At 42.1% G+C, this 841236-nt stretch overlaps 3 protein-coding genes, 1 non-coding gene and 1 pseudogene across 19 annotated transcripts; 1 reads left to right on the top strand and 4 right to left on the bottom strand.

Moving 5' to 3' along the window:
- Nucleotides 1-7898: 7898 nt before the first annotated feature.
- Nucleotides 7899-41462, top strand: CEP15 (centrosomal protein 15). Of its 4 annotated transcripts, none has more exons than XM_061622076.1 (5): nucleotides 7899-8001; nucleotides 12208-12296; nucleotides 22402-22525; nucleotides 38840-38914; nucleotides 40621-41462. In XM_061622076.1, exons 2-5 carry the CDS (start codon nucleotides 12244-12246, stop codon nucleotides 40750-40752), a joined length of 384 nt encoding a protein of 127 aa, XP_061478060.1. In that variant the 5' UTR covers nucleotides 7899-8001; nucleotides 12208-12243; the 3' UTR covers nucleotides 40753-41462. The 4 variants fall into 4 exon arrangements, with proteins under 4 accessions (XP_061478060.1, XP_061478062.1, XP_061478058.1 ...); XM_061622078.1 differs by lacking the exons at nucleotides 7899-8001; nucleotides 38840-38914; nucleotides 40621-41462 and adding exons at nucleotides 8021-8137; nucleotides 35405-35483; nucleotides 37656-37799; XM_061622074.1 differs by lacking the exon at nucleotides 7899-8001 and adding an exon at nucleotides 8029-8137.
- Nucleotides 41463-87515: 46053 nt separating this feature from the next.
- Nucleotides 87516-91150, bottom strand: FEZF2 (FEZ family zinc finger 2). The gene is made up of 4 exons (XM_061622073.1): nucleotides 90236-91150; nucleotides 89289-89423; nucleotides 88985-89117; nucleotides 87516-87793 (listed from the first exon to the last, which is right to left on the bottom strand). Exons 1-4 carry the CDS (start codon nucleotides 91148-91150, stop codon nucleotides 87516-87518), a joined length of 1461 nt encoding a protein of 486 aa, XP_061478057.1.
- A 39960-nt stretch (nucleotides 91151-131110) lies between these two features.
- On the bottom strand, nucleotides 131111-693390 carry CADPS (calcium dependent secretion activator). 13 transcript variants are annotated; one of them, XM_061622068.1, is made up of 32 exons: nucleotides 693037-693390; nucleotides 572060-572173; nucleotides 550390-550722; nucleotides 462997-463077; nucleotides 449874-450110; nucleotides 441504-441625; nucleotides 400672-400783; nucleotides 390908-391047; nucleotides 378198-378264; nucleotides 365730-365838; nucleotides 363549-363761; nucleotides 344617-344753; nucleotides 326371-326558; nucleotides 295660-295761; nucleotides 293731-293794; nucleotides 292248-292376; nucleotides 288462-288471; nucleotides 280391-280411; nucleotides 274843-274931; nucleotides 273224-273232; nucleotides 261214-261370; nucleotides 255495-255636; nucleotides 234581-234715; nucleotides 229852-230007; nucleotides 227818-227965; nucleotides 212656-212670; nucleotides 211221-211295; nucleotides 209295-209378; nucleotides 188942-188974; nucleotides 182876-182983; nucleotides 136482-136586; nucleotides 131111-132297 (listed from the first exon to the last, which is right to left on the bottom strand). In XM_061622068.1, the coding sequence occupies exons 1-32, from the start codon at nucleotides 693388-693390 to the stop codon at nucleotides 132118-132120; spliced, it is 3969 nt and encodes a 1322-aa protein (XP_061478052.1). In that variant the 3' UTR covers nucleotides 131111-132117. The 13 variants fall into 13 exon arrangements, with proteins under 13 accessions (XP_061478052.1, XP_061478050.1, XP_061478045.1 ...); XM_061622066.1 differs by lacking the exon at nucleotides 212656-212670; XM_061622061.1 differs by lacking the exon at nucleotides 234581-234715.
- LOC133382467 (5S ribosomal RNA) lies at nucleotides 686047-686165 on the bottom strand (annotated as a pseudogene).
- A 95656-nt stretch (nucleotides 693391-789046) lies between the features above and the next one.
- Nucleotides 789047-789165, bottom strand: LOC133382471 (5S ribosomal RNA). The gene has a single exon (XR_009761974.1). It is a non-coding gene; the product is annotated as a 5S ribosomal RNA (ribosomal RNA).
- Between the last annotated feature and the right edge of the window lie 52071 nt (nucleotides 789166-841236).

The raw sequence follows: 841236 nt of genomic DNA, 5'->3' as shown, positions 1-841236 counted from the left end.
TGAACAACTGAAGTAAGGTTTTCCCTGTCCAGATAGTGGCATAGCTGGGCCACCAGCCGAAGCTGGTAGAAAGCACTCCGTGCCACCGAGGCTACCTGAGCCTCCAGTGACAGGGATGGTTCTAATAAAACTCCCAAACTACGAACCTGCTCCTTCAGGGGGAGTGGAACCCCATCCAGGACAGGTTGAACATCCACCATCTGGTCAGGGGAACCACCCACTAACAGCATCTCAGTCTTGTCTGGATTGAGCTTCAATTTATTCGCTCTCATCCAGTCCATTATCGCAGCCAGGCATTGGTTCAGCACCTTGACAGCCTCACCTGATGAAGATGAAAAGGAGAAGTAAAGTTGTGTGTCATCAGCATACTGGTGACAACGCACTCCAAAACTCCTAATGACAGCACCCAGCGGCTTCATGTAGATGTTAAAGAGCATGGGGGACAGAACTGACCCCTGCGGGACTCCATATTGGAGAGCCCAGGGTGTCGAGCAATGCTCCCCAAGCACTACCTTCTGAAGACGACCCGCCAAGTAGGAGTAGAACCACTGCCAGGCAGTACCTCCAACTCCCAAATCCGCAAGTCTCCCCAGAAGGATACCATGGTCGATGGTATCAAAAGCCGCTGAGAGATCAAGGAGAATCAACAGAGTTACACTCCCCCTGTCTTTCTCCCGACAGAGGTCATCATACAGGGTGACCAAGGCCGTCTCCGTGCCAAAACCGGGCCTGAAACCGGTTTTCTTACTTGATCTCTCAGTGGCTTTTGATACCATTGACCATGGTATCCTTCTGAGCTGACTTGGTGAGATGGGTATCCAAGGCACTATTTTACAATGGCTCCAATCCTATCTCAAGGGTCATTTTCAGAGAATAGCATTGGGTGATTATCTTTTAGCTCCCTGGCAGTTGTACTGTGGGGTGCCACAGAATACCATCTTGTCCCCCATACTGTTTAACATCTATATAAAGCCTTTGTAAGGGGTCATCAGGAGATCTGGGGTGAGGTGTCAACAGTTCACTGATACCACCCAGCTCTATTTCTCTGTAACATATGAATCAGGAAAGGCTGTGCATGCCCTAGAACACTGCCTCGACTCAGTGGTGGGCTGGATGAAGGCCAATAAACTGAATCCTAGCAAGATGGAGGTGCTGTGGGTTGGTGGTTCCCGAGTTCAGGTAATTGGTCAGTTGCCTGCTTTGGATGGAGTCGTACTCCCTCTAAAAGAGCAGGTTCATAATCTGGGGGTGGTCCTGGATCCATCTTTGTCCCTAGAGGACAAAGTGACCTCAGTGGCTTTTACCAGCTTCAGCTAGTAACACAGCTGCGGCCGTTTCTAGACTGGGATAGCCTGACCACTGTTGTCCATGCACTGGTAACCTCCAGGCTGGATTACTGTAATGTGCTCTGTGTGGGGTTGCCCTTGAGGCTGGTCCAAAGCTGCAGCTGGTGCAAAATGCGGCAGCAAGACTGCTCACTGATGGTATTGCCATCATGTTACCCCACTCCTGAAAGAATTGCACTGGCTGCCCATTAGCTTACTGGGTCAAGTTCAAGATTCTGTTTTTGGTGTACAAAGACCTATGCAGCTTGTGACCAGGATACCTGAATGACCATCTTACCCCTTATATACCCAGTCAATCACTGTGCTCTGCGGGTGGGGGTCTCATGGAGTTGCCATCTTATCAGGAAGTCCATTCCACACAACACAGGAAGTGGACCTTTAGTGTTGTCACACCAACACTTTGGAATTCCCTCCCCATAAATATTAGACAGGCACCATCTCCCTTATCTTTTTGGCGCCTACTGAGGACCTCCCTCTTGCAACAAGCCTTTGAAGTATAGACCTTATCCCAATCTGCATCTGTGTTAGAATTTCTTTTTTAGATGTTTTTAAAGCTTCTTTTAAAAGGTGATTTTAAAGATGCTTTGTTTAATATGTTTTAGAGTGTTTTCAGTATTTTTGTTTGCTGCCCTGGGCTCCTTCTAGGAAGAAGGGCAGGATATAAATTTAATAAATAAATAAATAGAGAGCTCAAAGCAACTTCCAGTATTTTCCTATAGTAAGGTTCAACAATCCTGCAAAATCACAAGCTCTGATACCATTCACTAGGTTATAAATGCAAGCAGCTGAAACATATATTTTTAGTTGTACATGTAAAAGGTTTAATAGATACACCCTGAAAATGTAATGCCTTGTGTCTCTATTTCTGGGAGACAAGCTCAGAATTCACTATGCAAGACAAACATATCAGAAGCCCTGTTTTTATAAAAAAAGTGGCATATGGCACAAATTGGCATTGATAAATGAAAGCACATAACAATAAAACGCACTGTGCTAAATGGTAGTAAAAATGACAAACAAAAATACTATCAACATAAAAGGAGCAGTAGTAGGTACCACATTACAAGACAAAATAATATATCATGAATTATATACTTAAGCATTTTTTTCATTTCCCCATAATTATTTATGTCAGATAATATCAATCCATGACATCTTTTGGAGAATATAATTAACAGCAAGCTGGACGAGAACATTTTACTGTTTTTGTGCTGTGATGTTTTTAGCAATTTCTGACGTTAGTTGTGTTTAACTGCCACCTAGTGTTAAAATTAACCAATTTCTCTTTAGAAGTCATTGAGATAAGGCTGTGGATAAACACATATACAAGAGAAGCAATTCTCATTTAAAATCTTTTGGAGGCCAGTGTTATCCAATTGTTTAGGCTATTTTGAAAGTCTAATTATTGTGGGGGGAGGGATATAAATGTGGCTACCACATGTCTGTTAGGACAGGAGTGGAGAATCTCCAGGTCATGGGCCTAATTCAGCCCACCAGGCATTAGTTTGGCCTGCGAGCTCATTCTGGGCAAACCACAGCCGCCTTTCTGGGTGTACTTCTGGATTGCAATTTGTCACTGGAGTCTCAAGTGGATCCCATGGCTAGGAATGCTTACGCCCAGCTCATGCTGATTCACCAGCGAAGGCTGTTCCTGAATTAGGATAGCCTGGGCTCAGTAGTCTATGCTCTGGTGACCTCCCACATGGACTACTGTAATGCATTCTATGTGGGGCTGCCCTTGAAGACTGTCCAGAATCTTCAGCTAGTGCAGAATGCAAGTGTTAGGTTGGAAAATGTGGCAGCCCAATGGGACAGTGTCACTGTTCCTGAAAGTGATTGCATTGGCTGTCAATGAGCTACTGGATCCAATTCAAGAAGTTAGTACTAGCATACAAACTAAACTGCTTGAGATCCAGGTACCTAAAAAGAGCATCTTTCCCAATATCAACCAACTCAGGCCCTACAATTGATAGGGGAGGCTCTATTAGTGCTGCTGCTGCTGCTGCCTGGTTGGCATTGTCCCATGACAGAGCCTTCTCAGTGGCAGTTCCATTTGTGGAATGTTTACCCAGGCATTTGACAGCTGACAGATACTGTTCCTGGCAACCTTGAATAGGCAATTTATTAGCTGTGAGACTATGTGATTGTTTTACATGATTTTAATTTTAAATGTTTTTTTATTTTACTTTTAATTGTATTTTAGCGCTTTTGTGTTTGCTACCCAGGCCTCCTTTGGGAGGAAGGACACAGCATAAATTTAATAAATATTGAATAAATATTCAGCATTATTTTAGAAAAAATAAAATTCTAGTCAAAACCCTGAGAGAAGAGAAATATTCATGAAGAATGTTGAGATGCTAATACTGGGATAAGGAGTTTCAGACATTGCAAGATACCTTGACTTAAAATGCATTGTTCAACTAATTAATAGCACAGTTCTATACATGTCTACTCAGAAATAACTCCTGCTGATTATACAAGTAATTCTTTTCTAATGAATCATGTCTTCTCATTATGTGAAGACATGATTCATTAGAAAAGATAATCATGCTTGGAAAAACAGAAGGAAGTAGAAAAAGAGGAAGGCCAACCAAGAGATGGGTTGATTCCATAAAGGAAGCCCCAGACCTGAACTTGCAAGATCTGAACAGGGTGGTTCATGACAGATGCTCTTGGAGGTCACTGATTCATAGGGTTGCCATAAGTCGTAGTCAACTTGGAGGCACATAACAACAACAACAAAACATAGGACTACAATCTTTTTATTAATTTTATCTGATTTTCTTTTAATACATAACCAAAAAGAAAAATCATACAAAACAGTACATATTCATAGATTCCAAGGTATACAACATATGTAAAAAACATCAGGAGAACAAATGTCAGGAAGAGATGTACAAAAATCAATTAAATTGTCATCTAATAGAGTCCCTCCAGAGCAAACCATGTGTGTGCATAGGTCTCCTCTCTCAAGCAAGACTGTTCATATATTTAATAAAGGGAAACCAATCAATAAAAAACAATCCATGTCTGGCCTTCCTTGAATCTTTTTAACCAAATCAGTTAATTTTTCAGATAGTGTAAGAGTTCAACAAAATACCTTCCAGCTTTTGCTGTTTATGGGCTATCTCCAAAAGTGAAGTAGTAAGCAAAAATATAATCAAATTGTTATATAACAAGTAGGACTGCAGTCTTTTAATGCACAGTCCAGTCCTAATCTCCACACCCAATAATTTGGGGGGGAGAAGTTTGAAAGAAGTGCCGTTGGTTGGGGAGGGACCCCACTAATCCCCAGACAGGGATTGCTCTGCCTAACAGTAACCTGAATCAGCTCTCAAAAACAAAACACATGGATGAGAATTGGCCTTTAAAGAGTTGTTTGTAGTTAAAATGTACATTATATTATCCCGGGCCCTCCAAAATAAGTTACAATTTTGAACTAATTTTGCCTTCAAGTAGAAAATGTGGGGGTGGGGTGGGGGGTTATGTGTCTTCAAGTTGATTATGACATGGCAACCCTATGAATCAGTGACCTCCAATAACATCTGTCATGAACCACCCTGTTCAGATCTTGTAAGTTCAGGTCTGTGGCTTCCTTTATGGAATCAATCCATCTTGTTTCATCTTCCTCTTTTTCTACTCCCTTCTGTTTTTCCCAGTATTATTGTCTCTTCTAGTGAATCCTGTCTTCTCATTATGTATCCAAAGTATGATAGTCTCAGTTTCATCATTTTAGCTTCTAGTGATAGTTCTGGTTTAGTTTGATCTAACATCCAATGGCCAAACAAGAGATGGATTGATTCCATCAAGGAAGCCACAGACCTGAACTTACCAGATCTGAACAGGGCGTTTCACGACAGATGCTCTTGGACATCACTGATTCATAGGGTTGCCATAAGTCATAATTGACTTGAAGGCACATAAAAACAACATCCAATTATTTGTCTTCTTCATGGTCCATGGTACCCACAAAGATGTCCTGCAACACCACATTTCAAATAAGTTTATTTTTCTCTTATCCGCTTTTTTCACGGTCCAACTTTCACATCCATACATAGAGATCAGAAATACCATGGTCTGAATGATCCTGACTTTAGTGTTCAGTGATATATCTTTGCATTTGAGGACCTTTTCTAGTTCTCTCATAGCTGCCCTCTCCAGTCCTAGCCTTCTTCTGATTTCTTGACTATTGTCTCCATTTCGGTTAATGGCTGTGCCAGGGTATTGATAATCCTTGACAAACTCAATATCCTCATTGTCAACTTTAATGTTGCATAAATCTTCTGTTGTCATTACATTAGTCTTCATGATGTTCAGCTGTAGTCCTGCTTTTGCGCTTTCCTCTTTAACTTTCTACAGCATTCATTTCAAATCAATACTAGTATCTGCGAGTAGTATGATGTTGTCTGCGTATCTTAAATTATTGATAATTCTCCCTCCAATTTTCGCACCTCCTTCATCTTGGTTCAATCCCGCTTTCCATATATGTTCTGCATATAGATTAAATAAACAGGGTGATAAAATACACGTTTCACCCCTTTTTGATGGGGAACCAATCAGTTACTCCATATTCTGTCCTTACAGTAGCCTCTTGTCCAGAGTATAGGTTGCACATTAGGATAATCAGATGCTGTGGCACTCCCATTTCTTTTAAAGCATTCCATAGTTTTTCATGATCTACACAGTCAAAGGCTTTGCTGTAATCTATAAAGAACAGGGGGATTTTCTTCTGAAATTCCTTCGTCCGTTCCATTATCCAACATAAGTTTGCAATATGATCTCTCGTACTTCTTCCCTTTCTAAATCCAGCTTGGAAATCTGGCATTTCTCGCTCCATATATGGTAAGAGCCTTTGTTGTAGAATCTCGAGCATTACTTTACTTGCATGGGATATTAAGGCAATCGTTCGATAATAATTACTGCATTCCCTGGGATCCCCTTTCTTTGGAATTGGGATATATATTGAACGCTTCCAGTCTATGGGCCTTTGTTTTGTTTTCCATATTTGTTGACAAATTTTTATCAAAATTTGGACAGATTCAGTCTCAGTAACCTGTAGCAACTCTATTTGTATGCCATCTATTCCTGGTTATTTGTTTCTTCCAAGTATTTTAAGAGCAGCTTCCACCTCGTATTCTAAGATTTCTGGTTCTTCATCAAATGACGGTATGTATAACCAACATATATAATGATGGTATGTATAACCAACATATATAGATAAATAAAGGTTTGTTTTTATTGGATTTTATGGCATGGTGAACAAATGTTCTATGTTTTTTCATTGCTTTATGTGGCGTTGGGTGTCCAGCAGGCAAATAATTCAACTAGTAAAGCACAAAAGCAGGACTACATCTGAACGTCAAAAAGACTAATGTAATCACAACAGAAGATTTATGTAGCTTTAAAGTTGACAATGAGGACATTGAACTTGTCAAGGATTATCAATACCTTGGCACAGTCATTAACCAAAATGGAGACCATAGTCAAGAAATCAGAAGAAGGCTAGGACTGGGGAGGGCAGCTATGAGAGAACTAGAAAAGGCCCTCAAATGCAAAGATGTATCACTGAACACTAAAGTCAGGATCATTCAGACCATGGTATTCCCGATCTCTATGTATGGATGTGAGAGTTGGACAGTGAAAAAAGAAGATAAGAGAAAAATCCACTCATTTGAAATGTGGTGTTGGAGGAGAGCTTTGCAGATACCATGGACCATGAAGAAGACAAATAATTGGGTGTTAGAACAAATTAAACCAGAACTGTCACTAAAGCTAAAATGATGAAACTGAGGTTATCGTACTTTGGACACATAATGAGAAGACATGAGTCACTAGAAAAGACAATAATGCTGGGAAAAACAGCAGGGAGTAGAAAAAGTGGAAGGCCAAACAAGAGATGGATTGATTCCATAAAGGAAGCCACAGACCTGAACTTACAAGATCTGAACAGGGTGGTTCGTGACAGATGCTCTTGGAGGTCGCTGATTCATACAGTCACCATAAGTTGTAATCGACTTGAAGGCACATAACAACAACAAATCACTAGAAGCTAAAATGATGAAACTGAGGTTATCATACTTTGGACACATCATGAGAAGACATGATTCACTAGAAAAGACAATAATGCTGGGAAAAGCAGAAGGGAGTAGAAAAAGAGGAAGGCCAAACAAGAGATGGATTGATTCCATAAAGGAAGCCACAGACCTGAACTTACAAGTTCTTAACAGGGTGGTACATGACAGATGCTACTGGAGGTCGCTCATTCATATCGTCGCCATAAGTCGTAATCGACTTGAAGGCACATAACAATAACAACAGAATAACAGAGGAAGAGGAGGCAACAAAACCCAGCCTTTCGCCACTCCTCTTTTTTTTCTTCCAAGAAAGAAACCTGAAGTAGTGGGTTCTCTCACAGAAGGAGAAACAGAGAGAAGGGGAAAAATTAGAGCGAAAAAAATCAACCATCTCTCGCACCCCGGGATTAGAGAAGCTCCTTTCCCCCGCTCCCTGATATCGTTTTTTCAACTATTCCCTTCCCAACCGCTACAAACTCTTCGCTCCGCCCTTTTGGTCGTCCAGTGATGATAGCAAACAAGCGCGGAAGACAGAAAGGCGGCGCCCCCTTACAGGAAGACGGACCAATCAGACGGCTTCGGTAATCGCCCTCTTTTTACTGTCTCCCCCTCCCTTTTAAAAAAATAATAACGCGATAACAGCTAGTCGGGTGGAGTTGTTGGATTTTCTTAACGCCAGTAATTGACGAACGAGAAAAAGTTGCGAGAGAAAAGATGGTAGGTAGCTGTAGGAGGGTCGTGATGGAGGTAGTTTCTCTCACCTCAGAAACGCACAGTTCTCTTTAGCCGGAGGAGTTTATATTTGGCTGTTATGCTATCCTCCCATTTTCCCTTCACGGAGTGGTACAGTCCCATTGCTCACTTTGTTAGATTGAGACCCATGTTTTCTTCTCTTTGTGGTATTGTCCACAAGTGCCGCTCACTTGGTTGGGTTCTCCCATGTGTGTTCTCGTTCCAATGTGCCTTTCACCCCAGTTGCCTCCGTGGTGGTTTATTCTTCTTGGAACTTTTCTCCCCCTTCCCTCGCATGAATGGTACATTCTACAGGTAGGGTTTGAAAAGAGGGAAGGCGAGAGAAGGGATTTCAGATTTCTGAGGCGTGCGGGCGTGTGTGTGTAAAAAGGAAATGGCAAAGAACTAGGGAAGCTTAGTGGAGAAAGTATACGGAGCCTCCACACTGCAAAGATGAAGCTAGGGATGCGCCTCTCATCAAGGATCACTGGCCTAAATCCCACCTTGCATAGCTGAAGACTGCTCAGCTTGCTGGATGTTGCATTGCACTGAGAGTCAACGTGGTGCCTTCCAGGTTTTTGGACTCCAGCTGCCATCATCCCTGACCATTAGCTACACTGGCAGAGGCTGATGGGAATTGGAAGTCCAAAACTTCTGGAGGGCACCATGTTGGCTACCTATGCTGTATTAAAAGCCAAGATAGCATGAAGTGTACCTTCACTTGGCACATGCATGCATATGGCTTTGATATAAATTACATTTGTATGCTGTCTGCATTTCATGATGGAATTTGAGATGGTGTACATAGGATTCTCAGGCAGTCTCCCATTTGGATGTTGACCCGATGCAGACCTGCTTAATGTCAGCAAGATTGCAGTATCATGTGGTTTGATAAGGATAAAAAAATGTAAATAGGCCAAAAGGCCATGCAGCGCAGGAGATACAGTCCTGACATTTCTGGACAAAGCTCAAGAATATACAAAATAAACACATCTTGGTAGTTTTCTTTGTCTCCATATGAATAAATTTTGCATCCTTGACTCATCTAGGTCAAGCCTTGGTGAATATCCTGGCCTTCCAAGTTGGAAGAAAGATTCAGGACAGACCAAAGAAAGTTCTTCCTGCAGCACATAGTTAAGCTATGGAATTCGCTCCCACAAAAGGCAGGGACGTTCACCAAATTGAATGGCTTTAAAAGAGGATTATACAGATTCATGGAGGAGAAGGCTATCACTGGCTAGTAGACATGATGGCTATGGTCTATCTCCATAGTCAGAGGCAGCATGCTTTTGAATACCAGTTGCGGGAAACCACAGGAGCGGGGAGGGCTCTTGCACTCAGGTTCTGCTTACGGGCTTCCCATGGGCATCTGGTACCACTGTGAAAACAGGGTACAGTAGGGCCCCACTCATATGGCAGGTTATGTTCCGGACCCCCGCCGAAAAGCGAAAACCGCTGAAAAGCGGAACAAGCACCATATGAGTGGGGCTTTAGTCTAATTGTGTCTAATTGATACCACCGCATTAGCGAAGCACCGTAAAGCGAGGCCCTACTGTACTGGACTAGATGGTCCTTTGGCCTGATCCAGCAGGCTCTTCTTATGTTACATTCTTAATATTGTAGTTTTGCAAACCTCAGACTTCTTCCAGTCCTGCTGATATCTCCATCTTGTTTGTGGATGGGGCCGTTTTGATTACATAAGAGAATTGAGATTGCTGTTAGTGTATTGTTTGTTTATTTATTGCATTTCTTTACCATCTCTGCCAAGGCACCCAGTTCCAGTTTAAAATATTGATTCAAACAAATGATACAAATATTCTCAGGCTGACTTCAGGAGCTAATGCCACTAGGTCCCTGGCCTGGGCTACCTCACATCTGCCTTCCCTCACGACACACAGGTCTTAAGCACCCCAGGAAATGTGGATATGAGGCTGTCCCAACTGTTGATTGTTCCTTCAAGAGCTGGTGGTTATGTGCTTCCTGTCCTGGGTTTCTGTGTTATGATCTTATCTCGTATGCTGAGGCAGGAGAACAAGGGGGAAGAAAAAGTTTTCTGCTACGCTCAAGCATGCTCCAGAATCCCCTGGACTGCTTCAGGATTGAATGACTTGCATCAAAATAATTTATGTGCATTCAGCTATGCATGTGACGTTAACATTGCCACACTCATGTACATATCCAACACGTTCAGGCATGTTGGCATGCTTTCTTTTGTGCACCAAAATAAATTCCAAAGTACATACATTTACTTTCAACAAAAATCACCTGATAAATGTCTCTGTGTTGAGTTTGCCCTGTAGAATAGGGGAATCTTAGTTATATTATGGAAAAACCTTTAAATTAAGGCACTTAATGTAAAAAAATCTAGTTTGCCTTTCAAAGATAATGTACAAGAGAAATCTTTGAGGAACTATGCAATATTAACTGATAGTGGCCTGGTTCATATTTCACATTAAATTATAGTTCAAAACAAACTATGGTTTAGTGTGGAAGGGTTCCTGGGGTGCCCCTCCTCCTACAAAACAAGCCAGATTCTTGTTTGTCAAACCATCAAAACCTGGACTCATTCACATTAAACCATAGTTGAGTTCTTATCTTGTCCCTGTGGTGCTCAGAGGTATTTTCAGTTTGTAAGACAAGAATGCATACTTCAGCATCTGATTCTGAATGTCTTGGTGGATTAGCCGAAGATCCATTCTAGATCCCCATTTTTTCCAAGAATCCCAGCAACTGGTTTGGACAGAAGTTATTACCTTAGAATAACAACTTGAATCATGATGGTGTATTCAAACTTTGTGTTTGAATCACTGGGGCCAGAGCCGCCCCTAGGCACTGGGTAGCGGGGCAGTTGCCCCAGGCCCTGCACTTTGGGGGGCCCCCACGCTTGGCGATCTGCATATAAAAGCAGCCGCCGTGTCCTCATGGCCACAGTAGGGAGCTGAGGGGAGCATAGAAATGAGCCGGGAGGAAGAGGTGCAGCGGCGGTCTCCTGATGGCCATGGTAGCGAGCCGGGAAGGAGAAAACCTCGCAGCGAGAAATGCTAAGCGAGTCTACAACAAAGGCTGCAAAAAAGGGAGCCGCAGCTGAAAAATACAAAGCTGCCGCTGCCGCCAACAAAGGCTGCAAAAACGGGAGCCACAACTGCAAGGTCCTAGCAGCCGAAGTACAAAGCCTCCGCTGCTGCCTGGAGGAAAAGATATATAGAGAGAGAAAGAATGTGGGGGGCCCCAACTATGCTTTTGCCCCGGGTCCCGCACATGCTAAGGGAGAGCCTGACTGGGGCTATATAATCTAAGCGAATCAAAAACATAAGAACAGTCTTTCTGGACAAGACCACAGAACTATTCAGTACAATTCACAGGGTTGGATATACTGTTGCTTCCAACAGTGGCCAACCAGATGCTTTTGGAAAGCCCACAGGTAGCCCCCCCCACTTCCAGTTCCAAGTATTAGTGTACTGAAGTAGAGCAATTAGTGTATGTTCTTTATGTAAATATGTTATATTTTGTATATTGTAAAATAGCTGTACACTAAAAAAAGCTAAACAGTTAGAATTAATAGTGTCTAAGCTCCATCATCTGCAACATTTGTTCAATAGGTCCTGTTTTGTGAAGGGGTTAGCAATGTGTGGCTTTCACATAAATATTGTTCAGCAATATTATGATCCTGATTATGATAATTCCCCTGTATTAGTAGTATTAGTATTATGATTATGATTACGTCTGTCCCACCCTTCTTCCCAGAAGAAGCCCAGGGTGGTAAACAAAGGACAAAACACTAAAAACATCTTAAAATATCTCAAAAATAAAACATTTTAAATCATCTGAAAAAGCAATTCCAGAACAGACACAGACTGGGATAATGTTTCTGCTTAAAAGCTTGTTGAAAAAGGAAGGTTGAGAAATATTGAGAAATCAGATTTCACCTTTTAAAAGGCAATTGTGTAGTCACTAATTCTGTGTTGTATTTACATTTAGCACCAGTTTAATACACTTCACAGGAAGCATCTGTATATGTACTTCAAGAAACAATGTTTGCTTCTTTTCCTTGATAGAATGCTAAAACTGGGGCATTAGTGATGTGATCAAAGATGGCATCCTTCTTAGCACAAGAAGATCAACTTGCTAAAAGGCATGAAGAAATGTAAGTACTTGTTTCAGACAAAGCCCTGACTGTTAGGTTTGGGGGGAAACACCCCAAAGTTTCACACTAATGGGTAAGAATTTGAAATATTTTTCTAGGCATGTTTACATTTATAGCAGTTTGTGATCTGATTTACCAGGCTAAGAATAACTGGGCTCTTATTCTGCATAAAAGGCTTTTGCTACTATGTAGATACTCCAGAAACAGTAACACACCTCTTACAGCAGTAACATCCCCCCCCCAAACTCTGGAAATTGTGACCATATAAAAATATTGCCTGTAGGGGGAGCTATGCTGCCAGTGCTGCGCCTCTAATGAAATGCTACATGAAGTCCTGATCATTAGCATCGAATATTCCAATTCAGTTCCAGCTAGAGGTGAACAATAGGAGTCAGCCTCCCTAAATTCAGTGTGAAGCCAATTTCAATCCATTGTTTTTTGTTCATGTTGAAAATAAAATTTTGGAATATATGTAGATATTATAAAAAGTTTACATTTGAATTAATAACAATGTTTTAACTACGTTTTGAATAATTTGGTTTAATGTAAAATTGTGATCTGTAATGCTTTTTTAAATTGTGAAAAGTAATCCTCCATCTTCCAGCTGCTCTGATGTGAATCAACGGGTGCTTTAGGCCAAGGTGGTGGTTATGGAATATTCAGAAGTGTGGCATTTGCTGAAGCTAGGTATTGTTCTCCAGGTTAAGTCCATGTGGTGTTAATTAAGGTGTCAAGCCTATATATCCAGACATTTTCTCATTTCAATTTTTTTTAATCAGATGGCATCTCTGTTGCAATAACTGATACATTATGGATGCAGGGATTATCTGAATTGAAGTACTTTGCTACTGATTATTCCAGTTTTTCATCAAGATTGTGGATTTATTGTTCCTAAAACATGCACATAGGTCAGTTGTTGTTTTACCCATGTACTGAACATGGCAACCTGGGCATTTGCACCCCATGGTGTAAATTATATTACAGGACCTGCAGGTGACGTTTTGCTTTATATGGTAAGTTCTTCCAGTCACTGTGCTGAGAAGGCAGAAGAGCTGAAGAAGGCAGAAGTTGAAACAGAAGAGAACTGCTGGCTCAGACCTCTTGCAGTGACCAACCAGATACCTCTGGGAAACCCACAGGAGGCTTGAAGGGAACAGCCTTTTCCTGCTGCTGTTCTCCGGGAGATGGCATTTAGTGCTATACTGCCTCTAAATCTGGTGATTCTGTAGAATCATCATGACCAGTGGCCACTTACAGACCTATCCTCCATAAATTTGTCTAATCTCCTTTTAAAACAATCTGAGCTAATGGTTATCGCTACATTTTGTGGCAGTGAATTCCATAAATTAATTATGTGTTATGTAAAGATGTACTTGCTTTAATTTGTCCTCAGTCTGCTTGAATGGGGTTACCAAAACTGTACACACTACACAACATTCCACTATAGATTTTTTATAAGCACATTATGGTACTGGCAGTTTTATTTTCAGTGCTTCATGAACTCTAGCATGGATTTTGCCTTTTTCACAGCCACCTCATTCTATTAGCTTAATCAAGCCATCCACTATGACCCCAAGATCTCTTTACTCATTAGTCACTCCCAGTTCAGACACACACACCCATGAGTTGATATATGAGGTGGTATTCAACTAAATTTTTGCACTAGTGGAACAACTTCAATTAGTGCACAAGGATTCCCCCACTCCTCATGCCATCCCCAAATCTGCTCTGTAGGGTTGGGAGAATCCCCAGGACAGATTTAGGGGGCACATGGGGAGGAGGAGAACAGTCCTTTGCACAAGGAAAAATAGTTCAACTTAGTGCTATGTTGACTACAAGTCAGGGTTAGGACTTAATGCTTCAATGTGCATCACTTTACACTTCTTATATTGAACCTCATTTATTTTAATGCCCATTCTCTCAGTTTGGAGATAGTGTTTTGGAGGTTTTCACAATCCTTTTTTTTTGTTTTTATTACCCTGAATAATTTGGTGTCTCTGTAACGTTGGCCAGTTCATTGCTCACTCCAGATAATTTGAACAAGCTAAAAAGCACAGGTCCCAATACTGATCCTTGGCGGATCTCTCTTCTTACATCTCTCCATTGAGAGAAATGCTCATTTATTCCTGCTCTCTGCTTCCTCTTCTTTAACCAGCTGTTGTTCCATCAAAGGACCCGTCTTCTTATCCTGTTTATTAAGGAGCCTTTGGTTTAAGGACTCAGTCAAAAGTTTTTTTGGAAGCCTAAATATATTGTTGCGCACCTCCCCAGTCTCCAAGCGGTGAGATTTCCAGGGTTCCTGCACTCCTCCAGGGTTTGGTTTCCTTGGGGAAGAAGGTCAGCGGAGACTGCAGTGTGTTTATGAAATACAGTTTATTTATTTACACACATTCCAACCTGAGCTTAAGATGGAGGGGGTTCAAGGCATCAGCAGTCCAATATCCAGCTTTTCCATCTGTATTACAGGAGTCATCCCAAATGCCATGGTGCAGTCTCTCTGCCTGTTCCAGTCTCCAAGCATTCTCCAGACACAACTAAAAACTACAAGCCTCTCCTGGGCTCCAGGAAGGGGGAGGGATGCTCTCCAGAAGAGTTTCAATGACAAAAGGGTCTTCCTGGCCCATTCACCAGTTGCTGGGCAACCAATAATCCCATTATCCTACCTGGCCACTCTATTTGTTTAACAAAGGAAATTCATCTGGCTAGCAGAGCCAGCCCCAAGGCACAGGATTCCAAATCAGAGGCTGGAAAGGGGACTCACAGGGATCATCCGTTCCAACCCGCCCCAAACTCATAACAATATAATATCTTCTAGGTCACCCCTATCTATGCACTTGTGACACTAAAAAAAATTCCAAATGATTGTGAGGTAGGGATTTCCTTTGTAGAAGCCGTGCTGATTCTCCTCAGCAAGACTGGTTTTCTATATGTTTAATCATTCTATCTTTAATAATGCAGCCCCATTTGATATAACAACTGCTGTTTCTGCAGTATGAAGAACACTGAAAAGTTTGATGCTGCCTCAGTGTGCTTCAGTGGTTGAAAAGGCATGGAGAATGTTAACACTATTTAGGAAAGGGTAAAAATAGTACAGAAATTGTCGTAAGTTTAGTACAGAAATCTGTGAAAGCTCTTATGTGCATTTCTGATTGTTGCTTTTCGCAGAGGAAATAGCACATCTTGCAACACAAATAGTTGTGGGTGTAATAAGAAGTGGAGACTTAATAGAATTCAGCTGAATTAATTGAGAAAAGAGATAATAACTGAGGCAATATTATTTGACGTATGGAATCCAGGAATGGTTGCAGAGAATCTGAATACAACGATACTTACTCAACTTAAGCAGAAGAAATATTTTTCTTTTCTTTAGGGCATGGGTGGAGAACCTCCAGATGTTGGACTCCAACTTCCATCAGCCCCAGCTAGCATGGTCAATGATCAGGGATGATGGGAGATGTTATCCAGCAACATCTGGAGGGCTACACCTTCCTGCTTTAGGCCAGGGACCATAACTCAGTTGTAGAGCACATGCTTTGCATGCAGAAGATTCAATCCTGGTATCTCCAGTTGAAAAAATGGATAATATAGCAGGTGATGGGGGAGAGAGACTGTCTAAGAAAATGGTTAGCTGCTAGTTAGTATATAATACTGATACTGAAGAATTCATCCATCCCATGTTGTGCTTTATCACAGAGCTTGGAAAAGTTACTTTTTTGAACTACAACTCCCATCAGCCCCAGCCAGCATGGCCACTGGATTGGGCTGATGGGAGTTGTAGTTCAAAAAAGTAACTTTTCCAAGCTCTGCTTTATCATAATAACAATAAGTCTGAGAAGAATTACTGGGTTTGTCCAGCCTCTGCAGAAAAGAGTTAATACTTGTGCTGCAAAACAAAAACAAAACCCTTCCGTTATTATTGGCTCATCATGACCAAGTGTCCATTGCAATGTTGTCTATTTAGCAAGGCAGAAGAGTTGAGGAAAACCCTTTATTTATGTTTTTGATGAGTTTTGAATGCAATTACTTTGTTTCAGATATTTTTGAATATTTGGTTGTATTCTAATATCTCTCCCCCCCCCCCCGGTGCTCCACATTTGAATCTGTAGTGACTGTTTGTATACAGCAGGTTTTCTTTGTCTTCTCAAGGTGTTAGTCAATTAAGAGTGATGGGGAGGTATCTGTTTAGAACTGGATTTGAGATTCTAGGGCTCATTATTTCACCTCAGAGATACCCATCTCCTACCCTTTTGATGCTTGTTCAGTACTCTTTGTTTTTCTAAGGTTCTCCTTCCTGTCCTGTTGTCTCCTTTCTAAGGCTTTGAGCTGGTGTGGAGAGTCTGTCTTGTTTGGTGATGGGAGAAAGGGGCTAATAAGCCTCTTGTCTTCTAGCCCTTCCAAAGTACTCTCTGTACAGCCAGCTTCCCCTCTCCCAGCTTCACTTTCTTATAATGGGGAAAGCCCTCCTCTCATGTTTATATGCTTTTGTATTTTCCAGGTTTCCCTTGTCTTGTCAAGGTGTTCATCAATCCAAAGTGATTGGGGTCTTCTTCCTCCTGTTGTTCCCTTTTGGGAGATACCCAGTAGTGTACCAAGGGCAGCGCGGGGGGAGTGGGCTGTCCTGGATGCAGGCAATAAGGGGGTGCTGCTACAGCTGCCGCTCACTATGCCAACTGGAGCGGAGGCCTCAGCAACAGCCTCCCGAAGTAGGGCCAGATCACGGAAGAGGAAGAGGAGGGCCATACTGTGGGGAAAGAGACAGGCTGCAGGCTGGGATGTGCGAAAAACTGGGGAAGGGTGGAATTAAGTGGGTATTTGCTCACCCAAGCAGGTAGGCTGTGTCTTGCCCCACTGTGTGGTGCCTCCACTTCCTGTTTCTCTTTTTCCTCCACAGTATGGCCCTGTTGGGGAAGCTATTGCCGAGGCTTCCGCTGTATTGTTTGGTTGGGGGGCTGCTCTCCTGCCTCCTTCTTCTCTGTGGTGGCGGTGGCAGATTGGCGGCAAATCCATAGCGGCTGCCGATCTCATCCCTACAATCCCCTGGCATGCTGATTGGCTCCCACCATCTTTTGTGGGAAGGAGAGAGTCAGGAGCAGTTGAGAGTAAGAGGTTTAAAGAGAGGCAAGGAGGGCGGACAGTTAAGCCCAGGTATTTACTTTAATTATTTAGGCAGAGGTTCTCAAATGGTGGTCTTCGCCTCCTCTGCCCTGTGGCTTGGAATTACTTTTAAAAAACTGTGCTGGGGGCTGGGGCTAGCTGGGAGGGTGGGGATATCACTACAAGCTCATGCTACCAGCCAGCAGCAAACTTTTGGTGAGATGGGGGCTTGCTTTTAAAAAAAATTATGGAGGGAAGGATGGAGCAATGGGTGGGTCCCTGCATGCTCAGAATGCTGTTCATTGCTAGCAAGGTGAAGCTGGTGGCAGGTGCTTCCTTGCCCCAGGGAGTATCTTTGCTGAAGGGTGTGTGTGCTCAAGTAGAGGGGGGGAGAGGTATGTATGCAGGTGTGCTTAGTTACTGATGTGGGGGTTGCTCAAGTAGTATGTCTGTGTGTGTGAGAGAGAGAGAGAGAGCGAGCCAGACAGAGACAGAGAGAGAGAGAAGCTGTAAGGGGGCATGGCCTGACTCATGAAGGGACCCTACACTTCTAAATTTACCACTACACTACTCTTTGGAAATAACAACAACAATAATAATAATAATAGTGTAGTGATTAGAGTGTTGGACTTGGACCTAGGAGACCAGGGTTGAATCCCCACTAGGCCATAAAGCTCACTTGATCTTGGACCATCCACTGTTTCTCATCCTAACCTACCTCACAGGGGTGTTGCAAGGATTAAATTGGGCGGGAGAACCATGTTTGTATGCCTCCTTGAGCTTGTTGGAGAAAAGGTGGGGTAGAATATAATAAGTAAATAAAGTGGTCCCCAGGGAGAATGAGTCCCTTGGGCTGAAAAAGATTCCCCATCCCTGCTTTAGAGAAAGGGAAGAGAACCTCCAGCAGTGGACTCTGCAACAAAGAATTCTCTATAGCAAGGATAGGGGCCATGTCATCCTCTAGACTCTGTTGGACGCCATCTCCCATTATTCCCAGTCAACATAGCTAATGGTCAGGAATGATGGGAGCTGTAGTCCAGCAGCACCTGGAGGGCCACAGGTTAGCCATTCCTGCTTTATAGTGCTGCTGCCTTCTTTTTAAACACAGGCGATGCTTTCCCCCATCACTGATATTGGAAAAAGAGCTTCATTCTTGCCTGCCATAGAGCTTTTAGAGCAGGGTTGGGCATCATGTGGGACTTGTTATTTATTGCAGGTAGGGAAAGCTTGGAGAGGGAGAGAGAGTACGGGCTGGAGGGGGTAAAGCTGAGTGGGTGGAGTGATGGAAGGAGGAAGGAGGGGAAAAGCTCTGTGCAAATGATCAGTTCAGACCTCTGGCAGAGTGATTTACCCCTCTCCTGGCAATCTGCTACGTGTAACCTGCTAACCACAGAGTTTTAAATTTATCCATCACCTTTTAATGCCATCCTTTTTCTACAGAATTCAAAGTAGCATTTTAGCCCACTGGCGGAGGTAAATTAGGCTGAGAGATAGTGAGGCCCAAGGCCACTCAGCCAGATTTACAACTGACTGGGGATCGGAACATAGATCTGCCGTGTGGCTGTAAACACACTAGTTGCCAGATCAAAACGTTTCCATTCACTACACTTGAAGGGGGAACAGATTGATCTGCCGATCAGCTGCAAAGTGTCTTTGAAGCTAATTAAAAGAAAACGTGCTCAGTTTGCTCCCAGGAGGTTTAACAGTAAAGAGGGGCAGTGTTTGGCTCTCATTGTGTGCCCCCATTTTAAGAAAACAGAGGTGGAGACACACTGGAACCGGCAGAACAGGGAGTGTGTTTCTCAGTGTTCCCAAAATGGCTGTTTTAGAACTGCAGTTCCCTTGCAAAAGCAAAAAATCTTCTATAGCTGGATCCCAACCAAGGCCTGTGGAAGGGAATCCTACTTATTTCTGAGTCAACATGTTTAGGATTACATCCTAGCAATCCAATCCCAAGCAGGTTTACTGAAAAAGTAAGTTCTGTCAGTAGTGCCTGGAGTCTTAACAGTTTTCTTATTGTTTGTATTGGTTCCGCCTCTCCATTAAGCCACTTTCTCCTCCACTTTTTACTTCAGTCTATCGCCCCAATAAGCCACTCTCTCCACTTTTTACCTGAGCCTCTCCCCCATTAAGCCACTCTCTCCTCCACTTTTTTACCTCAGCCTCCACCCATTTATACACCCTTGCTCGCCTCCTCCACTTTTTATCTCAGCCTCACCTCATCTGCCCCCATTTTGCCCCTCACTTTTCTCCCTCAGCCTCTTTTCTCTCCACACCTATTTGCCCAATTCCATTTTATATCTATGTCCCTTCCCCCACCTTAATTAAAAAAAACCCTCAGGCCCCACTGATTTGGCGGGCTGTGCTGTTGGCGTAAGGTGGCTCTGCTTGGTTCCCTCTCAGCCTGAGAGTGTGCAGTGTGGAGCCCATGGGGGGAGTGGCCAAGCTCCCTCAGCAGCCCCTTTTCCCCTCCTTCCCCTTGCTGTTTCCCTCACTCGTGATGGTCGAGACTGTTGCGACTGTGAGGGGATTATACAACGCTCAGGGTTGTTGTTTTTTGCTTTTTTGGCTTCCCCCGCCCGCCTTCCAGAGAGGCAGAGACAAGTCCCCATTTCCCCCCATTGACACAGCAACTGCCACGCAAGAAGACATGGAGGCAAAAGATGTCTATAGGAAGCAGCTGGTCCCACCTCACTAGGGCCCCATGCAAGGTCATATAGAAGAGGGGGTTGTTAAAAAATGTTCTGCTCCGGGTATCAAATATGCTAGGTACACCACTGGAGATACCTGCCTAAGTATGTAATGCATACTAGCTCACACCTAGTTACATGTTTCTTAACACTCTCAAATAATTCTACAGGGTTGGTGAGGCAGGACTTTCTTTTGTAAAAGCCGTGCTGATGCTTCTTCAACAAGGCTTGTTCTTCTACATTTTTAATTCTGCCTTTTTAATAATACTTTAACTATATTAAAGTAGGATTGAAATTAGGCTAATGGGTCTGTAATTCCGCAACTCATTCCCCTAGTTTCTTTTTTTTTTAAGTAAGTGGTGTTAGATTGCCTGTCTTCCAATCTTTGAAAGCCAGTTTTATTCACACTGCATGTATTCATTAGAACCTGAGCTGTTTAAAATCTCTTGTGTGCCTGCTGTCTGGGCCTTGTGATTTGCTGATGTGTAACTTGTCAGTCGTAGAACCTCCCTCTTTTGTTACCTGTATTTGACTTATGCTGCAATCCTAACCTTCATACGCTGAAGGGGGGTGTCATCTGCCCACAGGGAGGAGTGGCACTGATTGGGGGTGGGGATCTGTGCTGTGGAGGAGGACCAAACTCTGCCCAAGCAGAGGGTGCCCAAATATTTCAGGGTGGTGGTGGAAAACCAGAGGACACGCAGGGATCCAAAGTCCTGTGGATACCCTAAGGGGCCAAATCCTTGGGCTTCAGCCTTGAGCCTTGAGCTGTCATGAGAAGAAAAACCCACTACCTTCTGCCCTGACTGGCAGACATTAGTATGTCTTGGGTTGCAACTGTGCATCTGCTGCTCCCTGCTGGCCTTGTTAGGATTTCTTTGACCATTATTCAGATATCCTCCCTGAAAAAGCTTTAGGCCTGGTTCAGGCATGACAATCTGTCCAATTTTTTCTGCAGTGAAGACTGATACAAGAATTCATTTAGCTTCTCTGCTGTCTTTCTGTCCACATACAGCATTCTTTTCACATTTGCATCACTTAGTGGTCCAACAGCCTGATTTGCTGCTTCAGGTTTATTGAAACAATGGCTTTATTTTAATGATTTTAACATTATGGCCCTCAAATTCTGTTTTACCTTGCTGTATTGTACATTTTATTTTGCTAGAGTGTTTGCTGCTTTCTACTTTCTTCATTTGGGCAAGTTCTCCATTTTCTGAAGAAAGCCTCTCTGTAGTGTCCTTGGCTCTGCTTGTTAATCATGCTGTATTTTCTTGGACTTGTTTGTACCTTTCCTAATCTGTGAGATGTGTTTTATTAGCTTCTATTATAGTGATTTTTTAAAATAAGTTCCAAGAGATGTGACTTTTCTGAATGTCCCTTTCAACTTAATCCCTGCATTTTGTGAGAAGTTTCCTCTTTTGAAAATAGATATGATGGTGTGGAGTTTCTGGGTAACTTTCCACTTGAATTTGATTGTGCTGTGGTCACACCAGGCAGGGAAGTCACCAATGCTACCATCTTGCTTGTCACAAATCCATTTCTCTATGTTCCCAATTGTCAAATCTCCCACTAGTGGTTGCTCTGTAGGAGATTTTCTCCCAAGGATATAGAGTTATCCTCATCACCAGGTAGAGAAAAACAGCCAGGGAGCCTTTGCTATAAAGGCTGATTATAAGTTTGGGACCTGGAAAGAACCTTATTGTACCATTGGAAATGAAGTGGAAGTTTGGAAAAACCTTGTAGAACAAAGGGAATATTTCAAAAGACCATTTATGTCAGGAACAAACTTATCTGATGGGTTTTCTAATTGAATGCTACATGTTTGTTCTGTTAAAAATGAATAAAACCAGTTAAAATATGTCTGATTATGTTCAGGAGTTCTTGATTATGAGGAAGATAAATGAATATGCTTTAAAATGTGCAAGCCAATTGAACAGATGTGCGAAGCCAGGGTTGGGAATGTGACAGCATTTCTTCTGAATGTGAACATGGACTATGTACAATAGCAGAACTCAATTAATCTATATTACTACTAATGCTGCAGTTTCCTAACTTTGCATTACAAACACATCTCTTCTGAGGTGTTCAGTGCTAGTGTCTCATCTGTGCACAGAGTCTGCTTGTTGTACAACATAATGGTTACTTTCTCCATGGGAGCACAGCAAGGATGGGACTTCCTGTGCTTTTCCCCTCCTGCGGTGCACCCACGCTCTATTCAACATAATTAGAGACAATTGGGTGAGGGTAAAAGGTTGTTGTTTTTCTGGCTGTTGTGCAGAAAGAATGTTCTGCCCACTTATCAGAATGTTTCCCTTTTGTAGACTGTCTCAGAGATTGGTGTTGCTTCAGCAGATGGCGAATCATCAAGGAGACAAAGAAGCTGAGAAGACATGGCAAATGCAAGAAGCTGATGCAGCTCATAAAAGAAATGTAGCACTTTTAAATGTAAGTTTCCGTCACTTTTAACCAATAACTGTATAGTGAGGTTTCCATATGGCATTTTAAATACATTGTTTTCTGCAGAGTTTATATAATTTGCTTGTTTGTTTGTTTGTTTTACTGCATTTATATCCCTGCAAAGAGCTCAAGGTGGCAAGGATATTTATTGTATCCTCACAACAGCCCTGTGAAGTAGGTAAAGCTGAGAAACAATGGATGCTCCTGGTCACCCATCATGCTTCTCTGTGGTGGCACTCCCATCTCTGGAATGCCCTCCGTATATCAGTGCAACTGCTGGTGATGTTACAGTCTTTTGGACACCATGTCAACAGTTATTTGTCCAGACATTTTAAAGCTGATTAGTCTTTATTGTTAGTCTATTCTGCTTGTTTTAGCTGCCTCTTATATGTTTATGATTATGTTGTTTTATTTACTTTAGGCATGATTAGCTTGTTCTGCTAGCTCTATCTCACTGATCCATCTGAAGCAGGAAAGGCTGTGCAGGTGCTGGGCCAGGGCCTAGAAACAATGATGGCCTGGGTGAATCCTGAAACTGAATCTTGGTTAGATGGAGGTTCTGTGGGTAGGTGGTTCTCGAGTCCAGGAGATGGCCTGTTTTGGATGGGGTTGCACTCCACCTGAAGGAACAGGTACATAAGTGCAAGTGGCCTCAATAGCAAGGAATGCTTATGCCCAACTACGTCTGGTTCATCAACTATTGTCGTTCTTAGAATGGGATGGCCTGGCCCATAATCCATGCTCTAATATCCTCACAGTTCAATTGCTGCAATGCACTTTAGGTGGGGTTACCCTTGAAGACTGGTTGGAAACTGCTGTTAGTGCAGAATGCAGCTGCTAGGGGGCAGCTATATGGGATCATGTGGCATCATGGCCAGATTTATAATGGTGCAATTGCAGCAGGGCTCATGCCTGCAAAGGAGCCCACATTTTTAGCTGTCATTTTTTTAAAAAAGTAAGTCCATCGGTCTTGTATAAAAATTATAGGAAGCCAAATGTGCTTTGCTCCTGGCTAGGGTCCCACTTCTCAGTATTTTTAACCAGTGCGTGAAGTCAGAGCTGTACTTGACAAGTGAGTTGTTTCAACACCAGGAGATAGGAATCCCTGGGTCCTAAAAAACTATTTTCCCCTTCTCTTTAGTGCACTTTATCTCATTTTTTCATCCATAGAATCTCTGTATGTTTTCCCAGGCCTGGTGGCAGCAGTTGGCCAGGTTGGAGAAAACAGTTGTAATTGATAAAGTACAGCCTTATTTGCTCTAAATGATTTGCGTATCTCTCCCCCCAAAACAATATAATAAATGGTCAGAAAGTTTGGAGGTTTGGGGATAGGAACTGACTTACAGTGTTCTCTGTGAACAAAATTAAGACTTTGGCTAAGTATAATCTGAACAGGGTTAGACTTTAAATGTTAAGATTTGTGTTGACATTTGTGCAAAGTTACAATGGTAAGAAGTGTGTAGAAAGTAGATGGTTGATTTTAAAAAAATTAAGGTTTTATTACTGATTATGATTTGTCTTATTATTGATCTTTGTAAGCCACTCTGGAAGTGTTTTTTGGCTGAAGACCAGGGTAAAAATGCTTAATCTTTTGTCAGTTATATAGTATGCAAAATAAAAATCTTGCTGCTTCAAGACAATGGAGTTTGCTTGGTTTCTTGAAGCAACCAGATGTAAAAATGGATTCAGCAAACCAGAAATAAGCCATCTTTTCTTTAAAGTGGGGGAAGGGAAGTCCCTTTGAATATAAGAGCTAAGGATCCATCTAGTCCAGCATCCTGCCTCCCACTATGGCAGCCAGATGCACCAGGAAGCCCATAAGCAGGGTTTGGAGCCAATAACCCTTTTGTGTTGTTTGTCTGTCCTCCCTCAGCATATTCGGAGCTAGAATGCCTCCAAACCTGGGAAAGGAAAGGTGTCCGTCAATTGATATTTAGCCAAGATTGCTCCAGGTTCAGAGGCAGTCTTCTTCTGAATATGCTGAGGGAGGAGAGACAGGAAAGGGCTTTTGGTCTCAAACTGTGCTTTGTCTAATCGCCTTTAAAAGGGTTTGTGAGCCAGTGGCCAATACCACATGATGTGCCATGTGGAGGATTTCTTTTTCTTCTGAATCTATTGCTCCCCTTGAGTTTCACTGGTGGATCCTGAGTTCAGTGTTATAGAAATTATTAAAACCTACAAATACCATGCAAACTCAGAAGAAAATCACCCTGTGCTTTATAGATTACAGCAAAGCCTTTGACTGTGTAGATCATGAAAAACTATGGAATGCTTTAAGAGAAATGGGGGTGCATCTGATTGTCCTGATGCGCAACCTATACTCTGCACAAGAGGCTACTGTACGGACAGAATATGGAGAAACTGACTGGTTCCCTATCAGAAAAGGTGTGAGACAGGGGTGTATCTTACCACCCTATTTATTTAATTTATACACAGAACATATCATATGGAAAGCAGGATAGGACCAAGATGAAGGAGGTGTGAAAATTGGAGGGAGAAATATCAATAATTTAAGATATGCAGACGATACCATACTTCTAGCAGAAACCAGTAATGATTTGAAATGAATGCTGATGAAAGTAAAGGGGAAAGCACAAAAGCAGGACTACAGCTGAATGTCAAGAAGACAAAAGTAATGACAACAGAAGATTTATGTAACTTTAAAGTTTGTTTATTTATTTATTTATTTTATTCGATTTATTAGTCGCCCATCTGGCTGGAAACCCAGCCACTCTGAGTGACGTACAAAATGAAGGCATATAAACATCAAATATAAAAGTATATAAACATCAAAAAACAAGCAATAAAACTAAACAACAAAGTAGAAGCTATCCCCAAACCCACACAGCCCAACCCACACAGCCCAACCCAAAGATCAGAAAGTCCTCCTAAAGAAGCTGCGTTTGAAGGCTGGAGGGTGGGGCAAGGCAGGTGGAAACAGGCTCCCTTGATGGCAACAGAGTCTCTCTCCCCTCATCAATTGACAATGAGGACATTGAACTTGGAAGGATTATCAATACCTTGGCACAATCATTAACCAAAATGGAGACAATAGTCAAGAAATCAGAAGAAGGCTAGGACTGGGGAGGGCAGCTCTGAGAGAACTAGAAAAGGTCCTCAAATGCAAAGATGTATCACTGAACACCAAAGTCAGGATCATTCAGACCATGGTATTCCCGATCTCTATGTATGGATGTGAAAGTTGGACAGTGAAAAAAGTGGATAAGAGAAAAATCCACTCATTTGAAATGTGGTGTTGGAGGAGAGCTTTGCGGATACCATGGACTGCGAAAAAGACAAATAATTGGGTGTTAGAACAAATTAAATCAGAACTGTCACTAGAAGCTAAAATGATGAAACTGAGGTTATCATACTTTGGACACATCATGAGAAGACATGATTCACTAGAAAAGACAATAATGCTGGGGAAAACAGAAGGGAGTAGAAAAAGAGGAAGGCCAAACAAGAGATGGATTGATTCCATAAAGGAAGCTACAGACCTGAACGTACAAGATCTGAACAGGATGGTTCATGACAGATGCTCTTGGAGGTCGCTGATTCATAGGGTCGCCATAAGTCGTAGTCTACTTGAAGGCACATAACAACAAACCATGCAAACATTAGCGCAAAGCAGTATAAAAATACAAGTTGAAATCCTTTGTATGTTTACTCAGAATTAAGTTCCACTAAGGTCAGTGTGGGGGCTTACTCCGTGATAATAGTGTTTGGAATGTTCATTAATTGAATTTGGATTGTTAGAAGGATATAAACACTATCAACAGAAATGCAGCATAATCAATGGAACATTACAAATTAGCACTTGGTTTACACAGGCAGCAAGGGGCAGTAGCAAAAAGACACCAGTAATATTTGGTTTTCCAAGGCCCCACAAAAACCTGAAGCTGGCCCTGAACTTGCACTTCCCTTCATCCTAGCATCCAGGATGCATCCTTCCTGCAGTGGGTTCACCTGAGATCAGTGGGTTCACCTGAGTTGTTTCTACAAATAATACTTCACAGTAAGTGCAAATGCAAAATGTAATACCTTTGCAAAGATGCTTAGGCATGTCTCCTGCTGTGTAGGAGCTGAAGTCCGGGCACTCATTAAGAATTCCCTGTATAGTTAACTTACAGTACAACGGTGTGCATTTCTACTAAGAAGTCTCTTTGTGTTTAGTGGGTTTTACTCCAAGGTAAGTGAGTACAGTATTACAGCCTTTGCTTTCTTGTAAGGAAGGGGCAGAAGGGCTCAGAACTTTAATATAGGCAATCTGCTATGCTTAAAGTTATATTATGCAAGAGTATAAAGTCAAATAATTCTAACACAAATTATTATTAAGAAAATAAAAACTATTCTATAACATTTTAAAACCAGGTAAATTATCTCATTGATTTTGCTGTTGGAGAAGAATGTTGGAAAGTGGGAGTAGGTTTTCTTCTTCTTTACTGAGCACTTAGGAAAAACTGTGTACTTTTCCTTGCTATTTTACCTGAAAAACGTTTAACAGTAAATATATAAATGAATCATTTTAAAAATGAAAGCCAATCACACTGCTTTCCACAGTTCCCCACCCTCAGAGGCTACAGGGCTAAAATAACTCCTTAGGAACCAATCCCCTGTGCACACTAACCTAGGAGTAAGTTTTGTTGAACACAAGTGGGAAGCATCTAAAACATGCAATAACTGGGCCAGATCATGATTAGTTGAAACCTTGGAAATATAACAATTGGGACAGGACAGAAAAACATGGCCCTTTATAGTATAAAGATGCATCATTCTCGCTAAAGGAACCAAAATTTCATGTCTATGTTACAAGCACTAAGTCCTCTTTTGCAGCCATTGCCTAATGTCCTTCTGTATCTTCACAACAGCCATATGAGGTAGGTTAGACTAAGAGTTGGTGAGTGGCCCAAGACAGAAAGCATGTGAAAACAATGACAAGTTAAGTGAGTTTAAAATGTGAAAAAGCACATACTCAGTGTTTTCTTTTTGTTTGCCAAGTTTGGCCAAAAAAATTGTGTTTTGCTGACAGATTTGGAACTCCACAGGTTCAGGGTATTTTTTGTAGTCCACAAAGGTTTTTGCCATAATAAATTTCTTAGTTTTTAAAATACCACAAGACTTTCTGTGTGGTATCTAGGGTTGCCAGATTCATGGCCTGAGGCTGATCCTGTATCTTTAGGAGAAGAGAAAGTCAGCCAAGTGCAGGTGTTCTTGCAACACTGTAATGGGAAAAACCACAAGGTGGAATTCTCCCTTCCCCCTGCACAACTTTTAAAGATACAGAAGACCTCTTGGAGGCACCAAGAGTGGCAGATTAATCTCTGCCAGATGGGTGTCTAACAAATCTAAATAATAACAACAATAATAACAACAACAATAATAATAATAGTTAAGGCTAATTCAGAATATGGAAAAATAATTTCTGATTTCTTGACTCTTTCCCAAAAATAAAGGACAGTTGCAAGAGACCTATTTGTGTTATGCTGATGCAATCTGACATCAGGTTCATTAGGTTTTCAGCATATGCAACAGAATCCTTAGCTCCCAAATGCTTGCTAGCATGTTAATTAAGCTGTAGCGAAGCAACTGGGGTGTGCATGGAGGGAGCAGTTCTGTTTTGGGAGGGGGGGAATTCTATGCACAGAAACAGATTATACCCCATTCTGCTCCAAGCAGGATCCCTGTTGATGAAGGCCAATCTTTCCAATTGATGGTGGGCAGAACTGGCCATCACCATAATTGTGTATCAAAGAGCAGTACTTCATGTTTTTCACCATAAGATTTAGTGGTGGCAAATTGTTTATATAGAAGAAAGCAAAGAGGTATACCTGTGGATGTTACCAGAATGGGGGGCTGAACCTGTTCACTGCCCCTGCCAACCCCAGCCATTGGAAACTAAGCCTGTCCTTCTATTGACATAGCCAATTATGGGGAACCTCCAGCCCACAAACCATTTTGGTCAAGCCATGCCCAGCTTTTCTGGGCCTTACATCCTTTATGACTCAGAGTGTGATCCTGGTTCTTCCTTTGCAGCCACAGCTTGAATTCAAGCTAGCCTGCAAAGAAAGAAAGGAAAATTTGGGAGCACTAGAGTGTGCTCCGAATTCTTTCCTTTAAAATTGAATCACCTGACGTTAGGTGATTGACAGGTGGGCAGCTCCACCTACCTGTCAAAGCGGCCCTCAGGGTAGGGGAGTTCAGGTTCTGGACCACTGGCTGGATCCAGCTCCCCACCCATTCATAGCGCCATCCTGGTTGCTGTTTATTACTCTATAGTGTGGTGTAATATTTGGCCAATGGAATTTATTATTTAGAAACTGCCGTTTTATTGCTATAGTATAGATGGACGCATCAAAGGCTGCATTCTGACCCCAGGAGCCTTTTAAGAACAAAGATGGAGTTTAGAGTGAAACAGTCTCAAGATTTGGATACTACTATTTTTTTTCTTGCAGAAATCTTCTTCTTGTTAGCATCGATTTCAGCTTGGAGTGTCTGAAGCTTTTAGCAGTGAGGAGAAGAAATATTGTGAGTGTGCTCCAGGCTATGAAGACTTATCTACCCACTCTGATACAGAACACTCTGTAAAGATAAATCAGTCCTTTGGGTGCTTCTGTAGTCCTTCCAAGGAAGGTGCTGTCAGCTCATGATACTTCTTTCGCACTTGTTCGCCCATTCCAGCAAAGGCTATCTCCACAAATTTTATGACAAAACATTTCTCTAGGAGTGAGCCAAGACATGAGAAATCTTACCATCTCTTTCTTTGGTCTGGCTCAAATTCAGCAGGTTTGACTGTCTCTAAGGAAACCATTTCCAACTGGCTGATTACTGACTTTTCCTTTAGGCAAGCATAAACACACAATTGCTTTTGGATATAAAGGGCTTTTCCATTATTGTGAAACAGCTTTCTTTTCTTTCAGATAAGAAGCTTGCTAGTCAACTACCTATAGTCCGCCATATATTTGTTAACCACTGTGCTTACATTGGGCCAAGCTTCTTTCCTAACTCAACTTGGTGGTGCCCCTGATTTTGTAGGGCATTTCTTCGCTTCCCCCCACTTAAAAGAAAGATGTGCATGTTTTATCTCTCTCACAAATAGACATACATATCTACTTGCAACTGTGCCTTAAAATTCACCTTGTTGCTCTTCTATTGCATGTGGTAGTGTTATATTTTGTGACAGTGTGTCTTTGTTTTACTTTTGTAGAGACATCCTGGGGCAGTGCAATCTCAAAGAGTGGGGATGTGTCACCTCTTTCTTTGAAAAATGGGAAATTACTTCCCTTTAATTGCTTCGTTCTCAACATGTTATGACAGATCACCCACTCATCCACTCTGCTCTTTTTGGAGCTGAGGGTTCTGTAACCTTCTTGTGCATATTTTCAGTTCAGTGCATATGAAATTATTTCTGTCGGGACCTGAAAGGAAAATTTGCACATGATGGGACTCCTAGTTCTTCACAGGAACTGGCATTTGGCTACATTTTGATAGAATGAGCAGTTTAGAGCTTGGAGAAGTCCCAATATGATGTTTTAAAAGACATAGTTGGGAGGAAATAAAAAATTGTTGGATGGGGAAGGATTGCCATGGGCAACCATCTGTGGCAGACCATGTCATGTAACAGGCAAAGGTAAATATATTGGATGCAAGACTAGTGATTCCACAAAGACATTCTAACATAGTGACCACTCACTTCATGAATACCCAAATATAGGTGTCTGCCCTGCATCCACACCTATTATGTATAGAAGGCCACTCTATGGGTAGATCAAGATATGTATGTTACTTAAATGATGTGAAGCAGGGACCAATGATAGAATAGCTGCTCTTTGGTGAATAAGTAGATTCTGTGTGTGTTATGTGCCTTGAAGTCAATTACGACTTATGGTGACGCTATGAATCAGCAATCTCCAATAGCATCTGTTGTAAACCACTCTGTTCAGATCTTGTAAGTTCTGGTCTGTGGCTTCCTTTATGGAATCAATCCATCACTTTTTTAGTCTTCCTCTTTTTCTACTCCCTTCTGTTTTTCCCAGCATTATTGTCTTTTTTTAGTGAATCATGTCTTCTTGTTATATGTCCAAAGTATGATAACCTCAGTTTCATCATTTTAGCTTCTAGTGATAGTTCTGGTTTAATTTGTTCTAACAACCAATGATATGTCTTTTTATTGATTTTATTAATTATTAATTAAACTTATATACCGCCCGACTAGCAATAGCTCTCTTTTTCACGGTCCATGGTATCCGCAAAACTCTCCTCCAACACCACATTTCAAATGAGTTGATTTTTCTCTTATCCGCTTTTTGCACTGTCCAGCTTTCACATCCATACATAGAGATTGGCAATATCATGGTCTGAATGATCCTGACTTTAATGTTCAGTGATGCATCTTTGCATTGAGGATTTTTTCTAGTTCTCTCATAGCGGCCCTCCCCAGTCCTAGCCTTCTTCTGATTTCTTGACTTTGTCTCCAATTTGGTTAACGACTGTGCCAAGGTATTGGTAATCCTTGACAAGTTCCATTGTCAACTTTGAAGTTACATAAATATTCTGTTGTCATTACTTTAGTCTTTTTGACATTCAGCTGTAGTCCTGCGTTTGTGCTTTCCTCTTTAACTTTCATCAGCATTCATTTCAAATCGTTACTGGTTTCTGCTAGTAGTATGGTATCGTCTGCATATCTTAAATTATTGATATTTCTCTCTCCAATTTTTACACCTCCTTCATCTTGGTCCAATTCTGCTTTCCGTATGATATGTTCTGCATATAGATTAAACAAATAGGGTAATAAAATACACCCCTGTCTCACACCCTTTCCGATGAGGAACCAGTCGATTCTATAACCTATATATTTTGAATTCTACATTGGTGGAGAAAGAACAGATTTAATTCAACTTGTTGAAGCCATAACAATTATTTCAAAAAGTGTTTTAAATATAACTCATTACATGTAATTGACTTTTTATTGGGAGGTGGAATCCAGTGTTAGTCATACTCTGAGTAGACCCATTGAAATCAATGGATTTAAGTAACTTAGGTTTATTCATTTTAACGGGTCTACTCTTAGTATGACTTAGCTGGATATAGCCCTTTATGTATTTTTAGACACCAAGTGTAAAGAATATGACAAGTGTGCATAGTAGAATAATAACTTACAGTGAGAGGCTAATAACAGACTGTGGATACCTGTAGGATAAAATATTATAAACTCTTCCATGTTTGTACAGAATATTCACTGTCTGCCATCACATTGCACTGAATAATTTCTCCTATGTGTCAGAAATGTTAGAACATTCATGGAAGAAATAAAAGCATATGTATGACCATCAAAACAAATTGTCTGGCAGGAAAATGCAGCTTTAGTGAGTTTAGATGTATTAATTTTATTTTGGCTTTAACAGGCATGCAGCACTGCAGATGCTTTCTGATAACAAAATAAAACAGGAATGAGATCCATGCAGAATACTATATTAGAACCTTGAAAAGAAGGTTCAGATTTATGTGCCAACTTTAGAAAATTGTTCCCGATAGCAGGCATTGTACATTTCACAGTTACCATGTGGAGAGTTGTTGATTTGGCTTTCTCAGAAATACACCGATGCCATGATGAGGTGTCACTTTATTTGCCTGCATTTAAATGAAATTCAGTACAGTTATTTCAGTTATGATTTTAGCTATGAAAATAGTTATTACTACTGCATCTGAAATTTTGTACTTCCAAAATTGAGAAATGGCTAAAAAACAGATATTAAAATTTCACATGTTCTATTGGTTTTATTAAACAGAAGAGAATTTTAGAACTGGAGCAAGTTGATTCCTTTGACATTCAAAGGCGTTTGGGCTGCAAGTGTATACACACACACTTGGGAGTGAGCCCCATTAAACTTGGTGGGGCCTGTTTCCAAGTAAGGGTCAGATGGTTAATCCAGCATTTCTTAATGTTGGGATAGTCATTTCCTCCCTCCCCAAGTGTTCTTTAAAAGGGTACTACTAGATTAAAATGTCAGTTATTGTAAAATAATTATAAACACCAAACCTGATAACTACTGTTCTACCCACAGCCATATTATATATATGTGACTGACAAAAGAGAAATAAGTAAGCATCTTGATAGTATATTGTCATAGAAATTAGGCATGCATTCAGATATGCTCTCAAGCAACTCTTTTTAAAATGTGGAATTATTATTATTATTATTATTGGTGGTGGTGGTGGTTGTAGTTTTTATGTGGAATTTGTTTTGCATTTCTCATACTGATTCATTTTTATTAGGATATGTGAACTGCTTAGAGCTTTCTGTTGAAATATGAAGCGGTATATAAACTAACTAAACAAATATAAATAAATAAAAAGACAGGAGGGTGGTATCACTAACAAAGCTGATGAGACCCCTTGAACACCACAAGCATCAATTGCACCTTTGAATTTTAAACTTCCGATTAGGTTACAGTATATCTTTGTAAAATAGATTAGGTTCAAATATCAGAAACATCAATACTTTTGTCTTCCCATCTGCACTTCCAGTTAAATTGCATAGAAAAAAAAGGATGAAACTCTTTCTCTTCTCAGACTTTAGCTAGATTCTCTTTATTTCTTAGAATGCCTAATAACATACTACCCAGCTTGCAAACTTCAACAAAAACTACTAGGGGATGCCCTCATTTAATTTATCAAGACCGATATACACATGCTAGATCACTGTCCTATCCTATCAGAAACTTAAATAATTTTCCCTATGCAGATAAGGTAAGAATTTGTCCTCATCTTGTGCATTCCGCCTATCAATAAACATCTGTCAAAACCTAACCACTATCTACTATGCAACAGCGTGTGCTCTCTTGATAGCACTTCAACATGAAATAATATACAAAAAACATTACATATGAATTCTGCCTGTTCCCATATTTCATGCTGCTTCGTTATCTTGCTAAAGATTGAACTTCATTAGACCCAGTTTACATCTGAATCACTTATTATAGGGCTGAACTGAATGACACTGTACATAGTTTAAATCATTTAGAATCAAGTTACTTCAAGGCCCATCTACAATATCCTCCTGCCTAGGCACTGAGATCAGTTACAGAGGCAGTTCTCATATCCATGCCAGTAGGGGTGGTTAGGATGTCTGACACAAAATAGGGGACTTTCAGTTGAATTCCTTCTTTCATGTGTATGATTGACTCTCTTGCTATTTTCTTTTTGGTGGGTCCGGAAGACATTTCATCATCATCATCATCAATTAACAATAATAATTATTATTATTTATTTTATCTGCCTCTCACCTGGAATGTGGGTCCCAAGGCAGATTACATAGATTTAAAAATACAAAATGTACATAGATTTAAAAATGCAAAAACATATTAAAAAACCATACATAAGCAAATCCATAAAATCCTTAAAAACATCGGTATAATGGCGTAAAGAAATTTAACCAAATGTTTACATTAAAAGATGGGTCTTCAGCAGCTCTGTAAAAATGGGAAAAGAGGACGCTGATCTTACCTCACAAGGGAGGGCACTCCATGGTCTAGGGGCACACCAGAGAAGGCTCTGTTGCCAATCGAGCTTCAGTTATAGTAGCTCCTTGCAATAGGTCCTCTTCCCTGGCTCTTGTGCGATGGGGATGACTAATGAAGGGAAGGTGGGCAGACAAGATACCCAGGTCCTAAAGTGTTTAGGGCTTTTTAATTTAGAGGGTAGGTCAGTGTTTTTGCTACTGTATATTGTTTTTCAATGGATGTGAGTAAGATATAGATATTGGCTGGCTTGAAATGAAATGGTTTGTCCTGCTCTAATTGTTTCAATATTTTAATTGTGAATTGTACGTTTGTTTGTCTTTAGTCTCATTAGAATAAAAAGCAATGTAATAACACTAAACAGAGTTAGTGTGAAAGACAGAATGCTGGATTTGGACTGAAGATATCTAGATCCAAATCCTTACTGAACTTCACTAGGTGACCTTGTGACAATCACTGTCTCTCAGCCTAGCCTTCTTCACAGGGTTGCCATAAGTATAAAATGGGATAACTGCACGCTGCCTCCTTGGAAGATGTGTGAGAAATGGATGTGGTAAGTAAAGTAAGCTTTTAAAAGTATAGGCAATGCTCAAATTTTTCTGAAGGCATTTGGAAGCACTGTTAATAGAGCAACATTATAGATTTGTAGTATTTTCAATTTTCACCTTAAGGTGGTGGTATTTAACAGACATCTAAGGGGTCGCATGTGGCCTGATGCCTTTACTTGTCACTGTCTCTGTCCCCTTACCCCAAGCTGTCTATGAAACTTTTATAAATCCACAGCATTTGAAATCACAGTATCAAAAAAACCCTGCACTTAATATGCCAAAGGCATATTATATTACTGCTGACTTTTAAAATATTGAAAAGATTTGCCAAAAGCAAATGCTGTTGCCAATCCTTAAAGGAAAACATGCACACAAAAAAGACATGGCTGCCTTTAGCTATCAGCAGCATGCAAAGGTGCCATCTAATATTTCAGAGACATCATTCCTACCCCCTTTAAGGCATCTCTCCCAGCAACAATTTCTATCAGTGCCCGTCATTAAATCAGTATTCTGGATGACAATATACTTCAAAATATGCTATAACTGGATAGGAACAACAAAAAGACACATCTGGTATGTAGGCTGGGCCAAAGTTCCCTTCTCAGCTAACATCAATGCAAGCCAGAGCTATTTTCTGTTGCTCCTTTCCTATCATTATAATTATCCTTTTGATACGATTAAAGTAGCCGCTAAACTGATTTTAGACCGATTGTGTAATCCTGTGGAAATCTTCCTGAGAGTGGTACTGTAGAGCAGAAAATGCTGCAGTAAAAATAATAATTTGCCATATCATGCCCTAGAAAACCAAGATTAAAAGAAGTCTGAGGTGTCTTGCTGTCATGACAGTTGATCTCTTCAGGCCAAGGAGAAAACATTTTGGTAGGTGTTGTAATAGTCTACATTTCATGGTGCATCTGTTCCGTCATGTAGCCTCTGGAGCTGTTAGTCTGACATTGTGAACCACTTTTTGCACAATCAGGAGGGCTTTACATTTCTATAAGTGCAATAGTGTGGGAAAGAGGAAAGGTTATCTTGCATTTCCCCTGTCTCATCATGTTCAGTCACTCAGTTCATCATTCCTTTCCATTGCTGCCTATAATAAATTTGGTCTAGATCTCACTTTCCCTGTTTTTACTGGATTTAACTTACAACTCTGTAAATTGTACTCTGCTCATTGAGAGCATCTTGTCATTTTAATCCTGTTGCACCAGGATCCCTATTCATCTGAGCTGCCATGGTTTGGGAATGATGGGAAGTCCCTTTGGGGAATTTCCTCCTTTTTTTAACTTAATTTTTCAAAATGCCTTACTCTTCACACTCACTCTCTGCTCCCGACGGTGCCATCTGCTATGCTCTCTTCTTCCATCTCTGTTCAGCATTGGCTCCTTCACACTCCACTCCCACGCCCCTTTCCATCTCTCTTAATTTGCCCAAAAGGCCTGCGCTTGATCTCTTTAATGTTTGTGTATGAAAGCCCACAAAAAAGGGGGGTGTCACAACTTCAAGGAGGTGCTTTCCCCCCCAGATTGAGTCTAGTTCTCTGTGAACCCAACACATGGAAAGTGGAAGCCCATGTGCAAATTTCCTAAGAAAAGCTAATAGAGGTGAGTTTTCATTGGAGTTTGAATGTCTGGTGAACAGCTTGCTGCCTTTCTACATCTTTGTGCACATGTTATGCATGCATATTAGCAAGTCATCTTTGTCTTGAGCAGGGAAGAGCTTCAACAAAATTGCTGTCTGTCTTTGTAGCTTCGTTACTTTCTAGTTTTCTTTCACAAAAAATATTGGCTTCATCACATGTGCACAGCAAATGCTTTCACTCCAAACGGTGAATCATCTTAACTGTAAATTACCCCCAGCACATAAAGTTCAAATCTTTCAGTCAGCAGTCTTGATGAAAAGTACCTCAGTAATGAAAACAACTCTCAAAGTCTGAAGGGTGTTTGTCAGGGTACAGCTGATTCATTTAAAATCTTTGTCGTATTGAATATCTTATTCCTCAAAGTTCTTTCCTTTGAGATTTTATCTTATTCACTTTATAAGAGAATCACATTTGACAGATTCAGAGACAGTGGGAGATAGTGATGCATTGTTGTCAAGTATAATAATAACTTAAGTCTTGGGCTCCCATTGTCATGAGTGAGGGCTGTTTCACATATTCCAGGTGTACATTTTATTAGTATGTCTGCAAACAGATGTTTGTTGCATTCAAATACTGTATTTTTAGGTGAAAAGTAACTTGGGTATACATTAAAAAATATAACGCATGAGGAGATCTGAACCAGAAAAAAGAGCTTCATTGGGAATTGCAAGATTAGAGGTGCAGAATTTTGAATCAGAAAGAACAGGATTGGAAGCAAGTCATTCTGGGGCATGTAGTGAGCAGGGAAATGAAATGGCCCATGAACGCCAGGAAAACCTGCACCTTCACCTACAAACATTTACACTGGCTAAGATGGCTTAATTCTGAGGAAAGATTGCCCTAAGAACACCCAGAGCAGGGGCAATTTCCAGCCAATGTATACATCTGCATTTGTGTTTTGGGACTTTGGAAAGAACTTCTGGAGCTTGAGCCCTTTGTGACTCTCACAAACCTACGACCAAGTACCATGGTTAGAGGCAATGGAAACTGTTACAGAACAAGAGCAGATAGCATCCTTGATCCAAATATCTGTGTTGGAAGAAGTTAGAGTCAATGGTGATATGTGTCACACAATCTAATCCTAAATATTAACATGTGTTTGTTTGGACCAACATGTGGTGGCTGGCAATACCAAAGAGTTGACTCTGGGATTTCTTTTTAAGCTGTCGCTTTCCTTAAATCGCTTTACAAAATAGGAAAGGTAAATATAAAATGGTGCAGGGACAAACATTGACATGTCTTTCTGCTTTGATGGTGTATTCACAATGCTAGTATAATGACAGTTGTGATGCTGTCCTGGATGTACACCCATTCTTAACCATTTAACTTATTCATTGGATCAGGAGAGCCATCAAATCCAATAAACGTGTAGCTTATTTGATAAAATGTGTTTTTTTCTTCTTTCTCAGTAACTCATGAACCACTTCCCTTGTGTGGTGCATTCCGCTTGTTGATATAATAGTTTTGGTGAAGAATGTGAGACAGCTGGTCCCTGTATGCAAAGCTCTTACTGCGTGGACAAATCAGTTACTGGAATACTTGATACACCAATAAAAATATTCATCCTTGTTTCTTTTTGTGCTCTTTTCTTTGGGGTTTGGACACTTTCTCCTCAAAACCTACCATTTCTGTGAAGGCCATTGCCTACCAGGTGTAATAAAATCAAACACTGATCAGACTACAGATCTGCCCAAATAAAAAAAAGTGTTTAACTGGTGACAGAGGGGGGTGCAGATATATATCTTGGGTCAAGGATGCAGTAACAGAATGCCCTCTCATGAGTTTCTGACTCTTTGGAAGTGACAGTCCCTGGTCCTATGCTGTTTAGGGCTTTAAAGGTGATATCTAGAATCTTGAATTAAGCTTAGAAGCATGCATGAAGCCAATAAAGCTGATCTAAAAAGAGTATTACTCTGTAGAACATCACTTTGTTGTTTCTGTCACCTCTTTAGATTATAATGTAAAGCACCATGTGCGTTGATATCACTTAAACACTCCTGACAACCCGTATAGTTACAGAAATATTTTTATTTCCATGGTTGCTAAAAAAGAAATTAATAGTGCAGTCCACTGCGTGCTTAATCAAAAGTAAGCCCCACTGAATTCGATGGAACGTATTCCCAGGTAAGTGTGTATCGCCAGGGTGGGAAAACTTTTTCGGCCCAAGGGGCACATTCTGTCACGGGCAACTGTCCAGAGGCCACATGCCAATGCTGGGCAAGGCCAGAGGCAAAAGTGAGTGGGGCCAAAGGCAATAAGATGTGACTCTTACCTTTGTACATTTAATCCACACAAAGGTCAGAGGTTTCTACACAGAACACATCTCTCCATCCCCTATCCAAACATTCAGCAAGATGAATTATTACATTCCAGCCAGACAAAAGCATTTGAGGAAGGTGGTGAGTAGGGCCTGTGAAGGGTCTGCCTGGGGAGAAGCTGGTTGCCACAGGAGTGGCATAGGGAGAGCCCCAGGACAGAGATGCCCTGGAGGGCCACTTTTTACCTCCGTGCCTAACGTTCCTCACCCTAGTATATACACAAGTACTGTTGCTTAATTACATGTATGTGAATTCTGGTGCTTCGTGTGTTGCAGGATATAGAAGCAGCAGGAAAAAAACTACAATCAAGAGACCACTTACTTCTACACCCTGACACTGTTAATCTTGAGGTAAGCCTAATGTAGACAACCAACTTTTCATAGTCTTTAACGCGAATAGTTAAGCCAAGGATAGTCAACGTAGTATCCTCCAGATGCTGGATTCATCCTTGACCATTGGCCATGCTGGCTGGAGCTGATGGGAGTTTGAGTCCAATACACAGGAAGTTGCCTTCTATTGAGTCCATCTAGCTCGGTATTGTCTACATTGATTGGCAGTGGCTCTACACGATTTCAGATAAGGTTCTCTCCCAGTCCTACCTGGAGATGCCATGGATTGAACCTGGGACCGTCTACATGCAAAGCAGGTGCTCTACGACTAAGCTACAGCCCTTCGCCAGTAACATCTGTAGAGCACCACATTGGCTACCTCTGGCTTAAGCTTGTCTTTATGATGTTCTTAGATGCAATCACTGCTGAGCTGCTAGTGCTCTGCAGCAGTTTTATCTATATTTAATGTCCTTTGTTAGAGTAGGCATTATAATAAATGCTGCATCTACTACTCATTTAGCATCTGATATGCCTTTAGTTAAATTCTGTAATGTGCCACAATTTTAGTTTTCAACCCATTGGACATGGAATCTAGAACCCATTGAAATTCATGAGGTTTAAAGGTGTATTTCTAGACTCATTTGGTTCATATTTTGGCACTTTTTTCAGCAGTGCTAAGAGACAATTTCAGCATGGTCCCCTCAGTCACATGGTGTTGCACTTTAAAGGGGCTCAGAACACATCCAAATCACATCCCGCCGTCCAAGCTTGGAGAAAGGCTGAGGTTCATCCATGTCGTGATACTTTTAAGAACATAAGAAGAGCCTGCTGGATCAGGCCATTGGCTCATCTAGTACAGCATCCTGTTCTCACAGTGACCACCCAGGTGTCTGGGAAGGCTGCAATCAGAACTTGAGTACAATAGCTTCAGAGGTGGTAAAAGAACTTTAGAAGCAGAGCACTATACCAAAAAGCATCAAGCTTTCTCCTGAACTTAGAATGTAGTGAGATAAGAGGGGGTCATTCCTGGAGGTGCATGGAGCCAGCAAACGTGACATCCAGAGACAACATCCCATCCACCCCTCCCCCTCTGAGGGAAAGGTGAGCTCCTAATGACTACACAGGGATGGCTTTCAAAGCCAGAACAACTTTGAGAGCCCTAAATAGATTTCTGATTTTGTTCTGGGTCATGATGCCATTACTTTGTTTGGTGTTACAGCTTTATTTCAAATAAAATTGATCCTTAAACTATTTGAACCAAATTAGCTCAAAATCCTTTAAATTGATAGTGTTCGTCATTGTATTTATGTATATGTCAAACCATTTTAGCCCCCATATAATTAAAATTGTTTTAGATAAGGGTTTTAATGTTAAGAGTCTGGGAATAATGTTATGGTTCAGAGAAACATAACTCCTGCGTAATTCAAGGAAACAATTATAATGTTCAAGGATTACCATTCTAATACATTATCCGCCACAAGAGGGCACATCCAATCATTGCAAATTTACTCTAGACATTGAAATCCTTCCAACCTCCATTATATTGTATAATTGGGGGATTTGAGAATAAGCACGGAATTTGTTTGGCCTTTTCTAAATTACTTCACATGTAAAACAACCTTTAATGACACATTTTACATTTGGATTGTTTTGTAATGGGCTGGTAAACAAAGTAGATTACGTTGTGAGGCCAAGTTAAATTACATATTGTGTCATTTCTTTTCCAGACTCTTTACTGGGCAAAAGTGGAAGAATCCTTCCCTAAGTGGGAGCCTTTTTTTTTAGGAAGAACACAAGCTCCTCTTGGGGTTGGAAAAATTAAGCCAATAAAGCAAACAACAAGTTCCCCAAGAAAATAATCAAGAAACAAAAATCATTTCCATGAGAAGAATCTGCTCATTCCTTCAGATTGTGGGTCATTAAATGGTTCTTTAAATATTTGTTGGATAAGCTACATGAATTCGTAATCAGCAGTAAAGAGTTATCTCGCATCACTCTGTTTACATGAAAGTGACCATATCAAACACGGAAGACTCATATCAAGATGGAAACATGGCTGTTCAATTGCTTAGTCAAGATGAGAAAAAATGTGATCTCATCCTTCACTTTTATAAAGGAGAGGTGTCTTTTCCCAATAAAAGTGGAAGCACATGCTAATCTGTCTGTCCCATGAGATTTATTTCATGGGTATGGCATGTATTTCCCAGCATTTTGGTGAGCTGAATTTAGCAGATGGCTGGGGACTTAATAGAACCCTGAGTGATCGAGGCTGAAGTAGAAAACCAAAGGAATGTATACGTTCCCTGTTAACCTGACTATTCCCCCCTCCTTCCCAGTCATGTTTAGTCTATAGACACATCTTATGTGGCTAGAGATTGCTTCGCTCTTGCAGTATTTCAGTATCCATTGATGTAACAGATTTAACTACAGGATTTTAGAATTTTCCAGTACTGAACTCAGCTTTGTGTTTGGAATAAATTCTTCATCAAAGTATTCAGCAACAGAAGCCCATGTTAGACGATATTTTATGTTGACATTTTTTGTCAAAATAAAATGGTTAACAAACACATCTATAGTTTGTCATACCTTGAACTTAAAGCTTTTCCTTAAAGTTAGCCCTTATTTTGTAAGTATCATTCTGTGCTCTGAGCAGTGGAATATAACAGGTTAAGAGCTATATATACTTTTTGCACTTTACTATTAAGGACCTTGGTTTCTGTGTTGACAAATGAACATGTTAGAAATCACTAGTAGGTGAGAAGTGCAGAGGTCCTCAGAGCTGAAATGCAATGGAAAAAATTGGTTTCATTATAATTAGAGGCTTAATAGACAGTTATGCCATCAAACGAAGAGGTCACATGCATGTCCAAAGATATACTACAAGTGACTAGGAATAGTACCAATAGTATTTCTTCTTCCTAGATGTGGGTGTGTTTTGGTGTGTATACTTCTAGAGGAATAAATCAGGACAAGGACTTACAATTTTCCCTGACATGTAGTTACTGCCACCAGTATACTAGCAACAATCAGATGCATTGGTAGTGTGACACAATTAGTAATTAAGCACTGTTGGGTATCAGGTGCTGTTCTTTTCACCACCAGTGATATGTAAGCATTGTTAGTTGTGATGACATGCTCTCTTGCACCACTGTAATCATTACAATTTGTCTACCAGCTGCCTCAAATCTGTAGAGAGGTGGACCAAAACTATTTTAAGTAAACAAATACTACTGATATGAAGACAATAGTGCTTGGTTATGGAGATATTCCACAAAGTAGCTATTGTTGGCTTTTTATGATTTTTCATGTTTTGAATTTGTCTGTAATGGGGCATCTGTGCATTTAATTTATCATTACCTGTTGGTCGTATGCATATGGCTGCAGATAGATTCATGAGATAAGCTCATGATAACCTATGATTGGGAAATTTTATTTTTATGCCATCTCTTTTATCCTCACAGCAACCCTGTACAGTAATTAAGCTGAGGGAAGGTGACTATCCAGAGTTCACCCAGAAAACTGTGACTGAGACTTGGAACCTGAGTTTCTCTGGTCTTTGTGCAGCACACCACACACTCTCAGTGTAAACTTGAAAGTACTTGGCTTCTGACTGAGTTGGCCTCACCACCTTGGATCCTACCAACATTAAGTGATAAAGACTGTTCTTTAGAATTATGCACGATTCTATTAGTGTAATTAATGTGATTTAATTTCTGCTATTCTGTCAGTCCCTGGTCTCAAGATACCCATTGTTGTTGTTATGTGCCTCCAAGTCGACTATGACTTATGGCGACCCTATGAATCAGCGACCTCCAAGAGCATCTGTCATGAACCACCCTGTTCAGTTCTTGTAAATTCAGGTCTGTGGCTTCCTTTATGGAATCAATCCATCTCTTGTTTGGCCTTCCTCTTTTTCTACTCCCTGCTGTTTTTCCCAGCATTATTATCTTTTCTAATGAATCATGTCTTCTCATTATGCATCCAAAGTATGATAACCTCAGTTTCATCATTTTAGCTTTTACTGATAGTTCTGGTTTAATTTGTTCTAACACTCAATTATCTGTCTTTTTCGCAGTCCATGGTATCCGCAAAGCTCTCCTCCAACACCACACTTCAAATGAGTTGATTTTTCTCTTATCCGCTTTTTTCACTGTCCAACTTTCACATCCATACATAGAGATGAGGAATACCATGGTCTGAATGATCCTGACTTTAGTGTTCAGTGATACATCTTTGCATGTGAGGACCTTTTCTAGTTCTCTCACAGCTGCCCTCCCCAGTCCTAGCCTTCTTCTGATTTCTTGACTATTGTCTCCATTTTGGTTAATAATTAATTTGGTTAATTTGGACCCATAGGTATCCAATAACATAACCCATGGATATTTGGGATATGGACTGACTTTGCTCAAGAGTAAATAAGGGGCATGATGCCTCAGTTGAGAGTTTCCTCTTGTCAGGTGGACAGTTTCCTTTAGTTCATTGGCTGTGAAAATCAAGGGGCACCACACCAGCAGATAATTGTGGGATAATGTCAAATAGGCTTACAAAATTCCTTGGAGTAATGATGAGGGGAGGGAGGAGTGAATATTCCAAGGAGAGAATTAGCATGATGTATGACCAGCAGAGGGAGTAGACACACCACCACCACATTTTTTCCTCAAGATTTGAAGGGGTAAGATGTATAAACATAACTTCAGGGAGTCTGTACTGCTTGCTGTTGTTAACCCGGATAGCTGAAATTAAATTACATAAAAATGTGGTAACCAATAATTGCTTCAAATTGCCATTTCACAAATATTTCCATTTTAAAAGAAGACTGCTAGAAGTTTGCTGTCAACTTTTTTTTCTTTGCTGCTGAAGTGTCCATTAAACTAATCAGGTTTTCTAATTTTTTTAAAACAGAAACTGCCATCTTAGAACTATCCTGTTGAGTGGGTGTTGGTGTTTGTAACAATAACGTTGTTTTCATAATATGTGATGGCAGATTAGCACGCTTCTCTGCAGTGTTGTTAACAGTTGTAATTAAGGAATAAACAGTAAAGGGTGTCAGTCCGATGACAATTTCATCTATAGTGTCACAATACAAAATGTCACAAAATATTACTGTTATATAACTACAAAAATATCAAATTAGGCTTTCATCTTAGAAGCGGAGAGGATTTTTAAAACACACACACACACACACAAAACCTGGCATAGAGACAATCGCAATTTTATACCTACTCAGTGTTCTGTCATGTAGACAAGTTGGTAATGTTTTCTTCTGTAAAATTTGGTTCTTTGCCATGCAGTTGAATTAAGAGAAAGTATGAAGAGCTGATCTACAGCTTGGGTTTTACAAACACCACTGCATGTAGGAGGATAAAGACGACGCAACAATTTTGGCTTGTTATGGAAGAGTTTTCAAAAGTACATAAACTAGACATTCATCTTCCATGTGTATCTTCAGGCAATTTCCTTAAGCTTTCTCTAAAATATGTTAAAATCATAAATTACTTTAAAAGGGGGAAAATGAAAAGCACTGAAAAAATACTTGCTAGCACTTGATACCTTTAATTCCATAGTTCTCAAAAATGTGAGATGGATCTCTCTTGGAAGGTACAGTCAGTCACTAGGGAAAGTGTATGAAGGCTGGAAAAGGGAGTGCAGAGGGGGGTATTAGAAAAAAAGGGCAAAGGGAAGATAGAAAATCCTATTTTTAAGACACACATTTTTTAACAAAAAATATATGCAAGTTATAGCCTGCCTTTTAACCCATACAAATGCTGCTAGAAACCCCTAGAGACCCTCAGCAATTTTCAAGTGGTCCATGAGGGGGAAAAAAGTTTGGAAAGCACTGCTCAAAGGGCAATTCCCTTGACACAATTCACATTGAACAGGGTTGAGATGATGCCCACCCAGGTAGATATACAGAAATCCCAAAAACACAATCCAGCACTTGAATTCATGTACTTGAATCCATTTAAATGAATGGTTAAGCACAGCTAATTTTGTGCTGGATAGTAAGGACATATATTTTTGCCCAGGCTTTCCCTGACCCATAAGATCAGATTCTATTTTTATTTGTTTGAATTCCTGCTTTTATTTGGTTTTATGTGCTCTTATATTTTTTAATGTTTATTTTGTGTATTTTTAATTATGATGTTTATTGTTTGTATGTTGTACACCACATATGAGGTTTTTAAAAAAAGTTAAGTGGTTTTTGCTAATAAATAGTGTCTGCTGTTTATATATTGGTTTATATCCTGTACTTCCTCCCAGTAGGAGCCCAGGGCGGCTATGTGCTATGCACATACCTCTTTCTGAAGGACAAATAGTGAATGGGGAATAATGACAAAATCTCTGCAGTGCAAAGGGGAAGTGTATTGCAGTACACCCTCCGTGGTGCAGAGTGGTAAGCAGTGGTAACGCAGCCGAAGCTCTGCTCACGGCCGGAGTTCGATTCCAACGGAAGGAGAAAGTCGAATCTCCTGTAAAAGGGGTCGAGGTCCACTCAGCCTTCCATCCATCCGTGGTTGGTAAAATGAGTACCTGGCATATGCTGGGGGGTAAAGAAAGGCCGGGGAAGGAACTGGCAATCCCACCCCATATAAACGGTCTGCCTAGTAAACGTCGCAAGACATCACCCTAAGAGTCTGAAATGACTCACACTACAAGTGCGGGGACACCTTTACCTTTTTAAAGAAAGAAAGAAAGAGTGTATTGCAACATCCTTGCCCGAGAAAGCAAAAATCATCACTACTTAACAGCATTCTCCCTTGTCAGCTGTTTACACAAGTAAATGTTTTTGTATAGAGAGTTCTGCAGAGGACACTTTGTGACTCCAAACTGGTCCTGCAGTCGAGCAGGGCTCAAAAGCTCATTGAAAATCAGGAAACCCTCCCCCCGAATTTGGGGGAAACCTAACAACACTTTGGAAAACTGAGCATGGTTGAAAACAATCAGTGCTCCCACCACCAAGAGTGCCATCTCTGTCATCCTTTCCTTGGCCTTGTTGCATCCAGTTTTTTGACTTGGAGTATTCACGGCATTGACTAAAGAAGCCAAGATGAACCTGGGTTCATGGTCCTCTTCCAGATGCTCAGTCCTCAAAAGCTAGAGCCTAAGTTTTCCCACCCATCCGGATTTGCTTCCTGTTGGCTTCAATCAGAGCCTTCTATGGTTAGTGTTGACTAAACAGAGCCCTTTCTCTTGACTGAGCAAACTTGTATGTCGGGCCATGACAGCGGCAGCACACATTTTGCATTAAAATGTCCCAACTTCAGTTGCCAGCATCCCCAGGCAGCTTCCTGTGTAATCTGTATATAGGAAAAAGCACCACACCATTTAACAGGTTAAAGTGTGTTCTTATGTCCTCGGGTTTTTGCAAATCACCTGACGTTTTTTGCCTGAATAAAAAGATATGCATAGATGCGACTCGGCAGTATCGCTGAGCATCACATTTATTTGTATCCCACTCTTCCTCCCAAGGAGTTAACAGAGTTATTCATTTATTGAATCTTTGTTCCCACCCTTCATTTGCAGAATCCTTAGGTCCAAATGCCAGCAGGTTTCAGACATGTTTGAATGGTACCCCAAAAAATGTTTGTCTAGAGAATATGAATGTGTAACTAGGCCTGTTTTGGAAACAGAATACAACCAGGTATGATACTATACAATCCTCTGTTCTGAATGTAAGCATAGAAAATGGCAGACGAAACTGATTGATTTTTTGGGGTCCAGGATTTTTGTGTATCATCAATCTGTTTAGTTGGTTCTTAGATTCCCTCACACTTATATTCTCCCATATAAATGAATGACTGCCATGGAGAAAGTTAATTATTGCCCATGAGAGTAATGCCGTGATAGAGTCCAAATCTGCCCTTCCCCAACACTTCACCAAAGGGACACAATGAAGGTGTGGCCCTCCAAATGTTTGATTCCATCTTTTATCATCCCTTAGGAGTTGAAGCCCAACAGCATCTGGAAGACCACAGATTTTCCAAACCTGCTCTGCAAAGATCCTTCCCATCATAACGATGAGCATATCTCTAGACTAGAAATAAAGTTCATGTGCAAATGACTGTATACCACAACTGCATTAGCACACCTCTCACTGTTTTTTAAATTAGCGCACTTCTCATTTTTAAAAATATTTTAGACTCCCTCTTCCTTGACAAATCTGCAAACAATTCCTGTACTGGGCAGGAGGCTGGACTAGATTATCTTCAAAATCCCTTCCACGTCTGTGAGTAAATATGCATAGAATTGCAGTGTACGTTGCTTTTTAATGGGGGGGGAGGGTAAAAAGAAGATAAATTCTTTGGAAAAATGCCAGCAAAAGGGGTGTATGGATAGTAGGCTGTCTCTAAAGGCCCAACAACTGCGTGGCTTCTAAACTGCATTGCTCTGAGGGATCATTTTTTATTTCATGTGAATTCATTATTCTGCATATCCAATTGATAAATAAATGTACGGTTAGTCTGTATCTGTCAAGGAAAATCAGTCGTAAATTTTACTTCCCAACCTCCATACCTATATGTCACCAATAACATCAGCCCTCTGAAAGCAGGCAGGTTCTTTTTAAACTGTGTCTACCTCCCTACACAGTTAAATCCTTTCACTTGTGGTTTTGCCAGACACAAAACCTGAAACTGTATGCCAGTTAATAAGAGAGAGAGACCCAAAAGGTATTCTTAATCACTTAATAACAATGATAACTCAAAGGAAACAAGAGATCAGCTAGCCTTTGTGATTCCTGGGAAGAAGAAGAAGAAAATATCCAATAGCAAGAACTGTGAGAGACCTAATCTCTCAAAACTGGTTTGGTGCCTGAATTAAGTGAAGTCTGTCACTGTTCCTCTGTGTCGTCTATGAACTGCATTTAGAATGTGCTTGAAGAGCCAACGCTGACCCACACTGTTCTCATTTACAGACGTTTCCTCTTCCCCCGTTCTCACCCCCAAGCATTTGATTGCCAAGACACTCATTGGGTACAATTGTGCTTTTTTGCCTGCAGTCATCCTCCTCTTTCTCCTCATGCTGGATGCCTTCAGTGATGGCACAATCCAGGCTAGTGACATCCCCAATTTGTTAACAGAATGAATCAGAAGGAAGAGGCCGGGTGGTTATACATGAAAAGCATCTATTTCTGCAGAACGGCTTGGCAACTGCCAAAAAGCAAACATGGAAGGAAGTGAAAAGAGTCATTTTGGCAGTTCACAGGATTTATTTTTTTTTAAGAATGTGACACCCAAGGGTCTCGGGTGCTCTTCTTCCTGTATCACTTGGCTCTGAAAGGCCACACGATGCCATTCCTCATTTACAATTATGCTAGCAAAAAGCATTTCAATATCATGGGTGGACGGGGGGGGAGGACTTGCATATTGCTAGGACCCCTGTGTGGTGCAGTATGTCTCCCCTCTTCTCAATAAATGCCAGGACCCACAAGTTCCATAGCTGGGAATCACAAATGGGGAGATTGCTCTTGCACTCAGGTCTTCCCATAGGCATCTGGTTTGCCACTGTGAGAACAGGATGCTGGACTTGATGGGCCATTGGCATGATCCAGCAGGGCTTAAGGGATAGGAGACAGATTTTGTCTGCACCAGACCAGTGTCTGCAAGTCTAGTGCATTAGAAAAGATAGCAGCCTGTCATGTGTATGGACAAAACTAGAGGGGTACTGTCTGGGACACAATTAGGGTGGCTAGCTTCCTGCCCAAGATGTGCTAACTCTCTCTCTCTCTCTGAAATGTCTCTCTTGTGTATGAATGATATGATTTTGGATCCGTAAGAATCCACACTCAGAGAACTGGGTTGGGCCTGAGCCAAATGGCCCTATTCACACATTACTTACATGTAGACCATTACTGTGATTACTTCAGAGGATGGCCCTGCTTTTAGCTCCAGCCCTGACATCCAATCTCCTTCCTCAAACAAACAGACAAGCGCCTGTGGTTGTCTGGACTGAAAGCCCTGCTCCTGTGCAGGGGCTACATGTGATCAAGGCATCCAGTTGTACAGGTGTCCTGATTGCACAGAGCCTCTACACCACAGGTAGCCAACGTGGTACCTTCCAGATGTTGTTGGACTGCAACTCCCATTAGCCCCAGCCACCATGGCCGATGGTGAGAGGGACGATGGGAGTTGCAGTTCAGCAACAACTGGAGGACACCATATTGGCTACCCCTGGTCTACATGCAAGCAGGTGCACACGTGATGGCCTTTCAGTTAACACAACTGCAAGCAATGCAGGATTGGTTGAGGAAAGAGATGCACTGTCTGGGGGCAGGGCTAAAAGCACAGCCCCACTCCATAGTCATCATGGCAATGCCCCACACGTGAGTTAACAGGGCTAAAAAGGTTGCAGTGTAGAGTAGTCCTGATCAGTGTCCCAGCTAGCCATTCCTCCTGAAACACTTTGTTCCATCATCCTCTCCCATTTATTGTCTCTTCCCCCGCCCTCAACAAACACTCAGCATTCAGTGCCCACTGAGCATGCTCAGCCCTCACTGGATGTCCTCTTGGATCCTCTCCACTTCCCATCCTCCTCTCTAAATATTTTGTATCCTTCTGCAAAACGCAGGGTTCCCCTGAACATACTGAGACCTCCCAATTTGGCTACACAAGGATCCATGCCTGGAGAACTGAGTTTGCTATGAGTATCTATGATGATAGATAGCGCTAAAGTGTAAAGTGGAGTGCTATTTTGAACCTTACTTGTCCTCACCAGAAGTCTTCAAGGGAGGTCACTGTCATTACTGTGTTACAGACAGGGAGCTACCACTAAGAAAGAGTGTATTCTTCTGAGGGCCAATGTGTGAGCACTAAGATGGGTCATGGATATGGGAGCCTGGGAGCAGTCACCTCTGGGAGCAGTAAAGGGGCCATAGATGGTGCCTTCCTGTTGGGACTAGCTGAGGTCCACTGTGGCATGGCACTGGAGCTTTTCAAGCTGCCATGGTTGCACAGATACCAGGACTGTATGTACACACGTCATGTCACACAAGCAATGCCTCTGTGTGACCCCTCTTCAGCCATCAATATGGGGAGCTGTCATGCTCCTTGAGCTGGTTGTGCCGGGGCTAAATGTTGTACAAACTGGCGTCTTATCTCAATTGGAAGAAGAAACTAGAAACCCAAGTCACCCTGTCTTTGACTCCTATCCATCATTAGTGGCTAAGGGAGCATCAACTGATGGAGCTGGAGATATGGGGGGGCATAGCTCTGTGGGAGAGCTCATTCTTTGCATGCTTGAATGCAAAGTCCTCAGTGAAATCCCTGGCATCTCCCGAGGATCTTGGGTAGCATGGTCGGTAGAGATTTCTGCCTGAGGTTTTGGAAAACCACTGTGAGACCAAGGATGATGAATGTGTGACTCCCAAGATGTTGTTGGACTTCAGTTCCCATCAGCTTCAGTCAACATAGTCAATTGTCAAGGATAATGGGAGTCTAACTACTCCAGGGATTGGACCCTGTGGCCCTCCAGGTGCTGACAGTACTGGGCTAGATAGACCAATTGGTCCGACTCCGTATGAGGCAGCTTCCCATGTGGATATATGTAGTTGAGTGTTCACATCCAGGGTGTCTGGCAGTGGCGACATTTCTTTTGTTTTGTTTCAACTGTGGTATGAGTGCCTGCTATGGCATGCTGTCCAGTTTTTAAATTTTTATTCCATGCCAACCTGTTCACATAGACTGGGATAAGAAAAGTGTGGTTTCATTTTTACGTTATTTTTTACTCTTGGAAAATGGATGAACATGTGTCTATTCATTGAGCAGCCACATGTGTGCTCACATGGGTATATACCTCTTCTCTTACCTTTTGTAGGTGTACATGTCCCAGTGTTAGTTTTTTTTTAATTATTGTTGTAGTGGATTTTATTATCATAAAAATGAATTGACAAGTGGTAGAACTGGACTGGCAACAGCATTGCTGCCACGTCCACCCCCAACCCCATCTAGTAATCCACCGCACTATACTTGCACTACAGGAATCCATGCTGCAATGGACAGTAGTACTTTCAGGGATACACATCAACAGTGCAGCGCTGTCAGGTTAAGGAAAATGCAAGTGGCCAGTAAGAACAAGGAACAAAGAGAATGAAGGTTTGAATGATGAAATAAACTCACAGACAAGTATTTAGTTTGAGTATAAATAAGTACCAATGTCAGAACATTCTCTGGGAGAAACCGGACAGTTGTATAAGGCACTCTTGGCCTCTTAATGGTATTCATTCTGCTGTGGTCATGACAGGAGGTGGAACGATGGATGCTGTGATGTGATGCAGTTGTTACAGAGAAAATCTTCTGCCATATGGCTGAAGTAAGAAATCTTGCCTTTTAAAAAATTAAATTGATAATTATCTGAGAGGTAGGAAGGAATTCCCCATCACCACCACCACCAGGTTGTTTAGGCTGATTGGTGACTGGAGATTTTTCACTTTCCTTTTCAGCTGGTTGCATGGATCCTTGCTTTAGTGGTTCCTTGTCTCTTGGTTACTAAAAATGATCCTCCACCACCACCCAATGTTCCTCCTCTTTAGATTCTTCTTTAAACTCCTTCTGAACACTTCTTGGACTGACTCACTCTTATACCAGGTCCTGTGTCCATGCTTTGGGATTGTACAGAGGCCACCACCAGACTTGTGGCCAGGAAGCATTCACATAGACCTGCTGCTGGAAATATGGACTCACTTGCTCAGTCATCAAGCATAGCAGATCCTAGGTCAGCAAGTGAGTGAATCGTCAGTTTGCCTACATTTCAGATTGTATCTATAGCTACTCATAGTTGTGTTTATGTAATTAGAAGAAATCCCCATTGGCCCATGAGATTATTTTACCTTGTCAGTTTCATGTGGCAGTTTTGTGTGTGCAAATAAACTCTCCTCCCCCCACAGACATACCTGGTGCCAGATGGTGTTTACCACTGCAGTGGAAAACCTTGAGAACAAACAGGCTCCCTGATGTGGTAAATACCAGCTTTCGTTATGTGGGGGTGCACTGATGAAGAAGTCACCATGGTCCACGGGTAATCTATGAGGTGAAATCAGATGGCTAGCACTGGCCTTGCCTGCTCCACAGGACAGTAAAGAGCTTGAAGACCTCATTTGGGAGCCCACATCATCATCCAGGTGCTTGGGGGAGGAGACCCTGGCCACTCTTCAGGGACTACAGCCAACTCTTTAACTACAGAAACTATATAACAGGGGTACAGAACCTGTGGCCCTCCAGATGTTGCTGGCCCCCCCATCAGGCCCAGCCGGCATGGTCAAAGATCATTGGAGTTGTTGGATAATGGAACGGACCAAGGAATTTCAGAAGGAAATCACCCTGTGCTTTATAGATTACAGCAAAGCCTTTGATTGTATAGATCATGAAAAACTATGGAATGCTTTAAAAGAAATAGGGGTGCCACAGCATCTGATTGTCCTGATGCACAACCTATACTCTGGACAAGAGGCTACTGTAAGGACAGAATATGGAGAAACCGATTGGTTCCTCATTGGAAAGGGTGTGAGACAGGGGTGTATTTTATCACCCTATTTGTTTAATCTATGCACAGAACATATCAGACGGAAAGCAGGATTGGACCAAGATGAAGGAGAAGTGAAAACTGGAGGGAGAAATATCAATAATTTAAGATATGCAGATGAAATCATACTACTAGCAGAAACCAGTAACGATTTGAAACGAATGCTGATGAAAGTTTAAGAGGAAAGCACAAAAGCAGGACTACAGCTGAACGTCAAAAAGACTAAAGTAATGACAACAGAAGGTTTGTGTAACGTTAAAGTTGACAAGGAGGACATTGAACTTGTCAAGGATTATCAATCCCTTGGCACAATCATTAACCAAAATGGAGACAATAGTCAAGAAATCAGAAGAAGGCTAGGACTGGGGAGGGCAGCTATGTGAGAACTGGAAAAGGTCCTCAAATGCAAAGATGTATCACTGAACACTAAAGTCAGGATCGTTCAGACCATGGTATTCCCGATCTCTATGAATGGATTTGAAAGTTGGACAGTTAAAAAAGTGGATAAGAGAAAAATCCACTCATTTGAAATGTGGTGTTGGAGGAGAGCTTTGCAGATACCATGGACTGCGAAAAAGACAAATAATTGGGTGTTAGGACAAATTAAACCAGAACTGTCACTAGAAGCTAAAATGATGAAACTGAGGTTATCATACTTTGGACCCATCATGAGAAGACAGGATTCACTAGAAAGGACAATAATACTGGGAAAAACAGCAGGGAGTAGAAAAAGAGGAAGGCCAAACAAGAGATGGATTGATTCCATAAAGGAAGCCACAGACCTGAACTTACAAGATCTAAACAGGGAGGTTCATGACAGATGCTATTGGAGGTCGCTGATTCATAGGGTCACCATAAGTTGTGATCGACTTGAAGGCACATAACAACAACAACAAAACATCTGGAGGGCCACAACCCTCCTGTATAGCTATGGGTAACTAAAACTGTAGGTGTGCTCAAAGGCTGGAGGATTTTTTATTTATTTATTTATTTTTTGCATATTGCTGACTGATGTCAGTAGTTCATTTTGTTAGAGAAGGGCCATAGCTCAATGGCAGAGCATTTGCTGTGCATGCAGAAAATCCTAGGATCAATCCCCAGCATCTCCAGATAGTGCTGGAAATATTTCCTGCCTGAAACCGTGGAGTATTGCTGTCAGGGTTGACAATCCTGGGCTAGATTGGCCTGCGTCCTGACTGGGGATAAGGCAGCTCCCTCCATTCCAATGCAGCAGAAATGCCACGACATAGATTCGATATAGTCCACAAACAGAGCAAATGATGCTTCAGGCTCCAGGCCTACCAGGTGAAGGATGGCACCACTACTGACCATCTCCCTGTCTTGAACATAATCTGACCCTACAAGGCCCAAGATAAACACCGCCTTGCAGTCGGTCCGCGCTGCTTGAGAAGAATCTAGCCTGGCAAACAGTGAGGAAACCTTGCCCCCCCCCGAAGACCTCACCCTAATCTCCAACACTTAGGGAGGGTATGAATTTTGTCTCTCCCCCAAATGTAGTGGCTCCGCCAATCCCCATTCATACCCCGGTGGGGAAGCTTTGGAGCGCATTGCTGAAGGCAGAGGAGCGGCGCTGAAGGCAGCGGCAGCGAGGCGGCCGGGCCGGGAGGGGGGGACATGCCAACGCATTTCCCATCCTGTTCGGGGGCAGCTGAGGGCTCCACTCCATCCCCGCAGCGGGGGCTTTTCTTTCCTCCTCTCCCCGCGCCCCGCCAGCTTTGAGCAGGCCTGTTTCAGATTGGCCTTTTTATGTTTGATCTAAAGAATAGTTGTTGGCCCATTCCATCTTTTCATCGCTGTTCTGCCAGGCCTAGATCCAAGCGGCTTGTCAGATGCTCATTAACTCCCCCTTTGGCTCGGCGCAGGGCGTCTCCTCAGCTCATTGTGCCAAGAACTCGCGCTTCTTTCTCTCTCTTTCTCCGCTCCATCGGGGAGACAAATTACTTTCCAAAAAGGGGGATCGCCAGGGATGGTTTAATGAGAATTTCTCCGGGGCTGGCCCTGTGGAAAAAGCGATGGTCGTTAACATTCGGTGGACTTAATTGGACTTTTCTCTTCTGCCTCCTTCAAAAAAACGCTGCAGCGATCCTGTTAATCTCTCATTTGTAATCAATTGTGTTGACTCAACAAAAGTCTAGGTCGTCCTTTCTTCCTGTCCCAGACAATCCTTTGTTGCCTCTAAATGCCTCATTCTTGAGTGCTCCTGGTCTTGTAGATGGGCTCGATTGTTGACAGTTCATTATTGCGCTTTTGTCCATTTAATCTCCCTCGCTGTGTTTTGCATGTGCATGCCTTAATGAGCTCCGCTGGCAATTAACATGTTTCTCGCCGCAAACGGGTTGCTCAGACGTTCGGAGGAGCGGAGTGCAGGAAAAGGGCAACGCAGCTGCCTCGACGGCTCCCCGCGTTCCCAGCCCCGGCGCAGCTCGCCGGGCAGAAAACTCGGGCCCCCCGTTGGATCCACCTAGGGCACCTGCCCGCCCCTGGCTCCCCATCCCAAAGGAAGGGAGGGGGCAACATTTGGCGAGCTGCGAGGGGAAGCTTGGAACGCTCCGCCAGGCAAATGGAGTTTACACCCAAAGGGATGGCTGGGGGTTGTTGTTGGGGTTTTTTTAATTATTATTTTTTTTTAAATCCTAACGCCTGCAAATCCTGGCAAGTTTTTAAGTGTCATTCTTTACATAGAGGAACCTCTAACCCTCCCCCCCCTTAGGCACTAGGCCTGTTCAAGCTGTTGTGTTCATGACTGTGGCTTTGGAAGAGGGTTTTCATTTTCTTTCTTTCGTGTTTTTTCCCCCTTTTTTGAAAAAAAATACATTATTTGAAGCTTGCTGGCAAGATTGCTGAAGTGTGAGCAGTCATGGACAGAAGAAACATCTTGTGGGGGAAAAGATAATTGGAGGCTTGTGTGTGTGTGCCTGTGTGACAGAATTACCCTCCCCCTCAAGTTTAGCATTTTAATATTGTGTGTAGCATAGGACGGAATAATGTATCGCCCACCTTCCTTTTAGAGAGAGGCTGGGGGGGGGGAGATTGCAATCACAAAATGCAAGTCATACCTAGCCCAAAAAAGAAAGTGTCCCCCACCCCAGACTGTGGTGTATACTGTAATATATTTGTGTACCCCATTAGGAAGGGAGACAGCGTCTGCTATATTATTGCCATCATTTCTTCTTCTTCTTCACTAGAAGCCAATGTATTCATGTCACATTAATTTCTATTTCTATTGATTCATTTCTAGCCCGCTTTTGGACCTAAAAGAGGCCCCTAAATGGCATACAATAATGTACACAATTAGTTAAAATAATAAAATACACGTGGACTACCTCCAACAAAATGTCAGAATTCCTGTTCAGAATTCCTCCTAGCCATGTTATTTTTCCAGGATTCTCCATTCCATTTGTCCTCTTCCTTCTCCTACTCCTTCTCCAGTGTTTCTGAGCACACATTCACAGAAGCCAATGCATACATGTCACACTAATTGTTTGTTTGTTTGTTTCTAAGTCACATCTAGACTTCTTTTTGGACCCCAAAATGCCCCCAAAATGGTTTATAACAGAATACATGATTAGTTAAACGTCATAAAATATTAGTGGGGTACCTGCAACAAAATGTTACAGTGTGAAGTGCTCCTGTTCAGGATTCCCACCAGCCACACACTTTCCACCAAGATACTCCAATCCATTTCCCGTGTTGGAAGTGGGGCAAAAGCAACTCCTGTTTTGTTCTTTTCTTTGTGCTCCAGAAGGGGGATAGAGCTATGGTCCTCCAGATGGATAGGCTTGTTTACCTTTACCTGTGATGCTCTGACTGACTTCCTTCTGTCGCTAGACTGTGACACCTTTAGGGAAGCTTACCTGCCCCTCCTCCTTCCGCCCTTTCCATTCCTTTCTTCTCTGGCTGTCCATGAGAGAGGAGACATCCCTTTGTCTCTGTTCTCTCTCCTAGCATGGGGCTAACTCCTACGCCTGGGTGTTATGCCTCCAGCTTAGTTAGTTAGTTAGAACTAGGTTTGCCTTTCTATCTACCATGTATTTCTGTAAATAAAGTAGCTTTTCTTATTTTACTAAGTCTCCAGTCTCTGTGATCCTGATGCAGGGTAAAAGCCTGCTTTCTTAGGTAAATGCACGCACACGCTGGCACACTCGCATTTCAACATCTGCTGTTACTCTGCTGCTGTGGTGTTGCTTTAAACTAAATTAAGCACACAAATTACACACAGCGCAACAAGGGTTATGGGACCCAGCAAACTAAGTTGAATGCAAGTTGTAGCTAAAGCTAAAAGTGCTTACGTGTAATTTACAAGGGAGATTTTAAGTTAGAAAGAAAAGCAGAACAAAGATAGAAAGGATGGCTGAAGTTTCAACGCTAGAGAAACGAGTTCCAAGGCTTGAAAAAGATAACTACGATCTAAGAGTCTAAGCGCTCCTGGAAGGGGAAGAATTGAACGAAATTCTGACTGTTCCTGAACCATCAGCTGAAGATGCAAATGCAATGGCTTCATGGAGACGAAAGCATGCAAGAGTAAAGTCTCTGCTTATTTCTGCTCTATCAGATGAAGCATTACATTTCTGTGTAGGATGTAACAGTATGAAAGAGATCTGGAACAAGCTGCAAAGGATTTATGACAAAAAGACAAAAAGCCACATTATGTTTCTGTACAAGGAGTTGTTTTCTCTAAAAGAAACTACTGAGAGTGGCAGTCAGAATAAATACATAGAAAAGTTTTCAGAACTTTTGGCAAAATTGGAAAGGTGTAGCAGAGTCCTGGATAAAGAATTAAAGAAAGGATTGCTTTTAAGCTCTCTTAATCAGGATCATAAATTAATTTCCTGCATGCCAGAAAGTTCTGACCAAAGTCTGAGTCAGCTTATATCGTATTTAAAGGACCAGGACTTTTGGGAAAGGCGGGAACTGGAGGCTATGTCAGAGCAAGAAGCAAACCTTGCTACAGGCAGACATGAAAGGGACAAAAGAATGAGTCACCACCCAAATCCACAAAAGGGCAAGGACAAACACAGCAACAGGGGTTTCATATGCAAAACTCCAAAGCCTGACTTTAAACAGAGGCCGGCTGAAGTCAGAGATGCCCCTAGGCAGAGAAGCCAAAAACAGAGAGTTCTAGCTACTATGTGTATTAGGGCAAGAGTGATTGCAAAAGCAGATTTTTAATTGACTCAGGATCCACCTCACATATTATAATTGATAGAAACTTGTTTAAAAGTTTTAAAAATCACAAGCAAATATACTTACAGTGTCTGGACAAGAAATTTTCTGTGAAGGAATTGGTACAGTTGAATTGTTATGCAGAGTGCCACATGGGCAAAGACAGATGGAACTTAAAAACTGTCTATATGTTCCAAATTTTAAAGACAATTTAATCAGTGCTACAAATATAATGGAATTTGGAGGTGAGCTTCATATGAGTGCAGAATTTTGCCATGTTCTAGATGAAGGAGGAATAAGTTGCACTGCAAAATTGAAAAAATGGACTTTTAATTTTAGAATACATTGAAACAATGCATGCAAATATGGCCAAGGAAACAAATGATTTTGAATGCTTGCATATCTGGCATAGAAGGATGGGACATGAAAAAGAGAATTTGTCAAGGGGCATTAAAATGAAACAGTGCAATTGTACACAAACTTGCGAGTGCTGTATTAAAACCAAAAGTGTGAAGCCAAAATTACCTAAGAAAGGTGAGAGGAAAACCAAAAAGCCTCTAGAATTAATTCACACTGATCTTTGTGGGCCAATGAGAGTGCTCTCCCAAGGTGGACATTTATACATGCTGACCTTTATAGATGACTACTCCAGGTATACTACCATGTATCTGATAAAGGAGAAAAGTCAAGTACATCAAAAACTGGACTATGTTAGGATTGTGTTCAACAAATTTGGCAGAAAGCCACAGATCATAAGATCTGACAATGGAGGGGAGTATGTGTCTAGAGCTATGCAAAACTTTCTCCATGAGGAAGGCATAGAGCACCAGACTACAGTTGCATACAACCCAAAGCAGAATGGGGTCTCGGAGAAAATGAACAGGACCCTTGAACAAATGGTTCATTCTTTGCTGGAAGATGCACATTTACCAAAGCAGTACTGGGGAGAAGCTGTGGTTACTGCCACTTACCTGCAGAACTGACGTCCTGCATCTGCAACCAACAAAACACTATTTGAATGGTGGCATGGCAGGACACCAAGTATGTCTCACCTTTGTGTATTTGGGTGCAAGGCCAATCTTGACAACACTGCCAGGGAAGTAATACCCATTGGATATTCTCCTACGCAAAAGGGATACAAAGTAATAGATCCCAAAGCTGGCAAAGTTGAAGTATGCAGAGCTGTCCATTTTGATGAAAGGAAGTGTGCTCTGTTCGGTGTTATAAAAATGCACACAGAAATAGGAACTAATTTGGTTGGTCCTCTTTCTTAGCAGAGTTGTAAAAATACAAGCAGCAGAATGAGAATATAAACCTTTCTCTTTCTCTATATAAATCTTTCTCTATATAAATAACAACAGACACAATCCTTTAGGTAAAAGAAAAGAATATTTACTTACGACCTTTCATATGTTAGGAACATAGGCTCTATAGCTTAGATGAAAGAAAAATAGTCTCAGTCCATCTTGGTCTTTAGTAATGGATGCTCTCAAAGAGAGCATCTGTGCCATGCGGCCTCTCTCAAAGGTAGGAAGATCAGCAATGGAGATTATTCAAAAATCCCCCAGGACAAAGGGGGAGGAAGTCAGGTAACTAAACCCCACCCATTAGGATGTTACATCATGCTAAAAAGGTACATGGGATATTTCCCAAATATCCCTTAAAGTGAACATGCAATATTTTCCTATTCCAACACGCACACCGACCAGAAGGGGCGCCACACCAAACAGATGCCAGCAAAATGGAAGAAGAAACTGAGTTATTCTTCCACCACAGAAGGTATAACAATATACCTGCAAAGGAAGGTGAGGAGTCTGAGCCAGAAGAGGCAACAGAGCCAGAAGAGGCAACAGAGCCAGAAGGGCCAGCACCCAGACGCTCTGAACGCACCAACAGAGGTGTACCACCAGGCAGATTTGCTTACCTCATAAGAGATAAACTTCCAGAACCAGAGACCCTGAAAGAGATTGAAGCCTTACCCAAAGCCGAAGCTGAGAGGTGGAGGCAGCCAGCCAAGGAAGAGCTGGAATCTCTACACCAAAGTTAAACTTGGACACCAACCAAGCTTCCTCAAGTAAGGAAAGCTGCAGGCTACAAGAGGAAATTCAAGAAAAAGCCAAATGCTAAAGAAAAGTCTGTATATCGGTACTGTTACCAAGCCAGATGTGGTGTTAGCAGTGGGATACCTGTACAGAAAAACCAGCTTGCCAACGAAAAGGGACTGGGAAGCAAGCAAGTATGCAACAGACTCTTGGAGTCAGAAGGGGTGAGTTCATGCACCAAGTGCATAGACGTGAAGCACCCACCTACCACAGAGGACTACTCAAGATGGAGTATTGTCCAACAGAAAACATGACTGCAGACGCTCTCACGAAGGCGTTGGGCAAAGTCAGACATTGCAAGCTGCAAGACAAGACTAATCTCGTGGACTGAACCAAATACTCGTTGAGAAGGGGTGTTGGAAGTGGGGGCAAGAGCAACTCCTATTTTGTTCTTTTGTTTATGCTTCAGAAGGGACAGAGAGTTAGGTTCCTCCAGATGAATAGGTTTGTTTACCTTTACCTGTGATGCTCTGACTGACTTCCTTCTGTCGCTAGACTGTTAGATCCATTCAAAGTGGGATCAGGCGTCAAACAGGGATGTATCATTGCTCCGACCTTATTTGCTATTTTTATCACCATGATTCTACACCTTGTTGAGGGGAAACTTCCCACTGGCATGGAAATCACATATTGAACAGTTGAAAAGCTTTTTAATCTCAGTAGGCTGAAAGCAAAAAGTAAGGTAATTACAACCTCTGTCATAGAACTTCAATATACCGATGATAATGTAGTCTCCTCACATTCAGAGGAAGATCTTCAAACTATCCTAAATGTCTTTGCAGAAGCATATGAAAAGCTTGGCCTCTTGCTTAACATCAAAAAAACCAAAGTGCTGCATCAGCAAGTGCGAACCAATCCCTCTGTAGCACCATCAATCCAGCTTAATGGTGCGACACTGGAGAATGTTGATCACTTTTCTTATCTTGGCAGCCATCTCTCTGTAAAAGCTGACATTGACGCTGAAATTCAGCATTGTCTGAGCTCTGCGAATGAAGCGTAGAGTGTTCGAGGATTGGGATATTCGCAGGGAGACCAAAATGCTTATTTACAAAGCTATTGTACTACCGACCTTACTGTACGCCTGTGAAACATGGACCATCTATAAATGCCACTCCCAACTTCTTGAAAGATTCCACCAACGCTGCCTCCAGAAAATTCTGCAAATTACTTGGGAAGATAGGCAGACTAATGTTAGTGTATTGGAAGAAGCAAAGACCACCAGTGTTATAACAATGATCCTCCAAAATCAACTTCGCTGGACTGGCCATGTTGTTCGAATGCCTGATCACCGTCTTCCAAAGCAGCTACTTTACTCCCAACTTAAGGATGGAAAATGGAATATCAGTGGACAGCAAAAGAGGTTTAAAGATGTTCTCAAAGCTAATCTAAAAAAATATAACATAAGCATAGAGAACTGGGAAGTCTTAGCCCGTGAGCATCTCAATTGGAGGTCGGCCATTATCAAAGGTGCTATGGACTTTGAAGAAGCACGAGTACAGGGCAAAAGGGACAAACGAGCTAAGCAGAAGGCACGTCAAGCAAATCCTCACCGTGACCATCTTTCATCTGGAAACCTATGTCCTCACTGTGGGAGGCTGTGTGGATCCAGAATTGGCCTCCACAGTCATTTACGGACCCACCGTTAAAGACCTTATCTTGGAAGACAATCTTACTGGGCCACAAGTGATTGCCAATAATGATGTCTTTAGGGAAGGTTACCTGTCCCTCCTCCTTCCGCCCTTTCCACTCTTTTCCTTCTCCGACTGACTGGGAGACAGGAGACATCCCTTTATTTCTGCTCTCTCTCCTAGCATGGGGCTAACTCCCGCACCTGGGCATTATGCCTCCAACTTAGCTAGTTAGTTAGAACTAGGTATGCCTTTCTATCTACTATGTATTCCTATAAATAAAGTTGTTGTTGTTATGTGCCTTCAAGTCGATTACGACTTATGGTGACCCTATGAATCAGCGACCTCCAAGAGCGTCTGTCATGAACCACCCTGCTCAGATCTTGTAAGTACAGGTCTGTGGCTTCCCTTATGGAATCAATCCATCTCTTGTTTGGCCTTCTTCTTTTTCTACTCCCTTCTGTTTTTCCCAGCATTATTGTCTTTTCTAGTGGATCATGTCTTCTCATGATGTGTCCAAAGTATGATAACCTCAGTTTCATCATTTTAGCTTCTAGTGACAGTTCTGGTTTAATTTGTTCTAACACCCAATTATTTGTCTTTTTTGCAGTCCATGGTATGCACAAAGCTCTCCTCCAGCACCACATTTCAAATGAGTGGATTTTTCTCTTATCCGCCTTTTTCACTGTTCAACTTTCAAATCCATTCATAGAGATCGGGAATACCATGGTCTGAATGATCCTGACTTTGGTGTTCAGTGATATATCTTTGCATTTGAGGACCTTTTCTAGTTCTCTCACAGCTGCCCTCCCCAGTCCTAGCCTTCTTCTGATTTCTTGACTATTGTCTCCATTTTGGTTAATGATTGTGCCAAGGGATTGATAATCCTTGACAAGTTCAATGTCCTCATTGTCAATTGTAAAGTTACACAAATCTTCTGTTGTCATTACTTTAGTCTTCTTGACGTTCAGCTGTAGTCCTGCTTTTGTGCTTTCCTCTTAAGCTTTCATCAGCATTCGTTTCAAATCATTACTGGTTTCTGCTAAGAGTATGGTATTGTCTGCAAATCTGATGTTTCTCCCTCCAGTTTTCACACCTCCTTCATCTTGGTCCTATCCCACTTTCCGTATATGTTCTGCATATAGATTAAACAAATAGGGTGATAAAATACACTCCTGTCTCACACCCTTTCTGATGGGGGAACCAATTGGTTTCTCCATATTCTGTCCTTACAGTAGCCTCTTGTCCAGAGTATAGGTTGTGCATCAGGACAATCAGATGCTATGGCACCCTCATTTGTTTTAAAGCATTCCATAGTTTTTCATGATCTACATAGTCAAAGGCTTTGCTGTAGTCGATAAAGCACAGGGTGATTTTCTTCTGAAGTTCCTTGGTCCGTTCCATTATCCAACGTATGTTTGCGATATGATCTCTGGTGCCTCTTCCCTTTCTAAATCCAGCTTGGACATCTGGCATTTCTCACTCCATATATGGTAAGAGCCTTTGTTGTAGAATCTTCAGCTTTGGAAGTGGGATATATATTGAATGCTTCCAGTCTGTAGGCCATTGTTTAGTTTTCCATATTTCTTGACAGATTTTTGTCAAAATTTGGACAGATTCAGTCTCAGTAGCTTGTAGCAACTCTGTTGGTATGCCATCTATTCCTGGTGATTTGTTTCTTTCAAGAATTTTAAGAGCAGCTCTCACCTCACATTTTAAAATGTCTGGTTCTTCATCATATGGTTCCTCCGTGAATGAATCTGTCATCCTTGCATCTCTTTTGTAGAGTTCTTCAGTGTATTGCTTCCATCTTCCTTTTATTTCATCTTGGTCAGTCAGTGTGTTTCCCTGTTGATTATCCAACATCCGTGTTTTAAATTTCCCTTTCATTTCTCTAATCTTTTGGAATAGGGCTCTTGTTCTTCCCATTTTGTTGTCCTTTTCTATTTCTATACAATAACTATTGTAATAGTTTTCTTTGTCCCTACGTACTAGTCATTGTATAGTTGCATTTAGGGTTCTGACTGTGTTTCTATCTCCTTTTGCTTTTCCCTTTCCTTCTCTCTTTAACCATTTGAAGAGTCCCATCCATCATCCATTGAGGTCTTTCTCTCTTTTTAACAAGAGGTATTGTCTTTTTGCATTCTTCCCTGATCATGTCCCTGACTTCAGTCCATAGTTCTTCTGGTTCTCTGTCAACTAAGTTTCAAGCCTCAAACCTGTTCCTTGTTTGATCTTTATATTCTTCTGGGATGTTATTTAAATTGTATTTTGGCATTATGAGTGCTTTGTTGTTCTTCTTTAGTTTTACTCTGATTTTCAATATGATCAGTTCATGATCTGTACCGCAGTCTACTCCTGGTCTTGTTTTTGCAGAAAGTATGGAACTTCTCCATGTTCTGTTTCCAATTATATAATCAATTGGATTCCTATATTGACCATCTGGTGATGTCCACGTATACAGTCGTCTTTTTGGTTGCTCAAAAAATGTGTTGGCAAGAAACAAATTATTGGCTTCACAGAATTCAATAAGTCTTTCTCCTGCTTCATTTCTGTCACCTAAGCCCCATTTCCCCACAATTCCTAGTTCTTCTCTGTTCCCTACTTTTGCATTCCAGTCCCCTATGATTATCATCATATCTTGTTTTGGTGTGTGATCAATTTTCTCCTGTACTTCTGTGTGAAATCTCTCCAATTCTTCTTCTTCTGCGTTTCATGTTGGAGTGTAGACTTGGATGATGGTTATGTTAATAGGTTTCCTGTTTAATCTCATTGATATCACTCGTTCAGACCTTGCGTTGTAGCTCCTAATTGCTCTTGCTACATCACTTCTCACTATTAAAGCAACCCCATTTCTTCTTGATTTCTCATTTCCTGCATAAAATATTTTGTAGTTGCCTGATTGAAAATGTCCCATTCCAGTCCATTTTAATTTACTCACGCCAAGTATTGTAACTTTGATACACTCCATTTCTTGCTTGACAATTTCTAACTTTCCCTGGTTCATTCTTCTCACATTCCATGTTCCTATTGTGTGCATCGTACAACTCCGGACTCTCCTTTCGCATCTGTGCGCATCAGCCTCTGAGCTTCCTTTCGGCTTTGACCCAGCTGCATCATTAGTCACAGCGCTACCCGTACTCGTCCTTTGTTCTTCCCCAGTAGCTCGGTGAGTGCCTTCTGACCTGGGGGTCTCATCTTCCAGCACTGTCTTGTGTTGCATTTTGGATACTCTGTTCATAGGGTTTTCATAGTAAGAGGTATTCAGAGGTGGTTTACCATTGCCTTCCTCTGAGTTTGGATGCATCTTAGTCTGATGTCTCAGCTTTGACCATTCCGCCTTGGGTGCCCCTGCTAGGAGTCTAGCCTCTTGGTCTAGACTCCTGACGGCATTGCTCTCAGCTTCTTCAACACTCTCAAACCCCCTCACCACATTAAGGTGTGCATCCTAAAGGGGGATAAATAAAGTAGCTTTTCTTATTTTACTAAGTCTCCAGTCTCAGTGATGCTGATGCAGGGTAAAAGCCTGTTAGGTAAACGCACGCACACGCTGGCACACTCGCATTTCTACATCTTTTGCTACTCTGCTGCTGTGGTGTTGCTTTAAACTAAATTAAGCACACAAATTACACACAGCCAACAAGAAAATGCTCAGACCCCATTGACTTTTTTTGGCGGGGAGGTATGGTTTTCCCCCTCAAGTACGTGTGTAAATGGTCCTGTTTTAGCTACACAAGGCTCTGCATTTGGAAAATGAGTTCATTGTTACTATATAGCAGGTGTGGGGAACCTGTGGCCAGATGTTGGTGAACTACAATTCCCATCAGCCTCAACAAGCATGGAGAATAGCCAAGGATGATAGGAGCTGTAGTTCAGCAATACCTAGAGGATCAAAGGGTACTGCACTGGTATATAGGATAAGAATTCCCTTATCCCAAAGAGGTCCAGGGTTCCAATTAGTTAATTACTCAGGATCCCCAGGACTTCAGGCAGGTCTTGCCAATGTAGGTAGGCTAACACCGGGGATTAAATCCATGCTCAGACTTGAAGCTCACTAAGTGAGCTTAGGCTAGTCACTATCTCTCAGCCTAATTTACCATCCCAGGAGGATAAAATGAGATAACCTTATTTATAGCATTCTGGAATCCTGCAAGATAAAACAAATGTGATCAATCTATTCATAATAGCAAATGCATCTCTTAGCCCTGCTACCTGAGATGCTTTTAAATTGTATAGGTCAGGGACCACACCAGAAATCTTGTTCTAAGCAATAGTAGTGGTGCTATTAATGCCTCTAAGGCACATATTTATCTGTTTATTTATATCCCACCTTTCCTCCAAGGCCAAGGTGGCGAACATGGTTCTCCTCCTCCCCATTTCATCCTTACAACATCCCTGTGAGGTAGGTTAGGTTGAGAGACAGTGACTGGTCCAAGGTCGCCCAGTGAGCTTCATCACTGAATGGGGATTTGAACCCTGGTTTCTCAGGCTACTTCTTCTACTGTAATATTGCTTCTTGTGGTTGATATATATATATCACCTTGGAAGGATTTCTATCCTGATTGGTGGAAGATATACAGTAGGTAGGTATTCATAGGATTGCATTCTTTGTCTCAGCAAGTTAGTCCATGTTGGATATTTGCAGAGATTATCTGAAGTACAGCAATGGATTGTAGCAGTTTATGTGAGTGTATGTGAGTTTACTTGTAAAAGAGCAAGCTTGTACTCTGCTGCAAATCACTGAGACTTCAGACTTGCTCAAAAACAAGAGACACCACTTGATTTGTAGAAATACCTAGTTGAGAGGAAAGGCAGTCTAGTTCTGAATAGCTAACTATGTTGGAGGTGCAATGGCCAGGCTTGGTCATTGCCCTCATGCTACAGAAGAGAGAGATAAAGGCAAGATACCTCCTCTCCCTTGGGTGGTCAGAGAAGAAGCAGGAAGATGAGTGTTGGAAGGAGTGGTCAGCTTTCCTAGTTGGAAGTGGGGCAAGAGCAACTCCTGTTTTGTTCTTTTGTTTGTGTTCCAGAAGGGAGATAGAGCTAGGGCCCTCCGGATGGATAGGCTTGTCTACCTTTACCTGTGATGCTCTGACTGACTTCCTTCTGTCGCTAGACTGTTACATCTTTAAAGAAGCTTACCTGCCCCTCCTCCTTCTGCCCTTTCCACTTCCTTCTTCTCTGACCGTCCTGGAGAGAGGAGACATCCCTTTGTCTGTGCTCTCTCTCCTAGCCATGAGGCTAACTCCTACACCTGGGTGTTATGCCTCCAACTTAGTTAGTTAGTTAGAACTAGGTTTGCCTTTCTATCTACTATGTATTTCTATAAATAAACTAGCTTTTCTTATTTTACGAAGTCTCAAGTCTCAGTGATCCTGATGCAGGGTAAAAGCCTGCTTTCTTAGGTAAACGCACGCATACGCTAGCACACTCACATTTCAACATCTGCTGTTACTCTGCTGCTGTGGTGCTGCTTTAAACAAATTAAGCACACAATCACACACAGCAACATTCCTAAGGGTATCAGTTTAAGGAAGGAAGACAGGTAGATGAGCACAGGTCAGATGGGCAGCCTAGCCACCTTGGATACATTACCCACTGGTCAAAACAGACCTTAGCAGCTACAGTGGGCAAAGTGGCAGACTATGGATTGCATGGTGCCTTAGTGTTGGTATACAGGCATATGTTCTCAAGACAAGGTTACAGGGTAGCCAATGACTCCTTCTTTCCAGAAGAAGCCCTCTATTTGAAAGGCTATCAGAGAATGGTTGTCTAGTTGAAGGGCTATCTCCCCTCTGGCATGCAGACTTCATCCCCTGAATCTCTTCCACCCTTCCTACAGTCAGTTTGCTCTGAGTTGTGAGGGGATCAAGGAAAGCACTGGGCCCTGCCTGTGCCAGTGGTGGTTGGTGGCTCTGTGTCAGCAGGGCAGAGGAATCTGCCCTGGGTTTAGGAGCTATCCAAAGTGCTTTCAGCCACTGGCCTGAGCTACTTCCTCTCCTCCCACTTCAGAATATATGCTAGAATGCCCTTCCTTCCCTTCAACAAAAGAGGGTAGATGCAGAGCTTGGAAAAGTTACTACAACTCCCATCAGCCCAATCCAGTGGCCATGCTGGCTGAGGCTGATGGGAGTTGTAGTTTTAAAAAGTAACTTTTCCAAGCTCTGGGTAGATGTTGGGCCTCTGCCTAGCCTTGCTTTCACATACACTGACTCTTGCTTCATCTGTTTCTGAAATCATAGAATCACACAGTTGGAAGGGGCCTATAAGGCCATCAAGTCCAACCTGCACTTAATACAGGAATCTAAATTAAAGCATACCCAAGAGGTAGTTGTCCAGCTGCCTCTAGAATGCTTCCTTTGTCGGAGAGCCCACCACCTCCCTAGGTCATTGGTTCCAAATGGATGGAAGCAATGGCCTATCCCCAGCATGGGACACCTATGTTGCTGGGTGTAGCTTTCACTCTGGGAAAATTGGGAGTAGGTGCCCCCACTTGATGTTTTGCAGGGGTGAGGAAACTTTTTCAGTCTGAAGGGTTGCAATCCCTTTCCTGAGCCACGTGCCTGTTGGAAGTGCGGCAAGAGCAATTCTTGTTTTGTTCTTTTGTTTATGTTCCAGAAGGGAGATAGATCCAGATGGCTAGGCTTGACTACCTTTACCTGTGATGCTCTGACTGACTTCCTTCCCTCACAGACTGATATGCTTAGGGAAGCTTATCTGCCCCTCCTCCTTCCACCCTTTCTCCCTTCTCTTTTTCAACTATCTGAGAGAGATGAGACATCTTTGTCTTTGCTCTCTGAATCCTGACCAATCCTGAGCTGTTGACAGAGGATAAAACAGCCTTAACATCCTGGAGATGTAAGCATGCAAAAGTAAAATCTCTGCTTATTTCTGCATTATCAGATGATACACTAAATGTTTGCATAGGATGTAAGAATGTGAAGGAAATGTGGAAGAAGTTGGAAGAAATATATGACAGAAAATCTAAAAATCATGTAATGTTCCTTTACAAGGAATTGTTTACTCTGAGAGAGACTGAGACAGACAGTCTCAATACACATTTAGAGAGATTTACAAGTCTGCTTCAAGAACTGGAGAGAAGTGGAAGGGTATTTGAAGATGAAATCAAAAAGTCATTGCTCTTGACCTCTCTCCACGAATGTCATTGATTAACTGCTTGTGTAGTAGAACAGACAGACCAGAATTTGAGTCAGATTATATAATATTTGAAGAACCAAGACTATAAAAACAGACAGGAACAGGCTATGCCCGAGAAAGCAAATTTCACTGTGGGCAGAGACAACAAACAAGGGATAGAGAGATGACTCATAGCCTGAAACCACAGGAGGGCACAGACAAATAGGGAAAGTTGTGGTTTAAATGCAAATCTCCTAATCACCTTCAAAGAGATTACCCTAGAAGGCAGACAGGAGAAAAGCCTGACTTTAAACAAAGGCAAACTGAAAGGAGAAAAACCGCTGTGCACACAAAAATGAAGGATTCTAGTTACCATGTATCTGATGAAAGGAAAGATGATTATAAAAACAGATTTTTAATCGATTCAGGATGCACAGCTCACCTAATAAAAGATAAAAGCTTGTTTAAAAGTTTTAAAAGCCATACACAGAATGTGTTAACTGCCTCTAGAGACATGTTTTGTTCTCAAGGAATAGGCACGGTGCAACTGCTTTGCAAAACTCCAGAAAGCAAGAGACGGTTTGAACTTAAAAACTGCCTATATGTTCCAGATTTTAAAGACAACTTAATAAGTGCTACTAGAATAATGGAACTGGGAGTGGAACTTTATATGAGTGGAGAATTTTGCCATGTTCTAGATGAAGGAGAAATATGTTGCACTGCAAAATTGAAAAATGGACTTTTACCTTTAGAATATCTTGATACTATGCATGCGAATATAGCCAAAGAAAGCTGTGATTCTGGATGTTTGCATATTTGACATAGAAGAATGGGACATGTGTGATGTTCCTATATTAATGTATATATGGTAAGTGTTGTTGTTTTAGAAGATACATGGTAAGTGGAGTGAAAGAGGAGGGGGAGTGAATGGGCAGTAGAATGCGAGATGATTGGCTGAGTGTTTAAAATGGCTGAATGTATAAAAGGAAGAGTGGAATCTGGGGGGAGAAGAGAAAGAGTGGATTGTTTGGTGGGGTTTAGAGAGTTGTTTACCAGGAGGGAGGTGGAGTTCGGATTAGTATTGAGTAAAACCATATGCTTATGTGCCTTAAGAAGAAATCTTGTTAATCTTATTAGCTTTGTTATCTTTAATCAATACTTAATTTGGTTTACCAAAGGCCTGATCCTTGGCTGGGGTTTCACAGACCAGAAGGGAGGGTAAGGTAATGACCAAGGCTGAAGGGGAACTGTAACAAATGGTGGCAGCGGTGAAGAGAATAACAATACCAGTATTCAGAGTCTCTGGGAATACTAGTATTGGGACGTTACTGGTGGTTGCCTAGCAGAGGGATCTGTTGAGATCTGTGCTAGAGCGGATAGGTAAACCATAAGAGAGTGCGGTCCGGACTGGTGGAGTCCCTGGTGGTGCCTAGAGACAGGCAGTAACCACGCGCAGGTAGGAACCTGACAGGGAGAGCCAGGGAAGGACGCATCACATGTGGTGGCAGTAGCGGTGGGATACGAACAACAGAGAATCCAGATACAGTGGTGTGGCAAACAGAAATAACAAAACAAGATTACTTGTGAGAGTGACTGGCAAAGAGTGTGTGGCAAAGAGTGAGTGAACTCAAACACCATGGCTGAATACATAAAAATGAAAAGAGAGGAGCTGGTGGAGAAGTGCATAACATTCAATTTACCTCACGAGGGTAAAGGGGTAGATGAATTGAGGGTAGCACTTATAGGATTTGCAACTGCCCAGCAAAAACAACCTGTCAGAGAAGAGACCCCAGAAGGATATTTAAGCAATCCCGCTTATATAGAGTACTTGAGAGAGAAGTTGAAGATGGAAGCTGAGAGATTGAGGATGGAAGCTGATGGGAAAGACAAGCAGAGGGAGTTGGAAGCTGAGAGATTGAGGATGGAAGGTGCAGAGAAGGAAAAACAGCGGGAGTTGGAAGCTGAGAGATTGAGGATGGAAGGTGCAGAGAAGGAAAAACAGAGGGAGTTGGAAATTGAGAGAATGAGATTGGGGTTTGAGGAGAGGGAGAAGCAATGAGCATTGGATGCTGAATTACAAGTAGAAAAGTTAAAATTTGATAGAGAGAAATTTCACTCTGAGGAGACAAGGAAAGACAGAGATGGAGCAAAAATAAAAATTACTCCAAAGGACTTTGCTGTCTATGAGCCTGGTCAAGATCCTCAAATTTACCTCAGCACCTTTGAAAAAGCAGCTCAGTTGTGGGGGCTACCTGAAGATAAATACATGCAGTATTTATCAAACCTGATTAAAGGGGAATTGGCTGAGGTATACCAATATTTCCCCTCAGACAGGCCCATCACCTATGCTGAATTCAAAGAAGCAGTGTTTAAAAGATTCAGACTGGGGCCTGATTATTTTAGAAAGCTTTTCAGAAACTGCCAGATACAGACAGGGAGGTCTTTTGTGGAACTGGGAGCAAAGTTGATGGATATATTTGGAAAGTGGATGAGTAGTGCCAAAGCTCAGTCAGTGGAAGAGGTGAAAAGCCTCATGATACTGGATCAATTATACCATCAGTTACCACCAGAAATAAGGCTCCTGGTCAAAGACCGTTCCCCTACATTGGTGCAGGAGGCCGCAGAGATGGCGGATCACTTCACCTCCAATAGAACTGGCTGGGTGGGGAAAACATCAAGAGAGTTTAAACCCAGACCATATAGTGCTGGCAGAAGGGATGTGGTACCACAGCGAGTGAGTCCTCCATTAAAATCTGAAGGGCACAGGACACCCCAGAGTGGATCTGTGTACCCTAAAAGTGAGGAGAAATTATGTTACAAATGTGGTAGACTGGGGCACCTACGTTTTCAATGTGAGGTTGCCAACCCCATTAGTAATCCTGCTCAGACAAGGGCAGTGAAAACAGAGCCCAAGGCTTTAGAAGCAGCGAAAAAGGTTCAGTTTTGCCAGATAAACTGGACAGAAGTAACAGACCTGGATTCAAGTCTGAGAGAGGAAGTGAGTGTACAAGGGGCAAATTATTGGGCATTGCTTGATACTGGTGCCGCTCAGACATTACTGAGGCCAGATTTAATAAAATCTGAGGTAATATTACCTCAGGAAACTGTGACTATCCAAGGAGTGAGAGGTCAACCAGAAAGTTTGCCTGTGGCCCTGGTGGATATGACTTGGAGAGGCCGAGAGGGCTGATATAAAGTAGGCATTAATGCCCAGCAACAAGAACCAGTAATACTGGGAAGGGATGTAATGGGTGCCCAAGGAAAGATCTATGTAGTGACCAGACAGCAAATTGGCAGAGAAAAAGAAGGCATATTAAGGGGGGCTGAAACAAACAGGGTGGAATCTGTTAACCAGCCTCAGGTCACCATAGCAACCACTAGCAGGCCTGCTGAAGAAGACAAACTGTATCAAGTGGTCTCTGGGGAAGAAGCAGATCAATTCAGGGAAGAGCTGCATAAAGATATAAGTTTGAAGCAGATAAAGGAACAAGCTCTGACCCAACAGATTCCTTTCACTGATAAACTGAGGAATCAAGTTGTGTGTGAGAATGGGATTTTATATAGACTGTGGATGCCTGCTGAGAGAAAGAATGAATGTGAACCAGTGAAGCAATTGATAGTACCTAGCAAATACAGAACCAGATTGCTAGAGGTAGCCCACGATGTCCCATGTGCAGGACATCTGGGAATAAAAAAGACCAAGAGGAGATTGGCTGCACATTATTATTGGCCAAATATCTCCGAGGATGTAAAACAACATTGTCTATCTTGTGGAATATGCCAAAAGGTGGGAAAGAGTGGAGTAAAGACCAAGGCACCCTTAAAGCCCCTTCCTATAATTGGACAACCCTTTTATAGAGTGGGAATAGATTTGGTGGGCCCTTTTTCCAAACCCACAAGGCATGGCAAGAAATATCTAGTGGTGGTGGTGGATTTTGCCACCAGGTACCCAGACGCAGAAGCACTGAGATCTGTAGAAGCCCCTGTAGTGGCAGAGGCTTTATTAAAAATCTTTATGAGGCTGGGTTTCCCTCATGAAGTGCTGACAGATCAAGGCAGTGTATTCATGGGAGAAGTGATGCAATGTATGTGGAAATGTTGTGGTCTAAAACATCTAAAGACCACTACTTACCATCCCGCCACTAATGGGCTAACTGAGAGATTCAATGGAGTTTTGAAGGGCATGATCAGAAGCTATGTTCAAGATCACCCACAAGACTGGGATGAACGGTTGGGATGCTTCTTGTTTGCATACAGAGAAGTCCCTCAGGAGTCAACAGGCTTCTCACCCTTTGAACTCATGTTCACTAGAAAAGTGAGGGGACCTTTGGAACTATTAAAAAATTCATGGGAAGGAACCCTGGGAGAGTACAAAACATCTGTAGTAGATTTTGTATTGGAATTCCGCAATAAATTAACATCAATGATGGAGATGGTGAAAAAGAATTTGAGTCAAGCACAGGAGAAGCAACGTTACTGGTATGACAGAACAGCCAGGGAACGTGTGTATGATGTGGGAGATATGGTTATGGCGTTCATACCCAGGAAACATGACAAATTACAGGCTAACTGGGAAGGACCATATACCATCAGAGAAAGGCTTGACACAGTGACGTATGTAATCACCACAGACCAATTAAACAAAAGCAAAGTGGTTCATGTAAATATGTTAAAGCCTTACCATACCTGGGATGCAAAGGTGTTGCAAGTTACCTTATTCCCTGAGGGAAGTGGGCCTGAACTTCCAGATTTGGTACAGGAAAGCAAAGACAAAGGAGGGGTAGATCAAGTGGAATGGTCAGAGGAGGTGAAGTAGGAAGTAAAAGAAGAGATTCTGAGAGTTTTGAAAACCTATAGGAATCTCTTTAGCAATAAACCTGGCCGAACCAGTATAGTTATACATTCCATTGATACTGGAGATCATGCCCCAATCAGATCTGTTCCATACCGTGTGAATGGGAAAGTTTTGAATGAGATCAAAAAGGAGGTGGAAGATATGCTGGAATTAGGAGTGATCAGGGAATCCATCAGTCCCTGGGCCTCAAGTATTGTCCTGGTTCCGAAAAAAGATGGAACGACCAGGTTTTGCATTGATTATCGGCTAATCAATAAAATTACTGTCCCAGATGTGTATCCTATGCCTAGGGTAGACGCAATGTTAGAGTTATTGGGGGCAGCAACCATTATCTCTACACTAGATCTCTGTAAAGGATTTTGGCAAATGGAACTAGACGAGCAATCCAGAGCCAAAACTGCCTTCAGTACACCAGATGGGTTATATGAGTTTGTGACCTTACCCATGGGACTAAGGAACTCACCAAGTTCATTTCAGAGGCTAATCAATACTGTGTTGCGAGGCATGTCAGATTTTGCAGTGGCCTATATCGATGACGTGGCCATTTTTAGCAAGTCGATGCCTGAGCATGTCCAACACCTGACAACAGTATTGGAGGCCTTAAGAAAAGCAGGCCTCACAATAAAAGCTAAGAAATGCCAGTTTGGACTAAAGGAAGTAATCTATTTAGGACATAAGGTGGGGAGTGGGAAAATCACCCCCTTATGGAGCAAGGTGGAGGCAATACAAGCGTGGCCGATCCCCTTAACCAAAAAACAAGTAAGGGCATTTCTGGGTGTGGCTGGATTTTATAGGAAGTTTGTGAGAAATTTTGGGGAAATAGCAACCCCCTTGCATGAATTAACAAAGAAGAAGTGTTCTGAGTGTGTGGTATGGACGGATGAATGTCAGAAGGCTTTTGATCTACTGAAGCAAGCCTTGTGCCAAGGACCCATATTAATAGCACCAGACTATGAGAAACCATCGTGGCTACAGATGCGTCGGACCTGGCGCTGGGAGTCGTCTTGCTGCAGGAGAGAGAAGGCACCAGACATCCAGTGGCGTACCTGAGTCGCAAGCTGACGCCGAGGGAGAAAAACTATTCGTCGGTCCAGAAGGAGTGCCTAGCGGTCGTGTGGGGACTGAACAAGTTGCGCCCATACGTGTGGGGACGAAGATTCACAGTGACTACGGATCATCGGGCCTTGTTATGGTTGCAGACTATGAAAAACCATAACACTATGCTGCAGAGGTGGTCCTGGGCCCTACAGGACTATCAAGTGGACTTCCAGTTCATAAAAGGCAAGGACAATGTACTGGCCGATGGACTTTCCAGGCAAGTGGCTGGGACTGCAGTGACGTGACCAGACGGAGGAACAAAGAAAGACATTTTCCCCATAGAGACTTTTAATTGTTAACGTGACGTATAAATCCTGGAACAGGAATAATACTCTGCTGTTGTTTAAGGGGGGGGAAATGTGATGTTCCTATATTAATGTATATATGGTAAGTGTTGTTGTTTTAGAAGATACATGGTAAGTGGAGTGAAAGAGGAGGGGGAGTGAATGGGCAGTAGAATGCGAGATGATTGGCTGAGTGTTTAAAATGGTTGAATGTATGAAAGGAAGAGTGAGAGTGGAATCTGGGGGGAGAAGAGAAAGAGTGGATTGTTTGGTGGGGTTTAGAGAGTTGTTTACCAGGAGGGAGGTGGAGTTCGGATTAGTATTGAGTAAAACCATATGCTTATGTGCCTTAAGAAGAAATCTTGTTAATCTTATTAGCTTTGTTATCTTTAATCAATACTTAATTTGGTTTACCAAAGGCCTGATCCTTGGCTGGGGTTTCACAGACCAGAAGGGAGGGTAAGGTAATGACCAAGGCTGAAGGGGAACTGTAACAAATGGTGGCAGCGGTGAAGAGAATAACAATACCAGTATTCAGAGTCTCTGGGAATACTAGTATTGGGACGTTACTGGTGGTTGCCTAGCAGGGGGATCTGTTGAGATCTGTGCTAGAGCGGATAGGTAAACCATAAGAGAGTGCGGTCCAGACTGGTGGAGTCCCTGGTGGTGCCTAGAGACAGGCAGTAACCACGAGCAGGTAGGAACCTGACAGGGAGAGCCAGGGAAGGACGCATCACAACATGCCAGCTTAGCCAGAGTTAGTTCTCTAGAGAAAGAGAATTTGGCAAGAGGCATTAAAATGGGACAATGCAAATGAACAGAAAGGTGTGAGTGCTGTATAAAGACGAAAAGTGTGAAACCAAAATTTCCTAAGAAAAGTGAAAGGAAAACCAAAATGCCTCTAGGATTAATTCACACTGACATTTGTGGGCCCATGAATGTGCCATCCCAGGGTGGAAATTTATACATGCAGACTTTTCTAGATTACTCTGTTGTGTAAATTCGTATAAATATTAGCAGAAATTGTCAATGGTCTGAGATGTGTGTGTGCCACTGTGTGTTTTTACCTAAATAGCAGGCTTTGCCGTGCATTGAGATGACTGAGACTTAAGACTTAGTAAAAAAAGAAAAGCTACTTTATTTATAGAAATACATAGTAGACAGGAAAGGGATACCTAGTTCTAACTAACTAAGTTGGAGGTGCAATGCCCAGGTTTGGGAGTTGCCCTCATGGCTTAGGAGGGAGAGAGCAGAGACAAAGGTGTCTCCTCTCTCTCGGACAGTCAAAGGAAAGAAGAGGGAAAGGGCGATAGGAGGAGGGGCAGATAAGCTCTCTTATGATTATCAGTCTAATGACGGAAGGACGTCAGTCAGAACATCACAGGTAAAGGTAGTCAAGCCTAGCCATCTGGAGGACCCTAACTCTATCTCCCTTCTGAAACATAAACAAAAGAACAAAACAGGAATTGCTCTTGCCCCACTTCCAACATACTCAAGCTATACTACAATGTATCTGCTAAAAGAGAAAAATCACTTCAAAAATTGAAGGACTATATCAGAATTGTGTCCAATAAATTTGGCAGAAAGCCACAGATCATAAGATCTGACAATGGAGGAGAATATGTGTCCAGGGCTATGCAAGACCGTCTTCGTGAGGAAGGCATAGAGCACCAGACTATAGTTGTTTGCAGTCTGGAACAGAACAGGGTTGTGGAACGCATGAACAGGACCCTTGGACAGATGATTAATTCCTTCTTGGAAGATGCACAGTTATCACAGAAGTACTGGGGAGAAGCAGCAGTTACTGCCACCTATCTGCAGAACCAACTTTCTTCATCTACAACCAACATAATACCATTTGAACTATGGCATGATCAGACACCAAGCATGTCTCACCTTCGTGTATTCGGGTGCAAGGCCTTTGTGCACATCCCGAAACAAAAGAGGTCAAAATTTGACAACACTGCCAAGGAAGTAATATTCATTGGATATTTTAAATGCAGAAGGGATACCGAGTCATAGATCCCAAAACTTGCAAAGTTGGAGTATACAGAGCTGTCCACTTTGATGAAGGAAAGTGCGCACACCAACCAGAAGGAGCTCCACACCAAACAGATGACAGTGAAATTGAAGAAGAAGCTGAGTTATTCTTCCACAAAAGAAGGTGTAACAATAATACACCTGCAGAGGAAGGCTAGGAGTCTGAGCCACAAGAGGCAACAGAGCCAGAAGGAGCAGCCGAAGCATCAGCACCCAGACGCTCTGAATGCACCAACAGAGGTGTACCACCAAACAGACTTGCTTACCTCGTGAGTAGGGTTGCCAGGCTCAGGGCCTGAGAATGATTCTGTATCTTTAAGAGAAGAGAAAATACAGCCAAGTGCAGGTTTTCTTGCAACACTGTAATGGGAAAAACCACAAGGTGAAATTCTCCCTTCCCCTTGCACAACTTTTAAAGATACAGAAGACCTCTTGGTTGCCAGGCCCAGCCTCCAAGAGGTCTTTGGTATCTGTAAAAGTTGTGCAGCATTACAATGTTGCAAGAAAACCTGCACTTGGCTGAATTTTCTCTTCTCTTAAAGATACAGAATCATTCTTAGGCCCTACTCGTGAGAGATGAACTTCCAGAACCAGAGACCTGGAAATAAATTGAAGCCTTACCCAAAGCTGAAGCTGAGAGGTGGAGGCAGGCAGCCACGGAAGAGCTGGGAGCTCTAGACAAGAATAAAACTTGGACACTGACCAAGCTTCCTCAAGGAAGGAAAACTGTAGGCTGCAAGTGGATATTCAAGAAAAAGTCAGATGCTGAAGGAAATGTTGAGAGATACAAGGCAAGACTAGTAGCCAAAGGATACTCTCAAAAATATGGACAAGACTACCATGAAACATTTGCTCCCGTAGTCAAATATGCAACTATCAGAACTCTTCTGAGTGTTGCTGCTAACAAGAAAATGCAGGTGGAGCACATGAATATAAAAACAGTATTTTTGCATGGAGAAATAGAAGAGGGAATCTACATGCAACAACAACCAGGGTTTGAAGTTCCAGGAAAAGAAACCCTAGTGTGTAAACTTCAAAAATCCATCTAAGGACTTAAACAGGCTGCCAGAGCCTGAAATGAGAAACTGAGCAAAATGCTCTTGAAAGAAGGCTTTGTACAAGGCAGAGCAGAGCCATGCTTGTACAGCAGATTCAAGAACAATAGATGGACTTACTTACTGATTTATGTTGATGATCTACTGTTGGCTTATCAAGACCCACTGGACAAGCAACAACTAGAGAATCATCTCAACAAGGAGGTTGAAGTGAAGTGCCTAGGTGATGTCACTCACTATCTTGGAATACAAATTGAAAGAGAAGATGATGGATCCTTCTTGCTGAATTAAAAACAAAAGATCCAACACCTTCTCAAGAGTCTAGGACTGAAGGGTGCACATCCAGCACCTTCTCCAACGGAAGTAGGATACCTGAAACCAGACCAGAACAAACAAGCATGGGAAGACCATGAGAGCTACACATAACCATCAGAAAACTGTATATCAGCCCTGTTAGCAGACTAGATATGAAGGTAGCAGTGGGATACCTGTGCAGAAAAACCAGCTTGCCAACCAAGAAAGACTGGGAAACAATCAAGACAATAGTGAGATACCTGAAGAGCACTGCAACCATGAAACTGAAGTTAGCAGCTACCCGAGATCCCAAACTAGTGGGATGTGCAGATGCTGATTGGGCTAAAGACACTACAGATCGAAAATCCACCAGTGGAAACATCTTCTGTTATGGAAATTCAGTGATCAGCTGGGCAAATAAGAAACAAGAGACTGTAGCCCTCTCTTCCACAGAAGCAGATTATGTGTCAGCTTCTGAAGCAAGCAGACAGTTGATGTGGCTGTTTGAAATGTTTAAAGATTTAGGCATCTCTATACCTGGGCCTGTTGTGATGCATGAGGACAACCAAGGGTGCATCAGACTCATGGAGTCAGAAGGGGTGAGTTCACAAACCAAGCACATAGACATGAAGCACCATTTCATTAGAGATACCTACCACAGAGATGGAGTATTGTCCAACAGAAGACATGACTGCAGACACTCTCATGAAGGTGCTGGGCAAAGTCAGACATTGCAAGCTGCAAGACAAGATGAACCTTGTGGGCTGAACCAAACACTCATTGAGAAGGGGTGTTGGAAGTGGGGCAAGAGCAACTCCTGTTTTGTTCTTTTGTTTATGTTCCAGATAGAGTTATGGTCCTCCAGATGGCTAGGTTTGACTACCTTTACCTGTGATGCTCTGACTGACTTCCTTTCCTCGCAGACTGATATGCTTAGGGAAGCTTATCTGCCCCTCCTCCTTCAACCCTTTCTCCCTTCTCTTCTTTGACTGTCCGAGAGAGGAGACATCTTTGTCTTTGCTCTTTCTCCTGAGCCATGAGGGCAATACCCACGTCTGGGCACTATGTCTCCAACTTAGTTAGTTAGTTAGAACTAGGTATGCCTTTTCTATCTACTAAGTATTTCTATAAATAAAGTAGTTTTTCTTATTTTATTAAATCTTAAGTCTCAGTGATCTCAATGCAGGGTAAAAGCCTGCTACTTAGGTGAGTGCACACACTGGCACATGTGCATCTCAGACCATTGACAATCTCTGCTCATTTATACAAATTTACATAACAATTACAATGGTGGGCAGGGCCAGAGGCAAAAGTGGGTGGGGCAATTAACATAAATTTGACCTTTGTTCAGTGGGCTAGTTTCTACACACCTTTACTCACACCCTCTCTGTCCTCCACTGAGACAAGCAAAAGGCATGATTAGAGTTCAAGGACACATTCTAGCCAGGCAAACACAGTCAGGGGGTTCTGGAAAGGAGGGCTAGTGAGAGGTGTGGCCTGAGGGGGGGAGTTCCAAGGGCCAGATAGAGAGGCCTGGAGGTCTGAGGCTCCTCACCCCTGGCTTATGGTTTATTGACAGCTGACCTCAGACCTCATTGGGCTGGACTAAATTTGACCTGATGATGTGATAAAGAAAAACAGAGGAGATGCAGTTCCCCTCTTGAACCCTACTCACTTGACTTCACTGTCCCCCATGCTCTGCTGTTGATATAAATATTTGTCTGACTTTCTTAAGGCCGAAGCCTCATATTTACAGATTCACAGATGGAGATGAATTTGCATGACCAGACACAGCATTACAGCATTCTCCAGGTTTGTTTGCTTTAAATGCAGCCCAAAACATTTTGCTGCCTGATTTGGAACAGAAAATGATGCCCTCCTGCCCAGGTCACAGTGCAAAGTACTTAAGGCTGGCAAAAAGAAAAAAGAAAGCAAAGGGGGCAACATTGGCCCATAAGAAATATTCCAAGATCCATATTAGGACAGCACCTTTTTTAGGCCAACCTAAATATAATAAATCAGCATGCAAGCATTTGGGGTCTCCAGAACTCTTCATCAGAGCAATTAAAGGGTGGGGGTTGTTTGTTGGTTTGGCTGACCTTGATGCCATGGAATCAACATCTGGTCAGTGGTAAGATGGAATGGGGAAGGAGGTAGCAGATATTCACATGCGGCTCTTTTTTGGTGCTATGTAGGTGTGGCAAGGGCTGCAGCTCAGTGGTAGAGCACTTGCTTTGCATGCAGAAGGTTCCAGGTTCCACCCCCAGCAGCTCCAGGTCAGGCTGGGAGAGAACTCTCTCTGGAATCCTGGAGATCTGGTGCCAGTCAGTGTGGACAATACTAAGCGAGCTGGACCAATGGTCTGACTTGGTGTAAGGCAGCTTCCTATGTTCCTATCAAGTTCCTGTGTTCCTATCAAGGGACATGGGAACAAATAGGATTAACACTGACTGATACCCAATTGCTGCTAACACAGACACCGACTGTTACCCAGGTCTGTCTCCATTCTTAGGCGAAACACATCAATTTCTTGATAGGTCAAATCAGGAGAAAACAGGCCATCTTTATATTACCAGACTTAGAAATTGATTTTAGATGGCGTGCTATGTTCTTTTAGCACCTGAGACAGAAAATCCCAGAAGAATCTCTGAACAGTAGCAATAGTAATAATTACTGCTAATAGTAGTAATAATGTTTTAAAAACCTAACAATTTGCTGCCATTTCATGACATCCTAAATCAGCTACTTCCCTCTGCTTAGGGTCAGCCCTGCCTAGGACAGACTTCTGCCTGAGACTTTGGAGAGCTGTTGCCTGTCTGAGTCATGGGGACCCCAACCTTTTTGGGCCCAGGGGCACATTTGAAAATCTCTGAAACTGTCACAAGCACCACAAAATACTGAGGTCACCAGAGAAAAACTAGCAATGGTCTTTCCCCTTGCCCCCAACTGGGAAAACACCAATGCACAACACACACACCCCTAAAAAATAAAACACTGGCAAAAAGTAGGCAACATCCCATCCACCCCTCAGACAACCAACATGCACCCACATTTTTAATGGGAGGCACAGGGGCCTTGGCTGGTACCATCGAGAGTGTCTGAGGGTGCCGCATCACCACGCTGGGGACCCCACAGGCATACATTGTATTTGAGACGTCTCCTGTCATGAGAGAGTAATGTGCCAGCCCTGGGATGCACATGGTTAAAATGCCAGACTCCCTCCATCTGCTCCTCAGCGTGATGAGGTAGGCGCTGTGGCCTCTCCTATTGTGACTGAAGTGCCTGCAGTTAGTTTGAGTTTCTGCAATTACAGCCCCATGTGAAATATCACCTTCCCAGGTGTAACAGAGATGAGGACTCAGTGTTAAAAACTACAAAATGAGTGATCCTTTTTCAGACCTGCTTGAGGCAGAAAATGCTGGAGTAGCACCATTTGAATCCCTTAAAAGGCTCCTCTGTAGGCTTCCAAACTGTGGCCAAGTTTCTAGGTGCAAAATCCTGGCCGCATGGCCATTAACGGGAATGTTGCCATAGACTTCAACAAGAGCAAAGATTGTTGTCATAATTTTTTAAAAAAACACCCATGTTGTTATGCAGGAGAATGGCAAGGAAACCCACTTTTTCCTCCTTAAATAGTCTAGGAGAAAAATGATGATTTGTTTTACAAAGTCAAAGATGCAAATGTAGAGGTGCTTTGCAAAACCCTGCATCATTCTAATTCTTCATCTGCCCCAATGCCTGAAACTTACCTTCCTAAATTTCTATTAGAGCAGTTCTTCTCACTGTAGGGGTCACTCTAATCCTCCCACATTTAGTCTTTTCTAAATCCTGAAAAGTATTTACAGCCCTCTTCATTTCAAATTTTGCTTTTTTATATACAGGAAGGAATATATGATGAAATTATTGTAAAATAATGTCCTGTCTTTTCATTGCATCCAGACTGAGCCTCCTCCTCCATCTCTTGCTACAGCATATTATCTGGGAACATAAAATATAGAGTGGTTACTATACTGTATGCATAATCTTCTGCAGAGGTTTTAAAAACAAAGTCAAAACCCCTTCATGATTGATGTGTACATTTTCATTCAGCACTGCTGGAGTTAAATCAAGGTTACTTCATGGCAACAGCAAATATTTCCTAGAAAGCTAAATCCAGTGAAGATCCTACTAAAGTCAAAAATAAACTTCCCATCATGTAAAGGACTGGGCGTTTAATGGGGCCAAAGGGATATTAACAGAAGTTACATGCATTATAGGTTAACAGACTGAATGCTATCTGACAGTATGATTTGCCTCCCTGGGCTCCTGCTGGGAGGAAGGGCAGGATATAAATAAAATAATAAATAAAATAAATAAATAGATAAATAAATGTTACTAGTAAACACCCTACACCAGCGCTTCCCGAACTGTCATCCATGACCCACTGGTGGCCCACGAGTTTCATTCAGGTGGTCTGTGGTATGTCTGTGCATTTGTGACTGAAAACAGGAGACGGCACATTTAACACATTACATCAGCACATCTAACATATTAAACATTTATATTGATTTTTAATTGTATTTTTATTGTGTCTTTTATTTCTTAGATTGTGTTTCATCATATCACCACCTGAATTCTATGAAATTCAAATGGTCATACAATATATATAAGAAATAAAAGAAGCCATAAAAATGCAATTAAACAGTGCATTACAATTCCTGCAACAGGCAGAAAAAGAATTAAAGATAATTAAATTGTCCACCAAGGCCCTCAGCAATTATCAAGTGGTCTGTGGGGGACAACATTTGGGAACCACTCCCGTGCACTGTTGCATAGGATCTTGCGCCTTCTTGGGGAGCCCAGACCCATACTTCTGCCTGTTTGTGTGTGTGTTTATGAAAGTACCTTTGACAAGAGATACAGTGAAATGCATTCAGATTATCACTGATAAGAAGGTACTCAGAGTCACTGGCAAGGAATGGGGAAGGATTCTAAGCTTGTTGCTGCTCAATCAGTCTGTAGTCTGAAGAGGACGGACTAAGTCTCACTGACGTCCAGTGCAACGTACTTTTGAGTAAGCATGCCGAAGATCGCACCGCATGTCTTTCATAGAAGTGATGTAATAAAAATTGATGCAGGTGGTCCACATATCCTTAAGCAGGATTCTAAAGACACACAATGCAGAGATCAAGATCAAAATGTAAGATCTAAGATTCTACTTTGGCTGGGGATGGGGGGATCCTTCTTCTGTTCCTCCATTGTTAGCATCCATTTAAAGGAGGCAAGGGGATCCTATGAGCCTTCAGAGGTTGTTGGACTGCAGCTCCCATTAGCACTGGTCATTGGCCATGCTGGCTGGGGCTGATGGGAGTAGGAGTGCAACAACATCTGGAAGGCCACCTGTGGTCCTCCATTCTTGATTTAAAGCTATGGGAGGGGGGCTCCTTTTAATGAAAAATGTCCTGTTTATGGAAGCTGATGCCACTGTCAAATTTCTGTTATATTGTATCTGATCTCTTTTCATTCCTGCAGTGTCAACTGCAGCAGGCACCATACCTCTTGTGCACTGGGTGGAATAGCAAATTGCTTTTCAAAAGCCAGCACACTTTCCCGCTGTCAACCATTATAGAGATATCTAGGCGTAGATACAGATATAGATACAGATTCTGCATAATCCAGCTCTCATTTGTTTTCTAGGAAAGTGGTCACAGAAAATAGGGCAAAGTCTAGAGCAATTGCTACTCACTTTCCTAACAAACTCAGTTGCCCACTCTTAATTGCCACATGGCAGCTGTTTCCAGCATGGCCACAGGATATACGCAGGAATGGGATCAACATCAGAGCAGTCCTATAAGCCATAGCAGAGTGGCAGAGCACATGCTTGGTGCCCAGAAAGTCCTGGCTTACATCTCCCATTGCAAACGCTGTTAAGAAGAGCTAGGAAAGACCTCTGCCAGTCAGCACAGGGAAACTTGGCCTGGAGAGACTGTGAGTATAAGGCAACTTGTATGCTGCCTCTTAACATGGAAATTCCATTTGGCTGATAAGTGCCTGCTTATGTGTTGTTGTTTTAAATATCCCTAAAGCTGGCGTTCTGTTGGTTGTCCATTTGAATATTTTAATCAGAAAATGATATAAACGTACCAGATCAAAGCATGCAGAGCACACTCCCACTGTTTCATAAACAGCCACAAAGTTTCACACAACAGCATTAGGGCATCTAAATCGCAGCATGCTATATAATGGCAGAAAACTGGACAGGAAAGAGAAAATGATTGGAACAACTTGGCAGGAACAGTTTCTCCACCCCCGGGCCATCCTCCCCTTGCCCAGGGTGTTATTCTAGGCTTCATGAAGGACTTCAGCCTGCAAATGGCAAATAAAGGTTAATGCTGGGTTCATTGTGAAGGAGTTGCTACTGGGAATGCAGGGGTGCCATAAATAATTAAATAAGGAGAAGGGCTATTGAGGGAGAAAACATGAATTAGTATTTTGTTGTGCATGAAATCTTATGGTGGTGGCACCTGTGTTCAAAATTCAGATACCAGCCAAAGGCCTAGAAAACCTGTTCCCTATATTTGTTCATCTTCTATTAATTCCCCGATAGAGGCTGCAGTCTTATATTCACTTACTTGGGAGTAAGTCCCATTGAACTCAGTGAGACTTACATCTGAGTAGGCATGTATAGGATTAAATTGTAAAAAAGTATCTTTAGTTTGAATTGCTTGGGCATTATTTGCTTACATTGCAATACTATTGGCTCCCGCTCAGGAGTAAGCCCCCTTCAGGTCAATGTCCAGTGTGCATAGGAATGCAGCCTTAAAGAAATTTTATAGCCACTCATTGAATTTTATTTGCGTCATTTTTGATCAGGATGCTGACCCTTCAGGCTCATTTTAGAGTCAGGGAGAATTGAAGGGATGTTTACAAAGATCCTCTGAGACAGTTTCTCACCTTCCTGCTCTGGGTAGAGAAACAAACGATCAGAGAGGAGCTTCACTGAGAATAGTTCAAGTAGACTTGCCCGCTGCTGACTCGGAACAGTCCTCTTCTATTCATCTTGCTCGCTTTACAGCATTTAACCACTCAATTAACCAGAGGAAAGGTGAACTCCCGATGAAGCTGTCCCCAGACAATTGCGATGTCCTGCTTAATTTTCTTTTTCATTGGCCAGCTTGGATTGAGCAGCACGCACAGAGACGGGAGGCAGAACTCCGTTTGCTCCCCTGTAATCGTACTGTGGGCAGAATCGCCGTTGCCATATTAGGAGGCTTTGTGAAAAGGGCGGGGAGGGGGGGACGGAGCAAAGTTTAGGTAATGCAAGCTCTTAATTATCCATATTCTGGTTTAAAAGGGAAAAAGAGGAGTTCTGGAGCCTGGTGTGGATCATTACATGATTAATACAATGCGGTTTGAAGGGCCTGTGTTTTCTCTCTTAATTTGGGTCATTACTCAGAAAGCAAGCGTGAGATCGTTTCATTAGCGTTCAGGGGTTACAAAATAGTAATAACAATAATAATAACAATAATAATGAGAGAGAGAGAAAGAGAGACAAATAGTCATTGACGAAATGACTTAAATGCATCTTAATTGACGGACCCTCCTCCAAAAAAGGTGACACGTTACAGCTGAAAGAGGCCCGGCCTAAGCTTCCAATTTCGAGCTGCACACAATCTTGAAAAATAATCATCTTCACCATCTAATTTTGAATTTCTCTCTCCCTCTAGGGATGGAAAGAAGCCATCGAGATCGGAAGCTGTTCCCCCCCCAAACACAGAGATGAGGGGGGGAAATCAAAAACACAACACACACAAAACTCGAAGGAGCTGGTGGTGTGGGTGTTGGCAGACGCCTGGTTGGGGGCGGGGAGAGAGGGAGGGAGGGCCCCGAATTTGTCTCTATCGCTTGCCTGAATAGTTGTTTTTCCCCAAAACCATAATTTATTTTCTACTTAAAAAAAATAAAAATAAAATCGGGCGATTCACATTTGCCCCCTAACTGGTAGACTGTGTTTTGCAACGGGATTGTAACGAATGGGCAGACGGTGCAAAATCTCCGTACACCTTTTCAAAAAACACTCCCAAACAAATGAAACGGGTGCTTCGTCCGGAATGGTTCGCTAACGCCGTTCTTTCGGGGCAGAGTCTCCTGTCCTCGAGGGAATATGAATCGCCTGCCTCCCTCCTTTGCGAATCTCTTCCTGCCTCGGGAAATGGATGGAAAGGCCAAAACAAAAAGAAACAAGGCTTGTTTAAGCAAAGAAAGTATTTTCTCCTTTGTCGCCTCCTATGCCGGGCATGGATGTGTGGATCCCCCGCTACCTTTCCTTATGTAAACGGCGATCCTAAGTCGCCCCCCTCCGGGTAGGATATAGATCCTGTTCAAAGAAGTCGGCCTCGAGACCTGTGTGTTCCAGGATAGACTCGACGTCTCTTTTTTAAAAAAAGCAGCTCTCCTGGGGACGAGGGTCATTCTGAATTATCCCACACGTGACAATGAAAAACCGAAAACCTCTGGCCCGGTCTTTCACAATTCCGTTTGCTGTTCTGTTCCCCTTCGCTCCGGACTGGTGCAGAAATCTGGTTTACACGTGGAAATCGAATGCACACCACGTTCCCGGAGTAGAAGCAATTCCGGATCCCACTTCAGCGTGATGACACCCGGGCTGTATCTCATTGGGACACTTCGCGCAAAACCCCCGCACTGAAACTGAACGGGGAAAGCGCCCCATTTCAGAACGGGGTGCCAGAGTGGTGGACTGAACCTATCCCATTTTTAAAGCAGCGATTTGATTCTTCCTCGCCACCATATACAAACAAACAATAATAATAACAATAACAACAACAACAACAACAACAACAATAATATGGAACCTAAATTGGTTTTATTTTTTATTTTTTTTAAAAAAGTAGTGTTTTGGGGAGCTGGAAGTAAGACTTCTGTTAAGCGACCTTTTATTGCCTCATAGATTATATATTCATTAGTTATTCGGGTGTACATTAAAATTTAAATTTTCAGTCATATATACATATATAGAATGATTGGTCGGGCCTGCCTATTTTTACAGTCCTGTAGGCCCTTGGGAGAAATGTTGCCTTCAGTTCAGTCAAGATCCGTAACTATTCCCGTAGTTGAATCCGCAGCAGCAACGGAATTTAAATACGTTTCTTTTTTTAATATATATATATATATTTATATATCTGTGTAAATATATATGTATGTATGTGTGTGTATATACTGACACACACCAAAAGTGGTTGTCCCTTCAGCTTGTGTGTGTGTGTGAAGGAGCGAGACAGCGAGAGATCGGCTGATGACAGGATTTTTTTCCAGCCCTCTTGGAAACCGCCAAGATTTCTGGACAGTCTTGGGACGTCTCGCTTCGATTGCAAGGGAAAGACGTCTCTTGCTTCGCTCAGCAGGCCTGCTTGCCTTTCTCTTTTCGTTCTTTCTAGCTTTGCAGGGTCCTAGAGAGCTCTTTCGCTCCAGGCGGCGTGGCGGCGGCTGAGGCGGCGGCGGCGACAGTGTCGTGAAGCTTCCGCACGTGTTTCTTTAAATCAAAGTTCCTGCAAAAGCCTTTGCCGCAGGTGACACAAGTGAAAGGCTTCTTGTCGTTGTGCGTGTGCATGTGGAAGGTTAGGTTGTAGATCTGGTGGAAAGCTTTATTGCAGATGGTGCACTTGTACTGCTTCTCGCCGCTGTGGGTCAATTTGTGGTTTTTATAATTCCCTGCGCGCGAGAGAGAAATTAGGTGGTTAGTTTGAAGAGGGCTTGTTCAGGATGTTCACACACACACACACACACACACACACACACACACACACACACACACACACACTCCGATTTTTCTCTCAGGCTATATTTTGAAAATAAACGTCCCCATCGGAGCAAAGAGTTTCTGTTGCAAGGCTTCATTAGGAAGTGTCCTCCAAGGGGTGGTGGAGAAGTTGTCAAGCTCAGTCTGTGTCAAGGCAGAGCAGCAAAAAAGCGACGAATCAAAAAATTAGAGGCCGGGTCAGCGTCCTGACCCCGAGCTAATGGGAGGACCCGGATTTTTAAAAAGAGGGGGGTAGGAAGACAACGCTCCAGATTTAAAGCTGGAGGTGTGCGGGATATCTAGCCGTGTCCATGCAGGGGAAATCGTTGCAGGCTCTTCCGAAACGTTATTTCCTCAACCTCTTCCCGTTTAGAAAAATACGTGGCCTTGTGTAAACACGAGGCAGAACAGGGAGGTTTTTTGCCGGCAAGGCCCAGTGAAAATGACACGATCTTCCCTTTCAGTTAAAGAGAAAGTCCAGCCCAAGTTAAACACTTTAAAGTCCCGTTGACCTGAAAAGGAGACAGTGAAGTGAGTGTTGACTAACTCTCCCGTAGAAATCAAGGGGAATTTCAAAAAGTGCTTTCATTTTGGCTGGATCGTGCCCTAAGTGGACTGAATTCATTTTAATCGCTGCTAATAACAAGTGACGGGTTTGAACTAGTCTTTCGTTATAGCCTCAGGGCTTAAGCCTTAAGAACTTTTGAGGGACAGGAAGGAGGGGGGAGGTCACCCCCTAGCAGCCTCTAAATACGATAAATACCGTGGCTGCTTTTTTGGAATGCGACAGGACCGCAAGATTCAATTTGGAAGCGTCGCAATATTCTGTCTGGAAGCTTCTGCTCTGCTGGGAGCAGAAATTGAATAGACGCCTTAATCGGTGGGTAATTCTTATATTTCGTCTATCCACTTCCTCATTTTTTCAAATGATTGTCCCAATGAATAATTTTCTCCTCCTTACTTCGAATAATAAGGAAACCAGGTTTCTCCTCCTGAAAAAGTAGCCTTCTACCCCTTTTAGCAATCATTAATAATTTAACAACCCCTCCATTCTCCCTCCCGTGATAGAAAATCGGAATAAAAACACTATTGTATCGAGATACCTTTTTGATGAAATCCTTTGCCGCAAAACTCGCACACAAAAGGTTTGTAGCCCGCATGGATCCTAATGTGAGTGTTTAACGTGGAACTTCTATTGAAGGCTTTTCCGCATTGGTTACACTTATGGGGTTTTTCCTGTTGGGGGAGAGGACGTTTTAAAGAGGTAAAATAACGGGCAGTAAAATGATTCACCACAACTTTTGCTTTCGATGCCCTAGCCGAGAAAGCCTGGGCGTATACGGCTAGAGTTTTCGGGGAAGACAAATCAACACCGATCGGACGCTGACAACTTTTAACCAACCGTACCTGCGTGTGGATGATTTTGTGTCTACAGAGAGTGCTGGCCTGGCGGAACCCTTTCCCGCAAACTTTGCATACGAAGGGCCTGGCTCCTGTGTGAACCGGCATGTGGCGGGTTAGGTTATAATGGGCGTTGAACACCTACGAGGAAACACAAGGCACGCAACTTTTTAGCCCCGCAAGAGCTCGCTAACGAGTTTCCCCCCTCTATGAGCCGTCCGGGATCGCCAAACATGAATGGAAAGGGGGAGGGGGAGGAAGATTTCATTCTGATTTAAAGGAAAAAAGACTCGTGCCATCTAGGATTGGTTATAATTCTGTATTTGGTTATACTTCTGCAACTGCTTGGATTAAAATTCCCCCTGGATTCCCGTGACACTGACTGCCGCTTCACCTTAATGCTGCCACAAACACGCGCACACAAAATCTGTAAAATGGGAACAGGACTCTTTAAGCAGGTGTGCCAGTGTGGAGGGCACTGAAGTGGCACTATTCACTTCTCCCGCAGATGGCTTCTGCTCAACCTTCGAGAGATATTTTACATCGGTGTGGAGTGGCTGTTAAAAACATGAGCTATGAATCAGGAATCCCTGTTTCCGTTCTCAGCTCTGCCACGGATTTCCCGGATGAGAGCAGCTTTGGCAAACATAATAATAATATTAATAATAATTATTAATAATAATAAAATAAAAATAACCTAGTACCAATAATAATTGTGATGATGGAGATTTCTGGGAGGTGTGTGGAGCCTGTGGGGATGATCTAACCTCTGGCTTAAAGCACACTGAACTTTTTGGTTATTTTTTGGGGGGGAGGGGGCGGAATCAGTGAGAAGCATTCTAGGAATTATGATTCCATCCTCACGCAGAGCAGAAAGGTCCTTGTGGCGGGTCCAGCCCTGCCCCTTGGGCCGAGCGTGCGCCCTCTAGTGTATGTACCCCGTTCCTTCATACCTTGCCGCACACCTCGCAGGTAAAGTTCTTGGGTTTCCCGTCCGCCGGGGCAACGCCGCCGCCACCGCCGCCGCCGGCGCTGAGTTTGCCATGATGGGCTTTCACGCCATTCCTTTCCCCGGCCAGGGCCGTGTTCTCCTTCATGACTTGGTCCAGCTGCCCAGGGAGGCGCTCCTTGTGGGGATACTGGGAATGGGAAAACTTCTCCGGCGGGGCCAAAGTGGCCAGTTTTGCATTATCCAACAAGAAAAGTTTCTGATGAGCCGAGAGGGCGGCAGCGGCAGCGGCGGCCGGGCTTTGAGCGTGGTGAAGCAGGCTGGAGGTGAAGACCTGTCCGTGGAGGATCTCCGACGGATGGTAAGGGGAGGAATCCAGGTAGTTGAAGTAGTAGAGGCTAGATCCGTTGGCCGGCATGGCCAGGGCCTGGTTGATGACCTGGGGTTTGATCACCCGGTTGGTGTGGGGCAAGACGGCCTGGCCCAGGTGGTGGTGGTGGTGGTGATGATGGAGGTCCCCCTTGCAACACAAGCCGCAGGTGGCTTTGCAAAAGCCGCCGGCCGTCGAGCCGCCTCCGCCGCCTCCTGCGAGAGACGAGACGCAGTTCCTCAAGCCGCTCTTCCAAAACTCCGAGTAGTTGAGGATAGTCTTGGAGGAGGGCACCTCGTAGCCTGGCAGAGGCTGGATGGGGGCGATCACGCACGGGATGGGCGAGCAGAGGCTCAGCAGCTTCTTGCCGGGCGACTCGCTTCGCCTGGCCTCGAAGGCGGCGGCGGCGGCTGGTTTGTGGTGATGGGGATCGGAGCTCTTGGCCATGATCCTCTCGATGGAGAAGGCCAGAGTCTTGGCCGGGTTGGCCGCTCCATTCCGGACACAAGCAGAAGGCATGACGGTCTCCAGCGAAGCCGAGGAGGCCATCTCTGGGCAGAAGGCGGGGAGGGAGAAGGGGAGGAGGCGGCAGAGGAAAGGATACCAAAACTTGAGAGGAAGAGCTGGATCTCGCCCATAAAATAATGATGATGATGAAAACAACAATGGGATTTCTTTTGAAAAGAAAAAGAAGCCTAGAGGCTAGTCAATTTCTACTTAGTTTAGTCAGTTTCTGCTTAGTCCTCCTCCAGCTCAGCATTCCAGAAAAGCCGGCAGACAAATCAATTTAATAAGCACCTCTCCCTCTCCCCCCCTCCCCATCCTAGCATCTCCTCCCCCATTTACATTCAAATGAACAGAGAACAACTGCGCGCGGGGAGACCAGATTGCTGCTCATTAAGCAAGAACGCAAGAAAGAAAAGAGAGGAGGAAAGTAACAGACCAAACTCCCGAGACCTTGTGGAGTGGGCCTGGATTTGAAAAGAGGGAGGGAGAGAGCCCAGAGCACAGCCTGCCCTGCCGATCTTTCTCTCACTTGGGTCCCACAGTGGTGGTTGGGGGCGGGGGAGGGAAGGGAGGAGGTGGGAAGCCGGGCCTGGGACGAGTTACCTTCGCCCAGTGCCGAGAAGACGCATCCAAGAACCGCGGTGTGGCCACGCTGTCAGATTTGGATCACAAACATCTTCCCCAGCGTCAGATCGCTGCCTCTTACATTTAAAGCTGACATCACATGAAGTCACTTCCAGCAGAATGACACGGGATTTTGGCCACCACGGGGGAAAGGGGGGAGAGAGATGAGGGGAGGAGAGCGCGCGGTTCTTTCTTTTTTTCACCAGCCAAACGTTCAGCTCAAGTCTGGACTGGTGGGAGGGGGTGAGGAGGAGGAAAAGAAAGGGACCCCCCTCCTCTCCGATTTAAGGCACACCCTTGATTTCTTGTGCGAGAGCAGAGCCCTTCCAAGGGAAAGGAGGGATGGCGATTTTGGGGCGGGGGTGGAACGTGCCAAAGCAGAGCGGAGTCGTTTTGCATGTGGCAAATTAAGATGGGAAGTGAGATTCGCAAGTTGGGTGCAAAGCAAGCGTGCAGCTAGAAAAGCCACCGAGAAGCCGAGAGAGGAGTTCTATTTATTTTAACAAAAGAGGTGGAGGGAGAGAAAGAGAATCGTATTGCTCCCCCCTTTTTAGTGATGATTCAGGTCCCTCTTTCTCTCCCCCTCCTCCCCGTTTCCAATTTAGGCAACCCGTCCTCAATCAGATCCCTTGCAAAAGCGAGCCGGGAAGATCAAGTGACAATTTATGAAAGATCAGCCCACCTCCCCCCAGAGCCCGTATAAAATGAATAACTGGTCTGTTAATGAGGTCCTGGCGGCGTTAATGCGAATTAAACTTAGTTGAATGCTGTTGGCGCCCAAACTCTCTAGACCGGCTCTCGGTCTTTTGCCAAAAGCCGAATAAATCCTTTCAGATAAACAAATAAACAAACAAACCGAGTAACAAACAAACCAACAAACAGAAATATTTCTCTGGTGAGATTTAAAAAGAAAAACTGACAAAATCTCCTTTCTGCATGGCGGTCGGTTTTGAAGCAGGGAAGCGGAGTGAATCAAGTTCTTTTCTCTCGCTCCTTCTCCACCTGCCTTTACCAACTACAACACAACGGCAATTTCGTTTCTGTCCTGGGGTGGATGTTTGCAATGATCGAATGGAGGAGGAGAATTGGGGTGAGGGATTATGAAACCAGGAGTAATGCCAACTGCCCGATGCCCGGAGGTTGTCTAGTACGGAGTGTGTGCCTGCGTGTGTGTGTGTGCGCGTGTGTGGCTGAGACAGATTGTCCATTTGCCACCTGGGCTTTGGAGGGCAGCTCAGGCTGGCCAATCTCCCAACTGCTCCTTGCTCCTTGCCCCCCCTTCTAGGTTATTCCTCCCCCCCAGTGGGAGCTGCCTCAAGCCTCGTTCAATGGGGGAGGCACTATAGCGCTGCGTGGCACCTGATTTTGTCTGTTTCTAAAATAAAAAAGAAGGATTATTTGGAGGGGGCACGGAGAGAGGGGTCGGGGAAAGAGGGACTTACATAGTATGTAAAGCAAGGCAAGAAAAGGGTCGCACTCTCTTTTATTTTTGCAGTTCTTTAAAACACACCCCGAAACAAAAACAACCCCCCAACCTTTGGAGGAAGTCTGCTTCTCCTGCGGGGCTAATCCAGGGCCAGAGTGCGCGCGCGCGAGTGCAGCCGCGGACCCTCTTTGGGAGGCTGTTTGCAGACACGCTGTTTCCCCTGCGAAGCGCAACAAGCCCTCCTCAAGGAGGCACGACCACGACGGGCCGAGCTGATGCGGGGGGAGGGGAGGATCAGACGAGGAGGAGTTTGGTGTGGGGGAGAAAGGAGAGAGAGAGAGAGAAGTTTGTTCATACAGCGTTTTTGTCCCACAAATCTGGCCTCCTTCACACTCTGCACTGGAAAAATTGTCGTGAGAAAAAAAAGGCAGACCAATCTATCCAACTCGAATTTGCTTTCCATCTCCGTTTACATGTAGCTAGCTAGGTCAGGCGAAGAGATTGACAATATAAGCCGTTGAACTTCGGTCAGCCACAAGATCAGCCTCCTTTCCCCTCCCTTCCTGAAATTCTGCTCCTGGTACATTGGAATTCACGTTTCTAGCCCTCAAGGTTAACAATGAAGCTTTGCGATAGAAAGAACGGCCTTCTAAAGCAGAGCGGGCTGCCAACGTCTCAGATCGCGCTTGAATACCGTCAATCATGCATATATGCACCCTGCACTACTAGACAGACAAAAGTAGGCCTCTACAGGCATTCTTATGTGGAAGGAAGTCGGATAAATCCATGAGACTTACTTCCAGGTAAGCCTATTAGGGTGGGAGTGCAAAATGGAGAGCCGCCTCCCCTAGATCCCATATCTTAAGCATAGAACTAGAAGTAATTTTTACAGAAGTGGATTGGGAGCTCCAGTTTCAGTTCTAGGTGTCTTGGATGAGGACCGAGTTGTGAGGCTGCCTTTTTATAAACCACAAGGCGGCAAGGCTTCTAGTCGCTGGTGCCAAAGGTTTGCTGTCTAGACTGGTTGGAATTGTTGGAATATATGGTTCAACTCGAACTGGTGGGCTGGGGCTGCATGGGGTTAGAAAGGGTAGCTAGAGAGGAGACCTCCTGATTGCTAGGCTAATACCTATCCTTTGATCTCCTGCTGACTCTCCCTTCCTGCTAGACTGATATGCATAGGATGTTGGCCACATCTCCTTCCTTCCTTCTTCTTTCTCTTGAGAGGGAGAGCAGACATGTTCTCTTTGTCTCTCCCTCTCCTCCAAGCATGAGGGCAAACATTAGGCTTAGTGTTTGCCTCTCCAATTTAGCTAGTTGGATAGATATCGAACTCTTTCCTATCAAGTATGTACTTCCAGAAGAAAGTAGTTATTTCTTATTTTGAAGCTTAAAGTCTCAGTCTGACTAATTCCAGGGAAGGTGTAATCTTTAGCAAGGATTCAAACACACAAAGTTCACTCAGATGCTGAAGTGCCTAATTTTGCTGCTCCGCAACAGGAATTGGGGTGGAGAGGTGAGCGAGGCTCTTCCGAAGACGGCCAGTGCAAGGGGGTCCCCCTTAGGAAGAGTTAGCATAATCCCTGGGGTGGTGTTTTGGATTTCCTAGAAAAGACTAAGGCTGAAACTACATGTACACTTCCTTGGGATTGTCTGCAATCCTGTTATACTTATTTGGAAGTAAGTCCCGTAGAAGGCAATGTTTAGACACTTACAGGATTGTATTGGAAGTCTCATGGGATCTAACAGAAAATCTCGATAGGATTGTGGCGCACGATTCCTTTCCCAGGTCAGCTTGTGTGTGTGTGTGTGTGCGTGTGTGCGTGTGTGCGTGTGTGTGATAATAATATTCTCTTAAGGCCTCGAATATCTCTTACAGCCTCAGTTTTTTTCTTACTGTAGTATGGGAACATCCAAGGACCATACTGGCGGAGTTGCTGGCAAAAATGGATACGACAGGGATGGAAATCAAAGCGAGATGTGGCAGGTAAGCACATCGAGTTCTACTAACCCCAAGAGAAGCTGCAAGTTTCATAAGAACATAAGCCCGAGGGCACATCTAGTCCAGCATTCTTTTCGCCCGGTGGCTAACCGGTGGCCCATGGGCAGCGGTGTAGTCCTCCGGGTCTCGGGAGGGTTTTAGTCCCCTTAGGCTTTTGGGAGCAGGGTCCCAGCGTCGCCAGCACCCCAAACTACTGTCGCTGTGCGCAGGGGCAGGCTCCACACTTGTGATTCCCAGCCAGTGGCCTTCAGAGGCTTATTGCCTCCGATAGGGGAGGGAGAGCGTAGCCATCGTGGCTAGTGTCTTCCGCACCCTCCGCTCACTCACCCGCCGCGTCCTCAGGGTATATCTGGATATGACAAAGAGATCTACACCAACTAGCCCAGTCGCCAATAATTTCTTCGGCTAGCCTGGTAGGGTTGCCCCCTACGGTTATCTAGCCTATTCCAAGAAAGGTCTCTCGACCCAGGCCGGTCCCATCTGCAGCCATCCCGCCCCTCCTCCCTCGCCCGCCGGTCTGCCTCCGTGCCAGAGTGACTGGCTCCCAGTATTTGGATACCTGCATTGAGCAGGTGGTTGGACTGGATGGCCTTATAGGCCCCTTCCAACTCTACAATTCTATGATTCTGTTTGAGCCGGGAAGGCCCAGGCGGCAACTTGGGGCTTCCGAAGGAGCGCCCCGGCTTCAGCAACGGGTTGAATGAGCCTCCACAAACTTCTCTCTCTCCGCCGCCCGCCTTTAACTTCGCCCGCAGATGATAGGGGTTGGGGTGGGGTTGGGAGCTCTTTTACACCTTGCCACTCACATGTTAATTAATCCCGATCTAACCCTAATTGCAGCTTATTCAAGCGCCGCTCAACAGCTCACCCACACAATAAACACGGAGCTTACTTTTATCCCTATCCCTCCACGCTAACACGTTCGGGTAATTAACTCCCGTACCAACTAATAGTGCAAACAAATATTTTCTGTAAACGAGATGATTTGAGGCAGGAGGGAAGCGGGCGGCGGCGACCGGGCGGCGGAGCGGCGACTGCTGTGCCGGGTCACCTGCGCGACTGAATCCCCCCCTCGGGGGACTCTTCGCGCTCTCGTCTCCCCCCGCCCACCGCCCCAGACGCCCGCCTCCCGCGCTCCCCCTTGTCTTGCCCCCCCCGCCACTCTTCTCTCCTTCTCCACCCCCCGCCGCTGTTTTTTCCTTCACTTTTTTCTTGTTTCTTTTCTCCTCCCTTATTCTGGAGTCCAACAGCACTCGGACGAGCACCGTTTCCCTCTTCCTGCAGTAAAGCAGTTGGGCCCTGATGTCTCGTTACCCTCCTCTTACCCACCGCTTTGCAGGTCGATCTACATCCCGGAAAGATATCAAATAAATGGCACGGGCCCCAGTTCCACGGTTGCTTTTCCTCCTTGGCTTCCCTGGCTGGCCTGGATGAATCATAATACCCCTCAGCATTTATACAGAGGTCATTGCTCCTATGTTCAAACCCTTACACAACAATCCCGCGAGGTAGGCCGGTGTTTCCATCTTAGCGGAATACTATTCTCTGACCTGGAGAGGGAAAGCGCCCAGAGACACGGCACGTCGGCAGCTGCTTGACACAGAGACAGTATTCTCGACGCTGACTGGCAGCGGCTCTCCAGGGCTTCAGACTGGTGTCTCTCCCAGACCTCCCTGGGGTTGAACTCCGGACCTTCTGTAGGCAAAGCAAGCGCTGTCCCGCTGAGCTGCGGGCCTTCCCGATCGGGGGACAGACGCCTCGCAGGTACAGAATGGAAGAAGGCAGGAGCACAGCCCAGGAGCGAAATTAGAGAGACGGTGTGTGTGTGTGAATCCGGGCTCATCCTCTTCGCCTCCCCCGTTCCTCCAGGGGCTCCTTTGAGTGGCCGGGTCTTCCCTGCCACCAGGACTCACCCACCAAAGTGTGAGGACCGGCTAAGGCTTTGGGGGGCATCGGATCCCACCAGAAGCTCCGGGGATCGGCGAGGCGCGAGGAGATGGCGGGCTCCTGCCACAGGACCCTTTTAAGGCTCAGGCAGGAGTCAGGATCTAACCTGGGGCCACAGTTTGTCAGGTCAGGCTCTCAGCTGCCTTAAACGGGCTGTCAAGTCTTCCTTTAAACCAATGGTTCTTAACCGGGGGTGCGAGACACTTTTTCTAGGGGTGCCAGGCCCAACCAAAGATTTTGGAAAACTGTCATTAATCTTAGTTAAGTTAGGCTAAAACACACATTAAAATTAAATTAAATTTAAATATGAATGGTATTTTTTCAGGGGATGCGAGAACATATTTTGGAAATCCAAGGGGTGCTGGCAGTGGGAAAGGTTAAGAACCAGTGCTTTAAACAGAAACAAAGCGTTTCTTTTTTGGGACAGTTGTAGTACCAGCAGAACCATGGATGTTGCACAAAACCTCCCTCCTGTCTTCTCCCTTCCGTTCAGGCACACCCAGGGAGGGGCAGAGCCCACTCTGCCCAGTGGGGAGTTGCTCCCGGTGGGCGAAGCAAATTAACCGGGGAGTAGGTCCCGTCCAACTGGGTGGAACCGGGTAGGAGGCAGACACTCTGCAGAACTTTCCTCCTCTGGTCTAGACAAACAGAAGCTAAAAGGCTTTCAGCGCGATCAGCACTACGTACAGAACAGAGTCCCATCGAGCGCAACAGGACTTAGTCGCAGACCAATACCTATAGGGTTTGGCAGCCTGAAGTATTTGGGCCTGTTCAGTCAACTGTCCGTTTGTGAGCGTGGGTACTTCTCCTTCTAGTCCCTGGACAAACCCATTAAGCCTCTTGGCTCTCCCATCTCTCTCTCTCTCTCTCTCTCTCTCTCTCACACACACACACACACACACATACACACACCAGCTTCTGCTGAAGGTCAGTTACTGTTGTAGGTGCACACAACTTCAAGGACGACTCTTTTACGTGGAATAATGTGATCCTCTTTTATCATGCCCCCCTTCCTAGGGTTGTAGCACATACTACTACTGCTGCTGCTCCTACCACTAAAGTCTACTTTATTTACTTCCTCCTTTCTCTTTCCTGGCTTTCCGATCCCGTTCTCTGCTCGGGATCTCAGCCTCCTCTCTCCGAAAGGAAGCATCTAAACTTCTTCTCGGCGGTTCAAGGTGCTAGCCCTTCCTGCTCTTCTCCAATAGCTCCTCACGATTGGCTCCCGCCTGAAAGAGACCTTGGTTCCAGCGCGATACACACGCCTTTTCCGAGCTCCAGCCTAGACTGTGAGCTGAAAAATCGATCCACCAATCGCCATTTGTAGTTTCCCCGGACATTACCGGGACTGATTGGCCAGGGAGCGTGTTCAGCGCCGCTGCCTTCGAGATCGCTGACCCGCTTTGCTCCCCCGCCCCACACCGAGCCGGTGGGCGAAGCCGGGCCACCGCCTCCTCCAGAGATGCGCTCGGTTCCCGGCGCATTTCTGCAGGAAGAAGGTGTAGAAGCTTCTGTTTTGTGCAGCAACTGGGTTGCTTCGGAGTACATGGCGTTCAACGAGGGCAACCCCGATCTGCGCAGCGCGATTCTATCCACGTTTACTCATAAATAATTCCCACGCAGTTTCTCCTAAGTACAGAGGATCCTCACCAATGCTCCGCAGAGCCATGAAACATTTTTTTTAAATCAGAAAGCCCAATGGTATTTGGAGAGGGAGGGAGGCTAAAGGATTTGAAACTTAGCTTGAAGGCTCCAGTGTAGGATTTTAGAGCTGCGATCCTACATATGCTAACCTGGGAACAAGCCCCGCTGAATAAAGTGAAATCTCCTTTGGAGCAAAGATGCGTCGGATTGGGACGCAATTCTCTTGACACCCTCGAATACCAGAACTGGCTTCATGTAGCTGAGCAAACATTTCTCCAAAAAGGAGAAAATGAAGCTCACATTAATTTTGGCAAAATGTTGAGTTACAAATCCAACAATTTTAAATACCAGTGAAGAGAAGCATCTATCTATCTATCTATCTATCTATCTATCTATCTATCTATCTATCTATCTATCTATCTATCTATCTATCTATCTATCTATCTATCTATCTATCTATCTATCTATCTATCTATCTATCTATCTATCTATCTATCTGTCTGTCTGTCTGTCTGTCTGTCTGTCTGTCTGTCTGTCTGTCTGTCTGTCTGTCTGTCTATCTGTCTGTCTGTCTGTCTAATCTATCTACTTTTGATGCGCAAATTGTTCTCTGGTTAACATGCTTTTTATTTCTTTAGCCCACATTTGCTCAGATGAAGGAAAGGGTGAATTTCTCTTGTCCAAAGCGCAGCTTTCTAGTAAAGTGCTCGACTTCCTCTGATCAGCAGATTTTAAACTTCTTGTGCCGCAGAGACGACTGAATAAACGATTCTGCTGGAAATGATTGTTGTAAACAAATGTTCTCTCCAGGCCCCGGAAGAGAGCGGGGCTGTGGGAGACTGTCGGGTCTCCATGGACGGCGGGCAGAAAGGGCAGAGGAGCCCATGGAGGACAAGGTGACGGCGGCCGCCTCCTCTTCACTGAGGCGGGAGGCAGCCCCAGTGAATCCAGCGGGACTGACTGATACCTACACACGGAAAGGATCAAACGAAGGACAAATCGCAGTAAAACCCACGAAAAAGGAAAAAAGAACATGAAATAGGAGAGTCGGAAACAGAAAATGAAGGGCATCGAGAGACGCGAGGGGGAAGCAGAGAAGCGATACAGATGACAATGAGCGCGCGAGGGGGGGATCCTTCATTGAAAAACAAATGAAGTTGGGACCGAGGGAGGGGTGAGAAGAAAAGGCTTTTAACTGCCTCTCGGCTCAGTGCGTCTCGTCCGGCGTCTACACTGGGGGCAAACGAAAGAAATCATTCAGAGGCGTTTGTGACTTCCCGGAATTGTTTCTCCAAAGGGATTTTCTTGGAAACCTGCATCTAGCCGGATCCCTCTCATTGTCTTATCGCCTCCCCCCCCCCAGCCAGGTCCTCCGAATGAGGATGTTCGGAGGTTGCAAACTTTGTTCCCCTTTGGGATGATCTGGGCGCACCTTCCAAATGAAATCCTAGGGCCCTGCAGTAACTCACAGCAGGCGCCCAAATCCGACCCCCCGTCCTCCCGCCGGGAGATCCGATAACTTATCTTTAGCAGTGAAGCAGAAATTTTCCTGGTTATTTAACTTGGCAACTGTTTAAACTCCGGAGTAGAAGATGTCCGAAGTTATTAGCGTTAAGAGGGCAAAAAAAAAAAAAAAAAAGCTCGTGGAAGGGCTCGTGTTTCTCTCCCTCACGGCATAAGGCAAGGGTTACTCAAGGGGCAGGGATGGCAGGGCAGGAAAAGCCCCGCATTACCGTCTCCCCGATGTAAAGCCACATCCTTTGCAAACTAAATAAACATGCAAGGCAAACTATTAAGGCATGCGTTGCAAAGGGCAGCCTTTTCTTGCTGGAAAGGCGGGAAGCTCCTTTGATCACGCACAGTCCACAGCAAGTTAAGCCCACGAACAGCCTGCCCTCTTGACCACGTTTTATTTGGAAGGCCCCCTTAAATCAGTTTAAAGGGCTTCAACTGTCCCGAAATAGTATACAGACGGGATAAGCATGAAATAAGGTTGCAGCCTTAATTCAGCGGGACTGACTCTCACGTCAATCCTAGTGGGATCGCAGCCCTAAACCCTTCTTAAAATCCCCAGCACTTGATTTCACAAGTGTTATAGCGCAAGTCTATGGATGTCTCCTCAGAAGTAAGCCCCGCCGAGTTTAATAGAGCAATGTCCCAGGTAACATTGTATACCGGTCGCAACCTGAAACCTTCAAGCCCCATTGACTCAGGCGCACCTAAATTTCTCCCCTGGATCGGGCCCTTTCTGACTCACTAGTTTCATGGTCTTGAGAAAAGGTTTATTTAAGGTAAAACAGTTACCAAGATTAATCCGGATCTCGATTTAGGGGATGGGAATTGTATTCACGATTAATCCTCGACCTTTCTTAGTCGCCTCTTCTATATGTTTAGCCATTTCATGAAAGGTTCATTAAACGGGAGACTGGAAGCCTCAATAATTAACAGAGTGAAAAGGGGATGGGGAAAAGTGAAGGAAAAGGTCATTAAAAACGCCCACAAAACTCCACATCCTACTAAAAATGTAGGTAGCACTCTGTCTGTCAGTCTGTCCGTCCGTCGGTCTAACCTCTTCTTCATCCAGCACAATCTCGGTTCACGGATGCGATCCTTATGAGTTTATTTATTCAGATTTAACAGTCATTCCCAACAACTTCGCTTTACAATCCCGTTTTTAAAACATATATGTCCCCCCTCCACTTTCCAGGAGATAGTTTTATGCGTGGGGTTTTTGTTAGATTAATTACCATGAAAACATATGCACTACAGCCTAGTATCAGCAACGTCCCACGTAGCAAGTGTCAGCTTTGTAGCTCCGCCACAGGGAATGCATTCTCAAAAGGCCTTTTTATTTGTTTTTTTGCGCGCGCAGCAGTCAGGTGGCGGTTTACCTTTGGCAAAGCTAGCAGAGGAAAGCCTCTTTCTGAGCACGTGCCAAATTCGAGGAGTCATGTGGGATGATCGATGTCCGGCCTCTTAATATTGCCACGTTCCATTTGCTCAACGCATTGACGACTTCCCGCTGTCTACTGCCAGGCCCGGAAGCGAGGTATCTGGACTCTGGAGTCGGTTATGATTTTCTCCGGGAGGTGTGACTGATATGTCCTTACGTCATAGTGCGAGACCTGGACATGTGATGACTTTATATGCCGTTCTTCCTTGACGTTGGTAGGGCTTAAGATCACCGTAAATCTATACAGAGGGCCCGTGGTATAGTCCATTCTTTTTTCACTGAGCAGCCAATCAGAAACAACCCATATCTGTTTCTGGATATGGGATAGAGGTTCCAGGGCAATGGTCCTCAACAATTTTAGGCTCTGTGTATCTTTTCATTTATAAATTAGAGACCAGGAGTATAGCTCACTTAGAGGATCTGTGGAAGTATCCTTATGCTTGCCATGTTCTGAAAGCCACAACATATGTTCAGTAGCACCGCCAGCCATGCTTCCTCCTTTGTTCACACTTGATCCTTTCCACAACCTTGTGCAGTGTAAGCTGGCAATGTTCTGTTCCTCACTGAAAACGTTTTTGCATCTGAGTACTGCAGCTCCTTTGCCCTATAATAAGACCAGTCACCATAGCCGGAACTGACAGGTAGCCAAATATAAAGATCAGAGTGTCCCACTCCCACCCCAAAGACATCCTCTGTACCTTTCTGTTAGAGCATGGCTTCCAGTTTGACTGAGTATTGCTCTAGAGCAGAGCTTCCCTAATTGTGGTCTGTAGACCACCAGTGGCCTGAGAGTTTCATTCAGGTGGTCCACAGCATCTTTGCAGATTTGTGGTTGAAGACAGGAGATGGCACATCCATCACATTAAATATTCATATCAACTCTTAATTGTATTTTTATTGTTTCTTTTTGTATTTTATTGTATTACAATTTGAATTCTATGGAATTGCAATACAATATGAAGTTGTAATACATGCCAATAAAAATATATGGAATAAAACAAGCATTAAAATACAATTAAAATCATACAGTGTCTAGCTCAGCGCATTACAATGCATTACAACAGGCAGAAAAATCATTAAGTGGTCTGCCAAGACCCTCAGCAATTTTCAAGTGGTCTGTGGGGGGAAAATGTTTGGGAACTGCTGCTATACTTGGTATAATGATCAATCCAGCTTTGTCCAGGAGGTGGTGAGTTAGGAAAGCTCCTAACAAGTTAGGGGATGAACAAGCCCCACACCTGTTCCAGGGACTCTTGTTTTGGTGTTAGCCAAGATCTCCATCTGCTTGGTTTTATATTTGTGGCATAGTTGTGGTTGCTATCCTGGATTAAGCACCAAGGCAAAACTTGGCTAGCTTTTTTCTCCGTCTAAATCAAGGGTGGGGAACATTTTTTTCTAGCTTGAGGGCTGTATTCCCTCATGGGCAACCTTTCAGGGGCCACACGCCAGTGGTAACCAGAGGCAAAAAAGTGGGGAGGGGACAGATGCGTCTCTTACCCAGTGGTAGCTGGAGGCTCCATGTCAGTGGGGCAGTGGAATCTTCTCTCCGTTTTAGTCTGAACTTTCGAGGAGCTGTCCAAGGTGCTGAACGTTGGAGTAAAACCTGGGGTGGATTCCACTGCCTCACTGACATGGAGCCACTAGCTGCCACTGCTCTTACCTTTGTACATTTGGCAACATTCCAGCCGCACAAAAGTCAGAGGCTTCTATGCATACACACTTAACCTCCATCCAGGCAAGCAAGAGACCATTATCACAATTTAAGGATACATTTTAGCCAGGCAAAAGCACGGGAGGATGGCATGGAACAGGGCTAGTGGGAAGCATGGCCTGGGAAATGTCCTGAGGGCCAAATAGAGGGGCTCGGAGAGCCACATTTGGCTCCCGGGCCTGAAGTTTCTCACATCTGCTTTAACTGTTAAAAATCAGCATCTAAGTCCATAACACCTCCAAACGTTTAGTTGCACTTGTGCATGGTGCTATGGAAGTGAATGTTTCCTGCTATTTATGCCAAGTCCAGGACAATGTTGCACTGATAACATGCTTTAAGGCCTGCAGACACTGCTGCTACTAACAGTTTCTACAGATGTCAACAGGATGCTGCTGTTCTGATGATTATACCCACAATTCATGCTGCGGTTGGTATTTTAAACAATGGGAACAAGAGAGTCAATATGGGATGCACAGGACCTGCCAGAAGGAGAGCAGTTTCCTGTGGATAGTTGTCTTTTCCTGCCATCACCACCTTTAAAAAGTGTTTGAAGAGTGGTTTTTTGTTTTTTAAAACCCACTGCAGGTGTGTTTAGGAGACCCATGACTTCTCTATACACTTACTCTTTTGTTTTCACCCTTAACATTTTTTGATTCTGTGTTTTTGTTGACTCTTAATATATGTTTTTTAGATAGAGTGCTGTAATCACCATCTGTTTTATTTTTACTTATTTAAATACCTTTAAAAATGAGATCCAATTGTGGCAGCCTGCTTGTGGAGTGCTAGAGTAGGGATGGGAAACCTGTAGCCCTCCAGATGTTGTTGTTGGACTCAAGCTCCCATTATCCCTTACTATTGGCCATACTGGCTGGGGGTGATGGGAGTTGGAGTCTAACAGCATCTGGAAGGTCAAAGGTTCCCCATCCATGTGCAAGTAGAAGATCCATTTTTAGCATAGTGCAACAGACAAACCCAATGGACTGGCAGAAGTGTTGTGCAGTGTTAACCTATTGTTCACTGTTTTGTATGTTACATGCTTGTACTACCACTAGTGGAATCAAGATAGCCTGCGCAAGTACACCAACTCTTCCAATTCTTGTGCTAATGCTAATGCTACATTGAATCTTGCCCAATTTACTCAAATAAACAAATAACAATAAAAACACCCTAGATCAGAGATGGGAACCTGTGACCCTCCAGATGTTGTTGGATTCTTAAGTTTCATCAGCCCCAGCCCCCAGCCAGCAATGATCAGGGATTATGGGACTTGCAGTCCAGAGACATGTGGAGGGCCACTGTTTCCCCACCTGTATTCTAAACTAAAAAGGAGCCATCAGCCAAACCTTTGAGAACATAATACTTTAGGGTAGGAGTAGTCAACATGTTGGTGCTTCAGTTCCCACCCAGCATGGTTAATGCTCAGGGGTGATAAGAGTTGTAGTCCTGCAACATCTGGAAGGCCACAGTTTTCTCATTCTTGCTGTAGATGATGAGTAGAGCACTTTGCATTATATATATAAAATCATTAAATAATGGGTTGTATCCAGTGTTAAGAGAAGAACTACGGAAATTAATAGACATTACTAGTTTAGGTTCTTTAACTTCAATGGGTCTACTCTGAGTAAAACTTAGATACAATCCAATGTCTACATCAAAATGTACTTATGATAAATCAGGAGATGGTACAATACAGAGTCACAATCACAAACCAAAAAACAGTCAAAAGCAGCAGTTAAAACATCAAGGGGCCAGACGAGGAGAATACTTGAATACAATGGTTTTCACCTCTCTCTGAAAGGCAGGTAATGAGAGTGTCAAGCACCACAACTGAGAAGGCACTCTCTTTTGTGTTCACTCATGGTATATCACATGGCAAGGGAACATAGAGGGGAGTCTCCATAGTGGAAGGGTGTTCCTGGGCGGGTTTGTAGTGCAGTCAGTAACGGATTGGAGTAATATGCTCTGATCTTCTGGTAGGAGCACTCTGGTGGCTGCATATTGGACCAAATGAAGTTTAATTATTAGGCAGGAACAAGGAGATCTGGGGTTTGAGTCCCTGCTCAGCCAAAAAGCAGGGATTTTTACTCACTCGGGCAGCATCCCTACTCAGTGTGACCTTGAGTCAATTGGTCTGTTTCTGCTCAATCTATGTCATGGGCTTCTTGTGAGGACCAAATCTACAGCACAGCATCTTCAGTTTTTTGAAGGCAGAACCAACACAAGCATAATAGATAATAAAAATATGACAACCTGCCAATTATATTATTGTGGGTGTTTAACACACAGGCTTTAAATTTGCAGTAACAGCTTTCTTCAGTGCTGCTCTGTGAGGCTATCATGGAGAAGCAACAAAATAAAAGTATTTCTAGAATCTGCTCTGCAATTCATATCTCTAGTACTCTAAAGGGGGGGTTATATCCAATTTGACTTCAGCATTTATTTCACTGTCTTTATGGACCTCTTATTGCAGCTTAATATTGGTTCCTGCCTTACTATAGCTTTGCAGACATGTCTGACATAAGCCCTCCTACATGTGGTCACAAATCAGGAATGCCAAACTAACCACTGCTACTAGGATTAGGGTGCTGGGGCCTGAATACTCAGTGGCAGCTGGTGCTCACTAGGCCTGGTAGGGCTGCTATGGCGGTGTAGTCAGTGAGGTCATGGGGGAGTGGCCAAGTTCTGGATTTCTCCCCACCCTCCTCCCTTGCAAATGTACTGTGGATACTTAAGCATTGCAGTTTGCATATAGCACCTAACTAAGCTGTAAAGCATCTTACTTTGGTTCAGAAGGAATTCTTGCTGTCACAATTGCTTCTCCAATGGGGGAAAAGTTGTGTGGCCTCCGCCTGTTCTGGTTCTTTCCCTATCCTCCTCATTTGCAAAGAAATAGTGAGCACTTAAACACTGCAGTTTTAGTAATACTTAGCACCTAACAGAGCTGTAGTTCTATGCTTGCTGTCCTGAATGTACGCACAGTTAAGTTACACCTCCTCGAACAGAAACATAGAACTTTGCTGATTCGGTAATGCTCTCTCTCTCTCTCTCTCTCTCTCTCTCTCTCTCTCACACACACACACACACACACACACACACACACACACACACACACACACACACGTGCACACGCACACACACGTGTGAATGAGTTGCTGGAAGCTCATCTTTAGTAGGCACTACAAAAGGTTTTACTCCTATGCTTGCTCTCATTAATGAGCCCCACAGAACACAGTGGGATTGACTTGCTTCTGAATAAGATGAAGAGGATTGTTTTAGTAACCAGCAGTGCTTGGAAAGTTCATTTTAAAAAGGAACAATATAGTTCAGTTCAGGTTCATCCAAATGCACTTTTAGTTGATCATAATTTCTGCCTGCCACACAGTTAAAGGCACAAGAGTGCTACTTTCCCCAGTGCCAACCCTAAACCATACAAAGAGCTCTAATGGAAAGTAAAAAGAAGAGAAACACACATCTAGGCAACTTGATAATGTATTTTTAAATTAAAACATATTTAAAATGAGCATCTGGAATTGTATAAATGTAATGGTTAGAGTATTGGATTAGGACCTGGAAGGCCAGGGTTCAATTCTACACCAACTTAAATAAGCACAGTGGGGCTTACTTCTAAATAAAATTAACAGGATTGTTAGTTACTATAGCTAAATCATACTTTCTCCTTGGTATAGTTACCCATTACATATGTAAGACTGTGTCATTTCTATGGAGAAAACAGCAAACATTAGGTTCAGGATTATTGTTTTATTCATTTAATAAATTTATTCAATAATTATTGCCCAAAAATCTCCAGAGTTTCTTTTTTTCAAAATAAAATCAATCCTGTAAACTGTAAGCTCTTGTTGCTCATAGAAAAAGATATGGCAAGTAGGGAAAAACAAGAAGCCAAAATGTTAGAAAAAGGAGGCTTTCACACTGTATGATCAGTTCCAAATATTGTAGCTGGACATTCCACAAGGTCTCCAGTATTCCACTGATACAGGGACTCAGACATTCACACAAAGTATTTAAGTATCTTGGTTTTATAAAAGTATGGATTTGCTTAGCTCAAAATTCCTTCTTTTGATCAATCACAGTTACACAGGTTCCACCTCCCCTCTCAAAATGAAACTGGGGCTGGAAGTATGGAACAACCCCACATGCGTCCTGCTAATTGGATTGCCAATGCCGGGATGTCTATGCTATTAACTACTTTCCTGCTGTCTTCTACCTCTGCCCCATCATGAAAGACACAGTCCTGGGTTCAGAAAGAAAATAAACATCAAAGTACTCCTTAGCTTTTGTTTTAATTAAAACAATTATTTCTTGCCCTTATCTCTATGGGAGTTAACAATCTTGCATAAACCCATATCAAATTTTCAGATACTTTATAAATAAATAAATACATACATACATACATACATACATACCCAGCGCAGTCCATTCTCAGGACAATTTGCCACCAAGAATCTCTTTTTCCAGAATGACAGTAAAAAGGTTCAGTTCCAGTCCAGCCCATGAAGAAACCAGATTCCTCCATCCCACACCTTCTGATGCTAGCCAAACATTTTTGGGGCAGTTTGCCACCAAGTATCTCCTTTCCCTTCCCAATCCCCTACAATAAATAGGGTCCAGTCCAGCCTATGAAGAAGCCAGATTCTACCCACCAACCCCTCTACTAGCCAAACATGCTTTTAGTGTAGTTTACCACTACTCCTCTCACTGGTATGTCTATATATTATCTGAGCATGCTCAGAACCAGTGTATGGTTCTGATATAGGCTAAGGTGATGAAGTGGGGCTGTTCCTTCTTGACTCCCTAATCTGCTATAGTGGCTGGCTGTGTTAGAGAGGCCTCATAACAGATGGAGTAGGAGCCTTCCTAGGAGGGCTGACAAGCAGGCAGACCAAGGCACGGAACCTCTTTGCCATAGCTACACTTTTTAAAATTAGGACTGGCTGAGTGGTGCAGAGAGCTAATTTGTTAGAGAACAAGAAGCTGATTGGCCATAAAACAGTAGATTGACAGAAATGTTTGTAGAGCTAGAAAGTGTGTGGCTTTCAGGTGGTTTTTTTGGGGGGGGGTTTAAAAATTGTTTGACATTCTCATTGGGAGGCTGTGTCCCAGTAGGCCCAGTGGACCAGCCTGCACTATGTATACTATAGTGCTGGGCTCATCATGGTAGCACCTATGGGTGCAACAGTGGCCTTGAGGACTTCTGTTAGTTCTACAAAGCCTGGGAGTCCCTCCTCATTCACTGCTCCCTTCTTCATGGGGGGGGGGGCGTGGTGGCTTCCTCCCCGCCCCCAAATGTGCATAGAGCTGAAGGAGGAGGTTGGGAGAGTGACACTCCCACTTCCTCTTCCAACTTTGCAAGGCTCCGATTGGCGCCTGAGCCGCTGTTCTGTGCTTTGAAAAGCACATAGAACTGAAAGAGAAAGTGGGGAAAGCAACCTTGGCACTAAATCTGTGCAAACTACCACCAAAAGTCTTAATTTGATGGTGGTATTTTGGGGATCCTGTGTAAATTCATGAGGATCCGTTTTAACTCTACTGGATCCAACAGTTTTTTTTAAAAAAAAAACTTTAAAAAAGCAAAGGCGTGTATGCTTTCTTTCTGTCAGGTGCATGCGTCTGTGTGACCCAGCGGGATGTGTGTGTGTGTGATGCCTACAGCACACTCTCAACATCTCAACATTGGTGACCATTGCTACAACATCTTATTTCTGATTGACAGAGACTAGGCTCCTGCTGTGGTGGGCTACATTTGGCCTGTTGTGCTAGTTCTCACTATCTCTTAACTATTAAAATGTCATTCCTCTTTTATCCTGCCACCATTCCAGTTTCTTTTGTTCCTTTTATGATACTATGCATGAGGGGGCCTGTGCTATGTGGCCATGACATTTCATAAGGATAAAATCAGCACAGGCTACAGTGGCGGTTGGTAGCCACCATGGATAGCACATAATGGCCTGTATAGGGCCATGGTCACACTGTATACTCCAGCCTACTATGAACACAGCAAGAGCAGCAATAAACTTTGCCTGTTTTTTTTTTTAAAGCAGCAACAACCTTCCTGTCAATCTGATCCAATTCGACCACCTGGCTTGTCTTCTAGTCAGACAAATAAGTCATAACATGTTTGTTTATTTCAATGACTGTCTTTGTTGCATAGCAAATGAGCCAATATGTCTGTGATGGGCCCAGCAAAATAACAGTGTGTTTTGCAATGGTCTTGCCCATCTCTCAGCTTCTAGTGTCTTCTCATATAACCACAATCTTATTTTTATACTTCTGGCACCTGTTATTGATTTAATCTTCTTAAGTATTCATATTATTCCAGCCCCCCCATTGTTGCATGTATTAATTTTAATCGATTTGATCTCCATATTAGTTGCTGCCCAGGACTAATTTGTTGCTCGGTGTTTTTCTTTGTTTTGACCCGCAAGCCACTTTCATCAGGGCACAGGGCTTTGCCAGCAGATTGCTTGTAATCTCTGCATTTCATTCCCTGCCTCCCCAACCCATAATTTGCATCGTTACAATAAATGCAGATTTAGAGTCTCATAAAAATCCATGTCATTAAAAAAAAGGTGGAGGATGGGAATGATTGTTGCCTATCTGGATAATAAATGACCTAAAACCCACAAGGCATAAAAGCTTGAAACACTATTTTTATTAATTAATTAATTGATTGATTGATATACCACCCTTCCTCCCAGCAGGAGCCTTTTTCTAAGATGGTATACATTTACCCAGCTCAAAATAAATAAATAAATAAAATCCTTACATGTTTTTTGTGAGACAACAGATATGAGATAAAGAACTAAAACATCTCGAGTTCATAAACACATAAGAGGTATTATGGTTATAGATCTGTCTTAATCCATCTTCCAGTTCTGCAACCAGGAAGATCATATTCTGCAAAGGAAATCATAGCTTGGTGTAAGTAGATTGCCTTATCTTAGGCCATGGGGACCTGCCAAATATTGCTGGACTTCCAGGCAGTGTGGTGTAGTGATTCAAATGTTGGATTGGGACCTGGGAGACCAGGGTTCAAATCCACACTTGTCTGCGGAGCTCACTGGGTGACTATGGGCCAGTCACTGTCTCTCAGCTTAACCTACCTCACAGGATAATTGTAAGGGTAAAATGGGGGGATGGACCATGTTTGGATGCTTTTTGGAGGAAAGGTGGTATATAAATGTATTAATCATTAACAAACTTCCATCATCCTAACCATTGCCTCCCATCTGCCTCAGCCAGCATGGCCAGAGTCCAACGATACCTGGGGGGCCACAGGTTTCCTATCCCTGTCAAAGGCAAAGCAGAAATTTGCATTGCATAGGAAAATGTTTTGCCTACACACATTTGCACTGGTGATAGAGTAATCAAGCTACTCTCACTGTTCTTAAGTATTCACATAATTCCTGGGTTCTGCCCCCCCCCAATATTCATGGGATCGTGTGTTGTTTACTATGGGCTACTATTTGGCTTGGGGTGGTGCTTAAAGGTCAGTGGTTTCCTAGTGGAATACCCATCACTGCCTCCACTCAACCCCTACACTGGAATCCACACTTACTGATGAAGACACATTGTGGAGGGCACATATGCAGAGCAGTCATTTGATCCTTCCAATACCTTTGGGAGGTGGGTTAAGCTGAGAGACTGTGACAGTCCCAAGGACACCCAGTGAGATTCATGGCTGAGCATGATTTTCCTATTGTTATTCTGAATTCCTATCCCTCTGTTGCATATGTGAGCAATCTTAGCACCTACTTGATTTATACCTTCAACAGTACAGCACAAGAATTGTGCACATGAAATTATTGCACAAGTTTAGGATTCTGTAAGTCGTGCAGAGTTTGTCACCTAAACCCTCTTTTTAGGGGGAGGGAAAGACTTGAAAACTGTTGGAAGTGGAGCAAGAGCAACTCCTGTTTGGTTTGTTTAGTGTGTATTCCAGAAAGAAGATAGAGTTAGGGTCCTTCAGCTGGCTAGGCTTGTTTATCTTTACCTGTGCTCTTCTCTACCTAACTTCCTTCGGTTGTAAACTGATATGCTCAGGGAAGCTGGTCTGCCCCTCCTTCCTGTTTTTTTCTTTGACAAGGAGAGAGGAGACATCTTTGTCTTTGTTCTCTCTCCTGAGTCATGAGGGCAATAGCCAAGTCTGAGCATTGCGCCTCCAACTTAGGTAGAACTAGATGTGCCTTTCCTATCTACTATGTATTTCTATAAATAAAGTAGCTTTTCTTATTTTATTAAGTCTTAAGTCTCAGTGATCTAACTGCAGGGTAAAAGTCTGCTTCTAAGGTAAATACACACACTGGCACACATGCAGCTCAGATCACTGAGTATCTCTGCATATTATATACATGTTTCCATAACAAAAACCAGGTGAGCTGATGGTTCATTTTTGCATGCTGGAACACATTGTAGCCACCAGGAGGATGCTATTACCTTCCTCTCTGGGCAGAGAGCCCTGCTTGGCCTGTGAAAATTTATGAGCCCTTATAGGCTGGTGCATGGTCACCATATTACATATCCTCACTGTTGCTCCACTATCCTAGCAGCATTGGGGGCAGGAGTTGATGATCAAGCTCCATACAGAAATTCTTAACGTCAAGGGCCAAGTAGAGATCACTTGCCACAGGGAAGCTGTGGGACTCTGGTAGCTTTAATATGTGCTCATGCCCTTAGGATGGGGGTGGGGAAGCATGGCCCAGAGAGCTGAATGAAGCCCTCAGGCATCTCTGTCTGGCCCTTGGAACTCTTCCTACACCTCTTTCCCAGGCCACACTCATCTGCCCTGCTTTGCATCAAGTGTTTTCTCTGGCTGGCAGGGATTCAGACTTAGACACAGCTATGGCTTTTTCTCTTTTTATTAAATTAATAGATGCATCCAATGCAGTTTGCCTCATTAACCTAACTGCTTTTTCTAGGAACTCAGCTCTGCTTTAACTCTGACTAAGCATGACTGCGAGTCTAAGACGCTGACTCAGCAACCGGTTCCCCCCCCTCCCCAGTCAGCTTAAGTAGGTTTGGATTGTGCTTGCAAAAGAAGGCTCCACCTCACTGTTGAACTTCCCACCTCGAGTGCCTTCGGGCACAGGGTGAAGGTAGTTTGATCTCAACTTCCCCTTCCAACAGAGGGGGGCTGCTAACAGTTAGTTCAGGCGTGGGAAGCTGGGCAGTGCTTGGTGGGGAAACGTCTGATGTGCAAGGCTGCGCCTCTGGCAAAGGCGGCAAGGGCATGTCCAATTGAAGAGCATCTGATGGGCCAGGTGGTGCTTCCACAGGGGGGTCTGGAGCTGAGGGGGCTGAGCTGTCAAAGATGGGGTCTGGGGACCTCTGTGAGTCCAGCCCGCTACCTGCCCCCTCCCTGAGTTCCCAGTCCAAGTCTTCATTCTGTTTCACCCTTGTCTATCCACCCAGGATGGCTCCTTGGGTACCAGCCTGTCCCAGACCTGTGGTGCCATAGCCCAACACTCCCCCAATACAGGCTGTGCAGGGCTAATAAGCCTGCGCATGCACCCCACCTACCTTTCATGTTGTGTGAATTATGTGCACGCATAGAGTGCATGCCTGCCATCACCCAACACGGTGGCAGGGGCATCAGCCCCTTAGGAAAGTCCCCTGCCACCATCTTGGGGGATGGCAGGCATGTACACACAGCATGCATGGCATTCACACTGATGCAAGAAGTAGTAGGTGGGGCACGCATGTGGGCTTAATGTGTTGTCTGTATTGGGGGAAGTGCTTGGAAGCTGCCTCTCCACGATCCCAGGTGGCCCCTGGAAAATTGCCCCAAAGGGAATGCAGCCCTGGAGCTGAAAATGGGCTCCCACTGCTGCCTTAGGAGTTCAGTTGATGGATTCACTACGGCCAGCTAGTTGGAGGGAGAGTGTTTAGTGCTCTGTACATCTCCTTGTGCCTCTTCCAAACCATGCTGACTGTTCTCTGGCCTTGGTGACCCACAACCTCCTTCTCTCTAGTTTCTGTGCTCTCCCTTCCTCCATCCCCCTTGCCATTCCCCACGGTCACCATTTCAAATATTCAGAGAAGGAATAAAATATTGTTGCAAGCTCTGCTCAGCAAGTAATCAGTTTCAGCCAAATTTCAAAAGCCCACTTGCAGGCAAGAATGATCGGCCCCTCCACTGTCAGCCTCTGTGTGTGTGTGTGTGTGTGTGAGTGAGAGAGAGAGAGAGAGAGAGAGAGAGAGAGAGAGAGAGAGGTGGTGGCGGTGGTGGCTGTGATGTTCCTATATTAATGTATATATGGTAAGTGTTGGTTGTTTAGAAGATACATGGTAAGTGGAGTGAAAGAGGAGGGGGAGTGAATGGGCAGTGGAATGCTAGATGATTGGCTGAGTGTTTAAAATGGCTGAACGTATAAAAGGAAGAGTGAGAGTGGAATCAGGGGGAAGAAGAGAACTGAGTGGGTTGCTTGGTGGGGTTTAGAGAGTTGTTTGACAGGAGAGAGTGGAGAAGGAGGGAGGTGGAGTTCGGATTAGTATTGAGTAAAACCATATGCTTATGTGCTTTAAGAAGAAATCTTGTTAATCTTGTTAGCTTTGTTATCTTTAATAAATACTTAATTTAGTTTACCAAAGGCCTGATCCTTGACTGGGGTTTCAGAGACCAGAAGGGAGGGTAAGGTAATGACCAAGGCTGAAGGGGAACTGTAACAAATGGTGGCAGCGGTGAAGAGAATAACAATACCAGTATTCAGAGTCTCTGGGAATACTAGTATTAGGACGTGACTGGTGGTTGCCTAGCAGGGGGATCTGTTGAGATCTGTGCTAGAGCGGGGAGAGAAAAAATAAAATAAAGGACAGTCCAGACTGGTGGAGTCCCTGGTGGTGCCTAGAGACAGGCAGTAACCACGAGCAGGTAGGAACCTGACAGGGAGAGCCAGGGAAGGACGCCTCACAGGTGGTGGCAGTAGTGGTGGGATACGAACAACAGAGAATCCAGATCCGAACAAAGGAGACTATGTCACAGGTGTTGGCTGTAGCAGTGAGATACGAATACTAGAGAATCCCTACCAGTGGTGTGGCAAACAGAAATAACAAAACAAGATTACTTGTGAGAGTGACTGGCAAAGAGTGTGTGGCAAAGAGTGAGTGAACTCAAACACCATGGCTGAATACATAAAAATGAAAAGAGAGGAGCTGGTGGAGAAGTGCATAACATTCAATTTACCTCACGAGGGTAAAGGGGTAGATGAATTGAGGGTAGCACTTATAGATTTGCAACTGCCCAGCAAAAACAACCTGTCAGAGAAGAGACCCCAGAAGGATATTTAAGCAATCCCGCTTATATAGAGTACTTGAGAGAGAAGTTGAGGATGGAAACTGAGAGAATGAGGATGGAGGCTGAGGAAAAAGACAAACAGCGGGTCTTTGAGGCTGAGGAAAAAGACAAACAGAGGCAGACAGGAGAAAAGCCTGACTTTAAACAAAGGCAAACTGAAAGGAGAAAAACCGCTGTGCACACAAAAATGAAGGATTCTAGTTACCATGTATCTGATGAAAGGAAAGATGATTATAAAAACAGATTTTTAATCGATTCAGGATGCACAGCTCACCTAATAAAAGATAAAAGCTTGTTTAAAAGTTTTAAAAGCCATACACAGAATGTGTTAACTGCCTCTAGAGACATGTTTTGTTCTCAAGGAATAGGCACGGTGCAACTGCTTTGCAAAACTCCAGAAAGCAAGAGACGGTTTGAACTTAAAAACTGCCTATATGTTCCAGATTTTAAAGACAACTTAATAAGTGCTACTAGAATAATGGAACTGGGAGTGGAACTTTATATGAGTGGAGAATTTTGCCATGTTCTAGATGAAGGAGAAATATGTTGCACTGCAAAATTGAAAAATGGACTTTTACCTTTAGAATATCTTGATACTATGCATGCGAATATAGCCAAAGAAAGCTGTGATTCTGGATGTTTGCATATTTGACATAGAAGAATGGGACATGTGTGATGTTCCTATATTAATGTATATATGGTAAGTGTTGTTGTTTTAGAAGATACATGGTAAGTGGAGTGAAAGAGGAGGGGGAGTGAATGGGCAGTAGAATGCGAGATGATTGGCTGAGTGTTTAAAATGGCTGAATGTATAAAAGGAAGAGTGGAATCTGGGGGGAGAAGAGAAAGAGTGGATTGTTTGGTGGGGTTTAGAGAGTTGTTTACCAGGAGGGAGGTGGAGTTCGGATTAGTATTGAGTAAAACCATATGCTTATGTGCCTTAAGAAGAAATCTTGCTAATCTTATTAGCTTTGTTATCTTTAATCAATACTTAATTTGGTTTACCAAAGGCCTGATCCTTGGCTGGGGTTTCACAGACCAGAAGGGAGGGTAAGGTAATGACCAAGGCTGAAGGGGAACTGTAACAAATGGTGGCAGCGGTGAAGAGAATAACAATACCAGTATTCAGAGTCTCTGGGAATACTAGTATTGGGACGTTACTGGTGGTTGCCTAGCAGAGGGATCTGTTGAGATCTGTGCTAGAGCGGATAGGTAAACCATAAGAGAGTGCGGTCCGGACTGGTGGAGTCCCTGGTGGTGCCTAGAGACAGGCAGTAACCACGCGCAGGTAGGAACCTGACAGGGAGAGCCAGGGAAGGACGCATCACATGTGGTGGCAGTAGCGGTGGGATACGAACAACAGAGAATCCAGATACAGTGGTGTGGCAAACAGAAATAACAAAACAAGATTACTTGTGAGAGTGACTGGCAAAGAGTGTGTGGCAAAGAGTGAGTGAACTCAAACACCATGGCTGAATACATAAAAATGAAAAGAGAGGAGCTGGTGGAGAAGTGCATAACATTCAATTTACCTCACGAGGGTAAAGGGGTAGATGAATTGAGGGTAGCACTTATAGGATTTGCAACTGCCCAGCAAAAACAACCTGTCAGAGAAGAGACCCCAGAAGGATATTTAAGCAATCCCGCTTATATAGAGTACTTGAGAGAGAAGTTGAAGATGGAAGCTGAGAGATTGAGGATGGAAGCTGATGGGAAAGACAAGCAGAGGGAGTTGGAAGCTGAGAGATTGAGGATGGAAGGTGCAGAGAAGGAAAAACAGCGGGAGTTGGAAGCTGAGAGATTGAGGATGGAAGGTGCAGAGAAGGAAAAACAGAGGGAGTTGGAAATTGAGAGAATGAGATTGGGGTTTGAGGAGAGGGAGAAGCAATGAGCATTGGATGCTGAATTACAAGTAGAAAAGTTAAAATTTGATAGAGAGAAATTTCACTCTGAGGAGACAAGGAAAGACAGAGATGGAGCAAAAATAAAAATTACTCCAAAGGACTTTGCTGTCTATGAGCCTGGTCAAGATCCTCAAATTTACCTCAGCACCTTTGAAAAAGCAGCTCAGTTGTGGGGGCTACCTGAAGATAAATACATGCAGTATTTATCAAACCTGATTAAAGGGGAATTGGCTGAGGTATACCAATATTTCCCCTCAGACAGGCCCATCACCTATGCTGAATTCAAAGAAGCAGTGTTTAAAAGATTCAGACTGGGGCCTGATTATTTTAGAAAGCTTTTCAGAAACTGCCAGATACAGACAGGGAGGTCTTTTGTGGAACTGGGAGCAAAGTTGATGGATATATTTGGAAAGTGGATGAGTAGTGCCAAAGCTCAGTCAGTGGAAGAGGTGAAAAGCCTCATGATACTGGATCAATTATACCATCAGTTACCACCAGAAATAAGGCTCCTGGTCAAAGACCGTTCCCCTACATTGGTGCAGGAGGCCGCAGAGATGGCGGATCACTTCACCTCCAATAGAACTGGCTGGGTGGGGAAAACATCAAGAGAGTTTAAACCCAGACCATATAGTGCTGGCAGAAGGGATGTGGTACCACAGCGAGTGAGTCCTCCATTAAAATCTGAAGGGCACAGGACACCCCAGAGTGGATCTGTGTACCCTAAAAGTGAGGAGAAATTATGTTACAAATGTGGTAGACCGGGGCACCTACGTTTTCAATGTGAGGTTGCCAACCCCATTAGTAATCCTGCTCAGACAAGGGCAGTGAAAACAGAGCCCAAGGCTTTAGAAGCAGCGAAAAAGGTTCAGTTTTGCCAGATAAACTGGACAGAAGTAACAGACCTGGATTCAAGTCTGAGAGAGGAAGTGAGTGTACAAGGGGCAAATTATTGGGCATTGCTTGATACTGGTGCCGCTCAGACATTACTGAGGACAGATTTAATAAAATCTGAGGTAATATTACCTCAGGAAACTGTGACTATCCAAGGAGTGAGAGGTCAACCAGAAAGTTTGCCTGTGGCCCTGGTGGATATGACTTGGAGAGGCCGAGAGGGCCGATATAAAGTAGGCATTAATGCCCAGCAACAAGAACCAGTAATACTGGGAAGGGATGTAATGGGTGCCCAAGGAAAGATCTATGTAGTGACCAGACAGCAAATTGGCAGAGAAAAAGAAGGCATATTAAGGGGGGCTGAAACAAACAGGGTGGAATCTGTTAACCAGCCTCAGGTCACCATAGCAACCACTAGCAGGCCTGCTGAAGAAGACAAACTGTATCAAGTGGTCTCTGGGGAAGAAGCAGATCAATTCAGGGAAGAGCTGCATAAAGATATAAGTTTGAAGCAGATAAAGGAACAAGCTCTGACCCAACAGATTCCTTTCACTGACAAACTGAGGAATCAAGTTGTGTGTGAGAATGGGATTTTATATAGACTGTGGATGCCTGCTGAGAGAAAGAATGAATGTGAACCAGTGAAGCAATTGATAGTACCTAGCAAATACAGAACCAGATTGCTAGAGGTAGCCCACGATGTCCCATGTGCAGGACATCTGGGAATAAAAAAGACCAAGAGGAGATTGGCTGCACATTATTATTGGCCAAATATCTCCAAGGATGTAAAACAACATTGTCTATCTTGTGGAATATGCCAAAAGGTGGGAAAGAGTGGAGTAAAGACCAAGGCACCCTTAAAGCCCCTTCCTATAATTGGACAACCCTTTTATAGAGTGGGAATAGATTTGGTGGGCCCTTTTTCCAAACCCACAAGGCATGGCAAGAAATATCTAGTGGTGGTGGTGGATTTTGCCACCAGGTACCCAGACGCAGAAGCACTGAGATCTGTAGAAGCCCCTGTAGTGGCAGAGGCTTTATTAAAAATCTTTATGAGGCTGGGTTTCCCTCATGAAGTGCTGACAGATCAAGGCAGTGTATTCATGGGAGAAGTGATGCAATGTATGTGGAAATGTTGTGGTCTAAAACATCTAAAGACCACTACTTACCATCCCGCCACTAATGGGCTAACTGAGAGATTCAATGGAGTTTTGAAGGGCATGATCAGAAGCTATGTTCAAGATCACCCACAAGACTGGGATGAACGGTTGGGATGCTTCTTGTTTGCATACAGAGAAGTCCCTCAGGAGTCAACAGGCTTCTCACCCTTTGAACTCATGTTCACTAGAAAAGTGAGGGGACCTTTGGAACTATTAAAAAATTCATGGGAAGGAACCCTGGGAGAGTACAAAACATCTGTAGTAGATTTTGTATTGGAATTCCGCAATAAATTAACATCAATGATGGAGATGGTGAAAAAGAATTTGAGTCAAGCACAGGAGAAGCAACGTTACTGGTATGACAGAACAGCCAGGGAACGTGTGTATGATGTGGGAGATATGGTTATGGCGTTCATACCCAGGAAACATGACAAATTACAGGCTAACTGGGAAGGACCATATACCATCAGAGAAAGGCTTGACACAGTGACGTATGTAATCACCACAGACCAATTAAACAAAAGCAAAGTGGTTCATGTAAATATGTTAAAGCCTTACCATACCTGGGATGCAAAGGTGTTGCAAGTTACCTTATTCCCTGAGGGAAGTGGGCCTGAACTTCCAGATTTGGTACAGGAAAGCAAAGACAAAGGAGGGGTAGATCAAGTGGAATGGTCAGAGGAGGTGAAGTAGGAAGTAAAAGAAGAGATTCTGAGAGTTTTGAAAACCTATAGGAATCTCTTTAGCAATAAACCTGGCCGAACCAGTATAGTTATACATTCCATTGATACTGGAGATCATGCCCCAATCAGATCTGTTCCATACCGTGTGAATGGGAAAGTTTTGAATGAGATCAAAAAGGAGGTGGAAGATATGCTGGAATTAGGAGTGATCAGGGAATCCATCAGTCCCTGGGCCTCAAGTATTGTCCTGGTTCCGAAAAAAGATGGAACGACCAGGTTTTGCATTGATTATCGGCTAATCAATAAAATTACTGTCCCAGATGTGTATCCTATGCCTAGGGTAGACGCAATGTTAGAGTTATTGGGGGCAGCAACCATTATCTCTACACTAGATCTCTGTAAAGGATTTTGGCAAATGGAACTAGACGAGCAATCCAGAGCCAAAACTGCCTTCAGTACACCAGATGGGTTATATGAGTTTGTGACCTTACCCATGGGACTAAGGAACTCACCAAGTTCATTTCAGAGGCTAATCAATACTGTGTTGCGAGGCATGTCAGATTTTGCAGTGGCCTATATCGATGACGTGGCCATTTTTAGCAAGTCGATGCCTGAGCATGTCCAACACCTGACAACAGTATTGGAGGCCTTAAGAAAAGCAGGCCTCACAATAAAAGCTAAGAAATGCCAGTTTGGACTAAAGGAAGTAATCTATTTAGGACATAAGGTGGGGAGTGGGAAAATCACCCCCTTATGGAGCAAGGTGGAGGCAATACAAGCGTGGCCGATCCCCTTAACCAAAAAACAAGTAAGGGCATTTCTGGGTGTGGCTGGATTTTATAGGAAGTTTGTGAGAAATTTTGGGGAAATAGCAACCCCCTTGCATGAATTAACAAAGAAGAAGTGTTCTGAGTGTGTGGTATGGACGGATGAATGTCAGAAGGCTTTTGATCTACTGAAGCAAGCCTTGTGCCAAGGACCCATATTAATAGCACCAGACTATGAGAAACCATCGTGGCTACAGATGCGTCGGACCTGGCGCTGGGAGTCGTCTTGCTGCAGGAGAGAGAAGGCACCAGACATCCAGTGGCGTACCTGAGTCGCAAGCTGACGCCGAGGGAGAAAAACTATTCGTCGGTCCAGAAGGAGTGCCTAGCGGTCGTGTGGGGACTGAACAAGTTGCGCCCATACGTGTGGGGACGAAGATTCACAGTGACTACGGATCATCGGGCCTTGTTATGGTTGCAGACTATGAAAAACCATAACACTATGCTGCAGAGGTGGTCCTGGGCCCTACAGGACTATCAAGTGGACTTCCAGTTCATAAAAGGCAAGGACAATGTACTGGCCGATGGACTTTCCAGGCAAGTGGCTGGGACTGCAGTGATGTGACCAGACGGAGGAACAAAGAAAGACATTTTCCCCATAGAGACTTTTAATTGTTAACGCGACGTATAAATCCTGGAACAGGAATAATACTCTGCTGTTGTTTTAAGGGGGGGGGAAATGTGATGTTCCTATATTAATGTATATATGGTAAGTGTTGGTTGTTTAGAAGATATATGGTAAGTGGAGTGAAAGAGGAGGGGGAGTGAATGGGCAGTAGAATGCTAGATGATTGGCTGAGTGTTTAAAATGGCTGAACGTATAAAAGGAAGAGTGAGAGTGGAATCAGGGGGAAGAAGAGAACTGAGTGGGTTGCTTGGTGGGGTTTAGAGAGTTGTTTGACAGGAGAGAGTGGAGAAGGAGGGAGGTGGAGTTCGGATTAGTATTGAGTAAAACCATATGCTTATGTGCTTTAAGAAGAAATCTTGTTAATCTTGTTAGCTTTGTTATCATAAGAACATAAGAACATAAGAAGAGCCTGCTGGATCAGGCCAGTGGCCCATCTAGTCCAGCATCCTGTTCTCACAGTGGCCAACCTGGTGCCTGGGGGAAGCCCGCAAGCAGGACCTGAGTGCAAGAACACTCTCCCCTCCTGAGGCTTCCAGCAACTGGTTTTCAGAAGCATGCTGCCTCTGACTAGGGTGGCAGAGCACAGCCATCATGGCTAGTAGCCATTGATAGCCCTGTCCTCCATGAATTTGTCTAATCTTCTTTTAAAGCCATCCAAGCTGGTGGCCATTACTGCATCTTGTGGGAGCAAATTCCATAGTTTAACTATGCGCTGAGTAAAGAAGTACTTCCTTTTGTCTGTCCTGAATCTTCCAACATTCAGCTTCTTTGAATGTCCACGAGTTCTAGTATTATGAGAGAGGGAGAAGAACTTTTCTCTATCCACTTTCTCAATGCCATGCATAATTTTATACACTTCTATCATGTCTCCTCTGACCCGCCTTTTCTCTAAACTAAAAAGCCCCAAATGCTGCAACCTTTCCTCGTAAGGGAGTCGCTCCATCCCCTTGATCATTCTGGTTGCCCTCTTCTGAACCTTTTCCAACTCTAGAATATCCTTTTTGAGATGAGGCGACCAGAACTGTACACAGTATTCCAAATGCGGCCGCACCATAGATTTATACAACGGCATGATGATATCGGCTGTTTTATTTTCAATACCTTTCCTAATTATCGCTAGCATGGAATTTGCCTTTTTCACAGCTGCCGCACACTGGGTCGACATTTTCATCGTGCTGTCCACTACAACCCTGAGGTCTCTCTCCTGGTCGGTCACCGCCAGTTCAGACCCCATGAGCGTATATGTGAAATTAAGATTTTTTGCTCCAATATGCATAATTTTACACTTGTTTATATTGAATTGCATTTGCCATTTTTCTGCCCATTCACTCAATTTGGAGAGGTCTTTTTGGAGCTCTTCGCAATCCCTTTTTGTTTTAACAACCCTGAACAATTTAGTGTCATCAGCAAACTTGGCCACTTCACTGCTCACTCCTAATTCTAGGTCATTAATGAACAAGTTGAAAAGTACAGGTCCCAATACCGATCCTTGAGGGACTCCACTTTCTACAGCCCTCCATTGGGAGAACTGTCCATTGATTCCTACTCTCTGCTTTCTGCTTCTTAACCAATTCCTTATCCACAAGAGGACCTCTCCTTTTATTCCATGACTGCTAAGCTTCCTCAGAAGTCTTTGGTGAGGTACCTTGTCAAATGCTTTTTGAAAGTCTAAGTACGCTATGTCCACTGGATCACCTCTATCTATATGCTTGTTGACACTCTCAAAGAATTCTAATAGGTTACTGAGACAGGACTTTCCCTTGCAGAAGCCATGCTGGCTCTGCTTCAGCAAGGCTTGTTCTTCTATGTGCTTAGTTAATCTAGCTTTAATCATACTTTCTACCAGTTTTCCAGGGACAGAAGTTAAGCTAACTGGCCTGTAATTTCCGGGATCCCCTCTGGATCCCTTTTTGAAGATTGGCGTTACATTTGCCACTTTCCAGTCCTCAGGCACGGAGGAGGACCCAAGGGACAAGTTACATATTTTAGTTAGCAGATCAGCAATTTCACATTTGAGTTCTTTGAGAACTCTCGGGTGGATGCCATCCGGGCCCGGTGATTTGTCAGTTTTTATATTGTCCATTAAGCTTAGAACTTCCTCTCTCGTTACCACTATTTGTCTCAGTTCCTCAGAATCCCTTCCTGCAAATGTTAGTTCAGGTTCAGGGATCTGCCCTATATCTTCCACTGTGAAGACAGATGCAAAGAATTCATTTAGCTTCTCTGCAATCTCCTTATCGTTCTTTAGTACACCTTTGACTCCCTTATCATCCAAGGGTCCAATCGTCTCCCTAGATGGTCTCCTGCTTTGAATGTATTTATAGAATTTTTTGTTGTTGGTTTTTATGTTCTTAGCAATGTGCTCCTCAAATTCTTTTTTAGCATCCCTTATTGTCTTCTTGCATTTCTTTTGCCAGAGTTTGTGTTCTTTTTTATTTTCTTCATTCGGACAAGACTTCCATTTTTTGAAGGAAGACTTTTTGCCTCTAAGAGCTTCCTTGACTTTGCTCATTAACCATGCTGGCATCTTCTTGGCCCTGGCAGTACCTTTTCTTTAATAAATACTTAATTTAGTTTACCAAAGGCCTGATCCTTGACTGGGGTTTCAGAGACCAGAAGGGAGGGTAAGGTAATGACCAAGGCTGAAGGGGAATTGTAACAAATGGTGGCAGCGGTGAAGAGAATAACAATACCAGTATTCAGAGTCTCTGAGAATACTAGTATTAGGACGTGACTGGTGGTTGCCTAGCAGGGGGATCTGTTGAGATCTGTGCTAGAGCGGGGAGAGAAAAAATAAAATAAAGGACAGTCCGGACTGGTGGAGTCCCTGGTGGTGCCTAGAGACAGGCAGTAACCACGAGCAGGTAGGAACCTGACAGGGAGAGCCAGGGAAGGACGCCTCACAGTGGCAAAAAGAGAAAAAAGGGGATGGACCACCTCTGACTTTGACCTTGGCCAGAGTCGGCCCTTGACAGGTTACCTTCAAATGAATACGGCCCTCAACAGAAAATAAAGGTTGGCCATCCCTATACATCACCATTTCACCCCGTGGGACAAATTCAAATCTGCCTATACACCCCCCTTGATAATGTGCAGGTGAGCACATGAACTGCCTCCATCAATTTTTAAGGTGATGTGATGTGAAGCATGTGTGGTGTGGTGCTTGTCAATCAGTAATGGCTACTTCACACAAGCAAGCAATTACTCCATGTCATCCTCATGGTCCTCTCATGACATAACATACATCTACTGTATGAACTTGCCCTGATGTATTTCTCAACCTGCAGGAACCAGGTTGCTCTCCTTTAAAAGGGAGTGGGAAACCAGATGCAGGGCAAGGGCAGTTGCGGCCCAGCACATTTCTTTGACTTCTTCAGAAAACATTAGCTCTTTAAACAGAGGAAATTGGGGGTGGGGAGGGACCAAGATATCAGAAGAGCAATTTTCTTCAGCACTTTTAGGCCAGGAAACACACTTTGCAGCAGGGTGAAAGCCAACTGCTGGAATTTGAAACAAATTGGATTAATAGGTGGTGACATTTGTCAATTTGCTGCATTTCCAGTCTCCATGCCCCATGAATTAACACTGCCAAAGAAGGAGAGCTTAGCTGGACTTCCAGAAGATGAGAGAGAATTTGATGGGGCCAGTGCTATTGTGGTTGGTATGAGGCTGGATTCTCTTCCAAGTGAAGTCAATGCCCAGCAAAGCTTTAAAGTGGAAGCCCTCCAGTCTCCGTTACTGAGAAGAGAGCCAGGCTTTGCCATTCTTTCCCCCCCTCACCCTCCTGTTGCCAGCAAAACTCAAAACAAGCCAGATTGTTGCACCAATGTGACCAGTTCCTGGGCTCCAAACCTATTTTGCAAAAGGAGCATTATTTTGCTTATTTTCTTTGAGGATGACTCTGGAGGCTTCCATGGTTTTGGGACCTCTTCATTGGGTGGAAGAGGGCCGTGGAGAATGAGAGATGCTACTTGTCAGAGCTTGGAAAAGTTACTTTTTCAAACTACAACTCCCATCAGCCCCAGCCAGCATGACTACTGGATTGCCTGATGGGAGTTGTGGTTCAAAAAAGTAACTTTTCCAAGCTCTGCTACTTGGTAGCATTCCAAGGAAGCACAGAATGGATCCGATGCTTCCATACTATAGCCTAGTGCTCTTATCTACTGAATGCATATGATCAGGCTTAATGGTCAAGGGCTTGTAGCTCAATGGGAGGCCATGCAGAGGATTGCATGCAGAAAGTCCCAGTCCCCGGCCTCTCCAGTTAAAAGAGTCAGGTAGCAGTTGATAGGGAAGATACTTTCCTGAAATCCTGGAGATCTCATCCTAATCACAGCAGTAGACAATGCTGGGTGAGATGGATGAAAAGTCTTACCTGGTATAAAGCAAGATCTTATATTTCAAACGCTCCAGCTGTTAGGGGAGGGACTGGATACCTTTTCTTTTCCTGTCGAGGGCTACATTCCCTTGGGGGTAATCTGTCAGGGCTGCATGTCTGCAATGGGTGATGCTGAAGCCAGTGAGTGGAGCTACCCCTTCTCTTTGTGCCACCCCCTTTTCTCTTTCTGCCACCCCTTCTTTCTCTCTTTTTGTCATGCCCCCTCTCTCTCCTTCCCCACCCAGTGGGCTGCCATATGTCCATACTGATTGCTTGCAGAGGGTTCCTCCCTCCATCACTCCATACATTTCAGCTTTTGCCTATCTTCCCTTTCCTGCCCTCCTTCTCTTCCTCTTGGGTCCTCCCACCCAAATGAAATTTGGCTGAGGGCTATATGTGGCCCTTAGGCTTCAGGTCCCCCGTTTGGGCATTAGGACTACACTACCAGTGGTTAGGGCCTGACCTTAGACCTGGGTCCTGCACGAACACAGGTGCTGCTACTCTCTCTCCCTCTCCCCCCCCTGACCCCCAGGTCTTGCATGCTGCAACTATTCCAGTGAAGAATGATCCCTTCCTGCAGCATGGCGCAGTATCCTATGTGCTATATTTGACTTATGTAAACCATTTCTAAATAAGTAAAAAATAAGGGCTAAGGAGTTTTTAGGAGCAGCTCTCTCTTTTCAGAAGGAAGATTGTGTTTAGCTGAAGTGGCACATTACCTGCTTGCATTACTACAGCTTAAGATGGGGCTGCGTAAGATATGCATAGCAGGCCAGGAGTCTTCCAGGGCTCAGAAGTCATATTCCCTGGTTGCTGGAAGCCTCGCCCACAGTCCCTTTAATTTTCTTAGTCAACAGATATTACTGATGCATCCAAAATGTTTTGTTGCCGCCATGAGGCCTGGCAACATATTTTCATGCTCTCTAAAATAAAGTTTCTTATGTCTGCTACCAATTTCAGATTTTGCACAGTCCATGGAATCTGATCAGTTCTGGCTCTGACCTATTGCCAGGGAAGAAAACAGCCCAGCTCAACGTTATTGGTATATATTGTCTTCTACTGCTGAGTTGATTCCTAGTCGGTTAGCATCAAATCAATCCATTACTCCATTCCAATCAATGCAAATCAACTTCTGCCTAATGAAATGGAACGAGGGTATCAGGCATGTATGTAGCCACCTTTGCCTGTGCAGCCCCCAGGATTCTGCTGTAAATACAGATACAAATGAGACGGCTGCTGTCAGAAATGGTCACAGACATGTTACCCAGTTGCTATAACCAACGGCAGCAGACACTGGTCTCCGTTCAGCTGTTGTTTTTTCTTTTTTTAACTTTATTTTTTTTCATTCTGAAGGTTGTAACATTCAAGCACACCTTCCTTTGCTTCTGAGCTGCACTGTTAACACTATATAAAATACATATTTTATACAGATGCAATCATATCATCACTATTTAGACACTATTAATATAATTCAGTTTGTGTAGTAATCTCTAATCAGTCTCATTTGAAGTATGGCTGCAGTTGGTTTAATTGGTTATGTTCATCAGTTTAAAAACTTCTAGCTGCTTCCTTTCCTGGGAGTAAATCCCATTGAACTCTGTGGGGCTTACTTCTGAGTAGATATGTGTAAGAATGCACCATAAATCGACTAAATTATGTCCCTGATTAATCAAGAACAAGATTGTGTGTATGTATGTATGTGTATGAATATGACAAGTGCTTACAAAAACTGCATATGGGAATTGCCTTCTTTAAAAAAGAGGCTTTCCCTTCTCTCTCACCCAGGAGGGATACCTCTTCTGAGATGCTGCCTACTACAATATATGTATGTGCATCATCAAAAACAAAACAAACTCCAAAGATAGTATGCTTCTTGTTTCAGAAATAGCATATACAGATTTATGCAAATTAAATCAACAGAATAACCAATTAAACAACTAAAACAGATATGATTAATGAATTAAAATGTATTTAATTGGGTTGCAGCCCTAATTTAAATGAGATAAAAATCATTATCTGGCTTCCTTTTTGTCACTGTTTTCCCCCTACATTTGTTCCATTTTTCCGAGTTTTATTTTTAAACATGTATTTCAGGTGTGTGGAACCATTGGACCTCCAGATGCTGCTGACCTACAGCTCCCATCATCCTTAGTTATTGGCCATGCTTGCTGGGGCTGATGGGAATTGTAGTTCAGCAACATCTGGAAGGCCATAGGTTCCCCACTCCTGATGTATTTTAAAGAAGGACCCATCCAGGTGAAGCCTCTGTAATTCAGTTTGATAGGAGATATACTGGACAGTTTATTGACTTGGGGTTTGGTGAGTATGATTCACATGTCTATGAGGTTCGGCAGTGTTTCTCAACCGGTGTGCCTCCAGATGTTGTTGGACCACAATTCCCATCTTTCCTGACCATTGGCAATGCTGGCTGAGGCTGATGGGAGTTGTGGTCCAACAACATCTGGAGGCACATTGGTTGAGAAACACTGGGTTAGAGAGATCAGCATGGTAGGAGTCATGCGGTACAATTCAGATTCTAGTCTATCTAGGTAAAATGGCAATATACCTCTGAAAAACAGATACTGGGGATAAAGAGCAGGATATAAGAGAGGTGTTGCCTTCTTGCCCTGCTTGTGGGCTTCCTGGAGCATCTGGCTGGCTGCCTTTACAAACAGGATGCATGTCTAGATAACTTGGAGCAGGGTTTCTGCGTAGCTGCCCCGGTTCTGTGGAATAGCATTCCTGTTGATATATGGTCCCCTCTATCTGCACTTTCCTGAAACATCTGACATTTTTGTTCCAACAAGATTTCCCAGCTGGATGAACAGGTGTCTGCCATGGATATGTACTTTGTAATGTTTTTATCTGCTGCTCTTTTCTGTGTTTTAGCTGTTTTATTGCATTTTGTACATCACCTTGAGATGTGTGGAAGGCTAATAATAATAATAATAATAATAATAGATGGAGCCTTGTTCTGATCCAGCCAGGCTCTTCTTGTGTTCTTAGTTTTAAAAGGAGAAATAAGAAACTACCTTATACCATGTCAGACACGTCCACCTAGTCTTGTACTCTCTGTTCTTTAGGATGTGGTTTCCTAGAGAAGTGGCTTCCTAGCGTCTCAGGCAGACAGAGGTATTTCTGCTGTCTGATCCCTTAAAATGGGAATTGAAGCAGGGATTTTTTTTGCATGCAGAGCATGTGCTCTACCACTGAGCTCTACCCACAGAGTTCTACCCACTTTTTCTTACACACACACACACACACACACACACACAGAGAGAGAGAGAGAGAGAGAGAGAGAGAGAGAGAGGCACACACACACACACAGAGGCACCCCTTTCTTTTTCTGCTCTCCATCCTTAAGAGTTGAAAACAGCCAGGCTGAATTTCCCAAAAGCTGTGATACGAGAGGTGGTCTCTTTTATATTATCTCTACTTATCACCTCTGATTATCAAATAAAAATACAAATTAAAAATAAATCATATTCTAGACTCTATATGTAGCAGTGTTATATGGAAAAAGGTAGTTTCAATTTTTTGACAATGTAGTACAAGGTGTGTTGTAGGGTTGGCACACCAAACACATTTTTCCAGAACCCCCAGACCTCACTGATTTTGAAGCAGGCAGTAAAAAAAAAAGGGGGGGGAATTAAAGAAGACACTGTGCTGCAGTGGGCAGAGAAGTTTCAGCCTCTGCTCTGAAGAGCAGGGAGAGGCAGTTTGCATTCCCATCTGGGTGACTGGTGGGGCAAATAGAGTGGGGTAGCCATACACGCTAGTTGCATGCAGCCCCCCTGCCTTGGAGGGTTAGCAAAGGATGAATGTGGCCCATGGGCTAAAAAAGTTTAGCCACCCGAAACCCTAGCCAAGCTAACTGATAAAACAAAATGCTTAAACAAGTCTAGTGGTTATAGTGCCAGCTTAATCCATATTAATTCCTTTCACATCTAGCCTAATCCTATCAGTGCTTGGAATGAACTAGTTCAGTTGAATGAAGTTCACTGAATTAGTTCAAAAACCTCTGAACTACAGCTGAAAGTAGTTCCCATATTTGTCGGGTGAATGAAAGGAGAATTAAGGTCATTTTGGGGTACAGCTTTGAACAATTTCTAGTTCATCTTCATGTTCATTCTCTCCCCCATCCCCATCCCCCAAACAGGAGGCCCGGACTCTTACTTTTTATTTTCTTTTATAATGAAAACAAAGTCAAACAGGCACCTATAAAGAAAGTTAGAAAGTAAAATGTTGAGGCAACCATCTCTTATTATGCAGATATTTTATATATTAATTTTATTATTTGATTATAAATCCCGCCCTTCCTCCCAGCAGAAGCCCAGGGCAGCAATATATGGAGGCACTGGTGTTGCCAAAGACAGTCATTTAATTACTGTTGCTAAGCAATCAGAAGGAAGGAATGTGAGGTATATCCTGTACCTTCCCTGCTGAAGAGATTTGCTCTCTTCCAGCTGGAGCAGCTTGTAGCTAGTACAGGTAAAGAAACAAAGCAAATAATGCCTTCTGCCTTTAACAGCAGTGTGACTGGCAAACATTAAATAGGGTAACCCTTTTCTAGTTTTGAAATACAATTATGGGGAGTCATTTGTTGACATTCTATCAGAAATTTTATTACTTGTGTGCGGCCCCTGGATTACTTTTGGAGTCTATACATAAGCACAACAGCTTGTAACATTCTGTATGCTTTTTTTTTTTTTTGCCAAGGAATTTTATATGAATTTAATTTGGATGAACTTGAGCTAGTTCATTTTGTAAAAGGACAAACTTGAACTAGAACGTGTTCCTTTTTGGACAGGATGAACTTGAACTAGAATGATTTTCTTTTTAAAATGGACTTTCCAAGCACTGAATCCTATGCATGTTTACTCAGAAGCAAATCCCACGGAATTCAATGGGGTTTTCTCCCATATATGCATGCATAAGGCTGCCACTATGTGGCACAATCTGAAACATGTATATTTAGAAGAAAACCCCATTGAGTTTCATAGATTTTACTCCCTAATATCAGTGGTGTTTAAGACTGAAGGCTTGTTGCCCAAATTGGCAGTCAGTTTCATTACACTTAGTAGGACTTACTCCCAAGTATATGTGGATGGGGCCATCGCCTTAGTTATCTAATTCTCATTGCTTACTTATTTCCTAATATTTATAAAAATAAATATGTATCCATATAGATATGGAAATAAATATGGTACGATGTATCCAGATTTATTTCATTTAATGTGCATTCTTATGATCCTTGGGAGGGCAACCCAGGGGGACATAGGTTTTTACAGATCTCCCTCTCTGTGAGTGGAGCAGGAGGTCTGACTGTGGAAGCCCCCTCATTGCAGCTGGAGAAACCTTCACTGTTGCCTCTCCTCTGGTGTTGGTGCTCTAACAGGAAGATAACACAACAAGGAGATTTTCCTGGGGGTATTTCAGGCTGATCTGGCTCACTCCCCAACCTTGGAACATCTTTCCAGGGCCCATAGGATTGCAGCCTAAATGTCTGAGTTGTGTGCATGGCTTCTTGTTTATATTTAGAAAGGCTCACTGACAAACATTGAAAGCTGCCTGATCCTAACCAGTTTTACTCAAAAGTAAGTCCCACTGGGTTCAATTAGGCTTACTTTCGAGAAACAGTGCTTCTGTATGCCTTTGCCTCTGCAGCACTGGCTTTTGTGAGCAAATCAGGAAACAAGCCCTTAATGAATAAACAATAAAAAAATCCACATGAAAAGAAAATTCCTTTATTCTATGGCTCTTACATTTGATTTTTAAAAAAAGTTAGCTCATCCGTTGTGTTTGCCTTTTTCTTCCTAAGGTGGACATAAAAAGACTCCAGCATTTATTCTTAGGACATCTGAATAGTTTTTTATTGAGAAGCCACAGTTCTCACACTTTTACAACTGTCGGCTTGTATAAGGCAAAAAAGCAAGATGGATCCACTATTTTACACAGAAAATAAAAGCTTCTGGAAGGGAATGGGGGAACCCAAGGACATGCAAGTTACTGATCCAAATGCAATGTACATGACAAGATATAAAAACCATTGTGAAAACAAAAGGAGATTTAAATTATGGTTACAATCTACTAAAAGAAATGTTCATATATTGTCATTATTATTATTATTGTTATTATTATCCTCATTATTATAAACACATCTGTATAGTCTAAGATTGTAATTAAAGTTGTCCTTTTTACAAACACAGTTATCAGAACTCTGAACAAAAGTGTAACATTTAGAGGGGTAAGACACTGACATAAAACAATTGCTCTGAATCATAATGTGGACAAGGTGATAAAGGTCAACCTGTTGTGGCAATATGGATGACTTATTCCATTGGTATGTCACTTCTACAAAGTTAGCTGTATATATTGGAGGGAAAGTGCTTGGGTATATTAAACAGGAATAATCCCAGCTTCCAGTTTACTAATTTCCTCCCCCCACCCCCAAATGTACAAAAGAGGTGTCATTTGTAGTAGCTTCACTCTGTTTTGAAGCAGTTGGCATCCACAGGAGAGAAACAAAGATATGAAAGTACTTGTTTCACTTGTTTTCACAACAATTTACCATCAATGTATATACAGTACATTAATGAAGCATCATTTATACTTTAATTATAACAGGGACACATCTAGCATGTTTGCTATGCAGATTTCTTTTTTCTGTTAACTGTTTTAAACAATGGTGCTCCATATTGCTTATGAACATATAGATATGAAATTAGGAAACTCAATGGATCGAAACAGAGGTGCTAAATCTTAAGTACCACACAGCTAAAATGGCAATTGTATTGGTTGACTTTCCATGGGCATTTAGAGCAGACAGAAAATTTCCTAATGTGGCTAACTGAAAGACTAGATTACATGCACTGGTTTCCAGGCTATATCCAAGTTGGGGGGGCTCTAAATCTGGAGAGTTAATCATCCTCTTCATCTTCTTCATCACTGTCTTTCATGGTGATCCCTTGAAGCCCTCCTCCTTCACTTACTGAGGCTGTGGCTTCTTCTACAGTCAGACGGTTTCGCACTGTGTCATAGGTTTTGCTGTTCAAGGTGGAATCCAGGACTCCTTGCAATCGAAAATCTCTATATGTTTTCTAGGGAGGGGAGGATCATGTTGTGAGATAGGAAAGATCAGAGACAGTGCAAAGTTTGTACCAGCAAGTCTATTTCAAGTTGGATCTTTTAAAAAATTGATGTTAATCCTGACTCTATAGTATTCTTTTGCCATGGTTTTCAACCTGCTAACCCCTAAAGCAAGGCTGCTGAAGTAAATGGTAAACACTGAGATTTATGCTAATATTGGCCTTCTGAATATAAATCAACACTGAGACAAGAGGCAAAGCTTGGTTCCTTAACCCTTAAATAGATATTTGGCCCAAATTAGTATTCTCAGTATCAAACATGAACTGAATACTATTACAATAGATTCAGTTTATGCTCCATGGTGTACTGGTATGCCTTGCTTGTGATCCCCGGATCATCTAAGGCAGAATGAATATGTACTGACTGATCATTGATCTGAACCAGCATGGCAAGTTTCAGGATGGACCATATATAGCTATTTTGGAGTTAAATAGGTATAAAACAGAAGGAGCACAGACAGCAGATTATTCTCATTTTCATAACTGGATTACACAGATGAATCCCATAAGAAAATCAAGTGCTGGTTCAAACATAGCTGCCTTATACTGAGTCAGAACTTGGATCCATCTAACTCAGTGTTGTCTACACTGACTGGTAGCAACTCTAGGGTGTTAGACTTGAATTTTTTCCCTAGCTCTACCTCCACTGTCAGGGCAGTATGCCTTTGAATGACAGTTTTAGGGAATTGCAAATGGGGAGAGTGCTGTTATGATCTGGTCATTCTTGTGGGCTTTCCATGGGCATCTGGTTGGCCACTGTGAGAACAGGATGCTAGACTAGATGGGCCACTGATCTCATCAAGCAGGCTCTTCTTATGTTCTTATGATAGGGTTGGAAGGCTTGTGTTTGTCTAGTGGTTTTTGTTTGTTTGGTTTAGTCTCTGAAGTATTTTAAATGTTATATTAGATGCTTTTAAAATTGAAAGTTGCTCTGAAACAAATTTTTTGTAGTAAGTGATAGATAGACAAATAAATAAATAAATAATAGTGAGATGTAGTTCTGCCCATAGTTGCATACAGGTGGAGGGCAGTTTGCTTACAGAATGGACAAATGATAAAACTCCTCTGTCCACTAATAGTTATTATTTGTACTTGAGAGTGTTTTCTTTTTTACTGAATGTAATTGCGACTTTAAAATGCAAATATTAGTAAAATTCATGTGCTATTTAACACCATGAAACAGTTTAAAGGTGTTTGTTGGATAGCTAGTATGCCTATAGAAATTGTTTAATTTTTTTAAAGAACTACATAGCTGTAATGGCACAAAAGACACTTCAGTGCTTTTCAGTGCCCCTCAAACTAACACATAATAATAATGTGCTGACACCTATTGCTTTTATTTATGAAAATTAAAAGCTTTTTAGTAATTTATTCATGCCTTGATTTTCAGAGTATACAATTCTAATATTTTAATACTCTTCAACAAAACAGAAACACATAGAACCAAAAATGATCAAATATGTATTTACCTCCCTCTGTGATCTTATTATTTCATGTAAGCCACCGAGATTTCACACTGAAATAATTATCATGTGTCCAATACATACACACACACTCACACACACACTCACACACACACACACAAACAAACGAGGAAAAGAGGATATCTTATCACTCCTTTGCAATCCCCTTTAAAAGACTGTAAACACCTACTGTAAGATAAATAATTTCAATTAACTATATGCATAATTCTGATTTGCATTTCCAAGAGTAACTGCACAGACTCTAAAACTGAAGTCAGTGATAACAATTCATCCAACAAATTTTGCAAACATGAACATCCACAGGAAAAAAAAATAACTGGCATAATCAACCATATGCCTGTTTTTTAAAAACTGCAAATAAGGCTGATAAATAATGGTTTATCTGTCTGAGAATGAGCCATGAGACTGTGCATTTCCTCCTCACCCCTCCCCTGCCCTCATGCACCTGGCTTTGACACTTTATTCTGGCTTATTAAACCACAGTTTCCTATGACATCCAAACTAACTCTGGTTCCATATACTTCTTCGCAAGCAATGATAAAACCAGTTCCCCAGTTTTGATGTCCCAGGAAACAGTGGTTTAAACAAGCTAGGACAAAAGTGCCAAAGCTGGATATGTGAGGAGAGGGGATGGGTAAGCAGGCACCTGTTCCCAGGCCAATAAACCATTGTTTATCAGCCCAATATTGTTATGTTTCAACTGGGTCACCATATGACTGTATGTTACAAATTACTTTCCTGTGAACTGATTCACACAAATACTAAGTGGAAGAAGGTAATAATGGATCTATGATTACTTTCTTTTTTTAGTGCCTTAGTCATTTCCTAAAATAACATTTGGATTCGGTTGCATTCTTGAAAACCTCAAATGTAATATCACCAGATATGGATTTGTTAACCTGAGGTTCCATAGAGAGGTATTCTGTTGAACTTCATCATGTTCATAGGTCCATGGAGCTTTGGTGGAGAAATGAAATGAAGTATATGAGATGAGCTATTAGAATAGATATTTGTGATGGATGGAGAATTGGTACTACTTGATACAGTAAACAGGAAGAGGCAAGAGCCATATCTCCAAAATATAGGCAAGTCTTTCCACAACCTGGTGCTCTCCAAATGTTGCTGGACTACAACTCCCAACATCCATGCTGACTGGAGCCAATTGTAGTTGGAATCCAACATCTGAAGGGCATCAGTTGGGGAAGGCTGACATAGGCACAAGCTATAGGATAAATATGTGATATCTTGGAAAAAGTAAAGTTGGAGATGTGCCCTCAGCTTTTGTTTTAATCAATTTTTAGCTTATTGATTTTAATTAGTTTTTTAATAATATTTGTAAATACCTGTTTTTATCTATCTTTAACTGATCGTTTTAATATCTTTTTTGGTAAATTGCTTTGAGGTTTTCTTACAATCAAGTGGCACTTAAATTTTGTTAAATAAATAAATCTACTAATGAATGTATTTTTGCTAGTAGAATTCAGTTGCTAAAAGGGCTTGGGCCTATATTCAAGTCCCACTTCACCCATGGTCTTGCTGGGTGGCCTTGAGGAGGTCAATAGCTTCCAGCCTCAGTTCTCTATCTGAGAAATGGAATAAGACTAGAGTTACCTATTGCAACAATAATATAGCAACCACTTGAAAATGGAACTGTTTAGGTTGTAGGATTGCAATAGCATACTGAAAATCAGAAAAAAATATATACTGTAGGAACTGATTCACCTGGTTGTTATTCTACATGGAATTGCACCCATATGGTTCAATTTTTCAAATGGCTATCACATCCACATTGCAACACATGCTTGGGGTCCCTTCTGATGTTATCTTTAGTGTTGTGGGAATAGGTGCAGTGTGACTCCTTCCAACATAATTTTAGTATTGTCAGATGTGTATGATCACATGACAGCAGCCCATTTCACACAACTATCTTGTGCCAGTGTTGCACGCTCCCCAGCAACTGGAGCAATGATGATATGAAAAGCTACTACAGCAGGAATGGGGAGCCTGTGGCCCTCCATATGTGGCCAGATTCCAGCTCCCATCAGCCCCAACCAGCATGACCAATGGCCAGGAAAGACAGGCATCTGGAGGATCACAGGCTCCTTGTTGCTGTGCTATATGGCATAGGCTTTCCCCAAGTGTTGTCACACTTCTGATGCCGCCTAGTGGCACAGGAAGGCCCCATGCTCCAGCTCATCTCCTGCAAACAAAGATAAGGGGAAAGCGTTCCTGTGAAGCCAACTTCAGATCGGTGGTGGGGGTGAAAAATAAATAAGATAGTCAAGCAATGGGTTGCATCCAACTAAGTTCTACTCAGAGCAGACCCGATGAAATGGATCTAAGTTAGTCATGTTCATTGATTTCAATGGGTCTACTCTCAGTATGACTAATGGTGGATATGATTCATTATCTCCTCCACCCTCACTCTCTTGTACGAGGAGCTTTCTTACTTCACAAACATGCCAAGTGACTTTGCCGTAAGGCACTTGCAGCCCATGAGGCAGCTGAGCAAATGGATCCCACTGATTATTATGTTTTGCCCTGCTCTCAGCTGTTGATTTTGTCCTGCCCACCTCCCTTTTTATTTCTGTTGGGTGTGGAACCTCTTTCCTCCATGAAATGAAGCAGCACAGATATAATAAACATGCTTACCTTTACTATCCTAATGAGGGTTTTCAGTTGATAGATGTGAAGCTGAAGGTCCATGCGGTCTGTCAGCCAGGTGCACATGATATTCATGGAGCTGGTGTACCATTGCTGAAAAAGAAGTGAGAGTTCTCCAAGGAACAGGCCACAGCATAAATTATGTGCCATGTATAATCACAGATCACAGATAATTGGATCCCATCAGTTTACTGGCATTGTCATGGAAAAAGCGACAGGCCTTCCTCCGGAGGGAATGAACTTTAGCCCACAGAGACTCAGGAGCTCTTGTTTGGAACATTTTGTTTCCTACCTGATCTAGAACTCATGTTAGAATTTTTCTTTGCATACATCTTTTTGTTTTTTGTTTGCATTATGTATCTTCTGCTATTCAAATGGGGGTGGGAAATGGAAGTCTGACACAGACTGATTGCGTATGCCTTCATCTTGGACTTTGCTTCCAAATTTGTAAAAGATGGAAGAAGGGTATAGAAAATGACCCCATTGTTTCCCAAGTACAAATCTCTCTTGCAGTGGGTGCAAAGTTTGCAGTCTCACTGTTTATTATTTATTTATTTATGAGATTTGTTAGACGCCCATCTGGCAGAGGTTAATCTGCCACTCTGGGTGATTTACAACCAAACACAAGTACATTCCATATAATCAAAATAATTTATAAAGCCATAAATAACATTTGGGGATATGGAAACAAACATGTCAAAATCTCAGTTAAAGGAAGATTAGTACTCTTCTTACACCCACTCCGAAGGAACAATCATGTGTTTGCAAACATGTGCCCCATACACTTTCTGTTTACTATTTTTGTCTACTGTTCACACAGCTAAAACTGACTTTTGGAGGCAAACCTGGATCTAGGAACCAGGTCTCTGTTGAACATTTCAAAAATGGCAAGGGAAGGACTGTGACATCGTTTGAAGGAGAGCAGGCAAGGGGTTACATTTGCAACTGTCCCTCAGTGCTTTGGCTCAGCCAAGGTTCCCAGATATGTCTGCTACACCTGGGAGAAAAAAAGCTGTGGAAAGGGAGAGCAGGAAAGAAGCTATGTAGGGTTAAGTACCTCTTCCCAAAGGCAGCATCCCCCTCCAAATTGTGCATTCCTCCCACAGTTCCCAGACCTAGGTCTTTGCTAGATGTCCATTTTGGCTCACCAGCAGCACTACATTGGCCCCAGGAATTCAGAACAAGTCCAAATCAAACATCTCTGTTCTAACTGTTGTGGCATAAATTAGTTAAGCAGAGAGTAACAGCGGTCTGAAATGCATGTGTGCCAATGTATGTGCGTTTAGCTAAGAAAGCAGGCTTTTACCCTGCATTGAGATCACTGAGACTTAAGACTTAGTAAAATAAGAAAAACTACTTTATTTATAGAAATACATAGTAGATACAAAGGCATACCTAGTTCTAACTAACTAACTAAGTTGGAGGTGCAACGCCCAGGCTTGGGAGTTGACCTCATGACTAGTAGAGAGACAGCAGAGACAAAGGTAAAGGTAATCAAGCCTATCCATCTGGAGGATCCTAACTCTATCTCCCGTCTTGAACATAAACAAAAGAACAAAACAGGAGTTGCTCTTGCCCCACTTCCAACACCAACAGCCTCTAATTTAGAGTTGCCAATTTGTCTTCTGGCAGGAGTCCTGTGTCTTTAGCAGCTGCATGAGAAGCACTTGCACCTGGCGGGGAGAGGGGAGTTTTGCCTGCTAAATTTCTGCTTGCCACTCAGCTCTTGAAGTCACAGGAGTCTTGCCAGCAGCCTTACTCCAGTTACTGCAAAACTGGGGCGGGGAACCTTTTTCAGTCTGAGGGCTGCATTTCTTTTTGGACAACTTTCCAGGAGCCACATGGGTGGAGTGATTAATGTAATTTTTGCCTTTGCACAGTAGTCTAGTTCCTATACACGCACACACATGTATAGGGAAGGGTTGTGATCTGGAGAGAGTCCTGAGGTTCAGAGACAGAGGCTTGGAGGGATGGATTTGGCCCCTGAGGCTGAGGCTCCCCACCCCTGCTGTAAATTTATGCTGAAAAAATGAGCATATATCAGTGTCCTTACCACAGCAGATGAGTTGGTTGAAACTAGTTTCCTTGCATAGATCATTACAGTCACTGGATTGGGGTGAGGGTGGTTTGTGAAACCTAGTGATGGAATTTCCCTTTTGAAGGAGTGCTGAGGAGTATCCTTGGCTGCCAAGTTCACAACGGGGTCTCTGAGGCATCTGAGTAGGGATGGTGACAGCTTATGTTGTCAGGCAGTTCCCCACGTTTCTTATTAGACTTGCACATCAATTCAAGAGGATAAGTTTTTTGCTCTGTAACTTACTCTAAATTACTCAGCTCTGCCTTTTTTCAGACCGTCACAAACAGAATGCTCTCATTCATTCAGAGGCTTTTGGGCACAGGCTACCTCATAAATATTTATCGTTTCAGCTTTGCATCCCAAGGTAATGAGGATCACTTGTTTAATACACTCTGCTTGTTCTTTTCCATCTATGTAACTCTGCAGCCTTTTCAATCCCAAGGACAGCCAAAGTGGTGCAATTTGCCTGTGGCCAAAAAGATTTCCAGGAATTAAGTGATTACTATGTTTGCTTTCCTACTCTTCTGCATTTATTTTTGGATGGATTCAGCTCAGATGTACTACTGGTACTATTTAAGATGGTTAAACTTTTCTATGTAAACAATATTTTAAGTATTACTTGTAAAAGTATTTATATACTGCCATATCACAAAATAATAGGGCAGTGTACAACAATGTGTACAAATAAAACATAAACAAACATTAAAACAATGCAAAATAACCATAAAATGACTGGTTTTGTGTGTTATGTGCCTTCCAGTCGATATCGACTTATGGCAACCCTATGAATCAGCAATCTCCAATAGCATCTGTTGTAAACCACCCTGTTCAGATCTTGTAAGTTCTGGTGTGTGGCTTCCTTTATGGAATCAATCTATCTCTTGTTTGGCCTTCTTCTTTTTCTACTCCCTTCTGTTTTTCCCAGCATTGTTGTCTTTTCTAGTGAATCATGTCTTCTCATGATGTGTTCAAAGTATGATAACCTCAGTTTCATCATTTTAGCTTCTAGTGACAGTTACGGTTTAATTTGTTCTAACACCCAATTATTTGTCTTTTTCACAGTCCATGGTATTGGCACAACTCTCCTCCAACATCACATTTCAAATGAGTTGATTTTTCTCTTACCCACTTTTTTCACTGTCCAACTTTCACATCCATACATAGAGATCGGGAATACCATGGTCTGAATGATCCTGACTTTAGTGTTCAGTGACATATCTTTGCATCTGAGAATCTTTTCTAGTACTCTCATAGCTGCCCTCCCCAGTCCTAGCCTTTTTCTGATTTCTTGACTATTGTCTCCATTTTGGTTAATGACTGTGTCAAGTAATTGATAATCCTTGACAAGTTCAATGTCCTCCTTATCAACTTTGAAGCTACATAAATCTTCTGTTGTCATTATTTTAGTCTTCTTGATGTTCAGGTGTAGTCCTGCTTTTGTCCTTTCCTCTTTAACTTTCATCAGCATTCGTTTCAAATCATTATTGGTTTCTGCCAGCAGTATGGTATCATCTGCGTATCTTAAATTACTGATATTTCTCCCTCCAATTTTCACACCTCCTTCATCTTGGTCCAATCCCACTTTCCGTATATGTTCTGCATATAGATTAAACAAATAGGGTGATAAAATACACCCCTGGCTCATACCCTTTCCGATTGGGAATCAATCAGTTTCTCCAGTACAGTAGCCTCTTGTCCAAAGTATAGGTTGTGCATCAGAACAATCAGATGCTGTGGCACCCCCATTTCTTTTAAAGCATTCCATAGTTTCTCATGATTTATACAATCAAAGGCTTTGCTATAATCTATAAAGCACAGGGTGATTTTCTTCTGAAATTCCTTGCTCCGTTCCATTATTTAACATATGTTTGCGATATGATCTCTTGTACCTCTTCTCTTTCTAAATCCAGCTTGGACAGCTGGCATTTCTCACTCCATATATGGTAAGAGCCTTTGTTGTAGAATCTTAAGCATTACTTTACTTGCATGGGATATTAAGGCAATAGTTCGACAATTACTGCATTCCCTGGGATCCCCTTTCTTTGGAATTGGGATGTATATTGAGCACTTCCAGTCTGTGTGCCATTGTTTTATTTTCCATATTTGTTGACAAATATTAAAATTTGGAAAGATTCCATCTCAGTAACTTATAGCAAGAGAGCCAGTGTGGTGTAGTGGTTAAGGTGTTGGACTATGACCTGGGAGACCAGGGTTCAAATCCCCACATAGCCATGAAGCTTACTGGGTGACCTTGGGCCAGTCACTGCCTCTCAGCCTCAGAGGAAGGCAATGGTAAACTACCTCTGAATCCCGCTTACCATGAAAACCCTACTCATAGGGTCGCCATAAGTCGGGATCGAATTGAAGGCATTTCCATTTTCCAACTTATAGCAACTGAATTGGTATGCCATCTATTCCTGGTGAATTGTTTCTTCCAAGTATTTCAAGTGCAGCTTTCACCTCACATTCTAAAATTTCTGGTTCTTCTTCATACGGTTCCTCCGTGAATGAATCTGTCATCCTTGCATCTCTTTTATATAATTCTTCAGTGTATTGCTTCCTTCTTCCTTTTATTTTATCTCGGTCAGTCAGTGTGTTCCCCTGTTGATTATTCAACATCCCTACTCTTGATGTAAATTTCCCTTTGATTTCTCTAATCTTTTGGAATAGGGCTCTCGTTCTACCTTTTTTATTATCCTCTTCTATTTCTGTACAATAATTATTGTAGTCGTTCTCTTTGTCCCTATGTATTAGTCGCAGTATTATTGCATTTAGGGTTGTAACCATGTTTCCTTTTGCTTTTGCTTTCCTTCTATCTTTAACCATTTTAAGAGTCTCATCCATCATGCATTGAGGCCTTTCTCTCCTTTTAATTAGAGGTATTTTTGCATTCTTCCCTGATGTCTCTGACTTCAATTCATAATTCTTCTGGTTCTCTATCAACTAAGTTTAAAGCCTCAAATCTGTTCCTTATTTGATCTTTATATTCTTCTGGGATGTTATTTAAATTGTATTTTAGCATTATGATTGCGGTGTTGTTCTTCTTTAGCTTTACTCTGATTTTCAATATTACCAGTTCATGATCTGCACCGCAGTCTGCTCCTGGTCTTGTTTTTGCAGAAAGTATGGAACTTCTCCATCTTCTGCTTTCAATTATATAATCAATTTGATTCCTATATTGATCATTTGGTGATATCCACATGTACAGTCATCTTTGTCAGCAGGAAAGGTCTCTAAGAGATGCCTGAAAGTCAAAAGCAAGGATGCCTGCTGGACCTGTGCCAGAAGAGTTTTGCACAGCACAGGACTGGCAACACTAAATGCCCGACTTCTTGTTGAGACTAGTCAGGCCTCTGTAACATGGGGACAACAAGCAGTGCTCCTCCAGATGATCTCCGTGACAGAGCTGGAATATAAGGACTCTGGTGGCCCTTAAGGTATCCTGGACCCAAGTAATAGTAATACACCATTTATATCCATCACCCTCTGCAAGGTTGAACTCAACAGCTCACTGCCAAAAAGAAACTTATTCATGAATGACAGTATTTAAGGCTGCAATCCAAAACACACTTACCTGGGAGTAAGCTGCATTGAACACAATGGGATTTGTTTTGAATGAACACACCCAGGATTGCTCTGTAACTTGGTTATATTAAAATGTGCAGCTAACAGTGCAAGCCTATGCATATCCGTTCAGAAGCAAGTCCTACTGAGTTCAATGGGATGTATTCCCAGGTATATAGGGTTGCAACCATATAATGCTAAGATGAGTATGGGGTGTTTCACCTCTACATGACATACTGAAGAAATGTGAGTAGTCAGTTGTCATCACTAGCAGTGACAAAGGCTACAACCCTAAGCACGCTTCCTAAGGAGTAGGGATGGGCAGATCATTCTGTTGCTGGTACATGTCAGTTTTGCATGTGTTCATTGATAAGTCCATCCCATATTAATTAGAATAAAAATTCATATTCCAATATGTATTTAAATACTTATTTAATCACAAAACACAAAATGCAAGCATTTCTAAATATATTGTATCACAAAATGTGCATTTTAATGCATTTTGGTATGTTTTTTGAATAGAGAACTGTATTGCAAAACTGAGGAAGTTTGACATTTCAAAGACTTCACACTTCTGATTAGATTAGTTTGCACTGTAATTCAAAGAAATTGCATTCAAGTATCCCTACTAAGGAATAATAAGTCCCATTAAATTCTGTAATATTGAGTCACCTTGTCCTGTAGTCTTCCCCACAATGGTGATGTTTATTGTATTTAAATCCATTTAAATTACTGTAATTATTTCTAAATTTGTATCTATACAAAGAAATTACCATATGCACATTTTATGCAAATATGTATCATCTTCCTCTTTTGGCTTCTTTTTTGGTGATGTATCTGGACCGGGATAGCCTGACCACTGTTGTCAACACACTGATAACCTCCAGACTGGATTACTGTAATGCTCTCTATGTGGGGCTGCCCTTAAGGTTGGTCCGGAAGGTGCAGCTAGTGAAAAATGGAGCGGCGAGACTGCTCACTGGGGCAGGATATTGCCAATATGTCACCCCGCTGCTGAAAGAACTGCACTGGCTGCCCATTTGCTACCAGGCCAAGTTCAAGGTTCCAGTTTGGTGCACAAAGCCCTATACAGCTCGGGACCAGGATACCTGAAAGACCGTCTTACGCCTTTTATACCCAGTTGATCACTGCGCTCTGCAGGTGAGGGCCTCCTGCAGATACCATCTTATCAGGAGGTTCGTTCTGTACAATATAGGAAACGGACCTTTAGTGTGGTGGCACCTACCCTGTGGAATTTCTTCCCTTTGAATATTAGGCAGGTGCCATCTCTGCTATCTTTTTGGCCCTTTTGAAGACTTCCCTCTTTCAACAAGCCTTTTAAGTTGAGACCTATCCCAGTCTGCATCTGTGTTAGAATTGCTTTTAATATGTCTTTTAATATCTTTAACCCTTTTTTAAAAAGATGTTTTAAAAGTTTTTTTAAAATGTTTTTAACGTTGTTTCATTTTAATGTATTTTAAGGTCTGTTTTTATGATGTTTTAAAGTGTTTTTAGTGTTTCTGTTTGCCGCCCTGGGCTCCTGCTGGGAGGAAGGGCAGGATATTAATCAAATAATAAGATAAATAAACAAATGTCCTCTTTCTCTTGGCAATGTGGAACTGGCCACCCTAGCGGCAACTCTTGGGCTGTATCCTAGGCTAGCCCTACCCAGAGTAGACCCATTCAAATGAATGAACCCAAGTTAATCATGTTCATTAATGTCAATGGGTTTACTCTGAGTAGGACTAGGGGTAGGATACTACCCTTTGTTTCTCTCTGTTTAGTACCTGGCTTCTGCAAGCCAAACTACAAATTTGCAGAGTTCTGGCTTCATCTGTGCTTTGTCCACATGTCCAAATCAGGATCAAAAGGATTCTTTACTTAATATGAGGGCTAGCCTGTATGAACCCAATGGACTCCAAGCCAGTCTCCAATATAACTTTCCTACCACTGTCATCTACATAGCAAATACATGCATTGCACTTCATTGGATAATTCAGTACATTTTGGAGTTGTTGTTTGTACCCTAGCAGGTGATGACTTTTGCAGTCAGTCCATGGTAGAGTTCGGTGCTGGAGTTTGGTAATTTTAGACTCTAGACTTTATGGTCTTACAAGATGGTAAGATATCATATCACCCTCCTCAGAAGGTGGCTTTCTGCCATCCTGCTCATTCTGCTGAGTGGGGCCCTAGACTTCTGCCCCAAAGCTCTGTTCTGATGGCACCACTGGAAAGGATGCCAACTTTGGAACTGGCCTCTGTAGCCTGGCCTGAAACAACAGCTGGATTTGCAGGAATTAGCCAGAGATGTTTTTTTACAGCTAGCAGACAAATATTATCACCTGCTATGGCTGCTGAAGTCCTGTTAAAAGCAGAGCTAACAAGGGCTATGAAAAAAAAATGTCCGTCTTATTCCATGGTAAGATTCATATAGAACTCCATATTGTGAAAGAGTCCAGGAAACTAGGGGTGTTGTTCAGAGGTAGCCTGAGCTTTGGATCTTTTGTGCTGGGCCCTGAATCTAATGCCCCATTCCTCCTTTATTGAAGTATCCTCTCTTTTGCTTTGCTTTGCTTACAGGACAAAGCATAGTGCCAGTGACACCCCAACCACTCAGCATCTCACTTTGCTCAGAGGCCTACCTTTCTATCTATACACATAACCTAGCACAGGGAAGCTAAGGTGATGCCCTCCAGGTGTCACTGGACTTCAGCTCCCATTGTCCCTGACCATCGTCCCTGCTACAACCCAACAACATGTGAAGGGTACCACTTTTGCTACCCCTGACATGTGATGGGCTTGTGCCTAGAGCCTTGTGTGTACTTAGCAACAGCTCTGCAGTGCACAGCTTTGTGAATGGCTGCTTCCTCAAATCCCTGCTGGCGTAGTTGAGGCTGGAGCTCCTCAGCTCCTAAAAGTAACCACTGGTGGATAGGAATATGGGAAGCTGCCTTACACTGAGTCAGACCATTGGTCCACCTAGCTCAGTATTGTCTGCACCAATGGCAGCAGCTCTCCAGGTTTTCAGATGGGGTGGAGGTGGGGAATTCCCTGCCCTACCTGGAGATGCTGGGAATTGAACATGAGATCTTCTGCATGCAAAGCAGATACCCTGTCGCTAAGCTATATCCCTTCCCTGAATATATATATTTAAAATGCCCCCACAGTCTGTAGCCATCATTGCCTCCATGTCAGCTCAGACAGTTCAGGGTTTTGGAACCTGCCAACATCCATGGTCTGCAGAGCTGCTGAACTCCCAAGCTCATCTCTGAATATATATGTAAGCTGCATGGAGGCGGGGGAGGGGGGAGAGAATAATGATATGAATAAACCTGCAAAAGAATACACACTGACGGCAGCACATTTGATGAAAAGCTGTGCTAGATTCCTGCACTCTGAGGGAGGTGGTGTCTTTACACATCTACCAGAACATCTGCAAACCCGTTTCCTTTTGGTGGATTTGAATGGGAGCCTGACCTCCTGTTCCTTGCCATGAACCTTGAGTTCACACTCACATTTTACATGTTACAGGAAGCCACAGCTCACTGCAGGGGTGCTGCAAACATAAGCCAGATGCAACCATGCTTCTTAATGCACCTGAAGGAGCTGTATTCTTGATTCAAAAAGAAGAAGAAGCCCACATACTAGTAGCTTAAGGTCATTCTGGCTTTTGTAAAGAAGCAGACAAAACCAGGAATGCTTATGGGGCTGAATTGTCAGCAGGATAGCGGAGGGATTACAAGAAACCTGTGACTCTGCCTCTTTCTGCCTTTGCTAGTAGCTTTTGTGTGTGTGTGTGTGAACAAGTGCCATACAACAGATTGAGGCTGGTATAAAGGCCTGGGACTGTGCAAGGAGCCCCCCGCTGGGCTTCAGCTGTGCTTGCAATTAGCAATAAGCATGAAATGATTATTGTTGTGGTGGCTGATGGCAATCTGAAGTGACAAGTTTTATGGGGGGAAGTTAAAGTAAGTGTGTGTGTGTGTGTGTGTGTGTGTGTGTGTGTGTGTGTGTGTAAGATGTTCAGGAAAAGTTTTTTACCCTCCCTCTCAACCCCCCCCCCCCTTGCTTGCAAACCTATTAAGCAAAGGCTCCAGTGCAGTTTAGTCAGGACTATTTTATGTCATTCACAAAGGTCTTACAAAGTCTGACTGAAAGAATATTTTTCTCTTCTCACTGCCTCGGAATGGAGTTTTTCTAGGTCATGGATTCTTTACTGCCCTATTTAATGTCAAAAATACCCATTTGCCTCAAATTAGCAGAAAGCTTGTAGTGAAGGGCAAGAGATTAAGCATACAAAATTACTCAGCAGGCGGCCGCTGGGTAGATTTTGGGGGGTTGAGAAGTCTTTAAAACTGACTACAAGACATTATATACTTCTGACAAAAGAACATAGTAATCCTACCTGCTTGCTTTAACCACTGTTGTTTGTCCATTATTTTGTGCTTTAATGCCCATGAGAGCAAAGCTACTGGCAATGCTGCTCAATAACCATAGTAACTCACACCCATGACCCCTTAGTTCAGTTCTGGCTCTCCAACCAGAACAAATCCAGGCTGCTCAACCCTATTAAGAATAAACCAAGGCAGGCACTGCACTGAGAAACTCTAAAAGACAAGGCTGTCCTTTCTCTCTTGTCCGGAGTGCGGACTTTGTTTTGAAATACTCAAAAGACGCTTTGCAACAGACCTTTGAATTCAAGGTGTTCTGAAGGTAACGGATTCAATGGCATGAGGCAATTTCAAGGACACCCGGGATAAAAGCAACACTAGTCAAGGAAAGGAACAAAAGGGGCATGTGCTTGTGGATGATCACAGTCCTTTGGGATTTTGAATGTGAATTTGCTGCTAAATAGCAGCGCCACTTCAACAGACCAGTAAGGTACAAAACCTCAGACCTAGGCATGACATTCATTTTTCACCAACTCTGTTTCTCAGGTTCTCTTACTGGACTTAGCTGTTGGGGGTATCAATGTGAGTTGAATGGAAGCCGACGGAGAGTTAACATTACATGAGACATTGAGATTTGCTGGACTTTTCCATGAAGATGTAAATTGACAGTGAGGATTCTTTGGTTCACTTCCTCAACTGGGTGCCCAGAAAATGCACCTTAAACTATATACTCCCTCTGTTGCTCAATCCACATACATAAAACCAGCTATAAACAACAAACAGCTTTGTGGCACCTTTCAGATGGCTTTATCATGGAAGACAAAGTTGTTTCCAGTGGCAGGGAAAATACGTCTCCCTTCTTTCAAAGGCATCTTGGGGGAATGGGAAGGCCTTGGACCCTTTGGATCCAAGCTTTCCCCTGATCTGCCTCCAGCATGCCCCAACACCACCCCCTTTTGTCCCTACCGACATTGGTAAGGCAATGCCTTCTGAGATTTCTGTTTGTGTGGGCTTATGGGGAAGGGCTGTAGCTCATTGGTAGAGCACTTGCTTTGCATGCAGAAGGTACCAGTTCAATCCCAGGCATGCCTGGAGAAGGGAGGGAATGTTAGCTACCTGAAACCCTGGACAGTTGCTGCCAATCAGTGTAGACAAGACTGAGCTAGATGGACCAATGGTCTGACTCGATATAAGGCAGCATCCTGTGTTCCTGTGAAGGGCTGCCTGATGCTGGATCTCCCTTTCTGAGGTTGGACTTCTCTTTCTCTCTGCCCTCATACATATTCCATTGCTTAGGACACCCTTCCAGGGACCACAGGCAGCAGATTAAGTTGATTAATCAACTAGATCAATTAATTAAAACAATACTTTCCTGAATTAAAAAGGTGTCCTTGATTAATCAGGCAGTAGGTTGTTCAATTTTGAAAAATATTATTTTTAATCCCTATACTTTGAGAAGCGCCATTTTAGGAGAGGCACTCCCTTCTATGTCAGCAGAAAAGGGGAAAGGGCTTTTCTAAGATGAGGCCTGCTGTGACACAAGTATGCATCCTCCGAAATCACAAAAAATAGATTCTCCCCCTTTAGAACCATTTTTCACATATATACATTTATGCAAAGTTAATTGTGTGATTACTAGATTAAAATTATTAAGATTAATTGAGCAAAATTTATTTAACTGGACAATAGCCCTAGTTATTATGAATTATAAAAAGGCAACCACAGCAAATATTCTAAACACACAATACTTCAGGGCAAAAGATTCAAGAGTGAGCAGATTCATTTAATTGCTACTGAGAATTGTGTCCCTTGCTAAAGTTTGCTGGCCCTGATACTGACTTCTGAAATGGCACACCTGCCTGTTTGTTGCTCAAAGCAATATGACAGGAATCATTTTAATGGGAGCTCATCAGGGATTGGAAGTGAGCAGACCTCAAGGCAAAATAAGCCTGCACAATAGAAGTAAGTAAACGGCATGTAGCATGGGCTTCATAATCATAAGAATCCACTGTATCTACATTCCTTTTTCTGTTTTCCTGGATAATGGAAAAAACATTGGCACTTCTGGACATGTTTGGGGGGGAACCTTAAAACCATACTGCACACACACGACACAGCAGCACAGACAAATGGCCAATTCCATACAAGCCACCAAGCTTCCTGTGAACAGCTCTATCCCAGAGTATGCTTTCACTTCCTGCAACTCTCAGTTCTAGTGACCTAGTTATTTTGAGGTCAACAGATTAATCCTGGGTCAAGGATGACAAAACTGCATTGTTCATAGGCATTAACTTATACCTATGGGGATTAGGAAGGATTCTGCGTGCTGCTCCCATGGATGTCATTTCACAACTGGTCAATGGTGGTACAGTATTCTTACTGAACCTCAGAAACACTGGGCAGTCAAAGGCAGAGTACTGTACTAGATGCTTCATGAATGTAGCCTCAGATTTTACTCACTTTTGCACTTTCACAGAATTTATCGTGACTGAAGTTCACTCATTATTGGGAACCTAGGACATCCTATCAGATTGAAAGATCCTTCTATACTGGCTAGGGGTGGCTGCCCTATGCCTCTCCAAATGTGACTGGCTTAGAATGCCCATCGTCCCTGACCATTGTTCATGCTGGCTAGGGTTGATGGGAGTTGGAATCCAACATCTGATGGGCTACAGGCTCCCACCCCTGCAGTGTGTTTTCCCAGTTAAATTCCAGCTTTGGTAATCTGACTACTGTATTTTACATTACTTGATTTCCACCCTACATGGGCTTGGTGAGGCCTTAATGGTGCTGGTGATACAGGCATGCATTACTCTTGGTTGCTTTGTTTCTAAAGGTGGCATATGTTTCTCAGGTACTGCTTTGTTTCTGGAAGAATTTAAACTTTTGAGTCTCCTCAACAAAGCCTGAGTATTTGTAGTCCACATAATACAGCTTCTACAACTTCCTGTATCTTTGTTCTAAAGGGCAACAGATGTAGCTAGGTAAATATCAGCCTACTGATGAAACATTGGTTCAGGGACATGCAAACCTGTTTAACTTGATTTTTTTTCTTTCAGTGTACTACAGACTAGTGAATAGGGTGGCCACATATGTATTGCCAAAAAAGAGGAAACACATCACAAATATGTAGAGGTGCAAATATAGAAATAATTGCTATAATTTAAATAGAAATATAATACATTTCACCATAGCGGCTCAAGTGCTGTTGATGGGCAACTTCAAGCCCTTCTTAGGGTTCTTTATCTTTAAAATGGACTGGGACTGGACAGCACTTCAAACAGATGATGCCTTTAAACAGAGTGCAGCCCTCTGGCAGTTCTTCAAATAGCAGCCTGCCTTCTGTAAAATACACAGACATATGACCACCCTACTAGTATGTTCAATACAAGGGGCATATAAAATGTTAGTCATACTGACAGCAGATCCATTGAAAAAATGGCTTAGTGGTTAGAGTGTCAGACTGGGAGACCAGCAGGGTTCAAATCCCCGCTCAGGCATAAAGCTCACTGGGTGACCCTGGGCCAATCACTGTCTCTCAGCCTAATCTACCTCACAGGATTGTTGTCAGGACAAAATTGGGAGTGGGAGAACCATATTTGTACGCCACCTTGAGCTCCTTGGAAGAAAGGTGGGATATTAATACAATAATAAATAAGCCAAGTCCATTGATTTCAATGGGTGTACTGAGTATGGCTTAGTTGGTTCTCACCCAAGATACTACTTCACTTATTCAGTATTTCTCATTCTGTGAGACTTACATGACCTGCCAAAGTGGACAAATAGCTTTTAAGAGAGTTGAATGATAACATAATGATTTCCCATTGTTTATTTTCTTTTCTCCTAATATTGTAAAAAAAACCCAAACCCTATGTATGTTTTTGATAACAGTGTACGGTCACAGTGGGGTGATTATCCTACACCATTTTCAACTCCCAGCAAAAGCTATAATCCTCCTCTGTCCTAAGACTTTCCTCAGCAAATGTGACAAAGGGAATGGATCCTCTTATTTCCGGAGTGTTCTTGGCCTAACAGCTTCAGTCTGATTATTATTGCTGTTATTATACCACCCTTCACCCAAAAGTCCCAGGGCAAGTTACAGCACTTTAAAAATACATAATAAAAACCAGTAAAAATATTAAAAAATCACATCACAAAAAATAGGGTGAATCCTAAAAATGTACATCTCAGGTGTCAAAGGCCAGGGTAAAGAGGTACAGTGAAGGTGCAAGATGCACACACCTTGGTGAAGAGGGTGTTCCACAACTGGGGGGCTACTAAAGAGAATGACCTCTCCCTGCTGGTGCTGTGTGTTTGTGCTTGCTAAATTTGTTTAAAGCAGCACAACAGCAGCAAAGATTAACAGCGGATGTTGAAATGCGAGTGTGCCAGCGTGTGCCAGCGTTTACCTAAGAAAGCAGGCTTTTACCCTGCATCAGGATCACTTAGACTTGAGAGTTGGTAAAATAAGAAAAGCTACTTTATTTATAGAAATACATAGTAGATAGAAAGGCATACCTAGTTCTAACTAACTAAGTTGGAGGCGTAACGCCCAGGTGTAGGAGTTAGCCTCATGGCTAGGAGAGAGAGCAGAGACAAAGGGATGTCTCCTCTCTCCTGGAGAGCCGGAGAAGGAAGGAAGTGGAAAGGGCAGAAGGAGGAGGGGCAGGTAAGCTTCCCTGAAGACATATAGCCACAGAAGGAAGTCAGTCAGAACATCACAGGTAAAGGTAAACAAGCCTAGCCATCTGAAGGACCCTAGCTCTATCTCCCTTCTGGAACATAAACAAAAGAACAAAACAGGAGTTGCTCTTGCCCCACTTCCAACACCTGGCCACCACACCCTGAGCTTCTGAGGGTGGTGGAAGTACCAAAAGGGCCCCCTCTGCTGATCTCAACACCCAAGAGGATCGGTAGGGAAGGAGGCGGTCTTTCAAATATTTGGGACCCAAGTCATTAAACCCAAGGCTTTAAACACTAATGTGAGCACCTTGAATTGAGCCCAGATATGAACTGGCAACCAAGATCTCAAATTTAATGCAACTTTCTGCGACCCAATTCATATTGCAATTCATCAGTGAATGATTTCATGCAGCCTTCTGCACCTTGATTCTTAAGAACACACACCTTATGTGATGTTCTCTTGAGTGACCTCACTACCTAAACACATTCAAGCCATGAATGTGGCTTTGACCCTGTCAAAGGTCAACCCATACCCATTGCAGCCAAATAACTTGGCAGTGCTTTGATGCTTCTGGAATCAATTAGGGAAGATGCGTGGGGATGCAGTTCTTCCCAAGAAGTCTGGTGTGCCCTTATGATTACTTTAGTATGGGGTGTTTTTTTTGGGGGGGGGAGGAGCGCTCTTAATGTGCTGCATTTTCTAAAATAAATAGGCCTCAGAGTGAAAAATGCATGCAAACAGCACAACTTATGAATAGCATGCACATGCACAGATTACAATGGTGGTTGGCAAAATACACATGAGTATTAGACCAGGGAATATTAGATAAAGCCTTTGTCAGCATTTGCAATGTGAGATCTGATAAAAGATCTGAGATGTTTTGAAATCTGCAGAATGAACTTCCTTAAAAACAAAAACCAGTCCCTCTTCTGATAACGTCCTGATATATGGAGTGCAAGGGAGATACTGATGGGAAAACCTAGGCACAGTAAAATTGGCAACCTGTTTTATACCTTGTGAGGTGATTTGTCCATCTAGCCCAGTACTGTCTACTCTGACTATAGCAGTTCTCAAAGGTCTCTAGCTGAGGCCTCTTGAAATGGAAATGGACTGCCTTCAAGTCGATCCCAACTTACGGCGACCCGATGAATCGGATGTTCATGGTAAGCAGTATTCAGATGTGGTTTACCATTGCCTTCCTCTGAGGCTGAGAGGCAGTGACTGGCCCAGGGTCACCCAGTGAGCTTCATAGCTATGTGGGGATTTGAACCCTGGTCTCTCAGTTCGTAGTCCAACACTTTAAGCACTGTGCCACGCTGGCTCTCATTATGCCACCTGATATCTGGTCCTTTTCATTGAAGATGCCCAATGATTGAAACTGGGACCTTCTGTGAAAAAAGCCTGTGCTGTACCACTGAGCCATGTTCCCTCCCAATAGACAGAAAACACCTGTAATATCATGTATATACTGTAAATGATGGTTTCTGAGATCTGTCTGTCATTATCAAGCATGACCAAGAATGCAGGTCAGGGTTATGCAAGTAAGGGCTAGCATGATTCTCAGTGGTTCCCCCTGAGGTATATGGGGCACAGTAAACTGGGTGCACACTGAGGCTGAACTGAGGGGCCAAGCCTGCATCTTGCATCAGGCAGAGATAAGTTTTGAACTCCACAGCTTTCAGCCTGCTTAATTTCCTCCATATTTTTATTCAGAGTGGAAGTTATATGGGACAAAGTAAACAAACTGTCACTGTCACTGAGATGTCGAAAAACCTTCTTCCCCACTCTAGACATTTGGGTTATTGGGCACATGTCTAGTCTCCGACCCAACCCTGCCTTGGAGCGCACCACCCATGGCTGCTATTCTTATGGAGAAAAGTCACTGGCACCCTATTGTGGTAGAGACCTTTTGCCAATCTCAGCAATCTCAGAATACATGAAGCTTCTTTTTCCTAGTGGTTAGAAGCCTATGAATAAGATGCCCTGAAGCTTTCTAGGTTCATTTAAAGCCATGGTGGCTTTTAATATAGACTTCATGGAAAGATAGGGAAAAGGAGACTTTCTGCCATAAAGAATGTACTGCCTTCAAGTCGATTCCAACTTATGGCGACCCTATGAATAGGGTTTTCATGAGGCTGAGAGGCAGTGACTGGCCCAAGGCCACCCAGTGAGCTTCATGGCTATGTGGGGATTCGAACCCTGGTCTCCCAGGTCATAGTCCAACACCTTAACCACTACACCACACTGGCTCTCTTGCCATAAAGAAAGAGGAACATTTTTTTTATGCTCATGGAAAATATTTTTTTTTAGTGAACTAGCAGTACAGTCCTGTGCATGTTTACTTAGAAAAAAGTCCCACTTTGTTTCAGCGAGATCCCTGTGTTTAAGCAACTTGTGTGTGGGATGAGTGAACAGCCCACCCTCAACATCAGTGTATGCCCTGGCCCCACCTGCTCCAGCCCTGACCTGCCTGCAGGAAGATGAGGGGTGAAACAGGCAGGAGTGGGAACTCTGTGGGCAGTGCATGCACCTATGTGCCCCCCCCATTATTTAAACACATAGAAAATCATGCCTGAATAGGGCTTCTGTATAGATCAGTTTACAGCCTTAGATAGTCTTTTTGAGCCATGGTAATTAAGAAGAGGGCAACCAGAATGATCAAGGGGATGGAGCGACTCCCTTACGAGGAAAGGTTGCAGCATTTGGGGCTTTTTAGTTTAGAGAAAAGGCGGGTCAGAGGAGACATGATAGAAGTGTATAAAATTATGCATGGCATTGAGAAAGTGGATAGAGAAAAGTTCTTCTCCCTCTCTCATAATACTAGAACTCGTGGGCATTCAAAGAAGCTGAATGTTGGAAGATTCAGGACAGACAAAAGGAAGTACTTCTTTACTCAGCACATAGTTAAACTATGGAATTTGCTCCTACAAGATGCAGTAATGGCCACCAGCTTGGATGGCTTTAAAAGAAGATTAGACAAACTCATGGAGGACAGGGCTATCAATGGCTACTAGCCATGATGGCTGTGCTCTGCCAGCCTAGTCAGAGGCAGCATGCTTCTGAAAACCAGTTGCTGGAAGCCTCAGGAGGGGAGAGTGTTCTTGCACTCGGGTCCTGCTTGCGGGCTTCCCCCAGGCACCTGGTTGGCCACTGTGAGAACAGGATGCTGGACTAGATGGGCCACTGGCCTGATCCAGCAGGCTCTTCTTATGTTCTTAACTACTGGAGGCATGAATGCATACATCTTTTCAGATGACAATAATAAAAAGATAACCTAGATCTGTCTGGTATTTGGATAGATAGTTACCTGCCTCTGTGGCTGACTCCCCACTTTTGACATTTCTGATTTGCATCCTTAACATATCTAGGGTTTTATTAAACTCTATCTAGCTGAGACATTCTGACAGATAAATCTGCATCTTCAGATTTTTCCTAAAACAAGTCAGTGAGACAGTTAACTCTGTTACATATCATTGCGATCTAACAACAACAATATATAAGAAAAGTACCAAGGGCATTGATCAACAAATCTTAACAGTTAACAATTGCTTCCAGCAACAACAACAACAACAACAACAATAATAATAATAATTTCTTTTTTTAAAAAAAAAGCAAGTTCCCTTCATCTTTTTATTTGCCAGCATAAGAAATTAAACACTTGTGGGCTCATTCAAAAGAGTGAATGAAATTGAATAAGCTACCTAGTACTTGAGTTTCACAGTGAGTGCTTGAATAGAGCAAACCTCCTAAGTTGAATAGGTTGCCTTTTGGGACCAATTTGCCTCTTTTCACTCTTTAGTATTCCTTTTTTGCTGACAGATGTACAAAGGCGGAACTGCGCTGTGCGGCTTATCTACATACACCCTCAGCAGCTGTCACTTTTGTCGAGCAAGTTAATCAAGCAAATGCCACCATATCCCACTTTCTATAAGGAACAACATGTTATAGACAGTAGTCTTGGGAGAGAGAGGGAGAGGGAGAAAGACTTTATTTTAACTTTGATTAGCTTGATTTCCCCCCCCCTATTTCTTTCCAAACAAAAGCCTCTTTTTTTTCTCATGATGCAGCTCATTATTTTAGGTTTTTTTTTTTTTAAGAATTCCATATCTAAAAAACTGTGCTTTGATTCACAAGGATGAAAGATGGGAAAAAGTTACTAGCCCTCATTGATGCAGAGAAAAACAACTGCAATGAGCCATAAAAGCAAACAGGGAAGAAATGAACAAACCACCAAACTAACTAATTTTAATAATGTAAAATATAGGTAGGTCTTTGACGGAATGGGACAGGAGAAGCAGCTTTTGAACAATATAGGTCTCACTGTCTAAGTACAAATGTATATCATCATCATCATCAATCTAGCTGACTGCCAAGATCTTTTTGATGTTTTTAAAAATTAAATGATTTAAAGATGTGGAGAAAGAAAATGAATGCTTTTGTTTGCACTAATGCTTGTTGATAACAATATATTGATTGTTAATCACTGAGCCACAAAGATTAGTGCAGCAAAAGCTATTTTCTGAATAGCATGAGTGAAAGGGTTGCTCTGTCTTCTCCTTGTATTTCATTGTAGGAGAGTTTGAATCGCTGGTTGTTATTTATACACATTCTTTGATAAACTCAACTTGTGTGGCTGTTTTTTTTTTTTTTAAATCCTCCCTCATTAGGTACATAATAGTGTTTAATGTAGAGGTTCTTTTTCTTCTTCTTCAACCCTTTCAAGTTTAAGCATACCTTTCTTTATTAAAACTGTGTTTCAAAACTTCTGACCTATGAAAACAAACGGCCATGAAACCGTATTATGCATAATAAATTGTATTGCTGTCAAATAGTAATAAATACATCTATAGCTATCTGTTGCAAGCTGTCATTCTTGAATTATGCCACTACTGATCAATGTAATCTAAGATCTGAAAGCAAAATAGCCTGCAACACATTCAAATTAAGACAGAACACCTGGATTAACCAGATTCAATCCTGTTATTTCAGAAGGGTTAACATAGTTCTATCAACGTATCTACTTGTATGCAGTGAGTGAACTACTTCTAAAGGTAGTGAACAGCGATGTTATTTTGATACAATTATCAGTGCAATCCAATCTAAGCACCTCCCCTTTGTTTGTTCAGCAAATTTTATGATTGGCCTTTTAGTCTATTTAAATATTTAACAAGAAATTGTGGACCAGGCTACCCTGCTAAAAAGGTACACCATTCAATAACAAATCAAAAAAGTGTATAGAATTTCTCCCTGTGCCCCGATTAAGACTACACATTTTCCTCATTAGTTCATACTATTTCCTAAACTGTCTCCTTTAAAGATGAGCATTGTTAATTAATCTTTCAGTATTTGTGTGGTGTTTTGACTTTCTGTATCAGAGATCTTTGACTCAGTTATGACCCCAGACAAATGAGAAATATTACAGTGTGGTGGATCGTGTGGAAAAATAAGAAGCAGATCTTGCAAATAATGAAGCACTCCTGTGAAAATGAGGTCTTTCCATCCTTGAAAAAGTTGGAAACGTTTTTCCCCCTTATTTGTTTGTATGCTCTAGTTTAATTCAGTTTGTATGCTCTAGTTTAATTCTTTAATTTAATGGTTTTCTAATAACCACCTTATATAACAAAGGGATATATTTTATCGATATGAGTTATGCCATTAAAACACACTCTAGCTACAATGTATCTTCAGGGAGAATAATTGGTTGAAATACATTATAACTCTGACTATCTTGAATATAGGCATATATTCCTGCAATCTTTCTGCGATAAGTTTTAAAAATAATTCTGCAATTATTCAGTTACTTTAACAATGCATGCAGCCCCTCTGGCACCCACTCAACTTTGCACTTGCTTTTAGCTTGTTCCTTTTCCCCTGTACCAGTGAAGCCTTAATCACATTGAAAATGCAATGATGCAGATGAGTTGGAAAGTCAGTGAGCTTTTAATATTAAAATCATTTGCATTGCTGTTCAGTGTTTAATAATGCTGCCCTGATAGTATTACATAATAGGGTTAAGCTGCTATCCTGAACGATCAATAATCTCTTGAGGCATTGAATTACATCATCCCTCCCCTCCCCTTTTCTGGCTGAAATAAACCACAAAAATATTGCTTAAATTGTGGAAAAGGTCTGGTCTAGACAAAACAAGGAAGCGGGTTAAGAAGGAAGCTTAAATTTGCAGGCACACATTTGTGCTTGCATACAGCCTTTTCTTTTTCTTTTTGCACTACATATGGTCCATAAGATCACCCACTGTTTAGGGACTTCTGTGACAGGGTGAGTTAAGGATGGAGTTTCACCCTTAATTGGGATTAAGTTTGACTTGAAGCGGTCTATTGCATGGAATTCCCATCACTGTTAATGAAAGTTATGTGCTGAATGAAGTCCCGTGGGTGTTAACAGGCCGCACACCTTGGGTATACATTTTCAGTGTTGAATTTATGGACTTACAGCTTTCAGCTCCTGTGATTGCTAATGGGAAATGCATGTTTAATCTCTCACAAGAAAATATATTCCATTTTAAAACACTTTTGTTGTTTTAATGACATCTATATACCAGAGCTCAAGCTATTTTAATAAGTAATAGCCAGGGCTATAATTTATTTTGTAAGCACTCTCAGTTTCAGCCTCAGTTTCATCATTTTAGCTTCTACTGATAGTTCCTGTTTTGTTTGTTCTAACACGGATTTTGATTAAACATTAGGAAGAACTTCCTGACAAGACAAACTGTATGACATTGGAACAGACAAGATGCCTCAGAAAGTGGTAGACTCTCCTTTGTTAGAAGCCTTTAAGCAGAAGCTAAATGGGAACTTATAAGTGCTGGAGCACTGGCTATCTTGTATCAATGGCAGGTTAGGCTAGTTGAACTTGGGGATCCTTTCTAATTCACTGTTACTATGATTTTATGACTATCTCAGTCCAGCAACAGCCAGCCAGGCACAGATAAGGTTTCCTATAGATCATCCTTCCAGATTACCCCAGCATGTGTACATTAGGATGCAAGTGGAAAATGGCATATCATCATCATCATCATCATCATTTCCATCATATCGTTCCTCCAAGGAGCTCAGTGTGGTGCTCATGGTTCTCCTGCTCTCCATTTTATCCTCACAACAACCCTGCAAGGTAGATTAGAAAGAAAGAAAGTGACTGGCCAAAGGTCACCAAGTGAGCTTCAGGGCTGAGTGAGGATGTGAACCCAGGTCCCCCAGGCCCTTCTCCAACACTCTAACCATTACAGCACACTGGCAGTCTGCACCTGGATGATCAGTACTGACAGGTCATGAAGAATGTGAAGCAATGCACCTAAGTGGTATATTTAAATACACACAAATAGTTGTAGTCATCAGAAATGTTCATCTTGACTATATAAAAATGTCACCCGAACACTAGATGATTTTACGGTAACACAGGTGCTTAGCTTTCTTTCATAAATTTATATACAGTATATAGTGAACATTTTCTACAAAATATCTTTTGTTTCTCTTTATCTGCAAATGCCCATTAGATGGTACTGAGCTGTGGTTCCCCATGGGCTTCAAATGACATTTCTGACACAAAACATTTGACTTTATTTAAAATTTTCATTTAAAATGGCAAGTGAGGTCCATCATTTCATATATTTTGGGTTTGATTCAGATCTCTCTTCTGAAAAGCATCTTGGCATCTATGTGTGTATGCTTAAACCCAGTTTAGGGAAATAAAATCTCACATGTAAGAAACTATAACAGATGCTATTGAAGGTTGCCGATTCATAGGGTCGTCATAAGTCGTAATTGACTTGAAGGCATACAAAAACAAATGTAAGAAACTACTGATTTCTGCAGAATTATCCTCCATTATTTGTAAAAGTATTTATAGACCGCTCCTTCATATAAAATGCCAAGTTTTTGTACAATAAAATATGCAACATAAAATACCATAAAAACAAGGCAAAATAATCATAAAAATGAGAGCTCCATCTTGAAAAACGTAAAATGGAATCGGCCTGTTGGCATACAAAGGTCTTCAAGAGACACCTGAAAGTTAGCAGCAAGGATGCTTGCCAAATCTCTGCTGGAAGAGTATTCCCTAGCATGGGGCCAGCAACACTAAATGCCCAACTTCTAGTTGCAGCCAGACTGGCTTCTGAACATGGGGGAAATTCCTCTGCATGATATCAGTGATCAAGCTAGGAAATAAGGGTTCAGGCAGCCTTTAAGGTATCCTGGACCCAAATTGTTCAGAGCTTTAATACAGGAACCTTGAACCAGGCCTGGTAGCATAAGGGCAGCCAGGCCAGATGTTTTAGCAAAGGTGTCACATACTGTTGGCCATCTGCCCCCATCAGCAGTCTAGCTACTGCATTCTACATTAGCTAGCATTTCTAGACCAGGCCCAATTGTAGCCCCATATATATGTTTAATATGTTTTTTTAATAATGTTTTTAACCCTTTTTTAAAGTTGTTTTTTAAAAAAATGTTTTTAATGCTGTTTTGTTTTAATGTACTTTAAGATCTGTTTTTATGATGTTTTAAAGTGTTTTAGTGCTTTGTTTGCCGCCCTTGGCTCCTGCTGGGAGGAAGGGCGGGATTCAAATTGAATAAATAAATAATAAATATAGCGCACTACAGTAATCCAGTGTTGAGAATACCAATGCATGGATTATAGTGGACAGGCAATCCTGATCCAGATATGGCTATAGTGGTATACCAAACAAAGGTTAAAAGGTACTCCTAGCCTCAAAGGCACTTGCGCCTCTGACAAAGATGTGTCCAGGAGTACCCCCAAGGTATGTACCTGATCCTGCAGAGGCAGTACAATCCCATCCAGAACAGGCAATTGGCCTATCTTCCAGACATGGGAGCGACCTATACACAAAGCCTCCATCTTTCCCAGGATTCAAACTCAGTTTATTGGCCTCATCCAGCCCATCACTGCATTCAGGCACTGTTCTAAGGCTTGCACAGCCACTCCTGATTCAGATATTATAGCAAAATAGAGTTACTTGTCATCAACATACTGATATTGTGCTCCAAAACTCCTACTGACTGATCCAAACAACTTCATGTAGATGTTAAATAGCAATGGGGACAAAATATTTTCCTGTGAAAGTTCATATCTCAAGAGCCAGGGGGTCAAAGAACTAAAGGTTACATTTCACCTGGCTGAAGATCTTTTGTTAAAGCTCAGTGTGTTGTACAAGTTGAACCTGCTCACTGTGAAGTAAGCACCATTGAGGATAATGAAGCTTACTAACAAGAAACTATGCACAGGATTGTAGTCATGCTGATACTAATAAATTGGGTATTATGTAATGCGCTGATTGGGTGCATGCATAGGTATATATATGCATTACTACTAGTACTACTACTACTAAATTCAACATAGTGCCTTCATTTTTGGACTGTCCTTGGGGGAGTCCAAATGCCCTTGTATTAAAAATATAATTTGAAAACCAGCAGTAGACTACATCAAGGAGAAGTGTAAAAAGAAAGAAAAAGAGGATATAAACATGCACCATTTGATCACAGTGAATTTCTTTAGTATCAAGTATGAGAGGAAGTATGGTCCAGGGGATCATATTGACTTAGGGTACCTCCAGACTGTTGCTATTTTTGAGTGGGATTCAATCACATACCAGCAAATTCAGGAAGTTGATTTGGTGTTAGTGTCATAAACCTGTTTCCCCCCCCCCCGACTTTTTGTGATGAAGAAATTACAGGAAAATGCACTGGAAGATCTGATATAACACTTGCTTAATGCAGCATTGTGGAACCTCTTTGCAAACAAATCAAAATGAATGGAAGCAGCCTTAGATTTTAGGAGATGTGAGTTGAAATTCCACCTCTTCTTATAAGTGGCTGATCCTGGGAAGTTGCTATCTCTAGCCTGAGTTGAAAAGGATTTTCCTTCAGTATATACATATATGATTTGATCTCCATTCCTTTCTGCCATACACTCATAAAGGTCCTTAGTGCTTTTTTGTTGGAGTCTTCATCAATACAGTCCTTCTAACATAATTTGAATGAGTACCGTGGGTACCCTCTTTCTTTGCAGCAAAAGGTTTTACAGGTTTGTTTTTCAAGCAAAATGAAAGTGATTTGTCTTGTGCTGCTGTAAGACACTTACTAATATGTGCAACACTCCCTCTAGTGGCTGGCCCACCAGCAGTTGTTAATTATTTGCACCAATGAACAAACACAATTGCTCCCTGTGTAAATGATGCTTCACAGCAAATAGCTTTTATGGATACAATTTTCATGTAGGAAAAAGTATATACACATTGATTTTATACCACATTTTCTGCATCTACACACAAAGTGAAGCTGTGGCCAATCACAGCTTCCCAGTGCACATACAGATATCTAAACAGACACATGTTTGTTGTACATTTAAGAATATACAGAAGAAAAGAAAAATACATAAGAACATAAGAAAAGCCTGCTGGATTAGGCCAGTGGCCCATCTAGTCTAACAACCTGTTCTCACAGTGACCAACCAGATTGCACTTGGGGCCTTCTGCCTGTCATTGACCAGCTCCCAGTTAGGGAGCCCAAAAGCAGGACCTGAGTACAACAGTGGACTCCGTATCGGTGATTTCCAGCAACTGGTGTTCAGAGACAAAGCTGTGTAGAGCTTGATATGGAAATGGAAGAGCCATTTGAAAGGTAAGAACTCTATCAATTGTTGTAAACCGCCCAGAGAGCTTTGGCTATGGGGAGGTATACCAATGCAATCGATCAATCAATCAATCAATCAATCAATGTGAGCAAAGGAAGCTATTTGCATTATAAGGTAGTGAGGACCCAGTACTAGGTCTCTCAAGCTGCTGCAGCCCTCATTTTTGGCTTCTGTGCTTTCAGTGCTGCAGCTGCTCTGGGTTGAATATGAGTACTTAACGTGGCTGACCCCCACCCCATTGTTAATTTGGTGGAAACGAGAATGGTCTCAAGCCAATACTAACCACAGCTGTAAGTAAGACTAGAAGAATGAATATTGCAAGTCAAAGGTTAAAATTAAGAACAGAGACTGTGATCTGATAGATACCCCAATAATGAAGGACATATGTGTGGTATGCTAGGGTGTAGAAACATGATGTTTTTTCTTATATAATTACTAAATGTAAATGTACTGCCTCCAAGTCAATTCCAACTTATGGCGACCCTGTGAATAGGGTTTTCATGGTAAGCGGTATTCAGAGGTGGTTTACCATTGCCTTCCTCTGAAGCTGAGAGACAGTGACTGGCCCAAGGTCACCCAGTGAGCTTCATGGCTGTGTAGAGATTCAAACCCTGGTCTCCCAGGTTGTAGTCCAGCACCTTAACCACTACACCACACTGGCTCTCACATAATTACTAGATGTTCTTTATTTTAATGCAACATTCCCTTTCCAGAGCATAAGAACAAATACACCTTATTTGCTGGTTTGGCTCAGAGCACTCAATAGAACAAGGTTGGTGCAGTGACAGTCTGTAGGTCACATCTAACTTTGATGTCAGTGTGGTGTAGTGGTTAGAGTGCTGGACTAGGGGTAGAGAGATCCAGGCTCAAATCCTAACTCAGGCATGAAGATCACTACCTCTCAACCTAACTTATCTCACAAGGTTGTTGTGAAGATATAAAGCTGGAGGGGGTGTAAACCATGATCACTGCCTTTAGCTTCTTGGAAGAAAGGTGAGATATAAATGTAACTGTTCGTAATCATATCTAAATTTAAATCAACTTATGGTAATATGTTTGCCTGAAACAGGGATGGGGAGTCTATGGTCCTCCAGTTGTTGTTGGACTACAAGTCCCACAATCCCAGACCATTGGGCATGTTGGTGGGAGCTGATGGTAGGTAACATCTGGAGGGCCACAAGTTCTACATCCTTGGCCTATAAGTTCACTCATAAGGAAAATACAAAAAATGTTTTCAGGTTGTAAGAAATACAGATATTCCTCACAGCTCTCCTTGGATTTTATATGTATATACGTGGTATACATGGTAAATATATATATTTGTATGTTATGCTATGCCCAAGCTTATGTACTCCCTAACTTGGAGCTGGTCAATGGCATGCAGAAGGCCCCAGGTTCAGTCCCTGACAGCTCCAGGTAGGACTGGGAATGTCCCCTGACTGAAATCCTGGAAAGCTGCTGCCAGTCAGGGTAGACAATACTGAGGTAGATGGACCAATGGCAGTTTCCTATGTTCCTTTGTAACGGTGCCTAGTTTTATTGTAAGAGTTGGACCACTTGTGAGGAGATCAGTATGTGCACGTAGTCACACTCCTAGTCCCCAGACCATGGTCTTGGACAAGTTAGCCATCTTGCCATTGAACAAACAGTGCAACTCTACAGGATCCTTCCTCTTGAAATACAACTGATCTGGGAAACCTATGCTCCTTCTTAGCACATGGAAAATTTCTGCTTGGATAGACAGCTATCATCATTACAGGTTCTCCGGGAGGAAGTATGAGAGACTGGTAGATCTTTGTGAATGCTGGATGGAATAACAGCTATGTAGCACTAGCTACCAAGTCTGTGGGATATAATTTGGGTTTTTTAACCCTGCATACACGCTATATTATTTAAGTCTTTTTAAACAGACACCTGAAACAGTGAATTGTAGAGGGTCTCAAAGGAAATGTATAGCCTATTCCTTTTTTTTTTTAAAGGTCTGTTTTTGAATACTGTATTCTCTTGTTTGTTCTCTTTAAAAAAGAATGTTGATATTTTACACTCAGTTCTCCTATAAAGGTCCTTAACTAAACAGACTACCTACATAGCAATTTTGTAAAGGGCCATGCCCTTTCCTAGTCAATGGATTGCAATCCAGCACCAGCATAATTGGGATGTAATGTTATTTTGAACATTGCAATAGAATAACGACAGTCATACAATACTTTAATTGTATGGGTATTTATGCTTTAACACTAGAAGCAGAATCAAAAGACGTCACAAACTGGACTCAGTAACCTTAATTGAGTCCTCTTGTGTAGCTTTCACATTGTAAAATGAGTGTTTAAGGGCAGGCTAGGTATTCACTGTGAACTGGATGTTCAATGAATAGTTGAATAATGTCCTCCCCATTCCTTCCAATGCCATACATGAAGTTGCAAATGGATCTCCTGGCTCTTTGTAAGCATTTTTGTAGGCTGATATCATAAATGCAGGGGGGAGATTTAAAAGGATATTGGGTGGGAGAAAAGAAAAGAGCTACAGATCAAGAGGAAATAAGTGACCTATAACTGTTAATCTAATATGCACCAGTGGTTTGCTTGCTGGTGGTATGTGACTGGGCAGTAGAAAGAGAAGGGGGGGAAAGAGTGAGGACTCTGTAGGGAACTGGATAAACTGTTGTTGTAGATGGAGAGGACTAAAATCTGCAAAACACCACCTCTGTCTGATGTTCAGTGCTGAGAAGAGTCTTCATAGCCCACTGAGCATGGCAAGATGGTACAGTAGGGCCCCGCTTTACAGCGCTTTGCTTTACAGCATTCCGCTAATACAGCGGTTGTGAATTGTAGAAAGGCCCCGCTTTACAGCACTTGTTCCGCTTTTACGGTGGTTTTTTGCCGCTGGGCACCATTTTGGTCAATGTAAGTCAATGGGATCCACTTTACAGCGGTTTTCGCTTTACAGCAGGGGTCCGGAACGTAACCCACTGTATGAGCGGGGCCCTACTGTAGTAGCCTTGTTTTGTATGCAACTAAATTCTCAGAACATAAGAAGAGCAATAGCCCTCTCCCACAATGTGTTCTCGGAATCCTACTGCCTCTACTACCGAAGGAAATTCTGGTTCCTTTGCCTCAATACCCTTATTGCAGAACTATCTCCCCTTTGAGCTTAAGTGAGCGGCAACATTACGTTCCGGTGCCTATTAAAGATGTATTTGTGTTCCCTGTCCTTGGCTGGTATTTACATTCTAGTGGGTTATTTTATTTTATCTGAATTTGTTAAACACCTAGATTTATCAGCTGTGCTTTCTTTTGCATTGTGGGTTTTCATATGGATGTTGTTTAAATGGTTTATTTATTTATGAAAAAAATTATGCTGCTATTTTGTTAAACACATCAAAGCAGTTTACAATATGTTAAAAAAATAACAACCATAGAATAAAAAACATTAAAAATACAATGAATATAAAGGTCAACTACTGCAAGAAAAAGCATCTTCTTAATTGCCTGCATAAGCCTGGCAGAACAGAAAGGATTTCAGCAGGCACTTACAAGTGAAAACAGAAGGCGCCTGCTGAATCTCTGCTGGCAGAGCATTCCAGAGAACCGGGCCAATGACACTTAAGGCTCAATTTTGTGTCAATGTTAAATGAGCCTCGTCAACTCGGGGGGTGACCAAAGCCGCTCCTGCAGATGATCTCCGTGACCAAGCTGGGATATAAGGGTTCAGGTGGTTCCTAAGACACCTGGATGTAAGTTGTTCAGGGCTTTGTAAATTAATACAAGGACCCTGTATCTGGCTTGACAGTGGATGGGCAGCCAGTGCAGATGTTTTGAAAGTGGTGTCACATGTTGTCGGCCATGTGCCCCATCAGCAATCTGGCCACCACATTTTGCACCAGCTGGAGCTTCCAAAGCAGGGACAAGGGCAGCCTCACACAGAGTGCATTGCAGTTATCCAGCCTCAAGGTTACCAATGCATTGAACACAGAGGTCAGGCTATCCTTGTCCAGGAAAGGCTGTAGCTGACAAACTGGACAAAGCTGGTAAATGCCACTCCTATCCACAGAGGATACGTGGGCTTCTAGCAACAAAGATAAATCCAGGAGTAACCCTAAGCTACAGACCTGGTCCTTCAGAGGGAGCATGGCCCCATCCAGAACAAGCAACCTGTTTACCTAAAGAACCACCCACCCAAAGAGCCTCTGTCTTCCCAGGATTCAAGCACAGTTTATTAGCCTTCATCCAATCCACTACAGCATTCAGCCACCGATCCAGAACATTCACAGAATCTCCCAATGCAGATGTTATGGAGCAATAGAGCTGTGTGTCATCAGCATATTGCTGACACCTTGCTTCAAAACCCCTAATGACTGCTCCCAACAGCTTCATATAGATGATGCATAGCACTGGGGAGAGAATAGTACCCTGCATAGCACAAGTGCTAGGGAGCCAAGGTAATCCAGTGTTACTCTCTGGATGCGACCCTGAAGGTAAGAGCAGAACCACTGTAATACAGTGCCTCCAGTACTCATTCCATTGAGTTGGTCCAGGAGGATACCATGGTCAATGGTATCAAATGCTGCTGAGAGATTGAGCAGAAGTAACAGAGTTGCACTCCACCTGTCACAATAAAGGTCATCCATCAGGACGACTAAGACTGATTCTGTTTCAAAGCCATGTCTGAATCCAGATAGTGATGAATCAAGATAATCAGTCTCATCCAGAAATACCTGCAATTGCTCTGCAACCACTTTCTCCACCACCTTTGCCAAGAAAGGGGTGTTGGTGACTGGTCTATAGTTGTTACATTCCATTGGGTCCAGTGTAAGTTTTTTAAGAAGTGAACATACCACCTCCTCTTTAAGGGCAGTAGGAATCACACCATCATGCAAAGATGTGTTTACTACACCTGTGACACATTCAGTCACTCCACTCCGGCTAGCTTTAATAAGCCAGGATGGACAAGGATCTAATGAGCAGGTGGTGGGACACATCATTGCAAGCATCTTGTCCACATCATTGGGCTGCATTAACCGGAATTGATCCCACAACACTGGATTCAATGTTGCATTGAACACCTTGGCTGGCACTACCACAATAGTAGCATCTAAATCACTGCGGAACTGAGCGACTTTGTCCTCAAAGTGTTTAGCCAGCTGGTTATAGCAGGACACTGTGTTCTTTAGAGGTCCACCCCCCTGGTCACAAGTGACTAACCTCTAGACTACATGGAACAACTCAGCCAGACAACTCCTTGAGGATGCAATGGAGACAGCAAAGTAGGATCTTTTCACTGCCCTCACTACCATGTGGTAGGCCCGATTGTGACCACTTATAAGTGTATGCCACTTATGCTCTAGCTCCGCGGTTTCATCAACCGCAGCTCCTCAATATACCAAAGAGCGAAGTGGGCTCCACAGCACTGGAGAGGGTCCTCAGGAGTGATCATGTCAATGGCCCTGCGAGTCTCATCATAGGGTCTCAACAGGATCACCTGCTCTATCCACTGGAAAATCTCCCAGACAGGAATCTATCAGGTTCCATTAGTCTCTGGGGGCAGACCATCCTAACTCCCCCCCCCCACAGGGGATAATTGCTGCTGCAAGGGTGAGGTAGCAAGTATTAAAAATATTTTAAAAAACATTTTAATAAATAAATAATGAATAATAAATATAATAGCTTCTATCTTTAAGGATAAGCGGGGTTATATTACCGCATATCTGCTTGGCCTCTGGTTCACTTCAGGTTTGTCTCTGAGGGCCAGACTAGATTTATTATTAATTGCATGAATGTGCTTAATGAACAGTTTTTGTTATGCAATGTGGAAGCCTGAGCTGACCCAGAACTGTGTGGATGGGGAACTTGAACTCTCTGTCTACCTCTCTCTGCCTTGTTCCACACAGCAAGAATCGCCTCTCCAAAGTTGCTATTTGCACTTCAAGGGGAGCTTCCATGGGCTCTAATGGAGATTTCTAATGGAGTGCAAATAGCAGCTTTGGAGAGGGGACTTCTGCGGAAGCAGCTTGCTAGTAGCTAGGTTCCCTGGCAGATGGGTCGCTGTTGCATACTGGGAGGGGGACAGTCAAGGCAGTGGAGAGGTTGGCAAGTTGCAAATGCACTGGTGGAGATAATCCAGCGCTCCTGCCAGTGCATTTGCACCACACCAGCCACCTTGCCCCTCTCCCTCCAGGTAAGCAACAGCAACCCACCTGCCAGGAGGCTAGAGTAGCAGCTCCACCCCACTTGGTAAACCATTTCTGGACTTTTGTCAGGACAGAAAGAATTAAACTTCCCATCCCAGGCCCCCCATAGTCCTGAGATGGCTGAGGCTTTCTCTTGGCTTCTATTTACATAACAAAAAAGTGCATGTTAATTATTGCAAATAACGTGGCATCTGCTTTGGCCCTGAGCACATTTCAGAAGGAATGGATGTTCAGTCCTGACAATTCTCAACTCCTTCTCCTTTGCCATTCTCTCTGATGTTTCTGAATGGCCATACATCTGCATATTAACTACAGCATGGGGCAGCAACTGTAGTATGTTGACCCACCAGCAGGAAACCACTTTTGTCCTGTTACAGTTTTTGCCAGCCTGGTGCCCTTGAGCTGTTTTGTACTACAGCCCCAGGTGCTGGGTGGGGCTGATGGGAGCTGAAGCCCAAAATACTGTATATGGAAGGCACCAGGTTGGTAAAGGCTGACCGATTATATTAGATCATAATTAATGATACTCATATAATCATCCATGAGAAGTCTCATCTCACCAAATGCTATGCTGAACAATTCCCAGAGGTATAAAAGAACAATAATGCAGTCCTTTAAAATAATGATATGGGTCCAGAAATCATGATATCTGAAAGCAAACACTTGATCATTGCATGTAAGTCTTTGTGAGGCAAAGATTAAGTAAACTCATTTTAAAGAGACTTCAAGTTCTCTGTAGCAAAAAAATGCTAGTGCTTTCTCAATCTGTTTATTTTTTAAAAAGAAATACTTGGAAATTAAGAGGGCAGGATTTTTAATTATTTAAAAAATCTGTGTATAACATTGAGTATGATTACTCTTTTAAATATGTTACGTGCCTAGTTTCCTACAAACCTTTTACTGATGATGATGATTTATATACCAAATAAGGCAGTATAACCCAAGATGCACTGTGAATTTGAGTATTTTTGTGATTCATCAAATCTTCTGTATATCTCCAGTACTCTGCTTTGCAGCTGCATCTATGAAGCCAGCAGAGGGCCCAAAATTAGCCACTAGGAGTCTTGAACTGCACTGGCTACCAGTTGTTTACCAAACCCAATTCAAGGTTTTGGTGTTAACCTTTAAAGCCCTATACGGTGTCGGTCCAGTTTATCTAAAGGAGCGCCTCCAACATCACCAAATATGCCGCCTGACGAGATCAGCCTCACAAGACCTTCTCTCAGTCCCGCCAGCTAAAACAGCTAGGCTGGTGCGGACCAGAGAGAGGGCATTTTCGGTTGTGGCCCCCACCCTCTGGAACTCTCTGCCATATGAACTTTGCCATGCCCCCAGCCTGGTAAGCTTCCGCCAAGGACTAAAAACTTGGTTGTTTCAGCGGGCATACAAGATTTCTCAATAGTCTTAGTTTACATTGTACAGTTGGGGGTTGGGTGACTAATTGAAAATTGTTATTAATATTGTATTTATATGTGTTTTAATTTTAATTATGTACGCCGCCTAGAGTGGCCGTTCATACGGCCAGATAGGCGGCCTAAAAATAAAATTTTATTATTATTATATTATTACCTCCCTGCTCAGTAACTTTTGCTTGCTTCCAGATCTTCAACCTTGACAATATATTTCCTGTGCATATTTTGTTTAGGAATGGGCTGAAAATGTCAGAAAGGAAATATATGTACATTAGCATTGTCCTCCAAAAATGTAGGCTGTGTGTGCGTGTGTGAGACAGACAGAGAGAGAGAGAGAGAGAGAGAGAGAGAAAGAGGGAGGGACGGAGGGAAGGAGGAAAACAGAAAAGGTGACAAAATATTTGTTCCCATGAGATCCCTCATTAGGCATGTCCAGAATAAGGAAGGATTTGGATGAGATAGGTCTGCATAAGAGGATTTCTTGTACTGATTGTCACTTCCAAATTTCAGGCCCAATACTGTTTTGCTTGCATACCCTCAGTTACTCAGCTGAGGTTTTGTCAGCTTCTAGAGATAGCATATCTTCTCATTTGAACTTTCTACCAAACTAAGCCTCAGTTCAATTAAAAAATATTTTTAAAGGTGTTTGAATGGTGCAGCATTTTCTTTTTCTTTCTGTATGTTTTTGGTGGACACCCCTCTCCCCACCCCCACCCTATTTCGCAAAAAGAAGGATCAGGGCCCCCTTTTTAAAAATGGAATTTTCCTCCTTTTTTTGTTTATAGCTGGCGCTAGAGAAACTTCTGTAAGGCGTCTGAGATTTTTGCAAGCTGCTGTTCCAAGCTCCCTCCCCCTCTTGGTAACACTTGGTGTTGGGAAGCCAGTTGAGCAACACCACCCTGCTTGCGCTGCCCCACTGAACACTTGTGGCTAGCAACTTACTTTCTTGGAATTATCAGTGCTGAAACTTGGTTCAGGATATGGGATGAGCAGTTATGTGTAATGTCCTATCTGCTAAAGAAGTTCTGTAAGCATAGCTGCCATCAGCATATCCTTTCAGCTAGGGAAGGAGCAACTATGTACTATTGCTTCCTTTATAAATGCCCCAAGCAGCTGGCTGGCTGGTAGCTGGTGATAAACCCTTCTTAGAGACATGGGGTTACACACAGCTATGCTTGAGATTTGACAGAACATAGTGCCCAAAAGAACTACAAATCAGGACGTTCCTAATTCAATCGTTACTTCTGCCTGAATTCATTAGGTGGCTTTAGGCAAGCCACTCTCTTTCACCCTTACCTTCCCATCTGTAATGTGGGGATAATAACACTGACCTACCTTCCAGGGATGTTGTAATAATAAAGATAGGATATGTGGAACATTCAAAAGCACCTTATACAAAGAAACATGCTGATGATGATTCTTCCCCAGCTATGCCAATTTACCCATCAACCCTCCTCTCTAGAAGGTCAAACTGAGGGTCCATCTAGTCAAGCATTCTGTTTCCAATAGTAGTGAACTAGATGCTTCCAGGAAGGTCATATGCAGAGCATGAAGAGAACAGCCCTCCCTTGCTTATCACCCAGTAACTGGTCATAATAGAACATTAAGAAAAGCCCTGCTGTGTTAGACCAATCTAGTCCAGCATCCTGTTTTCTTCTGCCGATAGTCATATGCTTCTTGGAAGCCCACAAGCAAGACATAAGGGCAAGATACCTCCTGTGTTGTCTGCTCACCAGCAAGATCTAGTAAGATCTGTTCCGGGAAAATAAAAACAACACAATGGAGATTTGGTGAACCTAAGAACATTGTACAAAACATGTCAACTTGTTTGCTCTAGGCTGAGTGTGTAATGTTTGCACCAACCTGCAGCCTGAACAAGACTCAAAGCAGCGGTTCCCAAACCTTTTTCCCCACGGACCACTTGAAAATTGCTGAGGGTCTTGGCAAACCACTTAATTATTATTCTGCCTGTTATAGCAATTGTAATTTCAGAGAATTCAAATTGTAATATAATGAAATACAATACAAAAAAATTCAAAGGAACAATAAAATACAATTAAAAATCACATGAATATTCAATACAGTGGATGTGCCATCTCCCATCTTTGACCAAAAACCCACAGACACGCTGCAGATTGCCTGAATGAAGATTGGAGGTCCATGGACCATAGTTTGGGAACCCCTGGCATAAAGGATTCCTGTGTTATACAAAAAAATATGCATCAGGTTCCTTGTTTGAGGAATTAAGTAATATTGAATGTCATTAGGCAAGCAGAACAACTTCTGCTTGTGCAAGGCAGGGCATCCAGGTTTTTATTATCACTCCCATTACCTAACGCAGGCCTCTGGGCCATATCCCGTACTGTTCTGGAGGGTCCTCCAAGCCTCAGGGCAGCTTTTCAGGGGGAGGGGTCTGTATTAAGGAGGAAGAATTGGTAAAAATTTGATGTCCAGCTGTGCACGAGCAGGAATGGTTCTGCTTGCCTCATGGATACAACCCATTATGGCTAATCATTCTATATTATATTCCATAAACATTAACCTGGCAACTCCTGAGGAGGTAGCTGGGGAAAAGAAACCTCAGTCTTCTGCTGAGCTACATGAGAATATAATATTTAATTCTGACAGCCACCTCCACCCTCCAAAAAAGCACAAACCAACCCAGGCATGTCTGATGCCTTCAATCTGCCATTAAAAATATAACCACATTTTCCAACACAGAAAATATGACACAAAACATGTCAGCTAGAGTTTCAAGTAAGAGAATAATTGGTCTGATTCCTCAAGAAGCAATTCAGAGACTGTTTACGCCAATGCAGCCCTATTAACATACGTGGACCTGCACCAGTGTAAAATGATTAATGTAACAAACTTCTCTGGAAAAGAAAACCAATTAACTGTCTTCACCAAATGTCTGCTGGAACATGAAAAGCTGCTTCGATAAAGATCTTTAGGAGCATAAACTCTTACAAGCATACAAAGCCAAGTCACAAATCTAAGACTTATTTTATTAAGAGTCTATCTAAAATAAATTAGACTAAGCCCTGCTTAAATTAAATACCTCATGAGATAATAAACCTCATGGCATACTGTAGACAGCAATTTCTTACACAAGTGCAACTCTTCCACATTTGTAAGGAAAGCATTTCCACGATTAAACAAACCTGTTAAACCTCTCTCTTGTCCTTTTCTCGGTACTGGTTGCGCAGTTAAGGGCAAGCTAAGAAATGCCTTAAGGCAAGCATGTTGGCATGACAGACACATGCTCATTAACAAGTTGCCCCCAAACAACTTTTCTTCCTTTCACTTCTCATAAAATTATACACAAGAGAAAAACCAGCCTTCCCCAACCCGGTGCCCTCCATATGTTTTGGACTCCAGCTCCCATCAGCCTCAGGCAGCAGGGATGATGGACAGGGATGATTGCAGGGATGACTGCATAGTCCAAAACATCTGGAGGAAACCAGGATGGGGAAGAATGCTTAAATTATTAAAATAGAAGAGCTCTTAATGAAATCTGTAATCCCCACTCCTGACCCCACCTAGGATGGCTGCTTATACATCACGCAAAAGAAGGAAAGAAACACATCAACAAAAAAGGAAGGCACAGATTTTGCATAGCATTTGCTTATGCTACTTTATATCCTGACTTGCTTGCAGGGAGATTAGACAACATTGGCTATTTAATGAGCACTCACTCTGATTTGTTTGCAGGGAGGCTAGACAATGTTGCATCAAAGGAAGTATTGTCCCACTTTCCAGTGCATTCCCCCATCACTTTCCTTATTGCAAAAAGTCTGATCTTTTGGGGAAGTGGGTTTGTTGCACAAGATCTCCCAATCAACTATAATTGCACAATTTGCTGAAGTGTGATTGAATCCAACCCAAAAGTAGTGACAGCCTGGAAGCACCCTCAGTCATTACAGTCAATGAGTCTTTTCACACAAAAGTGAAGTTTAATGGTTACAGTCAATGGACTTTTGGAGACATCATTTATTCACGAGGCAGAGCAAATATGCCCCTATGTTTGTCAGACTCTCCATACCATATTTAGATGTCCAAAACAAACATAGACCCCTTGGCCACATCACTGTCAGAGTCATGATTATAAGAGAGATACTAATGAAAAGTATCTCTGTCGACAGTAGATGCAAAATGGCAGTCATTTGTGATAATGAAAGGCAAATGAATATCTCTGTACAATTTCATGCACTGTTGGCTTCCTCTCCCTTTCCCATTCCTGTATCAGACCAGTTCTAAACATTACACTCACCTTGTGATATTTGGAGTTGTGATGTGATGTTTTTGCTCAAAGGCAATATGCATGAAATGCAGGTGATGTGTTGAGATCCTCACACACTCCACCTCAGGAATCCACCTCAGGAAATTGGGGATAGTTTGCTATGCTCTCGTAATCGCATGGTACTGTGAACCTTTACATTAGGTTTACATGGGATGTGGCTTGGGAGGAAGTTATTTGTCTGTTGAAACAGTTTGTGTGGCAATCAGGGAGACCAATCTTGCGGAGACAATCTAGTCTCCTTTTTGTCTATGCTAGTCTGTCAAAGTACTGGCATGAAGGGAGGGAGTCATTAGTCTGCCTGACCAGAATGGGCCATATTAGTTAAGGGCAGAAACTACAGAAATAAAAGGCAAAATGTCAGTATCAATACTAACTATGCCTAATGAGCTATGCTCCCACAATGTAGTAAATTGGGGCTGAATCCTGAAAAGACAGAGGTGTGATGTGTCCAGAGTTCCCATGTCTGGGAGGTGGGGAGAAGGCCTGTTCTGGACAGGGTTGCACTCCTCTGGAAGGAGCAGGTCTGCAGCTTGGGGGTACTCCTGGATCCAACATTGTCACTGGAGGCTCAGGTGGCCTCAGTGGCTAGGAGTGCCTTTTTCCAGATCCAGCTGATTTGCCAGCTTCAGTCCCTTTTGGACAGAGATTATTTGGCCATAGTACTCCATGCTCTGGTAACTTCCAGACTGGATTATTGCAATGCACTCTATGTGGGGCTGCCCTTGAAGACAACTCAGAAACTTCAACTGGACCAAAATGCATAGGCCAGATTACTCACTGGGGTTCCCTTTAGATCTCATATAACCCCTGTTTTAAAACAGCTGCATTGGTTGCCAGTTCATTTTCAGGCCCAACTCAAGGTGCTCACACTAGCATTTAAGTCCCTAAACAATGTAGGGCCCAAATATCTGAAAGACTGCCTTCTTCCCTACAGATCCTCTCAGAGGGGGCCCTTTTGGTAGTTCTGACACACAGAAGCTTGGGGGGTGGCAGCCCAGGAGAGGGCATTCTCTGTGGTGGCCCCTCAGTTGTGGAACTTTCTCCCCACCTAGATCCGTGTGTTTGTCAACTTAACTGTACAGTTTTAGGCAAATACTGAAGACATGCTTCTTTACCCTGGCCTTTGACAACTGAGACATATATTTTTAGGACCCACACTATTTTGTGATTTTAGGTTGTTTTTAAATTGTTTTTAATGCTGTATTTTAAAATTGTTGTAACCTGTCCTGGGACCTCTAAGTCAAGGTTGGGTAATAAATGTTACTACTACTACTGCTGCTGCTGCTGCTGCTGCTGCTACTGCTACTACTACTAATGTTCCATTGCTAGGGGAAGGACCTTACACATCACACAAGACTCCTCTAGAGCATAAACACATGTGGCCATGTTACTCTTTACTTACTGCAACTGCACCTAAACATACTAAGTGTAATGTTTACACCTGATAGTAGGTCTAACTTATACCCTGCCCTTTGTCCTGAAATCCCAAGGTGGGATACAACAATAAATATATAAAAACAATAAACATGACAGCAAAATACAATATCAACAACATTGTCAGTTACCTGAGATCTAGGTATCCTTCTACATTAAAAGGTCTGACACAAAAGACAGCTTCTTCAGCTGGTGCCTAATGCTGAACAATCGTGGTGCTAGAGCTGTTGTTCAGTGGTAGAGCACACACTTTGCATGCAGAAGGGCCGCAGTTTCAATCCCTGGCATCTCCCATTAGGACTGTGAATGTGCACTGTCTGAAAACCTGGAGAGTGTCTGCCAGTTAGTGTAGACAATACTGAACTAGACAGATAAATAGTCTTCACAGGGTATAAGGCAATTTCCTATGAAGCTGAACCCCAAGGGTGAATGCTTTCCTGTGCCTCCCTTAAGGCTGCAACTACCAACATAACCTCCCCAGATGCTCATAATGTCGAGGCCCTATTTGTGCAATTTCCCCCTCCCTCCAAAACAGGGGAACGATCATATTAACTTACTGTATATGCATGGTGGAGCTCTTCAAGCTCAGCAAGAATCTTAGCACCTCGGTAAACATATAAACTGGTCTATTCTCCACTCTACTTTTTAAGACACTTGGCTATTCTTTTCATTTCATTTTGAGATCTACTTCTACACTGCACTGAAAGGTGTTTTCTAAGCGGTTCTGTCAACAGACGGGAAAAATATATCCAGGAAATATCCATATTGTACAGCTGACTGTAAAGTAACAGTGAAATGGTAAGTCAAGTCTTCTGCAAAGACATAGAGCAGTTAGCATCCCAGTATCATTGAAACCTATCACTGCATGATTAAGTTCTTACCAGACTTTTCAGTAAGGGCAGCCTTCCTGATCTGGTAACTGCCAAGGGCAAGCCAAATACACAGAGTCAATCTATGAACATTTAATCTTTGCAGAGAAGGCAGATTAAGTGTATAATTGACCCATATAATTCACGTATCATCTCCAGACAAATGCTTCCTATGTCCAGTTTAGACAGACAGGGGTTCTGTAAAAGAAAGCTATCAGAGGCTACATATTACCAGGGCTGTGGATTTCATCTAAGTTTGAGATGGCTTTTTAATCACTGATCTCAGAGTCTGCTAGACTTAAGCAGATGAGCTAGCTGCTAAGCACATCAATTTTAATCCTTATCTTCTGGTCAAGGCAGGCTTGTGTCTTCAAGAAGTACAAGGAAGGGAAAAAATAAATTAATTTTTGTTTAGATCTTTGCAATCTTGGGAGCTTCACTGGATAATTTGATTTCTCATATCAAAAGTATGTTGTTTTAAGTATTTTTTGGGCAAGGGGCAAGATATTGGATTAATCATTTGAGAGGAGGAAAATGCCATCTGTGCCATTTGTGGACTGTGCATTAATTTCCTAAGATACACAGACACCTGGATTTACATCTCATTTTTCAGCTCATTTGCTGCTACTTTCTTGTGTCTATAAGAATGCACTCTTCACAATATTTAATACAATGGTTTACATTTTGGGATCTATGCTGATTGTCTTTGAGGCTTTTTGAAGCCAGGGCTGGCACAGGGCCTAACTAGACATAATGTTAATCACATTATTGGCCCTTGCATCTTGTTTTTTCTATACTAAATAGCAGCTGGGGTGGGGAGAGGAAATTTAGAGTGAGACCATTGCATGGGGAAGAGGGGCTTTATCCCTGCCTCTGCTATGGTCTAGATCCAGACTGGGGTCCCTGTGCCTGTTTGCATTGGGAGGGAAGCTCCCATTGCAGCCATGCTGACAGTGTGCATTGCATTTGGGTTCTCTCTTTTGCAAGGAACCTACCAGAGCTTCCCCATCCTTGCTGCCCCAATAATGTAAATCAGGGCTGTTTCACACAATGTAGGAATTATTGAGTACATGCCTGTATATTGTATGTACTTCCAGTAACAGGTGAGAGGCATACTTTTTTTTTAACTGTATGGACATGGACATGCTCATACAATGATACATTTATTTATTTATTTATGAATGTATGGTACACACTGTATGGAGCCAGGGTTCCCCTGGCTCCATGAGGTTAAAAAAAGAGTATTATTTATTAAATTTATATCCCACCCTTCCTCCTGAAGGAGTCCGTGTTCACGTTACTGGGATCACAAGTACTCTTAGTATACAGATGTGTACCTTCTATTCCCATGATTCATGAAGCTATGGAATAAGAAGCGTGCAGCAGAAATCTGCTACAAGGATCTGGGGCAAGGTTCCCCCAAGGGTAGAGGGCAGTTAAAATAAATGCATGGTGGTAAGAGGTGGTAAGGTGCAGGTATGGGACTGAGAAAGTATGGTTCTGACAAAAAACTATTTAGAGAACCACTGTTCAACCTTCTACACACATTTTTATGATGAAGATGATAACAACAATTTACATAGCACAGGATTCACTTATATACCAAGTGTTGTATGAAAAGGAAAAACCTGTCCCTGCTTCAGGTGGCTTACAATTTATGAACTGGTTCAATGCTGCTTCAGTCCACTCTGGTTTGCTGGAATATGAAAGAGTGATGCGCTTGGGCACTCTCTCTTCTCTTTCCCCCATGCACGCCTGGCTTGAAAGGAGACTTGCTGATTTGTTAAATAATAGTTTCCTGTGATGCCTGAAAAAGGATACTGTGGTTTAAGCCCTGCCTACAACCCAAGATTGCAAACCATGAGCTGACCCTGTTTTTGTATGCAGTGCTTAAATCAGGAGTGGCAAATATGAGCCCCCCTAGATGTTGTTGGAGTATAACTCCCATCATCCCTGACCACTGGCCATGCTGGCTGGGACTGATGAGAGTTGGAGTCCAACAACATTTGGAAGGCCACAGTTTTGCCATCCCTGGCTTAAACCAGTTTCCCAGTTCAGAAGCTGTGATTTGGCAAACCTGGAAGTCTCCTCTCAAGCTAGACATGCAACAGGAGAAGGGAAGAGAGGAGGAGAGGATACTCAAGCTTGCCACTTGTTCCCATAAAAAAAGTTCTGTTGGAGTGTCAGTGTTATATCAGAATTGGACCTATGAATAAATAAGATGGAAAGTGAACAAGAATAGGGGGGACCTAATGGTGGGATATGAATCTGAAAATAAAATAAAATAATTAATATATACAAATAAAAGTATAAACACACAAGATTATAAACATCCTGAGTCACAAAATATATTGTAAAATATAGTAAGCTGATGAAAAGTAATGAGAGAATCAAAAGATTCAAAAGGGGATCTGATGTAACCAGATATGAGCTGGTATATTCTAATGCACGTAATTTAACACTAGAGCCAAATCCTTATGTCCCATGGAAATCAAATGACCATTTGCAAAAGGATGGTACCATGATGACATTTGTTCCCTCATTTGCCATCAATGGACTGGAAACATTCCACCCCAAACCCCAAAGCAAACTCTAGCTGTACACAATCCTGACTGTCTTGTCATTTAAACAACGCTACAGGAGTCCACTCTGAATAAGCCTCTTTACAAAATACAGGGTGCCATTAAATGCCACATGGGCCACACAATTTTAGTGTTTTTTGATAACACGAAAAGCTAAAACCACCTCTCAAAAATTAAAACAGATCATTTGTAACATAAACTGGCTATATAACCTCAAATCAGAGTTTCAGAACTGACACAGTTCTATACAGAGAGACGCAAACATCTAGCCAAGGAATACAAATGCACAAAAACAAATTATCCTTGTGTTTCTTTTTCATCACTAATGGTCCTTTGCTGTGGTCACTCTTTGAGTAGTATGGGGCAAAGAAGTCATGTGAAATTTCAGCAGATAACCCTTGGAGGAGAAAATAGCCTTGTTAGCTGCTGATAGTCAGACCAACTTACTAGCCAATCTGCTTCTTTCCCCAGTGACCTGAAGAGACAATTTTTAAAATAATGATGACTTTATTCCACAGTAAACCTGACTAATTTACAGAATAAAGGAGATTAAAATGTAGACCACACAGTAATAGACAGATAATCTCCTGCGTACCCCAGTATCCACCAGGGAGAATAATTCTGCTATTATGGCTTACATGGGGAGGAGAAACTGGGGAGGAAATGAACACTAAACAGTGTAAAATGAATAGCCTTGGGGGAAAAAAGAAAAGCCAAAATTAGGATTTTGAAAATGTGTTGAAAATAATATTAATAACTAAAAATATCATTTTTTCCTTTTAAAAAAGTGGAGAGTATATGACAAGGACAAGGAGGAATTATATGGAAGCAACATCTTCAGAAATAAAAAAATCCATTTTATAGATTAGCACTGCGATCCTATGCATGTTTACTCAGAAATGACAAGCTAGACCTGCTGAATATCCCTCTTCTATGCAACTATAAAAGATGCAGAATTTCTGTCATCTTTTGCGTCTGGTCATCCGAAAACAAAGTTGGGAATGCAAGGCCTTGGAAAGTCCAGGTCAACCAGTCCATTGGACTGGGTCACTTCATTTAGAATAGAGATGCTGTTGGACTCCATCAGCCTCAGGCAGCATGATCAATTGTCAGGGATAATGGGGATTGTAGCCCAACTGGAGGGCCACAGGATCTCCATCCATGCTTTAGGTTTTCCAGATGTTGATGGACTCCACTTCCCTTGAGTCCCAGCCTACAAAGCCAATGGTCAGAGCTGAATGGGAGTTGTCCAGCAACATCTGGAGGGCCATAGGCTCCCCACCCCTGCTTTGGGGTGACAAGATAAAAAGGAGTGAGCTCCTGTACCTTTGACAGTTGTGTAAGAGGAATTTAAATGTTCCACTTTCCAAAATTTGTTCTTCTATACAGTTGGTTAAGGTATAGGAACCTTGTCTTTCCTTCATCACCCTATGCTTGCTCCAGAGAAAAGGTCTGAGGAAAATTGTTCTCTTCTACTTTAGGAGATGAAAATAACATGTGTTTCTGAGTATCGTGATAAGGATTTGGGACTAAGTGTGCTTTAACATTTATTTATTTATTTATTATTTGATTTATATCCCACCCTTCCTCCCAGCAGGAGCCACTTAACATGCCACTTAGAACTTCATACAGATGCATATATGTACGAACACTGCTAATTCAGAAATACTCATGAAAGTTCAAAGTGTAGCAACAGGAAGCCACACGAAGCCAGCTCATCAAAACTGCAAGAAGTTAGGAGGCTGGCCTGGTGAAAAAGAGGATAGACCTTCTGCACCTTAATAGGGAATTTCAGAATTTTCATGCAAGCTACACTTACTGAAATTCCCTATTCATTATTAAAGGTGTAGGAATCCTGTCCTCTTTTGCATCTGGTCACCCTAAGAAAGTATAAGGGATATTGATCCAGTCCCAAAGAAGAAGACAACTGCAGAAGAAGCAGAGAATGAGGCTTGTGTCAGTTTTTTGTAGAGCAGATGTAATCAGTGGGGTGTCCTGGGAACACTATGAGATTTGAAGTTTTGGATATGAATAGCACATATCTATTTTTACAGAAAAATGTCCTAGACATACTGCTGGCCTGGGAATATGATGAATGTTTCAAATTAAAAAGAGTGATTTGAGTGTGCAAACTGTTGTGTGACAGTGACAAATAACAGAGGATGGATGCTAGACCATAACACCACGCATGGTCCTTAGTGATGTATCCATGTCCTTATAATGCAGCTTCGTTTATATGATTTAGAGCTGCAAATTCAACCCCATTTTGAACAAAGCACTTTTCCATGTCATGTAATGGGGTTTATATTGCTTAGAGGTATGCTTCCTATGGGGAACATGAGGCAACTTTTAAACCAAATGGCTTCTTGCTGTATATTGGCTCTTCTGCAAAAACAGCATCTAAATATTTTAAAACTTAACACAGATATATTATTTTTTATTTAAGACATTTATATACTGCTTAATCATTTGCATGTCTAAGTGGTTTATAACATGGTTTATGTTAATAAACTATGGTTGTTATCGAATTGAAATATTGCTATCCCTCTGCTGGGATCTACACAAAACTGGAAACTGCTCAAAGAAAAGCTTGGCACTGAAAAGAACAGTCCCGGGGAAATGTATTGCTAATAGAAGAATTTCAGCATAGACAGGCAGAGTGCTAGCAGATCTGTAACAGAATGGAAATGACTGCCTCTTTGTCATTGCCAAGTGGATAGGTGATTTGTCTTTGACATTTTTTAATGCCTGAAATTCTCTTAAGAGGAAAGGAGTCTCTAGAGTGCTTTATGCATGAATGAGGCATTCTCAGTGGATATGGGTCATGCTAGTAGATGTACACAGGAAGATTATTTGACTCCAATTCATGCCACTTGATATAATGTGATAAAACATTTGACATGAGAGATAAGTTCCATTTTAATCTTGGAGAATATCAGGGAAGGGGTGGTGGTGAAAGGAGAGAATTATACAGTAGGGAGAAGGAAAAATGGGGGGGGAGATGGGTATCAAGGAAAAGAGGAATTTGATGAAGTATGGGGTAGTGGTGATGATAAGAGAGAAAAGGCTTTTCTGTCCAATGTAAGCAAGGGAGCAAGTGAACAAAGCACCAGTAAGTCTGAAGGCATTCAGATCTGAATGCCAGAATACAGGGGGGGGAAACAAACCGAGAGAGCACTGAGAGGTGGAAGGGAAGAAAAAGGAAGTTGCTTTACAGTCACACGGACACATAAACAAAGATCCATCCTAACAAGTGATTGAAACAGTAATGTCAAGCAGCTGCTGCAAGCATAAATACTAGACTGCACAATGGCTACAAGGAAAGAAAATGTGTTGTACAGCAAAAGCAACAGAAAGGCAGAGAAGTCCGTTAACATGCACTCCATCCTATTCAAAATAAAACCTCAGTTGACACTTAGAAGCTATCGGGCACTATAATCACTGTCTTCTTTCAAGGTTTACCTACAAACTGGAATTGCATTAGATATCAAAATTAACCCTAAGTTTTCAGATTTTAAAACTGATAAAATGACCACCCAATATTTCCAAGAGGATTCTAGTTCTAGTTTAAAGCATTACAATTATTCCATAATGCAAAAATCTATTTTATCTTAAAAAAAAAAATCATGCTCATATTTCAGAAAAAAACAGGACAGGTCATTTTTTGAAATTGGCCCTTCAGCAACGAGACTAACTCCAAGTCAAATTGCACATGCATCCTATCTCACTTTTTCACTTTCTCCCAACTTTTAAAACCTGGACTTATAATAAGAATAGTGACTTGCTGTGCAAATCCTATGCATGTCTCCTCAGAAGTAAACCCCACTGATTTCAATGGGACTCATTCTCCAGTAAGCGAGCATAGGATTGTAGCCTAACACATGCCTGATACAGAATGATTTAACATGCTGATTTAAGATGCTTTTATTCCGAGAGAGAGAGAGAGAGAGAGAGAGAGAGAGAGAGAGAGAGAGAGAGAGAGAGAGAGAGAGAGAGAGAAACTGGGACAAAGTGGATCTGAGACTGAGCAGAACATTAGAGCAGACAGATAGCTGATAGAATTTCAATTGGAAGGAAAGGAAACAAAACTTTTTTTAAAAAATCTAAAAGTAATCATTTATCTCAAAATGTGACTTATCTTCCTGTCTCATTTTGCCACATTTTGCATTTTCTCCTCCTTGGATCCCCCAAGGTGGAGAAGGCATTTTACTTACATCAAATAACCTTTCTATATACATCTCCTCATTGACCTTATCACGCAGGATGTCCTGAGAATGGCGAACGAAGGTCACGTAGGCGTCAGCAACATCCATCCCTGGTTTCTGTATGGAGAAAAGAAGTGGGGTAGGGAGGCAGGGAAAGAGAAAAGGAGAAAAAGAGCATGAAAATGGCATTTTCAAAGACAGCTTATTTATTCAGTTGTGAGAATGTTTCCCCCTCCCACCCCAGTGCTTTATTCTCCCTGACACTGTGGCTGAGGATCTTTCTACCAGATATCTGTAACATGTTTGGGTGGCAGTTATTGCTTTCTGCTCTGTAGGTAGCTGAAGCAACTAACTACAGCTTGCACAGTGTAAGTTCACTATATGCACACTAATTCTATTTCTCTTTTGCCTTGAGGGAAGCCGCTTGGATGGATGCAGCCTTTCTTTGACACACTGGTGCCAGGAAGTCCTCTCTTGCAATGTTTGGTTACTATTGACTTAATTAGTAAAGCATCAACTCATGCTGGTCCCCCCCCTTTTTGTGTCATCTTCTATATGCAAATCTCCTATTATACAAAGTTGGAAGGCTAACACTCAGCACTAGTCTGTTGCTTTCTTTCCTCTAAGGCATTTGAAATACTCTGTATGTCAACAAAATCCCCTCATAAAACAGTTATCTGATACTTTATTTGTATTTTTATATTTTCAAAGTGGGAAGATGAATATTTCTGTATGTCTGAGAAGGGAACAAATACTTTGGTGTGTTGATCTGTGTGGAAAGTTAAGCAGACTCTTAACTATCAAGGCTTTGGTATGCTTAAACCTTTGCTGAATTGTGCCCTACATGTATAGGGTTTAAGGCTGCAATCCTACTTACCTGGGGGAGTAAGTCCTATTGGATGCAGTGAGACTTACTTCTGAGTAAATATGCATAAGACTGCCCTGTTAATCTCTCACCTTTTCAGTGTGCCTTCCTACATACCAATTTCCCCTAAACCTGAACTTATAGAGCTTGCCGTATTTGTGAAGGTTGTGGTGCAGTATGTGTTCCCTCACAAGATGCAAGTAGTGAAGATGGTTTGGGAGAAAATCATCATTAAGTAAGTTCACACTCCTTCATATGCTGGAATCAAACTTCTCTCAAAGGGAACCCATTAAACTGCTGAAACAAGAGTCATTATGAAAGCTGCCACACAAATCTTAAATATCTGTGGCACATTGGAAGTTTCTTCATAATGGGTGTCATTACTTTTATTACTGTGCTTTACCGCAGATCACAAAGTATCATTTCTGTATGAGATGTGATTGTCAGCCACTGTAAATTGAAGTTAGTTAACACTTCTGTGTAATTTCCAGGGTGAAAATTAGGACAGTTTGAGAAGCAGTAGGAAGATAGTTTATAGATATATATTAAAATAGAAATACAATTATCAAGCAAAGGGCCAATGGTTGGCCCCAGAGATGCCAGTAACGTTTTTTAACACCTACTGAAACAATGACAAGGTATTAATTTAAAAACAATGAGGACAATATACATGTGGCTGTTACATTTTTCAAGCAATTTCCCGCAAGCAGATTGTGCCAGCTTTAGGATGCAATAAAAAGTGTTGCAATTCTCCAATACTAAACAATTGCCTTTCGAGAATTAGATGAGGGAATGGTTATCTGATTGATGTTAAGAGAGCTAAGCTAGAGATAAAACCTCAAAACCTTACTGACTGCACAGGATTTGGGGGGTGCCCCCCCCTACTGAAAGCATTTGCTAGTTATTGAGATATGGGATGGAATATGGGAACAGAGGGAATGGAGAGACCAACCTAATTGTGAAAATCAGATTGCAATGGTCCCCCTGCAGAACAGAATGAAGCTCCAGTCTTTGGGTTCCTCCTAAGTGTTCAAACCAGGAAAAAGGAGCCCGCTCTGTCCCTTCCTTTGTTATTTCCCCCTTCTTGGTTTCTTCTGCAAGGATGAGAGCTGGGGAGGGCATCCCATTTAATTGCTCTGAAATCTCTATTCCATTCTAGCTCACCATCCTCAGCTGCTTTCTCCATCTTTCCCATATGCTTATCTGGTCTGCCTGGCAGTCCTTTCCCCTCCCCTTTGTCAGCCCCCCAGTTTTATCAATGGGGCTGCACAAGACCTACTGTGTTCACCCCACTTTGTTCTCATGGTGATTTAGAGCTTCTTCCTGATGTGGAAGCTGGTTCCTAGTATCACACAATTCTTATCAGCTGTAAAATGGAAGGGAGAGTGCTCATACTTGTATAAAACAAAATAGAAACAGAGGATCCAATTCTACTTTCATTGTACGAAATGGTGTGATATAAAGACTTAGTAAAGATTTGTCTCATTGTATCTTCCTGTAACAGTTATGTTGTCACACTTTTTGATTCTGTAGTGGTCCAAACACTGGCAATTCCCTATAGCTGAAAACAAATCTCAGATTTATAGGTGATGGCATTTGATTTTAAGGTTCCTGAGCAATGGGAACCCAGTATTTTTCTAGCCATCTTTCCTTCCCATGAATGTATTTGTTGGCATGCAATGTTGTTGTTATGTGCCTTCCAGTCAATTATGACTTATGGTGACCCTATGAATCAGCGACCTCCAAGAGCATCTGTCATGCACCACCCTGTTCAGATCTTGTAAGTTCAGGTCTGTGGCTTCCTTTATGGAATCAATCCATCTCTTGTTTGGCCTTCCGCTTTTTCTACTCCCTGCTGTTTTTCCCAGCATCATTGTCTTTTCTAGTGAATCATATCTTCTTATTATGTGTCCAAAATATGATAACCTCAGCTTCATCATTTTAGCTTCTAGTGACAGTTCTGGTTTAATTTGTTCTGACACCCATTTATTTTTATTTTTCGCAGTCCATGGTATGCGCAAAGCTCTCCTCCAACACATTTCAAATGAGCTGATTTTTCTCTTATCCGCTTTTTTCACTGTCCAACTTTCACGTCCATACATAGAGATCGGGAATACCATGGTCTGAATGATCCTAACTTTAGTGTTCAGTGATACATCTTTGCATTTGAGGACCTTTTCTAGTTCTCTAATAACTGCCCTCCCCAGTCCTAGCCTTCTTCTGATTTCTTGACTATTGTTTCCATTTTGGTTAATGGCTCTGCCAAGGTATTGATAATCCTTGACAAGTTCAATGTCCTCATTGTCAACTTTAAAGTTATATAAATCTTCTGTTGTCATTACTTTAGTCTTTTTGATGTTCAGCTGTAGTCCTGTTTTTGTGCTTTCCTCTTTAACTTTAATCAGCATTTGTTTCAAATCATTACTGGTTTCTGCTGGTAGTATGGTATCGTCTGCATATCTTAAATTATTGATATTTCTCCCTCCAATTTTCACACCTCCATCTTGATCCAGTAATTATACAGTAATCCCAGTGCCCCATGCTGTGCCTGCAGCCAGAGCTTTGCAGAGCGGTAGAGCTATTACTGCATCTGTAGCCCAGCACTCACTGTGGCAGCAGTGGAAGGTTGAAGGGGCAGGACAATTGGGCCCAATCCCTGTGCCAGGCTGGTCCAGTGGTTGGGTCTGGATCAGGCCTGATGGTGATGGCTGTGAGAATGGTTTGGAATCCTGGGCTAGTTCAGCCCCACCCCTCTCCATATTTGAAATGTCCCAATTTGGGGCTTTTCACTGGGCTGTGATACAGGGCCTCCCACCTAGTATCTGGCAGCTGGCAGGAGACCAGCTCAACCGGGAAATCCTAGCAGATTGAACATTTAATCCAACCTCCACCACCACCACCCCGGCCCAGCATAATTTTTTTTTTATTGCTCTGTTAGACTGTAAGTGCAATGATATTGCTTGCACTTGTGAAACATGCCTTGGCATTGAAGGTGACATCTTGGGACCCAGATATCTGACGGACTGCTTCTTGCCGTATCTGTCTGTCTGTGTCTTCAGATCTTCTGCAGAGGCTCTACTCTCTTCTGTAGAGGCTCTACTCCAAGTACCTCCTTTAACTGAGGAACATTATGTAGTTACATAATGCCTTTTCTGTGGTGTTGCCCTGACTTTGGAATTCTCTCCCTAAGGAGACACTACTGGCACTGATGTCACAATCTTATCGGTGCCCTTTTGCCCAGGCAGTTTAAATAAGAATTTAGTCAGCACTGTTTTTTTCCTGTTCCTTAGTTTTGTGTCTGAGCCTTCTTTCTATCTTGTTTTTTGTTGTTTAATATTGAATTTGTAAGTTGTGTGGGTTTTTTTTGCAGTACACTGGAATCTGTACACTAGGATCTGATGAAGGGCAGTTAAGAAACATTTTAAATAAAAATTCTGCAAGGTATTTTTCCCCTCCTAAATATTTGTGTAATGATGTATAGTTTTGTGAAACTGTATATAGCCATTGAGAGAAAGTTGGACATAAACCAGAGAGATCTTGGTTCCAATCTTTGCTTCACCATAAAGTTCAGGGGCTGTCATTAGGCCAGTGCTGCTACCTCGCCTCTTAACTTACCTCATAGGGCTGTTGAGAGGTGCAAAAAAGAAAAAAGGAGCAGGATACAAATTTGATAGGTGGACAGACAGAACATTTTGTAAGATGAGAAGGAACATTCATGATGTTTCAGCATGTGAAAACAGAAAGGAATAAATAATCCTAAAATTTGCCTGTAATTTCCATAAAATATACTGAAGTAAGCACAATAGTTTAAACCCTGCTCAAAACTGTAATATCTCTTTGCTTATATGTATACATCTTTATAATCCAAGTTCTACATGTCAATCCACATTTGTAAAATTAAGAGCAGTCATTCCTGTCTGTAAATTCTAAGAAAAAAAGTCTGTCTGCAATTGTCTCCTGTTTATCAGTCATAATCCCCAACTCCAACCAACATTCATATACTGCACTTAAGCTTAATTTAAATGTTAATTTCTGGCAAGCAGAGTGCTTTGCCTGAGATCTTTAAGGGTTCTCTTCATTATAATCCAAGCTCTAAATAGATAGCAGCACCATTTGCCCTTTTAAGAATGGTTATTCTGCAGAGATGTCTTCAAGGTTGTTTTTGGTATACTCAGCACCAATTCAACATTTCCCCCCTAAAAATGTCACCCTCCCCTTTCAGTAAAAATTATACCTAAATAAATAAATAAATAAATAAATACACCAGTTAACAGATTCAGGGGTCATCTGTAATATGAGGTAAATTACAAACTAAAGGCTACATTCAGTAATAGAATAAAGTGTGCATAAACCCATTCTTTGTGTTGGCTTGGAGCCTAATTTAAAAATATGATCAAATATCAGACAGCATTTGGGTGGAGGATCCCTAATGGAGGCACACAACTGAGTGTTTATAGTAACATTGTGCAACGTGTTTAAAAAACAATGTCTTGTTTTGTTCATTATGACTCTGTAGCCATGTTTTGTGATCTACTGCAGGTAATCTGCAGAAGTGACCATGGCTACATAACTATGGAAAGGGTGACACATCAGGTTTGCACTATATTTGTTCCATCATTCCCATTTCATTACATTTTATATCAGAAGTGGACAAAACTTTTTACATCTGGGCAATCTTCTGGGGACTACATGCCAAAGGTGGGCTGGGACAGAGGCCAAAGTGAGCAAAGCAGTAAATGTGAATTTTACTGTCCTCAATCCAAACAGGCAGGCATCAGCATCCGAGGTCCAGGACTCATTCCTGCCAGAAAAAAACCCTCAAGGATGGTGGAAAGCAGCACTGGTGAGGGTGTGGCTTTGAGAGAGTCCCGAGGGCCAGATAGAGACCTGGAGGGCTGCATCTAGGCCCCAGGTCTAACGTTCCCCATCCTTGTTTTGCATATTATTGGGTTATAAAAAGCACATGATGCATTTTACAGAGAACCATGAAAGCAAGCATATCAATAGGATAAAATTACTGGAAAACTTTCAGAATGAATCAGCTCTGAGAAACGTTTCGTACAAGTGTCAGGCTTGTCATGGCTAAGACAGAGTTTAAGCAAATAAAAGAAGGCTTATTTTTCTAAAAATAGGTAACAGGTATTATTACAAAAAGTCTCATAATTTTGTTGATTATTAAAAAATTAGACCCATGTTTAAATAATGCTTACGGGCACATCCACGTATTTGGAAGCTGCCTTCACCTGAAAGAGACAAATACCAGACTTTAGATTAAAGCTTATACCTTAAAGATAAACAACAAAACACAATCAGGGCAGCAAAAGCGGGTAACTTACAGTATTATTGGAAAATAAGAAATACTATTCTGTGCATTGATTATTAGATCATTTCAATATCAGTGACACTGCAAAACATATTCTAATTAAGCAAACTGAACCACTTGGATGATAAAATATGATTTTTAGAAAAACACTGTTTGCTACATGCATGAATCAAATTCCAGAAACATGGGACAGAGCATTAGACTAAAACAATGAACAATTTGTTTCAGGAATAAAAGCTCAATCCTGTGGCTTCAGCAGTATGTTCACAAAGACAGTTTTCTTCCCTACAGACCCTGGATGTTAAGATAAGCAGAAGGGGCCCTCTCAGTAGTTCCACTGCCCTCAGAAGCTCAGGGTGGTGGTGGCCAAGGAGAGGGCATTCTTTGTGGAGACACTAAGTTGTGAAACTCCCTCTGCACTGAGGTGCATCTGGCACCTTCACCAGAGCTTGGAAGATTACTTTTAAAAAGTAATAAATTACAGTTACAGTTACATGGCCCAAAACAGTAGTAATTACTGTTACAATTGCTCTGAAAGTAACTGATTACTTTACTTTTCCTCCAAAGTAATCACTACAATTACATTTCAGTTACTTAAAAAAAACCCGCCTACAAGGTGCTGGCCTTGGCTGCTGCACATCTAAGTAGCCTAAAACAACATTAAAAATAAACAAACACATACAGAGATAGTAGAATAATTATTTTTATCCATAAGATAGCAATGGTGGTCTCTCCACTGGTAAGGGTGGTGGGGAGGGAGGCTGAAGCCACTACTCAGATCTTTGCACGTCAAACCAAGTGCAATCCCCCCCCACTCAGCCAGCCAGCATAATCTCTCTCACTTAACCACCTCCCAGACCCTGCCCTGCCACCAACTAAAGGACACTCACTCAAGCAAACATTTTTCCCTGAGATGCAAAAAAAGTTAAAATACTGCAAATGCAGCACAGTAGCCAGAGAGGGTGGTGGAGGCCACTTTGTGTGCCAAGTGCAAACACAGTATTCTCTCTCTCTCTCTCTCTCTCTCTCTCTCTCTCTCTCTCTCTCTCTCTCTCTCTCTCTCACACACACACACACACACACACACACACACACACACACACACACACACACGTTGTCATCTTTCACCTCCACAGTTCTTTATCTCCATTCTGCTGCTGTCTCCTTGTCCTCCTTTATCCATGTTCTTGACCTCCAGATCCTTTCCCCCTCCACTCCATTCTTCACCACCACTCTCCACCCCATCTCACTCTCCGCCTCCTCCCTCATCACCTCCTACCCATCCACAGAGCATGTGGAAAGTGAGACACTGCACAGAAGCCCAGTTTGAGGCACATGATTTTCATCCACAAATCAGAGGAGCAGAAGACTTCCCCTGCTCCCCCCCAAGTAATGCCCAAAAGTAATTCTGGAAACGTTACAATTACTCCACAAAAGTAGTAAAATTACTCCTAGTTCTATTACAATCAAAATGTAAAGGAATTACCCACTCGTTACTCAAAAAAGTAATGAATTACAAGTAATTCGTTACTTGTAACTAGTTACTTCCAAGCTCTGACCTTCACTGTACAGCTTCTTCTGCTGTTTCCCCCTTTTTTCCTTTTTGGAATTGCTTGGCATTGCCATTGGGCTTTTAGAATTTCCTTTTTTAGAAACTCCCACCCATCTTGGACTCCTTTTCTCATTAGGGTGGCTTGCCATGGAACGGTACTTACAATTGTTCTGAGTTTATTAAAAATCAGCTTTCCTGAAGTCCAGGGGGCACGTATAGCTTCTCTCAGGTTTTGCTTCTGTTAAAATCAAGAATTCAAGTATGGTGTGGTCACTTTCCCCCAGAGTTTCCGTAACTGCTGCTTCGTCCACCAAATCATCTCTATTGGTTAGAATCAAGTCCAGGATAGCTGATCCTCTGGTTGCTTCCTCCACTTTCTGTAGGAGAAAGTTATTTCCAACACAAGTCAGAAATTTCTTGGAGGGGCCGTGTTTGGCAGAATTTATCTCCCAACAGATATCGGGATAATTGAAATCCCCCATTACTACTACATCATGCCTCCTATAGACATTGGCAATTTGCTTTTCAAAAGTTACATTCTCATCTTCTCCTTGATTGGGTGGTCGGTAGTAGATTCCAAGCACCACATTCCTTTTATTACTTGCCCATTAATTTTAATCCAGATACTCTTGGTGCAGCTACCAAGCTCATCTTCCTGTATTTCTGTGCAGGGATATATATTTTTAACATATAGCGCAACTTCACCTCCCTTTTTATTCCTTCTGTTCTTCTTGAACAAGTTGCATCCTTCAATTGCTGTATTCCAGTCATGGGGGCCATCCCACCAAGTTTCAGTTATACCTATCAAGTTGTAATTGCCCTCCTGTATTGAGTTCAAGTTCATCCTGCTTGTTTCCCATGCTCTGCGCATTAGTATACAGACATCAAAGACCATGTGATTTATGGCTTGGCTTCCTTACTACATTTTTCTGAGGACTGTTACTGGGCCCTATTAGAGCCGAACCCTCTGGTCCCACTACTGTGCATAACAGAGCTTGGAAAAGTTACTTTTTTGAACTACAACTCCCATCAGCCCCAGCCAGCATGGCGCTGGCTGGGGCTGATGGGAGTTGTAGTTCAAAAAAGTAACTTTTCCAACCTCTGGACTGCATAAGCCCTCATCAGTCGTTACCACCAAGTTAACGTCTCCCTCCCCTTTAGGATTCAGTTTAAAGCCCTCCTGATGAACTTCTCCATGTTGTGGCCAAACACATTCTTCCCAGTCCTTCTGAGATGCAACCCATCACTTGGGGCAGTCCATCTTCCAGGAACCGTAGCCCGTGGTCCCAGAATCCAAATCTCTCACATCGGCACCACCTTCATAGCCATTCATTCACACAAAGTATTTTTCTTTCCCTTTCTACTTCTCTTCTAAGTACTGGAAGGATGGATGAAAAAACTATCTGGGCCCCAAAGTCCTTGAGTTTCCTTCCCAGAGCTTCAAAGTCTGATGTGATTTCTTCATAGCTCCATTTGGCAGTATCATTTGTCCCCACATGGATGAGGAGAAAGGGATACCTGTCGGTGGGCTTGATGAGTGATGGCAACCTTTCCGTCACATCTCTAATCTGTCCTCCTGGTAGACAGCATACCTGGCGAGTCCACGGATCTTCTCGGCATACTTGGGTTTCAATCCCTCGCAGTAGGGAGTCTCCCACTACTAGTACTCTTCTCTTCTTGTTGTGGGGAGTGGTTTCATTATCCCTGCTTGATTGAGCTTCAGCCTCTTGCTTGTTGCAGCACGGGGTCTCCTGTAATTCTTTCACCACAGGCTGTCCTCCAGTCTCCTCCTCGAGTGGTTGAAAGCGGTTCCATAGCTCCACTGGTGAAGGGTGTCTTCTACCCTTCTGCTCCTAACTGTCACCCTTTCCCACGGAGTTTCCTCCACTTTGTTGTTCCTCTCCAAAGCAGTCTCCTCTTCTGCTACCACATGCTGTTGATCTTCCACCTCCATTTCTCTTTGCTGCTGTTGTACCAGCGTTCTAAGAACTCTTCAACTTATCTTATAGTCCTCAGTGTGGCCACCCACTGTTCCAGGCCTCTCACATTTCTTCCAACAGTGCCACGAGCTTGCATTTGTCGCACATGTATGCCATGTTGTTCGCAGGCAAGAAAACAAACATGGCACACACCTTGCAGGTCACAACCACTGGAGCATCCTTCCCGTTCATACTCTCTTCTACATTTTGTTTCTTGCTGACTACTTGTTTTGGAGTGGCCTGTGTTTTGTCCTGTCCTACTTCAGGGTAAACCTGAGAGTCCCACTGGTATGTGGTGCACTGTACAAGGAGAATTAGTAATTTGTTTGGGTTTGTTTTTCTTAGGGACCTCTCCCTTGACCTCCCCTGTGGAACTCCTTTGTCAAACTCCTGTTTGCCCTCCCTGTTTGCTCACTTTGTTCGCTCTCTCTCTGAAAGCTGGCTTGCTTATATATCCTCACCTGTAGACCAACTGAGACAGCTCCCTCTACTCTGCTCTGCTCTGCTCTGCTCTGCTATGAGTCAGAAAGCAGAATGATTCACTAGAAAAGACAATAATACTGGGAAAAACAGAAGGGAGTAGAAAAAGAGGAAGACCAAACAAGAGATGGATTGATTCCATAAAGGAAGCCACAGACCTGAGCTTACAAGATCTGAACAGGGTGGTGCATGACAGATGCTATTGGAGGTCACTGATTCATAGGGTAGCTATAAGTTGTAATCGACTTGAACGTATATAACAACAACAAACTGAGACCTGGGTGGGTGAGCTAGGAGGAGTCAATATGACCCAGCTTTTCCCAGCTGGATACTCAGTGCAACACCAGCACAGCCTGCAGGGATTGGGGGAGGGGAGCAGTTGGTGTGGTCCACAGAACTTTGTCTTTGTCCCTAGGAAATGACACTATCTTAGAACTGGCTATGAGGGCCTGCACCTGGTGTTAGGCCAAGGAGACAGTAAACTAGGGTTGCTGCTGGTGTATCATCCACCCTGCTGCCTGGCAGCTTCTCTGACCAAGCTGGTGGAGGCCGTCTCGGCTACGGTATTGGAGGAGCCCAGAACGATAGTCCTGGGTGATTTCAGTGTCCATGCTGAGGCTGACTCTAGTGTTCCAGCTTGGGACTTCATGGTCTCCATGACGACCATGGGGCTGTCTCAATTTGTCACCATGCCGATGCATAGGGCAGGGCACACCCTTGACTTGGTTTTTGCTCCAGATGGAGGAAGGGGTGGTCTGGAGATGCAAGGTGGATGCTATCCCATTGTCATGGTCAGGCCATTTCTTGGTGAAGTTTACACTTATGGTTCCGATCCTTCCCTGCAGGGGTGGTGGATAGATTAAGATGGTCTGCCCCCAGAAACTAATGGAGTCCACTAGATTCCTGAATGCCTTGGGGGAGTTCTCAGTAGACAGAGCAGGTAAACCTGTTGAAGCCCTTCTCACACTGGAACAGCAAGGCACATTGGGCTCTTGACATGGTTGCCCCTGAGCACCCTCTCCAGCATTTTGGAGCCCAGTTTGCTCCTTACTACACTAGTGAGCTAGGGGCAATGAAACTGGCAGTATGATGGCTAGAGGGCAAGTGGCAAAAGATATGCTGTGAGGCTGATCGGGCATGAGTAAAACATCATAACTGTGCCTATTGTGCAGCGGTATGGATGGCAAAGAAGTCCCACTTCTCTGCCACCATCGCATCCTCAAGTAGCCATCCAGTGGAGCTTTTCCATATTGTCAGGGGTCTGTTCACATCAGCTCCAGGAAATGGAGTTTTAGACCCTTCAGAGGTCCACAGTGAATTGTTTGCAGTGCACTTTGAGGGTAAAGTTACTCGCATCTGTAGCAATCTTGATGCCCCATCCACATCTACCAAGTCCCCAGTCAGGTGTCCAGTTCAACGTCTGCTGCAAATTCTTGGGAACTGTTTCAGTCGATGTGGCCTGAGGACGTGGACAAAGTGCTTGCAACGATGCGACCAGCAATGTGTCCTCTCAACAGATTTAAAGACACAATAGCTTCTACATGTGTGGATAGGTTTGCTTAAACAAAAATAATTTTAGCAAGTGCTGAAAAGAGGCATCTGCCTAATGTCAATAGGCAAGGAGTTCCAAAGCGTAGGTGCTGCCACTTCGTTGTTGTTGTTATGTGCCTTCAAGTCAATTTTGACTTATGGCGACCCTATGAATCAGTGACCTCCAACAGCATCTGTCACGAACCACCCTGTTCAGATCTTGTAAGTTCAGGTCTGTGGCTTCCTTTATGGAATCAATCCATCTCTTGTTTGGCCTTCCTCTTTTTCTACTCCCTTCTGTTTTTCCGTATTTTTTCTAGTGAATCATGTCTTCTCACTATGTGTCCAAAGTATGATATGTGTCCAAACTCAGAGGAAGGCAATGGTAAACCACCTCTGAATACCTCTTACCACGAAAACCCTATGAACAGAGTATCCAAAATGCTCCCACTTTACTGGACTGATTTCTTACAAGAGCAGAACAAGTATTATGTGGCACCCATACATGGAAAGCACAGCTTGAACTTGGCCTGGTAGCAAATCAGCAACCAATGCAGATTTCAGAGCAGAGGTATTATGTGCTGATAGGATCTCACTCATGTCACCAAATCATGCCGCAGCATTCTGCATTAACTGACTGGATGCCAGGATTTTTGTAGTTTTGGTTTTCGGTTATGAATCCTGACTGGTTGTGGGATGCTAAATTGTCTGCCTTACTCATAGGAATCTTGTTGTGTTTGGCATGGTATCGCATTTAGGAAAGCATCACTGACTTTTGTTTTTCATTTTTTGTTTGCATTTCATTTACCGTTAACCTCACTCCCTTACATCCATCGAAGCAACAGCAGTGGTTGCATTTGCTCAGCTCAACCCCCTAAAACCCATTGATGATGCACCTTGTTGGTTCCATGGCAGTTTGTTTCTTGCCCAATAGTGGTAAAAGAGAATCCACATATTTGAAAGTGTGGCTGCAGTTGTGGTTCCCAAGCTGTTGCCTGTGAAGGTAGACCAAACTATGTGTGTTTTCTCTCTGTCAGTTATTACTCACTGGAATTGGGTTAGCTTTCAAAGTGAGTTTATAGCAGCCGACAGGGTAGACAGAAAGGGTAGAGAATCTTCTTACTCTTACTAATTTCTCAGACCTGTTTCTGAAGTGACGGGTCAAATCTGTAAAGAAGTTTGGAGCAGCCACATTAAAAGATAAGGGCAGGGCATTCCAGGCAGGGGGTTGCCAACCCTGCTTGGATATGGATGTCTTTGTAGAGGAACCCTAGTCAAGGTTTACCAACAGCACAATCCAAACTATATCTACTCAGAAGTAAGTCTTGTTGAGTTCTATAGGGCTTAGTCCCTTAGTAAGTGTGTTTAGAATTGCAGCCTTCAGGGACATCCATCTTTAATCCCGAATGCTCCCATCTAACATCTCCACAACACTAGGCTCCTTTCTTCCTACAGTGGCCTTCTGGTGACTGTCCTGTCCTGTCGGCACTTAAACCCTTCTTGCCAAAGTAGGCAAGATTAAATGTTCCCTACCCAGGCTCCATCTTTTAGCTAAGATTTCTAGCTTAATTTCCAATCAGATTTTTTTTTAATTGTATGCTCAAAGCAACTGTGATTGATGCTTAATGTATCATGATTAATGACATCACTCAGGCCTGCCCCTGTGACATCACTGGGGCCCGCCCGTAAAATCTCAGGTTTTGGGATGCTTCTGACCTGGCAACCCTAATCCCGGTCCAGAAACGGCCGCAGCTGTCTTATCAGCCAAAGCTGGTAAAAGGCACTCCTAGCCACTGAGGTCACCTGGGCCTCTAGCGACAAAAATGGATCCAGGAGCACCTCCACACTACAGACCTGCTCTTTCAGAGGGAGTATTACTCCATCCAAAGCAGGCAACTGACCAATTATCCGAACTCTGGAACCACCAACCCACAGCGCCTCCGTCTTGCTAGGATTCAGACTCAGTTTATTGGCCCTCATCTAGCCCACCACCAAGTCCAGGCAGCAGTCCAGGGCTTGCACAGCCTCTCCCGATTCAGATGTTACAGAGAAATAGAGCTGGGTATCGTCACATACTGCTGACACCTCACCCCAAAGCTCCTGATGACTGCTCCCAAGGGCTTCATATAGATTAAACAGCATGAGGGACAAGATGGTGCCCTGCAGCACCCCACAGCACAACTGCCAGGGGGCCGAAAGGCAGTCACCCAATGCTATTCTCTGAGAATGACCCTGGAGATAGGATCGGAACCACTGTAAAGCAGTGCCTCCAATACCCAGCTCACCAAGTCGGCCCAGAAGGATACTATGGTCAATGGTATCAAAAGCTGCTGAGAGATCAAGTAAGAATAACAGGGTCGCACTCCCCCTGTCCTTCTCCCAATAAAAGTCATCCATCAGGGCAACCAAGGCCGATTCAGTCCCATGTGAAAGTGCATGTGCATTGAGATCCATGATACTTGGCAAGCTGGCATGCATTCAAATGCTATATCTCAGATGTTTTCCCCTGCTGTGCCTAGTTTGTATATCCAGCTGCCAATTAGTTTTCCCCTGACAAAAAGTAAATTGGATAAAGTCAGATATAAGGAAGGTTTGGGATAACTGTCTGCACCACTGGGATAATGGTGTTGCTGCCCAATGCAGGGGCGAGTTTGCTGCCACCCCCACCTTTTTGGAAGACTCGGGAACATTCCTGAAGGATTCAGAGCTGGGTCAGGTGGGTCTCACTGACCAATAGAACGAAGGGACGAGCAGACTTATAAGCCCGCTCCTCCTTCAATTCACGCCTTTCTTTGCCTTGCAGCATCATATGCAGAGGTTGAGAGAGGCTCTTACTTGTCTTGTCTTCGGCTTGGACCATTCGTCTTCAGCTTGGATCATCCAGCTACAGTGACCTTCTCTACTTCGTTTGCGGTCTTTGATTGAGCCGGAGCTGCACGATCGGGCCTGCGGCTCGTGCCTCATCAGCGGCTGTTGGCTTTGGCCCACCGGGCCTACATGGCCGCCGGCCAGCAGGTTGTGGGTCACGTAAGGATGAGGCGCCCTCCTTTTCCCCCCCTTAGGCCTCATTAGCGAGCTTCACAAAGGGTGTTTTTGGTGAGGTCGTAGCAGCGAGCCTTCCGGCTGTAGCTGGGCAGCTTGTATATCCCCCCTTTTTGCTCTCCAGGGCCATTTGGAGGCAGTTTTTCTGCTCTCACACGAAGGCATTAACCACCCCCCCAGCCTATGCTAGCCTAGTTGTCTGTTCTTGAACCCCCTCCCCCCCTTTTTCTTCTGCTAATCCTGCCAAAGTTTAGGGGTCTACAGTAGCGAGATTGAGTGTGGGCTGTTCTAATTTCTTGGTTTATTATTAAATAAATATTTAGAGCATTAGTTCATCATAAAAATTTAATATTATTGGTTTTTCATTTAGTTATTTAATTTAGGTAATAATCATAGTACTTTAGTTCATTTAGTTGTAAAAAAATTATATTGTGTTTGATATTGCTTAAGATATATTGTTTGCTCTTAATTATTTGTGTGTGTGTATATATATATAAATATATATGCTCTTGGAGGTTACTGATTCATAGGGTCGCCATAAGTCGTAGTCGACTTGGAGGCACATAACAACAACAAATATATATATATAGTTTTGTAAGGAGCTATTTGTTATTCTCTTTTTATATTTCGTCTGCATTTCATACGCTCAGCGTCTCTGTGCAGGGTTTTGGTGAAGATGCCTCCAAGGAAGGTCAAGCAGAAGTGTGGTGTCAGCGTTGTGAAGAAGCCTGAGAAGCGTCCTACTTTGCAACATTTGTCTTCAGATGAAGAAGAGGACATGGGAGCAGTTAGGGTGTTGGTGGCAAGGGTAGAGGCTTTGGAAAGGGAGCGCTTGGCTCCAGTTGACCCAGAGGCGGGCCCCAGTTCATCGTTGAGAGGTAAGAAATCTCGGAGGTTGGCATCAAAAGTCACTAAGGCTTCTCTTCTTTCTGACCTAGTTGCCTGGATTAACATCTTAGAGAAGGCCTCTACCTCTGCTGAGCCTGCCTTGCACCGTGAGAGCACATCAACGGTCTCTGCGCTCCCACTAGTGCAGCCTTTCCCAACTAGTGGGCCACCAGATGTTGTTGGATCACAACTCCCATCAGCCTCAGCCAGCATTGCCAATGGTCAGGAAAGATGGGAACTGTGGTCCAACAATATCTGGTGGCCCACTAGTTGGAAATGCTGCACTAGTGGCTTTGCCTTCCGGGTCACCTTCGTTGCCTGCCGTCAGTTCTTTGACTTCTCCTTATTTCTCTGCTGCGTATCCTGGGTCCTTAAATGCGGCGGCTGCTATCGAGGTCCCCTGGGGTGTGTCTCCCACTGTGGTGGCGCCTCCAGCGCTGATGGCAGGTGAACATTTTGCACCACAGGTACTCCTTCTACCTACGCACAGTCATATGTGGGGTCCCACCAGCAGATGGCATACATGGGAGGGGTTTTGGTTCCATTGCACCCTCAGCTTCCTTGGCCAGCCGCGGCTGTGACGCCTTGGCAGCCTAATGTGGCCTCTGAGGGCCTCTACTCCTTTGCCCTTGCCACAAGGGGTTTATCCCCAGGGCGACACTGCCTTGCCTTTGGGTGATCACCTTCTGTTGGCCACAAAGGAGAAGATTTGGAGAGGAGAGTACATAGATGTATTTCCTGTTCCGTGTGTCTGAGACACAAAAAAAGGAGGCCGCTGAATCTGACAAAGAAGCAGCCAAAAAGAAGAAGGTAGATCGCATTTGGCCTAATTGGCTCAATGCTTATACAGTATACATGGGCGTAATGACTCAGGCTTACCCCTCTTGTGCGTTGTCCATGATTAAGTATCAGGACATTATTCATCGTGCATTTAGAGAATTCTCTGGTTGCGGTATGATGAGAATTTTAGGCAGCGAGCGGCATTGGATCCATCACTACGCTGGGACATTGAACACCTGGGCCTCTGGCTCAGGTCTATGACCCCGGCAAGGCCAACATTGGGTGATAGAGCTGATAGTGGGCACTTATTAGTGTGTGTACAGGCTCAGGCCTCCGGTTCTGACCAGGGGCCGCAGTGGGCCCAATCCCACCAGGTCTGCTGGAGCTTTAACAGCTTGGGGCGTTGTGCCAGGCACCCATGTAGGTTCAGACATGCTTGCTGAGCTTGTGGTGGAAACCACTCCAGCTTCTCCTGTTTGAGGGCTCAACAGCCAAAACAGGGAGCTGGAGATCAACCACAGCAAAAATGTGGTTCAGGTGGTGGCAGTGGCTCGTCGCAAGGCCAGTAGTCCTATCAAACTAGGTCCCCTTGCTAGATGGTTGCAGCTCTATCCTGATAAACAGATGGCTGAATATTTACCTAAAGGATTCCTTATGTGGGTCCGAGGATTCCCACTTGCTCCCCCAATCAGACTTCCATCAGAGATATGGCCACAGTGGTCTTGGCCAAACTCCGTAAGGAACTTGATGCAGATAGGATTTTAGGTCCTTTTCCCTTCCCTCCTTTTCCGAACTTGAGAGTTTCTCCACTTGTGATAGTTCCCAAAAAACAGCCGGGTGAGTATCGCCTGATTCACAATTTGTCTTTTCCCAAGGGAGATTCAGTCAATGATGGCATACCTCAAGATATGGCCTCAGTTAAGTACACTTCATTTGATGAAGCTGTGAAAGTAGTGCGCTCGGCTGGCAGGGGCGCTTTAATGGCAAAGTTCAACATAAAGTCTGCCTTTCACCTGCTCCCTGTACACCCGGCAGACGTGGATTGATTAGGCTTTATGTTTCAGGGCCAGTATTATGTAGATAGAGCAATGCCTATGGGTTGTTCTATTTCATGCGCAGCCTTTGAGGCATTTAGTTCTTTCTTGGAGTGGGCGCTGAGAGTGTGTACTCACTCCTCCCTCACAGCACATTACTTGGATGATTTCTTGTTTGCAGGCCTTGCAGGTGATTCCCACTGTATGTGTTTAGTGGAAGCCTTCATGGCGCTGTCAGATGAGCTGGGGGTCCCTCTGACTCCTGAAAAGTCGGAGGGCCCCTCTTTTTGCCTCACCTTTTTGGGCATCCAGTTAGACACTGTAGAGCAGTGCTCTCGATTGCCTGCTAATAAATTGACTGCCCTGAAGGCTTGACTTTGGGAGGGAGTGACTTATAAGAAACTCACTCTCTTGCAACTCCAGGAGATTGTTGGTCACCTGGTTTTTGCTTCCAAGGTGATCTCTCCTGGCAGAGCCTTCCTTAGGCACCTTTGCGAGGCAATGAAAGGAGTGCGCTCGTGTTTTCATTATATTAGAGTGTCATCTGGGATGAGGGAGGATTTATCCATGTGGCTCACATTTCTGGAAAGCTTCAATGGATGCTCCTTCTGGAGAGATGACTTGCTCATAGAGGCGGAATTGCAGGTGCACTCTGATGCTGCAGGGGGATCAGGTTTTGGCGTTATATTCAGATCCCAGTGGTGTGCAGAGACTTGGCCAGAATCTTGGAGGATAGACGGCATTACCTCTGATCTAACCTTTTTGGAATTTTTTCCTATAGTTGTGGCCGTTCATATATGGGCTGAAGTGTTTCGGAATCGCACTTTATAGCTTTGTAGCTTTTACTCTCAGTTCGTAAAGCCAGGTTTAACTTTAAAGGAAGTTTCCAAGGTCTTTTACGACTCGCCTTAGTCTTACTGTCCGTTTGATAAGATTTTGTTTCTTATTTTGAGTCTCATGGATGATTTTAAAGAAAATAAATAGCACAAGAAGAGAGATACGTCTTACCGGAAAGAAGCTAAACCGGAAGTCTCTTCAGAATCGCACAATCAGGCCACAGTTTGGGTAGTCAATTCTCAATCCTCTAAGTTTCCTAGGGTTATGCGCCTTGTGCGTGCCTTTGTTCTGCAATGCTTAAGATTTAATCTTCTTTTTGTTGCTCAGCATGTCCCGGGCCTGCAGAACACAGTGGCTGATGCCCTTTCCCGATTTCAGCAGCAATTTCGGGAGTTGGCCCCTGGAGCTGCACCCGATCCAGTCCCGATGCCGCCTTTCCTGTGGAACCTTGGGAGATAGAAGTTGAGGCCGCCATTGCTTCGGCTCTGGCCCTTAGTACTCAGAGAGCATATCAGCGTGGTTTTGATAAATTCCAAGCTTTTCGCATTTCACACGCTCTGCCAGCGGACTGGCCTATTCCAGTATTGCAGCTACTGCAATTTATAGTCTTTCTCAAAGGACAGGGTACTTCTGTTAGTACCATAGCAGGTACCCTGTTGGCTCTCGCCTTTATCTCCAAGGCTAAGGGCATTCTAGATTATACCTCCGATTTCAGAGTGTGAAAGGTCCTTGAAGGCTGGTCGCACTCTGCTCCTAGAGCTCTGGATCACAGGAGGCCCATCACCCCTGATGTGCTCATGCAAATTTTGCCCCTATTTGTTACACTGTGTTCTTCCTCTTATGAGACACAGCTGTTTACTGCAGTGGCCTTAGTGACTTTCTATGGGGCTTTTCGCTCTGGTGAAGTATTGGCATCTTCCAAGAAGGATAAGTCTTACAGGGCTTTATGCCTGAGTGATTGCGTCCTGGGCAACAATTCTGTAATGCTCTCCCTGCGTGTCTCCAAGACTGATCAGAAGGGTCACGGTAGAGTCGTGACATTTCATAGCTGCACAGTACCTGTCCTATGCCCTGTAGCCACTTTAAGGGCTTTTCTTTCCATAAGGCCAGTGTGCCAGCGTTATTTCTTCATACATCTCGACGGATCCGCCCTTACGCAGTTTCAATTTTGGGCCGTTTGGCGGGCCTTGTTGGGCAGTGGGCGAGATTCAGGAGAGTATGGAATGCACTCCTTCCAGATTGGTGCGGCTACGGCTGTGGCCCTCGTGTATGGAAAGCATCCAGGCCATCGGATGATGGCGTTCAGCTGCTTTTAAATGTTACATTTGGCCGTGACTCTAAGCTAACCTGTCTTTCGTTCTTTCCAGGTGTTTGGAACCTCCCAGTTCCGGCAAGGATCGTCATGTGTGGGCATTCTATTTTGTTCTGGGCACATAAGAGAGCTGCTTCTTTGTTGGCTGGGACCCAGCTGCAGCTGTCTGACTGTGCAACAATTTCCTGGACGACCAGGCGTGGCATGATGTGGGGGGAGTTGTTGCCCACAATATTTAGGATTATGTCTTCTCGACATCAACCCCAGATCATATTCTTGCATCTGGGTGAGAACGACCTAGTGCAGCATCCTGGTGTGGACTTGCTATGCAGGGTCAGGCAAGACGTTAGTTTGATTGGGCATACATATCCGAACCTGATTATAGTGTGGTCAGATATGCTGGAGTGTAGAGTCTGGAGGGGGGCTATTCACCCCAACGGGATTGATAGATCGCGGCGATGGGTCAATAAGAAAGTTAGGAACTTGATTCTGTCACTTGGGGGTGCCTTTATACCCCATGACAGAATCAAGTTTCGTTGCCCAACCCTTTATAGAGATGATGGGGTGCATCTTTCCGAGCGAGGATGTGACCTTTTTGGGGGGGATCTTCAGTTGGGTCTTAGGGCGTTGTTTTCTTTGGGTTGAGGGGACCAAGCTTCAGCTGATCCCCTCTTGTGGCATGGAATTCAGGCAGGTGAGGCAGGTGGGGGTACAAAGCAGGTAACTGAGGCATATTATTAAAGGGCACTCACGAGGGAACCACCAGTCATGTGTAGCTGGTGGGGATCTGGGGGTGTCCTTGTGGAACCAACTTGTGCATCAGGGTGAACGCTTGTACGGCGGGGCCAGGGTGCAGAGGTTGGAACCACGTGATTGGCTCTACTAGCAAGGAGGGTTAATTTCACCCATTTCCATTGCTGGGGAGTCAAGGTCTGTAGTGTCTTACATGCCCAGGCAATTTGGAGGGTAGGCTCCCTCCCACTTAGGTATCTTCACCTGCCCGAAGTAATTTCAGTTTGGCAATTGGCATGAAATTGGAAGAAGCTTAATATTTGTTATATTTTAAAATAAATATAACATTATTCCACAACTGTGTCACAAGTCTTCTTTGGTGTGGTGGCAATACTTTTTTGCACTGGAAATCTGATTGTTGCAGCATCCCTTAGCACTGTCAGTGGGTTGGATCCAGAGGTGTGTGGAGTGAAACTTTGCAAACCAGACCCTCCCCCTTCAGCCCCCTATCTCCCAAAAATCTGCTCTGGAGGGCTGGGGGACTCTCTAGAACAGCACAGGAGACGGTGTTAGGCCCTGAAGGGGGAACTGGCAAAAATCGCTTCCACCCTTGGGAGCATCCACTTTGTAGAGGAATCTCCACTGGATCTGACTCATTTTTATGAAGTGAAGGAGTTCTTTCATTTATGGAACAGTAGGCCTGGATCCAACCCATAATTTTTGCATTTACATTTATGCATCAAACTAAGCTAGTTCTTTCCGTTGCTGGATTTAGTGATCAAATAGATGCATGGTATCTTATTCTTTTGGAAGAATGATCTGGCTTTAATATCTATTATGCTTTTCAAATTGGTTCAGCTGTCCTTACTTATACCATCCATCATCAAGCAACCATCTTACTACCCTATACGGAATAGCGATTCAAAAAGCAATGGGCTTTTTCTGTTCTGCTGTGGTCTTTGATTTCACTGGCTGTGAGAGTTTCTGTAGGACTTCATGAAGTAAATTCCCAGCACTTGATCCCAAAACCTGTTCCTAAAATTGACTAGATGAGCTCTACTATATTAGATTCATGTTCATGTATGTGTGACTGTTGCAGACACCTAACTTAAATTTCAAGTCAAAGTACATGGAATGCGAATGTAACATGAATGCAAATGTATCATTCAGAATGGGACAAAGAATATCTGTAGTGTGCTGTAGTAGTGAGAGTATCAGACAAGAACCGGGGAGATCTGGGTTTAAATCTATGGCGCTCACTGGATGACTTCAACCCAGTCACTATCTCTCACCCTAATCTACTCTTCACAGGGTTGCTATAAGGATAAAATGGAAGGGGGTTACAAGGACAGGCATGTGTGCCTCTTGGAGATCCTTGTAGGATAATCGTGTATCAATAAACAAATATCTCTCCTTTTTAGCAATGCCCCACTGCTCAAGAATCAAGTAGAGAGGCATTAGTATCCCTCTGGTAATCTCAAAGCGGACTGTGGGTTTGAAAAGAACCTGCTGCCACCACCACCACCATCTCCCCCTTTCCCTGACCCAAGGTAAAAACTTAAGAGGAACCCTGCCGGATCAGGCCAGTGGCCCATCTAGTCCAACGTCCTGTTCTCACAGTGACCAACCAGATGCTTATTGGAAGCCTGCAAGCAGCACCTGAACTCAACAGCACTCCCCCTACTTGTGCTCTCTAGCTACAAGTATGCAGAGAAGGAGTGGTCAGTGATGAGGGCCACTACTGTGCACCAGAAGTAGTCACTGCTGCTTATCAGGAGGGAGAGGAGGGAGTGAGTTGGGAGGTTAGCACAGTGCGGATGCATCAGTGGGAGCACCAGATTGGCTCCACATCTGCCATGTCCCACACTTTTGCAGTCTCTCTAATCTTTCTCCTTCTGTTAAAGATCTCCTAAATTGTAACAAAGAATTAAATAGTAGTGCCACTTAAGTGACCCATGGTAGGTTGGGGTACAACCTACTTGTGGGTCTGAACCCATCAGTTCAACACAGATAATGTACACAGTGCCCAACTTCTAGAAGAGTTGACATTAAATAAGGTTAAGTAGCAACAGTAGTAATAGAAGTAGTAACTGAGTTGCTGACATAAATATATTTTATTTGTTAGATACTGCAATGGTAGGAAGAGAAGAATACAATAGGTGTTTTGCTACAGTAAGAAAACTAGGAATAGAGAATAATTATGGAACCTTGGCCTATGAAAATGGCAAAATGAGCCAGAAATAAGAAGTCATGGAACTGCATCAAAATAAAATGAATGTTTGCCACGACAGATATAATATAGCAATGATTCAATCTTGTCTTCCACATTTCCTTCTCACAAAACCCCCTAATCTTTTTTTTTTTAAAAAACCCCAACAACCAGCCAACCACAACCGCTTGTTTTTCTTTAGTGTAAAACTTGGCTACACACATTGCAATTTCCACACTGCCGGATGTTGTGTGATTTTTTGCTAGGCTACAGCTCATCAGGAATTATGTGACTTTTCTCATGAAATTTCTCAGTTTATGACAAAAATTTGTGCAGAACAAAATAAGATTGCCAGTAACCTGTCCCAGGGGTAAAATACACTCTCTAGTTTTAATTAATGTAGCAGTAATTCATTTTTTTCCTTCCTGTTGCCAAGCAAAGAGGCTCTTCAAATTAAATGGATCCTTGGCAGCTGTCATCAGCTTGGTTGCTATTTATTTCTTAGGAGGCAGAGATACCTACCTAATGACTGGACTTTCAGGACCAAAAAACACTATTGATTGTAGAAAACATCTTACTTCAGCTATCTGACTAAATGTAGAATGATGTTCCATTTTGGGGGAGGCAGGAATCCAACAAATATTTTATAATGATGTGGTTAGTGAGAATGCTATTAGGACAACTGATGCATTAATTTTAAGCTGAATTTCACAGCAAGAATTGAAAATGAGGGTATCCTACTAGGTGATAAAACGGCTTGTCATAAGACCCCTGGTGACATGTCATTTTCCATGAAAGTGGACAATGTTTGATAAAAGAAGTTGGTAGAAGGCTGGTTGTTTTGATACTTTTTTTAAAAAAAATGTGATCTGTCAACAATGTTTCTTTGAAATAACTTGTGGGTATAGCAGAAGGAGGATCAAATGGACTACAATAACACTAGGGCTTCTTGTTATTCTGTACCAAAGATGATGATAGAGAATTATGCTAGTTGGCTGATGCTTCTTTTAGATATAGTGTTGTAAGCATATGGGATGCCCCCACAAAGCTTTTTATTCTTTGGTTTGATTTGGATGCTTAGTTTCTGGCTTGTTTAGCAAGCAGGTGCAAGCAACAAGAAGACCACATACTCCTTCTTCACTCTCTCATTTATTTATTTATTTTTATTACATTTATATACCGCCCAATAGCCGAAGCTCTCTGGGCGGTTTACAGCAACCATCCCCTCATCTCCCTCTTTTTTGGTGCTTACAACCTGGTTTAATTAGACCACAGTTGACTATTATGTTTGAAATGGGCAGCTATGGTTTAATGTTAGGCATACATACTAGGATCTTAAACTATTTAAACGGTAGTTTAAGATCCTAGTTAGCAAAAGGACATTTCTATCAAAAGTTTCTATCATTTTAATCCTCTAAAGGGAATCAAAGTGGCAATCACTGGCAAGCTTTCTTTGGAAGGAGCTATATTAGAAATGATATTGGTCCAGTTCACACATCATGATAATGATTTACTGTGAGTATGCCTCACTGGGCTGTTTTTCATCTCCTTGCGAGTGTTTGAAGGTGGCAAACCATAATCCCTGGCTTAGTGTTATGTCCAAAAAAGGAATTGTGAAACAACCAGTAAGAGTAGAACAAGCTTTGGCTACAGATAATGGTGTGTCCCTTAAATGCAACTCCCCTATGACAAAAGGTTACCACATTTGGGCTTTTTAGTTTAGAGAAAAGGCAAGTAAGAGGCAACATGATAGTTTATAAAATAAGGCATGGCATGGAGAAAATGGATACAGTTTTCTCTCTTCCTCATACCACTAGAACTTGTGGATATCCAATGAAACTGTATGCTGGAGATTCAGGACAGACAAAAGAAGGTACTTCTTCACACAGCACATAGTGTGATGGCCACCAGTTTGGATGGCTTTAAAAGAGGATTAGACAAATTCATGGAGGATATGGCTATCAATGGCTACTAACCCTGATGGATATGTTCTACCTCCATGGTCAGAAGCAGTATGCTTCTGAATGCCAGTTGCTGGAAATGGAAACTGTAGGAGGGGACAGTGCTGGTGCACTTAAATCCTGCTTGTGGGCTTCCCATAGGCATCTGGTTGGCCACTGTGAGAACAGGATCCTGGACTAGATGGGCCACGGGCCTGCTCCAGCAGACTCTTCTTATGTTCTTAATTTAGAGCCAGCTGGATGTAGCCATATTCTCCTGTGTAGTAAAGGTTAGGAGCTTATGAAGTGGTATGGTTTCCCTACATGTAGTTGGATAACTGGCTCAGTCAGTGGTAAGTAGAAAATGTGTTTCTTGGTTTGGATGTCACAGGAAACTGTTTCTAACAAAACCATTATATCTTCCTCAAAGCTGAGTGAATGACGGGAGGAATGAAGGGAAGGGGAGAGAAAGGAGTGTGTGAACACAACACTCATTTTTGGTCTGAAACTTGAAAGTCTAAACCAGGCCTGTCTCAGTCATATTACTGTTTTGAGCCCCACTGCAGTTAATTGTCCTGTTCCAGCAATTATTACAGGTATAGGGATTCTGATCTTTACCCATACCTCCTCCATACAACAAAACAGGAACATAGAAGCTGCCATAGGAAGTCAGACCATTGGTCCATCTAGCTTAGTACTGTCTACACTGACCGGCAGTGGCACTCCAGGGTTTTAGACAGGGGTCATTTCTAGCCCTACCTGGATATGCCAAGCATTGAACCTGGAACCTTCTGCATGTAAAGCAAATGCTCTACTATTGAGCTACAGTTGTTCCATGTGTGGGCTTCCCCATTATGTACATGCTCCTTTAGGTACATAGATCAGGTCTATGCACTCCAGTAAATGGAGTAATCTGAACACACAAGACATCACAACCCTGCTGAAGCATCCACTTGAGGTACAAAGTGCAGCCCCTTTAAATGATAAAATAGTTCATCTAGATAAAATAGCTTATTCAGAGAGGCGGGGCCTAAGATACACAACCCCCTGCAGAACTATTTCAGCCCTCAGTAGGTTCAAGACCACATGTGCAGCAACACTTCAGGTTATTGGCCCTCTGTGTGAGGTTCTTCTGGTTACAGTAATCTTGTCTGTGGCTCCCACATGGCTAATCTTGGGCTTCCACTATGCTCTGCTACTCACCTGCCTGCCTACTTGCCTGGCTGTCAACTCCTGCAGTTCATCTGCAGATGAGCATGTCCTTCCCAGTCTGACTCTCCTTTTTCTCGATAGCAGCTAAGTTGCAGATGACACATATGAGCAGTAGAGTTTTCTGCATTGCCTCTGATTTTGGATGGCATATTTCATAGCCAAATGTATGCATATCAGGCTTTTCAAAAACAAAACCTGTTTGCAGACTTCCAAAAAGCATCTGGCTGGCCACTGTGAGAAAATGACATGCTGGACTAGATTGGACTTTGGCTAGCAGGGCTTTTCTTGTGTTCTTAATTATACAGAAAATATCACAGTAGGAAAATAGACCAGGAACACTTTTCTTTCAGACTTTTATCGTGCCTCTAGTGTAGTATACATGGTTCCTCCTTTCATCCACATAACAACCCTGTGAGGTAGGTTAATATGAGAGATGATGATGGGCCCAAGGTCACCCAGTAAAGTTTGCAGCTGAGATAACTAAACGGAGACCAAAGTTTGAATCTATCACACCACACTGGCTTTTACTTGGAGAGTTGTGGAAAGATATACAGACTCCCTTATTATTTAGTACTTTTTAATGTGTTCATTACATTTAAGGAGTACCATCCTTCAGTCCATGAGATACCTCCTTTTTAATATGAAAATTAGATTAAAAAGCAGGATGCAAAAAGCAAGGGCAATTGGATGGTTGGATTAAGAAGCCAACTTACAGTAAATGACAGGAAAGAAGAAAACAATGTCCCTTCATCGTATCTGGATAGTTTGGCCAAGACTCCTTCCAGGATTGTGACAAACTAGAGAAAAAAGGAGATATTTCAGTTGCAAAACCCCTCACACTACCCTGATTGCAATCGAGCAAATCAGTATTAAATCCATTGCAGAGTAAACAGGAGTTTCCAAGTGTATCAACAATCTTCTACCAGCGTAAATTGCCTTCAGTGATATAAAACTTCATCAATATGATATAAAACTCTAATTAGCAGGGAGGAAGGTCATTGCAGAAGATTAAGAGAAATCAAGGTATGTGGGTATGATAACCTATCTGACTATTCTGGAGTAAAGAGATTATATTGTCTGTAACTGATCATTTCCTCTAAATTAGAACTATGTCTTGAAATACATAAAGAGAATAATGTACAGAACCTCCCCTTTTCTTTCTGGCATCACAAAGCTTTAATTAATTCAGCTATGGATAAATTAATCATTGACTACAAATGGTTTATAGCAGCCGGCATTGTTGGTCACTTTCTGAGACTATTATAATTTTATTTTATTTTATTTGTAACTAGAAAGCAGTGGCTTTCAAAGGACAAGCATATCAATGAAAATGTTTCATCCTTTCTTGTTTCCGCCTAAAATAATTTCATCTTGAAGTGTTTAGGAGGTTTCTAATTTGGTTTTCTGTTTTGGCAACAAAATTATGTTCAAGATGAAAACCCGTCTTTTGAGATCTCCCAACATTTTCAATATTTGTTGATCAAAAGCAAAATAAATAATAAAGCTAAACTCCTTTGTTACAAAAATATTAGTTGTGTGTTCATTAAAGCTCTTTCAGCTGCTCTCTGCCTACTATATTGGTCATTCTGTGTAGAGAAAGGCTGTTATGTTGGTGCTGTATGTTACAGAAGCTAATGAGAGCGCAACTCCCAAGCATAAGGTGCAAGAAATATGTTACTCCTCGAGAGTAATACCAAATGGAGAACAGTTGGTAGGTTCTTGATGGAGACCCAGAATGGCACGTGTTGGCCCATATGTTCTACAGGTCCTTATAATTATTTTGTGATCCTTATAGTGCTCCCCTGGTTTATCTAATTGAAATTAAAAGAAATGCAAGCAGGGTGCATTTATTTAATTTATTTAAAACATTTATACAAAGTGTTACAAGGATCACAGGCTGAAGTCTGTGTTGCAAGATGGTTTTTAGTCTGAAAACAGAAAACTAGAGATGAAATAGTACTATTGATAAATGGCTGCCATCTCCATACAATATGTCATATATATAAGAATGCTTCTGAGTGTATTTTATTTAATACCCTACCTTTCCTGACAGTTCAAGGTGGCTAACAACCACAATATTAACCACCCCCCAGTTAAACCAGAATTTAAACCATATAAGAAATCAGCACCCAGAGATAAGAAGTAAGTAGCCAAAGCAAATGGGCTTGGGCCAAGTGCTGGGATTTGATCTGGTCTGTCTGCTTTCTGCTCCAGTGAAACTGTGCATAATAGAAAGTTCAGTAGAGGACCTGGAAAGAGGGGGTGTGGATCCATAGGGGGATGTGGCCTCTGCCCAGGTAGCTCACAGTCCTGTGACTCTCCCTGGAACCTGGAACTGAAGGACTGCAACCAATAGGACTAGATAATGTGGTCAGGTTCAGGAAATAAGAGCTTTGTAGTCTTCATCTTGAGCTACAGGATGTAGGCTGAGTACCCTTGAATAATTTCATACAGATTGCAACCATGAAAAATTCAGTCTGTCAAGACTGAATGATGTACAATCTCTCCTGTGAGAAACAACAAACCACCCAAACTGCTTAATGTGTCACATTTTAATGGAAATGCTCTTTTAAAAAAGAAGAAAAGAAAAAAAGCAGTGATGTTAATAGTGAATCATTTCACCTGAAGCTGAAGGTTACCTTTGCTACTAGGAGCGTTATCATTTCTTTGACGGTTTCTTCAATTAGTTCATCTATTTTTGAATGATACTGGTGCTAAGGAGAAGGAAAAAGACGGAGGCAAAGTATTAGCATAAATCAATGGTAAAGTGCACTTCTGCCTTTTCTGTTGTTGTATTGACTATGATATTTTAATGTTGATTGACACATGCTCTGGTGTAGTGGGTAGTAATGAACTGACATTTACACAAGGCTTTAAAAAACCCCAACAACCTGAGAAGGCTCTGATAGGTTTTCATGAATTATGGTTGAATCCTTGCTTCAGTTCCATGCATGTAGCTGAGCTGACATTAATGAGAGTCAAATGCATGCAGCAGAGGACAAAATCTGGCATCTTTTTGCTATATGTAAATCATGTCAAAAGTGGGCAGCGGCAAGAGAGCACTTTACATCTGTTCTTTAGTTCTGATTGATCCAAAGTGCTGCAATTAAGACATTCACATTCTTTAGGAATGTTTCTGAAGTTTGGAAAAGACTCCTGAAACACAGCCCACACTGCAGAACAACACAGCAGCTGTCTCCTAAAACACAGCAAAGCTGCTGTCAGTCAGAGGGAACCTACAAACGAGCTGATTTTAGGCCAAAAGGCTACATTGGATATAAAAATTGGAGCCTTTATGGTCAAGTGTAAAAATGACTGAGACATGGGTGTTCTGACTCATGCAAATGATGGTGAGTGCTACACTAAGGCCCCTCAATTAATACCATGCTGGGGCATTGGGTCAGCGCTGACTCATAGAAAAGATTGACACCAACTGATCTTTCAGCATCACTTTCTACACAGGACCAGAGTTTCCCGCCACCCAAGGGCCCCCTCCGCCCACTTATTTGACCAAATCAAACCTTGCTGTCCTACAGAGCTCTGAGATGGTCACCAAAAGGGTGTGATTTCAGGCAAGGCACAAAAGTTTGCTAATTTTTAGCAAAACGTGCTCCTACTTTTTTAAAAAAACATTTTCATTATTAAACAAATACTATGGGGTATTCTCTTGTTTTGCCAAAGAACAGAAGAACAAATATTTAATATGTGATGAGGTTCTTTTCCACATTCCTTCTTTCCTACATTAAATAAAACATTGCAAGTGCTGATCTTAGTCACTGTATTTTTTTCCACTTGTTTGCGCTAATGTTATTTTAAAATGTTAACATCCAACGAACCAACAAAAAAACCCACACACATTAAAAGAGACAAATCCGCTATAAATACTAAATCATGCTTTGGGGAACAAGGAGTGTGAGGGGCAATTAGAAGTGTGAGATGCTGGTCCCTCAGCATTCACTAGAGCTCCTTGCTAGTTTGAACTGCTCAGTGTTTTTCTTTCTTTCATTCAATGGTACAATCACACAGTACAACAGGAACTTGGAAGAAAAGAAAAAAAATGTAGGACACACTTACCCACTCTTTAGCAAACTTTCAGATGATTGGGAACAGAAATAAAGAGGAAGGTGCAGAAGACAGGAAAAAGAACATATGAAGGTAAACAATAAATAAAAACAAAATCTTCAAAAAAAATGGGACCATCTAAATGGGGGCCATGAAAAAGCAGCATCATGCACAGAAACAATAAGCAACAGGAAATGAAATTATGAATATAATCCCTTTTCACTGAAATACCTGAGATTACTACCACAGAGAATCACACAGAAATTCAAAAAAAGTTTTGAAAAGTGATTGTTGCACAGAACAGAACACATACACAGAACATCTCTAGTGAGACAGAGAAATATCATCTTTGTTGCAATTGGGGGAGAAAAAGGAATAATAATATATGTACAGGTCAGATGACCAAAACTTAGTACCCCCTTGCTCACTGAATCATTAGGCATCTAATACTTGTGAAGACACTATACTCTCAGAATTAACATGTGAGTTTTGTTCACCACCTTTGTATGCCAGAAGAGAATTTGTCAGAAGTGACTATAGTTTTCATTAAAATTTGTATTCAGCATTTTAGAGTAACCATCATAATGTAAAGTTAACAACTAAAACCATGCCTAGTCATGTTTCCCCCCCCACTCAGTAGTGGAATCTAGTTGGTTAACGACCCATTCTCAGATCTGCAAAGTCAGTCAATTTATTTGGGATGTAGGTGAATGGAAAATAACCTTAAACTTCCAACAGAATGTAGAGCATCTGTTCTATTTTTCTTCCATTAGCTACACCTTCAGGTTGAGCTGGACTAGCTATTAGGGATAAAAAGTGTGTGTGCAGACACATGTGCGTGCCTGTAATGTGGCAGCTTCTCTACAGAGGACCCCTTAGGCTGGATCTACACATGTAGCAGAATCAGGTGGCAGAATTCTGACTCCTGGGAGTATGCTCCAGCTTTGGAAAGGAACCAGAGCACATGCTTTGCATGCAGAAGATCCCTGGTTCAATCTTTCATATCTCCAGTTAAAATAGAATCAGGTAACAGATGATGGGGAAGGCCTCTGCCTGAATTCCTGGTCAGTCAGTCAGATAGTGTGGGGCTAGACTGACGAATAGTCTGACTAGTATAAGGCTACATTATGTTGTTTAGCTGACACGTGCTAATAGTCAAATAAGGGAAATTTTAGAGTATATCTTTTACCCACAGTGTAAAGTGGCACAGTTCATTCTATCACTGCATTCTGCTACATGTATACATTCAGACTAAGCTTCAGGAGGAAGTTTTATATGTGCATGTGTGTGTATGTGCGTGGACCACTTGGAAAGAACAATTCAGCATTTGAGTGTGAGCGTGTGCCTGTGTCTGAATGCACTGGACATAGAAATGCTGCAGAGGAGAGGATGGAATCAGACTGGGTGCTTGCAACTTGCAGTGAGGATAGGTCCGCAGGAAAAATCAGCAAGAGATGCTAAGAAAAGCAGCAACATTTCAAAATCTCATCTAGCGCTTGCCTCTCCCTCCTTTCTTCAGGTAAAGGCTAAAGATGTAGACCTCAGTGATTTCCCCCACCTGCTGTAAAATATACCTGCTATTGGCTCATATAGACGACAGCATAGGCAGCTCTGTATTTGCACAGGAGAGTGGGTATTTGGGGAAAGGCAATGCAGGTAACTGAGGTAAGGAAGCAGAAGCCAATGGCAATCTCCTCTAGTTTGCCGTTGGGGGCAATGTTACCAGGCTACCTAATAAGGCACCCTTTCCCTAAGGGATTAGGTGCCTGTACACATCCTGCTTTGCTTCCTCCTCCTCATCTGCTAAAGAACGTGCAGAATCCCCCTTTTCTCCAGCAGCCACAGCCACTTTCGCAGATATTTACTCTGGATGGTGGGATGCAGCCAGCACTGCTGAGGAGTAGCATGCTACATCATGAAGAATGTGCTTAACAGAACAACTCCCTGGACACGAGAAATAACAACAGACATGTCCTAGAGAATGTAACCCTTTAACATATGTACCCGTGCTACCCACTAAGCACAAGACAGACAAAGCTTGCAAAGGCACACCATGCACACCAGTGGAACTATGTTGGCTGGGCCTCATTTTGAAAAGCACTCCAGGATGCACAGTGCAGTACATGCCCAAACCTGGCATGCTCTGGCTCTGATGCATGCATGGAAATGGGACCTTTAAAACCACATTAGGCTGAGCGGAAGTACACCAAAGATAGTGAACGTGCAAGCAGGACACGTCCAAAAGTGCATCCATGCGTTTGAAAATGTGGCCCATGGGATATGGTGGCAATGCATGGAATTTAAAATAAAAGAATCTCTTGACTGATTTTTTAAAAATCTGGGCTTTGCACATAAGTCCAAAAGACATGCTTAATTTGCCACATTATCATATTGTTTTAATCAAGGACTTTTCCTTGTTGGAGGTGAGGGCGGGTGACATTTCTCTTGCTAAGTGTTCATTTTCATTGGATAAATTATGGAATTTAACTAAAAGGATGGCTAGGTGTGTGCAAAATAATACAGTGTGAAATGTATTGACAAATATATTTTCAATTAAAATCTTCTTTACAACACAAATGAGAAGAGCAGCAGCAGCACTAGAATGCAGCCAGAAAGATTGCAGACTTGCTGTCTGTTTCTCAGACTGCTTCACCATTGCAAGCTTTATTGACATGAAAAATAAACAGCTGGTGGAACCGTTGGGAGGACTGCATCTTTAGAGGCAGAGAGGACCCTTCACCTACAGGAAGCAGTCACTAACGTTACTGATTCAAAGAAGCACTATATTGTTCCCCAAACCTGGTCCTTATCCTGAAATCACAGGGCTAAATAGAGGACATGGGCCAAATAATCCATATTCACTGAATCATAAAGGTGGAAGGTATAATTCCAAAGATAATTTAGTCCAACCCCAGATGATGCAGGAAAACCAGGAACACAGTATTCCTGATAGATGACCATATAGTCTCTGCTTAACAAAAGAGAGTCCATGAGCTTTCATGACAGTCTGTTCCAGTTTTGAACAGTTCGTACACTGTTAGGAAGCTCTTCCTATTTATTTACTTTCTTACATTTATATCCTGCTGTTCTTCCCTCACAGAACTCAAGGCAGTGCACATCTGGTTCCCAGGTAGTTACCCATCCAGGCAACCGACCAGACTCACACCTCCTTAGCTTCAGCAAGGTGGTAGCCTCATGTGCCTTTATACCATATCCTCTCACTAACGTTTAGCTGAAATTCCCCTTCTTGTAATTTTCACCTGTTGGATTAGACCCTAAACTAAGTCTTACTTCATATCTGCCCTTGTTGTGGGCCAATGGTCAGGGGCCCCCTCTCCCAAAAAGGATTGTATCCAGTGTTAGTCCTATTGAGAGCAGACTCACTGAAATTAATGAACATGACTAACTTAAACCCATTAATTTCATTAGATCTGCTCTGAGAAGAAAGAGCATTGGATACAATCCATAAAAAAGGTCAGAGGAGCAGAGCAAAATTTACATCAACATTATGCCTTTGGGAGTGTTTTTAGCTATTCATTTTCTGCTGATAGCTGTGATGAAGGGCATCTTGTTTTCTAATTATGAAACTTCTCTTTGTGGATGTAGGCTGATGTATGGGGAGGATGTTGGTCAACATGTGAAAGATTCTCCTTCTGATAGACATTAGAATGATGGACACCCTGCAGATGTCTGTCAGGATCTGTTTGCACAGATTTTCTATGGCCCTTTTTAATTTGTTGAAGGCAGGTCCCTGCTTGTAACCAAGAGCATCCTCTGACTTATTTGTCATTAGCAAAAGCTGCCATATTATTTTGCATGCTACAGTTCAGCCATCCTCTTGCAGAACTGCAATTCCCACTTATAATGAATGCAGGGCCAGCACCAGGCATGACTGGGCCCTTGGGTACCAGAACGCCCTGAGCCCCCATTGTTATGCTCCCCAACACCCCCTCCTGATGTAGGCAGTGTGGGCTTCAATAGGCCATCCCTCCTCACCTGCCACCCGTGTTGCCACGTCATAATGTAATTGTGCTAGTGCGCTGTGTGCGCACACCTGCCACCACCCAAGATGGCGGCAGGGGCGTCAATGCCTTAGGGACATCCCCACTGCCATTTTGGGTGATGGTAGGCATGCATGTGCGGCATGCTAGCATGCTGACACAGTGATGTAGGAGGTAGGTGGGGCAGGTGGGCTTATTTAAACCTGTGCTGCCTGCTCGGGATGTTTTCTGGGAAGATGGAGCTCCCGCTCCACAATCCATGGCAGTGTCAGGTCCCTGGCCCACGCAACCCAATGCTGCTGTAGATTGTGGAGCAGGAGTTCCACCCTCCCAGCCTAAGGAGGGATCCCTCAGGGGCCCTTCTGAGCCTCAGGGGTCCTCGGACAGTGCCCGACCTGGCCACCCGCTAGTGATGAGCCTGAATGAATGTGCCAGTGAATCTGTTTGTTGGGTAAGGGTAGGGCACTGCCATAAGCAAAGAAGGAAGTTGACAAACAGGGCAGACGTGTACCAGCCATCCTAGGGTGGATATGCCAGGTTATTCTTCTTGTAAGTGTTGCCAATAGATCCATGGTGCTTAATTCAGAGTGGAGAAGATGGTACTAACATGAGAACACGCCTTATGCCAAAGTATAAAGTAGGCTGAAGTAGACATGATTTTAAGCATGTGATTTGCCTTTGCATGCTTGATTTTTGTTTATTGAATAGCAGCTAGAGGGTAGGTGATCTAGATCAGGATTGTGGTAGTGGCAAAGGTTTAAATCCACCCATCACACCATAATCTTGATTCCCTTGTCCACGCTATTTAGCAAACAAAAACCAAACATACAGTAGCCAGACAAATTTGGGGGCTCTTGGCGGGGTACACATATCTTTTGGCATTACACTGGGATATATGGGGAGAAGCTAAGATGGCCAACGAGGCAAGTAACCTTTCTTTTCTCTCCCTACGCAGCATTTTTTAATCTCTTATTTTAAGCTGTTTCAAATGTTTTATTTTACAACCCGACAAAGCCATTAAGCTCTATATCTCAACTGCGAGACTTCTGAAGATAAGACGTTATTAAGTTTCAAGCGGGAGTGAAGTTTCTTACAGCGTCTAATGATTAAACAGCAAGCAAACAAGCAAGTAAGCTTGTAAGAAACCTTTTAATTGCTGGCAGAAGAAAGAACAGTTTTTAACTTACTTAACCTAATTACTGCTCACTGTAACTGGGATATTGAAAATGGTCTATACGAGAAAAAGATATAAAGACCTTGGCTTGCTGCCAGAAACAGAGCTGGCCCCTTTAAACCGTCGACAAGCCCAAATTACTCAATTTTTTCCTCCGAAATATGACCCAACAGAAGCACCCTCACCTGCGGTCTCACATTCCCCAATACAAATATCCCAGGCCCTCGACTGGTCTTTAAATTATAAAAACCTTAATTACAGTCTCAATGATGCCCTAGACACCTCTGCTCCCTTAAATTTAGCAAGGGAAATTGAGGCTTCTGAAACTGGCTTCCTTCGTCAAAAGGACTTTAAGAGTGAGGCTCTACCTGATAATTCCCCTGGAAGATCATATTCATCAAAATCGAACATCGTATTAGATTCGACTCCCACTTCAGTCAACCCCTCACTAATAGGGTGGTCTCTCCTGATTTTGAAAGAATTGGATTTAATTAAAACCTTCATTTCGGAGTGTAATAATCTCCTCACCACCCTAGTTGAGGGTGTGGGATATCTCAGTGACGAACCATCTACTCCTATTAAAGATAAAAAGCCAAAAGGCAAAAAAGTGGTTAAATCAGTCTCCAAAAGAGGGAACAAAAAACAGGCCAGCAAACAAGCGAAAAAATAAAAAAATATAAAAAACCCAAGACCCTGCAAATTAAAAAAAATGGATTTTAAACCATTATTTAGATTGCTTGAATCTTCGAAGGAGGTAAAAACGGTAACCCTGCCTCCGAGCCTTCACCCAAAGCCAGATAAAGAAATTAAAATTCCCTCAGCATCATCTGGAATAGTCCCTGTCAAAACCACGGAAGACAATAAAAAGTCTCCCCCCCCCACGATTCGAACATCTATACAGAATCCTATCCAACTTTCTACAAGTCAAATAGATGGTCCTTTAATTGGCGAGGAGGAGACGAAATGTCCGGTCGGAGCTTATTGGAACTTAGTACTGAGTACAAACATGGTGGTAATAATAAACCACCCGAAATTTAATGACCACCATAATTATCCAGCAAAGAAAAGATTCTTAAAGCAATTTCTAGATTCTTGGCTTCCGACTCACTCACGTGTAGATCTCATCAAAAGAATTGAAATTCTTCCACTTCAGCAAGGATTCTCAAGGACTGTGGTCTCTTTCTCAAATTCGTCCTCAGTAAGGAATATTCTTGAAAATAGACTGACCTTCGAGGAGATTGGAGTATCATTTACAAGACTCTTTACCAATAAGGCCCCTCCATATCCGCTGGCCCCCTCGAAGTTATGTCCCTTAAGCAAGCCCAAACCTCTTCTGGATTTCAAACCTACAAACATACAGAGGTCGGTGCCCAGGAATATAGATAAGTCGACTCGGGAGACTCTACCATCTTTGGAGCCAGCATCCTCTGAAACCCAGCAGGATAAATATTTCTTACCAGAGGAGCTACAGTTAATTAAATCTTTTGAGGACCTTCCACCTTCTGAACAAACAGAGATTCTAACAAGAATGGACAAGCTTGCATCCTTTTTAAAAAATCAACAAAGAGACAAGGATATACACCCTCAGTTGGAAGAAGTAACATCACTTAAGTCATCAAATCGCACTGAAAGGTCAAATCCAAATAGTCTTCAGCAGCATCTAGAGAGGCCTCTGCATCCATTAGATCTTACATGGCTCCAAAGACACTATCTAGACCCGGATGAACTAGGAACACCACCAAAGTCTATTCCTATCTCACATAATGTAAGATCCCCACAAGGCCCCTTTTTATCAAACGTCTGTACATTAATACCGGAGTTAATAGAAGTCCTTGAATCAAGTGATTTAGTGAACTGACAGATTCAATCAAATATACTCCCCCAGGATGTCATCCCTGCTTTTTCTGCTCAAAGCCCTGATCCCCAAGATGAGACTTCCCTTATAGCTGCCTTCAAGAAGCCCCTCAAACCTGCATCTTCTAATCTATCCTTCCTTTTGTGGAATATTGCAGGCTGGTACAACAAAGTGGGTGACCCTGATTTTCTACATTTTATACAATCATTTGATATTTTAACTTTTCAAGAAACTTGGATTCGAGACTCTAACATCCCAGTGCTGCAAGGCTTCAAAAGTTGGACTAAGCCTGCAACAAGGAATGCTCCAAGGGGCCGAGGAAGTGGGGGTTTAGTAACATTTATAGCGACTTCTTTGGATGTGATGGTTACTTCCCCTTCTGAACCCTCCCCAGAATTTTGTCTAGCCCTAATAGTTACATTTTCCTCATGTTTTTCCATTATATGTTTAAATGTTTATTTTCCCCCTGCTCCTCCCCAAACTGCCGCAGAACGTTGGAATAACTTTGAAATATACTTGGAAAATCTTTTAATTAATTATCCGTCACACTTGCTATTAATCAGTGGGGATTTTAATGCAAGATTGGGCCAGAGTTACCCGCTTTTAGGTGCCTTAGCTGGCATCTCTCTTGATGACCATTCAGTTCTCCCACGATTATCTAGGGACAAATCCATAAACCAAAATGGAAAAGCACTATTTAAATTACTGCTTAAACAGCACTTAATTTGCTTCAATGGGACATATCTTGATTCGTCCCATGGAAGCTTCACCTTCACCTCAGCCAGAGGCGCCAGCGTTGTCGATTATTTCTTAGGATCTCCTTCTTTGGTGCCTTTTATTAATGACTTGACAGTCTTAAGTCGAGTAGATAGCGGCCACCTCCCAATTCGTCTATGCCTATTGCTTCCTGTTTTCTCACATAGGCCAGAAACTTTTAATCCTATTTTAGACACCCTTCATGGGCCTCGACCACTTAAATGGACAGTAGATACCGAAATGTCAGTAAATCAATTCCTCCAATCAGAATCACTCTTAATTCTCCGTCAACAGGCTATCCTCTTTCCGGAGGATATCCTGACAATTTATGAACATTCAGTTATGACCATTAAACACCTGGTGTCTACTTCTATTCCCCCTAAATCCTCAAGGGGTCTGAACTTGTGGTTCGATGGGGAATGCCGTGTCAAGAAAAGAGAGCTGACAGCCCAAATTAAAATCATGCGTCGTTATACATCAGACGATGTTATTCATCGTGTATTATTACTAAAGAGGGCCTATAAAGGCCTCCTCAAAAAGAAAAAACAACTTTTTTTTGTAAACAACGGGAGGGACTTAGGCCTAGCTTTGCAACACAAGAAAGATCAGCAATTTTGGAAATTGGTACAGGGAGGATTCACCCAGAGCGACTTGGTACCCATTCCTCCAATCCTTCCCGATACCTGGGTGACACACTTTAGCACCCTTTTTGCTCCAGCATCACTGACTCAGTCCCGCCCACTGGCTATGAGCCCGGATTTGCCTTTATGGCCTCCAGTCACCGGTGCTGAGATAAGGGATCTGATTCTAACACTCCACTCAAATAAAGCCCCTGGGGAAGATATGCTGCCGCCTGAGATGTTTCTTGCAGAATACTTGGTGGACCCCACTCCTAGCAAAATTTATTCACCCATATTAATAACACAGGAGACTTTCCCCGGGGCTGGTGTACTAGTATTATAGTACCAATTTATAAAAAGGGGGATCCAGCAGACCCCAGAAATTATAGACCCATTAGTCTCCTTGATGTCACAGCAAAATTATATGGGCGTTTCCTCCTGAACAAACTGACAGAATGGGACTCTAAGTTCTCGATCATCTACCAGGAACAGGCGGGATTCCGAAAAAACAGGAGCACGATAGACCAAGTCTATATATTACAGCACTTAATATCTAAAGCCCAAAAAGGAAAATATTCATCCCTTTACATAGCGTTTATAGACTTCGCTGCGGCATTTGACTCGGTAGACAGGGAGATTCTGTGGCACAAATTTGAGCAAACTAATATAGACAAAAGATTGGCTTGGCTAATTAGGTCCCTTCATTATTCTAATTGTCTAAAAGTACATCTAGGCAGAAATGGAGCGCTATCACGTGAAATTCCATCCCTGAGAGGGGTGAAACAGGGATGCATCTTGGCACCTTTTCTTTTTAATTTTTTTATCAATGACATAATCCCTACCCTATCTTCACTTAAGTTTTTCCCTCCATCAATTGGCAATAAAAAAATATCCGTGTTATTATACGCCGATGATTTGGCCCTTTTTTCTTTAAATAAGATTGGTTTAAATAGAATGTTAGCTCGCCTGGAGGACTACTGTCAGATCAATAATCTTCTGATAAACCATTCAAAATCTAAAATCATGATCTGTGGAAAGAGCAGGAAGATCAAAAGTACATGGACTTTAAATGGTATCCCCCTAGAGAAGGTCCAGTCATTTAAATATCTCGGCATAATTTTGAACAATAACCTTTCCTGGAAACCCCAGGCAGAGGATATCAAATTAGCAAATGCCAGATTATCAGGACAATTAAAAAGGTTTTTTTATACTCGTGGCGGCCAGTTAATTCCCCCGATGATAAAAATCTTTATTGCTAAAGCTTTACCCAAATTATTATATGGGGCAGAAATCTGGGGCTATGCCCTTAAGCCAACCTTAGAACTCCTTCAAAATTTATTTTTAAAACAAATTTTGGGCCTCCCCCGAGGAACGCCTTCTGCCCATGTAAGGGCTGAAATAGGGCTTTACCCATTGTCAGCAAAAATGGATTGGGCGGCATTGAGGTTTTGGAGAAAAATTATACATCTTGATGAATCTTCAATCGTTAGATCATGCTGGCAAGAACAAATACAATCTGGAGGATGGGCCCAAACTACATTAACACTAATCAATTCTTATAACCTTTCTCCCAGTAATTTTCTATCACTTTCCCCAAAGGATTTGAGCAATTGGATTTTTAATTTTCACGAGGTACAAGATAGGCTTTACATAGCAACATCTCCTTTTTCGAGATGGTTCCCTTCCTTTAAACCAAATCATGTAATCGCTTCCTATTTTACCACCCTCACTAACCCGAAGATACGGAAAGTGTTCACTGAAATCAGATTTCAAACTATGAAAACAGCTCTACTAGAGGGCAGATATAATGGAGTACCGAGAACTGAACGCTATTGCATTTGTGGAAACAAGGAGATTGAGGATCTTGGCCATTATATTTTAAAATGTTCTTTATATAATGTCCCCAGACAAAAATTCTTATCTCCCTTTATTAACCCTCGAGTTGATCTTCCTCCTGATACTATAATAGCAGACTTGTTGGCAGATAATTATAGTACAGTTACCATGGCGGTAGCCAACTTTGCTCTCGTGGCTAAACATATTAGAGCTCTTCATGGTAAGACCCATCAGCAATGAACCTTACACTGTTTTACAGTCTAGGCTTGTTAATATAATTGTTTACCATATTATATTGTCTATTTTTATTATTTTATTCTATTTTCTGGAAATTTGATGTGCTATGGCCCATGGCTGAATGCAAATAAATTGTTGTTGTTGGTGGTGGTGTACACTGGGATATCTATGGGAGCAGTCAATAATCTTGTTTAAAAGAAAATAGTTTTAAAAGTTTTAAAATTTGAAAAAAATTGAAAAAAATTGAGGGGACCTTGTGGTGTAGTGGTTAAGGTGTTGGACTACGACCTGGGAGACCAGGATTCAAATCCCCACACAGCCATGAAGCTCACTGGGTGACCTTGGGCCAGTCACTGCCTCTCAGCCTCAGAGGAAGGCAATGGTAAGCCATCTCTGAATACCGCTTACCATGAAAACCCTATTCATAGGGTCGCCATAAGTCGGAATCAACTTAAAGGCAGTCCATTTCCATTTTTGAGGACCACAAAAATGTTTTGGCATCATGGAGTCACAGCAGGGATCCCATAGGAACAGTCAAAAGTTTTAATATTGTTAAAAAATATATATTTTTAAAAAGTGACACTTCGTGTATGGGGTGGGAGTTTAGGGGGACACAAAAAGCTCTTGGAGGGCTGCATGAAGCCCACAGGCCATGGGTTCACCATCCCTATAATAAACCATGGCTTCACTTGCTGGTGCCCCTCCCTCTTGTGGTCCCACCTGCATAGCAACACAAACTTCTTGGGCAGAGAAAGGCATGGATTTGGTGTTACAGTCACGCCAACTCATTGAATCATTGTGGAAAACTAGCCCAGAAAGCCTTATTGCACCAGTGTTCTCCAAAATGGTTTGAAGGACTGGACTGCTAACTCATTTAAAGTACTGGGAAACTTTGGCCTACTTTACAAATAGATTAATTCAGCCCATCTATGTTGGCTTTATTAAGCTCCTTCCATCTGACATTGGGTGTATATGCGAGAGGCATGTTTCATCATGGAGTCACTAACAGACTGTGTATATGCTACATATCTATTAGTGACTAGCTGACCTTGGAGAAGAAAAACATATCAGACCAACCAAGAAATATTTGATACACAAGTTATGCCTGTCAATACATTAAAAATTCAGAGAAAAGATAAATATTTAAGGTGGTAAATTATGTCTGCCAAATGTCTGAACAGCTGCCTTTGAATATAAGGACACAAGGAGAATATGCATGTTATGTGCTCAGCAGAATGCACTCCCTAAAATGTCTCAGATTATTTTTTATCTATTCATATAAAAAAACCAGAGAAATAATGCCAACATTTGGGGGCTCAGTATGATTCAAAGGACAGACCTTACACAGGTGTCTTTTTTCTCCACATGAAGGAATTGTGGATATTGAGCATGCGTCAGGATGGGTTGCTTATTAGCACAAATTCTGGTGGTTATCCTGGACTTTCTAGGGCAATTATCCCATCAGCTTTCTAACCATAAAAAGTCTAGTAAGAAAAGTGACTGAAAATTACCCTAGAAAGGGTTGGGATAACAACCACTAGCTTGCAATGTCCTATAACCTCCACATGAACATATCAGGATGAATTCTCAATAAGCATATTTATGGCAGTCTTGTACTCTGTATGCTCAATAAGACCTGGTCTGGAAACTCACTAAGTCACAGTTCAAATGGAGTTGTTCCTTGGAGAAGTATTTTGCCAGTTCATTAGTCATTTGACTTCATCTTCCAGTTCCATTGCAGGGGAGTGGGAGGTGCTGCAAACTCACTGTTCCCATATATGGAATTGGATGAGATCAGTCTCATGATGAATTAAAAGGACAGATGTTTATCAATTGTGAAGGATGTGGGGAAGGATGTTTATCAATTGTGAAGGATGTGGGGAGAAACAGTGAGGGAGAAATTGTGAAGGATGTGGGGGAACAGTGAACACACTGAGGAATTCTCTTGAAAAGGAAGGGCAAGATCATGTCCCCTCTTCCACACTGTTGGCTTCCTGGTAGGGGTTTCACTGCCACTTACTGGTAGAGAGAGGGGACTCGGCAAGGTAGCAAGGAGATCAATATGGTGCAGGCACACTGACAGTCAATCTAGTGCTCCTACTGGTGTACCCACACCATGCCAATGTCCCCATGACCTCACCCTTCTTCCCCTCGGTAAGCAGCAGTGATATACTTGCCCGGAAGCATTGTGGTTCTATTGTGGCCTTCGGAACAGCTTTCGTTCAACAACCAGGAGCTCAGATGGCCTGGGGAATGGTAAAGCATCCCAGCAGTACACCCTTCAACAGATGTGGCTGGTATGAGGCTGAAGTGCAACTATTGTGAATACTGTCACCACTTTGGAACCAGGTTGGGGGTTGGCCACATAGAGGATTGAGTCAAATACACACCTACTCTATTTGAGAAAAGAGAAGGATAAACTGGTTAATTTAGTGCAATTGGCATGAATATCCCTTGCCATACTGCAATCCTTACTAGTCTATCACTTTAAATTTTAGTAGTTATACATCTTTTGAGAGAAACAGAAGAAAAGCAATGAGAAATGAGGTGGCATGAACAACTGGGATGAGGTAAGAATTCATTAAAATGAATAAAAGAGAAAACAAAAGAGTTGGAAAAAGGAAGGGTGTATGCAATCCTGCAGTCCTAAACAGTAACTTATGCACAGATAATTCACATCTGATTTGCATTAGTTCAGCTATTTGTTAAAAACATTATACCAGAGCAACTGCTACTTCACACAACAGCAATGTGATCTCTGTACCACAGTACCAATCTCGTAGAGACACAAGAGATTGCCTAAGACATAATAAAGGCTGATTCTTTGTGCAACTGAATTGCTGCTTGTTATCAACCATGATGGATCATGGATTTGCGAGAAGAATGTGAGTGAGAACTCAAGGAAAATGGGGGTTGGACAGAGGGAACTGAGGCTGGCAAGCACCTTTTGCCTAAGTTATACCTGATGGGAAATGAAACTGATACATCTGAGAAATGGCAGAATCAAATTTCTCACCACATGTAAAGGTAGTTAGCAGGGCAATCCTATGAATATCTACTCAGAAGTAAGTCTTGTTTAGTTTAGACTTACTCTCAGGTAAGTATGTATAGGATTGCAGACTGCGCTTACTCCAAGCCATGGGATGTGGATACGGCCTGGCATTTTTTGCAACAAATACTGTTAATTGTTATTGGCAATTATTATGAGATGTGCTGGTGAGTTGTATTTGTGAAGGGATTCTGAGCTTAAACAAGCAACACTTAATGCTAGGTTCTGGCTCTTTAGAAATTGGGCCACTAGAAAAGTTTAGAAGGGTCACTTGCAACAGCTAGGTAGACTAGAAAAACTGTATGTCTGACGATGGAGATTGTCCCTGGAAAAGTTTAGAAGAGGCCAATTACCAGGGAGAACCTTTCTGAAAGAGGAGGTTTCTATATTCTGTCTCATTTTTTACATTGGATCGTAATGACAAGGAATTTTGGTGCAGAAATAATTGGATGGTAGCAGCTTTACTATGACAATATTTCATTTTGCTTTTTAAAAAAGCACATTGAAAAAACCCAAACTAATACAGATGATGCAAGGCAAATTCTGTAGTTCTAGGCTAATTTCATGTCAGGAGTCATAGGAATTAATTTAAGTACATGTTTTGACTTTGGTGGGAGTAGTTTTTAGTGTTCACAACAGTAAAGTTGCATCTTGGGATTAAATAGCAAAGGAGACGCTAAAAGAACAAATGATACTATAAAAGAAAATGAGAACAAAAAGACCAGATCCAGTGCTCACTGCAATCAAAGTCCAATCTCCCATGAATCCAGTGAGCTTTGGATTGGACCTTGTTTTGTAAGTATTAGGATGAGATAAGTATTTCAACAAAACAAAAATTGGTAACCCATCTGACATAGTTTCTGAACATGAGAAGTTGCAGTAGTATGTACTACTGGAAATGAGACATGAGAATCCAAGCCCTGTGTCTAGACTGGTCATAACGGAGATGAAAGTGATGTTTCAAGCTTTCTGAGCAAAAAAGGATTATCATGATCCGTTTCGTAAGAGCCCAATTCAGCATGTCTTTCTACTTCACAACATTACATGTAGAAATTTTCAAGCTGCAATAATGTTTTGAGAAGTAAAACACATTAGACTAGCAGATGATAGAACTGGACCAGTTTGGAACCATTGAGTCATTAAGGACCTGGAAGTATTATAAACGTAGGTTTTGCAGAAGTCCAATCAGACTGGATTGCATTTCATGTAGGAGCAGACCATTTATTTCCCTTTAAGTCCTTTTGCTCAAGTTGCCTTGTTTCTCATGGGGTTTTCTTTGCCTATTGGTCAAAATAATCATTCATTTGCAGCCTAGTGGTTGCATATAAATAGCAAGTCATTAGGCAAACATATGTCTAGTTCCAAGGTGGAGTTAATGACTCAATATAAAACACTGTCATGCATAAATAGGCTTTAGAGGTACCTTGCGCATATCATAGTCCTTGACAATAGTTACTTCTAAGTGACTGGGATTCTGAGTGTCCATATTCATTATGGGAATTGGTTTGACGGAGGGACCCTGCATTTTCATCTGCATAGTCTATATATGGAAAACTAAATCCACAACTGTTAGAAGGTTTCTAAAACCAGCAGAATATATGCAGTTTTTCCCCCTTTAAACAATTTTTTAAAAAATTAAGTTTTACCTCTTGGCCCATTTCCATACTGCAAAGTTTTGTCGACTGAGCTTTGGCATCAACCATAACATTAAACATGGTGCATATTGACTGAGGGACTCTGAAATCTGTTGATCGGCTTGTTTTTTGCAGCTTTACTTCAAAAGCAATCCTGGTTCTGTTAAACATGAAAAAAGAACAGAATATTTTGATTGAGCTTTACGATACCACAGCTACTTTCTAGTGACCAATGTCATATTCTGATGTTTTCAGAGCAATGGCACTTGGCAGACTGGTATGAAGGCCATAAGACAATCATGTTGGTAGGGTAGAGAAGCAAGTTTTTAAGCTGCAGAGAATGGTTCTTTAAGCAGAAAAGAAGAGTTAAGGGCCAAACTAGACGTTACATGTGTCATATAGTCTGGCTTTGCTGTTACTGCTTTCGCAAATGGATGGCACAGGGGGTGGAGGTCTGAGCTGGTTCAGAACCAAGGCATGGTCCTTGGTGCAAGTGTGAGCTTTCATTCCCTTGCAAGCAGTTGATGTACAGGTGAAGATTGTGGTAGAGGCAAAGGGTTAAAGGAAACCTCACAAGACAACAGGTTTAAAACTATGTTTTATTATGCCCAATGCATTTTAGAATTTTAAAAATTTATTCATCAGGGCAATAGTCACACTTCTTACCAGCAACCTGCAAATATAATTTTTGTAGCTTTCTTTTTTGCTGAAGCTACAGAAGTTTATCTTTGCAGACTGCAAACTAATGTATAACTGAAGTGTACCAGGAACAAAACAGAAAACTCACAGCATTATAGGAAACCATATGGGTGCTCAGTGCTAAGCACAGATTATGCAAACCTGTTAATTGCTTAACTCCATAATAATACTGAATTGTTGCAATTTTATTTTTTCATGATGTGACTCATTTGCCTGAACTCTTCTCAGTTGTCACATAAACTATTATAAGTTGTTTCTTTGACAAAAAAATATATAACACCTCCTCAGGTTGTATTGCAAAACAGGTAGTTAAATGAGTGTAAAATCATGCATGTAAATTCTGCCAGTGCCAGCAGCCTTAATAAACTTTGTTCCATTAAAATTTGTTTTCTGCTGCAGGTAGGACTAGGCATGATGAAGACGTGAAGGAAAACATGGCCTTGCCAGTGGAAAACAGGAGCCCCAATTTTATTGTTTCCCTTCTCATACTGTAAATTTCCCAGCCTCCTCCAGCAACAGCCAATGATCTGGAATGGGGTGGGGGAATCATCATCATCATCATATTTCTATTCCACATTTCTTCCAAGGAGCTCTAGGTGGCATACATGATTCTCTCTTCCTCTCCATTTTAACTTCAAAATAACCCTGTGAGATAGATTAGTCTAAGAGACTGTGACTGGCCCCGGGTCAGTAGTGAGTTTCATGGCTGAGTGGGGATTTGAGCCCTGTTCTCCCAGGTCCTAGTCTAGCACTCTCAGACTTTCCCAACCTTTGGGTCCCCAGATGTTGTTGGACTGCAAGTCCCGTCAGCCCCAGTCAGCATGGCCAATGGCTAGGAATTATGGGAACTATAGTCCAGCAACATCTGGGGACCCAAAGGTTGGGAAAGGCTGCTCTAACTACTACAGCACACAGGCTCAACATAACACAGCATGATGTCATGCCATACAGTCAATTGCACTAGATATTAGAAGGGGAGAGAGGGGGAGAATGAGGAATGGCACTACCATTTTTGGCTGCAGACCCGTGTCTTCCATCATGTGTAGTTCTGCACAGAAAGACTGCCCCTCCTTGAGTTATAATTTTGGGCAAGATGTCCTTCAGAGAAGCCTATCCATCCCCATTGATATTCTCATTGTGGAATCCCTGCTAAGATTCCAAGTTTCCCAAAACCCAGTATGAAAACAGTATTGATATCTGGACTCTAATCTAGAGTCAGCTCCCTCTAGGCTTAGAGAAAAGATAATTGAAGAATAGCTGAAAGGTGATACATGGCTCTGGCAATTAGAATTAAGCTCACCAGTATTATCTATTGAGAACCCTTCCCATTAAGTTATTTCCACTTACCTCTTCACACAGGACTCAATCATATCACTAGCCATAAGTTTTAGGCGCTGTTCTAGGTGTTTCCCAAATTCTTCCTCAGGCCAGTGTAAATCCCTGATGAAGGTCTGTAAGGCATCAAGTTTCCAGAACAGATCTTCCGACGTTCCTGATCCATTGCTGCCACGAGAAAATGAAAAAATGAAAACAACAAGAGAGGTTACAGCCTACTCTCTGGTTTTGGAAACCTGATGTGGAGATTATTCTTGTACAAGTAATGGGGGCATAACAGTGACTGAAGACACAGAACAATACCAGGGAGAATCTCCATCATCAGGGTTTTTAGGTTTTACACCATACAGTTTTTCTAGTCTACCTAGCTGTTACAAGTCTTTCCAGATCAGACAAGGAAGACAAGTAAAAAGAAGATACGGACGTTTATCTGGAAACAGTGCATACGGCAAAACAAAACAAAACAAACCCAGAAAACAAAAACCAGCCTGTTTCAATAATCACATTACAATATGTAGTTATTGAATTGAAGGCTCTACAAGGTGAATGGAAATCTCTGGTTGATAATAACCGCAGTACGCAAATGTATGTGGTTATTCTTAGATTTCATGCATTTTATTTCCCCAAGTTACAAGATTTTTTCTCTTCCCTCTCCTCACCCCATCCCCAAAGGTTTCAAGAAAAAACAACAGTGCTAACAAGTGGTGAGCGAGGACACACTTTTTGAACATCTGGAAAACAATCAGGGTAAGGCAACTGAATTACTCACGAGACATCATTTTACATATCTCAGAAAGATTTGGCTTCATTTATTTCTCTACCTCTTTTTAGTTAGGGATTTTTTAATTTAATTTTTTATTTCTTAGAAAGAGAGATCAATATATTTGACCAGGCTTTTGGAAGTTTCCTTTTCCTTTTTGCAATATCTTTACAAATCGGGTATCTTTCCTCTCCACAAGTGTAGGTTCTCTTACCCAGATATTACATACAGATGTGGCTATCCAGTCTTGCTGCTGATTTAGACTTCTCTTGAGCTACAATTATGCCTAATGGCTCTATTTGCAGGATAAAATACAAGCTTTGGATTGTGGTTTACTGAGAAATTTATGCACCTTTCTCCTCTCTCTCCTCTCTCCTCCCCTTAACAATTATGACCAAGAGAACCTGAAGCTTATCCCACTCCTCGCATACCACTAATGCTAACACAGTAATTTTATTTACACACCATGCATTACTAGGTCATGCTGATATCGTCTATAGAAACAAATGGGGAAGGGTGTTTCTATTGTGACAGATGCCAGCTGCATTGAGTTAATGCTACAGAAGGTAAGATATAGTTAAATGCACACATGGCTACTGTGGGGTAAAAACCATACTCTCAACATGCCAGGATGGGGCCTTTGAATTCTGCACTAAGAAAGGTTTTTTTTCTTTCAAAGAATGCATTGACTCAGTTGTAGTAAGTAGACATATCTATGTAATGGTGTGAAAAACATTGAAACATGTTCTTAATGGGTAGAAGTGAGCTGGGACCAATGAAAAGATAGAGAATCAGGCATTTTCTTGAATGGGTGGCTAATCAAACAGGTAGCATGCATCATATCAGTAGCATAATTGGATTTGCATCATTTCAGTTTCTTCTGATTGAAACAGACATTGAGAATAAATACCTTTTCTTTATTTTTAAAAAAATCCAGTCCAACCCTGCCTTTGGAACATAGTGTATTTATGTTTTAAGCAATCAGTTATCCGGTAATGCAATAACTGTTATTTAGTTTTACAACATGGTGATACCCATCTGCTTCCAGAATTGTCAAATAAAAAAAAGTATCTCTGGGTTGTTTTAAATTTCACATTTGAAGATCACAATGGATTTTTAAAAGTGAAGAACAACACCATGCATTTGACTTAAAGCTGAAAGTTCACTAGCTTATTATTTTTCATCCTATTGTTTTTAGGATGGAGTTGGGCTCAAGGTTTATTCTTTTAAAATGACATGCACAACTTAACATGACTGCTCCATTGTGATGTCTTTGGCTGTGTGTACTCATGAGAATGTGCCATTCAAGTTATTCAATGAGACTTACTCATGAGTAAGCATGTCCAGGATTGAGGCCATGATTCTTATCTTTTCAAAAACAAAACAAACCATTATCACAGAGCATGCACAGAGAGTAAAACCATCAGTCAGCTATTTACATATACCACCTAGTCTAGTCTAGTCTAGCCTTTAATAAACCAGCTTAGCATGAATATGAGTTGCATTTCATAGAATTATCAATTTCAATATTTTTAAAACAAACAAAAATAACAATTTAATAGAGGAATACTTTATTTTCTTGTGCAACAATTTATTTGGCTTGCTTTTAAAATTAAAAAGGTTTGGTGGCAAATCACCTTTAGATGGAAATTTGAATACAGATTCCTGACCCCCAAATGATTGTTCAAAAAAGTAGTACAATAGGTTATGTAATGTTTGGACTTCAAAGGTGACATGTTTATACTTTTAATTGCACTCGGTTACAAATTAGATGTCACATGGGAGATTCATGATCAGAATATCCTGCATTTAAAAAGGGTAATAACAGTCACAGTGATGGTGGTAGTGGATTAGGATAATGCTATGGAATAGGGTGGATTCTCTCCCCCTCCCCCCCTCGCACTAGCTGTCACCATTCCAAGCTACTGTTTGCTTGCAGGGAAAAACATACAAGTGGGTTAACTGTTTTCCTGTGGTGCAAAAAAAATCTTGGGGGAGTGAAGAAGCGTATTTTAATTGGGAAAACAGCACCCTGGTCAGGGCCGGTACCAAAGGGTGACCAGGTTGGGCCCTGGCCAAGGGCACCTATGGCCCAAAGGTGCCCATGAAGGGCCCCTCCTTAGGGTGGGTGGTGTTCCTGTACTCTGATCCATGGCAGCAGCAGGTCTTGCAACCTGACCATGCTGCAGATTGCAGAGAGGGAGCTCCCAGGCATACACACTCTAATACAGACAGAGCAGGCTTCAGTAAGCCCACATGCACAACCCGTCTACCTTTCCTATCAGCTTGAATGCCATGTGTGCATGTCTGCCATCACCCAAGATGGCAGCAGGGGCTTCCCTAAGGGGCTGACACCCCTGCTGCCATCTTGATTGATGGTAGGCATGCATGCTGTGTGCTCACATCATTCACACTTCACAAGAGGTAGGTGGGGCATACGGGTGGGCTTATTAGCCCTGTGCTGCCTGTATGGGGGTGTTTGGCTACGGCACCATGGGCCCAGGGCAAGCTGGTGCCCAAGGGCACTGTCCTGCCTGGCATCTGTCCTGACACTGGTTAATGAGGGTTAATGCCCTCATCCAGTGCCATGTCCTCCTATTATTAACTTTTTAAAAAAACTACGGAGATCTCCTCCATTATATCCAGTTTTGATGAGACAATTTAGAGTAAGTCTGCCAGAGTTAAAACAATCATATACTTTATATTTCTGGATGCAGTGGGAGATAAGTGGGTGGTGTCTTCTGCCCACCCCTTTCACACTTTCTTTGATGAACAGGATGTCAGGTATAATGCACAGAAGGCAGGTGAAGGTGAGAGACAACAGGAGTGGTGAAGACACAGTTATGAGAAGTGTATGAATGTTGTCTGGGTTCTCCAGACTCTCCAGGTATTTTGCAAAGAGGAACTGCAATTTCCCTGTTCAGAGAAAAGTGGGAACATAATCTTGCAGGAGTTTGCTCTTCTGACATTCCACTACTCATGCAAGACCACTTATACGTGAGCAGCTATTTGCAAGGATTAATTGTCTGCAGTAGGTGAAGGCATCAGGTCATCATTGTCATTGATTACCATGGAGTTTTTTTTCTTCCCCATATAATATGGTTATAGGACTGGCGTACCAGTCTACAGTTCTAGATAACTTGAGGAAAGTTCCTAAGCAAGAGCAGCTTTAGGATATGTATTTTCTAGTCATATCTAGGGCTGACCCAAGCCATTCTGCCACCAGAAACAAAGCAGTCACCACTTACTGCAGGCACCACAGAGAAACCACATTAAGTGTCCCAAGGTTTTGCCAAAGTGCCGAGCCAGGCAGCTGCTAGCAACAGGAGCCTGAGCAGCACAACAGTGGCTGGCATTGGGGCATACTTGTTCTGGTGGCTTGGAAGGGTTGGGTAGATGCCAGGGGAAAGGTGCTTATTCTGTTGCCTGAGGCAAGTGATTCAGTATGGTTCATGATAGGGCCAACCTTGAACACATCTCTTCCAACAGTGTAAGGGTGTGGTTTTTGGACAATCATTCAGGAAAGCAAGAACTAAGCAGTCAAAGTACATTGGCTTTTAGATTTTGATAAAGTTCATGAACATAGGCCCTAAAATTATTTCAGTGTATGATGGGATTTTTATTTTATTTTTTAAAAACAGCATACTCCACTGACACTTATCTCATGGCTCACATTTGGAAGCATACACAACAATGGGCTTTTTTTGTGAGCTGGACAGACCAAATTCTTATCAACAGGCATACAGACTCAAGTGCTAACTGGGTGAAAGAAAAATGAATTCAGTATATACATTCACACTAAATTATAATAAAATGCATGCCAAATTCAGCCAATTTTTTTCCCTACAAAGAGATGTCCATTTCAGTTGTTCTTTTAAAAGTGGTTCTGGCAAAGTTCTAGCAAAGATGAAGAGAAATAGACAATCCATATCCATGCCAAGATTACTTTTGATTTAAATATCTATTGAACTGAATACACACTCAGCATCATATATAGCAGCCATCCATGACGGTGCGGAAAAGGCAGGCATTTGGGGGATGCCTAGTGGGATGTTAACTGGCAGATTTGGAACTTTGGGGAGATTCACATTTGGTAGATTCACATTGGGCAGATTACTTGTTAAACTCCTGTGGAAGAAACAGACAGAAAGAAAAAAATACCATCACAGTGACAATGCAGATGCAGCAGAAGCACAGTGGCACTCATAAACAAATCTGCAAAGTTCACAGCAAGACAACAGTCAAAAGACCCAAACCAAAAACATTTCAGAGAGAAGCATGAGTATGGAAGGCTTAAGTGTGGGGCTTGGGATTGGATTTTTTTAGCAGTCTGCAATTAAAAACAATGACAACAGCAAGTCGCTTAAAATAAAAGACAGCGAGGACAAAAAACGAAAGAAGAGACATTTATAAAGTAGCAAATTAAAATGTCAATACAGAAGGACATAATCTACGTATACTCTGAGAACTTTTCAAAGCACAGAGACAAGCCCCTAGTTTACCAGGAGGCAACACACTTCAATGATCCAAATGTACATTGGAAGGACATAATGGCATAGGCACGCTAAGGCTGCAGTCCAATATGCACTTACTAGGGAGTAAATCCCATTGAACACAGTGGGACCTGAGTAAACATGCATAGGGACTGAACTACATAAGACCCTATAGGAATATTCAAAAAATTGTTGGTTTTAAAAATAGAATTGGGCAATGAATATAGAATTAGAACTTTATTTCTCCAAATAAATAAACATTTTGGTATAGACTCAAAGAATAGTATTCCAGCTCTCAGTAAGTGAAACAAGCACTTGCTCATATAATTTGGGCACACAAATCCCTGATCCCATGATTCTATGTAGTCACAAGAGCTTGATGAGAACATGGAGCTTCAGTGCTTATACAGGACTTTCCATTTACTTCAGTTGAGTGGCAATGCACACACACATCTAGGTCAGTGGTTCTTAACCTGGGGTGCATGCCCCCCTAGGGGTACGAGACACTTTTTCTAGGGGTGTGAGGTGTTCAAGAGATTTAAAAAAATTATTTAATCTTACCTAAGTTAGGCTAGAACACACATTAAAATAATAAAAAAAGAATAGTATTTTTTCAGGGGGTGTGAGAGCATATTTTGGAACTCTAAGGGGTGCTGGCAGTGGAAAAGGTTAAGAACCACTGATCTAGGTGAACAGAGGCTTCTTACATGCATGGGTTGTCTCAAGTGGTCATAGAAAATTACTTATTGCAGATAGAGATTCTGCTCACAAAATTTGATGGTGAAATGTGTAGTTCTGCCCACAGCAGAACTGAATCACTGGGGATTTGTAAGCATTTTTAGATGTTATGTGGCCTGCTTTGCAGGTGTAGAGGTCTCCTGGCTTATGGCATAGAATGTTGGAGAAGCTTGTGAAGCCACTAGAATGCAGGGGGTCTTCTAACTGTTCTGGTTAAACTGGCTTCCGGAATCCAAGAGAGATTCAGTAGTACCATGAGAAACTCCACAGATTGGAGAAAAAACAGCCAGCTCAATCCTGTGCACATTTACTCAGAAGTAAGTCCCTCTGAATTAAATGGAACTTACTTTCAAGTAAGGGACACTAGGGTTATAGCCAAGCAGTCTAATTGTATGCATATGTACCAGATTTATGGATTACTGACTTCAGTGGGACTTGTTCCAAATAAGCGTGTAAAGGATTGCATCCTCATGCTACAATCCTATGTATGCCTACCCAGATGTAAGTTCTATTATATTCTACAAAACTTACTCCCAAGTAAGTATGTATAGGATTTTGGTCCTTATTGTTTAACTAAAACTAGTGACAAAAGTAGCCTGAAGGAACGAGGTTGTCAAATTTAGGATTTAGCATTCTGGAGTCTTGAAATGTGGGGTTCACTCAAAACCCTGTTCAGCCCCAAGCACTGCAGGTCATGTTTGGAAATGGGAAATCTTGCAGATTTGATAATCAGGATTAGGAATAAAAAAGCTTGTAACATACATTACAATGAAAGTGCTCCAATAATAATAATAATAATAATATTAATAATATTAATAATAATAATCCCAGCACTTTTTAGTGCTCTTGGACACCCTGAGATTTGGGTATATGTGCATATAATTCTTATATATTCTCTATGACTTAAATATGGAATCTGATAACCTTTCCTATTGCAATATTGTTTTTCTGAGGCAGTAAGTGTTCACTGCAGTTCAGAGCATTCTAGACTTAGGCTGCAATCCAATACACACTTAGCTGGGAGTAAGTCCCATTGAACCCAATGAAGCTTACTTCTGAGTAGACATATATTGGAATTAGGGTTGCCAGGTTCAGGGCCTGAGACTGATCCTGTACCTTTAGGAGAAGAGAAAGCCAAGTGCAGGTGTTCTTACAACACTGTAATGGGAAAAACCAGAAGGTGGGATTCTCCCTTCCCCCTGCACAACTTTTAAAGATACAGAAGACACCTTGGAGCAGCCTTTCCCAACCAGTGTGCCTCCAGATGTTGTTGGACCACAACTCCCATCAGCCTCAGCCAGCATTGCCAATGGTCAGGAAAGATGGGAGCTGAGGTCCAACAACATCTGGAGGCACACTGGTTGGGAAAGGCTGCCTTGGAGGCTGGGCCTGGCAACCAAGAGGTCTTCTGTATCTTTAAAGGTTGTACAGGGGGAAGGGAGAATTCCACCTTGTGGTTTTTCCCATTACGGTGTTGTAAGAACACCTCCTGTTGGCTGACTTTCTCTTCTCCTAAAGATACAGGATACGTCTCAAGCCCTGAACCTGGCAACCCTAATTGGAATGCAGCCTTAATGATTATTAACAAGTCCCTATTATGAATTATAGAGGTTGTTTTTATACACTCATTCTTCCTTTTTCACCTGAGCCTTCTCCATACATACATCCCTATCTAAGTTAATAATGTTAACTGACAACAAGGTGGAAGGTTTTCTGGGGCAGCTGGGGCAAAAACAAACACACAAAAAACCCTGGTGAGCATATGCAACTGTTCAGCTTAGTAACTAGCTCTCAAAATGGTGGTAAAACCATGTCTGAGTGGTAACATTTAACTGCAGGAAAGTGCTCACATAACTGAATATTCTTCCATGGCAAAAAATTCCCTGCACATAGCACACCAGGACGGAAGCTAGGATAGATCCCCTCATTCTGACAACTAGTTCTGGGGGACAGTTTTTGTACAGAAAAGTATTCAATTATGTATTCATCTGTAGAATGACGTGGTGCAGTGATCCTAGATGAAAACTTATTGCTTCAATGAGAACCAAACGTATGATCCCAGCAGGTCTGGGATCTGAAAGGTGATTTCACTGAGTCTCTCTATTAAATATATTATAATTTAATAAAATATATATTCCATATAAAATACACATTGGAGGGTTAGTGCAGATATTTCATCTGATGAAACAGATGGGACCAGAATAATGACTTTGTGGATGAAAACACCTAGAAATGCTCTCTCTGAGGATCTTACGATGCTCTCAACAGAAAACAAACATTTTAGACATAAACAATGCTCGCTGAGGACAACTGGTTATAGCAGACATATTCAAGAGTTGACAGTAAAAAAATAATAATCTCATATCATTCATTTCTTATATAAAAAGCAAAATGATTTAACTACCATCTGTCCACTTTAAGAGAAGTGAAACTCCTCTCTGTCCCACTACATTTAAATACTACCCATCACAGTATGAGATTAATCCAGAAATTCCTTATAGTTTCATTATGAAAGCAAATCCCAGTTACCAGATTCAAGTCACAGAAATAATTGTACACCAAACTATTAAATGTGGTGCTTAAGTAATTTACTGTTATGCCAGAGTGGTCAACATTTTGCATTTCGATTTCTTTTCTTATTATTGGCATCGTCTTATTGTCTCATGTCAAAATGTTACTGACACTTAGGGTATTACACCAGTGTTAGCCAACACAGTGCCCTCCATCACTGCCACTTACTGGAGTGCGGGGGGGGGAGCAGGGAAGCTGCATGCTGAGGCTGTGTGGGCGCACCAGCAAAGCTCCCATTTTCACAGAGTCCTGTCCTTGCCATCACCTTGCCCCAGTCTTGCTCCAGTAAGTGGCAGCAACACTGCTGTCAGAAGGGTGCAGAAGTGCAGCATCACCCCTCTATGCTGGCTGCTCCTATCAACAACATCTGGAGAGCACCATATTGGCTACCCCTTTATTATACAGTCTGCATTTTAGTATTGCCTGAAATGGGACCTGAGAGGGAAGGGGCAGCTAAGGTCTGGGGTCCAAAGAAGTGGTATGTATGTCCAAAGGAGAGGCTTTTGTGCAAAGGTTACACTGAAGCTAAAAACAAAACTCTGGCTGTGTGTATATGATTCTGCCCTCTGCATGTCTGTTTTTTGCTCGATCCCAGGCATTAAATTTGAACACAAAACTGGTTCTGTATCAGATTTTTATGTAGTGAACCTCTGAGTTTCTCTGTGCCAGGCCACTTTTGCCCATGCATGTTTTCATGTAATATTTCCTCCACATAAATCTTAAATAATGTTTTCAAGTCATTCCAGATGAAAGATGTTTGGTGACCACTAAGCGGAAATCTCCTCTTGCTCCAACTATAATAGAGTGGCCTAATAAGGTTTGGCATATTAAAGCAACTAGAAGAAAAAAATGGCTGAAAGTCAATGGTAGCCATACTCTGAGTAGACCCACCAACTGAAGTATGACATTTGGACATCACCCTGGGCTTGCCAACATGGCACCCATGAGTGGAACAGGAACCTTGAGGACTTTCTCTGTCACCCACAAAGGTGGAATAGAAGGAATGGGTTCTTCATTATTTACATTGGGATAGATCCAGACTTAAGAGTAGTCATAATTAGAGTAGGCCCTTGAAATCAATGGGAGGTATGATACTCATGACTCACTTATGTCCCATTCATTTTAATGCGGCTTACTCTAAGTCTGGACCCAACCCATTGTGTTTTAATTAATGGAGTTGCTGATGGTTTTCTTTTTGAGTTAATGCTACAATCCAGAACGCAATGGAGTCTTCAGTGGGACCTATTTATTTCATAATTACATGCTGGTTTGCAATTTTGTTTGCAATCTAAAATATTTCTTAACCCTTTAATGTAGATGAGTGAATATATAAAATACGTTTTTTAAAAAAAATGCTTACTATAATATTAAAAAGGCACCAAATATTTAGTGTTTGTTTAAGACAGCAGTGTCCAACAGTTTTTTCACATTTGCCAATATTGTGGTGAATGTGTTAATATTTTGGCCACATGACAAAAAAAATTAAGTGTTTTAGAGGGTAGAAAAAGGGGTAGAATTATTTGAGGGTAGAATTATTTATTGATAGGATTAATGAAAAATCTGGCATATCTTTTCATTAAGTAGTGCAGGGAAATCAGGCATAAAATCAGTTAGACTAAATCTCAACTCCAGCTCCAAATTTTCATCCAATATCTGTGTCCTATGTTTTGATGTCACTATTTTTACCACATAAAAAGTTGATTTGCAGAGCCGCGTTGAACCAAAAATTGAAAACAGTTTTGGAATAAATGAATTTTAGAACCACAAATTCATTTCAATTTAAAATATGAATCCACATCATAATAACTGAATCATCTTTCAAATGTTGAGTGTTTTGAAGTAAAATCACATCTGTCTCCTAAAGGTCCCTCTCCAAAGAAAGAGGCCTCACAAACTCTTGAGATAGTTGACAGCTGTCAACTTCAAAGTGTATTTTGCAGTACATTAGGATCAAAGGACAAATCTGTGATTGTTAAGGTGGAGGATGGTCACTTGTTTTGAACTAGTACAAATTTATTTATTTATTTATTATTTGATTTATATTCTGCCCTTCCTCCCGGCAGGAGCCCAGGGCGGCAAATATAAAAGAATTAAAAAACATTAAAAAAAAAAAAGTTGGCAGAAGTTAAGCACCAGTTCACCACAGGTCAATAGCCTGTGTTGAGAGGTGACCATGTTGGACACCAGGGGTCATCAGGGGTCTAAGAAAACGTGCAGTATCATAGTTTCAGTGATCAGTGATGTTAGTCATACTCATTGATTTCAATGGGTGCATTCTGAGTATAAACTAATGTTGGATATTGCCCAATAAGCTTAATATTAATAAAAACCCTTTCTTGTCTCATAGTAAAATAATAATGCATGATTATTATATGTTACTTTGTCCATACACACATTTTTATTCCATGTCTGTAAAGATATATTACAACTCTGGTTTTTTTCACAGTAAACTAAAAAACTGCAATACATGTAAGAAAAGTCTGCTTCTGAGCTTCTCTATGTACACTTGGTTTTGCAAGGGCAGCTGATCTTATTTACACATCTAATTATCTGATCTGCAATTTAAACCAAGCTGTTTGAGTTGTAACTGACATTAATACCACCTGCATGTAACTAGAGTCACAGAATGGCATGTATGAAAAATAACGATGCTTCTAAATACCATCACACACATTTTTCTCTTATAAACGAGTAATACAGTGTCCTTTGTGCTGCAGTCAAATTTGTATAAGCTAGTGCACCATATCAGTATCAAATATCAGTGGGGTTCTGATATGGATACTGTGCCTACTTGTGCCTACTTGATAGCAAGGTTTGATAATGTTGGGGCAGGGCAAGACAGCCAGAATCACCACTAATGTTAATGAGCAAGGAGGATAACTCCATAAAGTCCCCTCCTGTGCGGATTACAACTGCCATTAAGTCAGGTGTCTAAGCGAAGAACTGTGTGGGAGGAGCTGCTCTGTCCTCCTGGCCAGAACGTTGTCATGGATCTGATGAGGGAGGGAATGCTCTTTATCAACAAGACAGCCAATAACTCCACTGGCATCACCTGTAACTTTAAAATGTAACTTTAAGAAATCGTGCTTGAGCTTGCTTTTCTCTCCTCCCTCTCATTCCTTTTCCCCTCACGTGTTACATCTTTTTGTGAGCCTGAGTGGAGGGACCAGAGCCTTGATGGGAACAAATGCTGTTAATAAATTAATTAATTATAATGTTTTATGCAAAATAAACATTCTAACAGCCTGTAAAGAGAAACATCACCTACAGTGCAATATTGCAGGAATCACACACTGAGCAGTGACTGTACATGCCACAAAGGAGCCATTTCAAGCCTCTCACACACTCTGATTTGCCTTCATGCCCAGATTGCTGCTGTGCTACCAGATGTGCAACATTGCGGCCAGGACATCCATTTCTAGGGTTGCCAGGTTCTTGGCCTGAGACTGATCCTGTATCTTTAGGAGAAGAGAAGGTCAGCCAAGTGCAGGTGTTCTTGCAACTCTGTAATGAGAAAAACCACAAGGTGGAATTCTCCCTTCCCCCTGCCCAACTTTTAAAGATACAGAAGACCTCTTGGTTGCCAGGCCCGACCTCCAAGAGGTCTTCTGTATCTTTAATTGTGAATTTTGAGAATTGTGGTTTTTCCCATTACAGGGTTGCAAAAACACCTGCACTTGGCTGACCTTCTCTTCTCCTAAAGATACAGGATCAGTCTCAGGCCATGGACCTGGCAACCCTAATTTCAACACAGATATTTCCACACTTCCAGTGCTAGCATCCTTAACTTTGTTCTCCTCCAGGCCACAGTGTACCAGCTATTCTCAGAAAAAGCAGGAGCACAGCTGCATGGAGAGGCTTGGTGGAGAATGCACTTGGGACTGCCCTAGCTGTCAGTCACCTGACAAATTCTGTCAGGTATGGCAATGGATTCCTAAATGCTCTGTGGGATTTTCTGGCAAATAGGACAGGTAATTCTGTTGAAGCCCTAGCCTTGCTGTGGAACGGCCAGATGCAACAGGCCATTGACACAATCACTCGAGTGCCTTTCCCTCTCAGTTGTTGCTCCTCAGTATTCCAAGGAATTACGTGCGATAAAATAGGCTAGTTACTCAGGGCAGTTTCTCTTATTTGGCCATCAGAGTCCCCTTTGACTTCAGCCCCAGGTGCTGGGAGGTAGTAATACTTGAAGGGCAACCCTTTTGCTCTTGGAAGGTTGCACAGTAATTGTCTGTTTGAGGTAGGAACTAGATCTCGAGAGACAACAGGTGGCATTCCCATTAGCTGGTCTGGCTTCTTGCTGTAGCTTTGTCCCACTTTGGTCTCTAGAGCTCCTCAGAACATTTTAATGCCTGAGACAAAAAATTCAAATGTTCCCTGAAATGTTAAAAATATAGGCTGGGATCCAGTATATCAAGTGCTTTCTCCTGTACACAGGGATTATGGGGTTCCCCTCACCCAATGACAGAAATCCCTTTCACCTCATGAGATGCTATTCTAGAGGGTCTCATACATACATGCGTATGTGTGTGTATGTGTGTGTGTGGCTTTTCAAGAGGCATGAGGAGCTATTGCCGGCAGAGGAAACTGAAAAGCCTCTATGTGCATGTGGCATTTTAGAATATTTGCAGCCTGGATCCTGTGCAGATTTTTGCATGCCTAAGGCCACTGGAACTTCATAGAATTCCACTTTCCACAGAATCAGACTATTGATAATATGCTGACCTATAAGCGGTCCAAAATTCTGCTTCTTGAAGTGGTGACCTTTTTTGCCTCATTGTAGTGACAGCCTTGCTATTCTCCTTGTGATCTTTGGAGGTCTCAAGGATATTTGGGCCATGAAGCTTTTCTGATTTTAGTCCAGTGTGGTGTCCTTAAGACATGGTTCCTCATACCTGGTTGTCCTTGGTATTGGCTGCTTTGGCTCTGATGTCTATATAGAATATTGAGCCTTGCCTCTAGAGCTGGCCTGAAACTGATCCCCTCCAGAAACTGGAGTTGATGTTTTGTATCCTTTCTGGTCCCAATCTATATATTATCCTGTGAGGTTCCTATTCCCACCTGTCTATATCTATGGGGAAGGGCTGTAGCTGAATGGTAGATCATCTGCTTTGCATGTAGATGGTTCCAGGTTTAATTCTAGGTTTTTCCAGGTAGGACTGGAAATGCCCCCTCTCTAAAAACCTGGGGAGCCACTGCCTTTCATTGTAGACAACACTGAGCTAGATAGACTGATGATCTGACATGGTATAAGGCAACTTCCAAAGTTCCTATGAGAGTTCCCGGTTCTGTTTACTGTCTGTTTCTCTGAAATTTAAGAAGTTATATTTCAGACCTGGACTGAATGTTCAGTGAGTCACTGGTTTTAGCTTTAAAAAAAAAAAAAAACTTTCATTATCAGGGCCCTTCATTCTAATATTTGATTGGGTTGGATAGCAGATTGCTTGCCCACAATCTCTCTCAATAAGTGACCATTTGACTATTGAAATGGAAAGAGTGAATAGTACTGATGCTCCCTGTCTCTGGGCTTAAAATCTATTTTTTCCATTGGGTTTAAGCTAATAAATAATAATAATAATAATAATAATTAATAATAATAATAATAATAATATCAATTTATTCCTGTGGAATTCATTACTCTTAAATGATCAGTTAAAAATAACAGAATCCCTGTAAAGGAAACACAAGGCCTATTCAGTATTATGTATGTAGGCAAGTTACCATGGTGTGGGGGAGGGGGTATTTTCAGCAAGAACAAGCAGGCTAATTCGTTCCAAACTAAACTGGAAGAGGCTCCCTGCTGCAAACAATCACCTTCCAACTCATGGAAGGCAACGATTATCAGCACAGATAGGAATGGAGCTAGTATGTTCATCCTGCTGCTTCATCTCATGTGGTAGCGCATCTGTGTACATAATATCTGAATAGGGCTACTGTGATCTTGCTGTTGATGACCCAAGTTCTGCTGGCTAAATTCTTCAGTGCATTGATAGTTGGGTGGTTGTTGAGTACTATGGAGCTCATTGAACAACTAGTGCAAAGGGGATGTTGGCATGATCCCTTACCTTGTATGACTGTCTATATTAAATCAGTCTGGGAATAGATTTAGCTTGAATATTCAATGTTTTGGAAAACTATGTTAGGGTTCCTGTCTTGCTTTGATTCATTTTCCTTGCACAGTTTTGCCCACACTTACCAGCTGTGCAACCTTTCAAAAAGCAAGACAACTCATCTTGGTAAGTTTTTCAGCTATTGCAGAGTGAACACAAAAATAATAAAATAAAATAAAGAGAGGCATATTTATACAGCATTTGTGGGAATCTTTGGCACTTGCAACATTTATCTGCATGTATGGCTCAAGTTACTTTTAAGGTGCTCTGCAGCATCTAGCAATGAAAAAAAAATATTAATCTATATTCTCTTATAGAGCCATCTGGTTAGGTTAAATGAAGTGACATATATTTCAACCTTGATTTGCAGGCAGGCATGTCACAAGGTCTATTTTAAAGACTCTCTGTTGTGATAGAACTTCCTGGCCTGCGAGAGGTAATGAGATTCCATCCGCACAATATGACCTAATGATTCAAAGCAAGATAGCAGAAGGCTCAATGAGACATATGTATATCTTGCTTTCCCTATGCAGGCAAAGTTGAAAGCTTTTCTTCAATAATTTCCAATGGAAAGAGCTAATATATTTGCCAATATTAATTTACACTGTGCAGAGGTCATCTTATTAGCTTTATTAACTTAGGCTGAAATCCTCTAACTGTATACATTAAAGCAGTGGTTTAATGTCTGTAGATGATTGCTTCCCATTAATCCAGGGAAGGGGAGCCTGTGGCCCTTCAAGTGATCTTGGGCTATAACTCCCATCAGCCCTGACCACTGGCTTTGCTGGATGAGGCCACAGGTTCCCCATTCCTTCACTAAGTCTATGGCTAGGCTCCTACTGGAGGGCAGGAAGCCCCTCCAGCAGTATACAGAGTCACACTATAATTATCAATGGGATTCTGAGGCTTTGGCTCAGTGGTAGCTAGGAAGAACTCAGAGTGAAATAAAACTCCTCCTGCATAACATTAACAGGCTGAATGTAACTTACAGGATGGTTGTGGGCATACACTAGTTGTTTAAAAGCAGCAAGAATGTTTTTTTGGCTGTGTTTTGAAGTGACTCTGCCTTCGGCTGGACACATCTCCCTTCCCCACTGGAGGTTTCAGACCTTTCAGAACTGCCCACAGCAAAGTATTGGGCCATTCACGGTCTCTGCCTGAGCCTACAGCAAAGCGTTTCCATTGGCCACACCTGAAATGACAACAGGTTGATCTACCAATCAGTTGCGAAATCTGTCTGAAGTCCAATAAAAAAAAATGCACTCAAGCTGATCTGACCAGGTTTTAGAATTAAAAGTATTACTAGAGTTGTGTGTCCCTGATTCAGAAAACAGAGGTGGAAATGCACTGGAGCCGGCAGAATATGTCTCTACTCTATGATATGCTAGGTTGAGTAAGGAGAAAAGGTAGCTCAACCTTCTCTGCTTCTCACTGTGCAGAATGGTAAATGGCTATTGAGAGCTGCTGAATAGATCTTCCTGAGTGACAGGATGATTTTTTGATGATATATTGAACAAGACAACTGTTTGCAAGAGTAAAGCAGTGAGGAATTTCATGTAGCAGAACAGCCCTGCTGGGTTGTGGGACTCATTGAGATTAAATAGCTTGGGTATTGCTAGGGCCAGCCCAAGATGACTCAAGTGGCTGCATGCAAGATCTGAGAGAAGTGCTCCAGGATCACTTGCAATGTTCCAGAATATACTAGGGCACAGCTATTGGCCAGTGCACAGATGTGTGCAGTCTGATGCTCCTGTATAGCCTCTGTGGCTGTTCCAAAGATCTATGCTTCTTGGTGTTGCTCAGAGCCTCCTGTTTTAATTGTTGTGTTGTTTTAAAGGGATTGTTTTATTGTGTATCTTAATTATGGATGTTTATATTCTATCACATCCATCTCTGAACCACACAGTTTATGGATGTCTGAATAGAATGACTGTAACTCAGTGGTAGGACATCTGTTTTGCATGCAGGAGGTTCAACCCCCAGCATCTCCAGATAGGGCTGGAGGAGACGCCTGTTTGAAGCCCTGGAGAGCTGCTGCCAGTCAGTGTAGACAATACTGAGTTAGATGGTATGACTTGGTATAAGGCAGCTTCCTATGTTCCCATGAACTTACATTTTCATTTGCAAATCAAAAACAGCATATACCCTTAAATACAAATTCAGTGTAAGAATTTTAGATAAGGTGACAAAATATTAGTTTCTACAGATGAGCATAAAAAGCCAATGGCATGATCCAGCCAAAGATAAACACTTTTAATTCCCTTGGATTTTAATGGGAGTGTTAGCCACATCCTTTAACTCTCCAGCTGAAATCAAAGGCATGACACATGCTGACTTTTACTGGAATGTGGCCATGTTTGGCTTGAAAGGCATTTTAAAATGTTTTTTTTTAAAAAAAACCCTTTATACAACTTTAAAGATAACATAAAAAAGAATGCCCTGCATAATGTTTATACAACATTCTCACTGAAATCAATAATTGTTCGTGCATAAGATCAACAAATGTGAGACACTGAAGCTTCCTAAATTAATTTAAAGCTGAGATTACTGTTCAAAAGCCATAAATCATATTGCAGAAGACTCCTATAAGCAAGATAACATGTGCAGGAAGAAAGTGAATGCAATCCGCAACTCATTTATGTAGATAATGGGATGACTCTGGAATAAATAAATTGCAGGCTCTGGCTTGGACTGTGATGTTCCTGCTTATATTGTAAATATGGTAAGTGCTGTTTATATAGAAGACATATGGTAAGTGGAGTGAAAGGGGGGGAATACATGAGCAGTAGAATGCTGGATGATTGGCTGAGCGTTTGAATGGCTGGGAGTATAAATGGAAGAATGACAGTTGAATCTAGGAGGTGGTGTTTGGAAGGTGTCGGGGAGGTGGTGAATTGAGAGGTGGTTTTGAGAGGGTGTTTAGGAGGTGGTGTTTGAGAGGTTGAGAGAGAGGTTGGAGGTTTGGTGGTGTGGAGAGTGAGTCGGAGTTCTGAGGCAATTAGTAAAAAGTCAAATACCTAACAGAATATAGATGAAACCATACGCTTGTGAAACATTCCTTCAGTAATCTTGTTATTTCTGATATTTAATAAATTCTTATTTGGTTTACCAAAGGCCTGATCCTTGGCTGGGGGAATATACAGACCAGAAGGGAGGGCAAGGTAATTACCAAGGCTGAACAGAAACTGTATCTAATGGTGGCAGCGGTGAAGGAAGAGATTGTAACAAGTCACGTATCCAGAGCAACCCAGAGTTGTATGCTTTAAATATAAAGATACAAGGGGGTTGGGAACAGCATAGGCACACAGTCACAAAGTAACAAGCTATAGAGAGACTGAGGCAAAGTCTCTGGGAGTTTGGGTTACAGAAAGTGACTGGTGGTGCTGCCTAGCAGTGGGATCTAGGGAGATCTGGGCTACAGCTGTAAAGGGTAAGAATAAACCTGACGTTCCTGTCTGCTGGTAGCCCCAAGTGAGAGCTTCACAGGTGGTGCTGGGGAAGGACGTCACATGTGGTGGCTGTAGCGGTGGGATACGAACAATAGAGAGTCCCTAAAAGTGGTGTGGCTAAAAGAAATAAGAAACAAAGATTACTTGTGAGAGTGACTGGCAAAGAGTGTGTGGCAAAGTGTGAGTGAACTCCTAAAACATGGCTGAATATATAAAGATGAAAAGAGAGGAGCTGGTGCAGAAGTGTATAACATACAATTTACCTCACGAGGGTAAAGGGGTAGATGAATTGCGAGTAGCATTGATAGCATTCGCATCTGTCCAACAAAAACAACCTGTCAGAGAAGAGAACCCAGAAGGGTACTCAAGCAATCCCGCTTATATAGAGTATTTAAGAGAGAAGTTAAAATGGGAACGTGAGTTGGGAACTGAAAAGTTGAGAATGGATGCTGAAAGAGGGAGGATGGAGGCTGAGGAGAAAGAAAAACAGCGGGAGTTGGAAATAGAGAGGATGAGAATGGAGTTTGAGGAGAGGGAAAAGCAATGAGCATTGGATGCTGAGATACAGGTGGAAAAGTTAAAATCTGAAAGAGAGAAGTTTCATTCTGATGAAACAAGAAAGGACAGAAATGAAACAAAAATAAAGGTTACACCAAAAGACTTTGCGGTGTTTGAACCTGGACAAGATCCACAAATTTACCTCAACACCTTCGAAAAGGCAGCTCAGATGTGGGGGCTACCGGAGGACAAATATATGCAATATTTATCAAATCTAATCAAAGGGGAATTGGCAGAGGTATACCAATATTTCCCCTCAGACAGGCCCGTCACATATGCCGAGTTTAAAGAGGCAGTGTACAAAAGATTCAGACTGGGACCTGACTATTTCAGGAAGTTATTTTGAAACTGCCAGATCCAGGCAGGAAGGTCTTTTGTTGAACTGGGAGCAAAACTGGTGGACATATTTGGAAAGTGGATGGGAAGTGCCAAAGCTCAATCAGTAGAAGAGGTGAAAAGCCTCATGATACTGGACCAACTATACCATCAGTTGCCACCAGAAATAAGGCTCCTTGTCAAAGACCGTTCCCCTAAATCTGTTCAAGAGGCAACAGAGTTGGCAGATCACTTTGCCTCAAATAGAACTGGCTGGGTGAGCAAAACCTCAGGAGAGTTTAAACCCAGACCATATAATGGTGGCAGAAAGGATGTGGTACCACAGCGAGTGAGTCCTCCAATAAAGTCTGAAGGGCACAGGACACCCCAGAGTGGATCTGTGTACCCCAAAATGGAGGAGAAATTATGTTAGAAATGTGGTAGACCAGGGCACCTATGTTTTCAATGTGAGGTTGCCAACCCCATTGGTAATCCTGCTCAGGGAAGGGCAGTGAAAATAGAACCAAGGGAGTTAGAAACGAAGAAGGTTCAGTTCTGCCAGATAAACTGGACAAATGTAAAAGACTTTGATACGAGTCTGAGGGAAGAAGTGAGTGTGCAAGGGGCAAAATATTGGGCATCGCTTGATACTGGTGCCGCTCAGACGTTACTGAGGCCAGATTTGATAAAATCTGAGGAAATATTACCTCAGGAAACGGTGACAATCCAAGGAGTGAGGGGTGAACCAGAGAGCATACCCATGGCCCTGATAAAATTGAGGTGGAGAGGAAGGGAGGAGATATGTAAAGTAGGTGTTAATGCCCAACAACAAGAGCCAATGATACTGGGAAGAGATGTTATGGGGGCACAAGGAAAAATATATGTGGTGACCAGACAACAACTTGGCAAAGCAACAGAAGCCATTTTAACAGAGGCTGAAGAAAACAGAGTGGAACCTGTTTTCGAGCCTGAGGTCGCCATAGCAACCCCTAGCAGGCCTGCGGAGAGAGATACACTGTTTCGAATGGTTTCTGACACAGAGACACAAAGGTTCAGGGAGGAGCTGAAAAATGATAGCAGTTTGGATATAATGAAGGGAAAGGCCCTCCAAAACAGAATCCCCTTTACAGAAACTTTGAGAAATCAAACTGTGTGGGAGAATGGTGTGCGGTACAGACTGTGGATGCCTGCTGAGAGAGAGAATGAATGTGAACCAGTGAAACAATTGGTGGTACCTAGCAAATTTAGAGCCAGATTGCTAGAGGTAGCCCATGATGTCCCATGTTCAGGGCATCTTGGAATAAAGAAGACCAAGAAAAGATTGGTTGAACACTATTATTGGCCAAACATTTCTGAAGATGTCAAACAATATTGTTCATCAAGTATGGTATGACATAAAATGGGGAAAAATGGGGTAAAAACAAAAGCTCCACTGAGATTTCCTATTCCATTGGTGTGCTATGTTGTGAAAGAAACCTCACCCATTTGGTACCTTTATAGGGGGAAGGACTTTGGAAATGCACCACCTACATCTTTGGTTAAAAGCTACATTAGTCTTCAGAGTTTTCCTTCTCATACATCCACGAGGAATGGGTGTAATACATCCTGTGGGGAAAGAGGAAGGAACTCAGATTTCTTGATGGAAATACAATTAAGCAGGGTGAGATTCAAGCCTGAAGTATATCCATCTGGAGAATCAGAATGTGAGGTCAACTTGTTAAAGCAACCAGTTTCTTGTCAAGTGGTTGCGGTTCAAGATCTTGAGAACAGAGATCGTTTTGATACATCTCAGATGAATAAATTTCTATACCTTTACTGTAGTAAAGAAATGTTTAGAAAGGCACATTCTAATATGTTGACAGTCAAAGCATTGCAGGTGTGTCCTGAGTCAGGCAGATCACAAGAATGTTGTTTACGAGTGTCATTAGTGCCACTTCGTCTCAATATTGATCAGGATACCCTGGGGTTCTTGAAGGATTTCTTCACTAGTCTGTCTACAGAAGTAAAAATCCTAATGACTCTAGATCATGGGGTTAAAAAGCCTCATGGTGCAGACATAACATGTACCTTACCCAAGCATCCCAGTAGTTTAAAGGAGTCAAGCCCGACTATTTCTTTCTTATTACACAAATGAGTGAGTCAGAATGAAAGAGTGCTTGAGGAAATCAGGAAACATGAGAAAGCATTTTTAGGTGTGGCTGGTTTCTACCGTAAATTTATAAAAGATTTTGGGAAAATAGCAACCCCTTTGCATGAGCTAACAAGGAAAAAGTGTGCTGAGTGTGTGGTGTGGACGGATGAATGTCAAAAGGCTTTTGACCTTCTAAAGCAAGCCTTGTGCCAAGGGCCTGTATTGATAGCACCAGATTTCGAGCAACCATTTATCGTGGCTACGGATGCGTCGGACCTAGAGCTGGGAGTCGTCTTGCTGCAAAAGAGGGAAGGCACCAGACATCCAGTGGCGTATCTTAGTCACAAGCTGACAGCGCGGAAGAAGAATTATTCGTCAGTCCAAAAGGAGTGCCTAGCGGTCGTGTGGGGACTGAGCAAGTTGTGCCCATACGTGTGGGGATGAAGATTTACAGTGACAACGGATCATCGAGCATTGCTATGGTTAGAGACCATGAGAAATAATAACACCATGCTGCAGAGGTGGTCCTGGGCTTTACAAGAATACCAGGTGGACTTTGAGTTCATAAAAGGCAAGGACAATGTATTAGCCGATGGGCTTTCAGGACAGATGGCCGGGACTGCAGTGACGTGACCCAGATGTGGGTGCGAAAAGACATTTTCCCCTAGAGACTTGATTTTTATTATTAACGCGTCATATGAATCCTAGAGTAGGAATAATACTTTGCTGTTATTTTAAGGGGGGGGAATGTGATGTTCCTGCTTATATTGTAAATATGGTAAGTGCTGTTTATATAGAAGACATATGGTAAGTGGAGTGAAAGAGGAGGGGGGAGTACATGAGCAGTAGAATGCTGGATGATTGGCTGAGCGTTTGAATGGCTGGGAGTATAAATGGAAGAATGACAGTTGAATCTAGGAGGTGGTGTTTGGAAGGTGTCGGGGAGGTGGTGAATTGAGAGGTGGTTTTGAGAGGGTGTTTAGGAGGTGGTGTTTGAGAGGTTGAGAGAGAGGTTGGAGGTTTGGTGGTGTGGAGAGTGAGTCGGAGTTCTGAGGCAATTAGTAAAAAGTCAAATACCTAACAGAATATAGATGAAACCATACGCTTGTGAAACATTCCTTCAGTAATCTTGTTATTTCTGATATTTAATAAATTCTTATTTGGTTTACCAAAGGCCTGATCCTTGGCTGGGGGAATATACAGACCAGAAGGGAGGGCAAGGTAATTACCAAGGCTGAACAGAAACTGTATCTAATGGTGGCAGCGGTGAAGGAAGAGATTGTAACAAGTCACGTATCCAGAGCAACCCAGAGTTGTATGCTTTAAATATAAAGATACAAGGGGGTTGGGAACAGCATAGGCACACAGTCACAAAGTAACAAGCTATAGAGAGACTGAGGCAAAGTCTCTGGGAGTTTGGGTTACAGAAAGTGACTGGTGGTGCTGCCTAGCAGTGGGATCTAGGGAGATCTGGGCTAGAGCTGTAAAGGGTAAGAATAAACCTGATGTTCCTGTCTGCTGGTAGCCCCAAGTGAGAGCTTCACAGGTGGTGCTGGGGAAGGACGTCACATGGACCTATTAGACAGAACTACATTTTTTATAAAAAAAACTAAATTAATTTAAAACTAATAAGTGCATGCGTGCACTATTTCTTATGCATATATTTTAGTATTATGGTCATTACCTAAAATAAAATATAAGAAATAATTTTTCAGGTGCAGTTATACAAAAAATATGTAATTAATGTATTTTCTAAACATGTTTGAGACAAGAAACAGTTCTTGCAGACTTTTATAGGTAGATTTTTATAGCATTTTGAGCATTTTGTATTATTTCATACATTCTAAATGCATAATGAAGTTTAAAAAAAACTTAAAAAATGTTTCTCTAAGTGGGCTGGATGCAAAGTTAGTCATACTTCTGAGTGGACCCATTGAAATCAATGGGACTTAAGTTAGTGTCTAACAGTGCAGTCCTAGCCATCTCTACTCAGAAGTAAGTTCTACTGAATTCAATGAGATTACTCCCAGGTAAATGGAGTTAATAACCCCACTTACTTGGGAGTGAGCCCCATTGAATCAATAGGACCTACTTCTTAACAGACATGGTCAGGATTGTGCTGTAACTCAAGTTCCTTTGATTTCAACTGACCACAACTGGATATGGCTCAGTATACCTCTGATATTTTTTATGGGAACAAGCAGGGCAGCTAATAATATCTGAAACCCATGAATTCATAAAGTAGCGCTGGTTTAGATTTTAAAAAACCCTTCAACGTTTGTAACTTGAAATTCCTAAATGACAAAGTTAGATTTTCTTTAATAAACCTATCTTTAAATATCACACGATTTTAGAAAGAAACTACATGAATCGTGCCAATGAACATAATGAACCTCTGATGGCTGCTTCTAATGGGCTTCTTAGGGAGCAATTTGTCCAAGGGAAGTGGCTGGGGGAAACTGGATGTTTATTGTTTCCTCCCACACTGCTTCTTCCCTGCAGATCTCCTCAAGCTGCTCGGGCCCATGTAGGGTTCCAGACACGTGCCTAGAACCCTGCTGGAATAGGCATTGAGGCGCCAGTTAGGGAGAGCTGCAGAAGAAAAGTGCCAGGCAGGGGAAGGGCCAAGGCCCACCTCTGGTCATATGAACCTACCTGGACACTGTTCATCATCAGAGGCTCTTCTGTGTGTGCCTTCTCTGATGGAGGGTGGCAACATGAGAACCAGCCTTCTTGGTGGTGGCTCTCCATTTGTAGGAAGTATGCCTGGCACCATCATTGTTTGCTTTTAGGCAGCGGGCTAAAACATTTCTGTTTACCTAGACCTTTGATTAGTAATTGGGAGGGTAGCTGAGTTATGATTTCTGGCCCTTCCGTGCTTACCTTTCAGTGGGGTGGAGAGGGGTTTCCTTTTATAAATATTCTTGGTTGAACATATTTAGGTATTGTGTTTCATGGTTGTTTAATATGAAAGTTAATAGCATTATACTTTACGTTGCTTTGGACACTCTTTGTGAGTGAAATTGACAAATAAGAATGAATGAATGAATGAATAAATAAATAAATAAACCTTTTTCTCTCCCTGTTTTTCTGGTGCAACAGCCTCCACACAAAGTACATTTGCTCCTCAGAAGTGATTGTTATGAGTTTTATTACATGCCTTGGCCACAAGTAACATGAAATTTCCCCTTTGGGCAAATTTTCCTAAAAGCTTTCTTCTTTTTCTGGGCACTTTTGGCTTGGTGGTAAGTCAAAAGAAGAAATTGCTTCTTGATAAGAAACTCGGAGTCAATTTACATGAGTACTGGGAGCTTGGTATTTATTGGAAAACCACTCACTGACAGCAGGTGCAAGATCAGGCTTTTTACATGCCATCACATCTTTGATTAAATAAATAATAATTAAATAATTAAATAATAACAATAAACGCACTTGTAACCCACCCTAGGCACATGACCAAGTTGAATATGGAAAATTATGGAATGATTCTCTTGATGAGGTACGCCTGGCGCCAACACTGTTATCTTTTCGGTGCCAGGTCAAGACTTTCCTCTTCTCCCAGGCATTTTAGCATGTGTTTTAAATTGTTTTAAATTTTTAAATTGTGTTTTAGATTGTTTTTAAAGATGTGTTTTTAAATTTGTATATTTGTTTTAATGTTTTTAGTTACTGTAAACCGCCCATAGAGCTTCGGCTATGGGGCGGTATATAAGTACAATAAATAAATAAATAAATAAACAACACTTTCTCACTTCTAAGGAAGATAAACTTTGTACATAGGAACATAAAGCTGGGGTGCACAAACTAGTCTAGTTATTCCTGAGTACCTGCATTTATACCTAAGTCTAAAATGTAAGGCTTAGTTATGCATTACCGGTAGGGGCATGGGAGCTGCTTCTCAGTGCGCTTGTCCCACATGGTCCCAGGAATGCCACTCCCTGTAGGCTGAGGCTAATAACCAGCTGGTAAGGAACCAGGTCACTGGTCTTGCCTATGAACTCAAACAGATGGCCAAATACTCTGGAAAGAGCTCTCTTGTCCTTGAATGGCTTGCTCTTTTCTATCATCCTTCTAAATGGCAAGGATAATTTTACCACTCACCACTGTGCATGTGTGGGTAAGTGGTCCGAAGCATTATCAGAATGATACAGAAGGAAGTTACATCACTAGGTAACTGATGACACAGCTTTTCCTGAGCCAGGTCAGTGGAATGGCTTAGCGAAAAATATGACCCTACACTTAAGTTGCTAGTACACTGGGCTATAAAGAGCAACAAGGGACAGGCAAATGAGAGGACCTTCATTCACGCTCTACATTTGCATTCTGAAAAGCAAATAATTAAAAGTTAACAACGCATAATAAATTACAGTTTTCCATAAAACCCATGGACTTTTTTAAAAAGAAAAGATTTATATTTTTAACACCAAACCAGCAAATATTCACAGAGTATCTAATATTTTGCTAATTCATCTGTGTGTAAAGTCCTCTTGTACCCGAAAACTCCAATTGTATCAAAGGAGATTTCCTTACTTTACTGGCTCCCATGACTCCCGCTCAAAGCCCCTGTGAATTGATTGTGCAATTGAGGACTCCATGAGATCGACATATCTAACAACAAGTGGGGCAAACAGGTCTTGAAGATGTTTGTGGAATTTTCCATTGCACAAATTATCTAGAATAAATAAATAAATAAAAAGTATATAAGAAGTCTTTCACAGCAATCCAAACACAGTCATATTTATTACACAGTGTATGTTTTTGGGTGTAACTTAGCAGGACAATACAACTCAGCTGGCAAACAAAAGGCTTTCTCTTCAAACAATTTACTCTAAATTTCAGTAATCGTTATGAGACAGGATTAATATTTTCATTCAAACAGGTAATCAATAAAACCATACCCATTAGCAGCACTACTTAAGTATTATTTATTTATTCTTTGATTTATATCCCGCCCTTCCTCCCGGCAGGAGCCCAGGGCGGCAAGTATTAGCAAAACAACTATGTTCAACATTGAAAATATTTTGTACATACGAAATTTTCCTTAGGTAGTGAAATGAGTGCTTCAGTGTTATTATTTTAAATCTTTGGATGTCAGAACACATACACTTTATAGATCTAAACTGGTTTCAGACCGTTTGAATACTGAGGCGCCATGGGAACTGTAGTTTTACACTGGTGTGGAAAATGCAGTGAGAAATCAATATATACACCCTCTGGGAGGAAGGTCAGGATATAAATTTAATAAATAAAAACAAATACACAGCTCTTCAGCGCTATAGTTTCCAGGAGTTCTTGCTGTAACATGTACAGCACAATCTGATGCATGTTTACTTGGTAGTAAATCCCACTTGCAGTCAGTCTACTTGCAATATTAAACTGATTTAAGTTGGTCAATAGAAATGCCCTTAGGCTGAATATTATTTTTCTTTCATAGTGACTGAGTAGTTATCATGAAATTCATAAGATACAAACCCAGACTCTTTGTGGACATTTGTCTTTGTTTAAAACTCACCTCTTAACCCTCTCCCATCATTCTCATTAACATTTTTTGCCACAGAATGCTCAACACCCTCTGCCTGCAGCTTCCCACAATTTACACCAGAGTTGGGGAACCTGTGGCCCTCCAGACATTGCAGGACTCCAACTCCCATTAGCCCCAGCCAGCATGGCCAATGGTCAGAATGATGGGAATTGTAGTTCAACATCTAGATGGCTGCAGGTTCTTTATCCCTGAGCTAGATAGTGCTGATGAGTGGGAATCACTAAATCACATCCATGGGCTCCTTATAACTTTGTCTATTACCATGAGAAAGATGGGAGGAGTATATTATAGTCATAATAAATGGGTTCCTTTTGGGAGAAAGTGTGGAATTATTTATTAAATATATATTCCATAATAACTAAAGTTTAAAAACAAACCCAGCAATATGCACATGATATAGAAACTTCTGTGCATTCATTCTTTGAAGATTACTACTACTGTCATTGCTACTACAGACAAAATCTGTTTTTCATTTTGTAACATGACTTCTTTCCCTGGTTTCATGAGCAACTGAAGTGGTTCTTCTCTGTGTTCTGTGTTCACAATGCAGTTAGTATCTTTAGATTATGTCGCAGAAAAGTGCAACAATTCACATGTGTGATAAGAACCTTACCCTTCAACATGGGGAGTTTCAAAAGCAGGTGAATTTTTGGTGTAAGGGACTCCTGTTCAGAGTGGGGATGAGGGAAACAAAAGTGCTGGTGGGCATACAAGTCCTTAAGAGCACCTAAGGAGGTCCATGCAAACTTATGTTATTCAGCATGACAGTAGTATATTTGCAGAAACTTTGAGGAGAAAGTATTTTACTCAAAGGCACTTTTGAAAAGGACAAAAGATTGAAACAAAAGTCTTAGGCTAGAATGACAGGATACTTCCACAAGGCAGTTTATTGTGGACTTGGTGCCGCTCATGCATGCAAGCTTTGCTTGGCATTCACATATGTTTTATTGTTCTGTTTTTATAGTATGACATGTTTGTTTTTGTTTTTAACATTGTTGTAAGGTGCTTGGAGACTTTCAAGGGACAAGTGACTAAGAAATCTAATCATGATGATGATGATGATGATGTCCTCATCAAAATGCTGTTCTGTATTATTTCCTCATTTAATTTGGATTTATTGTTTCCACAGAAATCTGATAACTAAAGAAACCCAGGAAATGATAAATCCAGATTGAATTTGAGGTGGGTGAGGTGGATTTTGATGAAGAAGATGTATAGTTGGCAGGACGCTGCAAAAAACCTGTATCTATGAGCAGCACCAAATCTACAATAAACTGTTGTGTCGAAGCACTCACAGTCTTGCTGCTTGTCATTTTGTTTCTGAGACAACTGTATCACTTGTTTATTTTAATTTAATATAAATTAAACCTATCTGAGCAAGGACCCCCCTCCCTTTTCAATGGAATAAGAACACCTTGGCTCATAAATAGTTTCCTCTTGCACCTCTTTAAATCTTATCTTAGCAGGGTAATATTTGTCTACCCTGCTGGAATGATTTCAAAAAAGTCACTTTTAGCATCTCTCATCTTCAAAATGAAGACTGTATTCCACTTTGTATGACACTAAAACACTTCTGTTAATGACTGAACTGTTGTGATGGACTCCTGCAGAAGTAATTTGTCAAGTGGGCAGAGCTAGATTTCCAACAGCAGTGTCGCTTACTGGGAGAGGTGGAGGGATGAAGCGTTGGGGAGATTAGTACAGCGTGGGCACACTGGCAGAACCGATCCAGTGCCCCTGCCAGTGTGATTATGCTGTTCCAGCTGCCTCACCCCTCCCAGTAAGTAGCAACATCCTCACTGCCAGGAAGCTACCATTGCAGCTCTACCCTCACTGGCATGCAACTGAGAACAGCTTGGATGCTGCAAACTAGCACTGCTAGTTGCCTGCACAATCTCTTCTGAAGTTCACTGGCACTGCTTATTTTGCAGTGTCAAAAAGGATCTTGTACAAAAATGCTGCACATGTTGGTACTCACTTCTATAGCTTCCAAAACACTACTAACAAGTGCCACCAGCTGACTATATAGCTGGTTGCTATCAATTAACATCTTAATATTCAATCGATTTAATGCATTTTACATTTTTTAAAGTCAATCAAATACTTTATTGCTTCTAGCCGTTGGCCATCGCAAAACACATTTAAAAACACACAGTAAAATTTGTACAATAAAATGCAATATAATCTGTCTTGGGAAATCATGGCTGCTCGGCTTTGTTTGTATTGTCTTTCACTATTTGGGCTCTTAGTCTCTTCGCTGCCATGGCAAAGTTTGTAACCGCAATGGTCACCTCCTTAAAATTGTCGGCTAATAGGTCAGTAAGTATAAATTCCTGTGCTAGTCCCTCTCTAGGTTTTAGGAAGGGATCTAAAAATTTATGTCTCGGGGAATTGTAGAGAGGACAGTAGAGCATGTAATGGGGGAGGTCCTCAATCATATTATTCCCGCATATACAGAAACGTTGGTTTCTTGGCACTCCCTTATACCTTCCCTCTAAAACTGCTGAGGGCATTGTCTGAAACCTTATTTCTGTAAATGCTCTGCGTTTCTGTGGACAGGAAAGGGTTGAAAAATAAGCGGTGGGAGTGTAGTTTATTTTGAAGAGCGGGAACCAGGTTGAAAACTGGGAACTCAACAATTGGAGTCTATCTTGAGACTCATCAAAATTGAGTACCCAGTTGTTCAGCTCTTTTGGTGTGAATAATCTAAGATCATAAGGTGCTAGATTGTAATGTTCAATTAAGAGTTCTGTAGATTGCGCCCACCCCCCTTTTTGGATTTGTTCCTGCCAGCAACCTTTGACTAGTGCGGAATCGTCCAATAATAGGATTTTCCTCCAGAATCTTAATGCTGCCAAGTCGATTTTTGCAGTTAATGAGTGGATTCCCACTTCCGTCCTTACATGTGCTGAAGGGGAACTGCGTGGGAGGCCCAGGATCTGTTTTAAAAAGGAGTTTTGTAAAGGCTCTACCGTGCGTTTGAGGGCATGTCCCCACAATTCTGCTCCATATAGTAATTTGGGAATTACTGCAGTTCTATATATTTTTAGGAGGGGAAGAATTAATTGGCCTCCTCTCGTATAATAGAACCTTTTTAGTTGGCCAAGTGTTTTAGCACTGGTTAGTTTGATGGCTTCCTCTTGCGCTTTCCAAGTGAGTGTATTTGTAAAAACTATGCCGAGATACTTGAAGGACTTCACTTGTTCAAGTCTGTGTCCATTTAAAATCCAAGTGTTTTTTGTCCTCCTGTATCTACCGCAAACCATGATTTTTGATTTAGCCTGATTTACTTGGAGGTGGTGGGTTTCACAATATTCTTCCAAACCGAGGAGTAGTCTTTTTATACCTATTTTGTTCATGGACATTAAAACCAGGTCATCCGCATATAATAGTACTGAAATTTTTTGGGAGCCTACAGCGGGTGGAAAGAACTTGGGTGCGGACAGTGCAGGAATTATGTCATTTATAAAAAAATGAAAAAGGAATGGCGCTAATATGCACCCTTGTTTCACCCCTTTCATTATAGGGATGTCACAGGATAAGGCGCCATTCCTTCCTAAGCGAATTCTTGCCACATTGGATTGGTGTAGAGATTTTATGAGCCACACCAATCTCTTGTCTGCATTTGAACGGTCCAGCTTTTGCCACAGAATCGCCCTATCCACCGAATCAAACGCTGCCGCAAAATCTATGAAGGCAATATAGAGCGATACATTCCGCCCTTTTACGGCCTTGTTTATTAGGTGTTGTAGAATAAATGCTTGTTCCTTTGTGGATCTTCCCTTTCTAAATCCAGCTTGTTCCTGGTGAATAATTGAGAACTTTGCATCCCATTCAGCTAGTTTGTTAAGCAGGAAGCGACCATAGACTTTTGCCACTATGTCGAGCAGGCTAATTGCCCTATAATTTCGGGGGTCAGCTGGATCCCCTTTTTTAAAAATAGGTACAATTATGCTGGTACACCAGCCTTTTGGGAACTCGCCTACGGTGTTAATGTGTGTGAATAAGGCCGCAAGTAAAGGACCCCACCATGACATTTCGGCCAAAAAGGTCTCCAGTGGCATCATGTCTTCTCCTGGAGCTTTATTTTTGCGTAGCATCAGAATCAGGTCACCAATCTCGGAGCTTGAGACTGGGGGCCAGTCAGGCAAGTCTGTCGGTCTTTCGAGGTAGTGTGGAAGAGATAATGGGATCGAGCCAAAAATAATTCATTTTACATTTTACATTTAATATTTTAGTACTGAGTTTTGTAGTTGTTTATATGTTTAATTATGTTTAGGTATTTTTGGTATAATTTTTAAGTTTAATATATGTTTTTAAATTGTATATTGGATGTTATATGTTGTGAACCGCCCAGAGAGCTTCGGCTATGGGGCGGTATAGAAATATAATTAATAAATAATAATAATAATAAATAAATAAATAAATTGTTTATGTGCTCAAAGCTGCTTTCAAAGAGGCTTTGTACTGGTTTTGGTACTTTTTGCTTGAGTGTGCACATATATTAGTTAAGGTGTAGTACATAGTTCTTTGAGTATAAATAAAGAATCATGCCTTTCTTTCAAATGCACTGAGAAAATTAAACTAAAAACTGAAGGCCATTCATCTGTCACAGAGAACTGGAAAACAGTGAAAGCTATTAGCATTAAGCCAACTGTTTTGCCCTATCAGAGAATGAATATTAAATGGCCAAAATACAATACATACAGTCACTACGAAGGGAATCATTTAGAAGTTGGAAGAGTGGAAAGCTGTCCCAGGTATCTGGGGGCTGGACCTCTAGTGCAGCGTCCATATCCACCGCAAACAAGGACAGGAAAGTTTCCGCATGTTCGACCATTAAGTCTGACCACCAAGCAAAGGCCTTTAAATGGAGCACGGAAAAAACATGAAATAAGTATTAGTGTTATCTTAAAGCACAGTAAATGTTATCTACATTCAACAGGCATTTTAAAAACAACTACTACTAATGGACATCTATTGAAAACTAGCTTTATTGTAAAGAGAACAGCAATAAAAAATGCTAGCATAGTGCAGATAGTGTATCCATTATAAGCAATGCTACTTTTCTTCAGGAACTTCTCTGGGAGCACTGAATCAGAATTGTATAGCTCCTCTAGGAGGTGTGTCTGTTCAGTTTACAATAACCCATTTAATACCTTTTGGATCATGCTATTTAATAGAGGTGTAAACTAGTTCTTTGTCTAAACTATAAAACATCTGGGAGTTTCTTCACTGTGTTTGTGGGTTTTCTGCTTTTCTTTCCCACAATGCTCTCAGAAATTCATCTAGAATCTGATTGGTAATTGCAGTGTGAGAATAGCCATCCCACATTAACAATTTGAAGTCAAGCAGTTGATTAAAAAAAATCTACCTTAATTTTACATATATAAGTTTTAAAGTAATTAAACCTGGCTTGCCCCACTAGATTAGAAAAAAATATATAACCCAGGTTTAGAAAATTGGCATTAGAGAAAAACCACCCACAGTCAAGGCAGGACATGACTATAACAGGAAATACACCTAAAGTTGAAAACCAAGAAATATCAGTGAAGTAACTCTTTGTCATGCGCATGGATCCTTAAGAATTTACTGTACAATTTCTCTAAAGTGACATTCACATCATACATGACTCAGATGTGAATGTGTTTGGAACACATGCACGCGTGTTGAAAATAACTTCTGGCTTAGGAACATGCAGTATGAATGGTGTTGTCAACAGGACCTTGTGAAGTAATTGTTGGCAATATGGAAACTACCTAACAGCTCATCGTTTATACAGGGTAAGAAATGTCATTAGTATTTTCCAAAGAGAGAAAAGAAGTTAGACTTAAAAGCAAGGCAAAGGCTAACTATATTTGAGTAACTATCTGCCACCATTTAAACATTTTTAAAAAACATCTGCCAATGTGGCTCTGTTCTGTGTTCCATCCTCCAAAGAGGTAACATTGTCATCCATCAGGAGCAGTGGCTTTTCTGTGGTGGCCACAGATGTATAGAATGTGCTCCCCTGAGGAATCTATGGTTTGTATCCAACAGGCAGAGCAACCCTACATCGAGGAAGCAAGTGTAATTTAAGGTAGGCTGAATTTATGCCTGCTTAAAGTATGCCAGATCCTATCTCCATTCAGGAGTCCTTGGGATAGGAGAATGGCAGCTCAGCTGGCAGAGCCCAGTAGAAAGAAAATAAAAGCAGGGACAGGAGGTCACATGACTGAACTGAATGGATGTAGGACAGGGTGTAAGTCCCTTTCTCCTCAGTCCTGCCCCGCCATACGCCTGCAATGCCCCTTTTTTGGACTTAAGCCACTTTAACATGCCAGTCTCAGCTGAGCCCCACCTGAGCCAGGAGAGATGGAGTTTTGCTGGCTGAGCCACAGCTGAACTGAGCTGCAGGGGCTTACACTGATGTAGCCTGGCTGAGCCAGGACCCAGCCAGCTTAGACAGAGATCTGCAATATCCTAACTCCTGTCAGCCCTGTGTAAATATCCATAGGATTGTGCCCTAAGTCATGCTCAGAGTAGTCCCTCTGAAATCAATGACCAAGATGATCATAATTAACTTAAGTCCATTGATTTCAATGGGTTTACTTTGAGTATCTCTTAGTTGGGTACAATCCCATAATTATGCTTCATCAATCTCTTATCAAAAGGAGATGAAGACTTCTTTCCTCTGCCAGGCATTTTTGGAGTTAACCAAATATTTTTTATGGTTGCTTTTAGATCGTTTTAAACTATTGTTTTATTCTGTTTCAATTAGTCATATTTTATATTTTATATATATACATATATTTATAAATCATCTTGTGATAATTTTTGCAGAAAAACAGTTAAGAAATACTGGAAGTAAAATGAATAAATAAATATAATTGAAAAAGAACTTGAAAGAGATTTATGTCAATCGTGATGATATTTTTTTGTCAGTGAAGGGGGAAATTCAGCTAGAAATTAATGGATGGATTAAACATCTACAGTACTTTGTTTTGGTGTGCATTCTTTTCTGGACATTTACAGAAATTAATACAGAGTAAAAATTTACATTTGAATGATTCACTGAGCCTAAATTGCCAACTTTCTTACTTTTTTGGGGGGGGAAAGGGTTCAAAACTTTTTATTAAATGCTATAAGAAATCAGAAGTACTATTACACATACATTAAGAACTGAGATGAATATCATGAACAAGCCGTGTGACATTTCACAGCTTTTACATAATAATTTAAAAAGAAAATATTAACTTAAATAATGATGTGTTTAACTATTACATCACTAAAAATAATTTAATTCTTCCTTAAGAATCCCAAAAGAAACTTATCTATAAATATTTCACTTTTGAGCTCCTGGAACTGCTTTATAAAAGATCATTAAATTTTCCTTAAAGATGAATAGGAGCTATATTTGATTTGTATCCTGGGTACCTATAAATTATAGAACCCTTACTGTGTGCTGGTATAGACTGTGGAATTCCTATGTATTTATACTGATTATTAATCTTTTCTACTCTTCATCTCCCTTAAGTCTGCTGTCATCCTGAGATTAATGCGCCTTATGATGTGCAAGTTGTGTCTCTCTTCCAGACATAATTGTGACCAACTGTCTTATTCTAAACTATTCCTTAACCTACACAGGCATCCTTTTTACAAGCAGCGCACCATAACATGGATAATATTAATTTTGAAGAGGATGCCATTAGGAAGGCAGGAGGAATTATGCCTCTGACGTGCCAATTCAGACACAGTCAACACTGTCTTTGTTCAGGTACTTATTTTTTTCCTTCTGGTTTGCACAGGAAACTCATTTTTGCATATGTGACAAGGGGTCAACAGCATGAATATCCTGGCATAGTGTAAGGGTAGATATTATGTGAGCTTGAGTCTTTATAGTTTTATAGTTATATGGCATTTTAACAGCTTTATATTACTTGATTATCAGTAATATAATCAATTTATTTATCTTCAGGGTTTTTTAGCTTAAGGATTAAAATACTGCATTATAAATTATACTGGATGGGCATGGTTGGAGGAAACATTTTATTATTTATTTATTTATTTATTTATTTATTTGTTTCATTTTTAGACCGCCCATAGCTAGTAGCTCTCTGGGCGGTGTACAAAACAGATTAAAAATACAATATTATAATAAAATCAATCACATATATATTAGTAATCTTGTCTGTATGTAGTGAAGAAAGCCAGACTTGGGAACAGCAGAATAATGTTTTCTCCAAAGACCAACATAATTCTTCCTGAATTCAGCAGTTAAAAGCCTATTTCCATAAGTCAGAAAAAGAGGAAATGCTGTAGAAATTCAGAAGAAAGGATCATGGTAAATTACAGAGAGCAATGATTTTCATTCTGTAAGTAGCACACAACTTGCAGTCAGAAAGTCTGCTCATTCATGCCAAGCTGTTGTCCTGTGATCACAGTATATCATTCTTCAAAATGAGAGAAGTAACACGGCATTACTCAATGCAGTTGAACAGAGAAAAGTTTGGTTTGCCATCTACTTACCTTCTGTGTTATAAACAAGGAAAGGAAGTGCCTCCCTACATCACCACACCTATAATTTTCCCCCATACCCATGGGAATTCATGTATATATGCATATCTCCCAGAAGGTAAAATACATATATACATATTCATACATATACATATATATGGAGAGAGAACGGCAATACTAAAACAGCCTGTGATAGCTAGTGGCTTATGAAATTCCCTATTACTTAGTTTTACACACACAAAAAAAAGTCTGAGAAAGGTGAGACAAATGGCATAGCCTTCAAAAGCATCCCTACTATAAAAAGTATTTTGGGAGCTAAATATTTACTTCAGCTTTTGAAACTGTTCAACAAGAAAATTCAGAGCTCCTTTGTTTACAAGGAACTAATTGTACAGCTGTTTAGATCCTGGTCACATATATAATGATCATATTCTTTATTGTTCTCTTGGGATTTTTTGGAGGGGGTAAGGGGGAATTGTGCTTAATAACTGTTAATGAACTAACTATGAACTAACTTAGGAGGAAATCTTTTTTCTTGATAATTTTTTTGGTATTTTTTCAAGATAGTTGCTTCCCTTCCTATGTGATTACAATTGGAACTTAAAAAGGCGTGCCCACTAACAGGTGTGTTAATCCCATGTGCATTCTACACTATCATTTCAGTGTGCTCATACTGTTTGTCTTAACCAGTTTTTAATAAGTGATGTAAGATGAATAGATGGATGGATAGATAGACCTCTGTGAAGTCTTCAGTGAACTTCAAGTGACCTGACAAGTACCTATGAAAACTCACTGAAAGTAAGAAAAGGGTGGTTTTTTTCAAGGTACAAAGTCAGTAAACATGGAGAAAGGGGGGGCAGCCAACTGTCTGTCCATAACATCCGTAACACCACTACTTTGCCCTACACATACTTATTTCATGTAACAATCCTAACTCCCAGCCAGGAGCAACAGGGCTGAACAGAGCAGTAGAGTCTTTGCTACACTGGAAGCCCTGCTCCTTACACTGACCTGGGTGGAAGGAGAGGAACCAGGAAAAATGTGGTTTTCTGCTGGCATAGGTTTCTAGGCTAGCACATTAGACAGGCCTGGATCAGACCAACTGTGGGTAGCTGGATCCACTTCGGATCCAGCAGATTCTTGGTCAGCCCAGTTCTACCCCTTCCTCTCCCTGAAACATCCCATTTCGGGGGTTTATGGTGGCTACCACTGGTGGGAATACCACCAGAGCTAACTTCTGCCTGTCCATGCTTTTCATGGTGCAGAGGGAACTTCTATGGTGGCAAAGCCCCCCACTCTAGTGGAGCTCAGGAGTTCCAGCAGAGAAAATGACCACATTCCAACCTTTTCCTTTTTTTTTTTTTCAATAATTTTTATTCAGATTTTCATAAAACATACAAGACAAAATCATAAAACATTCAAAGACAAAAAACAAAATCAAAAATAGTTAAACAAAAAGAAAAAAAGAAAAAAAAAAAAACAAAAATAAAAAATAAAGAGTAAAATATTGACTTCCCATTTGTCAAAGATCAAATCAGTTATAAGTCTATAATATATAACAATCCTGTCTCTTAAGTCATATTATAAAATCACTTTCCTCCAGTAGTTATCTTACTTAATCATCAAATCTCATAAACATTACTTTATTCTTTCCACAAAAAGTCAAAGAGAGGTTTCAATTCTTTAAGAAATATATCTATCAATTTTTTTTTCCAGATAAGCATATCGATTAATCCATCTCATTACTAATTATGATAATCTTATTGTCATAACCATAGTCAAAATAAACATTTCAATTAATCCATCACATCAGAATCTGTTAGGTTCAATAATTTCAGTAGCCATTGTTCTATTATCTCTATTAGTTCCATTTTCCATCTTCCATCTTCAGTAGTCTTGTTAAATCCAGTAATTTCAATATCCAATCTTCCATTATCAGTATTCCATAATAATCTTGCTGTCAAAGCCATAGTCATATAGTAAGAGTCTGATGGGGATTACCTCTATCCCAAATATTTTCTTGCCATCCATTCTGAATAGGTTGCTGAAATACTGCTGTAAAATCATATCTCTGTTCTTTTTTTCAAAATACACTGGGTCATCTCTTAAAAGTTTTTCCATTGTCACATGGCTGCAGTTAATTCCATAGATTTTCTCTATATTGGGCTCCATCACATCATTCCAGTCCAGAAGATTATCCATGCCATTGATAACTTTATCTCTAGAATCTTCATTCATTTCTTCAGAGATAACATTGAGTTCCAAACAATAGATTTTATTTCTAAAGTCCATAGACTCCAAATCTTGTTCCTGTTCCACGTTGGTTCCAATCTCCGGGATCTCCTCTCTCACAGGGACCCCTATTCCAGTCTCCAGGGTCACCTCTCTCACAGGGACCCCTGTTCCAATCTCCGGGATCTCCTCTCTCACAGGGACCCCTTCCAGGGTCACCTCTCTCACAGGGACCCTTATATCTTTAATCTCCTGCTTCATTTTACTCAATTCAATTTTCATTATCTCAATCTCATCCATTATTTTCTGAAACATAGTTATTTCCAGATTTTCAGCCACTTTCTTAATTGCCATTTTAAAAGAAAAATATAGGAAAACCACTTCTTATTTCAGCAACAATTGGGTTAATACTCCAAACTTGGTGACATCACAGTATAAACAGAGCAGACAGCCTTATCTCTCCAATAGTTAAGTAAACAAAATGCAGTTCCCAGGATCGAAACAATTAATGGCAATCGTCAAGAAACAGATTCGTCAAAATAAAATAGACCAAAAAGAGAGTAGTCTCAAAACAGTATAATATTTTTCAAAATAAAAATCTGGAATAGAAATCCCTCTTCTGTGTATATCTTTAGAATGCAAATCCAGGACAGCTTTTTGCAACAAAAACAGAGATAAGCTATTAATTAGTGCGTAGCAGAGAGAAGTTATGGCTCCCCAGTGAGATGTCAAAAACTGATCAATCTGGCAAATCTCTTTTAAACAGCAACAATTTAAGTCAAGTAAAAGAAAAATATAGAAAGAAGGGTGCTTGCCTGTTAGTGCGTTCTCTCTTAGAAGATAAGGTGAACGTTCGCTTTATCAGATAGAGCTTGCTGTTAAAAATCCGTCCCACCTTCGTCGGCTGGACCTCGTCCCATAAATTAATGAGATCTGGTCGTCCCAACAAAAATAGGCTTTGAGGTTAATCTCTTCGTTTCTCCCTACCCGGGAGAAGTTTAATCAGTCAAAAAAAAAAGAAAAAACTGACTGATATATCTGAATAAGCTTCTTTTGAGGCAGGAGCCCGTCTCAAAAGCAGGCACAGGCTAAGTCACCCTTCCCGGAAGTCCACATTCCAACCTTTTCCAGCATGGCCAGTCAGGGGTTAGGATTACTGTAACATGACCTGTAAAAGCTGAAACAAATTGGCTTTGATACTCTAAGGCAGCAATGTAGAACCTATGGTCCTCCAGGTATTGTTGGATGACAGCTCCCATCATCCCTGTCTACTGGCCATGCTGGCTGGGAGTTGGAGTCCAACAACATTTGATGAACTCAGGTTTCCCACCCCTGCCCTAAGGGATGACATATCTAGTTTTATTTGTTAAAGGTTGGTTCATACACTATGGGAACTGTGTGGTTGCTATTCCCCAATGCTCCCTTTGCATATTACATGGGTAATGTTGAAAGAGCAAGACCATATGTCTGCGATGATGCGGCCAGTAACGTGTCGTCTCGACCCTTGCTCTTCTTGGTTTATTAAAGCTTGCTGAGGGGGTCTGACCGAGTGGATCCAGAGTGTGGTCAACGCATCATTGTGAGAGGGAGTGGTTCCAGCCACCTTGAAAGAGGCGGTGATTCAACCACTCCTGAAAAAGCCCACTCTAGACCCATTGGTTTGTGACAACTACAGACTGGTTGCAAATACCCCCTTCTTAGGGAAGGTGATTGAGAGGGTTGTGGCACAGCAACCACAAGTACTCTTGAATGAAACAGATTATCTTGACCCATCCCAGTCTGGTTCAGGCCTGGTTGTGGGACTGAATCGGCCTTGGTTGCATTGATGGATGACCTGTATCAGGAAAAGGACAGGGGGAGTGTGACCCTGTTGTTCTTACTTGATCTCTCAGCGGCTTTTGATACCATTGACCAAGGTATCCTTCTGGGCCGACTTGGTCAGATGGGTATTGGAGGCACTGCTTTACAGTGGTTCCGATCCTATCTCCAGGGTCATTCTCAGAGAAGAGCATTGGGTGACTGTCTTTCGGCCCCCTGGCAGCTGTGCTGTGGGGTGCCGCAGGGTACCATCTTGTCCCCCATGCTGTTTAACATCTATATGAAGCCCTTGGGAGCAGTCATCAGGAGCTTTGCGGTGAGGTGTCAGCAGTATGCTGATGATACCCAGCTCTATTTCTCCGTAACATCTGAATCGGGAGAGGCCGTGCAAGCCCTGGACTGCTGCCTGGACTCGGTGGTGGGCTGGATGAGGGCCAATAAACTGAGTCTGAATCCTAGCAAGACGGAGGTGCTGTGGGTTGGTGGTTCCCAAGTTCGGATAATTGGTCAGTTGCCTGCTTTGGACAGGGTTATACTCCCTCTGAAAGAGCAGGTCCGTAGCCTGAGAGTACTCCTGGATCCATCTTTGTTGCTGGAGGCCCAGGTGACCTCTGTGGCTAGGAGTGCCTTTTACCAGCTTTGGCTGGTGAGACAGCTGCGGCTGTTTCTGGACCGGGATAGCCTGACCACTGTTGTGCACACACTGGTAACCTATAGGCTGGATTACTGTAATTACTGGTCCGGAAGCTGCAGCTGGTGCAAAATGCGGTGGCGAGACTGCTCACTGGAGCAGGGTATCACCAACATGTCACCCCACTGCTGAAAGAATTGCACTGGCTGCCCATTTGCTACCAGGCCAAGTTCAAGGTTCTAGTTTTGGCGTACAAAGCCCTATACAGCTTGGGACCAGGATACCTGAAAGACCGTCTTACCCCTTATCTACCCAGTCGATCACTGCGCTCTGCAGGTGAGGGCCTCCTGCAGATACCATCTTATCAGGAGGTTCATTCTGGAGGACTTCCGGGAAGGGTGACTTCGCTTGTGCCTGCTTTTGAGACGGGCTCCCGCCTCAAAAGAAGCTTATTCAGATATAAATCAGTCAGAACATTATTTTTTGACTGATGAAATTTCTCCCGGGCAGGGAGAAACGTAGAGATCAACCTCAAAAGCCTGTTTTTGTTGGGAGGACTGGATCTCATTAATTTATGAGAAAAGGTCCAGCCAGCAATGCCGGACGGACTTCCGAACAAGCTCTATCTGATTAATGCGATACGTTTATCTTTTCTTCAAAGAGAAAACGGACTAACAGGCAAGCACCCTTCTTTCTATTATTTTTTTTACTTGGTTTAAATCGTTGCAGCAAAAAGAGATTTGTCAAATGAATCAGCTTTAAAGAACTTCTGGGTGAGCTATAACTCTTCTCTGTTATTCACGAAATTAACAGCTTATCTCTGTTTCTGTTGCAAAAAGCTGTCCTGGAAGTGCATTCTAAAGATATAAACAGAAGAGGGATTTCTATTCCGAGGAACATTATATTGTCTGGGACTATTCTCTTTTTGGTATATTTTATTTTGACGAATCTGCTTCTTCACGACGCCACTAACTGTTTTGATGCTGAGAACTAAATTTGTTTTGTATTCTTGAACATAGAGAGATAAGGCAGGCTGCTCTGTTTATACTGTGATGTCATCAAGCCTGGAATATTAACCCAATTGTTGCTGAAATAAGAAGTGGTTCTTTATTTTTGTTTTGTTTTGTTTTCGTGGTTTTAAAAATGGCAATCAAGAAAGTGGCTGAGAATCTGGAAGTAATTATGTTTCAGAAAATAATGGATGAGATTGAGATAACGAAACAAACCCTGCGACAGGGCAGTAAGGAGCTGAAAATTGAACTGAGCAAAATGACGCAGGAGCTTAAAGAAATAGGGGATCCTGTGAGAGAGGAGAATGAGATCAGAGATGAGAAAAGAAAAAATAAAGGGAAGATACAAGCCCTGGAGATTGGAACAAATGTGGAATTCGAAAAAGATCTGGAGTTTATGGATATTAGAAATAAAATCTACTGTTTGGAATTTAACGTTATCTCTGAAGAAATTAATGAAGATATTAGAGATAAAGTTATCAATGGCTTGGATAATCTTTTGGACTGGAATGACGTGATGGAGCTTGATATAGAGAAAATCTATGGAATTAACTGCAGCCATGTGACAATGGAAAAATTCTCAAGAGATGAGCCAGTGCATTTTGTAAAAAAGAAGAACAGAGATATGACTTTACAACAATATTTCAGCAACTTATTCAGAACTGATGGCAAGAAAATATTTGGGATAGAGGAAATTCCCATCAGACTCTTATTATATGACTATGGCTATGACAGCAAGATTATTATGGAATACTGATAATGGAAGATTGGACACTGAAATTACTGGACTTAACAGGACTATTGAAGATGGAAGATGGAATTAATATGGATAATGGAATAATGGCTATTGAAATTATTGGACCTAACAGATTTTGATGAGATGGATTAATCGATATGTTTATTTGGACTATGGTTATGACAATAAGATTATTATTATTATTAACGAGATGGATTAATCGACATGTTTATTTGGAGAAAAATTGATAGATATATTTCTTAAAGAATTGAAACCTCTCTTTGACTTTTTGTGGAAAGAATAAAGTAATGTTTATGAGATTTGATGATTAATTAAGATAACTACTGGAGGAAAGTGATTTTATAATATAATTTAAGAGACAGGATTGTTATATATTGTAGACCTATAACTGATTTGATCTGCGACAAATGGGAAGTCAACATTTTATTTTTTTGTTTAATCATTTTTGTTTTGTTTTGTTTTTTGTCTTTGAATGTTTTATGATTTTGTTTTGTATGTTTTATGAAAATTTGAATAAAAATTATTGTAAAAAAAAAAAAGGAGGTTCATTCTGTACAATATAGGAAACGGACCTTTAGTGTGGCAGCACCTGCCCTGTAGAATTCCCTCCCTTTGAATATTAGGCAGGCACCATCTCTGCTATCTTTTCGGCGCCTTTTGAAGACTTTTCTCTTTCAACAAGCCTTTTAAGTTGAGACCTATCCCAGTCTGCATTTGTGTCAGAATTGTTTAATATGTTTTTAAATAATGTTTTTAACCCTTTTTTAAAGTTTTTTTTTAAAAATGTTTTTAATGCTGTTTTGTTTTAATGTGTTTTAGGATCTGTTTTTTATGATGTTTTAAAGTGTTTTAGTGCTTTGTTTGCCGCCCTGGGCTCCTGCTGGGAGGAAGGGCGGGATACAAATTAAATAAATAAATAAATAAGTAAATAAGTAAGTAAATAAGTAAGTAAGTATGTGATGGTGGGGGTTGTAGACATGTGTCTTGCCACACTGTTCCATGTGGCAGCTCTCAACATGTGGCAAACTGCTTAGTTAACAGAACCTATGCTTCAAAGTCATGGCCATTAGCCATTTGCCTCTCAGTTGTTGTTGTTTTACTATCGAATCATTATTGATTACTCAGTGCTTTACAAGTGAGGACTCACCATGATAGCAAGTGGTGAGATAGTGAGGTGGAAAACAACATTATTTTCTTAAGACATGTCATCACAGCACACAGAATTAAGCTCTTTCTGAACTACATGGCTAGCTTTCCAATGACATGAAAACAGATGTTGCTTCACTCCTGAATCCTAGATAATCTCTCTCTCTCCATACGTACATATTGTATATACTTATATATATACCAGAACAATACACACAATGAACAAAATTAGTGGAAGGCTATAGCTACCCTAACCAATCATTTCTGACTTATGTCTATTACTAGCAGGGAACTATCTATCTCAGATGTATGCTGAGCAACAAAGGTAAACAGGCTGAGAAAAGAGCCCAGGCAGGTAGGACAAGTGTTGGGATGTAACTGCAGTGCTTGTAAAAATATATTCATCGCTACATGCATGGGCTGGAGAATTTCCCCCTGCATTGGCCCTGCCATGTAGGGCTACAGTTCCACAAGCAGTTCGAACAGAAGTTGCTGTTACATTCCTTGGATCCAAAGTTACAAAGCAAGGATATCCCAGGGAAAATCCCATTAGGAAACATGGCACCGAGAGGGCATGCACGAAAATATGACAGGAGGTGACTTGTTTCATTCACTTTAGTCACATACCTCTTTCCCCTGCCAGGATCATCCAAGATTGAATGAACAATAGAAAAACAGGGAGGAAATTTAAATATGGAATCAGGCATTAGTTGGGACTCGTGGATTGCTGCGCACTAGAAATAAATTAATTTTACTCTGATTTTATTAGACATCTGATTTATGGTTGCTGTTTTTAATGGTGAAATTATTTATGTTAAAATGTATTTAATGCAATATAGAAACGTCAATGAGAAGGAGAAAATAGGGAATTAATGCTGCAGTGTTAAAATTTATAAACAAAGGATAGTTTTAGCTGAATTTTCAAAGGATCATTTATAAAAGATCACAAATCACTACATTTTTCAAAGAATATTGGATATGAGTGTACATGCAACTAACTCCATATATGCATCTGTACATGGGGGATTTCATGTGTTGGCAGAACATCTATTTCAGAACATCTATGAAATAATCTATGTGCTTAAATCCTAACAGGATTCTAAACTGTTTTAAGAGTGGCATTAAACCAGCTCTCCCATTGCTGGAGAACTTACACACTAAAAGGTACAAGATGTGCCCAGGATTTCCGTAGTAACTGAAGCTGTATTCTTGTGTCCTGTTATGAATGTTTTAGATCCATGCATGTTAGAGCATATAAACAACTAAATGTCTATAAAGACTTGATATATCCTGGGCAGTTGTCAAATTATTGGTTAATTTCTATTATTGGCTGTTCAGTACATATAATATGGCGTTTACACACACAATCCCAAACCTTGACCAATTTCACCCACAAACTGGAAACCTTTTAAATCATAGTTATTCAGCTGTTTTTTAAAAAAAACATTTGGCCATATTTTGCTATCTCCAGCAGTCATTAATAAACTGACATAAATGGTAAGCAGGTTTCAAAGCTGAGGAATACCAATGGAATAATGCAGACAAAAACACATTATAGAATCATAGAATAGTAGAGTAGGAAGGGGCCTATAAGGCCATCAAGTCCAACCCCCTGCTCAATGCAGGAATCCAAATCAAAGCATTATTTGATATTATATTGGAAGGTAAAATATATCTGTTTTTTGCCAGAAAGTGTTGTGAAGCAGGAGAACCCAGGAATCTAATCTCTTGATTGTGGATCTCTTCTGCAAAGTCCATGTAGATTTTGCATTCTGACATAACATTTTTGTATGGATTCACAGGTAATCTTCCCTGAAAAGTTAGATTGGAATAATCCCTGAGTACAGACTCTGGCTGTTGGTAGGTATAATCCATAAATGAACTGCCATATTAAATCCCAGTGCAACTGAGCTTACATGCAAGTGATGGCTAAGCTATTGTGCCCTTAGTTCTTTTAATAAATATTTACAGTTCAGTCCTATATGTAACTACTCAAAAGTAAGCCCCATTGAGTTCAATAGAACTTACACCCACATCAGTGCATGTAGGATTGTAGCCTTAGAGATCTTCCCCTGCAAGATGATTCTTAGTGACATTTAGTGTTATTTGGGAGATGGGGGAGAAAGTGGCTTTGTCTTGCTCAATTGTTCACCGCATGGTATAAAGAACTAGAGGTGCAATATACACAAGAATACACTTGCTCAAATACTCCCCTGCTCAGAAATGCTTAGGCCATTGCTACTCACCTCTGCATGGTGTTCTTCGTTCTGTTGTAGAACTTCAATTACCAGTTCCGCCAAGCGAATTGTATCTTCTAACTTTTTGGCAGGTGTGACTAACCGACCTACATTTTCTGCAGTACAAGAACTTGAATTAAAATGGAGTGAGACAAGACAGGCTCAATGTAAGGCCAATAGATTAGGTGGTTAATTTTTTTAAAAAAAGAAAAATCCCAAGATAATTAATAATAGTATTTTTTTTTAAAAAAATCTACTTCATGCAAAGATTAAAATGCTATGTAGTTAGTACTGAGCAAATCATAAAGCCACATTTGTTGTTATACAATGAAAACAGTGCTCCAGCTTTGATTTTAAATATGTGGTACAAATTGTTTTACTTTGCAGTTGAGATGATAGCAAGTAACTGCCTGAAATTGAGAAATTCATATTTTCTAGAGACAGCATCTTGGTATTATCTGCACAGAGAACATTTCATTTCACAGTTTATGCATACATATACTTGTGCTAAGAATCTTAAAAATTGTTTTAATTTTATGTATTATATCAACTGATCCAGAAATTAGTGATGCTAAAATACTGGATTTAAGTTAATTCATCCAAGCTGACATCAGTTGCTCTACAATGTCTTAAAATATAGGTCTAAAATGGCAGTAGGAAGTTGTAGTCCAAAACATCTGGACAGCACCAGGATGATGAAGGCTGCATGAACAAAACTCTAAATATACCCTCAACAACACCAACAGACTTTGCCCTGACCCCACAGATAAATGGTGACAAAACAGAAGGACTGCAAAATGTGCTGTGGTGGCCAGTGGTCCTAGTGATAACAGAGAAGAATACCTTTAAATTGCCAATGTGGGGATTTCTCTCCCTGAAAGTATAAGGGTTATAATAAAAAGAGATTTTTGTGAGATAAATAACAGCATCGTCATTCAGATAAAATATCCCATTATATTAAGCGATGATGAGACAATTAGGACAAATCTTACTTAAAGTGCAATCCATGTACATTGAAATTTGTGTTATTTAGATTATACACCTTTTTTGGGCAGGGATTTGTTTTATTCTTTTTTTATGTACAGTGCCATGTGCGTCTGATGGCGCTATATAAATAAATGATTATGATGATAATAATAATAATAATAAGGCCATTCCCAAGGACGTAGGTATGGCACTGCAGCGTTAAGTTCAGTGTTGAATCAGTATGTTTATAAATAATTTGCAGTGTTGCTCAGGAACTCAGGAAACATTAGCTGAACATATCCTTACTATAAACATGAGCTAAGTATATCCTTGCTCTTGCTGTGCATATGCTACCAGGCCAGGTGCAAGGCTTGTATTAATTTGCAAGGTCCTGAACAACTTGAATCCAGGATACCTTAAGGACCCCCTGATCCCTTATATCCCTGCCTGATCACAGAGGACTTCTGGGGAGCCACTGTTAGTGGTTCCCCATGGCTTGGACACAATGCTTATATCCACCAGGAGCTGTGCATTCTGTATTGTAGCTACCCTTCTGTGGAACTCCTTCATGGCTGAGATCAGACAGGTCCCCTCCGTATAGGACTTCTAGTGCCCAGTGGAGATATTTTTATTTCACTGGGCATTTAAAGTGTTTTCTGATTCTACAGTTAGCTTTGACTGGTTTTATCTTTATTATAATTTTTTAACCTTACTGTACACTGCTTAGAGACTAAGGTGTTAAGCAGTATATAAATTGTGGACATAAATAAATCATAAATGATAAGTTACGTATGCATATATTTATCCCAAACTGGAAATTAATGTTATAGATCTAAGTTCACGGGGAGTGGGATCATTATAATGAAGTCACCTTTGTGCGTAGATGAAAATAAATGTAAATTATAGAAATTGTATTATTCAATGAGAAACTCAAGAGAATGATTCATAAAGGTCCTGATTCAACATAGACCTTAAGTAAGATTAAAACACAACAAAACAACATCACCACCCCCAATCATATTTGAAATTTTATTTGGCTGATCATACTGTTAATTAGTACCCTCAAAACTATGGTTATTATTTTTTGAAACTAAGGTGACCTGATGCAATAGATGATATGGCTCATGTGCTTGTAAAAACTGTGTAGAAGAGGCAGCTGATTATAAAAGGGCACAAAAATCTGCACCTGCTGAAATTGCTTCTCTTCCAGGAGCAGGGTCCTATTTGGTTCCCCTATTTGCAACTGATCAATGCATACACTCACACTCAGTGACCTAATAACCTTGGCTAATCATGGTTTAGCAAACTGAAAATAAGTGTTGTGCCTGCACACAGGCTCTTCTCTTCTCGCACCATACTGTATTAAAATGCTCCCGAGATTTGCTAAACCACAGTTTCCCATTACATCTGAACTGGGAAACTATAATTTAATCTCTGCCTACTAACCAAGATATGAAGCCAGGATCTGATCCTGTAAACAGATAGTTTGCCAGTTTGGATGTAATGAGAAACCACCCTTGAAAACCATGATAGAAACCCCAAAGCCAGGCAGATGAGGGGAGGAGGGGGCAGGTGAAAACAGTGGTTTATTATACTGAGATTATAACATCTGAAAAGGAAGTCTGATTCTCACATCTGTGCTTGCATAGTTTGGAAAGAAGATTCTCCAGCCTTTAATGGCATTGGGGAGGCATGGGTATTCATAACTCTTTGTGTTAATTGTGGGAATGCGCCAGAACAGAGCATTCTGTTTTCAGTACAGACTTGTGCTGCAGAGAAAGGAAGGAAGATCGTCTTAAAAGTTATGACAGACAGCAATCTGCCAATGATAATCTAAGAACCTAAGAAAGCCCTGCTGGGTCAAGCTAAAGGCCCACATAGGCCAGCCTTCTGTTCTCACAGAGGCCAACTATACGCTTATGGGAAGCTTATAAGCAGGACCTGAGTGCAACGGTGCTCTCCCACTTTCAGTTCTCAGCAACGGGTATTCAGAAGCATACTGCCTCTGACAGTGCAGGTAGAACACAGGCATTGTGGCTAGTACAATGTGTTATTTACTACATCCTTTTGGTGTTGTACCCTTCACTTACATTTGTGGAGAGGCTGAACCAGCAGATATTTTACCACAAGCTTATCTGCAAGAATCTGTCTCTAGATAACATGTAGAATTGTCCCATGTTTAATTTTCTATTTAAAAACATTTGTTAAAATTATAAATGTCTTAATATTAGCAACCCATGTTGTGTGCAATTAACTGGAGCACTGGTCAATGAAACAACATACTTCTCAATAATTCCATACATCATTTAAATCATACAGATTCACATATCTCATGCAAAATGTTATGCAACAACAATGTTATTTTGTGCTGACGTTGATATTTGAAAATGTTGCATATGTCAGACATTGCTGGACAAAAAATGTGGACATTTCGAAGCCAATGCTGTTTACTAGAAGCGTTGTGCTAGAAATTTCTTTTACTGAAAGCCTATTGTTGAGACTAGCTTCCTAAAATCTAAACTACAGTAAATTAATGAAAAAAAGCTAAACTAGAAAATCATTTAACAAAAGAAAAATATTACAGTACTTGGTGTTTGCTTAGGTATGCCTTTCAGCATCTGATTTATCACATTAGTCTGTGTTTGAATGGCTGGAGTGGGCCCAGCTGGGGGCTTGGGCACTGACAATCGAGCTGTTCGCAAATGATGCAAAGAGACAGCAAAAGTAAAGACACATGTGACTTCATAAACAGTGACAAAAAAAGATGAAAACTTTTGAACGAAAAGTAAGCAGAAATGATAAAAGTACAAATGGAATAGCTGCTGTTTTGCTTATCGTCAACTCAAGTACTACACAATTATGACAACAAACATTTTTTTCTGAAGTCGACAGATTCCACTGTGCTACGAGAATTCACAATCTAGGATGCTTAAAATTCAGTGCGAATGTTAATTGTTATTTCATGTAGCCAAGTGCAAAAAGCAGGATTTTAGTACAGTCAATTAGTTGTTTTTTCAAAAACTTCATCTGCATGTGTCAAATGTGAAAGGCACTGCCTGCCTTTTATACCCCTATAGTGGCAGGAAATATTGCCTACTATGGATTTCTTCTAGATATTGTCAGACTTATTAATTGAGAAAAGCAGAAAGTTGAGAAACAAACTGTTTTGCAAATACTGTATTTAAAAAAAAACAATTTGGGGCTAAAAAATGGCTATACAGCATGCTTTGTACAATTTAAATATGTGCTCAGAGCTCTTTTTTTTTTTTTTTTTTTTACAAAAATGTGTGGTTTCTGATTGTTTCCAACTCATTATTTTCCACTTGGAATTCTAGTGGCTTTTATATTCTGGGTTGAATCATATATAAAAACTTGCCAGCTCTATCAAATATGTTACTTCGCTATTCCAAATGTTAGAATACTGCAAATCAGGACTTGACCCATCTGTCATATAGTTTGTGATATCAGCCTAGGAGAGAACATATATACATATTCTGTATGCACAAAACAAATTCTATATGATGAATGTACTTCTATAGTTTCTGTTATATTCATGATCAACATTATAATAGCCAAAGTGCTTCTCTAAACAATTCTGTCTGCAAGGAGTCTGGCATATTTATCTAGATGGTTTGTTGCCAGAAGCCCTTTTCTTTTTGCTTGCATTTCCCAGAGATGGAAAAGAAAAGGGGGGGGGAGAGAGAGAGAGAGAGAGAGAGAGAGAGAGAGCGCCCAATAGTTTGGCTCTTTATTTACAGGATTTTGGGTTCATTGTAATTTTGAAAGAGTTATAAAAATACTATAAAGGATGTAAGTTCAGGATGGCACAAACACTTGCCCTAAGAACACTACCATTAGGCAGCAGTCCCACACAAACTTTGGCTTCTTCAGTCCGACTGAAGTCAATGGGATTTAAGCATCTTGTGTGAAGGATTGTAACCCTAATCTGAATTCACCTTCCTTCCTTTTCTGACAGGCATACACATAAGAAAACCAAATAATAAGCTGCCCAACCTGCCTATAATTGATTGCATGGTCAGCCATAGCCAGATTGGGGGACAGAAGAGTCATTCAAGCTTGGTTCTCATGTTACTTTTTGATATTTTTTATTCACAAGGCAACATAGCGAGATACGTTTTGCATGAGAAATATGGAGAGGCCTGGCAGACCTAGTAATGTTCCCCAGACCTAGTTATGTTCCCCACTGCTGCTCTAAGCACATAGATCCTCCCTTGCTTATATTCCACTCATAGAATCATAGAATATAGAATAGTGGAGTGGAAGGGGCCTGAGTCCAAAGCCCTGCTCAATGTAGGAACCCAGCTTAAAGCACACCTGACAGGTGGCTGTCCAGCTGCCTTCCACCTTTTTTCTTTGTTGGAATTGTTTGCAATTGTGCTTTTAGAATTTATTTTCTTAGAAACTCTCACCCATCTTGGACTCCTTTCCTCATTGCGGTCACTTGCCATGGGTCCTTATTTCATTGTTCTGAGTTTATTAAAATTGGCTTTTCTGAAGTCTAGGGTATGCAAATAGCTACACTCAGCTTTTGCTTCCTTCAAAATCAAGAACTCAAGTACAGCATGGCCACTTTCTCCCAGAGTTTCTGTAACTGCCACTTCATCCACTAAGGGCTTATCCACATGGGAACATTTATTTGTAGCAAATACACTGCTTTTACTGTCATAATAGATTTGCAAAGTCCACACTTTGTGCTCAAAGGTGGCTTCAAATCCGTTGTTTTCCATTCACACAAGTAGGCATTCATCTGGGAAAGATTAATGTTGCTATTTCCTTGTAGCCCCGCCCTCTAATTCTACATTTTTACTCCCTCTGGTTGCTCGGTTGCTGGGCATGTGCAAATATTTTTGACCTGCACAGTATTTCCACTCCCTTCTGCCCCCACCGCTTCCTGAAATTTCGTGGTTGAAAAGAAGTGGGGTCATCTGCCCCCCCCTTCTCCACTGTCCCGTGCTTTTTCTGAGTTAATTTTTCCTGCTGGAAAAACAAATATATTGATATTTTAAAGAAAATTCCAATATCAATATTTTCTCAAAATATCAGTATTGATATGGATATCAATATTGATATTTTCTTTAAAATATTGATATTAATATTAATATTTTTGAGGTAATTCTTTTTTAAAAATCCACTTAGATTTTTTAGGGGGAAAAATCAGAAATCAGATGCGGAGGGAAGTTTACTCGGGGAGAAAGGGAGGAAAGATGGGAGGGCTGCAGCAAACTGTGATGAGGGGAGGACAGAGCAGTCGGAAGTTGTTAGATAAACCACCAGCAACAAAATGGAATTCATGGGAGAGTTAGTAGGTAGAGAAAGGAGAACAGCTGAAAGTGATGATTCACTTGTCCAGTAAAAACCATTGAAGCAAACCATCTTCAAAGACATCTGAAGCGGAGTGGAGCCGTATTATTCTAAGCTTTTTGTATTATTAGCAGATTGGGTTAGTACGGATTCACATGGGAAAAACTGTGTGATAGCTTCTGTTTGCCAGTAACATCATGTGAACCATGGAAATTAAAGAGATGTCAGTAGCACCAAACACACATTAAATCACTGCGTAGATGAGCCCTAAGTCATTTCTGTTGGTTAGAATCAAGTAAAGGATAGCTCCTTCCTCCACTTTCTGCAAGAGAAAGCTATCAGCAACACAAGTCAGGAATTTCTTGGAGGGATTGTGTTTGGCAGAATTTGTCTCTCCACAGGTATCAGAGTTATTTAAGTCTCCCCATTACTACTACATCATTCCTTGAAACACTGGCAATTTGCTTTTCAAAAGTGTCATCTTTGTCTTCTCATTGATTGGGGTCAGTAACAGACTCCAACCACCATGTTCCTTTTATTCCTTGCCCCATTAATTTTAATCCATATGTTCTTGATGGGCTACTAAGCTCATGCTCCTGTATTTCTGCGCAGAGATGTATATTTTTAACAGATAGTGCGACTCTGCATCCTTTTCTATTCCTTCTGATCTCTTTGAACAAGTGATTTCCTTCAATTGCTGTAACTGGTGCATCTCACCAACTTTTAGTTATACTGATCAAGTCATATTCACCCTCCTGTATTTAAGAGTTCGTTTCCCATACCCTGGGCATTTGTATATAGACATTGAAGACCAAGTAATGTATGGTCTGGCTTCCTTTACGTTTTTATGAAGACTTCTCCATGGGAAAGAGTCATGCCATGAGCCACAGTTGACTGGCCGTGGAGTGCCTCCGATACTGCAGTGGGTTTCCCGGTAACTGAAGGGACTTAAGTTTCCTTTACCTGCTTTTCCTTTCCATTTTCCCTTTGCTGGTAATATCTTGGCTCTCTCTCTAAATAAAACCTGGGAAAGGAACGAACCTGCTGTGATTATTGCCTTGTCCGAATCCTAAAGAACCTCTGCTCCTGGCAGAACCATAACTCACAGTCTTTGTATTAGAGATCCTGGCAAAGTTCTCCTAGGCTAGCTTGGCAAAACACTTTGAGGGCTCAGTAAAGCTTGGCTTGAAAGGAGAAGCAAGCTTTACAAGCCTGAATTTGCCTTTTAGAGCTGGAGAAGAATTGCTGGCTTCCATGACCTCATTAATTTGTACTTTGAAATATTATGGAGTGATGTTGCACCATTACATTCAACAGGGGAAGAATTCAGAAGCTGGATGGGCAAAAAATGAAGGGGGAGATAGCCCATTCTCCATGCCGAACATGAGAAGTATGGGCTTCCCCCAACTTCTGTATTTTGCCCTTCTTCAGTGTAATGGAGTAACACTGCACAGCTCTTTAACAAGGAAAGATTTAAGATGCTCAGAGGGGGGTCATTTTTCTGTACATCAGAAGAGCACAGAAAAATTATTTTAAAACTGATTTTTCCCCAAGAGATCTTACATCATTTCCATGTTAATCCAATGTGAGCCTGGAAGGTCTCTCCCATCTCTATTTTTTGTATTAATTAGAAGATAGTCAGTGAAGTTGGTGACTATAGCATCACTGGCCCAATTTGACAATGTATGATTAGCCACTACTAGGGATTCTTAAACACTAAGCCAGTAAGCACTCTAAGTTATCTGTTAAGTAAATTTCTGAGCTTCCTAAAGTAAGAATAAGGTAATGCTTCCCACTCCAGGTGTTCAAGGTTGGGCACTGAAGCATTCACTGGAGACAATGGGCACAGAAACCAATTCTACAGATTGCTAGTCCCTGATTGCCATGTGTAGTACCATCAAGGAACTATTTATTAGATTTATATCCCACCTTTCCTCCCAGTAGGAGGCCTAGCATAAAATGAAGATTTTGTAAATCTGAAGTACACTGAAACAGTGTATCTGATATCTGCAAGTCAGCCTCTTGTAAAGATTGTGGAGCACAGCCTCCACTTTGCTTTCAGTGTGCTGTTAGAGAGAACAGATTTTGGATCAATCCGGACACTGTGGATCAGAGAAGAGCAGATCAGAGAGATTATCATACTCCTTTAGAGGTATTTATTTTGAGAAAGCTTGGTGTATATGTATGTGTGTTTGCAGAAGCGGCTTGCTGAATGGAGCCGAGCCTTGAAGCTAGCTTCCTTCGCTCTGCCAGGGTGTTTGTATTGTGCTGTCCACACCACTACCTCATCCCCCCCCTCCCTCTCTCTCCCTCTCTCCCTCTCTCCCTCTCTCCCTCTCTCTCTGTGTGTGTATACATGCACAAACACACAAATATTAAACTAGAACAATGAACACTGATAGCAAAAGCAATCCTTGGGAAAGGCTGCCATTTGCTTGCATCCAACAAGCATTAGTTATGTCACAGGAATATCTCTGCAGACAATTCTTATCTGACCCGTTCCATTCATTTACAATGTGATTGCCATGTAACAGAGAGGCATATCCTCAAAGGATACCAAAGCCAGAGGACAATTACACCCTTGGGACACAGCTAAGCTGTGCATCAAGCCCTGCAGTAATCCGACTCTGTACCGGCCTTAAATATGTTTCAGCTACTGAACTTGCCAGCAGCTGCACATTTTTGCCACTTCCTTCAGACCTAGACACTTACAGTGACCTAGATGAAAAATATATTTTAGAGCTGATTGGCATTTAACTCCTGCAGCTGTCAAACATGCCTGGATTGTGCAACTTCAGTTGGGGTGTGCATGTGTGTGAATGCCTGCACACATAAGCGGGTGCCCAAAGCTGGGGGGGGGGAGGAGGAGGAAGAGAACGAAGGGAAAAAAGGAGGGGGAGGAATAAAGAAAGAAAATAGCGTAAGACAAAGTGGCCATAGCAGCTGGTCTTATCAAGTTGTTTTAAAATACAGCTTAAAACGCATGACCTATGGATTGGACTGCGCAGTTCTCAGCAAATTGATGCACTGTGGTTTCCATCAACTCTTTTTTTAAAGTAAAAACAGCAAAAAGGAAAAAAAGCTTTTTTTCAAAGCGATCAGGGAAGATCTGCACATTTCCCCTTACAGCTCTGCAACATGCACCACAATAATAATTAAAATACCCCTGCTGATTCCCTGCTGATTCCAGCAAGTGAATATAGATGGCTCCTGCCAAATTCTGGCATGAGATGTAATTGTTTCACACTATGTTATATAGGCAGTGGGTGGACACCATCTCACTATAAAAGTCAAAATTCCAGGCCCACCCTTACTACTTTCAGGATAACATTAGCAGCATTGTTTTTAGATTTATCTTTTTATTTATGCATGTATGTGTACTAAAGAGTCCTGGCTTACACTAGCTGGGGGCTCCAAATAAATACCTAGGGAGAGAGCAGGGCTGGCTGGCTTCTGGAAGGGATGTAGCTCATTGGAAGGAAGAGCACGTACTTTGCATACAGAAGGTCCTAAGTTCAATCCCAGGCATCTCCAGGTATTGCTAGGAGAGACTCCCTGACTGAAACGCTGGAAAACTGCTGCTTCTTGTATACAATACTGAGCTAGATGGACTGCTGGTCTAACTCATGTTTCCTATGTTTCTGTGTTTCAGTACTCATACGGAGGTCTGTTTGTGAGAACTAGCATCTCCATATTCTAGTTGTCTATGTAACTGTTGTGATTATTGTAGCAGCTCAAAAAAAAGGACCACTATAATCTTAGAAATAATGATAGCTGGCTAGGCATCCATGTGGAGAGGTATTGGTTAATATAAATAATGTGAGCCTTGGTCTGCAACCCTGTGTGGTGCTGAGATGCTCAATCTCATCTCACATCCATTGCAGAGAAGTACAACTCTTACAATGGTGTGAAAAATCAGTGTATTTGCTCGGTATAGGTATTAAAAAAGCTGGTACCATACTGGATAAATTAGTACCATTGGAAGGCATGCAAACACAGAAAACATCAATACCATATTTCACTTTCTGAAAACTGCTCATTTTTACCACCTTGTGGATATTTTTCTATGATGATTGCATACAATCTATGGTGTTACATCACCTTCTGTCTCTTTACAATCTAGGATTGGTTTATTCTTCTGTGAAACAATAAATAGACTCAAGCACACATTTGGTCCACACCACCATGGTGTGGTTATGCATAACATCCCATCCCCCTTTCAAGTGACACTTTTAACTTGGATTCTTGTTGAGATCACAAGCAAACTCTCAACTCTCCTGAAAAGGAATCCTAAGAGTCACAGACTAATTACAAATTCATCCCCCACTTTTTTTTTACTAATCTTGGGCGAGAGAAATATTAGCTTCCTTAGACTATCAGTTCTTTCAATTTCTGGTGCCTTTCTAGAGTCAAGATTGTTCTCAAATGTTCAGATTCTGTAAATATACAAAGGTGATACAACATTTCTTTAGCTATAGGTCTGCAGGATCTTTTACAATCCTGGATGCTTTCTAGTAATAGTACCTATACACTCCCTATATTCAACTTCAAAATGTTTCACACCCTTACTTTTACTCTTTCATTGTTAGCAATTCCTTGGATGGGAAAAGAACAACTGGAAGAGTATGGTCAGCAAAGACTGGTGAAACAGTTCTCTATTAGCAACATTTGGCCACCAACTCCCATTCTTACCATAAACTTACGGGATGAGAAAGGAGGCAGTGGGCACCTCTTTTAGTACTGTGCGAGTGTATGGTTGCTAACTGGAACAAGCTCCTCCCTTCAGCTTAATTGCCATCCCTAGCTGGATGAGGGCCCACACCTGCATGCTGCTCTATGTTGCTAAGGTTCTGCTTTCAGGCTTCACATATGCACCTGGCTGGCCACTATAAGAACAGGATGCTGGACTAGACTGGCCATTGACCTGATCCAGCAAGCTTTTCTTATGGTCTACTGACAGCATGAAAACAGTATGCATATGCAGCCTTTAGTTCTTGTGGAATTGTTTGAGAGTGGGCAGGATTGAATGGAGATTTTACTGCATACCTTGAGGTTTCAAATCCTGCCATTTCCAGTCAAAAGAATCAGGTAGCAAGTGATTGGAAAGACCCTGGAGAAGGGTTAGATAGACAAATAGTCTGACCTGGGACAAGTCAGCTTCCTATGTTCCTATGGCCTTTCTTTGGACTTGTTGCATTTAGTGTGGTCAGAGACTCACTGTCCAGTTTTACAGTGGGGATATAATAATGATTTAAAAATATTTAAAGATATTACAGAACATGGAGTTAGAAGAGGCAATAAACATTTTTGTTGGCAAAATGCATAGGTTGCCATGAGTTGATTGCTCTTTAGTAGTTACATTATGAAATAACTACATTTTGGCTTCAATATCTGTTCCATCGTGTTTACTTTCATTGCCTACTCCGTTTAATATGCAGGTTGCCATTTGCAGCTAATCAACACCTTCTGACTTCTCCAAACAAAATATATTTTTCTACCAAACCAAATTAGGACTACACATGTACAAGGAATGCTCTGATCTACAAACTGTAACATGGTAGAAATCGCTGTAAGCCACTTACAGCAAATCATGAAGTCTCACTGAGAATACTCTCAAAGTCTACCTTACTTTTGGAGGCCATACTATGTTTCAGAGGAAAATAACCATTGTAAAGTGAGTGGGACATTTCAGCAGCGAAGCAGAAGCATTACACATGAATTGTACCTAAAGACTGCTGAAATTATTATTTTCTAAACAGGCAATGTATTTTAAAATTCCATGTACAAATATAAGGGAAACTTCTACATTACATGATAAATTCATGTGTTAAACATCAGTGGAGCTAGAATTATTCTATTGGGTGACATCCAACATTGTGTGAGAGGATTTCTGCTCTCACAAAGGTACTTCCTCTTCTTCTTATCCTACTTACAAATCCCCACATATCCCCAGAATCTACTCAAGAGGGATGGGAATTTTCTAGAGCAGATTTTTGGGGTTTTCCGTTTTCTGGGGCACTACAGAGGATAGGATAAAAAGGTGAAGTTCTGTTGGATAAGAATAAATCCATTGTGCAGTTGGATGGGCACCTAGATGTCACCCACCGACTTTAGAAGAAATTGTATGTGGTTGTGGTTTTAATTCCCACAATAGAATTTGAGGTTTACTATGCCAGGATACGTTCTGAAATAGAAAGTAAGCTATATATGGTACAGTTTGAAACAGGGACACAATGGATGGAATCCTGACCCATTTTTAATAAAATGGGGCAAATATATAGAATGCTATAAAACTTTAACTACATGATGGTTAGTGTGGAGCAATCAAAGACTGTTAATCCACAGATATAACTTGTACATATGGTCCAGTGAATTTCCAAAATATGGAGACTGTTTCACAAGGAAATGTGACATTGACAAACGCTTACATATTTAGGGAATATTTTAAAATATAGAGATGGACCAGTGAACATCAACAGCCATGTTCACCCGACATGCTAAGATTCATTTTTGTAACTCCATAATTTTGGACAGTCACAAGATTATGTGACATGGATAGCATTCCCTTGTAGTTGTCTCGTTATTTTGCTGATGTGCATTCATGCCTGATGCACATGCAGACTTAACTGAACTTTGGGAATGCATCAAGCTGATGCAGTTAGGGATGCCTATTCTTGTCAGAGCCGCCATTACTTAACTGCAATGTGAACTAGAACTGCATTAGGCAGAACATCTGGCACCAGTGCTGTGCTGAAATACATATCTGTTTAAATCTTTTGTATAAACCATGAGTTCTAAGGAGCTTGATATTGTGAAAATATGGTTATGTAATAATATTGTTTTTGTAAATATAAGGGTAGGCAGCTTTAGTTATTTGGTATGAGCTTTTCTTAGGGGATGACTCACTGTTTAATTAAAACGATAGATTTCTTAGTAGTACAGTATAGCTCATTCTGGTGTAAATGAATTCTTGTGTGAAAAATGAGATACTGAGCCACTTTGTGGTAGCGGCTCTCAAAAATAACTTGATACAACCTGACACAGAATTTGCGACAAAATTATGTATTCCAAAAATATTTTCTCTCTCTAAAAACAGTTCAAAATCCAGACAATCTGCATTCACAGAACATAAACAAAGGACTCAGGAAAAATAAAATTTAAAAATAAAACACACAGTTCAGATTTTAAGAAATTTCAAAAGAAGATTTCTTATATGCAGAAGTCATGAAAAAGGTGCCATGTCTTATTTTTATTTTTCAAAGCTTTTTATCTGAACTGTATCCTTGTTTCATTACATCATCGCATTACAAACAAACAAACAAAAAAAAGACAAACATGACTTCTCTCTGACTATATTGTTAGTTACACATTAACAAAAAACCATTCTACCCAAATAGGGTATAAAACAAAAGATATGAAGAACAAAAAAGAGAATTAGTTTAGATATCAAACAGTGTTTTGAACAAAAAGCTAGATTTCTAATAGTATTGGGCACCAAAAGGTACCGTTAGGGTTGTTTTTGTAAACGTATGACTTTTACTTGATTAAACTGTGTCTCAACTCCTAGTAAGGTTGTACTGAATTTCTGTTCTGCTAGATCTACTAGGGGAGAAGGACACTGCTTTCTTTGAATTAAGACAGCACAAATTAACTCCTTAAGTATTACTGCAACTCCAACTTCTCTTTATACGGAGTACATATCTTAAGGAGCTATGAAAAGGAAAACAAAGATCAATAAAAACTCAACAATCCTAGCAATGTATAATATACAGTTGTTCACCTGCATCCTTTTGATTCTCTATATGAAAGAGAGAGAAAGCAACAAGGAGAAAAGAGAGAGAAACAAGAACAGATATGCAGGATTAATGAGCAAGTGGATCAAAATGCCCCCCAGTTATGTGTGATATATGACATTCAAAAAGAAAAAAAGTTGCCCAATCTCTCCCACCACCCAGAAGCATGGGGCATCATCAAAAACGACTTGTTTTGCCAAGATAAAAAGTTATGTCATACAAAGAAAATCTGGTGTTTAGGTGGTTTAAACTCTCAGCACACACACTCGCTATTAAACTGGTAAAACGAAGATACATAATTTGTCCTATTCAGAACTCACTATTAAGGAATAATAAGAAAAAAAACAGAATCTAGGGTTTGAAATCTCTGTTTGAAAGACAACAGACAAGAGACATGGAAGACCTAATGTACAGGCAGGACATTTTTCTGTGGTCTTATGCACAGATTGTAAAGAACTTTAGAAACATATACACATCAGGGAAAGATAAGGACAACTCTTTCCCTTGTCTTTTTTCTGACCTCTAGCTCATTGCTCCCCCATGTAGTTGCTATCTTTTGATTGTGTACCAGTGACAAGTGTTTACAAATTGGGGTTACACAGAAGCAAAGTAAAAATGCATTCAGGTCACAGACAGAAAGAACTGAAAAAACTTACAGACAAATTGGAGTTCGTCACAAACAAAAACAGCTTAATTTTTCTAACCTGTTTTTTAGGCTGATAAAAAGTGACTGGACTTCTCACACTGGGACTTTCACAGACAGAAGCAACAGACAAGCCAATGCTAAAAGACTTGAAGCAAGGAAAGTGAGTTGGTTTGGCTCTGGATTGTACTGGAGTAATGAAAACAGAAAAGAGTGAAGACAGCATGGAGAGGAGGGTGGAAGGTACTCACGAATGGTTAAATCCATCACTTGAGAGGCCAAGCAGAAGACAGGATGCTCATACATTTCTCTCTTTTTCCCTATAAAAGAGGATTTGGGCATGCAAGAGGCTTAGGTCAGAGGTAAAGAGGTTATAGGTCATAGGTCAGAGGAAAACTTTACATTAGCTTAAAAGGAAAGTAGCCATAGAGTATTTTGGGATACAAACAGAAAAAATAATAAAAAAGATTTAAAATTGGAGGTTTACTGGATTAACCATTCAGCATGCTCATGAGTCACAAAAGAGATTGTGACCATGATTCTAAAAGTTTGTTCTGAATTGTTTGCAGGAATATAATGGTCAGAACATCATGAACAGGAGGAAATAGAATTCTATTGATTTAAGGCTCCAAGATACTAAGGAGTTTAGCCTTCAGTATCTAAGGCTTTCACAGGTATTTCTTCATAAACATAGCCTCAAGCAGCATTGCTGCTAAATCATTTCTAAACTTAGTTTTAATGCACCTAGGCTGTTTAGACTGAATGAGACATTTTGTTTCCAAATTGTAGACTCCTCTGAAGAAATGGTAACACAATGATTTTTTTTAAAGTAAAAAGAAAAAAGAAAAGAAAAGAGGAACTCGTAGTGAGCGGACTATGCTCATGAGAGAAAACCTGAGGCATGCAGTTTGCGGATGTTGGGTTGTTTGAATTAACAATCCCAGCATGCTTTGCAACTGATGCAACCACTTTTTATAGAGGCAGCATAGAAAAGTGGCTGAACCAACCACGAACAAGGAAGGAGAGAAGCAGAAGAGAGCAGGTAGTGTGGGATGAAGTACTTCTCTGAAAACAATAGCTGGAATTTAAAAAAAAGAAATAGAAAAGAAAAAAATAAAGGTTTGTTGCTTCAAAGTTTCCCAGACCTAAAAGTCACAGTGCCAAAAAAGAGGGCAGGTAATTAACACAACCAAGAAGAATTGAGGCACAAAAGGAAAGTACACACTAGCTGTTCTACATTTTGGGAAATGAATGCATTTTTACTTACAGATCATAAAGTTTGTTTTTGCATAGATACATCTGAAAGAAGAGAGCAAAGCTTACCGACAGAGTTAGTGAGCGTTTACAGAGACCTAGGGAGCCCAGTGTCCATTCAAAAGGAAAAAGTAATAACAACAACCCCAAAGCTGCCTTTGAACTGGAGTTCTCCCAAGTCCTCATGAAGCATATTTAAACATTGAATTTTTTAACAGAGTTCACCAATTAAAACCATTCCGTGAAGTTGAGTGCTTTGATAAATGGCTTGATAGCACAGCGCTCAAGAGACCTGCGTTCTTTCTCTATTTTCATCACTCATTACCAAGTCAAGAGTTGATAAACATCCTTTTAGTGCCCAATTCTTAAGCGTTTCTCACTGGATGCATAACAATGAATTCATTACCACTGGTACACAATTTGCATTGTCAACGGGGGGGGGGAGGGACATTGAAAAAGAGAGATGTGTAATCTACAGACCCTGGAAATATAGGACATATCACAATAATCCTTTTGACAAGCAAGGACTAAGGAGAGAAAAAAAATGAAAGGTGATATTGTTTCCCCTAGTATTATTATACTAAGCGAATGAGAACATTGCTTCATTGAGCAAAGCTTCATGGCTCACACATGACAAGAAACCAAAATCTACAACACATGATTCAATTTTTGCATCTACAGCAACACATTTGTCACGTTGTGTAGGACTTTCAAATTACTGTACAGCAGCCAACAAGGTAACAATGAAAACTGATTAATGTGTAAGGATCTATCTGCATGTACAGAACTCCTGCCAAATGCATATCTTCAAGCAAGTTTTAAAATGTCTTTTTGATGGCTACATGTATCTCTGGTCACTAGTTGTTCCTTCATAATGTAAAAGGTCAATAATATCAGCTGTGGCAAATTTAGTGTGACAAGAATGAAATCTGATGCAAGCACAGGGCCAACTGATTTGACAAGATCTGCTATGCATAAAGGGAAGGGGGCAAACATTTCCAGGAAAAAATAAATAAACAGACATTTTAAGTTGGCTTACAAATGAATGAGCACAGTTAAAATATCCAATTTCTGATATTTCAGTTGTTCCATCAATTCCACTCTCACAGGCAATTAGCTGCATTTCCCATTCCAGTTACAATAAATGACATACAATGTTGAACTCAATGTTTTGTTTTCTAGGAAAAACAACCCAACATATATGAATGTTGTATAATTGGCAAACACACCTACTCTCCTCTGAAGTAATTATTCTGAGTATCATCTCACCTTCTTAAAAAAAGAGGAATGTTTACCTAGCCTGTCTTATTCTTTCACATTTATCCTGTACTAAAATAATAACTACGGTATATATGGATTTTCTTTTCTTTTCAAGCAGTTGTCTTAGTCATCTCATTGAAAGAGGGTACCAGTGTTAATTTTAGTAATAAAATCACCTTACCTTCAATTTTGGCATACTCTGATAGCCGAGTATAGTTAGTCAATGCAGCTTGTTCTAAGCATTTACGGATGACGGCTTTTACCTCCTCTTGAGGGACTGGAGTAACTATGTCTTTCATCAGAACCTTGATACAAGAAACACTGATTTGTTGTGTCATTTTGATTAACTGTTTTTGTTTTTAATTTCACCTACGCAAAATTTCAAAGGGCTCACAATGCCCTTTGTCTCTCTCTACTGTTCAAAACATAGACATCAATAGTCTCCTGGAAAATATTGGACCTGATCACCAAGGCCCGTTGTTCTTGGTGTTTTGTGTTTTGAAACTGAGTATGAGGAAGTTGCCAGAAAGTGGCTAAATATGTGCATATAGCAACAATATTAGAATGGTCAGAAAGATGTTTGAGACATATTTCAGAGTTCAGCTATGATCTACTATTTACAATTCTCATTATCATGCTTAATTATATTACCTTTACTAAGATCTTTATTAAGATTTTACCATTTTTGGAATTAATTTCAGAAGAATACATGTGTTAGTCTATGGTAGCATAATTCAGTGTTGTTATCTGCTGAAGCCTATTAAAATTTATGCCACAATAAATGTTATAGTCTTTAAGGACTCTGATGTTTTTAGGCCATGTGTGATTGGTTCTCACATTTTAAAAATATGAATAAAATTATGTAACAATGGAATCAGCACTCTATTATGTATCAGCATATGTGGCCCTAAAGAACTTGCCATTCCATTAGAGCAGGGTAGCCAATGTGGTGCCCTCCAGATGTTGTTGGACTATATCTCCCATCATTCTGGACCACTGGCCATGTTGGGGCTGATGGGAGTCCAACAACATCTGGAGGACACTGAATTGGCTATCTGTGCATTAGAGGTTAAGATAAAGTTATTTGTTCTTGAAGTTCATATGATTACAGGCATGGATTAATACAGTATGGCTCATGTAAAGTTTAATCTCACTAGCCCTAAGGAGCTCAGCCTCGGCATTCAGTTTTTCTGTTAGTAGGATAAAATATGGCTTTATGGCACAGACAACTATAATTAGAATTCCAAGTCTCCTATGCTGTTAGTATAATAAAATATAGTTTCATTTGTATACATGAAGCTCAAGCTATTGAATATATTGTTCAGGTCAGACTGTAGAACCAGAGATCAGAGTAGCCAAAAGGTAATTCAGCCCAACCAGACCCACCCATGAAATCTAGATCACAGTGTGTCCCAAGAAGAGAACAGGTACACTGAAGAATGCCACTCAGATGACACAAACAAATGTGCCAAACCAACCACATCAGAAGATGACATGTCTCTTCGCCCACTCAGGTCACTTATTGCCAATGTGATCAGAAGGAAAATGGCTTCCTGACTCTAAATATATCATCAAAGCCAATATAAATTCTACTAAATGAAAAGAGCCAAATATGGTAATTGGATTTCTTCACCAACCTTTCAGCACCCTTATGCTTACCCTTTCCAGGAGCGAAAGTGTGGCTTTTAAAGCACCTTCTGGTCGGCCAAATGGGAAGCAATACCTAGGGTAAATGCATAGCTTTTAAAACATTTTCCACATATGCAAATAAACTAACATTGATTTACACTGATTTTAAAAATAGGATATTTTCCTAGCTACTTTGAGTAATGGGCCCCTTTCTTCTTTCATTTAAATTCCAATCCTGGATAGTAGCAATCAGCTTAGGTGGAACCATTGTATGTGTACTGCCTTCAAGTCAATTCTGACTTATGGCAACCCTATGAATAGGGTTTTCATGAGGCTGAGAGGCAGTGACTGGCCCAAAGTCACCCAGTGAGCTTCATGGCTGTGTGTGGATTCGAACCCTGGTCTCCCAGGTTGTAGTCTAACACCTAAACCACTACACCACATTGGCTCTCAGGTGGAACCATTAGTAGGCTGTGAGCCTTTAAGTTAGCACCTTTTACATCATTGGGAATTTCCATAATAAGCTATTAAACTTGAAGATGTGTAATTGAAATAGCGCAATTGAAATCTTGCTTGAGTGAAAGAGGGTTTTAGAGCCAGAACCAGGATCACATCACATCATCACACCACATATTTGATGTTCTTCTTTATTACATTACAATTTACTTTTACTTCATGGGATTGTATGCAATAGATTTGTATATCACAATTAATAACATGGGTGGAATTAATTTCAGAATAATCTGGAGATGGGAATGTGCAATTTCATTTTCATAGTTATAATAATTTCCATGATGTTACACACGATGTTAGACAACAAGGCAATGGAGACACTGAGTTCCTGCGTTGAGCAGGCATTTAGATTCAATGGTCTTATAGGTCCCTTCTAACTCTATGATTCTATCACATCGGGGGATTCCAAAGTGGAGATGAAGATTGCTGGTAGAACTCAAAAGGGTACTAATGTAGACAGAGGTATCATGAATGAAATTAGTATCATCTTTTCTATTGAGCGTCTTTTCCCCGCTTTTTCAGTTGGTTGGAGACTAGCATTTGCATCACTGTTTGTGTGTTAAATCAACGGGTGACTGGTGTTCTGGTAAAAGTGGGGCCAACTCCACACTAGTTTGGAGTGGGTGGTACTTATAATTCCTATAAGTGCACAACAGTATAAAACGATTGCTTTTTCCTATACTAGAAAGAGGAAGAGGCAGAAAAAGGGGGGAGGAGCAGCAGCCCACTACTAACAATTAGGAGATAGGCAGAGAAGCAAAAAAAAGGTCAGAGAAGAGACCATTATTTGAGGCATTTAGCTTTACTGAATTTATACTGTTCTGTTGTGAGTGGAATGGTTTTGGCTTTATAATTTTAACTGTTTTACCTGTTTTTATAATTGCATATATATTGTAATTGGCGGGACCTTATGGTGAAGGGCAGGTAATAAATCTTAAAAATAAATAAATAAATAAATGTATATATGCACACATAAATACATTGCCAACAGGCCATACTGCAAGTCCTAATCATTGCCACCTGTGTGTTTCAAAGTGAATAGACCTAAATGGCGGGGGGGGGGAGGATAAATTGCTATTTTGCTTTTGAAACAGAAAGCATATTACTTTATAAAAATCAAAATTGGATCCTCATTTGCCTCATCTTCTGACTATTTTTAGTTAATAAGTACTCATGAGGCAGGAACAGAAAAAAGGCTTTTTTTTAACGTTGAGAATTTTCACTGTGGCTTGCTTATTCTGAAGCTATGGCAATGCAACCCTTAATGGCAAAAAATGCAGCTGTAACTGTTTAAGCTTTCTGTGATTGCCACTGTCATCTATATGGTAACATAGTATACTAAAATCACTTTAAAAGTCCCTATTGTTTATGCAAGTAATCATCATTTTAACATCTGAAACACAGCAAGTTGGCTCTGTGTTTGGAAGGTGAAACATCAGTTATTACCTAAAATGTGTGATTTGATTTTCCAATAACAACCGCAGCCTCTCTTTGATTTCTTCGAACCGTTCTTTCTCTTCCACTGTAACAGTTCCTATTCCGTCAGGCCTGGAGGAGAAATGCTATGAATAACTTGTATTTTACCTCATGACTCTTATGAATCATCTGCACTGTTAACCATAACACTTATAGTTAAAACAATTATACAAATAAATAATAGTATTTGAATCCTGGGTATCCAAAACTCCGATTACCTGGCATCAGTGGCTTCAGACCAAAGTTCTCGAAGGCTCTAAAGTTCTCTGTGAGCAGAGGCTCCTCCAGGGATGTATCCACAGGATCTGCACTTTGCTTAAGTACAAGCCTGCATCTGTGTCAGGGAAGGGGAACTTTTGGTCCTCCAGATATAGTTGGACTCCAGCTTCCACCAGCCCTAGCCAGCACGGCTAGTGGTTAAGGATGACAGGGGTTATAGTCAAACCATATCTGGAGGACCACAAGTTCCCCATTCTTAGACTACCCCATTCACTTCAAGGTCACTGCTAGTTCCCTGTACACATCCCCTTTGTGAGTGTGGCACTCTTCCACACTTACCTGCTGGATTGAAATTCTTGGATGATATTCATTGCAGCTTCAAAATGAACAATAAAGCCGGACCAAGGCAGGCAACCGTGTTACCACTGTGTAACTCAGCATTACCCAACCTTTTTCAACCCAATGCCCCTTTGCAAAATCTTTATGTGCCCAATGCCCCCCTCAGATTAAGTATATGCCAATGTTTCCTATTCTTCCCTTAAAATATGAGTAATACATAAAAGGTATTTTCAATTATTATTACTGATCGTTTTTATCATGCCTTTTTATTGCACTTAAATTACACATTGAATTCTTAGTATGATTTATTAATATACATACATAGTTATAGAAAAGTAAATAAAATGAGATTTATTATAAAATACTACTGTGATCCTTGAGCTTGATGAGTTTTGGATGACTTCACAATATCTGGAGTATACTTGGATAGTAATAGTCTTAAGTCACCACGACTAACAATATCCAAACGGTTTCGATTCTTCACTAGTATGCAATTCACTGCACTAAATCCTAACTAATTAAGTCCACACGGTATGAACCAATAGAATACACTGTGTTACTTAACAACAAACTCATTCAGTTTACCGGCATTGTTTCATTAAACAAGTTCATTTAAACATCACAGAAACAATGGGTAGCGAGTGTGTCCCATTCCTGAAGAAAACCAGCGAATAACTGACTATCTGCGTCACCCATTTGCACACGGCACTCATCTGTTGGAAGAATGCACCCTCCACCAATACAGCCAGCTTATCAAACACTCTCTTGTGATTGGTTCCAACTTCCCTTAAGACAGCATCAGAACATTACCTAGTGCCGGGGCGTGGCTAATATCCCCATTCCTTGATATGACACTGGCCGCTATTCAGAATTTCTTTACTAAAGAGCACACACTATTTATAGTGTTATTTCCATGAATTGAGACTATTAAATACATTCTAACTGGGGACAAAACAGTTTAACAATTAATGATTTGTGTATTAAATAAAATTAAACTTAAATGCTTCAACTGTTGCATCAGACCGCCAAATGTCAACGCCCCGCTAATGAACCCAAACGCCCCCCTAAAGTTTGTAGTCACGCCAACGCCACCCTGAAAGGCTGTAATGCCCCCCAGGGGGGTGTTAGCGCCCACATTGGGAATAGCTGGTGTAACTCAAGTGTTAAAGCAAATCAAATTATTATCTGAAAATCATATCTATATCTACAGGGCCGCCTTTCTCCACATGAACCTGAGATCATCTTCTGAGGTTCTTCTCTGCAAACCACCATCGGGGGAGGTCCAGAGGAGGTGAGTGCTCTCCCCAGGGAAACCTGCTTGGCGGCAACCTTGTCATCATGTTTTTGTATTCTTGGGCATTTGGGCAGCACCAATAATATTAAGTTATAGTGTATTGTTAATCGGTTTCCAAATTTTATTATTGTGTTTTTTACTTGCTTGTAAATTGCTTCAGGACTTTTTAGTGGGAAGTGATATACAAATTTAATAAACCTAAATATTTCAGATTTCCCAAATAATTTTGAATGTCCCTGTGGAAAAATGTTGTATATGTTTATGTTTGGAACAAAAAATATATATTCTGTGACCTCTGACTGTTATGAGGCCTTGTATTGTAAGAAGCCTGCTTCGCAGTGGTTCCTTGGTGACAGCTTCTGAGAGGAGACAGGATTGCTTTAAGATTTTATTAGATGGAGCCTTAATCAGGTAAATTCACTCTGAATGGTTTGGGTGATAGCAGACTCTGTTTGGCTGGAGGTTTCAATCAGTTGGGAGTTGGTTGGAGATAAGGGAGTTGGGTTCATGAGGGCAGTGTGAGGAATAAGACCAGAGAATAGCTGAGGAGAAAATTGAGGCCTGTCTATTAATACCCAGGATGTTGGTAATATTTGTCTGGGGAAGATCAGGATAAGAGAGCCAGTGACTGAGTTGATCTGAGAGGCTGCCCTGTGAAAAAGTCTTACCAGAGCAAAGTGACACATGTTGGTTTTTAAAGTTGGCTAAAGTGTCCAAACCGCTAGGAGGACAACCAGAGGAGCTTTGGGGTACAGAGGCAGATTGGACTGGGTTGTGGGAGTGTTTGGCTGGGTTTAGGGAAATTGGCCTGAGGTAAAGCCACTTGGAGGCTGGGGTCAGCTATGGTATCTCTTGAGTCTTCAGAAACTGTCAACAAGAATCTTAAAGATATAAGTATCAACATTATCTTATGTATACAGTATCCTTTTAATAAACCTACAGTCTTAGTAGAAGGTTTATCCTGGCTCTAGTGTTGGTCTCTATCTCACACCTAAAGCCTTCTATACACACTACTAGAAGGTTTTTAAAGAATTCTAGGTGAACTGGTGGCAGTTGAAAATTTAAGAAAGCCTGTGTTTACACAAAGTGAGGCTGGGAGGGATCTGGGGATCCCTGACAGTCTCTAAGGAGTGTTTTTTTTAATTACAAATATTATTCTGCATAAGTGAGTTTGAATCTTTTCCAAGGACAAACAAAAAGTGCTTCTGCTCACTCATGACAGGAGAGGCAAAAAACAGTTCACCATAGTTCAATATCATGTGCAGCTTGCGAGGGCCATGGTGGATGGGTGGGATGGAAGGGTGCTGCCTGAAAGGGGGAGCTTGTGTGGGAGTGGAGCTCGCACCAAATTAGATCCCAGCCTACTTGTTTTCAGTTATTAGGCTCAAAGATATGAGATGATGCAGTGTGAGAAAGTACATTCATGAGGAACAGTGAGGTTTTTTTTCCTGTGGAAGTATGTGTTACTTTTTACAGTAGCAAAGTAATCATGGTTCTTGATTCCAACATGCAGAAGGTAGTTCTTTTGACAATGTCTAGCAACACTAAACTTATTAAGCATTTTATCTGAATGAGTAATGCATTACTGTGAAATTTCCACCCATCTGCAAACAATTTAAGCATAAATTGGCCTAAATCAAAGTACATTGACTTTAGATATTACATCAGCATTGGGGAACCTCAGGTCACGGGGCCAAAGGTTGCCCACCAGGTTTCTCTGTTTGTCTTCTCCCCAGGCCACATCCCCAGCCCACTGGTTCTGCTTTGTACTGTCATGAACTGTTTTTACCGAACTGGTGTGTCCTTGAACTCTCATAATGACTCTTGTTTGCCTGGATGCAGGATAGAGAGGGACGTGTGAGTGTGTAGACTCTAGCCTACATTACAAAATGTAAAATTTACATTCATTACGCCATCCATGCAGCTTTGCCCCTGGTCCCACCCATGTGGACCCGGAATGTTGCCCACAAGAAATGTGGCCCTCAGGCCAAAAAAGGTTCCCCATGCCTATATTATATGGATGAAGTTGACAAGACAAAAGGGAAATGCTAAGGCATCTGAGGGATGGACAAATAATTTTTAAAAAGATAATTCCCTGAATTAAAATTAATGGGGCAAGTATTAAAAGGAATGTGGTGCTTGGAGTCTACTACCGACCACCCAATCAAGGAGAAGACGAGAATGTAACTTTTGAAAAGCAAATTGCCAATGTTTCAAGGAGGCATGATGTAGTAGTAATGGGGGACTTCAATTATCCCAATATCTGTTGGGAGACAAATTCTGCCAAACACGGCCCCTGCAATAAATTTCTGACTTGTGTTGGAAATAACTTTCTCCTACAGAAAGTGGAAGAAGCAACCAGAGGATCAGCTATCTTGGTCTTGATTCTAACCAATAGAGATGATTTGGTGGATGAAGTGGCAGTTACGGGAACTCTGGGGGAAAGTGACCACACCATACTTGAATTCTTGCTTTTAACAGAAGCAAAAGCTGAGAGTAGCCATACTTGCACCCTGGACTTTAGGAAAGCCAATCTTAATAAACCCAGAACAATTGTAAGTACAGTCCCATGGCAAGCGACCCTAGTGAGAAAAGGAGTCCAAGATGGGTGGGAGTTTCTAAAAAAGGAAATTCTAAAAGTGCAATGGCAAGCAATTCCAACAAGGAAAAAAGGGGGAAAAGAGCAGAAGCAGCCAATGTGGCTTCATAAAAAGCTTAGAGATGACCTGAAAACAAAAAAGGACACATACAGGAAGTGGCAAGAAGGCCAGACCACAAAGAGTACAGGCAGGTATCACAGAATCGAAGGGATAGCGTCAGGAAGGCTAAAGCTGAGAATGTGCTGAGGTTAGCGAGAGATACTAAAAGCAACAAAAAAGATTTCTTCAGGTACATCCATAGTAAAAGACAGAGAAAAGAAATGGTGGCACAGCTATTCAATGAAGATGGCAAAATGATAACAGATGACAAAGAAAAGGCAGAAGTGCTCAATTTCTACTTTGGCTGAGTCTTCTCTCAAAAAAGGGTCTATGACCCTCCTGGGAAACATGAAGTAGAAGGGGCAGGATTAGAGTTTGAGATTGATAGACAAACGGTCAAGGAATACCTAATCACTTTGAATGAGTTCAAATCGGCAGGGCCCGATAAACTGCATCCTAGAATATTGAAGGAACTGGCTGAAAAACTCTCAGAACCGCTGTCTATTATCTTTGCGAAATCATGGAGGACTGGTGAAGTGCTGGATGACTGGAGGAGAGCTAATGTTGTCCCTATCTTCAAAAAGGGCAAAAAGGAGGAACCAGGGAATTACAGACCAGTCAGCCTAACATCAATCCCTGGAAAAACTTTGGAGCAGATTATAAAACAGTCAATCTGTAAGCACCTTGAAAGCAATGCAGTGATTACCAGGAGCCAACATGGATTTATGAACAACAAATCGTGCCAAACTAACCTTATCTCGTTTTTTAACCAGGTAACCATTCCCTGTAGACTGTGGGAATGCTGTGGACATAATACATCTCGACTTCAGCAAAGCTTTTGACAAAGTGGCACATGATATTCTGATTAGCAAGCTAGCTAAATGTGGGCTGAGTGGAACAACTATCAGGTGGATCCACAGTTGGCTCCAGAATCGTACTCAAAAGGTGCTTATCAATGGTTCCTTCTCAAACTGGGCGGAAGTAACGAGTGGGGTACTACAGGGCTTGGTCCTGGGCCCAGTACTCTTCAACATTTTTATTAACGACTTGGATGAGGAGGTACAGAGCATGCTTATCAAATTTGCAGATGATACAAAATTGGGGGGCATAGCTAATACCGTGGAAGACAGAAACAAAATTCAGAGGGACCTTGATAGGCTGGAACATTGGGCTGAAAACAACAGAATGAAATTCAACAGGGATAAATGAAAAGTTCTACACTTAGGAAAAAGAAACCAATGCACAGTTATAAGATGGGAGATATTTGGCTCAGCAATACAACATGTGAGAAGGATCTTGGAATTGTCGTTGATCACAAACTATATGAGCTAACAGTGTGATGTGGCTGCAAAAAAGGCAAACACTATATTAGGCTGCATTAACAGAAGTATAGTTTCCAAATCATGTGAAGTATTAGTTCCCTTTATTCAGCACTGGTTAGGCCTCATCTTGAGTACTGCATCCAGTTCCAGTCTCTGCACTTCAAGAAGGATGCAGACAAACTGGAACAGGTTCAGAAGAGGGCAACAAGGATGATCAGGGGACTTGAAACAAAGCCCTATGTGGAGAGATTGAAAGAACTAGGCATGTTTAGCCTGGAGAAGAGAAGACTGAGGGGAGATATGATAGCACTCTTCAAGTACATGAAAGGTCTGGGATCTCTTCTCGATTGGCCCAGAGTGTAGGACACGGAATAATGGGCTCAAGTTGCAGGAAGCCAGATTTCGACTGGACATCAGGAAAAACTTCCTAACTGTTAAAGCCATACGACAATGGAACCCATTACCTAGAGAGGTAGTGGAGGCACTGGAGGCATTCAAGAGGCAGCTGGACAGCCATCTGTTGGGAATGCTTTGATTTGAATTCCTGCATTGAGCAGGGAGTTGGACTTGATGGCCTTATAGGCCCCTTTCAACTCTACTATTCTATGATTCTATGATGCCATTTAATGAATGAATGGTATGCAGGATTGAAAAAGATCAGCTGGATTTTTCAGCTTTCCTAAAAACTTTTTTCAGCAATGCTTTAGTGTACAGAAGTGTATTCTATATCGTAACAAAGCTCTTTTTCACTGGAATAGACCAGAACAGGTAAGCTTTGTTTTTCTATTCTTTTCCTGTGATGTAGTCTATGAGGAAGCCCCATTGATCAACCTATATGTTACTTTAATTGCATGGCTGGCAGCCACTTCTGTTTTTTTTTAAAAAAAAATCCTAGGTGTGGGTGGGGGGAGGTGGGGTGATTTTTTCATTGAGACCACAGTGCATTAAGAAGGAAGATTTAACTACTCCCGTCCTAGCTCAATCCCAGGACTGCAGTTAGCCATAGGGAAAAACTCCCATTGGCACCTGCATTGTAGGGGGCAATTTTGTTTGGATCCTGGTTGAGAAGGAAAGGATTAATGCTCTCCTCCATCAGTACTGATGTCCTCCCTTCCCACCAGGACATTGTTTTTTTAAAAATACAGCTATGCAATTAAAGTCACATTTACTTTGGCCCTAACTGTGTCAAAAAGTGTGCTTGTACATCACAGCGTTCATGTATTGATTTTTATACTAACTACTGATTTACGCTGCCATGATGGTGATGACAAAGAGAGAGACCATTTCCTGATTCCTCCAGTTTCCCTCTCATAAATTTTGTTCCATTGAAAAATCCATGAAAAAGGTAATGAACTACTCTAATCCATTCCACAAAATGAATCAACTAGCCGAACAATTAGCAGCACTTTTCCCTACTATTGGCAACCAGTAAATATATGGATTTGTGTAATAATATTCAGTTCATACCTGAAAGTCTCTCTCTGTTTGTAAGAGCAGTTAAAATTGAACAAATGTTCTTACTTAAAGGCCTCCTCCAGCGTTTGGATTAAGCTTTGTAAGCCCTTAGTATTAGACTAGTTTGGCTATACAAAAGACTTGGCAAGGGATTACAAAGCTTGTAATGAACCTCCTGTCAGGGGTTAATTGGTAAGCTTTATTTTTCCTTTTAATGAATCAAAACGCCCCTAAGTTTTTTTTAAAAAAAATTACAATCTGTACAGTCAATATTTCATTGACCTAAAGATGCAGAAACCTCAAAATATAATCAACATTAGCACTTGATGTTAAATACGCTTAAAACTCACCAATTTTAAACAAAGACATTATACTCTTTGTATACTTATGTCTTTTTTATTTAAAGTGATAAAGTGAATTTATAAGCATTCACAAAGCAAATGGCTAAGATTATAATACCTGTCAGTAATCCTATACATATATGTCCCATTGGAAAAGAGAGAGTAACATGTTGCATACGGTCCTTGCCCACGTATTTTGATATTCTATAGGATTACTGTTTAAATTCAATATGTATTTTATATACCAAGCTTGGGTGTATAAAAATATTGATTTAGGTCCTCAAATGGGACACATCACTAGGAGAATGCATGAAGGAATCCCAAAGGTATTATTTTAGCCTCTTTTTTAATTAAATAGATAGTTCTATGAAAAATGAGCAGGCTGTTAATTTGAAACCTTTACCTACTGAAGCAATTTCAAATGTCGTATTCCAGAAACTATTACCACTAGGGTTGCCAGGCTTAGGGCCTGATCCTGATCCTGTATCTTTAGGAGAAGAGAAAGTCAGCCAAGTGCAGGTGTTCTTGCAACACTGTAATGGGAAAAACCACAAGGTGGAATTCTCCCTTCCCCCTGCACAACCTTTAAAGATACAGAAGACCTCTTGGTTGCCAGGCCCAGCCTCCAAGAGGTCTTCTGTATCTTTAAAAGTTGTGCAGGCGGAAGGGAGAATTCCACCTTGTGGTTTTCCCCATTACAGTGTTGCAAGAACACCTGCACTTGGCTGACTATCTCTTCTCCTAAAGATACAGGATCAGCCTCAGGCTAGGAACCTGGCAACCCTAATTACCACTGAAGATGAAATCCTATACTCACTTACCTTAATGGGACTTACTTCTGAGTAGGCATGTTTAGGATTGCACTGCATGTGTCTTTATTGTTAAATAAATGAGCGTTCCTACAATAAGAACCAGGATACAGTTTCAGCTCACACAATACTTAGAATTGCTCCTCCAAAGGCTAAATAGAAGGGCCTCACTGTAATTTCAAAGAGATACAGAAACACAGAGCCTTAACTGATCAAAATGAAGGAAACTGCTAGTTTTCAAACACACCACTTATTTTAGAGAAGGCCTATTTAACTAAAAGTAATTCTCAAGATGAATTAAGGGCAGCAGGGCCCATCCATATTTAACTGCATAATCTACGTTTTCCGTATTTGGTTGATGGCCTCGAGATCCATACATGTCCTGTTTGTGCTCTGATTATTGTGAAAAACTGATTATCAAGCATCCATACGTATGGGCTTTTTATTATTATTTTTGTCTAAATCACTTTAGCACTGGCCATTCCCCTAAGTCCACCCCTTTTCAGTGATTGGTCCATAATGGTTGTTTGCTTTTCATACACTTTTTCGGAAGAGCGCAGAAATGTATATCTTTTAAAAAATTCCTGTGCATGAGCAGGTTTGTGGATGTGCAAAAGGGCAAAGTTAATGGACCCCCTCCCCCAAGTGCAAGCAAAATAAACATCTGGGCTATTACATATAACATGCTGCATACTAAGGATAGGAGCCGCTGGTTACTCCCGATTCCATTGAATTTGTGGAACTGGGAGGGAAATCCCTTTATGTGTTCCATTGTTTCCCACTATCTCCTGCTGTTACCATTTTGAAAGGGCTTTCCTTCTGCCCAGTGTACCCACCAAATCTCCTCTTCATGCCTCCTGCTACCAAATTGTATTAGATCCTCCACCACCCGCCATGGGAGATAGCAAGAGGTTTACTGTCATTCAGTGTCAAGTTAGCAAAGGGAGGTCCCAGATTAGTCAATTTCAGGCTCGGAGGAAAAGAACACAATTTACAGTGCGTATGCGCACACACACACACACACAACACAGAGAGAGAGGGGGGGAGAGGGAGGGAGGGGGAGAGAGAGGGGGGGAGAAGGAGGGAGGGGGAGAGAGGGAGGGAGGGAGGGAGAGAGAGATGGCTGCTTGGCTTTTTGGTCTGTTTGGCTCCCCCTCCCATCCCTTGGGCAGGAAAAGAGAGGCTTTGCTTGCTGTTGGACCGGCTGCAAGATCAATGCCACTTTAAATTACTAGAGCTTGCTCCTCTCCCCCTATCAGCCCAAGGAAGCTCAGTTAAAGACCTCCTCCTTTAAACTCCATGTTTGCAATGAATTTTTTGGTGTAATATCGCAAAATAGCTTGTAAGTGGAAATATTATTCATTAAACATTTGATTTTACGTTTGATCACAAAATAGTAGTTTTTTTAAAAAAAAAAACACCCAATGCGATACAGTTACAGAAGCCAGAAGCAGAAATGAACTGTAAGGAGGCGCGGACAGAAGGTAGATCTAACTTCAGTGCTGGAAATTCAACTGGCTATTGGGGGGAAGGAGACAGAGGACTTGGCATATAATGGAGGAATGCCTATGAACCGCCTAATGCAGAAACGCCTTGCATTCAAGTGCATGGATCTTAATGTAATTGATTATTGATACAGGAAAGCACATTGGTTTTTTAGTAGCATTGCTAATGTGGATTTGTGAACGAGAAAATCCATACTACTTTGCAACGTCATGTGGATGATGGTGAATTAATGAGGACACAAAGCAATAACATTGCAGGTTATACAGTCGTATGAACGGGCCCATAGGAAATATTTGTTTACTGAAACAAAAGGTTTGGAAGACAAATGCCGGCAAGTACACAAGTTATGTTGTTGATGTGATAATTGCAGCTATCACTTGATAACCTGAATGTGTGAAACTGTTATCACTAGTTATTGCATGATCAAGTTATTACAGATCATTGCCTCTTGTCAGGCAATTGCCCAATAAAAGAAAAATCCAAGATAGGAGGTGATAAGCCTATCATGTGTAGTTGCCCATCTCATGTTGTCAAACTATTATTAAACGAAATGTGTGATTTTTCCCTGATTGCAGCAATGACCTATGAAGTGTGTTACTGAAAATGTCTTGACATGAGTTTAAATGCAGAAGAAAACAAAATGTGGCTCAGAAACTTGTTCTTTTACTCTACTCCTTTCTTATTTAAAGACATAAATTTAATACTTATGGTGAACTCTACATGCTTACTATAGTGAGAGATGTCTATTCCAAAGAAGACAAAATGGTAACCACAGACTACAGATGGCCATGGCTGACACTCTGATTTTGAACACATTGCAGGAGAATGTACTTCCAATTGTGTTTGGGGTCAGAGCACCAGACTGATGCTTATTTTGCTGCACTCCACAAAACACTCCTGAACCACTTCTTTTGTAGACTAAAAGAAGTTTGCAAGTGCAATAAAACTAGGGCTGTTCTGAAACCTGTGCTCCAATTTCTTTAACGTTTTCTTCCCACATGAAAGAGGCCTCCATTTTTCTGCCTCATTTGCAGGGTATTTCATCATTTCAGTGGATGCAGAGCTAAGCTTACTTTATTGATAACTGAGAGTGGTGTATATGTTTTCCTTTCCATTACACATTTCTCCAGTGCCCTGCAGACTCCTGGCTGCATGCCCTTCCTAATCTGAAAAAACCCCATGGTAGGAGTTCTCATAATGTCTTCCCATGGGCTTTAATTGAAGCAAGAAATCTAGGAGGCTGGCTACCAAGTGCTGAGATTGGTGTGCCAAATTTATTTTTAAGAAAAATTCTTTCCACACTGATTTCTTTAAAAGTAAATAGGCTTCTATTTTAAAAATAGGCTTTCTGCCCTTACAGACAAGGACATTATAGCATTTTCAAGAAGCACAAACACCTGGGGAGGCTACAGAATGCAGACCACCTGAGCAACTGGTTGCAGAATGAAAGAAAGTACACTCACAAAATTTCTCAGCAATCTTGATAGCAAACACAAGAACCCCGCACTCCATTCATGAGAATTTCACCAATACTTTCTCTCTCCATTGTTAATGTTCAAATGCAATTTCTTTTTCATTAATTGATAGAGAATGATTGAAAAAAAGAAATCACAGATAAATTTAGCCACAATACTAAATGAAAATAAAAATAGTGATAGACAGACTTCCTCCAGTTTGTTTTGTCATTAATTAGCTTGGGTTTTTTAAGCTGTCTGAGAGAACTCTCAGAAAAACTTTTTTTAAAACCAAACGTTCACTGAGAAAGAATATTGGAGCTCTCCATTGAGCACCCTTTCCCTTGAGAAGAAGGGAACTGGCAGTGGGGAGGGCTGAGGCCTTGCTGGCCTCATCTTTAGGTCTTAGATACTCCTGAACATTTCCAGGTGCCTCCATTGCAACTTGAATGCATGGGAATTGTTTCCTGTTACCTCCTATCCCAATTGTTTGAACTGGGAGGCACTGGATGGAAACAACAATTCCCATACATACGTGTAGGAACTTCTCAGAATATCTGAGCATGCTCAGGAGTGTTCAGACCTAAAGGATGAAGCCTACAAGGGCTTCACCATCTGTAGCCAGTCCTTTCCCCATGTGTCCCCTTCTTCTTAGTATGGGTAAGTTTGCTTGGGGAATGGGGACAGTAAGCAGGGTTGCCTGATAGAGACCATAATGAGCTGGGACTGAAGTTGGGTAGAATTGTGGGCTTGGGTCTCTGGGAGAAAAAACTCTCTGAGTTCATGATTATGAGCTCCCCCAATCTCAAAATTCACTGTTTTGCAGCCAGAAAATAAAACGAATAAAATAAAAGGACAACCTTCCATAATATCAGCTCCTGGAAAAAAAACCCCTCAGCCATAAACTGCAGATCAGAGGTTATATTATACAATTGACAAGGTTTGCATATGGGCACATACAACTCACCTATTCCCTTCTTAAATTCAGATTCTTACATCTCTGCTAATTTAAGGCTGCAATCCTAAACCCATTTACCATTAAATTCAATAGGGTTTACTTCTGAGTACACATGGTTAGGATTGTGCTGTTAATTCTAATGCACATAACACAGGCACAGGCTTACAGAACTGTCTTCTTAAATCAAATTCAATGATGGCAATTTTTGTGCATTGTAATATTTGAATAATAACAGCAACAATTTAGGCTGTAATCCCCAGGCTTTTTGAAGCAGGGGAATCACTTCTATATCTTCAGCATGACCATGGCTGCACTGGAAGGTGGGGGATGCGACAATCGCTGCAGGCTAGCACAGTGACTGGGTCTAGATTGTATCTGTTGCTGGTCAGAGATAGCTCAGGATCCAGTTTAGCTCAGCCCTGCCCACTCATCACTCTTGGGATACCCCATTTTGGGGCTTTCTAATGGGCTCCACTTGTGAGGATACCACCAGTGGGCCTCCTACCTGCCTGTGCATTTGGCTGGTGGAAGGGGGAGGTTGGCACCAACAAAGAGATGCTTGCATCTCTCTGACAGCGGCTGGTGGGAGGCCAGCTCAGCCAAGAAAGCTAACTGGAGGGACACCTGCACTCAGTTCCAACCCTCTGGAGCTTGGTCATCACTATAACCTTCTGTGAAAAGTATTTCTAAACCATTGTCTGTCTCCATAGCTGTCCTTAAAAAGTGTAATTTCTTCTGTGTATATTGCATTGTATATGTGACCAGGTAACTAAGAGAACTACAGGTCAACTGTAGCCATTTTTGGAGCAGCTTGGATGTCTGGAAGGGCCTGCCAACTAAGAGCCATCACAACTGCAAGGACTTCCTTTCTCAAACAGCTGTGGACTATATTACATCTGACGTTATGAGCATCTCTTGAATCTACCTTTCAAATATTTGGCAAACCACTTTCTCACTGTCCTTCACAAAGCTGACATTTTCAGCAGCATGATAGGAAAGATGTCATGTCAGCTGCTTTTCAAGTTCTTGTCACAGTGGTTAGCACCAGTTCTGTCATCTTTACTCTCCTCACAATCCTCCATCTTTAGCCATGTCACAAATAATAATACTTCTAATGTTTTTGTCAAATTACAAATATTATCACCCAGCTGCACATATTTGGAATTTACTGTATTATGTTAATTTTTTTTGCTCATATCCTCAGAAGCTGAAGCACAGTGATTTCATCAATTAAGAACAAATCTGTAGACGGCACTATGGTTATATAAATTAAAAGCCTTGCACTTATTTTTATATATCTGAAGGGAAATGGAACCATTCTAATTAAGGATCATGTTAACTAAATGCATATCTATGCATTTTTTCAAAGGAACATTTGGGATTTTCTTGCTCTTATGATTTCTTTGTTCTTGCATTTTGAACATTCTCTTGTTGCAAAGGAAACAAAAGCAATGGAAGATAACGAAGGCTTTCTAAAAAAAAGGAAAATTCACATTTCTGCTGTTGATGTTTTTTAGTTTTAATGCAACTTTCCAATAAATTTGATTTTTGTTTGCATGTGCAAAAAATATATATGCTGTTTTGCATTTTACCATTGTATACCCAGTAGTAACAATATACACACTATGTACGCACCTTTAATGTAGTTATGCTATATTTGGGTCTGGATTAGGAATGCAGAACATTAGGGAGGGCAGAAACGGTGAAAAAAATGTAAGACTTGTGATGTCTGTAAATCTCCATGCAGCCACACAAAGAATTGCAAGAATGCACAATGTATGCATCACTATATGAATTTAGGTCAACCTACAAAACTGGAAATATCTCAGACCTGAGCAATTGCAGATTTTTTCCCATTTTATAGTGTTTGGATCCTGCTAGAGAAATGAGTAGGGCATAGCACAGATTTGGGGTATGGACAGAGAGGAAATTGGAATAGTGCCAGGAAAAGGTACATTTATATGTATTACATTCTTAAGTTAGCCATTTATATTGTGGATTTTTCAATATTGTAAACATATTGTACATGGGAAGGTTAGATTTTCCTGCCTTTTCTTAATTTTCTGCATTAACTAATTTGAATCAGCCTAAAAAATATTTTTAAGTGAGTTGTCAAGCTTAAAAATAAATTATCTTGTGGCAAAGACAATATTTTCTTTAGACTGCTTCTTTGTGCAAATTGCAGGATTAATTATAAATTATAATTAGGAGCAGGGGTCCTAAGGCCATGATTTCTTTCTGGAAATCCCACCTCCCCCCACCATGCCCTTTTCTAATTGTACTCAGTGCCTTGGGGGCTAGTTATGCTGCTCAAGCAAATATATCAAAATCATTTCTTTTTAACCAGGCAATAGCATGCATTTGTGTGTAGTTTATAAATACACATTTATAGCTCTTTGGGGTTAATCCCTTTGACATTTTGCCTGTTCCAGCATGGCTTTGAAATGAGCACATAGTGCATTTTACACCTTTCATGTTAACTTCTCCCATTCTTGGAAAAATATCTGTTAGTAGGCATGTACATTCAACCTGCTAAATACCTGATCCGAACTGGTTAAATGTGAAAGATAAAAGCAGCCTTTTATTTCCTTTTTCTACACCACTGCCCCTTGAAAGTGTTTTGCGGCTCAGAGGATTTACAATACCTGTGACTATTATGATGCTAAGAGCATGTCCAGATGGCTGCCTGGCTGTAAGCCCAGCCATATTGTGGTATTACATAACCATGTCACATCACACATGCAGCTGTTACTAGCAAAGATGAATTGAGCTCTGCTCCCAACATGCATGACCACACCTGTTTCACCCACTAGTTCCTTGTCCATTCTGCTGCGATCATGCTATCATGTCATATGGGCAAACCTCGCTAGAGACTGTATAAAGGGCTACTATACATACCTGGCTGTCATGATATTTGTTGCTAATCTAGGCAAAGCTATAGATCAAAACATCCATTTTCTTTGCATTATTCAAGACTGATGCACACTACCTGGTGAGCAGCAAAGTCATTAGTACCTCTCCTATAAACTGTCTCATACATAAAGGTCAAGTTAACATGAAGAGCCCAGCTGGATCACACCAAAGGTCCATCTGTTTCAGAATCCTTTCTTCTACAGGGAATATCAAATAAGAACATAAGAAGAGCCCTGCTGCATTAGACCAAAGGCCTTTCTAGTCCAGCATCCTGTTTCCCACAGTGGCCAACAGATGCCTATTGGAAGCCCACAAGCAGGACATGAGGGCAATGGCCCTCTGCTGCTGCTGTTCTTCAGCAACCTGTATTCAGAGGCATGCTGACTATGTATGATCCTTGAGGCAATATATAGTTATCCTCACAAAGAACATAAGAAGAGCCTGCTGGATCAGGCCAGTGGCCCATCTAGTCCAGCATCCTGTTCTCACAGTGGCCAACCACTGGGGGAAGCCCGCAAGCAGGACCCGAGTGCAAGAACACTCTCCCCTCCTGAGGCTTCCGGCAACTGGTTTTCAGAAGCATGCTGCCTCTGACTAGGGTGGCAGAGCACAGCCATCATGGCTAGTAGCCATTGATAGCCCTGTCCTCCATGAATTTGTCTAATCTTCTTTTAAAGCCATCCAAGCTGGTGGCCATTACTGCATCTTGTGGGAGCAAATTCCATAGTTTAACTATGCGCTGAGTAAAGAAGTAATTCCTGTTGTCTGTCCTGAATCTTCCAACATTCAGCTTCTTTGAATGTCCACGAGTTCTAGTATTATGAGAGAGAGAGAGAACTTTTCTCTATCCACTTTCTCAATGCCATGCATAATTTTATACACTTCTATCATGTCTCCTCTGACCCGCCTTTTCTCTAAACTAAAAAGCCCCAAATGCTGCAACCTTTCCTCGTAAGGGAGTCGCTCCATCCCCTTGATCATTCTGGTTGCCCTCTTCTGAACTTTTTCCAACTCTAGAATATCCTTTTTGAGATGAGGCGACCAGAACTGTACACAGTATTCCAAATGTGGCCGCACCATAGATTCATACAACGGCAATATGATATCGGCTGTTTTATTTTCAATACCTTTCCTAATTATCGCTAGCATGGAATTTGCCTTTTTCACAGCTGCCGCACACTGGGTTGACATTTTCATTGTGCTGTCCACTACAACCCCGAGGTCTCTCTCCTGGTCAGTCACCGCCAGTTCAGACCCCATGAGCGTATATGTGAAATTAAGATTTTTTTGCTCCAATACGGATAATTTTACATTTTATATTGAATTGCATTTGCCATTTTTCCACCCATTCACTCAGTTTGGAGAGGTCTTTTTGGAGCTCTTCGCAATCCCTTTTTGTTTTAACAACCCTGAACAATTCAGTGTCGTCAGCAAACTTGGCCACTTCACTGTTCACTCCTAATTCTAGGTCATTAATGAACAAGTTGAAAAGTACAGGTCCCAATACCGATCCTTGAGGGACTCCACTTTCTACAGCCCTCCATTGGGAGAACTGTCCGTTTATTCCTACTCTCTGCTTTCTGCTTCTTAACCAATTCCTTATCCACAAGAGGACCTCTCCTCTTATTCCATGACTGCTAAGCTTCCTCAGAAGTCTTCGGTGAGGTACCTTGTCAAACGCTTTTTGAAAGTCTAAGTACACTATGTCCACTGGATCACCTCTATCTATATGCTTGTTGACACTCTCAAAGAATTCTAATAGGTTACTGAGACAGGACTTTCCCTTGCAGAAGCCATGCTGGCTGTGCTTCAGCAAAGCTTGTTCTTCTATGTGCTTAGTTAATCTAGCTTTAATAATATTTTCTACCAGTTTTCCAGGGACAGAAGTCAAGCTAACTGGCCTGTAATTTCTGGGATCCCCTCTGGATCCCTTTTTGAAGATTAGTGTTACATTTGCCACTTTCCAGTCCTCAGGCACGAAGGAGGACCCGAGGGATAAGTTACATATTTTAGTTAGCAGATCAGCAATTTCACATTTGAGTTCTTTGAGAACTCTCGGGTGGATGTCATCTAGGCCTGGTGATTTGTCAGTTTTTATATTGTCCATTAAGCCTAGAACTTCCTTTCTCGTTACCACTATTTGTCTCAGTTCCTCAGAATCCCTTCCTGCAAATGTTAGTTCAGGTTCAGGGATCTGCCCTATACCTTCCACTGTGAAGACAGATGCAAAGAATTCATTTAGCTTCTCTGCAATCTCCTTATCGTTCTTTAGTACACCTTTGACTCCCTTATCATCCAAGGGTCCAATCGCCTCCCTAGATGGTCTCCTGCTTTGAATGTATTTATAGAATTTGTTGTTGTTGGTTTTTATGTTCTTAGCAATGTGCTCCTCAAATTCTTTTTTAGCATCCCTTATTGTCTTCTTGCATTTCTTTTGCCAGAGTTTGTGTTCTTTTTTATTTTCTTCATTTGGACTAGTAGCCATTGACAGTCTTGACAATCAGCTGGTTGTCAGATCTTGCAGAGCACTATGCACAGGACTTCACACAACCAGATGATCAGCTGGTACAATCTGCCTGTGTGATTACATCTGCTAGAGCAAGAAGCAGGGCTTTCTTAAAGATGGAGTCACAAATAGATTTCTATTTCAAGTGAGGTTTACCTGGGTAAAGCTATGTATGTTTTTAGGAAAAGCTATTTTTGATAGACCAGGTTTTATGAATTTAAGTTTGGCAGATGTAACTCTGGGGCAATCCTAAATTAGAGTTTTGCTATTGTGTAGGCCTTCTTCATGATAAACACCGTGGTTGCATCTCCTGGGGGAAATGCAGCAGACTTCCTCCACTTCCTATTTTTCAAAGGACTGTGATTACTTTTTATTATTATTATTTAGACAGGCTTTTGAGGTATGATTTTTGTTTTGTTTTTTGGTATGTTTTTAAACTGTTCTAGTTTTTATTTTAGTTTATGTTATTGTTGGATTGTTATGATAATTATTTTGTTTGCTGTTTTTAAGATTATTTATACCTTTTGTGCTGCTTTGATAATATTTTATTCAGAAAACTAGGATAAAAATGAGACAAAACAAAACAATGCTTTAAATGGCAGGTTCTTATCCATATAGTAATCTGAATCCCTCTAAAGGGGCCCTACAAATACTTTTGAGCATACTTGCATTGGCAAGTGTTCATACTACATTAGTCATAGTGATTAAAATATCAGGCAACGTGTTCCATAAACTAGTTAAAACAGAATCATCTACTGAGACTCAAAGTGAATGACACCACACTAATTCTAGCTTAACTGCTCTGTGGACTGCAAGCCTAGTAGCTGTATCTTATATGTGTGTGTTGGCTCATGAAGCAGCATCCTTACTCTGAAAAAGTTTTATATTATCATTTTATTTACATGACATCTCATTTTAATAGGAGAAAAAAATGTGAGAACCAGCATGGTGTAATAGTTAGAGCAGTGCTTTTAACCAGTGGTACTTCACAGTATATCAGGTGGTATGAGTAGCACTGCTTGAAAAGCACCGGATTAGAATACTGGACTAGGAAAGGCCATAGTTAAGTGGAAGAACACATGCTCTGCATGCAGGGTCAATCCCCACCATCTCCAGGTATGGCTGGGAGAGTCTCTGATCTGAAACCCTGGAGAGCCATTGCTAGTCAGTGCAGAAAGTACTGAGCTACAGACCAATGATCTGTCTCAGTATAGTGCAGCTTCCTATGAGAGACCCAGGTTCAGTTCCCCACTCAGCCAGGAATCTCACTGGATTATCTTGGGCCAATCAGTCTCTTTCAGCCTATCCTGTGTATCACAGGGTGGTTGTGTGGATAACAGGGATGGGAGTCAGTACCATGCATATTGCCTTGAGCTTCTTGGAAGAAAGACAGGATAGAAATGTAATGATAAAATAAAACAATGAATAAAAATAATGGTGTACATACAAACTCAGAAGAAGCAGGAATGATTTCCTGTTTTAATTAACATGCATAAAATGACGAGACCCAAGCAATGCTGTGTCAAATCAAGAAAGTTGTTTATAGCTGGGATATTTGAAGTGTTTACTCAAAATCCCCCTCTTATTATATCCCTGCCTTAGACATGGTAGAGGCAAGTAAGTGTAAGATATTGCTGCATGGGCTTTTTTTTTAGATGCTTGCATAAAGGGGAGAAGAGAAGGAGGGTGTGACTAATACAAAAACAACAAAAGAGGAAGCTTCTAAGGTGCACTGGAAATATATGGGTTATTAGAACCAACATGTTTTGAATGATGATTCTTTGTGAGGGGCAAGATGCCTTGCCTGAACTGAGTGAAACTAGGACAGCAGAGCAGACAACCATTTAGAACCTACAACCGTTCATTGCAGCAGGTGTGAGGAAACCTTGGCCCTCCAGAAGTTGCTGAACTACTGATGGCAGCTGTAGTTCAGTGATATCTGGAGGGCCATTCCCAACACCTGCACTACAGAGGCAGGAGAAAGACTGGCTTTAGGGAGAAAATGAAAGGATGCCCAGGCATGGGAAAGGGATTAGGCTGGCAGATTGCAGTTCTTGGGGGGTTTAAACTCAATTTTAGGCTGGCAGATTGCAAATCTTGGGGGGTTTAAATGTTTAAGCTTTTAATTTTTAATTTCTAATTTTTAGGATTTTGATTGTTTATATGAAATGTACTTGTGTTTGGTTGTAAGTCGCCCAGATTGGCAGATTAACCTCTGCCAGATGGGCGTCTAACAAATCTCATAAATAAATAAATGTTCTCAGTCTACCCTGCCAGTTGAATGGGCCTCCTAGTGGCCAGACAGGAGAGAGCCCAAATGTTTTGGATCATTGGAGAGACAGATAAGTAGGGAGAAATACTGGAGTAGGGTTATGCTGCTCACCTGACCATCCTTGGCTGAGTTGCTGCTGCATACTGGGATGGATTGAGGTGAGGCAGTGGCAAGGTCAGTGTGGTGCACACACTGTCAGGAGTGTTGGCTTGGCTCTACCAGCATGTTTGCATCATACCAACCTCATCCCTCTTCCTCTCTGTCCTTGTATGCAGCAGCAACTCAGCCAGAGTGAGGTCAAGTGAGTGGCACAGCCCCACCATGCCATCCACTACTGGTAAGGAGAGTGTATAGTTAATTAGTCCCAGTGTATTTTGAGTGAAGAGTCTTTGTCAGAGGCAGTGCATTCTCTCATTTTGTTGTTGTTGAAAAGTAAAGGCTTGCTTTGGAGCTGCAAAGCAGAAACTGTGGAAGAGAAGCCAGAAGTATCCAGTGAACATGGGTGCATTTGCCCCACTTACCTCTTGACAGGGAGGCAATTTGGTGGAGTGGTAGTGTATCAGACTGGGACCTTGGAGACCAGGGTTCACATCCCTGCTCAGCCATGATGCTTAATGGGTGATCTTGGGCCAGTCATTGTCTGTCCTCCTAACCTACCTCATAGGGTTGTTGTGAGGATAAAATCAGGAGAGGAAGAACTATGTTTGTATGCCACCTTGAGCTCCTTGGAGGAAAGGTGGGATATAAATGTAGTAACAAAATAAATAAATTGTGTGTGTGTGTGTTCGTGTTCTATTGTTACACTATGTTTTGGTTCCTTTCGATCAAGTGTTCCTATAACAAGACATACCCTAATTCTTATTATATGTCAAAAAATGAAAAAGAGAACTGATATTCCCCCTGAAAGGCTCATAGGGAGAGAGGGAGGAAGGGGCTAACCTTCCATGCATATGATGAAATAAACTGGTGCAAAATGCGGTGGCTCAGCTGCTTATTGAGGCAGGGTATCACCAACATGTCACTCCACTGCTGAAAGATTGGCACTGGCTGCCCATTAGCTACCAGGCCAAGTTCAAGGTTCTGTTTTGGTGTACAAAGCCCTATGCAGCCTGAGACCAGGATACCTGAAAGATCATCTTACCCCTTATATACTGAGTCGATCACTGTGCTCTGCAAGTGAGGGCCTCCTGCAGATACTATCTTATCAGGAGATCTGTTCCGCACAACATAGGAAACGGATTGTTAGTGTTGTGGCACCTACCCTTTGGAATTTCCTCCCCTTAAATATTAGACAGCCACCATTTCTGTTATCTTTCACCATGCACTGAAGACCTTTCTCTTTCAATAAGCCTTTTAAGTTATCCCAGTCTATGCTGTCTATGTTGGAATTGCTTTTTAAGATGTTTTTAAAGCTTTTTAAAAGATGTTTTGTTTTAATGTATTTTAAAGTCTATTTTTAAGATGTTTTAAAGTATTTTTAGTTTTTTTTGTTTGCTGCCCTGGGCTGCTTCTGGGAGGAAAGGCAGGATATACATTTAATAAATAAATAGATAGACAGATAAAACTCTAGCTATAATGTATTTATCTAATAAATTAAAAGTATGACATCCAAACAGTCCAAATAAACTACAAACATATATTGGGTTATATCCAAAGCTAGTCCTATTCAAAGTGGAGCCAGTGTGATAAAGTGGCTAGAGTGTTGGACTGGGACCTGGGAGACCATGGTTCAAATCCCTACTTAGCCATGAAGCTCACTGGGTGACATTGGACCAGTCACTGTTTCTCAGCCTAAGCTACCTCACAGGGTTGTGAGGATAAAATGGAGATGACTATGTACATCACCTTGAACTTCTTGGAGGAAAGGAGTTTCCTTGGAGGAAATATTCATGCAGAGTGGACCCACTAAAGTTAATAGACTTGACTAACATAGATTCATTAATTTCAGTGTGTGTACTCTAAGTAGAACTTAGCTGGATACAACCTATTACAACTGTACAATTATTGCCATGTTGCTCTACTGCTTATTTGTACCATTGATTTCAGTGGGGAAACTAAGCATCATCTTAAATCTCTCCCTCTGAAATCTATGGGGCTTGATAGGGCTTAACTTTGAATGGATTGTTCCCAATATAAATAGTACCCAATCAAGTTGGCCCCTTCTGCACACTGTTGGATGCACACAAGTGTAGCACTCCACTCAGAACTGCATGGAGTAAGGTGACTGGTTGCACTAAACTCCCAAGTAGTGTGCATATTTTATTGTATGCCCCTTGGTTATCCCCACCCACGTCTTTTAGGACTTAATCTAGAAATGTAATCTAGAGTTTAAAAACATGGAGGTATAGAATCTATCATAATCTTGATGATTCCCAGCACATGACTGTGTTCATGTGTAACACTGAAACATGGTTTAGTATTATGAGGTTAAGATTGTGAAAGCCTTGAGTCTGTGTGCTCCCCCCTTCCCTCTCTTCCTCTGGCATGGCTGTGAGAAAACTGGTAGCTTCTGCTTCACTTTTTTAATTAATCACAGGTTAGCATTATGTCCAAACCCTAAAGTGTGGTTAATCTTATGGCTCACTAAAACAAGCCAGGTTCATAAACCATGGTTTGAACTAAACCATAGTTAAGACTAACCATATTTTGTCTAGATACAGACATCATGCCAAGCTATGGCTATGGAAACAATTACCTAGAGAGGTAGTGGGCTCTCCGACACTGGAGGCATTCAAGAGGCAGCTGGACAGCCATCTGTTGGGAATGCTTTGATTTGGATTCCTGCATTGAGCAGGGGGTTGGACTTGATGGCCTTATAGGCCCCTTCCAACTCTACTATTCTATGATTCTATGACTAATAAAAAACTGAAGCAAAATTCTTCCTTTTGGCTGTACAGGAGGAGAGTGGGAAAGGGCAGAGGGAAGTATGAAAGTCAGATGATTGGACAGACTCATTCCTGTGATGCTCTGCCATAGTTTAGCAAAGCAGGTGAATGCAGCCAGTATCTAGTACTATGCCAGTGAATTGCTTAACTGTCAGTGCCTGATCTAATCAGTCTGAGTCATAGTAAGTTCCTCTGAATCAATGGGACTAGCTAAGTGTGTACAGTAATGTCTGAAGAAAGAAACTGCATTACATGCCTCAGGAAAAACAAAATTACAAAAAATTATAAGGTCAAAGGTAGCCTTCTGCATATTTATTAGGTTTTTAATTATAGTTAACAAACAAAAATAAAGCAAATTCTGCTATTCACTGGAAAGAATATTCTAGTTTCTCATAATAAAATGTCGAAGTAATCAGTTGACAAAATCTCTGCAAAGTCTGAAAATATACAGTGTAAATGTATGTATGTATGTATATATGCTTAATTTATTAGATTTATATTCCACGCTTCCTCACAGTAGTAGCCCAGGGCAGCAAATCTCTCTTTTTGCTTTGTAGACATTGCACATGATGTGGCACAGGAGTCACAGCTGAACTAGAGATGTATTTCTAACAGCAGCCATTTTATTCCTGTCCTGTCACTGATCAGCTGCCCCAGAATTGTATTCATGAAACAGGACCATGGACAGCATCTAGTTACTGTAGTTTCTTTCCTCTGATGGCCTGTCATTCTGTCAGTCCTGACCTTCAGGCTGTCCTGCATCATCTGAATTCTCTCTGCACTTTCTCACAGATTGCAAGCTATTGCTGTCTCACTGTTTGACCTTACGCAAACACAATCCAAACAGACAACCCACCTCAGCGCCATCACTGTATCGTGTACACGGGAGACTGATAGCCACACAGAATTTTCTCTCTTCGACCTTCATTACTAGAGTGACATATTCTGACTGACAGCGAACCTCATTTCACAGAAAGCTAAACTGCCAGTTGTTGGTGATGTGAGCTCTTTTGTTGTTTCAAAAACTGCATTCAGTAAGCAAATGGATTTGCTCACAATTCTAAGAAAACACATAATAAACACATCTTGTCCTTTTTATGCATTTAAAATTTTTAAAAAACTGAGGGAACAGGATGGAGAGATAACTCTAGACAACAAAAATAGTAATTAAAGCTGCAGTCTTACACTTATCGAGGAGTAAGCCATATTGAACTTAGTGGGACTTAATTCTGAGTAGACATGTACAGGATTGCATGGTAAGACATGTAAAGTTTGTGACTTCTCCCTCCCTCTCTCAAAAACTACTAGTGGTAATAAACTGACAATCTGCAAACCAGATACTTGAGAACAGTCATGCTGACTATCATTACTCTTTTGTATCTTCTGCTAGAGAGAAAGAAGGAAGAAGTCATTTTGTATATTGTCAGACTGACACACTTTTGCCAGATATGAATGGCTATGGTCTTTGCGTCACAAAAGATGCATTTTCTTACCCTATAACTTGTTGTGAGTCTTCCTTTAACTTGCTAGTAGACTGAACTAGCACTTCAATGATCAGTGCAATGCTAAGGTCCATGGATGGTAGAACAGTTAACACAATGGCTAATTGTAAACGTATGTGCACACACACATTATGACTATATGCTTCATTAATAGATGAACAAATTTGTGTTTATCAGCTGATGATACAAATTTCCAGTCACACTCAACCAACCATAATCCACACAGCTCAGACTGAACCTGAAGTACATAAGGAATACATAGAATTCTTCCCAAGGCCATTTCACAAAAGACTCTAAAGACTCTAAAAGCATGGCTAGGTTGTCAGCCTGCTGCCCACCATCTCAAGTTGCAGATCACAGATCACAATTATCAATTTGCTTAGGCATTTTGGGAAACTTCAACTTGCCTTTTTGAACCGTGTTGCCTATGAGTTTTTTTCCCCCTTGTCTTCTTGGCCCTTACAAATCATGAAAAGGTGAAGAACATAGTGGCTGAGACCCTCTCACTCATGGAATGGCTCTTCCCGACTTAGCAGAAAAGTGTAAAGAAAGTGACTTCAAATCCAGAGAAGTTCTTCTGCTTGTAAAAGCTCCTACACCAGTCTGAACAATCTGTTTCTCAAGGCCTGGCCCACTAGAGTAGATATGTTACAGCCTTTACCTTCCTTATTCACCAAGTTTCTCATACTGTAAAGCTGCCAATTAGCCACCAGGCTAAGTTCAAGATGCTGGAACTGGTGTACAAAGACCTATTTTATTTATTTTATTTATTTAATTAAGCTTATATACCGCCCGACTAGCAACAGCTCTCTGGGCGGTGAACATTAAAAATACAATAAAAATAACACAAAACTGTACACAAAACTGTACAGTCTAAAATCAAAATATAATAATTTACAATTAACAGGAATTAAAATGCCTCAGAGAAGAGAAAGGTTTTAACCTGGCGCCGAAAAGATGATAGTGTCGGCGCCAGGCGCACCTCCTCGGGGAGACCATTCCATAGTTCGGGGGCCACCACTGAGAAGGCCCTAGATCTTGTCACCACTCTCCGGGCTTCCCTATGAGTCGGAACCCGGAGGAGGGCCTTCGTAGTAGACCGTAGTGTACGGGCCGGTTCATATCGGGAGAGGCGTTCCGACAGATATCGTGGTCCCGCGCCGTATAAGGCTTTATAGGTAAGTACCAACACTTTGAATCTGGCCCGGAAGCATATTGGAAGCCAGTGCAAACGGGCTAGCACAGGTGTTATATGCTCAGACCGCTTAGTTCTTGTTAGCAGTCTGGCTGCCGCATTTTGCACTAGCTGTAGCTTCCGAATCGTCTTCAAAGGTAGCCCTACGTAAAGCGCATTGCAGTAGTCCAGACGCGAGGTTACCATAGCATGTACCACTGATGAGAGGTCCTCCTTACTCAGATAGGGACGTAGCTGGGCTACCAACCGAAGTTGGTAGAACGCATTCCGGGCCACCGAGGCTACATGAGCCTCAAGTGTGAGGGAAGAGTCTAAGATGACTCCCAGACTACGCCCCTGTTCCTTTAGGGGGAGTGTAACCCCATCCAGGACAGGGTATATATCCACCATCCGATCAGAGAAACCATCCACCAACAGCATCTCAGTCTTGTCAGGATTGAGTCTCAGTTTGTTAGTTCTCATCCAGTCCATTGTCGCAGCCAGGCAACGGTTCAGCACGTCGACTGCCTCACCTGAAGAAGATGTAAAGGAGAAGTAGAGCTGCGTGTCATCAGCATACTGATGACAACGCACTCCAAAACTCCTGATGACCGCCCCCAGTGGCTTCATATAAATGTTAAAAAGCATGGGAGACAGAACCGAACCCTGCGGGACCCCACATTGGAGAACCCACGGTGTCGAGCAATGTTCCCCAAGCACTATCTTCTGGAGACGACCCGCTAAGTAGGAGCGGAACCACTGCCAAGCAGTGCCTCCAACTCCCAATTCCGCAAGCCTCTCCAGAAGGATACCATGGTCAATGGTATCAAAAGCCGCTGAGAGGTCAAGGAGAATCAACAGAGTTACACACCCTCTGTCTCTCTCCCGACATAGGTCATCAAACAGGGCGACCAAGGCAGTCTCAGTGCCAAAACCAGGCCTGAACCCCGATTGAAATGGATCTAGATAATCGGTTTCATCCAATAGCGCCTGGAGCTGGTCAGCAACCACACGTTCCAGGATCTTGCCCAGGAACGGAACATTCCCTATGTCGGGAGAGAGACAGAGGGTGTCTCTGCGTGTCATCAGCATACTGATGACAACGCACTCCAAAACTCCTGATGACCGCCCCCAGTGGCTTCATATAAATGTTAAAAAGCATGGGAGACAGAACCGAACCCTGCGGGACCCCACATTGGAGAACCCACGGTGTCGAGCAATGTTCCCCAAGCACTATCTTCTGGAGACGACCCGCTAAGTAGGAGCGGATCCACTGCCAAGCAGTGCCTCCAACTCCCAATTCCGCAAGCCTCTCCAGAAGGATACCATGGTCAATGGTATCAAAAGCCGCTGAGAGGTCAAGGAGAATCAACAGAGTTACACACCCTCTGTCTCTCTCCCGACATAGGTCATCAAACAGGGCGACCAAGGCAGTCTCAGTGCCAAAACCAGGCCTGAACCCCGATTGAAATGGATCTAGATAATCGGTTTCATCCAATAGCGCCTGGAGCTGGTCAGCAACCACACGTTCCAGGATCTTGCCCAGGAACGGAACATTGGCTACTGGTCTGTAGCTGCTGACATCCTCTGGGTCCAAGGAAGGTTTTTTCAGGAGTGGTCTCACTGCCGCCTCTTTCAGACAGCCAGGGACCACTCCCTCTCGTAAAGAGGCATTAATCACTTCCTTGGCCCAGCCAACTGTTCCTTCCTTGCTAGTTTTAATTAGCCAAGAGGGGCAAGGATCCAGTACCGAAGTGGTCGCACGAACCTGTCCAAGCACCTTGTCCACGTCCTCGAGCTGAACCAACTGAAACTCATCCAACAAAACATGACAAGACTGTGCTCTGGACACCTCAGTAGGATTAACTGCTATTAAATAGGAGTCTAAGTCCCGGCGAATGCATGAGATCTTATGCTGGAAGTGTTCAGCAAATTTATTACATCGAGCTACCGATGTATCTGCCGTATCTTGTAGGCCTGGATGAAGTAGGCCACGAACCACTTTAAAAAGCTCCCGTGGGCGTGAGAGAGATGACTGAATAGTGGCGGCGAAATGTTGTTTTTTTGCCGCCCTCACCGCTCCTACATAGAGCTTAGTAGAAGCACAAACCAGCTCATAATTGCATTCGTCGGGAGTTCGTCTCCATCTCCGCTCAAGCCGCCTCCTGTCTTGTTTCATCGCTCTCAGCTCCGGAGTATACCAAGGAGCTGTATGAGCTCTACATAGGAGAGGGCGCGCAGGAGCGATTGTGTCAACAGCCCGGGTCATCTCTGTATTCCACAGATCGACCAGGGCTTCGACAGGAGCGCCAGTCTTATCAGCCGGAAAAAACCCCAGAGCCTTTTGAAAACCTTCAGAATTCATTAGTCTCTGGGGGCGGACCAATTTAATAGGTCCCCCACCCTTGCAGAGGGAAAAGGCTACTGAAAGTCTAAACTTCAGCAAGCAATGATCTGTCCATGACAACGGGAGAGATGTAAAACTCCCCACATCCAGATCACTATCCCCATGTCCAGTAGCAAAGACCAGGTCAAGAGTATGCCCCGATGTATGTGTTGGGCCACTAACATATTGAGACAGCCCCATGGTTGTCATGGCGTCTCTGCTCTCTCCTTCTTGGGCTCCTGCTCTGCACTTGGGCACCTTGCAGGACCAGGCTCCAGGTACTCAGCTAGCTGTGCCTGATACTTGGGACCAGGATACCTAAAAGATTATCCTACCCCATATATACACAAGCGATCATTGTGCTCTGCAAAAGAAGGTCTTCTTTTTTCAAGTCTTTTAAATGGAGATTATTATCCTAGTCTATATCTGTATTAGATTTGAAATTGTTTTTCTATGTGTTTTTAAAATTGTGGATGCTTTTACTGATATTTTTATTGTTAATTGCTTTGGGATGTTTCATGGGAAGCAATTCTTAAATTAAATAAATAAACAAATACAGCAACGTTTGAATGAGAAATCATCTCACTTGTTTGCACAGGTGCTCATGAAACAGCATTAATACATTTGTTCTTTGCTTTGCTTTGTGGTTCTTTAGGTCCATGCCAGCAGGCTCAGTGACTGATACTAAATTCTGCACTGAAGTACAATCATGTAAACTGCCATTTCTTACCTTTTGGGCCCTGTAGGTGGCTGGGATTTGGAATCTTTCCTCTTTTTGGACTCCTTTTTGGAATCCTGTTTTGCCTCTACTTCAGTAGCTGGGGGATTATTTGCAACTGGCAATATGCCACCAAGTATCTCTTCTTTTTTTTTACTTTGGGACATGATAGGAATGGTTTTAAGTGAAAAGATAAGGACAGCATGAAACAGAAAAAAGGTGAAAAGAACGGAAGCATAATAGAAGAAATGAAAGAAAACAAGCTAGGAGCAAATAATACTGGTGATAATAGTAATGATAATAATAATAATAGTAAGTGCCAACAGTCAACAAAAGAAACAAAGGAAATACAGAACCAAAAAGAAAATAAGAAGCAAACTCTTGTTACCCTGACACCATGGATCAAATGAACTGTAACTTGAATGGCAGCCTTATAATGTGAAATACAGGCAATGTGTATAATAATTCATGATGATGTTTACTAGAGAGCTTACAAAAACACTTCATTATTTTATAACACTCTGTTATTCAGTAGCATATGTAGAACAGAGTGTGATATCTCACTGTATAGAATGAAACTTCCAGCAAGAAAACCATCAGTGCAACAATACTGTAGCTGTCTATAGAGAAGGGAAACTTATCTCAGCAACACTTTCAGGCGTAAAATCTTTTTAATCCTAAAAGGCTAGAGTGAGCTTGAAATGGCTGTGTTGTAGCTATTATGGCTGTCAAGTGGCAAAAGTGTGTGTGTGGGTTTTTTTAGTTTTTTTAATAGGTTAACTTTCAGTAGATGTCTGTTCCACTATAGCAGGCTAAACTGGCCTCTGGCAAGTGAAGGTAATTGTGGATCAGTAAAGCCCTGGTAGATTCCCATTTGAAATTGCTGCATTGTTATATTGAGGGACATTCCTATGTGTCCCATGCTGGTGAACCCTATAATGCTGGCACAGAGGCTTTAGGAAGCAGGAAGAAGTTACTACCAGTCAGTGAAAAGCTTTATCCATATTTTACAAAGGACTTGGGGGGGGGAGGCAGAAAGCTACGACAGCTCCCTTCCTCCTTCTCTTTTTCCTCTCATGATGTGTGGAGGGAGAATTCTCAGTTAATTCATGTCTGTTCTACTCCACCCAATACACAGACTACTTGAGGATCCAAATATACCCAGTTTCTTAACTGACTAAAATCCATTTTGCAGTATTTTGATACATGGTTTTAAACAGAGCTGGGGAACCTGTGGCCTGCAGATATTTGTTGGACTCCAATTCCCATCATTTCTAATCATGATGGCCAATGATCAGGGATGATGGGAGCTGTAGTCCAGGAATGCCTAAAGGGCCACAGGTGTTTCCCATTCCTGGTTTAAAAAATGTTAATTTAAAACATACTTCCAGAATCTAATAAAATGCAGAGATTATTCACAACAAAGCCATCATAAGTAATCATAATTTGTACAGTGGTCAGTGCTTAATTAAAAAACAAAACCTGAATCTACATTTCAAAACCACTATTAATGCATCAATTGCCCATCTAAGTTAAATAATTTAAGTCCTAATAAGCACAACAGAATAGAGTGTTTTTGTTTGTTAGTATCTATCTGTTTATCTTTCTCAATCAAATGAAAATGAAACATGGTAAATCCGTTACTGTATCAGATCAGAGATAGATTCAGCTACATTATACTATCCTATGTTCTTTCCAAACTGCATCAAGCTATTTTCTTAAGTGAATAAAGCTACCTGTCTGGATCTGTTTGGACTTGATTTTTTGCTGCTTTCCTTAGTCTCTAACAACAAACAAGGCAATTCTGCTGTTAAATATGTTGTATATCAGATAAGAACAGTCACTGGGAAGGAACTGCTGTGTATTAGCCAAAGAAATCTGTTCTGTAGATTTCCCCATCACTGGTGGAGGCAAGAATGTTTCCCTTACCTGTTGCCATGAACATGTGATGCGCAAAAGGCAAAACTGTAGTGAAGCAAGGTAGGGTCAATCATCGCTCCATTTTCTGCTCGCTCGAGCAAATCACTGAGGTAGCAGAGATGCCTGTGACAGCCTCTGACTCCGTTACGTGCACAGTACTCATCTAGCACAAATACCTGGCCAGGACTGAACCAGCCCTGTTTAGAAACAGAGAAAATCAATTTCAAATAATTTTTTCTTTTTCTTTTTCAAAGACACAGTGGTTATTAGATCTGGAAATGTGTTGCTAGACAACAGTGACAACAACAAATGCATATATCTGTAAAGAAAATATTAGCAAGTGAAACTAAATGCATATGTAAACACACTTCCCTGCATTATTGTAAATAAATCAATACATATCCAATAACTTTAACAAGTTATCTGCAGAAACTTAAAATCATAATTACAGAGTGTATATCAGTGTGACAGATCCATCAAATTTCAGAAAGAACAAGAATTTGCACAGCTTTTACTACTAATTACTTTGCTTATTACTTATTGGGCTGCAAAACAGGACGCACACACCAAATGATAATAATCTGCTATTACTAGCATACAAACAAGTTTGTGGGTGATTGAATCATTGAGACAGGCACCTGCAAATTGAATCAATCACCCACAAACCACCCATTCAGAGGACAATCTCCATTCTGATCAGTGCTAATATAAACCAGCTAACAGGAGAGGAAAAAAGAGGAAGAATCAATGTCACCACACAAAAACAATACCAGAAGTTCTAACATGATGTAAGGCCACGAGAAGGGCCCTGACAGATCAGACCAAAAGGCCTTTCTAGTCTAGCATTCTGTTCTCACAGTGACCATCCAGATGCCTACGAGAAACCCACAAATAGAATATGTCCACAATAGCACTCTCCCACTTATGATCCCCAGCAACTGGTCTTCAGAGGCACCCTGCTGGAGATAACATAGCCATCATGACTATTATTTATTTATGAGTAGCTTCTCACAAACAAAGAAGTCTCGAAGTGACTTGTGACCAGGTGATTAGTAGCCAATGAGTAGTCTGCTCATCCATGAATTTGTTTAAGTTCTTTAAAGCTATCCAAGTTGGTGAACATATCTTGGTAGCAAATTCCATAGTTTAACTATGTGTTGTGTGAAGAAGTCCTTCCTTTTGTCTGTCCCGAATCTCCAACCTTCCACTTCATTGGATGACGCCTGACTTGAGTATTATGTTGAGGAGGGGGGCTATTCACTTTCTCCACATTGTGTAATTCTATATCCCTCTAATATGTCTCCATTACCCACCATCTTTTGAAACTACAGAGCCCCAAACATGGGAAACTTTCAACTTAGAGTTGTTCCATTCCCTTGATCATTTCTAAACCACTGAAACAGTACATGAGATTCCTGTTACATTTCCTGCTTGGGCACTATCATTGCTGATTGAGATAATATCTCAAAATGTCCCTTAGTATACATATACTGAGTGTGTTATCTTTATTTGCCCAGGCTTTTAATATGTCTTTGCTTCAGTCTGCTAGATTTATCTGGCTTTTAAGTATGCTTTTTCTGTTGTTTATGGGATGCTTATATATATATATATAGAGAGAGAGAGACAGACAGACAGTGTTGTGTAGTGGTTAGAGTGCTGGACTAGGACTTGGGAGACCATGGTTTGAATCTCCACTCAGCCATGAAACTCACTGGGTGCCTTTGGACCAGTCACTGCCTCTCAGCCTAACCTACCTCACAGCCAGCATCAGAGGGCAGCCAGGTCGGGCCCTGGCTAAGGGCCCCTCTTTAGGGTGGGTGGGTAGTGCTCCCTTCCATGATCTGTGGCAGTGTTGGCTCCCGACCCGAAAGAGCTCCTACTACCGTGCAGGCCCCACCTACCTTTCCCTTGAAGTAAACATTGGGTGTACTGCAGGCACATGCCTGCCATGAACCACGATGACAGCCAAGGCTTCCTTAAGGGGCTGATGTCCCTACCACCATCTTAGCTGATGGCAGGCATGCGTGCACAGTGTGGCCAACATTCACTTCAAGGAAAAGGTAGCTGGGGTGTGTGGGGCATGTGGTGGGCCACACAGTAGGCTAGTGCCCAAGGGCCCTGGCATGCCTGGCACCGGCCCTGCTCACAGCATTGTTGTGAGGATTAAATGAGGAGGGGGAGAACCATATATGCCACCAAGAGATACTTGGAGAAAAGGTGGCATATAAATAAAATAAATAATAAATATATACACAGTGTATAATTAAATATCAGTTCATAGCAATGTATCAACTGGAGTGCAATGTATGCAGCTTAGTTAACAAATGGATTGGGCCATGTAGCCATTTAGAGGAATTAGTATCTGATGTGGTACTTCTATGTTTACAGAGCCTACTTCCAAATTGTCATGACCTATGGATATACAGCAAACTATATTACTACTACCAACACCACATGTCTATTGTGAGGACATAGTGGCAGATTTTTGCTGCTACTTACTTTTATGAATTGCGAATTTACTTTTGTGCTTATGTAAATTGTGATTTGGAAGTGGCACCCAATGGTGACATGGGCTAGATGTTACTTCTTCCATACTGCTGTTGCATAGCACCACTTGTTGCTAAATAATATGTAAAAAAAGGGGGGGGAGAAGTCACCGCTAATGAATATTAGCAATTATAGCTGTGTATTTATGTAGATCAATGAAATAACAAAACTTTATTCATAGGAGAGTTGGATGCAATCCTGGTCCCTCTGAAATAAACAGCACAAGGACTGTTTATATTAAAATGAGAAGATACCTCAAGCATTGCTTTACTGAATCTGCATGAGTACAGATTAATTATGCCTTGCCTAATGCGGTTCCTCATATTTAGTCATCTCTGTCTTATGATCCAGGGTCCAGTTGTCTTTATGGACACCAGAGAAGTAAAACCTAGGAAATTTGCTATGCTATGTGTATTTTATCAATTACGTGGGGTGGTGCTCTGGCTTTGCTGCTTATGCAAGGAAATAAGGCTGCAGTGGTTTCTATGTAGAAAAGCATCATATGTAACACTGGTGTAAGGTTTTTCAATGTGAAGACGAGATTTTGTAGCCTCTCTTCTGTCAGAAGGTTTTGTCAGAACACAAACTAAATTCTCTGAGATTTCATTTCACAATAAAAATCAAAGTAGAAGTGGCTTTGATTTTTAATATGTATTTAAATAGTTGATTAATATCTAACTCTATCCCATAGTCAGGATAATTATAGTATCATGAAATGATTATGCACACTAGCATATAAAAAAAACTCAACTGTAAAACAGAATATACCCATGTTCACTAAATAGTCTAACTGCATCTAGAAGTCTTATATTATCTGTGAAAGAAACTAAGTCTTGTGACTCCTCTGTATGAAGGGAGTTCTGCAGTCACCAAAAGCACTCCTTGGCACATGCTTCATTCCATACACATGCGTGTGTGTGTGTGTGCGTGTGTGTGTGTGTGCGTGCGTGCGTGCGTGCATGCATGTCAGGACTGCACCTCTGGCCCCACTACTGATTTCCATCTGTTTAAGGACCTGTTTGCACAAAGGCCTGTAAGCATACACACCAATGTACATAGGCTCTGATCACATGATTTATGAATTTGTGGAACCTATAGGATCATGTATACAGAACCTGTGCATGTCACAGGATACATGTCTAGGCCCTATGTGGATAGTATCTTGAATGCATGGTGGCTGGAGACAGAGCCAGCAGTTGTGATCCCAGTCTTCACCTCCATGCAGTCATCTGTACACACAAAAGAAATGTTTGCATGGGACTAAGGGCTAATGGCCAGAGAGAGAAAGAGAGAGAGAGATGGTGATCAACAAGCTGCTCTGGGGAGATCATGGAGATGTAAACTTACAAAAAGGAGACCCTCTCTAATGCAGGAAGTAATCTTAGATAAGGCTTAAGCTGGTTAAGGGTTTTATAGATCTAAGATCTTCAAATATGGTTGGCAGGTGATTGGAAGTCAGTCTCTATTCAGGTGTATTGCAAGCAAATAATTATTACATTCTCAGCAGACCATCATGTTTGCCTTAAGTTGCATTTTTGGAACAATCTACAAGGCCAACTACACATGAAAAGAAGTGTTATAATAGTGAAGTTTCAAGGTTATATAGGCATGAATTAATAATGAAGCATCTTTGTAAATCTATCCCAGCATGCCAGAGCATGATAACATCATTTTACAGAAGAGGAACTTGCAATATGAAGACGGTGATGATAGCTTCTCAGGAAGACTGTCTTGTACCTAATTTGAAATTTGAAAGGCCCACATATAGCATTTTACAAAAATCTTCAATATTGATGGGGATGCTGAACAATCAATAAGATGTATCTCTGTTGTGCTTCAAAACTGCAGATTCTTTCATATTTTTAATTGAAAAGTTCCTGCGGCGAGTAGATCAGTGCCCTGCCCCTTTAGGCAACTTCTTTGCCACCCCATCTGCCACCCCAACTGCTACGTCTTTGAAATGACGCTACTGTGAAAAGATTAAAATATATTTTCTACCACTCGGATGACACCAAATCTTTTCTGGATGCCAAAATAGCTACTGTTGAGGAGAGTTGAAGAAATATCAATTAAGAAACTCCGTCGAAGGGATTTGCTTATCCTTGTTGGGCCAACTCCAGAACAGATTGAAAAGGGATTAAAATAATGAGGGGCAGAATCAAAGGCATGGGGAACAGACATCATTCCTTTCATTACTCCAGTCGCCAGAAAGCGCATGTGTGAAAATGAAGATGCTGATTGAGAATAACGCAGAAGGTGGGCTGTCACGAGAGTCCTCTGATGGCGGCTTCTTTTCTCTCTTTTACTTCGAAAGAGCTACTGGAATTTTGCTTTTTAGTGGGGGCTGAAACAAAAATATTTTTCATTCTTAATAAATAACCAGGTGGTTTCATATTTCAGTAACGTTTTTGGCAATATATGCATGTATGTGACTGGGGGTGAGGGGAGGGAGAAAGTAAAATAAAAGGCATACTCCTAGTTTCCAGGAAGTGGGATTTAGAATTTGAGAAAAATACACCCAAATCCACAGTTGGGCAATAGATTTCTTAAGACCAAGTAAAGTGTCACAAAATAGCATCAAGCTTTTGAGTCCCCCAAAACTTTTCATTAGTCAAGATGTTATGCAAAGCAGGGAATAGGGCAGGGATGGGGAACCTCCAGCCCACAGGCCTAAATAGGTCTGGCACAGATTCCAGTTTGGCCTGTGAAGCCGTTTCCCCCCAACCATGCCTACTTGCTCCACCCCTGATGTCATATGTGATGTCAGGTGAGGAGCATGTAGAGATACAGCTGCCAATGCACCATCAGGATCCTTAGTGCATTCTCAATAGTGCATTGGCAAGGGAAGCTTGCTGTCACCATCAATCAACCAGCTGGGACTGGCCATGCTACTGAACTCCCCACAGGAACTCCTTAGCACAGCTGATCCCAGCAGAAAGCAAAGCTTGAAGCTTTTCAGCTGATAGGCACTGACTTCAAGCTCACTGGGATTGGCTGTGGATGGTGTTGATTTCCTCATGGGGAACTCTGTAGCCAGCTGATCCCAACAGAAAAGCAGATCTTGAAGTCAGCACCTATCTGGGATTAGCGGTAACTTCAAGGCCACTTGGCCAAGCTTGAATTTTTGTTTCTAGCATAGCTTGCTGCATTACAAAGGAAAAATGGGTCACTTGATGTCATAAGTGATGCCAAGTGCCTGATAGGTGGGTGGACCTTGCCTACCTGTCAAAATGTCCTGCCAGATTCTGTTCCCCAGCCCTGGAGTAGGGGAAATGAGGAAACATTTAAAAAATAGGTTGGATGCTTTAACCTTAGGGTCAGCCCCTAGATTCAATCCGAGATGGAGACTGCAGTCTGAACAAGTCTTTGCTAGGTGTTACAGATACCAGGTTACACACCTAGGATTCTGAGACAAAGAATCAATGGCTGCTCCTCATGTTTGAAAGCATAAAAAAAAAGAGTGGATGAAAACCACAGATGAGAGAATGAACTTGATGCAAGTTCAGAAAACCTTTATATATGTTGGACAGACACAACCACATTTGAGAAAAATAGTCCAATGGGCTGCAGTTTTCAGCAAAAAACATTTCCACTGGCCCTCTTATACATAAGATTAATTCAAGGGTGCAGTTTAATTTATTGATACCCGCAGTTTGTCTTTGTTTTCTCTTTTTATAAAACCAAGAAAAATAGGCAACAGAATTCATATCTAATATAGTCATGGCTATACCATGAAATGCAGAACTAGTTGTCTGATCCTTCACTGGGAATTTTGTTCAGACACAAAAGTAGTTATAGATTAATGCTAATTGACTATAAGGCAGCATGAGCTTGTAGGGGATGGGTAACATGTCTTATATGATATTTAGCTATAGCCTCTATGTGCAGGCTCTAAAAGAAAGAAAAAAGGATCAGGAAGAGGTTGTGGGCAAGTTGGTCAAGTAAAGTTCCCTGGCAGGGGCTACATCTCATTTTGTGCCCTGCATTTATGAATCTATATTTTTAATTAGTTTTGTTTTCTCTTTGCTTCCCCCCCTTATAAGTCTCTTTTTCTGAGCTTGTTATCTGCCAAGAATGCCTTCCCAGGTTGACCCTTGCCTGTTTGCCCTGGTTTTTCTAGTCTTGATTGCAGTTCATGATTTAGTTGCTGAAACTCATTTTTTAGGATAATTTTATAATGTCACTGACACTTATTTTCCCTTGATTCTCTCATGTGATCTGCCATTTGAAACCGAACAATGCCTGACAGGGAAACTTTCCTAGAGTCAGTATCATTCCAGCAGATGGGTTGCTGTTTTCACTTAAGGTGTTCTTTGTTACTTTTCTCCATCTCCAGACCCACATGAAGACAATTCCACACCCTCAGTCAGTTTCTAGACAGCGAACAGGATACCCTGGAAGATAACCAGGCTACGTTCTGAAGGCACATGAGCCAGCACCCTGCTGAAGCTAAGCAGGGTCAGGTCTGGTCAGTGCCTGGGTACAAGACTGCCTGGGAACCGTATGTAAGCTGTCTTGGGTTTCTATGATGAAAAGAAAGGCAGGGTATAAATGTGATAAATAAATAATAATAAATAATAACTGAGCCTTAGCCTTCATAATCCTAGATCCCATGGAGTTCTTTCCAGTTTGTCACTGTGATGCTGAAATATAGTGTGCAACTGAATATTTTGGATAAATGAAAGTTGAGATGATCATCTATTGAGCATATCCTCCAACAAACTCACCTGATACTTATTTATTTTATTTAACAAAAATATATACCGCTTGAATGTAAAGATCTCTAATCAGTTTACAAAAAACCATTAAAATTATCAAGAAAAGAGTTAAAAACAAATAATTAAAAACATATTTAAAATGAAACAACTGCTAACTAAAAAAAAGATTAAAACAGATCAATATCTATGGAAGTCTGGAAAGGCTTGCCAAACAGAAAAGTTTTAAGCAGGTGCCAAAAGGAATACAGTGAAGGCACCTGCCTGATGTCAATAGGCAGTGAGTTCCAAACAGTAGGTTCTGTCATACTAGAAGAACAATGTCTTACAAATACAGAACAAGTATTATGTGGCACCTGTAACAGTGTCTGTTCTGCAGAACAGGTGCTCGAGTGGGTACTTTGAGGTAAGGTGCTCTATATATAAATAAATGAATAAATAAAAATGAAATTGTTTTAGAAAGGCCAAACTGTAATTTTCACCTTACTGATACTGCTATTTATTCTAGATTTTATTTAGAAAATATTTAAAATTAAGATGCACAAATAAATAAATATATTTCAGAATTAAATTATTGACAAGAAATTTCCAGGCACTACTGAAAGAGTAATCAAATAATACTCTAAGATTAGACCTTCCAGCATTTCCCACTGCATTTAGATTGCGATGTTATTATATAAAACATGCAGAATGTAAAGACAAATAATTGGGTGTTAGAACAAATTAAACCAGAACTATCACTAGAAGCTAAAATGATGAAACTGAGGTTATCATACTTTGGACATATAATGAGAAGACATGATTCACTAGAAAAGATAATAATGCTTGGAAAAACAGAAGGGAGTAGAAAAAGAGGAAGGCCAAACAAGAGGATGGATTGATTCCATAAAAGAAGCCAAGGACCTGAACTTACAAGATCTGAACAGGGTGGTTCACAACAGATGCTGTTGGAGGTCGCTGATTCATAGGGTCGCCATAAATAGTAATTGACTTGAAGGCACGTAACAACAACAACAACATATTGTCCCAATGCCACCATTTTTTCTTCAAACTCTTGGAACATTTCAAATAAATTTTCATTAAAATCCTGTTTTATTTTCATTTCAGTTTAAAAGAGGACAGCATTCTTATCTTTTAGCTTCTGGGTGTATTTCAAGGGGAGTAAAACAAAACATGTTATCACATGTCAAATCTGCAGGACAGAAAGACACCAATTGCAGTGATATAAGATGGGAGTGAGTGCAGAATGATGGACAGCATAAGCCTTTTCTAAAAGACCATTTGTACAATTGAACTCAGAGGAGCCTATGGCTATGAAGACTGTGGCAGGCAGCTTCAGTAAATGGTGCCAATAACACCTCTGCTTCTTTCTCCAAATGCTTCACCCTGCCAAGAAATGTCGCCTCTGTCTTATCTGTGATGAATCAATTTCTTTGTTTTCATACAGAACTCTGTCTCTGTGGGGAATCAAGTGAAGCTGTATAGCACAGGCTCAAAAAAGACCAAGGATGCTGCTTTTTGGGGCATCTCTCATAGAGAAATATCGTAGAGTGAACAAGAATTGTCAAAAGAACAGTACAGGCACATTTTGCAACTTACAGGGAGGAATATTGTATCCATTCTAAACTCAAAGACCCATGGCCTTCTGGTAGATTTGTTCTTGTTTCCCTAGGATGCCTCTGCATTGATTCATTATAGCAACATTGCCCTTTAGGCTGGTTCACACAGTTTCCCTTACATGTGAGCAGATGTACTTTCTTCTGGGCAGAGAAATAGCAATCTGTCTCTCTGCACAGCCTCACATATTACCTTCAGGATCAGGCTTCCAGTCATGGCCAAGATCACCTGTCCACCAGTTGGTATTTACAATTTATTTGCAACATGCAAAGATCTTAGTGAGTCAAGCTGTGTGAACCCCAGGAAATTAAGAACGTGGCCTAATACACTTAGTATGAAATTATCACACACAATCTCTCTCTCTCTCTCTCTCTCATACATATACACATGGTCTGAATGATCCTGACGTTAGTGTTCAGTGATACATCTTTGCATTTCAGGACCTTTCTTAGTTCTCTCATAGCTACCCTCCCCATAAGAACATAAGAAGAGCCTGCTGGATCAGGCCAGTGGCCCATCTAGTCTGGCACCCTGTTCTCACAGTGGCCAACCAGGTGCCTGGGGGAAGCCCACAAGCAGGACCCGAGTGCAAGAACACTCTCCCCTCCTGAGGCTTCCGGCAACTGGTTTTCAGAAGCATGCTGCCTCTGACTAGGGTGGCAGAGCACAGCCATCACGGCTAGTAGCCATTGATAGCCCTGTCCTCCATGAATTTGTCTAATCTTCTTTTAAAGCCATCCAAGCTGGTGGCCATTACTGCATCTTGTGGGAGCAAATTCCATAGTTTAACTGTGCGCTGAGTAAAGAAGTACTTCCTGTTGTCTGTCCTGAATCTTCCAGCATTCAGCTTCTTTGAATGTCCACGAGTTCTAGTATTATGAGAGAGGGAGAAGAACTTTTCTCTATCCACTTTCTCAATGCCATGCATAATTTTATACACTTCTATCATGTCTCCTCTGACCCGTCTTTTCTCTAAACTAAAAAGCCCCAAATGCTGCAACCTTTCCTCGTAAGGGAGTCGCTCCATCCCCTTGATCATTCTGGTTGCCCTCTTCTGAACCTTTTCCAACTCTAGAATATCCTTTTTGAGATGAGGCGACCAGAACTGTACACAGTATTCCAAATGCGGCCGCACCATAGATTTATACAACGGCATTATGATATCGGCTGTTTTATTTTCAATACCTTTCCTAATTATCGCTAGCATGGAATTTGCCTTTTTCACAGCTGCCGCACACTGGGTCGACATTTTCATCGTGTTGTCCACCACAACCCCGAGGTCTCTCTCCTGGTCGGTCACCCCCAGTTCAGACCCCATGAGCGTATATGTGAAATTCAGATTTTTTGCTCCAATATGCATAATTTTACACTTATTTATATTTAATTGCATTTGCCATTTTTCCACCCATTCACTCAGTTTGGAGAGGTCTCTTTGGAGCTCTTCGCAATCCTTCTTTGTTTTAACAACCCTGAACAATTTAGTGTCGTCAGCAAACTTGGACACTTCACTGCTCACTCCTAATTCTAGGTCATTAATGAACAAGTTGAAAAGTACAGGTCCCAATACCGATCCTTGAGGGACTCCACTTTCTACAGCCCTCCATTGGGAGAACTGTCCGTTTATTCCTACTCTCTGCTTTCTGCTTCTTAACCAATTCCTTATCCACAAGAGGACCTCTCCTCTTATTCCATGACTGCTAAGCTTCCTCAGAAGCCTTTGGTGAGGTACCTTGTCAAACGCTTTTTGAAAGTCTAAGTACACTATGTCCACTGGATCACCTCTATCTATATGCTTGTTGACACTCTCAAAGAATTCTAATAGGTTACTGAGACAGGACTTTCCCTTGCAGAAGCCATGCTGGCTCTGCTTCAGCAAGGCTTGTTCTTCTATGTGCTTAGTTAATCTAGCTTTAATCATACTTTCTACCAGTTTTCCAGGGACAGAAGTCAAGCTAACTGGCCTGTAATTTCCGGGATCCCCTCTGGATCCCTTTTTGAAGATTGGCGTTACATTTGCCACTTTCCAGTCCTCAGGCACGGAGGAGGACCCAAGGGACAAGTTACATATTTTAGTTAGCAGATCAGCAATTTCACATTTGAGTTCTTTGAGAACTCTCGGGTGGATGCCATCCGGGCCCGGTGATTTGTCAGTTTTTATATTGTCCATTAAGCCTAGAACTTCCTCTCTCGTTACCACTATTTGTCTTAGTTCCTCAGAATCCCTTCCTGCAAATGTTAGTTCAGGTTCAGGGATCTGCCCTATATCTTCCACTGTGAAGACAGATGCAAAGAATTTATTTAGCTTCTCTGCAATCTCCTTATCGTTCTTTAGTACACCTTTGACTCTCTTATTATCCAAGGGTCCAATTGTCTCCCTAGATGGTCTCCTGCTTTGAATGTATTTATAGAATTTTTTGTTGTTGGTTTTTATGTTCTTAGCAATGTGCTCCTCAAATTCTTTTTTAGCATCCCTTATTGTCTTCTTGCATTTCTTTTGCCAGAGTTTGTGTTCTTTTTTATTTTCTTCATTCGGACAAGACTTCCATTTTCTGAAGGAAGACTTTTTGCCTCTAAGAGCTTCCTTGACTTTGCTCGTTAACCATGCTGGCATCTTCTTGGCCCTGGCGGTACCTTTTCTGATCTGCGGTATGCACTCCAGTTGAGCTTCTAATAGAGTGTTTTTAAACAACTTCCAAGCATTTTCGAGTGATGTGACCCTCTGGACTTTGTTTTTCAGCTTTCTTTTTACCAATCCCCTCATTTTTGTGAAGTTTCCTCTTTTGAAGTCAAATGTGACCGTGTTGGATTTTCTTGGCAATTGGCCAGTTACATGTATGTTTAATTTAGTAGCACTGTGGTCACTGCTCCCAATCGGTTCAACAACACTTACATCTCGCACCAGGTCCCAGTCCCCACTGAGGATTAAGTCCAGGGTTGCCATCCCTCTGGTTGGTTCCATGACCAACTGGTCTAGGGAATAGTCATTTAGAATATCTAGAAACTTTGCTTCTTTGTCATGACTGGAACACATATGCAGCCAGTCTATGTCCGGGTAGTTGAAGTCACCCATTACTACCACATTTCCTAGTTTGGATGCTTCCTCAATTTCATATCTCATCTCAAGGTCTCCCTGAGCATTTTGATCAGGGGGATGATAGATCGTTCCCAGTATTAAGTCCCTCCTGGGGCAAGGTATCACCACCCACAACGATTCTGTGGAGGAGTCTGCCTCTTTTGGGGTTTTGAGCTTGCTGGATTCAATGCCTTCTTTCACGTATAGAGCGACTCCGCCACCAATACGTCCTTCCCTGTCCTTCCGATATAGTTTATATCCAGGGATAACCGTATCCCACTGGTTTTCTCCATTCCACCAGGTCTCCGTTATGCTCACTATATCAATGCTCTTCTCTAAGACCAAGCACTCCAGTTCTCCCATCTTGGTTCGGAGGCTCCTAGCATTAGCGTACAGGCACTTGTAAGCAGTGTCTCTCTTCAAGTGTCTTTGGCACTTGTGGTTAGGCCTGTGGTAATTTTGCTCTTCTGAATTTATATCCTGTGCCCCTGCTCTCACAATGCCTACTTCTAGGCCTACCCCTTTTAAAATTTCATCATTTCTTTGGTTTTTATCCCAGGGGGGAGGTTTATTCCGAACCGGACCTTTCTCAGCTCCTGTCGGGTTTCCCCCCTCAGTCAGTTTAAAAGCTGCTCTGCTACCTTTTTAATTTTAAGTGCCAGCAGTCTGGTTCCATTCTGGTTCAAGTGGAGCCCGTCCCTTTTGTACAGGCCCGGCTTGTCCCAGAATGTTCCCCAGTGCCTAACAAATCCGAACCCTTCCACCCGACACCATCGTCTCATCCACGCATTGAGACTGCGAAGCTGGGCCTGTCTGGCTGGTCCTGCGCGTGGAACCGGTAGCATTTCAGAGAAAGCCACCTTGGAGGTCCTGGCTTTCAGCATCCTACCTAGCAACCTAAATTTTGCTTCCAGGACCTCACGGCTGCATTTCCCCATGTCGTTGGTGCCAACGTGCACCACGACCACTGACTCCTTCCCAGCACTGTCTACCAAACTATCTAAACGACGGGCGATATCCGCAACCTTCGCACCAGGCAGGCAAAACACCTTGCGGTCTACACGCCCATCACACACCCCACTGTCTATGTTCCTAATGATCGAATCACCCACTACAAGGATCCCTCCACCCTCTGGAGATATATCCTCGGCACGAGAGGATAGCTGCTCATCCCCCAAGGAATGGGTCCCTTCTAAGGGATCGTTTCCCTCTTCCTCAGCTGGATGCTGTCCTTCCCCGAGACCATCGTTCTCCATGATAGCAGGAGAGCTATCATCGTTGGAGTGGGACACAGCTATAACGTCCCTGAAGGCCTCCTCCACACACATCTCTGCCTCTCTCAGCTTTTCCAGGTCCGCCACCTTGGCCTCAAGGAAATGAAGTCGTTCCCGGAGAGCCAGGAGCTCATTGCACCGAGAGCATACCCACGACTTCTGTCCAACAGGCAGATAGTCGTACATGCTGCAGGCGGTGCAAAACACTGGAAAGCCCCCACACCCCTGCTGGCTTCTTACCTGCATAGTTTTGTTTAAGGTTTATTACGTCAATGGGTTGGAGACTGCGGTTTAGTTGAGGTCAGGGAACAGATGGGCAGAGTGGGGGGCCCTGGCCTCCTCGCCCTGCTGCCGAACTCGCTCTGCTGCTTAACTCGCCTTGATGCTTTGTCAGCTGGGGCTCCCTCTAGCTCGTGGAGCTAGGTCATTAATGAACAAGTTGAAAAGTACAGGTCCCAATACCGATCCTTGAGGGACTCTACTTTCTACAGCCCTCCATTGGGAGAACTGTCCGTTTATTCCTACTCTCTGCTTTCTGCTTCTTAACCAATTCCTTATCCACAAGAGGACCTCTCCTCTTATTCCATGACTGCTAAGCTTCCTCAGAAGCCTTTGGTGAGGTACCTTGTCAAACGCTTTTTGAAAGTCTAAGTACACTATGTCCACTGGATCACCTCTATCTATATGCTTGTTGACACTCTCAAAGAATTCTAATAGGTTACTGAGACAGGACTTTCCCTTGCAGAAGCCATGCTGGCTCTGCTTCAGCAAGGCTTGTTCTTCTATGTGCTTAGTTAATCTAGCTTTAATAATACTTTCTACCAGTTTTCCAGGGACAGAAGTTAAGCTAACTGGCCTGTAATTTCTGGGATCCCCTCTGGATCCCTTTTTGAATATTGGCGTTACATTTGCCACTTTCCAGTCCTCAGGCACGGAGGAGGACCCAAGGGACAAGTTACATGTTTTAGTTAGCAGATCAGCAATTTCACATTTGAGTTCTTTGAGAACTCTCGGGTGGATGCCATCCGGGCCCGGTGATTTGTCAGTTTTTATATTGTTCATTAAGCCTGGAACTTCCTCTCTCGTTACCACTATTTGTCTCAGTTGCAGTCCTAGCCTTCTTCTGAACAGTAGTCAGAAAGAACCAACAGCTTTCAATGAGATGCTCACCTAGTCACCCATGCTGAGTAGGAATCACCTTGAGGTGATCAGAGAAGGAAGCTTTTCTTCTTGGCCACTGATATGCCACAGTTGATTAATGGAGATTTGTGCAGAATGACAATTATTTTGCTAGGAACTTTTGTGGACATATTTCAAGTTCTTCCCCAGCTTGAGGTCAGTTCCATTCATTCATCACCCTCCACCTGTGCAGTGCATACTCCAGCATGCCATAAACATGATCAGATCATCATGGACACAGCACAAAAACATTTGCAGAATATATTGTTATGGGATTTGGGGTGTGAGATGGATGATTTCTATGAATCCCCTTTCCAGCCTGTGGTTTGGGATCTGCAAAGGAAAAAACCTGTTCTACTAGTCAGACTAGTTCCATTCATAACTTAATGGATTCATCCATCGAGTGCCCTCATTAACATGTGTAAGGATCGGCTTTTGTTGTTAGAGTTAGTCTGAGGAAAGGCTAGGAGATGAAAACAGATAGAGAGGCTTGCTTGCTCTTTGTGTCTGAACCCCCAAAGCTATGGAAAGTTCTGATGGATGCTGTGAACCCTCCTTCTTAAGCTCCTGTTGTATATATGTGTAAATATACCATATCTCATAAAAACACCACAGTCTCTCTCATTCCAGAGACACTCAGTCCAAGGAAACCAAATCCTGGGTAAGAGCAGGAACCCCTAGAATTCTCACTGCTTAGAGATTGGGGTGCATGCAACAATATAATACACTTGCAGATGATTCAAGAAATGGAGGCAAGCTTCAGACAACAATGAAAGGCAAAATGAAACTCAGTCTGATCTGGATGGAAATTCCTTCATGACTCCAGTCATATCTGACCCCAATTATGAGGAAAAACCATCCAAACTCATGCAATTTTTATTGGATTGTTATTCCAAATCTCTCAACATCCTATGGCTAGCAGTTGAAACTGAAGCTTAGAATGCATTTTTAACCAACTAGTCCACAGTTTCCAGACACCATCGTAAGTCATAAAATATAAATGCTTCTCCTGCTCACTCTCTGATACCTCCCCCCACCTCTTGATCTGCACTCAGGTGTTTCGCAAGCAGGAATGGAGAGACTACAATGATTTGCTCATATAGCAGGTCTGATGAAGTCTGAAAGGGGTCTGTTGCTTTCCGCTGGTGGCCAGTGAGTTCCACAATATGGTTGGCCTGCACAGACTGGTAGAAGGAACCTGTAAACCTACCCCCCCACTTACTGAAGATGTTGTTGGGGAACTCTTAAGTAAGCCTTACATTGCACAGGGAATGGGATGTGTGTGGTTGTATATGTGTATCTAGGAATGAAACAAAGCAGATTTTAAAAGTACTGTAGCTACTACTCATTTTATAGACTTCTATTTTAATTTTTTGGTATTCTAAAAATCATGTCATGTGACCTCCACAGCATCCAGTGCAGATTTCAGGTAAATTAGTTGTGGGTGGAACATATTACATCTGGCATGTCTGCTGTGTAAGTCATTCCATTAAGACATTAAAAAGCCATTGTGCACAGGCAAGAATAAGGAGGCAAGTTACAAATAATTTGGGTGAATGAGGGCCACAGCTGTACTGATTATTTTTTTAAAAAATCTTCAGTGGGTAGAGTTAGTAAGTATTTCACCAACTGTAACATTCCCCATTCCCAGTGTCAGTGGAGTTATCAATTAATTTGGAGTTATTAATGGTTATAGATGGCTACTAGTCATGATGGCTATACAGCTACCTCTAGGAGTAGACGCATTATGCCTTTGAAAAGCAGTTGCTGGGGATCACAAGCAGGAGAGGACCATTTCCCTCAGGCCGTTCTTGTAGACCTCCCAGAGACATCTGGTCAGCCACTATGGAAGACAGAATGCTGGACTAGATAGGCCCTTAGTCTGGCTCAGATTAACTCTTCTTATGCTTTTATGAGGTAGTAGAGCCCATCTCCCTCTACTTCAGTCTCCTCTTGAGTAACCCCACCCAGGTTCAAAGCCCCAAGAACAGATAGACCTTTCTGCTCATGGCTCCTCACAGTCTGCACATCATAAAATGTGCTGCAGTGGCATGGGTATATTACTACCTCCCCCCAAACCCAGCCCACAGGGATGGGTTGGAAGGCCCCAAACAGGTTCTGAACTCTGTTCCCCTCAAACGTAATAACCTTGAGAGACAGGTCTGCAGTTGCTTCTTTTCACAATCTAAATAATGCCTCAGGTTGCTTACCAACCTTTGTTCTCATTCACCTTTTCATCAGCTGTGACTCATTGAAGAAAATGACAATTCTAATTAAATGGCCTTATATCCCACTTAACACTGTGCCTCCTGGAGCAGTCCAATGTAGGTAAAAAAATGCATCATGTACTGTAGCCCTGGGTGTTTTTTTTCCTAGTTTTTGCTGTTTACTTTTTTTTAAAAAAATCTGGGGTTTGTGCCTGTTGTTTCAGACTTTACTACAGTGTTATTGATTTGTTTTGTTTTGAACTGATGGCTGAAACCTTTGTTTTATATCATTTTTGTTTTAAAAGCTTCTTCAATGAAATGCGGGAGATGATGCCAATAATCAGTGCTTACTTTTCTATGGGCTGAACAACATGTGAAGCCAATTTGGTGCAGGGGATCATAATGGGAACACAGTTGTGAAGGGGAGACAACTCCCCTTCCCCCCCATGCCATTTTCCCAATTAAAAATTGTCTCCCTTCAAAGGCGAGAAGCTCCATATTTTGTCCAGTGTGGTACACCTAGGTTTGGGGGTGGGAATCTTAAATTGTGAAAACTGCACTAAGAACAGATTCCTGTGCATGGTTTTGACCTAAATATCCCTTCCCCCATAGCTGTTGTTAATACTTTAAGAAAATCCTATTCACAAATCTCCTGCATTTTTGGTCCTAAGAAGATAGGAGCTGGAGCTCAAATGCTTTTGAAAGTTACAAGGCTCTGTCCTGGTGAGCACCAGCCCAAATTAAGTTGTGAAAGAAGGAAGTGTATTTATTTTTGTTCAGTCTTTGCTACAACTACATCTGCATGCAGATAATAAAAATGTACATTTTGTTTTTATTTCTCTTTTACAAAAATTAACTTCCACTTTTATTTTAAAACTTTAAACTTTAAGGCTACAGTCCTATGTACACTTCTTTTTTGAGCAGTAATCCTCATGCTGTGGGACATATATCCATGTAACCATGTTGAAGGTTGCACCCTAACAGCACAACGCTATGGGTGGTATCCAGCTAAGCCACACTCAGGGTAAAGCCACTGAAAACAATGGACTTAAGTCCATTGATTTCAGTGTGTCTACTTTGAGCATGACTAACATTGGTTATTACACTGTGGATATCCAAAGTATATCCCACTGCTTTTAGTGAGGGTTACTGAAGGCACATAACAACAACCACAACTTTCAAAAAAGTGTGTTTAGGATTACAGCCTCAATGTCATAAATTATGACATTTATCAATTTGCCAAAGCATTTAGAAATTGCAAAGAACTTTTTAAAAAGAAGACTAAATATTATCAAATGAAGGGCCAAGGAAGTGTGCCAGAACTACCATCCTGGCATCATCAGAACAAGCAATATAACTTTAAATGATATGCACTCCACACAAAATATGTAATGTTCTGAAGGTCTAATTAAATAATCAAGTATAGTCTAAAGTCACAACAGCAGGATCATCTTCAGCTTTTGGTAGGACAGACAGTAAGTTCAACAGAGGATGTTTTTGAAACACAAGATGTCTCAGGGCCAAATTCAGACCTGGAGTAAGCAGGCACTACTTCCACTAATGGCAGTGGCATGGTACACACTTAACCAGATCAGACTTCGGTGCCCAGTATTTATATTGCATAGACCAAAGAATATACTTGCCAGACAAGAATAGGAATCATTAAGTCTGTGGTCCAAAGTGAGGCGCTGAAGCATCTCAAAGAGCGCAGCGTGGTCAAAGTTACAGGGATTGGAAGAGATAAATTCATCCATGCCATGTTTTTGAGCTCTATCTGCATCTGTTCATTTATACATATAGAGAAAGACACAATTTAGAGAAATGTTGCATTGCATAAGATGCATCAAACACACATCATGAAGCATGAAAAGTACAGTGCTCCCTAGCATTTAGCTGAACTCCAGGCTCACAAGTCTCTGTCAAAGAGTCTTCAGCTTCCATTGTCAACTTGCAACACTTGTTGATTGCCTTATTGCTTTTAGACCAAAAGTACTAAAATAATCATTTACCCACTAGAGCACATTTCTTCAGTACTTAACAAAAGAACAAAAAGATCTAGTAACTTTTCCTTCATAAACGCAAAACAAAACAAAGCCAAATCTCCAAAACAACTCATCCCCCAAACAAACTAGCAGGACAGTAACAACCAGCCAGCTCCTATTTATGTACTTCTAAATAATTGTAATAGATTCTGCCATTCTAAGGAAATGTGGTTCATTATGTTTTCTTAAATTTACTATATTTGGCGAAGCATAAACCCATTTAGATATTTTTGGGACCAATTCCCATCCATCTTTTTTGTTTTTGTTCTGCTCAACCTGCATTCATAGGCAGAGGTGGGGTTTTTTTTTGCTTTATGTTTGCTAACACCAGATTTTAAATCTTTTGTGAAAGAAACAACAAAAAGGATATTCCTTTAAACACTGTGGGCAAGTTAAACGGAGGTGAAACTTTCATTTCAGTGACAGAGTAGCTTGATTTTTTTGGATCCTACTAATAACTGCTTCAGAGAAGTGACATGTAATACTATACATTTCTACTCAGAAGTACATCTTGCTGATTTCAACGGGATTTACTCTCGGGGTTCAACTTCTGGTCTACCTTTTTTGAGAGAGAAGGGACACAAGATGCAGCCTGATGCTATTCATGTTTACTCAGATAAAAACCCACTCCATTCAATGGGGGCTTCCTCTCAAGGAAGTGGGCAGAGTATTGCAACCTTAATGTTTTTCAGTTTATTCACTTGTTTCATTTTAAGGTCATATCTTTTGGAACATGTTTCTGCAGACTAAACATATTACCCATATGAATTAATATACCTAACAAATTAATATACCTAAGTTGCAGGAAGCAAGCATAGTTTGGGACATGGCTACAAAAAACATTGTTTCCAGTGTCCTGATGCAGATGTGTTCAGTCAGGGGCATCTGAATTAAAATGCACTTTCCTCTTAAATTCTTTTTGTCCATTGACTCAGTTTTCTGCTACATGAGACCTTGCCCAAATCCTTAACAAATAAAGGAAAGGAGGATTTAAATCCCCACCTTGTTTACAGCTTCATACTAGGGTCTTAAGAGAATTAGCAAAACTGAAGGGCACAACAACACACTTAAAATGAAGACCTAGAGATTCTCTGGGATGATTCTCACTTCAAAAGCACAATAAGAAATGAAAAAGTCTGGATTTTAAAAACAGCAAGTGGAGCTATGTTTATGTAGAAACAAAAGAGATTGCTTTGTAAATGCCTGACTCATACGTTAAGGAATTAGAGCAGCCTTTTTTTTATTAAAAAAGAAGGGGGGGAGCCCTTTATATTATATTATTAACTATCAATGTAAAAGATTGTGGCTTTCTAAAAGACTACTCATGCAAACCTGTAAAACATGAAACATCTCCAGTAATTGCAAGAAAGTGTTGATTCAGCAAATAATACATACATTTCTTTAATTCTGCATCTTTTGAACGAAGACTTGCAGCCTAACCTTCTCTATACATGTTTACTTGGCATAAAGCCCCACTGAATTCAGTGGGTCTTAATTGCTAAGTAATTGTACATATAACTGCAGTCACCTGATGGGATATAATCAATTATTCCAGGGTGTGATTTTACATATTTGGTTCATTATGAACATATTTTAGTCAGTAACTAGTTTATTTTTTTCTTTTTCTTTTATCAACTTCTTGTTTAATTCCTAACGGCACATCCATACAGCGGCCTCAACAATTAGAATAAAACAGAGTTTTATCTAGTTGGCTGTTGCCACAAGATTAATCCCATACATGTATCAATTCAGTGGCATGGAGAATCCACATGTGAATTAAGAGATAGGGCTGGCCCTACCATCAGGCAGAATGAGGCTGCTGCAGGCCCACCGCTATTCCCCATGAGTCCTCCAACTAAGCTAGTCTGCTCTGAGCCCCCTAAGTTGGCTTGCTGCTCACAGGTACAGTGGTACTGATGATTTTTCAGAAGTTTCAACTTTCAGATTGGTTAGATTCTGTAAATCTGTGTGTGTGTGTGTGTGTGTGTGCGCACACGCACGCCAATTTATGCTTGAAGCAGGAAAATGAATGTCTGGGGCCAATCCTGATAAGCCCATATAGCTCCTTCCTTATCCCCACAGGGCTTAAATTGTCTTCTATCTAAATGGCAGGCTAAATGGAATTGTGGATCAGGCTGTATGTTTACTTTCCCTTCAGGCATAAGACCTTCAGGCAGTCTGCCTACCTTGGGTTTCAAATTGCAGTACGCTGTGAGCAACCAATCCAATGCTTTCTATCTTTTTTGACAAATGATGCCTCCATCTCTTCTGGGCCAAGATTGATTTGATTCATACAAATTTACCCATAAAGTCCCCTCCCATGCGTTCTTCCATTTTCAAGTGTTACAGCAGTCAGAATAATTAATGCATACATAACAAATGAAAAGCTTCATAGTTTTAACAGGCTGCATGAAGCTTTTTAAAAATTATTTAAATAATCAAGACGGTAGCATTCAAATTTCCCCAAGTATACTGCAAGCCGACAAACTGGCTGGAGGCCTTCATTTGCCAGTTCTGCTCAAATATTTCATGACTTTTCCAATTATGAGCCAGTCCTGATGCTTTAATATAGAAGCCAGAGAAAAATGGCTACAAATTGGAAGGGGCCGTCATCCTCTAAGCCGGCAGAATCCTGACCTCACAGGACTCAAGTGTCATGCCTCTGAACTGTTAAGTGTTCAGCCTCCATTAATAGTTATTAAAAATTAAATGCTGTGTTCTATATGATTTTTTAAAAAAACAAACATCAATAGATCGGTACACAATAAGATAACTCTCATCCATGATTTGATTGTGGATGAAGGTGCCGATTTGGTGTGCATTACTGAGACCTGGGTGAGTAGGCTGGGAGGAGTTCATCTGACCCAGCTTTGCCCACCTGGATACTCAGTGCAACACCAGCACAGGCTGCAGGGATTAGGGGGGGGAGGAGTTGCTGTGGTCTACAGAACTTCCATCTCTGTCACCAGGAAACCACTCTGTCTTGGAGCTGGCTATGAGGGCCTGCACCTGGTGTCGGGCAGAGGAGACAGGAAACTAGGGTTGCTGCTGGTGTATTGTCCACCTTGCTGCCCAGCAGCTTCTCTGACTGAGCTAGCAGAGGCCGTCTTGGCTGTGGTGTTGGCAGGAGCCCAGAATGATAGTGCTGGGTGATTTCAATGTCCATGCTGAGGCTGCCTCTAGTGTTCCGGCTCGGGACTTCATGGCCTCCATGACGACCATGGGGTTGTCTCAAGTTCTCACTGGCCCGACGCATAGGGCAGGGCACACCCTTGACTTGGTTTTTGCTCCAGATGGAGAAAGGGGTGGTCTGGAGATGGGAGGTGGTGGATGTCACCCCATTGTCATGGTCAGACCACTTCCTGGTGAAGTTTAGACTTATGGCTCCGATCCTTCCCTGCAGGACAGATTAAAATGGTCCGCTCCCGGAGCCTAATGGAATCCACCGGATTCCTGAATGCCCTGGGGGAGTTCCCAGTAGATAGAGCAGGTGACCCTGTTGAAGCTCTTGTCACGCTGTGGAACAGCAAGGCGTGTCGGGCTCTTGACACGGTTGCCTCCGAGCGCCCTCTCCGACATTGTGGAGCCCAGTTTGCACCTTGGTACACCAGTGAGCTAAGGGTAATGAAACAGGCTGGATGACGGCTAGAGCACAAGTGGTGAAAGATGTGCTGTGAGGCTGATTGGGCATGAGTAAAACATTATAACTGTGCCTACTGTGTGGTGGTGAGGGTGGTGAAGAAGGCCTACTTCTCTGCCTCCATTGCATCCTCAAGTAGCCATCCAGTGGAGCTTTTCTGGATAGTCAGGGGTCTGTTGACATCAACTCCAGGAAACGAAGTTTTAGAGCCTTCAGAGGCCTACTGTCAACCGTTTGCAAGGCACTTTGAGGGTAAAGTTGCTCGCCTCCGTAGCAGTCTTGATGCCCCCTCCACACCTACTGTAGTCTCCAATGAGGTGTCCAGTGCAACATCTGCTGCAACTTCTTGGGAACAGTTTCAGTTGATGCAGCCTGATGACGTAGACAAGGTGCTTGCAATGATGTGGTCAGCAACGTGTCCTCTCGACCCTTGCCCTTCTTTGCTTATTGAAGCTTGCTGAGGGGGTTTGACCGAGAGGATCCAGAGTGTGGTCAATGCATCATTGCAGGAGGGAGTGGTTCCAGCCACCTTGAATGAGACAGTGATCCAACCACTCCTGAAAAAGCCCACCCTGGACCCATTGGTTTGTGACAACTACAGACCGGTTGCAAATACCCCCTTTTTAGGGAAGGTGATAGAGAGGGTCGTGGTGCAGCAATTGCAAGTACTCTTGGATGAAACAGATTATCTTGACCCATCCCAGTCCGGGTTCAGGCCTGGTTATGGGACTGAATCAGCCTTGGTCGCTCTGATGGATGACCTTTATCGGGAGAAGGACAGGGGGAGTGCGACCCTGTTGTTCTTACTGGATTTCTTAGTGGCTTTTGATACCATTGACCATGGTATCCTTCTGGGTTGACTTGGTCAGATGGGTATTGGAGGAACTGTTTTACAAGGTTCCGATCCTATCTCCAAGGTCGGTCTCAGAGAATAGCATTGTGTGACTGTCTTTCGCCCCTTGGCAGCTGTGCTGTGGGGTGCCTCAGGATACCATCTTGTCCCCCATGCTGTTTAACATATATATGAAGCCCTTGGAAGCGATCATCAGGAGATTTGGAGCAAGGTGTCAGCAGTATGCTGACGATATTCATCTCTATTTCTCCGTAACATCTGAATTGGGAGAGGCGTGAAAGTCCTGGACCGGGCCTGGACTCAGTGGTGGGCTGGATGAGGGCCAAAAAACTGAGTCTGAATCCTAGCAAGACAGAGGCACTGTGGGTTGGTGGTTCCTGAGTTCGGATGATTGGTCAATTGGCTGCTTTGATGGGGTTGTATTCCCTCTGAAAGAGCAAGTTTGTAGTCTGGGGGTGCTCCTGGATCCATCTTTGTCAGTAGAAGCCCAGGTGACCTCTGTGGCTAGGAGTGCCATTTACCAGCTTCGGCTGATAAGACAGCTGTGGCCGTTTCTGGACCGGGATAGCCTGACCACTGTTGTCCATGCACTGGTAACCTCTAGGCTGGATTACTGTAATGCGCTCTATGTGGGGCTGCCTTTGAGGTTGGTCTGGAAGCTGCAGCCGGTGCGAACTGTGGAATAGTCTTCCCGATGAGGTGCGCTTGGCGCCGACGTTGTTATCTTTTTGGCGCCAAGTTAAAACCTTCCTCTTTTCTCAGGCATTTTAGTTTTTTAGTTTTTAGTTTTAAATATGTTGTAATTGATCTTAGATTTGTGGATTTGTATATACATGTCCCTTGCACTGATTTATTGGATTTTATTGTGTATATTTATATTCTCTGTTGTACACCGCCCAGAGAGCTATGCTAGTCGGGCGGTATAGAAATTCAACAAATAAATAAATAAAATAAAAATAAATAAAAATGCAGCGGCGAGACTGCTCACTGGAGCAGGGTATCGCCAACATGTCACCCCGCTGCTTAAAGAATTGCACTGGCTGCCCATTTATTACCGGGCCAAGTTCAAGGTACTAGTTTTGGCATACAGAGTCCTATACAGCTCGGGACCAGGATACCTGAAAGACCGTCTTACTCCTTATATGCCCAGTCGATCACTGCGCTATGCAGGGGAGGGCCTCCTGCAGATACCATCTTATCAGGAGGTCCATTCTGCACAACATAGGAAACGGACCTTTAGTATGGTGGCACCTACCCTGTGGAATTCCCTCCCCTTAAATATTAGGCAGGCGCCATCTCTGTTATCTTTTCGGCACCTACTGAAGACTTTCCTCTTTCAACAAGCCTTTTAAGTTAAGACCTATCCCAGTCTGCGTCTGTGCTGGAATTCTTTTAATATACTTTTTTAAAAACATTTTTTTCCTGAACAATGTTTTTTTTTAACTTTTTATTTAAGATGTTTTTAAAGCTTTTTTAAAGAATGTTTTAAAGTTGTTTTGTTTTAATGTGTTTTAAGGTCTGTTTTTATGATGTTTTAAAGTGTTTTTACTGCTTTTGTTTGCCACCCTGGGCTCCTGCTGGGAGGAAGGGCGGGATATAAATTAAATAATAAATAAATAAATACATAAATAAATAGACAATTACACCAGGCTCATAGCGCTAGACATGGGGTGATGTGGCAGGTTTGGCAGTGAGAATAGGTGGAGTTACTTTTTTCTCTTTTACAGTAGAAACTAGTCTTCATAACGGGGTCAGTGCATGCTGCCCACATGGATTCTTTTGAAAAGATAAAGAATTGTGTTTGCTCATGGCTGTGCCTGTGAATTTATGCTCGCCCCACCAATCCTACCTGCTGTGCTGGGGCAACCTTGGTTGCTCAGGTGTCATTGACGCAACTTCCACTGAGAACAGACAATAGGCTGCAGGCAGCCAGGCTAACATACCAGCTCTGAGGGTGCTTGGCAAAGGAATCTGCCTCCTGAAGACTCCCTCTTAGTCCTGATGGCCTCTTTTTGGCCCTGTTCTTTCTGTATTTCCCTGAGCTTCCTATCATCTGCCCCTAGTTTTATTCCTGAGGTGCCAGGATCGTGGTCTGAGGCCTAATCTAGACAAACTGCACAGCATGTAGCAAAACTGTTTCTGGAATGTGCCACATCAGCCTGTAGGTGGGAGGAATAGAATGTCTGACTGCCTTCCAATATTTCAAAATGAATCCCTGTACATAGAAAACCAAGAAGAATGGTGCTAATCTTCTTAAGCAGGAGCACTCTTGCTCCCATTGAGAGCATTGATACATGTTGCCCCCATCTTCAGTGCTGAATGATACATTTCAGGGGCAATTTTTCTCCTGTGATGTGCTGTTTGTCTAGACCAGGCCTATGCTACCATACCCACCCAGGCTTGGCTGTGAAAAGTAGGATCTTGGGATCACTTCCCAGTTCATGCACAGGCTTATTCTTCATGCTTTTTTTCAGCATGGGGCAGTTCAATATTTGTCAAACCCATCCACAAGACAAATTTCTATGCTGATAACCATCTTGATGTGATTACCTCAAGGCAACAAGTAATCTCACAATGGGATGCGGTAGCAGTTTTGTTAATACAGCCTGTGCACACTGCATGGGATATATGCAATCTATTGGAATTTAACAATTTGCCAAGCAATCTTCTACTAAGGCTCCAAGCTTTAGGATCCTCAGGTTCCCACACTAACACCTTGGAACGCAAAGAGACCCCGTTGTGGTGGTGGCTACGTTAGGCTCTTGTGAAGGTGAACCCATGCCTCCACGTGGGGACTTTACACAACCACTGTGAGTTGGGTGATCATGGACAACAAAAAATTTGAACTGTTGTGATCATGCAAATCACAGCAGCAATGTATACAGCATTCATGCAGAGGATACAGTTCACACAAAAAACACCTCCATGTGAAGTTAGTCTCACTCCAAAATATTCCTGTTCAAACCACTGGCAAAGTAAAATGGCTATTTCTATGTCACTGTTTAACAATGACTGTTTAACAAAAAGACACACTGGGCACATTTGCAGTCATGATGCTAAGGCCAGATGAACAAATGTTATATATGGGTGTACAGAACTCTTTTGCAGCCACTACAAACCTGGATAAACCAGGACCCAGCACTTAACCACAGCTTTCTGTTATGTGCAAATCTGGAAACTATGGTTAACAACTTCTAAACAAGGCAGGATATTAAGTCGGTATTAACCAGGCATTCCTATTCTGGCCTGTTTGGAAGCCATTAACCATAGCCTCTGGGTTTGCATATAATGAGAAGCGATGGTAATGAATTGAACTCTGGCTGCTCAGCAACTTGTATGAAGGGAGGAATGAAGCAGTTGCAAAGAGAATGAGTGCTGGTGTACACTGCTCATGCATATCATCGCTGAGGATTTTTGACTGAGTGTCATGCGCGAACACAGCCGCCACGCTTAGAGTTTTGAGTGATCACAATGACAATCATTTAGTATGGGTTCCTTGTACAGAAGGCAATCTGCTGGATTGCCTTCTGGATACAGAAGGGCATGTTATCACAAATCTTATAGAGTAATTTGACTTTATACATTCAAATAATGTCCACTGATAATTAGCTATACGGTAAGAATGAAGAATTGAGGGGATTCAACAATGTCCTCTTAGATCTGGAGATAGAGTAATGGTGCCAAGAAGCCTAACAAAAGGAGGCCTCACATAAAAATCAAATACGGTTCAAACTGGAGATGAATTTGGAAAGTGAGTATGCTGCAGATTAGACACCCAGACACAACTTAAAATGTTATGCTTCCGAACTGCATTGTAGCTCTTTGGAATAACTAGCATTTATACAGGAGGATAAAATATTAATTAACATCTTACTTTGGCAATGCTGTTTTTTCTTCTTCAGAACGATAAAATAAATGCACCAGCAAGCTGTTTTAGGGTTTTTGATTGGCTTCCATTTTTAGCAAGTGTTGATTTGGCTGGGGCAGAAATATAGACTTGCACTAAAACATTTCTCTTTCTAGGAAAAGCAAAGCATGATATCTAAACCTACTGTCCTTTGTTACCTTCCCTCCTGCTCCACTTTAAATTACATATGGATCTAATGGTTTCAGTGCAATCCCTGCCAGCTATATTAAAATATAAATATTCTTTATAGTTTGCAAAAAGATTTCAACCAATTATCAGATTTAGGTGCGTTTTATGCCATTCTCTGAATATACAGATGATTGTCAAGACATATTAAATGAATCAATGGTTAACAAAAAAATATTTTGATTTTTCTAAACCCCTGATTTTCTTATCCACAACAGCAAAGACATTGTATACTTCTATAGTAATATACATTCCAAGGTCTTTATGTTAAAGGATTTGGCACATTTAAAATTAATTGGCTTAGAACACCACTCATGGGATGCTCCTGCTGGAGGAAGGGAAGGCAATTTTAATGGATTCCTCCTTTCCTGTGCAGCCCCCTGAAAAGCTGCTCTGAAGGGTTGGGGAATCCTTCAGAAAAGTGTGGGAAGGAGGTTGTAGGGAAGGAAGAAATGGATGAGAATTGCTTCTCCACCTTCCTCCAGTGGGAGCCTCTGCTGGATCTTGGTCCTAAGAAGTCTTTCCATTTGTAGAATGGACACTGTGGATCGAACCCATTCAACATTATGGTGAAGGCCAAGGAAATGTTTCATTTGAGGGGGACAAGTCAGAAACAGGTATCACAAGCAGTACCAACGTCCTTGCAAGTTTTGGATGGCAGCCTTTCATAGTATAATGCTTCTCTGTAGATGTTTCTTTTTTGCATGTATTTATATATATTTTTAATTGGCTGGCATTCAATGGGGGCTCTTCAGCTGCTCCTTTCCTGCTACAGCCTTACTGTGACCCTTTCAAAGTTGCCCCAAAGGACTAGAGACTCTCTGGATTGGCTTTCTGTTATAGGCACATGGAGCCGATGCTGAAAGGGAAAGATCAGAATTCTGCATGAAGTAAACGTGCTCTGTGGATAGGGGAAAAGCTGCAGCTCCGTGGTAAAGAACATGGTTTGCATGCAGAAGGTTCCAGACTCAGTTTATAGCATCTGCAGATAGGACTAGGAAAGATGCCAGTCTAAAACTCTGGAGACCCACTGCAACTCAGTGTAAACAATACTGAGCTACATGAATTAATGGTCTGGCTTGGTATAAGTTATGTTGTGGTATAAGCATGACGATTGGGGGGTTAAATAAGCTGACATTATAAACCTCTACTGCCATTGATAATGTTTTATAGATATGCTCACTTCTGAAAAGGCAAGTGGCTATCAGAAAGATATTGCTTTGAAAAATACTGATTTCCCTCTCCTGGTGCTATAAGGTTGGTTCTAGAAGGGCCACTTTTTGTGTGGAATCTACTGACCAAAGCAGACAAAAACATCAAACATATTTCTCTTCCTATTTATTTTTCTTCTTGTTTAGTTTAGACACACCTTGATGGATCCTTACAGATGGGTGTAAAACTCCAAAAATGATTCCCGTTATAAAAGGCTGCAGAGTATTCATTTGTTTGCATGGATTGAAAACCTGCTTTATTTATTTTACAAGGAAATAAATAGCTTTGTTTTAACTCAGAAGGCAAGTGAGCATCTGAGTACATTTTTCAGAACAGATTTATTTACAAATAAAAAAATAAAAAAGCAACCACCAGCAACCATCCAATTGTAAATTAAAAGGTGACTTTGTATTTTATTCATCTGGAAAATGTGTGCTTGTCATATCTGCTTGTCCTTGCAAGAATGAAGTTATGGTTTGGACAGTAACAAATAATGACACTAGTCAACCTCATCAGTAGACATGAAATAAAGGAATGACAATGATTGATGGCAGCTATTCATTTACAGATATTTCTAGAAGATTTTTTATTGCCATAGTCAGGCTGGCATAGCAAGTTTCCCCCCACTATTCTTAACTCTTCTTTAGCTCTGCACAACAGTGGATGAGAGGGCAAAAGGGACTGCAGGCAACTCCAAGCCTCTTGTACAAACACCTGACAGTGTGCTTTTAAGAACTGCTATGCTCCTTCATAATCTCATTGGTTTATGCTGAATAGATACACAGAAAGTACTACTTGGTAACAAAACACCACAGCAAAGGGTCTATGGAGAACAGGCATACTCCAGATTTTCATCAGAGAGAGAAGAGAGAGAGAGAGAGAGAGAAACCCCCCTGCAGCATATAATACGATTCTAAACATTCTCTCATTGGTTATCTTGGCATTTGGTGAAGCAAATATAATTATATGAGTGCTGCTATCTCCCTTACTGTTTTAGAGTGTGCCATAATTTTGCCCCTAGTTTGAAGCCAACATGATCATTCCTATAGGACCACTCACTTGCATAAAGTTTCACACAATACTGTTCCCTTCTTTGGCATTCTTTCAGTTATTTTTTTATAAAATTGACCATGCTTTATAGTGTTTTTAATTCTTGTGGCATAAACAAGCATATTCCTTTAAATTTGTTTTAATGGCTTCTCTTCAGTAATGCATTGGACTGTAAATCACTAAATATGTTATTGCAATGAGAAAAGTGTTTAATATTCAGTGGGTAATGTTTCAGCAGTAGCTGAATAAACTAGGTGGTCTATTAAATAAATAGATTTCAGGGGGGAAAAGAGTGTGCCAGTCACTGCATTTTGAATTGTTTTGAATTAAGTAATTAAAGGGGATTTTTTTTTGCATTGCTGTTAAAAGGCACAGTGATTTACAGTATATCTAAAGTTCATGCAAAAAGATGTGAAAATGAAATTTGTATTATAATATTGCATTCCTGTAATGTAGCATCTGCAAGTTGACAATACAAGAAAACATAGCAGTGTTCTCATGAGAGATATAGACTAAAGCAACTAAAAGCACACACATTGTTGAAAATAAAACAATAAGAGGATAGCAATGCATTCTAATGCAAGATACATACTGTCAGACCAGAATTCATTCAGTCTTTCTTTTTTAAAGAAGCAAAATCCAGATTTTCTACCAAAACTCTGTTCTATTGAAATCTGATCCTCTTTAGATCTCCCCCACCAACTTATAACAACTAAAAAGAAAAAGAAAAATTGAGTAAAAGAATAAGAAGAATAAAATAAAGTATTTGCTAGAAGTGGTGAAGAAATTCTGCCTGGTATCCAGGGTATGCTTATGGAAAAAAGAAAGAAAGAAAAAAAAAGGAGTATTTTCTCATGGACAGGAGGTATTGGAATCCACCTGCTCCATCTCATTATTGCATTCAGAATACTCCAGATACATATTTGCCAGCTCTCGTGACCAGTAAAAGCTCCAATTCCCTCTTAAGTAAAGGTGCACTCACCATTTGTTTGAGGAACAGCTTTTTGAACATGAATAAAGAATTAGTACAGCATATTGTTTAAGAGTTAACCGGGGGGACGGGACCTGTTTTATTAGGGTGGATTCAACTTGTCTTTCTTTAAAAACACAAGACTAGGGAAAAGGAAACAAAATATGATTTTGAAAGTATTTGAATTTTTTAAAAAATGATTGCTTTGCTATAACAATTGTATTTTAGGTCACATAGTAAACATTCATTTTAAAAGGATATTTTGGTGGTGGTAGAAGAGGGGAGAAGGTGAGGATGGGATAACGGAAGAAACCCTATTGTGTCTAAGCTATTTTCTCTCTTATGTGGTTATACATAGTGATATATTAAAAACAAACAAAGGTCTACAAAAATGATCACCACATAAGAAACACGTTTTTGGTTTCTAGACAGCTGGAAACAGCTAATAAAGGATTCATACTTGCAGCCGCAGGGAATGGTTTATTATTGTTCTTGTTACCCCCCCCTTTAATATACGGCACCTTCTCTCATCAACCTTACTACCCTACCTTTCTATTCTTGGAAGTATCCAGGGTTAACACCATTCTGCTGGTGCACTACACCATGCTAATCATTGGAAAGGGGAAAAACAAAAACAAATGAATGGTACATTGGCAAAGTGCAGAATGATCTGTTGTCAGGCATTAAAGCAGTCAAACTAGATGTCAATTCCATGAAACAAAAGAAAGGTAATAGTTACGGTCTCATTGTGATGTTAATTCATATTTACAACCTTGGAATGAAAAAAAAAAGGAAATGTTAATGGTTGGCTTTTACTAAGAGGATCAGTTGATGCCAATATGAAAGCCAGGGAGAGAAGGCAATTATGCAAACACCACATGCATCCTAATTTCAGTATGGAAACTTACTTTTCAAACCTAAATTCAGGAAAATAATATGGAGAATTTTACTACAAAATCTAAACATGAGAAAGATTTAAGAGGAGAAAAAAAGCACATTGCATATGTCAGATAATCGACTCTGATTATCTGAGCTGTGCTAGCTACAGGGAAGCACTTACCCTTGAGTCCAGCTAGAAGTTAGCAGGGTAAGAAGGAACAAACCAGAATAACATAAAGACTAGCAACAAGGCTCAGGAAAGCAGACAGGAGTTCTAACCTAGCAGCTATAGAGTACTTGGGTTCAAGCAAAGAATGAAACAAACAAAATAAATAAGAAAATTAAACACAAATAAAAAAACTTTAAAAGAATACAAACAACAACACTTAGCTGAAAATTTCTTATGAAACTCAATAAACCTAGCCATATAAATATATACAAAATACATAAAGGGTGAAACAAAGGATCACACAACTTTTGAAAAACAACAGCCAAATCCTTTACACGCGATGCGACTAACATCATTAAACAGAACAGATATTACAAATAAAACGAAATGAAATTATGAAAAGAAAAGCACAGGTGATATGTGAAACAATTATTAAACAATCTTTCAAGTTTAAAAGAAGGGTTAAAAATGAACGTGTTTGTGTCTGTGTGTGCATTTTGGCTAGCGTGCCAGTAATAAAACAGAACAGGCAAAAATTGATATCCCCAGACAAGTGGCCATTCCATGAAACTTTATATATTGCCAAAGGGTGTTGTGCCTCATTTTAGGAGTAGGGAGCAAAGGCTTTGGGTGGATTTTTGTTTTACTGAAAGCATATATAGTATGAAACTTCTAGATTATCAAGGCTACAATCCTATGCACATTTTCCTGGGAGTAAGCTCCAATGAACACAGTAGGACTTACTTCCGAATAAACACGGCACAGGATTGTATTGTGTTGATTTCTTTTGTAAAAGCAAAAAGCAACAACAAAAGCACCAGTCTCCCACAAAAAAAGGGATTGTTGAACTTTACAAAACTGATGAATAGCAGGATCTATTGTTTTCTGCATTTAAAATGCACGTAAAAATACACTCCACTTATTTATTTAAAGAAAAGCTATCTGTTTAATTCAAAGTTGGAAGCCAGCTATTAAACGGGAAGTTGAGTGTTGCATAAAGTTTACATTTGCTAAGACAAATTAGGTGGGAATCAAATGAATTCAGTATTATTCCCAAGTTTCCCAACTGTAAAATGTGTTGTTCTCAAGTTTCTGTTTTACAGACAGCTTCATCATAAGACCAGAGTGTGTTTTTTCCTGGTCGGTAACACAATGCTGCTCTGCCATCTTTAGGCAATTTATGTCATCCATAAAAGCATTAACAAAAATTTTAGACTAATGAAAAGTGCCTCTAATGTGTACTTTCTTTCAAACCTTTAATGTAACCAAGAACTATATGCTACTGTGAACAAGGAAAAGTAAACAAAAAGGATATGCAAGCTAAATGCACAAGAATAAAAGCATTTATCACAATAGTCCTTACCTTTCTGTGGCTGAAGAAAAATAAATAAAAGCAACCCTTTTAAAATGCAATACTTGATTTATATGGGAACTGAACGATTTGTTTTATAGTCCTGCGATACCTAGCAGTCATAATCATGTATGCATAAAAAGGACTCACTTCTGATGCTTATATCTCTACCTGCATATATTTTATTGCCCATTGAGGTATTTTACAAGGAACTTGGTGTTCTGATGCAAAAAATATAGATGCAAATATGCAGGCATTCATAAGGCATGACCCTTCACAGCGTGAGCTCACTGGTGTTCTGGTGAGCCAAAAAAAAAAAAAAAAAGCAGCAGAGATGCATGGGTTCAGGCTTAAGGCCTGTGCACATATTATGCATTTGCAAGACCAACCCGTAGACTTTTGTTTTGTTTAGTTCATTCTAACCCTTGTCTTACGTAAACCGCTTAGATTTTTGTTGTTTTTGTTGATTAAGTGGTATATAAATCCTTGAGTAACTGCATTTTATCTCACGATTATGTGAAAAGTTTTCCAAATTTATTTCTTGGTGATTTTTTTTTCCCAGTTAGGAGATTATGGATTACCTTTGGCAACCTCTAGTGGTAGGTTTCCAGCTACTTAGAACCACCTAAAGCCATATTTATTAATAATTTTCTCTTGATCAGGACTTTTCTACCCTCATATCACTGTGCTGTGATTGCCACTGGAGGCATACTTGTCCATTTTGTTCACTTTACGAAGCAACAGAAGATCAGAAGAAACAGGAATGCAGAAGGGGGTTGCCTCCACCCACCGCTCCCATTTGTGGCTTTTTCTTTAGAGACAGTTTTTTGGAATGGAGATCCATTTTGGATGTCCTTTTGCTACTCCCAAAGATGAGAAACACAGGGAAATGGGGAAGGCCACTTCTGCTTCCACACTTCTTCCAGATTCCTTTCTTTTAGTCTAAAACGGAAGAGAAGAAGAAGCACAGCCTGAAAATGAGAGGAAAAATTTCAAAGGAAGTCATATTCCACAATGAAGGACATCAGTCCTCTCACCAGCTGCCTTCAGCTGGTCACTTTCATAAATGGGTATGCTTGGAATATTTACTTATTTGTTAGATTTATATCCTGCTCTTCCTTCCAGTAGCTTCAGTGCTAACTGTGGTAGAATCTGGGGATCCACATCCACTGGGCATGTTATTCCTTTTACATACAGAGCTCAGCAGTTAACACATGATTCACCCACTGAGAGGTAATGCATAATGCGTGCACAAGCCCCCTGGCATGTTCTGTCTTTTCCTTTTTTGCTCAATATGGAGTTAGAAACACAAGGCTGAAAGTAGGGGATAGACTGGGGAAGAGGCCGCATTCTGTGATATGCTTGATCTATCCCAAAGCAATAGAGCAATCTGGTGCAGCCGCAGCTAGCCTGGATTTCCCCATCTCATTTTGTAAAATGCTGAGAATTACCCCCACCCCCACAGCTCACATCTTGACTTCACCAGCTTGGGATGGCATGGAACAGGGACCAGTCTTTATGAAATGTAGAGGAAAACTGCATGTTTAAACTCCTGAAAGGTGCATTTTGGGTGTCTGGCCAGGTAAAGACAGAGCACATGGAATGCTAGAAATGGGAACAACACAGCTTTTGGGAAGAATATTAGATTATGCAAAGGAAATGTATTCCTATGATCACTGTTGGGCCAGCCAGCCATTCACAGAGCTAGAAGAGGCCACCAAACTGCTTTATGGTGTCCTTGTGCAAGCAATTAAGAAAAGTATTCTGCTACTTACCTTACCTATGTCATAAGCGTGTCACAGAATTAGAATCCTAAAAATGGGCTGCTCCTAATTTTTTCTCAGTGTGTATGGTGTGTGCGTGCATGCGTGCCCACACCTAAAGGAGGTGGGAGTTAGGATGCACATGCCATTATAAGGCCCAATGCTGTAGCATTTCGATCAACCAATCAGTCAAACTGCCACCTAAATCAATGAAAGTTTTCCTTGTGTGATGTATAATGGACAACAGAAGGGAAACCATGAAATGAATAACCTTCAACCAATCTGCATCATGCCATATTTTCATTCATACCGAAATGAAAACCAAGCTTTTGCTGGGCAATAATAAAGGCAGAGTATGAGTCCAAGCTATGCAAGCATGTGAAAGAAAATAGGCATATCTAATATTTCTCAAAACCTTTGAATCCCCACAGATATACTCTGTGGAAAAAGAGGAAATTAAACATTTTCAGAAGTGAGATGTCTAAGAGCGTATATATCCTAGCTCAGGCCACCTGAAAGAAGTACTGGAAGCCCATGAGGACTTCTGAGATATTTCAAACACACCATTGCCTTTGTCACATAGACAAGGAGGGAAGGCTGAAAGGCACAACCACACTGCCTTGGGAGAATCTTTGATTTCCAGGTATCTCAGTGGTTCCCCTGAGGTCCAGTCAACTCATGATGTGACAAGACTGAAGAGTGAGTCTGCTCATCATTGGGTTCATTATTCATGAAAATGGTTCATTCCACCATGCTGAAGTGATTACAGCCCTCTGAAAATGCTGTAATCAAAGTGTGGAGAAGGAGAGAATCATGAGCCCCATCTCCTTAACATACCTGACATTCTCAGCTTGATTATAACATGTGCAAAGGGGGCTAATGTAAATTTATAAAATGTACCGATTACAAGATTCAACCCTATGCCTATTAGGGCCTGTGTATTTAAGTCTCCTATATATACAGTATAACCAATACATGATGTGATCATGATCCTTCCTCCACATATTGATTATAATGTCTGCCTAGGGCTCAAAGTTTATGTTGGGCTCTGAAAATTTATTTATTTATTTAGCTTCTCTTTGAGAACCTCTTAAAATGGGACACCATGACTATCTAAGCAACTTCATTAATGCTGTTCTTGTAAACCTCTTCCCCAAATCATATTTTTGAGTTAGCTGAAGTGCTTCTCTCAGAATGATTTTACTTTGATAAGTTTGCAATTTTATACACACTAACCTGGGAGCAAACCCCATTTAAGTCAATGGGTCTTAATGAGTAGACATATATACGACTGCAATGCTAATGAATCTATTTCTTAAGCTATTTAAAAAGTGACAGACTGTTGAGATGATGATGATGATTAATTAAATTTATATTCCGCCTTTTCTCCCAGAAGGAGCCCAAGGTGGCAAATAAGAACACTAAAAGCATTTTAAAACATCTTAAGAACAAAGGACTTTTAAACATATTAAAATAAAACATATTAAAAAACATATCAAAACAAACACCCCAAAAACATTTTTAAAAGCAACAACTTAAAAAATATCTTAAAAAGCAAAGCAAAGTTTAAGTGTTTCTGAATGGAGATAGACTAACGTAATTGTTTCTGAGGTTTAAAACTGTTAAAATAAATGGTTAAAATCAATAAATGGATTATTACAATAAAAATTATGCAATCCACTGGCCGGAAACCATGAGTGCATCTCAGTCTTAACTGTTCATTATGAAATTGCTTATATTCAAAGATTTTTGTTTTCTGTAACTAACAAATAAGATCCCAACTGTATGTGCAGTTTGCTAGGCTGGGGCCCTCATTTTCATTTGGAACAACAGAGGCAACAATAAACTGAAGAGCCACAATAAACCTATTTGTGCTTGGATATTTAGGGTCTGTCTGATTGCACAAGGATATGGCAGGAGGCATTTCTCCATGGAGTTGTTGATCACTTGCATTTGATTTTTGGATTAGTTTCCTTAAATATACTCCAGGTATTTTGTCTTCACTTTTTTGTGATTCAGCAGATTCATTGCCCTGCATAAAATAGCCTTCCCCAACCTGGTGCCATCTAGATGTTTTTGGATGACAGCTCCCATTATTCCTGATTATTGATCATGCTGTCTGGGTTGGATGAAAGTCACAGTCCAAACATCAAGAGGGTACCAGATTGGGGAAGGCATAAACAGCCAGTTTTATATGGGACAGAATATGGCTGTCTTAATAGCTTGTCCCACACAAAAATGGATAGTCCAGTGTGGATGTGCATGCAGTTGTGTAAGGAGCTAGCATGGAAAATCCTGTAGCCTTCTGAGAACTCCTCTGAGATCATTTTTATCAAGTATTGCATTTTAGACTTTACTCTGAATGTTTCCCAATAGGATTCTTTTCTCAGTTCATTGCACATAGCATTCAGAATCCTCCAATCTGACAAACCAATGAAAAATGTACTTTGAAAAAGTTTGATTCACTCCATGCCCCCTGTACATAAATATCTATGCACAAGCAACCAGTTGAGCAAAAGAACGTTTGCTTTAATGATAGCATATTTTACTTACAAAATTGAGAGATTGGGGCATCTAGCTGGGGCACGTTTCCGCCTTTAGCATTAAGCTTTTGAACTTGAGTGGGTGGCACAGGTTTGTGGGACTGGCCAGTGGCTCGGTACATGGCTTGGACCCACAGGATACGGTCCTGTTCATCGTCACTTGCAAAAATCACTGTGTCACCTTCTTTCACTGCATTAAAAAATGTTCTGCCACCCTCCAAACCTGAAGAAAAACAGAGACCAGTAATTAGAAAGACAGCACCTGAAGATGTGATTTCTTACACAGCATCAGTGTCTTGGACCCTAAGGACAAAGATTCCCCTATAGTGCTTTCTCACTCTTCCTCCTTCTGTAGTTCCCCATGCCTTCTGGAAAGCCCCTCCTGAAGGTTGGCAGATACTCCTGAAAGAAATGTGATGTGGGGCAGGAAGCTTCATTGTGTAGGGGGGGTATGAGATTCCTGCTTTGTGCGAGTGTTATGCAAAGGGCTCTTTGGATCCAATCCAGTAAGTACAAGGAGTGAATGACTAGTGTCAAATACGCCTTAAAAATATAGAAAGCTCCTTTATTCCGAATCAGACCATTGGTCCATCTAGCTCAGTATTGTCGACACTGACTAGCAGCAGCTCCTCAGGGTTTCAGACTGGGTTCTCTCCCTGGGGATTTTAGGAACTGAACCTGGGATTTTTCGCATGAAAAACAGATGCCTTACTCTGACATGTGGTCCTTATTACAAAATTAATACAGAATGAAATTGTCACCCATGCTGGGCATTCAATGTCACCCATACTGTAGAACACTTTCCAGCAGAGATTCAGCAGGCATCCTCACTGTTAACTTGCGGACATATTCATTTTTTTTTATGCCAACAGGCATAATTTAATTTTCTTTTTTAGATGAGCCAATCATTCATATATTGTTTTACGGTATTTTATGCATACCACCTCAATAGTTTATGTGAGTGAGTGCTATATAAATACTTTTATGAATAAATAAATAAAATGGAGCTGAGATAGCAAAAACATTGTTGAGTCAATGACTTGCAGACAATTTAACAATTAGAAAATGGGAATAATTTCAGATTCATATTTTTTTAGCAACCCTTGGAAAATGACTGTACCAGATTACATCTGATGTCATTTCTGCTCTTGACATCCATGATTTTGCAATCTTCAAGCAAGTCTTAAATAGGTACATGCTGCACATTTCACACAGCAAGCTACTTCTCCATGAATCTCCTGATATAGGCCTTCCTGAAGAGCAGTAAGTTACCGCAAGAGAAACACAAAGCCCTTTTCCTCCTTAATGTTAAGAGATTGCCCATCAGTTCATTGGTTATCAAGACTTCTGCTATAACCTCCCTTCCCTCATAATCAATTATCCCAATCAATGACTTAAGAGAGCTGTGGAGATAAGCCTTTCCTCCCATCCAGTAGTCCATCAATAGCGTATGGCTATGATTCATGTTTATCATGAATGGGGAAACTTAGACAGTTTTTAATGACTGCTATCAATAGGATTCATCATGGAATGTGGGTATCAGAAGACACATGGGGAACCTCTTGCCCAAATTCGTCCCAACATTGGTTATAATTTGGCATGTGTCCCACATCTGATGTTGTATGTGATGTCCCTTGCGCAGGTAGAATGCAACTAGATTGGCTACATGACCGAGTTTCCCCATGGGGAATTCGATTGTGCAGCCAATCCCTGTAGAAAGCAGGGTTAAAATCGCTGCCCATCAGCTGACAGGCAGTGATTTCAACCCTGTTGGATCAGCTGCATGGCAGAGTTCCCCAAGCTGATCCCTGTAGAAAGTAGCTTTGCAAGCCCTGTGCTCAGCTAGCTGTCAGGCACTTTGGAAGCACTGCACAAGGGACTTTGACAAGTGGATGGGAAAACCACTTGTCAATCATCTGACATCATAATGACATCAGGTGATTGGCAGGTGGGTTGTCGCATCCACCTGCCAAAATTGGCCCACGGGGGTGGGGATACATAAGGATCTGAGCAAAAATGTTCCCCACCCCTGCACAATGTTTAAAAGCACTGTTTAACCCCCCCTTTTGTAATTTACAAAAACAAATGAAAAAATAAGCAACCTGCAGATATATCAAGATGTTCTAATTAGGCCCAAACTATTCAGCAAACAGACAATCAGAAAATATAGAACACCAGTTAACTTATCTACCTGGCTGTGGGTCTGTGTAATCCACTGTGTATCCATCAAGCTGCAACAGCTCTTGAGGCTCAGCTTTTTTCTCTCGGTAACTGCACATAGCAAATGTATATTGGCTAACCTGCAGAAAATCACAATGATTAAATACCATCAAGTGATGATGGTAGAAACTTCAAAGTGGCAGCATTTGAAAATATTTAGGCATTCACATTTTATCTCATTTGAAATGCTAATACACGAAATGTCTCCCCAATTATAATTTCGGTTCATATTCAGTCCTGAAGTGCCATAGGATAGCACAGGTTTCTACTGAATGGAGGAGAGAATGCTGAGATAACAACATTCTTCATCTTAGGGGCACAAAACAGGACACTACTATGGCCTCCTAATGATCAAATACCCCCTGGAATTTTATTCTATGCAGAACGATCCCCTAGGTGGGAGACTTCCAGAAACGGAATGTTAATAGGAAACAAATGGGACTGGATTGGTAGTCAATGGATTGCTTGAAGGTGCATACGTGCCCGCAGAAACCTTTCCTTGTGACCACAGAGTCCCACCCTTGTGCCCTCCTCTGCTGAAATTATGCTGGAAAGAAACCTGTTGTGGCTAATAAAAGGCTTTCCCCAAGCCTAACTGCAGTGTGTGTGTGGCTTCAGGGGACTGTTATTCTCTAGAAAGATCACCGTACCCAGACTGGGGGGGGGGGACTTTTCCAAGCCTAACTGCTGGCAAAGGGAGGAAGAGTGAGTGGATGTGTGTGGTTTTGGGGTGTGTGTATTCCACTCTGTGCATGTGTGTGTGGCTGTAATGCATGCATGGTTGTGGCATGTGCATGGTACCCGAGACAGTTTGTAAATGTGCCCATAAGCCTACAAATGTTGGCAACCCCTGGCTGTGGTCCAAAGATGTAAGCAATCTGTGAGCAAGTTGCAAGAGGAGTCAAAACAGCACTCCTCTTCAAACATTATATTTCTTAGATACACATTTAAGATTTTTAAAGTTTACATCTAAGATTAGCTATATTTGGTAATAAATGTTATCATATGGGTATTTTTTTTCCAGAGAGCTGTTTGGCTGTGGCTCCCTGTTGAGTGTAATTGTACCAGGAATTTTCTTGATTCAATATTAATGGCCTTACCATGTGTGTAAGGCTCCTTGCAAACTCCATGTTGTTGGTTTTACTGACAGCTACTTGTGTAATTTCAAGAAATGTTGTTAACATGGCGGGCACTATGACATCCCAGTATATGTTAGCAGACCTAGCGGCTGTCTCCCGGCCAGCAGGCTAAGAAAAAGCTTGAAGAGTCCAAGGCCTGGTTCAGACATAACAAACCCAGCCCAATAAACCTATGGTTTATTTGATAATGGATAAGCATTGTGCCCACTCTCTCCTTCCTCTTTATGCATGTCTTAATGGTAAACCAAAGTTTCCTCTTACAACAGAAGTAGGAAGCTATGGGTTAAGTGATGCTTTAAAATCAAGGTTGTTACATCTGAACTGGGCCTTCAGATGTTCCCTTGTGCATCCACATTCTGTGATGTTAGGAAACCAGAGGCAATCTTCTCTACTCAGTCGCTAGATATGGGCTGCAGATCTCCTTTATCAGTCCATGTGCACAGCCTTCTTATTGGCTGCAGGGGGCTTTGACATCGCCTTTAGGTGCCTTTCAGGCTGCATCAACAGCCAGCTTGTACTTAACATTTGAAAAACCAGGACAGCTCCTGAGCTCTAGGCTAGGAACTTACAGGGAAATTTACTGTCAAATTATTTCAAAATGACTTTGTTAAGGTTGTGTCACATTCTGGATTCCTTACACAATGATATTGGCTTGGACATTTCCTTGACCTCCATAGGAAACTTTGACTCTGATGGTTCCTTAAATCTCTTGCATCAATGGATTGCATTTGTCATTTTGGAGGAATTGGGGTGGGGGTTGGAAGAAATCCCCTCACACACACACGCAGTGACAGGATGTGAGAATGCCTGTTGGCTGTACTGGAAAAAGAGAGGTGGCTTCCCTTCAAACTACACTGAGACTGCTACTATGAGCAAAAATGTATATGTACACCCACCCCCCCTTGCTACTACATGCAATGAAATGTGATTTCTTTAAAGACATGAGAGATTTTTTTCAAGCAAGCCAGGATAATTCAGTGCCATGCTGCCCTCTACTGGCCTCAAATCAGTATTAATAATTTGTTTATAATCCTGCCCTAACCTGCTTCTCCAGTCTGTTCCCAGTTTTGCTTGCTTGCTACTTTCTCCATACTGTGATTCTCCATGGTTCAAAACCCCACAAGATATATTTGTGGTTCCAAAAACCCACATGAAGAAAGGGAGCCAATTTTCAAGGTGTTACTGCAGAGGAATTATCACCAGTCACAACCCATCTGGGCGTCTCTATTCACACTTCACATTGCCCAGGGCCTCATAGCCATTTTTTTTGGTCTCCTGCATTCTTGTTTGCTTGTTACAATGTTTTAAAGATGTTTTCCCAAAAGAGTAGCAGCTATAGGATTGAGTGTGAATGAAACCTGCCCACTAAAACCATACAGTGCCACCGTGCTTTAATTCCGGTCCTTGTCACAATTGTGTCTTTGAGGACATCCATTAGTGCCTGCAAAACCTCTGAGCTGCCCTACCCATGATATCTCTTTGCTGTGAAGTGGTGAGAGTGGTGCTCCCTGAAAAGTACATAGAGCTGAAAGAGGATGTCAGAAGAGCAATATTCTTCCCTACTTCCTCTTTCAGCTCTCTGTGCTTTTCAAGGCTCAGGTCAGCACCTCAGCAGCTAAACAGAAAGTGCAGCAAATGAAAGTGCAGCAAGTAAGAGAGACAGGGTGGGAGGATAGGAAGGCAAGTGAAATGATCTGGGAAAATGGGGGAAAGTGAATGGAGCAAGTGGACGGGTGGGGGAAAAGTGGGGTACTACAGGAGTCAGGAGAAAGAACACATAAACATGCATGCATGCGTTGTTCTGAAATAAATTAGCAACAAAGCTGCCCCCTTTTGCGTGTCTTTTCTTTATTTCTTGTAACACTTACTCCATCAAAGACAGAATGCCAGAGAGACAGAGAGAAGCTACTTGTGAGCGCATACACATCAAATTGGATTGCTCAGTTTTTCATGTGTTCCTTCCCCCTCAACCCACTATCAAGTCACAGAACATCTCTCTCTATTGACTGATCCTTTAAAAAAACACAGATCCATGGATCCAAGGCATTGGATCCTTGTGGATCCTCTTAATTTTTGCAAGGGATCCCTTACAAACTCATCAAATCTTTAGGTCACCTCTGAGTTCACAGATCTCTTCTGTGATTTGTTAGTCATTTTCTTGTCAACCTGTGAAAAAACGTAATGATAATTGCTTTAGATCCATGTTTTTGTACTGCTAGCAAGCTCCAGTTCTGTGATCTTTACAAGTCTACCAGAGATGGTGGATTTTTGGGGAACCTGTGTAAAACCGGAACTTCAAAATTATTATTTTAATTCTACTCCAGACATTATCGGACTTCAGTTCCCATCAGTTCCCACAAGCATGGCTTACATTTAAGAGATATGTTAGACATAAAGGGGCTAATTTCTAAATCAGCAGATTGTGCCTGAAAGTTTGTTGTTTAACAAGAGAAAGCAACAATTCCATCAGGCTTCAGCAGAGGGAAGAAGAGAAGAGAAGCAGGGCGTCTCCAACAACTCAGCAACATTTTACTCCTCTGATCCTTGAAATGTTTTCATTACATTACATTATTTTGAAAGTAAAAACTAGTGCCCAAGTTTGCTTTTTTCACCTTCCCTCCTAATATCTTTTCTTTTTGAGATGTGTCTTTTAGAATATAAGTCTAAAAGCTGAGAGTGTCTCATTGTTGATCTTTGTAAGCTGCTCTGCTAGCCTTTTTTGGCTGAAAAGCACAGTGTAAAACCTTCAAATAAATAAATAAATAAATTGCTGTCACAAGGTGCAGGATAGGCAATGGTTCTTCTTCTTGACCACTTCAGCTGGGTGCCTAATGCCCTAGAAGGAGGGAAGGGGGTTGGATTGTACCCACTTTATGCCCACTTGTCTATATCTCCCTGGATCTGTAAGAAGCTCATCAAATTTTCCCTTGGCCTCTCCATCCTTCAGTCTCTTACAGACAGTTCTCCAAACTGCACTTATTTTTTTTTGCAGTGGAGCATCTAGATATGGACCTTGAAGCTGAAGTCCAAGGCTCTACAGCCCAGCACCCCTCTCCCACGTGACCACCCAGAGAGTGACAGATGAGGGGGGCAGCAGAAAACAGGCCCAGCATCAGGACCTAGACTGGCATGATTATATCAGCTTCACTTGGGGCTTATGGTAGTTGCCACATCTTCCTCTTTTTTGGTTTCTTTTTTGCTCTAACATTTCAGGAATGTCGAAGCATGGATTGGGTGGAAAGAGAGAAGTGGAATGTTAATTGTGCACTTCACAATGGAAGTAATACACATGGCCATCTAAATGGACTTCCCATAAGAAGCCCATTAAATCCTGGGTCTAAAATTATCTAGCTGCACCACTGATCTTCTGTTCTACCTCACAAGTAGGCCCCCAGTCGCAAGCTATAGTCTCTGCTCATTTGGGCAGCACCTGTAGCCGGATGTTCTTCTCTTCATAGCTTGGCTTTGATAATGACACAGCTGCCCACTGCTTCCTCAGTAGATTATGTGCCCCATGGCTTTGGTATGGTGGGGATATTTCCCCCTCCAGAGGTTTTCCTGCAAATTACCTTGGATTCCTACTAACTGTGCTGAGAAATCTTTGTTCCATTGTGTCATGGGTTCTTGATGAAAGTGAGAGTTTCATCAGCTAAGATTTAGAAAACTCTTGCTCGTGTGTGGGTGGGTGTACACGCATGTGTAAAAGAGGGAGAGAGAGTGGGGAAGCGAGAGAAAGTCATTGTCTTCAGATATACAGCATGTTGCTGCCACCTCCTGGACAAACCGTTATAACGGATGACAATTCACAGTCTCCAGCTTCCAAATGCTTAGTCAAAATAACTGGATCTGAATAACTTCATGAGTGTGAAGGGACAGCTGCACGCATATATTACATTTCTAAGGGAGACTGGTTCCTTTATCACCTAGAATGAATATATCAACAAATTTTTTAACCTCTGCAATTGTTTTCTCTAAAAGAGTATGTTCCCTAATTCAGCAAATTGTGTTCTTAGTTTGCCATCTATTTTAACACATATAGTCCTTTTGCTATAAACTCTGGGTACTGAATTCATGAATTTCTAGCATACAAAACTGAGGCTGAACCACTAGATATATAAGTCCAGTTTAGTATCCAGAGAGTTAAGCTTATTAGCTTGGTGCAAATGATACCTTAAAGACAAACACGTTTATGATAGCATAACTTTTCTTCAATTCAGCAGATGAAAGAGGGAATTTAAAAATAACGTTCTAGTATAAAGCTGCTAAATTACAACTATCAAGACATCTAATTCTATTCATTATCATTCCAATCCTACTACAGGTGTTAAATTTATTTTTATTTAGCAGGATTTCTATACTGCTTAATAATCAAAAACCTCAAAAACCATGCTGATGTGAAAGGTCACTGTGCTTATTCTGAATATGTTTAAGCTCTTACTTATTTCTCTATTTTTGTAAGAAGATTTCTAAGCTGTCAACTCATTCAAAAAATATCATGGTGGTGTGCAATAAAAACACTTTTTGCATATTGTTTCAATTCCAACTTGTACATTTCCTCTCTCCCCTTTTACCCCCATCTGTATATATACCTGCCAAATGAGATTACACTTCACATATCTGATGAAGTGGATTCTAGTACATGTCTGGCACATCATCAGCATCAGTCTGAAGGGGACCTGTGTGAGTACAGATATATGTGCGTAGAGCTCTATCTAAAGGGGTAGGTACCCTGGCTCCTCCTGTCCATGTGGAGGGAATCCCACATGCATAGATATAGTCATCATCAAGCTGATCACACACTAGGGAGGGTGGTATTGTGGCAAAGGTGTCTTGGGATTGGGACTAGTCTGCTCATTCTGAACAGCCCCTTCATATGACCTTTGGGGGCAGTGCAAGATAAGCAACTGGAGCCCATGCTCTTGTATTCCTTGGTGGCAATGATGAATACACAATATTCGTCAGCTTTTTCCATGCCCAACTTAAAGTGTTGGTTTTAACCTGCAGAGCCTCGAACAGCTTGCATCCTGGTTACCTAAAAGATCGCCTCTCCCCATATGTACTTACCTAAACCTTTAGATCTTCTTTGAAGACAATGCTTCAAGTGCCTCCCAAGGAGGGAACCTTTCCAGTAGTGGCATACCAGCAATCCCAGAGAGGTTCACCTGACATTATCTTTGAGGCCTTTTAAGTGCCAGGTGAAGACCTTTTTATATTTATGCTACTGTTGATTTTATAGTTTTATGTCTTTTGTATTTAAATTGTTTCCATACTTATTTTCAGAGAACTTTACACTTTATGTTATGAGGCAGCATGGAAATGTCATAAATAAATAATAATAATATAAATAATTTTTGACTCTCTGACCTGATTCTTTAAAGAATCATGTCGATGCAAGGTCTGAAAGTTACCTTTTTTATTTTTGGCCTGTCTTTCTGAAACTGCCACTAGTTCTAGCAGCATGAGAACAAATTCTAATAGTATGAAAGGGGGAGAGAGGAAAAACGTACTTCTCTTCAGTTTGTTTATAATTCTTTCTCCATGGTCCATTCTCCATTTTTCTGGAACCAAAAGTCATAAACCAGGTGTGGGGAACCTCAGGGCTGCCCCTCCCAGCCTCTTTTCCGGGACTTTCCTGAGGCCACGTCTCCTACCCAGTCATACTCACTAGTGGCCCAGTTTCATCCTCCATGAGTGCTTCCGCTTGGCTGCAATGTGCCCTTGAACTCTAATAATGCCTCTTGCTTGATCAGACAGATGGAGGATACAGTGTGTAAAAACTGATTTACTGAATAAAAGTAAAATGTACATTCATTGCTCCACCAACTTTTGCCTCTGGCCCAGCCCACTACTGGCATATGGCTCCCATAAGGTTGCCCATAAGGGAATGTGCCCCTTCAGCTGAAAAAGGTTCCCCACCTCTGCTTTCAATGCTTTAACCTTTCCTCATAGCAAATATATTTTAACTGCATCATTGGACATCTTTCCTTTTTCTGAATCTTTTCCCAATGTATTAAATACTTTTGTGTGCATATGCATTTATCTGCACAATTGGTAACCTGCATTTCAATCAGCGTTCTCAAAGTAGGGGAAAAATAAATAAAAATGCATAAAACCATATAGCAACAATAAATCACAACAGACACGGGGCAGATTAAAACCATGTGAGCTGGCATTATTTAAGAAACAAACACCCACAGTAGAATCACAGAATAGTAGAGCTGGAAGAGCTATTGAGTTCAGCCCCTTGCTCAGTGCATGGAACAGTCTTAACTGCTTGCTTGAAAGGGGCAAACTCTTTCTATTGCACAGCACCAGGGAGCTGCTTCTAGAACTTAGGGGCCACCACCAAAACATCTTATCTGGAAGTGACCACCAGCTGAATAGTTGATGGGACTGTCAAAAGACTCTTGGTGCCAGATCTTAAAGAGCCTATATGTGTGAGATGAGACTAACAGAATTGTATGAAGTATTCTAACTGTAGATACACCAAAGATTTCTGTAATGTCATTATGGCATCTAAAGTCAAGGGATGGCCGTTGAGGAGCCCAGTGCTTAGAATATCTGTTGCACTCAGGTTCTGCTTGTGGGCTTCCCATAGGCATCTGGTTGGCCACTGTGAGAACAGAGTGCTGGACTAGATAAGTCACTGGCCTGGTCCAGCAGGGATAGATCTTCTCGTGTTCTTGTGATCCTCATATATAGCAGCACCCATTATGGCAAATTCACTGGCAAGAATCAATGGCTGGGTGGTGTGTGGAATGATTCATTGTGGGGAGGGAATTCAGCAGTTTACCAGCAGCAAGGGAAAGCAGGGAGTGGCTTAGTGAAGTAAAATGGGCTATGCCCATTTGGGTAGGAACTGTGCTCTGCCTCACTGTCATTTCACAACAGATATTAGTAAAGACCTGCATTCACCTCCTTCCCTAACTGCCCTGCAGAGGTAGCCAGTAATCCCCACCGGCAAACTGTCTCACTGGTCACCACTGCTCACATTTTCACCAAATGACATGATTCTACTTGGCATACTTAATGATAAATCTCAGGAAAGTAAATTCTGTAGGAGCATAAAGGCTACTTTTGTAGTCTTTAAAAATAATGGATACAACATTAGCTTTTGTTATAAGAGCAAAAATTTCTATTTAATAAAAAGGCCAGGTAGTAATAACCTATGGGCTCCCATATGCCAAAACAACAATAAACCCCATGTTTGCGGGTTACATCCATCTCAAACAGTTCAGGAAGAGGTGTCTGACATATACATTCTCAGCACATTTATCTGAAGGAGAAAATGAGGAGATACTTATAAGGTAATAAGTGATTGGCTTGTGGTGATGGATGGTCAAAAGTTGTATTTTCCCCTTTCTACAGTAAAACTGGTCACTTTAAAAGCTTTCCTGGCATTTTCCACCCAGTTATGATGAGCATCAGATTGACTTTGTCATGCATTTCCCCTGATTTATGATGCTGCAGACACATTTTCATTCCTAACCTTGGGGTCATATTCTGCCATCACTTTCACACTGCATATCTTAGAATCTACAATGAGGTGAGTAACGAGTCTGTGCCATAAAATTTGCATGCAATTAGCATTCTGTTCATTGCAAAGGGTAAATTTGCTACCAGAGTGGTAGGTGATGTACAGAAAGGCACATAGCAAAATTGCAAGAGAACATTCTCTCTTCTGGACGTATTCCCAGACTATATATGTGCATGCATTTGTTGAAATTTATCTGTGACTAAAGGCCTCCCAAATAATGGCATTACTAAAACCAACAAAGAACCCATCTCTGCACAATTGGATACACAAGAATTAAAAGTTTGTAGAGGGGAGGGGGATGCACGCTATCCACACTCCCAATGTCTTTGTGGGTACAGGCTCTTCTCAGACCTTTTTATGTTGAGCGTGATGGTCTGAAGGAGGCTTCTATGTTCATTTGACTGAGCATCCTTTAAAAACTCCCCATGTTCAAGAACGCTGCCTAATCAGATTTCCTGATTGCAGGAAGCTCTCTCAGTATATTCAGGTTCGTTTGGTAAGTGTGAAGGGACCCCTCCTTCACACAGCCATTGTGCAGATGCTGATAGCTTTTTGTGCCGAAACTGACAGTTCACTCAGCCACTCCCTACATTGCCCAGATAGTAGATCCAGATAGGGACTCATAGATCTCCACCCAATAAACAACATCATATGTTTTGATGCCACCGCTCAATGTCTTCTTTTAACTGCACCTCTGAATATGTAGTCTCAAATTCACCTTATATCAAATACACCAGGTTTTCAAGTAAATCCCTATGCTGAAGAATTCCTCACTTGTCACCTCCTTAGTTAACAAGGTAGTCTAACTAGGTTTCTTTAAAAATAAAGAATTTATTCTTTGGGCGGGGGAATCAAAACATCTTAATATAAAACGTTACTAAAGACTACAGTAGGGCCCCGCTCATAAAGCGGGTTAAGTTCCGGACCCCCGCTGTAAAGCGAAAACCGCTGTAAAGCAGATCCCATTGACGTACATTGACCAAAATGGCACCCAGTGGCATAAAAACACCGTAAAAGTGGAACAAGCGCTGTAAAGCGGGGCCTTTCTACAATTCACAACTGCTGTATTAGCGGAATGCTGTAAAGCGAAGCGCTGTAAAGCGGGGCCCTACTGTATCATAGCAACATGAACTTTGGGATTAAATCACTGCATGGCTGAATTATTCTAACCTACCATCCACCTTTGCAACTCTTTATGGGGAAGAGTCAGGTGCAAGTATGGGCCAAAAGATAAAAAAAAGATGACTAAGGTATTACAGCGAATGGATAAGCTTATTGACTTTCTTGTTGAGAAGCTTGAGGTTTCCAAGATGTGGGAGGAAATTAATGTTATTACAAGTGAACATGGCATGGCATGGCACAGTATTCCCAGGTTTGGTTTATCAAACTGGAGGGATGCATAATTTATTTAAACATTATTACATTTATATTCCACCTTTCCTCCAAGGAGCTCAAGGTGGCGTTCTCCCTCTCTGCATTTTACTTTCACAACAACCCTGTGAGGTTAGGCTGAGAGACACTAATTGGCCCAAGGCCACCCAGTGAGTTTCAGCTACATGATAGGTACATCCTGACAGTTAAAATACTTCTGTCCTAAACTATTCAACTGTCTTGACTGTTGCATGTGTTGTATACTATTTCTGTCATCTTAACTATTTCTATGATCTTAACCATTTGTTACCATTTGAGTTACTGCTACTTTCACTCTCTTTAAGGTAAGTTAGTGGTTCTTAACCTTTTCCACTGCCAGCTCCCCTTGGATTTCCGAAATATGCTCTCGCATCCCTTGAAAAAATACTGTTCATTTTTTATTTTTATTTTTATTTTATTTTATTTTAATGTGTGTTTTAGCCTAACTTAGCTAAAATAAATGATAGTTTTCCAAAATCTTTGGTTGTATAGTTAATTTTCTGCTTCTATTTAAATGAATTTTTAAAATCTCTTGAACGCCTTGTACCCCTAGAAAAAGTGTCTCACACCCCCAGGGGGCATGCACCCCAGGTTAAGAATAAGGTCTAAGACAAGTCCTTAGTTACTCCATGGGGCTGCCCTGCTTGTGAAATATCATTTTCTCTGATGCCAATTTTGTGTTCTTTTTGACATCAGGTTAAAACCTGGCTATTTATTCAAGCTTTTAGTAACTTGATCTCACAGCTTAATGTTGACTGTTGCTTGTGATTTAAGATTATTTACTGTGATATTGTTTTATTCATTCCTGATTTGTAGTTTCAGTGATTGTTGTACCCTGCCCTGAAATTTTTGGATAGATTTTGGGTTATAAACAAAGAAACAAATGAATATTTCTTCTTCCTAAGAGGACGTTTTCCTTCATGCAATGAATATTTGTGTGAGGAGTGGAGGAGGGCTGCATCTGCTGGTCCAGCCTGCATGTCCTTTGCTGGCTTGCCCCTTCCACTATCCATGGATAAGTGCTTTTGTTTGCCGCCCTGGGCTCTTACTGGGAGGAAGGGTGGGATACAAATTAAATTAAACAAACAAACAAACAAACAAATAAATAAAGTCTGCAGAGGGGAAGTCTACTAAATGCAAATAGGGTGTTATGGGAGAGGTGAACCCAGGCAGCACAGCCTACCTCCCCCTCACTTGATCATTAATCTGTTGGAAGTGGGGCAAGAGCAACTCCTGTTTGGTTTTTTTTGGTGTGTATTCCACAAGGAAGATAGAGTTAGGGTCCTCCAGCGGGCTAGGCTTGCCTACCTTTACCTGTGCTCTTCTCTACCTAACCTCCTTCTGTTGTAAACTGATATGCTCAGGGAAACTGACCTGCCACTCCTTCCTTTGTCTTTTTCTTCAACTATCCAAGGAGAGAGGAGACATCTCTGTCTGTGTTCTCTCTCCTGAGTCATAAGGGCAACTCCCAAACCTGGGCATTGCACCTCCGACTTAGTTAGTTAGTTAGAACTAGGTATGCCTTTCCTATCTACTATGTATTTCTATAAATAAAGTAGCTTTTCTTATTTTACTAAGTCTGAGACTTTAAGTGATCAAAATGCAGGGTAAAAGCATGCTACTTAGGTAAATACACACACTGGCACACACACAGCTCAGACCGCTGAATCACACTGCAAACATACATATTTCCATAACATAATCATGTGAGGGGGAAACAGCTGAACAGGGCTTAATTTCAGTTAACTCTTCTAAACTGTCAACTGTCACTTCCCACTGATTCTCCTAACAGCTAACAACTGCTTTCCCTAAGAAGATGTGAGGTTTCCCTTGCTGAGTGCAGGGTTACCCCTTCTGTCAATCTGGTACAATCAAACAATAATATATCAAAGTATGACACATAGTTCATTTTGTCACATCTCCAGCAAATAATCTCATGAACCATTGCTCATTATCACTAAATTTCTGATTGGACCTGGGGGCTGGGGTGAAGTTTGCAGAACAGTAACTTGTAAGGCTACCTAGTGAGCTCATGGATGCAGTGAAATTTGACCTGTAGACTTTCTGCTTACAGCTCATGGTCTTGGCCACTACACCAGCCTTCCTCAACACTGTGCTCTCAAGATGGTTTGGGCTACAATTCCCATAGTCCCTGAATACTGACCATGTTGGCTTGGGCTTTGGTCTGAAACATCTGGCACCAGGTTGGGAAAGCCTGCACCACCGTATGCAACTTCTCTGAAGTTTGTTTTCAGACATAATTTGAAATATATACTGTATATTTAAAATATATATTTTTTAAAAAGCAGAGCTGGCAAACAACAAATCCAGCCTGTTCTAGTTGAAATATTACCTGGACCAGCACAAAGAACCTTTTCTTCCATCTCTTCCAGACATTTTTGCCAATGGCCCACAAATATCTACAAAAAAAGCAGGGACAATTTCAGTAGGCAAATTTCTATGGAATTCTATGGATAACAGCTTAAGATAATAATTATTTCTGCTGTTGATAAACAGAGTATGACTGAAGTCAGAGATAAGAGCAGGGCTTAATTTCTGCTACGTTCCACCATTATCTCTAACCTCAGACACTGAGTGTCACAGTTCAATTAATACATCAATTTATATACATGCTATAAGTGTGGAGAATATGTGTGTGTATTATCTGCCTTCAAGTCGATTACGACTTATGGTAACCCTATGAATCAGCGACCTCCAATAGCATCTGTTGTAAACCACCCTGTTCAGATCTTGTAAGTTCAGGTCTGTGGTTTCCTTTATGGAATCAATCCATCTCTTGTTTGGCCTTCCGCTTTTTCTACTCCCTTCTGGTTTTCCCAGCATTATTGTCTTCTCTAGTGAATCATATCTTCTCATGATGTCTCCAAAGTATGATAACCTCAGTTTCATCATTTTAGCTTCTAGTGATAGTTCTGGTTTAATTTGTTCTAACACCCAATTATTTGTCTTTTTCGTGGTCCTTGGTATCTGCAAAATGTTCCTCCAGCACTACATTTCAAATGAGTTGATTTTTCTTTTATCCACTTTTTTCACTGTCCAACTTTCACATCCATATATAGATACTGGCAAAACAGAAAAACAATATTTTTGTGTTGTCATTGCAGTGTTTTGCTATCTCAGTCCATGGTCATTTATATCATTGTATCAAGTGATACGAATTTTATTGCAAATCAACTATCAGAGTGTGTTAAAGGGTGTGCCTATGATGCTTCATAAATATATAATCATCATCTGTGATAGGATGTAAAAAGAAGTTACTTTGTTTATATTTGCTGTAAATGTTTATTGTTGTTGATGTTTTACACACCCACACACACCCACACACACACACCCACACCCACACACCCCTGTCAACTATAGATCATATACCTAGTGGAATAACACATCATAACATCATGTAGCCAATCAGGACTGGCTATGTGTCTCATAAAGCCAATTCAGAATGAAAGCAGGAACCATTGCCCTCAATCTGAGTAAGTGTTGGGGAAAGAGCTATGTTTTTAATACATTTGCCCCCATTCATAGCACTTCTGAAAAACAACTGAAAGGAACCTGAGTTCTGTATGGGAGGTAAAAATATTTGTGAAAAACACTCCCTTTTAGTTCAGGTCTATTTGACCTTTTTTGATAGATTAGACTGTGGTCATAACTTTGTTCAGCATCAGGTGTGACAGCATCACCTGTGTAAACTTAGAGAATGTGACTAATTAAGTTATGGAATGTATTATCACAACATTTTAAAAAAATTAACATGTGAGGTAGAACTGTGAAAAGTTATTAGGCCCTGGAAGCCCTGGGGAACCTCCATGATTAGAGGTGACGTACCTCAGATTACAGGACATGACTATTATATCATATCTTGCCAGTGAGCTTCACCTGGTTAACTATTGGGGAAAAGAATGCTGGAATGATGGTCCAGCAAAGCAATGCTTACAGTCTCATTGCAAATCTGGATAACAGCAAAACAGCAGTGGGGCTGGAACACAGGCATTTACCCCGAACTAATCCTTATACGTAATGAGAAATGCCAGTGCCCCTTTCCTTTCTGTTCACCCAGCACTGATGTCTTGCCTCCAATACCACTTATGTCCATGTGTGGCGGTAATGGTTGAATAGGAATTACATGTGTAACAATCCAATGTATGTAGGACCAGGCCCTTACAAACATTAAATCCAGAAGCATTGGAGGTGGAACAGGTGTGCTGGGTAAGCAGGGAAAGAAGGCACATTCTTATTTTCCTCCATTTGTAGGGGTGGAATATGGGTAAAGATGTCATCTGATTTGGCCGAGGAATAATTGAGAATCATAGAGGGCCTGGGCTATAGAACAAGATTCAAAGAGTACAGATAAGAAGCCATGAAGACTGAAAAAAATTCTTTTCATTAGCCATTGAGGGGCACTTTGCACATTGTTATTTTCCTACTCAGAGATTAGTCCTATGCAGGAAATTATGTGCAAAGTACAGCAGTGGTTTGCATATTACAGTAAATGTACCATTGGTCTCACCTGAAAGGTGATTTTCATAGGAGTGGGCCATCACTACGGGTAATAGTTCCACCTATCGTGCGAAGGCAAGAATGTTTTTGAAGTCAAGACTAGGGGCGTCAGGCCCCTCCCACTCTCCAGTTCATTCGTAGCGAGTCTAAAAAGAGATCTAAAAATACAAGAACAAGGCCAACAGACCCGCCAGCAAAATAACACAATAGTCGCATGCATAATAACATGACTCTAACATAACAATATAACAGAACTAAAAATCTTGACTTCACTCTTACATTTAAATATAATAGCGTAACAATAATATGTAACCCATTAGAAATATCTAGTCATCCTCCAACTGGGAGGGTCGTGATGGCCCACTCCTATGAAAATCACCTTTCAGGTGAGACCAATGGTACATTTTCCACAGGAGGTGGGCCATCACTACGGGATGTACCAAAGCAGCCCATACAGGGAGGGACCACCCACATGTTAATCCTCATTAAGAACCTGTTGCAACACTCGTCTGCCAAAAGATGCGTCAGCAGAGGCATAACGATCGATTTTATAATGCCTTATAAATGAGTGTGGGGTAGACCAGACTGCAGCCCTACAAATATCGGCAACAGGAGCATTAGTGGCAAAAGCAGCCGAAGTGGCAGCTGACCTGGTAGAATGAGCCGTTATACTAGCTGGAACTGACAGCTTCAAAGACTCATATGCTAAAGTAATACATGCCCTTAACCAACGGGATAAAGTAGGATTGGATACTTTATGCCCCATAGATCTTGGATGAAAGGATACAAACAGAGACTCCGTTCGTCGAATCTCTTGGGTCCTAGACAGGTAGGTCTTGAGAGCCCTCCGGACATCTAACGAATGCCAAGCCTTCTCGAGAGGATGGGTAGGATTCGGGCAAAAGGAAGGCAAAACAATGTCCTGGTTGCAATGAAAAACTGAATCAACCTTGGGACGGAAGGAAGGATCAGTCTTCACCACAACAGAGTCCTTATGGAAGACGCAGAGGTGTTGAGCAGAAGACAATGCGCCCAACTCCGAAACGCGTCTGGCAGATGTGACTGCGATCAGGAACAAGACCTTGAAGGACAGCATACGTAGGGGCACAGTCCTGATGGGTTCAAACGGAGGGTGTTGCAAAGCCTGCAGAACTTTCGGCAAACTCCATGAGGGGAACCGATGGACAACAGCCGGAGAGCGTAGGGCGACTCCCTTCAAAAAACGTTTGATGAACGGATGTGAGGAAATATGAGCTCCAGGAGAGGACACTGAGAGAATGGACGACAGAGTGGACGCATGTCGACATAGAGTGTTGGGTCGAAGTCCCATCATAAAGCCGCTATGGAGATATTGCAGCACCTGATGCACAGTGGCCTGGGATGGATCATAGTGGTGGGACTGGCACCACTTGGAGAAAGCCACCCAGGTATGTTGATAAATACGAGTGGTAGATGGTCTTCTCGAGGCCAAAATAATATCAATCACAGCGTTAGACAGTCCAGCTGACCTCAAATGTCCCCGTTCAAACGCCACGCTGTTAGATTGAGCCAAGTAGGGTCCTGGTGCCATACTGGACCCTGGGATAGAAGGTCTGGCCTGACTGGAAGTGTCCAAGGATCCATCATTGACATTGCCAGAAGATCTGAGAACCACGGTCGGCGTGGCCAAAATGGTGCTATCAGAACCAGCTGTGCCCTCTCGGTTTGCGCCTTCCTCAAGGTTTTGGCTAACAATGGTATGGGGGGAAAGGCGTACAAGACACCGTCTGGCCACGGTGTTGTCAGAGCATCCACTGCTTCCGCTGTTGAGTCCAGGTATCGGGCAAAGTACCTGGGAAGCTGGCAATTGCGACTGGAAGCAAACAGGTCGACTGAGAGGGCGCCGAACCGACACTGGAGACGATGGAAAATGACTGGATGAAGTTTCCATTCTCCCGGAAAGACCTGTTGTCTGCTGAGCCAGTCTGCTGTCACATTCCAAATCCCTCTGAGATGTTCTGCTTTCAGGGATTGTAGATGTTGTTCTGCCCAGACAAAGATGAGGGATGCTAAGTCCTGCAGAGGATGAGACCTGGTGCCCCCCTGTCTGTTCAAATGTGATTTGACACACGTGTTGTCTGTTCGAATGAGCACATGGTCCAAAGGGAACAGAGACTGAAAATGACATAGAGCTAAGTGGGCAGCCTTTAGCTCCAGCCAGTTGATGCTTTGAGTTTGCTCTGTGGTGGACCAAACCCCCTGAACGTACTGGGAGTTGCAGTGGGCTCCCCAACTGATGAGGCTGGCATCTGTGGTTACCACGGTTGTGCGGGGTTCCCTGAACGACGTGCCCTTGGAGAGGTGTTGAACCTTGGTCCACCAGCGGAAGGAGAGACGCAGTGCGGGGCTCAAATGAACTTTGTGATGGTTGGAGCTGGCAATGTCCTTTTGAAAGGGCAACAGAGTCCATTGAAGGTGCCGAGTGTGAGCTCGAGCCCATGGCACAATGTGGATTGTAGAGATGAACATTCCGAGTGCTCTGGCGAGAAGCATGACGTCTGCGGATGTTTGTTGCATCAGGGACCTTGCGATGCTTGTGATGGCAGTGATGCGATCTGGAGCCAAGAATACCATTGCCTGCAGGGTGTCCAACATTGCCCCTAGATGTAGTAGGCGTTGGGTTGGTTGGAGATGGCTTTTGTCGAAGTTGACAAGCCAGCCGTAGGCCTGCAAAACATTGAGGGTGATCGTTAAATGATGATGAGCCAGCTCCTCAGACTTGGCCCGTATTAGCAGATCATCCAGGTATGGGTAGAGATGAACCCCTTGGGTCCGGAGATAAGCCACTAGGATGAGTAGCACTTTGGTAAACACTCTTGGAGCAGAGGAGAGGCCGAATGGCATCGCTCTATATTGAAAGTGCTGGTGGCCAAAAGCAAACCGAAGAAACTTTCTGTGGGCTATGCAAATGGGCACATGGAGATACGCTTCCTTAAGGTCGATAGAAGCCAGGAAGTCTCCTTCATGCAGACTCTCCGTAATGGAGTGGAGTGATTCCATTTTGAACCTGCGATATGTTACAAAACGGTTGACAAACTTGAGGTCCAATACCACCCTCCATGATAGATCTCGTTTTGGCACAGCAAATAGGAGGGAGTACACCCCTTCCGACCTCTCAGTTGTGGGGACTGGTTCTATTGCCGCTATGTCCAAGAGGTGGTGTATAGCTGTCTGCATGATTTTGTGCCTGGCTGGTGCCCTTGGGCAGGGGAACGGATGGAATCTGTCTGATGGGGTTGCCCAAAACTCTATGGCATAGCCATAACTGAAAAGCTCCCTGATCCAGGAGACCGTAGTGAGGCGCAGCCAACGGTCTCCAAAATGAAGTAATCTGCCACCTATGGGAAGTGTGTTAATACTGCTTGCGTTGGTGAGGACCTCCCCTATATGAGGACGATGAGTTGCCCCTGCGCCCTTGGTACTGACCTCTGCCCTGGAAGCGTCGGTTCCAGGAGCCCCTGAATGAAGTGGGGTCATAGGATCTGAAGTCGCAGCCTCGTCCACCTGGCCGCGTTCCTCGAAAGGGCTGGTTAGTACGGAAGGAAGGAAATTGCCTGAAAGGCCTGTGGTCGGTGTTCTTGACAGTGGCCAGAACCGGTTTGTGGGCGTCTTTGGGATCAACCAGCACTGCCTTTAGAGCTTCCTCGCCGAAAAGTAAAGATCCGGAGTAAGGAGCCCTGGACAGATTCATTCTGGCTGCTGAATCAGCCTGCCAGTGGCGAAGCCAAAGGGTCCGTCGCGCGACTATCTGAGCCGTCATGGCTCGTGCCCCCAATTGAGTGGCATCCAAGGTGGCATCGGCCACAAAAGCTGCTGTCTTATGCAACTTTATCAGTGACCTTCTGAGGGCGACAGGATCAGGGTTAGTATCCTCTAGCAGATCATCCAGCCACATCATAGCTGCTCTGGAGAAAATGGAGGCTGAAGCGGAGGCACGCATGGAGAGGGCAGTGGCCTCATGATTTTTGCGGAGGGCAAAGTCTATTCGTCGCTCAGTAGTGTCCTTTAGTTGGGATTCCCCTTCCCTGGGCAAGAGAGAACGTGAAACGAGGCGAGCGATTGGTTCATCTACGCCAGGGACGTCTAACTTGGTGGCAAAGTCCGGAGCTAGGGCGTAAAACCTGTCAGCCAGGTTCTTGAAGCGGTGAGAATGGAATGGGTGAGCCCATTCTTCAGAGGCCAATTTGGCAATCGGGTCCGGCACCGGGATGTAATGTTCAGTAGGTGCAGGGGATTTGAGAACCTTGGCCCCTTTGATAGCTGGGGTGGAGGAAGTTGAAGGTGCAGTCTGGAGACCAAGGGTATTAACTACCCTGCGTGCCAGCGGCTGATAGTCTGAAGCATTAAACAAGCGATACGATGTATCCTCCTCATGATCTGAATAGTTGCTCCAGTCATCTCCTTCAACGTGGTCAGTGAAGGTTGACTCTTCCACATACGAGGCTTCGTCAATACAACTGCCTCTGGCTACATCAAAGGGGTTAGGTGAACAGGAAGGATGAGCTTCATGACACGCACGTTGGTCCATGTTGAGTTGGGGTATGGCAGGAACTTGTGGTGGTGACTGCATTTGGGTGAAAAAAGCCAGCATGGCTTGAAGTTGGGAGAGGAAATCAGGGGACGGCAGCAGCCCAGTTGTGGCAGATGTTTGTGCCTGAGTGGCTATTGGAGCAGATGTTTGGGACGGTAAAACGGAGGGAGGCTGGTTAGGCAAAGGCTGAGTGGGGAAGCCAGCAAAATCTTCCTCGTCAGAGGAAGCAGCAGGGGAATGAAGTATATTGCTTATGTGTGCCTGAGTTGCTGTGGTAGTGGTGGGGGTTGGCACAGAGGCATAGCGTGGCCACTTTGGTTTGCTATGGCTTGAAAGATGTTTTGTCTTAGCCATTGCTTTAACATGCTTAGGCTTAGTCACCTTAGAGTGTTGCGGCTGGGCTGTTTGTGACATGCCTGGCTGATCTGGCATCATATTGGCTGATTGCGACATGCCTGGCTGTTCTGCCATCTTATATTAACTTGGGTACAGTACACGGCCACAGAGGGGGCAGGATGTAAAGACCCGAACTGGCACAGTGTACGACCACAGAGGGGGTAGGATACACTGGCAGATGGCTAAGTGCACGGCCACAGAGGGGGCAGGATGCACTGTGGTATCAGCGTTAGAATAATATAGGCTGTATAATATAGGCCGTATTTTAGGCTTGGTACACGGCCACAGAGGGGGCAGGATGTACAAAATATAGTTCAGATTAGTGCTGTAGGCTGGATTTAGGCGTGGTACACGGCCACAGAGGGGGCAGGATGTACAGAATATAATTTGGATTTAATATAAGGCAGCCACTGAAATTAAAGCTCCAGCCCTGATAATACAGTCACAGTAAAGTTGTGTGAGTCAGCCACAGAAATTAAAGCTCCAGCCTTGCTGATACAGTCGCATTAGATTTGTGTGAGTCAGCCACTGAATTAAAGCTCCAGACTTGAGGTACAATCACAGTAAATTTGTGTGTAAGTAAGCCCTTTGTAAGTCTGTCTACAGCCCACATACAACACACATACAGATAGCTTGCAGGGAAGGTATCCATTGGTAAATAAGTGGTAACAAAAAAGGCAGGAAATTTGAATCCAAACAAAAATGGCGCCCGGAAAAAAGAGCGGGAAAAAATGATCCAAAAATGGCGGAGGGAGAAGAAGCAATGGCGGCCGTCTGGAAATGAACTGGGGGAAGGGCTGCCCAGCACAGTCTCACAGGAGGAGCCGTGGGGCCGATAGCCGCACTCACGGCTCTAAATAACCCCAAGGAAGAGACTGCCGAGAGAAGCCTGAGAGAGCCGAATCAACAGGCTCCGGAGAGGTAGGACCCTGGCAGGCTGAAATTAGGAGGCTGGAAAAGAGGCAGGGAGCCGCAGCCTCAAGCTCCCGCCTGGGAGAGAACCGCAGCCGCGGTCTCTCCAAGAACTCCACAGAGCGCGGCTTGAGACAGGAAAAAACGCTACGGGAGAGACAAGCGTAGAGAACCGCAGCCGCGGTCTCTGCTGAGCTGAAAGGCTCAAAAAACTGGGAAAATTGAAGGGTCGGGAGACGGAGGCAAAAAACGGCACCGAGCGATGAAGCCGCCGCAGCCACAAGCTCCTGGAGGGGGAAAAAAGGAGGCCGCGAGAGCCGGCTCCTAAGCGAGGGAAACAGCGGGCCAAATCGGGAGCTGCAGCTGCAAGCTCCCGCCTGAAAGGCTAGAGAACCGCAGCCGCGGTCTCTGCTGAGCTGAAAAGCTCAAAAAACTGGGGAAAACGGACCGGGTAAGGGAAGATCCCCCCCAACAATTCTCCAGGAGACACAACGAATTAAAGACAAGACAGAGGGGAGGGAGAAGTGGAATTACAGATAACAACCTCCACACACTGTCAGACAGACACACTAGTAGACACAAGAAACTTAGCTAAGCTACGCTATCTGAGAACTTGTTCGTACGAAGGCAAGAATGAACTGGAGAGTGGGAGGGGCCTGACGCCCCTAGTCTTGACTTCAAAAATATTCTTGCCTTCGCACGATAGGTGGAACTATTACCCGTAGTGATGGCCCACCTCCTATGGAAAATTTACTGTAAAATTCCACATTACAGGGAAAATATAGGTAGGCCCTTAATAAAATCTACTCTGTAACTGCCCCATTTTTAGCTAAATCATGCTCCGCATAGTCTTCTAAACATTCTCCTTTACCCATCCCCTGGCAATGTGAGCACTAATTGGTGGGGTGCAACTGCTTGTCATGCTATGAGTAGAAAGAACAGGCAGTCACAGATTGTATTATTTGATGTGTACTCATGGCATAAAAACCAATGCTTAAAACTGACTGAATGTATACATATTAAAAAACATATATTTCATAATACAATTCTAACGCTGTATTAAATATATATATATTTCAAAAAACATATATCCCGCCCTTTGCCACACAACCCCAGGGCAGTTTACAATATCAAAACAGATAAGACAATAAATAAAAATTCATTATACAATGCAATTGAATAAAACACTAAAAATCTGAACTAATCTGGACCCTGCATTCAGTATCTGAGGGCCTTCTTTGTGTGCCCCCTCCAAGGAAGGTGCAGAGAAAGGGCCTTCTCAGTGGTGGCCCCCCACATATGGAATGCTTGCCCCAGGGAGGCATGCTTGGCGCCATCATTATCTATCCTTAGGCATCAAGCAAAAGTTTCCTCTTCTCCCAGGCATTCAGTTCTTAATTTTTGGAAGGTTTCAGACATTGTAGCCAGTGACATTTTAGGTGGTGGGTTGTTCCACCCTCTTATCCATGTATTGTGTTTTTGAATTTTTTGGTTGTGTTAGTTTTATATCGGTTTTAATCTTTTTTTATTGTATGTTGCTTTGGGTTCGAGAGCCAGTGTGGCGTAGTAGTTAAGGTGTTGGACTACAACCTGGGAGAACAGGGTTCGAATCCCCACATAGCCATGAAGCTCACTGGGTGACCTTGGGCCAGTCACTGCCTCTCAGCCTCATGAAAACCCTATTCATAGGGTCGCCATATGTCGGAATCGACTTGAAGGCAGTACATACATACATCGCTTTGGGTTCATTTTTGTGAAGAAAAGCGAATAATAAGTTTAATAAATAAATAAATAAATAAATTGCAAAATATTAATCAGGCCAGCATGTCAATGCATCCATATGCCCACAGAAAGAGAAAGGAGTTTTCAGCTGGTGCCTAAAGTTTTGCTACCAGGTCAGGTTCAAAGTTCTTGTGTTAATCCACAAAGCCCTAAACAACTTGGATCCAAAGTACTTTAAGGACTGTATGATTCCTTATGCTCCACTCAGTTACTGAGATTTTCTGATAAGGCACATTTGGTAGTCCCTCTTGCACCTGAGCCTCTGTCATTCTTCACCAGGGACCGAGACTTTAGTGTGTCAGGCCCTGTCCTGTGGAACTCCTTGCCAATAGAAGTCTGGCAGGACTTCTCCCTGCTTTCTTTTTGGTGTCTTTTGAAAACTGTACTGCTTCTTTGGAACTTGAAGGTTTTTGTTTTCACCAGCCAGTTTTATTGATATGCTATTAAAGTTTAATTGATGTCATTATTTTAGTATTGCATTTTCATGTTGTACACTGCCTTGTTATTTTTCCATGGAAGTATTGTTACATTGAAGTTTGAATTAAAAGTTTCCTGTACCTATAGAAATGCTGACAATATATGTAGAAGGATGACAATGACCTTTGGTAAGTTGGCAACATTAGGTCATTGACCATTTGCTAGAAGTCAGCAAAACTGAGGATAATACAATGAATGATTCAGAGGATACAGTTTGCTTATCTTGTAGCCTTGTGCACAGTGTAAAAGCACAGAGCATGACTAACTCCCACCTTTGGAATGTCCATGTATTGCCAACTGCTTGAAACTCAGAGTGTATAACTGCCTGTAAAAACCATGAATGCTTTAGACCTCACAGAATGACACAAGTCTACTGTGAGCTCTCCGCTTTGCAAACGTATAGTTAATAAAAGGCCTTGGTTGGCAATTCTGAGTCTCCGTTGTTTGATATTGGACCTCAACCAGCGGGAACGAACCTTAATTCTGGTGTAACAGTATGGGTTTAAAATATTTAAATAAATATTTTTAAAAAATAAATAAAAGTTCTGTAGCATTGGTATCTGTCTCTGGATGAACAAAATGGAGAGAACAAATATTTGTTATAATATTTATATATAAATATTGTTTGTTATTTGATAAATTGAGTCAACTGAAACCATTTTGCAAGTGACATTTTGTTAATTGATTGTTAATCCTGTTATTCAGTGTAGATACAACCTTTTTCATGCATTGGTGATTTTGGGGGTTACATCTCAGGTTCTGCTTCTTTTTTGTGTGTGATTCTTGCAGTATGATTTTTTTTGTGCTGAACTTCACATATTGCTTTAAAGGCACATTTCCCTTTCCCTAGCATTAATTCTCTTAGGGAAAATGGGAAAGTGTGAAGCAGCCCTCACAGCACCAAGCTTTTAATTTTGATCCTAAAGCCTGATTTCAATGTGATGCAGGAAGGACTCACCTGTGCATCTTGCTCAAACCAGGTCCCTGTGCTTCTCTGTGCATTTGTTAGTTTTGGTGGAACCTGAAGTACCAACATTTTACAAATATCAGCTGAGGACTTGGTTTAAATGAGATGCTGAGCCCATGCAGCCCAGGGAAATTCTTCTTGACCACCTGGCATCACATTTCAGTCAAGCCCAAATCTATACAGATAAAACTGACAGGCATTTAGCCTACATGCTGTACAATTATGCATAATTTAGCAGACACTTTCTAGGATACATTATTTATGGATTGATCAAAAGTTCTATGAATTTAGGAGGAAATTGTAATTGCTTTCATAGAGGTCTGGAGCATCCAGTTTGCAAGAACAGGGCAGATGGTTTAATCATTTAAATGTACTGAAGACTTCAGAATCAATTGTGAGTCAAAAAGAAATGTGACAAAAAGCCAAAGCTAATCAGCAGAGTTACACTCTTAAGCTTCTAGAGAAATGAAATATCACTGCTGAATGACTATCTACAGGCAATGATTTAAATCTCAGATTGGTTAGCTACATATTCCAGGTATGCCCAGAAATATTTCTAAACAAGACACTGGAGGAAGAAAAAATAAACGGCATGCTTAGTCTAACAGGGTTGGTCACTAGACTTTGGATAAGAACCAAATGTCATACATGTCACAATGTTGGCCTGTGTTAATTGTTTTTGCTATAGAATAGGCTCTGGAAGTTATGTGCAATTTGGGCTGGTTTGCATAGATATTAAGTAGAAGATCTTCCTATAGGAGATAATTTAATCCAGAGGATGTTGTAACTAGAAAGAAGTTCAAATTTCTACTTTGCCTAGTAGATTTCAACAAGTCACTTTCTACTGGTCCTACTTCACAAGTTTGCAATGAAGAAAAATGACATACAAAGATGAAATACTTCCTAGTGAACGAGGATTGTGGAATACCTTACATCCATATAGCACTATAAAAAGTAATTACTTGCTACTGAATTAACTCATTTTAATCCTATTTGTACCCTCCTCTTACAGACATCCAGAGAATTTCTATAAAATGGTACATTTGCAAAACATAGATTTACATCTCTATGTAAGTAATGATAATTGATATATATGAATTTTCTCATTGCACAGGAAGGAGATATCACAATAATCTGTAGAAAACAAATAGTGCAATTTCTCTGTTCCTTTCTGACATAGAAAAATATTCTGATAAATTCTGCATAGGTTTAGTATTCGAACTAGAATATTATAGTGGTTTACATGGGTCATTTATTTTAAACTATTAAAAAGATGATGATGATGATGATTAAACATGGCAATTATCTTTAACACAAAAAGTCGAGAGCCACTGATTCATCTTTTAACCTTATGTAAATACCCAGGGAGGAGAAGGCAAAGCCACACTTGCTTTGCAAGTGTAATACCAGGAGAAAAAGTGATATATGCTAGACTACTTACCCAGAATGCTTCATGTTTTGAGGTTTATCCATTCGGACAGCAAGTTTAATTTTCAGATCCTGATCAGGGCAGTTTTTGGAGACAACCATTTTGTGCCACTCTGATTGCTTTGGGCTATTCGGTGTAGGATGAAGAACAACCTTAAGGAGATAAAGACAATAAATTTTGGGTATGGTGAGGTTTAGAAAGGATGAGAGTGCAGTGATATAAAGTAATTTGATGTTTGCTTTTGTAAGGCTTCTGGGCTCAGTTCCAAGTGTGGTTTCAGCCTATGAAGCATTAAGCGGCATTGTACCTCAGTATCTAAAGCACGGCTGTGGAACAGAGCCATCCAGGTCTCTCTGTCTGGCTCTTGGGCCTCTCTCCAGGGTATATCCCCTGTTCCCAAGACACTTTCCCTATGCCTAGGCCATGCCACACCTGTTCTTCCCAGGGCAGCTTCTCCTCAAACACTTTTGCCTGGGTGGACTGTGTCCTTGAGCTGTGATAATGCCTCTTGCTTGCCTGGATGGAGGAGAGATGCATGTGTATGGGAGGGGCGATGTGTGAAACTCTGGCCGTTGTGCGGCTGTAAATGTAGCCTATTGCACAACTATGAGAACCATATCATTGCTCATGCAGTTTTGTGTTTGGCACCACCCATGTCATGCCTCTATCAAGTGCCCAGAAGGTTGCCCTTGAGGTAATGTGGCCCTCGGGTTGAAAATGATTCCCTAACCCTGATCTAAAGATTGTCTCCTTCCATATGTACACACCAGAGTTCTTTAATATGAAGGTCCTCTTCCAGATGCTCCTTTAGTCTACGGTGTTCTCTCTGGGCAGGCTTACCAACTGCAGATTCCATAGTTTAACGATGCACTGTGTGAAGTACTTTCTGTTTATCTGCCCTGAACCTCCCACCACTCAGTTCCATTGCATGAATTCAGGTACTATTATTATGAGAGAGGGAGAAAAACTTTGCTGTCCACATTCTCCATACCAAGCATGATTTTATAGTCACTAATATGCAAAAAACCTTGCAGTTTAAGAACAAGCGTATAGCCCACAGGTATTTCTATCAAACTTTAAAAAGCAGGGAAATTGGGCAGCTATAGCGAATGCACCAGGGGAGCAGGAGACCTGAACTCCTCTCTGAGATATTGTACAGCCCTACAAATTGGTCAAAATGCAAACACAATTTGGGTTGGTCTTTCACAGTTCAATCCACTTCCTGTGTAGCTTGGAAGAATTTGGTAACATGTGCGTCTGATCATACTTATTGAGTTCAGTGGGATTTACTCCCCTGCACTCATGCTTAGGATAGGTGAAGCTGACCACAGGGGATGGGGAGGTGAGGGGACCAGGCAGGAGGGGGAGGAGGAGGGCAGGTTTGATCATTTGCATATTTCTTGAGTTCAGTGGGATTTACTCCCGTGGAATCATGCTTAGGATAGGTAAAACTGGAGGGAGGGAGACCTGGAGCGGGCAGGGGAGGAGGAAGAAGGAAGAGGGGAGGAAGAAGGGAGGAGGAAGGGGGAAGAGACGGGAAGGAGGGGAAAGGCAGGTCTGATCATATGCATGCTTATTGAGTTCAATGGGATTTACTCCTGTGCAATCATGGCTAGGATAGGTAAAACTGATCATGGGGGAAGAGGAGGAGGGGAGAGTAGAGGAAGGAAGAAGGGGGGAGAGGGGAGCCGAAGGAGTGGGAAGTGGAAGGAGAGGACTGGAAGGGGAGGGAGGAGAAGTGAGGGAAGGGGGAAAAGGGAGGTGATGGGAGGGAGGAGGAGGTGAGGGCAGGTTTGATCATTTGCATGCTTATTGAGTCCAATGGGATTTACTCCTGTGCAATCATGCTTGAAAATGAAATGGACTGCCTTCTAGTCGATTCTGACTTATGGTGACCCTATGAATAGGGTTTTCATGGTAAGTGGTATTCAGAGGTGGTTTAGCATTGCCTTCCTCTGAGGCTGAGAGGCAGTGACTGGCCCAAGGTCACCCAGTGAGCTTCATGGCTGTGTGAGGATTTGAACCCTGGTCTCCCAGGTAGTAGTCCTAGGATAGGTAAAACTGACCATGGGGGAGGAAGAGGGGAAGGGCTGAGGGGAGGGGAGGTGAAGGAGGAGGAGGGGGAAGGAGGGGATGGAGAGGGGAAGGGAGGGTTGAAGAAAGGGGGAGGGAAGGTGAAGAGGGAGGGGACAGGAGGGAGGAGGGGAGGGCAGGTTTGATCATCTGAATAATTTTTGAGTTCAGTGGGATTTACTCCTGTGCAATCATGCTTAGGATAGGTGAAACTGACCTGGGGGAAGTGCAGGAGGTGAGGAGGAGGGCAGGAAGAAGGGGGAGGGAGGAGATTGGGTGGGTGGGCACTGGGCAGAGGGGAAGCCATTTTCCTTTCCAAAAGGAAAACATTGTGAACAGTATCATTCTTTTTCAGGGTTTCCCCCATCTTTTTATTCTACAGCAGGTACATGTAGCCTCCCACCCAAATTTAAACCAAAGCTGTCCCTGGCCACATCCACACCAGACCTTTATTTTCCTTTAGATAGTCATGGCTTCTCCTAAAGAATCCTGGGAAGTGTAGCTAGTGAAGGGTGCTGGGAGTTGCTAGGAGACCCCCTGTTCCCCTACGCTTCAGTCAGAGTGGCTGACTGTTAAACCACTCTGGCTACTGGGGTTCTGTCAAGGGAATAGGAGTCTTCTCAGCACCCTTCACAAATTACAGTTCCCAGGATTCTTTGGGGGAAGCCATGACTGTCTAAAGTGAAATAAAGGTCTGGTGTGTGTGTGGCCCCCTGATTAGGCAAGCCCAGCAGCTGTGAGCCTGGCATTTAGAACACTGATAGTTGGTTCTTACTGAGCATGCCTGACATTATGATTGAGTTCAACCTAAATTTCTTAAATTAATTAAAAATCAGGCAGGCATTTTTTAACTTTTAAAATGCAGAAGATGAAGGTCAGAGTATGGGGCAAGGTCAGTAATAGGATTACAGGTACTCTGTGAACATGGCTGATTTTTAATTAATTTCAACAGATTATGAGAGCTCTGACAGAAAAAAGTCCAAAAGGGGTCTGGTTTTTCTGTTTTTACACTTTGAGCTCTCGATTCTCTCTTGACTGTTTTGTGTATCATCATGAAAATTTAGAGGGTTGATAAGCAAGCGTTTCTTAGTTCAGGACTGTAAGTTTTGTAAGATTTTGTTTTGAAATGAGCTTATGGGAAGCATCAGAATGACATGGGGGTATTTTCAATTAGTCAATGCGGAATGTGAAAAATCCATGCTGACTATAGTATACAGCCACTCTTGTGGCTGTATAATATATTTCAGTTAAATACGAGTGGGTCATTAGGAAGAAGATTGAACACTATTAATTTGCGATAAGAATAAATGTTAAATTGTTATGTTTAAAAAAACATTAAATATGCCAAGAAAAGCATAAAAAAACAACAGATATTATGACCACTTGTATGTAAATATATACTTGCAGCTGTAGGTTACTGCAGCATAAAAACATGAAAACCAATTAAGTTCATATGTAGGGAGAGAGGTTCATTTTATTGGATAAAATACAGCTAGACTTTAAACTACACTTTAAGCTAATGGAAGGAGTTTACAATATCTGAAAAGGAAAAAATATTAAGGAAATTATATCATAATATTATAGTTATGGAAGGTCATGGAAATGATTTCAGATGTGTGTGCTCTGATATAATTAAAAGTATACCAGGGAACTTAAATTCCACCAAGGGTTTATTCTGTATCTTATTTATGTATATAATTTGTATATATATTTGTTTTACTGTTGGGGTCCTGAAAAGTAAAGGCATGTTCTTACCATTTTTACATCTGAACCATAGCTCCTCTGTTTTGCAATTCTCATTATCAAGGTTCTTATTCTGCACCAAGATTAATCTCCTCCTAATGCATTAACCTTTAAGGGCATGTACTCTCATTTACTCTGATGATTTCTATCTTTTTTCTGACTAGCCCAATAGTGACATGCAACTTCATCTTCCTAATATTCAATTGATCTTTAGCTCTGCTGCTGATTCAACAGACTATACCTTTTTATTTCTGTAATGGGATTAAAACATCTCAAGCACTGATTACAGCAATAGACCTATTTTTTGTTTAAATAATGCAACTCAAAATTGCTGAAAGCTTCCTCTGAGTCTTCTGGCTTCAGCAGACTTACTTTGTTACATGATTTAATCTCCCCTGGTGGGTGGGACTGTGCCCCAATGAAAATTACTATGTGCCTGGAGTATATTCATCCGTATTGGCATGCATGACTGGGATTTTAAAAAACCAAGCAGTGAAATCTCTGCAGTTCCTGCTGAACAAATGAAAATTACACAACTGAGATAGTTTCTTGGTCAGGATTTTTTTTTGGGGGGGGGGGAGGATGCTTTAGTTTATCTTCTTCCTTTAGCACAATGTGCAAACCCCTTTCCAAATATGAAACATGAAACCATTTATTGAAATTGTCTATTCAGCAAAAGTAGCCACAAATAAAGTCCATGACTCTTATTTACCCATGTTGGCAAAATGTATATCATAGAATCCTGTGGGTATTTAGTGCCTCTGATTATGTGAATGTACAATTAATATAAGTACTCTAATAAAATTGTACAGGTTTCTCTATAAGAACATAAGAAAAGCACGTTGGATCAGGCCAATAGTCCATCTAGTCCAACATCTTGTTCTTCCAGTGGCCTACCAGGAGTTGGAGGGTAATGATGTGGATGAAGGAGGAGGAGGAGGCAGCAGCAGATAAAGAACTGTGGAGGTGAGAGATGACGATGATGTGTGTATGTATACTACATTTGCACGTGGCGCGCGAAGCAGCCTTCACCGCCCTCCCTGGCTACTTTGCTGCATTTGCAGTGTATTAACTGTTTTGCACCCCAGGGGAAAATGTTTGCTTGAGTGGGTGTGCCTTAGTTAGTGGCACGGCAGGGTCCAGGAGGTGGTTGAGTGACAGAGATGACACTTGCTGGCTGAGTGTGTGTGTGGAGTTGCACTTGGTTTGACGTGCAAAAATCTGAGCGGTGGCCTCTGCCTCCTTCCCTCTCCCCTCCCTTACCAGCAGAGAGACCACCGCTGCTATTTTATGGATAAAAATAATTATTCTACTACCTCTCTCTCTCTCTCTCTCTGTTTGTTTTTAATGTTGTTTTAGGCTACTTAGGTGTGCAGCAGCCAAGGCCGGCATCTTGTAGGCACTATAGTTTTTTTTTTTAAGTAACTTAACTGTAATCGTAGTGATTACAATAAATTAATCAACTCCTTTCAGAACAATTGTAATGGTAATTTATTTTGTTTTGCGGCCATATAACAGTAATTTATTCCTTTTTAAAAGTTATCTTCCAAGCTTTGCAATACAGCACATGAGTACTGCAGGTTTAGATATCTCTCACATATGCATCTTGGAGAATCCAACTTTTGAGATGTAACAGTGTTAAAATAAACAGCTAATGTCTCTCCAGAGGAATTCATCATTCAAAGTTGCTGTGAAGAGAGACATGCAACAGGATTCTATTCCATGTGCACTGGAAAGAAAATGGAGATCCCTTCACTCTAGCATAGGTCTAGCATGACATAGAGGCTCCACCCATAGTTGAGGGGAAGTAGCCACCTTAATAGGAAAGGCATCTGTCACTCCACCTTAAAAGGACCTCATATTTAAAGTCATGGATGGTTCTTACATCCAAATTCTAAAAGAAGTGAAGAGTAGCGGAGGGGGGGGTTGAGTGGGGAGACAGTAGAGGCAGACAGAGGATTCATTGGCAATTATGTCTGCCACCAAGACAAATTTGTGCAGCTGCAGACTCTGTAGAGAGAGAGAGAAAAATCAATGATGACTAACTGAAGTGTCATAAAGCAACAGAGAAGGAACGTTCAGAAGCACTCTGTGTGTAGCTGATAGCACCAGGGAACAAGCTGAATCACAAAAAGAATTGGTATTATGAACCTGAGCAGCTAGGGGGAGAAAGGGACAGGCTGCAGTTAATTCAGCAGGGGGCTCTGTTGCCAAATTTAGTATGCTGAATTATTTACTGATTATCATCCAGCTGAACGATAGCAGATTCTTGTATCCCAGGCTGTTAAGGTGAAGTATTCTCCAGGACAATCTGCATTTTACTGTCTGTCTATCACACAAGCTACCTGAAGCTGAGGTAAATTGTAATAGTCTGCAGATGAGGTAATTTCTACTCTAAAAGAAACACCTGGGAGAGGCCTGCATTGACTCATGGGGCAGATCTCTCTTGATTTTTCATCATAACCTTCTTCTTTTCATTGCAATTGAATTCACACTTGCCTGAATTAAAATATCTGTTTGACCAATAAAAAATAAATGATCAGTGATTTTACAGAAGAGTCTTTATCTTACCAGTGTACCTGAAGTAATGAGAACAGTGCTTGAAATTATATAATTTCCAATTGCTGTGTTCTAAATTCCTTTTGCAATGTTAAAAAAGTGTACTTCATTGAACCTTTGTCTCTAAGTGTGATGACAGATGTATGCTATAAATTCTACTACCACACGTAATAATAATCTGTTACGTCAAGGGTTCTCAAACTTTCAACCCCCAAGGTCCACTTGAGAGGACTGAAAAATACTGAGGCCCATCAGTAACAAAACAGTGGTTCAGGGGAGAGCAAGGCACAAAATGGGGGCAAGAGGAGTTTGGCATAATCCCCTGGCAATTGTGACATAATTTTCCACAGTTCTGTTCTTCGAAGCCCTTTAGTGATTGTAATGCTTATGGAAATCCTAGCACCATTGTGGGGCAGTGTGTGGCTCCATGCAGCAACAGATGGGGGATTAGCCCATGTATCAGCTCTCACCCTGTAGCCCTGGGCGATCCTGTGAGAGCTTGTGGAAGGGGCTGGGCCAGACCTAGGCTTCTAAAGGCCTTGTGCATTTGCTTCTCTACCCTCCATCCCTCGGTTTTAGTACTTCACTGAGCTTTTCTTAAAAGGGTTGCTGGTTGACAGGGCCAGATAGGAATTTTTCTCCCAGTCAAACAGGGACTCAGTTTTTTGCCTCTCTTTCAGTGATTGCTTCTTCAGTTGTTAGGTGCACATTGCTTCTGTCACAACAAGACAGAAATGGCATTTGGTGGATCGAACGTAAGGGGGACCCCCATAAAGGGTCTAGTGGAGATATGTCCCAGCTATGGTGAGTGAGGAAAGGCAGGCAAGGCGAGGGAGTGTGCGGGAGCCCCACGCGCAAGCAGCTGGGGCAGCAGAGAGACCGGCTCAAAGCTTGCCTGGGAACCGAGTCTTTTCCCCCTCGCTCCCTACGCCGTTCTCTTAACACCCTCACTGGTTTGGGCAGAGACTGGGGTGTGCTAGTGGGGAGAGGAAGACGCTCTGGACATGCTTGGTGGAACAGGGAATATTATTATAGCTACATTATTATTGCTGTATTATTATGGAGAGAAAGATGCTCTGGACATGATCAGAGGAGCAGGGAATGTTGTTGTTAAATTTATATTCCACCCTTCCTCCCAGAAGAAGCCTAGGGTGGAAACATGCAATAAAGCACTAAAAACATCTATAAAACATCTTAAAAACAAAATTTTTTTAAAAAAATCTTAAAAACATGTTTAAAAACAAAAAAAATGAAAACTTTTAAAAATCTTTAAAAACATCATAAAAAGATTCCAACAGATGCATACATGGATAAAATCTCTTCTTAAAAGGCTTGTTGAAAGAGGAGGGTTATTAGTAAAGTTTCATAATACGCACGTCATATTTGGGCAGGGGGAGGGGGTTTGGTTGGTAAATTTTGAAGTTCAGGAGCTCATCAGGTGACCTCCCCAATAGCCATGCCCCCAAGGAGAATCCACAGCCTCCTCTCTGAGTCCAAAAAATGCAGGCAGTTGCATTAATGGATTATACAGTTACACAATGAGGTATTACTATTTTAAAACTGCTAGCATGAAGAAGGAACTGTCTTGAAGGAAAGAGGTACCAGCCTCTGCTTGGTTATTTTTCACAGTCTCTGCTTGGATATTTTCTGCATTCTTTATGCTAATATGCTAGGAAGGCCCTTAGTTAGTCTGGCACTTCCCGCAGAGGGCAGAGGAGGTGGAGATGAGTAATGTAGGTGTGATACTGGAGAGGGGAGTCAGATAGCCATAGAGAAAACAGTAAGATGAGGTTAGGACAACTGCACGCTTTCCTCCTCATCTTCACTTTCTTTGTTGTTTTTTTAAAACCAGGGTGGCCTCAAGATACAGTTGGATTTCAGCTCCCATCATCCATGACAATGGACTCTAGTGACTGAGGGTGATGGGAGTTGGAGTTCAACAATTTCTGGAGAGGCACAGGTTTCTCATCCCTCTAGTTCATCTTTCCCAGTTCTCTTCCTCCCCCCCTGAATAGTAGCCCTATTTAAATGTCAAATTAACTACAGTGCTGTCGTCACAACTGTTGAGCCTCTGTTACCAGATTTTTGTATACTGTGCCTGTTAGTTCTTGTATACCGTTCTATCATCTGCTGTGTATTTATTGCTGTGTCTCCCTGATGGGTACTATATGTTCTTTATCAGTATTGTTTTCAATATTATTATCCTGTCAGTAATGGCAGTCCAGAGTCTGTGAGTTCAAATCCCCGCTCGTGTCTCCTGGGTGTCAAGGGCCAGCTAAAGATCACCCCCACAGTGAGTGGCGCAGGGGTTACGTGCCCTGCCACCTGTGCAGCCATGGGCAAGCTGCATAGTCCCAAGGAGCCCAGTTGCTCCCCAGCTGGCAGTTGCAGACAAGGAAGGGGCTGGCTTGTGCAGCTGTGGCAAGCTGAGCAGGCCCTAGCCAGCTGGGGAGGACTAGCCTCAGAGGGAGGCAGTGGTAAACCCCCTCTGAATACCGCTTACCATGAAATCCCTATTCACAGGGTCGCCATAAGTCGGGATCGACTTGAAGGCAGTCCATTTGTATTTTCATGGTCTGAAGGGACATAAAGCCAGCACCTTGCTGAAGCTAAGCAGGGTCAGGTGTGGTCAGTGCCTGGATGGAAGACCGCTTGGAACCCATATGTAAGTCGCCTTGGGTTTCAATCATGAAAAGAAAGGTGGGGTAGAAATGTAATAAATAAATAAATAAATAAGTGTGGGCCAAGCCCCAGCTCAGGAAGGGCCGAGCCTCATCCAGCATGCCCTCACTCCGACTGTTTGCCCAGCAGGATCTCAGGGGTATTGGCACCACCACTGGGGTCTAACGCTGGCCAACACCAAAGGGTGGTACCCCAAGTGGCTAACTGCGGGGGGGGGACACAAACATTCCCACAGCAAGGGCTGTTGGGATAAAAGTGGATCTTCACCCTACTGCCATATCAAGCCCCCTTACTTCCTGTAATCTAATAAAGTTGTGGCCTGTTTTCACCCATAAATTGTAACTGGATCTTTTTATTCCCATGGCTAATGGGGGGCTGCATCCTGTGTCTGCCTCACAAATACAGCTTCCTTTCCTAGCTAGAAAGCTTGCCTTTCTGTTTTAGGACAATCTCTTCTCTTTCTTGTTCTGCAAATGTGCATTTGTTTTCAGGTGTGTGTGCTTTTCCAGTAGCTGCCAATATTACTTCCTTGTTTGGGGATGTTCAGTAGGCTGCAGTTCTTAAAAGCTGCACCGGAGATGAAATGTTCTAACTTGCATCACTGCAGGATAGAAAGTCTGTGTTCTCTTGTGACTTGGATTTATAAAACTGCTGCTGCTGATGGGTGCCAGGAACGTTTTCCTCTGCCTGTAAAGCTGAAGAAGCATCACTGTCCTTACCCGACCGAGTTCTTTGTCTTCTAAAGCCAGCACACCGGTGCTCTCGGTGAAAAGCTTCACCTTCACTGCTGGAAGGGCGTGTGTCGTGGTAAAGTCACCCTGAGTCCCCCAGCTGTGAAAACATCCAGAATGAAAAAGCATTAGACAAGAAATGAAGCCCACCAACTCAGCACTGTCACCTTTGGGTGGAAAAGGTTAACACAAATGTCACAGACTGTCTAAGGCATTAAAAAGCAACAGGAGTGACATTGTGTTAATTAATTAACGGTAAGAAAAACTGTAAGACAACAACTCAGCAATGTCTCAAAGTTTCCTCAGGGAAGGCAACAGAACAGCATGAAGCCAAAGCTGGAAAAAAAAACACATACATAGCGTGTGCACACGCATACACACACATTTTTGTTTATTTCTCAAGTTTGTAAAATAAAACGAATGAAAATAATTTAGCACTGAAACGTTGCATAGAAGTTGCAAAGCCATCTGGATATCTACCTGTCTCCTGTGACTGTGCTATGTGAGTGGTTACAATCAATAGGACTCTATAATAAATAAGGTATCTAAGAGCACAAGAGCCCTATTCAGGCATTGTGCAGCATTAGAAGCAACATAGATACAGCAAAGCTGTACCTTCCAGGGTTCTTACTTGTGTGGGGAGCCTCCACAAAGACAAAAGATTCCCTGTTGCAAAGGTTCACCTTATCAGTTGAGAGGCTTGAAGGAACAACACAACTTTGGTGGTAGAGCTAAATTGTTAGCCCTGTAGACCCACTGTATCCATGTTTACCGTATCTTTTAAACATGTCAGAAATCTTGTTTATATACAATTTGAGATATTTGGGCAGCATTGCAGAGGGGGGGAAAAGAAGGGGAATGGAGGGACAGTAGGTGACAGATGTTGGGTACCATCTAGAGAAAGTATACCCAAGTTCCACTGAAATCGTTATCTGTTGCATTAATACATTTGCACACATAACTCATTTATAATTCCATGTGTCTTGAAAGTGTGGGTGCAACAGATAATGTAACCGTAACATAACAAGGTATAATATGGCCAGAGAAAATACAAGGAAAGGAGACTCCTAGGAGATGCAGAATGAAAGATTCTGGTTAATGGCAGAAGATTGTTCCTGATGTTCTTTGGATATGTTCTAGCCCTATAATTCTATGAGTACAGAGGCTGCCCTGGGCTTTGCATGCACAGACTAGTATAAATAGAGATTAAATGGAACACTTTGCACACGGTAGAGCGCTTGAGAGGTTTCCCCACTGCTTGACTCTAAGTGCAAAACAATGCACCACTTCTAGTTTAATATTTACAAAATAAGTGCTTAAATTAAATATAATTCTTGAAAAATGATACATGAAGGAGCTCATCTCCCAGCACCGTCCTGCCTAGGCTTTATTTATATTTAACAATATCTGTACACTGCTTACTTGAAACCTCTAATTGGTTTACTTAAAATCTAAGTGGTTTACCTAAAAGTTTAAGGTCTGCCAATGAGGCCTTTCTTCTTGTTCCATCTCTGAACGAGGGCAGGGTGTTCTTGGTGGTGGCACCCTGGCAGTGGAATGTTCCTCTCCTGAGGTGTGGCTGAAGACCTACATTTTTCTCTAAGTTTTTGATGGAGAAAGGAGTTGGCCTATGCCAGGGAAAGAAGCTGAGATACTAAGCCAACAGGATTTATTATAGGGAGCAGATTACGTGAATGCAAAAAGTTCTTGTTTTAATGTTTTATTAATTGATTTGTATTGTATATATTTGCATATTTATGTGTGCATTTGTTTTCTTTTTTATTGAAATGTGACCTGCCAAAAGATTCCTTGCGGTGAAGGGTGGGATAAAAATATAATAAATAAATAAATACTAGAACCAGTGAAGAGCATGGAAATATGGGCATTGGGTGATATATATATTATCTTATGCAATAAAGTTTGGAATGATTTCATAAAAAAACCTATGGGCAAAAATCTCTTCCCTAACGTGTGTCAGCTGCTGAGAACATGAACAGCCTGTGCACTGGGGCCCTGGGTTGGAGTGGAGCTACTGGATCTATACAAGTGATGCACAGATAACTCCTCCACTGGAAGTAATGGCAGGTCTCAGTGAGGCATGCTTGACCAGGACCTGATGGGGAGTGGAAGGGAAAGAGAGAGAGAGAAACTCTATTATGCCCCTATAATGTCATTCAGGATTGTACAGTAACTCCTCTGCCTCCCCTGAGCCCTTTGAAACATGGTTGGGGAGTAAAAGGGCAGACTATGCTCTGTCTCCACAGTTGGAGGCAGCATGGTTCTAAATAACAGTTGCTGGAAACCATAGGAGGTGAGAGTGCTCTTGTACTCAGGTCCTGCTTGTGGGCTTCCCATAAGCATCTGGTTGGCTACTGTGGGAACAGAATGCTGGACTTGATGGGCCATTGGCCTGATCCAGCAGGTTATTCTTATGTTCCTATGATTATTTGCTCATCTCATTCCAGCCTGTGAGGCACTTGGAAATGGCAGCTACTGAATGGCTTCCAGTGTCAATCAGATGTCTTCTTTCCCATGGATTCCCTGTGTGTGCCAGAAGACTCAAAATAAGAGAGGAGTTAACACAAATAATCGTTGCTGGTTACCAAACCCAGACTCAGTTTGTGGATTCCTGCCCAAAATGTCAGGCAGTGTTTCATGATGCCTACCTTGGGAAGCTTAAAAGGAATATGAGTTTGTATAGCAGCACTAAACTACTGATCCTTGTGAAAACTGTTGGCTTGTTGATGTATTATTTGTTTATTTCTGTTTGTGAATCACTTCCTATGAAACACCTCGAAGCGATTTCACAATAAAAACATTAACAGTAACAACAATTAAAACCGTTTCATATATAAAAACAATTTCAAATCCAAAACAGCTGTAGACTGGGATAAGAATCTTCATATAAATGGCATGATGGTAAAAGCAGGTCTTGAGTAGGTGCTGAAAAGTCAACAGAGATGGCACCTTTCTAATAAGTAACACAGAGGTGGGGAATCTCCAGCCCCTAGACCTAATTAGGCCCACCAAGGGTTCCAATTTGGACCACAAGGCTGTTTCCCCCAAACTATTGCCAGCAGCTCCACACTTGACGTCATAATGTGATGTCAAGAAAAATGCAGGTGGAGACACAGCTGCCAATGCACAATCAGGAGCCTTAAAGCATGTTTCTGATTGTGCATTAGCAAGGGAGGCTTGCTGTCACTGCTAATTAGCTGGTTTGCGGTGAGAGCAGGCCAACTGGGATTGGCTGCGATACCAAGTTCCCCATGGGGAACTCTGTAATGCAGCTGATCTAAGCAGAAACCAGGGCCTACAATGCCTATTGGCTGAAAGGAACTGGTGTGACATATTCTAAAAGGCAGACACTAGGGACCACTTAGGCTGCTGCATTTTGTACCAGCTGGAGTTTCTGAATGCTCTTCAAGGTAGCTCCATAAAGACTACACTGCAGTAGTCCAAGCTGGATATGACCAAGGCATAAGCAATGTTTTGCCATATTCATTTCACTTTATCCCAAGTAGCATGTGGTATCCTATAAATCTTTTAGTTTTTGCAAATCTTTTCTCAGAGGAAGTATGCTTTATTGGTGCAATTGAGTTTAACAATTCATAGAAGGCTTTTGCTCTTTAGCTCTGGGAGAGAACACTGGGAACTTTTAATTATGGCTGTGATGGATTTTCAATACTCTTCACAGCTCATTTAATTTTGTTTCTTGAACTTTCAGCTGTGCTACCATTTTTTTAAACAAATGGAGCATTTGATCTTGTGAAGGCAGGTAGTTCTCTCACGTAACAAAACTCACCTACAGCTTAATAAATCCTGAGAAATAGCCCTAATATTGTCATTTTGTGTGAAGAGACACCATAAATAACAGCAAGTTTAAAATATAAGACATAGTCAAACCATTCTGTATGTTGCCTTCTGCCTTCTCTATCTCCTCCATTGTTGCAGAAAGGAAAACAGGGACACTCCTACACGTGAGTTGATGGAGCTAGGGGCAGTGTCTGGCACTCCAGAGGCAAGCCAGTGGATAATGATGAAGGCTGAGCAGGGATAAACAATGGCAGCTGGTAATATTTTGACCTGGTAGGGCTGCATTTTTTAATCTTGGTGTTTTCATCACAAGAGCAGCATTTATGTAGGAAATGTTGCGCTGTGCGTAGTTGTGTTGCTTAATTTTGTTTAAAAGCAGCACCACAGCAGCAGAGAGTAACAGCAGATGTTGAAATGCGAGTGTGCCAGCGTGTGCATGCGTTTGCCTAAGAAAGCAGGCTTTTACCCTGCATCAGCATCATTGAGACTTGAGACTTAGTAAAATAAGAAAAGCTACTTTATTTATAGAAATACGTAGTAGATAGAAAAGGCATACCTAGTTCTAACTAACTAGCTAAGTTGGAGGCATAACGCCCAAGTGCGGGAGTTAGCTCCATGCTCGGAGAGAGAGAGACAAAGGGAGTCTCCTCTCTCCTGGACAGCCGGCGAACAAAGGAATGGAAAGGGCGGAAGGAGGAGGGGCAAGTAAGCTTCCCTAAAGGCTTCACAGTCTAGTGACAGAAGGAAGTCAGTCAGAGCATCACAGGTAAAAGGTAAACAAAGCCTGGAGGACCCCTATCTTCCCTCTGGAGCTTAAACAAAAGAACAAAACAGGAATTGCTCTTGCCCCACTTCCAACAGGAAAATGTCTACACTTATGTACAGTGCCACTGTCTCCTCTAAAAATATATCATTTCTATGGAGGAAATTCCATGTAAGAGGGCCAAGTATGATTTTCAGACATGGTGACTAAATGGTGAAATGGTGAACAAATGGTGAAAAACAGTTGCCACACACCCTCAGATCTCTAAGTGGGACCACCACAATCCAGACTTCAGTGCACAAGTTTGAAGCTAAATGTATACGTGAAAAATTTCAAAGTTAAATGTCTATGTGAAAGCAGGTGGTTCCAGATGGTAAAAACAAGTAATGCACTACAGGGAACTCAGTTCCCTTGGACCAAACTTGGTAAACTAAAGATGTCCTTGATAGTATGCTTCTGTTAACAGCATTTTTATTTTCTGCTTCAGATTTTGCTGGTCTCCATGTTGATTAGGTTGCAATCCTATGCAACATTTATTTGAGAGAAAGTCTCTGTGAACTCAGTTGGCCTTCCGAAAAAAACAGGCTTGCGATCATGCTGCATGGGTCAAGACCTTCCTCTGTGAAGCATAATACACTTTTAATTTTTTTGATACTTCTGTTGTTAACCTTTCCAGTATGATGCACGGGGTGCACTCAGTCTCTCTGAGGCACACAAGAGGACTGCTAGATATGAACAACAGTGGTACATGTTGTTCCTGAGCCTTGAGATCATATCTTAAAAACTTCTGACTATTACTTGTGTCTGATATTTTAAAACAAAAGAAGACAGTTTCAGATGCTTTGCCCTTATGAAAAACAGAACATATTTTAAAAGCTATCAGAAGGTCTCATAATTAGGGAAGGAATACTTTTACCTAAGTAAAGATGCAGAACCTGTGCCCTTCCACATGTTACTGAACTCCAGTTCCCATCAGCCCCAGCCAAACATAGCTAACAGGGGATAATGGAAGGTGTAGTTCAACAGCATTTGGAGGGCCACAGGTTCCCCACTCCTGAGATAAAGTGAGTATTTACAAACCCTGCTGAGTGATGTTTAAAGGGTTCTGTTCAATTACATTCAGTTTTGAATGGTTGCCTTTTCTATAAATCCCCAAAGTCTAGATGTGTGCAATAAAGGGAACTGAATGCATGCACTGTGCATTCAAGGTGCCTGCATTTAAAGGAAAGATGGTTGCATGCAGGTACATGCAGGTAAACCAAGACCCAGATGGTGAAACTAATTTTAGGGCTACTAGAAAATACACTATTGCTCTAAGCAGTTTGTTTCCTTGACAATATCTCACTATGTGCTTCTTAACCCATAGAATATCATTGTTTCCTAGATTTGCAGCCAAACTGGGGATGTTGTTGTTGTTATGTGCCTTCAAGTTGACTATGACTTATGGTGACCCATGAATCAGTGACCTCCAATAGCATCTGTCGTGAACCACCCTGTTCAAATCTTGTAAGTTCAGGTCTGTGGCTTCCTTTATGGAATCAATCCATCTCTTGTTTGGCCTTCCTCTTTTTCTACTCCCTTCTGTTTTTCCCAGCATTATTATCTTTTCTAGTGAATCATGTCTTCTCATGATGTGTCCAAAGTATGATAACCTCAGTTTCATCATTTTAGCTTCTAGTGATAGTTCTGGTTTAATTTGTTCTAACACCCAATTATTTGTTTTTTTCGCAGTCCATGGTATGCGCAAAGTTCTCCTCCAACACCACATTTCAAATGAGTGGTTTTTTCTCTTATCCGCTTTTTTCACTGTCCAACTTTCACATCCATACATAGAGATCGGGAATACCATGGTGTGAACTGATCCTGACTTTAGTGTTGAGTGATACATCTTTGCATTTGAGAACCTTTTCTAGTTCTCTCACAGCTGCCCTCCCCAGTCCTAGCTTTATTCTGATTTCTTGACTATTGTCTCCATTTTGGTTAATGACTGTGCCAAGGTACTGAATCCTTCAATGTCCTCATTGTCAACTTTAAAATTACATAAATCTTCTGTTGTCATTACTTTAGTCTTTTTGACATTCAGCTGCAGTCCTGCTTTTGTGCTTTCCTCTTTAACTTCTCCCTTCAATGTTCACACCTCCTTCATCTTGGTCCAGTCCCGCTTTCCATATGGTAAATAAACAGGGTGATAAAATACATCGCTGTCTCACTCCCTTTCCGATGGGGAACCAATCGGTTTCTCCATACTCTGTCTCTTGTGTATTCTCTTGTGCAGAGTATAGGTTGTGCATCAGGACAATCAGATGCTGTGGCACTCCCATTTCTTTTAAAGCATTCCATAGTTTTTCATGATCTACACAGTCAAAGGCTTTGCTGTAATCTATGAAGCACAGGGTGATTTTCTTCCGAAATTCCTTGCTCCGTTCCATTATCCAAAGTATGTTTGCCATATGATCTCTGGTGCCTCTTCCCTTTCTAAATCCAGCTTGGACATCTGGCATTTCTCGGTCCATATATGGTAAGAGCCTTTGTTGTAGAATTTTGAGCATTACTTTACTTGCATGGAATATTAAGGCAATAGTTCGATAATTACTGCATTCCCTGGGATCCCCTTTCTTTGGAATTGGGACGTATATTGAACGCTTCCAGTCTGTGGGCCATTGTTTAGTGCCTTCTGACCTGGGGGTCTCATCTTCCAGCACTATCTCGTGTTGCATTTTGGATACTCTGTTCATAGGGTTTTTGTGGTAAGAGATATTCATACGTGGTTTACCATTGCCTTCCTCTGAGTTTGGATGCATCTTAGTCTGGTGTCTCAGCTTCAACCATTCCGCCTTGGGTGCCCCTGCTAGGAGTCTAGCTTCTTGGTCTAGACTCCTGACGGCACTGCTCTCAGCTTCTTCAACACTCTCAAACCCCCTCACCACATTAAGGTGTGCATCCTAGAGGGGGCAGAATGAGGTAGCTATTTATAATACACAGTCTTCACCAGGTCTGTATAACAGCCCTCTTAATTAAGTGTAGATTGGTGATTTATGCAGCAATGATGGAAAACATCCAGATTTGTTTTTCACCTCCACCTTCACCAGGAATAAAATAAAACTATTGGGCTCAATTGCTGAGGCACTTTGCATTACTTTCTATAACCTTCTGTCACTTCTCTACAGTATCATCACAACTCTTATGTCATATGTAAGTTCATAAGGCCAAAAGTGAGAGAAATAACGTTTTGTAGAAGTATGTAAAACCTTCCATGTATTCTCTCAAACATTTGTGCCTTCCCATTGGTATTGTATGTCTGACACATGCTTATGCAATTTTCACAAAGACATGATACATCATTATTGTGTATCATTATTGTGCATCACATGTGCAATTGGCTCATTTATTCATTTTCTTTCCACTCAAATGAGCAGACTGGGCTTAATTGTACATTCCCCTTAAGAAGCACAGATTTGACTTTCACGTTATTCCTCATTCCCTATTCAAAAACACAGGCCCAGCTTAATTATGTATCATTCCCATTTCAAAAGGACAGGCCATTCAAAACCATAGATTTCTGGCTGCACACACTGAAGCATTTGCCAGTCTGAATCACTGTTGCACAATTGGCTTAACTGTGCAACAGCTTGTTTATTGTGACACTATGTTTTCTGACTCATCCCATCAGACTATTTGCGAACTTTGAAGCACAGGAAATGAAGGATATTCCTAGCATCCTTAATTATTTGTGCTTCATGCCTTTGTAACAGGCATAATGTAACAGGGAAGCATTCAGCACAATTATGTGATTATATCCAAACTTTAATACAGTAGTAGAAACACTAAAAATTCAGGGCTAGTAATTCAGTCTAATAACATTTCATGGGACAAGTAGATTGAGACTTAGTGTGGCTCAGTGGACATGGATCTGGTAGTTCTGGTTTTAAGAGTCCTGCTTATTTAGTAGTCCTCAGTGGGTGACGCTCATTATATGGAGACATGAGGCAGTGACTTATCCCTGTGGAATACACTCCCCCTGGAGGCGAGGATGGCTACAACAAGATTTTCCAATGCTTGCTTGAAACTTTCTTATTCTTTCAGGCTTTTGGATGAACTGGTTTGTTCTGATGTTAAGGGTTTAACCTGCTGATCTATTGCTCACATCTGTAACCAGTATTTTTTATATTAATACCACTTTTATTAATATTTTATCATTATTGTATCTTGTTTTTAGAGATCTTATTGAAACCCACACTGGGTATTTACACTGTGATAAGAGTGGTTTATAAATCTGGTAAATGAAATGAAATAACTAATAGCCCTGAGATCTAAGAGCCAGTGATACCATCTGCCCAGAGAAGAAGTCTTGGCCTCTTTGGACACTTTATGTGTTGTGATACCCAGGCCTGGTGTTAAGTAACACACTTCAATAGTAGGGAGACTGAGGGCTACTGCAGGACTGGACTGGCAATAAAAGGAGCAAGAGGAATGGGAAGAGGACTTTTTAAAAACTCTCTCTGTTGTCTTAGCACTTTCAACCAAGAGCCTCCACCGACTGTTTCAAGAGCCAAGAAGTCCAGTGTGGCCTACAAGGTTGCCCGGTGAGGCCTACAAGGTTCAAAAGAATATCTTGTACAAGGGAAAAAAGCACCAGATAAACTGTAATGACAACTGAAGAATAAAAGATATTTTAGGAGTTTTTCACTGTTGCCCATTTTAATTGTGTAAACTGTTTTGAGAACTTTACACTGAAAGGTGGTATGTGTAAATCCATAATGCGAATGAACTGTCTGGCTTTGAGCAAATAAGCAATTTTTCAACCTCAGTCTTCCTTTTGTAAAAAATGAGACATTGCAGTCCAACTCTCAGAGGTGCTATGAAGGAAAAACAAGAAAGAGCCTGTAAAGCACTCTGGACAATGAATGAGACATTTGTAGTATAAGCAGCGTCAATTTTATCCCATTCTTGAAGGAGATAACCAGCAGAGGGCAGCGTAGTCATGGAAAATTCAACAAGTTGTAAAATTCAGTCCATATCCAACCTATATTTACTGAAGCTGAAGAGAAACAATAGGAATTGAAGGTAGTTTGACAGAGGTGTTGTTATCCATGGTATACACACTCATATAGTTGTCCTATTATTATCTCTGACAAACAGAATTTGCATGTTTGTGAATCACTTCGGTGGGGAGGGGAGTATACTGTCTCCAGACTGAATGACTTCATTTAGGAAGTGATTTCTTCTAAGTAAAAAGATATCGTAGCACAGATACTGTAATTAAATCTTTTTGGATCTTCATTATCATTTATTTGTATGCTGCCTTTCCATAGCAAATCATGCTGAAGGTGACTCACTACATAATTCCAACAGTTACAAGAATAAAACATATTAATAGTTGCATTATCCAGTTGTTTTGTTTTTGTACCTAGTAATTACCAACAAAAACTGAAGGAGATGTGAGGAATCTTTTTTTTTAAAAAGCCCGTACATTTTCATCCTTAAATGCCTAGACTCTGGTTTCCAATACTATGGAATATTTATTTATTCATTCATTCATTCATTCAGATTTATACCCTGCTTTTCCACTGTTAAAAACAGAACTCAGGGCAGCTTACAAATATAATAAAAAGAATAAAATTGGAACTTTTCAAGAAAAAAATGGGAACCTGGTGTAAGGCATTTGCCTATGTTCCTATGCTGCTCTCACCCTCATTTAGGTGCCTGGGATGCACATACGTAGACATACCTCTTTACAATTATGGAAAGTGATTCTTAATAATGTGTTATCCGCTCTAAGGCTCCAGACACAATGTTACATAGGTGTTTATGGACGTGACTAAAATATTTTGTGACGTTCAAGTTCAATATGACATCATTAAGTAAATATGCTTAGGATCACACCAGTGGCATTTCCAAATATATACTTTTACACAGACTGTGGTTTTCCATAACAGTGTTTGTCCAAGCCTCCACACTTGGAGGGGGCACTACTTGCACACCCCTTCCATAAGCACATCAAGGCTGGATACACACCTTAACCAGGACACAGATATCAGAGCACTCAAAACAAAACAAAAAAAGCTTGTCTTTTGGGAGGAAATTCTTTCTTGGGAATGTCCTATTATTATTATTATTAGCATTAGCATTTAAATCCCACCTTTTCTCCAAGGAGCTCAAGGTGGAGTACACAGTTCTAGCCCTTCTCATTTAACTGCCACAACAACCCTGTGACATAGGTTAGGCAGAAGGGCAAGGACTGGCCCAGGATCACCCAGCAAGCTTCATGGCTAAGTAGCGATTCAAACCCTAAATCTCTCAGGTCTTCATCCAACACTCTAACCACTATCCTACATTGGCTCTCAACTTCAAAAACTCAGCCTCCCTGGATTTCAAAGAAAGCAAGACCTGCAGACAACAGGTGATCTGTTTACAGGTCTGAGCTGGCTGAGCCCCCCCCCCATGCTTCCAAACGCTGCCCTCACCCAAGACACAAAGAGACACTTTATTACCACCAGCAGCCTCCTGGGAAGAGTGAGGTGCTCGAATCAGGTGGAGGGGAGGGAGTAGGAGAAGAAGGGAAATCATGTCTCCAACTTGCTCAGCTGGCCAGAGAGGAAGGAACGTGGGCGGAAGCTGAAGAGTCTAAAGCAAGGGAGCAGGAAGAAGTGCAGGTTGCTGTTAATGCTGCTGCTTCGCTCTGGAGGTGACTCCCCCATCCCTGGTTGCTTGGCGCACAGAATGGGCAGCGGTTGCCAGATGCCACCTCCCCACTGTTGCATGCTGCTACTGCTGCTGCCGCCACTTCCCACCTAGCTACTCTGGAGTCAAGCCACACAATGAAGCTACAATCCCTGCCTCTTACCTGATGCAATCTTGGGGAGGGGATGATTGTATGCAGGCAAGCTAGTTCCCTCTCTGCGGCTGGGCACCTACCCGGAGATTCAGTCTGTCCCCGTCAGGCCAGAGGGCAAAGGCAAGGGTTGGGGAGCCCAGGCAGGGTCAGCCCGGAGATCCAGCAACCCTTCTAGAAGTTTGGTTTTTAAAAATCCGGGCCACCTAATGGGCTAAGGGGGCACCCGGTAGCAGGGCTATAATCTCGGTAAAACCCGGCTAACTGGACAATATGGCAACCGTAAATAAGATAATTCCAATAACTGGTCCCATACAGTAGTCTAGCTACAGCATTCTAGACCGTTTGCAGTTTTCAACCACAAAAGGCAGCACTACATAGAGCAGAGATCCAACTGAATAATCCAGGTGAAATGTAACTAAGGTATGTGTCACTATGGGTAAAACTGATGCTTTAAGCAATGTATACAGTTGGCATATCTGCCAGTTGCCAACAACTGAACATCCAGAAACAGATCCAAGAGCACACCCAAATTACCTCTGGCAAGTTTTGATGCCGTTATGCAGAGGCATTTTAACTCTTTATAGCACCTTGAACTAGAGATGTGGAAAAAAACACCTCAGAAAAATTCAATTTTTCAGAAGAAAAACACACAGAAAAATTAGGGGAGAAAGGAGAAACACTCCCCCACCTGAGTTTTTCCATTTTCCCCCTGGGCCTTCACATTTCTGACTTAGACTCGAATAACAGCAGCTTGAACTATACTCCAATTGACTGCATAAAAGTACACCTGGGTGATGAGAAAACAGCAAAGCATCTGCACATGTACATAGTAAATAAGGTGTCACAGGATAGTTATGAAGCTTAGATGAGTTGCACCAGTGATTTAAAGCTAAGCAGTGCCCAGAATCTGGTGACACATGTCTTGACTTTAACGCATTCATCAGCCTAATGTGCTTTATCTCCTAATATGCAGGGAGCATGGGAACAGGTCTTCACAGTGATAACGTCGAGGGACTCTAGGTAAAGATACATGTGACTGCTTGGGATCAAGGCTGGAAATGCAAGTGCTATCTCTACCATTCTAATCAGAGAAAATATCAGCCTTCAAAGGAAATTGTAAATTTCCAAAAATAGTTTTATCAAGTCTCCAAGCTGTGGTAAAATGAAGACTGAGATTTTAAAATTCCTAGCACAAAACAGTGTCTACAGAAAGCTGAAATATATTTTACTTTTTCCCATTTTCCCTACAGCAAGCATTTTATGGCACTCTCTTAAAGTGAGCTGTGTTCTTATCGTGGTCAGAGATAAATGGAGAGGGGGACTATATATCAAAGAGACTTTCTCTTAACTGGTCTTTTTCCTATTTAAAAGAAAACTAGGAGTTAAACGTAAACTAGTTTACATTAGTTATGTGATGTAAGTGGGAAGCTGGATCCTCTGACACTCTGAGAACCACTAATTCAAGAAGAATGATGTGGAATTGGAGGAGGTACAGAGGAATGCAATGATGTGGTGAAGGATGCAGAAGAAGGACATCAGAAGAGAGCAGGTGGCAGGAGCTGGAGTATACTCTCATTTCTAGAAAGGATCTCAGGAATCAAAACTGGGGAGAGAAGGGCAAAACCCGCACCCTAATATTGTCCACCGAAGACAAGTCACAGAACAAAGATCTTAAACGGCAAAGAGTTAGATTTACATTAAAAATATATGCAAGGAGTTCATCAGCAGAACTTGTGGAATTTACCACTTGTTCTAAGGTAGGAAGTTATCTTTCAGCTTAGTAACTGTATGACTATTGTTTCACTAAGAATTTTCTGGATCAGACAGACAGTTCATGTGTATTTCAACAGCAGCTTGCCATATACCCCCAGAAAGCTTGCAAGCAGAGCATCCTGGGAAAGAGCCATTCTTAGCTGTGTTGCAGTTAATATCACAAAGCAAGCATTTGCATAAGTTCTCTGTAGTGGTGTCCTGGTTATGGAATGGCCTCCCTTCGAAATTACAGTTGTTACTAGCCCTTTTTTCTTTTCAGCACAAGCTCATATTGCATCTATTTTACTCAGGCATTTATAGGTTGTTAGCTGTGAATTTAGTTTGGAGGATGGAGCCACTCTGTTCTTTTGAAGATTGCTGTTATTTACTGTTTTTATCCCTGTTGATATTTACACTGGTTTGGAATGTGGCATATTTATGGTTTTAAGTTCAGTATTTTATACTGCTTGTACCTTGCCTTGAGATCTTTTTGATGAGAGGTGGGTTAGAAATATTAAATACATAATATTTTTTATATGTGTTGTATGGAGGAGTATCTCCTTTTGCTTGTCTCAAATCTGATGCCGATCACTTTCACTGGAGGTCCTTAAGCTTCACTACAGAGGCAGAGGAAATAATTTCACTGTATTCACTCTCTCCAATGTATGTAATTTCATAAACCTTTAGCATGTCATCTTCCAAAGCTGCTTCTGACATATTCTACATAGTTGTTTTATGGAGACGACACTAGATGTTGATTTCCAGGAGCATTTTGGTGTTGTGACCAATCTTGTGAATGATTTAGTATGTACCAAGATCACTACACTTAAAAAAAAGGACATTTATTTATTTTAAATATTTATAACCTGCTTTTGTGTTCCCAAGCAAAGAGACATGTGTAGGATCTAAAGGACTACCAACTTACACATTAACTGAAAGGACCAACTAAAAGACCTTAAGGACTAGTTCTAAAAAACCATACTCCTTCCACATGAACGTGCCTGAACACAGATCATTTTAAAAGCCTTTCCTTCTGAGGTGAGTTTGGTAGTGACCAGAAAAACCTTTCTTGGTGGTGAAACCTCATTTCTGGAGCTCTGTCCCAAGATGGGCTCTCTTGGCATTGACTTTTCTATCTATTCAATACTGGCCATTTAATTTTGGTTGTCAGCTGCTTTTATTGCTCCTGATTTTTGTACACTGCCTTCTGCTAAATTGATGTATCTGATGATGTTACTGAAATTATTGTTTTTTAAAATTATTTTATCTGTAAGCAAATTTGAAAGTTTCACTGCAAACTGAAGGGCAGAGTGTAAATAAAATAAAATAAGATAAACATAAGTAAAATGTAAAATTGAAGCACTCACAACATTATTCAAGAAGGTGAAAAAAGGCAACATAGATAGCTTCAGCCATCATTGCTTAAAATGGCTGTGTGACACAACCTTTAGATAATGTAAAGAACATATAGTTTATGAGCCCAATTTTGCCAGGTCTTCTCTGCTCGCCTAGAATAAGGTGATGCAGCTTATGCCACTCTCAGGGGCTTCAATAATCCTTGTGCATTGGTTCCAAAGGGGAGAAACATTGCTCCCTAGGAGCCACCTGTGGGTGGTTTGCCAGGCAATTAGTGCAAGTGTTAGGCACAGTACAACACAATAAGCCAGTGGGCTTTTGTTGTATTGTCAGTGCTTAGAATCTACAGACAGGTTGCAGATTCCATTGGGGACAAGATTCAGTTGGTGAATTTTCTTTCTGGGATCAATTCTCAACAGTAGTTTGCTCCTCACCCCATTTTTCTTTCAAATAGGTAACTGGAATTTACCATAGGTCAGTGGTAGAGCATCTGCTTTGCATGCAGAAGGTCTTAGGTTCAATCCCTGGCATCTCCAGGTAGGGCTGGAAGAGAACCCTGTCTGCAGTTCTGACATTGTGCTGCTAGTCTGTGAAGACAATGCTGAGTTAGACCAATGGCCTCGCTTTGTATAAGGCAGCTTCCTATGTTCCTATTTATTTATTGTCTATCTCATCCTTTCTTCCACAGGAGCTCAATGGGGCAAACAACAAAACAATACTTAAAAAACATTTCAAACATTAAAAATATTTTAAAAATCTGAAAATAGTTGAAAAGAGTCATATATCCTCACAGCTAAATTAGTTTGCTTGGAACAATTGTCACCTCTCAAAACTGGAAAATCTGAGATGCCAACATTGAGCAAACAATCTTTTTTACATTGAGAAACTACTGGGAAGAATATTTTTCCCATACCTAACACAGAAATAAAATCTGTTTATGTTCTCTTCTTTTCTGAATACAGTTGGCCATGACTGTGCATCTGGGCTCTGTGCAACTTCTGCTGAGCAAGGCCAACAAATTAAATTGTTTGCTTCCTCATAGATTTGCTCTCAAATTAACCTCTTTCTGGCTGCTACTGAATGTCACTTTATGATCAAGCTCTACAGGACTTAAATTTTTCATGTTGATGCATCTAATGGTGAGAAATACCTAATAACAATTAACCCTATTTCTCAGTGGTATTCAAAATATGAAACTTCCTGGTTCAACAATTCCACCAGTAACCAAACTTGGTGGGAATAAAAGGACATTAGATATTTATTAATGGCAACTAAATAGCAATTTTCTCACAATTACTGGTATTAAACTGATCAGGAGAAAGGAACAGTCTTAGGTTTTTTTTGGTTGCATGCATTTTAGAGTAACAAGGCTTAGTTTCTTCTCTGAATATCTTTCTCCTGGTGGCATCTTCCCCCCTTGAGAACCATTTTTGCTGAAGAAAATGAAAACAAGAATGAAGAAACAGACTTAATGTAATGGAGGTGTAAGAAGTGTAATGGGCAAAAACCCCTCCCACAACCTTACACTGTGTATTTTAAGAGCATTTGCTTTCTACAATGCCTATCTCTGCTTACTATTAAAAGCTTCTTATTTGCTGAAGTGTTCCCAAACCATATGTTATCAACAAATGTTACTAACCAAATGCAAACAGTAATTTTCATTAGCTTTTCTTTATGAGAACAGCATTAGTCACAGAGGGAATAAACTAAATGAGAGTAAACACACGTAGCAAACCTTGGTGATGCTTATAAATTCATACTTAATAAAACTGAGAAATGTCCACTTCATTACAGTAATGACAATTTAGTAATGGGATTTAGGGGAAGCTAGATTTTAGGATGATGTCATTAGTTGCCATAGTGATGTTTGGCCTAATTCGGGCCACTAAAATATTATTTGCATTCATGCTAAGTGCACAGCTTCTGCTCACAAGGTTTTGTATTAGCATCCATAAAATATTAGCTTTAGAAAATACCTAGATAGCAAAGTCAGTAAAGTCTTTCCAGAGATGAGAAACAGAGTGTGATTGGCTGGTTTGCTACAAGGCAAATCAGCCACAAATAAATGACAATGGAATTTATTTCCCCTTTGGGTTGCTTTTTAGACTACACAGAATCAATGCAAGAAGGGATTTCAGAGATCATAGAGAATTCTCAGTATTTATCTTTGTCAGGTTGTGTGTGTGTGAGTGAGAGAGAGAGAATATCCATGAAAAAAGTGTTTGCGCACATCTTCAAGATGAAGGATATGCAAACAAGGGGTCTTTTAAAACAAAACAAAACACTGCTGTGATTGTTATTAACTTGTTCCACCAGATCTAAATATATTCCATTTTGTAGCATTTCTGCTGTAGGGATATCTAATATGCCCAATACTCAGCCTGCAGGGAGGAAAATGCAACCAACTATGTAGCTTCCGCATCTCTTGCAAAGTTCGTGTATCATGTGGTTGTTGAGTGCCATAGACACTTGCTGGGTCCACCTGTGAGTTCATCAGTGACTAGTGATAAGAGTCCAGAATGCCTGCACTATTTTGACACCTTATTTGATTTTATTTTGTTGCTTTAGAGGCACTAAGAAGGGCAAAGGCTAGCAAAGCTACTTCTGTCTGTGTGGCAAATCCCTACTGTTTTGGAACTCCTGATTTGTTTTTATTATATAAGTCAAGTTCTTTTGTGGGCCACTAGAGCAGGGCTGGTGAGGAATGCCTTTGGTGCCTCCTGTGGTCAGCTTTGCAGAGCCATCCAGAGGATTTATGGGAGCTGGTGTGATGTTGGGGGCCCTGCTGCATGTACAAGGACCCATTCATGTGTGTACACAGCTGAGGGCCACACGTGAGAATTATTGCCTGTAAGCCACAGCTCCTCCTTGCCCTGGGATCATGCAAAATGATAGATGTACTTCATTTTTTCTTACATGAGGATAACAGAATAGGAATTGGATAGTTCTCCTGAGTACCTCCTTCAAATTCCAAACCACTACTAGCAGAGCTTCTTTCTGCTTCCAGTGGCTCAATCTCACAGGTCTTCTGGTTGTGGTCTTCCGCTTCTCCATTACTCACTCAGGAAGGATTCCTCCCTTATGGCCTGTGCAGGGCCGGTTCTAAAGGGCGGCCAAGTTGGGCACTGGCCCGAGGGCCCTGGAGCTACAGGAGCTTCCGATGGGCCCTCTGCTCCCCTTCCACGATCAGGATCGCAGGATAGGAGCCGCCCGCCATGCTCACCATCCCCCCGCTTCACCTACCTTGCTCTGCTGTTCTGTGCGGCTGCACGCGTTGCACGCGCAGGGTTGCCATCAATTAAGATGGCAGCCAAGGTTTCAGTAAAGGACTGAAGCCTCTGCCACCATCTTGGTTGATGGCAGCAATGCGCGCGCTGCGTGCCATCAACCAAGATGGCGGTAGAGGCTTCAGTCCCTTACGAAAACCTCGGCCGCCATCTTGTTTGATGGCAACCCTGCGCACGCAGCGCACGCAGCTGCAAAGAACAGCAGAGCAAGGTAGGTGAAGGGGGGATGGCGGGCATGGCGGGCAGCTCAGCGGGTGGCTCGAAAGCTCTGGACTGTCTTGCGATCTGTAGCACGGCTCCTGCCACAGATCGCGGAAGGGGAGCGGAGGGGCCCAGGGCAGGCTGATGCCCAAGGGCCCCGGCATTCCTGGAGCCGGCCCTGGGCCTGTGCCTTTCCATGTGATAACTGCCCCAGAAAATTACACTCCAGTGGCACATTCACTGAGAACCTTAGGTGGTGGTTCACTCACTCACTACTTTAATGCTTTTCCTGCTGGGCCTCCTTAAAGCTTTCTCTGTTCCTTCTCTCATGACAACAAAATCTGCAACCAGGTCGACTTGGGCTGGGCCAATAATAAGCCTGCCTGAGGAATCTTATCTCTATTACTGCAGACATAAAGAAAGATTTTACCTTATCATGATTGGTATAGATTCCCTTACAGTCGGGCTGCAGCCCCAGCTAATAAGCAGGTCCTTCCCTTCCAGTCTCTCAAGGATACATTTTACAGCCAGCTAAAGTCTCAGATTAGCAGCTATTATTCTGTTTTATACACAAAGATGTAAAATATTTACTTCATCATAGCTGTTATATTGATCAGGATGAGACTGAGAATAAAATAAGAGCTTCTTCATTTAATAATTCTTAAACAGTAAAACATCTGAGCTTGTTCTGTGCTAGGCTTCACCCAGCACCACAACACTGACCAACTAACTCCAGTAACTAAATCAGTCTAGCTCCCCCTAGGGTGTGTAATACCTTCTAGAGAAAGGTAACTCTTTGCTGTGCATCTAACCTAGACACATTTCACTACATCACCCTTTCTTTGAGTTCTAACTTATTTTGTGGGGGTTTTCCTATCAGCAAACATTATGTAGAATAACATTTAATCTCTATAACATTCTGGTTTTTGAATTACTCTTCCTCTGGATGTCACTCTCTTCGGACTCTCAAGAGATAGGCTGTCTTTGGCAGATAATGCTTGCTCACAAGAATTTGTCAGTTATTTGTTCTCAGTCTTTTGAGGTTGTTCTGGCAATAAATTCTGCTCTTCTTGTATTTCTGCCTCTGAATTCTCACTTTGTTGGTTGTGGTTTGGGAACCAACTGTAGATGTTTCCTGTTCCTTCGGAATGTTCCATCGTTGGTAGTGACAACATAAGATCTTGGGTGTTTGACTTTGGCTCTGGACTGTTGCTGCTTCAGACCATCCTTTCTGGTTGTCCAGTTTCAGTCTTACTTGTGAACCGGGTTGTAATTTTGGAAGTGTCTTCACTCCATAATGTCTGTGGTAGTAATATTTGTAGTTTCTTTTAGCCATGTTGTTTGTGACATGGACCTTTCCCAAATCAGGCCACTTAGGATACAGTTTTGCTTCTATGGTTGGAATTGGTGTTCTTACTTGTCTTCCCACTATCAGTTGTGCAGGACTGCACTTCATTGTGCTTTTCAACATCTACATGCAGCCGCTGGGTGCAGTCATCAGGAGTTTTGGAGTGCGTTGCCATCAGTATGCTGATGACACGCAGCTCTATTTCTCCTTTTCATCTTCTTCAGGTGAGTCTGTTGATGTGCTGAACCGTTGCCTGACCGCGATAATGGACTGGATGAGAGCTAATAAACTGAGACTCAATCCAGACAAGACCGAGACATTGTTGGTGAATGCCTTCACTGCTCAGATGGTGGATGTTAACCCTGTTCTGGATGGGGTTACACTCCCCCTGAAGGAACAGGTACGTAGTTTGGGGGTTCTTCTCGACTCTTCCCTGTCTCTCGAGGCCCAAGTGGCCTCGGTGGCACGGAATGCGTTTTACCATCTTCGTCTGGTAGCCCAACTATGCCCCTATCTGGACAGGGACGACCTCGCCTCCGTTGTCCACGCTCTGGTAACTTCAAGATTGGATTACTGTAATGCGCTCTACGTAGGGCTGCCCTTGAAGACAGTTCGGAAGCTTCAGCTGGTGCAGAACGCAGCTGCCAGACTACTGACGAGGACCAGTCGGTCTTCGCATATAACACCTGTCTTGGCGCGTCTGCACTGGCTTCCTATTTGCTTCCGGGTGAGATTCAAGGTGCTGGTTCTTACCTATAAAGCCTTACACGGCGTGGGACCTCAATACCTTGTGGAACGCCTCTCTCGATACGAACCTACCCGTTCACTTCGTTCAGAATCTAAGGCCCTCCTCCGGGTACCAACCCATCGGGAAGCCCGGAGGGTGGTTACTAGATCTAGGGCCTTTTCTGTGGTGGCCCCTGAGTTGTGGAACAGCCTCCCCGAAGAGGTACGCCTGGCGCCTACACTTTTATCTTTTCGGCACCATGTAAAGACCTTTTTATGCTCCCAGGCATTTTAATTTTCTTAACCATTTTAATCTTTTAATCCGTATTTTTAATTTTTGTCGTATTGTGTTTTTGTAGTGTTTTTTGTTGTTTGTTTGTATATGTTTTTATGATTTTTATTATGATATATTGTATTTTATCTTGTTTGTTCACCGCCCTGAGAGCTATTCTGCTAAGGGCGGTATATAAATTGAAATAATAAATAAAATAAATAAATAAATTGTATTGATAGGTGTTGCTCGGTAGCTTAGCAGTGCTAGGAAGGGATCTTCCTGACATAAGATTCACTTATCTCTCTCTGCTTCCCCATTGGCTTGTGGGTAATGGGGACTGGTTGTAATGTCACAAAAGTCATATTTCTTTGCAAGCAAAGTAAACTCCCTGCAAATTGCAGTCCATTATCTGTTACTAGTTCATTTGGGCATCTCCATCTGGCAAATATATTTTTCAGGCAAATGATAACAGTAGAGCTTGTTGAATCAGGCATGTTTGCAATCTCTATGTATCTGGGGAAATAGTCTATTGCGACTAAGTACTTTTGTCCTCGTAACTCACAGATGTCTGTTCCCACTCTCTTCCATGGTCTATCTGGCAATGGAGTGGTAATGAGTGGTTCCTTCCATTGTGAAGGTTTATTTGTCTGGCAAAACTCACAGTTCGCTGTTATTGCCTTGAGGTCTTGCCCTATTCGTGGCCACCAAACAGTCATTCTTGCACGTTCTCTGCACTTAGTGATTCCTTGATGACCTTCATGGAGTTTTCCCAATATTTCCTGTCGCATTGTAGCAGGAATGACACCAAATAGGACTGTTCCTTCCAACTCTGTAAGGCTTTCCTTTTCTGCAAAGAAAGGTTTAAGGTTAGTTGTCACTTCAGACAAGTACAATGGCCAAACAGTTCTGACAAATTTCAGCACCATTGAAAGGTCTGGGTCAGTGTGCTTGAATGCGTTGAAGGACTGTAGTTGATACTGGTTTAGAAGCTTGTAGAAGATTTACATAGACTTTGATTTCCTCAGTTAACTGGGTTGTTTCAGGGTCTGGAGTTTCCAGTGGATTTCTTGACAGTGTGTCTGCTATAACAAGAGTCTTGCCTTGTCTGTATTCTGGTTGAGGATTGTACCTCATCATGCCTAAAAGGAGTCACTGAGATCATATTGGTACTCGATCCAGGTCTTTGCAATTTATCAGCGGTACCAAGGGTTTATGGTCTGTCCAGAATGTAAATGATTCTAGCCCACAGAGATATTTTGAGAATTTTTCACAAACCCAAAGAGCAGCTAGACATCCCTTTTCTAGCTGAGCATATCAGGTCTCAGCTTCTGTTAGCGTTCTTGAGCAACAGGCCACTGGTTTCAACTCTCCATCATGATTTTGGAGTAGTACTCCTCCCAGGCCATAACTGCTGGCATCAGCACTCACTATGGTCTGCCAGTTAACTTCGTGTACTGGAGCCTCTGTTAAAGAGTTTTTTCACTGTTGAGAAGGCCTTTTCTTGGCTTGGACCCCAGCACCATGTGCTGTCTGCTTTCAAAAGTGTATTTAATGGGTGTAGTTTCTCTGCCAAATTTGGCAAGGAGCGTCCTAAATAATGTACCATGCCCAAAAATTTTTTCAGTCCTATGATGGAGTCTGGAGGTTTGATTGTGGAAATGGCTTCTACTTTCTTAGGATCTGGACTCACACCATGCTCATTTATGCAGTGTCCAAGATATGTAAGGTCTTTCTGGCATAAGATGCATTTGCTGTTGCTGAGTCTTAACCCTGCTGCCTTTACTGTTGCTAAGTCTTTGGCCAATCTTTCATCATGTTCTCCCATTGTGGCACCATAAATCAGCACATCGTCCATAAACACTTCGACATTTCTCTCTGAAACAGATCAGGTGCACTGGAAATTCCAAATGCCAATCTCTTGAAGAAGTGATGAATGTAGTCAATTTAGCAGTGTTGGCTGCTAGGCGGATCTGCCAGAATCCACTTGCACCATCAAGCAATGAAAATACACGGGAACCAGCTAACTGTGGCAGGGTATCATCCATAGTAGGAAGAATGTACTTTTCCCGCTTGACAGTTTTATTTAGTTGTTTTAGATCCACACATATGCGTACTGTTCTGTCTTTTTTTGGTACTGGAACCATTGGTGCACACCAATCAGTAGGTTCTGTGATAGGTTCTATGACTTCACAGTAAACCATTCTATCCAGTTCTGCCTTTATTTTGGGTAGTAGTGGAACTGATATTGTTCTGGCAGTGTGAATAGCACACACAGCCATCTCCAAAGTGAGATTGGATTCCATCTGCAGCTTCTGGGACAGGTCTTTATCCAAAATTCCCACTACCAATCGGTCTCTGAGCATTTCACTCCTGGTGTCCCCAAAAGCACATTCATCAGCTTTCTCATGTAGCCATCTTATGTAGGCCTCTGCAGATTCCCCTGGTTTCTGATGTCTCTGGTGAAAGTATGCCCTCTCATGAATGAGATTTTTCTTTGGCAAAAAATATTCATCAAATTTCCCCAGGACTAGGAGATAGTCATCCTGGGCCTCCGCAGCAGCAAACTCAAATGATTTAAATATCTGCTCTGCTTGCTGGCCATGGCATAAATCAAGGAGCATACCTAAATTTCTTCCTTCTCTTCATTCAGTTTTGTAGCAATGCGGTATCTGGAAAACCTCTGCTTCCAATCTGGCCATGCTGCAGGCCTGGTGAAATCAAAGGCCTCTGGTGGGGAAAACTTTGCCATTGCTTTCCTTTGGTTTTTTTTTTCCCAGTTGTTCCAGGAGCTCTGCTACTCTGGAGACATTATGAGGATTTCTTAACTTCTGACACCATGTTATATTGATCAGGATGAGACCAAGGATAAAACAGATCTTCTTTATTTAATAGTTCTTAAAAACATCTGAGCTTGTTCTGTGCTAGGCCTCACCGAGCATTGCAACACTGACTAACTAACTCCAGTAACTAAATCATTCTAGCTCCCCTAGGGTGTGTAATACCCTCTAGAGAAAGTTAACTCTTTCTTTGCTGTGCATCTAACCTAAAGACACATTTCACTACAGTGCAGAGCTTGGAAAAGTTACTTTTTTGAACTACAGCTCCCAGCAGCCCCAGCCAGCATGGCCACTGGATTGGGCTGATGGGAGCTATGGTTCAAAAAACTTTTCCAAGCTCTGCTACAGTGGCCAGGGAGGTCCCATTATGTCCCATTTTGAGATTCAGTGTCATCTTACACTCAAATATACCATTTTCTCTTTCTATGAAAACTTTAAACAAAATACCAAGAATTCTGGTGAACAATGTGGTAGGGTCAGGGCTAGGGTTGCCATATTCCAGTTCCACAAATCCGGGCAGGTTAATTTGCATATTATGCAAATTATTTGCATATTATTTGCATATTATGCAAATATTTGCATATTAATATTTGGATTGTCCAGTTGTTTTGTTTTTGTGCCTAGGAATTACCACCACAAACTGGGGAAAGATGTGAGAAATCTTTTTTTTTAAGCAACATTTTCAGCCTTAAATGCCTAGACTCTAGTTTCCAACACTATGGAGTATTTATTGATTGATTAAGAGAATTTATATCCTGCTCTTTTGCTGTTAAAAACAGAGCTCAGCACAGCTTACAAATATAGTAAATATAATAAAAACAATAAAAATACACAATCAATATAAAAACATAATAAAAACACAAAATAGCAACAAACATAAAGTAAGTCAGGGCAGCAGCACGGTTAACCATAACATATACAATATATTTCAGAGATGTGGTGGGTGGAGAAAAACAAGCCAAAATGTTAGGAAAAGGAGTCTTTCACACCACATGCTCAGTTCTAAATACTGTTGCAGCAAGTTTTACAAGTTCCTCCAGTATTCCATTGGTGCAGGCACTCAGACATTCAAAGTATCTGTATGTTTCTTAGGTTTTATAAAAGCAGAGCTTTGCTTAACTCAAAATTTCTTCTCCCTTTGATCAACCACATCTACACAGGTTCCACCTCCATACTGAAAATGAAACTGGGCCTGGAAGTGTGCAACAACCCCACACATACCTTGCTAATTAGATTACCAATGCCAGGATGTCTGTCTTATCGACTACTCTCCTGCTCCCTGGGCATCATGAAAGACCCAGTCCTGGGCTCAGAAAGAAAATAAATATCTGGTCCTCTTCAAAGTATTGAGAAGCCTCTTGTTTTAATTGAAATAATAATTATAAATTCTTGTTCTTATCACTAATGGGAGTTAATTATCTTGCATATGCTGCTGTTGCTTCTATGGCTGTAACGGAGTGAGGTTAAAGATAAGTGAAATGCAAACAGGAAAAAAAAACACAGAAGGCAGTAACACTTTCCTAAATGTAATACCATACCAACCACAACAAGATTCCTATAAGGCAAAAAACTAAGCATCTCACAACCAGTCAGGATTCCTAACCAAAAACCAAAAATATAATAAATGAAGAAATATGTATATAAGCATGACTATCAAATATATTTATTATTTACACAAACTGTAAAGATATTTATAGTGCAATCCTAAGTTTATTTATTCAGAAGCAAGTCCCAGCGTATTCAGTGGGGCTTACTCAAACAGGGACAGAACTGCAACCTCAGGTGATAAGCAACTTCATTCACACAACCCAAAATTCCGAATCATGCCACTTTACGCTGTTTTGCAACTGTTTATACTTGTTTTATGGTCATTGGATTTTAAATGGCTTTATTTCTTCTTGTGAGCTGCATTGGTTTCCAACCCTACCTCACAGAGGTGTTGGAAAGACTCCATACACGCACACGCACACACAGCAGATGTATAAATACATACAGCCCATATAATAGTTTATTGTCAAACCAGTTGGTCATTGCAGAAAAATCAGTGTTAGTTTTTAAAAAATCAGTATTACTTTCCTACAGAATAAAAACTGTAATACCTAAGTAAGCCCTGCCTACTTGCTTTAAAATTGGACTGGAGTCAGAAAGAGTTAGAACACAAGCATAATTCTTTTTTACATTCACTCCAAAGTCCCATTGATTTTCAGCACATTCATAACATGTCTACTCAAAGTAAGTCCTATTGAATTAAATGGGATTTACTTTGGGCATATGGGATTAGCATTGCTTTTACAAAAAGCAAGTATTGGGAAGGTTTTCAAAACACTGCCCAAGCTCTGACTCCTGCACACAAGAGGAAAAAAAACTGAAATGTATATACTTACCCAATTTATGAGATTTACAGATAAACGGGGTGGTGGTGTGTGAAACCACCATTTTGCTTTCTAGACACTGCCTGAGGTCAATGAAACTGAAACACAATCCCTGATTGGCTGCAATGCTGAACGGGCGGGGTTAAAGCTACAAAATGCTATAGTACAGTACTGTTTAAAGAAAGATTTAACAGTCGAGGGGGGTGGCTAACATTTTTATGTATATCTCGAGAACCGGACCACCTAGAAACTTTTTTTTTTTAAATTAAAGCTGAGAATCCGGGCCATGTAAGGGGCTAGCCGGGCGCCGGGTGGCATGCATAGAATCCGGGTAAAACCCGGCTATCCGGGCAATATGGCAACCCTAGTCAGGGCAGGGGTTAATGGTATGCACAGGAACTGAGGCAGGGGCCCCTTGCTTTGTGTGGGCCTGGAACAAATTGTCCCGGTTGCCCCCCTCTCTGGGGGCATCGCAGTGTTACCAAGTTGTATGGCTTGTGCAGGATCGCAAATATAGCAGTGTAACAGGGCTTGCTACTAGGCTTTCCCCCAGCAATGTCTATGAAAAATGCCCAGAGTGAGCTACCTCTTATTTGCTGCTCTACTTTCAGTGCACTCCTGCTGCAAGCTCTCCTCCTTGAGCTCCAATACTGTTTCCTTAGTTATAAGAAGCAAGCCCGCTGATAGAGTAGTATAACTAGTGTTCAAGGGACAGCATCACCATGTATTACAGCCTCCCAGGCTGTAGCTTCTTCTTCAGTCTTTTTCCTTTGCTGTGTTTTTTTTTTACTTTAAAAATTACCACTGCCCAAATTATAGAGCTGTAGTAATCTTATGACGAAGCATAGCAACTGCTTTGTATGTCAACCAGTTTTGTAGCACAAGTGAGGTTGACACCACTATACCACCTACCATGGTGGGGTATATAAATGTCTTGACTGGGGTATTTTTGAAAATATCTTCTAAAAAGCTGACTGGGGCTCAGAACCAAAAAAGCAACACACAGCAGCAGGTTCAGTTGCTGAAAGATGCAAATAGTATGAAGATGTTGCTTTAGCCTGCGTTCTTCATGAAGTGATAGTGTGAATGTGGGACTGGGAGTACTTAATGAGGAGTGTAGACAATCCAGTTTCCATTAATGTAGAAAATGGTGAGAGCTCTGCCTCCAACGAGAGGCCTGGGTAGCACTATACATTCTCCTGACCCTTCCATCTACAGTTGCCAGTGGCTAGCATAGGTTCTCCAAACTGAAGGTCATCAAGATTCAGTAATGTAGTGGGAAATTTAGAAGTGCACAGTCCCTTCATGTTAGTCACAGCCATGCCCCCTCCCACCCTTTTTGGTGCTGGTTTGAGAATGAGATCCTTGTTAATGCCTTCTCACGACAACCAATGTCCCTAGGAGCCCATAAGCATGAAATGGGTGAATGTTAACTACTGAGAAGAACCTTCTCAGTGGCTGACTCACCTTCTTTCATTCTGATTGGCTCCAATCAGCAGGGAAGGACAAGGAAGCATGTTAGGCAATAAGATGGTGGTGTAGGTGGAGGAGCCTATGTTTGGAGCTCCTGCCGCTTGCCTTTTTTAAATATCTTTTAACATCTTTTGAACGCCATCTACGCTTATTTGGGAGTGTGTGGAGAGTAACTGAATGTGTGAAAGATTTTGGTGCCACCCATTTCCCCCCCCCCGAGAATAGTGACTATATTGTGGATGCCGAGGACGGCTGGGCTCGAAGTAGGAGAGGTAAAATCGAAGCCGGGGCTGAGCAAGGCCTCCTACCTTCCCAGCTGGTGTCGGGCCACGGCGCCGCAGTGGAATCGAAGCCGGGGCTGAGCGGGGCCTCCTGCCTTCCCAGCTGGTGTCGGGCCGTGGCGCGGCGCTCCCTGTTGCTGCCGTCGAAGTAGGAGGAGTAAAAATTGAAGTCGGGGCTGAGCAAGGCCTCCTACCTTTCCAGCTGGTGTCGAGCCGCGGCGCGGCGCTTCCTGTTGCTGCCGGCGGTTTCGGCCGCGGCTTGTGGGCTCTGCTTGTGGTTGCATGCCGTTGCCCTGTCTCCTGCCGCTTGCATCGTTGTGCTCTTTGTTGCCGCTGTTGCGGCGCTTCCTGCTGTTGTCGCTCATGCTGTGCCTTTGTCGCCTCCCGCTGTCGTCGCTGTCTTCGCTGCCGCAGCTGCTGTGTCCACGCTGTCCTTGTTGCCGGGCTTCGTTTTCTGCTTGTGTGGCTTTGGTCGTCCTGCTGCTGTGGGGACTGTGGCCGGGCATTGCTGGGCGGCAGCTTTGGTTTTCCATCGGGGCCTGGCTGTGCCCTTCATCGCTGCTGCTGTTGCTGCGCTCATTCCTATTGTCGTTTGCGCTCCATGATTCCCGTGACTGGCTGGCGTTCTTTGCTGCTGGTGTGGTTCCATCTCTACCTTTGTGGCTTGCGCTTGCCTTAGTGGTCCTTTGCCTTGCATTGTACTGTCATCTGGACCTTTTGCAGGCGGTGCTTTGTCCGGGAAGAAGAACGGTTTGAGAGCTGCGTTGGTGCGCAGGGAGTACGGGACTGTGGTTGTCGTGTAGACCTGAATTGGATGAGTGGATGCTGGTATGACTGTATGTTGTGAGTGTGTGTGTATTTTTATTTTATTTTACTATGTGCCTGGGCGGGAGGATAGGGTATTGGGAGGGGGGACCAGAGGGGGCCCCTGTTAGCATAGTGACGGGTAATGGGAGGTATGGTGTTGTGAGGAGGACATGCCAGTTGAGGGGAACTCGGCCCAGACAATTAGTGGCTGTACCGTGTTCCGGTCCTCCCCACATCCACAGGATTGCTGGTAGTTCTATCAGCCAACTCTCGGATCTCCAGTTGCTGCTTCTTAATGCCAGATCAGTAAATAATAAAGCTTCCCTCATCCATGATTTAATTATGGATGAGGCAGCCGATCTGGCGTTTATTACCGAGACCTGGGTGAGCAATCTGGGAGGCATCAATCTCTCCCAGCTGTGCCCACCTGGGTACTCGGTTCAGCATCTGGGTAGATCCGAGGGTCGGGGAGGGGGAATCGCTGTGGTCTATAGAAGTTCCATCCCTCTTGTTAGGCACCCTATCCAGGTAGCTAATGATCTGGAGTGTCTTCATATTACGTTGGGCCAGCGAGACAGACTGGGAATACTGTTGGTGTACCATCCACCCTGCTGCCCAACAGCCTCCCTAACTGAGCTGACGGAAGTGGTCTCGAGTCTGGTGTTGCGATCCCCCAAATTTTTGGTATTGGGGGATCTCAACATTCATGCTGAGACCACTTTGTCTGGGGCGGCTCAGGACTTCATGGCCTCCATGACAGCCATGGGGCTGTCTCAATTTGTTACTGGCCCTACGCATATTTCGGGACACACTCTAGACTTAATTTTTGCTACTGGAACAGGGGATGGTGATCTGGGAGTAAGGGATTTTACATCTATTCCTCTGTCATGGTCAGATCATCGCCTATTGAGGTGTAGGCTCACAATGTTTTCTCCCCTCTGCAAGGGTGGAGGACCAATTAAGATGGTCCGTCCCCGGAGGCTAATGAATCCTGAAGGCTTTCAGAAGGCTCTGGGGAGTTTTCCGGATGATAAAACTGACGCTCCTGTCGAAACCCTGGTCAATCTGTGGAATACGGAAATGACCCGGGCAGTTGACACGATCGCCCCGGTGCGCCCTCTCCTCTGCAGAGCTCAAGTGGCTCCGTGGTTCACCCCGGAGCTAAGAGTGATGAAGCAAGAAAGGAGAAGGCTTGAGTGCAAATGGAGACGAACTCCCGACGGCTGTGGTCTTGCACTTGTGAAGGTCTCTACCAAGCTCTATGTGAAGGTGGTGAGGGCAGCGAAGAAGCAGTACTTTGCTGCCTCCATTCAGTCATCTTCTAACCGCCCAGCGGAACTTTATAAAGTTGTTCGGGGACTTTTACACTCTGGGCCTCAGAACGCAATAATACCATCAATAGCCCGCTGTAATGAGTTTGCGAGACACTTCCAAGATAAGATCACGAACATCTGCCGGGACCTTGACTCCAATATTGTAGCAGTTGAGCCTAATGAGGTGTCCGGAGCACAGTCTTGTCCTGTTTTATTGGATGAGTTTCAGTTGGTACAGCTCGAGGATGTGGACAAGGTGCTTGGACAGGTGCGGGCGACCACTTCTGCTCTGGATCCTTGCCCCTCATGGCTAATAAAAGCTAGCAGGAACGGAACAGCTGGATGGGCCAAGGAGGTGATCAATGCCTCCCTACGAGAGGGAGTGGTACCACCCTGCCTGAAACAGGCAGTGGTGAGACCGCTCCTAAAGAAACCTTCCTTGGACCCTGAAAATTTTGACAACTATAGACCGGTAGCAAATGTTCCATTCTTGGGCAAGGTCTTAGAGCGTGTGGTCGCTCGCCAGCTCCAGGCTCTCTTGGATGAAACTGATTATCTGGATCCATGTCAATCGGGCTTTCAGCCGGGGTTTGGTACAGAAACAGCCTTGGTCGCCCTGTATGATGACCTCTGTCGGGAGAAAGACAGAGGGAGTGTAACTCTGTTGGTTCTCCTTGATCTCTCGGCGGCTTTTGATACCATCGACCATGGTATCCTTCTGGGACGTCTTGCGGACTTAGGAGTTGGAGGCACTGCTTGGCAGTGGCTGTGCTCCTACCTCGAGAATCGTCTCCAGAAGTTGGTGCTTGGGGAGCATTACTCGAACCCCTGGATACTCCAATATGGGGTCCCACAGGGTTCAGTTCTGTCCCCCATGCTCTTTAATATCTATATGAAGCCGCTGGGTGAGGTCATTAGGAGATTTGGAGTGCGTTTCCAGCAATATGCTGATGATACGCAGCTCTACTTCTCCTTTTCATCTTCCTCAGGTGAGGCTGTTAATGTACTAAACCGCTGCCTGGCCGCGATAATGGACTGGATGAGAGCTAACAAACTGAGACTCAATCCTGACAAGACTGAGATGCTGTTGGTGGGGGGGCTCTCTGCCCAGATGGATGATGTCCCACCTGCCCTAGATGGGATTACACTCCCCCTAAAGGAGCAGGTCTGTAGTTTGGGGGTCTTATTAGATCCGCTCCTGTCACTGGAGGCTCAAGTAGCCTCAGTGGCACGGAATGCGTTCTACCAGCTTCGGCTGGTAGCCCAACTACGACCCTATCTGGAGAGGGAGAACCTCGCCACAGTTATCCATGCTCTGGTAACCTCTAGATTGGACTACTGTAATGCACTCTACGTAGGGTTACCTCTGAAGACGGTTCGGAAACTTCAGCTGGTGCAGAATGCTGCGGCCAGAGTCCTTACTGGGACTAAAAAATTTGATCATATAACACCTGTTCTGGCCCAGCTGCACTGGCTACCAATATGTTTCCAGGCCAGATTCAAAGTGTTGGTTCTTACCTATAAAGCCCTTAACGGCATCGGACCGCGATACCTGGCGGAACGCCTCTCCCGCTATGTACCTACCCGGTCACTGCGCTCGACGTCGAAGGCCCTTCTCCATGTCCCAACGCATAAGGAGGCACGGAGAACGACAACTAGAGCTAGGGCCTTCTTGGTGGTGGCCCCCGAACTATGGAACGCCCTCCCTGACGAGATACGCCTGGCGCCTTCTCTGTTATCTTTTCGGCGCCAGGTAAAGACCTACCTCTTTGCCCAGGCATTTTAAAAATTTAAAAAATTTTAAAATTGAATTTAAATTTGGAATTTTAATTATGTTTTATTGTGTACTGTATTGTATTTACATCCGCTTGTATTTTAATCTGTTTTATTATGCTGTTCACCGCCCTGGGAGCTTATTGCTATAGGGCGGTCTAGAAATGTAATAAAATAAATAAATAAATAAATAGAAGACTCTTCACAGTAGCTAACACACTTCCCTTTTATGCTGATTGGCTTGTAGAATGTTAGAGACATAGGGACCTTCTGGGACCCTGCCCTCAGAAAAGTAAGGGATCTGAGACCCCAGACAATGGACACCCTTGTCAAATGTACTTGTGATCTACTATGGCGGAAGAGAGGTTCACATCCCTTACTATATTATCCATCGAGAATGACGTTGCTCAAGACCTTGATCTCTCAGCCACTGTGCTGTTGTTTGCACAAGTCACAGCTTGAAAAGCCACATTCTGAGCAGTGGCAGTGCACCATGCAACAGAGCAAAACTATCACAGGTTTTACTCATAATATTGCTTGTTTTGTAGCAGTTTCTGTCTTTTGATAAGCATTCTTTATGTTAGAATATCCATTATTTTTATCTTTAAAAATAATAAAAAGTTATATAAAAGCTATCCAGCTGATCTCTTACAGCTCATTGCTTTAATTAACTAACTAACTAATTAATTATTGTGCTAAGTGCTTGTTGACATTGCCTCAAAGGAAAGCTACATTCCATTGATTTTTATCTAGCGCAAATGACATCAAAGTGGAAAATGAAAAAGATGTATACTTTAAAGCTTATAAAATGAAGATTTTTTTTGGTAGTTACCCAACCAACCTGCAGAACCTTGAAAAAAAAGGTTATAGACACTTGCTTTTTGACACCCTAGCTCACTGCAAACAGTACGTTAAGAAACAGCCACACGGCTCAGCTTGGCGCCCCCTCAGCTCAACTTGGCATCCGGGCAACTGCCCAGCTTGCCCACCCCTAAGGCCACCCCTGCATTAAAATTTATATGCTATATCATGCACATTCTTATTTTACCATGGCTGCTTTCAGATGTGTGGCTCCTTAGTGCTACTCAATTATTGTTCTTCTGCTGTAAGCTACAAGCTTCTTCATGCGCTTGTAATCTTTGGACATCTAGTTTGAAGTCCTAGTGGTATGGTTAGTGGTTTTAATACATGCAATTGATGGCTGTTTTCTATGCTGCGTATGATATTTTACTGTGCTAATTTTGCATTTGCGTTTAATATGTTGGTGGAACTTATTGTGGATTTATTTATTTATATGCTATTATTATTAATTCTTATACATCCTTAAAAATAATTTAAAACAACTAACACTCACAAACATCAAAAAATAGGGTGGGTCCTAAAAATATACATCTTGGGTGTCAAAGGCCAAGGTAAACAGCCTGCTCTTCCCAGGGGGTTCACAGCTCAATTCCAGTAAACTCCAGCTCCCATCAACTTCAGCCAGCATGGCTAATTTGCACGGATGATGGGAATTGTTGTCCAATAAATGCCTGGAGCACCACAGGTTTCCCATCCATGGTGTAATATGTAAATATTACTACACCATAGATTAAACCTAACCAACTACAATAGGAAACAGCAACAGTACTGCAATGGGAGGGCTATCACATTCACCACCCTCAAGGGACTGGGGGAAAAGGAGCATCTTGATCTGACATTAAAATGTATGCAACGATGAGGCCAGATGCACATTGGAGGGGAGGACACATTTTACTATAGTATTTTTTTAACTGTACATTTATTTATTTTATCCTGGTGGATGCCTAGAGAATTTATTTTATGGGGCATCTCATAAATCTATTAAACAAATACATAATTTATGAGCAAAGATGCAATAAGTGTTGATAGCTGTACAAATTTGCTGAAGTAATTGCCATATGCGAAATGTAATCCTGGGATTTAATAAGAGAGAGGGATATGGGGGGAATGAGGTGGGGGTGGGGAAATAATACAACAATAACAAAAAGGAAACCAAGAAGACCAGAATGGCTTTTTTTGGAGTATCTAATGAAGGCTTCAAATAATTCTTGCTACAGGACAGCTTCAATCATCAGGGATGGGGCAGTGGTGATGGAAACGAATCTAATGCCCATCATGGTTTGCTGGACAATGCCTGCTTTAGGCCTCATTTGTGCTTGACTGTGCTGTTTATCTCTGCCTGCTTCCTTGACCCCATACCAATTAGCTGCATGTCTTATCTTGAAGAAACGTCTAGAGAAGTTGAAATAACGGTGACCTTTAAAGTGAAGAAATTGAAGTGTCTTGGTATATAACTCATTTCCAGCTTAACTGCTCACTGACCGGTTCATGCCAACAAAGGCGCACACGCAGATACACACACACAGAGGAACACCATGCATTGACAGGGGTCCTCACTGAATCATGTCATGTTGCTCTTCAACTACTAGATGGCACTAGTGAGCTGTAGATGGTCTCCCGTGTCTCTTCTCCCCCCCAAGCTGCAGCTACCTGCACCCCTAAACTAGCCATAGTCTCTTGTGAATTTCTTGATGATCAGATTTTTGCTTTATACATAACGTAGAAGACATTACAGCAACATTTCTCATTTAAAATTTACTAGCTGTTCCAAAAACAAATAAAGAATTCAGACTTAATGCTGCTTTACAATGAGTGGAGGGAACAAAAGAGTAAAAACAGAACTGCAGTAATGATTTGAGAAAACAATGTTAGAATTTACTTGTATGAGCATTCACCCCCTCTTGAAAAATAAACTTAACTGTTTTTATATGCACATAGTAAGATGCTTGCCCCAATATAGTGAATATTCTCCCAGCTGCTCACCTCCGCCCCATTCATTTCAATGGAAATACATTCATCTATGCATACCTTGCACATAACAATCTGCTTCTCCATTGAGATGAATGGGATAGGCCACAGGCACAAGAGTTCCATGTGTACCCTGGATCTTTCATAGGACACTAAATAGTGTGGGTATGATTACTGGGCATACTGAAAAGAAGAGAAAGGTTTTCAAATGACACAGATGTTCATCAGGCATAGGTCTTCAGATCTGAACACAGTATTTTGAATGCTACTATGTTCAAACAATTTTAAAATTTGTTTTCCACACTTGTGATGAAGGACCCCTGTGTGAGTCAAAAGCTTTAGCCTCTTAAGTAAAGATGAATCTTGCAAAATACATCACAGATAGTCTGCCTTTCATTCCAATACAGTGTTGACCATGTGACCTTTAAAACATAGACATTACTACATTCTGAACATTCCCCTTCAGATTTTAACACAAGTTCTCACACTGAAAGTCTGTTCTCCTGTCAAGGGAAGCACATCCTAGAAAACCAAGAAGTCAGATGAGAATTCTGTAGGCTGAAAATGACCAACTTTTAAAATGGCCACATCTGCACACAAACACAGCAGTGGCACTAAAGAAAAATGGTAACTGGGAACTAGTTAAGATATATTGGGGTTATTACTATTCATCATTTATACACCACTTTAAATCTATAAGGTACTTCGGTCAGTAATAACAGTTTAGGGTGGAACCTTGGGCATCCACAAGATTTTTCCCAGGGGGATGACAAGTAAAACACTGAAAGGTGGGAACAGGCTAGTTTTTCACAAAAAAATGGGAAGAATAGTGCCTTTACATTTTACCTCAAGCTAGGAATCTGGGGATTACAATTCTTCCGAGGGCAGTTGCACCCTTCTCTGTGGGTGCCTATGGATGGGACAATGTCCTCCTTTGTGCCTGAGGGCAGCAGTCTAGCTTAAGTGGCTCAGCACATGCTTGTTAAGTTGAGACCTTATCCCAGTCTGCGTCTGTGTTGGAATTGCTTTTTAATTTTTTAAAAGATTTTTAAAAGCTTTTTCAAAATGTTTTTAAATATGTTTTGTTTTAATATAGTTTAAAGTCTGTGTTTATGATTTTTTTAAAGTGTTTTTAGTGCTTTTGTTCACCGCTCTGGGCTCCTACTGGGAGGAAGGGCAGGATATAAATAAATAAATAAATGCTAGCTCATGGGGAATGCTTATGCTTATTCTGCTACCACAGCATCCGTTGCTTGAGGCAGCCACCTCACTCTGCCTAACCCTAGGGCCTGCTTTATGTGGGGTTATTTGGCAAGTAAGCCTTTTAAGTAGAGAACTTATCCCAGTCTGCGTCTGTGTTGGAGTTAATTTTTTAAAGGTTTTTAAAGCTCTTTTAAAAAAATATGTTCTGAAGATGTTTTTTTAAAAAAAGATGCTTTGTTTGAATATGTTTTCAAAGATATTTTGTTTTAATATGTTTTCAAGTCTTTTGTTTTTAATATGTTCTAGAGTGTTTTTAGTGTTTTTGTTTGCTGCCCTGGGGTCCTTCTAGGAGGAAGAGTGAGATATTAAATAAATAAATAAATAAATAAATAAATAAAGGTCCTTCAGCAAATATATTGATACGGAGTTCTATGAAGGTAGAAAATTTGAAAAGCAAGGGAGTTCCAGCTGCTGGGAATTACAGGTTGGAAGAGCACTCTTGTGCTCAGATCGTGCTTGTGGGCTCCCCATAGAGATCTGGTTGGCCACTGTGAGAACAGAGAGCTGGACTAGATGGGCCTTTGGCAAGATCCAGCAGGGTTCTGCTTGATGTTCTTACGTTCTTGGATGGAACAGAAACTGTTGGTGCTGTGAAACTACAAGGGCCTCAAGGAAGCTTTTGATAAAGAAGCTTCCCCAGGTTCTGCATTTTAATTGTCCATGGTTACTAGTAATAACTCAAAACTAAAGATAACATTCATTATCTGATTTGTTTCTTGTTTATGTGAGTGAATGGTGATAAGCAGCCTCTGAGTATTTGAAAGAGGCATAGCTGACTCAGCATCTCCAGAAACCTAAGCGAAGCAGATTAATCAAACCTGTTGAATGCAAACTTGTTTCTCAAGGGTATTCAGTGTCCTCAGCAAACTGGAGATGAAGAATTTACGGTGCAGTCCCATGCATCTACTCAGAAATAAACCCCATTGACTCTAGGGGGACTTACTGCCAGGTAAGTGAGTATAGGACTGCAGCCCTAATTTCTGTGGATCAGGTACAAATACCAGGAACAAATGTGACATGACAGGGTCTTTTCTTTGTCAGATCTCTTGAAGTGAGGCTATTTTTTTAAACCTTGTTTCCTTTGAAAAACAGGGAAGGTAAATATTGGGCAGGTTTTTGAAGAAACATTTTAAACCATGATACCCCAAACTGCCTACCTGATTTTAATTGTAGCAAATAAGGTCTATATTCATGGCAAAGATACAAGTAAAAAGGTAAAGATAAAAAACAAAACAAAACAAAACCCTTAGAAACACCTTACATTGTTAAGGGAATTAAAGAACATCTTATCACAATTTGTTTTTATGAACATCACAGGGAAGTTTCCACTTAAGGCTGCTTTAGGGACAGGATTGCTTGCAGCATGAAATAGGATTGGGATAAATGGCTCTTGATACTTGATTTGGTGACTTTATGAAAGTTTTACCATACATTTTATCCAAATATTTTTTGCGAAGGATAACCAGCACAAAAGACAGCTCTCTTCCAGATGATCTGTTTATTAAGCACTCATCCTGAGTTGTTTGTGCAATGTTGTCTGTTGTTTATTGAGCATTCATTTTGATTTGTTTGCAAGGAGGTTATATGATGTTACATCAAGAAAATGGTATCCCACATTTTCCAGTGCATTTTCCTGGCACTCTTCTTATTGCAAAAAGTCTGACTGGTGATGGGGAGTGGGTTTGTTGCACTAGAGCACCAAATCAACTTTAACTGCCAACCTGAATTTGGTGATGTGATTGAATCGCACCCCAAAATAGCAACAGTCTGGAAGTGCTGGCAGTCTCAATAATTTAACTGATGGGAAGAAATAAAAAGCATAAACTCTTGTGCATTTGGTGCAGGAGAAGTGACAGAATACATGACAAAGATCTTATTTAGGTAGGGAAATCAGCGCTGCTTTGAATCTCCATCTCTCTGTCCGCAAAATTAGCTAGGTTTTTCTGATCCAGAAAGTGGAACAATTTTTAATGGAATTTTAGGATCTACACCTGAATTGAGCAGATCTGTATTTGAACTATCAAATGGGATTTGTAATATTCACTTTCCCCCCCACCCCTCACAGTCTTCACATAACACAGAACCACCAAACTGTTGTGGTGCAGTGAATGCACATGTGTATTTTAAGCTTGCCATACAGCATTACTAGGGTACAAAAGAGTTAAATATTGCAAGAGTGCAGATGGTTTGGTGTGACAGGTTTGATTGCTGTATTGTTTGCTGCCCTGGGCTCCTTTGAGAGGAAGGGTGGAAAAGAATTGTTTTCAAAAATGAGAATAATAAAACAGAATGAGAATACAGCTATTACAAGAATACATAATGCTAGCTTGGAAGCAATGCAAATTTCTTTTTTTTTTCAATTAATTTTTATTCCAATTTTCAAAACCAAAACAATACAAAAAGAAAACAACACAAATCAATAACTAGTACAATACAAAAAGAATATATATATATATATATATATATAAAAGAAAGAATATTGACTTCCGATTTGTCATAGTTCAGCTATAAATCTATAATATATAACAAACCTATCTCTTAATAGATTATAAAATCACCTTCCTCCAACGGTTATCTTAGTTGGTTTCAAATCTCATTAACATCATATCATTTTAATCTTCCACAAAAAGTCAAAGAGAAGTTTCCAATCCTTGAAATATATGTCAATCAATTTTTTTTTCTAAATAAACATGCCAATTAATCCAACTCATCAAATCTACTAAGTCCAGTAATTTTAAATCGCTCTTCTGTCATTATCCATATTGGGTCCATCTTCCATCTTCCATCTTTACGCACCCAAAAATCTTGCTGTCATAGTCATATAATAAAAGTCTGATAGGAATTTCCTCCATCACAGATATTTTCTTGCCATTAAATCCAAACGTATCACTGAAGTATTGTTGCAAAGCCGCATCTCTGTTCCTCTTTTCCACATGATACACTAGTACATCTCTTGAAGGTTTTTCCATTGACACAAAACAGGGATTAATTCTGTTAACTTTCTCCATTTCAAGTTCCATCAAATCCTTCCAGTCCAAGAATTTTTTTGAACCGATAATATCTTTATCTCCAATCTCTTCAATTCCTTCAGGGACAGCGCTGAATTCCAAACTGTAATATTTGTCTCCAGGATCCATCACAGCCAGGAAATCCAAATCTTTTTTCATGTCCACAATTAAGCCAATCTCCATAGTTTGAACCTTGCCTTTAATTTCTCTTTCATCCTTTTTTTGTTTTCCAGATCTATCTTTATTCTCCTTTCTCATAGAATCCTGAGTTTCTTTCAGCTCCTGTCTCATTTCGTGAAATTCAATTCTCCACGCTTGTCTATTATTTCTCAGTTCTTGTTTTATTGAGTTAATCCCATTCATTATTTTCTGAAACATGTCTAGAGATAAAGTCCCTTCTTGTACATCCATGATCTTCTTAATTGTCATTCTTAAAGCCAAAGGAACAAAACTCCTTCAATTTTCAATGTCCCAAACAAAGAGCAGCTTATTTCTTTAACCAGTTACAAAGGAGTTAATCTTTCCAACAAACTAACGTCACACGCTAGACAGCCCTTATCTCTTATCTGCCCGGAAGTGTAAGAACGGCTTTAGTTCACAGCGTCGAAATAGCTAGTAGCAGAGAGAATGAGCAGATTCGTCAAACAAAAAGTAGATCAGGAAAAATAGTCCCAGCCATAAATCAAAAAGATTTCTTATCTCTTCCAATCAGAAATCTCTCGTCCGTTGTAATCTTTAAAATGCTATTTTCCATGTCAGCTTTTTGCAATAAAAAAAAGATAAGTTATTTATATTTTCTTCCCCCTTAGTTCCGTGAATAAAAAAAGGAAAGTCTTACCTCACCTAGGTTATCTCAATTGCTGTTACTTTGACAAATCTCTTTAGCTGAATAGATAAGAAAATGATGAATGTAGACAGGAGGATGTTTGCCTGTTAATCCGTATAAAAAAAAACGGGTCACTTATCCAGCTGAGCTAGCATAAAAATCCTCGCTCTGTCTGAGCTGCTGGAAGACAGACAATTCTGACGAATTCCAGACTCCAACAATCAAAACAAAGCTATGTGGGAAATCTCACGTTTCTTCTTTAACCGGAAGAAATTATTCCCAGTCAGAAAAGAGCCTTCTGACTGAATTTAAACTGGATAAGTTTCATCCAAGACGGAACTCGTCTCAGAGGCTGCACAGGCGTAGGGATCCTCCTGGGAAGTCCAGAAGCAATGCAAATTTCTTGATGTAAAAAAATATTATTGAAATACATCGCATTTTTCACAGAAGGAGTTTGAATTACTGGAAACTTAATATTTAATCCACATTCCACACTTTTGCAAATTTCAGTGGCAACCCTAAAGCAAATAGAGATGCACAGGAAACAGCAAAAGCTTAAAAGCTTGTCTAGACAGTTGCACTGTTGATTGACAGCCTAAATGACAATGAGGGTTTAGCTGAAGGATTCCAAGATGGTTGTTTAGAATATACCTGCACCTGGTATATTAAAGAAGAGGGGAGGATGATTGCAAAATATGATATTGAAAGAGAATGACCAAATTAGAAACAATGGTCAATGTGCTTTGCAGTGTATGTGAACAGCCTGATAGATTTAGAGTGGATTAGAGCAGCTGTTTGGAGATACTGCTGAAGGCAGAACATTCCTAGATATTGCAAAGATTGTACATCCCCGCTTGTTCATTCATAAGCAAGAGCATGTATAGAAAGCTCATATCTCCAGCATATATGGTGAATCTGGAGGAATACCTACCTGGCCACTTCTATTGTACAGAAACACATTGCTTAAAGGCAGTTCCCTCTTCCCAAATTTATAACTGTCTGGAACCATTAGACTGACATGCAGATATCCATGTTAGAATAACATTGTATGCACTCTCTCCATATAATGGCATAATCATAACAAGGAAATTCATGGAACCATGGCTCTTGAGCGCATCATAGGAAAGGTTAGCTAGTATTCAGTCACTATACGATTCCCTGGAAAGGGTAAAGCTTCATCCACAGGATTGTGTAAGCTGGCTCAAAATTCCAGCAGTTCTGTCTACTGAGCTGCTGGTGCAGTGAATAAGATGGATTCTTGACTAATGTGCACATATTTCTCAGTATGTGGACTAGTTCTCATATTTGCAAAATGTAACCTGAATCAGCTTGGGAATTTTGGGAAGAGGCTGAAGGAAAGAGCCACATGCTACCTTAATTGGGAGTTTTCAGGTCATACTGAAATAAAATGTCTTACAGAACAGAATATAGAATCAGCAAGAATTTCTGCTACTTTTGAGTCCACTGGTTTTAATTTCAGTAAAGCAATTCAATTTATACTTAAAATTAAGTCCTTATGATATGTCTCACTAACTTTAACAAGACTGAGGAAAATGCTATAAGCCCTTGCTGACTCACAGCTTAGGAGTTGTTAATTTATGTCCGAGTGATGATCTCATATGGAAAGGTATATTTCCCTGTCATCCTGGAAAAATGTAATGGAAGTCAAGAAAGACTTACGTCGGTTTTGATGCCTCGGCTTGATCTGTCTGTAGCTTTTCTCCCCCCTCCACTTCCATTGTGCAATATACAATGCGGTTGGGTGCTAAGGATTTGAGACCCTGAACTTCCATGATGACAACCTATTAAAAGAAAAAGAAGAAAAGTACCCTGGAGGAAGTCCTGCACTGAGTAATCAGATCTGGAAACAAGGGCAATATATGGCATTTCTGAGAGAGCAGCAGCCAGGTGAGATATGGACCTGAGAATCTACTGTGCTAGGTGACAAAGAATGTAGGGGGTAGACATAAAAGGTTGGATGCATCAAAAACAGGTATGTGAAGCAATTGATATTTTGTACACTGAAGAAATAACAACCCTGAATTGATTAATTGTAAATCAATGAATTCTTGAAAGTCAGCAACAAACACAAAAACATTAGAATGAATTCTCTCAAAGTTCTTATAAGCTGAAGATTTTTTCTCCTCTTCCAATCAAATAAGAGAAACCATGTTAAAATAGCTCACAAATGGTATTTAACACCAATACATCTATCTTGAATTAATTGGATACACTTCCCCAGATGTTGGAGGGGATGCACAATGGCTGGAACATACCACCACATGTGGTGGGAGTGTGCCTCAGTACAAAAATTTTGGACTTTAATATTTAATGAAATTGAAATAATAATCTCCAAACAAATAGACAGAACACTATAACTGGCAGTGTTGACTCTATTCAAAGGAGCAAACAAAGGTATAATCTACAAAACTCTATTTGGTCACTTATTGATGGCCACCAGGATCACTATAGCTACACATTGCAAAACATTATAAGGAGCTACAGTAGATTATTGGTATAGGAAAACATGGTATCTTGCTTTCATGGAAAAACTAACGATCAAATTGAAAATGTCCAAAGGTATCACCAAGAAAGATAATTTCTATGAAACTTGGTATCTATTTATAGTTTACAGAAATCAAAAATAACATGGTAGAGAGTCTCTACCACATTATGCTCGAATTTGGACCACCTACAATTATATGTGGTTAATAGTATAAGTTTTAAAGATTTATATTGATATGTGCATGTGTCCTATCTTGGGCTTTAAAAAAAATTACCTCAAGAATTTATTGATTTTCACTATATACGGGCTGAAATTCAATATTCTGCAGCAAAGGGGGAGGGGGATTTCAAGTTTGTTCTGGTTATGCCATTTTCTTTTTATGTTAAGCAGTACTCATGTTTGGAGGCTGTAACTGATGTATCATTTCTTCATAAAATTAATAAAAATACATATATATCAAGATTTTTTTCTTCAAAAAATTTGATTTGTAGGGGGACTAGATCAATCAGTCCACAAGTTATTCATCTACTTCTGGTGGCCTGGTAGCATAACTAACTGATTTAATTCAAGGAAGATAGGTACTATGGATTGGTTAATTGGCAACAATTCACACAACCGCTGCTAGTTGAAATTCCTTTTCAAGTTGGCTCTCTTCATCCGTGTCCAGCAATGGCTGTTGCTATCACACATTCAGTCTTGTTCTGTTTTTGTTTTTGGCATGCTGCAGATGGCTGGCTAGCAACAGGCATTGAGTTCAAGCAGCTGCGGAAGGCCCCACGGTCATGTGAATGGTCCCAAATTCCATGCTGTAATGTCTTTGCATTCTATCTTCCTGATAGTTCCTTTGCTGACCACTCAGGCATGCACTAAGTGTGCAGTCAAAGGCCATTTCCCAGTCTGACTCAGAACTCAGGGTTTAAGTGAATAGGTTTTGCTCATGCTCAGGTTCTGATTGATCACCATTCACAGAGTTAGGATGCTAGTAGTAACCCTACGGAAGAAAGTTGTATTATCTTTCTCTGCAATGTGGGGCATGGATCACTTGTGTGACTGAGAACTACGGATAGAGAAGGACTTTGATTCAGTTCTCGTCTAAAGCTGAATCTATCAAATTCACACTGTCCAAAACGATATGACAACTAAAACACAACCCATCCTTTGACATTCACACATCTGAATTTCGCAATACAGCTCTCCAAAGTTTACTAAAAATGCATGCATTGGGGAAGGTGTGCATAAATATGAATAAATTAGTGAAATAAAGCTGGATAAAGCAGATATAGCCTGGCAAATATATTACTGAAATATATATCCTACTGGAAGGAAGGGTGGGATATAGATTAAATAAATAATAAACAAACAAATAATATACAAAAATGCATAACATTAGGAGAAATTGCTTGCAAAATGTGCACATTAGTAAAAACTGCATGCAGAAATGTTATTAGGAGAAATTCACACTCAAATGCCAAAGATTTGTCATGAGGATTTTTTTTTCAAAAAAAATTTGTAAATTGCTGCAGAAGTGTGGAAAATGGAATTTAAGACTGAAAAAACTGAAACCGAGAGAACTGAAATTGACAGATCCTTCCATCCCTACTGAGAACTATAGCTCTGTAAGCACATGGCTGTGATGCCCCTGTGTTATGCTGTGGTCCTGCCATCTGCCCCCCTTTCCTAACACAAAATTATATACACCAAAGCAGTGCTGAAAAATCCTTGCTATGTGCCTGTGCAGCCCAAATATGTTTTCCCCTTTCAAAATGTGAGCCCATAATTAATTAGTGGAATGATCAGCACTGGGAACTGGTTGCAGTGTAGTATAGCCCAAGTGATGATGTTCCTCTCAATGTTGGAGCAGTGGGCAGTCATATGGGTTCCATGTCATACAACAGAGAGGCAAGGACTGTTCTAGAAAGAGATATAAATATGGATGTGGGTGCATCAATGAGTTTTGCCTGACAATGGATGTCTCCTGGGTTATTGGATATTTCTGTGACTATTCTTGGAGAGAAGGGGAAAAAACAGGAGTGTGTAAAAAAGCCAAGAGAGGGGAGCGGACTACTCCATCTTTGAATTTGAGACCGCCCTGTATGTTACATAGCAAACACACATTATTCAATTCAAATTAACTGTACATTTATAAATTTTAAAATTATATGTGTGAATATAAATTGTAAAACTTGTGCTTGCTGCAATTTTTGATACTTAGAAATCAAGGTGTCCTCTAAAATGTAGGTGACACCTCTAATTAGCAATGATCAAATGCAAAAAACATGAAGAAAGAAGATTTAGTAATTCAGACACCAGTATCAAAAAAGACCTGTGAAACAACTCTAATGAATATTAAAATACTCTCTCCCAGAATATCTATTTTTGACCCAAACAAATCAACATTTTCTTGCAATATGCAAAATAAAGTGTACTGCTGGCTGAAATGGAGATGGGGAAAACATGTAAGGAGCACTGTTATAGAGTCAAACAAATAACATTTTCCAGGTTGGAGAAGGCCTGTAGCTTAGTGGCGGAACATCTGCTTTGCATGCTGAAGGTCCCAGGTTCTGTCCCTGGCATCTCCAAGTAGGGCAGGGAATGTCCCCCATCTAAAACCCTGAAGAGTCACTGCCAGTCAGAGCACTTCTGAGAGCGTCAGAACTACCAAGAAGGCTCCCTCTGCTGATCTGAACATCCAAGAGGATCTGTAGCGAGGGAGATGGTCTCTAAGATATTTGGGGCCTAAGTCATTTAGCGCTTTCAACACTAACATGAGCACTTTGAATTGGGCCCAGAAGTGAACTGGCAAACAATGCAACTGTTTTAGAACAGGGGTTATATGAGTTCTAAAAGGAACCCTAGCCAGTAATCTGGCCGCTGCCTTTTGGACCAGCTGAAGCTTCTGAGTCATCTTCAAGGGCAGCCCCACTAGAATGCATTGCAATAATCCAATCTGGAAGTTACCAGAGCATGGAGTACTGTGGGCAAGTCAACTCTTTTCCAAAAGGGGCCATATCTGATGAATCAATCAGAGCTAGAGATAGGCATTCCTAGCCACTGAGGCCACTTGAACCTCCAGTGACAATGCTAGATCGGGGAGTATCCCCAAGCTACAAAACTGCTGCTTCCAGGGGAGTGCAACCCCATCCAGAACAGGTCATCTTCCTGGACTCAAGAACTTGGAACACATTAACACTTCTGTCTTTTCAGGATTCAGCTTCAGCTTGTTGGCCCACATCCAGCCCATCACTGCCTCCAGACACCTGTCTAGCATCTCAACTGCTTCTCTTGATTCAGAGGGCACAGAGCTGGGTATCTTCTGCATATTACTGTACTTTTAATCTTTTGTACACCGCCCAGAGAGCTATTCGCTATGGGCGGTTTAAAAATGAAATAAAATAAATAAATAAATAAATAAATATTGGTGACATTTGTGGAATTAAAATAACCAGGATGTAGAAGATTCTGGGTATCTGAAAATATGCTTTCTGCCTGTGTCTGAGTGTTAAAACTGTAGAGTGTGGGAAAACAACTGATAGAATGGTTAGCTAAGTGAACATGTCTTTGTAGTTTCTTGCATGCCCTTGATAGCCAGCTTCAAAGTGTTACACCCCTAGTTAGCAAGTACTCCCTTAACTAATGTCCTAGCTACTCCCTAACAACTGCCTTAGCGACTTATAGATAATTAGGATGCTTTGAACTAAAGGAATTTCTTGTATATTCCACATGCTCCAAATGTGTCTTTGTTCCTTGAAAGTCTTGGTTCCTCGAAAGACTATAAAGTCCTGCGCCATCTTTTAGAAAGTCAGTTGCAGTTTACTGCTTGGCTGTTCAGTGCTGTATGCTTTGAATAAACTTGCAATCTGCTTCAGTTCCAGTCACCTCCGAGTGAATTGCTCCACACACTTTACTCCAAAACTCCTGATGATCTATGCCTTCATATATGGCTTCATATAGATCAGTGGTTCCCAACCTGGGGGCCGGGACCCCCAGGGGGCCCGTGAAGTAATCCAGAGGGGGCCGTGAACAGTAAAGAAATGAATTATTTATTATTATTTTTTAAAGAAGTTTTAACTCCCTCGACACTGTCTGCTTCCCACTGGTGCTGCAGATGACACCTCCCCCTTGCTCCAAACAAGAGGGGAGGCCTTTTGCTGAAGCGCCAGAGCATCTTTCAGGCACACTAAGGGCAGGCATCTGCCTATAAAATACATGGCAGATGCCAAAGGAGGCTGAGGGTGGGGCTACCAGGAAGAAGTGGGGATTACTATCACTGATTCCCATCTCCTTGCACTGCTGCTACTGGCAACGCCCTTACTTAGAATGAGAGGAGAGGGCTTTTTGTGAAGCAAAAAGAAGCAAGCCTGCAAAGAAAGGCTGCTTTCCCCCTTCCTTCCTGGCAGCCAGCCTGCCTCCCTGGGGGGAGGGGGTCATGAATTTTTTTCAGCTTATAAAGGGGGTCCTGTGCTCATAAAGGTTGGGAACCACTGATATAGATGTGAAATAGCATGAGGGACAAGATGGAACCTTTTGCAGAACACCACAGGAAAGCTCGTACAGTGTTGAACAGAAGCTTCCCATAACTATTTTCTGGAAATATCCCTGGAGGGGATATCCCTGGAGGAGCAGAACCACTGAAGTACAGTGCCCCCAACCACTACCTCCCCGAGCCACTCCAGGAGGATACCATGGTCAATGGGATCAAAAGCCTCTGAGAGGTCAAGAAGAAAAAGCAGGGTTGCATTTCCCCCATCTCTCTCTCAACAAGTGTCATTGATCAGGGTAGCCAAGGCAGTTTCAGTGCCATGACTGAGTCTAAAGCCAGACTGAAATGGATCTAGATATTCAGTCTCCTCCAAGCATGCCTGAAGTTGGACCACCATTAACTTGTCCAAAACAGGGATATTTGCCACTGGGCCAAGGAGGATGTCTTATTGAGGGGATGCATCATGACCTCCTTCAAGGCAGATGCTACTCTACCCTACTCCAGTGAAGAATTAATCACTCCCTGGACCCACCTATTCAACCCCTCATGGCTAGATCTAAGAAGTCAAGATGGGCAAGGGTCAAGGAGGCAGGTGGTCAGCTGTGCTTCTTCAAGCAGCTTGTCCACATGCTTAGGCTGCAATAAACAAATAATGGAAACTGATCCGGTACAGATGTAACAGACAGTGCTCTACTGGACTTGCTCTAACTGTGGCATGTAACTTGGTCTGAACCCGAGCAATTTTGTCCCAAAAGTGCCTCCCAAAGTTGTTATAGCTGGCTTCCAAGGGTGTCAGAGCTCTATTGGCCCCATGACAAGGGCCCATTCACCCCTTGGAAAAGCTCTGCCAGGCAGCTCCTTGTGTACACAATGGTAATGGCTTTCTTTGCCACTGCAACTGCCCCATGGTATGATAATGTGTCCTCACATGCACCTGTTCAGGTTCAGGCAATATTTATGCCACCTGCACTCTAGCTATCTATCCTCCTATCACACGCAGGTCACTGGAGCATCAAGGTGACCTATGTGCTCCACAGTGACAGTGAGGGCATTCAGGAGAGATTGTGTCGATGGCTCCACCATTCCACAGTGTGGCGACAGGTTCAACAGGCGCACCAGCCATGTCAGCCAGAAATTCCCCAGAGCATTCAGGAATCCTTCAGGTTCCATATGTTTCCGAGGGTGGACCATCTGAATAGGTCCCCCTTTGGATCAACAAAGTTTGGATCATTTATCCTTGAATGAGATATTTTTAGGTAAGTGAGCAATCTTTAATTTACTTGACTTCACATTTACATGTTCTCCTAGTAGACTGTACTGACAAGGCTGCAAGGAATGCAAATCTAAAGATATGTTAAAGGGATTTCTGTTAGTTGCTGCTCAGTTTTTATGCACAGGTATTAAAGAGTTATTTTCTGTTTTGCTGATTTCTGCCCACAAATCTTTTCTTTTAAGCTTTGATTAGCTAGACATTGATTGTTAAGAGGGTTTTTTTTTAGTTACATGAGTATTGCCAGCATGCCTAATTGATCTGTAGAAAAGTCATACATCTTGTTGTTGTTATGTGCCTTCAAGTCGATTATGTATTATGGCAACCCTATGAATCAGCAACCTCCAATAGCATCTGTCATAAACCACCCTGTTCAGATCTTGTAAGTTCAGGTCTGTGGCTTCCCTTATGGAATCAATCCATCTCTTGTTTGGCCTTCTTCTTGTTCTACTCCCTTCTGTTTGTCCCAGCATTATTGCCTTTTCGAATGAATCATGTCTTCTCATTATGTGTCCAAAGTATGATAACCTCAGTTTCATCATTTTAGCTTCTAATAATAGTTCTGGTTTAATTTGTTCTAATACCCAATTATTTGTCTTTTTCGCGGTCCATGTTATGTGCAAAGCTCTCCTCCAACACTCATTTCAAATGAGTTCATTTTTCTCTTATCCGCTTTTTTCACTGTCCAACTTTCATATCTATACATAGAGATCAGGCATACCATGGTGTGAATGATCCTGACTTTAGTGTTGAGTGATATAGCTTTGCATTTGAGGACCTTCTCTAGTTCTCTCACAGCTGCCCTCCCCAGTCCTAACCTTCTTCTAATTTCTTGACTATTGTCTCCGTTTTGTTTACTGACTGTGCTAAGATATTGATAATCCTTGACAAGTTGAATGTCCTCACTGTCAATTTTAAAGTTACATAAATCTTCTGCTGTCATTACTTTAGTCTTCTTGACGTTCAGCTGTAGTCCTGCTTTTGTGCTTTCCTCTTTAACTTTCAACAGCATTCATTTCAAATCATTACTGATTTCTGCTAGTAGTACGGTATTGTCTGCATATCTTAAATTATTGATATTTCTCCCTTCAATTTCCCCACCTCCTTCATCTTGGTCCAATCCTGCCTTCCGTATAATATGTTCTTCATATAGATTAAACAAATAGGGTGATAAAATACACCCGTCTCACACTCTTTCCGATTGGAAACCAATCGGTTTCTCCATATTCTGTCCTTACAGTAGCCTCTTGTCCAGAGTACAGGTTGCACATCAGGACAATCAGATGCTTCCAGTCTGTGGGCCATTGTTTAGTTTTCCATATTTCTTGACACATTTCTGGGAAAATTTGGACAGATTTCAGTCTCAGTAGCTTGTAGCAACTCTATTGGTATGCCATCTGTTCCTGGTGATTTCTTTCTTCCAAGAATTTTAAGAGCAACTTTCACCTCACATTCTAAAATTTCTGGTTCTTCATCATACGGTTCCTCCGTGAATGAATCTGTCATCCTTGCATCTCTTTTACAGAGTTCTTTAGTGTATTGCTTCCATCTTCTTTTTATTTCATCTGGGTCAGTCAGTGTGTTCCCCTGTTGATTATTCAACATCCCTACTCGTGGTTTAAATTTCCCTTTAATTTCTCTAATCTTTTGTTTTGTTGTCCTCTTCTATTTCTATACAATAACTATTGTAATATTTCTCTTTGTCCCTACGTACTATTCACTGTATTACTGCATTTAGGGTTCTGACCATGTTTCTGTCTCCTTTTGCTTTCCTTTTTCTTTCATACATCTTACCTCCAAGGAAAAGGACAGCACAACATCTGACTTTGAAAGCTGGTTTTCATTTTCTTCTCCCATGTCAATGATGGAGGTGTTGTGGCTCCGTTTTAGCTTTTGTAACTTGAACTCGGAGCCACCTTTGGACACTGGCATGCTTTCCAGGTTTCCCATTAGCAAATTGACCGATGACTTCAATTCCTCAATGTACATGTTTTCCATTTCTTTGGATACAAATTTAGGAAACTTGCGCTCCTGGAATTGAAAGACAAAAATAAAATTAAGATATAATCAAAAGCATCAAATTAGCATGCACTTATAATGACATTAGTAGATCTAACGGTAGATTTAACAGATAAACAAGGAGAAGAAGGTAATGTGGACTTCCCAAATATACCTGTTTTGCTGTTCATGCCCTTATATTATGGCTACAAGTTTTAACTACCATAATTTGATATAACTACTACTAATAACATATGTTTATATAGAAATAAATATTCCAAGGATGTGGATATATTGAAAGCCTACACTGGATGGGATTGTATGGCAGAAGATGGTTCCTACTGTCAGCGGCAGGGCACAGGAACTAGCCTTGAGCAGAAATGAGAGGTTTATTGAGTACTATCACTGAGCCCAAATCCCTCACCTACAGTTTCTGGGACAAAAGGAAGTGAAGCCCTTCCTTCCCCTTTTGTCATGAGCCCCACAGAAAGGGGGTGGACCGGTGAGAATGAGGAGGAGGAGGACTTTGAATGGGATGATGATTGCAGTGATGGGCCTACAGGCGTGCTGGACTCTGAAAGTTCTCATGCCATGGACAGCTCCACCCCTATAGCTCCAGTTGCCAGTGAGGAGGCTCAGCCCAGTCAGGTACTTGCCTCTTCATCCAATGTTCACCCCCTTCTGACACCTGCTTTGCTGCCGCCACAGTGCAAACCCCTCCCTGTGATGGGGAGGATCTTGCTGAGGCAGAGCAGTTACCCTCACCTCATTCACGGAGGCTGTTGTGCCTGCAAACTCAACACTCCCCCGTGGCCCCTCTGGGGAGGAGCATTCGAGTGTGCATGCGTTCTCAACAGTGACACTCAGTTCGCGCAAGTAGGGTGCCCGCCCATCCTTACTTAAGCATGGTGAGGGGGCGTGACTAGTTGCTGCGATGTCTTAGTGCAGTGTAATCATGCCTAGCTACTCCTAGTAATTATGCTGAATTCTGTGTAACCTGTAAGTTGATTCACGAAGAACTCTGAACTGAAACTTTCTATTAAATCTATTAAAAAGCACGCCTCTGAGTTTGTGTCTGACTTCAGCGGGCAGGACACGTTCAAATTGAACTCCAGTGGAAGTGGAAGAACTGGCAGCCCAAGTCCCAACCTACAATCACTTTGGGGGCTCAAAGTGGTAATTAGTGGGAGGGAATTGGAAATTTCAAGGGGGAAAGGGAGCAAGGGGGAATTCAATTCTGGTGCACTATGTTTGAGCTGAAATACCTCCCACAGTGATGGTGCTGAGGATGCAGGGAGGACTAAAAGAACTTGCTGATGGGAGACCCTGAGGAACTGCAGGGGTTGAGAAGGCACCAGAGGAATCTTTATAGCATCACACAGTTTCTCTCCCCTCTCCCCCATTTCACAGTGGTCCATGCAATGTGGTTCTGAATGTAAATCCCTTTGCATGCCTATTTATGTCTATGCCTACTTGACATCTGTATGACCTAAAGCCAAACGTTTCTAGACTTGCTTGTTTAAAGACTTACAGAATGCTAGAGGTTTCTGTCAAGCACATAAGATAATGTTTGTTATAATGACAGTTTACCTAAGTTGGAGGTTGCCTTGATTAAGTAGGGAAGTTCTTACTGCCTGCTGAAGAGTGATTTTTCTTCTATAGAATAGCTACTATCCTTTTTAGCAGTGCTGAAATTACTGGCTGAGAAACTGGAACAATTTCTGGAAGAAAAAACCTGAACTTGGAAATTGCTACCCATTAGGATTAATCAGGACCACAAGGACAATATGTTCCTCTCAACTTCTGAACTGTGGTTTAATGTACAGATGGTTTGGCCAACATGAGATGTGAACATACACTGACCAATCAAGTGTGTTTATTAATCATTGTTCTCTGAGCTGACTGTTATTTCCTGCAAGCTCCCAATATTGAAGATATAACTAGGGTGGCCAGGTGAAAAAGAGAAGAAGAATACTTGCCTAGAGGAGGGAATTTCAGCAGATGTAGCCTGTCATCCAAGCTTCATCTGCTTCTTCAGAGAAGAAATTCCCTCTTTTACCCAGCTATTGGAGATGCAGGAACCCTGTCCTCTTTTTCACCTGGCCATGCTAAGTGTAATCCAAATCATGTTGCATTCCACATCAGGAGTGGCTGGTGTGGCTGCTTAATGGGATGGGGCAGGGGAGGGTGGCAACGAGGCTGAGGCTGTGTAGGTACATCCACAAGGGCACTGGATGGTTTCTACTAGTGTGCTCATGCAGTCCCAACCTCCCTGCTGATGACACAGCAACAGGAAGTGGGAGAGATGCTTCAGAACCTTCAGTCCTGAGACCCAGCTGTGTAAACTTTTCCTCCAAAGAAAGCAAAGCTCTAATCCAAGGCAGCTATTAAACACGGAACGTCCCTGATGCTCCCCCTACATCAACCTTAAGAAGCAGAAAGCAGAGAGTAGGAATAAACGGACAGTTCTCCCAATGGAGGGCTGTAGAAAGTGGAGTCCCTCAAGGATCGGTATTGGGACCTGTACTTTTCAACTTGTTCATTAATGACCTAGAATTAGGACTGAGCAGTGAAGTGGCCAAGTTTGCTGACGACACTAAATTGTTCAGGGTTGTTAAAACAAAAAGGGATTGCGAAGAGCTCCAAAAAGACCTCTCCAAACTGAGTGAATGGGCGGAAAAATGGCAAATGCAATTCTCAATATAAACAAGTGTAAAATTATGCATATTGGAGCAAAAAATCTGAATTTCACATATACGCTCATGGGGTCTGAACTGGCGGTGACCGACCAGGAGAGAGACCTCGGGGTTGTAGTGGACAGCACGATGAAAATGTCGACCCAGTGTGCGGCAGCTGTGAAAAAGGCAAATTCCATGCTAGCGATAATTAGGAAAGGTATTGAAAATAAAACAGTCGATATCATCTTGCCGTTGTATAAATCTATGGTGCGGCCGCATTTGGAATACTGTGTACAGTTCTGGTCGCCTCATCTCAAATAGGATATTATAGAGTTGGAAAAGGTTCAGAAGAGGGCAACCAGAATGATCAAGGGGATGGAGCGACTCCCTTACGAGGAAAGGTTGCAGCATTTGGGGCTTTTCAGTTTAGAGAAAAGGCGGGTCAGAGGAGACATGATAGAAGTGTATAAAATTATGCATGGCATTGAGAAAGTGGATAGAGAAAAGTTCTTCTCCCTCTCTCATAATACTAGAACTCATGGACATTCAAAGAAGCTGAATGTTGGAAGATTCAGGACAGACAAAAGGAAGTACTTCTTTACTCAGCGCATAGTTAAACTATGGAATTTGCTCTCACAAGATGCAGTAATGGCCACCAGCTTGGATGGCTTTAAAAGAAGATTAGACAAATTCATGGAGGACAGGGCTATCAATGGCTACTAGCCGTGATGGCTGTGCTGTGCCACCCTAGTCAGAGGCAGCATGCTTCTGAAAACCAGTTGCCGGAAGCCTCAGGAGGGGAGAGTGTTCTTGCACTCGGGTCCTGCTTGCGGGCTTCCCCCAGGCACCTGGTTGGTCACTGTGAGAACAGGATGCTGGACTAGATGGGCCACTGGCCTGATCCAGCAGGCTCTCCTTATGTTCTTATGTTCTTATGTTAACCTCTTCCCCAACCTGGTTTTGGGCCACAACTGCCATCAGCCGCAGACAGCATGGCCAGATGTCGGGGATGGTGGAAGCTGTAGTCCAAAACATTTGGAAGGCACCAGGTTGGGGAATGCTGGACTGCACAGCCTCTCCAAGATGTTTTAGAAAGACTCCTGTCTCTGTCCACAGACAACCTACTAGCACAGGATTTTAAGAATCAATTTGCATGTTAATATACACTGAAATCAATCACAAAAGTCATTCTGCTCACCTCTCAGACAATACAGCTATCCCATTTTATGTCCTGCCTGTTTTTTTGTCATGAGTTATGAACACACTTTATACTAATCAGTATCTGATTTCTGCAATCATGCCTTGAGCCAGAGTTTTAACTATCTATCGCCAGTGAATTTATCTTTTAACAAAAGGACAATGGGCAGTATCTAACCCAAATGTCTCCATTGGACATCCTGAGAAACACGCAAGTATGGTAGGAAGGCTGGAGGGGAAACAGGGTGATCTGCCAATCAGTTGCAAACTCTCCATGAAGCTGAATTTATTAAAAAAAACACTCAAGCTATTCCTACCAGTTTTATCGTAAAAAGGGCAGGATTTGCCTAGTGTTGTGTGTCCCATTTTCAGAAGAGAGAGGCAGAAATGCACTGGAACCAGCAGAACAGTGAGTGTGTTTCTACCCCAAGTTAGATGCAGCAATGGTTTGACTTGGTATATGGCAGCTCCCTATGTTCCTATGACTTCTGTAGTATTTTGTGGATTTCATTGACAGTGATACATAGAGAATCTCATATACTAATATTCTGCCTTTTGTTCCATTCAGGGAGATTTCCTGGCCCTATTCAGTCAGCATGACTCATTGTCTACATACTGCAAGAGGAATCTCTCTCTCTCTCTCTCTCTCTGTGTGTGTGTGTGTGTGTCCATATATGCATTTGTCCACATTTCTGTAATATGCCTATAGGCATATTCTTGTAGACACATAGGAAGTGTTCCAAGCAACCAGAAACTCTGAAAAAGTCTACACACATGCAAGAGGCACATTGAAGACATTCTTTTGAATCCACATACAGCAGAGACTGTCATACAAATGTTCACTGCATGTGCTGAGAATTGACCTAGTGTCTAAAAAGGGACAGAAGCTCTACTTAGGTGTTCTGCTTTAAGGCAACACACGAGGAGCAGAGAGTGCGCATGAGCTAGCTCAGCCCCCAACCTTGTCATTCTCGCCTTCTGCATGTTCTAGAGTGACTGTCTACAGTGGGGAAGCTCTCTCTCTCTACATGCAGAGGCTTCTGGGCATTTTGAAATTTGGCAAAATCAGAGTTCTGAAGTGCAAAGGAGCTTCCATGTGCAGAGGTGGCTTCCCTCCTGCAGACAGTCACCCTAGAACGTGCAGAGGGCAATAAGGGTGGGGATGGAGCTAGTGCATCCATGCATGCTCCTTGCCTATTGCTTTAAGCCAGGCATGGGGAAGCTGTGGCCCTCCAGATGGTGCTGGATGACAACTCCCATCATTTCTGACTCTTGGCAATTCTGGCAGGGGCTGATGGGAGCTGGAATTCAACAATATCTGGAGGACCACAGGTTCACCTCCCCTGCTTTAAGCCCTGTTCAGAATGCCTGGAAACAGCAAGTATCTCAGTCAATTCTGGAACCATTAGAGTTCAATGCAGAAGGTCTAACTAGAAGTTATATAGGTATTGCCAACCCTTGTAGTTTCCTCATGTGGCTCCTTTGAAACATCCAATAAAAGGAATATGGGGCATGGTCCCATTGCATCCTGCAGTTTCCCACCCCTCCTTTTGGAGAAATGCTGAATGCAATGATACTGTGTTGCTTTTACTATATGTTACTGGACAAGTTACCAGACAGGGAGTTGTGAGGATTGGCAGCAGCCATATACCTTCTAGTTGGTGACAGCCACACTTTGCCTGTAATTAGTTGTATCCAATGTTAGTCCTACTCAGAGTAGACCCACTGCAATTAATGGGCATGACTAACTTAGATTACTGTCAATGAGTCTATTCTGAGTATGATTTAGCTCAATGTCTAATTGGACCCTGAATGGACATAGGGCTTGAGAGTGAGTAATCCAGCAAAGTGATAAAGTGCTGCAACTGCTTGATCAGCTGCTTAAGATATTATCTATCGAAGACATTATGCCCAATACTTATGCAGTTAGAGAAAAAGAATTCATGGATTCCTCCCCTACCCAATTCTACTAGCTGAATATAAGTACTATTGTGTCAAACAAACAGGCAGGATGTCTGTGTTATCCTGGTTACCACCATACCAATAAAGCTAGCTTTCAAAATACCCAGTGGGAAAAGCTGGCATTAAATCACCTTTGCAAGCTAATTCCTTTCAGTTATCTCTAAAATGTGACAAGCACCTGTGATGCTCTAGTGGGAAGCAGAATCTGTAGCATAGTATAATGATTTGCATGTGTGCTGCGATATCTACTGAAGCAGACACAACACACCCTTGGAAATATCCTCTCTCCTGAGCAAAGAGAGTGAGCACTAGTATCCCACAAATTTGCCAGGACTCACATCCCATAAACATGCCTAGTGCACACGTATAGTCCTTGTTGTGACTCTGCCTGTTCCACTCACCTAGGCTTCCCCAACATGGGCCCCTCCATACTCCAACTCTCATCATCCCCAGCCAGCATGGTTAATGGTCAGTGATGAGGGCACCAGGTTGGGGAAGACTTCTGTGACTGGTATCACTGAATCATCTGGGAATCATTCTCCAAGAATGTCTTTGCCTCTGAGGTTTTCTGCTGTTGAATTTCAGCAATCAGCAGTTTTGCACACAAAGTTCAGTTCTGGAAAGAGCTCTGGAGACTGAACTAAGCAGATGATTTTAATAAATGTCTTCTGACTTAAGACATAAAATCCACTAATAAAAAGAAGTTCATTAAAAAGGACTCATAGCAATAAAAAACAATAAAGCTATAGTTCTCCCAGGAAAACGTCTTTAAGCAAATTGCCAATATTTGTTGGTTTCCCACCAAATTCAAGGATTGTTAAAAGACTTTCACTTTTTTTAAAAAAAGGAAGAAAGATATTTCCTTCTTTATGGAAGGTTTTCTGTCAGGCAAATTAACACAGATCACAACCACACCATGGGTGCTAGTCAACTAAGTTTTACTCAGAGTAGACCCATTGACATTAATGCACTTAACTAACAGAGCAATCCAACTGCTGGGGGCTGGTGGAGGAGGAGCTTGTGGAAAGCTCTGTGGGATCCTCCTCCCATTTGGAAGCCACTGGCCTGGCTGAATGTGAGCTCTGTCAGGAGCTGTGCGCTCAAGCTGGCTGGAAAGCACTGGCTCTGGTGAACAGGCCTCTTGGGGAGTAAGTGCTCCTTGTAGGCCACAATAAGGCATTAAAAAAAGTATTTTACTCTGCCAGTCTTTTGGCCAGCGGAGTTTGAAGGGGGATCAGGAGGGGTCAAGGGGTCAAGAAGAAACTCATGTAACCCCCCATGGCTCCTCCCCCCACCTCTGGAATGCCCCATTTTCAGGCCTTCCAACGCATTCCGCCAGGCCTCTGTCCACCAGGCTGGCTGACCCTGACGGAACCTTGGTGGCGCCGGCAAGCTCCTGGCAGAGCCACATCTCCACCACAGTGAAGGGCTGCCGCTGGCAGAGCCTGACACAGCCAGGAGCCTCCTGGTGCAGCCAGTGCTCTGCAGCAGCCAACTCACCCCAGCCTGGCAAAAGGGTGAGTTGGATTGCACCCTTAGTCATGTTCATTAATTTTAATGGGTATACTCCAAGTAAAACTTAGTTGAATACCACCCCATACATTTAAAACGCTATTAAGCCACTTTAACAGCCATGTCTTTCGCCAAAGAATCCTGGAAACTGTAGCTTGTTAAGGGTGCTGAGAATTTTTTGAAGATCCCTATTCCCCTTACAAAGCTACACTTTCCAGAGTGGTTTACTCAGAGTAGATCCATTGACATGAATGGACCTGAGTGATGAATCCTTCTCCCCCAAGAACTCTTGGAACTGTAGCTTTGTGAGGGGAATAGGAGACTCCTAACAGCTCTTAGCTCTTTTAACAAGCTACAGTTTCCAGGGTTCTTTGGGGGAACCCATGCCTATTTGAGGTGATATAATAGTGCTTTAAATGTATGGTGCAGATGTGGCCTCAGAGAGCCTCCTGTCACAAGTTTAAAGCTTGAAAATAATTTAGGCTATGAGCACACTAGTTACTAGTTGCCTACAACAAATAGGGTTGCCAGGCTCAGGGCCTGAGAATGATTCTGTATCTTTAAGAGAAGAGAAAATTCAGCCAAGTGCAGGTTTTCTTGCAACACTGTAATGGGAAAAAACACAAGGTGAAATTCTCCCTTCCCCCTGTATCTTTAAAAGTTGTGCAGGGGGAAGGGAGAATTTCACCTTGTGTTTTTTCCCATTACAGTGTTGCAAGAAAACCTGCACTTGGCTGAATTTTCTCTTCTCTTAAAGATACAGAATCATTCTCAGGCCCTGAGCCTGGCAACTCTAAACAAAGCATTTCCATTGAGCACACCTGGAGAAGCAACAGCTGTGATCAGCTGCAAAATCTCTTTGAAGCAAATTGTTTAAAAAACTCACTCAAGCTGATTGCACCAGGTTTTGTAGTAAAAAGGGGGTAGGGTTTGGCTAGCGTCATGTGCCCCAGTTTTCAGAAAAGAGAGGTGGAAACGTACTGGAATAGGAGAACAGTAAGTGTGTCTTTACCCACAGCCACAGCATAAGGGACAGTATCTAGTTAAACATATAATGATTTGTCTAAGGCCAGCCTGTGAGCTTTCCAACTATTTGAACTTGAGGTTCTTAATCCAGCCCCATGACATACGTCAAGGCCTGATGTTTCTATCCCGAGACTCAGGGCTCATCTACACAAGGTTTTACTGTGTATCTGGTGCTACTTGCATTTTTTTAAAATTTGCATGGTTCACATGATGTTACTGGCAAACAGAAGCTATCACGCTGTTTCCCCCCTTTAAATTCGTACTAACCTAATCCTCTGATAATCTGAAAATGGAAGAAAAAACATCTTTACTCTGTATCTATGGAATAGTGTCTGCGACGAGGTGCGCCTGGCGCCTACACTTCTATCTTTTTGGCGCCAGGTTAAACCCTTTTTATTCTCCCAGGCATTTTAACATATTTTACTGTTGTTAATATATACCAGGCTGTTAAATGCTTAAAATGTATGTTTTTAGTGTTTTTAATGTCATTTTATTGTATTTTTGTATTGTATTTACTTTATGCTGTACACTGCCCTGAGAGCCTCTGGCTTTGGGCGGTATAAAAATCGAACAAAATAAATAAATAAATAAAAAATCTCTAGGGTTTGCAAACACTTTGTTCCAATCCTTTTAGATGGGTGTGTCAATCTTTCCCTTCTCCACATCCACTCCCTTCCCCTCCCTTCTTTCATTTTCTTTCCTGCAATTTATAACTGCTCTCCCCCGTTCTGCAATGCTTTTTTTATGTTGCTGCAAACAGTGCCTTTCTTTTCTTTTCCCCTCTAACTTGTGCACAAAAGCATAACACTACTCAAACAAAGATTTGTATTTCAGCTGTATTGTACCAGTGAAAATACAAATAATCACACTTTTAAAAAAAAATGAAACTTACTGGTAGAACAAACTGAGTATGCTTGGTTGCCAGGTAACGAGAAGGAGTGGGAATGTTAAATTAGAGGGTGTGTCTTTAGGAAACTGTATGATTGATGCTTCCCCTCAAGTGTGACTAGAAAACACCATGTTTGCAGCTGACATTGATCTCTTACTGTAGACAGTGCAAACAGAAAATGGAGGTAAAAACAGTGTCTTTAGCACGAAGTTATGCTCCCATATGAATAAACCCAAAGTACTCTTAATCTGGGAGTTTACCAACCAGGAGAGTTGGCCTTTATTAGTTGTTTATTAAATTTGTTAGCTGCTTTTCTACACAAATATGTGCACTCAAAGCGACTTACATTTAATAAAAATTAAACGTTCTTGTGTTACCACTCTCTGCACTTCCTTTGGAGGAGGCACACGAGAAAGGGCTTCCCATGCTAAGCGCAGGGTCTCAGTTGGTACACGTACAAAGAGGTGGTTACTGAGGTATTGGGGTCCTGAGCTGCATAAGGCTTTATAGGTCAAAACCAGCACTTTGAATTGGGCTCCTGCTGGGAGGAAGGGCAGGGTATAAATCAAATAATAAATATATATATATAAAAGTTGAGCCCGGAAACTAATAGGTAACCAGTGCAGTTGTGCCGGAATTAGTGATGTGCTCAAACCATCTTGTTCCCGTGAGCAGCCTGGCTGCTGAATTCTGCACCAGCTGCTGTTTCCAAACTGTCTTCAAAGGCAGCCCCACGTAAAACACATTGTTGTAATCTAATTTACCTAACTTTACCTCTTGTGATTTGTGACTTATCAGTTTAAGGGTACTTGAGCTGTCCCTTTGTCTCAAAATAGAAGCATGAGACCTTAGATACAGTAATACTTCAGTTAATCAATCCTCCATGAAGGAAGCTTCTTTTAAAGAAGGCTTTTTTAAAAAGGTGAAACTGACAAGCTTTGCTTTGCTGTGGATAAACTTGCAAGCCTGTGCCTTTGCTTTATATAAGGTGAAAGTGGCCACCCGGTGTCTTTGCTTTGATTTCCATAAACTGTTAAGCCTGTGCTTTTGCTTTGCTAGGGTGAAACTGATAAACCTGTGTGTTTGTTTTGCATTAAAGATATCTCTTGCTTTCTCCCAGGGCTGGGGAGGGAAGAATCCAATGTGATTCAGAGGAGAAAGAAGGGAGGGCGAAAGGGAAGGAGGAGGAGCAAGGGGAAGGCGGGGAATATGAGGGAGGGTGCTGGGTAGGCACCCTTTAAAGCCCCTGTTGAAGCTGCCCCCACCATCTATGAGCAGGTGTAGGAGTCTATCCTATTCTTTCCATGTTATTCCTACTGCTGGTGTAAAAGTTTCTGTTAAAGAAGTAATGTCCAGGAACACATCTACTTTGTATACTGTCATAGAGTTTAACTGTGACTGCAAACTGAACTCTTGCTTTATATATATATGTATATCTGTTAATAGGGTTGCTCCATTTAAAAGAATGGCAACTCTCTAGCCAGAGAGACTTGGGCAGTGACATTCATTTGCGGTACAGTTTATTGATGCTGGCTGCTTGCATCCTAGCAAAATGCTGAAGTGTTATGGTTTACCTTATAGTCACATTGCTTCTATTATTTATTGAAGCCACCCAAGGCCATTATCTTTTCGGGAGGGCAGCATACAAATCGTGAAAATAAACAAATACTGTGCTGGGAGGCTTTACAATCTTGTTAGCCCAAACACACATGTCCAGAAAAGATGAACATAAGAACTGCCTGGGTAGATCAGACCAAAGGCCCATCTATCCAGCATTCTGTCCTAAAAATGGCTAAACAGACACCTACAAGAAGACCACACGCAGGACATTAGCGTAACAGTCTTCTCCTGCTCATGTTCCCCACAGCAAATGGTATTCAGCTGGTTTCCCTCTATGAAGGAAATTCTGACTTGAGCTGCGTAGGGATATCTGCATCATTCCTTTTTTCTTTTTCTTTTAAAGTGAGCTGGAGAAGTGAAGGCAGAAGCATGCTCATAATTTATTTTTTTTTAACAAAAGGGCTCCTAATCCTTTGCATACCATAAGTGTACAAAAGTAGGCTTCCTGTAGCATTGTTCTGAAGAGTGGCTGTATTGGAAAGGTCCCCAGCTCAGGCATCAACTTACATATAATCAGAATTTTTCTGTCCCCCTTCCAGAAATGCAGAATTGCATCTCTGTTCATAAAGATCAATAGGTATTTTTTTCCTGTATCTTTTTACCATTCGTTTAAAAGCATGGTAAACAATACACTAAACAAACAAAATTACCTTTAAAGTGTTCCCAAATTGGAACACAGTCCTCAAGGAGAAAGAGGGCAAATCTTCCATTTCAAGCGGGGTTGGGAAATAAGAAGAAATATATGGGTTCTACTACTAATTTTTGCAAGTATCCACTTTGTTCTACCTCATTTGTCTGTATCTTTAAAGTGGGCTTTATTTTCTGGGACTTCCTGCCTTCTGTGGCAATGACTTTGAAAAGAATACGCAATGTAAGGGCAAAGAGGGAAAGTGAATGGTGTTCCTCCAAATGTTGGTGCTAAACAGTGAACAGCAACAACTGTTTATAACACACAGGCTCACTGGGTGTCTCATGACTGTTTTGCTAAGAAATCTCCCTGAAAAAGTAGCCTATCCTGAAGTTCTGCAAAGAAGCCTACAAATGCTGGTACATAAACACTGAATGAGGCATTTATCCTTCAGGGATTTGTGGTTTACTCTGGAGGGATTTCTTGTACATCTGTGCTTCTCTAAAATGAACTGGAGGGATCTGGAATTGGTAATATATTTTGCTGTATGGGCTGTCAAAAGCACTAGGGACACATCTGGGCTTGTCAGGAAAACATTATATCATACTTGTTCTTGCAGAGAGGAAGGCTTGGACACATATCCCATTTTTTCTCTCTCCTAGAATAAACAAGAGTGATGTGATGCAGCAGCTGGTGAGTTTTCCCTATTGTGGCTTAGAATATTTTCCAAAGTCTCTCCAGAAGAGACTCAGCAACTCAGGATTTTCCGGTGCCCCAGGGAAAGGGCCACAGCTGAATAACAGAGGCCATGCTTTGCATGCAGAAGGTCCCAGGCTCAATCCCCAGAATCTCCAGGTTGGGCTGGGATAGACCCCTGCCTGAAACCCTGCAGAACTGCTGCCAGTCAGTGTTGACAATAGTGAACAAGATGGACCAACAGTCTGACTCAGTGTAAGATAGCGTTCCTGTGTTCCCATTGCACAAACACAAAACTTGTTCCTCTTGTAATTGATACCCTTGTTGTAACAAGCCATGCTTCATCAATTGCTTCTTTTTCTATCTTCTTTTTCTTTTCTCCTCTAAAGATCACCACTAGTACAATAACATAGGAGGCCATCTGATACCAAGTCAGACTTTCATTCTATCTAGCTCCATACTGTCCACACTTATTGGCAGTAACTCTCCAGAGATTTCAGACTGTGCAAATCCCCTACCCAGACCTGATAATATTTACCGTTTGAAAAGCCACGCATGATGCCTTAGCTAGTTTGGCCACAGATACCTCTGATTTGTCACAGATTACTCTCTGGGTAGCAATACACAAATCAACACACAATTGTCTTTACAAACACAGCCCGTGTGGGAATGACCCAGTCATAACAGTAGTAGCATTGTCAGGACTGTTACCTTGGCAATCTGATCTGCCATTTGGAGACGACCATCTAACTCCCGCCTGATTTGTGCTGCTTGTTCGTCTAGATTGTCCAGCTGCACGGAAAGAAAGCAAAATAATTAATATCAATATTGCAATAATGAAAGGGGGGAAAGTAGTAAGAGATGCAAAAGCAGTATTGCAGCACTTCCTGGGATTTTTTTTATATAATTTTGTTATTTACTTGGTTAAGAAGTCAGGAGATGTGAGCCAGGGGTATGTAAAATATATCCATGGTAGCTTTCTGTACTACAAATGATGTAGCAGGCACATAACTTTTGTGCATAGCTGCATTACCTGTTTTCTGCAGTCCTTAACTCTAAAGAGAAAAGTATCTAGTGTCAAAAATACCAAGGAACTGTACCATCCAACCCCAAATATCTTCCTTCCTAAATGCCAATATGTGGCAGCTTGTTGTGGTTCAATAAAGACATTAACTTTGTATATGCTCAGAAGCATTCCTAGTTATGACTTCACTTGCTCCAGGAACAAGACCAAGTTTGGGGACTGAGCCTTGATCAAATCAAGCCATGTACAAGGTTGATGGTGTGCACAGAACTTTTACTTAGGGGAAGCTTGCCTGCCACTTACCCCTGTTCTACATGATACCAATGCACAATAATCATGACATGTACCATTTTGAATACTACAGGGAAAATATGCTGAAAGTCCTACTTCAGATTATCTTGGTACACACAATCACACTTCACAGAAAGAGCAGGATCATTTTGCTTGTTAACTGCCACATTACCAAGACCTTGCTCACCTGCAACCTGCAGGTGTCCATCTTACCTTTGCCAAGAGGGAGGGCCCTCTCAGTTGTGATGCCTGCTCGATGGAATTGTCTCGCCTCACAGATTTGACAAGTGCCAGCAGTAATGTGTTTCCAGCGCTTGTTGAAAAATTATTTATTTATTCAGGCCTTTGGGGCCTGTTAGTCTATGGCCTGCTGCACTTCAGTTAGTTGCAGATGCTGCTGGAGTTACTGTATACTGTTTAATGTATTGATTTTAATGAATGTGTATTTTAGCTGGTGGTAAACTGCCTTAGTATAAATACTTTTAAATAAGTAAACATCAGAGTGCAGGAGCAGCTGGTGTGGTATAGCAGTGCCACTCGTCCTTCCTCCTGACAGTGGCATCACTGCAGATTATTGGGACTGGGGGCAGTGTAGGGAAATGCCTAAGATGGGACTGTATGGGTGCACGGAAGGGCAGGAGCACCAGAGTGGCTGCACCATAGCATCCACACAGCCCCAGCCCCACTGCTGCATTATGTTCTTAAGTGACAGTAACCATCCACGTCTGTAAGAGTGTACACTGCTAAGTCTTTTTATCTGTAGAAAAGGGAGGTTGAATAAACTATTGTGGCTTTCCCCTCCACATGATCCTTCATTCTACTTCTTCAAAAGATGAGTAAAAAACAAATTTGTATGCAAAGTTCATGTATGCTGCAGGGCAATCTCCATTTGTTTTACTGGGATTGTTCTATGTCTTGCTCCTAAGAGGAAACTTACTTGAAAATGCCCTGAAGTGAGGATCTGAGCTTCTTTGCTTACTAGGCACAGGAATGCCCAGCCTCTTCTCTTTGGATTACATTAACTGCTCCACGCCTTGCCTACAAAGATCCAGATTATAGCAATGTTTTAGTGTGTGTATGTGTGTGGTAACCATCCAAACAGATTTTCAGTAGTAAAATCTTTCTCGTTCCTGTGTGAAGACCTGATACTTTACTTTTTTAAGACAACTGCTGTCAATCTACAGTATCAGACGTATGTGATTACATCTTTTATGAAGAAAAAGCAAGCTAGATTACGGAAAGGACATTATTTCCTAAATGAACTCCCCCCCCCCTGGCATTTACATTAAAGGCACTGAAAGCTTTTGAAATGTCTGCTTTCTCTAAGATCTGGCATGACACTCATTTTGTGATCTTTTCTGTTCCACCTTTGTACAGATAACCAAGGTCGGTATTATTATACTAGCTATTGTCAGTGGGCAAAATACAAGTACTGTATACAAATTATTTCAAGTCACTTACAGTGCAATCCTATACATGTTTGCCCAGAAGTAAGTCCCACTGAGTTCAGCTGGGCTTTTTCCTGAGTAAGGCTAACAATAACCATACAAGGGAGTTTAGGGTGAGAGAGAACGATTAGAGCAAAGTGAGGGGAGATTAGAATTGTGGTTTCCCAGGTTCAAGTCCAGCACACCATCTACTACATTTGGAGAAGGGCCATAGCTCAGTGGTTAGAGTATCTGCTTTGCATGAAGAAGATCCCAGGTTCAATCCCCAGCATCTTCCAGTAGGCCTGGGAGACACTCCCTGCCTGAAACCCTGGACAGCTGCTGCTAGTCAGTGTAGACAGTACTGAGTTAGGTGGACCAATTTTCTGATTTAGTATATGGTAGCTTTTTTAAGCTCCTATGTACCCCACACACAGTAGTAGAGTGTATTCAGCCTATCATTGCCAGGTGTTTTGGGTGTGTTTTATCTTAATTATCTATCAATTTACCTCTTCTCCCCTCAGAGTTTGCAAATTCTGAAGCTCTCAGTGATCCCTTCTAGCTACGGGGGAGAGAGAGAAAAAATCACCAGAGGCACTTTGTGTACAGTAGCGCTCTCTGTGGTAACAGCTCTCCATAAAACACTTTTTATAAGCTAGCTGGGGGTTGCTGTAAATACCATCCTATATTTTATCCTTCTTGGGAGACAAATTGCTCCATACAGCAAATGCTTGCTTGGTGCAGTGCAGTGCATTCTGGAAAGTTACAGCCGCAGCAACCATTAAGATTTCAATTCCCAATCTGACTAGACATGAGTGCTTAGGTTATAGTTCCCTGAATATATTTGACTATGCCAGCTATCCATTGCTGAACTTGCAAACTGCACCAGCTGTTAAGGAAGCTGCTTCCTTGCACAAGCACATAGGCAGGTGTGTAGGTCTGTATTTACATTCCTTCATTCTTTGTAAGTTCCTGGTTGCTCTCTCATCCCAATGGAAGGAATGTTAAAATGTGGGAAGGGACCGAATCTACAATTCACAAGAGCTGCAGTTAGTTTCATGCTTAGTAAACGCATCAGCGCTTCTCTGTCATTGTACAATTATCTTCTCTGTAAGAATGCATTACACAGACATGTATCCACTGCATCAAAAAGAGTCTTACTGCAGTTTACTTTCTCTGTACTTCAGTTAAGTGAAGGATACTGAAAATCCTACAGTGATGATTTCTTTGCTTTGGTAATTCAAAAACGGCTTGTTATCTTGAGCTCTTTGAATTGAGGTTAACTGTGTTGGCTAAAATAAACTGCAGGCTATACAGTAATACCTCAGTTGACAAAATACATGCATTCATGGACATTTCTTATTTAACAGAAATTTTGGTGCCAGAGGTAGGAATAACATGGAAAAAATAGAGAGAGGTTTCCACACCACAAGAAAGAAGAGCAGTTCTACATATTTCAGCAAACTTTTTATTCAGAACTAACAACGTACATGTCTGAAATGAAACAACCAGGTCAGGTAAGCCTTGCATACAGACCACTTGAAGGCTTCTTCCAAAATGCATCCAGGGATGTCTCTCTTGCCTTTTTTCTTTTATCATGTAGCATCTTGCTATAGCAATCTAAAGCTTTAAGCTCAGTTCTCTCCATACACTCGAGCAAGCAGGCAAGGGGCAGCATCCCCCCATGATTGGTCTCTCTGTCTTTCTCTCTCTCCCTGCCATCCTCCCCTACACTTGAGCAGCTGCGTCTGCAGTAAGCAGTGCTTCCAGGACACCCGAAGCACTTTACTGCAGAGGTGCCTGTGCCACTTGGCAAGGAGCACCATTCCAGCCACGTGTGAGAGAGCTGTCTGCAGCAGCCACAATCCAGTAGACAAGGAGCCACATTCTGACTATGTCAGGGTGTGCGCCGCCGCCCTCCCCCGCAGCCAAAAAACACTGTTAAAAGGAGCTTCTTTCCAGGAGGATTTGTTAACTGAGGTATTGCTGTATTTGGCAGTGAAGGGTGCTGTTTTGTTTGAAAGATGTCTTCTTGCTTTCCTTACTACAGTAGTACCTTTCATCTTATAGGATTTTTCAAAGAACAATATCTAGAAAAGGAAGGCTAATCATTTGTATAATGAAAGTAGTTCTAAAGTAGCAGCCTCAGGTCAGCTTCAGACAACAGAACACTCCCTTTTGGTTGTGCATCATGGACCACAGAGATATTGCTCTCATGCTTGCAAGGGCATCAGCTTCTATTGCTGGCAATGAGAAAACAGAATCTCAAGCATTAATGCACTTTTTATTGCAGCTCAAGGACAACAACTGCATCTTGAACTAATGGCCTAGAAATATGTTCCAATACAACATCAGGGTCACTTCCCAGAGCATTATCACGGGCCCACCTCTGATTCAAGATCCTTGCATATAGTATACAAGATATATTTTTTCTAGATTGTTTTCCTCAGAAAAAAGCCCAGACACTGTAGCTGCTTCCAGAACCTCAATACGCCTTGCAGTTCCCACATTAAAATGTTCACATTTCTAGATGACTCAGGAGAAGACATCAATGAAATGAACTTTGGTAATACAAGGTTACCTCCCCCACCCCTCAGAAATCTACTGCAAAGTTGTCTAGATTTGTCTCTGATGGGCAAACTGACCCTATTATAATTTGCAACTTGCTCGCTGAGTTATGAATCCAATGTTAAGAATTCAGTCAAAGGTTTTCCATTATTATGAGATTTTGAAGTATCTTTGTATTTAAATTAACAGTAATAGAGTTGGTCTGAGTGCTTTTAAAACATTTTCTTCTTTATTTTCCTTTAATGGTAACTTCCTTAAAACTAAGAGCTTCTCTGAGGTAAGAGCCTCTCCTGGAATGTGACTTCAAAACCAGGTCAGAAATGTCCCTAGAAATGAACATAAAAACATAAGAAGATCCTGCTGGATCAGGCCAATGGCCCATCTAGTCCAACATCCTGTTCTCACAGTGGTCAGATGCCTATGAGAAGTCCAGAAGCAGAAACTGAGCACATGTTGCTTCCAGGGACTGTACACAAAAAAGATGGTTGCACACACACAGACCTGTAGCCGGGCGGGGGCGGGGGGTAATGGGGATATCACCGCCTAGAGCTGTGCTTCCCCCTCACCAGGATTTTAAAAAAAATTATGTCATGACAGACAATGACAACCTCCATTTAAAGAAAGACAGCTTGTTTTAAGAACAGGAGCAATTCAAGAACAGGACCCTCTGAAAAATTCAATGAATAAGATAGGGTGAGTACACAACAAAAGCTTCAGCTGGAAGAGCCCCCCAAAGTCTGCTCACTCAAGACTTTCCCTGACTGAGGGTGGATTTTTCATAATAATAATCACCCTATCATTACTTAAGTGATCCTGAAAAAACAGCCTGTAACATGACCTTTGATGAGTTAAATATAACTTTGTATTATGGGCCAGATTTAGACTCCACCCCTTAGACTTTGCTTTGCTTTGCTTTTCAGTTGCAGTTGTGTTCTCTACCTAGCCAGCATTAAAGAAGCATGTTTGTTGGCCTGCAGTAAGTAATAGTCAGTTACCTAGCTGGTTGGCCACATAAGCTGTAACTAAGGCCCAATATGTCCAACTCCGCATGTAGCCTTTTCAGGGTTTCTGGACAGAAAAAAATCAACCCAGCAACCATGAAAAAAAAATCCAGTTGCTTTCCACAATTATTCTCCAATTGCTTAGTATAGTCCTTTATATAGCAGCCAGTTAAAACGTTTTTCCTTGATTGTCCAACAGAAATGAAAATCTGAAGGTCAGGAACAAGACTAAAAAGCAGGACTCTCAAGGAGGAGTTAACAAATACATCCTAAAGTATTTTCTTTCCACCTTTCCCTAAACTTGTGGTATGGAAAACTTTGTTTTTTGGGTGGAGTCTCAAACTAAGATACCTAACCCAGCATCAAAGCCAAGCTCAGGAGTTCACTGTTAAGCTTTTGATTCCTGGGGATCTCTCAAAAAAGAGTGAGACAGTTTAATAGATTAAACTTAATTCATGTAAGTTAACACACTCTTGGATGGAGGATAAGTGAGGGGGAAGGTCACTGCCTTTCCTTTCCCATGGTCTGCCCTAACATCCTTTCTACCAGCGAGGAGGGGGAAATTGGCTGGCACTATGCAGCTGTCCCCCAAAATGCCCCACCCAGAAAAGTGGCTGTCCCATCTAACAAGGAAGGTTGGCTACAGGGCTGCTCTTGCATCATGCAATAAACACAGATGAAGTCAATGGGACCCGTACACATTATGAGAGGTAGTCGTAACAGATAGAAATAACAATTCAGTAACTACAACAATGGTACATAAAAACACATATGAAATAAATGCATATTGTAATGATCAAATTATAAAGAATAGAGGCACAGCACTGTTGAATTTTGGGAATTAACTCTTCTTAGAATCATGTTCACAAGGATATTTATATTTTCAGTTTCTTTTTGGCTACTATAACATGAATCTATTTCATCTGTGTTTCTACGTACCATTATTTTTATTTTTATATATTGTTATTTTTATCAATTGCACTGACTACTTCTTATTTTGTTTATGGATCTTGTTGACTTTGTGGTTTTTGCATAATTTGGGGACCTGCTCCTTTGTGTATGTGCCCACATCATGCAGACTACGCAGGTACCGAAAAAATGAATTAACCTACAATCAGTCTCAGTTTCAGTTATGAAAATATTTAAGTTCATTGGATCAAAGTCAGGGCTCATGACACAATCAAAATTACAAACATGCTAGATTCAACTTATGAATCGACTAATTTCAAGTTTCAGCTGCATCACTATATTTGGCTCGATCTGACTGACTGGAATATGTGGCCTGCCTTGTTTAAAAGCCTGAGGCAGATAATAGCATTAGAGACAAAAAGAGAATAGATCTGTGTCTTGCAAGCACATATTGAACATACATTCTTATCCTGAAATTAGTAATTATGGCCATCTTGAGAATGAAAAATTATACATATTATATCCACTACAGCTGCACGTTTTAATTGGCTTATTAAATTGGCTTGATTAATTAATTGGCTTGATTAATACATAAGGAACAATTTTAATTGGTGAGGCTTATTTTAAGCAGAGTGGCAGGGCTAGCCCTTCCATTAGGCAGATTGAGGCTGCTACCTCAGGCAACTCATTTTGGGTATCATGAAAGGGTGACAAATTATTCATTATTAAATTATCACTATTGTACTTTTACTGCCAGAGAAAGGGAGAGGTGTTTGTGGGATTTTCTACCTCAGGTGCCAAAATGACCTGACTGGTCTCAAGTACTATGTATCTAGACTTGGTGGGGAGGGTGCCATTTTCTGCTCTGCCTCAAGCTGTACTTTTAAAAAAATGATATAAAACTCTCCAATTTGGTGTTCAGCACAGTCAAAATACTTTTGTGGGGAAAGCTTTTAAGAGTTCTTTCCATTTGTGTTCAGATATATAAGGTCCCAGTGGTAGCTTCTGTCATTTGTTGAAGACTTTGTTTAGCAAACAACACTCTTTGCCTGGGATTCTAGAGAAGCCTATGCAGACAAGGAAAGTGCATTCACACATATACATATGGAACGGTGGTTATTTCTCTTGGCAGCAATTTATTTATTTATTGCATTTGTATACTGCCCCATAGCCAAAGCTCTCTGGGTGGTTTACAACAATTAAAAACATTAAAAACAAATATATAAATTTAAAAACACATTTTTAAAAAGCAATTAAAAAACACATGCTAAAATGCCTGGGAGAAGAGGAAAGTCTTGACCTGGTGCCGAAAAGATAACAGTGTTGGCGCCAGGCGCATCTCGTCAGCAACATCATTCCATAATTTGGGGGCCATCACTGAAAAGGCCCTCTCCCTTGTTGCCAGACTCCCAGCTTCCCTCAGAGGAGGTACCCTGAGGAGGGCCTTGGATGTTGAGTGTAGTGGGTTCATGTTGGGAGAGGCGTTCCATCAGGTATTGTGGTCCTAAGCCATGTAAGGCTTTATAGGTTAAAACAGGACCTTGAAACGAGCTCAGAAACATACAAGCAGACAATATAAGCGGGCCAGAATCAGTTTTATATGTTTGAACCATCTGGTCCCTGTTACCAATCTGGCCACTGCATTTTGCACAAGCTGCAGTTTCTGAAACATCTTCAAAGGCAGCCCTAATGAACTTGGAGGTTACCAGAGCATGGACAACTGAAGCCCTCCCATCAGCCCAATCCAGTGGCCATGCTGGCTGGGGCTGATGGGAGTTGTAGTTCAAAAAAGTAACTTTTCCAAGCTCTGAGCCCCCGGACAATTCTGAAGAGCTCCTCTGGGCGGCAGATTGATGATTTGATAGTGGCAACAAAATATTGTTTTTTTGCTGCCCTCACTGCCCCTAAATACAGCTTGCCATAGGCACTTACCAGTGTGTAATTGCATCCACCAGGAGTTCATCTCCATCTGCACTTAAACCGTCTCCTATATTGTTTCATTGCTCTCAGCTCTGGGGTATACCATGGAGCCATACAAGCTCTACACAGGAGAGGGCGCTCAGGAGCAATCCTGTCAACCGCCCTGGTCATTTCTGTATTCCACAGTTCAACTAGGGTTTTGAGAGGAGCGCCAGCCCTATCAGCCGGAAAACTCCCCAGAGCCCTTTGGAAATCATCCAGATGCATTTGTCTCTGGGGGCAGACCAACTTAATAGGTCCCCCATCCTTGCAGAGGGGAAAAGTAATCCCTCACAATGCATGAGATGCTGCTGTGGAGAGACCGTGACCTTTAGGAGGTGGCTTTGGGATGCAGCACACTGCCACTTGAAGGGGGAATTGCAAAGTACCCACAACACAGTTGACGGTGCTTTGGATACTGGCCTTTGCCAGTAACCTTACTGCAGCTTGGAAGCGGCTGGTTTAAACTCATTTCCTTTGAGGACACCTTTTAGATGCCATTTCTATAGTTAATACTATGGAAGTCACTCCACTAACTTGGATGGCTTTAAAAGAGGATTAGCCAAATTCAATAGCACAAGTTTCTAATTGGGAATAAATGCATGTTTGGATGACACTCCATACAGTGGTTTGCAAGTGACAGCAAAGTAATCAGTCAGACCATCTTCAGACATGATAATTTACTGGTGTAAACCTTTTAATTATATGGAGGTAATTGCTGTGTAGGAAAAATGTAATGTGTCAAGTTGTGTTTAGCAATAGCCTTTTGACTCAGTCATGTAATGTACAAAATCAATGCTTCTGACTGCCCAAGCAATGATGTTTCTTAGGGTTGTCTCAAGGTGGGAAAATCCTCAATCCTGTTTGCTGGAAATTGGCAAAACAAAAATGCAATAAACCTCCTCACCCAATGCATGACTTTAGACCTGGCCATCAATGAAAACTTTATTATTTCTTCTTCTTTTAACATTAGGTTGGTGGCAATAGTAGAGTTGTTTGTGTGGTCCCCATAGCAGGGTTCATGGCAAGTTTTGGAAATGCATGATGAAAAATTACTGTTCAGAAAGGTGAATAAGCTGTGGCTTCCAGTTCACCATCATTTAACAACTGCAGATGCTGGCCTGGTTTGCACATCACAGTAAGCCAAGGGGAAGTCTTGCTGCATCCACTGTTGTGCTGTTGGGTCTCACACGTCAGCTGAACACATTGGGAGGGGGGAGCACCTTTCCATGAATTCACTGACTGCTGAAAGCAGCTATTCTGTATAACACAGTAAGCCCTGACAGTCTTCTGTTTTTGAAGGTGACAGTTTCCCAAAGATAGGTTACAGGCAGAGCTTGGAAAAGTTACTTTTTTGAACTACAACTCCCATCAGCCCCAGCCAGCATGGCCACTGGATTGGGCTGATGGGAGCTGTAGTTCAAAAAAGTAACTTTTCCAAGATCTGGCTACAGGGGATAGATGCAATGATAGGATTCACAAGATAAACTCTAGATGGATTACTATACTGGTTTTCTTTCACAATCTTTTTCTTTCTTTCTTTCACATTCTGACTTACTTTTTGGCTTAAGAAGAACTGCTTTTCAATTGTTTAATTTTGCATCTAACTTAATAGTTAGAAATATATTTAAAAAGGCTCTCTCGCACTGAGTGTGTGTGTTTAAGGGGACTGTCAAGTTGGTTTCAGAGATATTAGTCTTAACTGCATTTAAGACTAATTAGTCTTAATTGCATTTAAAACTGTTTTGAGCTAGAAATCAGTTAGTTTTATGGTGTTGTCCTTTACACATGCTATCATCACCACCACAGATTTGCTTGGTTGTTTTTCAGCTGCTAAGACTAATTGAGATGTTTATCCCGAGAGCACAGACACACCCATATAAAAGCCTATGGGTCTCAAAAGCTTCTGGGATTATTGTTGTTCTGTGCCTTCAAGTCGATTATGACTTATGGAGACCCTATAAATCAGTGACCTCCGACGGCATCTGTTATAAACCACCCTGTTCAGACCTTGGAAGTTCAGGTCTCTGGCTTCCTTTATGGAATCAACCCATCTCTTGTTTGGCCTTCCTCTTTTTCTACTCCCTTCTGTTTTTCCCAGCATTATGGTCTTTTCTAGTGAATCTAGAATCTTTTCTAGTGAATCTTTTCTAGAGAACGATGGTCTCGGGGAAGGAGAGCATCCAGCTGAGGAAGAGGGAAACGATCCCTTAGAAGGGACCCATTCCTTGGGGGATGAGCAGCTGTCCTCTCGTGCCGAGGATATATCTCCAGGGGGTGGAGGGATCCTTGTAGTGGGTGATTCGATCATTAGGAACATAGACAGTGGGGTGTGTGATGGGCGTGTAGACCGCAAGGTGTTTTGCCTGCCCGGTGCGAAGGTTGCGGATATAGCCCATCGTTTAGATATTTGGTAGACAGTGCTGGGAAGGAGTCAGTGGTCGTGGTGCACGTTGGCACCAACGACATGGGGAAATGCAGCCGTGAGGTCCTGGAAGCAAAATTTAGGTTGCTAGGTAGGATGCTGAAAGCCAGGACCTCCAAGGTGGCTTTCTCTGAAATGCTACCGGTTCCACGCGCAGGACCAGCCAGCCAGGCCCAGCTTCGCAGTCTCAATACGTGGATGAGACGATGGTGTCGGGTGGAAGGGTTTGGATTTGTTAGGCACTGGGGAGCATTTTGGGACAAGCCGGGCCTGTACAAAAGGGACGGGCTCCACTTGAACCAGAATGGAACCAGACTCCTGGCACTTAAAATTAAAAAGGTAGCAGAGCAGCTTTTAAACTGACTGAGGGGGGAAACCCGACAGGATCTGAGAAAGGTCCGGTTTGGAATAAACCTCCCCCCGGGATAAAAACCAAAGAAATGATGACATTTTAAAAGGGGTAGGCCTAGAAGTAGGCATTGTGAGAGCAGGGGCACAGGATATAAATTCAGAAGAGCAAAATTACCACAGGCCAAACCACAAGTGCCAAAGACACTTGAAGAGAGACACTGCTTACAAGTGCCTGTACGCTAATGCTAGGAGCCTCCGAACCAAGATGGGAGAACTGGAGTGCTTGGTCTTAGAGGAGAGCATTGATATAGTGAGCATAACGGAGACCTGGTGGAATGGAGAAAACCAGTGGGATACGGTTATCCCTGGATATAAACTATATCGGAAGGACAGGGAAGGATGTATTGGTCGCGGAGTCGCTCTATACGTGAAAGAAGGCATTGAATCCAGCAAGCTCGAAACCCAAAAAGAGGCAGACTCCTCCACAGAATCGTTGTGGGTAGTGATACCATGCCCCAGGAGGGACTTAATACTGGGAACGATCTATCGTCCCCCTGATCAAAATGCTCAGGGAGACCTTGAGATGAGATATGAAATTGAGGAAGCATCCAAACTAGGAAATGTGGTAGTAATGGGTGACTTCAACTACCCGGACATAGACTGGCTGCATATGTGTTCCAGTCATGACAAAGAAGCAAAGTTTCTAGATATTCTAAATGACTATTCCCTAGACCAGTAGGTCATGGAACCGACCAGAGGGACGGCAACCCTGGACTTAATCCTCAGTGGGGACTGGGACCTGGTACGAGATGTAAGTGTTGTTGAACCGATTGGGAGCAGTGACCACAGTGCTATTAAATTAAACATACATGTAACTGGCCAATTGCCAAGAAAATCCAACACGGTCACATTTGACTTCAAAAGAGGAAACTTCACAAAAATGAGGGGATTGGTAAAAAGAAAGCTGAAAAACAAAGTCCAGAGGGTCACATCACTCGAAAATGCTTGGAAGTTGTTTAAAAACACTATATTAGAAGCTCAACTGGAGTGCATACCACAGATCAGAAAAGGTACCGCCAGGGCCAAGAAGATGCCAGCATGGTTAACGAGCAAAGTCAAGGAAGCTCTTAGAGGCAAAAAGTCTTCCTTCAGAAAATGGAAGTCTTGTCCAAATGCAGAAAATAAAAAAGAACACAAACTCTGGCAAAAGAAATGCAAGAAGACAATAAGGGATGCTAAAAAAGAATTTGAGGAGCACATTGCTAAGAACATAAAAACCAACAACAAAACATTCTATAAATACATTCAAAGCAGGAGACCATCTAGGGAGACAATTGGACCCTTGGATGATAAGGGAGTCAAAGGTGTACTAAAGAACGATAAGGAGATTGCAGAGAAGCTAAATAAATTCTTTGCATCTGTCTTCACAGTGGAAGATATAGGGCAGATCCCTGAACCTGAACTAACATTTGCAGGAAGGGATTCTGAGGAACTGAGACAGATAGTGGTAACGAGAGAGGAAGTTCTAGGCTTAATAGACAATATAAAAACTGACAAATCACCAGGCCCGGATGGCATCCACCCGAGAGTTCTCAAAGAACTCAAAGGTGAAATTGCTGATCTGCTAACTAAAATATGTAACTTGTCCCTCGGGTCCTCCTCCGTGCCTGAGGACTGGAAAGTGGCAAATGTAACGCCAATCTTCAAAAAGGGATCCAGAGGGGATCCCGGAAATTACAGGCCAGTTAGCTTAACTTCTGTCCCTGGAAAACTGGTAGAAAGTATTATTAAAGCTAGATTAACTAAGCACATAGAAGAACAAGCCTTGCTGAAGCAGAGCCAGCATGGCTTCTGCAAGGGAAAGTCCTGTCTCAGTAACCTATTAGAATTCTTTGAGAGTGTCAACAAGCATATAGATAGAGGTGATCCAGTGGACATAGTGTACTTAGACTTTCAAAAAGCGTTTGACAAGGTACCTCACCAAAGGCTTCTGAGGAAGCTTAGCAGTCATGGAATAAGAGGAGAGGTCCTCTTGTGGATAAGGAATTGGTTAAGAAGCAGAAAGCAGAGAGTAGGAATAAACGGACAGTTCTCCCAATGGAGGGCTGTAGAAAGTGGAGTCCCTCAAGGATCGGTATTGGGACCTGTACTTTTCAACTTGTTCATTAATGACTTAGAATTAGGACTGAGCAGTGAAGTGGCCAAGTTTGCTGACGACACTAAATTGTTCAGGGTTGTTAAAACAAAAAGGGATTGCGAAGAGCTCCAAAAAGACCTCTCCAAACTGAGTGAATGGGCGGAAAAATGGCAAATGCAATTCAATATAAACAAGTGTAAAATTATGCATATTGGAGCAAAAAATCTTAATTTCACATATACGCTCATGGGGTCTGAACTGGCGGTGACCAACCAGGAGAGAGACCTCGGGGTTGTAGTGGACAGCACGATGAAAAAGTCGACCCAGTGTGCGGCAGCTGTGAAAAAGGCAAATTCCATGCTAGTAATAATTAGGAAAGGTATTGAAAATAAAACAGCCGATATCATAATGCCGTTGTAAAAATCTATGGTGCGGCCGCATTTGGAATACTGTGTACAGTTCTGGTCGCCTCATCTCAAAAAGGATATTATAGAGTTGGAAAAGGTTCAGAAGAGGGCAACCAGAATGATCAAGGGGATGGAGCGACTCCCTTACGAGGAAAGGTTGCAGCATTTGGGGCTTTTTAGTTTAGAGAAAAGGCGGGTCAGCGGAGACATGATAGAAGTGTATAAAATTATGCATGGCATTGAGCAAGTGGATAGAGAAAAGTTCTTCTCCCTCTCTCATAATACTAGAACTCGTGGACATTCAAAGAAGCTGAATGTTGGAAGATTCAGGACAGACAAAAGGAAGTACTTCTTTACTCAGCGCATAGTTAAACTATGGAATTTGCTCCTACAAGATGCAGTAATGGCCACCAGCTTGGACGGCTTTAAAAGAAGATTAGACAAATTCATGGAGGACAGGGCTATCAATGGCTACTAGCCATGATGGCTGTGCTGTGCCACCCTAGTCAGAGGCAGCATGCTTCTGAAAACCAGTTGCCGGAAGCCTCAGGAGGGGAGAGTGTTCTTGCACTCGGGTCCTGCTTGCAGGCTTCCCCCAGGCACCTGGTTGGCCACTGTGAGAACAGGATGCTGGACTAGATGGGCCACTGGCCTGATCCAGCAGGCTCTTCTTATGTTCTTATGTTCTTATGTTCTTATGTTCTTATCATGTCTTCTCATGATGTGTCCAAAGTATGATAACCTCAGTTTCATCATTTTAGCTTCTAGTGATAGTTCTGGTTTAATTTGTTCTAACACCCAATTATTTGTCTTTTTTGTGGTCCATGGTATCTGCAAAGTTCCTCCAACACCCCATTTCAAATGAGTTAATGTTTCTCTTATCCACTTTTTTCACTGTCCAACTCACATCCATACATAGAGATCGGGAATACCATGGTCTGAATGATCCTGATTTTAGTGTTCAGTGATACACGTTTGCATTTGAGGACCTTTTCTAGTTCTCTCATAGCTGTCCTCCCCTTCTGATTTCTTGACTATTGTCTCCAGTTTGGTTAATGACTCTGCCAAGATATTGATAATCCTTGACAAGTTTAATGTCCTCATTGTCAGCTTTAAAGTTACATAAATCTTCTGCTGTCATTTCTTTAGTCTACTTGATTTTCAGCTCTAGTCCTGCTTTTGTGCTTTCCTCTTTAACTTTCATCAGCATTTGTTTCAAATCATTACTGGTTTCTGTTAGTAGTATGGTATTGTCTGCATATCTTAAATTATTGATATTTCTTCTTCCAATTTTCACACCTCCTTCATCTTAGTACAATCATGCTTTCTGTATGATATGTTCTGCATGTAGATTAAACAAATAGGGTGACAAAATACTCCTCTGTCTCACACCCTTTCAGATGAGGAACCAATCGGTTTCTCATGTTCTGTCCTTACAGTAGCCTCTTGTCCAGAGTACAGGTTGCGCATCAGGACAATTGGATGCTGTGGCACCCCTATTTCTTTTAACGTATTCCATAGTTTTTCATGATCTATACAATCGAAGGCTTTGCTGTAATCTGTGATTTTCTTCTGAAATTCCTTGGTCCATTCCATTATCCCACATATGCTTGCAATATGATCTCTGTTACCTCTTCCTTTTCTAAATCCAGCTTGGACACTGGGCATTTCTCGCTCCATATATGATAAGAGCCTTTGTTGTAGAATCTTGAGCATTACTTTACTTGCATGGGATATTAAGGCAATAGTTTGATAATTACTGCATTCTTGGGGATCCCCTTTCTTTGGAATTGGGCTATATATTGAACACTTCCAGTCTGTGGGCCATTGTTTAGTTTTCCATATTTCTTGACAATTTTTTGTCAAAATTTGGACAGATTCAGTGTCACTAACTTATAGCAACTCTGTTTCTTCCAAGTATTTTATGAGCAGCTTTCACCTCACATTCTAAAATTTCTGGTTCTTCATCATATGGTTCCTCCATGAATGAATCTATCATTCTTGCATCTCTTTTATAGTTTTTAGTGTATTGCTTCCCTCTTCATTTTATTTCATCTCGGTCAGTCAGTGTGTTCCCCTGTTGATTATTCAACATCCCTACCCATGGTTTAAATTTCCCTTTAATTTCTCTAATCTTTTGGGATAGGGCTCTTGTTCTTCCCTTTTTGTTGTCCTCTTCTATGTCTATACCATAACTATTGTAATATAGTCGCTGTATTATTGCATTTAGGGTTCTGATCATGTTTCTGTCTTGTTTTTGCAGAAAGTGTGGAACTTCTCCATCTTCTGCTATCAATTATATAATTAATTTGATTCCTATATTGACCATTTGGTGAAGTCATCTTTTTGGTTGCTCAAAAAATGTGTTTGCAAGAAACAAATTACTGGCTTCACAGAATTCAAGAAGTCTTTCTTCTGCTTCATTTCTATCTCCTAAGCCCCATTTCCTCACAATTCCTAGTTCTTCTCTGTTCCCTACTTTTGCATTCCAATCCCCCATGATTATCAGCACATCTTGTTTTGGTGTGTGATCAATTTCTTCCTGTACTTCTGCATAAAGTCTCTCCAATTCCTCTTCTGTGTTTGCCGTTGGAGTGTAGGCTTGGACGGTGGTTATGTTAATAGGTTTCCCATTTGATCTCGTTGATATCACTTGCTCAGACCTTGCGTTATGGCTCTTAATTGCTTTTGCTACATCACTTCTCACCATTAAAGCAACCCTGTTTCTTCTTAATTTCTCATTTCCTGCATAAAATATTTTGTAGTTGCCTGATTGAAAATGTCCCATTCCCATCTATTTTAATTCTCTCATGCCAAGTATTGTAATGTTGATGCTCTCCATTTCTTGCTTGACAATTACTAACTTTCCCTGGTACATGCTTTTGGGATATATTCTCATATACTGTATCGTGAGTAGGGTTGCCAGGTCTCCAGTTTTTGCCTGAAGACTCCAGTTTTTTATGTGTTCTCTCTGCACCTCCAGGTATGTCACCTTAATCTTTGGACTCTTAGCTTTCATTTTTTTAAAAAAGTAAGTTTCTAGGTGGTCTAGTTTAAAAGATATAAACCAAAATGTCAGCTGCCCACCCCCACAACATCTGTTAGTACTGGCTGCTCTAATCCCTAGAATTGCATAACAACAGAAGATCACAGCAGGATCTTGGTAGACATAAAAGTGTACATGCAGTGTTTTTTAATTACTTGCAAAAAGTGGCATATTATACATTTTATCTTTCAAATAATTTTTGAACAGAAGTTTTAAAAAGTGTACATACTGCAGTGTTATACTTTTCTAATTAAGGAGTCAAACAAGTTTAAATTTTACTGAACTGTTGAAGAGATCAGTTTATTCGTCTTATTCATAACCTGTTTTGAAAGCCTTCCCAATATGAAGCTTTTCTGGGAGTAAAGCTACAATGCTAATTCCAGATACCTGGGAGCTATCCCCACTGAGTTCAGTAGGACTTATTTTTGAGTAGACATGGTTAGGATTGTGCTGAAAAATCAATGGGATTTTTGAGTGAACATAAAAAGGACTGTGTTGTAGATCTTTCTCTCCCCCACTGATCCTTTTTTTAAAGCAGTTAGGCAGAGTTTACTTAGGTATCACTGCTTTTATTTGGCGGAAAACTAATACCTTTTTTAAAACAAAAATGTTCTGCAATGACTAACTGGTTTTGACAATAAATTATTATATGGGGTGTATGTATTTTTACATTTCCAGTGTGTGTGTGTATGGAATATTTCCAACAACCCTGTGAGGTAGGGTTGGAAACCAACGCACCTCACAACAAGAAATAAAGCCTTTAAAATCCAATAACCACAAACAAGTATAAAACAGTTGCAAAGCAGCTTAACACACACCCTCTGCAGGGGAAAAGGACCCATTAGGATGGTCCGCTCCAGACGCCTGATGGATCCGGATGGATTCCTGAATGCCCTGGGGGAATTGGAGCCTGCCGAAGGACGCCTGGTCGAAACCCTGGTGATGGAGTGGAATAGAGAACTCGCTGGGGCATTAGACCAGTTGGCTCCGAAACATCCTCTCCCCCTGAATAGAACTCAATTGGCGCCGTGGTACACTCCAGGACTGCGAAAATTGAGACAGGAGGTGAGACGACTAGAGCACCGGTGGTGGAAATCTCGCTCCAAAGATGATCAGACACAGGTCAGAGCAGCAATAGCTGCCTACCATGTGGCAACAAAGGCAACAAAGAGGGATTTCTTTGCTGCCTCTATTGCGTCCGCAGAGTGCTGTCCCAGGAGGTTATTCCAAGTGGTCCGAAGTCTGGTCGGTCCAGTTACTCAGGAGCCCATGGAATATTCAAAAACCTCCTGTGACATATTTGCAAAGCACTTTGCCGATAAAATTGAGCATTTAAGGAGCTTAATCACGTACACCGTGGATGCAGTAAGCGGTCCAGAGTCGGCCAATTGCAATCCAGTCTTGTGGGTTTGATTTCAGCCTCTTCCTTCTGAGGATGTGAACAAGGTGCTCTTAACTGTGAAGCCAACCACTTGTTTACTTGATCCTTGCCCATCGTGGCTCATTATGAGCTGCAAAGAGAGGTTGAGCGAGGGAGTCAAGGCAGTGGTAAATGCATCCTTGGAAGAGGGTGTAATGCCATTAGCCCTCAAGGAGGCAATAATAAAACCCATCTTAAAAAAGTCCTCCTTGGACCCCCAAGATCTGAACAACTTTCGCCCAATCTCAAATTTACCGTTTCTGGGCAAGGTGATTGAACGAGTGGTCGCCAATCAGCTACAGACACACTTGGATGAAGTGGATTATTTAGATCCATTCCAATCGGGCTTCAGGACTGGACATGGAACTGAAACAGCCTTGGTCGCTCTGGTGGATGATATGAGGAGGGCATTAGATAGGGATGAATACACCTTCGTCCTCCTTGACCTCTTGGCGGCTTTTGATACCGTTGACCATGGTATCCTGTTGGATCGTCTGGAGGGATTGGGTATAAAGGGCACCATTTTATGGTGGTTCCGCTCCTTTCTCTCCAATAGACACCAACGGGTAGCATTGGGGGATGAGGTCTCTGACCCTTGGCCTCTCACTTGTGGAGTGCCACAGGGCTCTATCCTCTCCCCTATACTATTCAATATCTATGTAAAGCCGCTGGGGCCTATCATCAGGAGATTTGGGCTGCAGTGTCACCAATATGCAGATGACACTCAGCTCTATCTCTCGTTCAAGTCCTCACCAGAGTTGGCTGTGAAGACCATGTCCAATTGCCTGGAATCTGTGAGTGGTTGGATGGGAAGAAACAGACTGAGGCTAAACCCTGACAAGACTGAGGTGCTACTGGTGGGAGATAAAGCAAGGTTAGGTTATATAGACCTGGTATTCAATGGGGTAAGATTGCCCCTAAAAGACCAGGTTCGCAGCCTTGAGGTCATTCTTGACTGCCAGCTGTCTATGGAGGCTCAAATTTCTGCGGTAAGCCGGGCAGCTTGGTATCAATTACTTCTTATACGAAGGCTGCGACCTTACCTTCCTGTTGCTCCTGCTGGTGGTACATGCCTTGGTCTCCTCTCGCTTGGATTACTGTAATGCGCTCTACGTGGGGTTACCCTTGAAAACGGCCCGGAAACTGCAACTAATACAGAATGCGGCTGCACGTTTAATTAAGAACAGCCATAGCTATGATCACATCACCCCAGTGTTGGTAGATCTGCACTGGCTGCCAGTTGCTTACCGGGCCCAATTCAAGGTGTTGGTGATGACCTTTAAATCCCTATACGGTCTCGGCCCAGCTTATCTGAAGGAGCGCCTCCAGTATCACCAATTATGCCGCCAAACAAGATCAGCCACACAGGGCCTTCTCTCAGTTCCATCAGCTAAATCAGCTCGGCTGGTGAGGACTAGAGAGAGGGCATTTTTGGTGGCGGCCCCCACTCTCTGGAACTCCCTCCCATTCGATCTTCATCATGCCCCTTCCCTGAATGTTTTCCGCCGGGCCTTAAAGACCTGGCTCTTCAGGCAGGCCTATGGGATTTCTGTGGCGAGTTAGTTTTGCTGCTGCTGTTAATTATAGTTCTTGGTTTTAACCTATTAATTATTGTGTTTAATTATTGCTATATTGTATTTTATTAATGGATTGTACGTCGCCTAGAGTGGCCATTTTTTGGCCAGATAGGCGACTCAGAAATAAAATTTTATTATTATTATTATAACATGGCATGATTCTGAATTTTGGATTGGGTGAGTGAAGTTCCTTATCACTGAATTGCAGTGCTGTGCATGCTTCCCTGTCTGTGTAAGCCCCCACTGCATATATTGGGGCTTGCTTGTGAGTAAACATGCATAGGATGGCACTATACATATCTTTACAGGTTGTGTAATTAATAAATATCTTTAACATTCATGCTTATATAAATATTTCTTCATACTGTGTCTTGATATATATCCGATTTCACACTATGGTTGCAAATTATTATTTACAAATGATTCTTTCCTCTACATGTGTGCCCTGGTATGCTGTGCTCTCCTCCAACACCAATTTCAAATGAGTTGATTTTTCTCTTATCCACTTTTTTCACTGTCCAACTTTCACATCCTATTGCCATTAATAATGCTAGCTTATGAACAACTCTTTGCCTCTGGGCTGGCAAGCAGCCACAAAGAATGTGCTTTTCCCTCTGTGTGTCTGATGTGTGGCTGATACACGTAGGAGGAATCTTACTCTCTGCCTCAGGAATTGCAATACAATATAGCAGGGATGGGGAACAGGTGGTGCTCCAGATGTTGCTGGACTTCAACTCTCCTCATCCTTGATCATTGGCCATACTGCCTGGGGCTGATGGGAGCTGGACTCCAGCAACATCTTGAGAGCCTCAGGTTCCACATTCATGAAAAATGAGAAGACGTTTGGATGGATTTAAAAGAGGATTAGACAAATTCATGGAGGAAAAGGCTAGCAATGACTGCTAGCCATGATGGCTATGCTCTACCTCCATAGGTGGAGGCAGTATGCTTCCAAATACCAGCTGCTGGAACTGCAGGAGGGGAGAGTGCTTTTTGCACTCGGGTCCTACTTGAGGGTTTCCCTTGGCAACTGTTTGGCCACTGTGAGAACAGGATGTTGGACTAAATGGGCCATTGGCCTGATCTAGCAGGCTCTTCTTATGTTTCCTAGCAGGTATTTAGCCCTGTGCAAAAATTCGGTTGCACGTTGCGTTCACCAGGCCTGAATCCATTAGGATTGCCAACTGACCAGAAAAAACACCACCAGCTTGGCTTGCTCTTTTGTTCTTAACAACAATTTCTGCAGAAATCAGCAGGTAAAGCTTTTAATGACAGAGATAATTTTCCACTTAGCTATGCAGATGCTGACTATTCATTGTAAATGAAGTCATTCACTCATATGGATGTGCATTGTTGGTGTTGGCAGAGGGGCTGCAGCCTACTGTTACTATTAAATTTTCTTTATTACACCAGCAAGCATCCTCCTGATTCATCTATTTAACTATCACAGTCTGAAGTACACAAATAAGCAACAGCTATGAGAAAGAGCTATTTATGGTAGCAGAGGAGACAATCTGGAAGGAGCCAAGGCTTCTTTCCTTCATTACTGAAATCTTATTTCACAGTTCAGAGATTTCAGGCCTATGCCTGGGTGTTCTATAATAAACATATTCCCAAAGCTTCAGGCAATTGGTCCACAGCTTTATTACTATAAATAAATTTGGCTCTGCTTGTGGAACCTATACTTTCTAGACCCCATGTAATCAAATAAGTGTCAAAATTTAGATATTCCAGACAACTGTGTTTACTTGGAAGGTGTTCTGCTCATTTGCTTTATGAATATTACACATATTATATTATGTATATTATGAATATTACAAATATTCATTTCTTCATAGTTGTAACCTTCTTATTTCCCAAAGACTCAAGCCAGTATCAGTATTCAGAAGCATGTTATCAACATGTGTGTGTGTGCGTGGATATATTTAATTATGTTCACAAAGAACAATATTTCCCATCAAGATTTACATGAAGAGTTCACTTCAGAACTAGAACAATGGGGACCATAAGCTTCAGTGTTCAATTTCAGTCAAGACTTTGCAAGTGCCCTGCTGGATCAGACCAAAGGCCTATCCAATCTAGTTCTGATTTCCCCCCCAACCGTTCTCCATCAATTAATGAGGAAAGCAATTACATTCAAAAACTATCAAAGGGGAGAGAAAAATCTGGTGAAATCTCATGGATGGGGTGCAAGGTTTTGTTGCACTTATGTTACGTTTGAGGTGGTTGTGGGGTGTGTGAGTGTGTCTTTTCCTTTGTTCTGCAAATCATTTCACCAGTGGTCTGCACTCTGCAGCCCTTCCTGGGTGCCCATGCTTCAGTGAAAGCCCAGGGGAAGACATCAAGAGGTAGTTCCCTGCATGGTATATATATATTATTTTTAGATAGGAAGAGTAGACATCCAGGGAGGCTGGAAAATGCTGGAGAAATGTGTACTGGAAGAAAAGACTCTCTCTTACTGCAAGACCCTCTCCCTGCTTGCTGGTCTCTTTCCACTTGGCCTGGTAGGGTGGGGCTTTGACTGACTGCAGCTATAAAAGGTATCACTACCTGAAGATGCCAGAGACCACCTTGACTATGGGGTGTTGTTTAGGGGCTTCTGTTTGGGTAAACATTTAATTTCTGCTAGTCTGTTTTTTGTTTTGCTGTTATTGGGATTATGCTTCTGTATTTTATTGTTGGATTTTATTAGGAATTATAAGGATGTATCAATTTATTGTATGTTTTTTAAGATGTCTTTGTTAACTTGTTGACCACTTGAATTTATTTTTACAGTGAATTCTGTAACTTTTTTTCTGTTCATGTTGTGAGCTGCCTTGTGCATAAATTGTTATGGAAAGGCGGCATACAAATAAACAGTGATGATGATGAAAAACACATACACACCACCCTCAATCACCTCACCTCAACCATCTCAACCATGATAAGATACGCTCAAAACCACACACTAGCCAAAATTCCAACATGGCCTGAAAATAAGGCAGAAAAATGGAAGAGGGGAAAGAAAACTTTGAGAAATTTAAGGACTGATTTCAGCTCAATATTAATCTAATCCAGCATCCTGATCCCTACACTTATCCCTCTGCAAAGCCCACACACAGGATTTGAGACCAATAGCCCTCTCTTGGCTGTCACTCACCAGCAACAGCTATTTAGTGACATACTGCCTCTGATTCTAGAGATAGTATACAGCCATTATGGCCAGCAGCCATCACTAGACTTATCCTCTGCTGATTTGTCTAATCCCCCTTTAAAGCCGTCCAAGTTGCTGGCCATCCTATGTACTGTGGAAGTGAATTCGAAAGTTAACTATGCTCTGCATGAAGAAGAACATTCTTTTGTCTGTCCTGAATCTTCCAACATTAAGAACATAAGAAGAGCCTACTGGATCAGGCCAGTGGCCCGTCTAGTCCAGCATCCTGTTCTCACAGGGGGCAACCAGATGCCCTTGGGAAGCCCACAAGAAGGACCTGAATACAAAGAGCCCTCTTTCCTCCTGCGGCTACCGACAACTGGTTTTCAAAAGCATAATGAATCTGACTATGATGACAGAGCACAGCCATCATGGCTAGTAGCCATTGATAGCCTTATCCTCCATGAATTTATCTAATCTTCTTTTAAAGTCATCCAAGTTGGTGGCCATCGCTGCCTCTTCTGGGAGCAAATTCCATCGTTTAACTATGCACTGCGTGAAGAAGTAACATTCAGTTTCACTGGATGATCCCAGGTTTTAGTATTATGAGAGGAGACAAACCTCTCTCTATTGCCCTTTTCCTCAAAATGCACAATTTTATACACTATCATCATATATCTAATATATCCCCCCAAAAGTCCAAAAGTTAGTCTTTTCTTATGTGCTATAGTTGGCATCAGGCCCTAGAATCAAGATCCCATATCCTGCACATTGGGTGGCGGGCAATAAGAGAGCTTTTGGACATGTTCATGGATGCCCTAATAATTGCTGTATCATAGAACCTAGGGAGGCAGGATACAATCTTGATCCCTGACCCCCTCTTATTTTGCAGACAGAAAGGTGCTCTTATTATATTGGTCTCCCTCCAAGGTTTTCCCCAACTACTCACGACAAAATGCCAGAAATTAAGCAATGGCATAAGGGGAAGACTTTCATAAAACCTTACACTGCTTACATTGGGGTAGCCAACATGGTGTTTTCTAGATGTTGGTGGACTGCACCTCCCATGCTGGCTGGGGCAAGATGGGCTTTGGAGCCCAACAACAGCTAGAGGACTACAGGCTGCCCAGCCCTGGCTTACATGTTGCAGAAAACCCCAGTGAGCGCTGATGTAAAAACTTCATGTCATTTGGAAAGGCCTGCATTTGTATCATATACACAAAGAGGAATCATTCTCCACTCTTGAGAAGGATGGGGAAAATAGCAATGTTAAGCATTTTTTTTAAAAAAGAGTTAGTAAAGACACCTGCATATTTATGAGCAATGATAAATAGAGATAAATGCTAGTTCAGCAGCATAAAACATGCCTCCTACACATTTTCACAAGCCATTTAAAAATAGCTGGATATCTGATGGAAAAAAATAAATCCTTGTATTTGTAGGAGAAACTGAGCCTTGGGCATATAAACTCAGTCATTCCCTCCTTCCTGGCCTCATGGTGGATCCTGCTATCAGTGCTTATGCTGAATAAACTAATGGCAGGATTAGCCAAACCAGTCTTTCAAAGGTGTCTCTACACTGGGCAAACAATACCTTCCTATCATGGAAATACCAGAGGAGAAAAGTTCGTTGTCAAACCAGCTATCTTGCACGTACTGTATTATGGGTATGTACCCAACACAGGATACAACTTGAATCTGTATCTGTAGCTTTGGGAAGCAGCCGAATCTGTTTCATAGCTCCTGTGCAATTTAACTTGTTATGCAGGACTGAATTATATTGTTATAAACAGATCTATTTTCCTTCCTATTCACTATAATGGAGAATCTAAAAAGGGCTGTAACTTTTTTTTCTTTTCACGGAAGTGGAATACATTTGCTGCCATAGGAGTCCCTCCGGAGTGCACTAAGCCTCTCAAATCATAGGCAAATATATCCAAGGGTTTTTGCACAGGACACTTTTATAGTCTGATTTACTTATTTTTTAAAAAAGAAAAGCTCTTTGTTTTCTGTCAGACTTGGATGCAATTTGCAAGCATGGTCATCCTTTCTGAGGGGACAAACCCTGTCAAATTTCTTAATGATAGCTGTAGTGGTTTTTCTGCATGGACACACTTTACCTGCTTTGGAATGGGTACAATAGGAATCATGGGAAGGGGTCTATGCTGGTGACACTCAACTCTATCTCTGCCTACCACCTGATTGCAGAGAGGGAGTGCTCATTCTAAACTGGTGCCTGGAGGCTGTGAAGGGCTGGATGTGGGCTAACAAACTGAAACTTAAGCCAGACAAGACGGAAATGTTGCTGGTCAAGGGGAAAACTGCACCAGGGATAGGGTTGCAACCTATTCTGGATGGGGTTGCACTCCCCTTGAAGGAACAGGTGCGCAGTTTGGGAGTCCTCCTGGATCCTGCCCTGCTGCTTGAATGTCAGGTGGCTGCAGTAGCCAGGAGTGCTTTTGGCAAACTGGTCTACCAGCTGCGTCTGTTCCTGGAAGTAGTTGACTTGCCCACAGTGACACATGCATTGGTGACATCGAGGCTTGATTACTGTAACACACTCTATGTGGGGCTGCCTTTGAAAATGGTTTGCAAATTACAGTTGGTTCAAAATGCAGCAGCCAGAACGTTAACTGGAGCACAGTTCAGGGAGCATATTACCCCTGTGCTTTATTGACTCCACTGTCTCCCAATTTGTTTCCGGGCCCAATTCAAAGTGCTGGTTCTGAACTTTAAAGCCCTAAACGGCCTTGGACCAATGTTCCTGAGGGACTGCTTACGCCCATATGTACCTGTCCAGGATTTAAGGTCATCTGCCTCTGGTCTCCTCTGCGTGCCTGGAATGAAAGATGTTAGACTGACAGGCACACAGGAGAGAGCTTTTTCAGCTGTGGCCCCCAAGCTTTGGAATACCCTATCCCAAGAAGCCCGCTCTGCTCCCTCCCTGTTGGTTTTCTGGAGACTTCTGAAAACAATCTTGTTCTGGAGAGCCTTTGAGAGGGACTGAAGGTAGAGCCTGATACTGATTTTATGCCTTCTATGTTAATTTTTACCTCAGTAGTCCCTTCAGTACCACTCCTTATATATGCATATGTGTGTGTGTGTGTGAATATGTATATATGTTATTTTATGTATCTTAATTGCATTTTATGTATTTTAATTTATTTTAGTGTTTTTGTGATTTTTATTGTGTACAATTTTATTATGTATATGCTCAATTTTATTGTAAGCCGCCCTGAGTGCCCTATTATAGGGTAGAAGGGCGGGATAGAAATATTTTAAACAAAACAAACAAACAAATAAATAAATAGGAAAAAAGAACATGAATTCTCAGGAAAGTGGAGAAAATATCTTCCACCCCCCCCAAGCAAGAACCCTGTTATCCAAGGGTCAGTGGTAGGGGTAGATTTTGGGAGATATACATTATTCTCCCTTGGAGAGAGATCTTTGCTTTGACTTGCATATGGGAAAGGAAATGGTGGTGGTGGTGGTGGGAATCAACATAGATCCACGTAAAAAACAAACAGTTTCAACATCCTTTCACCAAATCACTGTGACAGGAGTGCCCTTGAAAAAGAATCCACTGTGATGAAAACCTAGGCCTGTCAATCAAAATAAAAGATCCTCCCACCTCTCCAACACCTCCCTGCTCAAACTGAGAGCATTTTATTAAATCATCATCATCTGCAAAGGTGCAGTCTAAAAAATAATAATGTAGCAGTCACTTTTAAAACCCATCATTTTGGGGGCATGCAAGTCTAGAGAGCAGCTTAGAACTTTAAGGAGTCCCTGATCTGCCTCAAGATACCTTGTTAATGGCCCAATCCAACTTGGGCATCCCTATTCCCCTTGTAATTTGGGAAGTACACAGAGCCAATGCACGTCCCTGGTACAGACTGCATAATGGTACCATCATGCCAATTGCAGATTGACACTAACAAAAAATAAAGCCTGGGGGAAGGAAACCGCTGGGAACATTTCTGCTGGATTTCCTGTTAGTGGGAATTGAGATTTTTAAAAACTGATTATCACCGCATGTTCTTACCCCCCATCAGCACATATTTTCATTTTGAGTGGCACAACAAGAAATCCATTTGTAGGTTTACTAACATGCCGTTTTCTATTACAATGATGAAGTTCCCCCTTTTGAAAGGATTTTGTCATTCTTGCCCATTTCTTTGCCCTGCATCTTCTGTTGCCTCTTTTTTCAAGCTCATTTATCAAATATGACAAGGAATCCATAAAAGTCTATCACATTAATCCATTAAGGCTGCAGTCCTGACCTTCCCCCCAACTACATAGATGGAGGGGGTTAGGATTCAGTGGATGTCCTTGTTCACTGGACTACCCTGGTATCCACTTTCTGCAGCTGCAGAAAGTTAAGTGAAGCCAACGCTACCACCAGGGCCCCCCACAACAAAGCTTTATGGAGGCAGAGCTGGGCTGGCTATAAATCTGATGGATCCTAATCCAGATCAGCATCTGAAGAGGGGCCTGATTTGACCTGGGACAGGAAAAAATAATCACCCCATATCTTCTACCCTGGCTGGCATGAGTTGCTGGGCTCTGCCACTCCACTCTACCCTGCTTCTCCCCAGCCAGAGTTTGTAGCACCCCCAACCTTGCTACAATCACTTCATCCCATCCGAACAAGCACAGCGTTGCCACTGCCAGGAGGATGCTGCTACCTGTACTCTGCCTCCTGAGCCACTGTTGCTAGTATGGGAAGTAGTGCTCCCTTTAGATATTTGGGTCCCAAGCCATTGAGGGCTTTACATAGAAGTACCCTCACCTTGAACTGAGCCCAGAAACAAAGAAGCAGCCAATACATTGCCTTCAAGTTTATAGTAAGGTGAACTAATCTGGCTATATAAATTCAAATTCTGACAGCCTAATTCTGCCCTAACTGAAGGCTCCGAGTTGACTTCAGGGCAGCCCCAGCAACAGAACAGAACAACAACAGAAGTGTGTCAGGCAAAGCTGTAAAAGAGGGTTCGGAAAAAGAAAACGCTGAGATTCTTTATCTTACACACACAGATGCACCTTTTTAACACAGTGTTATAATTTAGAACACGTGTATAATGAGAACTGTGGTCTGGCAGTTATAATATCTGCGAAGATATAATCTCAGAACCGGAATTAAGAACAGAACTAAATCACCATACTATTAAACCACACTATTTAATTGGAAATAGGGTGGATCTTTTATTTTCACATCTTACCTGTGTTGGGGTTAAATTGAAATCCCCAGTGCTTGTAAAACTATAGTTCACTTGTCCTATCTAAACCAGCTTGGGCTTTATGGGAAATAGAACCAAAGTGGCCTTTATTTGACTTTTGATATAAAATGTCGGTTTATTTCCTGGTGACCTGACCCTTACCTACATTCCAGTGGCTCGCATAATAAAAGCCGGTTTAAGCTGGAAACTTCCCTACTATGTATCTCTTGTATCACATCCATGCCTATGACCTTGTTTATTGCTATAAAGGTGCCTTGCATAGAAATGTTATAAGCTGTTCCGCTGCCCCTCAGATCTTGACTTGTGAAACCCTTTGATATGCAAGCGTAGTAATTTTCATGTCTGTCTCCTACCCATGGGGCACCCGGTTGCAGCCGGCCACCCCTTTACTCTTCCCTTCCACTTTCGTCCTTCCCCCTACACCCCTTTACCTCCTTTTGTCTGCCCCAAAGCTATAGTGTCTAGCAACTGCTTCTTTTGTATTTTGTGACGTATGCCCGATACTGTAAACTTCGGGGTGAGCCTATAGAAACCCTATGACACCAATAAACGAGGTTCCCATGCTGGCCTGCTTCGGCTTGTAAGTATTGGGTCCCCTTTGCAAAGGTTTTTGTCTCGTGTTACTTGATCTCTGATAGTGGGTTCATTTGCACTCAACTCCGCACTCTTCCCAGGTGTAATAAGCGAGTTGGGGTTGACAGGGCGACTTGCATGTTGGGTTTGGACCTAACACCTGTATTAACTATGATTCTAAGACTGGGTTAAAAAAATCTGTAGTAACAGAACAAAATAATTAGCTGTCAGCAAACTGTTTGGCTATCAGCCAGGGTTTGATACTGCAGAGAAATTCACATGTAAGGTGTGCCCTCATATCTATCATTACAGACAAGACATTTAAATGTCCTGACCTATATCATGTTTAAGAGTAATGACAATATGCTGAATTGCTGCAGACAGAAAGATAAGTCTCTGCTTAATATCGATGCCTTGATTACAAAAGAATTGGTTACAGGGAAGGGCAAAGTAAAACATACAGCATTTTACATTCTTTTATGGCTTGGTAGAGCCAGTGTGGTGTAGTGGTTAAGGTGTTCGACTACGACCTGGGAAACCAGGGTTCAAATCCCCACACAGCCATGAAGCTCACTGGGTGACCCTGGGCCAGTCACTGCCTCTCAGCCTCATGAAAACCCTATTCATAGGGTCACCATAAGTAGGAATCGACTTGAAGGCAGTACATTTACAACCATTGGTAAAAAAAGTCTCTAACCAATTTTTTTAAAAATCTTCAAAACAAGAAAACATCTTTTCCAAATTATTGGAGAAGCATTGTACAGATGTGTGTGGGAAACCTTTTACACAGTATTTTCTCTTTCAGAATGAATTTCTCAAATTTTTAGTAATTTATAAAAATAATCCTACTGCAAAACTCCTAGATCCAAGGACACTTCCAGACGACCAGTGTATTGAACATTCATCCTGATTTATTTGCAGAGAGATTAGACAATGTTGACTATTCTAATGAACACTCATTCTGATATGTTTGCAAGATGATGTTGCGTCAAAGCAAGTGTTATCTCACACTTTCCAGCACATTTTCCCCTCGCTTTCCTTATCACAAAAAACAGGTTTGTTGCCAAGACCTTGCCATCAATTACAATTGTGCAACCTTAATTTGCCAGTATGTGATTGAATCCCGCTAGAAAATAGTGACAATCTGGAAGTACGCCAAGAGTCAAAAAATGTAATTTGAGACTAGTTGATGTCCTTGAGATTTAATCCTGCCAATTTGAGCTTCTAAGAATGGACCTCAAAAGCTGGGCCTTGGAGCTGGAGCCTGAGCTCTGGGGGCAACCCTAACTATCCATTGCTTGTCACACGTATTGGTCACAGCCCTTACGCCTTCCCTCCTCCTTTTTTCCTCCTTTGTTTTAAAATGTTAACTTGCTCATTTTGGCAATGTTGGCTTCTTATGAGAGCTCTCAGGGGAAAACAAACACTGACAAAGTAAATTAGATTTTAAAGAAAGAAAGAAAGAAAGAAAGAAAGAAAGAAAGAAAGAAAGAAAGAAAGAAAGAAAGAAAGAAAGAAAGAAAGAAAGAAAGAAAGAAAGAAAGAAAGAAAAGCTGCAGCCAGGGAGCACAAGAAACAAGCAGAGAAAATGGCATGGCAAACAGAGGAAGTAGTTGTTTATTATTATTATTGTTATTGTTATTGTTGTTGTTGTTGTTATTATTATGCTGGATTTTGTACCCACCCTTAGGGATGTCAGAGAATTTTGACGAAAATGGAAATGGGAACAGAAATTGCTGATGTTCATTTATTTGGCCAGTGTCTAGAAGAGAAATCAATTCAGTGAATATGGATTTACTGAATATGGATCCAGTTCACAAATGATACAAAACTGATTATGTGCCTGGCCATTTGTATTTCCTTTGCATTGAAATGAATGGGGTAAAATAACGTAACGACAGTGTATTTTACATAATCTGTGAAATTAATCACATAAATTATATAAAATGTAATTTTGTCAGAGTGAATAGCAAGACATATAATGTTGTTTTTGGTGGAAGACAAACTGCAGTGGAACAGAAACAGTGGTGCATATGATGAATACATGTCAGAATGGAACATGATGCTTTCCTACCTGTCTACCTGCCATTCAGCGTTAAGATCCCAAGAAGGGTTACAATATAAAAATACAATCATAGAATCAAAGAATCATAGAATAGTAGAGTTGGAAGGGGCCTACAAGGCCATCGAGTCCAACCCCCTGCTCAATGCAGGAATCCAAATCAAAGCATTCCCGACAGATGGTTGTCCAGCTGCCTCTTGAATGCCTGCAGTGTCGGAGAGCCCACTACCTCTCTAGATAATTGGTTCCATTGTTGTATGGCTCTAACAGTTAGGAAGTTTTTCCTGATGTCCAGTCAAAATCTGATTTTTGTGTAATAACCATATACAGAGAGAGGGTTACATATGACCTCAAACATTATTAACAGGCTAATCATATGATCCAGTAGACATATACCATATGTATTACATTATTCAATAACATTTATGTATTTTACCTCATGGTTTAAAAAGTTCTACATTCTTGATCCAGAAGCATTAAACAACTGTCACCCAGCGGCAAAAATCCCACTTTTGGGGCAAGATGCTTAAGAGGATGGTGGCAGTCCAGTTTCAGGCATGTTTGGAGGAAGCTGATTACTTGGATCCATTCCAGCCTGGCTTCAGGCCCAGTCTTTACATTGAAATTGCTTTGGTCACCCTGGTTGATGACATTTGTCAGGAGAGAGATGAGGAGTGTCAGGAGTGTGAACCTGCTTTTGATACTGTTGGCCATGGTATCCTTCTGGAGTATCTCAGTGGGGTGGAGGTTGAGAACACTGTGGTTCAGCAGCTTCAGCCCTTCTGAACAGAGATGGCCACTGTACTCCATCGTCCAGTAATTTCCAGACTGGATTATTACAAAGAACTCTACACTGGGCTGCTCTTGAAGACTACAGCCGCCATGAGTTCCAGTTTTGGAAAAAGGGCAGAGTAAAAATAATGATAATAAATAAATAAATACTTGGAAACTTCAACTGGTCCAAAATACAGCAGCCAGATTATTGGCTGGGGTTCTATTTAGACCTCATATAACGCCTGTTCTAAAACAGCTGTATCGGTTGCCAGTTTGGTTCTAGGCCTAATTTAAGGTGCTCACACTTGTGTTTAAAGCCCTCAAATATCTGAAAGATACCCTCCTTCCCTATAGTCCTTCTCAGGTGTTGAGATTGGTAGAAGGGTCCCTCTTAGTTCCACAGCCCTCAGACGTTTGAGGGGGGGTGGCCTGGGAGAGGACATTCTCTGTGGCAGCCCCTACCTGTAGAACTCTCTCCTGATAGAGGTGCGTTTGGCACCTTTGCTGTACAGCTTTTGTGATATGCTGAAAATGCATCTCTTCACCCTGGCTTTTCACAATTGAGATATATATGTTTAGTACCATCTCTAGGTGTGAACGTAATTTGTTTTAACTGTTTTTATAAGGTGTTTATATTGTTGTGGCCCAACCTGGGACCTACTGGTGAAGGGCAGGTAATAAGATGATGATGATGATGAAATTTTGGGGAAACAACTTATTAACATTTTTATCTATAAATCCCTGAACTAATCAGGTTTGCCAAGCTTAAGAGATCAGCTACTCTTTTATGACAAGCTACAATTTTCTTAAGTTCATCATATCTTTCCATATTTTCTTAAGTTCATCATATATTGAGATTTCCTTCTTTTCAGTTAATCGTGTGCCATTTGTCTTTTTAAACATATTCTGTTCCATGTGTTTCAAAGCTGTTACGTCAGTGGACATTACATCAGTGAAATCACTGTAACATAACATTTGAAAACAATTTTCTCTGCCATATTTCATTTTTAAAAGAAATCCATCTCTTACCTTTATTACCAGAAGGACATCCTGAGAGGGGTATGTAATAGAGAAAATGGCTGACCGGGCCAGTGTTGTTATGGCAGCAGGTGGGACATGAGGACGCAAAATGCCTTTCATTTGTTCAGAGTTTAAATCAAAGTAGAAGTTCTCTGAAATCTTTAATATTTAAACTGACATGCTTCCAGACCACCCGTTTATTGAGTAATCTGTTTATTTACTGATTTATGTGCAGAGAGATTAGATGATGCTGGGTATTTAAGAAATATTCATTCTGATTTGTTTGTGGGAAGGTTAGATGATGCTGAATCAAAGCAAATGCTATCCTGTACTTTCCAGTGCGGTTTCCCCATCACTTATCACAAAATGTCTGATCTTTTGGGGAAGTGGATTTGTTGGGCAAGACTTCCAAATCAGCTATAATTGTGCAACCTGAATTTACTGATATGTGAAAATAGTGACAATCTAGAAGCACCCTTAGTTAAAACAGAAGAATAGGATGGATCCTGAAGGGCCAGGGTAAAGAGTTGTGTTCAGCATATGATGAAACTATACAATGAGGGTGCTAGGTGTACCTCTGTCCATAACTTAGGGACCGCCACAGAGAATGCCTCCTCCTGGGCTGCCACCCTGCAAACTTCCAAGTGTGGGAGAACTTCCAACAGGTCCCCCCTCTGCTGATCTTAACACCTGAGAGGGTCTCTAGGGAATGAGGCAGTCTTTCAGATAAAGATTAAGGCTTTAACCAGTAATGTGAGCTGCTTGAAGTGGGCCCAGTAATGAACTGGTAATGAGTGCCACTCTTTTAGAACAGGGGCCATGTATGTTCTAAAGAGAACTCCAACCAGTAATCTGGCCAGTTGAATTTTTTTCAAGTAGTCTCCCCACATAGAGCATGTTGCAATAATCCAATCAGGAAGCTACCAGAGAATGGAGTATGGTGGCCAAGTAGTCTCTGTCCAAAAGGGGCCACAGTTGGTGGACCTGCCATAGTGGGAAATAGGCACTGCTAGTCACTGGGGCCAACTGAGCCTCTGGGCGCAATGTTGGATCCAGGATTACCCCCAATCTATGGACCTGCTCCTTCCAGGGGAGTGCAACTCCATTCAGAACAGGACATCTCCCCATTTCTTGGACCTGACAATTTGGAACATATAACGCCTCTGTCTTATCAGGATTCAGCTTCAACTTATTGGCCCACATCCAGTCCATCATTGCCTCCAAGCACTGGTCTAGCACCTGAACCACCTCTCCTGATTCAGATGCAATGGAGAGCGCCACATATTGATGACACTTCGTATCTCCTAATGACTGTTCCTAGGGGCTTCAAATAGATGTTAAATAGCATGAGGGACAAGATGGAACCCTGAGCGATACCAGAGAATTCTCATGGTGCTGAGCAATAGGCCCTACCCCCAGGAAGTTTCTGGAAATGGCCTTAAAGGTTGGAGGGGGACCATAATACAGTGCCCGCAACCCCCACCTCCTGGAGCCATGCCAGGAAGAACAGCATCAAAAGCCATGGAGAGGTCAAGGAGAGGAAGCAGGGTTGCATCCCCCAATCTCTCTCCTGACAAATGTCATCAGCCAAGGCAATCAAGGCAGTTTCAGTGCCATGACTGTGCTTGAAACAAGACTGAAATGGGTCCACATAATCAGTTTCCTCCAAGCATGCCTGAAGCCCAGCTGTAACCAACCTCAAGCACCTTGCCCAAAAGGAGAATATTCACTGCTGGGTGATTGTTATCAAGCACTTCTGGGTCCAGGGTGGTCCAAGTAGTGAAGGGTCCATAAGCCCCGAGGATGTTATGAAGGCATGAAAACAGTTGCCAGTTTTGACATGGGTGCGGGGAGGAGATATTTCCTTTCCTCAATACTAGCAAAGACTAGTCAATGTGATGTAGTGGTGAGATTATTGGGCTATGATTGAGGAGATCTCTCTTGAAAGCCACACTCAGTCTTGAAGATCACTGGGTGACCATGAGCCAGTCACCTTAGCCTACTTTACAGAGTTGTTGTAAGGCTAAAATGGGAGGCGGTGCCATGTATGCCATCTTGAGCTCTCTGGGAGAAGGATGAGATATAAATGATGGTGATGATGGTGATTTAGAAGAAAAAAGTGGCTTATATGTGAACTACATCTCAGAGTGCTCCTTTTGTCAGAATTTTTGAACATGCACTGCTAGGACACAAAGAAAAAGCTGCAAATGGATGGGGGGGGTGAAATTCTGCCTCTTTGTTTCAATTCAATGGTATAAAAAGCAAGATGAAATTCTAGAAGTGGCTCAGACTGGAGTCAGTCCAAGAGCACAATTGCTAAAATGGATTTTGAAGGTTAACAACCACCGTTTAGTTTGATCTCTCTTTTTATAGGATCTTAGCCTCCTTCTCTAATATGTGACCAGCAACTGGACTGTCCCTCCATGTCATCCAGAGCTATGCTTGCTGGGTTCTAACTCAATTTATCTCTATTGATATCCTATTGTACAAGATTTAATGTTATTGAAAAGGATTTACTGGGCATCCAGTGAACTTTTTATTTGATTCTGATTGGATTTTCTGTGTTGTTGCTGACCAATGTTCCAGTCTGGTAAAATGTGATATTCTTCCTTCTTCCTCGTATTCCATGGGATTTATTATTTCCAGGCAGAGACCGTTATTAACGATTAGTAGGATTTTACTAGGAATTTATTGTCTCCAGAAAGGAGTTATTAGGTAGCAATTTGTAGTCAAGTCAAAACCATCTGTGAAACCATAAAACCCATGTTATGGTTAAAGCACCATTTTCATGACTTAGGGCTCGGATGCAGTCTGAATCAGCTTAAAGCATTGCTGGCTCTTATAATAGGGAATCTATATGCAATGGAGAAGGAAGTCAGGCAATGTGAGGATGATCAGGACCCCCCTACCCCCCAAAACCCCTACAACTTTGGGCATTCAGTAGAAAGTTTTCACCTTTTAGAAAGCTCCTTTAGCTTTGAATACCCATTTGGGATCTCCAATTGGTACAACATTCAGCTGCTAGAGGCTTGTGGGTCGGCTCATGTAAATCCAATATTATGTCATCTCCATTTGTTACCAATGCATTTCTGGCCTCAGTCAGAAGACTTGCATCTGACCTTTAAAGCCCTAAATGGTCTAGGACAAGGAGACCTTAACTGCCTCCTCCAATATGGTCTTGCCTGAATGCTAAGGTCAACATCAGAAGTGAGGCTTAAGGGGGACTTTGACATGGAGCTCTCTGGTGAGCTTCCCCAAGCAGGTAGATGGCCCCTCTCTTCCTCTTCCTGTTTATTTCTACCTGATGCAAGGTATGGGCTGGTCTCTTAGAAGAGGATGGTGGAAGTGATCGTTTAATGCAACTTTTGCTAACCTGATGTCCACCAGAAGGTTTGGATTACAACTCCCATCGGGCCAAGCTAGCATGGCCATTCCTAGTTGATTAGATACTGTGATGGTCGTAGAGTGGCCATGTGTTCTAGTTTGTAATAGACAGTCCTCTATTATTGGAAGACTATGTGGTCTTAATCCAATTTAAACATAAAGAACCACAAGAAGAGAGAGCAGGAGCCTTGAAATTGCCCATCAACAGTTATCACTTGGGCATCAGGCATACCTGCTCACAGTTTTCCCCATTATTTTTATTATTATTATTATCAGTTAACAAATTTATAGACTGCTTCATAGCACAAAGCCATAGAAGCAGTGCACAAGATAAAAATAGAATAGACTGAGTAAGGTGAGATATAGTGTATTTCTATTTAAAGTATAGTAATTATATCTAAATTTGCATCTATACCTACTGTATAAATTAGCACATGACAATTATATATGAATTTGGATTACATATTAGCGGAGGACAAAGAAATGGTCACCTATATCCTCGGCTGATAATAAACTAGCACTGGAAAAAAGATAAACCCTCCAACATTGGATAACCAGATTATAAAATTATGGAAGAGCATTCTAACAGTGAACTTAACCAATAAAGTCAGAGTGAGAGAAGGACGGCAAATGGATAATTGCGTTATTCAGCAATGAACCCCTTTTGCTATGTCATTGTGCCTGCTTGCCGCCACTCCATTCAAGTTCGCTGCTTGGGGCGTGTCCTGTCCTTCTGGCTTGCTTACTTGTTTGCTTATTGGGTCGCGGGCAGATATTTTACAACTTTATTTGAAGACATTACTTATGGATGAAGCTTGATGCGGAGGAGTATTTTTAATGCCGGCTGCTATTGTTGTTGTTTGGGTGCATTTTAATTGTTTGTTTGTTTGCTTGTTGTGTGCGTGAATGAGATTGTGTGGATGTGTTTGCGTGAATGAGACTGTGTGGATGTGTTTGCGTGAATGAGACTGTGTGGATGTGTTTGTATGTATTTATGTGCATTTTATGTATTGTTGTGTGAATGTGCCTGTTGTGTTTAAGTATTTTTAAATATGTGCCTGGGAGAGCATACTTTGTATTCAACGGGGGGGCTTTCAGGGGGCCCAATTAGCATAGTGACGGGTTATGGGAGGTATGGCGCTAGGAGGAGAATGTGCCAGGTAAGGGGAACTCGCCCCAGACAAGTTGTGTCTGTGCCTTGTTCCGGTTCTCCTCAAGGCCACAGAACTGCTGGTTGTTCTATCAGCCAGCCCTTAGATCTCCAGGTGCTGCTTTTGAATGCCAGGTTGGTATATAATAAAACCTCCCTTGTCCATGATTTAATTGTGGATGAGGGTGCCAACCTGGCATGTATAACCGAGACCTGGGTGGGTGGGCAGGGAGGAGTTGCTCTCTCTCAGCTTTGTCCACCTGGGTATACGGTGCAGCACTATGGTAGATCTGAGAGTCGGGGAGGCGGGGTCGCTGTGGTCTACAGGAGTACTTTCTCTCTCACCAGGCATCCTGTCCAGATGGCGACTGGTCTAGAGTGCCTCCACCTTGTGCTGGGCCAAGGAGACAGACTGGGAATCCTGTTGGTGTACCGCCCACCTTGCTGCCCAACAGCTTCCCTAGCTGAGCTGACAGAGATAGTCTCGGAGGTATTGTTGAGGTCCCCCAAACTTGTAGTGTTGGGGGATATCAACATTCATGCCGAGACTGTCTTATCTGGGGCGGCTCAGGACTTCATGGCCTCCATGACAACCATGGGGCTGTCTCAATTTGTTACTGGCCCAACACATGTGTCAGGTCACACTCTTGATTTGATCTTCGCCACTGGTCATGGAGATGGTGATCTGGAGGTGGGGTGTTTTTCATCTACTCCATTGTCATGGACAGACCACCGCCTGCTGAGTTTTAGACTTACGACGACTCTTTCCCTCTGCAAGGGTGGGGGACCTATTAAGTTGGTCCGCTCTCGGAGGCTTATGGATCCTATTGGTTTTCAGAGGGCTCTGGGAGTTTTTCCAGCTGATAGTACTGGCGCTCCTGTCGAGGCCTTGGTCGAACTGTGGAATACGGAGATGGCCCAGGCTATCGACACGATTGCTCCCGCGCGCCCTCTTCAATGCAGAGCTCATACAGCTCCGTGGTATACCCCGGAGCTGAGAGTGATGAAGCAAGAGAGAAGGAGGCTGGAGTGCAGATGGAGACGAACTCCAGACGGATGCAGTTATGCTTTGGTAAGTGCCTCCACTAAGTCGTATATAAAAGCGGTAAGGGCGGCGAAGAAGTCCCACTTCGCTGCCTCTATCAGGACATCTCTCTGCCGCCCTGCAGAGCTTTTTAGGGTTGTACGAGGACTCTTACATTCTGGTCCTCGAGATACCATTGAAACATCTGAAGCTCGCTGTAACGACATCGCAGGGCACTTCCAAAATAAAATCGCATGCATCCGTAGGGACCTAGACTCCGATGTTATGACAGATGAATCCACTGAAGTGTCCACAACACGGTCTTGTCTTTCATTATTGGATGAGTTTCAGTTGGTGCAGCTTGAGGAAGTGGACAAGGTGCTTGGATTGGTGCGGGCGACCACGTCTGCTCTAGATCCTTGTCCATCTTGGCTAGTGAAGGCTAGCAGGACTAGTACCACCGGCTGGGCAAGGAAGTGATAAATGCCTCCTTGAGTGAGGGAGTAGTCCCTAGTAGTCTCAAGGAGGCAGTAGTGAGACCTCTTTTAAAGAAACCTTCCTTAGACCCAGATAACTTGAACAATTATAGACCGATGGCGAATGTCCCCTTTTTGGGCAAGGTTCTGGAGCGGGTGGTCGCCGGTCAACTCCAGGTGCTCTTGGATGAGACCGATTATCTGGATCCGTTTCAATCCGGTTTTAGGCCTGGTTTTGGCACTGAAACAGCCTTGGTCGCCCTGTATGATGACCTCTGTCGGGAGAGGGACAGAGGGAGTATGACTCTGTTGATTCTCCTTGATCTCTCAGCAGCGTTTGATACCATCGACCATGGTATCCTTCTGGGGAGACTCGCGGAGTTGGAAGTTGGAGGCACTGCCTGGCAGTGGTTCCGCTCCTACTTGGCAGATCGTCGCCAGAAGGTAGTACTTGGGGAACATTGCTCAACACCTTGGACTCTCTATTGTGGAGTCCCTCAGGGGTCGGTTTTGTCCCCCATGCTTTTTAACATCTACATGCAGCCTCTGGGTGCCGTCATCAGGAGTTTTGGAGTGCGTTGCCACCAGTACGCAGATGACACGCAGCTCTATTTCTCCTTTTCATCTTCTGCAGTTGAGTCTGTGGATGTGCTGAATCACTGCCTGACCGCGATAATGGACTGGATGAGAGCTAATAAACTCAGACTCAATCCAGACAAGACTGAGACACTGTTGGTGAATGCCTTACCTGCCCAGATGGTGGATGTTTACCCTGTTTTAGATGGGGTTACACTCCCCTTGAAGGAACAGGTTCGTAGTCTTGGGGTTCTTTTCGATCCTTCCTTGTCTCTTGAGGCGCAAGTGGCCTCGGTGGCAAGGAATGCGTTCTACCACCTTCGGTTGGTAGCCCAGCTACGCCCCTATCTGGACAGGGATGACCTCGCCTCAGTTCATGCTCTGGTAACTTCTAGGTTGGATTACTGCAATGCGCTCTACGTAGGGCTGCCCTTGAAGACAGTTCGGAAGCTTCAGCTAGTGCAAAACGCAGCAGCCAGACTGCTGACGAGGACCAGCCGGTCAGCGCATATAACAACTGTTCTGGCCCGTTTGCACTGGCTACCCATTTGTTTCCGAGCCAGATTCAAGGTGCTGGTTTTGACCTATAAAGCCTTACACGGCATGGGACCACAGTATCTTGTGGAACGCCTCTCCCGCTATGAACCAACCCGGTCACTTCGCTCAGCATCTAAGGCCCTCCTCCGGGTACCAACCCATCAGGAAGCCTGGAGGACAGTTACTCGATCTAGGGCCTTTTCTGTAGTGGCCCCCGAACTGTGGAACAGCCTCCCCAAAGAAGTACGCCTGGCGCCGACGCTTCTATCTTTTCAGCGCCAGGTTAAGACCTGGCTATGCTCCCAGGCATTTTAAGCGTTTAATGTTATAATTTTAAATCTTTTTTTGTTTGCTGTTTATGTTTACTGTTGGTAGGTTGATTTTATTGTGATATTTTGTATTTTAATCTTTTGTACACTGCCCAGAGAGCCACTCGCCATGGGCGGTTTAAAAATGAAACAAACAAATAAATAAATAAATAAATAAAAAGACAGGAGAATGTGAAACCACAGATATTGTTAGGAATACTGTAAAAATAATCTATATTATTTCTTCCTCTTCTGCCTTTATATTTTTTATAGATTTTATTACTTTCCCTCCATTTTTTCTTTGTAGTTTTTTCTTGTCTGATTTGTTAATGTTTCATCTTAAAGGATGCATATTTAATTTTTATGGGTTGTATTTGTATCTGTGTAAATAAATTTAATTTAGAAAAAAAGGAAGAAATAAAGAAATTCTTTTGTCTTTTTTGGCAATGCATTTTCTGTTTTTGGCGATTCAGCTCATAATCTTCCAACCTTTCCCTCTAGATTCTGTCACTTCCACTGGTTGATTTTTTTCAGTCTTACAGGATCCACACACCACTGCTTCCTATCCCCTACTGTTGCCTGTTCTGAACCAGTGCTAAGATAAATATCCTCTGTAGACAAGTAGTCACTGAACAAATAATGGATAATAGCTCAATAATTTGAAAATAAAATCTGTGTACACAACTGTGTACATCCAATGTGTTGGAAAGAACTCATTTTGTTAAGAAAGCTGGGTGTTTACTCTAAATAATAGGGCACAACCTACTTGGAGTGTCTGGTCTGCATGCCTATTGAAACAACTGGGTATTTCCCATGCATCCCTTTTTCACTAATTTGACTTGTGCACGTGCTCTTTACAAATGTGACAAGCACCTTACTTAATTCTTCAGAATGCATAAAAGTCATTTTTTCTTAACATGAGACAAAAGTTTAACTCTAATTTATATCCAAATGGTGTCAAAGTGTAGTTTACAGTAGGGCCCCACTTTGCGGTGCTCCGCTTTGCGGAGTTCCACTGATACAGCGGTTATCAATTGCAGAAAGGCCCCGCTCCTACGGCGCTTGTTCCACTTTTACGGTGTTTTTCAGGCATCAGGCGCCATTTTAGACAATGCTAGTCAATGGGTTCCTCTTTACGGTGGATTTTGCTTTACGGCAGCGGTCCGGAACGGAACCTGCCATATGAGTGGGGCCCTACTGTACAGTGCAAGGTATTGTAAAGTGCTGCTTGAGGCAGCAGAGTACTGTTGGGCAGTTGTTTCCCATGGGAAACTCCAATAGTGTAGTGGTTAAGGTGTTGGACTACGACCTGGGAGACCAGGGTTTGAATCCCCACATAGCCATGAAGCTCACTGGGTGACCTTGGGCCAGTCACTGCCTCTCAGCCTCATGAAAACCCTATTCATAGGGTCGCCATAAGTTGGAACAACTTGAAGGCAGTACATTTACATTTTTAAAGTTCTAAGATGAATGTAGGTATCGTTCAGGATATCTTTTATTTATTTGTTTATTTCAACAATTTATACACCACTTAATTACTATAGTTGCTATTATTATTTTATTACTCATCCTCCATCCTGATATCCCAGCGTGGGTTACAACAGTTTAAGCGATGTACAGCAAGCTCAACAAATACAACAGAGATAAAATCAGTTAAAAGCTAACTACAAAATTGGAAATGAGTTAGAATGCTTGTTGAAATAAGGAAGCCTTCATTAGGCACTGCAAGTTCAACAGGGAGGGGGACTTTATGATCTCAGCTGGAAGGGAGTTCTACAAAATTGGGCCCACAATACTGTACTCATGGCTCCTGGTGAATACGAGCTATACATGGATATAAGTCATGCAGCTGAGCCATGGGGAACTACTGACAATGACTCCCTCAAAGACATCACTGATTGGACAGGGATATAAGGGATGATGGATATGAATGTTGGACAGTGAAAAAAGCAGATTAAGAGAAAAATCAACTCATTTGAAATGTGGTGTTTGAGGAGAGCTTTGCAAAAAAGACAAATAATTGGGTGTTAGAACAAATTAAACCAGAAGTATCACTGGAAGCTAAAATGATGAAACTGAGGTTATCATACTTTGGACACATCAGGAGAAGACATGATTCATTAGGAAAGATAATAATGCTGGGAAAAACAGAAGAGAGTAGAAAAAGAGGAAGGCCCAGCAAGAGATGGGTTGATTCCATAAAGGAAGCCACAGACCTGAACCTATAAGATCTGAACAGCGTGGTTCATGACAGATGCTATTGGAGGTCACTGATTCATAGGGTCGCCATAAGTCATAATCGACTGGAAGGCACATAACAACAACAACAAATAAGGTATCAGTCACTTCTTAAGGTATACTGGACCCAAGTTGCTCAGAGCCTTGTAAGTTATTACAAGAACTTTGAACCTGGCGCAGTAGCATGTACTGGAATGATGTGCTGGAAATAGTCTGTCCTCGTCAACAGTCTAGATGCAACATTTTGCATCAGCTAGGGTCTCCAGATTAGGCCCAAGGATAGCCAAACTAGAGTGCATTGCTCAAAATATTGAATTTCAGAAACTTCAACATTTTGTTTTCCATTTGAAAAGTGCAACTCAGAGAAAAGGCAATCTCCTGGAAGGAAAGAAAATAACATTAATATGGAAGTACATATAAAATGGTACTCGGGGATCCTTAGACTTTTTAGAGTACCCTATAGAAATGATGAAGGCCTCAAACAAAAGAGTAGCACAGAAAGCTGTGCCAAATCTGTCACACAAACTTGGGGAAAACAACCCCCGAGAGTAAGCTCTGTCATGTAAGAACATAAGAATATATGAACATAAGAGCCTCCTGGATCAGGCCAGTGTCCCATCTAGTCCAGCATCCCTGTTCTCACAGTGGCCAACCAGATGCCCTTGGGAAGTCCACAAATGGGACCTGAGCACAACAGCACTCTCCTCTCCTGCTGTTTCAAGCAACTGGTATTCAGAAGCATGCTGCCTCTGACTGTGGAGGCAGTCATCATGGCTAGTAGCCTTTGATACCCTTATCCTCCACAAATTTGTCTAATCCTCTTTCAAAGCTGTGGAAGTTGGTGGCCATCACTGCTTCCTATGGGACCGAGTTCCATAGCTTAACTATGAACTGGGTTAAGAAGTACTTTTCTTTTATCTGTCCTGAATCTTCTAGCATTCAGCTTCATTGGTTGTCCACCAGCTCTAGTGTTATGAGAGAGGGAGAAAAACTTCTCTATATCCACTCTCTCCAATCCATGCAGTTTCATAAACTTCTATCATGTCACCTCTTACTTGCCTTTTCTCTAAACGGAAATGCTCCAAATGCTGCAACTTTTTCTCATAGGGGAGTCACTCCACCCCCTTGATCATTGTGGTTGCCCTTTTTTGAAACTTTCCCAACTCTACAATATCCTTTTTGAGGTGAGGTGACCAGAACGACAGTATTTCAAATGCAGTCACATCAGATTTGTATAACGGCATTATGACATCAGCAGTTTTATTTTCAATACCTTTCCTAATGATCCCTAGCATGGAATTTGCCTTTTTCACAGCTACTGCACTCTGGGTTGACATCTTCATTGAGCCATCCACTACGGCCCCAAGGATAACTCCTGTTCAGTCACTACCAGTTCAGACCACGTGAACATATATGTGAAATTAAGATTTTATGCCCTGACATGCATCACTTTTCCCTTGCTCACATTGAATTGCATTTGCTATTTTTCCGCCCATTCACTCACTTTGGAGAGGTCCTTTTGGAGTTCTTCACAATCTCTTTTTGTTTTATCAACCCTGAACAAGTTAGTATCATCAGCAAACTTGGCCACCTCACTGCTCACCACTAGATCTAAATCATTTATGTGCAGGTTAAAAAGTATAGGTCCCAATACTGATCCTTGGGGACTCTACTTTCTACTTTCCTCCATTGGGAGAACTGTCCATTAATTCCCACCCTCTGCTTTCTGCCACTTAACTGGTTCCTGATCCGCAGGAGGACCTCTCCTCTTATTCCATGACTGCTAAGCTTACTCAGTAGTCTTTGGTGAGGTACCTTGTGGAAAGCTTTTTGAAAGTCCAAGTATACTATGTCAACCAGAATTATCTTTATGGTTGTTGACACTCTCAAAGAACTTTAATAAAGAGGATGTTTTGTTCAGTGAATTGTATTTTATTGATTGTGGTTTTTTGTACCTGCTGTTTTAAGATGTTCAGACTTATGGTGTACACTGCTTAAAGGTTTATTTAAATATAAGTGGTATATAAATGGTCTAAATAAATGAATAAAGAATGGGTTGGCAAGACAAGACTTACTCTTGCAAAAGCCATGCTGGCTCTGCTTCAGCAAGGCTTGTTCATCTATATATTTGGTTATTTTATCTTGAATAATACTTTCCACCAATTTTCCTGGGACAGACATTAAGCTAACCAGCCTGTAAATTCTTGGATCACCTTTTTAAAAATTAGTGTTACATTGGCCACTTTCCAATTCTCAGGTGCGAAGGCAGAACTGAGGGACAAGTTGCATATTTTTATCAGAAGATCAGAAATTTCACATTTGCATTCTGTGAGAACACTCAGCTCTCCCCCCACACCACCCTTCATCCAGGCATTATCAGAGATCAAGGACACATTCCAGCAAGACAAAAACACCAAAAGAGGGTGTGAAGCAGGGCCAATGAGTGGCATGGCGACGGAGAGGATATGATATGAGGGTGAGATCTGGGCCTCAGGCCTGAAGTTTCCCACCTGTTATAGCCCCAAGCCAATTCTGGAATGAAGAGGTTCTTGTGACTTCACCTTAGCTGTGATGTGACTAAGTTCTTGCTTGGTTGTGTAGAGTCTGCCAGATGCTGTCACTTAATTTTCCACAGGCAAATGGACTTTTTCTCTTGACTGAGGCTGTTGGTCATTTTGACAGACAGAAATGAAACCTATGCATGATGTCCTCCATCAGTGTAGGGCACAGAATTGGGGGCGAGGGGAATACCAAATTTATTAGCATTATCATAGTTTCAAACACAGTGCTACTTTATTATATATGGCTCAATTCCTATCTAAGCATGGCACTCTTGTTATTTTCTATCAGCGTGCTGTTACTTGGGGATGGGGAATGGGAGAATGATGTTCATGAGCAACCAACGTATATAATGCTCTCGATTTGATTAAAAACAAATCTGGCAAATTCAACAGGAAAATTATGCCAACACACCAGGTTTTCATCTAAGAGGATGTAGCTGTGGTTCAGCCGAGGACTTAACTGCTACAATGTAGCTTGGATTTTGAAATGTAACTGTATTTTTGATGCAGCGTATAAATACGGGATAAATTACGAAGGACAAACATATATTTTAAGTAAAGAGCCTCATGTTATCATTAATCAAGCTAAAAACAATTAATCTTATGTAATCACAGGTGGGACCAAAGAGAATGCTTCTGCTCCTACCTGAGTTCTCCAGGTGTGCTGTGGAATGCGATGACCTACTTACTCAAGTGGTAAGTAGGGGAAGAACCATAGCCTGCAGAAGATTCCCAGTTCAATCCCAGCATCTCCAGGTAGGACTGGGAGAGGTCCCTGCTTGAAACCCTAGAGAGCTGCTGCCAGTCAGAGTAGACAATCCTGAGCTAGATGGACCAATGATCTGACGCAGTATAAGACAGCTTCTTATATTCCTAATTAGGATGACATTACTGCAGGAGAGGGGGAGTATTAAAGACACTGATATTCTGAGAAACAATCCAAAATTTGGTGCCTGAAGTATGAGTTAGCGTCAGGACTGCTGGGACAGGAATAGCTCTCCTTTTATGGATGAGCTCAGCTATGCAACCTACTACATGAAGCATAACTTTCTAATTAAATTGGAGAGTGATGCTTGAAATGTACCAAAACTGCTACTGTTCCTGGCCAGCTCCCAGTCCCCAAGTGCTGATCAGCCATAACTTCAACCAGCTGCGATTGTGCTGCTCTATATATCATACTTCTGCACCTTTCTCAGTATCTCTCTTCTTGCACATAGACTGCAGTGGCTGCTTTCTAGTAAGGACATAAGAACATAAGAAGAGCCTGCTGGATCAGGCCAGTGGCCCATCTAGTCCAGCATCCTGTTCTCACAGTGGCCAACCAGGTGCCTGGGGGAAGCCCGCAAGCAGGACCCGAGTGCAAGAACACTCTCCCCTCCTGAGGCTTCCGGCAACTGGTTTTCAGAAGCATGCTGCCTCTGACTAGGGTGGCAGAGCACAGCCATCACGGCTAGTAGCCATTGATAGCCCTGTCCTCCATGAATTTGTCTAATCTTCTTTTAAAGCCATCCAAGCTGGTGGCCATTACTGCATCTTGTGGGAGCAAATTCCATAGTTTAACTGTGCGCTGAGTAAAGAAGTACTTCCTGTTGTCTGTCCTGAATCTTCCAGCATTCAGCTTCTTTGAATGTCCACAAGTTCTAGTATTATGAGAGAGGGAGAAGAACCTTTCTCTATCCACCCTCTCAATGCCATGCATAATTTTATACACTTCTATCATGTCTCCTCTGACCCGCCTTTTCTCTAAACTAAAAAGCCACAAATGCTGCAACCTTTCCTCGTAAGGGAGTCGCTCCATCCCCTTGATCATTCTGGTTGCCCTCTTCTGAACCTTTTCCAACTCTATAATATCCTTTTTGAGATGAGGCGACCAGAACTGTACACAGTATTCCAAATGCGGCCGCACCATAGATTTATACAACGGCATTATATCGGCTGTTTTAATTTCAATACCTTTCCTAATTATCCCTAGCATGGAATTTGCCTTTTTCACAGCTGCCGCACACTGGGTTGACATTTTCATCGTGCTGTCCACTACAACCCGAGGTCTCTCTCCTGGTCGGTCACCGCCAGTTCAGACCCCATGAGCGAATATGGGAAATTAAGATTTTTTGCTCCAATATGCATAATTTTACACTTGTTTATATTGAATTGCATTTGCCATTTTTCCGCCCATTCACTCAGTTTGGAGAGATCTTTTTGGACCTCTTCGCAATCCCTTTTTGTTTTAACAACCCTGAACAATTTAGTGTCGTCAGCAAACTTGGCCACTTCACTGCTCAGTCCTAATTCTAGGTCATTAATGAACAAGTTGAAAAGTACAGGTCCCAATACTGATCCTTGAGGGACTCCACTTTCTACAGCCCTCCATTGGGAGAACTGTCCATTTATTCCTACTCTCTGCTTTCTGCTTCTTAACCAATTTCTTATCCACAAGAGGACCTCTCCTCTTATTCCATGACTGCTAAGCTTCCTTAGAAGTCTTTGGTGAGGTACCTTGTCAAACGCTTTTTGAAAGTCTAAGTACACTATGTCCACTGGATCACCTCTATCTATATGCTTGTTGACAGTCTCAAAGAATTCTAATAGGTTACTGAGACAGGACTTTCCCTTGCAGAAGCCATGCTGGCTCTGCTTCAGCAAAGCTTGTTCTATGTGCTTAGTTAATCTAGCTTTAATAATACTTTCTACCAGTTTTCCAGGGACAGAAGTTAAGCTAACTGGCCTGTAATTTCCGGGATCCCCTCTGGATCCCTTTTTGAAGATTGGCGTTACATTTGCCACTTTCCAGTCCTCAGGCACGGAGGAGGACCCGAGGGACAAGTTACATATTTTAGTTAGCAGATCAGCAATTTCACATTTGAGTTCTTTGAGAACTCTCGGGTGGATGCCATCCGGGCCTGGTGATTTGTCAGTTTTTATATTGTCCATTAAGCCTAGAACTTCCTCTCTCGTTACCACTACTTGTCTCAGTTTCTCAGAATCCCTTCCTGCAAATGTTAGTTCAGGTTCAGAGACCTACCCTATATCTTCCGCTGTGAAGACAGATGCAACGAATTCATTTAGCTTCTCTACAATCTCCTTATCGTTCTTTAGTACACCTTTGACTCCCTTATCATCCAAGGGTCCAATCGCCTCCCTAGATGGTCTCCTGCTTTGAATGTATTTATAGAATTTTTTGTTGTTGGTTTTTATGTTCTTAGCAATGTGCTCCTCAAATTCTTTTTTAGCATCCCTTATTGTCTTCTTGCATTTCTTTTGCCAGAGTTTGTGTTCTTTTTTATTTTCTTCATTTGGACAAGACTTCCATTTTCTGAAGGAAGACTTTTTGCCTCTAAGAGCTTCCTTGACTTTGCTCGTTAACCATGCTGGCATCTTCTTGGCCCTGGCGGTACCTTTTCTGATCTGCGGTATGCACTCCAGTTGAGCTTCTAATATAGTGTTTTTAAACAACTTCCCAGCATTTTCGAGTGATGTGACCCTCTGGACTTTGTTTTTCAGCTTTCTTTTTACCAATCCCCTCATTTTTGTGAAGTTTCCTCTTTTGAAGTCAAATGTGACCATGCTGGATTTTCTAGGCAATTGGCCATTTACATGTATGTTTAATTTGATAGCACTATGGTCACTGCTCCCAATCGGTTCAACAACACTTACATCTTGCACCAGGTCTCGGTCCCCACTGAGGATTAAGTCCAGGGTTGCCGTCCCTCTGGTCGGTTCCATGACCAACTGGTCTAGGGAATAGTCATTTAGAATATCTAGGAATTTTGCTTCTTTGTCATGACTGGAACACATATGCGGCCAGTCTATGTCTGGGTAGTTGAAGTTACCCATTACTACTACATTTCCTAGTGTGGATGCTTCCTCAATTTCATATCTCATCTCAAGATCAAAATGCTCAGGGGGACGATAGATCGTTCCCAGTATTAAATCCCTCCTGGGGCATGGTATCACTACCCACAACGATTCTGTGGAGGAGTCCGCCTCTTTTGGGGTTTCGAGCTTGCTGGATTCAATGCCTTCTTTCACGTATAGAGCGACTCCGCCACCAATACGTCCTTCCCTGTCCTTCCGATATAGTTTATATCCAGGGATAACCGTATCCCACTGGTTTTCTCCATTCCACCAGGTCTCCGTTATGCTCACTATATCAATGCTCTTCTCTAAGACTAAGCACTCCTGTTCTCCCATCTTGGTTCGGAGGCTCCTAGCATTAGCGTACAGGCACTTGTAAGCAGTGTCTCTCTTCAAGTGTCTTTGGCACTTGTGGTTTGGCCTGTGGTAATTTTGCCCTTCTGAATTTATCCTGTGCCCCTGCTCTCACATTATTCTTGCAGTCTTTTCTGTCTGGAAAAAAAAAAGGTTGCAGCAACATGAAAACCTCTGCAGATGGGGAACTGAGGGCATAGTCAAGCAAGGCAGAGTAGTCAAGCATAGGGATCTTGGTCTTCCCTTTTTGTTGTCCTCTTCTATTTCTATACAATAACTATTGTAATAGTTCTCTTTGTCCCTACGTACTAGTCACTGTATAGTTGCATTTAGAGTTCTAACCATGTTTCTATCTCCTTTTGCTTTTGCTTTCCTTCTCTTTTTAACCATTTTAATAGTTTCGTCAGTCATCCATTGAGGTCCTTCTCTTTTTTTAACTAGAGGCATTGTCTTTCTGCAACATGTCTCTGATGTCTCTGACTTTGTTCCATAGTTCTTCTGGTTCTCTGTCAACTCAGTTTAAAGCCTCAGACCTGTTCCTTATTTGATCTTTATATTCTTCTGGGATGTTATATAAATTGTATTTTGGCATTATGATTTATTTATTTATTACATTTATATACCACCCCATAGCCGAAGCTCTCTGGGCGGTTTACAGCGATTAAAAACAGCGATTATGATTGCTTGGTTGTTCTTCTTTAGCTTTACTCTGATTTTTGATATGACCAGTTCATGATCTGTATCGCAGTCTGCTCCTGGTCTTGTTTTCACAGAAAGTATGGAACTTCTCCATCTTCTGCTACCAATTATATAATCAGTTTGATTCCTATATTGTCCATTTGGTGATGTCCACATGTACAGTTGTCTCTTCGGTTGCTCAAAAAATGTGTTTGTGAGAAACAAATTATTGGCTTCACAGAATTCAATAAGTCTTTCTCCTGCTTCATTTCTATCTCCTAAGCCCCATTTCCCACAATTCCTGGTTCTTCTCTGTTCCCTACTTTTGCATTCCAGTCCCCCATGATTTTCAGCACATCTTGTTTTGGTGTGTGATCAATTTCTTCCTGTACTTCTGTGTAAAATCTCTCCAATTCCTCTTCTTCTGTGTTTGCTGTTGAAGCGTAGACTCGGAGGATGGTTATATTGATAGGTTTCCCGTTTAATCTCATTGATATCACTCGGTCAGACCTTGTGTTACAGCTCTTAATTGTTTTTGCTACATCACTTCTCACTATTAAAGCAACCACATTTCTTCTTAATTTCTCATTTCCTGCATAAAATATTTTGTAGTTGCCTGATTGAAAATGTCCCATTCCTGTCCATTTTAACTCACTCATGTCAAGTATTGCAACTGATACATTCCATTTCTTGCTTGACAATTTCTTACTTACCCTAGTTTATGCTTCTCACATTCCATGTTCCTATTGTGTGCGCCGTACAACTCTGGACTCTCCTTTTGCATCTGTGCGCATCAGCCTCTGAGCTTCCTTTTGGCTTTGACCCAGCTGCGTCATTAGTCACAGCACTACTCGTACTTGTCCTTTGTTCTTCCCCAGTAGCTCATTGAGTGCCTTCTGATCTGGGGGTCTCATCTTCCAGCACTATCTCGTGTTGCATTTTGGATACTCTGTTCATAGGGTTTTTGTGGTAAGAGGTATTCAGAGGTGGTTTACCATTGCCTTCCTCTGAGTTTGGATACATCTTAGTCTGGTGTCTCAGCTTTGACCATTCCATCTTGGGTGCCCCTGCTAGGAGTCTAGCCTCTTGGTCTAGACTCCTGACAGCATTGCTCTCAGCTTCTTCAACACTCCCAAACTCCCTCACCACGTTAAGGTGTTCATCCTAGAGGTAGTTTAAAGATATACTGAAACACATTTTCAGTATTTTACGATTTTGGTTATTTTACATTAGCATAAGAGGACCACAAGGATGATCAGGGGACTAGAAACAAGAAGAGAGACTGAAAGAACTGGGCATGTTTAACCTTGAGAAGAGACAACTGAGGGGAGATATGAGAGCAGTCTTCAAGTACTTGAAAGGTTATTACACAGAGGGAAGTCAGGGTCTCTTCTCGATCATCGCAGAGTACAGGACATGGAATAATGGGCGTAAGTTAAAGGAAGCCAGACTTTGACTGAACATCAGGAAAAACCCTAACTGTTAGAGTGAAAACAGTGAAAAACTTTCTAAAAACAATTAAAACATTCTGTCAACCAGTGATTTCAGGTGCCAGGAAAAATGTCTTTCAGTCTTCAATTTCCTGGGTAAGCAGAAACGTATTTAAATTCCTCTTGAAAATCAATAAAGATGAAGACAGATGCATCTCCCTGCCTCCCTAAATCTCCTAGCTTACTACTTTCCTTTATGTTTGATGCTTTAGGTTTTGGTTTTGAACTTAACTGTTCAAAGAGCTCTAGTGGCTTCAGATGGGTCACTCTCCACAATTGCAGCACTTCTGGAATATTATCATTCCAAGGGCCGCATTCTCTTCTGGGCCACCTTCTGTGGGCCACATGCCACACAGCAACTAATGGAAATTTTACCTTTGTACAGTGGGCTAATTTCTACACACACTCACATACTCTTCCCTATCTGCCATCCAGGACAGCAAGAGCCATTATCAGAGTTCAAGCATGCATTCCAATCAGACAAAAACACTCAAGGAGGATGAGATGCAAGGCCAGTGAGGGGTGTGGCCTGAGGAGAAAGACTGTGACTAGGAAGTGGGAGTGGCCTCGGAAGAGTCCCAAGAGCCATATGGAGAGGCCTGGAGGGTTCCCCACCCCTGTGTTAAGGGCACCACAGCTGAGGAATCACTAGGATGTTGATACTGAAACCTACAGTTGGTGTGCTCCCATTATATTTCCTTAAAACCATAATAAGAACCCAGACAGAAGAGAACATACATAGAATGCAGCACCCCAAAGTAGTGATTTGTCTTTGCAACTGGAAAACATAGCAAGAATTGCTCACAGATTTCACTGAGAAGACCTGAGTTCGAATCCATTCTCAGCCATGAATTCAAGACTGCTTCTCACCTGTAGGAGAGAGACCTCGGGGTTGTAGTGGACAGCACGATGAAAATGTCGACCCAGTGTGCGGCAGCTGTGAAAAAGGCAAATTCCATGCTAGCAATAATTAGGAAAGGTATTGAAAATAAAACAGCCGATATCATAATGCCGTTGTATAAATCTATGGTGCGGCCGCATTTGGAATACTGTGTACAGTTCTGGTCGCCTCATCTCAGAAAGGATATTATAGAGTTGGAAAAGGTTCAGAAGAGGGCAACCAGAATGATCAAGGGGATGGAGCGACTCCCTTACGAGGAAAGGTTGCAGCATTTGGGGCTTTTTAGTTTAGAGAAAAGGCGGGTCAGAGGAGACATGATAGAAGTGTATAAAATTATGCATGGCATTGAGAAAGTGGATAGAGAAAGGTTCTTCTCCCTCTCTCATAATACTAGAACTCGTGGACATTCAAAGAAGCTGAATGTTGGAAGATTCAGGACAGACAAAAGGAAGTACTTCTTTACTCAGTGCATAGTTAAACTATGGAATTTGCTCCCACAAGATGCAGTAGTGGCCACCAGCTTGGATGGCTTTAAAAGCAGATTAGACAAGTTCATGGAGGACAGGGCTATCAATGGCTACTAGCCATGATGGCTGTGCTGTGCCACCCTAGTCAGAGGCAGCATGCTTCTGAAAACCAGTTGCCGGAGGCCTCAGGAGGGGAGAGTGTTCTTGCACTCGGGTCCTGCTTGCGGGCTTCCCCCAGGCACCTGGTTGGCCACTGTGAGAACAGGATGCTGGACTAGATGGGCCACTGGCCTGATCCAGCAGGCTCTTCTTATGTTCTTATGTTCTTATGTTCTTATGATAAAATCACCAAACACTGGAACCAATCAACTCCTTTAAGAAGGAGGGGAACTATGGAGCTTTTCCAATCCACATAGTCCAGCAATAATATCTAATGGTCATGGTATCAAAAAGCCACTAAGACATCTAGAAATACCAGTGGGACTATGTTTCTATCACTCCCCCAAAGATTATTTTAGATGCAAATTTCCACCAGAGCCAAATAAATAAATAAATCACAAAATCAGGTTAAAAGCCCAGTTGAATTACAAAAAGCAATGGCATCCAGGAATATCTATATATTAAGAAGATTACATAGTTAATTTTATATTTATATAAAACATAATAATAATAATAATAAAATTTTATTTCTAGGCCGCCTATCTGGCCAAATTAACGGCCACTCTAGGTGGCGTACATAGACTAAATTATAACATAGAGTAAAATATAACATATAATACAAAACAACAATAAGTATACTCAATCCAAACCTACCCCCATCATACAAAAATTTAAACTAAATTAGACAGAGGTCTCGAATGCCTGCCTAAAAAACCATGTTTTCAGTTCTCGGCAGAAGCCTGTCAGGGAGGGGGCATGGTGGAGATCATAAGGCAGAGAGTTCCAGAGGGCGGGGGCCACAATGGAAAATGCCCTCTCTCTGGTCTGCACCAGCTTAGCTGTTTTGACAGTTGTACTTCCATGTCAATTATTGCTAACGTCTATTTATAATCACTCTGGCACTCTGCATGAATTTGGGGAGTGGGGGCAACAGGAATCTCAAGAGCATCTGCAGAAAAATCAATTACATAAACACCAGCATGCCACTAACTGGTACCTAAAAGGGTTAAAAATGCAACCTCTGATTAAGTAAAAGCATCCTAATGAGTTTAATTGGCCAAGCTTTAGCCATGACCATATGCTCAGCAGTGTTTGGCTACTCTTCATGGGAACTGTTGATCAACCACTGCTGGAGAAGACATCATTATGTTATATCAGATTTATTTAGTTTAATGGAAGAGCTAATTTCTTTAAATTTAATTAAAGGTAAAGGTGTCCCCGCACTTATAGTGCGAGTCGTTTCCGACTCTTGGGTGACGTCTTGCGACACTTACTAAGCAGACCGTATATATGGGGTAGGATTGCCAGTTCCTTCCCCGGACTTTCTTTACCCCCCAGCAGCTAAAAATCAGTCTGCCTAAACTCTGAAATAATGCAGAATTGTTTTAGGCTCTTTTGTTACTGCTGGTTTTATGACATCTGTGACTTTTTTTCATTCTTTATTACTGTGTGATGGCTTTGCAATTACTTTGTTGCAAAGATGTTTTTTGTATTTTAGTACCTGGGCAGAACAATCCAACATGGAGAAGGCAGTGGAAGTGGAGCTGGCAGAAGGGAAGGCAGGGTAAGGTTCCACCACATCCTACTTCCATTCAGGAACCCCAGGGAGGGGAGCACCCTGGCTGTGCCGGCAGAGCTCCACACCTTTCTCCTGGCATAGCATCTGCTGGGACTGGGGGCCACAGGACAGAGCTGAACTGGGCCAGGTTGCAGTGTAAGTCTCCCTCCCCTTGGTTCCGTCCCCAACACCCACCCAGAATACCTCCTTTTCAGGCCTTGCACTGGCCTTGGCTGTGCCAGCCAAGCCTCAGCTGTGCCTGGCTGGTTGCAGAGCTCCCCAGCTGTGCTGCAGTTGCTCCCTGGGGAAGGATTCCTGCCAGCACAGCCTGGCGCGCCGACATCCTCCTTCCTTCTTTGCAGCTACGCTGCATCCTGAATATCCTTGACCTGGCATAACTACCAAGAGAATTGCACCCTAAATGGTGGCATATAAATCTTTTAATAAATAAAAAAAGAATAGTGAAATCTCATAGTTCAGTTCATGTATATATTTTACATAGTCATTCACATACTGCCTTTCATTTTGAGTCTTTTTGGCCCACATCTGTTCTGCTTATAAGATGTTAAAGGTTACATGAACTAAACACATTTTTTAAAAATCATTATGTTCAATCTGTCCTCTTAATAATAGACAACAACTGTTATACAAGTTCCGGCATGCTCAGTAAGAGCCAGACTCACAGTGGCTGGGCTTGCCTAATCAGGGGGCCACATCCATCCCAGACCTTTATTTCACTTGAGACAGTCATGGCTTCCCCAAAGAATCCTGGGAAGCGTAGTTTGTGAAGGTTGCTGGGAAGAGACTCCTATTTCCCTGACAGAGCTCCAGTGGCCAGAGTGGTTTAACAGTCAGCCACTCTGACTGAAGCTCTGTGTGGGGAACAGGGCGTCTCCTAGCTACTCTCAGCACACTTCACTAAAATAGGGCTTCTATCTATATGGGATATTTTATTTATTTATTTATTTATTTTAAACTATTTCTATCCCACCCTTCTACCCTATAATAGGGCACTCAGGGCAGCTTACAAAAATAAAATCAGACATGTACATAATAAAATTGTAAGCAGTAAAATCACAAAAACATTAAAATAAATTAAAATACATAAAATACAATTAAAATACATAATATACAACACACACACACACATATACATATATATAGGGGGTGGTACTAAAGGGACTGCAAAGGTAAAATTTAACGTTTATCTGGATCCATTTCAATCGGGTTTCAGGACCGGTTTTGGCACGGAGACGGCCTTGGTTGCCCTGTATGATGACCTTTGTCAGGAGAAAGACAGGGGGAGTGTAACCCTGTTGATTCTCCTTGATCTCTCAGCGGCTTTTGATACCATCGACCATGGCATCCTTCTGGGGAGGCTTGCGGATTTGGGAGTTGGAGGTACTGCTTGGCAGTGGTTCCGCTCCTATCTGGCAGGTCGTCTCCAGAAAGTAGTGCTTGGGGAGCACTACTCGATACCCTGGGCGCTCCAATATGGAGTTCCGCAGGGATCAGTTCTGTCCCCCATGCTCTTTAACATCTATATGAAGCCGCTGGGTGCTGTCATCAGGAGTTTTGGAGTGCGTTCTCATCAGTACGCTGATGATACGCAGCTCTACTCCTTTTCATCTTCTTCAGGTGAGGCCGTCAAGGTGCTAAACCGATGCTTGGCCGCGATAATGGACTGGATGAGAGCGAACAAATTGAAGCTCAATCCAGACAAGACTGAGATGCTGTTAGTAAATGGATCCCCTGACCAGATGGATGTTCGACCTGTTCTGGATGAGGTTACACTCCCCCTGAAGGAGCAGGTGCGCAGCTTGAGAGTCCTTTTGGACCTGTCCTTGTCACTTGAGGCGCAGGTGGCCTCAGTGGCACGGAGTGCTTTTTACCAACTTAGGCTGGTAGCCCAGCTACGCCCGTATCTGGACAGGGAACACCTTGCTTCAGTTGTTCATGCTCTGGTAACCTCGAAATTGGACTACTGCAATGCACTATACGTGGGGCTGCCCTTGAAGACGGTTCGGAAACTGCAGCTTGTGCAGAATGCAGCGGCCAGATTAATAACTGGGACCAAGCGGTCGGAACATGTGACACCGATTCTGGCCCGCTTGCACTGGCTGCCTATATGTTTCCGGGCCCGATTCAAGGTGCTGGTTTTAACCTATAAAGCCTTACATGGCACGGGTCCGCAATACTTGATGGAACGTCTCTCCCAATATGAACCTACCCGTACACTGCGCTCAACATCAAAGGCCCTCCTCCGGGTGCCTACTCAGAAAGACTCCCGGAAGGCAACTACAAGAAAGAGGGCCTTCTTGGTAGCGGCCCCAAACTATGGAACACCCTTTCTGACAAGGTATGCCTGGTGCCTACATTACTATCCTTTCGGCGCCAGGTGAAAACCTTCCTCTTTACCCAGGCGTTTTAGTATTTTTAGTATTTTAATATTTTAGTTATTTTGTATTTAATGTTGTAAAGATAGTTATATGTTCGTCTTTTTCTAATTACTTTTTGACTTGTATTTAATGGGTTTAATTATGTTAATCTTAGTTTTTGTTTAAATTGTTGATTTGATGACCAGGTGGTTTTAAATTGAATGTAAAGTGTTTTTACTTGATGTACACCGCCCAGAGAGCTTTGCTATGGGCGGTATAAAAATTGAATTAAATAAATAAATAAATAACGTAGAAGGCATAAAATCAGTGTCAGGCTCTACCATCAGTCCCAAAGGCTCTCTGGAACAAGATCATTTTCAGAAGTCTCCGGAAAACCAACAGGGAGGGAGCAGAGTGGACTTCTCGGGGTAGGGTATTCCAGAGCTTGGGGGCCACAGCTGAAAAAGCTCTCTCCCGTGTGCCAGTCAGTCTAACATCTTTTATTCCAGGCATGCAGAGGAGACCAGAGGCAGATGATCTTAAAACCTGGACAGTTACATATGGGCATAAGCAGTCCCTCACGTATATTGGTTCAAGGCCGTTTACGGCTTTAAAGATCAGAACTAGCACTTTGAATTGGGCCCAGAAACAAACTGGGAGCCAGTGGAGTCGATAAAGCACAGGGGTGATATGCTCCCTGCGCCGTGCTCCAGGATATAGTACTTCAAGTTCAAGTTAGTAGCTGGATCTGCTTACCCTCTCAGTGTCAATGAACAAAACATCTTTGTAGGCAAGTTTACATCAAAGCAGTAAATTTGGTCAAAGCAGCCTCATCAAAACTGAGAGGGCAAGCTAGTTTTATTCATCAGTGGGCCATAGTATTGTGCATTTGTCTGGATATTTTTTATGTGTTGTTAGGCAATGCGTATGTTGTGCAATAATTGACTGACTGACTGATTGACTGACTGACTGAGAGGGTGAGATGATCCAGCTCCCTAGCCTCATGAAAACCCTATTCATAGGGTCGCCATAAGTCGGAATCGACTTGAAGGCAGTACATTTACATTTTTTTTTACCATTCAGTTTCTCTTGGGGATCCAAGGTAACAAAAATTTGTAATGACTTCAAAAGGAAAAATTGACATGTGGCATCATCAGCTTTTGCATAATAATATCTTGCTGCATAACTGGTTTTTCAGTGCTGATTGTGAGGGAGAGTACAAAAGACACGTGATAAGGATAAAGGATTAGGTTCATAATACAGTAAATGATTGCAGACGTTGGCAACTGCTGGTTTTAATAAAAATAAAAAGAAGGCCAATAGCAGAATTGAGTTTAAAAAGGTTAAAGAAACCTACTGGACTGCCTTATGGCTACCCTATGAATGGGGTTTTCATGGTAAGTGGTATTCAGAGGGGGTTTACCTCCCTCTGAGGCTAGTCCTCCCCAGCTGGCTAGGGCCTGCTCAGCTTGCCATAGCTGCACAAGCCAGCCCCTTCCTTGTCCGCAACTGACAGCTGGGGGGCAACTGGGCTCCTTGTGACTATGCAGCTTGCCCATGGCTGCACAGGTGGCAGGGCACATAACCCCTGAGCCACTCACTGTGGGGGTGACCTTTAGCTGGCCCTTTACACCCAGGAGACACAAGCGGGGATTTGAACTCACAGACTCTGGACTCCTAGCCAGGCTCTCCTCCCCACTGATATATTTTAGGTTCTTGGTTTTGTTTTGTTCTAATAGCCAAACCTACTTAGCCCGAAAAAGAATTACCTCCTCTGTTTTTACTGCCTAATTCTACAACCAGGGATGGTCAAAAGGGGGCAATTTTTCTTTATTGTCTATTTAACATTCAAAGTGAAAACTTCCAGAGTCTCAAGCATCTATTCTGGAGCTGACAGTGATTCTTACACTCCAGCCCATTGAAAATTACAAGAGTAATTACAACCCTCCAGAAGGGCTCCAGGCTACCACTTCTGTTTCTATGGCAATAAATTCTGACTTTTCCAAAAATAGATTATTGTGCTTTATGCTGGTCTTTGAAATTATGGTAATTCTACAAGCACTTTAATCAGTTCTTCAAAATATGTGTAATATAGGCATGGCTTATATAGGAATCTGGCATGGATTAAGAGGAGTTTATGAGTAGCACAAGAACTTAAGAATCATGCTGGTTCTTTAGTATTGAGTTTCCAAGAGGGTCAGCTACATGTTTCCTGGAAGCCCACAAGCAGGCCAGGAAGGCAACAGCCCTCCCCATTATTTAACCTCCCTGGCAACTAGTATTCAGAGGCACACTGCCTCTCAACATGTAGATTTCCTTTATCATATCATAGTGCTTGGAAAGTTCATTTCATAAAGGAACTACTTCCAGTTCACATTCATCCTGTCCATAAAGGAACTAGTTCAAGTTTGTCCTTTTACCAAACAAACTAGTTAGTTCAAGTTCATCCAAATAAACTTTTTAGATCAGAAAGCATTAATCCTTGGCATTTCTCCCAAGCCATCACCCCCCAAACTTCCGAGGGCAGTGGAACTACCAAGAGGTTCCCCTCTGCCACTCATAACACCCAAGAGGGTCTGTAGGGAAGGAGACAGTCTTTCAGATATTTAGTCAGATTTTGGTAGATTCCAGGTGCAGGAGTCAGAAAATAAGTGGAGGAGTGTACATGTGCACACTCCATTTGTATGTGCAGACAGAAGAGATGGAATGCAGCAGATGGTCCAGATAAATTTGGGCCACTAAATACAGTTCACCACAGCTCTTCATCCAGTGCACACTACATGTATTTACTTGTTTATGCTATGGCTTAGAGCAGCATATTGTAAGAATGCCACTGCAATATGACAATTTCTATGTTTTTACCTATTACTGTAAGCTCTGGCCCTCAGCTTTCCATTTCAATATCTCCGGTGATTACAATATTGGCAAATTTGTTGTTATGTTCCTTCAAGTCGATGATGACTTACGGCTATCATATGAATCAGTGATCTCCAATAGCATCTGTCATGAACTACCCTGTTCAGATATTGTAAATTGAGGTCTGTGGCTTCTAGTGAATTATGTGTCCAAAGTATGTTAACCTCAGTTTCACCATTTTAGCTTCTAGTGATAGTTCTGGTTTAATCTGTTCTAACACCCAATTATTTATCTTTTTTGTGGACCATGGTATGCTCAAAGCTCTCCTCCAACACCCCATTTCAAATGAGTCGATTTTTCTGTTATCTACTTTTTCACTGTTCAACTTTCACATCCATACATAGAGATTGGGAATACCATGGTCTGAATGATCCTGACTTTAGTGTTCTGTGATACAACTGTGCACTTGAGGACCTTTTCTAGTTCTCTCATAGCTGCCCTCCCCAGTCCTAGCCTTCTTCTGATTCCTTGACTATTGTCTCCACTTTGGTTAATGACTGTGCCAAGGTATTGATAATCCTTGACAAGTTCAATGTCCTCATTGTCAACTTTAAAGTTACCTAAATCTTCTGTTGTTGTTACTTTATTCTTTTTGATGTTCAGCTGTAGTCCTGCTTTTGTGCTTGTGTTCTAATTGGCAAATTAGAGAAATTGAATTTGAACACTTAGCTCCTGTTTGTGACACATACAGGGCCTCTAAAGGAAATGTTTTATTAGCTTTTTAACCTTCAGGAAATAAATGAGGGGAAAAAACAAATTTAGCAACAGTCAGTAACCTATGGTAACAAGCATGCTAAACGATTACTTTCTCAGCATTAGGCAGAAATATTACAGACAACTCAGGCCATAACAAAACGATGATCAAGTGTTAGTACTTAGAAATACCGTAGTGTTTTCTCAGCTGTTAGTAGATCTGGGCATTTCAGCATCCTTAGTTATTGACCCAGGAGTTGAAAACATAATTGCAGGAGATGGAGAGTCCATATTTGCTAATGTAACTCAGCAGTGCATCTTGATGTATCATTAGTAAAAGCAGAATCTTTGTCTAAAGTACTTTTGGTGCCTATAAATTCCCATTTTCAGCTCATTGCAGCCAGACTTCAGATGCCTGCTGCTACTTTAGTACTTTTCCCAACAATGCATCATTTGTTTATTTATCCCATTTCTATCCTGCCCAGGATTCATCAGTGCAGGATCCCAGGATAGGTTACAAATAAGGTTCAATTATAATAAATAATTATAACAAAGTACCCAAAAGCCTAAAATGTAATAAACACTCAAATATAACTAAAGCATCAGTGGTTGACTACATATGCCGCCCTGGGCTCCTACTGGGAGGAAGAGTGGGATATAAATCAACTAACTAACTAACTAACTAACTAACTAACTAACTGCCAGCAAGGCTAACTCAAACCTTGGTGGAGGTCCCTGTAGAAACCCTTGTAAAAGCCTGGATAAAGAGGTGTCTTCATCTGGCACCAAAAAGTCAGCAACCTTGGCATTAGTCTAGGAGAGGGCATTCCACAATTGGAGTTTCAACACTGACAAAGGTCTCTCCCATGTTCACTCAGTGATTGGACCATGAAATGGATCTCCCCCACAGATCTTAAAACATGGATTGGCTGATATAGTGGAGCCACTTCTTCAGGTATGTGGGTCCTAAGTCATTTAGGACTTAATATGTTAACATTAACACCTTGAATTGAGCTCGGTACTGTATAGGCAACTGATGCAAATTCTTCAGAATTGGTGCTATGTAATTCCTCCTAGCTGAACCAAAATTCAAATTCAGCCAAAATTCAATCAAGATCCTGGAAGCTGCATTCTGCATTAGTTTCTGCTTTCAAGCCTTATTCAAGAATAGCTCCAAATTTAGTGCATTACAATCCAGATGCAAGGTTACCAGAACATGGACTCCTATAACAAGGTACCCCCCTCCTGCAAAGGAGCATTTACCACTCTCTGGATCTACCTGGCCAGTCCCTTCCAGCTGACTGTCACAAGCCATGATGGGAAGGGTCAAGATTTCAGGTGATTACCCATACCCCCTCAAGTGTCTTGTCCACATCATTAGGCCACAGCAACTGAAACTGATCTCAAACAACCAGACCAATGTTCTGGGTAACTCCACCAGGACTGTATTAACTAATTCAGAACAAATACAAGCTATATTTTCCTCAAAGTGCCATGCAAACCTGTCACACCAGGTTTCCAAGGATTCCAGCAGTTCCTGCTTTAGGCTAGGTTTAATCAGTCTATTCACTGCTTGGAATAACTCTGCTGGATGGCTACTTATGGATGCAATGGTGGCAGAGAAGCAGGCTTTCTTCACCACTGCCGCCATCACCATCACCACATGGTAGGCACGATCATCTGGCTCTGATTTTCATCACTATCAGCCTTATGTCAAGCTGTCCTTAAGCCTGTTTCTTGGCCTGAAGACACCTCCTCTAAAAGCCAGGGTGCAGGCTGGACTTGGCAGCACCAGAGAAAGCCCTTAGGAACAATCATGTTGACAGCCCTTTCCATCTCACTGTTCCACAATGAGACCAAGGCCTTGCCAGGAGTGCCAGCCATGCCAGCCAGAAACTACCACAAAGCATTCAGGAATCCCTGAGATTCTATAAGTCTTTCAGTGCAGAACCCCCCTTTCCAATCCCGCAGAGGGGACTAGCCACTCCCAACCCAAACCTCATTAGTAAGTGGGGTTGGGACCTGCTTGTTGATGCCATTTCAATTGTGTTCTTTTGAACTGATAGGCACTTCCTTTCTGTGTTTGTTTATAGCTATCTTGTGCTGTTCCTGGTTCGATTTATTCCCTCCCCCCAATGATATTTTTATCATTATTTTAACAAAGGAAAGGGCTGCCTGCCCATCCACCCAACCCCCCTTCACTTCCTCTGTTGATTGAGAGTGCTTTTACACACACACAAACACCCACCCACCCACCCACCCACACGAGAGAGAGAGAGAGAGAGAGAGAGAATGGGGGGAGTTCTCAGTCAAACTTTTTTTCCCTTTGCCAAAGCAACATCACATCCCTTTCCCACAAAAAACTCTTACTTGGAAGTTAGTCCCATTGAACTTACTTATGAGTAGATACATATGTAGCTCAGTTCTGGTATTCTATTTTGTTTTTAAATGTGCACAAGTCTGCTCACTCTTCTCTGTTGAACACACTAGATGTCAGTCTCCTTTTTCTCCCTCTGCCTCCCCCCTCCAGCTAGCTAATATGATTTGAGTCCCAAATACAACAATGTTTTCCCAGACTCTCTCTTTTTATCAGCAGAGCAGAGATCAAATCCCTCCCCCTTGCACTACATTTGCTTACCATTCATTCTCTCTCTCTCTTTTCCTCCTTTCTCTTATCCAGAGCCTGTGCCAGGCATGCCGGGACCCTTGGGCACCAGTCTGCCCTCGGCCCAGGCACTTGCATGCATGCCCCACCTACCTACCTACCAAGCGAGCAGGCAGGGGGCAAGTGAGCGGGTGGGATGGTGGGCAAGGGCGAGTGAGCAAGTGGGTGGGGGCCAGTGAGCAAGCAGGGGGCGAGCAGGCAGGGTGGGGGGAGTGAGTGGGTGGGGGCAGGTGAGCGAGTGGGAGGGTGGAGCGATGGGGGGCAGGCAAGCGAGCAGGCAGGGGCGGGTGGGCAAGCGGGGGGTGAGCAGGCAGGAGGGTGAGCAGGCAGGAGGGCAAGCGAGTGAGCAAATGGGGGGGCATGGGTTAGCAGCTCCCCTCCTGCAATCTGCTACTCCCCCACCCTAATGAGGGCCCCTTCAGGGGCCCCTGTGGGCTGTGGGGCAATCAGCCAGGGCCCAACCTGGCTGCCCTTTGGCGCTTGCCCTGCTCCTATCCACCCAATCCCCCATTTACCACCACCACCACCTCCTCCTCCTCCTCCTTTGATTGAGAGTGTTTTTACACACACACATAGGAGAGAGAGCGAGGCTATGTTCTCAGTAAAACTTTTTCCCCATTGCCAAAGCAACATCACATCCCCTTGATGCAAACACACACACACCAAAACAAAACCCTCTCCCTGCCAACATCTTTGGGAAGGGAAGAGCGAAGACTAACTCAGCTTCCTTCAACTATGCATACTTACTTGGAAGTTAGTCCCACTGAACTCAGTAGGTCTTACTTCTGAGCAGGCATGCCATGTATAGGATTCCACTGTTAAATACTCTGGTGATTCATCTGTAGCTCACATTAGCAAAGCTAAGACCCGTTGGTCAATTTCACATTAGCAAGCCAACACAGGCTGGTCAGTTTCACACTATATTCAATGTGGGTTTTGTGTCAGAAAAGCCACAGAAGTTCATAGCATTCAGGATTGATCTGCACAGATAGCAAATGTGTGAATTATTTATTTATTTATTTATTTATTTATTTATTTATTTTTAAAACTTATATACCGCCCGACTAGCAATAGCTCTCTGGGCGGTGAACATAAATACAGGAAATTAACAGGAAGTCTGGTGCCAACTTCAATTTTAGTGTAATTTTCGCTGATTCCTACTACTAAGTGATCTGTCCCACATGCTGTAGGATCACTCACCATTTGCTCTGTAGCAAAAGCTAGACTGAGGGTATTGCCTGCTACATTTCTTGGGCCAGTGATATACTGGTTGTCATGGAGCTCCTGCTGGGAGGGAGGGCAGGATAGATTAGACAGACAGACAGACAGACAGACACAGACAGACAGACAGACAGACAGATAGACAGACAGATAGATAGGAATGAATGAATGAATGAATGAATGAATGAATGAATGAATGAATGAATTAATGAGTTGGCCCATGCAAGGCAACCTTGGTATGAATGTTGAAGTCCCCCAGCACAAATGTCTGGGGAATCTCTAAGACCACCCCTTCCAGTTTGGGCAGGGAGACTGATGGGCAGGAGAGTGGCTGATACACCAACCATCTTTTTCTGTCTCTCTAACCCAAGATCATTCATTCAAGGATTCTGTGGTAATACCTATAATTAAACACATCCTCTGCCTTGTTCACAATCAAACGATTAATTCATCATGCAATGAATATTGTTTTTAGATGTTTGTGCGAGCATGTGTGTGTGATTTTTATGATATCAGGTTTCCATGCTTTTTAAATGTGAAAATGTTCTCATTCATGAGAATTTCCTGGAGCCTCTGCACTAGGAGTGTATTCAGAGAGTCTGCACTTTGCTTATAACTTCCAGAGGGTCTGAACAGCATCTGTGTCAGAAATAGGACCCTATAGATGTTGTTGGCTTTAGCCAGAATGGTCAGTCGTCAGAGATTCAATGTAGTTCAATGACATCTGAAGTGCCACAGGGTTCCTATTCCTGATTAATGTGAATGGATTGCAGCAAAAGGATGGGATGACAAATCAATTGATTCTGATGCGTGTTGAGCAAAATCAAGGGTGGCTAATCTGTGGCACTCCAGATGCTGTTGAACCGCAACTCTCACCATCACTGACCATCGGCCATGCTGACTGGGGCTAATGGGATCTGGAATCCAACAACATAAGGAGGGCCACAGAGAGTCTGAGAGATCAGCCAAAGACCCCATGCAACATCACAGACCAGGCAAGTTTGCTCCATCAATCATATTTCTCACAGTCCCAGCAAATTCCTGCTGGAGATGTCATGCCTTTAAATTTCTGAGAATATCTGAGCATTGGAAGGAAGGAAAGTGATATTGAAGGTAGCTTCCCCAGGAAGCTAAAAGAATCTACTTCTTTATTAGGTTGCCTGCAGCTGGTTCTGGTTGCGGGGGCACCTATCCTTGAAGTTCTAGGTTTAAGGCAACGCACAAGTTTCCTTGATTCTGTATTTCAAGCTGAATGCTTCAATGGTCCAACATTTTAGGATGTGGTGTTATGGCTTTGCACTGTGAAGGACTGGTAGCTGGGCTGCTGAGGACTTCAAATGGAACAGAGAAGGTGGATGGAGGAGGGAAGGGTAGGAGGAATATAGTTCGATTGTGCTTCTTCTACTTAACTACAGCTTTTAAAAGAAAGAAAGCCACAGCCATTTATATTGGGCCTGGTCTTTAGTGCCAATACTGATTTGTTTATTTATTTATTGAAGTATTTCAATTTCATAAAAAAAACAAGGCAGTATGCAACATACAAAGTTATAATAAAAATCAGTAAAAGCATCTATAAAAATAGAATTAAAATCATCGGTATGACATCAGTAAATACTGGTTGGTTAAAAGAGAAATTCATATTGTGAAGGCCTGTCTAAACAATAGTTTTCAGAAAATGTCTGAAAGAAGGCAGGGATGGTTCCTGCTCAACCTCTACTGCTAGGGAGTTCCACAGGGCAGAGCTTGTCGTGTTAAAGGCTCGGTGCCTAGTGAAGGCCAGCCAAACCTCAGCGGCATAGGGAAACACCAGAAATGCCCCAACAGAAGATCTTAATGACTGAGCATTGACCTTTACCCACTGAGGGACAAAAGGATGGATGGATATGGAGAAATGTCAATGGAAGAGACAGGGAAAGTATAACAAGAGATAGAGCCCAAGCAGTGAGCTTTGATTAATTCCTCCACTTTTTATCAATCTGTCACTGAGACATCAGTTAGTAACATTGATTGGTAGTGAAGACTGTCAAGAATAGCTAACTTTGGTCAAGCTGAAGTGAGGCAACTAGAGAGAATTCTGGGAGCCTGTGGCTTCCTTAAGATTCCCTACTGGGGAAGATCTGAAGCTCAGTGCCAGACAGGCAATTTACAACCTTGCAAGGAAATGCAATTGATTCTTAGGTGTTGCCCTTTATCAGCTTCCTGGGATTAAAAGTCAGGAAGAGGGGATGTTGTAGATTGGGACACCTGGATGATTCTGTCTAGCTCTCTCAATCTTCAAAGACTTCAAAGGAAGGGATCCCCAGCAGGGGCAGGGTATGGCTATTTACTTTCCCCCCTCCTTGTTGAGGAAAAGAAACCCATAAATATGAAGAAGGTTCTTTCAAAACAGAGTTCCCCCTTGTTCCATCGACCTCGACTCGCTGACATGTAACAGTGACAGTCGTTTGGGAACCGGGCTGCTCCACGAAGGAATAGAGTTACTTGGATGTAAGTACAGGATCTTAGCTAAGATAAGTCTTTCTTTTGTTTCGTGTCTGTATTGAACATCTCTCGTTTTGTTATGCCAATGACTGTGTGTAGCCCGCCTGAGGGTGATTAGCTTTAAGGAATCAAACTACTATTTCTCCTTTTGTATATACCAACGTATCTACTCTTAAATAAACAAACTTTGTATAAAAGGTGTGTATTGGCTTGGAACTAAGGATTCTAAATCTAGTGCTGGAAGACTGAAAGCTATGGATTGATTAGTGAGGGTAAATCCCTCTAAAATCACATAGATCTCTGAGGTCCCTTCACTCAGGGGAAGCATTTAGAAAGAAGGGTGGTGGCAGTGAATACCAGGGATAATTACTTCCGTGGAAAGGGAGGAGTGTGTCTGAAAAGTGGGAACCCAGTGGGGTGGGGACTGTTCTCAGAAGCAAAGAACCCCCTTGGAGTACTGAGGGAAAGGGATCTTTGACAAAGACCACTTTACATAAAAGTAAACTACCTGTTTTAAATTGATTAAGCTCTGTGAGTTTCTGACATTTCTATATATACATAATCAGAAAGCCATCATGCTCTTTCTGTAATTTCACCATTCTCTCTTTTAAATCCTATTCCCTGATCACACCAATTGCTTTTGCTTTGCATAATCTCAGAAAGACAGTGGATCATTTTCCATTTATATTATGAATAATCATATTATGCCGCATTGGTCTTGTGATGACATTTTTGTTTTGTTTTTTGTTTTAATCCCCTTGGAAATCTGCATTTCTATTTCTTAAAGGCCTGCCCAGAAAAGTAGTAGAACAAACTGTGATAACTGTGGCTTAATTAATCATCAGTAGAGTAATCCAAGTAAAAATCTTCTTCCAAACAGAATCTGTGGGTTTTATCCAACTGGTATCCCAATGCTGACGTAAGGCTCTCCAGCGGAGGCTTTGATCAGCAGAACTGGGAAGGAGGCACTTGGTGCTGATTTCTCCTACCCCCTGCTGCCCCCTTCATTAACCCCCCTCCAAGTGTAGGAACAGCTGGAGAGGTGGCATGGGAGAGGGCTGCAAGGAGAGGAGGAATCCCTGAAAATCCCCTTCCAGTTCTGTTGATGGAAGCCTTGATTGAGAATCTTCCACCAGAGGAGGGACGCCAGTTGTATATATCCCAATGTATATTATTCCTGGGTTAAAATGAACCTTTTACAAGAGATTTGCAGCCTGTTTCTGAAAACAAACCCAAATGAGTTTAATGGGACTCACTTCCTAGCACATATGCTTAGGATAACAGCGTTTGGTTTTGCTGTTGACTCAGAGAGCAACAAATGCCCACACCTCTCTTAGTCTTTCTCTCTGAAAGCTCCTTCCCCACACAACCTTGTCTATCTAAGCAGTGAACAGAACAATAAGCCCCTCCTACATCTTTGCAACCAGGGTAGAGCTAATGAGACACAGCACAGCTGCCAGGGTGAGTCAGCGAGCATCAATCAGCACCTCCACAAGAGACCCAGTTGACACCTCTTAATAAAGTGAACCAGTCTTTTCCACGGTCACAGTACAGTTCCCTTTCTCTCTGCATCTTGTTCTGCCAACTGTTTATCTTCCATCTTTCATGGGAAAGTAAATTCCACCCATTAATTTCCTTATAATTAATATGGTTTTCTGCCCATGCCTCAATGTTCACAGGGAGATGGTGGAGTTGAAGCAGAAACCCCATCTGGAAATTAGTCATAGGCATTTCTTTCCCCACAACAGATGATGAGGATGTCCTCCTTGGCTCTAATCCTTGTTCTGCAGATCTTTTAAAAATAGATGATATTGCATGAAATATCACCCAATGATAGCCCACAGAATTGTGTGTATTGATGAATTATTTTCCTATCTTGTGAACAGGTGTGGTACAATAAGGTCTGCCAATTGCCCCAGACGTGGTTATCTGTGAGTGTGCAAGTGCTGTAGATGAGTTGGGTGGACCACCCAGAGGCAACAGAACTGTGTTATTGTGGTTGGATGGCAATTGGTTAAGTGTCAGATGTTGCATGTGCATGTAAGGGATTTGAAGTGGAGCTGTTCTAATGAGCTTGAAGAGAAGTTGGATGGTAGCATCACAGAGATGACAGATAAAATAGTCTAATGATCTGAAACAGAACATTACCAGTAGCATATAGTATGTTCAGATGTTGACTCATGGAACAGCACATCTCATTGCTGTGGGAGCATAGCACACATGAAGTAAGAACATAAGAAGAGCCCTGCTGGATCAGGTCCATGGCACATCTAGTCCAGCACTCTGTTCTCACAGTGGCCAACCAGATGCCTATGGGAAGCCCACAAGCAGGACCTAAGTACAACAGCATTCTTCCCACTTGTGATTCCTATCAAGTGGCATTCAGAGGCATACTGCCTCCAACAGTGGAGGGAGAACTTAGCCATTATGGCTAGTAGCCACTGATAACCTTATCCCCTATGACTTTGTCTAATCTTCTTTGAAAGGATCCAAGTTGGTGGGCATCACTGCCTTTTTGGGAGTGAATTCCATAGTTTAACTATGTGCTGTATGAAGTAGTTTCTTTTGTCTCTCATGAATCTGCCAACATTCAGCTTCATTGGATGGCCTTGAGTTTTAATATTATGACAGAGGGAGAAAAACTTCTCTGTATTTCCATTCTCTATATGCCATACAGAGTCTTATATACCTCTATCACGTCCCTCCCCCCTTATTCTCCTTGTCTTCTAAACTAAAAAGCCCCAATATTGTAACCTTTCCTCATAGGGGACTTGCTGTATCCCCTTGATCATTTTGGTTGCCCGTTTTTGAGCCTTGAGTGCTTCTACCACTTCCGCCTTGATAGAAATGGCTTCTCAACACCGTTCTGGGCTCAAGCTTCTTCCTCAAAATTCCTTGTGGAAACAGGCATTGCTGCTTAGGGGTGAAGGAAACTGTAAATGCTACCAGACATGGGTAAAATTCTGGGTTCAATTTTTGTCGTATGGTATAGGCCAGGGGTGGGCAGAAGATGGATTGGGTTCTGCTGGTAGATCCAGCCCTGTAGCCAGCCTTAATGCTAAGTGGGGCAGCCACATTTCTAGGTGGAGCATTTTTAGGGAGGAGTGCGTAGTGTTAACCAATCCCCCCACTCACTGGTGGAGAGGATGTGTCAGGCCAGAGGAATAGAGAGGCAGTGACATTCCCCCTTGCTTCTCCATGGAGAGTGTGTCAACTTACATGAATGAAGTTTAATCGGTTGGAGAAGAGCCATAGCTCAGTGGTGGAGCATCTGCCTTGGATGCAGATGGTCCCAATTTCAATCCCCAGCATCTCCAAGTAAGGCTGGGAGAGTCTCCCTTTCTGAAACCCTGAAGAACTGCTGCCAGTCAGTGTAGACAATACTGAGCAGTAGTCAATGGTCTGACTCAGTATAAGCCAGCTTCTATATTCCTTGCACTGGTTGATGCACCTCAGGGTTTCAGTAAAAGCAAAGTAAAATTTAGTTAAAAACAAAACAAAACAAAAAACCCATGGCATTTAAACTCCAGAATAGACTGAGTGTATCTGGCCCCTGGAATGTCTAACATCATGAAAATAAAAATATGTTTCTAGCTCTCAGCTTGCAGAAACAAGTATTAAGGTTTCCAACCATCCAGGATTTTACTAGTCTGAGACTGTATTCCAGGGGTAACCAATGTGGTGCCCTCCAGATGTTATTGGACTACAACTCCCATCTTCCATTGGCCATGCTGGCTGGGGCTGATGGGAGTTGGAGTCCAACAATATCTGGAGGTCACCATATTGGCTGTCTCTGACATATTCTATCAAATAACTAGCAGTGAGGTTTGAAAAGCCAGTGAGCTCCAGATTCTGCCAAGCTTGATATAAATGGCCTCAAATTTTAAAAAAATATTTTAAAAAATAGGTATTTTTGTGGGAAAATATTTTAACATGTGCATTACATTGCTCAAGTCATGCAGAGTTTGGGATCTGAAATCCAAAGTGCAACATATCTTAAGCGCTCTGCTTGATCATACTAAAGGCCTAACTAGTCCACCATCTGGTTTCCCACAGTGGCCAACCAGATGACTTTGGGAAGCCTACAAGCTGGATATGAAGACAATAACCCTCCCCCACTGTTGTTTCACAGCCATTACTTAAGAGGTATAACGTCTCTGATTTTGGAGGAATCAACAGCACTCTTTCCTCTTGTGATTCCCAATTCTCACTATCCAGTTTCTCTAAATCATGCATAATTTTAGACATCTCTTTCACAGGGTTGACTACCTGAGGCCCTCCAGATATTGCTGAACTACAGCTACCATAATTCCCAGCCAGCATGACTGATGGCCAGAGATTGTAGTTCACCAGTATCTGGAGGGTCACAGATTAGCCACATCTGCTTTATCATGTTCCCCCTTACTTACCCTTCTTTTGAACTAAAATGCCCCAACCATGTAACCTTTCCTCATAGGGAGTTGCTCTACCTCCCTGATCATTCTGGTTGCCCTTTTCTGCACCTTTTTCAATGCTACAGTATTATTTTTGAGATGTGGCAACCAGATTTGTATGCACAGTATATTGTGTGAGGTGAAAGATGAGCAAGGTCAAGATATAACTCCTCAGATGATGGACTGCCTTCAAGTCGATCCCGACTTATGGTGACCCTATGAATAGGGTTTTCATGGTAGGCGGTATTCAGAGGGGGTTTACCATTGCCTTCCTCTGAGGCTGAGAGGCAGTGACTGGCCAAGGTCACCCAGTGAGCTTCATGTATGTGTGGGGATTCAAAGTTTGCATCTACACATCCACCATCAGGAAGTACACAGCACCTTTATATCAATCAATTAATGAAACTGTATCGAATAAGTCTTCAGGCCATATCAAATGCAATAAAAACAAATGCATGTTTAAAAAGCAATTGGTGAATACATAAATCAAGGGGGTATTTGTGACCAGTCGGTAATGGTCGCAAACCAATGGGTCCAGGGTGGGCTTTTTCAAGAGAGGTCAGATCACGGCCTCTTTCAGGGCGGCTGGAACCACCACCTCCACCACCCTTCCCTGAGGGACTTCTGCCTGGCAGGAGCAGGCCCCAGGTACCCAGCCAGCCAGGACTGATTCTTACCACCTGTCCCTCTCTGGAGGGATACATAAGCCGGCTGGCTGAGGTGGCCTGGGAGACTCAGTGCCTGCAGGAGGAAGAGACTATCGCCCAAGGGAGGGAGAGGCTGCTGCTGCTGTGGGACCACCACCTCCACCACCCTTCCCTGAGGGACTTCTGCCTGGCAGGACCAGGCCCCAGGTACCCAGCCAGCCAGGACTGATTCTTACCACCTGTCCCTCTCTGGAGGGATACATAAGCCGGCTGGCTGAGGTGGCCTGGGAGACCCAGTGCCTGCAGGAGGAAGAAACCATCGCCCAAGGGAAGGAGAGGCTGCTGCTGCTGCTGCGGCGGTGGGACCACCACATCCACCACCCTTCCCTGAGGGACTTCTGCCTGGCAGGACCAGGCCCCAGGTACCCAGCCAGCCAGGACTGATTCTTACCACCTGTCCCTCTCTGGAGGGATACATAAGCTGGCTGGCTGAGGTGGCCTGGGAGACCCAGTGACTGCAGGAAGAAGGAGAACATCGCCACCCAGGGAAGGAGAGCCTACTGTTGCTGCTGCTGTTGGAACACCATCTCCACCACCCTTCCCAGTGGGACTGCTGCCTGGCAGACTTGCCTCCTGCAGGACCAGGTCCCAGGTACCCAGCCAGCTGTGACTAATTTCCATCACCTGTCCCTCTTTGGAGGGATACATAAGCCGGCTGGCTGAGGTGGGCTGGGTTTTTGTCTCTTGTTTTGTTTTCGTTTTGCTGCTTTTTTCCCCTTTTTTCTTTTGGGTGCCATTGGTTTTAGCTATGGGTGGCTTTGGTTTTGTTTTATATTGTAGTTCTTGGGTTTTTATGTAGTTTGTATGTTGTATTTTACTTTATCTTGTACGCCGCCTAGAGTGGCCGCTTGTGCGGCCAGATAGGCGGCCTAGAAATAAACTTTATTATTATTATTATTATTATTAACATTAGTCCGTCTGTCTTCCCAAGTAATTTGCAGAATTTTCCGGAGGCAGCGTTGGTGGAATCTTTCAAGAAGTTGGGAGTGGCATTTATAAATGGTCCATGTTTCACAAGCATACAGTAAGGTCGGTAGTACAATAGCTTTGTAAATAAGCCGATCCTCGAACACTCTACGCTTCATTTGGGAGAATGCGGCACTCGCAGAGCTCAGATGATGTTGAATTTCAGCATCAATGTCAGCTTTTCCAGAGAGATGGCTGCCGAGATAGGGGAAGTGATCAACGTTCTCCAATGTCACACCATTAAGCTGGATTGATGGAGCTACAGAGGGACTAGTTCGCACCTGTTGATGAAGCACTTTGGTTTTTTTGATGTTAAGCAAGAGCCCAAGCTTTCCATATGCTTCTGCGAAGACATTTAGGATAGTTTGAAGATCTTTCTCTGAATGTGCAGAGACTACATTATCATCGGCATATTGAAGTTCTACGACAAAGGTTGACATTACCTTACTTTTTGCTTTCAGCCTACTGAGATTAAAAAGCTTTCCATCTGTTTGATATATGATTTCCACACCAGTAGGAAGTTTCCCCTCAATAAGGTGTAGAATTATAGCAATGAAGATAGCAAATAAGGTAGGAGCAATGACGCATCCCTGTTTTACGCCTGTTCCGACTCTGAATGGATCGCTCTGAAAGCTATTGTTGTCCAAAATTGTTGCTGTCATGTTATCATGAAGGATAAGATGGTGTCCAGCTGGTTATAAAAAATTTCCTTGATGTCTTCATCAGCATCTAATGTTGGTGCATAAGCACTTACAATAGTTGCCTGCTAGTTTTTGGCAAGTTTTAACCGGAGAGTTGAGAGTCATTCATTAATGCCAATAGGACCTCATAACTGAATGTTATGTGTAAACTGCTGTGTTTCCTGCATTTCCTTTTTTTCATACGTTTAAAATGAAATATATAAAGTAGACAGAATCCTTGTATTGCACTGAACTATCTGATGTATATAGCGAATTATGAGCAACCTGGTCTCTTGGCTTGCATATGGAAAGAATCATGTCTGCTGAAAGAAAGATGAGACCATTGTTTTGGCTTTCAGATGTGCATATATAATTCTAATCTATTTTAAGGAAGTGTCTTCAAAACTAAGTTTCTGTAAAGAAGCCACAAAAACTTCCATTTCAAAGAAACAAATCTTTTCACTGCAGCCAGAGTCAGAAAATCAGTAGGTCCCTTTGCATTCTATACATACCTATTTTTAATTATTTTACAGGTGAGATTCTGGTTTGGGTAGGATGATCAATAGTAATGCACTTTTCTATCATTTGATTTTCTTTATATGATTAGCATCCAAGGCTTTTTCAGCAATTTTGAACCTTTCCCCCCCCTCGATTGGAGGGAAATTTGCTTCATCCATTCTGGGTCAGGTGTGCTTATTGAAAGGGATGCAGCATGGATTGAATAGATAAAGTGTGCGCACCTCCCTGTGCTACTTCTCGCCCATGACTCCACCTCATTTAAGCTGTTCTGCCAGGGCATCTGAGGTCATCTCCCTGTATATTTGTCATGTTAACAGCTGGTGGTATATTTGGTATTCCACCAGCATGCCGGGGCTTCTGCCAAATCTTATAGCCCTTCAGCTGGAAGATCTTGAGTATAGCATTATGCCCTTAAAGTAGCACTGTGTCATCTAACTGAGCACTAAGTACAATTAATTTATTTTAAGCATGCAGCTACCATACTGAAATGTGCAAGTTTATTTGAGATTGGTAAGGAAGGATCCGAAAGGTGTGGGTTAGCTAGCGACAACTAGTGGTGTAAAGAGGGTGCTGTGGTAGCTCAGGAGATGTTTTGCAAAAGGTGGGTCTGAGGAAGAATTTGAGAATGGCCAAGGTACTTTGATTAGCTAGAAAGGGGAAGCAGCATAATCAGATCAAAGGCATAAATGTAGAAGTGGAAAGGGGGGGAGGGAGTATTCAGAATCACTTTAGAAACCAGTTAAAGAAACCTGGTAAAATAATGACTTGCTAGGATACCCCCAATGGGTGTTGAGACAACGTATTGGCACTAAGGGATTGCTGACTTCCATATCAAGGGTTAAAATGCAAAGCCGTCTAAAAGCAAATCTGCATCAGCCCCAACCAGCAACAAACAAAGCTCAATACAAGTTATGGATAGATATGAAGATTCTGTAGTGAAGATATCACACATTTGAAGGAAGAGGAAACAGCAAAGCCTTTTATGAGTGGTTTGATGCAATGCATACTGTACTCTCTGGAAGTGCACTTATCTTATTTTGCCTTTCACTTGCATGATTTGTACATGCCGGTGTTAGAAAACCATATACTTTTCTTTGTCAGATTGCCATAATTGCTTGCACAACTCTTGGTATAATGCTGTGAGCATAGTTCATCAGTCAATCACTCATGCTTAGAAAAGTATACTTCAGATTTTCATTTTTCTTCTCCAAAATGAGTTTGCAGTTACATAAGATTTGGAGTTGAGTAAGGCTGGGCATATGAGTTTGCAGTAATGTGATGAGCTTTTTTTTAGTATCCATATTGACAAAAAGCTGAATGAATTACAAAGTTATTTTATTTATTTATTTATATCCAACCCTTCCTTCAAGAAGGAGCCCAGGCGACAGACTTCAGGATTGTTGTTGTTTTAACGGCTTCCAGAAGTATTTCGACAAAGTCCTTATGTCAATTTAGCATTACCAAATCCAGTATCTGGTAGTCAAGGGTTTAATTACAAAAGCAGATCTTTCTCCAGATGTGTCTACAAAAAATCCAAGGAGACAGTTCTTCCCTTCCCCCTCCTTCCATTCTGATTTCCTTTTTTGCCTTGTAGTGAAAAGATGCAGCCTCATTATTCATATTAACTTCCACTTAGCAAGCGCCTTTTATCTAGGCACTGTGCACTGCTTTTACAGTTGAGGCAAAGTTGTTATGCTCAAAGCAAAGATAGAGAAGACGTATTATGCAGCAGCGAACTGAATTGCCAAAGGTCACAGTTTGATGCAAGGTAAGAGCCAGAAATAGAATCTAGGCTTCTGGTCTCTTCTAATCCTATTCTTTCTTGCAGTAGCTATCCTTACAGTCTATTTCAGGTAAGCTTAGAAACCATTGCAGGTTTTCTATGGCTCCTGAATGATGTCAAAGGAAAGAGCAAGAATGGGGTGGGAAGGAGGAACGCCTAGCCTATGGCGCTGCAAGCATTTCAAGGTCCTCAACCAGCTCACTGAAAAGGTGGGCCAGCTGAAGCTGGTGACTTCCAGCCTCCTGTTGCTGGGTCTCAGTCTGATGACACCTCGCCCCAAATCTCCTGATGATCGCTCCCAAGGGCTTCATATAGATGTTAAACAGCACGGGGGAAAAGATGGTACCCTGCGGCACTCCACAGCACAGCTGCCAGGGGGCCAAAAGACAACACCCAATGCTATTCTCTGAAAAAGACCCTGGAGGTAGGCTCAGAACCACTCTAAAGCAGTGCCTCCGATGCCCATCTCATCAAGTCGTTTCAGAAGGATACCATGGTCAATGGTATCAAAGGCCGCTGACAGATCAAGTAAGAATAACAAGGTCGCGCTCCCCCCATCCTTCTCCCGATAAAGGTCATCCATCAGGGTGACCAAGGCCAATTCAATCCCATAACCAGGCCTGAACCCAGGCTGGAATGGGTCAAGATAACCTGTTTCACCCAAGAGTACTTGCAATTGCTGTGCCACAACCACCTTCCCTAAGAAGGGGATATTTGCAACTGGTTGGTAATGGCCACAGACCAATGGGTCTAGGGTGGGCTTTTCCAGGAGCAGTCAAAACACTGCCTCTTTCAGGGCGGTTGGAACCACTCCCTCCCACAATGATGCGTTGACCACACCCTGGATCCACTTGGGTCAAACCCCCTCAGCAAGCTGTAATAAGCCAAGAAGGGCAAAGGTAGTAAGGAACTATGTACTGGATGCCCTCATGGCAAAATGCGATATACAAGCAGCCTTTCACCTTCTCCCAGTGTACCCTGGCAATTTCAACCTACTGGGCTTTAAATTTTCTGACCAATGATACATAGAAAAAACCATGTCAATGGGTGTTCTGTCTCCTATGCAGCATTTGAGGCCTTCAATACTTTATTTGAATGGGCCATCTGCCAACAGACAGGCAGCAAACAGCTCACCCATCATCTAGATGATTTCTTGTTCTCTGGCCCTGCTAATCCTTCAAAATGCCAGGAGCCATCACGGGCCTTCCAAGATTTAGCCAACGAGTGTCCCATTGGCCCCTGAATGAGCGGAAGGGCCAAATAACAGCATGATTTACTTGGGTATCCACTTGGATTTTGTGGCTACCTCTTCTTATTTTCCCAGACCCATGCAACTCATTCCAGGCTCACCAGGTACTGGAAGTTTGGAAGCACCAGGCAGGATGCATAATGGCCCACCACATACCCACTCCTCTATGTACGTAGGTAGTATAGCCAAACTCATATGCTGGCATGAATACAAAACTTACCTTTTTGAGGCACCCTTTTCAGTGTCTTTTTATGGTGCCTTGGCTTATGGTCTGTTAATTCCTGTAACTTTCAGCATAATGTGCATACCCTTGCAACAGCAACAATTTATTAAATAATAACAATGATGATGATGATGATGACTTCTGTTTGATGACTATATACATAATGTAAACAAAATAAATCATACCCAGAGCCCAGCTGGAAAATAGCTCTGAGCCCTAGTTGTTGTTGTTGTTTGGTTGCCTCATACCCAGCAGTCTCTAGGCAATTCACAACAGATTTAAAAACATACAATAATAAAACAGACTCTACCTCTGAGCCTTTAATTTCTTTCTTTTCTTTCTTTTTAAATATTTTTATCAGTAGCTTCAGGAAGCAATGCAGGAAATGAGCTGAAGGAGATGGAAATAAACCTACTGAGAGATCTAATGAGGAAAAAGTTCTACACCAAGCATTGGTCACAGCAAATTGTAATCAAAGTGCCCAGCTTTTTTGGGTATTATCATTTTAATCTCCATACATAGTGATTCACACACACACACTCCTTATGAAATAGCTAAATCCTTCCCAATAGCACTAATGTTTCAAGCTCTCTTCTATTTTCTTCCAAGAGATGGCTTATGTAAGATGTTTTCCCCCTAGAGAATCTTTGTTAATTATCATCCTTATCATACACATATTAAAAATAGCAAAGTAATCCTTGTGTTAAGTGTTTTGCGTTCTCATTGAAATACATACTTCTAACCAATCACTAATTAATTGTAGGTTTGCTGGTTTAATGAGCAATAAAAGAACATAAATAATGCCAGGCACTGCATCACCCGAGCATTAAAACTAGCATGGAAATTATGCTCTTGGAACATGGGTGAACTCAGCCCCATAGGGAGCTGCTTGCTAGGCAGATTACCTAATCAGCTGCCCCCAGTCTTTTCTGACAATAAGAGACTCATACAGCAAATGTTGTTTCATATAAGGGATTTTAAATTGTGGCCTTTCCAGTCGGCAAAAATCAAAGATTTGAAAGAGAGCTAAATGGAGGAATTGCATCAAGGGAACAAGTGTTATTCTACTGGTATAATGACAAGATTCTAGCTTACAGACCAATTTGCAAACAATGTTTTCCATACAGTTTTTCGTATATTCTGTTTTTCTCTCTATTCTGGGGCTTCATCTTATCTCTAGAATTATATTTGTACATACATATCAACCTGATAATGGCCATGTTTGCATATAACACTAAGCCAAGCCATGGCTTAGAGCAGGGGTTCCCAAACTGTGGTCCGTGCACCATTGGTGGTCCATGAGCTTCATTCATTCACTCTGTGCCTGTGGATTTGTGGTTGAAGAAGGGAGAAAGCACATCCATCACATTTAAAATCTGTATGGATTTTTAATTGCATTTCTATTCCTTTGTTTATTTCTTATATTGTATCACAATTTTAATTCTTTGGAATGCAAAATGTAATACTATAGAATACAATACAAGAAATAAAAGACGCAATAAAAATACAATTAAAAGCTATACAGCATCTATCACAGCACATTGCAACAGGCAGAAAAAAATCATTAAGTGGTTTGCCAAGACCCTTAGCAATTTTCAGGTGGTCCATGGGGGAAAAAGTTTGGGAACCAGTGGTTTAGAGGAAATGAGTGGGCTCATGGGGAGGAGATTGCAGCTGCTTTGCTCCTTCCCAGTCCTGTTAGCTTAGTGCAGTGTGGCAGCTAAGGCAAGGTCTGGCTTTGTGTTTCATTTGACTTTAATTCACCCTGTAGCAAGGCTTGTCCTAAGTGCCAGCACATTAGTAGATTCCTGGTAAGCTATCGTTTGGCTTACTATGACATGCACACCACAGGAACACGGGAAGCTGCCTTAAGCTCAGAATTGTCTACACAGATTGGCAGTGGCTCTCCAGGGTTTCAGGCAGGCGTCTCTCCCATCCCTACCTGGAGCTGCTGGGGATTGAACTTGGGGCCTTCTGCATGCAAGGCAGATGCTCTATACCACTGAGCTATGGCCCTGCCCCTGGCCAATGTGGAACAGCATGTGACCGGTACAGTGCTGTTCAGATGTCCTCATGCTGTACTTGTGATCATGCCCCCTCAGTCCACCTCATGTCCACACAATGCATGTGATGCTTGCCTGATGGCTTACTTATGCAGACCTGGGCATAGGTTTAATTGGCACTGCAGAAATAGTGTGCACAGACTGTGCAATTCAGTTCACATCGGTGTGTACGTGCATAGGCTCTTGTACAAATTTGACATCCCATGTGTAGATGTCAGGTGCACTAAGGCAGTAAGATTAGTCAGCACAGTCACTATCCTCCCTACACACACATTAAAACTTCAGCACAGAGCCAGTCTCAGAGTTTTAGCTGAGTCATTGTGCATCTATTAAAATTAGTTTCATTTTTTATTTTAACGCATAAAGTCCATCATGAGAGTGAAAGAGAGCAGAGTCAAAGAGAACAAGCAATGTGTGATGCATTCTTGGGAAAACCTGAATTGTGGTACCACACTGATTTACTGCACATATTCAACATTCAATACTAGGGCTGTTTAACTGTTTCATCTGATTACCAAGGTGAGGTGGGTGTACTCAGATCAAAGTAGGGCCCCTCTGAGGTGAGACAAGCTCCCAAGCAATCCAAAGAGAATACCCCCCCACTGCTCTTTGGAGTTAGAAAAACTGCTGGCTAAGCCAGACAGCCCATTTCCAAAAACAGAAATAGAAAAAAATGTAAACACCACTATATAAGGGAAACACCGGGGTGGGGGGAGAAAGAGAGTGGGAGGGCAAGGAGAGAAGCTGTAGGAGTCTATCTTCCCATCTAGGGCTAGAATCTCCCCGAATGCTTTCCAATCACAGTGGCGGGGAAGGGGGAGGGATGTTGATTCTATAAAACCTTTTTCTGAGTGCCTTTCCCTCCCTGCTCTTTGGCTATCTCTCTGAATGTTACAAAGAGCTCTCTGGTAACATTTTGATCCAACTTGTCTCATTTATCCTTAATCCAGGTTTCCTCCCTGCTTCTTTTCTCTCAGTTCTTTTCCATCCTTCCCAGTCCACCCCAGTCCCTTCTGCTGCCAGAAATTGCTCTGTGCAACCACATTTGAAGCAGCAACCCACCACACAGCAGTTGCTGGCTGGTGTGAATGCAGCCTGCAACATGAATGGACACAGCTTGCAGGAACTATTGCAGGGGAGACCTTTGTCCCTCCAGATGCTGCTGTGGCAGCTGCTTCAGAAGTAATTGCACAGAGCAATTTCTGGCAGTGGTGCACCATGCAGATCTGGCAGCTTTCATCCCCCACAGTGCTCACTCCATGTTTCATAACACTACATAGTATACTTTGCTTTGCATTGTTTTAGTATGGCTACCCTGAACTTAGGAAGCTGCCTCATGCTAAATCATGCCCACCTAGTCCAAGATTATCTCCTGTGGCTAGCAGTAGCTTACCAGAGTCTCAGGCAAAGGTTTTTCACACTGTTGTTGTTGTTGTTATTATATCCCACCCTTCCTCCCAGAAGAAGCCCACCTACTAACTGGAGATGTGAAGAGTTGAACTGGAACAAGCATGCCCTGTACCAATGAACAATGGTTTCTCCCTAATCTGATTTGTAATGCCCTGATAGTAACAAGCTCCTACATGGTATGACCATCGGCAAGCAAAGCAGTAAATGTGCCTAGTTGGCTGAGTGAGAGAGACTGTGGTGGCTGGTATTACTGGGTTTTTCAAGTACATGTAGAGCCTCATGGTGCTCCAACCTAGTTATTGAGCTCTTCCTCTATCTTTATAGTTCTCAGTCCACAAAGAGTGAGGGTCCTTCTGCTCTCAGCACCAATATCTTACATCTTTGCTAGTACTCTGTGATCTGTCTTGAATTATCATGTGACAAAGGGAGCAGTCACCATAGCTTGAGGTGTGGGGAATTTTTAAGGGATGTCACTAGAAGCTAAAATAATGAAACTGAGGTTATCCTACTTTGGACACATCATGAGAAGACATGATTCACTAGAAAAGACAATAATGCTGGGGAAAACAGAAGGGAGTAGAAAAAGAGGAAGGCCAAACAAGAGATGGATTGATTCCATAAAGGAAGCCACAGACCTGAACTTACAAGATCTGAAGAGTGTGGTTTATAACAGATGCTATTGGAGGTTGCTGAATCATAGGGTCGCCATAAGTCGTAATCGACTTGAAGCCATATAGCAACAACAACAAAAAAGCACAGGAGGCAGAATGGTGCACAAGCCCTGCACACATACAGGAGACTGCAGCTCTGATGGAATAAACCCAGAATTACAAACCCTTTGATATTATTCTTCTGCCTCTTCATTTCCCTAATTCTCTCCTTGATTCTCTCCTTGGCTGGGCAGCAGGGTTATTAATCAGAACAGTAATGCCCACTGTGTTCTTTTGAACTGTGGGACATTTCTCTCATTTTTGACCTTGAGAAGGAGAGAAATGAAAAAAGCATGGACATTAATCTATTCATGAAACAAGTATAATCCCCGTCTCAGGGCCGGCTCCAGGAATGCCGGGGCCCTTGGGCCTCAGCCTGCCCCAGGCCCCTCCGCTCCCCTTCCGCGATCTGTGGCACGAGCTGCACCGCGGATCGCAAGATAAGAGCTTCTGAGCCACCCGCCGCCACCCACCACCACCCCCCGCCACCACCCCGCTTCACCTACCTTTCTCTGCTGTTCTTTGCGGCTTTGCACAATGCGTGCGCAGGGTTGCCATCTTGTTTCCGTAAGGGACTGAAGCCTCTGCCGCCATCTTGGTGGAAACCTCGGCTGCCATCTTGATTGATGGCAACCCTGTGCGTGCAGTGCACGCACCCGCAAAGGACAGCAGAGAAAGGTAGGTGAAGCGGGGGGGATGGTGGCAGGAGGTGGGCGGCAGCGGCAGCAGGTGGCTCGGAAGCTCTTGTCTTGCTATCTGCGGCACGGCTCGTGCCACAGATCATGGAAAGGGAACAGAGGCCCCCAGGGGCTCCTGTAGCTGCAGGGCCCTCGGGCCAGTGCCCAACCTTGCCACCCTTTGGAACCGGTCCTGCCCCATCTCCTGGGAATGAATATGTAAATCTGAAAAGGCAAGTACCAAATCACTGACTGTGCTGTAAAAAGAAATGCACTGCTGTGCATTTGAAGGCCAAAAAAAGAGAGGTCTATAAACATTCTCATATAAAAAGGAACTAATATAGATCAAAAGTGATATCAGAACCCTCTTTAGGCCAGGGTTCTTCAGCCTTGGGATCCCAGATGGTGAGAGATTATAACACCCATCTGCCCCAGCCAGCATGGTCAATGGTCAGAGATGATGGGAGGTGTGGTCCAACAACGTCTGGAGGACACCATGTTGGCTTCCCCGATGTAAGCCATATAAAGCTTTACAAGAGATTTTGCTCTCTAGTCTACTGCCTTAGTATATAAAGACTGATATTGCATTAACCTTATGGATGGGAACCAGGAGTTTCATTGACTAACTGGCCAACACACCAGGTTTTGCTCACTCAAAAAAAAAAATCCACAAACAGCCTTCCTCAACCTGGTGCCCTCTGGATGTTTTGGACGAACTCCTATCATTCCCAGCCAATATCATCAATGCTTAAGAATGATAGGAATTGGGACTACCGGGAAGGGTGACTTAGCCTGTGCCTGCTTTTGAGACGGGCTCCTGCCTCAAAAGAAGCTTATTCAGATATATCAGTCAGATTTTTTCTTTTTTTGACTGATTAAACTTCTCCCGGGTAGGGAGAAACGAAGAGATTAACCTCAAAGCCTATTTTTGTTGGGACGACCAGATCTCATTAATTTATGGGACGAGGTCCAGCCGACGAAGGTGGGACGGATTTTTAACAACAAGCTCTATCTGGAAAAGCGAACGTTCATCTTATCTTCTAAGAGAGAACGCACTAACAGGCAAGCACCCTTCTTTCTATATTTTTCTTTTACTTGACTTAAATTGTTGCTGTTTAAAAGAGATTTGCCAGATTGATCGGTTTTTGACATCTCACTGGGGAGCCATAACTTCTCTCTGCTACTCATTAATTAATAGCTTATCTCTGTTTTTGTTGCAAAAAGCTGTCCTGGATTTGCATTCTAAAGATATACACAGAAGAGGGATTTCTATTCCAGATTTTTATTTTGAAGAATATTATATTGTCTGAGACTACTCTCTTTTTGGTCTATTTTATTTTGACGAATCTGTTTTCTGATGACCGCCATTAATTGTTTCGATCCTGGGAACTGCATTTTGTTTACTTAAGCATGGAGAGATAAGGCTGTCTGCTCTGTTTATACTGTGATGTCACCAAGTTTGGAGTATTAACCCAATTGTTGCTGAAATAAGAAGTGGTTTTCCTATATTTTTCTTTTAAAATGGCAATTAAGAAAGTGGCTGAGAAGCTGGAAATAACTATGTTTCAGAAAATAATGGATGAGATTGAGATAACGAAACAAAACCTGCGACAGGGTTGTAAGGAGCTGAAAATTGAATTGAGTAAAATGAAGCAGGAGATTAAAGATATAGGGGTCCCTGTGAGAGAGGTGACCCTGGAAGGGGTCCCTGTGAGAGAGGAGACCCCGGAGATTGGAACAAACGTGGAACAGGAAAAAGATTTGGAGTCTATGGACTTTAGAAACAAAATCTATTGTTTGGAGACACAGGAGATTAAAGACATAGGGGTCCTTGTGAGAGAGGAGACCCTGGAGACTGGAACAGGGGTCCCTGTGAGAGAGGAGACCCTGGAGACTGGAACAGGGGTCCCTGTGAGAGAGGAGATCCCGGAGATTGGAACAAACGTGGAACAGGAACAAGATTTGGAGTCTATGGACTTTAGAAATAAAATCTATTGTTTGGAATTCAATGTTATCTCTGAAGAAATTAATGAAGATTCTAGAGATAAAGTTATCAATGGCATGGATAATCTTCTGGACTGGAATGATGTGATGGAGCCCAATATAGAGAAAATCTATGGAATTAACTGCAGCCATGTGACAATGGAAAAACTTTCAAGAGATGACCCAGTGTATTTTGAAAAAAAGAACAGAGATATGATTTTACAGCAGTATTTCAGCAACTTATTCAGAATGGATGGCAAGAAAATATTTGGGATAGAGGTAATTCCCATCAGACTCTTACTATATGACTATGGCTTTGACAGCAAGATTATTATGGAATACTGATAATGGAAGATTGGATACTGAAATTACTGGACTTAACAAGACTACTGAAGATGGAAGATGGAAAATGGAACTAATAGGGATAATAGAACAATGGCTACTGAAATTACTGAACCTAACAGATTCTGATGTGATGGATTAATTGAAATGTTTATTTTGACTATGGTTATGACAATAAGATTATCATAATTAGTAATGAGATGGATTAATCGATATGCTTATCTGGAAAAAAAAAATTGACAGATATATTTCTTAAAGAATTGAAACCTCTCTTTGACTTTTTGTGGAAAGAATAAAGTAATGTTTATGAGATTTGATGATTAAGTAAGATAACTACTGGAGGAAAGTGATTTTATAATATGACTTAAGAGACAGGATTGTTATATATTATAGACTTATAACTGATTTGATCTTTGACAAATGGGAAGTCAATATTTTACTCTTTATTTTTTATTTTTGTTTTTTTTTTTTCTTTTTTTCTTTTTGTTTAACTATTTTTGATTTTGTTTTTTGTCTTTGAATGTTTTATGATTTTGTCTTGTATGCTTTATGAAAATCTGAATAAAAATTATTGAAAAAAAAAAAAAGAATGATAGGAATTGTAGTTTAGGCTTGGGAAGGGTGTTGGGAGTTGCAGTCTGGAGGCCACCAGGCTGGGGAAGGCTACTGTAGAATCTGTGGCCAACATGGCATAAACTATGCTTACATGTCCCTTTCACTCTTGCTTCAGCTCTCATGGTAGCTCTAGCACTATTTTCTTTCTTTATTATTTTACTATTACATTCACATCCTACCAAGGCAGGTTCAAGATCCTTGTATTAATTTACAAACCTCTGAACAACTCAGGTCCAGGGTATTTTAGAGACCACCTGAACCCTTATAGACCAGCTCAATCACTGAGATCATCTGCAGGAGAGGCTTTGATCATCCCTTGAGCTGGCGAGGCTCATTTAACATTGGCACGAAATTGAGCCTACAGTGTCATTGGCCCAGTTCTCTGGAATGCTCTGCCAGCAGAGATTCAGCAGGTGCCTTCTGTTTTAACTTTTAAATGCCTGCTGAAAACCTTTCTGTACCATCAGGCTTAGGCGGGCAATTAAGAAGATATCTTTTTGCAATAGTTGACCTTTGTTTTTTCTGTATATTTAATGTTTTTGTTGTACATGTTTTTATTGATTGATTGATTGATTTGTTTATTGATTTATTTATTGATTTATTAATTACACTTTTATACTGCCCCATAGCCGAAGCTGTCTTGGCGGTTTACAACATAAAAACAATATACCATCACATTTGGTACAATTGATAGTAAAAGAAAACGAATATATCACATTTTAAATAAACATAACTGAACAATAAATAAAAATAAATTAATTAAATAAATTTAAAAGAAAACGTGTTGTAAACAGCTTTTAACGTTTTTAAATGAAACAGCAGTATGAAAATATATTTATAAACAAATTTTAAAAAATTCTGCCTCTCTCCAAGTAGCTCAAGGGTGTATACATGGTTCTCCTCCACCCCATTTGATCCTCACGACGCCTTGGAGGCAGGCTGGGTTGAGAAACAGTGATTGGTCCAAGGTCACTCAGTGAGCTTCACAGCTGAGTGGGGATTTGAACCTGGGTCTCCTAAGTCCTAGCCCAGCACTCTAACCACTACACCACCACTGGCTCTCATCTAATTATTGCCACCCTGGGTTCATTTTGGAGGAAGGACAGGATGATGCTGATGCTGACAAGGATAATAATAATAATAATTTCACTTATGCAGCCTACCCAATTCTGTTTTCATCTTCTCATACTCTGTCTGTTAGGCACACTTTACATATGACAAACTATTATGGTTATTCAGTACTCCCTTGCAAAGAATAAGAACATGCAGGGCATTTGAAGGATCTGCACTTCATTAAAGAGACGATATTTGCCCCACACTGTTCCTTTATCACTATTTCTCCTGGAACATTCACAACTAAGTTTTAGCACCAAAAGCTAGTGGAATGTGCATGTATTGCAGCAGTAGATCCAGCAACAGCGCACTGGAAAAAATGCTAGCACATAAACACAGCCATAGATTAAATGAGATCATCCAGACAGTGAGCATTAGCAGAGCAAGAGATTCAAATAATAAGGAGTAAACAAAAACATAAACTAAAAGGCTTAATGGAAATTTCACTGAAATGGGGGATGGAGGGAAAATCCCAGTGCCAGATGTTGTTCTGAATGACATTGACAGTGTGTAGGGATTGGGAAGAAACAGGAGGATCAGTTGCCCTTTTTTTTCCTTCTCACATTGGTATATCTATGTTTTCTGCAATGTTGCTCGCTACAGCTAGAATAGCTTTCTTCTCTCCCTTCATCACAAGGCTGCTTCACTTTCCTTTTCTAAGTCAGTCCTCAAGAACTATTTGTCAAATGACTAAAGATCAAATTCCACCTCCCTGGCTCCTCTTTTCTCTTCTGACCATCCTCTGCCTGGTCACCACTAGTCACTGTCAAACCCTGGCGTGACTTGTTTCACAGAGGCTGTAAAAGCCCTCTGCTCAGAGGCTGCACACACGGCTGATGCTATATCAAGTTAGTTATACAAACAGATATTCCTGAAGACCCTTCCTTAAATAGCACCAGCCTCAGACATATAGCACAGCATATCCTGTCTCTTAGCCCGCTGGAGAAGAGTGAGTGTATAGGGTCCAAGCCAGCTGCAGAGTCAGAGCTTTGTAGCACCATTGATGAGACTGCATGTAAGTTGTCACCCTCAATAACTCTTCCACCAGAATGCATACAAACAAAAGCCTGTGGGGAGCACCCATGAATCATCGCTATTGAAAGACTATCCTGAAAATTAAGCCAAGATGTGGGCCAATACCATAACAAGAGTAAAAATTCACCTGTGTACACTCATACACAATGAGCTGGTGGTCTCCTGGACAACAAGTTGTCTTACCTGACAAGCATTGTACAGCAGTTGATGCTCAAATTTCTTGATCCCCAAGATGTTCTGGAACATCTCATACAGTTGTTCCTTGCTGAGAATAAGCTCCGAAGCGGCACTCGCTGTCATCCTGGCTTGTGCCTTGCGAGGATCCTCTTCACCTCGATATATTGCATCAAATTTTGCCATCCAGGAACTTAGGACAGTCTCCTTGCTGAGGCCATCAATCTCAGGGAGGCTTCGGACCCTTTTTTCAATATGTTTCTTGAAGACTTCCCGGGAGTCATTAGCTGAGAAACCACCACTTTGAACCATTCTGGCAACACGATCACTTTTCAGAAATACCTGTAACACAGAAATGGAAAAAAACCTTGATTCCTCCTGCCTGTTTCAGAACTTCCTGGCTGTGAAATGACTGGAAGTATATCTCATTAGGAAATACTCTGTAGTGTACCATTGTCAAGGTATATGATATCCTGACCTATGTTTACAGCTAGATCTATGAAATGGAATAGTGCTATCTCTGCACTGTGCAAGCTATTTTTTAAGACATTTTTTTTCTCCAATTAGGACTTGGCAGCCATGTAAGTAACCTTCATGAAATGGTATGACATTTTAAACTGAACACAGATTTTGATCAAAGTCACTATGTAATCTGATTCAGTTTGTGCTATTTTCTTTTTCTCTCAGGGGCAATTCAAACATGACAAATATCTGGCAAGTTTTTCAGTGCAGGAAAAAGTGTGTAAATCATGTACATCATCATTTATAAATGGCACATGCATTCATTTTGCTGTCTGTACCTGTGTTGGGAAATTGGCCATGTATAGCAAAATAGATGCATGTGTGATTGTCATATGCAATTGATATAATACAGGGATGGAGAATCTGAGGCCCATCAGACCTCTTTATCTGGCCCTTGGGATTCTCTTCAGACCAACCCACAGCCTAGCCATACCCCTCAGTAGGAATAGAATGATACGTCAAGTTTGGTTCTTTCTGTTTCTCATTTATCCAATCTTAAATTCAGTTATTTCTGCAGCAATTTGCATTTTTTAAAAATTTGATACATTTGGCTTTAAATATGAATTGAATCAAATTCTCCCTCATATCTACCTCTCACCAACCCTCCTTTGCACCCTCCTCCTCGAGGCCCTCTTTTACAGACTTGTTGAGTGTTTTTGCCTATCCTGAACTCTGGTAACGCTTCTTGCTTGTCTGGATGGAAGACACAGAAGAATGTGTGAGTGTGAAGAAACTAACCTACTACACAAAATATCTGGAAGATTGTCTTAGCACTTATATACCCAGTCAATCACTGTGCTCTGCAGGTGAGGGCCTCAGGAGGTCCGTTCCGCAAAATATAGGAATCGGGCCTTAGAGTTGTGGCACCTACCCATTGGAATTCCCTCCTACTGAAGACCTTCCTCTTTCAACAAGTGGAAACCTAGATCCGAGTCTGCATCTGTACTGAAATTGCTTTTTAGATGTTTTGTTTTTAGGATTTTTTTTTATTGCTTGTAGTTTGCTGCCCATTGGGAGGAAGGTCACAATATAAATTTTATAATTAGTGTTAGTACTGTATTAATACAAAGGCAAAATTAGCATTCATTGTTCTGTCCACTTTTGCCTTTGGCCCCACTCATCAATGGCATGTGGGCCCCAGAAGGTTGCCCACAAGGGAATGTAGCCCTCAAGCTGAAAAAGATTCCTCACCAAGCATAACAGATCAGATCAGATCAGATCTAGCTATCTAGCTGAGTATAAGGGCCAGACTCTATTCATACTGCAACCCTAACCTGACTTACCTGGGAGTAAACCCCACTGAATTCAATAATACTTCTGAGTGGACATGCTTAGGATTGTGCTGTATGAGTGAAAGTGGCTCTCCAGGGCCACAGGCAGAGCTCCTTCCCATCATCTGCTACCTAATCTGCATATGTGTTCCAGTCATGACAAAGAAGCAAAGTTTCTAGATATTCTAAATGACTATTCCCTAGATCAGTTGGTCATGGAACCGACCAGAGGGACGGCAACCCTGGACATAATCCTCAGTGGGGACCGGGACCTGGTGCGAGATGTAAGTGTTGTTGAACCGATTGGGAGCAGTGACCACAGTGCTATTAAATTAAACATACATGTAAATGGCCAATTGCCACGAAAATCCAACACGGTCACATTTGACTTCAAAAGAGGAAACTTCACAAAAATGAGGGGATTGGTAAAAAGAAAGCTGAAAAACAAAGTCCAGAGGGTCACATCACTCGAAAATGCTTGGAAGTTGTTTAAAAACACTATATTAGAAGCTCAACTGGAGTGCATACCGCAGATCAGAAAAGGTACCGCCAGGGCCAAGAAGATGCCACCATGGTTAACGAGCAAAGTCAAGGAAGCTCTTAGAGGCAAAAAGTCTTCCTTCAGAAAATGGAAGTCTTGTCCAAATGAAGAAAATAAAAAGGAACACAAACTCTGGCAAAAGAAATGCAAGAAGACAATAAGGGATGCTAAAAAAGAATTTGAGGAGCACATTGCTAAGAACATAAAAACCAACAACAAAAAATTCTATAAATACATTCAAAGCAGGAGACCATCTAGGGAGACAATTGGACCCTTGGATGATAAGGGAGTCAAAGGTGTACTAAAGAACAATAAGGAGATTGCAGAGAAGCTAAATGAATTCTTTGCATCTGTCTTCACAGTGGAAGATATAGGGCAGATCCCTGAACCTGAACTAACATTTGCAGGAAGGGATTCTGAGGAACTAAGACAAATAGTGGTAACGAGAGAGGAAGTTCTAAGCTTAATGGACAATATAAAAACTGACAAATCACCGGGCCCGGATGGCATCCACCCGAGAGTTCTCAAAGAACTCAAAGGTGAAATTGCTGATCTGCTAACTAAAATATGTAACTTGTCCCTCGGGTCCTCCTCCGTGCCTGAGGACTGCAAAGTGGCAAATGTAACGCCAATCTTCAAAAAGGGATCCAGAGGGGATCCCGGAAATTACAGGCCAGTTAGCTTAACTTCTGTCCCTGGAAAACTGGTAGAAAGTATTATTAAAGCTAGATTAACTAAGCACATAGAAGAACAAGCCTTGCTGAAGCAGAGCCAGCATGGCTTCTGCAAGGGAAAGTCCTGTCTCAGTAACCTATTAGAATTCTTTGAGAGTGTCAACAAGCATATAGATAGAGGTGATCCAGTGGACATAGTGTACTTAGACTTTCAAAAAGCGTTTGACAAGGTACCTCACCAAAGGCTTCTGAGGAAGCTTAGCAGTCATGGAATAAGAGGAGAGGTCCTCTTGTGGATAAGGAATTGGTTAAGAAGCAGAAAGCAGAGAGTAGGAATAAACGGACAGTTCTCCCAATGGAGGGCTGTAGAAAGTGGAGTCCCTCAAGGATCGGTATTGGGACCTGTACTTTTCAACTTGTTCATTAATGACCTAGAATTAGGAGTGAGCAGTGAAGTGGCCAAGTTTGCTGACGACACTAAATTGTTCAGGGTTGTTAAAACAAAAAGGGATTGCAAAGAGCTCCAAAAAGATCTCTCCAAACTGAGTGAATGGGCGGAAAAATGGCAAATGCAATTCAATATAAACAAGTGTAAAATTATGCATATTGGAGCAAAAAATCTGAATTTCACATATACGCTCATGGGGTCTGAACTGGCGGTGACCGACCAGGAGAGAGACCTCGGGGTTGTGGTGGACAGCACGATGAAAATGTCGACCCAGTGTGCGGCAGCTGTGAAAAAGGCAAATTCCATGCTAGCAATAATTAGGAAAGTTATTGAAAATAAAACAGCCGATATCATAATGCCGTTGTATAAATCTATGATGCGGCCGCATTTGGAATACTGTGTACAGTTCTGGTCGCCTCATCTCAGAAAGGATATTCTAGAGTTGGAAAAGGTTCAGAAGAGGGCAACCAGAATGATCAAGGGGATGGAGCAACTCCCTTATGAGGAAAGGTTGCAGCATTTGGGGCTTTTTAGTTTAGAGAAAAGGCGGGTCAGAGGAGACATGATAGAAGTGTATAAAATTATGCATGGCATTGAGAAAGTGGATAGAGAAAAGTTCTTCTCCCTCTCTCATAATACTAGAACTCGTGGACATTCAAAGAAGCTGAATGTTGGAAGATTCAGGACAGACAAAAGGAAGTACTTCTTTACTCAGCGCATAGCTAAACTATGGAATTTGCTCCCACAAGATGCAGTAATGGCCACCAGCTTGGATGGCTTTAAAAGAAGATTAGACAAATTCATGGAGGACAGGGCTATCAATGGCTACTAGCCATGATGGCTGTGCTCTGCCACCCTAGTCAGAGGCAGCATGCTTCTGAAAACCAGTTGCCGGAAGCCTCAGGAGGGGAGAGTGTTCTTGCACTCGGGTCCTGCTTGCGGGCTTCCCCCAGGCACCTGGTTGGCCACTGTGAGAACAGGATGCTGGACTAGATGGGCCACTGGCCTGATCCAGCAGGCTCTTCTTATGTTCTTATGTTCTTATGTTCTTATGTTAATCTATTTTAACTGGAGATGCCAAGGGTTAAACCTAGGACCATCATCCTGCAAAGCAGGTGATGCTAACCATAATACTGAGCCATGACCTTTCCCCAAACCATAGCTTATTGGTAGAGCACATGCTTTGGGTACATTTACTTGATTTCTCCTGTGTTGAAATCTGCCACCCAAATGGGAAGACAGGAGACAAGAATGCAGATAACTTACTGAACATCACAAGTAATAAGCATCCGGGTTTCGGGAGATAGGTTCATTTACGTTCAGAGTATTTTTATTCCACAGTTTTTCTAAAGACTCAGAGGCTCTTACAGGAGATAATGAACGTGATGGAAACAAGGCATTTCTGATATGAATGGAAAAAATAATTTTATACAGAAGTAGTTCCCAACTGGGGTAGAACCGCTAATCTAGCTTCTTGGCAAGTGGGTTGCTATTGCTCATCAGAAGAGAGAGGCGGAGGGCGAGATAGCAGGGAGGTGGGTGTGGTGCAAATGCACCAAAAGAAGTGCTGCACTGGCTCCCCTGTTGTGTTTGCACTGCACCAAACTCCTTGTTTCCTTTTATGTCCCCCTCCTGGTGACCCAACAATGACCCAACTGCTGGAAATCTACTGTAGTGGCTCCCCCTAACCAGATTCAAAATGCTCCTGGTTTTATATCAATATAATTTCTAAAGGAATTCATGTTTGGAGAGGGACAACAACTGTATGATTGTTTTATAGAGAAATGGAGTTTATTTATAATGTACTAGAATAACACAATAAAAAATAATAAAAGTACAAGACAATGTGAAACCCACACGTTATTAGCTATCATGTAATTTATGATTTTAAGTTAGGTTGTTCTTGTTTCTTCTGTCTCTTAGTGCATACGAAATTATTAACTATTATTGTTAATGGGAAATTGAATTTTTCTGTTTATTGCTTAAAAATAAAAATAACTAAAAAGTGTAACAAGGAAAAAAGTAGTAATTGCTTTTAAGTTCTTGTGTTGTGTTGCATTCTGTTGTTTTTATGCTGTAAAACACCCTTTGGCAAAGGGCAGTAAATAAATGTCTTAATAAACAAACAAATAAATAAATATTACCCGAATGTGATTCCCCCCTCCCCCAAATCTGATTACCCAAAGTTTGGAGAACTACGGTTCAGCAAGTTGAATAAATAGAATTATCCTGTGCCCTCACACCCTGTGGCTATACAGAACCAATAGAAAGTCTTGTAAGGAAGACATATTACTTAAACAATTGCCCTAGTGCCATTATTAGACAAACTGGGATTAGAAATTTCACCTTTCACCTTCCCACATGCAGCATAAAAAACTCTCTAATACACTGTGACCAGCTAGGAGCATTGTGGCAACCCTTTAATTAAAAAAAGAAGGAGATCTCAGTGAGTGACAGGATGCTATTTGAGAACAGGCCGCAGATCAAAACCCTGTTACTATGTAGAGTCTAGTGTCAGAAAAGCAATCTGTGTTTCATGCTATTCTGAGGGTCCCTTTTCATCACTCTGTTCAGAGTACAAAGCAGAGGTCAGATGCTGGTGATGAAAGGCATTTGACATGGTGACAGCCACTCTGGGGAGGAAAGAAAAAAACTGACATTTTTTCTCCCCCTAGGAGCCACCTGCCAAGAGTGACCTCTTTCTGGCAAATGTATGAAAAATACACGCCAAAAGATGAAAGAGAAATGTCCACCTAGAACATAGAATCATTCACATTAGGAATAAAACATGACACATCTCCTTTCTCTGAAGGTAGGACACTTTACACCAGGGGTCTGGGGATAAAGTGGAAGGCTTGGAGGTTCTGAAAGCTCACTATGAAGGACCACCCGCCAGCCTTCAAATAAGCTCACAAATGTTAGCAGCCTGCAGGTTGGTGGTTCCCCCCCTTTTTTTCATTCACTAGCCTGCTAAGAGGCTAACAGAGGGGAATCTCCTTCCTCTGTGAGCAGCATGCAAATTCAAGGTACTCGACTCCTAGCAGAATATGAAAAAGCTTTCTACCAAACAGGCTGGTGGAAGAGGGCCAGAGCTGAGGGATGGGTTTCCTTTCCCCTGTAGCCAGCATGTGAAACCAAGCAGACTGGTGGGGGAGGAACGGAGACATCCACCTCTCCTTTAGCAGCCCAGTCATTCGCTTGTCTGCATTTCTATGCACTGATTGGCCTTCATGTAATTCCTGCGTGCTTATGGCTACCATCAGATGAGTTGTTAAATATAAGGCTTACTTACCTGCTTTTCTACCTGTGTAAAATATGAGCTACTACCCATTATGGCTTTGGTCTGCCTCTGCTGTTGGAGACAGAATGCCTCTGAATGCCAGTTGCCAGAAATCACAATTAGGGAAAGTGGTGTTATGCTCAGGTCCATCTTGCAGCCTTCCCATAGCCATCTGGTTGGCCACTGTGATGCTGGAGTAGATAGGCCCTTGGCCTGATCCAGCAGGCTCTTATGTTCATATGTTCTTATGAACATCAGTTGGTTGTCTTTTGACAGCTCTAGTGCCCAGTTTTAGAACCTGGTGTTAGAATCCTGGATGAATCACCTTGGACAGCTCCTTGAAAGTTCAGACTAAATCTCAGACCAAAAACTTCCACTGCCCTACTGACATGGAGCCGTCACGTGCTTCTGGTAGTAACGCAGATGTGTTTGCACTTATATATGCAAGTCGTCACAGTATGTGGCTGATGGGGTACATAGGATAATTGGCACCAACCCCATGAGCCACCATCTTGCATCGGGCTCTGCCCTCAAGCTACTATTTTGCTCCTGGCTCCATCTGGTGGATCAAAAAGCAATGCAGAGTCTGTAAAAGTCTGAAGCTTCCCACCCTTGCTCTATCTGTACATATGCAAAGAAAGAAAGAAGTCTCCAGTGCTCTCCTCCAAAGGAAGCCAGTGCTACTCCTGGAACTTCTAGCCGCTTGAGACAGTGGGGAACCTTCAATAGTATTGAAGGCAACTTGTGCTACCACAGCAAGCATGGAAAAGAACATAAGACCATAAGAGCCCTGCTGAAACAGACCAAAGGCCCATCTGGACCAGCATCCTGTTCTCACAGTGACCAACCAGGTGCCCATGGGAAGCCCATAAGCAGGACCTGAGTGCAACAGTGCTTCCCCCACTTCTGATTCTCAGCAACTGGTATTCAGAGGCAAACTGCCTTTGACAGTGGAGAGAGGGCACATCTATCATGGCCCAGTTTTGCTCTGCCTGGCTGTTTACTCCACTGGTTCAGAGCTTTTTATATCTGAGATGCACATAGAGTTAGAACAGTGAACCTAAAGCAAAACATTCGGGATGGGGGAGAAATCTGATTGAGTTCACATTTCAAACCAAATCTATCAAATTCACACTTTCCAAAACAATGAGAACTGAAACAAGCCATCCTTTGAAATTCACACATTCGAATTTTGCAATTCAACCAAGCAATGTTTACAAAAATGCATATATTAGGGGGAAATGTGCACAAAATGACTATAGTGGTGAAAAAAAAAAAAAACATACAAGGGACTTCCGGGAAGGGTGACTTAGCCTGTGCCTGCTTTTGAGACGGGCTCCTGCCTCAAAAGAAGCTTATTCAGATATATCAGTCAGATTTTTTTTTTTTTGACTGATTAAACTTCTCCCGGGTAGGGAGAAACGAAGAGATTAACCTCAAAGCCTATTTTTGTTGGGACGACCAGATCTCATTAATTTGTGGGACGAGGTCCAGCCGACGAAGGTGGGACGGATTTTCAACAATCAAGCTCTATCTGATAAAGCGAACGTTCATCTTTTCTTCAAAGAGAGAACGCACTAACAGGCAAGCACCCTTCTTTCTATATTTTTCTTTTACTTGACTTAAATTGTTGCTGTTTAAAAGAGATTTGCCAGATTGATCAGTTTTTGACATCTCACCGGGGAGCCATAACTTCTCTCTGCTATTCACTAATTAATAGCTTATCTCTGTTTTTGTTGCAAAAAGCTGTCCTGGATTTGCACCCTAAAGATATACACGGAAGAGGGATTTCTATTCCTGATTTTTATTCTGAAGAATATTATATTGTCTGAGATTACTTTTTTCCTAGTCCATTTTATTTTGACGAATCTGTTTTCTCACAACGCCATTAATTGTTTCGATCCTGGGAACTGCATTTTGTTTACTTAAGCATGGAGAGATAAGGCTGTCTGTTCTGTTTACGCTGTGATGTCACCAAGTTTGGAGTATTAACCCAATTGTTGCTGAAATAAGAAGTGGTTCTTTTATATTTTTCTTTTAAAATGGCAATTAAGAAAGTGGCTGAGAACCTGGAAGTATCTATGTTTCAGAAAATAATGGATGAAATTGAGATAACGAAACGAACCCTGCGACAGGGTTGTAAGGAGCTGAAAATTGAAATGAGCAAAATGATAGGGGTCCCTGTGAGAGAGGAGACTCTGGAGACTGGAACAAACGTGGAACAGGAAAAAGACCTGCGACAGGGTTGTAAGGAGCCGAAAATTGAATTGAGTAAAATGACACAGGAGCTTAAAGAAATAGGGGTCCCTGTGAGAGAGGAGACCCTGGAGACTGGAATAATTGAATTGAGCAAAATGTCACAGGAGCTTAAAGAAATAGGGGTCCCTGTGAGAGAGGAGACCCTGGAGACTGGAATAATTGAATTGAGCAAAATGTCACAGGAGTTTAAAGAAATAGGGGTCCCTGTGAGAGAGGAGACCCTGGAGACTGGAACAAACGTGGAACAGGAAAAAGATTTGAAGCTTATGGATTTTAGAAATAAAATCTATTGTTTGGAATTTAATGTTATCTCTGAAGAAACTAAGGAAGATTCTAGAGAGAAAGTTATCAATGGCATGGATAATCTTCTGGACTGGAATGATGTGATGGATGGAATTAACTGCAGCCATGTGACAATGGAAAAACTTTCAAGAGATGAGCCAGTGCATTTTGAAAAAAAGAACAGAGATATGATCTTACAGCAGTATTTCAGCAACCTATTCAGAATGGTTGGCAAGATAATATCTGGGATAGAGGTAATTCCCATCAGACTCTTATTGTATGACTATGGTTATGACAGCAAGATTATTATGGAATACTGATAATGGAAGATTGGACACTGAAATTACTGGATTTAACAGGACTATCGGAAGATTGGACACTGAAATTACTGGATTTAACAGGACTATCGAAGATGGAAGATGGAAATATTTGGGATAGAGGTAATTCCCATCAGACTCTTACTATATGACTATGGCTTTGACAGCAAGATTATTATGGAATACTGATAATGGAAGATTGGATACTGAAATTACTGGACTTAACAAGACTACTGAAGATGGAAGATGGAAAATGGAACTAATAGGGATAATAGAACAATGGCTACTGAAATTACTGAACCTAACAGATTCTGATGTGATGGATTAATTGAAATGTTTATTTTGACTATGGTTATGACAATAAGATTATCATAATTAGTAATGAGATGGATTAATCGATATGCTTATCTGGAAAAAAAAATTGATAGATATATTTCTTAAAGAATTGAAACCTCTCTTTGACTTTTTGTGGAAAGAATAAAGTAATGTTTATGAGATTTGATGATTAAGTAAGATAACTACTGGAGGAAAGTGATTTTATAATATGACTTAAGAGACAGGATTGTTATATATTATAGACTTATAACTGATTTGATCTTTGACAAATGGGAAGTCAATATTTTACTCTTTATTTTTTATTTTTGTTTTTTTTTCTTTTTTTCTTTTTGTTTAACTATTTTTGATTTTGTTTTTTGTCTTTGAATGTTTTATGATTTTGTCTTGTATGTTTTATGAAAATCTGAATAAAAATTATTGAAAAAAAAAAAAACATACAAGAGTGCATCATATTAGGATAAATTGCTTGCAAAAAATTCACACTAAAATGCTGAAAAAAATTCATGAAGATTTTTTTTTAAAAAAAATCACAAATTGTGGCAGAAATGTGGAGAAGTGCATGTAGGATCAGAAAAATGAGAAACTGAGAGACCCAAAATGGACAGATCCTTTCACCCTTTCAAAGCAGATCCACAGGAGAAGAGGAAGCAAAGCAGGGCCCTAGTGATGATATTATTTTCATTAAAAGAAAGGGAAAATGGGGAAAAGGCTATAATGGACCCCCATCAGAAGCAAGTAAGGCAAGGAGTGATGGGTAAAAGTGTTTGGTTTTGATATATATTGCAGCAGAGTGCAGAAACAACTAGTCTGTTAAACTAGTTTGTCTGGTAGTTGAAAAAATAAGGGAATGTAAAGTTTATTGCTACAAAGAAATAAAGTCATACATGCTGTTACTGCCATTATGGAGCCATGAGGTTTGAACTCACAGGCACTCTCTCTGACTGACTCTGAGAACAAAGTAAGAGGAGAGAGGGGAGCAAAGCCTGTCTAAACAAATAAGCAGTCCCCAGCAGAGGAAGAATGGACTGCCTTTCTGTCTATCACCCCCATGTAACATGCCTTGGTGCTTTTCTCTCAACGGAAAGAAGGTATTTCTCTCAATGCAGCAGAAAAGGGAGGGTTGTCGGCAGCTTGGAAGGTGTAGAGCATTGTTTTGTTAATGGAGTTGAGGAGGACATGAGTGCAGTACACTGGAAAAAAGTTGGGCAGGCAGAGGGGTGTATCTGCAAATGTTATAAGAACATAAGAAGAGCCTGCTGGATCAGGCCAGTGGCCCATCTAGTCCAGCATCCTGTTCTCACAGTGGCCAACAAGGTGCCTGGGGGAAGCCCACAAGTAGGACCCGAGTGCAAGAACACTCTCCCCTCCTGAGGCTTCCGGCAACTGGTTTTCAGAAGCATGCTGCCTCTGACTAGGGTGGCAGAGCACAGCCATCATGGCTAGTAGCCATTGATAGCCCTGTCCTCCATGAATTTGTCTAATCTTCTTTAAAGCCGTCCAAGCTGGTGGCCATTACTGCATCTTGTGGGAGCAAATTCCATAGTTTAACTATGCACTGAGTAAAGAAGTACTTCTTTTTGTCTGTCCTGAATCTTCCAACATTCAGCTTCTTTGAATGTCCACGAGTTCTAGTATTATGAGAGAGGGAGAAGAACTTTTCTCTATCCACTTTCTCAATGCCATGCATAATTTTATACACTTCTATCATGTCTCCTCTGACCCGCCTTTTCTCTAAACTAAAAAGCCCCAAATGCTGCAACCTTTCCTCGTAAGGGAGTCGCTCCATCCCCTTGATCATTCTGGTTGCCCTCTTCTGAACCTTTTCCAACTCTAGAATATCCTTTTTGAGATGAGGCGACCAGAACTGTACACAGTATTCCAAATGCGGCCGCACCATAGATTTATACAACGGCATTATGATATCGGCTGTTTTATTTTCAATACCTTTCCTAATTATCGCTAGCATGGAATTTGCCTTTTTCACAGCTGCCGCACACTGGGTCGACATTTTCATCGTGCTGTCCACTACAACCCCGAGGTCTCTCTCCTGGTCGGTCACCGCCAGTTCAGACCCCATGAGCGTATATGTGAAATTCAGATTTTTTGCTCCAATATGCATAATTTTACACTTCTTTATATTGAATTGCATTTGCCATTTTTCCGCCCATTCACTCAGTTTGGAGAGATCTTTTTGGAGCTCTTTGCAATCCCTTTTTGTTTTAACAACCCTGAACAATTTAGTGTCGTCAGCAAACTTGGCCACTTCACTGCTCAGTCCTAATTCTAGGTCATTAATGAACAAGTTGAAAAGTACAGGTCCCAATACTGATCCTTGAGGGACTCCACTTTCTACAGCCCTCCATTGGGAGAACTGTCCGTTTATTCCTACTCTCTGCTTTCTGCTTCTTAACCAATTCCTTATCCACAAGAGGACCTCTCCTCTTATTCCATGACTGCTAAGCTTCCTCAGAAGTCTTTGGTGAGGTGCCTTGTCAAACGCTTTTTGAAAGTCTAAGTACACTATGTCCACTGGATCACCTCTATCTATATGCTTGTTGACACTCTCAAAGAATTCTAATAGGTTACTGAGACAGGACTTTCCCTTGCAGAAGCCATGCTGGCTCTGCTTCAGCAAGGCTTGTTCTTCTATGTGCTTAGTTAATCTAGCTTTAATAATACTTTCTACCAGTTTTCCAGGGACAGAAGTTAAGCTAACTGGCCTGTAATTTCCGGGATCCCCTCTGGATCCCTTTTTGAAGATTGGCGTTACATTTGCCACTTTCCAGTCCTCAGGCACGGAGGAGGACCCGAGGGACAAGTTACATATTTTAGTTAGCAGATCAGCAATTTCACCTTTGAGTTCTTTGAGAACTCTCGGGTGGATGCCATCCGGGCCTGGTGATTTGTCAGTTTTTATATTGTCCATTAAGCCTAGAACTTCCTCTCTCGTTACCACTATTTGTCTCAGTTCCTCAGAATCCCTTCCTGCAAATGTTAGTTCAGGTTCAGGGATCTGCCCTATATCTTCCACTGTGAAGACAGATGCAAAGAATTCATTTAGCTTCTCTGCAATCTCCTTATCGTTCATTAGTACACCTTTGACTCCCTTATCATCCAAGGGTCCAATTGTCTCCCTAGATGGTCTCCTGCTTTGAATGTATTTATAGAATTTTTTGTTGTTGGTTTTTATGTTCTTAGCAATGTGCTCCTCAAATTCTTTTTTAGCATCCCTTATTGTCTTCTTGCATTTCTTTTGCTAGAGTTTGTGTTCCTTTTTATTTTCTTCATTCGGACAAGACTTCCATTTTCTGAAGGAAGACTTTTTGCCTCTAAGAGCTTCCTTGACTTTGCTCGTTAACCATGGTGACATCTTCTTGGCCCTGGCGGTACCTTTTCTGATCTGCGGTATGCACTCCAGTTGAGCTTCTAATATAGTGTTTTTAAACAACTTCCAAGCATTTTTGAGTGATGTGACCCTCTGGACTTTGTTTTCAGCTTTCTTTTTACCAATCCCCTCATTTTTGTGAAGTTTCCTCTTTTGAAGTCAAACGTGACCGTGTTGGATTTTCTTGGCAATTGGCCATTTACATGTATGTTTAATTTAATAGCACTGTGGTCACTGCTCCCAATCGGTTCAACAACACTTACATCTCGCACCAGGTCCCAGTCCCCACTGAGGATTAAGTCGAGGGTTGCCGTCCCTCTGGTCGGTTCCATGACCAACTGGTCTAGGGCATAGTCATTTAGAATATCTAGAAACTTTGCTTCTTTGTCATGACTGGAACACATATGCGGCCAGTCTATGTCTGGGTAGTTGAAGTCACCCATTACTACCACATTTCCTAGTTTGGATGCTTCCTCAATTTTATATCTCATCTCAAGGTCTCCCTGAGCATTTTGATCAGGGGGACGATAGATCGTTCCCAGTATAAATGTTCAATAATTAAAGGATTCAGTGATGACCTGAGGATACAGTAGATTTCTGCACTGCACCGAGGTGTCTGTAGCCTGGAAAAGCACTAGAAGCTTACAGTGTTCTCCACTGCACGTACACTGGAAGAAGGGACACTTCCTTCCATAAAAAAATAAGTAAATAACAGATTGCAAGAGTACAAAAGGAAGAAGGGAAATGTGTGGATTCTCACTCTAGCCTTGCAAACCTGAAGAAGAAGCAAATTCCAAGGCCCCATCTTACACTCTCTGAAGAGTATGGTGTCCTACCAGTGGCAGCTGGTGGCTCCATGTCAGTGGGGCAATGGAATCTGCTCTGGGTTTTAGTCCATGTCTAGATATCAAGAGGCTAGATTGAAACATAATTCGGCCCGAGACCTTGGGGAGCTGCTAGATGGACAAATCATCGGCCGCAGCCATGTCACATTAAGTAGATGTCTCTGCTTTGCTGAGAGATGAGAGCCCTGAGTGACAGCAGCAACCATTGCTGCCTATCCAAGACACAGTTTACACAACTTTCCAGCATATCCACCAGAGCATCATCCATGATGCAGCTGAGTACATATATGCATAAGTCTCTTATGCATGACTTCTCTGCCACAGCAAAAGGGATGGATGAACCATGCAGGCAGGGCACATGATTTGGGTCATATGTGAAATTCTGTATGGGGCATGTAAGTAGGATCTGTGCAAGCCCTAAATTCACCTCCATGCTTGACTCTATGTTGCATCTATCAGCCTGCCCAGACTCTGAGATCAACTGGGGCGGGGAGATCCTTGCAGTGTTGCTCACTGTCTTGCTATGTGAGATAAAAGTCTTTGTAGGCATTGGGCTTCAACTCTAGAATTCCTTCCCCTTAGAAGCATGGGTTGCATTTTTGAACCACTGTTTGAACCACCTTTAAGGGCCAGTCTCTGTGTTATCTGAGCTGTATCGCTGCTGGTGCTGCTTCATGGCTGGAGATATGAAGATGTGAAGGATGAAATAGCATGAGGTTGAGGTTGCCAGGTTCATGTGGCTGCTACCCATGTCAGTATCAGCTTCCTATCATGCATGATTTCAGCATGGGATCCAGCCATAGGGAAGCAGTGTAATCAGACTGCTCTAATACCATATGAATCTGTCCTACATCTCTAGCTTTTATAGCTATGGACTGTGTTAGACTATTTGTTTTTAGAAAGCATCTCCAACTTAGGATGATTCAGTGCCAAACATTGGCCATGTGAAAGTACTTTTTAGAGAAATAAAGGTTGCACATGAAGAGTCTGCTCGGAGAGGGAGCATAGCTTAGTGCTAGAGGACATATTTTGCATGCAGAAGGCTCCAGGTACAATTCTACAGCCAAAAGGTAGCAGTGTTGGGAAATACTTTTGCTTGAGAACCTCAAGAGCTGCTGCCAATCAGAGCAGACAGTACTGCCTTGCCCTGCCTTGTGCTACATGCTGTCCAATGAAGGCTCCAACATTATACACATTTCATTGGATGTTAAAAACTCCCCTATATGTACAGGTTTTCCCTTAACAATGAGTTGACCAACAGCTCATCCGTAGGTCACAGCTCAGTGGAAGAGCATTTGCTTTGTGTGCAGAAGGTCCCAGGTTTAATCCCCAGCATCTCCAGGTTCAGCTGAGAAACAAACCTGTCTGAAATCCTGGAGAGCCACTGCCAGTCAGTGCAGACAATACTGAGCTTCGTAGGTGGACCAATGCCCTGACTCAGTACAAGGCAGCTTCCAATGTTCCTAGCGGTCTATACAGTTTCCAAATACACAAACAGATTCGGGTCTAGACGGATTAATTCAGTATGAAGTAACTTCCTATATTCATATTCTTCACTATCTGCACTATCGGCTTTGCCATATAAGTAGAAATTTTAATTCTAGGCAAATATGAACCTGCAAATTGGCCTCCTGATGCAAACAGAGCAAGGGCACTTTCCCATAAAATCTGCAAGCGTTAATGCATATGGATGTTGTATGTTAAAAATATGCCTTTTTTTCTTCTTTCAAGTGAAGTGAACTCAGCCAGTATATAAGGATGTCAAGGAAGCTATTTGACATCTTGTAAACGGTTGTGGATGCCATGATGATCGGTCTCACAGATTAATTAGTACACAGAAGACTTATTTAATAAAGCTAATTAACTGCCAAAATATTGATTCTTTTAACAAAGATATTATATAATTGGAAAATAGCATTCCCTAATTGAAATTTATGACCTCTGAAATGAGAAAAATGACACAAAATAATTTAATGACTGAGTATTGTAGGATGTGTACTTCCCCAGTTCCACATTAGTCTTTTCATTAACTTCCTGCTAGTTTGTCACTTGAAAAAAAACAAGCCTCTGAGTCAATATAAACATAGTGAGAGGAATTCTTAGTTAATATTTCTGTGCATCACAATATGCCACAATCCTCCAAATTCATTTTCTGGGTCATTCCATTGAAAGGCATTGCAAAATATGTGGCATGACTTGCAGCAAAGAATTTTTCATAAAGAGTTAAGAATGTAAGAAGTGTTCTGCTGAATTAGACCAAAAATCCACCTAGTCCTGTATCCTGTTTCCTCACAGGCCAGCCAGATGCCTCTTGGAACTTTACAAGAGTGGCCTGAAAGCAACAGTCCTTTTTCACTGTTGCCTCTCAGCAACTGGTTTTCAGAGCTGCACTACTTCTGAGCATAGACATAGAACATAGAGCTACACTGCCTCTGAAAAAGAGATTCCATTTAGGCATCATGAGCAACAGTCGTTAAAAGGCGTATCCTCCGCAAGTTTGTCTAATCCTCTTTTAAAGCCTTCAAAACTCTTTTTTCATTGGAAGACAAGACTTTTGAGATTTTACTATCTGAAGACTTCACTACTGCAGCAGTTCTCAACCTTTTTGTCTTTCCCGGACCACTTGAAAATTGCTGGGAGTCTTAGCAGTCCACTTAATAAACTCTTTTTCTGCCATGACAGGGTTGTCAAAATCAGTGATATATTACAAAAATTATGGCCCCTAGGTCAGGCCACTTAGAAGGACCTAATTCACTAGTACGTTTTTTTTAAAGAAAAATTAGTAGACTGGCAGGCTTTGTTAGCCTGTTTGATGAATCCAGCCCTGGCCAAAACAGCCTCAATCTCCATTGTTAGAAAAAAATAAAATAAATCAAGTACAGGACCAAGTACAGATTCCACAACGTTTCTGGGGATGACCTGAATGGAACTCATGGACTACAGTTTGGTTACCTCTGAATACTGCATTAGTTAGGAACATAGAAAGTTGCCTTGTGCCATGTTAGACTATTGGTCCATCTGACTGTCATTAGCATCTCAGGCACAGGTCTTTCACATTACCAGCTACCTGTTCCTTACATCCAGGAGTGAAATGTGCCCTGGTACCTGAGCTGTAAACCAAAGTGGTAGTTATGTTGTTCACACAAACAACAATATTAATTTCTGCTCTTGGAAGACATTTCTGGTTTGGAAAATGGGCCCAATCCATCTTCAGTTAGCTGTTACTACGTCTCATTGAAAGTAACAGGACCTTGTGACTCTCATGTTGCATTGGTTCCTGGTGGCACACAGTCACAACTAACTTGTCTCTCATTTGGGATCTCAGGGTGACATCTCAAAAAATAGGGTGTAGTTTACTAATAAGATGAGGCATAAAACCTAAAATTTGCTTTGAGCATGGTGAAAGATGATGACATTTGCATGGTTGGACAATGTTGCTTAGAACTTCTAGAAACATTATTGATTCATATAAAGGTATAGTTGAGAGATACGTATAGACCCAGAAACTGAATAGGCTTGCCTTCCCCATCCTGGTGCTCTCCAGATGTTTTGGTCTACAACTCCCATCAGCCCCAGCCAGCATGGCCAATGATTAGGGTCAATGGGAGTTGCAGTCCAAAACATCTGGCAGACATCAGGTTGGGGAAGGTTGGACTGCATTTGACACAAGCCTTCTCTTTATATGTTTGCAGTTATGAGAAGTTCCCAAAGCCTGGGCTTGGTATAAACTTGTCTCCCCCTCTATCTGCTCCTCCCCCTATGAAATGCCTTGTTTGTTTTGAGATATTGACTCATGTCCTTTACCTTTTCAAGTTCTTTTTGTTTAAGCTCCTTTCATTTCTGGCTGCCTGAAATTTGGAAGTCTGGCATGTTATGTATATTAATTATACACCAGTGACAAATGCCCTTTAGACATTGCTCCCTGTCCCTGGGGATTCAATTCTTCAGTGCAATCTGGGGACCAGAGATCTAATTTATATATATTCACATCTGTTCCAGGGCGTGCAGATCCTATCAGCAGCACTGCCTCTCTCTGTCTCTGGGACATCAATGCGATTATTATGGTACCTGCCCACCCTACCAGCTTCTCTTCCATGTGCACAAGAAGTACCAGCAAGAACAAAGAATTCTGGGACGTGCAGTTCTTGAGAGAATATGTCATAAGGAGAAAAGTGAACCATCCTAGTCCTATTCAGGCATTTGTTCCTCCCCACAATGTTAATCTCGTGGAGGAAGAAGCGAGGATGAGTGCATTCACCCTGCCCCCTCTGTTGTGTTCCAGTAATCCTCTATGAGCTGCAGACTGACAAACTGCAGCGAGGATCCTGCTCTACTCAGGTAGGCTGTCCCATGTGTTTTAACACAGGTTCAGAATGCTCATCCCTGCTTCCTCCTCCCCAGGATCAACATTGTGTGAAGGAGCAAATTTATTAATTTATTGCATTTGTATACTGCCCCATAGCTGAAGCTCTCTGGGAGGTTTACAACAATTAAAAACATTAAAAACAAATATATAAATTTAAAAACACATTTTTTAAAAAGCAATTTAAAAACACATGCTAAAATGTCTAGAAGAAGAGGGAAGTCTTGACCTGGTGCCGAAAAGATAACAGCGATGGTGCCAGGCACACCTCGCCAGTGAGATCATTCCATAATTTGGAGGCCACCACTGAGAAGGCCCTCTCCCTTGTTGCCAGACTCCCAGCTTCCCTCAGAGGAGGCACCTGGAGGAGGGCCTTGGATGTTGAGCGGAGTGTATGTCTGGAGAGGCGTTCCATCAGGTATTGTGGTCCTAAGGCTTTATAGGTTAAAACCAGCACCTTGAATTGAGCTCAGAAACATACAGGCAGCCAATGCAAGTGGGCCAGAATCGGTTTTGTATGTTCGCACCGTCTGGTCCCTGTTACCAATCTGGCCGCTGCATTTTGCACAAGCTGCAGTTTCCGAACCGTCTTCAAAGGCAGCCCCACATAGAGCGCATTGCAGTAATCTAACTTGGAGGTTACCAGAGCATAGACAACTGAAGCCAGGTTATCCCTCTCCAGATAGGGGCACAGTTGGGCCACCAACCAAAGTTGGTAGGAGGCACTCCGTGCCACCGAGGGTACCTGAGCCTCAAGTGACCGAGATGGTTCTAGGAGAACCCCCAAGCTACAAACCTGCTCCTTTAGGGGGAGCGCAACCCCATCCAGGACAGGTTGGACATCCACCATCTGGTCAGAAGAACCACCCACTAGCAGCATCTCAGTCTTGTCTGGATTGAGCCTCAGTTTATTAGCCCTCATCCATTGCCATAGCCAGGCACCAGTTCAGCACATTGACAGCCTCACCTGAAGAAGATGAAAAGGAGAAATAGAGCTGCGTGTCATCAGCATACTGATGGCAACACATTCCAAAGCTCCAGATGACCGCACCCAACGGTTTCATGTAGATGTTAAACAGCATGGGGGACAGAACTGACCCCTGCGGAACCCCATACTGGAGAGTCCAGGATGCCGAGCAATGTTTCCCAAGCACCACCTTCTGCAGCTGACCTGCCAAGTAGGAGTGGAACCACCTCCATGCAGTCCCTCCCACTCCCAACTCAGCCAGTCTTCCCAGAAGGATACCATGGTCGATATTATCAAAAGCCACTGAGAGATCAAGGAGAATCAACAGAGTCACACTCCCCGTCTCTCTCTCGACATGCAAATGCCTGAATAGGAGTCTTCTCTCTCACACTACAAGTCTCAGAGTTTCCTTCTGTGCATTCTAGGATCTTCAGAATGCTGGATGATCAGAATGCTTTTTGTTCTGTTCCAACATTGCTTCAGAATGTCTCTGGTGAATTCCACAAGATCTGGATGGACCATATAATTAGAGAGATGTAAGTTTGCACAGTAGAAGACAGTGTGGTGGGGCACTGCTGCTCACTTGACCTCTACTCAGTTGCACTGCTGCTCTTACCAGAAGGTACAGGGGATAAGGTGAGGCAGCAGCAAATGCACTGACGCAAGTGCCTAACTGGATCCATTGGTGTGTTTGCCCATGCTGCCACCTCACCTTTCCCCTTCTATCCTCTGGTAAGCTGCGGCAATGTGACTGAGCAGAGGTCAGGTGAACGGTGGTGACCCACCACACCATGCACTACTGAGTTTGCATAAATATTCTCAAGCATGTTTTACAATTTAGCCTCCATTTCCCCCATCATAGTAAGTCTTGTAACCTAGGCCAGGCTTTTCTGAACCTCCAGGCCCCTTGTAAAGAATGGACTTTCCCTTCCATCCATGCTTTGGCCCTAGCTTCAAGTGTGTAGAGGGGTTCCCTGTAGGCATTTGAGTGAATCCACCCATGCCCACTAGACCTCCGCTAGCTCCACTGCAACTTCCTTGGAAGGGAGTTCCATAAATGAGGCACTCCAACCAAAAATGCCCTCTCTGGTCACCATCCTCTCCTCTTGGGAACAGCTGTGGCTCAATGGTAGAGCACATGATTTGCATACAAAAAATCCCATATCACGTCTCTGCCATTTCCAGCTAGGTCTCCAAAAAACTTCTTTCTGAAACCCTGGAGAGCTGTTACTAGTCAGTGAAGACTGAACTGCATGGGCCAAATGACTTAACATAAGACACCTTTCTATGTACCAGTTCCAACTGTGGAAGGTACCCAGAGGAGAGCCTCAGAGCTCTTCCAGGTGGCCTATTTACTGAGAATTTGTTCTGATTTGTGCATAAGTTATATGGCTATCACCCAGTTGCCATTTTCCCACACTTCCCAGTTCATTTCCCCCTTATTTTTTGTAAGACAAAAGTTATGTTAGCTGTTTATTACTATGGTCTTGCACCAAATCTGCTTCAATTCTTTGACCTAAATTTGCTGCTGTACAACTGAATCATGCCTGCAAAGCAGTGACAGACACAGATCTTCACATTTTAGAGTACTCTTATTCTCCAATCCTATATGTTTGCTCAGAAGTCAAATACCACTGGATGCAATGGGGCTTACTTTGAAGTCAGTGTTTCTTAGGATTACATCCCAAAAGCACTGAATGATGACAGTCTTTGCCTACAAGATAGTTCAGCAAAAGTTAATTTGCTTCTCCTCAGACTAGGGGTAGGGTAAAAATTCCACCTGGAACCTACCTAATTCACATTTCCCAAAACAATATGTGGACTGAAATGCGACTGTCCTTTGGAACACACACTTCTTTTTGTGATGCACATAAAAATGTGAACAAAATGCTTGTATTGGGGAGGGGAAACTGTACTAGTGAGCATGCAGAAATACATTATATTTGGCAAAACAGCAGGCAAAAATTAGGAGCAATGCTGGCAAGTTTTCATATGGACTTAAAACAAGTTGCAAACAGATGTGAAAGTGTGGCAACCTGGACTTAAGACTGGAAAAATGAAAAAACTGAGAGAAATGAAAATAGACCAGTCCATCCGTCTCTACTTCAGACTGGTATATTTTGTGTCCAGGGACAGCTCCCCTGCCCCTCCAGAGCCTGGAATGGGACTTACTGCTCTTGTTTTCTTACCTCATAATAACTCTGGACGGCATTCATGAAAGCTTCATCTGCTACAATCTGCGTTTCTCCATTGAGGAAGGCTTGAAAGCGATCCTTGACAGTCTGAAGCTGCTGTTTACTTATCTGAAAAACAATTAATATGCAAAAGATTATTAATTATGATATAGGTTATATCATTAAGATCAGAAACAGGCAGAGTTTATTTAAATTCATGGTGAATTATTATTACTATTATTTTTACCAAAGGAGGAGAATCACATTCTGTTATTTAAAATAAGAATGCAAATTAATCATGCGTATACATTTTCTAGTCTTGCATAATTTGTGTTGCCTCCGCCAGTCTTTAGAGAAGGATAAAGAAACTATGAACTGTGAACTCCTACTCCCTTGAACGTGGGAAATCCTGTTTTTTCCCCATCGGCCTTTGGAAATTTTACCACATTCCCATTTGCTTTCAAGCCAGTATTTACAGACAATTAAAAAAAAAAGAAGCTGAGATTTTTCAACATGCTAAATTCAGAAATCTTTGAAAAAAGTTGTTTATGATTAGGGGATACAAACACAAATGTATGGAATATACACAACCCATTGCATAGGAAAAATAATAATATCCCAATGGGGAACTTATTCTCTGAGTTAATATGTAACATTAGATTATATTACATTATTATATTATACCACCTTTCTTTCAAGAAGCTCAAGGTGGCATATATGTGTTTTCCCCCTCCATTCTATTCTCACAATGACCCTGTGAGGTAGGTTAGGCTGAGAGAGTGACTGGCCCAGGGCCACCCAGTGACCTTCATTTGCTGAGTCAGGATTTGAACTGCGGTCTCCCAGGTCCTCTAACAATTACATCAATGGGGAGTGAGATTATGCCCATTCATACCTGCTGGCCTCACCCTCATCTACATTCAACACAATGTCAAAATGAGCCTAGACATGTGCAAATGTTTTATACACACAATCAGAAACCCTGCCTATTCAAACCCTGTCCACAATCACATATACATAAACTATGTACAGCTTCAACATGCATAGGATCTTTCAGATATTATATCAAGGAATCATAGTAAGCTGAGATGGGACCAGTGGGTGTGTTCACGTATCTTACTCTGAACATCTGAATAGTAGTTGTGTCCTTCTGAGGCATGATGTAATAGTAGTGGGGGGACTTCAATTACTCCAATATCTATTGGGAGACAAATCCTGCCAAGCACAGCCCTTCCAAGAAATTCCTGACTGGTGCTGGAGATGAGTTTCTATGACAGAAAGTGGAGGAAGGAACTAGAGGATCAGCTATCCTTGACTTGATTCTAACCAATAGAGAGGACTTACTGGATGAAATACCAGTTACAGGAACTCTGGGGAAAAGTGAACATGTTATACTTGAATTCTTGATTTTAAAGGAAGCAAAAGCTATATGCATACCCTGGACTTCAGGAAAGCTGATTTTAATAAACTCAGAATAATGATAAGTAAGGAAATTCTAAAGGAATAATTGCAAACAATCCCAACAAGGAAAAAAGGTGGAAGACAGCCAATGTGACTGCACAAAAAGCTTAGAGATTACCTGAAAACAAAAAAAGGACATATATAGGAAGTGGCAGTGGCAGTGGAAGACCAGGCCACAAAGGAAGAGTGCAGACAGGTAGCACGGAATTGCAGGAATGGAAATTGCAGGAATGGTGTCAGGAAAGCTAAAGCTGAGAAGGAGCTGAGATTAGCGAGGGAAGCTAAAAGTAAGAAAAAAGCCTTTTTCAGGGACATGCATAGTAAAAGACAGTGAAAAAAATGGTGGTACAGCTACTCAGTGAGGATGGCAAAACGATAACAGATAACAAAGAAAAGTCAGAAGTGCTAAATTCCTACTGTGGCTCAGTCTTCTCCTCCTGGCAAATGTGATGGGGCAGATTGCAGCTTGAGATGGATAGATAAATGGTCAAGGAATACCTAATCACTTTGAATGAGTTCAACATCTACATGAAACCGTTGGGTGCAGTCATCCGGAGCTTTGGAGAGTGCTGCCATCAGTATGCTGATGACACATAGCTCTATTCCTCCTTTTCATCTTCTTCAGGTGAGGCTGTCAATGTGCTGAACCGGTGCCTGGCTGCGACAATGGACTGGATGAGGGCTAATAAACTGAGGCTCAATCCAGACAAGACTGAGATGCTGCTAGTGGGTGGTTCTTCTGACCAGATGGTGGATATCCAACCTGTCCTGGATGGGGTTGCACTCCCCCTGAAGGAGCAGGTTCATAGCTTGGGGGTTCTCCTAGAACCATCTCGGTCACTTGAGGCTCAGGTACCCTCGGTGGCACGGAGTGCCTTCTACCAACTTTGGTTGGTGGCCCAACTATGCCCCTATCTGGACAGGGATAACCTGGCTTCAGTTGTCCATGCTCTGGTAACCTCCAAGTTAGATTACTGCAATGTGCTCTACGTGGGGTTGCTTTTGAAGATGGTTGGGAAGCTGCAGCTTGTGCAAAATGCAGCGGCCAGATTGGTAACAGGGACCAGACGGTCCTATAAAACCAATTCTGGCCCGCTTGCATTGGCTGCCTGTATGTTCTGAGCTCGATTCAAGGTGCTGGTTTTAACCTATAAAGCCTTACACGGCTTAGGACCAGAATACCTGATGGAACGCCTCTCCCGATACGAACCCACTCATACACTACATTCAATATCAAAGGCGCTCCTCCAGGTGCCTACTGCAAGGGAAGCTCAGAGGGTAGCAATAAGGGAGAGGGCCTTCTCAGTGGTGGTCCCCAAATTATGAAACGATCTGCCTGACAAGGTGCGCCTGGCACCAACACTGTTACCTTTTCGGTGCCAGGTCAAGACTTTCCTCTTCTCCCAGGCATTTTAGCATGTGTTTTAAATTTTTTAAAATTGTTTTAAATTTTTAAATTGTGTTTTAAATTGTTTTTAAAATATGTGTTTTAAATTGTATATTTGTTTTAATGTTTTTGGTTGCTGTAAACCGCCCAGACAGCTTTGGCTATGGGGTGGTATACAAGTGCAATCAATCAATCAATCAATCAATCAATCAATAGGCAGGGCCCAATAAACTGCATCCTAGAGTACTGAAGGAACTCGCTGAACAACTCTTAGAACAGCTGTCTACTATCTTTGAGAAATCATGGAGGATGGGTGAAATGGTGGATGACTGGAGAAGGGCTGATATTGTCCCTATCTTCAAAAAGGGCAAAAATGAGGAACCTGGGAACTACAGACCAGTCAGCCTGATATTGAACCCTGGCAAAATTCTGAAGCAGATTTTGAAGAGGTCAGTCTGTATGCACCTTTAACCAATGCAATGATCACTAGAATCCAGCATGGATTTATCAAGAACAAATCCTGCCAGACTAATCTTACCGTTTTTGATCAGGTAACCTCTGTGGTAGACTGTGGGAATGCTGTTAACATAATATATCTCTTCAACAAAGCTTTTGACAAAGTGCCCCATGATATTCGGATTAGCAAGCTAGCTAAATGTGGGCTGGATGGAACAACTATCCGGTGGATCCACAGTTGGTTACAGAATCATACTCAAAGAGTGCTTATCAATGGTTCCTTCTCAAACTGGGGGGAGGTAACGAGCGGAGTACTGCAGGGCTTAGTCCTGGGTCCAGTGCTATTTTTTATTTTTATTAATGACTTGGATGAGGAGGTGCAGGGAATGCTTATCAAATTTGTAGATGATACAAAACTGGGACAGCTAATACTCTGGAGGGCAGAAACAAAATTCAAAGGGATCTTAATAGGCTGGAGCATTGGGCTGAAAATAACAGAATTACACTTAACAGGGATAAATGCAAAGCTCTACACCTCTAAAAAGAAACTAAGTGTACAGTTATAAGACAGGGGATACTTAGCACAGCAATATTACATGTAAGAAGAATCTTGGAATAGTTGTTGATCACAATCTGAATATGAGCCAACAGTGCAATGTGGCTGCAAAAAATGGCAAATGCTATTTTAGGTTGCATTAACAGAAGTATAGTTCTCAAATTATGTAAAGTATTACTTCCCCTCTATTCGGCACTGGTTAGGCCTCATCTTGAGTCCAGTTCTGGACACCAGGGCCACCAGGTTGGGCCCTGCTGAGGGCCCCATGCAACCCAGAGGGGCCCCTGAAGGAGCATGGGGTAGGAGAATAGTGCTCCTGTTCCATAATCCATGGCAGCATCAACTCTCAATCCTGCCCCAGATCACAGACAGGGAGCTCCCAGTTGCTCCATACAGACAGAGTGGGCCCACGACGCCAGTATGCACAACTCTCCTATTTCTCCCATTGCTGTGAATGCTGTGTACTATGCCCACATACTTACCATCAACCAAGATGGCGGCAGAGGCTTCTCTAAGGGGCTGATGCCCCTACTACCATCTTGGTTGATGGCAGGCTTGTACACACAAGTAGCATAGTGCACATGCATGCCATCAACTAAGCTGGTGGCAGGGGCATCAGTCCCCTAGGGAGGCCCAGCTGCAATATTGATTGATGGCAGCCCTGTGCACACAGCATGCAGGGTGTTCTCATGAAGCAACAGAGAGGTAAGTGGGGTGTGCAGACAGGCACCGCGGGGCCAGGACAGGCTGGTGCCTAAGGGCCCAGTCTTGCCTGGTGCCAGCCCTGCTGGACACCACACTTTACAAACTGGAACAGATTCAGAGGATGATGGTAAGGCTGATCACAGGAAACAAAACCTTATGAGGAGAGACTGAAAGAACTGGGCATATTTAGTGCTGAGAAGAGAAGACTGAGAGGAGATATGATAGCACTCTCCTAATACTTGAGATGTTGTCTCATAGAGGAGGGCCAAGATCTCTTCTCGATCATCCCGGAGTGCAGGACCCGGAAAAATGGACTCAAATTGCAGGAAGCCAGATGTTGACTGACCATCAGGAAAACTTCCTAACTGTTAGAGCAGTACGACAATGGAACAAATCCCCTAGGGAGGTGGTGGCCTCTCCAACACTGGAGGCCTTCAAGAGGCAGCTGGACAGCCACCTGTCAGGTATGCTTTAATTTGGATTCCTGCACTGAGCAGGGGGTTGAACTCGATGGCCTTATAGGCTTCTTCCAACTCTACTATTCTATGATTCTATGATTCAGGGGGGACAAAACAAAGTACTTCTTCAAACAAACTATAGAATGTGTTCTTACAAGAGGCCAACAACTTGGATGGCTTTCAAAGAGGATTAGACAAAGTCATGGAAGTTGCAGCTATCAATGGCTACCAGCTGTGATGGCTGTGTTTACCTCCATGGTTAGAGGCAGTATTCTTCTGAATACCAGTGGCTGGAAACTGCAGGAGGGAAGAGTGCTGTTGCACTCAGGTCGCATTCGTGGGCTTCTCAGAGGCATCTGTTGGCCACTGTGCGAACAGGATGCCGGACTAGATGGGACTTGGATTGATCCAGCAGGGCTCTACTTATGTTGTTATATTCTTCTTAAGTTGTTGGTAAGGTTATGGGTGGGAGGGCAGGGAATAATAAAACAAAGAATGAAGAACCACAATTAATCGCAAGGTTAAAAATTATGACAGGAAAATTACAAAGCACAATACAATAGATATGCTAGTTGCTGAGTATGCAATATACCTGGATATGCTCTGTGCTTTGTACTAAGTTGGTTCTGCATGTAAACAATATTTGCATCTGTATTATTTTATTAAAACATCAGCATGAACTGTTATGTTCCAGAACAACAATTTTGAAAAAAGTTCCTCCACTTTTTCAATTATAACCAGCTGAACTTTGAAGAATTTTTTCTTTGTGGATCCATTTTAATAGAGTTTGGTCGAGTGCTTTGAAAATAAATGATGTTGGCTGACATTTCTAGATACTCTTTGTTCATGCATTTAGTACTTAGTACTTCAAGCCTTAGAATTTTCCAATTTGTGGTATTGTTTTCTGAAAATATATACCATTTTAGCAATGCAGGGGTAAAAACAACACCACACCCTTGCATTCTGAGTGTGTCTACAACACTTTAATATGATTATTTTGCAGACTGCAAAACAGCAGTAGCTTATTGATCTCTTCCCCCCGCCCCATTTCAACAGCAACCATGGCTGTTGAGAGCAGAAGTCAATTCCTGAGAGGAAATTAAATTGCTTTCATATTCCATTTAGCTTTTGCAGTGCCACAGTAACAGCTGACTGGAAACAGCTCCCTGTCTGGTATAAGTCTATATAAACAAGAGTATATATTTGCATTCAATCAAAAAAGAGAGAAGGAAATCAAAGATACATTTTGTGATTCTTGCCATGTGTGCACCCATGCAGAGGGAGGGTCTGTTTGAACACTCTCAGCTGCAGCTCCTTTGATTGGATAACATGTGACCCTACTGTCTACTGAAAATGGTTCTGGGTCTTGCCTTTGCCAAAGCTGTGTGCTCATGTGTTCCTTTAGACCTGCTGATGTTTTTTATGTTTCCACTTTTCTGCAGCCACTGAAGACATCCAGTCTCCTGCTCATGTTCTGAGATGATTCCCCCGCTGTTCCTAGATGATAATTCTGTCTGTACTGTGAGCCTCTTAGCTCTGATTTCCTGATCAAGTCTGATCCTATTAAGATTTGCCCAAACTTGCTGGGCAGGGATCAAATTCTGTCCTCCCACCGCATGTTCTTTGTGGTATATCTTTCATGGTACCCACGGCCGGCTCCAGGCGTGGCGGGGCCCTTGAGCATCAGCTTGCCCTTGGCCCCAGCGTGTGCATGCAAGTGCGAGTGCGAATGTGCGTGGCTCGCATGTGCCCCCCACGCCCCCACCTACCTGTCTCCCGTCTTTTACCATTGCCCTTAATGAAGATGGCGGCCATGGTTTCCCTAAGGGGATGAAGCCTCCGCCACCATCTTTGTTGATGGCACATGTGCATGCTACGCGCACACATCTCTGCCATCAACTAAGATGGCAGCCACGGCTTCAGTACCTTAGGGACAGGGCTGGCTCCAGGCATGCAGGGGCCCTTGGGCATCAGCTTGCCCTGGCCCCCCAGTGGGTGTGTGTGTGTGTGTGCACATGCGTGCATACGCACACATGTGCAGCCCCTCCACGCAGCCCCCCATGGCCCCCTACCTGTCTAGACTTTACCATTGCCCTTAATGAAGATGGCAGCTGCAGTTTCCCTAAGGGGAATGAAGCCTCCGCCGCCATCTTTGTTGATGGCACATGTGCGTGCTACGCGCGCACATCTCTGCCATCAACTAAGATGGCGGCAGCGGCTTCAGTACCTTAGGAAAGCTGCAGCCTCCATCTTCATTAAGGGCAATGCTAAAAAGCCAGTTGACAGGTAAGTGGGGTGTGGTGGGGGGCGTGGATCGCGGAAGGGGAGTGGAGGGCCCCTCAGGGGCTCCTGTAGCTCCGGGGCCCTCAGGCCAGTGCCCTACCTCGCAGCCCTTTAGAACCAGCCCTGATGGTACCAGTTCACACAATTAACCACACATCCCCTTTTATTCCTAAAACAGCTAGGTGGCTTTCTTTTTGACCTTATATCTTCAGCTTTGCTGAAGTATGCAGATACTACTACAGGGGTTGCCAACCTTTTTGGACCAGAGGGCACATTTCAAATTTTGAGAAAGTGCTGGGGGCACCAGCCACAAAATGCTGCTATGGGTGCATGGCGCAAGTCAAAATGGCTACCAGAGCGCATGGCATAACACAAAATTAGAAAGTAGTCATTGTGAAGATTTCTCCATAATTGTATTGTCATATTAGAAAAGGCTTGATGTGTTGAATTTCTGCCTGCCAAACAGCTGTTAAAGGCACAAGAACCCTGTTTTTCCCCAATGCCAACCCTAAACCAAGCCTAGGCTGCCATCCTGTACCTATTTACCTGGAAATAAGCCCCATTAAACACAAAGAGACTTACTTCTGACTAGACATGTATACCAAGGTACTTTAAGTTGGTTCTTAATATAGTTAATTAAAACAATGAATTCTTAATGAGTCCCTGAGGCTTAGGAGACATGCCTAAGCCTCTTTGCATAGTTCTACATTTACCTTTGGAGGGAGGTTATAAAGAAGTATGCACATTTTAGGGTTTTTATTCTTTGATTCATATTAATAGAAGCACAAGCTACAGTGCCCTCGTGATAACCCCAAACTTCAAGATGACCTCAGGAAGACACATACCAATTAGTTAGTGAATAATGAGGAAGGTTCCAAATTGAAGATTTACCAAGGGAATACTCCCTTTAACTGAACAATGGTCCCTAACTTGATGTATAGCTCAGGTTAATGTAACCCACACAAGATAACCAAGTTCGTCCCAGAAACAGGAATTTACACTCATACACCAGAGACAGCAGGTATAACATTTAACTTCACCTAGGTAAGGCAAATAGCCCAAAGGAAATCTTTTCATTTCTCTAGATCACTCACCTGTACCCCCTTCCAGTTTATATGCAACCCAATGAGACCCGAAAACGCATTTAAGGTAAAGGTTTAGTCCAGGGCAAATCAGCACTCATGGCTTCAGCTGTTTCCTTGATACTTCACATCACTCTGTAGGAACACCAACTCACTGTGCTGGACCTTGGATCAAAGAAGGGTGAGATATTTTGTTTCTGGTTGCTGGCTATTTCAGAAGTCTCACCAGGCATAGTCTTGAGTCTAGGTATAAGATATCTTTATACTATCATAGCTCTAGTGTCTGATTGTGTTAGCTAGATGCTGCCCATATGTTAACTGTAAAGTGAACACTATACTTTCCTTTTCCTCTTTTAATAAACCAACCTTTATTATATCTTTGTGTGTGTTTTCTTGGGGTTTTAAGGGTAGGATCATTTTTCACAAAAAGAAAGCTCAGATTCTGGGCTTCCTGCTGGGAGCACCACTGAAGGCCCTCACATGCACCATGGCACCTACAGGTGACGGGTTGGAGACCCCTGTGCTACTACATTCCAAACACATCAGTCTGTTTCCTTGCAGTGAAATCCCATGCCATTCAGAAGTGTGTGTGAATTAAGCAATGGGGTGGAGAAGGCAATTCCATGGGTCTTTCTACTTGATAATCAACTGACTTGGAATCCCACCATGGAAAAATGGCTTCTTCATTGCGACAATTGTGTGTGAATTGGGCCAAACATTCCTAGATGAACAGAATGGCCATCAGGTCAGCTCTGAAGTACAGAGGGGCCAGAAGGTCTCCACTGGAAGATCAGCACATGGGACAAATATTACATTTCTATAATGGCCTGGATGGGTGTAGAGAATAAGGCTGTTTCTAGCACATGCAACTGTATTCCTGATGGATTTCCACCGTCACAATTCTACTATAGCTGTGTGACACATGGGATGCTCTGCCTTCTGCAACCTCTTGAAGTCCACATCCAGTCTAAACTCATGCGGCAATGTGGGAGATGCTTCTCCAAGGTGCCATTCCTAGTCAGCTGGTGATTAGATAAGTAAGGCCCATAAAATTGGCTCAGTCCTTGAGGTTGCCTCAACTCATATCAGGCAGTAAAACTGTTGAGGGCAGAATCTAGCACCTTAGGATTCACTCACTTTCCCAAGATGAAAGGAATCAGACTATACATACAACGAAAGCAAGCTGAGGCCATGTTATGTAAAATGCCCATATCTCCTCTAAACTTTAATTTGAATTACATCTACATGCTCTACTGCACATCAGCTGACTGTAAGGGTATACATAAACTTGTTCTCAGAGATCAGCATTCCTGTGAAGTACATTCAACCAAGATCTTGAAGGGCCCATGACAGCACATTCCTCACTTAGTTACCTTTGATAATGCGTTTACAAATTGCATCAAAGCAAGCCAATGGAATAGCTCCTTCGCTGAAACAACTTGGATGAAATCAATGCTATACATCAGTGTCCTCTGCAGTTCTTTTTGCAGGAGTCTGTGTCAAGTCTAGCATTCAACTGCACTAGTGTGGCACTATACAACTTCAGTAGATTTACTGAACAAAATAATACGCAACAGCAGAAGGGAGAAAGGACTCAGAGATGTGAAAGTAATATTAAAATACAGCACTTGCATGTTTCTAATTTTTATAAGCTTCAATATTATGCCACCTTTCTTAATTCTCAGGATGTGCCCTGTGGCCCTGCAGTAATCCAAATTAAATGCCAAGAAAATTAATTCCAGAATCAGATTAAACAATGCAGTTATGTTCATATTTGGAATAATAGATTCTACTTTCAGAATCCAGTCTTTTCTGAGGAAGGAAGATTGTGTGTGTGTGTTCATTTTGTTGTCCAGTACTAACCCCTGTACACACATCATCTGTTTGGTGATTGTTATGGCATGGTAACACCAAAAGCTGTAATGCTTGGGCTTAATATCAACTGGAAAATATATATATATTATAATGCATTTTTATAGGGAAGTATGTAATAAAAAATCCATCAATACACAAAAGCTAGTATAATCAAGCCAATTACAGGTCAGGATCCAATTTCAAGTCAGGTTCAGGAATCTATCGGTCATCAGAGCCTTGTGGACATATCACAGGGTGTCTAAAAGTGTATATCTGGGTTTCAGAACTGGCAAATCAGTCCAGAGACAATATCATTTTGTAGATGTTTAAAAGGTATCTAAAATGCAAACAACTTCATATATGGATTTATTCAGTCCAGTTGCTCAGGTACTCAAGGCCACTTTACAGATGTTACAATTTTCCTACAGCAAAAGCATTTTACTATGGGAAAATGTGTAAAAGCACCTGAAATGATTTGGTCCATCCATATTTTTTCTGTATATATGCTCTAGAAAGATGCAATATGAGCGCAAGATGTACAAAATAAGTGTGTGCAACAGAATAGAAATGATGGAATGCTAACATCTGATGCAATTAAAGATTCCCTGATGAAGAGAAAAATATGAAAATGAAACATCTTCATTCAATGAAAAATTCATTTCATTCACCTCTCACTCAAAACTTGCATTGTGATGCCTACCTGGCCATGGTGGCTAGCCCTACAGAAGAGACCAAGCTATGTCATCCATGAAATGAAATGCAGGTATGTGGCAATTCTTCCTTTGCACACTTAAATCAACCAACCAGGAATATAGATCTTAAAACAGGACAAGCAATATATAATAAGAATGGACTTACATATTCCCTTCATATACTTCCATATTGGCTACAGCCCTCATCCTTCAATTGTTTGGTGTGGGGAAGCATTTGGCCATGTGATCCTCCACTTAAAATCTAATGTGGCATTGACTTAATGGTTAAGATCACCAGTACTACTGCTATGAAATCATAATTGACTTATAAGGACTACCAGCATACTGCCACCTGTGGTACCTTTTTAATATGCTCCTAGCAACATGGAAGCTGTTTATCCATGAAGCTGGAAGAACATTGAAATGACCCAATTATATGGCCAGGATTGACTGCATAGGCCCTTCTTATAAAACTGACACCTCGTAAAGACTGGCCTTTCCTATGATGTTCTTTATTTATAAAAAATGTATACCGCTTAATATCTAAGGGCCCATCCATACGACTGTATAATCTGCAATGTAAATGCTTTGTGTCCTCATTAATTCATTGCCATCCATATGACATTGCAAGCTAGTACGGATTTTCGTGTTAACAAATCTACATTAGAAATACCACTGAAAAAATGATACACTTTCCTAAACCAATAATCAATTGCATTAACATCTGTGGGCTCGGACACAATGCCATGGACTTTCCTGAAATAGATGGTCCACGGGTGTTCCTCCATCATATGCCAGGCCCCTTGTCTCCTTCCCGCCTAATAGCACATCCACAAACCTGAGCACATGTGGGAATTAAAAAAAAGTTTCTGCACTCTTCAGAAAAGGTTGCAGAAAGCAAACAACCATTATGGACCCATCACTGGAAAGGAGTGGACTTAGGGGAGAGGCCGCAGACTTTAGTGCAATAGGCGGTCCATAGGGATTCCTTCGTCATATGCCAAGCCCCATCTCCTTCCCCCCTAATAGCCAGTTGCATTTCCAGTACTGAAGTTGGATCCACCCTCTGTCCATGCCTCGTTTTTCCTTATAGTCCATTCCTGCTTCTATTACTGAACTGGGGTACATCTGGCTTCTGTAACTGTATCACACTGGGTTTAAAAAAAAAACTATTTTGCGATCAAACAAAATCAAATGTTTAATGAATAATATCTACACTTGAACACTATTTTGCGATATTGTGCAAACAATCCATTGAAAACAGAGTTTAAAGGAGGAGGTTTTTAACTGAGCTTCCTGAAGCTGATAGGAAGAAAGGGGGGAGAGGAGCAAGATCTAGTACTTTAATGTGGCATTGAACTTGCAGCCGATCCAGCAGCAAGCAAAGCCTCTCTTTTCCTGCCCAACAGCAGATGGGGATGGGAGCCAAACATACCAAAGAGCCAAAAATCAGGAACAAGAGGAAGAAGAGATCAGCTTCTCTTCCTCCAGGCAGCCAGATCGCACTGTGTGTGTGTGTGTGTGTGTGTGTGTGTGTGTGTGTGTGTGAGTGCACACACTGTAAGTTGTGTTCTTTTCCTCCAAGCCTGAAACTGACCAATCTGGGTCCTCCCTTAGTGCTAACTTGACACTGAATGACAGTTGATCTCTTGCTATCTCTCATGGTGGGTGGTGGAGGATCTAATACAATTTGGGAGCAGGAGGCATGAAGAGGAGATTTGGTGGGTGCACTGGGCAGAAGGAAAGCCCTTTCAAAATGGTAACAGCAGGAGATAGTGGGAAACAATGGAACACATCAAGGGATTTGCCTCCCAGTTTGACAAATTCAATGGAGTCAGGAGTAACCAGCGGCTCATCCTTAGTATGCAGTATGTCATATTTAACAGCCCAGATGTTTATTTTGCTTGCACTTGCGGGAGGGGGATCCATTAACTTTGCCCACAAACCTGCTCATGCATAGGAATTTTAAAAAAAGATATGTTTCTGTGCTCTTCCGAAAAAGCACACAAAAAGTCATGACTGTTATGGACCAATCACTAAAAAGGGGTGGGCTTAGGGGAGTGGCCAATGCTAAGCAAATAAAAGAAAAGCCCACATATATGGACGCTTGGTTTTTCACAATAATCTGACCACAAACAGAGCATGTATGGATCTCAAGCCCACCAACTGAATATGTAAAACGTGGATTTTGCAGTTAGGTATGGATGGGCCCTAAGCAGTTCACATAAAAAACTAAAACCAAAATACAAACAAGAACATTCAGTAAAATTTCCCCAAAACAAGATAAAAATAAAACACAACCATCTATCACAAATAAAACTGAGCCATTTACAAGACAAAAAAGTCATAGTCCAGGAAAACTTGGGTAAACATGCATTTTTAAGAAGCATTTAAAAATCATTACTGTCTCCACCTTACAAATTACCTGAGGGAGGGGCATTCCAGAGGGCAGTGCTACCACTGCGAAGGCCCACTTCCATGTTGTCCCCAAGTGCCAATCCACTGGTTGCAGAACAATCAGCAGAGTCTCCTCGAAAGATTTAAAAATCAGTTTGATCTATAGAAAGAAGGGTGCTTGCCTGTTAGTGCGTTCTCTCTTAGAAGATAAGATGAACGTTCGCTTTAACAGATAGAGCTTGCTGTTGAAAATCCGTCCCACCTTCGTCGGCTGGACCTCGTCCCATAAATTAATGAGATCTGGTCGTCCCAACAAAAATAGGCTTTGAGGTTAATCTCTTCGTTTCTCCCTACCCGGGAGAAGTTTAATCAGTCAAAAAAAAAAAGAAAAAACTGACTGATATATCTGAATAAGCTTCTTTTGAGGCAGGAGCCCGTCTCAAAAGCAGGCACAGGCTAAGTCACCCTTCCCGGAAGTCCCTTGTATGTTTTTTTTTTTTTTCACCACTATAGTCATTTTGTGCACATTTCCCCCTAATATATGCATTTTTGTAAACATTGCTTGGTTGAATTGCAAAATTCGAATGTGTGAATTTCAAAGGATGGCTTGTTTCAGTTCTCATTGTTTTGGAATGTGTGAATTTGATAGATTTGGTTTGAAATGTGAACTCAATCAGATTTCTCCCCCATCCCGAATGTTTTGCTTTAGGTTCACTGTTCTAACTCTATGTGCATCTCAGATATAAAAAGCTCTGAACCAGTGGAGTAAACAGCCAGGCAGAGCAAAACTGGGCCATGATAGATGTGCCCTCTCTCCACTGTCAAAGGCAGTTTGCCTCTGAATACCAGTTGCTGAGAATCAGAAGTGGGGGAAGCACTGTTGCACTCAGGTCCTGCTTATGGGCTTCCCATGGGCACCTGGTTGGTCACTGTGAGAACAGGATGCTGGTCCAGATGGGCCTTTGGTCTGTTTCAGCAGGGCTCTTATGGTCTTATGTTCTTTTCCATGCTTGCTGTGGTAGCACAAGTTGCCTTCAATACTATTGAAGGTTCCCCACTGTCTCAAGCGGCTAGAAGTTCCAGGAGTAGCACTGGCTTCCTTTGGAGGAGAGCACTGGAGACTTCTTTCTTTCTTTGCATATGTACAGATAGAGCAAGGGTGGGAAGCTTCAGACTTTTACAGACTCTGCATTGCTTTTTGATCCACCAGATGGAGCCAGGAGCAAAATAGTAGCTTGAGGGCAGAGCCCGATGCAAGATGGTGGCTCATGGGGTTGGTGCCAATTATCCTATGTACCCCATCAGCCACATACTGTGACGACTTGCATAGGGGGAAATGTGCACAAAATGACTATAGTGGTGAAAAAAAAAAAAAACATACAAGGGACTTCCGGGAAGGGTGACTTAGCCTGTGCCTGCTTTTGAGACGGGCTCCTGCCTCAAAAGAAGCTTATTCAGATATATCAGTCAGATTTTTTTTTTTTTGACTGATTAAACTTCTCCCGGGTAGGGAGAAACGAAGAGATTAACCTCAAAGCCTATTTTTGTTGGGACGACCAGATCTCATTAATTTGTGGGACGAGGTCCAGCCGACGAAGGTGGGACGGATTTTCAACAATCAAGCTCTATCTGATAAAGCGAACGTTCATCTTTTCTTCAAAGAGAGAACGCACTAACAGGCAAGCACCCTTCTTTCTATATTTTTCTTTTACTTGACTTAAATTGTTGCTGTTTAAAAGAGATTTGCCAGATTGATCAGTTTTTGACATCTCACTGGGGAGCCATAACTTCTCTCTGCTACGCACTAATTAATAGCTTATCTCTGTTTTTGTTGCAAAAAGCTGTCCTGGATTTGCATTCTAAAGATATACACAGAAGAGGGATTTCTATTCCAGATTTTTATTTTGAAAAATATTATACTGTTTTGAGACTACTCTCTTTTTGGTCTATTTTATTTTGACGAATCTGTTTCTTGACGATTGCCATTAATTGTTTCGATCCTGGGAACTGCATTTTGTTTACTTAACTATTGGAGAGATAAGGCTGTCTGCACTGTTTATACTGTGATGTCACCAAGTTTGGAGTATTAACCCAATTGTTGCTGAAATAAGAAGTGGTTTTCCTATATTTTTCTTTTAAAATGGCAATTAAGAAAGTGGCTGAAAATCTGGAAATAACTATGTTTCAGAAAATAATGGATGAGATTGAGATAACGAAAATTGAATTGAGTAAAATGAAGCAGGAGATTAAAGATATAAGGGTCCCTGTGAGAGAGGTGACCCTGGAAGGGGTCCCTGTGAGAGAGGAGACCCCGGAGATTGGAACAGGGGTCCCTGTGAGAGAGGAGACCCTGGAGACTGGAATAGGGGTCCCTGTGAGAGAGGAGATCCCGGAGATTGGAACCAACGTGGAACAGGAACAAGATTTGGAGTCTATGGACTTTAGAAATAAAATCTATTGTTTGGAACTCAATGTTATCTCTGAAGAAATGAATGAAGATTCTAGAGATAAAGTTATCAATGGCATGGATAATCTTCTGGACTGGAATGATGTGATGGAGCCCAATATAGAGAAAATCTATGGAATTAACTGCAGCCATGTGACAATGGAAAAACTTTTAAGAGATGACCCAGTGCATTTTGAAAAAAAGAACAGAGATATGATTTTACAGCAGTATTTCAGCAACCTATTCAGAATGGATGGCAAGAAAATATTCGGGATAGAGGTAATTCCCATCAGACTCTTACTATATGACTATGGCTTTGACAGCAAGATTATTATGGAATACTGATAATGGAAGATTGGATATTGAAATTACTGGACTTAACAAGACTACTGAAGATGGAAGATGGAAAATGGAACTAATAGAGATAATAGAACAATGGCTACTGAAATTATTGAACCTAACAGATTCTGATGTGATGGATTAATTGAAATGTTTATTTTGACTATGGTTATGACAATAAGATTATCATAATTAGTAATGAGATGGATTAATCGATATGCTTATCTGGAAAAAAAAATTGATAGATATATTTCTTAAAGAATTGAAACCTCTCTTTGACTTTTTGTGGAAAGAATAAAGTAATGTTTATGAGATTTGATGATTAAGTAAGATAACTACTGGAGGAAAGTGATTTTATAATATGACTTAAGAGACAGGATTGTTATATATTATAGACTTATAACTGATTTGATCTTTGACAAATGGGAAGTCAATATTTTACTCTTTATTTTTTATTTTTGTTTTTTTTTTCTTTTTTTCTTTTTGTTTAACTATTTTTGATTTTGTTTTTTGTCTTTGAATGTTTTATGATTTTGTCTTGTATGTTTTATGAAAATCTGAATAAAAATTATTGAAAAAAAAAAAAATCAGTTTGATCTGTACTGGGAGAGGCAGTATGCTTGGTATCCTAGGGCTTTAAATGTCAAAAATAAAACCTTGAACTTGACTCAGTAGCTAATAGGCACCCTGTGCAGATTTTTCAACACTGGTGTAAGATATGTAAAGCTGCGTGTCCCACTAGCAGCTGCGTTTTGCACTAGTTACAACTTCCAACCCAGGCACAAGTTGTTAGGTGATTTAAACTAGGAGTATGCGCTTCAGAGAATTCAGATTAGATTCACACAACTGAGGCCAGGTCCAGGCCCTCCCTTAGCATGTGCGGGGCCCGGGGCAAAAACAAAGTTGGGGGCCCCCCACATTTGCTCCAGGTCACAGTCTTGGCCGAGTTGCCACCGTAGGTGCGCAGGCACCAGTCCTGGAACTGCTGGCCCAGCTCGCTGTCCCCGGGGTGGCTACCACTACCGCTCACTGACTGCAGCAGGAGCAGTGGTGGTGGCGGCGGCTTCGGCATGGTGGGCGGGCAGGCAGGCAGATGAGCCCCTGTCCCGGGCGGAAAGAGAGTGAGCAAGTGCTGCGCCCTGCCTGGTGAAGGCGAGCAGGCAGGCAGGGAGGAGCCGGCTGGTGAGCAGATCACCAAGCGTGGCCCCCCCAAAGCACGGGGCCTGGGGCAACTGCCCCACTTCCTGATGCCTAGGGGAGGCTCTGGCCAGGTCTATCCAGTTGGGGAGACCTGTAGTCTGACCAGCATCATCACTCAGATGCCAGGTCTACCACTTCCCTTTTTTTCAATGACCAGATCTGGTCTCCTGGCTTTAGGATGCCAGATCACCAAACTGGGTAAACCTGGCCTTGGCTGTCCCAACTGAGCCCAGATCAAAATGCCCCTCCTCAGTTTAAACATTAACCCAGAGCATGGGGCATGGATAAGTGATTCTCATGCAGTTGGGAAAACAAGGGCATCCATGTGACAATGTGTAACATTCCATGGGAGTAGAGAATGAGTGCATATCAGTGATTAGAAAAAAAACACTATGATCTCCACAGCCACAAAATTGCTTAAGGAACCTAAGAGAATCGCAGCTGCTAAAGATCGAATTGACACCCATTTTCTTCATAACTATATAACAAGTGCATCCATTCTTCTCTTTACATCAACCAATAACCTTAATGAATCATGAAAATAATTACCACTTGTTTTCTCGCAGCATATGTAGTATTGCCCTCTCATAGAACCCTTCCAATAATCTATGCAGTTATTTGCTATTGAACATGTGTGCCTCTTTGCAAGCATTGCTTGATCGATGTAGAGATTTTGCCTCAAACCAACAACAGAAGCAAGGGGAGAAGGGGTAGAACTATTACAGCCTGCTGAACTAAGATGCAAGGCAACTTTAAGGCATATTCCCCATCAAATTAAAGGGGCAGGGGCCAACTTTGGCTTAGGAAAAGGCTGCCCTAGCTTTGAGCAAGTTCAATACCTACATTGTACCAAGGCTAAGTACAAAGTTGAGATTCATGACAGCCCTGTTGGGACATTTACTCTGCACACAATTAGACTCCTGTGACAGGGAGGCAGTGGGCATGCTCACTGGCCACATCACTTCCATTACATTCCTGTTGCTCACCTGTTTCACCATTTTGCTGCTGGGAGGAAGGATGGGATATAAATCAAATAATAAATAAATACATAATAAAATTTACACATTGGAGGGTTGACTTCTGCAGTGGTGAGCCTGCTCTAATTGTGCAGTCGGGATTTTAAATTGAGCAGGGAGCTGACACAAGTAGAACAGAAATTACCCCTCCTGAGTGTGGAGGGCATTAGAACTCACCCACACCATCCCGAATGGTGGGGCCAAGGAATGCTCTCCTTCTCATGCAATTCTAATTGTATGGGGAAAGGCGGTGGCGAACACCTAAACACTTACTGTGTTTTTAAATCACCAGATCCCATTTGTGGCTTCTGTTCTTGACTCTCAAGGCTTTGTATTTCCTTCACCTAATACAGGAAATACAGCTGTGTCCCTCTAGATGTTGTTTGGCTACATAAGAAGAGCTGCTGGATCAGGCCAGTGGCCCATGTAGTCTAGCATCATGTTCTTACAGCGGCCAATCCAATGCCTATGGGAAGCCTGCAAGCAGGACATGAGCAAAACAGCACTCCGTCTTCCCTCCTGTGATTTCCAGTAACTGGCATTCCAAAATATACTACCTCTGACCTACAGCTCCCATCTTCCCCAATGATTAGCCATGTTAGTTGGGGTTGATGGAAGCTGGAGTTGCATCTGGAGAGCCACAGCTTCTCCTTCCCTGACCTAATAGCTTTACAAAGAGAAATGGCCATATCAAAATGGTCAACATACTAGACTTACTATTATTATTATTATTTATTAAATTTATATACCGCCCGACTAGCGATAGCTCTCTGGGCGGTGAACATAAAATAGTATAAAAATACAATGAATAACAAAATAATATTAAAATACAATCAACAATACAATAAACATTATTAAAATTAGATCAATGTAACTTAAAATGCTTCAGAGAATAGGAAGGTTTTGACCTGGCGCCGGAAGGAAAGCAGAGTCGGCGCCAGGCATACTTCCTCAGGGAGACTGTTCCATAGTTCGGGGGCCACCACTGAGAAGGCCCTAGATCTTGTCATCACCCTCCGGGCCTCCCTGTGAGTTGGAACCCGGAGGAGGGCCTTCGTAGCAGAACGTAGTGCACGGGCCGGTTCATATCGGAAGAGGCGTTCCGCAAGGTATCGTGGTCCCGCACCGTATAAGGCTTTATAGGTTAATACCAACACTTTGAATCTAGCCCGGAAACATATTGGCAACCAGTGCAAGCTGGCCAGAACAGGTGTTATATGCTCGGACCGCTTGGTCCTTGTCAGCAATCTGGCCGCCACATTTTGCACTAGTTGTAGCTTCCGAACTGTCTTCAAAGGTAGCCCTACGTAAAGCGCATTACAGTAATCCAAACGTGAGGTTACCAGAGCATGTACCACTGATGTAAGGTCCTCTTTATTCAAATAGGGACGTAGCTGGGCTACCAACCGAAGTTGGTAAAACGCATTCCTAACCACCGAGGCTACTTGAGCCTCAAGTGAGAGGGAAGAGTCTAAAAAGACTCCCAGACTATGAACCCGCTCCTTTAGGGGGAGTGTAACCCCGTCCAGGACAGGGTATATATCCACCATCCGATCAGAGAACCCGTCCACCAACAGCATCTCAGTCTTGTCTGGATTGAGCTTCAGTTTGTTAACTCTCATCCAGTCCATTGTCGAGGCCAGGCAACGGTTCAGCAAATCGACAGCCTCACCTGAAGAAGATGAAAAGGAGAAGTAGAGCTGCGTGTCATCAGCATACTGATGACAACGCACTCCAAAACTCCTGATGACCTCTCCCAACGGCTTCATGTAGATATTAAAAAGCAGGGGGGACAAAACTGACCCCTGCGGGACCCCATATTGGAGAGCCCGCGGTGTCGAGCAATGTTCCCCAAGCGCTACCTTCTGGAGACGACCCGCCAAGTAGGAGCGGAACCACTGCCAAGCAGTACCTCCAACTCCCAACTCCGCGAGCCTCTCCAGAAGGATACCATGGTCGATGGTATCAAAAGCCGCTGAGAGATCAAGGAGAATCAACAGAGTTACACTCCCTCTGTCTCTTTCCCGACATAGGTCATCGTACAGGGCGACCAAGGCTGTCTCAGTGCCAAAACCGGGCCTAAAACCCGATTGAAATGGATCTAGATAATCAGTTTCATCCAATAGCGCCTGGAGCTGGCCAGCAACCACCCGTTCCAAGACCTTGCCCAGGAATGGAACATTCGCCACTGGCCTGTAGCTGTTAAAATTGTCTGGGTCCAAGGAAGGCTTTTTCAGGAGTGGTCTCACCACTGCCTCTTTCAGACAGCCCGGGACCACTCCCTCTCGTAAAGAGGCATTTATCACTTCCTTGGCCCAGCTACCTGTTCCATTCCTGCTAGTTTTTATCAGCCAGGAGGGGCAAGGATCCAGTACCGAAGTGGTTGCACGTACCTGTCCAAGCACCTTGTCCACGTCCTCGAGTTGAACCAACTGAAGCTCATCCAACAAAACAGGACAAGACTGTGCTCCGGACACCTCACTAGGATCTACTGCTATAACTTGAGAGTCTAGGTCCCGGCGGATACATGAGATCTTATTCTGGAAGTGATCGGCAAACTGATTACAGCGGGCCTCCGATGATTCCACCCTCTCCGGAGGGTTTGAATGGAGAAGCCCCCGGACAACTCGAAAGAGCTCCACTGGGCGGCAAAGAGATGATTTAATAGTGGCAGCAAAATGATGTTTTTTAGCTGCCTTCACTGCTCCTACATAGAGCTTAGTCGAAGCACTAACCAGCGCATAATTGTATCCGTCGGGAGTTCGTCTCCATTTCCGCTCAAGCCTCCTCCTATCTTGCTTCATCGCTCTCAGCTCCGGAGTATACCATGGAGCTGTATGAGCTCTACACAGGAGAGGGCGTGCAGGAGCGATCGTGTTTACAGCCCGGGTCATCTCCGTATTCCACAGAGCGACCAGGGCTTCAGCAGGAGCGCCAGTCCTATCAGCCGGAAAATCCCCCAGAGCCCTTTGAAAACCTTCAGGATCCATTAGTCTCCGGGGGCGGACCATTTTAATAAGTCCCCCACCCTTGCAGAGGGAAGAGGTTACTGAAAGTCTAAACTTCAGCAAGCAGTGGTCTGTCCATGACAAAGGGAGTGTTGTAAAACTCCCCACATCCAGATCACTTTCCCCATGCTCAGTAGCAAAAACAAGGTCTAGAGTGTGCCCCGATACATGTGTTGGACCACTAACATATTGAGACAGCCCCATGGCTGTCATGGAAGCCATGAAGTCCTGAGCCGCGCCAGACAAAGTGGTCTCGGCATGAATGTTGAAATCCCCCAGTACTATTAGTCTGGGGGACCTCAACAATATATCCGAGACCACTTCCGCCAGCTCAGTTAGGGAAGCCATTGGGCAGCAAGGTGGGCGGTACACCAAAAGGATTCCCAGCCTGTCCCTCTGGCCCAACACAAGGTGTAAACACTCCAGGCCAGTAACTGAATGAACATGGTGCTTGGTGAGTGAGATGGAACTCTTATAGACGACAGCAACCCCACCTCCCCGACCCTCAGATCTACCATGATGCTGGACCAGGTACCCCAGTGGGCAGAGCTGAGAGAGACCAACTCCTCCCTGCTCACCCACCCAGGTCTCGGTTATACATGCCAGATCGGCTGCCTCATCCACAATCAAATCGTGGACGAGGGAGGTTTTATTATATACCGATCTCGCATTTAATAACAGCAACTGGAGATCTGAGAGTTGGCTGATAGGACTACCAACGACCTTGCGGGTGTGGGAAGGACCAGAACAAGGCACAGCCACAACATGTCTGGACCACGTTCCCCTTACCTGGCACGTCTTTCTCACAGCGCCATACCTTCCTTTGCCCGTCACTACGGCAATTGGGGCCCCCTCAAGTCTCCCCGCCTGATGGATAAAACTCTCTCTGAAGCACATAATACAACTAAAATATACAACAATTAAACGTATAAAAACAGCTATATATACAGCCATATATACAGCATATAAACAAACATACATTCATATAATCAGGCACCCATTCATCTCAAATTGCATCAACACACCAACAAAAAGTAAAAAAAAAAGAAAAAGAAAGGAGCAGCACAGCAGCAGCAGCCTCTCCTTCCCTTGGGGCGATGCTTTCTTTCTCCTGCAGGGCCTGCGTCTCCCAGGCCACCTCAGCCAGCCGGCTTATGTATCCCTCCAAAGAGGGGCAGGTGGTAAGAATCAGTCCTGGCTGGCTGGGTACCTGGGGCCTGGTCCTGCCAGGCAGAAGTCCCTCTGGGAAGGGTGGTGGAGGTGGTGGTCCCGCAGCAGCAGCAGCACAGCAGCAGCCTCTCCTTCCCTTGGGGCGATGCTTTCTTTCTCCTGCAGGGCCTGGGTCTCCCAGGCCACCTCAGCCAGCCGGCTTATGTATCCCTCCAAAGAGGGACAGGTGGTAAGAATCAGTCCTGGCTGGCTGGGTACCTGGGGCCTGGTCCTGCCAGGCAGAAGTCCCTCAGGGAAGGGTGGTGGAGGTGGAGGTCCCACAGTAGCAGTAGCAGCAGCAGCACAGCAGCAGCCTCTCCTTCCCTTGGGGCAATGCTTTCTCCTGCAGGGCCTGGGTCTTTGGAATCCTGCATTGGAGACCAGGATGCATTGTAGCTCAGTTGTAGAGCATCTCCTTTCCATGCAGAAGGTCCCAGGTTCAATCCCCAGGTAGGGCAGGGAAAGGCCCCTGGAGAACTGCTGCCAGTCAGTGTAGACAATACTGAGCTAGATGGACCAATGGGTTCAGTATAAGGCAGCTTCCTATCTTCCTGTGGAAGAGAGAGTATCCGCCCAGGACCCCCTCCCCAGGCAGGGCTCCTGTGTTTTAATCAACTGCATATAGGGCAGAAAACCAAAACCTTTCTCTGCCATGGAGAAGCAGTGATGAGGAAAATTTTACCAGATGTGTTTCTGCTTTTAATGCTGATGTTAAACGCACCAGAGCCCTGCCAGGAAAGAAAAAAAGTTGGCAGTACTACTAGGTAGCCTTCCTCAAGGACTTTAGTGTGCCTTAGCTCCTTTAGCAGATTAACAAATCGGTGTTGTCAGCATATGATAAGTCCTTTCCAACATTAGGGCCTCTTTCAACAGGCAGTGATAAGATGGTAATACAAACTACTTGAACTTTAGGTCTCAAATTAGAACAGCAGCAACACTGAAATGCTGGCAACGTATCCTGAACTAACAGTATCAATTTCTCAGTATCTTTGCTTTATTTTTTAGCTTGGCAGCTGTCAAGGAGTCTTTTCGAGAGCTGCTTGGCAACTCATTTTGATCTACTCAGGTTTTTTGCTTCCAGACAAATTTCACACCCATTACCAGAGAGGACACTCTGTGCTTCTGAACTTCCTTCCTTGGCAACTACAACCTGTGTTTCGAGGGAAGGTCTGACTTGGCACACCCAATTCATCTTCCCAGGTCCGACTGCAAATGCAATCCTATAAAGAGGCTAATGGATTAGTTGGGGAGTGAACAATTCCTTTTGGGGGTCTGGAGGTTTGATTTCTCTACAAATGTGACTGCTGATATATTTTTAATACAGTAGGGCCCCGCTTTTCGGCATTCCGCTAATATGGTGGAGCTAGCGGGGCAATCAGCTGTAGTGTGGGGAGCTCCAGTCGCCGCACTCCAGCTGACCGTGATCAGCTGTAGCACAGGGAGCTCGTGCGCTACAGCTGATTGCTGTCAGCTGGAGCGTGGCGGCTGGAATACAGTAACCCATCAGCAAAACTCAGTAACCAATTCTTATTAAACTGTTAGGGTGTCGTTTTATCTTCAGTTCTAATTGAATGATTCATTTGGCATTTTTGTTTATTTTCCTGATTTCTTTTTTTTTAAATAATTTTTATTCAAATTTTTCAAAAGACAAACAAAACAAAGTCAAACAACAAAAACATAACAATACAACAAAAGAAAAAAAAATAAAATAGTTGACTTCCGATTTGTCGCAGATCAGCTATAAGTATATAATATATCAAACCTGTCCCTTAATATATACATACAGGATCACTTTTCTCCATAGGCTATCTTAGTTAATCGTCAAATCCCAATATCATCATTTTATTTTGATCTTTCAACAAAAAGTCTAAGAGAGGCTTCCATTCCTTAAGAAATGTGTCTGTCGATTTTTCTCTAAGTAAACATGTCAATTTATCCATCTCTACTAAGTCCATTAATTTCAATAGCCATTCTTCCGTTCTGGGGTTGATTCCATTTTCCACTTTTGTGCATATAATAATCTTGCTGCCATAATCATATTCTTCCATATTTCTTTTCTATTTGTTTATCCATAAAACCCAATAAAAAAAATTCTGGTTTTGACTGAATATTTATCTTTAGAATTTTTTGCATCATCCTACCTATCTGTGCCCAAAATGATTTTGCCTTTTTACACAGCCACCACATATGATAAAATGATCCTTCTTGTTGTTTACATTTCCAACAAACATTAGAAACATTACTATACATTTTTGACAACTTTTCTGGAGTCATGTACCAATGATACATCATTTTATAGAAATTTTCTTTAAGATTATAGCATAATGTAAATCTCAAGCCTTTTTTCCACATATTTTCCCATTGATCCATTTGTATGTTATAACCAAATTTTTTTGCCCACTTTACCATACACTCTTTTACTTGTTCTTCCATATCCATTTTCAGCAAGAGTTTATACATTTTCGCAATTGTATTTTCATCATTTGTACACAAACCTATTTCAAAATCAGATTTACTTATTTCAAACCCATACATTTTCTTGTCCATTTTATATCTTTCTAACAATTGTAAATAGGCAAACCATTGAGAACTATATCCTTCCTTTATCAATTGTTCTCTCTCTTTCATTATATATTCTCCATGTACATTTTCTAATAGTTCTTGATAAGTTAACCATTTCTCTTTTCCAGCCATTTCTCTTCTGTAAAATGCTTCTTGACTTGAGACACATAATGGTATTTTCGAATAGAACCTTGGTTTATATTTATTCCATATTTTCAACAGAGGACGTCTTATAAAAGGGTTATTAAAGTCTACATTTACTTTTACTTTGTCATACCATAGATATCCATGCCATCCCCACTTCAGGTTATGGCCCTCCAAATCCAATAGTCTTTTATTCCTCAATAAAATCCATTCCTTTATCCAGACTAAACAGCAGGCAGCAAAATAAAGTCTCAGATTTGGTAATCCCAGTCCTCCTCTTTCTTTGGCGTCTTGTAGTAATTTAAATTTAACTCTTGGTTTTTTTCCTTGCCATACAAATTTAGAGATATCTTTTTGCCATTGTTTAAAAGGTAAATCAGAGGATATTACAGGTATTGTTTGAAACAAAAACATCATTCTCGGTAATACATTCATTTTTATCACAGATATTCTACCCATTAATGACAATTGTAGTTTATCCCATTTTAGCAGATCTTTCTTAATCTCTGTCCATAATTTTTCATAATTATTATGAAACAACTTTGAATTTTTATTTGTCATAATGATACCTAAATATTTCAACTTTTTCTCTATTGTAAAATCTGTCTTGTCCATTAATTCTTTCTGTTCCCTTAAAGTTAAATTTTTCACCAACATCTTTGTTTTTTGATTGTTGATCTTAAATTCTGCTAACGGTCCAAATTCTTTTAATTTGTCCATCAATACATTAATTCCTTCCAAAGGGTTTTCTAATACAATTATCAAATCATCAGCAAATGCTCTCAGTTTATATTCTTCTTTTTTTATCTTTAATCCCAAAATCCTTTTATCTTGCCTTATATCTCTAAGCAGCACTTCTAAGACCAGAATAAATAGAAGAGGAGATAATGGACATCCCTGTCTTGTACCCTTTTGTATTTCACATGAATCCGTTAAATCTCCATTAACAATTATCTGAGCCTTCTGAGATGTATAAATCGATCTAATCCATTTTATAAAATTGTCTCCAAAATCCATTTGCTCCAAAACCTGAAACATAAATTTCCAATTCAAATTATCAAATGCTTTCTCAGCATCTAAAAAAATCAAAGCTGCTTGTTTATCATTTCGTTGTTCTAAATATTCCAACACATTCAAGACATTCCTGACGTCTCGTAATTGTCTTTTAGGTAAAAACCCCGATTGATCTTCCTGGATAAATTGTTGCAATATTATTTTCATTCTTTCTGCCAAAATAATTGTAAAAATTTTATAGTCATTATTCAATAGAGATATCGGCCGATAATTTTTTGTTTTAGTTAAATCTTGCTCCTCTTTAGGTATTAATGTTATGTTAGCATTTTTCCAACTATACGGTATCTTTCCCTCTTGCAAAATAGAATTCATTGTATACTGTAAAGGTAGCAAGAGTTCTTCCTCCAAACATTTATAGTACACTGCAGATAACCCATCTGGTCCTGGCACCTTTCCTGATTTAATTTTGTTTATAGCTTCAGATATCTCTCTTGACGTGATAGGGCCATTAATAGCTTGTCTCTGAAAATCTGTAATTTTAGGCAAATTCTGTTTAGATATATACTCTTCTATTTTTTCAGATGGGATTTCCTGACACTTGCACAATGTTGAATAATATTGATGAAAAATCTTTTTGATTTTTACATTATCTGTCAGCATCTCATCTCCTTCTTGTATCTTTAAAATAATATTTTTTTGACGTTCTTTTCTTAATTTATATGCTAACCATTTCCCCGGTTTATTTGCAAATTCAAAAGTCCTTTGTTTAGCAAAATTTAGTTTCCTTTCAATTTCTCTAACTGTCAGCATTGATTTTAATTTGATTTACAATAGAAACTTTAGTTGGATTCTTTTTCAATTCTTCCTCTTTTTGTTTTATTTCTTCCAAAATTAATTGCATTTTCTGTTGTTTCTTTTTTTTAAATTCAGAGTTACATTTAATAAAATATCCCCTCATAAATGCCTTACTTGTATCCCAAACAATATTTTCATTTGTTCCTTTATGTAAATTATGTTCAAAAAACTCTTTTAATTTCTTCTTACATTCTTGTACTACTTTGTCATTCTGTAATAAAGATTCATTTAGTCTCCATCTAAATCCAAGATTTTTTTTTTTTTTGAAAGTTAATATCACAGGATTGTGGTCCGAAAAAGTTTTTGGTAATATATCCATTTTAAAAATATCTTTCACTAGATTTTTAGACATCCAAATCATATCAATCCTCAAAAATGTTTTATGTCTTTCTGAAAAATAAGTAAATTCCTTTGCGTTATCATTTATATATCTCCAGGTATCCACCAATTCTAAATTTTCCATCAATTCAAAGCAAATCTTCGGTAATTTACCCTGTGTCTCTTTAATATTTTTTTCAGAGAGTCGTTTATTTTCCTGATTTCATAGTTTTGGTTGTTCTTAAAAATCATTATTTGTTGCAGGGGTCTCAGGACCAGGAGCCAAAAGCACCCCCAGGACTCTCTACCTGGCCCTCAGGATTCTGCCTAAGCCACACCCATTGCTCCACCCACTTTTGTATCAGGCACTGCCCATTTTTGTCCCTGGCCCCACCTACCACTAGCATGCAGCCCTTGGAATGCTGTCCATGAAGGCATATGGCTACTGGGATGAAAAGTCCCCCCCAACCCAATTTGTAGCATGGACATTCAGAACATGATATCCCTATCATGCCCAACACATTTTCATTTAGCCATGTGGTAGTCTGTTATTATTCCACACAACTGTGGTATCTGTTTGAATAACCAACCTGATTGACACCTTCTTCACCATGGTCTTGAGCCAAGATCAAGATAACGGCAGAATTCACACATTGTTTGGAATAGTGCCATGAGCCTGTTTTTAGATGGGCTTTCAATTTTTAAAAAAATGTTCAACAGTCATTTGGTGTATGATTTGTGGTCTTAAAAGTTTATACTGTTTTGAGGCTGCTGATTGTTTTTGCTAATGTATTTTTATAGATTAACTTTTATTGTCTTAATATATATATTTAAAATTAAGCCACTTTGATTACATCTGTAGAGGTGGAATAAAAATAAAGCATGCTTGCAATAAACTGGCTTGCATGAGGTTGGGTATGGGAGGGAGGTCCACAGCACAATCGAGTATGCATTTACTCAGAAGTAAGTCCTACTGCATTCAGTGAGGCTTACTCTCTAAAACCAATGTTTAGCACTGCACCCTAATTGTGCAATTAGTAATGACTCACACCAGTGCAAATCTACTCCAGAAAAGACTTTCCTTATCTCATTTTCATACATGGTCTAGAATGGCTGTTTCCCAAACAAAAGTTCTATAATGGAAATGTCAAAGATGAATCCTAGAAATAAATAATAGTCTGTCAAATAAATATTCCAAATCATTCTTTCAACACTTTGTGGAGGCATTCCACATAAAAAGGAATAAGGAAGTAAAAACCAATGCTACGCTTTACAGCAGGGATGAGGAACCTGTGGTTCTCCAGATGTTGCTGGACTACAACTCCCATCATCCCTCACCATTGATCATGATGACTGGGGCTAATTGAAGTTGGAGTCCAACACCATTCTTGCATTACGGGGGGTGGTAGTTTTAAGTCATCAAACAAGATCTTGATTAAAGTTGTTTCTTTGAACCCAGGCAGCCAGTGTGGTGTAGTAGTTAGACCTGGGAGACCAGGGTTCAAATCCCTGCTCGACCATGAAGCCCACTGGGTGATGATTGGCCAATCACTGTCTCTTAGCATAACCTACCTCACAGGGTTGTTGTGAGGATAAAATCTGGAGGGGAAGGACCATGTTTGTACACCACCTTGAGCTCCTTGGAGTAAAGGTAGGATATAAATGTAATAATAAATAAACAAAGAAATAAATAATTTGTGATAAAAACATTTGACCAGTCCTGAGTTTGTTGAAGAAGAAGCTGGTAGATGAGCAAGGATGATACTAGGAGATACCATGAGCTAGCACTTGGTAGGTGCTTTGTTGTTGTTATGTGCCTTCAAGTCGATTACGACTTATGGCGACCCTATGAATCAGTGACCTCCAATAGCATCTGTCATGAACTACCCTGTTCAAATCTTGTAAGTTCAGGTCTGTGGCCTCCTTTATGGAATCAATCCATCTCTTGTTTGGCCTTCCTCTTTTTCTACTCCCTTCTGTTTTTCCCAATATAATTGTCCTTTCTAGTGAATCCTGTCTCTCATGATGTGTCCAAAGTATAACCTCAGTTTCATCATTTTGGCTTCTAGTGATAGTTCTGGTTAAATTTGTTCTAACACCTAATTATTTGTCTTTTTCACAGTCCATGGTATGCGCAAAGCTCTCCTCCAGACCTCATGATAAATGGGTTGCTTTTTTTCTTATCTGCTTTTTTCACTGTCCAACTTTCACATCCATACATAGAGATGGGGAATACCATGGTCTGAATGATCCTGACTTTAGTGTTCAGTGATAAATCTTTGCATTTGAGGACCTTTTCTAGTTCTCTCTCAGCTGCCCTCTCCAGTCCTAGCCTTCTGATTTCTTGACTATTGTCTCCATTTTGGTTAATGATAATTTGGGTATTGACACGTTCAATGTCCTCATTGTCAACTTTAAAGTTACATAAATCTTCTGTTTCCTTACTTTAGTCTTCTTGATGTTCAGCTGTAGTCTTGCTTTTGTGCTTTCCTCTTTAACTTTCATCAGCATTCGTTTCAAATCATTACTGGTTTCTGCTAGTGGTATGGTATCGTCTGCATATCTTAAATTATTGATATTTTTCCCTCCAATTTTCACAACTCCATCTTCGTCCAGTCCCACTTTCAGTATGATATGTTCTACGTCAGAACTTGGAAAAGTTACTTTTTGAACTACAACTCCCATCAGCCCAAGCCAGCATGGCCACTGGTTTTGCTGTAATCTATAAAGGACAGGGTGATTCCCTTCTGAAATTCCTTGGTCCGTTCCATTATTTATTTATTTATTTATTTATATACCTCCCCATAGCCAAAGCTCTCTGGGCAGTTTACAGCAATTAAAAACATTATGTTTCCGATATGATCTCTGGTGCCTCTTCCCTTTCTAAATCCAGCTTGGACATCTGGCATTTCTTGCTCCGTATACGGTAAGAACCTTTGTTGTAGAATCTTGAGCATTACTTTACTTGCATGGGATATATGCATGGGAGGTGCTAGTTATGAAATATTGGGGACAGTGTCAGGGCCTGTTCCTGAACTTTGCCTACTAAAGATGGATTGAAAAGATATATTGAACCTCTAGTCAAAATTATCCCAATAGTGTCCTCTTCTGATTTATTGTTGTTTTCATCATTGTCATAATCAATACAGCACTATCTATATGCATGAGGATTTATAAAACAACAAAAAAGGCAGGTCCCTGCCTCAAAGAGTTTACAATCTCAGAATTGGCCCTTATATCCCACATAAGAAAGCAGGATTCTTATTTGCCACATCTGGGAAATTCAATCTTATTTCCCAGATAATAAGGATTAATTATTTCTCAAATAAGAAAGGAAGCAGGGAGCTGTCAACAGGTTGATCAGTAGTGGTTTTTGGAACTGTTGATCCAATGAATGCTTCTGCCAGTTCATATGTCACTTTACCTGTTTGCCCTGTATCTGTTTGTGGTTTGTTCCTTCCCAACCTGTGTTTTTGAACTCAAGCTACCTTTTTTCCTGATTTTTTTTTATCCCTTCTGGGAACAACCCTGGAGGTGAAAAATGAAACGTAGCCAGATATTCAGACAACTGATGTATTCCATAAGACTGAGATATTATACACATTTCTCATGCCTTGGCTCATTGGCCAACAATAATTTGCAATCCAAACAAGCAAATTAATCCCGTATTTTGGAAGCTTTTTATTGGCGATCATACAGTGTGCCATTGCTCTAGCTGCTGCTTCACTGGGTGTAGCAGTTAATAGCCTTTTCTTAGAAAACATGTTCAATAACATGTGTCTTTGGTCCAACAGAGTCAAAAAGGTAAATGCCAGGATGGCCTCTTCTATGGTCGTTTCTTAGCAATAGTTGAGGGAGAAAGAGAATAAAGACATAAAAGATGGAGGAAAAGAAAAGGGGAGTGATTGGAAGGAACAGTCAAGCTTGGGGGTAGGGAGAGAGATTGGAAATTTTAAAAATGCAAATAGTATAAGCAGCAGCTCTTTCTAAAAATGCTGGGATGTCACTTCAGATTGTTAGAAGAACCCCCTGTGCATTGATTCCAGCCTACAGTTCTATTAAATCCCATGTAAAGTAATTTGTGAAAAGATTTGAATTTGCTGTGTGTTGTCTCAGGTGGTTCTTTTGTTGGAGAGGCAATATTTTTGTATACATGCTTGTCTTTTTAAAATTACTATTTATTCTTCATTGTTCCAAGATTGCAAAAGGATTGCTTGTAAAAGATTGTTTCATCTTAGTTACCCTTGGGGGAGACTTAAGTTATTCTTTCTGTTGCCATAAGCAGGTGACTACACAAGAGCTGGCCTTGCCATTCGGCAACTATTGGTGACTGTCTAGGATGGCACTTCTTTTGCCGCAGCAAATGGGAAGGTCAAGGGGAAATACAAAAGTTCCCAATGGCAAGAGAAGGGGATAAGCCAGGGATGGAGAGCCTGCGATCCTCCAAATGTTGTTGGACTATAAATCAAATCAATCCCAGCTAGCAAGGCTGTCATGAGCCCCACAGAAAGGGGGTGGAGCAGTGAGAATGAGGAGGAGGAAGAGGAGGACTTTGAATAGGATGACGGTTCCATGATGGGCCTACCAGCACGCTGGACTCTAAAAGCTCTTGCGCCATGGACAATGACAGATCCACCGCTATAACTCCAGTTATTATTAGCAAGGAGGCTCTGCCCAGTTAGGCAGTTGCCTCTCCATCCAACGTTCATCCCCTTCCAACACCCGCTTTGCTGCCTCCACAGTGCTGTCCCCTCCTTCTGATGGGGAGGATCTTGCTGAGGCAGAGCAGCCGCCCTCACCTCGTACATGGAGGCAATTGTGCCGGCAAACTCAACGCAACTCCTCTGAGGAGGAGCACTTGTGTGTGCACGCATTCTCACCAGTGACACTCAGTTCACGCATGTAGGGGTGCCACCCATCCTTACTTAAGCACGGTGAGGGGGAAGGGAGAATTCCACCTTGTGGTTTTTCTCATTACAATGTAGCAAGAACACCTGCACTGGGCTGACTTTCTCTTCACACAGGATCAATCTCAGGCCAGGAACTTGGCAACCCTATTTGTAGTAGGTAGGGTAATCCCATTCATTATTTAAGAGAGAGACCAAAATGGCATCCAAAAACATACTACTTGTTTTCCAGCAGGCTTAGTCAAGCTTGCTCCATTGTCTTATTGTAGATTTCTCTCTGTTTTTCTTTAGTCAAAGAACAGTCACATGAAGCTTATAAGAGCTGACATGACATAGTGTCGCAGGCACTATGTTACAAGCTTTCACGTCTGAAATGCATGGTATGCTGCACATTAGAGAGCTGACTGAGGGGAGGAAGAGGAAGTTGCCACTTGCATCCTACAGTCTTGTTCCTTAAGCAAATGTCAGTGATGGCAGACTGTTCTGAACATGCATGAGCTTAGACTTCCTTCCTTGAAAATCTCTAGGTAGAATCTTAAGCACCCTTTATGTTTTATGGATCTGCTGTTCTGAGACTGACTTTCTCAAGCTTCCTCAAGCAGAATTTTTTTGTTGTTGTTGAGGGGGATTAGCATTCTACAACAGCCTTCCCTAATCTGCTGCTTTTCAGATATTGCTGGACTACAATTCCCATCAGCCATTGGCAATATTGGTTGGGGCTGATGGGACTTGGAACCTAACAACATTTTCGTTGGTGGGGAAGGATTTGTGTTGCAAACATCTCTAACATACTTCTAAGAAGTGTACTCAAGACTGCATTAGTTTTCCCCAGCCTGGTTCCCTTCAGATGTTTTAGACTCCATCTCCCATCAGCCCTGGACAGTATGGCCAGGAGTTGTAGTCCAGCTTTTAAGATGTTTTTAAAGCTTTTTAATAAGATGTTTTGTTTTAATATATTTTTTAATATGGTTTGTTGTAGTATTTTTTAAAGTCTGTTTTTATGATATTTTAGAGTGTTTTAGTGTGTTTGTTTGCTGCCCTGGGCTCCTACTGGGAGGAAGGGCGAGATATAAATCTAATAAATAAATAAACAAACAAATATCTGGAGGACACAACGTTGGGTGAGGCTGATCTAAAGATGTATCAGTGAGAATCTTGTATATAACAAGATTCATGAAGGATGTCACACCTCTGGTAGATATAGCGTTCAGAGGAGAGGAAACCAGCACCCATTATGAGTGATGTAAATGTGTGAATCAATTGCCTGAAATTTTAAAAAAGGCAGATGATCTTATAAGACATAGGTCTTCTTTTGACTCAAGAGAAAGTGGAGATAAATGCTTTAATGTCATGGCCTGGAGCTCTAATGGAGCTCTAATGTGTGTAGAAGCTGTCAGATTCAGATGCACTTATAGCTCTGGTTTGGGGTTTTGAGGCTGCATTCAGACGTAGGGTTTATTGCATTATTTTTTCTGATTACAATGTTAGCACTTCTGCCCAATTTCTAATGTTCCTTTCATGCTGCAGCACCTGTTGCCTTATGGAACTATGTTTTTTTCATCAATATACTGCCATGTCGCGCTAAATTTCATTCATACCAGTGGGTGTGGTGTGATATAACAACAGTGGACATCATTGGACATATTGCTCTCCCCCTTTATGTGCACAATTGCTTCTGTATGCTGGAATAGCTCCCCAAAGTTTGTTACGTGAGCAGCAGTGGAGTGATGCCCAAAACACCGCGGGAAAAATAAAATGCCAAACTTTCACAAGTTGGTAACAGATTACACAGATTTTTTTCTGGTAGCAATTAACACGAAATGAGCAATAAACCTCCACTTGATTCTCCTAGATTTCCAGAAGTGGCTTTTAAGTCATGTGAAAGATTACATAAAACATGGAAATTAACTGGTAAGAAAACATCGATGAAATGGAATAAAGCGCTGTCTGAATGCATCCTAGGTTTTTCAGGGAGATTTCTGTCCTAGTGGGATCTCCTGATCAAATACCTGGTAAGCTGTTACCACTTGTGCACTCAGGGTCATCTAGTGATTGCCATAGCCATAGTTTCAGCACGGTATTGTAGTATATTGTCTTTAAAACAGAATCACTCTTCTTCAGTTTTTTACCAGCCCTTCACCAGCAGGTCCCAGAGCAGATTGCAACCATTTAAAATTCAGTATTAAAAACAGTCAAAACAAACTGCAGTCATAGAAATCAGGTGGGTCCTGAAAACATATGTCTCAAGCATCAAAACCCAGGTTATATGAGCCATCTCAAGCAAAAGGAGAGATATGATCAGGGCAGAGGGAGGAAGCTGCCTCAGGAGGGCTGGCTCTAGGTTTCCAGGGACAGCGGGCCATTTCTCCCTCCCTTTCCTCCTCAAACAACATTCCTCCTCCCTTGTGGCCCCACCCCTTTCAAAGAAAACAAATATTTGCCAATACTGCAACCCGCTCTTATCAAATAAAAATATAAAATTCTGATTTATTTTAATTTGTTGGGGTAAATTTACCTGTTTTGTAGATCTCAGCTCCTAAGAAATTATTCAGGTTTACCATGTTAACGATAGGAAGATTATATGAGTAGTATCAGAGCCTGGGATCTTCCACAAAATGTACTGAGAAACAATTTTCATTTTTCGCTGTTTCTGTTGGCTTCTCTACTTTAATGTTTTCACAGACAAAAAAGTTTGTGTGGGGGTGGGTTGAATCCATCCTTTCCTGTCATTTGCAAATAAACATTTCAATTCTCCACCAGGATTTTCAACTTACACAGGAAGCAGCACTCAAGAGTTTTAAGCAGGAGTCTCTCTCAGAAGGTCTCTCAGGTTCAGTCCCTGATGGCATCTCTTCTACCTGGACATGCCATTGGGGACTGAACCTGAGGACCCTTCTGCATGCAAGGCAGATGCTGCAATGGCCCTTTTTCTGCATTCACAACTTACTCAACTGTGTTAAGATATTAGGAGACATTCTAGAATTAAACTTAGAACCCCTTATTGCCATATGACACTGTTATATCAGAGCACCACGGCAAGCCAAGAACAGTAACAGCAGATTAGGCTGCCCTGTTAAGCAAATACTATTTTTTAAAAGTTAAAATTCCATTTCTCAAAAAAAGGCATTCACAATAATTCAGCTACAATTCACCTGTATGTTAAGAAGTGTGTAGAGTGTACAAAAATGACACTAAAGGATACTTCCACATCACAGGGCTTACAAGCAGAGAAACCTTCACATGTAGACCCATAGGCTCTTAATACTATTAATATAGCACTTTGTATGAAGAACTGAAAATAGGTCCTTTCTAGGGACAAACTATTAGTCTCTGAACATGCTGTTACTACCAGGCATCATAAATGTACACATTTCCAAGTTAAACAGTCACATGATAACTAGGACCTCCTGCCAAACCGGTTTCAAATCCTTCCTGAGCTATGAAGCTCACTGGGTGACCTTGGGCTGTCTCTCAATCTAATCTACCTCACAGGGGTGTTGAGAGGATAACCTGGGGAGGGGAAAAACCATCTCTGAGCTCCTTATACAGTAGGGCCCCGCTTCTCAGTACCCTGCTTTTTGGCGTTCCGCTAATACGGCGCCAGTGGGGCAATCAGCTGGAGGGGTGCTGAAGCTCCCCGCGCTCCAGCTGATCTCACTAGAGGAGGCGATCTTGCTGGATCGGGGGTGATCAGACTACTGCACTCCTGCTGATGGCGCCGGAAGAGGGGAAGATCAGCTGTAGCATGCTACAACTGATCTTCTCCATCCTTGGGGGTGGTCAGACTCCTGTACTCCAGCTGATCGCGTACGAGGAGGGGAAGATCAGTTGTAGCACACTATAGCTGATCTTCTCCTCTTCTGGCACGATCAGCAGGTTAGGTTCCAGAACCCTGCGCTACAGCTGATTCACTTTTCAGCGCTTTTCGCATTTCGGTGGGGGTCTGGAACCTAACCTGCTGTATGAGTGGGGCCCTACTATAGAAAAAGCAAGATATAAATGAAAATAATAGTAGGAACTTCCCAGCTACAACTGGGGTAGGGTTGCCAGGCTCAAGGCCTGAGACTGATCCTGTATCTTTAGGAGAAGAGAAAGTCAGCCAAGTGCAGGTGTTCTTGCAACACTGTAATGGGCCAGGACTGGCAACCAAGAGATCTTCTTGGTTGCTCCAAGAGGTCTTCTGTATCTTTAAAAGTTTTGCAGGGGGAAGAAAGAATTCCACCTTGTGGTTTTTCTCATTACAGGGTTCCACGAACACCTGCACTTGGCTGACTTTCTCTTCTCCTAAAGATACAGGATCAGTCTCAGGCCAAGAACCTGGCAACCCTACTATCAGATCAGTGAGGCAAAGGGAACAAGGGAGCGGCAAGGCAATAATTATTATATAATTAAGGCTGCAATCCAATGCATTTACCTGGAAGTAAGTCCCATTGACCCTATTCAGCTTACTTCTGAGTAGACATTATTGGATTGCAGCCTAAGAAAACCAGGGAAGCCTTCTTACCTTCCTTCCAAGCTCCATAGCCCACACTTAGGCTGCAATTCTAACTACATATACCAGGGAGGAAGCCCTTCTGAATTCAAAGGGCCTACCTCTGAGCAGACATTCCCCTTCTTCCCCTCAGCACTGCCTCGCTTCTGCGGCTACAGGCCAGTAAGGTCCGCTCCTCCTCCCATGCCTGAAACTCAAGACAGGCGGGGAAGCCCCGTAGCAACCAGCCTGCCGCTTCTATTCACTGGCAGCGGTGCAGCTGAGCAGGACAGACTCTGTTGCTGTAGAGCTGGCCAGGGATTGCCTGTGCCACCGCCTGCTGATTCCCTCCTCTGCTGCTGGCCTGCCCTTATCCCGGGAGGGTTCCTTGGGGCACTATGTGAGATCCTGGGCCCTCGGGCCAGTGCCCCACCTGGCCATGTGCTAGTACAGAGCCTGCACCCTCAGGCAGCAGATTCTGGGAAGGAGAGAGCAACAATGAGGAGTCGGAGAACAGAACTGTGTCTGTTGCACAGCATTCCTTAGCATCACTAAGCTAGCCTGAGGCATTCAAGTGTGATGGAAGATGATGATCCATCATCAGTACAGAAGTAAGATTCAATTACCAGTCCAGTTAGCTTCAGTACATGGAATGGAGGAGTACCATTTTGTCCTTCACCTCAGGCAGCTCAGTTTCCTGGATATAATGGGTGGTATTCAATGGTAGTTCTACTCAGACTAGACCCACTGAAGTTAACAGACACAACTAACTTAGGTTCATTAATTTCAGTGGGTCTACACTAAGTAGGATTTAGTTGAATACAACCCAGTATGTTTTACATACATACATACATATGGATTCTAGCTTTGAAATGAGGACAGCCCCCTATAAATGGTTTGTTACAGTAGAATTTTTAAAAAAACCTGAAGGTTCTTCTATCTAAGGGTAGCCATGGCCAATGTTTTTTCAGATTTGAGTATTGTGGACTAGATTTCCAAAACGGATCATAATTCTTGTTGGAGCCAGTGCCCAAGAGCAGCTTAAAAATACTTTCATAAAGAAATGAAAATAAATTAAACCACACAGATTGGAGGGGGAGGATCATTGCTGTGGTTACTTCCCCCCCCCTGTCTGCTACAATGATGAAACTCATCATCTTATTAGATAGATTTATATTTTGTTATATAAAACTTGGCAGTCTTACTTAGATCTCAAGTACCACTTAAGGGCTGTTGCAAAAACCATTTTGAAATTGCTGAGCCGGCACTTATGTCTTTTGAAAACACTGTTTGAAAAATTTGAAGACTGTATGAATGTGAATCATGTTGAGAACTCCGAAGAAAGCCCAAGTTGGGCAGAAGAATTGACTGGTTTTTCTATTGGTAACTCTGCACAATATTTCCCATCCCTGGTTTACTTGCAGTCAATAATCTCACACAGGTCTCTCAGTGTCTCTCAGTAGAACCTCTGCGTGCCAAGGCAGCCCACCTGTGAAACCAGAGGCTGGACAAAAGATCAAAGGAGGTCATTTTCTTTGTGATATCTGAGGTATCTGGCTGGCTACTGTAGAAGATTAGGTGGATAGTGGTGTGATCCAGCAAAGCAATAATTAGGTTCTCAAGCATTTTGTTGAGAACCACTACAAATTCTATTTTTCACCCTTTCCTCTTCAAAAAGGGAATACGATGGGACATTTTGCAAGTGCCATTCAGGAGAATGAGAAGGTACTTATTTTTATAGTTATACCATATCCATAGAACTAACTGCTTTTGTGAAACCTATTGAAAGGACTACTACAGGAAGGGAATCAAAGTAAGCAGGAACAGTTAACTGCAAAAACAAAGTAACTGTATGATTCCAAAGGGCATATTCTCAGTGTGGAATTACTTCCGCATTTCCAGTGAAGTAAGTTCTGCAAGATCACCCCGCCAAATAGGACAGAACACCAAATGGGGTCTGCTGATGATGGTAGAGTGTAAGGCCCATTTGCGTTAATGAAAGTGACTTGAATCACTCTGCTGGTGGCTCTAAAACTTTGTCTGTTAAACATAAGAACATAAGAAGAGCCTGCTGGATCAGGCCAGTGGCCCATCTAGTCCAGCATCCTGTTCTCACAGTGGCCAACCAGGTCTGTTGCCTCCTGGATATCTGAAGTATTATCAGCTGTTCAGCACTTGTACAAGAGAATATAATTCCTCCGTAATAAGTAGCAGGATGATGGCATTCAACGGTGCAGTCTGGTGGATATTTACTCAGAAGTCAATCCCACTGGATTCATTGGTACTTAGTCCCCAATAAGTGGGCTTAGAACTGAAACCTAAATGCATTTTGTAGAACATCCAAACAGAATAGCATTCTTCAGATTCTGGATTAAAGTACACAAAGGTCTTCCTAGAAGACACATATAGTCAGTATAGGAGCTGTGGTCACTCTGTGATCACAGGTTTCTAGACTGACTGGGGTGCCAACATAGGGGTTCAGAAAGTATAGGCAATGCCTGATGTTTCAGAAGTGGAAAGGGGTTGCTGAGCACATTAGGGACTGCTGAGAAAGCTGAATGTGTATGCATGATGGCGTTTAGGGATGGGTGAGAATTTCGATACAGTTCACATTTTAAGCAGAATTTATCAGATTTGCACTTTCCAAATCAGTATGAGAACAAACACAGCCACCCTTAGAAATTCATTTATTAGAATTTTGTGATGCCATTCGCCATCTAAACAGTTTTTACAAAAATGCATATATGAGGGGAAAGTGTGCATAAAAATGAATATATGACATGAAAATAACATGCAAAAATGCATTAGATAACAAGGTGGCTTGCAAAAACTGTGTACCTTTGTTAAAATTGCTTACAAAAATGTGTTTATTAGGAGAAATTAAATGTTAGAGAATTTTCATGAGGATGTTTTAAAAAAAACAAAACAAAAGCGAATTGCTGCAGTAATGAGAACTGAATTTAAGATTGGACAAATGAGCAACTGAGAGAACCAAAACTGACAGATCTTTCCATCCCTAATGGTGTTTCAGTGCTCTGCACATCACTTCACACCTCCCCTCCACTGGCAACTATATTACACAAATATATGCTAATTTATTTAACCTCCATAACATGTAAGTCATAGAATCCAGCTTTTCTTTGCACACCATTTTTAGTTTTGCATTTTGCACAGATACTAGCCTTCCTTGGTGTGTCATGTACATTAAATTAATTCTAAACCATACATCCATCATGGTGTAGTGATTAGAGAGATGGACTAGGACTAGAGAGAGATCCATGTTCAAATCCCCACTCATCTGTGAAGCTCATCTTGGTTCCACCAACTTTCTTTTAGTCCACCCTACTGCAGTGGGACACTCCGGACCTGAAGGGGGCATTGCTACCCCAAAGCTCCCCCAATCTCGCCACCACCTTGTCCCACCCATACTGATGTGCACCATTGATTCCATACCTCCCCCCCATGAGCCACTGCTTCTATGTGAGGATAAAAGATGGGTGGAGCAGAATAGGGTGTATGGCACTTTGAGCCCATTAGAGGAAGGATGGGATTACAATAATTGCCACCCTGGGCTCCCGCTGGGAGGAAGGGCAGGATATAAATCAAATAATAAATAAAGAAATCTGCTGTTTTTCCCCCCTTATTTGAATGCACAGCCCATCTCATCTGAAAGGCTCAGGGCATCAAAAGAGCTAATTACAAAACAAATGCAAAAGTCTCCCCCTCCCCAGTCCTTTCCTGTTTAGCACTTGCCCCCAAAAGCCAGCCCAAATCCAACTAGGCCTTACAAAATGTCTGAAAGATGCTTTAGGCTTAGATTTGTGAGACACTGGCCACATCAGTTGTATAAAGTAGGGTGAGCACTGAACCTTGAGAGACCGTTTGGGAAGATCAAAAATATTTCACTGACATATCATTTTTAATGCAAGTTGTCAAAATGAAGCTTTAGTTTAGACAGAACACTCTCAGGAGGAAGCTATTAATCACTACTGTTGTGTACCTGACTCACAAATATTTTTGTTATAGGAGTCAATTTTACTTCCAAGGCAAAGCTGGTATCTGGCACTAGGCATTAAAAAAGTGTAAGATGTCTTGAATTCACAAACATACACTTGGCATGATAAGCAGTATTTTAAAGTGGCATATTTTTTTCTCATACATTTGAAAAGGAAGCATGTATGGCAATACCCCACAGTATAAAATGGTGTTGTGATGAGTGGCACCTTCCTGGTAATCTTAAATGTTTCTGGTAAGTAATTTAAATTTAAAAGGGTTGGCGACATGGAAGACACCATGAATGACCTGAAGGTCTTCAGACTCTAGGCTCTAGAGCATAACAATGCCACCACTGTTTTGGAGCCTGTCTCAAAGACACTTTGGAACACACCTGATTGAATAGGCTGGAACTGCATGCAAAATGCAATGTGGGCCCAAATAGCCTGGATTTCATATCCCTCAACAGCTACTGCACAGAAGGGGCAAAGTCCCACAAGTTAGATTTCTTTTTTTCTTTCTTTTTTTACATTTTATTTCTTCTTTGCCATACAAATATCGGAACAGTATAAAACAATACATAACACACAACAAAAGAAAGAAAAAAAGGAACATTAATCACATTGTTGCATATAAAGAAGTCAATTTTGTGTTAATTGCCCTTTTTTTAGTAATTGTTCTCTTTTCCACTGTGAGTTTCCTATAGTCTTTTTAGAGTGGTCCATGTACATACATACACATACATTTACACACACTCTCTTTCTCTCTCTCTCTCTCTCTCTCTCTCTCTCACACACACACACACACACACACACACACACATAACTCCATATGCAATAAAACTTAACCAAGATGCTCAAAATCTGTCTACTGTGTTCCTTGAATTCTTTCTTTTTTCTTTTTTTTAAACCAACTTCTTAAATGTACAAATCAAAATCGTCATCGTAATTTAGATGCCTGTTACAATGTACTGACATATAGCGTATACAATCAAAACGTATATACACAGATAAATTAAAAAAGGGAAAATAAAATAAAAATAAAAAATGTTTCAAAGTTATAATAATAGAAACAAGAAATCAATAAATGAAAACGAAGTGGAGAAGAGAGTTACTGAGATTAATGTAAGCTTTAAAAAGCATAACATTTAATACATGGAACGCCATAGAGATCTACAAATTCACTGCTGGTAGACGGATCTAGCGCAATAAACTCCATAGACTACCCGAAGACATCCCTCCATAACGAGGCATGAGTTGATAGCTGACAGAAATTATGCTTCCCTGAAAACAAAATAGGAGTGTATTTCATGTTAATAGTTATTATACACCACCCTTCCTGAAACTGATTCCAAGAACTTTCAAGTCAGCACGCTCAGGATTGCAGCCTTATTTTAATTTCCAGGTTATGATTCAGTTATATGTTAAAAGTGTCCCTCCTTCAAGAATCACAAGATTCCAGCAATGTGAGAGAGATGGGTGGGGAGTGAGCTATTTGTCTATGGGGACACTTGCTCCCATCATTCCCCTGGTACTGTGAATATTTAGCCTTGATCTCCATACAACACTGTTAGATAAACAACAGAGTGATATCCAGTGAGGACCCATTGTCACTGACCTATAACAAGGCCTTCTCAGTGGTGTTTTCCCATTTGTGAAATGCCCTCCCTGGTAAATTTAGAAACATTCCTCTTTGCCCAGGCATTTGATAGCTGAAAGATATTGATCCCAGCAACCTTTAAATTATTAACCTTGAAGCTATGTTTCTTATGTTCTCAGTGTTTTAAAATGTTTTTAAAATTTTGTATTTTATTTTTAATTGTATTGTTTGGCTAATTTTTTGTTTGCTGCCCTGGGTTCCTTTGGGAGGAAGGGCGCGATAGAAATTTAAATGAATAAATAGATAAATACATTGAAATCAATGGACTTAAGTAACTGAAGCCTGCTGATTTCAGTGGGTCTACTCTGAGTATGAACTTAGTTGAATATCACTCTAGGTGTACAGCTACAAAAAATAGAGACCCATATTATCTGTCTGACATAATGGATTAGGACTATATGCCATTCTCAAGTCTGTTGATACATGATGTTTCCTAGAGTATTAGAGATCTTACATCATCTATCCTTGAATCACCTTGGGATGAGATTCCTGGAAGCAAGACCTCACCACTTATCTCTCTTTCTCTTAAATATAACTGCATCAAGTCCCTGGAGCTAGCAAGGCAAATGTACTTCTTGAGTGCACAGCATGGATTTCTGGCAAATCTTAATGTTGGTCAAATGCTTAATTACCCTAGTCTAAATGGCTGTTTCCAGCATTTGGATTTCCTTGTGCTTTTCGTCTGCTATGGTAAATAACCTTCGGTAAATTATTTAGTTGTGTCAATTTCTTACAAATGGAGACTCTATCCTCTAGCTCAGGGATAGGGAACCTTCAGTCCATGGGCCAATCTTGCCCATCAGGGGGTCCAATTTCATCTGCAAGGCCATTTCCCCCAAACCATGCCCAGTGATGTCAGCTGATTGGTGGGAGGACAGGATTTAATCCTGCATTGGCTGTATGGTCATCATCTTAAAGGAGAGGTGGAGCTGCTCATCCCCCAGTTGCTCACTCTGACAATTAAAGGAGGAGGCAGTTGCTTCAAACAGTGCCTTTGCAAAGGGCATTAAGACAGCCCCCCTGCTTTTGTTTGAGCCCCTAGGGCTGTCTTACAGCCTTTGCAAGTCTCCTCATGCCCCCCTTTTAAACCTTCAGCACCAGGGGAATGTGGGGAGTCTTTCAAGGCCCTTTTGCCACATGAGGGATTTTGACAGGTGCATGGCCCCACTCACCTGTCAATCATGTGATGTCATAATGACAACATGTGATTGACAGGAGGGTGCCCCCCGCCTGTCAAATTTGGCCCACAAGGCCGCTCCTGATAAGGTTCTGGCCCCAGAACCCAAAAAAGTTGCTACCCAGAATCTAGCTGGTGGGTTTCTTTCTCTTCTTCGTTCTTAATAAGGAATGGGAAGATAATTCTTTCTCCAGTTTCCCCGAGATGTTTCTGCACATTTTCAAAAAAACAAATGTATCATTCCTAGTGATTTCAAAATCAAATCAAAGTCTACTCGTCAAAGCACAGCATTCCAACAAAGGATCACCATAATACAATATATACAGCACTATATTTCTTTGCGGTACGCATTACAAGAAAGTTGTAATGCACATGGTATATACATCATGTATAAAAGGAGGAAATAATGAAACAAAGTACTGTAGGAACTGCAACACAATGCAATTAATGCAAAACATTCAAATCATAATTGTCTTCAGCCTCAAATCTACTTTGACATTAAAGCTGAATGTAACTGAATTTAAGCCCCCCTTCACCATAGTCCAGCTATGATAAAATTCACCATCTCAAAAGAAAGCCAGCACAATTACATATATGAGTAGACACCTTACGCATGAAGATTCAGTGTGAGAAAATGGACTTCAAGAAAAAATAGACACAATATGCATACTTTATGGAGGAAAATAACCAATCTAGAAATTGTTGTTGTTATTGTTATTAAATGAATTATCTGCCCTTCACCAGAAGGTCCCAGGGAGGGTCACAACAAAGCAGTTTAAAACAAATTCATTGCTTTCTGATATGAAATCAACAGAGGCAGAAAGCAAAAATATTGTGTGCATGTGTGTATACTATGTTGGTCAGAAAGCCACACCTGACTGCACCACTAAAATGAGATCTTTTAAGTCATAGCTTTGTGACACTGAATTCTACTTGTCTGAATTAATAACATATTTTGTTTAATTAGCTTTCTTTGCATGGTTAAAGTAAAAAGAAATATTAGGCCTGTTTTGAATTCATAGTGGAAATGAACTGGGAATCACCTTGCTTGTGCTAAAATGCTGATGGTTAATTTACTTGTGCGTGTGGAAGGAGAAATGCTAATTTGCTGAATTGAAGAATCATTGTTTGTTTAAAGCTGTGTCTGCAAAATAGATAACTGTGTTGTTCTCACAGGCTTTTAGTTGCAAATGCACCTGTGCCCAGACTATGTTGCAAACTATGTTGCAGAGATACAAGGTCAATGTGAACATAACAAGTGTGAAAAACAATCTCCTAATATGGTTACCAGGAGGAAATGGGCATGGATTAATGATGTAGTTATGATGTAGATATGATGAGATTGATGCATGCATAATTAGTAAAATAAAGCTTATAAAAAGGCCAACCCAGCAGAGTCTGTCAGAACTGGCTTGGCCCTTCTCCACGTGCACGTGTTAGAAATAAATATACTCCATCCTCCATCTTGTTTCGTTCGTTCTTGAGCTCTATTGGGTGAGTATTGGGAGCAGATCCAAGCTACCAGGATCCCTAAAAGGGACTGGGGCGAATTGTTTATAACAGCTTCTCTACCTATAAGAGCATGATTATAGGCTGCACTCAGGTTTCATACAAATTAATTTGGAGGTAGAAGTGTGCCCCGTATCCAGACCAACATGGTATACATGTATACCTGTCTTCTGTTCATTGGTCATGCTTCACTTATGCAGTGTGCATTTCTGAGGGGACTCAATACCAGAAATCCAACAACATATGCTTAGAGGAGGAGTCTGTGAGGGGCCAGTGCTAAGCAATCTGTACCTTTCTGACCATCTTCCTCATAGTGAAGATGGTGGGAAAGGGCAGGATTAGAGCTTGCAAGTGAATGGGCTTCCCAGACACAGTGGTGTCCACTCTAGGAAGTCAGCTTCGTTTGTGGAAGTTTCTGTCTCAGGGGTGCTACTGAGAAAGGCAGGCAGGAAATTCCAGAGGCTGCCCATGGCCTCACACCTTTCACTTCTCCACTCTCTATGATGGTGGCAGCTTTTCCTGAGCTCAGGGAGGCCAATACATTTATACTGAATATCCTTTATTCGGACTGTAAGTCTGCAGACACAGTCGTATCGTTAATGTATGTTTTAATCTGAAAATAAATGCTTTAATCATTGTCAATTGTGTGGTTGTCTGGAGACTCTTTTGCATGTCCAAATTTACATCTGGAAATGGTGTATGCCAAAACACCAGAAGCAATAAGTGGCTGGAATTAATGTTATTTCTCAGTGAAGTCCAAAATATGTCACAAAATGGCAGACAGCGTGTAAAATGGCTTTGCAGCTTGAAGAAACATAAAACAATAAGGCCATTAGTGGCTATGAGTTACACAGAATAGCCCAAACCTCATTGCCTAGAGACTGTAAGTTTAAACAGTTTTAGACTAATTGCAATGGAAGTTTGTACATATCAGGGGAAAAGCTTGAATGCAAATGGTTGGGGTTTGGACTAACACAAATGTTCAGAGACAGCAAGATTAGGGAAATAAGAAAGAATGTTTCATGACAGATGCAGCTCAGCATCCAGCACAGTTTGGTAGCTGAAACTGTGTGTGAGTGTTAATGTTGAAAGCAGTGATGCTTTCTGCAAAAATTATTTCATGATTAAAAATGAAATATTAGGCATGTTTAAGCTCCCCATTTGCTTAATATTGCCACTGTCTAATGTCTCTGACAACAGGATCCTAAATCATATGGTAAATTAAAATCTTATCAGTTACGAATGACAGAATGCTTCCCTTTAGTAAAGCTAATTAACTATCAGCCAATAAAGATAGATTTTTGTTGTCACCTCAGAGTTATTTGATGCCACTTGATATTCAACCATTATTAAGATCATTGTCATATCTCAGCGAATTATTTAAATGAAAAGGAATCATTAAAAGGAGTTCACCTAAGGCAATATGAGAAGTGGAGAAAATGCTGATATGGTATTGATGCAAATGCTGACAAACCAAAGGCCTTTGTCGACATAGGAAGGATAGGAAATATACTTATTTCAGCAGACTGTACCTGCTGACTGCTACATATGCCTTATCAAATACTTTTGGATGCTCTGTGAATAAGGCATAAAATAATCAGCAGCATTATTGTACAACTGTTCATTGGGGAGCCTATCGCTTTCATGTTATGCCGCTCCTGAAAGAATTGCACTGGCTGCCAATGAATACTGGGTTACGCTCAAGGTGTTGGTACTTGTGTTCAAAGCTGTATATGGCTTGGAACCAAGATTCCTAAAAGCTCATCTCACTCCTTGAATGCCCAACAGATCACTGTGCTCTGCAGAAGAAAGCCTCCTGCAGATATGATCTCATCAGGAGCTCCACTCCATACAATGCAAGAATTGGGCCTTTAGAACTCCCTTCCATTACATCTCAAACCAGTGCTGTCTCTATTATCTTTTTGGCGCCTATTGAAGACCTTCCTTTTCCAACAAGCCTTTTCAGCAGATAGTTTTCTTATTGTTTTCATTATTAATATTAATTAATTTATATGTCACCTAACGCCAAAGAAGGCTTTACGTGATTCACAAGCTATAAAAACCAGTTATATAAACATTAAAATATAAACATCCATAAATAATACATAAGCCCATTAAAACATTAAAATATAAATATCCAACATTAAAACATGCAATAAAACAATTCCATTAAAACAAACACAGCAATTAAAACAAGAGACTCAGGTCAAGAAATAAAGGGAATCCCATTACTTTGGTGCCAACAGGGAAAAAGTCCTCCTGCATGTCATCACATGCTGATAATCATGGCAAGACTAACTAGGTTCCAAGTCTCTATTTGTACTGGACTTCAGATTGTTTTTAGATACGTTTTTATTGTTAAATCAGTTTGGGATATTTTATTGGAAGCAATGCACAAATAAATAAATAAATAGCATTCCTTTTTTGTGTGTTTCCTTTTGGAAAAAAATTCTTTCTTTTATGGAACTCAATTCTGTTCCAATCTAGCAATATCTAGAAGGCCACAGGGTCCCTACCCATGTAACACAGTAAACACATAAATCTTGATGCGATTTAAGGCAAGGATGTCCAACCATTCAGCATTATGTATCTTCTGTATTTTAATGGCTGTGCAGATGAGAGAATTTTGGCTGCCACAACTGTTCAAACCACAACAGCACTATGACATAACACACTGGTCCTGCTAAAATCCCCTCTCCTACACCATAATAAAAGTATGTCTGCCTTATTGTTGAAAAGTTGCCCACCCCTGATTCAAGTTATCGGAAATGCATCCACTGTCCATATTTCTATCTAGTAATCAGCTTTTTGGTGGAAAAAAGGGGTGGTGCCGTACTTTAAATACCTGCTTAAGTGAATCTCCCTTTGTCACCATATTTATCTTCTTTTCTTTGCGAAGGATTGATTAGGGAGTGACTCTCCTGCTTTGGGGATTTAAAATTTGCATTGTGTGATTACACACACACACAGTGCTGAGAGTTACAGAGCATCTAACTTAATCGAGGCACTAACAAAGCTGCTTCACAATTAAACTGTGTTGCAGAAAGCACTGGAGAGAAGTGAAGACCATGATGCCATCACAAAAGCTGTGTCACTGATAGGATTTGGTGCAAGCAGATAGGGCTTTCACAGGAAATCCAGAGCTAGAATGTCCGCAACACAAATAGCTGTCAACTCTCCGCTTGAAGAAAAGGGAAAGAGAAAACCCACCAACTGTCAGACTGCTCTTATATTATTGCCAAGAAGATTCTCCTAATGTTCAAACAAAATCTACCCTCCTATAACCTAAGACACTGTGTGCTGAAGTGAAAGACCAAGCACTTCTGAGATATCATGATTGGAGTTTGGTATATATTGCAGCAGAGTGAAGAAATGAATAATAAGGCAGTGGGTTGAAATAATAAAGAAACTTAAGGTTTATTATTACTGGGAAAGAAAGTCATTCTGACTACAGGCATACATGTGGCCATTGTAGAGCCATGAGTCTTGCACACAAAGGCTCTATCTCTAACCAACAAAGGAAAGAAAAGAAGGGAGGAAAGCCTGAGGAAAACAAGTAAGTATAAATAAGGAATCAGCAAAGAGAGAATACGTTCAGGTTACTTGTTACAAGGATTGGTGTTTTACTCACAACAATCATAAGCAAGTTTTTTTTAACCAACATGTTTCTCGCATAACACATCAGGGGGGAAAGGCCCCACAGCTGGTTTTACAAAGGATGAAAACAGAAGCTTATTGGTAAAAATAACAGAGGCAAACTGACATAGTCACTCCTGAGTCACTCTGAGCCACTGGGAAGTAGGGAACCTTTGGCTCTCCACATATTGCTGAAGTACAAGTCCCATCAGCCTTAGCAAGCATGGCCAATGACCAGAGGGGATGGGAGATGTAGTTCAGCAACATCTGGAGGCCAAAGGCTTCCCCACACCTGACATAGCTAAAGGGATCTGAAAATGCTTTAGGCTTTGCCCTAGGATAGGTTTTGGGGCACATGGAACACATGAGGTGGCTTTATACCAAGCCATCCCATTGGCACATCTAGTCCAGTCTTGTCTACTCTAGCCTTCCCCAACCTGTCACCCTCCAGATGTTCTGGACTGCAGTTCCCATCATCCCCGATGACTGCCCATGCTGCTTATGGCTGATGGAAGTTGTAGTCCAAAACCTCTGGAGGGCACCAGTGCTGGGAGGTGATGGTGGGAAGTGGCGACTGAGCCTCTTTTTCAGTGTGCAGTCACTCAGGTCTAATATTTCAAATGGCTAGCTTGAACTGCAAGGGGGTGCAGCTAAACAGCAAAGAATAAACAGACATAGAAATGAAAGAATTTCCAGAGGGAAATAAAAGGGAGACCCAATAAGTATTTACAGAAGCTGGAAGCTTCTTTCCTTGGGGGATTCCTACTACAGGCTAGCAATTTAAATGGTAAAACTTCCATATGAAAGGTGGTGAGTAAACATTCTTTATCTTTATACCTAAGAAGATTGTGTCTGCTGTTATTTGTGTCTGACGGAAAGGAGGGCTGGTTTATTCTCACCCTACTGCTTGCGATTATATCTCTGCTAAGAAATAGGACCACAAGACTATTCCTATTTCATTTTTAAAATACCAAACAGCAGAGCTGACAAAAGAGGGACTGTGCTAGATTTCTCAGAAGAGCAAGGACACCACATCCAATCTGTCATAGATATGCCAGTACCTACATACGAAACACCAGTGACACCACAGATATCTGCACAACAAGAACCAAGCCTTAAGCAAGAGGAAGAGGCAGAGACTGCAGAAAATGAGGACGAGGATGAGAGGTACAGATGCAGATGAGAATGATGAGATGACTGGACTGGAAGATGCTGCAGAGCCAGACCAGATCCCAGAACAAGCTCCCAGATCCTCATCGTGAATCAGCAAGGGTGTACCACCTCCACACCTGTCCTACCTTGCAAAGTTGGCACTACCCAGTGAACCATCGACTTGGGAGGAGATCAATCAGATGCCAGCATCAGAGGCCACTCAGTGAAGAAAAGCACTCAGGAGGAGATGGATGCACTGCACAAGAATAAGATGTGGACCCTGACAGAGCTTCCATGAGGCAAGGAAGCCATAGGATGCAGATGGGTGCTGAAGGTGAAGCAAGATGCAGGAGGAGAAATTGAACGCTACAAGGCAAGACTAGTTGCCAAAGGTTTCCTGCAGAAATATGGAGAGGACTATGATGCTATTTCTGCTCCTGTTGTCCAACACAGCACAATAAGAATGCTACTAAGCATGGCAGCCTCCAAAGAGATGCACATCAGACACCTCGATGTCAACACTGCCTTTCTGCATGGAAAAATAACAGAAGAGTTGTACATGCAACAACCTCCAGGCTTCGTGAACCAGAAGCAAGCACATCTTGTATGTAAACTTTAAAAGGGCTTATATGGACTCAAACAAGCTGCAAGGGCCTGGAATGAGAAACTGGATAAAATGCTCAAGGAGCAAGGCTTCAAGCAAGGTGAGGTAGACCAATACCTGTACACCAGAAGCAAAGATGGACATTTGACTTATATCCTGATTTATGTTGATGACTTCATCATGGTGACTCAACGAGATCAAGACTACACAGAAATTGTACATAATTTAAACAAAGAAGTTGAAATCAAAGAGGTAGGCACTGCAACATACTACCTAGGCATCCAGATTGAAAAGGAAGCAGATGGCTCCTACCTACTCAAACAAAAGCAAAAGATTGTTGATCTTTTAAAGACTCTAGAGCTCAAAGGTGCCTATCCTGTAGCAACGCTCATGGCAACAGATTTTCTTAAAGACAATGATGTAGGTGAACCTTTACCAAATAATAACAAATACAGAACAGCAATAGGGAAGCTTCTGTACTTAACCACAAACACCAGACCTGACATAGCAAGTGCAAGTAACTAGCACACCCACACAAAAGGACTGGATTGCTGTCAAGAGGGTGGCTAGATACTTGAAAGGGACTATGGACTTTAAGCTAAGATTGCCAGCTAATAGTGATCCAAAACATGTGTGCTACACTGACGCTGACTGGGCTGGAGATAGTTCAGACTCCAAATCAACTAGTGGCTTCCTGTTTACATAAGGAGATGGACCTATCTCCTAGGCTAGTCACAAGCAAGACATAACAGCATTTTCTTCCACAGAATTGAGTAGACAGCTGCTGCAGAAGCATGCAAAGAAGCCATTTGGCTTAACAGATTACTAAAGGATTTTGGAATAAGAGTACAAAGGCCAATCCAGATGATAGAAGACAACCAAAGTTGTATTAAACTTTCTCAGACTGAGAGAATCACACCATGCACTAAACATATAGTGATAAAGTATCATATCATGTGTGAGCTTGTTATACTGAGAAATATAAGTTTTCCTGTACCTATAGAAATGCTGACAATACATGTAGAATAATGACAATGACCTTTGGTAAGTTGGCAACAGTAGGTCATTGACCGTTTGCTAGAAGTCAGCAAAACTGGGAATAATACAATGAATGATTCAGAGGTTGCAGTTTGCTTATCTTGTAGCTTTGTGCACAGTGCAAAAGTACAGAGCATGACTAACCCCCACCTTTGGAATGTCTATGTATTGCCAACTGCTTGAATCTCGGAGTGTATATCTGCCTGTAAAGAATCATGAATGCTTCAGACCTCACAAAATGACATGAGTCTATGTGAGCTCTCCGTTCACTCCCTCGACACAGTCTGCTTCCCACTGCCGCTGCAGATGACACCTCCCCCTTGCTCCAAACAAGAGGGGAGTCCTTTGGCTGAAGCGCCAGAGTGTCTTTCAGGCGCACTAAGGGCAGGCATCTGCCTATAAAATACATGGCAGATGCCAAAGGAAGCTGAGGGTGGAGCTACCAGGAAGAAGAGGGGATTACTATCACTGATTCCCATCTCCTTGCACTGCCGCTACTGGCAACGCCCTTACTTAGAATGAGAGGAGAGGGGTTTTTGTGAAGCAAAAAGAAACAAGCCTGCAAAGAAAGGCTGCTTTCCCCCTTCCTTCCTGGCAGCCAGCCTGCCTCCCTGGGAGGAGTGGGTCACAAAAAAATTTCAGCTTATAAAGGGGGTCCCATGCTCATAAAGGTTGGGAACCACTGCACTAGGGCCAGTGGCGTCACTAGGGTTGGTGTCACCCGGTGCGGTAACTCATGGTGTCACCCCCATGGACCTCCTCCCGTATCAGACCATACAGAATCCTTAGTAATGTTTTTTGTACTAATGTTACTCATAAATCGTAATTCCCATATATCACTGAATGTAATGGCAATAGTAGTGACATAAACAACTAGCAAAATTAAAATTACACCTTTAAATTACAATATCATACGCACAGCTCAAATTCTTGCTCTTATTACTAATGGGAGTTAATTATCTTGCATATGCCCATAGTAAATTTTCAGAGACTTTCAGACCCTCAGCAATTTTCAAGTGGTCTATGTAGAAGAAAGGTTTGGGAACCCCTGGAATAAGACACCTGCTTATGTCCCTATGCTGCTCTCTCCCCTCATTTAGGTGCCTGGGATGCATGCGTGTGGACACACCTCCTTACAATTATGGAAAGTGATTTTTAATAATAAGTCTCCAGACACAAAGTTACATAAGTATTTATCAGTTGTTTAGTAGAAAATTCAGAGCTGCAGGGTCCCTTCATGATAGTTACAGCCACGTACACCCTTTTTTGCTCCTGGATTAAGAATGAGATCTTTGTTAATGCATTCTCTCACAACAACAAACATCTCTAGGAGCCAATCAGCATGAAAGTGGAGAGCGTTAGCAACTGAGAAGAGTCTTCTCAGTGGCTGACTCACCTCCTTTCACTCTGATTGGCTCCAATCTGCAGAAAAGGCAAGGAAGCCTATTAAAAGACTCTTCTCAGTGACTAACACACTCCCTTTTCATGCTGACTATAGGATGCTTGGAGACATAGGGACCCTGCTCCCAAAAACGCAGAGGGACTAAGATCCCCTGGGCGGCTACCCTCCTGGTGCTTATGGACATGACCGTAATATATTTTGTGACGTGCAAGTTCGACATTATTTATTAAGTGTGTTTAGGATTACACTGATGGCATTCCCAAATATGTACTTTCACACAGACTTTGGTTTTCCATAACACAATGTTTGTCCAAGCCTCCACACTTGGGGGGGGCACTACTTGCACACCCCTTCCATAAGCACATCAAAGTTGGATACACATCTGAACCAAGACCCAGACAAAAGGGCACTCAAAACAAAAAGGTAATTACAGTGGCTGAGTAGATCTTGTACAGTGGTTATACTGACTGGGCAGCCACTGTCCTTCACAGTTTACAAAATACTTTTTCCTATACAAAGATTAAATTTCTGTGTATGAAAAAGTAATATGTGAAGTGGTCTCAATAGTGACAAAAATAAACAAGTGAATGGTGATCCAAATGTTTTTCATTCTCACTTTATGAAGCTAGCTGCCAGATGATGTATCACCTTCCCTACGCATGCAGCGTAGACTGAAAAAACAGCACCCAAGCCACCATTCAATATGTGCACATGTTCTTTCCAACATGAATCTACAGGTCTCAAAAAGTAATGTGTGACAAAGTCCTCAAACACCTTATAACTTGCCTCAGACATGGTCTCTTGTTCTACCAGCATGCCTTCACACCATCACTTTGCCAAAACATAAGGATAGGTAAATTGCTTTTAGGGAGGTTCACAATTATGATTTCCTATTTATTTAATCTAAAAATATTTAAAATACATAAAAACAGCCACGGGAAGATATTGGAGAAATATAAAATAAATACAAATAAAAAGGGGGGGGGGAGGTGAAGAGACCTTAAATGTGCTACTCACCATCTCTCAGCCTATCCTCCCCTCAGGATGAAAACAACGGAGAACCATGACCACCCCCAGGAAGAAGGGCACACTTAAAATGTAGAGGAAAAAATCATCTACAACCATAGTGTGAAATCAAATACTTATTGGGACACAGTATGAAGAAATATTTATATAAATATGACTATCAAATATGTTTATGAATTACACAATCTTTAAATATATTTATAGTGCAATCCGATGTTTGTTTACTCAGAAGCAAGTCCCAATGTATTCAATGGGGCTTACTCAAACTGGGAAGTGTGCAGAGAACTACAGCCTCAAGTGATAAGGAACTTGTTCTTTCAACTTGTTCTTTTAAGTTGAGACCTTATCCAAGTCTGAGTCTGTGTTGGAATTGCTTTTTAATATGTTTTTAAGCCTTTTCTTTGTTTTTTAAAAAATGTTTTTTTAAAGCTTTTAAAAAATATTTTCAAAGATGTTTTAATATATTTTAAAGTCTGCTTTTATGATGTTTTAAAGTGCTTTTAGTGCTTTTGTTTGCCGCCCTGGGCTCCTACTGGGAGGAAGGGCGGGATATAAATCAAATAATAAATAAATAAACTTCATTCACCCAACCCAAAATTCAGAATCATGCCTCTTTAGGCTGTTTTCCAACTGTTTATTCTTGCTTTATGGTTATTGGATTTTAAATGGCTTTATTTCTTGTTGTGAGCTGCCTTGGTTTCCAACCCTACCTCACAGGGTTGTTGGAAAGACTACACACACACACTGCAGATGTATAAATACATACAGCCCATATAATAGTTTGTTGTCAAACCAGTTGGTCATTGCAGAAAAATCGGTATTAGTTTTTAAAAAATCAGTATTCGTTTCCTACAGAATAAAAACTGTAATACCTAAGTAAGCCCTGCCTACTTGCTTTAAAATAGGACTGGAGAAGGGGACAGAAAGAGTTAGAACACAAACACAATTCTTTTTTACATTCACTCCAAAGTCCCATTGATTTTCAGCACGTTCATAACCATGTCTACTCAAAAGTAAATCCTATTGAATTCAATGGGATTTACTCTGGAGATATGGGATTAGCAATGCTTTTACCCCCACAAAAGCAAGTACTGGGAAGGTTTTGAAAACACTGCCCAGGATCTGACTCCTACACACAAGAGGGGAAAAAACTGAAATATATATACTTACCCAATTTATGAGATTTTCAAATAAACGGGGGGGGGAACCACCATTTTCTGGCCTTGCAATGAGGTTTACTAGACACTGCCACAGGTCAAACAAACACTTCACTGATTCACTGCAATCCTGAATGGGCGGGTTTAAAGCTACGAAGTGCTATACAGTAGTTTAAAAAAAGATTTAACGGGGCGGCTGACGTTTTTATGTATATCTCGAGAACCGGACCACCTAGAAACTTTTTTTTTTAAATTAAAGCTGAGAATCACCCCCCTCTGATGGTGTCACCTGGTGTGGTCCGCCCCCCCCTGCACCTCCCTAGTGATGCCACTGGGGGCGGCTGACGTTTTTACATATATCTCGAGAACCGGACCACCTAGAAACTTAATTTTTAAAAAAATTGAAGCTGAGAGTCACCCCCCTCTGATGGTGTCACCTGGTGCGGTCCGCAACCCCTGCACCCCCTAGTGACGCCACTGACTAGGGCAAACTGTGGCTCTGTGTGGCCCTACTCTTACTCTTTAACCAGTTATAAGTCAATAAGAGGATCTGCCCTCTTTATCCTGTGACAGCTAAGTTTACTCAGGGACCTTGCTGATGGACCCTGTCAAATGATTTTTGGAGGCCACTTATACATGGAAGCCACTGGGCTCCTAATGGGAGGAACGGTGGGATATAATAATAATAATAATAATAACAACAACAACAACAATAATAATGATAATAATGATAATAATAATGTTTAATGGATTACTTCTAGTGACAGACTTGTTCCCATGCCTAAGTTTGATGAGACAGGATTTCCCTTTGCAGAAGCCATGCTGATTTTTTCCTAAGCAAGTCTTGTTATTATTTTTAATAATTCTATTCCTGTTATTATTTTTAATAATTCTATTCCTAATAACATTTTCCACCAATATGCCCAGAATAAAGGTTACACTAATTGGCTTATAATTGCCTGTGCCTTTTCTGGGTCACTTTATAAAAACTGGTGTTACACTGGGTACTTTCCAGTCTTCAAGTAAGGAGGCCGATATTAGTGACATTGCATATTTTTGTTTGGAAACCAGCAATTTCACATTTGAGTTCATTAAGAACATATGAGTAGCTGCCTTCTTGACCCAGGGACTTGTTAATTTTTAATTTGTCCATTAGTCCTAGAACTTCATTCCTGTCACCTTTATTTTTCTTAGTCTTCCCTCCATGTTGTGCAGGCATAGGATCTTATTTAATATCTTCATAGTGAAGACCAATGCAAGGGATAAATAACACAACATAAGAAGAGCCTGCTGGATCAGGCCAATGGCCCATCTAGTCCAGCCCATGGGGAACCCACAAGGAGGACCTGAGTGTAAAGAGCACTCTCTCATCATGTAGTTTCCAGCAACTGGTATTTGGAAGCATACCACCTCTGACTATGGAGTTGAACATAGCCATCCTAGTCTAATCCTCCATGAATTTGTCTAATCCTCTTTAAAGCCATCCAAGTTGGCAGCCGTCACTGCCTCTTGCGGGAGTGAATTCCACAGTTTTACTATGTGCTGTGTGAAGAAGTACTTTCTTTTGTCTGTCCTGAATCTTCCAACTTTCAGCTTCCCCAGATTTCCATGAGCTCTATTGTTAGCTGTTAATTCATTTGCCTTCTCTGGAATCTCTCAATTTTCTTTAAACCATCCTCTCTGTTGTATAATAATCCAGCTGTTTACCTAGTATATTTGTCTTTATATTTTCTCTGTTATTGCCTTTTAAGTTGAGACCTATCTCAGTCTGTGTCTGGGCCTGGCGACCAAGAGGTCTTCTGTATCTTTAAAAATTGGGCAGGGGGAAGGGAGAATTCCACCTTGTGTTTTTTCCCATTACAGGGTTGCAAGAACACCTGCACTTGGCTGACTTTCTCTTCTCCTAAAGATACAGGATCAGTCTCAGGCCAGGAACCTGGCAACCCTAGTTGGAATTGCTCTTAATATTTTTTTTTAACAATGTTTTTAAATCCTTTTTTAAATATGTTTTTTAAGCTTTTTAAAAAAATGTTTTTAAAGTTGTTTTGTTTTAATGTATTTTAAGGTCTGTTTTTATGATGTGTTTTTAGTGCTTTTGTTTGCAGCCCTGGCTCCTGCTGGGAGGAAAGGAGGGATATAAATTAAATAATAAATAAATAAATAATAAATATATATTTTAACAACATGCTCATCAACCTTTTTTTTAGCTTGCCTTATTATCAACTTAGGTTTATTGTACCAGAGTTTGTCCTCCTTTTTCTTCTCACTTGAGCAAGACTTCTTTTTTCTGAATGAAGCTTTCTTCCTTTTCATAGATTCCTTGAATCTGCTAATTAATGATAGCATCCTTTGGATTTGTTCATATGCTTCCTGCTTTGCAGTATACATTTTAGATGAGCTTCTATTTTCTGGTTTTAAGTTACCTCCAAAGGGCCTGAAAAGATTTCATTCTGTTAACCCTCTCTTTCAACCTCTTAGTAACTTGTCACCTTTTGATTACTAATGAGCACGTTTGAGAAGTTTTCTCTTTTGCATTATGAGATATGTCTGTGTTGAATTAAGTCCAGTTTCTCCTCCTCCCTCATTAGTCAGAGTCCTGCTGAATCAGGCCAATGGCCCATCTAGTCCAGCATCCTGTTCTCACAATTGCCAACCGGATGCCTATGGGAAGCCCACAGGCAGGACTTGTGTGCAAAAACATCTCCCCACTTGACTAACTGTTCCAAAGTACAACCATTTGTTGTAGCTAGGCATTTTGACTTTCTGTTATTATCTATAGTAAGGACGAGCAGATTGTCCCCCTCTGCCCACCAATTTTGCTCCATCAGTTCTCTATCACTTCACAAGCTGGTTCTGCTCCACTTGTCTTCCAGCACGGATTGAGAATTTTGAATGCTGATAATGGATTATGTGTATGGGCCCACAAACTCAAATAATAATTTTGAAAAGAAAGACATCCCCATTATTCCTCAGAGGTAACAGAATGCTCTGGCACCATTATTTTGATATGTAAAAGTAATTACAAGGTGACAACTAGGTGGACAGGTTGCTAGTTCACAGTGGAAATTTTTTTTCTTACTGTGATGCATTAAAACTTTCACAGGCTCTTTTCAAATTAACTATACCTTCTAACAAGTTCCTTTTATAACCTAGTGGAACGAGGTTTGCTGTTGAAAAAGCAAGTTGCTATTCGATTTACAGCCCATACTGATTTTTATTTTTCACAGAATTTCACACTGTGTATTTCTGCACAGATGCTGCATACAAAGAGCCTTAGGAATGGCAAAATGTTATTAGCTCTTTGGCTTAAAAAGAAATATCACTCTCCAGAGTGATGCAACAGATTGTCAGCAGCACTGCTCTGCACAGCATACCACATATTTGGATACATTCAGCCTAAATCTTGAAAGAGCTAATATGGCTTACTTCTGAGTAAACACACATAGGATCATAGTGTAAAAATGATAAGGCCCCCAATCAGGGGTGACAATTCTGAGCTAAGATGGACCATTGGGTTGACTCAGTATAGTGCAGCTTCTTATGTTCTTAATATTTCAAAGTGATGTGAAGGCCGTATGTCTCAAAGCTACTGTGGAGAAATGAGTTTGAGGGCAGATAAGGTTTTGTCCAGCAGCAGAGGGCATGGTGAGGCTGTGCTGCTCACTTGACCTCAGTCTGGCTGAATTGCATGGACAGAAAGGGGGATGGGTGTGTGGCAGCGGGGATGGTGCAGTTCAAATGAGCCAGTGGAGCCAATCTGATGCCCCTGCTAGTGTGCTTGTATTGCGCAAACTTTGCTAGTGCTGCGCCCTTCCCCTTCTCCATCCTGCAGTGACTCAGCTGGACAGGTGGGCAGTGCAGCCCCATCACACCATCCGCTGCTGGTTTTCTCCTATTTAGTTTTCATGGACAACTACAGAATTCTTCCTGACATCCAATAGTACCTGTTTAGTTGATCTAAGGGTAATGCAGAAGCACTTCTTCTTTTGGATTCTTGTGGTATTTGAAAGTTTGTTTGTTGTTTAGACTCAACTTTGTGGCTGTGAATGCCTCAGTGTAATTTCTAAATGGGGAAGAAATAGGTGGGTAGCTCCACACCGAGCAATGTTTGAAATATATGAAAAAAGAAAATGGACCCTTAACTATGAATTGGAGACTCTGTCAACGTTGGTTCTCTCAGTTTCTCATTTTTCCAGTCTTGAATTCAGTTCGCACTTCTGCAAGCAATTACCTATGGTTTTTACAAAAAAAGTCCTCATTGAAATTCTTCAGCATTTTAGTGTGAATTTTTCATAATAAACACATTCGTATGCAATTTTGATTAAGGTACACATTTTTCCAAAGAACGTCTCCTAACATAATGCATTTTTGTGTTATTTTCACAAATATATTCATTTTTATGCATGCTTTCCCCTAATATATGCATTTTTGTAAACATTGCTTGATTGGAGAACTGCAATGAAAAAATCAGCGAAGTGTGAATTTAGAAAGATGGCTGTGTTTTCATTCTCATATTGTTTTGGAAAGTGCAAATTTGGAAAGATTCAGCTTTAAATGCAAGCTGAACTGAATTCCTCCCCCATCCCAACCCTTAACCTACAATGCCCAGCCTCAGTCCCCAGTACTGCAGCACAAAGGGCCATTATCTAGAGCACTACAGCATGATGATGGAGCAAAATAAGGCAATGTGGTTTTCTTACCCTCACAGCAGTCTGAAAGCAATTGCTAGGCAATGACAGAAAACTTGTACCCTATTCCATATGAAGCAAAACAGCTTACTTAGAGGTCTCAGCTAGCCATTGGCATCAGCAAATCAGCAATGCCATGGAGAGGCACTGAATCCAGGATTTATGGAGAAATCCATCCAGCAGGAATGGAGAACATTTCCCTATAGGTAGTAGAAATGGACGTTGGTTCATGGCAAAGCATTGCCTCACGCATGAAGAGGCACTGCATGATTAAAGTAGCTGTGACACACAGTGTATCTGTCCCCACCACTCTTTCTTGTGGTGAAAAAGCTGGTACTACCTGCCCCAGTTAATGGAACTTTGGAACCATCAAAGGCCTGCTGTGTTAACTTCACTAGGCACTTTGAGGATAAAATGTTTGGCTTCATATTGACCTTGATGCTGCTTCTGAGACATCCAGTGCAGTGTGTTATCCAATTCTGTGGGATCAGTTCCAGCTATTGAGGCCTGAGAATTTGGACAATGTGTTTCTGGCTGGCTGTCCCATCACTTGCCCTCTTGAACTTATCCATCCTGGCTTGTTTGTGCATGTTGCAGGGTGTGTGTGTGTGTGTGCATGAGAGAGAGAGAGACACCAGGTGGGTCCAGGGGGTGATTAATGTATCCATGCATTAGGGAATGGTCCCTACCCACCTTGAAGGAGGCGGTGCTATGCATGCTCCTGAAAAAGCCCTCCCTGCACCCTGATGTATTTGATATCTACTGCCCAGTGTCTAATAATCTCTTTTGGGGAAAGGTGCTCGAGGGGGTGATAGTCGTTCAGCTCAGGCACTGTTGGAGGAAAAGGGTAATCTGGACCCATTACAGTCTGAGTTCAGGCCTGGTCTGGCAAAGAATTGATCCTGGCCACCCTGATAGATTACCTTCTTTGAGAGAGGGATGGGGGAATGGAACAATGTTGCTGCAGTTGGATGTAATATCAATTGCAAATTCAGGGCAAGAAGTAGGAAAGACGCTGGCAACTTTAATGACCTAGCACCCCTTTCCCCCCAAAATATGAAGGGTTGCTTTCTCCCACATGAACCTACCCATCATCAACTGAGATCTTCTTTAGAGGCTCTTTTCCAGGTGCTCTTGCCTTCAAGGTTAGGCAAGTAGCTATTGGAGAGTGGGTCTTTGCCAGTAGTGTAGTGGCAAATTGAGAAGTGCAGGGGCCCTTTTCATGATAGTCACAGCCATGCCTCCTCAAAGCCACACCCCCTTCTAAGATAATTATACAGCCATGAGAGTGGCTGTATACTATAGCCAGCATGGAGTTTTCACATTCCGCCATGTTAAATTGAAAATACCCCCTTCCCATTCTGATGCTTCCCACAAGCTCATTTCAAAACAAAACCTTACAAAACTTATAGTCCTGAACTCAGAAACGCTTGCTTAACAACCCTCTAAATTTTTGTGGTGATACACAGAACAGTCAGAGAGAATAGAGAGTTCAAAGTCTAAAAAGAGAGAAACCCCAGGGGTCCTTTTGGACTTTTTTCTGTCAGAGTTCTCATAATCTGTTGAAATTCATTACAAAATCAGCCATGTTCACAGAGGACCTGTAAACCTATTACTGACCTTGCCCCATACTCTGACCTTCATCTTCTGCTGTTTAAAAGTTAAAAAAATGCCTGGCTGATCTTTAATTAATTTAAGAAATTTTGCATTGAACTGAATGATAGTGTCGGGCATGCTCAGTAAGAACCAACTGTCAGTGTTCTAAAAGCCAGACTCACAGCTACTTCGCTTGGCTAATCAGGGGGCCACACCCACACCAGACTTTGATTTTATGTGAGACAGTCATGGCTTTCCCTAAAGAATCCTGGGAAGTGTAGTTTGTGAAGGGTGCTGAGAGGAAACTCCTATTCCCCTATTCTCCAGTGGCCAGAGTGGTTTAACAGTAAGCCACTCTGATTGAAGCTCGGTGAGGGGAATAGGGCATCTCCTAGCAACTCTCAGCACCCTTCACTAACTACACACGTCTGCTTGACCCTTGCCCTTCCTGGCTTATAAGACGTGCCAGAGAGGGTCTGGCTGAGCGGGTACAGAAAGTACATAATGCCTCCTTATGTCAAGGCAGAATGCCAGAGGTAAGACCTCTGTTAAAAAAGCCCTCCCTGACCCCTCTATAATGGATAATTACTGGCCAGTGTCCAACATTCCATTCTTGGGGAAGATAATAGGGCGTATGGTGGCCTCCCAGCTTCAGGGATTCATGGATGAAACAGAGTATCTAGATCCATTTCAGTCTGGTTTCAGGCCTGGTTATGGGACGGAGACGGCTTTGGTCGCCTTGGTGGACGACCTACGCAGAGAGCTGGACAGGGGGAGTGTGTCCCTGTTGGTTCTCCTGGACCTCTCAGTGGCTTTCGATACCATCGACCATGGTATTAATCTGGGTCGCCTTGCGGGGATGGGACTCGGGGGCACTGTTCTGCAGTGGCTCCGTTCCTTCCTGGAGGGACGAACCCAGAAGGTGGTGCTGGGGGATTCCTTGGCCATTCGTCTGCGGGGTCCCTCAGGGTTCAGTTTTGTCCCCTATGCTATTTAATATCTACATGAAACCACTGGGGGTGGTTGTCTGGGGGTTTGGGGTTCGGTGCCGTTAATATGCTGATGACACCCAACTCTATTTCTCCTTCCCACCTACTTCCAAGGAAGCTGTCTCAGTTTTAAACCAGTGCCTGGCATCAGTGGTGGACTGGATGGGGGTGAACAAATTGAAGCTTAATCCAGATAAGACAGAGGTGCTCCTGGTCAGTCTAAGGGCATATCAGGGAATAGGGATACAGCCGGTGCTGGATGGGGTTACACTCCCCCTGAAGACACAAGTTCGCAGTTTGGGTGTGCTCCTGGACTCAGCTTTCAACCTGGACTCCCAGGTTTCTGCGGTGGCCAGGAGCGCTTTTGCACAGTTGAAACTAGTGCGCCAACTGCACCCGTTCCTTGAACCGTCAGACTTGGCCATGGTGACACATGCCTTAGTTACATCCTGCTTAGATTACTCTAACGCGCTCTACGTGGGGCTGCCTCTGAAGTCTGTTCGGAAACTCCAGCTGGTTCAATGTGCTGCTGCCAGATTGTTAACTGAGGCGGGTTACAGGGACCATACTACCCCCCTGTTAAAAAAGCTCCACTCGCTGCCAGTCTGTTTCCGAACACAATTCAAAGTGCTGGTGATGACCTATAAAGCCCTATATGGCTTAGGTCCAGGCTATTTACCAGACCGTATCTCCCTGTATGAACCTGCCCGGGCCCTGAGATCTTCAGGAGAGGCCCTTCTCTCAGTACCCACCTCCTCTCAAGTACGATTGGTGGGGACGTGGGATAAGACCTTCTCGGTGGTGGCCCCTAGGCTGTGGAATGCTCTTCCTAGGGATATAAGAATGACCCCCTCCTTGCAGTCCTTCCAGCATCAAGCAAAGACTTTCCTATTCCAATCAGCTTTTGGTACTGACGGTTGCTAAAGTTGGGACTGCTGGGAACTGCACTACTAATGCTGAATGTTACTATTTTTAAATTGGTTTTGGTTCCTTTTTATCTAGCAGTATGATTGGTTTTAATATTGGATGTAGTTTAATTTCATTTTAATGTAGATTCTGTATGTTTTAATTATATGTTTATCTGGAAGCCGCCGCGAGTTCCAGTATTGGAAGATGGCGGGATATAAATAAAGAATAACTAACTAACTAACCCAGGATTCTTTCAGAGAAGCCATGACTGTCCAAAGTGAAATACAGGCACATGTCACCAAATTCTTCCAAGCTACACAGGAAGTTGATTAGACTATGAAAGACCAACCCAAATTGTGTTTGTATTTTGACAAATTTGTAGGGCAGTCCAATATCTCAGACAGGAGGTTAGGTCTCCTGTTCCCCTGGTGCATTCACTATAGCTGCCCAATTTCCCTGCTTTTTAAAGTTTGATAGAAATATCTGTGGGCTATAGGTACATTCTTAAACCACCTGTCAGTGAATAGAATATTCTGGACAGGCTTGAATGCTGCTTTCTGCTTCTCTATCACTGTCACTTTTTAACTCTTCTTTCTCACTGTCAGAGCTGATTGATTCATAGGATGCTGCAGACATAGGGACCCTGCTGGGACTTGGCTTCCCCAAAAGTAAGGTGGTCTAAGTCACCCCCACGAGACCCTAGATAACTACTCCCCTGGCTCTTTGGTAAGGCCCAAACAACAGAACTCATTTTCTTGAAGGTGTGCCTGGCACCTCCTTTGTTTCCTTTTAACTGCCAGGCAAAGCTGGCCCTTTTCTCTCTAAATGCCTTTAATGGTGTTTAATTTTAATTGCATTTCCACCCCTTTCTATTGCCGGCCGACTGTGTTATAGAAGTTGTTAATTGGATTTTTAAAAACTGTCTGGCTTTTTGACTGCTAACTTGTGTATGCGTGTGTGTGCGTGTGTGTGTGCATGCGCACATGTTTAGTATTGATGTGTACTGTTTTATATTGTTACCCTTTTTATTTTTGTTGTAAGCTGCCTTGCGGCCATCTGCTGGTAATATACTATAAACAAACAAGCCTGTCATATGAGGATGCATTTGAAGGTGAAAATACAAAAATACTACATCGTGTTTGCTCCTTACATTTTTGCATTTTAAGAAAATATATGGTTAGACTGATGGTGAACGATATGGGCATGAGTACATAACAAGTCTCTTACACACACCAATTGGTGTTGTGTATTTCTAAGGCCCACACTCATTGATGCTGATGAAGGTGTTTGATGCAAAGCAACTTCTCTCTCTCTCTCTCTCTCCTCTCTGCTCTCCTCTCCTCTCCTCTTTCTCTCTTTCACATGGTTTTTAAGCCTGTGAATTGTAAGCTATTTTTAGGATTCACTTTGAGATGAAAGCTCTTGCATGTGTTTCAGAGTTTGTTATGCACTTATGGGCCATTAACTGAATGAGTCCCAAGAATCCATCCCCCACAGGGAGAAGTGATGGAGAATTAGAGTTTTTAAGCACTTAGAAAAACCTACCTGGTGACTCGGCTTGGTCATAACTTTTTTTTAATAGCCTCTGAGCTCAAGAAGACATGATTCAAAACTAAGGGGATTTTTTTTCTTTTAAAAGGGCATGAAATACAGTGACTCGTATACTCTGCTGGTTCTGTGGGCTCAGGGACAGCCACCACCTCAGGGCCCAGCAACAGATGCTGAGGAGCAGCAGAGGCAGTCCACTGGCTGTTTATTCTAAGTCACATGGCTATTCTCCTCTGTTGGAGGACAGAGGTGTATGCTACCCAGCCTCTCCTGTGCCCCCACCCACAACTGCCATCCTCAGGGGCAGTGGAGGATGTTCTCCTGTCACCAATGCTGAAGTAAGACTCAGTTGCCAGCCTAGTTGGCTTCTGTATGTAAAGGGGTGGGTGCCATTTATTTATTTATTTATTTATTTAATTACGCTTTTAAACCGCCCTATAGCAACAAGCTCTCAGGGCGGTGTACAGCAAAATAAAACCACATTTAAAAACAAACAAGTGTGGATTAAAACATACAATATAAAACATATTTTAAAACAAAATTAAAATACGAATAAAATAAAAATACAGTTACAGTTAAGTTTAAAATAAAATCTTGCCTCAGGCAACATGATGTCTCAGGCAGGCCCTGTGCGAGTTGAAGCATTGCCTGCACTTCTAGACTGACATGCAAATTGTGAAGAGTTCCATATTTTTTGTTTTGAATGTTTTTCATTATATAGAGAGTTTAATTACATTTATTTATTTATTTATTTATTTATTTCCCATCCTTTCTCCCAGTAGGAGCCCAGGGCAGCAAACAAATGCACATATTAAAACATCATAAAAACAGACTTCAAAATATATTAAAACACAACAACCATTAAAAACATATTAAAACAAAACATCTTTAAAAACATTTTAACAAAGCTTTAAAAACTTTTTTTTAAAAAGCTTTAAATGCATATTTACAAGCAATTCCAACACAGATGCAGACTGGGATATGGTCTCTACTTAAAAGGCTTGTTGAAAGAGGAAGGTCTTCCATAGGCACCAAAAAGATACCAGAGATTATGCCTGTCTAATATTTAAGGGTAGGAAATTCCAAAGGGTAGGCACCACTGCACTAAAGGTCCATTTCCTATGTTGTGCAGAATGGGCCTTCTGATAAGACAGTATCTGCAGGGGGCCCTCACCTGCAGAGCGCAGTGCTCGACTGGGTGTATAAGGGATAAGACATTTTTTCAGATATCCTGGTCCCAAGCTGCATAGGGCTTTGTACACCAAAACTAGAACCTTGAACTTAGCCCAGTAGCTAGTAGGCAGCCAGTGCAATTCTTTCAGTAGTGGAGTGACATGTTGGCAATAACCTACTCCAGTGAGCAGTCTCACCTCTGCATTTTGCACCAGCTGCAGCTTCTGGACCAACCTCAAGGGTAGCCCCACATAGAGCACATTACAGTAATCCAATCTGGAGGTTACCAGGGCATGGACAACAGTGGTCAGACTATCTCTGTCCAGAAATGGCCGCACTGCCTTACCATCCAAAGCTGGTAAAAGGCACCCCTAGCCACTGAGGTTACCTGGGCCTCTAGTGACAAAGACACCCTCAGACTATGGACTTGCTCTTTCAGAGGGAGTATGACCCCATCCAAAGGAGGCAACTGACCAATTATCCGAACTCAGGAACCACCAACCCACAGTGTCTCTGTCTTGCTAGGAGTCTGTTTATTGGCCCTCAACCAGCCCACCACAGAGTCCGGGCAGTGGTCCAGGGCTTGCATGGCCTCTCCGGATTCAGATGTTACACAGAAATAGAGCTGGATATCATCAGCGTACTGCGGACATCTTTCCTCAAATCTCCTGATGACTGCTCCCAAGGGCTTCATATAGATATTAAACACATGGAGGACAAGATGGTACCCTACGGCACCCCACAGCACAACTGCCAGGGGGATGAAAGATAATCATCCAATGTTATTATCTGAAAATGATCCTGGAGATAGGATCAGAATCACTGTAAAACATTGCCTCCAATACCCATCTCACCAAGTCAGCCCAGAAGGATACCATGGTCAATGCTATCAAAAGCCGCTGAGAGATGAAGTAAGGGTAACAGGGTTGCACTCCACCTGTTCTTCTCCCGATAAAAGTTATCCATCAGGACAACCAAGGCCAATTCAGTCCCATAACCAGGCCTAAACCCAGACTGGAATGGGTCAAGAGAATCTGTTTCATGCAAAAGTACTTGCAATTGCTGCACCACAACCCTCTCAATCACCTTCCCTAAGAAGGGGGTATCTGCGACTGGGCGGTAGTTGTCGCAAACCAATAGGTCCAGGGTGGGCTTCTTAAGGAGCGGTTGAATCACCGCCTCTTTCAGGGCAGCTAGAACCACTCCCTCCCACAACAATGCATTGACCACACCCTGGATCCACTCAGTCAAACCACCTTGGCAAGCTTTAGTAAGCCAAGAAGGGAAAGGGTCGAAAGTACACATTGCTGGCTGCATCATCACAAGCATCTTGTGTACATCATCAGACTGCATCAACTGAAACTGTTCCCAAGACGTTGCAGCAGACATTGCACTGGACATCTCACTGGGGACTACAGTAGATGCGGATGAGGCACCAAGATTGTTACGGAGGCGAGCAACTTTACCCTCAAAGTGCCCTGCAAACAATTCACAGTGGGCCTCCGAAGGGTCTAAAACTCCATTTCTTGGAGTTGATGTCAACAGACCCCTGACAATATGGAAAAGCTCCACTGGATGGCTACTTGAGGATGCGATGGTGGCAGAGAAGTGGGCCTTCTTTGCTGCCCTCACCACCGCACAGTTATGATGTTTTACTCGTGCCCGATCAGCCTCACAGCACGTCTTTTGCCACTTGTGCTCTAGCCGTCGTCCAGCCTGTTTCATTGCCCTTAGCTCAATGGTGTACCAAGGTACAAACCGGGCTCCACAGTGCTGGAGAGGGTGCTCGGGAGCAACCGTGTCAACAGCCTGATGCTCCTCGCTGTTTCACAGCATAAGGGTCACCTGCTCTATCTACTGGGAACTCCCGCAGGACATTCAGGAATCCAGTGAATTCCATTAGTCTCTGGGGGTGGACTATCTTAATCTGTCCATCACTCCTGCAGGGACGGACTGGACCCATAAGTCTAAACTTCACCAGGAAGTGGTCTCCCCATGACAATGGGGTGACATCCACCCCCCCCCATTTCTTATAAGGTTTTCAGCTGTATTTGTTTAATTTTTTGTAAGCTGCCTTAAATCCAAGTTCTGGGGAAAAGGTGAGACATAGAGGAATAAAACAAACAAATAAATAAAATAGACTATAGTGGATTGAAATACTGGCAGGTCACAGTGAAGGGTCTTGGGAGGGTCTTAGACTACCTTACTTTTTGGGAACCCAGGTCCCATCAGGGTCCCTATATCTTCAGCATCCTGCAAACCAATCAGCATGGAATAGTGTGTTAGTGGCTGAGCAGAGTCTTCTAACATGTTTCTTTGTCTTTGCTGCTGACTGGAGCCAATCAGAATGAAAGAAGGTGAATCAGCCACTGATAAAACCCTTCTCAGTAGCTAATACACTCTCCTTTCATGCTGATTGGCTCCTGTGGACATCTGTTGCTGTGGGAGAAGGCTTTAAGAAGGATCTAATTCTCAACCCAGCAGCAAAAAAAGGGAGGAGGGGGAAGATGTGTGATTTTGTTCCAGCCCAAAGCCAGGAGTAGGAGAGGAGGAGGAAAAGAGAAATAAGTTCAAGGGGGGAGGGGTAGAAAGTGTGTGTGTGTTGTGCATATAAGGTGAAATGCAAATGAACATGCCTAAGAACATTTGTGTGGTGCAGCCAACACAAGAGGTTAGGATCAGGAATTTCCATGCTTAAGTTTTTCCAGAAACTTATAACTTTGCCCAAATGCAGTTACTCTTAGTATTGCAGTCAAGAAGGGAAACTCAGCAAAGGAAATTCCTTACCTTACAGCATAATGAGGAGGATGAGGATGAAAAACTGCCTGAATGGACTAAAACCCCTATCTTTTTCTAACATTCTAGGGATGTGTGGAAGGACAAGGGGGTGACAGAGGGAGTTAGGAGAAGGGGGCATAAAAATCCTTTCCTACCTTCTAGAACAGCCTTTCCCAACCAGTGTGCCTCCAGATGTTGCAGGACCACAACTCCCATCAGCCTCAGCCAGCATTGCCAATAGCTGAGGCTGATGGGAGTTGTGGTCCAACAACATCTGGAGGCACACCGGCTGGGAAAGGCTGTTCTAGAAGGTGGTAAAGTTCAAAGGGTTACAAATTCCTATGGAAAATGAGTGCCTGGCCTGCTTAGAGAGTGTGAATTTCTTCATTTAGGAAAAACAGGAATATCTTAACCCAGCAGCAAAAAAGAGAAAGAGCGTGTGGAGGGGAAGCCTATATACACAGCAGGTCTTTAAAAGTTTGTGTTTTTCTTTATTGCTGTAGGGCTTTCTCGTTCAGTTATGCAGGTCCCAATCAGTGCTATTTGCAAGCAAGCCTTTATCAGTTCCTACTTCAAAAAGCCAAGTTCTGGAGAGTGAGAATTCTGTAACTGAAGAATACGTTGGGCAAGGTCCTTGAATGAGTGGTTGCGGGCCAGCTCCAGACACTCTTGGATGAGACCAATTATCTGGATCCTTTTCAGTCGGGTTTCAGACCTGGGTTTGGCACAGAAACAGCCTTGGTCGCCCTGTATGATGACCTTTGTCGGGAGAGAGACAGGGGGAGTGTGACTCTGCTGATTCTCCTTGATCTCTCAGCGGCTTTCGATACCATCAACCATGGTATCCTTCTGGGGAGACCGGCTGAGTTGGGAGTGGGAGGTACTGCATTGCAGTGGTTCCACTCCTACTTGGCAGGTCGCCTCCAGAAGGTGGTGCTTGGGGAACATTGCTTGGCACCCTGGACTCTCCAGTATGGAGTTCTGCAGGGGTCAGTTCTGTCCCCCATGCTGTTCAACATTACATGAAACTGTTGGGTGCGGTCATCCGGAGCTTTGGCAGGGCCGGATTATCCATTAGGCTTAGTAGGCTGAAGCCTAGGGGCCCGGAGCTGTTGGGGGCCCGTGGGGCATTGGCCCAAGGGCCCCTGGAGCTACAGGGGGCCCTCCGCTCTCCTTCCGTGATCCGTGGAAGCATCCGCGGACCGCCATCCCCCCGCTATCTCCCCGCTTTACCTACCTTTCCGTTGTTTTTTGCGGTGCACAGATTTGCCATCAATAAAGATGGCAGCTGAGGTTTTCTTAAAGGGCTGAAGCCTCTGCTGCCATCTTGGCTGATGGCACACATGTGTGCTACATGTGCGCGTTGCTGCCATCAACAAAGATGGCGGCAGAGGCTTCAGCCCCTTAGGGAAACCTTGGCCGTCATCTTGATTGATGGCAAACCTGTGCACGCCGCAAAAAACAATGGAAAGGTAGGTGAAGCGTGGGGATACGGGGGCCCAAACACCAATCAGCCTAGGGGCCCTCCTCAGCTTAATCCGGCCCTGAGCTTTGGAGTGTGTTGCCATCAGTATGCTGATGACACACAGCTCTATTTCTCCTTTTCATCCTCTTCAGGTGAGGCTGTCAATGTGCTGAACCAGTGCCTGGCTGTGACAACGGACTGGATGATGGCTAATAAACTGAAGCTCAATCCAGACAAGACTGAGATGCTGCTAGTGGGTGGTTTTTCTGACCGGATGGTGGATGTCCAACCTGTCCTGGATGGGGTTGCACTCCCCCTGAAAGGTTCGTAGCTTGGGGTTCTCCTAGAATCATCTCTGTCACTTGAGGCTCAGGTAGCCTCGGTGGCACGGAGTGCCTTCTACCAACTTTGGTTGGTGGCCCAACTACGCCACTATCTGGACAGGGATAACATGGCTTCAGTTGTCCATGCTCTGGTAACCTCCAAATTAGATTACTGCAATGCACTCTATGTGGGGCTGCCTTTGAAGACGGTTCGGGAACTGCAGCTTGTGCAAAATGCAGCGGCCAGATTGGTAACAGGGACCAGACAGTCCGAACATATAAAACTGATTCTGGCCCGCTTGCACTGGCTGCCTGTATGTTTCCAAGCTCGATTCAAGGTGCTGGTTTTGACCTATAAAGCCTTACATGGCTTGGGACCACAATACCTGATGGAACGCCTCTCCCGACACGAACCCACCCGTACACTACGTTCAAGATCAAAGGCCCTCCTCCGGGTGCCTACTCCAAGGGAAGCTCGGAGGATGGCAACAAGGGAGAGGGCCTTCTCAGTGGTGGCCCCCAAATTATGGAATGATGTTGTAGATGAGGTGCGCCTGGCGCCAACACTGTCATCTTTTCGGTGCCAGGTCAAGATTTTCCTTGTCTCCCAGGCATTTTAGCATGTGTTTTATACTGTTTAAATTTTTTAATTGTTTTTATAAGATCTGTTTTAAATTGTATTTGTTTTAATGTTTTTAGTTACTGTAAACTGCCCAGAGAGCTTCGGCTATGGGGCGGTATACAATTATAATAAAATAAATAAATAAATAATACAGTGAATCCTGATTATTATTATTTATTTATTTAAAATACTTATACCCCGCCCTTCTTCCGAGGAACTCAGGGCGGCTCACAATTAAAACAATAAACAATCAGAACAACCAATATACATGTTAAAAACAATTAAAAATAGATTAAATCAAAATAGATTAAAACTATAACATTTTCAGTTAAAAGCCTGCCTAAATAAAACAGTCTTCACCTGGGCGCGAAAGGATGATAGCGAGGAAGCCAACCGAACCTCGCTAGGGAGGGAATTCCACAATCTAGGGGCAGCCATTGAAAAGGCCCTATTCTGTGTCTCGGTAAGAAAAACTTGCGAGAAAGATGGAATAGTAAGGAGGGCCTCACCGGATGATCTTAAAATCCGGACAGGTTCATAGAGGGAGACACGGTCTAACAGATAGCCTGGACCTAAGCCGTATAAGGCTTTATAGGTCAAAACCAGCACTTTGAATTGTGCCCGGAAACAGATTGGCAGCCAGTGGAGCTGGTATAGCAAAGGAGTAGTATGTTCTTTGAACCCAGCTCCAGTTAACATTCTGGCTGCCGCTCTTTGTACCAATTTAAGTTTCCGAGCAGTCTTCAAGGGCAGCCCTACGTAGAGCGCGTTACAGTAGTCTAATCGGGATGTAACTAAGGCATGTGTTACCGTAGTCAAGTCTGACAGGTCAAGGAACGGGCGCAGCTGGTGCACTAATCTTAATTGAGCGAAGGCACTCCCGGCCACAGCAGAGACCTGCGCCTCCAAGCTCAAAGTCAAGTCCAAGAGTACTCCCAAGCTGCGAACTTGAGATTTCAGGGGGAGTGTAACCCCGTCCAGCACAAGTTGAATCCCTATTCCCTGATCCGCCCTCCGACTGACAAGGAGCACCTCTGTCTTGTCAGGATTTAGTTTCAACTTGTTCGTCCCCATCCAGTCCATCACTGATACCAGGCAGCGGTTTAGGACCTGGACGGCTTCCTTGGTTTCATTAGGTGGAAAGGAGGAATAGAGTTGGGTGTCATCCGCATATTGGTGACACCGAACCCCAAAACTCCGGATAACCTCTCCCAGCGGTTTCATGTAGATATTAAATAGTATGGGGACAGGACTGAACCCTGGGGGACCCCATAGGTCAATGGCCAAGGGGTCGAGCAGGTATCCCCCATAACCACCTTCTGGGTTCGCCCCTCTAGGAAGGATCGGAGCCACCGTAGCACCATGCCTCCAAGTCCCATTCCAGCGAGGCGACCCAGGAGGATACCACGGTCGATGGTATCGAAAGCGGCTGAGAGGTCCAGTAGAACCAACAGGGACACACTCCCCCTGTCCAGTTCCCTGCGTAGGTCATCCACCAAGGCGACCAAAGCCGTCTCAGTCCCATAGCCGGGCCTGAAACCAGATTGAAATGGATCTAGATAATCCGTCTCATCCAAAAATCTCTGGAGCTGGGCGGTTACCACTCGTTCTCTTATCTTGCCCAAAAAAGGAATTTTGTAGACTGGACGATAGTTACCTAATAATGAGGGGTCAAGGGAGGATTTTGTCAACAAAGGTCTTATTACAGCTTCCTGATGATAGCATCCTATCTACATGATCAAGCAATTTGCTAGCAGCAAAAAATAAACATGTAGACATTGAATCCAGTAATTCAAGCAATATATCTGACCGTGAAAAAGGACAGTCAAATGGTGACAGTGACAGAGAAGCAGCAAGCAGTATTCCAGCCTGGCCAGATTATTCTATAATCCTAGAAGGATGTATAATTTTAGAAGGGGGTGTGTTTGTGAGGAGGCATGACTGTGACTGTCATGAAGGGACCATGCACTTCTGAATTTGCCAATACACTACTGGTCACGGTCTTGACCTTCACAGGCAAGACTGGAGTGCATCTTCTACACACTTTAGTGGAGGGATTATTTTCCCAAAGAAAGGCAGAAATTTGTGGAGGTGAGGAACAGCTTCACCACCTCATGATCAAGAAGGCAGTGAGTTGGCTGGGTTGCAGGGAGGTTTGGTTCTGAGGCTTCAGAGAACAAAAAGAACATCTTGGGACAGGAGGCAACTTTATGTGCAGTAGCAACCAGTGTGATGTAGGTCTCATCTACCTTCTAATACAACAGTGGTTTGCCACTGCAAGAAGAGGATGCTGGACTACACAGGTCTTTGGTCTGATCCATCAGGCCTCTTCTTATGATCTTAAACATTTGGATTCCAATTTCTTAACATATTACATAAAACATAGTAGCAATGACTTTCAACATTCCCTCTAATACAAAACAGTTTGGTTGTTGCATATAGCTTGAAGGTGAAATGGGGTCACCCAAAAATAAGGTAGTGATTTTGGCATAGTCAGGAAGTAAGTTTGAAAATCATCATCATCATTGTTATTTTAATGGGCAGACAAGGACCAGTGAGCTTCCAAGACATTCCGAATATTGATGGCAGCTGAATATATAGTGATAATTATTCTGGAGCAACTCATTTCATTGTTTGGATATGAAACATGCAGACTCATGATGATGGCAAAGATAGAAACTCCTGCTCCTGCAGCCACTTTTGCTGGAGGACAAAAGTAGCCAGCTTTCCATCTATTCTGCTATCAAGGAAACTCAATATAAGATTCCCGGCAGGTGGTACGTGACCCTATCAACGTTTCACTTAATTCATACAAATTATGGCCCGCTATGTTGAAAAGAATGCAGCCAAAAAGGCTCTCTTTTCTGTCTTTGGTGGGAATAACCTATTGTTCAGTAAGGACTTTGGGACCCAGTGGTTGATTTCTCTCCGCAAATGTTGCATGCAAGGCCTAGTGCTGATCCTAAAACCTTAGCTCTACATCTTTTTGCTAAAGACAATCCCATCAAATGTCACGGGTTGCTGCTGCAACATCTTGACACAGCTGCCAAGATCTGTATTGCTGGTCTGTAAGAAAAGCTCAATGGATGGAGAAAATCTGGAAACTAACAAGTTAGGCAGGAAAAGAATACAACTCTGAAAAGCAATATGGTAGCAATCTAGTTCCCTCTTGTATGGAAATTCTTCTGTCATGGAAGCATGTGCCACCCAAATAAAATTTGCATTTTTAATCTGTTATAATTAGCATAATCCAGTTATACTTTTCCATGTTCCCTCTTAACTGAGAATTCTTTACTGCAAAAAGTACTGTGTCTTATTATGCCATCTTGATCTAAATCAGTGGTTCCCAACCTGGGGTCTATGACCCCCAGAGGGCCAGGAGGTCTTCCTGGGTGGGCCGCCAGGAGCCAAGAGAGGAATTATTAATTTTTAAAAAAAGTTTTCAGTGAGCCAGTGTGAGTGACTTTCATTGCCAGCTCCTCGCCCCACCCCCCAAGGAGACCAGCTGCTGATTGCTCTTCCTGGGCTCCCAGCTCCTTAATCTGTTATGGAGAAGGGTAGGCCCAGCCTTTGCACACTGGTCGGACCGGTGTCGGCAGCAGCAATAGCAGGAGGAGAGTGCAGACAAGGTGGCCAACAAGCACTGAGTGGAAGGTGTGTGTGTGTGTAGGGGGGGGTCCTTTCACCTTCTTGCAACCCCTTCCCACAACCCACCAGACTCCTGAAATGCAAACGACACAGAATGAGGCACACAGCAGCAGTGGCACACTCTCCCCTCCGTATGCATTTTCCTTACCAGGCTAAGGGGAAAGTGGTGGTGATGGGGGGGGTGAGGGAGAGAAAAGAAGAGAGGGAGAGAATGAGGTAGTCGTTGAAGAGGATTCCACCCTTGTGTTCACCATTTACTTCTCTCTTCTCCCTCCCGCAGGACACCCTCCCTTTGGTGTAAGGGGGCAGGAAGGGAGAGTTAGGGAAAGAAGAGGAATGGGACCATGTGTGTTTATTTTGAGATCTCACTGCCACCACAGGTCACTCCAAGAAAGGAAGCCTCTAGAATGGTCACACAGCCCACTTGATTCCAACCCTCCCTTTTCCCTCCCTGCCCTCATGTCTTGACTGCCCTCTCTCCCACGTAGCTGCTCCTCTTCACTCTTCCAGCCGCTCTTGCTTGCATCCTTCTTTCCTTCAACCACAACTTCTCCTCCCTTCACATGACTTCTCTCTTTTTCTTCTCTCTCTGCCCACTTGCACTCACTTGCCCCCATCTCCAGTGCCCAAGTTTGCTCCTATTTTGATTTTGTCTATAGGCTTGCATGAATCATGTGTTTAAATTTATTATATATTTATTGGGCTTTAATTTCCTGCCAGGCAGATTTCTCTTTCTCTTCTGCCTCTGTTTCTCCGCCTGCATGCAAATCGTGGTGATGGCCAGAGTAGCAGCTGCAGGAGGAGCAACAAGTAACAAAATTTTTGAGGTTACAGAGGGGATCCCATACTCATAAAGGTTGGGAACCACTGATCTAAATTTCTTCATCCCCCCCCGTATTTAGGTGTATATTTTCTTCTTTTATCTTTAGAAGAATAAAAAATATTCAATAAAATGCATGTTTTTTTAAAAAAAATGGTTTGAATCCAATTGTATTATTATGAACTGTGCAACCAATTAACGCTATCTGTAAATGAGATGGAGATAATGATGAATAGATGGGTAGGTGGGACTGGAGATGAGCAGGGTGATGGGCAAAACTGTTGGAAGCTGTACTTAATAAACTGACAGGGACCAGAATACTCCATCGCTGATCTGTAGTCCAACTAGCATTCAACACCAGGCACTGCCAAAAACAATGCTGTAGATTGCCTACCCTCATATGATCTTGCCCAAGCTCTGAGATCAGCATTTGAGTTCCTGCTCTCTGGTCCACCAATGAAAGTTGTTAAGTTGACAAATACCAGGGACAGGGCTTTTTCTGTGGTGGCCTCACATATTTGGAATACTCTTTCCAGGGAAATATGTATGGGTCCTTTATTGACCTTTAGGAGAGCCTCAAATACTTTTTTTTGGTTTAAATCTGCATGCAGGAAATTTTATGGCAATGTGCTTCATCATCTGCTGCTGCTATTTTAAGGTTGCTTTGTTGTTAATGTTTTATTTATTATAATAAGCTGGAATTTTAGTATATTGGTATGTGTTAATGACTATGGGCTGTAGCCTATGCTAGTCCTACCCACAATAGATCCATTGAAATTAGTGGGCATGACAAACTTAGGTTTATTAATTTCAATGAGTCTACTCGGAGCAGGACTTAGTTGAGTACAACCCTATGGTGTCAACTGTAAAGTAAATAGATGCAGTCATAAAGGCAAAAAAGAAAGAGAAAACAGGTAGCAATATCTGCTGGGCAGAATGAGTCATAAAGACTGCAGAAAAACTTGTTCCCACATGAATATTGGGGGAACTGAAACCCAGGCACAAAATGCTATTCAGAACAAGCAGCCTCACTGTTATGGTGTCTTCAATCTTTTGGATGAGGGAGGCTTTGAACCCAGAACTTCCCAGTCCAAATCCATTACTTTCTCCTCTAAACCCAGGATGGGAACCTGTGGCCCCCCAGACGTTACTGGACTCCAACTCCCATCAGCTTTAACCAGCCTGGCCAATAGTCAGGGATGTTGTGAGCTGTAGTTTGAAATATGTGGAGGACAGCAGGTTGGGGAAGGGTGGCATCTTGCCTGATTATGATCTTCTTAAAGGCTTCTAGTTGGCCACTCTGGCAACCAAGATGTTGGACTAGATGGACCTTTGGTTTGACCCAGCAGGGCTCTTTCTTTCTTCTGAAAAGGTTTTGCCATTTTTCATTTTCTCTTATTTGTCACTGGCTCTATTTTGTATGTCAAGATAACTACAGATTGTTTCAAGTATTGTCTTTTGACCATCCCGAGCCTACTGCAAATCAATTTCATTGGATGGTCCCCAGCGTCTGGCATTACAAGTGGCAGAATTTTTCTCTCAACCCATTCTCTCCATGATTTTATAAACCTCTATCATATTTATCATTCATAGGAACCTAGAAAGCTGTCTGATATGTATCTAGCTCAATATTGTCTGCACTGATTGGAAGCTACTCTCCAGGGTTTCAGAGAGGGGACATTGCAGCCCTACCTGGAGATGCTGAGGGACCCAGGGACCCTCTGCATGCAAAGTAAATATTCTACCATAGAGTATTGTGTCCCATATTGGAAGCTCCAATAGCTTTGGACATAAAAAATGTATTTAAGAACATAAGAACATAAGAAGAGCCTGCTGGATCAGGCCAGTGGCCCATCTAGTCCAACATCCTGTTCTCACAATGGCCAACCAGGTGCCTGGGGGAAGCCCGCAAGCAGGACCTGAGTGCAAGAACACTCTCCCCTCCTGAGGCTTCTGGCAACTGGTTTTCAGAAGCATACTGCCTCTGACTAGGGTGGCAGAGCACAGCCATCATGGCTAGTAGCCATTGATAGCCCTGTCCTCCATGAATTTGTCTAATCTTCTTTTAAAGCCATCCAAGCTGGTGGCCATTACTGCGTCTTGTGGGAAAGATCTTCCGCTCATTTTTCTCTCTCTCCAACAGCAGCTATTGACAAATATCAACCCCTCTAGAAGACAAATTGATACAGGGCTATATTATTCATGCTCAAGTGCCTGTCTCATGAGTCACAGAACAAGCGTTGGTTTCTTCTCACTTCACTCAGGCTGTTCAGATGTTCCAGATGGCATTGCCAAATTTCTACACACAACCAAGTGAGGTGACAGTAAACATGAGGGTAGACTTTATCACCTCCCTTCATTAGGAAACTGCCTGATGTTGTCTTAGAGCATGATTTGTAGTAATGGATCATTGCCACCAGTTTCACATATTTAGACAAATGAATGACAGCTCCGATTATCATTTGAAAAATCATTATGGGTCCTTTTTCCTGGCAATGGCTTGCAACCCTAAAGCTGGTCTGATAGACTGCATTGCAAGAAGGGCAATGGGGATTAGCTGCTGCTGCCTATTTGTTGGGTAACCCTGTCCATGTAGCTATTACTATAGCAAATAATGTGGCATACTAGCAGTTAGGTCTGGACTCTCGCTGGGGACTCAGGTAGCTCCCAGGGCACAGCTGGGTCCTGAGCTGCTAATATCTAGTCTAGGTCTCCCTTTAATTCCCCTGCCCTGCTCATCTCTGGGCAGCCACCTTTTAAATTTCCTATAATGTCTTGGAAAGATGTTGTATTGGAGTCATTGTGGGGAACCGAAGTGGCACTTGCCCAGCACTGATAGGGACTGCCATGGCTGAGTAAGCCCACATGGTGCACTCTACTGAGGACACCTTGAAACCTGTAGCCAACTCTGAAGCTCACTGCCTAGCCTTGGGTGAGTCACCCTCTCTCAGCCTAATCAACCTATAGGGTTGTTCTGAGGACAAAGGGGGACCCTGACCTCCTTTGAGGACAAGTGAAATACAAATGTGGTGCAGATTACACTGGTCTCTTTGGCTCTTCAGGACCACATAGGTTCCAAGTTTGCCACATGCATGAACTGGAAAGTATAGTTTCTCTTCTGCCACAACTACTACTGATGAACTTGCAGATAAATAGGATTGGCAAAAGGGACTGTAGTCATCCAAATAATCATTTCATTGAGCCAAATTGTTCACACAGCCAGTCGTATCATTAGTCAGAATGAGGGCTCAATCCTGTTGGAATAAGCAACAGTCTTTAATTAATGCCCACTGTCCTGGGAGGAAAAAGCCACCAGAGGGTTAATGTACATCAGAACAGAAAGTTAAGTGACCTTCCTGAGTTGTGAGTTCACCTTTCACCTTTCCTCCTAGCTTTTGTGGCAACCAGAAATGCCTGACATTAAGTAAAGGTCCAGTTTAAACCTTATAGCCATGTCTGTCTTCCTGTCACTGCAACAAATCCAGCCCCTTGGCCTGGAGTGGCAAGGCTTGATGAAGTTGCATAGACTTCTATGGCCCCAACACTTCCAGTGGCCAGGTTGGAAGGTGGGGCTGTGAAGAATAACCTTCTCTGCATTGCACCCCTGTCTTGTGCAGCAAACAGGCCCAGATGACACCACATGACAGCAGCAGGGTGGTCCTGTGCTGTCTCAGTCCTGACCCCATGCTGTTTCAGGAGGCTTCTACCAGCCACCATCAGTGGGTATTCCACCGGTGGTAGTTTCTGCTTGCTGTTTGGGCAGGTGCGTTGGAGTGCTTTGTGCTGGTGGAGCTTCTTCAGTGATGGAGGAGTTCAGCAGAGCCAGGTAGGGCTGGGCAGAAGGACACTCATGCACCCCCCTTCCAGCCTGAATGAGGCAGCCACCTTGGACAGCTGGTTTGGGGCATCATGAAAGGCAACAAATCATTGGCTTTTTATAAGGGGCCAAAAACCTACTTTACAGAGGATAGTCCACTATTTGAACAGCTCTCCAAGCCAAGCGCAGTTTAATGGTCAAAAACCACAGGAAAAGAGAGTAGAAACCTTCAACAGGTAGCACCTGAACAACATAATGAGTATGTACATAGGTCAGCTGGTCACAGCTTTCCCCACTATGGTGATATGTACTGCATTTCTATTTAAATTATAGTTTGTTTCTAAATTTCCATCTATACATATATTTATTTAAAACTGCTGCTTAATCATTTGCATTTCTAAGTGGTATATATCAGAACAAGTCATGGAGATAAAAAAAAGTAGAATAAAACTATCAGAAAACCAAACATTATAATACCTTCTGGAAGAAGAAGTTCAACAAGGAAGGTGCCTGTCTAATCTCAGTTAGGAATCTCAGTTGGGAGGGAGTTCCACAAGCTGTGGCCCACTGGTTTCTAGTCATTATGAGGTGTGTATCTGAGCCATGGGAGACCACCAACAGAGACTGCCCAAAAGATCTCAGTGGTTAGGCTGGGATATAAGGGACCAGGAGGTTCTCAAGATAAGTGCCTTTTAGAACTATGAACCGGGCTCGGTATAACGTATGGGCAGCCAGTGCAAGCTTTTAAGCACCAGTGTTATGTGTTGGTGGTAGAACGTCCCCATCAGCAGTCTAGCCACAGCATTTTGCACCAGTTGGAGCTTCTGGATAAAGTCACAAATGCACATTTTATGGAGATCCATGCCCTCTTTTGTCCTCATTTTTTGGTGATGAATTTCCTCTTTGGGGGAAATGTGTAAGTGGCCATCCTAGTTATTTAGGTTGTTATTACTGTATTTTTGCTGCCGAAGAGGAACAGAGGCACTTGTGGGATTCTCTTGCTTAATGTGGCAAAATGACTTGACCAGTCTTGGGCGCAATGAACCTTGACTTATTTGGAGAAGAGAGGGGCCATTTGCTGCTCTGTCTCAGGCAGCAAAACATCTTTGGGTGATCCTGAGCATCCTATTCCTATCCTTTCCTCTCCAAAACTAGGACATTTGGCTGCTGTTAATGGTAACCTTTTTTTCTCAGATGCACAGGAATCATACAATGGCTACTGATGACAACACAATTTGCAGTTTCTAAATGGATTACAAAGCATTATAAAAATGTTTCAAGTCCACAAATCCATCTGATAGGTAATGACTCACGCTCCTTCCCCCTGCATTACATATAGGAATGATTATTATAATATTAACAGCCTCACATCAGAAATATATCTCAGACCATACAAAAAAAAAAAAGCTCCTGCATAATCATTTTCTCTTTTAATTCTAACATGCCATGGCAAGGCCAAAAAATAGAAAAGAAAGTGATGTGGGCTAAAGGAACACTCTTTGTAACAGTCTCTGTTATCATCATCTAATGAGTATTATGTTCCACTGTTGAGGACACCAACCTATTTACTCCTGTTTGGGTAGTTGTAGCTATTTGTCAGCTTCAAAGCCAAAATATTTAAATTTGTCGTGACTTGATAACTAACTCCAAAGGCTCAGATTTCAACCACTCGTAGAGATGAGCAATTAGACCTGCAGAAGCTGAAGAAAGAGCGGCTTGTAATACATGACCCATTTGCCTCTGCTACAACGTTGTGACCTTGGCCAGTTTCAAGGCAGCCTTGGCTCCAGGTAATGAGCACATTTTATAAGAGAGTGAAATGGTTTTAATACAAACATGTTTGTGTCTTGTACACATTCTCCTCCTCCCCTCCTTTCCCCAAGAGATACCAGGGTTAGAAAAATATAATTAGTGAAAACTGTGCACGCCATTTGTACAGAGCAGGGATAGGCAACAGCTGCGTTCTCAGGGGGGCACTCTATTTTTCAGACAGTGGTGTGGGGCCCCAGAAATGTATCTTCCTGTGAAAAATAATTAAGTTAAGAGTAGCCAACTTCGATAATAAAGCTGGGGGCACCCAGCAGAAAAAGATAAAGTGACATTATAAGTCTGGTGTAGTGGTTAGAGTGTTGGACAAGGGCCAAAGTTATGTGAATTTAAATCACGGCTGAGTGGGGGGGGATTCAACTTGGGGGGAATTCAACAGTGACATAGCAGTGCTCTCAATATCTATGCTATGTCTGTGGCATCCCCCTGATCTACCATACTAACTTCTATGTTAATTTTACCTCAGTAGTCCCTTCAGTACCACTCCCGATATATGCATATATATGTGTATGTGTGTGTATATGTATATATAGTATTTTATGTATTTTAACTGCATTTTATGTATTTTAATTTATTTTAATGTTTTTGTGATTTTTATTTTATACAATTTTATTATGTATATGCTCGATTTTATTGTAAGCAGCCCTGAGTGCCCAATTATAAGGTAGAAGGGCAGGATAGAAACATTTTAAATAAATAAATAATAACTTAAGAAAGGAGATAAGGTTAGTCTGGCATGACTTGTTCTTGGGAAACCCATGTTGGCTCTTTGTAGTCTCCATGTTTTTTTCTAAATTCTCACAGGCTGACTGCTTGTCTGCTCTAGAATCTTTTCCAGGCATCAACATATTTATTTATTATTTTATTATTTATTCAGTTTCTTACCTGAGCTTCACCATAACATCCCAGAGTGAGTCATAGCAATTTAAAAAATACAATATTAAAATAAAATTACAGTAATAAGAATAGAGTGGGTGCTAAATATATATATATTAAATGTCAAAGGCTGAGGTACAGAGGTGTGTTTTCAGCATATAATGGAGATTATATAATTAAGGTGCTAGATGTCCCTCTGGGGGAAGGGAATTCCACGACTTAGGGGCTGCCACAGAGAATGCCCTCTCCTGGGCCGCCACTACCCCAAACATCTGAGGGAAGTGGAACTACCAAGAGGGCCCTTCTACTGATCATAGTATCCAAGAGGGTGTGAGGGAAAGGAAGCAGTCTCTCAGGTATTTGGAGCCTAAGTTATTAAGGTCTTTAAATACTAAGGTGACCAGCTTTGACTCGGCACAGAAATGAACTGGAAACTAATAGAGCTAATATTTCCCTAACCCTAGTATCAGTGCCTGTAGGCTCACAATCCCATTTCCCATGCAAGTAAAGTAATGCTCAAGATTCTACAACAAAGGCTCTTACCATATATGAAATGAGAAATGCCAGATGACCAAGCTGGATTTAGAAAAGGAAGAAGCACCAGAGATCATATCGCAAACATACTTTGCATAATGGAACGGACCAAGGAATTTCAGAAGAAAATCACACTGTGCTTTATAGATTACAGCAAAGCCTTTGACTGTATAGATCATGAAAAACTATGGAATGCTTTAAAAGAAATGGGGGTGCCACAGCATCTGATTGTCCTGATGCGCAACCTATACTCTGGACAAGAGGCTACTGTAAGGACAGAGTATGGAGAAAATCAGAATATGATTTATTTATTTATTAAATTTTTATACCGCCCCACTAGCATAGCTCTCTGGGCGGTGAACAACAAGCAATACAAATAAATACAATAAAATCCAATAATACCATACAGCAAAAGTACAGAGAATGAAAGATCTAAAAACAATTACAACACACTTTAAAACTGAATTAAGTTAGATTAAAAACTCTGGAAAAGAGGAAGGTTTTAACCTGGCGCCGAAAAGACAGCAGCGTCAGCACCATGCGCACCTCATCAGGGAGACTGTTCCACAGTTCGGGGGCCACCACTGAGAAGGCCCTAGTTCTTGTTACCACCCTCCAAGCTTCTCTGTGGGTCGGAGCTCGGAGGAGGGCCTTCGATGTAGAGCGCAGTGTACGGGCAGGTTCATATTGGGAGAGGCGTTCCAGAGATTGGTTCCGGAGATTGGTTCCCCATCGCAAAGCATGTGAGACAGGGGTGTATTTTATCACCCTACTTGTTTAATGTATACGCAGAATATATCTCATGGAAAGTGGGATTGGACCAAGATGAAGGAGGTATGAAAACTGGAGGGAGAAATATTAATAATTTGAGATATGCAGATGATACCATACTACTAGCAGAAACCAGTAATGATTTGAAACAAATGCTGATGAAAGTTAAAGAGGAAAGCACAAAAGCAGGACTACAGCTGAATGTCAAGAAGACTAAAGTAATGACAACAGAAGATTTATGTAACTTTAAAGCTGACAATGAGGACATTCAACTTGTCAAGGATTATCAATACCTTGGCACAGTCCTTAACCAAAATGGAAACAATAGTCAAGAAATCAGAACAAGGCTAGGACTGGGGAGGACAGCTATGAGAGAACTAGAAAAAGTCCTCAAATGCAAAAATGTGTCACTGAACACTAAAGTCAGGATCATTCAGACCATGGTATTCCTGATCTCTATGTATGGATGTGAGAGTTGGACAGTGAAAAAAGTAGATAAGAGAAAAATCAACTCACTTGAAATGTGGTTTTGGAGGAGAGCTTTGTGCATACCATGGACCGCGAAGAAGACAAATAATAGGGTGAGAACAAATTAAACCAGAACTATCACTAGAAGCTAAAATGATGAAACTGAGGTTATCATACTTTCGACACATCATGAGAAGACATGATTCACTGGAAAAGACAATAATGCTGGGAAAAACGGAAAGGAGTAGAAAAAGAGGAAGGCCAAAGAAGAGATGAATTGATTGCATAAAGGAAGCCACAAACCTGAACTTACAAGATCTGAACAGGGTGGTTCATAACAAATGCTATTGGAGGTTGCTGATTCCTAGGGTCGCCATAAGTCGCAATTGACTGGAAGGCACATAACAACAAGGCTCACAATCTAATAGACAGAAAAAGAATACAGAATTGGGAGCGAAAAGGAAAACAAGAATTGGAACCTTCACTGGCTGATGGATAGAGCCAAGATGGTCTCCCCATGCCATGAAGTTCTTCCTGAGAGTGCAAGGGAGAGTGCAAGGGGGAGTGCAACCTCTCAGTGGTTCTTTGTCTCCTGGTTTCCTATTTTCTTGTCAGGGCATTGGGAAGCTGTATGATTCTTCCAGGCCGCTTACGCAAGGGACAGAATACAAGAGTGAGTGAGCCGGATCTTTTACTTCCTTATGTTGGTGTTAATCAGAATTCACTGCAGTTAACATGCACATGCAATTAAGGACAATTTATATATAGAAAGAGAGGCAGTAAATGGAGCACAATTAGCTAGCTCACTGCTTGGGCTCCTACTAGAGAAAGGAGGGGGGAATATAAACAAACAAACAAACAAACAAATAAATATTAGACCTCCATGGCAACACTTTAAAGAAAACCCAAATAATATTAACAGTCTGGTCACTTTTTAATTATATTATTAGTTGTATGGAAACCTCACCCTTAGCATTGTTAGCATTTTCTTCTGTTATCCCTGAGAGCATCACTAATTTCTAGCAAATTATTCACTAAGATAGGACTTTCAGGCCATAAAAATCCTTGACTTGCTCCTCCTCTAAATAAACTTGTGAGATTTTTCTTCTGTTCCTATTTCATATATGGGAAAATGAAGCTGATGGGGAATGACTTCATCAAGGACACCTCCCAAGTAATTTTCTGAGTTGTATTTTGAAGCTGCTTTTCCTGTTGTCACATCAGCCTCCTAGTGTAGCTGGATCTCCCTTCCACAATGGTGGCTCCAAGAGACTCTCTTGCACATTACCAGCGAGCAGAGGATTTCTTCCTGGCTCCTTTCTTCCCCAAGCTCACATACAAAGAGGTAACAAGACAGAGCTCCACATTTTCCAGCCTTCAGTGCTGATCATTGGCAAAAGGGTGACAGGATACATAGTCTGAACCCACATTTACCTCCCTTTTTAGTGGCTATTTGTGTACCTTTGAAAAATCCATTTGATGCACGGCGAGGGAGTGTCAAATAAACATCAGTTCCTTTTATCGTCAAGAGTGTACGCCTTGTAATCATGAATTATGCAAGCCAGTATCAGCTGTCTTATTGTAAGAAGGAGCAGCTGCAGGCACTGCTCGGTAGAATATAAAAGTTACAAAAGGTGATTGGATATATCACATCAAACAATGAAATTAAAACAACCTTAATCCACGAGAACCTCCCCTACTGAGGGAAGGGCTGTAATTCACTTTGTAGAGCACCTGTTTTTCATGAGGAAGGCTCCCCATTCAGTCCCTGGTATCTCCAGATAGAGCTGAGAATGTTCCCTGCCTGAAATCCTGGAGAGCTGCTACCAGTCACTGTAGACAATACTGAGCTAGATGGGCCAATGTTTTGACTCATCATAAGACAGTTTCCTATGTTCCAGTGTACTACTCACAAACTGTTGCAAAATTACTGAAGGCCACACCCATGCTTGCACATTCACAGTTGTGCAGAGGAAACCTTGAGGGCTGTCCTGAAGTATTCCATGCCCCACCAGCCCCATTTTCACAACCCACAGAGCGTGAAAGGAGGCAGTTTGGTCGGGAGATTTTTACACATTCGGTAAGCAAAATTTGGGAGTCAGGGGTGTAAGATTCATCAACGTTGCCTAACCTTCTCAGCAACCATCATGACCCCTCCCCACAGCTGCCAGCCAGTGATAGCATAGCAGTGCTACCACTGCTGACAATGGGGCTCCTGTTTGCCCTTGTCTTCTTCAAGACAATCCTGTGTCATCACATAGCATAGCCTTCTCCCACGTGGTCCCTTCCAGATGTTTTGGACTACAATCCCTATCAGCCCCAGTCAGCACAGTCATACTGACTAAGGCTGATGGAAGTTGTAGTCCAAAACATCTGGAAGGGACCACATGGGAGAAGGCTACATAGTATCATTTTAGGGTTTGGGGGGGAGAGGGGGAGCAGTGGTGCCAGGAAGTGCTGCCAGAAGGAGTTTAGGGATGGTAATGGTGAGCTTCATCTCCACCCTGTCTTTTGACTCTTACTGCTCTTTCCTCTTTCAACAAGCCTTTTAAGTAGAGACCTTATCCCAGTCTACGTCTGTGCTGGAATTGCTTTTTAAGATGTTATTAAAGCAGTTTCTTTTTTAAAAGATGTTTTGTTTTAATATTTTTAAAGATGCTTTGTTTTAATATATTTTAAAGACTTTTGTTTTAAGATGTTTTAAGAGTGTTTTAGTGTTTTTGTTTGCTGCCCTGGTCTTCTTCTGGGAGGAATGGTGGTATCAGAACAAGCGCCAGGTATGACTGGGCCCTTGGGCAACATCCTGCCCGATGCCCATGGTGCCCGCCTGCACCTACCTCTCCTACTGCGGTAAATGCTGGCCATGCTACGTGTGCATGCCTACCATCAACCAAGATGGTGGCAGAGGCATCAGTCCCTTAAGAAAGCCTCTGCCACCAACTTGGTTGATGGCAGGCATGCGCACAGTGCAGCCAGCATTCACCCCAATGGGAGAGGTAGGTGGGGTGTGCAGGTGGGCGTCGCAGTCCTGCACAGTTTAGGGAGGTGCCTGGGAGCTCCCCCTCTGCGATCTGCAGCAGGGTTGGGAGCCGACACTACCACAGATCAAGGAGCCCAGTGCTACCCACCCACCCTAAGGAGGGGCCCTTCAGGGGCCCTCGGCCAGGGCCCGACCTGGCTGCCATGTGGCTCCAGCCCTGGGTGGGATATAAATTAAATAAATAATAAACATTGATGCGGGGGTTGTCCTCAGCTTTGTTCCAATCATCACAAACATTCTCTTATGAGAACGTCTGGCTCAGTCCTAATTTTTAGACTGCTCAGAGAGGAAAGGGGACAGAAAGATGTACTGAGTGAGTTGGCCATAGGGCTTAATCATGTATTGCTACTACAGATTATCAAGACAGAGATCATGCATTAAAATGTCAGAAGACCAAGAGTGGCATGATAAGGATTTAGGTGTTCCATTCATTCTGAGAGTTTCCCATACCATCTCATACACTCACCATGAAATCAATATTTGTATTTTGTGACAGCTACTTATATGAAACAGCTACATTTTGAAGTTAGTTCATATGTTATCAGGATTAGAGGCTTGGATTTATAAAGCCAGAAAGCATTCTAAAATAATGCCCAGAAGACAAGACACTGAAGACTTTTTAAGGCGGATTTTGCTAGTTTTATATATGCTTAGTCTTGGAAGATGAACATAAAAACCATGATTAAATTTCCCAGTGATTCAGAGCTCTGTGTGGGTTGCTCAGTGCAACAGAAGAGCCCTATAAAACTTAGAATGACAGAAAACATGGATCTGGGGGGGATGATTATCTTAAACAATCTCACTGATAGAAATATAACACAGTTAAATGAAAATGGGAAAGCAAAGAGTGAAGTGTATCTATATGCACCCATGCCTCAGATAATTAAACCAGAACAGAAATTGCTTCTGGGTCATTTATACAACCCAGCCCTCCCGAACCTGCTCCCCTCCAGATGTTTTAGACGAGCCTTTCCCAACCAGTGTGCCTCCAGATTGTGAAGGGTGCTGAGAGTTAGGAGACTCCTGTTCTCCTCAGAGAGCTACAATTGCCAGAGTGGTTTGACAGTCTGCCCCTCTTCCCAGAAAACTCTGAGAACTGTAACTTTGAGTAGGGAATAGGGGTCTCCTAAAACTCTCAGCACCCTGAGCATTGGCTATACTGATGTGAGCTGAAGTCCAGCAACATCTGGATGGCCACAAGTTCTCCATCTCTGAGCTATGGAAACACAGCCTTAGCTGATACACTCACACATGCTTCAGGTGTTATGAACTGAAACAGACTTATAACAGGGCATCACTATAGCAGCAGAGGGCAGTGCCATGAATAGAAACAAGAATAAAGAAGGTTTTAAAAGAAAGGACAAGAAGCTTGAGCTTCATGTAGGTCTAGAACTCAACTGGGAAAAGAAGGTGATAATGGTCTGAAACCTTGTAACACACTCCCAAATGACAATAAAATGGAAATTAGAGTTCTGGGATGTATTTGGAATAATTCCAGTATCTGTAAATAAGAATCTATGCGCTTTGGTACATTGCACAACATAATGTGTATTTAAGGCAGTTTCCACATAAAGATAAAAATCCTGAGGTTTTGGCAGAAAATTGCTTTGCAGTCTTTCTCTCTCTCTCTCTCTCTACCCCCCCCCGGTTGCCTATTTAAACAATCATGGAATAAGAAGCCCTCACATTCAGCTTCTATGTTCAAGGCTTAGATCAGAGCTTGAAGCTGAAAAGAAAGTCTGGCAGGATGAGGGGTTTCTTTGCCACACCTTTCTGTCACATGATGGTGGGACAGGATTGTACAACATGTGACTCCATAACTGTCAGCAAGGGATGGTGGGTGGGCGGGAGAACACTCTGAAATTCCTTGTTCTGTAGACAAGATAATGGTAGCTAAAATTGGATTGTGCAAACAAGCCTCCCCTTCACATGGTTTATTATTATTATTTTTTGCCTATGACATTGAGACAATCAATTCAGCACTGGAATGTCTATGGTTTAATGCAGTGATATGCCAAAAAATTCTCCTGCATTTCCCCACTTCCAACCACTATCCATCAATAAATGTGAAAAGAAACTGCACTTGAAAGTTATGAAAGGGGTGAGACTGCCTTGGTGAAATCAGGAGTAGTTCACTTGGTGAGGTGGAGCTGCAGGAACTGTCTCTCGACTCTGGCATGACTGCTGCTAACTGGGAGGAGAGTGGCAAGGCGGTAGATTGGTCAAGGCCTATGCAGACACATAGGTGACAATGCTATATCAACTCTGCTAGTATGCCTGTGCAGCCTGAACCTTACTGCCACTTCACTCCATCTTGTGGTAAGTGGCAACGATGCTGCTGTCAGGATCAATTGCTGCAGCTCTGCCCCACTGGGCAAACTGCTTCTGGGGGAAATGATCATGAGTGGACTGCTGGGTTTTGCTGCACTTATCTTACATTCAAGGCAGCTAAGGGACGTTTGTGAGTGTCCATTCTTTCATTCTGAAAAATTTTTCTTGAGTGGTCTGTACTTTGCAGCCCCCTTGGGTGCCAACATTTCCTGAAAACCCTATGACATCTTCAGCAGGGATTTTTCTAAGCACAGGGAAGTGAGGAAGATGATTGACAGCTGTCTGCTGTTATTTCTTTTAGAGAAGTCTCTTTATGTTACAAGAAAAGATCTCTTTAAAAGATAAAAGCAAAGACTTCCCTTAAAGATAAAATTAGTGAGAGCAACTATTTCAGGCATCCAGTAGCCAGCCTCCTTAGCTTCCGAGGCATCAATTAAAGCTCAAGGGGAAATTTTATGAGGTCACTCCCACCCATTGAGAGCTCAGAGCATCTGCTGATATGGAATTCTTATAATAAACTAATAAACTATATATTCTTTAGGAATAATGAGGTTATAATATCTTAATAGGAAAATCAAAGCTAAAAATCTCTTTTTCTCTGCTTGATGCTGTTTCTTTGGGGTCCCTTCTTGGAATGTTCAATATGCTGGGACAGCAAAGCCATGAGGTAAGATAAAGGGATTAAGACCCTGGTACAGCAGCCTTAGTGTCTCCAAAGGGTCAGGAAGGGTCAGCTTTGGAATGTATTAGGTCATAGAAGGGATGGGTTGGTATTAGAATTTCTGACTGTTATCTGGTTGGCTAGATTTTAATGTAAGCAGCATAATGTCTAGGTAATACTTATGTGTAACGTTTGGATTGGAAGTTGCTAATTTCTTTGTCTTGGAGGGTATAAAAATGTAGATAGTGCCATGTGGCAGAGCTCTATCGAACATCATGGGAAACTGACTTCCTGTATATTTCCTTACTAAATAAAGGCCTACCTTTTTGCCACAACCCTGTGTCCTCAATTTCTTCAGGACCCCCGGTTCATCAGACCCCTAAATTTCCCATCACTGCTTTGCATGCATAAGATCCCAGATTCAATTCCCAGCATCACCAGGTAGGGCTGAGCAAGATTTCCTGCTTGAAACCCTGGAGAGCTGCTTCCAGTCAGCATAGACAATACTGAACTAGATGGACCAATGGTTTGATTCAGCTGAGGACAGCTTCCTATGTTCCTATGGAGATTTTTCAGACTGGGAAGCTCAGGCATCCTGTGCGGCTGCAGAGGGTTGGCAAATGTTTATTGGAAAGAAAAATCACATACACCACCCATGGCCACCTCACAACGATACAGTCAGCTTTTCTGGCTTTTATGCGAGTTTCATTGCTGTTCATTTACTTGCTTTTTATTATCATTGTTTGCTTCAGAATGTATTATTTTATGTTTTATTATTTTAAAAATAATTCCCAGAGGGGTAGTTGGGTTACAGAGCAATCCTAACCCTCAATGCACACAGGGGAGTGGAGACATTGGGGTGGCTTCTGAAAGTGGCTGTTTACAGAGACGAGGAGGGCGAGGAACGAGGCACTCAGTGGAGTTCAGGTGGGGCAGTACGAGAAACGACAGATTGGGTCTGCTGCCCTGCCTGTACCTGTGCCTCACTCCCTTTCCTTGCTCCAGAAGAGGAAACAATCCCTGGTGTCTGGAAAGACAGATGCACACCTCTGCCCCACCTTCACAACCCTACTGCAGTTGGAGAGGGTTAGGATAGGTGGAGGTATTCATCTGTTGGGCTCCACCATTGTGGACACTCCATGCACCTGCTGAAAGTGCAGATGGCTATCACTACGAGTAAATAAATAATTCACTAATAGGAAAAAAACCTTGCGGGTTAAGAACGTAGGCACGTGTTAGCCAAATTCTTACAAGCTACACAGGAAGTGGATTGGACTGTGAAAGACCAACCCAAATGGTGTTTGCATTTTGACAAATCTGTAGGGCAGTCCAATATCTCAGACAGGAGGTCAGGTCTCCTGTTCCCCTGGTGCATTCACTATAGCTGCCCAATTTCCCTGCTTTTTAAAGTTTGATAGAACTATCTGTGGGCTATAGGTACGTTCTTAAACTGCAAGGTATTTTGCCTATTAGTGAATTTTTCTGCTTTTTAATCCGGGAGGTAAGAAATGGGATCCTGTGCAAGTTTGCTGAGAATGCATAGATCATTTGCATACTTATTGAGTTCAGTAGGATTTACTCCCCTGCAATCATGCTTAGGGTAGGTGAAACTGACCACAGAGGATAGGGAGGGGAGGAGGTGGAGGAGGGAGGGTCAGGAGGGCAGGGAGGGGTAGGGGTATGGAAGCAGGCAGAAGGGGGAGGGGAATGAGTAAAAGATCATAACTGCACCTACTGTGTAGTGTTGTAGACCCTTCTGAAGCCCACTGAATTGTTTGCAAGGCACTTTGAGGGTAAAGTTTATTGCCTCCATAGCAATCTTGATGCCCCATCCACATCTACTGTAGTCTCCAGTGAGGTGTCCAGTGCAATATCTGCCACAACTTCTTGGGATCAGTTTCAGTTGATGTGGACAAGGTGCCTGCAATGACGTGGCCAGGAATGTGTCCTCTCGACCCTTGTCCTTCTTGGCTTATTAAAGCTTGCCAAGGAGGTATGACCAAGTGGATCCAGGGTGTGGTCAACACATCTTTGTGAGAGGGAGTGTTGCCAGCTGCCCTGAAAGAGGCGATGATCTGACTATTCTGAAAAAAAAGCCCACCCTGGATACATTGGTTTGTGACAAATACCACCAGTCACAAATACTCCCTTTTTAGGGAAGGCGATGGAGAGGATTGTGGCACAGCAATTATGTTGATCTATTCCAATCTGGGTTCAGGCCTGGTTGTGGGACTGAATTGGTCTTGGTCACCCTGATGGATGACCTTTATCGGGAGGAGGACAGGGAAAGTGTGATCCTGTTACTCTTACTTGATCTCTCAGAGGCTTTTGATACCATTGACCATGGTATACATCTAAGCTGACCAGCCAGATGCGCGACTAATACATTTAAATAATAATAATAATAAATAACAACAACAACTTGGTGAGATGAGTATCAGAGGCACTGTTTTACAGTGGTTCTGATCCTATCTCCAGGGTCATTTTCAAAGAATAGCATTAGGTGATTGTGTTTTGGTCCCCTGGTAGTTGTGCTGTGGGGTGCCACGGGGTACCATCTTGTCCCCAATGCTGTTTAACATCTATATGAAGCCCTTGGGAGTGGTCATCAGGAGATTTGGGGCATGGTGTCAGCAGTGTGGACTGTGTCACCATTTCTGGAGTGGGATAGCCTGACCACTGTTGTCCATGCACTGCGAACCTCCAGACTGGATTATTGTAATTTCAACAGATTATGAGAACTCTGACAGAAAAAAGTCCAAAAGGTGTCTGGGTTTTTTCTCTCTCTTTTTAGACTTTGAACTCTCAGTTCTCTCTGACTGTTTTGTATATCACCATGAACATTTAGAGGGTTGTTAAGCAAGCATTTCTGAGTTCAGAACTATACATTTTATAAGGTTTTGTTTTCAAATGAGCTTATGGGAAGCATCAGAATGGGAAGGGGATATTTTCCATTTAACGTTGCAGAATGTGAAAAATCCACACTGGCTATAGTATACAGCCATTGTTGTGGCTGTATAATATACAGAGGTTTCAAGTCTTGTTTTAATCAACTCTTCAAAGTCTCATTGACTCACTGTATTTTTCTGCTTGGAGCATTACTGACAGTGCATTCTTACTGTTTTATCTGAGTACTGAGAGAATGATGTAGAATCATAAGTCTGAAAGCTGTGAGTCTGGCTGCCTAAGTCTTGAGACTAGACAGTATGGATTTGGAGTGCATCCCTAAGAGATTGAAGTGCATTCCCCAGAAATATATGTGATTGAGACAAGCACAAGTTTTCAAACGCACACTATCACTAGATGCCCTCGAAAAGACAAAACTGGGTGAAGCCTGGGCTTGTTGATAAACCCTGGTCTGTTGCCATGTAATGTGTGGATGGCTTTTACATCGGACTGTAAGACCAAAACCTGTTTCTGTACTGTAACTGTGCTGACATTGGTAAAGGAAAAGAAGCAGGAAGAAGCAGACCAACTGTTCATGCTACAGAAGCAGACTATATTCTTCAACCCACTACACTGCACGTCAAGCATGTCTTTGAAAACCCAGCGCTTGAAGATTTACTGTGTAAGGGAATGAAATGTGCATGGTGGAATAAATAAAGAGGTTGCCCTATAATTTGCTGTTCTCTTGTTGTAGCACTGCAGCAGTCCACACTGTGGGATAATTCCTAATATTGTCTCCAGTGTCACAAGACTGCATCTGGTTTATAGGAATGCAGGAATGTCCTGCTAGAGGTCAGAACTGGTGTACCTGAACAATTCATGACGAATGCAGCGACTTTGGCCCTTCAATTCAGGGAAAGCTGCTTGATTCAAGAATGCTTGCACTGGAGGAAGGGAGGAAGCCCTGTTAAAAAATAATTCTTGGTGCAGCCCATGCACCATTTCCTACACCATTCTGTACAGCCCCACAGGTAGATGCTCCTCTGTACACATAGTCCACTGACGAAACTTTTATAGCCTTCTGCACTATGACTATATTATGCACTATGACTATATGACTATATTATGCACAGCTGCTGTGCTTGCCTGCTTTGTCCTACAAGGTTGGTGTACTTTTTTCAGACCAGGAGCCGCATTCCCTTCTGGGCAGCCTTCTCAGGGCCACATGCCACTGGTGGGTGGAGCCAGAGGCAAAAGTGGGCAGGGCAACAAATGTAAATTTCAAATTGTATGGTAGGCTATTTTCTACACACACTTGCACACCCCTCTCTATTCAACCCAGCAAGGCAAAAACACTTGTCATGCAAAGCAGGGCCAGTGAGGGGTGTGACTTCGGGACAGTTCTGAGGGCCAGACAGAGAGACCTGAAGGGCCTCTTTGGTTCTTCATGTGACATTCCCCAACTGTGTTCTAAACCTATTTGAATATTTTCCCTCAGAATTTGGCATCGGGTGACACAGGAAAACATGACAGGGGTCATAACAGAGAAATAGATAGCCAGCCACGCCAAGCCCTAAAACAGAGCTGGTGTCAGGGGTACCTGCTGAGGCCCACCCTTCTGCAGGAGGGCTCACTGCAAATCCCCAGAGCCTTCTGGCCCTGTTCCTCCTCCTCCATGCTGTCACTGCCTGTTCACATGTCCTCTCCAACCATGCAAAGAATGGCAAGAGTGAGGAGATGGAGCAGAAGGGCAGCAGGAACTCTAGCAAGGAGAAGGTGGGCCCACTCAGAGCGGTCAGCCTATCAGGGACATCTTTCCTAAGCAGCCAGCACAGCCCTAAAGCACTGCCATTTAAGCACTGGAGACTTCTGAAGGCCACCCATCTTTCCCATGGAGCCTTCCCTTAATCCCTTAATCTTCCAGTCCCACCATACGAAGCCCAGGTACATGTAACTGAAATGACTGCATAACCTTCCACTGTCTGCCCTGACTACAGTTCCTTTGGTGGAGAGGATGTGAGGGCCAGGCCAGGAGAAGGGAAAGGTAGTGTCCTTCTGCCTCCCTCCTCCATGCAGAAAGTGTCCTAATGCACCTAATGGGCTATGTAAAGCTGAAGATATGAAATTTCGTATGAACACCAGGAATTAAAAGGCTGGCATTTTTTTGTTTGTTTCATAAGCAAAAAGGTTTTTAAGGAAACATTGAACAAGGGAATACCAAAATGAGTTAACTCCTCTTTGAGGGTCCCTCCTTCTTGTTTCTGACCTTTAAATATTCCTTCCTTTTAGACAATGAAGGGAAACTTTTTAAATGGTTGCCATATAAAGGACTAACTAAGCAATTGGAAACTAATTGTGGAAAGCAATTGGGATTTTTTTTTTTGTCTAGTTGCTGGGTTGCTTTTTCTGCCCAGAAACCATGACAAGGACTCATGTTGAACTGCACACACTGGGAAAATCAGAAATTAGGCCTCAGTTATATCCTGGGTGGCCAGCCTGCCAGCTAACTATAGTATGAGCAGCAATGTTTCCTCTAGGGCTGTTTCCTCTTTTGCCATCATGTACTCAATTAAAAGAAGAAAAATAGCCATTATGATTGTGAGAATACTGAGTACTTTAAAAGAGTAAAGGGTAACTTAGGGTAGATAAACTGTAAATAGTTTAATTCTATTTTAATCTAGACTTTTGTATGTTTTTAATTATATGTGTTCTTTTATCTGGAAGCCGCCATGAGTTCCAGTTTTGGAAAAAGGGCGGGGTCAAAGTAATGATAATAAAAAAATTAAAATAGATACTTTTTAGGACTGTGCATAGCCCTCCTTGTCTGCCTTATGGCCCCAATCTGTAGGTGCTAAGGAGGGTCAATCCACTCTGTCCTAAAGATGGGACCAACCACTCTGCCCCAGATCCATCCCCAAAGTTCTTCAGGGGCAGGGCTAAGGGTTTTAAAATTAAAAATATGGTCAGGAGGGGGGGAGACACAATGTCTCCTCCCACATCCTAACTGAGAGGAGGCGGGTGCAACCAGAGCAGGATGGGATTGTTTTGCTTACCAGCTGGTAAGCAGGACAATTCCATCTTGAGTGTTGCCAGTCACTGCTGCTTCATGAGCAGCTTTTCTGCATTCAGGGAAGCCACCAATGAATGAGCAGCAATTGGCACCAGGCAGAATGAATCCTCCCACTGATCAGCTGATAAGCAAGATGATTCTCTACTGTGGGATGTTGCTCCTTTGTGAGAGGCTTCCCTTCATGCAGGGAAGCTGCTTGTGAAGAGGATTTGGTGCGCAGGGCTTGGGAAGGCCTGGCAGGAAGGAGAGATTGGGGGAAGGCAGGCACCTAGCGTCTCCCATGAAGAGGTGCCTTTCCCATCTGACCTTCTTTCTGCTCATGCCTGCCTCTTTCTCCTGCCCTATGCCCCACCCCGATAGCCCCAGATCACTCTGGGCCACCATGCCCGAACCACAGTGATCCAGGGCTATCTCAGCCTGACTCGGCCAAGGCCTAAATGCCTCTGAAGAGGCCCTATTCAGCTTGGAATTCAGCCGAATACAGAGCACAGCCCTAATATTTTTTCAGATCACTTTATCTCTTTATTTCACCATTTAGCAATAAACATCCAATCCTGTTTTACTCATCATAATAACTGCAGGAAAATCTTACTTTTTACTGCAGGCAAACAAACATGCTTCCTTATTGCTGGCTGGGTAGAGAACACAACTGAAACTTAAACCGAAAAGCAGAGGAAAGGAAAGTCCAAGGTGGATAACTCTAGCCCATAATACAAAGTTCTAATATTTAAGTCTTCATGAGTTATGTTACTTTACATGCTGTTTTTTTCAGGATAATTTAAGTAATTATAGGGTGATTGTGATCATGAAATGTCCACCCTCAGTCAGGGAAAGTCTTGAGTGTGCAGACTTTTGGGGGCTCTTTCAGATGAAGCTTTTATTGTGCACTCACCTTGCCTTATTCACTGAATTTTTCAGAAGGATCTAGTCTTAAATTGCTCCTGTTCTTAAAGCCATCTGTCATTCTTTAAAAGGAGCCTGTCATTGCCATGTCACAAATTAAAAAGATAATTTTCAAAAACAAATCCTGGGGGAGCAAAGCACAGCTCGGGGGGGGGCAGTGCACCCATTTGCCCACCCTGGCTTCTTGTGCTTTGCAAGGTGTGATGCATGTTGATAATGCTATACAAATAATAATATTAACTGCATGTATCTTTCCAACTGAGTTCCTAAGGGATGCAAACTTGTTTTCTTAATTTTCAATTGAGATGGGCAGGGAGGTATCCAACTAAATAGATCTGCTAGCTAGCACAAGGATTTCTGCTTGTGCAACAAACCTTTCCCTCCCTCTCCTCTTCCCATGTGCCCCCATGCGCTCCCCAAATTGGCTATGGATCATTGGTGGAAACCCTGAACAGATTTAAGGGGGCAGAGAGAGAGGAGGCGGAGGCGAAGTTCCTTTTCACAGCCAAAAGTCCTTGTGCTAGCAAAAGTATTTCGTTAGATGCTACCTTTAGATTCGATATAGACTTCAGTGCAAGTGCACAGATATTTAGTAGGAATAGCTATTGTTTCTAAAGGGATGTCAAAACCCAAGTACTTTACAATAAGTAAAAAAAAAGAGTCAGGACAGACTTTGCCTGCCTGCAGGCTTCCGATCTATGAGATATAAACAATCCTGCAGTAAGGCTTCTGTTGCTTTTTCTTTCACCTTCACAGAGCCTTATTAACCTCACAGCATATACAAACAGTTTTAGGCTAGCGGTATTAAATTCTTACATTTGAGACAATAAAGGCCAAATGGTGATAAAGATACGATATATCATTCCAGAAGAGCTGGTTCCTCTGCATTTAGAAACCCAGATGGCAATGGCTATAGTTTCTGCTCAGATAGGTTCATTATTCCTCTTTTCTCATAAACTGAGCAAAGCTTTAGGCTTACTCAGTAAAAGAAATAAAGTAAAATATGGCAGGAATGTACATGGCAACTCATCTCAAAGGCCATTGCTGAAATGTAATATCAGAAAGCCAAGGCTGACTGCAGATCTGGTCCTGCCTTCATTCACTGCTAACTTGGAGAGGATGTTTGATTGCTGCCAACAAGAGTGACGCAGCAGAAATTAAAAATGGAGGCCCCCATGGCCAAGCATGACAAATCAGCTCTTGAAAAGAAAAGTGGCGCAATTCTTTAGACCTTTCTTTAGAACAGCCTATCGCCATGATCCCAAGCATACAATTTGCAAGCAACTTCTGTCAATCTCAAAGAAACAGAGAGCAGCTCCACTTTAAGGTAGCATGAGCACAGTGATAATGTTACATCCTGTTCCCTGCTGCAAAGGCATACAATGAGGGGCACAGATCCAAACGAATGATATACTGAAACATGTATTTCCCAGCTCATGCACGCCTCAAAAACAAGACAAGCATAGGGTAGTTCACCCATTATGCTGAACACAGGTACAACCTGTCTTTATACATGTACAAGAGTTTGTGATATTATTTGTTTATTTATTTATTTGATTTATATTCCACCCTTCCTCTCAGTATTAAGGATGAGTAGACACATTAGAAAAACATGTGATCTTTAAACTAGATACTTCTATGATCTCAGGGTGCATTTTAGTTTCATGTGGGGTGAATGCACATAAGGGTTCAGATGTACAGGGTGTATCAGGGTGAACTTTGAAAATGGGATAGCGATGATGGGAGCAGAGGAGAATTAGACCCAATCTACATGTTCACAGAAAGCACGGGTTACACTCATCCACCGAACTGGACCATTTCAGCCTGAAGGTGGGAGCATCACACATTTTGTAATGCCATTACACAAACCTATGGTGAGACCACACTTCAAATACTGTGTCCAGTTCTGGTCACCTCACCTAAAAAAAGAAATAAAAAGTGTTGCAGTTAGAAAATCTTCAGAAAAGGGCAACCAAAATGATCAAGAGGCTGAAGCAACTTCCCTATGAGGAAAGGTTACAACATTTGGGGCATTTCAGCTTAGAAAAAAGCTGAGTAACTGGGGGAATGTGCTAGCTGTGTATAAGATTATGTATGGAGTGGAGAATGTGGATACTAAGAAGTTTTTCTCCTCTCATAATACTAGAACTTGGGACCATTGAATGAAGCTGAATGTTGGAAGATTCAGGATGGCCAAAAGGAAATAGTTCACACAGCACATAGTTAAACAATAGAATTTGCTCCTATAAGAAGTAGTGATGACCACCAACTTGGATGGCTTTAAAACAAGATTAGACAAAGATAAGGCTATAAGTGGCTACTGGCCGCAATGGCTATATACTACCTCTACTGTCAGAGGCAGTATACATCTGAATACTGAGAATCATAAGTGGGGATAGTGAGGTTTCTTGTGGGCTTGCCATGTGCAAGGTTGGTCACTGTGAGAACAGAATGCTGGACTAGATGGGCGTTTGGCCTTATCCATCAGGGCTCTTCTTATGTTCTTATTTTCTGGACATGTGTGTTTGAGCTAGTGAGTCATATCTAGGTAGATTATGGGTGTCTGGCAAAGAGGGCCAGATTTTGTGAGTGAGTAGAATGCTAGCCCACATCAGATCCATCAACCCTCCCCATTTAATTCAGAACCAAAGTATTTTACTTCAAGTTGGCTTCAGTCTTTATTTAATTAACAGCAGGCTGGTTGTTTTCTCTCCATCGTACTGACATGTGTGATGAAGTACAAGTGGAGGCTGCAAAACGCATTGGAGTTTGTCGACTTGACAGAGTTTATTTGTACCTGCAGAGGCCAGTCTGGGCAGAGCTTCAGATGCACAGATGGCTTTGCATTTGGTCCATTTGGGGATTTACATCTTGGTACTCTGAAACCCAGACAAGGTTCTAAACAACTCTCTGGCAGGGCTCTTAATGTAGGCCTGCAGCATGAAGTCATCAAGGCAAAGGTTGTTGTATACATTACTGACTTAAAACAGTTAGGTTGTTCTTTTTCTCAATTTAGATTGAAGCTGGTTTGAGGGAAAATGCATCAAAGCACAGTATTACATAAGAAACAACATAAGACATACAGGATAGATATGGATTGTGGCTAATGTCATGTGCACACTGCTTCTGAAACCAGTGGTGGGAATGTAATGGATGCAAATGAAATGGAAGTGTGCACACAGACCAAAAGAAAAGGAGGAGTGGGGAGTTTGGAGGCTATGTTCAAGGGGGCATTGTGCCTGAATATAACACACAGGCCACAATCTGTGCCTGGTAGTCTGCATTTACAGGTCGCAACTTGTATCAGTAGGGTTGCCAGGTCAGACGCTTCCCAAACCCTGAGATTTTGGGGGTGGACCCGAGTGATGTCATGGGGCATGCCTGAGTGATGTCATGGGGTGGGTCCAAGTGATGTCATTAAGCATGATACGTTAAGCATCAACCACAATTTCTTGGCACATACAATTATTACAAAAACATTTATCTGATTGGAAATTAAGATAGAAATCTTAGCTAAAAGATGGAGCCTGGGTAAGGAACATTCAATCTAGCCAATTCGCTTTTGGCAAAAAGGGTCAGTGCCCTCAGAACAGGACAGGACAGTCACCAGAAGGCCATTGTAGGAAGAAAGGAGCCTAGTGTTGTGGAGATGTTAGACGGGAGCACTCAGGAGTAAAGATGGATGCCCTGAAGGCTGCAATTCTAAACACACTTACTAAGGGACTAAGCCCCATAGAATTCAATAGGACTTACATCTCAGTAGATATGGTTGGGATCTTGTTGTTGGTAAAGCTTGACAAGGGATCCTCTGCAAAGATATCCATATCCAAGTAGGTTTGGCAACCTCCTGCCTGGAATGCCCTGCCCCTACCTTTTAACATCCAAATTTCTTTACAGATTTGACCCTTCACTTCAGAAATTGGTCTGAGTAATGAATAAGAAGATTCTCTCCCATTTTCTGTCTGCCCTGTGGGCTGCTCTAAACTCACTTCATCAGCCAACCCAATTCCAGTGAATATAATTGACAGAGAGAAAGCACACGATTTGATCAACCTTCATAGGCATAGCTTGGGAACAACAACAATTGCAGCCATGCTGCCCAGTATGTGAATTCTCTTTTACCACTATTGGACAAGAAAGAAGCAACAAGGTGCATCATCAGTGGGTTTAAGAGGGTTGAGCGGAGCGCATGGAACCACTGTCGTTGCTTCTATGGATGAAACGGTGTGAGGATAAAGGTAAATGAAATGCAAATAAATTGTTTTAAATTGTTTTAAATTTTTAAATTGTGTTTTAAATTGTTTTTAAAAGATGTGTTTTTAAATTTGTATATTTGTTTTAATGTTTTTAGTTACTGCAAACTGCCCAGAGAGCTTCGGCTATGGGGCGGTATATAAGTACAATAAATAAATAAATAAGTAGAAAAAGAAAAAGAAAAGACAGTGATGATTTCTTAAATGCAATACCATACCAACCACAACAAGATTCCTATGAGTAAGGCAGAAAACTAAGCATCCCACAACCAGTCAGGATTCCTAACCAAAAAACAAAAATATGAAAATGAAGAAATATCTGTATAAGCATGACTATCAAATATATTTATTATTTACACAAACTGTAAAGATATTTATAGTGCAATCCTATGTTTATTTATTCAGAAGCAAGTCCCAATGTATTCAGTGGGGCTTACTCAAACAGGGACAGAACTGCAACCTCAAGTGATAAGCAACTTCATTCACGCAACCCAAAATTCAGAATCATGCCATTTTAAGCTGCTTTGCAACTGTTTATACTTGTTTTTATGGTTACTGGATTTTAAAGGGATTCATTTCTTATTGTGTTTATTGCCTTAGTTTCCAGCTTGCAACCCTACCTCACAGGGTTGTTGAAAAGATTCCCACACACACACACACACACACACACACACACACACACACGAGATGTAAAAATACATACACTCCATGTAATAGTTTATTGTCAAAACCAGTTGATCATTGCAGAACATTAAAAAAATCAGTATTTATTTATTTATTTATTTATTTATTTATTTATTTATTTATTTGGTTGGTTGGTTGGTTGGTTGGTTGGTTGGTTGGTTGGTTGGTTGGTTACATTTATATACCGCCCTTAGCAAATAGCTCTCAGGGCGGTAAACATCATAGGGTAAAATACATACATGGCAATAATAAAATCACAAAAACATATATGACATAAAAACAAATACAGTTAAACAGAAAATAAAAATAAAGACTTAGTATACAAGATTAAAAAGCTAAAAAGATTAGAGTGATTAAAATGCCTGGGAGCATAAAAAGGTCTTTACCTGGCGCCGAAAAGATAATAGTGTAGGCACCAGGCGTACCTCTTCGGGGAGGCTATTCCACAACTCGGGGGCCACCACGGAAAAGGCCCTAGATCTAGTAACCACCCTCCAGGCTTCACAATGAGTTGGTACCCGGAGGAGGGCCTTCGATGACGAACGAAGCGAACGGGTAGGTTCATAGTGGGAGAGGCGTTCCACCAGGTATTGCGGTCCCACGCCATGTAAGGCTTTATAGGTCATAACCAACACCTTGAATCTTGCCCGGAAGCAAATAGGTAGCCAGTGCAGGCGAGCCAGAACAGGAGTTATATGCGAAGACCGACTGGTCCTCGTCAATAATCTAGCTGCCGCATTCTGCACTAGCTGAAGCTTCCGAACTGTCTTCAAGGGCAGCCCAATGTAGAGTGCATTACAGTAATCCAATCTTGAAGTTACCAGAGCATGGACAAGAGTATTAAGTTTCCTACATAATAAAAACAGATACCTAAGTAAGCCCTGCCTAATTGCTCTAAAAATAGGATTGGAGGGAGAGAGAAAAATATATAACAAACACAATTCTTTGCTACGTTTACTCAAAAGTCCCATCAATTTACAGCACAATCCTCACCATGTCTACTCAAAAGGAAGTACTATTGAATTCAGTGGGGTTTACTCTGGGTGTGTTTACTCTGGAAGAGCAAGTACTGGATTAAAGCATATTGGGAAGTGTGCAAAACACTGCCCTCTTCAAAATTTAAACCTGTCTGACTCCTACACACAAGAGAGAAAAAGACTGAAAGCTTACTTATTCAATCTGTGAGATGTTCAGAAAAGCAGGAAAAAGCACATTTTCTGAGCCTTGGGCCAGTAACTGCCTCTCCGCCTCAGAGATAGGCCATGGTAAACCCCCTCTGAATACAGCTTACCATGAAAACCCTGTTCATAGGGTCGCCATAAATCAGAATTGACTTTAAGGCAGACAATTCAATTTGACTCTATAATTTTGGCTCTATAATTCCTTGTCAATCACAACCCTGACTTCTTATTGGCTAAAAACCTAAAAGGGCAGGGATTAGAGCAGAAGTTAGAGCAACTAAGAAGTTGTGGGGAATGGCGGCTGATGTTTTGGTGTATATCTCTGTAACCAGACCACCTAGAAACTTAATTCTTTTATAAAAATTAAAGCTGAAAGTCTGGAGATTAAGGTGAGTCACCCAGAGGGAACCCCAAAAAACATGAGTCTCCGGCTGAAAAATGGAGATCTGGTAACCCTATGTGTCGGTCTCTTCTTGGTTAATTATACAAGAGTTATTCACCTTGCATGTTCATGTACACATGACCAAAGGATTTATACAGGATTCCAATTCCATGCTTAAAAATACTGTGTACTGTCTGTCTTCTCTCAGCATCAGTCTTTGGAGCAAGGATGTTTCAAATTTGCCATGGCAAAAGGATTCCAAATGAGATACTTTGGAAATGTTTCAATTATCACTATGAAGCAGAAAGGGGGAGGGGAAGGAAACACCACTTTGGAGGTAGGTAGATAAGACATAAAATTTAAACTATTATGAGTGACTGAAATTACTAACACAAAAGGCACACTGCTTCAAGGAAAGTGTCTAGACTATGTAGAACAGGGCTATAAATAATATGCTAAAGACAGAATTCTACTCTGCACTCAAAAGCACAATCTGAAGATGTCTTTGCATTGCAACAAATTAGAAACTAAATTAGAAACTAGCAGAGGCATTTGCAGTAATCTTCAGAGCTTAAGAGCAACTCAGTAATTATAGAATGTTTAAATAAGAACTTAGGTTGAAACATATTTATTTATTTGCATTTTCCTGATTTAAGGAAGAGAATATATAAGTAGACAGTGAATTTAAAATCCACTCAGATTAAGATGAGGCAAAGTTGCAAGAAAATGATTTGCAGAAATATTTTAATTGGAATTATTAGCCTTCTACAGATAGATTCTAGGTACTCTTGTCTACTTCCAAGATGACATCTCATACATGGCACGCCTCCACTAAACATGAGTGAACTCCACTAAATTTGCTCTTTAATCATGTAACTATGAAGGCTTGTTTAAAACTGATTTTGAAGGAAATTAAATTATGCACTAGAAATTTAGTATAAAATTTGTCTTAAAAGAAATTTCTGACAAGCTTTTTTTATGAACTCCATCTAGAAAAGCCAGTAAAAGAAAACATAACAGTACTTGTTAAGCAGCATTTATGGCTACTTTCTGACCTATTTTCAACTGCTATTTTTCATTACAGAAAACTGGTTTTCAAATACAAATTTATTTTTTGTAATCATATTGCCATTTGTTTCTTGCTGAGTAAGCTTATCATGTTGTTGTTATGTGCCTTCAAGTAGACTACGACTAATGGAGACCCTATGAATGAGCGACCTCCAATAGCATCTGTAATAAACCACACTCTTCAGATCTTGTAAGTTCAGGTCTGTGGCTTCCTTTATGGAATCAATCCATCTCTTCTTTGGTCTTCCTCTTTTTCTACTCCCTTCCGTTTTTCCCAGCATTCTTATCTTTTCTAATGAATCATGTCTTGTCATTATGTGTCCAAAGTATGATAACCTCAGTTTTATCATTTTAACTTCTAGTGATAGTTCTGGTTTAATGTGTTCTAACACCCAATTATTTGTCTTTTTCGCAGTCCATGGTATCCACAAAGCTTTTCTCCAACACCACATTTCAAATGAGTTGATTTTTCTCTTATCCACTTTTTTCACTGTCCAACTTTCACATCCATACATAGAGATCAGGAACACCATGGTCTGAATGATCCTGACTTTAGTGTTCAGTGATACATCTTTGCATTTGAGGACCTTTTCTAGTTCTCTCACAGCTTCCCTCCCCAGCCCTAGCCTTCTTCTGATTTCTTGACTATTGTCTCCATTTTGGTTAATGACTGTGCCAAGGTATTGTTAATCCTTGACAAGTTCAATGTCCTCATTGTCAACTTTAAAGTTACATAAATCTTCTGTTGTCATTACTTTAGTCTATTTGACGTTCAGCTGTAGTCCTGCTTTTGTGCTTTTCTCTTGAACTTTCATCAGCATTCGTTTCAAATCATTACTTGTTTCTGCTAATAGTATAGTATTGTCTGCATATCTATATTTCTCCCTCCAATTTTCACAACTCCTTCATCTTGGTCCAATCCTGCTTTCCGTATGATATGTTCTGCGTACAGATTAAATAAATAGGGTGATAAAATACACCCGTCTCACACCTTTTCCGATGGGGAACCAATTGGTTTCTCCATATTCTGTCCTTACAGTAGCCTCTTGTGCAGAGTATAGGTTGCGTATCAGGACAATCAGATGCTGTGACACCCCCATTTCTTTTAAAGCATTCTATAGTTTTTCATGATCTACACAGTTAAAGGCTTTGCTGTAATCTATAAAGCACAGGATGATTTTCTTCTGAAATTCCTTGCTCCGTTCGATTATCCAACGTATGTTTACGATATGATCTCTGGTGCCTCTTCCCTCTCTAAATCCAGCTTGGACATCTGGCATTTCTCGCTCCATATATGGTAAGAGCCTTTGTTGTAGAATCTTGAGCGTTACTTCACTTGCATGGGATATTAAGGCAATAGTTTCATAATTACTGCATTCTCTGGGATCCCCTTTCTTTGGAATTGGGATGTATATGGAATGCTTCCAGTCTGTGGGCCATTGTTTAGTTTTCCATATTTCTTGACAGATTTTAGTCAAAATTTGGACAGATTCAGTCTCAGTGGCTTGTAGCAACTCTATTGACATGCCATCTATTCCTGGTGATTTGTTTCATCCTAGTATTTTAAGAGCAGCTTTCTTCTCGCATTCTAAAATTTCTGGTTGTTCATCATATGGTTCCTCCGTGAATGAATCTGTCATCCTGGCATCTCTTTCATAGAGTTCTTCAGTGTATTGCTTCTATCTTCCTTTTATTTCATCTCGGTCAGTCAGTGTGTTCCCGTCGATTATTCAACATCCCTACTCTTGGCTTAAATTTCCCTTTCATTTCTCTAATCTTTTGGAACAGGGCTCTTGTTCTGCCCTTTTTGTTGTCCTCTTCTATTTCTATACAGTAACTATTGTAATAGTTCTCTTTGTCCCTATGTACTAGTCACTGTATTGTTGCATTTAGGGTTCTGACTGTGTTTCTATCTCCTTTTGCTTTTGCTTTCCTTCTCTCTTTAACCATTTCAAGAGTTTCTTCAGTAATCTATTGAAGTCTTTCTCTCTTTTTAACTAGAGGTATTGTCTTTTTGCATTCTTCCCTGATTATGTCTCTGACTTCAGTCCATAGTTCTTCTGGTTCTCTGTCAACTAAGTTTAAAGCCTCAAATCTGTTCCTTATTTGATCTTTATATGCTTCTGGGATGTTTGTATTTTGTATTGTATTTTGGCATTATGATTACTTTGTTGGTCTTCTTTAGCTTTACTCTGATTTTCGATACAACCAGCTCATGATCTGTACCGCAGTCTACTCCTGGTCTTGTTTTTGCAGAAAGTATGGAACTTCTCCATCTTCTGCTACCAATTATATAATCAATTTGATTCCTAGATTGACCATTTGGTGAGGTCCACATGTATAAGTCGTCTTTTCGGTTGTTCAAAAAATGTGTTCACAAGAAACAAATTATTGGTTCACAGAATTCAATAAGTCTTTCTCCTGCTTCATTTCTGTCTCTTAGGCCCCATTTCTCCACAATTCCTAATTCTTCTCTGTTCCCTACTTTTGCATTCCAATCCCCCATGATTATCAGCACATCTTGTTTTCGTGTGTGATCAATTTCTTCCTGTACTTCTGCATACAATCTCTCCAATTCCTCTTCTTCTGCATTTGCCATTGGAGCATAGACTTGGATGATGGTTATGTTGATAGGTTTCCCATTTAATCTCATTGATATAACTCGGTCAGACCTTGCGTTGTAGCGCCTAATTGCTCTTGCTACATCACCTCTCACTATTAAAGCAACCCCATTTCGTCTTAATTTCTCATTTCCTGCATAAAATATTTTGTAGTTGCCTGATTGAGGATGTCCCATTCCATCCATTTTAGTTCATTCACGCCAATATTGTAATGTTGATGCGTTCCATTTCTTGCTTGACAATTTCTAACTTTCCCTGGTTCATGCTTCTCACATTCCATGTTCCTATTGTGTGTGTTGTATAACTCTGGACTCTCCTTTTGCATTTATTTATTTATTTAAAACATTTCTATATCGCTTAATCATTTACATTTCTAAGCAGCATACATAAAAACAAGCCATTCATAAAATAAACAATAAAATCCTCATAAAACCATACAGTGTCTTAAAATGCTTGTTTGAACAAGAAAGTTTTAGTCATGATCCTGAAAGTCAACACAGAGGGTGCCTGTCTAACCTCAGTTGGGAGGACGTTCCACAGGCTTGGGTCCACTACACTGAATGTACAATCTTGTACATTGCACTGGCATAACTAACTTGCATCACTGCCAATCTATTCCCTCAAGCTACCTATGGTTCCTTCCTCCAACTTCTAATTTAGTAATCCATTTTGTTTAGATGACTCCACATCCATTTTGGTAAGAATGACTCAGGCTTTCCCCCCCAAAAAAACAGGGAGTCTCCTTTTCTATATGAAAAATTTCAAGTCTGTTTGGATTGAAACTACTCCTTGGAGGCTCTTCCTCTGCCAAAAGAATCCTAAACCCATAGCTTCTAGCTTTGCTTATATAAAAAGTAATTATGAATATAGGATGCTGCCTCATACTGAGTCAGACCATTGGTCTGTCTAGCTCAGTATTGTCTACTTTGATTGGTGGCAGCTCTCCAGGCTTTCGGGCAGGGGGTCTCTTCCAGCTCTACTTAATAGATGCCAGAAATGGAACCTGGGACCTTCTCCGTGCAAGGCAGATGTTCTACCCCTGAGCTACAGTCCTTTTTCATTATTACCTTTACCTGCATCAAAGGTTTTTATCAGTTATGATGCTAATTTATATTCATTCTTGTTGAGATGGCAAAATTGGCTTGGCATTCCAAGCCATACCATCATAGGCTACAAAGTACATGAAAGCATTTTCTGTTATACTGAAGTACAATGGCATGTGTGGGTGAGGGTTCAAGATGCTCCCTTTAAATACGAATGACTTGAAGATGGCTGTGCTGTGAGTCCCAAAACTATTTTGTCCTGGATATTGTGTTGCAGAATAAACTTACTAGATGCTCCTCCCAGTATGAAAGTATCTTGAGGTATATTGAGAAGAGCCAAGCAGACAATAAGAGCTTCTGGTTTATTTAGGGTTGCCATATTGCCCGATTAGCTGGGTTTTACCCAGATTCTTTGCATGCCACCCGGTGCCCGTTTAGCCCCTTAGGTGGCCCGGATTCTCAGCTTCAATTTAAACAAAAAAATTAAGTTTCTAGGCGGTCCAGTTCTCGAGATATACATCAAAATGTCAGCCGCCCCCGACTGTTAAATCTTTCTTTAAACAGTACTGTATAGCACTTTGTAGCTTTAACCCCACCCGTTCAGGATTGCAGCCAGTCAGTGAAGCCAGGGTTGTGTTTCAGTTTCATTGACCTGAGGCAGTGTCTAGAAAACCTCATTGCAATGCCAGAAAATGGTGGTTTCCCCCTGTTTATCTGAAAATCTCATAAATTGGGTAAGTGTATACATTTCAGTTTTTTCCCCTCTTGTGTGCAGGAGTCAGATCCTGGGCAATGTTTTGAAAACCTTCCCAATATTTGCTTTTCTAAAAACCAATGCTAATCCCATATGCCCAGAGTAAATCCCATTGAATTCAATAGGACTTACTTTTGAGTAGACATGGTTATGAATGTGCTGAAAATCACTGGGACTTTGGAGTGAATGTAAAAAAGAATTGTGTTTGTGTTCTAACTCTTTCTGTCCGCCCCCCCCAGTTCTATTTTAAAGCAAGTAGGGAGGGCTTACTTAGGTATTACAGTTTTTATTCTGTAGGAAACTAATACTGATTTCTTTAAAACTAATACTGATTTTTCTGCAATGACCAACTGGTTTGACAATAAACTGTTATATGGGCGGTATGTATTTATACATCTGCAGTGTGTGCGTATGCGTGTATGGAGTCTTATGATTCGGAATTTTGGGTTGTGTGAATGAAGTTGCTTATCACTTGAGGTTGCATTTCTGTCCCTGTTTGAGTAAGCCCCACTGAATACACTGGGACTTGCTTCTGAATAAATAAACTTAGGATTGCACTATAAATATCTTTACAGTTTGTGTAAATAATAAATATATTTGATAGTCATGCTTATATAAATATTTCTTCATTTATCATATTTTTGGTTTTTGGTTAGGAATCCTGACTGGTTGTGGGATGCTTAGTTTTCTGCCTTACTCATAGGAATCTTGTTGTGGTTGGTATGGTATTACATTTAGGAAAGTGTTACTGCCTTTTGTGTTGTTTTTTACCTATTTGCATTTCACTTATAGCAGCTTCAAATATCACAAGGGCTGCAAAGCAGAAGGTGGAACAGACTTATCTCTGTTGTTACAGGGGCAGGTTTAGAACCAAATGGGTAGAAATTTCAAGGAAGCAGTTATAATGGGCTAGCCCAGATAGTGGCTTGAAATATGCATAAAATGTACTGAAATCATTTACATTTGTTTGTATTTGCTTATAATGGCTTAGCTTATAGCTTACTGCATAAGTGGCACAGAGGGAAAATGTTCTATTTTAAAAATGGGCTCCCCCCTCCCTTCTGAACAAAGAAGTATTTTGCATGAGAATGTTGATGTGCAATATAAGATAAGATATTTAGGCAGTCAGCCAACATTCCGGCTGTTTGAGAGGAAGTTCCTTATATGGTACCATTAAGCCAACTAGTTGTTGACATTAGTCACATTTGCCGTCTCTACGAGAAGGCATAGAGAGACAGCTAGTGCTGCTCCTAGCAGGCAGCATAGCTGATAATGGGCCATGGGAACATGCCTTCTCTTTGATAAGAAAGTGTGTAAAAGATCAGGTTTTATAGCACTCATTACCCTCAGCTGTGCCAGAGTGGGAGGGCAAAGAAAAACCATCCATCTATTCCATCCATGACATCTGATGTGTGATGTATCATGACATGTATTTCCATGTACTTTGTAACTTTGCCTCTGGAATATGACTTAAGAGTTTAACTCAATCCTTCACCTATTGTAACTTGTTTTATTTAAGATGTGCCTTCAAAGTCTTTTACTTTGCTGGATAAATGGATATCCAGCAACTTCTTTCATGCTGATATGTATTTCAATTTTTCTGTTTCTGCAATGATGGCTAAGGCCACCTAGAATTGTCTTAGTTGTAGCGTGCAAGATATGAATAAATAGTATAAATTATAAAGATTATTCTGCTGCCTAAAATCTGACTCCTAAATAGAAAATTTCTGGTACCTCCCAAGACTCAAGAATTCTTGAGTGGGGTCTTGTTTATCCTCCACCTGCACTGGACGACTGCTGTTGATAACCTGTGAGCTTAGGTGACCTAACCTTCGACATACAAGGACTCTATGTAGATACGGAGGAAGGGAGAAAGCAAGAACTCTTGACCCTGTGCATTCACTGGCAAGGGGGCCAGCCTTGCTGGTATCACAGTTTTCAGCTAAACATTAGGAGAAACATCCTAATGGTAAGAGTGAGGTGTTCAAAAGTAGAATAGACTGCATTGGGAAGTAGTGGACTCTCCCTCACTGGAGGTATTTAAGCAGGAGGTGGGTGGTCATCTGTTAGGGATGCTGTAGCTGCACCCTGCCCTACAGATCCTTCATTGAGCAAGGGGTTGAACTAGATGATCTCCAAGGTCCTTTCCAGCTCTATGATTCTTTGTGGCCAGCTACCAACAGGAAGTTCACATGTAGTATCCATACCCTCCTGTTTGCCACAAGATTCCCTTAATTGAATACTTACCAAAATACTGTACATGAACTGTACATAAGATCTTAAGCTACTATGTCCACATGTGAGTTTGCTATATTAATACTTTGAAAAAAAGGAAAGTGATTCTGTACATTTAAGGCATGAAGAGGGAACCTTTGGCCTTCCAGATTTTGCTGAACTACAAATCCCATCAGCCCCAGCAAGCATTTACCATTAGTGGTTCAGCAACATCTGGAGGGCTAAAGATTTCCCACACCTGATTTAAGGCAAGATACTGAAACAGGATTTTAATAGCTGTATCATTACAGGTGTTCAGTACTTGTGCTATGCTTAACCCTGTTCCACAGTTTTAAGAACCCCTTTGACCTCTGCACAAGAGGTACAGAAGAATGCAGAAAGCTGCCTTATACTGTCAGACCACTGGCCCATCTAGCTCAGTAGTGTCTACACTGACTGGCAGCGGCTCTCCACGGTTTCAGGCAAGACACACTCCTAGCCCTACCCAGAGATGTCAGGGATTGAACCTGGAACGTTCTGCATACAAAGTATGTGTTTTACCACTGAGCTATGGCCTTTCCACAAGAAGAATGATTTCTGCCCCTTTCACCACGAGGGAGAGAGATTTTTTCAGAAAATTTCAGGATGCAATTGGTGCTTTTAAAAGTTACAGGATGGCTGTGGTTGATCTTGCATTCATTTTTTTACACAGCATTGTACAACACTCTGTAGCTTCCTCTGGCTTCCTGTGCTTCCTTGTAGCTTTAAAAAATTGTCCAGTTCTCAGGCACTCCAGAAGCAGGTGCCTGAAGGCCTACTTTCTTCTCCTACTGAGAGCAGGGCAATTTTTTTCTGTTCTTTTCCCCCTTTTAATTAGACAAGGGAAAGAGGCTGCCAGGAGCATTTTTAAAAAACTTCAGATATCCATTACACATCTCTAGGGAAATGGGGAAGCTTCCTGATAGCATCTTATGATTTCTTTATAAGTAAAAAACATTGCTTAAAAATCACAGGCACATACATGATGGGCAGCCTCCCAGTCCCTGCCTTCCTGCACTTCCCAGAAAGCCCAGCCAAGGACATCATGGTGTCCTGAGGAACTGTGGGTGTTCGGGAAGGCTGCAGACTACCAAGAGACAATCTTACAGTGGAAGAGGATACTCTCCCCTAGGCCACCTTACAAGAAAGGTTAATGCAAGAACCCAGCGCCTCTCTCATGACAATTTCACTGAAACTTTTTTCCCCTTCGATTTTTAAAAAACAAAACAATTAATTTTCTAATTTTTTTTAATGAGGTTGGTGAAAAAATGTAGATTTTTTTTTTGGCACAGCACTAATCATTATAGACAGACAAAAGGAGTATCTCTACTGGAGTAAAACAGATGGTCATTGGATTAATACAGGTACATTTTCCTCTACAGCAATCATCAAGAAGATAAGAATGCATTCGGAATGTGAAAAAAAAGAAATTGCCTATCTAACCCATTGCAACCAACAATCCAGCTGCAACCATGTGGATGAAACCAAACAGGCTCTGAGCTCTGAAATGAACTAGCACAGAAAAATGATCATGAACAATAGTAGCTGATCCCCTTAGCTTAATTTTCCTTCCAACATGATCTGTCTCCTTCTGACCTCTTGGTACTTGACCTAAGGAGAAATTTGCACAGCGGCAACTTCAGAAATTGTACCTGGCACTTCATTCAGAAAACTTTATAAAAGTGTAAGTGGGATGGACCAATAGGTCATCTAGCTCAATCCCCCTGCTGTAAAACTGAACTATGCATTCATCACTCACATCATAAATAACACACTGCCCAATTCAGACTGCAGGATGCTTCAAACGGGCATTAGGACCAATTTGGAGCTAAAAGATCCATCAAATGAGCCAAACCAGACACCACAGAAATAAAACACACACAGAGAGAGAGAGACTGTCCTAGCACCTTTAAGCAATTTGAAGGAGAATCCTAATAACTGGATTACATCAACTGCCAAGAAATATTATCAATTGTCTTTGCATATCCCCTTTCTGTTCTTTCACCCCCAAAGATTATTTATCCTTTTTCAAATACCATAATGATAACAAAAAAGACCCCAGATCCCCTATCCCTTTTCTGTTCTTCCTGGTCTTTTCCCGCTTGCATCTTGTCAATATATAGTTTTGGGCAAGAATTTGTTTTCATTAATTTTTTTGTGATGATCAGAATTTATTTTAAGCACTATGGTGATGATGTTGACAATGATGTTGATGATGAAGATCTTTGGTGCTAGGTTAGTTCAAGAGATTTTAATCCCCTTGCTGGTTACTGTATTTTCTCTTTTTGAATGCTAAAGGCAACAGATCTCACTCTTAAGTAACCAGCCTTGCCCATTAGATTGGTTCTTTTCGTTTGGCCTCAGAAAATGTTTTGTGCATTTCCTAAATATGCTTACATACTCCTAATATACAGAAAAGCAGGTCTGTTAAAGTAACTGTGGGTGGCATTCAATGCTAGTCCTACTTAGAGTAGACCTTTTGATGTTACTAGAGATGACTAACTTGGGTTACTTAATTTATTGGGTCTACTTTGAGTAGGACTTAGTTGAATACAACTCTGCATTTCCTTTTTAAAAAACAACAGAAGAACATTGCCACCTACACTTGCCTTGAAATCTCAGAAATTTCCATAATACTTCTACTTACGCCTTCTAAGTTTCCTGTTTGCCACCTGTATTTATCCAAATTGTATATAATTCTATTGTTATACTACAGGTAAGATCTGTTGTTGTTATATGCCTTCAAGTCGATTACAACTTATGGCGACCCTATGAATCTTTTGGATTTATTCATAGGGTTTTCATGGTAAGAGGTATTCAGAGGTGGTTTACCATTGCCTTCCTCTAAGCCTACAGCACCCAGTATTCCCAGGCTGTCTCTGATCCAAGTACTAACCAGGCCTGACCCTGCTTAGCTTCTGAGATCAGATGAGATCGGGCATGTTCAGGGTAGTATGGCCATAGGCCAGGTATGATATACTGTATTCAAAAGGAATTGTTTCTATCTGATCAAAAGTAGACATTGCATGACATTATAATGCCACTCACCACTGGAACATGAGAATTTCCTTGCAGCTCCACCATTTTGTTTTCAGCTGTGGCCAGGCTGATGCTTCTGGAAGCTCATAAGTAGGATATGATGGTGATGGCCATCTTCATTCTCTTATAAATCTAGTACTCAATAGGTGGCCAGAAGCATTATGCCCTGCTTATCACATTCTGGAAACAATGGCTGGCTGATGCTAGTCACAGATGGCTGGACAAGATGGCACTGCAATCTAATTAAAAAGACAACTCTTAAGCTATACACCAGGGGTGGGCAACCTTTTTTCCTCTTGAAGACAGCATTTCTTCAGGGGTAATCTTTTGGGGTCTGGGACCAGTGATGGGTAGGGCCCAAGACCAAAATGGATGGGGTTAAAACGCCTAGTTCATAGGGCATCCCCACCTCTGTCCCCAATCCTTGCCCCCTGCATGAAATTAGGCCAAGGCCTTCATGAGGGCCTTAGGCCAAAAGTTCCTCACCCCAGTATGGACACCGATATTCTTGCTTCCAGTGACTATTGATTAGGGATGGATATATCTGTCAATTTCATGTTCTCTCAGTTTTTCCATTTCTCATTCTTTCCCCTCATTTTTTCTCATTTAGGAGTGGGAATTTCAGGAAGTCAGTACTGCTGGAGACAGCTGACAATTGTCCAAATCAACATTCCTTGCTATGCAGAACATGGGTACCCCTTTGCTGTGGACCAAGCTTGGTGACTCTGTCTAATCTCCAAACCTCAGTGCTCCTTTGTTTCTAAGGAGCTACATGGTTTTTCATATTAGGAGATGCTGAGCGTTTCCCATTAGTTTTAAGCGGAACTGAGCCGGGGTTGGGCTGGATGACCTCCAAGTTCACTTCCAACCTAAGTTCTATTATTCTAAGTAGGACCAACACTAACATCTGGAACATCTCATAGGCTGGGGAAAGAGGACTTACCATCATTTCCCCTACTCCCAGCACTTTCTTTTTGTTGCTACCAGCCACCTCTGGAGGACAAACGGGGTTGCCAGCTGTAAACCGATTAGCTAGGCTGTTGTGTCCCATTGGAATGCAGCAAGACTAGCCCATATAGTATGGATTACTACGTATTTTTTTCTCCTGTTAACTTTGGTTTTGCTGTAGATTAATTCTTTGCAATATTGAATTTATCTTGTTTGTTGAAATGCTTCTCTCTTTGAATTAAACTCTTTTGATGTTTTATATAACATTTTGATTTTTTTTTTCAAATGGGGTGTGATCTGAAGGCACATGAGGCCACCACCTTGCTAAAGCTAAGCAGGTAGGTCTAGGTCTGGTTGATGCATGACAACCTGGGAGCCACATATATAGCACCATGGGTTCCATGATGGAAGGCAGGATAGAAATGTAAGAAAACAAATAAAATAAAAATAGATGTTATGTGTTTCAATAATGTTTCTTGTGAGCAGATTTGGACACAATTTACTGTGAAAAAGCAACATGTACCTAAACTATGAAATATCCCTTCCTCCTTGTGCTATTCTTCGTATCTCCCTCTTGTCCTAAAAGTATTCAGTCATTACAGCTACAGCTGGATCCAACTCAGCATAGAGGACCTTTCGGAATGGTCATACTAGGCTCACCATGGCTATCTTAAGGTGATTAAGATTTCCAATGATACAAATTTGTGGAAAATCCTTTACTATGCTTACCATGCTTTACTACCTGTGTTCTTCACGTTAGGCAAAAGAGTGTTTTTCTGTTTAATTTTCTGAATGACAGAGTTGTCAGGGCTCTTTACACATGTAACAAAGTAAATGCCTCTCCATCGCCATTTCAGTAGACCTCATCATCCCCTCAAGAAAATGGCAGCTGATACTATTGTCTTACAATTCTTGTCTCCCACAAATGGACAAGAAGCTGAGCTCACCCAATTCAGAAGCAAGTTCATGATCAATAAGCAAAACAGAGTGACTGTTTCTGCTTAAGCGTGTGTGTCAGACTACCTGTTTCTTTTACAGAGACTGGATAGTTTGGATGGTGGAGGAATCAAAGTTGTGTGAAGTTTCCCAACACACACACACACACAACCTAAGAATCTCTCTGTCTCAGAATGCTGAAATCTCTGTCAACAGTTCCAATGGATCTAGAACAAATGAGTCGTTTCAATGTAGGGAAGCAAATACGTTTGTTAAAACCAATCTGTCTCAAAGAGGCACATGTGCTGTCATCACAGCCGCTATTCAAATATCTGGAGAGTACCATTCAGATTGTCTAAAACAAAATATATTTATGTCACAAATACAACTATAGCAAATCCTGGAAAGAGCATGAATTCAGCTCAACTACTTGTGTAGTGGTTCAGGTGTTGGACTATGACCTGGGAGACCAGGGTTAGAATCTCCACACAGCTATGAAGCTCACTGGGTAACCTTGGGCCAGTCACTGCCTCTCAGACTCAGAGGAAGGTAATGGTAAACCACCTCCGAATACCGCTTACCATGAAAACCCTGTTCATAGGGTCGCCATAAGTCGGAATCGACTTGAAGGCAGACCATTTCCATTTACTTTTTAATCTGCCACTTATAAAGTAAGAAAAAAACTGCCAGTCATGGAATGGAAATGAACATATACACAATCATTTTGCTACAGTTAGCTGCAGCAGTAGTGACGTTTGCCTAAGGCTCATATGTTGGATAAGGCAACGCTTATATTGAAGCCAGGGGGAATTTTGCCTAAGTAATAGCAAGAGGTGGAATCATCTCACACAATCTCTGTGAAAGTGATAATTTAAGAATGTGCCTTAAAATTTGTTCTTTAGACACAGCTGGAGATTCTGAAGGGAGACGATGGAAATTCTTCTGCTACTCAAAAGCAGTTCTGGAATATTGATCAATGCCCACCTCTAGCCTTAACATAAATTTGATGCCAATGGATTGTTTTGATTCTGCCTCAAAAGAAAGAAAGAAAACATTTTCATTTCTTTTATCTCAATGGATACGTTTTCTTTGGGTGGTTGTAATTAATGATGTGGCCCCATTTACTTGTATGCCCTTTGCCATGTGTCTTAGCCATTTGTGTCACATTTACAGTACAGCACACTGATTTAATTTAATTTGAGTGTTTAAGCCAGTGTACTAATATTTACTTCTGGGGGATTAAATTATTTTAAAATAAAGTACTTTGCCTTATCTGAGCTGTAAGCCTCTGTTATGCATTATTTCTCTTCTTTTAAAAAATATTTTATATGCATCACATATGCAAGGTCCCCGATTCCTCAGGTCTCCTCAGCATCACCAGCTAAAATGATCCCAAGCACTAGGGACCCTGGAGAACCACTGCCAGTCAAACACTACTGGGTTAGATGGGCCAATGACTGGAAATTATACCATTTGTACATATTTGCTAAATACTATCTTTTGGGAGGTGGGATGGAATATTAATTCTCATTTCAAAATAACCAGACTGATTTCCGCTGGTGATTTTCCAACCACCTACTAGTGCACACATTCCTTGCAGTCTTTGTCACTCATCTTCACAACAGCCTGATACAACAGGCAGCGTTCCCACTTTACAGATGGCAAATCAAGGTGACTGGCAACCCAAGGACAAGCAATGTGTTATGGATGGGCAGGCATTTGAAACCATGTCTTCTGCATCAGAGTCCCACATTTCTAATCCACATTGCCCCCTTTGATTATCTTCAAATTAAGTTTTCATCCCCTCCCCTTTCTTATATAACATGGAGAATTTACACAGCATTGGGCAGGGGGGCAGGAACAGAATGGCAAAACGCAAAACCATCAGTAACATGATACAAAAACCAACCACACAAAACCAACCACACAAAACCAACCATAATATGCAAATATAACTGTGTCATCAATGTATCCCACTCTGCTAATAAAAGTGTGTAAGTGTTTGACCTTCCACTTCAAAATCTCCAGCCAATCCCTCTGTAAATTGTGCTCTTTCCTAATACTGTTTTCATACCTCCCTTTTCTCAAATGGGCTAATAATAGCTTTGTGGTGTGACAAAACTGAATGAATGTTCTGAACGTCATTTCCAACTGTATATCCTAGAGACATTCTGGTTTAGAAAGGTCACTGGTAGAAACAGAGCCACTCAAGGTCCTTCAAACTTTCCTTCTAAGGATCTGAATATACTAAATGTAACTTTGTTTTTTAAAAAACAGACTTTTAAAAAAATCATGTGAAAGGGTCACTTAGCTAGATAATAAATGAGAAGGGAGACAGATGCATCTGAGTTGTCTGGTTTCCTTGACAAAACATACAAACCCAAACTAATTTGCTGTGATTGTCTAGGTGATAGATAACTATACCCTTATAACTGAAAGTGGCAATAGCAGTTCTTTTCATGGTGTGCCAAATTATATTGTCGGTTTCAAAGTCCACCTGAGTCCCTCTTCTCCGTCTTCTCCCTCTTTACTCTTATTTTCTATTTTTTAAAAAACTTATTTTTGCTACTAGTCTTGTAGGGTCCTTTTGGCAAATGCATCTTATGCAGGTCATGCCAATACTCTGAATGGAAAGGAACCTCTTCTCGTACTGTAGTAGTAAGCTAGTTTTCATTCAGAAATATAGAAGTATCCATGTTTTCTAGGCTACGCCTTATTGGAGTAGTGATTTTCTTTGTCATCTTTTCATTTTATCACCTTACCATTTTCTTTGTATCCCAAACCACTTATTTATGAATAGCCCCACTGATTTCAGTGGGAGTTTCAGGTTTATGACCTTCATTTACATAATAAAGACTGTGATAGTAGACAGGAGAATTGGCTTCTTTTCTAAACATAACAAACAGAAACTGTGAGCTGCCTTTACTGTAGAATCTAAACCTTGGTTTAAACGCACACTGTATTACTTTGCTCTGGAAGAAGACCTTACAGGGAATCCCAGAGCTATCAGATCAGTGTGAGTTGACTTCCATGAGACGCAGACTGCAACTGTAGGTTAAGTCTCATGCCCCATTCAATCCAGTGAGACTCACTTACAAATGAACATGTTATGATGGACTTGGCTCTGAGTGATCTTGGGTTGAAAATCCCCATTTTGACAGGAACTCAGTGGTTGACCTTGGGAAAGTCACTTACTGTCTCTAAGCCTCAGTTTCCAAGCTGCAAAGTTTGGATATTAGTAATCTGCTTCACAGGATTGTTTTGCAGGACAACCATGCTAAAGCACATCATGGATTAAAAGCGATAAATAATAAACTAGAAAATGTGTTAACTACTGCATTCAGAATAACAATGACTGGATTAATTATACTTAAAAAAATAGAACCTACACAGAAGGCTAGGATGGCAACAGAGTGTTAAGCACATGAGTAATAAAGGCTTTTCATCCCCCTTTCAATTTATTCAAACCTTGGTAGATGTGTGTGTGTCATTTAAAATTTAGTGTGCATGTGCCTGGATCCAACTGTTTATTGAATTGAAACTTGAAACTTTATTTATATAGCAAGCTAACATGCAGCACAAAATGTGGTTCTGCAGGTACCACTATTCCTGGCCAAAAGAATTGTGCAGAACTCATCTGTAGCAGTTTTCAATTGGAGAGGGAAAAAAAGAAAAAACAGGCAAGAGAAAAGAAAGTGAGCTGAACTTAGCGTGAAGCATGTTACACTATTGTGAAACATCAAACACTGCATCGAGGAGAAGACTTGTGACTGGAGCTCCTTCCAGCAGGGACACAAAAGCTTTGATGCAATAATTGGTTCTCACAGCAGCACAAGCAGCCTGCCTAACCTTTGCTCAGAGCTCCCAGGGAGCCATCGCTCAGCTGCTTCTTTCTGGCGGGTACAGCCACAGTCACCTTGGAACTAAAGGGAAATGCAGAAGCCAAATGGAAGGAGCCTTTCAGGACTCAAGAAACACATGGCCTGAATCGTCTGCTCTTTACTCTTTGTAGCATGTTGACTTAAAAAAAGAAAAGGCCAGGCGCCTCTGGCAATAGGTGCAGTTACATAAGGTATACAGGGGAAAGCAGCCAAGGATATGGACCATCTGACTAGAGAAGGGCTTCTTGTCCATTGCCAGGGGTATCCCTTGGTAGGCAACCATGCAAGGTGGGTTCTAAGACTTTCTTGCCTGGCGCTGCCTTTGTTTTTCACTCCCCGTCCCCTTTTTGTGATATCTGCTGAATTTCCCACATCCCTCCTGCTACTAGTAGTGCCAAGGCTGCCCCCTCCCTTAATCTTGGGCTGAGAGACCTCTCCTGAGAGTGTCTCCCTCTTGTCCTTCCTGTTTCCCCTGCTCTTACTGCATTCTCCTGCCGCAGGCAACTCCCAGCCTTTCAGCTCAGTCAGCCAGCTTCCATCTCTGTGGTGGTGTCATGCTCAGGACTGTTGGACATGGACCAAGAAGAGCCCAGTTCAAAACCTGACTCAGCCCCCCCCTTTCTCAAGTTTCTTGTGTTTGAGCTGTAGGGGCTACCCACAACCTCTCTCCAGGGTTTGTTGTGAAGAGGAATGAGATCATTACTGCACATGCACTCTTCGTATTGTAGGAACAGGATGGCTGGGAATGCTGCCCAGTCCACCGCCAGTCCTGTCCACTGGCTGGCAGGCCAACTTGGCCTTGCCCATCAACTAGCCACAGAGGTCTCCAGTGCCCCTCATGCCAACCCTGGGGGAACTTTCAGCAGCAGCATCAACTGACCCTGGAAGGTTACCCTCCTCCTCCTCTCCCACCTCCCCGATGCTTCCTCTGACCCTTCTTGCCTGCCGAGTGCCAGGTGATGCTTCTCATCTCTGTCCCCCTCCCTCTCCAGACATGCTTCTTTGCAGGTCTGCCTCCCTCTTTGTTCTTTACCTTCTGCTGCCTCCTGGCCATGTCGGTGGGCTGCTTGGCATTGAAGGGGTAGGCGATGCACCTCATGACGAAGACGTAGAGCTGCAGTTTCTTTTTCCGCTCTTCTTCCTCCTTCTGCAGCCTCTCCAGCTCTTCCTTCTCCTTCTCGCTCACCACCGAGGGGCTGGGGCTGGAAGGCCGGACGCTGCTGCCACTCCGGCTGCTGGGCTGCAAGCCGCCGCCACTCCCAGAGCTCTCGCTGGTACGGCTGGGGGAGAGCCGTGCCCCAGAAGCCGCCGGGGCCAGCACTTCCTTGCTGCTCTCCTCTTCCACCATCTCATCGGATTCCTCCTCGCTGGACGAAGGGTCCAACATGTTGCCGGCAAAACCTCCTTCACTCGCCGCTCTACGGTGCAAACGGTAAAGGAATCAAGGGGAGGCAGGTGGTGGTGGTGGCGGCGGCGGCGGCAGCGGCACAACGCTTCCAAGATGCCCTCCCTTCACCGGCTCATCTGCCCAAGGGTGCCTGACAGAGCGAGCAAGTCTCCTCCTCCTCGACAGCCACCACCCTATACACTCCCTGCAACTTAAGCTAAAGGAAACACCAAACCCCCCAGGCGACCTGGGAGGCGAGAAAAGACGCGTCGGGAGAACGGATGCCCGATAAGGCGAGCTGCCTGCCCGTCTGCTTGTCGATGCAGCTGACACAGCCGAGTAAGCACCGCCGCCTTCCCAATCGGGCTAGAGCAAACGACCGCTTACGTGGGTTTTATGGCTTTAACTCTTCTCTGCCCGGGGTTGGTGCTGATGCCTGCTGCACAGAGAACAGCGTCGGGATCAAAGGCTGCTGCTGGTCTAGCGCTCTCACCCACGGAGGCTGGCTCGGCCCCTCCTGCGATCGATCTATTAATACAGAAAGGCAGATGGTGGCTCCGCCGCTCTCTCTGTCTTCGTCCTCTCTCTGCCGCTTAGTCCCCTTCCAGCCAATAAAACCTCAGGGCGAGAGGAGCTGACCAGGGTGCTGAATGCGAGCCGCCAGCTGCAGATGCATTGCAAAGCTGCCGGCGCAGCAGCAGCAGCAACAACAAGCCGAGCAGCCCACCCCGGTCTGCGCATGCTCAGAGCTCCCTTCTCCGGATCTTCCCGCCCTCTTCTCCGCACATGACTATTTGGGAAAGTGACGCCCCCCAAAGAAGCATCTGCCCTTACCCTGTCTATTTCCCGCCCCCCTCCTCTTCCTACCCCTCCGATTTCCTGGCGCTGAGTTTTTCTGAATTAACTGCTTCTCGCCTGACTGTCTCGCTTCCTCCAGGGCTAGGATTGAGACGGGGAGCGGGGCGTGAAGCGGTTTTGCAAACAGAATCAGAGATGAGGAAGAGTCAAGGGCCGGGATGCGTATGAGCATCAGTGGGGAAGGTTCGGGGGCAGAAGCGGAGATCGGAAGGGAAGGATTGGGAGAAGCGGAGAGAGAGAAGGGGGACTCCGTGGTAGCAATATGGGAGAGTGAGAAGAAATTAGGCGGGCGGGGAGACGGCGGAGGGCGAAGGGCAGGAGATTCTCTGGATTGAGGAGGAGCGGCTCAGAAGGTTGCAGGGGGCGGGGCGAGGGGAGTTGTTCAGCGCCCTCCTCCTATACTTGTCTTCTCAGAAGGAAGCCCCGTTGACTTCAATGGGACTTGCTCCCCGGGTAAACGTGCTTATCGGATTGCAGGGGCAATCTAGGCAGAAAGGGTTCCTGGTAGGACTGCCATAGGCAGGAAAGAAGTGGGTCAGTTTATGGAGGGGGGAAGCTGATTGGGGCGAGCAGAGGAAGGAAATCCGGATATCAGAGCAGGGAAATGGAAGGACAAGTGAGTTATCTGGAAAGGGGACAAAAAAACGCACCTAAGGCTACAGTCCTAGCCTCACTTACCTGGGATTAAGACCCATGAAATTCGATAGGACTTCATTCTGAGTGGACATAGGATTGTAGTGCAATTCGTTATCTCTACCACAGTACTAGAACTGGGGGGGTCAGCCAGTGAAACTGATTGGCAGAGTAGATTCAGGAGAGGCTTGAGAAAGCAGGTCTTCCCACAATGCAGAATTACATGATGGAATTTGTTGCTACAAGGAGTGGTGATGGCCAATGGCCCACCTAGTACAGCATCCTGTTCTCACAGTGGCCAACCAGATGCCATGTGAAACCCACAAGCAGGACCTGAGTGCAACAGTACTCTTCCCTCCTGTGGTTTCCAGTAACTGGTATTTGGAAGTACACCACCTCTGACTATGGAGCAGAACTGTCATTATAGCTAGTAGCCATTGATAGCCTTTTCCTCCATGAATTTGTCTAATTCTTTTAAAACCATCCAAGTTGGTGGCCAGCACTGTCTCTTATGGGAGTGAATTCCATAGTTTAATTATGCGCTGTGTGAAGAAGTACTTTCTTTTGCCTGTCCTGAATCTTCCAGCATTCAGCATTAGGACATCCATGAGTTCTAGTGTTATGAGAGAGGGAGAAATGCTTTTCTGTATCCACTTTCTCCATGCCATGCATAATTTTATGCACTTTTATCATGTCACCCCTTACTTGCCTTTTCTCTAAACTAAAAAGCCCGAAATGCTGCAACTTTTCCTCATAGGGGAGTCGCTCCATCCCCTTGATCATTTTGGTTGCCCTTTCTGAATCTTTTCCAGCTCTGCAATATCTTTTTTGAGGTGAGGAGACCAGAACTGTGTGGCCACACCATGGATTTATATAACGGCATTATAATATCGGCACTTTTATTTGCAATACCTTTCCTACTGATCCCTAGCATGGAATGTGCCTTTTTCACAGCTGCCACATAATGGGTCAACATCTTAATTGAGCTATCCGCTATGATCCCAAGGTCTTGTTCCTGGTCAGTCACCATCAGTTCAGACCTCATGAACGTACATATGAAATTAAGATTTTTTGCTCCAATATGCAAAGCTTTACACTTGTCTACATTGAATTGCGTTTGCCATTTACCACTGTTTGGAGAGTTAGTTTAAGGCCACTGGCTTTAAAAGAGAGAATTGAACAAATTCATGGAGGTTTAAGTCATTCAAAATGATTACTGGTCATGAATGATGGCTCTGTGGCAATTCCATGTTCAGAAGCAATATGATACTTGTGAGGTCCAGCAGGTAGCAACCATTGCCCTTATGTCCTGCTTGTGATTTCCCAGAGGCATCTGGTTGGTCAATTAGGGGAAGCAGGATGCTGAACCACATGAACCCTTGCTCTGATCCAACAGGGTTCTTCTTATGTTCAAGTCCACACACTTCCTGCTGCAGTTGGATGGCAGAACAAAAATAAAAACAAACTCTTGACACTGACAAGAATGGAAGCATTGGTTTTGACCAGAGAATTTGCTGAGTAAAGGTGGTATCAAAGGTTAATAATGCCTTCCCGTGACTAAAAAGGTGATGGAGCTGACCCAAGACAGGGCCTTTTCAATGGCGGCTCCCCATCTGTGGAATGCCTTCCCCAGTGAGGTGTGCCTGACTCCATCACTACTGACTTTCATGAGGAATTGGAAAACATTCCTGTTTACCCAGACATTTGATGGTGACAGAGGACTGCTCCTGGCATCCCAAAGATTACTGACAATGTTTTAACTGTGTTTTAGAATATTTTTACTCTGTTTTAGAATATTTTTAAAACTGTGTTTTGGAATGTTTTTTTTCTTGTTAAATTGTTTTGTTTATGTTAGCCACCCTGGGCTCCTTCAGGAGGAAGGGTGGGATATAAATTCAATAAATAACAACAACGATAATGTTTGCAAAATAAAATGGCAAGTCAGAGTGGTACAACTGAATCTTAGAACTAAGTGAATTTGGGAAGAGGGTTTTCAGTTATGTTAAAAATAACATTCCTGCTAAGTATTTACTAAACTGACTGCCAAGCACATCTATGCACACTTACCTGGGAGGAAGTCCCATTGAACTCATTGCAACTTACTTCAGATTGGACATGTATATGATTACGCTGTCAAGCTGCAATCCTAGGCACACTTGCCCAGAATTAAGGCCCATTGAACGCTGCAAGTGATGAGCTAGAAAGTCTCCATTTCAAGCCTTGCTTTGGTCATGGACTCTGGCATTAAACAAATGGCTATCTATCATCCCATACCTATCGGTAATACAGGAATAATAGCACTAATGGTCTATCTTGCAGGAATCTTATAAAGATGACCTGCAACACTGTGAATTACTTTGCATGGCCTTGTTATTATATCCTGGCCTTCCCTCATTAGTGTTGCAAGCTGTTTCTGGTCAGTGATTGTCATGGCATCCCTGCAGTAACAGTATCACAGTGCTGATAAATCCATTAAACAGGGGGAAGTATTCTGAGAACAGTTTATTCACGAATATGTAGATTCTATTTTCTTGCGTGGCCATGCTTGCATTTAAAAACCACATGTTATCACAAACAATGCTATTATTTTGGATATATCCCTCTGTAAGCCTATTAATATCTCCCTGCCTATTAAGACATTGAAACAAGGCCCTGCTCAGAGTCTCTTCTTCCAGAGTAGTTCGGGCAGAGGCAGGAAGGAGCAGGGTTTTCTCACAACCAAAATGTGGTGAATGAAGGGGAAATGTTGGCTTCAAAACAGCACCCAAAATAGTTGGCAATCTCACTATGGGCTAGTTCAGCATCCTCCACAGGGTGAAGGCCCCTGGGTGCAGCCATGTAGAAGCACAATCTGAGCCAGCATATCTGTGAGTACAGGAGCAATTTACCAGCGGCAAAACTTAGGAACATGGGGAGTTTCCCTGAACTGAATCAGACCCCCTGATCCTCCTAGCTTAGCACTGTCTACATTGGCTGGCAGTGACACTCCAGGTTTTCAGATGGGTTTCTCCCAGCCCTACCTGGAGATGCTGGGGATTGAAACTGGGACCTTCTGCATGCAAAGCAGATGGTCCACCACTGAACAATGGCCCTTCCCAATACTCCCAGAGTAGTTAAAAATGTTCTGCTTTGCCCACCACAAATCATCATCAAAAAATGGAACCAGGTCAGGTGGTGCATCCTTTATTTAGCTGCATCCATAGCTAAGTTTATTTAGCTGCATCCACAGGACTGCTCCACTTGAAGTCATTCCAGTCGGGTTATAGTGTTCAGACTAAAAGGTTTGGGATGAATCCATGGTGGTGATTTCTTAAAAGTTGCCCTGCTTAATGCTACATTATGAACCTGTTCACCTGTCTGAGATTGCAATTTTACACACACTTACAGTGCAGTCCTAACCATGTCTACTCAGAAGTAAGTCCTAGTGAAAGTGGAGTTAGGATTGCAGCCTCATTTGGTAGGCAGACCCATTGAACTCTGTGGGATTTACTTCTGAGTGAATATATCAGATTGTGCTGATGGTGCTTTGTAACCCAAAGTTACTTGTGAAGGACCTAGAGGTTATGGCTACTGCTGGCACAGGGAAAATGCAACTGGCAGAGATGGGGAATTCCAGCACTCACTATGATGAATATTGCCTGAAGGATCTTCTAGGGGGAAAATACGGTTGCTCCAAGAGCATCTAAGTTGATATGTATTAAAATTTACAGATCTTTCTGATCAGACTCAACAAGTAGGTTGCACATAAATTAAGACCTGGGCTGCCTGTGGAGAGCTTTACAAGTCCCTTACAGAAGCAAAGAGTAATAAACACCATGATTCATTTTTCTCTAAATGGGAATAGGTGAAATAGACAGGTGTCAAGCAGAATATTTGCATATTTTTTAAATAATTCATTCATTGTTTATTATACAGTCATAGACCCGTAATTACAAAAGAAACTGCAAATTAAAATATTGTACAATGTTATTAAAAGAGTTAGTTTTACAAATTGTCAGAAACCAGTCTTTTGCGTATAGATTGAGCTATATACAAAAATTTTGCTACTTGTTCAGTTATATCTTTATCATTATCATTTATCATTGATAAAAGATATTTTATTTTCCATTCTATAGATCTACCAGGAAATCCGGCAATAAGTGGCTCAATAATTTTTTTCCTTACCTCCAAGTATAATTCACATTCCAAAAGTACATGTCCAATAGTTTCAGGCAAATTCGCCTTACATATCCAATAATGATTTTCCAAAGGAGTGCCATAGAATCGACCCGACAACATTGCGGAAGGCAAACAGTTAAATCTAGCCCGAGAAAACAAAAATCTGTAATGCGGAAAACTCAACTCTTCTATATATGATGCATGATAAGAAAAGCAAAAACTTAAACCAAAATAGGAGAGCTAGAAGAATGTGCCTTAGACATTAAGTACTGATGATCTAGGTCCTTTATCCTCTGGACAATATTTTGTTTGGCTACCCTGGAGTCCCAGGTAGCCAAAAGTTCTTTAGACAGACCTAGATAATTTAATTTTTCATCAAAGATTTTAGACCAAGAACTTTTAAAAGGGTCTTTCCAAATTAAATGAGCATAGCCCAGAGAGGGTTCTGAGTAAGCCATCTTGATCCAGAATCTAAATGCTTGTGACCATGCCGTGCACTCGACTGAAGAAATTCCAGCCTCAAGACAAAGTCCTGCTGGGGGGGCACAACGGGGCAAACCGAAAATAGCTCTCAAGAAACCTGAGAGCACCGATTTAACTTTCGCATTAAAATTGGTTATCCATATCGGGGAACCATACAGAAGTTGGGAGAGTAACTTGAGTCTAAGAATTTTTAGTGCTGCAGGAATATAGCGACCTCCCCTAGTATAGAAAAATCTGATGATAGCTTTTGAGGTATTTTGTGCTGCTAAAATTGCAGCCCCTATATGGGAGGACCATGAGAGAGAGGAACAAAAGGTAATTCCAAGATATTTAAATTTCTTTACTTGTTCAATTTTTTGGCCTTTAAGTTTCCAATTAATTTTCATTGACCTATGGGAAAAGACCATTATTTTAGATTTTGTAAAATTTATGGTAAGAAGGTTTTTTTTGCAGTAACTCATAAATACATGAAGGAGGCGCTTTAATCCAATTTCTGAGAAAGACAACAAGACCGTGTCGTCCGCATATAGCAGAATGGGACATCTTACATCTGCAATTTTTGACGAGTGGAATTTGTTTGAACAGCAATTTATACTTAAATCATTGATGAAAAGATTGAATAAGGTGGGGGCCAAAACACACCCCTGTCTAACTCCAATATCTACTGGAATAGGGTGCGTCAGGTCACCATTTAACCCGTGACGAACCCGGATTGATGTAGATTGATATAGCCTGCTAATTAAAAATAAGAGGCATTTGTCTATTGAGGTCTTACTTAATTTGATCCATAACAGGTCTCTCGGGACTGAATCAAACGCCGTCTTAAGGTCCATAAAGGCTACAAATAGGCCCCTCTTTTTCCCACTCATATATTTTTCTGCCAGATACCTTAGTATTAGGCAATGATCGATGGTAGATCTATTTTTGCAGAAGCCAGCTTGTTCTTGTCCCAAATTTTTTTCTTCTTCTAACCAGGATTGTAATTTGGAATTTAGAAGATTTGCATATTTTGCTGATTCACACATAGTTTGCTGGCACCTCTTTTGACAATGAGCCCAGTTCTTTTTTTCCTGTACATTGTTCAAGGTAATGCTGTCAACATTGCCTTACACATTAGAAATTTTATGTTGTTGCCTACACAGCCATGATGACTATGTTCTACATCCATTGTAGGGTGCACAAGCAAACCATAGGAATCACAAGTGGGGAGAGTTCTGTTGCACATGTCCTGCTTGTAAGCTTTGCATGGGCATTTAGCTGGCCACTGTGAGAGCAGGAAGCTTCACTAGTTGGGCTAAACTCTGATCCAGCAGGGATCTCCTTATATTCTTAGAATGCAGTTTGCATTCTAAGGGCTTGTATTTGCTGGGTCTCAAGATCTTTTACCTTATCAGTGACCTTGGCTGGTTCCTGGAGCAGGAAAGCATTTAGTGGCTTCCTGGTATCTATCAAATATATACCCCTTGGACATGATTAAGGAACGTGTTCTGTATTTGCTAGGGGATTTCCAAGATCTTTGTTCCCCATTGTGAGAGACATAACAACCAGCCAGGAGTAAAGCTCATGTTGCCAGCTTGGAGACTGGAAAAGATGGTGGTGGAAATGGAAGTGAAAAAGAGAGAACCTTCTGCAAGCCCTGTTTAAATAAAACAGTGTTTTGTGGATTACACCCCAAACAACCTGTGGACTTGTGTGGTTCAGAAGCTCACAAAGTGACTGCTGCTGGATTGTAGGATCTGCACACTTTAAATGCTGAAATCTAGCCCTCAGACATATTGCTCAGACACAAATTAATTTCCTCTGTTCCAATTTCTATCTGCTTAGCCTACTTCTCACATGCTTACTCAAATCTAGCCTCTGTCCTTGGCAGGAAAATAGAAAGATGCAAGCTAGCATCTACAGATGTGGTCAAAAGATGCATAATATAAAAAGGACACCTGCAAAAAAATAAATTAATCTCATCACAAAAGAAGCTGCTCTTTGGTGTGTCTTCAAAAGGAGTAAAAATGTATGCCTGACTATTTTTGCACTGTTCTATAAAGCAAGCAATGTGAAAAGGATTGCAATTATGCATATGCCACATCCAGTAGTAATTTTACTTATTAATAGTTAATTGTATGCAATTATCCACTGTGAGTGGATAAATGAAAGTACCAACTTTGCCTTTTCTAGAAGGGCAGTCATGTTAGCTTTGTAGCAAACCCAACAAAGAATCTTATGATATATTAAAGACTAATGGGTTTATTGTGGCATGAGCTTGTGTCGACTGAGCCCTCATGCATCAGATACATGAAGTGCTGCATACATATATACATGCATATAGAGAAAAATTGTAAAGAGTGGGGCCAAAAGGCCATGAAATGTAAGAGGTACATGAGGGCTGTAGGCTTTTCTCTACAAAGCCCAAGTGTATACAAGATAAGAGAGTTTCCCATTCACCACAGCAACCATACTATACTTCTGAGTTCTGATTATGCTACACTAGTGTAACACCTGTAGGGGGAAAGAAACCTGTAGTCACAGTTAAATTTGAATTGAATTGAGTAAAATTTGCTGGAAATTCTAATTCAGCAATTTCATGTTGAAGTCTCCCTTTGAAATTTATTCTAGCCTCTGCATATACACAAGGAAACTCCTCCCTTTCTGTTGCTTTCCCTCCATCCATGCTACATACATACACAAAGGGTTGAATCCATCTAGGTCCTACTAAGGACAGATCTGCTGAAATTAATGAACCTAAGTTAGGCTGCAATTCAATAAGCACTTACCTGGGAGTAAGTCCTATTAAACCCAATGGAGTTTACTTCTGAGTAGACATGCATTGGATTTCAGCATTAATCATGTCTATTTCTTTCAATGGGTCTATGAGTAGATGTCATTTTGAATACCACCTCATGATTCTAACACAGAAAGCTCATTCACAAACACATACACTTGCTTATTTTGTATTCAAACATAGGTGGGCTCTATAACTTCTAAGATTTTCAAAATATGTTTGAAAAATATTTTCAGTAGGTACTGTGAAATCCCTATAACTTTGAAGGCTTAGGTGGGTATGTGTGGTGCAACACTCTGGAAAAGTAACTGTGATCTCAGCTTGATTTACATCATCATCATCGCTCTATATCTTTCTTACCTATTCTGGTCCTTTTAACTAAAGGGGGCAGAAATGCTCAGCCCTTTAATTTTTGTAACCCCCATTCTTATATATTGCTGAACTGGGAGTATTCTCAGTTGGGCATCAGATTATGGAAAGGTAGGGCATAAATCCTTAAGATCAATGAATGAATAAATCCCCTCTAGGACAGGCACATCTCATGGGGAACTGAATGACTGATTCTAAAGTAGGATTATATCTGGCCATGAAGATGGGCATTTGAGATTGCTAAAGCAGTGTTAGGTTTATGGGAATGGCTGTGTCTTTTGAGGCCTTCTTGTCTGGGTGAGAGGATAGATCAATTGTTTCTTTAAAATATCAGGTGCTGTGATCTTTGGGAGAAGCAGCAAAGTGTTAATGAAACTGGCTATTGTGAAAAGGATAGCACTCACAAGTACTGATGATTGTAGAAACCATTATAAGCCTTGGAAAATATTTAATTGTGTTGTCATTGAGCATATTATATTAGAGAAGCATTCTGAAGGGAAATCCTTGACCTACTGTCCTTGGGAAATGCTTTTATGCCATTAAAGGGCACTTATAAGGTGGCTTTTCAAATCCATAGATGGTGCTTTGCTCATTCATCTCCTTACATTGTCTACTAATGTTAAGAGAGCAGCGTGAATAGCTGGTGTTTAAGGAAATAATGGTTAACCTTTTCAGGCTGAGGGATGCATTGATCCATGGTCAACCACAGAGGGCCATATGTCAAAGCGGCTGTGGTGAAATTGCAAATATGAGTATTGGGAGAACTGCAGTGCTCAAGATAGCCTTCCAAAAGGCTTTCCCATCACCTATTCTGCAAGCTTTGAAATCATTGTGATCATTCATTATTCCATTCCATTAAATAAATAAATAAATAAATGTTAAAGGACAACTTTGGGGAAGGAAGGGAGTCTCAAAACCTTTTTTGGCATCACCAGATGGCAGCAGGGGACCTGCAGGAGCAGTCAAAACAACAACATTTTAAAAAGTTAAATTTTTTTAGGGACACAAAATTAAATTATTTTTTTTAAGGGATACCAGGGTTCGAATCCCCACACAGCCATGAAGCTCACTGGGTAACCTTGGGCCAGTCACTGCCTCTCAGCCTCATGAAAACCCTATTCATACGGTCACCATAAGTCGGAATTGACTTGAAGGCAGTACATTTACATTATGAAGGTCCAGAAAAAAACCCAGCAAAAGAAAAAGCCCATCCCCTTTCCCCCAATTTTTCAGATAAAAACCCACCCTGTTCCCCCCCCCCCGGGTCTTTACATCTTTAATGTTGAGGGACCACAAAAACCTTTTAGCATCACAGTATCACATTGTGGAGCAGTCAGTACACTTTAATTACTTTCTAAAAAATGGACAAATTGGGGAGGAGCTTGGAAGGCCACAAACCCCCCTGCTGCACCACAGTATCATAGTATGGAACCCATGGGAGCAGTGAATAATGTTTTACTGAAGAAAATAGGGGGGCTTTGGAACTGCACAAAACCTTTTTGGCATTATGGCATCACAACGAAGGCTGCTGGGAGTGATTAATAATTTGTTTTAAATTGCTGTTGTTGTTTTCATTCCACAAATGATACTTAATAATATGTAATAGATAACTCCCCACTTCACTCCAATTTGCATTTTGTTTCCTTTCCACTGAAATGAATGATGTGGAATAATGTAGTGATTACATAATTAATTACATAAAATTTAAATGTTATGTCCATAGTGGACACTGAGATGAATATCGTAGTTTTTGTTGGAAGCAAAACTGTAGCAGAACGGTAACAGTGCCATAAGTGACAAATACAGGGTTGAACAGAAATCGATGCCGTCTTACATCCCTAGTTGGAGTGAACATTGCTCAATTTCTCAGTATTGGTAGTGCAAATAGAGCAGGGTTCTGATCTCATGCAGCCCAGTGCCAAGGGTGTTCCCTGCTATCTTTTAAGCAAGCAATTCATAAAAAAACGTGGACAGTTTTGTAATATTGTACAATTTGTATGTAGTTATTCTGACAAGGTGGAGATCATTTTTTCATATGAAGACAGAAATGTGGCAATGTTTTCAAACTGTTAGCGTACCTTGGCATGTCTGTTCATCCATCACTTGAAATTAGGAAACAGTTTGTTTAAATGAAGCAAAACACTTTTATTTGGTTCCCTATCCCCTTCTTTTCTGGGGGCCATTGAGCTGCATAGAACTATTTTTTCACACATTTCTGGATGAGGAAAATAAAATACTTTAGTGTGAGAGCTGAGATTCTCACAAATTTACCTGTACAACAGTAGCCTGGAGTTTTGAGAAGAAGGCAGCATATTTTTTCAATATGGGCAATGTACTTTTTAAAAATAATATTACTGATACAACAAATGGGTCAAATGTTAAACCTTTTGTTGCGGATATGATCCAGGCAGGATTGAAAGCATCTCGCCTTGAGAAGGGCAACGTGGCCTTTAAAGAGGCCTTTAACGTTTGTCAGAAGAAGATTAGTGTATTTCTTTATATTAAGGGTTAACTCTAGACATTGCTTAAGGAAGTCCCATTGAAAGCAATATAATTACATTTTAGTAAAGGGTTGTACGATTGGGGTATAACAAGAAAGCAGAAAAGTGGGTATTAGTATGGTAGTGAGCCTAATTTTAAAGTCCATTATTTAGAAATGGTGTATTTGTTTTAATAGCATAAAGAGAGAATCTTAATCTTGGCTGCTGCCTGGCAGGTGCTTAAATGGAGCAGCAGGGCCACTGCCACATTCACAGTCCTGCCAAGCATGCCAGGGAGAACATGGGGGCAGGCAGATTTATGCATTGCCTGAATCAGACCTGCTGCTGTCATATGATAGCAATGGGGCTGGCTCAGGATTCAACAGATCCCAGGCCAGCTCAATCCCCTGCTACCTTTTTGGGATTCCCCACTAGTAGCAGTTCTGCCTGCCCACATGTTCAGTTGGTGGAAAGGATGGTCCGTGTCAGTGGAAAGATACCTCTGCTGAATCCAAACACCAACACCCCTAGCCTGGCTCAAAGGGGGTTTGGATTATTCTGGGGAGAAAGTAGTCTTGAAAGTCAGCTGGAGTCCAACAACATCTGGAGGACATGAGCTTGGGAAAGGCTGATTTAGGTAGCTTTGAATATATGAACATCTAAAACTGCCATCTGTTGAGTCAGACCATTGGTTCATCTTGCCCAGGATTCTCCTCGGACTGATAGCAGTGCTGAGTGTTCTTCAGCAGAATTCTTTCCCAGTTCTGCCCTCTGATATTATTTCAGCTGGAAATGTCAAAGCATCTGATTTTCAAACCTTCTGTATCAAAGGGATTGCCCCTTCCTATGGCTGACATCCAACATTTTGCTCTCAAAATATTAAATTGCTCAGAATTTCAATTTAGTACATGCTAGATGATAGTTCTCAGGATGACAGGTTATATACTACTAGCCAAGTGGGTCCATTTGTGAGGTTAGTTCCATTGTTAGTGTCAAAATCAAAATCAGGAAGCAGCCTGAAGGCAAAAAAATGTTTATGGTGAATTGTGCTTGTTGTGGAATTCCCTCTCTGGGACTTTATGGCTGTCCCACATGTTGTTCACTTTCAGATGTAGATTGAAAGTATATTCATTTGTTCAGGTGTTTGAGATATAAAACTGATTTTAACCAAATAGTTCCAGTATTTGTGCTGTTGTGCTGTATTGCTCGTTTTAAGTTTTGCAGATCTTAGATTTTTATTTTTTTGGTAAAAGATTAATATCTTTGTTGCAAATGATCAATATTTTACTGTGTTGTGCATCACCCTGGGCTCCTTTTGGAAGAAGGGCAGTATGTAAACAAAGTAGTGGCTGGTGTGGATGGGCAGTGGAACTCACCAGAATTTCTGTGCCTTACTGGGAGAGAGAGGGCTGAGGCAATGGAGAGGTTAGTGCAGTGCAAACACAATGGTAGGAGTGCCAGATTTGCTTTGCCAGTGCATTTACACCATGCTGATCTCCCTGCCACGTCATCCATCCTCCTCCCAGTAAGGTGTAGCAACTATGGTGATGGGAGGTCAGGTAAGTCCTACCACTTTTCTACACTGACTATTGTGTGGAGCATAGGGAGCAGAGAGGTCAGCGTGGTGCAAATGCACCAGCAGAACGAATTTGGCACTCCTACCAGTGTGCTTGCTCTGCACTAATCTCCCTGCTGCCTTGGCCCTCTCTCTCCCAGTAAGGCCCAGCAATGCTGGCGAGGGGAGGTCAGGTGAGTTCTGCCACTCCTCCATGCTGACTGCTGTCATGTAAATAATGATGATGATGAAATGCAGAACTAGGAAAAATATGTTTTTGTTATAAAACCATTTAACCTAGAGTTAAAAGATGGTGTTTTTTTTAAAATGGAGGGTAAAATTTCTGTATCTGTCTGAGGAATTTACTTTATAGAGGGAACAAATGAGAGCTATTTCAGTAGTAGCACCCCTGTTAGGGAACCACCTTCTGAATGGGGCTTGCACAGAACCATCTTTGTGGTCTTTTCAGTGCTAGGAGAAGACCTTTCTATTCATCCAGGCTTCTTAAACAGCTTATACAGTCTGGGCTTCTCTGTGTTTTAACTTTAGAGATGTAGTGAGTTTTGCTTATATTGTGTTTCTGTTGCTTTTCATTTTATGTTTTTTTTTGTAAGCCACCCAGAGACATTTGTGTTATGGAGCAGCATGCAAATTCTGTAAATAAATCACTAAGAAATATTTGCAACAGCTGCAGAGCCTTGACAGTACTTATAAGAACACAGCTAACCACCCAAAGAAGTTAAGATTTAGAGGTAGCCTCGACGGCATGGAGTGCCTTCTACCTACTTCGGTTGGTGGCCCAGCTACTCCCCTATCTGGACAGGGATAGCTTGGCTTCAGTTGTCCATGCTCTGGTAACCTCCAAGTTAGATTACTGCAATGTGCTCTATGTGGAGTTGCCTTTGAAGACAGTTCAGAAGCTGCAGCTTGTGCAAAGTGCAGCGGCCAGATTGGTAACAGGGACCAGATGGTTTGAACATGTAAAACCGGTTCTGGCCTGCTTGCATTGGCTGCCTGTATGTTTCTGAGCAAGGTGCTGATTTTAACCTATAAAGCCTTACATGGCTTGGGACCACAATACCTGATGGAACGCCTCTCCTGACACAAACCCACCCGTACACTCCGCTCAACATCCAAGGCCCTCCTTTGGGTGCCTACTCCGAGGGAAGCTTGGAGGCTTGCAACAAGGGAGAGGGCCTTCTTAGTGGTGGCCCCCAAATTATAGAATGATCTGTCTGATGAGGTGTTCCTGGTGCCAACACTGTTATTTTTTCGGCACCAAGTCAAGACTTTCCTCTTCTCCCAGGCATTTTAGCATGTGTTTTTAAATTTCTTTTAAAAAATGTGTTTTTAAATTTGTATATTTGTTTTTAATGTTTTTAATTGTTGTAAACCACCCAGAGAGCTTCGGCTATGGGGCGGTATACAAATGCAATAAATAAATAAATAAATAAATAAATAAATAAATAAAATTTAAATGTATAGTGCAGATGTACAGTCATATGAATGCTAAAAACACATAATTGTTGGGCAATTGATCACAGTTGCAGCAGATACAACTGAGCACCAAAGGCAGTTGAGTGCTTGTCTGCCAATAACATGTGCCTAGTGCAGCCTGTGATAGCCTGTTTTAGATTAAAAAGTTGTGTGACTAAGCTCCAAGTGGCATATGCATACTACAGATGTAAACTAAGAGCTCTTTTATGTTTCCAAGGAGCCTTGGGGATTGTAATTCATCTGGGAGAGGAGAGTCCAAGAAACTACTACTATTACTACTACTACTACTAAATACTGGAAAGGTCCATTTATGAGAGTTGTGGAGTTTCATAATTGTGCTACAGTTATCTCTTCCTCCCTCCTTTTTGTAATCCTATTTAAAGGGACCCAAACAAAACATTTTCTTAAGTCTGGAAGCAATTATCTCCTTTGTAAAACTTTTGTGTTTGAACAAAAAAGATGGTGAGTCATTAGGAGGAAACATACAGCACAGGAAATATGCAAAAAGATTTCTCTCTCCCCCCCATCTCCGGTGCTATTGTCCCCCCCCCACCCATCACATGGTAACTATTGGAAGAGTATATTCTAGAGCAAGCTGTCATATTGTGAGCATGTAGTGTATGGATGCATTGTTCATCTTAGCCTCTTTGTTTAATGCATATGCTGATTCAATTACAAATGGAAAACCAGTTTAATGAAAAAAGGTTGATAAAGCCAGAGCTCTTTTGCCTATGAAAACTCCCAGTGACATAAGTGAGGGAGGAGGGTAACTCCATTAAGCCCCTTTCTGGAAGGATTCTATCTGCCCATCAAGTCAGCTGACTGAAGGAAGAACTGTGTGGCAGCAGGAGCTGCCTTGTCCTCCTGACCTGGACATCGTCACCTACTCTGCTCCTGGATCTAATGTAGAAGGCTATGTGCTTCCAGGAAAGGAGTCTTCTTCATCAAGGGCAGGACAGATGGAACCACCACTGACATTGGTGAGGAGTGCTGCTCTTCTAGATAGCCAGAATCTGCATAAATAGAACTATGTATCAATGCTATAAGTTCTATAGCTTGAAGAACTTGTGCAGGGACTGTCTTAGTGGTGACTTTTGTAAGGTGCCACAAACAAATAATAGTAACAAAACAAAGAGGATACTGTTGCACTCTCCAAAGAGATAATAGGGGTTAATATGGCAGAAAAGATGAGTTATTTATGTTGAAGAAAGACCACAAGAATGAGTGACTATAAATCAGGGATGGGGAAACCTGTGGCCTCCAGATGTTGTTAGACTTCAGCATCCATCAGCACCAGCCAGCATGGTTAATGATCAAGAATGATGGGAGTTGTAGTCCAGCAACATCTGGAGGGCCACCAATCCCCCATCATTGCTAGAAACATCCTATTAATAAAACTAGGTGGACATTTTTTTTAAGTTTCCAGCTTTTTGTTCATCAGCCAAAATGTAAAGTTCTGGAACAAAATATTGAAATTTCTTAAGACGCTATTTTGTTAGGCTTACAATACACCACTTAGAGACAAGTATAAGCAGTATATAAATTGTGGGAAAATAATAATAAATAATAAATCTTCTGGTGATCTGTCTGTCTTTAGCAAGCAATAGCAGCCTAGTTATCTCATTGGGACTGTAAGGATTATCTTTAAAGCCTTGTAGGATTGGGAGCAGGGCACTTAAAGGATCTGACTCCACATCATTTTGCCAGTGCTCTGGGATTATTATCTAAGGCCCTCCTCTGGGTGTTCCCACTCTCAATGAGGAGAATGAGGAGGTCTTCTCACTGGTGGTGCCACAGGGAAATCACCCAATGCCTACTTTCTTGGTTTTCTCAGTACCACAGGGGAAGACCTTTTTATTTCTCCAGGTTTTTGATTGCTAAACTGATTATTTTATTGCTGCCAGCTTTTATTCTCTGTTTTAAGTATTATGATTTTCTTATTATCTTGTTAAGAATTGATGAATACAGGAACATCGGAAACTGCCTTATAACAAGTCCATCAAGCTGTATACAGTGAGTGGCAGCAACTCTCCAGGTTTTCAGACAAGGGTCTCTCCTAGCCCTACCTGGAGATGCCAGGGGTCAAGCCTATGGTCTTCTGCATGCAAAATATGGGATCTAATGCTACGCTATATTCCGTTTCCATTTTTTTTAAAATTGTGGAAGCTGTTCTAATATAAAGACTTGGAGAAAATACAACACTGTATTCTTGGATAAAGGGAAGTGTAGCTCTATTGAAGACTCCCCTCCCAAGCAGTCACTGCGCCTTTCAATGGAAGATGAAAGAAAGCAGTCAAAACACAGTTGGTGACTGCCTTGGAGGCTCTCAGCTTAGGTTGCTGATATGAGTGATACTGTGAACTCCTAGTAAGCCATCAGCTACAGTGAGGACTGCAATAGCCCCCTGATTCCTCACATGAATGTTCACCCATCTTAGTTGCAGCTGAGTGGCAATGACCACTTTCTAGCTATTGTTCAGCCTTCCTGGCTGGCTAGCACTGATAATGTTTGGAAAAGGAATGCTGCTGCTAAGCAGTCAGTATCGTCAAGCACTCTCTACTTCCCCAGTTGTGCTGCAGCCAGTGCTCTTATTTTGTGATGGTACTGTCTGGTATGGAGTACCATCACCTCTGTTTTTTGCTTCCCATGCAGCCATTCTGGGCTGGCGTCCATGGCACTTTAAAAAAAAAATCAAAATATGAGTACCAGCATCTCATTTGTTTTAAAAAAAGCATTGGCTACAATTAGTTTCCTTTGTATGAGAGAGTGCCTTGAATGAAGACAATGCCCATTCATGCCAGAGGTGGGGAGGATTACCTGTTTAGAGCAGTGGCAGTAGGATAAGTGGCTTTGGTGCCCACTCCTTGTGTCTTCCATCTGTCTGACTTGGAATGTCCCAGAGGCTGCACTGTTATGGAGCAATACATCCCCAAAGTGTTAGAATAGGTATTGGTAACCCAGCCATTGTGTAAAAACCTGCCTTTATTTAAAAAGGTCTCCCCAAATGAACAGAACATACTATTTTGGTAATGGAAGAACTGATTAAGAGAGAGGCATATTTGGGAAGGGATATGCTAACTATATATTGTGTTGGCCTGGAAACATTCCAGTTGAAATATCTAGTGTAGCCGTCTGCTAACATAAGAGAAGGGGAGGTGATTTTTGCTGATTCCCCTTCCCACTGTAGAGCCCTGGTAATGTGTTCCTGAAGATTAGGGGACCCTCCAGAACAGCATCAAAGGTGGTGCAGGAAGCTGCTGGGACACATGGAAATTGCAGAAAATCATCTCCCCTTCTCTTGCATTATGAGAAGGGCCATATGTTGCTGGCAGAGCACATGTTTTGCATGTAGCAGGTCCCAGGTGCAATCCCCCGCATCTCCAGGCAGGTCTGGGAGAGAACCTGGTCTGAAACCCTGGAGAGCTTCTGCCAGTCAGTGCAAACAATGTTGAGCTAGTTGGACCAATTCTCTGACTCAGTAGAAGGCCATGTCCTATGTTCTTATGATGCCTCCAGAATGGATCAAAAGCCATTCTGTGAGCGCAGCAGCAGCATTGGGTTTCACCCCCTGTCATTTCATGGTACATTCTGATTATGTTGTACAGGGGGATTTACCAAGGAGCAGCTGTGCAGTCAAAAGAAAACCAGTGAAGGAAATTAATAATCAGGTGTGGAGTGGGCAGGCTTCAGCCTAGGCATGCTTTGTTTTATGTGTAAATGAAGTCCAGTTGGTGACATTGTGAAGTCTTGCCTTTCAAGGACTGCCAGTAATGATACTAATTTACAGTAAGGAACTTGTAATCCTGTTGGGTTGGGTTTTTTGTTTTTGACTCACATTTGCTTCACTGGCATACCCTAAAATAGAACATCAGGCCATGGTAGTGTAATTTATTTTAAAGATAGCTGAACATGCCAAACACAAACAGCAGGATGTCCTAAAGCTGTCTCCATGCATCTCTTTTCTACCAGCAATGATCACATCTAAATTTGGGAGAGCTCTGTTTGCTGTGGGTGAATGGCAAGCTTATCACTTGGGTAGCTTCATACATAGGTAACTGAAAATGGCTGAAAACCTAGCTACAATATGATATGATGGGTGTTTTGAGAGCAGTTTTAAAAATAGAAGGCTTTGGTATCACATCAGCCTATTGATTCTAACCAGCAACATTTACTGGAAACATCTCCTGCATGATCGTCTTTACACTTTAAAACATCATAAAAACAGATCTTAAAATACATTAAAACAAAAAGTTGAAAACATTTTTTAAAAAGCTTTAAAAACATATTTTAAAAGGGTTAAAACATTATTATAAAAACATATAATTAATAAAGGTGGGCATTGTGTTAGGAATGGAACTAGATAAACACTTCACAAAACATATTCCAGGCTTTTTTGTTTGTTTGTTTGCTTGTTTGTTTGTGGCTGCATTCTCTTGGGGACAATCTATGGAGGGGCATAGGCCAAGCAGCAGTGGGTTGAGCCAGAGCCAATGATGGCCAGAGCCAGAGCCAGAGCCAGAGCCAGAGCCAGAGCCAGAACTCTTCTGGATTAACTAATCTGGAATAAAAGCCTCCATGGTTCAATTTTCACCATGTCTGCCTCACTTTAGAATCCTCAAATCACTAGTCTCTTCAGAAGTAAGTCCCACTGCATTTGATGGGGTTACTCTCAAATATAAGTATATGGAGGGTTTTTATTTTATTTGTTTACAACACATCAATTATGTTGTTAAGAAAAGCAAATGAGAGTAATTCCTTTCTGACTTAAGTGTGATAAACATACATTCACATGGTAGAAGTCTATCCATTTCTCACACAGCTGGGTAAAAAACTTTTTTTCACCAAGCCACAGAATGGGGAAAGTTTTTAAAACATGCACACACACCAATTTTTTAAAATCAAATAAAAAAATAGTGCCTCTTCCAGTTCTTCTGAAATAGAATTTCTGGATAGAAAAGAAGCAGGGAAAACACTATAAAGAGCCAGGAAAAATAAAGAAGAAAGAAACAGGAACTTGCATGGATGGAAGAATGGAGCTCAGCTTCAGAACATGTTAGGGGCCACATGAAATGAGGTCAGGGGCTGCTGGTTGTCCACCTGTGTTCTAATCTACTACACATACCAGGAGACACTCTTATATGGATCAACCATAAACATCACCAAACATTTAGAATAGTCCTCCCCCCCACTTTTTTTTTTTTTTTTTTGCTATCAGGATAAGGAATATTTTTTTTCAATTAATTTTTATTCCAATTTTCAAAACCAAAACAATACAAAAAGAAAACAACACAAATCAATAACTAGTACAATACAAAAAGAAAGAAAAAAATATATATATAAAAAAGAAAGAATATTGACTTCCGATTTGTCATAGTTCAGCTATAAATCTATAATATATAACAAACCTATCTCTTAATAGATTATAAAATCACCTTCCTCCAACGGTTATCTTAGTTGGTTTCAAATCTCATTAACATCATATCATTTTAATCTTCCACAAAAAGTCAAAGAGAAGTTTCCAATCCTTGAGATATATGTCAATCAATTTTTTTTCTAAATAAACATGCCAATTAATCCAACTCATCAAATCTACTAAGTCCAGTAATTTTAAATCGCTCTTCTGTCATTATCCATATTGGGTCCATCTTCCATCTTCCATCTTTACGCACCCAAAAATCTTGCTGTCATAGTCATATAATAAAAGTCTGATAGGAATTTCCTCCATCACAGATGTTTTCTTACCATCAAATCCAAACGTATCACTGAAGTGTTGTTGCAAAGCCGCATCTCTGTTCCTCTTTTCCACATGATACACTAGTACATCTCTTGAAGGTTTTTCCATTGACACAAAACAGGGATTAATTCTGTTAACTTTCTCAATTTCAAGTTCCATCAAATCCTTCCAGTCCAAGAATTTTCTTGAACCGATAATATCTTTATCTCCAATCTCTTCAATTCCTTCAAGGACAGCGCTGAATTCCAAACTATAATATTTGTCTCCAGGATCCATCACAGCCAGAAAATCCAAATCTTTTTTCATGTCCATAATTAAGCCAATCTCCATAGTTTGAACCTTGCCTTTAATTTCTCTTCCATCCTTTTTTTGTTTTCCAGATCTATCTTTATTCTCCTTTCTCATAGAATCCTGAGTTTCTTTCAGCTCCTGTCTCATTTCGTGAAATTCAATTCTCCACGCTTGTCTATTATTTCTCAGTTCTTGTTTTATTGAGTTAATCCCATTCATTATTTTCTGAAACATGTCTAGAGATAAAGTCCCTTCTTGTACATCCATGATCTTCTTAATTGTCATTCTTAAAACCAAAGGAACAAAACTCCTTCAATTTTCAATGTCCCAAACAGAGAGCAGCTTATTTCTTTAACCAGTTACAAAGGAGTTAATCTTTCCAGCAAACTAACGTCACACGCTAGACAGCCCTTATCTCTTATCTGCCCAGAAGTGTAAGAACGGCTTTAGTTCACAGCATCGAAATAGCTAGTAGCAGAGAGAATGAGCAGATTCGTCAAAAAGAAAAAAAAAGTAGATCAAGAAAAATAGTCCCAGCCAATAAATCAAAAAGATTTCTTATCTCTTTCAATCAGAAATCTCTCATCCGTTTAATCTTTAAAATGCTATTTTCCATGTCAGCTTTTTGCAATAAAAAAAAAGATACGCTATTTATATTTTCTTCCCCCTTAGTTCCGTGAATAAAAAAAGGAAAGTCTTACCTCACCTAGGTTATCTCAATTGCTGTTACTTTGACAAATCTCTTTAGCTGTATAGATAAGAAAATGATGAATGTAGACAGGAGGATGTTTGCCTGTTAATCCGTATAAAAAAAACGGGTCACTTATCCAGCTGAGCTAGCATAAAAATCCTCGCTCTGTCTGAGCTGCTGGAAGACAGACAATTCTGACGAATTCCAGACTCCAACAATCAAAACAAAGCTATGTAGGAAATCTCACGTTTCTTCTTTAACCGGAAGAAATTATTCCCAGTCAGAAAAGAGCCTTCTGACTGAATTTAAACTGGAAAAGTTTCATCCAAGACGAGAGCTCGTCTCAGAGGCTGCACAGGCGTAGGGATCCTCCTGGGAAGTGAGGATAAGGAATATTGTATAATGAGAACAATTCCCAAGATAATCTACCAGCTAAGTGATTTCCTGGAAAACTAACAGAATCTGTGATTATGTTTTTTTGATTATTTTCTTCTGCCATTTCACTTAAATTAGTAATTGACATTTTAATTTCTTTCAGGCTCTTGGCTATAGGCCTAAGACAAGCATACACTGGAAAACTGGGGCCACTTATTTGAAACAGCAGTGCCAAGGACATTGATGAGTAAATGGTTCACAGATTGCCAGTTTTGGGTGTAGGTAAAGAACTATCACAATGTCTTTGCATTGAAGCAGCCTCTAGGCTTTGCCTTCACTGAATAGCCAAATGAAGTTGGATCGAGGTCTCTGCTTGTTATGGATGCAACTATCACATCTATGTGGTGCGACTAGAAATCTGGAGATTGCAGGTCTAGGGAAACCACAAGTTTATCATAAACCTTGTGGGCTAGAGCAGGTATAGGCAATGTGCCTCCCCCAATGTTTATCTACAGTAATATCTCAGTTAACAAAGTAGATGAGTTTCTGAACATTACTTCTTTAACAGAAACTTTGGTACCAGAGGTAGGAATAACATGGAAAGAATAGGGATAAGTTACTACACCCGCTCATGGACTGTGGGGGCAGCTTCAACAGGGGCTTTAAAAGGTGCCTCCCCACACACACACACTCACTCACTTTCCTTTCCCCTCCCTTCCTTCTCATCCTCTGAATTGTATTGGATCCTTCCCCCACCCCAGCCCTAGGAGAAAGCAAGGGATCTCTTTAATGCAAAGCAAAAACACAGGCCTGTCAGTTCCATTCCAGCAAAGTAAAGGCACAGGCTTAGCCCTTTATTGATAGCAAAGCAAAGGCACAGTCTTGTCAGTTTCATCTTAAAGCAAAGGCACAGGCTTGAAAGTTTATCCATACCAAAGCAAAGACACAGGGCAGTCAGTTTCACCTTAAAGCAAATGCATAGACTTGAATTTTTATCCATAGCAAAGCAAAGCTGGTCAGTTTCACCTTAAACAAAACTTTCCTTAAAAGAGGCTTCCTTCCTAGAGGATTCCTTAACTGTACTCCAATTCCCATAATCCCTGGCCATTAGCCATGCCAGCTGACAGGAACTGGAATCTAACAGCACCTGGAGGACACAACATTGGCTACCTCTGGACTATATTTGTCTATAATATAGCCCAGTGGTGCCATAAAATTCTAAAATTGTTTTTGCTACAACAGACCAACACTACTAGCATATTCTTCTGGTTGGGTGTGGAGCTGGAATAGGATCAGGTGTCTGGAAAGGATCTCTGAAGGGAACAGAACATACCTTATTCTAGAGAGGCAGCAATGTTATTTATATATTCTCTCTCTTTTTGGCCTATTTTAAGCACTTACATACTGCTTTTCAGGTACACAACATCGCAAAATGATTTACAAAGCAGATCCAGAGTGTAAATATATATAAAGGTAATTGAGATCAGGGTGGGGAATCTTTCTCAGTCAAAGGGCTGAAGTCCTTCATGGGGAAACTTCCAGGGATCACATGTCAGTGGAGACTGGTGGCCAAAATTGGTTTCCAAAATAGGTTCAGTACCTTGGCCAGCTCCTTGAAAATTCAAACTAAAGCCCAGAGCAGATTCACTGCCCCATGGACATCAGAGCCACCAGTCTCCACTGGATATGGTAGTGATGGGTGGGGTCAGAGGCAAAAGGGGGCAGGACAATGGATATGCCTCTTACTTTTACATAGTAGGCTGCATTCCTACATATAGAAAATCAGAAAATCAGATATAGAAAATTGGACGTTTCTATACAGACACATTTATTTGTTTATTTGTTTGTTTGTTTGTTTATTTATTAGTTGTTTTTCTTCACAAAAGTGAACCCAAAACAAGTTACAAATCAATTAAAAAATTAAAACTAGTATAAAACTGTAAACAAATCATACAGCTATATATATATATATATATATATATATATATATATAATAGTGGTAGAACAATCTACCTCCATCTCTCCATCTCTCCACCCAGGCAAGCAAGAGTCATTATTGCAGTTCAAGGGCATGTTCCAGCCAGGCAACAGCACTCAAGGAGGGCTTGCAGCAAGTGAGGCTGTGGCCTGGAGAGAAGGGGCAAGGCCTATGGGAGCCCCATGGACCATATAGAAAGGCTGAGAGGGTCGCATTCAGCCTCTGGGCCTGAGGTTCTCCTCCCTTGATTGAGATATTCCCTGGCCTTCTGATAACTCAGAAATGTCCCATCTTGAATTTTGTAAGCTGTTTTGAGTCATTATATACCTGAAAAGTGTTGCACGATTGCTTAAAATAAAGGAACATAAAAATACACCATACCCTGTTTCCTTCAGAGATCCCTTCTGAAACCCGAAACCTCACACCCAAGTAGAAGAATGCATGAACAAAGCAGTTTAATAGGACACTAACTAGGCATAGGTGTTCTAAGGAGAACAAGGCTAAAAGGTATGTTATGAGGAAAACCTAAGAATTGAAAGGGGTAGTCAAAAAGAGGAATAAGCCAGTCTAACATTGGCCAATATTAAGTATTCACTTGATAACACAGGAAAACAACAACAGGGAGGCTTGAATACAAGGTTTTATCCACATAGATAGCAACTAGCTTTCTGGATATATTTTAGAAGAGACCATTGTCCTTACCTGAAAGGTGTTTCTCAGAGGGCCATCCCAGAGTCAAAAAATATAAAAGGTGAAACAAATTATATACATGTTGAAACAAGCTTTTTTCAAGTATATTTATGCTCTCCAGTTGCAATGTGTTTATTTTGAAAGATTCAGTTTGCAGTTAATACTTAAGATTATTTCCTGTTGCAATGGGTTTGGTTTGAATGTTCTGGTTTTCAGTTAATACTTAAGATTATTTCCTTGTCTGACTGTTCACAAGCTATGCTTCTTCTCCTCGCCATGAAACAGATTGGGGGGCGTGTCCAAAGGACAAAGGCCAGTCTGCATCCTTGTCTCCGGCCATGAGAGGGAGATTTAATCCCACCATGACATGGAGAATCGCTACCAGCATCCATTGAGTATGAAACTTTTTTTTAAAGAGTCTGAGTGCTGCGTAATGTGTTTGACACCATGTATTTGTGGTGGGAATCTGCACCCAGTTGCAGCACATTTGCCAACGTATGGTTGTCACAAAGCATATTTGATATATTTACTTGTACATTAAAAAATATATAATCTACTGTTGTGATATTGGACTAAATGGGTTTTGAGGGTCCCCTTCAGTCCTGTGACTCTAGCTGTAAAAACAGACTGCTAAAGTGCAGTGGAAGCTAGCTCACTAGGGCAGATGGAGCACTGTGTCACCAGCTTCAGTCTTGATTCCTCCACGCCAATCTGCCTTCTTACTTAAAACCAGTCCAGAGGGTGGCTCTGGCAGTCTGTTTATGTTTTGCCCTTGTAGAACTCAGCAGGAAGCAGGATGGTGATAAAAGTAGAATTAATTGGCTCTGCCTGTCATTGACTCTAGCTCAACCTACTGTTGGCCTCTCTGTCTTCCACCCTACCCATTCTAGTGGGCACCAGCCCCTAATGCTACAATGATCAAATGAATCTATTTTGTAAATAGCCCTGTCCAACTCTGTTAAGTATCTCTTTGTCTGTTGCCACAGAAACTAAATAGCTGGAAACACTTCCGGAAGGTGAGCAGAAGGGGCCATTGTGTTTCTTCTCTCCCCCCCCCCCCGGCTGGAGGTGATGCCATTGAGGTGGCTGGGTGTGAAAGAAAACAAAACACTGGGAGTCTTGAAACTGGGTCTGAAAGAGACACAGACACATAGTTTTCTGTCTGTGAACACCCAACACTATGGCATTGGGGAGCTTCATAGAAACCTAATAGGTTTGTTCTAGGATCTGTTGGAGTGTTAATGCTGTGAATCTTCCATCTGATGCTCAGTCTGTATATGTGTAAATAAAACCCTAAATCACAGAAATGATGTCCGTCTCTTGTAATCTTCATTCTAAGGTGAAGTATTGGTTCCCCTATATTTGGCACTGGTTAGGCCTCATCTTGAGTACTGTGTCCAGTTCTGGACATCACACTTTAAGAAGGATGCAGACAAACTGGAACAGGCTCAGAGGAGGGCAACGAAGATGATCAGGGGACTGGAAACCTATGAGGAGAGACTGAAAGAACTGGGCATGTTTAGCCTTGAGAAGAGAAGACCGAGGGGAGATATAATAGCAATCATCAAGTACATGAAAGGTTGTCACACAGAGGAGGGCCAGGATCTCAATCATCCCAGAATGCAGGACATGGAATAATGGGCTCAAGTTACAGTAAGCCAGATTTCAACTGAACATTCCTGTTAGAGCAGTATGATAATGGAACCAATGACCTAGGGAGGTGGTGGGCTGTCCAACACTGAAAGCCTTCAAGGGGCAGCTGGACAGCCACCTGTCGGGTATGCTTTAATTTGGATTCCTGCATGGAGCAGGGGTTGGATTCGATGGCCTTATAGGCCCCTTCCAACTCTATGATTCTATGAAACCAAAATACCTGCTGGGACCTTCTGAAATCTCTCACCACTTAGAGACTGGAATGTGGGAAACGTGATGGGAATCCATAGCCAATTGCATCTGACTGATGTGTGTACTTAAGTATGACCTTGGACCAGTCACAGATTATGATGTCTGGGATATAGGAGTAGTAGCAGCAGTAGTAAATAGTAGTAGTAGCAGCAGCGGTAACAGCAGCAGCAGTAGTAGTAGTAAATAAAATGATTCTCCCACTCTTCATTTTATCCGCACAACAACCCTGTGAGGTAGGTTAGGCAAAGAGACAGTGTCCCAGGTCACCCAATGAGTTTCATGGCTTAAGGGAGATTTGAATCCTGGTCTCCCAGGTCTAGTCTGGCACTCTAGCAACTACACCACACTGGCTCTCAACCATATCTCAGTCCAGATGTCCCAGCTGCTGCATCCCCAGCAGGTCCTCATGAAAAATTCCCCGGAAATTTCTGCAGACTTACTGCAGCTTGATGAAAGCCTCAGATGATGGTTTTTTTTTTTTTTTGCAAAGCTGCCTTTGTCTAGCAGCTCCTTAATCTTAGGTAATTCCAATCAAGACCTTTCTTCATCTGTTTTGTTTGGTAGCTTCACCAATATGCAGAAGGCCCTGAGCTGCTGTGGTTAGCAATCAATTCAGCGGTAATTATGAGCTTGCCAAGCAATTGCTTTGCTGAGTGTACTGTACTCCCACTGCTACAATAAATAGCAAACAATTTAACAAAGGGTTAGAAAATGATGAGGGTCTGGCATGCACAGGCTGGATTCCCACATTGTGCCATTTGACCTTAATAACACTTTGAAGACATTGAGTGAGAATGAACAAGCTCTGCTCATCTCTCCCCAGCCCCTCCCCAATGCAAACCTCACTGAAAATAATAGAAGTTGCTTATGTAGGAGAAATGATTGGGGAATAATTGCAGCCATTGCTTTCCCCACTTTCTCAGGGTTAATTCCAAAGCGTACATCTGGAAAGGAGTTGGCTTGAGGAGGAGATACCACTCCATCATGTGTTTGAGAAGGGCCTTTTTTAAACTCCAAGAGCTAGTGTCATGCATTGGATATAGACAGCTGATAATGGTGCCGGCAAACCCCCTTTTGGCCCAACAGTGTTTTTATCTCCCCCACACCTGATGTCATATAAGATGTCTGGTTTAGGGAAGATGGGCATGGCTTGGCCAAAATGGCTTAGCAGACCAAATGGGGAGACCATGGGCTGGAGCTTCCCCATTGCTGATAAAGAGCACCGAATTTGCATTGGAGAGATACCGCTTCAAATCCATGCTCATCCATGAATTTCACACGGTGGCCTTGGGCGAGGCAGTCACCCTCTCTTAGTCAAACCTACTTTAGAGGGTTATTAGCAGGATAATAAGGGCAGATGTGATTTTTGCTGCCCCGAGCATCCTGGAGGAAGGGTGGGTTCAAAATACAGTAAACAAAAATACAGGTGTATGGCTCAGTCTTACATGCATTAAAGCAGGATTCATGGATTTATTTCAATAAGGTTTACTCCCAGCTAGGGATGGAAGGATCAGCCAGTTTTGGTTCTCTCCATTTCTCATTTTTCTATATTTAAGATTCTGTTCTCCACATTTCTTCAGCCTTTTCCAGGGTTTTTGAGGTCCTCACAAAAATTCTCCAGCATTTTAGTGTGAATTTCTCCTAATAAACACATTTTTGTCTGTAATTTTAACTAAGATACACAGTTTTGTAAGCAATTTATCTTATATAATGCATTTCTGTATGTTCTTTTCACACATATATTCATTTTTATGCACATTTCCCCCTTTTATATGCATTTCTGTAAGCATTGGAGTAAGAACTCCACTGCAATATCCGGATGTGAGAATTTCAAAGGGTGGGTGTGCCTCAGTTCTAATATTGTTTTGGAAAATGCAAATTTGATAATTTGGCTTTAAATGTGAACTGAATTGAATTTCCCTCCCACCCCTACTCCCAGCTAAGTATGCAGAGGGTAGTTGCTGAAGCCTATAAACCTTGCTTTTGGCAGTGTTCCCATTTAGCTTTAACATGTAACAAGGCATGGGGAGAAATTCAATTCAATTTACATGTAAAGGTGAACCTGACTTATTCACACTTTTGGAAACAATATGTGAACTAAAACACAGCCATCCTTTAATGGTTCCAGCCAAGTAATGTGTACAAAAATGCACATACTAGGGTAAAGTGTGCATAAGAATGAAGACATTATTATTATTATTATTTGATTTATATCCCACCCTTCCTCCCAGCAGGAGCCCAGAGCAGCAAACAAAAGCACTAAAAACATCTTCAAAACAAACTTTAAAACACATTAAAACAGAACATCTTCAAAATGTTACTTAAAAAACTATGAAAACATATTCTAAGATTAAAAACATTTTAAAAAAGAAAGTTTAAGAACATATTAAAAAGCAATTCCAACACAGATGAAGGCATTAGTGAAAATGTAATACAAAAGTAAACTAAAATATAAATATTATAGATAATATTTGCAAAAAAATGCACAATTTGCATATACAAATGTATATATTAGGACAGCCTTTCCCAAACTTTGGGTTCCCAGATGTTGCTGGACTACAGTTCTCATGTTGTCGTGAGAACTCAGTTGCCATGGTCAAATATCACTGTGTAGTCTCATCTTCCTCCACAATGGAAAATGGTAGGTCCAGGGGTGGCCTTCAAGTCATCACAGTGAATTTTGGCTTAAACTGTGCCATGAGTAAATCTATAATGTGCCTGCTGGTAGGATTAAGGTTATATTAACATCCAGCTTCAGTAAGTAGGACACCTGAGCCGAATGCTTGGAAGGGAATAAATATTTAATGGTTTTTATTCCCTGTTTAGCGTGAAACATATTGTTAAAATGCACTGTGTGCTTGCTATTTTCACGGAAAGAGCCAATTTAATATAGTATGGAATGAGCTATGCTCAAAAATTAATTGCTCCATGGACTGGAAATTTTTGGTTTTCAATTTCCTCTCCTCTATTCATTTAGAAGTTTATTTGTTGCAGCTGTTTGTTAACTGGGTGCCACAAGGTGGTGACCTTATGAGAAAAGAAGTCTGGATTGGAACCCTCGGGTTCTCTAAATTCTACAACCCTCAAATCCAAATTCTATCAGCAGAAGATGTTTTGCAGACTAAGGACAATTTTGCACAAATTGATTGTGTTTCCCAATTACAAAATCTGATTTATCTCATGAAGGGTGCAATCCTATCACCTCTGGGAAGGCATCCTAGGTACCACAGATTATTTTGGAACTCCCTGTCTAACACCAGAGAAGGAGAGCTGATATTGGATCCTCACTACCACAGAAATATAATATGTCCTCATTAAGGATCCGCACCATACACTTAATGCACATTTAAAGCATATAGTGCTGGGAACTGTAGCCCTGTCAGGGGTAGGGATGGGCAAGAAATTATATCCTGTTTGTGTTTAAAGCTGGAGCGATCAAAATTGCACTTTCTGGAACAATGTGAGAACTGAAACACAGTCATCCTTTGAAATTCATGCCTATTCAAATTTTGCAATGCAATTCACGAACCAAATAATGTTTACAAAAATGCATATATATGGGGAAAGTGTGCATAAAATGAACATATTGGTGAAAATAACATATAAAAATGCATTGTATTAAGAACATAAGAAGAGCCTGTTGGATCAGGCCAGCGGCTCATCTAGTCCAAGATCCTGTTCTCTCAGGGGTCAACCTGATGCAAGAAAGTGTGCAAGAGCACTCTTCCCTCCTGTGGTTTCCAGCAACTGGTATTCAGAATGAGGATGGGATCCACAAATTGTCTGCCATCCCCCACCAACCCTCTACCAGTGTGGAGAAGGAAAAGAGGAGGACCTCCCAGGCTAAACAGTATAGCAGAGGCCTCGGCAATAGCCTTCCCAGCAGGGTCAGAGCACAGAGGAAGAAAAGGAAGAGGAAGGCAAGGTACCACACTGCAGAGAAACTGACAGGCTGCAGGTTGCAGTGTCCAATATTCACTTATTTCGGACACACACATACCTGTGGTTAGATATTTGCCTATCCCAGTCTGCAGCCTGTTGCTTTCCCTGCTGTGTGGTACCTTGTCTACCTGTTCCTCCTCTGCAGGCTGGCCCTGCTGAAGGAACATGTTGCCAAGACCTCTGCTGTTTCACTTGACCTATGGGGCCCTCATCTCCTGCCTTCTCCTTCTCCGTGTTGGTAGAGGGGTGGGGTGAATTTGCAACAGGCAGATCCCATCCCTAATCTGGAAGCACACTGCCTCCAACTGGCTAGTAGCCACTGATAGCCTTATCCTCCATGAATTCATCTAATCCTCCTTTAAAGCTATTCAGGTTGGTGGTCGTCACTGCCTCTTGTGGGAGCAAATTCCATAGTTTAACTGTATTAAGATAAATTACTTGCAAAAATGTGTACATTAGTCAAAACTGCATACAAAAATTATTAGGAGAAATTTGCACTAAAACGCTGAAGAATTTTCATGAGGACTTTTAAAAAAGAAATTTGCAGATTGCTGCGGAAATGACAATGTAAAAAAAATGAGAACCAAAACTGACAGATCTTTCCAACCCTAGTCCAGCACTGGGACACAAACATTAATAGGACCAAAAAGGGGTGCATTGGGAATGGTTCAGGTGTGCCAGGGAAGAACCAAGAAACAGCTTGGATCCAAAGCTGTCCCAGTTCCCTGTCATGCCCCCAAACTGAGCAGAAATTTAGAACAGCCCAGGAGGCCCAGAAGGTAAGTAGCATGGAAATAAAGATGGACACAAAGCATAAAGTACCGCAGAAGCCAATGTCCTACTGTGAGATCTGTACGGCAGTGGCTGACTATAGCAAACTGACAATGTCAGGCTGAAGTACTGATAAGATTTCAGTGTATGATGATCAGCTCTTTGTGGTTTTATATGAAAAATCCTAAATAAAAAATTTATGAGACAAAGATAAATACACTTAAACAAATCTTAGCTAACAGACAATAGAGTATTGATCTTTTAAAAACACAACATAACAAAAGCAATGTTTTCAGGAATATATATATGTATATATATATGTATATATATATATACATGCATGCACCTGGATACAGATTTACATAATATTTGCATATGCAAATAAATGCAAATTTAGGAATGCTTATAATTTAAATACACATACGCTATATCTGACCACAGTGGGGAAAACTGACCAGATAACTGTCTTCCCACTTAGTCTGCTGTCCAGGTGCAAACTCCTGATGGGCAGCATCACATCCACACTATACACTGAAAGCACTGTGATACCACTTTAAACAGTCATGGCTTCCCCCAAAGAATCCTGGAGACTGCAGTTTGTTAAGAATGCTGAAAGTTGTTAGGTGACCCCTCTTCCCCTCACAGAACTACAATTCCCAGAGTTTCCTGGAAAGAGGGATTGACTGTTAAACCATGCTGGGAATTGTAGCTTTGTGAGGGGAAAAGGGGTCTCCTAACAACTCTCAGCGCTCTTGGCAAACTACATTTCCCAGGATTCTTTAGGGGAACCCATGCCTGTTTAAAGTAGAACCATAATGTGTTCAATGTGTAATGTGGAAGTGGCCTTAGACTTGACAGCGCTTTACACAGAGAACTGCAAAATAGAACACACAACCACCCTAGGTTGTATATATCTGCATTAACATAAAGAAAGCTGGAGCATGAAGCAATGTGGGGGGGAGTCAGTCTCTGGGGGCAGAGAGGCATTGCATTGTTGTCTAAATCTGGCCACCCAGAGACAGAGTCTTCTTGATGCTGCAAATGGGAAAACGCCTGTATTCATTTATCCTCTGGGGTAAGGACTGGAGGTAGAAGAAACACATTCTTTCTCTCTTTTTCAAACACACGTTAAGTTAAACGAGTGTGACTTATCAAAGATGAAAAGCCCAGAAAATTAATCCTCTCTCATGGCATCCTTTAAATAGTTGGCATCTACTTTGATTCCTTTTAATTGACCTAAACAGAAAGTGCTGCGTTGCAGAGTTTTCTGAGGCTTGGCATCTGTATCCTGGGTATCTTGTAGCAGCAGTAGCTATGGAAAAAAAAGAATCCAGAGTTTGATATTGGCTTTAAAGGTGCTGGAGTTCTTCCAGGCCCTTTATATGCAGCTAGAGTACTTCCTGTCCCCCTCTCAAGTATTCTTTGTTGAGATGAGGCCCTCATTTTAGATACAGAATTGTCCTTAGTGACAGAAATAAAAAGGAGGGGTGAAACCATTCTTCCTGCTGAATCTCTATAATTTTCTAGCACTAGATTCACTGAATTCTGCATTGATAAAGGAATTCATTTTTAACACATAATAGGAGGGTGAGATGATCATAATGAGAAGCAAATTGCTGTAAATGACAGCAAGTCTGTCATTAGGTTGTTTTTAGTTTTGTTTTTTTTAAAGAAAGAAGCGTTTTCAACCCATAAACTAAATGCTGTTCATTCTGGATCAATTGTTTCAAACAATTGAAAAGGCCAAATTATTGCCTGTGTTTCTCTCTGGCTCACAAGTGAATGTTACTTTCTTTGGCTTCACTAGGAAAGCAATAAATCACACAATTTCTTCATTGACCTTCTGATTGAAGTGGATTACACCAGAATCTATACAGGATAGCTCAATGTCAAAATCCATCTGCTCTCACCAGAAATTATGTGCTCATATATTGTTTGGGAATTATGATCAGAAGCTCATATTACATATCAATATTATTAATATGTTGATTTAATAAAACAGCAAAAAATGCCATACAGTTAAATGCCTCCCCCCACAACAAGCCCCTCTCTCTCATACGCACACTGATTTAAGCTTATCCCTCAGATTGCTGCCTATACACAAACATTTTAGGACTGCTTTATGGATTATTGCATTTATATCCCACCTTTCCACAAAGGAGCTCATGGTGGTGTAGTGTACATGTTTCTCCCTCTCTCCATTTTATCTTCACAACAACCTTGTGAAGTAGGTTAGGCTGAGAGAGTGACTGGCCCAAGGTCACCCAGTGAGCTTCATGGGCAAGTGAGGATTTGAACCCTGGTCTCCCAGGTCATAGTCCAAACCTCTAATACTTCTCCATACTGCTCTCTATATGCTACTGTTGTTTACTGGGAGGGAGAGGTGGGGTGGTGGGGAGGTTAGCATGCTGCAAACACACCGGCAGGTGTGCTAGATTGGCTCCGCCAGTGCATTTACACTATGCTGACCTCCCCACCACCTTGCTCATCTTCCTCCCAGTAAATAATAGCAACCCACCTGCCAGGAAGCTAGCATAGTGGCTCCATTTCACCCAGTTAGTCACTTCTGAGTTACTTTCCATGACAGGAAAAGTTCTAAGGCCAAAAATTTGTCTGTTACGCATCTATCACAAGCATAGGAGCAGGGCCAGAAAAATAGCTGGACCATTTTCAGAGCCTGCCTCCCAAAGCACTGATTAAAGAGAAGGGGGAGATTCACAGCTTACTAATGAGGCTACAGAATTAGGGCTTATCTTTCTATTCAGCCCTAGTTTAGACTATTCTAGCCATTAGCATGCTCTGAATTCCATCTCTCAAAGCCTAGCTCACCTTACAGATCTTGAATACATGCAACAATGTGTGCATCATTTACAATAAGTTGAATTGATTTTAGCATATTGTTATGAGCATGGGGGTTGGAATGGATGGTCCCTGTGGGTCCCCTTTCCAGCCTTTGATTTGGAATCCTGTGCCTTGCAATGAGGAACTCGCTCTGCTGGTCAGATGAGTCTCTCTTTTGTTAAACAAATAGAGTTGCCAGGTTTGTAATGGGTCTATCAGTTGCCCAGCAACTGGTGAATGGGCCAGGAAGACCCTTTTGTCATTGAAACTCTTCAGGAGAGCCTCCCCCTCCTCCTGGCAGCTAGCAGAAGTTTGTGCTTAGAGTGTGTGCAGAGAATGGTCTAGAGAATGGCTGGGACTAGAGGCAGGCAGAGAGGCTATCCCTCTGCACCATGGCTTTCGGATGCCTCCTGTAACACAGATGGAAAAGCTGGATGTTGGGCTGATGATGCCTTGAACCCCTCCATCCTAAGCTCAGGTTGGAATGTGTTTAAATAAACAAACCATATTTCATAAAGACACCGCAGTCTCTGCTGACCTTTTTCCCAAAGGAAACCAAACCCTGGAGGAGCGCAGAGACCCCTGAGATCTCACCGCTCGGAGATTGGGGAGGCACGCAACAATATATTAATTGCCACATGTTCTCAACATTGCATTAGGGAGGAAGATTCAATGCAAAGGATGGGCCTCCCATTTCTTTAGGCCATCTGCACTCTACTTTTAAAGCAGTATTATACTACTTTAAACAATCATGGCTTCCCCCAAAAGGATCTTGGGAACTGTAGTTTGTCAAGGGTGCTGAGAGTTGTTAGGAGATCCCTATTCCCTTCACAGAGCTACAATTGTCAATGTGGTTTAACAATCAAACACTTTCCCAGGGAATTCTGGGGAATTGTAGCTCTGTAAGAAGAACAAGGGTTTCCTAACAACTTTCAGGACAGCATACTACAGTTCCCAGGATGCTTTGGTGGAAGCCATGACTGTTTAAAGTAGTATAATACTGCTTTAAGTGGATAGTGCAGATGGAGCCTGAGTAGTTACAGGGATGTACAGCTTTTCTTGCCCCTTCCTGAAATGGTGCAATTGCCACAATTCTGTACACCTATGAAAGGCGCTGTCGTTTTGCATTTGATTGTTCTTATGGCTGGTACAGCAGCCAAGCAAGGAAGCTGGAAGAGTGTTGTGCCGTAGCAATGTGCCATGGGATAGATCCTGCTTTGGGTTGCCATAATAGTGGTTTGGAAGTTTTCTGGATGGGAGGGGGAAATTGATTGGAGGAGAGAATGGTAAGGAAGGAGGATCTAGTGGGAGAGATGAGAATAGGTGATGAGATTTCCTGTTTTGAAAGTTTCTGTGTAGAGAGTAAAAAAAAAAAGTTCATGCCATGGGTAACATTGCACTCACCAGCAAATTTACCTTGATATTTGTTTTCCATTCTCTCAAAATAAAATCTGTCAAACTGTTGATCCCAGACTGCCTCTGATAGAATTAACCTCTTCAGGATTTGAACATCCTCCTCAATGCCAAGTATTCATGGCGAGTTGGTAACACCACTTACTGTCCCGTCCCCCTTCTCTAACACAGCTTCTGTGGCTTTAACAGTTGCAGGAAAGATTCATTCCACAGCTGCAGATTTTGCTGGCATGAAGACACAGTGATAGGGAAAGTTCTAACTCTTGAGTTTCTGCTATGCATCTGTCACAAGCATAGGAGCAGGGCCAGAACAATAGCTGACAGCCTCAATCGTGGTATGAAAGAGGTTGCTAGGCACAGATTGGGACCTGGTGATCGAGGACTGACTTGTGCTTTTTTATTTTTTTGCATCTTTAAAAGCCTAGAGTAGCACCCCCCACCTTCGTAGTGCTGAGTGTGCAGCTCTGACTTCCTTCAAGATGGTATGCATGAGCAGCTTTCTGCTGTCTCAGTTCTCACATCAGGCTGGGAAGTTTCAGTTTTACAAGGAACAGTGTTAACACAGACCTTGTGCTAACAAGATCCACGGGGGACTTGAAAGCCCAAATGGTCTCTTGTACCTTTGACTTGATCTGCAGAAATCAGCAGTTTTTTGTGGCATGGAAATAAGCAATGTCAACCGGTTAAGTGTGGAATATTGTTCTTCTGGTCCAGGTACAACTGCAAGGGGTTATTGGAAAAATACACATGTTGGCAAAGGCAGATGCCAGTCTTTTTCTTGACACGGATATGTACCATTGACAGCTGCATGACTGGTAGATGTTCTGCTCAAGAGCAATAAATGCATCCCATCGCTGCATCCCCATGCCACTACAATCTGCCGCATTTGAATTTATGCACAGAGATATGTTTGAATGAATCATGATAAAAATATCAACATGGGCTCCTACTGGAAGAGGGGTATGTAAATCTAATAAATAAATAAAAATACATGGGCACACAAATTGCCCACCACTGCTATTAAAAGGTATATTTGATACAGTTGCTTAAAAGCAGCAACAATGACATTAGCTATTTTCAAGGGTCCATTCCAAAGAAAAGCAATTGCTAGAATGGAATTATTGGCTAGGGAGATCCATCAAGTCACTTCCTTGCTTGCTTTCCATCACTAAGCAAAAACACTGCTGTATGCAAAACTGCAGAAGTTGCAATGAGATTTTAGTATAAAAGCCTGCTGAAGTTTAGACATGCAGTGGCATTCTCCTCCATCATGTCATGGAACTATTAGGATGAGTTTATGGAGTCTGATGAATTCTTGAATGCCATTGCGGTGCTTCTGGTTGGCATGGATGGCACTCCTGTTGAAGCCCTCATTGCTCTGAGGGATGCTGAGATGTTTTGGTTGTGGACACAGTGGTCCCTTAGCACCCATTCCCACCTTATAGAGCCTGTTTGGTTCCCTGGGTTACTGGAGACTTCAGCACGATGTGAATTTGACCAAGTGAGAACTACTAGGGTCTGAATGTGAACAACAGATATGAACTTATTGTGGAGCCTTCTCTGTGCCCACCACAGTGGCAAAGAAGCAGTGCATTGCCACCATTGCATGCTCAGGTTCCCATCCAGCAGAGCTTTCCCAAATGTGATGGGACCTATTCCACATCAGCCCCCATAGTTGCAGCTTTTTCACAGCAGCATCACACTGGACCAATTTTTCATTGAGCCCAATGACCCCAAGTTTTCAATCACCATGAGCTCAGACTCCAGTGGCGCATACACTGCATTTCTTGCCCAGTTTGGAGAGGTCCTTTTGTGGAGCTCTATGAAATCTGTTTTTGCTTTCATCACACACAAACTCATTTGGTATCATCCAGAAACTCAGCATGCATAGGTGGGCTGATTTGCTTTATCTTCGCAATAATCCTGTAGGGTGGGTTAAGAGAAAGAGAAAGAGAAAGAAAGAGAGAGACCCAAGGTCAGCTATAGAGCTTTATAACCCAGGCAGTGTCCGCAGTTGAACAGCAACATTCTAACTACGATGCTTTGCTGACTCTAAGTGTGACTTAATAGGAGGTGGTTGAAGGAGAAACTGATGTAGATTGACGGAACCAGGTTAATCCACTTCATGCTAGAATGTGGTGATTCCGGGGCACAGCCAAAACAGATGTAACAATAGCTTGTGGTGCATTGCATCTCCAGCATTGTAATGTTCAGCGATCCCAATGCGATCACACAAAATCAAAGGGCAAAAAAGGGATGTGGAATGGGGGGGGGAGAGAATGGTGATCACTCAGACGGCAAGTGTTAATGAAGCCCAGCTCCTGCCTAATTATGTTATAGTCACTTTTGTTAAAATTTAACCCATACAAACATTATCTTTTACAACAAGGCTGTTTATTGATTATGGCAATCCATTTGTTTTCTTAACTTCTGCTCCTTCTGTGTAGCTCATCTTGTCCCTAATTATTACCATCTTGATTAAAAGGGAGGATTAAGGTGAAGCAACTACTTTCCTAGCCTTGCAGCCCAAATTTCTGTCCACTTACTCTTTTGTTTTGATCCAAATCACATCACCTGATTTGGAACTAGGTCCCCTACATTTTGGTGATTGCATTTGAAGCTTATTCATGTCATATACTCTAAAGCAGAGGCAGCCCCTGGGCTTTTCAAGTTATGTTGCAGGGCTTAATGTCAGGCCGAATACCTCCTTTCATCAGGGGTTTGTCCCCTGCAAAAGTGAGGTGCACTTTGGCAACTTTCAGGGATGTGGTTGAATTCTATTAATTTTGGGGGTGGGGTCACTTGTATAAGACAAGGTGATCGCTAGCTTTCCACTTCTTTCTTTTACAACAGCAGCAGCAAGAGCAATGCTTAGGTGCCCCTTCAAGCAGTGGAAGAATTGCAGCCAGCAGCTTGTTGATGTCTCTCCTTTGCCATAGAATGATGCAGTGGGAAATACTGAGCTGATAAGGCTTTCCTCATCACAGTCAGGCTCCATCTGCACTATATATTTAAAGCACTATAATATGACTTTAACAGTCACGGTTTCCCACAAAGAATCCTGGGAACTGTAGTTGGTTAAGGGTACTGAGACTTGTTAGGATACCCTGTTACACTTACAGAGCTATATAATTCTCAGAGTTCCCTGGGAAGAGGGATTGTTAAACCACTCTGGGAATTGTAGCTTTCTAAGGGAAATAGGGATCTCATAACAACTCTCAGCATCTTTTACAAACTACATTTCCCAGGACTTATAGGGAAAGCCATGATTGTTAAAGTGGTATCAGCGTGTTTTAAATGTCTAGTGCGGATGGGGCCTCACACAGGCAAGATAACAACAGCTCAAAACAGTAAAGCGCTCAAAAATAGCCCTCCCAAATGTTAGCCTTCTTTGCAAGAGCAATTTTTGGAAATGGCAGCAGAGAGAGTTGTTTAGCAGGGGTGTAGTTGTTTGAGGTCTCGGGGGGGTCTTAGACCCCTTACTTTTTTGGGAGCAGGGTCCCAGCAGAGTCTCTATATCTGCAGGATCTACGCACTAATCAGCATGAAAGGGGAGTATGGTGGCCACTGATAAGAGTCTTCTAACATGCTTTCTTGTCCTTTCCTGCTGATTAGAGCCAATTAGAGTGAAAGGAGAAGTCAGCGATTGAGAAGACTCTTCTCAGTAGCTAACACTCTCCCCTTTTATACTGATTGGCTTCTAGGGACAACTATTGTTGTTGGATATGGTGTTCACAAGGACCTCATTCTCAACCCAGCAGCAAAAAAGAGGGAAGAAGGTGTGATTGTGAAAATCATGAAGGGGCCCTGCACTTCTGAATTTGCCACTATTCTACTGTTGTTTAGTGATAGAGAGTGCCTGCATTAGGGAAAGCCATTATGAGCCAGGCCCACAATTCAAGAGAGGCTTGGCTTGGTTCATAATGAATAATCATTTTCCAAGCTAAGGGGAGCGTATTTAGAACCTCCAGTCCCTTCCTCACATTGTCTGATGTTGTTATGTGACAGTGTCACTGATGGCAAGTGAAGCAAGTTTATAGTGAGAACAATGCAGAGCTTCATTTGCTCTTAGTGTCACTCACACAGCTAAATTAGCTGTGTGCCAACATCACTAAAAAATTGTTTTCCAAGTTAAAAAAAAAGCAAGAGTCACAACAGGGCCACCAAGGGTCCATAAAAAGGGTCTGTTCCTCTCAGCCCCAGACTGTTAGCTTTCTTTTTTTAAAGAAAATTAGTAAGTTCCTAAGTGCTCTGGATAAAGATGTTTACACCAAAATATCAGCTGCTCTGCCCTGCTGCAACTTCTGTTAAAAAAAAAAGAATGGGTAGCAGACTGCTCCAATCCCTGCTCTTTTAGGTTTTTAGCCAATAAATGAAGTCAGAGTTGTGATTGATGAGGGATTTGTTGTGATAGCTAAAACCCCCTTGGAAGTCGTGAAAATAGCTGCCTTTTGCTGCTTGTCTGCACATCACATGAGTTGAGTAAGCTTATAGAAGCCCATGTGGCTACTTGTGTCTGGTTTTCTCTCTGTGTGCATACCTAGAACACAAGATCCAGAGCAGAAGATAATAGCATTTTAGTGTGCATTTCTCCTAACATAAACATTTGATTGGAGAATTACATTACAAAATTGGGAGAAGTGCAGATTTTGGAGGATAGCTGCCTTTCAATTTGCCTATTATTTCAAGAAGTATGAATTATGTAGGTTTGCATTAAAATGCGAAATGAAACAAAATTCTCCTTCCTTCCTTACTTTGGAGTGAGTTGGTAGTGTGGACAATATAGAAGTGAAATACTTTACTGCTGAAGTAAATAAATTACTTATTTTAGAGTACAGGAGCAAACACCTTTACATGTTTACTTGGAAGTAAAGACTATTGGATGCAGCTTTCATATACTTTTATGACAATGGCCAGACAATTACTGATGTGAATGATTTAAAATTTTCCATGATTAATTTTTAAAAAAAGAATCTTGCACTCTCCTGCATATGAATAATAAATAAATAAAATACCTTTAGGCTTTTATTGCATCAGTTAATTAAAATTAGCTGGTGCAGCTGAGGTTGATGGAAATTTCAAGATAGCATTAATGGCAATCTATTTGATTAATTGCTTAATGCATTTATATCTTATTAAAGTGTGGATTTTCCTCCAGATTTTAACAGGATGTGTCCCCTGTGCAAGGATGTTAGCATAGTCATAACCAATCTTCATAAATCATGGTTCATCGAATATCACTGCACAAATTATCCTATTCAACCAAGGAAAATCCTAACTTTTGTTTAAATGCCCTCAAAAATACCATCTTTACTGTGGTTTTATCATGCTTATATTAGTCAGTTAATTTAAAAACAAAAGCATTCACATCTGTTAGGCTTGTGAGATTAAAGATGGCTTAGAATGAAATGGTCAGTGTATCATGGAAATAAGTGTCATAACCCTGGAATCAGATTCCTCTTCTTCAGGAGACCAGAGTCAAGGACTCTGAATCAGAAGGGGAATGGCACATAGGGCCCGACCCAGAAATACTTCCACCAGATGAGCCTATGGTGCCAGTGCCCTTCTGGCCTAAGGATGTAGTGCTGGCATTCTCAGACTTTGAGAAATCCATCGCAGAGACTCTAATGATAACAGAGTCTTTCCTGCTCCATCGAACTGGAAGACTGATGGAATAGCCTGTCCCCCTTTTATCTGAAAAGGCACCTTCCAATGAGGGCAGGGCTGGCAATTGGAAATCAGCTGCCACTGCTACATAGGGCTCAGTCACAGTTTGATTGCTGTTGAAGAAACATCAGAGCTCTGTTCTGCTACAGCACCACCTTAGGCCTGCTCCATCTGTCAAAAGCTTAGTGGATTACACTGGAATATTAATAGAAGGGGCAAGGGTGAAGGGATAACAGGTCAGGGAAGGGACATAGGTCCAGGCAAGGAACACAAGGCAAGAAAATTGGCTCTTCTTTCTTTCAGAGAAAGGTGTCAACACAGCTATGATTCTGTCTTCAGATCAGTGGATGGGCTTAACCTGCTGAACTGCAAGTAGTACTAGGCTTGGAGACTAGTGCTAGTGTAAGAGCCCGAGTTGAACCCCTCCCTTGCCTCAGTGCTAGACACCTTACAGTAGATGCTTTGAGATGCTACCTCAGACCCATAACTTCTAGAATGAGGCCACAACACTCTTAGCTACAAGAATTCACACCATTACCTTTTCCTATTTTTAATTGTACAGTGCTAGATAAAGGTGCTAAAAGTGAAGAGAAATGCTCCAGCTCTGATTTGTGAAATGCTTGCAGATCTTCTGGAGTCTAGGTGGCTGGGAACAGTCTGTAGCAGACACTAACCCCACTTGGCTGAAAGCTGAAGAAGAAAACAAGCAACAGCCCTTCATTTTGAATTACTACACCTGCAAAAATATGTTGCCAGACTACACAATTGCTTGAGGAGTCAGCACCCTATACTGTCACTGTCTTACAGGTGTCTAAGAATAGACTTTACACTGTATGTTTTCCCTTTTGGAAATCAGCACATGTTTTTGTAAGTGTGTTAAGGTGTCAATCTCTGACCATACGAAAAAGCAAATACTTACTGAGTTCTTAATTTCCTAATTTCTATTTCATCAGCCTCTGCCCCCCATCTGCAATCTGGTCTATGTTACAGTGTGATCATAAGGACGGCTGGGGTAACATATGCAAAACATTTGAAACACCCAGGACTAAAGCTATACAAATGCTGTTACTACTACAAGTGGTGTTGTTACAGCATTTAACCGATTAATCAAATTTACAACATTTAACTGATTAATCAGTTACATTAATTAATTAATGCTTCATGCCTACACAGAAGTAAGCTACAGGGGTCAGGATCCTTTGGCCCGCAGATGTTACTGAACTACATCTCCCATCAACCCCAGCCAGCATGGCCAATAGTCAGGGTAGATAGGAGTTGTACACCAATAATGTCTGGAAGGCCAAAGGTTCTAACTAAAATTTCTTTAATCAGATGACAACCATGCTGATTCTTATTATTACTACAGTATTATCAGTAAGAGACATATCAAAATGTAATGCATTAACATCACACTCCGAAGGCTTAACTTTTTTTTTTAATTTCCTCAAAAAAAAAGATGAGCTTCCTTGAAAATAAGACTTCAGGCTATTGGTTTCAATGGGCCTTAGTTGCAACCAGTTTTAGCTGGATTGTGTGTGCACCTCCAGGGAAAGGGTGCTCCACAGTGATGGGATAGCCACATGAAACACTTTTCTCCATTTGTTTGGAGCGTAGACTTAGTGCACAGAGACACAACTCTTGGTAGATGATGATGATGATGGACTGCCTTCAAGTTGATTCCAACTTACGGCGACCTTATGAATATGGTTTTCATGGTAAGCGGTATTCAGAGGAGGTTTACCATTGCCTTCCTCTGAGGTTCCGAGGCACTGACTGGCCCAAGGTCACCCAGTGAGCTTCATGGCTGTGTGAGGATTCGAACCCTGGTCTCCCAGGTCGTAGTCCAACACCTTAACCACTAAACCACACTGGCTCTCCTTGGTAGATATAATATGGCAAAAAGGTCACACCACCAGGTGGTGTTGGTGGAAAGTGCAACTTCCCACTGTCACAGCTTGAGCTTCCAGCTCAGGCATGCATCCAAAAACGCTTCAAAGCTACAAACTGAATGTCCAGGGAAACATTCAGCTTGTCAGGAAAAGAACTCGGCAGTTGACCATAAAAGCCACCAATGCCCAGCTGCTTCATTTCCTTCCTTCACTACCTAGGGATAGAACTATTTCTGAAGGATAGTGCTTGCTAAGCAGCTGATCCCTCTTGAGCTATGGCACAGAGTCCTGGGCAACGCAAGTGGTTAACATTTCTACTGTTCCATTTTCCAGCAGAGTCCAGTGCTCCAGTGTCCAGCAAAATTGTCCCAGAAGAATGTATAAGAGGCAAATACTATTTACACTTCAGTTTGTTTTCACATCTAGGAAATGTACAGGGGAAATGTTTGCAGTGAAAGGTAAGCTACCTCAGAGCTTGGAAAAGTTACTTTTTTAAACTACAACTCCCATCAGCCCCAGCCAGCATGGCCACTGGATTGGGCTGATGGGGGTTGTAGTTCAAAAAAGTAACTTTTCCAAGCTCTGCATCCTAACATCTACCATGATAGTAAAGAAGTGCTTATGATGAAAAAATCACAGCTGCAGCACCAGGAGAATGTCTCAAAATGCAATATTATATTGCCTTTTCAGGAAGATACATCAGTCCAAAATCCTAAGGAACAAAATACTAGTCTAGAAATTGTTGTCTAGAAAGCAAGTCTGCTTTTTACCATGTGCTAATTTTCACTGGCTAGAAAGAAAAGATGGATGGAAGGAAGAACAATCCTTGTGGACACCATTTCGTTTCCATCAGGGGATTGCTCTCCCCTAGTGTGTTGACAGCCTCCACAGGATTACAGATCACTTCCAAGGGGTTTTGCCACCCAAGCAGACACAGTTATTCATCATTACTGGCTATTGCTTACACATGAAAGTGTGCTGAGAAATATGTGATCATATCTCTCAGGGTCAAGCACAGTTCGTAGCTTTCCCCCGGCTTTTCCCTGTTCATTCAATGAGGTATCACTTGTAACCCAGAAAACACATTTCAGCCTTTGTGGTTACTCTTCTGAAATGCTACCTCAGACTTTCTAAATGGGTTTTGAAGATAGAGAAGAATATTTCTTTCCTTTTTTTAAATGTCACCTGTCTTGTAGCTAATTTGAGGGTTTTTTGGAAACAAAAATTGACAATTTATATATTGTTTATATTTAAACAAATATCTAAGCAGTTTACAACATAGGTTAAGACCTATACATAAAAAACCAAGTACCACAACATTTCTACATTCTATAAAACACAATTAGGGCACAATCCATCTTGCATTTACACCAGGCAGAGGGGAGTTGGATGTGGCGGATCACCAGCTGAGCTGGCTGGGTCCTGGCTTAGCTGGGCTACATCACCGTTAAGTCCCCCAGCCTGGCTCAGCTGGGGCTCAGTCAGTTCAGCTGAGACCAGCGCAAGTGGAGCCAGCATAAGATGGCATAAGGCCCTCAAATGCAGCTTGCCAAGGGTGTGTTGGGGGAGGGGCCGAGGTGAGGGGACTTAGGCCACATACAGCTCATGTTCAGAGTGCTCCTGCAGGTCCAAATCCAGGCAAAAGTTACGCTGGGAAAAAGGTCGGTGTAAGAAAATAATTGCAATAGCAGTGAATGGAGAGTTCTTACTCCTTGGCAGGGGTATTTGGGAGAGCAGGCTTTTACTTTCTGGTGCCTGCACACAGCTCCCAGTTGAGCTGGCATTCAGCCAACCCAGAGGCTCTTGAACGGCAATTGGATGCGGCAGAACTTATGCCGGTTTCCCCTGAGTTGGATTGCTCTGTTAACCACTAAACAAAGCATCTTCTTTAGCATCAAAATAAAAATAAAAATAAGCTACAAAAATACAAGAAAAAATCCATATGGTAAAACGTAATAAACAACTAGTCATAAGCATCAGGAAATGAGATATTACAAATGAAAGCCAGCTAAAAAGTATAAATTCCACATTTTTAAATAACATAACGGACAACTTGGCAAAAGAAAAAACAACTCACTCTTCCCAACCACCATATGCTGAATCATGCAGCTGACTTCTGCAGCACACTTTGAATTGACTTATGTCACTGACACTAATGGGATGAGATGTTAGAAACAGTAACAACTGTTCTGTTCCAGGTAGGGGTCTCAGTCAGATGACACTTCAGCCCCAAATGGGTGGCAATGATTTCTGAGCAATAGTTTAGGGGACAGGGTTAGCCAACATGATGCCCTCCAGATGTTGTTGGACTACAACTCCCATCATGATGGAAGTTGTAGTCGCACAACGTCTGGAGGGCACCACACTGGCTACCTCGGGTTTAGGTTAGAGCACAGGAAGTAAAGCAAGACATAGTTCAATTTCCAGTAATGCCAAGCAAGGCAAAGTTCAGTTTCTGGCAAGGCAATGTTCAAGTTCCAGGTAGCAAACTGGATAGCTCCAGGCTAGTCATACAAATCACTTTTCTGCATCAGTTAGCATTAAAGTTAGCATTAAAACATTTCAATATTTCAGTGAATGTTTTTGTTGAATGCTATTTTCAATATTATATGCATTTGTATGTATACATTTTCTTCATATACACATTTTTTGGTTGGAGAACTGCATAGCAAAATCCAGAAAAGTGTAAATTTCAAGTGATAGTTGCATTTCGCATACTGGTTTGGGAAGATCAAATTAGGTATTAGTGCCAAACTGAATTTCTCCCCATTATAATGCAACAATAATAACAATGACATTTGCCAGATAGATTTACAGTATTAAAAACATTGATAAAGTTTAAACTCTAAGGTGCAGCAATAAAATATTTTAAAGACAACTCAGTAATTTAAAACAACAGTATCTCTAAACTTTAGTCACCCTAAACTGATAGTTCTTAAAGTCTGCTTTTAAAGACTTGCAATGTTGGGGTTAAACTCAGTACAGAGGGAATTCCATAGTATAGGGGCCACCAAAGGAAAGGCCCTGTCTCTTCTGCCTGCCACTCAAATGGAACTGACTAGCAGGTCTCCAACCAGGGCCCCCAAGGCATATCTCAATACCTGGAAGACTCCTATGGGTGTAGGCAGGCCTTCAAATAATGTGGTTCCAAACCATATAGGGTTTTAAAGGTCAAAACCAGCACTTTGGTTTGAATCTAGAAACACACTGACAAGCACAACAGTACTCTCTCCACTTTTGATTCCCAGAAACTGGCATTTAGAGCCATGCTGCCTCCGACAATGGATGTATGTTCTGTCTCCCAGGCAGAAGTTGGTGCATGAACATGAGAGCCAGGAAGTCAAGGCTGTGCTGTGTTTTAGCTCTGTTTCTCTCAACTGGGCACCAGGCCTTGTGAAGACCAGTAGAGGTTCAGCAGGAACCCTTCCTACCTTCTTTTAGATGCCATCTGGAAACAGTTTTATTTAGACAGGCCTTCACAATGTGAATTTTTTTTTAACCAGCCAGTATCTACTGATATTTTATTGATGTTTTTAATTTATGAATATTTTTACTGATTTTATTTGTATGTTGTATACCACCTAGATATATTTTATGAAAGTGTGGATTGAAACTCTTTCAATAAATAAATAAGACCAGTGGCGGCTGGTGGATCCATGTTAGCAGGGCATTGGAATCTCCTCCAGGTTTTAGTCCAAACTATCTTGGACAGCTCCTTAAAAGTTCAGACTAAAACCCAGAGCAGATTCCACTGCCCCATTGACATGGAGACACCAGCAGCCACTGAATAAGGGCTCATTCACATGGGAGCTGGACTCCATTTTAAACACAAAGCTTTTTCCATCCTGATTGGAGTTTAAAGACCACACTTCCTACCTTCCAATTGCCGTTTTTCGTTCATACTGAAGGGAAAGGGTTAATCATGCAGCTTCCTAATGACCACACCCTCTTAAGGTCAAACTATCACTTCCTCTGATTAACTTGGCAACTGAGCATGCTCTGTTCCAGAGTAAGTTTCATAAAAAAAGAAAAAATCCTCAAGTTTGATTATTTGTATTTTAAGAATCCAGCAGAAATACAAATATTTGTTGGAACAATGTTATGCTTTTTTGCACAAGTTAGGGGAAAAAAAAAAAGCAGGCTTGCAGAATGGGAGCCAGTAGGAAATGGCATAACAAAGGGAGGAGGAGGGAGTGGGCATGGACTCACAAAAGCATTGGAGCTGAGCGTCTACAAGCCCCAAGAGATAGGAAGCACAGGTAGTTTTTCCTTCTCTTTTCAGATTAAAATTGTATTGATTTGCTGCGGATTAAAAGCTAAAAGCAGCGGGACACCTTCCGTTTGCCTCCTACGTTTTGTGATCGCTGCAAATTAAACAGGCATGCAAGTAGAACCCATCGCACATTAAATCGCAATGTGAACTGGCCCTAAGATTACAGCAGCCAGCCATAGAATCCTGTCTGCAGCACCACCGAAGGGCACTGGTGTTTACTAACCAGATTACTTCAGCAGTGGCTCCTACTCTGGCAAATGGATAAGGCTAGAGTGTGCTTTCCTACGGAGTATCTTTCTGAACCATCTCTCTAGATTGGAGGTGGGATTATAGCGCATATGATGCTTCCCTCCTCTAGGATGCACACCTTAACATGGTGAGGGAGTTTGAGAGTGTTAAAGAAGCTGAGAGCGATGCAGTCAGGAGTCTAGACTAAGAGGCTAGACTTCTAACAGGGTCACCCAAGGCGGAATGGTCAAAGCTGAGACACCAGACTAAGATGCATCCAAAGGCAATGGTAAACCACCTCTGAATATCTCTTACCATGAAAACCCTATGAACAGAGTATCCAAAATGCAACACGAGATAGTGCTGGAAGAGGAGACCCCCAGGTCAGGTGGTACTCATTGAACTACTGGGGAAGAACAAAGGACAAGTACAAGTAGCGCTGTGACTAATGATGTCAGTGGGTCAAAGCCGAATGGAAGCCCAGAGGCTTATGCACACAGATGCGAAAGGGGAGTCCGGAGTTATATGACGTACACAGTAGGAACATGGAATGTGGGAAGCATGAACCAGGGAAAGTTAGAAATTGTCAAGCAAGAAATGAAACACATCAACATTACAATACTTGGTGTGAGTGAATTAAAATGGACAGGAATGGGACATTTTCAGTCAGGCAGCTACAAAATATTTTATGCAGGAAAGAAACAGGGTTGCCTTAATACTAAGAAGTGATGTAGCAAAAGCAATTAGGAGCTAAAACGCAAGGTCTGAGTGAGTTATATCAATGAAACTTAATGGGAAACCTATTAACATAACCATCATCCAAGTCTGTTGCTGTTGCTCCAACAGCAAACACAGAAGAGGAATTGGAGAGATTTTATGCAGAAGTACAGGAAGAAATTGATCACACACCAAAGCAAGATGTTCTGATAATCATGGGCAACTGGAATGCAAAAGCAGGGAACAGAGAAGAACTATAAATTGTGAGGAAATGGGGCTTAGGAGATAGAAATGAAGCAGGAGAGTGACTTACTGAATTCTGTGAAGCCAGTAATTGTTTCTTGCAAACACATTTTTTGAGCAACTGAAAAGACGACTGTACACATGGACATCACCAAACAGGCATTATAGGAATCAAATTCATTATATAATTCATAGCAGAAGATGGAGTAGTCACATATTTTCTGTGAAAACATGACCAGGAGCAGATTGCGGTACAGATGATGAACTGGTAATATGGAAAATCAGAGTAAAGCTAAAGAAGAATAAAGCAATCATAATGCCACAATACAATTTAAATGACTTCCCAGAAGAATATAAAAATCAATAAGGAACAGATTTGGGGTTTTAAGCCTAGTTGATAGAGAACCAGAAGAACTATGGGTTGAAGTCAGAGGCATTATCAGAGAAGAATGCAAAAAGACAATACCTCTAATTAAAAAGAGATGGATGACTGACGAAACTCTTAAAATGGTTAAAGAAAGAGACCAAAGTGGGGACGGTAAATATGGCCAGGGTATGTTTTACAAGCTTGGCTAGAACTCTAGCTACATCTGCTATTAGAATATAGTTACTTGGCAACTGCTGTTCATCTGTTGGTGACTTCCAAATTGTAGTGTAATCTTTGTGGGACTGCCCAAGAAGACTGACTGCCCAGAACTTGAATAAGTTTAAAATGCTGCTGCTCTCTTTGGGTGGACACAGATGGATGGAAGCATGTTGCCGCCCTGGGCTTCTACTGGGAGGAAGGGCAGGATATAAATCTAAATAATAATAATAATAATAAACCCTATATTGCAGCTCCATTGGCAATCCTGTATGTTTCCAGGCCCAAATCAAGGTGCTGATTTTGATTTATAGAGCCCTAAATGGCCTGAAGAGCCAGTGTGGTGTAGTGGTTAAGGTGTTGGACTATGACCTGGGAGACCAGGGTTTGAATCCCCCCATAGCCGTGAAGCTCACTGGGTGACCCTGGGCCAGTCACTGCCTCTCAGTCTCATGAAAACCCTATTCATAGGGTCGCCATAAGTCGGAATCGACTTGAAGGCAGTACATTTACATTTAAATGGCCTGAGCCTGAGGTATTTCAGTGAGCATCTTCACCCATATGAACATAGGAAGCTGCCTTATACCATTGGTCTGTCTTACTCAGTATTGTCTGCACCAACTGGCAGCAGCTCACTGGGGTTTCAGACATGGTTATCTCCCAACCATACCTGGAGATGACAGGGATTGGACCTGGAACCTTCTGTATGCAAAGCAGATGCTCTGTCGCTGAACTATTGCCCTTCCCCATGAAACCTCCCCTGTCATGTATTAAGGTATATTTGTGAAGCCATTCTCAAGATGCCATCTTCAATGGGTGGAAGATTAGCATCTGATAGGAGCAGGGGCTTTTTAATGGTGGTCTCATTATTATGACATGCCCTTGCTCTAGAACAAGGGTGGGAAACCTATGGCCTTCCAGATGCTGTTGGGGTACATTTCCCATCATGCCTGAATAATGGCCATGTTAGTTATGCCTAACTGGAGTTCAACAACATCTGGAAGAACACAGGCTAGCCACCACTACCCTAGAGGCTTGTTTGGCCTCATTGCTTGTCCCCTCTCAGAGGCAAGCAAAAACATTTTTTTGTTCCACCAGGCTTCTGAGAATGAGGCCTCTGTTAACTGAGACTTAAATTTGAAGACATCTACTCCTTTACTGAGCTGGTTTATTTTAATTTTGTTGGTATTGCTTTTGGTGCTATAAATTACTTTATGAGCAATGGTTTAAAAGTTGTATACTCATGTTATAACTAATGAAATAAATTCAGCAAGAGAAAGCCATGTGTGCAACTGCTCCAGATGCTCAATCCAATGCAGATGTACATTGAGAAAAGCAGAGCTTGGAAAAGTTACTTTTTTGAACTACAACTCCCATCAACCCAATCCAGTGGCCATGCTGGCTGGGGCTGATGGGAGTTGTAGTTCAAAAAAGTAACTTTTCCAAGCTCTGGAGAAAAGCTGTAGCTGTTGACGTGTGTGCGTTGTTGTATGAAACAGCATACCTTACGTTGGAGTTAAGTTGAGCAAGAAACTTCTTCAGAGCATTAGATCATGTTAAGAGTCTTTATTAAGACATTACGGCCAAAGGCTTAAGAGTAAATACATGTAGAGTTTCTTCAGTCACCCCCCTTCTGGTACATCTCTCTCCAAAGGTAAACACAGAAGACAACCTCTCAGTTCAGAGGCAATACACAGAAGACTCAGCTCAACACAGATAGCTGCTAGAACTTTTCCCAGTCTATCGCGATGGTTACCATAGCAACGGCCTTGGCTGTCCGTTCCCAGACTGGGCAAAGACATAACTCCCCCTAGCTACAGTTTTTCAGACTTGATGGAAAACAAACTCAGTGACAGTGCGGTTCAATGGTCAACAGTAGCTCCCTTGCATATGAAAGGTCCCAGGTTTACCCCTGGCATGTCCAGGTTCAGCTGGGAATGACTCCTGTCTGAAACCCTGAAGAGTCATTGCTGCTCAGCATAGATCGGGGTGGGCCCTCCAGATGGACTACAACTGGACTACAACTCCCATTATCACTAACTATTGGCCATGCTGGCCAGGTCTGATGGGAGTTGTAGTCCAGCAGCCTCTGGAGGGTCACAGCTTCCCCCTTCCCCTCCAGGTGTAGATAATACTGAGCTAGAGGGACCAATGATTGACTTGGTATAAGGTAGCTTCCTATGACCCTATAATCTTATGAATATTCATGTTCTCATCTGGAGCCCATTGAGCTTGAGCATGTTGAGCCAGGCAGATGGCCATGGGGATCCTCATCCCTATCCAGTGCACCAGCCATGTGAAATATGTACAGGAAGAGCTGGATTTGGGCCAGAATCACTAATATGTATCAGAATAATCAATCTGCAAATAAGCATGCATTGCTTATCCATATTTCATAGATAAAGGCTGTTAGGGGATTGCTAATCCATTATCAATTATCTGAATTGAATACGCTTTGTTTGACAGCAAAAAAAATCTTTTCAGTGGCTGTCTCTGAGTGTTCGGTGGCATATGGCTCTCAAAATAGTTTACACTCTGCCACAAGACATAGAGATAGTCTAATGAATCTACAAAGCAGATAAAAACAAATACTCATGAATTGGAAGTTGAGCTCTCACTACGTTGTTGAGATAATTCTGTAAGAAAGAGGAAAAACAACAGGCGACTTTCTGCAGAGATGGTTTTTTTGTTATTGGCTAAGGATTTCAGAATATTTTCTTTCATTCCCAGCTGGATGCAAAGAGTGAAAAATAAGCAACAGCCACCACCTTTAAAGAACAGACAGATTTCCTAACAATGATGGAGGATAAAGTCGGAGGGTGGTATCCAGCGGTGTTGCTCTGCAGATGGAAAGCTTCCATCATTGGAAAGGGTCCATTTTCAGCAATTCTCTCTCTCCCCTCTAGCCGCTGCACCTCACCCCACCTAAATCAGCTCTGGAGGGTTGGGAGACTCTCTGGAGCAGATTTAGGGGGACAGAGGGGTTGGGGGGGAAGGGAAATCCCTGGAACTTGCCTCTCTCCCTGTCCCACAGATGGAAGCCATACTTCAGCGGAGCAACAACCCTGAAATTGTACAGTCAGCAACATGCATTAGGGCCTGTTGGTTTCTAACAGCACCAAATTAACCAAATGTACTCAAATTTCCATGCTAGTTTGATTTACCTCAGGTGTATGAGGGGCTGCCAGATAGCACTAACCTCAAAATCATATTACTGCAATGCACTCAGTGTGGTGCTTCCCTTGTGTGCTGTCCAGATGCTGCAGCTTGTGCAGAATGCTTAAGGATATACACTAGCTATTTATGAGCTATCAAGCCAAATTCAAGGTCTTGCTGTTAGTATACAAAGCTCTGAACAGCTTGAGATCTGCTCCTTGACCCATATGTACCTCTGCCCAATCTTTATGTTCAGCCAAAGAGGCACTACTAAGGGTGTCACATGATGTTCTCCTCGCTTCTATAAAACAGATGGCATTTCTGTTCCTCTGTTCCATCTGAATCAGGAGAGGTCGTTAGACCGGTGCTGGGAAGCAGTGATCGGCTGGATGTGGGCCAATAAACTAAGGCTGAACCCTGAAAAAATAGAAGTGTTATGTGTCCTGAGTTCTTGGGTCTGGGAGGTGAGAAGATGGCCTATCTCGGACAGGGTTGCACTCCTCTGGAAAGAGCAGGTCCATAATTTGTGGGTGCATCTGGATTCGACCTTGTCACTGGAGGCTCAGGTGGCCTCGGTAGCTAGAAGTGCCTTTTTCCAGCTCCAGCTGGCTTGCCAGCTTCAGTCTCTTTGGGACAGAGATGACTTGCCGCTGTACTCCATGCTCTGGTAACTTCCATATTGGATTATTGCACTGCAGTCTATATGGGGCTGCCCTTGAAGCAGAGCTTGGAAAAGTTACTTTTTAAAACTACAACTCCCATCAGCCCCAGCCAGCATGGCCACTGGATTGGGCTGATGGAAGTTGTAGTTAAAAAAAGTAACTTTTCCAAGCTCTGCCTTGAAGACTACTCAGAAACATTAACTGGTTCAAAATGCAGCAGCTAGATTATTGGCTAGGGTTCCATTTAGGTCTCATATAACCCCTGTTTCAAAACAGCTGTGTTGGTTGTTGGTTCATTTCCAGGCTCAATTCAAGGTGTTCACACTTCTGTTTAAAGCCTTAAATGACTTAGGTCCCAAATATCTGAAAGATTTCTTCCTTCCCTACAGAACCTCTTGAGTGTTGAGATTGGCAAAATACACCCTCTTGGTAGTTCAACCACCCTCAGACGTTCAAGGTGGCAGCGGTGGCCTGAGAGAGGTCATTCTCAGTGGCAGACCCTGTTGTGGAAGTTGTGGAATTACCGCCTATAGGATGCCTCCTATATCTGGCATCTTCACTGTATAGCTTTCACCATATGCTGAAGACACACGTCTTCACTCTGGGTTTTGTCACGTGAGATATGTATTTTTAGGACCCTCTTTAGTTGTGAGCGTAATTTGTTTCAAACTGTTTTTAATAATGTATTTTATATTGTGACCTGCCCAGGGACCTATTGATGAAGGGCGGGTAATAAATTTTATTGATAATGATAATAATAATTTAGTGCACCTGTACATAGGTTGTGGAACTCTTCTCCTATTATTATTAAGCAAGCACCATTGGTACTTTAGGCTGTGTTCACCTAAATCCTACTCAGAGTAGACCCCTTGAAGTTAACAAACATGAGTAACTTTTGTTCATTAATTTCAAGGGGTCTACTCTGAGTAGGACTTAGTTGAATACAAACCATAGTTTCAGATACCTACTTAAGTCTCTTCAGTTAACACAGAACATTTCTGATGTACAGAGCTTAACCTTCAGTTACTGTCACTGTCCAGGTGTTGACTAAGTAGAATCATAGAATCACAGAATAGTAGAGGTAGAAGAGGCCTATACGGCCATCAAGTCCACCCCCTGCTCAATGCAGGAATCCAAATCAAAGCATTCTCGACAGATGGCTGTCCAGCTGCCTCTTGAATACCTCCAGTGTCAGAGAGCCCACTACCTCTCCAGGTAATGGGTTCCATTGTCGTATGGCTCTAACAGTTAGGAGGTTTTTCCTGATGTCCAGTTGAAATCTGGCTTCCTGCAACTTGAGCCCATTATTCCATGTCCTGTACTCTCGGGCAATCAAGAAGACATCCTGGCCCTTCTCTGCGTGACATCCTTTCATGTATTTGAAGAGTGCTATCATATCTCCCCTCAGTCTTCTCTTCTCCAGCCTAAGCATGCCCAGTTCTTTCAGTCTCTCCTCATAGGGCTTGGTTTCCAGTTTCCCCTGATCATCCATGTTGCCCTCCTCTGAACCTGTTCCAGTTTGTCTGCATCCTTCTTGAAGTGCGGAGACCAGAACTGGATGCAGTATTCAAGATGAGGCCTAACCAGTGCTAAATAGAGGGGAACTAATACTTCATGTGATTTGGAAACTATACTTCTGTTAATGCAGCCTAATATAGCATTTGCCTTTTTTTGCAGCCACATCACACTGTTGGCTCATATTCAGCTTGTGATCAACAACAATTCCAAGATCCTTCTCACATGTCGTATTGCTGAGCCAAGTATCCCCCATCTTATAACTGTGCATTTGGTTTCTTTTTCCTAAGTGTAGAACTTTGCATTTATCCCTGTTGAATTTCATTCTGTTGTTTTCAGCCCAATGTTCCAGCCTATCAAGGTCCCTTTGAATTTTGTTTCTGTCTTCCATGGCATTAACTGTGTCCCCCAATTTTGTATCATCTGCAAATTTTATAAGCATGCTCTGTACCTCCTTATCCAAGTTGTTAATAAAAATGTTGAAGAGCACTGGGCCCAGGACCGAGCCCTGTGGTACCCCACTCGCTACTTCTGCCCAGTTTGAGAAGTAACCATTGATAAGCACCCTTTGAGTACAATTCTGGAACCAACTGTGGATCCATCTGATAGTTGTTACATCCAGCCCACATGTAGCTAGCTTGCTAATCAGAATATCATGGGGCACTTTGTCAAAAGCTTTGCTGAAGTCGAGATATATTATGTCCATAGCATTCCCACAGTCTACAAGGGAGGTTACCCGATCAAAAAATGAGATGAGATTAGTTTGGCAGGATTTGTTCTTCATAAATCCATGTTGGCTCCTAGTAATCACTGCATTGTTTTCAAGGTGCTTACAGATTGACTGCTTTATAATCTGCTCCAGAGTTTTTCCAGGGATTGATGTTAGGCTGACTGGTCTGTAGTCCCCTGGTTCCTCCTTCTTGCCCTTTTTGAAGATAGGGACAACATTAGCTCTCCTCCAGTCAACCGGCACTTCACCAGTCCTCCATGATTTTGCAAAGATAATAGACAGCTGTTCTGAGAGTTCTTCAGACATTTCCTTCAATACTCTAGGATTCAGTTTATCGGGCCCTGCCGATTTGAACTTGTTCAAAGTGATTAGGTATTCCTTGACCATTTGTCTATCAATCTCAAGCTCTAATCCTGCCCCTTCTACTTCATGTTTCCTGAGAGGGTCATAGACCTTTTTTTGTGACTGAGCCAAAGTATCTTTATGCTGACTTATGGATATGTTATGTTCACCACCTCAATACTATGAATGTACATAATGGGGCATATAAGCCAATAAATAAATCATGGCAGTGCCACTGTTGTGAATCAGGGCTTTCCTGTGGTAACACAAGAGCCTGCCTTTGACCAGGCCAGGCTTATTGTCAGTCTAGCACTGTATTTATCTGCTTTAACTGGTCATATCTCCCTGGTGTCTCAGGCAGAAAGGAGTCTTTCCCATCACTACTTCCTGAACCTTTCATCCTGAGATGCCAGCAACTGAACCTGGCTGGGACCTTCTGCACACAATGCATAGTCTCAACCACTGGCCTCCACCACCCTCTCTGGTTACTGTGCTGCATTTGCAGTATTTTAACTTTTTTGCATCTTAGGGGAAAATTTTTGTTTGGGTGAGTGTCCCTTAGTTGGTGGCAGGGCAGGGTCCGGGAGGTGGTTAAGTGAGAGAGATTACGCTTGCTGGCTGAGGGGGGGGGGTTGTACTTGGTTTGACGTACAAAGATCTGAGTAGTGGCCTCTGCCTCTCTCCCCACCTCCCTTACTAGTGCAGAGACCACCATTGCTATCTTATGGATAAAAAGAATTGTTCTATTACCTCTGTATGTGTGTGTTTATTTTTAATATTGTTTTAGGCTACTTAGACGTGTAGCAGCCAAGGCCAGCACCTTGTAGGCATTTTTTTAAAAAAGCAACTGAAATGTAATTGTAGTGATTATTTTTGAGAAAAAGGAAATTGTAATGGTAATGGTAATTACTACTTTTTGGGCCCTGTAATTGTAACTGTAATTTATTACTTTTTAAAAGTAATCTTCCAAGCTCTGGCCCCACTCCATACATCCTTTTGTGCTACTAGACTGGTTATCTGGTTAGACAGGGCAACTAACTTTTGATAACTACTATATCCACGTGTGGATGTGTTGTTATGATGGCAAGTTCTTGAATAAACTAAATTAACAAATCATTTTTTGAAAACTGGTACCATTGCTTTGGTCTTTGTGCCCTTCGCCTTCAATCCCGGGTTGTGTTCATGACAGCAGGTGCATGGCAGTGCTGATTCACACAAATGAAAAGACTAGATTAGATGTGTTCGATTTTTGAATTGTGTCACACAAAAAGGAGATCCAAAGTGATCGGTAGGGATAACATGTCATATACCATAACAATTCATTCAAAGGAACAAATACACTAAATGTGTTCATGGAACCCATGAGTACAGTGATACGTTCCGGAAGCACTTGCTGCTCTCAAGTATGAACCAGTTCCATGTCCCCATGGTTTCACTGGAATATACTTCCAAATAAGGATACTCAGGACTGAAGCCTTATATTGATTTAACTGAGTGTATGACTGCATCAAAATCATTGAAAATTTGACTGAAAATCAGGACAGATTGCTTAATAACCTACTATGCTATTTAATCTCAGTCAAGGGCTATTCTTTATTTTAAGAATCTTCTTTAATAAGATACTATCTAAACAGTTTATATTTATCAATGGAATGATTTTGTTTATAAACTTCTAAATAATTGAGCTCGTTTACTGAAAAATCAGAGATAATTTGCAAGAGGGATTTTTTTTAACCATTGTCATTTTTGTTTGAAGTTTTCAGTAATTATTATCAAGTGTGTTAAGCATTTAACAGTCTCCCAATAAACTGCTGCCAATGCAATCAAGTGATTTTGTTCTGTTGCATAGCCATTATTATGACATTATGTATCACCAATGGATTAGGTTTTTGGTCAGGTTGCTATTATAAAAAGGTGTCTCAACAACTGTCTGTCATTAATTAACAATACAACTCAGATTGTACATGCTTAGTTGTGATTTTTAATCTCACCTTATCCACTTGGTTGGGGTGATCAAGAATATTCTGGAAAATAATCATGCATAAATTATGGTAGCAAATAAAACTAATATGGTGATTTCAGAAGTTCTGATGAGACCAGTTTAATTATTTCATCCCATGTTGTTCACTGATGTAGGGGTGTCAGGGGTATACCTATGCCCATGCTGATTCATGAAAGTCAATCAAGGAGAAGCTGAGTCATATGTATCTGGGATCTTGACCTTACTATTCACATCCTTGCTTGTGGCTGCCAGCTAGTCATTGATTGGTGTTTCCAGTATTGTAAATGCAACCCCAAATGAACAATCACATCAATAAAGCATTGTTTTGCATTGCCTTTTTTGTTTTGTTCCCAGAGCCACCGGTTTGTATAGGCAGACAATGTGACACACAATTCAATACAGAGCTGACATTTTCAGTGCTTGCTTTGCTTCTGGCAAACTCTTTTTGAATGTGGTCCTGCCATTTTTCATACTAAAGACAATTAACCAGGATCTTCAAGTGGTGCCTGCTTGGCATTCTCAGTTTAAGCCCCGGGCTGTCAGTCAGATCATGGGTGTCAAATATATCACAGAGCCTGTGCTTCTTTGTGGAGCAGAGGGAGAAGAGCATGTGGCACCCAATAAGGGCACTCACTTTGAAATATTTCAAATTATCATGGAAAAGATCATGCCATTGTGACCATGGGTGGTTCTAGGTTTCTGAGGGCCCTTGGGCACAGTGGACCCCTTGTCCCCTCCCTAAGGGGTCACAGACTCACCTGCTGCTGCCTGTCTTCATTGCTGTGGGGCTCCGCCACTACCGCCGCCACCTCCTCCTCTGTGCTCACCCATCCCTATGGTGCCCGCAAGTCAATCTTTCCTGTGCCATGGAAGATGCTTCTGAGGGGTTGGTGCCTGATATTTCTGGTGGCATTGGCCGCGGAAGGGCTCTTGGCAGAGCACCCGGAGCCTCCACTCACTGAAGGGATGGGCAAGGAAGCACAGAGGAGATGGAGATGATAGCAGCAGTTGTGGGCCACAGCAGCAACAAAGACGGGTGGCAAGAAGAATGCCAGACCTGGCACTGATGGGTGGAGGAGCCCTGCGAGCTCCTGGCCCTTGAGCCAGTGCCCAACCTGGCCACCCACTGGCGCCAGACCTGATTGTGACAGTGAAAATAAGATGTATGGTAGGAAAAATGCAATATTGGGTTCATAAGAACACAGATCAGCTTTTACCTTTCTGCTGAGCACTCTGGTCTTCAACTGCTGGGTCAGGACCCACTACTGGATAGTGGTTGGATCTAAGATGAGTCACAGCAGCAGCACTACTACCATACATATATATTGCAAAAGGCTAATTATTAAGAAATGGGTCCTGAAATGCATGTTTGGGTTGTGTCAAGAATGCCTGGTTTGAAAGGTTACAAACTAAAATGGTTCTGAGGCAAGGAATTACGGGGAAAACATTTTGGCTGATATGGGGCCTCTGAAAGGCCACGAGATTGCAGTTCTCACAGTTGAAGTTTCAATGTTGCTGGTGCTACGGAAGTGGGGGTTCCTTATTCCATCTGCTATCTAAGCTATGCATCTCTGGGAAGATGTGGAATCATGAAGTTATTTTGCTTTTTACCTCTGTTGTAAGTATAGACTAGGCTAGACAGTTTTGTTAATTTTGTTTGTGACTGTAACACTCTCTGTATTTTACCTGGCCCTCAGGGGTGTGGGTTTTAAGGAATCATTTTACTGCCATATCTTTGTGCACTTATATTTTTATTCTAATAAAGCTACTTCTTATTTACCAGTGTGTGTTCATTGCTGGGGAGATTTGGCTCTGACCTTGGCCATTTAGCCACAGACTACCATATATTTGAGTATTTTGCCTGAAGGCTCCAGGACAAGAAGTGTACCTTTGGCTCTTGTCTTTGGAATCCTTGGCAGGTCTTTTCTGGCACTTTGGGTTTCCCCTTGGACCAGAGTGGGTGACCAGGATTAAGGGGTGGTGGCAATCTACATGCCTTGGAGGGTTGTTGTTGGTGTACTCAGCCCTAGTAAGGGAGGTACAGGTTTGCCTGGCCAGGATCAATTGCCCTGGGTTTGGGAATTGAGACCTGGAACTGAACTGGCAGCAGTTTATGACAGGTTGTGGATCCCAAGTCTGAAAAGGCTGGAGACTACTGTACTAGGGCAACTAAATGATCCATGTCAATATATATATACACATTTTTGTATGCAACTTTGCCTAATATTTTTGTTTGCAATTTTGCCTAATACGCACATTAGTGCAAAGCAATAATGTATGTTTATGTTATTTTAACTTATGTACACCCTTTTATGCACACTTTATTCTAGTATATGCATTTTTGTACAATTTACTTGGCTGGAGAACTGTATTGCAAAATTCAGAGAAGTGCAAATTTTGAAGGATGGCAGCATTTTGGTTCACATATTGTTTTGGAAAGAGCAGATTTGGCAGGTTTGCTTTTAAATGTGAACTGAATTGAATTTTGTAGCCATCCCTACCTGCCACACCAGCTAATGCCCTTCTCCAGCTTCATGGAGTCAGCTGCATGGAGGGAAGGAAGTAGCATATGAACTGATGTGTCTGCATTGACAAATATCACTTCCTAGTGATTCACAGTGCTTTTTCAGCCCACAAATTATGAAAATTGTCAATGGGAAGCCTGTCAACATGGTTGCATTTGCTCATATGTGACCTTCTCCATGTGAAAGTAATGCAACCACTATGGATTGTATCCAACACTGTGTGAACTGCATTCTATTCATGCAGTGGGACCTACCCTTCCTCTCCTCTGCCAATGCACCTCCATAATCAATGGTTCCCTAACACAGAAGGCTGCAGAGGAGAGGAGGAGGAAGTTCTATTGCACAAGCAGAACTGTAACAGAAGAGTTTAGACTGTGAACAAAATGTTATTTCTCTTTTAAAGCCATCCAAACTGGTTGCCATCATGACAAACCTGTGAGATCGTGACTGGCCCAAGGCTAACTGGTGAGTTCATAACTGAGTGGGGATTTGAACCCTGGTTTCCCACTAATCTCAAACATGTCGGAAGGAGGAAAATGGTATATAAGTTTCCATATAAACAAACAAACAAACAATCAGAAATAAGGTTGCCACTGTAGCCTAATTGACACACTTGTGGTCAGCACCCAACCATATTATCCAGGCTGCCCAGTTTGACTTTGTTTTGTTATTCCTAAATTCTGTTTACTGTTCTTCACAACTATCTCAAGAGGCTATTTGGCTCATCTTGGATGGAAGTCCCAGCCTACACTACTGCCACTGGCCACCTTAGCTTTCTGTTTGACTCCTATTGGGTAAAAGTGAAGGGTTAGCTCTCTCCCACAGAGCGCAGAAATCAACTTGGTATATACCTAAGGTGAGACAATATTGCAGATATCCTGGCCCCAAGCTGTACACAGTTTTGTGCACCAGAACCAACACCTTGAGCTTAGCATGAATTTGCTTTGGGATGAGTACTGTCTTATCCTTGACCCCAAATATTATCTATCAAAGGATAAGCAGGAAGCAGGAAGGGTGCTCACTTTTTCAGTTCTGGCTGTCACTTCCCCTTTTCTGATGCCTTTTAAGGAAGCACCATCTCTGGTGGAAGGACCATCTGTCTCCTTTGCTCTGCTGCAGGGCTGCTGATTCATTCTGACATGAGCAGCAGGCTGTGCATGTCACGACTAGTTCAACAAAACATTCTAACCATCTCCTGCAACATAGCACTTGGCAGGTCAGCTTCCCATTCTGAGAGGAAGGGTTTGACTTGGCACAGCAAATGTCTGGTGCCTGGTCAGTTGCGAAAGGGTCTCCCAGCCAGGGAACTTTAGAACTTACTCCTGGTATGATCACTAGAAGGTGAATGAAAAAAAGAGTAACATGTAAGGGTAATTTGTTACAAGTACTTCCCTGGTCTCTTATCTCTAGGGAGTGCTCCGAGGGATACCAGCTGTGATGTCTGCATTCTGCCTTCACTGTCAGGGGCAGTATGCCTCTGGAAATTAGTTGTTGGGAATCACAAGTGAGGAGAGCACTGTTGTGCTCAGGTGCTGCTTGTGGGTTCTTCTAGGCATCTGGCTGGACTAGATGGGCCTTCAGTCTGATCCAAAAGGTCTCTTCTTATGTTCTTATGAGGAGTGCTGACATTTTTTTTTCAAAAAGAAAAGAAACATGTTTATACTACTTTTCAGCTCTAAGAAGAGTGCCCAAGATAGGAAGGGCCATAGCTCAGTGGTAGAGCATCTGCCTTGCATGCAGAAGGTCCCAGGTTCATTCCCCAGCATCTCTAATCCTGGGAGGGATTCCCTTCCTAAACCATTGCAGAGCTGCTGCCAGTCATTGTAGACAATACTGAGTTAATGGACCAGTGGCCTGACTCAGTAAAAGGCAACTTCCTACGTTCCTATGGCTAGAGATAGGGATGGAAGAAACAGTCAATTCTGGTAACTCCCTATTTCTCATTTTTCCAATCTTATGTTCAGTTTGCCCCATTTTTAAATCAGTTTGCAAATGTTTTCAAAGAAAAATTCTTCATGAAAATTTGTATGCATTGTTATTGCATATTTCTCCTAATACAAGGTTTGTAAGCACTTTTGCCTCATATACACATGTTTACACAGAGCTTGGAAAAGTTTCTTTTTTGAACTACACCTCCCATCAGCCCAATCTAGTGGCCATGCTGCCTGGGGCTGATGGGAGCTGTAGTTCAAAAAAGTAACTTTTCCAAGCTCTGTGTTTACATCTGTCTTTCTTAATGTACTGCAGTTTGCACACTGCTTTCACTAATATACACATTTTGGTGCACACTTTCCCTACTATGCACATCTTTGTATGCATTTTTAGTAGGCAAAGTGCATTGCAAAATTCAACTTTTTAAGGACAGCTGTATTTTTGGTTTGTGTATTGGAACAGGTAGGGTGAATTAGATATGCTCACACTGCAATGGAAATCAAAACAAAATTCTACCCCATCCCTAGTTAATCCCTGATGGAGAATTTTGGGAATGTATGAGCACCCCCAATTCTATTCCTTTGCCATAGGGGTTCTTATGTCCTTATACTTTCTCAGAATTCCCATTTCTAACTGTAAAATACTTAACTGTAGAGGAAAGGTTATAATTAAGGAGCTGGAAGTTCACTTAGTTAAGAAATACACTGGGAAATTCCAAATCCAGCTCCTGTTTCTCAGTCTGAGAGAAAATGGAAAAGCCAAGCTACCTTTACTCCCTTTTTACCATGAAAAACACACTTTCTAATGCTGAATTCTAATATAACACATTGGATTATTTTAAAATCATTATAAAATCACACTGTTTGTCTCATTATGACTTCTAATACATGTTTCATAATTCTTCCCCTAGATAGAGTTCTTGCTCTACACAAGAAATCATTTCCCGGGATTAAAACCAATATCATATCAATCACTGCTTACCAGTTTAAATGCTTGCTTGAATTAGACCAATTAATATATGTCAGTCATGCACCGGCTGATTTGGCAAGAACACAAGAGTTCAAACTAATTTTACTTTGCCTGCATGCTCTATAGATTTTAGGATTCTCTGTGAGCCTGTTCTCAACAGGCCTTCAGGCCTATGCTTAATTCCTTATGATCATAAAACATATACCTCCTTGATATCTATGATTATATATGTGTGGATATATAAAATTCCCCATTATTTCCCCCCTTTGAAACTAGAATAGCTTCACACAATTTTTACTCTACTTCTATTTTACTTAGCCTTATCCATTCTTTCTTCAAAGTCTTTGCCCTGGCATCTTCCTCAGATATCCATTTTTTCTATGTCTTCCCCATGATCCGGCTTAATCATGGGCTGTATGCTATTGCTTATACCACCCTTTCCTAAGTTTGTACCAATGCTCTTAACACAGCATACTCCAATTTGAAAAACAATATATACAGCACACAAGATCAACAAGACATGAAGAAGTGCCTGCAAAATGGATCCACCAAGCCCACCAAAAATGTTACTGAACCATCCTTCAAAAGACCAGGAGTCTTGTTGATGTAGGTTCTCTGTCTTGTGTTGAATCACTGATATCTGGGAATCAATGGTGCCAGAGGCATCTGTAATTTTTGTGCAACATTCTTTTCCTACTAGGGCACACACACCTCCTTTGCTAGATAGTATGAAGTCCAATACTAGGCAATTTTGTAATACCATTTGTCTAATTTCCTTCCTTTCTCCTTTTTTTGCCTTAAACCCCAGAGCAGCTGCATTCGCAACCTTTTCTAGGGAACAGGCCAACTTTCGAATATCTCACATAGCTAGAGACACCCCGTAGCTGGGAATTGCTATACCAAAAAACCTTTCTGTATCAGATATATCTCAGTAATTGCATATGCGTCCAGCTGGTAGATTGCTCAGTACTCGCACAACTGGAAAAATAGTGGCAATATAATAGTTTCCTGACCACTTTGGCAGAATATACTTGTAGGATCTCTGCAAACAAAATAATGACCCACTGGGCCCCAAAACCTTTGTTGCATCTATTAGACATCAACCATTATAGATAATATCCTTCAAAAGGGATGCTTGTAAATGTGGTCTGCCAGATACCATACATATGTGCTCCATTAACTCTTATTTCATGGGTACATTGGCTATTTCCCAGAAACAAAGAGGAAACATTACATTGCCAACAAAATACACCCTGTCTTTCATTAGTCAACTGGATGTATTCTCCTCCCTTGATATTCACATCATTCCATGTTGAGTCAGCCTTCAAATCCAAGTAATGTGGATCATTTATTTTCCGTTACGTTTAAAGGCATAGGTATCATGGGAACACCTCCAGCTGAGTGTATTGGAATACAACTACACAACCAACACTCAGACAGGTTCCAATCTAACCTGATTTGAGCCATAAAGGCCAGAAAGGTATTGTTGTGCACCTCCCCAATCTCCAAGCGGTGAGATTTCCGGGGTCCCTGTGCTCCTCCAGGGTTTGGTTTCCTTTGGGAAGAATGTCAGCGGAGACTGCGGTGTCTTTATGAAATATGGTTTATTTATTTACACACATTCCAACCTGAGCTTAAGATGGAGGGGGTTCAAGGCATCAGCAGTCCAATATCCAGCTTTCCCATCAATGTTACAGGAGGCACCCCAAATGCCATGGTGCAGAGAGCCAGTCTCTCTGCCTGCCTTCAGTTACCAGCCTTTCTCTAGACAATTCCCTACACACACTCCAAGCACAAACTTCTGCTAGCTGCCAGGAAGGGGGGAGGCTCTCCTGAAGAGTTTCAATGACAAAAGGGTCTTCCTGCCCCATACATCAGTTGCTGGGTAACTGATAGACCCATTATCCTACCTGGCCACTCTATTTGTTTAACAAAAGAAATTCATCTGCCCAGCAGAGCCAGCCCCAAGGCACAGGATTCCAAATCAGAGGCTGGAAAGGGGACCCACAGGAATAATCCATTCCACCCCCATGCTCATAACAGTATTAATACTAGTCTCCCCTGGTGGAAAGATGATGGTTAATGCAATTGTTATTACCAACCAAACTCTCACAGACTTCCCAGTATGCATAATAAAACATAAGAGGCTATAAAGATTATATGGAAAGTAATTATAGTGTCCAGTATATAGAGGTTATTTGGCTTGCCTCTCCAGGCAATTCTTCAGATTCGATGTCTATACTTCTCCCACCTTCTTAACTGCAAACTGAGCAATTATAGAAATTATTGGACAGTCTCAAATTGGAAGAATGTTAGTAGATTCACTGTCCACCCCCCTTTGGTCGTCCTTCTGCCCAGGTCAGGCATATCAGTTTTTTCTTGGTCTCAAGTTATAAGGATGAGGAAGCGGTTTTAGAAAATCAGAGTTCTGGAGCTCGCTGGCATCTGTGCTCTGATACCCACTATCAATCACATCTTGCAACTGAGTGTCCACAGCAGGGTCGACCAGACTTGATTCCAACTCGTCAGGGTTGGAGTCGTCCTCTATGGAATCTTCTAGGTAGGTCTTGAAGAGATCTGGGATTTCTCCTGTGGCCCTTACCTGGGCAATCCAGCCTGGATCAATGTTTTCTTCTGTGGAATAGAATTCTTTTCTCAGTCACTCTGCGATCCCTTCTGTCTTTTCTGGGCAGACACCATCCCTCTTGGGCTCGGGGTGGTGGTGATGGCATGTCTTTGTTACTCAAGTCGACTGGTCTGTGAGCATGACTTGTGTAGATCCATACAACTCTTTCCTCCCCCGGAGTCAATTTAGTTCAGTCCTGCAGTTCCTGGTGCCAACTAGCGGGCAAAATAAAGGAAAGGGAAGAAATTCCCAATGCTATAAAATAGGGTTTGTTGAGAGTCCACATGTTGTTGAAAAATTCCTTTCTCAAGGGCACTGTAAATGTAAAAATGACATAAATAATAATAATAATAAAAATTGGTACCAAATAAAATAGTGAAATATATTCACATAAATTCATTTTAAGCCATTAAAAGTGATCAAGTATCACTCTTGCATAACATACAATTAGAATTGTATCCAATTCTAATCCAACCTAGAGTAGATCCATTGAAAGTAATGGACCTAAGTTAGTCACGTTCATTCAACGGCTTTCCTCTGAGTATGACTAGCATAGGATTCAACCCAAAATATCTCTATAACAAAATATCTCAAATAAAACTAAGCTAAAAATAAACTCCTGAAATATTAAACAACCCCCCAAAATTTTAAAACATAAAACCAAAGAGAAAGATCCAAAATGAAGTTTACTATGAGATCTATTTAGAAATATTATATCCAATATGAAAGCAAAATTTAAACTAACAAAACAATTCTAATATACCTGGGATACTGAGGTGTGTGTGTGTGTGTGTATGTGTGTGTGTGTGTAAACTGAGTGGTTAATGCACAAAATAACTAGCCATTGTGCACATTCAACAGGAGAATGTGTACATTCTCCAGTGAATATGCATAATCCCCAACAGGTCTTGGGGAATGTGCATATTCTGAATGAATTTCAGACATTCTCTATTATGCATAATCTCCAACAATGGATGGTTATTATGCACTCAACTATATATATGCATTATGCATAATCTCCAACTATAGATATAGATAGATAGATCAGATAGATAGATAGATATAGATATATAATCTATCTCTCTATCTAGATAGATAGATAGATATAATCTATATAGAGAGATAGAGATAGATATAGATGTATACATTGTACATATGCATATACACACACATATGTGCTGTTTCTCTACTCATGCTGTTTAGTGCTATTTCTTAATCCACTGCTGTTTATCGCCTCCCCACCTCTCCTTCAGCCCATTTTGCTCCTGATGTCCCCATCCTCTTTGCCAAAATCATGTCTAGGTACTACAACAGTATAAAAGTCTGGTTTCCAAACAGAAATATTAACATTGCAATCCCATACATGTCTACTCAGAAGTAAGTGTCCTTGAGTTCAGTGGAGTTTAGTCCTAGGCAGTGATGGCTGATGGCTCCATGTCAGTGGGGTAATGGAATCCACTCTGGGTTTTAGTCTGAATTTTCAAGGAGCTGTTCAAAGTGCGGGATCTATTTTGGAAATGGGTTTCAGTACCTTGGACATCTCCTTGAAAGTTCAGACTAAAACCCTGACCAGATTCCAATGTCCTGCTGACACAGAGCCACCAACCACCACTGGTCTTAGGTAAGTAGGTATAGGATTGCAACCTAGGTAAATCCCTCCCCTATCAAGGAAAGGAAGCAGCTACAGAAAGATGGTGAGTTTGCATGATTTACATTGAGTTCAGAATGTGAATTTCTGTAGCATGTTTGGTTGGTTTGAATATATGAGATGATTCAGAATATGAAATCTCTGCAATACTTGCATGTAACCCTTAGAAAAACAAAAAGATGACAAAGGGACAGAACAAATTACATTACCTGATGTATAGCCCTAGAGGACGCTGTGACTCAGAGACACCTGTCTGAATTATTATTGTTTGGAGGAACCAGTGAATGATTCACTTGACAACTGTAATGTATAGGTTGCATTAACTCTTCTGACTGATATATATACATGCTTAAGGATTCTACAGATTTCAACAGTGGATTTGGAGTACTGACACATTTCCCACTGATTTTTGATAGTGTACTGGTAGTATCTCTCATCACACAATGGTTACCCCACCACCACCATTCATGGAATTGCCCTTTGTTGCGTTGAGTTATTTCACACATGGATATACATTCCTTGATATTTTTTGTGTTTAATAGTTCACAGTTGCATGTGTGAATTGACCTCAATGAAAATCATTAGCTCTCTTAAGACATTCTATAACTGCGCACAGTAAACATGCAAGATGGGGTAGTGGTAGGGATGGGGGACAGATTTGGCTCTTATTTTAATGTGAAACTACCCAATTCACAATTTGTAAAACAATATGCAAACCAAACCACAGGTCTTTGAAATTCACACTTCTCTGAATTTTGTGATGTAGTTCTCTAACCAAATAATGTGTACATTAGTGGCTGCCACCCCTGCTCATTTCACTTGCCAACTCCACTTGCCATCACCAAATCTCCCCCACCCCCTGGGTCACCAAAGTTGCCCCTTTCTCACCACAGTTTCCAAAGCTGCCCCCTTTCCCCATGGGTTGCCAAAGACCTCCCCTTCTCCTACAGGTTACCAAAGCCCTCCTTCTCCCCCCACAGGGGTCACCAGAGCCCTCCCCCCACAGGGGTTTGCCAGAGCTTTGTCTTCTCCCCAAGAGGGATAACCAGAGCTTCCCCATTTCCTTCCCAGAGGGGTCACGAGAGCCCTCCCCCTCCCCCACAGAGCTTATCATAGGTCCCCCTCCCACACACAGGGGTTGCCATAGCTCCCCCTTCCTCCCCTTTTGTAAACATACATTACAAAACATTACAAAAATATAATATAGAAAGCAAATGCATAAAAAGTGTGCATAAAATGCATATAAAATATAGAAATCCATTATATTAGGGGAAATTGCTTGGAAAAATGTGCATATCAGGTAAGATTACATACAAAGATGTGCATATTAGGAGAAATCTGCATTAAAATGCTGATGAATTTTCATGAGGATTGTTTTTTTCAAAAATGCAAAAGGATGTAGAAATGTGGAGAACTGATCTTAAGACTAGTAAAATGAGAAACTGAGAGAAACCAAAACTGACAGATTCATCCATTCCTAAGCAGTAGAAATGAGCATGCTAGCTCCACCTGTACCATTGTTGTCCATGAGTTGAAGAACGAGGAATCTAAAACCAAGTCCAAGAGCGAGTGCACTCATCCCCAGCGCACACAGTTACAGGATTGCTGCAGACAAACATTGCTAAAAACATAAGAAGAGCCTGCTGGATCAGGCCAATTGCCCATCTAGTCCAGCATCCTATTCTCACAGTGGCCAGCCAGAACCCATTTGAAGCCCACAAGCAGGACAAAAGCACTCTCCTCTCCTGCGCTTTCCAGCAACTGGTGTTTGGAAGCATACTGCCTCCATCTATGTTATGAAGTAATTTTGTGGTATGGCGATAGGAACATAAGAAGAGCAATAGGAACATAAGAAGAGCCCAGCATGGCTTCTGCAAGGGAAAGTCCTGTCTCAGTAACCTATTAGAATTCTTTGAGAGTGTCAACAAGCATATAGATAGAGGTGATCCAGTGGACATAGTGTACTTAGACTTTCAAAAAGCGTTTGACAAGGTACCTCACCAAAGGCTTCTGAGGAAGCTTAGCAGTCATGGAATAAGAGGAGAGGTCCTCTTGTGGATAAGAAATTGGTTAAGAAGCAGAAAGCAGAGAGTAGGAATAAACGGACAGTTCTCCCAATGGAGGGCTGTAGAAAGTGGAGTCCCTCAAGGATCGGTATTGGGACCTGTACTTTTCAACTTGTTCATTAATGACCTAGAATTAGGAGTGAGCAGTTAAGTGGCCAAGTTTGCTGATGACACTAAATTGTTCAGGGTTGTTAAAACAAAAAGGGATTGCGAAGAGCTCCAAAAAGACCTCTCCAAACTGAGTGAATGGGCAGAAAAATGGCAAATGCAATTCAATATAAAGAAGTGTAAAATTATGCATATTGGAGCAAAAAATCTTAATTTCACATATACGCTCATGGGGTCTGAACTGGTGGTGACCGACCAGGAGAGAGACCTTGGGGTTGTAGTGGACAGCACGATGAAAATGTCGACCCAGTGTGCAGCAGCTGTGAAAAAGGCAAATTCCATGCTAGCGATCATTAGGAAAGGTATTGAAAATAAAACAGCCGATATCATCATGCCGTTGTATAAATCTATGGTGCGGCCGCATTTGGAATACTGTGTACAGTTCTGGTCGCCTCATCTCAAAAAGGATATTCTAGAGTTGGAAAAGGTTCAGAAGAGGGCAACCAGAATGATCAAGGGGATGGAGCGACTCCCTTACGAGGAAAGGTTGCAGCATTTGGGGCTTTTTAGTTTAGAGAAAAGGCGGGTCAGAGGAGACATGATAGAAGTGTATAAAATTATGCATGGCATTGAGAAAGTGGATAGAGAAAAGTTCTTCTCCCTCTCTCATAATACTAGAACTCGTGGACATTCAAAGAAGCTGAATGTTGGAAGATTCAGGACAGACAAAAGGAAGTACTTCTTTACTCAGCGCATAGTTAAACTATGGAATTTGCTCCCACAAGGTGCAGTAATGGCCACCAGCTTGGACAGCTTTAAAAGAAGATTAGACAAATTCATGGAGGACAGGGCTATCAATGGCTACTAGCCATGATGGCTGTGCTGTGCCACCCTAGTCAGAGGCAGCATGCTTCTGAAAACCAGTTGCCGGAAGCCTCAGGAGGGGAGAGTGTTCTTGCACTCGGGTCCTGCTTGCGGGCTTCCCCCAGGCACCTGGTTGGCCACTGTGAGAACAGGATGCTGGACTAGATGGGCCACTGGCCTGATCCAGCAGGCTCTTCTTATGTTCTTATGTTCTTATGGATAAGGCCAAAGGCCCATCTAGTCCAGTACTTCTCACAGTGGCCAACTAGATGACCATGCAAAGCCTACAAGCAGAACCTGAGTGCAATATGGATATATATATCCCATATATATATGTCATTTGATGCTGTAGTTGTCAAGTAATAAGCATGAGGTGAGTCAAAAATAATTAAAACTATTTCCAGTTTGAATGTGCAATGACTGTGAATTGTTGCAAGTTTAACAGTGAAAGACGTTCTGCAGCTGTTTTCATGAGATTTTATGTTCAGAAGGCTTGAGCTAAATTGGATGTGACGATGTTAAGATGGCTGAAACCAATCTGTAGCAAAGTTAGCTTCATACTGCACTTAATGATGAACCAATCAAAGACTCGTTTTGGCTATATAAATACCCTTCATAGGATGAAAGAGCTTGCTAGCTTGAAAACCAATTGAAATTTATATGGTTGAGAAAAATAAATGCAAAATTAGTATCAGGACATCCAGTTCAGGGTGGATTCATCTAGTCATTTTGCTCACTATGAAGAAATGGCACAAGCACCTGGTGTATTCCTATGTGTTATCACAATTGGTGAATGGCTCAACACGTGGCTACACCATAGATCATGATTTTAAGTACGATGTCCAGGGTTTGCCCCCTTTGGGGGCCATTTGGAATATTGAGAGATTGCTGTGAGTCCCATCCTTTCTGGTTACTTCTCTCCCCTCTCCCAATTGTCAGTCTCTCCACACACACACCAGATAGATAGAAAGCGCACATGCAGATATGCACACGGTCATACATACACTTGGAAAATCAAAAAGGTCCGGGTAAAATTTGGAGCCAGTAGAATTAAAATAAATCCTCTTGGATCTATGTGATTTTACACAGAGTCCTAAAAAAAACCCAACAAACCCACCCTCACATTACAGTGACTGCATAAAAATAACAGACCTGGTGCTTGTCAGAAGCACAAAAACATTGATCCAAGGCATGGACCCTAATTATTTTAACATAGTATGACAAGAAAACCAACAAATCACAGCGTACAGCCATGTACACAGAAGTGACCTGGGATTTCATGACAGTTTTGAGGGGGTTCTTTGTAAAACCTATGAGGATCCATAGGGATTCATACTTTGGATTAATGTTTTTCCATCATGGCAGCACTGGAAATCACCAGATCCATGTTTTTATGGTTCAGTCAACAAAAGCAGATGTGATATGTGATTTGCTAGTGGCTTAGGGGTGCGTGGTGGTGTGTGGGTTGAAATCATGCCATTTCAAAGGATCCATTTTCCTCCACCTCAGACTCTCATTGCTTACCTTTCCCTCCTAGCCTCTCAATTGCTCTGCTTTCTCCTCACCTGCTCAGGTTCTTATTTGAGCCTTGAAAAGCACATACTGCTGAAAGAGGAAGTGGGGAAGAGTGTTGCTTTTCCAACTTCCTCTTTCAGTCCTATGTATTTTGCAAGGGAGGGGAGAATGTAACCACTGTCTCTCCACGGCATGGTAAAGGGGACAGTGAACAAAGAGTTGCTCAGAAGTTTTACAGGCACCAGGAAAAGTCCTCAAGGGCACTATTGCACCTAAAAGCACCATGTTGGTGACACCAGCCACTATACACTATGTGTATGATTGTGTGTGTGATTTTAAGATTATTCTTATCCTTTGCATACATAACTCATTCATGCCTCAGCTACCTTTCCCAAGAGATGAGTTACTAGTCTAGAAAAAAACCTTTTTAAAAAAATCAGCAGGAGCAGGCACCATTCACTAGTAACCCAAGACTTTCTATGACTGTGGAATGGGAGAGGAAATCCTGGACCCCCAAACTCTGAGATTTAAGAGCTAGAGTGAAAGATGGCATTTTATGGCTTGTGAAGAGGTGATAGGAAAGGGGACACTAAGCTTTTTGGACCCATGTCCACATATGCAAACTAAAGAAACTGTTTTGGCGCATGCATACCCTGAAACAAATTACACAACACATTATATTGGCTACAATATAATGCTTCCTTCAAGCCTAATTTAAGCATGGCAGGGGGCCCTTGGGCAACAGGACAGGCACGTGCAGGTGGATCCACAGTTGCTATCTTGGTGATGCCTGGAGGACTAGGTTTATTAGATCTCCATATTTCAGCTGGAGACTCAGGTTTTGGGGGGTCCCCTCTGGGTCTCTGGTTGACTCACCTTAATCTCTGGACTTTTAGCTTTCATTTTTTTAAAAAGTAAGTTTCTAGGTGGTCTGCTTCCAGAGATATACACCAAAACGTCAGCCACCCCCCCACAACTTCTTAGTTGCTCTAGGTTCGGCTCTAATCCCTGCCCTTTCAGGTTTTTAGCCAATAAGAAGTCAGGGTTGTGATTGACAAGGAATTATAGAGCCAAAAATTATAGAATCAAATCGAATTTTCTGCCTTCAATTCGATTCCGAATTATGGCAACCCTATGAACAGCGTTTTCATGGTAAGCGGTATTCAGAGGTGGTTTTACCATTGCCTGCCTCTGAGGCTGAGCGGCAGTGACTGGCCCAAGGCTCAGAAAATGTGCTTTTTCCTGCTTTTCTGACCATCTCACAGATTGAATAAGTAAGCTTTCCATCTTTTTCTCTCTTGTGTTTAGGAGTCAGATAGGTTTAAATTTTGAAGAGGGCAGTGTTTTGCAAACTTCCCAATATGAAGCTTTAATCCAGTACTTGCTAGTAAACATACCCAAAGTAAACCCCATTGAATTCAATAGGACTTCCTTTTGAGTAGACATGGTTAGGATTGTGCTGTAAATTGATGGGACCTTTGAGTGAACATAGGAAAGAATTGTGTTTGTGTTGTATATCTTTCTCTCTCCTTTCAATCCTATTTTTAAAGCAATTAGGCAGGGCTTACTTAGGTATCACTGTTTTTATTTTGTAGGAAACTAATACTGATTTTATTTTTTTTAATGTTCTGCAATGATCAACTGATTCTGACAATAAACTATTATATGGGGTGTATGTATTTTTACATCTCCAGTGTGTGTGTATGTGTGTGTATGGGACTCTTTCCAACAACCCTGTGAGATAGGGTTGCAGTCTGGAAACCAAGGCAGCTCACAATAAGAAATAAATCCCTTTAAAATCCAATAACCATAAAAACAAGTATAAACAGTTGCAAAACAGCTTAAAATGGCATGATTCTGAATTTTGGGTTGCGTGAATGAAGTTGCTTATCACTTGAGGTTGCAGTTCTGTCCCTGTTTGAGTAAGCCCCACTGAATACATTGGCACTTGCTTCTGAATAAATAAATGTAGGATTGCACTATAAATACCTTTAAAAAGGTAAAGGTTAAGGTGTCCCCACACTTATAGTGTGAGTCATTTCCGACTCTTAGGGTGACGTCTTGCGACGTTTACTAGGCAGACCGTATATATGGGGTGGGATTGCCAGTTCCTTCCCCGGCCTTTCTTTACCCCCCAGCACATGCTGGGTACTCATTTTACCAACCACAGATGGATGGAAGGCTGAGTGGACCTTGACCCCTTTTACTGGAGATTCGACTTCCTCCTTCCATTGGAATCGAACTCCGGCCATGAGCAGAGCTTTGGCTGCATTACCGCCGCTTACCACTCTGCGCCATGGAGGATCTCTATAAATATCTTTACAGGTTGTGTAAATAATAAATATATTTAATAGTCATGCTTATACAAATATTTCTTCATTTTCATATTGTTGGTTTTTGGTTAGGAATCCTGACTGGTTGTGAGATGCTTAGTTTTCTGCCTTACTCATTGGAATCTTGTTTTGGTTGGTATGGTATTGCATTTAAGAAATCATCACTGTCTTTTCTTTTTCTATTTGCATTTCATTTACTTTTATCCTCACTCCTTTTCATCCATAGAAGCAACAACAGTGCTTCCATGCGCTCCGTTCAACCTTCTTAAACCCACTGATGATGCACCTTGTTGTTTGTTTCTTGTCCAATAGCGGTAAAAGAGAATTCACATACCGGGCAGCATGGCTGCAATTGTTGTTGTTCCCAAGCTGCTCAGACCTCTTTCTGAAGTAGAGGGTCAAATCTGTAAAGAAATTTGGATGTTAAAAGGTAGGGGCAAGGCATTCCAGGCAGAGGGTTCCCAACTCTACTTGGATATTTATTTATTTATTTATTTTATTCAGCTTATATCCCGCCCGACTAGCAAACAGCTCTCTGGGTGGCAAACATAGAAACATATACAATAATAAAATTACAAGATCAATATAACAAATATAAAAGTACATCATCTAAAATACCAATTACAACATTTACATAAATAACTTAGATTAAAATGCCTCAGAGAAGAGAAAGGTTTTAACCTGGCACCAAAAAGATAATAGTGTCGGCGCCAGGCGTACCTCCTCGGGGAGACTATTCCACAATTCGGGGGCCACCACTGAGAAGGCCCTAGATCTTGTTACTACCCTCCGGGCCTCCCTATGGGTCTGGACCCGGAGGAGGGCCTTCGTAGTAGACTGTAGTGTACGAGCCGGTTCATAACGGGAGAGGCGTTCCTGCAGGTATCGTGGTCCCGCGCCGTATAAGGCTTTATAGGTTAATACCAACACTTTGAATCTGTCCCGGTAGCATATTGGAAGCCAGTGCAGGCAAGCCAGAACAGGTGTTATATGCTCAGACTGCTTAGTTCTTGTTAGCAGTCTGGCCGCCATATTTTGCACTAGCTGTAGCTTCCGAACCGTCTTCAGAGGTAGCCCTATGTAAAGCGCATTGCAGTAGTCCAAACGTGAGGTTACCAGAGCATGAACCACTGATGTAAGGTCCTCCTTACTCAGATAGGGACGTAGCTGGGCTACCAACCGAAGTTGGTAAAATGCATTCCATGCCACCGAGGCTCCATGGGCCTCGAGTGATAGGGAAGAGTCTAAAACAACTCCCAAACTACAAACCTGCTCCTTTAGGGGGAGTGTAACCCCATCCAGGACAGAGTATGTATCCACCATCTGACCAGAGAAACCATCCACCAGCAGAATCTCAGTCTTATCTTATATGGATATATTTGCACAGGATCCCTAGTCAAGCTTTACCAGAACTTGGAAGATTACTTTTAAAAAGTAATAAATTACAGTTACAGTTGCATGGCCCCCAAAAAGTAGTAATTACCGTTACAATTACAATTGCTCTGAAAGTAACTGATTACTTTACTTTTACTCAAAAGTAATTGCTACAATTACATTTTAGTTACTTTTTTTAAAAACAAAATTGCCTACAAGGCGCTGGCCTTGGCTGCTGCACATCTAAGTAGCCTAAAACAACATTAAAAATAAGCACACACACAGAGAGGGTAGTAGAATAATTTTTTTTATCCGTAAGATTAACAGAATGGCATAACAGTATCTCACATCCCCTCACCCCACCCCCAGCAATGATGATACCCCAACACACATATTTTTGTATATATATTGCCTCCAGCTCTTTTCTCCTTCCACTCCTGTCCATTTTTAAACAATTGTTTTCTCCACCCCATCTCGCTCTCCACCTCCTCCCTCGTTGCCTCCTAAGCACCCATAGAGCATGAAGGAAGAACAACGCTGCACAGAAGCCCAATTTGAAGCACATGATTTTTATTCACAAATCAGAGGAGCAGAAGACTTCCCCTGCTCCCCCCCCCAAGTAATGCACAAAAGTAATACTGGAAACATTACAATTACTCCTCAAAAGTAATGAAGTTACTACTCGTCCTATTACTAGCAAAATGTAATGAAGTTACCTACTCGTTACTCAAAAAAGTAATAAATTACTTGTAACTAGTTACTTCCAAGCTCTGAGCTTTACCAACAACACAATCCAAACCATATCTACTGAGAAGTAAGTCCTATTGCGTTCTATGGGGCTTAGTCCCTTAGTAAGTCTGTTTAGAATTGCAGCGTTCAGGGGCATCCATCTTACTCCTGAGTGCTTCCATCTAACATCTCCACAACACTAGGCTCCTTTCTTCCTGCAATGGCCTTCTGGTGACTGGCCTGGCCTGGCCTGGCGGCACTTGAACCCTTTTTGCCAGAAGCAAATTGGCTAGATTAAATGTTCCCTACCCAGGCTCCATCTTTTAGCTAGGATTTCTATCTTAATTTCCAATCAGATAAATGTTTTTGTACGAATTGTATGCACCAAGCAACTGTAGTTGATGCTTAATGTATCATGCTTAATGACATCACTTGGACCCACCCCATGACATCACTTGGACCCACCCCATGGCATCACTCAGGCACACCCCATGACATCACTCGGGCACGCCCTCAAAATCTCAGGGTTTGGGATGCTTCTGACCTGGCAACCCTATGGAGGACATAAAAATGCTTGAAGGCCATGGGCCTCAAATTAGGAATCAAAGCTCTTAAAGGATGCCCAGGCAATCTCGTAAAGGTTATTCAAAGTCAGCTTTCAAGTCTCTTAGGCTAAGCACAGCACCATGGGTGCTATTTAAAGTCCTGTTACTACTTCTTTAAAGCTAAATAAATTTATTGAGGTAGTTGATTAACCAAACATACAAGTATTACACATTGAAAAATATTATCTGTTTATATATTTTTTTTAAAAAAAACTTCAATATCCAATGACAACTGATACTCTCAGGGTGGATTTGGGGGAGAGGGAGAGAAAAGATCTATAGATCAACCTAGACTCTAAATATTTTGACATGTTCCTGACAAAATGGTTCTATAAAATAGTTCTGTACTTACATAAGGAGGTACAAGTCAGAACACTGTGAAGTGTGTGCTGATAAGAGTTTATGGGAACACCTATCCTTCGTTGCCACCACCTGGTGTTATGCCTCCTGGTGGGATATCCTAGATTTAGGTGACCCCAGCTTTAAAGGCCTCACTTGAACCAACATTAATTCTTTCATACCTGGTTCTAAACTACTGCTTCCAGATTATAGGAAAGGATTTACAGTTGTTACAAATACGCCCAATATATTGATATATTGATAGGCTTAGATCCGCTCCCAAGTTACAAGGTCCCAACTAACTTGAAAACGACGAAACAAGCAAGTTGGAACAAAGCCAAGTTTATTGATACACTTGCGCAAGTGGAGAAGCGGACAGCAAGGCCGGTTCTGCTCAAGCTGGACGCAGCCAGCCCTTTTATCAGCATCTATGATGACATACAGAAACTTACAGCTTAGTCCATGCCCATTTCCCCGAAATCACACCATTTACAAGAAATCCTGTCATTTAAGTTTCGTTTCTCTGACTTCCTCTATTCAGCACATTCTACTTTCCATATTTGGTGTTGTTTTTCTCTTTCAAGACTTCCTGTTCAGGGTGTTGTCAGTAAGGGCCAGCGCCATCTTTACTAACTATCACGTTAAGCATTTAATCTAGACACAATTATTTGGGTGACTTCCCACAATTCCCCCCTCAACAAGCTTTGTAATTCTTATTACACAGCTTCTTCCTGTCTTTCATCCTCTTCATTTTGTACTATCCGTTGATACATTATTTTGCCATACATTTGCATACTACTCTTTGCTGCTGCAGCTTCTGCGATACTTTGAACACCATTCATTATAAGGGGTAGCAAGCAAGGTAATATCATACATCCTAATAACATCAACACAATAACTATAATCATACTTTTCATTCCACCAAACCAGTTAAACCAAGAACTCCAGTTTCCCAGATCAATACCCTTCCAAGTCTGTATTGGTACGTGCAGTAATTTTGTCATTTCATTTGCCAGACCTTTTACTGTATTCCCATGGTCGTCGATCTTCAAACAACATTCAGTCAGGTTTAGAAGCTTGCAAACCCCTCCTTCTTTTGCCAACAAATAATCTAAGGCCAAACGATTCTGGAGTATCCCTTCTCTCATTTGAGTGGATTGATCCGCAAGCAGTGTTAAAGCTTGTGCAGATTGATTAGTTATTATCTCTACTACAGCTTGCAAGCGAATTAAGCGATTCAAAATATATATTGGACCATGATAACCAGCACTACCATCGTGTGCCCATGAAGCATCATCATAATGTTTAATTATTCATTCTGGCGGCCAAGTATCGCCCCAATCATTTCCTTGACCCTTTGCAATGCTTACATCCAATGTTCTTCTATCCCGCTTCTGATCAAAGACAGGGATGAATGGTTTAACTCCCCCCCTTTTATCATGTACATTGGCTGTATGATTCCAACATAACAAATACCAGTCCAATTCAGAGGAAGAATTGCATATGCCTTTTGACCACAAATCCAATAATGTCCCTTTAACGCTGGCATGGAGACATTATGTAAAATTGGGGATATTTTATCATAGGGAATGTAATAAGTATCACGTGGACCAAGGGGACCCGTGATGTATGATACATTGTTCTCTTGTTTTAAACTACATTTCCACAGGTATGGCTCAGTCTTATAGACACAAGAAGTATCGTCCTCACTTTGATTCCAAGTGGCCCAATAGTTTTGGAATCCATGGATAGTGGTACCATTCAGGTGTTTCCACATCCAGGTATGACTTTTAATAAGTATGGGTTTTGTATAGTTCATATTCTGGCACAGCATCAATTCCATATCTATTCCTTGGCATTTATACCCACACATATTAGTATCCGTTGCTCCGGGAGTACACCGACACCATGTACCATTCTTAAATTGTACATGTGTACTATTCCATTGGGGGTCATATTTAGTACAATTTGTGACTGGACAATTGGCAATGAGACAATATTCGTGCCATCCCATTGTCCAATTACAACTGCTAGTTCCAACGTACTTGCCTCTTGAAATGTTCTGTTGGATACAATACCTGCCTAGACTTGAACTATATAGGTCCCATTCATGAGGTTCTCCCCAAGTGCTTAAGTTGACATGCACCTCACTTATATTACTCAAGAGCCAGCAGGGTGCAAGGGGGAACCCTATCCATGGCCAATTCGACATACCTTGGGAGTTCCCACAAATCCAACAGTTGGTTAAATTAAAATTGCTGGCTACTTCCTGTGCTAGAGTTACAAAAGTATTGTCATGTGCTTCTTGATAGGACCATCTCTGGCGTCCTTGCTGGACGGGGGATCTCATGACCAATATGCTTATTGCAACGATTCCCGTTAAAATCATGATTGGAATAAGCCGAACTCCCATCCTGATTGGAAATACGGTACAAAACTATCTAATCGTAATCCAGGTATTGGTAACAGAATGCCAAATATATCGAGCACTTTTATAATGGCCCAAGGGAGGTCTCTTCTGGATTACCGCTATTGGGATTGCAACTCGAGGTCCATAAAGTACAGGTGCTCCGTTAAGCAAGGCTCTTATTGGGCGAGGAGGGAGGGATCCACCCATTTACACCATCTGTACTGGCCAGAATGATAAAAAGATGGGTTGCTGGAAAAATAACTTGGTACTGGTAACTTTGTACCACCGGAATCGGTTCTTCGTAACGACCTTCAGACCGAAACCCGGTTATTTAGATGGCTGGGTTGGGCACCAGTGCTCCACCCATCTGCCTTTTAATAATTCTTCTGTAGGCCAATCTCTCATATAGGTGGGAGCTTGGAAGTAGAGGTTAGTTTTTGTCACTATTTTCTCTCTAAGCCGTCCCTTTGACCCCGTTTGGCGGTATGTTACTGTGACAAAAATACTTGGTCTAATTTGATCAAGGGCAGTAGGGGTAGCCCTTAACGTGACTATTTTTGCTGAACCTCCCATCAACCATCAGTCTTTGTTTCTTTGGTCAGTTTCAATTTCAAGCCCAAACCCGGAACGGTTTGCGATAGCCACTTTTCTTCAGGTGTCTGATCCCCCACCCCACCAGGTGGAGGGTCCTTGGCTACCCTCTTCTCTGGTTCCTCAACGTCTATGGGCAACGACACTTTCTTCAGCCGGGAAACGTGTGTCCACTGTTCACTCCCGAAAAGCTTTACTTCTGCTTCCGTCACGAGAGCAATCTGTCGTGGTGGTCCCCACAGAGGTTGGAGTGGCTCCTTCTTCCACTGCTTAACTCGGACCCAATCACCCGGACGATGGTCATGGATTGCCAAGGTCAATGGAAGCCTCTGGATCTCTCTGATATGGCTGTGGAGAGAAAGCAGAACATCCTGCAAGGCAACTATATATTCCCTTAACTGCTTTGACCCAATGTCCCCATGAACTTGATGGATCCCTGTCCGGGGCTGAGGCTCAATGTGTGGGCGTCCGAAAAGGGATTCAAAAGGTATCAATTTAGTCTTTCCTCTTGGTGTATTTCTCATCACGGTAAGGGCCAACGGCAGAGCTTGGACCCAATTTAGAGAAGTCTCGTGACAAATCTTTGTCAACAATGCCTTTATTGTTTTATTTGCCCTTTCGACTTGACCCGATGACTGCGGTCGCCAGGGGGTATGTAGCTTCCATTCAAACCCCAAGGCCGAACTTACATTCTTAATTATCTGGCTGACAAAATGTGATCCTTGGTCTGACTCAAAAGTCTCTGGTAGAGAGTATCTAGGAAATATTTCCTTCAACAAACACTTAGCCACCATCGCTGCTGTTGCATTTCGGGTTGGAAATGCCTCTGGCCACCCAGTGAACTGATCTATGATCACTAACAGGTACTTATACCCCTGTTTCCGGGGTAATTCCGCAAAGTCAATTTGTACCCTTTGAAATGGGTAATAGGCCCAAGGCCTTCCTCCCATGGGGGTGGGTGGCTTAGGTGCTGGATTTATTGCTGCACATGTTGGGCAATTGACCACCGCTCGACGAGTTTCCTCGTAAAGTCCGGGAGCTACAATTTGTCGGATCAACAAATCCCCCATTGCATTGCTTCCCAAATGAGTTTGTTGGTGCATATCTTGTACAAGTTGACGAAGAATGGCTGGTGGCACGATGATTTGTCCTGTCTGTAACTGCCACCATCCTGTTGACTGAAGAGTTGCCCCTTGTGTCTGGGCGAGCTGTAATTCTTTCTGTGAATATATTGGCGGTCCCTTAGATATGTTGAGTACCGCAGCTACTATTTGTCCATGTAGAATACCCTGCAAAGCCGCTTCCTTGGCCATTTGGTCAGCATGCTGATTAGCCTTCCGCCATTCTGGGTTTTTCTCCCGTCCATGGGCTAAGACGTGAACAATAGCAACTTTTCTAGGCATCTGTATAGCATCCAAAAATTGATTTATAAGCTCCTGATGTTCAATTCATTGTCCTCCACTTTTCATAAATCCTCTTTCTTTCCAAATCATTGCAAAGGCATGAGCAGTTTGGAACACATACTTAGAATCAGTATATATGGTTCCTATTTGTCCTTTCAGCAACTGGAGCGCGGTTATGGCTGCCATCAATTCTGCCATCTGTGCTGAATATCCTGAGGGTAGTTGTACACTTCTTATAACTTCAAGATTTTCACAAACAGCATACCCAGCCCTCCTCTTTCCGTCGATCACTCGGGAGCTACCATCGATGAATATCTGCCTGCCCTCTATAGGCTGGTCGGTCAGGTCCGTTCGAGGACGGAGGTGAGTTTCCAATGTTGTAATGCAATCATGTTGCAACTCCCCTGGTTCTGGTAGTAGCGTTGCAGGATTGAGAATATTACAAGTCTTCAAAGTCAGGTCTGGTCTTGCCAACAGCTGCTGTTCATATTGAGTCTGGTGACTAGGGCTCAATACCTTGGAAGCCGTTTCTCCCAAGATTCGTCGAAGGTCATGCGGGCCATATACCTTCACCGGGGCCCCCATCATAATTTTCTCTGCTTTCTTTAATATTATCGATGTAGCTGCCACTATTCTCAGGCACGCAGGCCAACCCTGAGCCACAGGGTCTAATTTGGAGGAGTAGTATCCAACTGGGTGATCTGGTCCCACTCTCTGTGTCAATACTCCCATTGCCATTCCTTTTCGCTCCGAGACATACAATCTGTAGGGCTTCATCCCATCTGGAAGGGCGAGTGCCGGGGCTTGTTGTAGAGCTCTTTTTATCTTCAAAAAGGAATTCTCACATTCTTTTGTCCAGTGCCAAGGAGAATCCTTTTTCAACAGTTCATACAGTGGTGTGACATATTCACTGTATCCTGGTATCCACTGCCTGCAAAACCCCGTCACGCCTAAGAAGGATCTTAGAGATTTCATATCTGTGGGAGCAGGAACCGCACAAATGGCCATCTTCTGCTCAGGGAAAAGAGTCCGACCTCTTTCAGATACCAGATACCCCAGATATTTCACTTCCGGCAGACACCATTGGACCTTTTCTTTTGAGACTCGATAGCCACATTCATACAAGTAGTTTAACAGTTGTTCTCCTTCTTTGGCACATATTTCCTCATTCAGACTACACAAGAGAAGGTCATCCACATAAACAAGGAGAGTAGAGAACGGCTCCTTCTCATACCATCCCGCCAGATCTTGCTGGAGGGCTTCAGTGAATTCACTTGGTGAACTTATGAATCCTTGGGGCAACACGGACCACGTCAGCTGATTTGCCCGGGGCACCTCCGGATCATCCCATTGAAAGGCAAAAAGATCTTGACTATCTTCATGTAGAGGGATGGAAAAGAAAGCATCCTTAAGTCCAATACCGTAAAGACTGCGGCAACTGCTGGTACATATGTTAAAAGGGTATGGGGATTGGGTACCACAGGCACGTCTTCCAATACTTTTTCATTAATTACTCGCAAGTCTTGCACAAGTCTGTAGTGGCCTGGACGTCCTTCTTTTGGTACCCCAAACACTGGAGTATTATGGGGGCTTGTAGTCCGAGGTAACATAGAGAAAGAGGCTCCGGTGTCCACTAATCCAATTAGGGTTTTCCCATTTATTTTTAATTTCAATTGCGGTTCCTCCTTTGGGCCACCCTCAAATCCTGTCCACCTTCATTCCGAATCCTCCTCCTGTTCCATTCTGGCAATTCTCACGTAAGGCGGGCTCGGGTCTGAAGGGTGGACTTTGGATCCTCTCATGTAGTTATCAGACTCACCCTCCTTCTTTGATCGACAATCCCTTGCCCTATGTCCATGCTTTCTACACTTCGCACATTGATCCCGCGCTAGACGGCGTTGAGGGGTTTGGCCCTGCGCCGGGCCTTGACGTGGATATCCTGGACATCTGTCCACTTTATTCCCAATCCCATCCGCTATGGTGGCCGCCATCAGATTATACTGCTTCTTCATCATCTTGCCTTCCTCTCTCTTGCTCGTCTCCTCTCTATTCACATATACTTTGTAAGCAATCTCCACAATCTGTCCAAGTCCCATTCCCATTACTCCTTCCACTTTCTGCAATTTCTTTCTTATATCATTACAACTTTGTCCAATAAATAGAGTAACCAAAAGTCTTTGGTTCTCCTGTGCACTGGGGTCAAGAGATGTGAATCGCCTCATGGTAGTTGTAAGGCGTTCTAAAAATACAGATGGAGTCTCATTATTTTCTTGCTGCACCTGATATAATTTGGCCATATTCATTGGCTTTGGTATGGCATGTCGGATGCCATAGAGAATCAGTCTCTTATAGTTAGTCAACTCAGGGTGAGCAGAACCAGGAGTCTGAACCCATCTAGGAGCTGCCGTGGGCAAGACAATATCAGGTGCCAGGCCAGCCGCGTTAGCCCCCGCTCGTTGATCTCTTAGGGCTTCGGCTCTTGCCTGTGAAAGAACCAGGTTCTTTTCTTCTTGTGTCAAAAGCGTGTTTAACAATGTCTGTATATCGGCCCAAGTAGGATGGTGACCAGCAAAAATAGAGTCCCAAAGTTGGTAGTGTTTATCAGGGTCTTCTCTGAGCCCAGGCAATTGATTTTTCCAATTAAACAAATCAGACGTAGAAAAAGCACTATGCACATATGCTATCTGCCCTTGGGCATCCAGAACTTCTCTCATGGGCCCCAAAAAGGAAATATCGGGTAGGGAATTTGATCTAGTCCCTAATCCCTGCCCCAGGTCCATCCCTGATGAGGGCGTAGAAGTGAGTTGTTTTCCACTGCGCAACGTCATCGGACCTTCAGGTAGAAGGCCTTGTTGGCGGGCCTCCTCTAACATGTCCAAACGGGCTCGGGCCGTAGCCTCAGGGAGGGCACTGTTTGACTGACCAACCATCTTCGCATATGTATCTAAAAGAGCCTGGGTCGATGTATACTGCTGTTGCTGGGCCTTTATTATCTCATCCAGAGTCTCATTTAAATCCTGCAAATTAGGTGCCGGTACCAATCCGGTTGAGTTTAACGTTGCCCCGGAAAAACTCTGTGAAAGGGGCTGACCACTCTGTGGAGGTGGTTGTACATAGGGCGGAGGTGCTGTAACCAAAAACGGTGGGGGTGCGGGGGCTGAGGGTGCGGTGGCTAAAGGAGGAGGAACCACAACTACTTGTGCTGCAGGCAACGGAGGAGCCGGCGGTACTGCAGCCGGGGCTCTAATGACTGCCAGTTGTTCCATCTCCTCCATTTGGTCAAGAACGAGAGGCTTCTTGTCCTTTTTATCAGTTTTAACTTGACATTGAGCCAGGGCCATTTCCAGCGCACACTCTAAAGGAGGATCCCTACTGACAGCCCGCCATCCTTCAGCATAGTACCATGAGTCTGCAGTCTCGGGCAATGTGTTATAAAGGCTGGAAACTAAAATTTCAATTTTCTTTTGTTGGAAAGTCCCCTGAGGAGGCCATCCGATGCCTAATTCCACCCAGTCTACCATGCAAAATTGATTTAATTGGTCTGGGTTTGGGCGAAGCCCTCCCACAGACGCTACTGAAATCTCAAAACGTAAGAAGTTTCCCAACACACATTCCAATGGAGTGGACTTCTGACTTCCTTTCATTTTCTTCAACTCTCTCTTTCCCGCCCCTCTTCCTGCCTGTTTCGACGCACCCTTTCCCATCTTGTGACAGCCTCTCTTGTTTGCCGTGGGGGGTGTCTGAGACGAACACAAGGTAAAAAGGTAGCACACTCTTTCGTTCCCGCCCCTTTATTCCTGTCTGTTTTGAACGCAAGACGAACAGGTGACACAAGTGACACGCAGAACGAGTCCCTGCAACTAGTCCCTTTTTCCTGTCTGCTCCAAACACAAGACGAACAGGTGACGCACAACAGCCGCTTCCTTTGTTTCGTGGCCCAGTCCCTCGCGGGAGATGGGAAACGCACTACTCGAGGTCCGCACTCACTTCAAGGCCAGGCCTCGTCTCAAACTCACACCACACATGCACTTTCACTCCTTTTGCTTCAGCCCTCTGGGCAACTTACCCATGAAATCCCAGTGGCACAGTAACTCTTGTATGGCTTGTTTCGTTTTCTAGGGAGAGGTCGTGGTGACTCCCAAGCATGCCGCACAGTGTGGTGCGACCCTGGGATGGACAAAGGGGGTCTGGAGCGTGCTCTTCCCAGGTGCGCACCCCACAGGCGAAGTGCCCGGGACACGAAAGACCTATCCTGCCGCGGTCGCCAGAAATTGTTACAAATACGCCCAATATATTGATATATTGATAGGCTTAGATCCGCTCCCAAGTTACAAGGTCCCAACTAACTTGAAAACGATGAAACAAGCAAGTTGGAACAAAGCCAAGTTTATTGATACACTTGCGCAAGTGGAGAAGCGGACAGCAAGGCCGGTTCTGCTCAAGCTGGACGCAGCCAGCCCTTTTATCAGCATCTATGATGACATACAGAAACTTACAGCTTAGTCCATGCCCATTTCCCCGAAATCACACCATTTACAAGAAATCCTGTCATTTAAGTTTCGTTTCTCTGACTTCCTCTATTCAGCACATTCTACTTTCCATATTTGGTGTTGTTTTTCTCTTTCAAGACTTCCTGTTCAGGGTGTTGTCAGTAAGGGCCAGCGCCATCTTTACTAACTATCACGTTAAGCATTTAATCTAGACACAATTATTTGGGTGATTTCCCACACAGTGCAATTCTATACATTTCTACCCAGCAATAAACCCCATCCCTAAGTAGAGATGGAGGAGATGTTTGCTTTGGTTCAGATTTTAATGTGAACCTACTTTTTGAAGCATTATGCAAACTGAAACACAGCTATCCTTTGCCATTTGCACTTCTCTGAGTTTTGCAATGCAGTTCTACAACTAAATAATCTATTTTATTTATTTAACAAAATTCATATACCGCTTGAATGTAAAGACTTCTAAGCAGTTTATATAACATTAAAATGATCAGGACCAGCGCCAGAGGGCAACCAAGTTGGACCCTGGCCAAGGGCCCCTGAGCGTCCCTCCTTATGGTGGGAAAGTGGTGCTCCCATTCTGTGATCTGTGGTAGCATCAGGCCCTGCAACTCGACCTTGTTGTGGATCGCAGAGAGGGAGCTCCCCGGCACCCTTCCAATACAGACAGTGGAGGCTTAAATAAGCCAGCATACCCTCCCCAGCTACCTCTGCCATCCATGTGAATGCTGTTCCCGCTGTGGGTGCATGCCTGCCATCACCCAAGATGGTAGCAGGGGCTTCCCTAAGGACTGACCCCCTACTGCCATCTTGGGTGATGGCAGGCATGTGCGCTACAGATGCACATCATTCACATGACATGAGAAGTAGGTGGGGTGCGCAGCCAGGCTTATTAGCCCCATGCCACCTATATCAGGGGGGTGTTGGGTTACAGCACCACAGGCCCAGGGCAGGCTGGTGTCCAAGGGCCTAGTCATGCCTGGCACCAGCCCTGAAAAATGATCAATAAAACAGTTAAAACAAGTAATTAAAACCATATTTAAAACAATTAGAACAGCTACTAAAAAGATTAAAACAGATCAGCATGTTAGAATAGGCTTGCCTAAACAAAAATGTTTTAAGCAGGCACCAAAAGGAATACAGTGAAGGTACCTGTCCCATATCTGATGTCAATAGGCAGGGAATGCAAATGTGTACAAAAGTGCATATATAACGGGAGTATGTGCATAAAACGTATATATTAGTGAAAATATATAAAATGCATAACACTGAGGAAAATTGCTTGTAAAAATGTGTATAACAGGCAAGTTGCATTAGAAAATGGGCATATTAGGAGAAATTTGCCATGGAATGCTAACAAATTTTCATGAGGACTTTTTTATTGCAAACTGATGCAGAAAGGTGGGAAACTGAAGCCTGAAAAAGAAAAGAAACAAAAACTGACAGATTCATCTATCCCTACTCCCAGAGGAATGTGTATAGTAGGAGTCAGGAATCCTTTCTTTGTCAGGCCCTGAATTCCCTCAGATTGGGTGGATTGATGTTACCTAAGAGTAAACAAATAAATAAAATGATTACCAATACAGTAGTTTCAGCTGGGATAGTAGTGGCCAGAAATTAGGAAAAACAAGAAGCATTGTAAGGGTACAGTCCTAAAGTGTGTAGATGGTGTTGGGGTGGGGGCTGAAGGCAGTTCAACTGCCTGATATAATGCCCTTCCAAGACGGAAAGAGGAGGCAGAGTAGGAGGAGCATTTTTAGGAATTCAAAGCTGGTCCAACTCAGAGTAGACCCACTGAGGTTAATAGATATGACTAAGGGTGGTTCATTAATTTCAAAGAGTGTACTCCGAGTAGGACTTAGCTAAATACAATCTATAGTATATACATCATTTTAAATTTGGCTTTTAGTTGATTTTATGTTTCAAATTTATTTTGATAAGTCACTTTAAGACATTTCTTTTAATAACAAATTTGAAAAGCAACTTTAATTTTTTTTCATACAAATATCCAGGTTATTATTGTCTCATGCTTCTGATTGCTCTAAGAGGCAAAGGATTCATGATCTCCCCCCCCCGCACACACACATACTTTGTGCATTATAGTTCAGGGCTTTTTTCTGAATATTGAAAAATGCATGCATGGATTTTGCATCAGCAAAGCAGAGTGAATGATTTAAAGCCATTTTGGCATGCCACATTTTCAAGCGTGAATTGGTTTGGAAATGGAGCAAGTTCTGGTCCTTTGCTGTGTACAGCAATTTAAAATTAATGGTGTGCTTTAAGTTTTAAAGAGCACTTTAATTTGCAAGTGATCAGAGATCTTGGAACAGAGAGTAAAACATTATAAATAACTGGAGATCTTTTCCCTCCTTTTTTTACAGTGTCAAGCTATAGCTTGTGTTGATCAAGCGCCTCCATTTCTAGAAGCGAAAATGTTGCTTATAAGAATTTTTGCACCAGTGGGAAGAGTTATCTGCAGTCAGTCATTCAGCCTGGATCCATCTCATCAGTATGGACATTTTATTCACATTAATTGCCCTGAAAAGATCATCCAGGATGAACTTTTCTTCCATTGACAGCTATATCTTCACACTTTTGATAAGACTGCTGCCAGTGGGGCTCTGTTGCCTTCCTGACTTCCCAACACAATGGGTCGCTGCCACAGACCAAGAGGGGGAGGGGCAAGGTACAGGGAGCTCATCATGGTGTGGTGTGTGGAGGCAGAGCCAATCCAATGCTCCTGCTGCCACGTGCCACACCATGCCAAACTCCATGTGCTTCGTTCTTCCCACTCTCTTGTGGTCTGCTGTGGCAGCAGTGTTGGGAACCCAGGAGAGCAAAGGAGTCCTACTTGCACCATCCCACAGGCCACTACTGGCTACTATGAAATAGATCCTGCACATGACAGGCATATGGACATAACAGCCTGCTGGATCAGGCCAATGGCCCATCTCATCCAGCATCCTGTTCTCACAGTGGCCAACCAGATGCCAGCTGGACACATCAGTCACCCAAGCGACCATGAGATAATTACAATTATTACATGAAAAACAGAGAAGGGACTGTAGCTCAGTAGTACAGCACATGCTTAGCATACAAAAGGGCCCAGGTTCACTCCCTGGCATATCTAATCTGAAACCCTAGACAGCTGGTTCCCGTCAGTTCAGATTGAGCTAGATGGACCACTTAGACTAGTCTGACCCATTATAAGGCAGCTTCCTATATTCCTATGATCATTTGCAAGGAACTTTGCCATAAGCCAGTGTGATGATCCTGACATGCTTGAGAAGCTTCTACCATCTATCTATTATTATCTTTCTTTCTTTTTGCTTTCTAAGCTTCTTGGAGACAGTCTCCAGATATCCCAAGCAGGGCCAGTTCTAAAGGGTGGCCAGGTTGGGCACTGGCCCGATGGCCCCTGGAGCTACAGGGGGCCCCTCAGCCACCCCTCCACTCCCCTTCCGTGATCCACGGGGCCCCCATGTCCCTCCATGGCTCTCCACTTACCTGTCTGCTGTCTTTTACCGTTGCCCTTAACAAAGATGGCGGCCATGGTTTCCCTAAGGTACTGAAGCCCTTGCCGCCATCTTAGTTGATGGCAGAGATGCGCGCGTGTAGCAAGCATGCGTGCCATCAACAAAGATGGCGGCGGAGGCTTCAACGCCTTAGGGAAACCGTGGCCGCCATCTTGGTTAATGGCAATAGTAAAAGACAGGAGACACGTAGGTGGGGGTGCGGTGGGGTGTGCGCACGCGAACTTGCATGCTCACGTGCACACATGCCAGAGCCCAGAGCGAGCAGATGCCCAAGGGCCCCGGCATTCCTGGAGCCGGCCCTGATCCCAAGTTAATAATATAAATATGTGCATTCTCCCATTACTGCAAACCCGTGTTTTGGTAAGGAGCCTCCAGGTGGAGCAAAAAATGTATTACCAATCTAGAGTACAGAAAGCACCAGCAGGTGCACGTAGGCTCTCCCTCCCCCTTTGCAGTTGCCTTCAATTTCCTCCTCCTGTTTATTCATGCCGTTCCCCCATTGCTGCAATCATTTCTAGTGTCCTGCCTGGTTTGTGCAATGTGGCTTGTCGGGGACACACAACTATGTGGAGGGGAGCTCGCAGCGGCTCTGCTCCTCCTTGGTCTTCATTAGAGCAGGGGCTCCCAACAGTGGTTGGCAAGCTTCACTCAGGTGTTCCCCAACATGCCTGTAAAACTAGAATTTAAAAATTCATACAGTGTCTGGCACAGGGCATTACAATTGCTACAGCAGGTAGAAAAGTGGTCTGCCAAGACTCTTAGCAATTTTCAAGTGGTCCATGGGGGGAAAAGTTTGGGAACCACTGGGTCAGAGTGTTATGCAAATCCAGGCTCATGGCTAAGCCCTCTGCTCACCAACTATGAGCTCTAGGTAACCTTGGTTCTTGTAAGGATTACAGCTGCGTATCGTATGTAAAGTGCTTTGAACTTGTTTGTTATTATTATTATTTGGCAGTTGTGCTCTGCTAATTCTATGACACATTCCATCTGCTTCCTCCTAGTCTCAGTTTTTCATTTGTAAAATTGTCACACTCATGGGGGGTGGCAATATTAGTCACCTGCTGCATGGAATTGTCACATAGACTAATGAGATGCGTGGCAGAGCAATTCTATGGAGGCCAGGAAAAGAGTTTGTGGCAGAGGAACCACCTTTTCCCAAGCCCTGCAGAAGGTAAGGGGTAGTTTTCCACCTCCCCCCCTTTTAGGTTGCCATTTAATTATGTGAGCTCACTCATTCAATGGGTGGATCCAGGGAACAAGGGCTTTGGAGCCTGTGGATCCTGTCTCCCCCAATCCATGCCCCCAGTACACCTCCTTTCTGCCATTACCTCCTGTAGAGCATGACTGGTATGGCAACCATGGCAACAGAGCTCTCTCCACTGCTTGTCAAGGAAGGACCTCCATGAGCAGATGTCCCTCTCTGCCTATGGCTGGGGAGGTCTGGAGTATCCTATGGTCCTAGGATGCTTTCCCAGAGGCCATAAGACTATACCCTAAAACACTTTTCAGTTAAGAAGTTAATTATTTAATAGGAAGCCTTATACACATCATTTCTCCCCTTTTTGCCTCTCATTAGTCTTTTCCCACCTGTAGGTTTTTAGTTTTTATGATACTATGAGAAAACCTATCTCATATTTTCAGGAAGCCAATCTACTTTAGAAGACAATCCCTTCTGCAGCAAGGTTTTCTCATCTGCTATTTTTCCAATTAAGTAGACTTGAGATTAATATACTTTAGAACCTTTTGCATGATGGATGAAAGATGTGATGTGGCTCATAACTTCATATTACCTTAGGCTTCACATTTTATTAAATGGCAGCTGGCTTCCAGATGCCAAGTCCTTGACTACAGCACAGTTTGAGCATCATTAAGATGAGACTGTCAGTCAACTTCCCACCTGGAAGAGAAGTGTGACTCACAAATCATAAAACAGCTTACATGTTTTTAACCGAGATCCTGCAACTTATTCGTATAATGAAAATTAATGCTATTTACAATTTCAGCTCAAGGAGATGATTGTCGTTGATAATTTATTTATAGAGTGCTATCGATGTAACCCTGAAAGCAAAAAAGACAGGTTCCTTCCTCAAGGACCTTACCATCTCTATTACTGAATAAACTCACAGAAAAAAATGGACAGTTAGATTCTGGGTGCTTCCAGATGGGTGTTTGTTATGGGATCGGTGCTTCTCATGCATACATTTTTTTTTTCAGTATCCACACAACATCATTGCCATCAAAATGCTGGCCCATATTTCCACATAATCTGAATTTACTCTTTCTGAACAAAGTCAAGTAAAACAACACATGTTGCCAATGACCTGTTTGTGACATCTCAGCAGCCCATTTGCAAATTCAGCTACTGTCTGGAAGCACCCTTTCTGTAGTCTGCAGGTAGGCTTCAGATCATAATCTGACTGTTTTCTGAAATACTAGTTTATCTAAGTATGATCCTAGGGATCCTAGGGATATATACACGCCCTGCTCTCATTTCTGCACTGTAGAATGCAACTGAGAGTACTGGGAGAGTGCTAGGAAAAGACAAGTACACTTTCTCGGGGACAACCCCATGGTCACTGCAGAAAGCTACTTATATGGATTGAGCAGCTCACCCTGGTCCAATGCTGACTGGTGAAAGCCACAGAAACCACCCTAGGGGAAAACACTCTACATATCTCTGCACCAATATTAGAGAATTCTAGGCATATGCTGATACACAAATACTAAGGACGGGATGATCAAAACATGGGGTTGTATGCGACATTAGTCCTACTCAGAGTAAACCCACTGAAAAAAGATAGACATGACTAACTTAGATGCTTTAATTTCAGTGGGTCTACTCTGAGTATAATTTAGTCATTTAGCCAGATACAACCAATGATTTAAACTAGCATTGCAGAAACATCATGCCAGCAGACATATCCACAGAAATGTATAGAAACAAGATATGCATTACCACAATGACCTTTTAAAACAAACAAACAAAGTACAGATAACATACCCAAACTGTACATTATGAGCTTTGTCCTTGAAATATTGGGAGCATTTCCTTATAGATTTGTTGAAATCAGTCTGACATTATTTCCCTTTTGGATTTTGCATCTTCCCTAGATCACAGGACTGGTCTTATCTGACACAAAGCAGAAGGATTCCATCTCAAAATTACAGCCCTCCTATTGATATGGTTGAACAAATTTCATGGGAATTGTCATTTTTTTAAATCTGAAAACAGTAATCATGTCCTCTTTCTTTTTTTTGAAGAGAGGTGTTCCAAAAAGCAAATGATGTGGAAAAACAACCTTTCAGCAGAAAAGAGAATAACATTTTAAGATCTTGTGGTACATTCTGAGAAATTCCAGGTATCAGAGTGAAAGCTATAATCTGCCTCACCCACATAGAAGGGGAAAATTACAGGAGCTTCATTTCTCCAACTTGATACTTCTTTTCAAAAAACGGATTGCGCATCTTGTGAAAAAGTGTAAAGGGTTTTGTTTGATTGCCTTCATACTGAAGCAGAAGAAAATGATCTGCAGTAAATGATAATGCCATCAGAGCCCTATGTTGGATATTAAACAGAACAATCCCATACTCACATTGTAGTCCACTGAAGCAGTCCAGAATACTGAATGCCTGGTAGGGATGTGTGTGTGTGTGTGTATACTAGGGATGGGGGAGAAATTTGATTCAGTTCACATTTAAAGCTGAATTGATCAAATCTGCATATTCCAAAATAATATGAGCACTGAAACACAGCAATCTTTCAAAATTTGCACATCCAAATTTTGCAATGCAGTTCTCGACAAAGCAATGTTTACAAAAATACATATATCAGGGGAAAATGTGCACAAAATGAATATATTGGTGAAAATAACATTAAATGCATTCTGTTAGGATAAATTGCTTTCAAAAATATGTACATTAGTTAAGACTGCATACAAAAATGTATTTATTAGGAGATATTCACACTAAAATGCTGAAGAATTTTCATGTGGATTTTTCTAAAAAAAGAAATAGCAAATTGCTGTAGAAATGTGGAGAACCAAATTTAAGATTAGTATGTACATACATGATAACATATGGGAAGCTCTTCTGGAATGGTCCAGCATCCTATCCTCGCAGTGGCCAACCAGATGCCTATGGGAAGCCTGAAAGCAGGACCTGAGTGCAACAACAATCTCCCCACTTGTGCTCCCCAGCAACTGGGATTTAGAGGCCAAGGTAGACTAGCAGTAATTGATAGCCTTATCCTCCACAAATTTGTTTAATCCACTTTTAAAACAATCCAAGTCAGTAGCAACACTATCTCTTGTGGGAGTGAATTCCACAGTTTAACTGTGTGCTGTCATCAGTCTGTCTCCCAAAATTCAGTGTGTGTGTGTGTGTGTGTGTGAGAGAGAGAGAGAGAGAGAGATAATATCTTATTTTGTCATGTCATGCCATCTCTAAATCCATCAAGTTGTTCAATATGTGAGTGCAGTCTTTTTATAGAGCAATCAAAATGCTCGTGAGCCAGCAGAAGGGGGTCTGGTGGAAGAGGAGTAGGCAGAAAGCCCCGCAGGATTCCCCTCCTGCTTGGGAGCCACCAGCCTGGCTAAATGCCAGCTTTGTCAGGAGCTGCGCAGCTGAGCTGGCCAGGAAGCGTTGGCTCCAACAAATTGGCCTCCCAGTGAGTAAGTGCTGCCCATAGAGACCCATTACAATTTTTTACTGTGCCAACCTTTTGGCCAGCAGAGTTTTCTGATGGATCAGGACCGAGGGGAGGGCTCCAAATATGAGGACGATCCCATGTGGCTCCACCCCCATCATGCCCCCAAAACACCCAGTTTTCAGGGGTTCCACTGGCTTCCGTCAGCCCTCCTTCCACTGGGCTGACTATCCCTGATGGATTCCTGGTAGTGCCAGTGGGCTCCCGGTGGCACTACAGCTGATCTGCAGCAGAGGGCTGCTGCTGGCAGAGCATGGAAGAGCCCAGTGGAGCTGTTTTCCTGAAGGTAGTTTTTGCCAGAGGCAATGAAGTTCAGGATCTCAAAGACCATGAAACACTTGTGAAGAAGGAAAATTTAGTGCTTTATTGAAGCAAAGCTGTTTGGGTTTTTTGGCAGGCACTAAAACCCTTAAAGTAGCTAATGATGAGCACAGGTCTTATCTTACACTCTCCTTTTTCCTGTTGGAAGCCCCATTTGGATTTACACTGTGCTGCACTTCTCTTTAGGCTGGTGTTGAGGCTTATCTTTCCAGATCTAGGGCCCTTTATTTATACCAAAAAGACCCTCGGGGAGGGGGCACAGGTGGCACCCATACCTGTGAAATTTTTATCTTTCCCGGTGGCTAGCTTATTTGAATCTCACTTCTGTGCCCTTTGTTTATCCTTTAGTGGCCTTGGATTTGCGCTAGCCAGGGCTGAGAATACAGCTGTAAAGCCCATTCCCAGCCCGTCAGTGTATGTGATGAGCTCATCCACTGTCTGTTTTGGCTAATTAAGTAGCCTTTCCCAGTTTTTGTTTTCAGCATAGGCAGCGTAAAGGCTTCTTCCCAGCTTTTTGTCACATATGCAGAGTGAAAAAGCATGCAATTTGAGCTTACTGTCTTAAACAGAGCTTTTCAGACTACTATACCATGCACCCTGCGAAAGCAATAGACAACCCTAAAAATCAGTAAAAACAGGGGTGTGAGGCAAGGATATGGGACGGAGGAATGAGTCATGCCACTCTAAACCTCCTTGATACATCTAGATGTCTTATGGATTTACTGGCCCATACAGGAGCCCAGGAGTGCCAGGAGCCTGCTAGCACAGCCAATTCCTCCCAGCCTGGCGGAAAGGTAAGCTGGATTGCGTCCTTAACAGGAAAAAAGGCTCCATGGCATCCTTAGGCAAAGTAGAGAACAAACAGGCAACATGAAGGAATAGGAATAGAAACATATATATATATTCATAGGGTTTTCATGGTAAGAGGTATTCAGAGGTGGTTTGCCATTGCCTTCCTCTAAGCCAGCCTTTCCCAAGCAGTGTGCCTCCAGATGTTGTTGGACCACAACTCCCATCAGCCTCAGCCAGCATTGCCAGTGGGAGGCTGATGGAAGTTGTGGTCCAACAACATCTGGAAGCACACTGGTTGGGAAAGGCTGCTCTAAGCCTACAGCACCCGGTATTCCCAGACGGTCTCCCATCCAAGTACTAACCAGGCCTGACCCTGCTTAGCTTCTGAGATCAGATGAGATCAGCCGTGTTCGGGGTAGTATGGCCGTAGGCATATCAAGCCTAAGGGTCAATTTAGATTATGACTACTGCTATATAATAATAATATATAATAATAATTATTATATTCTATAATAATAATAATAATTTTATTTATTTATTTATAATTTATTTATTTATAATTATATTATTTTATGAATCACCTTTTACATGTGACTCAAAGCAATTTACAAGAATACCATAAAACAGCTAAAATAAATAATTTTAAAAACACTAAAAGGAAACCTTAAGGTAGGGTTAAAAACAATACAATGAGGTAACCTACTGAGGTCATCTATAGATCCCTCCTCCCCAACACAATTCAAAGTGCTGGTTTTATCCTTTAATAAATGGTTTAGGACCTAATATATGGTTCAGGACTCAGGTATCTAAACCAGGAGTGGGCAGACTTCAGGTTTCTTGGATCTGCTTGGTTTTTAACTAGAACCCTAAGATGTACCAACCAGATCCAGGGGCAAAAGGCATTGAATGAAGGAACACGGTGCCTATGAGCACATTCTGAGCCTAGGTGTTTTGTTTTTAGTACCATAACTGAAGTGAGCTGCATAGCCCTTGCACTCAAAGACCGCTCCTAATTAGATTCTTTCATTTCAGCAGCTGAATATAGGTGGGAAAAGTTATTGCTATTGCTAAACAACTGGGAGTCAGCAACCCTTGCTGATCTGCTGCAAATCATTGAAAGAGATGGCAATACGTCCTGTCCTGTCTTCTGCCTGCTTCAGGATGAACCTGTCTGAGTACTGAAATAATCTCCAGAGGTCCTTCTTCAGGTGCCCATGACTTCAGATGTGTAGCCAGGGAAGAAGAGCTCTCTTAGGGTTGTATTCAACTAAGTCCTACTCACAGTAGACCCGCTTAAATTAATGAACCTAAGTTTGCCATGTCTATGAACTACAGTAGGCTTACTCAAGTAGGGTCACCACTGAATGCCGCCCCTAGTTTGGCAGTTTCAAACTCAGACACAGTATTCCAGAAGAGAGCAGCAAGTGCTATGTGTGAAGCCGATCCAGTCTATGCTGTGTTTACAGGCATGTTGTTTCCCCCTGTTAGGAGTGCTGTAATGTTTTTGTTTGTTTCTGTGCTTTTGCTTTTCCCATGACACTTGATCCCTTTGTATGGATGACAGGTACCCTGGAAAGTAGACATCTCTGAGTTAGGGATGCTGGCATAGGAACATAGGAAGCTGCCTTATATCAACATTTGGTCTATCCAGTCCAGCACTAGCAATGCTCTCCTGGGTTTCACACAGTAGTCTTTCCCAGCCCTTCTTGGAGATGCCATGGATTGAACCTTGGGCCTTTTGCATGCAAAGCATAACAGTGTCCAGGGCATCAGAGGTAGTTGTCATTTTCTCTGGCTTTGACCCCTTTCAAACTTGAGGAAAGACATGGATGAAGAAGAGGCACTACTCAGGGAGTGTTGTGCCCCAGGCGCCCCAGGAGTTAGCTCAGGGAGAGGGAGAGGAGTCAGATGAGGATGAGGTCCCTAGGAGCATTGAAGGAAGAGAGAGCGCAGTCAGCCCACAGACTCCATCAGCCAGCCCCCCCATCAAGGCAGTTCCCGCTCTGCCTGCGAGTCCCCCACCTGAGCTGTTGGGAAGCGACCCCTCATGCACACCAACCACACATCCACAGGAATCCCTGCCTGGCACTTCAAACACTTCCCAGCCAACCAGCTTCCTGCTTCCTGAGGTTGAGCCATCGCCTATCGAAGCCCCACTGTCAGATGGGCCAGCAGAGGCTTCCCCCCTCACCCTGTGCGAGACGGCACGAGAAAAGGGTCCTTGAGAGGGCAGAACTTTGGAGGAGCCGTCAGTTACGGGCAAAGAACTTCCCTACTTAAGCAGGTGCCCACACAGGCTCCAGTGCTGATTCAACTCTCCCCACATGCTGCAGAGACTATCCAGGTAGTTTAGTTAGGGAAAGTAGTGAGCTAGAGTAGATAGGTTTATGAAGCACACTGCTTTGGACGTAAGCATCACTCTAATAAAAAGAGAATTAAATCAAGCCTCGTCTCCGTCTCGTGTTGCGGGCTCGGGCAGGACAGGGAGTCATAGCTCCCCACTCTAGGAGGCAAGATGTCCCAGCCACCTCTACACTGTAGGAGTAAAAGATTGCAGAATCAGGCAATGCCTCTTTCAGAACAATGACAGATCCTTGGGGGCAAGGAGGAAGGGCTAACAGCAGGCCCAAACTATATCACCTTCTAAACACTAGTATCTAGAGTAATGATTTGTCTTTCTTTTGTTTCACATCAATTGTTAATGCATTTTGGCAGCCTCTGAAGTCTGCTGAGACAACAGCAATCTTTGTGTGAGAATGCCCCAAGCAGCACCCTCTGCAGCATGCTATCCAGAGTCCCTCCCTCCACTGTCCCCCTCTTTAGTGCAGGCTTAATGATCCTTACTGATGGAGGATGAGGTGCCTTTATCAGAGTCACGGAGGCACTCCTTCATTACCACCCTCCCAACAGCAGTAAACACCCCTTCTGGTCTCTAGCCAGCCCCAAACAGGGGCATTATAGTAGCAATAGCATTATATAGTCTTCCTGCCAGATGCTGCTGAACTACAACTCCCATCAGCCCTAGCAAACCTGATCAATAGCTAGGGATGATTGGAATTGAAAGCACTGCACTAGTTACCAGGCTACCGGGTAGGGCTGCCAGGTCGGAGCCATCCAAAAACCTGAGAAAATGGGGGCGGGCCCTAGTGACGTCATGGGGCGGGCCCTGGTGACATCATGGGGCGGGCCCTAGTGATGTCATGGGGCGGGCCCTAGTGATGTCATGGGGCGGGCCCTGGTGACATCATGGGGCGGGCCCTGGTGACGTCACGGGGCAGGCCCTGGTGACATCATTAAACATGATACATTGTATCAACCGCAGTTGCTTGGAGCATACCATTCAAAAAAAAATTATCTGATTGGAGATTAAAATAGAAATTTTACCTAAAATAGGGTGTTCCTAGGTCCATCTGAAGTGACAAGGTCATTCTTTCTCACAAGCTTAGGGTGATGCAAAATGGAAATGGACTGCCTTCAAGTTGATCCCAGATAGGGTCTTCATGGTAAGCAGTATTCAGACAGAGGTGGTTTACTATTGCCTTCCTCTGAGTCTGAGAGGCAGTGACTGGCCCAAGGTCACCCAGTGAGCTTCATGGCTGTGTGGGGATTCAAACCCTGGTCTCCCAGGTCACAGTTCAACACCTTTAGGGAACATTTAATCTAGCTTACTTGCTTCTGGCAAGAAGGGTTTACGTGCCCTCAGGCCAGGCCATTATTGGAAGAAAGGAGCTTAGTGTTGCAGAGATGTTAGATGGGAGCACAGATGGATGCCCCTGAAGGCAGCAACTGTAAACATCCTTATTAAGGAACTAAGCCCCATAGAACTCAATAGGACTTACTTCTGAGTAGATATGGTTGCAGCCATGTTAAACAAATTAAACCAGAACTATCACTAGAAGCTAAAATGATGAAACTGAGGTTATCATACTTTGGGCACATAATGAGAAGACGTGATTCACTAGAAAAGACAACAATGCTGGGAAAAACAGAAGGGAGTAGAAAAAGAGGAAGACCAAACAAGAGACGGATTGATTCCGTAAAGGAAGCCACAGACCTGAACTTACAAGATCTGAACAGGGTGGTTCATGACAGATGCTCTTGGAGGTTGCTGATTCATAGGGTCGCCAAAAGTCGTAATCGACTTGAAGGCACATAACAACGCCTTCTTGCCTGCACTATCTAAAAGTAACATTTGTAGGGATGAGAGAGCTGTTTTATGGCACCAACTATCCCAAATAAAAGGCACAATTCAAACCATGTCTGCTGCTACATACATGCTTTAATCTGCTAGCCCATAAGAGACTCCCATGAAAGCACTATAGTCCAGGAGGCCTCCACCTTAGAAAGTGCTCCCACTACATTCCAGATCAGTTCCAGCCTAGGGAGGGGACAACTATATTAATAGGTTGCTCATTGCTATTGTTGAGTGGCAGATGCCTACACAAAAGGCATCAATGTGCCAATTTTACAGTAGCATTAAGTTACTACAAACAAATAATGCAGCAGAGTTAAAACACCAGGACTGCACACTGCTGCACCCATGTTACTGCTCCCCATATTGGTGTCTCCAATAATCCCTTTAGCTGTTTAGCAGGCAGGTGGGTGTTCTCACTTGTAATCTGCATTTCAGAAGATCATTAGATCCAGAAGTGTAAGCTCCGAATCTTGCATTAAGATCCACAGACTACAAAAGAAATTCATTCATTCTATACCACGATTCAATCCACAGCCTAATCAATTTGGACAGATACTGAGATGGAAGGGGTATTTAAAAGCCTAAGTCTGTGGGAAAATTCTGCTAACGTCTGTATGCTGTAGTCCTTTAATCCAAATACTCTCTTAGTGTCATGGATATTAACTGAACTTGCTAAGCAAGTTACAGCATGAAGTCTTTTCCCCTGCAAGAATGAGATTTTGTAGGAGGGGAGAAAAAAATGACAGGAATTAAGAGATTTCGAGGGGCATGAAAAAAACTGTCATCTCCTACTGTGGCCAGGCTTATCTGTGCACTGATGAACACTCTTCTAGTTGACAGGGCCTTAAATGTAAAAGCTTCTCAAAGCAGCTGTGGCCTAATGAGCAGTTTTAGCAAACAGCAAGGAACCTGCTGGTTAAAATATTACGAAGAATTTTAATATGGGAAAGGCTTACAGGGAGCCATTATCTAATATCTACATTTCTTAAATTTGGTTAAGCTACTTGACTCTACCTTTCCATTTTGATTTTTGCTTTGTGAAACCCAGCGAGGTTTAAAAGCTTGCTGTTACCAAATGGAATTTCTGCCTGCCAAGGTTGAACAAATTTTAAGAATGGAGATGAGTGCATTACAAAAACAAAGTAAAGTACAAGAACCAGTCATCATCATATTAAAAAAATACAACATTATACATTAAAAGGCCTGGGAAAATAAGAAAATGTAATATTGGCTACCAAGCAAACTTATCTGGAGAGGAAGATCTATAAAGAGGGTGTCACAACTAAGAAGGCACCCTCTCTGGTCACTACTTGCTTCACCTTGTCATTTCGTAGTAATATTGTGAATTTACAGTGTAGCTTTTTAAAACTTAGAATTCTGAACCCAGGAATAGATGTTGCAGTAGGTCAGTTTGAACAGTCATTTGAGACTTCATAAACCCATGTTTTATGAACCTGGGAATGAGCATCCATTTTTAGAAAAATGTTAATCTTTATTAAGTTAAAATCAGTACAATGTCCAATTCGTTTTTACCTTCATTTATCACAGCAGGGGAACTGGCTCTGAGGCTGCCATGCCGCATGGGCGCCCTCTCGGCAGCGGCTGCTAGCCTCAGCTGGTTCCCCTGCTCCGGAAAGGAGCAGCGTGGCGCCGATGGGCGGGAGCGGCCGCGATGGGGCTGAGGAGTCTGTGCATGCGGTCGTTCTGAATCCGGTTGCGGGAAGAAGGCCGCTGGTGGAAGGAGCCGGTTTGAGGCCGGGTCGTTTGTAGGCCGTCGCGCAGAGGGAGAGAGAGAGGGGGGGAGAGAGATTTGTCTTAAGTCTGCTATACTTAGTGACGCTTGAGTCTCCTGTATTTAGTGAGCGGCCTGCCAGCCTCAGCCGGTTCCCCTGCTCCGGAAAGGAGCAGCGTGGCGCCGATGGGCGGGAGCGGCCGCGATGGGGTTGAGGAGTCTGTGTGTGCGGTCGTTCTGAATCCGGTTGCGGGAAGAAGGCCGCTGGTGGAAGGAGCTGGTGGTTTGAGGCCGGGTCGTTTGTAGGCTGTCGTGCAGAGGGAGAGAGAGAGAGAGGGAGAGAGAGATTTGTCTTGAGTCTGCTATATTTAGTGAAGCTAGAGTCTGCTGTATTTAGTGAGCGGCCTGCCAGCCTCAGCCAGTTCCCCTGCTCCGGAAAGGACGGCCGGCCACTTCACTAAATACAGCAGACTCAAGCTTCACTAAATACAGCAGACTCAAGACAAATCTCTCTCTCTCTCCCCCCCCTCTGCGCGACGGCCTACAAACGACCCGGCCTCAAACCGGCTCCTTCCACCAGCGCCGCAGCCTTCTTCCCCCAACCGGATTCGGAACGACCGCATGCACAGACTCCTCAGCCCCATCGCGGCCGCTCCCGCCCATCGGCGCCACACTGCTCCTTTCCGGAGTAGGGGAACCGGCTGAGGCTGGCAGGCCGCTCACTAAATACAGCAGACTCAAGCTTCACTAAATATAGCAGACTCAAGACAAATCTCTCTCCCCCCCCTCTCTCTCCCTCTGCGCAACGGCCTACAAACGACCCAGCCTCAAACCGGCTCCTTCCACCAGTGGCCTTCTTCCCCCAACCGGATTCGGAACAACCGCACGCACAGACTCGTCAGCCCCATCGCGGCCGCTCCCACCCATCGGCACCACGCGGCTACGGCCTCCACTCACCACCCTCACTTCTGTGGCTGGCGGGAGCGTCCAGGCTCTGCTGCACAGGGGGGGCCGCGGCGGTAACTCAACTCCTCCTCTTCTCTCTCTGCAGTCCCTCCCTCAATTACAAAGGGCGGGGTGGGAAGGCGGCCAGCCACAGCCTTCATGCATGCATGTGTCAATCACGCATGCGTGGCTGAGTGGCACGCTCAAAAGCCGGAGATTAGCCTTTTTAAAGGAACTATGGCCGGAGGCCGGAGATGGCCCCCTTTTGCTGGAGACTCTGGCAGAAAACCGGAGACCTGGCAACCCTACTACCGGGCCCAATTCAAGGTGTTAGTACTAGCATAAAAAGCCCTAAATGTCTTGTGGGTTGGGACCCAAGTATCTAAAAGAGTGCCTTCCCCAGCATCAATAATCTCAGACCCTATGATTGGCAGGAGAGGTCTTGTTGATGATAGCACCACTGAATGCAGCCCGGTTGGCACTGACCCATGGCAGGGCTATTCAGTGGTGGGTCCCCAGTGAACTGCATCTGTCTCCATCACTATTGAGTTTCAGGAGGAATTTGAAGGATGGGATACAAATTATTATTATTATTATTATTATTATTATTATTATTATTATTATTAAGCAACACCTGAAGGGCCCCATCTTCCCCAGACATATGGTGGTTAGAATGTTGGACGCTAATCCAGGCTCAGATTTGCCCATAGATATAAAACTCACCGGGTGGCCCTGGGTCAGCCACTTTCTCTCAATCTAGTCTACCTTGCAAAAATATTGTGAGAATAAAATGTGAGGGAGACATGTATTGAGCTCATTAGAGGGCCAAAGTGTGACAATAGGAATATAAGGCTCATTTCCTTAAACAGCATCAATTCTGTTTTCCAATTTAAAAAGTTGTAGGAGATTTCCATCTCATCGACATGTGTCATGAATAATTGCTTCCATTAAAATTAGGAATAGTTTCTTATGCTAATTCTAATTTATGGGCCTATTGGTTATCCCTATTAATCATTGCGTCTGTTTCTTCTTTATGCTTTCTGATCACACTGCTCAATATTGTTGTATAGTTTCATTTTCTGAATTCCTTTTTAAACATTAGATCCCTTCTTTTTAAACATTAGATCCCATTATAAATGGTTGTTAATTAGTCATTAAAGAGTCAAAGAAGTTAGTACCCTAATTCATTTTAATTTGCCAGTCAAATAAATGTCTTTGAAAATTAAGCCATGTTGGAGTTGACTGCAATTTTTCAGGTATATTTAAGTGTTTATCACAGGAAGGTTTACCATAAAGAAAGCTTTCTCCCATATGATACCCAGAATTCTGTAAACTGGGGTGAGGAACCTGTGGCCTTCAAGATGATGCTGGACTACATCTCCCGTCATCATTGATCACTGGCTATTTTTGCTGAGATTAATGGGAGCTAAAGTCCAATGCATGTGGCGGAATACAGGTTTCCCACCCCCTTGACTTGTTGAATTTAGATGTGGCACACACACCCTTGACTGACACACAAATAAGACTGCTTGGGGAATTGCACAGATGGTCTGCTCCAAGTCTGCCTACAGTCCTCAAAACAACTCAGATCATCAGGATTTTAGAAAACTTTAGGAATATTAGCTTGAATGAACTGATTAATAACATTTAGTTTCTAGGTGTTTAAAGAATTGCAGTGTTTATAGTTGCTGAACTATGGAGGTTTCATCATATCCGTCCAGAGTTTCTGGACTTAAGAAATCACAGCATCATAATCAAAGCATATAGAATATGACCCTCTAGAAATGTTCACAAGAGCCCCCTCCATGCACATAGCCAATACATCGAGGGTGCAGTGGGATGCACCCTCTGGCCCTGCCCCCTTATGTTCATACATTGAGTGGAACACATGCGGGGGAGGGGTGAAGCACAAACAGCTATATGTACAGGCTGTCCTTGAGAATGGGAAACCCGTGAGATCTGTGGTGGTCTGGAGAGCCTATGGCAGGGCTGGGGAATCAGTGGCCCTTCAGATATTGTTGGAATTCAGCTCCCATTAGCCCCAGCCAGCATTGCCAGTGGTCAGGGATGATGGGAGTTGTAGTCTAGTAACATCTGGTAAGCTACAGGTCCCCCCCCCCCGTAAAGGGCTGGATGTGGCCCTAGGTTTCCAGTTACCTATTCTGTTTATTATTTTAACTCTTGACTGCATGAGACTTTTGTGTCAAATACCCTTTTCTAAAAAACAAACTAAAATGCCAACTTTAGACCTGTTTCATGGTTGCCTTCCCCCTGAAAAGTACATTGCGGCCAATTTATTAAATTTATGGAAATATTAATCTGCCATCAGACTTTGGCACCTTTATCCTTCTTCTCTGTCCATGCTCTTGATAAGGCGTCCTTGGTTTTTATTACTTCACACAAGATCACAATCTGGAGGAGCATCACTTAAGAAGGAGCTGATGTTAAGCATCCCCAAATTATGCACATGAAGCAGAACACTTTATTCTAAAGAATCAGTATCAAGAAAATCATTACACTGTCACAGTTTCCTACAAGTCAATAACTGGAGATGATTGTGGGGGAGGGGGAGGCACAGAGATTTAATGGGCCAGCAGGGTTGCACAAATCGTGACTGGGTTTGGTACCCCATTATCATATAGCAGCCAGCTGTGAATTCCACTACTTTGTTGCCTGCAAGAGTTAGATAATTTCAAGGCAAATCTGACCTTACAACCAGAACGAAGTAAATGTTGCAAATGGACTCAGTGGGATTTACTTCAGAGTTAACATGTATAATATTGCAGTGGAGCAGAGCAATCCTAACTGGGGCCAGGGGTGATTGAAGTGGTGGATCCATAGCTACATCCAAAGCCATGCTGGCTCCTCCTGGTCAGGATGGAAGGTATAGAAGGGCGGGGGGTTGTCTATTTTTCCTTTGGCAGTTTCAGGGCTGCATTAGGCCCCTTGGGGATCAACACCTGGTGCCCCATGCCCACTCTGCTTCCAAACAACCTGTTTTAGTGCTTTCCACTTGGTAGACAGATGTGTTGGCTGTAGCTTCCCACCAGCTTGGGCAGAGGTCAGGCTTCCAACATAGCAGATCCTCCGCCAGCAGCACTCAGCCTGCTCTAGAAGCTGGTGGAGAGGTGACTGCATTGCATCTTAATCTGCCCCTCAGCTGTCAACACCAGGGAGTTAGACCTGCAGGCTGACAGAGCAACCCCCCCTTGTTATTTTTTTGGGAGGACTCCCCTATTGGTACCAATGGGAGATTTTTCCCAAAGCAAGTATGAGTTTCAGAAGAGGGATTCTATTCAGGATTGCAACAGGAAAGGTTTAAATTCTCTCTCCCTGCTTACAGTGATCCAGTTCGTTATCAGCCCTCCCACTCCAGCTGATACAATTTGCATTTTCAAAAACTCTGCAGTTAGTTTTTCCATGTATATATGCATTCTTTTTTTTCTGGCATCTGTATGCCGCCCCATAATGTAAAGTTCTCTGTACAGCCTTACAAAGATGCAGTCACATTTAATGTTATGTCTAGTTTGGCCCTAAGCCACAAAGAAACAGATGCAGAATTGTTCAACTGACCAGTCTAGCTCTGTCTGTGAACCTTTTAAAGAAGATTGTTCTCTGGTTGCATTACGATCTGCTTGAAACAGAAAAAAAAAGTACAAGAAAGGTACTGACTTGCAGATACTATGGAAATCCTGCCAGTTCCTGCTCCTAGAAGATTTACAACCTGATCTTATACATATATATTTGAGAGATGGGATGCATCATATTGTTGATTAATCAGACAGATTAATGAATTAAACACTTGTTGGTCATTTAATTGGTTGTCACCAGTTAATTGACCAGACCAGCATTTTAAAAAAGCAAAACCGGTATTTAAGAAAACTGTAGGTGTCAGCCATTATCTTAGAAAATGGCTCTTCTAAGATGGCGCCTGCTGTGAGATGCATCATCTAAAAGATCTTTCACTAACTTTGGACTATAATTCTCATCAGTGGCTGATGGTGTAGTGTAAAACATCTGGAGGAACAGGGATGGTGGGACTGTGGTGGATAGGGATGTGCAAGAAATTTGATTCAGTTAACTTTTCAAGCCAAATCTATCAAATTTGCACTTTCCAAAACAATATGAGAACTGAAACACAGCTAGCCTTTGAAATTCACACTTATTCAAATTTTGCTATGCAGTTTGCCAACCAAATAATGTTTACAAAAATGCATATATTAGAGGGAAAATGTGCATAGCAATGAATATATGAGTAAATATAATATACAGAAATGCATTATATGACAAGAAATTGCTTGTAAAAACTGCCTACAAAATGTGTTTATTAGGAGAAATTTGCACTAAAATGCTGGGGATTTAAAAAAGAATATTTTCAACAACCAGAAATACATAACAATAAACCAATGCTGGAGAATTTTCATGAGGATTTTTTTTTTTAAAAAATCACAAATTGCTGCAGAAATGTGGAAACTGAATTTAAGATTTGAAAAATGAGAAACTGAGAGAACTGAAATGGACAGATTTCTCCATCCCTAGACAGGGGTAAACTACAGCTGGGGGAAGCTATGTGCTTGAAACTGGGGGCAGCAGCAGGATGTGGAAGCGGGGGGGCAGCATGGGAATGGAGCTGATTGCAATGTGCATGTTCACTCAACACTTCACATGCACACCGTGTCACATGCAGCATGTTTGGTACCAAGTAGCAAAAGAGTGTGTGTATGTGTGTGTGTGCAAGTTTCTTAGGTACCACTTCTGTAATAATGTTTTATGTGTGTGAACAAATGAAAGGATATAATTACTAAATCCAGTTAAAAATGGGGTAGAGATTGTTGAGTGCCACCCCAATCTCCAAGCGGTGAGAGATTTCCAGGGGTCCCTGTGCTCGCCCAGGGTTTGGTTTCCTTGGAAAGAAGGTCAGCAGAGACGGTGGTGCCTTTGTGAAATATGGTTTATTTATCTACACACATTCCAACCTCAGCCTAGGATGGAGGGGTTCAAGGCATCAGCAGTCCAACAGATCTTGCATTTTCCATCAGGCTTACAGGAGGCACTCCAAAGCCATGGTGCAGAGAGCCAGCCTCTCTGCCTGCCTGCAGTCCCCAGCCTTTTCTGAGACTCAACTCAAAACACAAACCTCTCCTAGGCCCCAGGAGGGGAAGGGGAGGCTCTCCTGAAGAGTTTCAATAACAATAGGATCTCCGAGGCCCATTCACCAGTTAATGGGCACTTGATAGACACATTAACCAGCCTGGCCACTCTATTAGATTACAAAAGAAACCCATCTGACCAGCAGAGCGGGTTTCTCACCTCCAGGCGCAAGGCTCCAAATCAGAGGCTGGAAGGGAACTCATAGAAATCATCCATCTCAACCCCAAACCCATAACAATATTTATTCAGTTAGACTTTCTCCAGACCTGTTCTCTTCTTTCCTAAGGCTGGATCCTATGTACATGAACATCTTCCAAATGTTCATGTACATGTTCCAAAGGGTCCCCCAACCCTTTGGAGCAGATTTTGAGGGGGGGCTGCAGAGTAGAAGAGTCAAGGGGATGTTTGGTGTGCAAACAATGACCAACTAGCCTAGACCTTATGAAAGCCCACAAGCAGGATATGAGTGCCCTCTCTCCATCCAACTGCCTTTTCCAAGTTGTTGGCCATCACTACCTGTGGGAGAAAATTCCATAGTTTAACTATGCACCATGGGAAGAAGAAGGTCCGTTTATATGTCCTGAATCTCCCAGCAATCAGCTTCATTGGATGACTCCAGGTTCTATGTATGTATGTATGTATTTAGCAGAATGTATATACCATTTACCATTTATATACAATTTAGCAGGCATAAAAAACAATACAACGAATGCACCTTCATAATATCAAGGAGTAGGGAATTCCAAAGAATCTTGTGCTGCTCCACAATCAGGATAAATCACAACTGCTAGACCCAAGGGGAAATTTGAGAGACTGGGTGGAATTTGGATGTATGTGTAACTTGTCCCTGTTAACTACTTAGTTGTTGTTATGGGCCTTCAAGTCGATTACAACTTATGGCGACCCTATGAATCAGTGACTTCCAAGAGTATCTGTCACGAACCACTCTGTTCAGATCTTGTAAGTTCAGGTCTGTGGCTTCCTTTATGGGATCAATCCATCTCTTGTTCAGCCTTCCTCTTTTTCTACTTCCTTCTGTTTTTCCCATCATTATTGTCTTTTCTAGTGAATCATGTCTTCTCATGATGTGTTCAAAGTATGATAACCTCAGTTTCATCATTTTAGCTTCTAGTGACAGTTCTGGTTTAATTTCACACCTTAACGTGGTGAGGGGGTTTGAGTGTGTTGAAGAAGCTGACAGCAGTGTCGTCAGGAGTCTAGACCAAGAGGCTAGACTCCTAGCAGGGGTACCCAAGATGGAATGGTCAAAGCTGAGACACCAGACTAAGATGTATCCAAACTCAGAGGAAGGCAATGGTAAACCACCTCTGAATACCTCTTACCACAAAAACCCTATGAACAGAGTATCCAAAATGCAACTGCTTAGAGATTACTGTAATTATATATAAATTGTCGAAACCATGATGATGATGATGATGATCAGGACACCCCCACAATTTCAACTCCTACCAGTTTTACATCATTATTATTGCAGCTCAACAATAACATTTCTTAGATTTGTGGCAAACAATTCATTCCAGTTTGTCTGTGTGTAAATGCTCTGGTTGTTGACTAACACATATAATTTTGAAAGTATTCATACTTCGATACAGCTCAGGCCACCCCTGTGGCTGAGCATGCTCAAGTGACTAGTGCATGCTCAGTTGCAGTTTTTGAAGCTGCTTACTTTAACATAGCCATCACTCCCTCTCCAAAATCTGCTACCTGGCATAAAGTACAAGGGAGGGGGTGAAAGGCATAGGGCTTGCAGGAACCAAGGTTTTCCTGGGCTCCCTAAAAGAGGTGCTGACAATGAAAGTATACTGATAAAAGGAGAAAGTTTTGCTCAGTTGTCCCGAATGACTCCTGACAAGTCTAAGACGAGAGAAGTTGAAGGTGGGGTAGATATTTCATACAGCATGTCAGAAGCTTCACATTACTTTCACTTTAGGCGAATTCACACGAGAGCTAAACTTCACAATAAAGACGCAGCTTTTGCCATTGTGATAGATTTGTAAGGTTCACACTTCCTGTCTTCAAATCTGCTGTTTTCCTTTCACACAAGTAGGCGTTCCTCTGGAAAGGTTTAGTATCACTGTTTCTTTGTGGCCCCGCCCCTAATTTTACATGCTTACTCCCTCCAGAGTACAGATATTGCTAATGGAGAAGGGGAGGGTTTTTTCAGTTTCATTGTTTCTTGTCAATTGCACACCTCTGGAGAGCATGGGGGTACAACTGACACGAAACTGTATGAGATTGAATAGAGGGGGGAGTGAGTGGAAGGCAGCTTGTGCAGGTGGCAGAGAAAGAGGGAGCTGGCGATGGGGCATGAGAGAGCCCACCCACTAAAAAAACAACAAGGCAAAGCACCAACACAGAGGAATGAAGTGAACCTGAGACAAATTTTCCTTTCCTGTTCGCATTAAAATTGGATTGGTTTGATATGGGAAAAGCATGTGATAGCTGCTGATTGCCTGCAATGTCATGTGAACCATGCAAATTAAACAGGGATGCCAGTAGCACCAATCTCACAGTAAGTCACCATGTGAACCAGCCCTTTGCTTCTTGAAGCAAAATTAAACACATTTAGTATCAAAACTTGCATCTCCAGAAATGTTGGCCCTCTAAGCAAAGGCTGCAAAAACTGTCCAATTTTATGCTCCTAATTTTCATTGAACAAAAAGCAGTAAATAGCCATGGAATCCAGCCAGAGATTGCCTACTTCCTACTGACTGTTTGTTTTGTTTTTAAACCAAGAGAAAATACTAAACTTCCTTCTGCTGACTAACTGAAAAAATCTTAACAGAGTGGCTGGCTTTATTGTTATTATTATTATAACTGAAAAGAGAATCTGTTCCAAAGTATCTAAATGTGTTTTACCTGATTTATATGCAATATAATTCCATCCCTGTCGTTTCTTTTTCTACTGAAGAGCATCTTAGCATCTAATTCTTTGGCTAACTTGAAAATACTGCATTTGTCATAATACAACCATTTAATGTAAAGTAGATAAGAAGTCTATATCAATAGGGGTAGGTGCTGTGGCTTAATAGAAGAACATCTGTTTTGCATGCAGAAAGTCACAGGTTCAGTCCTTGGAATCTCCAGTTAGGCTTGGGAGAGACCCCTGTCTAAAATCCTGGAGAGCCATTACCAGTCAGCATAGACAATACTGACAAAACTGGCAAGAGTGGCTCCCTTCTCGTGAATGCACAGGATCAAAGGTTCTTACCTTTCTCCCTTTTATTTGTATCTATTCAGAGTCCTTATATGTTAGACTCACCTAAGCTTCCAGGTTTCCAACAGTAGTTGTCTGAATAGACTGTTTAATGGCTGGAGCCTGGGGATGGGGAGAGAAAGAGTGGGCTCAAACTCTGGGAAATTGCTGGGGGCTCCTAGGAGGTGCTGGAGGGGCACCAGCCTGGTTGCCCTTAACAGCCTCCTCTGCTGCTAAGTAAGGATGATGTTATGCTTCAGTGGATTCCACCCTACACACCAAATCAGATTAACTGCTAACTTTCCAGCCAAGCCTTCAAGCAATGATTGATTAAACAGCAAGAAAGTCTAATTAATTCACTAGATTTCCTCTGAATCCCCAGTGACAATTTGAAGGAGCTAACACTCTTTGAGATTTTTCAATATTAGTGTGTATGTTGAGAGGAGAGAGGAAGAGAGACCATGAATTGTACAACAGGATGCTGGACTAGATGGGTTATTGGTCTGATCCAGTGAGGCTTGCCTGATGCTCTTGCCTCTGACAACAAAATGCAATGCAGTGTCCCTGTTTCTTATTTATTTCTTATTTATTTATTAGATTTATATCCCGCTCTTTCTCCCAGTAGGAGCCTGGGGGGGGGGGCAAACAAAAGCACTAAAAAGAGACAAAACAACCATTAAAAACATTAAAACAAAATATCTTTAATAACATTTTAACAAAGCTTTAAAAAAGTTTTTTTTAAAAAAGGTTTAAAAACATATTAAAAAGCAATTCCAACACAGATGCAGACTCGGATAAGGTCTCTACTTAAAAGGCTTGTTCAGACAGGAAGGTCTTCAGTAGGCACCGAAAATATATGGCGCCTGTCTAATATTTATGGGGAGGGAATTCCAAAGGGTAGGTGCCACTACACTAAAGGTCTGCTTTCTTTGTTATGCAGAACGGACCTCCTGATAAGATGTTATCTGCAGGAGGCCCTCACGTGCAGAGTGCAGTGATCAACTGGGTATATAAGGGATAAGACACTATTGGAGGTTGCTGATTCATAGGGTCACCATAAATCGTAATCAACTTGAAGGCACATAGCAAACAACAAAAATATTAGACAGGGACCATCTCTGTTATCTTTTTGGCACTTACTGAAGACCTTCCTCTTTCAACAAGCCTTTTAAGTAGAGGCCTTATCCCAGTCTGCATCTGAGCTGGAATTGCTCTTTAAGATGTTTTTAAAGTTTTAAAAGAAGATATTTTTAAAGATGTTTTATTTTAATATGTTTTTAAAGATGTTTTATTTTAATATGTTTTTAAAGATGTTTTGTTGTAATATATTTTAATGTCTGTTTTTTATGCTTTATATTGTTTTTAGTATTTTTGTTTGCCACCCTGGGCTGCTACTGGGAGGAAAAGCAGGATATAAATTTAATAAATAATAATAATAAGTGCAAAGATCCACACATAACATCACATCTAATGTGGTCCTTAGCGTATCCAGTGATGAGGCCTTAGGCTGAATCATTTACCCAATTTAATCATTACATTATAAATTTGCATGTTCTTCAATGGAGAAGGTACCCATTGGGACTGGTAGGCTGGAAGGCAGGGAGACCAACAGTAGGTGGAGCCAATGACAGGCAGCACCAACTAATTCTGCTTTTGTCCCCATCCTCATTGCTTCTGAGTTCTACAAAGGCAAGACTGAGATAACCAAGGATGCTCACAGCCAGTTCCACCCACTAGACCGGTTGTAAATAACGAGATAGGTGGGTAGGGGCTGGCTGAGGATGATCTTGGTGGGGCAGTAACCCATTTGCCCTAAGGGACCAGCCTCCACTGATGTTCTTACAATGCTGTCTGTGATAACTGCTCTGTCAAGCATATTTAAATTAGTTGCAGTTGTGTGAATGCGCATCAAATTGTTCAAGACCAAATACTAGACAATTTTTAATAATGTTACTTTTATTTCTTTATATTTTTAGGAGTGGTTTCCCATTTCCCCCTTGTTTTTCTCTGTGCACTTCACACTAAGCTGATTACATGGGGCAGGGGATGGGAAGATACCAAAAAACAGCCTTTTTTTCTCCCTCTGAAAAGCTGACTATATACTAGATGTGTCACATGAAAGAAGACGGTTTGTTTACTTATGCTTCTACTTCCTTTGGGAAGGAAAAAGAAAACTGTCCCGTGGGTAAAATTGTGCTGTACAGCTTGCTTGTAAAAGCCAGATTAGCTCTTTCTCTATGAGGTTTCAAGGAAGCCCTCACTTTTCCCCCCTATTGCAATTCTATGGTTAGGACTAAGGAAAAATGCACATTTAAAAACTGACATCTCTATTGATTTAAAAGAAGATACTTAAAAGAAAGCAATTTAAAGAGTGTAAGCCAAAGTAAAAAGGGGGGGAAAGGTTATGCATAATCATGTAAGAGCAGCATAGCTCTTAGTAGTCATTGTTGTAAAACTGGCAAGAGAACAAAAGGTATTTCAAGCAAGGGAATGGTGTGGCACAAAGTTATAGTGAGGTATAGAATAGGTCCTGGGTCCAGGAAGGTATGTGCTCAGATGATTTGAAGTTTTGGATGGTGACCTTTGTGAATAATATTTATTTAGTATAAATATTTATTTAGTATTCACAAAGATGCCAAGATGTCTTCTAAGCAATTTACAAAACATAAAAACCAATTTCACAACATTGTTAAAATACAGAATAATCAAAACACATCATAATTAAAACACAGAATGAAATCCCATTAAAACTTTAAAATATTAACTTCCATTATTAAAATAAGCAATAAAACAATCCCATTAAAAACAGCACAACAATTAAAATAGGAGACCCAAGTCAAGAGGTCAAGGGAATGTCTTTGTAAACAAGTGCATCTTCAAAAGCCAGCAGAACCAGGGAATGCATTCCACAGAACTGGTGACGCCACTGAAAAAGCATGCCTCTGCATCACCACAAGCTAATAATCATCAGCCTGTGGTAATACTAGCTTATGTGCCCAGTAAGGGGCAGTGCTCACCCGCTAGGCTGCAGCATTCTGCACCAGCTGCAGCCTCCAGACTAACTGTAAGGGAAGCCCCATCTACAACATATTGAAGTAGTCTAAGTATGAGGTTACCAGTGCATGTATTACAATGGCCAAGCTATCCTTGTCCAGCAAAGAGTGCAGCTGACAATATTTGCTCTTTGCCAAAGAGGCCACCTGGGCCTCTATGGACAACGATAGTTCTAAGAGTACGGATGACCTTCTCCAGGGGAGATACCTTCTCCAGGGCAGATAATTGTGGTATGCTTTCCAAATATATACAGTAGGTTCATGGCATGGAACAGGTAGCTAGTTAGCTATTAAACCTTGCAGCCCTCTGTCCCGCTCTCCCAACATTTTATTACTCTCTAACAAGACCAAGAAATATGTCACTGGCTTGGTTTTCAGTGGCTCCAATGGAGTTCTTAGGGGCAAAAGAAAGAGTTGCATTCTGAGATACTCTTGTTACATGTGCCCCAATTCTATGAGCACTGAATTCCAGGAGTGCAGCATGTATCCAGGGCATTCTTATGTTCTCAACCAAAACATAAAGCTTCACTTCAGTAATGGACATCAGAATGGATTCCTTTATTTATGAATGTGGTTCATGATAAGCCTAGTTTGGATGTTAAGAGAAATAAAAAGAGCTTGGAAACATGTCCCCAAGATTAATCCCCCCCGACATAAATCAACATATTGTTATTCAAGTATTTGCAGAGGTGAAACTAAATATTTTTTTAAAGCATCTAGTTGCTTTTTTAGCATTGAAATCCCCTGTGGTAATTGGTAAATTATCCTAAACAATGACTTTAGATTCATGCTCATCAGTGGGTGTTTTTGACTGTTCTTACCCTCATTCTTTTTCATTTCAAAAATAGATTGCAATGCATATGAGTCCAGATCTACCAAACACTGGCCATTTTGTTGTATGATTCTAATACAAAGCTCCCTAATCCATACCCCCTGAAACAACATGTGACCTGAAATGCAGCTATCCTTCAAAATTCACACTTCTCTGAATTTTGCGATGCTGTTTTTCGATCAAATAATGTTTATATTAGGGGAAATTATGCATCCTATCCTATATATCTATGCATATCCTGATGAAAATAACATAGAAACTGCCTTAGGGTAAATGCTTGCACAGTGTACACGTGTGCCATCAAAGAAGATGGCGACAGGGGTATCAGCCCCTTAGAGAAACCTCCGCCGCCATTTTGGTTGATGGCAGCAACCTGCACGCCCAGCCTGCAGGACATTCACAGCATTCTAGAAGAGGTAGGTGGAGCGGTCCCACATGGTCTGTAGGAGGGTCTGGAAGCAGGGGCCCAAGGGCAGGCTGGCACCCAAGGGTTCATTCACACCTGGCGCCAGCCCTGCTTCTACATACATGTATGTATGCAATTTTCCCTAATATACACACATATATATTAGGATAAATTTGCACTAAAATGCTGAAAAATATTGATGAGAGCTTCTTTAAAACAAGTTTGCAAACTGAGGAGGAAATGAGGAGAATTGTACTTGCGATTGGAAAAATGAGAAACTGAGAGAAACGGAAATTGACAGATTCGCCCATCCCTATCTTGCACTTTTCATTCAAAGTACTAAAGCATAGGTCTCCAACCTTTTTGAACAAGTGGCAATATTCTGAACTTGAGAAAGTGCTGAGAGTACCAGTCACAAAATGGCTGCCATGGGGGTATGGCATAACACAAAATTAGAGAGTATAGATTTTGCCGCTCCCTACGCCAACCTCTGGGAAGCTTCATGTTTACCATCCATGGGAAGAGAGCTATGTGCTGCTTATCCTGCTTGTGGAAATACAGCTGTTACTCTTAAAGGCACAATAACCAAGATTTCTCCAATGCCAATTCTCAACCAAAGTCTAGGCTGTCATCCTGTCCCCACTGTACTCACTCATTGGCTAAAAAGACTGACAGGCTAGAGTAGCCAGAGTGGTTCTTTGCACAGAAATCACTTAGACAGCTACCTACACATTTTGTTTCATAACATTCTTTCTTGGAGGGCTAGAGACTTATGGCTTTTTTTTTTTTTTAAAGAAAGCTCAGAGTTGGGTGCCCTTCCCTGGGGCACCATCGAAGGTTCACAGGTGACATATTGCCAGAAAGCACTGTGTTGGTCACCCCAAGGGTAAGACAATCTTTCAAGCAAACTGGTCCCAAGATGCTGAGGGCTTTATATTCTACGAGTAACACTTTGAATTTGTACCAGGTAACTAATCAGCAGCCAGTGCAGATCTTTGAGTACAGGTGTAATATACTGACAGGATCTCACTCCTCTCAGCAACTTTGCTGCTGTGGCATTCTAGGCAAACCTGTCTAGACTTGTAGAAGTTGACATATTTTAATCTCTTTTTAACTTACTGACAATTTTAATTATATTTTGAATGTTTTAAATACCTGTTTTAAACTTCCTTTTATTGTTAATTTTAATGTTGTTTTTTGTTAACCACTCAGAAGTTCTATTACAATCAAGAGGTTTATACATTTTGTTAAAAATAATAAATAAATAAATAAAATTCTACATTAACTGCAGTTTCTAGACCAAGCACATGGGAAGCCCCGTATAGAGTGCATTGTCAGATCACTATCTGGTGAATATAGACCTCTCAATGCCACATACCCTCCGCAGGGGACAAGGACCTATTAGGATGGTCCGCCCCAGGAGCCTGATGGATCCTAAAGGATTCCTGAATGCGCTGGGGGATTTGGAGCTGACTGAAGGACACCCGGTTGAAACCCTGGTGATGGAGTGGAATAGGGAGATCACTAGGGCAGTTGACCGGGTGGCTCTGAAACATCCTCTCCCCCTGAATAGAGCTCAGTTAGCACCCTGCTATACACCACGGTTGCAAGGTCTGAGACAGGAGGTGAAACGACTAGAGCGTCGGTGGTGGAAATCTCACTCTGAAGACGATCGGACACTGGTTAGAGCAGCAATAGCTGCCTACCAGATGGCAATAAAGGCAACAAAGAGGGAATTCTTTGGCCCAGAATCTAAGCTAATTTTTTTTTTTTTAAGTAAGTCTCTAACCCTCCTGGAAAGAAAGTTATGGAACAAAATGTACAAGCCCCCTTCTAAGTGATTTATGTGAAATGAGCTAGCCTGGCAGCACTTGCCTGTCATTATTATTACTAATGAGTGAAGTCAGGGCTGTGATTGACAAGTGAGTTGTTTGGACATCAGGCAATAGGAATCCCTGGGGTCCTAAACTACTGTTGTTTCCCTCCCCTTCTAGTGCACTTTTCCTGCTTCTGTTTTATTTTCTAGTAATCCTGCCCTTCCTTTTTTTCCTAGCAACCATGATGCACCTTTCCTGTGCTGGGTTCACCTGTGGTCAGGTAGTGCCTAGAAATTATTTTACACAATAAATTTGGATTAAAGAATGTTAGTGTTAAAGAATCCCCCTTCCCTACAAAGACAAATGTGAAAACTTTCCAAAGAGGCTTAGGGTTGGCATTTGAGGAAAAACAAGGTTCTTGTACCTAACAGCTGTATGGAAGCCATAAATTCAACAGATCAAGCCTTTTCTAGTATGAAAATACAATTATGGGAAAAGCTTCACCATGACTACTCTCTAATTCTGTGTTACGCCATGCCCCTCTGGCAGCCAATTTCTGTTATGCCTTGCCCCTATGGCAGCCATTTTGTGACTGGTGCCCCCAGCACTCTCTCAAAATTTAAAATGTGCCATCTGTTCCAACAAGGTTGGCAAACCCTGTTTTATGGAGTATCTTATCTCAGATATTAGGTCCACCACAGGAGAGATGCATCCTGGTTGCTAGGGAAAAAGAAAGGGCAAACTATGGAGATTCCAAGGTCTATTAGAAAATAAGACAGAAAAAGGAAAAGTACACTAAAGGGGAGGGGAAACCAGAAGTTTCTTAGGACCCCAGGGATTCCCATTTTCTGATGTCCAAACAACTTACTTATTAATCACAGCTCTGACTTCATTGGCTAAAAACACTGACAGGCAGGAAAATCCAGGCTGGTTCATTTCACAGATACGGCATAGAAGGTATCTGTACATTTTGCTTCATAATTTTCTTTCTAGGAGGTCTAGAGGCTTACTATTTTTTTAAAAAATGAAAGCTCAGAGTCTGGGGCACCTGCCTTTGGGCACCAGTGAAGGCCTTCATGGGCACCATGTTGGTGACCCCCATAATAAAGGATTTGTGCTGGTTTATGACCAGACCTCCCTCCCTCAAGAAAAATGTTTTTAAATTATTGAAAAGATGTTTAAATCGCTATAGATGTGTGGGTGGGTGGTCTGTAACTACAGCTGAACTTAAATTTCTCAAAATATCGTTGAGATTTTTCTTTTTTTTCCACACACCCCTCTCAAAAGGCCACCATGAAGAATTTATCTGAATTTTCTCCACCTTTTATGTGTGCATGGTGATTGTCATTCATCCTCAAACATGCCATAGAACAATTCTTCTGTTTGGGGCCTTCTGGGAGATACAAAATGGTGGCCAGGCTGTTGCTGCAATTGTTGCTACCAGAGCCTGCGGGGGGCAGCAACTTAGGGAAAGTGAGACAAGCTCTATTGTTGCTGCTGCCCCATTCCTGAGAAGTTGTTAGAGAATTTCTCCTCCCCTTTGAGAAATTCACTGCAATGTGTCCCACCACAACCCAACTTCTCTGCCCATCGATGGAATGGATAATTTCAAGGGGCCATTTGAGCACAGCTCTGTCTGTAACAGTTTCCAGGACTTGACTTTTGCAGAAACTTGCTTCCTATATTCCTTTTAATACAGTCTGCTTGACTTCTAGCACTTTTTAAATGGTCCCAAAGGATTACAGGAATAGTTCCCCAGAGACTTCCCATCAGCAGAATGGAGCAAATGTTGTGGAGACAGAGAGTGAAATAGCAACTAACTGGAGCATTTTCACTCTTTGGAGATTTCCCAGTGGTTCTGACAGGAATCCCAGGCATTTCTGCACTTGTGAAATCTCCTGGGGCACTGAGGTGGGAAAGGACATTGGAACTGACATCTATTTATTTGACATCCTGCTATTTCTCATTTCATTGGAATCATTAATCCAAGTCTGCTAGTCAAAGATTACTTGTAGAACAGTAAATACATTGCATTTTAGGAATAAGCACATGTTTGCTATCCATCTTGATTAGTAATTTATTAACTTGCAATTCAAGATCTGGATTGGCTAAGCATTCTATCAAGAGATAAAAATGTTCCTTTCCCCCCCACTGCACACATGAGATTTCAAGCAAGCCATTACATTTTGTACAAGGTACATACACTAGGCATGGGGAACCTGCAGCCCTTCAGATATTGTTGACTACATCTCCCATCATCCCAGACCATTGATAGAGCTGCCTGGGAATGATGGGAGTTGGTGTCTAACACAACATCTGGACAGTCACAGGTTTTCCCCAACCCTGACATTCTGTTGCCTGTGTGTGCATGCATGCTTGGAAGTGTGTGTGTTTGTGTGTAAATGTTTCAAAAGACCACTTCAAAAATCAGGTATTTGCTATCACACAAATTCATTTTCGCCTTATATGTCTGATGTACAGACAGATATGAAAATGTGAGTCACCTAAATATCCAAAGAACTTGCACAAAGCATGTTCCTTGTGGCTATGAATTACTGGTTCTCTGTGAGATTCCTTAAACCTCTGTCTTAACATTTTAGTAGTTCTGTTGCTATTTTTAACTGATGCCAGTGGATGTCCTTTCTCTGCTTCAGCCATGATAAATATATCAATAAAAGCACTATTGTTAGATAACCTTGTTGACAGTCTCTGCAAAGGCAGGTGGCAAGCCACGTCACCAAAGCATGGGACACAATGACTGGCTGCATAGCAACCTCTGATGAACAACCAGAGGTTACTTGGAGAAGGCTTCCTTTGCTGCTGTCTTAGCACATGGAAGGTGGCATCAGAATACTACAGCTAAGAGACATATACTGAAAGACTGGAAGGACAATCATCCACCATCTGTCACCTAGTGGTTTGAAGATCTCACTGCCCTTCCCATGTTTGTTTATAATTGTCAATTTCACTTAGATAACCATTTGGGCTGTCATTTATTAATTCATTTATTTATTGTATTTATATCTCAACCTTCCTCCTGAAGGAGGCCAGGGTAGCAAACACATCAAGATAACATTTTAACAACAACAAGCAGTCTAAAAACAATTGCAAATAACTTTCTTCTGTTCAGTGGTATCTAGGTTGCCAGGAACAGTCTCCTTCAGACACCAAAATCCCTGGGTAAACAGGAATGTTTTTAAATTCCTCCTGAAAGTCAGTAATGAGGGAGACAGATGCACCTCACTGGGGAGGACATTCTACAAATGGGGAGCCACCACTGAAAAGGCCCTGTCACAGGTGAACACCAACCAGGCTGCCACCCACTTATATGAATGTATATCCTTAAAACACAGTTGATGGAATATTCTCATCTTTAATGTCTACTGGCAATGAATTTTTGTTGTTTCTGTTTTAATAATAATAATGTACCCAATCCTAGTCCAACTCAGAGTAGACCTATTAAAATTAATTTACAGGTCATGACTAACTTAAGTTCATTAATAAAAATAGGTGTTTTCTGAGTGGAACTAGCATTGCATATAGCCCTTTGGGTTGTATTCAACTAAGCTGAAATGAAAACTCTCTTCTAACAAAATCTATTCTGTATGATTCCTACCTCCTATGAAGACTGACTGTTCTTCCATCAGTATTTTACAAAAAATATTACTCTACAATATTTTTAAAGAATCCATTCATAAAACATTAGCAATACAATAAAACAAGAAAAGCACGAAACAGAGCGTGGTTTTACAGGACCATGCTCACAGCCAAATGTATCCTCCTACAGAAGTGGGAAGCCACAAGGTCCCCTGATGTAAATCAATGGGTGAAAGATGTTTTAGATCTTGCAGCTCATGAATAGGTTATATAAAAAGCGGGATGGAAGATAAATGTCAAAATATCTCACAGAATTGATTAGAACAAGCATATAGATAGAGGTGATCCAGTGGACATAGTGTACTTAGACTTTCAAAAAGCGTTTGACAAGGTACCTCACCAAAGACTTCTGAGGAAGCTTAGCAGTCATGGAATAAGAGGAGAGGTCCTCTTGTGGATAAGAAATTGGTTAAGAAGCAGAAAGCAGAGAGTAGGAATAAACGGACAGTTCTCCCAATGGAAGGCTGTAGAAAGTGGAGTCCCTCAAGGATCGGTATTGGGACCTGTACTTTCCAACTTGTTCATTAATGACCTAGAATTAGGAGTGAGCAGTGAAGTGGCCAAGTTTGCTGACGACACTAAATTGTTCAGGGTTGTTAGAACAAAAAGGGATTGCGAAGAGCTCCAAAAAGATCTCTCCAAACTGAGTGAATGGGCGGAAAAATGGCAAATGCAATTCAATATAAAGAAGTGTAAAATTATGCATATTGGAGCAAAAAATCTGAATTTCACATATACGCTCATGGGGTCTGAACTGGCGGTGACCGACCAGGAGAGAGACCTCGGGGTTGTAGTGGACAGCACGATGAAAATGTCGACCCAGTGTGCGGCAGCTGTGAAAAAGGCAAATTCCATGCTAGCGATAATTAGGAAAGGTATTGAAAATAAAACAGCCGAATACTGTGTACAGTTCTGGTCGCCTCATCTCAAAAAGGATATTATAGAGTTGGAAAAGGTTCAGAAGAGGGCAACCAGAATGATCAAGGGGATGGAGCGACTCCCTTACGAGGAAAGGTTGCAGCATTTGGGGCTTTTTAGTTTAGAGAAAAGGCGGGTCAGAGGAGACATGATAGAAGTGTATAAAATTATGCATGGCATTGAGAAAATGGAGAGAGAAAAGTTCTTCTCCCTCTCTCATAATACTAGAACTCGTGGACATTCAAAGAAGCTGAATGTTGGAAGATTCAGGACAGACAAAAGGAAGTACTTCTTTACTCAGCGCATAGTTAAACTATGGAATTTGCTCCCACAAGATGCAGTAATGGCCACCAGCTTGGACAGCTTTAAAAGAAGATTAGACAAATTCATGGAGGACAGGGCTATCAATGGCTACTAGCCGTGATGGCTGTGCTCTGCCACCCTAGTCAGAGGCAGCATGCTTCTGAAAACCAGTTGCCGGAAGCCTCAGGAGGGGAGAGTGTTCTTGCACTCGGGTCCTGCTTGCGGGCTTCCCCCAGGCACCTGGTTGGCCACTGTGAGAACAGGATGCTGGACTAGATGGGCCACTGGCCTGATCCAGCAGGCTCTTCTTATGTTCTTATGTTCTTAGAACCCAAGATGGATCCTTTGCCCCGCCCCCTTGCACTACACTCCCCTCTCCATCACCAATACTATGCTTGGTTTGGTTTTTCTTTCTTTCTTTTTTTTAAATATATATTTTTTATTTGGGAATATACATAGAAAAGTGTATTTTAAATATTTAACGTAGTTCAAAGACCATATATACAAAGACTAATACTTTACATGTGTTTGTTTTCAGTCTATCACTATCCACTTACAATACAAATACAATACATATTACTTTAGTTATTTGATGATAATTAATTAACTAGTTGACAGATCTCAAATCAAGGTATTGTTTATTCTCCAACCCCCCCCCAAAAAAACTATTGGAACCTGTATTGATGCTGTTGTTTTGTTTATATATGTAATAAAACACGATCATTCTGTAGCAAAACTATCTTTTTTCTTTTGTCCTCTTACTACTCTCAGATGTTGAGTGAGTTTCTCTGTAAGCGCTATTTCCCATACTATACTATATCATTTCCTAATATTTAATCCTTTTGCCTCCTTCCAGCATTTAGCTATCAGCATACGTGCTGCTATTAGGAGATACTCAATTTGCTTTTTGTGTAATATGGTTTGATTTTGACCATCAAATTTATTCAGTAATGCCAATTCCGGTGTTTTTATTACTTTCCTTCCCATTATATTAGATATATCTTCAAAGACCTCCATCCAGAATCTTTGAATACGTTCACATTCCCACCACATGTGAACATAAGATCCTCGTACTCCACATCCTCCCCAGCACATTGGTGAGTAGGACTTGTTTATCCTTGCTATTCTGGATGATGTTAAATACCATTTTTGTAATATTTTAACTGAGATTTCTATGTATTTAGCTGATGTGGCTTTAAAGGGAAATTTCCCCCACATTTTTGTCCAATATTCTTGATCAATTTTAATAGCCCAGTCAGTTTCCCAGCAAGTTCGTAGCCCTTGTTGTGATCCCAAATCCTGTTTAAGTAGTAATCTATATAAAGTAGTTATTTGCCCTTTATCTTTTTCTGTTGTGTTAACTACCATTCTTTCAAAATCTGTCAAATTCCTAGTGCCTTGCTGTATGATGTGTTGCTTTCTGATAAATGTAGATAGTTGATACCATGCTAACCATGTAATATTTGAATTCTTCAGTGATGTCCTCCAAACAGTCCTAGATATGGGTAATAAGTCAGTGTAATGATGCATTAATCTATAAAGTTGATTATCTTTTAATGCCTTTTTATTTATCCTTCTCTCTTTTAGGTAAAAATCCGGATGTCCACAAATTGGTATCAGTGGGGATATCCCTGGCATCAAAGATTCCTTCCTACATTTCCAGACCTTTAATATAGAGTTAATGTTGTTGTATTCCCTTTTTAATTTTTTTTTTAATAAAAGCTAATACTGTAAGATCTGTGTCTTGGAATAAAGACTTTTCTATACAAACCCAATATATTTCTTGTGAATCCTTGATTATGGACATCATATGTCTAAGCTGATAAGCATCATAATATAGTTTCAATAGTGGTATTCCCCATCCTCCTTCCTCTACCCTCCTATATCTCAAATTTTTTGGTGTCCTAGGTCTTTTGCTTTTGAAGATAAATGTATCAGTTGTTGATTGCCATATTTTAAAACATTTTTGTGCAATATCCGTGTGTAATACATAAAACAAGTATGTAAATTTTGACACCACCATCATCTTTATAACCGATATTTGACTCATTAGCGACAAGTTCATTTTATTCCATCTTTTAATGTCTGCTATTATTTGATTCCAAATCCTTCCATAATTTAATTGGAAGGATTTGTTCATATTTTTTTGAAATTTGAACTCCTAAATAACGAAATGACTTGTGAACTAATGGGATTTTGAGTTGATTGGACATACCAATTTGATCTTTAGGAGGTATATTATAACATAACAAATCTGATTTTGTGTAATTGACTTTCAGTCCTGATGTTTTTTGGAAATGCTCTAATTCCTCTTTAATATATCTTATACTTGTTTGTGGATTTTCTAACATAAGTACCATGTCATCAGCATACAGATTTATTAAATGAGTTTGATTTTTAATTTGCACTCCCTTGATATTATCATTGTTTCTTAATTTGTCTGCTAAAAAATCAATTATCAAATCAAATAATAATGGAGATAGAGGGCATCCCTGTTTGGTACCAGATTGAATTTTGAAAGGAGATGTTTCTATATTATTAAATCTTATTGTCACTGATGTTTCAGTGTAAATTGTTTGTAGAGCATGTGAGAATTTTGGGCCTAAATTATATACTTGTGGAATATTTAACAAAATTTTTAAGTTTACACTGTCAAAGGCCTTATAGAGGTCTAGAGCCAAAATTGCTAATGATATTTTTGATTTTTTTGCGTACGTGATTACACTATGTAATCTCCTAATTGGATCTGCTATATGCCTTTTGGGAATAAACCCAAACTGGTCTGGATGAATTATTTTTCCTATCATTAACTTTAATCTGTTTGCCCATATAGTAGCAAAGATTTTATAGTCCACATTTAATAATGAAATGGGCCGATTTGGTTTGGCTTCTTTCTTTCTTTCTTTCTTTCTTTCTTTCTTTCTTTCTTTCTTTCTTTCTTTCTTTCTTTCTTTCTTTCTTTCTTTCTTTCTTTCTTTCTTTCTTTCTTTCTTTCTTATTAAAAAAGAATTAATTCCAGAATAGCCGGATTGGTACATGTATATATGATAACTGTAAGTTTTTTTTAAACAGGTAAAAATACCCCTTTTCCTCACTCCCTGCCCTCCAAAAAAAATCAAGAGACAGGAGCAGCCCAGTCTAAAACAAGAAGTCAATCTGCTAAAAAAAAAACCCAGAAATCACCCAGGGAGCCCAAATGCCTGTCAGAATAAATATGTCTTTATTAGAGCTGGGTACACACCATACAGTTAAAACAAATTCCCCCCCCCGAAGAATCTTCGGAACTGTAATTTTTTAATGGTGCTGGGAATTGTAGCTCTGTGAAGGGTAAACTACAGTTCCCAGGATTTTTCTTCTTTTTTTGCAGGTTGTGGGTGGCACAATGTGCTTTAAATGTATGATGTGTACACAGCCTCAGTATCAGAAGGTCAAGAGAGAAGGAGCCTAATGAACCTCCTGAGGTAGGGAGTTCCATAAAAAAATTAGGAATGGCCATAACAAACGCCCTGTCCTGTGTCCCAAGCAGTTGTACCCATGCATCAAAGGAACGTGGAAAAGAGCCTCCTCTGCTGATCTCAAAGATGGGGAGCCTCATATGGAAGGAGACTTTAGGTGTAGAATGCAGAAGAGCTGGGGGGACAATCTATCTATCTACCTAACTGGTTAGGTAGGAAGGGGTGTAGCTCAGAGATAGAGGATTTGCTTTGCATCCAGAAGATCTCAAGTTCAGTCCCTGGTATCTCAGGAAGGACTGGGAATGTCCCTGGAACATCACTGCCAGTGAGTATGGTTGATATTGAGCTAGATAGGCCAGTGGCCTGATTCAGTATAAGGCATATTTCTATGTTCCTTCCTATTATCTTGGGGTCTCAAACTTTTATTTATGTTAGGGTAATGGAAAACAATAGAAATGTTTAGAAAATTAAATTCCAGTTTGTTGTCCTTTTGTTTTAATCTCTAACCATCCATCTATATTTCTCTGTGTGTGCCGACAAACATACACACACGCACACACACATTAAAAAGGTGACTGTTTAACACTGGGAGGGGTCACAATGTGTGGGTTGTCTCATGTAGTCTCAGGGGGCCTACTTTGAGTTAGAATTCCACTCCTGAGGTTAGGAAATACGGCCTCTTCTGCCCCACAAATCATGTTTTTAACTTTTGTTTTAATGTATTTTAAGGTCTGTTTTTATGATGTTTTAAAGTGTTTTTAGTGTTTCTGTTTGCTGCCCTGGGCTCCTGCTGGGAGGAAGGCGGGATATAAATCAAATAATCAAATAAAGAAATAAAATAAAGAAATCTGGGCAGACCCTGTTAGGGTATCCATGCCTAGAGAGACTTGCACTGCAGGTAACAGGAACAATGACATTGGCTTTTTGGTTGTTCTATGAAGAATTTGAAAAGATCAAGTTGCTGCTACTGTATAGTTTGCTAGCTCAGCCTTGTCGATGTTGTTTTAATTTTATGCTTGTGTTTTGGAGGACTTTTTAATTCCTGCAGAATTTATTGCAAATTTTGTTTATCTTGTATATTATCTTGCATGCCTAATTTGCTGGAAAAGCAATAGAGAAATATTATTTATTAATGATTATTTATTTATTTCAAACTTTTTCCATCCCACCTTTCAGCAATGACAACACACACACCTCCAATGTGGATCACTATACACACACACACACACACACACAAATTACAACAGTGAATTATTTAAATGCATCACTTTTATTTGCTTCCTTTTGGAAACCTCCCACTCTACTTGTCAACAGTTTGAGGTGGCTTGCCATATACACAAGAAAGAAGTTTGCTATATTGCTATGTTGTTTGAAGAAGACATTATCTGCAATGTGACCGTGACCTAAATGATTGGCTCATTGCCAGCTTTAGACTAAAATAGTTGCACTGGCATAATATCACTGCCCCGGGTGGGGAGTGGAGGAGGGATCACATTTTTTTCTGGCATGGTGCATGCTGAGCTGAAGAAGCTCCCCATTCTAAGTGCTTTCATGCTGGCAGGGGCGTTGCTAGGTACTTAAAAGGCTCTGGGTGCAGGCCCATGTCACAAAGGTGTTTCTGAGCAAGCTCAGATGGTGGATGGCTAGGGTCTCACTGTGCTTTGCAGCATGCCCAGCCACCCTGGAAGCAAAAGGTTAAAAATCAAGGTTAAAAAAAGGGTGGAAGGGGCAGGAAATCTGTGGCCCAGTGCAAAAGACCCAGGGCCCCCCAGGACACACTGTAAAAACACTCCTGTATGCTGGTGTACCAGTCTCTTGAGGTCTATGGGGCTACTTTATAAATGAGTAATGCAAACACAATTGCAATTTTGTAAGGATTTGCAAGTTTAAATCAGGTAGCAAAAATAGCAACAACAAATACAACATATTCCAACGGCATCGGACCGCAATACCTGATGGAGCGCCTCTCTCGCTATGTACCTACCCGCTCACTACGCTCGACGTCGAAGGCCCTTCTCCGGGTCCCAACCCATAAAGAGGCCCAGAGATCAACAACTAGATCTAGGGCCTTCTCGGTGGTGGCCCCCGAACTATGGAATGCCCTCCCAGACGAGATACGCCTGGCACCTTCTCTGTTATCTTTTCGGCGCCAGGTAAAAACTTACCTTTTCGCCCAGGCTTTTTAAATTTTGTAAATTTTTAAATATTTTAATTTAACATTCTAAACTTAATATGATCTTAATTTAAATCTCAATGGCAATTTTATTAATGTTTTATAATTGTACTATATATATATATATTTTTTCCACACTTGCTCATATTTTAATTGTGATTTTATTTGTTGTACACCGCCCTGAGAGCTTTCTGCTATAGGGCGGTCTAGAAATGTAATTAAATAAAAATAAATAAATAAATAAACAGAATGTAGCACACATACACAATTCCCAAAGTTCCATGCATCCAACAAGGCTTGCAGAAAAGTCCAAGATACAAAGACCAGCGGTTCCCACAGACTAAACTATAAAGCCCTACATAAAATACAGATAGATACAAATATATAAAGGGAAAGGTGTCCCCGCACTTATAGTGCGAGTCATTTCCGACTCTTAGGGTGACGTCTTGCCACTAATAGGAAGTTACTCTTCCATTCCCTCCTATACACATAACTTTAAATCCCATTACCTAATTCAAGATGACAAGAGCCTAATTCTTGCTCCATAGCATTAACAGCTCCTTTCCTCCCCAGGTCTCTCTCATACTGAACTAAAAGTCTCAAGTACCGCTGCTGCCTTAAGGTTTCTTCACCCCACCAATAATCCCAAGGGGTTACATTGGCACTGCAAACCATAGGATCATCCTGTAAAAATATGAGCCAGTTATCTGCTGTTGCATTCCTATCTATGCTATCCTTTAAATCCAAGCCCTCCAGCCCTCCCATCTTGGCTCAGAGGTTTCTAGCTTTAGAATATAAACACCCATATATACCACCATCTCGTTTCAGATGTCTCTGACATGTGCATTTTCCTCTATGGTGAGTTGAGCTCCTTGCCTTGTTGCTGTGTGCCTCTGCACTTTCAGTGCCTAGTTCTACTCCTCTCCCATTTGAATGATCACAAACACTTTCACCCTCATCCCTTAGGAATGGTTTGTGCCAAACTGGATGGTCTTCAGCTCCTATTTAAAAACTGTGCTGTCACTTACTTTCTCTCTTAAGCTATGTCAATTGGTCCACACATACTCATTTTTGCCACATAATCTCTCCCATGTGCAGGATCACACAAGGAGGTCTTATTGTGCACAACTATACAACCTACATTGCTACAATTGCAGTACCAGCTTTTTCAACACTCACATTTGCAGAAATTGGCCAATGGCTGCTGTACATGCAATATCTGTTATTCTTCATACCCACTAATGTTTCTTCACATTATTCCACCAAACACATTTCTGCATGGGTAACCTAGTATCAACTTTTCTTTTTTTATGACAGCTATTAGTTACATTTTTTTAAAGAAAAAGTAAACATTTGGTCTCATATCCATTTTTATGTGAGCCAAGAGTTTATACAAATGCAATATATTGCTCTTTAATTGGGCCATACACTTTCAAACTTAGCTAAGTGATTCTTTCTATTCCCAAGTGAACCAGGTACATGAGTATTACTGGCATTCTTATCTGTTATCTGTTATCATGAGCTGAATAGAATAGACTCCCAGATCTATGCTTTGGAGAGTGACTGTGTTCCAAATAAGGCACATGCAACAAAAAGCGAGAACCAGGAATGGAAAGAGTGAGAAGAAAATGAAACAGAGGTATCTGCATAAATCCAGACAGGATATTGCCCATATTTATATTTATTTATTTATTTATTGCACTTGTATACCGCCCCATAGCCGAAGCTCTCTGGGAGGTTTACAGCAATCAAAAGCATTAAAACAAATATACAATTTAAAACACATATTTTAAAACAATTTAAAACACATATTTTAAAACAATTTAAAACACAATTTTAAAATTTAAAACAATATAAAAACAATTTAAAACACATGCTAAAATGCCTGGGAGAAGAGGAAAGTCTTGACCTGGCGCCGAAAAGATAACAGTGTTGGTGCTAGGCGCACCTCGTCAAGAAGATCATTCCATAATTTGGGAGCCACCACTGAGAAGGCCCTCTCCCTTGTTGCCACCCTCCAAGCTTCCCTTGGAGTAGGCACCCGGAGGAGGGCCTTTGATCTTGAACGTAGTGTACGGGTGGGTTCGTATCGGGAGAGGCATTCCATCAGGTATTGTGGTCCCAAGCCGTGTAAGGGCTTATAGGTTTTTTTTTTTTTTGCTTTAAGTCAGAAAGCAAACAATTCTGTTTCTCTAAATCATTGTGTCTACCACATAGCAGCTGGTATCAAGCCACACGGTCAATCTTTCACATGGCATGGCTCACATCACTGCTGCACCAGTTTATATTACAGAGGCAATATGGTGGCTGCCTTAAATTGGTTTATGTTGGCAACTGTCTTCACAGTACCTGTGGATAGTGTATAGGTGTTTATGTGCTAAAGCAAACTATTTGTACAGAGTAGCTTTTGGTGTGGTTGGTGTACTCCACACCATTGCAACTTTTCCTTTCTGATGTGTATCTCTGCTTGCTTGCACAACACCAATACTGGAAGTAAGACTGTATTCAGAACCTGAACCAATTTTTTTGCCTGGTATAGAATGGTTAGAGCTATTCCACTATGTACCTACCTACTCATAAGTGCTCTGGATACTCCAAAGAAGCAGTGTGTGAGCATATGACTCATACTTTTCCTCCCACTCATTTGAAGCAGAAAGAGGTCTATTTTCCATATAGAGAAATGTGTGTTTTTCTGGTGCAGGTAATGCACACACATCTCCCTTTGAATGAGATTTGGGAGCATGAGGAGATTTTAATTTCATTGTACATAGTACAAGATTTCCCATAGGCATCTGGTTGGCTACTGTGAGAACTGGATGCTGGATTAGATGGGCCATTGGCCTGATCAAGCAGGCTCTTCTTAAGTACATCACTTGCTTCCTCTACACCCAGAAGCATTTGCACCATGTTGACCTCCCAGTGCCTCACCCCTCTTCCTCCCAGTAAGCAATGTCAACCCACCTACCAAGAAGCTAGTACAGTGGTTCTGCCTCACCTGGCAAGCTGCTTCTGTCTACACTTTACTGTAGGCTTGATAACTGCCAGCAAAATTTGACCTAACTCAACTGAAAAAGAATAATCTGAGGTATGTGAGGCAACATGAATGTTCTGTCTATGGGAGGGATGGGCGAAAATTCAGCTGAATTTGAATTTAGTACCAGATTTTTCAGTGGTCCACATATTCTCCATCTTTGCATTTGCTCCAAACTTCAGTGGCTTTACCCCAATACCAGATTTTTTTCCATTGAATATTCTTTCAAATATATTGTTCTTTTATTGATTTTACTCACAGCACAGCAGTACAGCTCTATCTCTCTCTTCTCAACCCCCCTCCACTAGAATAATCCACGCTCCAACTGGGAAGGAAGCAAGCCAAGCCTATAATAGCCTATAATAGTGGAGGAGGAGACAAAGCCATTTCCTTTCAAAATATCAGTCTTTCCTTTCAAAATATCAGTCATTCCTTTCAAAACATTGATAATTTCTTTTAAAATATTGATAATTCCTTTCAAAATTTCAAACTTTAATTTCAAAATATCAATATTAATATTGATATTTGGGGGAGGAGAAAATTGGACAGGTAAAAGTAAAACTGGACAGGGATAGCAGATAAAGAATGAACTCGCCTCCGTAGCAGTCTTGATGGCCCCTCCACATCTACTGTAGTCCTCAATGAGGTGTCCAGTGCAATATCTGCTGCAATGTCTTGGGAATGGTTTCAGCTGATGTGGCCTGATGACGTGGACAAGGTGCTTGCGATGATGCGGCCAGCAACATGTTGTCTCGACCCTTGCCCTTCTTGGCTTATTAAAGCTTGCTGAGGGGGTCTGACCGACTAGATCCAGGGTGTGGTTAACACATCATTGCGAGAGGGAGTGGTTCCAGCCACCTTTAAAGAGGCGGTGATTTGACCACTCCTGAAAAAGTCCAGCTTGGACCCATTGGTTTGTGACAACTACTGACTGGTTGCAAATACCCCCTTTTAAGGGAAGGTGATTGAGAAGGTTGTGGTGCAGCAACTGCAAGTACTCTTGGATGAAACAGATTATCTTGACCCATCCCAGTCTGGGTTCAGGCCTGGTTATGGGACTGAATCGGCCTTGGTCGCCCTGATGGATGACCTTTATTGGGAGAAGGACAGGGGGAGTGCAACCCTCTTATTCTTACTTGATCTCTCAGTGGCTTTTGATACCATTGACCATGGTATCCTTCTGGGCCAACTTGGTGAGATGGGTATTGGAGGCACTCCAGGGTCGTTCTCAGAGAATAGCATTGGGTGACTGTCTTTCAGACCCCTGGCAGTTGTGCTGTGGGGTACCACAGTGTACCCTCTTGTCCCCCATGCTGTTTAACATCTATATGAAGCCCTTGGGAGCAGTCATCAGGAGCTTTGGGGCAAGGTGTCAGCAGTAAGCTGATGATACCAGCTCTATTTTTCTCTGTAACATCTGAATCAGGAGAGGCCGTGGACTGCTGCCTGGACATGGTGGGGGGCTGGATGAGGGCTGATAACCTGAGTCCGAATCCTAGCAAGACGGAGGCGCTGTGGGTTGGTGGTTCCCGAGTTTGGGTAATTGGTCAGTTGCTTGCTTTGGACAGGGTCGTACTCCCTCTGAAAGAGCAGGTCTGTAGCCTGGGGTGCTCCTGGATCCATCTTTTTTGCTAGAGGCCCAGGTGACCTCAGTGGCTAGGAGTGCCTTTACCAGCTTCGGCTGGTGAGACAGCTGTGGCCGTTTCTGGACTGTGATAGACTGACCACTGTTGTCCATGCACTGGTAACCTATAGGCTGGATTATTGTAATGCGCTCTATGTGGGGCTGCCCTTGAGGTTGGTCTGGAAGCTGCAGCTGGTGCAAAATGCGGCAGTGAGACTGCTCACTGGAGCAGGGTATCGCCAACATGTCACCCCGCTGCTGAAAGAATTGCACTGGCTGTCCATTTGCTACCGGGCCAAGTTCAAGGTTCTAGTTTTGGTGTACAAAGCCCTATACCATTCGGGACCAGGATACCTGAAAGACCATCTTACCCCTTATATACCCAGCTGATCACTGCGCTCTGCAGGTGAGGGCCTCCTGCAGATACCATCTTATCAGGAGGTTCATTCTGTACAATATAGGAAATGGACCTTTAGTGTGGCGGCACCTACCCTGTGTAATTCCCTCCCTTTGAATATTAGGCAGGCACCATCTCTGCTATCTTTTTGGCACCTTTTGAAGACTTTCCTCTTTCAACAAGCCTTTTAAGTTGAGACCTATCCCAGTCTGCATCTGTGTCAGAATTGTTTAATATGTTTTTTAATAATTTTTTTAACCCTTTTTTAAAGTTGTTTTTTAAAAATGTTTTTAATGCTGTTTTGTTTTAATGTATTTTAAGATCTGTTTTTATGATGTTTTAAAGTGTTTTTAGTGCCTTGTTTGCCGCCCTGGGCTCCTGCTGGGAGGAAGGGTGGGATACAAATTAAATAAATATATAAATAATAAGTAAACTCGAACTGATACTGCCTGTTAAGTCAACAGAATGCTTTCGAAGCAGCACTAGCCAATAAATCCTATAGAATATAAAGATGAAATAAGGAACAGGTTTGAGGCTTTAAACTTAGTTGACAGAGAACCAGAAGAACTATGGAATGAAGTCAGGGACATGATCAGGGAAGAATGCAAAAAGACAATACCTCCAGTTAAAAAGAGAGACCTCAATGGATGACTGAAGAAACTCTTAAAATGGTTAAAGAGATAAGGAAAACAAAAGCAAAAGGAGATAGAAACACGGTCAGAACCCTAAATGCAACTATACAACTACTAGTACGTAGGGACAAAGAAAACTATTACAATAGTTATTGTATAGAAATAGAAAAGGACAACAAAATGGGAAGAACAAGAGCCCTATTCCAAAAGATTAGAGAAATGAAAGGGAAATTTAAACCACGAGTAGGGATGTTGAATAATCAACAGGGGAACACACTGACTGACCGAGATGAAATAAAAGGAAGATGGAAGCAATACACTAAAGAACTCTATAAAAGAGATGCCAGGATGACAGATTCATTCATGGAGGAACCATACGATGAAGAACCAGAAATTTTAGAATGTGAGGTGAAAACTGCTCTTAAAATACTTGGAAGAAACAAATCACCAGGAATAGACGGCATACCAATAGAGTTGCTACAAGCTACTGAGACTGAATCTGTCCAAATTTTGACAAAAACTTGTCAAGAAATATGGAAAACTAAACAATGGCCCACAGACTGCAAGTGTTCAATATATATCCCACTTCCAAAGAAAGGGGATCCCAGAGAATTATCAAACTATTGCCTTAATATCCCATGCAAGTAAAGTAATGCTCGATTCTACAACAAAGGCTCTTACCATATATGGAGTGAGAAATGCCAGACGTCCAAGCTGGATTTAGAAAGGGAAGAGGCACCAGAGATCATCTCACAAACATATGTTGGATAATGGAACGGAGCAAGGAATTTCAGAAGAAAGTCACCCTGTGATTTATAGATTACAGCAAAGCCTTTGACTGTGTAGATCATGAACAACTATAGAACGCTTTAAAAGAAATGGGGGTGCCACAGCATCTGATTGTCCTGATGCGCAACCTATACTCTGGACAAGAGGCTACTGTAAGGACAGAATATGGAGAAACCGATTGGTTCCCCATCAGAAAGGGTGTGAGACAGGGGTGTATTTTATCACCCTATTTGTTTAATCTGTACGCAGAACGTATCATACGGAAAGCGGGATTGGACCAAGATGAAGGAGGTGTGAAAATTGGAGGGAGAAACATCAATAATTTAAGATATGCAGATGATACCATACTCTTAGCAGAAACCAGTAATGATTTGAAACAAATGCTGATGAAAGTTAAAGAGGAAAGCACAAAAGCAGGACTACAACTGAACGTCAAAAAGACTAAAGTAATGACAACAGAAGATTTATGTAACTTTACAGTTGACAATGAGGACATTGAACTTGTCAAGGATTATCAATACCTTGGTGCAGTCATTAACCAAAATGGAGACAATAGTCAAGAAATCAGAAGAAGGCTAGGACTGGGGAGGGCAGCTGTGAGAGAACTAGAAAAGGTCCGAAATGCAGTGATGTATCACTGAACACTAAAGTATTCCTGATCTCTATGTATGGATGTGAAAGTTGGGCAGTGAAAAAGGTGGATAAGAGAAAGATCAACTCATTTGAAATGTGGTGTTGGAGGAGAGCTTTGTGCATACCATGGACTGCGAAAAAGACAAATACTTGGTTGTTAGAACAAATTAAACCAGAACTGTCACTAGAAGCTAAAATGATGAAATTGATGTTATCATACTTTGGACACATAATGAGAAGACATGATTCACTAGAAAAGACAATAATGCTGGGAAAAACAGAAGGGAGTAGAAAAAGAACAAGGCCAAACAAGAGATTGATTGATTCCATAAAGGAAGCCACAGACCTGAACTTACAAGATCTGAACAGGGTGGTTCATGACATATGCTCTTGGAGGTCGCTGATTCATAGGGTTGCCATAAGTTGTAATCGACTTGAAGGCACATAACAAGTCTATATAGTCATATCTGTGACGACCCATTCACACATGCAAGTTATCAAGTGATGAATACACACGTCTTAACCAACCTTATTTTTGTGAATATACCCTAAGACACAGTTTTATGCTTGAACTGCCATTGCATGCCAAAGCATGTCATACTTTCTTACAGGGTAGGAAATTGGGCTGCTTCGCTAGGGGGTAGGAATGGCCTGGATTATGTCATGGAGCTGTTTTAAACAACATGTGCTCTTTCCAGGACAATAGCTGGCAACCCTGCTCTCTAGCACGTCTCTGCCATTAAGCCAAGCACATAAAACCTCTACCCACACACCCACTTTAACAGAATGCAATTGAAAATAGCTTGTATCTTTTGCAGGGATTCCATCCTGCTAGCACACGGTAGTATAATGAGTTTCTAATCATGTCAAGCTCTGGAAGAAAAAACTTATTAGGATACAGTGACTAGCCAATGTGTTTCAAATCAAATCTTTATTGTTACAGTCAATGACCAGCATAAAATAGAGACATAAAACTCCCATAAGAGGAGATTATCCTAATATACAAAAGAATAAATGCAATAAAATGAGGTAAAAAACCACAAAATAAAATTGTTAAAACATGATATTATAAGATAAGATTGTTAATTGCCAATGTATTGTACACGATTTGCATGAATTCTCTGTTTATTTTGTAGTCTCCTTCCTGAAGCAGGGAAGTTCATCTCTAAAGCAACACAAGGGAGTATGATGTATGAAGAAGTTCTGTACCTCAAGGGTAAGAAGAAACAGATAAAATTCAGGGAGAACACTGGTAAGGTAATAACTCATAGAGGTGACTTGAATATTTATCTACCATGTGCTACCCAGCTGATGTGGCTCACAAAGTTGCTTTCTCAAAAAAAGTGTTTGAGCAAGTTAAAATGAATATAATTTATGTCTCAGATGGTGGATTTAGCATTGGCAGTTGTGAGTTTTGGTTTGTCAGAAGATTGGGTTTAGTCAAAAGCACACAAATGGGTCAGAAATAATTGTGTGTGTGTGTGTGTGTATGTGTGTGTGTGCCTTTACTTGAGTCCTCTCTATGTTTTTACATAATCTTGGCTACACTTTGAACACTGACCCATCATTGCTTATACTTAACAAGCAATAAATGAGACTTGCTTCCGCGTAAATGTGCAAAGCTTGAGCTACGCATCTAATTGACAAAGCAATGAGACTGAAGTTACTTGCAACTTCCACTGGTTTCCACAGGACTTAGTCACAACTGAATTATACAGCCACGAGAGTGGCTGTATACTATAGTCAGCGTGGATTTTTCACATTCCGCAATGTTAAATTGAAAATACCCCCTTCCCATTCTGATGCTTCCCATAAGCTCATTTCAACCTTACAAAATTTATAGTCCTGAACTCAGAAACGCTTGCTTAACAACCCAGTAAATTTTCATGGTGATACACAAAACAGTCAGAAAGAATCAAGAGTTCAAAGTCTAAAGAGAGAGGAAAAAAACGCAGAGCCCTTTTGGACTTTTTTCTCTCAGAGTTCTCATCATCTGTTAAAATTCATTAAAACTCAGCCATGGTCACAGAGTACCTGTAATCCTGTTACTGACCATGCCCCATATTCTGACCTTCATCTTCTGCAGTTTAAAAGTTAAAAATAAGTATGGCTGATTTTTTAATTAATTTAATAAATTTTGGCTTGAACTCAATGATAATGTTGGGCATGCTCAGTAAGAACCAACTGTCAGGGTTCTAAAAGCCAGACTCCCAGCTGCTGGCCTCGGCTAATCGGGGGTCACACCCACATCAGACTTTGATTTCATGTGAGACAGTCATGGCTTCCCTCAGAGAATCCTGGGAAGTGTAGTTTGTGAAGGGTGCTGAGAGGAGATTCCTATTCTCCTGAGAGAGCTCCAGTGGCCAGACTGGTTTAACAGTCAGCTGCTCTGATTGAAGGTCTGTGAGGGGAACAGGGCATCTCCTAGCAACTCTCAGCACCCTTCACTAACTACACTTCCCAGTATTCTTTCAGCGAAGCCATGACTGTCCGAAGTGAAATAACAGTCTGGTGTGGATATGGCTAGGGACAGCTTTGGTTTAAATTTGGGTGGGAGGCTACATGTGCCTGCTGTAGAATAAAAAGGTGGGGAAAACCATGAAAAGCAATGATACTGTTCACAATGTTTTCCTTTTGGAAAGGAAAGGGGCTTCCCCTCTGCTCAGTGCCAACCCACCCAATCTCCTCCCCTCCCTCTCCTCCACCCCTCCTTGCCCCTCCCCCAGGTCAGTGTTGGACTACAACCTGGGAGACCAGGGTTTGAATCCCTACACAGCCATGAAGCTCACTGGGTGACCTTGGGCCAGTCAATGCCTCTCAGCCTCAAAGAAAGGCAATGGTGAAACCACCTCTGAATACCGTTTACCATGAAAACCCTATTCATAGGGTCACCATAAGTCAGGATCAACTTGAAGGCAGTTCATTTCCATTTTCAAACATGATTGCACAGGAGTAAATCCCAATGAACCAAAATGTATGCAACTGATCAAACCCACCCTCCCTTCTCCTCCTTCCTATCTCCTCCTCCTTCCCCTCCCCTCCTCCTCCCCATGGTCAGCTTTACCTATCTTAAGCATGATTGCATGGGAGTAAATAAACTCAATAAGCATGCCCCTTCCTTTGCCCCTCCTGCTCCAATCCCCTCCTTCCCCCTCCCCTCCCCTCCTTCCACTCCCCTCTCCCCTCCCTTTCTCCTTCTCTCTCCTCTCCCCTCCATCTGCTCCTCTTCCATGGTCAGTTTTACCTATCCTAACCATGATTACATAGGAGTAAATCCCATTGAACTCAATAAGTATGCAAATTATCAGACCTGGCTTTCCCCTCCTTCCCCCTCCTCTCCCTTTCCTCCCCTCTTCCTTCTTCCTCATGATTGCATGGGAGTAAATCCCTCTGAACTCAGTAAACATGCAAATGATCAAACCTGTCCTTCTCCTCCTCTCCCCCTCCTCCCAGCTCCCCCTTCTCTTCCTCCGCTCCGCCTCCTCTTCCTCCACTCCTACCCATCCCCTGTGGTCAGTTTCAACTATTCTAAGCATGATTGCAGGGGAGTAAATCACACTGAACTCAATAAGCATGCAAATGATCAATCCATTCTCAGCAAGCTTGTACAGGATCCAATTTCTTACCTTCCGGATTAAAAAGCAGAGAAATTTACTAATAGGCAAAAAGCCTTGTGGTTTAAGAATGTACCTATAGCCAACAGATATTTCTATCAAACTTTAAAAAGCAGGGAAATTGGGCAGCTATAGTGAATGCACCAGGGGAGCAGGAGACCTGACCTCCTCTCTGAGATATTGGACTGCCCTACAAATTTGTCAAAATGCAAACACAATTTGGGTTGGTCTTTCACAGTCTATGTAAGCCTAGGTTTGATTGTGTATAATAAAAGAGTTAACTTGATTTACAAGGACTTTAGCCAGTTCTACTATGGATCAGCCAAACACCACATTGATCAATATTCCTTGGTACACCATCAGCAATGAACTGGAGCATGGATGACCCTTTCAATCAATGAAATGGAGAGTGACTCAGCTGGTGTAATTTTCCAGTGGAGATAATGCCCTGTGAATCTTCAGGTAGCGAAAGGCATAAATTTCCAGAGTGTACAATGATTAATTGCAAACCACAGGCTGTTTTTCTTTGCAGGTGACACAAATTATTGAGAGGAGGTAGTGAGCAGGCAGGAACTGATGCATCGGCAAGCTATGCTCCTGGATTCAGTTCTCTTGAGGCATCTGAAAAAGAAGCAAATAGTATGAAAAGGAGAAAGTGGTCTAATCAGACAATACCCTGACTTCCCGCCCTTGGAAACCAGGAACAAGAACAAAAAGTTGATCGTGCTAAGGGTTTGGGGGTTGAGATAGATGATTTCTGTGAGTCCCATTCAACCTCTGATTTGGAACCCTGCACCTGGAGGTGGGCTCTGTAGCTGAGAGGCCTGCTCTGTTGGTCAGATGAGTCTCCTTTGTTAGCCTAATAGAGTGGCCAGCTAATGGGCCTTTCAAGTGCCCATTAACTGGGGAATGGGCCAGGGAGATCCTATTGTTATTGAAACACTTCAGGGGCTAAGAGAGGCTTGTGTTTTTAGTTGGGTCTGAGGAAAGGCTGGAGATTGGAGACATGCAGAGAGGCTCGCCCCCTGCACCATGGCTTTAGGATGCTTCCTGTAAGCCTGATGGAAAAGCAAGTTCTATTGGACTGCTGAGGCTTTGAACCCCTTACTCTTAAGCTCAGGTTGGAATGTGTATAAGTAAATAAAACATATTTCATAAAAATACCACAGACTCCACTGACATTCTTTCCAAGGAAACCAAACCCTGGGCGAGTACAGGGACCCCTGGAGATCTCTCACTGCTCGGATATTGGGGTGGCACGAAACAATCTGTAGATACGGCTGAGCAGTTTAGCCTCAGCAGATATTAGAAAACAGGACTTGGAATGGGAGAGAAATTCAATTCAGTTTGCAATTAAAGCTGAATTTCTTACATTTGCACTTTCCTAAATAATTAGAACTGACGCACAACCATCCTTCAAAATTCACACTTATCAGAATATTGTAGTGCAGTTCTCCAAGCAAACAATGTTTACAAAATGCATATATTAGGGGAAAATGTGCGTAAAAATTAATATATTAGTGGCAATAACCAATCTGCAGGTAGAACATAGGTAGAGGCACACGGTTTGGACACTCCAACAGCAAACATTTCTGTCTCACATCTGGGATGGGTGCATCTGTCAATTTCAGTTTATCATTTTTTTCCTATTTTAAGCTGAGTTCTCCACATTTCCTCAACAGTTTTTTTTTAAAAAGTCCTCATGAAAATTCATCAGCATGTTAGTAGAAATTTCTCCTAAAATATACACCGGTTTGTATGCCATTTTGCCTGACACACATATTTCTGCAAAGCAAGTTGCCCTAACATTTTTGTATGCTATTTTTGCTAAAATATGCATTTTTGTACAGACTACTTGCTGGAGAATTGCACTGCAAAATTTGGAGAATAGTGCATTTCAAAGGATGGCTGCAATTTGGTTCACATACTGTTTTGGGAACTGTGAATTAGGTAGGACTTCAAAAGTGGACTGCTTCCCCACCCCTACAGTCACATCAGATCTTCATCAAGAGGCACTTTCCAGAGTTTAAAATGAGCCCTTTGCCTCCTTCCTTGTCCCATTCAAACACTGCTATTTGCCTCCCAAAATGATTTGATGGTTTTCCATTCACCTCTAGCTTGCCCTCTCCCTCATGGTGGAGGCAGTGAGGAAGGATGAATCATCTCCTCCAGCTATTTCTGAGCTCTCCTGAATAATTTGCTTGTAATTTCTCTTATAGAAGTTGTGCCACTTGGCCACTGAGTTACAGGGTCATAGTTCAATGGCTGAGCACCTGTTTTGCATGCGAAAGGTCCCAGTTTCAGTCCTCGGCATCTTGAGGTAGGGCTGGGAAAGACTCTCTGTCTGAAACACTGCCAGTCACTGAGCTAGGTGGACCAATGATCTGAGTATAAGGCAGCTCCCTATATATTTATTTACTACATTTATATATCACCTAATAGAAAAGTTCACTGAGCAGCTAACAATAGTACAGGAAGGTATTAAAGAACATTTGCAGTCAATTCTGTCCTCATTAACCTTCTCTTCCCCAGCCTCCTCAACCTTGCTGACTTTTTGAGCATTATTCTAAGCACCTTGACTCATATTTTCTCTGTTTTGCCTGAGACAGATTGACTAAACAGAAGGCTTAGGGACAGCTTTTGCAAGAAAGTTCTATTTCCAGCATTTCCTAATATTCTTTTTCTGGGCCTGGCAACCAAGAGGTCTTCTGTATCTTTAAACGTTGTGCAGAGGGAAGGGAGAATTCCATCTTGTGATTTTTCCCATTACAGGGTTGCAAGAACACCTGCATTTGGCTGACTTTCTCTTCTCCTAAAGATACAGGATCAGTCTCAGGCCCTGAACCAGGCAACCCTACCTGAAACCCTGGAGAGCTGTTGCCAGTCAGTGTCGACAATACTGAGCTAGATGGAACAACAGTATAAAGTAACTGTTGGAACAGGCAAATGTTGCATGTGTTAATGTATGTGAGCAAGTATTGTTTTACAAAGGAACTTTTTGTGTTGTCATGAAGGGTTAATAGCCACAGAAGCTGAGATAAGACAACAGGTGTAATTAATTAAGGGCAAGAACATGCTTAGTCATCCTGACTGCTGGAGCAATAAGAGAAGGGAAGCAACACAGAGTTAATGGGAGCTGCTGCTCTCACACTCTCCAACACCCCCGGACTGCTCCTGTTTGTATTGAATCCCGCAGTTCTGATAAGGACCGGTCGTGCTGCTGGGAAAACGAAAGTACGACGAAGGCACAAAGAATCTCTGACCGTGCTACTGTGGAAATTCTGTAAATAGACTTTTGACTGTATGTATCAAGTGTTTGCTGTTTATCTTCTGTTTACTTTGTGCCACGTCTGAGTAAAAGACTGCCTATAGCACAGATATGTGTATCCTGACTCTTTGTGGGAAAGAGGAATTCAAAACCATAACAGCATGGTCACTTTAAGGGATATTTGGGGAATATCCCATGTACCTGTTTTACCATGATGTAACTTCCTAATGGGTGGGGGTTACTTACCTGACTTCCTACTCCTTTGTCCTGGGGGATTTTTGAATATTCTCCATTGCTGATCTTCCTACCTTTGAGGGAGGCCGCATGGCATGATGCTCTCTCTAAGAGCATCATTACAAACACCAAGATGGACTGAGACTTCTATATTTTTCTTTCTTCTAAGCTAGAGCCTATCTTCTTCTGAACATGTGAAGAGGTTGTGAGTAAACATTCTTTATCTTTTACCTAAGAAGATTGTGTCTATTGTTATTTATATAGAGAAAGGTGGGGCTGGTTTCTATTCTCATTCTGCTGCTTGTATTTTTACAACTCTGCTAAGAAATAGGACCAACCAAATTAGTTCCTGTTTCTGTGTGTATTTTTATAATACCGAACAGTAACTCCCTATGTCCTACTTGCTACACTCAATCACTGCATGTTTCCAGGTAGTCATATTTTACAGGTTTGTAGCCAAACACCCTATTTGTGGAGGAGCTTAAAATAACTATTCCCTGAAGGCTTAACTGCTGCTAACCCATTATTCTGCATAAAAAAGGCAGGGATGATAAAAAAAACCCTAATAATTCTCATAGGCCCCCCAGAGCCATAATTCCCAAAGTTACCTGGGAAGAGGCATTGATTGTTAAACCACTCTGGGAACTGTAGTAAGGGGAATAGGAGTCTCCTAACACCTCTCAGCACCCTTAACAAACTACAGTTTCCCGGATGCTTTGGAGGAAGCCACGACTGTTTAATATTATTATTATTATTTATTAGACTTTTATACTGCCAGACTAGCTATAGCTCTCTGGGCGGTGAACACAAGATACAATAAAATCACACAATATAATACAGCAAAAACATATAAAAATAAGAACAATCTGAAATCAATTACAACAACATTTAAAAATTAAGTTAACCTAAATTAAAATGCCTCGGAAAAGAGGAAGGTTTTAACTTGGCGCCTAAAGGAAAGCAACGTCGGCGCCAAGCGCACCTCCTCGGGGAGACTGTTCCACAGTTCGGGGCCACCACTGAGAAGGCCCTAGATCTTGTCACCACCCTCCGGGCTTCTCTATGAGTTGGAACCCGGAGGAGGGCCTTCGTAGGAGAGCATAGTGTACAGGCCGGTTCGTATTGGGAGAGGCATTCCAACAGGTATCGTGGTCCCGCGCCGTATAAGGCTTTATAGGTTAATACCAACACTTTGAACCTAGCCCGGAAGCATATTGGCAGCCAGTGCAAGCGAGCCAGAACAGGTGTTATATGCTCGGACTCTTGGTCCTTAAAGCATTATGAGTTGTTGTTGTTATGTACCTTCAAGTCAATTATGGCGACCCTATGAATCAGTGACCTCCAGGAGCATCTGTCATGAACCACCCTGTTCAGATCTTGTAAGTTCAGGTCTGCGGCTTCCTTTATGGAATCAATCCATCTCTTGTTTGGCCTGCCTCTTTTTCTACTCCCTGCTGTTTTCCCCAGCATTGTCTTTTCTAGCGAATCATGTCTTCTCATGATGTGTGCAAAGTATGATAACCTCAGTTTCATCATTTTTGCTTCTAGTGATAGTTCTGACAGCCAATTATTTGTCTTTCTCACAGTCCATGGTATGCGCAAAGCTGTCCTCCAACACCTCATGTCAAATAAGTTTATTTTTCTCTGATCCACTTTTTTTCACTGTCCAACTTTCACATCCATACATAGAGATCGGGAATACCATGGTCTGAATGACCCTGACTTTAGTGTTCAGTGATGCATCTTTGCATTTCAGGACCTTTTCTAGTTCTCTCATAGCTGCCCTCCCCAGTCCTAGCCTTCTTCCGATTTCTTCACTATTGTGCCTCCCAGCTTCCCTCGGAGGAGGCGCCCGGAGAAGGACCTCTGATGTTGAGCATAGTGTATGGGTAGGTTCATGTCAGGATAGGCGTTTCATCAGGTATTATGGTCCCAAGCCGTGTAAGGCTTTATAGGTTAAAACCAGCACCTTGAATCAGGTTCGGAAACATATAGGCAGCCAATGCAAGTGGGCCAGAATCAGTTTTATATGTTTGAGCCATCTGGTCCCTGTTACCAATCTGGCCGCTGCATTTTGCACAAGCTGCATTTTTCAAACTGTCTTCCAAGGCAGTTCCACGTAGAGCGCTGTGATGTCCCTGTATTTTAATATCTGTAAATAAGGTAAGTGCGGTTTATTAAGTGATATATGGTAAGTGACTGAGTGAGAGGGGGAGTATATGGGCTAGAATGCTGGAGAATGCTGTATGATGATTGGCTGAGTGTTTGAATGGCTGAAGGTATAAATGAAAGGATGACAGTTGAGTCGGGGGGGGAGTTGTTGGGGTTGGTTGAGGAGGCCGGTTGGTTGATGAGAGGGATTTTGGAGGATTGGGTTGGCAGAGTTCTGAGGGAGGCTTGGATTGTATTTGGCTGATATTTAGGCAATATATATATGACCAGAAACATAAAGAGTGACACTATATGAAATCATACGCTTGTTAAACATACCTTACATAATCTTGTTATTTCCTGGTGTTTATAAATAAATATTCTATTGGTTTACCAAATCCTGATCCTTGGCTGGGGCTTTCACAGACCAGAAGGGTGGGCAGGGTATTTACCAAGGCAGAGAAACAGTATCAATGATGGCAGCAGTGAAGAGATAGTGTATCATCAAGTATCCAGGGCAACCCAGGGCTGTATGCTTTATTGGCACAAAGATACAGGGGGGTTGTGGCCTGCAAGTGCACCCAGACACAAAGTAACAATAAGCCAGAAGGGAGACTAAGGTGAAGTCTCTAGCAGTATTGTTTACAGGGAGTGGCTGGTGGTGCTGCCTAGCAGTAGGATCTTGTGAGATCTGTGCTAGGGTGAGCTAGAGAAAAATAAAAACTACATTTCTCCCTAGTGGTAGCCACGGGTGGGAGCCTGACAGGTGGTGCCAGGGGAGGAACATTACGCGCATTACAGTAATCTAACGTGGAGGTTACCAGAGCGTGGACAACTGAAGCCTGATTATCCCTGTCCAGATAGGGGTGTAGCTGGGTCACCAATTGGAGTTGGTAGAAGGCACTCCATGCCACCAAAGCTACCTGAGCCTCAAGTGACAGAGATGGTTCTAGGAGAACCCCCAAGCTACGAACCTACTCCTTCAGGGGGAGTGCAACCCCATCCAGGACAGGTTGGACATTCACTATCTGGTCAGAAGAACCACCCACTAGCAGCATCTCAGTCTTGCCTGGATTGAGCCTCAGTTTATTAGCCCTCAACCAGTCCATTGTTGCAGCCAGGCACCGGTTTAGCACATTGACAGCCTCACCTGAAGAAGATGAGGAGAAATAGAGCTGCATGTCATCAGAGTACCGATGGCAACACACTCCAAAACTCCAGATGACCGCATCCAAAGGTTTCATGTGGATGTTAAGCAGCATGGGGGACAGAACTGACTCATGTGGAACCCCACATTGGAGAGTCCAGGGTGCCGAGCAATGTTCCCCAAGCATCACCTTCTGGAGCTGACCTGCCAAGTAGGAGCAGAACCAGTGCCATGCAGTCCCTCCCACTCCCAACTCAGCCAGTCTTCTCAGAAGGATACCATGGTTGATGGTATCGAAAGCCGCTGAGATATCAGGGAGAATCAACAGAACCACACTCCCCCTGTCTCTCTCCCAACCGAGGTCATCATACATTTTCTTGGTGATGTTTTGGTTGATGCTTCCTTCCCATTGACCCCTTGACCATTAGTTTTTGGATGATTCAGGTCACAGCTGAGTTCACTATTTTCATGAATGCTTTCCATTTATAATGTATGAGATATCTCCACCAATGCCATTTTATCCTTACTAGGTTCAAAGCAGCACATAGGGCACTAGGGATGGAGTTCACTCCCTAGTTCCAAACCTCTTGTATTCCAATAGTCTATCGTTCCATCCCAATCCGTCCTTTTATTGTTCATGCTTGCTTTGGCACTTGCCAATTCAATCCTCTGTTGTTGTTTTGTTGTAAAAATATTTGCATAATTTTAAATGTAAATACCTATGTAAATGATCACGACATTCCATGTGTTTTATTTTTTCCTAATTATCACAACTACGCACTGTTACGAAATCATCAACTTAGATGACACTGGAGGCATTCAAGAGGCTGCTGAACAGCCATCTGTCGGGAATGCTTTGATTTGGATTCCTGCATTGAGCAGGGGGTTGGACTTGATGGCCTTGTAGGCCCTATCTAACTCTACTGTTCTATGATTCTATTAAATTTCAAAGATAATTACATAAAATCAGGAAAAATTTAGGGGGGAAAATCCATGCTGATTACAGCCACGGCCTGCTGCAAAAGATCAGTGCCAGTCTGAAAAGATAGCAGTCTGTCGAATTCAGTCAGAATCTGGTACTAAGTCTGATTTAGCAGATATTCTCCCCCACCCCTAATTTCCACCAACTCTTCCCGATGTTCAGTCCAAGACATATTCAGTCTCAAAGATTTGCTGGGTTACCCTTGGCCAGCCACCAATAAAAATAGCATTTATTATTTGATATTTTTGTGAGGTTGGCCGGTTTTTGTCAGGCATCTCAATCTGCATTTTGTAGCTATAAGGAAGAATGACCCCACCCCCATCCTGGTGCCCTTCAGATGTTATGGACTTCATCTCCCAAGCCCCAAGCAACCTCAGCCCTAACCAGCCTGGCCAATGGTCAGGGATGATGGGAGTTGCAGTCCAAAACATCTAGACAGTGCCAGGCTGGGGAAGACTGAGGTGGAATAGAAGTTTTAAAAATCAAAACATGATTTTTCAGTCTGTGTTTCCAGTATAAATAAATTAGGCTCCCACTGTGACTAATAATTCATGATACAATATCAGCAGCAACATATCACCAATTATCTCTGTCCTTTTGCAACATCTTGTGATAACAAGGATAACAGCTGATAATTCATTCTTGATTTTGGATGATTCACTCTGTCATGTTGCTTCTGTTTGAAGCTTCTTGGAAATTACAATGTTTTACTTATGCCGCTTGATTCCTTAAAAGCTCTTTGAGCATTTAAATGATGTGTGTCTCCCTTAATGCCTTCTTCATTGCCAGAGCTTGGAAGATTACTTTTAAAAAGTAATAAATTACAGTTACAATTACTTGGCCCAAAAAAGTAGTAATTACTGTTATAATTACAATTGCTCTGAAAGTAACTGATTACTTTACTTTTTCTCAAAAGTAATCACTACAATTACATTTCAGTTACTTTTTTTAAAAAACTCCTACAAGGTGCTGGCCTTGGCTGCTGCACATCTAAGAAGCCTAAAACAATATTAAAAATAAACACACACACACAGGGGGTAGTAGAATAAAAAAAATTATCCATAAGATTAACATAATGGCATAACAGAATCTCACATCCCCCCAAGCAATGAAGATACCCCAACTTTTGAAATCAAATTTTACACTTGAAATACTTTTATAATATGTTTCTGTTATGTCTCAAAAGAACAAGATGCTCAAAGAGCATGTCAGACAAGGAATGTCTTTTTACAGTCATTACGTTGCCACCAGTACTGAACAGGCGTTCTACTGCGGCGCTTGAAGGCATGCCTGTGTTGTGCTGCAAAAAACACCACAGCACATGTGGAAAGCCATGGAGTGATGACACTTCCCTGCTGGGAGACCTCAGGTACCTCACCAGTTCCTCCTCAGCAGTGTCCACTGCTGACTTCTTGCCCTGGGGCAGAAAGTTAAAGAAGTCATCTTCTAAGTCATCTCCTTCCTGGTCTTTATCTGAAGACTGATCACTGTCCTCATTAAGTACACCCATCTTTATTTCAGCTTTCAACAAGGCTTCCATTGTGTATCTAAGAAAGAGAGAGGATATGTTAACACATATGTTAGGAAACCATCATCTGCTCTTCATTTCCTGATGCTTGTCATGTCCCCTGGTTCAGGGTCCAGCCTGAGCCTGTGGATGATGACGTGGAAGGTAGGAAGGTGACCAAGTCACCACACTCATGGGGCAGCACAGCAGACCCTTAAGGATTACCTGCAGCATCCCAAGGTTGTGATGAGGAGCCTCAGGAAGAAAAGGCCCAGCCCCTGCCTACCACCTTAAGCCCTCTGATGCCTCCCTTGAGACAACATTTCCCTTGCAGTAATCCACCCACTAATGTTCTTACTTGTTGGCATGGGTGGCGGCCTGACACGATTCCAGCCAATCTAGTTTGAAGCGAGGGTGTAGGCAGGCTGCCAGAAGAAGCCTCTTGTCCTCCCAGATAGCTGCAAACTGCTTTCTTAGGGCTTCGCGCACACCTCTCAGCAGCTGAAAACAGTATGTGTACCTCTCAGGTTTGTTTTCCAGTCCTTCTAACTTGCGGTCCAGATTGCAGAGCGTTGGTAGCAAATACCCCATGAACATGCTGTTCTCCCGTTGCAGGATATCTAGGGACTGGGCTAGTGGC

The sequence above is a fragment of the Rhineura floridana genome, chromosome 3 (assembly GCF_030035675.1).
Source record: "Rhineura floridana isolate rRhiFlo1 chromosome 3, rRhiFlo1.hap2, whole genome shotgun sequence".
Lineage (NCBI taxonomy): Eukaryota > Metazoa > Chordata > Lepidosauria > Squamata > Rhineuridae > Rhineura > Rhineura floridana.
This window is presented reverse-complemented; position numbering and strand designations above follow the sequence as displayed.

Bases quoted from the DNA above. Each gene is read 5' to 3' on its own strand.
- CEP15 (XM_061622076.1), top strand. From the start codon at position 12,244: ATGGCATCCTTCTTAGCACAAGAAGATCAACTTGCTAAAAGGCATGAA. The intron at 12,297-22,401 runs GTAAGTACTTGT...TCCCTTTTGTAG, and splicing joins GCTAAAAGGCATGAAGAAAT to ACTGTCTCAGAGATTGGTGT. The intron at 22,526-38,839 runs GTAAGTTTCCGT...CGTGTGTTGCAG, and splicing joins GAAATGTAGCACTTTTAAAT to GATATAGAAGCAGCAGGAAA.
- FEZF2 (XM_061622073.1), bottom strand. From the start codon at position 91,150: ATGGCCTCCTCGGCTTCGCTGGAGACCGTCATGCCTTCTGCTTGTGTC. The intron at 89,424-90,235 runs GTATGAAGGAAC...GTTTCCTCGTAG, and splicing joins CCTGCGAGGTGTGCGGCAAG to GTGTTCAACGCCCATTATAA. The intron at 89,118-89,288 runs GTACGGTTGGTT...CTCCCCCAACAG, and splicing joins ACAAAATCATCCACACGCAG to GAAAAACCCCATAAGTGTAA.
- CADPS (XM_061622062.1), bottom strand. From the start codon at position 693,390: ATGTTGGACCCTTCGTCCAGCGAGGAGGAATCCGATGAGATGGTGGAA. The intron at 463,078-550,389 runs GTAAGACAACTT...CTTTCCGTGCAG, and splicing joins TGCTGTACAATGCTTGTCAG to CTGGACAATCTAGACGAACA. The intron at 378,265-390,907 runs GTAAGTAGTCTA...CTTTTTTTGTAG, and splicing joins CAAAACATGAAGCATTCTGG to ATATTTGTGGGCCATTGGCA.